The sequence below is a fragment of the Homo sapiens genome, chromosome 10 (genome assembly GCF_000001405.40).
Source record: "Homo sapiens chromosome 10, GRCh38.p14 Primary Assembly".
NCBI classification, from domain to species: domain Eukaryota; kingdom Metazoa; phylum Chordata; class Mammalia; order Primates; family Hominidae; genus Homo; species Homo sapiens.
This window is the reverse complement of record NC_000010.11, coordinates 78780909-79881628: the sequence shown is the minus strand read 5'-3', so window position 1 is coordinate 79881628 and position 1100720 is coordinate 78780909. Positions and strand designations below refer to the sequence as shown.

General features: G+C 48.0%; 8 protein-coding genes, 9 long non-coding RNA genes and 8 pseudogenes across 65 annotated transcripts, besides 272 other annotated features; 13 read left to right on the top strand and 12 right to left on the bottom strand.

Annotated features, from left to right (window-relative positions):
* On the top strand, window positions 7714-11578 carry CTSLP6 (cathepsin L pseudogene 6; annotated as a pseudogene).
* Window positions 10999-11580: an enhancer, noted in NCBI's record as "OCT4-NANOG hESC enhancer chr10:81629805-81630386 (GRCh37/hg19 assembly coordinates)". NCBI's record gives its function as "activates a minimal SCP1, AML or CMV promoter by ChIP-STARR-seq in naive H9 embryonic stem cells {active_cell/tissue: H9 hESC(naive)}" and the evidence as "EXISTENCE:reporter gene assay evidence [ECO:0000049][PMID:30033119]".
* Window positions 19492-20367, bottom strand: NPAP1P2 (nuclear pore associated protein 1 pseudogene 2; annotated as a pseudogene).
* Window positions 20566-21043, bottom strand: LOC100421010 (putative UPF0607 protein FLJ37424 pseudogene; annotated as a pseudogene).
* NUTM2E (NUT family member 2E) lies at window positions 30751-54890 on the bottom strand. Its single transcript, NM_001355263.2, has 10 exons — window positions 54272-54890; window positions 43043-43320; window positions 42514-42849; window positions 39507-42001; window positions 36757-37456; window positions 34671-34799; window positions 33559-33698; window positions 32734-33116; window positions 32142-32258; window positions 30751-31808 (listed from the first exon to the last, which is right to left on the bottom strand). The coding sequence occupies exons 4-10, from the start codon at window positions 39886-39888 to the stop codon at window positions 31023-31025; spliced, it is 2637 nt and encodes an 878-aa protein (NP_001342192.1). The 5' UTR covers window positions 39889-42001; window positions 42514-42849; window positions 43043-43320; window positions 54272-54890; the 3' UTR covers window positions 30751-31022.
* On the bottom strand, window positions 54027-55727 carry LOC642361 (uncharacterized). The gene has a single exon (NR_029407.1). It is a non-coding gene; the product is annotated as an uncharacterized LOC642361 (long non-coding RNA).
* On the top strand, window positions 55035-190129 carry NUTM2B-AS1 (NUTM2B antisense RNA 1). 3 transcript variants are annotated; one of them, NR_120613.1, is made up of 7 exons: window positions 55035-55431; window positions 66913-67016; window positions 72797-72870; window positions 75507-75590; window positions 77102-77144; window positions 115305-115358; window positions 189573-190129. It is a non-coding gene; the product is annotated as an NUTM2B antisense RNA 1 (long non-coding RNA). The 3 variants fall into 3 exon arrangements; NR_120611.1 differs by lacking the exon at window positions 189573-190129 and having other exon boundaries at window positions 115305-119057; NR_120612.1 differs by lacking the exons at window positions 115305-115358; window positions 189573-190129 and adding an exon at window positions 83602-83795.
* Window positions 55406-56004: an enhancer, noted in NCBI's record as "H3K27ac hESC enhancer chr10:81585381-81585979 (GRCh37/hg19 assembly coordinates)". NCBI's record gives its function as "activates a minimal SCP1, AML or CMV promoter by ChIP-STARR-seq in naive H9 embryonic stem cells {active_cell/tissue: H9 hESC(naive)}" and the evidence as "EXISTENCE:reporter gene assay evidence [ECO:0000049][PMID:30033119]".
* NUTM2B (NUT family member 2B) lies at window positions 168871-189514 on the bottom strand. 2 transcript variants are annotated; one of them, XM_047425707.1, is made up of 9 exons: window positions 181173-189514; window positions 180642-180977; window positions 177638-180129; window positions 174888-175587; window positions 172802-172930; window positions 171690-171829; window positions 170865-171247; window positions 170263-170379; window positions 168871-169929 (listed from the first exon to the last, which is right to left on the bottom strand). In XM_047425707.1, the coding sequence occupies exons 3-9, from the start codon at window positions 178017-178019 to the stop codon at window positions 169144-169146; spliced, it is 2637 nt and encodes an 878-aa protein (XP_047281663.1). In that variant the 5' UTR covers window positions 178020-180129; window positions 180642-180977; window positions 181173-189514; the 3' UTR covers window positions 168871-169143. The 2 variants fall into 2 exon arrangements, with proteins under 2 accessions (XP_047281663.1, NP_001265424.1); NM_001278495.2 differs by lacking the exons at window positions 180642-180977; window positions 181173-189514 and having other exon boundaries at window positions 177638-178402.
* Window positions 169498-169998: an enhancer, noted in NCBI's record as "H3K4me1 hESC enhancer chr10:81471387-81471887 (GRCh37/hg19 assembly coordinates)". NCBI's record gives its function as "activates a minimal SCP1, AML or CMV promoter by ChIP-STARR-seq in naive H9 embryonic stem cells {active_cell/tissue: H9 hESC(naive)}" and the evidence as "EXISTENCE:reporter gene assay evidence [ECO:0000049][PMID:30033119]".
* Window positions 190130-192731: 2602 nt separating the features above from the next.
* Window positions 192732-198654, bottom strand: BEND3P3 (BEN domain containing 3 pseudogene 3; annotated as a pseudogene). The gene has a single exon (NR_027512.1). The product of NR_027512.1 is annotated as a BEN domain containing 3 pseudogene 3 (transcript).
* Window positions 196910-197837: an enhancer, noted in NCBI's record as "H3K4me1 hESC enhancer chr10:81443548-81444475 (GRCh37/hg19 assembly coordinates)". NCBI's record gives its function as "activates a minimal SCP1, AML or CMV promoter by ChIP-STARR-seq in naive H9 embryonic stem cells {active_cell/tissue: H9 hESC(naive)}" and the evidence as "EXISTENCE:reporter gene assay evidence [ECO:0000049][PMID:30033119]".
* Window positions 198655-218443: 19789 nt separating the features above from the next.
* On the top strand, window positions 218444-252872 carry LINC02679 (long intergenic non-protein coding RNA 2679). The gene is made up of 4 exons (NR_134315.1): window positions 218444-218486; window positions 249443-249647; window positions 250695-250793; window positions 252573-252872. It is a non-coding gene; the product is annotated as a long intergenic non-protein coding RNA 2679 (long non-coding RNA).
* On the top strand, window positions 224384-238109 carry LOC124900288 (uncharacterized). The gene is made up of 2 exons (XR_007062216.1): window positions 224384-224426; window positions 225301-238109. It is a non-coding gene; the product is annotated as an uncharacterized LOC124900288 (long non-coding RNA).
* Window positions 266174-270690, bottom strand: SFTPA1 (surfactant protein A1). 17 transcript variants are annotated; one of them, XM_047425668.1, is made up of 7 exons: window positions 270647-270690; window positions 270240-270344; window positions 269988-270047; window positions 269632-269826; window positions 269198-269317; window positions 268363-268440; window positions 266174-267892 (listed from the first exon to the last, which is right to left on the bottom strand). In XM_047425668.1, exons 3-7 carry the CDS (start codon window positions 270007-270009, stop codon window positions 267516-267518), a joined length of 792 nt encoding a protein of 263 aa, XP_047281624.1. In that variant the 5' UTR covers window positions 270010-270047; window positions 270240-270344; window positions 270647-270690; the 3' UTR covers window positions 266174-267515. The 17 variants fall into 17 exon arrangements, with proteins under 17 accessions (XP_047281624.1, XP_047281628.1, XP_047281626.1 ...); XM_047425672.1 differs by having other exon boundaries at window positions 269988-270050; window positions 270252-270344; XM_047425670.1 differs by having other exon boundaries at window positions 270252-270344.
* Window positions 277019-278271, top strand: LOC124902469 (uncharacterized). Its single transcript, XR_007062215.1, has 2 exons — window positions 277019-277391; window positions 278012-278271. It is a non-coding gene; the product is annotated as an uncharacterized LOC124902469 (long non-coding RNA).
* On the top strand, window positions 285972-287682 carry SFTPA3P (surfactant protein A3, pseudogene; annotated as a pseudogene).
* MBL3P (mannose-binding lectin family member 3, pseudogene) lies at window positions 296752-299331 on the top strand (annotated as a pseudogene).
* Window positions 296929-297428: an enhancer, noted in NCBI's record as "H3K4me1 hESC enhancer chr10:81343957-81344456 (GRCh37/hg19 assembly coordinates)". NCBI's record gives its function as "activates a minimal SCP1, AML or CMV promoter by ChIP-STARR-seq in naive and primed H9 embryonic stem cells {active_cell/tissue: H9 hESC(naive and primed)}" and the evidence as "EXISTENCE:reporter gene assay evidence [ECO:0000049][PMID:30033119]".
* Window positions 319028-319541: an enhancer, noted in NCBI's record as "H3K4me1 hESC enhancer chr10:81321844-81322357 (GRCh37/hg19 assembly coordinates)". NCBI's record gives its function as "activates a minimal SCP1, AML or CMV promoter by ChIP-STARR-seq in naive H9 embryonic stem cells {active_cell/tissue: H9 hESC(naive)}" and the evidence as "EXISTENCE:reporter gene assay evidence [ECO:0000049][PMID:30033119]".
* SFTPA2 (surfactant protein A2) lies at window positions 321222-325777 on the top strand. Of its 11 annotated transcripts, XM_047425705.1 has the most exons (7): window positions 321222-321265; window positions 321631-321700; window positions 321902-321961; window positions 322123-322317; window positions 322624-322743; window positions 323500-323577; window positions 324044-325777. In XM_047425705.1, the coding sequence occupies exons 3-7, from the start codon at window positions 321940-321942 to the stop codon at window positions 324418-324420; spliced, it is 792 nt and encodes a 263-aa protein (XP_047281661.1). In that variant the 5' UTR covers window positions 321222-321265; window positions 321631-321700; window positions 321902-321939; the 3' UTR covers window positions 324421-325777. The 11 variants fall into 11 exon arrangements, with proteins under 11 accessions (XP_047281661.1, NP_001092138.1, NP_001307742.1 ...); NM_001098668.4 differs by lacking the exon at window positions 321902-321961 and having other exon boundaries at window positions 321631-321660; NM_001320813.2 differs by lacking the exon at window positions 321902-321961 and having other exon boundaries at window positions 321631-321660; window positions 322120-322317.
* Window positions 324340-324840: an enhancer, noted in NCBI's record as "H3K27ac hESC enhancer chr10:81316545-81317045 (GRCh37/hg19 assembly coordinates)". NCBI's record gives its function as "activates a minimal SCP1, AML or CMV promoter by ChIP-STARR-seq in primed H9 embryonic stem cells {active_cell/tissue: H9 hESC(primed)}" and the evidence as "EXISTENCE:reporter gene assay evidence [ECO:0000049][PMID:30033119]".
* On the bottom strand, window positions 337273-337550 carry RPS12P18 (ribosomal protein S12 pseudogene 18; annotated as a pseudogene).
* Window positions 352385-352555: a silencer, noted in NCBI's record as "fragment chr10:81288830-81289000 (GRCh37/hg19 assembly coordinates)". NCBI's record gives its function as "represses an EF-1alpha promoter that drives an FKBP-Casp9 reporter gene in an ReSE screen in K562 erythroleukemia cells {active_cell/tissue: K562}" and the evidence as "EXISTENCE:reporter gene assay evidence [ECO:0000049][PMID:32094911]".
* Window positions 357549-358049: an enhancer, noted in NCBI's record as "H3K4me1 hESC enhancer chr10:81283336-81283836 (GRCh37/hg19 assembly coordinates)". NCBI's record gives its function as "activates a minimal SCP1, AML or CMV promoter by ChIP-STARR-seq in primed H9 embryonic stem cells {active_cell/tissue: H9 hESC(primed)}" and the evidence as "EXISTENCE:reporter gene assay evidence [ECO:0000049][PMID:30033119]".
* EIF5AL1 (eukaryotic translation initiation factor 5A like 1) lies at window positions 365189-369096 on the bottom strand. Its single transcript, NM_001099692.2, has one exon. It carries the CDS (start codon window positions 368977-368979, stop codon window positions 368515-368517), a length of 465 nt encoding a protein of 154 aa, NP_001093162.1. The 5' UTR covers window positions 368980-369096; the 3' UTR covers window positions 365189-368514.
* Window positions 369097-370646: 1550 nt separating this feature from the next.
* Window positions 370647-375259, top strand: LOC729815 (uncharacterized). Of its 2 annotated transcripts, none has more exons than NR_136624.1 (3): window positions 370647-370822; window positions 371039-371100; window positions 373844-375259. It is a non-coding gene; the product is annotated as an uncharacterized LOC729815 (long non-coding RNA). The 2 variants fall into 2 exon arrangements; NR_136625.1 differs by lacking the exon at window positions 371039-371100 and adding an exon at window positions 370933-370970 and having other exon boundaries at window positions 373578-374026.
* Window positions 381617-382541, top strand: TPRX1P1 (tetrapeptide repeat homeobox 1 pseudogene 1; annotated as a pseudogene).
* Window positions 383338-383538: a silencer, noted in NCBI's record as "fragment chr10:81257847-81258047 (GRCh37/hg19 assembly coordinates)". NCBI's record gives its function as "represses an EF-1alpha promoter that drives an FKBP-Casp9 reporter gene in an ReSE screen in phorbol 12-myristate 13-acetate-treated (for megakaryocytic differentiation) K562 erythroleukemia cells {active_cell/tissue: K562(+PMA)}" and the evidence as "EXISTENCE:reporter gene assay evidence [ECO:0000049][PMID:32094911]".
* Window positions 390049-390549: a transcriptional cis regulatory region, noted in NCBI's record as "chr10:81250836-81251336 region (GRCh37/hg19 assembly coordinates) targeted for CRISPR interference". NCBI's record gives its function as "positively regulates PPIF gene expression in BJAB lymphoma cells {active_cell/tissue: BJAB}" and the evidence as "EXISTENCE:mutant phenotype evidence [ECO:0000015][PMID:33828297]".
* Window positions 391114-391173: an enhancer, noted in NCBI's record as "active region_3647". NCBI's record gives its function as "activates an Ori minimal core promoter by ATAC-STARR-seq in GM12878 lymphoblastoid cells {active_cell/tissue: GM12878}" and the evidence as "EXISTENCE:reporter gene assay evidence [ECO:0000049][PMID:35858748]".
* LOC105378383 (uncharacterized) lies at window positions 426910-435388 on the bottom strand. Its single transcript, XR_946104.4, has 4 exons — window positions 432783-435388; window positions 430540-430616; window positions 428149-428269; window positions 426910-427756 (listed from the first exon to the last, which is right to left on the bottom strand). It is a non-coding gene; the product is annotated as an uncharacterized LOC105378383 (long non-coding RNA).
* Window positions 435573-436082: a silencer, noted in NCBI's record as "silent region_2542". NCBI's record gives its function as "represses an Ori minimal core promoter by ATAC-STARR-seq in GM12878 lymphoblastoid cells {active_cell/tissue: GM12878}" and the evidence as "EXISTENCE:reporter gene assay evidence [ECO:0000049][PMID:35858748]".
* On the top strand, window positions 436005-499304 carry ZCCHC24 (zinc finger CCHC-type containing 24). Of its 2 annotated transcripts, none has more exons than NM_153367.4 (4): window positions 436005-436434; window positions 448871-449071; window positions 487189-487353; window positions 495171-499304. In NM_153367.4, the coding sequence occupies exons 1-4, from the start codon at window positions 436189-436191 to the stop codon at window positions 495282-495284; spliced, it is 726 nt and encodes a 241-aa protein (NP_699198.2). In that variant the 5' UTR covers window positions 436005-436188; the 3' UTR covers window positions 495285-499304. The 2 variants fall into 2 exon arrangements, with proteins under 2 accessions (NP_699198.2, XP_011537754.1); XM_011539452.4 differs by lacking the exon at window positions 436005-436434 and adding an exon at window positions 437406-437527.
* Window positions 436093-436152: a silencer, noted in NCBI's record as "silent region_2541". NCBI's record gives its function as "represses an Ori minimal core promoter by ATAC-STARR-seq in GM12878 lymphoblastoid cells {active_cell/tissue: GM12878}" and the evidence as "EXISTENCE:reporter gene assay evidence [ECO:0000049][PMID:35858748]".
* Window positions 445896-446534: an enhancer, noted in NCBI's record as "H3K4me1 hESC enhancer chr10:81194851-81195489 (GRCh37/hg19 assembly coordinates)". NCBI's record gives its function as "activates a minimal SCP1, AML or CMV promoter by ChIP-STARR-seq in naive H9 embryonic stem cells {active_cell/tissue: H9 hESC(naive)}" and the evidence as "EXISTENCE:reporter gene assay evidence [ECO:0000049][PMID:30033119]".
* Window positions 456649-457150: an enhancer, noted in NCBI's record as "H3K4me1 hESC enhancer chr10:81184235-81184736 (GRCh37/hg19 assembly coordinates)". NCBI's record gives its function as "activates a minimal SCP1, AML or CMV promoter by ChIP-STARR-seq in primed H9 embryonic stem cells {active_cell/tissue: H9 hESC(primed)}" and the evidence as "EXISTENCE:reporter gene assay evidence [ECO:0000049][PMID:30033119]".
* Window positions 467712-468220: an enhancer, noted in NCBI's record as "H3K4me1 hESC enhancer chr10:81173165-81173673 (GRCh37/hg19 assembly coordinates)". NCBI's record gives its function as "activates a minimal SCP1, AML or CMV promoter by ChIP-STARR-seq in naive H9 embryonic stem cells {active_cell/tissue: H9 hESC(naive)}" and the evidence as "EXISTENCE:reporter gene assay evidence [ECO:0000049][PMID:30033119]".
* Window positions 468221-468731: an enhancer, noted in NCBI's record as "H3K4me1 hESC enhancer chr10:81172654-81173164 (GRCh37/hg19 assembly coordinates)". NCBI's record gives its function as "activates a minimal SCP1, AML or CMV promoter by ChIP-STARR-seq in naive H9 embryonic stem cells {active_cell/tissue: H9 hESC(naive)}" and the evidence as "EXISTENCE:reporter gene assay evidence [ECO:0000049][PMID:30033119]".
* Window positions 475451-476258: an enhancer, noted in NCBI's record as "H3K4me1 hESC enhancer chr10:81165127-81165934 (GRCh37/hg19 assembly coordinates)". NCBI's record gives its function as "activates a minimal SCP1, AML or CMV promoter by ChIP-STARR-seq in naive H9 embryonic stem cells {active_cell/tissue: H9 hESC(naive)}" and the evidence as "EXISTENCE:reporter gene assay evidence [ECO:0000049][PMID:30033119]".
* Window positions 476932-477432: a transcriptional cis regulatory region, noted in NCBI's record as "chr10:81163953-81164453 region (GRCh37/hg19 assembly coordinates) targeted for CRISPR interference". NCBI's record gives its function as "negatively regulates PPIF gene expression in LPS-stimulated THP-1 monocytic cells {active_cell/tissue: THP-1(+LPS for 4hr)}" and the evidence as "EXISTENCE:mutant phenotype evidence [ECO:0000015][PMID:33828297]".
* Window positions 476932-477439: a biological region, named in NCBI's record as "CRISPRi-FlowFISH-validated PPIF regulatory elements GRCh37_chr10:81163946-81164446 and GRCh37_chr10:81163953-81164453". NCBI's record gives its function as "regulatory_interactions: PPIF".
* Window positions 476939-477439: a transcriptional cis regulatory region, noted in NCBI's record as "chr10:81163946-81164446 region (GRCh37/hg19 assembly coordinates) targeted for CRISPR interference". NCBI's record gives its function as "negatively regulates PPIF gene expression in THP-1 monocytic cells {active_cell/tissue: THP-1}" and the evidence as "EXISTENCE:mutant phenotype evidence [ECO:0000015][PMID:33828297]".
* Window positions 477875-478683: an enhancer, noted in NCBI's record as "H3K4me1 hESC enhancer chr10:81162702-81163510 (GRCh37/hg19 assembly coordinates)". NCBI's record gives its function as "activates a minimal SCP1, AML or CMV promoter by ChIP-STARR-seq in naive H9 embryonic stem cells {active_cell/tissue: H9 hESC(naive)}" and the evidence as "EXISTENCE:reporter gene assay evidence [ECO:0000049][PMID:30033119]".
* Window positions 481694-482194: a transcriptional cis regulatory region, noted in NCBI's record as "chr10:81159191-81159691 region (GRCh37/hg19 assembly coordinates) targeted for CRISPR interference". NCBI's record gives its function as "positively regulates PPIF gene expression in THP-1 monocytic cells {active_cell/tissue: THP-1}" and the evidence as "EXISTENCE:mutant phenotype evidence [ECO:0000015][PMID:33828297]".
* Window positions 490314-490814: a transcriptional cis regulatory region, noted in NCBI's record as "chr10:81150571-81151071 region (GRCh37/hg19 assembly coordinates) targeted for CRISPR interference". NCBI's record gives its function as "positively regulates PPIF gene expression in LPS-stimulated THP-1 monocytic cells {active_cell/tissue: THP-1(+LPS for 4hr)}" and the evidence as "EXISTENCE:mutant phenotype evidence [ECO:0000015][PMID:33828297]".
* Window positions 490314-491325: a biological region, named in NCBI's record as "H3K4me1 hESC enhancer GRCh37_chr10:81150060-81150645". NCBI's record gives its function as "regulatory_interactions: PPIF".
* Window positions 490740-491325: an enhancer, noted in NCBI's record as "H3K4me1 hESC enhancer chr10:81150060-81150645 (GRCh37/hg19 assembly coordinates)". NCBI's record gives its function as "activates a minimal SCP1, AML or CMV promoter by ChIP-STARR-seq in naive H9 embryonic stem cells {active_cell/tissue: H9 hESC(naive)}" and the evidence as "EXISTENCE:reporter gene assay evidence [ECO:0000049][PMID:30033119]".
* Window positions 490970-491079: an enhancer, noted in NCBI's record as "active region_3646". NCBI's record gives its function as "activates an Ori minimal core promoter by ATAC-STARR-seq in GM12878 lymphoblastoid cells {active_cell/tissue: GM12878}" and the evidence as "EXISTENCE:reporter gene assay evidence [ECO:0000049][PMID:35858748]".
* Window positions 494639-495566: an enhancer, noted in NCBI's record as "H3K4me1 hESC enhancer chr10:81145819-81146746 (GRCh37/hg19 assembly coordinates)". NCBI's record gives its function as "activates a minimal SCP1, AML or CMV promoter by ChIP-STARR-seq in naive H9 embryonic stem cells {active_cell/tissue: H9 hESC(naive)}" and the evidence as "EXISTENCE:reporter gene assay evidence [ECO:0000049][PMID:30033119]".
* Window positions 505380-505916: an enhancer, noted in NCBI's record as "H3K27ac-H3K4me1 hESC enhancer chr10:81135469-81136005 (GRCh37/hg19 assembly coordinates)". NCBI's record gives its function as "activates a minimal SCP1, AML or CMV promoter by ChIP-STARR-seq in naive and primed H9 embryonic stem cells {active_cell/tissue: H9 hESC(naive and primed)}" and the evidence as "EXISTENCE:reporter gene assay evidence [ECO:0000049][PMID:30033119]".
* Window positions 506471-507255: a transcriptional cis regulatory region, noted in NCBI's record as "chr10:81134130-81134914 region (GRCh37/hg19 assembly coordinates) targeted for CRISPR interference". NCBI's record gives its function as "positively regulates PPIF gene expression in GM12878 lymphoblastoid cells {active_cell/tissue: GM12878}" and the evidence as "EXISTENCE:mutant phenotype evidence [ECO:0000015][PMID:33828297]".
* Window positions 506471-507258: a biological region, named in NCBI's record as "CRISPRi-FlowFISH-validated PPIF regulatory elements GRCh37_chr10:81134127-81134627 and GRCh37_chr10:81134130-81134914". NCBI's record gives its function as "regulatory_interactions: PPIF".
* Window positions 506758-507258: a transcriptional cis regulatory region, noted in NCBI's record as "chr10:81134127-81134627 region (GRCh37/hg19 assembly coordinates) targeted for CRISPR interference". NCBI's record gives its function as "positively regulates PPIF gene expression in LPS-stimulated THP-1 monocytic cells {active_cell/tissue: THP-1(+LPS for 4hr)}" and the evidence as "EXISTENCE:mutant phenotype evidence [ECO:0000015][PMID:33828297]".
* Window positions 525080-525580: a transcriptional cis regulatory region, noted in NCBI's record as "chr10:81115805-81116305 region (GRCh37/hg19 assembly coordinates) targeted for CRISPR interference". NCBI's record gives its function as "positively regulates PPIF gene expression in THP-1 monocytic cells {active_cell/tissue: THP-1}" and the evidence as "EXISTENCE:mutant phenotype evidence [ECO:0000015][PMID:33828297]".
* On the bottom strand, window positions 526295-534160 carry PPIF (peptidylprolyl isomerase F). 2 transcript variants are annotated; one of them, XM_005269379.3, is made up of 6 exons: window positions 533886-534160; window positions 532523-532553; window positions 531876-531964; window positions 530046-530142; window positions 529237-529312; window positions 526295-527984 (listed from the first exon to the last, which is right to left on the bottom strand). In XM_005269379.3, exons 1-6 carry the CDS (start codon window positions 534078-534080, stop codon window positions 527867-527869), a joined length of 606 nt encoding a protein of 201 aa, XP_005269436.1. In that variant the 5' UTR covers window positions 534081-534160; the 3' UTR covers window positions 526295-527866. The 2 variants fall into 2 exon arrangements, with proteins under 2 accessions (XP_005269436.1, NP_005720.1); NM_005729.4 differs by having other exon boundaries at window positions 526295-527922.
* Window positions 527040-527540: a transcriptional cis regulatory region, noted in NCBI's record as "chr10:81113845-81114345 region (GRCh37/hg19 assembly coordinates) targeted for CRISPR interference". NCBI's record gives its function as "positively regulates PPIF gene expression in Jurkat T cells {active_cell/tissue: Jurkat}" and the evidence as "EXISTENCE:mutant phenotype evidence [ECO:0000015][PMID:33828297]".
* Window positions 527040-528576: a biological region, named in NCBI's record as "CRISPRi-FlowFISH-validated PPIF regulatory elements GRCh37_chr10:81112809-81113784 to GRCh37_chr10:81113845-81114345". NCBI's record gives its function as "regulatory_interactions: PPIF".
* Window positions 527046-527546: a transcriptional cis regulatory region, noted in NCBI's record as "chr10:81113839-81114339 region (GRCh37/hg19 assembly coordinates) targeted for CRISPR interference". NCBI's record gives its function as "positively regulates PPIF gene expression in GM12878 lymphoblastoid cells {active_cell/tissue: GM12878}" and the evidence as "EXISTENCE:mutant phenotype evidence [ECO:0000015][PMID:33828297]".
* Window positions 527049-527549: a transcriptional cis regulatory region, noted in NCBI's record as "chr10:81113836-81114336 region (GRCh37/hg19 assembly coordinates) targeted for CRISPR interference". NCBI's record gives its function as "positively regulates PPIF gene expression in LPS-stimulated THP-1 monocytic cells {active_cell/tissue: THP-1(+LPS for 4hr)}" and the evidence as "EXISTENCE:mutant phenotype evidence [ECO:0000015][PMID:33828297]".
* Window positions 527108-527608: a transcriptional cis regulatory region, noted in NCBI's record as "chr10:81113777-81114277 region (GRCh37/hg19 assembly coordinates) targeted for CRISPR interference". NCBI's record gives its function as "positively regulates PPIF gene expression in THP-1 monocytic cells {active_cell/tissue: THP-1}" and the evidence as "EXISTENCE:mutant phenotype evidence [ECO:0000015][PMID:33828297]".
* Window positions 527406-527906: a transcriptional cis regulatory region, noted in NCBI's record as "chr10:81113479-81113979 region (GRCh37/hg19 assembly coordinates) targeted for CRISPR interference". NCBI's record gives its function as "positively regulates PPIF gene expression in BJAB lymphoma cells {active_cell/tissue: BJAB}" and the evidence as "EXISTENCE:mutant phenotype evidence [ECO:0000015][PMID:33828297]".
* Window positions 527601-528576: a transcriptional cis regulatory region, noted in NCBI's record as "chr10:81112809-81113784 region (GRCh37/hg19 assembly coordinates) targeted for CRISPR interference". NCBI's record gives its function as "positively regulates PPIF gene expression in LPS-stimulated THP-1 monocytic cells {active_cell/tissue: THP-1(+LPS for 4hr)}" and the evidence as "EXISTENCE:mutant phenotype evidence [ECO:0000015][PMID:33828297]".
* Window positions 527615-528569: a transcriptional cis regulatory region, noted in NCBI's record as "chr10:81112816-81113770 region (GRCh37/hg19 assembly coordinates) targeted for CRISPR interference". NCBI's record gives its function as "positively regulates PPIF gene expression in THP-1 monocytic cells {active_cell/tissue: THP-1}" and the evidence as "EXISTENCE:mutant phenotype evidence [ECO:0000015][PMID:33828297]".
* Window positions 529409-529909: an enhancer, noted in NCBI's record as "H3K4me1 hESC enhancer chr10:81111476-81111976 (GRCh37/hg19 assembly coordinates)". NCBI's record gives its function as "activates a minimal SCP1, AML or CMV promoter by ChIP-STARR-seq in primed H9 embryonic stem cells {active_cell/tissue: H9 hESC(primed)}" and the evidence as "EXISTENCE:reporter gene assay evidence [ECO:0000049][PMID:30033119]".
* Window positions 531912-532412: an enhancer, noted in NCBI's record as "H3K4me1 hESC enhancer chr10:81108973-81109473 (GRCh37/hg19 assembly coordinates)". NCBI's record gives its function as "activates a minimal SCP1, AML or CMV promoter by ChIP-STARR-seq in primed H9 embryonic stem cells {active_cell/tissue: H9 hESC(primed)}" and the evidence as "EXISTENCE:reporter gene assay evidence [ECO:0000049][PMID:30033119]".
* Window positions 533179-533679: a transcriptional cis regulatory region, noted in NCBI's record as "chr10:81107706-81108206 region (GRCh37/hg19 assembly coordinates) targeted for CRISPR interference". NCBI's record gives its function as "positively regulates PPIF gene expression in GM12878 lymphoblastoid cells {active_cell/tissue: GM12878}" and the evidence as "EXISTENCE:mutant phenotype evidence [ECO:0000015][PMID:33828297]".
* Window positions 533179-534493: a biological region, named in NCBI's record as "CRISPRi-FlowFISH-validated PPIF regulatory elements GRCh37_chr10:81106892-81107469 to GRCh37_chr10:81107706-81108206". NCBI's record gives its function as "regulatory_interactions: PPIF".
* Window positions 533362-533862: a transcriptional cis regulatory region, noted in NCBI's record as "chr10:81107523-81108023 region (GRCh37/hg19 assembly coordinates) targeted for CRISPR interference". NCBI's record gives its function as "positively regulates PPIF gene expression in anti-CD40- and anti-IgM-stimulated BJAB lymphoma cells {active_cell/tissue: BJAB(+anti-IgM and anti-CD40 for 4hr)}" and the evidence as "EXISTENCE:mutant phenotype evidence [ECO:0000015][PMID:33828297]".
* Window positions 533375-534416: a transcriptional cis regulatory region, noted in NCBI's record as "chr10:81106969-81108010 region (GRCh37/hg19 assembly coordinates) targeted for CRISPR interference". NCBI's record gives its function as "positively regulates PPIF gene expression in LPS-stimulated THP-1 monocytic cells {active_cell/tissue: THP-1(+LPS for 4hr)}" and the evidence as "EXISTENCE:mutant phenotype evidence [ECO:0000015][PMID:33828297]".
* Window positions 533391-533891: a transcriptional cis regulatory region, noted in NCBI's record as "chr10:81107494-81107994 region (GRCh37/hg19 assembly coordinates) targeted for CRISPR interference". NCBI's record gives its function as "positively regulates PPIF gene expression in anti-CD3- and PMA-stimulated Jurkat T cells {active_cell/tissue: Jurkat(+anti-CD3 and PMA for 4hr)}" and the evidence as "EXISTENCE:mutant phenotype evidence [ECO:0000015][PMID:33828297]".
* Window positions 533727-533956: a silencer, noted in NCBI's record as "silent region_2540". NCBI's record gives its function as "represses an Ori minimal core promoter by ATAC-STARR-seq in GM12878 lymphoblastoid cells {active_cell/tissue: GM12878}" and the evidence as "EXISTENCE:reporter gene assay evidence [ECO:0000049][PMID:35858748]".
* Window positions 533743-534416: a transcriptional cis regulatory region, noted in NCBI's record as "chr10:81106969-81107642 region (GRCh37/hg19 assembly coordinates) targeted for CRISPR interference". NCBI's record gives its function as "positively regulates PPIF gene expression in THP-1 monocytic cells {active_cell/tissue: THP-1}" and the evidence as "EXISTENCE:mutant phenotype evidence [ECO:0000015][PMID:33828297]".
* Window positions 533865-534416: a transcriptional cis regulatory region, noted in NCBI's record as "chr10:81106969-81107520 region (GRCh37/hg19 assembly coordinates) targeted for CRISPR interference". NCBI's record gives its function as "positively regulates PPIF gene expression in anti-CD40- and anti-IgM-stimulated BJAB lymphoma cells {active_cell/tissue: BJAB(+anti-IgM and anti-CD40 for 4hr)}" and the evidence as "EXISTENCE:mutant phenotype evidence [ECO:0000015][PMID:33828297]".
* Window positions 533866-534416: a transcriptional cis regulatory region, noted in NCBI's record as "chr10:81106969-81107519 region (GRCh37/hg19 assembly coordinates) targeted for CRISPR interference". NCBI's record gives its function as "positively regulates PPIF gene expression in Jurkat T cells {active_cell/tissue: Jurkat}" and the evidence as "EXISTENCE:mutant phenotype evidence [ECO:0000015][PMID:33828297]".
* Window positions 533884-534416: a transcriptional cis regulatory region, noted in NCBI's record as "chr10:81106969-81107501 region (GRCh37/hg19 assembly coordinates) targeted for CRISPR interference". NCBI's record gives its function as "positively regulates PPIF gene expression in BJAB lymphoma cells {active_cell/tissue: BJAB}" and the evidence as "EXISTENCE:mutant phenotype evidence [ECO:0000015][PMID:33828297]".
* Window positions 533894-534416: a transcriptional cis regulatory region, noted in NCBI's record as "chr10:81106969-81107491 region (GRCh37/hg19 assembly coordinates) targeted for CRISPR interference". NCBI's record gives its function as "positively regulates PPIF gene expression in anti-CD3- and PMA-stimulated Jurkat T cells {active_cell/tissue: Jurkat(+anti-CD3 and PMA for 4hr)}" and the evidence as "EXISTENCE:mutant phenotype evidence [ECO:0000015][PMID:33828297]".
* Window positions 533916-534493: a transcriptional cis regulatory region, noted in NCBI's record as "chr10:81106892-81107469 region (GRCh37/hg19 assembly coordinates) targeted for CRISPR interference". NCBI's record gives its function as "positively regulates PPIF gene expression in GM12878 lymphoblastoid cells {active_cell/tissue: GM12878}" and the evidence as "EXISTENCE:mutant phenotype evidence [ECO:0000015][PMID:33828297]".
* Window positions 533977-534386: a silencer, noted in NCBI's record as "silent region_2539". NCBI's record gives its function as "represses an Ori minimal core promoter by ATAC-STARR-seq in GM12878 lymphoblastoid cells {active_cell/tissue: GM12878}" and the evidence as "EXISTENCE:reporter gene assay evidence [ECO:0000049][PMID:35858748]".
* Window positions 549144-550343: an enhancer, noted in NCBI's record as "BRD4-independent group 4 enhancer chr10:81091043-81092242 (GRCh37/hg19 assembly coordinates)". NCBI's record gives its function as "activates an origin of replication core promoter dependent on BRD2, P300/CBP, MED14 and CDK7 cofactors, and independent of BRD4, by STARR-seq in HCT116 cells {active_cell/tissue: HCT116}" and the evidence as "EXISTENCE:reporter gene assay evidence [ECO:0000049][PMID:35650434]".
* Window positions 549144-550518: a biological region, named in NCBI's record as "BRD4-independent group 4 enhancer GRCh37_chr10:81091043-81092242". NCBI's record gives its function as "regulatory_interactions: PPIF".
* Window positions 549413-549913: a transcriptional cis regulatory region, noted in NCBI's record as "chr10:81091473-81091973 region (GRCh37/hg19 assembly coordinates) targeted for CRISPR interference". NCBI's record gives its function as "positively regulates PPIF gene expression in GM12878 lymphoblastoid cells {active_cell/tissue: GM12878}" and the evidence as "EXISTENCE:mutant phenotype evidence [ECO:0000015][PMID:33828297]".
* Window positions 549456-549956: a transcriptional cis regulatory region, noted in NCBI's record as "chr10:81091430-81091930 region (GRCh37/hg19 assembly coordinates) targeted for CRISPR interference". NCBI's record gives its function as "positively regulates PPIF gene expression in LPS-stimulated THP-1 monocytic cells {active_cell/tissue: THP-1(+LPS for 4hr)}" and the evidence as "EXISTENCE:mutant phenotype evidence [ECO:0000015][PMID:33828297]".
* Window positions 549517-550017: an enhancer, noted in NCBI's record as "H3K4me1 hESC enhancer chr10:81091369-81091869 (GRCh37/hg19 assembly coordinates)". NCBI's record gives its function as "activates a minimal SCP1, AML or CMV promoter by ChIP-STARR-seq in primed H9 embryonic stem cells {active_cell/tissue: H9 hESC(primed)}" and the evidence as "EXISTENCE:reporter gene assay evidence [ECO:0000049][PMID:30033119]".
* Window positions 549526-550026: a transcriptional cis regulatory region, noted in NCBI's record as "chr10:81091360-81091860 region (GRCh37/hg19 assembly coordinates) targeted for CRISPR interference". NCBI's record gives its function as "positively regulates PPIF gene expression in anti-CD3- and PMA-stimulated Jurkat T cells {active_cell/tissue: Jurkat(+anti-CD3 and PMA for 4hr)}" and the evidence as "EXISTENCE:mutant phenotype evidence [ECO:0000015][PMID:33828297]".
* Window positions 549565-549844: an enhancer, noted in NCBI's record as "active region_3645". NCBI's record gives its function as "activates an Ori minimal core promoter by ATAC-STARR-seq in GM12878 lymphoblastoid cells {active_cell/tissue: GM12878}" and the evidence as "EXISTENCE:reporter gene assay evidence [ECO:0000049][PMID:35858748]".
* Window positions 549885-550144: an enhancer, noted in NCBI's record as "active region_3644". NCBI's record gives its function as "activates an Ori minimal core promoter by ATAC-STARR-seq in GM12878 lymphoblastoid cells {active_cell/tissue: GM12878}" and the evidence as "EXISTENCE:reporter gene assay evidence [ECO:0000049][PMID:35858748]".
* Window positions 550018-550518: an enhancer, noted in NCBI's record as "H3K4me1 hESC enhancer chr10:81090868-81091368 (GRCh37/hg19 assembly coordinates)". NCBI's record gives its function as "activates a minimal SCP1, AML or CMV promoter by ChIP-STARR-seq in primed H9 embryonic stem cells {active_cell/tissue: H9 hESC(primed)}" and the evidence as "EXISTENCE:reporter gene assay evidence [ECO:0000049][PMID:30033119]".
* Window positions 552304-552804: a transcriptional cis regulatory region, noted in NCBI's record as "chr10:81088582-81089082 region (GRCh37/hg19 assembly coordinates) targeted for CRISPR interference". NCBI's record gives its function as "positively regulates PPIF gene expression in LPS-stimulated THP-1 monocytic cells {active_cell/tissue: THP-1(+LPS for 4hr)}" and the evidence as "EXISTENCE:mutant phenotype evidence [ECO:0000015][PMID:33828297]".
* Window positions 552304-553014: a biological region, named in NCBI's record as "CRISPRi-FlowFISH-validated PPIF regulatory elements GRCh37_chr10:81088372-81088872 to GRCh37_chr10:81088582-81089082". NCBI's record gives its function as "regulatory_interactions: PPIF".
* Window positions 552480-552980: a transcriptional cis regulatory region, noted in NCBI's record as "chr10:81088406-81088906 region (GRCh37/hg19 assembly coordinates) targeted for CRISPR interference". NCBI's record gives its function as "positively regulates PPIF gene expression in anti-CD3- and PMA-stimulated Jurkat T cells {active_cell/tissue: Jurkat(+anti-CD3 and PMA for 4hr)}" and the evidence as "EXISTENCE:mutant phenotype evidence [ECO:0000015][PMID:33828297]".
* Window positions 552514-553014: a transcriptional cis regulatory region, noted in NCBI's record as "chr10:81088372-81088872 region (GRCh37/hg19 assembly coordinates) targeted for CRISPR interference". NCBI's record gives its function as "positively regulates PPIF gene expression in anti-CD40- and anti-IgM-stimulated BJAB lymphoma cells {active_cell/tissue: BJAB(+anti-IgM and anti-CD40 for 4hr)}" and the evidence as "EXISTENCE:mutant phenotype evidence [ECO:0000015][PMID:33828297]".
* Window positions 554226-554285: an enhancer, noted in NCBI's record as "active region_3643". NCBI's record gives its function as "activates an Ori minimal core promoter by ATAC-STARR-seq in GM12878 lymphoblastoid cells {active_cell/tissue: GM12878}" and the evidence as "EXISTENCE:reporter gene assay evidence [ECO:0000049][PMID:35858748]".
* Window positions 557966-558466: a transcriptional cis regulatory region, noted in NCBI's record as "chr10:81082920-81083420 region (GRCh37/hg19 assembly coordinates) targeted for CRISPR interference". NCBI's record gives its function as "positively regulates PPIF gene expression in LPS-stimulated THP-1 monocytic cells {active_cell/tissue: THP-1(+LPS for 4hr)}" and the evidence as "EXISTENCE:mutant phenotype evidence [ECO:0000015][PMID:33828297]".
* Window positions 557966-558882: a biological region, named in NCBI's record as "CRISPRi-FlowFISH-validated PPIF regulatory elements GRCh37_chr10:81082504-81083416 to GRCh37_chr10:81082920-81083420". NCBI's record gives its function as "regulatory_interactions: PPIF".
* Window positions 557970-558882: a transcriptional cis regulatory region, noted in NCBI's record as "chr10:81082504-81083416 region (GRCh37/hg19 assembly coordinates) targeted for CRISPR interference". NCBI's record gives its function as "positively regulates PPIF gene expression in GM12878 lymphoblastoid cells {active_cell/tissue: GM12878}" and the evidence as "EXISTENCE:mutant phenotype evidence [ECO:0000015][PMID:33828297]".
* Window positions 557989-558489: a transcriptional cis regulatory region, noted in NCBI's record as "chr10:81082897-81083397 region (GRCh37/hg19 assembly coordinates) targeted for CRISPR interference". NCBI's record gives its function as "positively regulates PPIF gene expression in THP-1 monocytic cells {active_cell/tissue: THP-1}" and the evidence as "EXISTENCE:mutant phenotype evidence [ECO:0000015][PMID:33828297]".
* Window positions 558009-558509: a transcriptional cis regulatory region, noted in NCBI's record as "chr10:81082877-81083377 region (GRCh37/hg19 assembly coordinates) targeted for CRISPR interference". NCBI's record gives its function as "positively regulates PPIF gene expression in anti-CD3- and PMA-stimulated Jurkat T cells {active_cell/tissue: Jurkat(+anti-CD3 and PMA for 4hr)}" and the evidence as "EXISTENCE:mutant phenotype evidence [ECO:0000015][PMID:33828297]".
* Window positions 558016-558516: a transcriptional cis regulatory region, noted in NCBI's record as "chr10:81082870-81083370 region (GRCh37/hg19 assembly coordinates) targeted for CRISPR interference". NCBI's record gives its function as "positively regulates PPIF gene expression in Jurkat T cells {active_cell/tissue: Jurkat}" and the evidence as "EXISTENCE:mutant phenotype evidence [ECO:0000015][PMID:33828297]".
* Window positions 560013-560513: a transcriptional cis regulatory region, noted in NCBI's record as "chr10:81080873-81081373 region (GRCh37/hg19 assembly coordinates) targeted for CRISPR interference". NCBI's record gives its function as "positively regulates PPIF gene expression in LPS-stimulated THP-1 monocytic cells {active_cell/tissue: THP-1(+LPS for 4hr)}" and the evidence as "EXISTENCE:mutant phenotype evidence [ECO:0000015][PMID:33828297]".
* Window positions 560013-560554: a biological region, named in NCBI's record as "CRISPRi-FlowFISH-validated PPIF regulatory elements GRCh37_chr10:81080832-81081332 to GRCh37_chr10:81080873-81081373". NCBI's record gives its function as "regulatory_interactions: PPIF".
* Window positions 560028-560528: a transcriptional cis regulatory region, noted in NCBI's record as "chr10:81080858-81081358 region (GRCh37/hg19 assembly coordinates) targeted for CRISPR interference". NCBI's record gives its function as "positively regulates PPIF gene expression in THP-1 monocytic cells {active_cell/tissue: THP-1}" and the evidence as "EXISTENCE:mutant phenotype evidence [ECO:0000015][PMID:33828297]".
* Window positions 560054-560554: a transcriptional cis regulatory region, noted in NCBI's record as "chr10:81080832-81081332 region (GRCh37/hg19 assembly coordinates) targeted for CRISPR interference". NCBI's record gives its function as "positively regulates PPIF gene expression in anti-CD3- and PMA-stimulated Jurkat T cells {active_cell/tissue: Jurkat(+anti-CD3 and PMA for 4hr)}" and the evidence as "EXISTENCE:mutant phenotype evidence [ECO:0000015][PMID:33828297]".
* Window positions 562721-563296: an enhancer, noted in NCBI's record as "H3K27ac-H3K4me1 hESC enhancer chr10:81078090-81078665 (GRCh37/hg19 assembly coordinates)". NCBI's record gives its function as "activates a minimal SCP1, AML or CMV promoter by ChIP-STARR-seq in naive H9 embryonic stem cells {active_cell/tissue: H9 hESC(naive)}" and the evidence as "EXISTENCE:reporter gene assay evidence [ECO:0000049][PMID:30033119]".
* Window positions 563314-563814: a transcriptional cis regulatory region, noted in NCBI's record as "chr10:81077572-81078072 region (GRCh37/hg19 assembly coordinates) targeted for CRISPR interference". NCBI's record gives its function as "positively regulates PPIF gene expression in BJAB lymphoma cells {active_cell/tissue: BJAB}" and the evidence as "EXISTENCE:mutant phenotype evidence [ECO:0000015][PMID:33828297]".
* Window positions 563314-564335: a biological region, named in NCBI's record as "CRISPRi-FlowFISH-validated PPIF regulatory elements GRCh37_chr10:81077051-81077551 to GRCh37_chr10:81077572-81078072". NCBI's record gives its function as "regulatory_interactions: PPIF".
* Window positions 563424-564026: a transcriptional cis regulatory region, noted in NCBI's record as "chr10:81077360-81077962 region (GRCh37/hg19 assembly coordinates) targeted for CRISPR interference". NCBI's record gives its function as "positively regulates PPIF gene expression in LPS-stimulated THP-1 monocytic cells {active_cell/tissue: THP-1(+LPS for 4hr)}" and the evidence as "EXISTENCE:mutant phenotype evidence [ECO:0000015][PMID:33828297]".
* Window positions 563436-563936: a transcriptional cis regulatory region, noted in NCBI's record as "chr10:81077450-81077950 region (GRCh37/hg19 assembly coordinates) targeted for CRISPR interference". NCBI's record gives its function as "positively regulates PPIF gene expression in anti-CD40- and anti-IgM-stimulated BJAB lymphoma cells {active_cell/tissue: BJAB(+anti-IgM and anti-CD40 for 4hr)}" and the evidence as "EXISTENCE:mutant phenotype evidence [ECO:0000015][PMID:33828297]".
* Window positions 563454-563954: a transcriptional cis regulatory region, noted in NCBI's record as "chr10:81077432-81077932 region (GRCh37/hg19 assembly coordinates) targeted for CRISPR interference". NCBI's record gives its function as "positively regulates PPIF gene expression in anti-CD3- and PMA-stimulated Jurkat T cells {active_cell/tissue: Jurkat(+anti-CD3 and PMA for 4hr)}" and the evidence as "EXISTENCE:mutant phenotype evidence [ECO:0000015][PMID:33828297]".
* Window positions 563473-564202: a transcriptional cis regulatory region, noted in NCBI's record as "chr10:81077184-81077913 region (GRCh37/hg19 assembly coordinates) targeted for CRISPR interference". NCBI's record gives its function as "positively regulates PPIF gene expression in GM12878 lymphoblastoid cells {active_cell/tissue: GM12878}" and the evidence as "EXISTENCE:mutant phenotype evidence [ECO:0000015][PMID:33828297]".
* Window positions 563513-564013: a transcriptional cis regulatory region, noted in NCBI's record as "chr10:81077373-81077873 region (GRCh37/hg19 assembly coordinates) targeted for CRISPR interference". NCBI's record gives its function as "positively regulates PPIF gene expression in THP-1 monocytic cells {active_cell/tissue: THP-1}" and the evidence as "EXISTENCE:mutant phenotype evidence [ECO:0000015][PMID:33828297]".
* Window positions 563835-564335: a transcriptional cis regulatory region, noted in NCBI's record as "chr10:81077051-81077551 region (GRCh37/hg19 assembly coordinates) targeted for CRISPR interference". NCBI's record gives its function as "positively regulates PPIF gene expression in BJAB lymphoma cells {active_cell/tissue: BJAB}" and the evidence as "EXISTENCE:mutant phenotype evidence [ECO:0000015][PMID:33828297]".
* Window positions 563886-563945: an enhancer, noted in NCBI's record as "active region_3642". NCBI's record gives its function as "activates an Ori minimal core promoter by ATAC-STARR-seq in GM12878 lymphoblastoid cells {active_cell/tissue: GM12878}" and the evidence as "EXISTENCE:reporter gene assay evidence [ECO:0000049][PMID:35858748]".
* Window positions 564518-565018: a transcriptional cis regulatory region, noted in NCBI's record as "chr10:81076368-81076868 region (GRCh37/hg19 assembly coordinates) targeted for CRISPR interference". NCBI's record gives its function as "positively regulates PPIF gene expression in BJAB lymphoma cells {active_cell/tissue: BJAB}" and the evidence as "EXISTENCE:mutant phenotype evidence [ECO:0000015][PMID:33828297]".
* Window positions 564518-565050: a biological region, named in NCBI's record as "CRISPRi-FlowFISH-validated PPIF regulatory elements GRCh37_chr10:81076336-81076836 to GRCh37_chr10:81076368-81076868". NCBI's record gives its function as "regulatory_interactions: PPIF".
* Window positions 564524-565024: a transcriptional cis regulatory region, noted in NCBI's record as "chr10:81076362-81076862 region (GRCh37/hg19 assembly coordinates) targeted for CRISPR interference". NCBI's record gives its function as "positively regulates PPIF gene expression in anti-CD40- and anti-IgM-stimulated BJAB lymphoma cells {active_cell/tissue: BJAB(+anti-IgM and anti-CD40 for 4hr)}" and the evidence as "EXISTENCE:mutant phenotype evidence [ECO:0000015][PMID:33828297]".
* Window positions 564550-565050: a transcriptional cis regulatory region, noted in NCBI's record as "chr10:81076336-81076836 region (GRCh37/hg19 assembly coordinates) targeted for CRISPR interference". NCBI's record gives its function as "positively regulates PPIF gene expression in GM12878 lymphoblastoid cells {active_cell/tissue: GM12878}" and the evidence as "EXISTENCE:mutant phenotype evidence [ECO:0000015][PMID:33828297]".
* Window positions 565110-812663, bottom strand: ZMIZ1 (zinc finger MIZ-type containing 1). Of its 12 annotated transcripts, none has more exons than XM_047425538.1 (26): window positions 812359-812663; window positions 770869-771191; window positions 762605-762714; window positions 741852-741947; window positions 719496-719576; window positions 679937-680045; window positions 673180-673293; window positions 665355-665460; window positions 604304-604448; window positions 591740-591854; window positions 590453-590670; window positions 589273-589471; window positions 587976-588266; window positions 584976-585158; window positions 583939-584016; window positions 583049-583223; window positions 582438-582579; window positions 580687-580897; window positions 579417-579522; window positions 577454-577614; window positions 576398-576465; window positions 576028-576096; window positions 575285-575529; window positions 574058-574224; window positions 570445-570705; window positions 565110-568987 (listed from the first exon to the last, which is right to left on the bottom strand). In XM_047425538.1, exons 6-26 carry the CDS (start codon window positions 679994-679996, stop codon window positions 568880-568882), a joined length of 3222 nt encoding a protein of 1073 aa, XP_047281494.1. In that variant the 5' UTR covers window positions 679997-680045; window positions 719496-719576; window positions 741852-741947; window positions 762605-762714; window positions 770869-771191; window positions 812359-812663; the 3' UTR covers window positions 565110-568879. The 12 variants fall into 12 exon arrangements, with proteins under 12 accessions (XP_047281494.1, XP_047281495.1, XP_005270045.1 ...); XM_047425539.1 differs by having other exon boundaries at window positions 587976-588248; XM_005269988.4 differs by lacking the exon at window positions 770869-771191.
* Window positions 568092-568591: an enhancer, noted in NCBI's record as "H3K4me1 hESC enhancer chr10:81072795-81073294 (GRCh37/hg19 assembly coordinates)". NCBI's record gives its function as "activates a minimal SCP1, AML or CMV promoter by ChIP-STARR-seq in naive H9 embryonic stem cells {active_cell/tissue: H9 hESC(naive)}" and the evidence as "EXISTENCE:reporter gene assay evidence [ECO:0000049][PMID:30033119]".
* Window positions 569349-569849: an enhancer, noted in NCBI's record as "H3K4me1 hESC enhancer chr10:81071537-81072037 (GRCh37/hg19 assembly coordinates)". NCBI's record gives its function as "activates a minimal SCP1, AML or CMV promoter by ChIP-STARR-seq in naive H9 embryonic stem cells {active_cell/tissue: H9 hESC(naive)}" and the evidence as "EXISTENCE:reporter gene assay evidence [ECO:0000049][PMID:30033119]".
* Window positions 576024-577223: an enhancer, noted in NCBI's record as "CDK7 strongly-dependent group 2 enhancer chr10:81064163-81065362 (GRCh37/hg19 assembly coordinates)". NCBI's record gives its function as "activates an origin of replication core promoter dependent on BRD2, BRD4, P300/CBP, MED14 and CDK7 cofactors, with strong dependence on CDK7, by STARR-seq in HCT116 cells {active_cell/tissue: HCT116}" and the evidence as "EXISTENCE:reporter gene assay evidence [ECO:0000049][PMID:35650434]".
* Window positions 586997-587827: a transcriptional cis regulatory region, noted in NCBI's record as "chr10:81053559-81054389 region (GRCh37/hg19 assembly coordinates) targeted for CRISPR interference". NCBI's record gives its function as "negatively regulates PPIF gene expression in GM12878 lymphoblastoid cells {active_cell/tissue: GM12878}" and the evidence as "EXISTENCE:mutant phenotype evidence [ECO:0000015][PMID:33828297]".
* Window positions 586997-587873: a biological region, named in NCBI's record as "CRISPRi-FlowFISH-validated PPIF regulatory elements GRCh37_chr10:81053513-81054274 and GRCh37_chr10:81053559-81054389". NCBI's record gives its function as "regulatory_interactions: PPIF".
* Window positions 587112-587873: a transcriptional cis regulatory region, noted in NCBI's record as "chr10:81053513-81054274 region (GRCh37/hg19 assembly coordinates) targeted for CRISPR interference". NCBI's record gives its function as "negatively regulates PPIF gene expression in LPS-stimulated THP-1 monocytic cells {active_cell/tissue: THP-1(+LPS for 4hr)}" and the evidence as "EXISTENCE:mutant phenotype evidence [ECO:0000015][PMID:33828297]".
* Window positions 588481-588540: a silencer, noted in NCBI's record as "silent region_2538". NCBI's record gives its function as "represses an Ori minimal core promoter by ATAC-STARR-seq in GM12878 lymphoblastoid cells {active_cell/tissue: GM12878}" and the evidence as "EXISTENCE:reporter gene assay evidence [ECO:0000049][PMID:35858748]".
* Window positions 594357-595007: an enhancer, noted in NCBI's record as "H3K4me1 hESC enhancer chr10:81046379-81047029 (GRCh37/hg19 assembly coordinates)". NCBI's record gives its function as "activates a minimal SCP1, AML or CMV promoter by ChIP-STARR-seq in naive H9 embryonic stem cells {active_cell/tissue: H9 hESC(naive)}" and the evidence as "EXISTENCE:reporter gene assay evidence [ECO:0000049][PMID:30033119]".
* Window positions 594357-595658: a biological region, named in NCBI's record as "H3K4me1 hESC enhancers GRCh37_chr10:81046379-81047029 and GRCh37_chr10:81045728-81046378". NCBI's record gives its function as "regulatory_interactions: PPIF".
* Window positions 594786-595286: a transcriptional cis regulatory region, noted in NCBI's record as "chr10:81046100-81046600 region (GRCh37/hg19 assembly coordinates) targeted for CRISPR interference". NCBI's record gives its function as "positively regulates PPIF gene expression in LPS-stimulated THP-1 monocytic cells {active_cell/tissue: THP-1(+LPS for 4hr)}" and the evidence as "EXISTENCE:mutant phenotype evidence [ECO:0000015][PMID:33828297]".
* Window positions 594795-595295: a transcriptional cis regulatory region, noted in NCBI's record as "chr10:81046091-81046591 region (GRCh37/hg19 assembly coordinates) targeted for CRISPR interference". NCBI's record gives its function as "positively regulates PPIF gene expression in THP-1 monocytic cells {active_cell/tissue: THP-1}" and the evidence as "EXISTENCE:mutant phenotype evidence [ECO:0000015][PMID:33828297]".
* Window positions 594811-595311: a transcriptional cis regulatory region, noted in NCBI's record as "chr10:81046075-81046575 region (GRCh37/hg19 assembly coordinates) targeted for CRISPR interference". NCBI's record gives its function as "positively regulates PPIF gene expression in GM12878 lymphoblastoid cells {active_cell/tissue: GM12878}" and the evidence as "EXISTENCE:mutant phenotype evidence [ECO:0000015][PMID:33828297]".
* Window positions 594842-595461: an enhancer, noted in NCBI's record as "active region_3641". NCBI's record gives its function as "activates an Ori minimal core promoter by ATAC-STARR-seq in GM12878 lymphoblastoid cells {active_cell/tissue: GM12878}" and the evidence as "EXISTENCE:reporter gene assay evidence [ECO:0000049][PMID:35858748]".
* Window positions 594909-595409: a transcriptional cis regulatory region, noted in NCBI's record as "chr10:81045977-81046477 region (GRCh37/hg19 assembly coordinates) targeted for CRISPR interference". NCBI's record gives its function as "positively regulates PPIF gene expression in anti-CD40- and anti-IgM-stimulated BJAB lymphoma cells {active_cell/tissue: BJAB(+anti-IgM and anti-CD40 for 4hr)}" and the evidence as "EXISTENCE:mutant phenotype evidence [ECO:0000015][PMID:33828297]".
* Window positions 595008-595658: an enhancer, noted in NCBI's record as "H3K4me1 hESC enhancer chr10:81045728-81046378 (GRCh37/hg19 assembly coordinates)". NCBI's record gives its function as "activates a minimal SCP1, AML or CMV promoter by ChIP-STARR-seq in naive H9 embryonic stem cells {active_cell/tissue: H9 hESC(naive)}" and the evidence as "EXISTENCE:reporter gene assay evidence [ECO:0000049][PMID:30033119]".
* Window positions 595872-596061: an enhancer, noted in NCBI's record as "active region_3640". NCBI's record gives its function as "activates an Ori minimal core promoter by ATAC-STARR-seq in GM12878 lymphoblastoid cells {active_cell/tissue: GM12878}" and the evidence as "EXISTENCE:reporter gene assay evidence [ECO:0000049][PMID:35858748]".
* Window positions 595872-596397: a biological region, named in NCBI's record as "CRISPRi-FlowFISH-validated PPIF regulatory element GRCh37_chr10:81044989-81045489". NCBI's record gives its function as "regulatory_interactions: PPIF".
* Window positions 595897-596397: a transcriptional cis regulatory region, noted in NCBI's record as "chr10:81044989-81045489 region (GRCh37/hg19 assembly coordinates) targeted for CRISPR interference". NCBI's record gives its function as "positively regulates PPIF gene expression in GM12878 lymphoblastoid cells {active_cell/tissue: GM12878}" and the evidence as "EXISTENCE:mutant phenotype evidence [ECO:0000015][PMID:33828297]".
* Window positions 596512-596631: an enhancer, noted in NCBI's record as "active region_3639". NCBI's record gives its function as "activates an Ori minimal core promoter by ATAC-STARR-seq in GM12878 lymphoblastoid cells {active_cell/tissue: GM12878}" and the evidence as "EXISTENCE:reporter gene assay evidence [ECO:0000049][PMID:35858748]".
* Window positions 601774-601943: a silencer, noted in NCBI's record as "fragment chr10:81039443-81039612 (GRCh37/hg19 assembly coordinates)". NCBI's record gives its function as "represses an EF-1alpha promoter that drives an FKBP-Casp9 reporter gene in an ReSE screen in phorbol 12-myristate 13-acetate-treated (for megakaryocytic differentiation) K562 erythroleukemia cells {active_cell/tissue: K562(+PMA)}" and the evidence as "EXISTENCE:reporter gene assay evidence [ECO:0000049][PMID:32094911]".
* Window positions 605597-606467: an enhancer, noted in NCBI's record as "H3K4me1 hESC enhancer chr10:81034919-81035789 (GRCh37/hg19 assembly coordinates)". NCBI's record gives its function as "activates a minimal SCP1, AML or CMV promoter by ChIP-STARR-seq in naive H9 embryonic stem cells {active_cell/tissue: H9 hESC(naive)}" and the evidence as "EXISTENCE:reporter gene assay evidence [ECO:0000049][PMID:30033119]".
* Window positions 606468-607339: an enhancer, noted in NCBI's record as "H3K4me1 hESC enhancer chr10:81034047-81034918 (GRCh37/hg19 assembly coordinates)". NCBI's record gives its function as "activates a minimal SCP1, AML or CMV promoter by ChIP-STARR-seq in naive and primed H9 embryonic stem cells {active_cell/tissue: H9 hESC(naive and primed)}" and the evidence as "EXISTENCE:reporter gene assay evidence [ECO:0000049][PMID:30033119]".
* Window positions 607340-608210: an enhancer, noted in NCBI's record as "H3K27ac-H3K4me1 hESC enhancer chr10:81033176-81034046 (GRCh37/hg19 assembly coordinates)". NCBI's record gives its function as "activates a minimal SCP1, AML or CMV promoter by ChIP-STARR-seq in primed H9 embryonic stem cells {active_cell/tissue: H9 hESC(primed)}" and the evidence as "EXISTENCE:reporter gene assay evidence [ECO:0000049][PMID:30033119]".
* Window positions 614683-615539: a transcriptional cis regulatory region, noted in NCBI's record as "chr10:81025847-81026703 region (GRCh37/hg19 assembly coordinates) targeted for CRISPR interference". NCBI's record gives its function as "positively regulates PPIF gene expression in anti-CD40- and anti-IgM-stimulated BJAB lymphoma cells {active_cell/tissue: BJAB(+anti-IgM and anti-CD40 for 4hr)}" and the evidence as "EXISTENCE:mutant phenotype evidence [ECO:0000015][PMID:33828297]".
* Window positions 614683-615935: a biological region, named in NCBI's record as "H3K27ac-H3K4me1 hESC enhancer GRCh37_chr10:81025451-81026410". NCBI's record gives its function as "regulatory_interactions: PPIF".
* Window positions 614976-615935: an enhancer, noted in NCBI's record as "H3K27ac-H3K4me1 hESC enhancer chr10:81025451-81026410 (GRCh37/hg19 assembly coordinates)". NCBI's record gives its function as "activates a minimal SCP1, AML or CMV promoter by ChIP-STARR-seq in naive H9 embryonic stem cells {active_cell/tissue: H9 hESC(naive)}" and the evidence as "EXISTENCE:reporter gene assay evidence [ECO:0000049][PMID:30033119]".
* Window positions 616302-616351: an enhancer, noted in NCBI's record as "active region_3638". NCBI's record gives its function as "activates an Ori minimal core promoter by ATAC-STARR-seq in GM12878 lymphoblastoid cells {active_cell/tissue: GM12878}" and the evidence as "EXISTENCE:reporter gene assay evidence [ECO:0000049][PMID:35858748]".
* Window positions 616894-617853: an enhancer, noted in NCBI's record as "H3K4me1 hESC enhancer chr10:81023533-81024492 (GRCh37/hg19 assembly coordinates)". NCBI's record gives its function as "activates a minimal SCP1, AML or CMV promoter by ChIP-STARR-seq in naive H9 embryonic stem cells {active_cell/tissue: H9 hESC(naive)}" and the evidence as "EXISTENCE:reporter gene assay evidence [ECO:0000049][PMID:30033119]".
* Window positions 619983-620277: an enhancer, noted in NCBI's record as "tiled region #1120; HepG2 Activating non-DNase unmatched - State 14:Gen5'". NCBI's record gives its function as "activates a minimal TATA promoter and a strong SV40 promoter by Sharpr-MPRA in HepG2 cells {active_cell/tissue: HepG2}" and the evidence as "EXISTENCE:reporter gene assay evidence [ECO:0000049][PMID:27701403]".
* Window positions 623640-624635: an enhancer, noted in NCBI's record as "H3K4me1 hESC enhancer chr10:81016751-81017746 (GRCh37/hg19 assembly coordinates)". NCBI's record gives its function as "activates a minimal SCP1, AML or CMV promoter by ChIP-STARR-seq in naive H9 embryonic stem cells {active_cell/tissue: H9 hESC(naive)}" and the evidence as "EXISTENCE:reporter gene assay evidence [ECO:0000049][PMID:30033119]".
* Window positions 624636-625631: an enhancer, noted in NCBI's record as "H3K4me1 hESC enhancer chr10:81015755-81016750 (GRCh37/hg19 assembly coordinates)". NCBI's record gives its function as "activates a minimal SCP1, AML or CMV promoter by ChIP-STARR-seq in naive H9 embryonic stem cells {active_cell/tissue: H9 hESC(naive)}" and the evidence as "EXISTENCE:reporter gene assay evidence [ECO:0000049][PMID:30033119]".
* Window positions 630958-631037: an enhancer, noted in NCBI's record as "active region_3637". NCBI's record gives its function as "activates an Ori minimal core promoter by ATAC-STARR-seq in GM12878 lymphoblastoid cells {active_cell/tissue: GM12878}" and the evidence as "EXISTENCE:reporter gene assay evidence [ECO:0000049][PMID:35858748]".
* Window positions 631747-632660: an enhancer, noted in NCBI's record as "H3K4me1 hESC enhancer chr10:81008726-81009639 (GRCh37/hg19 assembly coordinates)". NCBI's record gives its function as "activates a minimal SCP1, AML or CMV promoter by ChIP-STARR-seq in naive H9 embryonic stem cells {active_cell/tissue: H9 hESC(naive)}" and the evidence as "EXISTENCE:reporter gene assay evidence [ECO:0000049][PMID:30033119]".
* Window positions 632448-632497: an enhancer, noted in NCBI's record as "active region_3636". NCBI's record gives its function as "activates an Ori minimal core promoter by ATAC-STARR-seq in GM12878 lymphoblastoid cells {active_cell/tissue: GM12878}" and the evidence as "EXISTENCE:reporter gene assay evidence [ECO:0000049][PMID:35858748]".
* Window positions 632661-633575: an enhancer, noted in NCBI's record as "H3K4me1 hESC enhancer chr10:81007811-81008725 (GRCh37/hg19 assembly coordinates)". NCBI's record gives its function as "activates a minimal SCP1, AML or CMV promoter by ChIP-STARR-seq in naive H9 embryonic stem cells {active_cell/tissue: H9 hESC(naive)}" and the evidence as "EXISTENCE:reporter gene assay evidence [ECO:0000049][PMID:30033119]".
* Window positions 632782-633282: a transcriptional cis regulatory region, noted in NCBI's record as "chr10:81008104-81008604 region (GRCh37/hg19 assembly coordinates) targeted for CRISPR interference". NCBI's record gives its function as "positively regulates PPIF gene expression in LPS-stimulated THP-1 monocytic cells {active_cell/tissue: THP-1(+LPS for 4hr)}" and the evidence as "EXISTENCE:mutant phenotype evidence [ECO:0000015][PMID:33828297]".
* Window positions 634268-634337: a silencer, noted in NCBI's record as "silent region_2537". NCBI's record gives its function as "represses an Ori minimal core promoter by ATAC-STARR-seq in GM12878 lymphoblastoid cells {active_cell/tissue: GM12878}" and the evidence as "EXISTENCE:reporter gene assay evidence [ECO:0000049][PMID:35858748]".
* Window positions 635073-635152: an enhancer, noted in NCBI's record as "active region_3635". NCBI's record gives its function as "activates an Ori minimal core promoter by ATAC-STARR-seq in GM12878 lymphoblastoid cells {active_cell/tissue: GM12878}" and the evidence as "EXISTENCE:reporter gene assay evidence [ECO:0000049][PMID:35858748]".
* Window positions 635183-635232: an enhancer, noted in NCBI's record as "active region_3634". NCBI's record gives its function as "activates an Ori minimal core promoter by ATAC-STARR-seq in GM12878 lymphoblastoid cells {active_cell/tissue: GM12878}" and the evidence as "EXISTENCE:reporter gene assay evidence [ECO:0000049][PMID:35858748]".
* Window positions 635243-635412: an enhancer, noted in NCBI's record as "active region_3633". NCBI's record gives its function as "activates an Ori minimal core promoter by ATAC-STARR-seq in GM12878 lymphoblastoid cells {active_cell/tissue: GM12878}" and the evidence as "EXISTENCE:reporter gene assay evidence [ECO:0000049][PMID:35858748]".
* Window positions 635633-635712: an enhancer, noted in NCBI's record as "active region_3632". NCBI's record gives its function as "activates an Ori minimal core promoter by ATAC-STARR-seq in GM12878 lymphoblastoid cells {active_cell/tissue: GM12878}" and the evidence as "EXISTENCE:reporter gene assay evidence [ECO:0000049][PMID:35858748]".
* Window positions 636243-636372: an enhancer, noted in NCBI's record as "active region_3631". NCBI's record gives its function as "activates an Ori minimal core promoter by ATAC-STARR-seq in GM12878 lymphoblastoid cells {active_cell/tissue: GM12878}" and the evidence as "EXISTENCE:reporter gene assay evidence [ECO:0000049][PMID:35858748]".
* Window positions 636243-637105: a biological region, named in NCBI's record as "CRISPRi-FlowFISH-validated PPIF regulatory element GRCh37_chr10:81004281-81005113". NCBI's record gives its function as "regulatory_interactions: PPIF".
* Window positions 636273-637105: a transcriptional cis regulatory region, noted in NCBI's record as "chr10:81004281-81005113 region (GRCh37/hg19 assembly coordinates) targeted for CRISPR interference". NCBI's record gives its function as "negatively regulates PPIF gene expression in GM12878 lymphoblastoid cells {active_cell/tissue: GM12878}" and the evidence as "EXISTENCE:mutant phenotype evidence [ECO:0000015][PMID:33828297]".
* Window positions 636399-636899: a transcriptional cis regulatory region, noted in NCBI's record as "chr10:81004487-81004987 region (GRCh37/hg19 assembly coordinates) targeted for CRISPR interference". NCBI's record gives its function as "negatively regulates PPIF gene expression in BJAB lymphoma cells {active_cell/tissue: BJAB}" and the evidence as "EXISTENCE:mutant phenotype evidence [ECO:0000015][PMID:33828297]".
* Window positions 636543-636622: an enhancer, noted in NCBI's record as "active region_3630". NCBI's record gives its function as "activates an Ori minimal core promoter by ATAC-STARR-seq in GM12878 lymphoblastoid cells {active_cell/tissue: GM12878}" and the evidence as "EXISTENCE:reporter gene assay evidence [ECO:0000049][PMID:35858748]".
* Window positions 637497-637997: a transcriptional cis regulatory region, noted in NCBI's record as "chr10:81003389-81003889 region (GRCh37/hg19 assembly coordinates) targeted for CRISPR interference". NCBI's record gives its function as "negatively regulates PPIF gene expression in anti-CD3- and PMA-stimulated Jurkat T cells {active_cell/tissue: Jurkat(+anti-CD3 and PMA for 4hr)}" and the evidence as "EXISTENCE:mutant phenotype evidence [ECO:0000015][PMID:33828297]".
* Window positions 637497-638082: a biological region, named in NCBI's record as "CRISPRi-FlowFISH-validated PPIF regulatory elements GRCh37_chr10:81003385-81003885 and GRCh37_chr10:81003389-81003889". NCBI's record gives its function as "regulatory_interactions: PPIF".
* Window positions 637501-638001: a transcriptional cis regulatory region, noted in NCBI's record as "chr10:81003385-81003885 region (GRCh37/hg19 assembly coordinates) targeted for CRISPR interference". NCBI's record gives its function as "negatively regulates PPIF gene expression in BJAB lymphoma cells {active_cell/tissue: BJAB}" and the evidence as "EXISTENCE:mutant phenotype evidence [ECO:0000015][PMID:33828297]".
* Window positions 637753-638082: a silencer, noted in NCBI's record as "silent region_2536". NCBI's record gives its function as "represses an Ori minimal core promoter by ATAC-STARR-seq in GM12878 lymphoblastoid cells {active_cell/tissue: GM12878}" and the evidence as "EXISTENCE:reporter gene assay evidence [ECO:0000049][PMID:35858748]".
* Window positions 638397-638897: a transcriptional cis regulatory region, noted in NCBI's record as "chr10:81002489-81002989 region (GRCh37/hg19 assembly coordinates) targeted for CRISPR interference". NCBI's record gives its function as "negatively regulates PPIF gene expression in BJAB lymphoma cells {active_cell/tissue: BJAB}" and the evidence as "EXISTENCE:mutant phenotype evidence [ECO:0000015][PMID:33828297]".
* Window positions 638397-639785: a biological region, named in NCBI's record as "H3K27ac-H3K4me1 hESC enhancer GRCh37_chr10:81001601-81002552". NCBI's record gives its function as "regulatory_interactions: PPIF".
* Window positions 638406-638906: a transcriptional cis regulatory region, noted in NCBI's record as "chr10:81002480-81002980 region (GRCh37/hg19 assembly coordinates) targeted for CRISPR interference". NCBI's record gives its function as "negatively regulates PPIF gene expression in anti-CD3- and PMA-stimulated Jurkat T cells {active_cell/tissue: Jurkat(+anti-CD3 and PMA for 4hr)}" and the evidence as "EXISTENCE:mutant phenotype evidence [ECO:0000015][PMID:33828297]".
* Window positions 638463-638963: a transcriptional cis regulatory region, noted in NCBI's record as "chr10:81002423-81002923 region (GRCh37/hg19 assembly coordinates) targeted for CRISPR interference". NCBI's record gives its function as "negatively regulates PPIF gene expression in GM12878 lymphoblastoid cells {active_cell/tissue: GM12878}" and the evidence as "EXISTENCE:mutant phenotype evidence [ECO:0000015][PMID:33828297]".
* Window positions 638473-638762: a silencer, noted in NCBI's record as "silent region_2535". NCBI's record gives its function as "represses an Ori minimal core promoter by ATAC-STARR-seq in GM12878 lymphoblastoid cells {active_cell/tissue: GM12878}" and the evidence as "EXISTENCE:reporter gene assay evidence [ECO:0000049][PMID:35858748]".
* Window positions 638834-639785: an enhancer, noted in NCBI's record as "H3K27ac-H3K4me1 hESC enhancer chr10:81001601-81002552 (GRCh37/hg19 assembly coordinates)". NCBI's record gives its function as "activates a minimal SCP1, AML or CMV promoter by ChIP-STARR-seq in naive H9 embryonic stem cells {active_cell/tissue: H9 hESC(naive)}" and the evidence as "EXISTENCE:reporter gene assay evidence [ECO:0000049][PMID:30033119]".
* Window positions 639033-639142: a silencer, noted in NCBI's record as "silent region_2534". NCBI's record gives its function as "represses an Ori minimal core promoter by ATAC-STARR-seq in GM12878 lymphoblastoid cells {active_cell/tissue: GM12878}" and the evidence as "EXISTENCE:reporter gene assay evidence [ECO:0000049][PMID:35858748]".
* Window positions 639042-639542: a transcriptional cis regulatory region, noted in NCBI's record as "chr10:81001844-81002344 region (GRCh37/hg19 assembly coordinates) targeted for CRISPR interference". NCBI's record gives its function as "negatively regulates PPIF gene expression in LPS-stimulated THP-1 monocytic cells {active_cell/tissue: THP-1(+LPS for 4hr)}" and the evidence as "EXISTENCE:mutant phenotype evidence [ECO:0000015][PMID:33828297]".
* Window positions 639193-639332: a silencer, noted in NCBI's record as "silent region_2533". NCBI's record gives its function as "represses an Ori minimal core promoter by ATAC-STARR-seq in GM12878 lymphoblastoid cells {active_cell/tissue: GM12878}" and the evidence as "EXISTENCE:reporter gene assay evidence [ECO:0000049][PMID:35858748]".
* Window positions 640826-641453: an enhancer, noted in NCBI's record as "NANOG-H3K27ac-H3K4me1 hESC enhancer chr10:80999933-81000560 (GRCh37/hg19 assembly coordinates)". NCBI's record gives its function as "activates a minimal SCP1, AML or CMV promoter by ChIP-STARR-seq in naive H9 embryonic stem cells {active_cell/tissue: H9 hESC(naive)}" and the evidence as "EXISTENCE:reporter gene assay evidence [ECO:0000049][PMID:30033119]".
* Window positions 641454-642082: an enhancer, noted in NCBI's record as "NANOG-H3K27ac-H3K4me1 hESC enhancer chr10:80999304-80999932 (GRCh37/hg19 assembly coordinates)". NCBI's record gives its function as "activates a minimal SCP1, AML or CMV promoter by ChIP-STARR-seq in naive H9 embryonic stem cells {active_cell/tissue: H9 hESC(naive)}" and the evidence as "EXISTENCE:reporter gene assay evidence [ECO:0000049][PMID:30033119]".
* Window positions 643969-644597: an enhancer, noted in NCBI's record as "H3K27ac-H3K4me1 hESC enhancer chr10:80996789-80997417 (GRCh37/hg19 assembly coordinates)". NCBI's record gives its function as "activates a minimal SCP1, AML or CMV promoter by ChIP-STARR-seq in naive H9 embryonic stem cells {active_cell/tissue: H9 hESC(naive)}" and the evidence as "EXISTENCE:reporter gene assay evidence [ECO:0000049][PMID:30033119]".
* Window positions 644598-645226: an enhancer, noted in NCBI's record as "H3K27ac-H3K4me1 hESC enhancer chr10:80996160-80996788 (GRCh37/hg19 assembly coordinates)". NCBI's record gives its function as "activates a minimal SCP1, AML or CMV promoter by ChIP-STARR-seq in naive and primed H9 embryonic stem cells {active_cell/tissue: H9 hESC(naive and primed)}" and the evidence as "EXISTENCE:reporter gene assay evidence [ECO:0000049][PMID:30033119]".
* Window positions 651103-651397: an enhancer, noted in NCBI's record as "tiled region #8427; HepG2 Activating non-DNase unmatched - State 15:Elon, and K562 Activating non-DNase unmatched - State 7:EnhWF". NCBI's record gives its function as "activates a minimal TATA promoter and a strong SV40 promoter by Sharpr-MPRA in HepG2 and K562 cells {active_cell/tissue: HepG2 | K562}" and the evidence as "EXISTENCE:reporter gene assay evidence [ECO:0000049][PMID:27701403]".
* Window positions 656264-657001: an enhancer, noted in NCBI's record as "H3K27ac-H3K4me1 hESC enhancer chr10:80984385-80985122 (GRCh37/hg19 assembly coordinates)". NCBI's record gives its function as "activates a minimal SCP1, AML or CMV promoter by ChIP-STARR-seq in primed H9 embryonic stem cells {active_cell/tissue: H9 hESC(primed)}" and the evidence as "EXISTENCE:reporter gene assay evidence [ECO:0000049][PMID:30033119]".
* Window positions 657002-657740: an enhancer, noted in NCBI's record as "H3K27ac-H3K4me1 hESC enhancer chr10:80983646-80984384 (GRCh37/hg19 assembly coordinates)". NCBI's record gives its function as "activates a minimal SCP1, AML or CMV promoter by ChIP-STARR-seq in naive H9 embryonic stem cells {active_cell/tissue: H9 hESC(naive)}" and the evidence as "EXISTENCE:reporter gene assay evidence [ECO:0000049][PMID:30033119]".
* Window positions 657002-661070: a biological region, named in NCBI's record as "VISTA enhancer hs1767".
* Window positions 657344-661070: an enhancer, noted in NCBI's record as "VISTA enhancer hs1767". NCBI's record gives its function as "enhancer in: heart[7/12] | other[7/12]" and the evidence as "EXISTENCE:transgenic organism evidence [ECO:0001131][PMID:17130149]".
* Window positions 657741-658479: an enhancer, noted in NCBI's record as "H3K27ac-H3K4me1 hESC enhancer chr10:80982907-80983645 (GRCh37/hg19 assembly coordinates)". NCBI's record gives its function as "activates a minimal SCP1, AML or CMV promoter by ChIP-STARR-seq in primed H9 embryonic stem cells {active_cell/tissue: H9 hESC(primed)}" and the evidence as "EXISTENCE:reporter gene assay evidence [ECO:0000049][PMID:30033119]".
* Window positions 671131-672005: an enhancer, noted in NCBI's record as "H3K4me1 hESC enhancer chr10:80969381-80970255 (GRCh37/hg19 assembly coordinates)". NCBI's record gives its function as "activates a minimal SCP1, AML or CMV promoter by ChIP-STARR-seq in primed H9 embryonic stem cells {active_cell/tissue: H9 hESC(primed)}" and the evidence as "EXISTENCE:reporter gene assay evidence [ECO:0000049][PMID:30033119]".
* Window positions 675280-675329: an enhancer, noted in NCBI's record as "active region_3629". NCBI's record gives its function as "activates an Ori minimal core promoter by ATAC-STARR-seq in GM12878 lymphoblastoid cells {active_cell/tissue: GM12878}" and the evidence as "EXISTENCE:reporter gene assay evidence [ECO:0000049][PMID:35858748]".
* Window positions 679645-680145: an enhancer, noted in NCBI's record as "H3K4me1 hESC enhancer chr10:80961241-80961741 (GRCh37/hg19 assembly coordinates)". NCBI's record gives its function as "activates a minimal SCP1, AML or CMV promoter by ChIP-STARR-seq in naive H9 embryonic stem cells {active_cell/tissue: H9 hESC(naive)}" and the evidence as "EXISTENCE:reporter gene assay evidence [ECO:0000049][PMID:30033119]".
* Window positions 680146-680646: an enhancer, noted in NCBI's record as "H3K4me1 hESC enhancer chr10:80960740-80961240 (GRCh37/hg19 assembly coordinates)". NCBI's record gives its function as "activates a minimal SCP1, AML or CMV promoter by ChIP-STARR-seq in naive H9 embryonic stem cells {active_cell/tissue: H9 hESC(naive)}" and the evidence as "EXISTENCE:reporter gene assay evidence [ECO:0000049][PMID:30033119]".
* Window positions 685735-685824: an enhancer, noted in NCBI's record as "active region_3628". NCBI's record gives its function as "activates an Ori minimal core promoter by ATAC-STARR-seq in GM12878 lymphoblastoid cells {active_cell/tissue: GM12878}" and the evidence as "EXISTENCE:reporter gene assay evidence [ECO:0000049][PMID:35858748]".
* Window positions 690895-691429: an enhancer, noted in NCBI's record as "H3K4me1 hESC enhancer chr10:80949957-80950491 (GRCh37/hg19 assembly coordinates)". NCBI's record gives its function as "activates a minimal SCP1, AML or CMV promoter by ChIP-STARR-seq in primed H9 embryonic stem cells {active_cell/tissue: H9 hESC(primed)}" and the evidence as "EXISTENCE:reporter gene assay evidence [ECO:0000049][PMID:30033119]".
* Window positions 693037-693571: an enhancer, noted in NCBI's record as "H3K27ac-H3K4me1 hESC enhancer chr10:80947815-80948349 (GRCh37/hg19 assembly coordinates)". NCBI's record gives its function as "activates a minimal SCP1, AML or CMV promoter by ChIP-STARR-seq in naive H9 embryonic stem cells {active_cell/tissue: H9 hESC(naive)}" and the evidence as "EXISTENCE:reporter gene assay evidence [ECO:0000049][PMID:30033119]".
* Window positions 693572-694107: an enhancer, noted in NCBI's record as "H3K27ac-H3K4me1 hESC enhancer chr10:80947279-80947814 (GRCh37/hg19 assembly coordinates)". NCBI's record gives its function as "activates a minimal SCP1, AML or CMV promoter by ChIP-STARR-seq in naive H9 embryonic stem cells {active_cell/tissue: H9 hESC(naive)}" and the evidence as "EXISTENCE:reporter gene assay evidence [ECO:0000049][PMID:30033119]".
* Window positions 695805-696564: an enhancer, noted in NCBI's record as "H3K27ac-H3K4me1 hESC enhancer chr10:80944822-80945581 (GRCh37/hg19 assembly coordinates)". NCBI's record gives its function as "activates a minimal SCP1, AML or CMV promoter by ChIP-STARR-seq in primed H9 embryonic stem cells {active_cell/tissue: H9 hESC(primed)}" and the evidence as "EXISTENCE:reporter gene assay evidence [ECO:0000049][PMID:30033119]".
* Window positions 696764-697963: an enhancer, noted in NCBI's record as "BRD4-independent group 4 enhancer chr10:80943423-80944622 (GRCh37/hg19 assembly coordinates)". NCBI's record gives its function as "activates an origin of replication core promoter dependent on BRD2, P300/CBP, MED14 and CDK7 cofactors, and independent of BRD4, by STARR-seq in HCT116 cells {active_cell/tissue: HCT116}" and the evidence as "EXISTENCE:reporter gene assay evidence [ECO:0000049][PMID:35650434]".
* Window positions 699489-700105: an enhancer, noted in NCBI's record as "H3K27ac-H3K4me1 hESC enhancer chr10:80941281-80941897 (GRCh37/hg19 assembly coordinates)". NCBI's record gives its function as "activates a minimal SCP1, AML or CMV promoter by ChIP-STARR-seq in naive H9 embryonic stem cells {active_cell/tissue: H9 hESC(naive)}" and the evidence as "EXISTENCE:reporter gene assay evidence [ECO:0000049][PMID:30033119]".
* Window positions 701683-701977: a silencer, noted in NCBI's record as "tiled region #270; HepG2 Repressive non-DNase unmatched - State 17:Gen3', and K562 Repressive non-DNase unmatched - State 5:Enh". NCBI's record gives its function as "represses a minimal TATA promoter and a strong SV40 promoter by Sharpr-MPRA in HepG2 and K562 cells {active_cell/tissue: HepG2 | K562}" and the evidence as "EXISTENCE:reporter gene assay evidence [ECO:0000049][PMID:27701403]".
* Window positions 702573-703189: an enhancer, noted in NCBI's record as "H3K4me1 hESC enhancer chr10:80938197-80938813 (GRCh37/hg19 assembly coordinates)". NCBI's record gives its function as "activates a minimal SCP1, AML or CMV promoter by ChIP-STARR-seq in naive H9 embryonic stem cells {active_cell/tissue: H9 hESC(naive)}" and the evidence as "EXISTENCE:reporter gene assay evidence [ECO:0000049][PMID:30033119]".
* Window positions 703190-703806: an enhancer, noted in NCBI's record as "H3K4me1 hESC enhancer chr10:80937580-80938196 (GRCh37/hg19 assembly coordinates)". NCBI's record gives its function as "activates a minimal SCP1, AML or CMV promoter by ChIP-STARR-seq in primed H9 embryonic stem cells {active_cell/tissue: H9 hESC(primed)}" and the evidence as "EXISTENCE:reporter gene assay evidence [ECO:0000049][PMID:30033119]".
* Window positions 709812-710601: an enhancer, noted in NCBI's record as "H3K27ac-H3K4me1 hESC enhancer chr10:80930785-80931574 (GRCh37/hg19 assembly coordinates)". NCBI's record gives its function as "activates a minimal SCP1, AML or CMV promoter by ChIP-STARR-seq in naive H9 embryonic stem cells {active_cell/tissue: H9 hESC(naive)}" and the evidence as "EXISTENCE:reporter gene assay evidence [ECO:0000049][PMID:30033119]".
* Window positions 718658-719329: an enhancer, noted in NCBI's record as "H3K4me1 hESC enhancer chr10:80922057-80922728 (GRCh37/hg19 assembly coordinates)". NCBI's record gives its function as "activates a minimal SCP1, AML or CMV promoter by ChIP-STARR-seq in naive H9 embryonic stem cells {active_cell/tissue: H9 hESC(naive)}" and the evidence as "EXISTENCE:reporter gene assay evidence [ECO:0000049][PMID:30033119]".
* Window positions 722014-722863: an enhancer, noted in NCBI's record as "H3K27ac-H3K4me1 hESC enhancer chr10:80918523-80919372 (GRCh37/hg19 assembly coordinates)". NCBI's record gives its function as "activates a minimal SCP1, AML or CMV promoter by ChIP-STARR-seq in naive and primed H9 embryonic stem cells {active_cell/tissue: H9 hESC(naive and primed)}" and the evidence as "EXISTENCE:reporter gene assay evidence [ECO:0000049][PMID:30033119]".
* Window positions 723779-723923: an enhancer, noted in NCBI's record as "145 bp enhancer 4 fragment used in the MPRA reporter construct; PK_construct_165". NCBI's record gives its function as "activates an SV40 promoter by MPRA in HepG2 cells {active_cell/tissue: HepG2}" and the evidence as "EXISTENCE:reporter gene assay evidence [ECO:0000049][PMID:23512712]".
* Window positions 723845-723858: a transcriptional cis regulatory region, noted in NCBI's record as "HNF1 motif; enhancer activity is reduced when this motif is scrambled". NCBI's record gives its function as "necessary for full MPRA enhancer 4 activity {active_cell/tissue: HepG2}" and the evidence as "EXISTENCE:site-directed mutagenesis evidence [ECO:0005528][PMID:23512712]".
* Window positions 724566-725417: an enhancer, noted in NCBI's record as "NANOG-H3K27ac-H3K4me1 hESC enhancer chr10:80915969-80916820 (GRCh37/hg19 assembly coordinates)". NCBI's record gives its function as "activates a minimal SCP1, AML or CMV promoter by ChIP-STARR-seq in naive H9 embryonic stem cells {active_cell/tissue: H9 hESC(naive)}" and the evidence as "EXISTENCE:reporter gene assay evidence [ECO:0000049][PMID:30033119]".
* Window positions 731427-731506: a silencer, noted in NCBI's record as "silent region_2532". NCBI's record gives its function as "represses an Ori minimal core promoter by ATAC-STARR-seq in GM12878 lymphoblastoid cells {active_cell/tissue: GM12878}" and the evidence as "EXISTENCE:reporter gene assay evidence [ECO:0000049][PMID:35858748]".
* Window positions 731567-731626: a silencer, noted in NCBI's record as "silent region_2531". NCBI's record gives its function as "represses an Ori minimal core promoter by ATAC-STARR-seq in GM12878 lymphoblastoid cells {active_cell/tissue: GM12878}" and the evidence as "EXISTENCE:reporter gene assay evidence [ECO:0000049][PMID:35858748]".
* Window positions 734717-734806: an enhancer, noted in NCBI's record as "active region_3627". NCBI's record gives its function as "activates an Ori minimal core promoter by ATAC-STARR-seq in GM12878 lymphoblastoid cells {active_cell/tissue: GM12878}" and the evidence as "EXISTENCE:reporter gene assay evidence [ECO:0000049][PMID:35858748]".
* Window positions 735773-736711: an enhancer, noted in NCBI's record as "H3K4me1 hESC enhancer chr10:80904675-80905613 (GRCh37/hg19 assembly coordinates)". NCBI's record gives its function as "activates a minimal SCP1, AML or CMV promoter by ChIP-STARR-seq in naive H9 embryonic stem cells {active_cell/tissue: H9 hESC(naive)}" and the evidence as "EXISTENCE:reporter gene assay evidence [ECO:0000049][PMID:30033119]".
* Window positions 743497-743997: a transcriptional cis regulatory region, noted in NCBI's record as "chr10:80897389-80897889 region (GRCh37/hg19 assembly coordinates) targeted for CRISPR interference". NCBI's record gives its function as "negatively regulates PPIF gene expression in LPS-stimulated THP-1 monocytic cells {active_cell/tissue: THP-1(+LPS for 4hr)}" and the evidence as "EXISTENCE:mutant phenotype evidence [ECO:0000015][PMID:33828297]".
* Window positions 743497-744382: a biological region, named in NCBI's record as "H3K4me1 hESC enhancer GRCh37_chr10:80897004-80897684". NCBI's record gives its function as "regulatory_interactions: PPIF".
* Window positions 743702-744382: an enhancer, noted in NCBI's record as "H3K4me1 hESC enhancer chr10:80897004-80897684 (GRCh37/hg19 assembly coordinates)". NCBI's record gives its function as "activates a minimal SCP1, AML or CMV promoter by ChIP-STARR-seq in naive and primed H9 embryonic stem cells {active_cell/tissue: H9 hESC(naive and primed)}" and the evidence as "EXISTENCE:reporter gene assay evidence [ECO:0000049][PMID:30033119]".
* Window positions 743752-743911: a silencer, noted in NCBI's record as "silent region_2530". NCBI's record gives its function as "represses an Ori minimal core promoter by ATAC-STARR-seq in GM12878 lymphoblastoid cells {active_cell/tissue: GM12878}" and the evidence as "EXISTENCE:reporter gene assay evidence [ECO:0000049][PMID:35858748]".
* Window positions 748523-749023: a transcriptional cis regulatory region, noted in NCBI's record as "chr10:80892363-80892863 region (GRCh37/hg19 assembly coordinates) targeted for CRISPR interference". NCBI's record gives its function as "negatively regulates PPIF gene expression in LPS-stimulated THP-1 monocytic cells {active_cell/tissue: THP-1(+LPS for 4hr)}" and the evidence as "EXISTENCE:mutant phenotype evidence [ECO:0000015][PMID:33828297]".
* Window positions 748563-748857: a silencer, noted in NCBI's record as "tiled region #4581; K562 Repressive DNase matched - State 5:Enh". NCBI's record gives its function as "represses a minimal TATA promoter and a strong SV40 promoter by Sharpr-MPRA in K562 cells {active_cell/tissue: K562}" and the evidence as "EXISTENCE:reporter gene assay evidence [ECO:0000049][PMID:27701403]".
* Window positions 751578-752219: an enhancer, noted in NCBI's record as "H3K27ac-H3K4me1 hESC enhancer chr10:80889167-80889808 (GRCh37/hg19 assembly coordinates)". NCBI's record gives its function as "activates a minimal SCP1, AML or CMV promoter by ChIP-STARR-seq in naive H9 embryonic stem cells {active_cell/tissue: H9 hESC(naive)}" and the evidence as "EXISTENCE:reporter gene assay evidence [ECO:0000049][PMID:30033119]".
* Window positions 751883-752177: an enhancer, noted in NCBI's record as "tiled region #11789; HepG2 Activating DNase matched - State 25:Art". NCBI's record gives its function as "activates a minimal TATA promoter and a strong SV40 promoter by Sharpr-MPRA in HepG2 cells {active_cell/tissue: HepG2}" and the evidence as "EXISTENCE:reporter gene assay evidence [ECO:0000049][PMID:27701403]".
* Window positions 754454-754972: an enhancer, noted in NCBI's record as "H3K27ac-H3K4me1 hESC enhancer chr10:80886414-80886932 (GRCh37/hg19 assembly coordinates)". NCBI's record gives its function as "activates a minimal SCP1, AML or CMV promoter by ChIP-STARR-seq in naive H9 embryonic stem cells {active_cell/tissue: H9 hESC(naive)}" and the evidence as "EXISTENCE:reporter gene assay evidence [ECO:0000049][PMID:30033119]".
* Window positions 764490-764559: a silencer, noted in NCBI's record as "silent region_2529". NCBI's record gives its function as "represses an Ori minimal core promoter by ATAC-STARR-seq in GM12878 lymphoblastoid cells {active_cell/tissue: GM12878}" and the evidence as "EXISTENCE:reporter gene assay evidence [ECO:0000049][PMID:35858748]".
* Window positions 765170-765219: an enhancer, noted in NCBI's record as "active region_3626". NCBI's record gives its function as "activates an Ori minimal core promoter by ATAC-STARR-seq in GM12878 lymphoblastoid cells {active_cell/tissue: GM12878}" and the evidence as "EXISTENCE:reporter gene assay evidence [ECO:0000049][PMID:35858748]".
* Window positions 766505-767093: an enhancer, noted in NCBI's record as "H3K4me1 hESC enhancer chr10:80874293-80874881 (GRCh37/hg19 assembly coordinates)". NCBI's record gives its function as "activates a minimal SCP1, AML or CMV promoter by ChIP-STARR-seq in naive H9 embryonic stem cells {active_cell/tissue: H9 hESC(naive)}" and the evidence as "EXISTENCE:reporter gene assay evidence [ECO:0000049][PMID:30033119]".
* Window positions 767094-767684: an enhancer, noted in NCBI's record as "H3K4me1 hESC enhancer chr10:80873702-80874292 (GRCh37/hg19 assembly coordinates)". NCBI's record gives its function as "activates a minimal SCP1, AML or CMV promoter by ChIP-STARR-seq in naive H9 embryonic stem cells {active_cell/tissue: H9 hESC(naive)}" and the evidence as "EXISTENCE:reporter gene assay evidence [ECO:0000049][PMID:30033119]".
* Window positions 767685-768274: an enhancer, noted in NCBI's record as "H3K27ac-H3K4me1 hESC enhancer chr10:80873112-80873701 (GRCh37/hg19 assembly coordinates)". NCBI's record gives its function as "activates a minimal SCP1, AML or CMV promoter by ChIP-STARR-seq in naive H9 embryonic stem cells {active_cell/tissue: H9 hESC(naive)}" and the evidence as "EXISTENCE:reporter gene assay evidence [ECO:0000049][PMID:30033119]".
* Window positions 768275-768865: an enhancer, noted in NCBI's record as "H3K27ac-H3K4me1 hESC enhancer chr10:80872521-80873111 (GRCh37/hg19 assembly coordinates)". NCBI's record gives its function as "activates a minimal SCP1, AML or CMV promoter by ChIP-STARR-seq in naive H9 embryonic stem cells {active_cell/tissue: H9 hESC(naive)}" and the evidence as "EXISTENCE:reporter gene assay evidence [ECO:0000049][PMID:30033119]".
* Window positions 769863-770157: an enhancer, noted in NCBI's record as "tiled region #10541; HepG2 Activating DNase matched - State 5:Enh". NCBI's record gives its function as "activates a minimal TATA promoter and a strong SV40 promoter by Sharpr-MPRA in HepG2 cells {active_cell/tissue: HepG2}" and the evidence as "EXISTENCE:reporter gene assay evidence [ECO:0000049][PMID:27701403]".
* Window positions 769903-770047: an enhancer, noted in NCBI's record as "145 bp enhancer 157 fragment used in the MPRA reporter construct; PK_construct_25". NCBI's record gives its function as "activates an SV40 promoter by MPRA in HepG2 cells {active_cell/tissue: HepG2}" and the evidence as "EXISTENCE:reporter gene assay evidence [ECO:0000049][PMID:23512712]".
* Window positions 769969-769982: a transcriptional cis regulatory region, noted in NCBI's record as "HNF1 motif; MPRA enhancer 157 activity is reduced when this motif is scrambled". NCBI's record gives its function as "necessary for full MPRA enhancer 157 activity {active_cell/tissue: HepG2}" and the evidence as "EXISTENCE:site-directed mutagenesis evidence [ECO:0005528][PMID:23512712]".
* Window positions 774098-774275: a silencer, noted in NCBI's record as "fragment chr10:80867111-80867288 (GRCh37/hg19 assembly coordinates)". NCBI's record gives its function as "represses an EF-1alpha promoter that drives an FKBP-Casp9 reporter gene in an ReSE screen in HepG2 liver carcinoma cells {active_cell/tissue: HepG2}" and the evidence as "EXISTENCE:reporter gene assay evidence [ECO:0000049][PMID:32094911]".
* Window positions 777766-778647: an enhancer, noted in NCBI's record as "H3K4me1 hESC enhancer chr10:80862739-80863620 (GRCh37/hg19 assembly coordinates)". NCBI's record gives its function as "activates a minimal SCP1, AML or CMV promoter by ChIP-STARR-seq in naive H9 embryonic stem cells {active_cell/tissue: H9 hESC(naive)}" and the evidence as "EXISTENCE:reporter gene assay evidence [ECO:0000049][PMID:30033119]".
* Window positions 778648-779531: an enhancer, noted in NCBI's record as "H3K4me1 hESC enhancer chr10:80861855-80862738 (GRCh37/hg19 assembly coordinates)". NCBI's record gives its function as "activates a minimal SCP1, AML or CMV promoter by ChIP-STARR-seq in primed H9 embryonic stem cells {active_cell/tissue: H9 hESC(primed)}" and the evidence as "EXISTENCE:reporter gene assay evidence [ECO:0000049][PMID:30033119]".
* Window positions 779532-780415: an enhancer, noted in NCBI's record as "H3K4me1 hESC enhancer chr10:80860971-80861854 (GRCh37/hg19 assembly coordinates)". NCBI's record gives its function as "activates a minimal SCP1, AML or CMV promoter by ChIP-STARR-seq in primed H9 embryonic stem cells {active_cell/tissue: H9 hESC(primed)}" and the evidence as "EXISTENCE:reporter gene assay evidence [ECO:0000049][PMID:30033119]".
* Window positions 782646-782805: an enhancer, noted in NCBI's record as "active region_3625". NCBI's record gives its function as "activates an Ori minimal core promoter by ATAC-STARR-seq in GM12878 lymphoblastoid cells {active_cell/tissue: GM12878}" and the evidence as "EXISTENCE:reporter gene assay evidence [ECO:0000049][PMID:35858748]".
* Window positions 784004-784575: an enhancer, noted in NCBI's record as "H3K4me1 hESC enhancer chr10:80856811-80857382 (GRCh37/hg19 assembly coordinates)". NCBI's record gives its function as "activates a minimal SCP1, AML or CMV promoter by ChIP-STARR-seq in primed H9 embryonic stem cells {active_cell/tissue: H9 hESC(primed)}" and the evidence as "EXISTENCE:reporter gene assay evidence [ECO:0000049][PMID:30033119]".
* Window positions 787415-787915: a transcriptional cis regulatory region, noted in NCBI's record as "chr10:80853471-80853971 region (GRCh37/hg19 assembly coordinates) targeted for CRISPR interference". NCBI's record gives its function as "negatively regulates PPIF gene expression in LPS-stimulated THP-1 monocytic cells {active_cell/tissue: THP-1(+LPS for 4hr)}" and the evidence as "EXISTENCE:mutant phenotype evidence [ECO:0000015][PMID:33828297]".
* Window positions 787415-787944: a biological region, named in NCBI's record as "CRISPRi-FlowFISH-validated PPIF regulatory elements GRCh37_chr10:80853442-80853942 and GRCh37_chr10:80853471-80853971". NCBI's record gives its function as "regulatory_interactions: PPIF".
* Window positions 787441-787944: a transcriptional cis regulatory region, noted in NCBI's record as "chr10:80853442-80853942 region (GRCh37/hg19 assembly coordinates) targeted for CRISPR interference". NCBI's record gives its function as "negatively regulates PPIF gene expression in THP-1 monocytic cells {active_cell/tissue: THP-1}" and the evidence as "EXISTENCE:mutant phenotype evidence [ECO:0000015][PMID:33828297]".
* Window positions 790316-790815: an enhancer, noted in NCBI's record as "H3K4me1 hESC enhancer chr10:80850571-80851070 (GRCh37/hg19 assembly coordinates)". NCBI's record gives its function as "activates a minimal SCP1, AML or CMV promoter by ChIP-STARR-seq in naive H9 embryonic stem cells {active_cell/tissue: H9 hESC(naive)}" and the evidence as "EXISTENCE:reporter gene assay evidence [ECO:0000049][PMID:30033119]".
* Window positions 790816-791317: an enhancer, noted in NCBI's record as "H3K4me1 hESC enhancer chr10:80850069-80850570 (GRCh37/hg19 assembly coordinates)". NCBI's record gives its function as "activates a minimal SCP1, AML or CMV promoter by ChIP-STARR-seq in naive H9 embryonic stem cells {active_cell/tissue: H9 hESC(naive)}" and the evidence as "EXISTENCE:reporter gene assay evidence [ECO:0000049][PMID:30033119]".
* Window positions 791939-792925: an enhancer, noted in NCBI's record as "H3K27ac-H3K4me1 hESC enhancer chr10:80848461-80849447 (GRCh37/hg19 assembly coordinates)". NCBI's record gives its function as "activates a minimal SCP1, AML or CMV promoter by ChIP-STARR-seq in primed H9 embryonic stem cells {active_cell/tissue: H9 hESC(primed)}" and the evidence as "EXISTENCE:reporter gene assay evidence [ECO:0000049][PMID:30033119]".
* Window positions 792926-793912: an enhancer, noted in NCBI's record as "H3K27ac-H3K4me1 hESC enhancer chr10:80847474-80848460 (GRCh37/hg19 assembly coordinates)". NCBI's record gives its function as "activates a minimal SCP1, AML or CMV promoter by ChIP-STARR-seq in primed H9 embryonic stem cells {active_cell/tissue: H9 hESC(primed)}" and the evidence as "EXISTENCE:reporter gene assay evidence [ECO:0000049][PMID:30033119]".
* Window positions 796294-796363: a silencer, noted in NCBI's record as "silent region_2528". NCBI's record gives its function as "represses an Ori minimal core promoter by ATAC-STARR-seq in GM12878 lymphoblastoid cells {active_cell/tissue: GM12878}" and the evidence as "EXISTENCE:reporter gene assay evidence [ECO:0000049][PMID:35858748]".
* Window positions 796710-797279: an enhancer, noted in NCBI's record as "H3K27ac-H3K4me1 hESC enhancer chr10:80844107-80844676 (GRCh37/hg19 assembly coordinates)". NCBI's record gives its function as "activates a minimal SCP1, AML or CMV promoter by ChIP-STARR-seq in naive H9 embryonic stem cells {active_cell/tissue: H9 hESC(naive)}" and the evidence as "EXISTENCE:reporter gene assay evidence [ECO:0000049][PMID:30033119]".
* Window positions 796710-797851: a biological region, named in NCBI's record as "hESC enhancers GRCh37_chr10:80843535-80844106 and GRCh37_chr10:80844107-80844676". NCBI's record gives its function as "regulatory_interactions: PPIF".
* Window positions 796984-797484: a transcriptional cis regulatory region, noted in NCBI's record as "chr10:80843902-80844402 region (GRCh37/hg19 assembly coordinates) targeted for CRISPR interference". NCBI's record gives its function as "negatively regulates PPIF gene expression in LPS-stimulated THP-1 monocytic cells {active_cell/tissue: THP-1(+LPS for 4hr)}" and the evidence as "EXISTENCE:mutant phenotype evidence [ECO:0000015][PMID:33828297]".
* Window positions 797088-797207: an enhancer, noted in NCBI's record as "active region_3624". NCBI's record gives its function as "activates an Ori minimal core promoter by ATAC-STARR-seq in GM12878 lymphoblastoid cells {active_cell/tissue: GM12878}" and the evidence as "EXISTENCE:reporter gene assay evidence [ECO:0000049][PMID:35858748]".
* Window positions 797280-797851: an enhancer, noted in NCBI's record as "H3K27ac hESC enhancer chr10:80843535-80844106 (GRCh37/hg19 assembly coordinates)". NCBI's record gives its function as "activates a minimal SCP1, AML or CMV promoter by ChIP-STARR-seq in naive H9 embryonic stem cells {active_cell/tissue: H9 hESC(naive)}" and the evidence as "EXISTENCE:reporter gene assay evidence [ECO:0000049][PMID:30033119]".
* Window positions 801036-801545: an enhancer, noted in NCBI's record as "H3K27ac-H3K4me1 hESC enhancer chr10:80839841-80840350 (GRCh37/hg19 assembly coordinates)". NCBI's record gives its function as "activates a minimal SCP1, AML or CMV promoter by ChIP-STARR-seq in primed H9 embryonic stem cells {active_cell/tissue: H9 hESC(primed)}" and the evidence as "EXISTENCE:reporter gene assay evidence [ECO:0000049][PMID:30033119]".
* Window positions 808844-809347: an enhancer, noted in NCBI's record as "H3K4me1 hESC enhancer chr10:80832039-80832542 (GRCh37/hg19 assembly coordinates)". NCBI's record gives its function as "activates a minimal SCP1, AML or CMV promoter by ChIP-STARR-seq in naive H9 embryonic stem cells {active_cell/tissue: H9 hESC(naive)}" and the evidence as "EXISTENCE:reporter gene assay evidence [ECO:0000049][PMID:30033119]".
* Window positions 811653-811702: an enhancer, noted in NCBI's record as "active region_3623". NCBI's record gives its function as "activates an Ori minimal core promoter by ATAC-STARR-seq in GM12878 lymphoblastoid cells {active_cell/tissue: GM12878}" and the evidence as "EXISTENCE:reporter gene assay evidence [ECO:0000049][PMID:35858748]".
* Window positions 811903-812882: a silencer, noted in NCBI's record as "silent region_2527". NCBI's record gives its function as "represses an Ori minimal core promoter by ATAC-STARR-seq in GM12878 lymphoblastoid cells {active_cell/tissue: GM12878}" and the evidence as "EXISTENCE:reporter gene assay evidence [ECO:0000049][PMID:35858748]".
* Window positions 811903-813749: a biological region, named in NCBI's record as "H3K27ac-H3K4me1 hESC enhancer GRCh37_chr10:80827637-80828482". NCBI's record gives its function as "regulatory_interactions: PPIF".
* Window positions 812345-813030: a transcriptional cis regulatory region, noted in NCBI's record as "chr10:80828356-80829041 region (GRCh37/hg19 assembly coordinates) targeted for CRISPR interference". NCBI's record gives its function as "negatively regulates PPIF gene expression in THP-1 monocytic cells {active_cell/tissue: THP-1}" and the evidence as "EXISTENCE:mutant phenotype evidence [ECO:0000015][PMID:33828297]".
* Window positions 812904-813749: an enhancer, noted in NCBI's record as "H3K27ac-H3K4me1 hESC enhancer chr10:80827637-80828482 (GRCh37/hg19 assembly coordinates)". NCBI's record gives its function as "activates a minimal SCP1, AML or CMV promoter by ChIP-STARR-seq in primed H9 embryonic stem cells {active_cell/tissue: H9 hESC(primed)}" and the evidence as "EXISTENCE:reporter gene assay evidence [ECO:0000049][PMID:30033119]".
* Window positions 813143-813212: a silencer, noted in NCBI's record as "silent region_2526". NCBI's record gives its function as "represses an Ori minimal core promoter by ATAC-STARR-seq in GM12878 lymphoblastoid cells {active_cell/tissue: GM12878}" and the evidence as "EXISTENCE:reporter gene assay evidence [ECO:0000049][PMID:35858748]".
* Window positions 814013-814222: a silencer, noted in NCBI's record as "silent region_2525". NCBI's record gives its function as "represses an Ori minimal core promoter by ATAC-STARR-seq in GM12878 lymphoblastoid cells {active_cell/tissue: GM12878}" and the evidence as "EXISTENCE:reporter gene assay evidence [ECO:0000049][PMID:35858748]".
* On the top strand, window positions 814181-938303 carry ZMIZ1-AS1 (ZMIZ1 antisense RNA 1). Of its 3 annotated transcripts, NR_024431.2 has the most exons (10): window positions 814181-814241; window positions 815043-815181; window positions 815810-815882; window positions 826901-827033; window positions 832697-832855; window positions 918743-918805; window positions 919580-919730; window positions 920222-920375; window positions 935640-935717; window positions 936882-938303. It is a non-coding gene; the product is annotated as a ZMIZ1 antisense RNA 1 (long non-coding RNA). The 3 variants fall into 3 exon arrangements; NR_015429.1 differs by lacking the exons at window positions 826901-827033; window positions 832697-832855; NR_024429.1 differs by lacking the exons at window positions 826901-827033; window positions 918743-918805.
* Window positions 814323-814372: a silencer, noted in NCBI's record as "silent region_2524". NCBI's record gives its function as "represses an Ori minimal core promoter by ATAC-STARR-seq in GM12878 lymphoblastoid cells {active_cell/tissue: GM12878}" and the evidence as "EXISTENCE:reporter gene assay evidence [ECO:0000049][PMID:35858748]".
* Window positions 814413-814622: a silencer, noted in NCBI's record as "silent region_2523". NCBI's record gives its function as "represses an Ori minimal core promoter by ATAC-STARR-seq in GM12878 lymphoblastoid cells {active_cell/tissue: GM12878}" and the evidence as "EXISTENCE:reporter gene assay evidence [ECO:0000049][PMID:35858748]".
* Window positions 826734-827233: an enhancer, noted in NCBI's record as "H3K4me1 hESC enhancer chr10:80814153-80814652 (GRCh37/hg19 assembly coordinates)". NCBI's record gives its function as "activates a minimal SCP1, AML or CMV promoter by ChIP-STARR-seq in naive H9 embryonic stem cells {active_cell/tissue: H9 hESC(naive)}" and the evidence as "EXISTENCE:reporter gene assay evidence [ECO:0000049][PMID:30033119]".
* Window positions 832085-832767: an enhancer, noted in NCBI's record as "H3K27ac-H3K4me1 hESC enhancer chr10:80808619-80809301 (GRCh37/hg19 assembly coordinates)". NCBI's record gives its function as "activates a minimal SCP1, AML or CMV promoter by ChIP-STARR-seq in naive H9 embryonic stem cells {active_cell/tissue: H9 hESC(naive)}" and the evidence as "EXISTENCE:reporter gene assay evidence [ECO:0000049][PMID:30033119]".
* Window positions 833203-833262: an enhancer, noted in NCBI's record as "active region_3622". NCBI's record gives its function as "activates an Ori minimal core promoter by ATAC-STARR-seq in GM12878 lymphoblastoid cells {active_cell/tissue: GM12878}" and the evidence as "EXISTENCE:reporter gene assay evidence [ECO:0000049][PMID:35858748]".
* Window positions 833375-834574: an enhancer, noted in NCBI's record as "MED14-independent group 3 enhancer chr10:80806812-80808011 (GRCh37/hg19 assembly coordinates)". NCBI's record gives its function as "activates an origin of replication core promoter dependent on BRD2, BRD4, P300/CBP and CDK7 cofactors, and independent of MED14, by STARR-seq in HCT116 cells {active_cell/tissue: HCT116}" and the evidence as "EXISTENCE:reporter gene assay evidence [ECO:0000049][PMID:35650434]".
* Window positions 834500-834559: a silencer, noted in NCBI's record as "silent region_2522". NCBI's record gives its function as "represses an Ori minimal core promoter by ATAC-STARR-seq in GM12878 lymphoblastoid cells {active_cell/tissue: GM12878}" and the evidence as "EXISTENCE:reporter gene assay evidence [ECO:0000049][PMID:35858748]".
* Window positions 857899-858248: an enhancer, noted in NCBI's record as "active region_3621". NCBI's record gives its function as "activates an Ori minimal core promoter by ATAC-STARR-seq in GM12878 lymphoblastoid cells {active_cell/tissue: GM12878}" and the evidence as "EXISTENCE:reporter gene assay evidence [ECO:0000049][PMID:35858748]".
* Window positions 857899-858438: a biological region, named in NCBI's record as "CRISPRi-FlowFISH-validated PPIF regulatory element GRCh37_chr10:80782948-80783448". NCBI's record gives its function as "regulatory_interactions: PPIF".
* Window positions 857938-858438: a transcriptional cis regulatory region, noted in NCBI's record as "chr10:80782948-80783448 region (GRCh37/hg19 assembly coordinates) targeted for CRISPR interference". NCBI's record gives its function as "negatively regulates PPIF gene expression in GM12878 lymphoblastoid cells {active_cell/tissue: GM12878}" and the evidence as "EXISTENCE:mutant phenotype evidence [ECO:0000015][PMID:33828297]".
* LOC112268062 (uncharacterized) lies at window positions 860672-863759 on the top strand. 3 transcript variants are annotated; one of them, XR_002957086.2, is made up of 3 exons: window positions 860672-861068; window positions 861577-861714; window positions 862289-863759. It is a non-coding gene; the product is annotated as an uncharacterized LOC112268062 (long non-coding RNA). The 3 variants fall into 3 exon arrangements; XR_007062213.1 differs by lacking the exon at window positions 861577-861714; XR_007062214.1 differs by having other exon boundaries at window positions 860672-861714.
* Window positions 872270-872770: an enhancer, noted in NCBI's record as "H3K4me1 hESC enhancer chr10:80768616-80769116 (GRCh37/hg19 assembly coordinates)". NCBI's record gives its function as "activates a minimal SCP1, AML or CMV promoter by ChIP-STARR-seq in naive H9 embryonic stem cells {active_cell/tissue: H9 hESC(naive)}" and the evidence as "EXISTENCE:reporter gene assay evidence [ECO:0000049][PMID:30033119]".
* Window positions 884474-884973: an enhancer, noted in NCBI's record as "H3K4me1 hESC enhancer chr10:80756413-80756912 (GRCh37/hg19 assembly coordinates)". NCBI's record gives its function as "activates a minimal SCP1, AML or CMV promoter by ChIP-STARR-seq in naive and primed H9 embryonic stem cells {active_cell/tissue: H9 hESC(naive and primed)}" and the evidence as "EXISTENCE:reporter gene assay evidence [ECO:0000049][PMID:30033119]".
* Window positions 899177-899368: a silencer, noted in NCBI's record as "fragment chr10:80742018-80742209 (GRCh37/hg19 assembly coordinates)". NCBI's record gives its function as "represses an EF-1alpha promoter that drives an FKBP-Casp9 reporter gene in an ReSE screen in K562 erythroleukemia cells {active_cell/tissue: K562}" and the evidence as "EXISTENCE:reporter gene assay evidence [ECO:0000049][PMID:32094911]".
* Window positions 900048-900127: an enhancer, noted in NCBI's record as "active region_3620". NCBI's record gives its function as "activates an Ori minimal core promoter by ATAC-STARR-seq in GM12878 lymphoblastoid cells {active_cell/tissue: GM12878}" and the evidence as "EXISTENCE:reporter gene assay evidence [ECO:0000049][PMID:35858748]".
* Window positions 900607-901107: an enhancer, noted in NCBI's record as "H3K4me1 hESC enhancer chr10:80740279-80740779 (GRCh37/hg19 assembly coordinates)". NCBI's record gives its function as "activates a minimal SCP1, AML or CMV promoter by ChIP-STARR-seq in naive H9 embryonic stem cells {active_cell/tissue: H9 hESC(naive)}" and the evidence as "EXISTENCE:reporter gene assay evidence [ECO:0000049][PMID:30033119]".
* Window positions 901108-901608: an enhancer, noted in NCBI's record as "H3K4me1 hESC enhancer chr10:80739778-80740278 (GRCh37/hg19 assembly coordinates)". NCBI's record gives its function as "activates a minimal SCP1, AML or CMV promoter by ChIP-STARR-seq in naive H9 embryonic stem cells {active_cell/tissue: H9 hESC(naive)}" and the evidence as "EXISTENCE:reporter gene assay evidence [ECO:0000049][PMID:30033119]".
* Window positions 906934-906983: an enhancer, noted in NCBI's record as "active region_3619". NCBI's record gives its function as "activates an Ori minimal core promoter by ATAC-STARR-seq in GM12878 lymphoblastoid cells {active_cell/tissue: GM12878}" and the evidence as "EXISTENCE:reporter gene assay evidence [ECO:0000049][PMID:35858748]".
* Window positions 907365-907854: a silencer, noted in NCBI's record as "silent region_2521". NCBI's record gives its function as "represses an Ori minimal core promoter by ATAC-STARR-seq in GM12878 lymphoblastoid cells {active_cell/tissue: GM12878}" and the evidence as "EXISTENCE:reporter gene assay evidence [ECO:0000049][PMID:35858748]".
* Window positions 908025-908094: a silencer, noted in NCBI's record as "silent region_2520". NCBI's record gives its function as "represses an Ori minimal core promoter by ATAC-STARR-seq in GM12878 lymphoblastoid cells {active_cell/tissue: GM12878}" and the evidence as "EXISTENCE:reporter gene assay evidence [ECO:0000049][PMID:35858748]".
* Window positions 908135-908254: a silencer, noted in NCBI's record as "silent region_2519". NCBI's record gives its function as "represses an Ori minimal core promoter by ATAC-STARR-seq in GM12878 lymphoblastoid cells {active_cell/tissue: GM12878}" and the evidence as "EXISTENCE:reporter gene assay evidence [ECO:0000049][PMID:35858748]".
* Window positions 908538-909469: an enhancer, noted in NCBI's record as "H3K27ac-H3K4me1 hESC enhancer chr10:80731917-80732848 (GRCh37/hg19 assembly coordinates)". NCBI's record gives its function as "activates a minimal SCP1, AML or CMV promoter by ChIP-STARR-seq in naive H9 embryonic stem cells {active_cell/tissue: H9 hESC(naive)}" and the evidence as "EXISTENCE:reporter gene assay evidence [ECO:0000049][PMID:30033119]".
* Window positions 913292-914075: an enhancer, noted in NCBI's record as "H3K4me1 hESC enhancer chr10:80727311-80728094 (GRCh37/hg19 assembly coordinates)". NCBI's record gives its function as "activates a minimal SCP1, AML or CMV promoter by ChIP-STARR-seq in naive H9 embryonic stem cells {active_cell/tissue: H9 hESC(naive)}" and the evidence as "EXISTENCE:reporter gene assay evidence [ECO:0000049][PMID:30033119]".
* Window positions 914082-914581: an enhancer, noted in NCBI's record as "H3K27ac hESC enhancer chr10:80726805-80727304 (GRCh37/hg19 assembly coordinates)". NCBI's record gives its function as "activates a minimal SCP1, AML or CMV promoter by ChIP-STARR-seq in naive H9 embryonic stem cells {active_cell/tissue: H9 hESC(naive)}" and the evidence as "EXISTENCE:reporter gene assay evidence [ECO:0000049][PMID:30033119]".
* Window positions 916340-916900: an enhancer, noted in NCBI's record as "H3K27ac-H3K4me1 hESC enhancer chr10:80724486-80725046 (GRCh37/hg19 assembly coordinates)". NCBI's record gives its function as "activates a minimal SCP1, AML or CMV promoter by ChIP-STARR-seq in naive H9 embryonic stem cells {active_cell/tissue: H9 hESC(naive)}" and the evidence as "EXISTENCE:reporter gene assay evidence [ECO:0000049][PMID:30033119]".
* Window positions 925395-926110: an enhancer, noted in NCBI's record as "H3K4me1 hESC enhancer chr10:80715276-80715991 (GRCh37/hg19 assembly coordinates)". NCBI's record gives its function as "activates a minimal SCP1, AML or CMV promoter by ChIP-STARR-seq in naive H9 embryonic stem cells {active_cell/tissue: H9 hESC(naive)}" and the evidence as "EXISTENCE:reporter gene assay evidence [ECO:0000049][PMID:30033119]".
* Window positions 943995-944517: an enhancer, noted in NCBI's record as "H3K4me1 hESC enhancer chr10:80696869-80697391 (GRCh37/hg19 assembly coordinates)". NCBI's record gives its function as "activates a minimal SCP1, AML or CMV promoter by ChIP-STARR-seq in primed H9 embryonic stem cells {active_cell/tissue: H9 hESC(primed)}" and the evidence as "EXISTENCE:reporter gene assay evidence [ECO:0000049][PMID:30033119]".
* Window positions 964692-965191: an enhancer, noted in NCBI's record as "H3K4me1 hESC enhancer chr10:80676195-80676694 (GRCh37/hg19 assembly coordinates)". NCBI's record gives its function as "activates a minimal SCP1, AML or CMV promoter by ChIP-STARR-seq in primed H9 embryonic stem cells {active_cell/tissue: H9 hESC(primed)}" and the evidence as "EXISTENCE:reporter gene assay evidence [ECO:0000049][PMID:30033119]".
* Window positions 965192-965693: an enhancer, noted in NCBI's record as "H3K4me1 hESC enhancer chr10:80675693-80676194 (GRCh37/hg19 assembly coordinates)". NCBI's record gives its function as "activates a minimal SCP1, AML or CMV promoter by ChIP-STARR-seq in primed H9 embryonic stem cells {active_cell/tissue: H9 hESC(primed)}" and the evidence as "EXISTENCE:reporter gene assay evidence [ECO:0000049][PMID:30033119]".
* Window positions 967326-967846: an enhancer, noted in NCBI's record as "OCT4-NANOG-H3K27ac-H3K4me1 hESC enhancer chr10:80673540-80674060 (GRCh37/hg19 assembly coordinates)". NCBI's record gives its function as "activates a minimal SCP1, AML or CMV promoter by ChIP-STARR-seq in primed H9 embryonic stem cells {active_cell/tissue: H9 hESC(primed)}" and the evidence as "EXISTENCE:reporter gene assay evidence [ECO:0000049][PMID:30033119]".
* Window positions 967847-968366: an enhancer, noted in NCBI's record as "OCT4-NANOG-H3K4me1 hESC enhancer chr10:80673020-80673539 (GRCh37/hg19 assembly coordinates)". NCBI's record gives its function as "activates a minimal SCP1, AML or CMV promoter by ChIP-STARR-seq in naive H9 embryonic stem cells {active_cell/tissue: H9 hESC(naive)}" and the evidence as "EXISTENCE:reporter gene assay evidence [ECO:0000049][PMID:30033119]".
* Window positions 970111-970615: an enhancer, noted in NCBI's record as "H3K4me1 hESC enhancer chr10:80670771-80671275 (GRCh37/hg19 assembly coordinates)". NCBI's record gives its function as "activates a minimal SCP1, AML or CMV promoter by ChIP-STARR-seq in naive H9 embryonic stem cells {active_cell/tissue: H9 hESC(naive)}" and the evidence as "EXISTENCE:reporter gene assay evidence [ECO:0000049][PMID:30033119]".
* Window positions 970616-971120: an enhancer, noted in NCBI's record as "H3K4me1 hESC enhancer chr10:80670266-80670770 (GRCh37/hg19 assembly coordinates)". NCBI's record gives its function as "activates a minimal SCP1, AML or CMV promoter by ChIP-STARR-seq in naive H9 embryonic stem cells {active_cell/tissue: H9 hESC(naive)}" and the evidence as "EXISTENCE:reporter gene assay evidence [ECO:0000049][PMID:30033119]".
* Window positions 980723-981223: an enhancer, noted in NCBI's record as "H3K4me1 hESC enhancer chr10:80660163-80660663 (GRCh37/hg19 assembly coordinates)". NCBI's record gives its function as "activates a minimal SCP1, AML or CMV promoter by ChIP-STARR-seq in naive H9 embryonic stem cells {active_cell/tissue: H9 hESC(naive)}" and the evidence as "EXISTENCE:reporter gene assay evidence [ECO:0000049][PMID:30033119]".
* Window positions 1005682-1006330: an enhancer, noted in NCBI's record as "OCT4-NANOG hESC enhancer chr10:80635056-80635704 (GRCh37/hg19 assembly coordinates)". NCBI's record gives its function as "activates a minimal SCP1, AML or CMV promoter by ChIP-STARR-seq in naive H9 embryonic stem cells {active_cell/tissue: H9 hESC(naive)}" and the evidence as "EXISTENCE:reporter gene assay evidence [ECO:0000049][PMID:30033119]".
* Window positions 1020922-1021428: an enhancer, noted in NCBI's record as "NANOG hESC enhancer chr10:80619958-80620464 (GRCh37/hg19 assembly coordinates)". NCBI's record gives its function as "activates a minimal SCP1, AML or CMV promoter by ChIP-STARR-seq in naive H9 embryonic stem cells {active_cell/tissue: H9 hESC(naive)}" and the evidence as "EXISTENCE:reporter gene assay evidence [ECO:0000049][PMID:30033119]".
* Window positions 1029600-1030187: an enhancer, noted in NCBI's record as "H3K27ac-H3K4me1 hESC enhancer chr10:80611199-80611786 (GRCh37/hg19 assembly coordinates)". NCBI's record gives its function as "activates a minimal SCP1, AML or CMV promoter by ChIP-STARR-seq in naive H9 embryonic stem cells {active_cell/tissue: H9 hESC(naive)}" and the evidence as "EXISTENCE:reporter gene assay evidence [ECO:0000049][PMID:30033119]".
* Window positions 1053308-1053808: an enhancer, noted in NCBI's record as "H3K4me1 hESC enhancer chr10:80587578-80588078 (GRCh37/hg19 assembly coordinates)". NCBI's record gives its function as "activates a minimal SCP1, AML or CMV promoter by ChIP-STARR-seq in primed H9 embryonic stem cells {active_cell/tissue: H9 hESC(primed)}" and the evidence as "EXISTENCE:reporter gene assay evidence [ECO:0000049][PMID:30033119]".
* Window positions 1079623-1080160: an enhancer, noted in NCBI's record as "OCT4-NANOG hESC enhancer chr10:80561226-80561763 (GRCh37/hg19 assembly coordinates)". NCBI's record gives its function as "activates a minimal SCP1, AML or CMV promoter by ChIP-STARR-seq in naive H9 embryonic stem cells {active_cell/tissue: H9 hESC(naive)}" and the evidence as "EXISTENCE:reporter gene assay evidence [ECO:0000049][PMID:30033119]".

The following is a 1100720-nucleotide window of genomic DNA, read 5'->3' as shown; positions in this document are numbered from 1 at the left end:
CCTGTCTATTTCATCCCTGGTGTATCCACCCTCAGTTTTGTACACTTATTCCAGTGCCTACTGGGTCTCTGTACTAGCCATATGAGAGAGGGGTCTTGGATCAATATTTGTTTTAAGCAGGAAGCTTTTCTCATTTAATAGTAAAATTGGAAATTGTTTGATCTTCCAGGTAATAATTTCAACACTATACAATATATTTGATTCAAGTTAATAGAAATCAGGTAGCACACATATTATTGGAATATCAAAAAATCTGACTTAAACATCCAGCTGAAGTTAATCCCATAATCACACAGGGAAATAATCCATTATGTCATGCCTTAAAGTAATTTGGATGATATAACCTTGATATTTTTTAAGGTGATTTCACAATAGATAGAAGATATAAGCCTATATGTGGCCTGCAGTGGTGCATCAGAAAGTACAAATAACAAGACATGCTCCATTTTATGTTTAAAAAGATAGAATTCTGATTTCATCGGGCATGATGGCTTATATTATTTTATACACTATTTAAAGTTTTGTGTATGCAATTTTATTAAATATGACTGCAGATCAATTTCTTTGTTTTTTGTGCTACTTTGGTTAAAATATGAAAAGTTTTTTGAACATTTAAAATCACATACATGTAATAAGTTATCCTGCTGTGTTATCTGTAACAATCAATTTTGTGAAGTAGGAGCCTCTCTCAGCTATTATCTGATCATTTACACAAGATGAAATTATAAATTACCTTAGATCCCCTTGTTCTCACAATTTATCCTGTATTATTTACATACATGGTTGTAATCAAAGTTAAAAATTATGCTACACTATTATATCCTCATGTAGTTTTTTTATTGTAATGAGAACTACAAAGATTAGATCTTCTTGTGTGTGAAAGTTAGAAGAATTAATAGAGAATACTTTAATTAAGTGATCATTGAGAATTTTTTTAAAAATAGTAAATAATCAGACCAAGTAAGTTAGATTAAAAAATCAGATAAATATTACATAAATGCTTAGAGTGCTCTTCAGATAATTTCCTTTTAGATTCTAACCTGAGATTTTTAACTGTAGCTGAAATACGTGGTATGAACTGACATCCATTAATCCATCCATTCATTGATTTTTGAACAACCAATGATAAAATATCTGAAATATGCTGTGTCCTAGTGAGAGGAAACAAAATATAAAAGCAATAATAACAAATCTCGTTTGCTTTGATTAAAATCATTTTTGAACATATGTAAACTTTCATCTTTTTAATATATAGTGTACCCAGATTAAAGGAGTTAAATATTTTTAACACAGATTTTGAGTATTTTTCTATTGCAGTGCTTACCACACTGTAAAAATTGTATTTGTTTTAGGTCTCTATGTACTTAGGAGCTCTTCAAAGACAGGGACTACAGTGAGTAATGATTATTTGCTGGATCAATAATATGTGTTAAATTGATATAAATTAGTTAACTTTAGGATTATAAAAAAAGATTTATCCCAGCACTTTGGGAGGCCGAGGTGGGCGGATCAGGAGGTCAGGAGATCAAGACCATTCTGGCTAACACGGTGAAACTCCGTCTATACTAAAAATACAAATAAATTAGCCGGGCATGGTGGCAGTCGCCTGTAGTCCCAGCTACTCCGGAGGCTGAGGCGGGAGAATGGCGTGAACCCGGGAGGCGGAGCTTGCAGTGAGCCGAGATCGCGCCACTGCACTCCAGCCTGGGCGACAGAGCGAGACTCTGCCTCAAAAAAAAAAAAATCTATCCACTACACATTTTTTTGTTCTTAATACAATCTTCCCGCTGAATACACAATCATATTTACTAACTTCTGCAACCATAAATGCTATATTTTAACATTATAGACTTAGTAGGGTTGTTACTTAAACAGAATACACGACAACATCTTCATGTTCTCTAATCTGCAGACATCTTTTCAGGCTTTTGCAAAATACGTAACTGTTTGGCTCAAAATTTATTATGAATTCAAAAATATTTTAGAATATTGAATATAAATATAGAATATTGAAAAAATATTTTAAATATTAAAGAGGACTGGAGAAAACTCTTCCATTAATTTTTTTTTTTTTTTTTTTTTTTTGAGACGGAGTCTCGCTTTGTCGCCCAGGATGGAGTGCAGCGAGCGGCGCAATCTCGGCTCACTACGACCTCCGCCTCCCTGGTTCAAGCGATTCTCCTGCCTCAGCCTTCTGAGTAGCTGGGACTACAGGTGCCCGCCACCACGCCCGGCTAATTTTTTTTTTGGTATTTTTAGTAGAGACGAGGTTTCACCACGTTGGCCAGGATGGTCTCGATCTCCTGACCTCGTGATCTTCCTGCCTTGGTTTCTCAAAGCGCCGGGATTACAGGCATGAGCCACCGCGCCCAGCCAACTCCTCCATTAATTTTAATGATGAAATTAAAACTGAACCTATTAGTCGTCAGGAATGATTAAACCAAAGTATAAAACAGAATATGTGAGTCCATGCTAATATAAATACGTGTTTAGATAAATTAATTAATGAGGGAGTAGAGGAAAAACCTCCCATTTAGAAGAATTCCAATTAAATTACTTAGTCCACACTAAAGGAGGGAAAGCATAACTCCTCCCACTTCTTAAGTGTGCATTGGTGTAAGAAACTTCTTCCCAAAGAGTATAGTATGGGAAGCGGGAAGAACAGTGACATCACAGTGGAGTAATCTGACAAGCGCTATTTCATCCAGGAGATCAAGGTCAACATTAATAGTCATAAATTAAAAAAAAATTAAAAAGTCATAAATTATATTGGTAGTATGTACCATTGATAAAATGTAAGGAAAATAGCAAATTCCCTCTGTAATATACCTCCCCCAAACACTAGTCTTATCAATAGGAAAAACACCAACAAATCCCAACACAGGGTATGTATTCTATAATATCTGACTAGCATGCCTCAATACTATCAAGGTCATCAAAAACAAAGTCTAAGAAATTGTCATAGCCATGAGAAGCCCAAAGAGTTATGACAACTAAATGTAACATAGTGTCCTGGATGCCACCATGGTATAGGTGGAAGACATTACATAAAAACTAAGGAAATATGAATAAACTATGGATTTCAGTTCATAATAATGCATCAGTATTTATTATCTAATTTTAACAAATATGCCATGCTAATGGAAAAATGCTACTAATAGGTGAACCTGTATGCCGGGGTCATATGGGGATTTTCTGTACAATCTCCCCTATTTTTCTGTAAATCTAAATTTTTTCTATTAAAATGTCTATTAATAAAAAGAACTTAACCAAAGAGTTAAATATGAATGTGATTATATGCAAGTCTGAAGGGCATAACAGCATGAGGGCATAGAGAGAATGCAAATTACACAGTCCAGAGGATTTGACAAGAAGTCTTCTTGCTTTGCAATAAGCTGCTTTTGCACACTTAGATAGTCATTTAAGCCTCTTTTCCCTGGTTTTCTATGAAGTAAATGAACAGGACTACAAGAGTTCTGAGGCCCCAGTGAGCTCTGTTGTCCATTGATTTACCTGCAAAATGATGTCACCCTCAGAGAGATTACAATCTATTTGAGAAAGTAAACTTGCTAACATTGAAACAAATCAAAACATATTTAGGAACATAGTTCAAGGCTAGGATCATATTCTGTGTAGTTCATATTCTCAGGATTTCAGAGAAACTAAGCAGCATTACAAAATAATTAAGAAATGAGGGAGACTAAAGGACCATTTTGAAAAACTGGAAAATATGCATGAAGAAGTGAAGGACACCTGCATATCCCAAATAATTGGAATCTGACTCTTACATCAAATTCTCCTTTTGCTTCAGTTTTAGGTTTTGAATGGGGTAAAATATTCCTTCAAATCCCTCTGTGCTTTACCATCACATATACACGAAACCCAAGTGCCTTACATGGCGTATCCCACCTTCCTTGACCTTGTCCTTGTTAGTTCTGCAAACACATGTCATGCCACTTGTAAAGTGATCTGCATTAGCACAGTCCTGAGCTGTCTTGAGTCTCCTGTACAGACTGCAGTTTTAAATACCCTTATAGTTTTGAAAATCCTTTTCCTTCCTCTATAATTCCTTTCCTTATTCATGTGCCTTTCCTGGCATACTTTGTTTTTTTTTTTCAGCTTCAGCTTTTCCAGATGTCATCTCATTCAGATTTCTATCAAGAAGACTGATAGAAATGAATTTGAGAAAAATCTGAATGAGATGACATCGTTTAGCTTTTCACATTTCTATGGCAATATGTTTCTCATTGCCTTCAACATGGCAAACACTGGCTACTTTATTCTCTCCATTTGAGGAGAGAGACCATGTCATATTAGTCTTTGCAACTAAATTAATATCTAGCAAATAATGATGGTGGTGATGATGATGATAGTGATGATTGACCATGACTTCTCTTATTGGGTGCCTGTTTTGTATCATGTACTGCATTTAGGTGTTGCATTTCAATCAGAATGTCAGAACCTAAGTTTATCTTGTTTTACTTGTCTAACTAATACATATGTTTATCTAATAAATATTTTTATAGTTTGAGGAAGTTAATTATACAAAGTCTTATTTAAATAATAGAGAAGTAATAGGAGTTTAGGAGGGACAAGGTGAAAGTCGATGAACTAAGATACGCTTCTTTGGTAGAATTATGGATAAATGTCCTAGATAAACTTAGAGATTCCCCCTCTCTATCATGCTTTGATATATCCATAATATATATTTTAAAGTTTTGTGTCTTTCAATTCCCCACGTTATTTGTCATTTCTGGAACCATATCATACAAAAATCAGCAAATAAATATTAAATGAATACCTTTTCCATTTTCTCCCTTGCATTCTTCTCCCTCAAAGATTATGCTTCCATTGACCTTTCATTTCCTATGACCTACAAGTCAGATGCAACTATATCTAGTTTGTATCTCAAATTCCTTTTTAATGGTGACATTTGAGGAGTTAGGTAAGAGAGTTTAGTTGTCCTTAAGTTAATAAAACTCTTTTTTTCTTTGTGCACAAAAGAAAGACAGAAATGTCACTGATAATATTTCTTATATTGATTTCAGAGGGACAATACTTCTTAGCTTAATCCATGGAAAGAAACATATTTGTACAAAGAAAAACATTATATTAGAGACGGGGTTTCGCCATGTTGGCCAGGCTGGTCTCAAACTCCTGACCTCAGGTCATCCACCCGCCTTGGCCTCCCAAAGTGCTGGGATTACAGGTGTGAGCCACCACGCCCGGCCTATATTCATATTTCTATTCACAATATCTCCTACACAGTGTTTTCCTGTTCTGTGGCGAGAAATCAGGCAGATAGCAGAAGACACAGGTCAGATCTCAGGAAGAGTTTCTATGGCCTCCAAACAAGCATTTATTGATTACAGATGTACGGGTGAATATTACGAATATGGGGAGATGTCCCACAAGGTTAGCTCCTATGCTACCTAATGCACCAGGCAGCTTGTCCATAACTTAGTTTAAATATATCTGTCAGGCTCCATGCCCATTTGCTGTAAAAGCAAGATTACTGAGGTAATCTTAGATTTTAAAATGGAAAACTGGGCCTCACAAAAGCAGTTGGGAAAATTACCTGGAGATTGTTTCTAAGGCAGTGCCCAACTGTACCAAGCAAAGGACAACAAGTACAAAGTCAGAGCTTCATTAACTTGATGATTGATTCATTCACTTACTTAATGCAAGACTTCAGGGGAAGAAGAGTCGCTGAGTGGAGGAGACTGGAAACAATGCATTATGAAACGCCCATGGTCTCTGGATACCCATCCAGCCAGTCCCCACCCTCCTAGGGTCTGGTCTCGACCATCTCATCATGTGTTTTGAGGGTGCGTTTTCCTACCAGTTGTTTTTTTGTCTGCTGTTTTTTTGTATTTGAGACAGGTTCTCCTCTCGCCCAGGCTGGAGTGCAGTGGTGCGATCTCGGCTCACTATAGCCTCAACCTTCCGGGCTGGGCGATGCTGGTGCCTCAGCCTCCCGACTAGCTGGGACCACAGGCGCGGGCCACCACACTCGGCTAATTTTTGTATTTTTAGTAGAGAAGGGGTTTCGCCAGGGTGCCCACGCTGTTCTCGAATTACTGGGCTCAAGTGATCTGCCTGCCTCAGCCTCCCAAAGTGCCGGGATTACAGGCATGAGCCACCAGCAACACGCCCAGATTCTTCTACACCCTTAATTGGGAGATAAGGCTTCTGCTTGCAGGCTGTGCGTTCTTCCAACCGGCCGCACCTTTGCTGTGGACTAAACAGGAACCACTGGATTAGAGTCCTCTGGCTCTCTGCCCTGCAGGAGATTTTAATCAAAAATTCTAGGCCTAAGGGAAAAGCAGGGTTAGGCTGAAAATGCACACAGGGCTCCCGTAAATTTCTTTTCATAAACCACCCGCCCAGGGCATTAAATAGGGTACTTAGTTGATCCGAACCCTCCAGGGAGACCTCCGACCCTTCTCTTCGTAGCCCCCAGCTCCCCTCCCCCGGTTCCACTGAGGCAAGGGGACTGAGCTGCTCCACATGCCAGGAGTCAGCAAGCCGGAAGGCCCCGCCCAGCGGCTGGCGCAGCCAATCGCAGAGCGGGCAAGCGGTGGGGGCGGGCCTGCCTGGGCGGCAAGGGGGCAGGGGGGTCTAGGGGCTTTAGAGGTCAGTTAGCTGCTTTCGGGCGGCCTTAGGCGACAGGAGACTCCTGGACCCAGCACCTGCCCACTGTGCCTGTCCACCTGTGGCTACAGCAGCTGAGACCCCAGTGGGCTAAGATTGGACAGGGGCCACCAGGGACCCAGCAAGTCCTTCAGCTCTGTGAGTGAGGGATTTTCGGGAGTGCCAGGCCGCAGTATTCCCAGGGCTGGTGGGGTGGGACAGGGAGGCTCGACCCCGGCAAGTCAGGCAGAGGCGCCCCTTGCTCCCTGCAACATCGCCCACGTCCTGGGGCCACAGTGAGCATGAGCGGAGGGCGGGAGCAAGAGCCAGGGGACCTGGCCTGGGTCCCCAGCCCAAAGCCTGGGAAGCTGCCTACCCCTGTGTGGGCGCGGACACTGGGGACTCTGGCGTCCGGTGGTTCGGCCACCTGATTCAGTTTATGCTCTGCGAGGGGAGTTGGAGAGTTGGCAGGACTGGCCCACCTGCAGGACTGCAGGACCGCGGGAACGGCGGTAGATAGGTGCTCTCCTTCCCAGTTTGTCCTGGGAAGACATTCAAGAACTGTTTCATTACAAGGGGCATTTGGAAAACATACTTCACCTTCTGCTGTGTATTAGCCAAGAACAAGGTGTGACGTGACTTCCCAATTATTGGGGATCCCTTTGTCCCTTCTTGAAATTAGATGTCTTCATTCTTGAGGTTTTGCCTGGATGACCTCAGCACAATTGGTACAAAACCTGGGCCAACGGTTTCCTAGTTTCCTGGTTGTTGCCTTAAGCTTCTCGCCCATCAGGTACCTTCCTGCCCTTTTCATAGCCTGTCATCATCATCCCAGAAAACTGTTTCAACTCCTACAGCTCTGGACAGGCTGCTTTTCATTTTGGTGGGTCCCTCCAATACCTCCACTTGCCCTGTTTTTCTCCAGCCACATCCTTGGCCTCTTCCACAGTCCTTAGGTAAATGCTTGGAAGAATAATTTAAATATTTTTATTCTACCATGGTGGCTCTAGTTTCTCAGGGCATAGTAAAATGGCTTTTTAGGATCGGTCTAATCAGATCCTCATTTCTTTTCCCTTCCTAGATTTTTGAAACATGAATCCTTCACTCCTCCTGGCTGCCTTTTGCCTGGGAATTGCCTCAGCTGCTCTAACACGTGACCACAGTTTAGACGCACAATGGACCAAGTGGAAGGCAAAGCACAAGAGATTATATGGCATGGTTGGTGGCATCTGAAACTGTCCAGGGGAACCCCAGAGAGATGGGCATTGCTATTGGGATCGTATGGCCAGAAAGTGGCTTCTAGAGGCTGGCTCCTACCAATAACCTAACGCAATAACTTAATAGCACTGATTATGAGCACGATATGGGCATACACCCTTGTTGTGTCTCAGCTTGGAGAACATCTCCTAGAAGTGTCAAGCCTTCCCTGGCCATGGTTACTCTTACATCCCTGTCTGAAGATTCACTTGGTTAGCATATGTTGGGTTTTAATTAGAAATAAATAGCATCGGCGGGGCACGGTGGCTCACGCCTGTAATACCAGCACTTCGGGAGGCCAAGGCAGGTGGATCACAAAGTCAGGAGATTGAGACCATCCTGGCTAACATGGTGAAACCCCGTCTCTACTAAAAAAAAAATACAAAAAGTTAGCATGGTGGCAGGCGCCTGTAGTTCCAGCTACTCGGGAGACTGAGGCAAGAGAATGGCATGAACCCGGGAGGCAGAGCTTGCAGTGAGCTGAGATCGTGCCACTGCACTCCAGCCTGGGAGACAGAGCAAGACTCCGTCTCAAAAAAAAAAAAAAGAAATGAAGAGCATCAGTTACATGTTTGCCTTTAGAATGGAGAAGGATGGAGGAGAGCAGTGTGAGAGAAGGACGTGAAGATGATTGAGCAGCACAATCAGGAATACAGCCAAGGGAAACACAGCTTCACAATGGCCATGAACGCCTTTGGAGACATGGTAAGTATGCTGTGGGCTGCCCAGCTCTGTGCTTCCCCTCCTCAGTTCTTTACCAAATTAATCTCTTGCTTCTTAACATTTTATTTACTTTTCTTTGAAGACCAATGAAGAATTCAGGCAGGTGATGAATGGTTTTCAATACCAGAAGCACAGGAAGGGGAAACAGTTCCAGGAACGCCTGCTTCCTGAGATCCCCACATCTGTGGACTGGAGAGAGAAAGGCTACATGACTCCTGTGAAGGATCAGGTGAGACTGTGTTAGGTTCAGACCTCCCATCACCCCAGGAAAGCCAAGAAGCAATTGACATTTGTGCTATGGTAGACTGTGCAGCAACATGCAGTTCACTTTTTAAAGGAGTATTTAGCTACATGAGCTAAATACTCATGTTGTTAAAAGTCTTGCTCTGTGTGTGTGTGTGTGTGTGTGTGTGTGTGTGTGGATATCAGCTTTTTTATTCTCTTTTCAGGGTCAGTGTGGCTCTTGTTGGGCTTTTAGTGCAACTGGTGCTCTGGAAGGGCAGATGTTCTGGAAAACAGGCAAACTTATCTCACTGAATGAGCAGAATCTGGTAGACTGCTCTGGGCCTCAAGGCAATGAGGGCTGCAATGGTGGCTTCATGGATAATCCCTTCCGGTATGTTCAGGAGAACGGAGGCCTGGACTCTGAGGCATCCTATCCATATGAAGGAAAGGTAAATGGAGCTCCTTTTCTTGCTGCCATTCCTGCTTGGTTTTACTGGGACACTTTCAGAGATAACAGACACTTTTCAGAATTCACGTTTTAGATGGTGGAATCTCTATCTGCAAAGTGACAGTGTTGTCATTATAAATTATAGCCTTTGCACAGTTCTGTGATTACATGGTTAGCATGCAGCTGTTCTTGCTTCTATGTGACATGGAGAATATACAAACCATTCTACATATAATACAGATGTCTCCATTGTGAAAAATGTCTTACGGAAAGTAAACCTAGGGGTCTCGCTGAAGAGAACTGAGCTAATTTTCAGTTTCAAATTAACTATTAATAATAACATTTCACTTCCTTGGGTGATGTGTAACAGTGTTGACTTGGAAATTCTATGCTGCAAACTGCTGAGTGTTGTGGTTCTGACTCACATTCCCCAGGAGAAGGATGGTAGTAATCAAGTCGCCTCCCTCTTCACCTTTAAAAGGTTAAAACCTGTAGGTACAATCCCAAGTATTCTGCTGCTAATGACACTGGCTTTGTGGACATCCCTTCACAGGAGAAGGACCTGGCGAAGGCAGTGGCAACTGTGGGGCCCATCTCTGTTGCTGCTGGTGCAAGCCATGTCTCCTTCCAGTTCTATAAAAAAGGTAAGCATCTTTCTTCATAGAAATTATTGCAGAAAAAAAGTAAACCACCATGACACACCAGCATGATGGACTCTATACACGCAATAATCATACCCAATGCTTCTATTTGATATTACATTGAGCGTATCTCCATGAATACCTGTACTTCATAACTTTTTATAAATAGCTATGTTATTTATAGTATAGTTTAATTTACTTAAATATTGTCTAATTGTTGTATTCTTATAATTTTTCCAAAGATTTTTACTTCTGTGATTAAATCTGAAAAGAGCCTTTTGAGTCAAGGATTTTGGTGTTCTGTGCTATTTTTAAGATTGATATTCTAGAGTAGAATTACAAGCTTAAAATGAGCGGTCTTTTATGCCTGTAGGAAAGTTTTTTTATGAGGGACTTATGCTAATTTCTATTTCTGCTAGTTGTGGATGAGAGCCTAATTCCCTAGCCTTGATAACAATAGATCTTGTTAAGCCCAATCTGGACTGTGTGTCATTTCACTGATTTTAGAGATGCCTCCCTCCCTGTGGGTGACAGGGTGGGTTACCGTCAGGTGTCCTTGGGAACTTCTCACCCAGCCTTCATTTTATTCTCTCAGGAATTTATTTTGAGCCACGCTGTGACCCCGAAGGTCTGGATCATGCTATGCTGCTGGTTGGCTACAGCTATGAAGGAGCAGACTCAGATAACAATAAATATTGGCTGGTGAAGAACAGGTATAAATTGCCAGAAAGACTTATAGTTGAAACTCAAAAGGGAATCCTTTTTTGCAATCAGTATTTACATACCACAAGCCCTTAATCACATTTCTGAAATCCCAGAAGTCTTTTTCCCCCTTAGGCAGAACACAGAATATTAATGATTGATTGTAACGTCAAGATACTGTCACAAGCATGCTGGGGATATTAATATGGTATTTGTCCCATTGCATGTCTAAATTCTGAACATTTTCTTAATTCTGAAGTATATCGGCTGGAAAGACATCCTATCCTTTTTCTGTTTCTGATTTTGCAGTTCTGTGAAAGGTCACAGTTTTGGGTCTGGGATTGAAGGGATATGCAGGTTTTGACTCAAGAATTTACAAGGGATGAACAGGAACATCAGCATCTCCTGATTCTTTATGTTAAGCCTGTGGCTTCTGGCACACTGTGGCTTCTGGCACACTGTTTAAGTTAATAACCCAATGTGCTTTATCCTTCCTCTGAAATGGAAAACCTGCTCTCCTTTCAGCTAGGGTAAAAACTGGGGCATGGATGGCTACATAAAGATGGCCAAAGACCGGAGGAACAACTGTGGAATTGCCACAGCAGCCAGCTACCCCACTGTGTGAGCTGATGGATGGTGATGAGGAAGAACTTGACTGAGGATGGCACATCCAAAGGAGGAATTTATCTTCAATCTACCAGCCCCTGCTGTGTGGAATGCGCACTTCAATCATTGAAGATCCAAGTGTGATTGGAATTCTGATATTTTCACACTGGTAAATGTTACCTGTATTTTAATTACTGCTATAAACATGTTTGTATTATTGATTCACTTACTTTGTATTTTCATTTTAAAAGGATATATACAATTTTACCTGTTTAAATAAACTGTAATTTCAAATATACTGGTGGGGCTTCTTTCTGTTTTGATGCACTGACTTTTTTGTGTAGTTGTATTAGTCTGTTTTCACACTGCTGATAAAGACATACCCAAGACTGGGCAATTTATAAAAGAGATTTAATCGACTCACAGTTCCACGTGGTTGGGGAGGCCTCACAATCATGACAGAAGGTGAAAGGCATGTCTCACATGGCAGCAGAAAAGAGAAGAAAATGAGAGTCAAGCGAAAGGGGTTTCCCCTTATAAAACCATCAGATCTCGTGAGACTTATTCACTATTATGAGAACAGCATGGGAAAGACCTGCCCCCATGATTCAATTACCTCCCATCAGGTTCCTCCCACAACATGTGGGAATTGTGGGAGTTAAAATTCAAGATGAGATTTGGGTGGAACACAGCCAAACCATATCAGTAGTCAAGCATGAAACTGGGCTCTAAGCCATACCTGCTCTACCAGTGGTTCACTAGGAGGAACAGTGGGTGGCCTTCTGGCTCTTCTAGTAACAAATGTGCAGATCTCATGTCAGCTGCCCAGTGGTTGTGTCTGACCCAACTCTTGATTGAAGCAAAATATGACAAACGATCTATAAGGACAAAGGAAAATTGTTTTAATAAAGAAAAAATTCACATTTTTCTTTAAAGTGATCAGACATACATGTAATTTCAATACTGAAAAAGAGCCTTAGAGATCATGTTTATCTCACCCACAATGTTTGCAACCCAGCCAAGTTACAGGGCAAAGCTATCAGGGCCAGTTTCTGGAGCATCTTCCCCAGCTGCTGGTGAAGACCCCATGGCCACTTTGCAGTTGAGGTGAGACAAGGCACTAGTGCGTTGGCAAGGCTGTTTGTCTTTGGGTCCTCAAGGGATGAGGGATAAACTCCAGGGTGTGAGGCTGGGCTTCAGGAATGGTATGCTGGCCTTGGAAGGTGGAAGACAGATAAAAGGACCCAAACTTTGAGTCTGTGGCCACATTCACACCAAGCTACCTGTAAGCACCTGAATTATTTTAACCAACAGAAAAACTTCCCACATTGTATTGGCTAAAAGAGCACATAGTTTAATCACCTGTGTTTTTTCAAAAGTCTCATGTTCCCACTGAAAAAAAATATAAAAGATAGTTAGAAGTGTTTAGTGAATAGACTCCATAATCTTTCAGGAAGAAAACTAGGAGGACAATGGGGTCTCATCCCACAAAGCCTCCAGCAGGCTCCATTTAAGTTCATCTGAACTGGATCATGTGCCATGCTGGACTCTTACGTGCCCTTCCCTAGTCGTTGCTAAAACCATCTTTTCGACATAAAATGACAAAAATGGCAACTGTGAAATTTTATAATAAAAGTAGCCCATGTTAGCAAGAAGATTGGGAAGATTCCCAAGGTAAATCCCTTAACTGTGCAGGTTGGGTCCTAGATTTGATACAGTTAGAATTTATGCAGCACCCAACATATGCAGGTTATCACCATGGTGGAAGAGACAGGCCCTGACCTCAAGGAGCTGGAACTGTTAGGGAAAGGGAGGTAATGAGGGAGGGTTTCCGGGGGGAAGGGAAAGACAATATCAACCAGAGCAGCCAGTCACTAAGGGAAGGTGAAGAGGTGAGCATCTTAGCAGAGACTAGCATGTCAGTAACCCTGAGAAATGACTGCAGTGAGAGACCCTGCAGAGTGATTAGGTCCAGGTGTTGGGTGATGAAGCTTGCTAAGCGGAGTGTTTGAACATAGGGGACCACTGGAGAGTGCAGGAACAGACCGTTCTGGTTCTCCTCTATTACTGTAAAACAAACCACCCAGAAACTCAGTGGCTTTGTAGAAACATCTTTCACTTTTTTCGCCTGGACTTGGCTGTGTGGTTTCACGGGGAGACAGCTGTAGGCTCTATCTGTGCTGGAGACATCTGTAGGGCTTGATGGGACTAGACATCTGCAGGGCTTGACGAGACTAGACATCTGCAAAGCCTCACGCACAGGGCTGGTTGCAGATGCTGGTGTTGGCTGGGCATTTAGCTTGGGCTGTTGACCAGAGCACCTGCCTGGGGCCTCTCCATGGCTTGGGCTTCTCACAGCATCAACGTTGGGAAAAATATATACATATACCTTGGCAAACTTTAAACACTGAATTGCACAGGTGTTTATGTTCATCTTTATTATTAAATAAATTAACAAAAAAAGTATTATGAGGAGATTTGGTCTCTTTTCTCCAGTAATACAGTTTTAAAATCTCATAATTAACATAATTAAAGCTTTTTATACTTATACTTTCAGTAAGTATTTATTAGTCATTTTTATTTATTTATTTACTTTTTTTGAGATGAGGTTTGGCTCTTGTTGCCCAGGCTGGTGTGCAATGGCACGATCTCAGCTCACTGCAACCTCTGCCTTCCGGGTTCAAATGATTCTCCTGCCTCAGCCTCCCGAGTAACTGGAATTACAGGCATGTGCCACCATGCCCAGCTAATTTTGTATTTTTAGTAGAGATGGGGTTTCTCCATGTTGGTCAGGCTGGTCTTGAACTCCCAACCTCAGGTGATCCACCCGCCTTGGTTATAATCTAACCTAATTAAAATCTTTTTAAAAGCAGGACAAAAAATTCAACATTTTGTAAGATTATAGCTACGTTAAAATATGTCTAGAAAATACAGCCAGAGGAAATAAAAACTTTCATTGCCTCAAATTTCCGCAAAGCCAAGGGGCACCGCCCATTGCCAGGGAGGGTGAGCCCTGGAAGCACAGAGGTTGCTGACTCCCAGCCCAGCAGCAGCTGGACGCTCAGCCCCCAGTGCCTGGTTTCTCCTTGCACGTGAATCCAGGTCCCAGCATCTTGTCATTGACAGGAGCAGCCCTGGCTCACCCTCTTGGAAAACAGAAAGATGCTCATGGAGGCTGGCTGTGAGGCAACCTGAGGGCTCTGAAGACCTCCTGTGGGGCTCACACTGGGGCCAGAGCCTCAGCCTCTGACACCCGAGAATGGAGTAGGCAGGATGGGTGGGGCAGAGAAGAAGAAAGTTCTCTGGATGTCCTGGTTAGTCACCCTGACCCTGGGAAATGCACACTCACGGCTGAATCAGGGAGAATCAAGTCTCTTGGCCAGAAAAACAAGCCATTATGGCCAGCGAAGCGCTCACTAAGCACACACAAATACACATATATGTGCACCCACAAACACATAGAATTACACACATGCTCAATACACACATAGGTACATGCACACTAACTCATTACACATATGAGCATGTATGCACACAACACACCTATACACATACACTTATGTACAGATGCCCAAATACACACATACTCACACCCTTACACAATACGCATGTATATACATGTAGTCCTGACACACATTCACACACATGTGCACACACACCTACATACACACCACAGTATAATACACTTAGTAGAGTAGTATCGGGGGGCCTCAGTTGTGGTCAGATGGCCTGACACTTAGTCTGAATTGTTAATCATTGAACTGTGTAATTTTGTCTAAATCTTTTCATCTCTGCTTCCAGCCCCCAAAAGAGTGCAGTTGACTCAAATCATCTGGAAGTTCTCTTTAGTTGTAAAATTCTGTTATTTCAATGGAAAAAGACGGTATCATCCACCCAGAGCTCACCTGAGCTCCTTCTCTGTACCCTGAGGAGGATCCTGGGGGCTGGAGTCACAGCATAGGGTGCTTTGGAGGCCATCCTCACCCAGCGCCAGCCCCAAGAGTGTTGCCACCAGGGATAGCCCAGCATCTCCACAGACCTCTGCTGTGGGCATTCCTGTGACTTCTTCCCTGCCCCTCCTCCCCATGCCTACGCACTTCTTCCCTCCTTTCTGATCAAGAATATGCCTTGGGAGCAAGTAGGCAGGAACCAGCAATCTTCTGAGGCCCAGCGCTTCCAGAAAGAGGTCGGCAGCTGTCTGTCCTGGGGACATTTCCTGGTGGAGGTGGAAGGGGGCTCACTGCTCCTTAACATGCTCTTTCAAGAGTGCCTCCCTGGTTTACTCTTTCTGGCCAGGGTATTCATTTGGAGCAGACAAGCCTGTTCCCTGTCCCAACTCAACATCTGGAAGTTGCTGGGGCATGGGCTCCAGGTGTTGTTTGGAGCCTCTCATCAGCATGTGACTTTTGGTTGTGATGATAAAGTCTGACCGCACCTCAGGTTGTCACCCAAAGCTCAGCTACAATCTCTACAAATTACCCCTGAAAGCAAATTTCTCAGGCAACTGTGGAGCTCAGCCCGTGGCCTGGTAGGTGAGCCAGGATGTGGCCCTCACTGGGCATTTCATACCTGTGGCCAGCACAGGGCTGGCACCATAGTGGTACCCAACAGCCCCTTGTTGGAAGAATGAATTTGAGCACCCCACTCCTCATGAACAGCTTGGCCTGATTAAGTTCTCAAGAATCCAAAGGCCTGCAAACACTATGACATCCTCCCACATATGAATTCAAACTGAACAAAAACACTGAAAACTTAAAAAAAAAAAAAAAAAAAAAGGAAAAAAAAGAAAATGAGCCAAGGAACAATCACTTCTTCCCATTAGGAAGACCACTTTGTACTTTGTAGGTGGTTATTTTGGAAATAACAATCTTTCACTTTTCTTATCCCCCATTTCTCTAGGGGCCTCTGCTTTGCTGGGCTGCTCTAAATACAATGGGTAGTCCTGTACTTCACTCTGCCAGATTTATTGTTACCTGGACATTTTTAGGTGCCAGCTTTATCTCTTTATTTTTATTTTCAAAGTGTGGTAAAACATAAATAACATAAAATTGATCATTTTAACCATCTTGAACTGCACAGATTGGCGGCATTAAATACATTCACATTTTTATGGAACCAACACCACCATCCATCCATGAATACTTTCATCCTGCAAAACAGAAACCATCTTTTTACTCCCCTAGCAACCATGCCCTCCTCTCTAGCTTATATTTATTTTATGCTACATAGAATATCCTAGAAGCAGAGAATCTGAGCAGTGGAGAGCACCTGGTAAGGTTATCTCTTCCAAACACCTGCCCTTCAGCAAAACCACACGTGGGGTAGACTGAGCCAGGCAGAATCAACCTTGTTTTTAAATGTACAAAGCTAGGCCTTCTTTGGAAGTCACGTATTTGAAATATCAAGTTGGAAAATTCTTTTTCTAAAGTAAAAATTTTCTTTGTCATTTCCTCAGTTACTCTTTTTCTTTTTCAGATTGAAAATAACCAGTTACTGTCCTCAGGGAATCAACAATTTCATGAGCAGTGACTTCCTGGGAGGCCGTGGTTCTCAAACGTTAGCCGGCCTCAGTGTCAGCTGGAGGGGTTATGAAAGCACAGATCGCTGCACCTAACCCCAGAGTTTTAGATCCCAGGGGTCCAAGGAGGACTCCAGAAGTTGCATTTCCAGCAAATTCCCATGTGATGCTGATGCTGTTGGACTGGGGACCCCATTTTAAGAAATGCTGCTATAAGGCCCAGTGCTAGGAAATCTGAAGGATAGAAATATGCAGGTACCTAAGAGGTGGGAACAAATGGAATTAACAAGGTAAATGGGTTAAACTTCATGTGGAAAGTGCCAAACGCCCTTCACATAAGCCCTTTGCTGTCATAGAGCTCACAAGCTCAGGGTGCGGTGCAGGAGGCTGACGTGAACAGTAGTTTGGGATGTCAGTCTTTCATACCGGGAACTGTGTGGACACTGCAGGGGAGCACAGCGCTCAGGCTGGATGAGGAAGGGGCCGGGGATGGCTTCCTGCAGACCTGGAAGCATCAGGAGCCATTCCTGGGTGGATTCTTAAAGAAAAGAAGGTGTCCAGACAAAGGGGCCGGGCGAGGCACATGCTCTTCCAGCAGAGGAACAACCTGGAACTGAAAAGGGGACATGGAGCATTCACGGGGCAGCAAGCTGTGCAAGTGTCCCCAAGGGGAGCGTGGAAGTGAGGCAGTGAGGACAGAGTGCGGAGGCGGGCAGGGCGAGACCCAGAAGGCATGGTAACACAGGAGGAGGAGCCCAGGTGATATTCTGAAGGCTCCTTTGACATCGAGGACAGAGAAAGCTTTGCTAAGACTCCATATAAGGGGGCATCAGAGAGGAAAGGAGAAGCAGGAACACAGCTCTCTCCAGTCCTCTAGGTCCTCCACTATAGGATAGCCTAGGTGCAGACAAAATTTCCTTTCCTTTTTGTTTTGTTGGAAGATTTTGGAATTGCATGGAGGAAAACTTGTAAAGACACTGGGCAAGCCTAGAACCAAAATGAACACAAACAGGATACAGAAGGTGGGTCTGGAGGTGAACAGAGGAGGCTTCCAACTCCATCTTGTCTTGTGCCGCAGTCTCTGTATTTAAATAGAGACCTAATTCCCTCACAAGACCCACAGGACCTCACAGGGGCTGGCCTCCCTGCTGTTTTCAGCCTGAGCTCACAGGCCCTGGCCCTCACTCTTCCTGCTCCCGCTCCATAAGCCTCTTTCAAACTGGGTTTGCCAGGCTGTCTTCTGCCCCAACCCTTTCCCCAGGTTGTTTCCTCCATCTGGAGTAGTCTTGCCCTCACCTGACTAATTAACTACGTTTAATCTAAGACCCACTCCCTCAGGGCAATCTGATCTACCTGCATAGGTTCAATCTCTACTCTTAGAGGGTTTTAAGCATTGGGTACTTTTACTTGATAGCACTTAGTGGTTGTTATTTGTGTAATTAGTTGTTGAATGTCTCTTCTACTAGAACAGGGGTCAGCAAACCATAGCCAGCTTTGGCCTGAAGCCTGATTTTGTAAATAAAATGTTAATGGAGGAGATCAGGTGCCTACAGGGTCATATTGCTGGAGATGTGGAGTGACCGATCAAGATCAACATATTTTGGTTCATTTGGATGATCGACTTAACAGAGAGCTTCCATATTTTTATCTATTTAACATTTCTTTGGTGCCAGGGCATGACATTTTCTTTGTTATAGAGAAATAATAAAGAAAAAAAAGAATGCACAGGGAGTTAATATGAAATATTGTGTTCTCACCAAGTGAAGGCCAAAAGGCTTCATTACAGGATGTGCAAAGGAAGCCTCTGTGTAACTTACATAGGGACAAGTGGTGGAAGCAGCCAGTTACTGCAAAGCACACTGCCAACAGGCGGGTCTCAGGAGAGTCTGCATGTGGACAGGGGGCGCCACTTCCTCACAGCGGAGGGGAGTGACTGTTCTGCCTTTGTTCCATTATATTAATATTGTCATTTGAATTTTATGAGGTCTCTGCATTTGTTGATCTGCAAGTTTCTTTAGGTTTTATGGTTGCAAGGTATCTACATGCCTACATTCTTTATATCTAGTTTTAAGGTTACATATAATTAATATATATAATACTTAATTAAAAATTAAAATATGTAAGATATATATTATAAAATATATAGACACATGAACAGAGGCAGAGCAACAAGAATAAGGTTTTAATTTACAATCAGGACAGAGAAGAGCCCATCAAAGTAAACAGGCAAGGGGAAGAGGGGCACCTGGAAATAGCAGCGGGCATCCTGCCAGTTCAAAGAATAGAGACCTGGCTGGGGGCTTTGGTCAGCCAGATGAACAGTCAAGCCAGGGAGGGCACAGCTGATGATGACACATGCTGGCTTCTTCTGTCCACAGGGGAGTGCCTCAAATACACTATGGTTCTGACTGGGCTCATCAGCCCCACATCCTCCTCCAACACACACACACACACACATACATACACACACACACACACACACACACACATTGAGGTTTGGGGCCTCTGGCTTTTATAAGGAGAGAGCAGCTTAAATTTAACTTCAATGGACTGAGCCCCTTCCTCCAGGAGCAATGTCCATTCATGGGGACCATATGTGGAGGGAGACTTGCTTCTTATTTGTTCCCCATCATACCACCTGTGTGTACCAGGTGGGCCTTGGGCGCTCTTTCTGAATGGGGACCCTAATTGTGTTCAGTTGCAGCAGTTGTGGTGCCATCCCCCATCGCACAATCTGTTCTGGAGGAGGATGTTGCAGAGGCGCTGCTCCATAAACTGGAGGTGCCTGGAGGAGCCCCGATGGGAAGGCTTGGAAAAACAGGGGCACTGGGGACAGAGGCTTTTCATTGCTGCCCATCAGGGGGCCCCAAGTGTGGGCTGAGGGGTGGGCCTGGAGAATATGAATGTAGCCAGGCAGACGTAAGCCGATGTCTTTCCAGGGTGCCTCTACTGTGCACTGAATTTGGGAAATTAAGAGGGTGCTCACTCTGGAGCTTGGTGAAGATTTGAAAACCACAGCGTTAGTAGTGGAAGTCATGTCCATAGCAAAGAGCTGAGGGCTCAAGGAGGCTGCAAGGTCAGGTGGGCAGATGCCCTTGCTGTGATGGTGGAAATGGCTGCTGTGGAATTCAACTGCTGATGAGTGATAGCAGCGATCCCGGTGGAAGGTGCTGGAAGAGGAGTTGGGGAGGAAAGAGGAGGAGAGGAAAACACATATGGGTGTAGGAGGCTCCCTTCTGAAGGGAAGCTGGAAGGAGAAAGATGTGGGGCTAGGAGGTATGGGGCAGGGCTGAGAGGTCAGAGGTGCTGAAGCTGCAGCTGAATGAGGGCAGCCTCCTTTCTCATTAGGTGGAACCCCCAAAATGGGGGCAAGGTCAGCAGGAAGACCCAGGGGAGAGTTAGGAATTATGGATATCAATTTTTACTCAATTCTTGGTGTGGGCGAAGGTGGAGGGACAGGCAGGGTGAGGGGCCCAGCAGCCATGTGGGCCAAGTCAGAGGTAGGAGGAGGAGCTGGGATCTGTGAAGTGTAGGTGGCCCGGGCAGGGAGTCTCAGCAGGTGTGGAGACAGCAGGGGCAGGCTGGGTGGCACTGCAGTTTGCCATGTCTTCTTTTTTGAGGCGGAATCTCGTTCTGTCGCCAGGCTGGAGTGCAGTGGTGCAATCTCCACTCACTGCAACCTCCACCTCCCGAGTTCAAGTCATTGTCCTGCCTCAGCCTCCTGAGTAGCTGGGACTACAGGCACCAGCCACCATGCCCGGCTAATTTTTGTATTTTCAGTAAAGACGGGGTTTCACCGTGTTGGCCAGGATGGTCTCGATCTCTCGACCTCGTGATCTGCCCGCCTCAGCTTCCCAAAGTGCTCGGATTACGGGTGTGAGCCACCATGCCTGCCCTGCCATGTCTTCTTTATCTTCCCAAGCAGCTGTTTTAGTCTCCTGGATTCTGATGTTCTACTGGTGTTGTTCTTATCCATGTTGCCCAGGAATCCCTCAGGAGATAGGCAGGGAAGCTTAGCAGGTGGGGGCAGGTCATCTCTATTCCACCTCTATTGCCGGGGAGGGGTTGGTGGCAGCAGCAGTGGTGGTCCTGACAGTTTTCTTTCACTGGACCCGTGGCCGGCAGCTCTGGGTGGAGTATAGCTACTTGATGCAAGAGCTTCAGGATCCTTGGGCTGCATCTCCTTCCCCCACATTAGCAAGCCTGGAGAGCTGGGCAGGTGGTCTTTACCCAACACCTTCAAGGCTGCCTTCTCTGGCCACAGGGAGCAGCCTGGAACTGGGAAAGGGATTATTATCCTTAATATTATCCATAATATTCCAAAAGTTCTCAAAAATTGGTAAGAAAAGGCACAACATCCCAATGGGAAAGTGGCACCACACACTCTGGACTGTTTCCGCTGCTCAGTGGCCTGAGTATAAGTGCAGCCAGTGCTTGTCTGCCTCTCCTCTCCCCTGCCTGTGATGCCCCCTCAGAAGGTGTCTCCCCATTTTTTCTATCAGTGCTTCACTGATAGAAAAATGCCGCACTTCCCATGCAAGGCTCTAGTTCCAGACATGCTTCCAGAATTCTCGGGAAACCCCCTCCTCTCCCCTGAAAACCCCGCCCTTGCACATTAGATATCCTGGTTTTCCTGTTGGGGTCCCATTATGGCATCATCAGCAGATGGGGCACAGTCTCCTGAGGCCTGGGGGGAATCTGTCCCAGAAACCAGGGTGTGGGGACTTCTGACTAAATCAAGGGAAGGTTTTCATGGAGAAAGTCAACAAAAAGTGAACATTCTAATTTCAAAAATAGTCTCCTCATTGCACTTCAAATTAAGGGACTTGGAAAAAGGGGAGCAGGGAGCTGGGTGTTTAATGGGTTCAGAGTCTGATACTGGGATGATGAGAAAGTTCTTGAGATGAATTGGCGGTGATGGTGAGAAAACAATGTGAATAAACTTAACGCCAATAAACCCTGCACTCAAAAATGATGAAAATGGTAGTTTCTGTTAAATCTGTTTTACCTCAATAAAAAGTAAATAAAGTTTTGTTCCCAGTGGGCAGGTAAGTAGGGGAAACTCTCTTGCCACCTCTTGGCAAGAACCTGAGAAACAGTTGGGCTCCCCAGCAGTGTGAGCTCTTCTGAGGGCAGTGGTGACAGCCTGAGAGACAGTTGAGTGTAGCAAGGGCAGGTGCAGGTCCCTGGTCCCAGAATGTGAGTGTGGCAAGCCAGCCTCGACTTCTGCCTGCCTAGGAGTCATCCTAGGAGGTAAGCCTGAGTGAGCAGGGGTGAGCTCTGCGTGTCCTGTGTGCAGCAGCAGATTATCTGTCCGCCCGTGCAGAGAGGGGAGAAAGCCATGATGATGGGACCTGGTTTGGCTGAGAATCCCCAAAGGCCCAGGAGCTCCTTAACCTTACATTAAAACACAAAAGAGAGCTCAGCAGAGGCCACCACACCCAGCTAATTTTTGTATGTTTAGTAAAGACAGGGTTTCACCATGTTGGCCAGACTGGTCCCGAACTCCTGACCTCAGGTGATCCACCTGCCTCCGCCTCCCAAAGTGCCGGGATTACAAGCATGAGCCACCATGCCCAGCCTTCATTACCCTTTATTACTCATTTTTTTATTATTGTTTGTCTCTGCCTGTCAACCATTGTGCTCATCACTCACCTGACAAATATCACATCTTGAGTAGATACTTGTAGAATGAATGAATATGATTTTGCTTCAAGACCTAAGGAGTGGAGGCAATGGTGGACTACTAGAACAGGTGTCTCTAAGTGTGTTTGTATAAGACATTCTAGACCTCTAGAATATCTCTTCTACTAGAACTCAGCCTTGATGACCTTATGCCCAGCGATGGAGAGCATTCATGAAGCATTTAAGGAGGCTGGCCTGCAGGGAAGCAGTCTTGGACAAGTTCAACCTGCCCCCATGCCACTTCAACAATCAAAATTTTTATCACTCCTCCTTGCTTCCTTTACTCCTTCAAAAAGCACAGAGTTTTTCATGGGGTTGCACATCGTTCATTTTACAAACACCATTAACATCATTGCATTAAAAATGACATCCTAACCCCAATTAACTAAGAAATACATAATGCAGAATAAGTAGCAGTTTGCCCTAAGACCATTAGCAACATTCAGGGACATATACATTTTCCTCAATTTCTTCATTGTGCTAATGGGCAGTGAAGAGTTGGTGTTTGAGAACTCCTCAGATATTTGGTGTGCTATCAGGGGCATTGCTGAAAGCAGGAATCTTAGCGGCTGGGAGTCACCGTGTGGGCAGAGGAGGAGAGGAGACAGAGACTGTGTGGAGAGGTGAGGCTCTGTGCTGTCAGTGAGGGCTGTTCTCTGCCCCCATCTCTTCCAGTCCCTTTTTATCTCTGCCATCCCAGGAATGATGGAAGTGCCTGAGGAAGACTACCTGGGCTTCCTGATGAGTTACTGGCAGACTGCCTCTGTGGGACAAGAGGGTCACCTGCAAGCCAGACAGTCCAAATCCTCCCTGAAACACATCACTCTCCACTCACTGCTTACCAATTCCCTTCAAGGCTGCTCCAGCTGCACATTTTTAAAAGTTGTTCTATTCAATGAGAAGACATAGACACAGGGAGGGGAACATCACACACCGGGGCCTGTCAGGGGGTCAGGGGGTCAGGGTCAAGGGGAGGGAGAGCATTAGGACAAATACCTAATGCAGGCAGGGCTTAAAACCTAGACGATGGGTTGATAGGTGCAACAAACCACCATGGCCCATGTATACCTATGTAATGAAACGGTACATTCTGCACATGTATCCTGGAACTTTAAAATAAAATAAAAACTTTTTAAAAAGTTGTTCTATTAAGATATGGTCTGTGGTTTGGGAAAACGGTGACTCCTTGTCCTGTTCTTAGAGAAATATTTCATTTTGTAGGGATGACTGGCCCGGGGGCCCAAAATCTCACTGTCAGTCTGCTCTGGTTCTTCAGCAAATGCTTTGAATCAGGGTTGATGGTGGCAAAAATTGGTAGTTAACACCTTCAGCATTGTGGTCCTTCCCTTGCATCACTGGCCAAGCTTCACTCTGGTGAATTCCACATATAAGGCTTGCCCAGCCCTGTCTCATTCTCTTGGATGAGCCACAGCCATGCTACCCACCAGGACCAGGCACTTCCTCTGCACACTCTGTGGATAGCAGTCATTTCCCTGAATCCATGAAAGCATCATCTGCTTAAACCACTATTTCTTAGTGTTGTTTTTTGCAACTTTGAATTCCACAATTTCTGTTTCATTCTCTGCATAAATTGGAGAATACTTGTGAAAATTCCTTATCTTACAGTCCATTTTCTGTAACATTAGTCTTAGCCCTTTTAAAATCCTGGGCCTTGCTCTCTTGAAGTTTTTCTGGGATTGAGGCCAGTGGGATGGCAAAGCTGCTGTCACTGAGGTATGGCCTGGAGAGTCCTTGGGTGTCTGGGGGAGAAGGCAGGGCCACCAGCATGGGAGCCAGGAATAGGGGATGACTCCAGGGGATGAAGCCCAAGGAAGACTCAGCATGTCAGGTGCAGATCAGCGCAGGATGAGGCCCTGAAGTGTGGGTGACCAGCCACTCATAGGGGGAATGAGGCTCTTTGGCCCTATTTCTCATGGGGCTGGTATGTGGGGCCCCAGGTGTCCCTGTGCTCAGAGCCTCAGCTTGCAGGGAGCCCCTGTCAGCCCCTCCATGGGAGTTGGGAGTTACAGGGTGCCATGAGCAGCTCTTCTGGGGGAAGTTCCTTGTCCTGGGATGGGGGCATCCGTCCCTCAGGCCCCACCTGTCCTTTTGGGCTCCAAGCGCAGAAAGTTGCAATCTCGGTCTTCACATGGAGACCAAATGTGTCCCAAGCCAGGCTGCAGCACACACATGAGGGCTTAGGTAAACAGGCCAAAGCCCACTGCTCCCCCTGACAAGGGCAAATGTAACAGAAAACGAAGTGGACAGACTTCAGAGAATGTCAGGGAGCTGCCCCAGAGGTGGAAGCCAGGAATGCGGGACAGCTGGTGCCTGACTGAGGGTGCCCATCACCACAGCCCACGTCCTCGTGCATTTCCACAGGGTAAGTCTGGCTCCAGCATTTGCTCTGGAATAATAGGGCCCCACAGCACTGACGATCATGACCACCTGTCTGCCAGAGAGATGCGAGAGAGACTGAGGAGAAGAGTGCCCTGTGTGATGCTCCCTGGGCCAACTGACAGGAAAGGGCCTCTCGGGCACGCAGGCCCCAGACTCAGCATTTGTATCTGGCTCATGAGCCTGATGACTCTGGGCAGCAGAGTAGCACACGGTGGACGCATGCTCTATATTGAGTTAGGCAGGCCAGGAGCTGACTGCTGACAATTGGCCTGGCCACATCCTTGCACTTCACTGTGCAAGAGTCTCAGGGTGGAGTGAAGTGAGCTCTGAGACCACACCACAGAAAATTCATTGCTGGGAAGACCAAGCATGCCCAGGACAGCTATATAGAATGTGGTTGTTGGGTCCCTCACACCATCTAAAGCAGAGGCTCTTAAATAGCTGGGGTTAGGACACTCCCAAATCTTCACTGAAATTTCCAAGCCCATCACAGACTCCAAATTTTGCTAGATTGCCTGAGGGTCCATGGACTCCTGGACAAGAACACCCTGTACTGGTCAGCAAAGTTGCCATGTGAGAGCCACGAGGTCAGGAATTCAAAACCAGCCTAGCCAAGATGGTGAAACCCCGTCTCTACTAAAAATACAAAAATTAGCCAGGCTTGGTGGCAGGTGCCTGTAATCCCAGTTACTCAGGAGGCTGAGGCAGGAGAATCACTTGAACCTGGGAGGCAGAGGTTGCAGTGAGCCGAGATTGCGCCACTGCACTGCAGCCTGGGTGACAGAGTGAGACTCCATCTCAAAGAAAAAAAAGATTATACATCATGACCAAGTTGGATTTATACTTGGAATGCAAGGATGAGTGAAGATACAAAAATCAATCAAGTCATACACCACATTAATATAATGAAAAACAGAAACCACATGATTCAGACAAAGCATTCAACAAAATTCAACACCATTTCATGATTAAAAACACTCAACAAACTAGGAATAAAAGGAAAATACTACCACATAATAAAGGCCTTACATGAAATGCCCACAACTAACATTATGTTTACTAGTGGAAGACAAAGCTATTCCTCAAAGTACAGGAGAAAGTCAAGGATGCCCACTCTTGCCACTTCTATTCAACATAGTACTGGGCCAGAGCAATTAGACAAGGAAAAGATATATAAAAGGCATTCCAGTTGGAAAGGAAGAAGTAAAATTATTTCTATTTACAGATTATATGGTTTTATATGTAGAAAACCCTAAAAATTCCACCAAAAACCTGTAAGAACTAATAAATGATTTCTGCAAAGTTACAAAATGCAAAATTAACACACAAAAATCCATTGCAGTTCCATACATTAGCAATGACCAATATGGAAAGGAAATTAAGAAGAAAATTTCAGACCAGGTGCGGCAACTTACACTTGTAATCCCAACATGTTGGGAGGCTGAGGCAGGCGGATCACTTGAGGCCAGGAGTTTGAGACCAGCCTGGCCAACATAGTGAAATCCTGTCTCTACTACAAAAACAAACAAATAAACAAACAAACAAACAAAAACAAAAAACCCACAATTTTATTTATAATAGCATGAAAAAGAACAAAATACTTAGAAATAAACTTAACCAAGGAGGCAAACAACTTGGACACTAAAAATTACAAAACAACAATGCTACAAGAAACCAAAGAGTATATAAATAAATGAAAAGACATCTCCATGCATGTGGATTTGAAGACTTAATATTGTTAAAATGTCCATATTACCTAAAACAATTTACAAATTCCATACAATCCCTATTACAGCATTATTCACAGTAGCCAAGAGATGCAATCCAAATATCCATTGGTGAATGAAAGGATAAAATATGGTATATACATACAATGGAAGACTAAGCAGCCTACGGAAAGAAGGAAATCATGTCACATGCTAGAACATGGATCAATCTCAAGAACATTATGCTAAGTGAAATAAGCCAATCACAAAAGGACAAATACTTTCCCTTCATATGAAGTATTTAAGGTAGTCGAAATCACAGAAACATAAAGTAGTGGTTGCCAAGGGCCGGGGGTGGGAGTAGGGGGGAAATTAGTATTTAATGTGTACAAAATTTCAGTTGTGAAAGATAAAAAATTTCTAAAGATCTAAATTTCACAATGATGTGAATATACATAACATTACTAAATTGTACAATTTAAAATGTTTAAGATGGTTTTTAAAAAAGGAAAAAGCATAGGAATAAATTTCATGACCTAAGACTAGCTAACGGTTTCTTAAACATGACATCAAAACCACAAGTAACAAAAGAAAAAATAGATAAATTGGACTTCATCCAAAGTAAAAACTTTTGTGCTTCAAAGAGTACCATCAAGAAAGTAAAGGACAACCCATAGAATGGGAGAATATTTCTGCAAATTATATCTTGTAAAGCATTTTTATCTGGAATATATAAAGAATTCTTATAACTCAATGACAAAACACAAACCAGTTAAAAATTACTAAATGTTGAGTACACATTGCTCCAAAGAAGATATACAAGTGGCGAATAGGTACGTGAAAGAGGTTCAACATCAGAGAAACACAAATGCAAACTACGATGAGATGCAACTTCAGAACCACTAGGATGACTTTATCAAAAAGAGAGTTGATAATAAATGTTGGCTCGAATATGGAGAGACACTGGGACCCTCACACAGCTAGTGGGTATATAAAATGGTTCATGTACACTGGAAACAGTCTGGCACCTTCTGAAATGGTTAAACATAGAGTTTCCATATGGCCCACCAATTTCACTCTTAGGTATGTAGCCATGAGAAATGGAAACATACATCCCCAGGAAACCTTGTACACAAATGTTCTTAGAAGTGTTATTCACAATACCCAAAAAGTGAAAAAAACCCAAACGTTCTTAACTGATAAATGGATAAATTTTAGTATATCCATTAATGGAATATTATTCAGCAACAAAAAGGTTTGATGTAATGATACATACTAAAAATGTAGATGACATTGGAAATATTATTCTAAGTGAAAGAAGACAGATGTGAAAGACACACATTGTATATTCCATTCATAGGGCATCATGCAACGCTGAAGTTAGAATCAAAGTGAGCTACAAAAGGGCAGCCACCTGGATCAAGTCCATCCTCATAGCTGTCAGAAAGCACAGCATGTTCACTAACGGGGGCAAGCCTTGCTCACGTTGTCAGATGGAGTTTCCCAGGAGGCTATGGCTTCTTCGGGGATCTGACATCCAATGGTGAAGGGAGGGGTCTCTGGAGGCAAACCTGCCAGGGGCCACCCCAGCCGCACTGGTTCCCAGAGAGTGACCTGGGTGTGTGAGCAGGGAGGCCAAGCTGACCAAGAGCCTCAGCACACCCCCAGCACCTGCTGTGAGCAAGCTGCATGGCTTCCCCAAGTGTGGATGCGATGACATCATGGGTATTTACAGATTCCTTTTCACTGTGTCCCAGGCTCTCCTGGTTCATGTGTGATACACTGCACTTGGGGTGGAGGTGTGCTGACAGTTGTAAAGGGCCGAGCCTTTCTTTCCCGTGGCTCTGATGCACAGTTTCCAGATACCAGTCATGAAGGAAGTTCTTGAGATTATGGACTTTGTCCTAGTCACATAGGGCTGCTAGGACAAAGTGCCATAGACTTGGGGGTGGTGGCACATATTAAAAAAAGAAGTGTATTTGTCACAGTCTGGAGGCTGGAAGTCCGAGGTTAGCATCCCAGTGGGCAAGGTTCTGGTGAGGGCTCTCTCTCTGGCTTGCAGATGGCCGCCTTCTCACTGTGTCCTCGTGTCAGGGAGAGAGAGAGCTCTGGGGTCTCTGCTTCTTACCAGGGCCCTAATCCCATCATTAGGGCCCCACCCTCATGGTCTCTTCTAACCCTGAATAACTCCCAAAGGCCCCATTTCCAAATACCATCACGTTGGGGGTTAGGGCTTCAGCACAGGAACTGGGCGGGGGACGTATGTTCAGTCTACCAGAGCCCCCCAGTCAGCCCCACTGTGCCCATTTAGGGGCAGATTGTAGGGCTCAGGTGGGACACAGAGGTGGAGGAAGCACAAGTTCTGCTTCCTAGGAATGGCTCAGCCAAGACAAGGACAGGGACAGTGGGATAGACAACAGCCAGTGGGGTAACCAGCAGGAGCCCCAAGGTGTCACTTTCACCCTTAGGTGAGGAAGTTGGCTGGGCACCCACACACGCCAGAGTATGGACCATGTTCCCTTCAAACACGGCTCACTTAACATTCCTAAACCCTGCAAAGGGGCAGTGCTACCTTATCTCTTGAGGATGGCCCTGAATGTAGAGGAGTCACGGGAGCTGCCCACATCACCCACCAGTGACTCTTCGCTCCCCACATTTTCCCCGAGGGCCTGATGTGCACTGAGCTGGGGAAGCCCTGCCAAGATAAACTCTCCTTCCCAAAGGCCACAGAAGACAGCAGGCCTCCGACACTGCCCACATCGAGCAGAAGGGACGGGGCAGAGGGGCATCTGTCAGGCTGACTGCTGTGTTCTGTGGGCAGATGGGGCCAGAGAGGACCCAAACATGGCTCCCTTTGTCACTTGGCCGAGGGGCCAGGCCACCGTGTACCAGACAGCTTTGCCCCACCAGCCTCTGCTGCTGGGCCAGCCCCCAGCGCCGTGACCACAGCTCTGCACGCAGGCAGTGCTGGGACCAGTGCCCTGGCAGTCACAGGGGTCCTGAGCCAATAAGCGCCCTGGGGGAGGAATCAGAACTCAGACCGTGGAGAAGAAGGTGTTGGCCAGGAGGGAACCAGGGTGGGTGCCGGGTCCTGTCCATGCTGGGATCTGAGATTCTAAGAGGTGGGTTAGGGGTAAGGGGGGCAGAAGTTGGCCCATGGGGTGAGGGCAGTTCAGCAGAGATTGGGAGGACAGGACAACCTGGGAAAGAGCAGAGCATCCTCCCCAGCCTCGGTCCCTCTCCTGATGCAGTCCTCATCTCACTCGTAGACTCTGGAAGTCTCCCTTTGGCGAACACCTAGCCCCCAACTCCCAGGTCACTTCCCAGACAGCCAATGCCACATCCCAGGCAGCCCCTGCTCTGCCCTTGGGGTCTGTGCCTGGCAGAAGGGCGGCTGACCCTCGGCCCCTCTTGGCCTGGGCCCCAGCTCCTCCGGGCCCTGGAACCAGCAGAAACACCCACCCTGCGCCTGATGGACTGGACATGTTGATGGGACCCATTGGTGATGGTGTGTTGGGAGGGAACTGTTTTAGAAACCAATGTAAATCTGTGTCTACATCAATTCCACATGAGTTCAGTCATCATATGGGAAGGGAATCATAGCTGTGGGGGGCTCCATGCAGGACCTTGAGGGCCCCGAGGCCAGTCCCTGTGGCCACAGCAAGGAGCATCTGCTTTAGCTAGTTGGACAAGACTCTCTCCTGCCCAGAAACAGGCAGAAGGACTTCCCCTGCTCCCCACCCATCATCGTATCCCAAACACACCTGTGTGGATGGTCACCTCAACGTCTCCCCTCAGCCCAGTGCCCGCGCTCTTCCTGATGAGGGTTAAGCAGGAGCAGCCTCCTCTCCCCATGTCCATGTTGCAGGTGGCTGCCTTCTCCTCAGCTCCCACCGAGCAGAACAAGAGCCAGCCAGCTCTCTCCAATCCCAGGATTTTCCAGGGATGCTGATGACGATGGGGGGCCCCAAGAAGCCTCCCTAAAGCAGGCAGGGCCTTGTGAGTCGGTAGTGGGAGGGATCAGGGCTTCCTCAGCATCTGTCAGTCCCTGGAGCATCTGAAGGGGCTCCCTACATCAGGAGGAAAGAGTGGGGCCGGCCCCTGTGGGTTCCCAGAGCCTGGCATCTGCCAGTTCCTCTGCCCTCCCTCACAGACACCCTCCACGGAGCAGCACAGCACCGAGGACAGAGGCAGCAGCCCCAAGAGCATTTTCCAAGACAACTACATTTATTCACACTTACACACGAGGCCCCCAACACACTGCTTCCCACCCCCACTCCCCAGCCCCTTCCCCCCAGACCCTCCCTTCCTGCCCTCCCCATTCAGCCACCCTCTCCCTCCCCTCCCTCCCCTACCCTCCAAAGCTAAGGCCCAGCAAGATCAGCACTGGGGGAGAAGAAGCTTTTGACCGCTTTGGGGCATCGGATGCCAGAGCCCCATCCTTGGGGATTGGCCCCAGAGAGCCTGCTCAGAAGCCCCTACTGGCTACAATGCTGCTTCTTCTCCTTCCTGGAGACCAAGGGGTCACCCTTTCTCTTTTGAGACTGTGAGGGGCCACCCAGCCCCCAAGTCAGGGATTGCTCCCCAGAGACCCTGAGCCCAGGCCCTCGGTGGGGTGTCTTTTCAGCAGGGGACAGGCTTCCAAAGAGAGGTTGCTTCTTGGCCTTGTTGGCAGGAGAAGGTGCTAGGTTGAGGCCTCTTCTCTCAGCAGATGGGGACTGATGAGTTCCCTGGGGTCCCCACTTTTCTGGGCTGAGAAGGCCCGAGGCAGGGACAGGGCTCTGGGGTAGCCACCAGGGCAGAAGCTTGTGCTGGGAACCCAAGAGGAAGGCCAGGCTGGGGAGTTCCTCCTCCTCACTTGACCCCTGAGCCAGCCCATGTGACTCCCTGACAGGAGACCCTCCAGGGAGATCCAAGGCATCCTTGGTACCCACGCCAGGGCAGGTGGGTCTGTGGTCCTGGGGAGGAGAGGTTGGCCGGGCAGCCCTCAGCCCAGGGGAATCCTGACATCCCAAAAGCACAACAGAGTCTTCGGACCTGGCCATGCCAGTGTGTGCTCTGCCTCGTCCCTGAGAGTCCCGGGCAGTCGTCTGGGGTGGGCAGGTTTCCATGCCAACCCCTTCTTGGGGGTCAGGGACGTCTCTCTCTGCTCCTTGGCCAGCTGCAAACTTAGAAGAACTTGAGTCCAACCGGGCTGTGCCACGACTAGGGGCTGCCCTCGAATGCTGTTTCTCCTTCAAGGGTGGGAGGCGCTTCTCCACTAGCTGCGGGAGGAAAGGGGGCACTTACTGGCACTGCCCCAGGTGTGAGCAGGGCCCAGGGTGGTGGAGACCAGGGCACTTAGGCGGCAGGTAGGGAAGCCTGAGGCAGCTGGGCTTTATGTCAAAGAGAGAGGGTGTGGCTCTGCCGGGCCTCCCGTTGGGCCTCACCACAGCTTGCATGCTGACTCCCCTCCCTGGCTCCTGTCCATCCTACTCCCTCTGAACCTGCATCTTCCCACTCCAGAGTGGCTCCCCAAGAAGCCGAGCATCCCCAGCGGGGGGGATTAGACAATCAGGTGGGCCTTGTGTGCCAGGTCCCTCCTGCCCCTGGGGTACCTGGGCAAGGGTGAGTCCTTCCTCCTGCTCCAGGTCCTGGCTTAGGGCCAAGAAATCCATCTGTGGATCTGGGGAAAGCAATTCTTCCAGGAATTGGGGATGAATGACGGCCTCCACCTGGAAACAGAAGGAAGAAGGTGTGAGCTTCCTGGGCACGGAGTAACCTGGAGCCAAGGACACCTGGAGGAGATGCAGAAAGCAGCGAGCGCCCCGTCCCCACCCTCCTGGGGCTGTCTCATATCATGGTGACCACCAGCTACAGACACAGACCACAGACCTGGTAGCTACACACACACAGACAGAGACACACAAACCACACACAGACACACAAACAGACCCACATATGACACAGGAAAAGACACAGACACAGGTAACGTACACACTCCACACTCACACCTACACAGACACACAAAGACACACAGTAACAAACCACAGACACAAACACACAGACACACACAATCACATACACAGACACTCAAATCCATGGAAATACACACACTGCTGAGTAGCTAAGGAACAGAGCTTAATTCCAAGGACCTGGGAGTGCCAGCCCCTGGAATCCAGCAGACCCCAGCACTCCAGGCCAGCCCACCTTGGTGACGAAGTCTTTCTGGGAACACAGCTTGTCAATGTAGCTCAGGAGGCCCGGGTCTGGGGGCGTCCAGTCCTCTTCCTGTGGCTGCTTCACTTTGCCCTCTTCCCGTTGTTTCTCGGGCTCCCCCGTGGCCCCGAGGGAAGGCCCCAGCAGCTCCTCCATGATGTCCACATACTCCTGCACCACTTCTGGGGGGATCTCCTCAGGGACCTTGGTCTCTGCTGGTCTCTGGGGCCTGGGTGGTGGCAGGCGGGCCTTGGTCTCTGCTCGCCGGTGGGGCTGGGGTGGTGGCCGGCGGGCCTTGGTCACTGGCCTCTGGGGTCTGGGTGGTGGCAGGCAGGCAGTCTGGGCCTTGGGGCCGGCCTTGCTGGGAAGGTACACTGAGGCAGAGAGGGAGGAGGACGGGCGTGGTGAGGGCCGCTCCTCCTGCTCGCACCACACAGGGGAGGGCAGGGCTTGGGGATGTGAAGTGGGTCCCAGCTGGGTCAGGACCACCTGAACCGCAGCGCCCCCGGAGGAGGCAGGAGGGGCACATCTGAGACAGCATCGCTTGGGAGGAAGTTTGGAGCCACCAATATGCCGTGTACTCTCCCCGCTCATCCCTGCTTCCTGGGCAGAGCATATGTGGAGTTTTGGACAGGCGAGGGGAGAGAGTAGCTAGGAAACTTGACCAGGTCAATACCGAACATATGCTCCTGGAAACTGTCCTGTTGGAGGGAGCAAATCCCCCTCTCGAAGGGAAGCATGGGGTGTGGGGACAGTGGCCTCCCTTGGCCCTTTTGGCCTTTGCCATGGCTCCTGTGGGAATGTGGGAAGCCATACCTGGCTGCTTGACCACCTCAGGGGCCGGGGGTCCTCGAGGTTCAAGCCTCGGTGTGGCTGGAGGAGGCAGGCACTGGGGCCCCTTCATCCATTGCGATTTCTGAATCTGCATCTCCTCCTCAGCCTCAAACTCCAGGAACCTGGCGGTGAAGGAGGCCCAGGCTGTGCTGAGAGGGTCCAGGCCCCCTCCCCGCAGGACCAGGCAGCGGCCGAGGGCAGGGATAGGAGGGAGTGCCTCGGGTGGGCTGTCCAGGCCCTCACTGTGTCCCATCCCCCAGTCCCAGGAGAAAGCTGCTCCCAGAGTTCTGGGCTCACCCTCCCTCACCCGGCCCCTGCAGAGCCCATGGCATCAACGGGGCTTCCTGACTCAACTCAGGGCCACGAGGTCCAGGAGGGTCTCGGGGGACCCCTCCTCCAGGTTTCAGCTGGCCAGGGGTGGGATTTATGGCAGAAGGCATCAGGGATGATGCCCAGATGCAGGAGTCCTGAGGCTAGGACTGTGGGCCCCTGAAAGATAACCCAGGGGCACGAGGCCTGGGAGACCCCTGGTCAGGAGGAAGCAAAAGCTGAGCTCAGAGGACAGGGCTCCTTTCCCCTGAGGCTGCTGTCTATCTGTCTGCCTTCATGGAGGGGACTGCCCAGGAGCAAAGGCAGTCAGGCCAGAGATGGGTCCCATGGTGTCCCAGGTGCAGATCTCCCCAACCCAACTCCCTGGCCAGGCTGGGATGGGAGAAAACCGACTTCTGGCCACTGCTGTGAGGAGCCTGCACCCTACTCTTGTCCATAGTCACTAGCGCCCCTTCTCCCCATCCCCACAGCTGGAGGTGACCCACTTTGGGCTGTGATGCTGGCTGCTCCTGCCATGACCTCCAGTGTCAAGGCAGGGATGGCCCCAGGCCAGGCAGGGGGTGCTTCCCAATAGGCCAGGACAGAGACCCCAGAACACTCTAGGTGGCAGGAGCAGCTTCCTGAGGGAGCCAGGGGCCCAGAGTGTCCTGGGTTTCTCCACACCCTCCTCATACTCCACGTTGAGAAGCCACCACGGCCACCGGGCCTCTGTCATTCACTCTCACCCTGCCACGCGGGCCCTGCTCCCAGGACCCCAGACTCACTTTTCCGCCATCTCGTAGAAGATCATCCGGTCAAAGTTGCTCGTGTGCTGCCATTCCCGCATGGCCCGCCACAGTCCCTCCTCCAGGGTCATGGTGGGCTTCCGCCGGGCCAGCGATCGGAGAACTGGGCTGTAAACCAGTGCAGTCAGTCTCAGTCTATAAGCCCACCCTTCATCCCAAGCCCACCTGGTCCCAACACCTGGCCCCTGTCCTCCCCACACCTGTCCTGCCATCTGTCCCTGTCCTGTTCTCCCCCATGTGGGCTCCTCAGGCCCCAGAACACAACCCCAAGATCAAACATCAACACAAGCTACCAAGTGGCCTCTCCGACTGCCCCTCGAGTCCTCAGTGTTGAGAAGTGGACTCAGTACTATGGGTGGAACATGTGTGTCTCCAACATTCCTGTGCTGAAGCCCTCAGCACCAGTGTGTCAGTATTTGGAGGCAATCAGGGTTAAAGCAGGTCATGAGCGTGGGTCCCAGTCATGGAATCCAAGCCCTGATAAGGGCAGAAGGAGACGCCAGGGCTCTTGCTCTCAGCCACGAGGAGACATAGCCAGAGACAGCTCTCTCCAGCCAGGAGGAGGGCCCTGACCAGACACCCAATCTGCTGTCACCTTGATCTGGGACTTCTGGCCTCTGGAACTGGGAGACATGAATGTGTCTTGATAAAGCACCCAGTCTACGGCATTCGTTACGGCAGAGCCTGAGCTGACTGAGACAGCGTGCACACAGAATGACCTGGGGGTGAGGGTTAAAGTGCAGGTTCCAGGGCCCCAAGACTGAGCATTTAACCGGCTTCCTGGGGACTCTGGAGCAAGGCAGCCCCTGGGGACGTAGCCTCAGGGCCCTGGAGCATGAGGAGCAGGAGCACACGTCCAGAACCAAAGCAGAGCGGTGTCCACGCCACTGCAAGCAGCAGGTCCAGATCCCACATTCCCACAGGAGCCATGGCAAAGGCCTGTGAGCCTGGGGCAGCTCCACCCCAAGAATCAGGGTCCCCAGTGCACCGGGACTCCGCTCCAAGGAGGAATGCAACCAGTTCCAGGGTGCGGGAACAGCGAGATTTTGGGGGATGAAAATGGGGCCACCTTCCACCTACACCCCAGGCAGGGGACTTCCCTAGGGGAACGGCCAGTGTGTTGCACGGTGGATGTGCTCAAGCTCCCGTTTGCTCATCAGCGGGAAACACAGGGTCACAGAGGCACCGCAGGGTGGAGAGAGGCAGGGACTGGGAATGAAACCACAAACTCTCCCAGATGCTGACGTTGCTGCCTCACAGTCACCACAGTCCATGGCCCTGGGCTGCTGGACTCATGGTGCACTCAGAGCTATCACTGGAGCCCGTGGCTTTGGGGAGTGCTCTCCTAGATGGCCTAGTCTTGATAATGATAGTAATGGGGACAGTAATCGTAACTGCTGTCATGTAATGTATCATAGCATGTGCCAGGCACTGTGCTATGCATGTCATATGTGAGCTCAAGTTATCTCTTCACCATCCTCTGAATGAAGCATCATTGTCCCTTTTTCTAGGAGGGATTGAGGGTGAAGATGCAAATACCTGCCCGGCATCGGCCCCAGTGCAGGGCCCGAGACCATCCCCCTGTGCAGGCTCCACCACCGCTGTGCTAACTGGACCTCAGCGGAACTGCGGGCATGTGCCAGGTTCCTGCTGGGCCCTGCAGCTCCTCCCCCCGGCCCCATGTGAGGTGCTCCTGGCCATCAATACTGGGTTAAAGGGGAGGCACTGGGGTGTGTACTCAAAGACCTAAACCCAAACCGTAGCTCACGTCACACCAGGAACCCTCTCTGACCTGGGTCTTCTGTAAACATTGTTGTGAAAATTATTGAAAGTAAGGATTGGCTGGACTCACGGGACAGTGACGGGCAGTTGAGATGAGGCCCCTGACAGTCTGTCCTGAGCCGCAGCCAGATTAATATGGTTGAAAATGTACCTTCCCATAGTGCAGCCCATCACCCTCACAACCGCCCTGCAAGCTCCCCTGAACAGCGTGACCTCCCGTCCATCCAGCAGCCTCTTTACGTGTGAGCTGCAGGACCAGCTCCAATGCCCCGAGGACACTCACATGAGGAAGCACGAAAGCGCTTCGGTGTCAGGACTCTGGGGAAGGTGCCTCCGGGCCAGGGGCTTGTAGTGCTGCCAGAGTCGGAAGTTCTCATAGACACTCCTGGGGTTACAGGAGTCATCTGGCGGGGCCTTGGCCTGGGAGGAAGCCAGGCTGCTCTCTCCATGAGCCCCTTGTGGCCATGGCCCAGCATTCCCTTGGGACACAATGGGGGGCAGCTGGGCAGCCGGTGGTGGTGGTGGTGGAAGAGGAAGGCCCTGGGACCAGCCTCCCTCACAGGCCTGGGTGCCCCCAACCACCTGGGCAGCCATAACAGGCACCACAGGAGCAGCTGCCAGGAGTAGGGGAGGTGGACACACAACACCTCCGCAGAGGGCGCCTGGAGCCTGCCAGACGAGGGGGGCCTGAGTTAGGACCAAGGTCTGCGCCTGAGCGGCCTTCACAGGCCCCACCTCTGTCCTCATCTGGACAAAGACGTTGGAAGCCCCGGCCCCACTCGGGCTGCAGCCATCCTGTTCTGTCACCAGAGGTGTGCTGGGGAAGGTAGACAGCACCAGAGGGCCGCCTGGAGGAGCCCCTGCAGTCACAAGGAGCGGCCCGTGTGCTGGGCCGGGAGCGGGTGTGGTGAAGGGCAGAGCCGTGAACACAGACAGGGAGGTGCCAGGGTTCGCGGTCACGCCCGGTCCCAGCACTGGGTATGCTGTGGAGACAAAGGAAAGAGGTGAATGAGCTGGGGTCTCCAGGTCCACACTAGTCACTGGGGAATCAGAGGGGAGTCCCAACAGCTAAGGGCGTATGACAGGGAAACTGCAGCTTGCAAATGTCCCTGAGTGTGCATCGGATGCTCTGTTCCTCCACGGAGAGTCGCTCCACTAGAGAGCCTGGCCCCGGTCACCAAGACTCCCTGACCCCTGTCTCCCAAGAAGTAACAGCCAAGCCTTTGCTGCCCGAGGGTCTCCCTCGGGTGTCCCTGGCAGACCCTGTCAGCCTCACAGGCATCTCCCAAGCCATGGGTCAGGGATGAGTCTCTCAGCGGCCTGGTGGTCCTCAGCGTGCTCAGCAACAGGTGAGGGGCCTACCCCAGGGCAGTGCTCGGCACTCAGAAGGCCGACAGGAAGCCAGAAGCTTCCGAATGTTATGGCCCCATCTCCTCTTCAATCTTCCTTTTCCTGACGCTCTTGTAAACCCCTTTCTTTCCCAGCTCAGACATACCAAAACAAAACCACTGGATGGAAATCTTTCCCAAGCCAGCGCCCTAGGAACCCTGAAGATAATCCATAACTCGTCATGCCCAGCATGCAAGTGATTGTCCTGGCACCACCCACAGCAAGTGCTAAATAGGGGTCAGATTCGGGCCACCCTTTCCGCAGTACTCGATGGTCCCGGCTGTCACTCAGGAAGCTCTGTTCCCAGGGAGCAGGTCTGAGAGGCAGTGGTGGAGTCCCCTGAGACAGTGTCACTGCATAGCCAGCAAAAGCCACACACGATTAGAACACAGCCAGCAAATGGTGAGCAGCAGAGCTAACAGGGGAGGTGTCTAGGGATTTTCACAGCTGCTGGTCATGTTACAATAGGTAGTGGGACAAGGAGCCCATCCCTGGCCCTTCTCCTTTGAGCTCCCAATAACTGAACATAGTGACCAACCAAAAACCAGGGGTTCTTGGGCCATGGGCCGGGTGAGGCAAAGTTGTCTGGAACTCATCCCTGTTCAATAGGACCTCATGCAGTCTCTAGTCAAGGGGAATAAGGGATACAGCACATGCACCTCATCATTCAGGACACGTATCCTAACTTGAATAATAATAATAAGAGAACCATCTTCCTATTCGTGCGCTACTCTCCTTCCTCTACTGAAAAGGAAACCAGCCTTTCCAGACCCTTCCACTGAGAACCAGCAAGAATCCACACCTGCCCCCCGTTCATGAGGTAGTATAAATGGAATAGGAGCAAATTCTTCATCTCCACAGTAACACAAAGTGCAGAGGACAGGCCATGAGCTAGCAGACAAGAGGAAGTGGGTCTGAAGACCTGAGCTTCCACAAAAGGGCAAACAATTCAGAACAACTCAGGAAACCCAGGCCCTGTGTTGCCTGAACTTCCTCATCTGCCCCCACCCCTGTTAAATCAAAGCCAACAGCTACCTGAACTGACGGAGAAGCCATCTCTAGGGAGAGAGCTGAGGGGCTCTGGGCTGTGGCAGTTACAGCAGCCCCCAGCCTCGCCCACCCAGGGGCTGTCACTACATGCTCTGTCACAGCCAACCCACCCAACAGTTTTCTGGCTGAGACCACTTCTCCCCACTCCTCCCTAAGATCTAGAAAACTCCAGTCCAAATCTCTCTGAACACTATGGAAGGGCACCTTCCAGGTGCCTGAAGATATGGCACAGGGTTCAGGCTTGCCTATCATCCTCCCGGGGCCACCAGCACAACATGATCCCACCACTCCCTACAAACACACAATGACGTGACCTGTCTCCTTCTAGAAAGGATCAATCCATCCACTCTGTCCTTTCTCCTACACGGTGTATTCCCCCAGCCATCTTGTTCCACCTCTAAGAGGCCGTCCTCCCTAAACACAGACTCAGGGTGCCATGGCCATCCCCAGGTGTGATGTCCTTGGGGACATCCAGTCTTCCCTCCCTCCTCAACATCAGCCCTATCAACTGTCCCCGGGGCAGTGTCAAATTTGAATTCCTAAGGAGTTGAGGCATGGCAGACTCAGATAATGCCCCCATCCCTACAGGCTTACCTCCATTCGAAGCCATCCCCTCAGGCTGGGCACTGACCACCGCCGTCTGGCAGTTTCCGCAATAAGAAAAGCCAAGGGTAAGACCCAGAGAGTGACCTGGCTCACCAGATGCTCCTGAGTCCAACTGAAACAGGGAAAATTTGAAAGTAAACAGGTTCCTGGAACATAGGACCCCAGACATTCTGCAGAGGGGGAGGGGCAGTGGGCAGCTGTTAGGGGTGGGGGACGTTCTGTGAAGGGCTTCGGCCATTAGGCAAGAACCTGAGTTTCCCTTCCAACTGGAAGGCAGCAGCAGAGATGGCGTGTGCCTCTTTAGGCAACTTTTAAATTGTCCTTCTGACTCACAGCAAAAGCTTCTACCTGATGGCCCCTTTACTTCCATTCTTTATCAGCAGACCTACTTTTGTGCCAATCAACCCATGCTCCTTCCCACTTTGGCTCTTTCCCAGTCTTGACGAATTTCAACAGCGGCCTCACTTCGTGAACAAAGTTCAAAACACATTTTCAGTCTGAGAAACACAGGGGTTCTTAGGAAGGCAAGGGGACTGGGTGTTTGAAATCAGGATGGTCTCAGCCGATCCAGACTATTAGGTGGCTGTGTGCTTATCATTGTTTAGGAAGCAATCCTTGTACCCCCAGGTCATGCATGTTGCTGGAATCTCTGTCCACACCAGCAGGCCAGCCTTACGTCCCAGCCCCTTTGCTGGAAAGCCTCAATCCAGGAAAGAGTGGCTATGTGACCTACAGCACCGAGACCAGAAATCCTTTCATTTTGTTTCCCAGCATATTGTGCTGGTGTTAAATGTTTATGTTTTATCTTTTGAATGATTTTAATTTAACCAAGCAATACTTTTCATGGCTCCAAATTCAAACTGTGCACAGTGGAATAGGCAATGACCAGCCTTCCTCCCATCTCTTTTCCCTGGCCACATTTTCTTTCCTGGAGGAAACAGGTGTTATCTGATTGTTTCTCATCTTCACTGAAACACACCCTGGCTGGCCTCTCTCAGCTCACTGTTGGCCTCGTCTTCACCATACGTTCTTGCTGTTTGGAATCCAGTGTCATGGCATGTGGTTCTCTGCATGGGAATTATTGTAGCCTGTCTTTAAAAAAAGCTTCATTCTCATTTCCACACTGAGAATCACTGTCCGTTTATTAGTATCAAAATGATAGGAAAGAGCACTCATGTTCTGTGTTGTGAACAAGGGGAGTATTAGAAGAAACTGGTCAAAGGAGATGAGGAGTGAGAACTCAGAGCACAGCAACAAAATCTTCTGAGACACACAAATCACTCCCTGCTGGGCAGGGTAATTTTGCACGATGGGAGGGTGTTGGGGAAGGGAAGAGGCCTTCAGCCAGACCGGTGCACACTGCAAACATTCACTGAAACACACCCTGTCGGCACTTACGAAGCATTTGCCCTTTCGAAGACACTTGGACTCAAGAAGGCAGAGTTGCAGGAAAATGTAACAGCGGCCACACTGCAGGGGCAGGGGCAGGGGCAAGTGGTGGATTGCAAGTCTCAAGCCCAGGGTTCTCCCCCACTGCCCCAGTTGTGTGAGAAGGTCATTTCCTAACTCCTGTCCAATATCCCCATGAGTTCTCGGTTTTGTCCCAACTCTGAACCTGAATGGTCCAGCAAGCATTTCTGTGAAATGTCTCCACAGTGGCCACTGGGAGGGGAGTGACCTCCATGCAGTGACTGTCTGTCTGGGTGCTCCCAGGCCTTTTGTCCTCTGAGACAGAACTGCCTTCTTACATGCAGCCCTCTTCCACTGTGCAACTCTACCTCCATCTTAGCTGAGAAGATCAACGGAGAGCAATTCAAGCAAAATCATGGTAAACTTACCAAAACAAAACAAACTGTAAACACTTTGGAGATCTTTCTGAGGACTTGATCTTTTACCATGGGGCAAACTTAAATGATTTTCAATCAATAACTTCATCTAAGAGGGATGTTGAAGCAAAATATCATACTCAGATACTGAAGAAGCGCAGAATTTTTGGTTGCTTCCTCCCTTGTCAAGTCAGTCAGCTGATGCTTTCTCAAGATTCTCACATGTGGCTTTGATACAGGATTTGAATGAGTCTTTTTCTGAGCCAGTGATACAAAAAATATATTGTGGAAGTGTCTTGTCTTAATTCTGCAATCGCTTCTGTACATGTTTGAAGTCCTAGACCCCAGGAGGAGAGACAGTCAAATTAGCCAAAGGTAATTTGTGAAGACTGGCCATGGGAGGTGGTGGCTAAAAGTCCTCCGGCCCCTGCTGTCTGAGCATCCCCACAGAAAGTCCTGGGCCGCACTGACAGCTGAGAAAGAACATCTCAGGGCTTGGATCCCCTGTTCAGAGGACACATGCTCCTCCACCCAGTAGAGGAATGGCGGCTCCATGCTGTGTCCTGCAGAGCTCTCAGACTCTGCACTTGAGGCCCTGGGCCTGCATCAATGTGAAGGCTCTTCAGTGTTATCACGTGGAGACAGATGATAGGAATCCTGCAAATGAGCAGAAAGGATGTGACGATTAAAGTTTCTTCTGAAGGTATTACAAACTGAAGTCAGTGAGTTGCTTCTCTACTAGTTTTTTATTGCCAACTGGAATTCTGCACTGTGTTGCAGAGTCAGGGGTGGGGAGCGTGGAATTGTTCCCTTAGTATCTGCTGCTTTATCGACTGAAATTGATCAAGGTTACAACAAAAACATTTCTAGAAATCATTTGAATGCGGTAGGAAAAACTCTGGGAATGGAGTCAGAAGAAAGTATATTTTGGAGTGTGTTTTCAGGTCTAAAAATCTTTGCCAGAAATACTCTTTAATGGAACCTCCAGACTGAGTAGGAAAACAGGGCATACTATTTTTTGAAAGGCATGAGCAGGAATGAAATCAATGCCATCCAAAGGGAATGCAAGACATGCAATTTGAGGATACTTTGCTTTAGGATAAACCCTCCAAAGGTAAACCTTTCAGCAAGGGTGTTACCTAGGTGCATGGACTGCAGGTTTGTATTACCGAAAATTAGGAGTGATCGTTGCGGACGCGCTGGTTTCTCAGAGGCACGGTCATGGAGGTTCCAATGAGGGGGCGTTGTCTGGCCCCAGGAAGCACCCAGGTGCCGCGTCCCTCCATTTCCACATCTCCAGCGGGGCCCTCCTAGGGCGGGCTCCTGGCCTGCCCTGTGCGCCGCCGCAGGAGCCTTGAGGCGGGCGAGGTTCCAGCGCGAGGCCGGCCGCCCTCAACCGCTCCCAGCGCCAGTTGCGGCGGTTGATGGCAGGGAGACGCGCAGCGCGAGAGCAAAGGGCGGTGACCCAACGGCCTTCGCTCTCATGGCGTCCTTCTTGGTGTTACCTAAAAATAAAGCCAAGGGTGATCAGAAGGTAATCACCTCCTGGTCATGCTCCCACTGGTCACCAGTGTCCGCGGGGCGACCCCACATTGTGACCAGAGCAGGCCTGTGGCTGTGCTCAAGGCGGAAGCGTTCATAGCTTTCCTAGTGGGGGCCCTGCGGGATGCCCAGGCCGCGCTCCTTTCCCTTGCTCACCTGGCCCTGAAGTGAGGGGGGAGGTGTAACAATGCAGTGGGAACCTCAAAGTGTGTCTCGGCCGTGCCTTTCACATTCCAAACAATGCAAAAGCTTGAAGAAAACCTCAGCAGTTGAAACCGTGATGCAGTTCAGCAAAGAAGTAGCTCCTGTCCTCGTAAAACAGTGAAGTTCTCACGGACGACCTCATTGAGTAAGTTGTGAAGCTTGTTGACTTGATCAGAATGATCAGCCAGCATGCATGTTCTAATACACTGATTTGTCACTGATAGGAGCAGCTGCAAAGTGGAAGAATAGGCCTTTAGTCATAGTTTGTTCACTTGGTAGCACAAGTTGGTTGTGGATGCAAGAGTGTGGCCAAAGTCAAGAAAAGCTTCCATGAGAATCGCTTACTTATGTGGGATTTACAAATAAAGACATAATAAAAAATGCAGTAAAGCCATAGGTTTTATGGCTGGCTTTGGAGAAAAGGGGTTCTAGGGTTTCTGTCTACTATGACCCACTGTTGTGGAAGAGAGATTCTAGTTTCCATGGCCAGCCTTATGGGAGAATAGAACTGAGAGACAAGAGGACTGGAGAAGGTCAGAGAAAAATGTTTGTTTCTGAGGCTGCAGCTGAGGCTTTCATTTGGGGGTTTTGTTTTCTGATCCCCAGAACTATCCTACACTGTAATTGCCTATTTAGTTGTCTGAGTTCCCTAGTTAGACGCTGTGCTCCTTGAAGGCTGTGAGTAGTTTTTAAATACTATTTTACTCAATTGCAATTGCTTAATATCTGGCACACAGCAGGCCCTCTACAAATATCTATGCATGAAAGAATATAATTTTCATCACTCATTCCATTCTGAAATGCACACACACACATACACACACTGATGAATCAATCAATGGATAAACAGGTAGATAACAGCTAATAGAAAATAATGACTGCAGGTTGTATAACACAATCAAAGTGTTTGTTGTTGTTTATTTTCTTTGAAATTAACTGGCATGCTGGATCTCATTGACACTAGCATCAAAATACCTGATATTATTAGCCGTGACATGTGTTAACTAGTGGTTTCTATGACTGCTTCCCCTCACTACTCCCCACCTCAGTGATCCTTAGTGATCCATTTGCTCATCAAATCAAAACTAATTTCCCCAAAGCAAGGCTATTATGAATTTGAAAAAGTTGATTATTTCCCAGCAGATAACTTGAAATGTCATGGAGCCTATTTAAAGACAGCTTTATATCACAAACCTTATGTTCAAGCCTTAATATACAACCAAATGGACCAAATCAGGCAAACAGAATCAGGCTTCCAAATATAATCATAATTCTACATTAGCTCTCAAAATAAGATTGCAGTTCACATAGTCTACAAAGTATGTTTTGACATTAAATGTAACATACTGAGGATTATTTTTCTGATTTATACTTGCTTTGGTTTCTACCTTTGGGTAGGTGGCTCTGACTATGAAAAAGTCACTGTGAGCCTGCCAGGCTACATCTCCCTCGCAGCAGTGAAGTCATGCCCTATCCTCCTCCACATTGCCTTTTCCTTCAGATTCTTATTTACAGATGAATGTTTCACAATTTTTTTTTCTCTTCCTTCTAAAACTAAGCAGAAATATTTCCTCTAGTGTTATTCATTGTGAGGAGAGGCATTTTTTCTTGCAGGTGGGAGAGTATAGATAAGGGTAATAAAGTTCCCATAGTTTTTGTTTTTGTTTTTGTTTTTCTGGGCATGAACTAATAGTATTTATTTTCTTTTAAATCACAAAGTATGATTGCTATAGCACTTCTCAGTTCTATTTTCTTTTTTAAAAAACAGCTATAAATTAATTGTACAGGCAGTTTCAAGTACTCAAAACGTAATAGATTAATCTTGACATCTGTGGCTTGTGGATTCAAGTCCCTACATTCTCTAGCTTGTAGTGTTTATGAGGTAGTGGATGTGAAGAGTTCATAAGTCAAATTCACATGTAATTTGTACTGGTTTCATCATTCATCATAAAATATGCTACTGAACAATAGTGAGTACGCTGTCGATATGTAAATACACAAATACAAGTGCACACAACATATAACAAAGCAGTTTTTATGATGTACCTTTTGCATTACAATACTCTTATGTAGCTATAAAACTACTACAAGAGATAAAGTAAATTTAAAAGCTATTTTCTTCAGTTGCATGTACATAGATGTATCCTAGAGAAATGCTATTGTCCCTCAGAAATAGTATTTGTAAATGAATTTTTTTTTAGACAAACCCAAAGTACTATACTATGGAATAAGTTTGTCTTATTTTGTTTTTAATCAGTGAATATAGATGACTAGTTCATTCACTTAGTCTTTCAAAAGAGTATTAATATCAAAATTACCATATGGTCTGATTTTTTTTAAAGCCCAGTTTCTACAAAACAATAAATGGTGAGGTTCTGACAATTATGAGGGAAACTTAGTACCAAATACATATGCTATTTCTCCACTTGCGCAAGAGAGCTAATTTGTAGAAAACAGAAGTCTAAAAGTTGGTAAATCAAATGTGTTTCATAATCACATCTGTGAGAGAAGAATCCTCTTATGACTTCTGGAAATATCAAAATTTGAAATGACTAAATAACTGACTTGCCAAGGAATTTGTATTCTCTTGTACTTTTACACACTAGGGGAGAAAATAGTAAAAACTAGCATAATCGTGTGGCAAAATATCCATGAAATAATATTTTGAACGTTAAAATATGGATTTAAAATAAGACAAATGGATGTGTTTTTTAGATGTGTATGCCTAAAAGATGGATACTGTGGATATCTGATGGCTTTCTTGATTAAGCCACAACCAGTGGACCTCACAAATGTCAAATATGTTATTCCAAAATGTCAGTTGTTTAGACTCATTTCTCAGCTTGTTATTGATGAGTTTCCTTTCACATTTGGAGGCATCCTGTTGGGGAAACTGAAGAACAGATGTTAAGTGTGAAGTGTCTCCCTCCTTAGTTCATATTCATATCACATTGTTTGAGCTGCCACATGTAAACAATATAGACACTAAGCCAACTGGTCCTCTGCCTACTGCTGACGTGGCAGAAAATATCTAGGAGGTAGTCAGAGGGGCATATGTATACCTGTTAAGTGGTCTGGTTCTCCAATAGTCATGCAAATATTGCTAAATTTGTTTCACTCCTGGGAATTCAAGCTTCTATTTCAGATTCCTAATCCACGGCAATTAATTATCTTCTTTGAATACCCAAAGCAATTTATGTTGCTTAACATATAATAAAGTTAAGTCCATTATTATTCCCTGTTTTATAATTGAGGAGACTAGAGTCCGGATTATTTAAGCAACCAAAATCACCAATCAATCAGTCATGACAGAGCCCATGATTAAAATTCTGTCTGTCCCCAGATTTGTGCTCTTCAGGTAATGACATTTCTGCACAGTTATTAATCTGAGTAAATAGAGTCCATAGTGAATTATTAGCTGATTCCAGGAGATTCCATGCAAATAAAAGTCTTTCTGTCATTTCAGGCTCTGCCAGTCTACATTAATACAAATCACAGCAACAAGGCAGTTTATTTAAAAATATTAAAAGTAATAGAAGATTGAATGGAAGGATGAATGGATGGATTAAGAGACAGATAATAGATAAATTGATGAGAGAGAGAAACACACAGAGAGAAAGATAAAATAAAATTAAACACACTAACAAAAGTATGATTTGATATATAACAGAAAAAGTTCTTTAGTTTGTGTGTTTGTGTGTGTGTGTGTGTGTGTGTGTGTGTAGGTATTCTGTCATAAAAACACAACTATCTAAAACATAAAGTTTCAATCTTTTTCTTAAGAAATATTTTTAATTTAGGCTGGTTACAACTGTGAATTAAATTTTATTTTTATTTTTTATTGTATTTTATTTTGATTTTTTTTTTTTTTAAGATGGAGCATCGCTCTGTTGCCCAGGCTGGAGTATGGTGGCGTGATCTGGGCTCACTGAAACCTCTGTCTCCCGGGTTCAAGCGACTCTCCTACCTCAGCCTCCTGAGTAGTAATTTTTGTATTTTTAGTAGAGACGGGGTTTCACCATGTTGCCCAGGCTGGTCTTGAATTCCTAACCTCAGGTGATCCGCCTGCCTCGGGCTCCCAAAGTGCTTGGATTATAGGTGTGAGGCACCATGCCCTGCCCAACTGTGAATTAAATTTATATCTAGAAAAGGTGAGAAATATTATTAATGAAAACATTTCTTTCTTTTTATGATACTTAAGTTATACATGTGTAGAAGATGCAGGCTTGTTACATAGGTATACATGTGCCATGATGGTTTGCTGCCCATCAACCTGTCATCTGCATTACGTATTTCTCTTAATGCTATCCCTCCCCTTGCCCCCCACCCCGCGACAGGCCCCAGTGTGTGATGTTTCCCTCCATGTGCCCACGTGTCATTGTTCAACTCCCACTTCTGAGTGAGAACATGTGGTGTTTGGTTTTCTGTTCCTGTGTTAGTTTGCTGATAATGATGGTTTCCAGCTTCATCCACATCCCTGCAAAGAACATGAACTCATTCTTTTTTATGGCTGCATAGCATTCCACAGTGTATATGTGCCACATTTTCTTTATCCAGTCTATCATTAATGGGCATTTGGGTTGGTTCAAAGTCTTTGCTATTGTGAATAGTGCTGCAATAAACATACATGTGCATATGTCTTTATAGAAGAATGATTTATAATCCTTTGGGTATATACCCAGTAATGGGATTACTGGGTCAAATGGTATTTCTAGTTCTAGATCCTTGAGGAATCACCACACTGTCTTCCACAATGGCTGAACTAATTTACACTCCCACCAACAGTGTAAAACTGTTCCTGTTTCTTCACATCCTCTCCGGCATCTGTTGTTTCCTGAGTTTTTAATGATTGCCATTCTAACTGGCCTGAGATGGTATCTCATTGTGGTTTTGATTTGCATTTCTGTAATGACCATTTCTGTAATGATGAGCTTTTTTTCACGTTTTTGGCCACATAAATGCCTTCTTTTGAAAAGTGTCTGTTCATTTCCTTCACCCACTTTTTGATGGGGTTGTTTTTCTCTTGTGAATTTGTTTAAATTCTTTGTAAACTCTGGATATTAGTCCTTTGCCAGATGGATAGATTGCAAAATTTTTTTCCCGTTCTGTAGGTTGCCTGTTCACTCTGACGGTAGTTTCTTTTGCTGTGCAGAAGCTCTTTAGTTTAATTAGATCCCATTTGTCAAGACATTTCTAACCAGCAACAGGTCCAATATCGGAGTGAGTATGTTCTGATGCACAGGGCAGCAGTGTTTAAGGATATATTCTCTTCATGGAGTAACATCCAACTCAAACTTTAATGGTAACGCTTTAAATCTTGCCAAGCTCTGAAAGCAATTTCTTCTGCTTAATTGCTTTTTGGGGACTGTAATACATGTGGGCATTCTTACTCTAAATAGAATTCTCTGCATCTATGTTCAACATTTCTTTTATGGCCACATAAGTGACTTTTCTCTGGTTATTTATGCAATATAGGTGACAATCTTATTTGGTTTTCTATTTGAATATTCTGTAAAAGCTGAATAACAACTCCAAAATACGACACAAACATGCAGATACATATACAAACACTTACTGTATTTTATTCAATTAGTAAGTGTGTTCACTTAAATTCACACACAACTATACCTATAGGCATGCCCACATATACACACACACACATACACACACACATACACTGTTTCTCATTCTTATTTCCTTTATCTGTACTTGGTTTAGTTATGGCTGTTTTTTGCCTCTAACACTTTTATTTTAAAAAGAAAATTAAAATAGGTTATTGGGATCAAAGATATAGGCTTTTTGTTACTTTGAATGATTTTTGTAATTCAGAATATGCATTTGTTATTTCAGTTCTTATTTTTATAATTATTGGTAGAGTTCATCTAATTACCCTATAAATCCCTGGAGAAAGGTGGCCCCCATATACTTTATTTCTTGGTTATATGTATAAAAATCAGTAGGCAATGTAAAAATGTTTTTGTGTGAATTTATGTGAGTTATAATTCTAATTCTATGTCAATATTCACCTCAGATTACCACATGAAAGCTCAGTCACCAACTATGCCTCATACTGAAATACCCACTGATTAAATCAGTTGACAACCAGCTCCTATCGTACATTCAAATCACCAGGATCAATAGAATATTTTCTTATTATCCAGATTCTCAATCCGCTGCTTCTACTCACAAACTTCTTCCCCACGATAAACATACACACACACATGCACACACACATAGACATCTCCCAGATAAATTCTTATGGCCATACCAAGGTAATCCCACTGCTTCCATTTATTAAATAATTGAAAATATTTAAGTGAGAAAAATGGTTGTGTAAGAGTAATATTGTTAGCAGTTGCTAAAACTGAATGTCTATGTGCCTTCAAAATTCGTATGGTGAAACCCTAGTCCCCAGTGTGATAGTATTCAGTGGTGGGCCCTTGGGAAGTAATTAGTTGGTGAATGAGATTAATACTCTTATAGGAAGAGACATCAAAGAGATAATCTCTTTCTCTCTCTCAGTCTCTGCCATGTCAGTATACAATGAGAAAATGGCCATGTGCAAACAAAGAAACAGGCCCTCATCAGTCACTGGATGTGCAAGCACCTTTATCTTAAATTTTCCAGCCTCCAGAACTGTGAGAACACGCGTTTTGTGATTAAGTCACCCAGTCTACGGTAATTTGTTTTAACAGCCCAAAGTAACTAAAACAGCAATTATCTCATGAATTTGGAAATGGTCTGTGTACACATTATCAGTAATTAATTTTGGAAAATTTACTTATTCTTTTGTAAATCTCAGTTCTCACTAAAGAATAAGGATGATAACAATACTGTATCCCCAGCATGTCCATAAAAATTAAATGGTAGAATGAATCTAAAAAGCCCGATGTATAATGGGTATAAAGTATTCAGTACATGCTGTTATATACTTCTTTTCCCCTTTACGAGAACATGCAATATGGTCTGATGAGGTCTTTTTAAAATTGTTCACAATAATTGACATTTTACAAGTCATATCAAATGATACTTTTTGCCAAACCTGGTCTCTGGCTTGATCAGTTTTATTTTACATTTGAAATTTGTACTTAGACTTACGGGACTACTTTCTTCCATGAAAGATCTAATACCCTACAACCAAACACTTCATTATTTGGAGTTAAAAAGTGAAATTCTTCGATTATATCTAAGCTAATTTAAGTATTTTAAGTATATAATGTTTAACTGTTAAGTAGTTTACTTCAATTATTAAAATGACTGAGTCAGAGTAACTGATTATACTTCCTAGGCACACTAGGCCAGATGTCAAGAATCAAGGACCTCATTTTCAGAGCTGGCACTCATTAGCTCTGGGTTTGGAGAATTCACTTATTCTCTTCATTCTTTCTGAATAGTTTAGCATTGTTTTCTAGAGGTGATTGAGTTTAAATGCACTATTTGGAGGCTCATAGGTTCCATGCTTTTAGGGAAAATAATTTTGAAAAACAAAGAGAATAAAAAACTCTAGGTCAAAAGAGATCTATGGCTGTCTCATAGCAAGAGTGAAACACTGAGATGCCTACGTGGTATATAAATATTAAAATAAAGAAGGCAAGCTGACTGTGAAAAACAACAGCTAAATTATGGCAATAAATGAAAAATGTCAGTAATATCTCTACTGGGGGCACTATGGAATGGTGGGGACTGAGGATAATTAGAGAAGACAACCCGCCTACACATGGCAGCATCTACTAAGACTTATGAACTCTGTTTATGAAGAATATGAGTAAATGTCCTGATATTTAAACACATACCAAAAATTAAGATGTTCATGTGAAATGTTCTTTTTTTTGTATTTTGCTAATTTGATTATTTTAAAATAATAATATTTTTTATTCAAACAAATATATTGTCAGCTTAAAGGCCACTAGTTTCTTACCTATTAAAATTTGCTTTTCAGTTTGATGCTTGAATTTTTTCTATGGCATCACAAGTAAGTTATTGGTTATACATGAACAAATGCATGAATGGAATTATTATTACTTTCATTGACAAATGTTTTTACATATGTAAAATTTTCATCTTTGAAAGTTATTTTACGTGTTTTTACAGAACTATCCTCTCTTCCATGATACATCTTTGTTAATTCTGTTTCTTTAAGTAACATTGAAGATATTTATTTTTCTGTTTTCATATATCACATTCTTATTCCACTAAAATACCTACATTTTCTTCAGTTATGTATGATTGGATTTTTTTAACCATCCAGATGCATGTCTTTTGACATAATAGAATCTTTTTTATTCTTAGGATGAAAGAGCTACACCATAGTACAAAAAACTTATTAATTTACTATATCACAGCTACTATGGTGTGGTATGTAAATTAAGTTTATGAAAATTTATGATTATTCAGATTAAGTCCTGCATATGTAATGTTAAGATTTTTTTACTTTAGTTTTCTGAGAACTTGATTTACTAAAAGGTAAATAAATCATACTAGGATGATTATAAATATATCATTATTATTTTAAAAGGTATGCCCCAGTCCTCTTCTTACTTTTGGATAAGCTCATTCTGAAACCACAGTTCCAGACTCTTCTCCTGAGTACAATAAATGTATTTTAAAGCAGTGGTAAATATTTGTTTTGTCTGCAACTCCATCTCCAACAAGTAATTTGTTCAATAATTGTCATTATGAAGTGGATGTCCTTTACATCAGCTCCCTAGATTTTTTCAAGGCCATTGGTGCTTCACAACATTTTTTCAGAGGTTACATTCTAGTCACTTTCTTTATTGTCCATTCAAAACACTTGCTGAGACCTAGGGTGTCAGATTCTATTTTGCCTGTTATTTGACATTCCCTTCTCTTCGCAGGCCATTTAGCTACGTATTTCCTATTGGACTATCTGCTTTGGCATTTAGTAAATAAATACCGTAAGTCACTGAGGGTATGGGAAGAAATATTGAGTCATAGATACCATTTTCTCTTAGGGAATTTTCCTCTGAAGGCTTGCAAGTGTGGTATAGTTCAGTGTAGTGCTACCAGCTTCTGTTCTGAGGACACAGCTGATTGGGTTGATAATCCAAGATAATTTAAACAGATTATTTAACCTTTTTATGTTAGTGTTTCTATTTTGTATAGTGGTTATAATAAAACCATTTACTACTTAAGATTAAGATCTTCATAGATCTGAAGAAATATTGTACTAGAATGCTTAGTGAAAAATGTCTGACACATAATAAATACTCCATACATTTTGGCCTTTGCTCTCATTGTTATTTTTACCATCAGCTCTCTATCTCACCCTTGAAACCTGGCTCAGCCCCTGTGGAACTGTAGTATATCACCCCTGTCCCACAACGAAGACCTAGACTATTTACCCTTACATGGTTCCTGTGTCCAAGGTCCCAGAAAGGTAGAAGGGGGAAATGTCACAATAATATTCAAAATATCTGAAAGCAAACTGCTATTGTTTTAGTTTGAGAATAGAGCTTGATAGAATTTGACATTGTATTTCCCTAAAATATTAAACTTGTATACTCTCAACAGTTATATTATAAATATTTATTCAGGTATGGTCAAAATTTATCCATATTAATGATAATTATTTAAATGCTCTTTAGCTGTTCATCACCATATTAATACTAGGAATAATGACAGCTAATTTTAATTGAGAACTTCCTAACTGTGGCCCAGTTACAGTAAAATAAACACTATTAGATACATCCCATCGATTATTACAGCAAGCCTATGAAACATACTGTATTACACAGCCAGTATTAGAAATGAAAAACTCATGGGAAGGATATGTATAAAACTTGCTCAAAGTTACCCAGCTAATAAGTGGCTAGGACACGATTAAACACCTATGTAGTTTTCTTTCCTGAGCTGAAATCCTAAATCCTTGGCTGTATGGCCCCTCATTCAAAAGTCCTAAACTGGCTAAAATTTATATAACAGAAAATTCACAGAATCATTTCCTTCTACTTTTCCACTACCAGGGCTGTTAACAGTCCCAAGCAAAAGGGCAAAAATTTTTTCTACTTGAGATAAGAAAAATATAGAGTGTGACAGAAGGTATTCTACCAATATAAAAACACTTTACCAGGAAAACTGAGAAGGGGGCTGTTAACCTTCCGGGAAATGTAGGTCTTCAGTGGATTCTTGTTACAGACATAAAAACGTAGAGAGAAGACTTTCAGTTAAAAGCCTCATACCTTCAGCAAAGTATATTCTGATTCCATTATCGTGTTAGGCTCCTATACAGTTATAAGTAATCCCATGCGGTTTTAGAATTCTTAAATATTCACACACATAGTCATCTGAAAATGAATAAATCCATGAATGACTAAACAAATTTATTCCTATATCATTTTCAATATCCTTAAATTATGCTTACATCCTTAAATCAGTTGCCTCATTCTGAAAGCACATAGTCTGTAACTCATAAAAAACACCTGTCGGCCGGGCACGGTGGCTCACGCCTGTAATCCCAGCACTTTGGGAGGCCGAGGTGGGCGTATCACCTAAGGTCGGGAGTTTGCGACCAGCCTGACCACCATGGAGAAACCCCGTCTCTAATAAAAACACAAAAAATTAGCCGGGCGCGGTGGTGCATGCCTGTAATCCCAGCTACTTGGGAGGCTGAGGTAGGAGAATCACTTGAACTTGGGAGGCGGAGGTTGCGGTGAGCCAAGATCGTGCCAGCCTGGGCAACAATAGCAAAACTCCGTATCACAAAAAAAAACAAAAAAAAAAAAACAAAAAAAAAACCACTAAATAATTCATTTAGTATGGGAGAGTGTGAGGAAGCAGAAAATTAAAAAAAAAATAGACCAGCAATAATGTCACTTTTTCATGAATTTGTTAGTTCTTTCTGGGCTCCACTTACAGTTACTTTCCCATTCTTCCCTGCACACCGTCAACACATAAGGACTCAAATTAAGATGATGTATATGTTTACACTCCAAAATTTTTTTTTTTTTTTTTTGTGAGCATGGGGCTGTATTTTAATACAAGAAAGACATTGCTCTAGAACATGGCTCGCCTTTGCTTCAGGGCCTAGCAGTTTATTTTAGCCATAAGGGTAAGGGAGCAGGTCAGAAATGACTTTTAGTGTAATCCTATCTGTAATTAAAAATACAAATGCTGTCATAAGATCAAATGTTATCAAAAATCAGTATTTAAAATTAAATTTACCCCCAAATTTCTTTCAAAAAAGTTGTAATGTTCTTTTTCAGTGAAGCCTTTGCACTGCTAGAGCTGAAGAATGTGATCAATCGGCTTGTTGAATAATCCCGCACAGTAGGTATTCCGCTGAAGCCAACTCTAGCTGGGGGCTCGAGAGCGAAAGACACAGATGGGGCCCTGCCGCCCCTCGAAGAGTCGGATGGGCGCGCCCGTCCCCGGTGCATCAAGAGGCTGGCCCGGCCAGGGGCGAGGGGCTCGCACCGAACCCCGCGCACCTCGCCGCGGGCGGGGCTGGGCCGTAGTCGGCTCGATTTAAGGCTGGTATCCAAGGCTGCGGCCGGTCAGGCGAGGCGAGGCGACGTGAGCGAGGGTGCTTAGGGAGAACAGCCGCTGGCAGCTCAATGCTGGGTGGCTAACGCTCGACGGTGCCCGGCAGCAACCCGGCCGACACCCCGACCCGGATCCCGAGCTGCGTCGCGGACGATGCCGCGGGCCCGTCCGGGACTACGACTCCCGACGGGCTCTGCGATCGCTCCGGGGCGGCCCAGCGTGCACTGCGCCGGCCAGTTTGACAGCCGGGCGCCCTACTCGGCTAGCTCTGCTCCCAGCGAGGGACGCTGGCCTTCTCGCGGCTTTCCCCCGATATCTCTCTTTATTCCAGCTGCCTGAAACTCGGTCCCACGAATGGCAGGCAGCGTCCAAAATTCAACCCCGTAAAGCCAGCACCAGCCAATAAAGCGCACGGATGGAGGCCACGTGACAGCAGTGGGCCGGCCCTCCGGCTGAGCCCTGATCTCTATGGTTTCCGCGGCTCGCTAGAAGGAGTGTGGTCCACCGGAGGACTCCCTACATTCTTCCTCCATTACCTCACTGCCTCCGGTGGCTGCTGGGATACCGGAGGACTCGGGTCCCGGCTCGACTCAGTCCTCCAGCCGCCCGGGGAATACCTCTAGTTCTTCCCGGCCGCCGCCGCCGCCGCCGCCCCGCCGCTTCCTCCTCCGCCTGCCGGCCTCCTTCGCCCCGTCCCGTCCGCGCAGCGCGTCCGGCCCGCCCGCAGGCCAGCTTCTCTCGGGAGCCCCCACCCAGGCGCATGGCTCCATGAAGCAAGAGGAGGAGGCAGAGCGCGAGAGGTCCCGTCCGCCCCAGCCGCGTCTGGGCCAGGATAAAAGGTGGGAAACTCGGGCTGCGCCGCACCCTTCTCCCCGCTGCCGGGCCAGGCCTCCCTCGGTCCGCCGCCGCCTTGCCCGCCGGGCCTGTTCTCGCCGGGGCGGGCGGCGGGGCCGGGAAGAGACCCCGCGGTCCTGGGGCGAGGGTCCGGGGGCAGCGTGGGGGAGGGGTCCCGGGCGGCGGGCGGGGCCTCAGGCCATGTCCCAGCGGAGGGCAGGGGGTCGGGAGGCACTGCCGGGGAGGGGCAGGCGGCGCCGTGCCCCGGGCCGCGAGGCTCGGCTCCCGCTCCTGGTCCTTGTCTGCACTCCCTCCAGGAAGCAGGCTCGCTCGCTGTAATGTTTGGTGGTCTCCGGCGCCGCCTGGTGGCCCCCACCCACCGTCCCGCCGCCCCGCCGCCCCCTCCCCCGCCCGGCGTCTGGATTCCACCCCCGCGGCTCGGCCCAAGCTGCTCTACCTGTCGCTCCATCGTCTCCCCAACTCCCCAGCGCCCCGGGCCCTCTTTCCTCTTACCCTCGTTTCTCACCTTTCACCCTGTCCCTCGGCCCGCTTTTCCCCTCCCCGCTCTGTCCTGTCGTTTTCTTAACACTCTTCACACGCGCACTTCCTCCTCCTCCTCTTCTCTTTTTCCCACCCCTACCTTTGGGCCCTCCTTCCTTAACCTCCGCTGGCCCCCCATTCCATGATCCGTCCACCTGACACGCTGGGTTTCATGCCTCTCTTTCCCAGGCTGTGGGTTGTGCCCTTCACTCCTTGCCCTCCTCCATTCCCTGTCCTGATCTGAACTCCTCTCCTTGCCACGCTCCCTCACCCTTATCCCTCTGCACACTCCAAAATTTTTAAAGAAAAAGGAGAGAGAGAAAAAAAAGTAAAAGAAAAGAAACCCAAAAGGGAAAATATAGCTAAGGTGAACTGGTGAGTTTCACTCAGAATTCTTATTATTGAGAATGATGTATTTTGTTTTCTTATGTATAATGAAAATGGAAGAGAAGAATTATAAATCATAGTTCATTTTTATGATTAGTACATAAAAAAATTTGAGTCTTTCTTGGCATCCATCACTTTATCTTAAAAACACAGAGTATTTACTTTTTGTGTGGCAAAGGAGGCCTAATGGGGAACCTTGACCTTCATCTCAACTTGACAGTAAAAAGGTGCTCCTTCCTTCCCCTTTTGCTTGCCATGTGTCTGAAAAAGACTAGTAGCAAGAATATATAAAGAACTTTCAAAACTTAAGAGTGAACAAAGTCAAATTAGAAAGTGGGCAAAAGACATGAATATACATTTCACTGAAAAGAATATATGTTTGGAAAATCAGAGCATGAAAAGACGTCAACATCATTAGCCATTAGGGAATGAAAAATTAAAACCCCAATGGGATTTCAATATATACCCAATGGAATAGTTACAATAAAAAATAATGACAACACTGAGTGCTAGCAAGGCTGCAAAGAAACTACATAACTGGTGCATGGTTGATGGGAATGTAAAATAACAAAGCCATTCTCTAACAATTTGATACTTTCTTTAAAAAGCAAACAAACAGTTTAACAGGCAATGACTTTATGACTCAGTGATTTCACTCCTGGGCATTTACAGCAGAGTAATTTTTAAAAACCACGTTAATTCAAAAACTTTACACAAATATTCAGAACAGCTTTATTTTTAATAACCCCAAACTGGAAACAACCCAGACATTTTTGAAGGTGTGAATAAGTTTAAACAAAATGTATTACATTCATGCAATGAAGCACTGCTTAGCAACAAAAAGAAACAAGCTATTGATATAGACAACAACTTCCATAAATTTTCAGAGAATTATGCTGAGTAAATAAATCTGACCACAAAAGATTATATGATGTAGAATTTCCCTTGTAGAACATTACTGAAGTGACAAAATTATGAGAATGGAGGAAAGATTAGTGGTTATCAAGGGTTAAAGATGAGGTGAAAAAGAGGAAAATAGATGTGGCTAGGAAAGAACAACATGAGGGATTCCGTGGTAATGGAAATATTCTGTATGTTGACTATATCAACCTCCACATATTGGTTATGATATTGTACTATACTTTTGCAAGATGTTACCACTGGGAGAACTGAGATAAGGTTACAAGAAATCTCTCTATATTATTTCTTATAACTGTAAGTAAATCTACAATTATATCAAAATTTAAAGGTTATTTTAAAAAGAGAGTTCTTAATAATTCTTTCTCCCAACCTTAGAAATTAGAAAAGGAAGACTAAACTGAGCACAAAGCAAGAAAAACGAATAAATAATACAGATTAGAGCAGAAATCAATCAAACAGAAAATAAAACAAAAAACAATAAAGAAATTTAAAGATCCAAAGTTTGAATCTTTGAAGAGATAAAATTGAGAAATACTTAGATGATGAATAATAAAAAAGGCCGGGCATGGTGGCTTACCCCTGTAATCCCAACACTTTGGGAGGCCGAGGCGGGTGGATCACTTGAGGCCAGGAGTTCGTGACTAGCCTGGCCAACGTGGTGAAACCCCATCTCTACTAACAATACAAAAATTAGCCAGGCATGGTGGCAGGTGCTTGTAATCCCAGCTACTCAGGAGGCTGAGGCAGAATTACTTGAACCCAGGAGGCGGAGGTTACAGTGAACCCACATCCTGCTATTGCACTCCAGCCTAGGCGACAGCAGCAAAACTCTGTCTCAAAAAAGAAAGAAAAAAAAAAAAGAAAGAAAAAAGAGATAATGTGTTGATTACCAAAATCAGGAGCAAAGGTTACTACTACCAATCCTCCCCCATCCCATCCAAATATATGAATTATAAGGGAAATACTATGAAACACTTTGTGACCACAAATTATACAACTTATATTTAAGGTAGAAAGTCTTAAAAATATATAAATTACCACAGCTGAAATAAAAATGAATAGAAAATCTGAATAAATATGTTGAATTAGCAATTAAAAGTCTTTCATAAGGAAATATACAGGACCACATGACTTCACTGGTAAGTTATTTTGCATATTCAATGAAGAAATGATACACATACTCAGAAAATAGAAAAAGAAACTTCCCAATTGATGTTATAAGGCCTATATTCAAAAGCAAAAATGAAAAGAGAAAGAAAAAAATTTTTAAAAAGAAAAAAATAAAAATTAAATTACAGATCCATATACCTCACAGATATAGACACAAAAATCTCCAATAAAATATTATCAAACTAAATTCAACCATATATAAAAATGATTGCACTCCATGACTAAGTGAAATTAATCCCAGAAATGCAAGACTGTTTTTGTATTTTAAATACAAAATGTAATGTAATATACTATGTTATAAAATGAACTAAAATGAAATGATTATCTCAATGATGCAGGAAAAGGATTTGACAGAATCTAATGTGAATTAATAAAAAAAAAAAGAATGGAAATTCTTCAACCTGATAGAGGACATCAACAACAACAACAACCAAAAACACTACATTTTACAGCATAGCTAATGGTGAAAGACTGGATATTTGCCCCTCAAAATTGGTGACGTGCCAAAGATGTCTATAAAATTTACTCTTCCTAATTCTATCCAATATTGCACTGGAAGTTATAGTCAATACAATGAAGAATACATCAATAAAGCCATCAGGAAATGGAAGTGGCTGGGCTCAATAGCTCAGGCCTGTAATCCCAGTGCCTTGGGAGGCCAAGTCAGGAGGCTTACTTGAGGCCAGGAGTTCAGAACCAGCCTGGGCAACAAAGACAGATCCTCTTCTCTATGAATTTATTTATTTTTTTAAATTAGCCAGGCATGGTGGCATTCACCTCTCAGTCCTAGGTACTCAGGACGTTGAGGCAGGAAGGTCACTTGAGCCAGGAGTTCAAGGTTGCAGTGAACTATGATTGCAAGTTACTGCACTCCAGCCTGGTAGATAGAGAAAGACACTCTATCTCTTAAAAAAATTAAGATAATAATTATATTCACAATACTATACAAATAAACCCTTGGAAATACATTTAGCAAAATATGTGTAAGAATTGTATGCTGAAAACTAATAACCTAAGCAAATGGAAAATCATTCCATGCTCATGGATTGGGAGACCTACTCTTGTTTTTCTAGTAATTCTCCCATCATAGATCTATAGATTTAATACTATTGTTACCATACATTAGCCATATTATATGAACATAAATATTTCATTTGTGAGCCTCATATCTAATTATTTGTTATTTACATATAATTATTTTAATATTAGCTCTTTGAAAAGCACTTTAAAAATGGTTCCCTGAGACCTTGGCTTTCAAGTTCTAATTAAACTATTCAATATGAACTAGAAAATTTAGTAAACAAAGTGTCATCTTCTGCCTTATTATCTTTTTATTTGGAAAACTGTGTTAGACTCCAAGGTATTCTCTCCTTCAATGTAACAGAAGTAACCAGTTTAATTGTTCAGAACCTGACATTTATTTAATCATGTCTTCTTAGTGTTCAGGTTTAGTGTCTTCAATGACTGGATGCCAATCTGCTTCCTTTTTGACTTTCCTAGGCTCGGATTCATCAGATTCTCTACTTGCGTCATTTGCAATGGAAAGACCCTCCCACAGGGTAGAGGTTATTCATTCTCTCTCTCTCTCTCAGTCTCCACCACAATTTTTGCCAAGAGCAAGTCAGGTTTTTGGTCAAGCTAGGTTTTTACTGCATGCTTTCCTTCAACTAAGTGTGAAAGAAATCTATTAAATAATATTTAATTTGGTCTCAAATGTGAACCATACTCTCCAACCTAGTATTTCTACCAAATAACCATGAACTGAAATTTACTTCATAGTTTTGACCTTCATAAATTGTTTGTTTCCCCATTTATCTCCAATTCTTATATGTTTTTAAATTATTGATATCAACTCTGGAGAAAAGAATAAGTCTTACACCCGGCATAACAACAGGTACAATTAAAGAAGTATGTTCCTTAACATGAGAAGAATGTTAACCCATTTCAATCACAAGTATTTGATTTTTCCATGAGTAACACTATGCTATGCATTGTGGAGTTTACAGAAGAGTTGAGATATGATCCTGACTTCGTGGTACATAATTTCATTTGATAGGGCAAGGCATATGTAATTCAGTAAAGATATAGATGTTACTGATGTACATGAGAGCCTTGTGGGCTGAGTTCCCTTATAGAAGTGGAGTTTGTGCAATCTTGAAAATGGGTAGCATCTGGATAAGAAAAGAATCAATCAAGTAAGAGAAATGTCCCCAAATTGCTTCCACAATGTCAGAGCAGCTTCCTTCAGAAAAAGCTACATAGACATTTAAATTTAAAATTATAGCATCTTACAAACAAATATATAAATACTATTTACTTTTATGTCTAATACATTTAGAGAAAGTATCTAAGTCAATGTTAAAAATTCTATTTCAAATGCTCGCATGCATCTTCTTTCACTAATGAAATAATAGTGAACCGTGTTTTGAAATCATCAGACACTTCAAAATTAGTTTTCTTTTCAAATAATGCAACGTAGTAAAATGTGGACTTGCAAAGTTCTTATTTTACTGTGATTCTTCTATGAAAATAATGTAGAACTATTTAAAATTTTTCCTTAAATTTTCCACATGTGTAAAGTAGGTAAAACACCACAAGCAATATTTGCTGAATTATTACAATGTATTACATGTCTTTTACTTAATATGAGTTATACACTGAGAACTTTTTTTTTTTTCACAATAATTCTCCGAGATGAAGATAAAGTGGATGAAAACTGGAAGTAAAGATGTATTCACCCTACAAGACTTAATAGTGAGACTGCGCTTAACTCAAGATTGCGTTGGCCAAGGGATTAAAGAGGCAGAGGAGAAACTGCTTCCAATGTTGTTTCCCAATAAATCAATAAAACTTGTCAGGGGTTTTCATCCAAGGAGAGAGTAACACTAATCTCTATCTTCATGTATACATTTTTTCCAGGCTTTTGGAGCTTGTCAATGATTCCCAAACTTGGCTTTATATTAGACTCACCCAGAGACCCATTAAAATCCCAGTGTCACCAGGCATGGTGGCTCACACCTGTAATTCAAGCTATGTGAGAGGTTGAGGCAGAAGGATCCCTCAAGCCCAGGAGTTTGAGGCTGCAATGAGCTGTGATCATGCCACTGTACACTAGCCCAGGTGATAGAGTGAGACCCTGTCCCCTTCTCCCCAAAAATCCTGATGTCCAGGTTATCAAATTAGAATTTTTGAAGGTAGGATTGAGGCAGTGCTACTAAAAGCAAAGACAAAAAGAAGCAAGCAAGCAAACCACTTGATTCTAATATGGAACAAAGGTTGAGAATCACTAGATAGAAAAAGAAAACAAATTCATCAATACTGATCGTCTATTACCTTTAAATGACCTAGATCTCAAGAGATCCCAGTATACAAAAGCTTTGGCTAGGACCTGAGAATCTATTATAATTAGCATTTTCATTAGTCTTAATATCTCACTCATATCATGCACAAAATTCAATGTAAGATGGATCACAGACCTAAATATGAATGCTAAAGCTTCTAGAAGAATACTTTGAGGAACATCATAATGATCTTGGGTGAGATAAATAATGATTTTTTTTCTAGAGCAGAAAATGTATTAAACATAAAATAAAAATTGTGTTAATGTTTTTACTATATTAAACTTATATTCATTTATTCAAAAAAACCTCATTACATATGTAAGGAACTCCTACAACAACAGAAAAAAATAACTTAAAAAGGGGGGCAAAAAGATTGAATAAATTTTCTTCAAAGACATACAAATAGCCAAAAGGTATATGAAAAGATGTTCAACATCACTAATGATCAGAGAGATACAAATAAAAGCCAAAATATTATATCACTTACCACTCATTAGGAGAGCCATTATGAAACAAAACAAGACATAACAAGTGTTGGCAGTGATGTGGAGAAACTGGAACCCTTGTACGCTCTTGCTGGGGATGTAAATTGGTTCGGCCACTGTGGATTACAGTATGGAGGTTCCTCAAAAAAACTAAAAATAGAACCAATATATGATCCAGCAGTCCTACTCTTGGGCATATGTCCAAAAGAATGGAAATCAGGATGTGGTAGAGTTACCTGCATACCCATGTTCTTTGCAGCATTACTCACAAAACAACAAAATTTGAAAACTTAAATGTCCATCAGCACATAAATGAATAAAGAAAATGTGGTGTATAAATACAATGGAATATTTTCAGCTTTAAGAAGGAAGGACATTCTGCCATCTGCAAGAACATGGATGAACCTGGAGGATATCATGATAAGCCAGTCACAGAAGGATAAATTCTGCATGATGTCACATATATGAGCTTTCTAAAATAGTCAAACTCATAGAGAATAGAATGGTTAGGGGCAGGAGGAAGAAGGGTTGCTGTTCAACAGGTATAAAGTTTCAGTTGTGTAAGTTGCGTAAGTTCTAAAGATTTTCTGTGCAACATCACGCCTATACTTAACAGTGCTATATTGTACATTTAAAACCTTACTAAGAGGACAGATCACAAGTTATGTTTTTACCTCAATGAAAAATGAATAGAAATGTCGCAGTTAGATAACACATTTGAAATACATAGACCTGACAAAATATTTCAATGGAAAGTAAATAAATCCTACAAATTGTTATGCAGAAGTTACATCACTCAATTAGAAGTGGGCAAAAGACTTGAACGGTCAGTTCATAAAAGAAGACAGCCAATTGGGGAATCAGGATAAGAAAATGTGCTGAACATAGTTGGTCATCAGAAAAAATGAAAATAAAAACCTCAGTGAGATGTCATTACGTATCCAAGAGAACTGGTAAAATTAAAATGGCTAAATACCTGGAGACCGATATGGGAGGATAGCTTGAGCCCAGGAGTCCAAGGCTGCAGTGAGGTATGATTGTGCCACTCCACTCCAGCCTGTGTGATAGAGCAAGACTCCATCTCTTAAGAAAAAAAATTGGGGACTGAATATAGCAAGTGTTGAAGAGGTTATGAAGCAAAGAAAATCTCATACATTTGTGGTGGGAGAGTAAATTTACAGCTATATTTTAAAGAAGTTTGGCAATTTCTTATAAAGTTAACCTGCACACATACCCAGTGACATCGTGATTCAATTTATAGGTATATACCAAAAATAAATGAGGGTGTGTATTCACACAATAGAGACCTATATAAAATTATTCACAGCAGGTTTTTTTTGTAGGCAAAAACTGGATGTAACATCTATAAAGTGGAGAAGAGATAAATTATGATATTGACTTACAGAGTAATAATACATAGCAATACAAAATAAAATATTGACACATAAAACAGCATAGATGAATCTCCAAATCATCATGTTGAGTAAAATAGGTCAGACACAAAAGCATATGATTCCAGACAAATTTGACCAGTGGTTGTTATCGACTGGAATAAAGCAGCACAATATTTTCTGTGGTAGTGAAACTGTTCTTTATCTTGATATGGCTGGTGTGAATATGAGTGCAGAAATACATAAAGTTAAGGTACACATCTTAAATTTGTTCATTTTATGAAATATAAATTTGGCCTTGGTAATGCACCTCCAAAATTTTTTATTAAGGCTATAATTAAATTTATATTTTTCTTTATAAAAATGAGTGATGTATCACATTATATTTGAATATTTTTCTAATAGAAGACCTTATGGCTTAAAATTGAGTATTCTGTTTAATACTTATCATAAATTTATAATTTAATAAGTGATTTATAACTGCACAATAACATTACAACAATTTTATGTTTAGGTAAAATTGTCTTTATTTTAAATTTAAGTAGTACAGCAACTTTACATGGCTTACCTAAACCACACAATTATTAAGTGATATAATTGGGACTGTAATCCAGGGCTGTTTCTAAGTAATATGTTCATTTTTCTTCAAATTGATAACTTGAATACATCTTTTGAAAAAATATTTATTAATTTTTTAAATTTAATTAAGATACTTTCAACTTACTGAAGATTATGTGGTTCTTATAACACTAGATGGGTTAAAGTCATACTTTTGACTTCTATTATTTATGTGATTTTATGTGATCTTGGCCATTCAGCCTTTTTTGGTAAAAAGGGAATGATAATATCTCTCAAGAGTATTGCAAGATTTAAATGAAATTAAATGCGTTGAAAGCTTCTGTAAGAAACGTACAGAGTGCATAGAAGAATCTCAATTTTTATAAGTTTCTCAATTTTCCCTTTACATTTTCATTCTTATTGTCATCTGTCTCTCACTGATGCTGCTGCTTCTCATGTCGCCCCCTAAGTGCAGACTAGTTCTCACCCTCAGCGCTCTAACCACTGCCTCTAGAAGTAAAATAAGTGTCCTCTTGCAGAATACTTCTACTTCCTTCTCCTCAAACCCCTCCAGCTTAGAATCTCATACCATTTGATTATATTGATCACTCTCCCAATGTTTAGTCACTTTCCCTCATTCTTTGCAGTCTTTACAACCTGACTTAACTGCCATTATTTTGATGTCTCATTTAAATTACTTACCTTCTTTGACATTTGACCTCGTCATTTCCAATGTACTTGCTATCTTCAGTATCTAGCTATTCAATCTCATGATCTCAGCTCAAACCACGTTATTACTAATTGCAAATTTTTACAATCTAACTTTTAAGTCTCCTGCCTTCTGAACATTAACTTCTATCTTTCTAGTTCATTCCATTTACTACAACTTCAAAAATACTGTGACTCATCCTGGATCTACACTCTCATACAATATACAATACAGTCCTTATACAATTCTCAATCCAGTTTTCTCCACACATCCTTTACTTCTCAGCAAACCCACCTTCAAAACATTTAAGTAATTTTTACTACTGCTGTTATCCACCCAGGCCAAGCCAAAATCATGTCTCATCTGAATTTTTATCCCCCTTCCTGCTTCTGCATTAGCCCTCACCCTCAGTCTATTCTCAATACCCAAGCAAGAATATAACATAGTATCATGGAGATCATGCCACTCTGCTCACTCACTTTTAAGGACTTCTAATTCCACTCTGAGTCATTATTGTACAGATTATACAGCTCTACTCATGCTCCCCACCAGGCACACCTCTTTGATTACAGCCCTGTTGCTCTTCCCCTCATGCCTCTGTTCCAGCTTTGCTGTACCCAACACTTCCTGGTGCTCTTTGGGCAGGCTGGGAATTGTCTCTGTGTTAGCCCATTCGAGCAGCTATAACAAAATACCGTAGACTAAGTAGCTTATAAATGACAGAAATTTATTTTTCACAGTTCTGGAAGCTAAGTCCCAGATCAAAGTGCTCACATATTCCTTATATGATGAGGCCCTATTTCCTAGTTCATAGACCCATCTTCTTCTTCACATGGTGGAGTCGTCATATGGTGGAAGGGACAAACCAACCCCCTCAGGCATCCTTTATAAAGGCACCAATCTCCTTCATGAAGGCTCTGTATTCATGACATAATCACCTTCCAAAGACCTTAACTTTTAATAGTATCATACTGTGAATTACATTTCAACAGTAATGGGGGGGGGTTGTCAACATTCAGACCATAGCACTCTCACATTAGATGCTTTGTACATGGTTTCTCTGACTGAAAACACCTGTCTTCAAATTCCCCCCTGAATTGTTTCCTTATCTCCTGGATTAGTTCCTTCTCATGCTGCTAATAAAAACATATCCTAGACTGGGTAATTTATAAAGGAAAGAGTTTTAATTGAGTCACAGTTCTGCACAGCTGGTGAGACCTCAGGAAACTTACAGCCATGGTGGAAGGGGAAGCAACACATCCTTCTTCACGTGGTGGCAGCAAGGAGAAGTGCCAAGCAAAATGGGGGAAAAAACCCTGATAAAACCCTCAGAGAACATGAGAATTCGTTCATATCACAAGAACAGCAACGTGGGGGTAACTGCCCCCATGATTCAATTGTCTCCCACCAGGTCCCTCCCATGACATGTGGGGATTATGGGAACTACCATTCAAGCTTTAGATTTAGTGGGGGACCCAGTCAAACCATATCACCTTCTTCAAGTCTTTCACTCAAATGCTACTGTCTCCGTCATGCCTTCCTTATTTCCCTACTTAAAATTATATCTCCTCCTCGTGTTCTTTATTTGCTTTGTCTGCTTTACTTTCCTCCATAGCACTTAGCAACACTTAACATATTATGTAGTTTAATTATTTATGTTGTTACACATCTCCTTCCAAGAGAATGTAAGCTCCAAAAGGCATATTTTTCTTTATTTTCTTTTTTTCACTGCTATATCCGCAGTGTCTACAATAGAATGTGGTACAAGGTAGGAGCTTAATGTGAATGAATGAATGTTAGTCGTATTACCTTTTAAATTTACCTTATTTTCTAATTTTCTACATTTTCCACATTCCTTCATCCTTTCCACCTTCCTACATCCTGTGGGATGTGCATACAGAAAGCAGCAACATTAAGGTAAAAAGTTTAACCTTTGGATTAATATTTAAATCTTGAGACTGTTTTGTTTTTCTGTTGCCTTTAGCAAAACCATATTCCTGCTGCTGTCAGTTATGATGCACTGAGAAAACTTCAGAGACCTAAACTTTTTCCAGAGAAGAGAAGCTTTACTGGTGTTCCAGCCCTAAGGTGAGACCAGCTTATGCATCCTGGTTTATATTTTATTTTGTCGCCTTTATTCTCTTTCTCTTTATTTTTCTTTTCTTCTTTCTTACGTTGTATTTCTGTTTGGAAAAGACCATGTACAAACAGAGTAATATGTGGATCCATGCCTATCCATCTTAGTATAATCATGTATTCATTGTACTTTGTTGTATACATTTGGTACGTATTCTAAATATGGACATATGCTATGTATCATAATGTACATAACCATTTCTCTATTGATAGACTGTTACAGTATTTTCAATTTCTGATAACAGCAAAAATGATCCTTCAGTTGCTATCATCAATATTTATTTGTACATATCAATGATCATTTTAGAGGATTAAAAACAGAAGAAGAATTTTTAGGGAAACCATGTATAGTTAAAATGTGTATATACTTTTCACATTTTCATAGATAAAGAGCATCCCTATTTTTTTCCCCACTAACAACAAGACAAGATGGCTGGAGAAAAATAAATCACCAAATATCATAAAGATACTTGCATGTTTTATAAGTAATTAATAACTACTTTCTCATAACAGTAAAAACTATTTTGTTTTGTATGAGAGGATTTTTCTCTCTAAGTTTTAAAAAATCATTACATACAAATATATCACATCAAACCCAAAAGCCATTGCTAGCACACTGGTTCCTGTCTTAATATTAAGTATGAGATAAAAGGCCTTTATCTTCCAGAAAGTTGTTCATAACATGCCAAATATGTGAACACCCAATAGTCAAAGGACATTATCTCTATGATGTAATTTTGAAAGTTATTAAAATAATTGTTTATCAATTTCATCCTACAAGCACACAATTTAAACCATTCTTTTAAAGTGGATTTTAGAAGATTGGAATAGGGAGTTATAGAAGTCAATCCCTCCACAAAAACTGCCATTAAACTGGAAAAAATAAGAATTAACCTTTTTGGAACTCTGGATCCTAATCAGATAAATAACAACCATTAGTAGACTGCTTGATGCTATTGGCCTTTAGTAAGAAAATGGCTGTATGCACACACCAGATACCATCACTCATTCTTATTCACAAGAGTCAAAAAGTGAAAACAAACCTGTATGTGTAGATAAACAAAATGTGGCATGTACATACAAGGGAAGATTATTTAGCCATAAAAAGGGAATGATGTTCTGATACATGTTTACAACATGGGTAAACCTTGAAAACATTATGCTAAATAAAATAAGCCAGACACAAAAGGACAAACAGTATATGATTCTACTTATATGAAAGATCATGAATAGTCAAATTCATGCAGAGGGAATGCAGATTGCATGTTTCCAGGGCATGGAGGCTGGGGCAAGGGGAATGGAGAATTAGTGCTTAATGGTACAGAACTTCTGTTTGATGTGATAGAAAAGTTATGAAAACAGTGTTAATTATAGAACATTGTGAATGTATTCAATATCACTGAGTTTTAGAATTGAAAATGATTAAATGGTACCTTTTATGTTATGTATATTTACCACTGGGTAATAAAATTGTATTAATGTAGAGGCAATTTTAACAGTCGTACCACTCTGGAGGAAGATACTGATAATGAAGGAGGCCATGCATGTGGAGGCAGGATATATTACATATATAATACAATATATAATATATATTATATATACACATTATGTCAGGGGGTGTGTGTGTATATATATATATATATTATGTCAGGGTGTGTGTGTGTATATATATATATGTAATATACCCTGCCTCCACATGCTTTTTATATATATATAGTAATATATGGTATATTACCATATATAATATATATTACTACATATATATGGTAAATCTCTATGTCTTCCTCTTAATTTTTCTGTGAAACTGAAACTGCCCTAAAAAATTCAAGTCCTACAAAAATGAAAATGAGTTAAAGTACTTTTTTTTTTCTTTGAAACGGAGTCTCGCTCTGTCGCTCAGGCTGGAGTGCAATGGCGCGATCTCGGCTCACTGCAAGCTCCCCCTCCTGGGTTCACGCCATTCTCCTGCCTCAGCCTCTGGAGTAGCTGGGACTACAGGCACCCGCCACCGCGCCCGGCTAATTTTTTGTTTTTTTTAGTAGAGACGCGGTTTCACCGTGTTAGCCAGGATGGTCTCGATCTCCTGACCTCGTGATCCGCTCGTCTCGGCTTCCCAAAGTGCTGAGATTACAGGCTTGCAGGCGTGAGCCACCACGCCCGGCCGAGTTAAAGTACTTTTTCTGGAACAAAGAAACTTAGCATAAATAGTTAAAATAGTAAGAGTTGTAATTAAGGGAAATTTCAGCTCAATATGACTTCAACAGTTTAAAAAATGTATTATTTCACATAAGACCATGGAGAGAGGAATTGGAAGCCCCAGAATTGATTGGGTCAGAAATTGAAAATGATACTATCAGTGACCCAGGTTTGAATGTCTCTCTCCACAGCATTGACTTCACTAATGGATGTGACCTGGTTGGCAGCAGTAGCTTGCACAACATGCTTGTTTGCAGTGAGTAGTAGAGAGAAGGTTTTGCTTTCCCAGAAACTCTGAAAAAGGTCATCAAACCTAAATTTCCTTAGCCTTCTTCTTCCATGAGCAAATCACTAGCAGATGATTGCTAGCAAGGTGTTACTATTACAATGAACCCCTAAGTGTCAGAGAAAGAGTTAGTTTGGGGAAATATCCTCTCCACCACAATCTTAGTCATTGAAGTCAATTTAACAATATATTGAAATATTTTTCTTAGAAGTTTAAAGTTCCATTAAAGAGTAGCAATTACAGAAATTATAGGTAGCCTTTAGTTCTACAAGTGACATCTCAAAGGGGAGATGATTCATCAATTTCAAACTTTCCCTGAAAGTAATACTGGATGAAAATTAACTTGGCAAACATAATTAATAATCATGGGTTATTAATTACTTCTGCAAGGTGGGTGTGCTGATTTTAAAAGGCTTGAATAAAACATAAATTTCCTTAATTTATACTGTAAATGGAGTAATTTGGTGATGTAAATGGTAATATGTAAGTGACTTCTGCTTCAGATCTTACAACTTAAAATATTTTTCTAAAATTAGTTTTTGTACCATCTCTCCAGCATGTTCCAGCCTTTATCAGTCAGTCCAGGCTTCTATAACAAAATATCATGGACTGAATTGCTTACACAACAGACATTTCTCACAATTGTAGAAGCTGGAAAGGGCAAGATTAAGGTGCTAGCAAATTTGTTTCCTGGTGAGGGTCCTCTTCCCGGCTTGCTGTATCCTCACATAGCAGATAGAGAGAGAAAGAGAGAGAGAGAGAGAGCACTCTATAGACTCTCTTCCTGTTCTTCTAAGGACACTAATTCCATTGATGAGGGCCCTACGCTCATGACTTTGTCTAAACCTAATTAATTCTCAAAGGCCTCACTTCCCAACACTGTCACATTGTGGGGTAGGGCTTTAACATATGAAATTTGAGGGAAAAGGAATGTTCAGTCTAGAACAAAGCCCCATACATTTCAAAAAGCTGTGGGACAGGAGGGAATGGGGATGGTATTCAGTGGTACCACATCCAAGCAAGTCTTGTATGGTTAAAACAAATCAATATAATAACATGAAATTTTACACAGAAACCTATCTGATTATAAACTGTATGCTTACCATAGTCAACACTGATGTACATTGTTTTAAAAATACTTAATAGTGTTCTTTGTTTAACCAAATAATAGAGGTATTAACTAGTTTCCTAGTGCTGCCAAAAGAAATTGCTACAAAATTTGTGGCTTAAAATAGTAAAAAAAGAAAAAAAAAATCTCAATTATAGAGGCCAGAAGACCAAAATCAAGGTGGAGGCAGAGCCATACATCCTCTGACGGCTCTAGGGAAGAATCCTTCCTTGCCTCTTCTAGATTCTGTTGGCTCCTGGCACTCCTTGGCTTGTGACAGCATAACTCTAACCTTTGTCTCTATCTTCACATGACCTTGCTTGTGTTTCTGTGTCCCAAATACCCATGACTCACTCTAAATTCAGGATGATCTCACCCTGAGATCTTTATTATATCTGTAAAGCTCCTATTTCAAAATAAGGTGATATTTACAGGTATTGGAATGGGAGAGGGTCTAGGACTCAGACGCACCCTTATGAGGATACTACGTGACCCATTACAAGGCACAAAGTAATTACCATAGGCAAACCACTGATGAGAGCTCACTCCAGTTTGGAATATATTCACGTTTCCATATAAGAGAAAAATTCGTCCCTGGTTCAGTTCATCTTGGCATCAGTACACGGGTGGGATTCAGAGACATGTAGGTGTGGAATACCAGATTCCACCAAACTTAAAAAGCTGGCATACTAAGTTGATAAAACGATGTAGAGTGTGAAGTTGAGTTGAGAATGCTTATGCCATACAGTTTATGTATCTTATAATAGCCTTAATCACACTTCCAGTAATTTTCCCCATCATTGGGTGCTAAAAAATAAAATTAAAGAATTAGAATAAAAAATATATATACCTCTTTGAGTGGAAGAATGCTGTCAGCACATTTTGTTATTTTATTCCATTGTATAAAGTCTCCGTAGTGCTCTCTTCATAAATGTATTGAAGGTTTGGCTAAATTGTATCAAATTTGTGATTAAATACAAATGTGAATAGTATAAAACATTACAAAGGGCAATCTGAATACTATGCTATACCAATTTTACAATTTTACAGTGACTTACAGATGCCATAAATATTTACTTTAAGGGAGTAAAATAAGTTATAAAGTCATATTTAAGAACACCTAAATCCTTGAATAAATTTAAAATGGTATTATTATTTACGTATGAAGTCAGCTGACTATTGAAAGCTTATTTTTCAATAACAGAAATATATGCATTATCTAAAACACATATTCCAATATTTTCAAGAAACAAAATACTGAATTAAATTATCTGTATTTAAATGTTTATTTTGCTTATAAAGGTCCATGAAAATGCTTAAAATTGGTTTATTTGATCTAAAAAGTTAATATGCAATTTTTATTTTTAATGTATCATTTTTCCCATGTATTGTTTTCTAAATAACACTTTCATCCTAAGTAGATCACTGAAGAAACAAAATGCTGTTTTCTTTATGAACTCGTAATACATTTCACTAATAATTAGGATGCTGTTCAAGGTGTTGAAGTGTACAATATAACAAATTGCATTTGCAGTTGAATAGTAGCAGAGTAGAAGCTGAAAAAATAAATCATGTATAAAAGTAGCTTAAAACAGATGATAGCAGAGCAAAGAGTTTCCTGCCAACGCCCTCTAAAAATCGGTCCTTTTAGGCTTTTGTGCTGGTATTAGGTTTCAGTTATAGACAAGACATATATATATGTGACCTTTCCTTTCCTTTTCTATACCCTGGAGTCAAAGTCTCCTATAAAAGGACATTTGCAGCAAGTATTTTCAGCTGGAGTAGGAGGAAAGGGCAGGAGTAGGAGAGCAGTATGATCACCTCTTGCCAATGCAATTTCACTTGATTTGCAACTGGTGTTTAGTAAAGAATTTTGCTATGCAAAAATAGTGTCTTAATTGGATTATTGTAAGACAAAGTATGCATTTTTCATGTCGTATTAGTATTTTATTAATAAGGCTAGGGAAACCCACTAAATCCCTATACTAAAGTGAATTTGATTCTCCCATAGAAACTTAAATCCTCAGTGTGACACAACTCAGTCCTTCTACTGCAGCAGCTCTTTTATAAAAGCCTCCCAAAGCTCCAAGAAGGAACAAAGAATGTGACCCAGTAAGCTCACACCATAAATCTATATTGCAGAAACCTTTGTTCAAGAAAACGGCAGATGCTCTGTTGAATCCACTGGAGATTGTTCTGATACTAAGGACAAGTATGTAAGTTAATGATTTTATTTATCTTAACATTTTAAAATGTTTTCCTTTGGGGAATTCCAATTTATATATCAATATTCAGGTAATATTTGCTGAAAACACAAACAGAGTCAAAATGATCTGCATTCACATTCTCATTTTCTATTATAACATAGAGACAACTACTTTATTATCTTTTTAGAAACTTTTGCAACTACTTTAGTTTCTTCCTAATTTTATAAATTAATCTATCTCAAAAAACTTTGCCCAAAAGACTTAGTAATAGCTGTCAACTTCAGAAAAACTAAAACTTTAAAGATGACTTTTAGAAGGAAAATGAAATACAGAAATAATGTATCTCATTTGCACTTAATTAAAAATAATATGAATTGTCACTATTTCCTATGAAAACATCTCATGCCAATTTCTTTTATTAAGCTTGGATTTAAAAGATAATTTAGTTGAAACTGGTAGAATCTTAGTAAAATTATAACAAGAAATTTTTATATTATACATATAATATAGAATAATCATATTTAATTCCACTTGTTAGTCTATTCTGATTCTTTAGCAGGTTGATTCATAATTTGCCAACTTGGGTCAGAAATATTTTCTATTCTTAGCTTTTGCTGTCAGCAGAGATAATAATAATATAGAACCTGAACAACAAAGGATTGTGTATTGTTTCAATTTAATTAAAGTTGATTCCCTGCTTTAAGAGAGACTCACATTTTATATTTTATTTTTTTTATTAAAAAGAGAATGTAGATATTTGCTTTTCCAAATTTCCCATAAGATAAGAAAAACATATTTTTTCTTAATTACACCCTTGCTAAGTCACGCTAGCTGCCTGACCTTGGACAAAATTCTTAACCTCTTTGTGTCTCATTTTCAATAACTGTGAATTAAAGATGATTATTGTAGTATATTTCTCAAGGGATTATTGTGGGAATTAAATAAAATAATCCTCTAAAATGCTTAGTACAGATTCTGGAACATCATAAGCAGAAAAAATTAATAACTATTTTTTTAACTATATTATATGACATACTTTTTCTTTATGATCTTCAGGGGAATTTCTACTTATCTTAAAAACATATATAGATATTGATCTGCGGAGAAATATATCTCTGTTATTTCAAGGTCTGTGGATTACATAATGGTCAACTCTGATTGATTTACTGATTGATTAAACAAAATTTTAAAGCAAAACTAAAAATATTGCAGCTATGTTGGTTTTAACCATTCTAAACTCTGATGAAATTTGCTTTCTGTTTGGTTTGTGACTAGGAAGCTAAACATTATTTATTAGTAATAAAAATTTCTAGTGTCTAAGGAAATTCAAGAGGAAAACCATTAGATTTATTACAATTAAATCTGTTAAGATTTAATTGCAAATATGTAGATAGTGCAAATATATCTTAGGGTACAATTTTTGTTCTCATTAAGTTACCCATTTTACATTTTGAGAACACTAATAGATGAAATACTTGTCAAAGATCTAAGATGGTTTAAAGAAAATATTAAATGAAATCAAACTTACTTGTCAAGCTCCACAGCACAACTTACAAGTCATAAATCACACTCTGTATGACAGCTACGGGAGGGATCTGGGTAGTAAAACAAAATGATGGATTTTATCTTTCCTGTTTTTGAGTTATTAAGAACTAGTTGAACTATAGAATGACGTGAAAGACTCACATCAGGGATGGGAGGTTATTTGCAGAAACTCTTGTTTTCTTTATCACATTAATGTCAATATTTGACATTTCCATATGACTAATTGTTGAACTAATTTTTGATTTCTTATGCCAACTGTTAATAATCCTCTTTTCATCCAGAAAACAATCACTTTTTGTCTATCTGTAAATTGACATTTGTTATGTTAATTTGTTTTTGCTTATTACAAGGATTACCTTTTATTTACAACAAAGCATTCACAGATTGCTGTGACAGATTTGTCTTCAATCAAATCTCATAAACATTAATTGAATTATTGAAAGGAATTTGTAAATTATTGTGTTTTTTTCTAAAATAGTAACATCAGCGTGTATATTACGTTAATTTTGTTTACAGTTTTTTGCTTCACATTAACTATATTTAACTGATTTTAACAGCCTTAGATAACTCCAAAACATCAATTACTTTACTTGGATTTATTAATTCATTCAAATATATATATATATATATATATATAAAATGAGAATCTATCATTTGCCAGGCACTGGGCTAGGCAAAGGTAAGAGTGAGTGGCAAAATCATGTTCTCCCTGTTTTCCTGTAATGTATTGTCTGGCTAAAGGCTGTGAAGGAAGAGTAATGTGAAGGAAGAGTATTCGAAGGATATAAGAAAAGGGATCACACAATTAACTGTATGTAGGCTGTTCTTAGGGAAGATTTCTTCTAGAGGTGGTACTTGGCCTTCAGTCAGAAGCATGATTTGATATTTGATGTTAACCAGGTAATTGAGGGGATAAGGTGCTTTCTCAGCAGAAAAGACATAGTAGGCAAAGTCTTTAAGATAAAAGCACAGTGAAAGCTCAAAACTAAAAGGAGGCTTGGGTGTCTGGACTCCAGAGACAGGAAGAGTTTAGAGAGTCTAGCAGAGATAGCAGAGAAGACTTTATCTTTTTTTTCTTTCTTTCTTTTTTTTTTCTGTAGCAACCATCTTTCCTGTGAAAAATTCCCTCTCGTACTTTAGTTCTGTGGATCCAAAATTTATAGCATTCTTCTACCACCACAGGGGTGAGTATATAATAAAAAATGTCAGTTATTCGAGTATGTAAGAAACTTGAAAGTCATCACTCCCATCCTTACAACAAGAAAAATGCTGAACAAACAGACTATCAACAACTCATTTTAGATCCATTAGAGGACTGAGGTCACAGAAAAACTGCTGCCCCCACCCTAAATCCCCACTAAATTAGAGAGATGGGAAAATGCAAAGAATTATAGCCTAGTGGAGCAAAAGCCCAGGAGCCCCCACAGGAGTTAGTAATGGAGTAGAAAACTTTAATATGCAGTTGATTAATTTCTGGAAGCACATTGTGGACAAGCTTGAGAGTTAACTTTGAAAAATATATAACATGATAATACTAATTAAAAGAAAGCTGGATTAATATATTAATTTCCAACAAAAAGACTTCAGAGAAAGAACAATTATAGGGGGATACAAAGGGGTATTACATAGTAACAAAGGATTTAATTTTCCAAGAAAACGTAACAATCCTTAATGTGTTTGCATGTAACAGGCTGTCAAAACACATGAGGCGAAAACAGAACTGCAAGAACAGACAGATAAATCCACTATGATAGTTGGAGGTGTTAACACCTCTCTATCAATAATGAATAGAACCAGCAGGTGGAAAATCAGTAAGGGCATAGTTCAACTGAATAGCACCAAAATCAGTGAGTCCCAGTCTCTCTTCCCGGAAGTTGATTCTTGAGCAGGGACGTCAGGAGTAGAGTGATGTCCAGGCCATATTTAATAACAAATAAATCAGAGTCTGGACATGATATGTAGGCATTCGTTTCTTTAAAAAAAAATTGTCCCAGGTGATTCCATTGTGAATCTAATGTTGAGAAGAAATATGCGCAGTGGTTTTCTTTGAATTCATTCTGCCTGAGATATCTAGAGTTGTTTTGGTTGTTGACATTGTTTTGTTTAGCAATTCATTCATTCAATTTTGTGAATTAACTTTCAAGAAATGCCTTTTCCTTGTTATAAAATTACATTGTTTTATGTTATACTTTTTAAATTGTGATAAAAGTTGCTATCTCAATGTTGGTCAAAGGAAACAATTTCAGTTGACAGGAGAAATAAGTTTCAGAGATCTATTGTATATTATGTAATAGATCTATAGTGATTGTAGTTATAGTGACTATGGAAATAGTGACTATAGTTAATAACAATAGTATATAATTTAAAATAACTTAAAAATTATTGAGAGTAGATTTTAACTATTCTACATATTATTTTCTTAGTGATATATGCATCTTCTGTCATCTTCCATGGGAAATTTGACATTGCAACCTCACCTGAGGCCATCACTTTTTCCTTGATACTACGAACCATCCTGTCATGTGTTTGTACCATATCAGTAGTGAAACTGACAGTGCTCTGATAGGGGTATACTCTTTTATCCCAATCTATATCCCAATACCCAATAGCCCAGTATTCTTAGAATCCAGTTGTATTCATACTCTCCTGGATCATTTCTGTTCCTTTGTAATATAGTCCCTTTCTTCCCTTACAGGCTCATATGACATTAACAGACAAGACACTTTTCAGAAAGACAGGTAAGTCATTTGTTAAAATCTCACTACTGTTGTTTAACAGAAACATATATATGCATGTATATGTGTGTACTGTATGGAAAAAGTGGAATTAGAGTTTATCTAGAAAAGAAAAAATTACCTCATCTAAGTGCAGAAATGAATAATACTTAAACCATACCATACAATTCTCTATCATATTTCCACAGATAAGTCAAAAATTTAAAAAATCTTATTGTTCATGCATAAATGCAGAAAACAATACCTCTAGTATATGTTTGTGTTCTATTGTACTTTCACAGAAGGTGTTTGATACTTAATACTGTGTTTATTAAGAAAAATCTTTGCAATGGTTATGGAATTAAAATTTCATGTAAAAATGATTATGTAGATCAAGAAAAGTTGCAATTTTCTGGATTCCTGATATTTTAAATAAAAGTAGTTTCCAAAGGTGATTTTTTTATTATTTTAATTTTTAATGGAAATTTTCACAATATAACCATCCTACATAATTTTATTTTTCAACTATTATTTTTGTCGACTCATTATTTATTAAGAAACAATGATTTTTAGATACTAATTTATAATTCTTATGTTATAATTAAAAATCAGAGTTCGTTGAATAAAATATCTGATTTATGACTCCTTAAGTCAACATTAAATTATTTTATTGCTATATCATGTTTTTTGATGTTCATAACTCTAGGTTTATATAGTAATTTCACTCCACTTTCTTTTTTTTTTTTTCTTTTTTTTGAGACGGAGTCTCCCTCTGTGGCCCAGGCTGGAGTGCAGTGGTGCGATGTCGGGCTCACTGCAAGCTCTGCCTCCTGGGTTCACGCCATTCTCCTGCCTCAGCCTCCCGAGTACCTGGGACTACAGGCGCCCGCCACCGTGCCCGGCTAATTTTTTGTATTTTTAGTAGAGATGGGGTTTCACCGTGTTAGCCAGTATGGTCTCGATCTCCTGACCTTGTGATCCGCCCGCCTCGGCCTCCCAAAGTGCTGGGATTACAGGCGTGAGCCACCGCACCCGGCCAACTTCACTCCACTTTCATTGGGGGGAGATTTGCAGTTAATTCCAATTTGAATAATATCTTTGTAACTAAATTTATCACGAAGCTCAACATGACAATTTAGTATAGTTAATCTCCATTTCGTTTTACTTTTGCACAACTTCCAGTGAAGTGATCCTCTGAGATTAGGACTAGTTGAAATCGTAGGGCAAATATATAAATTGTTTAGAAGGAAGCCTTAAGATGCTTTAACTCATGCAATGAATTTGAACATAGAAATGAGAGGAAAGCTTGGATAATTTTATAATGAAAGGCTAAGCATGTTTTCCCCTCAAGAGGAAAAATTTAAATTTCAAACTGAATATTACTCAAACATTAATCATTTAACTGTATAGCATGGGACATTTTGGGCATGGCAAATTCTAATGGAGGAGACTGCTAGAAATTCTCAGCCACACAGAAATCTGACTGCTTAATTTTGAAAGCTACAGAGCTGTTACTAAATTTTTTTATCTTGTTTTTACATGTAACTCAGAAACTACTCTGAAAAACTCTCTTAATTCTTTTTACGGCCGGGTGCGGTGGCTGGAGCCTGTAATCCAAGCACTTTGGGAGGCCGAGGTGGGTGGATCACCTGAGATCTGGAGTTCGAGACCAGCCTGGCCAACAAGGTGAAACCCCACCTCTATTAAAAATACAAAAATTAGCTGGGTGTGGTGGCACACACCTGTACTCCCAGCTACTTGAGAGGTTGAGGCAGGAGAATCGCTTGAACTCGGGAGACGGAGGTTGCAGTGAGCCAATATTGCGCCATTGCACTCCAGCCTGGGCAACAAGAGCGAAATTCCATCTCAAAAAATAAAAAAATAAATAAATAAATAAATAAAAATAAAAAAAACAAATAGTTTTTACTTTATTTCTCCCAAAATATGTCAAAAATGGCATAATGGCACACTTGCTTTTTCTGTAGTCAAAACCATTTTGTAAAAAAACTTGAAATGTACAGTGTAGAATCCAAGGGCAGAAAATAAAGGCTGAACATAGAACTAAGAACCTGTCCAAAATCAACGCAGTGGCTTTTTATCAATTTCTCTCACTCCAGGGCAACATTTATTTTCTTACTCTCGTACTCTTTGTATCTCCATTGCTTGCCTGTGGATCAATAATATTATTCTTTATAACATTATGGAGGCTATATGGCTTTGTGCATCCGGTATGCATCATTATTATATCCTTCATCTCAATTAGAATTCTCAAGTGAAGGAGGCTTATTGATTTCCAACCAATAAATGGATAACTTCCACCTAAATCAAGCGTTCATTCATTGTCCAATCCACTGGACCAGGTGGGCTTGAATCATACATGGAAGTAAACTTCCTAACATGCTGAATGGGTTGGCTCTCATAGAAGGTATTCTTGAGTGGGCAGTTTTCCTTACAAAACATAGTATACTAAGACTGTGGTATTCAGACAGCTCTTCAATCTTCAAGGGAACTGTGGAAGTAAACCAGGGGTGACATGGATTATCAAATATTGTGGATCAGGTGAGCTCTAGGCTTCTCAATGCAAGGTAATTACCCTGCACTTTCATCTATTTTATAATATTGCCTTTATTTTTTTCCATGAAAGAGTAAGGTTTGGAAAAACAAGAAAAACACGGTTAAAATTATTTCTCTAGTGAATTGGTTGTGTTTATAAATCTTTAGCTTAGCTTGAGTCCCCCTTTGTGAAATGTATAAATCCTTTTGATACATTAACAAACACTTGGAAAATGACTTAACTTATTAAGTTGAATTCTCTAATATAAGGGTTATAAGTGAAGGCTTAATTATTCAGCATTACTGAATTCAATATATCTGCCCTTTCAGTTTGCCTAGGGTGACAAATACCTTTCCCATTACAGCTTGCCAATGTAACACAGCCTTATTTCATTTTTGTTGTAAATAGAATCACATTCTAATATGTTTTAGCTGAAAACAGCAAAGTATATATTCAACTACTTCCCAATAGGGAAAATTTTTAAAAAAAGTTATTTCTTTAGCCCAGAGCTTTATTTTCCTTTTACATAACAGAAAAATACTTGGTGTGAAATAAAACCTTCTTACACGTAATGAGACCCCATAGAATTTTAATGAAAGACAATTGAAGACCCATTTTTAAATAAGCCATTGGGAAGAATTAATATAATTAAGAATAGAAAAAAACTAGATAAAGTTACAAGAACAACCTAGGAACATTTCTATATTTCTTCCTCATTTTCTGGAGTTTTAAAAGATGTTGAAACATTTTGACAGCTATAGAAAATGACCTAGGGACAAATATACTCTCTATTCCTGACATAAAATGATATGCTTATTGTGTTTCTCATAAAACTCAGCATAAAACTATATACCTAATAGTTATTTAAAAGGAGTTCCTAAAAATAAATATATTCATTATTAATATGTGACATGACTGAGTTACTTTTGAAAAACTACAAATTATTCAACATACTTTAACATAGGATTTAGTATCAATATGGTATCCATTTCTTGATTCTGTTTTTCATAGTGCACTTAAATATATATGTTAATACTTTTGAATAAGTGCATTATGCTATGAAATGTTTTAATGAGAAAAATGAATCTATACAAAGCAACTTCATTTATATTTTGTTCCTGTCATGTTACATTGCTGATATTTTGTATTATACTAGACATGACTCATTTTTAAATACATAATTGTATATGAAGTTCTCAATGTTAATGTCTGGAGGATACAGAATCAAAACAGAAGAAAAGTTAAAAAATTAAAAGTAAACTATATTTTGCATATGAATAAGAATATTACAAATACCATATTTATATACTATGTTTATGTATCTTTACACTATGCCAAAAGGTATATATGGCATATATGCATATATACCTTTTTTATGCAGAGAAATAATATCTCTGCATAAGCATAAAGTCAAGATACATAATATTTTAAAATGTTTTTCATTGAAGTGTAATTGACATAAACTGAACATATCCAGTGTATTTTTAAAGTTTTGGCATATTGGTACACGAGAAAACACCATGGCAATCAAGATCATGAACATATTCACTTCCCTAAAGTTATTTTGTGTCTTTAGTAATCGCTTCTTCCCCTCTTCCCTACTCAATCTCCATGCAACTACTAATCTATTTCTGATACTACAGAATGGTTTACACTTGGTAGAATTTTATGTAAATGGAGTCACACAAAATCTATTCTTTTTTGTCTGTCTTTTGCACTCAACATAACTACTCTGACTTTCGCCTATGTTGATACTGGTAGCAATAGTTCATTCTTTTTTTAATTAATAGATTTTATTTTTAGAACAATTTTAGGTTTATAGTAGAAACTAACAAAGCAGAGAGAATTTCCATACACTTTCTTCTACTCTCCATATTCTTTATGATTAATATCTTGAATTAGTGTGGTACATTCGTTATAATTGATGCATCAATATTGACATATTATTATAAATGAAAGTCCATACATTAGTTTTATATTAGGGTTCACTCTTGACATTATACATTTCATGCGTTTGGACAAATGCATATGTCATGTAACCACTACTACAATATTATAAGAATAGTTTTACTTTCTTAAAAATTTCTGTGCTTGATTTATTCGTCCCTTCCCTTGGAGACTACTGGAAATTCTGATCTTTTTACAGTTTTTCCCTTTTTAAGAATGTTGTGTCATTGGAATTATACAGTATACAGCCTTTTCAGATTAGCTTCTTTCACTAAGTTGTATGCATTTTAGGTTCTTGCATGTTTTGTATGGTTTGATAGCTTATTTTTTAATCACTGAATATCCCATTTTATAGGTATGCCAGTTTATTGAACCATTACTCACCTGTTGGGGGCATCTGGTAGCTACCAAGTTTTGTTATGAGAAAAGCTATTTTAAGGAGTCCTGTGACTCATTTGGATAGGAGTGAAGTTTTTTTGACTCATTTGGATAGGAGTGAAATATTTTTGACTCATTTGGATAGGAGTGAAGTTACTGGTCCATGTGGTAAGACTACATTTAACTTTGTAAGAAACTGCAAAGCTATCTTCTAACGTGGCTGTGCCATTTTGCATTCCCACAAGCAATAAATGAGAGTTTCCCTTGCTCTTTATCTTCAACACAATTTAGTGTTTTCAGTGTTCTGGATTTTAGCCATTTTAGTAGGCATGCGGTGGTATCTCGTTCGAATGAGCGATTCTCTAATAATACATGATGTTGAGCATATTTCATTCGCTTATTTGCCATCAATATATTTTCCTCAGTGAAATGTCTGTTCAGATCTCCTGCCCATTTTTTAACTGGATTATTTATCTTTTTTTTTTCTTTTTGAGTTTTAAGAGTTCTGTGGCGTGCTCATACCAGTTCTTTATTGGATACATGTTTTGTAAATATTGTCTCCCAGTCTTGGCTTGTTTTTTAAATATTAACTATGACTTTCTTAGAGCAGAAGTTTTAATTTTTATTAAATTCAACTTATAACATTCTTCTATAGTCTCACATTTTTATATTTAAATCTATTATCCATTCTTGTACATTGTGTAAACACAGTGTCTAGATTCTTTTTTTTGGATGTGGATGTCCAACTGTTCTAGCACCGTTTGTTGAAAATACGGTTTGTGTGTGTGTGTGTGTGTGTGTGTGTGTGTGTGTGTGTGTGGTTATATCTCATATTATGAGTATACCGTGTTTGGTTTATTTATTCACCCATTGATAAACTTTGGGTTGTTTACAGTTTAGTGTTAGTATAAATAAGTTTGTCATGGCCACTTGCAAACACATTCTTGTATGTATATATGCTGTACTGTTTTCTGCTTAAAGAGCAACAGTAGAATAAGTAGGTAAAATGATGGGGGTCTATTTAACTTTGTAAGAAACAGTCCATTTTTTTTTCCCAGAGTGGCTGTATCATTTTACTTTCCTACCATCAGTATTTGAGAATTACAGTTGTTCTAAATCATCACCAACACACAAGATGATGAGTATTTTTAATTGTATTTATTCTAGTAGGTGTGGAATGGCATCTCATTTAATTTGTATTTCTCTAATGGCTAAAGATATTGAACATCTTTTGATGTGATTATTTGCTGTCTCTGAATTTCCTCTGGCAAAGTATGTGTAGGTGTGGAATGGCATCTCATTTAATTTGTATTTCTCTAATGGCTAAAGATATTGAACATCTTTTGATGTGATTATTTGCTGTCTCTGAATTTCCTCTGGCAAAGTATGTGTTCAAGTATATTCTTTTCCTTATTGTTTATTGTTGGTCTGTAATTTTCCTTATAATTGAGTTTACATATTTTGGATACACATTCTTTATCAGATATAATTTGGAAATGTCTATTCCTAGTTTGAAGCATATAGGGTAGAAATATAGAATTTTTTGTTTTTATGAAGTCATATCTATTGTTGTTGTAACTGGTTTTTTTGTTTGTTCTCTAGGTTGTTCTTTTGGGCCACATCTAAGAAATCTTTGTCTAGCCAAAAGCCACAAATAATTTCTCATTTTTTGGCTTCTGGAAGATGTACAGTTAAATGTTATATTTGGGACTGTTATCTAATTTGATTAAATTGCACTCTACAATATGATATTTGAATTGATGAAAAATTAGTAAATGTTAATATTTTTTAAAGTAGCCAAATCTTGCAATTTATATATAATAGAGAAGACTAGAAAATCCCCCATATTTATTTCCTCTTACTTCGTACTACTAAAATTTGTATTTAGGCATTTGGTTTCTCAGATAAACATTACATTCCCCAGTATATGGTTCTATCTGGCTTGGTGACGACATGTTGAACATTAAGATGTGAGCAGAAGTAATACATACACACTCTTTTTCATGTCTTTAATTGAATGGGATATTGGCCCATTTTTTCTTCCAGTTTATTACACTGAATATTGACATGTTATTTTCCAATATTGAGACAATCAATGACAAGACTTTAAGAGTAACAATGTAAAAATACAGAAGTTGTCTGAGTTTATCAACAATCCCCTGGATTAGAACCCCCTACCAGTTCTAGGTCATCTAATATATAGACATTGTGTTCAGTAGAAATAAATATATATATTTTTTATTATGCTTTAAGTTCTAGGATACATGTGCACAACATGCAGGTTTGTTACATTGGTATACACGTGCCATGTTGGTTTGCTGCACCCATTAACTCATCATTTACATTAGGTATTTCTCCTAATGCTATCCCTCCCCCTGCCCCCACCCCCCGACAGGCCCTGGGGTGTGATTTTCCCCACCCTGTGTCCAAGTGTTCTCATTGCTCAATTCCCACCTATGGGAATACATTTTTAAATCATTTTTGAAGGTGTTATTACATTCTGATTGAACATTTTCAGAAAGAATAAATCATTTAATACAAGAAGTGGGCCACTTCATGTAACAAAACAAACCACCACTACAGCAACAACAACAAAAAACACAAATGAATGTGACTTTAGCTTTGCAACATCGTGACAGACTAGCAAGTTAATGACATTTGTTATGCCATAGAAAATATTTGTTGAATTGCCACTCTAATGACTTTATATCAGCCAACTCATTATCAACACTAGAAAAGATGATTAAAAAATACTTCAGTACGTTCACGTGTTGGCTTGTTAACATTTTTAAGAGTCTATAAGAGAAAAATGCATCCAATCTCGACAAAAATATTTTTCAAGTATCTTGTAGGTACGTACAACTAACTACCTTGTGAACAAAAGTCACTATATAATTATATAATTTCTGACACTTAAAAAAGATTATTGTGCAAAAGAAGATATATGTTCTAATACCAAATCCACATATAAAATAATTGACTTATTTAAATAATTTAAGATGCTCTTTTATATATTTATATTAAAAACTTTACAGAGAATAAAAAAAGCATTATACAGGCTACTTATGGTTTTTGATGTTTGGATATACAATACATGTATCAAAGATGGTGGACATAAATCAAGCAATATATTCAATTGGACTTAATTGCATTATTACATGCCAAGTGTCGTATACCATCTATTTGCACATAACACTTTTTAATTTAGGTAAAATTATTAATCATAAAGCTATATGAATTTATTTTATTCCATGTTATTTTATTATTCCATGTTATTATTTATGTATTGTTAGGAACATTTGCTTAGAAATCATATTTGGACATAGTATCAGATACTTTACATCCTTTGAATCAGTTATTTTATAACAGTATATACTAAACATCATTACTCCTTTTCAAACATAAATAATGCAATACAAATTGGACAAAAAATTCAGGAAAGATCTGGGATCAAAAAGGAGGTATTGAAACATCACATGTACTCCATAATTATATACAAATATTTTGTACCCATAATATTTAAAATACAGAAAATTAAAAGGTACATTTTCCTCAAAGTGCATGCTGCTTTTGCTATGCAAAACTGCAGGATATGGAAAGAAGTGTATTAAAACACTAAATCACTTTATGTGGAAGATAAAAGGGATGGTATCCAATGTACGACTTCATGTAGTGCACTGATACATTCAATACAAATGATGTATTAACTTCAAGATAACATGAGAAAGTTAAATTATCTAACTTATTTCAAACTAGGGGATAGTATGTTCTCATTATTAGAAGCCAGAATTCTGCTTATCCATTTCTATTATTAGAAAAAAACATAATTTTTATTCTTGTCTTAAAAATAGACACCTTGATATAATTCTCTGTAAATGTAGCATGATAGTCTGTTTACAGAGTTTATATCATTCCAAGACTGCACTTCTAAAGTGAGAAAATATTAAAGGATATAAACTCACTCCTCTCTACAAAATTCCTTATTTTTTATGCAATGGCTTTAAAATGTATGGAAGGGGAGTTATGGAAACAATCCATACCTGGAAAGCATTCTATCTATGCCTTTGAAATGGTTATCTAGTACTAGATTCTTATCAGTGCCTAGCTATGTAATGTGTGTAGCTTAAGATTTTTAAGAAAGAAGGATAAAATGCTCAATATAAATTTAAAAAGCACTTTTATTGGAATATTGAATCATATATTTGCTTTCTGTAAGTCCTTTTATCTATAAAATAATAGTTGAGAAAGGCAAATAGAATATGTGGAGGAATTAAAAATTCAGTTGTAGGGTGGTAAATGAAAACCAAATTTTTCATTCACCACATTAAATGTAAATGGGTATTATACTCAATTTAAGCAGCAAAGTTGCTTCTTTTTTTTTTTTTTTTTTGAGACAGTCTCATACTGCCGCCCAGGCTGGAGTACAATGTTGCCATCTCGCTTCACTGCAACCCCTGCCTGCTAGGTTCAAGCCATTCTCCTGCCGCAGCCTCCCATGTAGCTTCTTAAGATGTGAAGATTTTTAAATTAAGATGACTCTTGGGATGAACCATTTGGTGTTGGTTAAAGACTTTTACTGACATATTTTTAATAATCTTTTTAACTTTTATTTTCAGGTCAATGGCACATGCGTAGGTTTGTTATGTAGGTAAACTAGTGTCACAGGGATTTGTTGTGCAGATTATTTCACCACCCAGCTATTAAGCCTAGTACCCATTAATTGTTTTTCCTGATCTTCTGCTTCCTCCCACCATCCACCCTCCCAGAGGCCCCAGTGTCTGTTGTTTCCCTCTATGTGTTCATGTGTTCTCATAATTTAGCTCCCATTTGTAAATGAGAACATGCAGTATTTGGTTTTCTGTTCCTGCCTTAGTTTGTTAAGGATAAAGACCTCCATCCAGCTCCATCCATGTTCCTGCAAAGGACTTGATCTCACTCTCTTTTATGGCTGCCTAACATTCCATGGTGTATATGAACCACAAAATAAAGATGGTTCTTAACTTTTAAATTAAGATTTTTAAATTAAGATGAATCTTGATTTTTAAATTAGTATGGTTTTAAGATAGTTTTACAGATAGATTAGATAATCTATCTAGAGATAGATAGGGAGAGATATCTATCAATACATATCTCTATCTAGATATAGATAGATGGTTTTCTATATAGACCTATCTATCTATATATGTATACATCTATATATGTCTACACATATCTCTATACACATATATATATATTTATATCTACATCTATATTTCTACATGTATATAGGTATGTATATATCTACATGTATATATGTATATAGATAGATATATACATAGGTATCTGTATATATGCATATACATGCCTATCTATCTTTATCTACATGTATTACATAGATAGGGTAATTACTGATAAATCCTTTGGCCTTCTTTGTAAATCTCTGGGCTAAAGACCCCTCCAGTATTATACATGTTCTGGTCTAGATTGCTCACTCACCAGTTCTCCTCACTATCTAGAGAAGATCCACTTAGCAGGCCTCCCCTTAAAGAAGGGCACCTTAACTGGACTCACTCCTCCCATAGTAGACTGCACAGTACACAAGCAGAAGAGGAGAGCTCAATAATAAAGTCACCATAAAGGATAATTTTTAAATGAATAAAGAAATCAGAAAATCCAGTATTGGCTAGCACATATGGCTATCAGCAAGCTCACCCTACAAAAAAATAGTGAGAAAACAGTTCGAATATTGGCCGTTTGGGGCACATATTCTATAAAAAGGAAAAGTTTTGAAATGTATATATATTTAATTTAACTCTAAAATATTTGTAAGGCAAGCCCAGTGGCTCACACCTATAATTTCAGAACTTTGGGAGGCCAGGGCAGGAGGATCGCTTGAGGCCAGGAGACCAGCCTGGGCAACATGGCAAGACCCCATATCTACAGATGGTTTTAAAAAATTAGCCAGGTATAACACGATGAAACCCCGTCTCTACTAAAAATATAAAAATTAGCCGGGCATGGTGGTGGGCGCCTGTAGTCCCAGCTACTCGGGAGGCTGAGGCAGGAGAATGGCATGAACCCGGGAGGCAGAGCTTGCAGTGAGCCAAGATCATGCCACTGCACTCCAGCCTGGGCAACAGAGCGGAGACTCCATCTCAAAAAAAAAAAAAAGAAAATTAGCCAGGTATGGTGGCACACACTTGTGGTCCCGTCTATTTAGGAGGTTGGGGCAGGAGAATTGCTTGAGCCCAGGAGTTTGAGGCTGCAGTGAGCTATGATCATGCCACTGCACTCTAGCCTGGGTGATAGAACAAGACCCTGTCTCTTAAAAAAAAAAAAAAATTGTATTATGCACCAGGTACAATGTGCTAGGTACTGGGGAGAGATCTTAAAAAAATGTATTATACACCAGGTACAATGTGCTAGGTGCTGGGGAGAGATCAGGGGATAAAGCAGACCAAAATTTCTGTCCTCATGGAGCTTGTGGTCTAAAGGAGGAAAAAAGGCAATAAACAAATTAAAAAAGAGGAATACAAAGTATGTGGGTAGGGATGAGTACAACAGAGGAAAATCAAGCAGGAAAGATAGAACTCTGGAAAGAAGTAGGGCCAGTGTCAAACAGGATGGCCAGGGAAGGCCACACTGAGAAGGTGACACCAAAGCAAAGACCTACAGGAGGTGAAGTGGTGAGCCATTCAGGTCACTAAAGGAGGCATGTTCCCAGGAGAGGGGACGACAATGCAAAGGCAAGAAGGAGCACCAGCGTGTGTGTTGAGAAAAGCATGGGGACCCAAGCAGCTAAAGTGGAACACATGTAAGAAGAATAACCGTAATGAGGTCTGAGAGACAACTGGGTGGGAAGTGTCTTAATCTGTTTGTGTTACTATAAAGGAATATCTGAGTCTGGGTAATTTATAAAGAAAAGGAGGTTTGTTTAGGTCACAATTCTATAGGCTGTACAAAAATCAGCACCAGTATCTACATCAGGTAAAGGCTGGAGGTTGCTTCCACTCATGGCAAAAGGGGAAGGGGAGCCAGTGTGTGCAGAGATCACAGGGTGAGAGAGGAAGCAAGAGAGAGAGGGAAGCACCGGGCTCTTTTAAAAAACCAGCTCTTGGGAAAACTAATAGAGAACTCACTCACTACTCTCACCATGGCAGGGCATTAATCTATTTATGAGGGATCCATCCTTATGATCCAAACACCTCCCACTAAACCCGACTTCCAACACTGGGGATCAGATTTCAACATGAGATTTGAAGCGGACAAATATCTAAACTACAGCAAAGAGTACAGATCGGGAGGCATGGCAAGCTCTGCTGGTCACTCCAATGGAGTCAACATTTCAAGAATGTTACAAGCAGCTGGGTTGGTGGCTGATGCCTATAATCCCAGCACTTTAAAAGGCTGAAGTAGAAGGATCACTTGAGGCCAGGAATTCAAGACCAGCCTGGGCAACATAAAGAGACCCTGTCTCTACCAACAATTTAAAAAAAAAAAAAAAAAAAAAAAAAGCCAGGCATGGCAGCGAGCACCTGTTGTCCTAGGTTCTCAGGAGCCTGAGGCAGGAAGATTACTTGAGCCCAGGGGGTTGAGGCTGCAGTGGGCCACAACTGCCCCACTGCACTACAGCCTGAACAACAAAGTGAGATCCTGTCTCTTAAAAAAATTAAGAAAGAAAGAAAAGAAAACAGTATTAAACCAGTTTTCTAGCAGCACATAGGGGAAGAGTCTGTTGTCCTCCCAGATCTCTGGCCAAGGCCCTGGCAGAGGCAAGAATTACAAAGACCCTAACCTGTTGTTTCCTAGCTCCCCAGAGACACTAGGGAAAGCTATCTCAAGGGCAAACACATGTTGACTGGTCTCAAGGAGTAAGGGGTTATTGTTCCCTCCCCTGGAGAGAGTGCAATCAAGGGGAGTTGGACAACCCATCTTTGCTCTACTTGCTGCTTCCTTTTTTCACCAACTATAAGTCCTTTGGGTTCTGTATAACCAGATCCCTGATTCCTCTAGCCAAAATTGGTTTCATTTTGACCAGAGACTGGTTACAACACACCTTTCTACCACCACCTCTATTAGAAGATTTAACTCTTTGTTTCTCTAATAATCTCTTTTCATACTTAATTGTGAGCCCCTTAAGAGACACATCTTACTACTTATTGTGTTTTCTGTGCCTAAGTATTCTGTGTAATACTTACAACTTACTGCATCTTCTGATGCAAAAAAAAAAGTTTAAAAGGAAATGGATTGTCATCTGCTGAATCAGGCTAAGGGTAGGTCCTGGAAGATACTCCTTCCAAACCTTATAATCAGAGGTGACTGCACAGTTGGCTTACAAGAGCCTCTTTTCAAAGTAATTGGGGATGCAGTGCTTAGAACTGGGCTGGCATTGTAATTTTTTTAGGAATCTGCTCCCATTTACAAGACGTTCCATCATAAAAATCAAATCATAAAATCAAATCCAAGTATGTTCATTTGGTATATTCATTTTCCACTTCTTACTAGGGGTGGTGGGGGAGGAGAAGCTGGTACAGGAGAAATGTCTTTTATTTCCCCTCTATAACAATGGTATAATTCCAAATCTTATAGACCATCACACAGTTCTGTTAGTTGATTGTTTTCCGTGGATTCTACCCTGCCAGGAGACACAATAAATAACTTTTTGAAACTTCATTCTTCAGTCCTGGGAGTTTTTACAAATAAAAGGACACACATGTTGAGACAAATTACATGCTTGAAAATCTGTCACTAACATCAATTTCATGTTAAAAAGTACTAAGCAACTATTACAGTGGCATTTCTTTTGTTGTTGGGGAAAATAATGTGAATAGCTATGCTAATTCAGAGATAATTTTCAAATTTCGTGACTAAATAAAAAAGCTAAGAGTAGTTCACTAGGTAATGTTTGGGAGGGAGTTGTTGGTTTTGTTGATTTATTATATCTTGACTGGTATGATTGAAATGAATTAAATGTTAGACGTGCTTAACATTTTATATGCTATATATCATCATAATAGCAAAGTGCACAGATCACATTATTGAGTGCCTTTGGATTTTAAAAATAAAGATTGCTATTCAGATGAATACCATTTCATTATTGCCTGCACTACTCTGTCAAATTAAAAAATATAATAGCTATCTTTATTCTCGTTTTAAAGCATGATAATCATCAAAATGTTGAAGTTTATCACAGTTCTACATTAAAAATAAGTCATTTTTGTAGATGAGTTATCCAATACAGCAAAGGCCATCAAAGAGAAAGCCAATACTTTCATGGAGAGCTCAGAGCCTTAATAGATCCCAGCAGCAATGCTTCAACCATTCCCAACTCCATGTTCCTTGCTAGATGCTCCTCACCCCAAACTCCTGCAAATTTCAAGAATTTCTGTGTATGTGTGTGTTAAGGGAGGAGTTTTAAAGTATCTCTGTATTCAACAAGATACGTCAGCTTGTAAGCAGCAGAAACCTACTTAAACTAGCTTACATGAGAAAATAACATTATAAAGACATAGGAGTGTTTCTACACCAAGAGCTGGAGGTATTGTTTGGTTTCATGAAGGATTAAAATCTGTAATTCAAAAGTAGACTCAGGCAGCTGCACATCAATCTGTGTCTTTCTCTCTGGTACTGTGGACTCTATCCTGTCTGACTTGCTTTGTTCCTGGGCATCATTCTTGCTCTGGAAAACACACTTTCCCTGCTCATTTTTTTATTTTAATGCTTAGGTTCAATCTGCTCATTTTTCCCTACAGCAGAAGACAGCTTACTGTGTTCCAGCAAACAACAGAGCCTGACCAGCCTCTCTGAATATGGGGCCCCCTTCTCACTCACAAGTATTCTTAACCTGGGGTCCATGTGGGGTTTGTGAATTTGGATAGGATTTTAAAATTACATTTTCATTTCCACTAATCTCTAACCGAAATTCAGTCTTTTCTTCAACTGTGAATGTAGGCAGCAAGCCACAGTGGAACTTGCCGAACCTATAAATTTGTCACTGTGATTGATGTTATAATGTTACACCTAGATCTTCTTTCAGAAATGAGGACTTACCCCAGCTACTATGAAAGCTGTTGGCAGAGTGCCCTCAGCTGGCAGCCCCAGGGAAATGGCCTCAGTTGCAGAGAGCCACCTCAGCTGGGTAATAAACACCTGGCCCTCTTTGATTCAGGGCACTTCTGAAGGGTCATATAATCTTCAGACCTTCTGTAAGGTTGGCTGAAGCTTCCTCTCAGACTTCATCACAGCTCAATGTCATCCTTCTCTGACCAGTTCCACCTTGCCTTCCCTCATGTTGATGTCAAGAGCGTTCCCTAGCAAACTCCCCAAATGCCAATCTCCAGCTTAGATTCTGCTTTCTGGGGAAACTGAACTGTGACAGTTACTAATACAAAGAATCAATATTTTTATGTCACATTATACTTAGATAGCTTGAAATATATATGCTCATCCCCACCTCAATATTTCAGCCTTCTGGATCTAGTTACTTAATACATTATTAAAAAACTTTTTACTATATCAAAAATTACTTTTTAAACGTTTTAGTAACTGTATTTCAAGATAATTTTCTGTGTTATCCTATGCCTTTTATTTTATGCATCTTAAAACATCATTCTGAGAAGGAGCCTATAGGCTTTATCACTGCCAAAGGAGTCCATGGCAAAAAAAAAAAAAAAAAAAAAAGTTGGAGGAGTCAAGAACCCCTGGGAACTATCTCAGGAGATCTTGGTTTTTTGCAGGGCTTTCAGCACCATCCATTTTCCAGCGGCTCCTTAATCGATGTCACTCCTTCCCCATTGCTCCAGTGCTACTCAGCTGAACTCACCAATTGCTCTTAACTGATCTTTTACATCACCGTTCATTGCTCCCATCCATTTTCCCTACAGACACCAGAATGGTTTAAATATATATACATATATATATATGCAGAGCATGATAGCTCATGCCTGTAACCCCAACACTTTGGGAGGCCAAGGAGGGAGAATCACTTGGGGTCAGGAGTTCGAGGCCAGCCTGGTGAAACCCCCATCTCTACTAAAAATACAAAAATTAACCAGGCATGGTGGCATGCACCTGTAATTCCAGCTACTTGGGAGGCTGAGGCGTGAGAATTGCTTGAACCCAGGAGGCAGAGGCTGCAGTGAGCTGAGATCACACCAGTGCACTCCAGCCTGGGTGATGGAGTGAGACTCTGTCTCAAAACAGAACAAAACAAATATATATATATATATATGCACACACACACGTATACACACACACACACACACACACACACACATATATATATATACACACACACACACACACACACACAGAATAAATATGCCTGGAGTTAATTCTAAAATAATAGTTAACATTCCCCAGATTTTTACTATGAGCCAAACTCTCTGCTATTATTGCATTAATATATTTAACAGGCCTATGAGGTATGTACTGTCATTATCACTATTCCATACATGTGAAAACTAAAGATTATAGAAGAAAAATCACTTTTCTAAAATCACATACCTAATAGTAAGTGGCAGAATTGAACTGGTAATCTCAGAGCCAAAGCTCACTCTTTATCTTTTTGAAAAATAACTTTTTATTTTAAAAAATTTCAAACATACCCCAAAAACACAAGGAGATGTATAACAAATTCCCATGTACTTATCACCCAGTCTTAGCAACTTTCAATATTTTGACAGTTTTATTTTATCTGTTATCATTTCCCTTGGCACTCCCACATTTTCTTTCTTTATATCTGGAATATTTATTAAAGCAAACTCCAGACATCACAGAATTTCACCCAATACAATAGTAGAACCATTAGAGCCCAGTAGAATACTTCAGTAGAATAATGCTTTAAAAATGTTTCTCTAGTCATGCCATTCCCTGTTTCAAATACTTTAGCACATTCCTATTCTACTTAGGATAAATCCTCCACAGGACCTGTAGACTTCTGAGTCACATGGCCCAGGCCTCCCTTCCAAACACCATTTGATGACCCTCTGCCTTGCTCAAGAAAACACTGGGCCTACTGACCTTCTCTTAATACTGGTAACTCCTTATCACTGAGTCAGGACCTTCTTTTCTTAAGCCCAGGAGACTTTTTCTTCCACTCATTCTCCTGTGTAAATGTCCTCTCCTTAGAGACATCATCCTATGTTGATTCAGATTCCAAGTTCTCTCCAGTCTAATTCTCCTTCAGCTGAATTCTTTCTTACAGCGTCCTGTTCTTGGCTTTCATTTGATTTCTCACAATTAATAATTTTGCATATATTTGCATGTTTGTCTGTCTCTGCTACTGGGCTGTAAGAGACCTGTCAGTTTTGCTCACTGGTCTATACCTAGTCTCAACATAGTACTTGGCATATAGTAAGCACTCATTAAACTGTGAAGTGTGTGTGTGTGTGTGTGTGTGTGTGTGTATGTATACATATATATATGTACATACACATTTTAGTGTATGTATATTCTCATGTATTCTATGAGATTATGGGCAAGTGTATCCTATATTACATATAAAGACAGTAAGAGAATAACTTACAGAGTTAAAAGTAAGTGTAAAAGGAGCAGTTATATTAAATTTTGAAAAGAATAAACTATTAATTATGTAATTCTCCATTGTTCCATGAAAACAGATGTGACTATTCATTAGCACTGACTAATGAAGGATATGTTATTTCAGATAATCTATCAAAAAAAATACCCTCTTTCCAGCATATAAAATCTTTCTCTCCCCATTGTCCTCAAGAGCTAGGACTTTATAACCTACTTTTATTTTGGTCCTAAAAATATTTTTTCTCAAAAATGCTTTAGAAGTAATTGAGATCATCAATAAGAAATTTATGCAGCTTTCTTGGAAATGTTATGAGTTAGGTCCTAGCAACCTATCTCTAAGGCTATGAAGCACTGATAGTCTGGCATCTATTTTATCTGAACCAACTCCCTGCTTCAGAAACTGCTGTCTTGAAATACCGTTCTGGGCTGAATATCTATTGCAGTATGTATAAAATGGAATTACAGGCCATTGCTACATTTGCTGCAGTTACTGGCATGATGGATTATAGGTACTCAGTCAGACTGCATTTAGCATTATGATTTAGTAAAGTAGCTGAAAGAGGAACATTTGTTCTCTTTTTGTTTTGCAATAATGTTTTTATTAGAAATATATGTACATTGTTGAAAACTGGAAAATGCCAAAAATAGAAGGAAAAGAGTGAAAATTGCTGATGATACCACCACCAAGAAATCATCACCATTAATATTTTGGCTTTTTTGTTTTCAGATTTTTTCCATTATGAAATTGTTGATATTTGATCCTCTTGACCTATAAAAATGTTAATATCATATAGCTTACTCGAACATATCCAAATAATGTCATATATATTATTTTATGTACCAAAAAGCATACTAAACAGATTGTTTTATAGCTTACTTTTCTCATTTTTAACATTATAATTTAAGCATTTGTTCATAATATTAAAACTTTTTGAAAACATTATTATGAATGACTATTTCAATATGTGGATGTACCACAACTTACCTAATGATTTACCTACTGGTAATCATTGAGTTGGACTGGTTGGACATGAGTTGTTTCTAATTTGTCGCTATTACAAATAATGCTCTGATAAATATGTATAATTAATTTGTGTTTCAGATTATTTTTATTTCTAGAAATGAGATTCTTGGTTATAGGCTAAATATATTTTCTTGGTTTTTTTTTTTGTTCATTTGTTTGTTTGAGATGGAGTCTCCCTGTCACCCAGACTGGAATGCAGTGGCATGATCTTGGTTCACTGAAACCTCTGCCTTTCTGGTTCAAGCAATTCTCATGTTTCAGCCTCCCAAGTAACTGGAATTACACGCACACGCCACCTCGCCTGGCTAATTTTTGTATTTTTAGTAGAGACACAGTTTCACCATGTTGGCCAGGCTGGTCTCTCAAACTCCTGACCTCAAGAGATCTGCCTGCCTTGGCCTCCCAAAGTGCTGGGATTACAAGCGTGAGCCACTGCACCTAGCTGGTTATACATATTTTCAAGTCTATTGATACCTAGTGCCAGGAACTTGATTTCAAGAGGAAATATATGTTGTATGAATGCAAGGGCTGTGTTTGCTTTTGCTCACCCGTTTCTGCAGTGGCCAGGCTTTTTGTCACATTAAAGGTACTCAGTAAAACATTTGCTCAATGAATAAATGTATGGCACCTGCCACTGAAAATAAAGAATGTCTCCAAAATCAGACAACATGACATGCGTATCTCTTTTGGGTTGCCAGTGTTGTAATTCTACTCACACCAGTGGTAGTTCTTCTGAGTCACTAACAAGTAGTATTTTTCTGGTGGTTATGATCTCACTTTCCAGCTTCTCTCATGTATCGGAGATATTTTATAGCAGTTGAAAATTTGAACTCTCAAATTAGATAAGTTGTAACTTAGAGTCCTCCACTAGGTAGCTGTGTAAACTCGGGAGTCATATAACTTCTCTGGGCCTCAGTTTTCCTCCATGAAATGGGAAGATTGACAGCATCCACTTCACCGAGAGGTTGTGAGGATTAAATGAGCTCATTTTCATAGAAATGCATTATGGTGCTGAGCACATAGTAATTGTTCAATAAATGTTTTCTGTTATTTGACATAATTGAGAAACTCTGAAAATACTTTTTCCTCCAAAAGGGAGTATATAAGGAAAGATGATGATTCTATGTAAACGTCTCAAAAGAGAGCCGAGAAGTACAAATGAGAAAATACAATTGAGAAAACAGAATTTTAAAAGATTTCATAACCTTTTAAATTCCTCCTTGGTTGTTTTTATTATCCCAGGCCTATTTCTTTCTAATAATTGGCAGAAAAATCACAGACCAAAGGCCTCCTCTGGCAGGGGAGCCTGGAAGAGCAGCTGGGGAGATTGACGTCCTACCCCACTGCCAGTCTTCCCAGGGACTGAGAGAGGGAACAGGAAATTGGTGAGTGTCTGAAGGTCTACAGTGAGGGGGACAGAAGAGAGAATGCAGGGACAAGTAATAGACTGAGAAAAGACTTTGAGACTTGAAGAGTTTCCAGTTTGGACGAGCTGCTGGCACTGTGTGCCTGGGTCAGTCACAGTGGGATATGGATGCTGACTACTGAGTGAGGATCGAGTAGGTGTGTGGGCAAGGGCAGGTCATGTCCCACTAAGGACTGGCACAGGCTGGCAGTGCTAGGAGAGGACCAGTCCTGGGGGAGGGAGAGCTAGTGTTGAAAACAGGGACCAAATCAAGCCTTTGTTTTCCCAGATGTGCTATATTCAGTCATTTAATCGACAGCTGTTCTTGAGAGTCTACTATACGCCAGGTGCTGATGCAGGCCCAGGGGTAACAGCAGTCAACCAAGAAACAGGCAAACATTTCACCCTTTGTGGAGCTGTGTTCTAGTGGGAGGAGATAGACAATATACAGTAAATATAAAACATACCCCAGTGATATGTATTAGAACATAATAGGTACCTTTTTAAAAAAAGAGCTGAATAATGAGGGTGGTGAGGGTGAGTGGTGAAGGGGAAGTTTGCAATATTGATTGGGGTTAATAAGGGTGGGCCTTGTTCAAACAGTGGCATGAAAGCCAAGACATGACGCAGGTAAAAGAGCAAGCTAGAGAGTGTTCTAGGCAAATGTAAAAGCCTCAAGGTAGAAGTCTGTCTGTTTTTGAGGAAGGCCAGAGTGGCTGGAGCAGAGTGAGTGAGGGAGAGGATGGTAGGAAATCAGGGCAGGGAGATTAATAGGGGACCGGTTAGTAGGGACCCCAGGAGGCCACTGTAGTGTTGGATATTCCTGGATCAGAGTTTCTCAAATCATTCTCCACAGGTAATGTCTATTCTCCAAGAGAGTTTTCCTTGGCCTGTGCCCAGGCTGCTCAAATAGAATGCAGAAACAAAGAATTTGCCTGAATTCTGCTAGCCACTCTCCAAGGTCTTCTCCTGCGATGGGTGGAGGGACTTTCAGGGCAACCCTGTTCTAAGTAGGAGGTGAAGGTGATATCCAGACAAATCCTTCCTGGGTATTTGCTCGGGGGAACTTGGGACTTTTTGGCAGTATTGTCTAAGGCTCTGGCTCATTAATTCAGCCCTCGTGTTCCCGTATCTGCAAGGGCATAACTGCAGTCCCCTCAGTTCTCTGGGTAATGTGACTCTCACTGCAAACCTCAACATGGAAAGCTCTTGCTAAGGTGGGAAGGTCTCAGTCCTCCAAAGGAAACGAAGTTGTGGCAGCCTTTTTACTAGAAGGATCAACTTAGTAATTAACAAAAATGCTTAAAATAATGAAGAGGAGGTGGGTGTAATCAAGAACTATGATTATTCAGGATCTCTGTAGGAGTAAATGTATTACTTCAAAATTCTCCAGTTTTGCACGCCCATGTTTATTGCAGCACTATTCACAATAGCCAAGATTTGGAAGCAACCTAGGAGTCCATCAACAGATAAATGGACAAAGGAAAGGTTGTAAATACACAGTGGAGTACTATTCAGCCATAAAAAAGAATGAGATCCTATCATTTGCAACAACATGGATGGAACTGGAGATGATTATGTTAAGTGAACTAAACCAGACACAGAAAGACAAACGTCGCATGTTCTCACTTATCTGTGGGAGCTAAAAATTAAAACAATTGAACTCATAGAGATAGAGAGTTAGAAGGATGGTTACCAGAGGCTAGGAAGAGTAGGAGAAGAGTCGGGGGTACGTGGGTGTGGTTGATGAGTACAAACAATAGTTAGAAAGGATGAATAAGATATAGTATTTGCTAGCACAACAGAGTGACTATAGTCAAAAATAATTTTATTGTACATTTTTAAATAATTAAAAGAGTATACTTGGGTTGTTTGTAACACAAAAAATAAATGCTTGAGGTGATGGATACCCCTTTTACCCTGATGAGATTATTATGCATTACATGCCTGTATCAAAATATTACATGTACCCCATAAATATATACATCTACTATGTACCCACAAAAATTAAAAATTAAAAAATTAATCTCCAGCTTTGGAGTCAAAAGCTAAAGCCATTTTTTTACATTTTAAGATTTGGGGGATGAAAAATACAGCATTATGCTTTTAACAGCCCTTTACAGCTTTACCATTTTTTAACCTTTGTCTCAGCCTTCTTGTGTTTAAGTATAAGTGTTCTCTTTATGGAAACCCAAAGCTTCCCTTATTTAAATTTCAAGGATGTTGAAACATTGTAATGTTTCATTACAATTAATGAAACATTACATTAAAATGTAGAGTCTACATCATGTACCTGTTTTCTTTTTTTTTCTTTTTTTTTTTTTTTTGAGACAGTGTCTCACTCTGTCGCCCAGGCTGGAGTGCAGTGGCGCCATCTCGGCTCACTGCAAGCTCCTTCCTCCTCCTGGGTTCATGCCATTCTCCTGCCTCAGCCTCCTGAGTAGCTGCAACTATAGGCACCCACCACCACGCCTAGCTAATTTTTTGTATTTTTTAGTAGAGACGAGGTTTCACCGTGTTAGCCAGGATGGTCTCGATCTCCTGACCTCATGATGTGCCCACCTCGGCCTCCCAAAGTGCTGGGATTACAGGCGTGAGCCACCGTGCCTGGCCCTGTTTTCTTTTTTAAAAAATGTTTTATATTTTTAATTACCCTTTTAACTGAACCTGTTTTCAATTCATGTGAATATACATAAAGTATAACACTAAAGAGTTAAAGAAAATATCAAAAAACTCTCCCAAGAGGTGTCAACTGAGTAATAACAACCTAGTTGGAATTAAGCCACTTTGACAAGCTACACTTTCTGAGTGCTTATGTACCAATTGCCTTAACAGACATTTATTTCTTGGTGTGACAGGCTGCTGACCTTAGAACATAAGCCCAGCCCTGGGTTTCCCCTTCCAGATAAAACTCTGTTATCAGACCAGAGCTGGCTTGCTCAGACACAGTGCCAGCCTACCTGACCACACCCTGCCAACAGCAGCTGCTGAGGAGTAAGACTGAAGTTACCCAAATGCTCGTCCAATGGGCTCACATGTTAAAGACCAAATAATCCCCCCGGATCATGATCTCCTCAGTCCTCTCATCTCCGGAAATGGAGCTACCATCCTTTCAGTTGTTCAAACTAAAAAGCTAGGAATCGTGCTTTGATTCGTCTCCCCCCAACCATGTACATCTAATAATACAGCTAATTCCAACAGCTCCTTCTCCAAAAGATGTCATGACTCTGTGAGCTACCTTCCATCTCTACTGCCATAATCCTGGTCCACACTTCATCACACCTGACCTCAGTTATTGTGATAGCTTTCTGTTTTATTTTATTATTTGAATTTTATTATTTTATTTTATATGAGACATGGTCTCACTCTGCTGCTCTGGCTGGAGTGCAGTGGTGCAATCATAGCTCACTGCAGTCTTGAACTCCTGGGCTCAAGCAATCCTCCTGCCTTAACCTCCTGAGTAGCTGGGACTACAGGCACATGCCACCACACTTGGCTTATGTTTTTATTTTTTGTAGCGATGAGGTCTCACTGTGTTGCCCAGGCTGGTCTTGAACTCCTGGCCTCAAGCAATCCTCCTGCCTTGGCCTTCCGAAGTGCTGAGATTACAGGCATGATCTACCATGCACGGTCCCATAGCTTTCTCAGTGATCGCCATATTCCCAAACTTGCACTTTCTAATGGCCGTCAGAATGGTTCTTAGAAACCTATATCAGACCATTTCACGCCTCTGTGTGAAATCTCCTATATCTCTCACTGCAGTAAAATAAAACCCAAATTCCTTACCTTGGCCTACGAGACTGTTACTTGACCAGACTCTTACATACTTTTCTGACTTCACCTTCATCCCTAAATGCCACGCTCCAGTCACTCTGGGCCTTCCTTTTGTTTTCTGAACCCATTCAATTTGTTCCAGCCTTTGTATAAGGTGTTTCCTTTCCCTGGAACACTCCCTCCACCCCCTTGTCTTCTCAAGGCTGGATATGTTATTCTGATCTCATCTTAAATTACCACTTCCTCAAAGAGGTCCTCTGTGACTCCGCAGTCTAAAGTAGCCCCCACCAATCCGTCTCTATCCTATTTTAACTTTCAAGAGGATATTTTTCCTCTTTATTTCTTTTTCCTAGCTGTCTCCCACCCAGTGGGAGACACTTTCAATAGCTTGTTAGTAATCTAATATTTTTTTCTGATTGTAATAGTAGTGCATACTCATTGTAAAGTATTTGGAAAATACAGACGCAATAGTGCTTTGGCTGGGTTAGAGTCCCAGAATGTGAACTTTATGAGAGCAGCAATTTTGACGTGCAGTTTTCTGCTATATCCCCAGCACCTGGAACAGTGCTTGGCAAGTGAAAGGTGTTCCATAAATATTCAGTGCATGAATAAAGTTTTCTCTTGGTGGGGTTGATTTCTGAGTTGGTTCCATCATGGGTTGGTTATCTTTATCTTCCACTCTAGACTGTCTTCCTTCCTGTCCACTCATCTGATAATCTACATGCCCCATTCATCACTAGGGAACCCGTCACAGGAAGGGAGTGGGTGAACTAGCATAAGTGGAATAGCTAAATTGAAAAGACTCCAAAACTTATGCCTTGCTGCATACAAATTGTTAGCAATATCCTTTTGCTTATTAGAATATTCTGAATTAATATATAGATGTTCTAACACAAATTCATCTCTTTAGCACTTTGCTATCTCTACAATAGAGAGGGAAGAAGCATTGTTCTATTTCTCACTGAAAAAAGAGTATTACAGAAATGATTTTAGAAGTTTTAAAAGTGCTATTGAAATGCTATTTTAAATACAGAAATGCTATTTTAAACATGGAGAATTAAAGTCCAGAGCCATATCATCTAGCAATCTAACAAAAGGAAACGTAACTTTGGGCTTTGAAACCAGACTATGAACAGAGGCTAGTTCTCTATTTTAAGCAATGTCTTCCATGAGTGGGTATTTTTATATTGATATCTCCCCCACTTTCAATAGCTTATTAGTAATCTAATTTTTTTTTTCTGATTGTAATAGTAGTGCATACTCATTGTAAAGTATTTGGAAAATACAGACGCAATAGTGCTTTGGCTGGGTTAGAGTTTAAGGGTGTGTGTTAAAGCCCGGTAGAGGAACATGTGGTGTGAGACAACACTGCCCCCTAGAGGTCTTTGTGTGCCGCGGACTGACCGGGCCACCCAACCTCCCGAGACGTCCCGCCGCTTGGAGAAGGCTCCTGGACAACGAAGTGCGTCCGGTGATTTCAAGGTGGGGCTAGGAGTCTTGTGAGAGGAAACTCGGTCCTGACCCTATGTGAGTGCTGAAATTCATAGAACTGTGTAGACAAAAGTCAGTTTTATTGCATGCTAATTTAAAAACATTTAAAAATAAAATAAGCTTTAAATGCCTTTAAGACATAATTTAAAATAACTTTAGAAAAATTCCAGTGAGAGACTCATCCCATAATTTAGCCACTCCTTCTGATGCTAGACTGCTGCACTGTTCCTATCTCTGTATAAATAAACCTGTATTGGAAACTCTGGGGGCATAAATCTTTGTACATATTTAAGATTTTAAAAATTAGGATACAGCTCAGAAGTGGAATTATGGAGAAGATGAGTATAAATGTTTTTTAGAACTCTTGATATCTGCCGCCAAGTTGCTTTCCCTTCAAGGTCGTGTCAATTGCCGCTCCCACCAGCAGTGACTGAGATTAAATGGTTTGGGTATTATTGAGTACATGAAATTAGAAGACATATTCAGGGTTGGTTGGGGAATTGCCTCCTGGTTGAGGTGGGGTGGCGGAGAAGTAGGAGAGAAACGGAGGTGGGTGCGTGTGTAAACCAGGAGAGAAATAGACCTTCACGCCTGAGGGTTATCTGCTTCAGGTTTTTGTGCTTCCCCAGTAACTCCTATTTTGCTCCTTACCACTTTCTTTAGGATTGATTTTTATTTTCTTATTTCTTCTTCACCCTCTCTTCTGGCCGTAGTGTAGGAGCAAAGTTAGGCTACCAAAGCAGCAATACTATCCTATGTAATCAACCAAGCAACGTTTTTAAAACACCAATCATATGAAAGGCACTGTGCAAGCCACCCCTGCCCTCGGAATTTACAGTGCAACAGGGAAAGGTGAGGTTAGTGTGACTTCCCTGCCCAACACCACCTTTCTCCCTCCTAAGTTGCTAATGGTAATGATGAAAATAATGTCATCATCAGGTATTATTTAGCTATTGGAAGAAACCACTCGGTGTCGAGTTCATCAAGGAATCTGTCACAGATGTGAAATCAAGCCAGGCCTAGCAAGGATGAGTGCATTTAATTGAATGCATTTCAGGTAGAGAAATGCCATGTGCAGAAGTGATGGCCTTTGGTAAGGAGTATGGGACTGTGACTATTTCCCCTTGATGACCTTGCATGAAAATAAACAAACAGCATTTGAAAAATCTCCTCTCCTGAGGTGACTAGAAGGTGACTCAACAGTCCATTTCCATGCATCAGCTTGCTGGAGGAAATGGAAAGGCCTATTCCCCAAAGCAGTGTTTGTCTCACAGAAATAGAGATATTATGTGTAATAAATTGGGAAAACTTGTGAAATGAAACATCTGTTCTGCATGCTTAAGCACCAAGGCACTTGCAAAATATGAATTTTTACTCCATATTCCAAATGCTGTGATGATGAGCTGAGAATGAGTTTGGAAGGTTCATCTCTTTCCAATAAAAAGGTTCATCATGCCTCTCTGACTTTTATAATTATTTTGGAACATTTTAGATAGGAAATTGAAAGAGGAGGGAAAGAATGATGACAGAACTGAAGAAGAATTGATGAAAGGGTCAAAAAGCTAAAGAACTTTGAGAAATGGATTTTATGTGCAGTCAACAATGCCTTCAGCTAATTTAACCAAATCAACAAAGCCATTAAAATGTATAATGATTTTTATTTTGCTACAAATCTATGTAGAATGAAAGATACCTTGTGAAATGCAAAATCTTCCATATTTGGGATCTAAGCACCTGCATAGATGTTTGAGAAAACGGAAGGTGGCTATTCTTTTATTGAATGTTTTTAGAACATAATGCTACTCCCCCCTGCTCACTCCACCGCAATAAATACTTTATTCACTCTGGATGCCCTCAATTTCCCCTACCAGCTAGGAGCTGTGTATCACTCTCCAATGTACTGTTGATTTTCAATCTAGACCAGTCTCCAAGGTTACTCTTGACTTTAAAATATACAACACCAATTTGCAGGTTCCACCAGATATCCAGGTGTGAATTTTTCTGAGGCCAATTTAAAGAACAGACTGTCTTTTTTTCTTACCATGGTGCTGCATATTATTGGTGCTAATGCTACACCTAAGGGATTTCAAAGCTCATTTCCAAACATCATCTCATTTGAACTTAACCAGAATTGGGAGATGGACTGTGCAATTATTTTTACCCAGCATTCCAAAAGGGGAAAAATAAGCATCTGAAAATGACTTTCCCAAGGTCACACAAAGAACCAAGACAAGACACTACGTTTCCTAACACCTATTACTCTGTTTTGTATTGTATTATATACTTTATGCTTGAACATAACCAGGCAAGTCTTTTTCCTTGAAAACTCTCAGGAGAAATGTTCTCTAGTCCCAATCCCTTGTCTAATTTCTACTTAAACCTATATGCTCCCCCATTTCTCCTTCTCGGTAGGCATGGGGGATCCCACACTGCAGATCCCACATGCCTATCAAGAGAGTAGTGACCTTATAGAGTCCCACATGGCAGTGTAAAGCAGTGAGAGTCACATCTTGGGTCCACGGTGGACTGATCCAACCATGTGGGCAGTGGTCAGAGGGGAGTTTTTAACCAGCAGTGGACCAGAATGGGTCACATCAGCAAGGTTGGTGCTGCAGCAAAGTGGCCATTGGGATGATAAAGGGATAGTGATGCTCACGTCCCAGTGTGGATGGTGGGAGAGCATGCATGTTGCTTTCTGTGATAGTATCCATCATGGTACATGAGGGCACAGTCGTTTCTCCTAACTCTGGAACACCAGGTTTCCTCCTTGACTCTCTCAGGATTCTCAGGTAAGAGAGGAGAGGCATGTGTGAGGGATAGGAGGAAGCCGAAAGGAAAACGAATGGGCAGAGATGACATAAAAGGCATATTTAATGAGGGATTGCCAGGGCAAAAGAAATAGATTCCCCTTTCTTTGACATAATTTTCAAATAATCATTTGTATCAAACAGCATTTCCCCCTTGGGGATTTTGAGGGACAGGTAAGGCCACCACCCCAGTGCCTGAATTTATACTTATAGATACCTGCCTAAGACACTGGATGTGTCTTGGAGGGGGACTGTGGTCCTGCATTAGGTAGGTCGGTGCTAATGAGCTAATGAACTTTGGTTCAAATTGTAGAAGTAAACTGACCACTGTTCCCCAAAGTTGATACGGCCTGGGTGATACTTCTCAGACTTTCGAGTGCCTAAGAATCACCTGAAGATTCCGATTCAGTGGGTTTTAGGGTGGAGCCTAAAATCTTGCATTTCCAACAAGCTCCTGGTGATGCTATGATGCTAGTCCGTAGACCAGCTAAGTAGCAAGGAGCCAGGGACATTCAGATTACACTATGTATGTGGTTTTGCACCCTGATTTTTTTTTTCCTTTTAACCTCTTAAAACTTTTTGCTTAACATTTTACATAAATGTTTTCCCTATGATATTAATTATTCTTTAGACTCATAGTTTTTAATAAATGTGCTATTTAGTTACTTGGATGTGTAGTGATATATTTGATAACTACCTTTTGTTTGAAATCTAAAATGCTTCCTGTTTTTACCTGTCGTAAATCATGATGTCATGAGCATCCCTATTTATAAATCTTTGTTGGCTTCTCTGCACCAAAACTTGCAAGCAGGACAGAGCATTCCATTAGGGAAAAAAAGAAAGAGAGAGAGAGAGAAAGACAGAAAAGTATATAAAAGAAGTTGAAAATACTGTTTTAAAACAAATATTGACTGATCTCTAATGTCCACATCCAAGGCACTTGATGACAGGAATTATAGAATATTCAGAAAAATAGAGTTTTTCTTTCACTTCTGCTATAACGTGTACTTGGAAACTACACCATAAAGTATAAAGCTCGAAAGTGGCTGGAATTTCTGCATACGATGTATTGTAATTACAGATTGCGCTCCAAGATTTGTTATAAACTTTGTGAAGGGAAAAAAACACAAGCTGTGTTTTGTATATTAAACATTAAAATTGTAGGCTATATCGTATGCAATGGAAGGAAAATATGCCACATACATTGAATTTTTTAAAACTACCATACCATAATTTTGCATAAAAACTAATAAACAAATTGTATTAAATGGGAAATAGTTAATAATTTGGCCTCTCTGGTTTGCTGCTGTGTTGCCAGGTCCTGGCTCCCATTAAGGTGACATCTAGCCTATAGGCCATTGAATAGAAAAAAGACATTCCTTCCTCAAGCACTTAACTTCCATTCAGCCAAAGCTTATGTGTATTGATTTTGTTGCAAGACACTGTACTGCCGTCTGCTAGAAAATGGTGTAGCAATAAAATCCAAATGTAAAATTTCTACATTGTGAATAGTACTTCCCAGATGTGGTGCACAGTCTGCACAAGCATAGGCACTGGCCCTACATCTAAATAGATTTTTCTGGAATGAAAGAATGAATGTATTCTATTGATCCTGGTTATGCTTTGAAGCTGTAATCTGTCAGTACCCTCTGTGGTCACTAGATAGGAAGTTGGAGAATATTCAGAGTGATAAAGAGAAGGGTAATGGGAAAGTCTAAATGAGTGCTTCTCAAATTTTAATGGGCGTATGAATCACCCAGGAATCTTGTTAAAATGCAAATTATAATTTGGATGTGGGGCCTGGGATTCTGCATTTCTCACAAGCTCCCAGCTCACTTATCATCTGATAAGAATGCTGTTGGTCCATAGGCCACACTTCGAGTAGAAAGACTCTAAAACAACAGTCAATCTTGGCTTCTTGCTAAGTAAATATTTTTTAGTAAAAATTGTCACTCTTAGTTCATTGAAATTGATTCAGTATTCTGTTAATTTCTGTGTTGAATCTTGGAATGGAAAGAAACTTCCAGGTGATTCTAATGTGCAGCCAAGGTTGAGAACCACTGGTCTAGTGAAAAGTCATGCATCCAAAGCACCTAAATGTAGGGACTACATGTAAAAGGCATTCACAAATGAAAAACATCAAATAATTGTGATTTTAAATTTTAAAAAAAGAATTATTCTTCGTCTGAAGATATTTATCACCACATGAATGATATACATTACTAAGTATTGCAGGCGTGTCCAACCTTTTGGCTGCACTGGGCCACATTGGGAGAAGAATTGTCTTGGGCCACACATAAAATACACTAACACTAACAATAGCTGATGACCTAAAAAAAAAAAAAAAAAAAAAAAAGGTCCATGCATAGTTTTCATGACATCCACCACCACAGATAAGCAAAATAGTCCTTGCATTGAAAAGGTTGGACACAGCTGGAAGGAGTTTAGAGGCCGGAAGAGCTCTATAGGCAGAAATACTTTGGGAATGAAAGTAATGGGAGGACATAGGACAAGACGCTGCCCTCCTGGTATCTCAGGTGTGGCATGAGCATACGTGACAGGGGCAGTGAGCACCTGGGCTAAGGATAGCTATTCTACTCCTCCGGCATTGTTCTTCTTACAGAGTTGAGAGCTCCTCTGCACTTTGTGTATGCCATCGGCCAGCTCATAGTACTTTGCAACTCTGATCAATCAACATGCTTGCAGATTGTTACAATCTTGCCGTTTTCCCATCCACGATAATCGCATGGCTGTATCTTAATGCCAGTTTACTGAGTTGTATTGCTAGGGGCTTTCTAATTCCCATTAAAGATTTTTAAATCCCTCAGCCATTTTCTTACTTAAAACCATTAAAGGTAGCTTTAGGTATGTTGAGGAATGTGTGTGGATGATACAGCATTTCTCTTCTACCTGGAATAGTTGTCTTCCCTATTGCCGCTGCATTCCCTCATCTACTCTCCATCTCATTTTAACAAAGGATTGGTATTTTAGAAAGAACTCAGATTCTCTTTGGAGAAGCGAGCGCCACCACTTGTAAGGTGATTTTTAAAGATAATATTCACAAGTTATTTGATGCTTCTCTCCCAAAGAGATGGAGCTACATTCCCCTTTTCTTAGTGTGGGCTGGACATAAGGACTCAGATAGATCTGGCAGAAAGGATGAAATGTCACTTTTGAGATTAGATTATTGAAAGACTGTGGCTTCTGTCTTGGGAGGTGCGTGCTCACTTTTTCACTCTTAAACTCCTCACTCGGAGAAGCCAGCTGCCATGCTGTGAGGCAGCCTGTGGAGAGGCCCACGTAGTGAGGAACTGAGGACTGCTGGCAGCCGTGGCAGTGAGTGCAGAAGCAAATCCTTCCCCAGTTGAGGCTGCAGATGAATACAGCCCTGGCAAACACCTTGACTGAAGTCTTGTGAGAGATTCTGAGGCAGAACCACCCAGTTAAGAAGCTCCTGGACTCCTGACTCACAGAAACTGTGAGATGACATTTGTTTTTTAAAAAAATTGGTAAGCTTGGCTGGGCGCGGTGGCTCACGCCTGTAATCCCAGCACTTTGGGAGGCCAAGGCGGGTGGATCACGAGGTCAGGAGATCGAGACCATCCTGGATAACATGGTGAAACCCCATCTCTACTAAAAATACAAAAAATTAGCTGGGCGTGGTGGTGGGCACCTGTAGTCCCAGCTACTCGGGAGGCTGAGGCAGGAGAATGGTGTGAACCCGGGAGGCGGAGCTTGCAGTGAGCCGAGATCACACCACTGTGCTCCAGCCTGGGTGACAGAGTGAGACTCCGTCTCAAAAAAAAAAAAAAAATTGGTAAGCTTGGGGGTAATTTGTAATATAGCAATCATCAACTGACAGAACTTGCCTGAAACAAAATATTTTTTTCAGCAAAGAACCTGCTATTCTAAGCTTGCTGAAACTGGCTCTGTATTGAAAACTAGAATGGAAAGGAATGTTTAGTGTCAGGGTAAATTCATGAATCAGTGGACCCAACAGAAATGCAGTGTGTGTGTGCGTGTGTGCGTGTGTGTGTGTGTGTGTAAAATCTCACTTCTTTGGAAGTGAAAGATGAATTTTTGGAAGAACAAAACCACAATCAGTTCTTTGTTGTCATTGAAATCATTTGATAATCCTAAGCATGCACGCACACTCCCAAAAGAGTAGAAGATGGTAGCTCACAAGACAAGGAAGACTGGTAAAGCTACTGAGGTCTGTGGGAGCTGCCCTGTAAGTCAGAAGTGCCCACAAGTTGGAGCCATTAGGTTTTAAATGACAGAAACCCAATTCAAGCTAGTAAGCAAAAAGAGAATTTATTGTCTTACACATCTGGGAAGTCCGGGGCTACAACAAACTTCGGTACTCCTGTTTACGGAGTTCTCTGTCTCCCTCATCATCTCTGGCCCTGCCTCCCTGTTTCTTTCCTCAACTTCTCCTGTGAGAAATCACTTTCTTTGGCCACCAGTAGCCCAGCTTCTCATCCTGAGTTTGCCTGCTCCATGGCAAAAAGTGCATTTCTCCTAACAACAATTAATCCAACCCTAGGAACATTCTGATTGACTGGCTTGGGTTGTAAGCCTTTGGCAAGGGGAAGGTGGTGAAGATGTTGTGATTGACAGGTTTGCCTGGACCACATGGAAAGAGAGGGAGTGATTACCCAAGGAACCCAAGAGGAGGGTGGGTGAGAGGGCTGTTAAACAAAAATATAATCACCGAAGCTCCCTACAACCTGGAGGCTTGATGAGAATAAGCCATGACACATGGTTGCTGTCGTATGGTTGCTGTTCTAAACACATGGTTGCTATTCTTATGGTGCTTCAGTGAGATGCAACTAGAGGCTCAGGTTATAGGCTGAGTTAAGCCAGGAATGGGGTTTTCTTCTAGAAACTTCTGGAACTGAAAAGTTAAATTACTAGGAAGTCGCTGGAGAGGTTAGCTGGCCCTCCATGTCTATTCTACTTAAAGCTGTTCGACTTATAAGTATGAGAATTTAATTCTTCTCCACTCAGCAAGAGAGAAGAATGAGGTGTCTTTGCCTTTATATTTCTAAGAGAACTCATTTAGAGTTTTAAAACACAGGGAGATTAAGGATGTAGGAATGTGTGGAGGTGGTAGACATCTGCTGAATTTTTTTCATAAGAGAGTTTGAGTTGAGATTCTGACATATGCAGCCAAGAGATCCTAATAAAGCTGGTTCTAAAGAGATCCAGATTTTCATATTAGAACTATAATAAATGAGATTTATGTGCTTTTATGAAACTTTATGTTAGCAATTAAAGTATTTTGCACTGGAGGTTCAGTTCAAGGGCAAATCTATGCAAAAATGTTCCAACTGAAACCTTTGTATTCAGAATCACAGTGTGTTAGAACTGAAAGAGGCCTGAAAGATCCTATTTGTTTTTTAAGTAAAAAGAAACATCTTTTCATATGTTTAATGGTTATTTGTATTTCTTCTTTTGTGAATTGCCTTTTAAAATTATTTCTCATTTTTCTATTGGAACATTAATTTGCAAATTATTTGTAAGTGTTTTTATATGCATAATATAAACATATTATTTGTCATATACTGTATGCATCTTTCCTTTTTCCATGTTATAGTGCTGCTTTCTATATATACATGAAGTTTTAAGTTTTTTGTAAGTTGATTTATCTCTTTGTAAATTATATCTTAGTGTTTATAACTAGTCAAAAGACTTCCCAATACCCAAATACACTAAATAGCCACATATTTTATTTTGCAATTTTTTAAATTTTATTGAATTTTAAGGATCTGTCTTTAATTTAATTATATATAAATCTTTAACAAATCTGAAATTTAATTTGTGAAGTAGGCATCTAATTTTATTTTTTCCCAAATGGTTAGCCAAATATTGCTGTACCATTTATTAAGTAATCTAGTTTTTCCCTATTCAACTGAAATGCCACACTGACTTAATGTTTTATTTGTTTATTTGAGGCGGCAGAACTTCTCAAAACATTTATTAACAGAGAACAATGTTTCATGTAATTAGCATTTGACTTAATAGCTCAATTTGAAGAATGGAAAAAATAAAGGGAAATGATAGATTTCAGTACTACGAACAACATTTGTTGGGACTTTTGAAGGTAGATAAATTGGAAGAAAAAGTATTATGTTGCTTTATTTTAAAAATAGAAGCTAGCAATTTTTAGCTGCATTTGAGGACTTTATTTTCTTTTTGCATTTTCTTCCCTGTGGTCTACAGATTTCCTAGCAGACTTAACATCTGGCATTGGGGAATCCTTAAACCCAAGGAAGGAACTGCTGGCAGGAAATTTTCTGTGGATGTTAGGATTGGGAAAAGGGGAGATGAAATAAGGGATGTGCTTCCTTAAGATTATAAACTCTATCCACAAAGCCCCTGTCTGGAATTCTGGGTTGAATTGTATCCTCCCCAACCCCCACCAAAAAAAAAGACATGCTCTTCAACATATCTTCCTAACCCCCAGTATCTCAGAATGTGACCTTATTTGGAAATAGGATCATTGCAGATATAATTAGTTAAATAAAAATGAGGTCATACTGGAGTAGGGTAGGCCTCTGATCCAATATGACTGGTGGCCTTATTAGAAGATGGCCATGTGAAGACAGAAACACACAAGGAGAAGACCATGCAATGATGAAGACAGAGACTGGAGTTATGCAGCTGAAAACCAAGGAACAGCTTCTTATGTACTTAATTTGTGTCAGATTTCACTACGTGTCAAAGCTTGCTATAAAACCACCAGAAGCTAAGAAGAGAGGAAGGATTCCCCTACAGGTTTCAGAGGAAACACGGCTCTGCTTACACCTTGATTTCAGATGTACAGCTTTCTAGTTTGTGCTACTTTATTATGGCAGCCCTAGGAAACTAAAGCAGCCCTCATGAGTTTTAATGGCCTCATGGCTTCTGACACCAAAATGCCCCCAAAACACCTTTGATCTGAATTTTATCAAATTTTGAACACTTATAGGAGATGATATAACTAGAATATGATGAGATACTTATTAAATAAAGCCCAATGACTCCATGAATTCCAAGTAAAAGTTAAGTAAATCCCTTAAAATCAGAGCTAGAATAATTGTTCTGCCACTCATTAGCTCTGTGATCTTAAGCAAGTTATTTAACTTCTTGGGGCCTCTGTTTCCTCATCTGTAAAACAAAATATCTACCTCAAAGGGTTATCATAAAAACTGGACGAAGTAGTGATGCATGCAAAAGTACTTAGAACAGTGCTTGATACAGAGTGAGTACATAATCGATGATCATCTTCTTCTTCTTTTTCATCTCCTACCCCTCCTCCTCCACAAGTGCAGCTGAACAAATTCAAAATGATAGTTCATCAAATAATTGCAACAATGTGCTAGACACTCATATAAAGATCCATTGTAATGTAGTCATTTTGCAATGGAAGTTTGGCCGTGTGACAAGAATGTGCCCCTGATATGTCTCCTTGCAGGTTACTGTGAACTGAATTGTGTCCTCCCCTGACAAACTCATACGTTGAAGCCCTAATCCTCAGTGTGATTGTATCTGAAGATAGGGTCCTTGGCAGATAACTAAGGCTACAGGAGTCATAAGGGTGGCACCCTAATTCTATAGGACTGTAGCCTCATAAAAAGACGGAGAGAGAGAGAGAGCTCTCTCTATGGCAAGCACCGAGGAAAGGCCACATGAGCGTGCAGTGAGAAGGCAGCTATCTGCAAGGCACAGAGTGCACTCACTAGAAGCCAACCACGCTGGCACCCTGATCTTCCTCTTCCCTCTTCAGAGCTGTGAAAAAATTAATATCTATTGTTTAAGCCACCCAGTCTATGGTGTTTTGTTATGGCAGCCAAACTGACTAATTCACAGATTCAACACTCAAAGGGTTAAATATATATACCTCTTGGAACAGACAATGTGGATCTCCCTGCTTGGCTGATCCTCCTTCCCTACTAGTCTTCCAAATTTGTAGTGCTATAGGGCCCTCTTCTTTACCCTTGGTCTTCTATCTCAATCCAGCCCAAGGCTTTAAATACCATGTGAAATGGTTTGAATGTATATGTCCCCTTCAAAATTCATATTGAGACTCAATCCCCAGTGCAGCATTGTCAAGAGGCAAGGCCTTTAGGAGGTGATTAGGTCGTGAGGGATCTGCCTGTATAAATGAATTAGAACCTTATAAAAGGGATGGAGGGAACTAGCTAAGCTCTTTTTGTTCTTCTCCTTTCTCCCATGTAAGGATGCTACAGTGAGAAGATGCCAGGTCCTCATCAGACACCAAACTTGCTGGTGCCTTGATCTTGGACTTCCCAGCCCTTAGAACTGAGAGAAATAAATATCTATAATTTATAAATTACCCAGTCTGTAATATTGTGCAGCACAAAGTGACTAAGACATCGTATGTATACTGATGACATACAGATTTAGTCCTCATCTCTTCCTTCAACTGCAGGCCTCTGTGTCCAACTTCCTTCTTGACTCCTCCACTTGGATGAATAATAAATAGCCGCCTCAAATATTTTAAAGTCCAAAACAAACCCTTCATTGAACTGTTTGTTCCCTCTTTTCAACCATGCCTTGTCCATGTGGACACCCCCACCCCAAAAGTCATCCTTGATTTCTTTTTCTTTACCCCCTCTGCCCACATCCAACCCATCAGTAAGTCTTGTCAGTTCTACTTCCAAATTATGTTTTTAATGTTATTCCCATTTCTCAGTTCCACTATCACCACCACGACTATTTCTTGCCATAGTCTCATTTCTTGCCATAGTCTCATTTCTTGCCATAGTCTCCTAAATGGTCTCCCAGTCTCTAGTCTTGCTGTCTTATAAATTCCTCTCCAGTCAGTAGCCAGAGTTATCTTTCATAAAATATAATTTTAATTTTACAAAAAAAAATACATGTGCAGAGTTTAAGCAGGCAGAGTTCAACAAATGATACCACCAAAAGGAAACAAACAAACAAGACATACCAATAGCTTCCAGATAAATAATTTTTAATGGCTTCAGCTCAGAGTTATCTTTTCATTTGTTTGTTTTTGGTTAGGTTTTTTGAGGTACAATTTGCATAGAGTAAAATGCAGCAATTCACATATTTAGGTATACATTCCAGTGAGTTTTGACAAATATATTCAGTCATGTAACCACTATGATAAAAATATAGAATATTTCCTTTACCCATAAGATATAGATGGATATAGATATAGATATAAAAGATACAAGGTCTCCTTCTGTTGCCCTTGAACTCCTGGGATCAAACCTCCTGCCTCAACCTCCCAACTAGCAGGGATTACAGGTTTGAGCCACTGTACCCATCACCATAAGTTATATTTTAATACATTAACTGAATCATGTCAACTCTTTAGGCAAAAAGCCTTCAGTGACTTTCTTCTAACTTAGAATAAAATTCAAACTCTTTGTCAGGGTCCTTGAAGCCCTACAAAACTCACTTCCATTTACTTCTCTGAACTCCCCTAATAACAAGTCCCCTCACTCAGCAGGGCCCTGCTAAGGAGTTTCAATCTGCTTCATGGACGTTCAACCTGCCTCTCCCCTTGTCTGGAATGATCTTCCTCTGATGTTCCATCCACCTTACTTTTTCTGATCTCTTTATTCAGTGTAGCTTTCAATTCACCTCAAGTAAGTTATTAATTATTTTATCCTGTTTATTTCTTATCACAATTTGGGATAATTTTGTTAATGTATCTTTTTGCTTGTTTATGTCTTAGACCACCAGAATGTAGCAAGATAAAGGCAGGACCTTGGTCCATTTATGCAAGACTATATTCCCAGCTCCCATGATATTATCTATTCTACCACACAGAGGGTTCTTCATATTAGGTTGAACTATTTGGAATTACCCACATATGACCATTTTTGACCTACAAGAATGGCGATTTCATATGGTTCATTTGGTTTATAAATATTTGCTGAATAAATGAATGAACTGAAATTTTGAGTTGATGCCACCAGGAAGAGAATAGACAGTTATATTTGTGCGCAGTTAGAAAGAGTTCGCTGTCCTGAGTTCACTTGATCACTTTTTATCCTAAATTGCCACCCGCTACCGTCGTAGTTTTCCACATAATAATTTTCTATTAGGAAAATTATTCATTAAAACAGATAACATGGGTCACTTAAGTGTAAAACTTAAAGGTAACACTTTTTTAAGGAAATCTACCAGAAGAAAATCTTTTTCTAATTTTTAAAGTTTAATGAAACATAATTTACATACAATGTAAATGGCTAATAATTTACGTACGATAGCTAATTTTTAACTCTTCATGTTTTTTTGTTGGCAGGCAACGTGTTGGACCTTCCGGAGCTTCTCAGAAGACAGAGGGTTTTCTTTTGAGGTAAATTTGATAGTACATTTTGATAGTACGGGAGGCGATACGGCATGGTGACAGAAAAGCGCCGGCTTGGTTAGCAGGACCACCTGGCAGGGCTGCAGGCTGTGCCACTTACCAGGCAGGGGACCTTGGGCCAGCTGCTTGGCCTCACTCACCCTGTTTCTCAGCTGCAATTGGGATGAACAGACTGCCTGCTTCGGGGTTGCCTAAAACTCACATTGGTTAATGATGTGAAATGCTTAGCGCAGTGCCTGGCATAGAGAGAATTCTCATTAGATGATACCTCAGCTGGGCTTTAGGAGCTACAGAAGAAGCTGCATCTCCATGAGCTCAGCGTGTTTCTAGCTTTCCTTTTTGTTTTCTATTCAACCTTTCACCCAACTCAGCTTCTCAATCCCTAAATGACAAAGGTTTGGGAAGGAAGACTTGGACCGAGGCTTGCATTTGTTTCTGAGAATTAAACGTTATGTTTTCTTCAATCTAAATAGGTTTGCTTGTACAGCCTTGTTGAATGGTTTTTTTTTTTTTTCTCCATGATAAATGACTCTCAACTTCTTTTCCCTCATCTAATTGCTTATCTACATACAATGCCTGGAAGGAAATAAATGTAATGGCCCGTAGCAACTGGCCTTCAGGTATCAAGTTTAAGTCCCTTTAAGCAGAACAGCAAATTGAGCACAGAATGAACTGGTTTCATGGTAGCGTACTGCAATTAGATGCAAGAATAGGGAAAGCAGGGTGCTTCAAGTGGTGACACAATTAGTATAGCACTGAGGGACTTCTCTTTCCACTTCTTCAACTCCGCCTGCATTCCGCTGGCTGAAGAGTTGATGACATCCCTGAAAAATCTTCCCTCTCTTGTTTCTCTGATGCCACCTCTGTGTTCTCCGCCTCACTGGCCACACTTCCTTTACCTCCCAAACTTTTAACTCTGAGTGTCCCAAACTTGTCTCATCACCTACCCCTGCTGCCCAGCTCCCCAGCCTGTTCCCCTTCTGACACGGGCACTCTCCTTCTGCTCTCTTGGGAGAGAAACAATGAAGGCCTATTTGGCACTTTTATTTCTATTCAAGGAACCAGACTGTGAACAAGTTTACCATTTAGTCCTTTGGACTGTGTCTTGAATTCATCCCTCTTCTCCATTCTCACCAGCACCATCATCATGATGGCTAATATTTCCTGAGCACCTTTCATTCAGGCATGATGCCAGGTGCACCAACTTACTTAATCCTCATAGCCACCACCTGAGCAAGCTCCTGTTTTATAAATGGACCAGTTCTTGTTGCTGTTGTACAAGTTATTTTCTTTCTATAACGTCCTCCTTGTCCTCCTTCCACATTCTTAAAGAAACTTTCCCTTCCTTTAAAGTACTCAGGGAGCCCTGCATTGCTTCTTGAAGCCTTCTCCAGCTTCATCATCTCACAGTGGTCTCTCTTTTCACTAAATGTCCAATATGCTGCACATAAGTACCCCAAAGTTAGCACAGAATTGTTCCATGGCTGTCATATATGTTAAAAATCATTAAAAGTTCATTTTTTCTCCCATTATGGGAAGGATACATGCTCCTACTAGTAAATTTAGTTGGTAGAAAAAAATTATCACTATCTAGACTGCTTTCCCTTTAGTCTTTATGCATAGCTTTCTGTCTGCCTATTTTTACTTTGTGTTTGTAACTTACTATTATAAAATATGCATCTCTATGTTCATTGTCAACATTATTTACAATAACATGGAGTGGATTTACATGTATTCTCTATATTTGGATTAAAGGAGATAGAGTATGTGAAATTAAATGGGAGAAGTATCTGATACATAACAGGCAATACAAATATTATCACATAGCGTCAATTTATTTGTGAATATTGAAAGCTCCAAAAAAGAAAAAAAGTTTTTTTTTAATTCCCGTAATTACTTATTGCAGTATTGTGTTCATACAAACTGCTCAGTCATTTTGGAGAAATAACAATTTTTTTCCTCATCATGAAGTAAGGTATGCTCACTGCAAAAAAAATCTAGAAAATAAAGAGGAACATGCTAAAGAAAAGAATACTCCCATATAATCTCTGTCTTCATAAATAATCTTTTGTAACGCTTATACACTGCTGGTGGGAATGTAAATTAGTTCAGCCATTGTGAAAAGTAGCGTAGCAATTCCTTGAAAAACTTAAAATAGAATTACCGTTCAACCCAGCAATCCCATTATTGGGCATATACCCAGTGGAATGTAAATCATCCTGCCATAAAAACACATGCACATGTATGTTCATTGCAGCACTATTCACAATAGCAAAGACATGGAATCAACCTATATGCCCATCAATAGTAGACTGAATAAAGAAAATATGGTACATATTCACCACAGAATACTAAGCAGCCATAAAAAAGAAAAAGATCATGTCCTTTGCAGCAATATGGATGGAGCTAGAGGCCATTATCCTAAGCAAACTAATGCAGAAACAGAAAACCAGATACTGCATGCTCTCACTTATAAGTGGGAGATACACCATGAGAACACATGAACACAAAAAGCGGAAAAAGAGACACCATGGCCTACTTGAGGGTGGAGGCTGGGAGGAGGGAGAGAATCAAAAAACTTCCTATGGAGTACTATGCTTATTACCTGCGTGATGAAATAATCACTTTGAACATTGTCAGTACATTATCTTCTAATCTAGACTCTTTTCTATGTTCTATATGCACACAGAAATACACATGCAAAGCTGAACACATATGTGAAACAAAATTCAGACACTCAAATTTTCCGCCAATACATGATAAAATCTTGCACAATAGCTTCCTCCACAGAGGAAAATGTCTTTACTACATCTTAAAAATGGGGTAAATGAATAGTTAGGCTCTTCAGTGTAATAATCATGGTAAATATTCTCAATGTGCGAAAATACAAACAAAAGACTTTCTCTCCCAGCAAATTTAGACCCACATGAAAATTTAAGCACAATCATTTTAAACGAATTTACCCTGGAGCTTAGTGGTTCGAGCTCAAGGTTGAGGAGCAGTCTGGGGACATCAGCTCTTAATATTTTTCAAGTTTTGGAGCAAGTGGTTTCTAGGTTCTGAGTGAAGTGAAACAGAATCTCTAGGGGCATGTGGTAAAGATAATCCCATACTATGTACTGCGTAGAGTTAAAGAGAAGAGGCGAGAGCATGAAGATAAACCAGTACAATCAGTCGTTCACATACCACTAACTACAATGATACTCCCGTTTGCTTCCTGTGAAGTAGTTACTAATAATCACTGATGTCGCTTTTTAATTTCATACATCCTTTAACTATCTTCATATAGGTATTGAAAGAGTCAACATAAAAGCCACATCCATTTTCTAATTTTGAACAATAGTTAGAGAAACCTAATATCTTCTCATATTTTTGTCTTGCTTCTGTCTCATGAGTTCCCAAAATAGATATATTATCTGAATGAAGAGTTCATGGGCAAATGTCACACTTTTCTTGGTTTGGCTAATTATATTTCTGCTTTTGCTTAGAATAAGATTAATTTTCCTATTCTGCTAATAAACCACGTGATGGCAAAATGCCTTATTCTGAGAAAAGAAGCCTTTGGTATTTTAAAGAATTGGGAAGCTATTTCAGATAAGCTATCATATGCATGAAGATTAATTTATTCATATGAAATGTTCAATAACCAGAAAAGACTGTTTTAAATAAAACCATTTCACAATTAAGTTTTTTTTTGGTTATGGACAGTGATTTCTTCTAAGAAACAAAGCGTCTGTCTATATGAAGAATAACTAAAATAATGGTTAGCAAATATTGATTGGATCCAGCCAAGTGAGCAGCATTTTTGAGTTTACAGATGTGGTAACTTTGAACTATATTTACGTGCTTATAATGAAACCTTACAGTTGGAGTAATAGCTTTGTTCCTGAGTCTCATGAATATTTTCCAGCTCCTTTGTCCTAAATTTCTACCTGACAATCATCCATTTCAAGGAATAAAAGGATATAATAAGTGATAAATCTGTGCTGGAAATTTTTAATCTAAAAAGTTCACATACTATTTCTAATAAACTGAAAACTATTAGAGAAAGATGGAGGTATTAAAACCTATTAATAAGGAAATCAATGGCGACATATTTTAAATGGTTTTGAATTTTATAAAGATTTTCTTTTATAGCACTATGTCCTTTTTCTTTTCTTCTCCTTGTTTGATTTCCAACAGCTGAGCTATTTACTTGTTGAGTTATTTCATATCTATTATTCCATTTAGACCTTGAACCCTGTGAGGGCAGGGACTAACTTTATTCCTAGTGCCTGTCACATGATTTGAACTAAATAAGTATATTTTTCCAGCCTGCACTACTACTTACAATAAGGAGTTTCTTATATTTACTTGAAAATGTTTTCAACCTTCTAGGGATGACCTCTACTATTATTATTCCATTATTGACCTTTCTATGCTTATTATTGACCTTTCATCTTATTATTCTGATTTAGTAAGCAGATTTTATGTCTCCTTGTCCATACCATTCAAGGCTATCTAGATTTCAATTGTATCTTCAGATTTTTACCTTCCACCTTGATGAGTCCCAATGTGAACCCTCCAAAGCAGGTTCCTACTGCACTCATCAGTTTCTTTGGTTGAGGGATAGTGGCCACTATGTCCTTCTCAGGATGTTGGAGACATGATGAAATAAAGACGGTGATATTAGCCCCCTAACGGTAATCACTCATGCTGCTCCCACCCATGTCTACCCACTGGAACAGGGAGTGGTGGCATTGGGGTGGTACAGGGCTTGCCGAGGATGTTGGCTTATAGCTGTATCTCCAAACATCCAGAGCATGTCTTCTTTTTCACCTCTCCTTTAGAATCTGCTTCCTCGAACCATCCCTTTAAGTGCAGGAAGAAAGCTATTTTTAATATGAAAATTACTGTTCCAGTTATCTCATGGTGGAAATTCTTAATGGGCTCTTACTTTGGGCATCTGTCTGGCTCTCAGTGCCAGTAACTTTCTTTTCTTCTTATCTTTGTTTTGTTTTGTTTTAAAGATGGGGTCTCCGTCACCCAGGCTGGAGTGCAGTGATATGATCATAGCTCACTGCAGCCTTGAACTCCTGGGCTCCAGCAATCCTCCCACCCCAGCCTCCCAAGTAACTGAGACTACAGGCACCCACCACCGTGGTTGGCTATCAGTGCTAATAACTTTCTGAAGCTCCATGCCTTTAACTCCAGTGTTCTTTACTTAATGTTTTGAAATATCTGCTGCCCACAAATCCTAGCACATTTCTGAAGTTACCAAGACTTTAAGACCTCCCATACTGCTTTTTCTCCCATCTTCCCTTCTCAGTGTTATTAGCCTCATAGTTTCAAGGGCCCAGCCCAGTATCCACCACACACCATATCCCATACGTACAAATACAGCATAGATAGTATTGAACATTTCATTTTTCACTTTAGCTTGGTGAAAATTAATATGTATTTAGGTATTTTATAGTTATGACTCTTAGTTTTGGGTTGTCTATCTGCTCCATCCTTATTTCTACCTTTAAATGCAGAGCTATTTCCACCAGCTTGAGATAAAAGAAGACAATAGATCCTAAGTCTTCCACTTGGTTCCCTATGGGTTTTGTTTGTTTGTTTGTTTTTTTTTGGTAGAGATGAGGTCTTACTCTGTTGCCCAGGCTGGAGTGCAGTGGTGCAATCATAGCTCACTGCAGCCTCAAACTCCTGGGTTCAAGCAATCCTCCTGCCTCAGGCTCTGGAGTCACTGGGATTACAGGCGTGAGTGACTGTACCTGGCTTCGATTTCCTGATTAAATTATTCTCTCTGCAGCTAGTTTCTTTATTCCAGCCTGAGTCATTTTCTTGCCCTGGGTGACATTTTTCCGTCTTGGACATCTGTCGTATTGAAAGCCAGTCACTTCATTTATGTCTGTCCTCGACTTCTGTTTGATACACTTCCCATGTCTCCAAGTCACGGTATTTCTGAAACAATTCATATTGCTTTTCATTACTAAACTTTTTTTCCAAAGTACTCCTCTGCAGCCTTCATTCCTGATGTCTTTAAATTTCTCTAGAAGGTCTTATATGCTAGATCTACATCTCCTTTAGACACTTATCATTAACCCAATTTAGGGTAACAGAAATTTTTTTTTACATTGAGCACTCTCACAGGTACCTACAACTGCTCACAGTGGTCCTAGAAAGGACATACAGTAAATTGAAATGGACATTGTTTGGCAGGTGATTTTTATATCCTTCCTGACGATGCTGGTTCAACTTTAACATACAGGCCTAATTTTTTTTTAATCCCTAACCCAATTAATAATACGAAAGTAATACATATTCATTCTAGAGTATTTGGAAAATATAGCTAATCCCAACAACCAATCAGAGATAACTACTTATCTTTTTCCTTTCAGTCTCTTTTTATATACACATACACTTAAACCTATCTCCTTATCAAATTGTGATGAGTTATACACATAGGGAATTGAAATAACCAAATATTTCTATAATTCTTATAAGTAAAAATAGTAATAAAAATGACATTCAATTTTTACTTGTTGATTCCGGTGTGCGTTTTCCTCTTTTAAAATAGTTGTTTAGTTTTCCAAAATGGCCAGCAAAAACTTACTTAATTTATAAAGTTACTGAAATACTCTCTCTTTAAAAATGAAAAAATATGATATAATAATTTTAATGATAAAATGAAAAAGGTAATAAAATAGAAAAAATATTTATCTTGAATGTTGGAAATTGAGACAAAGCATATTCAATGTTCAATTGAATGACTATCAAGTGGTATCTGGAAAATTTTATAGAAACCTAGTATTTTTATAGATGTTTTTGAAAAGAAATACTGGTTATTGGGTTTACTTCACTCAAGAAATCCTTTTGCTTAATAGGGGTATATAATTAATACTAGTTAAGTGTTGGTTATTGTATTGTATAAGTGTTGGTTATTGTATTTTCACAGTGCTATAAAGAACTACTTGAGAATGGGTAATTTATAAAGAAAAAGAGGTTTAATTGACTCACAGTTCTGCAGGGCTGGGGAAACTTACAATCATGGCAGAAGGTGAAGGAGAAGCAAGACACATCTTACATGGTGGCAAGAGAGAGTAAAAGAGCAAGGGGGGAATTGCCACACCTTAAAAATATCAGATCTTTTGAGAACTTACTCACTATCATGAGAACAGCAAGAGAGAAATCCACCGCCATGATCCAATCACCTCCCCCCATGCCTTTCCTCTAACATGTGGGGATTACAATTTGAAATGAGATTTGGGTGGGGACACAGAGCCAAACGATATCAGTTGTGTAGATTGAATATTGAAATATTGAAATCTTGAGTCATATAATGAATACTGAAATATATGTAATTCTCAAATTATCAACACTTAGCTGGCAAAGGTTCTTATATGTGAATGGCTCATTAAGCTTTGGATTTCCTTTCCACTGTGTTGCTGCTCTGGATGACAACATTGCTGTCCATACAGACAGCACCACCTATTGGCCAGCACCCAGGGCCCGCTCTGAGTGATTTCCTTACCACCTTTCCTTTTTCTCAAGGTCCTCATGGCCCTGCAGTGCTTGAGTACTTGTCTTTGACTGCTGGGAATCAGTTTGTTTGGCTGAAGACTGTCACACTTATCCACACATTCTTTAAAATCCCTTTCTTCTTCTTACACTTCTCTTCCAAAGCTTGCCTGGTTACCTTAGTTGAATCTCACTCTCTCTCTCTTTCTCTCTTCTGTCCTTCCGTCCCTCTTCCCTTCCTTTTTCTTCCTTCCTTCCTCCCTCCCTTCCTCCCTCCCTTCCTTCCTTCCTTCCTTCCTTCCTTCCTTCCTTCCTTCCTTCCTTCCATCCTTCCTTTCTTTGAGACAGGGTCTTGCTCTGTTGCCCAGGCTGAAGTGCAGTGGCACAATCTCAGCTCACTGCTCACTGCAGCCTTTACTTCCTAGGCTCAAGCAATCCTCCCACCCCAGCCTCCCAAGTAGCTGGGACTACAGACGCGAGCTGCCACACCTGGCTAATTTTTGTATTTGTTGTAGAGACGGGGTTTCACCATCTTGTCCAGGCTGGTCTTGAACTCCTAGGCTCAAGTGATCTGCCCACCTCAGCCTCCCAAAGTGTTGGATTACAGGCATGAGCCACTGTGCTCAGCCTCTTTTACTTTTTTTTTCTTTTCTTTATTACCAAGCTTCTGCTTTGCTTCTTCCATTCTTCTTTCCTGTTTTCTAAGGGATTACTGAAGTGTTTTATTTTTTTCTCTTTTTCTTTTTTCTCCTCATACTGGTTTGGAAATTATATATTTTCTTTGCATTCTTTCAGTAGTTGCCATTAAAATATTTTTAGTTGAATATTTCATTATATTCCCATTCCATCTTTGTTTTTATATTTAGATTTTATTTCACCAAAAATTTTAAAAACTCATAGTTGAAAATATCAAATACTTCCTCATGAGCCTTATATCCCTCCCTCCTTCCCCTGAAACAATCATTTACATTTCTTTTACTGGTCATGTTGGTATCTACTTCCATGTCTCTAAAAAACATTCATTTCTCAATTTCTTATATTTCTCAATTTTCCAGTTTTTGGTATTATCTATTGACTTCCCACTCTAGAAAATGACTGCTCCCACCATATATGTGCCTTCTTTCCTCTTCACGCCCTCACAATACAGTCATTTTATGTTTGCGTTTGATATCAAGCAATATATTTACATTAATGTAACTATGCACAAACTGTTCACAGCTGAGCCATGTAGGAAACTATGATAAATTTTTCTTTCCTGAGCAGCTTTTTGCTTGCCCTGGAGCTAATTATCTTGTTTTACCATTTGCTTAGTTTTCTATGTACTTATCACTAATTTAATCCCAAATTATTTACCAGTTCTCTAAATCTTCTCTTAATCTACTAAGATGCATTGCTTTCATCTTCCTGACAAAATATGCTTCATTCTTCTGATGGCCTATTGGTCTTTATACCTGATGCATAAGACATAAAGCTGTCATCTTGGGACTTTCCCTCACCATCATTCTGGCCTCACTGTCTTACTCTCCTACATGTGTCTCCCAACCTGGGTGTATGTCCTGGGTGTGTTGCCCTGATCTTCCACTTTATTGGTTTAATTTCTTGTTTTGGTGAAGATGGTAAGTTCTGGACAGCTTAGTTAGGGAACCCTGATGTTACTGCATTTAGGTTTTCCTCCTGGACTGATCAGGTAAGATTCTTCCAATCTCCTGTCAGAAGAGTCAAAGTCTGCTATTACTATTTTGGATCTGGGTCAAGTGAGATAGTGGGGTAGAGAGAGGTGGGCATTCAATATGCATGCATTTTCTTAAGCTGGCTTTGTTCAGTACAGTGCTCCCAACTTCAACTCTGCTTGGGATCCCCAAGCAGGAAACCTGTTCTCTCTCTCCTGTGAATATGCTTCCTGGGAAAGAGAAGGGAAATAGAAGCGGTAGTGTACCTTTTCATGATTGGAAAGGATCTAGTGATCTGACTGCTTCTTAAATAAACTTTCAATGCATCATTCTCATTTTAGTCTCTCCTCTTCACCACACTTCCAGAAGAATCTGATGCTGCCAATTCCTGACACTTGAAGGCTCTTGAGTGTCAAACAAGTTGCTTCTTGGCTTTCCTGCTGCTGGTTTAGTACTTTAATTTGGGAGTTCTGCTAAGTCTTTTCTCACTCATCCAATTTTCCAAAATTGTGTTATTATTGTTTATTTTCCCATGGCCCAGGACTTAAAAAAATTCACTGACAAATTAACTGGATTTGGGGAGGACCAAATTTGATGCATGTGTTTAATTTACTCCCTACATCTGGGAGCTCCATTAAATTTTTACAAGTATAACTTGACATAATAAAATCTAAATTTAATTAATATATTTACCCTTCACCTCAAAAATACAAGGGCTTTAGAAACTTTCAATACTAATTACCCCATATTCCTTATTAATGTTTATTGTTTAAATTCTGCCTTTTAAATACCCTCCATCTCCAAATTAGCCATTGTTCCCCATTATTGTAGTGTATAAGAGTGCTTATTCAGATACAGCCAGATGTTTATACATTTCTTGGTCCACCATTTCTTCTTGCATGTGACTCCTTCTTTCTGGGTTCAGTGTCCTTACCATTGAAGTACATCTTTACTGAAGATGCTGTTGGTGTCCTGTCCAGAATCTCTTCAATGAGCTGGCGTACTCATCCCTTAGCTGCTGAGAGTGTTGGCTGCTAATAGTTCACACTCTTTCCCTGAGGATTCCATTCAAGCCAACAATTTCAGAAAATGCCTGGAAGGTAACAGCCTTCCCCCGTGGGTAGCTCATAGCCAATGACTGATTGATATGGGTGTACAGAACTGAGGCTCCAGAACTCCCTGTGGGATCAGACTGAGGCTAGACTTCAGCTAAACCCATATCTTTCCCAGCTTCTTTTCCTGTCCTATTCTGCTTCCTTCCTCGCTGTTCAGATTTCTTCTGAGAGCACTCCCTCAGGCAATCACTTGGACAGGAATCTAATTCTCAGGGTCAGCTGCAAGAGCCCAATCTAAGACAGTTGATAGCAGTAGTAATTATATACACCTGAGTCTGAGGATGGGATTCTGGAGTTTGCTCACTCACCAGTGGTTCCATCAGAATCTCTTCCCTGAAGATAGTCTCAGATGTGCTCCTGCAGTGAAATTGCTAACACTTTTACTTGTAGTGAACCAGGACAGCATATAAGTAGAAGCGAATGCATTAACTTCTGTGATGTATCTAGTATTTGAGAGTACAGGTGGAAAAGTAACTTGAAAGATTGTTGAATTGGGAGGGTATTGCTAAGCACCATTGATGCACTAAGTATAGATGCCAGGATCAAATCTATTAACCACCAATTTAAACCCAAGTGTGAGAGTCAAAGGGCCTCCATGGAAGCCTTTAAAAAGTCCCTCATCACTGGCAGCCAGAAGGCCAACTGAACTGAAGCCCAGGTGCAGCCTGTACTTATGAGTGGCAGAATGCCAGAGAAGGTTAATTCTCAGCCTGTGTAAGTCTCCTTCAAGAGAATCAGGGTCCTGATTGGAAAAAAGTGGGAACATGAGAATTGGAATGGGGAAACTTATTAGACACACTTAAGGACCTTGGCCTCCCAGCTTCTCCGGAATATCTGGGCCTACAGACGTGGCCCACTCCCTTGCTGGAAGATGGAAGACCTTCTCCTTGCTTGAAAACTATAAGCTTCGAGTAAGTCAAGTGTCCTACAAAACAATGTTGGTCCTGCTCAGAATCTACCCCCACTTCTCTCCCCGATACCAGACAGTATGAGGACTAAGTTTCAGTATAATCCAACTGGGTAAGTACAGTGTCTGTTAAGGGAGGGGAGGATCATATGGCAAAGGCGCTGCAGGATCTGGCTGACTTAAGCCAGCAGGACCCCAGAGAAAATGCCTGGAAGTGGATCCCAAAGATGCTGGATCAAGAATGGGGAATAGGAAGTCAGGAAAGGGACACTTTGTTGTTATAGTAATACTGTGCAGTGACATAGGATTTGACACCCTGGCAATGACCCTGGAATGACTGTTAGAAGCTTGGCTTTCCTAGTATTTCTGTGACATTAATCACATTTTAATCACAACTTCCATATCTGTAAAATGGAGGACTGGGACAATATTGATTATTTTTAAAAAAGTGTTATTTTAGGTTTGGGGGTACATGTGAAGGTTTGTTACATAGGTAAACTCATGTCATGGGGGTTTGTTGTACAGATTACTTCATCACCCAGGTATTAAGCCCAGTACCCAATAGCTATCTTTTCTTCTCCTTTCCCTCCTCCCACCCTCCACCCTCAAGTAGACCCCAGTGTCTGTTGTCTCCTTCGCATTTGTAAGTTCTCATCATTTAGCTTCCACTTATAAGTGAGAACATGTGGTATTTGGTTTTCTGTTTCTGTGTTAGTTTGCTAACGATAATAGCCTCCAGCACCATCCGTGTTCCCACGAAATACATGAACTCATTCTTTTTTATGGCTGCACGGTATTCCATGGCATAAATGTACCAAATTTTCTTTATCCAGTTTGTTGTTGATGGGCATTTAGGTTGATTCTATGTCTTTGCTATTGTAAATAGTGCTGTTGAATATCAAGCAGCTATGGAATGCCTCCAGAAAGCACATAGGAGTTTGTTATCTGAAATTCAGACACTGCATGCACAAATGAATGGTAGGAAAATGACTCTGAAAAGTGAACAAAAGAATGAGAAACCAAGCCAAGATGAACATTTGCATGCATGTGTCTTTATGGTAGAATGATTTATATTCTTCAGGGTATATACCCAGTAATGGAATTGCTGGGTGAAATGGTAGTTCTGCTTTTAGCTCTTTGAGGAATCACCACACTGCTTTCCACAATGGTTGAACTAATTTGCACTCCTATCAACAGCATATAAATGTTCTCATTTCTCTGTAACCTCACCACCAGCATCTGGTTGTTGTTGTTTTTTTCTTTTTTTTTTTTTTTTTGACTGTTTAGTAATAGCCATTCTGACTGGTGTGAGATGGTATCTTCATAGTGGTTTTGATTTGCATTTCTCTAATGATCAGTAATATTGAGCTTTTGTTCATGTGCTTCTTGGCCACATGTATGCCTTCTTTTGAAAAGTGTCTGTTTATGTTCTTTGCCCACTTTCTAAGGGGTCCTTTGCCCACTTTCTATGGGGTTGTTTTTCTCTTGTAATATTGTTTAAGTTTCTTATAGATGCTGGATATTAGACCTTTGTCAGATGCACAGTTTGAAAATTGTCTCCCATTCTGTAGGTTGTCTCTTTACTCTGTTGATAATTTCTTTTGCTATGCAGAAGCTCTTAAGAGTAATTAGATCCCTCTTGTCAATTTTTGCTTTTCTTGCAATTGCTTTTGGTGTCTTTGTCATGAAATCTTTGTCTGTTTCTATGTCCAAGATGGTATTGCCTAGGTTGTCTTCCAGAGTTTTTATAGTTTTGGGTTTTACATTTAAGTCTTTAATCCATCTTGAGTTTATTTTTGTAAATGGTATAAAGAAGGGGTCCAGCTTCAATCTTTTGCATGTGGCTACTTAGTCACCCCAGCACCATTTATTGAACAGGGAGTCTTTTCCTCATTGCTTGTTTTTGCCAGCTTTGTTGAAGATCAGATTATTGTAGGTGTGTGGCCTTATTTCTGGGCTCTCTATTCTGTTCTATTGGTCTATGTGCTTGGTTTTGTACCATTACCATGCTGTTTTGGTTACTGTAGCCCTGTAGTATAGTTTGAAGTCAGGTAACATGATGCCTCCAGCTTTGTTATTTTTGCTTAGGATTGCCTTGACTATTTGAGCTCTTTTTGGTTCTATATAAATTTTAAAATAGATTTTTCTAGTTCCATGAAAAAGGTTGTTGGCACTTTAGTAGGAATAGCATTGAATCTGTAAGTTCTTTGGGCAGTATGACAATTTTAATAATACTGATTTTTCCTATCCATGAGCATGGAATGTTTTTCCATTTGTTTGTGTCTTCTCTGATATTTTTGAGCAGTGCTTTGTAATTCTCATTGTAGAGGTCTTTCACCTCCCTAGTTAGCTATATTCCTAGATATTTGATTCTTTCTGTGAATGGGATTGCCTTTCTGATTTAACTCTTGTCTTGGCTGTTGTTGGTGTACAGGAATACTAGTGTTTTTTGTACGTTGATTTTGTATCTTGAAACTTTGCTGAAGTTGTTTATCAGCTGAAGGAAATTTTGGGCCAAGACTATAAGGTTTTTTAGATATAGGCCAGGTGTTGTGGCTCACGCCTGTAATCCCAGCACTTTGGGAGGTTGAGGTGGGTGGATCACCTGAGGTCAGGAGCTCGAGACTAGCCTGACCAACATGGAGAAACCCTGTCTCTATTGAAAAATACAAAATTAGCCAGGCATGGTGGTGTATACCACTAATCCCAGCTGCTCTGGGAGGCTGAGGCAGGAGAATCACTTGAACCCGGGAGGCGGAGGTTGTGGTGAGTCGAGATCATGCCACTGCACTCCAACATGGGCAACAAGAGTGATACTCTGTCTCAAAAAAAAAAAAAAAAGAGGTTTTCTAGATATAGAATAATGTCATCTGCAAAGAGAGATAGTTTGACTTCCTTTCTTCCTATTTGGATGCCCTTTATTTCTATTTCTTGCCTGACTGTTCTGTCTAGGACTTCCAATACTATGTTGAATAGGAGTGGTGAGAGAAGGCATCCTTGTCTTGTGCCAGTTTTCAAGGGGAATGCTTCCAGCTTTTCCCATTCAGTATGATGTTGACTGTGGGTTTGTCAAACATGGCTCTTATTATTTTGAGGTATGTTCCTTCAATACCTAGTTTATTGAGAGTTTTTAACATGAAGGGGTGTTGAATTTTATCTAAAGCGTTTTCGGCATCTATTGAGATAATTATGTGGTTTCTGTCTTTAGTTCTGTTTATGTGATGAATCACATTTATTGATTTGCGTATGTTGAACCAATCTTGCATCCCAGGAATGAAGTCTATTTGATCATGGTGGATTAGCTTTTTGATGTGCTGCTGGATTCAGTTTGAAATTATTTTGCTGAGGATTTTTGCATTGATGTTCATCAAGGATATTGGCCTGATGTTTTCTTTTTTGTTGTGTCTCTGCCAAGTTTTTGTATCAGAATGATGGTGGCTTCATAGAATGAGCTAGGGAGGAGTCCTTCCTCCCCAGTTTTTTGGAATAGTTTTTATAGAAATGGTACCAGCTCTTCTTTGTACATATAGTAAAATTCAGCTGTGAATCCATGAGGTCCTGAGCTTTAGTTTGGTTGGTAGGCTATTTATTACTGACTTACTTTTGGAGATCATTATTGGTCTATTCAGGGGATCAGTTTCTTCCTGGTTCAGTCTTGGGAGGGTGTATGTGTCCAGGAATTTATCCATCTCTTCTAGGTTTTCTAGTTTGTGTGCATAGTGGTTTCTAGTGGTTATTTTTATTTCTGTGGGGTCAGTGGTAACATTCCCTTCGTCACTTCCAGTTGTGTTTATTTGGATCTTCTCTCTTTTCTTCTTTATTAGTCTAGCTAGTAGCCTATCTGTCTTATTAATTTTTTAAAAGAACCAACTCCTGGATTTGTTGATCTTTTGAATGGTTTCTCGTGTCTCAAATTCCTTCATTTCAGCTCTGATTTTGGTTATTTCTTGTTTTCTGCTAGCTTTGTGGTTGATTTGTTCTTGCCTCTCTAATTCCTTCATCTGTTACGTTAAGTTGTTAATTTGAGATCTTTCTAACTTTTTGATGTGGGCATTTCGTGCTGTGAATTTCCCATTTAACACTGCCTTAGCTATGTCCTAGAGATTCTGGTATGTTGTATTTTTGTTCTCATTAGATTCAAAGAACTTCTTGATTTCTGCCTTAACTTCATTATTTACCCAAAAGCCATTCTGGAGCATGTTTAGTTTTCATGTCATTGCCTGATTTTGAATGATTTTCTTGGTCTTTGACTTCTGTTTTTATTGCGCTGCGGTCAGAGAGTGTGTTTCGTATTATTTCAGTTATTTTGCATTTGCTGAGGATTGTTTTACATCCAATTATGTAGTTGCCTTTAGAGTAGATGCCATATGGCGATGGGAAGAATGTATATTCTGCTGTTTTTGAGTAGAGAGCTCTGAAGAGGTATATCAGATCCATTTGCTCCAATGTTGAGTTCAGGTCCTGAGTATCTTTGTTAATTTTCTGCCTCAATTATGTGTCTAATATTGTCAGTGGAGTGTTGAAGTCTCCCACTATTAATGTGTGGGAGTCTATGCCTCTTTGTAGGTCTCTAAGAACTTGCTTCATGAATCTGGGTGCCCCTGTGTTCGGTGCATATACATTTAGGATAGTTGCATCTTGTTGTTGAATCGTACCCTTTACCATTATGTAATGCCCTTCTTTGTCTTTTTTGATCTTTGTTGTTTTGAAGTTTGTTTTGTCTGAAATTAAGATTGCAACCTCAGCTTTTTTCTGTTTTCCATTTGCTTGGTAGATTTTCCTCCATGCCTTTATTTTGAGCCTTTTGGTGTCATTATGTGTGAGATGGGTCTCTTAAAGACAGCATACCATTGGGACTTGCTTTTTTATCCATCTTGTCATTCTGTGCCTTTTAAGTTGAGCATTTAGCCCATTTACATTCAAAGTTACCATTGTTATGTGTGGATTTGATCCTGTCATTGTGTTGTTAGCTGATTATTATGTTGGTTTGTTTGTGTGGTTGCTTTACAGTGACACTATTCTGTGTGTTTAAGTGTGTTTTTGTATTAGCTCGTAGTGATCTTTTCTTTCTATATTTAGTGCTTCTTTTGAGATCTCTAGTAAGGCAGGTCTGGTAGTAAAGAATTCCTTCAACATTTGCTTATCTGAAAAGAATCTTATTTTTCCTTTGCTTGGGAAGCTTAGTTTGGCTGCATATAAAATTATTGGTTGAAGATTGTTTTCTGTAAGAATGTTGAATATAGGCCCCCAATCTCTTTTGGCTTATAGGGTTTCAGCTGAGAGGTCCACTGTAAGCCTGATGGGATTTCCTTTGCAGGTAACCTGCGTTTTCTTTCTGGCTGCCTTTAACATTCTTTCTTTCATTTTTACCTTGGAAAATCTGACAATTATGTGTCTTGGGGATGATCTTCCTGTGTAGAATCTTGCAGGAGTTGTCTGTATTTCCTGTATTTGACTGTTGTCCTCTCTAGCAAGGTTGTGGAAGTTTTCATGGACAATATATTGAAATACGTTTTCCAAACTGTTTGCTTTCTCCCCCTTCCTTTCAGGGATGACAGTGATTTGTAGATTTGGCTTCTTTACATAATCCCCTACTTCTTGGAGGTTTTGTTCATTCCTTTTTATTCTTTTTTCTTTATTTTTGTCTGACTGTCTTATTTCAGAAAGCCAGTTTTCGAGTTCTGAGATTCTTTCCTCAGCTTGGTTTATTCTACTATTAATACTTGTGATTGCATTGTGAAATTCTTGTACTGTGTTATTCAGCTATGTCGGACCCATTAGGTTCTTTATTATACTGGCTATTTTGTCTTTCAGCTCCTGTATCACTTTATTGTGATTTGTAGTTTCTTTGGATTGGGTTTTGCTGTCCTCCTGAATCTCAATGATCTTCATTCCTATACGTATCCTAAATTCTATTTCTGTCATTTCAGCCAGCTCAGCCTGGATAAACACTCTTGTTAGAGAATTTGTATGGTCATTTGGAGCACATATGACACTCTGGCCGTTTTAATTTTTGGAGTTCTTGCGTTAGTTCTTTCTCATCTCCATGTGTGGGTGTTCCTTTAACTGCCATATAGATTGAGTACAGTCAATAGATTTCTGGCTGTTTTCACTAGGCTGAGGCCTTGTGCAGGGTCTTTTTTTGAAGCTGACTTCTTGTCTCTAGTTTCAGAGGTGAGTATGTTAGTGAGGTATTCTTGGTGTTGAAGCTTTGGGGTGTGATCCAGTAGGTGGCACTTAGGCTTATTGGTCAACTGGTAGACTCTTGCTCAGTTGTGTGGCTCCTCTGTGTTTTCTCATAGTTACAGCTGTGTTCACTCTCAATGCTCTGAAAGTGTGGGTTCCTCTCCCCCTTCAGTGCCAGCTGTATGGCTATAGATTGTGGTTTGACACTCCTGGCTGCCCACTGCAGCTCTGGGGCAATGTCAGTGTTTACGTTCCTTCCTCAACTTGGCGGCAACAGAGGAAAGGACCTTAGTAGTGGTTGTGGTCAAGGGTCTTTTGCTTGTATCCTGGGAGCTCCACACCAGAGAGATGTAGGTCAGCAATTCCTCAGTGCAATCACCCCAGGATGAAGGGTCTGTGCTGTGGGCTCAAGCCAGGGGTTCTCTCTGGTGATGAGTGGGGGTTGGGGGTGTGGGAACCATGGGAGACAGACTGGCCTCCTCTTCTTGGGTTGATTGCAGCTTGTTGGAGGTATAAATAAGGTACTTAGGGTCTTTTCTTCTTCATTAGTCTGAGGGTAGCAAGGGCAGTTCTACTGCAGAGACAGTGGCAGAGAGGCTTTCAGGAACAGTATTTATTAACCAATTGTTTCAACAAATATTTATTGACAATTCAACATGTACCAGACACTGTGTTAGGCAAGGGGTCTTCAATGGGCCACAAATAGATGTGGTCCTTGACCATGTCATTGGAGCTTAATGGGAGAGACTGATAGTAAGCAAGTAAACAACAACAAAAAAATAAGGTAATTCAGGTTGTGACAACCTCTCTGAAGGAAATATATAGGATGCTATAAAAGTGACTAGAGCAAGGAACGGCCTAATTGAGCTAAGATAATCAGGTAGGGTCTCTGTAAGGAGTTGACATTAAGCTAACAACTAAAGAATAAGAAGCCAGCCATGTAAATAGCTTGGATAAGAGCTTTCCAGGCTGAAGGGAATGGAAATACACAGGCCTAGAGGTAAGAAGGAGATGGGTGTCTTCCGGAAACTGATAAAAAGTCAGAGTGGCTCAGATATGCTGATATGTCCCCTGGTATTTTTTAAAATTTTTGGCCGGGTACAGTGGCTCATGCCTGTAATCCCAGCACTTTGGGAGGCCGAGGTGGGCGGATCACGAGGTCAGGAGTTCAAGACCAGCCTGACTAACATAATGAAACCCCATCTCTACTAAAAATACAAAAATTAGCTGGGTGTGGTGGCACGTGCCTGTAATCTCAGCTACTCAGAAGGCTGAGGCAGGAGAATCTCTTGAACTTGGGAGGCGGAGGTTACAGTGAGTTGCGATCGCGCCACTGCACTCCAGCCTGGGTGACAGAGCAAGACTCCATCTCAAAAAAAAAAAAATTAATTTTTGAGGGTATATTGTAGGTGTATATATTTATGGGGTACATGTAATATTTTGATACAGGTATTCAATATGTAATAATCACATTACGGAGAATGGAGTATTCATCACCTCAAGCATTTATTCTTTGTGTCACAAAGAGTCCCATTATACTCTTTTAGTTATTTTAGAAAGTACAATTAAATTATTATTGACTATAGTCACCCTGTTGTGCTATCAAATACTCGGCTTTATTCATTCTTTCCAACTATTTTTTTTGTACCCATTAACCATCCTCACCTCCCTACCCGCCCCACCCCTATTACACTACCCAGCCTCTGGTAGCCATCCTTCTACTCTCTATTTTCATGTTTTCAATTGTTTTGATTTCTAGATCCAAAAATAAGTGAGAACATGTGATGTTTGTCTTTCTGTGCCTGGCTTATTTCATTTAACATAATGACCTCCAGTTCCATCCATGTTATTGCAAATGACAAGATCTCATTCTTTTTTATGGCTGAATAGTAATCCATTGCAGATAAGTGCCACATTTTCTTTATCCATTCATCTGTGAATGGACACTTAGGTTGCTTCCAAATTTTGGCTGTTGTGAATAGTGCTGCAACAAACATGGGAGTGCAAATATATTTTCTATATACTGATTTCCTTTCTTTTGAGTATATACCCAGTAGATTGTTGGGTCATATGGTAACTCTATTTTTACTTTTATGAGAAACCTCCAAACTCTTCTCCATAGTGGTTGTACTAATTTACATTCTCATCAACAACATATGAGGGTTTCCTTTTCTCTACCTCCTCTCCAGCATTTGTTACTGCCCTGGTGTTATTTTGCTTCTTAAGTATTAGAACTATACTTAGTGTTATATGTTCTGTGATTATAAGTAAAACTGCCTTTGCTATATAGTATGCATAGAATATTTTAAAGTTATTACTAGAAGCTGACACATTGTTGTTTTCTATTACAAACAATAAAATTAGTTTCCATTTATTGAGGGCCTGTTTCATGTTAACTGCTTTACAAATATTCCTTATCTCATTTAATTCTCCCAACAATCCTACAAGAAAGCTAATATTATCCCATTTTATAGATGAGGAAATTGAGGCTTACAGAGGGCAAGTAACTTGCCCAAAGTCACTCAGTACCAGCAAACGGACTTTTCCCCCTCTCCCTGCCCCCAAATACCAGCCCCCCACTGCAAAAAAACAAAAACAAAAACAAAACAAAACTACTTCTGTAGAGCTAGTTGTCTATTTCCAAATGCAAGGCTTAAATTTTAAGCCTTGGAGTTTTCAATTTAAAGCCTTTGCCATGAAATACAGCATATTACTTTATAATAGAAAACAAATAGAAAGAGCCTTTCATGATAGATACAGTGAACACTAAATTCTTTCTTTTAGGCTGCATCTAACAATTCTCTCCTTAACCCAATAGATACTATTTCAACAAATTAGCCCAGTTTTGATTTGGATGGCAAGACTCAAAGACAACAACAACAATAAAATCACAACTTGATTTAAAAGTTAAATTCAATAAACTGTAGAAGCAGCATATTAGTCTGTTCTTACACTGCTAATGAAGACATACCTGAGACTAGGTAATGTATAAAGGAAAGAGGTTTAATTGACTCACAGTTCCACATGGCTGGGGAGGCCTCACAATCATGGTGGAAGGCTAAAGGCACGTCTTACATGGTGGCAGGCAAGACGTCCTGTGTAGGGGAACTCCCCTTTATAAAACCATCAGAACTTGTAAGACTTATTCACTATCATAAGAACAGCATGGAAAGAACACACCCTCATGATTCAATTACCTCCACCTGGTCCCACAATTGATCCCACGTGGGGATTATTATAATTCAAGGTGAGACTTGGGTGGGCATACAGAGCCAAACCATATCCTCTGAAGGGGGCCAGCCCCTCCACAGCTGTGGGTATTTCTCATCAGGTGGGATGGGGAGACTGAGAAAATAGATAAAACACAGAGACAAAGTATAGCAAAAGAACAGTGGGCCAAGGAGACCAGCGCTCCACATACAGAGGACCTGCATCGGCACCGGTCTCTGAGTTCCCTTAGTATTTATTGATTACTATTTTCATTATCACAGCAAGGAGAATGTGGCAGGAGAACGGGGTGATAGTGGGGAGAAGGTCAGCAGGAAAACATGTGAGCAAAGGAAACTGTGTCACAAATAAGTTCAAGGGAAGGTACTATGCCTGGATGTGCATGTAGGCCAGATTTATGCTTCTCTCCACCCAAACATCTCGGTGTAGTAAAGAGTAACAGAGCAGCATTGCCGCCAGCATATTTCACCTCCAGCCACAGGGCGGTTTTCTCCTATCTCAGAATAGAATGAATGTATGATTGGGTTTTACACTGAGACATTCCATTCCCAGGGGCATGCAGGAGACAGAGGCCTTCCTCTTATCTCAACCACAAGAGGCCTTCCTCTTTTACTAATCTTCCTCAGCACAGACACTTTATGGGTGTCAGGCTGGGGGAAATTCAGGTCTTTCCCTTCCCACGAGGCCGTATCTCAGGCTGCCTCAGTTGGGGGAAACCTTGGACAATACCCAGGCTTTCTTGGGCAGAGGCCCCTGAGGCTTTCCGCAGTGCATTGTGCCCCTGGTTAATCGAGAATGGAGAATGGCAATGACTTTTACCAGCATACTGCCTGTAAACATATTGTTAACAAGGTACATTCTGCACAGCCCTAGATCCCTTAAACCTTGATTCCATACAACACATGTTTCTGTGAGCACAGGCTTGGGGGTAAAGTTACAGATTAACAGCATCTCAAGGCAAAACAATTGTTCAGGGTACAGATCAAAATGAGTTTCTTATGTCTTCCTTTTCTACATAGACATGGGAACAGTCTGATCTCTCTTTCTTTTCCCTACAATCATTCCACCCCTGGCCCCTCTCAAAACTCATGTCCTCACATTTCAAAAACACAATCATGCGCTTTCAACAATCCTCAAAAAACTGAACTCATTTCAGCATCAACCCAAAAGTCCAAGCCCAAAATTTCATCTGAAACAAGGCAAGTCCCTTCCACTTATGAGTCTGTAAAATCAAAAGCAAATTAGTTACATCCTAGATATAATGGGGGTATAGGCATTGCATAAATATACCCATACCACATGGGAGAAATTGGCCAAAACAAAGAGGTTACAGGGCCTATGCAAGTCCAAAATCCAGCGGGGCAGCCAAATCTTAACGCTCTGAAATGATCTTCTTTGACTCCATGTCTCACATCCTGATGCAAGAACTGGGCGCCCATAGCCTTGGGCAGCTCCACCCCTTTGGCTTTGCAGGGTACAGCCCCTCTCCTGGCTGCTTTCATGGGCTGGCATTGAGTGTCTTTTCTAGGTGTACAGTGCAAGCTGTTAGTGTATCTACCATTCTGGGGTCTGGAGAACAGTGCCCCTCTTCTCACAGCTCCACTAGGCAGCACCCCATTGGGGACTCAGTGTGCAGGCTCCAACTCCACATTCCCCTTCTGCACTGCCATAGCAGAGGTTCTCCATGAAGGCCCTGCCCCTACAGCAAACTTCTTCTTGGACATTCAGGCATTTCCATACATCCAATGAAATTGAGACAGAGGTTTCCAAACCTTGGTTCTTGACTTCTGTGCACCCACAGGCTCAACACCATGTGGAAGCTGCCAAGCTGCACCCTCTGAAACCACAACCCGAGCTCTACCTTGGCCCCTTTTAGCCATGGCTGGAGCAGCTAGGATGTAGGACACCAAGTCCCTAGGTTCCTCACAGCAATGGGGCCCTGGACCTGGCCCAGGAAACCATTTTTTCCTCCTAGGTCTCCAGTCCTGTGATGGGAGAGGCTTCCAGGAAGGTCTCTGACATGCCCTAGAGACTTTTCCCCATTGTCTTGGGTATTAACATTTGGCTCCTTGTTACATGCACATTTCTGCAGCTGGCTTGAATTTCTCCTCAGAAAATGAGTTTTTCTTTTCTATCACATCATCAAGCTGCAAATTTTCCAAACTTTTATGCCCTGCTTTCCTTTTAAACATAACTTACAATTCCAAGCCATATCTTTGTGAATAAATAAAACTGAATGCTTTTAACAGCGCCCAGGCCACCTCTTGAATGCTTTGCTGCTTAGAACTTTCTTCCACCAGATGCCCTAAATCATCTCTCTCAAGTTCAAAGTTCCACAAATCTCTAGGGCAGGGGCAAAATGCCACCAGTCTCCTTGCTAAAGCATAACAAGAGTCACCTTTGCTTCAATTCCTAACAAACCCCTCATCTCCATCTGAGACCACCTCAGCCTGTACTTTATTGTCCATATCACTTCAGCATTTTGGTCAAAGCCATCAACAAGCCTCTAGCAAGTTCCAAACTTTCCCATACTTTTCTGTCTTCTTCTGAGTCCTCGAAGCCATTCCAACCTCTGCCTGTTACCCAGTTCCAAAGTAGCTTCCACATTTTCTGATGTCTTTACAGCAGCACTCCACTACCCAGTACCAATTTACTGTATTAATCTGTTCCCATGTTGCTAATGAAGACATACCCGAGACTGGGTAATGTGTAAAGAAAAGAGGTTTAATTGATTCACAGTTCCACATGGCTGGGGAGGCCTCGCAGTCATGGTGTAAGGCAAAAACCACATCTTACATGGCAGCAGGCAAGAGGGCATGTGTAGGAGAACTCCCCTTTATAAAACCATCAGATCTCATGAGACTTACTCACTATCATGAGAACAGCATGGGAAGAAACCCCCTCCCCATGATTCAATTACCTCCCACTGGGTTCCTCCAAGAACACAAGGGGATTATTACAATTCAAGGTGAGAGACTTGGGTGGGGACACAGAGCCGAACCAGCTCAGGAGGAACTACACAACAATAAAAACAACAGAAAATGTAACATGTAACCAATAGCAACTTAAATGTTTACGTTTTTGGTGATTATATCAACATCAAAGAAATGCAAATCAAAACCACAATAAGATGCCATCTCACACCAATCAGAATGGCTATTATTACAAAGTCAAAAAATAACAGATGTTGGCAAGGCTGCAGAGAAAAGGGAATACTTATATACTGTTTGTAGGAATGTAAACTAGTTCAGCCACTGTGGAAAGCAATTTGGAGATTTCTCAAAGAATTTAAAATAGAACTACCATTTGACCCAGCAATCTCATTACTGGGTATATACCCAAAGGACAATAAATAATTTTACACAAAAGAGACATGCACTTGTATGCTAATCACAGCACTATTCACAATAGCAAAAACGTGGAATCAACCTAGGTGTCCATCAATGGTGGATTGGATAAAGAAAATGTGGTACATATACGCCATGGAATACTATGTAGCCATAAAAAAGAATGACATTATGTCCTTTGTGGCAACATGGATGCAACTGGAGGCCATTATCCTAAGTGAATTAACACAGAAATGGAAAATCAAATACTGCATGTTCTCACTTATAAGTGGGAGCTAAACATTGGGTACACATGGACATAAAGATGGGAAAAATAGATCCTGGCAAATACTAGAGGGAGGAGAGAAGAAGGGGGCAAGGGTTGAAAAACCAACTATTGTGTATTTTTCTCACTACCTGGGTAACGGACTCAACTTCATGAAACATACCCATGTAATAAACCTGCACATGTACCCACTGATTCTAAAATAAAAGTTGAAACTATACATATTTTTTAAAGAAGCTACCTCAGTACTCTTTGTGAAAGGTGACAAGGCAGTGGAAATGGAATGGTAAGGCGATCAGGAATTCAAAAGACATTTTTAAAGTGTTATCCTCTTGAAACAGAATGAAGAAGAAGACAAGAGGATTGGATACACATACAGATTGCAAAGAGGGTCTGTAGCACCTCTCTCTTTTGAAATTTATATTTGCACTACTGTATACCTAGGGAATGTTTCAGAGAAGAAAGATGGGGAATACAATAAATTGACTAATTACTTGAGATTTTCTCTAGTTTTATCTGGTTTAAAAACAGTATTATAAATATATCCTAATTCAGAGGAAGTCATCAATGACGAATTATCCTATATTCTCTCTCTTCTGTATGAGACCATTCCAATATTTCTACTCTGGAGTACGCTAATAGGCTCACCCTGGAATGCCCAACTTCCTCTATACTGACTTACAACTTTGTTCAAATCCCAGGATACATCTATGTAAATAATGCAATCAACTCTTCACATATGCAGAATGAGCTTGGCCTTTAGCAAGATGTAACAACTTAACATTATAGGATCCTCCTATAACTCCTTCATTCATTCTTCCTAAATCAATGTCTTCCATCCTCTGAGTCATTTCTCTTTAATTCTATTTTTGTTATTTTTCTTTGCCTTAGGTTTCACTCACTTTTATGGTAAACACTTTAGGTAATATTTTTCATGAAGGATGGATTATGAAAATAAATGATACATTGTAAGCCATTGACATGTTATACCATTGGGATAAATGATGGTAGGTAATTTTAGAGTTTCAATTTGATAAAAGGGGCTTCGCCAAATGATAAGGCTTAGCATTAAGGTATTTTAAATTGTTATATATTCAGATTTAATTTTATGAAAGTTAAGATCATGTAATATGCCTCAACCACATAAATTGATAAATTACCTTCATCTCCAGTCAACCATTTACACCATTTTCCAAGAGATGAGTTTTAATGTAATGTGAGGCAGCTTTATTCTCTGAGTCATCTGTAATACTTCTTGTTACTACAGCCAAAGACCTCATCAGCATTTTCATTTTCATTATAAATTCCAAACCATCAATAAAAATTAAAAACTCAACACCAGTTTATGAAACAAGGGGGAGAAGAGAAAAATATGTATATTTTCTTGCATATTTTGGGATCGTGTATAAGAGAAAATGATTTTTTCTGCAAAGACAAGATTGAATTGGGCATTCTGAATACATGTTGTTGAGATAAGCCAAATATTTGGTCCTAGAAGCTGAGAGGATATGATACTGAATGATTATTTAGCACTAAAGTTTTATCTTCAAAGAGGTCTTGAAATAAGAATATGTAATTAGGCTGGGCACAGTGGCTCACATCTGTAGTCCTAGCACTTTTGGAGGCCAAGGCAGGTGGATCACTTGAGCTCAGGAGTTCAAGACCAGACTGGGCAATATGGCAAAACCTTGTATTTTTGTACAAAAAGTATAAAAATGAGCCAGGTATGGTGGTGTGTGCCTGTAGTCCCAGCTACTCAGAAAGCTGAGGTGGAAAAATTACCTGAGTCAAGGCTGCAGTGAGCTGTGATCAGGCCACTGCACTCCAGCCTGGGTAACAGAAAGAGTAAGACAAAGAAAAGGAAAAGGAAAAGGAAAGGAAGGAAGAAGAATATATAATTAGTTTCTACTTGAGTCTTACCGGAATGCATTTTACTGAATTTCACTTATGCAAACCTATACTAGCTTACAAAAATGTATGCAACATCTTTATGAGGCAGATACTGTGTATGAAACACAAGAGGCAAACAATGTAGAAGATTCCTCTTTCTGTTAAGTTGATAGTCCAGAGGAGAAGAAATACATTACATATACAACCTCTAATTCATTCATTTATTCTTTTCTTTTCTTTTCTATTTGTTGAGACAGAGACTTGCTCTGTTACCCAGGCTGGAGTACAGTGGTGCAATCATGGCTCACTGCAGCCTCCACCTCCTGGGCTCAAACAGTCCTCCCACTTCAGCCTCCTGAGTAGCTGGGACCACAGTCATGCACCACCACACATGGCCAATTATTTTATTTTTTGTAGAGATGGGATCTCACTATGTTGTCCAGGCTGGTCTTGAACTCCTGGGTTGAAGCCATCCTCCCGCCTTGGCCTCCCAAAGTGTCGATTACAAGTGTGAGCCACTGCACCCGCCCCTCATTCACTTATTTATTGACAAATGTTTACTGAGGTATTATCATATGTCAGGCATTTTTCTAGGCATTGGGAATATAGCAGTGTATAAACCTGATAATCACTGCCTTGATGGAGCGTAACTTCTGATTGTGGTAAGTACTGCAGAAGAAAATGCAGGCTGCTACAGGAACCCCTTCAACATAAAGAACTGTATGAAAATATTGTACAAAAATATGATTCAAAAATCATAAATGAAATTCACATTATCATTTACATGTAAGGGCAGAAGAAAATTTTTGAATATGCATGCATTTATAAATATATCCCCATGTACTCTTTTGCAGAAAACTAAAAGAACATAGAACTAGAATTTACACATCAAAATAGAAAAAGATGACCTGAAGATAAAAGAGATGATAGGATTTTTTTTTTTTTTTTTTTTTTTTTGAGGCAGAGTCTCGCTCTGTCACCCAGGCTTGAGTGCAATGGTGGGATCTTGGCTTATGGCTCACTGCAACCTCTGCCTCCCGGGTTCAAGCAATTCTCCCGCCTCAGCCTCCCAAGTAGCTGGGATTACAGGCATCTGCCACCATGCCTGGCTAGTTTTTTGTATTTTTAGTAGAGACGGGGTTTCACCATGTTGACCAGGCTGGTCTTGAACTCCTGACCTCAGGTGATCCACCCGCTTTGGCCTCCCAAAATGCTGGGATTACAGGTGTGAGCCTCCACGCGCAGCCAATGGTAGGAATCTTATAGAGGATATGTTGAGAACAAAAGCAACCTGAAGCCACACAGCTTAAAAAGATTAGGAACTGTTTGGTTGGGCATAGTGGCTCATACCTGTAATCCTAGCACTTTGGGAGGCCAAGGCAGGAAGATTACTTGAGACCAGGAGTTCAAAACCAGTCTTGCCAACATAACAAGAATCTGTCTCTATATAAGAAGATTAAAAATTAGCTGGGCATGGTGGCATGTGCTTGTAGCCCTAGCTACTTGGGAGGTTGGGGTGGAAGGATCACTTGGGCCCAGGCATTCCAGCTTATGATTTCAGTGAGTTATGATCACAACACTGAATTCCAACCTAATGGATGGAGAGAGACTATGTCTCTAAAAATAAAAAATAAAAAGATTAGGAACTGTCTGCACTAAGATGACTTTACTATTCCAAGAAATCCTTGCCTAAGAAAGTAAAGTTGCAAATTACTTTTTTGTCTTGGAAACTTTCCGATCTATGTATCTGTACTCATACAGCCTCATCGGGCTAAACAGCCTTCTTTTCAGAACAGTAGATCACTCAACTGGGTTTTCAAGTGACTGTTTACCTTTCAAGGCTGGCTTTATAGGTCTTGCCTCACTGTATCCAGCAATCCAAACTTTACCCTATCCCAGTCAGGACTGCACACCTCATATTGAAAGACATACCTTAGAACCAGACTCCCCAAACCTTACAAATATCCCACCCTTGACTCCCTTTTCTGAGGCTACTAAGATTATGTGAAGACAGTCATCTTCCTTACTGCAGTGAGCAATAAACTTGGTTTTTGTTCATCAGTAAACCATTTTGGTGGTTTCTGGAGGAGCCAGCAGTTGGCAATGGTTATAAATCTAAATCTAAAAGCCATTTATAAAAGACTGATGAATCTAGTAACATAAAAATAAACTGCATGGTAAATATCATAAACAAAGTCAAAAGACAACTGACAACCAGGTTAAAAACATGCTTTCAACATATATTACAGGAAAAGGGCTAATATTCCTAATATGTAAATAATTGTTAGAAATTAAGAGATCAGGCACCAAGCACCCATTAGAAAAAATGGGAAAAGGGCATCAATAGACAATTCACACACACACACAGAGACACACAAATGGCTTTAACAACTCTATAGAAACAGAAAGTAGGTCATATCTTTGTTCTGTGAAAAAGCTGTGCACACAAAGCTATTCCCAAATGCTGAAGAAGCCCAGAAACCAAAGAAGGAAGTGAACAAATCCAGTTCGTCAGTAATGGATGATTTATTGAGGAACTTATGGACAGAAGTGTGATCTTGGATGACTGCAAGACAGGTAGATCTCCACACTGTTATTTCCCAGACCCAAGGTTTGTGTACCGTATGGAAAGGGTACACATGCTCCAGCAAAACGATTAAAGGCAACCCTCCAGAACAGGCGAAAATGCTATGTGTGTCCTAGCCTATAATTTGTGTGATAACATCAGGGTTGTTTTGATCTTATACTAGGGACAGTAAATAAAGTAGAAACCAGAAGTTATTCATGGGACTGGGTCTAATCAGAAGTCAACATGGTGGATTAGCATCCAAAATGGGGTGGTTTTTGTCTCCACAACCTTAACAAGGCTGTTGAAAAAGTGATCCGTAAATATACATATAATCACTTTTCAAAGTCAAGAAACAATAGATGCTGGCGAGGCTGTGGAGAAAAAGGAATGCTTTTACACTGTTGGTGGGAATGTAAATTAGTACAAGCATTGTGGAAGACAGTGTGGTGATTCCTCAAGGATCTAGAACCAGAAATACCATTTGACCCAGCAATCCCATTACTGTGTATATACCAAAAGGAATATAAATCATTCTATTATAAAGATACATGCATGTGTATGTTTACTGCAGCACTATTCACAGGAGGAAGGACATGGAATCAACCCAAATGTCCATCAATGGTAGACTGGATAAAGAAAATGTGGTACATATACACCATGGAATATTATGCAACCATAAAAAGGAATGAGATCATGTCCTTTGCAGGGACACAGATGAAGCTGGAAGCCATCATCCTCAGCAAACTAACACAGGAACAGAAAACCAAGCACCTCATGTTTCTCACTCATAAGTGTGAGCTGAACATTGAGAACACATGGACACAGGGAGGGAAATAACACACACTCGGGCCTGTCAGCGGGTTGGGAAGAGGGAGAGCATCAGGATAAATAGCTAATGCATGCAGGGCTTGATACCTAGGTGACGGGTTAGTAGGTGCAGCAAACCACCGTGGCACACATTTACCTACGTAATAAACCTGCATGTCCTGCACATGTACCCCAGAACTTAAAATACAATTTTTTAAAAAGAAAAATACATATATATACCTGTAAAGTGCAAGTTCATAACTAGAAAAATGCAGATTAAAAAAATGCTAAGCTATTATTTCTCACCTATCAGATGGGTAAAAATTAAAATTTTAACTAATAAAATGTAATAAATTAAAATATGACAACACATTTTGTTAGCCAGATCTTAGGAAAATAATCACTCTTTTCATTGCTGTTAAGGAATACAAACTGCTACAACCCTTCTCAAGGGAAACTTGGCAATACCTAATATAACTACATAAGGAGCCCTATAATCTCACTTATAAAATCTACCCTGAAGATACATATCCAACAATATGAAAAACATATGTACAAGTTTATTCATTGTAAGATTATATATAATTGCTAAATTTAAGAAACAAATACTCATATATAGAACAGTGGTTTTTAAATAAACTCTAATAATTCACACAGGAGAGCACTATGCAGCTATAAAATAAATGAGGAAGAGCTCTATGGATTCATATTCAGAGATTTCCAAGGTATATTTTCATGTGGAAAGCAAAGTACAGAAGAATATCTAGAGTATACTACTCTTCATGTAAGAAAGAAGTATATATAAGAAAATATACATATATCCACATATATGAGGAAAAACATACTGGAAAGTTAAACTAGAGACAAATGAGATTCGTCACCTACAGAGGTTAAGTAGGATCAGTGTGGAAAAATTGGGGAATAAAAAGGGTAGAAATGATTAGAGAGATGTGACACACTCAGAGTATTCCTATATGCATAGCTCTAATTCCTATAAATATGGTAATGTTTCACCCCCCCAAAAAATAAATAATTAAAATTAACCAGGATGTTGGGGAAGGGAAGACCCAAAATGGAATATAAGCAGTAACAAATAAGCCCAACTGTATTACAAATAAATGACATAATTATACTAAATGGGATAAAAAATAAAAGAATTATCTAACATAACCTGGAGAACATTATTTTAACCATATACTAGAAGGCTAAAAACAGAAAGAACTGTATGAAAATATTGTACTTTAGTAAATTTGTTTTTCATAGGGTATGGGTTAGTATTTCTGAAACTACTTTATGTATATACTAGGATTGAGTAATTAAGAAATACACTGTGGATATCGAGAGCCAGTTTTCTGTCAGATAAGAGTTAAAATAGAGAAATTGTGAAGTAGCACAAACTCCAGATTGAAATCAGAGCAGGAATATCAGTGTGAACTCATGGATATACATGCAGTGAGATCCCAGTAGCAATGAGCACTAGTTTCCAGATCTTGGTTTCTAAATACCATTCTCGATGAAAGGAACCAGAGCTCCTTGGGGAAATGACTGAGTCCAGACTAGAGCAGGAGGAATGCAAGATGAGCTTAGACCATTTAAAGTGCCAGAAAGTAAAGACATGTTCACAAAATAATGGGGGCCAAGTCTACAAGACATAGGAGCCAACTTAAAGGAGCTACTAATGCCCAAATCTAGACAATTTGAACAACATGATCAACTGTGTGAAAGGCAAGTACAGAAGTGTATCTAGAATATATTACTCTTCATGGCGTTGTTTTACAGTTAACTTTTTTTTAATAAGTAGAAGGAGTACACTCTAGAATAATGATAAAAAGTATAGTATAGTAAATACATAAACTAGTAACATAGTCACTTATTATTATGTACTGTACATAATTGTATGTGCTATACTTTTACATAGCTGACAGTGCAGTAGGTTTGTCTGCATCGCATCACTATAATCCTGTGAGCAATACGCTGTGTTACCAGGTTATGAAAGCTACCATGTCACTACATGATAGGAAATTTTCAGTTCAATTATAATCTTATGGGACCACCCACTATCATATATGTGGCCTGCCATTGACCTAAATGTAATTATGAGGTGCATGACTGTATATAAATATACATATGTTGGACATTCTGATAGGAAAATGCCTGAATATATAAGAAACAATGCTTTTACCTCTGAAAATCTGAATAAGGGAGGCTAGAGAGATAGAAAGACTTTTACTCTTCATATAATAATCTTTTTAAAAAATAATAAACTTTTAAAAATACTGTCAATATTATCCTAGGAAGCATAGTTTTATTTCTGTTTTCATTAATTAATTTGGACCCAGCATTGATGAAGTAAAGTTTAACTTTTATTTTAGTTTTTCTCTATTGTTGAATGAACACTCTTTCTCCCAGTTTCCAATTATGTTATCTACATTGAGTCACTGCTTGACTCCATTTCCATATTTGTAGTGTTAGTCCCTGGTAAGACAATAAACTTCCTTATAAGCAAATTTAGAAGCAATTATTTAATTCAAGCTTGCACAATTTTCTCGAGTCCAGCACGAGTTGTTGCCACATCTAACAATAGCAAAGTAAAGGTTGCAATGCTTACTAGTGATGATTTCTTGAGGAAGAAAAATAAGTCTTACTTAACAATAGAAACCTTTTTTGTCTTGCTGCCCAAGTCACCAATTTTATATAGGGGAAGTAGTTAAAATTAACTAATTATGACAATTCCGGGGTAAATTAATTTCTTAGAAATGTTTCAGAGAATAATACTTTCTGCCTCAAAAGTATGCATTTATTATGTATCAAATAAAATTTTAAATTTAGAGAACATTGAAGAAATATGAGATCAGAGAAATCAAAGATTATTATTAAATTACATTTCTTTTGGTATCTCCTGAGATTTCTCAGTTATGCATTACTTGTATTCATTCATTTATTCATCAAATACAATATTTATCTAAAACCTGCTATGACCAAGACTGGGTGAGGAACTGGAGACATAGCTATTAAAAAAATAGTATTTATATTTATAAATGATGAAACAAAAAGAAAAAATAGAAGGTGAATCGGTAGGTAAAAAGAGACAATAGACTACCAGCCAATCTCAATGTGTGAACCTTGTTTGTATCCTGATTCAAGAAAAGACATTAAAAAGATTATCTGAAAGAGATAATTAAAAATCTGAATTCTGCCTGGATAGTTGATGATATTAAAGAGGTATTATTCATTCTTAGGTGTAATAATGACATTGTGGTTATGTTACAAAAAGGAGTCATTTCAGAAACAGACTGAAATATTTACAAATAAAATCATATGTTGTCTGGGACTTACTTCAAAATAATGTGTGAGTGTAGGGAATGGGCAGGGTTGCAGTAGGGACAGGATTGGCCATGGGTTGATGGTTACTGAGGCTGAGCGATGGCATGTGAGGTTTTATTATTTTATTGTTTACTCTCATCTATTTTCAAAAAGTTAAAAAATCAGCCCTCCCTTTGCTGAAAAAAGAAAAAAAGAAAAGAAAAACTACAGGTTTTGTCCCTGCCTCCTCGAGCTTTCAGTTGTAGAGAGAAAGCAACACTTACTGAGAAACTAAAAGATGATGTGTGTTGTAAAATGAGAGTGCAGGGTGACATTGCAATTGAGCAAGCTATCTTGAGGTAGAGAGAGAAGGTAGTCAAAGATTTTGTTGTTGACAGTTTAGTTAGAACTAAAATTGATAGCGCCATTGTACTCCAGTCTGTCACAGACTGAGATATTATCTCTTAAAAAAAAAATGGCTGGGCTTACTTTGGGAGGCCGAGGCAGGTGGATCACTTGAGCCCAGGAGTTCAAGATCAGCCTGACCAGCACAGTGAAACTCCATCTCTACTAAAAATAGAAAAAATTAGATGGGCGTGGTGGCACACACTTGTAATCCCAACTATTCGGGAGGCTGAGGCACGAGAATCGTTTGAATCTGGGAGGTGGTTGTTGCAGTGAGCCGAGATCGTACCACTGCACTCTAGTCTGGGCGACAGAGCAAGAATCTGTCTCAAAAAAAAAAAAAAAAAAAAAAAAAAAAAAGCCTGTAAACTAAAATTGAGAGATGGGTGGACTTGTGGGAGAGAGAAGATAGGGGCATATGCCAGACAGAAAGCAGCATGTTCAAAGGTCTGAAGCATATGTACATGTATGTAGTTTACATCCCATATAAGTCAAAATTGGATGTAAAGTTTAAAAGTCAGCTGAATATTTTGTTTACATATGTCATAGCATTTATCTGAAGCTGAGCAGGGTATATCCACATTATTCTTTGCCATGTCATCTCCAATTACATGCAAGTAAATTCAACAAGATTTGTTCTCTGTATGAGGGACGTAAAGTTGAATAACTCATGGTCACTTAAGAACCTTATAGTCCAATGGTAGAGACAGATATATTTGTCTATACCTTAGCGAAGTAAAACATGAAAAGATCTGTACTAATGGAATGAGCTGGATACTGTGAGTGTATTTAGGAGGAGTGATTAGTTACGCCTTATTAGAACAACAAAAGGCTCAGAGAGGAGCATGCCACTAGAGCTGGGTTTTAAAAGTTAAGTAGGACTTGATTAGGTAGAGAAGGGGAAAGAGAGAACATTCTAAGCAGAAGGAACAACGTGAGCACAGACTCAGACTCAAAAGTACATATTGTATCCAAGGACCTGCAGGTAAATGATGTGGTTAGAACATAGGCTTAAAATAAAATTAAAAATGGCCTGGCGCGGTGGCTCACGCCTCCAGAACTTTGGGAGGCCGAGGTGGGCAGATCACAAGGTCAGGAGTTCGAGACCAGCCTGGCCAACACGGTGGCCAATATGGTGAAACCCTGTCTCTACTAAAAATACAAAAATTAGCCGGGCATGGTGGCACGTGCCTGTAGTCCCAGCTACTCGGGAGGCTGAGGCAGGAGAATCGCTTGAACCTAGGAGGTGGAGTTTTCGGTGAGCCGAGATCGCGCCACTGCACTCCAGCCTGGGCAACAGAGCGAGACTTCCTCTAAATAAATAAATAAATAAATAAATGCAATTTAAAACATCTGTTCAGTGCTGTGATAAGATGTCATTTGCATGTTTATATTTTTCTTTTTTTTTTTTTTTGAGACAGAGTCTCGCTCTGTCGCCCAGGCTGGAGTGCAGTGGCGTGATCTCGGCTCACTGCAAACTCCGCCTCCCAGGTTCACGCCATTCTCCTGCCTCAGGCTCCCGAGTAGCTGGGACTACAGGCGCCCACCACCATGCCCAGCTAATTTTTTTGTATTTTTTTAGTAGAGACGGGGTTTCACCGTGTTAGCCAGGATGGTCTCCATCCCCTGAACTCGTGATCCGCCCACCTCGGCCTCCCAAAGTTCTGAGATTACAGGCATGAGCCACCGCGCCCGGCCATGTTTATATTTTCCAAATGCTTCACAAAGAAATAAATGCTTCCTGGCTTCCATCACAGGCATTTCAGGAAAGGAATTGTCTAACTAGATGACTACAGATAATACAAAGCAGTGAATAAAAATAGAAGGCAGTTCAGAATATGTTTCAGCTCTCGATTCTCTAAGAAATTGATGACACGTACAACTGAGTTAACATCAAAGCATCAAACCAAACTTTTCATAAGTGAATTCAGCCATCTTCATGGTGCCTGGGCTTCCTTGCTGGCTCCTGTCCTCCTGTTCACCTCTGGATTTGGTAGTTCCTTTAGACTTGGTCCTGATCCTTTTTCTCTTCTCGTGCTACTTTTTTTTCCATGGCTTTGAATATATACTTATGACTCCATATTTAGCACCAACTCAATCCTCTCTTCTCAACCTCAGATCCAAATACCCAAATGCTTTCAAGGCATTCTTACTTAAATGCCGCACAAATGTAAGATGTCTACAGCTGTACTTGTTCTTTTCCATCAATCCTGCCTCACCTCCAGTCTTCCACATCCTAATGATGCCACCTTCTACTCGGATATTCAAGCCAGAACCTGGATATTATCCCTGACTCCATCTCCCTCCTGTTACACATTCAAACTCTCACTAAGACCATTTGATTCTACCTAAAATTTTGTCTTGAATCTCTCCATTTCTGCCTTCTTTACTGCTGCCACCCTAGTATAAACTATCATCCTCTCTTGCAACAACTTTCCAAATGGTCATCTACCTTCCACTATTGCCTATGACAATGCATTCTCTATCTTAGAAGATGAAGATTCGGTAATTCCCCTGATTAGAATCCTTTAGTGACTTCCCTCTACTCTTTGATCAAATGCAAAATCCTAACTAAGGCTAGCAGCTTCCTGAAAGATCTGCCCCTATCTCTCCATCATTTCAAATCATTTGTTGCCTGTGTTATTGTCCTATTGGTTTTTAGGGTCTTAAATGTGTCCAGAACCAGCTCACAACCTTCATGCTTGTTTTTTTGTTCTTTCCAGAAAGTTATTTTCCCCTGTCTCTTGGTTGGTTCTCTCTTTTTAGGGGAAGCTTTTGCTGGGACTTAGAAAGTAAAAATCTGTTCCATCACTCATCAAGCTGGATTAATAAACATTGATAAAACTAGCTGCAAAGTTTACGGGAAACTAGTTATCCCAAAGACATGCGATAAAGCTTCATAACAACCCCATTCTTTGAGTGATTACTGTTTTCTTACTTGCTAAGAAACTTTGTTCTTTAAAATTATATGCTATTAGAAAAGAAACGTTGTCGTTTGAAATTATATTATTATAACATAAAACATCATAGCGTCTTGGAGACTCTAAAACACTTTGACACAGAGAATCAGCCTCCATTTCCATTCCAGCCACAGAGCTTAAGAAAAGGGCTTCTGGACACAATAATCCATATCTGTCTTAACTTTCTAGTTTTGAAGGAAGCAGAACCCTGGATCCTGCCCAGACCTGATGTTGACTCCTGATTTGCTTTGAGTTCATTAAAAGCCACTTAAATGGTTTCATTTAAATCTCACCCAAACTCTACTCTTCCCCCAAATCCTATAATGATTATCTTGTCCTTGTTTGGTGAGTGAGATGCCTCACAGTTCTGTGTGTGATCTCCCTCACTGCAATGAATCTATAAATATGACTTTGTCGAACTCTAAGTTGTTTCCTTGCGCTTGTAGACTGATTGAGGTAGGACATGTGACTCTTCTTCAAAAAGTCTTCTCTAAAGTTCCCACGACAAAATAGGTCCTCCTAATTCGTTGTATCATCAGCACCTTCTACTTTTCTTTCATAGTGTATTATATCCTTCAAGACCCCAAAGGAATTCGATACTTAAGTCAAAATAGTTGGTTAAAAATATTAATCAGTTATATCTGCTCCACTTTGTCGGTAATGGGGTAAAGTGGAAAACAATCCAAATGTCCAATACTTAAAGTTTGAAGCAGGTTAAATATTCCTTACCTCCCATACTACATCTCATGATGTTTGCATGGTGCATAAAAGTTTTGTAAGCCTGTAGTAATTTGAAAGATTAATTTTTGACCAATTTGAAAAAGTTTTTAAGCAAGTTGAAGAACCTTGACAAATAAGCAAAGCAGGACTGATTAACTGAATTAGAAAGAAAAAAAACCTGAAATGGTAAAAAAAAATTATTTAACACATTCTTTTTATTGTTTAGTTTCTTATGTGTATTTTTATGTATTTATTATGGTATTAAACCAAGGAATATCTTATGACAGGAAAGCAAAAACAATACAAAGGACACAATAATTCCACCTACCTACAAGTAGTAGAACTTAACGTCTTTCTTTCCTTAACACATTATCTCCCACTGAACACAACAATTTTTTTTTATTTTTTTATTTTACTTTTTATTTTATTTTATTTTTTTTGAGACGGAGTCTCACTTTGTTGCCCAGGCTGGAGTGCAGTGGCGCCATCTCAGCTCACTGCAAGCTCCACCTCCCGGGTTCATGCCATTCTCCTGCCTCAGCCTCCCAAGTAGCTGGGACTGCAGGTGCCTGCCACCACGCCCAGCTAGTTTTTTGTATTTTTAGTAGAGATGGAGTTTCACCGTGTTAGCCAGGATGGTCTCGATCTCCTGACCTTGTGATCTGTGCGCCTCAGCCTCCCAAAGTGCTGGGATTACAGGCATGAGCCATCGTGCCCAGCCCAACCATTTTTTATTTTAAACAGTCTTGTCATTGAAGCTTTAATATTATTAATTTCTAAGCTCCAAAACCTGAGGGAGGAAAGGGAAGGCTGAAGTCTCAAGAAAGAGCAAAGTAGTGAGATGACTGAAATGCAACTTCCTACCTCACAAGTTTGTCTTGGGTTAATTCTAAGGCCTAAAAACTACCAAGTATCCACTCAGTAAATAGCTGTTGAATAAATGAATGAACAGATGTCTCAATAAGCAAAATTGGTTTAATATGTCTATTTAGTGTTCAATTTCTCATAAGGATGTTATTTCCATGTTTAGGATAAAAATTCAAAATAGAGTTTTCAGCTCCTTACATTAGCTAAGGTGGGTGTACATTTATCTCCTGCCTGGTACCTTTCCTTTCCGACAAGTTTCTAGTCTGCTGTATTACACTATCTAAAACAGCCACTCTGAGCTGACTAGCACCTTATCACTTTAGACTTTCCTCACCTCCTCTGGCCCGGCACATCTAATATTTTGTTTAATCCTAAGTACTCCAGTTATTGCTCATGTCAAGAACAGACACATTATCACTGGAATTCAGGCTGAGGAAGAAGCTCCACTGAAGCCTTCAGTCTAAACATTAAGAATCAAGGAAGGCCTTTATTTATTTATTTTTCAAATACCAGCCATCCTTCCTCTGCACCCCAAATCATCAAATGTTTTTATCAACTCTCTGTAAAAATTTTGAATTTCTTAAAAAACTGAAACAGAGATGATAAATACAAGTAGCCAGTTTTAAGTACCACTGCTTCTTACTTCAAAGAATTTCCTCTAGATTTGCTATTGTTTGCAAAATATATAGCGGTGGCTCACGCCTGTAATCCCAACACTTTGGGAGGCCAAGGTGGGTGGATCACGAGGTCAGGAGATCGAAGCCATCCTGGCTAACACAGTGAAACCCCGTCTCTACTAAAAATACAAAAAATTAGCTGGGCGTGGTGGCACGTGCCTGTAGTCCCAGCTACTCGGGCGGCTGAGGCAGGAGAATCACTTGAACCTGGGAGGCAAAGGTTGCAGTGAGCCAAGATCGCGCCACTTCACTGCAGCCTGGGCGACAGAGTGAGACTCCATCTCAAAAAATAAATAAATAAAATAAATATGTATAAAACATATATTAAATATTCCAGTTACAAAAATAACAATTACCAAAAACTCCAACAAATAATATCTGTGCCTAATATACAATGTGGCAATGTTCATTATGAAGTTTTAATACAGAGAACTTTTTTTCAGAATTTTTAAGAGAATAAATTTTTCTTTTAAGAATACCTAAGCCTTATGAACATCTGATGTTCAAATACCCAGCAATGGCTGGTCATCTTTTGCTTGCCTAAACTCCATCTGAACAACGGCAAAGCTCTGCTGAACCAACCAACATAAGGAATTGCACATCCCCACATTTCTTTCCATCTTTTTCTTTTCTGTCAGACTTTCACTCTTTTGCTGATAGTAAGTACCCTTAATCTATTAAAAGAAATACAAAAATCACTTCTGACTTGCCTATTCTCTTTCATTATATGCATATTTACATCACCACTGTATGACAAATTATTTCACCTCATAGACCCTGTTTTCTGATCTGTAAAAGTGGTTAATGGTACTTACCTAAAAGGTTGTAAAATGTTTTTAAATAAAGTATGTAAAGCTTTCAGTGCAATGCCTTGTATTTGGCAAGTGCATTGTAAATGGGAGTATTATCTACATCAACATCTTCATCAAGATTACAATACTGCTCTGACTCATTCCTGATTAAGGTCATGCATTACTTAACAAGGATATAGTCTGAAAAATTCATCATGAGGTGATTCCATCGTTGTGCAAACATCATACAGTGCACTTACACAAACATAGATGGTATAGTCTACAACACATCTAGGCTATATATGGCATTGTCTATTGTTCCTAGGCTGCAAACCTGGCAGCCTATTATTGTACTGAATACTGTAAGCAGTTGTAACATAATGGTCAATATTTGTGTACCTAAATGTAGAAAAGGTACAGTAAAAGTAAACTATAGAAGATATAAAGTGGTACACTTAGGCCAGGCACAGTGGCTCATGCCTGTAATCCCAGCAATTTGGGAGGCAGAGGCAGGAGGATCTCTTGAGCCCAGGAGTTCAAGACCAGCCTGGGCAACATGATGAAACCCTGTCTGTACCAAAAAAAAAAAAATACAAAAATTAGCTGGGTGTGGTGGTGTGTGCCTGTGGTCCCAGCTACTTAGGAGGCTGAGGTGCAAGGATTGCTTGAGCCCAGGAGGTGGAGACTACAGTGAGGTTTTTTCTTTTTCATTTTCTTTCTTTTTTTTTTTTTTTTTTAAGACAGAGTCTCACTCTGTTGTCCAGGCTGGAGTGCAGTGGCATGATTTTGGCTCACTGCAACCTCCGCCTCCCAAGTTCAAGCAGTTCTCATGCCTCAGCCTCTCGAGCAGCTTAGGACACAGGAGTGTGCCACCATGCCTGGCTAATTTTTGCATTTTTAATAGAGACAGAGTTTCACCATGTGGGCCAGACTGGTCTCAAACTCCTAGCCTCAAGTGATCTGCCTGCCTCAGCCTCCCTAATTGCTGGGATTACAGGTATGAGCCACTGCACACAGCCTATAAGCTTTCTTCTATTTAAAAATTTTTATTTATTTATTTTTTACTTTCAAACTTTTTTGTTTAAAAATGAAGACATAGCCAGGTGCTATGGTGCAAGCCTATAATCCCAGCTACTCAGAAGGCTGAGGTGGGAGGATTGTCCAAGGCCAGGAGTTCGAGGCTGCAGTGCAATATGATTGCACCTGTGAACAGCCACTGCACTCCAGCGTGGGCCAACATAGTGAGGCCTAGTCTCAAAAAAAAACAAAAAACAAAAAGACATAAACACACATTACACATGAGACTAGGCCTACACAGGGCCAGGGTCTTCAATATCACTGTCTTTCACCTCCTTATCTTCTCCCATTGGAAGGTCTTCAGGAGCAGTAACATGCATGGAGCTGCCATCTCCTATGGTAACTATGCCTTATCTGGAATACCTCCTGAAGGACTGTTTTGCAGTTAACTTTTTTTTAAGTATAAAAAAGACACTCTAAAATAATAAGACAAGTATAATATAGCAAGTACATAAACCAATAACGCAGTCGTCTGTTATCATTATCAAGTACCATGTACTGTACATATTGTATGTACTATACTTTTATAGGACTGGCAGCACAGTAGGTTCGTTTACACCAGCATCATCACAAATATGTAAGTAATGTGTTGTACCATGATCAGCTCTGACATATCTGGGCAATAAAAATTTTTCAGCTCCACTGCAATCTTAAGGAACTACCACTGTATATGAAGTTTGTCATTGACCAAAAGGTCATTATATGGTGTGTGACTGTAATATAAAAATAGTTATTGTGATAAAATTATTTTAAGGGAGGGAGACAATGGATTTGGAAGTAAAATTAGTCATTTTGTTAGTTTTTTATTGCTGCTGTAACAGATTATGACAAACTTAAACATTAAAATAACACAGATTGGCCAGGAACTGTGACTCTCACACTTCTAAGCCCAGCACTTTGGGAGGCTGAGGCAGGAGGATTGCTTGAGCCCAGGAGTTGGAGACCAGGGTGGGCAATGTAGTGAGACCCCATCTCTACAAAAAATAAAAAAATTAGCCAGGTGTGGTGGCACATGTCTGTAGCTCCACCTACTCAGGAGGTTGAGGCAGGAGGATCATTTGAGCCTGGGAGGTTGAGGCTGTAGTGAGCCCAGACCATGCCACTGCACTCTAGCCTGAGCAACAGAGCAAGACCTGTACCTAACAAAATAAAAATAAAAAAAACAACACAGATGTATTATTGTATAGATCTGGAGATCAGAAGTTTCAAATGGGTTGGCAAGGCTCCTTTCCTTCTGGAGGCTCTAGGAGGAGAATCCATTTCCCTGTCTGTCTCAGCTTCTAGAGGCTGCCCACATTCCTTGGATCTAGCCCCCACATCACTCTGACCTCTACTTCATCACATCACCTTCTCTCCCTTTGTCTCACATTTCCTTTTTTTATAAAGATCCTTGTGATTACATTGGGGACATCAGATAACCCAGGATAATCTCCCAATTTCAAGATCCTTAATCACATTTGCAAATTCCCTTTTGCCATATAACGTAACAGTGGTAGGTTCTGAGGATTTGCATATGGAAATAATGGAGGCCATTATTTAGTTTAACACAGTCATTAAAAAAAAAGAAATTGGGGCATTTAACCTTCTAGAAACTGAACTGAAATTTCTCCATAATCAATAGAAAACTTTCTATTTTCTCAACACTAGTGAAACCTGCTTTTCTTTGGTGACACCAATTGATAAAACTATTTCTGATTCAATATGTTGCTTTCCCCTTTGGTTATCAGTAGTTTAATTGAATCATTGACTACAGTTTTATGGCAAATGTGAATTCTGGGTTGAACGAACTAAATTGAGATGCAAATAACAATTTGTAACATTGATCCTGTGGGTGAATTATTTCATAGTCCCAACAAATGTACTTATGTTTACCAACTTGCAATACAAGGTCTTTTTAAAAGTAATTAATTTATTTTTATTTTTATTTTTTTAAAGACAGGGTCTCATTCTGTCTTGCAGGCTGTTGTACAGTGGCCTGATTATAGCTCACTGTAGCCTCGAAATTCTGGGCTGAAATGATCCTCCTGCCTCAGCCTCCAAAGTAGCTGAGACTAGAGGTATGTGTCACCACACCCATCTAAATTTTATATATTTTTTCTAGAGACAAGGGTATGTAGCCCAGGTATTTGACCCTCCAAATCTGATGTTGAAATTGGATACCCAGTGTTGGAGGTGGGGCCTAATGGAAGGTATTTGGGTCATGGGGCAGATCCCTCATGAATAGATTAATGTTCTCCCTGGGTTGCAGGTGAGTGAGTTTTTGGTCTCTTAGTTCCTGTGAGAGCTAGGTTTTATAGGATTTTTTTTTTTTTTTTAGGCTGGTCTTGAACTCTTGGGCTGAAGAGATTCTCCCACCTCAGCCTCCCAAGGTGTTGAGATTACAAGCATGAGCCACCTCACCTGGCCAAGAGCTAGTTGTTAAAAGAGCCTAGCAGTACCCACCTCTTTCTTGTTTCCTCTCTCACCATGTGATCTCCACACACATTGGCTTGCCTTCCCTTTCTGACATGAGCGGAAGCAGCCTGAGGCCCTCACCAGATGTGGATGCCAGTGCCATGCTTCTTGTACAATCTGCAGAATCATAAGCTAAATACACCTCTTTTCTTTATAAATTACCCAGCCTTGGGTATTCCTTTATAGCAACACAAACGGAGAAAGACATATGCAATTTGCCATTTTAATCATTTTTAACTGTACAATTTGGTGGTATTAATTATATTTACAATGTTGTGCAACCGTTACCACCATCTATTACCAAAGCCCTTTCATCACCCCAAATAGAAACTGTGCTTATTCAGCAAAAACTCCCATTTTCCTCTCCTTCCAGCCCCTGGTAACCTCTGGTAACCTCTAATCTACTTCCTGTCTCTATGAATTTGCCTATTGTAAATATTTCACATAATGGTATCATACACTATCCTTTTGTGTCTAGCTTATTTCACTTAGCATAATGTTTTCAAGGTTCATCCATCTTATAGCATGTATCAGTATTCCATTCTTCTTTTCTATGGCTGAATAATAATTGTATGTATATACTGCATCTTGTTTATCCATTTATCTTTTTGTTTGTTTGTTTTTTAAAGACAGGGTTTTACCATGTTGGCCAAGCTAGTCTCGAACTCCTGAACTCAGGTGATCCGCCCACCTTGGCCTCACAAAGTACTGGGATTACAGGCGTGAGCCATCGTGCCTGGCCTATCCGTTTATCTTTTGATAGACATTTTGGTTGTTTCTACCTTTTGTCTATTGTGAATAATGCTGCTATGAACATTAGTGTACAAGTCACTGATTAAGTTGTTGTTTTCAATTCTTTGGGGTATTGTATTAGGCCATTCTTGCATTGATATAAAGAAATACCTGAGACTGGGTAAGTGCCAAAGAAAAAAGGGTTTAGTTGGCTCACATTTCTGCAGTCTGTACAGGAAGCATAGCAGCATCTGCTTCCAGGGAGGCTTCAGGAAGCTTCCAATCATGATGGAAGGCAAAGTGGGTGCAGGCATGTCACATGGCAAAAGCCAGAGCAAGAGAGGAAGTGGGGAGGTGCTGCACACTTTTAAACAATCAAATCTTGTGAGAACTCACAATCTTGATGACAGCTAGAGATGGTGAAGCCACTCATGAGAAACCACTCCCATGATCCAATCACCTCCCACCAGGCCCCAACTCTAACACCGGAGATTAATTACATTTCAACATGAGATTTGCATAGGAACAAACAGTCAAACTATATCCGGTATATACTTAAGAGTAGAATTACTGGGTGATAATTCTGTTTTACGTTTTGAGGAATTGCCAAACTATCTTCCTCAGCAGTTAAACCATTTACATTCCCACCAGAGGTATACTAGGTTTCCAATTTCTCCACATGTTCAACAACACTAGTTATTTTTTCTTCTAATTATAGCCATTCTAGTAGGTACAAAGTGGTATCTCATTGTGGTTTTAGCATCTTTTGAGTTGCTTATTGACCATTTACATGTCTTTTTTTTAGAGAAGTGTCTAAGTCTTTTGTCCATTAAAAATTTGAGTTATTTATCTTTTATTTGTTGAGTTGTAGGATTCTTTATGCATTCAATTCTTTTGGGTATTGTATTAGGCCATTCTTGCATTGCCATAAAGAAATGCCTGAGTATATTAGTTTTTTGTCAGATGTATGATTTGCAAACATTTTCTCCAATTTTTTGTGTTATCTTTTCACTCTCTTTATAGTGTCACTTGATACACAATTTTGATGAAGTCCAATTTATCAGTTGTTTCATCACTTGTACTTTTGATGTTATATTTAAGAAACCATTGTCAAACCCAAGGTCATGAAGATTTTTCAGTATGTTTTCCTCTAAGAGTTTTATAGCATTTAATATTTAAGTGTTTTATAGCATTAAATTTTGGTCTTTGATCCATTTTGAGTTAATGTTTGTACATTGTGTAAAAGTATAGGTCCAACTTCATTCTTTTGCTTGTGGATATCTAGTTTCCCCAACACCATTTGTTGAAGAGATTGTCCTTTTCCCCATTGAGTGATCCTGGAACCCTTGCTGAAAATTAATTACCCATAGATGTGAGTGTTAGTTCTGGCCTCTCGATTCTATTCCATTGGTCTATATTGTCTATCTCTGTGCCAAGTCCATGCTATTTCAATTATTATAGCTATGTAGTACATTTTAATATCAGAAAATGTGAGTCCTACAACTTTGTTCCTCTTCAGATTATTTTGGCTATTTTGGGTTCCTTGAAATTTTATATGAATTTTAGAATAGGTTTTTCCGTTTCTGCCAAAAGCGCTGTTGGGATCTTATTAGCGTGATTACATTGACTCTACATATCATTTTGAGTAGCGTTGTCGTTTTAACAATATTAAGTCTTCCAACTTATGAACACAGGATCTCTTTCCATTTATTTAAGTCTGCTTTAATTTCTTTCCAGAATGCTTTGTAGTTTTCAGTGTACAAGTCTTCTGCCTTCCTGGTTAAATTGATTTCTAAATATTTTATTCTTTTGGGTACTACTGTAAATAAAAAATTCTTAATTTCCTTTTCAGATTTTTTACTGCTAGTGTGTAGAAACACGACTGATTTTTGTGTGTTGATTTTGTATTCTGAAGCCTTGCTAAATTTGTTTATTAGCTTTAAGAGGCTATTTTTGGTATTCTTTAGGGCTTTCTACACTTATATCACTTGCAAATAGAGATAGTTTTACTTCTTCCTTTCTAATTTGGATTTATTTTATTTCTTTTTCTTGCCTGATGGGTCTGGCTAGAACTGCCAATACTGTGTTGAATAGAAGTGGCAAACACAGGCATCCATGGCTTCTGATTTTAGTGGAAAAGCTTGAAATTTTTCCCCATTGAGAATGATGTTAGTCGTGAGTTCTTAATACATGGTCTTTATCATGTTGAGACAGTTCCTTTCTATTCCTGGTTTGTTGGACAGTTCTATCATAAAGGAGGAATGGATTTTCTCAAATGTTCTTCTATATCAATTGAGATGATCATGAGTTTTTCACTCCTTCCTTCTATTACTTGGTGTATTACATCGACTGATTTTCATACGTTAAACCACTCTTAAATTTCTGGGATAAATCTCAGTTGGTCATAGTGTAAAATTCTTTTAAGGGCTGCTGAATTTAATTTCCTAGTATTTTGTTGGGGATTTTTGTATCTATAATGCATTCATAGGGGACATTTGGCTATAGTTTTCTTGTATTGTCTGTCTAGCTTTGGTATCAGGGTAATGTTGGCTTCATAGAATGACTCAGAAAGGGTTCTGTTTCTCAACTTTTTGGAGGAGTTCGAGAAGGATTAGTGTTAATTCGTTTCTAAACGTTTGGTAGAATTCACCAGCGAAGTCATCAGTTCCTGGGCTTTTCTTTGTTAGGAGAGTTTTGGTTGCTGATTCAATCAAAATTGAATATCATTACTTTTTATAGATCTATTCAGATTTATTCTTTGTTCTTGAGTCAACTTTGTTGGTTTGTATGTTTCTAGGAATTTGTCTGTTTCATCTAGGTTATCCAATTTTTTGACATATAGCTCTTATACTAATTCTCTTACAATCCTTTTTATTCCTATAAATCAGTAGTAGTGTCTTTCATTTCTGATTTTAGTAGTTGAGTATTCTTTTTCCTTAATCTAGTTAAAGCTTTGTCAACTTTGTTGATCTCTTCAAAGAACTAATTTTTTGTTTCATTGATTCTATTGTTTTTCTATTCTCTATTTCATTTATTTTTGCTCTAATCCTTATTATTTCCTTCCTCTTTATGGCTTCAAACTCAATTGAACATAAAGTATTAAGAAATTTGACTTTTTTCTCAAATGTCTAAAATGTAACAAGAAATATGTCTAGAGTCATCAAAAAGCAGCCTGTTTGTCAGATTTACTGTTTAATCCATGTAAACAGCTTTCATATAATTCATGATAGAATATTACTATGTGCTTTGGAAGACACTGAAGGAAAGACAAAAGGTCATTGGGCAGAACCACCCTAGATTGACTGTTAAGGCCATCTTCTAGTTTGCAGGACTTGTGGTAGACAGACAGAATAATATCCTGGACCTCTTGGGTGTATACAGGACAAACTGAAATAAACTCTCATTTTTAGATCATAATGTCATCATGAAACATATCAATTCGGTCTATTTCTGAAGAAAACAAGCACAATGATAAAGTTTGAATGTTTGTCTCCTCCAAATCTCATGCTGACATTTGATCCCCAATGTTGGAGGTGGGGCGCACTGGGAGGTGTTTTCGTTACGGGGGCAGATCCCTCATGAATGGCTTGGTGCTGTCTTCATGGGATTAAGTTCTCACTCCTACTTCCTGTGAGATCTTATTGTTAAAAAGAATCTGATACCTTCCTCCCCTCTCTTGCTCTCTTCCTCCCTGATCATGTGACACACGGGTTCCCCTTTGCCTTCCACCACGATGGAGGCTTCCTGAGGCCCTCAACAGAAGCAGATGCTGGCGCCATGCTTCTCGTACAGCCTGCAGAATTGTGTGAGCCAAATAAACCTCTTTTCCTTATATATTACCCAGCCTCAGGTATTTGTTTATAGCAATAAAAACAGACTGAGACACATGATGAAGACCCTTTGATATCCTATAAATATTGATTTCTCTCCCTGAGAGAAGAGCATGAATCTAAGTGATGCCATTACTCTAATGTGAATTCCACAACTCTTCTCAAAGATGTGGCCCATATGTTCCTAATAATGGCTTTCTAAGAATCTGTTCTGAAGGGGTACCTTCTCTCTGATTTTCATTTGCATTTCCTGCTTAGCTTACACACTTCACCTTGCCTATCCACCTGTCCTGACCCCAATAACCTCCATCATCAGACATCTCATCTTACCTACCTACTTTCTACTTTTCCCAGTCCTTCCCGTGCTTCATAAACCATGATCATGAGCTAGAGACACAAGGTCATAGCTAAGGAGTTGGGATCAGAAAATCACCTTCTGTGATTTTCCATTATTGTCAATACATAACTTCAACAAAATCAAGAAAATCATGAAAGGACATCCTAAGGGGTCAGGTGAGGTTGCAGTGGGGTTAGTCGGTCAATAGTTTCTTTATGCCAATTAGGATTTCTGCAGAAAACAATGAAATACTGGTTTAAACAGTAAAAATATTTTAATTCCTTACAGAAGCCCATGGAACATACACTCCAGGTTTAATTCATCAGCTCAATAGCATCATCAATGACTTAGGTTCTTTCCACTTTCTGCTTGTCATCTGTGTTGGCTTTATTTTCAAGCTAGCTCCTCCCTGGTTGCAAGATAATTGCAGCAGGTTTAGTTATCATATTCGGACATGCTAACGCCCAGGGTAGTGATCCCTTCCTTGCATTTCTTTCTCATTTTAAGAACAAAGTGTTTAAAAAATTATACTTAAAATTATTGGCATCTCTGTCAATTGAAAGATGTCAATCTCTTTCATTTTTCCTAATCACTAATAACATCTACTAAAAACAAAATGTCTGTGTAAATAATTTATTTGAATAAAATTAAAGTTGTTGAGTGAGCTCGGCTTTTGAGGAGTGGGAAAGGAGGGGTGCATAGATTAGTGGAAGATGAGAAGCTAGTGGGGCTCAAGTCCAGCAGGAGCAGGAGTTTGGAGCCAGGACTTCCTAGCCTCTCAGGGTTTTTTTTTAACTTCCTTACCTGAAATGATTTGTGCTATATAACTTGTCCTGGCTAAACTTTCTTAATCTCAACTGTTTCATTTAATCAATAACAACTACTGCGCCACCTTCATAATATCAATTTTCAGCATTTCATTTACTGAATATCATTTCCTTTCCTTCCAGACTATTCTACTGTGTCAAATTCAATATTCCTTTGACTCAATAGGATCTCCAATCCAGTGACCCCATTATTTGTTTGTTTATTAGAACAAGAAAAACAAACTTTCCCAGAAACTCCCCAGTAGACTGCTCCTCATGTCTCATTGGCTAGAACTGAGTTGCGTGCCCATTCCTAAAACAAAACTGGCAAGAAAGATAGTTACCAAGATTGGTTCAGACCAAATCAGGATTTTTTCCTGAGGAGAGGATAAAGTGAGCTTCCTGGGAGGCAAATATTTACACATTCCAAAGATTCCAAAGAAAAAAAGAGAATAAATACTGGGTCGTTAACTAATAGTAAGTGCTACGGTATTACAGGTAAAATTTATCCTTTTAGCCCTAGCAACAAGTGACACCTTCTGAAGCCATTATTCATTTGTCAGGAATAGGGCAAGTATCAGGAAAAGAAACACCGAAATAAACTCTGTTTCCATTTATTGCATTCTAGCACTGGTTCTACCAAATATTTGTTGGATGACTTTAGGTAAAGCATCTAGCCTCTCTGTCTTGATTGCCACACCCACAATATGAGATAAATATTATTCTGCATACTTCCTGGGAGAGCTGGGAAGATAAAATCAGATCATTATACCACATAAAGCAAAGCAATAACACTTCCATATTTTAGCTTCCCACACTGCCTATCTGTCCTATTTTCATTTATTCATTTATACTTTTTAACAAACAGTTGCTAGTAGTTTGCTTAATGTAAGATATGGGATGAATATTTTCATGATGGCCCCTGCATCTAAGTTATCATTTAGCAGTACCTGCCTTATCTCTTGTACAGAATCAGATTAGACAGCATAGGAAGAATGAAAAGGTGAGGTGGGATAATAAGGAATGTTGTTTGTGGAAACATAATGGTTGCTTCAATTTGAGTGTAAACTGTCCTTTTTACTGAAGCAATTGCAACCAAGTGTGTTAGTTTACAGGTGCCTACATTGCTTTTTTGGCTTAGGTATTGTTTGGGTTTTAATACTGACTGGTATATAATACAGACAAATCAACTCAATCAAAGAAACCAACTCAATCAAAGAAAGATGGGTCTACATACAACAAAACTGAACAAAATCTGCAAGAAGAGTGATTCATACATGGGCTATTGAGGCAACATGAAATGGACATTAATCGACTAAGTAAAAAACAGATTTCTTGAAGAATTAATAAAGAACTTTTGTTTTGGAAGTTCGCTATTGTTTAAAATTAGCCAGATGTGGTGGCCTGCACCTACAGTCCCAGCTACTCAGGAGGCTGAGGTGGAAGGATCACTTGAGCCCAAGAGGCGGAGGTTGCAGTGAGCTGAGACTGTGTCGCTGCACTACAGACAGTCTCCTGCATGACAGAGCCAGACCCTGTCTCAAAACGTGGGGGGGAGGAAAGTTCTCTATTGTTTGAAATAATAACGAAACATTAAAGGCTCTAAAGTCAGCTAACCAATAGTCCTAAAAATAGAATGGCTCAAAAAGATTGTCCAATTTTGGAAAACTAACATTTCAAAAAGTTGTTTCATTTTTTATGAATCCTAAGATTTCCATATCCTAGAAAACTAACATCTCAGAAAAAAAAAAAAAAGATGGTAAAACACAATTGCCATCATCTATGCCTGTTCCGGAAAAATACAGAGAAGAAGAGAGTGTTTGGTTTTTTTAACCAGGATTTGGAAAGCCATTATTTATCTCTGTGATAGAATAACAATATGTTTTGGATGGAGGGTAATTCTAGGGGAAATTATATTTCTGAACAACAATGTTGGTTTGTGCAGGAAAATCACCAAAGAACATGACTAGAAAGTGTATAGCTACAGTTTCCCTCTTTTAAATGGGAATAGCAAAACATATAAAGAATATTGATAGGCCGGGTGCGGTGGCTCACGCCTGTAATCCCAGCACTTTGGGAGGCCGAGGCGGGCAGATCAAGAGGTCAGGAGATCGAGACCATCATGGCTAACACGGTGAAACCCCGTCTCTACTAAAAAATACAAAAAATTAGCCGGGCGTGGTGGTGGGCGCCTGTAGTCCCAGCTACTCGGGAGGCTGAGGCAGGAGAATGGCGTGAATCCGGGAGGTGGAGCTTGCAGTGAGCCGAGATCGCGCCACTGCACTCCAGCCTGGGTGACAGAGCGAGAGACTCTGCCTCAAAAAAAAAAAAAAAAAAAAAAAAGAGTATTGATAATTTAAACCTACTACAATTTTGCATCTAGTTTCTCAAGTAGTTCTGTGGATTTAGAACCAACATTTGCTGGGGGGAAAGAATTACCAGCATCAAAGTCCTAGGATGTGTCAGGGCACCAGAAGAGAAGTTTTGTCACTGTAAAATACCTCTCTTGGCAGAGCATGATGGAGACTGTAAACAGCAGGTTACTTCAATGGTTATGTGTGGTTCAGTGAAGATCTCTACATTAACTGAAGCACAACTCACTGCATCCCAGGCTCCCCTGGTTCATGTGTGATACACTGCACTTGGGGTGGAGGTGTGCTGACAGTTGTAAAGGGCCGAGCCTTTCTTTCCCGTGGCTCTGATGCACGGTTTCCAGATACCAGTCATGAAGGAAGTTCTTGAGATTATGGACTTTGTCCTAGTCACATAGGGCTGCTAGGACAAAGTGCCATAGACTTGGGGGTGGTGGCACATATTAAAAAAAGAAATGTATTTGTCACAGTCTGGAGGCTGGAAGTCCGAGGTTAGCATACCAGTGGGCAAGGTTCTGGTGAGGGCTCTCTCTGGCTTGCAGATGGCCGCCTTCTCACTGTGTCCTCGTGTCAGGGAGAGAGAGAGCTCTGGGGTCTCTGCTTCTTACCAGGGCCCTAATCCCATCATTAGGACCCCACCCTCATGGTCTCTTCTAACCCTGAATAACTCCCAAAGGCCCCATTTCCAAATACCATCACGTTGGGGGTTAGGGCTTCAGCACAGGAACTGGGCGGGGGACGTATGTTCAGTCTACCAGAGCCCCCCAGTCAGCCCCACTGTGCCCATTTAGGGGCAGATTGTAGGGCTCAGGTGGGACACAGAGGTGGAGGAAGCACAAGTTCTGCTTCCTAGGAATGGCTCAGCCAAGACAAGGACAGGGACAGTGGGATAGACAACAGCCAGTGGGGTAACCAGCAGGAGCCCCAAGGTGTCACTTTCACCCTTAGGTGAGGAAGTTGGCTGGGCACCCACACACGCCAGAGTATGGACCATGTTCCCTTCAAACACGGCTCACTTAACATTCCTAAACCCTGCAAAGGGGCAGTGCTACCTTATCTCTTGAGGATGGCCCTGAATGTAGAGGAGTCACGGGAGCTGCCCACATCACCCACCAGTGACTCTTCGCTCCCCACATTTTCCCCGAGGGCCTGATGTGCACTGAGCTGGGGAAGCCCTGCCAAGATAAACTCTCCTTCCCAAAGGCCACAGAAGACAGCAGGCCTCCGACACTGCCCACATCGAGCAGAAGGGACGGGGCAGAGGGGCATCTGTCAGGCTGACTGCTGTGTTCTGTGGGCAGATGGGGCCAGAGAGGACCCAAACATGGCTCCCTTTGTCACTTGGCCGAGGGGCCAGGCCACCGTGTACCAGACAGCTTTGCCCCACCAGCCTCTGCTGCTGGGCCAGCCCCCAGCGCCGTGACCACAGCTCTGCACGCAGGCAGTGCTGGGACCAGTGCCCTGGCAGTCACAGGGGTCCTGAGCCAATAAGCGCCCTGGGGGAGGAATCAGAACTCAGACCGTGGAGAAGAAGGTGTTGGCCAGGAGGGAACCAGGGTGGGTGCCGGGTCCTGTCCATGCTGGGATCTGAGATTCTAAGAGGTGGGTTAGGGGTAAGGGGGGCAGAAGTTGGCCCATGGGGTGAGGGCAGTTCAGCAGAGATTGGGAGGACAGGACAACCTGGGAAAGAGCAGAGCATCCTCCCCAGCCTCGGTCCCTCTCCTGATGCAGTCCTCATCTCACTCGTAGACTCTGGAAGTCTCCCTTTGGCGAACACCTAGCCCCCAACTCCCAGGTCACTTCCCAGACAGCCAATGCCACATCCCAGGCAGCCCCTGCTCTGCCCTTGGGGTCTGTGCCTGGCAGAAGGGCGGCTGACCCTCGGCCCCTCTTGGCCTGGGCCCCAGCTCCTCCGGGCCCTGGAACCAGCAGAAACACCCACCCTGCGCCTGATGGACTGGACATGTTTGTTCCCATTGGTGATGGTGTGTTGGGAGGGAACTGTTTTAGAAACCAATGTAAATCTGTGTCTACATCAATTCCACATGAGTTCAGTCATCATATGGGAAGGGAATCATAGCTGTGGGGGGCTCCATGCAGGACCTTGAGGGCCCCGAGGCCAGTCCCTGTGGCCACAGCAAGGAGCATCTGCTTTAGCTAGTTGGACAAGACTCTCTCCTGCCCAGAAACAGGCAGAAGGACTTCCCCTGCTCCCCACCCATCATCGTATCCCAAACACACCTGTGTGGATGGTCACCTCAACGTCTCCCCTCAGCCCAGTGCCCGCGCTCTTCCTGATGAGGGTTAAGCAGGAGCAGCCTCCTCTCCCCATGTCCATGTTGCAGGTGGCTGCCTTCTCCTCAGCTCCCACCGAGCAGAACAAGAGCCAGCCAGCTCTCTCCAATCCCAGGATTTTCCAGGGATGCTGATGACGATGGGGGGCCCCAAGAAGCCTCCCTAAAGCAGGCAGGGCCTTGTGAGTCGGTAGTGGGAGGGATCAGGGCTTCCTCAGCATCTGTCAGTCCCTGGAGCATCTGAAGGGGCTCCCTACATCAGGAGGAAAGAGTGGGGCCGGCCCCTGTGGGTTCCCAGAGCCTGGCATCTGCCAGTTCCTCTGCCCTCCCTCACAGACACCCTCCACGGAGCAGCACAGCACCGAGGACAGAGGCAGCAGCCCCAAGAGCATTTTCCAAGACAACTACATTTATTCACACTTACACACGAGGCCCCCAACGCACTGCTTCCCACCCCCACTCCCCAGCCCCTTCCCCCCAGACCCTCCCTTCCTGCCCTCCCCATTCAGCCACCCTCTCCCTCCCCTCCCTCCCCTACCCTCCAAAGCTAAGGCCCAGCAAGATCAGCACTGGGGGAGAAGAAGCTTTTGACCGCTTTGGGGCATCGGATGCCAGAGCCCCATCCTTGGGGATTGGCCCCAGAGAGCCTGCTCAGAAGCCCCTACTGGCTACAATGCTGCTTCTTCTCCTTCCTGGAGACCAAGGGGTCACCCTTTCTCTTTTGAGACTGTGAGGGGCCACCCAGCCCCCAAGTCAGGGATTGCTCCCCAGAGACCCTGAGCCCAGGCCCTGGGTAGGGTGTCTTTTCAGCAGGGGACAGGCTTCCAAAGAGAGGTCGCTTCTTGGCCTTGTTGGCAGGAGAAGGTGCTAGGTTGAGGCCTCTTCTCTCAGCAGATGGGGACTGATGAGTTCCCTGGGGTCCCCACTTTTCTGGGCTGAGAAGGCCCGAGGCAGGGACAGGGCTCTGGGGTAGCCACCAGGGCAGAAGCTTGTGCTGGGAACCCAAGAGGAAGGCCAGGCTGGGGAGTTCCTCCTCCTCACTTGACCCCTGAGCCAGCCCATGTGACTCCCTGACAGGAGACCCTCCAGGGAGATCCAAGGCATCCTTGGTACCCACGCCAGGGCAGGTGGGTCTGTGGTCCTGGGGAGGAGAGGTTGGCCAGGCAGCCCTCAGCCCAGGGGAATCCTGACATCCCAAAAGCACAACAGAGTCTTCGGACCTGGCCATGCCAGTGTGTGCTCTGCCTCGTCCCTGAGAGTCCCGGGCAGTCATCTGGGGTGGGCAGGTTTCCATGCCAACCCCTTGTTGGGGGTCAGGGACGTCTCTCTCTGCTCCTTGGCCAGCTGCAAACTTAGAAGAACTTGAGTCCAACCGGGCTGTGCCACGACTAGGGGCTGCCCTCGCATGCTGTTTCTCCTTCAAGGGTGGGAGGCGCTTCTCCACTAGCTGCGGGAGGAAAGGGGGCACTTACTGGCACTGCCCCAGGTGTGAGCAGGGCCCAGGGTGGTGGAGACCAGGGCACTTAGGCGGCAGGTAGGGAAGCCTGAGGCAGCTGGGCTTTATGTCAAAGAGAGAGGGTGTGGCTCTGCCGGGCCTCCCGTTGGGCCTCACCACAGCTTGCATGCTGACTCCCCTCCCTGGCTCCTGTCCATCCTACTCCCTCTGAACCTGCATCTTCCCACTCCAGAGTGGCTCCCCAAGAAGCCGAGCATCCCCAGCGGGGGGGATTAGACAATCAGGTGGGCCTTGTGTGCCAGGTCCCTCCTGCCCCTGGGGTACCTGGGCAAGGGTGAGTCCTTCCTCCTGCTCCAGGTCCTGGCTTAGGGCCAAGAAATCCATCTGTGGATCTGGGGAAAGCAATTCTTCCAGGAATTGGGGATGAATGACGGCCTCCACCTGGAAACAGAAGGAAGAAGGCGTGAGCTTCCTGGGCAGGGAGTAACCTGGAGCCAAGGACACCTGGAGGAGATGCAGAAAGCAGCGAGCGCCCCGTCCCCACCCTCCTGGGGCTGTCTCATATCATGGTGACCACCAGCTACAGACACAGACCACAGACCTGGTAGCTACACACACACAGACAGAGACACACAAACCACACACAGACACACAAACAGACCCACATATGACACAGGAAAAGACACAGACACAGGTAACGTACACACTCCACACTCACACCTACACAGACACACAAAGACACACAGTAACAAACCACAGACACAAACACACAGCAACACACAGACACACACAATCACATACACAGACACTCAAATCCATGGAAATACACACACTGCTGAGTAGCTAAGGAACAGAGCTTAATTCCAAGGACCTGGGAGTGCCAGCCCCTGGAATCCAGCAGACCCCAGCACTCCAGGCCAGCCCACCTTGGTGACGAAGTCTTTCTGGGAACACAGCTTGTCAATGTAGCTCAGGAGGCCCGGGTCTGGGGGCGTCCAGTCCTCTTCCTGTGGCTGCTTCACTTTGCCCTCTTCCCGTTGTTTCTCGGGCTCCCCCGTGGCCCCGAGGGAAGGCCCCAGCAGCTCCTCCATGATGTCCACATACTCCTGCACCACTTCTGGGGGGATCTCCTCAGGGACCTTGGTCTCTGCTGGTCTCTGGGGCCTGGGTGGTGGCAGGCGGGCCTTGGTCTCTGCTCGCCGGTGGGGCCGGGGTGGTGGCCGGCGGGCCTTGGTCACTGGCCTCTGGGGCCTGGGTGGTGGCAGGCAGGCAGTCGGGGCCTTGGGGCCGGCCTTGCTGGGAAGGTACACTGAGGCAGAGAGGGAGGAGGACGGGCGTGGTGAGGGCCGCTCCTCCTGCTCGCACCACACAGGGGAGGGCAGGGCTTGGGGATGTGAAGTGGGTCCCAGCTGGGTCAGGACCACCTGAACCGCAGCGCCCCCGGAGGAGGCAGGAGGGGCACATCTGAGACAGCATCGCTTGGGAGGAAGTTTGGAGCCACCAATATGCCGTGTACTCTCCCCGCTCATCCCTGCTTCCTGGGCAGAGCATATGTGGAGTTTTGGACAGGCGAGGGGAGAGAGTAGCTAGGAAACTTGACCAGGTCAATACCGAACATATGCTCCTGGAAACTGTCCTGTTGGAGGGAGCAAATCCCCCTCTCGAAGGGAAGCATGGGGTGTGGGGACAGTGGCCTCCCTTGGCCCTTTTGGCCTTTGCCATGGCTCCTGTGGGAATGTGGGAAGCCATACCTGGCTGCTTGACCACCTCAGGGGCCGGGGGTCCTCGAGGTTCAAGCCTCGGTGTGGCTGGAGGAGGCAGGCACTGGGGCCCCTTCATCCATTGCGATTTCTGAATCTGCATCTCCTCCTCAGCCTCAAACTCCAGGAACCTGGCGGTGAAGGAGGCCCAGGCTGTGCTGAGAGGGTCCAGGCCCCCTCCCCGCAGGACCAGGCAGCGGCCGAGGGCAGGGATAGGAGGGAGTGCCTCGGGTGGGCTGTCCAGGCCCTCACTGTGTCCCATCCCCCAGTCCCAGGAGAAAACTGCTCCCAGAGTTCCGGGCTCACCCTCCCTCACCCGGCCCCTGCAGAGCCCATGGCATCAACGGGGCTTCCTGACTCAACTCAGGGCCACGAGGTCCAGGAGGGTCTCGGGGGACCCCTCCTCCAGGTTTCAGCTGGCCAGGGGTGGGATTTATGGCAGAAGGCATCAGGGATGATGCCCAGATGCAGGAGTCCTGAGGCTAGGACTGTGGGCCCCTGAAAGATAACCCAGGGGCACGAGGCCTGGGAGACTCCTGGTCAGGAGGAAGCAAAAGCTGAGCTCAGAGGACAGGGCCCCTTTCCCCTGAGGCTGCTGTCTATCTGTCTGCCTTCATGGAGGGGACTGCCCAGGAGCAAAGGCAGTCAGGCCAGAGATGGGTCCCATGGTGTCCCAGGTGCAGATCTCCCCAACCCAACTCCCTGGCCAGGCTGGGATGGGAGAAAACCGACTTCTGGCCACTGCTGTGAGGAGCCTGCACCCTACTCTTGTCCATAGTCACTAGCGCCCCTTCTCCCCATCCCCACAGCTAGAGGTGACCCACTTTGGGCTGTGATGCTGGCTGCTCCTGCCATGACCTCCAGTGTCAAGGCAGGGATGGCCCCAGGCCAGGCAGGGGGTGCTTCCCAATAGGCCAGGACAGAGACCCCAGAACACTCTAGGTGGCAGGAGCAGCTTCCTGAGGGAGCCAGGGGCCCAGAGTATCCTGGGTTTCTCCACACCCTCCTCATACTCCACGTTGAGAAGCCACCACGGCCACCGGGCCTCTGTCATTCACTCTCACCCTGCCACGCGGGCCCTGCTCCCAGGACCCCAGACTCACTTTTCCGCCATCTCGTAGAAGATCATCCGGTCAAAGTTGCTCGTGTGCTGCCATTCCCGCATGGCCCGCCACAGTCCCTCCTCCAGGGTCATGGTGGGCTTCCGCCGGGCCAGCGATCGGAGAACTGGGCTGTAAACCAGTGCAGTCAGTCTCAGTCTATAAGCCCACCCTTCATCCCAAGCCCACCTGGTCCCAACACCTGGCCCCTGTCCTCCCCACACCTGTCCCGCCATCTGTCCCTGTCCTGTTCTCCCCCATGTGGGCTCCTCAGGCCCCAGAACACAACCCCAAGATCAAACATCAACACAAGCTACCAAGTGGCCTCTCCGACTGCCCCTCGAGTCCTCAGTGTTGAGAAGTGGACTCAGTACTATGGGTGGAACATGTGTGTCTCCAACATTCCTGTGCTGAAGCCCTCAGCACCAGTGTGTCAGTATTTGGAGGCAATCAGGGTTAAAGCAGGTCATGAGCGTGGGTCCCAGTCATGGAATCCAAGCCCTGATAAGGGCAGAAGGAGACGCCAGGGCTCTTGCTCTCAGCCACGAGGAGACATAGCCAGAGACAGCTCTCTCCAGCCAGGAGGAGGGCCCTGACCAGACACCCAATCTGCTGTCACCTTGATCTGGGACTTCTGGCCTCTGGAACTGGGAGACATGAATGTGTCTTGATAAAGCACCCAGTCTACGGCATTCGTTACGGCAGAGCCTGAGCTGACTGAGACAGCGTGCACACAGAATGACCTGGGGGTGAGGGTTAAAGTGCAGGTTCCAGGGCCCCAAGACTGAGCATTTAACCGGCTTCCTGGGGACTCTGGAGCAAGGCAGCCCCTGGGGACGTAGCCTCAGGGCCCTGGAGCATGAGGAGCAGGAGCACACGTCCAGAACCAAAGCAGAGCGGTGTCCACGCCACTGCAAGCAGCAGGTCCAGATCCCACATTCCCACAGGAGCCATGGCAAAGGCCTGTGAGCCTGGGGCAGCTCCACCCCAAGAATCAGGGTCCCCAGTGCACCGGGACTCCGCTCCAAGGAGGAATGCAACCAGTTCCAGGGTGCGGGAACAGCGAGATTTTGGGGGATGAAAATGGGGCCACCTTTCACCTACACCCCAGGCAGGGGACTTCCCTAGGGGAACGGCCAGTGTGTTGCACGGTGGATGTGCTCAAGCTCCCGTTTGCTCATCAGCGGGAAACACAGGGTCACAGAGGCACCGCAGGGTGGAGAGAGGCAGGGACTGGGAATGAAACCACAAACTCTCCCAGATGCTGACGTTGCTGCCTCACAGTCACCACAGTCCATGGCCCTGGGCTGCTGGACTCATGGTGCACTCAGAGCTATCACTGGAGCCCGTGGCTTTGGGGAGTGCTCTCCTAGATGGCCTAGTCTTGATAATGATAGTAATGGGGACAGTAATCGTAACTGCTGTCATGTAATGTGTCATAGCATGTGCCAGGCACTGTGCTATGCATGTCATATGTGAGCTCAAGTTATCTCTTCACCATCCTCTGAATGAAGCATCATTGTCCCTTTTTCTAGGAGGGATTGAGGGTGAAGATGCAAATACCTGCCCGGCATCGGCCCCAGTGCAGGGCCCGAGACCATCCCCCTATGCAGGCTCCACCACCGCTGTGCTAACTGGACCTCAGCGGAACTGCAGGCATGTGCCAGGTTCCTGCTGGGCCCTGCAGCTCCTCCCCCCGGCCCCATGTGAGGTGCTCCTGGCCATCAATACTGGGTTAAAGGGGAGGCACTGGGGTGTGTACTCAAAGACCTAAACCCAAACCGTAGCTCACGTCACACCAGGAACCCTCTCTGACCTGGGTCTTCTGTAAACATTGTTGTGAAAATTATTGAAAGTAAGGATTGGCCGGACTCACGGGACAGTGACGGGCAGTTGAGATGAGGCCCCTGACAGTCTGTCCTGAGCCGCAGCCAGATTAATATGGTTGAAAATGTACCTTCCCATAGTGCAGCCCATCACCCTCACAACCGCCCTGCAAGCTCCCCTGAACAGCGTGACCTCCCGTCCATCCAGCAGCCTCTTTACGTGTGAGCTGCAGGACCAGCTCCAATGCCCCGAGGACACTCACATGAGGAAGCACGAAAGCGCTTCGGTGTCAGGACTCTGGGGAAGGTGCCTCCGGGCCAGGGGCTTGTAGTGCTGCCAGAGTCGGAAGTTCTCATAGACACTCCTGGGGTTACAGGAGTCATCTGGCGGGGCCTTGGCCTGGGAGGAAGCCAGGCTGCTCTCTCCATGAGCCCCTTGTGGCCATGGCCCAGCATTCCCTTGGGACACAATGGGGGGCAGCTGGGCAGCCGGTGGTGGTGGTGGTGGAAGAGGAAGGCCCTGGGACCAGCCTCCCTCACAGGCCTGGGTGCCCCCAACCACCTGGGCAGCCATAACAGGCACCACAGGAGCAGCTGCCAGGAGTAGGGGAGGTGGACACACAACACCTCCGCAGAGGGCGCCTGGAGCCTGCCAGACGAGGGGGGCCTGAGTTAGGACCAAGGTCTGCGCCTGAGCGGCCTTCACAGGCCCCACCTCTGTCCTCATCTGGACAAAGACGTTGGAAGCCCCGGCCCCACTCGGGCCGCAGCCATCCTGTTCTGTCACCAGAGGTGTGCTGGGGAAGGTAGACAGCACCAGAGGGCCGCCTGGAGGAGCCCCTGCAGTCACAAGGAGCGGCCCGTGTGCTGGGCCGGGAGCGGGTGTGGTGAAGGGCAGAGCCGTGAACACAGACAGGGAGGTGCCAGGGTTCGCGGTCACGCCCGGTCCCAGCACTGGGTATGCTGTGGAGACAAAGGAAAGAGGTGAATGAGCTGGGGTCTCCAGGTCCACACTAGTCACTGGGGAATCAGAGGGGAGTCCCAACAGCTAAGGGCGTATGACAGGGAAACTGCAGCTTGCAAATGTCCCTGAGTGTGCATCGGATGCTCTGTTCCTCCACGGAGAGTCGCTCCACTAGAGAGCCTGGCCCCGGTCACCAAGACTCCCTGACCCCTGTCTCCCAAGAAGTAACAGCCAAGCCTTTGCTGCCCGAGCGTCTCCCTCGGGTGTCCCTGGCAGACCCTGTCAGCCTCACAGGCATCTCCCAAGCCATGGGTCAGGGATGAGTCTCTCAGCGGCCTGGTGGTCCTCAGCGTGCTCAGCAACAGGTGAGGGGCCTACCCCAGGGCAGTGCTCCGCACTCAGAAGGCCGACAGGAAGCCAGAAGCTTCCGAATATTATGGCCCCATCTCCTCTTCAATCTTCCTTTTCCTGACGCTCTTGTAAACCCCTTTCTTTCCCAGCTCAGACATACCAAAACAAAACCACTGGATGGAAATCTTTCCCAAGCCAGCGCCCTAGGAACCCTGAAGATAATCCATAACTCGTCATGCCCAGCATGCAAGTGATTGTCCTGGCACCACCCACAGCAAGTGCTAAATAGGGGTCAGATTCGGGCCACCCTTTCCGCAGTACTCGATGGTCCCGGCTGCCACTCAGGAAGCTCTGTTCCCAGGGAGCAGGTCTGAGAGGCAGTGGTGGAGTCCCCTGAGACAGTGTCACTGCATAGCCAGCAAAAGCCACACACGATTAGAACACAGCCAGCAAATGGCGAGCAGCAGAGCTAACAGGGGAGGTGTCTAGGGATTTTCACAGCTGCTGGTCATGATACAATAGGTAGTGGGACAAGGAGCCCATCCCTGGCCCTTCTCCTTTGAGCTCCTAATAACTGAACATAGTGACCAACCAAAAACCAGGGGTTCTTGGGCCATGGGCCGGGTGAGGCAAAGTTGTCTGGAACTCATCCCTGTTCAATAGGACCTCATGCAGTCTCTAGTCAAGGGGAATAAGGGATACAGCACATGCACCTCATCATTCAGGACACATATCCTAACTTGAATAATAATAATAAGAGAACCATCTTCCTATTCGTGCGCTACTCTCCTTCCTCTACTGAAAAGGAAACCAGCCTTTCCAGACCCTTCCACTGAGAACCAGCAAGAATCCACACCTGCCCCCCGTTCATGAGGTAGTATAAATGGAATAGGAGCAAATTCTTCATCTCCACAGTAACACAAAGTGCAGAGGACAGGCCATGAGCTAGCAGACAAGAGGAAGTGGGTCTGAAGACCTGAGCTTCCACAAAAGGGCAAACAATTCAGAACAACTCAGGAAACCCAGGCCCTGTGTTGCCTGAACTTCCTCATCTGCCCCCACCCCTGTTAAATCAAAGCCAACAGCTACCTGAACTGACAGAGAAGCCATCTCTAGGGAGAGAGCTGAGGGGCTCTGGGCTGTGGCAGTTACAGCAGCCCCCAGCCTCGCCCACCCAGGGGCTGTCACTACATGCTCTGTCACAGCCAACCCACCCAACAGTTTTCTGGCTGAGACCACTTCTCCCCACTCCTCCCTAAGATCTAGAAAACTCCAGTCCAAATCTCTCTGAACACTATGGAAGGGCACCTTCCAGGTGCCTGAAGATATGGCACAGGGTTCAGGCTTGCCTATCATCCTCCCGGGGCCACCAGCACAACATGATCCCACCACTCCCTACAAACACACAATGACGTGACCTGTCTCCTTCTAGAAAGGATCAATCCATCCACTCTGTCCTTTCTCCTACACGGTGTATTCCCCCAGCCATCTTGTTCCACCTCTAAGAGGCCGTCCTCCCTAAACACAGACTCAGGGTGCCATGGCCATCCCCAGGTGTGATGTCCTTGGGGACATCCAGTCTTCCCTCCCTCCTCAACATCAGCCCTATCAACTGTCCCCGGGGCAGTGTCAAATTTGAATTCCTAAGGAGTTGAGGCATGGCAGACTCAGATAATGCCCTCATCCCTACAGGCTTACCTCCATTCGAAGCCATCCCCTCAGGCTGGGCACTGACCACCGCCGTCTGGCAGTTTCCGCAATAAGAAAAGCCAAGGGTAAGACCCAGAGAGTGACCTGGCTCACCAGATGCTCCTGAGTCCAACTGAAACAGGGAAAATTTGAAAGTAAACAGGTTCCTGGAACATAGGACCCCAGACATTCTGCAGAGGGGGAGGGGCAGTGGGCAGCTGTTAGGGGTGGGGGACGTTCTGTGAAGGGCTTCGGCCATTAGGCAAGAACCTGAGTTTCCCTTCCAACTGGAAGGCAGCAGCAGAGATGGCGTGTGCCTCTTTAGGCAACTTTTAAATTGTCCTTCTGACTCACAGCAAAAGCTTCTACCTGATGGCCCCTTTACTTCCATTCTTTATCAGCAGACCTACTTTTGTGCCAATCAACCCATGCTCCTTCCCACTTTGGCTCTTTCCCAGTCTTGACGAATTTCAACAGCGGCCTCACTTCGTGAACAAAGTTCAAAACACATTTTCAGTCTGAGAAACACAGGGGTTCTTAGGAAGGCAAGGGGACTGGGTGTTTGAAATCAGGATGGTCTCAGCCGATCCAGACTATTAGGTGGCTGTGTGCTTATCATTGTTTAGGAAGCAATCCTTGTACCCCCAGGTCATGCATGTTGCTGGAATCTCTGTCCACACCAGCAGGCCAGCCTTACGTCCCAGCCCCTTTGCTGGAAAGCCTCAATCCAGGAAAGAGTGGCTATGTGACCTACAGCACCGAGACCAGAAATCCTTTCATTTTGTTTCCCAGCATATTGTGCTGGTGTTAAATGTTTATGTTTTATCTTTTGAATGATTTTAATTTAACCAAGCAATACTTTTCATGGCTCCAAATTCAAACTGTGCACAGTGGAATAGGCAATGACCAGCCTTCCTCCCATCTCTTTTCCCTGGCCACATTTTCTTTCCTGGAGGAAACAGGTGTTATCTGATTGTTTCTCATCTTCACTGAAACACACCCTGGCTGGCCTCTCTCAGCTCACTGTTGGCCTCATCTTCACCATACGTTCTTGCTGTTTGGAATCCAGTGTCATCGCATGTGGTTCTCTGCATGGGAATTATTGTAGCCTGTCTTTAAAAAAAGCTTCATTCTCATTTCCACACTGAGAATCACTGTCCGTTTATTAGTGTCAAAATGATAGGAAAGAGCACTCATGTTCTGTGTTGTGAACAAGGGGAGTATTAGAAGAAACTGGTCAAAGGAGATGAGGAGTGAGAACTCAGAGCACAGCAACAAAATCTTCTGAGACACACAAGTCACTCCCTGCTGGGCAGGGTAATTTTGCACGATGGGAGGGTGTTGGGGAAGGGAAGAGGCCTTCAGCCAGACCGGTGCACACTGCAAACATTCACTGAAACACACCCTGTCGGCACTTACGAAGCATTTGCCCCTTTTGAAGACATTTGGACTCAAGAAGGCAGAGTTGCAGGAAAATGTAACAGCGGCCACACTGCAGGGGCAGGGGCAGGGGCAAGTGGTGGATTGCAAGTCTCAAGCCCAGGGTTCTCCCCCACTGCCCCAGTTGTGTGAGAAGGTCATTTCCTAACTCCTGTCCAATATCCCCATGAGTTCTCGGTTTTGTCCCAACTCTGAACCTGAATGGTCCAGCAAGCATTTCTGTGAAATGTCTCCACAGTGGCCACTGGGAGGGGAGTGACCTCCATGCAGTGACTGTCTGGGTGCTCCCAGGCCTTTTGTCCTCTGAGACAGAACTGCCTTCTTACATGCAGCCCTCTTCCACTGTGCAACTCTACCTCCATCTTAGCTGAGAAGATCAACGGAGAGCAATTCAAGCAAAATCATGGTAAACTTACCAAAACAAAACAAACCGTAAACACTTTGGAGATCTTTCTGAGGACTTGATCTTTTACCATGGGGCAAACTTAAATGATTTTCAATCAATAACTTCATCTAAGAGGGATGTTGAAGCAAAATATCATACTCAGATACTGAAGAAGCGCAGAATTTTTGGTTGCTTCCTCCCTTGTCAAGTCAGTCAGCTGATGCTTTCTCAAGATTCTCACACGTGGCTTTGATACAGGATTTGAATGAGTCTTTTTCTGAGCCAGTGATACAAAAAATATATTGTGGAAGTGTCTTGTCTTAATTCTGCAATCGCTTCTGTACATGTTTGAAGTCCTAGACCCCAGGAGGAGAGACAGTCAAATTAGCCAAAGGTAATTTGTGAAGACTGGCCATGGGAGGTGGTGGCTAAAAGTCCTCCGGCCCCTGCTGTCTGAGCATCCCCACAGAAAGTCCTGGGCCGCACTGACAGCTGAGAAAGAACATCTCAGGGCTTGGATCCCCTGTTCAGAGGACACATGCTCCTCCACCCAGTAGAGGAATGGCGGCTCCATGCTGTGTCCTGCAGAGCTCTCAGACTCTGCACTTGAGGCCCTGGGACTGCATCAACGTGAAGGCTCTTCAGTGTTATCACGTGGAGACAGATGATAGGAATCCTGCAAATGAGCAGAAAGGATGTGACGATTAAAGTTTCTTCTGAAGGTATTACAAACTGAAGTCAGTGAGTTGCTTCTCTACTAGTTTTTTATTGCCAACTGGAATTCTGCACTGTGTTGCAGAGTCAGGGATGGGGAGTGTGGAATTGTTCCCTTACTATCTGCTGCTTTATCGACTGAAATTGATCAAGGCTACAACAAAAACATTTCTAGAAATCATTTGAATGCGGTAGGAAAAACTCTGGGAATGGAGTCAGAAGAAAGTATATTTTGGAGTGTGTTTTCAGATCTAAAAATCTTTGCCAGAAATACTCTTTAATGGAACCTCCAGACTGAGTAGGAAAACAGGGCATACTATTTTTTGAAAGGCATGAGCAGGAATGAAATCAATGCCATCCAAAGGGAATGCAAGACATGCAATTTGAGGATACTTTGCTTTAGGATAAACCCTCCAAAGGTAAACCTTTCAGCAAGGGTGTTACCTAAGTGCATGGACTGCAGGTTTGTATTACCGAAAATTAGGAGTGATCGTTGCGGACGCGCTGGTTTCTCAGAGGCACGGTCATGGAGGTTCCAATGAGGGGGCGTTGTCTGGCCCCAGGAAGCACCCAGGTGCCGCGTCCCTCCATTTCCACATCTCCAGCGGGGCCCTCCTAGGGCGGGCTCCTGGCCTGCCCCGTGTGCCGCCGCAGGAGCCTTGAGGCGGGCGAGGTTCCAGCGCGAGGCCGGCCGCCCTCAACCGCTCCCAGCGCCGGTTGCGGCGGTTGATGGCAGGGAGACGCGCAGCACGAGAGCAAAGGGCGGTGACCCACCGGCCTTCGCTCTCATGGCGTCCTTCTTGGTGTTACCTAAAAATAAAGCCAAGGGTGATCAGAAGGTAATCTCACCTCCTGGTCATGCTCCCACTGGTCACCAGTGTCCACGGGGCGACCCCACATTGTGACCAGAGCAGGCCTGTGGCTGTGCTCAAGGCGGGAGCGTTCATAGCTTTCCTAGTGGGGGCCCTGCGGGACGCCCAGGCCGCGCTCCTTTCCCTTGCTCACCTGGCCCTGAAGTGAGGGGGGAGGTGTAACAATGCAGTGGGAACCTCAAAGTGTGTCTCGGCCGTGCCTTTCACATTCCAAACAATGCAAAAGCTTGAAGAAAACCTCAGCAGTTGAAACCGTGATGCAGTTCAGCAAAGAAGTAGCTCCTGTCCCCGTAAAACAGTGAAGTTCTCACGGACGACCTCATTGAGTAAGTTGTGAAGCTTGTTGACTTGATCAGAATGATCAGCCAGCATGCATGTTCTAATACGCTGATTTGTCACTGATAGGAGCAGCTGCAAAGTGGAAGAACAGTCCTTTAGTCATAGTTTGTTCGCTTGGTAGCACAAGTTGGTTGTGGATGCAAGAGTGTGGCCAAAGTCAAGAAAAGCTTCCATGACAATCGCTTACTTATGTGGGATTTACATATAAAAAGTAGTGGTATATTATTTGTAAATTGTAGGCTACACATGTATCTAAAATTTACTGCACACACGTGTGTTATCTTGGGTGGTTGGGTTAGTGTGTACTTGAGAATGTCAGGAAGATTTATTTTGGATTTTGGAGGGTGTGAGATTTGTGCGGGTGGTTTTGTGTATGTGAAAATATGTTTATATGAATTCTTAGTTTGGAATTTGATATGTATTTAATTGGTGAGAATCTAATATGTATTCACATGTGTGGGTTGGTGGTGTCTGTGTGGAGACTGCAGATTAAAGAATGTCATAACTGGGCCGGGCACGGTGGCTCACACCTATAATCCCAGCACTTTGAGAGGCCGAGGCAGATGGATCACCTGAGGTCAGGAGTTTGAGACCAGCCTGACCAACATGGTGAAACCCCGTCTCTACTAAAAATACAAAAATTAGCTGGGTGTGGTGGTGCATGCCTGTAGTCCCAGCTACTCGGGAGGCTGAGGCAGAAGAATCACTTGAACCCAAGAGGCGGAGTTTGCAATGAGCCCAGATCGTGCCACTGCACTCCAGCCTGGGCAACAGAGCGAGACTCCATTCCCCGCCCCCTAAAAAAGAAGGTCATAACTGTTTTTGTGAGAGTGTGTAGGAGTGAGAGTTTATATTTGGAGAATATGAGATGTAAGATATGTATACCAGAAGAATTGGGGTTATATATTTGTGATTTGGGTTGTGAAGATGTATTTTCCATGTGTTTTCTCAGATGAATGTTGGCGATTTGTATTTGTCTAATGTTTGGCAGATTTGGAAGAATTATCTTGTGCACATGGGCAATAACAGAGAAAGTGCTTGTGTCTATTTTGTGGATGTACGCTCTGTTTGGTTTACGTATTTGGGAAATGTAGGAAGACCATTTGTATACTCAGGGCATGTTGCATGGTGATGCGTGCTTCTTTTCATTATTTTCAGGGGGTGTGTATGGCTATTTCAATGTGTGAGGGCAGATCCATGTCTACTGGGGGACTGGTAGGATGAACGTGTGCAGTTATGAGGTGGAGTTTATATGATTCTGTGTCTTGGAAGATGGAGGAGTTATTTCTGTGTGAGCATTTGGAAGTGTGATTACATATGTGCAGGTATTGTGGAACTGTATGTGTATTTGGGGATATAAGGTGGCATGTTTGCATATTTGTGGCGTGTTAGTTAATCGCGGGTATATTTAGGGCATGTAGACAAATACATGAGTATTGAGTCTGTGGGTGTGTTCAAGGGCGTGGCAGTTTAGATGAAGGTTTTGTGGAGCTATGTGCTTGTGTTTTTCAGTAAGTGGTTATTAGGGTTATATATTCTGGGAATTTAGTATGTGTGTGTCTGATAGAGAGATGAGGTTCTCTTTTTATACAGGAGAGTGGGAGAGTTGAATTTATATGTATTAGAGGTATGTGATATGGTTATTGGTTAGTACTTGGCAATGTGGGAGCTGGTTCATACTAGATTGGGATAATTTGGGATTGGGAACTGTTTTTATGGGTATTTATAAATGATATGCTGGAGATATTTCTGTGCATCTTGGGTGTGTATACTGGTTTGTGTGTATATTTATCAGCAGATAGATGAATTATCTAAGTCTGTTTATAGAATACGGGATTGTTAGTATTTAAAGTGTATTTCTTTGGAGAATGCTAGGATGTTCGTACATGTGTTTGGGCATGTTTAGGGGATGAGGTGAGGAGGTTGTATTCCGGAGATGTAGCATATTGATTGGATAGTGTTTCGGGGGATTTATACACTCAGGGATTGGGGATATTTGTGTGAGTTTGTATGTGCCCATGGGTATATGAAAGTTGTGTGCGTATATTAGAGTATTATTGGTGTTTTTGTGGTTTTTTTTTTTTTGTATTGTATGGGTTTTATCTGGGAGGGTGAGGTGTGTATTCATGGGTAGTTTGTGAGTGTGTATATGAGGGGTTTGGGGTATATTAAGACTTAGTGGTCCTCTGTGTCTGTTGTGAAATGTAATACTCGCAGAATTTGGTGTTGCCACTTGTATGTGTGTTCTCAGAGTTCGTGAGGTGGACTTATATGTATTTGATAAAAATAGTTTGTGGTTCTGTGTGTATTTGAGTTTATGTGGCTTCTGTGTTTTGTATTCTGGGAGATGTGGGAGGTTCAGTGCATGTATTTGGAAACAGAGAGGCTGTGTAGGTTGTGTTTGGATTCAAGAATCATGGATTCCTGTATTTTAGAGCTGTGGGATTGTATGTGATTCTTTTTCTGGGTGATGCATGACACAAGTGTTGTATACCTTGTGATTTTTTTTTTTTTGAGCCTATGCCTATAGGATTTTCATTATGTACTGTTAACAAATCTACTGAAAAGGATTTTCTTAAAAAAATAACAAAAGAAAAAAATAGAAATTTGATTCCACTGAGCTGTTTGCAAATCAAGGAGTCCCAGCCTTCAGTGCAAAACAAAGATACACTCTGAAAGAACAAAGAGAGGTATTATCTTTTACAGAGAAATTCGTTCTCAGATTCCCGATCTGGTTCACTCTGCAAATGAGGGATACAAGCTTGTTTATTTCTGATTGGCTGATGCAAGTCACAGTCTATTTCTTAAGTCCATATGATGAAATGGTAACCCTTGATTCAGGTGACATAAACAGGAACAGACAGCTGTGAAAGTCCCAAAGTAACACAAGTACGTGGTTTTTGCAGGAAACAGGGTAAATGTGTGAGACTTGCAGTCAGCAAATGGCTGCTTGGCTCCATTTTGAGTTTAGGCCCAGTTAGCCACTCATGATCAGCCCTTTCAGGGTTCACACTATATATGGGTATATATGGGTACTGTGTTCATTGTACGTGTTTGTATTTGGGCACGTATATATGTACATATATGGTTTTAGCAGTGAGGTGAGCATTTGGGGCAGGTAGAGTTTTGTCTGCAAATTTAAGTAATAATTGGTGCAGGCCATCTGTGTATTTAGGGTACAGGTAGCAGTTGTGTTGCTGGTGGGCTGGTTCAGGTTCTTGACTTTGCTGCACAAAAGAAGTCTTACTTTGAGAGTGAGTCCAACGTAAAAGTAAGCAAGAGAGGTTACTGCAAAGTGAATGTACACTCTGACAGCCGATCAGAGTGGGCTGCTCAAAGGTGAGACAGCATTGACTGACACTGGGGAAACCTCCTTTATGGGAGCCTTACATGACTATTCATGAAGGGGTGGGAAGGGGTGTCACTGTTAAGCACTCTCTGGACTGTTCTCTGGACGTGCATGCGCTATTGCTGCACATGCTAGTGCCTATATCAGGTGAATCATTAACATCTTAAATCTCTACCCAAGGGTGTGTTTTTCACTGTTATAGTGAGCACTGGTCAACCCAGGGACACTAATCATGGGTTTTCGCACTTGTGCGAATTTGGGGATTTCCCCTTCTTCTTTTCCACCTCCTTACTGCAGGACCTCCTTGTGCACTGTCGGATGGTTTGTTCTCTTCATCTGTTTAGCAAGGTTGTTCTCCTTTAATGGAGGCTATGGCCACCCTATCCTATCTCAGTTGTGTGTGTCTGTTCAGGATATATGAGGAGGTTGTGTTCTGGAGGTACATCGTTTGGTTTTGTTTTTATATTTGGGGTGAGAGTTGTGGGTCCTACTCAGGGTGCAGGTAGATTGTGTACACATATTCCTATGAAAGGATGTGGCTGTGCTGGAGCTGGCTTGTACTGGCTTGGGGTAGCCATTGGGCACAGCACATCTCTTCTCATCTCTGTGTTCAGTGGCGTTAGGTTGGTAGTTTAAAATTAGTCATGCTGAGATACTTACACCACTTAAGCATCACAATTCTAGGCTTTCCTATTTCCCCCTGGAGAGCATTTTATTAAGCAGTTAGCAACACACCACTGGGGTGGGGGGCGGTGTGTGTGTTCAGGATCTGTAAGCAAATGTTTGTATGAAGCAAGAATATTGAGGCTTTAATAGGTGTGTATTCTGGGGATTCTATGTGTATTGTAGTGATGCAGAATGACCAGGGAGCATGGTTGAGAAAGACCCTCCCTGGTCATTCTGCATCACTGTGTTACTCCTAAATAGGTGGTTCATTCTTAGGGCCAAAGAATCCATATAAATGGTAGTTTCTTGCTTTTCCTCCTACAGATGGATGCAGGGGTACCTGCACCTTAGGCAGGTGGTTGCTCCTTCAGTATCTGTGTGTTCCTAGCATCTGGGTCCTCAGATGGGTGGGCCTGGTAGACAGAACACTGTGCAGAGCAGAACTTTTCTAGATATTGTCCGTGTGATCAGCACAGTCAGAAAGATGTGGGGTTTCCAGGACAGGAGGTCACATGTGCCATGTCTTCTCTCAGTCCTGATGTCCCTGCTGATTCCTCTGGGGCATGGCGAGTGACGAGGACACCCTCTAACATACGTTCCACGAGATGAAAGCCTGCAGAACCTGTGCCTGCACTACCATCTGCCTCCTGGGTGGGGATACTGTTGGGTGTCAGGCTGAGAGCTAGGCCACCAGTTCTCAACCAACCTGTCCCCATGGGAACCTGAGGCTTCGGGGCTAAGGCAGGACCTCCAGCAGGTACCCAGTGTTGAGAATATGTGTTGGTTTCTGTGTTAGGAGTTTTATCTCAGTGGAGTCTTGGTAAAAAGAGGGAATCAAAGGCACGTGACATTTTCTTCTTTCTCTGGTGAAGTGAGGAATGAATGTTGACCATTTCTTTCTGAAGTTCCGTACAGAAAATGTATACTCAGCCTGAGGAACCAAGGTGATTCCTTAGCTGCTCTTGGAGAAGGTGTCATCTAGTCTTCACAAGGAGTCTTCAGGCACAAGGGCCTGAATCTGACTTCTTGTGGAAAGCATTGGGCAGAGCTTCACAGTCCCACCTAGAGCTGGGCTGTAATTCTAGGGACAAAGTGGAGGAGCAACAAGGAAGTGGTGGGGAGCACACCTTTAGAACCTGGGCCTGGGGAGGGCAGGCCAAGGAAGCCTGAGTTTACACGGGCTCAGGTCCTGGGGCAGAAGCCAGACACAGAGCCTGGGCAGCCAGATTCGCTCCGGCCTGGGTTGTGGGTGGGGATGAGCCTCCTCTTGTGCTCCTGTCTGGGGCACCCCTGAGCTGCAGGTGAAGGTCTTAGTTGCACCTTGGCAGGGATGTACAGCCAGGCCTGGTGCTAAGGAGTGAGGAGGGTAGAGTCAAGGAGAGGAGGCACCGATCTGTGTTCCTTCAGCAATCTGGAGCATGATGTTAGATCCTGTTAGGGCGACCTCCCACTCGCATCTCCTGGATCTTCTGTCACTGGGAGGCTCAGGACCCCAAGAGAGAATGGATTCGGTTTCCCCTGATGTATTCATCTGGTTCTGGGTCCCCATTCTCTCAGCATGTTGGGTGCTGGCCCTGCAGGTGTGGGCGAAGCCTGGCAGGGGTGGGGGTCAGTGAAGTGACACGGGCAGAGCTGGGCAGGCTCTGTCCTTAGGGGTGCTGGGAGCTGGGTTCTGGAGAGACAGGGAGGCCCCCCTGAGAAAATGTGGCTCTGATGTTTCTGAGAACCCTGTCGATGGGTTCTTTCCAAAGGCTCAGGATGCCCCTGGAGTGGCAAGCGCATCTCAGCTTCAGCTTCATGTTTCTTTTTTTTCCTTTTCTTTCTTTCTTTTTTTTTTTGAGACAGAGTCTCCCTCTGTTGCCCAGGCTGGAGTGCAGTGGCACGATCTCGGCTCACTGCAAACTCCGCCTCCCGGGTTCTAAGCCATTCTCCTGCGTCAGCCTCCAGAGTAGCTGGGATTACAGGCATGCACCACCAAGCCCAGCTAATTTTGTATTTTTAGTAAAGATGGGGTTTTGCCATGTTGGCCAGGCTGGTCTCGAACTCCTAACCTCAGGTGATCCACCTGCCTCGGCCTCCCAAAGTGCTGGGATTACAGGTGTGAGCCATTACGTCTGGCCAGCTTGTTTCTGATTGGGTGACTCAACCTTCCATTAGTTTCTCTATTGCACATGGGGCCACAAGCCCAGCAGAGGGAGCCACGTGATGGAGGTGTCCACCTGCTGACCCCACAGCCACCACCTCCTCCCTCAGACTCACCCGAGGATTTGTGGGCCTTGCTCCTTACCGGGAGTCGCCTTCTGGCCTTTTCTTCCTCGTGGTGAATCCTCTTGCCAATAAAATGTGCCAACATCACTTCCTTTAATGTTCTGATAGCCACTTCCCTGTGGTACAAATGGATTCCTGGTAGTTCTTGCTGCCCCCTCATGTCCTGCCCTAACATAATGAGGGTATGTTGCACTAGTTGTATTGTGTTTTGTTGGCGGAATGGAGCTCTGTCTGCTTTTATAATATATGTCTTAAAAAAATGCACTGTAATGTATACCAGGTAGATCTTCTTGGATTTCTTTGTTTTGAAATGGGTAGTCATGGATCCTGAGTTTTAGGGGAGAAGTATATGTGTCTCTTGGTCTTGAATCAGCACAGAAAATTTCCCATGCAGGTTGCATGAATGGCAATTGCTAGAATCGCTGAGGTCGGCCTGAGCCATTTGTTCTGGGCTCAATATTTTTGAGGAGTGTATGTCATGAAATGTATCCTGCACCACCCACTTCTCTCTATGAACAGAAGATATCCTCAGCTGTGTGCTGAGTGGCCCCTCTGTCCAGCCCCTTAGAAGCCTCTGACTGTTCTGTTTCCCAGGAGCTGATAGGAAAAAGGATATGTCCCCATCTCAGTCCTCACTGGGCCCTGGTGCCCTATAGTGACACAGCAGTGGGTCTGAGAACACTCAGAAGGAAACAGTGAGGCCACTGAGGAACTGCCCCTTCAAAGGAGGCTGTTCTGATGCCCACTGCAGGAGCCTGGGGTCAAAGGAAGGAGACTCAGCGGGCAAGACCAGGAAAGGCAGAATGGGCTGACCAGGGAAGGCAGAATGGGCCAGCCAGGCAGACACTAGGAACAGAGCAGGGAGAGCTGGGGGTCGGGAATGGAGTGGGAGGCAGGCTTTGACTGCACAAAGAGGTGGAGGGGGCATGTCAGCGCATATGAAGCCCCTCTACACACAAGAGTCCCCAGCCTCTCCTTCCTTGCCCAGACCCATTTCCTGGGGCTGTAAGTAGGGAACACTGGGGGAATGTCAGCTTGGGGCTCAGTGGTCTATGTCCTTCTTGCAGATCAAGACTTTATTCAACCATCCTTTGAGTAATAAGTATGTCCATGGTGTCTGCAGGTTAGAATTGGGATATTTAAGGAGACCAGGGCCTTCTCTTGGGAGTCACCCCAGGTTCCTAATGAGAGGTGGAGGCAAATGTAGCTGGAGGTATCCCAGGAGGGACAAGCCCAGGCCCAGCATGGGAAGCAGGTGGTGAGAGATGGGGTGTTCTACCAGCAAGGACACAGCTGCTGTGCTGACAGTGGGCACTGGAAAGGGCTGTGGTTGGGTGATCCTCCCCCATGAGGACCCCTTATTTTAGGGGGAGCTTCATTGCCAGAAGATGTAACTGAAATGTCACTTCCTGTATGAAATGTCTTCTCTGCACTCAGCACTCCCCCAGTGGCAGGGAAGTTTCTCAAGGGGCAGCCATGGTCAGGTCAAGGGTACAGGCTCTGGAGCCAGACTGCTGGCTCAAATCCCAGAAGCCCCAGTGTATACCTGACCTTTGTGACCTTGGGCAAGTATTTTAACCTCTCTGAGCCTCAGCTTACTTATCTGTAAAATGAGGATAATAGTGCTAACTCCACAGGGTTATAAAGATTGGCATTCATATGTGTAAAGTGCTTGGAGCAGTGAAGGCTGTACTGTAGGTGCATATGGCATAACTGTTAGCTAATGTGATTACTAGTCCATACGGAACATAACTGCCCATTTCCCTAGTATAGGCCCCCTCCCATCCACACTCAGAGCCCCCTCTTCTGATGGCCCCAGGGGAGCATGGGCTCCCTGCTCTTGCCCCTAAATCCCCAACTTCAACCTCTGTCTCGTAGCAAAATTAATGCTGGAAACCTCTGCTCCTACAGGATTTAAACCTCAGACACAGGGAGCTGACCTATTCACCTTAGAATCCTCTGGGGCACCCATTACAGTGTCTGTACCAAGGAGGCAACAAAGAACGGCGGAACAGACTGGAGCAGAAGGACCACCCAGCAGAGCCAAGCCAAATCACTGACCCTCAGAGGCCTGATGTGAATGCTTATGGCTTCAGTCCATTGGATTCTGCAGTAATCTGCCGATCTACAGTATTACCACAGTAAATAACCGATAGACCTGAAAACGAATGCATGCCTTGTGCCAAAATTGCAGGAAACCTCACCAGGAGAAACAATTTTATATGAGGGAATGTACTCTCTCCTTTGCATTTTCCCTCAAATCTATATTTTTAGCCCCTCACTTGTCTCTACAGAGCCTCAGTTGCTTAATCTAATTGCTGACTGAACATCTCCAGGAAACTGTGTGTACGTGTTTGTATTCATAGTATATTTATTTATTATCTGTTTACTTCCATGGGATATAGTCTCCATAAGAGAGTAGTCATCATTGTATTTGTTGATGCTTAATAAATAATCATTGAATGGGCCGGGTGTGGTGGCTCATGCCTGTAATCCCAGCACTTTTGGAGGCCGAGGTGGGCAGATCACAAGGTCAGGAGATTGAGACCATCCTGGCTAACATGGTGAAACCCTGTCTCTACTAAAAATACAAAAAATTAGCTCGGTGTGGTGGTGGGTGCCTGTAGTCCCAGCTACTCAGGAGGCTGAGGCAGGGGAATGGCTTGAACCCAGGAGGCGGAGCTTGCAGTGAGCCGAGATTGCGCCACTGTGCTCCAGCCTGGGTGACAGAGCGAGACTCTGTCTCAAAAAAAATAAAAAAATAAAAAACAATAAAATAATCATTGAAAGAAGGAATCAAAGAATGTGGTCCCGGGTTGGGTGCCCTTAGTTCAGTCCCTGAGAATTTATGAGTATAATGTTTTGCTTTTTAAAAAGTGAAAAAAGGGAGCATAGTTTCATTGAAGGAGAAGTTAAACTATGACTCAGGCCCCCAAACAGTCTCACCTGACCCCATATGCTGCTGTTGGACTAAAATGTCTCAATAGAACTGTCCTTAGTCAGCCGCTTTACACCTGCTTGGATTAGCCACTGGATATGAAGCTTCCCCAGAAAGTGGAGAGAACTCAGCAAGGGTGCTCTCCATAGCTGAAGCAACCCTGGGAGGGCCTGAGAGCCAAGTCTATCTTCCAACAGTATTCCCAGCAAATGGTGAAACAAGTCATTCATCAAGGAGGGATCTAGGTGGCTGATGCCTGCATCAACCACAGTCTGCCTCTGTTCAGCTTGAATCCATTTCTTCATTTGTAGTCTGAGGGTGTAAGACAAATGCATGTGTCTGTGTGTTCAGGATTGTAGGAGGTGGAGGTCTGTATGTTTAGGGTAGTGTGTCTTTGTGCATACAAAGTTGGAGTTTGTATGTATGAATTTAGGGAGTTTGAGGGGCTGTATATGTATTAGGGAGGAAAGCCACCACATATGTTTGTGGTAGAGTTGGAGTTTTGTGTATAATGTGAGGATTCTTTTGGATTATATGTGTTCTGGACTGTGGGTAGTTTATGTGGATATTCAGAGTATGTGTAGGGAGCATGTATATGTATTTGAAGGAGGGTAAGGTTATGTGAAGTATGTGTTGAATTCTGGTGGGATGAGGCATGTGTGAATTCATAGCTTCTGCAGGTTTTATGCAGCTGGCCTGAGAAGGTTGGAGTGTCTAATATATGCATTTGGAGATTGGGAGTTGGTGTGTCTGTGCATTTATTTGGATCATGGAAGGTTGTAGATGTGTATTTCTAACTGTAGATGATTGAGGATGCATATTTGGGGAGTTTTGAGAGGACGTGTATGTGTGTGTGTGTGCAGTGTGGTATTTCTCTGTTTTTGAGGGTGGGGTATGCATCCATCAAAATATCTCAGATTATCTGATGTAAGAAAATAATTCTGCATCTCAGTGACTTCCAACAAGGTAGGTTTCTCATGTATGTTATGTGTCCTCCATTGGTTGGCTTTGATCAGTTACTGGTCCTGTGTCTTGGATCCAGATGGATGGAGCAGCCTCATTTGGGACAGGACTAGAAGGACTTCTTCTGCTCAGAGTCATATATGGCATTTCTGCTCACATTTCATTTGCCATAACAAGTCATGTGGCCATACTCGAGTTAAACAGACTAGGGATGTATAATCTCTCAGACAGAGATACCACAGAGAAGGACCATGAATACTCTTCATAGTGATACATCTGCCCCATTGTGTATACATTCAGAACATGTTCCATTGCTGTGTTTATATTTCACTAAGGAGTATGGGGAGTTGATGAGGGAGTGTGTTTAGGTGTGTGAAGGCTGGTGTGTGACGAGGCATTGGCAGGTGTGGGATATTTTTATACTAACACATTTTGGGGATTTGTATCTGTTTTGGGTATTTGTATTCTGTGTCATGTATATGTGTTATATATTTAAGATATATATTTATGTAGGTAGGTTAAGTATTCAGTGGTGTCAGAAATGTGTTTTTAGGGGAATATGGGTGAGTTTTTAGTATATTACAGAAGCATAGTGGGTTTTGGGTTTATTCTGAGGGTACTGGATAGTTATGTGTTCCTATTTGAATGGTGTGTGTGTATTTGCATGCTGGGGGTGGTTTTGTGTATTTTGACGGTACTGTGAGATATTGTGAATATGTGTGCATACATTTGAAAAGGCAGGTAATGTTCTATGTTTTAATGCTTTGTGTTTTGGATTTGTGTGTATTCAGAGTAGAGGACTTTATGCTTACGGTGTCTAGATGAGAATTTAGATGTACATTTTTGGTGTGAAGAATTTGGAGGCAGAGAGATGGCTGGGTGTATTTGGGTGTTACCACTACATGTATGTAACCTGAGGATATGGACAGAATATTTATAGTTTTCAAGATGGAGGCTTGTGTATGTTTGTATTTGGGAGTATACGGCCATGTGTGTATTTGGATCTGTGAGTATATCGTGGGTGTGTTATTCAAGCATCTGCATGTTTGAGTTTGTGTAATCTGAAGAGTGTGAATTTATTCAGGAAATGTGGTGGCTGTGCGTCCACTCTAGAGCTGTGAGTGTGTGGTCTGTGCTTCTACCAGGAGAGTATAGGATAATTTCCTCTTTTTTTCTATTTTTATAACATTTTATGTAACTCATAAAACAGTGTTTGTATAAAAATTCACACAAAGTTGCTAGAGAGCATACGATTTCCAAAAATGTCCTGGGTTTTTCATTACATTAAGTTTTTCTAAGGATGCACTCAAATCAATGGTAAAATGCAGACATTATGTGACACTTCATTATCTTTAGCAAAACTATTCTCACTACTTTGTCTCCTCACAGTATTAACTCTGATACCCACTTTGTGCAGGGTTTGCTAGTACTAGGATGTCACAAAACCATTAAGGCTGGATCTACAAGAGGCAAATATTTCCAAACAGCAGTAATAGCCCCTTGGCCCCCACCCCCACTTCATATATCCATACAGTCTGTCTACACAGTGAGGCAGGGTGCAAGCTCACCACCACTTGGGAGTCTCAAGATCCTCCCTCTATTGGGTGAGAAGCAAACATTTGGGGAAAATGTTGGAAACTGAGGCCGTCTCTACAGGAAACCACGTGGCCATGCTCTAGTGTTTTTGGGTCAGCGACCCTTACCAATTAAACGGCCACTCAGTACATTCATAACTATCTTCATTCTTTAAAAACTTACTAACAGAGAAACCAATGAACCCTACCACCTACTGTGACTTACTAGTTCAGTCAACATCAAAACGTGTCTGCTAATTTTTTAGTCCTTGGGATACAAGACAAAAAAAAACAAACAAGTAAAAACCAAAGAATTTAGACAGGGGGAAGGAAAGGGATTGCCAGTAGATTTCATGGAACACATTAAATTTTGAAAAAAATCAGTATTTTCTACTTCTCTTCCTTCGTGTAAAAAGTTTAAAATAAAAAAATGCCCACTGGAGCCACCTGTATGGATGGAGAAGTGAGGACATGATATAGACAGGGCACAGGACCTGCAGTCGTTTCCTGACGACAGTCCAGAGGGACAGGAATAGTTCCCAGGATGTGTCCATTTCTCTTCACAGAAAGGGACTGTAACATTTTGAGGCAAGAAGCCCTACACGTGAAAGGTGTTAAGAAAATCATCACTGAAATATGGTTTCCAAAAATTGAGCATGCTCTAGGTTACAAACAGACATATTTAATTCCTAGAACTTGTTGAACTTCTCTGACATGGGTAGATGGGAATTTCAAAAGAGTTATTAATAATTGTGGTTCTAAAGTTGCAGGGTCAACATTTCACCCTCTAGAAAGCAGGGCAATTCAGGGCTTAGAGTCTTCTTGTTTACATCATAGAAACCAGAACAAATTTCATGGGACCCCTCAGCCCCAACAACCAGCGGCCAGGTGGAGAGAAGGCCACAGCTGTCTTTGGGTAGGGAGCCTGTGTGTGCATGCTGTGTGCATGTGCTGGAGAGACTAAGGCATAGAGAAGGGCCCAAGCAATGAGGTAAAGTGAGTCTCCTGGCTGCGCTAGTCCCTTCTTTCCAGGCACAAAGAAGTTGAACTTGTTATTCATGTAGGCCCCCTTCCTCTCACCTCAGCTTTTAGTAAGCAGTGTGTGTGTGCACGAGTAGCTGTGTGTGACAGAGTAAGTCCCTGTGCCTTTCTAGATTTCAGCAATTCAGGTTTGCAGTTTCAACAGAAATAATCTGTAAATGACACGAGCAAATTTACAAGTTAGATTAGCAACTTTACATTGCTTAAAATCTGATATTATATTTTTAAAAATGCCTCTGGGTACAGGCAAAATTATGTCATATGGCCACTGGAACTGAAGTCCTTACCAGCTATGTGAAGAATATTCAGATTGTTTCTGTTATCTCTGCATTTTAAAGTAGCAAAATACTAAGCCATTAGGTTATTGAACCTGTAATATTCCCACAGGGGTTTTATGTCTACCCCATGGGATTCAATTAATTTTCCTGGACCCTGGTTAGACTGTTTCCTTTCCCTCTTAGGCATTTGGCCCCCAAAGTTAGGTAGGTAAAAGTGTCATTTTTAAAGATTTTACCTGTCAGGGAATTTCCTGGTTGGTGCTCCTGGAAAGCATGCAGCTGGCCGGCGGGAGTCTGACATTCTCAGTCAGTGGGGAGAGAAGACATGTGTCTCCCAAAGCCAAGAGGTAGCCAGGTGGAGGACAGCAGGACTTTCTAGGGGGTCCAAGGGGAAAGTTCTGAGTGGACCCTGGGAAGGGACATGGGTGCCCCATCTGAGATGACCTGTGTCCTTCCAATGCCTGGTATCCCCAAGAGGGGCCCAGACATGGACCGCCCTGGGGAACGAGGATGTGGTGCTGCCTGGAGGAGCTAACACTGAGGTTTGGGGAAGTCACCACACAGCTCCCAGAACCCAGAATCTCTGACAAGCAACCATGTGTGGAGAGGGAATGGGGACAGTGGAAGGACACAGCTCAAATGAAGACACTGCGGACATGTTTCCATGGCTTTCTACATTCTTCATCATCATCGAGTGTTCTCCTCTACACAGTGAGCACAACATTTTACCCACGTGCCTGATGGACAGGCCAAGCTGAATGGAAGCCTTCTGAGGCACTGGAGCAGAAGGGAAAACTTGCACATGGTCGCAAAGGACTTCACACTGTTCCATCCCCTCTACTGCCATCCAAGAGGCCTCTTGACTCTTCCAGAATCAGATGTAAAAGACAAGGTCAGTAAAATCAGTATCCATGTCACCTGAAGCTATGATTAGGCATTGTACACGAACATGGCACTTTTATTTACTTATTTATTTATTTATTATTTATTTTGAGACGGAGTTTTGCTCTTTTCGCCCAGGCTGGAGCGCAGTGGCGCTATGTTGGCTCACTGCAACCTCTGCCTTCCGAGTTCAAGTGATTCTCCTGTCGGCCTCCTGACTAGCTGGGATTACAGGCACCCACCACTACGCCTGGCTAATTTTTGCTTCTTTTTTTTTTAAGTAGAGATGGGGTTTCACCGTTGGCCAGGCTGGTCCTGAACTCCTGACCTCAGGTAATCCACCTGCCTTGGCCTCCCAAAGTGCTGGGATTACAGGCATGAGCCACCGTGCCTGGCCTGAAGATGGCACTTTTAAAAAGATTTTTTTCTAAGTAAAATGGCCCCCAAAGAGCCCAATGATTTTTTTAAGGGTTTATTTTTCATTTTAAAAAAACTGGATAAAAATGAAAGCTGTAAAATATGGGAAGAGGAGCAAGAGAGCTGCTGAGTTTGCATTTGAAATTGTGAGGGGCTGGGGAGGACACGACCAGGTAGAGAGGACCCCTACCCACTAGTCCCTGCTCTCACAGCTTGCGCTCCCCACACTCAGGCTGCACCACCAGGGAACACAGGACAGAAGTCTAGAGGACAAGAGACCAAACTCAAGTCTTCTTTCTTGTGGTTGGTTGGGTGTTTACATGTGCAAGTGTAGTAAGCCACACCCCACAGACATAAGGTGCCTGTCTGTGGATGCCATAGGCATGCTCCTAAGCTCAGTCTCTGGTGACCCCGAGTCTCTGGGCAGGCCACGGGCCTTCACTTCTCCACTTTCTTGGCTTTCTTGAGGATGTTGCATTTTTTCCTGTTAGGGCAGTGGCACTGCTCGTCGTTGCTGGGGATACATTCGCAGTGCCACACCTCCTCCACCTTCTCCACGGGGTAGACGGCTTCCACCTAGTGGCAGATGAGCCGCAGCTGCGTAGGGTCCAGCTGCTTCTTGTTGCAAGCCCGAAAATTGTTGTACTGCAGCTGGAGGTTCTCGGCGGTGGAGGAGCCCCGCGGCAAAGTTGCCCACGGAGAGGCTCTGCTGCACGATCTTGCACACCTCCTTGTCGGACAGCAGGTAGGGAGAGCGCACCGGGAAGCTCAGTGAGGGACCACCACCTCATCCAAGGGGATCTTGCAGAAGTCCTTGCTGCTCCTCTCGGGGGCAGCGGGGGACCCTCAGACTCCTCTCTGAACCTCTCAGGATTGATTGCATAGCTCCTCATGTCTTTACACTCGGGGCCAGCACGTGGACCTTGCACTGCTGCTGGTAGGAGCGCCTCTGTTCCTGTTCCAGTGCAGGTTGCCCATGAACTCAAGGGTCCAGACGCGATTGTTTTTGGTGCAGAGGTAGAGCAGGTGCACTTAGTGGCGAATGAGCTTGATGCAGGACGGGTCCAGCTGCTTCTTGCCCAGGGAGTCGCTGCAGCTGTGCTGCTTGTGCAGGTTGTCATGGGTGAAGAGCTTGGGGAATAGGGGCACCAGCAGGCGCGAGGTGAAGTTGCCGATGGACAGGCTGCTCTCGTAGATACTGTGAAGATGCTCGTTGCTGAGCAGGCCGTCGGCGCCGGGCACCTCCAAGTTGGGCTGGGGATCTCCAATTTGACCAAGTCGATAGGTACCAGTCAGATCTTCTTGGAGCGGCACCGCTCGCCCTTGAAGCTATCCTCCACCCTGATTACTGAGATGTCATCGGGCAGGCTGGAGGAGTTGTAGCAGTTGTCGCGTGGGGGGCTCGCCTTCGCTGCCTGCGTCCAGCCCCAGGCCCTGAAGCTTGTCGTTGATGCACTGGGCGCACCGCTGCAGCCAGGCCTCCTCCTCCTGCATGTGGGGGAAGTAGACCTCCGTGAAGTTGCAGATGATCTGCAGCCTCTGCGGGTCCAGGTCCTGCTTGCCGCCAGGCCTCCTCCTCCTGCATGTGGGGGAAGTAGACCTCCGTGAAGTTGCAGATGATCTGCAGCCTCTGCGGGTCCAGCTCCTGCTTGCCGCCGTCCCCGTAGCAGCTGTCCTGCTCGCCCAGCTTGCGGTAGTGGAAGAGCTCAGGGAAGAGCCAGTGGAGGAGGAAGACGGCAAACTCGCCTGTGAAGAGGCTTCATGCAGGAACTAAGTGAGGGCCTACATGTCCACCACGTGGTCTGAGGCGATGGTGCTGCTCCAGTCCAGAGACAGGCCCTCCTCCTCGTCTTTGTGGTCCAGGAAGTGGCCGGGGTCCACTGCTCAGCCTCAAGCTGGCAGCCTGGCCACCGGGCTGGCTGTTCTCCATCTCCCGCTGGGCCCAGAAGTGGCTGAAGAACTTATTCAGCTGGGGCAAGCACTCGGCCTGTCACACAGCCCTCTCCTTCACCGAGGGGTAGTAGACCTCCATGTAGTTGTGGATGAGCTGCAGGTGCAGTGACTCCAGCTTAAGCTTGGCCTCAAAGCTGCAGGCACTGCAGCCTCGGGAGAAGTTGACTGTGGCTGAAGAGCTTGGGGAAGAGCTGCACCAGCGGGCAGCAGGCCAGGACCCCGCCTGACAGGCTCTGGTCCAAGATCTGCTTAAGCTCCATGCCCGTGAGCTGCTACGGGGTGGTGGGGGTCGGCTGGAATTTGGCCACCATCTCAGTGGGGTTCACCTTCAGGGAGAGCAGGTCCACTTTGCTGTGTAGCTGGGACCTGTTGGACGTGAGGGTGTTGAGCATGTAGAACATCTCCTGGATCAGGAAGTAGATGTTAGGGTCACTGTTGGTGGCTGCCCCAGTGCTGCCACAGTCCCACTTCTATGGCTCATTCAGGAGCCTAAGCAGCGAGGGGCTGTTGCTGGAATTTGCCTTCTGGAAGAGCTCATACGTGTTTAGCAGGTCCCCCGAGGGAGGGTTCTTCTTCTCCATGACCTTGTGGGAGATGCCATACAGAGGCTTCTTGTAGTAAGGGGTGGTGGCATGGTTGCGGGGCTCCTCCTTGCCTGGCCACACAGAGCCCGAGCTCCTGCCTTGCCGGCCTGCTCTCCATTGCCTTGGCAGGGCGAGCTGTTCTCGGGTTCCACATGCCTGCTAGGAGCGCCTCTGGGATCAGCTACCTCCTCTCCACGCTGGGGATGGAGTCTGGCTGGCCATTGCTGACCAGCTGAGTCCTGGAGGGCAGTAAAGACGCTGTCCAGAAGGTGCTTCTCAGAAGTCCTGGAATTCACGGAGCAGCCTAGAGCAGCATCTTTGGCCTCTGTCTCCACTCTCACTTCTTAGAAGTTCTTCTACATCAATTTTTTTTGGAGATGGTTCTGACTCTGTCACCCAGGCTGGAGTGCAGCAGTTGCTCAGAGCTCACTGCATCCTTGACCTCCCAGACTCAAAAGAGCCTAGCTACTTAGGAGTAGCTAGGACTACAGGCCACGGCCACCATGCCTGGCTAATCTTTTAAATTTTTTGTAGAGGCAGAGGTCTCTCATTGTGTTGCCCAGACAAGTCTCAAATTCTCGGGCTCAAGTGTTCCTCCCAAAGTGCTGGGATTAATGGCGTGAGCCACTGTACCTGGCCATATTTTTTTTTTCAAAAAATTCATTTGTAGAGTTTAAAAAGTATCTTTTGATCAAGAGTTCTTATTGTATTTATGTTTGCAAATTTCATTTCCCATTCTGTTGCTTGCCTTTTCACTCTCAGTGAGTTATTTTATGATTACAAATCCTTATTTTTTATGTTATTTTATTACTATTTATTAACTTATTTATCTTATTTATTAGCCTTCAATCGTTACTTTTTGAGTCTTTTTTAAAATCTTAAGGTCATAGAAGTGTCCTCTGTATTACTTTTTAAAAACTGTACTGTTTTATGTTACACATTGGCTTCTATATGAAATAATTTTTGTGTATGTTGTGAGGTTGGATGTTAATATTCATTTTTATCTGTACCGATGTATGAAAGACAGCACAATTTATTGAAAATGAATCTTTTCCTCATTGTACTGAAGCACTATTTTTTTCACAAATCAGCTAAATATATTGTGTGGTTCTCTTTACGAGCTCTCTATTCTGTTTCATTGAAATATCTATACTTGCACCTTTTCCATAATGTCATAATTAATATACATTTATAAAAACTTTATATCTAATAGTGTAAGTCTTCACATTATATTTTTTCTTCAAAGTTATCTATACACTGCATTTTTATTTGCATTTTATAGTCAGTTTTTCAGTTGCCACCAAATATAATGCAGACAAATTATGCTATTACTAATCACAGTATTGTGATTTTCAGTGTATTACAAATATAGATTTATTTAAAATACTGAATCTTTCTTCTAATACCAGGAATGACATAGGACTCACAGTACACCTTTATTTCTGTTGAATATCTTTAATTTCTCTCAGTAAAATTTCACAATTTTCAGTAAAGGGATTGCATATGATATGTTACATTTTATATTAGGAATTCAATGTTTCTTCCTGGAAACATTTCAGATTTTTAATATTTTATTTGATTTAGACTCACTACATTTGGAAAGCTTTAATTGTAATTTTATTTTTAATAGATATAGAGCTATTAGGATTTGCTATTTATTCTTGTGTCACTATTAATGATTTTCTAGAAATGTATCTATTTCATCAAATTATTTCAAAATTTTTGACTTAAAGTTACTTATTACATTCTCTTTTTCTCTCCCATGACTATAGAATCTATAATGATTTCCTTGTTATTATTCATGATATTTAGAATTTGTGGATACTCTTTTTTTTAAATTTCATGCATAATCATGGTATATTTTTATCAGTCTTTTCAAAGTAACTTTGGCTTTTGCTGATTTCATTTATTTTATGATTGTTTCCTTTTCTCATGCTTCTTATGTATCTTCTCTTTTCTAATTCTTTGGATTTAATTTGACATCACATTTTAAATTTTTGAAATTGACAATTAGATTATTAATTTTCAAGCTTTAATTTTTTAAACATATTTATGTAAGCATATGCATTTATCTCCAAGCTGAGGTTTGCCTAAGCCTCCCATCTTTTAACAAGCAGTATTTTTACTTTCGTTTTTATTAAATTCAAAATATATTTTAATATTCACTGTAATTACTTTTTCGATCCATGAATAACTTAGAAATGTGATGCTTAATTTCTAAACATTTGGTCACTTTCAAAGTCTTGCTATAGATTTGCAGCTTAATAACATTGTTGTACAAAAAACACTGTCAAGGATTTCAAATTTTTGGTATTTATTGATTCTTGTTTTGGGCCTAACCTCAGCCTATATCTGTCTATCTAACCTATCTATCTATCTATCTATCTATCTATCTATCTATCTATCTATCTACCTACCTACCTATCTATTATCTATCTACCTAGATAGACAGAGATATCTATAGATAGCTATGGTAAATTTTGAAACACGTTCCAAATACATTATAATAAATTGTGTGTTTTGCTATTTTTGGGTGCAGTTTTTATATCAAAGTATTTAATCCTACTGCTTTAAATTTTTCTATTATTATTGATATTTTGTATCCTTTTTGCTATCAGTTATTGAAAAAGGTATATTAAAGTCTTTATGATTGAAGACGCGGCTATTGCTCCTTTTAGTTCTATAAAAATTGTAAATGTGTGTTAACTGTGTGTGAGTGAATATACATACACAAGTTTGACAACTTCCTCAATAGTTGATTCTTTTATATGGATGATGGATACATCTTCCTTTCAAGTAATAATTTCTGCCTTAAAATCTCTTTTGTCTGATATTAACATAGCTAAACAAATTTTCATTTGGCTTGTGTTTGATTACCTTTTATATGCATATATGAAAGGTTTTTAAATTAAGATGGTTCTATAGATAGATATATAGATAGAAGATAGTAGATATCTTCTACAGATACAGATATGTATATGTATTTATATACATATATAGATATATTAATATTTATATCTATGTCTATATATACAAATGTATATATGCAGATATCTATATATGTATATCTACATAAATATCTACATGCCGATATATATATATATCTATGTGTGTATATGATATCTATATACATGTAGATAAAGATAGGCATGTATATGCATATATACAGATACCTATGTATATATCTATCTATATACATATATACATGTAGATATATACATACCTATATACATGTAGAAATATAGATGTAGATATAAATATATATATGTGTATAGAGATATGTGTAGACATATATAGATGTATACATATATAGATAGATAGGTCTATATAGAAAACCATCTATCTATATCTAGATAGAGATATGTATTGATAGATATCTCTCCCTGTCTATCTCTAGATAGATTATCTAATCTATCTGTAAAACTATCTTAAAACCATACTAATTTAAAAATCAAGATTCATCTTAATTTAAAAATCTTAATTTAAAAGTTAAGAACCATCTTTATTTTGTGGTTCATATACACCATGGAATGTTAGGCAGCCATAAAAGAGAGTGAGATCAAGTCCTTTGCAGGAACATGGATGGAGCTGGATGGAGGTCTTTATCCTTAACAAACTAATGCAGGAACAGAAAACCAAATACTGCATGTTCTCATTTACAAATGGGAGCTAAATTATGAGAACACATGAACACATAGAGGGAAACAACAGACACTGGGGCCTCTGGGAGGGTGGATGGTGGGAGGAAGCAGAAGATCAGGAAAAACAATTAATGGGTACTAGGCTTAATAGCTGGGTGGTGAAATAATCTGCACAACAAATCCCTGTGACACTAGTTTACCTACATAACAAACCTACGCATGTGCCATTGACCTGAAAATAAAAGTTAAAAAAATTATTAAAAATATGTCAGTAAAAGTCTTTAACCAACACAAGATGGTTCATCCCAAGAGTCATCTTAATTTAAAAATCTTCACATCTTAAGAAGCTACACGGGAGGCTGCGGCAGGAGAATGGCTTGAACCCAGCAGGCAGGGGTTGCAGTGAAGCGAGATGGCAACATTGTACTCCAGCCCGGGCGACAGTGTGAGTCTCTGTCTCAAAAAAAAAAAAAAAAAAAAAAGCAACTTTGCTGCTTAAATTGAGTATAATACCCATTTACATTTAATGTGGTGAATGAAAAATTTGGTTTTCATTTACCACCCTACAACTGAATTTTTAATTCCTCCACATATTCTATTTGCCTTTCTCAACTATTATTTTATAGATAAAAGGACTTACAGAAAGCAAATATATGATTCAATATTCCAATAAAAGTGCTTTTTAAATTTATATTGAGCATTTTATCCTTCTTTCTTAAAAATCTTAAGCTACACACATTACATAGCTAGGCACTGATAAGAATCTAGTACTAGATAACCATTTCAAAGGCATGGATAGAATGCTTTCCAGGTATGGATTGTTTCCATAACTCCCCTTCCATACATTTTAAAGCCATTGCATAAAAAATAAGGAATTTTGTAGAGAGGAGTGAGTTTATATCCTTTAATATTTTCTCACTTTAGAAGTGCAGTCTTGGAATGATATAAACTCTGTAAACAGACTATCATGCTGCATTTACAGAGAATGATATCATGGTGTCTATTTTTAAGACAAGAATAAAAATTATGTTTTTTTCTAATAATAGAAATGGATAAGCAGAATTCTGGCTTCTAATAATGAGAACATACTATCCCCTAGTTTGAAATAAGTTAGATAATTTAACTTTCTCATGTTATCTTGAAGTTAATACATCATTTGTATTGAATGTATCAGTGCACTACATGAAGTCTTACATTGGGTACCATCCCTTTTATCTTCCACATAAAGTGATTTAGTGTTTTAATACACTTCTTTCCATATCTTGCAGTTTTGCATAGCAAAAGAAGCATGCACTTTGAGGAAAATGCACCTTTTAATTTTCTGTATTTTAAATATTATGGGTACAAAATATTTGTATATAATTATGGAGTACATGTGATGTTTCAATACCTCCTTTTTGATCCCAGATCTTTCCTGAATTTTTTGTCCAATTTGTATTGCGTTATTTATGTTTGAAAAGGAGTAATGATGTTTAGTATATACTGTTATAAAATAACTGATTCAAAGGATGTAAAGTATCTGATACTAACTATGTCCAAATATGATTTTTAAGCAAATGTTCCTAACAATACATAAATAATAACATGGAATAAAATAAATTCATGTAGCTTTATGATAATAATTTTACCTAAATTAAAAAGTGTTATGTGCAAATAGATGGTATACGACACTTGGCATGTAATAATGCAATTAAGTCCAATTGAATATATTGTTTGATTTATTTCCACAATCTTTGATACATGTATTGTAGATCCAAACATCAAAAACCATAAGTAGCCTGTATAATGCTTTTTTTATTCTCTGTAAAGTTTTTAATATAAATATATAAAAGAGCATCTTAAATTATTTAAGTCAATTATTTTATATGTGGATTTGGTATTAGAACATATATCTTCTTTAGCACAATAAACTTTTTTAAGTGTCAGAAATTATATAATTATATAGTGACTTTTGTTCACAAGGTAGTTAGTTGTACGTACCTACAAGATACTTGAAAAATATTTTTGTCAAGATTGGATGCATTTTTCTCTTATAGACTCTTAAAAATGTTAACAAGCCAACACGTGAACGTACTGAAGTATTTTTTAATCATCTTTTCTAGTGTTGATAATGAGTTGGCTGATATAAAGTCATTAGAGTGGCAATTCAACAAATATTTTCTATGGCATAACAAATGTCATTAACTTGCTAGTCTGTCACGATGTTGCAAAGCTAAAGTCACATTCATTAGTGTTTTTTGTTGTTGTTGCTGTAGTGGTGGTTTGTTTTGTTACATGAAGTGGCCCACTTCTTGTATTAAATTATTTATTCTTTCTGAAAATGTTCAATCAGAATGTAATAACACCTTTAAAAATGATTTAAAAATGTATTCCCATAGGTGGGAATTGAGCAATGAGAACACTTGGACACAGGGTGGGGAAAATCACACCCCAGGGCCTGTCGGGGGTGGGGGCAGGGGGAGGGATAGCATTAGGAGAAATACCTAATGTAAATGATGAGTTAATGGGTGCAGCAAACCAACATGGCACGTGTATACCAATGTAACAAAACTGCATGTTGTGCACATGTATCCTAGAACTTAAAGCATAATAAAAAATATATATATTTATTTCTACTGAACACAATGTCTATATATTAGATGACCTAGAACTGGTAGGGGGTTCTAATCCAGGGGATTGTTGATAAACTCAGACAACTTCTGTATTTTTACATTGTTACTCTTAAAGTCTTGTCATTGATTGTCTCAATATTGGAAAATAACATGTCAATATTCAGTGTAATAAACTGGAAGAAAAAATGGGCCAATATCCCATTCAATTAAAGACATGAAAAAGAGTGTGTATGTATTACTTCTGCTCACATCTTAATGTTCAACATGTCGTCACCAAGCCAGATAGAACCATATACTGGGGAATGTAATGTTTATCTGAGAAACCAAATGCCTAAATACAAATTTTAGTAGTACGAAGTAAGAGGAAATAAATATGGGGGATTTTCTAGTCTTCTCTATTATATATAAATTGCAAGATTTGGCTACTTTAAAAAATATTAACATTTACTAATTTTTCATCAATTCAAATACCATATTGTAGAGTGCAATTTAACCAAATTAGATAACAGTCCCAAATATAACATTTAACTGTACATCTTCCAGAAGCCAAAAAATGAGAAATTATTTGTGGCTTTTGGCTAGACAAAGATTTCTTAGATGTGGCCCAAAAGAACAACCTAGAGAACAAACAAAAAAACCAGTTACAACAACAATAGATATGACTTCATAAAAACAAAAAATTCTGTATTTCTACCCTATATGCCTCAAACTAGGAATAGACATTTCCAAATTATATCTGATAAAGAATGTGTATCCAAAATATGTAAACTCAATTATAAGGAAAATTACAGACCAATAATAAACAATAAGGAAAAGAATATACTTGAACACATACTTTGCCAGAGGAAATTCAGAGACAGCAAATAATCACATCAAAAGATGTTCAATATCTTTAGCCATTAGAGAAATACAAATTAAATGAGATGCCATTCCACACCTACTAGAATAAATACAATTAAAAATACTCATCATCTTGTGTGTTGGTGATGATTTAGAACAACTGTAATTCTCAAATACTGATGGTAGGAAAGTAAAATGATACAGCCACTCTGGGAAAAAAAAATGGACTGTTTCTTACAAAGTTAAATAGACCCCCATCATTTTACCTACTTATTCTACTGTTGCTCTTTAAGCAGAAAACAGTATAGCGTATATACATACAAGAATGTGTTTGCAAGTGGCCATGACAAACTTATTTATACTAACACTAAACTGTAAACAACCCAAAGTTTATCAATGGGTGAATAAATAAACCAAACACTGTATACTCATAACGTGAGATATAACCACACACACACACACACACACACACACACACACACACACAAAACCATATTTTCAACAAACGGTACTGGAACAGTTGGACATCCACATCCAAAAAAAAGAATGTAGACACTGTGTATACACAATGTACAAGAATGGATAATAGATTTAAATATAAAAATGTGAGACTATAGAAGAATGTTATAAGTTGAATTTAATAAAAATTAAAACTTCTGCTCTAAGAAAGTCATAGTTAATATTTAAAAAACAAGCCAAGACTGGGAGACAATATTTACAAAACATGTATCCAATAAAGAACTGGTATGAGCACGCCACAGAACTCTTGAAACTCAAAAAGAAAAAAAAAGATAAATAATCCAGTTAAAAAATGGGCAGATCTGAACAGACATTTCACTGAGGAAAATATATTGATGGCAAATAAGCGAATGAAATATGCTCAACATCATGTATTATTAGAGAATCGCTCATTCGAACGAGATACCACCGCATGCCTACTAAAATGGCTAAAATCCAGAACACTGAAAACACTAAATTGTGTTGAAGATAAAGAGCAAGGGAAACTCTCATTTGTTGCTTGTGGGAATGCAAAATGGCACAGCCACGTTAGAAGATAGCTTTGCAGTTTCTTACAAAGTTAAATGTAGTCTTACCACATGGACCAGTAACTTCACTCCTATCCAAATGAGTCAAAAATATTTCACTCCTATCCAAATGAGTCAAAAAAACTTCATTCCTATCCAAATGAGTCACATGACTCCTTAAAATAGCTTTTCTCATAACAAAACTTGGTAGCTACCAGATGCCGCCAACAGGTGAGTAATGGTTCAATAAACTAGCATATCTATAAAATGGGATATTCAGTGATTAAAAAATAAGCTATCAAACCATACAAAACATGCAAGAACCTAAAATGCCTACAACTTAGTGAAAGAAGCTAATCTGAAAAGGCTGTATACTGTATAATTCCAATGATACAACATTCTTAAAAAGGGAAAAACTGTAAAAAGATCAGAATTTCCAGTAGTCTCCAAGGGAAGGGATGAATAAATCAAGCACAGAAATTTTTAAGAAAGTAAAACTATTCTTATAATATTGTAGTAGTGGTTACATGACATATGCATTTGTCCAAACGCATGAAATGTATAATGTCAAGAGTGAACGCTAATATAAAACTAATTTATGGACTTTCATTTATAATGTCAATACTGATGCATCAATTATAACGAATGTACCACACTAATTCAAGATATTAATCATAAAGAACATGGAGAGTAGGAGAAAGTGTATGGAAATTCTCTCTGCTTTGTTAGTTTCTACTATAAACCTAAAATTGTTCTAAAAATAAAATCTATTAAAAAAAGAATGAACTATTGTTACCAGTATCAACATAGGCGAAAGTCAGAGTAGTTATGTTGAGTGCAAAAGACAGACAAAAAAGAATAGATTTTGTGTGACTCCATTTACATAAAATTCTACCAAGTGTAAACCATTCTGTAGTATCAGAAATAGATTAGTAGTTGCATGGAGATTGAGTAGGGAAGAGGGGAAGAAGCGATTACTAAAGACACAAAATAACTTTAGGGAAGTGAATATGTTCATGATCTTGATTGCCATGGTGTTTTCTCGTGTACCAATATGCCAAAACTTTAAAAATACACTGGATATGTTCAGTTTATGTCAATTACACTTCAATGAAAAACATTTTAAAATATTACGTATCTTGATTTTATGTTTATGCAGAGATATTATTTCTCTATCTGCCATATATACCTTTTGGCATAGTGTAAAGATATATAAACATAGTATATAAATATGGTATTTGTAATATTCTTATTCATATGCAAAATATAGTTTACTTTTAATTTTTTAACTTCTGTTTTGATTCTGTATCCTCCAGACATTAACATTGAGAACTTCATATACAATTATGTATTTAAAAATGAGTCGTCTAGTATAATACAAAATATCAGCAATGTAACATGACAGGAACAAAATATAAATGAAGTTGCTTTGTATAGATTCATTTTTCTCATTAAAACATTTCATAGCATAATGCACTTATTCAAAAGTATTAACATATATATTTAAGTGCACTATGAAAAACAGAATCAAGAAATGGATACCATATTGATACTAAATCCTACGTTAAAGTATGTTGAATAATTTGTAGTTTTTCAAAAGTAACTCAGTCATGTCACATATTAATAATGAATATATTTATTTTTAGGAACTCCTTTTAAATAACTATTAGGTATATAGTTTTATGCTGAGTTTTATGAGAAACAAAATAAGCATATCATTTTATGTCAGGAATAGAGAGTATATTTGTCCCTAGGTCATTTTCTATAGCTGTCAAAATGTTTCAACATCTTTTAAAACTCCAGAAAATGAGGAAGAAATATAGAAATGTTCCTAGGTTGTTCTTGTAACTTTATCTAGTTTTTTTCTATTCTTAATTATATTAATTCTTCCCAATGGCTTATTTAAAAATGGGTCTTCAATTGTCTTTCATTAAAATTCTATGGGGTCTCATTACGTGTAAGAAGGTTTTATTTCACACCAAGTATTTTTCTGTTATGTAAAAGGAAAATAAAGCTCTGGGCTAAAGAAATAACTTTTTTTAAAAATTTTCCCTATTGGGAAGTAGTTGAATATATACTTTGCTGTTTTCAGCTAAAACATATTAGAATGTGATTCTATTTACAACAAAAATGAAATAAGGCTGTGTTACATTGGCAAGCTGTAATGGGAAATGTATTTGTCACCCTAGGCAAACTGAAAGGGCAGATATATTGAATTCAGTAATGCTGAATAATTAAGCCTTCACTTATAACCCTTATATTAGAGAATTCAACTTAATAAGTTAAGTCATTTTCCAAGTGTTTGTTAATGTATCAAAAGGATTTATACATTTCACAAAGGGGGACTCAAGCTAAGCTAAAGATTTATAAACACAACCAATTCACTAGAGAAATAATTTTAACCGTGTTTTTCTTGTTTTTCCAAACCTAACTCTTTCATGGAAAAAAATAAAGGCAATATTATAAAATAGATGAAAGTGCAGGGTAATTACCTTGCATTGAGAAGCCTAGAGCTCACCTGATCCACAATATTTGATAATCCATGTCACCCCTGGTTTACTTCCACAGTTCCCTTAAAGATTGAAGCAGCTCTGCAGCTCTAACAGCTCTGCAGCTTTCAAAATTAAGCAGTCAGATTTCTGTGTGGCTGAGAATTTCTAGCAGTCTCCTCCATTAGAATTTGCCATGCCCAAAATGTCCCATGCTATACAGTTAAATGATTAATGTTTGAGTAATACTCAGTTTGAAATTTAAATTTTTCCTCTTGAGGGGAAAACATGCTTAGCCTTTCATTATAAAATTATCCAAGCTTTCCTCTCATTTCTATGTTCAAATTCATTGCATGAGTTAAAGCATCTTAAGGCTTCCTTCTAAACAATTTATATATTTGCCCTACGATTTCAACTAGTCCTAATCTCAGAGGATCACTTCACTGGAAAAGTTGTGCAAAAGTAAAACGAAATGGAGATTAACTATACTAAATTGTCATGTTGAGCTTCGTGATAAATTTAGTTACAAAGATATTATTCAAATTGGAATTAACTGCAAATCTCCCCCCAATGAAAGTGGAGTGAAATTGGCCGGGTGCTGTGGCTCACGCCTGTAATCCCAGCACTTTGGGAGGCCGAGGCGGGCGGATCACAAGGTCAGGAGATCGAGACCATACTGGCTAACATGGTGAAACCCCATCTCTACTAAAAATACAAAAAATTAGCCGGGCACGGTGGCGGGCGCCTGTAGTCCCAGGTACTCGGGAGGCTGAGGCAGGAGAATGGCGTGAACCCAGGAGGCAGAGCTTGCAGTGAGCCCGAGATCGCGCCACTGCACTCCAGCCTGGGCCACAGAGGGAGACTCCGTCTCAAAAAAAAAAAAAAAAAGAAAGAGGAGTGAAATTACTATATAAACCTAGAGTTATGACCATCAAAAAACATGATATAGCAATAAAATAATTTAATGTTGACTTAGGGAGTCATAAATCAGATATTTTATTCAATGAACTCTGATTTTTAATTATAACAAGAATTATAAATTAGTATCTAAAAGTCATTGTTTCTTAATAAATAATGAGTTGACAAAAATAATAGCTGAAAAATAAAATTATATAGGATGGTTATATTGTGAAAATTTCCATTAAAAATTAAAATAATAAAAAAATCACCTTTGGAAACTACTTTTATTTAAAATATCAGGAATCCAGAAAATTGCAACTTTTCTTGATCTACATAATCATTTTTACATGAAATTTTAATTCCATAACCATTGCAAAGATTTTTCTTAATAAACATAGTATTAAGTATCAAACAGTTCTGTGAAAGTACAATAGAACACAAACATATACTAGAGGTATTGTTTTCTGCATTTATGCATGAACAATAAGATTTTAAAAATTTTTGACTTATCTGTGGAAATATGATAGAGACAATTGTATGGTATGGTTTACGTATTATTCATTTCTGCACTTAGATGAGGTAATTTTTTCTTTTCTAGATAAACTCTAATTCCACTTTTTCCATACAGTACACACATATACATGCATATATATGTTTCTGTTAAACAAGAGTAGTGAGATTTTAACAAATGACTTACCTGTCTTTCTGAAAAGTGTCTTGTCTGTTAATGTCATATGAGCCTATAAGGGAAGAAAGGGACTGTATTACAAAGGAACAGAAATGATCCAGGAGAGTATGAATACAATTGGATTCTAAGAATACTGGGCTATTGGGTATTGGGGTATAGATTGGGATAAAAGAGTATACCCCTATCAGAGCACTGTCAGTTTCACTACTGATATGGTACAAACACATGACAGGATGGTTCATAGCATCAAGGAAAAAGTGATGGCCTCAGGTGAGGTTGCAATGTCAAATTTCCCATGGAAGATGACAGAAGATGCACATATCACAAAGAAAATAATATGTAGAATAGTTAAAATCTACTCTCAATAATTTTTAAGTTATTTTAAATTATATACTATTGTTATTAACTATAGTCACTATTTCCATAGTCACTATAACTACAATCACTATAGAGCTATTATATAATGTACAATAGATCTCTGAAACTTATTTCTCCTGTCAACTGAAATTTTGTTTCCTTTGACCAACATTGAGATAGCAACTTTTATCACAATTTAAAAATTATAATAACATAAAACAAAATAATTTTATAACAAGGAAAAGGCATTTCTTGAAAGTTAATTCACAAAATTGAATGAATGAATTGCTAAACAAAACAATGTCAACAACCAAAACAACTCTAGATATCTCAGGCAGAATGAATTCAAAGAAAACCACTGCGCATATTTCTTCTCAACATTAGATTCACAATGGAATCACCTGGGACAATTTTTTTTTAAAGAAACGAATGCCTACATATCATGTCCAGACTCTGATTTATTTGTTATTAAATATGGCCTGGACATCACTCTACTCCTGACGTCCCTGCTAAAGAATCAACTTCCAGGAAGAGAGACTGGGACTCACTGATTTTGGTGCTATTCAGTTGAACTATGCCCTTACTGATTTTCCACCTGCTGGTTCTATTCATTATTGATAGAGAGGTGTTAACACCTCCAAGTATCATAGTGGATTTATCTGTCTGTTCCTGCAGTTCTATCTGTTTTCACCTCATGTGTTTTGACAGCCTGTTACATGCAAACACATTAAGGATTGTTACGTTTTCTTGGAAAATTAAATCCTTTGTTACTATGTAATACCCCTTTGTATCCCCCTATAATTGTTCTTTCTCTGAAGTCTTTTTGTTGGAAATTAATATATTAATCCAGCTTTCTTTTAATTAGTATTATCATGTTATATATTTTTCAAAGTTAACTCTCAAGCTTGTCCACAATGCGCTTCCAGAAATTAATCAACTACATATTAAAGTTTTCTACTCCATTACTAACTCCTGTGGGGGCTCCTGGGCCTTTGCTCCACTAGGCTATAATTCTTTGCATTTTCCCATCTCTCTAATTTAGTGGGGATTTAGGGTGGGGGCAGCAGTTTTTCTGTGACCTCAGTCCTCTAATGGATCTAAAATGAGTTGTTGATAGTCTGTACAGCATTTTTCTTGTTGTAAGGATGGGAGTGATGACTTTCAAGTTTCTTACATACTCGAATAACTGACATTTTTTATTATATACTCACCCCTGTGGTGGTAGAAGAATGCTATAAATTTTGGATCCACAGAACTAAAGTACTAGGAGAGGGAATTTTTCACAGGAAAGATGTTTGCTACAGAAAAAAAAAAAAAGAAAAAAAAAAGATAAAGTCTTCTCTGCTATCTCTGCTAGACTCTATAAACTCTCTTCCTGTCTCTGGAGTCCAGACACCCAAGCCTCCTTTTAGTTTTGAGCTTTCACTATGCTTTTAACTTAAAGACTTTGCCTACTATGTCTTTTCTGCTGAGAAAGCACCTTATCCCCTCAATTACCTGGTTAACATCAAATATCAAATCATGCTTCTGACTGAAGGCCAAGTACCACCTCTAGAAGAAATCTTCCCTAAGAACAGCCTACATACAGTTAATTGTGTGATCCCTTTTCTTATATCCTTCGAATACTCTTCCTTCACATTACTCTTCCTTCACAGCCTTTAGCCAGACAATATATTACAGGAAAACAGGGAGAACATGATTTTGCCATTCACTCTTACCTTTGCCTAGCCCAGTGCCTGGCAAATAATAGATTCTCATTATATATATATTTTTTGAATGAATTAATAAATCCAAGTAAAGTAATTGATGTTTTGGAGTTATCTAAGGCTGTTAAAATCAGTTAAATATAGTTAATGTGAAGCAAAAAACTGTAAACAAAATTAACGTAATATACACGCTGATGTTACTATTTTAGAAAAAACACAATAATTTACAAATTCCTTTCAATAATTCAATTAATGTTTATGAGATTTGATTGAAGACAAATCTGTCACGGCAATCTGTGAATGCTTTGTTGTAAATAAAAGATAATCCTTGTAATAAGCAAAAACAAATTAACATAACAAATGTCAATTTACAGATAGACAAAAAGTGATTGTTTTCTGGATGAAAAGAGGATTATTAACAGTTGGCATAAGAAATCAAAAATTAGTTCAATAATTAGTCGTATGGAAATGTCAAATATTGACATTAATGTGATAAAGAAAATAAGAGTTTCTGCAAATAACCTCCCATCCCTGATGTGAGTCTTTCACGTCATTCTATAGTTCAACTAGTTCTTAATAACTCAAAAACAGGAAAGATAAAATCCATCATTTTGTTTTACTACCCAGATCCCTCCCGTAGCTGTCATACAGAGTGCGATTTATGACTTGTAAGTTGTGCTATGGAGCTTGACAAGTAAGTTTGATTTCATTTAATATTTTCTTTAAACCATCTTAGATCTTCTCTTTGACAAGTATTTCATCTGTTAGTGTTCTCAAAATGTAAAATGGGTAACTTAATGAGAACAAAAATTGTACCCTAAGACATATTTGCACTATCTACATATTTGCAATTAAATCTTAACAGATTTAATTGTAATAGAATCTAATGGTTTTCCTCTTGAATTTTTTTAGACACCAGAAATTTTCATTACTAATAAATAATGTTTAGCTTCCTAGTCACAAACCAAACAGAAAGCAAATTTCATCAGAGTTTAGAATGGTTAAAACCAACATAGCTGCAATATTTTTAGTTTTGCTTTAAAATTTTTTGAATCAATCAGTAAATCAATCAGAGTTGACCATTATGTAATCCACAGACCTTGAAATAACAGAGATATATTTCTCCGCAGATCAATATCTATATATGTTTTTAAGATGAGTAGAAATTCCCCTGAAGATCATAAAGAAAAAGTATGTCATATAATATAGTAAATAAAAATAATAAGTTATTAATTTTTTCTGCTTATTATGTTCCAGAATCTGTACTAAGCATTTTAGAGGATTATTTTATTTAATTCCCACAACAATCCCTTGAGAAATATACTACAATAATCATCTTTAATTCACAGTTATTGAAAATGAGACACAAAGAGGTTAAGAATTTTGTCCAAGGTCAGGCAGCTAGCGTGACTTAGCAAGGGTGTAATTAAGAAAAAATATGTTTTCTTTATCTTATGGGAAATTTGGAAAAGCAAATATCTACATTCTCTTTTTAATAAAAAAATATATAAAATGTGAGTCTCTCTTAAAGCAGGGAATCAACTTTAATTAAATTGAAACAATACACAATCCTTTGTTGTTCAGGTTCTATATTATTATTATCTCTGCTGACAGCAAAAGCTAAGAATAGAAAATATTTCTGACCCAAGTTGGCAAATTATGAATCAACTTGCTAAAGAATCAGAATAGACTAACAAGTGGAATTAAATGTGATTATTCTATATTATATATAATATAAAAATTTCTTATTGTTATAATTTTACTAAGATTCTACCAGTTTCAACTAAATTATCTTTTAAATCCTAGCTTAATAAAAGAAATTTGGCATGAGATGTTTTCATAGGAAATAGTGACAATTCATATTATTTTTAATTAAGTGTAAATAAGATACATTATTTCTGTATTTCATTTTCCTTCTAAAAGTTATCTTTAAAGTTTTAGTTTTTCTGAAGTTGACAGCTATTACTAAGTCTTTTGGGCAAAGTTTTTTGAGATAGATTAATTTATAAAATTAGGAAGAAACTAAAGTAGTTGCAAAAGTTTCTAAAAAGATAATAAAGTAGTTGTCTCTATGTTATAATAGAAAATGAGAATGTGAATGCAGATCATTTTGACTCTGTTTGTGTTTTCAGCAAATATTACCTGAATATTGATATATAAATTAGAATTCCCCAAAGGAAAACATTTTAAAATGTTAAAATAAATAAAATCATTAACTTACATACTTGTCCTTAGTATCAGAACAATCTCCAGTGGATTCAACAGAGCATCTGCAGTTTTGTTGAACAAAGGTTTCTGCAATATAGACTCATGGTGTGATCTTACTGGGTCACATTCTTTGTTCCTTCTTGGAGCTTTGGGAGGCATTTATAAAAGAGCTGCTGCAGTAGAAGGACTGAGTTGTGTCACACTGAGGATTTAAGTTTCTATGGGAGAATCAAATTCACTTTAGGGATTTAGTGGGTTTCCCTAGTCTTATTAATAAAATACTAATACGACATGAAAAATGCATACTTTGTCTTACAATAATCCAATTAAGACACTATTTTTGCATAGCAAAATTCTTTACTAAACACCAGTTGCAAATCAAGTGAAATTGCATTGGCAAGAGGTGATCATACTGCTCTCCTACTCCTGCCCTTTCCTCCTACTCCAGCTGAAAATACTTGCTGCAAATGTCCTTTTATAGGAGACTTTGACCCCAGGGTGTAGAAAAGGAAAGGAAAAGGTCAGATATATATATGTCTTGTCTATAACTGAAACCTAATACCAGCACAAAAGCCTAAAAGGACCGATTTTTAGAGGGCGTTGGCAGGAAACTCTTTGCTCTGCTATCATCTGTTTTAAGCTACTTTTATACATGATTTATTATTTCAGCTTCTACTCTGCTACTATTCAACTGCAAATGCAATTTGTTATATTGTACACTTCAACACCTTGAACAGCATCCTAATTATTAGTGAAATGTATTACAAGTTCATAAAGAAAACAGCATTTTGTTTCTTCAGTCATCTACTTAAGATGAAAGTGTTATTTAGAAAAGAATAAATGGGAAAAATGATACATTAAAAATAAAAATTGCATATTAACTTTTTAGATCAAATAAACCAACTTTAAGCATTTTCATGGACCTTTATAACCAAAATAAACATTTAAATACAGATAATTTAATTCAGTATTTTGTTTCTTGAAAATATTGGAATATGTGTTTCAGATAATGCATATATTTCTGTTATTGAAAAATAAGCTTTCAATAGTCAGCTGACTTCATACGTAAATAATAATACCATTTTAAATTTATTCAAGGATTTAGGTGTTCTTAAATATGACTTTATAACTTATTTTACTCCCTTAAAGTAAATATTTATGGCATCTGTAAGTCATTGTAAAATTGTAAAATTGGTATAGCATAGTATTCAGATTGTCCTTTGTAATGTTTTATACTATTCACATTTGTATTTAATCACAAATTTGATACAATTTAGCCAAACCTTCAATACATTTATGAAGAGAGCACTACCGAGACTTTATACAATGGAATAAAATAACAAAATGTGCTGACAGCATTCTTCCACTCAAAGAGGTATATATATTTTTTATTCTAATTCTTTAATTTTATTTTTTAGCACCCAATGATGGGGAAAGTTACTGGAAGTGTGATTAAGGCTATTATAAGATACATAAACTGTATGGCATAAGCATTCTCAACTCAACTTCACACTCTACATTGTTTATCAACTTAGTATGCCAGCTTTTTAAGTTTGGTGGAATCTGGTATTCCACACCTACATGTCTCTGAATCCCACCCATGTACTGATGCCAAGATGAACTGAACCAGGGACGAATTTTTCTCTTATATGGAAACATGAATATATTCCATACTGGAGTGAGCTCTCATCAGCGGTTTGCCTATGGTAATTACTTTGTGCCTTGTAATGGGTCATGTAGTATCCTCATAAGGGTGTGTCTGAGTCCTAGAACCGCTCTCATTCCAGTACCTGTAAATATCGCCTTATTTTGAAATAGGAGCTTTACAGATATAATAAAGTTAAAGATCTCAGGGTGAGATCATCCTGAATTTAGAGTGCGTCATGGGTATTTGGGACACAGAAACACAAGCAAGGTCATGTGAAGATAGAGACAAAGGTTAGAGTTATGCTGTCACAAGCCAAGGAGTGCCACGAGCCACCAGAAGCTAGAAGAGGCAAGGAAGCATTCTTCCCTAGAGCCGTCAGAGGATGTATGGCTCTGCCTCCACCTTGATTTTGGTCTTCTGGCCTCTATAATTGAGAATTTTTTTTTTTTTTTTACTATTTTAAGCCACAAATTTTGTAGCAATTTCTTTTGGCAGCACTAGGAAACTAGTTAATACCTCTATTATTTGGTTAAACAAAGAACACTATTAAGTATTTTTAAAACAATGTACATCAGTGTTGATTATGGTAAGCATACAGTTTATAATCAGATAGGTTTCTGTGTAAAATTTCATGTTATTATATTGATTTGTTTTAACCATACAAGACTTGCTTGGATGTGGTACCATTGAATACCATCCCCATTCCCTCCTGTCCCACAGCTTTTTGAAATGTATGGGGCTTTGTTCTAGACTGAACATTCCTTTTCCCTCAAATTTCATATGTTAAAGCCCTACCCCACAATGTGACAGTGTTGGGAAGTGAGGCCTTTGAGAATTAATTAGGTTTAGACTAAGTCATGAGCGTAGGGCCCTCATCAATGGAATTAGTGTCCTTAGAAGAACAGGAAGAGAGTCTATAGAGTGCTCTCTCTCTCTCTCTTTCTCTCTCTATCTGCTATGTGAGGATACAGCAAGCCGGGAAGAGGACCCTCACCAGGAAACAAATTTGCTAGCACCTTAATCTTGCACTTTCCAGCTTCTACAATTGTGAGAAATGTCTGTTGTGTAAGCAATTCAGTCCATGATATTTTGTTATAGAAGCCTGGACTGACTGATAAAGGCTGGAACATGCTGGAGAGATGGTACAAAAACTAATTTTAGAAAAATATTTTAAGTTGTAAGATCTGAAGCAGAAGTCACTTACATATTACCATTTACATCACCAAATTACTCCATTTACAGTATAAATTAAGGAAATTTATGTTTTATTCAAGCCTTTTAAAATCAGCACACCCACCTTGCAGAAGTAATTAATAACCCATGATTATTAATTATGTTTGCCAAGTTAATTTTCATCCAGTATTATTTGCAGGCAAAGTTTGAAATTGATGAATCATCTCCCTTTTGAAATGTCACTTGTAGAACTAAAGGCTACCTATAATTTCTGTAATTGCTACTCTTTAATGGAACTTTAAACTTCTAAGAAAAATATTTCAATATATTGTTAAATTGACTTCAATGACTAAGATTGTGGTGGAGAGGATATTTCCCCAAACTAACTCTTTCTCTGACACTTAGGGGTTCATTGTAATAGTAACACCTTGCTAGCAGTCATCTGCTAGTGATTTGCTCATGGAAGAAAAAGGCTAAGGAAATTTAGGTTTGATGACCTTTTTCAGAGTTTCTGGGAAAGCAAAACCTTCTCTCTACTACTCACTGCAAACAAGCATGTTGTGCAAGCTGCTGCTGCCAACCAGGTCACATCCATTAGTGAAGTCAATGCTGTGGGGAGAGACATTCAAACCTGGGTCACTGATAATATCATTTTCAATTTCTGACCCAATCAATTCTGGGGCTTCCAATTCCTCTCTCCATGGTCTTATGTGAAATAATACATTTTTAAAACTGTTGAAGTCATATTGAGCTGAAATTTCCCTTAATTACAATTCTTACTATTTTAACTATTTATGCTAAGTTTCTTTGTTCCAGAAAAAGTACTTCAACTCGGCCGGGCACGGTGGCTCACGCCTGCACGCCTGTAATCTCAGCACTTTGGGAAGCCGAGACGAGCGGATCACGAGGTCAGGAGATCGAGACCATCCTGGCTAACACGGTGAAACCGTGTCTCTACTAAAAAAAAAAAAAAAAAATTAGCCGGGCGCGGTGGCGGGTGCCTGTAGTCCCAGCTACTCCGGAGGCTGAGGCAGGAGAATGTCGTGAACCCAGGAGGCGCAGCTTGCAGTGAGCCGAGATCGCGCAACTGCACTCCAGCCTGGGCGACAGAGCGAGACTCCGTTTCAAAGAAAAAAAAAAGTACTCTAACTCATTTTCATTTTTGTAGGACTTGAATTTTTTAGGGCAGTTTCAGTTTCACAGAAAAATTAAGAGGAAGACGTAGAGATTTACCATATATATGTAGTAATATATATTATATATGGTAATATACCATATATTACTATATATATATATATAACAAGCATGTGGAGGCAGGGTATATTATATATATACACACACACACACCCTGACATAATATATATATATATATACACACACACACACACCCTGACATAATGTGTATATACAATATAATATATATTATATATTATATTATGTATGTAATATATCCTGCCTCCACATGCATGGCCTCCTTCATTATCAATATCTTCCTCCAGAGTGGTACAACTGTTAAAATTGCCTCTACGTTAATACAATTTTATTACCCAGTGGTAAATATACATAACATAAAAGGTACCATTTAATCATTTTCAATTCTAAAACTCAGTGATATTGAATACATTCACAATGTTCTATAATTAACACTGTTTTCATAACTTTTCTATCACATCAAACAGAAGTTCTGTACCATTAAGCACTAATTCTCCATTCCCTTTGCCCCAGCCTCCATGCCCTGGAAACATGCAATCTGCATTCCCTCTACATTAATTTGACTATTCATGATCTTTCATGTAAGTAGAATCATATACTGTTTGTCCTTTTGTGTCTGGCTTATTTTGTTTAGCATAATGTTTTCAAGGTTTATCCATGTTGTAAACATGTATCAGAACATCATTCCCTTTTTATGGCTAAATAATCTTCCCTTGTATGTACATGCCACATTTTGTTTATCTACACATACAGGTTTGTTTTCACTTTTTGACTCTTGTGAATAAGAATGAGTGATAGTATCTGGTGTGTGCATACAGCCATTTTCTTACTAAAGGCCAATAGCATCAAGCAGTCTACTAATGGTTGTTATTTATCTGATTAGGATCCAGAGTTCCAAAAAGGTTAATTCTTTTTTTTTCCAGTTTAATGGCAGTTTTTGTGGAGGGATTGACTTCTATAACTCCCTATTCCAATCTTCTAAAATCCACTTTAAAAGAATGGTTTAAATTGTGTGCTTGTAGGATGAAATTGATAAACAATTATTTTACCAACTTTCAAAATTACATCATAGAGATAATGTCCTTTGACTATTGGGTGTTCACATATTTGGCATGTTATGAACAACTTTCTGGAAGATAAAGGCCTTTTATCTCATACTTAATATTAAGACAGGAACCAGTGTGCTAGCAATGGCTTTTGGGTTTGATGTGATATATTTGTATGTAATGATTTTTTAAAACTTAGAGAGAAAAATCCTCTCATACAAAACAAAATAGTTTTTACTGTTATGAGAAAGTAGTTATTAATTACTTATAAAACATGCAAGTATCTTTATGATATTTGGTGATTTATTTTTCTCCAGCCATCTTGTCTTGTTGTTAGTGGGGAAAAAAATAGGGATGCTCTTTATCTATGAAAATGTGAAAAGTATATACACATTTTAACTATACATGGTTTCCCTAAAAATTCTTCTTCTGTTTTTAATCCTCTAAAATGATCATTGATATGTACAAATAAATACTGATGATAGCAACTGAAGGATCATTTTTGCTGTTATCAGAAATTGAAAATACTGTAACAGTCTATCAATAGAGAAATGGTTATGTACATTATGATACATAGCATATGTCCATATTTAGAATACGTACCAAATGTATACAACAAAGCACAATGAATACATGATTATACTAAGATGGATAGGCATGGATCCACATATTACTCTGTTTGTACATGGTCTTTTCCAAACAGAAATACAATGTAAGAAAGAAGAAAAGAAAAATAAAGAGAAAGCGAATAAAGGCGACAAAATAAAATATAAACCAGGATGCATTAGCTGGTCTCATCTTAGGGCTGGAACACCAGTAAAGCTTCTCTTCTCTGGAAAAAGTTTAGGTCTCTGAAGTTTTCTCAGTGCATCATAACTGACAGCAGCAGGAATGTGGTTTTGCTAAAGGCAACAGAAAAGCAAAACTGTCTCAAGATTTAAATATTAATCCAAAGGTTGAACTTTTTACCTTAATGTTGCTGCTTTCTGTATGCACATCCCACAGGATGTAGGAAGGTGGAAAGGATGAAGGAATGTGGAAAATGTAGAAAATTAAAAAATAAGGTAAATTTAAAAGGTAATACGACTAACATTCATTCATTCACATTAAGCTCCTACCTTGTACCACATTGTATTGTAGACACTGCGGATATAGCAGTGAAAAAAAGAAAATAAAGAAAAATATGCCTTTTTGGAGCTTACATTCTCTTGGAAGGAGATGTGTAACAACATAAATAATTAAACTACATAATATGTTAAGTGTTGCTAAGTGCTATGGAGGAAAGTAAAGCAGACAAAGCAAATAAAGAACACGAGGAGGAGATATAATTTTAAGTAGGGAAATAAGGAAGGCATGACGGAGACAGTAGCATTTGAGTGAAAGACTTGAAGAAGGTGATATGGTTTGACTGGGTCCCCCACTAAATCTAAAGCTTGAATGGTAGTTCCCATAATCCCCACATGTCATGGGAGGGACCTGGTGGGAGACAATTGAATCATGGGGGCAGTTACCTCCACGCTGCTATTCTTGTGATATGAATGAATTCTCATGTTCTCTGAGGGTTTTATCAGGGTTTTTTCCCCCATTTTGCTTGGCACTTCTCCTTGCTGCCACCACGTGAAGAAGGATGTGTTGCTTCCCCTTCCACCATGGCTGTAAGTTTCCTGAGGTCTCACCAGCTGTGCAGAACTGTGACTCAATTAAATCTCTTTCCTTTATAAATTACCCAGTCTAGGATATGTTTTTATTAGCAGCATGAGAAGGAACTAATCCAGGAGATAAGGAAACAATTCAGGGGGGAACTTGAAGACAGGTGTTTTCAGTCAGAGAAACCATGTACAAAGCATCTAATGTGAGAGTGCTATGGTCTGAATGTTGACAACCACCCCCCTCCAAATTCATAGGTTGAAATGTAATTCACAGTATGATACTATTAAAAGTTAAGGTCTTTGGAAGGTGATTATGTCATGAATACAGAGCCTTCATGAAGGAGATTGGTGCCTTTATAAAGGATGCCTGAGGGGGTTGGTTTGTCCCTTCCACCATATGACGACTCCACCATGTGAAGAAGATGGGTCTATGAACTAGGAAATAGGGCCTCATCATATATGGAATATGTGAGCACTTTGATCTGGGACTTAGCTTCCAGAACTGTGAAAAATAAATTTCTGTCATTTATAAGCTACTTAGTCTATGGTATTTTGTTATAGCTGCTCGAATGGGCTAACACAGAGACAATTCCCAGCCTGCCCAAAGAGCACCAGGAAGTGTTGGGTACAGCAAAACTAGAACAGAGGCATGAGGGGAAGAGCAACAGGGCTGTGATCAAAGAGGTGTGCCTGGTGGGGAGCATGAGTAGAGCTGTATAATCTGTACAATAATGACCCAGAGTGGAATTAGAAGTCCTTAAAAGTGAATGAGCAGAGTGGCATGATCTCCATGATACTATGTTATATTCTTGCTTGGGTATTGAGAATAGACTGAGGGTGAGGGCCAATGCAGAAGCAGGAAGGGGGATAAAAATTCAGATGAGACATGATTTTGGCTTGGCCTGGGTGGATAACAGCAGTAGTAAAAATTATTTAAATGTTTTGAAGGTGGGTTTGCTGAGAAGTAAAGGATGTGTGGAGAAAACTGGATTGAGAATTGTATAAGGACTGTATTGTATATTGTATGAGATTGTAGATCCAGGATGAGTCACAGTATTTTTGAAGTTGTAGTAAATGGAATGAACTAGAAAGATAGAAGTTAATGTTCGGAAGGCAGGAGACTTAAAAGTTAGATTGTAAAAATTTGCAATTAGGAGTAATAACGTGGTTTGAGCTGAGATCATGAGATTGAATAGCTAGATACTGAAGATAGCAAGTACATTGGAAATGATGAGGTCAAATGTCAAAGAAGATAAGTAATTTAAATGAGACATCAAAATAATGGCAGTTAAGTCAGGTTGTAAAGACTGCAAAGAATGAGGGAAAGTGACTAAACATTGGGAGAGTGATCAATATAATCAAATAGTATGAGATTCCAAGCTGGAGGGGTTTGAGGAGAAGGAAGTAGAAGTATTCTGCAAGAGGACACTTATTTTACTTCTAGAGGCAGTGGTTAGAGCACTGAGGGTGAGAACTAGTCTGCACTTAGGGGGCGACATGAGAAGCAGCAGCATCAGTGAGAGACAGATGACAATAAGAATGAAAATGTAAAGGGAAAATTGAGAAACTTATAAAAATTGAGATTCTTCTATGCACTCTGTACATTTCTTAAAGAAGCTTTCAACACATTTAATTTCATTTAAATCTTGCAATACTCTTGAGAGATATTATCATTCCCTTTTTACCAAAAAAAGGCTGAATGGCCAAGATCACATAAAATCACATAAATAATAGAAGTCAAAAGTATGACTTTAACCCATCTAGTGTTATAAGAACCACATAATCGTCAATAATTTGAGAGTATCTTAATTAATTAAATTAAAAAAATTAATAAAAATTTTTTCAAAAGATGTATTCAAGTTATCAATTTGAAGAAAAATGAACATATTACTTAGAAACAGCCCTGGATTAGAGTCCCAATTATATCACTTAATAATTGTGTGGTTTAGGTAAGCCATGTAAAGTTGCTGTACTACTTAAATTTAAAATAAAGACAATTTTACCCAAACATAAAATTGTTGTAATGTTATTGTGCAGTTATAAATCACTTATTAAATTATAAATTTATGATAAGTATTAAACAGAATACTCAATTTTAAGCCATAAGGTCTTCTATTAGAAAAATATTCAAATATAATGTGATACATCATGCATTTTTATAAAGAAAAATATAAATTTAATTATAGCCCTAATAAAAAATTTTGGAGGTGCATTACCAAGGCCAAATTTATATTTCATAAAATGAACAAATTTAAGATGTGTACCTTAACTTTATGTATTTCTGCACTCATATTCACACCAGCCATATCAAGATAAAGAACAGTTTCACTACCACAGAAAATATTGTGCTGCTTTATTCCAGTCGATAATAACCACTGGTCAAATTTGTCTGGAATCATATAGATTTTATGCTTTTGTGTCTGACCTATTTTACTCAACATGATGTTTTGGAGATTTATCTATGCTGTTTTATGTGTCAATATTTTATTTTGTATTGCTATGTATTATTACTCTGTAAGTCAATATCATAATTTATCTCTTCTCCACTTTATAGTTGTTACATCCAGTTTTTGCCCACAAAAACAACCTGCTGTGAATAATTTTATATAGGTCTCTGTTGTGTGAATACACACCCTCATTTATTTTTGGTATATACCTATAAATTGAATCATGATGTCACTGAGTATGTGTGCAGGTTAACTTTATAAGAAATTGCCAAACTTCTTTAAAATATAGCTGTAAATTTACTCTTCCACCACAAATGTATGAGATTTTCTTTGCTTCATAACCTCTTCAACACTTGCTATATTCAGTACTCAGTTTTTTTTCTTAAGAGATGGGGTCTTGCTCTATCACACAGGCTGGAGTGGAGTGGCACAATCATAGCTCACTGCAGCCTTGGACTCCTGGGCTCAAGCTATCCTCCCATATCGGTCTCCAGGTATTTAGCCATTTTAATTTTACCAGTTCTCTTGGATACGTAATGACATCTCACTGAGGTTTTTATTTTCATTTTTTCTGATGACCAACTATTTCAGCACATTTTCTTATCCTGATTCCCCAATTGGCTGTCTTCTTTTATGAACTGACCGTTCAAGTCTTTTGCCCACTTCTAATTGAGTGATGTATCTTCTGCATAACAATTTGTAGGATTTATTTACTTTCCATAGAAATATTTTGTCAGGTCTATGTATTTCAAATGTGTTATCTAACTGTGACACTTCTATTCATTTTTCATTGAGGTAAAAACATAACTTGTGATCTATCCTCTTAGTAAGATTTTAAATGTACAATATAGCACTGTTAAGCATAGGCGTGATGTTGCACAGAAAATCTTTAGAACTTATGCAACTTACACAACTGAAACTTTATACCTGTTGAACAGCAACCCTTCTTCCTCCTGCCCCTAACCATTCTATTCTCTATTTCTATGAGTTTGACTATTTTAGAAAGCTCATATATGTGAAATCATGCAGAATTTATCCTTCTGTGACTGGCTTATCACGCTTAGCATGATATCCTCCAGGTTCATCCATGTTCTTGCAGATGGCAGAATGTCCTTCCTTCTTAAAGCTGAAAATATTCCATTGTATTTATACACCACATTTTCTTTATTCATTTATGTGCTGATGGACATTTAAGTTTTCAAATTTTGTTGTTTTGTGAGTAATGCTGCAAAGAACATGGGTATGCGGGTAACTCTACCACATCCTGATTTCCATTCTTTTGGACATATGCCCAAGAGTAGGATTGCTGGATCATATATTAGTTCTATTTTTAGTTTTTTTGAGGAACCTACATACTGTAATTCACAGTGGCTGAACCAATTTACATCCCCAGCAAGAGCGTACAAGGGTTCCAGTTTCTCCACATCACTGCCAACACTTGTTACGTCTTGTTTTGTTTCATAATGCCTCTCCTAATGAGTGGTAAGTGATATCATATTTTGGCTTTTATTTGTATCTCTCTGATCATTAGTGATGTTGAACATCTTTTCATATACCTTTTGGCTATTTGTATGTCTTTGAAGAAAATTTATTCAATCTTTTTGCCCCCCTTTTTAAGTTATCTTTTTCTGTTGTTGTAGGAGTTCCTTACATATGTAATGAGGTTTTTTTGAATAAATGAATATAAGTTTAATATAGTAAAGACATTAACACAATTTTTATTTTATGTTTAATACATTTTGTGCTCTAGAAAAAAAATCATTATTTATCTCACCCAAGATCATTATGATGTTCCTCAAAGTATTCTTCTAGAAGCTTTAGCATTCATATTTAGGTCTGTGATCCATCTTACATTGAATTTTGTGCATGATATGAGTGAGATATTAAGATTAATGAAAATGCTAATTATAATAGATTCTCAGGTCCTAGCCAAAGCTTTTGTATATTGGGATCTCTTGAGATCTAGGTTATTTAAAGGTAATAGACGATCAGTATTGATGAATTTGTTTTCTTTTTCTATCTGGTGATTCTCAACCTTTGTTCCATATTAGAATCAAGTGGTTTGCTTGCTTGCTTCTTTTTGTCTTTGCTTTTAGTAGCACTGCCTCAATCCTACCTTCAAAAATTCTAATTTGATAACCTGGACATCAGGATTTTTGGGGAGAAGGGGACAGGGTCTCACTCTGTCACCTGGGCTAGTGTACAGTGGCATGATCACAGCTCATTGCAGCCTCAAACTCCTGGGCTTGAGGGATCCTTCTGCCTCAACCTCTCACGTAGCTTGAATTACAGGTGTGAGCCACCATGCCTGGTGACATTGGGATTTTAATGGGTCTCTGGGTGAGTCTAATATAAAGCCAAGTTTGGGAATCATTGACAAGCTCCAAAAGCCTGGAAAAAATGTATACATGAAGATAGAGATTAGTGTTACTCTCTCCTTGGGTGAAAACCCCTGACAAGTTTTATTGATTTATTGGGAAACAACATTGGAAGCAGTTTCTCCTCTGCCTCTTTAATCCCTTGGCCAACGCAATCTTGAGTTAAGCACAGTCTCACTATTAAGTCTTGTAGGGTGAATACATCTTTACTTCCAGTTTTCATCCACTTTATCTTCATCTCGGAGAATTATTGTGAAAAAAAAAGTTCTCAGTGTATAACTCATATTAAGTAAAAGACATGTAATACATTGTAATAATTCATCAAATATTGCTTGTGGTGTTTTACCTACTTTACACTTGTGGAAAATTTAAGGAAAAATTTTAAATAGTTCTACATTATTTTCATAGAAGAATCACAGTAAAATAAGAACTTTGCAAGTCCACATTTTACTACATTGCATTATTTGAAAAGAAAACTAATTTTGAAGTGTCTGATGATTTCAAAACACAGTTCACTATTATTTAATTAGTGAAAGGAGATGCATGCGAGGATTTGAAATAGAATTTTTAACATTGACTTAGATACTTTCTCTAAATGTATTAGACATAAAAGTAAATGGTATTTATATATTTGTTTGTAAGATGCTATAATTTTAAATTTAAATGTCTATGTAGCTTTTTCTGAAGGAAGCTGTTCTAACATTGTGGAAGCAATTTGGGGACATTTCTCTTACTTGATTGATTCTTTTCTTATCCAGATGCTACCCATTTTCAAGATTGCACAAACTCCACTTCTATAAGGGAACTCAGCCCACAAGGCTCTCATGTACATCAGTAACATCTATATCTTTACTGAATTACATATGCCTTGCCCTATCAAATGAAATTATGTACCACGAAGTCAGGATCATATCTCAACTCTTCTGTAAACTCCACAATGCATAGCATAGTGTTACTCATGGAAAAATCAAATACTTGTGATTGAAATGGGTTAACATTCTTCTCATGTTAAGGAACATACTTCTTTAATTGTACCTGTTGTTATGCCGGGTGTAAGACTTATTCTTTTCTCCAGAGTTGATATCAATAATTTAAAAACATATAGGAATTGGAGATAAATGGGGAAACAAACAATTTATGAAGGTCAAAACTATGAAGTAAATTTCAGTTCATGGTTATTTGGTAGAAATACTAGGTTGGAGAGTATGGTTCACATTTGAGACCAAATTAAATATTATTTAATAGATTTCTTTCACACTTAGTTGAAGGAAAGCATGCAGTAAAAACCTAGCTTGACCAAAAACCTGACTTGCTCTTGGCAAAAATTGTGGTGGAGAGAGAGAGAGATAGAGAATGAATAACCTCTACCCTGTGGGAGGGTCTTTCCATTGCAAATGACGCAAGTAGAGAATCTGATGAATCCGAGCCTAGGAAAGTCAAAAAGGAAGCAGATTGGCATCCAGTCATTGAAGACACTAAACCTGAACACTAAGAAGACATGATTAAATAAATGTCAGGTTCTGAACAATTAAACTGGTTACTTCTGCTACATTGAAGTAAGGAGTGAATACCTTGGAGTCTAACATAGTTTTCCAAATAAAAAGATAACGAGGCGGAAGATGACATTTTGTTTACTAAATTTTCTAGTTCATATTGAATAGTTTAATTAGAACTTGAAAGCCAAGGTCTCAGGGAACCATTTTTAAAGTGCTTTTCAAAGAGCTTATATTAAAATAATTATATGTAAATAACAAATAATTAGATATGAGGCTCACAAATGAAATATTTATGTTCATATAATATGGCTAATGTATGGTAACAATAGTATTAAATCTATAGATCTATGATGGGAGAATTACTAGAAAAACAAGAGTAGGTCTCCCAATCCATGAGCATGGAATGATTTTCCATTTGCTTAGATTATTAGTTTTCAGCATACAATTCTTACACATATTTTGCTAAATGTATTTCCAAGGGTTTATTTGTATAGTATTGTGAATATAATTATTTTCTTAATTTTTTTAAGAGATAGAGTCTCTTTCTCTATCTACCAGGCTGGAGTGTAGTAGCTTGCAATCATAGTTCACTGCAACCTTGAACTCCTGGCTCAAGTGATCTTCCTGCCTCAACGTCCTGAGTACCTAGGACTGAGAGGTGAATGCCACCATGCCTGGCTAATTTAAAAAAAATAAATAAATTCATAGAGAAGAGGATCTGTCTTTGTTGCCCAGGCTGGTTCTAAACTCCTAGCCTCAAGTAAGTCTCCTGACTTGGCCTCCCAAGGCACTGGGATTACAGGCCTGAGCTATTGAGCCCAGCCACTTCCATTTCCTGATGGCTTTATTGATGTATTCTTCATTGTATTGACTATAACTTCCAGTGCAATATTGGATAGAATTAGGGAGAGTAAACTTTATAGACATCTTTGGCACGTCGCCAATTTTGAGGGGCAAATATCCAGTCTTTCACCATTAGCTATGCTGTAAAATGTAGTGTTTTTGGTTGTTGTTGTTGTTGATGTCCTCTATCAGGTTGAAGAATTTCCATTCTATTTTTTTTATTAATTCACATTAGATTCTGTCAAATCCTTTTCCTGCATCATTGAGATAATCATTTCATTTTAGTTCATTTTATAACATAGTATATTACATTACATTTTGTATTTAAAATACAAAAACAGTCTTGCATTTCTGGGATTAATTTCACTTAGTCATGGAGTGCAATCATTTTTATATACGGTTGAATTTAGTTTGATAATATTTTATTGGAGATTTTTGTGTCTATATCTGTGAGGTATATTGATCTGTAATTTAATTTTTATTTTTTTGTTTTTAAAAATTTCTTTTTCTTTCTTTCTTTTTTCATTTTTGCTTTTGAATATAGGCCTTATAACATGAATTGGGAAGTTTCTCTCTTTTTCTATTTTCTGAGTATGTGTATCATTTCTTCATTGAATATGCGAAATAACTTACCAGTGAAGTCATGTGGTCCTGTATATTTCCTTATGAAAGACTTTTAATTGCTAATTTGACATGTTTATTCAGATTTTCTATTCATTTTTATTTCAGCTGTGGTAATTTATATATTTTTAAGACTTTCTACCTTAAATATAAGTTGTATAATTTGTGGTCACAAAGTGTTTCATAGTATTTCCCTTATAATTCATATATTTGGATGAGATGGGGGAGGATTGGTAGTAGTAACCTTTGTTCTTGATTTTGGTAATCAACACATTATTTTTTTTTCTTTCTTTTTTTTTTTTCTTTTTTGAGACAGAGTTTTGCTGCTGTCGCCTAGGCTGGAGTGCAATGGCAGGATGTGGGTTCACTGTAACCTCCGCCTCCTGGGTTCAAGTAATTCTGCCTCAGCCTCCTGAGTAGCTGGGATTACAAGCACCCGCCACCATGCCTGGCTAATTTTTGTATTTTTAGTAGAGATGGGGTTTCACCACGTTGGCCAGGCTAGTCACGAACTCCTGGCCTCAAGTGATCCACCTGCCTCGGCCTCCCAAAGTATTGGGATTACAGGCGTAAGCCACCATGCCCGGCCTTTTTTATTATTCATCATCTAAGTATTTCTCAATTTTGTTTATCTTTTCAAAGATTCAAACTTTGGATCTTTAAATTTCTTTATTGTTTTTTGTTTTATTTTCTATTTGATTGATTTCTGCTCTAATCTGTATTATTTCTTTGTTTTTCTTGCTTTGTGCTCAGTTTAGTCTTCCTTTTCTAATTTCTAAGGTTGGGAGAATGAATTATTAATTTAAGAACTCTCTTTTTAAAATAACCTTTAAATTTTGATATAATTGTAGATTTACTTACAGTTATAAGAAATAATATAGAGAGATTTCTTGTAACCTTATCTCAGTTCTCCCAGTGGTAACATCTTGCAAAAGTATAGTACAATATCATAACCAATATGTGGAGATTGATATAGTCAACATACAGAATATTTCCATTACCATGGAATCCCTCATGTTGTTCTTTCCTAGCCACATCTATTTTCCTCTTTTTCACCTCATCTTTAACCCTTGATAACCATTAATCTTTCCTCCATTCTCATAATTTTGTCACTTCAGTAATGTTCTACAAGGGAAATTCTACATCATATAATCTTTTGTGGTCAGATTTATTTACTCAGCATAATTCTCTGAAAATGTATGGAAGTTGTTGTCTATATCAATAACTTGCTTCTTTTTGTTGCTAAGTAGTGCTTCATTGCATGAATGTAATACATTTTGTTTAAACTTATTCACTCCTTCAAAAATGTCTGGGTCGTTTCCAGTTTGGGGTTATTAAAAATAAAGCTGTTCTGAATATTTGTGTAAAGTTTTTGAATTAACGTGGTTTTTAAAAATTACTCTGCTGTAAATGCCCAGGAGTGAAATCACTGAGTCATAAAGTCATTGCCTGTTAAACTGTTTGTTTGCTTTTTAAAGAAAGTACCAAATTGTTACAGAGAATGGCTTTGTTATTTTACATTCCCATCAACCATGCAGCAGTTATGTAGTTTCTTTGCAGCCTTGCTAGCACTCAATGTTGTCATTATTTTTTATTGTAACTATTCCATTGGGCATATATTGAAATCCCATTGGGGTTCTAATTTTTCATTCCCTAATGGCTAATGATGTTGACATCTTTTCATGCTCTGATTTTCCAAACATATATTCTTTTCAGTGAAATGTATATTCATGTCTTTTGCCCACTTTCTAATTTGACTTTGTTCACTCTTAAGTTTTGAAAGTTCTTTATATATTCTTGCTACTAGTCTTTTTCAGACACATGGCAAGCAAAAGGGGAAGGAAGGAGCACCTTTTTACTGTCAAGTTGAGATGAAGGTCAAGGTTCCCCATTAGGCCTCCTTTGCCACACAAAAAGTAAATACTCTGTGTTTTTAAGATAAAGTAATGGATGCCAAGAAAGACTCAAATTTTATTTATGTACTAATCATAAAAATGAACTATGATTTATAATTCTTCTCTTCCATTTTCATTATACATAAGTTAAGAAAACAAAATACATCATACTCAATAATAAGAAATCTGAGTAGAAACTCACCAGTTCACCTTAGCTATTTTCCCTTTTGGGTTTCTTTTCTTTTACTTTTTTTTCTCTCTCTCCTTTTTCTTTAAAAATTTTGGAGTGTAAACATATACATCATCTTAATTTGAGTCCTTATGTGTTGACGGTGTGCAGGGAAGAATGGGAAAGTAACTGTAAGTGGAGCTCAGAAAGAACTAACAAATTCATGAAAAAGTGACATTATTGCTGGTCTATTTTTTTTTTAATTTTCTGTTTCCTCACACTCTCCCATACTAAATGAATTATTTAGTGTTTTTGTTTTTGTTTTTTGTTTTTTGTTTTGTGATACAGAGTTTTGCTATTGTTGCCCAGGCTGGCACGATCTTGGCTCACCGCAACCTCCGCCTCCCAAGTTCAAGTGATTCTCCTACCTCAGCCTCCCGAGTAGCTGGGATTACAGGCATGCACCACTGCGCCTGGCTAATTTTTTGTGTTTTTAGTAGAGACGGGGTTTCTCCATATATACGGGGTTTCTCCAGATATACAGTTGTCAAATTATTGAAAGCTAAAGACAAACAGACAATTTTGCAAGTAGCTAGGGAAAATCGATTTATTATGTACAAGGGATTCTCAATAAGATTAAGAGCTATTTTCTCATTATAAATGATGGTAGTGAGAAGATAGTGGACAAATATGTTTTAGTCCTGAAAGAAAGACCAAAAACAGTAACAACTGCTTACTGAGAATTCTTTATCTAGCAAAACATTCTATGATAAATGAGTAAAGAATTAAGACATTTACAGAGAAACAAAAGATGACGGAGTTTATAACCTACAGACGTGTCCTATGAAAAATGCTAAAGAGATTCTTTCAGGTTGAAATGAAAAGACACTAGACAATAACCTAAAGATGAATGAAGAAATAAAGGTTTCCTGGAAAAAGTAAGTCCATGGGCAATTATAAAACTTAGCATTATTTTATTTTTAGTTTATAACTCCATTTTTATTTTCTATACATGTTGAAAAAATTTATAAAAATAATTATAAATTTATGTTATTCAGCACAGAATGTATATGAATGTAATTTGTGAAACAACATGAAATGGGTAAGGGGACTGCACAGATATGGAGTGTTTCATGCTATTGAAATTATGTTGGCATTAATTAAAACATAGAGGATTATAAATTTAAGATATTAAACAGAATCCTTATGGCAGTTAGAGACAATATTTTTAAAATGCACACATAAGAAAATGACAGAGGTTTTTAAAACATTTTACTATAAAAATCAACTAATCACAAAAAAACTATTAAGGGAAGAAATGAACAAAAAATTGTAAGCCATATAGAAAACAAAAAGCAAAATGGCAGTAGTAATTCTCATCAATAATTTCTATAAAAGTAAATGAAGTAAACTTTCCAATTGAGAGGCAAAAGTCAGTGTAATGGATTTTAAAAATCACACAACTACATTTTTTTTATAAGAGACTCAATTTAGTTGCAAGCCACAAATAAATTGAAAGTGAAAAACAGAAAAATATATTCCATACAAATGGTAACCAAAAGAGAGGTGGTGTGGCTCTACTAGTATGACATGAATTGACTTTAATTTAACCACTGTTACAATTGGAACAAGGGCATTAAACACTAATAAAAGGATCAATTTATCAAGAAGATATAACAATTATAAATATGCACACACTAAACAACAGGGCCCCCCAAAATATACGAAGCAAATATTGGCAAAATTTAGGGAGAGAATACGTAGTTCTGCAATAATAGTTGGAGACATCAATGGGCCACTTCAAATTCTTGATAGAAAATCTGCAACAAGGAAATAGAGGAATTAAAGTATAGTGTTTATATAAATCAACTATACCTAATAGACATACACAGGACATTCCACCCAACAACAGCAGAATACATGTTCTCTCTGATAGCCCATGTGTTAGGCAACAAAGAATTCTTCAATAAATTTTAAAAACATTAAACTTATACAAAGCATCTTCTCGGAACACAATGGAGTGGAACTTTAAATCAACAACAGGAGAAAAACTGGAAAATATACAAATATATGGCAATTAAACCATGAGTGCCTTTTCAAGCAATGGATCAAAGAAGAGAAATTACAAATATCTGAAGATATGCAATAACAACACAACATACTAAACTTATGATATGAAGCAAAATCAGTGCTCAGATGAAAATTTATAGTTGCAATAGCCTACATTAAAAAATGTACAAAAGATCTCAAATCAATAACATAACTTCAGACTTTTATGAACCAGAAAATAAGAGCAAATTAAACACAAGTAGAAGAGAGGAAATAATAATAATTAAAATGGAAGTAAATAAAATACAGGGCAGGAATTATAGAGAAAGAAATAATAAAACCAAAAGCTGATTCTATTAAAAAATCGGCAAAATTGACAAATTACTCTATACTGATAAAGAAGAAAAGAGATAATAAATAATTGAAATCAGAAATAAAACTGGGGCTATTACTACTGATCTTATAGAAATAAAAATGATTATGAGAATAATATGACCAAATTAAGCCATAAACTAGATAACCTAGATGAAATTGTTGAATTTTCTAGAAACACACAAATTACCTAAGCTCACTCAAGAAGAAATAAAATATATATGTCAACAGAGCAATAATAGGTAAAGAAATACAAGTTGTAGTAAAAAAAAAAAAAAAAAAAAAACCACCCAATCAAGAAAATTATAATACCTACCACATGGTTTTTTATTTTTATTTTTTTTTTGAGACGGAGTCTCGCTCTGTCGCCCAGGCTGAAGTGCAGTGGCGCAATTTCGGCTCACTGCAAGCTCCGCCTCCCGGGTTCAAGCCATTCTCCTGCCTCAGCCTCCCCAGTAGCTGGGACTACAGACGCCCGCCACGTCGCCCGGCTAATTTTTTTTATTTTTAGTACAGACGGGGTTTCACCGTGTTAGCCAGGATGGTCTCGATTTCCTGACCTCGTGATCCGCCCGCCTTGGCCTCCCAACGTGCTGGGATTACAGGCGTGAGCTACCGCGAATACCAGATGGTTTTAATAGTAACTTATAGGATACATTTAGAGACGAACTGGCAAAAATTGCATGGCAAACTTTCCCAAAAACAGAAATGGAGATATTACTGATTAATTCATTCTATGAGGCAAGCATTTCTCCTAGTGTAAGTACAGATGAAGAGACCACAAGTAAAGACAATTACAGGTGAATATTCTTTACACATATAAATGCAAAACTCTTTACCAAATACTAGGAAACCAAATTCCTAAACAGGATTATGCCCTATGACCAAGAAGAATTTATCTTATAAATGTAAGGGTAGTTCAATGTAAGAAAACCAATCAATGTAAAGCAGCACATTGAAATTACCGATGTAATACAGCAAAGAAGAAGAAGAAGAAAAAAAGGAGATCAATTCATTGACACAGAAATAGCATTTGACAAAATTCAACACACCTTCATGGTAAAAGTCACTGAGCATAAAGAAGGGAATTTCCTTAACCTAATAAAGGACATTTTAAAAATACCCGCAGCTAACAACATATTCAATGGCAAAAGACTGAACACTTTTCTTTAACATCAGGAACAAGACAAGGATGTCTGCTTTAATCACTAGTGAACATTGCAACTTCTAGCAGAGCAATTAGCAAGAAAGACAAATAAGAGGCATCCAAACTGGAAAGGAATAAATTATTTCTCTTTTCAGATTACATAATTCTACATATAAAAAAATCTGAAAAAAAATCCATCAGAAAGCTAGTAGAGCTAATAAAAAATTCAGCAAAACTGCATATTACAAGGTCAACACACAAGATTCATTCATGTCTCTATATGCTAGAAATAAATAATCCAAAAACAAAATTAGGAAACAAATTCCATTTATGATAGTATCTAAAAGAACAAAACACCTAAGAATAAATTTAATGAAAAATGTGAACACTTGTACACTGAAAAGAGCAAAGCATCACCAAAAGAAATTAAAGAAGTCCTAAACAAATTGAAAGCAACCCTATGTTGATGGATTTGAAGACAAATTAATAGTGCTAAAATAGCAGAACTACCAAAGCTGTCTAAAGATTCAATACAATATTTAGTAAAATTCCAATAGTCATTTTACTGAAACAGAAATACCAATTCTCAAATTCCAGAATTGTACATGGAAATCCTAAAAAACAAAGATAAAGTTGGAGGACTCAAACTCTACCATTTCAAAACTTATCAAAAACCTACAGTAATTAAAACAGCATGGAAATGGCATAGGATAGGTGTATAGATAAATGGAATAGAATTGAATCCAGACATAAACCATATATTTATGGAAAATTTATTTTTAACAAGCCTGCCAAGTCAAGAAAAATATTCAACAAATGATGTTAGGACAACTGAATTTCCAAAGACAAATTAAGGTTAGGCTTCATCCCATATACAAAAATTAACTCACACCATATGTAAAAAATTTACTCATACTATATACAAAAATATATTCAAAATGAATCGATGACTCAAATATGAGAGCCAAAACCGTGATACTCTTAGGGATAAATATGAACTGGGATTTGGCAATGGATTTTTAAATATGACACCAAAAATACCACAGCAACAAAAAACTAGATAAGTTGAACTTTATCAAAATTAAAAACATCGGTTCATTAAAGGACATTATGAAGAAAGTGAGAGATAGCTTACAGAATGGAAAAAATTTGCAAATCATATATCTCATAAGGATTTAATATCCAAAATATATAAAGAATCTTTAAAACTCAATAACAGAAGACAAAGAAGCTATTTTTTAAATTTCCATAGTTTATTGGGGAACAGGTGGTGTTTGGTTACATGAGTAAGTTCTTTAGTGGTGATTTGTGAGATTTGGTGCACTCATCCTTGATCATTAGTGATGTTGAGCATTTTTTCATATGTTTGTTGGCCATTTGTATATCTTCTTTTGAGAATTGTCTATTCATGTCCTTAGTCCACTTTTTGATGGGATTGTTTGTTTTTTCCTTGTTGATTTGTTTGAGTTCATTGTAGATTCTGGATATTAGTCCTTTCTCAGATGTATAGAGTGTGAATATTTTTTCCCACTCTTCAGGTGTCTATTTACTCTGCTGACTGTTCCTTTTGCAGTGCAAAAGCTCTGGTATAAAAATAGGCACATAAACCAATGGAACAGAATAGAAAACCCAGAAATAAATCCAAATACTTAGAGCCAATTGATCTTCAACAAAGTAAACAAAAACATAAAGTGGGGAAAGGACACCCTTTTCAACAAATGATGCTGGGATAATTGGCTAGCCACATGTAGGAGAATGAAACTGGATGCTCATCTCTCACCTTATACAAAAATCAGCTCAAGATGGATTAAAGATTTAAATCTAAGACCTGAGACCATAAAAATTCTAGACGATAACATTGGAAAAACCCTTCTAGACATTGGCTTAAGCAAGGATTTCATGACCAAGAACCTAAAAGCAAATGCAATATAAAGATAAATTATTAAGAATTAATTAAACTAAAGAACCTATTTTAAAAATGGGCAAAGAACTGGTATATACATTTTCAAAGAAAATGTACAAATAGCCAACAAGTACATAAAAAGAGAGTTAACATCATTAGTCATTCAGGAAATAAAAATCAAAATCACAGTGAGATATTATTACACTACTTCGCAACGATATTTTTTTTGAGACAGAGTCTCACTCTGTCAACCAGGTTGGAGTGCAGTGGCACAGTCTCACCTCACTGCAGCCTCCTCCTCCCAGGTTCAAGCAATTCTCCTGCCTCAGCCTCCGGACTAGCTGGGGCTACAGGCACATACCACAACGCCCGGCTAATTTTTTTTTTTTTTTTTTTTTTTTTTTCAGATTTTTAGTAGAGACAGGGTTTCATTGTGTTGGCCAGGCTGGTCTCGAACTTCTGACCTCAGGTGATCAGCCCACCTCAGCCTTCCAAAGTACTGCTATTACAGGTATGAGCCAGCACTCATGGCCTTCTTCGCAACTATTAGGATGACTGTAATAAAAAATAAATACATAAATACATTAAAATATATATATATATAGAGAGAGAGAGAGAGAGAGTAGGGGGAGGAAAAAGGGTTAGCCAAGATGTGGATAAAGTTAAAGACACTTACATTGGTGGTGGAAATATCAAATTGTGCACTTACTGTGGAAATCAATTTGGAGGTTAATCAAAAAGCTAAACATAGAATAATTCCACTTCTAGGTATATACCCGAAATAATTTAAGCGTGACTCAAACAGATACTTGTACACCAGTGTTTTTTTTTTGCAGCATTTTTTACAATAGTCAAAAGGTAGAAAAACCCTAACAGATGAATCTTTAATCAATGAATAGATGAACAAAATGTTGTACATAAATACAAAGGATTATTATTCAGCCATAAAAAAGAATGATGTTTTGATACACACTACAGCATAATGAACCTTAAAAACATTTTCTAAGTGAAATAAGCCAGACTCAAAAGGACAAATATTGTATGATTCCAAACATATGAAATATCTAGAATGGGAAAATTCATAGAGATAGAAAACATGTTAGTGATTACTAGGATGTGAGGGGAGAGTTAAAAGGTGTTACCGTTTTATGAGTATAGTTTTTGTTTGGAGTGATGAGCTAATTTTAGAAATAGATAGTTCTGATGTTTATACATTTTGCATGTAATTACTACCATAGAATTATACACTTAAAATTTTTTAATGATGTATGTATATCATATTAAAATTTTAAAAAGCAAACAAATAAGAGGTGCCTAAGCTTGACTCATGTTCATTAATTTATTGACCCCTTGATTATGGCAGTGGTTAATATATTTTGGAATCTAAAATTCACTTAAAAGACGTGTTAAAAGACAGATTGCTGTTTCCTTAGTTTCTGATTCATTCATGCTGGAATGGTACCCAAGAATTTGCATTTCTAATACATTTGTGTATGATGTGGATGCTGTTGGTCTGTTGATCACACTTGAAAAACTTCTAGACTACATTATGCCTAAAACAGTTCCTCTGTCTCATCAATGCAGTTGTTTAATTGATTTGTTTTTTTTTTCTCCAAGTAAAGGGATTAAGTTATTCTAACCTAATAACGTGCTAATATAGTTTGGCTTAGTCAGGCAAAATCAATCATACTTATGAAATCATTATCATCTGAAAAGAAATAGAGAGAGACAAAGTTGGGAAGAGATTAAAAGTGAGAGCTGATGTAGGATTGCCTGGATGGAACTAAAATCCCAGTTCCATCACCTTTCTCCTCTGTAACATTGGAACAGGTAATGAACTTCCCTGAGATTTAGATTCCCTTGCCTGTAAAGGAGAATAAATAACAAAAATTCCTCATAGAGTATTTTGAGGATTACATGGGATACTGCTTATAAAGTTGCTAGCAAAATATCTGGTGCATAACAAGTCCTCATAAACAGTTACAAATGAAAAAGAGATGCACAGGGAATAACATTCATGATAAATCAATCTGAAAATGTTAATGTAAAAAATTCTAGAACTCTCAGGATATCTTCACGAAGTCAGTGTATTAAAATAAATATGGCATAAACCCTCCAATCTGAGCCTTATAAAAAGAGGAGATTTGCTTATTGTGAAAAAGGGAAAGAGTGGAGAGTCTATGAGGTAATTATTAATAATATTAGTTTTATTAAATATTAGCACATTTTATTAAGTGTGTACAGCAACCTCAAGCTGGTGTTATTAACTGAACTTGGGAGAACATTTGAGCTCATGAACTATTCACGTTGTTCTAAATCTGAGCTAAGTAAAAAAGTGATAAAGGAGAGAGTGCAGAACCTAGTTAAAATGTGTTTTCCATATATATAAAAATATATATGATATATAAATATATATCATATAAATATATATGATATATAAAGATACAATATATAATTATATATAATATATTATATATTATATGTAATATATTATATAATATATTACATATAATATAAATATATTATATTATATATATATTTATAATATATATAAATATATAAATATATAAATATATAATATATATAATATATATAAAATATAAATATATAATATATAATATATAATTATATATAAATATATATAAATATATATATAATATATAATATATATTATAATATATTAATATAATATATAATATATATTATAATATATTAATATAATATATAATATATATTATAATATATTAATATAATATATAAATGTATAATATATAATTATATATAATATATAAATGTATAATATGTAATTATATATAATATATAAATATATAATATGTAATTATATATAATATATAAATATATAATATGTAATTATATATAATATATAAATATATAATATGTAATTATATATTATATAAATATATAATATATAATTATATAATATATAAATATATTATATATAAATATATAATATATAATTATATATAATATATAAATATATACTATATATAATATATAATTATATATAATATATAAATATATACTATATATAATATACTATATATACATATATAAAATATATATAATATATATTATATATAAGTATATTATATATGTATATATAATATATAAATATATATAATATATAGATATATATAAATATATATAATGTTAAATATATATAAATATAAAATATATAAAAATATAGATGTATTATATAATATATAAATTATATTATATATTATACATAATTTATGAATTATATATAATATATAATACATAAATTATATATTATATATTATATAATACATAAATTATATATCATATATAATACATAAATTATATATATTATATATAATACATAAATTATATATATTATATATAATATATTATATATAATATATATATAAAAATGTAGCTAACAGTTCCAACCATGTTCAAATAAGGCAAAGGCCCAGCTGCAACTAATCCAGTTGTTTCTGTACCTCACTTTTCCTTTTGCTGTCCATTAATCTTCTTCCACCACGTGGCTGCGCTACAGTCTCTCTAAATCTGCTGTAATTCTGGGCGCTGCCTGATTCTCCCATCGTTCATTGCTCAAACTACTTTAAATTTTATATATATATATTTTACACCAAGAATAGGCTGAGTTAAATATACATCTTGCTGTTTGCAGTGACCATTCTGGCTTATCATTACAGATGTCTTGTTTTCTCCTATAGAAGTAACACACTTTACTACTTTTGAAGACAGATTGTTACACTGATTCTATGATTGTCATTAAGAGAAAAATTTCAACCAAATTAAATTTAAAGTAGTATGAGCAATGAATGATGGGAGAATCAGGTAGCGCCCAGAATTACAGCAGATTTAGAGAGACTGTAGCGCAGCCACGTGGTGGAAGAAGATTTATGGACAGCAAAAGGAAAGTGAGGTACAGAAACAACTGGATTAGTTGCAGCTGGGCCTTTGCCTTATTTGAACATGGTTGGAACTGTTAGCTACATTTGGCCAAAACTCAGTGATTGGTACAGGTGTGGGCTACAGTTGGTTTACAACTCCACTTGTTATAGTTCACGATGTACAGAAAAACCTTTAGGTTGAACTTTAATATGTAAGGAGGCAGCTTTAGGCTAAACTTGATTTAACAATTTCCCTCTTTGGGTCATTTTCTCAATCTTGAGATATTGACCAAAACTTTAGTTACTGATGTTACTATTACCATGGCTCTTGAAACTTACTGGGAAAGAGCAGAACAGTGAGTTTGGCAAAGATGTGAACAAGGACTGAGTAGAGGGTGTATCCATATGCTGGAACATTCTGTTTACAGAAGAAAAACAAAACCTGGTCTGTTGTAGAACCTATGTGTTTGTATGTTTTCCATGATCAAACGTAGTTTGATTATGTTACATTTAGCACAAGCAACCCGAGTTTTGTTTGGTTTGGTCTATTGGGGCCTAGCTCAGTCCAAAACAATGGCCTCCCATAATTTCGTTTAAAAGAATCCCCCTTTTTTTTAGGTCATGTTCTCACTTAGGTGAGAGTGTGAACAAACTTAGGGCCTTAGCACCACTCTCAGTTACCATCATTTTGGGTTTCTGGTCTCAGCATGTCATTCATAAGTCACGGTGTCCTCATGGCTGCATATTTCTTTCAGCTCTTGTCATTCCAGTTAAAGAGAGACCATTTGACATTCTAGAGATGGCTGCATGCAAACACTTAAAACTTTTAAGAGAATATAGCACACCAGAAAGACTATTATTATGACTATCAGTAGGATAATACCAAGAGTTTGGAGTATGCTCCTTACCCGGGGTCCACATAAACCAAACCACCTAAAATTAAATAGATCAAAGAATGAGCTATATGAAGAGTCTACTCACTTAACTAAGGAGTATCTTCATTAATCCCCTACAACTAAATCTCTATAATACGTGACGTTTTCTCCATAGGCCATAAGTGCCAACATCTGTACAGAGACTTCTGTTTAGCCAGTAACTAATCCAGATCAATTGTATTATTTAGCATAACTTTCACAAGAGAATTTAAAGTTTGTGTGTAACCATAGCCTTTACAGTAGAATCTGCTTTAGAGCCTATCATGAGGGATACATTTTTAATCATTGACATTTTTATTCCAAACTATGGAATAAGGACCTAACAAATGATGCCCTTTTAGAAGAGTGAAATCCTCCCAGCAATGTTCTCCTTAGCCCATGATGTGGACTAAAAGGAGTAAATCAATGTTCTGTTTCTGACTGATTATGAGGCAATGTACGTACCATTAAAGTTTCTCATCTACATTGGGCCTTCATTTTTGTCTATTAAGGTGTAAGGTTATCCATGTATAAGGCTGGCTGCAAAATCCTTCACAAATAAAAGTATACCCCATAAGTGCACACAAGAGAACCCTTTCACCTCTATTATTCATAGAAGCATAAGCAAGGGACAAATAATCAAAGATAAGAGTCTCATGATAGTAGAGAACTCTTGATCCGTGATCTTGGGAAAACCTGTTCACATCAAGGATGCCATCTTCTTCTGGGGAGAAACCTCCCTGGTTAGCTTTTCTTTAAGGCTTCTAATGGGTGTACAGTTCCAAGAGTGTAAAGGGAGCCTTTTCAGTTGTGAGATTATGAACCCAAGGTTCAAGGTCCTGAAGTTTTGCTGTAGTGTGGATGCCAATGACAGTCTTTCTTTGATGTTCTCAGAAGATCAGTCTTCAGGTTCTAGTTTATGAAGGGATTGACTGTCCTCAGCGAACCATAAAAACCTTACCTTACCTGGTAAAAATACACTGTAGTCTAATAATCTACTGCTATAATGATGGCAGCGGCACCCCATCTGGAGCAGCCACTGCTGTCACATCAGCTACAGCGGTGAAACATGGCAAGGAGCTGGGGACAAGTGGGAAACATGCCCCTCCTGAGTTGGTGGAGCTGGAGCTTCCTGGGAACAGGTGCAGCAGCCCAAGTAGTGGCTGCAGACCTGGGCCTCCCATTCCATGGAGCAGGCAGGAGACCTGTCCTTCAAGGTGCAACTACAGATGCCCAAGCCATGGCTGCAGAGTCAGGCATCTCTACACTCTTGGGGGCACAGGAAAAAAACCCAGGCCCTTACAGACTTGGAGGTATCTTCTGCTCCCGTTGCCTGGCTCCTCACCACTCTTGACACCTGCTCTGATCTTGGAGCAAGGTTGTGGGTAGGCCCAGGTGCTGTTGCAGCCTGGTAGGTGTGCGCATGCTTGAGGCAGTGCTGATACACCAGTACCATCCTGCCTCTGGCCTCTGCCCAGGCTTTGGGCACTGACAAGCATGGGAGGGAAGCTGAGGAGATGCTGAGGGCAGCTTGACACTGGCCTGCAGGCATCCTTTGGCACAAATAGCCTGGGTGCCATGAATGGCAGCAGGAGGCAGACGGGCTCCTGCACAGAAGGGGGTGGGTCCTTGGTGAGGCCCTACCTTCAGGCCAGGATGGGTGTGAAGGCTGGGGTCTGGGCTGCCAGTCCCGTGAACCAGAGTGTAAACTTGTGATGCCTTTTCTGGGGCCACCCATGGCCTCTCATGGACCAATCAGTGTGCATTTCTTCCTTTCTGAGACCCATAAAAGCCCCAGGCTCAGCCAGAACTGAGCAGACATTGGGACGACCAGCTGCAGAGAGGAGCTACCAACTCCAGGGCCTCATCTCTTCTGAGAGATGCAGATGTTGGGATGCCCAGCTGCAGAATGGAGGTGCCCACTCCAGGACATCCTCTGAGTTGTTCTGTCACTCAATATAGCTCCTCTTTGCTCACCCTCAACTTGTCTGTATACCTCATTATTCCTGGAGGTAAGACAAGAACTTGGGACCTGCCAAATGACAGGGTTAAAAATGCTGTAACACAAACAAGGGTGAAACACACCCCTTGCTCACCATGTTGTGGATGACAAGAAGAGAGAAGAAAAAAAGAGCTGTGGCTCTATGGGAACCCAGACCTGGGAGCTCCCGAGGCCAGAGCTGTGACTCCCGCTATGGGACCCTATGGTTCCTGGAGTCTGCAAGCTTCCAGGTACAACTGTGTTCCCTTGTAACAGCTGTGGAAGCTGCTTGTGGAAGCTGGTCTAGCCAAAGCCTTATAGTGAGCTAGCACTCACGCTGGCACCTGGAGCTTCCTGTCCCAGCTGCAGCAGCTGGTGTGCCTGTGTTAAAACATAGTGAACAATATGAACTTCCACTCACCAAGCCTGACTTGATTCCTCAGTCTACTAGTAGCAGAGGACAACATTGAGCCCCTGATATGGTGACATTCCCTGGAGTAATTGGCTGGCTGCCTGGGGGCAGGCTGATTACATGGGATGAATTTCATCATGGAAGTAGCAGCATTTTGTTCTTATAGGAATAGACACTTACTTTGAATATGGATTGCCTTCCCTGCATGCAGTGCTTCTTCCCAAACTACCATAAGAGACTTACGAATGTCTTATACACTATCACAGTGTACCACACACCATTGCGTGTAATCAAATAAGTCACTTCCTAGCAATAGATGTCAGCAATGGGCCCATGCTTATGATCCAATAGTCTTACCATATTGCCCATGACCCTGAAGCAATTGGATTGATAGAATGGTGGAATAGCGTATTAAAAACTCTGCTGCAGCACCAGCTAGGTGGCAATATCTTGCAGAACTGGGAAAAAATCTCCAGAAGGCTGCATATGCTCTGAATCAGCATTCAATATATGGTGCTGTTTTTACCATAGTAGAATTCATGGCTCCAGGAATGAAGGAGTGTAAATGAGAGTGACAGAGTTCACTATTACCTACCTGTAGTGACTCAGTAGCAAGACGGTTGCTTCCTGTTTTCATGACTTTATCATATAATATGAGATGTACTGACTTTGTTTCCTAGTATTTAAGTAATGCTAATTTTACATCATAGTATTTAAGTTAGGAGATAACAAGAAGAGTAAACATTACTCAAGGACTTTGCTTCCTCTTTCTGGGAAGGGATTAGTGCAACTTTTGGTTGTATACAGAGTAGTTGTATCCTGTCAGGCAGAATTATGACCTTGCTATTTTCTTTAATTGACAATTAAGTATGGTTTTAGGAGATACATGGCTGCCACGTTGACAGGGGATGAACTTATAATAGCTAATTTTATGTGTTGATTTGACTAGGCTATGAGTACCCAGATATGCTGACAAATGTTATTAAGTGTATCTGCAAGGATGTTCTAGATGAGATTGATATTTAAATTCATAGAGTGAATAAAGCAGATTGTTCTCTCTAAAGTAGGTAGGCCTTATCCGGTCAATTGAAGACCTGAATAGCACAAAAATGTTGATTAAGGGAGGACTCCTCTTGCCTGGCTACCTGAGCTGGGCCATTGGTCTTTTCTTGCTTTTAAATTCAAATGGAAACATGGATTTTCTCAGGTACTGAGCTTGCCAGCTTTTGGACTGAAGCTTACACTATCAGGTCTCCTGGTTCTCATGCCTTTGGACTCAAACTAGAACTAAACTTCAGCTTTTCTGTGTCTCCAGCTTGCCAACTGCAGATATTGAGACTTATCAGCCTCCATAATGTGAGCCAATTTCTTGTAATCTCTCTCTCTCTCTCTCTCTCTCTCTCTCTCTATCTTTCAATATTGAGAGCAGTATATACAGCTAAGATAGTCATGGAATGGACATGATGACTCTATTAGTCAACGTTATCTAGAGGCACATATGATGAGAGAGAAATGATAAGAAATTGGCTCACACCATCCTTATAGAGGCTGAGAAGTCTCAATATCTGCAGTTGGCAAGCTGGAGACACAGGAGAGATGAAATGTAGTTCCAGTTTTAGTCCAAAGGCATGAGAACCAGGAGAGCTGGTAGAGTAAGATTCAGTCCAAAAGCTGGCAGGCTCGATACGCAAGAAAAGACAATGTTTCTATTTGAAACATTGAAAAGGAGTCCTCTCTTAATCAACTTTATTTGTGCTATTCACCTCTTCAATTGATTGGATAAGGGCTACCTACACTAGAGAACAATCTGCTTTCCTCACTCCATGAATTTAAATATTAATCTTATCTAGAACATCCTTGCAGATACACTTAATAACATTTGTCAGCATATCTGGGTACTCATAGCCTAGTCAAATCAACACATAAAATTAGCTATTACAAGTTCATCCCCTGTCAACGTGGCAGCCATGTATCTCCTAAAACCATACTTAATTGTCAATTAAAGAAAATAGCAAGGTCATAGTTCTGCCTGATGTGATACAACTATCCTGTGGCAACCAAAAATGCACTAACCCCTTCCCTAAAAGAGGAAGCAAAGTCCTTGAGTGGATGAGGGCTGCCTACTTTGAATATACATGGATGTGTATATATACATATTTTTTCTGTTCCTCTAGATACCTTGACTAACACAGTCATCATGTCCATTCCCTGACTATCTTAGCTGAAACAGAGACTACCAGTCAATACTCATATTGCCCCCGATTTGTTTGTTCAATGTACTTGCTAAAATCCAAAAAATATGAATTTACTTAATATTTGTCTACAGCAAATATAATGCAATCACTATGGGAGTAAGTACTTTGTATCTCTTTTTACATCACAGAATAGATTGCATAACATAAAAGTGATGTTCAATAATTACTTGTTAACCTAGTTTTGATTAAAACATTCTGTAGAGTTCAAAAGGTTCTATTTTTGCATATATGTTCCCTTTGTTTTTATGAATAAATAAATAATATTAACTTAAAAATAATGGATGTAATGGCTTTGAAAATTCTGAGATTCACCAGATGGCAAATAATGCTGAAATCAATAAATGGCTTTCAAGCAAAGATAGAATCCAGGGCACTGCCAGGAAAGTATGGTCCAAAATTGTAGCCAAAAAGATAACTGTAAAATTTTCCATATGTTGCAGAAAGATCAAAGGTTGTGCTTTGGAATGCCATTTAGCTAGACAAACGGTCCTCTAAAATATAAAGTATATGATATACAGATAACTCAATCGAACAATAGAACCTGCAGGAAGCTCGCAGCATTGCTCTACAGCCTCCTCAACAAAAGTTCAAGAACGAGAAGAGCATATTTCTGAAAAGGTTACTGAGTTACCCTTTGTGTATGAGTGAATCTCAGTAAGATTCACAGTAAATCTACAAAAATTTGAAGGTAAATTACATATGTAAAAATATTGATAATTTAAACTGAATAATCCAGAGTTATTTTAAAGTGGGCTACCCAAATTTCTTTAAGCAGATAGCAGGCTGAGTAAAGTACTCGACTTAAATATGTTCTAACTTTTATGAAAAAGGAGGGCTATTTTGAAGGATAGAACTGAGGCCAGACAGTGGAATCAAGAAATAGCCATTAATGGGTAGGAGTAGGATTAAATCCTCATCAAAAAAAAAAAAAGAAAAAATTAACATTTTCCCAGCTAGATTTCAGAACTCTCATTGACTGCTGACTTCTGTATGTCTCCTTTTTTCTTCTATTAAGTCAGAGTGCCTATGATGATTATTCTATGCCTGTCTCATCATTTTATGATGGATGTGTGAAAGATAGGTAAGTTGTTTCTTTAGTTTCAAAGGACTTCAAATCAAGACAAACTGTACTCAAGGAGTTGTATTTGCAGCGAGACCTGATTTAAACGACAAGATTCTAGACTTCAAACTAATGCTGTGATGAGATGAAGCTTTGGTAGACTTAGGATACAATTAGTGAGGTGTGTGCATTACTTGGAGCCAGAGAGCAGTCTACAGTAACTGGCCTCTAAGAAGGACCCCAATGAACATTACCTCCTGGTATTCATGCACTGGTGTAGTTTCCCCTCTCAGTGTACCACGGTTCATCTATATGACCAGTAGAATATGCCAGTAGTGATGGTATGTCATTTCTAAGATGACACTTTTTCGCACTCAAGGGTTAGCCTTCTGGGAAACATAGGGTTTGGGATTTGAAAATTTAGAAACTGAAGCAACTTTTATTCTGGTAGTTACAAGCTCTCATTACTGCTTCTCTCTATATATTTCTAATAATAATTAATTTAATTAAATATCTTCTTATTCTCACCATACAATTTTTTCATATTTTACTATTGGTAATGATTTTAACTACTACAGAAGTGGTCTATATCTATCTGCCTATTTATCTACATCTCTACAAGTGCATAAATGTGTGTGTGGTGTGTGTGGGGGAGTGTATGTATATGTGTGCTTATAAGTTCATGGATGAATTACAAAGCTTTCATATGTGCATTTCAGTTTACTCAAGAGTTAGCAAATTTATTTTTGGACATTTTCACCCCTCTATTACTATGAAAAGATCCACATTTCCATTTTCATGTAATCTCTTTCTTTCTTCCTCTCTGTCACACACGGACACACACATACACACACACACACACCCCACACTCTAAACAATTCATTTGTGTAGATTTGTATATTGCCCTCTTCTTGGTTTTGAGTCTCTAAATTATTTACTTAAATATTAAGTTAGTTAATTTAATTGTATTCCCCCTCTATAATTTCCATATACAGTTTACCTTTGAACAATATAGGTTTGAACTGCATGGGTTCACAGATACATAGATTTTCTTCTGCCTCTGCCATCCCTGAGACAGCAAGATCAATCCCTCCTCTTCTTGTGCCTCAGCCTACTCAACATGAAGATGATGAGGATGAAGACCTTTATGATGATCCATTTCCGCTCAGTGAATAGTGAAGATCCTATAATTCTCTTAATAACATTTTCTCTCACTTACTTTATTGTGAGAATGCAGTGTATAATACATATAACATGCATGACATATGTTAATTAATTGTTTATGTTATTGGAAAGGCTTCTGATCAACGGTAGGCTATTATTATATTACCAGCAGTTAAAGTCAAAAGTGATACAGTGATTTTTGACTTCATAGAGGTCAGCACCCTAACCACTGTGTTGTTCAAGGGTTAACTGAAAACGCACTGGATTGCATGAGTATAAGATAATAATGAGACCTTATTACTTTCCAGTTGAGGTAGGGGAATTTAAATTCTACATAATATCTGCTATCAATAGATTTGCCCAGTAAATTTTATATCAAATAAGTTCTAAGTCTTATTTCACATTTTTATCTCAGTTTCTAAATGTGTCATTATTACATTGGATTTAGGAGCAAAATCCATTATAATCTGTTCTAACAAGAAGATTGTTTTTTGGTAGTCTCTTAAACTTCATATTGGGAGAAGATTATGCTCCTTGAGGATAAGATTCATACTGTAACAATTTTCTATATCCTCCATAATGTTTTGCAGATTCAATAACTATTTAATGAATTGAGTTAAATTTGCCTATACTCTTACAAGTCATACTCTCATAAATAACCTTCTAATCCTCAATTCCTCCAAAACATAGAAAAAAATGCCAATATAAAAAAGCAAGAAAGAAGGTATTAACCATTTGTCCTTCAAAATATGACTCATTCTTTTTTTTTTTTGAGATGGAGTCTTGCTCAGTCACCCAGGCTAGAGTGCAGTGCACAATCTCAGCTCACTGCAACCTCCACCTCCCGGGTTCACGCCATTCTCCCGCCTCAGCCTCCCGAGTAGCTGGGACTACAGATGTCCTCCACGATGCCCGACTAATTTTTTTTTTTTTTTTGTATTTTTAATAGAGACGGGGTTTCACCATGTTAGCCAGGATGGTCTCGATCTCCTGACTTCGAGATCCACCCACCTCGGCCTCCCAAAGTGCTGGGATTACAGGCATGAGCCACCACACCCGGCGACTCATTCTTATACAACTACCTTTGTCAGCATTCTTGCCATTGGACTGTCTAGCCCTTGATGCTGTTATATCATGGCTTGTTGATACAGAAGGTAAAGTTTGGAAAAAAGAGGCAGTTATGTAAAACAATCTTAGAAAATCCTTGAGTTCCCCTTAGAATCTTGTGTCTTCTACATGTTTTTTATTTCACATATTAAGTTTGCAGAGTTATGTCATAATTTCATGAGTGTATCTGTCAGAGAGCCCCTTGAAGTCCTATTTAATCCAACTAAGACTATTTTTTCTTGTTTTAATACCATTCAACTTGTTCTCTCTTTGATAACTAAGGGAAAAGAGAAAGACATTCCATATAATATATCAGATGCCTAAGTGCTTTGGATAGTCATAAGCCTTTTCTCCTACAGCTTCCTAATTAGAAATGCCCGCTCTTCAGAGTTAAGTTTTCCAACTTGCTCCTTCCATTTTATAATAGTCTATTTAGGAAGACTATTATCAAATAAAAATTAGAATGATAAGTGGACACCTATTTTAGCCTTGGGATTTATATCACAATTCCCTAAGACTTTATATTTCCAGAAAAGAAATTCAAACTAAAGGTTACAATTACTATTATTATGGTAATCCTGATAAGATGTGCATTTTAACTAAAAGAAGTTCCCACTATTTTTTTCTTTTTACTTTTCAATAATCCTTGAGACCTTAGTAGAAGTGTGCAATAGTCTTGTGGTGTATTTTTAGTTTAAAAGTCTATCTAATTACCACTTGGTAGATATTGTTCAAACTCACTTTTGAATCCAAGTGTTTTTACCCTCATAGAATTTTTTTAAAGGAGTATTTGCTTGTTTCTATTATACTATAACTATTGGAGCTACTAGGAGGCCTTTTAAATTTCAACAACAAATAGGCAGAATGAAGACTAACTGAAGGGTTGATGGGCTTAAAGAATAAATAACCTAACAAAGGCTAATGGCAAAATCAACATTAGGAACCAAGTCACTTTACTTGGGATTAGTGGATACCAAAATGTGCTTTCTCTGAAGCAGCACTTTACAAGGAAACATGAAAATCCACCTTTGTTGTCCTTCAGCTAAAGGGAATAAAATCGTATACTTTCTGTAATTTTAACCTTGTTATAACAGATGCTACATGAACTCAAGTGGAACTCTGACTGCCTTGAGAGCATCCCACCATCCATTGCTGCTGCATCAAGGTATTAAAAAGAGAGACAGAAGGAAGAGGTGAGAGAAGCACAAGTTTAACAGTGTGAGGGCATTTTGCTTAATAATAAGACATTTCATTAAAATATTAGCTACTTTTGTTAGCTAGCAACTCTTAATTTTGCCTAAAGCTGACCCCATATCTAGGGTTAGGTTTTGAAAGAAATTCATCACCATCAGAAGTAGGTCTGGAAGTTATAAAGGAAAGCTTAAAAAAAAAACAGATATGTGCAACGCCTATTTACAAAGAATCCATTGGGAAACCCCCATTGAGCCCAGGTAGATGGCACATGTCCCCTTTGGTTGATGATATCCACTCTCTCATTTCCTATAAAGCTCCCTGATTGACATGGTGGGGCTCTGTCCTCAGAGCAGCCCTTGTTTCCCCAGTTGCTTCTTGACCATCTTGCATAATGTCTATTTTGTGACAGGCACTTGCTGTAGGATTGGGACCTAGAGTGCCCTGAGGCAGGATTCTGACCCTCAAAATGGGACCTTTTTTGGTGATTGATCCTGTCCAGATGAGACTTCTCTTGGTTTGAGATCTTCCACTGAGAGGCCGTTTCACCAACCAGGCTCTGAAATTTCTGCTCAGCCTGAGTCTGGAGGGATTCAGCTCCTACTCCCCCTCCTGGAGGCTGCCCAGATGCCCCCCAGCTCTGTGCCCCTACCCAGCCATCAGAGTCCCTTCCAGCCTTTGTCCAGGCTGGCCTGTCCTCCAGGACACTTGGCAGCTGGGACCCCACAGGACTCTCCCTCTGCTCTGCTCCATCCTCGAATCCTAATGTCCCGGCTCTTGCCGTCCAACACTGTGTCTGCCCTTGCTATCCCAGCCGCAGTCCCTTAACTCTTCCCTTCCTCCAAGATGCAGTGAGAGATGCCCAGTTGGAAGGAAACTTTTATGGTCATGTCCTTCTCCAACTTTCCTCTTTCTATCATTTTTGTCTCTTTTAAACCTCTCCTGTTGGCGCTGAATTGGCATAGGATGCCACAGTCAAGGCTTGTACCTGTCGCTAGCGTGCACATGCCACTTCTATTCTTCACTTTGGCAAAGACCACACTTTAGTTTGCTGATGGCCAAGTAGATACAGGAAGTTCCCAGTTGCTTGGGCCAGAAAGAAAGAGAGGCCCCAGGTGGACCTGATGACCCCCCTAAACCCCTACCTGGACCTCACCAGGATCCAGTCAAGAGGCCAGTCTCTTGGCCCAGGCCCCCACCTCTTTCCTCCAGAAATGACTTACTAGGGCTTCTTCAGAGCCTGGAGTTAGTGACAGGGAAGCTGGCTCTCCAGCCTAGGCCTCTGGCAGGTGCCTCAGCGATGTCCAATCCAATCAGTGTGATGACCAGGGACAGCACTGGATTGGCCTTCAACCCCAGATTAATAATCAACCATCCTTAGAACTACTGTGTCCTGGGCAGCTCTCCAGGGCTGCTGGCAGGGTCTCCAGCACAGCACTGGGTGGCTCTCTACATTAGTGCCCTAACCCCCTCCTCTACTACCCCCTCTCAGGCATCCATCTCTATGACTCAGCGCCTCTGAGCTTCCAGAGTCACAGGTTCCCAGGGTAGTTTTCTTCAGATATTTATTTTCAGAAGAATGCATAGATTTTCCACCAGACAAACGCATGCACACACACACACACACATACAAACACACGCACACAAACACGCACATGTGTACACATCTTTGTATCAGTTGATCGGACTACTTCCATTTGTGTTTTGTTTATTGCAGGACTGGGGTGGAGAGACTAAATACCCCTAGCACTGAGTCACCTCCTTCCTCTTTTCTCATTTAGAATGTTTGTCAAATGTCTTCTTTGGGCACCTCACAGGGCCAGGCACAAGGGGAAGGGGTATTTGCAGCTGACTTCAATCCAAAGCTGAATGTGGATGTTGGCACCTGCTGCTCCCTCTCTCCAGACATCTCCCTGTATCTTTGCTTATTTGGTTTCATATTTATTGACCATCAACCACCCCCCATCCCTGTAGAACGAGAAGCTCATGAGAACAGGGGTCTTGTTCTCTAGCTTTTGTTTCTCCACCGAGAAGAGTGCCTGGAAACAGAGTCAATGCTCAATAAACATTTATGGAACAAATGAATCCTCCAGCAGCGTGTCCTCAAATCAGCCCTCTTCTCTCTGACGGGAGCTACCATCTGTGCCCCCTTTACCAGTGATCTCACTTTTCTAGGGCAGGAGCTGTACTCAGTTCACATCTCTGTTCCCAGGGTGCAGTCCAGGGCTGGGCACAGAGGAGGATTGGGTACAAGGATGAAGAGAGAGGCAGAGACCTCGAGCAGACACCAGACCATCTGTGCTCATCCAGGCCTGAATTTCTGGAAGTGTCCAGTTCTTGTCACCAGAGCCTGGTCAAGCCATTCAGATCCTGGATGTGACCTTTAATGCTTGCCTTCCTCCAAACTCACACTCATTCTTTGAAACACTTCATGTCATCAAATAACTTCAGAGGTTTGTTTTTCGCAGGTGGGGAGTAGGGTGGGTCACTTCCCTGTGACTCTGCCTTGTGATGGACATTTTGGTTTCTCAAGTGTCCTCACCCTGTGTACTCATGTCATCAGACCCCCATCCAGCGGTCCTCCTGGTTCCCATTCAGGGCGCCTGCCAGGCACCAAGAGGGGCCCTCGAGGTAAAGAAGATCACTCTCAGGGCTGGGTTTCCTGATGCCATTGACACAATATTGAAGGGCCCATAGACCCAGAAGACAAAGGACTTTCAGTTCACACAGCAAATAGGCAGATCTCCCAGGAAGGTGGGAATGTGAAACTGACAGATTTGCGTTAAACCAGGATCCTAACTGTGCCACAGACTCAGAGAAAGGGTGGTTTTGAGTGGGCAGAGGGCAGGCAGGAGGTAAATACACCTAGGAGCAAAGAAACCTGGATTCTGGAGGGGACGAGTTTCTCCCCCAAGGATGTGTACCCATAGGTCTGTCCTCTCATAGACTCGGAGGTGAATTTATGCTGCTCTTATGACTATTACTGAATTTTGCTATTTATGCCAAGATGAAAAACTGCGTTTCCAGTGTCTCAGAGCAGCATGATCTCCTGCATTGTGGAAACATAAACGCAGTGGAGAACCACACCTATAGCTCAGGCACCTCAGTGGTGTCTCAGATGGAGGCCAGGCAATTTGAGTTCACCATGGGACAATTACCAAATACAGCAGGGGACAAGCAGAGTGAGAGCTGATAGAAATGACAAGCCTCAGAAATAGCCCTACAAGGAGTGTGGACCCTACATGACAGATAAATTAATATTTATAATTTATAATTTATTTATAATTATTTATTTATTTATATTTATAATTAAATTATACCCTCAAAAGAGGGTATAATAAAGGAATGAATGAAAATTATATAATTAAATTAATAAACTAGAATTAAAAATACTATAGAGCTAATAAAATAGAATACTGGTTCTTTGTAAGAGACATAAACTTAGCAAATATGGCCGTGGTAGTTTGGGTTGTTTCCTCTTTGTTGTAAAATTACATCTCAGGCCCTTTGCCATAGGACTTCACAAAGGCTCCCACTAGAGTGTGAGGAGTAAACACTCCAGTCCCTTTGCTGTTTGGTGTGGCCATGTGACCATGAGCTAAGATGAAGGGAGCCACAGCTTTACGTGTGCTTACAGGTTTGATATGGCTTTTGTGTTTCTTTCCCACTCATGGGAAGTATATTTCCCTGGAAAGTGATATGGAACAGACATGAATTCACCTGAAAGTCTGGAGTCCAGGTGACTGCTGCTGAGTCCAGGCTCGCTCAGCTGAAATCAGCCAAAGCTCAACAAACTGGAAGATACAGAGCAGAAAATAAAACATTTATTGTTGTAAGCCCTGAGAGGGAGATTTACTATTGTGTTAGCTGACTGATACAATATCAATGATTAATAGAAAAGGTATAAGAAATTAACAAATCAGGAAAGAAAAGAGATTATTATACTAAAATAGATAGTACTAACATTATAAAATTATACCATCTACAGTAGATTTTATAGCAATACATTAGAAAACTAGTTAAAATACATAATATTATAAGAAAGTTTATAATTACTTACATTGGCCCTAGAAGTGTTAGAATAATAAATATATTATTTTATCACATAAAATATTAAAATGGAAGTAAAAAATTATCAACCATTTCTCCATCAACAAAATGGTTTTGTGGCGAGTTGTATCAAGTCTTCAGAGAAGAGATAATTTCTCTGCTTTAGAAATGGTTTGTGTCTACAGCTACTTAGCTAAAATGATTAGCCAAATATGTAACACAGAATGCACAAGGACAGAAAAAAAGAAAGGAACTCTCAGCCAACCCCATCTGTAAGTACAGATGCAAAAATACAATGTAAAAAATAGCTATTAAGACCAGCAATGTAGTCATGGTTAATAGAAGTCTCTGGAATCTGATTTCCTACATTCATTAGCCCATGAATTAACTGCATAATATTTGGCAAATCACTTTGACCTCCATATGCCTCGATATTCTTACTTGTAAATTTGAAAGAATGATAGCATCTATAAAATAGGGTTAATGAGGATTACGTGAGTTAATACTAGTGCCCGGTCCATAGTCTGTGTAATCAGTGTATCAAGCATCAGACCAAGTAGGGTATATCAGAGGAATGCAAAGATGGTTCAACATCAAAAAATAATGTAAGTCACTAATTTAATAAACAGCAGGTTTTATTAAGAGCTTAAATTTATATCTCTCAGATCTTGGAGCTTGAAGCTCTCTTGTTTTCAAAACTAATATGTAGTCTTAAAATTCTTTTGTCATTGATGGGCATTTAGGTTGATTCCATGTCCTTGCTATTGTGAGTAGTGCTGCAGTGAACATTTGCATGCATGTGTCTTTATGGTAGAATGATTTGTATTCCTTTGGGTATATACCCAGTAATGAGATTGCTGAGTCAAATGGTATTTTTCATTCTTTTTTTTTACACTTCGTAAATATAATTCATAAATAAATACTTCATAATTTCTGGTTTGATTTCCCAGAAAGATACAATAACTCTAAATATGTATGCACTTACAAATATGGCCTCAAAACATATAAAGAGACAATTGACAGAATTATAAGAAAAAGCAGAAAAATCCACAATCTTGTGGAAGATTTTCATACAACTTTCTTATTAACTGATAGACCAAGCTGACGCAAAAATCAGTAGATGATAAAATATTGGATGACACACTAAAAAACCTGAATTACCTGACATATAGAGAACACTGCACCCCAAAATTCAAGGGTAAATACTATTTTTATGAAACATTAATAAAAATAGAGCATATGCTGGGATATTAAAGCAAGTTTCAACAAATTTCTAAAAATGTTCCCTGACCACAGAGCAATTATTCTGTATATCAATGATAAAAAGATACTTTGAAAATCCCTATATATTTAAGAAGAAAATTAAGAAATATGCTTCTAAATAACCTGTAGGCCATAAAAAGCCATTCTAATAGAAATTAGAAAACATTGTAACTGAATAATCATGAATAATTAAGTATCAAAACATATAAGATCAACTAGAGCTGCACTTGGAGTAAAATTTATAGCCTTTAAGTATATATTTTAGAAAAGAAGAATGCTGAAAATCATTAATCTAATATCCATTTCAAAACGTTAGAAAAATAAGGCAAGTTAAGCCCTAAGAAAATAGAAGAAAATAATGAAGAGCATGCAGCCATAAAAAATAACCAAATCATGTCATTAGCAGCAACATGGATGCAGCTGGAGGCCATTATCCTAAGCAAATTAAGGCAGAGATAGAAAACCAAATACTGCATGTTCTCACCCAGAAGTGGGAACTAAACATTGTATTCACATGGACACGAAGATAGGAGCAATAAACACTGTGGATTCCAAAAGCAGGGAAGGAGGGAGGAATGCAAGGGTTGAAGAACCACTTATTGAGTATTATGTTTATTTCCTGGGTGATGGGATCACTAGGAGCCCCAACCTCAGCATCATGCAATATACCTATGTAACAAGCCTGCACGTGTACCTCCTGAATCTGAACTAATAATAATAAGCAGAAATTAATGAAATAAAATAAAATGCAACAGAAGGGATAAATAAACCCACAAGTTTGTTCTTAGAAAAGACCAAAAGAATAGATACGTTTTGGTCTTTATCAATCAAAAGATTGATAAAGAGGAAAAAAGAGTAGTCACCAATAACCAGTATCAGGAACGATGAGGAGTCTAACACTACATATCCTACAGACATAAAGATCATAAAATGATAATAGAAATTACTTTATGCCAATAAATTTGAAAAAGTATAGGAAATGGATAAACTCATTGAAAAATATAAATTCCAAAACTTACACAAGAAGATGTACAAAAATCTAAATAGTTTTCTACATAGATTTATAAATTCAATCTATAATTATGTCTTCCTCAGTGAATTTTACAAATAATTTAAGAAATTGTTCTAATCTCATACAAAATCCTCAAGAAAATAGAAAAAAATTTAAAAATTTTTTATTTTTTGAGACCAAAATGATCTCAATACAAAAATGTGACAAGGAACATACAAAAAAGGAATATCACAGGTCAGTCTCACTCATAATGCAAAAATCCTATGATGCACATAGATAAAAATTTCCTCAGCAAATTATTTGTTTTTTGCATATATTTCTAAATTATACTTTAAGTTCTGGGATACATGTGCAGAATGTGCAGGTTTGTTACATAGGTATACACGGGCCAAGGTTGTTTGCTGCACCCATCAACTCATCATCTACATTAGGTATTTCTCCTGATGCTGTCCCTCCCATAGCCCTCACCCCCTGACAGGCCCTGGTGTGTAATGTTCCCCTCCCTTTGTCCATGTGTTCTCATTGTTCAACTCCCACTTATGAGTGAGAACATGCATTGTTTGGTTTTCTGTTCTTGTGTTAGTTTGCTGAGAATGATGGTTTCAAGCTTCATCCATGTCCCTGCAAAGGACAGGAACTTATCCTTTTTTATGGCTGCATAGTATTCCATGGTGCATATGTGCCACATTTTTTTAATCCAGTCTATCATTGATGGGTATTTGGGTTGGTTCCAAGTGTTTGCTATTGTGAACAGTGCTGCAATAAACATATGTGTGCATGTGTCTTTATAGTAGAATGATTTATGTACATTTTAGTATGTACCCAGTAATGGGATTGCTGGGTCAAATGGCATTTCTGGTTCTAAATCCTTGAGGAATCACCACACTGTCTTCCACAATGGTTGAACTAATTTACACTCCCACCAACAGTGTAAAAGTGTTCCTATTTCTCCACATCCTCTCCAGCATCTGTTGTTTCCTGACTTTTTAATGATCACCATTCTAACTGGTGTGAGATGGTATACCATTATGGTTTTGATTTGCATTTCTCTGATGACCAGTGATGATGAGCTTTTTTTCTATGTTTTTTGGCCGCAGGAACTGCCACATTATTTTTCACAATGGTTGAACTAATTTGCACTCTAACCAACAGTGTATAAACATTTCCTTTTCTCTGCAACCTCATCAGCATTTGTTATTTTTTGACCTTTTAATAATAGCTATTCTGACTGGTGTGAGATGTTATCTCATTGTGGTTTTGATTTGTATTTTTTAATAATTGGTGAAATTGAGATTTTTTTCTTAAGCTTGTTGGCTGCGTGTATGTCTTCTTTTGAAAAGTGTCTGTTCATGTTCTTTGTCCAGTTTTTAATTTTTTTCTTGTAAATTTGCTTCAGTTTTTATAGATGCTGGATATTAGACCTTTGTCACATGCATAGCTTGCAAACATTTTCTCCCATACTGTATGTTGTTTGTTTACTCTGTTGATAGTTTCTTTTGCTGTGCAGAAGCTCTTAAGTTTAATTTGATCCCCTTTTGTCAGTTTTTGCTTTCATTATGATTGCTTTTGGTGTGTTTGTCATGAAATCTTTGCCTGTTCCGATGTCCAGAATGGTATTGCCTAGGTTGTCTTCCAGGGTTTTCATAGTTTTGGGTTTTACATTTAAGCCTTTAATCCATCTTGAGCTGATTTTTGTATATGGTATAAAAAAGGGGTCCAGTTTCAATCTTCTGCATATGACTGGCCAGTTATTCCAGCACCATTTATTGAATAGGAAGTCCTTTCCTCATTGCTGGTTTGTTTTTGTTTTAGCGTTGTTGAAAATCAGATGGTTGTAGTAGTGCAGCCTTATTTCTGGGATCTCTGTTCCATTCCCTTGGTCTATGGGTCTATTTTTGTATTAGTACCATGCTGTTTTGGTTACTGCAGCCCTGTGGTACAGGTTGAGGTTTGGGTAACGTGATGCCTCCAGCTTTATTGTCTTTTGGTACCATATGAATTTTAAAATAGTGTTTTACAGTTCTGTGAAGAATGTCATTGGAGTTTGATATGAATACCATTGAATCTGTAAAACGCTTTGGGCAGTATGGCTATTTTAATGGTATTGATTCTTTCTACCATGAGCATGGGATGTTTTCTCATTTGTTTGTGATTTATTTGAGCAGTGTTTTGTAATTCTCATTGTGGAGATCTTTCACTTCCCTGGTTAGCTGTATTGCTGGGTATTTTATTCTTTTTGAGGCAATTGTGAATGGGATCGCATCCCTGATTTCGCTTTTGGCTTGTCTTTTGTTGGCGTATATAGGAATGCTAGGGATTTTTTATGTTGATTTTGTATCTTGAAACTTTGCTGAAGTTGTTTGTCAGCTGAAGAAGCTTTTGGGCCAGGATTATGGGGTTTTCTAGACATAAACTTATGTCACAAAGACTCAATGAAAAATTTCAATGAGTCTCTTCAAAAATGTATAGGTTCTCCCGGCCCCTATAAAAAGGGGATATAAAAATATAAATGGCTTTCCATTTGCTTGGTAGATCTTCCTCCATCCCTTTATTTTGAGCCTATGTGTGTCCCTGCAGGTGAGATGGGTTTACTGAATACAGCACACTGATGGGTCTTGACTCTTTATCCAATTTGCCAGTCTGTGTCTTTTAATTGGAGCATTTAGCCCATTTACAGCATGGGCAAGGACTTCATGTCTAAAACACCAAAAGCAATGGCAACAAAAGCCAAAATTGACAAATGGGATCTAATTAAACTCAAGAGCTTCTGCACAGCAAAAGAAACTACCATCAGAGTGAACAGGCAACCTACAGAATGGGAGAAAATTTTTGCAACCTACTCATCTGATAAAGGGCTAATATCCAGAATCTACAAAGAACTTAAACAAATTTACAAGAAAAAACCAAACAACCCCATCAAAAAGTGGGCGAAGGATATGAACAGACACTTCTCAAAAGAAGACATTTATGCAGGCAAAAAACACATGAAAAAATGCTCATCATCACTGGCCATCAGAGAAATGCAAATCAAAACCACAATGAGATACCATCTCACACCAGTTAGAATGGCGATCATTAAAAAGTCAGGAAACAACAGGTGCTGGAGAGGATGTGGAGAAATAGGAACACTTTTACACTGTTGGTGGGACTGTAAACTAGTTCAACCATTGTGGAAGTCAGTGTGGCGATTCCTCAGGGATCTAGAACTAGAAATACCATTTGACCCAGCCATCCCATTAATGGGTATATACCCAAAGGATTATAAATCATGCTGCTATAAAGACACATGCACATGTATGTTTATTGCGGCACTATTCACAATAGCAAAGACTTGGAACCAACCTAAATGTCCAACAACGATAGACTGGATTAAGAAAATGTGGCACATACACACCATGGAATACTATGCAGCCATAAAAAATGATGAATTCATGTCCTTTGCAGGGACATGGATGAAACTGGAATCATCATGCTCAGCAAATTATCGCAAGGACAAAAAACCAAACACCACATGTTCTCACTCATAGGTGGGAATTGAACAATGAGAACACATGGACACAGGAAGGGGAACATCACACACCGGGGCCTGTTGTGGGGTGGGGGGAGGGGGGAGGGATAGCATTAGGAGATATACCTAATGCTAAATGATGAGTTAATGGGTGCAGCACACCAACATGGCATATGTATACATATGTAACAAACCTGCACGTTGTGCACATGTACCCTAAAACTTAAAGTATAATAATAATAAAATTAAAAATATATATATATATAAATTGCAAAAAGAGATATACAAAATTTCTACTGTTTGTAAATAGAAACATATAAAATATAACAAAATCAGTTATATTAGAAATATTGGGGGAAAACGAGGTTCCAAAAAGATGGTAGGGTATAAGATCAACAAATAATATATATCAAAAATTTTTCTTACAAACTAGCAATAATTAATTTAGAATATAAAATAGTATAGTAACAACAGAAAATTAAACCACAAAGTAAGTAAAAATAAATCTAAAAAGAAATGAGAAGATGGCCGATTAGAAGCAGCTGTAGTTCGCGGCACTCACAAAGAGGAATGAAAGGGGCGAGTGAACACAGCACCTGAAATTGAAATATCCAGATAGTCACATTGGGACTGTTCAGGGAAATAACTTGACCCACAGACAATGAAGGAAAGCAGGATTGGACAATGGCCCACCCAGGAGTGACACAGAGCTAAGGGAACCCCCACCCCCAGCCAAGGGAAGGGGTGTGTGATTGTATTACCCCAGGAAACCACTGTTCTCCCACAGAGCTTTGTAACCCACTGATCAGGAGATCCCCTCATGAGCCCATGCCAGGTCTGACACACAGAGCTGTGTGCAGTCTTGGCAGAGCAGCTACTCATGCACACACAGAGACTTAGGAGTTTTATATGCCCTAGCCCCGGGATCCCCAAAAACTGTGTCTGCAACTCAGAGGTACAAAGGTGGGAGGTCCACACATACCCCTAGGAAGGGGGTAAAATCCAGGGAGCCTGAGCAGCCTCATTCCATGGGCTCCACTTCCATGGTACCTCGCGAGATAATACCCACTGGCTTGGAATTCCAGGTTGCCATCAGTAACAGGATGGAGCCTGCCTGAGACAGAATGGAGCCCCAGGGAGGAGGGTTGACTCAGCCCTTTCAGTCTATGGGCTTTGGAAAGTCCACACAGTCCAGACAAGAAAGAATCCCCGCAGAAGCACAATGTAGTTGCTTTGACAGATGGTGGCCAGACTGCTTCTTTTAGCAGGGACCTGATCCATTTCTCCTCACTTAGTGGGACCTCCCAGCCAGGCTTTCCAGCCATTCCCACTGGCACATATTACGGACAGAGCTCTGATCTCTCCCTGGGACCACCTTCACTGGTGATACCTCCAGGTATGGGAAGAACTGAGGCAACTAGGGTCTGGAGCAGCCTCCCAGCAAACCACAGCAGCCCTATGGAAGGGTGGGAAGACTGTTAAAAGAAATACAAATAGACGGAAAACAACAACAACAACAACAAAGAAAAACAACAAAAACCCCATCCAAAGGTCAGTAACCTTAAAGATCAAAGGTAGGTAAGCCAACAAAGATTAGAAAGAATCAATGCAAAAATGCTGAAAACTCAAAAAGCCAGAGTGCCCCTTTTTCTCCAAATGACTGCAACACCTCCCAGCAAGGGCTCAGAACTGGGCTGAGGCTGAGATGTCTGAATGACAGAAGTAGGCCTCAAAAGGTGGGTAATAACAAACTTCACAGAGCTAAAGGAGCATGTTGCAATCCAATGCAAAGAAGCTAAGAATCTTGATAAAATCATATGGAAACTGACAGCCAAAGCAGCCAGTTTTGAGAGGAACATAACCAACCTGTTAGAGCTGAAAAACAGACTGCAAGAACTTCACAGTGCAATTACAAGTATTAATAGCAGAGTAGACCAAGTGGAGGAAAGAATCTCAGAACTGGAAAACTTGCTTTCTGAATTAAGACAGGCAGACAAAAATAGAGACAAAAGAATGAAAAGAAATGAACAAAACCTACAAGAAATATGGAATTATGTAAAGAGACTGAATCTATCACTGATTGGGGTATCTGAAAGTGATGGGGAAAATGGAACCAAGTTGGAAAACATACTTCAGGATATCATCCAGGAGAAACTCCCCAACCAAGCAAGACAAGCTAATATTCAAATTAAGGAAATGCAGAGAACCCCAGTAAGATACTCCATGAGAAGATCATTTCCAAGATAAAATAATCAGATTCTCCAAGGTCATAATGAAAGAAAAAATGTTAAGGGCAGCCTGAGACAAAGGCCAGGTCACCTACCAAGGGAAGTCCATCAGACTAACTGTGAATCTCTTAGTGGAAACACCACAGGTTAGAAAAGATTGGGGGCCAACAGTCAACTTCCTTTAAAAAAAGAATTTCCAACCCAGAATTTCATATCTGGCCAAACTAAGCTTCATAAGCGAAGGAGAAATAAAATCCTTTTCAGACAAGAAAATGCTGAGTGAATTCATCATGACCAGGTCTGCTTTGCAAGAGCTCCTGAAGGAAACACTAAATATGGAAAGGAAAACTGTTACCAGCCACTACAAAAACACACCAAAGTACACAGAGCAGTGACACTGAAGCAACCACATAAACAAGTCTGCAAAATAAGCAGCTGGCATCATCATGACAGGATCAAATCCACACATATCAATACTATTCTTAAATGTAAATGGAGTAAATGACCCTAATTAAAAGACACAGAATGGCAAGCTGGATAAAGAATTAAGACCCATCAGTATGTTGTCTTAAAGAGACCCATTTCATATGCAAAGACACACATAGGCTCAAAATAAAGGGATGGAGGAAAATTTACCAAGCAAATGAAAAACAGAAAAAAGCAGGGGCTGCAATCCTAGTTTCTGACAAAACAGACTTTAAACCTACAAAGATAAAAAAAGACAAAGAAGAGCCTTACATAGTGGTAAAGAGTTCAATTCAACAAGAAGAGATAACTCTTCTAAACATATATGTGCCCAATACAGGAGCACTCAGATTCATAAAGCAAGTTCTTGGAGACATTCAAAGAGACTTAGACTCCCACACATAATAGTGGGAGACTTTAACACCCCATTGACAATATTAGATAGATAATTGAGACAGAAAATTAACAAAGTTATTCAGGATCTGAACTCAACTCTGGATCAAGTGGACCTGTTAGATGTCTACAGAACTCTCCACCCCAAAACAACAGAATATACATTCTTCTCATTGACACATCCTACTTACTCTAAAATTGATCACATAATTGGAAGTAAAACACTCAACAAATGAAAAAGAACTGACATAATAACAAACAGTCTCTCAGACAATAATGCAATCAAATTAGAACTCGAGATGAAGAAGTTCACTCAAAACCACACAACTACATAGAAATTGAAAAACCTGCTCTTGTATGACTCTTGGGTAAACAATGAAATTAAGGCAAACATCAAGAACTTCTTTGAAACTAATGAGAACAAAGACACAACATGCCAGAATCCCTGGGACACAGCTAAAGCAATGTTAAGAGGGAAATTTATAGCACTAAATGCCCATATCAAAAAGTTAGAAAGTTAATAACCTAATATCACAACTAAAAGAACTAGAGAACTAAGAGCAAATAAACCCCAAAGCTAGCAGAAGAAAAGAAATAACCAAGATCAGAGCAGAATCGAAGGACACAGAGACACGAAAAACCTTAAAAATATCAACAAATCCTGGAGGTGGATTTTTGAAAAAAATAATAAAATAGATAGATCACTAGCTAGACTAATAAAGAAGAAAAGAGAAGATTCAAATAGACACAATCAGAAATGATAAGGGGGATATCACCACTGACCCCACGAAATACAAACAACCATCAGAGAATACTATAAACACCTCTGTGCACATAAACTAGAAAATCTAGAAGAAATGGATAAATATGCCCTGGACATATACGCCCTCCCAAGAAAGAATCAGGAAGAAATGGAATCCCTGAATAGACAAATAATGAGTTCTGAAGTTGAGGCAGTAATAAATAGCCTGCCCACCAAAAAAATCCCAGGACCAGATGGAGTCACAGCTTAATTCTACCAGAGGTACAAAGAAGAGTTGGTACCATTCCTACTAAAACTATTCCAAAAAATTGAAAAGAAGCAACTCCTCCTTAACTCATTCTGTAAGGCTAGCATCATTTTGATACCAAAACCTGGCAGATACAACAAAAAAGAAAACTTCAGGCCAATATTCTTGATGAACATTGATGCAAAAATCCTTAACAAAATACTGGCAAACCGAATCAAGTGACACATCAAAAAGCTTATCCACCACAATCAAGTAAACTTCATCCCTAGGATGCAAGCTTGGTTCCACATACGCAAATCAATAAAAGTGATTCATCACATAAACAGAACTAAAGACAAAAACCACATGATTATCTCAATAGATGCAAATTTTCAGAGGCTTAAAGTATTTATCTATATAATTGGGAATGTAGACTGTCCTGGATTTACAACTGTCCGACTTACAATTTTTCCACTTTGCAATGACTTAAAAGCAATGCAAATCCAGTAGAAGCCATACTTCAAGTACACATATAACTGAATTATTCATTCAGTTTCAGTCCAGCATTCCATAAATTTCATGAGACAGTCAACACCTCATTATAAAATCAGCCTTGTGTTAGATGATTTTGCCCAACTGCAGGCTAACATAAGTTTTCTGGGCATGTTTAAGTTACTCCAGGCTCAGCTATGATGTTTGGTAGGTTAGGTGTATTAAATGCATTTTCCACTTAATATATTCTCATCCTGCAATGTGATTATTGGGATGTCACCCCATCATAAGTCGAGATACATCTGTACATGCTTCTACTTGCTTTTTTTCTTAATTTTGAAGAAGGCTCAATAATTTCTGTGCTGGGTCCTAAGCACATATGGAATGGTGATCAGATTAAAAATTATCACTCATAAAAGACTGAGAAAAATTTCCTCTTATTCTCATTGGTTTTCTGAGCTTCCTTCCGCCCAAGAAAAGCAATAAATGCACTGAGAAAGAGTGTTCACAGGTGTTATAGGGGGAGAAGTGGGAGGTGGGACACATATGTAGCTGCCTCCTCAAGCAATTGGAGACATTGTCTCATTCCTGCGCAGCCCTGGGTCATGAGAGTGTGGTCCCATTCCATGCAGACCTGAGACTAGGATGGCTCACTAAGGCCTGGGACTGAGCCCTGAGTGCCACCATCACTGCTGGGCTGCAGAAATCATTCAGGTGGCTGAGTAGGGGACAGAAGACATGGTATTCCCACCCACAAATGGACCATGTGGACTCAGGAAGCCCGTATGTTCTTCCAAATGGTGGCTGTAGCTCCCCATCCCTCTGCAGCATCATAGTGAGGAGAGGAGGTGGCTCCTCCTACCAAACAAAGAAAGCACATCCTGAGATTGAATTTTCCAATCTTCAGGCAAGTGGGGGCTCAGAGTCAGAGTTCATTTGATTTACAAAAATACAGAAATGTGATATTTCTTGGAACCAAAGCTATGGAAACTCATGTGAACACATTCACGATTTATTAAGCTTAAATCATCTTTATTCAGCTCAGGAGTGGGGTGGCTGGAAGCATAAGCTTCAGGTCCAGGAAGATGGGTTTGGATCCAGCCTCTGCCACTTGCTCTCTGGAATAATACTCAAAACATTTAACTCCTCCAAGCTTCAGTGTCCTTATAAAAAATGAGGAAACAATACTGGTCCCGTGACATTGTGTAAAGATTGAATAGTACATAATATGCTGTATTAGAAGTGCTTGTCAAGGTTCTTGGCAAATGATAGGTGCTCAGTCAATAGCCTCTGTGTATAGTAACAGTTCTGGTAGTAATTTTGGTAGCTGGGGGGATGGTAATAACTGTGACAGCAACAAGTATCTTATTCCCATTTCACAGATGAAGACATAAGCTCTGGGAAAAAAAAATCTTCAACTGTCACTGATTACCTTGCCCACCCCACGACATATCCTAAGACCTGGCACGTGATAATTTTAATGAAATATCTGGGTGAATGGATTAATGAAAGGAGAAAGCAGAGCCAGTGGTGTGGGGGGTGGTGTGAATGCCCACTGAAATCTGAAGTAGGGTGCAGATTTGTTCATCAGTTGAAAGTTACTCGGGTCACATCTGAAGGCGGCTCTAGGTCACCCTAGAGGCCTAGGCTGGCTGTCTTCAGGTCAGGGGGCTGAGTTGCCATTCAAAGACTCAAAGGAGTGAATCGTACACATCAATCATGGGGTTGGCTTGGCCACCACCCTGCTGGAACACTACCTGGCCTTCTAACCTCATGGAGAGCCTGACCAGGCCTGCCACAGAGACCTCAGAGTGCCAGAGAATCTCCACTGTGTCCTTAGCTCTGCACAGTCAGGGCTTCCCCGAAGTCTGCCTCTCTCTGTCATTATGCTTGGCCAGGATTGCTCATCCTGATGGCACTGGGTTGCAGAGAGAGAGCTGAGGGGACCAGGAGGCAGGCACTTTGTGTGACTTTGGAGGGTCCTTCTACCCCAAGACCTCACTGCTGCCATCTGTAAGTGAAGGAACTGGACCAGATGGGGAATAAGGAGGGCTCCATCTCATGTCGAAGGCCAAGGCTAAGAGTGGCTGCCTGGGGTGCAGTGCTGGGAGAGTTTGCAAGGGGAGTGTCAAGGCTGGTCAGTGATTATGGGGAAGAGTCAGGGCCCATCAGAGGAATGAAGTGGCTAAGGGTGCCTCCAGTCCCAATAGCCACAAGTGAATTCTGTTGAAAGGGAGTTCTAGCATCTCACAGACCAAGTGGAGCCTCAGGATGGAGGCCGAAGGCCAGAGAGCGTCCTCCCTGTCCCATGGCCTAAATGCCTCTCAGAACTCACAGATGGTCAGTCGGGAGTACAGGCAGTTCCTGTCATTCCACTGCCCATCTGTGTACATCTCCACACACTGCTCTTTTCCCCGACCTGCGGGCTCCCCTCGGTACCAGTTGGTGTAGTTTACAGGGGTCCCGTCTGAGTAGCGGAAGTCTCCAGGGCTGGGACCCTCAGTCAGGCCTACATAGGCATATGTGTTGTACTTCTTCACGAAGCTTGCAATGGCCTCATTTTCCTCTGGATTCCTTGGGACAGCAATGCGGCCGCCTGCTCTGGCACATGCCTCCTGAATGGCATCAAAAGTGATGGACTGCCCATTGCTGGAGAAGACCTTCTCTCCTACTGTCATTATGGAGCCCTGCAGACTGAGGGCTGAGAGCAGAGGAGTCCGGGTCAGGCCACTGACCACTTTGTCTCTAAGCCACCTCCCTCACCTGGGGTCTCTGCTACCAGATTCTCCCCAGTCTCTCCATCTCTGCCTCTCTCTGTGTCTTCTCTTCCTCTTCCAATTGCAGTTTTCTAAATTCACTTTTAGACTCTCCTCCATTTATTCATTCACCTAAGTAACAATTACTTATTGCCAGAAATGGTGCAATTTCCTGGAATTCAGTGGAAAGCAAGGCAGGTGGAGAACTTGCTTTCCTATGAAATGGGGAGTGAATTGTGTCTGCTTCTGTCTCCTCTGGGCCATTCAAAGACATCAGAAAAGCAAGCGTCATTCCTTTCCCCAAGACCTGCATGTGCATGCCTATTTGTAATCTCTATGTTCTAGAAGCTGGTGCTGAGAATGAGGGGAATTTGTGGGAAACTCCTACCCCGTGAGGCCCAGGGGGTCCCCTTACCTCCCCTTGTCTGCAGGATTTGATGTCTAAAGTCGTGGAGTGTGGCTTGGAGCTCCTCATCTAGATGAGCTGGAAGCCCTGTGGAGAGTGCCCCACACAGAAGGAGGGGCAGGCCAGTGAAGACTCCCACTTGCTGCCACGCAGGTGTTTTGCCATCTGCAATCCTGGAACTCTGCCCTTTCATTGCTGTTAGGCGCCACCCAGACCCTAGGCTCAGAGGGTCCACAAGATTCCAGTGTGTCTCCACACCCCGTGGTCCCCTATTCTTTAGTGAAGCCTTGCCCCTGCTGAGACCCCCACCCCTTGTCCTCTTTCCTGCTCTGTCCCTCGAGGGGTTCTGTCTGCCCGCCTCTGTGGGGCAAGTCCCTCTCCCGCACCCTCCACCAAGGGCAAGCATGATGCTCTCTGCACTGCCCTGATGGACTTGCTTACCGCTCTGAGCTTCAAAGTTCCCCTCTGTCTGTGGGGCTCCTGATCACACCGTCTGTCTGGATGCCTCGTCCGCATTCACCCTTCAGACAGCCCCCAGGGCCTCCATCCCAGGACATGCCTCCCCTGCCTCCCAGTGCTGTCCCTCATCCCACACCTGACTCAGTGTGTCCCCATCGGTGGTCATGAGGCACGGAGGACTTCCCACACCTGCCTTTCCCTGAATTGTGACCACACTCCCCAGACACCTCAGCTTTCTCCCTCAAGCTTATCCTCTCTTACTTAGGTTGAGCCAAATGCCCTTGGGGAACCTGTAGGGTTTGTCTGATCCCCATCATCCCCGTGTAACTGACTTCAGGGTCGCTGTGCCCATGTTTCCACTGCCCACCTGCCCCACCCTGCTCACCTGGAGGGCCCCTCTCGCCAGGCTCCCCCTTCTCTCCACACTCTCCAGGGATACCAGGGGCTCCAGGCAGCCCATCATTTCCAGGAGGACATGGCATTTCTCCAGGTGGACCCATGGGGCCTGCAGAGAAAAGAGACATGGATGTGTAGGATCTGTCACCCACAACTGGTTGGAGCTAGTGAGACTCGATGCCCATTATCACCAGGGCTGGCTCAGCTATCACTCTATCACTCCGTGGGCACTATGAGGACAGACTCTCCAGGATGCGCCATCATAAGGGCCCCAGGAACCCACCAGCCCTGCAGACTGAAGTCCCACCCAGCTTACTATAGCCCCCAGCTCACTATGGCCCACAGCCTAGGGGCCTGGACAGATGGGCCTCCTGAAAAGGGGTCTGTGTCCCTCAGCTGAGGGTGGGGTCTGCAGCACAGTACCTGGAGGGCCAGGGTCTCCTTTGAGACCATCTCTCCCGTCCCTGCCTGGCAGGCCGTGGGATCCAGGAGTGCCGGGGATACCAGGGCTTCCAACACAAACGTCCTTCACTTCGCACACAGCACCAGAGGCTGCCATCAAGATGAGGTTGAGGGCCAGAGGGCACAGCCACATGGCTCTGGGTCCAGTCGCTGCTCCTGCAGGAGGGATGGCCGTGAGCCCATCTGCCACCTCTGCCAACATCTCCCCCACTGTGCTCTGTCAGGACTCAGGAAGCTGGGCAGAGCCCGAGAGGCAGGGCGGGCGAGACCAGAGTGCTGGGAAGACCCGAAGCTCCCGGGAAAATTCCCAGCATCACCTGGCACCTGGCATGGCCTCATGCTTCAGGCCTCCGGCTGGAGGTTGTGGGGTCTCCAGGCTGCTGAGGAGGAGGAAGAGTAAGGAGCTCTGGGGAGCCCGGGGACCTGGGCTCCAGTGCAGTCTCCTTTCTTTCAGTGCCTCACTATGTTACCCTGGGAAACTGGCTTCACCTCTCTGACTTCAGCTGAATCTTCCGTGCTCTGCAGAAAACCTGCCCTGTCCCTCCCAGGCTATTAGTCAGGTCACTCACTCACTGACTCACACCATCTGTCCTCATCCCTGCTGTGTTACTTTCTTTTCAGGCTCCAAGAAATCAGCGACCTGAGAATGAAAAAAGATGAACGGGGCCCGCAGCCTGGCCCCCCTCAAGGTGGTCAGTCATGGAGTCCCCTTTCTTTTTGGGGTCTGTTCTCTCACTGCCCCTCCTGTAGGCCCTGCTGAACCCTGTAGGGATGGATCTGGCCAAAGAAAATAACAAACATGAGGATCTTTGCAGGTCACCTATGTTGACTGTGCTGTGAAACACCTCCCAGTGGAAAATGGGGAGTTGCCCTCCTTCCCAGCCTGGGCTTTGGTCAGGCCTGTGGCTGCTGGGCTGGTCCTCTCTGCCTGCGATCCTCAAGCTGGAGAACACCTAGGGGATGGGGCTAAACTCACCCACACACAGAGCCTCCAGCTGCTTGGGTCTCTGCCTCCAAGTCAGAGGGTAAGGTAGACGCAGCATTTATAGATGTGGGGGCTGCCAGGCTTCCTCCTCACCCCTGAGAGCCCTACCACAAAACCTGTGCTCCAGGCAGGAAATGGGCATAGTGTTTACACAGCATGTTTCCCCAAGAGCACTCAGGCTGGAGGATCTCAAAGGACCCTTGAGGGGAGCACAGAACCTGCGAAAGAGGAACTCCAGGTCTGTAAGAAGAGAAATCCCCCCCTTGGCTGAGGTCACCCACCCTGCCCCTAGCAAGCTCCTTAGCAGTGAAAGCCGAGAGCCCTTACACAGGCACTAAGGAAGCCCCACTGGGTTCCTGGTTTAGATTCAGACAATGAAGAACTCACTGCTCCAGCTGAGATTGGTCAGGTTGATCCAGGCCAACTTGTCTGTCCTGCGACCTGGCTCAGCCATGAGCCCCAGGCCCCCCCACCAGCCTGTGTCCCTGGAGCCTGCAGCTGAGTTGGTGGGCACATGGGCAGAGTGGCAGGCAAATATGCTGCACGTTCCACTTCCCTCTGCCCTAGCAGGTTCAGCTGGAGGAGTCAGGGCAGCACCTGGAAGGTCACGGGAGAGCTGCAGTTTCTGTCTTTGGTAGAACATCACTTTGGGTGATGTCTGGCAACCTGCAATGGTGATTATGCTAAGTGTCCCAGTGATATATGAAGCCCTAGTTGTTGAGGTCCTGGTTTGAGCATCTGGATTAGGAGGGAATCTCCAACTGTGGAGGTGGTAATGATGGGAACCAAGACAGGAAAATCTCCCCTGGCTTATTTGGAATTGGTTTGAAAAATCCCAAACCATTGAGGAGTCTGGAGCTCTTCCAGGGAGCGGAAGCTCAGCCAATGGACCCCACTCCCAGAAGCAGGAAGCTGGGCAGTGCCAATTTGTAGCATGGAGTCTTTCAGCTGCCCCAGTGCTGTCTGCCACACCATGTGGTGGGTGCTGGGCCAGGTGTGGAATGGGGGAGTCAGGCCAGTGCAGGGTGGGGGCAGGTGGGGCGCAGCTCCAGCAACTTGGCTGTGGGGAGGCAGGGCTGTTTTGCAGGTGATGAGCAGGAACAGAGGCCAACTCAGATGTGCAGGGCCTTGTGGTTGGCAGGGCAGGGCGTGACTTTAGGGGAAAGGCACACCTGAGTTTTCACCCAGAGCTGTCACTTATTACCCATGTGGACTCAGTCAGGTTATGTAACATTTTGAGGCTCAGTTTCCTTTTTGTTTTTATTATCTTGAAACATCAAATTTACAGAAGAATTGCAGGCACGGTACAAATATGTTTCCCTGAACCTATGAAAGTAGGTTGTCAGCATGAAACCCCAACACCCCAATACTTTAATGTGTTTTTCATGCAAAGGCATTTTCGCATTATAACCATAATCAAGAAATTAACATGGATATAATAACTCCAAATAGCCTTCAGGCCCTATGCAAAATGTACCCAATGCCCCAATAGTGTCCTTTATAGCAAAGGATCCATTTCTGAGCCATGTGCCGTATTCGGTTGTCACGCTTCTCCAGGGTCCTGAAACCCACAAAGGCCCTCTGTCTTCCCTTCACCTTCATGACCTGAACACAGTGTGAAGATCACAGGAGAGTTACTGTGTAGAATGCCCCTCACTTTTTTTTTTTTTTTTTTAATGTATTGGCTCATGATTAGATTCAGGTTCTGTAACTTCAGCAGAAATGCGATAGACATCCTGCTGCGCTCTTCTCCCATTCTACCGGGCGGCATGTGACTTTAGTTTGCCCCAAGATTGATGATGTTCTTGTTGATCATTGAATTAAGGTGGTGGGTGTCACGCTTCACTACCATAAATACATTCTTTTTCTGGTTTTAATCAGTGACTATGTTATGAGGACGCACTTTGGGGCTATTGTAAAGATCCCATTCCTCATCACACTGTCTCTGTTGCCCATTGATTGATTTGTAGCAATGTGGACTCGTTCGTGAGGCCTACCACTGACCACCAGGGGGTGCCGAGCACCCACCTGCGGGCTGCAGGGGGCACTACGTGTGTTTGATGTTGAAACAGTTACAGTTTGCCAGCACATGGCACCAGTGAATCTAAAGAATGTCGTTAAGAAGATGGTTCTCCCAACACAAATTTGTCACTCTTAGCTCTAAGAATTGCTGTAGTTCCTGCTGAGTTCCGAGTGCCCACACCAGGCCACTCAGCTGTGTCCACAGCCTCCTCCCCCTGCTTAGGCTCCACTGCCCCCGCCGGTCCAGTCCGCTCTCCTTCAGTATCTTTCTCGTTCTCCTCGGGGCCTCACCCTCCACGTTGGGCTTCTTCCCTCTGCAGGGATATCCTCTTCACACTGCCAGTCCTTGGGCGCCCATGCCAAGCCACCTCAGAGTCCACAGTCTTGCTTTCTCTCTCCATCACACCCTGAGTTTTCACTAAAGAAGGAAGGGAATGAGGCATGCCTCTATTCTCTGTCTTTCAGAATAGGCAACCATCTCTCTTCACCACTCCCAGCTTATACCCCTCTGGAGTGTATCCAGAACCAATGGGACTGCTTTGATCCTCTTAATCTGGAAGAAAAATGCCTCATAGCCCTCTGCACAAAGGTTTGGCCAAATTATGAAGGACCGGGTGGACCTCAGGAATGAACCTTTCATTTCGATAGTATCCGGTGATCAGGCCTTTTCTGTATACATGAAGACAAATGGTCTGAGGTCCCATATGTGCAGGTTTTCTATACCTTGCAAGGCAATCCAGACCTTTGCTGACAGTGTAGGATTGATACAGCCCTCCTGCTTGCCATCTCAGGGAGGACTGCAAGGGGCAAGCCTAGGAAACTAAAGATATGAATCCCAGAGGCACCCCAAGCAGAGAAGCCAGCCCCCTCCAGCTCTTCCCCTCTGGGTCTACCTCGACCTCCCTATTCAGCTTCAGCCTCTCACTTGCCCCCTCCTAAAAATCCTCACCCTAGACAAGCCCCAACCTCACTCTTGCCCCTTCAACCAATGCCTGGTGAATTTGGGCCCAGTAAGGTCCAGTTCCCCTCCTCCCTACAGGACTTAAAGTGAATTAAGGGGGATCTTGGGAACTTTTCAGATGACCCCGACAGATATATAGAGGCTTTCCAGAATTTCACCCAAATATTTGATCTCTCCTGGAGAGACATTATGTTGCTTTTGAACCAGACCTTGACAGACACTGAGAAGCAGGCTGCTCTGCAAGCAGCAGAGAGATTTGGGGATGAGCTTAGTATCACATATAGTGTCAGGGAAGGGGGCAAACATTATCCAACTGGGAGAGAAGCAGTATCAATGGATTACCCTAAATAGGATTCCAATGACAAGATGGAAGCCTGGAAGAGGAGGCACTTTCAGGTGTGCATAATGGAGGGCTTATGTAAGACCAGGACCAAGCCTCTCAATTATACTAAATCATCCATGATTGACCAGGGATTTGATGAAAATCCCACTGCCTTCCTGGAAAGGCCAAGGGAGGCCTTAGTAAAGCACACCTGTCTATCCCCTGATTCAGCTGAGGGACAACCAATCCTAAAGCATAAATTTACTACTCAGGCAGCCCCTGATATCAGGAGGAAGCTACAAAACAGGCTCTGGGACAAGAGAGTACTTTAGAGAACCTTCTGAAAGTACCCACCTTGGTTTTTTATAATAGAGATAGGTAGGCACAAGAGAGAGAGGAAATACAGGAAAGAGACAGAGACTTTAATGGCCAGCAGACAAGCCCACAAACCCCAGAATTCCCAGGGTGCACCTGTCAATTGCTACAGATGTGGCAAATCAGGGCATTTCAAGAATTTCTCAGACAGCATGAGGAAGCTACCTCAACCCTGTCCAATCTGCAGTGGGGACCACTGGAGGGTGGACTGTTCCTGGGCATGCTGGTCACCAGGTCCAGAGCCAGTCTTCCAAATGGTCCAGCAGCAGGACTGACAGGTCCCAGGGCTCCTCTCCTGGCTCCTGTAGTCCAGACCACCATTATCATCAAGGTGCCCTGGGTAATCATGGAAATCGAAGAGAGGAAAGTGGACCTCCTTTTGGACACTGGGACTGGTCTCTCAGTTCTCCTCTTGAATCCAGGCCCCCTCTCCTCTCTTAGCATGACTGTGAGGGACATCTCAGGAAGGTCTTTAACCCGATATTTTTTCCAACCCCTTAGCTGTACCTGGGGTTGTTCACCAAAGCTTTTCTAATTATGCCTGAAAGCCCAACTCCTCTGTTGGGTAGGGATATTCCGGCCCATGTGGGGACCATCATTCTGATGGCCCCTAGGGAAACTCTTTGTCTCATCCTAGTAGAGACCAATATTAACCCAGAAGTTTGGGCAACTCTAGGGAAGATTGTCAGAGCCACAACTACCATACCAGTCTGGGTCCATCTTAAGGATCCCACCTCCTTTCCTAACCAGAAACAATATCCCCTGAAACTAGAGGTTAGGAAAGGACTAGAAGCCATCATTGATAACTTGAAGATGGAGGGCCCACTCAAACCCTGCAATAGCCCTTGTAATACCCCAATATTGGGGGTACAAAAACCCAACTAGAAATGGAGGCTAGTTCAGAACCACCTCCTTGTTAATGAGGCTGTGGTTCCAATACATTCAATGATTCCCAATCCGTATACCCTGCTAGCTCAAATACCTGAGGGAACTAAATGGTTCCTGGACCTAAAGGATGCCTTCTTCTGCATACCATTATACCACAACTCCCAGTATTTGTTTGAATTTGAGGATCCCTCTAACCAAACCACCCTGTTAACCTGGACAATGTTACCTCAGGGATTCCAAGACAGCTCCCACTTGTTTGGGCAGGCATTATGGAGAGATCTCTCCAAGTTCCTTTATCCTCAGGTCAAAGTTTTGCAATACATGGAGGACCTTCTCTTTTGCACTCCAACTGAGGAAATCTCTCAGAAGGGCAGTAAGGCTCCTCTTAATTTTCTTGCTAACAGAGGATATAATGTTTCAAAATCTGAAGCTCAGCTCTGTCAGACTTCAGTGAAGCACCTAAGCCTGGTCTTGTCAGAGGGGACCAGGGCATTGGGCGAAGAAAGGATTAAACCTATCTCCTCCTTTCTCCTCCCCAAACACTCAAGCAACCGAGGGGATTCTTACGCACAGGAAGTGGCAGTAATACATTGTAAAGGCCACCAAAGAGGGATGGATGAAATAGCTGAGGGAAACGGGCTGGCAGACTGAGCAGCTAGGGGCTGAGCCGCTTCCTGTGGGAGGAAAACTGAGCAAAATAGTCTATTAATTTCCTGATGGCATTTAATGGGATACCCATTAGCTGTGAGGAAGTTCCTGTCTTTCCAGATAGTGGCATGGGTGTGGAGAACTAGGAAAGCATACTTAGAATCAGTATAAATGTTAACTGTTTTTCCTTTGCCTAATTCAAGTGCTCTCATGAGGGTAATTAGTTTGGCCAGTTGAGCACTTGTGCCTGAGGAGAGAGGTGTGCTCTCAACAATATCATTCAGAGTAACTATTTCACACCCTGCTTTATGAGCAGCTAGCTAGACTGAGCAGCTAGCAGCAGCAAGGGGGCCCCAGGTCTCTGACCCACTTGAAGCCTTACTGATCTTGGAGGGCCCCCATCAGAGAAATAAAACCTCAATACTCTCCTATGGAAATAGAATGGGACACCTCTTAGGATGGCATGCTTCATCTACCAGCTGGCAACCAATGGAAAGTTCTTAAAAGCCTTCTCCAGGCCTTCCACCTAGGTACAGATAAAACCTACTGACTGGCTCAGATTGTTCTCAGATAAAAACCTGATACAAACAGTTAAACAGGTTGTTAATGCTTGCAAGACCTGCCTTAAAAACAATCCCCTTAATTAATAGTGTCTTCTCCAAGGCTACCTAGGGGAAGACTGGCAAATGGATTTCACCCATATGCCAAAGGTAAGGGGCATCCAGTACCTCCTAGTGTGGATAGATACCTTCACTAACTGAGTAGAAGCATTTCCATGTCAGACAGAGAAAGCCTCTGAGGTGATAATAGTACTAATCAATGAGATAATTCCTCACTTTGGACTCCCTAAGTACCTCCAGAGCAATAATGGCCCCTCGTTCAAGGCAGCTGTCACCCAGGGGGTCTCAAAGGCACTAGGCATACAGTACCATCTTCATTGTGTTTGGAGACCACAATCCTCAGGAAAGGTAGAAAAGACAAAAATGATATTATCAAAAGGCACCTCAAGAAACTGTCTCAGGAGACTCATCTCCCCTGGACTACTCTTCTTTCCATAGTCCTGCTATATATCAGAAACACTCCTTCAAGTCTGGGTTTGAGTCTCTTTGAGACTATGTATGGATGACATTTTCTCATGAATGATTTCTTGCTAGACCAAGAAACCTTTGTTTTAATTAAGCACATAACCTCTTTGGTCCATTTCCAACAGGAACTGAAACAACTGTTGAAGGCCCAATCCCACGAACCAGGCCCACCTCTATTCAACCCAGGGGACCTAGTACTGGTAAAGGTACTTCCTTACCTTTCTCTCTCAATATGCCCTGGTTGGGAGGGACCTTGCACTGTACTTCTTTTCACTCCTGTGGTGGTGAAGGTCAAGGTCACCAGAATAGACTCTTGGATTCATTATACTCAAGTAAAGGCCTGGGAAGCCAACAGAGTCACCTCTTTCAACCTAGAGGAGCATCCAAAATACCATTGTGAAGAGATCAGGGTACTCAAACTAAAAATCACAAAAGGTTAGTGTTAATTAACATTTCATGTATGTCCTCTTTGTAGTCTTGCCTATGCTTGTGGTTCTTACCTTTGTTCTGTTCTATACCACGGGGTACAATAGTGTTTTCAGGGTAATTAGTATATTTTACTTCTTATTTCTGTAATCTTTGGCACTAGATTCTTTCCTTGTATAATACACAATTTTAACCCATGCCTACTTAATCTTATAAAACTTTTTTTTTCCTCTCTCACTTAGAGGTTATCAAACTCAAGATGATCAGGCAATCAGAGCCTCAGATGATGGCTCCCTTTTGTCAGGGACCTTTAGATAGACGTCTGGGAGGAATCTGACTGACATTTTCCCCAAAAAAACTCCCCCTGTCAGCAGGAAGTAGCTAAGACTTGTCATCGTCCATATTCTAAAGGCAGTTAGATGTGCCTCTTCAGAGGAGGGGAATGATAATGACAGGAGACAGTGACACACTGGGTAAAAAAAGGGTGACTCCCCAACAAAGACCCCACCCTCAAGCCTGAAGACCTGTGGCCCTAAATGAGAAAAGACATTTCTGTTTTCATGACCAAAAAGTTGCCTTTTGTTCTGCCACAACCCCTATCCTGCAACCATATAAACCTTGAACCCCAGGCTCCAGAAGCAGACCAGCAGACTAGCAGACAAGCAGATGGACAGTGGAACGACGTGGCAGAGAGAGAGAGAAGAGGAGGAACATCTGAACACTGAGGGGAGTTTGCCCAGGGGCGATCGGAGAAGATACCAGCTACTGGATGGCCCGCCTCCAAGGGAAGATCACCTTCCCACTCCATTTCCCTTTCCAGTCCCCAATCCATCTCACTGAGAGCCACCTCCACCACTCAATAAAATCTTGCACTCATCCTTCAAGCCCACATGTGATCTGATTCTTCCAGGATGCTGGGTGAAAGCTTGGGATACAGAAAGCTGTCACACAGGCCCTCTGCCCTTAGGATAAGGCAGAGGGTCCATTGAGCTGATTAACACTCAAGCCACCTGCGTATGCAAAACTGAAAGAGTTTTGTAACACCAGGATTACAGGCACCCATCCCTAGACTCTACTGAACAGCTGGAGCCCAAAGCACTCACCCCAGCCTCTGAACCTGCCCATCTGCATGCTCCCCCTAGGGGTTTGAGCAGTGGGGCAACCAAACAGGTGAGCCACACCCCTGTCATGCATCCTGTGAGGGGGATCAGGGGACTCTCCCGTTTCAAAGGGGTGCAGAGTGGAGGCCATGTACAGGCACTAAGGACAGTGCATGGGCTTCTCTGCATATTTGAGGCCTCTCTCTTAGTGCTCAGGGGACCCTTCCCCTGCCCCCTTTTCCAGCTGCCCTGGGTGCTAGCAGTAGGAGGAGGCTGTCTGTGACTGCTGGATCTTTCTGTCACTTTGGATCATCACAGCACTCTATGAGTTGTACAGAGAGTAAATCCCCATTCCATACTTCAGTCAGCTGAGGATGACAGGGGTTACATGGATTGCCAGAATTACCAGAAATCTTCTTTCCAGCTCAGTCCTCTGCTAGAACCTTCCCAGAGTCAGAGGAACATGCTTATTCTACCTGTACATGAAGACAAGGGAATGCACAAATTAATTTACTAATCATGGATATATTTCAAAATCGCTTATAATGTCAGAATCTAAGGGACAGCTCAGCCACATGAAGGGGATGGAAGTTGAGGCTTTTCTTTGCTGAGGCAGCCAGCAAACTAAGCAAATATGTGTGTATGCATTATATACATATATATACACACACATATATTGTGTGCTGTATGTTTACATACATATATATTACATTGATGCCTCTCTAATAATGCCATTTTATTTTTAAAAAGAATAACACTGTAAATATATTTCTGTTGCCTAGAAATAGCATCCAATTTGCCTTAAAAATCACATTACTTGTTTTTATTTTCATTTTTGCCAATGCAGCCTTGTCACCCTTCTTTCTGCCCTGAACATTTTGAACCTTCCAAACCCCAGAGAAATACATCATGCTTTACTGAGGTTTTGAGGAGAGGGAGAGAGGTTTTCCCATTCTGCACCTTGGAGGAATTGAAACTGGCAGGTGGCAGCAACTGTCTTCAAAGAAATAGGCTCAGGAACACACACGTGCAGACACACACACACACATTCTCTTACTTTGCACCAATAAGATCATACTGCATATACTGTTCTACAATTAGTGTTTTCTCTTACATATGCCAGCCATCTTTTCAGATTGACACATAGGGATATAATTGTAACTATAGTCTTTTCTTGGAGTTTGTTTGTTTTTACTTCTGGTAATATATTCTTTACTATCTTTTTAATTTAAAAAATGTTATTTTTGACACAATTATTTTACATACATATGGGCACAGTGGACTATTTTGATACATGTATGTAACGTGCAATGATGAAATCAAGGTAAGCAGCATATTCATCACCTCAAAAACTTACTGTTTTGTGTTGATAACATTCAAAATCCTCTCTTTTAGCTATTTGAAAGTATACATAATTTTTTTGTTGGCTATGGTCACCCTACAGCGCTAAAGAAGGCTACAACTCATTTCTCCTATCTAGCTGTAATTTTGTACCCATTGCCCCACCTTTCCCATTTCTCATTCCCCTTAATCTTCCCAGCCTCTAATATATTCTGTTCTACTGTTTACTTACTGTTCTATGTTTACTTCTATGAGATTAACTAAGTTTTCTTAGCATCCACAAATGAGTGAGAACATGCTGTGTTTAATTTTCTTTTCCTGGCTTTATTTCACTTAACATAATGGCTCACCCATGTTGCTATGAATGGCAGAATTTTATTCTTTCTTATGGATGAACTGTATTCCATTGTGTTTAGTTACTACATGTTTTAAATCCATTCATTCACTGATAGACACTTAGGTTGATTCCATATCTTGGCTATTATGAATAGCTCCGCAATAAACATAGGAGGGTAGATACCTCTTTAACATACTGGGTTCCTTTTCTTTGAATACCCAGTAGTGGGATTGCTAGATTATATGATAGTTCTAGTTTTAGGTTTTCAAGAAAGCTTCATTTTGCTTTCCATAATGGCTGTAGTACTTTCCATTTCCACCAACAGTGTATGAGTTCCCTTTTCTCTGCACCCGCACCAGTATTTATTCTTTTTTGTCTTATTGATAAAAGCCAGTCTACCTGGGGTGAGATAATTTATTTTGGTTTCATTTGCATTTATCTTAGGAATAAAGATATTGAGTGTCATTTATATACGTGGCCATTTTTATGTCTTCTTTTGAGAAGTGTCTGTTCAGATCATTTGCCTATTTTTAAATTGGATTATTTGAATGTTTTGCTGTGGAATTGTTTGAGTTCCTTTTATATTCAGGATATTAATCCCTTATTGGATGAATAGCTTGTGGATATTTCTCCCACTCTGCAGGCCGTCTCTTCACTCAGTTGATTGTTTTCTTTTCTGTGCAGAAGCTTTTTAGTTTGATATAACCATATTGGCTTATTTTTGGTTTTTGTTCCCAGTACTTTTGAGGTCTCTCCATAAAATCTTCATCCAGACCAATATCCTGAAGCACTTCTCCTATGCTTTTTCCTACTAGTTTCATACCTTTGGGTCTTATGTTTAAGGCTTTAATCCATTTCATGTTTTTTTTTAATGTATAAGAGATAGGGGTCTAGTTTCATTCTTCTGCATATGAATATTCAGTTTTCCCAGCACCATTTATTGAACATTTATTGTCCTTTCCCCCAATGTATGTTATTGGTGCCATTGCCAGAAATCAGTTGGCTATAAATATGTAAATTTATTTCTGTGTTCTCTATTCTGTTCCATTGGTCTATGCATCTGTTTTTATACGAGTACTATGCTGTTTTGGTTATCATAGATTTGTAGTACATTATGAAGTCAGGTAATGTGATGCCTTCAACTTTTCATTTTTTGCTCAGGATTACTTTGACTACTTGGTGTTTTATAGTTCCACACAAACTTTATGATTTTTTTCTTTTTCATTTTTTTAAAATAAACATGGGTATCGGGGGAACCCACCCCCAATAATTCAACATGAGTCCTTTTCTATTTTCCCTAAGTGTCGGCCAGTCTGAGAAATAAAAGGAAAAAGTACAAAAGAGAAATTTTTAAAGCTGGGTGTCCGGGGGAGACATCACATGTTGGCAGGTTCTGTGATGCCCCCTGAGCTGTAAAAGCAGCAAGTTTTTATTAGCAATTTTCAAAAGTGAGGGAGTGTAGGAGTAGGGTGCGGGTCACAGAGATCACATGCTTCAAGGGCAACAAAAGATCACAAGGCAGAAGGTCAGGGCAAAACTAGAATCACTAATGAACTTCCATGTCCCGCTGTGCACGCATTGTCAGGGTTCAAGGGCAGAGAACTGGTCTGACTAGAATTCGCCAGGCTGGAATTTCCTAAATCCTAGCAAGCCTGGGGATGCTGCAGGAGACTAGGGCGTGTTTCATCCCTATCTACATCTGCATAAGGCAGACATTCTCAGGGCGGCCATTTTAGAGGCCCCCCCGGGAATGCATTCTTTTCCCAGGGCAGTAAATTATTAATATTCCTTACCGAAATAATTCAGTTATATTTATCTTATCCGTTTTCGGTAATAAGAGAAATATGGCTCTGTCCTGCCCAGCCCACAGGCAGCCAGACTTTAAGGTTATCTCCCTTGTTCCCTGAAAATCGCTGTTACCCTGATCTTAAGGTTCCCAGATTTCATATTGTTCAAACACACATGCTCTACAAACAATTTGTGCAGTCAATGCAATCATCACATGGTCCTGAGGGGATATACATCCTCAATTTACAAAGACGACGAGATTAAGAGATTAAAGTAAAGACAGGCATAGGAAATCACAAGAGTATTGATTGCGGAAGTAATAAATGTCCATGAAATCTTCACAATTTATGTTCTTCTGCCATGGCTTCAGCCGGTCCCTCCGTTCGGGGTCCCTGACTTCCTGCAACACATGGGGTCTCGCTATGTTGGCCAGGTTGGTCTTGAATTTTTGACCTCAAGCAATCCTTCTGCCTCAGCCTCCCAAGTGCTAGGATTATAGGCGTGAGCCACCACACCTGTCCAGGATTATTTTTTCTTGTTCTGTGAAGAATGTCATCGGTATTTTAATAGGGATGGCATTGAATCTGTAGATCACTTTGGGTAGTAAGGTCATTTTTATCAATATTAATTCTTCCAAGCTTTGAACATGAGATGTCTTTCCATTTTTTTGTATCCTCTTCAGTTCTTTTTCTTTAGTGTTTTCTGTTTTTTTGTATCCTCTTCAGTTTTTTTCTTCAGTGTTTTATAGTTTTCCTAGTAGAGATTCTTCACTCCTTCATTCAACTTACTCCTAGATATTTCACTTTTTGTAGCCATTGTAAATCGGACTGATTTTTTTATTTCTTTCTCAGCTAGCCCATTATTGATTTATAGAAATGCTACTGATTTTTGCATGTTGATTTTGTATTTTGCAACTTTACTGAATTCATTTACTAGATTTAAGTGTTTTTTGGTGGAGTACTTAGAATTTTCTATATACAAGATTGTGTTGTCTGCAAACAGGGATAATTTTATTTCCTCCTTTCCAATTTGGATACTCTTTATTTCTTTCTCTTGACTGGTTGCCCTGGCTTGAATTTCTAATACTATCTTGAATAAGAGTAGTGAAAGTGGGCATCCTTGTCTTGTACAAGATCTTAGAGGAAAAGCTTTAAAATTTTCCCCATTCAGTATGATGGTAGCTGTGCATTTGTCATATATGGCCTTAACTGTTTTGAAATACATTCCTTCTACACCTGATTTGTTGAGCATTTTTATGATAAAGGATGTTAAATTTTTTCAAATGCTTTTTCTGCATCTGTTGAGATGATTACGTAGTTTTCTCCTTCATTCTGTTGATGTAAAATGTATCACATTAATTGATTTACCTAAGTTGAACCCTGAAAACCTATCCAGTTGTCTCATAGAGTTGATGTTTATAGTTTCTTTGAATAAGCATAGAAACTGATCCTCCTAGTCTTAAAAACTTGAAAAAGTTACGTTTATCTTATCTGAGTTCCTTTCTTGGGAAAACAACCATCAGCTCTCCCAGACAGTATTAAGGAGTTGAAACTCACCAGATCACTGCATTTGGATGAGACATCAGACTTATTACCTGTCATGACTGCTTAACTGACCACCTGCTTCCTGTTGACCACTCCTCTTTTTTAGCCCTCCCTGATTCCTGTTATCCCACACATGGTTACATTTCTTCACTGCTATATAACCTAATTTTAGCAGGTCAGGGAGATGGATTTGAGACTGATCACCCATCTCTTTGGCAGCAGAACTCAATTGAAGCCCTTTTCCTTGGCAATGCTCATTGTCTCAGTGATTGGTTTTCAGTGTGGCGAGCAGCGGGACTTAGACTGAACCCCTGGTGTTGTGGTAACGTTGTGTCTTTGTCTGGTTTTGGTATCAGGATAATGGTAGCCCCATGGAATGAGTTTGGAAGAATTTCTCCCCCTTCAATTTTCTTAAATAGCTTGAAAATAATTGGTGTTATTTCTTCTTTAAAAGTTTGGTAGAATTCAGCAGTGAAGCCTTCCAGTCCCAGAGTTTTCTTTGATGGGAGATTTTTGTTACTGATTAAACCTCATTACTCATTTCTAGTTGTTCAGGCTTTCCATTTCTTCCTGGTTTCATCTTAGTAGGTTGTATGAATCCAGAAATTTATCCATTTCCCCTAGGCTTTCCCATTTGTTGATACATAGTTGTTTATAGAAGTCTTTAATGATCCTTTGTCTTTCTGTGGTATCAGTTATAATGTCTCCTTTCTTGTTTCTGATTTTTGTATAGGTCTTCTCTCTTTTTTTCTTACATTTTCTAGCTAATGGTTTGCGAATTATGTTTATTTGTTCACAAACCCAACTTTTCAGCTGGGCATCGTGCCTCATGCATGTAATTCCAGCACTGAGGTTAAAGCAGAAGGATCATTTGAGGCCAGGAGTTTGAGACCAGCCTGGGAAACACAGCAAAAACTTGTCTTTGAAAAACTAAAAAAAAAATCTTAGCCTTGTGTGATGACACATGCCTGTAGTACCAGCTACTCAGAAGACTGAAGCAAGAGGATCACTTGAGCACAGGAGTTGAAGGCTGCAGTGAGCCATGATCATGCCACTGCACTCCATCCTGGGTGACAGTGCAAGATCTTGTCTCAAACAAACAAACAAAAAATTCCCCAACTTTTCATTTTGTTGATATTTTGTACTACTTTTTTACTCTACTTTTTGTTTATTTCCACTCCTTTTTTTTTTTTTTTTTTTGAGATGGAGTCTCACTGTGTTGCCCAGACTGGAGTACAATGGTCCAATTTTGGCTCACCATAACCTCTGCTTACCGGGTTCAAGCGATTCTCCTGCCTCAGCCTCAGGAGTAGCTGGGATTACAGGTGTCCGCCACCATGTCCAGCTAATTTTTTTGTATTTTTAGTAGAGACAGGGTTTCAACATGTTGGTCAGGCTGGTCTCAAACTCCCGACATCAGGTGATCCACTCACCATGGCCTCCCAAAGTGCTGGGATTACAGGTGTGAGCCACAGCGCCCAGCCTCTGCTCCAACTTTTAAAATTTCTCTCTTTTTACTAATTTGGGGTTTGGCTTTTTTCTTGCTTTTCTAGTTCCTTAAGATGCATTTTAGTTTTTATCTGAAATCTTTCTACTTTTCTGATGTAGGCATGTAATGTTATAAATTTCCCTCTTACCACTGCTTGTGTTGTCTACCATAGGTTTTGGTATGTTGTGCTTCCATTTTCATTTGTTTTGAGAAATTTTTAAATTTCCTTCTTACTCCATTGTGGTCAAAAAAGTTCTTGATATCATTTTAATATTTTCATTCATTGATTCTTACTTTGTAGCCTAAAACAATGTATCCTGGAGAATGTTCCATGTGCTGATAAGAAGAATGGGTATTCTGTAGCTGTCAGATGAAATATTCTGCAAATGTCTGTTAGGTCCGTTTGGTCTGCAACACAGTTTAAACCAACTTTTTTTTGTTGATGTTCTGTCTAAATGATCTAACACTGCAGAGAGTAAACTGTTGAAGTCCCCAATTATTATTGTATTGGAGTCTGTCTCTCCTTTTACATCTAATAATATTTGTTTTTATCTTGGTGTTCTGGTGTTGGGTGCATATATATTTACAGTTGTCATATCCTTTTGATGAAGAGAAGAGTGTGGACATTCAGGTCTTCGGAAAGGAATGATGGTTGCCTTTTCTGATGTTTCTGAATGGCCCAGAGATGACAGAAGTATACACGATCCACTCCTAATGACTTAGGAAAGCAAGGTCTCTGCCTAATCTTGCTTTCTATTGAATCCCAGAAAATTGCACCATTTCTGGCAATAAGTAATTGTTAAATAGATTAATGAATAAATGGATGAGAGCCTAGAAGAGAATTTGGAAAACTAGGATTGGGGGAGGGACAAACGACACAGAGGCAGAGATGGAGAGGCTGCAGAGAGCCTGATGGCAGACAGCCCAGGTGAGGGAGGTGGCTTAGAGACAAAGTGATCAGAGGCCTGACCCAGACTCCTCTGCTCTCAGCCCTCAGTCTTCAGGGCTCCATACCGGCAGTGGGAGAGAAGGTCTTCTTCACAAACAGGCAGTTGGTCTATTTAGATGCCATTAGTGAGGCATGTGCCAGAGCAGGCAGCTGCATTGCTGTCCCTAGGAGTCCAGAGGAAAACGAGGCCATTGCAAGATTTTTGAAGAAGTACAACATGTATGCCTACATGGCCCTGGCCAAGGGTCCCAGCCCTGGAGACTTCTGCTACCTAGATGAGGCCCCTGTGGACTACACGAACCGGTGCCCAGGGGAGCTCATAGGTCAGGGCAATGAGAAGTGCTTGGAGATGTACACAGTGGAATGACAGGAGCTGCCTGCGGTACTGACTGATCATCTGTGAGTTCTGAGAGGAATTTATGCCACAGGACAGGGAGGATCCTGTCTGGCCTTCAGCCTCCATCCTGAAGCTCCACTTGGTTTGTGAGATGCTGAAACTCCCTTTCAACAGAATTCACTTGTGGCTATTAGAGCTGGAGGCACCCTTAGCTACTTCATTCCCCTGATGGGCCCTGACTCTTCCCCATAATCACTGACCAGCCTTGACACTCCCCTTGCAAACCCTCCCAGCACTGCACCCCAGGCAGCCACTCCTAACCTTTGCCTTTGGCATGAGATGCAACCCTCCTTATTCTCTATCTGGTCCAGTTCCTTCACTTACAGATGGTAGCAGTGAGGTCTTGGGGTAGAAGGACCCTCCGAAGTCACACAGAGTGCCTGCTTCCTGGTGCCCTTAGCTCTCCCTCTGCAGCCCAGTGCCATCAGGATGAGCAGTCCCAGCCAAGCATAATGACAGAGAGAGGCAGACTTCAGAGAAGTCCTAACTGTGTGGAGCTAAGGACACAGTGGAGATTCTCTGGCACTCTGAGGTCTCTGTGGCAGGCCTGGTCAGGCTCTCCAGGTGGTCAGAGGGCCCAGTGGTGCCCCAGAATGGTGGTGCCCAAGCCAACCCTGTGACTGACATGTACGATTCACTCCTTTGAGTCTTTGGATGCCAACTCAGTCCCCTGACCTGAAGGCAGCTGGCCTATGCCTCTAGGGAAGAGCCCCCCACTGCAGACGTGATCCAAGTAATTTTCTGCTGATGGACGAATCTGCACCCTACTTGAGACTTCAGTGGGCATTCACACCACCCCCCACACCACCGGCTCCACTTTCCCCTTTCATTAATCTATTCACCCAGATAATCATTAAAATTAACATGGGCCAGGTCTTAGGATGTGTCTTGAGGTAGGCAAGCTAACTGGTGACTCTTGGGGATTTTTTTCCCTGAGCCTATGTCTTCATCTATAAAATGGGGATAAAATACTTGTTGTTGTCACAATTATTACCATTACCCTCAGCTAGCAAAATTACCACCAGAGCCGTTACTACACACAGAGGCTATTGACTGAGCACATACCATGTGCCACACACCTTGACAAGCAATTCTAATATAGCTTATTACGTATTATTCAATCTTCACACAATGTCATGGGGCCAGTATTGTTTTCCCCATTTTTTTTATAAGGACACTGAAGCTTGGAGGAGTGAAATGTTTTGAGTATTATTCTAGAGAGCAAGTGGCAGAGGCTGGATCCAAACCAATCTTCCTGGATCTGAAGCTCATACTCCCAGCCACCCCAGCCCTGAGCTGAACAAAGAAGACTTAAATGTATGTAATAAATCGTCAATATTTTCATATGTGTTTCCTCTGTTCTGGTTCCAAGAAATATCACATTTCTGTATTTTTGTAAGTCAAATGAACCCTGGCTCTGAGCCCCCACTTTCCTCAAGATTGGAAAATTCAATCTCAAGATGTGCTTTCTTTGTTTGATGGGAGGGGCCAACTGCTCTCCTCCCTGAGATGGTGCAGGAGAATGGGGAGCTACAGACACCATTTGGAAGAACACATGGGCATCATGAATCCACATGGTCCATTTGTGGGTGGGGATACCATGCCTTCTGTCCTCCACACAGCTACCTGAATGATTTCTGCAGCCCAGCAGTGATGGTGGTACTCAGGGCTCAGTCCCAGGCCTCAGTGAGTCATCCTAATTTCAGGTCAGCATGGAATGGGACCACACTCCCATACCCCAGGGCTGTGCAGGAATGAGACCATGTCCCTACTTGCTTGAGGAGGCAGCTACATATGTGTCCCACCTCCCACTTCTCTCCTGTAACACTGTCCCAGAAAGGCTCCCACTTCTCCACCCTCAACGCCTGTGAACACTCTTCTTTGGCATTTATGCTTTTCTTGGGTGGAAGGAAGCTCTGAATCAACACTCAGAAAACCAATGAGAATAAGGGGAACAATTTCTCAGTCTTTTATGAATGAAAAATTTTAATCTGATCACCATTCTGCATGCACTTAGGATGCAGCACACAAATTATTGAGGCCTCCCCCAAATTATTTTAAAAAGAAGAAGAAGGATATACAGATATTCCTTGACTTATGATAGGGTTATATCATGATAAATACAGTGTAAGATGAAAATATCATAAGTTGGGAATGCATTTAATACACCTAACCTATCAAAAATCATAGCTTAACTTAAACTACCTTAAACATGCCCAGAACACTACATTAGCCTGCAGCTGGGCAAAATCATCTAATACATGGCCTATTTTATAATAAGGTATTGACTATCTCATGGACTTTATTGAATACTGTACTGGAAGTGAATGAATAATTGTATGTGTACTCGAAGTGTGGCTTCTACTGAATTCACATCACTTTTGAACCATTGTAAAGTTGATAAATTGTAAGTCAAACCATCAAAAATCCAGGACCGTGTATAGTCCCAATTTTATAGACAAATACTTCAAGCCTCTGAAAATTGATATCTTCTTGTTTCTTATTAGTATTATTTTTACTTTCTTTATGCTTTTATTTGCTATTGTTACTATTTTTATTAGATTTTAAATTAATTATTGCTGATTTGTTAAAAAAAAAACTCTTAATTTCTGTTTGTTGATCTTATACCCAACCATCTTTTGGATTCTCATTTTCCCCCAATACTTCTAATATAACTGATTCTGTTATATGTATATATATTTTATTATACTTTAAGTTCTAGGGTACAGGAGCACAACGTGCAGGTTTGTTACATAGGTATACATGTGCCATGTTGGTTTGCTGCACCCCTCAACTCGTCATTTACATTAGGTATTTCTCCTAATGCTATCCCTCCACCAGGCCCCCACCCCGCAACCGGCCCCAGTGTGTGACGTTCCCCACATTGTGTCCATGTGTTCTCATTGTTCAACTCCCACCTATGAGTGAGAACATGCGGTGTTTGGTTTTCTGTCCTTGTGATAGCTTGCTCAGAATGATGGTTTCCAGCTTCATCCATGTCCCTGCAAAGGAAATGAACTCATCCTTTTTTATGGCTGCATAGTATTCCATGTTGCATATGCACCACATTTTCTTAATCCAGTCTATCATTGATTGACATTTGGGTTGGTTCTAAGTCTTTGCTATTGCGAATGGTGCTGCAATAAACATATGTGTGCATGTGTCTTTATAGTAGCATGATTTATAATCCTTTGGGTATATGCCCAGTAATGGGATTGCTGGGTCAAATGGTATTTCTAGTTCTAGATCCTTGAGGAATCGCCACACTGTCTTCCACAATGGTTGAACTAATTTACACTCCCATCAACAGTGTAAAAGCATTCCTGTGTCTCCACATCCTCTCCAGCACCTGTTGTTTCCTAACTTTTTAATGATCACCATTCTAACTGGCATGAGATGGTATCTCATTGTGGTTTTGACTTGCATTTCTCTGATGACCAGTGATGATGAGCATTTTTGCATATGTCTGTTGGCTGCATAAATGTCTTCTTTTGAGAAGTGTCCATTTATATCCTTTGCCCACTTTTTGATGGGGTTGTTTGTTTTTTTCTTGTAAACTTGTTTAAGTTCTTTGTAGATTCTGGATACTAGCCCTTTGTCAGATGGGTAGATTGCAAAAATTTTCTCCCATTCTGTAGGTTGCCTGTTCACTGTGATGATAGCTTCTTTTGCCATGCAGAAGCTTTTTAGTTTAATTAGATCCCATCTGTCAGTCAATTTTGGCTTTTGTTGCCATTGCTTTTGGTGTTTTAGTCATGAAGTCTTTGTCCATGCCTATGTCCTGAATGGTATTGCCTAGGATTTCTTCTAGGGTTTTTATGGTGTTAGGTCTCACATTTAAGCCTTTAATCCATCTTGAGTTAATTTTTGTATAGTATAAGGAAGGGATCCAGTTTCGGCTTTCTACATATGGCTAGCCAGTTTTCCCAGCACCATTTATTAAATAGGGAATCCTTTCCCCATTGCTTGTTTTTGTCAGGCATATCAAAGATCAGATGATTGTAGATATGTGGTGTTATTTCTGCGGTCTTTGCTCTGTTCCATTGGTCTATCTATCTGTTTTGGTACCAGTACCATGCTGTTGTGGTTACTGTAGCCTTGTAGTATAGTTTGAAGTCTGGTAGCATGATGCCTCCAGCTTTGTTCTTTTTGCTTAGGATTGTCTTGGCAATGCCTTCTCTTTTTTTGTTCCATATGAACTTAAAGTAGTTTTTTCCAATTCTGTGAAGAAAGTCAGTGGTAGCTTGATGGGGATAGCATTGAATCTATAAGTTACTTTGGGCAGTGTGTCCATTTTCACGATATTGATTCTTCCTATCCAGGAGCATGGAATGTTCTTCCATTTGTTTGTGTCCTCTTTTATTTTGTTGAGAAGTGGTTTGTAGTTCTCCTTGAAGAGGTCCTTCACATCATCTGTAAGTTGGATTCCTAGGTATTTTGTTCTCTTTGTAATAATTGTGAATGGGAATTCACTCATGATTTGCCTCTCTATTATTGACGTATAGGAATGCTTGTGATTTTTGCACATTGATTTTGTATCCTGAGACTTTGCTGAAGTTGCTCATCAGCTTAAGGAGATTTTGGGCTGAGACAATGGGGTTTTCTAAATATGCAATCATGTCATCTGCAAACAGAGACAATTTGACTTCGTCTTTTCCTAATTGAATACCCTTTATTTCTTCCTCTTGCCTGATTGCCCTGGCCAGAATTTCCAACACTATGTTGAATAGGAGTACTGAGAGAGGGCAAGCTTGTCTTGTGCCAGTTTTCAAAGGGAATGCTTCCAGTTTTTGCCCATTCAGTATGATATTGGCTGTGGGTTTGTCATAAATAACTCTTATTATTTTGAGATACATTCCATCAATACCTAGTTTATTGAGAGTTTTTAGCATGAAGGGCTGTTTTTGTTGAAGGCTTTTTCTGAATCTATTGAGATAAACATGTGATTTTTGTCATTGGTTCTGTTTATGTGATGGATTATGTTTATTGATTTGCATATGTTGAACCAGCCTTGCATCCCAGGGATGAAGCCGACTTGATCATAGTGGATAAGCTTTTTGATGTGCTGCTGGATTCAGTTTTCCAGGATTTTATTGAGGATTTTTGCATCAATGTTCATCAGGGATATTGGCCTAAAATTCTCTTTTGTGTGTGTGTGTCTCTACCAGGCTTTGGTATCAGGATGATGCTGGCCTCACAAAATGAGCTAGGGAGGATTCCTTCTTTTTCTATTGATTGAAATAGTTTCAGAAGGAATGGTACCAGCTCCCCTTTGTACCTGTGGTAGAATTCGGCTGTGAATCTATCTGGTCCTGGACTTTTTTTGGTTGGTAGGCTATTAATTATTGCCTCAATTTCAGAGCCTGTTATTGGTCGATTCAGAGATTCAACTTCTTACTGGTTTAGTCTTGGGAGGGTGTATGTGTCCAAGAATTTATCTATTTCTTTTAGATTTTCTAGTTTATTTGCGTAGAGGTGTTTATAGTATTCTCTGATGGTAGTTTGTATTTCTGTGAGATCGGTGGTGATATCCCTTTTATAATTTTTATTGCATTTATTTGATTCTTCTCTCTTTTCTTCTTTATTAGTCTTGCTAGTGGTCTATCTATTTTGTTGATCTTTTCAAAAAACCAGCTCCTGGATTCATTGATTTTTTGAAGGGTTTTTTGTGTCTCTATCTCCTTCATTTCTGCTCTGATCTTAGTTGTTTCTTGACTTCTGCTAGCTTTTGAATGTGTTTGCTCTTGCTTCTCTAGTTCTATTTTTATTATTATTATGCTTTAAGTTTTAGGGTACATGTGCACAACGTGCAGGTTTGTTACATATGTATACATATGCCATGTTGGTGTGCTGCACCAAATGCACTGTTTTGGTTATCTCTTGTAAAATTCTGACATTTGGACCCAGCAGATGGACTGATTTTATGGAGCATGGGGAGAAGAGGAGGAAGGACAAAGCTGTGACCAGGAGTGTTCTGGGGCAATGTGGATTGCAGCACCGTGGACTGAGTCTCCTAGGGGGCTGTGTGAATGCCAGTATCACAGGAGCTGCCTGGGGTTCACACCCTACTCATGAGCAAGTTGCTTCCTGGAACTCAGGGATCCCAGCAACAAGATATTATGGACTGAAATGTGTACTGGTGCAATGGTGAGGGTAAGGGACATGCAGCTAGAGGCAATCATTGAGTCTCTTTCCTGAAGAACCAGCTGCTGAAAGGAGCTGTCATTTGTAATCAGTCACACAAAGGTCCCCAACAACCAGTCAGTGTGGGCTGAGAGGCAGTAGTGTACCTACTGACATGTGGTTCCTCTTGTGAGCAGATATTGCCCAACATTGGCACCAACAGCATTCTCTCTACCCCCTGCACATGCAAAGAAATAAGAGAGCAGGCCACTGCACACCCTTCACTTCAAGAAGCAACAGCTTCAATCTGAGCCACAACTCTATGGCCTGAGTGGTGAAATGACAAAACTGGAGGACAATGTCATCTGTTTGGACTGTGTTTGAAATCAACCCTAGAAAGTTTGCATTACAGGAGTCTGGGAAAAAAATGTATGAAGAATTTTCAGACCATGTACTAGTTTTGGGAACAGGCTTCAAGCTTCAAGATTGCACGGATCTGAATTAGGCTCTTAATAAAACCTGTTATTTATTAAACTGTGATTTGCATCGATTTATTTTTTGATGTTGTGCCATCCTTGCATCCCTTGGATATACCCGACTTGGTCTGATGCTATATATGCTCATCACACATCCTATGGGCCAGGCACTATACTAGTTAAACTTATTAACCCTATTTTACAGATGTTATTATTCTCCCCTATTTACAAATAAGAATGTCAAGGGATATAGAGGTTAAAGTGATTTGCCAAATATTATGCAGCTAGTTCTTGGGCCAATGAATGTAGGAAGTCAGATTCCAGAGACTGCTATTAACCATGAATACAGGGCTGGACTTTACTGTTGTAAGCGCTTGAGAGGGAAATTTACTGTTGTGTTAGCTGACTGATACAATATCAATGATTAATACAAAAGGTATAAGAAATTAACAGATCAGCCCAGGCACAGTGGCTCATGACTGTAATCCCAGCACTTTTAATAGTTATTTTTTAAATTGTGTTTTTGCCTCTCTGCTTATAAATTAGATTTTCTAAAAGTTCCCTTCTTTTCTTCAATCCTTATCCATTCTGAATTACATGTTCAGCTAATCATCTCAGCTAAGTAGTATTTTGGATACAAGCCATTTCTATAAGAGAGTAGTAATTTCTTCTCTGAAGATTTGATACAACTCACCTTAAAACCATTTTGTTGATGGAGGTATGGTTGTTAATTTTTGACTTCCATTTCTATATTTTATGATTAGTGATATATCAATTACTCTGATATATCAGTTATTCTTGAGCCAACTTAAATAATACTAAACTTTCTTATAATATAGATTTTACCAATTTTCCATATGTTGCTATAAAATTAACTGTACATAGTGTGATTTTATAATGTCAGTACTATCTGTACTAGTATAATAATCCCTTTTCCCCCTGATTTGTTTGTTGTTGTTGTTGTTTGTTTGTTTGTTTGAGATGGAGTCTCGTTCTGTAGCCCAGGCTGGAGTACAGTGGCACGATCTCGGCTCACTGCAACTTTCCCTCCCAGATTCAAGCAATTCTCCTGCCTCAGCCTCCCAAGTAGCTGGGATTACAGGCATGCACCACCATGTCCAGTTAATTTTTGTATTTTTAGTAGAGATGGGGTTTCACCATGTTTGCCAGGCTGGTCTTGAACTCCTGACCTCAGGTGATCTGCCTGCCTCGGCCTCCCAAAGTGCTGGGATTACAGGAGTGAACCACTGTGCCTGGGCTGATTTGTTAATTTCTTATACCTTTTCTATTAATCATTGATATTGTATCAGTCAGCTAACACAACAGTAAATTTCCCTCTCAAGAGCTTACAACAGTAAACGTTTTATTTTCTGCTCTGGATCTTCCAGTTTGTTGAGCTTTGGCTGATTTCAGCTGAGTGGGCCTGGATTCAGCAGCAGTCAGCTGGACTCCAGACTTTCAGGTGAATTCATGACTGTTCCATATCACTTTCCAGGGATACATACTTCTCATGATTGGGAAAGAAACACAAAGGCCATAGCAAACCTGTAAGCACACGTTAAGCTGCTGCTCCCTTCGTTTCAGCTCAGGGTCACATGGCCACACCAAACAGCAAAGGGGCTGGAGTGTTTACTCCTCACACTCCAGTGGGAGCCTTTGTGAAGTCCTATGGCAAAGGGCCTGAGATGTAATTTTACAACATGGAGGAAACAACCCAAACTACCATGGCCATATCTGCTAAGTTTATGTCTCTTACAAAGAACCAGTATTCTATTTTATTAGCTCTATAGTTATTTTTGTTTATTAATTTAATTATATAATTTTCATTCATTCCTTCATTATACCCTCTTTTGAAGTGCATATTAATTTATCTGTCAGGTAGGGTCCACACTCCTTGTAGGGCTATTTCTGAGGTTTGTCATATCTATCAGCTCTCACTCTGTTTGTCCCCTACTATATTTGGTAATTGTCCCATGGTGAACTCAAATCTGCCTGGCCTCCATCTGAGACACCACTGAGGTGCCTGGGCTACGGGTGTGATTCTCCACTGCGTTTATGTCTCCACAGTGCGGGAGATCATGCCACGCTGAGACACTGGAAACATAATTTTTCATCTTGGCATAAATAGCAGAATTCTGTAATAGTCGTAATAGCAACATAAATTCATCCCCAGGTCTATGAGAGGACAGACCTATGGGTACACATCCTTGGGGGATAATCTTATCCCCTCCAGAATCCAGGCTTTCTCAGGTTCCTTTGCTCCTAGGTGTATTTACTTCCTGTCTACCCTCTTCCCGCTCAAACCACCCTTTCTCTAACTCTGCAGCACAGTTAGCATACTGGTTCAACGCAAATCTGTCAGTTTCACATTCCCACCTTCCTCAGAGGTCTGCCTATTTGCTGAGCGAATTGAAAGTCCTTTGTCCTCTGGGCCTATGGGCTCTTCAACATTGTGTCAATGGCATCAGGAGACACAGCCTTGAGAGGGATCTTCTTTACCACGGAAGCACCTCTTGGTGCCTGGCAGGCCCCCTGAATGGGAACCGGGAGGGCCGCTGGACAGGGCCTGATGACATGAGTACACAAGGGTGAGGACCCTTGAGAAGCCAAAATGCCTATCACAAGGCAGAGTCACAGGGAAGTGACCCACCCCACTCCCCACCTGGGAAAAACAAACTTCTCAAGCTGTTTGGTGACATGAAGTGTTTCAAAGAATGGGTGTGAGTTTGGAGGAAGGCAAGCATCAAAGATCGTATCCGGGACCTGGGCAGCTTGACTAGGCTCTGGCGACAAGAACTGGACGCTTCTGGAAACTCAGGCCTGGACGAGCACAGATGGTCTGGTGTCTGCTTGAGGTCTCTGCCTTTCTCCTCTCCCTCGCACCCAGTCCTCCTGTGTGCCCAGCCCTGGTTTGCACCCTGGGGACAGAGAGGTGAACTGAGAATAGAAAAGTGAGATCACTGGTAAAGGGGGCACAGATGGTAGCTCCAGCCAGAGAGAAGAGGGCTGATTTGAGGACACACTGCTGGAGGATTCATTTGTTCCATAAATGTTTATTGAGTATTGACTCTGTTTCCAGGCACTCTTCTTGGTGGAGAAAGAACAGCTGGGGAACAAGACCCCTGTTCTCATGAGCTTCTCGTTCTACAGGGGTGGGGTGGGTGATCAATCAATATGCAACCAAATAAACAAAACAGACCCACATGGAAGCAGCAATCGGCAGAAAATTAGAACAGAGAATTACAACTCACTGACAGAGTGACTACTTAAAATTACCGGGTTAGCAAAGACCTTTCTCCAGAGATAATATTTAAGCTGAAAGCTGAGTGACAACAAATAAGCATGCAGAGATGCAGGGACATGTCCAGGCAGAGGGAACAGCAGGTGCCAATGCCCACATTCAGCTGTGGATTGAAGTCATCTGCAAATACCCCTTCTCCTTGTGCCTGGCCTGGTGAGATGCCCAAACAAGACATTTGCAAAGGTTCTAAATGAGCGGAGAGGAAGGAGGTGACTCAGTGCTGGGGGTCTTTAGTCTCTCACCCTGGCCCTGCAATAAACGAAACACAAATGGAAGTAGTCGATTGAACTGATACAAAGGTATGTGCACGTGCATCTGTGTGTGTGTCCCTGTACGTGTGTGTGTGCGTGTGTGTGTGTGTGCATGCGTTTGTCTGGTGGAAGATCTATGCATGCTTTTTCTGGAAATAAATATCTGGAGAAAGCTACCCTAAGAACCTGTGACTCTGGAGGCTCAGAGGTGCTTAGCTGTGGAGACAAATGCCTGGGAGGGAGCAGTGCAGGATGGGGTGAGGACACTAATGTAGAGAGCTGCCTAGCGCTGTGCTGGAGACCCAATGCATCCCAGGCAGAGATGGGTGAGACGGACCCAGTGGGGAAAAGGGAGATCCAGGTTTGGTCTGTGTCTTTCTGAATCTCCACCTCCAGCAGGTGTCTCCTCCAAATGAGGGTTTGAGTACAGACTTGGGGAGGCTCCCCTTTCATCAGGACCCATGCTACACTCAGAACAATCCCTGTAAAATGCCATTGCCTCTAAAACAAAGCTGCTCGCTGACTCTCTGGGATCCCATATTTCCACACAGGAATTGGGGATGTGTGGTTGTCCCTACAGAGGGGTGTCCCACCTGGTTAGAGAGCTGGCCTTGGTGCAGGCCCTCCCCTAGGATGCAGGATGGGGCATCTTTCTTCTTTGGGTCACCATTAGCTTGCTGGCTGTTCCGGGGGTGAACATGAATGGAGTATTGAGCTTTTTGGAAAAAAAATGACTGCTGGCCACTGGGTCATCTTCCCTTTGTCTTGCAACAGATCAAGGGCTCAGAGGTTTGCAGGGCCCTCCTGGGAAGTTGGGGCCCCCAGGAAACCCAGGGGCTCCTGGAATTCCAGGACCAAGGAGCCAAAAAGGAGATCATGGGGACAATTCAGGTAAGAGGCATACCTCAGCATGTGTGGCCTGGGAGCCCCAGGGCCTGGGGAGCTGGAGGGCCAGCTGGGAGGTCCCCTTCTCCTGCTTCTCCTGCTGCCTCGTGGGAAGGTGCTCAATTCTGCTTCCTGGCCCAGTGCCCCCGGCCCTCTCAGCTTTACCTGGGGCCTGAGGAGACTCCCATAGGTGCCCAGGTACAGACATTCAAGCCACGTAGGGCTATTCCCTCGTCAGGCCCTTTAGCAGATGGGCCCCGGCTTTTCTTCAGCGGAAACAGTCCAGTGTGCACCTCTGGGGTGCCCGGGAGGAAATAGGCCCTTTAGGGGTTGGGTTTATGTCCATTGTCACAAGAATGCATGAAAATGGTCTGCTTCTTAGGACCCCTGGCTGACAGAGAACATCACAGCAACTTAGTTCAGAGTAAAATAGAGCAAATTCAGTAAGAACAAAAGAACAATGACAACCCACTTATTCATATTTGTCTACCAGCCTGTCAAAACAATAAAGGTATTAAAAAGTGTATCTGGAATGAGAAATGAAAATGAATGACAAAGAAAAGTTTTCAGAAAGAAGAGTAATGAGTTGAGTATTTTCTTATGAATTCTTACAATATGACAATATGCAAGCCGTATGTGGAGACGGGGGTCCAGGACTGAAGTTCCAGGTTGTGAAGGGATGCGGAGGTATAGCTGGGAAGGAGGAATGTAGTCATTTTCCCCTTTTTATTTCTTCTGCATTCTTATTTTCCTGGAATAAGCATTCGTCTTAGTAAGCCACTTCATTTTTTTCAAAATGCTCCACTCTCCAAATTAAGGTCTTCTCCATAAATACCTTCTCCCTATTGCGTTGCAGTTGCTGAGGCTAAGCTGGCCAACTTGGAGAGCTACAGAGCCTGAGATCAGAACTGGACCACACGAAGAAGTGTGAGCTTTCTCTCTGCCCATAATGTGTTCTTGGCTCTCACTCTTTTCTTCAGCGCACCCTAGATTTGGAGGAGGTGGGAGGGGAACTAATTCATGAGCGCTCGTCCTACACCAGGGCCTGTGCTGGGTGGCATTTTCCCATAAGATGGTTTCATTCAATCCTCTCAGCAACCTCAGTTGTGGTTGTTGAACTTGCTTTATTGACAGGTGAGGAAACCGAGGGGCAGGAAGTGTTAGTGACTCATTTCAGGTCACACAGCCGGGAAGTGGCAGGGGAAGGGTTGGATGGAGATCTGTTGTCTCCAAAGTCTGTGCTCCTTCCTTGTCATCTACTGTGCTCTGATGTCTGTCCCTGCCTCTTCCTTATCCTGGTGCCCAAGCCTGCAGTGAGGCCCAAGACCGTCTCCCTATGTGTACCTGTGCTGGGGCAGGTTTTAGCAGATGCTTTTTCAAGGTGGGATACCCAGGGGAGTCTGGGCTGTCTGCAGGAGTCTGGATGCCCCTTCCCAGGCTCTGCAGCTGAGGCTTACTTCCTGACCAGGCTCTGGCCTGAACTGCTGGGCATAGGGTGATTTTTCAGAGGTCTGGCTTCCCAGGGAACTCAGACTGCTTGCCTACTGTCCTGTGCTGGGCTCCAAACCCAGCCAGCCTCACTCACCATTTGTGGTTTCAGTGTAAGCCTTCTCCTTGGGGAAAATGTCTGGGAAGAAGCTTTTCATGACCAACGGTGAGCGGATGCCTTTCTCCAAAGTGAAGGCTCTGTGTGCTGGGCTCCAGGCCACAGTGGCTGCCCCCAAGAATGCCAAGGAGAATAAGGCCATCCAGGATGTGGCCAAAGACACTGCCTTCCTGGGCATCACAGATGAGGCAACTGAAGGCCAGTTCATATACTTGACGGGTGGGAGGCTGACCTACAGCAACTGGAAGAAGGATGAGCCAAATGACCACGGCTCAGGGTAGGACCGCATGATTCTCCTGAAGGACAGGCTCTGGAATGACATCTCCTGCACTTCCTGCTTCCTGGCCATCTGTGAGTTTACCGCCTGAAGAGGCATGTTCCTCGGCCCCCTCCTTGGCTCCCAGCTGAACTCTCTGCTGTCCCTGCAAATTAATATGTTGAAATCTTAACTCTCCAGGTGATAATATTAGGAGATGGGGATTTGGGGAGGTAATTAGGCCACGAGGGCCTAGGCTAATGATTGGGATTAGTGTCCTTAGAGCCCCAGAAGAGATTCATAGAGTTAGTTAGTCCTTACACCCTGTGAGGACAGCCAGAAGGTGCCACCTATGAATCACAGAGCAGACCCTCACAAGACACCACATCTGTTGGCGTCTTGCTCTTGGACTTTCCAGCCTCCAGATCTGTAACAAGTACATTTCTGTTGTTTTTAAGCCCTTCAGTTTGCAGTATTTTGTTATAGCAGCCTGAAGGGATTAAGACAGCGCCAAGAACCAAAACCACACAATATTATAAAATACTAACAATGCAATGGCTGCACATAAGGTCTATTCAAAATTTTTATACTATGTTATACTCCACTAATTAAAAATGATTTTTTGCCCATTTTCTAATTAGATTGTCTGTTTTTTTGACTGTTAAGTTTTGAGAGTTCATTATACATACTAGATACTAGCCCTTCATTGGATATGTGATCTGTAAATATTTTCTTAACAGTCTGCAGCTTGTCTCTTCATCCTCTTAAAAGCGTCTTTCACTGAGCAAAGGTTTTCCATTTTGGTGAAGTCCAGTTTATCAATCTTCTTTTAATATATTGTGCTTTTGGTGTCAAGTATATGGACTTTTTGCCTAGTCCAAGATTGCAAACATTTCTTCTATTTTTTCTAAAATTTTATAGTTTTACATTTTAATTCAAGTCTATCATCCATTTTGAGTTATTTTTTGTATAAGATGTGAATCTTAGATTGACATCCCCCTCTCTCCTTGTCTCCCTCCCTTTCTTTCTCCCTCCATCCCTCCTTCACTTCTTTCTTTCTCTTTCTTCCTTTCTTTCTTTTTCTTTCTCTTTTCCTTGCCTTTCCTTTATCTTTTCCTTTTCCTTGTTTCTTTCCTTTCCTTTCCCTTTCTGTTTCTCTTTCTTTCTTTCTTTCTCTTTCTCCTTCCTTCCTTCCTTTCTCTCTCTTTCTCCTTTCTTTTCCTTTATCCTTTCCTTTTCCTTTTTTCTTTCCTTTCCCTTCCTCTCTTTTTCTCTTTCTTCTTTCTTTCTTTCTTTCTTTCTTTCTTGCTTTCTTTCTTGCTTTCTTTCTTTTTTCTTTCTTTCCTTCTTTCCTTTTTTTTTTTTTTGGCAGTCTCACTCTGTTGCCCACACCCAGGCTGGAGTGCAGTGACACAATCTTAGCTCATTGCAACCTCTGCCTCCTGGGTTGAAGTCATTCTCATGCCTCAGCCTCTCAAGCAGCTGGGATTACAGGCATGCACGACCACACCTGGCTAATTTTTGTATTTTGTAGTACAGGTGGGGTTTTCTTGGCCAGGCTGGTCTCAGACTTCTGGCCTCAAGGGATCCACCCACCTTGGCCTCCCAAAGTGCTAAGATTACAGGCACTAGCCACCACACCGGGCCTCCTTCCTTCCTTCCTTCCTTCCTTACTTCCTTCCTCCCTCCTTCCTTCCCTCCCTTCCTTCTTTTCATCCTCCTTTCCTTCCTTTCTTTCTTTTTATTCCTATGGATGTCCAATCACTTTAGTACCATTTGTTGAAAAGGTTATCTTCCCTCCATTGCATTGCTTTTGCTGTTTTGTTAAAAATGTTGGACATATTTGTGTGGGTCTGTTTCTGGGTTCTCCCTTCAGTCATAGTGATATAAGTGTCCATCCTGCAGCCAATATCACACAGTCTTTTTTTCCCATCTCCCTAATAAAGGATTACTGGAACTGTCTCTCAGTGAGGTAGAGAACTTGATTTCAGGGAAACCGGTGTCCTATTCAGAGTATGAGGAAATATGTTTCAGTTCTCAGCACCTTTCCTTTGTTTAATCTATACTCCTCAATCTCCTCAATAGAAACTGGTGTCCTATTCGGAGTATGAGGAAATATGTAACATATTTCCTCATTGTATATTTCTTCATTGTATATTACATATACTCCTCAATCTTCATCAGTGTACCTTCACACAGGGGATATGGAGGTTGAGGAGAGTTTGTTTTTTACACTGAACATGGGATGGATGGTTTTTGGTCTTTTTGTATTCTTTTGTATAATTTTGATACATTTTTGTGGTTGTATGAAATCTGTAACGTATTTTTATTTGGTTTTTAACATTCTTTATTTTAATTGACAAAAATTGTATGTATTTATCTTGTACAACATGTTGTTTTGAAATATATCTACATTGTAGAATAGCTAAATGGAGCTAACTAATACAGGTATTACATACTCATCAGTCTTTTCTGGTGAGCATACTTAAAATCTAGTCTCTTAGCAATTTTTAGGAATACAATACATTCTCATTCTTGTAGTCACCATGTTGTACAATACAACACACTCTGGATTACTGTAGCTCTATAATAAATCTTAAAATTGGGTGGATTAATTCCTTACTTTATTAATTATTTTGAAAATTGTTTTAGTTATTGTAGTTCTCTTGCCTTTCCATATACTTTTTAGAATAATCTTGTCAATATCTACAATCATGTTTGGATTTTGATAGCAATTGTATTGAACCTGTATAACAACTTTAGGAAATTAACATATTTACTGAGTTTGTTTACAATCCATGAATATATTATGTCTCTCCATTTATTTTGATCTTTGATTTCCTGCATCAGCACTTTCTAGTTTTCAGCATACATGCCCCGTTTTGTTGTTACGCCTAGGTATTTCATTTTTAAAGTGATTGTAAATGGTATCATATTTTTATTTTGTTGTTCATGTGTTCATCACTGGTAAATAGAAATACAAGTGATATTATTTTATTTGTTATTTATTTAATTATTTATTTTTAAAAGACTTTATTTTTTAGAGCAGGTATAGGTTCATGACAAAATTAAGCGGGAAGTGCAGAGATTTTCCATATATCCTCTGCCCTACATGTGCTTAACCTCCCTCATTATGAACATCCCCCACCAGATTAGTACATTTAGTACAACTGATGAACTTGCATGGACACATCATTATCACTCAGCTTCCATAGTTTACATTAGTGTTCACTCTTGGTGTTGTACATTTCTACGTGTTTGACCATTGTATAATGACCAGTATCCACCATTATAGTATCACACGGAAGAGTTTCACTGCACTAAAAATCTTCTGTGCTCTGCCTGTTCCCCCCACACTCTCCTATAATGCCTGGCAACCACAGATCTTTTCTATTATCTTCACAGTTTTGCCTTTTCCTGACTGTCATAGTTTGAATAATACAGTATGTAGTCTGTTCAGATTGGCTTCCTTCATTTGATAATATGCATTTAAGTTTTCCTCCATTTATTTTTATGGCTGGATAGCTCATTTATCCTTAGCACTGAATAACGTCCTATTGTCTGGATGTACTATGGTTTATTTATCCGTGTACCTACTGAAGGACATCTTGGTTGCTGCCAAGTTTTGGCAAGTGTGAATAAAGCTGCTATAAAAATTTATGTGCAGGTTTTTAGGTGGGCATAAGCTTTCAACTCCTTTGGATAAATACCAAGGGATGTGATTGCTAGATAATATGTCAGGAATGTGTTTAGTTTTATGAGAAACTACCAAATCGTGTTCCAAAGTGGCTATGCCATATTACATTCCCATGATCAATGAATGAGTTTCTGTTGCTCTACATCCTTAGCAGCATTTGGTATTGTCAGTGCTCCAAATTTTGGCAGTTCTAGTAAGTATATAGGGGTATCTCATTATTTCAGTTTGCATTTTCCTGATGACACATGATATGGAGCATCTTTTCATATGCTTATATGCCATCTGTATATCTTCTTTGGTAAGTTGTCTATTAAGGACTTTGGTCCATATTTTAATCGAGTCATGTCCTTATTGTTGAGTTGTAAGAGTTATTTGTATACAACACTTCTTTATCAGATATATATTTTGCAAATATATTTTCTCTGAGTCTCGGTTTTGTGTTCTCATTCTCTTGAAATATATTTTGCAAAGCAGACATTTTTTAATTTTAACAAAGTCCAGCTTATCTATTCTTTCTTTCATAGATCATGCCTCACAGTTGCTTCTAAAAAGTCATTGCCAAACCCAAGGTCATTTACATCTTCTCTGTTATCTTCTAGGAATTTGCTAGTTTTGTGTTTTACATTTAGGTCTATGATTCATTTTGAGTTAATTTTTGTGAAAGGTGTAAGTTTTGTGTCTAGATTGACTCTTTTTGGCATATAGATGTGCAGTTGTTGTAGCAACATTTGTTGAAAAGACTATTGTTCTTTTGTTGCCTTTGCTTCTTTCTCAGAGGTCAGTTTACTATATTAACGCAGTTCTATTTCTAGGCTCTTTATCCTGTTCCATTGATCTCTTTGTCTGTATTTTCACCAATACTACACTATCTCGATAACTGTACCTGTGTAGTAAGTGTTGAAGTCAGGTAGTGTCAGTCCTCCAACTTTACTCTTCTTCAATATTGTGTTGGCTATTCTGTGTCTTTTGCCTCTCCACATACACTTTAGAATCAGCTTATCAATACCTCCGAAATAATTTTCTGTGATTTAACTTGAAATTTTATTAAATCTATAAATCAATCTGGAAATAATTGGCATCTTAACAATATTAAGTCGTTCTATCTTTGAACATGGAATATCTCTCCATTTATTGAGCTCTTCTTTGATTCCTTTTATCAGAGTTTTGTGGTTTTCCTTATATAGGTCTTATACATATTTTGTTAGATGTATGCCCTAGTATTTTATTTTGGGGGTGGTAATGTAAATGGTATTGTGTTTTTAATTTCAAATTTTACTTATTCATTGCTGGCATATAGAAAAGTGATTTTTTGTATTAAATTTGTATCCTGTAACCTTGCCATAACTGTTTAGTAATTCCAGTTTTTTCTTGGTTGTTTAAGATTTTTTTACACAACTCATTATGTTATGTGTGAACAAAGACATTGTTTTCTCTTCCATCCCAATATATATACCTCTGACTTCCATTTTTTGTCTTATTGCATTAGCTAAGACTTTCAGAAACATGTTGAAAACTACTTGTAAGTAGGGACAAACTTGCCTTTTTCATAATCTTAGTGGTAAAATTTTGGGTTTCTCACTATTAACTATCAGCTGAAGGTCTTTTAATAGATATTTTTTATTAAGTAGTAAACCCTATTCATAGTTTACTGAGAGTTTTGGGTTTTGTCAAATGCTTCTTCTGTATCTACTGATATGATCGTGTGATTTTCCTTATTTCACATGTTGATGTGATGGGTTGCATTAATTTATTTTCCAATTTTGAAACAGCCTTACAGGCCTGAGACCAATATTAATGCAAGAGGGCTATATCACTGGGAAACACTGAGCCTTCTGACCTCAACCCTTTATTGCTGCTTTCATCCTGTCTGGCCCCTGGAGGCTGTGTGCTACTGGATAAACAAGTATGCCACTCTGATGCTCTTTCCCTCATATAGAATTCTTAAGATTTACTTATTGTCTTTTGCTTTCAACAAAAGTAAAATATTTGAACAAAAGTTTGATTATGATATATCTAGGTGTGGATTTCTTTGAGTTTATCCTACTTGAAATTTGTTGAGTTTTTTGGATGTGTAGATTAACGACTGGCTAAAATTTAAAATATGGACAAATGTTGGTGAGAATATACAGCAACTGGAAATGTCAAATACTGCTGATAGAAGGAGAAATTGTTGGAATTTGAAAAACAGTTTGACAGAATATATTTTATTTTATTTTATTTTTTCTTTTTTTTAAACTATAAGTTCTAGGGTACATGTGCACAACATGCAGGTTTGTTACATAGGTATACATGTGCCATGTTGGTTTGCTGCACCCATTAACTCGTCATTTACATTAGGTATTTCTCCTAATGTTATCCCTCCCCCTTCCCCCCACCCCATGACAGGCCCCAGTGAGTGATGTTCCCCGCCCTGTGTCCATGTGTTCTCATTGTTCGATTCCCACCTATGAGTGAGAACATGCGGTGTTTGGTTTTCTGTCCTTGTGATAGCTTGCTCAGAATGATGGTTTCCAGCTTCATCCATGTTGTTACAAAGGACATGAGCTCATCCTTTTTTATGGCTGCATAGTATTCCATGGTGTATATGTGCCACATTTTCTTAATCCAGTCTATCATTGATTGACATTTGGGTTGGTTCCAAGTCTTTGCTATTGTGAATAGTGCCGCAATAAACATACGTGTGCATGTATCTTTATAGTAGCATGATTTATAATCCTTTGGGTATATGCCCAGTAATGGATTGCTGGGTCAAATGGTATTTCTAGTTCTAGATCCTTGAGGAATCGCCACACTGTCTTCCACAATGAATGAACTAGTTTACACTCCAACCAATGGTGTAAAAGCATTCCTATTTCTCCACATCCTCTCCAGCACCTGTTGTTTCCTGACTTTTTAATGATCGCCATTCTAACTGGTGTGAGATGGTATCTCATTGTGGTTTTGATTTGCATTTCTCTGATGACCATTGAGGATGAGCATTTTTTCATGTGTCTGTTGGCTGCATAAATGTCTTCTTTTGAAAAGTGTCTGTTCATATCGTTTGCCCACTTGTTGATGAGGTTGTTTGATTTTTTTCTTGTAAATTTGTTTAAGTTCTTTGTAGATTCTGGATATTAGCCCTTTGTCAGATGGGTAGATTGCAAAAATTTTCTCCCATTCTGTAGGTTGCCTGTTCACTCTGATGGTAGTTTCTTTTGCTGTGCAGAACCTCTTTAGTTTAATTAGATCCCATTTGTCAGTTTTGGCTTTTGTTGCCATTGCTTTTGCTGTTTTAGACATGAAGTCCTTGCCCATGCCTATGTCCTGAATGCTATTGCCTAGGATTTCTTCTAGGGTTTTTATGGTTTCAGGTCTAACATTTAAGTCTTTAATCCATCTTGAATTAATTTTTTGTATAAGGTGTAAGGAAGGGATCCAGTTTCAGCTTTCTACATATGGCTAGCCAGTTTTCCCAGCACCATTTATTAATAGGGAATCCTTTCCCCATTTCTTGTTTTTGTCAGGTTTGTCAAAGATCAGATGGTTGTAGATGTGTGGTGTTATTTCTGAGGCCTCTGTTCTGCTCCATTCATCAATATCTCTGTTTTGGTACCATTACCATGCTGTTTTGATTACTGTAGCCTTGTAGTATAGTTTGAAATCAGGTAACGTGATGCCTCCAGCTTTGTTCTTTTGGCTTAGGATTTTCTTGGGAACGTGGGCCCTTTTTTGGTTCCATATGAACTTAAAGTAGTTTTTTCTAATTCTGTGAAGAAAGTCATTGGTAGCTTGATGGGGATGGCCTTGAATCCATAAATTACCTTGGGCAGTATGGCCATTTTCACAATATTGATTCTTCCTATCCATGAGCATGAAATATTCTTCCATTTGTTTGTGTCCTCTTTTATTTCATTGAGCAGTGGTTTGTAGTTCTCCTTGAAGAGGTCCTTCACATCCCTTGTTAGTTGGATTCCTAGGTATTTTATTCTCTTTGTAGCAATTGTGAATGGGAGTTCACTCATGATTTGGCTCTCTGTTTGTCTGGGATTGGTGTTTAAGAATGTGATTTTTGCACATTGATTTTGGATCCTGAGACTTTGCTGAAGTTGCTTATCAGCTTAAGGAAGATTTTGGGCTGAGATGATGGGGTTTTCTAAATATACAATCATGTCATCTGCAAACAGGGACAATTTGACTTCCTTTTTTCCTAATTAAATACTCTTTATTTCTTTCTCTTGCCTGATTGCCCTAGCCAGAAATTCCAACACTATGTTGAAAGGAGTGGTGAGAGGAGGCATCCCTGTCTTGTGCCAGTTTTCAAAGGGAATGCTTCCAGGTTTTGCCCATTCTGTATGATATTGGCTGTGCGTTTGTCATAAATAGCTCTTATTATTTTGAGATATATTCCATCAATACCTAGTTTATTGAGAGTTTTTAGCATGAAGCGCTGTTGAATTTTGTCAGAGGCCTTTTCTGCATCTATTGAGATAATCATGTGGTTTTTGTCTTTGGTTCTGTTTATGTGATGGATTACGTTTATTGATTTGCATATGTTGAACCAGCCTTGCATCCCAGGGATGAAGCCGACTTGATCATGGGGGATAAGCTTTTTGATGTGCTGCTAGATTCGGTTTGCCAGTATTTTATTGAGGATTTTCACATCAACGTTCTTCAGGGATATTGGTCTAAAATTCTCTTTTTTTGTTTGTGTCTCTGCCAGGCTTTGGTATCAGGATGATGCTGGCCTCATAAAATGAGTTAGGGAGGATTCCCTCTTTTTCTATTGATTGAAATAGTTTCAGAAGGAACGGTACCAACTCCTCTTTGTACCTCTGGCAGAATTCGGCTGTGAATCCGTCTGGTCCTGGACTTTTTTTGGTTGGTAGGCTATTAATTATTGCCTTAATTTCAGAACCTGTTATTGGTCTATTCAGAGATTCAACTTCTTCCTGCTTTAGTCTAGGAGGATGTATGTGTCTGGGAATTTATCCATTTCTTCTATATTTTCTAGTTGATTTGTGTACAGGTGTTTATAGTATTCTCTGATGGTAGTTTGCATTTCTGTGGGATCGGTGGTGATATCCCCTTCATCATTTTTTATTGTGTCTATTTGATTCTTCTCTCTTTTCCTCTTTATTAGTCTTGTTAGAAGTCTATCAATTTTGCTTTTCTTTTCAAAAAACCAGCTCCTGGATTCATTGATTTTTTTAAGGGTTTTTTTGTCTCTATCTCCTTCAGTTCTGCTCTGATCTTATTTCTTGCCTTCTGCTAGCTTTTGAATTTGTTTGCTCTTGCTTCTCTAGTTCTTTTAATTGTGATGTTAGGGTGTCAATTTTATATCTTTCCTGCTTTCTCTTATGGGCATTTAGTGCTATAAATTTCCCTCTACACACTGCTTTAAATGTGTCCCAGAGATTCTGCTACGTTGTGTCTTTGTTCTCATTGGTTTCAAAGAACATCTTTATTTCTGCCTTCATTTTGTTATTTACCCAGTAGTAATTCAGGAGCAGGTTGTTCAGTTTCCATGTAGTTGTGCAGTTTTGAGAGAGTTTATTAATCCTGAGTTCTAATTTGATTGCACTGTGGTCTGAGAGACAGTTTGTTGTGATTTCTGTTCTTTTACATTTGCTGAGGAGTGCTTTACTTCCAACTATGTGGTCAATTTTGGAATAAGTGTGATGTGGTGCTGAGAAGAATGTATATTCTGTTGATTTGGGGTGGAGAGTTCTGTGGATGTCTATTAGGTCTGCTTGGTGTAGAACTGAGTTCAAGTCCTGGATATCCTTGTTAACCTTCTGTCTCATTGATCTGTCTAATATTGACAGTGGGGTGTTAAAGTCTCCTATTATTATTATTGTGTGGGAGTCTAAGTCTCTTTGTAAGTATCTCAGAACTTGCTTTATGAATCTAGGTGCTCCTGTGTTGGGTACATGTATATTTAGGATAGTTAGCTCTTCTTGTTGAATTGATCCCTTTACCATTATGTAATGGCCCTCTTTGTCTCTTTTGATCTTTGCTGGTTTAAAGTCTGTTTTATCAGAGACTAGGATTTCAATCCCTGCTTTTTTTTTTTCTTTTTCTTTTTTGTTTGCTTTCCATTTGCTTGGTAGATCTTCCTCCATCCCTTTATTTTGAGTCTATGTGCATCTCTGCATGTGAGATGGGTCTCCTGAATACAGCACACTGATGGGTCTTGACTCTTTATCCAAATTGCCAGTCTGTGTCTTTTAACTGGAGCATTTAGCCATGATGTTAGCTGGTTATTTTGCCCATTAGTTGATGCAGTTTCTTCCTAGCATCGATGGTCTTTACAGTTTGGCATGTTTTGCAGTGGCTGGTACTGGTTGTTCCTTTCCATTTTTAGTGCTTCCTTCGGGAGCTCTTTTAGGGCAGGCCTCGTGGTGACAAAATCTCTCAGCATTTGCTTGTCTGTAAAGGAGTTTATTTTTCCTACACTTATGAAGCTTAGTTTGGCTGGATATGAAATTCTGGGTTGAAAATTCTTTTCTTTAAGAATGTTGAATATTGGCCCCCACTCCCTTCTGGCTTGAAGGGTTTCTGCCGAGAGATCCTCTGTTAGTCTGATGGGCTTCCCTTTGTGGGTAACCTGACCTTTCTCTCTGGCTGCCCTTAACATTTTTTCCTTCATTTCAACCTTGGTGAATCTGACAAACATGTGTCTTGGGGTTGCTTTTCTCAAGGAGTATCTTTGTGGTGTTCTCTGTATTTCCTGAATTTGAATGTTGGCCTGCCTTGCTACATTGGGGAAGTTCTCCTGGATAATATCCTGAAGAGTGTTTTCCAGCTTGGTTCCATTCTCCCCATCACTTTCATGTACACCAATCTGATGTAGATTTGGTCTTTTCACATAGTCCCATATTTCTTGGGGGCTTTGTTCATTTCTTTTTACTCTTTTTTCTCTAAACTTCTCATTTCATTAATTTGATCTTCAATCACTGATACCCTTTCTTCCACTTGATTGAATCCGCTACTGAAGCTTGTGCACGCATCACGTAGTTCTCATGCTGTGGTTTTCAGCTCCATCAGGTTATTTAAGGTCTTCTCTACACTGTTTATTCTACTTAGCCATTCGTCTAATCTTTTTTCAAGTTTTTAGCTTCCTTGTGATGGGTTTGAACATCCTCCTTTAGCTTGGAGAAGTTTGTTATTACCGACTTTCTGAAGCCTACTTCTGTCAGCTCATCAAAGTCATTCTCTGTCCTGCTTTGTTCTGTTGCTGGTGAGGAGCTGCAATCCTTTGGAGAAGAAGGGGCACTCTGGTTTTTAGAATTTTCAGCTTTTCTGCTCTGGTTTCTCCCCATCTTTGTGGTTTTATCTACCTTTGGCCTTTGATGATGGTGACCTACATATGGGATTTTGGTGTGGATGTCCTTTCTATTGATGTTGATGCTATTCCTTTCTGTTTGTTAGTTTTCTTTCTAACAGTCAGGTCCCTCAGCTGCAGGTCTGTTGGAGTTTGCTGGAGGTCCACTCCAGACCCTGTTTGCCTGGGTTTCACCAGGACAGGTGAACAGCAAATATTGCAGAACAGCAAATATTGCTGCCTGATCCTTCCTCTGGAAGCTTCGTCTCAGAGGGCACCTGGCTGTATGAGGTGTCAGTTGGCCCCTACTGGGAGGTGTCTCCAAGTTAGGCTATGTGGGGGTCAGGGACCCACTTGAGGAGGCTGTCTGTCCATTTTCAGAGCTCAAACACCACATTGAGAGAACCACTGCTCCTTCAGAGCTGTCAGACAGGGATGTTTAAGTCTGCAGAGGTTTCTGCTGCCTTTTGTTCAGCTGTGTCATGCCCCCAGAGGCGGAGTCTACAGAGGTAGGCTGTTGAGCTGCAGTGGGCTCCACCCAGTTCGAGCTTCCTGGCTGCTTTGTTTACCTACTCAAGTCTCAGCAATTGTAGACGCCCCTCCCCCAGCCAGGCTTGCTGCCTCGCAGTTCTGTCTGGGACTAGCAGTGGCAAGGCTCCATGGGCATGGGACCCACTGAGCCATGTGCGGGATATAATCTCCTGGTGTGCCATTTGATAAGACCATTGGAAAAGCACAGTGTTTAGGTGGCAGTTTCCCGATTTTCCCAGTACAATCTGTCACAGCTTCCCTTGGCTAGGAAAGGGAAATCCCCCAACCTCCTGCACTTCCTAGGTGAGGCAATGCCCCACCCTGCTTTGGCTCACCGTCCATGGGCTGCACCCACTTTCTGACCAGTCCCAGTGAGATGAACCACTTACCTCAGTTGGAAATGCAGAAATCACCCATCTTCTGTCTCAATCACGCTGGGAGCTGCAGACCAGAGCTGTTCCTATTCAGCCATCTTGGAATCCCATCCAGAATATACTTTAATACTTTAATATTTTAACATATGAAAACCTCATAACCTGACAGCTTTATGTACAAGAATGTTCACATCAGCATTATACATACTAAATTGAAACTGAAAAAATCACTGTCTGTCAACACCATAGTAAAGAACCAGTTGTCATATATTCATCTAGTAGAATATTGGTCAGCAATGAACACACTATTGCCATGTGCAACAACATAGATCAATCTCACACATACAATGGCGATCCAAAGTAGCCAGACCCCAAAATTCCCTAGTGTATAAGTATGTCCTTTATATAAATTTCAAGAACAGGGAACCTAATCAATGGCAACAGAGGTTAGAATAATGAGTTCCTATAGGTAAGAGAGAGGGCATAGAAACTGACCATACAAGAAGGTCTCTGTGGTGCTGGCAAAGTTTACTTTTTGACTGGTTGGTAGTTTTATAGGTTTTAATTTGTAACAACTCACTGAAATGTAAACTTATCTGTTATCTTTTTTGTTTATTATGGTGCACAAGTTTTTCCAAAAAGTTAAAAAGATAGTGAAGAATACATTACCAAAATTAAAAACAAGCAACCCCCAAGAAAAGAGTATAGTTATAATTAGGTCTATATGTGTTCATCTGAAAAGATGCCTGAGGGATGTAAGGGAAATCACTAATTGCAGAATTTGAATAGATGTCTGGATGTCTGAGGTATGTAACACTAGTTGTAGAAGAGTATCTGCAGTATGATCTTTTTGGTGCAAAGTAAGAGAGAGAGAGAATTTCTGAGTCTATTTCTTTGGAGACATTTGCTGCCACCTGAGAATTTCAATTCCTCCAAGGTGGCAGAATGAGGAAAGCTGGCTGCCTCTCCTCAAAGCCTAAAGCATAATGTTTTCCAGGAGTTTGGATAGATTCAATCCAAAAACGTTTTCACTGAAGCTCATTGTAAATAAACTGTCAAAAGTCAAAGATAGTCAAAGCAGTAAGAAAAATGTGCTAAGTCAAAATAAGGGAATCCCTATTAGACTAACAGCAGGTTTCTTAGAATAAACCCTAGAAGTCAGGAGAGAATAAGATAATTTTCAAAGTGTTGGAAAAAAAACTGTCAGAAAAGAATACTACACCCAGCAAAGCTATTATTCAGAGATGAAAGAGAAATAAAGACTTTCCCAGGCAAACAAAACTAGAGAAAATTCATCACTACTAGACTAGCCTTATAAAAAATCCTTAAGGGACTCCTATACCTGGAAGTGAAGGAAAAATAACTACCTTTGTGAAAACATGTGAAAGTATAAAACTCATTGGTAGAGAAAACATACAAATGAGAAAGAGAAAGCAATCAAAATTTATCACTACAGAAAACCAACAAACTACGAAGATAAACAATAAGAGAGGAAGTAACAAAGAAGAGACAAAATAATCAGAAAACAACTGTTTAAATCACAAGAGTAATCCTCACTTATCAACAATAACCTTGAATGTAAACAGACTAAATTACTCAATTAAAAAATATAGACTGGCTAAATGGATAAAAAAAGGGACCAAACTATATGCTTCTTATAAGAAACTTACATGACTTGTAAAAACATGCATAGACTGAATGTAAATGAATGAAAAAAAATTCATGCAAATAGAAATAAAAAGTGAGCAGAAGTCACTATACTTATTTCAGATAAAATGTACTTTAAATCAAAAGCTGTGAGAAAAGTCAAGGAAGATCACATATAATGACAAAGGGATTGATTTAGTAAAAGGATATGACAATTGTAAAGATACATTCACCCAACACCAGAAAACCAAACTATAGAAATCAAATATTATTAGAGCTAAAGGGAGAGGCAGACTCCAATACAATAATTGTTGGGGACTTCAACAGTTCACTCTCAGTATTGATAGATCGCTTAGACACAAAATCAACAAAGAAACACTGGATTTAATCTGTGCTCCAGAACAAATGGACCTAACAGACACTTGAAGAACATTTCATCTGACAGTTACAGAATACTCATTCTTTTCATCAGCACATAGAACATTCTCCAGGATAGACCATATATTAGGCCACAAAGCAAGTCTCAATGAATTTTAAAACATCACAATCATTTCAATTACCTTTTATGAACACAATGGAATAAAACAAGAAAGCAATAACAAGAGGAACTTTGGAAACTGAACAAATACATAGAAATTAAACAATATGCTTCTGAAAGACCAATGGGTGAATAAACAAATTAAGACGGAAATTAAAAATTTCCTTGAAAGAAACAAAAATACAAACACAACATATCAAAACCTAAGAGGGAAATTTATAGCGTTGCATGCCTACATCAAAAAAGTAGATGATTTCAAAAAAATAAAACAATAATGCACCTTAAAGAACTAGAAAAGCAAGAAAAAGAGCCAAACTCAAAATTAGTAGAAAGAAACTTGAAAAATCAGAGCAGAAATAAACAACAAACAGACTAGAGATCAATAAAATGAAAAGTTGGGGAGGTTTTTGTTTGTTTGTTTGTTTTTGTATTTTTCTGGGGTGAGCATCTTACTCTGTCACCCAGGATGAAGTGCAGTGCCTCTGTCATGGCTCACTGCAGCCTCCAGCTCATGAGCGCCAGAGACCTTCATTCTTCTGAGCAGCTGGGAATACAGGCATGTGCCACCACACCCAGCTAAGATTTTTTTTCTTCTTTTTTAAAAGATGTAGTATTTTTTTTATTGCCCAGGATGGTCTCAAACTCCTGGCCTCAAGTGATCCTCCTGCCTTGGCCTCAGTGCTGGGATTACAGGCATGAGCCACTACACTGAGCTGAAACGTTGGTATTTTGAACAGATAAACAAAATTGACAAACCATTAGGTAGACTAACTAAAAAAATAAGAGAGAAGACTGAGATAAGTAAAAATGAGAAACAAAAAAGGAGACTTACAATTGATACCACAGAAATACAAACGATCATTAAACATTATTATAAACAACTTATGTCAACAAATGAGAAAATCTAGGGAAAATGGATGAATTCCTGGACACATACAACCTACCAAGACTGAACCAGGAAGAAATAGAAAACCCGAACATACCAATTACTAGTAACAATATTGAATCAATAATAAAACGTCTACCATCAAAGAAAAGTCCATGACTAGATGCCTTCACTGCTGAATTCTGCCAAAGTTTTAAAGAACAAAAAACACCAATTCTTTTCAAGCTATTCCAAAAAATTGAAGAGGAGGAAATTCTTCCAATCTCATTTTATGGGGCCAGCATTATCCTGATATCCTGACAGCAAAACCAGACATAAACACAACAACAACAAGAACAGTACAAGCTAATATCTCTGATGAACAGAGATACAAAAATCCTCAACAAAATACTAGCAAACAGAATCCAGCAGCACATCCAAAATACAATCATCATCAAGTGGGATTCATCTCAGGGATGCAAGGATGGTTCAACATATATAAATCAATAAGTGTGATACATTACATCAACGGAATGAAGAAGAAAACATATGATCATCTCAATAGATGCAGAAAAAATATTTGACAAAATTTAACATCCCTTCATCATAAAAACCCTCAACAAATTAGGTGTATAAACCAAGTACCTCAACACAATAAAGGCCATATACAAAAAAATCGACAGCTACCATCATACTGAATGGAGAAAATTTGAAAGTTTTCCGCTAATAATTTGAGCAAGACAAGGTTGCCCACTTTCACTACTCTTTTTTTTTTTTTTTTTTTTTTTTTTTGAGACAGAGTCTTGCTCTGTTACCCAGGCTGGAGGGCAGTGGTGTAGTGGCGTGATCTTGGCTCACTGCAACCTCCGCCTCCCATGTTCAAGTGATTCTCCTGCCTCAGCCTCCCAAGTACTGGGATTACAGGCACCCACCACCATGCCTGGCTAATTTTTTTGTATTTTTAGTAGAGACGGGGTTTCACCATGTTGGCCAAGCTGGTCTCCAACTCCTGACCTCAGGTGATCTTCCCACCTTGGCCTCCCAAAGTCCTGGGATTACAGGCGTGAGCCACTGCGCCCAGCCCACTACTCTTATTCAAGATAGTTAAGGAAGTCCTAGCCAGAGTAATTAATCATGGGAAAAAAATAAAGCGTATCCAAATAGGAAAGGAAGAAATCAAATTGTCCCTATTTGCAGACAACATGATCTTAAAAAGACAAAATCCTAAAGACTTCACAAAAACACTCTTAGAACTGATAAATGAATCCAGTAAAGTTGCAGGATACAAAATCAACATACAAAAATCAACAGCATTTGTATACATCAAGAAGAACTACATGAGAAAGAAATCAAGAAGTCAATCCCGTTTACAATGGCTACAAAGTATAAAATACCTAGGAATAAATGTAACCAGGGAGTGAAAGATCTCTACTATGAAAGCTATAAAACACTGAAGAAAAAACTGAAGAGGATACAAAAAAGTGAAAAGACATCTCATGTTCATGGATTGGAAGAATCAGTATTGTTAAAATAACCATACTACCCAAAGTGATCTACAGATTTAATGCCATGCCTATTAAAATAATAATGACATTCTTCACAAAATGAGAATGAACAATCATAAAATTTGTATGGAACCATAAAAAGACACCAAATAGTCAAGGCAACCCTAAGCAAAAAGTGAAAAGCTGGAGGCATCACACTACCTGACTTCAACATGTACTACAAATCTATGATAACCAAAACAGCATGGTGCTGTTATAAACACATAGAGCAATGGAACACAATAGAGAACACAGAAATAAATTCGCATATTTATAGTCAACTGATTTTTGACAAAGGCATCAAGAACATATGTTGGGGGAAAGAACAGTCTGTTCAATAAATGATGCTGGGGAAACTGGATATTCATATGCAGAAGAATGCAACTGGACTCCTATCTCTCACACATACAAAAAATCAACACAAAATGGACTAAAGACTTAAATGTAAGTCCCAAAACTATGAAACTACTAGAAATAAACACAGGAGAAGTGCCTCAGGACACCGGTTTGGGTGAAGATTTTATGAAAGACCTCAAAAGCACAGGCAACAAAAGCGAAAATAAACAAATGGGATTATATCAAACTAAAAAGCATCTGCAGAGAAAACAATCAGCAGTGTGAAGAGAAAACCTGCAGAATTGGAGAAAATATTTGCAACTATTAATCCAATAAGGAATTAATATCCTGTATACACAAGGAACTCAAACAAGTCTACAGCAAAAAAATCCAAATAATACAATTTTAAAATGGGCAAATGATCTGAACAGACACGTCTTGAAAGAAGACATATAAATTGCCAACAAGTATATTAAAAATGCTTGGCCAGGCCCGGTGGCTCTTGCCTGTAATCCCAGTAATTTGGGAGGCTGAAGTGGGAAGTTGGCTTGAGCCCAGGAGTTTGAGACCAGCCTGGGAAACATAGTGAGATTTCATGCTTACAAAAATAAAAAATTATCCGGGCATGGTGGTCTATGCCTATAGTGTCAGCTACTCAGGAGGCTGAGTTGGGAGGATTGCTTGAGTCCAGGAGGTGAAGGCTGCAGTGAGCTGAGATTGTGTCACTGCGCTCTGTCCTGGGTGACAGAGCAAGACCCTGTCTAAAATAAAATAATAGATATAATATAAAAATAAGAATTCTCAATACTACTACTCCTAAGGAAAATGTCAATCAAACCACAATGAGATATCTCACCCCAGGTAGACTGGCTCTTATTAATAAGACAATAACTAATAAATACTGGCAAGGATGCAGAGAAAAGTGAACTCTTATACACTGTTGGTGGAAATGTAAAGCAGTACAGTTATTATGGAAAACAGAGGGGAGATTCCTCCAAAAAACAAAAAATAGAACGACCATATGATCTAACAATTCCACTACTCAGTATTCATAGGAATATATTCAAAGGAAAGGAACTCAGTATGTTGAAGAAGTATCTGCACTCCCATGTTTATTGTAGTACTATTCACAATAGCCAAATGTGGAATCAAATTAAGTGTCTACCAATGGATGGATGGATAAAGAAAATGCGATAACTATACACCATGAAATACTGTCCGGCCCTAAGAAAGAATGAAATCCTGTCATTCATGGCAACATGGATGAGCCATTATGTTAAATGAAATAAAGCCAGGAAGAGAAAGTTAAACACAGCATCTTCTCACACATATGTGGAAGCTAAAAATAAAGTTAATCTCACAGACGTAAACAGTAGAACAGAGCATACTAGAGGCTGGGAAAACCAGGAGAATGAAGGATGGGGAGAGCTTGGTCAATGGACAAAAGATCATAGCTAGACAAGAGCAATGAGTTCTAGCCTTCTAGAGCACTGGAGGGTGACCATAGTGAACAATAACTCATTATATACATTCAAAGAGGTAAAAGAGAAGACTGTGAATGTTCTTATCACTAAATATTGATACACTTTTGGGGTGATGGGTATACAACTTACCCTGATTTGATCATTGATTATTGCATACATGTATCAAAATAGCTCACTATATCCCATGTATATATAAAATTATGTGTCCATTAAAAATAAGAAATTTTTTAAAATTAAAAAGAGTAAAGAATAAGTCACCCAAATTAAAAACAAGCAAACCCCAAGAAAAGACTATAGTTAACAATTATATCCCTGTGTGTCAATCTGAAAATATGGCTGGGGTATGTAAGAGAAAACACTTATTGTAGAAGAGTATCTGCAGTATGGTCTTATTGATGCAAAGTCAGTGTGTGTGTGTGCGTGTGTGTGTGTGTGTGTGTATGTGCACGTGTGTTTTCCTGAGCCTATTTCATTGGAGATAGTTGCTGCCATCTGCCAGTTTCAATTCCTCCAAGGCGCAGAATGGGAAAAACTGTCTCCCTCACCTCAAAGCCTTAATAAAACATGACGTGTTTCTCTGGGGTTTGGAAGACTCAAAATGCTCAGGGTAGTGAGGTGAGAGGGCTGTGTTGATGAAAATTAAAATTTGTCATTTCTAGGTCATAGAAAGATTTATTGTGTTATGCTTTTTAAGAATGCAGTGACATTTATTAGATGTGCCAATGTAATATAGATATGTGTGTAAATATACAGCACACAATATATGTGTGTACATATATTTATAATACATACACACATAATTGCTTAGTATGCTGGCTGCATCAAGGAAAAGAAGCGTCAACTTCCATTCCCTTAATGTGGCTGAGCTGCCCCTTAGATTCTGACAGTAGAAGTGATCTTGAAATATATCCATAATTAGTAAATCTATTTATGCATCTCTTTGTCTCCAGGTACAGGTAGATTAAGCACATCCCTCTGACTCTGGGAAGGTTCTAGCAGAGGACTGAGCTGGAAAGAGGATTTCTGGGTAATTTTGGCAATCCATGTAACCCCTGTCAGCCTCAGTTGACTGAAGTATGGAATGGGGATTTACTTACTCTCTGTACGCCTCATAGAGTGCTGCAATGATCCAAAACGACGGGAAAGCTCTAGCAGCCACAGACAGCCTCTTCCCACTGCTAGCACCCAGTGCAGCTGGAGAAAGGGGAAGGAAAGAGTCCCTTGAGCACTGAGAGAGAGGTCTCGAATCTGCAGAGACCCCCGTGGGCTGTTCTTAGGGCGGTGCATGGCTCCCACTCTGTGCCCCTTCAGTCTTAAAAAGCGTCGTCTTCCTGGTTTCAGTCACACTGGGTGAGGAGGGGGTCCTGCCACAGGGAGTGGGACTCGGAGTGCAGTGAGACTGTGGACTCTGAGGTGGCTTCGCGTGGGCACCCAGGGCCTGGCAGTGTGAAGAGGATGTCCCCGCAGAGGGAGGTGGCCCAGCATGGGGGTTGAAGCCCCTAGGAGAGTGAGAAGGGCACTGAAGGAGAGCGGACCGGCCAGGGCAATGGGGCCTGAGCAGGGGGAGGAGGCTGTGGACGCGGCAGAGTGGCCTGGCTTGGACACTCGGAACTCAGCAGGGACTGCAGCAATTCTTAGTGCTAAGAATGACAAGCTTGTGTTTCTTAACTACATTCTTTAGATTTGCTGGTGCCATGTGCTGGTAAACTGTACCTGTCTCAACATCAAACTCGGATAGTGTCCCTTGCAGCACGCAGGCGAGTGCATGGTTCCCCCTGGCGGTCGGTGGCAAGCCTCACTCACGAGTCCACATTGCTACAAATCAATCAAAGGGCAACAAAGAGCGTGATGAGGGATGGGATCTTTACAATAGTCCCAAAGTGCGTCCCCACAACATAGTCACTGATTAAAATCAGAAAAAGAATAAATTTGCAGTGGCAAATTGTGACACCCACCACCTTAATTAAATGATCAACACGAACATCATCAGTCTTGGGGCAAACTAAAGTCACATGCTGCCGGGTAGAATGGGAGAAGAGCGCAGCCGGGTGTCGATGGTATTTCTGCCGAAGTTACAGAACCTGAATCTAACTGTAAGGCAATACAAACAAACAAACAAACAAAGTGAGGGGTATTTTACACAGTAACTCCCCTGTGATCTTCACACTGTGTTCAGGTCATGAAGGTGAAGGGAAGACAGAGGGACTTTGTGGGTTTCAGGACCCTGGAGAAGCGTGACAACCGAATAAGGCACATGGCTCAGAAACGGATCCTTTGCTATAAAGGACACTATTGGGGCATTGTGTACATTTTGCATAGGGCCTGAAGGCTATTTGGAGTTATTGTATCCGTGTTTATTTCTTGATTACGGTTATAATGCAAAAATGCCTTTGCGTGAAAAACACATTAAAGTATTGGGGTGTTGGGGTTTCATGTTGACAACCTACTCTCATAGGTTCAGGGGAAAAAAAAGTCGTACGATACTGGCAATTTTTCTGTAATTTTGATGTTGTTTCAGAATAATAAAATGAAAAATGAAACTGACCAAGGCCACCTGGTTAATAAGTGACAGCTCTGGGTCAAAACTCAGGTGTGCCTTTCCCCTAAAGCCATGCCCTGCCCTGCCAACCACAAGGCCCTGCACATCCAAGTTGGCCTCTGTTCCTGCTCATCACCTGCAAAACAGCCCTGCCTCCCCACAGCCAAGTTGCTGGAGCTTCGCCCCACCTGCCCCCAACCTGCACTGGCCTGACTCCCCCATTCCACACCTGGCCCAGCACCCACCACATGGTGTGGCAGACAGCACTGGGGCAGCTGAAAGACTCCATGCTACAAATTGGCACTGCCCAGCTTCCTGCTCCTGGGAGTGGGGTCCGTTGTCTGAGCTTCCGCTCCCTGGAAGAGCTCCAAACTCCTCAATGGTTTGGGATTTTTCAAACCAATTCCAAATAAGCCAGGGGAGATTTTCCTGTCTGGGTTCCCATCATTACCACCTCCACAGTTGGAGATTCCCTCCTAATCCAGATGCTCAAACCAGGACCCTAACAACTAGGGCTTCATATATCACTGGGACACTTAGCATAATCACCATTGCAGGTTGCCAGACATCACCCAAAGTGATGTTCTACCAAAGACAGAAACTGCAGCTCTCCCATGACCTTCCAGGTGCTGCCCTGACTCCTCCAGCTGAACCTGCTAGGGCAGAGGGAAGTGGAACGTGCAGCATATTTGCCTGCCACTCTGTCCATGTGCCCACCAACTCGGCTGCAGGCTCCAGAGACACTGGCTGGGGGTCCTGGGGCTCAGAGCTGAGCAAGGTTACAGGGCAGACAGGTTGGCCTGGATCAACCTGACCAACCTCAGCTGAAGCAGTGACTTCTTCATTGTCTGAAACTAAACCAGGAACCCAGTGGAGCTCCCTGAGTGCAGAGTGGGTGACCTTAGCCAGTGAGGCATTTCTCTTCTTACAGACCTGGTATTTTTCTTTACCAGGTTCTGTGCTCCCCTCAAGGGTCCTAAGTATTCCTGCAGCCTGAGTGTTCTGCAGGGAAATGTGCTGTGTAAACACTATGCCTATTTCCTGCTTGGAGAACAGGTTTTGTGGTAGAGCTCTCAGGGGTGGGGAAGAAGCCTGGCAGCCCACATGCTATAAATTCTGTTGTCCACCTTTATGCTCTAACTTGGAGGCAGAGACCCAAGCAGCTGGAGGCTCTGTGTGTGGGTGAGTTTAGCCACATCCCCTAGGTGTTCTCCAGCTTGAGGATCGCAGGCAGAGAGGACCAGCCCAGCAGCCACAGGCCTGACCAAGGCCCAGGTTGGGAAGGAGGGCAACTCCCCATTTTCCACTGGGAGGTGTTTCACAGCATGGTCAACATGGATGACCTACAAAGACCCTCATGCTTTGATATCTTCCTTGGCCAGATCCATCCCTACCAGGGACTCAGCAGGGCCTAAGCAGGGGGAGTGGGAGAACAGACCCCAAGAGGAAGGAAGACCTCATCACTGACTGTGAGAGGGTCATCACCCCCCGATGATCACCTTGAAGGGTCCAGGCTGTGGGCCCTATTCATCTCTTTTCATTCTCAGGTCGCTGATTTCTTGGAGCCTGAAAAGAAGGTAACTGGGCATATGAGGGACAGATGGAGTGAGTCAGTGAGTGAGTGACCTCATCCTTCCTTCTAACAGCCTGGGAGGGACAGGGCAGGTTTTCTGCAGAGCATGGAAGATTCAGCTGAAATCAGAGAGGTGAAGCCAGTTTCCCAGGGTAACATAGTGAGGCACTGAAAGAAAGGAGACTGCACTGGAGCCCAGGTCCCTGGGCTCCCCAGAGCTCCTTACTCTTCCTCCTCCTCAGCAGTCTTGAGACCCCACAACCTCCAGCCGGAGGCCTGAAGCATGAGGCCATGCCAGGTGCCAGGTGATGCTTGGAATTTTCCCGGGTGCTTCGGGTCTTCCCAGCACTCTGGTCTCGCCCGCCCTGCCTCTCGGGCTCTGCCCAGCTTCCTGAGTCCTGACAGAGCACAGTGGGGGAGATGTTGGCAGAGGTGGCAGATGGGCTCACGGCCATCCCTCCGGCAGGAGCAGCGACTGGACCCAGAGCCATGTGGCTGTGCCCTCTGGCCCTCACCCTCATCTTGATGGCAGCCTCTGGTGCTGCGTGCGAAGTGAAGGACGTTTGTGTTGGAAGCCCTGGTATCCCCGGCACTCCTGGATCCCACGGCCTGCCAGGCAGGGACGGGAGAGATGGTGTCAAAGGAGACCCTGGCCCTCCAGGTACTGTGCTGCAGACCCCACCCTCAGCTGAGGGACACAGACCCCTTTTCAGGAGGCCCATCTGTCCAGGCCCCTAGGCTGTGGGCCATAGTGAGCTGGGGGCTATAGTAAGCTGGGTGGGACTTCAGTCTGCAGGGGTGGTGGGTTCCTGGGGCCCTTATGATGGCGCATCCTGGAGAGTCTGTCCTCATAGTGCCCACGGAGTGATAGCTGAGCCAGCCCCGGTGATAATGGGCATCGAGTCTCACTAGCTCCAACCAGTTGTGGGTGACAGATCCTACACATCCATGTCTCTTTTCTCTGCAGGCCCCATGGGTCCGCCTGGAGAAACACCATGTCCTCCTGGGAATAATGGGCTGCCTGGAGCCCCTGGTGTCCCTGGAGAGCGTGGAGAGAAGGGGGAGGCTGGCGAGAGAGGCCCTCCAGGTGAGCAGGGCGGGGCAGGTGGGCAGTGGAAACATGGGCACAGCGACCTGAAGTCAGTTACACAGGGGTGATGGGGGTCAGACAAACCCTGCAGGTTCCCCAAGGGCATTTGGCTCAACCTAAGTAAGAGAATATGAATTTGAGGGAGAAAGCCGAGGTGTCTGGGGAGTGTGGTCACAATTCAGAGAAGGGCAGGTGTGGGAAGTCCTCCGTGCCTCATGACCGCTGATGGGGACACACTGAGTCAGGTGTGGGACGAGGGACAGCACTGGGAGGCAGGGGAGGCATGTCCTGGGATGGAGGCCCTGGGGGCAGTCTGAAGGGTGAATGCGGACGAGGCATCCAGGCAGATGGTGTGATCAGGAGCCCCACAGACAGAGGGGAACTTTGAAGCTCAGAGCGGTAAGCAAGTCCATCAGGGCAGTGCAGAGAGCATCATGCTTGCCCTTGGTGGAGGGTGCGGGAGAGGGACTTGCCCCACAGAGGCGGGCAGACAGAACCCCTCGAGGGACAGAGCAGGAAAGAGGACAAGGGGTGGGGGTCTCAGCAGGGGCAAGGCTTCACTAAAGAATAGGGGACCACGGGGTGTGGAGACACACTGGAATCTCGTGGACCCTCTGAGCCTAGGGTCTGGGTGGTGCCTAACAGCAATGAAAGGGCAGAGTTCCAGGATTGCAGATGGCAAAACGCCTGCGTGGCAGCAAGTGGGAGTCTTCACTGGCCTGCCCCTCCTTCTGTGTGGGGCACTCTCCACAGGGCTTCCAGCTCATCTAGATGAGGAGCTCCAAGCCACACTCCACGACTTCAGACATCAAATCCTGCAGACAAGGGGAGGTAAGGGGACCCCCTGGGCCTCACGGGGTAGGAGTTTCCCACAAATTCCCCTCATTCTCAGCACCACCTTCTAGAATAGAGATGACAAACAAGCGTGCACATGCAGGTGTTGGGGAAAGGAATGATGCTTGCTTTTCTGATGTCTTTGAATGGCCAAGAGGAGACAAGCAGACACAATTCACTCCCCATTTCATAAGAAAGCAAGTTCTCTGCCTGTCTTGCTTTCCACTGAATCCTAGGAAATTGCACCATTTCTGGCAATAAGTAATTGTTACTTAGATGAATGAATAAATGGAGGAGAGTCTAAAAGTGAATTTAGAAAACTGCAATTGGAAGAGGAAGAGAAGACACAGAGAGAGGCAGAGATGGAGAGACTGGGGAGAATCTGGTAGCAGAGACCCTAGGTGAGGGAGGTGGCTTAGAGACAAAGTGGTCAGTGGCCTGACCTGGACTCCTCTGCTCTCAGCCCTCAGTCTGCAGGGCTCCATAATGACAGTAGGAGAGAAGGTCTTCTCCAGCAATGGGCAGTCCATCACTTTTGATGCCATTCAGGAGGCATGTGCCAGAGCAGGCGGCCGCATTGCTGTCCCAAGGAATCCAGAGGAAAATGAGGCCATTGCAAGCTTCGTGAAGAAGTACAACACATATGCCTATGTAGGCCTGACTGAGGGTCCCAGCCCTGGAGACTTCCGCTACTCAGATGGGACCCCTGTAAACTACACCAACTGGTACCGAGGGGAGCCTGCAGGTCGGGGAAAAGAGCAGTGTGTGGAGATGTACACAGATGGGCAGTGGAATGACAGGAACTGCCTGTACTCCCGACTGACCATCTGTGAGTTCTGAGAGGCATTTAGGCCATGGGACAGGGAGGATCCTGTCTGGCCTTCAGTTTCCATCCCCAGGATCCACTTGGTCTGTGAGATGCTAGAACTCCCTTTCAACAGAATTCACTTGTGGCTATTAGAGCTGGAGGCACCCTTAGCCACTTCATTCCCCTGATGGGCCCTGACTCTTCCCCATAATCACTGACCAGCCTTGACACTCCCCTTGCAAACCATCCCAGCACTGCACCCCAGGCAGCCACTCCTAGCCTTGGCCTTTGGCATGAGATGGAGGCCTCCTTATTCCCCATCTGGTCCAGTTCCTTCACTTACAGATGGCAGCAGTGAGGCCTTGGGGTAGAAGGATCCTCCAAAGTCACACAGAGTGCCTGCCTCCTGGTCCCCTCAGCTCTGCCTCTGCAGCCCACTGCCTGCCCAGTGCCATCAGGATGAGCAGTACCGGCCAAGCATAATGACAGAGAGAGGCAGATTTCAGGGAAGCCCTGACTGTGTGGAGCTAAGGACACAGTGGAGATTCTCTGGCACTCTGAGGTCTCTGTGGCAGGCCTGGTCAGGCTCTCCAGGTGGTCAGAGGGCCCAGTGGTGCCCCAGCACGGTGGTGCCCAAGCCAACCCTGTGACTGACATGTACGATTCACTCCTTTGAGTCTTTGGATGCCAACTCAGCCCCCTGACCTGGAGGCAGCCGGCCAAGGCCTCTAGGGAAGAGCCCCCCACTGCAGACATGACCCGAGTAACTTTCTGCTGATGAACAAATCTGCACCCCACTTCAGACCTCGGTGGGCATTCACACCACCCCCCATGCCACCGGCTCCACTTTCCCCTTTTATTAATACATTCACCCAGATAATCATTAAAATTAACATGTGCCAGGTCTTAGGATGTGTCTTGGGGTGGGCACAGTACCCGGTGACTCTTGGGGATATTTATTTATTTTCCCTGAGCCTATATCTTCATCTGTGAAATGGGGATAAAAATACTTGTTGCTGTCACAATTATTACCATCTCTCCAGCTAGCAAAATTACTACCAGAGCCGTTACTACACACAAAGGCTATTGACCGAGCACATACCATGTGCCACACACCTTGACAAAATCTTTTAATACAGTTTATTATGTACTATTCAATCTTTACACAATGTCACGGGACCAGTATTGTTTACCCAATTTTTTATAAGGACACTGAAGCTTAGAGGAGTGAAATGTTTTGAGTGTTATTTCAGAGAGCAAATGGCAAAGACTGGATCCAAACCCATCTTCCTGGACCTGAAGTTCATGCTCCCAGCCACCCCACCCCTGAGCTGAATAAAGATGATTTAAGCATAATAAATCGTTAGTGTGTTCACATGAGTTTCCATAGCTTTGGTTCCAAGAAACATCACATTTCTGTTTTTGTAAATGAAATGAACTCTGGCTCTGAGCCCCCACTTTCCTCAAGATTGGAAAATTCAATCTCAGGATGTGCTTTCTTTGTTTGATGGGAGGGGCAACCTGCTCTCCTCGCTATGATGCTGCTGGAGGTTGGGGAGCTACAGACACCATTTGGAAGAACACATGGGCATCTTGAATCCATGTGGTGCATTTGTGGGTGGGGATATAATGCCTTCCGTCCTCTGCGCAGCCACCTGAATGATTTCTGCAGCCCAGCAGTGATGTTGGCACTCAGGGCTCAGTTCCAGGCCTCAGTGAGCCATCCTAGTCTCATGTCGGCTTGAAATGGGACCACTGCCCCATACCCCAGGGCTGTGCAGGATTGAGACAATGTCCCCAATTGCTTGAGGAGGCAGCCACGTATGTGTCCCACCTCCAGAAAGGCTCCCACTACTCCCACCCTCACACCTGCGAACACTCTCTCTCGTGGATTTACTGCTTTTCTTGGGCAGAGGCAAGCTCTGGATCAAGACCCACAAAATCAGATGAGAATGAGGGGAATAATTTCTGATTCTTTTCTGAATGATAATTTTTAATCTGGTCACCATTCCACATGTGCTTGGGACCCAGCACACACATTATTGAGCCTTCCCGTAAATTAAGAGAAAAACAAGGAGAAGCATGTACAAATGTTCCTTGACTTATGATGTGGTTAGGTCCTGATAAACACATTGCAAAATGATATCTTAAATGGAAAATGCATTTAATACATCTAACCTACCAAACATCATAGCTGAGCCTAGACTACTTTAACCATGCCCAGAACCCTATGTTAGCCTGCAGTTAGGCAAAACTATCTAACACAAGGTCTATTTTATAATAGGGTGCTGACTATCTCATGGAATTTATTGGCTACTGTACTGGAGGTGAATGAATGGTTGTATGTGTACCTGAAGTGTGGCTTCTCCTGAATTCACATCGCTTTTGGACCAATGTGAAGTCTATAAATTTTAAGTCAAGCCTCCATAAATCCAGGACCGTGTGTATTCCGAACTTCATAAGTAAATAAGACTCTGAAAATTTATGTCTTCTCATTTCTTGGGAGGATTATTTTTACTTTCTTTATGCATTTATTTGCTATTGTTACTATTTTATCATATTTTAAATTAACTATTGCTGGTTTATGAGAAAAACTCTTGATTTATTTTTTATTCATCTTATACCCAACCATCTTTTTGGATTCTCATTTTTTTCCTAATATTAATACTTCTAAGATAATTGATTCTTTTATTTTTTTATTTCTATTTTTGAGACAGAGTCTCTCTTTGTTGCCTGGGCTAGAGTGCAGTGGCACAATCTTGGCTCACTGGAACCTCTGCCTCCCGGGTTCAAGTGATTTTCTTGCCTCAGCCTCCCAAGTAGCTGGGATTACAGGTGTGCACCACCACGCCTGGCTAATTTTTGTATTTTTAGCAGAGACAGGGTTTCACCCTGTTGGCCTGGCTGGTCTTGAACTGACCTTAAGTGATCCTCCTGCCTCGGCCTCCCAAAGTGCAGGGATTACAGGCATAAGCCACCTTGCCCAGCCAGTGATTCTTTTATATTTTATAGATAAATAGTTATATTTATGAAGGATGGAAATTTGATCTGTCCTTTTATGACATTTATATTTTTTCCATCTCATTTCTTAGCTCCACCCCAGGAGCTCAGTTAAGGAGGGAGGAGAAAGGACTGAGCCGGGCACCCCTTCCCTCCTCCCATCTTGGGCCTGGGATGTGAATGCACACTGACCTTCTCTGGTTCGCTCTCTTTCATCTGCCATGAAACCTACGGTGAACCATTGTGAGGCAGGAGGGTTGTGGAGGGCTCCAGGGACAAAGCCTTTGTGAACACAGTAAGCTTTTGTTTTTGTTTTTCATGAGAGACACAGGAAACTGTAAAGGAATATTGAATTTAGGCCTGAACTTGTCATATTTTTCTCATAGAAAGATCATTCTGGTGAATATACCAAAGATGTGCCTGAGATCTGTAGGAGTAGATGCTGGGGGACTTCCCTGAACAGCTGTCATTATGTAATAGTCCAGGTAAGATTTTTTTTTTTTTTTAGTTAGAAGCCTATGGAACCAAACAATGAGTCATGGACAATAGCTATTAGTTATTCCTCAATTATCTACACCGGTGATGGCTCAATAATCTTAGGGTTGCTGGGTTTAGAAAATAAAAATATAGGCTGGGTGCAGTGGCTCACGCCTGTAACCCCAGCACTTTGGGAGGCCGAGGCAGGTGGATCACGAGGTCAGGAGTTTGAGACCAGCCTGACCAACATAGTGAAACCCTATCTCTACTAAAAATATAAAAAAAATTAGCGGGGCATGGTGGCAGGTGCCTATAATCCCAGCTACTTGGGAGGCTGAGGCAAGGAGAATCACTTGAACCTGGGAGGCAGAGGTTGCAATGAGCCGAGATGGTGCCACTGCACTCCAGCCCCAGTGACAGTGCAAGACTCTGTCTCAAAAAAAAAAAAAAAAAGAAAATAAAAAGAAAATAAAAATATAGGATGCCCAGTTAATTTGAATATCAGATACACAGGTAGTTTATTCAGTGAGTCGTATGCAGTATTTGGGACACGCTTATTCCAAAAATTTATTCAATGTTTATCTGAAGTTCACATTCCACAGGGTGCTCTGCATTTTACCTGGCAACTCTACCTGTAGGGGCCTGGACAAGCAGAGTCTTTGGGTGAGGCAGGAGACACTTCCTGTGGTTAGTGGCATGTGACAATATTTAGCTTGTACCCCATCAGGCTTGTACCCCAATGCCTTTGGGCTCACGAATGAATGTGATGTCTTTCCTGAGCTCTGTGGATGGTGTATGGTGTATGGTGAGCAGGGCCACTGAAGCATGTTGTGTATGAGCACGAATGAGGCTGGTATTTCAAACACACTCTGGCCCTCCCCTCAGCAGGACATCCAGGAGCCTGGGGTAGGAATCTTCTAGGTTTGCTTCATTTCCACCTACTGCAGCTGCCCTGCATCCACCCAGCCTAGCATGAGTCTTCTCCTGGGGGCTTCCAGCGGTGTTTCCATGAATAAATAGGGAGGATGGCAAGGTAAGACAAAGGGACCGGAGCAAAGGAAAGGACCAAATGTGGCTGGCATGCCTCCGACAAGCCTTCTGGAGTGTGAGTATCTGTCAAAGCAGGAATGGTGCCTTGGGCAGAGGAGCTTCTCATGGTGTCTGTCTCTTTCTCTGGGGAAGTGGGCTTCAGACACCTTTAGAACCACATGCACAAAGCCCTGCCAGGGCTTAGGATCTCCAGACAAAGCTGTGCTCAGGCAGAGGCATAGGACAGGCAGGCAGCAGGAACAGGAAGGGCTAGCAGCTCTTCCCTGGCTAGCAGCTGGGGTTCTGCCTCCAGCTGCCTCCCCAGGACAGAAGCCAGATAAGCTGCTCTGAAGTCACCTTGCAGGAGTTAGGGAACGCACCTGCCACATATGCTGTTTTGGGAGAGAACTTTCAGCTGACTGCAAGCTTCCCAGGCTGCTCCCAGTGGAAAGTCTGACTCCTGGGCTGGGAGGTTCCTTCTCTGCCAACACCCCCTTCTGAGCCTACAGGCTGGCAGTGAACAATGCAGTTGGCATCTCCCTGCAGCTCCAGCTGAGCCTTCGGGGTCATATCTCAAGGGGCTATTAAGGGAAATCATCACCTCAGGATTGATCATCTCTTTTTTTCGCTATAGTCACAATTTAAGGAATTGCGTGAAACAGTCAAGTGGGGGCAGACATTAGATTTCAAGAAGGCTCGACTATTCCAAAATATGGCCTGAGCCTGTGCCACCCAACTTCCTCGACCATGTAGACTTCATTCCTTCCTTCATTCATTTGTTCCAACTTTCGCCAGTATTTCCCAAGTAGCTACCTTGTGCCAGCCTAGAGGCGGGAAGCACACAGTGAGGAGGGGACAGCAGACTCTGACATGGACAAGGACACCGGGCAGCAGTGCAGGGGGCAAGGGTAGGCTCTGGAGAAGACAGAGGGACTCCAGCATGGGCAGGCCACTGGGCATGTCCCTAAGCCTCTTGGAGCCTCAGATTCCAGTCTGTAAACAGGAGATGCCAACAGTATCTACCTCATTGAGCTGAAAAGGCAATAAATTAGGGTGGTCCACATGAGGCCCTGGCAGAGGGACTGGTGTGGGGAACACTTGACCCATGCTGAAATGTCCCACACCTACAAGGCAACAGGGCCCCACTCCACATGCACCAGTCCAGTGCCTGCCTTCTGCTGGTGGGGAGCACGTGTTCCTTGACCTGTGAGCCCTGTGGGGAGTCCACATCATGCACCTGTCAGATTCCCAACTGTAGGTAGGGTCTTCTGAAACCACGTGGTGTGTTACTGATGCTTTCAAGTCTACTAATTCCAGAGGACCTGTTAGGTGGGTGCTGGAGTATTATTTGTTAGGAAACAGCGACTGTGAGCAAATAAAGGCTCCAGCTTCAAATAAACACTCATCTCAAAGAACTGTGACTGAAAACACTTGGTTATATAGGGGACAGCGTTAATATAAAAATCGTAAGTATTAATATAAATATAAAAAGTTGAATTTGTGCTACTTATACGGCCTGAGCTAGAGGAACTCAGCCCCTGCAAACCTCACCCAGGCCTCCTCTGCCAGAGCTGGGACTCTAACTCCAGCCATGTGGCCACACAACCAGCAGCAGGCTCTAGAACACATCGGTAAAACCCTATCAATTATTACAAGTTGGAATTCTTCCATCCTTCTTGGTAAATAGCCACTCCCCTGAGACCCCCACAGTGCCCCCACCCCTGACCTTCTTCTGATCTGGCAAAAAATTGGTCAATGCTTGTGACAGGGAGACCCTCTAGGACCTTTTCCGAGATTCTAACTAGTCAGCAAACAGGTCACACCACTGAAATTTTGAATATCATGTACAATATGCTTTCTTGTTGTTTCTTTTTTCTCTTTCCCTGCATTCCTTTGGATTGTTTGAATTTTCTTTAATAGGAGGGTGGTACTAGAATTACAGATGTATCAATAAATACCAGCCTACTAGTACCTTTTTTCCTGGGTTCTGTCTCCCACTGGGGTACCACATTCTGACAAGCCATTCCAGCTAGAGATCTGACAGCAACTGTATTTCTCTCTACCAGAATCATCTTTCAAATGCTGTCAGTAGAGATGGATTCACCAGGAAACTGCAGGGCCTCTTGCTTGCATGGGCTCCTTACAAGGCCGTGGTGGGAGAGGCTTTAACAATGTTTGACATGGTAATATGTTTTTACAGACTTTGCAAAAGTAAGCGATTTTAAGTGCAAATGCAGTCATGCATTGCTTAATGACAGGGATGTGTTCTGAGAAATGCATCCTTATGTGACTTTGTTGTTGTGCAAACGTCATCAGGTGTACTTACACAGAACTAGATGGTAGAGCCTACTATATGCCTAGGCTGCCTGGTATAGCCTATCGCTTCTAGGCTACAAGCCATTGCAGCGTGTTACAGTACAGAATATGCTAGGCAATTGTAACACCATGGCAAGTACTTGTCTATCTAAACATGCCTAACCACAGAAAAGGTACGGGAAAAATATGGTATGATAATCTGAAGGGACCATCATGGTCCAGCTCATCTGGCTTCTGTCCTGGGGAGGCAGGTGGAGGCAGAACCCCCGCTGCTAGCCAGGGAAGAGCTGCTAGTCCTTCCTGCCCCTGCCGCCTGCCTGTCATGTGCCCCTGCCTGACCATCAGGGTCCCACATGGTCTGTCATTGACTGAAATGTCCTCGTGCAGCACTTGACTGTAGTTAAGATGGCTGGCTCTTTCCACTCTGATTTCCCCTCCATCTCATTGCTCCTTGTGCCCCTCATGTTGGAGTGGTCATAGGCATTTTTAGGATCTGGCTTGGCATGAGACAGCTTTATGTAGTTTACAGTCACTTCTGTGTGTGGTTGCATTACTGCTAGTCTTCCAGCGTAGGAATGGCTTCCAGGAATATTGTTCTGATTCAGCCAGCAGGGTCGGAGATGATATCTAAATAATAAACATTTCCCCAACACCTGCTTTCAGAAATATGTCAGCAGTGGAGGAGAAACAAGTATGGAGCCAGAAACTAGTCTATGGAAAACTCTCTCCCCCATCATATGTATAGAGTTTTAAGCATGTGAGCCTGTTCACATCCATGCCTATTTAAAATGGAAGTTCTCTCCTGTAGAGAACATACTCAATAGTGCAATATAGACACTTATAACACACACATATAAATATGTCTTTTTTGAGCAATTTCAGTAAATGTATTTTGTTAGAGCTCCTGTGTAGTAAGGCAGAACTAGAGGAGTATTGCAAATAGAAGTATGCTTTTGTGTGAAATGAGATGTCTTATGCATCTCACTGTATCTGATTGCATCTTAGCTTGTCTGATGTATTTTATCCCAATGAAGTCCACAAGTTCTAGATGTGCACACTAAGAAAGATTAAATTTTATAACTTGATATGAAATACTAACATCTACAAAGACAACATAAAACTCAATCCACTATTACAACAAGACCATCCATGATAAACTGGATAATGCTTCTATCAATTTGAAAAGTACTAAGATTAGACACTGCGCAGAAAACTTAAAATGCCCAGTAATCTTACAGCTCATATATGAAACTTGATAGAAATATTTTCAACTTTGACTATAGTCATAAAAATTTACATGCTAGTACCAATGGGATTAACTATCTGCAGTCAAAATAGCTTACTTCTGCAAATTTTTAAAAAGCATATGGCCGACTTAAGGAGAAAATGCAATTAAAAAGAAAAGAAAGAAGCATATGGTCACAGTGGAAGAAGGTTGAAGTACCTTTCTATGATATTTAAAGAAAACAGTATTAGAAAATCCTCCTTATCCATAGATTTTGCTTCCTGAATATTTGTTGAATCTGACTCCTTGTCTCCATCCCTTACATACTGCTGTGGTAATTTTCAGGCCCTTGTAGTTTCCAGCCTGGGCTTCTGCAGGAGCTTTCTAACTGGTTTTCTTGGTTCTAGTCTCACACCCCTCAAATCTAACTTCCACAGTGGATAAGATGCATATCTGACTTTGTCACTTTCTTTCTTTCCTTTTTTTTTTTTTTTTAAGAGATGGAGTCTCAGTATGTTGCCCAGGCTGGTCTTGAACTCCTGGACTCAAGCGATTCTCCCACCTCAGCCTCCCAAAGTGCTGAGATTATAGGCATGAGCCGCTGCACCCAGCCTATGTCACTTTCTTAAACCATCAGAGGCTCTCCAGAATAAAGTGAAGCCCCTTAACCTGATACATAAGACTATCATGCCCTGCTTCTTTCTTACAAGTCTTGCCTCTCTTGAAACATCGCATTGCTTGTGTCCCCTCACCCTACCCTGTGGTCTCCCATCTGTACACCTTCGCTCAAGCTGTCTCCCCAGCCTACAACAGCATTTTCTCCTCTTTTCACTTTGGCTGCTCCTACTCATTCCCCAAGATTCTGCTTACTTCTTATCTTTTCTATACATTTTCTGACTTCCCTTTTCACGATAGTGGACTGAGCGCATGCTGCCATCTCTCCACCCAGGCCCATCCTCCAGAAATGACAGAGAAGGAAAAAATCAGTGTTCTCAGAAAGTTAACAGGAAATGTTCAGAGAATCAGAAGCACTGACACGTTTCTGAGAAGCCAAAGGCAGACAGGATCTGATTTGATACTGCAGCCCAGCTCATGAGCAGCAGCCAAGGACATACTACATGTATCCTTGTGTGTATATACTACAGTATATATTACAATAGTGGGAGCAGCAACAAGGCATTCCATGCCCAGAGGTGGTGAATGCCTGGAACAAGACAGGACCAAAGGACTACTGACAGAGGGTTAAACAAGTATCCCCGTGGAAGGAGCTAGATGAATTGACCCTGAATATCTCCCTCAACCCCACCCCGGCAGACAAGATGACCAGGACAGCAGTGTCTGTCTCCTGGTATGAACTGTGTTAGGAATGAAAGACAGGACAGGGCCCCATATGGCTGGTAAAGCCAAGGAAGAGTTAAGTAGCAGCCACATCCCAAAGACCAGCTGTGAGAGCACAGCTGGTCCACCTGATAGTGCCTCTGCCTGTTCTGCACTCTCCTTGAAAGCAACATGGAGCACAAGCTCATCCAGCGATTTCCAGCCCTCCCTCACAGCAAGCTAGGCCAGCAGATTTCTTGCAGAAAATCTCATGCGTAAAGATGAGTCCACTGTCAAAAAATATCATTTGAGAAGTACCACCATGAAAGGGAGACTTCCACCTGAGGAAACATAATAACCATAGCTAATATTTACTGAGCATTTATGTGTCAGGCGCTATTGCAAACATAAAGTGGGACTATTTTATGTTTGCAATAGACACATGAATACCTTACAAGAGTCCTACCTTATAAGAGTTTAAGGTAGGACTATTTTTATTGCCATTTTACAAATGAAGAAACTGAAGTGTCACGTGATTAAGTAACTTCTTCCAAAGTCACATAGCTTAACATAAGAAGCCACAGATTAACCTCAGCTGTCTGGCTCCAGATCTGAAGATTAAACAGAACAAATAGACAACCAGTAATGTGCTTTGAAGTAAGTATAATGAATATTCTCAAATAAGAAAGGATGGAAAAGAATCAATTAGGGATGTTAGAGGTGAACAATGTGTTCATTTTGTATTACTGATCATGGGAATAAAAATCAAAAAATATATTCATAGTTTAAACAGATAAAACCACCTGAGTGGATGAGCTATGGAGTGGAATGTATGCAGCTGAAGAGATAATTGGTGAACTGAAAGATTGGAATCCTCCCTGAAAACAGCAGACTTGGATAAATAAATAGAAAGTAGAAAAGAAAAGAAAAGATAATAGACATGGAAGATAGTTCCAGAAGTGCCAACATCCACCCACTGGGTGTTACCAAGAGAGAGACTGCTAGAGAAATGGATGTCCAATGAAACATGGTTGATTTGCAACACAAATTTATTTCCTCTCCCTCCCCAAATCCTAATAAAATGGCAGTAGAGGAAGAGCACAGGTAAAATTCTTCAAGGACAATAGAGACAGGAGAGGAGAAAACAGCAACCAAGAATTTGGACACGTATTTTGGAGATAGTATACAAAGGAATGGTAATTTGGCAGAATGGTGCATGTTCTCACTTGGATGCCCCAGAGGGAGAAAATAAGAAGAAGCCAACGGATTCTCCCTACTTCACCCCCAGAGTCTAAGAAAGGATCCACACTTAAAGAGGTGAGGTACAGTGTGAGGCTGTAAACAGGAAAACAGAGGCATAAGTGGAAACCCTAGGCCACTTTCTCTACCCTCTTCAGCCAGGGGTCCCCTCCACCCAGGGGAGAAAGGAGAGTTATTTGTCATATAAATTGAACCGAAGAAACTGCAGAATGGGAGGTCTGAGCCACACAGGTTTGGGAGGAGGAGGTAAGGTCAAGCTTAAACACAAGGATTAAACCACAATCTACATATTGAATGATGGGACCCCAGTCCCCAGAGAGTGAGCAACCTAATTTACAATCTACAGGCCAGAGTCCGGAGGATTCATTTGTGGAGAAAAGGAATGTCCCACACAAAGGGCCTCCAGTGGCTGATGTGTGCTGGTTTCCTCAATGAGGAGCTGACCTGATGCTCAGACACTCTGTGGTGAGCTCCATCAGTCAACAAGCCCCGCTCCCCCACAGACATTGCAGTCAGTGTTTTGTGCCTCACCCCCAAATGTGAATACACAGCTAAGGGATATCACCTGGGAGGAAGGCCTCCAGCAAGGGTGACCAACCTTCCTGGTTTGCCAGGGACCCAGGGGTTTCACAGGATTTGGGACAGTCAGTACTACTATGGTTTGAGTTTGTCCCCAACAAAACTCATGTTGAACTTTGATCCCCAATGTGGCAGTGTTGGGAGGTGTGCCTGGTGGGAGGTGTTTGGGTCACAGAGACAGATCCCTCATGAATGACTTGGTGCACTCCAGCTCTCTCATGAGACTGGATTTAGTTCTTGTGGGAATGTTCCTGCAGGAATGGGTTGTTGTAAAGCCAGGATGCCCCTTGGGTTTTTTCTCTTCCCACGTGTCCACTCACCATTGAGATTTTCCACCATGTTATGACATAGCACAAAAAGCCCCCACCAGAATCTGAGCAGATGCTAACACCATACTTTTTGAACTTCCCAGCCTGCAGAACTGTGAGCCAAATAAACCTCTTTTCTTTATAAATTCCCCAGCCTCAGGTATTCTTCTATAGCAACACTTATTGGATTAAGACAAGTACTAAAATAAGAAAAATCTCTGCCAAACCAGAATGAGTTAGTCGTCCTATTCTAGCATGTGCAAGCAACGTCCATTTGCATGGCTTTGCTTAATAATTTGCAAGCCTGACCTATATTCACAGCTCACAGGCTGAGAACATAGTCATCTGTTGTAATTTATATAATCTTGTGACAACACCTGCCAAAAATCATATTAAATGGCTTGTGACTTTTCTTGATCCTCTTCCAGCCTTTGACACAATATATAAGGAAAAATATGAACTATCCTGCTTGTAATTTCCAGTGGGTAAAACAAAGATGTGCCCTGGATCCTTTTATTTTTAACTTGAAACCATATTGAGATAGCCCATGAGTTTGCTTTCCTACTGACCCACATAACTGTTAGGCACAGTGCAGGCCACTGACCAGCATCAGCTCCAAAGGATCAGTATCTGTGCCCTGCAGGTTGTTGCATATGGTAGGGCCCCGCCACCCTGCTCTGCAGTGGAGCACAGAAGGTCAAGCATTCTCTCAGATGCAAATAACCTGATGTGGGTATCATGGACTAGGAGTAGTTTTAGTAGACAATGAATACTGCTATCTAATGACATCCAGAAACAAGGGCTACCAAATCTGGATCTGAAATAATCATTTTAATGGAAATCCCCCAAATTTAGGGAGATTTATAGGAAATAATGATAAACAATAAATCATTTAGTTACTTTGGGTGTACATTTCACAACCAGTTTTAACAGGGCTTATTGCTCAAAATTAGATGGGCCGCAGGTATGTGTGTGTGTGCACATGCTTATGTGTATGTGTAGCCAAACAAGATATATAGTTACATGCCTGCTTTACATTTTTTCTGGGCTATTTTTATTGCCGTTGCATTTTATGATGTGGAATTGTAGGGAATCAGTTACCCATTCATTGCCCTGTTAGGGAACTCTCAAATTTCCTCCTGAAGAGAATCTTGGCTCTGCCTGCAGGGACTCCCTTGATGCACTTTGGAGGGGATGTGGGTTGGCCTTCTCTTCAGAAACACGTTGACTTTCTTCTTTCTTTCTCTTTCTTTCTTTCTTTCTTTCTTCTTTCTTTCTTTCTTCTTTCTTTCTTTCTTTTCTTTCTTTCCTTCTTTCTCTCTCTCTTTTTCTTTTTTCTTTTCTTTCCATGTGTGAGGCAAAGATTTAGTTCTTCATTTCTTGCATTTGAAGTACTGTTCGATGACATCCTTGGCCTGAGACTCCTTCCATAGTCCTTAACTACTGCACAACTGCAACCAACCACTTTACAGGGTTTCCCCTCTCTGTCAATTGTACAGGGGCCTTCCCATTCCCCTAGTTTCTTGTTGTCATCACCCTTGATTAGGTTGATTTGGTGTTCAGCACAATGGGCCTTCACCAACTTGACATACATAGGCTTATCACAGTTGGATGCAAGCACACAAAGGTGGGCTTGGCGCTTGGCGGCAGCAGGGAAAGAGAGAAATGTTCTTTCTGGTGCATGAGTTTTCATAAGAGGATCTATGTCAAGCCACGGCTCAGTTTGTTATTAAGGTATATGGCTCGTCTCTTAATTGGCAATGGAAAGTTCCAGCATTCCAAGTAGAATCTCAACCTCAGAGCCACACTATACTTTTCAAAAGCTTGGCTAAGAGAAATGCTACTCATGGATAAGTGCCTGCAGAGTGCATGCTGTATTCAATCCTCTGGACAAATATTCTTAAATCTATTACCAATTTAGCCAGAGCCATGAACCTGTGAGCTTGACTGCTTCCCACTGACTCCTTGAAGAATGACTTTTAATGCTTTGTGCTTTGGTTGAGGGACATGATACACATTATACAAAGCATGGTTTTGAACACTGATCCCCATCTGTTGCAGGGATATTGTTGAGGATGTGGCTTCCCTATGAAGCCTCTCTATGAACACCTAGAGGAGAATATGCTCTTTGGTCCTCAGTATCTGGAATAGTTGTGCTTTTTCTTAGAAACCTGCAAATATTCTGGATCTCACAATGTGTCATATATCCCTCTCCCCATCAGCAGCTAGGGTCTTAGAGCCAAACCAGTGAACAACCATGAGTCCACACAAAGAGGGCTAATCACTCGGGTTGGCACAGTCAGTGAGGTGGCATCAGAGCCTGGGGTATAGGCAAGATGCCGTAGTGGCTCGATCTGCCATGGGCAGATCCAGATGTTGAGTGTCAGGGAACCCTCTCCCTAGAGGAGGGTTGGCGATGAACATGGATCCTCCAAACCACCCTAATGCAGGTGCCTGTAGGCCATCACTGCCCCTGAGGGTTAGGGCTGGGGTTAGGGTTAGGTACGTTAGCGTGATGACATGGCACACCTGGTCCTATACCTACACCCTTCTCCTCACCAGCTCTGTATCCTTTATTAACACACATGGATGGCATTGTTGGGAGCAGCAGGAACTGCATGTGAATCAAATGCCATGTGCTTTCCATTGTTTCACCCATCACAGTCCCCAGGGGTAGGTATATTCACACCCCAAAATTCACTTCTATTATGTGAGCCAGGGAAGCAGTATAATAGACATTAGCAGTGTGGGCTCTGGAGTCAGGGAACCAGTTTCAAATCCTGCCTCCACCTCTCACTAACTGAGAGGCCTTGGGTGAGACATTTAGTCTCTTTATCTATAAAACAGGAACAAAACACTGCTTACAAACACAGCTGTGACAGGAAACACATTACATAACCACTGTGAACCATTTAGCACAGAGCTTGACCCAGAAATAAATGCTACAAAGGCATGTATTGTGGTGGTGAAGACTTCGGTTTTTTGGAATTGGATACACCTGGGTTCAAATTCCAGCTCTTCCAGGGTCAACTGTGAAAACTTCGGCAAGTTTCCAACTTCATTAATCCTCATCTTTTACAACTGCAAAATGGGGAAAATAGTGCATACAAAACTCATGGCCCACTGCTTGAGATGAACTGTGTGCTCCATAAGTGATAGCTTTAGCCACTTGTTATTTTACTGCTATACCAGAGAGAATGCAGCTCAAGCTAAACAGGCAAGAGGGAATGTCTAAGGTGATTCTGCAGAGCTGCCAACCCTATGCGGCAACTGACCTCCATCTCCAACACATGGTAGTAACAGCTGCTTAAAAGGATTGTGTTCTATGTTCTAGGCAATGAGCTGAGAGTTTTTATATTTTTGTTTTACCTGGGACTAGGTATGGTGGATCTCAATATTTTGGGGGCCACAAGTACTGTATCAGACTGGTTTCAATCAAGAGATAGAAACCACAAGTGGTTTATGCAATGGAAGTTTAATATAAAGAATTATTCAGCTATGATAAAAGAGCAACTATATGATATAAAGAGAACCTTATAGGGCTACTCTCCCTACAGGTGGAGAAGAGTACCCAAGAAGGACAAGCTTGGAATGGGGCCCCCTCCCCAGGCTGGAGATCAGACATTGTCGGAGAAGGTATCATTGCAGCCCCCTACATGGCAGAGAGATTTGCTGGGTTGCATGGTCTAGAGCTGGTTGCAATTATTGGACAAGCAGGAAACAAACCTCCACAGCCCATGCGAGCCACACTGCTGGGTTGAGTGTATGAGCATGTAGAATGATTGGGTCTCCAGTGCGGACAGAAGGCATGGATCGCGTGGTGCCTGTGTTGGGAGGATACTAAGAGGGCGATCACCATGCCAGGACAAGACTAGTTGCCTGGGACCTTCTGGGCACGTGACTGGAGCAGAGTACCACTGGATCTCCTCACACCAGCCAGACCCAGGAAGAGAAACTCCTTTCACCTGCACTGTTCTCTCAGCACCCTCCGCTGAGAAAGCTTCACGTTATGCTTAGTGTACAGGAGAAATGCTCATGGGAATCCTGTCCATTATCACAGAGCAGGTATTAGTGGGTGAATATGGAGCTGAGAAGTAATAAGTTGTAACTGGTATAGATATCATGGGGGCAATTGTAGAACGCCGTGAACACATATGCATGGGTCCATGTATTCATGAGTGTGCACATATGTGTAATTATTCATACAATTCATGGTGGATACTACTTCGAGGGTGTTCACAGACCCCAGGTAGAGAGCGCCTGGAGGGAAAATTATCCAAGGCAGGCCCATTCACAGTTCCAGGGCAGCCAAAAGAAAGCCTCCGTTAAGCACCAGAAGTCTCCGGGGCAGGTGGGGCCAGGCAGCATGAAAGAATTGGCCGCAAGAGTTCCAAACCCTGTCCCAATTATGGAGGGTGACTTTTCTTTGTCCTCCTTCTCCATTCCCTTCCATATTGCTCATGCATCCAAAGGGAGACCTGAAGACTCTCTAGCAGGGCAAGGCCATTTTCTTTTGGCATTTTTCTCTCCCCAAAGTCTAGCTGATTATCAGCTTAGTCACACAGCAGGCTATGTGCTGTGAACAACAGGCATCCTGGGTTATTTTACAAACTCATGGATAGTCATTTTGAAACCACCTTTGCAAAATTATGACTGAAACAGTGAAAGAGAGCTAACTTAACCAGCTCCATCTTGTTTCTAACCTCCAAGCTGTCTTTGTTCATTCCTGGGCGTAGGCTGAACTAACTTTGGGAGAAACTTAGTTTGTAGTTATAGTTTAAACAAAGATGGTAACAGCCCTTTCCCAATGCAGACCTCCTTCTTGTCTGGGGACTAGACTAACATTAGCCACAGGATTAGAAATTACGGTTTAGGAGTCACGCAGCTGGAGGCTACAAGATTCTGACCCTCCCTAAACTGCTTCTAAGATCAGTGCTTGAGACATGTTGCAGACCCCGCACTTGCTGGATCAGCTGACGCCACACAGATGGATAAACTGCCTCGTCTGATCTTGTGGCCCCCACCCGGGAACTGACGAAGCGCAAGAAGACAGCTTCGACTCCCTGTGATTTCATCCCTGACCAACCAGCACTCCTGGCTCACTGGCTTCCCCCTACCAAGTTATGCTTAAAAATTCTGCTCCCCGAATTCTCGAGGAGACTGATTTGAGTGATAATAAAACTCCAGTCTCCCGCACAGCCGGCTCTGCGTGAATTACTCTTCTTCTATTGCAATTCCCCTGTCTTGATCAATCGGCTCTGTCGAGGCAGCAGGCAAGGTGAACCCCTTGGGTGGTTACAATTTTGCTCCTTCAACAAAACTCCAAGTTCCTCTTTGATAGTGGCAAACACCAGTTGCCGTATTTTCTACTGTTACTGGCACAAAAAGTCCCTGTTCACAGCCCTGCTGGACGTAAGGGCCCAGGTGCTAAAAAGTTACCCCCCACCTCACCCCAGCCTCATCAGCGGGACTGGATACTGGCAGTGGGCAGAGGAATGAAATTTATTTATTTATTTTTCTTATTTATTTTTGAGATGGAGTTTCGCTCTTGTCACCCAGGCTGAAGTACAGTGGCACCATCTCAGCTCACTGCAACCTCCGCCTCCTGGGTTCAAGCAATTCTCCTACCTCAGCCTCCTGAGTAGCTCGGATTGCAGGCTCTCCTGCCGCCACACCCAGCTAATTTTTGTATTTTTAGTAGAGATGAGGTTTCACCATGTAGGTCAGGCTGGTCTTGAACTCCTGACCTCAGGTGACCAACCTGCCTCGGCCTCCCAAAGTGCTGGGATTACAGGCAGGAGCCACCAAGCCCGGTCTTTTTTTTTTTTTTTTTTTTTTTTAACATGTCATGCTTTTATTGTACTGTACTGTACTGTACTGTACTGTACTGTACTGTACTGTACTGTATTGTATTGTATTGTATTGTATTGTATTGTATTGTATTGTATTGTATTTTGAAACAGAGTCTCACTGTGTTGCCCAGGCTGGAGTGCAGTGGAGTGATCTTGGCTCACTGAAACCTCCGCCTCCCAGAGTCAAGCAATTCTCTTGCCTCAGGCTCCCGAGTAGCTAGAACTACAGGCCATGCCCAGCTAATTTTTGTATTTTTAGTAGAGATGGGGTTTCACCATGTTGGCCGGGCTAGTCTCAAACTCCTGACCTCAGGTGACCCACCTGCCTCGGCCTCCCAAAGTGCTGGGATTACAGGCTTGAGTCACTGCACCTGGCGAAATTTATTTCGTTAGATTCTCAAAAAATGTAGGACGCATGAGTGGGACTTTCTGCCTCCATCCCACATCTACCAGAGTAAGGAGAAAGTCCAGGAGCTAAGAGTATTCTGGGTAAGACTCCCCCTCCCTCGGCCGCATTGTCATTGTCAGAGTGAAGAAGGCCCCTGGAACTCCATGTGTTCCTGGCAATCCCTCCTTCCTCCCCAACCACAGACACCCCCCAACATCGTTATTTTCCCTGAGAGCATCAGGACCCATCTTCTTAGGGCCTTTATCTCGATATGCATCAGTCACTCCAAGAAGCTCAGGCCCCTAAGTCATCCCTTCCCTTATCTCCTAGGCCTGAGTCCACATATAGCTCTATGTGGCTCTCTCCACTACTCTCTAGCCTTCATTTTTCCCCTTAGCACATACATCACCTGACATATAATGCATTTGACTGGCTTGTTAGTCTCCCCTGATTGAGGGTGGGGTGTTCTGTCTCTCTTGTTTGACCACTATACCCCCAGGATCTACAAGGTGTCTGGCATGTAGCAGGGACTTAATAAACGTGGGTTCAGGAATGAATGAACAAAAAAAAGCATCTTTAGTGTCCTCTGTTCTCTGGACCTCAGGCTCCACTGCAGCCTAGTTAGTCTTGATCTTCAGGCCTAAACAAGGCCCAAACCACAGGCCTGCTTCCATACTGGCTTATCCCACCTATCTAGCAGTTTCCCAGGCTGGGCTTTGGAGACAGGTGGGCTTGGATTTGAATCCTGGCTCTGCCATTATGAGGCTTTTAACACCTCTGTGCCCCATTTTCCTTATGTGTAAAACCAGAAGGATGCCTAACTCCCGAGAATATGGTAAGTGAATTAAATGGAAGGTGTGTGTAAAGAGCTCAGCACAACTCCTCCAACACAGTAAGTGCACAATAAATTGTGGCCACGAGGGAGGCAATAGGGCAGGATGAGGAGGAGCAACAGGCTTTCTCTGGTGACATCTCCCACGAGTTGGTAGAGGAAGCCTGGCGCACTGTGCACAATGGATTCTGGTCAGGCCCTGAGCTCAAGGGGAAAGAATCCCATGATTGATTACTGATGTCTGTCATGGACATGGGGGCCGAGTGACAGGGTAGGGTGAAAGAGAGTAGCAGCCCCAAGCCATACGTTTGCCATCCTGATCTAGAATTTCCACCATTGCTCCTTTTCTTGTGCATGTCTTGACTGTTTTTAAGGGTGAGAGCTCCCCTGTTTTCAACAGCTCTTTTCTGACTTGGTAATTTCTCACCCACCCCAGCCCTGAATGGTGCAGTCTGCTCCTCTGAGCCCCAACACTCTTTTCTCTGCTGTTCCTTTATTATTTACCATGTAGCATTTTGGTTTTTAAAAATCTTTCTGGCCTCCTTTCCACACATATAGGCAGAACATGCCTTCAGGGTAGATCTCACCTTAGAGAACTAACGCAGGAAAGTGCACAGAGTTGCAAATCAGAAAATCTGAACTTGTTGTGAATTTGAGCTCATCACTTTGCCTTTTGGAGTCTGTTTCCCCAGCTGAAAAGCAGAGCCCTAAGATGGCTTTGCAGCCCATGGTATCCCAGGGCTGTGGTGAGAATCAGCATTTCACTGGGCTCTGTGGAGAGGAAAAGCTTTCATGTCTGGCCAGTCACGGTGGCTCACGCCTGTAATCCCAGCACTTTGGGAGTCCAAGGTGGGCGGATCACCTGAGCGTCAGGAGTTCAAGACCAGCCTGGCCAACATGGTAAAACCTCATCTCTACTAAAAATACAAAAATTAGCCAGGCACAGTGGCAGGCGCCTGTAATCTCAGCTAAGCAGGAGGCTGAGGCAGAAGAATCGCTTGAACTCACGAGGCAGAGGTTGCAGTGAGCTGAGATTGCTCCAGTCTACTCCAGCCTGGGTGACAGAGTGAGACTCCATCTCAAAAAAAAAAAAAAAAAAAAAAAGCGTTCATATTCTCATTGCATGTCCATGTACCCCCTCCTGCCACCAGGTCTCAAACTGGAGCTTCTGCAGATGCTCAAGATGCTTTTTCAGCAAGGGGGTAGTAGGATGAGGCTTCCAATGGGAGCAGTGGGCATTTGGCAGGCATTGACAACAAGCAGAGTTAGGAGAATGGAAAAGAAAAACCAACTTTTCTCGCCTTAAACCGGCAATTGCAAAGTTGAAAGCTAGGAAAGCTAAATGCTGCCATCTGCCGGTCATTTTCTAGGTTAGCAGCATCAAAGTAAACAGTTTTATAAAGCTCTGATTTTTTATTTTTATTATTATTATTATTATACTTTAAGTTTTAGGGTACATGTGCACATTGTGCAGGTTAGTTACATATGTATACATGTGCCATGCTGGTGTGCTGCACCCATTAACTCGTCATTTAGCATTAGGTATATCTCCTAATGCTATCTCTTCCCTCTCCCCCGACCCCACAACAGTCCCCAGAGTGTGATGTTCCCCTTCCTGTGTCCATGTGTTCTCATTGTTCAATTCCCACCTATGAGTGAGAACATGCGGCGTTTGGTTTTTTGTCCTTGTGATAGTTTACTGAGAATGATGATTTCCAATTTCATCCATGTCCCTACAAAGGACATGAACTCATCATTTTTTATGGCTGCATAGTATTCCATGGTGTATATGTGCCACATTTTCTTAATCCAGTCTATCATTGTTGGACATTTGGGTTGGTTCCAAGTCTTTGCTGTTGTGAATAGTGCCGCAATAAACATACGTGTGCATGTGTCTTTATAGCAGCATGATTTATAGTCCTTTGAGTGTATACCCAGTAATGGGATGGCTGGGTCAAATGGTATTTCTAGTTCTAGATCCCTGAGGAATCGCCACACTGACTTCCACAATGGTTGAACTAGTTTACAGTCCCACCAACAGTGTAAAAGTGTTCCTATTTCTCCACATCCTCTCCAGCACCTGTTGTTTCCTGACTTTTTAATGATCGCCATTCTAACTGGTGTGAGATGGTATCTCATTGTGGTTTTGATTTGCATTTCTCTGATGGCCAGTGATGGTGAGCATTTTTTCATGTGTTTTTTGGCTGCATAAATGTCTTCTTTTGAGAAGTGTCTGTTCATGTCCTTCGCCCACTTTTTGATGGGGTTGTTTGTTTTTTCTTGTAAATTTGTTTGAGTTCATTGTAGATTCTGGATATTAGCCCTTTGTCAGATGAGTAGGTTGCGAAAATTTTCTCCCATTTTGTAGGTTGCCTGTTCACTCTGATGGTAGTTTGTTTTGCTGCGCAGAAGCTCTTTAGTTTAATTAGATCCCATTTGTCAATTTTGGCTTTTGTTGCCATTGCTTTTGGTGTTTTAGACATGAAGTCCTTGCCCATGTCTATGTCCTGAATGGTAATGCCTAAGTTTTCTTCTAGGGTTTTTATGGTTTTAGGTCTAACGTTTAAGTCTTTAATCCATCTTGAAATAATTTTTGTATAAGGTGTAAGGAAGGGATCCAGTTTCAGCTTTCTACATATGGCTAGCCAGTTTTCCCAGCACCATTTATTAAATAGGGAATCCTTTCCCCATTGCTTGTTTTTCTCAGGTTTGTCAAAGATCAAATAGTTGTAGATACGTGGCATTATTTCTGAGGGCTCTGTTCTGTTCCATTGATCTATATCTCTGTTTCGGTACCAGTACCACGCTGTTTTGGTTACTGTAGCCTTGTAGTATAGTTTGAAGTCAGGTAGCATGATGCCTCCAGCTTTGTTCTTTTGGCTTAGGATTGACTTGGCGATGTGGGCTCTTTTTTGGTTCCATATGAACTTTAAAGTAGTTTTTTCCAATTCTGTGAAGAAAGTCATTGGTAGCTTGATGGGGATGGCATTGAATCTATAAATTACCTTGGGCAGTATGGCCATTTTCACGATATTGATTCTTCCTACCCATGAGCATGGAATGTTCTTCCATTTGTTTGTATCCTCTTTTATTTCATTGAAAGCTCTTGTTTAAACTCAGTAAAGACCCGGAGGGAGGAGGTGGCATTTACTGAGCACCTCCTGTTTATAAGGAACTGTCTTCAAGTGTGCCATGGGTACAGACATAAATTAGCACTGGATGTTGCTGATAAAGAGAGCACAGATTCCAGAGAGCCAAGGCTGCCTCTCAATGACTGCATGCCTTAAGTTCACCCTTCAACCTCTCTGAACTTCAGTTTTCTCAACAGGTAGATGGACCAGGGTGCCCTCTAAGGATCCCAAGGAAGGGCCTTAAAAGATGAAGAGGATGTTGACAGACAGTTACTGAGAAGGAAAAGAGGAGGGCATCCTATGCAGACAAAGAGGAGGGTTTCAAGAGAAGTCCTGACATGTGTCTCCTTCCCTCGTCCCCTCGTTTGTGAAGCCGAGGGGTAAGTTCCTGATCTTTAAGTGCCTGTCCGCCTCTGACTTCTGGTCAAGGGAAGGGACAGAGGAGTTGGAAAGACTTCTTGAAGGAAGAGTGAAACAAACACCTGTGTTGTAGGATCCACCAACTTTAAGAAATGGAACCATGTAATTACCTTTAAAGTATTCTATAATTTATTTACACATTATTGTATATTTTGTTTACAACATTCTACTGTTGATGGACATTTAAATTATTTCCCATTGTCTCCAGGTTTATTTGTTTTTCTGGCTTGGACATCCATGTGCATGCATTTCTTCCTCTTCTTCTTCTTCTTCTTTTTTTTTTTTTTTTTTTTTTGTTTTTGAGACAGGGTCTGTCTCAAAAGACCCTGAGACTGTCACCCAGGCAGGGGTGCAGTGGCATGATCACAGCTCCTTGCAGCTTTGACCTTCTGGGTTCAATTGCTCCTCCCCTCTCAGCCTCTTGAGTAGCTGAGACTACAAGCATGTACCACCATGCCTGACTAATTTTCATATCTTTTTGTAGAGGCAAGATTTTGCCATGTTGCCCAGGCTGGTTTCGAACTCCTGGGATCAAGCAATCCTCCCGCCTCAGCCTCCTAAAGTTCTGAGATTACAGGCATAAGCCACTATAACCAGCCATGCATGCATTTCTGTCAATTACATACCCAGGGATGAAACTCTTGGATTGTAGAGGGTGTACATTTCCAACTTTATAGATCATCACGATTTGTTATCCAAAGAGGTTGCACTAATTTAAACTCGTGTCAAAAGTATGTGAGTTCCTATTGTTACAGGTAGCTAGTCAGGCATGAGCAGGGCAGGAGAGGGCTCGACCCCCACCCCCCCACCAGTAATGTCACCAACCACCAGGCGATTGTTAAACTGTCTCTAATAATGGGTCGCAGCCTGCACCAGGGAAAGGCCATCTCCTAATAGATAGAACAAACTTGAAACTGGTGATCAGCAGCTTCCCAATAAGATCTCAGGAGTTGGGCGAGTGGGCTCAAGCATGCACACTAAGAGGCAAAATGGTGGAGTTTAACTTCTAGGGACATTCACCTGGTAGGGGAAGAATGCCTCAAGTGAGCATGCACACAACTCCAGTAAACACACTGCGTGCTCACCGCCCAACTGCTAGCAGACCACTGCACACGTGGACAGACCACTGCACACGTGGACAGCCCACTCCCAGGGAAGAATCAGGGGAGAAGGGATGTACAACCCTGGAACTATGTCAACAGATAAAACCCCAAGTCAAAGGTCAAACAGTGCACTTGATCTCTCAAGTCGTCCGCTGGCCCTCTTCCAAGTGTACTTTACTTCCTCTTAGTCCTGCTCTAAAGTTTGTTGTTGTTGTTTTGAGAGGGAGTCTTGCTCTGTTGCCCAGGCTGGAGTGCAGCGGCGCGATCTCAGCTCACTGCGAACTCTGCCTCCCGTGTTCAAGTGATTCTCCTGCCTCAGCCTCATGAGTAGCTGGGATTACAGGTACCTGCCACCATGCCCAGCTAATTTTTTTTTTTTTTTTTTTTTTTTTTTTTTTGTATTTTTAGTTGAGTTGGGGTTTCATCATGTTGGCCAGACTGGTCTGAAACTCCTGACCTCATGTGATCTGCTCGCCTCGGCTTCCCAAAGTGCTAGGATTACAGGCATGTGCCACCGAGCCAGGCCTAGTTTTTTAATAAACTTTCACTGCTGCTCTAAAACTTGCCTTGGTCTCTCATTCTGCCGTATTATGCTGTTGGTCAAATTCTTTCTGCTGAGGAGGCAAGAATTGAGGTTGCTGCAGCCCCCTAGGGATTTGCCACCAGTAACACTATGATTCACTGGAAAGACTTGAAATTGTCAGATTTTTAAAGGTTTGCTAATACAGTGGGGTAAAATGGTGTCTTACTGAGTTTTCACTTATTTTTAATAGAAGAAAAGGCATACAGATGAATTAATGTATGGGGCAGGGGAGAGTCAGTGATTTCCCAACCTCCCAATGGGGTATAGAAGCTGACATACCCTTTTTCACAGGGTAAGGAGGAGATAGGGAATGTAGACAATTCCTTTGAGGGGCAGCAAGTGATGGTTAGGGAGAATGATCAACCCAGGAGACAGAAATTAACTGTAAATGATTCGCTTTGGAATTGGAGCCTGAGAGGCAGGCATTATGTTATGGAAAAGACCATCCATCCATGTGTGGTTGCATTCTTCACTCTTCTTTTCATTTCCCAGCTTCTAGGATGTCCCAGTGTCTTCCCTGTGGATCTCCCAGTACCTGCAGGTCACAGAGTAACACAGGCTGTGGCAGAGTCACCTGGGCCTCCCAGAGCAGGGAAGACCAAGCACTGGACACCAAATTTTTCCACAATTAAAAATACACATGGCCGGGTGTGGTGGTTCACGCCTGTAATCCCAACACTTTGGGAGGCTAAGATGGGCAGATCACCTGAGATCAGGAGTTTGAGACCAGCCTGGCCAACATAGTGAAACCCTGTCTCTACTAAAAATACAAAAATTAGCTTAGTGTGGTAGCATACACCTGTAATCTCAGCTACTCGGGAGGCTGAGGCAAGAGAGTCACTTGAACCCAGGAAGCAGAGATTGCAGTGAGTCGAGATCACGCCACTGCACTCTCCAGCCTGGGCCACAGAGCAAGACTCCATCTCAAAAAAATAAATAAGTAAAATAAAGAAAAAAATACACATGTATTCATACAAGTGTTGATATTTTGAGTTTTTTTTTGTGAAAATATGTTTATTTCATTTGTCTCTTTTTCTATTATCTTTTTTCTTATTAATATGTAAGATTTAAAATATATATTCTTTGCCAGATGCAGTGGCTCATACCTGTAATCCCAGCACTTTGGGAGGCTGAGGCGAGAGGATTATTTGAACCCAGGAGTCCGAGACTAGCCTGGGTAACATAGTGGGACCCACGTCTCTACAAAAAATAGAAAAATTAGCTGAGCATGTGTCATGTGCCTGTAGTCCCCGCTACTTGGGAGGCGGAGGTTGGAGGATCACTTGAGCCTAGGAGGTCAAAACCACAGTGAGCTACGATTGCACTACTACAGTCCAGCACGGGTGACAGAGTGAGACATCATCTCTAAATAAATTAATTAAATATATATCCTAGAAATAACTCCCTTATCAATTATGTGTATTGTAAATCTTACATCCCATTCTGTAGCTTGCCCTTTTACCTTCCTATAGTGTCATTTGAAGAATAGAAGTTTTTAATTATAATATAACTGTGGTAGGCAGAATTCTCACGACCCTCACCCTTTTAAGATGTCCCCCTGAAGAGTGGACAGAACCTGTGGATATAGCAGGATGTCACTTCTGTGATCATGCTGCATATATGGCAAAAGAAATTTTGCAGGTGTAACTAGGATTACTAATTGGTTGCATATGAGTTAATCAAGAGGGAGATTATCTAGGTGGGCCCAACCTCATCACATGATCCCTTCAATCTGGGGTCTAGGGACCAGAGACAGAAAACTTCAGAGAGTTTCAAATTGCAGGAAAAACTTGGCAAGCAAATCTGGCTGGTGTTTTTAGTTGTTTGTTTGTTTGTTTGTTTGTTTTTGAGACAGGGTCTCACTCTGTGGCCCAGGCTGGAGTGCACTGGTGCAATCTCCACTCACTGCAACCTCTGCCTCCCAGGTTCAAGTGATTCTCGTGCCTCAGCCTCCTGCGTAGCTGGGACTATAGGCAAGTACCACCACTCCCAGCTAATTTTTGTATTTTTTTGTAGAGACAGAGTTTCGCCATGTTGGCTAGGCTGGTCTCAAACTCCTGACCTCAAGTGATCCACATGCCTTGGCCTCCCAAAGTGCTGGGATTACAGGCGGTGAGTGAGTCACTGTGCCTGGCCAAGGCTGACTTTGAAGATGGAGGAAGCTACGTGCAGATGCCCTCCAGGAACTAAGAGCAGGTCCTGCCTGATAGCCGACAAGGACCCAGACAAGGACCCCGAGACCTCCATCCTACAACTTTAGGGAGATGAACCTGTCACAAGCATGTGAGCGTGAAAGAGGACTCAGGGCTCCAGGTGAGAACACAGCCCTGCTGGCACCTTGATTGAAGCTGGCAAGACCCCAAGTGGAAAGCTCAGCCACACCACGCCTGGGCCTCTGGCCTACAGATCCACAAGCTAACAGATGGCTTTAAGCTGCTAAATTTGAGGATTGGTTGTGTAGCACTGGCAAACAAACATAGTAGTTGTATTCATCAGCATTTTTCTGTATTTATTTCACTTTCTGAGCTTAAAAAAATCATTCTTGGAAGGCTGGGCGCAGTGGCTCATGCCTGTAATCCCAGCACTTTGGGAGGCTGAGCTGGGTGTATCACTTGAGGTCAGGAGTTCAAGACCAGCCTGGCCAACATGGTGAAACCCCATCTCCACTAAAAATACAAAAATTGGCCAGGTATGGTGGTGGGTGCCTGTAATCCCAGCTACTTGGGAGGCCTAGGCAGGAGAATCACTTGAATCCAGGAGGCAGAGGTTGCAGTGAGCCAAGATCACACCACCGCACCCCAGCCTGGGTGACGGACGGAGATTCTGTCTCAAAAAAAAAAAATCATTCTCATAATTGATATTTTCTTCTAAAATTTTTACAGTTTAATTTTTCACATTTAAGTATTCCAAATCAAATTTTTTCTATGGTATGAGGTAGAGCTCTGGTTTCTCTTTTCCCCCATAATGATAACAATTTTTCCTGGAACTACTTATTGAAGAGCTCATCATTTCTTCACAGATCTGCAGTTACAATTCAGTCATGAATCCAATTTCTATGTAAAGGAGAGTTGGTTTCTGGCCTCTTTATTTTGTGTCATTATTTAACTTGTCTATCACGGTGTAATTGTGTAAACCAGTCTGCCTTAATTACTGTAGCTTCCTAGTTATCTGCTAGATGTCTGCTAAAGTAACTTCCTCATCTTATTCTTCAAGAGTATCTTGGCTTTTGGCTTTTTCAAATAAGATTTAAAATAGATTATCAAATTTCATTACAGGCTCACTCCTGTAATCCCAGCACTTTGGGAGGCTGAGGCGGATGGATCACCTGAGGTCAGGAGTTTGAGACCAGCCTGGCCAAAATGGGGAAATCCTGTCTCTACTAAAAATGCAAAAATTAGCTGGGCGTGGTGGCGTAAGCCTGTACTGCCAACTACTAGGGAGACTGAGGCAGGAGACAGGAGAATCACTTGAACCTGGGAGGCGGAGATTGCAGTGAGCTGAGATCACACCTTTGCATTATATCCTGGGCCACAGAGCAAGACTCCGTATCAAAAAAAAAAAAAAAAAAAAAAAAAAAAGCTGTTAGGATTTGTTTGAATTATAGTACATGTTGTAGCTATAAATCAGTTGGGAGACTGACATCTTCAAAAGACTGAATATCCCAATCTATGAATATGGCCCTATCCTTTTCAAACTAATGCAGGAACAGAAAACCAAATACTACATGTTCTCATGTATAAGTGAGAGACAAATAATGAGCACACATGGATGCATAGAGGGGAACAACAGACTCTGGGGCCTATGGGAAGATGGAGGGTGGGAAGAGGGAGAGGAGCAGAAAAAATAACTAGTGGGTACTGGGCTTAATACCTGGGTGATGAAATAATCTGTGCAGCAAACTCCCATGACGAGAGTTTACCTATATAACAAACCTGCACATGTACTCCTGAACTTCAAATAAAAGCTGGAATATGGCCTGTGTCTCTTTTGCCTAAGACTTCTTTAATGTTTTTCTCTTGTTCTTGTTGTTTTTGTTTTTGTTTTGTTTTTGAGACACAGTCGCATTCTGTTGCCCAGGCTAAAGTGCAATGGCACGACCTCGGCTCACTGCAACCTCTGCCTTCCAGGTTCTAAGAGGTTCTCCTGCCTCAGCCTCCCCAGTAGCTAAGATTACAGGCACATGCCACCATGCCCAGCTACTTTTGTATTTTTAGTAGATACGGGGTTTCCCCAAGTTGGCCACGCTGGACTCGAATTCCTGACCTCAGGTGATCCACCTGCCTCGGCCTCCTGAAGTGCTGGGATTATAGGTGTGAGTCACCATGCCTGGCCTCTTTAATAGCTTTCATAAAGATATATAATTTTTTCCACTTACACATCTTTTGTTAAATTTATTTTTAGGCATTTTGTATCCTTTATTGTAACCATAAATGGTATCTTTTTAAAATTTGTCCTTTCTGTTTGTGGCTGCTAGAAGTGCGAATGATTTTTATATTTTGTATCCCACATTCTTGCTGAATATTCTTATCCATTCTTTTAAAAAAAAAAAAATTTGAGATGGTCTTTCACCATGTTGCCCAGGCTGGTCTCGAACTCCTAAGCTCAAGCAATCCTCCCACCTCGGACTCCCAAAGTGCTGGGATTACAGACATGAGCCACTGCACCAGGCCTAAATATTCTTATCCATTCTAATAACTTAGCTGTAGATTCTCTTTGCCTTAATTTCTTTAATAGATATAGGATAATTTGGATTTTGTAATTTGTGTCTTTTGAGGAAATTTGTCAGTTTCATCTAGCTGTCAAGTTTATTGACATGAAGTTGTTTATAATATTCTTTTATTTTTAATATCTGTAGGATTTAATTGACATCTTCTTTTTGTTCTCAAAATTGGACATTATGTCTTTTTTCCTGATGAGTCTTGCTGGAAGTCTTGTTTTGTTTCTGCTAGGATTTTATCATGTAGTTGTGTTGTATTGTCCATGAGTTTTTGGTTTTGTCATCTAGTTACTCCGTTGGTATGTGATGATGAGGGGAGATTTAAAAGTGACGTCATCGTCATTGCTGCCATTTTCTAGAAACCTACGCTTTTATTTTTGAAGTATATTTCAGTGGGTAGAATTTTATGTTGGCAGATTTTTTTCATTTCAACATGAAAAATGTCATTCCGTGGGTTTCTGGCTTCTGTAGTTTCTGATGAAAAGTCCTTCTCCTACTTATTGTTGTTTCTTTGAAAGTAATATGTCTTTTTTTCCTCTGGCTTCTTTTGAATGTCTCCTTTTATCTTTTTTTTAGCAATTTAATCACGACTTTTTTTCTATTCACCTGCTTAGGATTTGCAGACATTCCTGTCTGTGAATTAATGTCTTTTATTTGTTTTGAGATTTGTGGGGGAACATTTTCTCTTTTTTAAAATTTCCTTTTATTTTTATTTTTATTTTTATTTTTTTAATTTATTTTGTTGTTGTTGTTGTTGTTGTTGTTGTTGAGACGGAGTCTCACTCTGTCACCCAGGCTGGAGTGCAGTGGTGCGATCTTGGCTCACTGCAAACATCGCCTTCTGGGTTCACGCCATTCTCCTGCCTCAGCCTCCCAAATAGCTGGGACTACAGGCGCCCGCCACCACACCCAGCTAATTTTTTGTATTTATAGTAGAGACGGGGTTTCCCCGTGTTAGCCAGGAAGGGTTCGATCTCCTGACCTTGTGATCCACCTGCCTCGGCCTCCCACAGTGCTGGGATTACAGGCATGAGCCACCGTGCCCGGCCTATTTATGTTTTTTGAGACAGAGTCTCACTCTGTCATCCAGACTGGAGTGCAGTGGTGCAATCTTGGCTCACTGCAACATTCGCCCCCCAGGTTCAAGCAATTCTCCTGCCTCAGCCTCCAGAGTAGCTGGAACTACAGGCACCCACCACCATGCCCGGATAATTTTTGTATTTTTTGTAGAGGTGCTCTCTACCTCCTGTTATGGAGGAGGTAGAAACTGGTCTCAGTCTGGTCCAGTCTGGTCTCAAACTCCTGACCTCAAGTGATCTGCCCGCCTCGGCCTCCCAAAGTGCTGTGATTACAGGTTTGAACCACTGTACCCAACCCCATTTTCTCTTTAAATAGAGGTACTGTTCCACTTCCTTTCTGGTTCTGGGACTCTAATTCCTCACAAGTTAGACCTGTCTGACATGTTCCATGTCTCTTGTTAACTTTCCTATATTTCCCATCGTTTTCTCTCTCTCTAACCTTCAATTTCAGTGTTTTGTACTAACCTAACTTCCACTTCTTTAATCCTCTCTTCTGTTTTGTCTAATTTGCTGATAAATCCATCTATTGGGTTTTCAATTTCTGTTATTTTCTCAATTCTATATCCTTTTTAATCCTTAAAAAATAAAGTCCAGGTATTTGGTGAAATTCTCTATATTTTCTTGTTATTTTATTTTATTTTTTTGAGACAGAGTTTCACTCTTGTAGCCCAGAATGGGGTGCAATGGTATGATCTCAGCTCATGCAACCTCTGCCTCTTGGGCTCAAGCAATTCTCCCATCTCAGCCTCCCAAGTAGCCGGGACTACAGGTGTGCACCACCACACCCAGTCAATTTTTGTATTTTTGGTAGAGATCGGGTTTTACCATGTTAGCCAAGCTGGTCTCAAACTCCTGACTTCCAGTGATCTGCCCACCTCAGCCCCCCAAAGTGCTGGGATTACAGGTGTGAGCCACTGCACCCCACCAATATTGACTTTTTAAGATATGTAATACATTGACACTCACCATAAGCCTCTGCCCTCGTTCTGCAGGTCGTGAAGGTGTTTATTGTCCTGACCCCACAGTTTCTGTCCCGTGACAAGGACCAGCTGACCAAGGAGCTGCAGAAGCATGTAAAGTCAGTGACAGTCTCATGCAAGTCCCCAAGGAAGGTGAGTGAGGGCAGATGGAAGGGGTCTGGTGCTCCTGAATAGCTCCCAGTGCTCCTGCCCCATGTCTCATAGGGTGGCTGTGCAGGGGAAAGCTTAGGCAGTCACAGTACTGGCTTTTTCTTCTGCAGAAGAAGGAATTTGGTTTAGGGATGGGATGGCATAGTTGATTTATTTGGATGGAAATTGCTATCTTGTGTCAGAAACCCAAAAGGAATCATTGCTGGCATGTTAACCTAAAGACAAAAATCAGTCAAGTGCCCAAGGATATTTTTAAAAAGGTTATTTATAATCCTGTAAAAATTAAAAAAAAAATCCAAATCAGCAGCTTCCAAACTTTTTCTAACATGATTCATAGGAAGAAATATGTTCTGTCTTGCAACTCAAAATATATATACATACATATAACAAACAAAAATTAATAGAATGATATTTATCTTTATAAATGCAATGCATTCTGATATGTTTATTTTAATTCAATGCCTTGTGCAACCTACAAAAAGTCAAACAATAGAGAAATAAGGTTTTCATAAAATTGAATATAACCCTGCAATTTAAAATAATGATTCAGTTTTTTATATATTTAACATATATCTCAACACATATTAAGAGAAAAAAGCGTACTATGAAAAAGTATACGTGGTATTATCCTACCCCTTTGAAAATAAAGTGCAAAGAGATACATATGCCAAAAAGTTAACACTTCCTTCTTTGTAATACTTTGCTGCAGTGTCTGAGTATTTACAGTCAATACACATTATGAAGCTACATGGCTAACCTTGATTGAGTACTCACTGTGTGTGCCAGCCCCTAGGCTCAATGCTTTACATGGATTTTTATTTCATTAAATCCTCTCTTCCACCTGAGATAGCATAGCAAACCATTTTACAAAAACAAAACTGAGGCTCGGAGACTCAAAGTCAAATGCCCGAGGTTGCAGTCATTAAGAGGCAGGGCTGAAACTGAAACCTATGTGTGTCTGACAAGTTCATGTTCTGAGGGTAGGCTAGCCTGCTTCACAGAGCATGAAATAGATGGTGCATGCCTGCTACGATGGGCCAGATATCACTGTAGGTTCAGTGGACAGCCCCAGACAATGGAAATTTACAACACTGAAGGTTCTTATCCTGCTCATGCGGCACGTCCACCATGGCTCTGCTGGGCCTTGTGCTTCACATCCCCTCATCACCTGTCAGCTTCTCTAAGAGATGGAGGAGAGGGTGGCCAGTCTCAGGGGCTCCCAACTCTTCTGTCTTGAAGTGACACGCTTCACTTCCACTCACAGCTCCTGAGTCACATCACACGGCTACATCCACCTTCAAAGGGTCAAGGGGAGAACCTGACACACTTGGTGGATTCCATTAAGGCGACCATATGGTGTCAGCCTGTGTGGGAGACTGTGGAGGGGCAGAGGAGGAGGGTAGGGAATTGGTAAGTCACTGTGGATTTCCCTTATACTTAACCAGATGGAGTTTGTCCCGGAGCTGCGGAAAACTGTCACTGGAAAGATTAAACAAGGTGAACTTGAGAAAAGGAGCTTGGTCAGATGTAATCAGCAGTGAACTCGGAACCAACTGGCACCTTCGGCAAATCCCTGGCCACTTCAGTCTCCCCACTAGGGCGGGGTGATGATGAGACATTGAGAGGGTTGATTTGGAAAAGCATCAGGAGGACCACAATTCCAATGTTTTTCTTTTCTTTTTCTTTCTTTTCTTTTTTTTTTTTTTGAGACAGAACTTCATTCTTGTTGCCCAGGCTGGAGTGCAGTGGCGTGATCCTGGCTCACTGCAACCTCCGCCTCCCGAGTTCAAGCCCTTCTCCCATCTCAGCCTCCTGAGTAGCTGGGACTGCAGGTGCCCGCCACCACACCCAGCTAATTTTTGTATTTTTAGTAGAAATAGAGTTTCACCGTGTTGGCCAGGCTGGTCTTGAACTACTGTCCTCAGGTGATCCACCCACCTCAGCATTTCAAAATGCTGGGATTTCAGGCGTGAGCCACCGCACCCGGACTGTTTTTGTTATTTTAAGTTACATTCAGTTACTCTGCTTCCTCCAACTCCTCTCTGTGTCTTTAGAATTTCCCAGGTGAGTACACAGATTGGAGTTCCAGGTAATAAAATATTAATTTCGACAATACCCTGTGTGGAGCATTTGTTCTGGGAATGAACCTATGTTAAATGCCCTCCTTCTGTAGTTCTCCCTAATCCACAACCTGAAATATCTTGAGACCAGATTCTCCCTCCTGGCACCAGTTTCTCAGGGTAGCCCTAAGCACCCTTCAATGGCCAAGACACAGGGGTCCAGGAGGTGTGCCCCATGTGGCACCGGGCACGTGCCTGTGCCCTGGAGTGAGGCCCCAGGAAGGCCGGGGCAGGGCAGATGTCCTGGGTGGTCAGCCTTGGCTTGGGGACTATATTTGCCTGCCAGACCACCGCTGCCTCCCCCACCCAATGGTCCTTTGTGTCCCCCAATAGTGCCCATGTGCACATGTGCCCCAGCCTAAACCTGGCATGTGTGAGTGAGGGCCTCAGCCTCTGGGCACCCAGCACTCCTCTAGCCCTGCCCCTAGCTATCCCCTGTAGTCACCTACACATCAGACCTTCCAAGTGGCCCAGGAGCTCTGTCCCCGAGCCCTTCCTAGAGGACCTCACTCATTCACCCTCCCAGGGCCCAGGCTCCCTCCAGCCCAGAATCCTCCCCCCACAGACAATCTTCCTTCTTTCAATATAACTCTCTCCGGCGACCCAGAGTCCTCCTCACAACCCTGGCCTGGAGTCCTGTGACCTGACCCTTCATGCCGTCCCTCCTTGGGGCCTAAGAGGGACCACCAGGGGGCCACCAGAGGCTCAGAAAAGCAGGGGCAGAAAAGGCCCTGCCGGGGGATGAGAGAAGCACATGCTGTCCCCTTCTCAGCCACCCCTGGAGGTCAGCACTGGAGAGGCCTCTCTGTGACTGCCAACTTCCGAGGTGCACAAACCCAGAAACTCACAGGGAGATAAACAGATACCGCGAGCACAGAGACACAGAGGCACAGAACCGCCCCAGCTTCACCTGGGCACTCAGGAGTATGGCCCACGGACAGGCACATAAACACACACACCAGGAGGACACAGATACACACACAGAACCATGAGACACAGCCCCACAGGGCTGACTCTACACACAGTGGACACCCACGTGTGCGCACACGTGCTCACATACACACACACACACACACACACACTGGCACAGACCCACAGGCAGAGAATCAGACATAGAACACACACACTACACAAAACATAAACACACAAATACAAACACAATCAGGGACACCCAAAGGAGAAGCAAATTCACACGCACACACCTCAACACATACACAAAGATACAGAAGCCAGGTATACACAGACACTCCCACAGGGGGCACACATGCCAGAGACACACACATTACCCAATCAGAAACACAAACACAGATTTGCACAACCAACACACACTCATTCAGAAAGAAAGGACACCCAAATGCATACAAAGATAGAGAAAAACACAGAGCCACCCTGAGACAGCTACACAGAGACATAATCACAGACACAGACACTCAGATGCACAGATGAATATATGCAGATTTACGCACCCAAACATGCACACACTCCCAGACCCCAGCCCACAGTACAACCAGAGGTGGCACTCCAGAGGGCAATCCTGGGACCAGCGGACAGAACAGACCCAGGCATGACCTGGCCCTCCTGAGCTCTCTTGGAAGAAAGTATTTTCCAGGTTTCAAACCCAGGGCTGGGGATGTGCCCCTTCCAGGGCCTATAGAAGGGCTGTGCCTGGGCCCGGAGATGTCAGAGACAGGCCAGGGTTGGGTGACTCTGGGAACAGGAGCACAAGGTTGGGCCCAGTACCCTGTCTGGGTATGATTAGAGTGGGGGTGTTGCGTGGTGCTTAGTAGATCTAGAGGTCAAGAGAGAAAGACAGATGTGCCCCCAGAACCATGCCCTGTGCCTGAGTGGGCTGGCACTCTCTGCGTCACAATAATGCTATGAGGAACATGCTATGATATATCCCCATCATCACAGCTGTGACTGACCCTCACTCATAGATGGAGGTGCTGGGCTGGGAACACAGCCACCTGGTTGGACCTCATCTGAGCAGGACTGACCAGGGCAACGCTGGGTCCTGGGCAAAGCATCTCTGTGGCCGCATCTTCCTGGGGAGTCTCCAGACCCAGGTTCCCCTTCTCCTAATGTCCCCTCCGATAATCAAGTTCCCCCAGATCTGTTTCTCTGCCTGGATACACCCCCTCCCCCAACCACTCTGAACCTACATCCCCATCTGTGCAAAGGAACAGTGATAGTACTTCAGGATCTCAGGAGATGATGCCTGCGAAGTGCTATGCTTAGCACAGTGGCGACAAGAGGGGCTGCTGTTGTCATCATCACTGCCTTTAGTGGCCAAGGACCTCCCAGGGTGCCAGTTCTGGGAAGAAAGATGCCCCTGGGAGGTTACAATGCTCAGGTACACAGCTGCTCAACCACTTCCTGCTGTCTTCTGATAGTCTTTGCACACAGCCATTAGCACTCCAGTTGTACAGAAGGAATCCAGCCCAGCGTTGCACAGCTGGTCTCCCAAGGTGCCTCGTCCTGCCAAGGGCCCCTGGCCAAGCCTCCAAGGGACCATGAGGGGCCCGCCTGCAAGGGAGGTTGACTCTGGCTTTCGGGAGGTGTTTCCTGGTTACATGAATGACTTCTCCTTGTCTGAGGGCCCAAACTCTGTTCGCTTCTCCTTCCTTTCCCTCTCTCTGCTTGGGCTATAATCAAGGTGACCCCACAACACTTCATGGACATCACAGGTCTCCCATTCACTTTCGGGCTAATCTGACTTCAACTCCCCTTACTTGGTCTTTCCTTTTACAACCAAGACAACTCAAATCTGGGGGTCTTTATGCAGGTGACAGCACACAAATAGAATTTAATTCCATTGTTTTGTTGTCCCTGTTTTTGTTTTGTTTTGCTTGTTTCTTAGGGTTTCTTTTTATTTATGGTAAAGGCATTGGCTTTCCATTTACAACGGTGATAGAATATTTCTTGTTTACAATAACCTTGTGTCATCATAAATGCTGAAGGGATTTAAAGCAGTGGTTTTAGGCTGCCAGAGGACTGAGTGAGTTTGGGCACACTCTGTGTCATCAGGCAGAAGAAGGCCTCTGGGAAGTTTAGCTGAGGACAAGGCCAGCAAAGCTGATGGCCAGTTGGGGTGTCTCTCCTGGTCACCAGGCCCCTGGGTCCTGCCCACCTGCTTGACACTCCCCATCCATCACTCCTGGTGCTGCCAAGCCCTCTGGGTATTGTGGCCAAATCCTCCAGGAGAGAAGCTGATGAACTTTGTCTCTTGAAATACACAGATTCCTTGGACATCCCTGGGAGGTCAATCGTGAGAGTCAACTTGGTTTTCTTTCCCTCATTAGGGTTCAAAGCTTAAAGTCCATGCTCACAGGCAGTAAGATGACATAGATAAGTGACATCATTACCCCGTTTCAGATGTTAAAGTGTCTAGGTGGATTAGGGATGATTTAAGACCACACAACCTTGTGCCACAAAGTGGAATTCCCAGGCCAGATGGAGACATTTTATTGCCGTATTATGATCTTATCATTGAGTGCAAAGGCAGTCTTGTTTCATTTTGGATTATTTCTTATGTTTGTGTCTTACTTATAAGGGCGTTGGAATTTCCAAGCATATGAGAATTTGTGGTTAGCTTTTTATCATTGACTTCTAGCATAATTATATGATCAGAAACATGCTATGTGATTTGATTTCTCTGAAATGATTGAGATTTGCTTGATGAACAAAATAAGTAGGGTTAATTTTTGTAAATGTACCATGTGTGCTTAAAATGAATGTATCTCCAACATTTATTCCCAATATACAAGGATGATGGACGGATGGCTACATGGAAGTGATGGAAATGGCTTACTATTCGGACCTTCTACATCCTACTGGTGTTTTGTTGCTTAGTACATGAATTGCTGAGAGGGGGCTGTGGAGCCTCCCACTCTGCTTGTCTATGAGGTTCTTCCTGCCTTCCTGCCATCATTTGTTTCTCATGTTTTGCAGCCAGGATTGACCATGAGGAACCCTGAGAACTCAAGAAGGAAGGAGCGGCCCAGAAGCAAGGACAGGAAGCTGGGTTTTGTAAAGCGTGTCTTGTGCAGATCACTGATTTACCCAAACCAGAAAGGGTCTTAAAGTGCTTATGATTGTCCAAATATAAAGAAATGACAGGTTTCTACTTTGAAAGTTTTCACCCTCACATTATAAAACCTCTCCACTACACTCAGGAGAGGGTGCTTTATGGAGATGAGAATATTTGTTCTGACTGGCATGCACCAGATTCTTAGGAAGGGATTTGGAAGTCTAGTGATGGGGAGCAACCACTGCATCCAGGCAGAATCACCCCACATGAATGCCTCCAATCAAAGAATCTATTGTTTCTTTTGAGGCTATGAAGGAGGAAATGTGTTGAGAATCTTTGTTGGAATTGTTTCCCCTTTACCTGGCTGCATTTTCATAGATCAGTTAAACTCTCTTTCCCTACCTCACCTTTGAAGACTTGGATACATTTTCCTCATTGCATTTTCTACTTTCACCCTTGCTCATGGCTATCGACTGTCAGAACCGAAGCTTTTACTGGCCCCATTGGACCTAATCTAGGTAGGAGCCCACTACTGATAACCTACAACCAGATAGTTGTCAGGTGTGACAAGAGTGCCCAAGATGGGGGATGAGTTCCTGGTCAATGACAAGATGGCCTTTATCCTTCTTGTACATTTGATCCACATCTTTAACCATTGTGCCCAGAGCTCCTACTCCTTTTCAGACAGAGGCTCCTCAGGGACAGTGCATCCCTCCCAGGAGCCCAGGCTGTACTCACCTCCACTGTGAGGCTGAAGACAAAAGTGCTACAGAGGTCAAAGGCTGCTTTCTAAAGAGGTTTTATTTGCACAAAACTGAGTCTTGGTGTGTGGATTGGTCTGAATTACATTTTGAATTTATTTTCTCCCCCAATACTTGTAAATCTAGTGCTTGTAAAATAGTATGTGTGCCTTTTGTGGTGGTGGCCATACATTCCAGAACATTTATATTGTTTTCCATGCAGATTTCCAAGGTTGCTACTGATTGCTTTAGGTGCAATGCTCTAAAATATGAAGGTGAACTCTTGTTACTGGTTATTTGGTGGGCTTTTTTTGGTGGGGAGGATGGAGTCTCGCTCTGTCGCTAGGCTGGAGTGCAGTGGAGCCATCTCGGCTCACTGCAACTTTCGCCTCCTGGGTTCAAGTAATTCTCCTGCCTCAGTCTCCCTAGTAGCTGGGACTACAGGTGTATGCCATCATGCTCAGCTAATTTTTGTATTTTTAGTACAGATGGGGTTTCACCATGTTGGCCAGGATGGTCTCGATCTATTGACCTCGTGATCCTCCCACCTCGGCCTCCCAAAGTGCTGGGATTACAGGCGTGAGCTACTGTGCCTGGCCGGTGTTGTATTTTTAACTAAATTCAATTCTCACAGTTTTAATCATAATTCCAAAAAGACTTTGTTATGCAAATTCTTTTTGACTTTGAAAATCTGACGTGACGTACGCTGTGTCAGCAGCAAAGTGAACACTGATTTTAGAAACTTGGGCTAAACAACCATCTGTGATTATTTTTGTTGGAATATAACCCAGGTATTATTATTATAGCAGCTGTCCACTCTCAGTTTTGCATAGATATAAACATATCTTTATGTCATATTTTCATCTATAACTTTAAGACTTTTTCCTTATATTTTTCTCATTCTTCCATCATACAGTGTGGACTCTTTTTTTATATATTACAAATAATGTAACACAAATATCTAAATATTTATTTATTTATTGTTTTGAGATGGAGTTTCCTCTTGTTGCCCAGGCTGGAGTGCAGCTGGGTGGTCTTGGCTCACCACAACCTGTGCCTCCTGGGTTCAAGCGATTCTTCTTCCTCAGCCTCCTCAGCCTCCGAATTAGCTGGGATTACAGGCACCTGCCACCATACCCAGAGAATTTTTGTATGTTTTAGTAGAGATGGGGTTTCTCCATGTTGGCCAGGCTGGTCACAAACTCTTGACCTCAGGTAATCCACCTGCCTCAGCCTCCCAAAGTGCTGAGATTACAGGCATGAGCCACTGCCCCCACCCTCCACCTTGGTTATTTTTAAGCACTAAAATTTGATACTTATTTCTGAATGAAGTCATCTCTTAATTGTATTTTTTTACTTACATTCTTTAAATTGCAAAGATTCATGTAATTCAAGAGAGAAGTGGGATCCAGAGAGATTCCTTTATCATGTGATACATGACAAATACACTCAATATTATATTTCAATCTAAAAAATAAGTAAATGACTTTAAAGATAATTACTTTATAACTAGTTTGTCCAACCCATGGGTGGCAGAGTGTATTCAACCCAGGACAGCTTTTCTGAATGCAGCCCATCACAAATTTCTAAACTTTCTTCAAACATTCTGAGATTTTTTTGTGATTTTTTTTTTCTCATCAGTTATTGTTAGTGTATTTTATGTGTGGCACAAGACAATTCTCCTTCTAATATAGCCCAGGGAAGCCAAAAGACTGGACATGCCTGCTTCAGACCAAGAAAAAAGACAGCCCACATTTGCACGCCTAAATACACTACCATCCATGCAAGAAACATGAGACTGGAAATTTCCAATCTTTCCTGAAGCAGTGGAATTGCCCGGGGATATCTGAGGGGTGTGGTTACTTCTTGGAGGAGGTTAAGGGTTTCTAAGGATGATTCTTTGTAACTGAAATATTGTAAATGTCATTGAGCCTTCTCATTATGTCAACTAGTAGTATTCCATATCGTCAATTTTCTGCCTGGGCATTTTCATCCCGGGCCTGACTTTTTTGGAATTCCTTGGATGCTTATCATTATTGTTGTGTCCCTGGGAATTTACAAACTTGCCATTTTCTTCTGCAAAACTAGCCTTGGTGTGAGTACACTAACTTTCCCTAGAGGTGGACTTGTAATCACAAATAAGAAATTATTTAAAACAATTTGTGGTTCTGGACTTCATTATGAATATTGGGTTTTATTTAAAAAATCAGGAAATGATTTATTAGCATAAGAATTATGAAAAATCTGCCATTTAAATTATGGCAGATTTTTAAAATTTTTTTAAATTTTTAATTCAACCTATTTAATTAAAAAATTAAATAGGTTTGTGTTTGTTTAATAGAATGTCAACAGAGCTTTTGGTCAAAAATACGTTTTTTTTAAGCCCTCTGCTCTTTATCAAAAACTGAAGTATAAAGTTTCAGCACTTAAATAAGAAATTCTTTCTAAACTTTTCTGCTTTATAGTTCTATTGTATGGGTGGAAGGAAAGCTTCCACTCTCCTCTCTAAAAGTTCACTGCAGCAATGTACTAACAACAGACAGCTTAACAGGAGAAGGAAAACATAGAACCTTATTAACATGCATAAACATGGGAGCCAGCCAAAAAATGAGACTGCAAGAAGGGCCAGATGACTGATGCTTAATGAGCACCCTCTTCTCAGGGAAACGGGAGATGGAGATGAAGGCAGGACAGCAAATGATTTTTAGGGGAAATGAAAGAGCCCAAGGAACAAACAGCTGGCCTGAGACAAAGTTCCTCTGAGATCATGAGGAAGAGGCGACAAACTGCAGGAAGGTCAAGGGCAGAACTGCACTGTGTCTCATGATGCAGAGAAAGCCCCAGAGAATCTCTTGGAACTGCCCTCCGAAGAATCAATGAAAAGTGTGTCTGGGCAGAGTAATGAGTGGTCATTTCAAATGGCATCATTCAAAGTACACATTCTCGGTTGCCACTGGAGAGGGATCGGTATGTCAAAAGTCTGTACTGGTTAAGAATGTGGCTGCTAAATTGTGCCATAATTTGGCTTTTGAGCATTTTTGTCCATTGAGTAAATCGAGCTCTACGTTTTCTCTTGCTGTTCATGACAGTAAAAGTTTGGGTGTCTAGGGGCTTAAACATCTTCTGAACAATGATCCAAGAAAAAAGTGCTAATACCACAATGCTTTTTTATCCTCAAGGGAAGGGGGAGTATGTTTTATTTTTACAACCTAGATAATTACACATCATTTGGCACTGCCCTTCAACATACGTAGAAAACAGAAAATATATAAGTTCTGAAGATATCTAGGCACATTGAACAGTCTCTACCCAACTTAGTCCTGAAGAGAGAATTTTTGATGTGAACTGGGGGAAGTTTTTTAATGTACCACTTTTTAAATATTCCATTAAGAAAAGTTCAGTTGAGCTGTTTGACTTGAACCACTTTGTACCTTCTCATCTTTCTCCTTGTTTTCTACTCCTCTATCCCATTATCTCACAAACCAGGACATCGTGATTGCCATGAAATGTTCATGCCTCATGGTTTTTCTTTGCTTCTCATTTCTTCATGTGTTTGACATTTCTCCTAGCTGCAAACTGGGCCAGCTGCTTTCCCCATAAAATCTAGCGGTAGCTGTAGGGCGCATGCGGTTGCTCTTTCATCTTTTTAGATCACCCATTGCTTCTATTGAAATCCTAGTACATGTTTTTTTGGGTTTTTTTTTCTATCGTATGTGAAGAAATCAGAAAAAAAACATTCTACACAGAACTTTAAAGATGTTATTTCATTGAATACATCAGGAATTTCAGAGGTATATGACGTACATCTGCAACAGGATTTGCATTGCATATTAGCCAAGAAGAGAACAAATATTTCATGTCTTAGAAGATTCAACTCATATGCAGTCTATATGGAATTCTTTGTGGGAATTCAGTCATTACTGAGAATGTTTTGTGTTAGGTTCCAACCAGCCTCAGTGAAGCTGGTGTCAGGGAAGGGAAAGTGGGCTCTGAGTAGAGCATGGATGGAAAAAAGATGCTCCACAGAAGATCAGGAAGGAGCAGGGGGTGAAATGTTACAAATTCTTGAACTCAGAGAACTGAAGGTAGTTGCTTTCCTTTCAACCTGTGAAACATTTTAACCTGCGGTAAAAAATGTATAACGTGATAATTACCATCTTAACCTTGTTGAAATGTACAGTTCAGTTGTGTGAAATATATTCACATCATTGTTCAATTATTGTTTTCTAGATGTCTTATCTCAAGTCTGTCTTACAGTCACAAAATGTCAATGACAGAACACGGATTTACAGGGGAAAGCCTGCAGGTCCAATAGCCATAGACAGGAAGGTATGCTATCTGTCAGAGTCCCCATAGTGTGGAAATGAGTTTGCCCTTTTAAGGGAAAGAACAGCTTCTGGCCCTCAGGTTTCTCCCCTTCTCCTCTCTACACCCTAACCAAGGGCTCAGGTCCACTTATATGCACACAAATAGAAGGATTTTATCCTTTGCAGGAATTAAAATGGACCTAAAATACTTCTTTACATCATGGAGATCTACAGAAGCTAAAGTGCAAGCCAAAGTCCAAAAGGTGATGATGAAGGTCAACAGTCATTGCGAAATCTCTGGGCAAAGAAAGACTGCCGAGGAAGAGTAAGATGTTCACTGACACAAACACTGTTGTATGAACCATGTGCCAACCAAAGTAGACAACTGCAATGTCCCCGAGAATATTTTCCACAATATTTGTGGCAAATTCAGTGGGTGCAAAACTGAGCTTGTCCTTCCTGCTTGATTAATCTTCGTGTTTCCTTTCCCTTCCTACATTCTTGATTGTAATGTTTTAGGGGCAAGCGGAGGTCCAGGTACTGGCATTGTTAAATTCAATGCTTGGGTCACCTCTGGATTCATTTTCACAGTCTTTTAGCTTTTGGTCATATGACATTGTATTTTTCCTGCCACATGACTAGTCTTTTTGGCTAAATGTAAGACACTCGTTAAAAATATTTAGCAATGAATTGAGGCCTACTAGCACGTTATCTTGCTGTAGAAAAGATGGGAGTCTATTTCTGGGGAATGGGCAGGGGTCCTAGCACACCTAGACACCCTCCATACCATCCGCAATTGAGGTTATCAGTGAGGTTCAGTCCCTACAAAAGTCAGGGTGTTTCCTGTCCACCTCTATTCCTGGCGTGTGACTCTTCTGGGTCCCAACCAAAGCCAGTGGACTTCAGTAGGGGTCACCTTCACTAGCAGACCCTCAGTCTACTTGTTTTCCATCTAGTCCTCCACATGGTGCAAAAGCTGCTCTGCTTCTTTGCATCTCAGTTAGTCCCTTCTGAAATTCAGTGAGGAAACTGAGGGAAATGAGCCCCAAATGTGAGGCTGACCCTCGTCCTGGGTTCCTTCTTCTCCATCTTGGCCTCATGTCTCTTTATTGCCATTTTAGCAATTTGGTGCTTTCAGTCATGGGTTTTAGATTCTGCCCCATGTCCCCATTGCTCTCATGGGAGATCAGAAGCTTCACACGCACTCATGTCTACTCCAGAGCAGAATGCTTCCTTAGCTTCCCTCCAGACTCAGGTTTTGTGTTTCTAGTTCCCAAGTTCACAGCAGGAGTAGTGATGTCCTCACTGGCTTCTCATTTGCGTTAAACTGTGAACTCCTTTAGGGTGGGGACAGGACCCTGCTCCCATTGCATCCTCTGCACCTCACAAGACACTCCTTGCTTCAGGCCACTCCAGACAGCGTGTGCTGAAGGGTGCCCTGGGTGGTCAGAAACAAGTGCATGAACTTTCTCTTTGAAGTGTTTTTGTCCCTGTTTCCTAGAGTTCTTGGCATTTTACACGTCTTTCTTTCTTTTTTTTTTTTTTTCATATTAAACTTGTAGTTTTATTCAGGTTTGATTTTAACAAATGTGTCGGGGAGAGAGCCCGCAGGGAAGGGTAAAGCCCATGGGGGCAGGCCCTTCCCAGATGCCTGAGGAGGGGGCAGGTCCCCTCCCCTCTCCTCTTCTTCCCTCCCCATCTAAAGGGGTTTGGGGAGAGACACAGGCAGGCGAGGGGGCTGGTCCCCAGTCTGTTGGGTGGTGCTCAGGGTAAAGGGCTATGGGCAACAGGGGACCAGACCAAGGATGAGTGGGGAGGGCACAAGGACCATTTGCCAGAATCCACCGCTTTCTGATTCCAGATTGAATTTAAAAAAAAAAAAAAGACTAAACCACAAGCAGCACCCACCCCCTTCTCCCCCACCAGGGCTGTAGTGTGAGGGGAGAAGAGGAGGGCAGCTTCACCAAGGCCATGGCTTCGCTCGCTCCTGGCCAAGGGAGCTAGGTGAAGGGCAGGGGCTCCCTGACAGATTGAGGGGGTGGGGAAAACCAAAATAAAACGTCAAATAAATTGTGTAGGAGGAGTCCAACCTAGGACCAGGCCAGAGCCAGGCCAGGCTGGGGGAGGGGGCCTCTGCAGGTTCGGAGGATCACTGCTGCCACCACTGCCACCTTGGGAGCCAGTTATTTTGCCATGGCCTTGATTGCAACAGCTGCCTCCTCTGTCATGGCAGACAGCACCGTGATCAGGATCTCTTCTCCACAGTCGTACTTCTGCTCAATCTCCTTGCCAAGGTCTCCCTCAGGGAGACGAAGGTCCTCTGGTACCTCCCCGCTGTCCTGGAGCAGTGATAGGTACCCATCCTGGATGCCAATCAGCTGGAAGTCATTCCTTTTGATGTTGGGGACATCCATATTATGAGTTGACGGGCAGATATCTTCATATTTCTTCCCAGTAAAGATGTCAATACCAACCAGATGGACCTTGGCGTGGCCGTGCTTGCCAGTCTTCGAAGCAGACATCTCCACGATCTTACATGGCCAGCCTTTGAGCACCACAAAGCCATTCTTACGTAATGCTGAGCACTGCATTGGGAAGGTGGCTGAGGCCCCTGCATCTCCTGTCTCGAAGTCCAAATCATCTGCCATTTTAAGAGGCTTCGATTCCAACTGGCGCAAACGGCACTGACTCGACCCCGTCCGCTCGCCGCGAGCCCAACCGCTGCCTCCGAGCCCGCCGCCGCCGCCGCCGCCGCCGCCTCTACCCAGGCATTTTACACGTCTTTCATATGAAATCAAGTATCAAGTGAGATTTTTAGAATCAGAACCATGAATCAAGTAGTGTGAGGCAACACAGCAAACCCACCTTTTTAGGCCATTTCCTTTTTTCTGCCCTCAGTCTGTGTGAAACAAACCTTGTTAAAGTCTCTGGACACCAGAGGATGGTTTGCAGTTGTCACCTATTTTCAGGACATAACACCCTGACTAAAGAGCCATTGGATCATTTCCAATTCAGTAGATGCACCCAGCACTCAGATTGGCCTTTTCTCTCAACCAGGATCTTTAAAGTCGATGAGAAGAGTTCCAGTCCTGAATCATGGACATGTGCAGTAGTGAACCGCAGGGCTAATGACAGCATGTCCTGGAAGGATCTCTCTGAGGCTGATTGTCTGGGTTCTGGCATCAGCCTCTGATGGAGAATCAGGTTTCCCTGTGGGAGGAGTCAGACGAGGAGTGATCCTCTGCTCCGTCCTTATGGGTTTAGTTGTGATGAGCTGGTGAGGTCTGGTTTTCTACACTGAACTAAAATGAGCTTTCGCTATGTCAGGCAAAAGACTGACCCCAGAAGCACACATAGCGCATCTCATAGAAGCTTTTAATAGTTCATATTTACTAAAGAGTAGGAATACAGAGCGATGAAGATGAGCTGGAAACGACAGGTGACTTGCCAGCAGGCCAGAATGTGCTTTTTCTTTGTCCCATGGAAGGTGTTAATTCTCCCTCCAGTTGTGAGGATCAGTTGGTTCATTTATGGGAAGGTTGTCAGGGGACCTTTGAATCACGGCCTTCAGATGCCGCAAGGAATCCCACACAGGCCAGTGGATCACGTGCATGCATTTCTCTCCCTTCTCGACTCAGGAAGCTGAGAATGAAAGAACGTGAACGAGAAGAAAAGGGGAGGCGGCTGTCAGAGGTGGAAGAAACCATGAAATTGGCTCTAGAAAAAATACCCATCTGCAAGTGGGTTCGGAAACCGACACCAGCCTCTTGGGGAAGCGCTGGTGGAGTGTTTTGTTTTAAATCTTTGTACAATGTTTAGACCCAGTTAACACAGAAATGGAAACAAATGGTCAGAAGCGATACCTAGAGAGAGAGACAATTCACACCAGAGAACACAAGTACCTTAAGATTTACTAGTGTTCAAAACATGTGAAGTAGCCAAACATCTCCTGACTGCAATGCCAGCCAGACTGTGTGGAAACTCGGTTCATACCAGCCGTTCTAGGGGTGATGCGAGTTGTCATCATCCTTAGGAAAGTGTGTTGTTGTAGGATCAACCCATCCTTCAAAAGGACTGTGCCTATTTATAAGCTCAGCTGTTTCTGCCCTGTGAAATATGGCAAGGATATTAATTCCAGGAGAATAGAGCTTTATGATAAAAGATGCCCAATGAAGCATGAATTAGGGACATACTGAAAATGGGTAAGGAAATTGTCAACTCAGAACCCAGCAGGCATTAAGTAAAAGAGGAGGAAGCATTACAGCAACAGTTTTGATCATACTGTACTTTTATAGCCATGTGAAATACATTTTCTATGTATAGATAGATTGTGTAAGGGTACAATTGTGAGGACAACAGGAACATGGCAGATTATTTAAAATCATACTAAAGATGATGCTGTGTCTGATGAAAGTGATTCTAAACCATAGAAAAACGATTCAAGACAGACAAGAGCTGCAGCAGTGGGTAGAGGACTCCTACAGATGAGAGGTAAGGAGCCTTCCTTCCTGCAGTTGCAGGATCCTTAAACGCTCATCAAGATGATGCCACTGCCCCTAGAATCTGTCAACATACATTTTCTCATGTGTTGGCTTTTTCAGATCGCCCCTTCTGCTGCAAGAAAGGCCTCAACAACTGGGTAAGTTTGTTCATTTTTCCCTTGCTTTTCGGCCAAGTCGGGACATGGATGTATTTTTCTCCCCACAGCTCTGTGCTCAAGCCTTGCAGAGGGAGATGGCAGAGAGGAAGGCTGCCTGCAAGCAGCACAGGTAGGTGATTGTGATGGACAAATTTTAAGGATGTTTTTGTTTTAAGATGAAGCTTTGACTGTCTAGTAAAGAAAACAGTGTTTTAATTCTTCTACAAGTCAACTCTTTCACTGTCTTCAAGACAGGAAATGATGGAAAAGCAGGGAGTGCTGGAGAGACACATGAGTCAGGAGGCAGCCCAGGGACAGCTAGGGCTAGAGAACCCTTTCTGGAGAGGTAGGAGCTCTCTGGGAAGGCACCCGCTTAACTTCTGCTCCACAATCCACACCCCTGCTTCTCCTTTCTGGGGTGAGGGCTTGGGTTGGGTTATTGTTATGTTTCCTGGAAACAGTTCCAAGCACTTACTAAAGAGAACAGTTATCCCGCTGGGTGGCAGGACCGTTTTTCTCACGTGCCACAGCTGAATGACTCTTGGCTGGTCCCCTGTGAATAGCGGAGCACAGGCCCCTCCACTGACTGTGGACATCATTCCACCCTGATGTCTTGGTTACTTTTAACTGAGGGGATGAGCCTAGAAGGCAAATGGGTCAGCTCCCCTTCCAACCTTGAGTCAGTGGGAAGGCTTTATTTTTTTTATTATTATTTGAGAAAAGTAACACTAGTAACATTTTAGAATGGGAGCCATAAGTGCTGATGAGAGCAGAAATTTTCTGGCTATGTCTTCATGGATCAATATTTCTTCTTTTCTTAAAGAATCAGAAGACATAGCCAGAAAACAGAGAAGACAAAGGTAAATGCTGGAGTCATTTTCCCTCTGCCTAGTTCAGGACAGTTTTGTCTTTTCCTACAGCGCCCTCTCCTGGCCTGTCCTCTGCTCTCTGGGTTCTGTGGTGCCTTTTCTAACTGGACTTTTTTGAAAGCAAAATCTTCCCCATGAGCTTTCAGGCTTCTCCATTTCCAGCTGGTCATCTTTGGTGGCACCTCCAGAAGCCATAAATGCTTAAGGGCCAAGGGCTGCAGGGCTGTCACTGTTCTGTTTCCAGAAATAACATGAGAGGATGCCATTGAACTCCACTGAGGTAGGTCTTATGGCCCAGTAGACCCTGACTGATCCCTTTTACTCAAGATGGTGTGGGATCCCCTTTCCAAAATATGTGGGGTTTCCTTTTTTTTTTTGCTGTGATTTTCTTTTCTGCTATAAGGTAAGTGATTAACCTTCAGAATATCCGCCGTAATCCCAGAAGTGAAAACTCATTGATCCAACATTAATATGTGCTTTGTGCAATTTTGAATGTTCTTTGGCAAAGTCAATTCCATAATTCATCACAGTCCCATCTCTGTTGTTAACTGTGTTGAGCAAAAACGCCCCCACCCTCACCCAGTGTTGCCCTTGATCTAATATTCTAAGTGTCAGAGGTTCCATATTTTAATAGAAAATGTGCCCTGGCTGTGAGGTAGTGGAGAGTGAACGTCACTCATTACCTACAGGGACAATTCTCAATGAAGGCCTTAAATGATGCTCAATTAAGCTGGTTCTCGTGTGGCCTCTGTGTCTTCGACAGCTGCTGAATCCTCTGATCACACACGATGGGACTTGTACACTTGAAATCAAACATATTTTTAAAACTTCTGTTGTTGAGAATTCCCACCTCATTTTTCCATGGACAAAATTATTCTTTATGTCATAGTGCACTTAAAATTTGGTATTACCTAGAAGTTAAAGAAATGTGATAACCATGCCAAACTGATATCTCTATGTAAGATTATTCCGTCAGAAAACCCTCTCCCAGTTCCCCTGCAGCTCTTCAGGAATCCCCATCTCCCCAGAGCTCTTTGTGCCCATGGATGGCGCTTCCAAAGTAGAGAAGACCGTTTGTCAAGAAGGGAAGCAGAAGGGGGACGAGAGGGTCTTGCAGGCAGAGCTGGAATCGACTTCCACTCTGCTTCTTGCAAGCTGTGTGATGCTAGGTGAAATTTCTCCTTCCTCTGGAGCCTCTATTTTCTTAGATTTGGAGCAGGGTGGTCACACTGACCTTGTAGATTTCTGAGAATCAGAGACAGCACATGAAAAGCCTGGAGGCCATTCTCTTAAGAGTAGCTGTGACTCATGTGTGGACAATGGGCTTTTCATGCTTCTGTTTCTCTCTGTTTATCTGATGCAAGGAACATGCTCCGGTGATGATGGTGAGGGAGGAATTAGGATAGACATAGACACCCCTGTGTCAGAAACATGCTTCTTTATTACTGGGTTATGACTCTGTCTTCCCAGGGACAGGCCCCCAGCCTGCGTACATTTGCAGACAGAGTGGCGTGTGGGGATAGCAGTTTGTCCCCACGACTTTTCTTCACTCCCCTGCTGTTGGCAGGACTCAGTTGAAGGGAGACTTTATGGCATTCATGCTGCCATTTTGAAACCTGGAGGAGGGAAAGGTGCAAGGGACTATCACCCGAGGCATAAGGTGCAGCTTGTGTTGGTTTTGGTGTTTTTGTCCATCATATTCATATATTTCAAAACATTTTCTCCTCCTGACTTGTAGGTCAATGTGGCTGCAGGGAAGCTCATCCTTTCTCAGAATGGCCCTACTTGCCCGATCTCATGGCTGGCCCTTCAGGACCATTGATGGGCTGCCAGCCGCCTCCTCTACCGGGTGTTGTCTGGGAACTCAAACACTCCCTCCATCTGAAGGTTTTCTGGGACCTCAACAAACTCCTCCACTGGAGTGTCCTCTGGGAACTCAAGCACCTCTTGCACTGGAGAGTCCCCTGAAAACTTAACCACCTCCTCCACTCGATTGTTCTCCAGGGCCTCATCCAGCTCCTGCAGCTGTCAGTCCTCTCAGACCTCATCCACCTGCAGCTGTCAGTCCTCTCAGACCTCATCAACCTGCAGCTGTCAGTCCTCTGGGACCTCATCCACCTCCTGCAACTGGCAGTCCTCCCGGATCTCATCTACCTGCAGCTGTCAGTCCTCCGGGACCTCATCCACCTCCTGCAGCTGTCAGTCCTCTGAGACCTCATCCACCTGCAGCTGTCAGTCCTCTGGGACCTCATCCACCTCCTGCAGCTGGCAGTTCTCCCGGACCTCATCTACCTGCCGCTGTCAGTCCTCCAGGACCTCATCCACCTCCTGCAGCTGTCAGTCCTCCAGGACCTCATCCACCTCCTGCAGCTGTCAGTCCTCCCGGACATCATCCACCTGCAGCTGTCAGACCTCCAGGACCTCATCCACCTCCTGTAGCTATCAGTCCTCCCGGACCTCATCTACCTGCAGCTGTCAGTCCTCCGGGACCTCATCCACCTCCTGCAACTGGCAGTCCTCCCGGACCTCATCTACCTGCAGCTGTCAGTCCTCCGGGACCTCATCCACCTCCTACAGCTGTCAGTCCTCCGGGACCTCATCCACCTGCAGCTGTCAGTCCTCTGGGACCTCATCCACCTCCTGCAGCTGTCAGTCCTCCGGGACCTCATCCACCTGCAGCTGTCAGTCCTCTGGGACCTCATCCACCTCCTGCAGCTGGCAGTCCTCCCGGACCTCATCTACCTGCAGCTGTCAGTCCTCCAGGACCTCATCCACCTCCTGCAGCTGTCAGTCCTCCGGGACCTCATCGACCTGCAGCTGTCAGTCCTCTGGGACCTCATCCACCTCCTGCAGCTGTCAGTCCTCCCGGACATCATCCACCTGCAGCTGTCAGTTCTCCAGGACCTCATCCACCTCCTGTAGCTGTCAGTCCTCCCGGACCTCATCTACCTGCAGCTGTCAGTCCTCTGGGACCTCATCCACCTCCTGCATCTGTTGGTCCTCTGGGACCTCATCCACTTCCTGCAGTGGTAGGTTCTCTGGGACCTCATCCACCTCCTGCAACTGTAGGTCTTCTGGGACCTCATCCACCTCCTGAAGCTGTTGGTCCTCTGGGGCCTTATCCACCTTCTGCAACTGTAGGTCTTCTGGGACCTCATCCACCTCCTGCAGCTGGTGGTCCTCTCGGACCTCATCCATCTCCTGCACCAGTAGGTCCTCTGGGATCTCATCCACCTCCTGCAGCTGTTGGTCCTCTGGGACCTCATCCACCTCCTGCAGCTCCTTGTCCTCCCGGACCTTATCCATCTTCTGCATGTTTCTGTCCTCCGGGACCTCATCCATCTTTTATAGCTGCCTTTCCTCTGGGACATCATTCACCTTTTTGTTCTGTGAGGCCTCTGGGACCTCCGACTACATCTCCACTTAGTAATCTCTGGATCCTCAGCCACCCCTTCTACCTGGGTGGCCTCTGGCCCCTCAACTACCACCTTCACATGAATCTCCTCAGCTACTTCAATAATCTCCACTTGTGGTCCCTGGGACTTCAGCCACCTCCTCCACCAGGGTCTCTTCTAGTACATCTGCCACCTCCTCCACTTGCCTGGCCTCTGCTATCTGAACCAACTCCTCTGGGACCTCAACCAGCTCCTCTACCCATTGTGGCCTGTAAGACCTCAACCACCAACTCCACATGTACCACTTGGTATGTTTATCTGAACAGTATGAACTAAGTTGCAAAATGGACTCATCTTTCCTTTTTTGAATGAATAGAAATGTCACAGATTGTACTGCAAGGCTTTGCAATATGAGGGTAGCACTGGCTGAGGATGTGGTCACTTTGCTCAAGTTTCTGAGACTACAAATCAGTTGCATTATTTTCTCATTATGACTTTGGCAGCAGGTATCTTCTGTAGATAAGGAAAGAGTTTTTTTTTTTATTTTATTTTGGTGGGGGACAGAGTCTCACTCTGTCACCCAGGCTGGGGTGCAGGGGTGCACTCCTGGCTCACTGCAACCTCCGCCTCTAGGGCCCAGGTGATCCTTCCACCTCAGCCTCCAGAGTGGCTGGGACTACAGGTGTGCAACACCATGCTTGGCTAATGTTTTTTTGTTTTACTTTTTGTAGAGACCATGTTTCACCATGTTGCTCAGGCTGGCCTCAAGCTCCTGGAGCCATGCCATCTGCCCACTTTGGCCTCCCAGAGTGCCAAGATTACAAGTGTGAGCCACTGTGCCCAGCCAGAGATTGTTTATAGAAGCTAGAAATACAAGCTTTGCAGGCTTGTGTGGAACCTGGGCCATATGGCCAGCTCTGTGAGGGATGAGACCCATCCCTGACTGGCAGGGCATCCTGTGTGCTGCAGCAGAGAGACCCACACTGAAGGGCACAGAGCTTCTGACCAGCCCAATGGAAACACAAGTGAAGGGACACAGGGTGCAGAAGGAGGAGACAGAATCTCCTGGGAGTAAACAGGAGGCCGTGGAAGAGAAAGCTGAAGCAGGGAGGTGTGACATGGGGGGTTGTTGAACTCAGGTAGAGCTGGAAGGCTGCTCCTAGCCAGGCAAGCAGCGTGAGCAGGAGCATGGAGGCTGCGGTGAGGGCCACACAGAGCTGCCATGGGAGCTCAGATACCACATTGTGCACAGGAAATTACCACCCCAGCACTTCCTTGTTGCCCTACAGCCTTTAGTCCATTATTGGTAGGAAGATGATTCTTTCCCTGGGTGCATGAAGGCTCTAGATCGGGGTGAATGAATGCCTAGAGGTCTGAAAATTTTAACTTGGTTCTGTCAGGGGAACCTGTCTCCCTGAGTTTTCACGGCCTAAGGAGACTAACAATGAGGATGGGTCTGGTTCAGTGGAGCTGCGGCCTTGGCCTTCAGAATGAGGCCAACTCTGGCTGGAAACTCAAGGCCAATCCTGAGCTGCTGTGACCTACTCTGATCTCCTGCACCCTCTCCTTCCCACCTACAACTCTCAGCTTTGCATCTCCCAACCTTGGCAGGCAAAATGCTTCCCCTTCCCTGTGTCTTTGCTGCCTAAGCCCAGACACCAACTCTCAGTAGAGCTCAGAGCCCCAGCTTTCTCAGAAATGAGCTGGGAATGATGCGATTATGAGGTCATGGTGAGGACAGGGAGACCAAGCTCATAAGGAAGGCATCTTGCAAAATAGCTGGTAGATGGTAGAGCCTCACCCCTCCCGCTGGTTAAATGAAAATATTTCCACTCAGAAGATCAGCAAAAGGTGTTCATTGAAGTTCATTTAATAAACCTTAGGGTGTAGCAGCTCAGGCTCTGGGATTTCCAGTTTCTCTTTCAAAAGATAAGGGAAAGCCCCTGTCTCCAAGATTAGAATTCAGATCCTTACGAGATGAAGAGATCCTAAAAATGCATACACAGTTAAACTCTGAGATTTGTATCTGTGATCTGTGGATAATTATTCTCCATGACATACAGACACAGATATGGCCACACACAGAAGTATTCAGCAGGGGCACAGATATTTCATAGAAGACAAAATGTATATTGGGCAAAAGAAGGTCACCTGGAAATAAACCGAAATCTTTTTACCTTACAGGATAATTTTGAAATTTGAAGAGTCTCCTGGGCCATGATATCTTGGAAAAGTCTCCACCATATTTGATGCTCCATGCCCCGTGCTCCCTCCTCTCTCTCTCATTTCCAGTGTTTCCCTTTAGAAACATTTGCAGTCCTATCTTTCTGGGTGTCTGCTTCCTGGAGGACCAGTTCACACCCCAGGGTATACCAGGTGTGACTCCTCGTACACTATTCAAACTCAGGCAGATACTGCCTTGCTGGACACAGAAGCAGGGTTACCCTTTGGGTAGTGTTGACTGGTAAGGGCCCGAGGGGGACTTCTGGGGTGGGGGAATATCCTGTATCCAGCCACGGGTGGAGGTTGTGCTCATTCATTCTAGAAAGAGTCACTGTGTTCCTAGTGACTGCCAGTGGTGCCTTGTGAGCAGATAGACAGTAATACATCCCCATGAGGTGGCCAACTTCTGACAGGGAATAGAAGGGCCCAGCAGCGGCTGTGGAGCCCTTAAGGAGCCTCGCAGAGACTCAGGGTTTGTCAGAGCCCATGCCCCACTGAGCCAGCTGCCCCCCGGTAGCACCAACTCCAGGCGGCTCTAAGGGAAGCTGAGCTGGGTGTAGACATTTCTCCATAAGTCCTGTGCCCCCCACCATCTTCCTGTAATTTTTAAATTGTGTGATAGGCAGAGATCGGTGGTGAGAGGCTAACTGAGCTGGACTGGAGAGGAGTGAAGAACGCAGGGGTGAGGTCAGTCAGAGGACGGGACAGGCAGAGAGAAGATGAGAGAGAAGGGATGAGAGAGGGAGGGGAAGGACAAAGAGAAGGAGAAAGACAGGGAGGATAGAGAGAGAGGGGTTGAAACAGTGAGAGAAAGAGAGAAGGGAGAGAGAGAGAAGGTGGAGGGTGAGGGGAGAGAGAGAGAGATGGAGATGGGAGGATGGAGTCATGGAGAGAAGTTGATTTGGGCCCAGGGGGAGAAAAGGAAAGCTGGAAGAGACAAAGACAGAAGGACCCACAGTGAGAACCAAGGGAGCTGGAGGGAGGGAGGTGTCCAGAGAGCTGGCCAGTGATCCACATACCGAGAGGAAGGCAGAGAGTAAAAGAGAAGAGAGGAATGAAGACAGAGGAAACAAGAGAGATGGAGAGGACTGAGACAGGGAGAGGAGGCTGGAGAGAATCACAGACAAACAGCACAATAGAGGAAGGGAAAGAGTTGTTGAAGACAGGGTCACAGAAAGAGAGAAAGGAAGGACAAAGAGGGAGGCAGAGAGAAGCAGAGAGAAGCAGAGAAAGAGAAAGCAGGGAACAAAGCAGTGAGCCGGCAGGAGGTGGAGGGGGGGCGGCACAGCAGTTGGGAGGAGTTCTTGCACTCCAAGCCGTGACCTCCTTGGGGCCTTGAAAGCCCATCACATGGGGACACGTAGGCCTCCCTTGTGGCTGGGTTGCTGTGTGGAGCCTCTGGGTCTGTCCCTGAAGCAGGGACTTCCAGGGGAAAGGGCTGCCCTGTCACAGGTTTGCCTCCTCTGTGGGGTGGGGACCCAGAGCAGCCTCCCTCGCTGTCCTGGTCCCTGCTGCATTTCCCATCCTGGCCAGCTAGGTGGCCGTCAAGTCCCATACCTGGGAACCAGGCTGAGACCCTTTGTCCAGCCTCATCTGTTCTCACCTGGCTCCAGATTCCAGCCACAGCTCTGGCAAACAGTCCATGCGTGCTGGCTGTCACCAGATCCACACACCCCGGGTGGATTCCTGCCCTGTTCCCACAGGACAGCCCTCAACCAATGGAGACAGGAACCTGGAGTTAAATGCTTCTCCCTTTTTCACTGAGAGAGAGACATGCACAGTCTGATGCACTTTCTTTCCTTCTTTCTTTTTCTTTCTTTTTTTTTCTTAAGACAGAGTCTCTCTCTGTCACCAAGGCTGGAGTGCAGGGGCACGATCTGGGCTCACTGCCACCTCCACCTCCCGGGTTCAAGCAATTCTCCCACCTCAGCCTCCCGAGTAGCTGGGATTACAGGCACTAGTTACCACGCCCAGCTAATTTTTGTATTTTTAGTAGAGATGCGGTTTCACCATATTGGTCAGGCTGGTCTCAGACTCCTGATCTCAGGTAATCTGCCTGCCTCAGCCTCCCAAGGTGCTGGAATTACAGGCATGAGCCACCACACCTGGCCGTGATGCACTTTCTAGATGCTGTCCTAGAGATCACACTGTGTTAAGCCTCAGTTGCCTTCAATGTGGTCATCTCTACAGTATACCCTTAGCTTTTTTCTCCTCCGTTACTTTCCCAGACCCTCACTCTGCTCCCTGGATTCACTTTTCGAAATAGTCCTCCTGCTGCAAAGTCCTGGGCACCTGCCCTACTTTCAGCATTGGAAGGGGGGCCCAGGCTAAGACCATGAGGCCCCACTGTGGGCGCCCACAGCCCCGTTCCTCCCTCTATTCCCACCACAGTCACATCCTCCTGTCCCTCAGTGCTTCCTCGCCTTTCCCTCCAGCCCACCGTGAGATCCCAGGGGACGGAGCAGCCCCTTCTCTGCCCCAGTGCAGGGCTTGGCCTTAGCACACGGTCAGTCTGTGCTGGGGTGAAGTGATGAATGAGTGAGTGGTTGAGTGATAATGCATCATCAGATCTGTCTTTTCCACATGTCTCTATCTCCACCCAGAACCAGTTTTCTCATCCACAAATGGGCATTTGAGGCTGGGTGCTCCTAAACCCTACAAAATTCAGAGCTGGCACAGTTGGGGACTGACCTTCCTTGATCTCACCTCACTTTCTGTATCTATAAAATGGGGTACCTTTCTCTAAGAGTAAAAAGGAGGCCTGGCATAGGGAAAGAAACTCAGCTCGAGCATCCAGAACATCCATCTTGCTCTCAAATACCTAATACAGGGGACCATGTTTTCTGCTATAATTGGTATTGGAGCTGGTACCATTTATTAAAGGTAATTCAGTTACAAAGCTTCAATTATTAAAACTGTGTAGTAAACGTGTATATATGGACAGACAAATAGAAGAGGAAGTCCAGATGTAGACAGAAATCCATACAGAAATAGAGAATGGGACAAAGGAAACATCTCAATGCAGGGTGTTCAGACACCTGGCCAATCATCTGAAAACTGAAAGAATAAAATACGCCGGGCGCGATGACTCATGCCTGTAATCCCAGAACTTTGGGAGGCCAAGGTGGGCAGATCACCTGAGGTCAGGAGTTTGAGACCAGCATGGCCAACAGGGTGAAACCCCATCTCTATTAAAAACACAAAAATTAAGCAGGGTGTGGTGGCGGGTGCCTGTAATCCCAGCTACTCGGGAGGCTGAGTCAGAAGAATCACTTGAACCCGGGAGGCATAGGTTGCAGTGAGCCAAGATCACGTCACTGCACTACATACAGCTTGGGTGACAAGAGTGAAACTCTGTCTTAAATAAATAAATAAATAAATAAAATTTAGTCCTTTTCTCAAAGTAGACAGTGATATAAATTCCAAATGCATTATGATTTAATACTTAAAGAAAAATCATGATGTCATGAGGATGTACATCTGTCAAGCCTCATCAACTTGTATCCTTTAAATAGATGCCTTTTGTTATATGTAAATTATATCTCATGAAAGTTGGTTAGAAAACATAAAAGTATTGGAAGAATATGTGAGAGAATTCCATTCTAACCTTGAAGTGGGTGGGGTGATTGGAGTCCCTCTAACCATGACTCAATATCTAAAAACCATAAAATAAATTCATTACTAAATCTGACTACACAAATTCAAAAAAATCTACATGGCATGAAGCACCATAAGAAAAATCAAAAGGCAATTCACACTGGACAAATATTTGTAACTCAGATCACAGGAAAAGGGCTGACTTCACAAATATCTGGAGTTCAAAAATGAGAAATAACCAAACAGTCCATTAGGAAAACATGCACGGAACAAGAACAGACTTTCCTGTTTTTTTTTTTTTTTTTTTTTTTTGAGACAGAGTCTCGCTCTGCTGCGCAGCCTGGAGTGCAATGGTGCAACCTCAGTTCACTGCAACCTCCACCTCGCAGGTTCAAGCAATTCTCCTCCCTCAGCCTCCCAAGTAGCTGGATTATGGACACCCACCACCACGCCCGACTAATTTTTGTATTTTTAGTAGAGATGGGGTTTCACCATGTTGGCCAGGCTGATCTCAAACTCCTGACCTCAGGTGATCCACTTGCCTCAGCTTCCCAAAGTGCTGAGATCCCAGGCATGAGAGAATCCCAGACCCGGGCCCCATCTTAAGCTCTGGTTGGATGCCAAGCCTAGGCTCACTCCCAGGCCCAGTCCCAGTTCTAGGCCCACGCCCAGGATCACTCCCAGCCCCAGCCCCAGGCCCCTTGTGGCCTCAGAGCCCCTATGCCTCCGACTTCTTGACAGACACTCAGTTATTCCCTCACTTCACGGAGGTGCTCCCACCTCTAGACGTCAGTCTTCACGATGATGTCTCAGTACAAAGAAGGGCAGGGCTCTATGGACAAAAAAGACTCAGGGTTTCAGTACCAAGAGGAGGATATCTCTGTGAATGAAAACTATTCAGACCCCAGGTAACCACTGGGTTGGTAAGGGGCCTGTGCCTGCAAAGTCCTACAGATCCCAGTGGGCCTGGAGTGGCTGGTCTACACCACTGATAACTTTCTGCAGCAAATGCACCGCCCTTCACCCACTCTGCTGCAGGTGGGCATTTGCTGTCTTCACTGTGCGGCCATCACAGGTGGCTCTGCTGTGAATGTACCTGCCTCTCATTTGAATTGAGCCTGAGCATTTCTTTGCTGGGATTGGAACCACTGTCCACTGGGATATTTGGCATTAGTGAATGCTGCTTGAGAGCTTTGTAAAGGGCTTTTCCCAGTGCTTCTGATGGTCAGCGTCTTTGCCAACATTTAGGATTGTGAGACTTTTTAACGTTTCTTGATCCAATGACTTGTGGCTTTGTTGTGGTTGTAATATCCATTTTCCTGATGGTTGAGAGGTTAAGAAATTCTCACATGTTAATTGAACCTTAGAAATTCTCTAATGTGTCTATTTGTTTATCCATTTTTTTTCATTTATTGGAATGTATTCTGCCTTGGCAATTAAAGTTCTGCAAATACCAAAACAAGCAAACAAACAAACAAAAAAAACAATTTTTCTCAAACTTTTCCCAAAAATTAAAGAGGAGGGAATTCTTCCCAACTCAGTCTATAAGGCCAGCATTACCCTGATACCCAAACAAGACAAGGACACACACACACACAAAAAAACACTACAGGCGGTATTCCTAATGAACATAGATGAAAACATTTTCAACAAAATACTACCAAGCTGAATCTAACAATGAATCAAAAAGATAATATGCCATGATCAAGTGGGATTTAGGGGTGGTTTCAGGATGAAACTGTTCCACCTCAGATCATTAGGCATTAGTAAGATTCTCATAAGGAGCCGGCAACCTAGATCCCTTGAATGCACAGTTCACAATAGGGTTCATGCTCCTATGAGAATCTAATGCTGTCACTGATCTGACAGGAGGTGGAGCTCAGGCAGTAATCAGAGGGATGGGGAGCGGCTGTAGACACAGATGAAGCTCCGCTCACTTGCCTGCTACTCACCTCCTGCTGTGCAGCCCCATTCCTAACAGGCCACAGACCAGTCCTCGGCCAGGGTGTGGGGACCCCTGCTGTAAAGGGTTCCTACCAAGATTAGAAGGGAAGAAGGAAAGGGGATCACCTGGAAGCCACATGGAGACGGGGCAAGACATGAGATGCCTAGAGAAAAAGATGACTCAGGAGGACACAATCACTGAGTCTTTGAAGGACTGTCACGTATGAAGTTCACAGCTGTGTATGAAGTTCACAGCTGTGTCCTATGAAGAGAAATTAGAGGAACACAGATTTTGACTGTAATTTATAATTAGACTAAGGCATTTAGTAATAGAATGAACTGCTTAAAGATGTACTGAGCTCTCCATCGCTGAAAGTATGCAAACAACAATTGGCTGGCTGTCTTCCAGGGAGGCTGCTCACATACATGACTCCTACATGAAGGATCATGTGAGTCCTGCATGAAGGATGTCAACGGTGACTCTAAGGTCCCTAAGTTGTTTGGTTTCTTTTGTTTCTTTGTTTTGAGACAGGGTCTTGCTCTGTTGCCCAGGCTGGAGTACAGTGGCGTGATCTTGATTCACTGCAGCCTTGATCCTCTGGGCTCAAGCAATCCTCCCATTTTAGCCTCCTGAGTAGCCGGGACTACAGGCACATGCCACCATGCCCAGCTAATTTCCTTCTTTTATTCTTTCTTTCTTTCTTTCTTTCTTTCTTTCTTTCTTTCTTTCTCTTTCTTTCTTTCTTTCTTTCTTTTCTTCTCTCTCTCTCTTTCTTTCTTTCTTTCTATCTTTCTTTTAAGACGGGTTTCATCATGTTGCCCAGGCTGGTCTTGAACAGCTGAGCTCAAGCAATCCCCTGCCTTTGCCTCTCAAAGTGCTAGGATTACAGGCGTGAGCCACCGCAGCCAGCCACCTGGCCCCAAAGGCAGCTTCATCCCTTCAGGTCCTCCACTCTCAGCCAATTCATTCAGCCACTGAGACAGTCATTTTGCATTTGTTGGAAGATGTTAAATTGCAACTGCATGCTCAGGCCAAGACTCTGGTGATGCACAGCACATCTAGAAGAAAAAAATAGTTGGAGAGGGCAGAATTCTGCAAAGAGAGAAGAGGAAAGGTTGATAATGACGAGTCAGAACATAGGCTCCAGGAGTCAGGACTATTCCATCTGAACCAGATGTGTGTACATAATTTCCCCTTGGGGGCTGCACTCATCAGGTTCTCTGCAGAAACAGAATCACTCCAGATGGCTCCCATGAAGACACTATAAAGCAATACTGACAGAGGTGGCAGGTTAAGGGACAATATGGGGAATGGAGAGGCTCCCAGAAACTAGCAACAGTGGGAAGACTTTAGCACCCCTAGGCTGAAGGGGTTAGGAGAGGAAATGTCCCCGACTTTTTAAGAGCTGGAGCCATGAAAGAGGAGTCACCCAAGTGAACAGCAACCCTGGAGATCATGCAGCTGCAAGACGCTGGGTGGAAACACCCCCAGCTTCTCTCCTCCCACCGTCCAGAGTTCCATGGTACCTCCCATTGGTTAACCAAAAACCAATGGCAAAGAGTCAGAGAGACTTAGCCTGCAGGAGTGAGCCTCCTGGGGCACAGGGCAGACAGAAAGGCAAAGAAAGAAGTATGAGGGTCCAGGGAGTGACAAATAGAGTGACCAGAGTAGGGGCTCCTTTCCTTGCCCCGTGACAGGGACTGTGGTTTGCCCCACAGTACCCTGCTGTTTTGATGCAGACACACAGTGGGCCATTTTGGACCATAAAGATGAGGTTCTGGTCCCCAAAGCCTCAGGGCTACTGCCCAGCTCCAGAATGCTGTCATTAAGACTGCTAGTTGAGAGGCACTCAAACTAGTAGTGGCTCAGAGCTGTCAACCTGTACCTACCAGAGGTATAATTTTGATAATTGCAGAGTGTCCATCTTTAAGGAGGCTTAAAGAGCTCACTGCATGGTTTTACATTGGCCAGAAGAGAGCTGGTCCTCTTCTTGAATAGGACTCCCAGCCCTGAGATTGTCCAGAGCAGCTCTAACCTTGCTCAGGGACGTTCTCATCCAGTATAGATTTCCTTCTAGTGCCCTCTGCAAAATGCTGGTGTTAGCCCTGAGCAGGGCAGGGTAGTGCTGGATGATTCTGCAGCTCTCTGCCTCTCTTTGAGGCAGCCTTTTTGTCTTGCATTGCTGTTCTCCCCCTCACTGGTTGCATCTTCTTATCCCTGGACAGTTCATGGTGAGGGCAGTTGCTGGTAAGAATCACTTCCTGCTGGACCCCAAGACGATAAGAGCTAGCCCACTGTACAGCAGCATCTTACTTCCTGTGTGACTCCATTAAGCCCTCCCCTGGAGGCAGTAGGGTCCCCGCTCGATCACTTCACATCCCATGGAGCATGGGATTCCCTGACCCAAAGGAAGTCGGGGAAGAAGACAACAGAGAAGACATGCCCCCATTCCTGTCTCCACCTTCCAAGTTGCCTGCCTGGCTCACACAACAAGGCATATACAATTTATAGATAAATCTATTTTACGTTGGTATTTTTTTAGGTTACAAAGCAATTTCACATAGAATTTTACTCAACTGGAGAAGTTTCAGAAAAGCGGTTTTTCATTCCCATTTTGCAGATGAAGAAACTGAGGTTTCGAGGTGGTAAAGTAACTTACCCAGTGGCATACAACTGGCAACCAGTTGGGCTAGCACTGAAACCTAGTTTCTAAGATTTATTTCAGAGGGTCTTTCTCTTTTCCTAGAGAAGCTCCATATAGTTAAGGAAAAATCTCTTTTTCCTAGTGGACTTTTTTTTTTTTTTTTTGAGACGGCGTCTCGCTCTGTCCCCAGGCTGGAGTGCAGTGGCACGACCTCGGCTCACCACAAGCTCCGCCTCCCGGGTTCACACCATTCTCCTGCTTCAGCCTCCCGAGTAGCTGGGACTACAGGTGCCCGCCACACAGACCCCTTTTAGGCCACACAGCCTCCCTGAACTCCAGGAGAACAGCCCATAGGGGAGAAAGACACCTCCCAACATGACGCAGAATAGCTACACCCGTAACTCTGTGTCTTCCTGACCCTGGAAAAAGTGAAAACTAGTGTGCGACGCCAGCACTCTAAAAACGTCAATCCTCTGGTAGGGGGACGTCTGGTGTTCGCCTCAGCTGTTGCCCTCTCAGGAACACCTGTCCAGATCTCCCTCTTCCAAACTGCGCTGCTGCCGCTTCCCCTCTGCCCCCACTGCACTCCTGACCCCCCTTACTGCAGTGCCTTTTCTCTTTGTCTTTAAATAGCACTTATCACCTTCTAACATTCTGTACAATTTCCTTCCTGTATAAATTTCATATTTGTTTCCCCTCACTAGAATAGAAGCTCCAGGAGGGCAGAGACTTTTATTTCTCCATGTGCCTAGAATAGTATATGACATTCAGGAGTGCAAAAAACGTGTGCAAGGAAGGGAGTGAGGAGGGGACCCTAACATTGACATTCCACAAGAGCCTAGGCCTGTGATCCAGATGTGTGGACCCTCGACCTCTCACTCATGACCTAGAGGTGGCTAAGGCCGGGGAGCAGCCTCTGGTAGCTGAGGATGGGAGGCCCAGTCAATGGCTCACCGCCCAGCCTGTTGGGAAGGCGCAGCCATGGGTGGGAGGGAGCAGGGGGAAATATTGTGTTCATTTTACGGAGACAGAGCTACTGGCCAGGGATGGACTTAACTAAGCCTGAGTCTGGCGAGACAAGGGCAGATTAATGCTGATCAGGTACAGTCCTTTCCCTGGGGCTGGGGTGGGGCTAGGAGCAAGGGTTTTGTTCAAGTGTGTTACTGGCCAAAGGGGCTTGAAGCCAGGCCCAGAGGTGGGTGAGGCAAATATCCCTTTGGGACAGAGCAAATCTCCCTCCAGGAAAAGAAGACAGCTGGACCTTGCCTGTCTGGGCCATGATGAGCCAAAAGAGTTAGTGTGTTTGACTTTACAACCTACCAACCCTTTCACAGGTATGGTCTCATTTGGGCCCTCCAGCCACCTATCAGGGAATAAATGTGTTTATAGGTGAGGAGAGGAAGGCACGAGGGCAGAAGATGCTTGCAGGAGGAGCAGGTGGTGGCTGGAACTCATGGCTCCAGATCCCTTGCTGACTCTATCACCTATCTAATGGGAGGAGCTGACACTCGTACACTTCCCCGGCTGTGGACTGAGCCCACTAGGGAGGTAGGGTGGTCCCTCCAAGCTTACACCATGCCCTGTGCTGGAAGGCAGAGTAAACCCACACTGAACAACTAAATTTCCAGGTTTCATCCCCGACTCAGCTGCAGTTTGGGAAGCCACTGCTGCTCCCTGGGACTCAGTTTCCCCACCTGGAAAAGCCAAGCCCTGTCCAGTTGATGAAGCTCAGGTAGGCTTCAGTGAGACTTGAGCACAACTAGGCTTTGTGCCTTGTTGGACTCCAGTCACTAGCCAGGAGTTTCCAGAAGCTTCTGTGGGAGATCATCCTCACCCCATCCCTCTCCCTCCACCTTCCTGTTCTCTTCCCATCCTCTTCTCCCACTGTCCTTGTCCATGAGATCTGAATAAAAGCAAAGCAACTTGTAAGTGCTCTCCACTTCCCTGTCCAGCAGCTGCTCCAGTGAGCACCATGGCAGCCACAGAAGCTGCCAGGAGAGGACACTTTATGGGAAGAGGACTCTGGATGGGGCTGTGCCTCCTCCCAAGGGGTGAGTGGTGATAGCAGGACTTACTCCAGGCTTTCAATGACTTTCACTTCAAAAAGGAGCCCACGATGGAACAGCCCAAATGTCCATCAGTGGATGAATGGACAAACAAGATGTGGTCTGTCCATACAATGACATGTTATTCAGCCATAAAAAGGAATGAAGTACTGACCTGGGCTACAAGGAGGAACCTTGAAAATGCGACGCTACGTGTAAGAAGCCGGACTCAAGAAGTCATGTAGTGTGTGATTCCATGTGTATGAAACACCTAGAACAGGTAAATCCATAGAGATAGAAAACAGATTGAGCAATGGCCAGGGGCTGTGGGGACAGGAGAATGGGGAGTGACTGCTTAATGCCTCTGCGGTTTCCTTTTCAGGTGGTGAAAAACGTTTTGGAACTAAATAGAGGTTGCACAGAGGTTGACAGCAGTGTCAATATACTAAATGCCACTCATCAAATGGCTAATTATTTGTAATGTGATCTCAATTTTTAAAAATGGGGCTAATGCAGTAGGCGCAGGGTACCTGCACCGCCCACCTCCCCAGCCTTGGCCACCTCTAGCTTCCCACTGCAGGGCCCACCAAACACCCTCCTCTGCTATCCTCCTTCAATTCCAGGCCAGCCTTGACCTGGCAGAGGGTTTTTAAACCACCTGATGCTGAGCCACTGCCCCTGGGGTTCCACAAATCTTAACACAATTGTCCCCATTTATTAAGCACCTATTGTATACTATGCCCTTGCTGAGGCAGTCCTACACCTCTGTCAGGCAGGCACATTCTCAAGCTCGACATGGGAGAGAGATGGCTCTCATTTCATGGGCTGATGGTGAGGACATGGTGTCCAGCCTGTCTCAGTAAGCACCCAGTGTGAGACAGCTGCTCCAGTCACTGTGAGATTATTGCAGTCTTTGTTTCACACGTGTCCAGGCTCTGGGCTCAAGTGACCTGTTCAAGCTCAGCCAGCTGGTGTGAAAGGTCCATTGGGCCTGTGACAATTGCAGGCCGAAACATGGAGTTTTGACACAGAGGAAAGGGAAATGGGCAGTTGTTTGAGGGTTGGGGCTCCTGGGACATGATGAAGAGGCCTGCAGAGCCCTGAGCCTGTGGCCTCAGAGAAGAGCAGGCCTGAGTAGGACAAGGACAGAACACAGGAGCTTCAGAACAGAGGGACAGACAGAAGGTAGAGGTAGTAGGAGCTGGAGGGGCAGGGAAGGCTGCACAGGACCCTCGGGAAACAAAGGGGTTTTTCTCACCTATAAAATGAGGCGATGACACCATCCCTGGAAGCAGATCTGGTAACCAGTCCCAAACCATAAGCAAGCAGCCTCAGGCCAGATGTAGCCAGCACTAGAAGCCATTCTGCTTCCTGGGCAGGGTCTTGAGCTGTCTCCAGCCCAGACAGAGTCCTCCAGGGCTCTAGAACTTCATCTGGTCATTTGTCCAGTAGTCTCAGCTGACAGATGAGGAAACTGAGGTCTGGAGCGGGTTTAAGGGACTTGCCCATGGTGTCATTGCAGAGTGCGGCTGGGGCCTGGGTCACACACTCCTTCACTGCACCACGCTGGAAACCTAGATTGATAAGAGACAACAGGGAGCCCAGGACCCGGTGGTGTGAGACTGAGGTCCCGGAAGGCCGCATGTCCCCAGTCTCTCTCCCTAGACTTCTCCCCTGTCCTGGAATCTCACCATTAGAGAAGGACTTGCTGGGAGTAAGGGGCCACCTACTACTCCATGTTTGGGGTTAGTTTATCATCCCAAGGTTGGGACTGTGTAGAGTCAGTCTTTCCCCTGAAGGTATCTTTGGGCCGGCTGCTCAGGCCTGTCATCCCAGCACTGTGGGAGGCCGAGGTGGGCATGATGCTTGGGCTCAGGAGTTCAAGACCATCCTGGGAAACATGTTGAAACCCCAACTCCACAAAAAATACAAAAATTAGCCAGCCATGTTGGTACCCACCTGTAGTCCCAGCTACTCAGGAGGCTGAAATGGGTGGATTGCTTAAGCCCAGTAGTTTGAGGCTGCAGTGACCTGAGATCACACCACTGCATTCCAGCCTGGGTGACAGACAGAGACCTTGTCTCAAAAAAAAAGTATCTTAGGAGACACCTAGTAGAATTCCCCATACAGTCCCTCAGTAAACCTGCAAGGGCAGATTTTCCCCCCAGCTTGGCTTGGATCCCTGTTTCTTTGGTGGACACCAGAAGGAGTAGCTGGCTTGTGTTTCAGGATCATGTATGATCATGCAGCACCATCTGTTCCCCCAGGGTCACTCCCAGCACCTAAATGAACTTGTACTGTGAGGGAGACTGGAGGCCCAGCGGGAGCAGATTCATGCCTCACCCTGGGGACCCATCACCAAGAGGAACTAGCATGGGGGTCTCCTGCACCAGCCAAGTCATTCTCTCCTCACTGTCACTCTGGACCAAGCGTGTTCTGTGGAAGTGGCCTGAGTCCCTGGTCATGGGCCGCTTGTATCTGGGGCAGGGGGTGAATCACTCACTCCCTGCATGCTCCTGGGCAGGTGTGTGGCAGGTCTTTTCCAGGCCACATGGTGGCGTGAAGAAAGAGCATGGGCTCAGAATCATCACAACTGGGTTTAAATCCTGGCTTTACCATTTCCTCTTTCTGTGAACCAGTCAAATTTCCCACCCTGTCTGGCTCTTGTTTCCTTATTTGTCAAAAAAAACCCAGCAAGATAGTTAAGGATATAACCAAACAAGCTTTTCATGTAACAAGCATTACACGTGTAACACACACACACACTCTCTCTCTCGCCTTTCCCTGGGGTGGGTGTGGAGATGTTGATAGGGACATGGAAAGGAGAGTCAGAGGTTGTTGCTCTGGGAGGCAGTTGGAAGGGACATTTAGGGACCTGGGGGAAGGAGGAGGCTGGGAAGGCTTGTGGGTGGGCGTACTACCAAACTAGGAGGCTCCACCCCAAGGCAGGTCCCGCCCCACCACACTGGGTAGAAGGTGTCCCAGGAAGCCTGCCCAGCCAGAGAACCAAGGGGTGGACAAAAAGGCAAACATCAAAGCTGGGCCAGAGGTTTTTGGCCAAATGAAGAGCAGCAGGAATATGTCTGGAGTTGAAAGGCCCAAGAAACCCCAGGTGTCTGAGCTCCCCAGGCTTCAGAGAGACCAGGGTTGAGTGGCTGGAGACTTCTGGATTCTGTCCAGACCCCTGGCTAGCCCTGCCTGGCTGTCTCTTTGACTCATGTATGGGGAAGAAAGGAGGGAACAGAGGGAGGAGAGGGGAAGCCACGCAGCTGTTCCTGAGTTGGGGGCCTCGGAAATTCGAGCTGAGCCACACGCTGCCGGCAGGCAGGAGAGGACCTCTTGAAAGCCACTTCTAAGGCCCTGGCCTGGCCTCGCCAGCAGCCCCAGGATTAGCTCTGCAGACTTCTCTGAGTCCTGGACATCTGCAGCCTGGAATCCCCCTCCCTCTCTCGCAGCCCCATGGGGCAGCCCCTGTGACAAGGGAAGGGAGAACAGACAGCTGTGACCTGGAAGGGGGGCTAGAAGGGCCTCTGGCTGGCCTAAAACTCAGAGATTGGGACAGAGCAATGGTGCAGGAGCCGACTGGGGCCTCATTCCAGAAATGCCTTCCCCTTTCTCCATCTTGTGAGCCTGAAAGAGATGGGGGTGAGGGAAAAATAAAAGGCAATAACATCTGCACAGGCCCACCAGGCACCAGGGAGGTGCTGGGTGCTGTACCTGATGCTTACCGCCATCTCAAAGTTGGTCTTATTACTTCTAGCCTTCATTTGAGAAGACAGGCTCAGAGAGGTTAGGTAAATTGCCCATAGTGACCCGGTAAGTTAGTAGTAGTGTCAAGACAGAAGGAAACCCAGAACTAGGTCAATCTACCTCTACATATTGAAGCCTCATTTTATCCAGAGCCCAAAGAATTAGAACCAGGCAGGTCCAGAACGGAACCCAGGGATGGGGTTAGCCTTGTTTGCCTGCTGAAGGCTCAGTGCAATCATTGGCTGCATCACTGAGGTAGAAAGAATACTGAGAAAGGGCTGGGCGCAGTGGCTCACACCTGTAATCCCAGCACTTTGGGAGACCAAGGCGGGCAGATCACAAGGTCAGGAGATCAAGACCATCCTGGCTAACACGGTGAAACCCCATCTCTACTAAAAATACAAAAATTAGCCGGGCGTGGTGGCAGGCGCCTGTAGTCCCAGCTACTCAAGAGGCTAAGGCAGGAGAATGGCGTGAACTGGGAGGCAGAGCTTTCAGTGAGCCGAGATCGCGCCGCTGCACTCCAGCCTGGGCAACAGAGCAAGACTCCATCTCAAAAAAGATAAATAAATAAAAGTAAAAATAAAGAATACTGAGAAGGGGGAAGGGATAATAGATTTTACAAATTGCTCCTGGGTGATGGTGTTCCCTTTCCACACTGCAGTGTGTCTGGAAGAAGAGATCAGGTGAGAGGTCAGCAAACTGAAGGCTCAGCTGGAAAAACTGGGGGCTATCCAGGTTAGAGAAGACTTAGAAGAGGCTGGACTGTTGTTGACCCTGAGTGGACACTTGTTCTCTGGGAACAGATTGAGCCAGGATTGGTTAGGTTTTGCTATAATAATAAACAATCCCCAAATCTCAGTGGCTCACACAGCCAAGGTTTATTTCTTGCTCACATTACATGTTCAACACAGGTCAGCATGGAGCTCTCCTCATCCTAGTTGCTCGGGGATTCAGGGCAAGTCAGGCTTCATGTAGGCATGAGCTCCCCAAGACACTGCAGCAATGGCATAGGAAAGAGGTAAGCCACACACTGGCTATTTAGGCTTCTGCTCACATTTCACTGGCCAAAGGAAGTCACATGGCAACACGTAACTTCATGGGGCCAGGAAGTGCAATCACACCTAGAGCCCATGTGCAGATAGGAATGATTGACTGGCAGCACTCGTGACTACCTCAAGGATTAAAAGGGTAACTGGGGCTGTGGATGAATGCATAAGGAAGTTGACTTTGAGTCCATTTAAGCATGGCCTTCCCAGGAAAATAGTGAGTACCTATCAACAGAAGTGGGTAAGCTATGGTGGGATAGGTGCATTGCATTGCACGAATGTCATAGAAGATTCTCCACCATCACTGGCTTCACGGACTTCGTACCATACAGAGCAGTGGCCATTAAAGGCAAGGGTGCTGAAGCCAAAGGTGCCTGTGTCCAAAACCCTCTCTCTCTTATTGGTTGTGTTACTTTGTGCAGATTACCTAATATCACTGGGCTCCAGTCTCCTCCTCTGCCATGTAGGGATAATAAGAAGTCCATAGAATCATTGTGAGGATTAAATAAGCCCATAGGTTGGGAAGCTCTGATCAAGTCAGTTGCTCTTGCTGTTGTTCTCATTCCTACCCAAGATCTTGTAACCGCCCCTCCCAGAATCCTTGGCCACATCCCTCCCCCGGCCTCTCACATCCCTAAGACATTAGTCAGCAACCAGGACAGGGTTGGGAAAGCTCTGTGCACTGGGCCAAGCAGGCAGATCTTTTCCCACTAGTGTCGCATGGTCTGCTGGGGTAGGTTACTTTCCCTAACCCACCCTGCTCCCCAGTAGGTTTCCTCCCCGTCCTGTCTCCCAGCCGGACTGCAAAGCCATTTCCTTCTTCAGCTCATCCCCAAATCTTCCCTGACAGCCATGGGTCTGATTTTGCCTTCTCCACAATGTCGTATAAATGGAGCCATACAGTATGATGTCTTTCTGCTCTCTTGATTTATCTGTTTTACAGATATTTGGCCGTATCAGATGGGGGATCTCCTCTCCCCCTTCCCCCCCATCCAGTTAGATGGCTGGCATTTGCTCCTTGGTTGTTATCTTTGTAAGTCTAAGTAGGATACTTCTATTTTCAGCTATAGACAGTGTCCCTGGGCTCCCCACTTTCAGAGATAAAGCTATCAGTGCCCCTATCCTTCCCATAAGATCTAAAATAACCATTTTAGAAACATCAGGAGGAGGTGTGGCAAAGTGAGGTGGTGTGTTTCAGAAACGGGTGTTGAAGGAGCACAGAGGAGCCAGGGGAGAGAGGCTTTCTGGAAGAGGCGGGGTTGAGCTGGGCCTTGTCCTCTTACATCTCTGAGGGCAGCTGCCAGCCAACCTGCTCTGGGAGGTCTGCAAGCCCTGATCTGCAGTATCTCACTTCAGACACCAGGGGGAAGGCAAGTGGCTTCGCTGTGGTCACCTGCACAGCCAGACCATGGGCGGCTCAGCTCTCCCCACCCAAATCCCTTAGCGGGGCGGGAGATCTAGGCTCTTAGCTCTCAGCCCTCCATCCTCATGGAGGCTTAAATCCTTAAGTGCCGTCCAATGCTGTGGCTTCCAGGACTTGTGTTCATTGGAGTTGTCTCATCTGCACTCATCATTTCTCAAAGTGTGGTTCCTGGAGCCCTGGCATGGGAATCAGTTTGTTAAGCACATAGATTCCTGGGCCAGGCTTCAGACCTCCTGTTAGGGATGGGCCCCAGGACTCTGCATGTTTAATTCTCTATCCGTGTTTCTCTCACACACAGGATGGAGTGAGGCCTCTGGATCAAGACTCGCCATGATCTCAGCCCCTCAAACCCCTCCACCCTTTTCTCTCCTACTGTCCATGGCAGTTTCCAGGGAAAGGGTCTGTAATTTGAGGAAACATATATTTGATTCCTGGAGATTCACTGGTCACACTACCATGTACAAGCCCTGTGGTAAAGAAACCTGTATGACTTTGTTAAACCTAGCATTTCCCCAAATTATTTGACAGGGAACCCCCTTTCCCACTGTTTAACAGCTGCTTACATCACACCATACACAAAAGGCTACCCTAACCACCTCAGGCCTGACCTGATGGTTCCCTCCACAGTCCCCCCAAACACCATGCACTTTGCCACTTCTATTCCATCCCCTCCCTCCCACAGGAAGGCTTCCCAGATTTCTGTAGCACACCTGGCCTGAGGCTTCTTGGGGTTCCAGCCTCAAATAACCCTCCCTTCTATGTCATTTTTAGACACTCACTGGATGCTCCAGTTCCAGCCATCTTAATGTAACAAAACCCCTTTCCTTCCTTTGTTCTCAAAGAGAAGCAAAGCCACAGGCTCTCCTGGACAATATCTCCAAGAGAGGAATTCCAATTCCAATTCCCACCTGTTCCATAGGCTGAGCCCCAGCAGTCAGCCCTGGTCTCCTCCCAGGTCACCATCTCATTCATCAACACTCGCTAATGCAGACCACTCACTCACTCAGTACCGCCCTAAGCTGACCTCCACAGCGCATACTCAGAGGGGACAAAAAGTCATTGCAGGCCAGGCACAGGGGCTCATGTCTGTAATCCCAGTACTTTAGGAGGCTGAGGCTGGAGAATCACTTGAGCCCAAAAGTTTGAGCCTGCATGAGCTACAATTGGGCCACTGCACTTCAGCCTGGGTGACAGAGTGAGACCCTATCTCAAAACAAAAGTCATTGCAGCTAAAGTCAAGAACCACCTGGATTTCCATTCTCCATCCATTTAGCTCAGTGGTTCCTAAATATTTGCATTTCAAGGACCTGTAAGCAAACTGCATCCCCTGCCCACATGGAAGGCCAAACAAGAGTCCTAACTTTTTATTTGGTCAAGGACTACATTAAAATATAATCCGTTCTGCATTTCAGTTTTGGAGCCTTTGAATAAGAATCATCCATCATTTTGTGAGATAATTTTAATCCAAAAAATTTTTTTGGAGATGGGATCTCACTGTTGCCCAGGTTGGAGTGCAGTGGTACAATCATTGCTCACTGCATCCTCCACCTCCTGGGATCAGGCAATCCTCCCACCCCAGCCTCCCAAGTAAGTGGGACTACAGGCTTTCACCACCATGCCTGGCTAATTTTTTATTTTTTGTAGAGACAGGGCCTCACTGCGTTGCTCAAGCTGGTCTGAAACTCCTGGGCTCAAGTGATCCTCCTGCTTCAGCCTTCCAAACTGCTGGGGTTACAGGCATGAGCTACCATGCTGGCCCCTCATTATAAATTTTAATAACATTTTTATTTTAATACCAAAATAAGTAAAAGGAACAGACTTTTAGAGTAAATAAAAATCCCCTGAATTAATCAATTTAATGTTATGGAACATTCACTATATTGTCCTCAACTTTTCTATTTTGTGTAAACAAATAAAAACCTCACTACAAAGCAGCTCATGTCCTTGAGCCAGGGTCTGGGAAGCAAGCAGACTTGTGCACCTAGTCCGAGTGTAGGTCCGAGCTGGAGACAGTATTGTGATTGCTGTACCAAGGCAGGAAGTCAGTTCTAGGCTTTCACATACATTTCATTTAATATGAAGACCTGGCATTTTAAATGAAAGGGAGATATTGTTGCCATTATTTTCTATATTACAAGAGTGAGTGAGCCACTGTGCCCTGCCAACTATCTTGACAATAGAAAAATCAATGTGTAGCCAATGGAATGCTCCATTAATGGGGGGAAAAACGTAAGAAAAGGGAGGAGTTAATAGTCTTATCATCATACAGGGTTGTCAAGATGGTGAATAGAATTAATTTTAAAAAAGAAATAGAAAATAAGTAATTGTTTAAATGTTCAAATATAGCCAGTAGAAAACAGATTAGAAGATAGATAGATAGATAGATAGATAGATAGATAGATAGATAGATAGATAGATGAATCAAAGAAGAAGAGAAAAAGGAGTTTATGTGAACTAAATGATTACTTTTCATTATCTAATGTTGGTAAATTAAGAAACAGATCCATAAGCAAACTCTACTTTAATGTAGAGTTACAGAGGCTAACCATCTAAATAAATACAAATAGAAATGGCTAAAAGACATTGCCTTGGGAAAGTGAATCAGGGGTAGAGAGAGTTGGACCAAAAAGCTTGTTCTTCATCACAAACACGTATGCAACATTCTTGGTTTTAAAAAAATATATAGGCTGGGTGCGGTGGTGCATGCCTGTAGTCCCAGCTACTCGGGAGGCTGAGGTAGAAGGATTGCCCAGGAGAGTGAGCTGTAGTGAGCTATGTTTGCGCTGCTGCACACCAGCCTGGGTGACAGAGCAAACCCTGTGTCTAAAGAAACAAAAACAAAAACAATTCCCTCCCAATACAATGCGATATATTATTTTCATGTTGATTTTTAATTTAAAAACCACCTTCTCCATAAATAGATTTTAAAAACCGATGCTCAGAAAGATGAAGCGCCTTCATTGAGGTTACAACGCTCAGAAGAGGAGGGACCAGGAGTGGACACCCTATCTGCTGATACCAGCTCCCCCGAGCTGTGTAGGGCAGCTCCAAGGAACCCTGAGAGCTCCTTCTCACCCAGCCTCCATGATTTGCCATCCAGCAGGCCACCATGTCTTTGCCCCTGCCCTTTTCTCTGCCTGGTGTATCCCTTCCAACTTTGCTCCCTGGAATTTGCCCGTTGATTTTTCATGACCCAGCCTACTGTCCATTCCTCCATGACTATGACTCTCTTTTGTCCTCCCTCTGTACTCTGTCCCAAATATTTATAATCTCACAGGATCATAAATATTTCGCTATCCACTTGTCCATTTTGCTGTCTCATTTGCTAGACTGTGAACGTCTCAAGGCAGTAGTTTGTATTTTATTCAACCCTGCATCGCAACTCCCACTCCAGTGTCTGCCACTGAGCATTCAGAAGTGTCTGGGGAATTTGTGAATGGGTGGAGTGCATGTGTCTCTGACCCTAAGATTCTGGGCTGGTGGCCCGAGGCCCCAAACCCTGGCTGCAGGCCTGACAGCTGTGGAGGAGGCTGTTCCATCAGGTTCAAACTCATCCCTAAATGACTTTCCCACCCCCAGCCTTCATATTCTGCCACCCTCTGGCTTCCTTTTCTTCCTCCCTCATCCCAAGTCTTATCTGCAAATCTCAGCACTCCCAAAGGCATGTTTTAAGAGCCAAGTGGAGCCTTCCATCTGGAATGAATTAAATCACTGACAGAGTTATGTCCCCAAGTCAGCAGGAACTCCAGGAAGGCTTTGGGAAAAGACCAGACCTTTCCTCCTTACAGGAACTAACTCAGAAGAAAAATAATGTGTTGGTAAGAGTTGCCCAAAGTTGGGGGAGCCGGGAGACGGATGAATTGAGCAAATCTCTTGCTAGATGTGTGCCCCATGCAGGTTTTCAGAGTCTCTAGGCCTCTTTTCTCACCTGGATAACAGGAACTGTGCCACGTGGGGATTAAATGAGCCAAAGCTTGAGGAGGTGTTGGTAATAGTGCTACCTGAGAGTGGGTGCACAGTCTACGTGTGAGCCTTCTTTCTTCTCTTATTCTTTTTCTCTATTTTTGTTTTTACTTTTGTCATAATTATCTATGGACGTAGTTTAAAAGACAAATTATTCTTTTGCTATGACAAGAACCAGTTTCCTACCCTGTTCCCACTGTTTCTTTTTCCCCAGAGGCAATCACTCTCAACTCTTTTTACAGTAATTATTCTGGTATTTACTTTCATATTTCGAAATAACTTGTTTGTGTTGATACTTTTTGTATTTTCCATTTCAAGACTTACCAATGGACTTTCTACTGTGAAAAATAAGAGTCTGGTCTCTTTGACATACACCTCTCCTATCCTCTTTGCCACCCCTCTCTCTCTCTCTCACACACACACACACACACACACACACACACACACTTCCTGTGCTGCCCCCCATCTTCCCATTCTGATTTTGTTGTAATTTTGGTTAGAGCCATTTTCAGGATTCACATTTATTATAGTGTAAACACTATCGACAGCTGAGACATAAATTATATCACAGTTACTTTTTCTCTTCCAAACAGTATTTTCTCCTCTGGAATTAATCATTATCATTTTGTTCTATTTTTTTTAATGTTTTGTAGACTTCATTTTATCTGCCAAAACACTAATTCAGCTGTGTAAATCTCCTCTCAGTGTGTTCAGCCCTAATTGAGAATCTAGCATTTCTGTCTTTTTAGAAAAATTCCTTCTAGGCCCCTCTGACCAGCTCCTCTTTGGCTGCCTGTCTCCGGGCTCACTGCACAGTTGGCCACAGGGATCTTCTTTCGCCTTTGTTCTTTGTCTCTCTTGTGTTACATCTGTTTTCTGGATGCCAAGTCTTTCTCTTTCTTCGTTTACACCCTCATTTTGGGTGGGGCGCTTCTTCTAGTAGCTCCTGCAAGTGGGGGCTGTTGAGGCAAATACCTAAAAATATTCTTACTCTACCCTCACACTTGATTGATAATTTTGCTGGACATAGAATTTGAGTTTGAAAATAATCTGCCCTCAAAATTTTGAAGGCATTCCTGCACTGCCTCCTAGCTACTGTGTGCCTGGCAAAGTCTAATGCCCTCGCAATGACTGATTCTTTCTATGTAACCTGTTTGTATCTCTGTCATCTTTAAGCATCTTCTTCTTCCTCCAAATGTTCCAACATTTCATCATCTTGTCTCTTGTTGGGGATCTATTTTCATCAATTGTGCAGGACTCCTGCTGAGTCTTTTTGATCTGAGAATGGATGTCTTTCAGTTCTAGGAACATTTCCTGAGTCATTTTTTGATGACTGTCTTCCCCAGCATTCTCTCTGCTCTGTTTCTGGTGCTTCTATTGGTCAGATGTTGGACCTTGAACTTGTCCTTTGATTTTCTCATCTTTTCTTTCTTGATTTCAATGTCTATATTTTTTTCTCTACTTTCTGACAGAGTTTCTGAATTTCATTTTCCTTTCTAATGAATCTTTTTCTTTCTTAAATTTACACATTCTTGTTTGAAAACTTAACAGATTTTTTTTTTTTAAGACAGAGTCCTGCTCTGTCACCCAGGCTGGAATGCAGTGGCACAATCCTGGCTCACTGCAACCTCCGCATCCCGGGTTGAAGCATTCTCCTGCCTCAGCCTCCCAAGTAGCTGGGACTACAGGCGCGAGCCACCAAGCCCAGCTAATTTGTGTATTTTTAGTAGAGATGGGGTTTCACCACGTTGGCCAGGATGGTCTTGATCTCTTTACCTCCTGATCTGCCCGCCTCAGCCTCCCAAAGTGCTGGGATTACAGGCATGAGCCACCACTCCTGGCCAGCAGATCTTCTTTCCAGAGCAGTTTCAAGTTTCCAGACAAATTGAACAGAAAATCTAGAGCTCCCCCACAGCACCTCTTCCTCCACACACAACTTCCCCAATTAACATCATGCATTAGTGTGGTACGTTTGTCACACCTGATAAGCTAGTATTGCTATATTATTATTAACTAGAGCCTCTAGTTTACATAAGGGCTCAGTCTTTGTATTGTGCATTCAATGGGTTGTGACAAATATATGTCATGTATCAACCATTACATACTTCATGCAGAATATTATATTTTCAATCCCCTGAAAAAATGTGTTCTTCCTACTTATCCCTTCCTTCCTCTGACCCCCAAACTTTAGGCAGTTGAAATTATTAGCTTCTCTATAGTTTTGTCTTTTCCAGAATGCCATATTTTGGAATTATATTGTATGTAGCCTGTTCACATTGGCCTCTTTCACTTAGTAATATACATTTACGGTTCCTTCATGTTTTTTCCATAGCTTGATAATCATTTCTTTTTATCACTGAATAATATTCCATTATATGGATATACCACAGTTTGTTTATCAATTCACCTATTGGAGGATAACTCAGTTACTTCCAGTTTTTGGCAATTATGAATAAAGTTGCTGTAAACATTCGTATAAAGGTTTTTGTGTGGACATCAGTTTTCAACTCATTTGGGTAAATACCAAGGAGCTAGATCATATGGTAAGCTCATATGGTTAGCTTTGTAAGAAGCTTCCAGATTGTTCTCCAAAATGGCTATGCCATTTTCCATTCCCACCAGCAATGAATGAGAGTTCCTGTTGCCTCAGTTCTCACCAGCATTTCAGGTTGTGGTGTTTGGATTTTAGCCATTCTAATAGGTATGAAGTGATATCTCATTGCTATTTTGATTTGAAATTCCCTAATGACATATGATGCTGATTATCTTTTCACTTGCTTATTTACCATCCGTGTATCTTCTTTGAAGAGGTAACTCTTCAGGTATTTTACCAATTTTTAAATTGGGTTATTTGTTTTCTTATTATTGAGTTGTAAGAGTTTTTTGAATATTTTGAATATAAGTTCTTTATAGGATATATGTTTGCAAATATTTTCTCCCAGCCTTTGGTATGTCTTTTTATCCTCTTAATCTAGTGAGTTTTTATTCTTATTGTGTGTTTAATTTCCAAGTCTATTTTTGTTTGCTGAATATTCATTTTTACATTTCTTTTTGTTTCAGTTATGCAACAATTTCTCTCGTCTCTCTGAGGATATTAATGACAGTTTTTCTTGAAGTTTTCTTTCCCCTGAACAGCCTCTATTTCTTCCAAGTTGTTTTTCTTTCTTAATAGGAGCTTTCCTCAAATGACAGGTGATTCTTGACTGTCTTCTTATCTGAAGAAGACACCAAAATATCTTACTGGATTGTGTGTGTGTGTGTGTGTGTGTGTGTGTGTGTGCGCGCGTGCGCGCACACATGCGTTTTGGGTTGGGGGTGCTTGGTGACTGAGGGCTCCTCTCTAGGGTAATCAGGCTGAGCATTTTGTTAGGGAGGCTGCCTGTATAGTCCTTGCCCAGACCTTATAAGCCTGGCTGCTCATAGTTTGGGATTTGAGTGGGGAAACAAGACTGGAGGTCTCAACATCTAGTAAGTAAACATCTATTTATTTTTATTTTAAAAAATTTTTTAGAGACCAGGTCTTGCTCTGTTGCCTAAGCTGGAGTGCAGTAGCATGATCACAGCTCACTTCAGCCTCCAAACTCCTGGACACAAGCAATCCTCCTGCATCAGCCTTCTGAGTAGCTGATACTACAGGTGCATGCCGCCATGCCCAGCTAATTTAAAAAAAATTCTTTTTTTTTTCTGTAGAGACAGAGTCTCACTACGCTGTCTAGGCCAGTCAAAAACTCCTGGCCTCAAGCAATCCTTCCACCTTAGTCTCCCCAAATGCTGGGCAGGCATGAGCCACTGTACCTGCCCCCATTATTTTAAAATTTTTATTACTTTTTAATTGACAAAACTGTATATATTTATGGCATACAACGTGATGTTTTGATTATGCATACATTGCAAAATGGCTAAAACAAGCTAATTAACAGAGGTATTACCTACCATACTTATCATTTTTTTGTGGTGAGAACATTTGAAATCTAGTACCTTAAAAATTTTCAAGTATACCACACATTGTTATTAACCATAGTCATCATGTTATACAATAGATCTCTTGAACACACTCTTCCTAACTCAAATTTTGTATTCTATGACCAACAACTTAATCCTGCCAACCCCCAGTCCCTGGTAACCACCATTCTACCCTGCTTTTATGAGTGCTACTTTTTTAGATTCCACATGCAAGTGAGATTATGTGGTATTTGCCTTTCTGTGCTGGGCTTACACCACCTAACGTAATGCCCTCCAGGTCCATCCATGTTGTTGCAAATAGCAGGATTTCCTTCTTTTTTATGGCTGAATAGTACTCCATTGTGTATATGTACCACATTTTTTAATCCATTCATCTGTTGATGGATGCTTAGATTGCTTCCATATCTTTGCTATTGTAAATAATGCTGCAGTGATCTTGGGAGTTCAGAAATCTCTTTGACATATGATTTCATTTCTTTTGCATATATCCCGGGAAATGAGATTGCTGGATCACATGGTAGCTCTGCTGGTAATTTTCTGAGGAACCTCCATAACTGTTGCCCATAATGGCTGTAGTAGTAAGCCATTGCCCATAACGGCTGTAGTAGTAAGTAGTATTTTATTTATTTATTTATTTGAGATGGAGTTTAGCTATTGTTGCCCAGGCTAGAGTTCAGTGGCATGATCTTGGTTCACTACAACCTCTGTCTTCCAGCTTCAAGCGATTCTCGTGCCTTAGCCTCCAGAGTAGCTGGGATTACAGGCACCTGCCACCACACCTGGCTAACTTTTTTGTATTTTTAGTAGAGATGGGATTTCATCATGTCGGCTAGACTGACCTCAAACTCCTGACCTCAGGTAATCCGCCTGCCTCGGCCTCCCAAAGTACTGGGATTACAGGCATGAGTCACCTCGCCTGGCTGTAAACTTCTTTTTAATACGTATTTTTAATACTCCACACCCCTCAATGCTTGGTGTCTTTCTGTCTGTGCACTCCAATGTTATCCTTTCTAGATAATGAGCCTCTAGATTTGGCTGAGGTGGAGTGCAGATTGTTCCTCATCTGTGTGGTGAGGTGAACAGATCTGGGGTTTACCTACTTCTTAGATTTTTTAGACTTTTGGGGACATAATATATTAAGTTTATTCCAAGGGGGAATTTTCACCTTCCCTCGGTGTTTTAATATTCTACAAGAATGACATCTAATGTCTTTTCAGTTTATTTGTGGACTTAAGTTTTAAAATTAGAAGTAGGGATACTATATACATATGTACTTACTCTAATTTCTAATAATCTATTTTCAAAAAATATAATGGAATTATTTTTATGTCATCCTAAGATAAAATTTACTAAAATTTATTCTTTCTGGTCATCTATTCATCCAGAGATCTAGGTTTATTACCCTCAATCTGTATTTACAAGGAATAAATTTGAGCACAACACTCGTACCAGGAATTTTTTTTTTTTTTTGAGATGGAGTCTCGCTCTGTTGCCCAGGCTGCAGTGGAGTGGCATGAACTTGGCTCACTGCAACCTCTGCCTCCTAGGTTCAAGTGATTCTCCTGTCTCAGCCTCCTGAGTAGCTGGGACTACAGGCACCCACCACCATGCCCAGCTAATTTTTGCATTTTTAGTAAAGACGGGGTTTCACCATGTTGGCCAGGCTGGTCTTGAACTCCTGAACTTGTGATCCACCTGCCTTGGCCTCCCAAAGTGCTGGGATTACAGGCATGAGCCACTGCCCCTGGCCCAGAAAACACTTCTATATATTTTAGTGAAGTAGATTGTTCAGGGCATTCTGGGTTTTAGCTAGCATTATTTAGTATTTGTTGTTTCTATTGATTTTTTGAAAATAAACTTTTTATTTAGCAGTCATGTCTCCTTAGCCTCCTCTTGGCTGTGACAGTTTCCCACACCTTCCTTGCTTTTGATGACTTTGACTATTTTAAGGAGTGTTGGTTAGGTATTTTGTAGAATGTCCTTCAATTGGGATTTGTCTGATGTATTTCTTGCGGTTAGACCAGGCTTGTGTGTTCTTGAGAGAAAGACCATAGAGATGCATTATATCAAGCTTACATACTATCAACATGACGTATCACTGATGTGCAACTTTGCTCAACTGGCCGAGATCGTGTTTGTCAGGTTTATCCTCTGTAAAGTCATTCTTTCTACCCCACACTCCACCGCTTTCCACACTGTATTCATCACAAGGAAGTCACTATGCGCAGCTCACGTTTAAGGACTGGGGAGCTATGTTCTACATCCTTGAGGGAAGAGTATTTCCACAAATTATTTGAGATTTTTCTGAACAGGAGATTTGACTTTTCTCCCCTGTTTATTTATTAAATCATTATTTATATCAGTATGAGCTCACAGGTATTTATTTTGTACTTTGGGTTATAATCCAATACTACTTTATTTACTTGCTCAAATTGTTCCAGCTTTGGCTATTAGGAGTTCTTTCAGTATGGCAGTTTGACACATACCCATTATTGTGGGTGCATTGTGTGTGTGTGTGTGTGTGTGTGTGTGTGTGTGTGTATGTATGTATGTTGTTGTTGTTGTTGTTTAACTGAGCACTTATTTACTTTCTGGTACTACAAGGTCATAAAAACATAAAAGTTTCTATATGTAACCATTGACATGGTATCTGTATTAAGCTAAGCATGAGTTCGTATGGTTCACTCCCACTCTAAACCATTAATAAATGGATCATTCTAGCCTCTTCCCCTTGCTGATCTGTAACCTCCCACTCCAACAGTGAGAAACCAGGCTCCAGCCACTTGCCTAATTGTTCAGTTCTGGTATACATACAGAGCAGTATCAAAATTGTTAGCCTGTGTTCCATGGGAAATAACTAGATTATAACTACAGTACAGTAATTATGTTCAGTTTTTTTCCTTTAGTGTACAGATTCCACTCATTTCCAAAATTACTTGGGTCAGCACCTTTTCCCCTCATCACCTTCAGTCAGCTTGGTTCCTGCATTTGTAACACAGTTAAATTGTTTTGTCACATTCTTCATTCCACTCTGGGATCTGCTGACCTCCTAAATAATTTTTTTCAATTTTGCATAAATTGAGGTTCATTCTTTGTGCTGTAAAGTCTTATAGATTTTGACAACTGCACCATTACAGTATCATACAAAATAGTTTCACAGCCCTAAAAATACCCTGTGCTTTACTCAACCCTTCCCCACTCACTGACAATCACTGATCTTTTTACTTTCTCTATAGTTTCATCTTTTCTAGAATATCCTACATTTGGGATCAAATAGTGTACAGTCTTTTCAAAATTGGTTCTTTCACTTAGCAATATACATTTAAGATTCACTCATGTGTGTTCAAACTTGATAGCTCATTTATTTTTGACAATGAATAATATTTGATTGTATGAGTATGCCACAGTTTATCCATTTACCTATTCAAGGACATCTTGGATGCATCTAGTTTGGAGTGATTAGGAATAAAGCAGCTGTAAACATTTGCATGCAGGTTTTTGTGAGGGCATATGTTTGCAAATCAGTTGGGTAATAAAACAGACTTTTGACCAATGATTTTATTTTTTTTGGATCCACCATCTTCAGCCCACTTCCAGAGGAAAGGGATACTGCCTGTTCCCGAGCTTTTTGGAGGTTCTGCAATATAAATGAACTTGCTGCATGGCTTTTCACCTGCCCAATTATGATTCAGCTTTCTTTGGTCTACTGAGTCAGTTACACTCTTTTGTCATCGTTCTAGGCTGAAAAATTATGTTGCATAACTCCCTTTTCTAGTCTCACTGTTGTGTGGGTTTATACCTTTTCTTGTCCCTTTTTCTGTCATTTTAGTGGGATGGAGTAAAAAGCTAATGCCAGTGCTCAATCCACCAATTTCAACTGGAGGTATCCGCCTTTCCTTTCATAGAGGTTCAGACTTGAGCTCCCTCAGGTTGAGGTTGGTAGAGCCCGCATCAGTAAAGTCACGGCAACTGTGACTCCAAATCTCTCTCCCTGCACCTGTCCCAGTAAAGCTAGGTTCCAACCCTCTCCCCTTAGGGCTTTGAAGGCCCTAACCTATTGAGAAGGGAGAGGAATTGGCTCAACATTCTGAAATGGAGGCCCCAGAGTATGGTGGTGTCTGGATATGGCTCAGCCTGGAGAAAAGACACTGATGGGGGGACACGGAAAAGGGGCAAAGTTGGCAGGAACCCCAAGAATACACTTGAAACTAAATACTTCTCCAGTCCCTGCTTGTCACCTCCACCCTCATTTCCTAACAAATAGTGCCTCGCAGCAGACCTTCTGGAGGAAACAACAGAGGTGATAAAGATTAGGGTTAGATAGAGTCCATAAAGAAATGACTCATCATTAAATGGAATCCTCTCCCTCTGCCCACCCCTCACAGCCTCGGCCTTTAACTTTTCTCTCTGTTCACTCTCCTAGGCACCTTCTCCCTGGGTAGTTTCATCCGCTCAGCGCCCTCGCTTACAGCCTGTATCCTAAGGACACTCTAGGTGCTACCTGCAGCCGAGTGCCCTGCCTGAACTTTAGCTGAGTGGAGATGGCTTGCCCTGGCTGTACCACCTGCCTCCTGTGACACTCCTTCCCTCTTCAGATCACACCCCTTCTGATTGGGGCTTCTGAAAAAGTCCTCAAAGTTTCTGGCTGGCTTATGGATCTTTTTATTTCTGAAAACTGCTATGTATTTATATGGTAGCTTTTCAATATCTGCTGTAGTTTCGAAGGCCATGCTATGAAGATTGAACCTCTATGTCTCATTGCTATGGTAACAGCAGTAAAAGTGATAGTGCTTTGTGATCTCTTTATTTGGTTGTTACAGCACATCAGGAGCTAGCGTCAAAATAAAATCATGATTATTATAAAGGAAACCTCAAAATTATATCTGCTTTTGAAAATGTGTTAAGAGGTTTAGTTTATGAAATGTATGAAGGAATTAAGTTCAGACTTGAAAATTCATACCTTTATGATACTACAGTATAATTTAAAATTGCCAAGAAAAGAGTTATTTCTTTTTCATAAACTGAACTCTAATTAATTAATTTATTTATTTATTGTTTTTTAAAAATAGGATCTCACTCTGTTGCCCAGGCTGGAGTGCAGTGGTGTAATCATAGCTCACTACAGCCTCAACCTCCCTGGCTCAAGCAACCCACCTGCCTCAGCCTCCCAAGTAGCTGGGACTACAGGAATGCACCACCACAGACAGCTAATTTTTAAAGTTTTTTTAGAGATGAGTTCTCACTATGTTGCCCAGGTTCTTCTCAAACTCCTAACTCCCAGTGATCTTCCCACCTTGACCCCTTCAGAGTGCTGGGATTACAGGGCTGAGCCACCACATCTGGCCCCAGAACTCTTGTTAATGTCTTCTTTTTTTCCCCTTTTAAATTTAGGATTGAATTAAATTTATTCATTTATGACTTCTTCTTAAAATAAGACATGCCCCAATACCTTCTACTAGCTGGATATTTTTTCTATTTAAAGTCCTTTAATTATTTTCTTCAAAATTATTTCTAACCCCTTAGTCTCTCTCTCTCTCTCTCTCTCTCTCTCTCTCTCTTTTTTAAAGAGTCTCACTCTGTTGCCCAGGCTGAAGTGCAGTGCTGCGATCTTGGCTCACTGCAACCTCTGCCTCCTGGGTTCAAGCAATTCTCATGCCTCAGTCTCCCAAGTAGCTGGGATTACAGGTACGTGCCACCACACCCTGCTATTTTTTTATTTTTTAGTAGAGGCAGGGTTTCACCATGTTGGCAAGGCTGGTCTTGAACTCCTGGCCTCAAGTGATCCACCTGCCTCGGCCTCCCAGAGTGCTAGGATGTCAGGCATGAGCCACCGCACCCGGCCTAACCACTTAGTCTCTTAAAACTACTTCATGATCTGGACCTTGGAGCTGGCCTCTGCTGCATTCCCTGCCCCGGTCTGGTGGCACTGCTTGTAGTTCCCTAGTTGTTCCATGCTTTAGTCTGGAATGTCCTGCCTCTCTTCTTTGCTAGGTTCACCTCCACACATAGTTGAGTGTCTCTTTGCAAGGCTTTGCCTGACCCTGACGGCCCACTGAGACCTTGACATCCTTCCTGTGGGCTCTTGTAGCAGCAGGACCCAGTGGTGGTGTCTGTTGTAATACTTGCTTCCTTATATTGTAAAAGTCTGTCTCTGTATGTCTCCCCTATGAATAACTCAAGAGATTGTAGAAAATAAAAAAAATAACTATCTTTGCTGCAATTTTTTTAGGTTTTGGGGGGTAGACAAGAAGGCTGTGTGACTTGAAATTGGAAGAGCTGTAATTTCTTCCCCTTTTCTGCAGTTCATTTTTGAAGGGCCTCGTGGTATTTTGTCAGCCCCTAAACCACCTTCAGATGAGTGAAAATCCCTTCTTTGGGGAAGGATGATTCCCAGTGCCTCACCAGAGCACGGTTTAGGGTCTTACAGCCCCTCGGAAGTTTCTCTTAGTGTTTATTTCAACCTTCGATCTTCCTCCTACATTGTTGGCTCTTCTCTCCCAGGGGTCAACAGCAGCCTCGCAACTCTCTGGTTTCCTCTTTGAAAAATACATTGGAGGATTTGTTCCCATGGGAACAATGGGGTAAAAACCTGGTTCCAAGGATGACTCCATAGTTATGTAACCGATTACCCGGGGATTATGCAATGTTCTCACTGTCCCCAGACCTGCACCAGTAAACTTTTACCACCTACAGGACAGAATCCAAATGTCTTGTCCTATAATTCACGTCATCCAGCATCTGTGACATTAACCTTGTCTCAGGCTCCAAAGAGTCAGCAGCTGTCAGGAGTGTGGGATCTGCAGCTGGACCACCTGGTTCTCATCTGACTCTGCCATATACTTTCTGTGAGATCTTGGGCAAGTTACTTAACCTGTCTGTGCCTCAGTTTCCTTCTGTGTAAAGGGATAAATGATTGGTAATAGTAGTATGTGCCTCAAAGAGTCTTTAGGAAGACTAAAAGAATTATAAGTGGAAAAGACTCAGAACAGTGCCTGGTGCTTGAAAAGTGCTCAGTAGATGTTAGCCACTAACCCTACCTCCCTCACATCCCAAGACAGACCCTCCTTCCAGTCAGACCCGACCACTCCCCTCCCCAACTCTAAACTTCTGTTAGCTAAATAGATTGTCAAGGGGCTGGGTACAGTGACTCACGCCTATAATCCCAGAACTTTGAGAGGCCGAGGCAGGTGGATCACAAGGTCAGGAGTTGGAAACCATTCTGATCAACATGGTGAAATCCCGTCTGTACTAAAAATACAAAAATTAGCCTGGCATGGTGGTGCGCGCCTGTAATCCCAGTTACTCAGAAGGCTGAGGCAGGAGAATTGCTTGAACCCGGGAGGTGGAGGTTGCAGTGAGCCGAGATCCTGCCACTACACTCCAGCCTGGGCGACACAGTGAGACTCTGTCTTAAAAAAAAAAAATCGTCAAGTGCACAGAGGAAATCTTCCTGTTACTGCTCCTTTCCCTCTTTCCTCCTTCTTTTCCTTTTTCTATTATCAAGAAGAGCTACCATTTATTGAACACTTGCTACGTGCTAGCTACTTTTCAAAAGTGATTTTCAAAATCTTCACAATAACCCTGAAAGACTGGAAACATTGCTCCTGTTTTATAAATAAGACAGAAGTAATGTGTCAAATCACTTAACTGCTAAGTGGCAGAACTGAGAGTTGAACTGTGTCCCTCCTGCCTGACTGTGCCTTCTTCAGCCAGCTGTCACTCCTTCTCCCTTGTTTTTTTTTTTTCTTTTCTTGAGATAGGGTCTCACTCTGTTGCCCAGGCTGGAGTGCAATGGTACAATCACAGCTCGTTGCAGCCTTGACCTCCCAGGCTCAATTGCTCCTCCCACCTCAGCCTCCCTAGTAGCTGGGACTACAGGCATGCGCCACCATGCCCAGCTAATTTTTGCATGTTTTATAGACATGGGGTTTCGCCATGTTGCCCAGGCTGGTCTCAGACACTTGTACTCAAGCAATCCTCCCATCTCGGCCTCTCAAAGTGCTGGGATTACAGGTGTGAGCCACCATGCCTGGCCTCTCCTTGTCTTATCATCAAACATTTACTGTTCACTACACCAGGCTGCAAGGTTATGGTTAGGCCACTCCGTGTTATGAATTATATCGCTTACAATGCTTTTGTTTCCAAGTAATAGAAAACTCAATGCAACTCAAGCTGGCTTAACTAGAAAGGAAATTCATTGTTCACAATAATGTAACAGCTGGAGCACAGGCAGACTTCAAGGAAGGGTGGGCCCAAGGGTTTCTCGATGTCCCAAGGAGCCACTTTTCATGTTCTTTCAGCTCTGCCTTCTTCCGTGGTCCTGATCCCATCCTAAGGCTCGCTCCTATTACAGCTTAGGGCAGCCATCAGCACCAGTTCATGTGTCTCACATTAGAGTCTCCCCAGATCCTGAGACAAGGATATGAGGATAAGGAGTTTATTTGGAAACTAATTCCAAATAAACACCAGTTATTCAGAAACACCAGTAGGAACATGAGAAACTGATACAGGGAAGGAAAACAGCCCATAAAGGGCTATCTGGAAAATTACCTCTGGAAAACTAGAGTACAATCTTACTGAGGAATTTCAGGGACCAACATAAAACCATGTGTCAGAGCTGTCCCACTAAGTATGCATGGCACTTTGGGCCTGCCTTGGAGCAGGTGGAGTGGGCTCCAGCAGCCAGTGGGAAAAAAAAGCAAAAGCCAGGCCAGGTGCCTTGGCTCATCCTTGTAGTCCCAGCACTTTGGGAAGCTGAGGTGGGAGGGTCACTTGAGCTTAGGAGTTCGAGATCAGCCTGGGCAACATGGCAAAATCCCATCTCCACAAAAAAAATACAAAAATTAGCCAGGCGTGGTGGTGCACACCTGTAGTCAGCTACTCAAGAGGCTGAGGTGAGAGGATGACCTGAGCCTGGGAGGTCAAGGCTGCAGTGAGCCATCATCACACCACTGCACTCCAGCCTGGGTGATAGAGGCCCTGTCTCAAAAAAGAAAAAAAAAAGGCCGGGCGCGGTGGCTCACGCCTGTAATCCCAGCACTTTGGGAGGCCAAGGCAGGCAGATCACGAGGTCAGGAGATCGAGACCATCCTGGCTAACACGGTGAAACCCCGTCTCTACTAAAAATATAAAAAATTAGCCGGGCGTGGTGGCGGGCACCTGTAGTCCCAGATACTCGGGGAGGCTGAGGCAGGAGAATGGCGTGAACCCGGGGAGCAGAGCCTGCAGTGAGCTGAGATCGCGCCACTGCACTCCAGCCTGGGCGACAGAGCAAGACTCCGTCTCAAAATAAAATAAAATAAAATAAAAAGCAAAAGCTGGTAATACGAGATAGGAGAATATGAGCAAGGGCACGAGCGCATCTGTCGCACCAGGGCATGTGCTTCCTCCGTCAGGCCAAAGACAGGGGACACTCCCTCCCACCATCATCACACACAAGTCCTGGGCCTTGCTCTGCTTCACCCTGCTGAGCTCCATGCCTCCACCGGAGCCAAAACCTGTGTCCCAGCGAATACTCTCTCTGGACTGCCTTGGTCTTCAGGTACTGCCCACCCAGCAGCCACTGTGGCAAGAGATGTGGCTATGCTGACTGACTGAGGCAAACTAGGGCCTCCTCTAGTGCTGGGGGCGGGACAAGCCCCCCACCCCTCCCCACCTAGAACTGCATGGCAGCAGTTCCTGAACATTGGGAGGGTAGGAAGGACACTGAGAAGCCAGAAGCCATGTTCATCACATAATTTGTTTCCCTAAACCAAAAGGTGATAGTGGAGTGGAAATAAAGCTTGCAAGAGGAAGAGTATAGAAACCTGAAAAATCAGGGCTGGAAGAGGACTTCATTTTCTTTTTATTTTATTTTTTGGAGATAGGGTCTTGCTCTGTTGCCCAGGCTGGTGTGCAGTGACATGATCATAGCTCACAGCAGCTTCAACTTCCCTCGCTCAAGAGATCCTCCTACCTCAGCCTCCTGAGTAGCTGGGACTACAGACACACACCACCACACCCGGCTAATTTTTAATTATTTTGTAGAACATTTCAAAACTTTCTATGCTGCCCAGCTGGTATCGAACTCCTGAGCTCAAGCGATCCTCTGGCCTTTGCCTCCCAAAGTGCTGGGATTATAGGTGTGAGCCACTGGGCCCTGCCTGGGAGAGGACTTTGAAAGTCTCATAGTTTAATTCACTTGTGTTGCTGTGATTCCTTCCTCATCTGTCTTCCACGGTGACATTCAGTCTCAGCTTGTATACCTCAGACCAAGGGGAGCTCACTCCTCCAGAGTAACCCACATTCATTCTAGAGACGTCTATAACCCCTGGAAGTCTCTCTTCATATTGAGTCGGAACATTCCTTCCTGTGTCTTCTCCCATGGGCCCAGCCCTCCCCTCTGGGATATCCAGGACACATCTGCTTCATCTGTCCTAAATCTGAGTCCAACAGGAATGTGTAAACAGTGATTGCATTTCCCAAAGACTTCTCTGGAACAAACTGACCACTCACAGGCCTGTCACCTCAAAGATGGTGGTCACAGAAGGGCCCCAACATCTGGAGTGGGGAGCTGGGGAGGCCCTTGAGGAAGCCATCTTGAAGCTGGAGGGCATCCGATGAGCATCTTCCCTGGAAGCATTGGTTGGTCTCCAGGTCAGTCACAGTTTACTGCTTAGAAACAAATGGCCTCAGTCACAGGGAGGAGCCCCAGGCCCCTCACGCATGTGTTTATTGGAAGGATATGATCTCCCACACATAGAAACACTGCCTCCTCCCACCTCATCAGTTCCCACAGAGCTCTGCAGTGCCTAGGGAAGGCCACGTGCCCTGCAGCTTTAGTTCCTGAGGTCTAGGCTGCTCCCATCTGGCCACACACATCCAGTCCCCCTCATCTAGTCCCAGGCCTGATCCCCCACCACCTAAGAGGTCTGCAAAGGGTGGGGCAGTACACCATGATAGAAGGGGTCTGGGCTGGAGTCTGAGCCCTCCAGGGATCCTGCTCTGCTCAGATAAGTATGCCTTTCAGAGCCTCAGTTTCCCTTATCTGAAAAACAGTGAAAGGAACTCATTTGAGGAGGTGCTCGGGGAATGGGAAGTACCGAGCACATGGTAGCTTCCTAACAGGCTTGTGTATTACGGTATCTTATTGATGAGGTCTTCCCTTCACCTTCCCTGATTTTCAGAATCCATTGAGGGGGTTTCAAATCCCATGTTCTAGCAATCCTGCAATTTGATGGCAAATAGTAACGTTCCTACCATGGAAACACTCTGGAAATCCTGCCTTCCTCCAAGAAGGCCTCACATGTTGATCAGACAGGCTGGTGGTCCTATGCTCTCCTCAACCCCTCTCCCCAGCTTTTATAGATCTTGTAGTAGATGACTGTAGTTGTGCCTTCCCCTCCCCTTCTTGGGAACTGTTCCACCCCATGCACACGCCTATAGAGGGGGCCCTAGCAGTATTATCACCCTTCCTCTGGGGCTTCTTTGACCTCAGGACAAGCTGGATTAGGCAGAGTTCTTCCCTCAGATTCACTGGGTTGGAAGTGGAAGAATCCCAATCCTTCCTTCTCCAGGGTGTGCAGGTCTGGAGCTGCTGCCAGTGTGCAGTGCAGGGAGAGAGCTGAGAGGGAGGGAAACAGAGAGAAGAGACACAGCATATTTGAGTTCCTGGTTTCTGTGTTCTTCAGCCCTGTCTGTCTCCTGCTTAGTGACACAAACCATCCTTAGGATCCAAGAGGAGCAGCCCATTTCCAGCCTCTTCTGAGGTCCAGCTGATCGGACTTTGAGTGGACGTTTGACCACGGAGAATTAATCCAGAAGCCAGGCAGGTCCACTATCTCCTAGAGCTGGAACATAGAGTGCCAGGGTCGGGTGTTTCCAGGGCTCCACTGGTGAGCCACCGATAAGCAGACAGAACCTTCAGACTGGTCATGAGGATTCTTACATAACAGAGAAAAACAGAAGTCCCTGGAGCCTGAGGAGGTTGGGGCAGAGAAAGGAAGGAGGCTGGGAGAGGGGCTGCCTGGGCTCCGGCCAGCTTCCCCCTTTGTGTCTTCACTGCCTTGAAAGTCCTGCCCTGGCTGCCCTCAGGTACCATCAGATATTTCTGCATCTATCTGGCAAATCTTCCCTTTTGCTCAAGCTACTTTGCCAGGGCTCTTGTTCCAGGTCCCTGGCTATCCTGTCCTTCAACATGGAGGCAACAGAGTCTGTGATCCCCCATAGGGGGCGCTGGAGAACAAGTTCTCACAATTGACCAAGGAGTTTACAGCCTTTTTTTTTTTTTTTTTTTGAAACAGAGTCTTGCTCTGTCGACTGGACTGGAGTGCAGTGGCTGCAACCTCCGCCTCCCGGTTCAAGCGATTCTCCTGCCTCAGCCTCCTGAGTACCTGGGATTACAGGTACACACTACCACTCCAGGCTAATTTTTGTACTTTTTAGTAGAGACGGGGTTTCACCATGTTAGCCAGACTGGTCTTGAACTCCTGACCTCAGGTGATCCGCCTGCCTCGGCCTCCCAAAGTGCTGGGATTACAGGCGTGAGCCACCATGCCCAGCCTACAGCCTTCTTTTGTTCAATTGAGATATGATTCACATAACATATCACTCACCTTTTTAAAATACAACATTTAGTGTTTTCTAGTGTATTCACAGAGTTGTGCAACCGTTACCACTATCTAATTCCAGGACATTTTCATCACCCCGAAATGAAACCCCATACTCTCTAGTGGTCACTTGCCATTATCCCTCCACCCTCCCCAGCCCCTGGCATCCAACAAGCTGCTTTCTGTGTCTACAGATTTGCCTATTCTGGACATTCATATAAATAGAATCATACAAAATTTGACCTTTTAAGTATGGCCGTTTTCACTTACCATAACGTTTTCAAAGTTTATTTATGTTGTAGCATGCATCAGCACTTTACTTTTTGTAATGGCTGAATAATGTTCACATTTTTTTGTACCCATTCATCCATTGATGGATATCTGGGTGATTTCCACTTTTTGTCTATTGCGAGTAGTGCTTCTATGAGCATTTGTGTACAACTATTTAAGTACCTGTTTGTTTTCAATCCTTTTGGGTATAGACTTAGAAGTGGGATTGCTGAGTCATGTGGCAATTCTCTGTTTAACTCGTTGAGGAGCCACCAAACTGTGTTCTTTTTTAAAATTTTTTTTAATTTTTTTTTTTTTTTTGAGACAAGACTCTCCCTATGTCACCCAGGGTGAAGTGCAGTGGCACAATCTCGGCTCACTGTAGTTTCCGCCTCCAGGGTTCAAGTGTTTCTCTTGCCTCAGCCTCCTGAGTAGCTGGGATTACAGGCGCTTGTCACCACGTCTGGCTATTTTTTGTATCTTTTAGTGGAAATGGGGTCTCACCATGTTGGCCAGGCTGGTCTCGAATTCCTGACCTCAAGCGATCTGCCTTCCTTGGCCTGCCAAGGTGCTGGGATTACAGGCGTGAGCCACTGCTCCCAGCCCCAAACTGTTTTCTATAGTGGCTGCACCATTTTACATTTCTACCATCAATGTTTGAGGGTTCCAATTTCTCCACATCTTTGCCTATCCCAGTGGGTACGAAGTGGTATCTCACAGAGGTTTTGATTTGCATTTCCCAAATGACTAATGATATTGAGCATTTTCTCATGCACCTATTGGCCATTTGTATGTCTTCTTTAAAGAAATATTTGTTTTCCCATTTTAAAAATTGGGTTATTTGATTTGTTTTCATTTGTTTTAATTTTTTAATTTAATTTTTTTTTTTTTTTTTTTTTTTTTTTTTTTTTTTTTGAGACGGAGTTTTGCTCTGTCGCCCAGGCTGGAGTGCAGTGGCGCGATCTCGACTCACTGCAAGCTCCGCCTCCCGGGTTCACGCCATTCTCCTGCCTCAGCCTCCCGTGTAGCTGGGACTACAGGCGCGCGCCACCATGCCCGGCTAATTTTTGTATTTTTAGTAGAGACGGGGTTTCACCATGTTAGCCAGGATGGTCTCGATCTCCTGACCTCGTGATCCGCCCGTCTCAGCCTCCCAAAGTGCTGGGATTACAGGCGTGAGCCACCACGCCCGGCCTTAATTTAATTTTTATTTATTTATTTATTTATTTATTTTGAGACTGAGTATGAGGTTGGCTAATTTTTGCATTTTTGGTAAAGATGGGGTTTCATCATGTTGCCCAGACTAGTCTCAAACTCCTGGGCTCAAGCCTTGGCCTCCCAAAGTGGTGGGATTACAGGCATGAGCCACCGTGCCTGGCCTTCTTTGTTTTTGACAGAGGGTTTCCTCTGTCACCCAGGGTGGAATCCAGTAGCCCGATCATGGCTCACTGCTGCCTTGACTTCCCAGGCTCAAGTGATCCTCCCAGCTCAGCCTCCCAAGTAGCTGAGACCACAGGTGCCCATCACCATGTCCAGATACTTTAAAAAAAATTGTTTTTTGTAGAGAAAGGGTCTCCCTATGTTGTTCCGGCTCATCTAGAACCCCTGGGCTCAAGCAATCCTCTAGCCTTGGCCTCCCAAAAGTACTGGGATTACAGACATGAGCCACGACATCCAGCCTTTTTTTTTTTTAATCAATGAGTTGTAATAGTTTTTTTTTTTTTTATGTATTGTGGCTACAGGTCCCTTCTCAGATATATGATTTGCAAATATTTTCTCCCATTCTGTGGGTTGCCCTTTCACCTCTTTGATAGTATCCTTTGAAGCACAAATATTTTATTTTAATTATTCTATTTATCTACTTTGTTGTCATTGCTTGAGTTTTTGGTGTCATATCTAAGATATATGTCTTTTTCCTTAAGTTCACATTCTTTCCATCTGTTGAGTTCTGGATTCTGCCTGATGTTTGCAAATGTCTTTTCTACCACTTGCATTTTGAACAAGCCTATCCGTCTCAGACTACAAATTTCCCCAGGGACAATGATCAACTCTGAAAAAAAAACTAAGCCCACACTGTGCAATTAATCGGAACTTTTAATGATGAACACAATAATGACCCAGTGGTCACTAAGTCCTCCCTTGGGTGTAACCTCATCTTGCAAAATAAATCCATTCTCTCTTCACAGGTTCTGAGGTGAACTTTGATGTGAAGGCCCCAGAGGATGGTAAGACCCTAGCACAATGGAGGGAGTCAAGAGTGGCCGCCCTGCTTGCAGCAAGACCATCAGTAGCAGGGCAGTCCACTAAGCCTGGCTTCCCATCAAGCAAGAGTGGCACTTTGTCCTAGGGCAATGGTGGTGGCTGGGAGCTGGCACTGCCTCTCTCACTCCATGGGAGAAAATGTACAGTCCCTAGGCAGGATCAAGTCCCTGTCACTATCAGGTCAGGCTGAGATAGTAACACAGGCAGGGCAGGCAGAAAACAGAGAACTGGGGAAGGCAGCTGCTCTGCTGCTGGTCTCCAGGGACACTCTGTGGGCTGTAGTGCTTTCTGGTCAGCCGACTTGGAGCTGACCGCTGTGGGAAGCTTGTCTCTGGGGATCTTCCCAGGCCAAACCAGGGCAAGCCAACCCCGAACCAAGCACATCTTCTGCCAGGAGACAGGGACCACAGCTGACCGGCCTCAGATTCCAGGCTGCCCACACCCATGGGCTTTGGCTGAACCCACAGGCACATTCAGACGGGTCATAGCTGTGAGAGCTCCCGCTGTGAGCCTGTACCCTGCTCCACAATACCCTCTGCCCTGGACCTCAGCACCAGGCCTGGCACACTCTGGGTGTCTGGGTTGGTAACTCCACAGTCCAACGTCCCTGCTAACTTCCTAGGCCATGGAAAGACTGTGGGCTTTGCATGCTGGATTACCATTTAATCCAGGTGTGAATTGGGGCAAGTCACTTACCACCTGTGAATGTCTGTCTCACATCTGGCAAAATGAGGTGTCTGGTGTCATAGGGTGGCTGTGAGAACAAATGAGGTAAGGGATATGCATTAGTCAGAGAAATGGAGCCAATAGAATATACTGATGTGGATATGTAAGAGGGGATTTGTGATGAGAATTGGCTCACGTGATTATGAAAGCCAAGAAGCCCCACGCTGTGCCACTGCAAGCTGGAGAACCAGGGAAGCTGACAGTATAACTCTCAGTCTGAGGCTGGAGGCCTGCGAATCTGTAGGAGGTACTGGTTTAAGTCCTGAGCCTGAAGGCCCCAGAACCTGGAGCTCCAATGTCTGAGGGAAGAGGAAGATAGATGTCCCAGCTGCAGAAGAGAGAGTGAATTCCCCTTTACTCCACCTTTTTGTTCTATTGGGCTCTCAGTGGATTAGATGATGTTCACATGGGTGTGGACGATCTTCCTAACTCAGTCTACTGATTCCAATGCTAATCTCTTCCAGAAACACCCCCGAGGACATGCAGAAATAATGTTTTACCAGCTATCTGGGCATCCCTTAACCCAGCCAAGTTGATGCCTAAAATTAACCATCACAGTGTATAAGGGTCTAATGTAATACAGAACTGACAAAATGGGCTGATAAATGGAAAATGTTGTCATCCTTAACCACAGAACCAATTTTCAGTCCTGATCTTCCTTTACCTGATGTCTTTCTGAATCTCTTCTTTAATCTCCTAAATTGGCATCTGTCAGCCCAGATCTTTCTCCTGAAGATTTGACTACCCAAATGGTCCCATACACATGAACCAGAAGTCTCAAGACATCTCAAACTCAGCACACCCATACTGAACTCCTCATTTCCCCATGAAAACTTGCGTGTCTTCCCACATTTGCAGTCTCAGTACAGCCCCATCATCCAGCCAATGACCCAAGCCAGAAAACTGGATGTCATCCTAGAGCTTTGCTCTCCTGAATTCCCCATATCCATTCAATCATCAGACCCTCTTAAACATCTCCTGATTCTGCCCTCCCCTCTCTGCTCCTGTGGCTCATCCACAGCACAGGCCCCCATCAGAGCTCCTTGTATCTCTTGTGCCAACTCCAGTCACAGTTTTGCCTCCCTCACTCCTCCCAAACTGCTTTCTTCAAGGTCCCTTGTGATATCCATGATGCTGAATCCAAGAGTCTATTCCTGGTCCTCATCTTTCCTAACCCTTCAACAGCATTTGTCACAGTGGATGGCTCCCTCCTCCTGAGATACCTTCATCTCTTAGTCTCCAGGACACTTCCTTTGCCTGGTCTCTCTCAAAGTCCTCAATCTGTTTCTTCTCAGGCTCTTTTGCTGGTTCACCCTTATCTCTCTAAGTCCTAAATACTGGCGTTCACTACTACTCAGTTCTTAACGTGTATTTTCTACCTATGCTCACTCCACGAGTAATCTCATCCTGTCCCAGGGATTTAAAGACCATCTATCTGTTAATGACTCCTAGCTCTAGCCCAGAACTCTCTCTTGAATTTTTGTATCTAATTGCCTACTTGATATCTCAGTTAGGATGTCTAACAGTATCTCAAAGGAGCCGTATCCAAGACTGAACGCCTAATCTTCCCTACAGACTTGCTCTCTGGCAGTCCATCTTCCCCACTTCAGTTAATGACAAGTCTATTCTTCCAGATGCTTAGCTTTAAAAAACATTGGTGTTATCTCTCATGCGCTATGAGAAATCTGTCAGGAAATCCTGTCAGCTCTACTTCTAGAACATATCCCGAATCCAACCATTTCTCACCACCTCACCAGCTACCTAGCTGTTTTCAGGCACCATCATCTCTTGCCTGGACTACCACAGTAGCTTCCAAAAGTATCCATACTTTCACACTCACTTGCTTCTAGTGTAAGTCAGATCCTGTCACTCTACTCTGAATCCTCCAATGCCTCCCCCTCTCCCTCTCCCTCTCAATAAAAGCCATGATCTTTACAGTGACCCAAAAGGCTCTACATGTGCCCCCATTTCCTCTCTAAATCTTGTCACCTTCTACTCTCCCACAGATCACACTTAACAGCATATATTTTGAACTCAGAAGCTGTTAATTATAGAAATGTGCATTATCGGTCTCAACATCATTCTTCCTTTCCTATTAGAATAAGAACCCTGGTTGTTAGATGGATATATTTGACCTGGAACAAAAGTCTACATCTCCCATATTCCCTTGCAATTAGGTATGGCCATGTGACTATGTTCTGGCCTCCAAGCTATCCTAGACATAATGGCTGGAGCTCCAACGCCATCTTGGACCATGAAGTGACATTAAGGACAAACTAGTGCATACGATATGGAGCAGAAAGCTTGGAACTTAGGGCCGGGCATGGTGGCTCACACCTGTAATCCCCCAGCGCTTTACATGGCTGAGGCAGGTGGATTTCTTGAGCCAGGAGTTTCAGACCAGCCTGAGCAACATGGCAAAACCCATCTCTATCAATAGTACTAAAAATTAGTCAGACATAGCTGTCAGACATGTTGGTCAGACAAATGCCTGTTGTCCCAGCTACTCAGGAGGCTGAGGTGGGAGAATCACCTGAGCCCAGGAAGTCCAGGCTTGTGAGCCGTGATTATGCTACTGCAATCCAGCCTGGGTGACAGAGTGAGAAAGAGAGAGAGAGAGAAAGAAAGAGAGAGGAAGAAAGAAAGAGAGAGAAAGAGAAATAAGAGAAAGAAAGAAGAGAAAGAAGAGAAGCTTAGAAATAGGGCCCCTGATGACACATGGAACTTTCACACTGGCACTAGAGGCCTATTTCCAGGTTGTTTTTATATTAGAAAAAAACTTCTGTATTGTTTAAGATATAATGAGTTTGAGGTTTTCTCCGATATGCAAATGGACCTATTTATAATTGATAGGGGAGTTGTAGTAGGCCCCTTCAAAAGATATCCACATCAAATTCCTGGAACCTCTCTGTCTGTCCTCAAATCCCTGGAAAGCTTCTTTGCACATATAATTAAGTTAAGGCTCTTAAGGTGAGATCATCCTGGATTATCTGGGTGGGCCCTAAACCCAATGACAAATGTCCTTTTAAAAGATACGCAAAAGAGAACAGACATACAGAGGAAGAGGTGACGTGGCCACAGAGGCAGACTGATGAGGTCACAAGCTTGCATGTCAAGGAATGTCAACAGCCACCAAGAAGCTAGAAGGGACAAGGAATGGATTCTCCTGTGGAGCTTCTGCTGGGCAGCCCTGCCGACACCTTGGTTTCCATTTGTTATAGCAGCTACAGAACACCAATACAGGATTCACCAACGCAAAGGTCATTGGAACAATGAAACTGGATAAGGTACCTCTGAGAGATTTCAGTATCCTGAAGAACCAACATTTAAGGCTTGGAAGAACAAGGCCTGCAAAGGATATTGCCAGGCAGTGGTCAGAGAGGAGGAACTGTGTTAGTCTGTTTGCATTGCTATAAAGTAACACTAGGGACTGGGTAATTTGTAAAGAAAAGAGGTTTATTTGACTCACAGTTCTGCAGGCTGTACGTGAAGCATAGGGCCAGCATCTGCTTCTGGTGGAGACTCAGGAAGCTCATAATTGTGGCAGAAGGCAAATGGGAGCCAGTGTGTCACACGGCAAGAGAGAGAACAAGAGGGAGCAAGAGATGGGGGAAGGTGCTAGGCTCTTTTAAAACATGAGATCTCACATAATGAGAACTCACTCATTACCACAAGGATGGGACACAGCCATTTATAAGGGATTCACTCCCATGATCCAAACACCTTGCCCCAGGCCCTGCCTCCAACATTGGGGATTATATTTCAACATGCAATTTGGAGGGGACAAACATTCAAACTGTATCAGAGGCCAAGGCAGTTCCAGGCTGAGTGAACAGCAGTGTCAAATACTGCTCAGGTCAGAGCTGGTGTGGCCAGTGAACTGGGAAATTTAACATCAGAGGGGGCAATCTTGACTTTCCTCAAAGCATTCTCAGTGGAGTGGTAGGAGTAGGAGTGAGGTCCAGAAGATTTGGGGATGAGTGAGTGGCTGAGATGGGAAAACAGCAAGTGTAGAAAACTCATACAAGTTTGGTTGTGAAGTGACAGAAAGAGTAGCTAGAGAAGTGGAAGGATTTTCCTTAGCTGGTAGAGATCCAGGGATGCTCCATTGCTTATGAGGGGACAGGAAAGAGGGGAGGGTTGAAGATATGGGATGAATGACAGGGAAGAAAGCATTCCCAAACACAGAGGAGGTCCCCCAAAATGGATCCTGATACAGGTAAGTGGAAAGGTTTGTGGCAGAATGTTGAGAAACCATCCATTCAATGGCTTCTGTTTAGTCTCTGATATGAAAGACAAAGTCACCTGCCCAGATGGATGAAAAGATAGTGGGATAGAAAACTGGAAAAAAAACAAAAAAGGGAAAAAGGTTTGAAATAGCCTTTGAGAAGCATGAAGAGAGAGCTGGAGGCTTGCTGAACTCTGCTGAGAGCCAGTGGAAGCTGGAGACTGATAATTTAATGCCCCCAGCCTGTGTGATTGTGCAAGGTTCTCCAGCAGCCCTTGACAGCCAAGGCCAGTATGGAGAAGGCAGAGAACGGATGAATCTACACTGGACATTTTCCAGGCAAGTGGGGTGGCTCCTCTAGCCCAGGCCAATGGGACTAATGGGATGCTGACAAAAGAAATTGACAAAATGTACCAAGACATGTAGGGTAAATAAGAAAAATAATTATTTTTAAATAGAAGTAAGAGGAGTTGGAAGGACTGGAGTTATGATCAAAGAGATATGTTTGCATTTTTCAGTGTCAGAGGTGGGGCGGTTCTGCGTGTGGCCAGGAGTACTTTGAGGACTGGAGTACAGTGGAAGTAACAGTCCCTAGAGATGAGGTAGTTAAGGAACGAAGAGGGCAAAATGGTGATAAGTCATCATATAATTTATTGTCCACTTTTGAAAGTGAAAGGAAGCATTATTAATTGATCATTCACCCCAGAATAACAGGCATGAGTCTGGACTGTCCTGAGCAAACCAAGACATATGGTAATCCTAATGCTTAGCCATTCGGGCTGATTGCAAGCCTCAAGGTGGAGAAAATGACAGTGCCCTCGTGTAAAACTATAAGGGACTGACGGGGCTTGCAGGCAGTTGAGTGCAGAGTGTGGGAAGTGGCGTGGCCAATGGCAAGAGGCTGGCCAAGCAGGGATTCTACAAGAGGGTGGGGGAGCTTTGGTGGGAAGCTTTGCTGGGGCAGGTGGAGGACAGAGGTCCCATCTCCACATCTCCTGGAGGTTGTTAATCTGCAGAATGAGAGTTGCTCAACCTCATGCATGTGTCACACTTTTTCCTACTTTCCCAAGCACTTTTATTTTTCCTAGCCTCCTAACTTTCTTGAGCGTTATCTACTGTGCTTCCCATTTTCAGAAACTGAAACCAAGGCGGAGGATAGTTTAGGTGATGACCCAAGGCAAACTGAGGAAACTCCAGAAGCAGAGCTGCCAGACAAAATACAGGACACCCAGTTAAAATGTAATTTCAGATAAACAACAAATAACATTTTTTTGTATAAGAATCTCCCAAATATTGCATGGGACACATTTCTACCAAAAAAAGTTATCCGTTGTTTATCTGAAATTCAAATTTAGCTGGGCATCCTTGTTTTTGATTTGTTGTTGTTGTTTTGCTAAATCTGGCAATCCAAAAAGAAAGGGGGCAGGCCAGAATGGCTGAATAAATCAGAGAGCCTTGTTAGTAGCCTCGGAGGCTGGGAGGGCAGGGACAGGCTCAGGTGCTCTCAGCTATGCTCAGGTGTAGCTGAGAGAAGACTTGAATGGCTTTATTTTTTTTTAATGTTTTATTTTTATGAGTTCGTAATTGGTGTTTACATTTGTCAGGTACATGAGATATTTTGATACAGGCATATAATGCATAATTATCACATCAGGGTGAAAAGGATATCTATCCCCTCAAGCGTTTATCATTTCTTCGTGTTACAAACCTTCCAATTATGTTCTTTTAGTTATTTTTAAAAGTGCAATAAATGATTGTTGACTGTCATCACTCTGTTGTTCTGTCAAATTCTAGATTTTATTCATTCTAACTATATTTTTGTACCAATTAACCATCTCCATTCCCCCTAGAATGGCTTTCTGCTCATGGCCATGTCACTTGCAGGTGAACAGATAGAGCCTCAGAGCCAATAATGAAAGTCCACATCCTCTATTTGAATTAGATCCTCATCCAGCTCTGGGAAGTAGGCACAGCATAGACTCCTATACTCAAAGGTTCCAGGAGAGATTTGCTGAGCTTCTAGAGTCAAAGCCCACCAAGGAAGGGGCCTTAGGGAAGGACGCCTGTTCATGCATGGTGGGTGAAGGTGCAAACCCTGGAGCCCACCCAGCAGGCCCCATGGAGCATGATGACAAGACTGCGCCCTGGCACGGGATCAGCAAGATTGGCCTTCTCACTAACAAAGTGGTAGGCAGGGTGCAAGGAGAGGGGAGTCATCACTGTGGAAGGAGGGAGAGGCAGGGAGAAGAGAAATGACCAAAGCTTAGGTCAGCTAGTAAATCATTAGCCTTCACCAGAACGCAGAAGCTTGGTAGATCATTGCTATAGGATAATTAAATGAAATAAAAAACAGCAAAAATAGATCAGGCTCAGTGGCTCACGCCTGTAATTCCAGCACTTTGGGGGGCCGAGGCGGGCAGATCACTTGAGGTCAGGAGTTCAAGACCAGCCTGGCCAATATGGTAAAATCCCGTCTCTACTAAAAACACAGAAATTAGCCAGGTGTGGTGGCATGCACCTGTAGTCCCAGCTACTCAGGAGGCTGAGGCAGGAGAATCGCTTGAACTCGGGAGATGGAGGTTGCAGTGAGCTGAGATCACACCACTGCACTTCAGCCTGGGCTACAGAACAAGACTCCATCTAGGAAAAAAAAAATAAAAAAAAAAAACAGCAAAAATAAAATACAACAAAATAAAATAAAATAACAAAACAAAAGCAGCCCCCAACCTTTTTGGCACCAAGGACCGATTTCATGGAAGACAGTTTTTCCAGGGACAGCACGGGTGATGGGTTTTGGGATGGTTTTGGGATGATTCAAGCACATTATTACATTTATTGTATACTTTATTTCTGTTACTATTACATTGTAAAATATAATGAAATAATTATAGAACTCACCATAATGTAGAATCAGCGGGAGTCCTGAGCTTGTTTTTTGTTGTTGTTTTTTTTTTTTTGCTATTAGACGGTCCCATCTGGGTGTGGGATATGATGAGGTTTTTCTTCAAATAATCTGATCAATCTCTTATTTTTTAATTCATATATTCCTAACATGGGGGTGATAGGAGACAGTGACAGATCATCAGGCATTAGATTCTCGTAAGAATACTGCAACCTAGATCCCTTGCATGTGCAGTTCACAAGACAGTTTGTGCTACTATGAGAATCTAATGCTGCCACTGATATGACAGGAGGCAGAGCTCAGCAGTAATGAGAGTGATGGGGAGCCGCTGTAAATACAGATGAAGCTTTGCTTGCTCTCCTGCCATTCACTTCTTGCTGTGCAGCCCAGTTGCTAACAAGCTATGGATCGGTACTGGTCTGTGGCCTAGGGGCTGGGGCCTCTGGCTTAAGAAATACATCGTATGTCATGATCAGGCATACTAAATATGTATACAAGTGAATGTCTTTTTTTAAATGACACAAAAGTATCACAAACAATACTTGTGTGATGTATTCTGATAGACTCAATTCTTCCATTTAATTCAAATAAAAATCTGATCATGACCCATTAAGTTGATTTCACAACCCACTAATCAGTCAAACCTACAGACTGCACTGCTTTAAAGATACTATTCTCGCTGTTGGGTATAAAATACATTGTGGGGGTCGTGGGGGTAGGCAAGAGAAGAGGCAGGAAGCTCAATGAGGAGGATATTGCACAAACTCAGGCACAAGCAGATAGCAGATTGGAGCAGGATGTTGGTGGTGGGGGCAAAGGCCGGTGGGCACTCTGTGTTTTAGAAGCAGAATGTGCAGGACTTATTAATGAATTAGATGAACAAGAAGGAGGAATTAGTGATGACTTTGTTTTTGGTTTGGGTCGCTGGGGGAACAGCGGTGTTGATTACTGACATGGATTTGCCTGGGGAAAGGAGCTGATTTGCAGGTAATTGAGAGTTCTGTTTGGGCTGTGTCCATTTCAATGCAATCTCACCCATTTTAATTTTTCCTGCTCTAGTCTTAGAGTCAGCTGGAGATAAGTACATAGCAGGTAGAGAAAAAACCCATAGTGAAATGTTAAGGAAAATAGAAAACTTAGTTAACATCTACTCAGGGCTTACTCTGTACCAGGCAGTGTTAAAAGCATTACACATATTCATTTAATTCTCAGGATAATGCTATGAAATAGGTGCTATCGTTGTCTATGTTTTACAGAAGAAGCACAGAAAGGTTACTTTCCTTGTCTTCAGTTGCATAGCAAATACATGAGCTGAGATGTGAACCAAGTCTGCCTGATGACGAAATGTTATCGGTCTGTCAGGGAAAGAGGTACTCAATCTCTTGGAGTAGAATGAATCTTTTTTTATGAATTTTGACTTGGAAAGATGTTCACATTATATTGCAGAGTTGAAACACAAAAGTAGGATTCAAATCAGAAAAAGCAGCTTCTGATCCATTTTTACAGTAAAAGTTAAAAACATGTCTATGCATAGATAAAAGACAAGAATTATGTATATTACAAAATTAACACAGGTTCTCACTCACTGATGGGATTAGATAGCTTAAATGTTTGACAGTGATCATATACAGCCATTGTAAAATAATATATTTTAAAATAGAGAAAGAAATGGAAACAGTGTTCGGCATATCTAGCCTGTCTGTGACACAGACTTATGGCAGCAAAGTGCCTCAGAGGACAAGTGCGCATTGTGGTGGAGGCCACTGAAGATGTGGGCAGTCATCCTGGTACTCCCTATCTGCGGATCACTGTGTGGCCTTGGGACCACAGGGTCCTCAGAGTGGTATCTCAGGGAAAGTACCTGCAGCAGTGGTGTCTTGGTAAATCTTTAACCACCAGCTCTCTAAAAAATAAAACATCCTTGATTTGCAGTGTTCGCTGATTTCTATGGCATAAAAACTACCAGTTTCAAGTGCAAATTGAGAAAAGATGAACAATAGTACACAAGTATATGGTATTTCCACCATGTAAATACAATATGTAAATTACCTCCAGAGGATAGTTAACAGTAAAATGCAATAAAGTAAATAGGACATGATGAGTTAGGAGTGTTTATTACTTTTAAAAAAGTATAAATTATTTAGTTGCAATCTCATATCATCTAATTTTTAATAATGACTGTGTTTAACAATTGGCTTACAAGATTCCCCGAAATTTAGCAATTGGCTCTAATGAGTCAGTATGAGCCTGCCCCAGCACACCACTGCCTCAGAGCCTTTTGGGCTTTGTCCAAGATCAGAAGGAGCTATGTGCCTGCTGAAGCAACTGAAGGAGGGAACCTCACCGCCGGCTCCTTTGCCCCACAAGGCATCTCGGCTTGAATCTCAGTCCGGAAGGAGAGAGAGGAAGGAGCATAGGAGAGGACTCCAACCAGGAAAGCCAGTAGCAGGAAGGGCTGGCAGCATCAATGTTATCATGGGAGCTGTTTTTCTCTGTCTTATCAATGGCAGAGACAAGGGAAAACAATACCTCTGACTTGATATCACTTTGCGAGCCAACAGGAAAACCCCAGAACCATGGGTCTGCAATGGCTTTGCCAATCTGGGTGGGTCAGGATTCCTTTCCCATCTCTGAGTTCTTGCCTTCTGCCTGTCTCTGCTTTCTATGCTCCAGTATGCTGATTACATAGCTCCGAGTCTCAGTTTCTCCTCTCTGAAATGGCCCAACTTGGCAGGTCCTGGAGAATTCAGGGGCATAGCTGCCTGTCTCTCACTGTGAAGACCATGGCAGAAGCAGGGCAAGCATTTCTGCTCCTTGGCTCTGTGTGACCGTCCTCGACACCACCCAGTTTCCATATCATCTTCACTTTGGGAGCTGTGTAGGCACTGAAAACATCATCCTCCATCAGCAGATTTGGAAACTGAGGTCCAGGGAGGTCAGGGAACCTGTTAAAATGGCAAAAGAACCAACTGCACACACATTTCATAAAATAAAAAAGTGGGAGATCAAGTGTTGCAGAGAGTGTGAACCTATAGGATTTCTTATGCATTACTAGAGAACATTAGTAGTATCTTGGAAAGGTGAACATGCATATATTCTACAATGTAGCACATACACTGAACAGATATTGTTGCAAATGTAGGTCAGGAAGAGTCATAGCAGCAGTGTTCACAGTTGCAAGAACCATCAACAGGAGAATAGTTGAATAAACTGTGGTTGAGTCACACAACGGATGGAATACAGGAATCTAAATCTAAATGAACCAATGAATGAATTACAGCGGCATACCTCAATGTGACTAAAATTTAGTAGTATGGCCAGGTATGGAGGTACATACCTATAGTCCAGCTACTCAGGAAACAGGTGGGATTGCTTGAGGCCAGGAGTCCAAGACTGTAGTGCACTACGATTGCACTTGTGAATAGCCACTGCACTCCAGCCTGGGCAAGATCCTGTCTCTAATTAAAAAAAAAAAAATAGCAGTACAAAATTAAGTGAAATAAGTAAGTCATAAAGATTCTATACAGCATGATACTCTTTTAAGAAAGTTAAAGAACAAATTAAAAATATCTATTTTTAGAATGCATACAGATTAGATACAATTAAATAAATATGAAAGCAAGGGAGTGATTCCAGATGGTGATTATGTCAGGTTGGAGGAACCTAGGAGATGGGCTAGGGATAGATCTCATATGTAGATATAAGTTATTGTCAGGGTTCTCATTTTTATGGTGGCTGGTTTGTACAGGGACTATAAGCAAACAATTAAATAAAACATAATATTATGAAGAAGGATTATGGTTAACTCCCTTCTGTGCCCCTGGGCTGGGGGGAAGAAGAAGGCTGGCATTGAGAATCAGACTTGGCTGGTGCCACTGTCTGGTTTTCAGGGGGACAACTGAAAATCACAGAACCAGAAGTCATGTGCTTTCCCCTTTCAGGCCTCAGTTTTCACATCACTAAAATTAGGTTTTGGGATCAGGTCATCTTTGAACTCCTTTATTAGCTGAGATAGAGCAGGCCCTGCTGCAGTAACAGATAAGCCTCCCCATCTCAGGGGCTGTACACATCACAGTCTGGGAGACCACCCTGGTCAGCTCACCTACAACACTGATTTAGAGATCCGGACTCTTCTGTCTTAGAGTCTTTCACCTCATGGATGGGAGAGAGAAAGCGTGGAGAACCCACACCCACTCTTGCCAACTCCCAAGAGTCACGCTGTTCCTACTCACCTTCTTGCTGAGAATGCACAGCCCCCACCCCACTGCAAGGGAAGCTGAGTGAGAAGGGAAGAGGACTTGCCTGCTCAGGGAACACCGACCCTCCCTGCCCGAGCTCCCTGCGTGTCTGTAATCCTCACAGTCTCCGGGATGTTCCAGCCCAGATTCGACAGTCTCCTGTTTCTGAGTCTACAATCCACAAAGGCTTTCTGAGTTTATTCATTCATTCCTTAAGTAAACAGAGGGCCTGCTCTGATCCAGCACTGGGTTAGGCCAAGGAGCTTATCACTCCTTAAAAAGCTCATAGTCCGGGGGTGAGTGCTGGTGGGAATGGAGGAGAAGGGAGGACTGACCATTTTACAAATGTCATCATATCGTGTGAACGCCCCATAGTCAAAGATAAAAGAGAGAATATCTAATGGGTGTGTGTGATGGGGGAGGAGGTTGTGATCACAAAAGGCTTCTTTCAGAAAGTCAGTTTTTCAGCTGGGTCTCTAAGTGTGAGAGGAGACTGCCAGGAAGACTAAAAGAAGGGGCTCTTCCCAGTAGGGGAACAGCAAGTGCAAAGGCATGGAGGCAAGGAAGGCCTTGCACGCATGGGAAAGGCCAGTTATTTCATTTTGCCGAAGGTGGGGTACACATGGTGTAAGGGTTATGGGGGTAGGTTGTACTTGCCATTAGGGTAGAAGGGTGATCAGGAGTCAGATGCTGAAAGGCCATGAATGTTTTGCCCAGTAGGTGTTTGGATTTCATCCAGTGGGCCACCATGGAAAGATTCCAAGTAGGCAAGGAAGGCTAAGGGATGACTGGAGTGGCAGTTTCAGGCCCTACCAAAGTCTCCATTAGCCAACTTTCCTTCTATTCTTTGATGTAAGCAAGGCTTTTCTCAGAATAATGTAGAGAACTTTGCACATTCAACTTACAGCGAGTGTCTTAATCCCATCTCCCAAACAGATATCCCACTAACCTAAATACATAGAAATTCCAGAGCCATTCTCCTCATCACCCACAAGAGGACAAGCTCACATTTTGATCACTGGCTGCGACCCACTAGGCATCATGTGGAGTGACCAGTTACCCCTGGAGGCCTGGGGTCTCTCCGCAGGTTGAGGTTTGCTAAGAGGCTACTGATAAAATGTACAGTAGTTCCCCCTTATCCGTAGTTTTGCTTTCCATGGTTTCAGTTCTCTGCAGTCAACTGCAGTCCAAAAATATTAAATGGAAAATTCCAGAAATATACAATTCAGGAATTTGAAATTGCGCGCCATTCTGAGTAGCGTGATGAAATTTTGTACCGTTCCACCCGGGACGTGAATCATCCCTTTGTCCAGTGATCCACGCTGTGGACGCTGCCTGCTTATAAACATTGTCCACTCCTGACATCCAGTCATTGACCTCAATAGGGCTCGATGGTCTAGTATCACCAGAAGCAGATGAGCCTCCTTCTGACATGTTGTCAGAAGGTCAAGAGCGGCCTAATGCAACATCATAATGCCCATATCACTCACCTCACTTCACCTCATCAAGCAGGCACTTTAACATCTCACATCATCATCATAAGAAGGGTGATACAGTACAAAAAAACCTTTAGAGAGAGAGAACACATTCACATAACTTTTATTACAGTATATTATTTTAATTGTTCTATTTTATTATTGTTAATCTCTGCCACTACTTTTTTTTAGATGGAGTCTCGTTGTGTCACCCAGGCTGGAGCACAGTGGGGCAATCTCAACTCACTGCAACCTCCTCCTCCTAGGCTCAAGCGATCCTCCCACCTCAGCCTTCTGAGTAGCTGGGACTATAGATGCACAATACCATGCCTGGCTACTTTTTTGTACTTTTTTGTACTTTTTGTAGAGAGGGTGGTTTCACCATGTTGCCAGGCTGGTCTTGAACTGCTGGCCTCAAGTGATCTTCCTGCCTCAGCCTCCCAAAGTGCTGGGATTACAGGCATGAGCCACCACACCCGACCTGTTAATCTCTTAATGTACCTAATTTATAATTTCAATTTTATCGTGGGTATGTATGTATGTATAGGACAAAACATTGTGCGCGTGTGTGCGCACGTGTGTGTGTGTGTGTGTGTGTGTGTGTGTTTCAGAACTACCTGCGATTTCAGGCATCCACTGGGAGTCTTGGAATGTATTCCCCATGGATAAGAGGGGGCTACTATGTGATTGCTGCCCGTAGCTCCTATATGACATTAGACACCACTTTTCTGAGGATGGTTCCTCAGGGAGCAGGAAGCCCACTAGGCCTGCTCCAGTGACTTCTAGGTCCAGGGTGTTCTGCCAGTTTTCCCAGACCACACACAAACCCTAGGCTCCTCACACCCAGGCTGGGACCCCTCATGCCCATGTCATACTGTCCAGCCATGAAACCAAGCAGGCATTCTCTTAGGGCTTCTAGAGGCCAGGGCCCTCAAAGTGTCTCCTGCCTCCCCGTGTCATCTGGGATTCCAACAGCAGTGGGAAGATTTTATACACTAGGAAATGGTCCAGGGGAGGAGACTCAACTTGTCAGTGTCACACAGCCCAGGAAGTGACAGTCTCCAAAGCCCCAGGCACTTTCCACACCTTGGAACCTGCAAGGAGCGGTAGGCTGAGTTTAAGATTCAAGGACCTACCCACCCTTTGCTGCTCAAGATAAACTTAAAGGCTACTCAAGAGCCTGTGGGTGGGGCCTGGAGTGGTCAGACTGCCCTTATGGTTTTGCCATCTGTGCACTGCACAAAGAAGTTGGGGGCTAGTTGGGGCTGAAATCTGGTTAGTGTAAACAGCAGGGCTGCATCCATGGAAGGAGGAGGTACTCTGTGTGTGTGTGTGTGTGTGTGTGTGTATGTAAAGGTGACTTGAGAGAGAGAGTGTGTGTGTGTGTGTGTGTATGTGTGTGTGTAAAGGTGCCTTGAAACCTGGATTTTAGCTCACTGGGTTGGTTCTATGGCAAAAAGAGCAATTACTTTTGCACCAACCTAATAATTCTGCACAGTCACCATAGGGTTTAGAGAGCAGCCTGGGAAGGTGGATATAAAGTTAACATGGCAAATAATTTGCGTCTTCAGGGCCAATTCCAGCATCTCATTAGTGGTGACGTGGGGTGCTGTATTGAGCAGGAACCTGAAGTCTTGCCTGGGAAGGGGATCCGCACTCAGAGAGGTCTGTCCTGGGTGGGGGATGGGGCAGTGGTGCCTGTAAGGAGAGTATTTGCCATTTTGCCATCTCTGCTGTAAACTGACACCTTCTGTGTCAACACACAGTCCAAAGGAACCCAATGCCCAGCCCTGGCCTAAAGGAGAGGCAAATCTTAGCTTTGTCAGTGTGTGCTTTGCTATTTATTCCTGACACATGGAGTGTGGGTGGTTTGAAGAGGGTTAGGGGTTCCTTCACCTGATAAATCACCATGGGGCGTTTTTTACAGAAATGAGAAGCATCAATTTGCACAGGATTGTGAAGCCCCATCTTCTGCCCCTGCTCATCTCTGCTTGCCTCCTGGGCTGAATTTGAAGGCTGACTCCCTCATAAAGACCAACTGCTTCCTCTTCTTGCCCAGGTTTCTCCTGCTTCTCTGAGCTCAAGGCTCTTGGTTTGATACTCCACCAAACACTTATCAGACCTGTTACCTGGGCAACTTTAGGAGCAGACTTTTTCCTACTTGTCCCCTCCTGCCCACATTTCTCCAGATAAATTGAATATTACTGTTACTGCAAGTATCAATATCACCCTCCCGTCACGCATGACTGCCTACTCACTCAGGGAACAGCAAAGCTCCTTCCTCTTTGCATCCTCCTTGGATCCTGTCAGTCACTGTAGAAGTTGGTAAGGATGGGATCAACATTCCCATCTGATACCTGGAAAAACTGAGGTTTACAGAGAGGGCAGGCCTACCCAAGGTCACTGGGCCAGGTCTTTCCTCCAAATCTTGTGTTCATTCCACTGACCCATTCTGGAGACTGTGGGATGGCTGGAGCCACTGGACAGGGAAGGGGACAGGGATGTGAGCCTCACCTGGGTGCTCCCTCCTGCCTTCCAGTCTGAGGACAGTATATGGGGCCAGAGCTGCCACACCTGAATGCTGCCACACTGGGATCAATGAAGAGAGAGCTGGGAGGTAGTAGTGGGTTAGGAGCAGGTGGCTTAGCTATCAGGTTTACTGAGAGACCCTGGGATGGTTCTTTTCCTTCTCTGGGCCATGGTACCTCCTCCTTTGTAAAGTGAGGGCTTGGAACCTCTGACATTTTAAATGCAGAGTTCCTTAGTGTGCACATGATAGGGCAAGAAGGTGCAGAGTTTGGGCGTGGCCCGGTCTTCTGGCCTGGTACCTAGGCCTCTGATACCCATCTGGTCACTCTCACCTATTACCCTCTCCCACCGTACATGTTGTTTCAGGGGATCCTGGAGCATGCATTCCCAGCAGCTGGCTGAGGGCTGACCTTAGGTCAATCAGTTGCCATCCAGGCAAACTGCCTATAGGATGCTCATATTTATTAGTCACCTACTGGGTACAGAGCCCACATGTTGAGCAGCTGTCCTGTGGGCAAGGAGAGGGAGAAAAGTACAAAACCAAAGAAGCCGCTCAGGCTTCAAAGAGGAGCAAAATCTGGGCATCCATGCGTCTCTCCACCTATTCATTCAATCATCAACCCAGCAACTATTTCCTGATTATTTACTATCTATGCTCCAGGCTCTGGGTAGAAACTATGTTGGGGAGAAAGAGGCAGAGGCCATCAATGTGGTCACCAGGCATGATAAACACCTTCTTGGCATCAAATCACTCTGAAGGACACAGGGAAGGATCAGAGGTTTCTCTAAGCAGGTGTCAGATTCCTAGTTATGTCCCCTCCCTGAACAGCAGTTTTCTCTATAAAATCTAGGGAAGGTCTTATCAGTGGTTCCAAATCCTACCTCCATCCTTGGAAGCTCAAAGACAGCAGCAGAGTTCCAGAGATAATCCCAACTATTTCTTTTGGTGTGGGGGCGGGGGGTACAAAGTTTCACTCTGTTGCCCAGGCTGGAGTGCAGTGGCATGATCTCGACTCACTGCAGCTTCCACCTCCTGGGCTCAAGTGATCCTTCCACCTCAGCCTCCTGAGTAACTGGGACCACAGGCATGCGCCACTACGCCCGGCTAATTTTTGCATTTTTTTGTAGAGATGAGGTTTTGCCATGTTTCCAGGGCTTGTCTGGAACTCCTGGGCTCAAGCAGTCTGTCTGCCTTGGCCTCCCAAAGTGCTGGGATTACAGGTGAGCCATTTGCAAGAACCGTGTACCTACTCTTTAAACAAATAGGTTTAATACTGTTTAAAAATATAAAGGGTACTGTATAGATGTGTTCTTGATGAATGAAAATATGAAGACATGATTGATACATATGCTGTCGTTTGTATTAATAACTGCAAATTGATAGACAAGATGGAGATCTGAGATCCAAGGGCCTCTTGGTTGGTGAAAAAGGGTGGCATTTGGTCATCACTGAAGGCCTTCGTGGTGCGAGCGACCATAGATGTGGTTAGGTGCCCTGCAGGTGATGTGAGTAACTCGTGGAGTGGGTGGCGGGGAAGAGCTGTCCTTTATGGAATATCTTCCGCTTACCAAACCCAAGCTGGGAAGCACACAAATGTCCCCGGCGGCGGGAGGATGACTGCTCCCATTTTACAGAGGAGAAAACAGGCTTGCTCGCAGAGGTTAGGCGTCATGCAGAGGTCATTCCGCTGGACGGTGGCCAAGCTGGCACTCCAACGCTGGGCGGAATGGCTCCAGAGCCAGACTGAAAGTGGGAGAGGTGACTCGGTCCCAGCCAGGCGGTGAGTTCCTCTGGGCTAGGTCCCCGGTGCTGGCGCAGCAAAGACCACCCGGAGAAAGAGACGGTGAAGGCCCCGGGGCTTCCTGGGGCGTCAGGCGGAGGCGGAGGCGGGGGCGGGGCTCCCTCCAGGCAGTCTTGGACTAGCTGAGTTGTCCCAGCGAGATGGGTGACAGCCGCTTTCCCGAGCTCCCCCGGCCCAGGCTGGTGTCCTGGCGACTCGCCAAGGCACCGGGGCGGGCTAGGGCTGGAGCCGGGGTGGAGGAAGAGGGTCGAGAAGCGAGGCGGGCCCAGAGCAGAAATAGGAGAAGGGGGGGGGGAGGGGGCGGGGAGTCTTTCCTGGGGCAGGAACCCGGGCCCCCCTTGGCGCAGCCGGCCCGCAAAGTGATTCTGCAGATGGAAGGAATTAAGTAGGAGGGGGAGGGTCCGATGGTGATAGCGAGAGGAGGGAGTTAGAAGTGTGTGCGTCTGTGTACACGCGTCTGAGAGAGGAGCGGGAGAGACAGGGAGAAACATCAGACCAGACGGAAATAGAAGAAAGGAGACAAGAAGAGTGAGAGAAAGAGAAGGACATACACACACACACACACACACACACACACACGGAGGGCGCCACATACAAGGACGACGGACACAGGAGACTAGTACTAGTCTAAGAGAGAGAGAAAGAAGGAGTATGAGAAAGGAGGGAAAATAGGAAAGGAAAAGTGAGTGAAAAACAATTGCAGAGGATTTGGAAAGAACGAGACAAGAGCGCTGACGACAGAGGGAGACGAAATTGATTAGGCCGGGGCTGCACTGAGCTCCCGGCAGCTCGGGGAGCTGGGTTGGCCGGGCTGGGACGAGGTGGGGCTTGGGCGGGGCCTCGCATGGGCGGGCCCGCGCCGTGCTGCATATGCAGATGAGCCTCACTCCCCTCTCTCCCCACCCCTGACGGTTCATATTCAACGAGACAGCCAATGCAGGGCGAGGACAGTGCCAGGCGGGGCAGGGAGTGGGCGGCGGGGCATCGTGGACCCCACCCCCGGAGCCGCCGCTGGAGGGGTCAGCCGCGAGGCAGATAGCGGATCGCCGGGCGGGGCGGGACGCAGTGGGCGGGGCGGAGGGGCGGGGCCAAAAGTTTCCTGCCCAACTTTCGCTGCCTCCTTCCACCGCCTGCGCGCGCCGGGGCCGCAGTCGGGGGGAGGCGGCGGCAGCGGCAGCGGCTGCGGGCAGCGCGCGGGGCGCAGGGCGCGGGGCGATCACCGTCGGGGCTCGGGAGGCGGGCAGTGGGCACAGGCTCCCCGGTGCCCGCCCCTCCGCTGCGGAGGGGGGCCGCGAGCGGGCGGCCGGGGAGGGGCCGGCACCGCCGCCACAAAATGAGCCTGCTGTCGGCCATCGACACGAGCGCCGCCTCGGTGTACCAGCCCGCCCAGCTGCTCAACTGGGTCTACCTGTCGCTGCAGGACACGCACCAGGCTAGCGCCTTCGATGCCTTCCGGCCCGAGCCGACCGCCGGCGCCGCACCCCCGGAGCTGGCCTTCGGCAAGGGCCGCCCCGAGCAGCTGGGCTCGCCCCTGCACTCCAGCTATCTCAACAGCTTCTTCCAGCTGCAGCGCGGAGAGGTGGGTGCCCCCGCGCGCCCCCGCCCACCGCCCCACCGCCCCACCGCCCCACCGTGGCGGGCCGTTCCCTGTCTGACCCGCTCTTCCTGGCCTGGCGCGGCCCGGCTCCGCATTGCCGGGCCCGGCTTGGCTTGGCTTCGTTCAACTCTGCCAAACTCGCCGCCCGAAGTCCCCGGGGTGCCGGGTGCGCGTCACCTCCCGGCTGAGCCCGGGCTGGAGCAATGCAGGCCGGGGCGGAGCTCTCCCGCCCCCTCTCCCTGCCAGGGCAGCCCTGCTCCAAAGGGGTTGGGGGAGGGAGTTGAGGAGGGGTTGTCTCCGGATTTTCTTCAGACAGCTGGGGTGCGGCCTGGGCGGGGAGCCCCTTCGAAGTGTCCTTCTCACGCCCAACCTTATCCTCGTCCTGGCCACCGCGGGCTGGGACCGAGAGTGCAGATTCTGCTCGGAGCTCCTCTGGAAGGGCCTAAAATCTTTTCTCCGACCTCTGCGGTTCCCGACCCGAAAGGCACCCTGGAGAGCAGTGACTGCCCAGAGGGCTTCTCCTGCTGTTCTCACTCGGGGACCCCAGATACGTCCTCCAGCTGCTCGCCCTCCCCCAGCCACATAGGAAGTGGTTTCTGAGGGCTTGACCCCACAGACTGCGCTGTCCCCAGCCCTCCCAGCCTCGAAGGAAATGAAAGGGAAATCCTCTTGAGCTCTTGGGAGGGGGGCTAGAAAGGGGGGGGGAGAGGTTCCAGCTGCCCAGCGCCTTCTGCAGAAACCTGGGCCGGCTGTGTTGCAAAGTCTGCCTGTTTGGTGGATTCAGTTACAAAGTTGACTGGGCAGCGCCTCTTTGCCAGCAAGATAAATACACAGATCGCCACCACCTCCCAGCCCTTTTTGAAGAGTCTCCAGGGCCTGCCCAGATACCACTCCTTTCCGTGGGCTGGACTCCTCCCCTCCCTCCATTTACTCCTGCCTCATTTGGGAATTTCAGACACCCATCTGTGGCCTTCACTTCCTCCCCTTGTGGGGGTTTTCTCTGCAAAGATGCAAGAGGTGTGTTCGGGGGAGGACACACATGGGGGTCACTTTCCTTCCAGACCTGGGCACACCGGTGAGTTTTAGGAGAGTCAGAGTCCTGAATGGGTTGGGGAGGAAAGCCTATGTACGCAAGGGTGTGCTGGGGGTAAGAGAGGGAGGCAGAGGGTCGCCCTTGAGTTCAACTCTGCCATTATTTACTAGGGGAGGCATGGACATATAAAATGCTGGCCCAAGGCCAACACTACCCAGGCTGACCTGTTGACCTGGGTGGGTAGAACAGGCGTGGGAGGGGGCTGGGTGCAGAGGAGGAAGATGAGTCTGAAAGTGCACCCTTTGGTGTCAGGCAAAAGCATTTCTATGCCAAAGCTCTTTGTAAACTGTAAAGCATTCTCTCCACGTGAGGAATGGTTCTTGGCTGGGGATCTTTCTTTCTTGTAAGAGACTTTTCTGCCTCTTCAGGGAATTGGCTTCAGGTGACCAGTGACTGGAGGACCGTTTGTGGGGTGTTTCTTTGGTGCATGCGTCTTTTCAGTTGTTTGTTCTCTTACCAAACATTTGTTGAGCTCTGGGCAGGACCCGGGGATTCACAGCCACAGGCTAGTGGGGGCCACGGATGAGTAAACAGACAAGGTGATAGAGGGTATGAATGGTGGGTGATTTGATGGGGGTGCTTGTGGGAGCCCCACGGGAGTTTCTCACCCTGGGAGAAGGGTGAACATGACCCACAGGTCAAGTGTGGACCCCTAATCAACCTCTTCTAGCCTCCCTCTGCTCCCCCTACCATGGTGGCATTGTTCCCCACCTGTGGGTCTCCCCTGAGAGGACCTGGGAGTTTGGAACCATCAAGAGTACCCTATAAGAATAGGATGTTGTGCTGCTTTTTGAAAATTTCTGGCATCCAGGATCCCAACCGGAGCTCAGTGAGAACTGCCCTCTGTCACTTCATTGCTGCGTACCTCAGTTTCCCCATAAAGTCACACAGTGTGAAAGGAGCAGGAAAAGGTTATACTGTATAGTGCAGTGGTGGGGAAATGTCTTTCACAACCTGACTTCAGGGAACCCCGTCTCTCTCTGGGCCTTAGCTTACCTATCTGTTAAATTTAGTCTCTGCTACACCCCAGGATGGTATATCTATAGTATTTGAGACCTGTTCAAACAAGAGAGGGCTGGGGGAGTCAAGAGGGGCTTCTCTGATGTTCACAGGCCAGTGGCTTCCTCGGAGGTGATGGAGGGCTGTGCCTGCTGACTTCCGGAAGGCTCTCTTGGCTTCAGGCTCACTCATCCTCACCCCCCACCCACTTTGCCTCCTAAACCCTCTCAAAGCCTCAGCTGTGTTCCTGAGGACAGGCCTTTCCTGCGCCCAGGGCTTAGCTGGTGACCTAATATGGCTCCAAAATAGCAACTGGCTGAGAAGGCAAGAAAAAATACCCCCCACCCCAATGCCACCAAGGGGCTGGTCGGAGAGGAAGCAAGTCGTGTGTGGGCCGGAGGGGACTCTACGGAGGGACCCAGGGGGCCCAGGAGCATCACCATTCTGTGCGAGGCCTGGCAGGCCCAGTGGCAGTGCCTGCGGATGTGACTTGCATGCTGACCACTGACCACGGCCTGTCTGCGCCAACCCCTGTGCCAAGAGCCCACCCCCTCCTGCACCACCCCCAGGCTGCTCCCACCACAATAGCAAAACACCATGAATGCAGCTGGGATTTGAGGGGGGGTGAGGACATGGGGGCACAGAAGCCCATTGTGCCCCTGGAACCTCAGCTCTGGAAGCTGAAGATAAGCCAACGGTTCTGAGTGGCACACTGGCCCTGAGAGCAGAGAGAGAGATGGCAGAGTTCACACCAGAGTTCCTGGTGCAGGAGCAAGCACCAGGAGGTGACTTGGATTCTTGTGGGGACTTCCCAGCTTGTGGTGAGGGTGCCAGGCCAAAGCGGACACAAGCACCTTGCACAGTTTCTTAAAAGGCTTCTGGGTCTACAAACTAGGCCCCGTGAAACCCAGTTTCAAAAACCTGATCTACGGCAACAACGATACATTTTTGGAAAGGGATTCCTAAGGCCCTTGGCTGAGCCCCTTCTCTCTCTCCAGGTACCCAAGGAAGGCAGTTCTTAGATGGAGTAGGGGCTGGGCTGCATGGGGTCTTCCCTGCCAAGTCTTGTTTGGAACTTAAATTCACAACCGTAAAGGGGCTATGGGAGTCATTTCTGGAAAAGCTGAGTTACCTCCTTGTGAAGATGGCCTCTTGGGCCCCTTGAAGGGCTGCCCAGAGCCCCTGCCAGGTAGTCCCTGTACCCTCCAGCCTCCAGGGAGATGTGGCTGTCTCACTCCATTCAGGTAGAATTCTTAGGGCAGCTGTTCTCTTTCCCTCTTTCTCCAGGGACAGACGTAGCTGGAAGGTGTGGCCCTACTGTCAAGAGACCCCCACTTTGTGAATGTTGGGGGAGGGACTTTGTGGTCAAATACATTTGGAAGACACAGTGTCCTTCCTTTCCCTTGGAAACACACAGTGCCCACTAGCACAGGAAAGGCCCTGAGAACTCCTGCAGTGCAAAACCTGTTAACCTTTCTTCAGCTTGACAGTTCCCACACCTATTTGAGCAGAGAACATTTTTGGCTCAGGACACCTGTCAGTGTCCTTCCTGGAAAACCTCTTCATTGTTGGATAGTTCCAACCTTTAGGAAGCTCTTCCTAGAGCATCAGCCTCTGCAGCAATGAACCTCCTCTTTGCTGCTCAGGTCTACCCATTGGAGGTTTGAGAACAGTAGCAAGGGTGTCACAAGGCTTAACAAATGGCCTTTCCCTGGGCCCAGCCCTTCTGTATGGACATGGCCATTAAAACCCTTAGAGGAGTACATACAGTGTCCTCCTTTAAAAGGCCCCAGTCTTGACAGTTTTCCGAGGGTTTGGATGTGCCCTCAACAGACGGAGATAAGCCCACGGGCTGCCTGACCAGTGTGGATGTGTGGAACAAAGCCACATTTCTGCCCAAGAATATGAGGTGCCTATGTTCGAGAGTGGGCTTAAGGAGCTCAGGTGGGTTCCCAGCAGCCTTTGTGGTGTGTGTGTGTGTGTGTGTGTGTGTGTGTGTGTGTGTTTAGGGGGCAGCTCCAGGGCCTGAGAGTAATGGCCATTCTATCCCAGCCCAGAGTTCGGGAGGATGCTCCCAGCTCTCTTGGCCACCCTTGGGAAGCTGAAGTGTGACTCAGGCAAGGAGGACCGTCATTTGAGAAGCTGTTGGCTGAGGCAACCTGACCCTCCCTCTGTCAGATTACGTTGACTGGACAGGCATGGACTCAGAGGGAAGACCACACCTCGTGGACCTTCTGAGTCAGGTGGGAGGGAGGAAAGCAGACAGCATTAGTAATCAGTAAGTGGCAGCAGCAGGGAGCCAGATGCTGTCAGTACCCAGAGGAGGGCTCCGGGAGGAGATGGCCCTAGTGGAACAGTCCTCTGCTCTTGGGTGGTGCTCTATTCATGGCCTCTCTTTCCTCATAGCTTCCATTTTTTGCAGAAGAGGACACAGAGGCCTGGCAAGTCACCTAGCCAGTCAGTGGGAGAGCTAGATCTAGAATTCTTCTGTGTTCCAGCTACGGGTTGCATCTGCGACCCGTCCTGCAATTGGTCCCCAGATTTGCTCTCCCCTGGATCAGCCTCTGGGTCCCAGTGAGGGCAGGCAGCAATCCGTCTGGACGGGGCCATCCTATCAAGCCTCAGTGCCTCCGACATTTTGTCCCTGGTCCTCAAACTTTCTGGAATTGCTGAGTACTGGTCATGAGTACTGGGTTTCCTACCATGTCCCTGTTCCAGCCACTCCCCATCAACCCAGCATGGGGGCATGAGTCCAGGGCTGGCCTGCTTTAGGAGAAGGAGAGAAGATGGGCACTGAGCACTTTCTACTGCTTCTGCACCCATATCCTAGTCTGTGTGCAGCATCCGCATTGTCTGGATGGGGAAACTAAGGCTCTTCTAAAGAAAGACAATGCATTCAGGGAATCAGAGGCAGAACCAAGACTCCAGCCTAGGTCTCAGGTCCTAGATCTGTTGTGTGTGTGTGTGTGTGTGTCGTGGTGGTGGTGGTGGCATGTGATTCTTTATTCAGCCCTCCTCTGGCCATACTGGTCTACTTGGGGTTTTTGAAAACATCAAGCACTCCCCCTCCTCTAAGCCCCTGCACTTGCTATTGCTGCTACCTAAAATGCCATTCCCTGCCCTTGTACATGGACACATTCCAACTGGCTTCTTTATGACACAAATGGATGTCCTTTCTCTGAGGGGTTTTACTTGGCTGCCACTGGGAGCAGACCTCTTTCCAGCTGCTGTGAGCCTGTGAAAGATGAGTTGTAGGTGCTCTGGTAAAGCATGTCTTTTTTTTTTTTTTTTTGATGGAGTCTGGCTCTGTCACCTAGGTTGGAGTGCAGTGGCACAATCTCTGCTCACTGCAACCTCCACCTCCCCCCAGGTTCAAGAGATTCTCCTGCCTCAGCCTCCCCAATAGCTGGGATTACAGGCGCCTGCCACCACACCTGGCTAATTTTTTGTAAAGCATGTCTGAAGGATTGGTCTTGTTCTGTAATAGCAATATGTGTGTCTGTCTCAGTAGTTAGATTGTCAGCACCCTGAGAGTAGGAATCTTGTCTTTTCTACTTAGTAGTCCTGGCATCTGGTTCTTAGCGTGCAGGACATGCTAGCTGCTTAGTTAATGTTTTCTACGTGGGTGGGTGTCTTGAATTGTAACCTCCCCTCCTCCCTTCCACCTCCTGACTTGTGAGCATGTAAGTACTCTCCTGAGCCTCTTCACCTTTTGTTTTGTCTCACAGAAAAAAATATGTATCGATTTCTTGATTCATTGGAATGAGCTGACTTGGGAGATAGTGAAACCTTGTCCCCTACAAGTGTTTCAGCAGAGGCTTGGGTATGCTGATGAATGGTCCTTGACCTTCTTTGGTTAGGGACCTCTTTGAGAATCTGAAGACAACTAGAGTTTCTGCTGCCAGCACAAGGCACAGAACATAAGCATGCGTGCACATGCATATACACATGTTTGCATGTGATTTCAGTGGGATCACACACACCTTCATGCCCACAGTGGATCACAGATCAAGGATCCCTGCAATGGAGGCTGCAAGCCTCAGTGGTACTCCAGACAGAGTACAGTCTAGCTAAATATGCGGGTCCTTTCCAGTCCTGGGATTCTCATATTCTTGCTCTCTGCTTTCATTCAACAAATATGCTCTAGCAGTAAGAGGCAGCCCGGTCCCCAGTGCTTACACACTAGCTGGGCAGAGGGCTTATAGCTGTGAAACGTGAGCACCTGTCAGGTGAGTGGTGACCCTGGGCTGGAGCTGTTGGAACCAAGGAGGAAAGGGATCTCCCCAGGTCTCCTCTGCTTTGTCCTGCTGGCACTGTCTGCTCCCCCTTTCCTGGGTCCTTTCCCTATTTCTCTCTGCCCACTCCCCCACCAAAAATAACCTAGACTTGTGATTTAAATAAGAATCTTTTGCTAAGCACTGACTGTGTCCAGGGAACTGTGTTTTACATTTGCTGGGTGAATGGGCCTCCAGGAGGCAGTGGTGCCCTCTGGAGTCCTGGGTGAAGGGTTGCTGTGCCTGTCGTGGCCAGCCCAGCACTGTCCTGGCCCATGGGTCAGCTTTAGACCTGGGAAACAAACAGAGCCAGGGGCTGAGCACAGCTGAAAACCCTCAGTCAAGGTGTGGCCATGTTTTCCCATTGGCTCGCTTCCCGCCTTGCCCACGGGCTATCTCCTTGTCTCCCTGAGACCGGCTGGTGTCCACCTCTGTATATATCGGACATGTATGTGTTTGACCAGCCGCAGATAGATGCCTGGGGTGGAGGAAGTACAGATCCCCTTGGGAGCAGGGTGGATTCATTTGCGAGATGAATGATCTCTTGTCCCAAACAGAGGAGTGTGGGTGCGTGTGTGTGTGCGCGTGTCTGTGGGGTGGAGTAGGGGTGGCTTTGGGATAAGAAAGCGGTTGTTCAGCTGATGAAAGGAACCCCTACAGAGCTAGGGACTCGAATCAGAGTTCCTCCTCCGGGGCCTTCTCAGGCCTGGGGAGCAGGACTCAGCCCTTGCTTCTGCCGTGCCTGGTAGCCTGGCCCAGACGCTGCCTTTTCCATGGTCTCACTGTGGCCATGTCCTTCCCAGCACATGCTGCTCCCCATCCTGCCTGCTGTCACTGCCTCTCCTATCTGTCTCTTGTCCTGTTTCTGTGCCCTCTCTTCTCCCTCTGGGCTGCCCTCTGCAGCTTCTACCCTCCTGCCCTAACTCCTGCTACCCCTCACCTGCTGTGCCTACCTACTGTCCTGCAGGGAAGGAAGAAAAGAGAAGAAGTCCCTCTTGTCAGGCTTGCTCCGGGGAGAACTGGAGTCAGCCTTGGAAATCTCTGTCTCTGCACCCCGTATTCTGCAGCAGAACCACCATGCCCAGGGCCTGCACCCCTCATGCAGCGCAGAGACACTGGTCCTTCATCTTGCCAGGGCCGAGGGGCCTAGCATATGATGTCACAGGGCCTCTGTGCCAAGTAGAGTGGTCCGCACCTGGCATTTTCCTCTGACTCCCCTTCCTATAGGGGAGGTCAAGCCTTGGAGGCCATGTAGAGGCTGAAATATAACAGGGCAACACGTGCTGGCTGCGTTACCTTGGGCAAATCGCTCAGCCTCTCTGAGCCTCAGTTTCTAGCTCTATAAAATGGGGCCAATAATGCCCATTTGAATAGTATTCTTGCCAGGTAAGAGGGGACTAAGAAAGGTAAAAGATTTAGTCAAATATATGACACACCGCATGATCAGAGTAAACCACAGGCCGAGCACGGTGACTCATGCCTGTAATCCCAGCATTTTGGGAGGCTGAGGCAGGCAGATCCCTTGAGCCCAGGAGTTTGAGACCTGCCTGGGCAACATGGTGAAACCTCATCTCTACAAATAATAAATACAAAAAATCAGCCAGCCGTGGTGCCATGTACCTGTTGTCTTAGCTACTTGAGAGGCTGAGGTGGGAGAATCACCTGAGCCCAGGAAGTCTAGGCTGCAGTGAGCTGTGATTGTGCCACTGCACTCCAGCCTGGGTGACAGAGTAAGAACAGTAAGACCCTGTCTCAAAAAAAAAGTAAACTATAACGTCTTCCCACCTTCCTTTCCCCAACAGCCAAGCAAAAACCTTGGAGAAGTTCCAGCACTGGGCAGGAGTGTGATGCATGGTCCCCCAGATGCGGTGTGAGGGTCACATCCTTCCTGCTACCTGCTGGGGTCACTGACCTAGGGAGGAAAGAGAGGTGGCCTCTTCCCTAAGCCTGGTGATCTGGGCCTAGATGGCCCAGGGGCTTCCACTTACCCCATAAGTGGCTTTGCCCTGCACCAGTGCCCAGAGCAGCCTAATCTAAGGTGGGAGTGCCCCTCCACTCGGCCCATGGAAATGAGACCGCTAGGGCATCTGTTACCCTATCTGTCAATTGGGCAGGCCCTTCCCTGCTGGTGACCATCGCACCCAGGGCAGGCTGTGGGGCAATGGAGGGTTGCAGAACCTTTGTCTTCAGGGATGTCCAGCCTTGTGGGAGAGGTGAGGAGGCCTCACACACGGGGAGAGATTAGAGAGCGACTTCAGAGCTCCATTGGTCACTCAGGCGGGGCTGCGCCATGATCCCTGCGCCCCCTCCTGCCAACCGCAGTGCTGACTGGGCTACGCTGGGGTGGGAGAGGTCAGCAAGGCCTCTGGTGGGAGTCGGGGCCTCTATGGCCGGGGGTGCTTCAGGAGCACCTGGATCTGTGCTTTTCATGCTTTTCCTTGGAGCCTGAGGCCTGAGTAAGGGGAAAGGATGAGGTCAAGGCCACAACCCTGGAGTTAGAGCCCGATCTGGAGCCAGGCCCTGGAGGGGTTCTGGATGGACATAGAGAAGGGCATTCCCAGGCTGAGGCAGCAAGTGTGGGCTGGAGGGAGAAAGGCAGAGCTGCGCGGTGGGCATGGTGAGAGGAGCAGGGTTAGGGCTGACAGATGAAGGCTTTTAGGGCCACCTTGCACTCCAGCCACAGAAGGAAGGCCACAGAACAGATGGTGCCTGTGTCGGCCTCTGCATGCCAGGCTCCAGGGGCGTCTCTCAGGACCCGGGTGTCTGGACCCTAGGAAAGCAGGACCACAGGGATCAGCAAGGTCACCCTTCTTCCCCCTTCCCCGCTCCATTTTACACTGTACAGATGGGAAACCCAAGAGGCCAAGCCCCAGCTCCGAGCAGGAGGGGGATAGAGCTCTGGGTCCTGGCCTCTGTTCCATCCAGTCCCCACAGGCTGTGGAAACAACCAGGAGACTGATTTGCCTTTCACCTCCCTGGCCTGAGCTCAAACGGGGCCTCAGAGAGGAAGCAGCTCACTGCCTCACCCACCCTTCACACTGGCCAGCCAAGCAGGATTTCTGGCCCTGGGGCCTGGCTGGGTACCCTGGTCTGCGTCCCTGTGCCCCTGTGGGCCTCAGTTTCCCCATCTTTCATGTGGGAATGAGGTAGGGTCAGCTGACGGTCTCTACCCTTTCGGCTCTAAGGTAGCGTTCGTCTGGAATTAGGGCTGGGGGATGGGCCCTAATTCCCTGGAGACAGGCTGGAGGGCACTAGAGGTGGGAAGGCCATGAGGAGGGGAAGCTCTGGCCTCACTTCTCTCACTGTGGAGCTGCCTGGGGCAGGGGCAAGGCTGCGGCCCTCCAGAGGGTGGGGTGTCGAGCTGCCAAGGAGAGGGCACCCGCTTAGAGGCCTCTGGCTGCCCAGGGATGCCTGTGGGGCCGTCCGTGGGCAGGGGACTGTGGCCGCAAGATGGGGGAGAGGTTTTTCAGGGTGTAATTAGTGCACTTTCTGGCACCCACCAAACTTCCCCTTCCTCTTGACAATTTGCTGCCAAACAGCCTGATTCCTGTGGACTTGCTTAAATCTTATCCAGGGGAAAAAAAATAAAAATAAAAAAAAAAGAAAGAAAGAAAGGAAGAAAAAGAAAAAAATATTAAGAGGGTTGTTATTTGTGAAATTGTGTTTCCCAGCCATGAGGGTGAGTCACACCATTTGGGGCTTCAAGTTTCTTGTTTGGATGAACTTTTCTCTGGGAGGCTGGGGCGGATTTGGAGGGGGAGGGGGCCTTCTGGTGTGGGGAAAGTCTTCGAGTCAAGATAAGGGGAGACCCTGGTGGTTGGGAAGTCCAGGTGCTCCAAGGCTGGGTGGGGCTGGGCTGGTTGTACCTGAATTGCCTGGGGGAGCTTGAAAAATACAGATTGGGCTGCAGTAGGCGGGGGCGTTGTTGTTTCACGGGCATGGAGTTTCAGTTTGAGAAGATGAAAAAGTTCTGGAGCTGGACGGTGGCGATGGCTGCACAACAGCATGAATGCTCTTAATGCCACTCAACTGTACACTTAAAAATCATTGAAATGGTCAATTTTGTTGTGTATATTTTGCCGCACACCTAAAAATACAGATTTCGGGCCCTCGATTCCAGGTGGCTGCTTTGGTAGGTCTGAGGTGGGGCCCAGAAAACTGTTTGTTATAAGCTTCCCAGGTCATTCAATACAGGTTGGGGCACACTCATGTAATCTGTAAAATGGGATAGTGACTCATAGAGTTGTGGGCAGAATCAGCTATCTGAATACGTGTAAAATTTCCAGTGCTGGGGTCACAGTAAGAGCTTGGTCTGTGTCACTGTTATCCTGTGATGTGGTTTTTATCAGAACTCTCCCCCATGCCGTGGAAGGTTGACCCCCATTGGCTCCCACAGCTCCAGGGACGGGGGACCCTCTGCTTCTCAAGGTGGACTGCTCCATCTTGGATTCATCTGAGAGCTGGAGTGCCCATCAGGCTGAACGCAGGTCAATGTGGAATCTTCCACTGGTCCTGGATTTGGTGGTCGGGCCAGGCAGTGATACAGAAGTTACAGTCAGTTGGACCCATTGAAATCCTTCCCAGTCACTATAGGTGACTGTGTGCTGGGCTGGCCTGCCCCCGATGTGGTGTCTGTGTCTTTCCTTCCGCATCCCAGGCTCTGATCCAGATGCACACGAGACGGAACAGAGTCCCAGAAGGAAAGGGCTGTGGTCACACAGCCGTGTGTCCTGAGGCACCAAGAACATCAGTGGCACCCAGATGATGAGGACCATGTCTCTAGGAGGGGAGTGGCAGATGCCTGCAGATGGATACAGTTGGGTGGCTGGGACACATACTTGTGCAAAGTAGGATCTGCTTCAGTTGGGGGAGGCAAGACTGTGCCCTGTGCCCTGGGGCCAGCTTGCAGCTCGCCTCCCTCCCCTGCCTATGCTAAGGGAACACAGAAAGGACTGTCCCCAACCTGGGCTTCTGTCTGCCCCATCTTTGTAAGGGAGCCTGAGGCCCTTCCTTTCAGAGGCCCTGTTTCCCCTTCAGCCTGGAACTCCCCAAAACAAATCCTTGTCTCCCCATCAGACACAAGGCCCCCCAAGGTCCGCAGCTTATTCCTGCAGTTCTTGGGCACCTGTGCTGGGGCCAGGAGATACTTAAGCCCCAAGCCCAGATTTGTTGTTGACCCTCCTGGGGAGGCCGCCTCTTTCAGCCTTGGCCTTGCTCCAGGAAAGGGGGACCCCTGGCTGCTCCCTGCCAGCCCCACCTTCGCTAAATTCCAGTATGCAAGGCAGCCCGGAGCCCGTGACTCCTATAAATAGAGGCTGTATATACCAGGAGGGGGCCTGGGCCACGTCTGCTTTGAAGCTAAGCAAGATGTCTGGTTCCTGTCATCTGGAGGTGAGAGAGATGGACCACTTCCCTCCTTGGGCTTCCAGAGAGGTGGTTTAGGGCCAGGCTGAGGGCTCCCCACACACAGACTACACAAGCCTCGGGCTGCAGGAAACCTGGCAAAGGGCTGGGCTTCAGTCTTGTCTAGTGTGAAGCGGGAGCAATGCCGCAAGCTGACATTCCCTTTCCTTACAAGGTGGGGAAACTGAGTCAGCAGTGACTTTCCTAAAGTCACCCCACCAGTTAGTGGCAGAGCCCCAAATCTGACAGGTTGCTTTCTACTATATGTTCTTACCTCATGGCAGTATGTTAAGAACTAATGGTAATAATAATAATAGCCATCATCAACATCATTGCCATTTACTGAGTGGTTCTGAAGTGCCAGGCATGAGATAAACTACTTTCCATTCATGACCTCATTTTAGCCTCATAGAAACCCTAGGAGGAGCTGTTACTAGGACCATTTTGCAGATAGGGCCACTGAGGCCCAGAGTAGTTAACTGGCTTGTCCATGGAGACACACTAGTTAGGATTTGAACTCAGGCTTCTGGAGCCCAGAGCCCTCGGGTAGCTGAAGACTCAGTGTGAATCCATGCGTGTGTTTGGGTGGGGGGTTATGGAACTTCTCCCAAGGCAGAGGCTGTAGTATATGTGCCTCTGTCTCCCACAGGCGCTGAGCAACAGTGTGTACAAGGGCGCCTCACCCTATGGCTCCCTCAACAACATCGCCGATGGCCTCAGCTCCCTCACCGAGCACTTCTCAGACCTGACCCTCACCTCCGAGGCTCGCAAGCCCAGCAAGCGGCCCCCACCCAACTACCTGTGCCACCTGTGCTTCAACAAAGGACACTACATCAAGGACTGCCCCCAGGTAAGGCAGCCCTGGCCCAGGGGGTGCTCTTGGGCTCCCCTACTGACCTGCGGACAGGCTCCTGTGGGTAGGGCAGGCGAAGCAGTGTCCCCAGGGCCCCTTCCACCAATGAGTGGCCCCGTGGTCCTCTGGCCTCTACCCTTTTGTCCCTGCTGGGATTTCTGAGGCAAGGCTGGCTGGTGTGGTCAGGACAGAGGCCCATCTTGGGCCCACGCTGGTTGGTCAGCAATCTGGGTGGGGGATTTTTGGACCCGAACTGGGCCCCCAAAGGAGGTTCTGTGCCTTTGGGTCTCCACCAGTCTTTTTTGCTAGGTGGGGCCTGTTCTGAGGGGGCAGTCTCCTCACAGCTCCCTGGAGGCCCCATCTCATCACATTCACGGGGAAGGAATGCAGGCTCTGGGCCAGGAATCCAGATGTGCACCCCCTCCCCTGAACCCCACCTCTGCCTCCTCAGCCTGTGAGGGAAGAGGGGAGGGGCCCTGCCCCACACTCTGTGCTCCCAGGATAGGGCTGGGGGAAGGCTTCAGGCACTGCAGGGCGGAGCATCTCTTTCTTGGAGTGAGAAGGGAGGGTCGGGCAGATCGAGGCCCCCACCTGATCCAATGCTTCAGTATGACAGAGTGGGCCTACCATGCCAGCCCACCTACAGGATGGTCCCTGACCCACTGATAGACATGGTTTTGGGATCCTGGGAAAAGAGGGTAGTAGTCATTTTAAGTACAGCATGAGATTATCAGTGATTTTTTTTCCTATTAGTTTTTCCTATTTTCCAACTTTTTTTATAATGTGGCATTACTTTTATTTTACGTTTGTAATGGAAATGGAATCCTGGAAACTCTGGAAATGCATGTAGTGTTCCCCTCCAGATGTTGGAAACTGACGTGTGGTTGGGTGGGGCTGGGTCCCTTCAGGACCAGTGGGAGGCCAAAATGTGCTGTCATTCATTACATTCCCAAACCCTGCTCAGAAACGGCCACACCATGCTTCAGGTTCTTGCCGCTTAGAGTACGGCCCTGGCAGAGATGCATCAGTGCCTCCAGGGAGCTATTACAATTGCAGGCTCTCAGAGCAGCATCTTAGCAAGGTCCCCAGGTGATCTGTGTGCCCCCATCCCAGACTCTGCATACATAGTGGGAGCTGACCCACTGACGACTTTCCTGCAGACCCCACATCTCCAGTGGGTCCTGTCCTCCCCCTCAATATACACAGTAAGCAGGAGGCTATTGGCTCCCAGCAGAGAGTGAGTACCCTCAGCCCCCCTGGGGTTCTCTGGATAGAATGAGGGGCAAACAGGCAACTGAGGATCTAGTTGGTCCTTAAGGGCATGCTCATGGCCTGTGCAGTCCATAGCCTGTTGCACTTTGTCCAGCTGAGCCCCAGCACAGGGGCCCCCAGCTCATGTGCACACAGCCATCCACAGCAGCCCTCCCTCATCCCCTGCCTACAGCCTGGGAAGTGGGCAGAGCCAGACTGAGCTCCGTTAAGGAGACAGGCACTGTGCTGAGTGCTCTCCAAGCAGTATTTCATTTAATGAAACTACTCTATGTGTTAAGTGCTCTATTTGCCTCATTTTCCATGGGGAAACAGATGCTTCGAGGGAGGAAGGGACTCACACAGGATTATTGAGCTATCAATGGAAGAGCTGGGATTTTAATCCAGGCAGGCAGGTGACACTCAGACATCAACAGGGGCTCTGGAGCCCCGAGGAGGTATGCTTACTCTGGGCTGGTAGCCTGGGAATGCTACCAGGAGAAGGGCTTTGGAGAAGGGTGGCAGGGCCTCCCCCAGGGTGACCAATATCCAAAGGCAATGGATGTGAGCCAGAGGCCCGGGGATAGCAGAGGGTGTGTGTGTGTGTGTGTGTGTGTGTGGTGTGTGTGTGTGAGTGTATGTGCACATGCATGCACCATCCTCTCTCCTGACAGGGCCAGCGCTCTTCTAAATGCTGGGGCAGAAGGTCCCTGGCACCTTCCAGCACAGTGCTAACGTGGGATCTTCCTTCATAGAGATCATCATCTCATATTGGACTCTTAACTCTACGGCAGAAGGAGGAGCAGAGGCCTCATTTTACAGTCTTGGGGAGGTGGAGAGGGCAGAATGTATACGAGATCCCCAGTCTCAGGATTTCTGTATTCTTTGCCTCCTTAAGCTCCTTGTCACTCCAAGCTAAGACCTGCATGGTCTGTGGGGCCTCAGTTTCTCACTCAAGCTGATTGAGGCCTTCTCCTGGCTCCATTCCAAACTTGATTCTGTCCTGGACTCGTGAAGGCCCAAGCACCTTCTTCCTCCCTTCATGAGTGGTGGGAGGACAGACAGAGGCTCGCAGCATCAGTTTCGTCGCCTGTCCCATGAGGCTAAGGAGAGCACTGACACCCAGGGTATTGTGAGGACATAGTGAAACTATGCATGGAAGGTGCTTAGCACAGTGCCTGGACACAGGAAGTGCTTAGTAAATGTTGGCTAGCATTTTTTTCTCCTTTGGGTCACTATGAAGAGTGCACCCATCTGGCAAGGCACTAGGTATTTGGGCAGGCTAGAACCTGATTGGATGCTGTCTACCCCTCACCTGGCCATAGCTCCAGGGGCAGGTGCTGGGCTGGATTCATCTCTGTGCTCCTCACCATCTGACCACGCCAGCTCAAGGGACCTCACACGCAGCGGTGCTCAGTGCAAGGCTCCCTGAAGGGAGGAACGGGTTGACAGGGCTTTTATAAACCACAGAAAGAAACCTGTGTCACAAATGAAATAGTGTGTTAGAACCTAATTTCTATAATATTTAAAAGTAGAAGGATTTTCTTGGGAACAGCTTTATGAGATACAATTCACTTCCCATATAATTCCCATTTGAAGTGTACAATTCAGTGATTTTCGTATATGCCTGGAGTTGTGCAGCTGTCACCTCAATCAGAGAACATTGTCATCACCTTGAAAAGGAATTTCATACTCCTTAGGTATCACCTCTTTTTTTTATTTTTTTGAGACAGAGTCTAGCTCTGTTGCCCAGGCTGGAGTGCAGTGGCATCATCTTGGCTCACTGCAACCTCCACCTCCTGTGCTCAAGTGATTCTCATGCCTCAGCCTCCCGAGTAGCTGGGAATCCAGGTGCTGCCATCATGCCCGGCTAATTTTTCTGTTTTTAATACAGATGGGGTTTCACCATGTTGGCCAGGCTGGTCTCAAACTCCTGGTCTAAGTGATCCACCTGCCTCAGCCTCCCAAAGTGCTGGGATTACAGGCATGAGCCACCTCTCCTGGCCCAGATGTCACCTCTTGATCATCCATCCCCTCGCATCCATAACCACTCATCTATTTCTCTCTCTGTAGATCTGTCTATTCTGGACATTTCATATAACTAGAATCATGTAACATGTGGTCTTTTATGACTGGCTTCTTTCACTTAGCATAATATTTTCATGGTTCATCCATGTTATAGTGTGTTAGGAAGTGTTCCTTCCTGTTATATTTTCTGGAAGAGTTTGTAAAGTATCAGCAGTAATTATTTTCCAGATGTTTGATAGAATTCACCTGCGATGCCGTCTGCGCCCGGGCTTTCTTTTGTGGGTAGATTTTTGATGACTGCTCTGAACTCTTTACTCATTATAGAGTATTCTGATTTTTTTTTATTTCTTTTTGACTCAGTTACTACAGTTTGCATCTTCCTAGGCATTTTTCCATTTTATCTAATTTGTCTAATTTGTTGGCATACAGTTATCCATAGTATTCTTTTATAATCCTTTTTATTTCTGTAAGGTCGTTAATAATGTTACTTCTTTCATTTCTGATTCTTGCAATTTGAGTCCTCTCTTTCTTCTTGTTTAATCTACCTAAAGTTTTGTCAATTATTTTGGACTTTTCAAAGAACAAACTTTTGGTTTAGCTGATTTTCTCTATTTTTTTCTATTATTTATCTCATTAATTTCCACTTGCATCTTTACTTTTAAATTATATTTAAAATACATATGGCATAAAATTTACCATCTTAACCATTTTTAGCTTACGGTTCGTGGCATTAAATACATTCACATCGTTGTATGACCATCACCACCTTCCAGCCACAGAGCTCTTTTTATCTTGCAAAACTGAAATTTATCTTGCAAAACTGAAATTTATCTTGCAAAACTGAAATTTATCTTGCAAAACTGAAATTTATCTTGCAAAACTGAAATACTGTACCCATTGCATAATAATTCTCCCTCCCTGCCCCCCAGCAACCACCATTTTACCTTCTGTCTCTGAATTTGACTACTCTAAATACCTCATATAAGTGGAATCACATGGCGTTTGTCTTTTGGTGATTGGCTCAGTTCACTTAGCATAATTTCCTCAAGTTTCATCCACACTGTAGCATGTATCCATTTCATTCCTTTTTAAGGCTGAGTAATATTCCATTGTATGTATATACCACATTTTTAAATCAGTTCACCCATCAATGGACAACTGGATTGCTTCCACCTTTTGGTTATTGTGAATACTGCTGCTGTGATCGAGGGTTTATAAGTATCTTTGCTCGCTTTCAATTCTCCACTTCAATATTTATTATTTCCTTCCATCAGCTTGCTTTAGATTTAGTTTGCTCTTCTTTTTCTAGTTTCTTCAGGTGGAAGGTTAAGATACTGATTTTATATCCTTCTTTTCTTTTCCTTCCTTCCTTCTATCCTTTCATCCTTCCTCTTTTTATGGAGACAGGATTCCACTCTGTCACCGAGGCTGGAGTGCGGTGCTGTGATCATAACTCATTGCAGACTCAAACTCCTGGGCTCAAGCAATCCTCCCATCTCAGCCTCCAAAAGTGCTGGGATTACAGGCATGATCCATTGTGTCTGGCCCCTTCTTTTCTCAATGTAGATAATTACAGCTATGAATTTTCCTCTGAGCCCCATCCCATAAGTTTTGGTATATTGTATCTTATTTTCATTTATCACAGGGCATTTTTTTTTTTTATTTCCCTTGTGATTTCCTCTTTGACTCACTGGTTATTTAGGAGTGTGTTGTTTAATATCCACATATTTGCGTGTTTCCCACACATCTTTTAGTGATTTCTAACCTTATTCCATTGTGGTCATAGAAGATATTTTATATTATATTAACCCTTCTAAATTTATTGTGGTTTGTTTCAGAACCTAACATTATGAGTTATTCTGGAGAATGTTTTGTGTGCACTTGAGAGAAATGTATTCTGCTGTTGTTTGGTGGAGTGTTTTATAGATGTCTGTTAGGTCTAGTTGGTTCATAGTGATGTCTATGTCTCCTCCTGCTTTGTTGATATTCTGCCCAGTTCTTTTATTATTATTTTAAGTGGGGATATTTAAGCCTCCAGAAATTATTGTTTGTCTATTTCTTTCTTCAATTCTGTCAGTTTTTGCTTCATTCATTTGAGTGTTCTATTATTAGGTACACCTATGTTTATAGTTGTTGTATCTTCTTGATGGATTAATCATTTTATCCTTATAAAATGTCCTTCTTTTTCTCTAGTAACTGTTTTTTTTTTGTTTTAAAGTATATTTTGTCTGATATTAGTATACCTAGCTTTCTAATAGTTGCAGATTACATGACAGATATTTTCCTATCTTTTATTTCCAACCTATTCATATATTTGAATTTAAAGTGCATCTCCTGTAGATAGCATATAGTTGATCTTGTTTTTTGTTGTCTAATCTGAAAATCCTTGCCTTTTGATTGGATTGTTTAATCCATTCACATTTAATGCTCTTTTTGACGTAGATTTAGGTCTGCCATTTTACTGCCATTTGCTTTCTAAATTACTCATGTCTTTTTTATTTCTCTATTCCTTCTAAAGAATAACACAATAAATTGCTTTCTTTTGCATTGATTTTCTAACTAACATTTTAATTTCTTTAATGATTTTTTTTCACTATGTTTTGTGAGTTATTTTTTTAGGGTTGCTCTAGGGCTTATCTTATACATTGTGTCTTACCAGAATGCCTCAGATTTATAACTTGATTCCAGTGAGATAGAGAAATGTTACTCCTATGTAGCTCTATTCGCTCCTTGTTTTGGCTTTCAGCAGTTTTACTATACTGTGTCTGTTTGTGGATCTCTTTATGTTTATCCTGCTTAAAGTCTGTTGAAGTGCTTGGACGTATTGTTTAAATTTTTTCATCAGATTTGGAAAGTTTTCAGCCATGATTTCTTCAAATATTCTTTCTGCTCCTTTATCTCCTCTCCTTCTGTGAGATGATTTTTAAATGATCTAAATGCTTTAAAAACCTTTAATGGTCTAACTGGGAGTAAAATGTGCAGAACACTAGGCCCACCCTGCCTAGGTCCTGAAGCTGCCCATGGAGCCCCCGGGGTCTGAGGAGGGCAACAGTGAAAGCAAGCTTAAAGCATTCACTGCCACGGGAGCCAGGGGTTGGTCACTTATTACTTGGTCCTTTCTCACCTTAAGAGTAGGATAGAGGTGTCCAGAGCTCAGCTCATCAGACTGATGGGGCCTCTCACATATCCCCAGGGCAGTGGAAGGGGGATTGGACACTGGCAGGAAGACTGGGAAACCCCAAAACAGAGGGAGAAGGTGCTAGAAGCCAATTCTGAATGTCAACAAAGGGCAGTCCATCCTTGTGGGGTGAGGCTGTGCCTAGGCCATGGTCTAGTCATGGTCTAGCCATGGTCCGGCCAATGTCAGCACTGAACCAAGAAGGATTAGGACTCAAGAGTGTCTATCATTTGCTTCTTGAAAAAACAGCTGCTATTGTCCTCATGTAGTGCACCAGCCATCCGGCCCCAAGGTAATAATAATATCATACACTATACAATAGCAATAGCTTCTAAGCACTGAGTTTACCACTGGGTTTAGCATATTCTATGTATTAGCTCATTTAATGCTGTCAAAAATTGTCTCGGTAGGTACTATAGTGATCTTCAATTGCCAGATGATAAAACTGAGACCCAGAGAAGTGGAGTGACTTGCCCAAGGCCACACAGCTAGTGAATATCAAAGCTGGAATTGGAACTCAGGTGCTCCTGATTCCAGAGCGCATGCTTTTTCAATATCATCCTGCATCACCCTTGGCATCCAGACTTTGATCTCCACTATCATTCTCAGAAAGTCAGGGTTCTTTAAAAAGATAGATGACTGGAAGTAGAGAGGGTCAAGGACAATGTGGGCAGAGGCCATCCCAAGCCTGGTCTGGCCAAGTTGGTGTGCCTGGTAGTTTCACCACCCAGCCTCAGGGTGTCTGCTGCCCCAGTTTAGTCAGGCAGGTCAGGAGTGGGTTGGGATTGCCAGCTCTGGTGGCAACAGAAAACCCAGTGACTGCAGGGCGGCATGGTTGATATCTGCTGGGCCTGCCTGCAGGGTCGCCTGGTATCTCGTTTTGGCCTCTGCACGCTGATGGGTCAGGACTCTGAAGGCCTGAGCAGCAATGTGTTGCTGTGAGCCAGCTGCACTTGCCTGTAGGGGTCTGTGGTGGGGGCCTGGCGCAGTGCCACATCTGTGCCCAGGACACACAGTCTGTCCAGGACAGAGCAGGACTCCAGACATGTTCCCATCACCCAACCATTCCTGAGAGTTTCTTGTGCACCAGGCCTGTGCTGGATAAGGCCCTTCCCCTGTCCTCGGTGGTACAGATAGAAAGAGTATTGGCCACTCTGGGGGACCAGGGCTGTGGTGAGGTTTACTGTGCAGGCCCAGCTCAGCCTGGAGCTTCGTGGGAGGCCTCAGAGAGGAGGAGCTTGGATTTGGAGTGGGGAAGGCTTCCAAGCAAGCGTGTAAATAACAGGAATATGCTTTCCGGGCACTGTGAGCCCTGGGCCACAGCAGGCGCTCCTGGGGGAGGAGTGGGGGTGTGGCTGGAACAGGTGATGAAGGGCTTGTGTGACAGGCTGTGCAAACTTGGACTTTATCTGGAGGCCAGGGAGAAGGGTTTTAGGTGACATGCTCAGATTGGCATTTTGAAAGATCCTGCTAGTGGCAGGTTGGAGGCTGGGCTGAAGGAGGCAAGAACGCTAAGGAAGCCAGCCCCTGAACATGGATAGGGACTGATGACTGGACACAAGACAGCGGTGAGCAGAAGCTGAAGGGGAGGGAATGGATTCTGGAATGGAAAAGTACCATCTATGGGCCGTGGTGCCCAGTGAGAGGGAAGAGGGAGCAGGCAGCAAGGAGGGCTACCAGATCTTTACGGTGGCTGCCTGGGCAAATCAGCTGCCAACTGGGATACAAATACACGTGCATAAACAGGTAGGCTCGCCTTCCACTCTGCAGTTATTTATTGAACATCTACTGTGTGTCAGACACATAGCAAGCATTAGAGGACACCACAATGAGCAAAACAGGAAAGGCTCCCTCTGTCTAGGAGCTTGTGTTGCAGTTGGTGAAGTCAGGCAGTAAGTACAAATCAGTGGGAACTAGGGAACTATCAGATCAGATGAAGAACACAGAAGAGTGCTTTCATAGTGTGCACTGGGCTGCCTTCTCCTGGAGTAGCAGGAGTTAGTAGTTAGTAGCATGCATGCTTAGGCCCATGATACTTTTAGGGTCCACAGATATGTTTCTTTTCTTTTTTTTTTTTTTTTTTCAGACGGAGTCTCGCTCTGTTGCCCAGGCTGGAGTGCAGTGGCGCGATCTCAGCTCACTGCAACCTCCACTTTTTGGGTTCAAGCGATTCTCCTGCCTCAGCCTCCAGAGTAGCTGGGATTACAGGTGCCTGCCACCACGCCTGACTGATTTTTGTATTTTTAGTAGAGACGGAGTTTTACCATGTTGGCCAGGCTGGTTTCAAACTCTTGACCTCAAGTGATCCGCCTGCCTTGGCCTCCCAAAATGCTGGAATTATAGGCGGGAGCAACTGCACCCGGCCACAGATATGTTTCTATTTGCCTATTTGTATTTATTTTATAACCAGATGAGAAAATGGGTATAATAGTGAATATATAATTATGAACTCAGCCTGGAGATTTGTGTTTACACCAATGCAGTCAGAAAATATATATATATATATATATATATATATAGTATATATATTTTGTTTGTTTTTGTTTTTTTGAGATGGAGTCTCACTCTGTCACCCAGGCTGGAGTCCAGTGGCGCCATTTCAGCTCACTGCAAGCTCTACCTCCCAGGTTCAAGCTATTCTCCTCCCTCAGCCTCCCGAGTAGCTGGGATTACAGGCGCCCGCCACTACGCCTGGCTAATTTTTGAATTTTTAGTAGAGACAGAGTTTCACCATGTTGGCTAGGCTGGTCTCAAACTCCTGACCTCAAGAGATCTGCCTGCCTCGGACTCCCAAAGTGCTGGGATTACAGGCATGAGCCTCCATGCCCAGCCAGAAAATAAAATTTTTAATAAGGTTTTATGCAAAAAGGGCCCACAAAGGCAAAAGTGCCTAGGGTCCACAGAAGTCATAATGAAGCCCTGAAGGGTGTCTGGGGCAGCTTTCGATTGGGTGGCCACTGTGGGTCTCTCCTATGATAGGACATGAAAACTTCACGTACTACCACTCCACTAAAGCTCAGGCAGGGGGAGGGTCCACATGCCCACAGTAAGGATCCTGATGTTGACGTGGGTGATATCTTGTTGAGGTCAAAGGATACAGCCTTGAATTTTTAACCCAAAGGCAACTTTTCCTAAGCTGTCTCTTTGCCCTTCACGGCTGTCAGGCCCAGCCATGCCCAGCCTGACAGCCACCCTTCAGGCACTGACCTGGGAGCAGAAGCTCTCTAGAACCCGTTTCCATCACTTCTGAGACATTGTTAGTGGTACTCATTACTCCTTTGAGGGAGGTCTGAGGGGTGTTGTCACCTGTGCCTCTTGTGTCCAGCTAAGAACAGGGCGCCGCGAGAGGTCTGGGAGGGCCTGAGCCCAGGGGAACTGCCATTCCTGAGTCAGCATGCCCAGGGCTGCTAATGAAATCCAGATGTTAGACAGAAAACAATCATCGCCCCCACCCATCTGGCAGCTCGGGTTTCTTGGAGATTGCAAAAGAAGAAAAATAGAGCCGAGAGAGAATGGAATCCTAGAACAGCTGAGATCTTAGAGGCAGGATGTAAATAGTCTCAGGGTCTTGCTGGGGAAAGGGCAGGAGACAAGGGAAAGAGGGGGCTGGCCCAGTCCTCCTTCTTCCTCACCCAGGTCTCTGCAGCCCTCGGACCCCAGCCCCTGCACCCCTCCCCAGGCCAGAGCAGGCTGGTCCTTGAAGGGAGTAGGCTGTTGGAGGCAGCAGGCAGGGCCGAGGCCCCCAGCCCATGTCTGACCCTTGCCTACAGTTTCCAACCCCTCATTCCAACCCTGACCTCACTGCAGGTCTGGGTGTCCTCTGGGACCAGAGTGGCTAGAGCCCAGGGAGGGGACAGGCCAAAAAGGACTGAGGCTAGGCAGAATTGTGGGCTGACTAGAAGCTTCTCCTCAGAACCCCAGAGCTGAGTGGCATAGGGATAGAGGATGAGGGGTATGGTGGGCCAGCTGGGGGACCTAGCCTCTTCTTCCCACCAGGGTAGCCTCACACATATCCACCTCACATGTTAGGGAGCATGCGAAGGGAAGGCTCTCAGGCTTATAAAGTTTAACACCATTGATTAGTTCAGACCCATCAACATACTGGTGGGGAAACTGAGGTTTTCTCACAACACTGGGGCTAAGGACTGCCTGTCATAAAAAAATGTATAGAAGGCTGGGTGCGGTGGCTCATGCCTGTAATCCCAGCACTTTGGGAGGACGAGGTGAGCAGATCGCCTGAGGTCAGGAGTTTGAGACCAGCCCGGCCAACATGATGAAACCTCATCTCTGCTAAAAATACAAAAAAATTAGCCAGGTGTGGTGGCGCACACCTATAATCCCAGTTACTTGGGAGGCTGAGGCAGGAGAATTGCTTGAACTCAGGATGTGGAGGTTGCAGTGAGCCGAGATCGCACCACTGCACTCCAGCCTGGGCAACAAGAGCGAAACTCCATTTCTAAAATAAATGAATAAATAAATATAAAAAATGCATACAGGGAGGGGCAGAAAGGTAACACCACAGACAAAAAGCCCTTTGAATGTTAGACAGTGGAATTAGCAAAGAAAGTGTTATACTGCCACCCATTACTCATTAGCAAACATCCAGAAGGAAGGAAGAAAGGAAGAAAGGAAAGAAGGGAGGGAGGGAGGAAGGGAGGGAGGGGGAAGGGAGAGGGAGAAGAGGGAGGACAGACAGCATCATTCTGTGTTCCCACTGAGGAAGGACTGGGCCTAGGGCAGATGGCATAGCAGGGGATGGGTGCTGAAGGTAGCATTGCAGGGGGTTCTCCTGGAGCCTGGGCTGGCTGGCCAAGGGGCCTCAGCTGAGGTTCTTCCAGCACTTGGCACAGAACCTGGAATGTCGTGAGCACTCAGAGAATGTCAGCTGGGATGGGTGTTGCTGGGGGTGTCGTGCCTGCCGTTTGGCAGGTGGTGGCTTGGCATAGATGCTGACGTTAGGGTAGTGCCCCAAACCCAGTGTCCGGGCCTCGAGGCTCTCCTCCTTGCCCTGCCGAAGCCCTCTCCTTTCAGTGAGGTGCCTTCGAGCACAGCCCTGAAGCCAGCCTGCCTGCGTTCCACCCCTGGCGCCGCCTTGTAGCAGCAGTGCTATGTGCCTTTGGGAAAAATTCATTCAGTCTTTCTAGGCCTCAGTTTCCTCCTCTGTAAAATGAAGATATTAAAACATCCTACTTCATGGGATGTTGTGAGCTTAACCGAGTTATTTTATCTGAAGTGTTTATAACAGTGCCTGGCACCTTGCTTGCACTGCAAGTAGTAACTCTTAGGACTGTTAATTACTGTCATTATTATTATTATTATTATTATTTTGAGATAGAAACTTGCTCTGTTGCCCAGGCTGCAGTGCAGTGGCATGATCTCAGCTCACTGCAGCCTCCGCTTCCCGAGTTCAAGCGATTCTCCTGCCTCCTGAGTAGCTGGAACTATAGACATGAACCACCACACTAGGCTAATTTTTGTATTTTTAGTAGAGACAGGGTTTCTCCATGTTGGCCAGGCTGGTCTCAAACTCCTGGCCTCAAGTGATCTGCCCGCCTCGGCCTCCCAAAGTGCTGGGATTACAGGCGTGAGCCACCATGCCCAGCCTACTGTCGTTATTATTATGCCTCAATTCCGCTGTTTCAAACTGGCTTGAGAAGTCCCAGGGTTCTAAGAGACTGCTTCAGCACTGTGGGGATCCACAGAGGTGGCTGGAGCCCTCCCTTCCCACCCTCATTCCCTAAGGGAGGGGCTGCCTCTGGGAGGGGCTGCAGAGAGGCCAGGTGACAAGGCTGTGCTTTCTCAGGGGTCTTGGGGAGGGGACAGGGGAAGGCCCAGATGACTTTGAGTCCCCCAGGTTGTGCTGGGGGGACTCTGCTGTGCCCAGGATGGGTGCTGTGGGAGGAGGGGCGATGCACAGCTGGAAGGTGCCCAGTGCCGCCTGTGGGCTGTCAGTTCCCCTATGGCCCAGGGAAGAGGAATCTCTCTCCAAGTGCTTGCCTAGGAGCAGCTGCTGGGGGTGGAGCAGGGGTGGGGGATTGGAGGGGTGGGGCATGGAGTGTGAGGGCTCATGGGGAGCCACTTTTATATCCTTCCTGCTGCCTCTTGCCTGGCAGGAAAGAGCCTAGGAGGGCCAGTTTCACATCCTCAGCTGCCAGTTCTGCTTTTAGAAGAATTGCAGATGATAATTAGGAGTCCCCAGGAATCTCGATGGGTCAATGGCCTCACCTTCCCAGCCCTCTGCTTCTGAGCCTTAGGGACAGAGATGTTGGCAGAGCCTAGGAGCCAGGACCAGTCCTGGTCTTGAACTACCTGCAAGGCCTAGTGAATGGAATGCTGGAGCACAGCAAGTGCATCCTTAAGCTGAATAGCTCCAAGTGTCACCTCCTTTGGGAAGCCCTCTCTGATTTCTCCTTTCCTCCAAGCTCAGAGGGACTGGCCTCCTCTGAATGCCAGAAAGGCTCACTCACTCACTCATTTATTCCTCACCTGCCAAGGGCCTCCAGTGTGCCAGGCCCTTGGCCTGCCCCTCTCACATGGCTTTCCTTTGTCTTGGAGTAACTCAAGTGCCCTTTGCTGTGAAGACTCCGGGGAAGGTTCTGGCTGGGACATCCCTTGGTCCCTCAACCTCAGTAAGAACAGGAGAGCCCCAGGCAGCGGAGTCTCACTGAGCTGGACTCAGAGTTCACTTTTGCTCTTTCCCAGCTGTGTGTCCTTCGCCGTGTTGCCCACCTTCTCCCAGGCATCTGTAAAATGGGTTCACCATCCTTGCAGAGTGTGTGTGGAAAGCGTCTAATGCAGGGCTTGGCATCCCACAAGCACTCAGTAAGTAAGTGGCAGCCCTCACTGTTGGTATCACTTGTTAGGCCGTGGGGCTTCCTGAGCCAGATCTGCCCTCATTTGTAAAGTGAGGCTCATGTACCTGATGGGAGGGTTGGTGTGAGGGAGATGAGAAGCAGCCCGGATACCTGGGAAGCAACACCCACCGGAGCCCCTCTCCTTCTCCCTGACCCACCCCTGCAGCTGCTTAATTTCATGCATGCACGCAGACACATATGTGCACACATGCAAACGTGCGTGCATGCACACACCCCTTGGGCTTCTCAGCCTCAAGGCCTTGCTCACACTGTCCCCGAGTCTGCAATGCCTTTCCCGAATCTCTTCTCTCCTATCCCCCTTTCAGAGCCCAGCTTGAGCCCACCTCTCTCAGGGAGTCTTCCCCAACCATCCAGGGCCTCAGAGCTCTCCTCTCTGAACCCTAACTTGTCAGGACAGCACCCCTTCCCCAGAACCTGGTTTTAAGGCCCTCAAGAGGTAAGAAATCTCAACCAGGTTTCTCATCTTTCCCCCATCCCCATCTGGCCCCTAGGGGACAGAGAATGCCCCTCTTTGGGTGGGCTTCACTCTGCCCTGCCCCAGTCCTGGAAGGTAGCCCAGCCTGGGCCGTTTGACCTCTGCTCAGCCTTCTCATCCCCACTCCACCTGTGCTATGGCCTTAGCCAGTGACTCTCTCATCTCCCCCAGGTTCAGCCCAAACACGTCCTCTTGCATGGTGCAGCCCCTATGCCCTTCTATGCCCCATGTGCTCCTGCCTTGGTGAGTCGTGCCTAGCCCAGGGCCGGTCCTGGCACAAGTCTGTCTCCTACTTCCTGAGGTCACTTCCCAGGCGAGGTCTGTGTCTGCCTGGCAGGCAGAGGGAGCATGGCCTTGGGGTCAGAAGGCCCGAGCTCTCATCCCAGGGCTGTCTCTCTAGCTGTTCAACATTGGCCAAGTTGACCTTACCCTTGGGCCCCCACACCCCCATGCATGAAGTGGCATCAGCAATGAAGCCTGTCTCTCAGGGCTTCTGTGAGATCCAGAGGCGATCAGACAGGTGAACGCGCTTTGAGAACTGTGAAGTTATACCATTTGCTCCACTGCCCAGCGAGCAGCCACATTTGCTGAGATGATCAGAGGTGTGCGAGCGAGGGTGTTTAGGCCTTGGTGGCTGCTGTGAGCTGACCCCTGCCTCAACTGCCATGGGGTCTTGGAGGCATATTTGTGAGGGCAGCATTTTCCCTTTCCACCATGTCTGGGGTGGCTGCCCAGGGTGGAGCCTGTGTTGGGTGCCTCCTGCTCCCAGTGGCTTTGTGTGGAGTGGGAGGTGGCCCAGCTGGGGCAAGGTGGCCAGATCCCAGCCTGTGGGTTAGAGGACTTGGCACCACTGACCTGGCCTGACTTGGAGACATGGCTCCTCAACACACCGCCCCCACTCCCTCCCATTCCAAGGCTCAGGGCTCAGAGAAACGGGGCAGCAGGTGCAGGGAAGAAATGTGCATGGAATGGGGGTGAGGAGCCCGAGGACATCAGGCCTTCCTCATGCCTGGCTCACGGAGCACCTTCGTCTCATTTGCTGGCTGGGTTCTTACACTCACCTGGATGTCATCTGTGGCCCATGTGCCCACTCTTCTTCTCTTTCTTCATCTCTGTCTCTCATCCTTTCTTCCTCTTTTCTTTTGTAACAGATTACATAACTTGCCCCTGGTCCCACAGCTGGTTAGGATCAGGCCAAGTCAGTCTGACCTTAGGCCGTGCCTTTCCCACTGCTCCCTCTGCCCACAACAACGGATGGGGGTCCATCCTCTAGGACATGCTGTAGACCTGCTGATCTCCAGCCCTGGCAGAAATCAGGCTGCAGGAGGCACTGTGAACCCAGGCCTTCCTCCCTGCCTGGCTTCCTCCAAGTTCCCTGGCTGTGTGGGAGCCACAGGTCTCTCCCTGACAGGTTGGGGTGATGGTGAGGTGGAGGGGTGCCCCCAAAGCAGTAGGCATGATGACAAGGGGTAAAACCCAACAGGGGCCCATGCTCCTCTGCTCCTTCCTGGGGACTGTGAAGCTCAAACAGAGCCTTGTGCCCCTCCCTCCCGCAGGCCCTCTGAGCCCTCCCCATGCATCAGTCCTCCCTCTGTGTTCCCAAAACACCCTGCACAAACGGCTTAGTATTTTGTATTCTCTTTTGATTGTGATCCCGGGGAGGGGGAAGGCTGGCAGAAAATCACTTAGCGCAGCACCTGGCACATAGTGAGTGCTCAGCAAGTGTGAGCCATTGCGTTGCTGTGGCTTCAGTGCGCCATCCACAGTGTCTGCCGTGGTGCCCACTCTGAGCAGGGCCCCGTCATAAGGGAAACATATTAACAGCACAGCAGCTACACGCACAGGGAGCGCTCACTGTGTTCCGGGCACTGCTCTGAGCACTTTTCACCCATTGACTCCTCTAATCTTCTCATGGCCCTTGTGCTGGACACTCTTCTTATCCCCATTGCACAGAGGAGGAAACTGAGGCACAGAGAGGCTAAGTGACTTGCCGAGGGTCACACAGCTTGGACATGTTCCCCAGCAGTCTTGCTTCAGAGGCTGTGCTGTCATAAATATGTGCAAAAAAAGGAAGAAATGAACAAGACTCAGGATGTGGAGGAGGAAAGAAAGGCAGGGAGCTAATGTTGACTGAGCATCCTCCATGTACCAGCACATCACTGATGTCTTCAGAGACGTCAAGGGATTCGCCCAGAGTCACACAGGAGCCAAGGGCATGGCTGGGATTTGAGCCCTGGGTGATTTCTAATCCCCTCCTCCCCACCTTATCCCACCAGCTCAGGCCTCAGAGAGCCAGCACAGTTCATCAAGGGCCCCCTGGACACCCCCAGCAGCCTTGGACCACATAGCTGAGTTGGAGGCAAGACAAGGAATTACTCAGTGAGGCCACTCATTACCAACGCGTTTGGTTCTAACCAGCCATAGGTGAGGAGTTTAGAGGAAGGAGCAGAGCCAAGTGGGCGACCTTGAATAAGCCCATTGCCCTTGCCACACCTCAATTTCCCCTTCTGTGCAGTGGACCCAGCAATATGCATCCTGTCCCTCTAGGCTGCCGTGTAGGTCTTATGAGCTAACAAAGCTGGAAATGACGAAAGCCAAGCTGAACAAAAGTTAAGAGCTTTGTAGGAATAAAAATACTTTTATTTATGAACATCTAAAGGCTTTGCCTAAAAGTGTGGTCAGTGGACCGGCAGCAGTGGCAGTACCTGGAGCTTATCAAAAATGCGCAGCCCGGGTCCTCAGGCTCCACCCCAGTCCTGCTGGGTCAGAGTCTGCATTTTCACAAGCTTCCCCCATCACCCATGGGAAACACTGGTCTAGGAATTTCTTGCTTCTCAGTTCCCCATTCCCGGAGGCTGCCTCTTGGGCCTTCTTTCCATAGCCTACAAGGGGTTCTTGGCAGGAAATTCCCATCTCGTTGGAGAAAATGCTGTGGCCCAGCCAGACCCCTGCCCTGCTCAACTGCCTAGGAGATATGAGTGCATCAGAATTAAGCTGAAGTTGGGCAGAGGCTCTAACAGCCTCTGTCACTCCAACAACCTCTGATGAGACCATTTGTTGGGAGTGCAGCTGCCACCAGAATCAACAAGGCCTTTCAGACCTGGGAGAGGGTGCAGGGAGGAGTGAGGGGGTACCCTCAGCCTGGGCTCAGTAGGGCTAGGGGTTTCTTCTGAACAAAGGGCATTTGTACCAGATATTCTCCACCTTCACCCAGGAAGGCAAAAGGTTGAAACCGCAGTTGGAATATTCCAGGTTAGAAATAAGAAGCAACGTCCCAACTGATCAGGAGCAAGCCAGCCAAGGACACTGAAGACTCCATCCCCTTAAATGTGTGGCCAGTGTGTGTGAGGTCAAGAGGCAGAGCTGGAACGGATTCCCAGAGGCCCTCTGCCCACCGTCCTGCCCTGAGACCATTTTGACTTCAAGGGGCCAAGGGACTCACCTAAGGTCACATAGCAAGGAGCCCTGGGTTCTGATTCCCTGTGCCTGGGGCCCCTCTTCATTGCAGGCCTTCCTGGAGGCTGGGGAGTGACCTTGATGACCTTAGCAACCTCCCTTGAAGCAGCCTGGAGGTTTTGAGCATGTCAATGGGAGGACGGGAGGGGCTGGCTTTGTGAGCCTAGCAACTCAGTGTGTCTCACTGTGTCTTAGCCTTCATGGTACCCAAGATCATTAGGAATACCCCAGGGGCAGAAGTCCTCTGAGACAGATGCGGTGAGTCAGGGACAGGAAACCTGGACCCAAGGGGTCCAGGTAGAGGAAGCAAGTAGAGGCTTGGGAGGCCTGACATTGATGAAGAGCCTGGGGACCAGTGCTGTGTATCCTTAGGCCAGTTACTTGCAGTCTCTGTTTCCCTATGTGTAATATGGAGGAGAGGTTAGACAAGATCAGTGATTCCATCTCGGGCTTCACATTAGAACCACCTGGGTTTTTTTTGGTTTTGGTTTGGTTTTTGGTGCTAGAAATTTGAATTCAGTAGATCCAGGGTGGGCCTGGCCAAGGGCATATTCCTAGCTCCCCAGGTAATTCTGACGTGCAGCTGGGCAAAAGCACCATTGCCAGGTCTGAGATGGTGGGGTGCTCTGGCAGCTGTGGTGGCTGCAGGTGATCATAACCACAATTATCCTCCTGAGGTCCTGGGAATGCAAGATTACAAGGTTCCGGGAGACTCCCAAATGAACATTCCAGAGGTTCTAGATATCCAGAGGTTCCAGATGTTCAACCTCAGATTCCCTAGGTCATGTGACTGCAGCTTTATTATTCTGAGAAGTGAAGCTTCCCACAATGGAGGATTCTGACACTTGAGTGTTCTGGTTTTGTGACTTTAAGAGTGTGAGATTCTATAATCATTCTGTATACCTCAAGTACGTGCTTCTGAAACCTTCCGTGTGTTTCTGTGTTCCAACTGCAGTTATTATTCTTCTCTAAAATGAAGATTCTCCATGTCTGTAATTCCAACACATTCATTATCCCAAATTCTAGAGACTCCAAGAACTTAAGCTATTGTGGCACTAATATTTTTTAAAATTCTAAATTCAGCAACTCTGTGACCTGTCATTCCATCTGGGCAGTTGGCCGCCAAGGCTTGGGCCCAGACTTTGTCTCCTTGAGACAAGGTGGTGATCGTATAAGCTGGGACACGTGCCCCCTCACCTCCTTGGCCTGGAGAGCCTGTCTTGGTGGAAGGGGTGAGGGTGGGGAGAACAGAGACCCCACGGAGCTCTCACTTCTTTGGCTCTTCCTCCAACACTGGCTGTAGAGGACTGGAAGGTGGAGCAAGTGTGAGGGGCACATGTGGCCATGCGGCAAGGAGGGCAGCAGGTGGACATACAGCTACATCCCCGAATTGCTGCTTGTATCCACCCATCTCACAGCAAAGCTGTGAATTCTCTGTGTCAGACTGGCTTAGACATTAGAGGCTATCACATCCGAAGCACCTCCCTAAACTCTCTCTCTCTCTCTCTCTCTCTCACACACACACACACACACATGCGCACGCACATATACCCTTTTTCCACCTAGGAAAACTAAGGCCCAGAAGGAGGAGGTGACATGCCTGATAGAGCTGGCATCCAAACCCAGGGCCCTGAACTCCCGGTTGTCATTGCATGGTCCTTTCCAGCTAGTCAGGCCCAGGTCTGGCTTTCTGCACAGAACCATCAGCTTTCTATAGCTGACTTTCAGGTCCCTCCAAGGGGACAGGGACCAGCCCGGTGACTCAGGATTACACATTTAAAGCCTGTAGCCTGGCGGATTTCACTAGGCCCAGGAGAGGCTCCCCCTGCCCCCGCATGACCTCCTGGCCGTTTCCTGCCTGCCTGACCACAGTCTTCCGTTCCACTCCCCCAGGACGGGTGCCCGCCTTGTGCCAGTGCACATCAGGCTCAGAGGCCAGGAGGCAGAGGCTGGGCTGGAGTCAGGCGTGGGGAGGGGTCCCGCCACTCACTCACTGTGTGACCTTGAAAAAGTCTCTCCACCTCTCTGGGCCTCTCCATGCTGTGGGCCGGTGGATGGTAATTGACAGAGTTACTGTGAGGATTAAATGAGACCCCAGGGGAAAACCCAGCATGCTGGGAGGGGAGGGGCAGAGGCTGGTCACATCCACCGCCCACTGGTCCCCTCAGCACTGAACCCATTTTGGATGAGTGGCTTGTGTTTGTTGAAGGTGTCTGGGTAGACTTCCATATAATCCTTCAGAGATAAAATGATGGATTGCAGACTCTCCTGGGCTTTCAGAAGGTTGGCTGGTAGAGGAGATAGAGTCCAAAGGCCTTGGACACCTGAGATTTAGGCAGATGTCCAGAAAATGGTGATGATGATGTTGATGGTGGCTATTGTTAACTGAATTCCAGCCATGTGCTTGGTACTCATGAGCTCCTTAAAGCTTCTCGACTGCCTGCCTGATCGATCTTATTATCCCTACTTACACGGGGGAAACCAAGGCTCAGAGCATTTCAGAAACTTGTCGAAGCTCTTGCCGCCAGTAATGGCTAAGTTGGGATTCAAACCCAGGTCTCCAGGACCGCACAGCCAGAGCTCTGTTTCACTTCGTACTCAGCTAGAAGAGGGGACGCAGGGCCACATGATGGATGGTGGCCATCTCTCTACGTGGCTGCAGGCAGTCCACGGCCAGGGAAATAGAAAGACATTTTCTAGAAGAGATGCTAGTGGTTGCCTGTTTTCCTCCCTCGGTGGGATTCTCCCAATTTTCCATGTGGCTATTTTTATCACTTTTAGAAATCTGGAGCTGCCTGTGGCTGCCCAGTCCCTGGAGATGGGTGGAACACACAGGGCTCTGCACAGCCACCCACACCATGTACGTACGCGGGGCTGCCAAGGGGCGAGGGTGTACACGGGCATGTCCGCCCCTCACCGATGCACCTGTGCACACTCGCACAGAGGCTCATGCCGCTGCAGGCTGCTGCCAAGTCCAGGGGACCCAAGAGCTTAGCAGGAAGCTCCTGAGCTACCTCCCTTGGGGTTCTGGAGCCATGGGTCTGCCTTGGCCACTCACTTCCTTGTCAGTTGACTTAAAACGGAGTTGGCAGGTCATGCCACGGTGCGTTCCGCTCGCTCCCTGTGTGCATGCATGCGTGTGTGCATGTGCAGCTGCAGACCTGTGCACACCCAGGCCCAGTTCAGGGCACAGGCTCAATGCCCCCTGTGGAGGCGTAGCAGGAAGTCCTTGCTCCAGGGCTTCTAAAAGCCAAGACTCCCCACGTGGTTCCTCCCACTCGCGAGATTCTGGCCTTCTGGGCTTCTGGGAGCCAGGGAAGGGCAGGAGAGACAGCCAGGGCTCTGTAAGGGGCACATGTGGGGTGCTCCAGGGACTGGGGACGGTGGACTTGCTGGGGGTCCTGCCCTGGCAGAGCAGGTCTCTGGGGCTGAGAAACCTTCTCAGAGTGGGATGGCAGGGTCCTGGGGCTGAGCATGGCACCTCCAGGAGGGGCCGAGGCCTCCTGGAGGTCTCCTGACCCTTCTTCTGTCCTCACAGTTGCTTCAGACTCTCCCTAGCACTGGCCTGGGATCCCAGGAGGCCTGAGCTTGGCCCTGCCTCTCACAGGCTGTGTGGGCTGGAGTCCCCTGGCCTTGGCCTCCTCCTCTGGAAAGTGGGGCACCCGTGGGCAGTGGAATGAGACTTTGGCAGTCCTGCTCTGTGCATATACTGGGCACACTGAGCCCTGGGAGGCTGGGGCCACCTTTCCCTCTAGAATCTGGTTCCATCCTCTCCCTCCTGGGTTTTCTTCCGCTGCAGACTCAACACCCCTTCCGTTGAGTCCTCCTTCATGGCTCTGAAGAATTGTTTTGGGGCCCAGCAGGCAACTTGGAACAGTGGGGAAAGCCCTGGCCTGCCACCGTGGCCTGTGTTCACATGGTTCCTGCTCTGAGCCTATTTGCTCACCTGCAGGGGAGTGTGTGTGTGTTTAATTATAGCACCATGCCAGGATGCCTGGCCACATTAGACTGTAAATCTAAAGACAGAGGTCAAGGCCTCTTTTTACCAGCCCCGAGGTGATTTTCAAATCAGCTTTAGGGTGGATCATACCCCCAAGGGCACCTTGAGCAGGCTCACATGACAGGTTTATAGGCGATTCCTGAGGACAGGAGCCAGGGCAAACAGTTATCATGAGGCTGCCATCCATCACTGTTGCCTGCTGTCCAGTGACGGCCAGTCCTCCTTCCGTCCATCACTGCCGGCACAAGACACCGTCATCACCTTCCCTTGCTCCACCCTGGCCTTGTCCCCCAGTCAGAGCCAGGGCAACCATGGGCCAAGAGGGGAGCTCCTGCCTCAGCCCCCACAGCCCCGCAGCTGATTGAGGCCACACACCTGGGAGTTGCTCTTGAGTCCTTGCTCTCCTCCCCCAAGGCTAGCCCAAGTGCTGCTGACTCAACCTCCTGCCATCTCAGGGGTCTCTCACTCTTCTCCCCTCTGCCACCCATCCCCAGACCACACCCCCACCACCTCTCCCCAGCAATGTGGCAGCACCCCCCTAACTGGTCCCCCCATGTCCAACCCCTCTGTCCACTCAGCAGCCAAAGAGATCTCACAATGCCAGGCAGACTTTCGCATTTTCAGCGCTTCCCTGGCTTCCCATACTCCTGGGCTGATATTTAACTCTAAGATATGGTCTAGGACCTGGACTGGCCTGGCCTCCAAGCCTCAAGCCCTCCATGCTTCCCGTGGTCTAGCCCTTTGCACAGGCTGCTCCAGCCCCACAGGGCCCTTTCCACTGTGACGTCACTCCTCCCCAGCCATGCTGGCCAGATGCTCCCAGAACATGGGGCTCTGCTCATCCTGAGCACATCCCAGAAGGCCAGATCAGTGTTCAAGCATGCTACTTTTGTCTGACTGGTCATCGTGTATTTATTGAGTACCTACTATGTGCCAGGTGCTGCTCCAGGCATGGGACATTCCATAGTGAACAAGAAAGATGAGGAAAGAATGCAGTTCCCAATCTTGCAGGATGACAAATAGTAAAGAAATTGACACCAATGGATATGCTATGGTGGCAGGTCATATTCAAAGACAGTTGTCAGGGATGGTGTCTCTGAGGACATGACAACTTGAGTAGAGACAAATGAAGCAGGAGCAAATGGTGTGGGCATCTGGGGGAAGGGTATTCCTGGCAGAGGGAACAGCAAGTGCAGAGGCTCTGAGTGAGGCACAGATGTGCTTGGCTTGTTTGAGGAAGAGCAAGAGGGCCAGAATGGGCCTCCTGACAGCTCCAGCTCAGAGGGAGAGTTGGCTGGGAGGGGAGGGGCGGAGGCACAGGGTTGAACGCATCCCCTGCCTTGCTCTCCCTTCTCCCGCCTCCTCCCCCAGCTGGGCAGCTCTTCTCTGGGGGACACAGATGGGTGCTTGTCTTGAGAGCCCCCGTCCTCCCCCTGCTCCTCCAAACACTCGCAGTGGGGACAGGAAGTGTCGGCCCTCGCCTTCCAGCTGCCCGGGTGGGACACCACTGAGCTGGGCTGGCCTGCTCAGGGAGGGACAGAGGCCCTATTGAGCCCGTTCCCTGGACCATCAGGGACAATAGCCACACTGAGGACCAGGAACAGCGACCAGCATGCTTGCCCAGGAAGTTGCCAGGCCGCTGCCTGCCCCATCCCCACACCTCCCCTACCCCTCTGGCTTTCTCTTCCAGATACTTCTCTCAGGCTGATAGTCATGTCCAAATGGTCACTTGCCCTTCACCTGCTCCCCAGAGCCCCCTGTCCTGTGCCAGACCCACGCTGGGCCCAGGGAATCAGAGGGGACCCCTACAGGGTCTCTGTCCCTGAGGAGAGGGCAGGGAAGGAGGTGACAGACACATGAGCTGAGAGGGGTGTATCCTAAGTGCTTCCTACAGAGATCCACAAGGTACAGGGGGTCCCTGGAGGGCAGGGGAGATGTCTGCTAGAAGTGCTGGTAGGAAAGGCTCCCTGGAGGAAGAGTCACAGTTCTAAAGAGCTTCCGCAGCCAGGGTTGTGCTTTGAAAGCCCAGCACCCAAGTGGCCCAAGCCTGGCAAAAACTAGCCTCTGTTACATGCCCAGAGGTGTGCAGAAGCAGTGGCCAGGACTTGGACTCTGTCCACTTCTCAAGCCTGTGTGCTGTCTACTCATGGAACTATTTGCATTGGAAGGATCTTTAGGGATCATCTAGGTCAGGAATGCCAACTCAAGTCATGTGTGCCTGCTGCCCCCGGCCATGGCAGGGCAGGCACCACGAAAATCACACCATTCTTGCCTGTCGAGCTTGGATATAGCTGCAGAATCCTTCACACCACAGTAGTTTTGTGGCAAGTTACGAGTGGACACACAGGGAGAAGTATTTGCCTTTCCTGATTTTACTTTATCCCCCCATCATGGACAGATGGGGAAACTGAGACCCAGGCAGGGAAGGGGCTTATCCCAGGTCACAGAGCTTGCTGGTGGCAGTGTGTAGGGACTGGGTCAGGGACAGGAAGGAGGTCAGAAACACCCACCTTTTGCAGTTTAGGCTGTGAACCGTCAGAGACTGGGAATGGGAATGGTTGACTGCCCTGAACAGACCTTCTGTATGGCTTCTCACTGTGAAGAGGGGATCCCCATTCTCCTCTGCCACGACACCCCATTCCTTCATATCTCTCATCACAGCTTTAATGATCTGAATGGGATACTTACTTTTCTTCCGCGCCTGGCTGTAAGTTCATGGGGGCCGGGGTTGCATCTGTCTTGTTAACCACCCTCCTCCAGTGCCTTGTGGGTGCCTAATTCATAGTTGTCGAGGGCACATGTGGAAAGGAAGTAAATGCACGTGGTGATTGGTGCTCCAAAGCCTTCCCTGCTCCCTGGCTGGTTGTTTGGCCTGCAGACAACAAGCGGGATCCCTGGGGGCACCTGGGATCCAGGCATCAAGCTGGTCAGATACATGCCAGTATATAGTAAGCAGCTGGCCTAACCTGGGTAGTCCCTGAGCTCCCTGCAGGGAAACTGAGGCCCAGAGTGCTATAATCATAAGCCAGGAGTCGTGCAGGCAGAGCAGGGAGCTAAGCTGGGGTCAACTGGCTTCCGTCCAGGCTTCTGGGCACCCAATCTTGCCACCAGCCTCCACATCTGTAGCTCAGGGGCTGACTTTTCCCAACAGCTGGGCCCACTGGGAGCTGTGTGTGTTGGTGCCAAGGCAAACATCGGTGGTGGAGGTGGGGGCAGGAGGTGCCTGCAGGCTCTGTGTTCCTTTGCCTTCCTGAACAGACAGGGCTGGAGCCCCTGAGCAGCCCGGCCTCCTGCTCCATGATCATTGTTCCCGGTGATGGTTTCCAGATGCTGAGGAGTCACAGGTTTGGGGCTGGGCCAGGAGAGCCAGGCCAGCCCTCCCCAGTACCCCGCCGCCACTGACACCACCGCCGGTCTTGCTTTTAAAGAGATGGGCCTTTCTCCCCCAATCCAGGCTTTCCCCTCTCAAGCCCAGCAGCCTCACTGTCCTGCAACCAGCCCAGCTCCTGGGGTGAGGAGCCCTGCGCTCCACTCCCAGCTCTGACCCTAACTTCCTGTATGGCTTGAGCAAGTCACTTGCCTTCTCTGTGCCTCAGTTTCCTGGGCTGTAGAATGGGCAGATGGGGACAGCATGGAGGTGACAGTATCTGACTGGACTTTAACAGACTGTGACCAGGATCACTGGGGCGGTGGCTCCCTAGGTGGGTCCCCAGACCAGCAGCAGCTGCACCGCCCAGGCATTTGAGACTCTGGTTCTCAGGCCCTCCCCAGACCTATTGATTCTGAGACTCTGGGGCCAGGGCAGCAGCGTGCAGTGTACCAATGCCCCGATGGTCCTGTGCGTGCTCTCGTGAGCGAAGAAGAGCGTGTGCTCTAGAAGCAGGGGCTCAGGAATCTGGAATCAGAAAGACGAGCACAGCCGTATGGCTTCAGAATGAGCCTTCACTTCCTGCTGGGGAATGTGGACTGGCGCTCCCAGCCCTGTGTGTGGCATGGTTACTGTGCAACAGTCAGCCTGGCTCCCACACCACCGAGTGCTCCTCTGGGACAGGCGCTCCCTGGGGGCAGGTCTGCACCTGGCTGGCGCTCCACCCCATCAGCACTTTAAAGGCGCTGTCTCAGACCCTAGCAAAGAGGCCATGTGTGCACACAGGTTGCGGGGCGTGTGTCCAGCTTGCCTTCAGCAGGTGTAGAGGGGGCCCTAGGGTGGCACTGTGGCACAGAGAGTGACAAGAGGAGCCCTGGGGCAAGGGGACAGAGACCAGAAGGGTCAAGGAGGCTTCCCGGAGGAAGTGCAGCTTCCACTGGATTTGGTTGGGAGGCAGGGTGTGCCAGGTAGTGAGACTGGGGTGTGTAAAGGTGGGTATGAAAACAAGTACCACCAGCCAGCCCCTTCTCCTTCTCCTCCCTTTTCAGGGCACCAGCGGGATTATTGTCCTGTGGGGCTGTCCACAGACAAGGGCAAGGAGGTCAGAGCTCAAGGCCATGTAGGAGGCATGCGGCGTTGCAGCAGTCAGTCAGGCCTGGGTTCAGATCCCAGCTCTGCTGTTTCCTGCCTGTGTGACCTCAGGCAAATCTCTTAACCTCTCTGTGACTTGGATTCCTCATCTGTAGGGGTTACAGGGAGGATGAAATGGCTGGTGGAGGTAACCCCACACATAGCAGGAGCTGTGAGGGTTTTAGAGCCAGGGAACCTGGGGCCCAGGCAGGGGAAGTGACCATTTGGGGACACTCCATCATCCTGCTTCCTGCAGAGCTTCCTGCACAGAACACCCTCGCCTTTGGGGACAGTGGAGAAAGGTCAGTTTGGGAATGTCTTTCCAGCCCCTTGGTGAAGAAGCAGGGTCAGCAGGGGTGGGAAATGTGAGGCTTCCTTCCTCCCTGCGACCCCCCTGTAAAAGTCACATAAGAGCAGCTCTTCCTCTGCAGAGCTCCCCTCCACCCAATTGAAGAACAGGTGCCACAGGTGTCCTTTGTACCTGTCCATGGCCTTCTGGACCTCCGATATCTCGCTCAGCAAGGAGGGAATTGGGCAACAGGGAGAAAGGCCATGGTTCGAAGCCTTCTGCTTATTTGCTTTGTGACCTTGGACAGGTGACTTAACCTCTCTGAGCCTCTATTTCCTCACCTGGAAATGGGATCACAATGAAGCTACCTACAGGTTGTGTGCGTGGCCAGCCCCAGCACGCAGGGGAGACTCAGCACTCTCCACCCCGGTCTGTGGTTGCCACAGTCTCCTAAGTGCTGTGAGCTCCAGCGCTCACCCAGAGATGGAAAGTTTGCTTCTCTTTCTACCCAGATGAGGAGATCGAATCCCAGAGAGAGGAGGTGATTTATGTGAGGGTTTTGCGAGGCTGGAAGTCACGCCCACAGCCTCTTGCCAGGCAGCAGTGGGGGCCTCAGCCCCCAGGCCTCTGCCAGAGTGGCCCCAAACTGCTGACTTCAGCATTTCACTGGCCAGGGCAGATCAGATTTCTTTTCTGGCACTTGGCCACCCTGCACACCCTTCCCCCATCACTATTTTGAGCTGAGCTCCCCTGTCCCCTCCTCCCAGGGCTGTGGCCCTCACACCCAAAGCCTCACTCCAGGCTGAGGCCTTTCCACCTCTTGACCCACCACCTTCCCTCCAGCCAGGGAAGGCTGGGCTGGTCACGGCCATGTCTATCCAGGCCTTGCCAGGGACGCCTTCAGACACAGAGCCAGGGGCCAGCTGCCCTGTGCAAATGGCGCTGCTAGCTCAAGACAGCCGTCCAGGGTGCTCAGCACTGCCCAAGGAGGCGTCCTGGGACTGGACAGAGCCCACGCCATGATCAGCCCTGGCATTGCCACCTCCTACCTGTGCGACCTCCACCCTGCCCTAACTTCTGCTGTCCACCTCACACCTCACCCTTTGCAGGCACTGCCACTCCTGGTGTCCCCTCCAGCTGCCAAAGGATTCTGAGCCCCAGCCTGAGCCTAGTGCTACCATAGAAGTGAGAGGTGTGGAGGGTGCACCTGACCGCAGCACACAGAGAGGCTTGTGGGAAACAAGATGGCAGTAGGGGAATTTCGTTTAAATTTCGGGTGAAATCTCTGAGTTTGGCAAGCTGGAGGTTGGGTCAGGGCAGGACATGACCTAGGGAAGATCATGTCTCTCGCCTTTCCTGGAGCTAAGCGTGTGGTGCAAACCACAGAGTCCCCTGGAAGTTCAGGGAGAGGGCCTTCTCCAGGGCAAGGCGGCGGGTGGGTTCTTATCTCCACACCAGCCAGCCTGGGACTCAGCAGTGGAGTGAGCTCCTGAGCAGTGCATTAGCCCTCTCTGGGCCAGGGAGACCAGGGTGCCCCTGGAGCTTGCTCTTGAAGGGTACATGGCTGTTCACTGGTGAAGTGTTGGGTACAGGGAACAGCAAGAAAAAGGCACAGATGGGCAGCATGTCACTTGCAGGGAGTGACTTTTCTTTATTTGAGTGTAAGTGCTGTGGGTGGAAGGTCAGCTGGGGCCAGAAGGGGAAGGGGCCCGAATGCCTTGCATGTTTCATCTCAGCTCTGCGGTGAGGCCCAAACCTGAAGTGGGCCTTCATTTAAGTATTTGGGGAGATTCTGCCTGGCCCAACTCAGGCGGTGACTGCAGCAGGAGAGAGAGGTGCAGTCGGAAGAAAGGTCTTGCTGAGCAAACGGGACCCAAAGAGGGATGTGCAAGATCTGGAAACAACAAATGGTTTTCAAACTCAATAGTCCCCTCCAGCAATCAGCAAACAGCAGGGTGGCTGCAGATCTTCCATCCACCCACTAAGGCAGCCAGCAATCCCTGTCTCTGCAGTGGCGGAGGAAACCTCTGTCTTTTGCAATCCCTGTGATTCGGAAGCTTTCCACCCCTCTGGACCGGCCCCTCTTCCCCTCCCGCCCCTCCGCTCTGATCCGTGTGGTTTGCTAAGGGAGGAAAGCCAGAGCAGGAAACAGATAACTTAGGGAGTGGCTGTTCATGTGATTAAAATGTCTTTGCTTTCCAAAAAGTTTTGCCTGAGATTACTTCAAATCGCCTGGCTGGGGTGGGATTTGGAGAGGGGGCTTCTTGCTGCCTTCTGGGCAGCAGCGCCTCAGGGCCGGGCACAGGGCTGGAGGCACGGGGTGTTGGGGGGCTTGGCACTTCTCTGGGTCCTGGAGGGGCTCCTTGGCCTCTGTGGGCCCCGTTCCCCCGAATGTCTCTGTCTCCCAGCCCTTTTGGTTTGTTTCTGCATCATGTCTCGCCTCTCCTGGGCACCCTGTCCCCCCTTCTCCTCTTATCTGCTCTGACGGGCGCTCTCTCACTCCCTGCCCCTCATTCCCAACATCGTGTCCTCACTCCCTGTCTCTCCAGGATCTCTCCCTCATCTCTCTGTCCCCCGCTTGTTTTCTCCTCTCTATCTCCCTTCCCTCCTCTCCACACCCCCACTCCATGCCCCCCTCCCCAGGGTTTTCCTGAGGCCTTTTCCTGTCCCTGTGAAAGCTCCCATTGTTCCTTGCACTTTGACAAACCCTAGTGTTGTGGAATCAGGATGGCATTTTTGTGGTGGCTTTGGGCTGGGAACGGGGGTGGGAGGGGTGACAAGAGGCCAGGCCTTCTGGGCCCATGCTGGGCTGCAGCAGGAACCCAGAAGAGGGGAGGGGGCCCTGGGCAAGGAGGCGAGGACGGCTGTGCGCAGACAAGGAGGCCCTTGAGGCTCCAGAGGAAGCCCCGGGTGGCCTCTTGCCGCGTCCTTCCTCCCTCCCAGCATCCTGCAGGCCGCGGCCCAGCCCACCTGTCCCTCTGACCGCCTGCTTCCTCCGGGGCCTCCGTGGAGCCTGCAGCTGCCCAGACCAGGCTGCAGGGACGCAGCCCTTCCACCTGCCTCCCCCGGCCGTGCATGTGGACATGTGAGTGTGGAGGTCTTTGGTTGGTCCCTAAAGCAGTACCACAGAGCACAGAGGGGAAGGAAAAGCCAGGGGCTCAGCACTTGGCAGACTTGCTGCCCCTGTCTCGAGCCTCAGTTTCCTCATCCGTCATTAGGGTTAAGAGTGCTGATTCAATGAGGCCGTGGCAGTGATCAGAGATAATTTCATGTGGCATGCATAGGTCCCATGCCTGTCACTTGGGAGGTCTGTCTGGCCTCTGCCTGAGGGCGTGAATCCAAGTGTGTTTTCACAGGTGTGAGTCCGACTTGGGCTTGAGCCCAGGAGTATGTGGCTAGGGGAGTTCGCGACTGGTGTGGGTCACGGTTGGGGAAAGGGTCACAGGGCTGACTTCTTTGGAAGGCCTTGGACTGAGAGCTCCATGAAGACAGGGCATTCTTCATCTGTCTTGTTTCCATATTTCTGGAATTTTCCACAGAGCCTGGTGCAGAGTGGGTGCTCAGTGTAAATTAGGTGAACAAATGAATATTGAGGTGGTGGCCAGGGTCGGAGGTAAGAGGTGCGGCTGTGTTCCTAGGAGCAGGCTTTTTCTTTAATTTTCTCTCAACCGTCTCACGGAGAGGCCGCACATTCAGTGGAAAGTGTCGTTTTGGAGTCAGCAAATTGGGTTTAAGTTCTGGCTCCATGGCTGTGTGGCCTTGAGCAGGTTGCTTGGCCTCTCTGTACCTCAGTTTGCTCTCCTGTTAAATGAAAGAGCTCTGGAGAGCCAGGTCAGAAAGCGTGTGGCACATTGTAGGTGCTCATTGAATGCTAGTGTCTCCAGCTCCACCAGAGCAGCCCCCTCACATGGAAGATAGAAAAACCAAGGCTCTGGCCGGGCACAGTGGCTCACGCCTATAATCCCCACACTTTGGGAGGCCGAGGCGGGCGTATCACAAGGTCAGGAGATCGAAACCATCCTGGCTAACACAGTGAAACCCCGTCTCTACTAAAAATACAAAAAATTAGCCGGGCGTGGTGGCGGGCACCTATAGTCCCAGCTACTTGGGAGGCCAAGGCAGGAGAATGGCATGGAACTGGGAGGTGGAGCTTGCAGTGAGCGGAGATCACGCCACTGCACTCCAGCCTGGGTGACAGAGCGAGACTCCGTCTCAAAAAAAAGAAAAAAGAAAAAAAAAGAAAAACCAAGTATCTAAGACAGGCGTGGGAGAGCCAGGGCCCAACCTGGACCTCTGACCTCTATCCCCTGTTTACTCCGCACTGCCCCAGGCTCAAGGAGAGACACTAGGGAGAATGACCAGGGACCTTCTGCCTCCTCTGGTAAAGGCCTCCAGAAAGGGCCAGCAAGGCCACACAGAGGATCCTGGGCTGGGGTCGTGAGTCCGTGGTCAGCCCTGCGCCCCCTCTGTGGACTAGTTGCCCCACCCCTGTGGCCTCTGTTTCTACATCAGTGGAAAGTCTTTCTCGAACTCCTGAGACCGGGGCTCTTGCTCTCTGGGAAGGTAGACTGGAGCCCAGGGCCACCTCAGCGGCCGGGCTGCAGGAAAGCACGCAGACTGGGCAGACCGGGCAGGACAGGGGCCAGCAGGCAGCCCATCTGTTCTTTATTTCCTCCCCCTGCTCCTCTTGGCTCCAGCCAGAGCCTCTCAGCTGGACGCACGGTGGGGTCGGCCTTGTGCTCCATGGGAGGGCGGAGCGTGAGTGGGCTGCCAGGCACATGCTGAGTTATGGGCCTCCTGGGAGGCCAGTGACCCTGCCCAGCAGTCAGTCCAACCTCTCATTCTGGAGATGGGAAAACTGAGGCCCAGAGATGGGGAGGGATGCCCCCAGCATGCCAGGACCCATGAGAACAGCGGCCCCTTCCCGTTTCTCACCATCCCGGCTTGGTGGGTCTCTTCTTTGTGCAATCCTGGCATGTTGTGTAGCAATTTAGAAAGTGAGCCCACGTTAGGTGGCTTGGGCTCGGATCTGGACTACCCCATTTCCTGGCAGCGTAGCTTGGGCAAGCCATGTAACCTCTACATGCGTCAGCGTTCCCATCTGAAACCTGGGACTAACCGTACTTAGCTCATGGATGGTTGTCGGGACACAAAGAGTGCCTGGCCCTGACCAAAAATACCCAATGTTGGAGCAACAGTGATTTCTCCATCCCAGGGTTTGGCAGGGCACAGGCCTGCGCCCCTGTGCAGATGGGAGTGGCAAGGCCAGGTCTGGGGGTGAGGCACATACCTCAGGCTGGGAGGTATCGAGGCCTATAGCTGGAACCCATATCCAGAGGGCAGAGGCCGTGCATCCTGGGGCACAGTGCAGCCTGGAGTCTTGGCGTGCAGGGCACAGCCTCAGGCTCTCAGTGCCCACCCTGCTCTCCTCCTGGTCCCTATGATTCTCTGCCTCAACAACCAAAGGCCACAATGTCACCTCTGTGCAAAAGGGACTCATTGTCTAAAAGGGATGGGGAGATCAAGCTTCACCCTAAAGGATCACTCACTCGTGGTGGGACTTCAAGCACCTGGAGGGGAGTGACCAGTCAGGCTGTGGTGTCACGTGACAGTGTGTGGACATGTCTGGCTTCCCTTAAAATGGAAGGAGCAGAAGGGACCCAGGGGTGGGGAGTGCATTCCACAGTTGGGGGGCTAGCTCTATGGACATGAGTATGATCCAACAGAACCAGCAGCCTGAAGCCAGCCAGTGCCCAGGCCCCAGGGTCCACACCTGCAGGGGCAGGAGTGTGGCCACAGCCACCATCTCTGTGGGGTTTCTGTCACCTTGGGAAAGCACAGTGCGCCCCCTAGGGGGCAGGAGGGGCCTGCAGGCCAGGGAGTGGGCTGGCTACCATCTTCTTCCAAGCCATACCCACTCATTAAAGGCAATTCATTCATTAAGACAGAGCATAAGCTGCAGAAGTAAGATCATCAACAGTCCTGTCTCTCAGCCCTTGTGGCTGCTTTCCTGCCAGTCCTGTTCTTGTGCAGCGGTTATCTTCGGTTGCTTATCCTGCTCTCTTTATAAGTATTTTCCCAAACCCCGAACAAAAATCACCATAACTATTTTAGTGGCTTTATTGTCATTCATCCAAAGGGTATAACGTAATTTAGGGAACCCGGGCATTGTTGTTGAATGTTTCGCTCATTCCAGATTTACATTGTCCTAACTCATGCTGTAATGGACATTTTTGAACACCCCTTTTGTCCGCATGTCTGATAATTTCCTTGGGATAGTCGCCCAGAGATGGATTTGCTTAGGATAAGGAATGCACATTTTTTTAAAGTTTGAAGGCTTACAGAAGTTTGAAGTTGTCCTATAGAAATACAGTAGGAAAATATACCTGTTCAGCCCCCACCCCAGCAGCATCTCAGAGTGCCTGTCTCCACACCTGCCTGGTTGGCCTTTACCAGCTGCAGGGGTTGGGAGGACTGTAGAGTTGGAAGTGCCTCCAGAGTCACCAGATCCACCTGCCTGACCAGGGCAAAGGCCCCCTCAGCAGCCTCCCTGATACTTGTTCTCTCAGCCTCTGCTTGCATACCCCCAGTAAAAGGCAGCTCACCACCTCCCAGCCAACCTCAAGAGATTTCACGCAGGGATGGGAAGAAAACACTGAACCATTCTGAAGAAGTGCCCAGAGAGTGTGAGCCTCCTCCACATCTCTTCCGAAGCCGCTGGCTTGCCCGGGGGGCCCCTCCCACTTCCCCGCCCTGCAGCGCTGCCTTCTCTGCTCCTTGGCTTGGCTCCTCCTTCCCACCCCCATACTGGCCACAGCTTCCCACTTCCCAGGCTGCCCTCGTGTGAGGATCCCAGCCTCACTCTGGAAGTCAGAGGATCCTTCCCTCCCCCGAGCTCAGTCAGATTTACTGAGTGTGTCCTTGAGTGAGTCCCCTTGCCTCTCTGGTCCCCAAAGGGCCTGTCTGTGCTACAAGGAGTGGTTTCTGAGCTCCAGTGAGCTTTGCCCAGGCTCCTGGCAGATGTGATCCCCCAGAGGGGTACGTGGCAGGGGCCTGGGTCAGGAGAGCCTGGTCAGGCCTGGCTTCCTTCCCAGCCGGGCGGGTGGTGGCCCCTGCAGTGCTGTCAGCAGTTACCGTCTGTTTCATGCTGAAGTTTATGAGAAGAGGCCGTGCCTTTCTGGGAGGAGGCAGGGGGGTGTGTGGTGAGTAGAGAAGCCTTTGTTCCGTTAGAAATTCCTTCTCCCCTTGGCCCTGCCCTCATTTGTAAGCATAAACAACGTCGGGACTGAACCCTTCCAGGAAATGGCTCCTTGCTGCTAAGAGCTGCCCACAGTCCTTCTTCTCCTCCATCCACTGCCTTTACCCCTGCCCTGTAGGCCACCTCTACCGAGGTCACCGCCAAGGCCTGACACTGGACTGGGCTGAGGGGAGGCCCTAGGAATTTTCTTATAAAATTCCTGCTAGGGGGTCTCTCCCCACCAACACAAGCCTCCATCATGGTGGGGGCAATTTTGGGGGTGGCAGACAGAAGAGGTGGGTCAAGTGTGGCCTTGTGGAAGAGCCTGCTGAGCCTAGCCTGCTGCCCTTCACGCACTGGAAGCACTTTGGCAAGTCCCACCCCTTCCCTGTGCCTCAGTTTCACCATCTGTTAATAGGTTGATAATGTCCCCTGCCCCACAGGATTCCAGGAGAGTTGGCTGGGGGTCTGACGGGCTGTGGAGTCCTAAGCATAAAGCCCAGCACACAGGTGGTGCCACACAAATGCCAGTTCTCTTTCCTCTTTCCTCAACCTCTGCCAGCAGTGTCCCCAGAGCTTCTGCAGCGTGGTCCTTCCATGAGAATTCTAGAAAGCGAAGATGCCTAATGCTGTTTCTTCTTTTGCTTGCCAGTCCATTCCTACCCAGGGATAGAGAGCTACCCAGATATCCCTCCCAGGTTTCCCTCCCATCTCTGGAACCATCCTCCTGGGACTAATGCCTGTGGACCTCAGCCCTAGCCTCGGCAATACCTCAGACACCTCTGCTCCCTCTCCTAGTGCAGGCAACGAAGAAGAGAATCACCCTGAAATAGCTAATGGTGACCGAGCACTTGCAGTGTGCCAACCACTGAGCTGAGACCTTTACACGCATGAATGTGTCAAATCCCAACAGCCCCGGGAGGCAGGTCCTTTATCATCATCCTGGTTTCCAGATGAGGAAACCAAGGCACAGAGAGTTTGAATAACTTGGCGAGGAACTCCCTGGATAGTCACAGGCAGAGCCAGATGTCATTGCAGGCATCTGGCCCTGGAGACCACAATTGGAGCCACATCCCATGCAATGGCGTGTTGGAGCCGGGCCCTCCCAGTGCCTGGCCTGACAGCAGCCGTGGGAATGGTGCGCTGAGGACGTCTGGTCCTGCAGGAGGCTGGGGCCCCATCCCTTGCCTGCCAAGCAGCCCACACGCCCTGACGGACGGCTCCAGACGGCTGCTTTTCTAATTACATGGTGCGTCTGTGCTTCCTGGCTCACCCCTCGCTCTTCTCTTTCATCTTCCTGTTCCCTTCGGTTCTCACTCAGTGTCTTCTTTATCTGTGTGGGTTTTCTTCCCGTTCATTTCTGAAGCAGGGGCTCTGGGAACAAATTCCCAGAGTCCACCTCCAGTCTGGCCCCAGTCCCCACGCTTCACTCTGCCCAGTGTCCTGGAATGACTTGACCCCTCCTTCTGGTACCTTGACCCCTGTCCTTTGCCCCAACTGTGTGAGGCCAGGCACCAGGTCCTGTGAGCTCTCTGAGCTCAGAGGCCTGCAGAACCAGATCCAGAGTGGGCCTGGCTGGTGAGAGTCCCCAAGTTCCCACCTTCGATCAAGGAGTCTCAGACCTCAGCATCAGGGAGGCACCCATGCCTGCCCCCTCATCCCCTCTGAAGACGTAGATGCTTCTGGGGAGACATGGGGGAGTGAGTTCATCCAGTGCTTTATTTCAGATAATGGAAGATGAGGGGTTGTGATAGAGGGGGTGGCTTAGAAGTCACAGGTTCCAGACCCCAGGTGAAGGAGAAGGTAGCACCAGAAACAGTCAGAGGGACATGCACTAACTTGAGATCAACAGAGCTCAGTGTGCCTTCAGAGGCACACGTTGACCCCTCTATTACAAACTGACTGGCCCCGGGCCCTAGCTGCCCACTGAGCACTCCCCTGGGTGTGGCTGACCCCTTTCTCAGATCTGACCAGTGCTGAGGGCAGCCCTGCCCTGGAGCTCAGGCTGAACCTTCTCCCAAGAATGTTACAGCTGCCAGGAAGGCCACTGAGGATCCAAAGACGTTAGGCAGTGGGCCCAGGAGATCAGGGTGGTGTTGGTGTCACTTTCTAACTTTAGATCTGCGCACTCAGCACGTATGTCCCCTCTTAATGTTTTGTCTGAAATTCTAGCAGGCTATCACCAAGTGGTAGTAATGGCGCCTGGGACAAAGAGGCATGATTACTAAAGGAAGAAACTATGTACCAATTTTATATACCACTTTTTGTTCTACATTAATAAATAACAATGGCATTAATATTCCTGTTTTGTCTTCTGTGTGCCAGGCACTGTTCTAAATGTTTTGCATTTACTCCTCAGCTCATTTAATCCTCAGAACAGTCTTATATGGTAGTTACTATCCTTATCCTTGTGAAGTAACTTGCCCAAGATCACAGAGCTGGGATCTGGATCCAGAGCGTGTGCCCTTAACCATTATGCACCACTTCATAAATGGGCAGTTCCCCAAGGAAAGTTACTATGGCAACATCATCTCATAGCCCAGCACTTCTTTAACGTAATGGCATATGAATTCTCTGGGGCTCTTGTTAAAATGCAGTTCTGATTCTGCAGATCCAAGGTGGGGCTCCAGACTCTACATTTCTAACAAGCTGGTGGTGCTGTCGCTGTTGGTCCGGGGACCACACTTTGAATAACCACTGTGGAGAGCCTGCATTTAAGCCTCTCCAACTCAAAGCCTGCGAGGGCCTAGTAGAGAACGTAAATTCAGCTCTAGTTGGTGGGAGCAGAGGTGATGTGGAGGAAGCACGTGCATGCAAGCTGATGGGGCAGCCACTCCTTAACCTCAACCAGCAAGGATTCTAGACCAGTGTGGTCGTATTTCTGTGTGAAATCTCCCATTTGCAAATATTAGGGTAACTCATTCAACTTTTAAGAACACTTGCAGCTTGCACGTGAATGTTCATAATAGCATTATTCATAATAGTCAAACATTAGAAACAGCCCCAGTGTCTATCATCTAATAAATGGGGTAATAAAGCATGGCATATCCATACAGTGGAATATTATTTGGCAACAGAAAGGATTGAAGTGCTGACATATGCTGTAGCATGAACAAACCTTGAAAACATGACACTAAGTGAAGCCAGACACAAAAGGACAAATGTTGTATGTTTCTACTTATATTAAATACCTAGAATGGGGAAATCCGGACAGACAGAAAGTACACTAGTGGCTGCCTAGGGCTGTGTGGGATAAGGAAGTGGGAGTAGGATGGGGAAGGACTATTACTGGGTATAGGGCTACTTTTGGGGGGTCAATAAAAATATTCTAAAATTAGATTGTGGTGATGACTGTATACTCTGTGAATTTACTTAAAACCAATTGATTTGTCCACTTTAAATGGGTAAACTGTAAGATACATGAATTATATCAGCAAAGCTGTTAAAATAACACTGTGTGGGAGATAGCTAGTTTCTTTCATATATAAAATGCAGTTACAAATCAACAAGAAAAATATTAGGCTATTCCTGCATGAAAAAAGAATCACAAAAAGTATGAACAATTAGTTCACAAAGGAAACACAAGTGAGTCTTAAATGCATGGCAAATTCACTCTTGCTCATAATAAAAGACATACAAGTCAAAGCTCCTCTGAGAAGATTTTCTACCTTTTAGATTGGTGATAATGAAAACTCTGTTGATGCTGATATGGAATGTTAAGTTGGGATACCTGCAGTATGTGGGAAGAAGGGGCAGTGGCAATTTGCTCTTTAAAAATTAGTGGTGCTCATACCCATTGACCCAACAATTTCACTTCTATATTCACAAATACACTCACACATGTGCAAAATGATACATATATGAAGTTATTCATTATAGCATTGTTTGTAATAATGGGAGAACAGAAACAAGCTAGATGTTCTAAAATAGTAACTGGTCAATGCACTACGGAGCTTGCATGGACTTATATTGTGTGCACCTGTTAAACAGAATGCAGTAGCTCTATTTGTAGTTATGTAGGGAAAACTCTAAGATGTATTATTCAGTAAAAAAAAACAGTAGCCAGGCACAGCTGTATGCACCTACGTAGCCCCAGCTACTCAGGTGGCTGAGGCAGGAGGATCCCTTGAGCCCAGGAGTTTGAGTCCAGCCTGGCCAATATATCGAGACCCTGTCTCGAAAAAATAAAATAAGATAAATCTTTAGAATGGAAGATGCAGAACCAGGAAGATGCAGAACCAGATGGATAATCTGTTTCCATTTTCATGAGGGAAAAGAATGTATGTACAAATGTGCATGTCATATGCATCTGTAAATGCAGGGCCCGCCTTTGGAGTGGTGTGAGGGAATTTAGATTGCCTCCTAGTAGGGGAGCTGACTGGGTGCAGGGAGGAGGAAGACTCATTGGCACTGCCACCAGTTTCCGTGCTTGTATTGCCTCTTCAATGACCCTTTAAAGCACACTGCTGGGTAGGCCAAAGAGTGCCTGTGTGCAGGCCCATGAGACCAGCTGCCCTTGATGACGTGTGAGTTAAGGAAGTAATTTCCAGCCACCATTGAGTACTTTACCCCTTAAATCTAGAAGAGACGTGCGCCATCTCCTCTGTTTTTTCACCATCTCCTCTGTTTTCTGTTCCCTATGTGCCTCCCAGCCTTCGGATTCCCGTCTGTGCTCTGGGGATGACCCTGGTATTATCTAGACTGGGGACAAAAGGTGCCTGCACACATGGACACAGGACATGAAGACTGAGGCGGAGGCCAGGGGAACCCTGTGGGGCATCATCTTGGCCTTTGGACTCCAATCCCCTGTGTTTGCTTCCTGCCCTGTAGGCACGCCCCAAAGGCGAGGGCCTGACTCCATACCAGGGCAAAAAGCGCTGCTTCGGCGAGTACAAGTGTCCCAAGTGCAAGAGAAAATGGATGAGCGGGAACTCCTGGGCCAACATGGGGCAGGAGTGCATCAAGTGCCACATCAACGTGTATCCACACAAGCAGGTGAGCCGGGCAGGCTGGGGCCTTCTCAGAAGGACCGCGGGAGGGCAACTTTTCCCTTACCGGACCTCAGTTTACTCCCTCCTACAAGGGAGATCTCTCTAAGTTGACCCTTTCTTTCCTTGTCTCATCTGAAATGGGAGGGAAGGGAAGGGAAGGAGGATGATGGGGCAACTGCACCAAGATCTTGAGACCAGAGAACCCCGGGGAATTGTAAAACTAGTGAACAGGGTGTGCTGTTGTGAGACAGAGATGTGCGGACAGCAGGAAGCAGCAGAAAACTCAAATTTCCTTCCTTGATCCATCCAGTCGGCCAGTGTCAACAGGGTGGCTGTGTGCACCAGGCCCGGGCATGTGGGAGGGGTAGGGCCAGCTCCTCCTAGGAAGGTCTTACCTCAGGCAGCTGCACAGGGAAAGCCACTCAGAGGAGCTGATGCTGACTTGGGGACCTGGAGGATGGGGGGAAGCTAGGCCTATCACAAGTGGGGGGCTGGCCATCCTAGGAAGGGGGCACAGCAGGTGCAAATGCCCTGAGGCTGTAAGGACTTGGGGTGCTTCAGGCCCACGGTTCAGTGAAAGCGCAGGAGAGGGCAGCAAGAGGCTTGGGGTAGAGGGCTAGATGGGGCAGTCACAGAGCCCTGGGGGCACTCGAGGGACCCAAGAGCAGCAGGGCTTTCAGATTCATTTTAAGTCAGTTACTCTGGTTGTGTGCAGAGATTGAGTGTGGAAACCAGTGGGAAAGCCAATAGCATAGCCTCATGTGAGCTGGGAGGGGACTGAACTCTGGAGGTGGCTCTGGAGCTGGATGTGACACCAAGCATCACCAGATTGGTGGTGGAATGTGGGGGAAGAACAGGAGCCTAGGAGAACAGTCCCACCCCAGGCAGGCTGGAGCACCTGAATGGATAGAGGAGGTCGTTCCTGAACTGGGCAGCCTGGGCAGGACACAGATGTTGGAAATGAAACCAGGGGTCCTCTGATACAGGTTACATTTGAGATGTTTGCAAAAATCCAGTTAGAGATGTCAAGAAGGCAGTTAGATCTGTAATTCTGAAGCTCATGTGAGAAGTCAAGATGGCCCAAATGTAAGTGGGTGTCATCAACCTAAACGTAGTAGGGAATGGATTTGAGTTCCTGCAGAAAGAATGTAGACAGAGTAGAGAAGGGATTCCCTAGACCAAGTGATGCTGAATCCCAGTGTTTGATGGTCAGATAGAGGAGGAAGACCCAGTAAGGAGAAGGAGAACCAGGGGGTGTGGAGTCCTAGAAGCCTGGGGTGGGGTCGGGAGAGTGCTGTTGGAGGCTTGGCTGGTGGTTGGTGCTCAAATGTCAGGTATAGAGACCACAGAGGAGTGCCTTAGAAATCTGGCAATAAGGCGATGGTCCTCAAATTTTACAAAGCAAAACAAAAGCATTACTTTTACATGGGGAACTTGAACTACAACCAAGGTTTGAGAAGCACAGAAGCCCGGCCAGTCAGGCATGAGGGTGAGAGTGGAGGTGCTGATTTGTAGCTGGCCTGAAAGTCAAGGCAGTGTCCATGGAGCAGTGTTAGGGGAGGCTGGTGTGGATCTGGCTGCAGAGGGAATTGCCTCATTGTCCACTCTCTTGAGGAGAGTTTGATTGTTGAGAGAATCACAGCAGTGGCCGCAACTGGGAAGGAGCCCTTGGGCTGGGTGTTGTGGAGATAGTAGAGCTTGGAGCCCAGTGCAGTCTGGTGAGAATGATCTAGAAGACAGCAAAGGGCTGATGGTGCAGGGGCAAAACGGGGGATGCTTCACCCATCGGCACAGGAGGGAGGGAGAAGAGGGGGTAATTAGGAAGTTTCATGGGTTGGATGGTGCAAAGAAGAACCTCACATCCAAGGCTTCTGTTTTCTCAGTGAATGGGAGACAAGCGGGCTGGGGCGGGCTTGAGGAAGGATGAGCAAGGAAGCAGCCTGCTAGGGAAAGCTGGCTGGACCACCCAGCCGCATCCCAGGCCCAGGGAGGTGTGCAATCCTAATGCAGTGGCAGGCATCAGCCTAGTTCCGTGACTTGCTCCAGCACAGCTCGCCTGGCAGGTGCAGGCCAGGCCTGGTGTACGGAGGGTCCACGGGGCAAAGGTTGGCTGGGCGAGCACTCCAGAGGGCAGATGGTTGGGGGGTGGGCCTATTTGTAAAAGTATGATGACCGTGCTTCATCGTGGGGCATCGGCAGGGAAGGGAAGCTAGACGGGACCGGTGGAGAGGGAGGCCGGGTGGGCCTGTGGACTGGGTGGAGTCTGGGAGCCAGTGGAATGGAAGGAGAGAACGAGGGGGCAGAGATGGGTGGTTTCTGAAGAAGCCCAAGTCTAGGGTGTGGCTGAGGGGTGGTAGGAGGGAAAGGTCACTGTCGATGAGGTAGTGGGGGATGGAGGAGCCAGGGGTGGGATGGGCCATCCATGTGTACTGAGTCACCGCAAAGGACAAGCAGACAGAGGAGGCAGGAGGGGAGAGCGCTCCGGGAGCTACTGGGGGAAGGCTACCCTGAGGGAGAGATGTAAGACAGCTCTGATGGGGTAGAAGGTCAGTAGACCGGGGGCCCGGAGGATAGCTTGGAGCCTGGAAGGGCAGATAAGTGGCCTGGGAGGGAGCAGGGGAGGAGGGAAGGCAGATAATGGTGGCTGGCTGGGGGCAGGAGTCAGGAACAGCCCAGTTTCTGCAGGGCCTCAGATGTATGGGGGCTGCTGGGGTCTGTGCTGACAGTCCTGGGGGCTGGGTCCTTACGACCCCCACTGTGACTTAAGCAGAGAGACAGGGCCCAGCCTGTGCACCAAAGCCCCACAGGAACCCAGTCTCCGCAGTGGCTCCAGCCCTCAGCCCCTGCCCCGATACTGCCCCAGCTTCTGGCTGGGCAGGGCTCCTCACCATGCCCCTTCCACAATGCCAGGCCCATTCCTGGCTTGTGTCACCATCCCCAAGCTGGCAACGGCCCCACCTGCCTCGCCATCTCCATCCTGCCAAGCTCAGTCCCAGCACAGCTCCCTGACCACCTGTCCCCCATCTCCACATTCAGGATCAGCTCTCCCAGGACCCAATCTAAAGGATCCCTCAAGAGTGTGTGGCTGGGCCCTTCCCCTCTTCCAGTCATTAGGCCACTGTTGAGCACCTACTGTGTGCACTGGGGACACTGAGGCCCCAAAAGGAGACAGGACTTGAGTAGTCAAGTGACCAGTGACCAGTCAGCTGGTGTCAAGGGGCCCTGGAACTCAGGTCTCCCACCGCCCAGGGCTCTATCTCCTCTCCTGAGCTCCCAAGCTGGGAGGGGGTATGAGAGTGGTGCCTCTCTATCCCCCAGCTGTCGGGAGCCTTTGAAGAGCCCAGCGGCGGTGCTCCCCATGTTGCCCCGCGGTGGAGAGGGCTGGTTTATTTCTCCTGCCCCACAGAGCCCTGACCTGTGTGGCCTCCGTCTCTGGAGAACCCCCCACTTCCCCACTCTCCTGGCCGCCACATCTGCTTCCTGTCGGCCTCCAGCTGCAGCTCCCCCTACCGACTCCGGTCCCCTCAAGAAGAAAACACCACTGGGCCTTGCCTTGCTGCAGGGAGTGGGGGAGGCCCTCCACCACAGTCAGCCCCAGCTGCAGAGTGTTTTCCGTCTGCCGAGGGGAATGTCTTGACAGCTTCCCCAGGCTCCTCGCCCAGTGGCAGGCCAAGCAGGGCTGAGCAGTCGAGCCAGAGCCCGTGCCCACAGAGGGAACTCCCACCATGGGGTCATGGCCAAGGAGGGGGCACAGCTCAGATGAGCCCAGGAGGGTGCTGGCAAGGATGTTTCAAGATCATTTCACCCGGGACTTCGCTGTTTCCCCTGCCCCCATGCTGCCCCTAACCCTATATAACACATGATACCAATACTGGCCAACATTTTGAATGCTCTCTATGTGCCAGGCACTGTTCTAATCCCTTTGCATAGACTAATTTACTCTTCACAGCAACCCTATCATGTAGAGTTAGCCTACAGACTTAGCCCCCATTTTATGGAGGAGAAAATTGAGTCCCAGAGAAGTTAAGTGATTTGCTAAAGGTCACACAGCAATCACTAAGTCTTCTGGAGCTTTTTATGGTTATAAAATACTTTAAGACAATCATCGCAGCTGGGCACAGTGGCTCATACCTGTAGTCCCAGCACTTTGGGAGGCCAAGGTGGGAGGATTGCTTGAGCCCAGGAGTTCAAGATGAGCCTGGTCAATATAGTGAGACCTCGTCTCTATAAAAAAATTTTTTTTAAACAATTAGCCAGGTATGGTGGTGCATGCCTGTGGTCCCAGCTACTTGGAAGGCTAAGGTGGGAGGATTCACTGCACTCCAGCCTATGTGAGAGTGACCCTGTCTCTAAAAAAGACAGTCAGCCAGGCGCAGTGGCTGATGCCTGTAATCCCAATACTTTGGGAGGCCAAAGTGGGTGGATCACTTGAGGTCAGGAGCTCAAGACCAGCCTGGCCAACACAGCGAAACCCCGTCTCTACTAAAACTACAAAAATTAGATGGATGGTGGTGTGTGCACCTGTAATCCCAGCTACTTGGGAGGCTGAGGCAGGAGAATCACTCGAACCCAGGAGACAGAGGTTGCTGTGAGCCGAGATAGCATCACTGCACTCCAGCCTAGGCAACAGAAATGAGACTCTGTCTGAAAAAATAAAAATAAATAAAAAATAAAAATAAGACAGTCATCTTATTTACTTCTCTATCACACAGACACACACACACACACACACACACACACACACACACACTAGGAAAAAGTCAGTGAATGTTATTAACCTCTCACCCAGATCCCAAAAGGGCAAGTTGAGGTTGTGGAGGAGAAAGATCCTTCCCAACAGCCCTTAGCTGATAGGCGGCAGAGCTGGCATGCAAAGCTCTGTCTATCTGACTTTGGTGATATCATGTCATATGGAGACGTTGCAGAAGACACCAGACACAGAGTTTTCCAGAACAGTCTTCAAAACAAGCTGGCAGTGACCCCTTCAGTCTCCATGGAGGTTCTGCCCTCAGTCCTGGGCCTGCAAAACCTCTGTCAGCCCCAGAGATGAAGACTCAGAAGGCAGATGCCAGTCAGGGTGGGTGCAGCTGGCAGGTGCCAGTGAATTCCCAGGGGAGAGCGCTGTGCCTGTGAAGACACGTTCCCCTCCATCAAACACAGGAGGGTGCTGCCCTGGGGACAGAAAGCCAGGGACTCAGACGGGCTGGGAGGGAGTGCTGCAGTCTGGGGTGGGCACTGGTCACAAGCTGGCCCTGAGCCCCAATACAGTGTAGCCAGTGGGGCCAGCTGCAGGCGGTAGGCAGTATGTCCCTGCAGTGCAGGGCTTGGAAACAGCATGTGTGGCTTTCCAGCCACCCTACCTACCACCTCCTCACTGCAGGCCCCAGGGATGTCCCTAACGTCTTGGAGCCTCAGTTGCCTCATCTGTGGAAACTCCCTTCCCCATATATCTGTGACCTGTTTCCTCCCTGTGCCACTCACAGGGAGGTGGTGACATTAGGTGGCGACATTAGGTGGCCTGACTTAGGTGGCAGTACTTTGCCACATAATGTGTAAGCCATGGGGAGTGAGGGTTGTGTGGGGCCTGCTGAGTCTGGCCTTTTTGGCCTGTCCTGGAAGACTGGGTCCAGGAAGAGGCCCTGGCCAGTCAAGGGGGTGGGGGCTGCAAACCAGCTTTGTTTTGGTGTGCTGGAGGGGACACTTCACGACTGTACTGATCAGACCGTCCTTTGGGAGCCAAGCAGAGTCTGTGTGGCTGGGATCTCCAGGATGAGGTGACAGGGACCCAGATTCTAACTCAAGGTGGGAAGTCTTCTTACAGTGCAGGCAGTAAACTGAGCGGTGGGCTCTGCCAGCAGGCAGCTCTCCAGCCCTGAGGGCACCCAAGCCCCAGATGGAGGAGCTGTTGGAGGTCTCCCTGGGACGTCCAGGAAAGCAGGGAACGTGCCCTTCCTAGGTCCTTTCACCTTGGGATCTTGGCTTAATTTTGATAGCCCTCCACCAGCTGGTGTCCCCCTCCCACCGATAAGACAAACGACAGACAGCTTCTGCATGCCGGGCTGTTTGTATTCATTATCTCCATTGAGTTGTCTGGTGAGAACAAGCCCATGAGAAAGCTGTTATCAGCATCCCTGTTCACAGATGGGAGCATGGAGACCAGAGGGGACAGGTGGCCTGCCCAAGGTCACACAGCTCTTAGGTAGCAGAGCCGGCATTCGAGCCCAGGTCTGACAGGAAGTCCAACTCCTCTCTTCCCTGGCCAGGATGAAAGCTGGACAGGGAAGCCAGTCACCTGAAAGCCTCTTGTGATGTGGTTGACGTGCCTGTCTTTCCCTCCAGGCCTTGGCTTTGTGACTTTAAGCCTGGGAGCACAGGGATGGGTTTTATGACCCCTGGGCCAGGGGCAGAAGGGTGGTCCCTGGATCAGAACCCTCCCACCACAGTCTCCCCACCTGCCTTCTAGAACCTTCTGACTCTTCCATTCCCAGACCGCTCTGAGTGTCCTCTTGGGGCCAAGACTGTGGATTGGGTGGAGAAGCCAGTATACTACTTTTGAGCCATTCACAGCCTGGCCAGGGGGACAGAGCACACCCTCTGCTGCCCTCCCCTGTCATCCGGGCCATGGTCTGCAGTCCAGGTTCTGCCCCCTCTCCTGGGCATGTGGCCCCAGGCTGGCCCTGACCAGCTTCCTGTGAGCCCCCCATGTCCATGCAGGGGACCCTTCTGCAGGCAGGGGCTCCAGCTGAACAGAAGGCAGAATCCCCGTGAGCTGGCCAAGAAAGCATCCACTCAGGAGCTCTTCGTCATAGCCTCCATAAATTCTCCAGGGAAACAAGTCTTCGCCAGCTTTGGAGAGTCAGGAGGGGAGGAAAAGAGCGAGCAGGGAAGCTCCCTCTCTAATAGAAATGTGCTCGTCTGTGCCTTCCGCTGTCCAGTTCACACACTCCCAGACGTCTCTCTGGATCCTCCCAGTCCCCTGCAAATGAGGCACTGTGAATGGCCCACTTCACAGATATGGAAACGGAGGCTCCCTGCGATCACCCAGTGAGTGTGTGGCAGGACAGGCCCGGCAAGTCACCTCCCTTCTCTGGGCCTCAGGTTCCTTGTTGGAAAACTGAGGTTTCATTCATGCAGCCTCAACAAATAGGGCACTGGGCCGGCCCTGAGATGTGGGGGTCAATCAACACTCATGGAGCTCACTCACCACAAGCCCGAAGCACTGTGACTGTGTCCGGGTTAGGCTTCCCTTGAGTTCTGAGGCCACACAAGCAGGGCTGCGAGTGGAGAGTGGCCAGGGAAGAGGCGCCGGATGCTGGGGTCGGGAGATGTGGGTCCAGGCCTCCGTTGCTGTGGGCCTGGGTTTCCTCATCTGACAGGCTGCACCCGTGTCCTGCCTCTAACCTGGACTCACGTGAACTTCAGGTGCTGGCTCCTCAGGCAGCACTCAGGGCAGAGCAGAGCAGTGCACATGGCCAGGGTGCCAGGTACAAGGCCCCTCCACAGCCCTGGCCCAGCCTAGGGCCCCACCTGTGTGCCCTAGGACTCAGACGCCTGCATGCGGGCTCAGGAGGAGGGCCCCGGCACCGTGGCTGAAACAACCTGTGACCACAGGCGCCCTCTCCCCACCCCTCATCGGGTGTGTGTCTCTCCCTCACTGTGTCTGTCAGTCTCTGTCTCTGCAGAGGTGTGCCTCTCTGTCTGGTCCCCTCCCTGTGTACCTGTCTCACCTGTCTGTCTCTGTGTGTCTCTCCCTGTCTGTCTCTGTGTTTCTGTCTTTCTCTCCCCTCACTCCCCTGGGCCCCTTCCTCCTTCTCTCTGCAGAGACCCCTGGAGAAGCCCGACGGCCTGGACGTGTCCGACCAGAGCAAGGAGCACCCGCAGCACCTCTGCGAGAAGTGCAAGGTCCTGGGCTACTACTGCCGTCGCGTGCAGTGACGGGCTGCCCGCCCGCACCCAGAGCCACCCCCCGCCAGCCCGAGGAGACGCTGCTTCCCTGTGCTACTCCGAGGGGCTGCGTGTCGCCCTGTGCATGGGGTGCCCTCGCAGGCCTGCGGGGCTGGGCCGGGGGCTCTTAGCGTCCTTGTCTTGTGTGTGTTGACAAACAGTGTTACTGACATTGCTGCCCCCCACAGGCCAGGGAAAGCAGGGAGTCTGGGGCTTTTTGCAGGCGGGCCTGGGGTCTCAGTGGAGGGGACAAAGGCAAGCAAAAGCCCATGTCCAGGAGCCCTGGGTGTCCCCACAGGCTCGCCTCTGAGAGCCTCTTTGGGGTGAGCAGCCTTGTATTGGCCACAGGTGCACTAAATTGACTGTGAATCCCAAACCTCCCCAGACCAGCCAGGCCGCCTGCCCCCACCCAGAACCTTCCGGTTTGCCCTGTATGGAAAGCCACTCTCAGAAATCCCTCTTTCCTGAGTCAGCAATCGTGGCAAGGGGACATGTGTTCCAACAGCGGCTGGGGAGTGGACCTCTCTGTCCCTTGCCCACCTTAAGCCCCAAATCCAGACCCCCTCTGACATCACTGGCATTGCACCTGGGTGTGCCCCCCTCCCCACGCTATGGACCCAGATAGGAGGGGTTAGGCATGGGGGAGGCACAGAATGCTGGAGAGATGCGTCCTGGTGAACGTGGGGCAGCCCCTCCCACGACCCCCACCAGACTGCCTTAGGTTTTGTCAGCCCCACTCCCTTTCCTTCCCCTCTGCCTCCCACCCACTCTGGGGGTCCACATCAAGATAGCTGGGCCCAGTGTGGAAGCCCAGCGTGTCTGTTCCAGCAGAAAGGACACAAGCCTGGTGTTCTGGAGACCTCGGCTCAAGTCTTTGCCCTGCTGCCGACGCATTGTGTCACCTTGGGCAAGGACTTCGCATCTCCAGGCCTCAGTTTCCCCATTAGTTAAATGACAGCATAACACTAGAGAGCAGAGGGCCCATTTCAGCTCTGTTGTTCTGGGATTCAGGCTGGCCGGTGCTGTGTCCTGGAGCTTTATTTGGGGAGTTTCACCCAGAATGGTGGGAGAAACCTCCCAGGTGCCAGGTACCCCGCATCGTGACCCTTCACTTGGTGTCTTAGGAAGTCAAGCTGAGGGATGCTGAGTCCTCCCCTGCTGGCCCCTGCAGCCCCAGCCCTGCTTTTCATCCCCCACCCCTGCAAACATGGAGGAGCCCCCTCCTTCTCACCTCGGTCTCCTAGCCCCTGACATGGAGAACCCTGAGACAAGCCACAGAACCCCTCTTTTCTAAAATGGAGACAATAATTTCCTACCTCCCAAGGGAGCAGAGAGGCCTCGTGGCACGTCCGTGGCCAGGGAGCCCACTGTCCTGGCTGGCGGCGGGATCGTGCGCTCCTCTGTCTCCCGGATGAGAAGCCCCGTTTCCATGGTCTTGACCCTTCCTTTCTCCCGGCTGTCAGAACTGGGTCTCTTGATTTTGCCCCTACATTATGCCTCTGTGGGAAAAAAAAAAAATCAGACCAAGAAATGAGCCTGAAATTCAGTGTTTACCATGGCTCAAGGATGCCCATCTGGTGTCCAGTTGCCTTTTGTATTCAAATGAAAATGCTTTGTACAACTGAGGAGTTACAGTGAAGTGTTAACCAGGGGTCCAGGGAGCGAGTTGAAAAGATGGAGTGAGTGTATTTGCAGCCAGGGAGCTGCAGGGTGGATTTGAGGGGCCATACCCTCTGAGCACTTAAAAAAGGTATTTGCTCCAGGCCAGGCAGCAGGCTGTGGACACCCTTGCCACCACTGGGGACTGCCACTGAGGACTCCCCGAGCACGTTGTTCCCCGTCTTCTCCAAGGTGTTGAGGTGAGCTGGGGTTGGCCCCGGCCCAGGCTTCTGTCCCAAGGAGAAGCTGCCACTGACAGTCATCCTACCGCACTGCTAAAGAGAATGTTCGCAGTGGTGGGCGGCGTGCCTGTGCCAACCCTTCCAGGGACCCGGCCATGGGGGACCTTGGCCCAAGGATGCCTGGGGCCTGCCAGCTGTGCTGCAAAGGTGGGGGGCCCACACCCTAAAACTAACCCAGGCCCCAGACCACTGGAGGCCAGGGCTTCCCTGCACGGGCTAAGGGGAGTTGGGATATCACCCCAAAGTGACCTTGCCAGTGAGCTGTTCAGCAGGTAGCCACTGCCCTGCCATCTGTGCAGAGCCAGCCACCTTGGGGGCTGGGGTTCCCGCTTTGAGGCCCACCTTCCATACTCCCCTTGACTCGGCTCTGGCTGAACTGGGGAACTCTCTTGTGGTCAGCAAAGCCCCTGCCATGCAGGCCAGGTGCCATTGAGAATTAAGTGCTCAGAGGGCCAGGAGCCCAGGGGATGGGAAAGTGTGTGGTTTTAGTACGTTCAAAAGGGACAATCGCTTGCAGTTGGTAGATCTAGCGATCTAGTTGGGAGATAATGGTGTTTACCCCATATGAAGTATTCAATAGTTCTACTTGTGAATTTGTATTTATTTTGAGTTATACTTGACACAGAATTCCTTTTTTAAAAAAATATGTGTGTATTTTGGAAAAAAAATTCATAGATGTTAAAATTTCTGCATGGTTACCAGTTTTTCTCACAACACTGAATTTGGTAGCTTTTCCCGAAAAAATCTTCACAGTAATTTTTTGTCTGTATATATTTGAGGGCCTTTTTTTAAAAAAAAAAAAAGAAAAGAAAAATATAATTGTTTGATTTTTGAGATTAAAACAAACAAAAAGAGAGGCATTTTCAAAATTTCAGAACTTTCAGGAGGGCAAGAGAATATCAAACAAAGATTTCTGGAAGTATTTTGCCAACCTTCTGGTTGAGCTGCAAGAAAATATTTATGGTGAGAACTTTTCTGTTTCCCGTTATTGGGTTTTTGGTTGGTTTTTGTTTGTTTTTTACTATGCTTTGGTCTGTAAAAATATGCAACTGAACTACATTCAGAAGGAAATATTGTCTACATAGAATATTATATGAAGTTGGTACATAATTCTGATGAGGAAAAAAAATCTTTGCAATTCTTTAAGCCATATTGTTGTTTTTCTGTGTTGTTTTCCCTGGATGAAAATATCAGTATTAAGTAGACAGCATATTATTCAAGTGTTTAGACTTATTAATATGTTCTTGTCCTGTATTTATACATATGTGTATTTTGGAAAGTATTGCCTTTTTTAAGGGAAGCTATAATTCGATACATAGTGAAAAAGGGAATGGTGACCCCTTTGTGCCTCTTCCACTGAGGATAACAAACAGCATTGTAATCCATTCTCTTGCACCTTCTTCTTCTTATCTTGTTATTACGGTTTTATTAATTTTGTAGAGGGACAGGGAGTGGGCAAGGGGAAGAAGCAGCTTATTTGACTAACCAGCCCCTCTGTGGTCCACCAGCGTCTTGGCTTGGTGGGAGGGCTCTCAATCAGCAGGGCCCCAGGAGGGAAGAAGAAGTGGGGCAAAGCCTGGCCTCGCCGCTCGGGAGCTTTGCCATCTGAGCCACGCCTCCTCCAGGCCATGCTCCTTGAACTTGGAAATGTCAACCGGAGCCCTTACACCAGCCCTCCAGCATCTAATAGACTTGAATCTACTCTAAACGAATATTTAATCCAACCTCACTACATTGTAGCTCAGTCCAACGACTAACCCTGAAATGGGGGTGTTCCAGCCTTCAGCGAGATGGCCAAGCGGTCCCCTGGGGGCTGTGGCAGCGGGCTTATCCTTCTCTGTTGCCAACCTTGCCGTCCGACCTCCTCCGCCCCCATGCGGTGACCCCGTCCGTGTCTGTGTCTGTCCATACGTGTGAGTCCAGCTAAAAAGACAAAACAGAACCCGTGGGCCCAGCTCGGAAGGTGCGTGGAGAAGGCTCCGACGTCTCCGAAGTGCAGCCCTTGGGATGGCATTCCGTTGTGTGCCTTATTCCTGGAGAATCTGTATACGGCTCGCCTATAGAAATATAGCCTCTTCATGCTGTATTAAAAGGACTTTTAAAAGCAAAAGAGGCTCACAGGTTTCCTTGTTCACGCAAGCATGTAGGGAGGCTGGACTCTTTCAGAGGCAGGAGACGGGGCAGGCATCAGAGAGACTTGGGGCTGGCCTCAGCTCCCCTGGGTCTGGGTCATCTTGTCATTGCCCTGCCTCCATGCCATTGATTTGCCTCCTCCCAGCCTCTCTGCCCCCAACTGTACACTCTCCAGGGCAACGGCCCTCCCCAGGTTGGCCCCAGACTGGGTGAGATTGTCGGCAGATGAGGTCACGCGTTCACTCAGCGGGGGGACTCCCGGGTGACCATATATAGGAGTGAATCTGCCTCAGAGACGGCAGCCCTGGGCCGCTCCCACTTGGCACACTCGGCCAAGATCAGGATATGGGCCCAGACAGGGAGCATCACACAGTGAGCAAACAGATCAGTCCAGGGGAGACGGGGCAGGGGCCCCTCTTCTGACCAAAGCCTGGGCTGTCATGAGGTGGGGCTCCTGCTGAGGGTCATGGGGAACCACAACGAAGCAAGACTATCAGCAGCCACCCACCTGCAAAGCCCAGCATCGGCTCTTGCTGTTCTCAACCTTGCTGCTCACCTGAGTCACCTGCGGGGCTTTAAGAACATCATGCCTTGGTCCCACCCCAGGGAGGCCAAGGAAGTGGTCCAGGGTGTCTGAGTTTGTAAAGCCCCCCAGCTCAGTCCATTGTGCATCCAAAGTTGAGCAGCACTGGACTTCAGATGGTCCCTAGTGTTCCTGTGGGACCCACGGTGATGGGGAGGAGGCAGGGGGCAGAGAGTCCTGTCAAGGGGGCGCCCGGTCCTCAGCTCCAGCCAACTGTTGCTATCTATGAATGTTGTTGCCTGGGGAGGGAGGGAGGGGCAGCAGGAGAAAAACTGGAAATCCCAGTTGTTATGTGAAATTTTCCATGTTTTAAATTTTGGCAACGAGTTAAAGAGTTAACTGGATTTTTGAATAGTGTAGAAGTCAAAGCACATCCCTATGGGCCATCCCACGGCCCCTGACTGTGGCCTCTGAGATGGAGCAGAGAAAACAAAATGCCAGTCCTTGGGGTCAGGGACCATGGATGTGAAGGGGGAGGGAAAGGCAGGAACAGAGGCCACCAAGGCCAGACCTCCTGTCTTATTTGGGGTACAGAGCAAATCCCAGAACAAAGCCCCTTCCTGCTGATTTGCATCTAGAGAATTCCCTGCGCGGTGCCTGCCCTCAGTGTGTGGAATGGCCAGAGTCACTGGCCTGAAAGCAGGTGGCTGCCAGTCGGGCCCAGCAAGGGAGTGGAGAGGGGACCCATCTCCGCCAGGGTGAGAGGAGAATGGACCCCCTCCTCCACACCATGCCCTCTGCCAGCTCAAGTCCTCCAGCAGCCTGGGTGGGGCTATTGCTCTTCTTGGGCAGATCTGAGGAAACAGAGCCGGTGTCTGTCTCAGGGTCCTCCTGTCCCCTTCAGCACTGCCACCAGGCCAGCCCTGCCACCCCAGCTGTGTGACACTGGGTGGCTTTCCCCCTCTCCAAGCCCCAGCTCTCCCCGGGGTGTTGTGTGGATAAGACAACCCACTGAACACAAGACAAAGCGCACTGCTTGCACCCAGGAGGGGCCCGGGGAGTGTGGGTCTCCTGTTCCCACTGTCTGTGGCTCAGGCAGAAGCATCCGACCAGTGATCACACCAGGGATTCCGCAGGGAGCCAGGCCTCGAACCCAGGGCCCCAGGTGCTTTTGCGCACCCAGTAAGCATTGACTGGGCACCCATGCATGTTGAGGCTGGGGCTTCAGGGCTGTTATTTGATGACATGCCCTTGTCTTTGAGTGTGTGGCAGTGTGCATGCGCCTGTGTGTTTGTTTTGTTTTGTTTTCTGTGGAAAGAACACAAACCCAAGGCAAACAGCCTGCATTTCAACATCTCCTGGAGCCGTGGAAACCAGTAACTCCCTGGACAGGAAGGATTTCCGGTTGGACTCAGTGCCCATATCCAGAGGCAGCTGGCTGCTGAGGACCCAGGAGAGAGCAGAGTCCACCAAAGAAATGGCCGGCAAGGGATCCAGAGAGGGTGGCCCTGCTCTGGGCTAAAGCTGAGGCCCCACCGGGAAAGGTCTCACCTAGCACACTCACCCAGCAGGCAGGTGGCAGAGCCAGGATTTGATTGAACTTGGAGTTCTCACCTCCCAGTGCAGCGTATCAGGGCAGAGCTGGGACAGACACAGAGTTGCAAAGGTCAGACCAGGAGTGAGGGTCCAGGGCTGGGTGGTCTCAAAGGGCAAGAGACCAGGCAGGAGGAAGGGAGGTGGGGTAGGTTGGTGCCAAGTGGTGATGGTTGCCAGGTTGTGAGGAGCCCCCTTGGCATCTGCTCCAGACACAGAGAGGGGAGACCTGGCCTGGGGAGAGACAGCGGGAGCTCAACCGCCTGAGCACCAGAGCCCATCGGGAGCCCAGGGCCCCCCCTGGCAGGACCCTGACAAGGCTCTACTTGGAATGTGTGACACAGAGCCTCATGTCCTTATCTGTAAGCTGGGGGCAATCAGGACACACTGAGTGGCAGGAGACACCTGGGCAGCTCCCGCACACAGCCCTGGGGTGGCCACCTCTCTCCCACCAGCCCCCACTGTGGTGCTGAAGCTCCCAGGCTCAGGCTACCAGCCGGCTTCTGCGCTGGACTCCGGCCATAGGCTGGAGTTCCTCCCGGTTTTCTGGCCTCATGCATCCTCCTAACAGTCCTGGCAGAAGCCAGGGCAGAGAACAACATGTCAGTATGTCGGGTGCATAAACTGAGGCCTGGGGAAGCCCTGCTGCCCCAGATTGACAAGCAGGGACCTCCACCACACCCTTCAACCTCCACTGTCTGCGCTGTTTCCGATCCTGACCAGGGCCACCGAGCGGATTCCCACCAGCCTGTCCAGTCCTTCCTTCAGCAAACAGCTGTCTGTCAGTGTGTCCTGGGACCTGGCCCAGAGCTCTGAGCTAAGCCTGGGACCCATAGTCTGCTGGGGAGTCAAGCCCCCACCTGCCCTCCTCAGAGACCCTGGTCCTCCTCCCTACAGCCTGGTAAACCCAGGGCTAGGCATCTGAATGCCACCCTTCCAGGGGCTGCCTCCTGTGCAGCCTGTGCCCGGCTCCTGCCCAGGTGTTTGGAAGTGGGGAGAAGGGGCAGGGAATACCCCAGATGAAGGGAATGAGGGCCGAGGTGGGCTTGCCATCTCTCCAAAGTCAGGTGTCCTTGCTACTCCCCCAGAGAACTGGAGGGAGCCAAGAACGGGCTGCGCTTGGGTATAAAGGCCACTCTCGACACTTTCCCTGCCGTTTGTTCTGAGGCTGGATCCCAACTGAGATGTCAGGGCCACTTGCTTCCCCCTGCCCACACACACACGCATCCTCACACATCTCACACGCGCACCTTCGCACATCTCACACACACACTCACACATCTCACACCCACACCCTCACACATCTCACACACACACATCTCACACGGGCACCCTCACACATCTCACACGCACACACACATCTCACACGCACCCACACACATTTCATGCGCACACTCACACATCCACACGTACATTCACACACATCTCACACGTGCACCCATACATCTCACACGCTCACTCACATCCCATACACATCACACATGCACCCACACACATCTCACACGTGCACTCACACATCTCATATGTGCACACCCACACAGCTCACACGTGCACCCTCACATCTCACAGTGCACTCACATCTCACATGCTCACACACCTCACACGCATCCTCGCACATCTCACACACACACCCACACACATCTCACACACGCACCCACACATCTCACACGTGCACTCACATCTCTCACACACATCTCACACACCCACACATCTCGCACATGCACTCACACATCTCACACGTGCTCCCTCACACATCTTACACATGCATTCACATCTCATACACACATCTCACACACCCACACATCTCGCACGTGCACCCACACATCTCACATGCGCACTCACACATCTCACACGTGCACCCACAAATCTCACACGTGCACTCACACATCTCACACACGCACCCACACCGCACACGTGCACCCTCACACATCTCACACACCCACATCTCACACATGCACCCTCACATCTCACACGTGAATCCTCACACATCTCACATGTGCACCCTCACATCTCACATGCGCACTCACATCTCACACGCACACTCACATATCACACGTGTACCCACAAATCTCACACACGCACCCACAAATCTCACACGTGCACTCACATCTCACACGCGCACCCACACGTCTCACACGTGCACCCTCACACATCTCACATGCGCACCCTCACACATCTCCCGTGTGCACCTTCACACATCTCACACACAGACCCTCATCTCACACGTGCACCCTCACACATCTCACATTCGCACCCTCAAATGTCACACGCGCACTCACACACATCTCACACGCGCACTCATACACAACTCACGCACCCACATACATATCTCACATGTGCACCCTCACACATCTCACACATGCACCCTCTTACATCTCACACGTGCACCCACACATCACACACGCACCCTCACATCTCACACACGCATGCACACATCTCACACGCACCCTCACACAACTCACATGCGCACTCACATCTCACATGCGCACCCACACACATCTCACACGTGTACCCTCACACATCTCACATGTGCACTCACTTCTCACACGTGCACTCATATCTCACATGCACACCCACACACCTCACACGCACACCCTCACACATCTCACACATGCATCCTCACACCTCATATGCACACCCACACACCTCACATGTGCACTCACACCTCACATGCACACCCTCACACATCTCATGTGCACACACCTCACACACGCACTCACATCTCCCACATGCACACACACATCTTGCAGTGCACTCACACACATCTCACATGCACACCCTCACACATCTCACGTGCACACACATCTCACACACGCACTCACATCTCACACCTGCACTCACACATCTCACACCCACACACATGTGCACACACATCTCACACATGCACTCACACATCTCACACGTGCACACACATCTCACACATGCACTCACAAATCTCACACACGCACTTACATCTCACACGTACACACACATCTCACACACACATCTCACACAGGCACTCACATCTCACACGTGCACTCACACATGCACACACAATCTCACACCCACACACACATCTCACACACGCACTCACATGCATCTCACACATGCACTCATACACATCTCACACTGTTGACACCCTCACATACACACCCATTTGCACACTCAAGCCTGCACATATTCATACATGCACAGCCCACAAACACACACAGCCACAGACCATCAGGAGTCCCATGGGGGCAGCGGGCCTGGGGCCCCTCTCCAGCTGGAAGGGCACTGCAGTAGGGTGGGGATCCTGCCCAGCAGGGTAACGAATGTCACGTGAATCTGCTCATCTCCTTCCCCACAGGCCCTGAGGCCTTCCCATGGGCTGAGGACCCCAGGTAGGCAGGCAATGTCACACCCAGGCCTTGCACACAGTGAGCAAAAGTCCATTCTCACAGTTGACGCAGTTGAGAGAATCTGCATTTTGTTCGGTGTCATAATGGCATTGGGATCATGTAAAAAATGTTCTGTCTTAAATTTTGGAGAATTTACGGGTGAAATGAGGCAGTGTCTGGGCTTTGCTCTTAAACAATCTGGAATAGGGTCCGGAGGAGAACCTGGGATCTGCTGTACTGCTCTCTCTGATTTGTGTCTGTTTTTGCTCCTGGCCAGGAGGTGAGCTTAAAGGTGAGCCAGGCCGAGGAGATGCCCCAAGGCAGAGTGGGAGCCGGGTCCCTCCACATCTTCACCCCACGCAGCATGCTCCACAGTCCTGACTACCTCCTCTAGAGGGGCTACTTGGGCTTGCTTCACTGCCGACCTCCAGTGCTCACTGTGGCCTGGCACACGGTCAGGTTCAATGTGGAGTAAACGAGCGTGTAAGAGTCGCTGCCAACATCCAGCCAGGAGCTGGTATGGCAGCCATGGTGCTAGTGATTCACACACATCAGTTTTGGTCCTTGTAACAGCCCTGGGAGGTGGGTACTATAAGGATTCCCATTTTACAGATGGGGAAGCCGAGGTTCAGAGAGGTCAAGTGACTTGTCCAAGATCATAGAGGTAGCAAGTAGCAAAGTCCCCCCCCGACCCCTCCCAGAACCTCTCCCCCTCCACTCCCTAACACCAGGGGCATTTCAGGCCCAGGCCTAACCCCTGCCTCCTGCTGCTTCCTGCTGTTATACTGCCCTCCCAGACAGCCAGGCAGCCACCAGCCTTCTCTTAGCCCTCTCTGTCTGTCCTGGGCCTCTCCTCACTGCCCAACCTGGCCTGCCTACCTCCCTGTAGTAGCTGAGTCATGATCCATCTAGGGCCGGCCCCATGGTTGTTGAAGGCCTATGTGGAAGCCAGAACCCAGGGGAGCCCCAGCCCTCCCTCCACCTCCTTCCTTACTAAGTTCTCAGGAGCTCCTGGGGGTGGGGGCAGCTCTGCTCCTGTTCCCACTGTGTCCAGCGTGATCGAGCCAGGCCAGGCCCCTGTGCCGTCTCTCCCTGGACACTTGCTCCTCCTTCCCTTCCATGCCTGGCCCTACAGCCTCCTGGAGCCCTGTACTGAGGCCAGTTACCCTCCCCATGCCCCATCCCAGAAGCACTCAAAGCTGGGAGCTGAGATTCCCCTCTACCATCTTCTCAACAACCCCCATCCTCTCCCTGGTCACTAGCAGGGGCCCCACAACCCTCCACACTCAGCTCCTGCAGATGGTGGGGCAACCCGGGGTCCAAGTCCTGCCTTGTAAGTCCAGGACCATGGTGCCTGCCTGGAACTCCATCTCCCTCTGCACTCTTATCCTGGGCAAGAACTCTGGGGCCAGAGGGGCTGGACCCTGAGTGACAACATCACTACTTATCAGCCGCCATCTTAAGCAAGCCACCTTCCCTCTCTGAGTCTCAGTTTCCTCCCTTGTAAAATGGAGATACTAATACCCTTCTACCTACCCGAGGTCACCGTTGAGATTAGTTGAGATACAATGGCTAAGCCCTTGGCACATGAGGTGTGCTCAGGAATTGTTAACTACTGCTCTGGTCATGGAGGGTTATGGCCACTTCAGCCTGTGCTACCTCTAAATGGGCCCCATGATTCCCTCTGTCTCTGCCTCCACTTGTTAGCCCTTGAGCCATGCTTTCTGGAACCTTCACCCTGACAAGATGACAAAGAGAAGCCCCAGGGAGGGACTTGGGTTTCTTGACTCTCTCTGGCCTGTGGGACATTCATCTCCCCTCCCCAGGCAGCCACAGCCTATTAGTCCAGTTCCAACTGGCCTTCTGCCTCAGTTTCCCCATTGTGCTGAGGCAAAGGACCCTTGCTCAGCATGTAATTGGTCATCCTCTCCCTGGGAACCTGACCACAGCCCCGCACAATGGTGGAGGCTGCTTCAAACTGGGTCTGCCTGCCCCACCCCAACAAACTTGCCAGCTCAGAATTCTCCAGCGTTCCAGCCTCTCGCAGCAATCAGCTGGTTCCCTGCTGCCCTCTGGTGGCCGAAGCTGAAAACTGCAACTTCCAGGTGGCAGGGAACCAGTGCAGGGGACAAAAGGGAATTTTTTTTTTTCTCCCAAGTCCCAGGTAAACCCTGACCTCCCCAGTACAGGGATACCTGGGCCTCATGCACCTGCCAAGTGGCAAGATTGTGTTTTTCGCCCTTGGTTATAAAAACAATGCCTGCACAATGTGAAATGGAAACAAAGACAGTAAGCAGAGTGTGGGCTACTCCCAGTAGCCCAACATCCCCCAGACCAGCACTGTCCAGAGTTTGGCCATATCCTTCCATAGTCTTTTGCTTATAGAAATCTGTGTGTGTGTGTGCGTGTGTGTGTGTGTATGTGTGTGTGTACACGTGTATGTTAATGGATTATACTTGACAGGCTGTTCCATATCCTGCTTCAACTCATCATCATCATCTTTCCCTGTTAACAGAGAGACCTTTCTCATTTGTCTAATAGCTGTATTCCTTTGTTGGTTAACATACTTATCAATTCCCTGTTGAAGGGTCTGAAGCATTCTTGGTTTTACAAGTCAATCTTTTTTCTTTTCTTCTTTATGAGACAGAGTCTCACTCTGTTGCCCAGGCTGGGGTGCACATGTGGCACAATCTTTACCACAGCTCATGGCAGCCTCAACCTCCTGAGCTCAAGCAATCCTACCTCCTCAGCCTCTGGAATAGCTGGGACTACAGGCACACACTACTATGCTGAGCTAATTTCTGTATTTTTTGTAGAGGCAGGGTTTCACTGTGTTGCCCAGGCGAGTCCTGAACTCCTGGAATTAAGTGATCCTCTTGCCTGGGCCTCCCAAAGTGCTGGGATTACAGGCATGAGCCACTGTGCCTGACCAATCTTTTTTCTTAATCACCTTTCTGTTTGGTACAGTGGGAAGATCTGGAGTCAGGAGAGCCAGGGTTTGACTCAGATCTCAGGCCACTGGGTTTAAAATTTTTTTTATTTTTAAATGACTCTTAACGATGCATATTTATGGGACACAGTATGATGTTTTGATACATGCGTACATTGCGTAATGATCAAATCAGGGTGATAAGCTTATTCATCACCTCAAACATTTATCATTTCTTTGTAGTGAGAACACTGAAAACCCTCTCTTCCAGTTATTTTGAAATATGCAATACAATGTCCTTAGCTACAGTCATGCTACTGTGCAAGAAAAGACCAGAACTGATTCCTCCTATCTAACTGTAATTTGGTACCTGTTGGCCAATCTCCCCCATCCCGCCTTCCTTCCCCAGCACATAGTAACCACTATTATACTCTCTACTTCTATGACATCAGCTTTTTAAAGTCCGCAAATGAGTGAGATCATGTGGCATTTGTCTTTCTATTTTTTCTATTTGTCTTCCTATTCTTGTTATCTTTGATCACATCCTTGTGATCTTCCAGGCCTCAGTCCCAATGTATCAAACTCAGGCATTGGGCTCCATCTCGAATCCTTCGCTCTGACAAGCTCCCAAGTCGATTATTCCATGTTGAGTTGATAGAGCCTACAGGCTGCCCTGGGGTCATCAATACAATTTATTAGGCTAGTGCTAGAAAGGGGCATGGGGGACCACACAGCTCTCTTGGGCATGGGGTCCAGTAAGCACTTGCACAATTGTGGGGAGGAACAGTCTGAGATTCTCCTGCTTAGACCTGGGAGGGCCTGGTCGGGGAGACTGAAACTGAGAAGAAGGCTGAGGCCAGACCCGCCTTCCTCCTCTGGCGCTCTCTGAGGGCACCTGGCCTGGCTGCTTTCTCTTGGGAGGGGAATGTGGGTATCCCACCACACTTCAGGCTGGAGTTCTTAGAGCCTGTTCTGGTTCCAAAAACTGTCTGATCCATGAATCACTCTTTGCTCAATTAAACTGTTAAATTTAACTTGTCTAAGGTTATTCCTTTTAATAGATTCAACTTGAAACATAAAGATACAAATAACTTAAAAGTAAAAAAGTGAAGAGTTCCACTTCTTGGAGGCAATGTGAAGAGTTCCATGAGCCCACTTGCCTGTGAAACAAGCAATGTTGGTGAAAACTGCTTTTTAAAAATTAACCTTTAAAGTCTCTGGAAATTGTCCTAAGGATATAGAGCAAATGAAGAAAGTCAGGCTCCCACTCTGCCTTGGGGCATCTCCTCGGCCTGGCTCACCTTTGAGCTCATCTCCCGGCCAGGAGCAAAAGCAGCCCTTGACCATAACAGTAATCATGACTATAAAGATAGTATGTGGGGACGTCACTAAAACTAACTCAATAAGAACAGCAGGTCTATGGCATTTGACACATAACTATTCCCTTTTCCTTCACCTTCAGCTCAGCTTAATGGAATCTTCTCATAAGGTGAGGGTGGCCAAAAAGACAAGGCTCCCTCTCCCCTCACTTCCCAATCAAGTATTTTCACATATTAGTGGGAGAGGCAGACCAATAACATTTTGCCCATCTCTCCCAACTCCAAGTTAAAGAAGCTAAATTCTGGATGAGTGCAGCTGAGAAGTGGGGGGTTTCTTTCTACACCCAGCCCTAACCCATAGAATAGTGGCTCCATCCCAGATTCAGAAGGCCAAAAACACTGGGACCCCAAATCTTGCTCCAGCTCACTCATAGAGCACAGGTTCTATGCTAGGAGAGGAAAGCCAAGAATATCAGAGGCTACCACCCTGCCCAGTCCCCAGAATACTGGCTCATCAGAAAGAGAAACAATCCATAAGAGAAAGATATCCAAATCTCTCCACAAAGGAACTTTTATTTTATTTTATTTTTGAAATAGTGTGTGGAAGCCTAAAGTGCTTTTGAAAACAAAAAATAAATTGGACTTCATCCAAATTTAAAATTTTTGTGCTTCAAGGGACACCATCAAGACAGTGAAGAAACACCCTACATAATGAGAGAATGTATATGAAAATCACATATCTGATAAGGAACTTGTATTTAGAATATATAAAGAGTTCTGGCAACTCAAAAGTACAAACACAAATAGCCCAGTTAAAAAAGTCAAAGGATCTGAACAGACTCATCTCCAAGGAAAATATACAACTGACCAATAAGTACATGAGAAGATGCTCAACCTCATTAATCATCAGAGAAATGCAAGTCAGAAATAAATGAAGTAGCACTTCACACTCACTAGGATGGCAAGAATAAAAAAAGATAATATCAAGTGTTGATGAGGATGTGGAGAAACTGGAACCCTCATACATTGTTGGTGGAAATGTAAAGTGTCACAGCCATTTTGGAAAACAGTTTGGCAATTCCTAAAAAAGTTAAACCTAATCATTTGATTCAGCAATATATACATAATACGTAAGGTGGTATAATACTATTTGCAGTTAGTCTTTGATAAGTTAAACAATATATAGTAAATCCTAGGGAAACCACTAAAAATATAGACTGAATAATTAGGCTGAGCATGGTGGCTCACATTTGTAATTCCAACACTTTGAGAGGCTAAGGCAAGAGGATTTCTTCAGGCTAGAAGTTCAAGATGGCAGTGAACTATGATTGTGCTACTGCCTGGGTTACAGAGTGAGACCCCAGCTCTTAAATATATATTTATATATATAACATATATTTATATATATAAATATATATTATATATATGTATATATAGCTGTGACATTTTACATTTCCACCAACAATGTATGAGGGTTCGTTTCTCCACATCCTCATCAACACTTGTCATTTTATACATATATATAAACAAATAGCCAATAATGGTGATAAAAATGAAATCAATTTGGAGAAAAACCTCAATCCAAAAAAAGGCAAGCAGAGAACAAAAGGCAGATGGGACAAACAAAATAAATAGCAAGATGGTTGGTTTAAATTTAACTATATTGAGAATTACATTAAATATAAGTGATAAACATTTAATTGAATGGCAGAGATTGTCAGATTTGATAAGAAAGCAATGCTCAATGCACCATTATCAGTCCATTGTCTCTTAGTTCTAAGTCCTCCCTACATTGTCCTGTTTGTAATACTGTAACTGTTCTCCCTTGCCATCTGGAATTATATGAAGCTTTATCAGTACAGGGCACTGGAGAAATACTTTAGTCTTTTTTTTTTTTAAATAGTATGTATTGATCATTCTTGGGTGTTTCTCGGAGAGGGGGATGTGGCAGGGTCATAGTACTTTAGTCTTCAGTATTCTCTTTTTCCTTTAGTTGGTAAACTCCTGTTATAATTAATAATTTTTTTTACATATTCCCTGTTAAAACTACTGTGTTGTTTCTGTCTCCTGTTTGGACTCTGACTATATGGAATTGATACCAGAAGTGGTCCCAGAAGATAACCCCACCAAGATAAGATTTGGAGATGCATTTTGCTGTGCTTTTGGACTCCAACATGTCTACCAGTGGGAAATGGTATGTTAGTAATCCATGGCATGCAGTGACATCACAATTAATTATGCTGTCACCTGTAATTAAGTGACAAGAGAAGCATGTGCCTTGGGAGACCAGGTGACAGCAGCACTTGACCATTACAGTAGTAATCATGACCATAAAGACTGGGATGTGGGGAAAATTCTTTTGAGGACGCTTGATTGCTTACCAAAAGAAAATTTAGAACTTGTGTTCTTTAATTCTTGGCATAAACCAGAGAACCAGAAAGTTTCTGGTTATATTACAGCCTGAGAACCAGAAAGCTTCCATGATAACTCTAAAAGATTATCTTATTTCTTGTAGGCACTAGGCTAATAGCACTTAAAATCAAACAAAAATTTTACCACATAGGTTGCTAAATTACAACATCATTTCAATTCACAGTTTCACCAAGTTTTTCACAAAGTTTTTCATGTGAAAGGGCATTGATGAAAAACAATGAGATCCCAGGCCGGGTGCAGTGGCTCATGCCTGTAATCCCAGCACTTTGGAAGGCCGAGGCGGGTGGATTACCTGAGGTCAGGAGTTTGAGACCAGCCTGGCCAACATGGTGAAACCCCTGTCTCTACTATAAATACAAAATTAGCCAGGCATGCTGATGTGTGCCTGTAATCCCAGCTACTCAGGAGGCTGAGGCAGGAGAATTACTTGAGCCTGGGAGGCAGAGGTTGTTGCAGTGAGCTGAGATCATACCATTGCACTCCAGTCTGAGCAAAAAGAGTGAAACTCCATCTGAAAAAATGAACAAACAAACAAACAAACAGAAAATACAAAAAGAATGAGATCCCAGCCTGGACAACATAGTGAGACCTCTTCCCTACTAAACAAAAATAAAATAAAATAAAATATAAAATAAAATTTATTTAGCCAGGCATGGTGGTGCATAACTGTAGTCCCAGGTACTCGAGAGGCTGAGGCAGGAGGATCACTTGAGCCCAGGAAGTCAAGGTTGCAGTGACTTGACTTGATTATGCCACCACCCTCCAGCCTGAGCAAGAGAGTGAGACTTTGTCTCAAATGAGATCCTGAAATTTGGAATGGAGTCGCCTGATTGGATCAAAATGAAACCAACAACTTGAACCCTCAAGCTACTCTGTTTCTTCCTTACCAATGGAATTAGCTTGCTCTCCTGTGTCTGAGGAAAAGACACTTCTTTGCTTAAAAGCACTGTGATAACCTCATAAGGTTTGAAAGGGGATGCTCAAGGCCTGCTACAATCACTCCCCAGACCCATAATAGGTGTCGAATCTCAGCATTTTCCAGAGGAACAGCAGGATTCCAGAGGAAACAGCTTACACACCCAAAGAATTGTGAGACTTTGCTAATATAGATGCTCCTCAACTTGTGATGGGGTTACATCCTGATAAGCCCAATGTAAATTGAAAATGTCATAAGTTGAGAATGCATTTAATACCCCTAACCTACCAAACATCAGAGTTTAGCCTGGCCTACCTTAAATGTGCTCAGAACATTTACATTAGCCCACAGTTGGGCAAAATCATCTAACACAAATCCTTTCTTATAAGAAAGTGCTGAATATTTCATGTGATTTATGGAATACTGTACCAAAAGTAAAAACAGAATAGTCCTATGGGTACTCAAAGTACAGTTTCTACTGAATGCATATTGTAAAGCTGAAAAAACTGTAAGTTGAACCATCATAAGTCAGGGACTGTCTATACATATTTTTAAACAGATTTACTGAGATATAGTTCACACACTATACAATTTACCCATGAAAATGTTGATAGTATATTCACAGATATATGCAACAATCACAAAAGTCAATTTTAGAACATTTTTATCATCCCATAAAGAACCCTTGTAACTTCAGCCAACATGCATTGATACCCTGCCCCATCTACTCTCTTCAACCCTAAACAACCACTAATCTATTTTCCATCTCTATGGATTTATCTATTCTGGGCACGTCATATGGAATCATATACTATGTTGTCTTTTGTGACTGACTTCTTTCACATAGTATAATGTTTTCAAGATTCATCCAGGTTGTAGCAGGTATCAGTACTTCATTTCTTTTTATAACCAAATACTATTTCATTGTATGGCTATGCCACATTTTCTTTATCCATTTGCCCATGGATGGACATTTGGGTTGTTTCTACCTTTTGACCGTTATGAATAACGCTGCTATAAAAGTTTGTGTACAGGTTTTTCTATGGATGCGTTTTCATTTCTCTTGGGTGCATACCTAGGAATGGTATTGCTGGGTCATAGGATAACTCTATCTTTAATCATCTCAGAAACTGCCAGGCAGTTTTCCAAAGCAGTTGGACCATTTTGTATCCCACAGCAATGCTCGAGAGTTTCAAATTCTCCACATCTTTGCAAACATTTACTATTATCTGACTTTTTAATCTAACCACCCTAGCGGGTATAAAGCGGTATCTCATTGTGGGTTTGATTTGTGTTTCCCTGGTGACTAATGAGGTTGAGCATCTTCTCATGTGCTTATTGGCCAATCGTACATCTTCTTTGGAGAAATGTCTGTTCAAATCTTTTGCATGTTTTAAAATTGGGATATTTGTCTTTTTATCATGGAGTTGTCAGAGCTCTTCATATATTCTAAAAACAAGTCCCTTATCTGATATATGATTTGCAAATATTTTCTTCCATTGTGTGGGAGAACCACAAAAGTTTTAAATTTTGATGAAGTCTTAATCTATCTTTTTCTATTTTTGTTCCCTTCTGTTGCTCATGCTTTGTTTTCATATCTATGAATCATTTGGCAAATCTGAAAGACTGGATGCTTTCCTCTTAAGATCAGGAATAAGACACGATGTTTGCACATGTCACAAAAATTTATCCCTATATTTTCTTTAAAAAGTTATCTAGTTATGCCCTTATGTTTAGGTCTTTCATCCATTTTTGTTGTTGTTGTTTTTGTTATTTTAGAGAGGGTCTCACTCTGTGGCCCAAGCTGAGGTGCAGTGGTGCCATCATGGCTCAGTACAGCCTCAAAATGCTGGGCTCAAGTGATCCTCCCGCCTCAGTCTCCTGAGTAGCTGGTACTATAGGTGTGCCACTACAACTGGCTACGTTTTAATTTGTTTGTAGAGATGGGGGTCTTGCTTTATTTGGGGGGTTTAGGCTTCTTTGATCATTTTGAGTTAATTTTTGTTTATGATGTGAGGTAAGGGTTGAGATTTATACTTTTCTATGTGATTATCCAGTTGTCCCAGCACCACTTGTTAAGATTATTCTTTTCCCACTGAATGCTCTTGGCATCTTTGTTGAAAATCAGTTGACCATAGATGTATGAGTTTATTTCTGTAATCTCAATTCTACTCATATCTATCCTTCTGCCAATACCACACTGTCTTTATTATCATTGCTTTCATAAGTTTTGAAATCAGGAAGTGTGAGTACTCCTATTTTATTATTGTTTTTGGGGATTGTTTAAGTCAGTCTGGACCCCTTATAATTTTGTATGAATTTTAGAATCAGCTTGTCAATTTGTATAAGGAAGTCATCTGAGACTCTGATAAGGGTTACATTGAATCTGTAGATAAATTTGAGGAGTACTGCCATCTTAACTATATTAAGTTTTCCAATCCATGAATATGGAATGTTTTTTCATTTGTTTAGATCTTCTTTATTTTTTTCAACCATGTTTTGTAGTTTTCAGAATATGTTTTGCACTTTTGTTGTTAAATTTATTCCTAAGTATTCTATTGTGGATAGAATTATCTTAATTCCATTTTTGGATTTATCATTGCAAATGTATAAAAATACAACTGATTTTTTTGTATGTTGAGCTTATATCCTGCAATTGTGATACAATTTTTTATGAGTTGTAATAATTTGTAGTGGATTCCTTAAGCTTTTCTATGTAAAATATTATGTAATCTGACAGTAGAGACAGTTTTATTTCTTCCTTTATGAACCAGATGCTTCTTTGTTTTTCCTAATTGCCCCAACTACAGACTCCAGTACAATTCTGAACAGAAGTTCCAAAAGCAAGCTGGGTGCAGTGGCTCACAGCTATAATCCCAACACTCTGAGAAGCCAAGGGGATAGACCGCTTGAGTCCGGGAGTTTCAGACCAGCCTGGGCAACATGGCGAAACCCCATCTCTACCAAAAACAAAAACAAAAAACTAGCCAGGTGTGGTGGTGTGTGCTTGTGGTCCCAGCTACTCAGGAGGCTGAGGTGGGATGATCACCTTAGCCTGGAAGGTCAAGCTTCAGGGAGCCGTGATTGCAGCACTGCACTCCAGCTCTGCACTCACTCTAGCCTGAGCAACACAGTAAGACCCTGTGTCAAAAAAAAAAAAAAGTTCCGAAAGCAAAAGCAAATATCATGTCTTACTTCTGATCTTAAGGGGAAAGCATTCAGTCTTTCACCATTAAATATGATGTTAGCTCTAGGTTTGTCATGGATGTCCTTTACATATTGAGAAAGATTCCTTCTATTACTAGCTCATTCAGTGGTTTTTTTTTTTAATAATGAAAGGGTTTTGGATTTTGTTGAATGCTTCTTCTGCATCTATTAAGATAATCATGTAATTTTTGTTTTTATTCTATTGAAATTATATTATATGCTATTATATATTATGTAATTATAATATATATTATATTAATAGATTTTCAGATGTTAAACCAACCTTACACCCTTGGGATAAATCACACTTGGTCAAGATGTATAATTCATTTTATATGTTGCTGTATTCATTTGCTAGTATTTTGTTGGGGATTTTTGTGGCCATATTCATAAGCGATATTGGTCCATAGTTTTCTTCTCTTGTGATGTCTTTGGTTTTGACATCAGGGTAATACTGGCCTCATAGAATAACAGGGAAACTGTTCCCTTCTCTTCTATTTTTTGGAAGAGTTTGTAAAAAATTGGTATTAATTCTTCTTTGAGTGATAGGTAGAATGCAGCCCAGAGGCCATCTGGACCTAGGCTTTTCTTTGCAGGTAGATTTTGATTACTGCTTTAGTCTCTTCACTTACTAGCGGTCTATTCAGCTTATATATTTTTGAAGTCTGTGTCTTTCTAGGAATTTGTGCATTTCATGTAAGTTACCTAATTTGTTGCAATATAATTGTTCATACTAGTCCTCTTTAATCCTTTTTCTTTCTGAAAGGCTGGTAATAATATTCCCTCTTTAATTTATAATTCAACTAAGTTGAGTCTTCTCTCTTTTTTCTTCATCAAACTGACTAAAGGTTTGTCAATTTTGTTGATCTTTCTATGAAAAGCTGGCTTTTGGATCATTGATTTTTCTCCACAGCTTTTCTCATCTCTATTTTATTAATTTCTGCCTTAATATTTATTTCCTTCCTTTTTCTTGCTCTGGGTTTATTTTGTCTTCTTTTCCCAGTGTTTTAAGATGAAAGATTAGGTTACTCATTCGAAACCTTTATTCTTCATTAATGTAGGCATTTCCAGTTATAAGTTTTCCTCTAATCACTGCTTTAGCTGCATCCCAGAAGATCTGTGTTGTTTAATTGTTAATGTCTACTTATTTATGAGTTCCCTCAAATTTTCCCTGCAATTGACTTTTAATTTCATTCCATTGTGCTTGGAAAACATGCGTCACATTATTCCTGTCCTTTAAATGTACAGAGGTTTGTTTATAGTCTAGCCAGATGGCCTGCCCTAGAGAAGGTTCTACGTGTGCTTGAGAAGAAGGTACCCTTTGTTGTTGTTAGGCAGAGGGTTCTATTGATGTCTGCTAGTTCTGGTTCATGTACAGTTTTGTTCTAGTCCTCTTTCCCTGTTAATCTTCTGTGTAGTTGTTCTATTCATTATTGAAGTCTCTATTATTGTTAAATTGTTATTTCTCCCTTTATTTCTGTCAGGTTGTGCTTCGGGTACTTTGGTATTCTTTTATGGGGCACATATATGTATCTAATTGTTATATCTCTCCAATGAATTCACCATTATACAATGTCCCTCTTTATCTCCAGTAACATTTGTTTGGTTTTGTTTTTAAATAGAGACAAGTTTTCACTATGTTGTCTAGGCTGGTCTTGAACTCCTGGTTTCAAGTGATTCTCCCACCTCAGCCTCCCAAAGTGCTGGGATTACAAGTGTGAGCCACCATGCCTCCAGTAACATTTGTTGTTTTAAATTATATTTTGTTTGATATTATTGTAGCCACTTTAGCTTTCATGTGGTTGCTGTTATATAAGCTAATGTGTCTTTCTCCATCCTTTTACTTTCAGTCTATTTCTGTATGTATTTAAAAGCTTGTCTCCTATAGACACCATATAGTTGGATCTGGTTTTTTTAATGCGGTCTAGCTCAGTCTTTTGATCAGATTGCTTAATCAATTTATATTTCATGTCGTCATTAGCATATTTGGATTTGCATCTGCCAACTTACCTTTTGTTTTTCTTGTGTCTCATGTCATTTTTGTTCCTCTATTTCTTCTTTAATATTGTCTTTTGCATCAAGTGAATATTTTCCAATATAGTATTGAAATTTTCATTAATTAAATGTGATTTTTTTCATTATATTTTTTGAGGGTTTTTTTTAGTAGTTTCTCTAGGGTTTACCATATATGTCTTAATAGAATAAGCTTTAATTGCAATATTTAGACTATTTACATGTAATGTTATTATAATATGTTTGAATTTTAAATTGTCATCCAAATACTATCCATTTGTGTTTTGTTCCTTTCATCTCTCTTTCTACCTATGAATGTGTTAACTTACATAGCAAAAGGAACTTTGCAGAGGTAATTAAGTTAAGAATTTTAATATGGGAAGATTATCTGGATTACCCAATGGGTCCAATGTAATCACAAGGGTACTGAAAAGTGCAGGAGGAATGTAGGAGAGTGAGAGTCAGAGAAGAAGATGATACAGAAGCAGAGATTCAGGTGATGATGCTATGTTGGCTTTGAAGATGGAGGAAGAAGCCACAAGCCGAGGAATACAGGCAACCTCTAGAAGCAGTTAGAAAAGGCAAGGAATGTTCTCTCCCCTAGAGCCTCCAAAATAATGCAACCTACCAGCATCTTGACTTTAGCCCAGTGAAACCCATTTCAGACTTAAATCTGTGGGTTTTTTGTTGTTCTTGTTTGTTTGTTTGTTTGTTTGTTTTTGAGACAGAGTCTCACTCTGTCGCCCAGGCTGGAGTGCAGTGGTGTAATCTCGGCTCACTGCAACCTCCACCTCCTGGGTTCAAGCAATTCTGTGCCTCAGCTTCTCAGGTAGCTGGGATTACAAGCGCCCACCACTACTCCCGGCTAATTGTTGTATTTTTAGTAGAGATGGGGTTTCACCATCTTGGCCAGGCAGGTCTTGAACCCCTGACCTCGTGTTCCACCGGCCTCGGCCTCCCAAAGTGCTGGGATTACAGGCATGAGCCACCACGCCCAGCCAATTTGTATTGTCTTAAGCAAGTATGTTTATGGTAATTTGTGACAGCAGCCATGGGAAACTAATGTAAATAGATCTCTTTTAAGAAGTGAGTGGTTGTTTTCATGTTTACAACATATGTCATTAATTTATCACAGTCTACATTCAAATAATATACAACTTCAACTATAGCGTAAGAATCTTACAACAGTTTACTTCTGATTTCTTCCTCTCATTCCTTGTGCAATTTTAGCATGCATTTTACTTTTACACATACTAAAATTCTGTGATAGACTTTGAAACAAAGGTTAAAGTATGATTTTTTTTGTTTTAATTTTACTCTAAGTTCTGGGATACATGTGCAGAACTTGCAGGTTTGTTACATAGGTATACATATGCCATGGTGGTTTGCTGCACCCATCAACCCGTCACCTAGGTTTTAAAAGCCCCATTTGCATTAGGTATTTGTCCTCATTAAAGCAGGATTATTTTTAAAGATAATCTTTTTAAGTCAAATTACATTTAAAATAATGAAAGAAAGTGCTTTTATATACTTAATTTTTTTACCATTTCCAGAATTTCTTCATTTCTTTGTGTAGATCCAAGCTGCTGTTTGGTATCATACTTCTTCCTGAAGAACTTCTTCTAACCTTGCTTGTATCATGGGTCTGCTGACAGTGAATTTGTTCTGCCTTTGTTGTCAGAAAGGATTTTTGCTTTTGTTTTCTGCTTTTATTTTTGAAGGGTATTTTCCCTGGCCGTAGAATTGTGAATAGATGGGTTATTTTTTCTCCCACTCAGTACTTTAAAGTCTCAATCCATGATGTGTTCATTTCCCTTTCACATGGCATGCCTGAATCGAAACATCTTATGTACCTCATAAGTATACACCTACTAAGTACCCACAAAAATTAAAAATAAAAATTAACTTGTCAATTCATTGTTTTTAACTTGCATAATTTCTAATGAGAAGTCTGCTATCATTTTTATCTTTGTTCCTCTGTAATTCACGGTTTTGGTGTGTGTGTGTTGTGGGAGATTGCCTTAGAGATTTTCTTGTTTTCTTTGGTTTTCATAGTTTGATGCTAAGCCACTCTGGTGTGTGTGTGTGCGTGTGTGTGTGTGTGGTCTTTCCTGCTTGAGGTTCTCAGAATTTCTTGTATCTGTGGTTTGATATGTCTCAATAATTCTGGAAAAATGTTACCACTTATTTCTTTAAATACTTATTCTTCTGCATTCATTTCTTTTCTCATTCTGGGGCTAAAATGACACCTCTGCTAGGCATTTTGATATTATCCCATAGTTCTTTGATGCTCTGTTCTCTTTCATTCTGATTTCTCTTTGTGTTTCCATCTGGATTAATTTCTTTTGACCTCTTTAAGGTCACTGATATATTCCTCAGCTGTGCTAAGTTTACTAATAAGCTCATCAAAGGAATTCTTCATTTTAATATATTTTTTCACTTCTAGCATCTCCATTAGGCTCTTTCTTGTAGTTTTTCTCTACTGAAATGCATCCTTTCCCACTAGATCTTCCAACATATTAATCAGAGTTATTTTAATGTTCATATCTGACAATGTTATATCTGAGTCTGATTCTGTTGTTTTATTTCTTGACAATGTTTTTCTTCTTTGCATTTTGTGTGTCTTCTAATTTTTTGTTGAAAATCAATAGAATTCCAACAATAGAAGAGACAGTAGTGAACAGTATGTGTCATTATTAATTTTATGTGTCAACTTGGCTAGGCCAGGGTACTCAGATATTTGGTCACACACCAGTCTAGATGTTGCTGTGAAGGTATTTTTGAGATGAGATTAAAATTTAAATCAGTGACTTTGAGTAAAGCATATTGCCCTCCATAATGTGGTGGGCCTCATCCAATCAGTTGAAGACTTTAAGAGAAAAAGACTAAGGTCCACCAAAGAAGGTGGCATTTTGCTTCTTGAACCCAAGCTCCAAAATCAACTCTTCCCTGAGTCACCAGCCTGCTGGCCTGTCCTGCAGAATTTGGAATTGCCCAGGTCCCACAACTGCATGAGCCAATTAATTAAAATCTCTCAATCTCTCTCTCTCCCTCTGCCTATACATATATACACATCCAATTGGTTCTAGTTCTCTGAAGAACCCTGACTAATACAGTATGTACACTGGAAACAGGCATGCCACTGATTCTTTCAGGCCATTATTGTGGGAAATTGAGTTAGTCGCCTCAGGGGTTGAGCTGGATTTGGGGTTTGTGTTGCTATTCTTGCTTTCAGAGCTCCATAGGCTTCAAATTCCTTAAGTGGTGGATTACTGTTGACTTGTGCTTACAGTGGAGCTGGGGTGCCAAAGGATTGTTTAGACTCCACACTCAGCTTTCTGCAATACGGAGGGTGTCTCTCTCCATGCCCCGCCCTCCCCCACTGGTAGACCAGGCTCATAGTAAGGCAGGAGGCTTTTCTGCTGTCCTCATCCCGCCTTAGTCTTAGGCATGTCTTGGCTGTTTCTTGCTCCCTCTTCCACCAGAGGTAGTCAATTTCTGGTTGGTATCGCTAAAGGATCCTGGGCCCTGGATGGCTTCTTACCCCTCCCACAGGGATAAAAGGATGTGTGTTCTACTTCCCCCAGCCACAGTGCACTTTTACATGTTCCTGGGGGTGGATGGTGTAATGCCCAACCTCCCAGTGGATTCTCAAATTTACTTCATTGGAGAGAAGAACCTGAGGAAGTGGACGAGGCTCCGTGCCTTTCTCCAGCAGCTGAAGGTCCCCTCCTGCAGACCTGAACCACCAAGTTGGGCTACCTCTTAGGTCTTCTGTGCATCTGGTGGGAGCCTGGAGAAAGATGTTGAACTCCCTTTGCATCTGGGGTCCCCAGCTACTCCAGATGGACACATTAGCCCCCTCTTGGCCTTTAGCAATTCATTAAAAGGCTTACCTAATTTTATTTTATTTTACACAGTTGTTTCATGGTCATATCTTCCTACAGTGCTCTGCCACAGGTGAAACTGTGTGTCCTGTCTCTCCTTGCAGGGCCTTGTTCCTCTTTTTTTTTTTTTTTTTTTTGAGATGGAGTCTCACTCTGTTGCCCAGGCTAGAGTGCAGTGGTGCAATCTCGGCTCATTGCAACCTCCGCCTCCCGGTTCAAGTGATTCTCCTGCCTCAGTCTCCAGAGTAGCTGAGATTACAGGCATGCACCACCATGCTCGGCTATTTTTTTTTTATTTTTAGTAGAGACAGGGTTTCACCACGTTGGCCAGGCTGGTCTCCAACTCCTGACCTCAGGTGATCCGCCCACCTTGGCCTCCCAAAGTGCTGGGATTACAGGCGTGAGCCACGGCGACTGGCCGCTTTGTTCCTCTTTGAAACTCAGGTTATTTGGTTGCCTTTCTGGTGAGCTCAAGAAAAGTTACGATTTTGTAGTTTATTCAACTTCTTCTCATTGTTAGGAAAGGAGTGGTGGTCTTTGCAGCTAAGCAAATGCAGAAACCTATACCAACTATTACTGTAATAGGATTGTAGGCAATGCTAATTCTCTATATTATATAATTATGTAACATTTGAATTTTTACATGTGCATTTTGGTTTTATAAATAGAAAAAAGACAATATGTGTAAGAGAAACAGAATCAGTAGAATATATATGTGTGTGTGTGTGTGTGTGTGTATATATTTATACCATATACATAAGATATATATGATACAAAAACATAAGGAATTGGCTCATGTGATCATGGGGGCTGAGAAGACCCACCACCTGTAGTTGGCGGGCTGGAGACCCAGGAGAGCCAATGGTGTAGGTCCAGTCCGAGTCTGAAGGCCTGAGAACCAGAAGAGCCAATGTAGGTTCCAGTCTGAAGGCTGGCAGGCTCAAGACCCTGAGACAGCCAACATTTCAGTTTGAGTCCAAAGGCAGAAAATACCAATGTTCCAGCTGAGGACCGTCAGGCAGGAGGCGTTCCCTCTTAGCCTTTTGTTCTATTCAGGTCTTCAGTTGACTGGACGAAGTCCACCCACACGAGGGAGAACCACCTGCTTTACTCGGTCTAGCTATGCAAATATTAATCTTAGACAGAAACACCCTCACAGACACACCCAGAATAGTGTCTGACCCAATGTGTAAGCACTCTGTGACCCAGTTAGGTTGACACATAAGGCTGGGTGTGGTGCCTGACACCTATAATCTCAACATTTTAGGAATTTGAAGTGGGAGGACCACTTGGGGCCAGGAGAGACTGGCCTGGGAAATACAGCAAGACCCGCATCTTTTAAAAAAATAAAAAATAAATAGCCAAGCATGGTGGCACGTGCCTGTAGTCCCAGCTACTCAGGGTGCTGAGGTGGAAGGATTGCTTGAGCCTAGGAGTTTGAGGTTACAGCAAGCTATGATTGTGCCACTGCACTCCGGCATGGGTGACAGAGTGAGACCCCATCTCAAAAAAAAAAAATTGACCCATAAAATTAACGATCACAATATGATAGAATAGCAATAATGTTATCAGCATAATTCTGGACAGCCTCTACAGGCTGGGTGATCTGGGAGGCAGAATGGACCCAAGACTTTCTCTACCTGCCATATTCTGAAGAATCTTGGACATAGAGCTGACTTCTGGCCTCCGCAATCCACTCACTGAGAAATGCACTCCATCCAAGACCCACCCAAGGCAGCCCCTCCTCCTAGATGACAAAACAAGAGCTGGGGCCTCCACCCCTCTAGGAGCTTCTTCCTTCACAGGCTCCTGCATAGGCAAAGACAGGGGGAGCCACTTTTTCTTTTCTCTTTTTGAGACAGCGTGTTGCTCTGTCACCCAGACTGCAGTCCCGTGGCATGATCATGGCTCACTGCAGCCTCCGGCTCCTGGGCTCAAGTGATCCTCTTACCTCAGCCTCCCGAGTAGCTGGGACCACAGGCACATGTCACCAAGCCCAGCTAAGTTTTAATTTTTTTTTTTTTTTTTTTTTTTTTTTTTTTTTTTGTAGAGATGCGATCTCACTATGTTGACCAGGCTGGTCTGAAACCCCTGGGCTCAAGCAATCCGTTCACCTCTGCTTCCCAAAGTGCTGGGATTACAGGCATGAGCCACCATGCCTGGCTGGCCACTTTGACCAGCGCTATCGAGGAGCTCCCCTGCCCACTGGCCTCCACAGAGCTTGAGTGGAATAGGATGTGCCCCACCCAGTCATCCGAGACTTGTCGGTCAGACTCCTTAAGTGAGGCTTCTTTTAAAAGTGGAGGGTGTCACACTAGAGTCCCAGAAAGTCCAGTAAAAAATGTTTCCAGAAGTAAATGATGACTCTAGTGTTGAGCCATGACCTTCCCTTTCACTCTTACCCACTGTGGCTACACTCAAATTCTTAAGCTTTATCAGATTTGTCTCCGGAATTGCTTCCTGCCGGAGAGTTCATGGTCTCGTTGACTTCGAGAATGGAGCCACGGCCCTTCACGGTGAGTGTTACAGCTCTTAAAGATGGCACAAGTGAGCGGTAGCAAGGTTTATTGTGAAGAGGGAAAGGACAAAGTTTCCACAACACGGAAAGAGACCCGAGCCAGTTGCGGCTGCTGGTTGGGATAGCCAACTTTTATTCCCTTATTTGTCCCCGCCCATGTTCCATTTCTGTCCTATCAGAGTGCCTTTTTTCAGTCCTCCCCACGAATGGCTACTTTCAGAATCCTGCTGATTGGTCCGTTTTACAGAGTGCTGATTGGTGCATTTTACAGAGCGCTGATTGGTGCATTTTACAATCCTCTTGTAAGACAGGAAAGTTCCCCAAGGGATGTCCAGCTGGCTTCACCTCTCAGAATTATTATTTTAAAATTCAGATTCCTAGATGCAAATATTCAAAAGGCGTCTCAGGTATGGCCAGAAATCTGCATGATTTACTGGCACTCTGTGATTCCTAGAAGCATTGCTTTAGGCCTTCCCAGACCTACGAAACCTTTAAGAAATTCCTTTTCATGGAGCAAGATTCTTTAGAACCCAGAAGCATATTAGAGCCTCACACATTCTCACACATGCCACACTGGAGAAGCCAGACATGAAAAAGTGAACCCTGCTCAATACCATTTCTACAAAGTTCTAGAACAGGCAAAATTACAGGGATAAGATCCAGTGGCTGCCTGGGAAGGGGCACAGAGAGAACTTTCTGGAAAGACGGAAACATTCTGTATCTTAATTTGGTGATAGATATTACTAGTATATGCTTTTGTCAAAAGTCATTGATGTGTACACTTGAAGTGACTTTTCTTGTACGTAAATATACCTCAATGAAATCATTTTGAAAAGCTATCACATCACAGAAAATAAAATTGATGTTTCAGATTTTTTTTAAAAATCGTGTGTACATGGCACCACTTATGATTACATCTATGAGTGCATGTGTAAGACTCACTGCCTCATTTATGCATGAGGTATTGAGTGCTCACTGGCCAGAAACAAGCCAGTATTTTATTTGTATATTACTTATGTTCTTGCTTTATGCAAGAAATATGACTAGGCTCAGGCCTTTGTGCAGGGAGCTCAGGGAATGAGCAGCACAGGGAACGGCCCTGCTTTCAGGGAACTCGGTTTTTAGGAGATTCCTGCATGTTTGGTGCACCCTCACCTCACCTTAGACTTCTCTGGGTGGAGATACACACACATAGACACACACACATACACGCGTGCACACACACACACTCTCCTCAGCAAGAAGGAAACACAATGACTAAACATAAGCCCCAAAAGAGGAAACTCCAGAGGGAGTGAAGCTGTGGGCTTTGACCTCAGAGATCAGTTGTGCTCTGAATGTGTGTGGCCTGAGAACCTTTGGCAATATGTCCCCCAAGGCACCTGTGCATTCTCGAAGGCCCCCAACAGAAATCCCTGCAGACTGCCAAAAACCCTGGATTCTAGCCCGTTTTGCCAATTGATTCACAGGGTCACATGGGACAATCATAATCCCTCTTGGGGTCTCAGTTTACCCATCTGTAAAGTGTTGGACTGGATGAGAAATTACTAATTATGATTTGGCTCAAGATCCTATTCTTCAAATGAAATCCCTTACAGAACCCCAATATAAATGGAGGGCATCTATGACTGCAAATGGGGTTCAGGGGCCCATGCTCCTTGTGTCCTCCTTGTCTGCTTTGAGGACTCTTAACGCTCTTGATAATTGTTTTAAGACTACTTGTCCTACTGAAACTGACTTCATGGGAACTCTCCATGACTCCAAATGACCCGACCCCAGTCACCATGACCTCAGAGTGACTCCATTAACCTAAGACTACACATAACCTCACTCAGGGAACCCCAGTGAGAAATAATTCTGTTAGATGCCCTCAAAAGGGCCCAAATTTCCTCTGAGAACTGCCTGCCTGACCACTCAACTGCCGGGCCACACCACAGCCCTGTCTACCTAGGGAAGCTCTTACCTCCAATCCTGCCTTCCCTGTGAATTTGGAAACACCTAGAAGTCAATTCCAAATGGAACTGGCTTATCCTAGGAAGTCCACTCCTAACCTCAGATGATGGAGGCTCCTTTGCTCTGGCATCCCTCCTCCTTCCTAAGACCCTGACAGGGGAAAGGTCATCATCCTTGTCACTCCAGAGTGCTTAGGAAGGTGCGCCAGACACTGCGTTATGCACTTCACGTGGATCACCACCCTACGAGGTGGGCCTTATTGTTAACCCGTGTTAGGATTCTTGTATTGCTATAAAAAAATACTTGAGACTGAGTAATTTATTATTAAAAAGGTTTAATTGGCTTATGGTTCTGCAGGATGTACAGGAAGCATGGTGCTGGCATCTGCTCAGCTTCCAGGGAGGCCTCAGGAAGCTTATGACCATGGCAAAAGGTGAAGGGGGATCAGGCATGTCACATGGTGAAAGCAGGAGCAAGAAGGGGGCAGGGGGAGGTGCCACACAATTTTAAATGACCGTATCTTGCAATAATTCACCATCAAGAAAACAGCACCAAGCCATGAAATACCCGTCCCCATGATCCAAACACCTCGTAGCAGGCCCCACCTCCAGCACTGGGGATTACAGTTCAACATGAGATTTGGCTGGGGACAAATATTCAAACTATATCGCCTCCTTATGCAGCTGAGGGAAACAGACTTGGGGTCACTAAGGGGAGGAGCTGGGATTCAGGGTGGAGCCAGTGCTCATGGCATAGGCTATGGGTGCTAAGGTCGTTTGTCTGAGCCTCATCTCTAAGGCAGGGAGGACAAGTTGCCAGCACGATGACATGAAACCATCCACATGAACGTCCTGAGCATGGCATCTGCCACGGCGAGCTCAGTAAAGATCAGCTCCAAGTCACAGACCCCTCTTCCAGAAACCAGGTACCAGTCTTCCATAGAAAATAGGATTTATTTTCACATTTAAGGTGAACACAAATCCATGTTCCAGAAATGTTTTATGCATAACACATCATGAGTAGATTGAATTTCTTTAACACACAGAAAAATCAAAGCCTACCAGGAAATGCTTCCCTCCGGAGCACAGGAGCTTACAGGCCACTTCTGTTAGCAACACAGGAATTCACATTGTCTAGGCACAGCTCAAGTGAGGTTTGTTCCCAGGTTCAACTGCTCCTACCCCCATGGGCCCTCCTCAAAAACGACAGCAGCAAACCAACAGGCTTCACAGTAACCAGGAGGAAAGATCTCAGCGGGGGAACCTTCACAAAAGCCCTGAGTTGTGTTTCAAAAGCCAAGCTCTGGGGTCTGTGGCCTGTGTCACCAACTCAGGTCACACCACAGCACGGGGAAGTTAGTGTTGCAGTTTCACTTCTAGTCAATCTTGTTAATTAAATTATCCCAATTAGGAAGACAATATTAAACAGGTATTAGAGTCCTTTTGCAAAACTGACTGTCCCCCTTGGTCAAGGAAAAGACTTTCACTTGGATGGCAACCCATCACCATCACCATGTCCAAGGCACAGATGAATCTGGGCTGGGCAATCACAGGCAATGCTTGACAAGGGGTGGGTGACATCATGTCCACAAAGATGCCCAGAAATGAGGTCGTGAGGAAGGGTGGGTATTAGGAAGCAATGTGGTGGGTCCTGGCCGAGGTCTAACATCCCTAGCAGCCTTCCTCAGGCACACTGTGACAGTGGAGTGGGCACACGTATCGTTTCAGGCACCTTGGCTGACAGCCCAACGCGGCCACCTGGGTGCATGGACATTTGCAGCTGCCACCATGCCAGCACCCTGGCCACAGATTAGCTCAACTGGCCACAGTCTGTGATGACAATCTTCTTGGATGTCCTCCCACTCTTAGAGCCGAAAGATTCTATTTTCTTCACGACGTCCATGCCCTCTTTGACGTGACCGAACACAACATGCTTGCCATCCAACCTGTGAGGACGGGTGACCCGGGTGAGCAACAGTGTAGCGCAATGTCATCCAATGCCATGGACCTGGTCATGGAATTAGTTACCGAAAACAGCAATTCTGAAAAGAATCCCCATGGAATAGCTAGATCTACCCCCAAAGCTCGATCAAGCCTTGTTGAGCGCCCCAAATACACCCCAGAGGATGCCTGGCTTCCAGGACACATTCTGTCACTCATGTTGTGACCTTGCCTCAGGCCATGTAGCCTGAATCCTGGTAACCCCATCTATCAAAAGTGGAGTATTCTTTGTTCTGCATGGGGAGGTAACAGGATACTGAAATGCTCTGAAGAAAGAAGAAGTCCATACAAATGGAACCACGTTAACGGTCATGAATGATGAGTCAAGAGTCAAAGGAACAAGGGTGGTGAAACTGCAGGAGTCCTGGGCAGCTCTCAACCCGAGAGAGTCCAATAATGTAAAAGGCGGCTCAGTCCAGCTCCAGCGAAGCTGGCGTGGTTCCAGCCAAGAGCAGAACTGCAGGATCCACTGGGGTCCCATGAAGGAGCAAAGAGCAGGCTGAGCCAGCAAGGACCTGCCCAGCCCTGCCGGCCACATCTCTTGGGCTTGGAGGCTGGACACTTCTAGTGTCTGCCCCACCTAGGTCTCCCTAAAATCCTCGGAAATGGGCTTTACCAAGTCAGCTCCCAGCCAGTTCATCCCCAGGTGCCCCAGGGCTAGGACATTTGGGACTCTGGCCAGAGAAATTTATCCCTTAGAGGAAAATGTACCAGGAAAGAGACATCCCTAAAATCCATGGGCATTGAAAACAGGGCCCTTACAGGCCTGTGGCTATCTGCAGGTTTATGATAATACAGAGGCTTCATTTGGAAATTTGCTGATATCCAAATGTCTGCTGCAGCATTGCCAAGGCTCAGCCCATGGTCAAGACAAGCCTGGGAAACTCCAGGTTAAAACCACACAAGTGGGCTTCTACTCAGTCCCTCCTGAGGCCTCATAATATGTTTTGCAACATTTCCCAAATGTATCTGGTAGAGAAACCCTTTCGTGTGTGCGTGTGAGCAGAACACACTCAGAAAATTCCAGGTGACAGCAACAATGGGAACCCGAACCATGACAGAGTTGCAGGAACAACCCCAATTCTCCCTTGATCCTTCCACTAACTTTCTCTTTCTCATACAAACACACAGCCTGGGAGAGGGCCACTGTCCCAGAGCAGAAGGCCTGGCTGTAAACTGCCTGCCCCTAAAAGTGCACGAATCCTCCTCCAGCTGCAAGGCTGCCCGCATTCCCAGAGGGCCTGGGGCAGGGAACTCACCAGTCTGTCTTTATGGTGCAGATGAAGAACTGGGAGCCGTTGGTGTTAGGACCAGCATTAGCCATGGACAGGACACCTGCAAAAACCAGCAGGGCTGAGCCACGCTGCCCCTGGAGGCACCTGCCTGGGAGGGCATTTGAAAGGGCAGACGGTGCAAACCACACCAGGGACATTCGAGTCTGCAGATCCTGGGACCCAGAAGAGGAGAACCAGGGCCCGATACCAGCCCCCCAGGGTATGCCTGCCTTTGCTGCCTGCTAGTTCTCAGTGGGGTGGCCTGAGAGGACAGGGCCTTGTGGAAGCTCTCAGTGGTAGAGCTGGGGCGGGACCTGGGGCAGGACCCCAGGACCTGACCTCCAGACATCTCCACATTCTACCTTGGGTCTTATAGGTGACACGATGCTGCCACAATAACCACTCTGGCTTCCAAACCATTTGCTTTTTATCTAAGCAAGATTTTAAATAATCCTCAAAGGACCTAAGGACCATTCTGCAACAATTCTAAGTGTCCTAGAATTTCCAACCCGAAACTCAGAGGACAAACAGGGAGGTGGCCAGGGCCTCCATTCTGCTTAAAGGTTCTTCCACAAAGTTCCCAAAGGAAACCCTGCTTTTTAAACTGAGAGATGAGAAAACTCTAGGGAAACTCAACAAGCCAGAAATGCTGAGACAGCCTACAGTGTCGCAGGGAGGAAGGAGACTCATCAGATACTGGACGGTGACTGCATGTGGCCTCTCAGGGCCTGCTGGGGCTTCCAGGCCAGGTCAGAGCTGTGGGGACACTCACCCTAGAGGAGGCCCCCACTCACCTGGCCCCACGTGCTTCAGTGTAAAGTTCTCGTCAGGAAAGCGGCTTCCGTAGATGGACTTCCCGCCTGTGCCATTGTGGTTGGTGAAGTCGCCCGCCTGTGAGCACAAAGCACCTTCTGAGTGGCTACCATGGAGCAGGCGGGGGCCACGGCCCTGGCGCTGGCAGCAGCCTCAGCCCACCCAAGCCCACCCAGTTGGCGCCCCTCAGGTAAAGGGGTCAATAAACATCCAATAAAATAAGAGCTAATAATAAGAATAATAAGCAAAAAAAAAAAAGACAAAACTTAAATATCTTTTGTCACCGTAACTACCTTTGTTTCCAAATGACTTACTTTTTGTCTGAGCAAATTTTTAAGTAATCTTCAAAAGACCTAAAGGCCATTCTGAGATGATACTTAGTGACCCAGAATTTAACCCACTCCTCCTGGAGGGCAACAAGGAAGAGGCCAGAGGCCCCCCAGTTCCCGAGTCTAGTCTGTGGGAGTACCAGCAGCTGGTCCAGACCAGCTCCCCAGGCCGAGTCCCCTCACTGTCCGCGCACTGCCCCTTACCCAGCCCAGCAGCTTTCCCAACCCTTGCAGACCCAGGACAGAGTCTGCCCAAGGCTGACATCTTTCCTCAGGCCTCAGCTAAGGCCCAGGCAGCCGTGGCCAAACCTGCATGGGGCACCCATGGCCAGAAGAGCCTGGTAGCAGCCCCTATGCCTAGCGCTGCCCAGCCCAGGCCATGGCTGGCTGCTGTTTTCCTGAGATGGGATCCGTGGGTAAGAGAGGGGAACTGACCAGCCCAGCTGAAGCATCCACAGGTGTCAATTAGGTGCTCCCTAATTGATATCCCTCCCAACGGATGACTCAGGACTCTGGTCTGGACTCCCGGTGCCACCGCCTTGTGCCAGGGAGCCCTCCCGCGCTGGAGTTCCCACCCTGGCTCAGGACTTCCACCTCAGCTCCTACTTTACCATCAGCCTTAGGGCTGGGCCAGGCCTGCCGTCCCTGTGTTCACCCCGTATCCAGGCTTCGCCGCACATAGACGTCCAGTCCCAACCCGCTGCCACTTACCACGGTACGATGACGGCCACTGGGTCAGGGTGGAGGGAATGGGGAGAGAATTCCAGGCAGGAAGGTCTTCAAAGAGGTCATGACAGCCATGCCCCTGCCTCCAGGCTCTGCCTGCCCAGGACACCCAATCCCTGATCTTGAAGGTCTGTGCTAATAGAAGACCAGCCCCAACACCACCTGGGTCCTGACCCACAGGAAGCTCCTGCTACAACACCTACCCCCAAACCTCTGACACAGCAATACCAATGCTTGTGAAAACTGAGCATGACACATGACCGAAAAACATTCATTTCACCGAGAATAATGCCTTTCTCTGGGAAGGGAAGCCCCAAGTCCTGGCGTGTGTGTTCCTGCCCTGGACCTGTCTTCCTCCTCCGCCTCCTCCACTTCTCTCTCTCCCTCTCTTATCTCCCACACCAGTGCTCAGGGGCACACAGGGGACAAGGTCAGAGACCACTGGAATATGCTGGCTCTTCAAAGTCTTCAAGGCCACCCCCAGCACATCCATCTCCCAACCCAGCTCTCTCTTGATAGACTCCACCTCCCAGTCCCCCGGGCAGGGCCTGCCACTGACCTGGAGTGGCAGCGGGTTGGGGCTGGGCTTCCATGTGCAGTGAAGCCTGGATACAGGGCTAATGCAGGGAGGGCAGCCTGGCTGACAGAGCAACTGCAGCTGCTCTGCTCAGCACCTTCCTCATACCAGGCATCTTCACACACCCACAAGGCAGCTCCTGCTCTCATCCCCCCTTACAGAAGAGGAAACTACATTACCTGGCACATGAAGGAAGGGATCACCCTGTGGAAGGTGGAGCCTTTGTAGCCGAAGCCCTTCTCACCAGTGCACAGGGCTCTGAAGTTCTCTGAGGGTCGAAGAGAAACACAGGTCAACAGGGCCAGGCCCCAATTCCAGGGTCATACCCGTTCCAGCCAAAATCCCTGCTACATCCCCAGCAGTGAACAGGGGGATAAAGACTCTGGCCCACCTCTTGGGTCTGCTCTGCCCAACTCGCTATGTAACTGGACAAGTCACTCCCCTTCCCTGTCCTCAGTACCTGAGCACTGTGACAAGAGTACAGGCTCATGGCTGTGCTGGCCAGCAGGGCACGGACTCAAGGGCTGTGTGCCCATCACCCTGCCTCACTGGGCACCAGGAGTGGGGAAGTCTCCGGGAAATTTACATGTGCCTTCCACTGGCTCTGAGGCTCCCAGCTACTATGAGAGAGGAGGGCAGAGCCAACGTTGAGGCCCAGAGAGGGATGGCAGGGCTGCCCCAGAGCACCCAATGGCTGAGCCACACATGGAGCTCCCATCTGTCAGGGGTCTCTGAGCCCCGACTCTTCTCATCACGCCACCCACCTTGCCCTGCCTGGCCCCCTTCCCTCTAGACCCATCTCAGAAGGCCCCAGGCCCTGTCTTACCAGCTGTCTTTGGGACGACATCTGCCTTCAGCTGTTGGGGGAGAAGAAGGACAAAAGAGGATGGTCATTGGAGAGGCAGGTGAAGGTGGGTGTCTCTCAGCACCCACCCACCCCCACAGTGGCCAAGGAGGCTAAGGAAGAAGCACGTGGACATTCCATTCCCATTATTGCCAACCCCCATGGGAGGCAGCTCTATCATTTCTGGGAGCCGTTTCCTGAACCCAAGGCTGGAGGAGGTGGCCTTGGTTTCCTAATCTGTCAGAAGAGATGACAATGCTATCTTGGCCTACTTCTGTGGACACAGCTGGCAGTGCTCCCACAGCTGGGCCCAAAGCATCAGAAATTCAGGGACAAGAGAGTGTGTCTAAGGTAGAAGCCAGACCAGCTCCTCCATTCGGGGTTGGGAAACTGAGGCCCAGGGAGAGGCATGAGGGTGTGGGGAGGGAAGGCTGAAGCCCCATCCCAGCCAGCCTCTACCCTCGAAGCTGCAAGACCCACCCTGGAACCAAATGGAAGCAGGAAGGGTGTCCCTATTTTCCAGAAGAAACTGAGAATGAAGAAGAAATACTAAGGGCTCCCTGGGATACGGGCCAGTCAACACAAACAGACCCCTGCTGTCAATGTGTGGCCGACCTGAAGGCTCCACTAGGGCTTTCCCTCTAAAGCTACCCTGGTGACTGTTTCTTACTTTGCTTTAGAAAAGACCCAAAAACAGAGTTAGGGGAGGTGCTCAGTGTGGCCCCCAAGGACAGTGGCAGGGGTTGAGGCGCCGGGCACACTGTCTCTGAGTGTGTCCCGACTCGCAGGAGGGGCATTCTGGGGTCCACCAGGTGGCCGGGGCCTGAGGCCTACTGGGCCCGCACTACTGCTGGAAACCACCTCTCGCTCCATTTCCCAGCACCCCCAGTGTGAGCCCGACCGCAGGGGCGGGGCCGGAGCCAGGAAGCGCTCCGTGTTGTGCAAGGGCCGCCACGTGAGCACCCGCTGGGCCACGACGCTCACCCCAAGACCCCCGACACCCACCTCGGAGCTCCGGATCTAGGCTCAGCCCCAGAAGGCTCCTGGAGCCCCTCCCTCGTGCCCGGGCCGGCCCAGAGGTGCTGAGCCCTCCCTCTCTGCGATCTGACCTTGAGCTTTCTCCTCCACACGTGCCCTCCCTCCCGTCTCCCCCGCTCCAGTGCTCCGAGGGAGGCCGGAAGAAATCATTCTGACGCCCATTCTCAGAAATGGGGAAACTGAGGCCCAGAGCTCGGCATGGGGAGGCCCAAGGTCACCCAGCGCGCCCGGCACCGCGCCGCCCGGGGCCCAGGGCTCTCCCCGGGCCCGTGTCCCGCGCCCAGGCCGGCCCTGCGAGCGGTCTCACCTCCAGCACCACGCGGCCGAGCGGCTTCCCGTTGGCGTCCACGTCCAGGTACACGAGCGGGTTCCCGGAGGAGGAGGAAGAGGACGGGTCGCCGGAGCCCTTGCTGCAGGCGCGGGCCGCGGGGAGGCGCAGCGGCACGGAGCGCGGGACGGAGAGCAGGCCGAGCCAGCGGGAGCCGCAGCGCAGCGCCAGCATCGCGGGCGCGGGTCGGGCGGGACACGGGCGGGGAGAACACAGAACTCAAACTGACGTCGCGCGCGCCCAGAAGGCCGAGTCCCGCGCAGCCGCGCGCCGCAGCCTTTATTGGCTTGCCCAGGTTCCCGGCCCTGCCCCCGTCCCGCCTCCTCCAGGCCTGTCCGTGGACTACCCCTGCCGGCCGCAGCGGGCAGCGCAGCCAGCCGGTGGGGCCGCGGAGCGTGAAGTGCTTTGAAACACTCCCGCCTCCAGGCCCAGAGACCCGGAGAACAGACACCTGGCAAAAGGTTGCTGGTTCCATGTTTATTAAGGTACCAGCAGATTTTTTTAAAAAAAGAAAAACTGCTAAAACGTAATTAATTCCAAAATATGAGCATCTATACGTTGCAATTTGAATATAATAGCAAAAGTCTACCTTTGAGCCCTTTGCAGGTAAGGCTCAGGCCAAATAAGCTTCCCTGCTGCCCTAGGTCCTGCAGTCTGAGAGGGTTAGAGAAAGGTGAGATGAGAGGCGGGATTAGTGAGCTAGAGGCGCAAGAGGGAGGAGATAAGCTGAGACACCTCCCATGATGCCCCCTAGCCTGCTTGTCCCGGCCTGGGCCTGTCTCTAGTTGTTTCTGGGGACCAGACCTGCTTCTAGCAAGACTGAAAACGCAGCCTGGGCTCATCATGCTCCTTTCAGGCCCCCAGCCCTCCCCAGGACTGGGTCTGATCCCTCCTCCTAGGACCCACACTGACAGCCCCGGGGCAGACTGCCAGCTGCCCCCTCCCATCAGCATGCACCCTGGGAGGGGACTCAGTGGGGAGACCCACAGCAGGAGCATTTAAACCCCACGTGCTGAAAGTGGGCTTCCCAGCAGCCAGAGCCACCCTCACTGCAAGGTGGTGGGAGGTCTGCAATAAATGGATGCCACGCAGGGACCTGAGAGAGCATCTGGCCCAACACTTGTACTGTCCCCAGGGGAAGCTGAGGCCTGGACACAGGAAGGCACTGGCTAGGGCTAGGGAGCCCTGGAGTATTGCTACCAGCTTGCACCAGTGCTCCAGGCCTCTCTGGGCCTCAGTTTCCCATCTGGAGGGTAAGGGTGCGATCATGCTCCTCATCCTGCTTTTTTCTCGTGTCTGTTCTTAGGATAAAATGAACGAGAGAGACATGGATTTGTCAACTAAGTACTGTGCCTGTGGGCATCTGTGATGGACAGAGTCTGGACTGTCTTTCTCACAGTTTGGGATTCAGAGAGCTGCGGTCTCAGTTAGAGGCCTGAGGGGTCAGAGAAAGGGGTGGGGCTGAGCCTTGGAGGCAGGTGGGCAGGAGTAGGGACCAGCTCTGGACTGACCTGCCCCAGATCCTGAATGGGCTCATGGGAACAGGTCAGGCAGCAAAATGCCAGCCAAGCAAATTCATGAGGTCAGAGCAGTGCCCTAGCTTCATAAGAATGCTAGCTTGGCCTCTGGAAGTTTGGCTAGCTTGGCTTCTGGAAGTTCATAGCCCCCTTCTCCGATTCCTGGCCTAGGAGGGGCCTAGGCACCCAGTGAAGCCCAGGTGGGATGCATTCCAGGTCCCAGCCCAGAATGGGGCCTCACTCTGCCCTGGGGAGCAGCCCCTCCTTTCTTATGATTGTGCCCTGAGGTGAGCAGGCCTGAGTGGGGAGCCCACTTGAGCCCTCAGCACATGTCCCAGACCTTCCTCTACCAGTGCATCCTGTGGATTTGAGAGTGGAGGAATCACGCCATGTGCCTTGTCATGAAGCTTCCTTAAGGCCCCAGGCTTCCCTGCGGCCAGTTCCAGGCCCTGAGCTCACAGGACCTTCAGCCACAGCAGGTAGCTCAGCGTACCCTGTTGTTTCTCAAGCCTGCTCCTGGGGGGACTCAGTTTATGCCCCATCCTGATGAAGCATGAGCATCCCCACCCCAGGGGAGTGCTGCCTTCATTCACTTGACCACTTCAGTTCTCAGAACCCTTTCCCAGCTGTGAACTCTGCCTGAGAGACAGCTCTGTTTTGCAGATGGGGAAGCCAGGCCCCAGGGGCTGGGGAGTGAATTGCCCAAGGGCAGGCTGTTGGAACTGGGACCAGTCTGTCTGACTTCACAATCAGGGTTATTGCATGTCAAACCCTTCTCACTCTCACCACGAAGCTGGTCCTTGGGACAGGGTGGGGAGGCAAGAGAGATAAGCCTGGGCAGACAACACAGTAAGATAGAAACGGTGGAGTTGGCCAGGGGGCTATGGAGCTCAGGGACTAGGGAGATGGTTTTAATAGTGAGCATGAGCTGAAAGGCCTGTGGGGACCCAATCACAGAGGGCTCTGAAGGCCTGGCTGAGGTCTGACATTGTTGGATAGCACTGGGGAGCCATGAATAGTGCAAAGACTCCATGCTGAGGACTCTGGACTGGGAACCAGCTTCTTTCATTCATGTTACTCCTTCCACTCTCTTTGGAAAATCAAACGTCATCACTACCTCCTAAGCCAGAGAAAAGCCTACCTTCCCCAAAGGCTTAGCTATGATGTCATCCCTTCCTGTTCTGTTCTCAGTGGTATCAGGAAGAAGGATAGTCTATAGGCTAAGCCATGAGCTGAACACATGCCCAGCCCTTGAGGGCTCCGGGCCCAGGTGACATCAGGCAGGTGTTAGCACTCACCTGGCTCTGAGGCTATTTATAGACTGTGTTATCCTCAGAAACAGCAGTGTTTCTCTCCACTCAGCTCACATGGTTTTTTATCCAGGGTGCTGATGGGTTTTGTCACCTAGGGATCCTGTAACACCACCTCTAGGCCTCACAAAGCCAAAGAACAATCAGTTTGTGCTAAGCTCAGAATCTCATTCAGGGGTTGCAAACTCAGATGCCTGCGGGGGCCAGGCAGGTGATACACATGAGTGGTGCAAGCTGGTAAGTATGTAGGGAGTGAGGGGAGGTGGCACTGTATCCAGATAGCTAATGGATGTCCCAGGTAAAGAGGTAGCTGCTGCCCAGGCCAGCCAATTATTGTATATGGGACTATGGGTCCACACAGGCCACCCAGGTTTTCTCATCTTTCAATAAAAGCTGAAGACTTTAAGTTTTATAGAAATCTAGTTTTCAAATTTTTGAAATGAATTTCAAAATAAAATTAAACACCGAATGAACTGTAAACACCGTATCCAAACTAGATGAGGACTCTGGGCTGATAGTTTGTAAGCTCTGATTTCCACTGTACAGGTGAGAGGACTGAAGCTCAGAGAAGGATGGGGAGTGGCCCGAGGCCATACAGCTGGGCAGTACCAGGACTGTGGTCAGACCCTCTCTTCACTCTCCCCAGGGCCCTTTCTGCAAAGTTCACTCAGCAGACATGTTTTCAGAGCACCTACTGTGTTCTGAGCCCTGAGCTTCACCCTGGGGATTCAGAAGGACAAAGACAGGGACAGGAGGTTATGGTGTCCTGAGATGCTGGAACTGCTGAACAAACCTCTCCCAGGTAGCCCTGTGTGTGGCAGGAGTGAACGCTGTGGTTGTCGTGGGGTACAAAGTTACAGTTGTTCTGGAGAGACCCTCCAGGAGGGGCTGGGGGTGAAGGTAGCCCCGGTGTGGGCATGAGGTGGGGTTTCTATAATATTAAATATCATGAAGGCTGAGATCATTACCAGTGCCAGTCACTGGGTCATACAACCTGTGCTGCCAGCCTAGACAATGGTCCTTAGGTAGGATGAGGCCATGGACTTCATCTGTCTGGTTATGCTTGAGGGGTTTGGGGTCCAGGATAGCATCTGTCATGGGAAGGGAAACTGAGAGAGAGGTTCCCCGCGACTCAGAAAGCCACCAGACCCTTCTACTGGGTTGCTGTGGGACTCTCTGGGGATGGAGTGTCCCCCGTGGCCTTTGCAAAGTCAGTACATTCATCATCCTCTCTCTGCTGGCTTCTAAGAACCAGACCATGATGGGGAGGCAGAGGCAGAGAAGGGAGGTTCCACTAAGGCCCAGGGAGGTGGTGGGCACAGTGATCAGAGAGAGACCCACAAGGGGAAGATGGGGCGAAGCTCTCCTCTGGAGTCCAGCTGGTCTTTTACTCGTGTGATCTGGATCACTGCGGGCCACTGAGAGCGGAGCCAGTGTGGTAGGGTGGAGCTCAGTAGGGTGTGGCTCACCCTCAGCTGCTGGGCTCTCACACAACCTGCCTGGCCACAGCCCCCTGCAACTCACAACTCAGCAGAGCTTGCCTTCTGGGAGTATCTGCAAGATAATCCATGTTTGTTGTTTGAAGCCACTAAGTGTTGGGTCATTTGCCATGTGCAGTGGATAACTCATACCCATAGTACCCCACCCCAGCCAGGACTCCTGGAAGATCCCATTGCTCCATGCACAGCCAGTCCTGGATCTGCTGTCTCAGCAAGCTTGGTCACCAGCTCTTGGCAAGGACCTCACGGGCATGGTCAGGGAGAACTGGTCCAAGAGACAGGACTTCCTTGTCTTTGTAAAGACGTGGAATGGGCTGGTTATTTCTGTCTCATGCCTCTGAGGGAGACTGATTGAAGCTTGGGAGAGTGGAGGAGCTGGGAGAGAGTCCTCAGCGGGAGGGCCTGAGGGTCTGGCCATGGCATCCTGTTGGCCTCTGGGAAGGGGACGGGGCCTCACTTAATACCTCCGTGCTGGGCTCCGCACTTTGTAGATGTCATTCTGAGCCTCAGGGTGACCCTGCAAAGTGGAGCTTGTTGTCCCTGTCTTACAAATAAAGGAATGGAGGCCAAGAGAGATTAATGATGTGCCCAAGGTCACACTAGGGCCAAGTGGAGAGTGGAATTCTTCCTGACTCACCTGGCTCTGTGTCTCCAGGGGCAGGTGGGCTCTGAGTGGTGCCTCTGAGCTGGCTTGTGCCAGACATCATCCCCTCCACGCAGCCGTTTTCTTCCAGCTAGCCTGACACTGTGCTTAGTGATTGAGATCTATGATCCTATGTAGTCCTCATGATAACTCTGCAAGGGAGGGTCTGTTGTCCCCACCTGATGGACACCAGATGGCTGAGCTGGATTTCAACCCAGGCCTGGCTGAATCCATATCTGCACTCTCTCCCACTGACTGGGTCTTCTCACCCTAGAGAATCTACCATTGGCTCAGCCCTGCAGGGCGACACCCAACAGTACAGCTGGGTAACATAGAAACACACACTGACTTCATTTACACAGTCCCTGCCCAGAGTCAATAGAAAAGTACCTGGTCAGCAGGACCCGCAAGGTTGCCAAGTCCAGTCCAGATTCGTCCTTGGTGCATGCCCCATTGCCACCTTTATTTACTGTTTACTGATTTGCAGTGGCTTTTCTCAATGCATCATTATCCTCAGGAGAGGATCCCACTGCCAGTTGTCTAGGAGTGGGGCCCAAGACTTTGCCAAGCCTAAAATGCTGCTCAGTCAGACTTCACCTGAGCTCTGGGCTCTCTGCCTTGTGGGTGCAAGGAAGCAAGCAGCCTCCAATTCTGCAGTTTCCCTTTTTGGTCTGTTGTTTTGGTCTGTGCAATTTTCATGAATCTACTGACTTGACCCTCTTAACCTCCACTGACTAACTCACATTGATACCTTTCCTTGCTCCATTAGAATAAATCTCCTTCTGGTCAACAATGCTTACCTTGTGATCCATATTGTCCACCTTCTGATCAGTATGGTCCACCCTTGATGACAAGTATTTGTCTTTTCTTCAAATGAAGATAAGCACCATGGTGAAACCCCCTCTCTACTAAAAAATACAAAAATTAGGCCGGGCGCAGTGGCTCATGCCTGTAATCCCAGCACTTTGGGAGGCCTTGGCGGGCAGATCACCTGAGGTCGGGAGTTCGAGACCAGCCTGACCAACATGAAGAAACCCCATCTCTACTAAAAATACAAAATTAGCCGGGCATGGTGGTGCATGCCTGTAATCCCAGCTACTCGGGAGGCTGAGGCAAGAGAATCGCTTGAACCCGGGAGGTGGAGGTTGCAGTGAGCCAAGATCACGCCACTGCACTGCAGCCTGGGCGACAGAGCGAGACTCTGTCTCAAAAAAAAAAAAAAAGTAACTGGGCGTCATGGTGGGTGCCTGTAATCCCAGCTACTCGGGAGGCTGAGGCAGGAAGAATTGCTTGAACCCAGGAGGCAGAGGTTGCAGTGAGCTGAGATCGAGCTACTGCACTCCAGCCTGGGTGACAGAGCGAGACTCTGTCTCAAAAAAAAAAAAAGAAGAAGAAGAAGAAGATAAGCACTATGGTAATAAGAATAGCTACCTTTTGCTGCACTTAATACACTGCACATGGTAAGGATTTATAACATTATTTCTTAATCCCCACATGGCCCTTGAGAACAAGTACTAGTATTAACTACTTTTTATAAATAGGGCCTCCAAAGTGGGCAGAAGTCATAAGCCATCCAAGGTTACCTGGGTCTTCCCTTGTGTTAAGTGAGTAGTGGAACAGCCTGTATTTGGCCTTGCTCTGCTTAATCCCAGAACTTGGCTCCTGCCTCTAATGCTATCTTTGCTACTGTTGAATTTTAGTACAAAAGATCAGCAGGTCAGGCTGAGAGAGGCCTCAATTTATGTGACAAAGATCTCAGATTGTAGATGAGCAGAAAGGCTCAAACAGTTGACCAACTAGCAGCCTATGTTCCTAGGACAGAGGGTCCGTATCACAGGCCCTGGGGCTGGGTGAGTCCAGGCATATCTCGGGATCACAGCGGAAGCTTCAGCTCCATGGGGACAGGCCCAGCCCATTCAGCAGAGAATCAAGGAGCAGGGGACCCTGCGAATCAAGGGTGTTCGGAGAAGATCTAACTAAAGCTGGTCACAGTAGAAGTGTGGTGGGGTGGACACAATGCCATCTCTAGAGAGTTGAGGGCTGCACTGGGGCAGAGGCCACAGTGGGGCTTCATAGGCCTGACCAGGATGAGCAGGAGCCAGATTTGGGTTCATTTAGACAGAAAGCTTCCTACCAGTCAGCAATATTGCAGAATGATACTTTGAAGTAAGAAGCTCCTCATGGCTGAAGCTGTGCGAGAGATACCAAGCAGGGATGCCACAGAAGATGGCTGCTTGGGCTAAGTGGTGGGGCCAGGTGACCTGTCTGGCTCCTTCTGGTTCAGAGACTCTGCGATTTAGACCCCCTAAGTTGAGGCTGCTTGGGGGAACAGAAAGTGCAGCGTGCAACCTCAGAGTTTTGTTTTTTGGGGGTTTTTTGTTGGGTTTATTTTTTTTTCTTATTTTTTATTTTTTGGAGACAGGGCCTCGCTCTGTCACCCAGACTGGAGTTCAGTGGCGCTATCTTGGCTCACTGCAAACTCCACCTCCGGGGTTCAAGTGATTCTCAGAGCTCAGCCTCCCGAGTAGCTGGATTACAGGTGTGTGCCACCACACCTGGCTAATTTTTGTATTTTTAATAGAGATGAGGTTTTGCCATGTTGGCCAGGCTGGTCTTGAACTCCTGAACTCAGGTTATCCAACTGCCTCAGCCTCCAGAGTTATTTATTGGCATATCGGTGAGTAAAATGTAACATGAAACCATAAAGGCCGGAAGAGAATACTGACATATGGTTACTGGTTTCAAAGTGGTCAAAGTTTTCTAAGCACAGAAGCAAATGCAAGGAAGTATAAGGAAAACTAGGCAACGATCTGGTGGTATACCTGGCTTAAAACTCTGCACTTTAAAGGCTCCACTGGCACAGTTGGGAAGAGTAACTTGTGTTTCTTTATTTCTCCCAGCCCTTTCCTTCCATGCTTTGGGGCAAGCAGACTTCAGAAATAAGGACAAAGATGTCAATACTTGGCTTTAAGGTTTCAAAAAAAAAAAAGTTAGGATACTTGCCAGTTGGTTTAGAAAATATACATGATCACTCAGCCAGCCTTCCCTTTCAGATGCGACCTTCATTCACCCCCAACCTGCAAGAGACCCTCATGGTTGGAGGAAGAAGGGAGTGGAGGGGAAGCAAGGGAGTAAGACCCATCAGGGGATGTGAGAAACCCCAGATGAACTCCAGGAATCCAAAAGCAGAGGCATCCTGAGCCGTGTTTCTGAGTAGAGTCGAAGAAAGGAGCAAGAATCCAGAGCCAGGCCCTTCCCTGGTGGGGAATGCAACCTGGTTGCCTGGTGTGTCCAGACAGGTAGGGCTCCCAGCAGCCATGAACAGATTTCCTGGAGGCCCAAGAAGGCACAGAGTGACCCAGGAGCCTGAAGACCTGGAGGCCATGTGGCTGGACAAGGAAATGACAATAGGGACTGCGTCAGTGGACCAGAGCCAGATGAAAATAAGGATCTTAGTAGACACCAGAGGAATCAACAAGTAACCAGATGGATCCCAAATTAATCTCAGCACTTTGCGAGGCTGAGGCAGGAGGATCGCTTGAGCCCAGAGGTTTGAGACCAGCCTGGGCAACATAGTGAGACCCTATCTCTACACAAATTAAAAATTTTTTTAAATTAGGCAGGCATGGTGGTACAGACCTGTCACTCTCCCTTACTCATGAAGTCTTTACTGGTGGCCAGTAGGCAGGCAGTGGTCATCCATATAGGGTTTCCAATAGTAGGACCCCAAGCCTGGGACAGAGGACAGGGTCAAATTCTGGAAAAAGCAAGACAGGTCTCCATCCTAGACCCTGAATGGGCAGAGTCCAGACACAGAAGGCTGAGGGGACCAGGCAAAGTCCAAGTTTGAGAGCTGGACTCTGTCCAGGCCCTGGTCACTCTCCCTTACTCATGAATTCACTCACACTTCTTCATGGAGCAGCTACTATTAAGACTCAACTATGGCTAGACATGGGTGGTTCACACCTGTAATCCCAGCACTGTGGAATGCTGAGGCGGGAGGATTACTTGAGACCAGGAATTCAAGACCAGCCTGGGCAACACAGCAAGGCCTCATCTCTACAAAAAAATGAAAAACTTAGTTGGGGGTGGTTCACGCCTCTAGTCCCAGCTACTTGGGAGGCTGAGGTGGGAGGGTCGCTTGAGCCCATGAGATGGAGGCTGCAGTGAGCTGTGTTTACACCACTGTACTACATCCTGGATGACAGAATGAGACCTTGTCTCAAGGGAACAAAAAAGGACTCAAATTAAAAATTTTTAAAAATTAGTGTGCCACAGATGCCGAGGTCTTCGGCCATGCCAATTGTCACTTGAGCTTCTAAACTGTCCCCATTAGAGTCAGGGCTCATCCTCTGAAGGGGCCGTGCTTCCAATCTTCCCTGGTGCAGTGATTTTAAAACATGCAATTTCTTTTCCACCCCTGGCATTAAGAGGTGGAGTCTTATTCCTCTTCCCTTGAATATGGGCTGGCCTCTGTGACTCACTTCTAACCAGCAGCATGTGGCAGAAGTAAGGCCATGTGTCTCCCGGCAGTAGGTCATGAAAGCAACACAGCTACTGCCCGGGTCTTGCTCCTGGGCTCTAGTTCTTGATACCCAGCTCCCACACCATGAGGAAGCCCAGGCCACATGGAGAGGACACAGCCTGTGTTCCAGCCGACTGCCCGGCCGAGGTCTCAGCTGCCAGACACATGAGTGAGGAGGCCTTGAGAGGACTCCAGACCCAACTACCATCAGACTGCAGCCACCCGAGAGCCCTGAGTGAGAACCGCCCAGCTGAGCCCAGTCAGTGCTAAGAACTGCGAGAAAGGATGATAGAGTGAGGTTGTTTCACACCACTAGGTCTGGGGTGATTTGTTACACAGCTAGAGATAACCAGAACTCCTGTTGAGGGCATGCAGTGGATTCCTGATGGCGTTTGACAGGAGCCCTGGTCAGGCACCTCCTTCAGCCTGGGCTCTGTTCATGTGGTAGGTCTACAGAACCCCCCAAACACCATAGCCCTGTGGGAAGTCATTATCCATCCCCACCCCACCTCACCTCTCCTTCTAGACACCCATGTCAGATAACGGCATGACCACCCACCCAGGCATCCCAGTACAAACTGGGTGTCATCTTGTCATATTTGGCTGGTGCATCCCTATGTAATTTTTTTTTTTTTTTTTTTTTTGAGATGAGGTCTCCTTATGTTGCTCAGGTCGGTCTTGGACTCCTGGCCTTAAGCAGTCCTCCTGCCTCAGTCTCCTGAAGTGCTGGGATTACAGGCGTGAGCCACTGTGCACAACCCCCCATCTAATTTACTCCTATCCATTCATTCCTCTAGCAAACCTTTATGGAGCACCCACTGGTGTCAAGCTTTGTGCTAAATGGACCTGCCTGGTCCCTGTCCTCAAGGAGCTTACAGTAAAGCAAAGAGAAACCTGTCAAGCTATTCATTACAAGTGCAGCCAAAAGTCTCAATAACTGTGTACATTAAGTAACCTAAGTACTGTGCTGAGCTCTCCACATTCATTCAATCATTGAGTCCCCATAGTAATTCCATGAGGAGGAGATTATTATCCAGAGATAATTAACTTTATTTTACAAGGAAACTGAGGCACCCAGAGGTTGAGTGAGCTTATGCCATTAGTGGGCGGTAGCACAGAGGTGAAGTTTCCTTCCCATCCCTCCCTTCTGCCGCTGCAGTAGCTGAAGTTCTGTCCTGGGTCCTGCAGGAAGCACGGGCTGAGACATAGCTGAGAGCCCACGTGGTTTTACAGGGGCGTCTTGCCTGTGGAAGACCAGTGGGGAAGCAGGGCTGGGCAGGAACAGCCTCAGACAGCGACACAGATCTTCCCAGTCCTGGGCCAACCCAGCAGGAGTTCTTGAGCACAGGTGGCCATAAAAGGCATCCCCACTGAGCTCAAATGGCCAGGCCTGCTGCGCTCAGTATTTACTGGGGCTGCCCAGAAGAGCATGGTCTCTTCTTGATGGCTGAGGCCACTCCTGCAGGGTCTGCACTCTTTGCAGCTGAGCAGCAAATTCTTTCCTAAAGGGAGACCCCTGTGCTGCTCCTGTGGCTGCTACCCAGACTGTCACACAGCCTTCTCTCTCATCTCTCCACCTCTGGGCACAGCCCTCTGCCCAAATTCTGTGTCTAGAGTCATGGCTCTAAAATGCACACCCCCCTGTGAGATCCACCAGCCATTCCCCATCTCCGTCAGGAGGAGGAACAAGTTCCCTCTTCCCCCCACACCTCCCCATGCTGTGCGGACTATCCAGGGATCAGACAGTCTGGGCTCACACCTGGGCTCCCCACTGATTTATGCTGCTAATATCGGTACCTCCTCCAGAGATTGCTGTGTGGTCCAATGAGATGCCACAGGGAAAACACTTAGTGTTAGGCTGCCACAGAGCAAGGCCAGAAATGACCTCCTTTAGGCCCAGACCTGCCTCTGGTCAGCTCAGGCACTGAGGCCAGGAAGGGCTGACTTCCAGCCAGGGTGCCTTTGTTACCCCTAAGTTCAGAGGAAAGAGGTAGCAGAGAGGCCACTCTGAGGTTCTCTGTCTGGTGGAGGGACAAGAAAGGTGGGTCCAGTCACCCCTGGCAGGTGTGGGTGTGGTTCCCCTGGGCTGGAGCTGGCAGGGTCACCGTAGGGAGAGGGGCTAAGCTCAGGGGAGAGAGGTGGGAGGGAGAGAGGAAGGACTCTGCGTGTCCAGTGTAGAGGCCCTGCTCACCCTCCCTGGTCCTGACCCCGGCTCCAGCCCCATCAGACTCTGCAGTTGGACTGTTGCTCAGGGCCCGGTCTTGCCCCGGCTAGGCCACTGTATAGGAGGCCTTGTGTGCTGAGGCTCCTGGTCTCGCCTGGCGCCAGCCTGACCCGCTCAGCTCAGCCCCTCCTCAAGGCTGTCCCCACAAGCCATCTCCTCCAACAAAGGGTCAGTGTCCTCGAGAGGGCAGGTGCTGCCAGGCGGGACCACAGCCAGGCCTGCTGGGGAGTTCTGGGCAGTCAGTTCTCAGAGGAGTGACCAGGGCCTGGCTATGTTGAGGACAGGGCTGGCGGGATCTTTGTTGTTTTTGTTGGTTTTGAGCCACTGCCCCTAGGAAGAGGTCAAGGTGAGAGAGGCAGGCAGAGGCTAGGGCTGGGGAGCTGCGGTACTTTAGCCCAGTTCATGGCTAGAGTCCAGATGGGGGCCTCTCAGGAGGAGTAGAGGCCTACTGACCTCCCTGCCACTATCCCCATGCCCCACCTCAAGACCCTAGGCCCCAGCTTGACCTGAGACCCGGCAAAAAAGAGCCAGAATCCACCCTATTTTCAAGCCAGGAAGGAGTCTACCCTTTAGTGTGACAGCTTATACCCACCCCCATTTTCCTCTCTGCCCACTCCGTCAGCCTGTTGAAACTCCTGCTGAGGCCCACTGCCTGCCTCTCTGCTGCCAGACTGGGCCACCTGCCAGTCCCACAGAGCCAGCCTTCAAACCCCCACAGCTGGTCAGTCAGCCCTGGGAGAAGTGGTCCCCCCACTGGGTCACACTTCTCTGAATACAGGCTGCTCACAAGCAGAATTTAAGCCATTGATGGGTCAGGGCTGGCAACCATCTCAGGCCACATCAATAAAGGCCAAGTCTCTGTAACAAGGGAGGTCGGGTATTCTATTTGCAGCTCAGGCCTGTGGAAATCAGACAATCTCCAAATATTGGAAGGAGTGTCACAGAACAAGGACAAATGGATGGAGGTTCCGGAGAGTAATGAATGAAAGCTACAGACTTCGGAACAACATGAGGGTAGATAAAAATCTGTCGAGGATTTGCGTATATTGTGCTTTTCCCATCAGATTATAAGCTCCTTGGAGGTCTTGTTCATCTCAGTAGCTCCTCCACCATCTCAGTCTCTTAATACCTGTCATCACTCAGCTCACAGTGATGGCAATAAATATTGGTAGATCAGTGGGTGGATGGATGGGTAAATGTATGAATGGTGATAGAGTATGGATGGGGAGATGAGTAGGTGGGTGGATGCATAGGTGGGCAGGTGAATTGATGGACAGATGGCAGGAGAGTAAATAACGGACTGACTCCTACACTGGAGCAAGGACAGAATGGAAGCTGGCATAACCCTGGCCAGCACAAAACAGGCTTCTCAAAGATTTCTTACAGAGGCTGCAAAAGGCATGAAACATAAGAGAAAAGGCAGATAACCTAGACTTCATTAGCATTAGCAACCTGTATTCATCAAAAGACAACATTAACGAAACAGAATTAAGAAATGAAGCTACAGGCCTGGTGCAGTGGCTCATGCTTGTAAACCTAGTGTTTTGGGAGGGCAAGGCAGGAGGATCCACTGAAACCAGGAGTTCAAGCCCAGCCTGGGAAACATAGCACAGCTCTGTCTCTACAAAAAAAAAATTTTTTTAATTGAACTGAACATGGTGGCATGTGCCTGTATACAGTCCTAGCTACTTAGGAGGCTGAAGCTGGAGGATTGCTTGTGTCCAGGAGTTCCAGGTTGCAGTGAGCTAGGATCATACCACTGCATTCCAGCCTGAGCAACAGAGAATCAAAAGAAAGAAAAGGAAGGAGGGACGGAAGGGAGGAAGGAAGGAAAGAAGGGAGGAAGTAAGGAAGGAAGGGAGAAAGGAAGGAAGGAAGGAAGGAAAAAACTACAAAGTAGGACAAGATAGTCACAATACATACATCTGACAAAAGTTCATGTTCACTACGTATAGAGAACTTACATCCATCAATAAGAAATGGTAAACAGCCCAATAGACAGTGGTCAAAAAACTTGAGCAAGCATTTCACATATACACAAAAAGGTATCCAAATGACCAATAATCATGTGAGAAGGTAGACAGACAGCATCTTTAGGGTCATCAGGACAAAGCGAATTAAAGCCCCAATGGGATACTATTATATACCCACTAAAATGGCTAAAATTAAAAAGGGTTGCTGAGGATGTGGCATAGCTGGAACTTCCATACATTGTTAGTGGGAGTGTCAGTTGGTACAATAACTTTAGAAAACTGTTTGGCAGTTATCTACTAAAGCTAAAAATATGCTTACCTATGACTCAGAAATTCCACTCCTAGGCATATATTTAAAAGAAATGAGGGCCAGTCATGGTGGCTCATCCCTGTGATCCTAGCACTTTGGGAGACTGAGAAACGAGTATCACTTGAGCTCAGGAGTGTGAGACCAGCCTGGGCAACATAATGAGACCTCATCTCTACTTTTTTTTAAATTAAAATTAAAGGCTGGGTGTGGTGGCTCACACCTGTAATCCCAGAACTCTGGGAGGCCGAGGCGGGCAGATCATGAGGTCAGGAGATTGAGACAATCCTGGCTAACACGGTGAAACCCTGTCTGTACTAAAAATACGAAAAATTAGCTGGGCGTGGTGGCAGGCACCTGTAGTCCCAGCTACTCAGGAGGCTGAGGCAGGAGAATGGCGTGAACCCAGGAGGCGGAGCTTGCAGTGAGCCTAGATTGCACCACTGCACTCCAGCCTGGGCAACAAAGAGAGACTCTGTCTCAAAAAAAACAAATTTTAAATTTAAAAAAGAGAAATGAGTATGTATGTCCACACAAATACTTCAAGTGAATGTTCATAGGTGCCTCAAACTGGAAACAACCGAAGTGCCCATGAACAGTAGGGTGAATACATGCATTGTGGTACATCCATACAGTGGAATACTACTCAGCAATAAAAAAGAACAGCTACTGATGCAGGCAGCAACATGGATGAATCTCACTCATGTGTCTGGCAGCTGAGACCTCGGCCGGGCAGTCGGCTGGAACACAGGCTGTGTCCTCTCCATGTGGCCTGGGCTTCCTCATGGTGTGGGAGCTGGGTATCAAGAACTAGAGCCCAGGAGCAAGACCCGGGCAGTAGCTGTGTTGCTTTCATGACCTACTGCCGGGAGACACATGGCCTTACTTCTGCCACATGCTGCTGGTTAGAAGTGAGTCACAGAGGCCAGCCCATATTCAAGGGAAGAGGAATAAGACTCCACCTCTTAATGCCAGGGGTGGAAAAGAAATTGCATGTTTTAAAATCACTGCACCAGGGAAGATTGGAAGCACGGCCCCTTCAGAGGATGAGCCCTGACTCTAATGGGGACAGTTTAGAAGCTCAAGTGACAATTGGCATGGCCGAAGACCTCGGCATCTGTGGCACACTAATTTTTAAAAATTTTTAATTTGAGTCCTTTTTTGTTCCCTTGAGACAAGGTCTCATTCTGTCATCCAGGATGTAGTACAGTGGTGTAAACACAGCTCACTGCAGCCTCCATCTCATGGGCTCAAGCGACCCTCCCACCTCAGCCTCCCAAGTAGCTGGGACTAGAGGCTACAAAAATCTTGAGGATATGCTATATGATTATGGAAAGTACAAGAGTAGGTGAAACTAATCTATGGTGAGATAAGTCAGAATAGGGGCTACTTTGGGGGAGGGGGTCACTGGAAGTGGGTACAAGGGAGCCAGCCTTCTGGAGTCCTGGAAGTGTTCTAAATCTTGATCTGCATGGTGTACATATGTGTATATTTACCAAACTCTACATTGATGATCTGTGTACTCATTATATTTTTGTTATACTTCAATAAAGCATTTTTAAAACACAAACACAATTCCTTTATTCCAGAAGAGTTCAGTGTGCTGGCGTGGAAGCAGAGCCCAGAAGGTGCATTATCTCTCCTCCCCTTCCAAGAGGCTTGGTTCTCAGAACACAGCATAATACATCTCACGGGAATTGAGAAGTCCTTGTCTGAGGCAAGGGGGCTGGGCTAGATGACGAGGAGAAGATGCTCATATGGGGAAGTCCCCGGGGTGGGATAGATGACAACAGGATGACACATGCCTGGGACTTTCCCACCAGCTCTTCCCAAGGCCACCGCACACTTGAGCTGCTGAGGCACTCAGAGAGCGCTGGCCAAGGGTGTCTATGCCTCCGCACCCTAGTGTGCTGTACTCTGAGGGGTCATGACTCCTGGGGGCTTCCCACCACTGCCCCTCCTCTGTCTCCAGTGTGGGCCACTGTACCAGCTGCAGAGCTGAAATCAGAGGGGAATAGGGAGGAGGTGGGAAGAGGGGGACCTGGAGCTACTTCCTGCCCTCCTGGGCCTCAGTCTTCTCCTCTGTAATACAGAAAGATTGTGCTACACTTCCAAGGCCATTCTCAATGCAGGTTCTGAAGGTTCCCTGGGCACCCCAAGCCACCCATGAGCCCAACTGGCTTGCCAAGCACATCTGGAGAGCTAGAGGGCTCTGTCAGCTGACTGCACAAAGCCCAAGTCATCTGGGCTTCTCCTCCCGCGAGTCAGGGAGCATCACAGGAGGCTGACACAGGTGAGCCTGTGAGGCCGGCTGACCAGGGCAGGGCACACCTCATGGTCAGAAGTGAGTCAGCCGGGGCCTGGCTTCACTCAGCCAGGAAGCCCACGGGATGGAGCTGGACCAGGCTGAGGACTAACCCATCACAGGTGCCAAGAGAGGAACCTGAGTCACCCTTGCCCCCTCTCTCTCCCACTGACCCCACTCCTGCCAATCAGGCATCCACCCTTTCCTCTATACCTCCTTGGCATCCCTCGGGTCCATCCTTCCTCCCCATTCTGCGGCCCCCTACCTTAGAGACTGCAGTAGGCCCCTCCCTGCCCTCCAATCCTAGCCCCAAAGTCCAGTCTCCTTCATTCTTCCAGGTGGAACATTTTCCCCCTCCTTTATTCAGGCATAATTGACATTCAATACAATGCATGGATCTTAAGAATGAAGTTTAAAGAGTTTTGATAAATGCATACTCCTGTGCGACCAATACCCAGTCATGTCAAGGCATAGAATACTTCAATTACCTTGGAAAGTTTTCTCTACCCCTGCCTCCAGTCACCCAGCCTACACCCAAAAAACCCTCTGTGCTGACTTCTACCCCCCAGAAATGAGCTTTGTGGGTTCTTAAGCTTCACATAAAATAGAATTTTTTAGTAATTATACATTAATGCTCCTTTATGTCTGGATTCTTTCACCCACTGTGCTTTTCGTCTTCATCCATCTTTTGTGACTTTTATTGTTGGATAAGTTTCCATTTTATAAACATGACTCAATTTGTTTATTCATTCTCATGTTGATGGACAACTAGACTGTTTCCAGATTTTTACTGTTATGGATAATGCTGCCCTGACCACTTGTGTACGTGTTTTTGTGTGGATATGTCTTCATTTCTCTTGGGTAAATTCCTGTAAGTTAAATCGCTGGGATATACAGTAAATATATGTTTATCTTTATAAGAAATTGACAAACTTTTCCAAAGTGGTCATACCATTATAGACGCCCAGCACTAATATATGAGAGGTCCGGTTGTTCCACGTCCACACCAGCACTTGGTATTTTTAGTCTTGTTAATTTTAACCATCCGAGGATCTTTTTAAAAACCACTTCTAAACATCCCAAATGTCCATCGGCTGGCAAACGGACAGACAAAAGGCGGTAAATCCACACAATGGAATACTAGTTGGTAATAAAAAGAAATGAGATACTGATATACAACAGGAATGAACACTGAAAATGTTACACCTGGTGAAAGAAGCTCATCACAAAAGTCCACCTTGTGTATGATTCCATTAATATAAAATGTCCAAAGTAGGCAAATTTATACAGACAGAAAATATATTGGTGCTTTTCTAGGGCTGAGGAGATGGGAGGTTGGAGGGTGATAGCCAGTGGGTGTGGGATCTCTATTTGGGGTGATATAAGTGTTCTAACATTTATCGTGGTGGTTCACAAGTCTGTGAGTATACTAAAAGCCATTGAATTAGACACTACCTGAAAAAGCTATCTGAAAAACCAAACCCACCACATCCAATTAGCAGGCTACCCCTTATAGCTCCCTACTGTCCTCAGAGTAAAGACCCAGATTCCCAAACCCAGATTCCCCCACATCGTCTTCCTCTCCTGCAGGCCCCATGGAAACCGCCACTTCCAGATGCACTCTCTGCCGTGGGCCTCTGAGTGCCTGCACGTCCTGTTCCTGCGTCCTGGACTGTCGGTTCCACCTCACCTCTGACTCACCCTTTATGGTTCAGCTCACCTGACAGCCTTCCCTTCCCTCTCTCATTCATTCATCCATTCATTCATGCAACAAGCAATTATTTAGGCACCTGCTGTATGCCAGGCTCTATTCCAGGCACTAGGGACGCAGCAGCAAACAAAACAGACTAAATCCCTCGTGGCGTGCAGGAACAGATAATAATTGAGCACTTAGTCAACCTGACGTGCCCCAGTCCCTGCCTGCCGTCCTTCTCCACATTTCCACAGTGCTTTGTAGGCACTTCCGTTTCAACACGAACCCATCTGCACTTTCACAAGTCCACAGTGGGTCTCCCGGACAAGGCTGGGACTTCATGAGGGTAAGGGCCAGGCCTACCTCTCCTGGGCATCAGAGCAAGGATAGTGCGTCCTCTGTGTGCGGCATCCCCCACAGTCCACAGAGCCCTCTCACAGCCCTGGTCTCATCTGCTCGCTCACCCGCTCTGTTCAGCAAGCGGGGATTGTGGAGAGGAGATGTGAAGGCAGGATGCCCACTGCCCAGGTGAGGCAATGAGGCCCTGAGAGTGCATGAGACCACATGGCTACAGAAGCATGGCAATTGGCTTCTCTTACTCCCTGCCCTGGGCAGGCTCCTTGTGGCCTGGCCAGCTCTGAGGGCCAAGGATTGGTGTCACCATACCAGGAAGTGATTCCAGGCCCAGCAGGAACCACATGGCCCTGTGGGCCACATCTCAGGGCGTTGCCTTAGTTTCCATCACTCGGGCTGGGCAGCATGTGGCAGGATGGTCAAGGAGCAGCAGCGTGTCTCCCGAGCCTCTTCCCTGCCCTCAGCCCAGCTCAGGTGAGTCACCAGCACATGAGCATGAAGTCATTCTCGGGGCTCCCTCTCTCAGGAGGTGTGCAGTTCACATGGGAAGTATGGGAGGGGGACCTGCAAGGCCTCCTTAATGGTATGATTAGTGCTCATGGGGTGAAGGTGGCTCAAAGCACCCCTTGAGGTGACACTTTCCTCCAAGGCCTTGACACACACCTGGCTCCTCTTTGCACTTGCTCCTTCTGGTCTACTGTGGCAGCAGCAGAGGTGGGGGCTGATCTTCAGCAGGCAGCATGGGGCTTCTGGGGCCTGCATCCTTGGGCCTTTCCAGCTTCTTTCTTTATGAAGCCCCTGAGGGCTGGTGAGATGGCCCACCTGGGGTTCCTGTTCCTGTCTCCAGCTCCTGGTAATGGCCGGAGGGGAGGGAGCCCCCATTACCCAAGTTGCTCCAGTGGCTGCTGGTGCTCTTCCTGCTTCCAGCAGCGCCAAGCCCTAGGCCCTCCAGATTGAACCCGGGACAGGAGTTCTCCTTCCAGCCCCCTTCTGCTCCTGGAGTCAAGAGGTTCGCAGATGTGTTCTTGTTTGTCCATCTGCACGCTGCTGGGGGCAGGTGCCCTGCTCAGCTCAGAGGCCATGGCAAGGGAGAAGCTGCCTCCTTTCTGGACCCAGCGGAACCTCTCCTCAGCTTATAGTTCCAGACCCACTCCTGCCTTTCCCCAGGGTGGGGTTGGGTGATAGTTTTTTGTTTGGTTTTGAGACAGGGTCTTGCTCTGTCTCCCAGGCTGGAGTGCAGTAGCACAATGATGGCTCACTGCAGCCTCAATGTCCTGGGCTCAAGCAATCCTCCCAGCGCAGCTTCCTGAGTAGCTGGGACTACAGATCTGTGCCACCATGCCCAGTTTTTTTTTTTTTTAATATTTTGTAGAGACAGGGTCTCACTATATTGCCCAGGCTGGTCTTAAACTCTTGGGCTCAAGCCATCCTCCCACCTCAACCTCCCAAAGTGCTGGGATTACAGGTATGAGCCACCATGCCCAGCCTTGGGTGATGGTTTTGAAGTCTCAGAGACTTTGGGACTAGGAGGAATTAGGCAAGGTGCCCAGCCTAGCACCAGAATGCTCTCCTCACAAACAGCAGGGATGTGTCCTCTGTCTAGTGGATGTGGAGGAGGGGTCCTCTTCACGCCCCTGGGAAGCTCCCCATAGTTCCCTCCCACAGCTTCCATCTCTTCCCACAGTCCATCTCTTTCTCCCCTTCCCTGGGACACCCCACCATTCCCTGAAGCCATGATGAAAGCCTGGGCCCTTCTGGGTCCTTGCACTATCATTGAGCCCAGGCATCCTGTTTGGATGGTCCTCGGGGTTCCCAGGAGAGGATGGAGAGGGTTTACCCCCATCCCTCCGTTCCCCAAACTTGTGCTCTTGGCAAATGTCTGCAGATCCAGCACATCCTGCACAGCAGAGATGAATTCCCTCCAAGGTGGCGATTTGGGTTCTATTGTTGCACGGCGAGCTTGCCCAGAACAGCAGCTTTAAACCATGACAATCACGGATTCTGCTCAGGGATCTAGAGCTTGACTGGACTCAGCTATGCGGTTCCTCCTTGAGGTGGCACACAGCCTTGGCCAGATGGTGGCTGGGCTGGGTTCATCTTGAAGGCGTCTTCACTCACAGGTCTGGGGCCCAGGCTCGAAAGACTCAGCTAGCAGGGCTCACTGAGCATCTCTCACTTTGCATGTGGTCACTCCATGAGATCTTTCTACGTGGCAGTTTCAGAGATTGGGACCTCCCACATGGTGGATGAAGGTGACCAGATCTATAAGAAACATTCACATTCTCCATTTCACATCAACATGACCCTTTTCCTGACAGTAACCCTGATTTTCTGCATTTACAAAGCTCATACTCCTTCCTGCTCTGAATTGCACTGCAAAGCATTGCTTCCATTAACCTGACAACAACAATGAAGAGCATCCTGTCCAAATCATGTCACCTTAATTCCTGGGTTTCTTCCTAGATGAAAGAGCTGGTGGGGAGACATCTCAGTTTGAAGACACACACACACACACAGACACCCACATACACAGACACACACACACACACACACACAGATACAGAAACACATAGACACACAGAGAGACACACATGCACAGACACACAAACACATGGACACACAGACACACACAGACACACACAGAAACACCACACAGATACAGAAACAAAGCACACAGGCAGATACACAGACACACACAGAAAACACAGACACACACATATATGCACACACACAAGGTCACACAGACACACACATAGAGACACACAGACACGCATAGAGACATACACACAGAGACACACACAGGGAGCCCTGATGACACACACAGAAACACACACAGACACACAGATACAGAAACACACAGACACACAGAGAGACACACACGCACAGACACACAAACACATGGACACACAGACACACAGAAACAGACACACACAGAGAGACAGACACACAGACACACACAGAAAACACAGACACACACACATGTATACACAGACACACACACGGACACACAGACACACACATAGAGACACACAGAGACACACAGATACACATGGAGACACAGACACACATACACAGACACACACACAGAGAAGCAGACACACACAGAGACACATGCAGAGACACAGACAAAGAAACAGATACACGCAGACATATAAATACAAACACACACACAGACACATAAAGATACACCCACAGAGACTCACAGACACACACAGAGACACATACACAGACACACAGATACAGAAACACAGACACACAGAGACACACCCACAGACCCACATACAAAAACACAGATACACACAGACACTCACAGACACACACAGACACACAGATACACACAGACACACATAGATACAGAGACACACAGACACACACATACACACACAGACACACACGGAGACACACACAGACACACATACAGAGACACATACACACACACAGAGACACACACAGGGAGCCCTGCTGACACACACAGACACACATAGAGACACAGACACACATACAGAAACATACACACAGACACACAGATACGCACATGGAGACACACACAGACACACACACACACACACACACACACACACACACACACAGACTCACATGGTCTTCACCATGTCTGGCTGCCCTTCCTGTCTTCCTGGATCAATGTACCCAGGTGACTGAGCCCTACTGTATAAGCCAGGGGTCTATACACTTTTTCTTGAAGGGCCAGATAGTTAATACTTTAGGTTTTGTGGACCAAGAGACAAAATTGAGGCTGTGATGTAGGTACTTATACAATCATTTAAAATGTAATCACTTAAAAATATAAAATCGATTCTTAGATCAGGGGCATAAGAACAGGAGCCTGGCTGGATTTGGACCCCAATTAGTTTGCTAATCCCTGGAATAAACTAAAGGGGCCCCTGAGGCACCTTCCAGCAGACCCTTTTCTCTTACCATTAGTGAAGAAAAGGTCTGTGCGGTGGGGGCAGTGTGTCTATGACCTCAGCTTGACCAACCAGATGCTCTCTGGCAGGAGGTGACACCTAGACAGGGGGGAAAAGGTGGAATTAGTCCGTTCTTTCCTATATCAGTGCCAGATAAGGCCACCAGTTCCTGCTGACAAGCCTGTCTAGGGCAGGCTCCTGTCTGTTCTGAGCGTATTTTCCATTCTTCCCTCCACCTTTCCACTCACTCACATCCTACCAACAAATACCCTTTCTCCTTCCCTTAAGGTGATCAAAATAAGCTTCTGTTGCTGGCACCCAAACCTCCCTGACTGACAATTACACTGGTAGTCTCACTCTGTCCAGCCACAGTGGAATCTTCTGAGCATGCATTCTAGGGGGTCAGGGGCCCCCAAAGTGCTCAGGATTCTGGGTCCCCATCACCATCATCCCTGGGATGGGTGATGTGGTCCCAGTCCCTGACCATACTCAGTTTGACCCTGGAGTCTCTGAGTCCCCAGGTGGACACCAGGCAACTCACGCCTCTCCTTGGAGTAACATGGCCTGGCTGGGAGAAGGGCCAATTGCCACTAGCCCTGTTCATGTCCACATCTCTCTCACAGCCCTTTCGTGAATCCATCCTGCGTCCATCGGTGCATCAAGTGCACCTTAGGCGTGGGTCAACCAAACAGTAAGGGGTTGCATTTGTCAGATGTTTCTCCAGAGGCTTAAGCAGTGCCCGGTAGAGACCCAAGTCAAATGTGGGTCTCTGTGAAAGGGGATTCACTGGCTCATGTAACTGAGGAAGACACAGGTGTGACTGGGATATGCTAGCACCAGGATGGAAAATGCTAGGGAAGGATTCTGATTGGTGCCTGCATCCGCAGACCAGTCACTGTGGACTGGCAGGCAGGGCTGTGTTGGCTCCCAGGGGATTATGTGGCAGAGACTGGCTGTGGTAGGTTGCAATTGTCTACCCTGCAATTTTCTTTCCGTTATTCACGGCAACTTGCAATGTGATGTTGTAGCTGTCCCTATCAAGAGGAGAAGTCTGTTTTCCCAGGCCTTGAATCTCGGCTCGTCTTGGGACTTGTTTTGACCAATGAAATGAGGCTGAAGTGATGCTGTACAATCCTGAGGCGACCATTTGAACAAGCCCAGGGAGCCTCACTCCAGTTAACTGCAAGCCAGCTACCAAATATGCGAGTGAGGCCATTCTAAACTAGCCTGCCTGCTGGCCTCAGACACGTGAGTGAGCCCAACTGAGATCATATGAGCCTGGCCCAGTCGACAGAACTTCTCACTCAACCCACAGTCTCAGAGGCAAAAATGAATGGTTGTTTTAGGCCATTAATAATAAATAGCTGTTTGTTCTGCCGCAAAACCTAACTGATACACTGTCTAAATGTTCATTTGAATCCATGGGAGCTGATAACAACTCTGCCTTCCAGTTCAAAATGACCAGGCCAGGGAATGGACACAGAACCCAGCTGGAACAAACAGAATCCTTCCCTAGGACTCTGTCTCCTGTCTAGGCACATAGCTGAAGTGCCTTTCCCTGGATCTTTGCCTTCTCTCTGAAGACCCTCCCTGCTACCTTTGTAGTTAGGTGTAGCTAACTGAAATTGTAGGTCAATCACAGTCATGAGATTGAACTCTAGCCAATAAATGTGGGCCTGGCCCATAAACTTACTCTCTATGGGATACTCCTTTGGTTTTCCTCATCTGCCAGCTGAATGCAGAAAATTTTAAGGAGAGCAGAGCTACCAGATGAGAAGGACCTGGGTTAGTGAATGACCACATAGACAGCGTCCAACCAGGGGCACCCACATTGGGCTGTGACATGGGCATTGTCTTGAGCCACTGATAGTTTGGTGTTTATTACAGCAGCATGGCCTGGCTCACATATCAGAGAGGGGCAGTAAGAGGCGCAGAGTGATGCTCAGAAGAAAGCGAGTACGGTTCCCTGAAGAAGGGAGGGGTGACGGGCAGGCAGGATGTTAAATGTTCACTCCAGAAGGAAGTTGTGAGCCACCTCGAGTGTCAGGCTACAAAACCAAACCACAGAGAGTCTGGGGAGCTGCCAAAGATGGGGCCTGCCGTCTCTGTGATGTTACCAGCAGCACTCTGGCTGGGCTGGTCTGTCTTGCCTCTCAGGGAAGACACTAGCTCCAGGGAAGACTACTAGGTGCCGGGTGGTGAGGGGAAGACACCGGGCCCTGGGTGACAAAGGGAAGACGCCAGGTCCTGGATAATAAGCAGTAGTAATAGGAAGAGAGGGTTCCCAAGACCACAAAGCTGAGACCCTGTTTCTGTTTGACATATATTTCCGTTGTTAACTGACATCCTTTTAGTTAAAAGCTAGAAAGCTTCTTTTGTTCTCATGACAAGGTTGACATAAGACTTAACTTTTGATATAAGCAAAGTCATAAAAAGAAAAAGGGAAATCATGCAGCCTGGAGGGGAGGGAAAAAGTCAAAGGCAAAGACTGAGCCTAGTAACAGAGATCCACTGAGAGCAGGGGAAGAGGCAGGTCAGGCCTTAGATCCAGCCGGGGCCACAATGGCACCTGCAATCTTTGTGCCTCAGGTCAGATTCTTGACTGGGGCAGGGGTAACATGATTGGTCACTGGCCAGCTAGTCCTTCGCGACACGTGTCCCTCCTGGTCTAATGGGCTGGGGTCAAGGGGGGTTTGGTCATGTGGGTCAAACATGTCTGCCCTTCTGCAGCGGCAGATGGCAGTTTCCAGGGAAGGAGGATAAGGGTGCACAGGCATTCCCAAAAGTCTAGAGTGGCATTCCAGGAGGAGGGGCAGACATTGGCAAAGATATGGGCATGAGAACAGGGTAGTGTGTTATGGTGGCCAAAGACAGCATGTTCAGGGCTGGGGATGGTGGCAGATGGGTCCGGTCTTGGGATCTGCAGACCATGGGTATTTCTGCTTTAGGCAGGGACTGGTCTCTCCAGCTAATCTAGAGGTATAGAACTTGGTGGTTAAGCTCCAGAGTCTCACGGGGCTGGGCTGCATTTCAGTCCCGCCACTTAAACCAGCATTTGGCCCTGGGTCAGAGGTCAGGGACTGGGGACCACTGAGGCAGATGCAGCTCACACCTGGACTTTATTTAGGCCATAGGTGTCTGTACACATTTTTGTTTGCTTATTTGCAACTTTTTTTAAAAACCTGCATTTCTAGATTCTCTTGGAAAATCAGAAGTCTAGCAACAGCTGGGTCTGCATTCTCACCTGGCAACAAACACCCAGAGAAGCAGATGCCCCTTGGTCACAATCAGTGCTCTCTAGTTGTCACACTCTCTGCTTCTCTCAGCTACCTGCCCATACTTGTGCCCTTGCATCATTAGCACTCAGCAGCAGCTTTTGGTTCTGTTTTGTTGAGCAGAGAAATACTTTTTTTGCAGCCAGGTGAAGTTGATTTATTCACTAAAGGTACTGCTATCCAGAAACAATCTGTAAGAGTGAGAGAAGCAGAGTAAGGAGGGGGAAGAGATGAACAATGAGAGGGGCTTGGAGAAAGGCTGCCCTTGGCTGGATCATGGAGCAAAGACTTTGGAGCATAAGCCAGATCCTTAAGGCAAGAGGGCAGGCACTTTGTACTCTAGATTAGCCATTTTTTGTGGGCCACATCCAGAGGGTGGAACTTCCCAGGTGAGACAGCTCTGGTCACCTCAGGGCAATTCTCCAGAGAAAGGGGGCTGTGGGCTGTAAGCTGTGAAGAGCCAACACTCACGGCAGCCAGGGGAGGGGTGCCTTGCCCTGCAGAAGGGATTTGGGCAGGGTGCCACAGCGTCTACTACAGCCCACCCCTTGCACTGCTCAGATCCAGTCACTTCTCACATTAAGTTTATTTTATCTGCCTATTGTTGGGAATGGGGGTCATTGATTTAGGATGTATAGGACAACCTGAAGGATAGCACCCCATATCCTTCACACTGATGAGGTATTGCCTCCCAGTTGGTACCTCAGCTGTGTCTTTAAGAGGCAACTCTATCCCCTATAGACTGGCAGATTCTAGATGTTGTGAAATGTGTAAGGACCAGTGGATTTCACAGTCGTGTGCCCACTGCCATGCAGCAATCATGGTGACTCAGCTCTCTTAGTCTGCAATGATGTCAACTGAGGGCCTATGTCAGTGAATCAGACTCTTGGTGAGCCATAGTGCCAATGGCCTGAGGCTCCATTGGAAGGAGAAGTGAATTCATACCTAGAATATGCATCCATCCTGTCTGGGCAAATCACTGCCCTTCCCATGAGGGAAGGGGTCCTACATAATCAACTTGTCACCAAGTGGCTAGTTGGTTTCATCCTGGAATGTTATTGTATCACGGGCTCAGCTTGGGTCTCTGTTGATGACAGGTTGGGCATTCAGCAGTGACAGTAGCTAGATCAGCCTTGGGGAGAGGAAGCCAAGGCTGTTAGGGTTATATATAACTTCGTCATTGTCACCATGGCACTCTGTTCATGAGCCCATATGGTGCAAGGACTGGTTGGAGGATGACGAGTGAGGACAGAGACTGGCTGACGTCCACTGGCCGAGTCATCCTGCCCACTTGGTTGTTTGGTGTTGCTTCTGCAATGGATGCTCTTTGGTGAGTATTGAAATGTGATACGTTATCTTCGTACTTTTTGCCACTCTCAGAGATCCACAGGCCTCTTTCCCAGTCCTTTTTGTCTCTGATAGTCCAGACTTGTTTTTCCCAGGCCCCTGACCAATAAAGAGCTAAGCCATTCACCACTGCCCATGAATACGAGTATATCCTTATTTCAGGTCTCTTCTCTTGCCGTGAGATGACCAGGTGCTTTGGCAAAATCTCTGCCTATTGGAGGGATTTTCTCTCACCAACATCTTTCAGGGCCACCCTTGGATGGCACTGTAGTGCAGGCTCAGTCCATTTTTGGCTTACACCCACAGGCCAAGTCAACCCATCTGTGACCCAAACTCAAGAATTTCCCTTCTCTGTCAGCTGGTCATAATAAACATTTTTTGTGAGAGGCATTGGTATGACAGTCCTCATCCCAAGTCTTGGTGTCTCCTTCCCTACCAGGGGCCTGATTTGGATATAGGAGACCTCCCTTGATGGAGAATTCAGCCTTTACTCAAGTTCTGCTGCTTTTCCAATGAGTCCTCTGCCTGATTGTCACTCCATCTGCCCTCTGGCTGCAGAAGGTAAGCGCTTTCCAATGCTTCCTGCCAAGAAGTTTCCTCTGATGCGCACACTCTAAATTGCCAGTTAAGATATTTGTAACTGTAATTTCCTTTCTTCAATGCATTGGTGACATTTAGTAATAGCCACATTTAGCAAGTCCATAGTCTTAATAGTTATTCTTTGCCCATATCTCTCAGATGCCGGATACATTGCTGTGGCTGTGTAGCTCCTTCACCTGTGTCCCATCCCAGTTCACCACAGGTGCACACTGCTACCCAATTCCTGCCACTAGTGGTGGGTCCTCATTGTCATCTGGTCAGTGGTACCTCTCCAGCATCCTATCCTCAGAGCCTGCCTCCCAGACCCATTCCCAGCACCCACTGTCTTCGATCTGGATAGGAGCAGAGCATAGGACAGGCATGCTGATTCCATGATTTATTGAGGGAGTGATCTTGGGAGAAACCTATGAGGGAGGCAGGCAGAACAAGGAAGGGGAGAGAGTGGAGTTAGCATGTGGCCTCAGGTAAAGTCTAGCCCTGACCTGACCCACAGGGAGGATTTGAGAGCACTGATCATGCCCCAGCCAAGAGGCCTTTTATTCCTTGTGGCAGTCAATTTTGGCTGTGCGCTGCCTGGCAGGGGTGCATGTGTGGGGATAGGGGGCAGGTAACCTGTCAGGCATGGAGGTTTCTGTGAGCTGAGGGAAATTCTCTGATAAAGGGGCACGTTCTGGGCTGTTGGCGGCCAACACCCGTAGCAGCGGCAGGATGGGTGGGCCAGTCGGTGAAGAAGATCCTGATGAAGCACCACAAGTACCTAGTTACCATAGGAACCTGCGGAGAAGACAAGGAAGGCACAGAGGGATGCCAGGAAAACTAAACAGATGAAAGAGGAAGTTGTCATGGATTCAAGTGTCTTCATCTCTTTTCTGTTGCTCTAACAGAATACTCGAGACTGAGTAATTTATAAAGAAAAGCAGTTTATTTAGCTCATGCTTCTGGAGGCTGGGAAGTTCAAGATTGGGTGGCTGCATCTGGTGAGGGCCTCATGATGCATTGTAGTATGGCAGAAGGCATCATGTGGCGAGGAGGGCAAGCGCGTGCCAAGTTGGCTTTTATAAGAGACCTACTCCCATGATAACCCATGAATCTGCCAACTCATTAATCCATCAATCCATTCATGAAGGCAGAGCCCTTATGACCCAAGGGCCTGCCTCTTAGTACTGTTACACCGGGGATTAAGTTTCACCATGAGTTGTGGTGGGGGGGACAAGCATTCAAACCATAGCACCAAGAGAAGAGAGCTTCAAGGAAGAAATGGCAACTGTCAAGTGCAGCTGTGAGGTCCAGTCTCAGAAAGCAGCGTGGATCAGCAACGAAGAGGCCATTGGTGAGCTTGCAGGAGAAGTGTCAGAGAACTGGTGGGGCATGAACCAGGCATATGAAGGGTGACAGAGAAAGAGAGTGGGCACTGGCAGTTTTGTGGCTGAGAAGCCTGCATGGGAAGGAGCAGAGACTGGCCATCAAGGGGTGGAGCCCAGACCAAGCTGAACCTTGCAATGCCAGAGCCTGGGCCACTAAACCCGGGGAGGCGGGAGGCAGAGGTATGGGGAGGGTTAACGGGCTGATAGAATGAGACTCCTTGGAGAAGAGAAAGGGGTGATGGTGTCAGGGGCTGGGGGAGGGGTAGCCCCAACTGGGGAAGGGACACCACATCCTCTGGGCCTGGGTGGAAAAAGATATGGCCAGGGTGGATGGAGATAGGTCTGTGGGTAGCAGCAGGGACAGTGGGGAGCTGGGTGAGGGTAGGGTAGCCTGCTTAGAGCGAGGTGGGCGTGGTTAGCAGGAGGCTGGAGCAGAGGAGAAGGGAAATGGGGGGCCATTAAACATTGAGTGCCCTTAGCATTCAGGGAGGCTGGAGACCCCAGTGTATCCTGACATCGACCTGTGGGGCTGAATGAATTTCCCCAATAGCATCCCATGGCCTTACATGAAGACAGTCAGTGGATTCAGGGTGGAGACTTTTTGCAGTGGGCTAGAGGAAGAAGAGACGTAAGATGATCCACAGTGTGTGGCCCCACATGCTGGGAGGCTGAACTCTGAACTGTCCCAAGCCAGGGCCCCCACTGGGCTTTTTAGGTGGATGTTTCTGGTCCAGGGGTTAGGCTCACAGAAGGAAGTCACCCGTCTGGGGAGGAGTTAGCTGAGATGGGGCCGGCCAGTCTCCATACAGCCTTGTGGGGCAGCCACAGGCCTGTATCCCAGGTTCAGAGTCTCCAGCTGAAATGCCAGGAAGGTTTGCTTATTATCATGAAGTTGGGGGAGCACACTGCCCTTCCTCCCTCCCTGCTCCCCTGCCCACTTCCTGCCTTTAAGTCAATGGCATTCAAACTTTTTGTTTTCAACCACAACCCACAAATAAGAATTAACATCATGACTCAGCAGACACACACACACACACACACACACACACACACACACACACACACGTTTCTTGATAGAATGCTACCCTTTACTTTGTAGGGCACACTCCTGATATTTTCTACTGTATTCTCATTTGTTTTATTAAAGTGCTGGTCCAGCCCCACCACACTGCTCTAAGGCACAGGGAGGGGGGCATGTCTCCTACGGGAAGTTCTCCCTCAAGCTAACTAATCACCCTCCTCTCGGAGGGGTGTCTGTTCAGAGAGAGTCAGCCTGTCCTGGTGATGCTGGCAGAAGGCAGTGCCTGCAGCTGAGCAGTGGCCGGTGGGTGTTCCATTATTTAAGGTAAATCTTTTCTCCTCCTCACCTTCCACCTCCCTCCAAAAGGAGAAACTCCAGCCACCTCGGAGAGGCCCCAGGAGCAGGGGGCTTCTAGGCACCCAGCCCCCTACAGGCAGCACCCTGCAGCCTCCCCCACACCGCCGGCTCCTGCACACACATGCCCCTCACTCTCCTGACACCCGGATACATCTGAGTGGAGATCTCTGGGGTGCCGGCCCGGCCCTTCTTCCCTCTGTGGACAGTCCCTGTGGAGGAAAGGCCATGACAGCCACATTTGCTTTCCCCCTAAGGTGAGGCTGCGTGGAGGGAGGGCAGGGACTGGCTGCGGGGCTGTGTCAGATGCATGTTCCTAAAACTTCAATCGGAGACACATCAAGTGTTGTCAGTTTGTGTTGGTGCCGAGGCTGGAAGGATGGTTAGAACCATGGCCTGGGCAGGGGCTATCGTGAGACAGTACCCCATGTAAAGCATGCTCACGGAGGAGGGAAAACCCAAGCTTCCCTAGGAGGGGAGGGGCAGGTGTACCGAGAGGTGGAGGCCAGGGATGCTGAGATGCCAGCAGGGAGCCATGGGTGCAGTGAATGCTCACTCTCCATTGAAGCCACACTCCTGTGTGCTCTGAACAGCACCCTCTGTGGCTTAATATGAATAGCTTCCTGCTACTTAAACCCAGCATAATCCACAAGGGACCATCAAAGATGGGACACTGTTGCACACTCTGAGTCACATGCCACAGGGGCCCCTAGCACCCTGCAGCCACCTGGCCCTATTCAGCCACCCCAACTCCCCCAACCATCCGGCCACACACTGCACTTGCCCCACCAGGGACTGGTTCCAGGGACCCCCATGGACAGGGGTTCTTCCAATTCAACACCCAAACCACCTGCCTTTCTTTTTTGTGTGTGCAGAGGGTAACAGGGCGGGGGGTGTGGTTTAAAACAAAAGCAAAAACACCCAAACCACTCCTTAACATCCACAAAATAGCTAATTCGCCAAACCTTTGTTTTTGTCAATTTATTTAGAAAAAAATTAACATGGGCAAATGAGATACCTCAGTGTTACAACAGAGTATAGAAATGTCTAGCAATAGTCAAATAATTTGATCTTTAAATACAAAATAACCACATGAACACCTAATATACAGGTTTCATCTGAATACATATTTATTAGATAAATATTAGAGGTTGTCACATCATCTAACTACATACAGCTTTGCAAGACTAGAAATCACAATTAGTTTTTTGACCAGTTTAAAGTATGAAATGATTGCATTGTACATACGATGTACAAAGACGATGATGGTTTCTGTGGGAGTTACTTCAGGCTGCACTGGTGGGTGTGTTTATGTGTGTACGTGTGAATCACCTGTGATCATGATATCAAAAATTATACAAAGTATGAATTTGGTTACAATTTTCTTCTGAAATCCCCGTTTCTTTTCATTATTTCCATAGCACCCTAAAAATACACAGGTGGCAGGACTAGTACACTGAAGCTAAATAGTACATGTAGGTAAAATAAAAACAGAACAAAAACCCCTTTCCACTCAGGGTCAGAGTATATTACATGAGCGAGAGAGACAGACGTGGAGAACTCACAAATGCTATAACCAACAGGATCTAGTTTTTCCACGTGATGGAGTTCCAAGCTTTTTTTTTTGTTTTGTTTTGTTTCGCAAAATAAAAACAATACACATTCCAAGAGAAATGAATGCATCTGTTGACACGTCTCTATTTCTCATTTACATATGTACACACGTCCCTTGAGTCGCTGCTGTTGACACGGCCCTGTGTGGACGGGTCAGGCCCGAGGCCCGTCGGGAGCAGACCTGTAGCTCTCTGGGGGATCAGGGCTTCCATTAGGGAGAAAGTATTAGCAGTTTCTTAAAAAATAAAATGGCTACACGGAACATGATACATGGATAAAGCTTCAAACCAAGAAGATGGGGGTGATTGCCTGTACTTGGCCCTTCCCGCCTGCCTGCTGGCTCCCTGTCCATCTTGCGGAGTGGCGGCAGAAACATGCCTGTGGGCCGGGTGGATGCTTGGCATGGAAAAGTGGCTTGCAGAGGCCTCGTTTTTGCTGAGGTTACTTATGGCTCCAAGTAGTCGTCCGAAAGGATCAGGGAAGGATCTCTCCAGAGTTCAGGACCATCTCTGTTTATGGGCGTTGTCTACCTGCACCTGTCACAACCTGGGGCTTGCTCCCGCCCCGGATGCCTCTGCACCTCCCTCACACCCTGGCCTGGCTCCCAGAGCACTCCGGAAGAGCTTGTCTCCAGACTGCAGGCTGTAGGCACCACGCACGGTTCAGAGCCAGCCGGAAGGGAAGCTCTGGGCCGAGCTTGCTGGTGGAGGCTTGCTGGAGAGGGGACCCAGGAAACCCGCCTCAGGTGCTGAGCCCAGAGATGGTTGCAGGAGGTGCCCGGGGCCTGGGCTGCAGGGAGCATCTCGACTCTCCGCACTGGAAAGCCGTGGATCCACCTGTGAGCAGAGTGTGGACACACCCTGATAAGAACCAGAATGAATCCCAGGCCTTTCTGGGGCAAAGTATCAACGCAAGAAGCAAGAACTCCTAAGGAAGGCATCTGTAAGTCTGTCTGGAGCTTAATTCCCAGATGGTCTGACACAGGGCGTGGCCACTTGCCAGGCCACAGACACTGGGCAAGGGTGGCCACATGCTACCTGGCGTTGGCTTGTCCCTGCCAGCTGACTGAGGGATGGCTCTAAATAGCGGGCTGCCCGGTCTTCCAACTCCCAGCACAGCCGCCCATTCTGTTCACCCCTTCAACTGTACAAATAGCCCTGGTTGCTTTTTTTGTTTTTGTTTAAAAAAAAAGAAGACTCGGTCTTTGTCATTGAGTCCAGGTATTTTAAAAACACCAGCAAAGGCTATAACCAGGTCATGAAAATGTTGAATATTATCAAAGACGATACTAAAATATTCACAAAGATATTTACAAAAGCGATTCTTAAAATAATTGATTTGCATACTGAACAACACGCTATTTGAAAAAACCTCGACAACGGGACAAAGGAAGAAAAGGGGCCGGGGCAATGGCAGCTTTCCTACAGAAAACCTTGTGCCGTCTGGGACAGTGACTGGAAGTCAACAGCTGGGGCCACCTTTCCGGTAAAACCCACAGAGGAGAGCTGGGGACCACCCACAGCGGACGGGAGAGCAGGAAAGGGCCCCAGGCAGCAGCCGGGAAGGGCGCAAAGAATTTACAGATGGGACCCCAGTGACGGGACAACCTGGCATCACCCTAGGCCATGTGGCTCACGGGGCACAGACCAGCCTGAAACAAAGTGAACACAGGACAGGCTCCCCAGGAGGCCCTGGAGAGTGGTAAGCCAGATGGAGCAAAGCGGTGGAGGGAAGGCCAGAGGCTGCTTTTGCTTGAGTGAGCAGGAGTTTGGGTGAGATTGTGATGGTGGAGGAGTGCAGGCAGGGTAGGCTGGCAGCCAAGGGCAGTGTCTGGGGCAGGCCCAGAAACACGCCCCCCTCCCCCCCATGCCTGCAGGTACATACTGGTGCACATGTCCATGGCCTGGGCTGCAGCCGGGGGCAGCTTGGAGCACAGGGACAGAGGGAGGGGCTGGACAGACACCATTGCCCTGGGCTCTGGTTTCTGCACCTCCCCGGCCTTTCCACGCACTGCCCTTGCCATCTGATTGGACAAAGAGAACTAGGACAGAGGGAAGTGGGTGTCCCACGGAAGTCTTGGAGAGGTGGCAGGAGAGGGACTAGGAGAAAAACAGAACAGACGGAGAGAAATGGTTTGCTTGCTGTCCAAGAGCAACGTTCCTTTTCTCCAGGTGACTTCATAGCTTTAAATTGTTGCTGTTTAAAAAGAGAGTGGCTTGGAGCAAAGTTAGAAGTTGCCGCTCCTGTTTGCTTCTGACAGGTTATATGCCCGCGCCCCCCAACCAAGGGCACAATCACTTTGGTTGGGTGTACACCTGCTCTCTCTGTTCCCCAAGCCTGGGCCCTGTCTGAGCTTGGAGGTGGAGCCTCAGGGACGTCCTGGCTCAGAAGATGTCCTGGCCCTCTTCCCCACCAGTCCCCAAGCAGGAATGGCAGACCCCCTCTCAAACACAGACTCTTGTCCTTTTTCTCTGCTTTCTGAGTGTGTTTATGGGGTATCTTGGCTTATAGGTCAGGGGTCAAACCGATGACCCCTGGCCCCCGAGAGACGTTGTCTTTCCCAGAGGTTTGTGCTTTTCTGTGGTGGGTGGTGGTGGGTGGGCTGGTCTCACTGCCACCAACTGCCAGTGCTCCTCCAAGGCTCGGGGCCCATGCTGGGGCCCGGGGGCCTTCTCAGGCTCCACAGTCACTGGAGGGAGGCTCTGGACCAGGAAGCAGGGAGGCAGGGTTACAGTCTAGAAGATGGAAGAACCTTGGGGACACTGGAAGGTCATCTGGAATCGGCACACGCGGAGGGACCGGGAAGCCGCATCAGCGTGTGCCCTCTTACCGGGCTGGTTCCTCTCGGGAGGGTGGTCTTCAGGCCTGCGCTGGGCATGGGCCCAAGCCAAGGGTGTGGAGGTGGGACGTGGGCTCCAGACCCACACAGCCTTCCTGGTGCACTGGTGCACCCTCCCTACCCCTCTGTTCTGAGAGGGCTGCAGCGGGGGAGGGCTCCCCGCCCCACAGCCCGTGGCTCTGGTGCGGGGCGGTCTGAGGGCACAGGCTCCCAGGTGGAAAAGTGTGTTGGGTAGGTGGGGTAGGATGCAGAGTGTGGAGGGATGGCCCCGACCGGGTGGCCCTCAGTTGTTCTCAAATAGAGACAGGAGGTCATCGTTACTATTGCTCGGCAGGTCGGGGGGGTCCAGATAAGACAGGAGCTCGTCAGGATTTGTGAGTTCGGGAAGGAGCTGGAAAAGAAGGAGTAATGAAGTTCAGATGAGGTGTGCCTGAGAGGCAGGCCCCGGGTGAGGAATGCAGGGGCGCCCTGGCCCGTCCCCCTCCACCTGCCTCTCAGGACCCTAGCCAAAAAAAGGGGTAGAGAACAGCCTTGGGCTTGGGCCTGCCAGGTATCCCCACACATACCCCGGCCACTGCACCGAGTGTGGGGCACCCCCATGCTCATTTCAAGCCTCAGGATTGGGACCCGCAGCCCACCAGCTGAGGCCTGAGCAGGGCTGACCCTTTTCAGGCATGGACTTCAGCCCTAACCTGGGAAGGCCCCATGGCAGGTCACTTGGGCCTCCCAGCTGAAATCACATGCTTCACGTGTAAGCACAAGGAGGTGGGCTGGTGGGAAGGCGGGAAGGCGAGTGGTTCCTGCACCGCCCCCAACCCCCCAACATCCCTCTTCTCAAGGGCTCGCCACTCCTTGGTGAGCCTGTGGCTGGCTGGCAGCCATCCTTCCCTGTGGCCCCGGAGGGGATGCAGACTGTCTCTACCCTCTACTGAGATATCCTTGGAGTCTGTCACATGGGGAGCCTCATGCATCTAAAAGCAGCCCCACTGGCCTGGTTTGAGGGGGAACACTGGGCAAGGACCTGAGATGGCTGCACAGTGAGTGAGTCCTAGCTAGCACAGAGCTCCTCTGATGCTGCAGGGCAGAGGCTGACAGAGCAGGGCTGGGGGTGAAGAACAGGAGGGGCCGAGGACAAGCCTCCTCCCGGAGTCTGGCACCAGCTCTGTGTAGGCATGGGCGGGGCCGGTGCTCAGTCCCATCCCGCCAGCCCCATCCAGCAGCCCAGCCCCATCATCCAGGGTGACCCCCACCATCTTCCAGACCTCAGGGTAGGAGCCCTGGCACCTCTGCTGCCCATGATGGCCTGCTGCCCCTGGCTGTGACCCAAGGCTGCCCCCTCTGCCCCCACCTTCTGTCACCCACATGGGGGCCTCTTGGAGTGAGCGATGGAGCAAGCAGAAGCAGGGCATGGACAACACGCGGACAAGAAAACTGGAGACAGACACACACCAGCGAGGCAGACAGACGGCCTCTCCCTCCAGCCCTCCCTGCCCGGGCCAGAGAGGCAGACACAGAAACCGCAAGCTCACCATCGGGGGAGGGCAGGGACCCTCCTGTGCTGCGCAAGGGACCCCGCAGGGCTTGGGTCAGAAGGTGGGTCAGGGCTGGGGTTCAGGGCTATGGCCAAAGGGACTGGGGGGACAGGAGCCAGCAGGGTGGGGACCCTCAGTGGTGACACTTCCCCATCATGGGGCTTCCTGGTCTGGAGCCAGGTCTGGGTGAAGCCCTCCCACCGCCCACCCACCTCCTCCCTTCGGGGCCTCGAGCCCTCACACCCACCCCTTCTCTCGGGCAGGTCCCGGCGCCAGGCCTAGCCCCAGGCCAAGGCGAGTGGCGACCCCAACTTACATCCAGCGAAGGCTCCGGCATGTCGGACGCTCCCTGCGCTCCGGCCTGACCCTCTAAGGCTGAGGAGGGGTTAAAGGTCAGGTCGCTGTGTGGATGGCTGCTGGGAGCGGCCTGTGGCGGCTGCCGGGGAGGCTGGGAAGGAGGAGGAGGAGGAGCCCCACTGTGATGTAATGGAGGCCCTGACTGGCTGCTGGGGTGTGGTACGTGCAAACCTTGTTGTATGGAGGGGTGGGGCTGGTCAGAGCTGCCAGCGTGTGGCATCTGTGGAGGAGGAGAGAGCGGGAGAGAAGAGAGGTGAGGTGAGGAGGCACGGCGATGATGCCTGGAGAAAATGAAACCCAACACAACCAGGGAAGTCACAACCCCCGAAACGTGGCCACCCGGTACGAGGCTGAACGTTGTTTCTGGGCAGAGAAACAAAGAAAAATTTCTCCCCCAAAACCGCCCATCAGGGAGGCTGCAGGGGGACGGCGGGGACCTCTCGGGCCACGTGGAGCCCCAGGAGGTGGGGAGGGCTTCGACACAAGCACAGACACGGGGAGCTGGGCCTGGGCTCCCCCAGGCCCCTCCACCTCCCCGCCCAGACAACGAACAACAGCGAGGGCAGGATGGAGAAGCAGAATGGGCATGTTCCGGGGAGCGGGAGGCAGGAGGGCGGCTGCCTCAGCGTGGTGCAGATCCCAAGCTGGGCGGCAGAGAGCAGACACAGACAGACAGCATTGGGCGGGCGTGCGGCTCAGGACTGGGTCTGCACCTCCCAAGTGGGCCCTGGGCAGGGGTGATGCTGGGTACGAAGGCGCCTTCTGCCAGTCCGAAGTGTGGAGCAGCTGGGGCCTTGGCACAAGCCCTGCAGCGCGGGTGGAATTTGGCTGTCAGAGGAGCAGGGCTGGGTGGGCACCTGGCCAGCCAGGGGCATCTTCACACCCTGCCAGACCCTTTTCCTAGACATCCCACTTGGTCGGCACCAGCCCTCAAAAACACAGGGTTGTGAGGGAGGCAGGCACCTCTGGGACTCCAAGGACAAGGAGACTGAGTGACGGTTCACCAATGGTGGGTGTCTTGCTGAGGGTGAGGCTGGCGGTGCCTCTCTAACAGATAACTAGAGGACTCGCACCCTCCTGTGGGCACGTGCACTGAAAACTGGGCTGTCTGTGGGTGGGTGGGTGAGATGTGAACATTCCCCTGCTAGCCTGTTTGCTGTCCCAAGCAGATCCTCCTTCAAAGTGAAAGGCCGGGGAATCCTCGCAGACCAAGCCCTGATCCCACTGCAAGCATCCCTGACAGCCCCCAGCCCCACTTTCGCTCTGCCAGTGAGAGGGGCTCACGGATGCTCCAGGTGCTCCACTGGAACAGCAGCCTGGCACATGCTTCCTTGGTCTTTTCATCCCCTCACCCTGCCCCATCCTGGGGCAGCCACACAGAACACACTGACATGTTCTTCCTGTGTGCATTTAGAATTTGCAGCCACACCATCCTCGGTCTTTGCCCATCCCCAACTTCCTTCCTCTTCCTGTTTCTCCTAAAACTGTTTCCCAGGCCTTGCTATGGGTCGGGCTCTGCCCACGGTCCAGGTGTCCCCTTCTCAGGGTGTAGGGCCCCAACCCCATGCGGCCTTAGGGAGCACAGTGCCCTTCCAGTCCAAGCCCCAAGAATGAGACGACCTCGCAACGGTGCTGCTGGAGACCTTGGGAGACCCGTTTATGAGACACATACAAGAGGCTGGAGGAATGGGCCACCACCCATGGTCAGTGAGAGGCCAGCTTAGGGCTCCCACTCCTGTAGATGCCCTCAGTGCCCACCCTGGGAGAGCAGGGAGGGGCTCCACACTCCAGCTGTGCAGCCCAGCTCAAGACAGACAGTCCCTGGATCTTCAGAGGCAGCTGTGCCCCTCAGCTTCGTATCTGGCTGGAATGTCTCCGGCATGGAGGGGCAGGTGCTGTTGGAGCACTGCTGACACACCTGTCAACCCGCCACCAAGTATGGGCAGTCTGTGGGGGCAGCAGCATCTGGATAGAGCGCTCTGGCCAGTCTCTGCGGGCATGGCAGTGCCTCCCAGCCTTGGGCTCAGCTGGGGGTGTGGCTGCCTCCACCTGGGCAGGTGTGGTAGAAGTTTACCTGTGACTGCCCTGCCCCACCGGCCTGGCACATCCGCACTTCCAGGTCTGCTTGCCCTCTAGTGAGAGCTCAGAAATGGAGGACAGGACCATCTAGAGAGCATCTTAAGGGGCTCTGAGGTCAACTCACAGGCTCAGATCAAGCCACACAGAATGCAGGCAGCGGGGCTCACAGAAGGCAGGAGAAAGCTTGATTGTCAAGGGGAAATAGACGGCATCAGCACTCCATATTCCAGTGTTAGGAACTGTGAGGGCGCAGGATGTGTGTGTGTCGGGGGGTGTGATTTTGGTGTCTTCTGGGTGTGGGATGCCCTCAGGGCCCAGGAAGGGGCATCAGGAAAGAAGCCCCCAGAAATCACAAGCCCCATGGGGCAGAGAGTAACTTTGAAAAACTTGGCCAAAGCTCCACAAAGCATCTATTTCCGACTTGGACTCCTGGGGTCCTGAGGGAAAGTTGCTGCTACCTCACCTAGAGTCCTGAGGCAATTCCATGTCAGGTGTGTGGAAGGCAGTATAATCCAGAGGCTCCTTCCTGTGCAGGCCACCCAAGCCCACTGCCAGACTCTGGCAGGACCCCGGGCCCTCTCCCTGGCTGGTGTGGCCCAGGACCCCCAGCCACGTGCTCAGTGATGGCCCCTCCTCCCCAAGATGAGAGCCCAGAATGACTGAGACCTCAGACACACCACTTCAGCCTCCGGAGGCTTCAGTTTCTCCAAACTCCAACTGTTCTTCCTGCACCCACGCACTGCCAGGAGTTTTACTCCATTAGCCCAAGGCCTGTCTGTCTTGCTTACACCTGTCACATGGCCTGCGCAGAGCACAGCTCAAAAAACGCTTGTTAAAATGAGTGGAACCACGTGGCACTCACTGGATGAGGACTCCAGGGGACAGGAGGGCCTCCTGCCACTGCCACTGGGGCCACAGGAAGGGAGGGCCTGTGGACAACACAGGACACCTTACCCCACCAGGGACGTCCTCAGCCACACAGGGCATATGTCGATAAGTGTGAAACAGAATGAGAAGTGAATGCTCTTCAGATAATCAGACTTCCTAGCATTTCTTTTGTTGGAGGTGGTAATACCCTGAATTCAGATCCTTGGAGAATAAGTGCCTGGGTTTGGGACAAAAGTTGAGGTGGCTGGAACCGTGTTAGGTGAGTGTAAGATTGTGCAAGTGGGAGAGGGAGAGGGCTGATGGCGTGTGCTGGGTAGTGGCGAGTGCATGCACGTGTGTGTGTATGCATGGGGTGGTGAGGGTTTGGGGAAGAGCCTGAAGCTTCCCCCATCTCCAGAGAATCCGAAATCCTAGGTAAAACAGCCAAGTCTAAGGACACTGACAGGGCACGACGTAGCCTCAGTTAGACCCCTCCTATTCCATTCTGAGCCCACACACCCAATTCTTCATCCTCTGCCTTGCCTGGGAGGGAACAGGGTATCCAGATCCCAAGGCATCAACCCCAAAGGCTGGGGAATGGAATGGGGTGAGGAGGAGGTACTCACAGTTTCCTGCATGGGGTGGCTGAGGGGTTTCTCGAGGGCGGCCATGTTGTTGGGCATGTCCGGGGGGTGGGAGAGCTGGGGGGGCCCGTGCATGAAGTCATTCATGGATGTCCCTCCAGGGTTCCCGTGGGGGAAGTCAAAGTTGCCATGGCCTTGGTAGTTGTTGCCTAGGAAGGGATGAGATGGGGAGGGGAGGGGGTCACCCAGAGGGATAGTGGCCACCCCCAGGGAACAGAGAGTGTGTAAAAATACAAGCCAAGTCCTTTTCCTCTTGCGAGGCTGTAGTAGGTCACAGCAGCCCGAGGCTTCCGGGCTGTAGGATAGAGCAGCCACTCAGCCCTGTCCCGTGGTCTGTGGTACCCTAGGGGATGTGCTGCCCCTACTGCTATGGAGGAGGGGGCAGAGTGGGACAAAGGGGGCGGGCCAGGCTCCTGTGGGGAGTGGGGGACATGGCCTGAGCCTAGAGCAGACCTGCTGAGCTACTCCCCAATGTGGGCACTTTTCATACCCAGCAAGACCCAGGCCCAGAGTGGGTGCATGTTCTGCCAAGCCCACAAAGAAAGCTGCAGCAGACTCAGGATGACACCCGCAGAAGCCAGCTGTTCCGCCTCCCTGGTCACTGTGCCCTCCACCATGTGGCGATGGCAAGGGTCAGAGGATCAGCAGACTGGGAGGCTTGGCCCTTGGCACACTGTGGGAGTTCGGCTAGGTGGCCTAACCTCACTGGGCCTCTCATGGGGACCTAAGATCACGGATCCCAGGGGGAGCTGCCACCCAGTGGGGGTACTTTCCAGGAATCAGTGGCAGTAGGAGTAAAACTTGGTCTGGGCAGCCGGGAGCGTAAGGGCCAGTGGGTGACCTTGGTGGCCAAAGGCTGAGGCTCTAGGAACCTGGACTCTGTCCCTAGGAGGGCAGGAAAGTTGCAGGGGAAATGTAGATATCACAGAAAAAATACAGGAGGGCAAGGGGTAAGGCCAAGAACTCGGGTGGGTGTGGGAGGGAAGAGGCAGCAGTCTATCTCCCACCAGGGCAGGCTCTGAAGCCCCTGGGCTAGGCCCATGTACCCTCAAGTCTAGCAAACTGGGAATTGTTTTTTGGGGGATGTGTTACTTCTCTCTCTTCAACCACACCCCCGACCCCTGCCACCATCAGCACAGAAATTCTGTGCCTCTGCAGGGACTTGGGGCTGCCCTCCTTCTCCCTTCCTCCCTGCCTGGCATCACCCACCTTGGCTGCTGTAGTCGTTGGAGTTGGTGCCCCCTGGGGGAGGCGGGAGGGGATAGGGGGACGGGCCGGGGCCCAGGGCTGCGATCATCTCCATGACATTGGGCATGATCATCTGGCTGGGACTCATGGTCTTGAACCGCTTGGAGGGGATGCCATCAGGGTCGTCCTTGATGTGTAAGTCCGACTTGATGGGCACCGGCCGCCAGCTGCACGTGGGATCGATGGTGACCTCTTCAAACTCGGAGCTGGGGGAGGAAGGGTGGCAGAGCTGAGGCTCCGGGGTGCCTGGCTTTGGGCATAAAAGCACCTCCAGCTCCGACAGACACCCAGGTGACCTTGTTGAGGCCCCTGCTCCCACTCTCACCACACTGTGGACGAGGCGGAAGCCTGGCAGGGATTTCTCTATATATCTTTGACATATGGGGAGACTGAGGCTAGAAAAGCAAGTGGCTGGGCACAGGGCAGCTGGCCTCAAGGGCTCCCTCGTGGGGAGCAGCAGGTGGAGGGTCGGGGCGGGGCACTGTCAGCCTCCTGCTGTGGCTGGCTTTCATGCTTTCTGGGAAGTTCATTTGTCCCCAGATCCAGAGGCCCCCGAGGGTAAGGGACAGAGAGGTGGGGGATGTGGGTCACGGTCTGCTGGCCTGGGAGGGGAGGGCTGTGTCAGGGCTATCCACCTGCTCACCTTGCTCTAATCCAGGCCTCGTCCCCTCCCACCCCCTGCCCCTCGCTAGGGCCCCACTTACTGTTGGATGGCATTCAGGATTCCCCACATGTACTGATCCACCTCCAGGCCCTCCAGCAGAGCGGTTTTACTGGAAAAGGAGATGGGGAGCTTGGCCTCTGCTCCAGGACCCAAGGAGGTAGGGGCAAAGCCCATCCACCTCAGTGTCAGTGGGGTCCCACCCCTGCTGCTGGTTACTACTGGAGGCACAAGAGAGGGGGACTCTGACCGCGTGATACCAAGGGACCACCTGGAGCCCCCATAACCTGAGCCCCTCTGCCATGTTTGGGTTCTGGTTTGCATTTAGGGCAGGTGGAGGTGGGAGGTAGCTGGCCCCTCCCGTCTGTGGTTGGGGGATGGGGGAAGCCCCCACCGGGGTGGGCATCACTCACTTGCACACAGGACACCTCCAGGTCCCTCTCTCGCAATTCAGCTGCAGGTATGACTCCAGATCAAAGCACTGCAGACAGACAGACAGACACAGGTGAGACCAGGACTGTCAGAAACTGCCTAGATGTGCCTCAGGGACCCTTGGAATAACTTCCCCACCAGAGAGAAAGATAGGCTGTGGGAGAAACCCCGGGCTGGGGCTGGGTGGAATGAAAGCAATGCTACCTTTCTGCCACGCAGAGTCCTTATGCCTCCACCCCAGCATCCCTCACACCACCTCCCATGCCCCAAATGACCCTGTGCCTACATCCTCTGAGAAGCCTTCCTGGTTCCCACCCCAGCTGACTCACTGTTTTTTGCCCTGTAATAGCCCCTTTCAACCAGGCCAGGGGTAGCCCCTTCAGCCCAGCCCAGGCACCGAAGACAAGTCTGATCAAGTTCATCCATCTGTATCAGATAGATAAAGTGACCAGACCATCCTCTTGCCCACAGCATTCTTTGGGAGGGAGGAGGGGAAGCTCCTGTCCCACTGCACCCTCAGGACCAGCTGCAGGTGACAGCCCTGGGCCCCTTCTGCATGCCCACCACACCCAGGTTCCAGAAGACGGCTCCTTCTTCTTCCAGGCCGGGCTGCCCATGTTTACTCATTGCTCTGTCACTGCCTGCTCAGACTGGGGCTGTCACTCACGCCAGGGCTACTTCCTGAACACTGACTTGATGCAAGGCCCTGGACAGAGGCATGAACTGGACAGTGGTGTCCCTGCTCTTGGGCCCCCAATCAGCCCTGACATGTGTGTGGGACTTCCAGCTGGCATCTGCCATCTGCCAGGGCAGGGGCTGTCCGAACCCATTTCTGTAGCCCCTTTGGCCTTAAGCACACAGAAAAGATGCTCAAAGATAAATGATGGCGGAAATTAATGAGTGACGCCAGCTGCTGATCTCCATGACGTCCTTCAGGACAGTGTTAGGACAGGCTCTGTTGCCCCTCTGCCTACCCCTCACCATCCCAGCCAGAGTCTAGGTGGCTTGCCAGAGCTGTGCTTTCTGGGGCCGCTCACCTGCACATGCTTGCAATCGTGTCCTCGAGCAGGCAGCTGGATGCGCCGGAATGTGATGGGGCACTTCAGAGACACCTTGATGGCCGTCTGCTCCACCCCATCCTCCCCGTTGAGGGTCGTGTTGCCCGAGGAGGCAGCCACGCTGCTGAAATTCCGCTTGACTGCGGGGCAGGAGGCACAGACAGGTGAGGATGGCAAGACAGTCCTGCAGAGGTAGGGGGTCTGCACGTGCTCCCCACTTCCTCGTGCAGCTGGGGCATGTCCTGGTTCTCCTCCCAGCCCACACCAAACGCTGAGAGGGCAGTGTGTGGCACTGTGTGGCAGTCACAGGGCCGGGTGCCCGGGCTGCTGTCTCCATGTGGGACACGTGTGGTGTGTGTGTGCCAGACGAGGTGGCTGTGGCAGTTCCCCTGTCTCTGCAGAGCAGGCCCTGCCTTCGCGAGGAAGGGGCATGTCTGCAAAGCTCATGGAAAGTCATTATGGCACTTCTCTGATTTACTGGGTCAGTGAAAAGCCCCCTCAGGCACTCCTGCACTTCACTCTGCACATGTGGAAATGGAAACGGACAGCTGCCTGCTGGAATCCCAGGACTCAGGGCAGCAATGTGAAGAGTGGCCCTGTACCTCTTGCACAGGGCCCGAGTCCACACCCGGAGTCTCCTTCAAAGGGGACTCCAAGCCAAGTCCCTCCATCCCAATTTTTTTTTTTTTTTTTTTTTTTTGTGGCAGTGTCTGGCTGTGTTGCCCAGGCTGGAGTGTGGTGGCTTGATCATGGCTCACTGCAGCCTCGACCTCCCCAGCTCAAACAAATTCTCCCACCTCAGCCTTCTGAGCAGCTGGGACCACAGGCACAAACCACCACACCTGGCTAATTTTTTATTTTTCTGTAGAGACAGGCTCTCACTATGCGGCCAGGCTAGTCTTGAATTCCTGGACTCCCGCCTCGGCCTCCCAAAGTGCTAGAATTACAGGCATGAGCCACTGTGCCCAGTCCTCTCCTGAGTTTAAGCATAAGCTGGCCAGGTGTGGTGGCTCGCGCCTGTAATCCCAGCACTTTGGGAGGCCGAGGTGGGCGGATCGTGAGGTCAGGAGATTGTGACCATCCTGGCTAACACGGTGAAACCCCGTCTCTACTAAAACACAAAAAATTAGCCAGGTGCGGTGGTGGGCGCCTGTAGTCCCAGCTACTCGGGAGGCTGAGGCAGGAGAATGGCGTGAACCTAGGAGGCGGAGCTTGCAGTGAGCGGAGATAGCACCACTGCACTCCAGCCTGGACGACAGAGCAAGACTCCGTCTCAAAAAAAAAAAAAAAAAACTTAGCTGGGCGTGGTGGCATGCACCTATAGTCCCAACTCCTTGGGAGGCTGAGGCAGGAGAATGGCGTGAACCCATGAGGCGGAGCCTGCAGTGAGCCGAGATCATGCCACTGCACTCCAGCCTGGGTAACAGAGCGACATTCTCTCTCTCTCTCAAAAAAAAAAAAAAAAAAAAAAAAGCATGAGCTGTTGAAGTAGGGAGGCCAATCTGGAATCCACCCTCCATGCCTTCTGCCTGATGAAGATCCCCTCTTCTCTAAATCCTCCCATCTTTTAAAGGCCTGGCCCAGGTCATCACCTCCTCCAGGAAGCCTGCTTCCTGACATTTTGTTTTAATCTGCCTCATGTCCTGTGCTGCTATTGCAGGTATGCCTGTTCTGGCTCCCAAGCTGGACTGCCAGCTCTTCCACACAGGGCAGGTCCCAGAACTCCCACCAGCTCTTATGGGACCTAGCTTCTCTGACCACGACAACAGCCCCAGGAGGAGGGCATGAGCCTCAGGACAGGGCGCGCTCAGGGACACTCCAGGCCCGGTGGTGACATGCACGGAGGCAAAGGTCAGTTCCAGGTGAATGGTGACTGCTTCTCAGTCCCAAACTCAGGCGGGGATGGAGTCTGGCCCTCACCCCCGTCCCCACCCTGACTCACTTTTCGTGATACAGTGCTCTGCGGGCAGGAGGCGCTTCTTGAGGAGTCCTTGCAGCACAGAGCGGACGGAGGGCCGGTGTACCAGCTGCAGCACGAAGAGGTGGGACTGCGGGGAGAGAGGAGACACTCAGTTCCTGTGCACTGTCCCCACACCCCGCCCTGCCTGCAGCCTCAGCAGCCCTAGACTGCTCCCAGGATCCCACAGCCGGCCCAGGAGGCTCCCCCAGGGTGTCTCCTGGGACTTGCGAGCCTGAGCACTACTCTGGAAAGGCTGCCTCTGCTGCAGATCGACAAGGTGGACTTTGACACTGAAATACTCCCTGGATAAGGTTATAGGACACAAGGCTTTAAGCCTGGGTCCCACTTTGCTTCCTAACCTCCCCTACCACTGCCTCCCCATCATGTGTCCTTAGCCCTTCCTGCCAGGGTGCTCATCCCTCCCTTCACTCCTCCAGGAAGCCTTCCAGAACTGCACATCCCAAACGTCCACCCATCAGCCGCCTCACTCTGACAGTTGTGCAGCCTCACACAGCACATCACATTCCCCAGCCAGAATGGGATGTGCTGCCCAGGTCTGTGACCCCTATCTCTGTGTAGCCTCCGTGCCCCTAAGCTCACAAGGGTGGATCAGAGTGTTTCCTTCTCCATGCCTCCACAGAGAGGCCAGTGGAGTGGGGCAGGCAATTTACTTCCACTGGGGCCTGAGCAAGCCCTGTGTGTTGGGCCCTGATCTTCAGGGGACATGAGGGTGGCTGAGAGCTGGTCCTAGGTAACAAGTCACGGGTTGGAAGGACCCCCATACGTGACTCTAAGACAAGGGGGTTGGGAAAGAAGGGAACGCGTTAACTCCAGGTTTGGGGGCGTTGGGTCTGGGGGAAAAGGTGCTGACAATGACAACTGCTGGTGAATGAGGCAAGCAGGACATGGCTTTGAGGAACACAGAACTGCACCAATGAATGAAGGGTAGGGAGGAGGGGCCAGGAGGGGTGAATCGGAAGCATGTGTGGAGAACAGACGGAGGCTGAGTGTCCAGGGGAAGAGGCCACGTCTGAAGCCAGGGCACAGTGGCTTTGAAGGCCCAACGGTTTGAAGGTTATTGCACAGGCCCTGGGCACAGGTAAGGGGACGCTGTATCTTTGGCGGCTGTGGGCACGGGGGTGGTGACGCAGGGACAAGGCTGAGGACCAGAGTGGGGCAGGGTATTCCGCACTCTCATGCCGTGAAACAGGGCCTGCCTGTGCCAACGCTGCCCCTGGCCCACCACACTCACGCAGCAGCAGGCCGTGACGGTGATCTGGATGGTGTTGCGGCCCGGCTGGCACACGTGCTTCAGGTGCAGGGGCTTGTGGGAGGTCTTGTTGTCGCCGCGCTCAATGGTGAGGGGCGTGGCGTTCACGCTGACCTGCACCGAGGCGGGCCAGTTGGTGTTCATCTGCCGGTCCTCGTGGTGGTAGCACTTGAACTGCAGCTCCAGGTCAGACCTAGGTGGGGAACGAGGGTGCTCAGGGCAGCTCTGCCAGGGGGCTGTCCATGGCCTCCGTGACCCCGAGCCAGGTCACACACCTCTAAACACACCACAACCTCCGAGATCCTCAGGACCCCATCCCTGACCCCAATGATTCCCCCAGCCTGAGTTCTCCTCTCCCATTCTGGATACTCCCTCTACACCCAAACTGCCCCCAAGACCCCCGCACACCAATCATTCCCATCACACCCCACAGCTCTAGCTCCCATCTCCCTGGAATGTCCTCCCTGTAGGGGTCAACTCCTGGATCCCCAGGACAGAGACAGAGGGGCAAATGAACAGGCACTCATTTGACAAGACCTGCTGTGAGGCCAGCCAACCCCATCTCTAGACCTGCTGGGAGCTGTCCTCCCAGGCCACGGCCATTTCTGGTTCTGAGCACTCCCCAAGGAGGCCCCCCAAGGACGCAGCACTGAGGAGTGTCAGGAACCAGCAGTGACCATATATGTGTGACAAGCAAGCCAGGAAGAGGAGGCCTCCCAGGCCAGGACACTCCCAGCTAAGGAGCGTGGGTGAGCAGGGTGCAGGCAGGCAGCACAGTGGTTTGTCCCGTGCCAGGGACCTCTGTCCTCCTGCCTGAGCGTTGCAGCTCCTGTGTTCTGAACGCCCACACCAGCTATCTGTGGCCACCTCACCCAGCCTGCTCAGCATGGTCAAGAAAACAGCAGGGGTGTGTGTGCATGTGCCAGGCACAGACCCAGCTCTTGCGCTGGAGATGCTCACTGGGCAGTCAAGGGGGTCTGAGTCACAAGCACAGTGAGACTGTGAGTCTTGACTGAGGATGAAGGACTGAAGGGTGGACACCCCCAGGGTTGGTTCTGGCATCCTGGAGACCTGGGCCCAAGTCTCAGCTCCGCCCCTGGCTAGCTGTGAGAACTCACACAAGCCAATTCACTTCTCTAGCCTCAGCTTCCTCCTCTGTCAAAAGGGAAAGTGTTGCCCATTTCCAAGATCAAAGTGGGTCACACGTGGAAGGTGCTGAGCATGGGCCTGGCTCAGCAGGGAACCTCCGGACCTTGTGTTCCAGCACGTGCCTAAGTGTCTGAGCAGCAGCCCTGCCCAATGGTCAGCCCCCTGCAATAGATGGGGCCTGCCTGACCCCGGCCTGGCCCTTGCACCAGCCTCATCTCTGCATTCCTGGCTCTGGCCACATGAGTCACACTCGAATTCTTGACTGCGTTCCCTCTTGTCAGCTCACGGTCTCAGATGGGATACACAGCTTCCCAGCCTAGGTCTGAGCCAGCCACCTTTTCCTCTGGGGTGAGTGACAGCTGCTCCCTGCCCTTGGGCCACGACACCTTGACTGCTCATCTACCTGTGCACCTGCAGACTTCCCATGACAACCGCAGGACAGGGCCCAGTCAATGATGCTGAACACGTGAAGGTGTCAGAAGATGCTGCTACCCCCTGCCCAGGGCCCCACTCGGGCCCAAGGAAGCCATCCCAGGGGACCTCCTTCATCCCGCCTGGGCTGGCGCCCCTGCCCTGACACGCACCTCCACATCAGCGTCTGGTGGACCGTGGGCCGCAGGTGGAACACATGGTTGCTGACCGCCAGGTTGTGCTCCAGGCGGAAGGGCTCCAGCACCACGCCATCCCGCACAGGGAATGTGAGCCGCAGCTCGTCATTGTGGTTGGCTGGGGCGAGGAGAGGAGGTGGGTGAGCCACAAGCCTCAGCTGCCATGGGTTCTGGGGCTGTAGGTGGGACTTGCTCACCCTGGGCTGCATGCTCAGAGGAAGGCAGGGGTGTGTAAACAGGGCCAGAGACATAGCCAGTCCAAGGGCACACCAGTGAGTCATGGCTTCTTCGATTCTACACGGCCCCGCCCCAGCGACTCATCCCCTCTTCTTCCACCCGCCTCCTTGCATCCTTCCATGGCTGCGTATAGATTTTCCTCCCAGCCTCCAGGCGCCCAGGCAGCAGTAAGAAAGGCTGTCTGTGAGCTGCCTACCCCGCCTTGAGTGTGCCCCTGGGTATCTCACCTGCTCTCAACTCTCTGCCCCTTCTGATGCCCACTCCCCAGGCAGCCTGACTGCGAAGCCCCTGCTCCCGGCCCACTGGGGGGCCCAGGTGGAGCTGCCAAGAGAGGGAGGGAGGGCCCTCACCTGGGGGTGGTGGCAGAGCGCTCATATTTGGCTTGATGTCAGGCGGGAAGGGTGGTTTGACGTCTTGGCTGGGGGACAGGTATGGAGGGATGCTGCTCCCAGGGGTCATGGGGGGTGTGGGGTTCCCTGGAACAGGTGAGTGGGGGTAATTTGCCACAGGAACCGGCCTGGGAGGCTGGAGGGAAAGAAAAGACACGCACGAGTTATGGGATTACGGAGACAGAAGGGGCCATGGCTATGGACATACACCGCACTCATCCCAGGGGCCTGGAGCCATGCCCCTCGGGAGGAGAGCCTCCTCCAGGGAAACTCTTCTCTCTCGCAGATCTCTGTCCTGCTCAGAAGACAGCCCTGGGAAGGGCCTCCCCACCCTTCATCTGGGTCTCACCACTGAGCTCCTGTGTCAGGTGCCTGTGGAGACCCTTACCCATCCCTGTGATAAATGGGGACACAGAGGCTCAGGGTTGGGGACTTGCTCAGCACAACCCTTGGAGGACAGGACAGCGGGAATGAAGCCCAGGCCTCCTGTCACCCGAGCAGGTGGGCTTCCCACATCACGACTCAAGGCCACACCCTCTATGCCTACCCCATCAGGGTCCCCAGGTGGAGTCGGGGCCTGCAGAATCTGGGGCCCAGGTTCCCCAGGAACCCCTCTCCCTCTCCTTGTTTTCAAGACTAGCCAGGCTGACACTTTACCCTGGGGCTCACCCCACCTGGAGCCGTGGATTCTCAGTCCTGAGCATCTCTGTCCCCAGGACAGGGGACCAGGGAGTGCACCCCCACCCATGGGCCCCTTTGAATGTCCAGAGAGGCTGGAGCAGGAACAGTGAGAACCTTTAGAGGCAACAACTCCCTGTGGCTTAGAATTTGTAAATTAAATTGGAACATACCCTGTTGACATTCCCTTGGCTGTAGTTACTGTAGCTGCTTCCCGAGAACGTGTTATTTTGTCCATTAAACTGTTCTGGCTATTAAAACAAGATAAACAACACTGAGTGGGGGGCAGAAAAGCCATCAGAAGCCCGCTCTCCCTCTGGACAGTAAAATCTACCAGGAGCACGGGGATGCTACAGGGGCCCATCCACTGCTGGGTATATTGAGTGAGCAGGGCGGGACAGCTACACCTCAGGGACGGCATTTTGCCTCTCTCTGTCCCTAGCTATTAATTTAGCAGAAGTTACAAAAATAGCAACACCTAGTATGCTGAAGTTGGAGCAAAAACGGTAAACCTGTTTGGTAGATGGCCATAATAAATTAGCATGATTTTTGGCAAATAAATGTAAAATAATAAAGTGTCTTCTTTACTCCCAAGAAAATAATCCTAAGGAAAGGAAAGGCTATATGCCTGAAGATACTCATCATAGTGTTATTTCTAAAGTGAAAAATCAGAAGCAACCCAAATACCTAACAGAAGGAATAATAAAATATGATATGGTGATCTCAGCAGAATATTAGGCAGCCATTAAAAGTAAAAACCCCAGGGGCTCTAGTAGCAGTAAGTATCATCCTTATTATGTCATGTTAAGTAAAAGGTACAGATTCAAAGTTACAGCTGTAATAACAATTTTATAACATGTTAGTGCCCACCTGCACATACAAAGTTTAGAATGAAATGTTAATATATACAGGGGATGTGTGTTTTTTTAATAAAATATATTTCCTTTATTATTTTGTGAGTGCCGTGAATAAGAAAAGGAGAAAAAAAAACCATCATCCGAGACGAATGAGAATAGGAACTGAGAAAAGCCACTCTGACATTCTGGCCACCGAACTTCGCCCTGAACACATGGGGACGTTCAGAAATCACCCACCCCTCGCTGTCCTTGGGGCAAACACACGCAGGGTCAGAGTGATCCCGGTGGAGTTAGGGGAGTGAGGTGGTTAGGAGGGAAGGGGCCCCGTGGGTGGTGGCGAGGCTGGGACTCACCTTGTAATACTGCCCCATGTTGACCGTGGGGGGCGGGTACTGCCCGGAGCTCGGCTGGCTGGGCATCCTCTGTCCTGGGTAGTTGGGGGAGGTGAGTGGCCTCGGGGGGTTGGGGGCTGGGTACTGGCCTGGCTGGGTGGGGAACTGGCTGTTTGGTCCATATTGCTGGTTTCCATAGTTGGGCTGTGGTGGGAGAGAAAGGAGAGGGGAAACACGTTCAATGTTGCCAACGTCACATAGCCAGGTCACCTGAACAACGGGATGGGGCCCGCCTCTCCTCATTTGCTCCTGCTGTTTCCCACCCACAAAACCAGATAATGCTTTGGGCCCCTTCTCGTCCTGACATCCAGGGGCATTTTGTTCTGCCTGTCCAGATCATAGGCCACCTCCCCTTGAGGCCGTTCTTCCTGGAGCACATGTGCCCCTGAACTCCAGGGACACTTTCAGAGCCTCTTGCTCACACCATTATGAGGGGCCTGATTCTAACTCCCCCGACCTTTGTGTCTCTCCTGGTGCCTGGGTTAGGGCTGTGCTCCCCAATGTGTACCCCAATGTGACAGAGGAACACAGTCAACAGGATGCAATTCCAGAAAGGAGCCCCCTGTGCCCCTGCATTCCAAGGCTGAACTTGGGTGGCATTGTCCTCGTACTCCCCTCAGAGCAGAACACACACCTAGTGTTCAGTTCTGGGCCATCGACAACCTGCCACCTGTGCAGGAGGTGGGAGAGCCAGGTTGGTGAAGGAACAAGACAACTTCTCCCGGGACAGACAATTTAGAGAAGAGGAGAGAGCACCACCCTCCAGCCACCTTCCCTGTCTGGAAAATCAGGTGACCCTCACGGCCACATGACATCCTGTGAGTCAGTGGTTTCTTCTTCCCCATCTGAGTGTCTCTCTTGCCCAGAGGTCCTGTTGGTGGCTGTGCCCCAGTGCCTGGGAAAATACCCTTAATACTTGCTCAACAAACGAATGATGGACTTAGGGATAAATGTCAGAAAGTGTCAGTGTGGAAGAATCTACAACTCACGTTGTTGCAACATGGTGGCTGCTCTGGGTGACAGTGAGGCACCCACCACAGGAGGTATAGAAGACGTAGCTGGTGCCTACCTGCCCACCAAGCTAGAGAAGAGAGTCCTCTGTGGGACCAGATGACCCAACCCCTGTCCTAAGGCTCCAACAATTCAAATATTGTATGAACAAGCCATGGCAAGGGGAAGGAAGGCCAGTCTTCCAGACAGGATCAGGCCGCATAGGCTGTGACCACCCAGTGCTGTAGCTGGGTAGCAGCAGCACTCTATGAAAAGGATGATTAATTTAGTAAAAATATGGAGAGCCTTTGGTGTGCTCTCTTTAGGCAGGCAAGAGCCATAAGCATGGCACAGGTGCAGGTGCAGGGGTGACACCAATGACCAGGAATTCTGCTGAAGCCTCATCCGAGATTGCCTCCTTTGGCGTGGGCTAACAGATGCACCCCCAGCACAGCCAGTGGGACACTGGGATTTTGAGCACAGGGTGGCTGAGAAAAGGCCTAGAAACTGCATGGGGCCTGAGTGCCAGGAGAGGTGCCAATAGCTTGAGGCTCCCCCAAACTCAGGACCCAGGAGCCAATGGTCCTTCTCTGGCCCCTCCCTGAACTAGTGTCCACCAGGTGGAGGGTTGGGGCTTGATCCAGCTTCTTGGATGCATGAGGAAGCCCCTGACCCCCCCCCCTCTCTCTCCCCTCCTGAACTCAGAATACCTCCACTTGTTGCCAAGCCTCCCCGCCCATCCTAAGGTGGATACTGAGGGGAAATGTGCAGATCTTCAAGGAACTTAAGGTCTTTGGAATCTAAAGCCGCTGTGAACCCAAGGTGAAGGCCACAGAGCTGAGAGGAGCTAGGAGGAGAAAACTGCTCTGAGAGTGGGCATGCAAGCTGGGAGGGAGGCAGGCAGAGAGCTGGGCACACCCTGCTCAAAAAGGGGCTTGGTCGTGGGGAGCAACCAGGGCTTCACGAGGGGCATCTGCAGAGCCACGTCCCTACGTCTTCTGCAGGTAAACTAAATCCTTACCTGGGTACCCAGATGGGCCAGCTGCTGCCAGCATCATTTTCTGAGGATTTACTTGTGACACACCCTCCAGGAAGCCTGCCTTCTCTGACTCATATTGAGTTCTGTGCAGTCTGCTATGCTTCATTCCCTGGTGAGTCTCTGCTAAAAACTTTTCTTTCCTGCTAAAACCTCACTTCCCAGAGGGCAGGAGGTGTGGGTTTTACTTCCCCAAATCTTCCCCAACACCTTGGCTGAGCTGGCTGTGCAGCCCAAGAGGCAGTGCCACTTCCTATACAGTGACCAAGTGTGGATGGAAACAAGAGCTAAGAAACACGCTGTCTGCCTTCCAGTCACTTCCCTGACGGGTCAGTCCTTATAGACTGGAAACAGCTGCCGGCCTTCCAGTCACTTCCCCAACGGGTCAGTCCTTATAGATTGGAAACACGCTCTCTGCCTTCCAGTCACTTCCCCAACAGGTCAATCCTTACAGACTGGAAACACGCTGCCTGCCTTCCAGTCACTTCCCGGACGGGTCAGCCCTTATAGACTGGAAGCATTTTGTCTCAGCTCTCTTTCTTGGAGAGGAGTTGGGGAAGCTCTCATGTGGGCAGGAGGAACTAAACCCAGGTCACCCAGTTAGTGGCTGAGCCAAGACAAGAGTCACTACAGTAAGAGGAACTGCTGCTTGCTGAGTGGCGGCACATGCCAGCCCAGGGCCAAGCACTTCACGGACACCTCCTCAAGTCCCTCAAGCAGCCCTAGGAGGCAGGGTGACTGGCTCGAGGTCTTTCAGTTGGGAAACAGCAGAACCAGGTCTCAAACCCAGGAGCACCTGACCCCTAAGCCCCTGCCTCTTTGTCCAAGTGTGCTGGAGTCCAAGCCACACCCCTTCCAAAGCCGTACCCACGGCCCATGTCTTCAAGCCCAGGTGTCCCAGTTCCCACCTCCCAGGCTCCCACTGCTGCACTCACCTCTCCAGGGTATGGCCTCTTTATGTTCTGAATAGGAAGGGACTGGGGCCGGGGGCCCGGGTAGGTCTGCTGGGGCATCCGCTGCCCGTGTGTGCCAAAGGGGCTGATGCCGGGCGGCCGGGGCTGGTTCATGCCCATGGGAGGGCCGCTCATCCCCGAGGGCGTCATGCCAGCCGCCATGCTCGCGGGGTTCATGCTGCCCCCCATGGAGGCAGGCCCCCGCGGCCCGGGCTGGTTCATGAATTGGCTGTTATACGCCTGGGTGGGACCCATCTGGAAAGAGGAACAGACCTTCAACGGGAGAAGAAAAAAAAAAGAATAAAATGCCACATGCATTGAAAGTGCAGGGAGGGAAGGGTTGGGGAGGTGGAGGAGTGGGGAGGGGGCACTGTCCTGTGCGGCAGTGACTGGTGACCAACCAGGCCCCAGGGGAGCAGGATCCACCCAGGCTCACTGCTGCCCTCTGCAGCCGCACAGGAGAGATGCAGCTCAGGGGTGTTAGGGGATGGGGTGGGGTGGGGTGAGGTGGTCACTCCGATGCACAGGCAGCATTTCCAGGGAGGGAGGCAGGCAGAAAACCAGGAAAGTGTGCAGGGACAGGGAGGGGTATGGGAGGGTGGAGGTAGATGAGGGTGGAGGCAGGAGCCCGAGTGAGACTGCAGCCCCTTTCCTGGAAGCCCTGGCCCTGCCCTTGGTCCTGGGCCAGTGGAGGCACACCCTCCATCCCCAAAGTTGGCCTCAGCCCAGCTTCCACTTCTGCCCCTCTGCCCTGCAGTTCCCACCTCCTCACCTCCTGTTCTGCATTCCTATGGGGGCTCCCCTCTCCTCATCCCCTAACCCATCCTTCAGAAGGTCAGGGAGCAGCACTGGGGCCTGCGCAGACCCACAGATAGGGTGACTAGGAGGGCACTGGTCTCAGAGGCAATCCAGGAGACAGACCGGTCACAAGACTATTTTTAGACATTGAGCCCACTCCTTGGTGAGTTGGGGGCCCAGAGAGCCATGTAGAACCTTTTCCCCATATGCAGTTGTACATGAGCCACCAACACACAGAACAAACACCAGCACCCATACACCCCACCACACCCAAGCACACTGACACGCCCCATTCTAGACATGCGCCATTCTAAACACACAGACCTCCACATGCTTCCATGAAAGCCCAAATGCACCCTAATGCAGTCAGCTCTCCCAGCACACATGGCCCCATAAGCACTGACATCCCAACTCTGGTTTCCCAGGGCTGTCTGCCTGGCTGGCTGGGCAAGGCTGGACCAGGATTAGTGGGAACCCTTACCGGTCCATACTGGTTTATATCCTTGTTCTGTGTCTCCTGCAGGGCTGCCACAGTGGCCGTGGCTGTGGCTGTAGCTGTGGCTGCTGCTGCTGCCACTGCCGCTGCTGCAGCGGCTGCCGCGGGCTGAGTGAAGTCAGCAGGCGGCCTGGTGTGCGGAGGGATGCCCATGCCTGCGGGGGCGTTAGGACCCCCAGGGTAACTGCAGGGGGAGAAGGGTGGAAGAGTTAGGTACTGCCTGCATCTGAGGGGAACTGAGGGCAAGCTGTGGGCTGGAAGGGAGATGATGGAGCTGTACCCAGAACCTAGAGGGGACGGGGCCTCTTGGGATTGGCAGCCATTCATTTGTGCCACTTGGCAACGACCAGGCTGCTGTGCTCCTGGAGCCCTTGGGGGTGCCTGCACCCTCACTGCATGCTGTCGGGGCCCTGGTGAGCCCATCTTCTGAAGGACACTGAGTCTCAGAGAACCTGAGCAACTTGCCCAAGGCCCTGCAGCATTGATGGCGGAGCTGCGGCTGCAGCTGCAGGTGTTTCTGATCCCTGTGTTTAACCACCAGGTCATATAGCTGTGCCAACCCCAGGCCAGAAACCCAGCCAGGGCTGGTGAGGGCTGAGGCCAAGGTGGGGGTCTTAGGCAGGGCGGGGTGGAAAGAGGAGAATGGGCACCTCTGCTCGCCTCACACCACTCCCCAGAGCTCCATATCCTGGGAGTCCCTGCCCTTTTCTTCCCAGCCAAGGGACTCGCAGTCTCTGCATAGTTCTGCTTTCACCAATCAGCAAGGCAGAGCAGATATTCCCAGACTGCTTCACTGTCTTTGGGCAACTGGACCCCATCTATACCTGCTCTTCGACTTTCCCAATCCAGATTTTCTCAATATTTTCCTATTCATTAAAGACAAAATTTAGAGAAGGGTTGTTTTGAGGTTTTGAGGAGTAAGAATGTCACCTCTCTATTTCTACGAGTCTGACGACTGTCAGAACACAGGCCAACTGCTGCAGCGCCTTATCTGCAGGCCAGCCCTGGGAGCCAGGGATGACTGAGCCCCTTCAACTCATGTAACAACAGAGGATAACTTCTCAGGGCAGAAAGCGTGGAGCTGGGATTTAAGTGGGTCCCTCCCCACTGGAAGGAGGAAGAGGGGTGGCGTCCATGGCTTCTGCCACAGGTCAGCCCTGCTCACCTGGCCCCAAAGCCCCCGCTGCCGGGGTAGTTGGGCCGGCCATACATGCTCTGCTGGATGTAGGGCTGAGCGGGGCCAGCCTTGGCTGAGAACTGCTGCTGCTGCCCCGCAAACTGTGGGGAGTTGAGGCCTGGGTTGCTGGTGGTCATGCCCGACGCCATGGGGTTGCCGCCTGGATTCATGGGGTTGTTGGCATTGGCCATAGGGTTCCCAAGGACCTGTGGGCAGAGAAGTGGTTGTCACCTAAGGTGCTACCCGAGGCAGTGTGGAGAGGAAGAGGGATAAATGAAGAGGGGAAAGGGAGAAAGAACAAAGTGGAGGCAGGACAACAGGGAGGAGGAAAAAAATGGAGGGTGGATGAACTATTCTGAGTGTACCGGTGATAAGGAGCGGGCCTGGGCGGCAGGTGGCGTGGGGGATGAGAACGTCAGCCTTGTGATGGAACAAGCTGAGGGTATGACCAAGCCCCACAAAGCCAGTTCAAGCGGTCCCCAGGGGCTGCGCAGCCCAGTGAAGGGAGAAGAGGCTGCTCTTGTACCAGGTACCCGTGGGGAGAGCCCTGGCCATGAAGCCTACTGCCCCACAAACGAGCCTGGATGCCAGCGTCTTGTCACACAGGGGCCCCAAGGCCCCTGGCTGCTGCTCTGTGAGGGCCAAGAGGAACCCACCCTGCTAGCTCTGGAGGGCAGCAGGAGCAGGCGACAACCGGTCAGCCCAGTGGCTCCCTCCAGGGTGACAAGCAGCCCTGAGCCTTCCATGTAGCCACAGAAAAGGCTGGCAGAGGTCAGACAGGTGGGAGACTCCCTGACTGGGCAGAGGAGGAGTGGAAGAGAGAGGAAGGAATGAGAGGGAGGTGGGTCTGACTAGGGCAATGGGGAGTAGGGAGTTGTCAGAAGTCCAAGGCACAATATTTTGATGAAATCCAACTCAGGCCATACATCCAGGGTCAGAGACCTCAGACCTTGGAGCCCTGAAGCCAGTAACACAGAGGAAGTTCTCCTGTTTACCAGAGCAAATGGGCTAGGGAAGAACCCCTTGCTGTCTGTCAGATGAATGCCATTCCTCCAGAAAGGCCTTAGGATGGGGACAGTCCATAGAGGCTGCCCTCCTGAGGCGGGTGCAGAGCCTGCCAGGGGTGGAGACGTGTCCACAGCTGGGTGTGCCCTGGAAGCTGGTCTTTCCAGCAGGGCAAGGCCTGTGAGGGTGAAGAGGGCTGGTATGGCTCCAGGGGTCAAGGGACACTCCCGCCTAGAAAGAGCTGTGGCTGAGGGCAGTATAGGCTCTTACCTGGCTCTGGGATGTGTTGGTTACTCCCCAAACCGTGGTGACCACGGAAAGGGAGCCGGGAGGCTGGTTGGTGTTCTGCTGCCAAGGGACAGAGTCATAGGGGAACGACCCATCACTGCAGAGGGAGACAGAGGGAGATCTTCAGGGCCTGGCAGGCACAGACTCAAGACAGGCCATGCCCATCACCCCACCAAGTGACCGCAGCTCCCAGTCAGTCCAAGGTAACCCCCATCCGAGTCGGTACTGGACCCCCCAGGCCTGTCTCAGTGCCCAGTGCACAACAGTGTGCCCTGCATGGTGACAGGCTGTTCAGAAGTGGCCACCTTTCCCCCGATCACTGCAGAGAGCTACTTCCATGGCTGTGTGTCTCCCTGTATCCCCGAGTCCACAGGTCATGCAACTGATGAAGTGGTGTGACCTGAGGCCCAATCTGAGCTCCTCCTTCACCCGGGCTCTGACTCCACGTTGCCCTTTAGGAAGAGCCTGGGCTCCCCCAAACCACCTTACCCTTGGAACTGCTTGGTCCCTTCTCAGTACAGGCTGGAAGGGTCCGAGTCTGAGGGTGTCAGCCCTTCCCTCTACCTCCCAGCCCTTCACAGCAGCCTGGCTGCCTGGGCCATGGGAATGCAGGCTTTCTTCCGGCACCCTTCCTTCCCAGCCCCCAGCAATGTGGGTACAGGCCTACCTGCTGCACACCCTCTCCTGCCCCCACCCCGATCTCTCATGTACATTTTCCCCAAGCTAATCTCCCTCAAACACCTAAGATGCCTGGCACAATCAAAGACCTTTGGTGGCTTCCAGCATTTATAAGGCAGAGTCCAAACACACACTTAAGAATGACTTACTCCTCTGGCGGACCCCACCATTCCCTCACCCCGCTTTGGCTCTGTCCTCTCGTGGAGCTGCCCCTGCCCCTAAACACTGCCTCCTCTCTACCAACCCGGACCATATTTCCCCTCCTCCCCTCACCAGGTCCAGCAGTACCCACCACGTTTGTGGACATCTCCCCAAGGAGCTCTCACGTATCAGAAGCAAGGAGTTAGCCTTCAGCCCCACCTCTTGTGCTTAGGTCTACAGTGAGTGTCCAGTGATGCTTCCTACCGACTGCTGGGGTGCACAAGAGTGAGGCCAGCAGATCCCAGCGAAGGGGCAGGGCATGAAGACCTGCCAGGGTGCCAGCCCCCAGGAGGCTGGGGATGAAGCTGCCTCTCCCACCAGAGCCGGCACTGGCTCTCTGGCACCACCCCCTCACCAAGTCACAAAATTCTAGATGTGGAACCAGGAAGAGCAGAAAAGCAAAGCGCCCACAGCTGTGCCACTGCCTCTACCCAGGGCACAGGGTGTGTGTGTGTGTATGTGTGTGTGCGTATGTGTGTTGGGGGAGGGAAATTGGGAGAAGGGCCGGGCAACAGGAAAGAGCCTCATGCCTCTGTCTGGCTTGTGTCTGTCTTAGTCACAGGAGACAGCAAATGGCAAAGGTTCTCAGTCACACCTGGCAGACTTGTACCCTAGCTGAGTGGCCAGTCCAACCCTAGCAGCCAGGGCAACTGGGGATGGAGGTGCTGAGGAGGCACCTCTGGGGATGCAAGGAGCCCAGCCCAGAGGTGAGGACTTCCCAGAGGGAGGCGGAGGGCTGCATGACCCGCAGGCAGCGGAGATCAGGGCAGCCAAGTCTTGTGCTCTGTGCCTTGCCCGGCTGAGCTCTTGGCAATGCTGGTCAAGTCTGACGGGCTCCTGCAGAGGCGACCAGCCTGGAGGGCAGGACCACACCACTGTCTGCTCATACTTGCCCCTCCCCTGCCTGGATACCCTCTGCCCTAGATTTCTCAGCCTGGCCAGCCCCTCGCTTTCTTCCTGTCTGAGATCGCTGGAGGGGCCTCCCCCGCCCTCCTCGTATAAAAAAGCAGCTCCTACCCGACACTGCCTGCCCCCTCACCCTGGCACTGGAATTTTTTTCATAGCACTCCACCACTGTCCTAATTATATATTTTTTTGATTATTGTCTGTCTGCCTCTAGAACAGCTCTGTGACGGCAGAGACTTTTGTGCTTAGGACCCTGGTGCAAGTTTCCTCACTCAATCTCCTCATCTGTAAAATGGGCATCAGATGATACCTCCCCACTCTACTCTGTGTTTTCCAACTGTGGGTTACAGAATCTGAGCAGGTGATGACATCCAACCAGCAGGGGAGAAAAAAGCATCAACTAGAAAGTGATGGAGTGTGAGCACACAATAAAGATGAAGATTAGTCCTTGAGCTTCTGTCTTGGTTTTATACACAAATACATGTGCACCTTGGGTCAAGGTGTCGTATGTGTATTTATCGTGGATCTTGGTCAAATAGGTTTGAACACAGGTTCAGCAGCCTAAATCTGATGTGGCTCAAAGAGGAGAATGCAGTCAAAGGGCTTTCCCAACTGAGCGCTGCTCGTGATTTCTGGGGAAACTGCAGGACTCGCATTTGGAGTAGAGGAGCTGTACTCAGGGCACTCAGTTGGCCAGGCACAATGATGGGTAGTGGCTTGTTGAAGATCCAGATGCTTGGGCCAAAGGTGACAGATAGCGACAGACTCTGCTCTCCAGGTGGCGGATTGGAGACTGGGAGCCCAGAGGGAGTGGGCAGTGCAGAGAAACACAGGAAAGTAGCCATGAGCCTGCTCCTCAGGAAGGCTGGGCTGGAACAGCCTCTGTCTCCCAGGGAGGTCACTGGGGACCCGGCACACCACCTGGTTCCAGACTGGCACACCAGAGTCTCACAGGGAGGCTCTACAGGTCACGCTTTTACAAAACAAAGAGGAGATCCCCTGGACACCTGCTGTCCTCAAGGCCCATGTCCTAGGTGTGCTGGATGACCAGAGGGGGTCCCCTACATCTGAACAAAACCCAAGCCTGAGTGGCTTCTCGCCCCAGAACTTCTGCCCCACAAGTTCCCACCAACCCTCCAGGCTGATGGCCTTGAGACGGAAGTTCCTATCCTTTGAGAACATGCCTGGCCAGGCTCAGGAAATGAACCCCCATGGGAGGCCCCAGGGGCCGGCAGGGCCCTGCCTGTGGCCAGGGAGTGGGCAACTGCTGCCTCATCACCTCAGCCCAGGACGCTACACAGGCCCACGAACAAGCTCCCAACTGCCCTGCAGCTCCGTGGGTGAGCCTTGTGGGCGGAAACCAGCTCCTTCCTGTTTTGTCCCCTCTGCCCCAAACTTGGTGAGAAGCAAAGCTAACCAACGTTCCCAAACTGGCCATCCCACTGCCTGGCTGGAAGGTTTGCCGCCCCAGAGCAAAGATGCACGCAGGCATATGGAGGACACATCCGTGCACACACGCGAGGCCCTGCTGGCATGCTGCCCGTGCACTGGGGAAGAGACAGGCACAGCGTGTGGGGCAGTCTCAGGACTAGCTTGCCTCCACACGCACCTGCTGCAGAAGCAGAAGTGGCAGCCGCACCGACAGGACCGTGACTCATCTCATTCTGGGGGAGACGGGCTCCTGCTGTCGCAGAGAAGGCTCTCGCCCCCGCAGGCCCCCACAGCAGCCCTGCTGATGTGACGCCACTGCCTAGACTCAAGATACCACCACCGGGGGAATGCCTGGTCCCTGTTCCCAAGGATGAAGGACCAAGCAGACCCCTGGGCTGCTACCAGAAAGGCATGGCCTGGCTGGGATGGGAGGAGGGTCTGGAGGGTGCCTGAGAGCCCTTCTTCTCTCCGACGAGCACAGTTTAACCTGCAGACTTGCTTCACCTGGTCACAGGTGCTTGGCATTTTTTAATAATTCTGTCCCACTCTGTACAACCCTAATCCAGCATGGCCTGCCCAGTATCACACCATAAGCTGCTCCCAGCCACAGTCCTGTCCAGCCAAAACGGCCCCAACAATCCTGCTCCACCCACAGAAGCACCAAGGCCAGAAGCCATCTGCAATGTCAGCAGCAACGGTTCCATTTGCCAACTGCTCCCTAATACAGGGGCCTCTGTGCCTCTTCTCAGGCTGGCAAGTTCCATCCCACCTTGAAAATGCCATTCATCCTTTCCAGGCTCTTCCAAAGGCCACCTCCTCCGGGAAGCCCTTGCAGAAGGTACTGAACTCCACTGGCTCTTCGCATTCCTGGCAAGAGTGAGAACCCTCTGCCTTCTCCCTTCTGCCTCAGGAGCTGTCACTGATTTCTTGGGCTCCCTGAGCCAAGCATGATGTCTTCACACACCAATAGGGCTCAGGAAACCTTTGCTAAACAAAAAAATGTGCCAGGGAGAAACCACCTCTCTGCACTCACCCTTGGAGTGATGCTGAAAATGAATATGTCCATTTCGTTAAGCCTGATGACCGACCACCTACACAGTGTGTCTGTGGCCACATGGCCACTGGGGCCCAGAAAGTGAGAGAAGGACACAGAGGGAAGCGATGAAACCACTGCTCACTCTCTGTATGCCTCAGCAACCTCATCTATGAAATGGGGCTGATTCAGCCCCTCCCTTCGAAGGCTGCCGTGAGGGTTAAGTGTAAGTGCCTAACATGTATGAGGCCCAGAGTCCCGCACACCTTGGACACCCTGAAACTGCTGGCTGCCGCTGTTACTGTTGTTCTGATTTACTGAGTGACTTCTAGATGCAAGGAATTTTGTGAAGTGGCCTTCACCTAAGAACTCATTCAGTGCCCCATTAAGTGGGCCCAACAGATGCCCATCTTAGAAGCTGGGGCTCACAGAGGTAGCAGAGCCAATCAAGGGCAAGGCTGCCGGGTCACCAGACCGTATCAGGCTCACCACTGTCTTAGGAACTTAGGATCCAGCAAGGCAACGCTCCCCTCTCCAGAGATGGCCACGAGGCAAGGGAGCACACTGCAGAGGCCACCTAGAAGCCACAAGAATTCCAAGAAGGGCTGCATCTTCCTGGGGGTTCTTGGGGAAGTCGCCTAGCACGAAGGGACAGGGGAAATGTAAAGATGGGCCTCAAAGCCCAGCTGCAGAGAAAACCCAAATAGTCTTCCAGGAAAGAATTTCTTTATACACTAAATCGTCTGCTTTAGCTTGTACTGGCCGTGTTGGCAAAGATTCAGGGACCCCTTTTTGAGGTTAATATTCAGCCGACAGAGGGAGGCCCAGCAGGAGAGAGGTTCCCTATGTGGGCTCTGGAGTTACAGTCTTCCGGGTCAAACCCTGGCTCTGCCACTGAAGCTTTCTGTGGCCTTGGACATGTTACTTTCAGTCAGCCTCAACTTTCTCATCTGTAAAGTGGGACTAACACTTTCCTAAGAAACATGAGAAAAAAGTAAAGTTTAGCACAGAACCTGGTAGAAAGACCCTGCTCAACTGTACTTACACCTTTCTCTCCAGTCCTCCAACCAGCCATACACAGCTACCCCTGTTTACTTCAGGATACAATGAAAGTGGCCTAGGAATTTTTCAAATATGCTACCAATGGGAGGAGCCGTTTTCATTCCTACCTGTCAACTAGAAAAAATGTGCTTCTCAAGCCTCTGAGACTTTCTTCATTTTTCTTCTGCCTTCCCTTCACCAGCCAGCAAACTTCTATCCATACTTCAAAGCCCAGCCTGCATACTCCCTTTAAGGACCCTCCTAAGCAGAACCAAGGACACTTTCCTCTGTTCCCTCAGCACTTTTTTCACGTATTTTATAGAGAGCTCTCTGCACTGCAGTCACAGTAGACAGTTTACATGTCTGTGCCAGCTCCACGGGCAATGATCGAGGTTTTGCTGAATGTGAGAAAATGAGCAAGGCCTGGGATAAGGCAGTGATGATTCCTGGCTCCTGTGCACCCGCTATGGCAGCATCTACACACACATTCATGAAAGGAACGCGGGGGGAGGGCTGAGTTATTTCTTCCCTTGCACTTGTAATAGCTGCTTTATTTGGGAGAAATAACCAATTTCCATTAAGGGTATTGTCAGACTCTAATTAATTTCCCTGATCCAGCCATACTGGTCCCGTCTCCGTGCAAGGCTGTAGTGTTACTGCTAATGAAATGCCAAGCCAGTGAGGAGCTGAAGCTCCCACCCTGTTTAATTTAGGGGAACCATTAACAGTGTTCTCCATCATCACAATTACTGGGGCCTACTTCCTTCCCTCCCTGCGGTGAAACTTAGGAACTTGTGCAGCTAACTGCATATTAGAGGGTGTTAAAACTTTTTCAGTAGGAAGGAGGAAAGGAAAAAATCCTTTGCATCTTGGCCATCTGGAACTGATGGTGCAGGGATTTATGGGTCTTTCAATTCTCCCCTTTCCTTCTTTTTTTGTTTTTAAAATGTTCTTGGGGCAACAAAGCCCTAACATAAACTGAGCTTTGGTGAAGCTATGCAAAACCGAGCTAAAAATGGCAGCTGTGGAGATGGTGTGATGTGGCTGGTTTTGATTGCCCCCTTCTTTCTTGTTTGGCCATGAATAAGCACTTAAGAATTTGATGGCACCTGGCTGAGGATCAGGGGAATAATGACTGGTCCATGGGCTCCCAGTGTGCCAGGCTTGGCGACAAGCACACCACTCCTGCCACTGTTGTCACTCCCCTTCTACAGATGAGGAAACCGAGGCACAAGGAGGGTAAGTAACTGGCCAGTTACCCAGCTAGAATATGGCCCAGCTGAAACTCAAGGCCCAGCAGCCTGGCTCCAGGGCCTGTTCCCCGACCTGCTATACTCAGGGGATGCCAGGGGCCCTCCCGCCCAGAAGCCTCTCTGTTGGGGTTCATAAATCCCGCACCTATAAGAAGGAGGAAGGCACCTCTCAATCTTGGAGGCTTCCCCAGCCCTAGCGAGTTTTGACTGTAATCAAATTAACAGCATAAACAAGATTTATTAGGCCTTTAATTACCTTTGCAACACTGATCTGCATAAGGACAATGTGCTAATCACAAATGGCTTTTTAAACCACTCATTAAAAATCTGGAAGAAGGAGGTTGAAAGACTTCACTGGCTTCAAGTCCAGGTCACTGCAGGGACTTGGAAGGTGCCCTACTTGCCCAGGCACTGGTCCTGGACCTTGCCAGGCCTCTCTGGCCACCTTCTCTTGTATAGTATCCTGGGTATCTGTGAGTATAGACGGCAGCCCCACTGCAGCCAGTGATGAGGACAAAACAGGGAGTGAGCCTACAGACGTCCACAAACTGAGGATAATTAGTATTCCTCGTCACCACCCTTACCCCCAGATATAGCTGCGGGGCTATGGCAGCCTGACCCTTTCCTGACATCCTGCTCATGCGGCACCATGTCCCCCATCAGCAGGGAACCACGAGGCCAAGAGGTCAAGGGTCTTGCTGGGAGGCACAGCATTTGTGTGGAAGAAAGCAGGCCCTGACTCACAGCCTCATGCCGCAGTGCCAAAGCTCTGCAGCCTGCAGCAGACATGATTGTGACACCCGAGCTCTCCAAATATGACAGTCACCAGGGACCCTCCAGGCGTCTGCCGTCCCTCGGGGCAGGGCGGGGCTGCAAGTGTCCAGGCTCCCTCATCCTCTCCCATTTGTTCGTCCTCAGAGCCTTCAGACAAAGACCCAGAGCCTTCAAACAGCCAGATACCTGCGGGCATCAAATCTCAACTGTCCCAGCTCACCCAAGCTCACCTCCAGCTCAATGTCGCCTTAATGAAAAGGCAAAAAGAGCTTCCTGCCTCCAAGCCATTCAATAAAATTATGGAGGATGACGGACTAAAACAGTTTGCTAATTGTGAAAGCGCTCAGCTTTCTCTTCCATTTTCTTTCCGTCTTGTTTGGGAAATTGCACTGAGGACTTATGAGGTGTTGGACCCCGTTGCAGTTTCCCTGGAAATGAGGGATTTATCCTTTGTGAAATTCCTAAAGGTTGCAAGGAGAGACTGTGTAACTTTCAATTGCCTAACCACAACGTGTCCTCAGAATAGCCTGGGGCTTGGAGAAGGAACACGGGCTATTAAATGGGAAAAAGGTGAGCTGTGGATCAGAACAGATGACCCTCTTCTAAAAAGACCCTCCAAATTGGGTTAACAACGAGATACCACCTCGTTGACCCTGAAGGACCAGCTAAATAGCACAGCCCTGTGCGCTGTTTAATATCTTCCTCTGCCCTTTACTGGCTGTGTGTTCTGGGGCAATTCACTTTCCTACTCTGGGCCCAATTTTCCTTCCAGTTCTGCCATTCAAAGTGTGGGATGTTGTCTAGCAGGCCCTCCACCTCCCTGTGCTCCCACGAGGAAGCCTCGCTCCACGGAACCGACTGGTTAGCCACCAGTACTCAGCGAGTCTTCCAGCCCACACAGCTTTCCTTTCTCTGACAGACCACTTATGGCCCAAAGAGTAAGTGCCAGCCTGGTCTTCAAGCTCTCAGACCACTGGCTTTGCATTCTAGGTCATTCTGCTGGACTTACAGAGAGCTGAGGCCATGGTGATGGAGGCAGCAGGGCACTGGGTGCTGGCCAGTGGCTCTTCGGCCCATAACATTTCTTGGGAAAGCCAGCTTGAATTCATAGAATGCAACTACCCCTCCCAGCCGAAGTCCTTCAAGTTCAAGACTCCCATCCTCTGGGCAGCCTCCTGACAGTCAGCCCTGTCCATCTTCCTCCATCTGAACCCCAAAGCCCAGTCTGCCTGTCAATGAACCCTAGTCCTGCCCTGCTCTGCCAGATTCCAACGTGGCCCCAGTGAGTCTTATTTCCCCAACTAGCTTGAGGCTGCTCCTCGAGCACAGAAATACCTCATCTCTGTTTAACCCCGGGACCGAACAACCTCATGCCTTAGCTCAACTCAGCTGGCAAAGGGCTGGCCGAGATCCAGATTTGTGGCACTCTGTGACCTGAACAATCACGGTCAAGCAGGTCTGAGGCTGGTCCCTAGTGGGGAGCTGCAGGGCTCTGGCCCACCATAAGCAACAACTTTACTAAAATAACTTGGAGGAGAGAAGCTTGGGAAGGTCATGACACATAGGATGATGAGAGGAGGATGATTCTGGAGGGATGGACGGCTGAGTTAGAATTAATAAGGTAAAGCTTCCCGAGGGCAACTGCAAGGTATGCTGCTTAAGTGAAATGCAGCTGCAGCCTGTGCTCAGCGGCTTGGTTCAGATGAAGACAAACTGTGGCTTTTAGCAAAGGGTACACAGAGGGAGGTGGAGGCAGGTTTTGTCTTTTTAGAGCAGCGGTCCTTAACCAAAGGTGAGACTCAAATGTGGGAGGGTACTTTTATTGTGATAATGCTTAGGGGAAGAGGGCAGTCATCAGAAGAATGGGGTGGGATTAACCAAGCGTGGGCATTAAAAAAAAAAAAAAAGAACAGAGTGGGTAGGGACCAAGACGCCAAATGCCCTGCAAAGTCCTGCACCAAGAAAAATTACCCCTGTGTCAGACAGGTGTAGTGGTGCATGCCTGTAATCCCAGCACGTTGGGAGGCCAAGGTGGTAGGATTGTTTGAGCCCAGGAGTTCGAAACCAGCCTGGGCAACATAGCGAGACCCTATCTCCACAAAACTATAAAGAAATAGCCAGGTGTAGTGGTGCATGGCTATGCTTCCAGCTACTCAGGATACTGAGGTGGGAGAATCGCTTGAGCCAAGGAGGTCGAGGCTGCAGTGAGCTATGATAGTGCCACTGCATTCCAGCTTGTCCAACAGGGTGAGACCCTGTCTTTTAAAAATAATAATAGGCCGGCATGGTGGTTCATGCCTATAATCCCAGTACTTTGGGAGGCTGAGGCAGGCAGATTCCTTGAGCTTAGGAGTTCGAGACCAGCCTGGGCAATGCCATCTCTACTAAAAATACAAAAAATTAGCCATGGGTGGTGGTGAATGCCTGTGGTCCCAGCTACTTGGAAGGCTGAGATGGGAGGATCACTTGAGCCCAGGGGCGGAGCTTGCAGTCAGCCGAGATTGCGCCACTGTACTACAGCCTGGGTGACAGAACCAGATCTTGTCCAAAAAAAAAAAAAAAGTAATAATAATACCCCTCTCCCTCCCCCTCTCCCCTTTGCACGGTCTCTCCCTCTGATACCTAGCCGAGGCTGGACTGTACTGCCGCCATCTCGGCTCACTGCAACCTCCCTGCCTGATTCTCCTGCCTCAGCCTGCCGAGTGCCTGGGATTGCAGGCGCGTGCCACCATGCCTGACTGGTTTTCCTATTTTTTGGTGGAGACGGGGTTTCGCCGTGTTGGCCAGGCTGGTCTCCAGCTCCTGACCGTGAGTGATCTGCCAGCCTCAGCCTCCCAAGGTGCCGGATTGCAGACGGAGTCTCGCTCACTCAGTGCTCAATGTTGCCCAGGCTGGAGTGCAGTGGCGTGATCTCGGCTCGCTACAATCTCCACCTCCCAGCTGCCTGCCTTGGCCTCCCAAAGTGCCGAGATTGCAGCCTCTGCCCAGCCGCCACCCTGTCTAGGAAGTGAGGAGCGTCTCTGCCTGGCCGCCCATCATCTGGGATGTGAGGAGCCCCTCTGCCCGGCCGCCCAGTCTGGGAAGTGAGGAGCGCCTCTTCCCGGCTGACATCCCGTCTAGGAAGTGAGGAGCGTCTCTGCCCAGCTGCCCATCGTCTGGGATGTGGGGAGCGCCTCTGCCCCGCCACCCCGTCTGAGATGTGAAGAGCACCTCTGCCCGGCCGCGACCCCGTCTGGGAACTGAGGAGTGTCTCTGCCCCGCCACCACCCCATCTGGGAGGTGAGGAGCGTCTCTGACCGGCCGCCCAGTCTGAGAAGTGAGGAGCCCCACCGCCCGGCAGCCGCCCCGTCCGGGAAGTGAGGAGCCCCTCCCCCTGGCAGCTGCCCCGTCCGGGAGGTCGGGGGCAGCCCCCGTCCGGCCAGCCGCCCCGTCCGGGAGGTGGGGGGCAGCCCCTGTCCGGCCAGCTGCCCCGTCCTGGAGGTGGGGGGCAGCCCCCGCCCGGCCGCCGCCCCGTCTGGGACGTGGGTGGCGCCTCTGCCCGGCCACCCCGTCTGGGAAGTGAGGAGCCCCTCTGCCCCGCCACCACCCTGTCTGGGAGGTGTACCCAACAGCTCATTGAGAACGGGCCATGATGATGATGGTGGTTTTGTCGAATAGAAAAGGGGGAAATGTGGGGAAAAGAAAGAGAGATCAGATTGTTACTGTGTCTGTGTAGAAAGAAGTAGACATAGGAGACTCCATTTTGTTCTGTACTAAGAAAAATTCTTCTGCCTTGGGATGCTGTTAATCTATAACCTTACCCCCAACCCCGTGCTCTCTGAAACATGTGCTGTGTCCACTAAGGGTTAAATGGATTAAGGGCGGTGCAAGATGTGCTTTGTTAAACAGATGCTTGAAGGCAGCATGCTCGTTAAGAGTCATCACCACTCCCTAATCTCAAGTACCCAGGGACACAAACACTGCGGAGGGCGGCAGGACCCTCTGCCTAGGAAAACCAGAGACCTTTGTTCACGTGTTTATCTGCTGACCTTCCCTGCACTATTGTCCTATGACCCTGCCAAATCCCCCTCTCCGAGAAACACCCAAGAATGATCAATAAATACTAAAAAAAATTAAAAAAAAGAATTAAAATAATAATAATAATAAATAATAATAATAAAAAGAAAAACTACCCTGTGTAAATGCACTAAGGAACACTGCTACAGAAGAGAAGCTTGGAGCTGCTCAGCAGCCAGACCCAGGATCTGAGGAGGCAGTGCCCTTGGGTGGTGGTGGGCTTGCGATGGTACAAAGGGCTTATGACCAAGGCAGGCAACCACATGTCAGGGGCAATCAGGCCCAGGGAGGGCACTGGACATGATGAGCACTAAGGTCCTTTCCAGCTCAGAAAGTCAACAAGCCTCTAATTCGATTTATAAAGCGTGGCTGACACCCGAGTTCCCAGCAGCACCTCGATGGTGCGACCCAGGTCTGCCTGCAGTGTGCTCTGGGCTGCGGGTCCCTCAGTCAGGCTGGATAATGAGAGCCGAGCTCTGACTGCAAATGACCCTCCTGATCATTAGCGGAGACACACACAGGGGAGAGCAGACAGCATGACAGGCCCTGTTGTTGCAGGGTCAGCCTGCAGAGCGCTCAGAGAGAGCATCCCCAGCTCAGCAAGGGACTCAAAAGATAATTAACTGGGGGAATTGCCAGTCCTGGCCACGTGCTCCTTCTGAGGCTGGCACAGGTGGACTGGACAATCCCTCGGTGCTGTCGGCCTCCAGCAAGCCCATGCCTGCCTGTGACCCTGGGCTTCTGGTGGACCCAGCCCAGTCTTACTTGGCTCCAGGGTGGCTGGCCTGGGCTGGCTCTGTCCCCATCTTGGCTGGAACCACCAACCCCGTGGCCTTCCTGAGATCCCTGTCAGCCCCTGGTTTCTCTGGGTTTGCCCAATACCCTGGTCAAGAAAGAGGGAAGGTGCTGAGCTCAGAATTTCTAACGTTCTGCCAGAAGCCTAGAACCTGAAGAAAAACAGCCTCCACCAAAGTGACAAACTCAGTGCTTTCAACCTGTTTGAGAGGGAGAAACAGGGCTCACCCACGAAGATGTAAAAAAACAACTGCACCTTAGAAAATGCAACATCCTCATGGTTGCACAGAGGCCCCCACCCCAGGGACATGTCCAAGGAGATCTGAGACCAGAGGGGTGTCTGCTCAGTACCTGCACCCATGGCACCCACCCACTTACCTGTGCGACAGAGTGGGTTTCATGGAGCTCATGGAGCTGAGAGGGGGCTGCATGGGGAGTTTCCCAGGGGGATCGCTCTGGCGGCTCTTCTGATGTCGGAGCAGCAGCAGGCGGCCGAGCTCTTCGCACCAGGAGGACAACAAGGCTGCAGGAAGGACAGGACAGTCAGTGGGTGCTTGTTCATCATGCTCTGCCACACCAAGACCCCCCCCCAACTCTCCCCAGACTGGGTGCTATCCATGCTGGTTTTGCTCCCAGATTCGTGTGACGCCAGAAGACTTACTCAGCCCTCTTGGGAGGCCTCAGTATTCTCAACTGTAAGATGGGACTGACACCCTTGAAGGAGGATACAAAAGTTTCTGTCATGAAGAGGGGGTCAGAATGGCCCGCGTGCAGGAAGTAGTGGTCCGTGGAGGCAAAGAGGGGGAGAGTCAGGATGATGGGAAGGGTGGCAGAGATGGTGCCAAGTGGAAACTGGAGGAGTGAGGGGGCCTGACACAGACCTTGAGTCAGGGCAAGCTTAGCAGCTGCCCACCACCCCAGATCCCCCTCAGGGAAGCTCACTCCCTCACACTTCGATCAGAGGCAAAGCGTGGCTTCTCCCCATGGGTGGGCTCAAACATCACAAGGTTTGAACAAAATCTTGGAATCTGCTGACAACCTAGGAGTGTCTGCAGGGCTGTCCCTGAAACTCCTGCCCAGAAACTGGCCCCCTAGCACACACCTTCTGGTCACACCCACGGTTGGTCCCTGCTCTGCTGGGCACAAATGCCTAGGAAGACAAAGGATGTCCAGAGCAGAGGGTGGCCAGGGTGGTGGGGGGCCAAGCAGGAGGCAGCCAGGGGTGCCCAAGGCAGGAGCACAGAGCAGCCATCCACATCCGGGATAAGAGAGCCCCACATGAACTGGGGACTGGGGAAAACTTCCATTTTCTTTCACTGTTCACTGTCCCCACGTGGCCACAGGAGCCAAAAGCGCCTCCCAGGCCAGCGTGTCTCAGCCTGGGCTGTCCATCGTGTCTCAGCTGGCCTGTCCTCCTGAAGTACATGAGGACGCTGAGGGCTGGGGAACTGGCTGCGCTCAGTCACCATCTTGCTGTTTGACTTCAGGAGCCCACAGACTCTCTGGGCCTCAGTTTGCTTAGAGGTAAAAAGGAGTAATGCCTCGTGTCCTGCCTTCCTCCCAGGCTGCAGGGAGGGACGGATGGGGGCCTGCTGGGTCTGTGGAATGCTGGACAAAGGGTGGCCACACCTCAGCTGATGTCCTACTCCTGCTGGGAGTGACCTGAGCGTTATGGAAGTAGTCGATGGGCAAGAGTGGCCAGGCATATTTTGAATCATAACTGCTCAGCCACTTGGCTGGGTGCAAAGCCGACTCCACATTTCAAGGGTCTCCCATCTGGATGCTGCACAACGTGCTTCTGCATCCTTTTTTTTTCTTGACCATCTAGGACATCATTAGCTATTATTATCCTCATTCTACAGATGAGTAGACGGGGGCCCAGTCAGGCAAAGCTACTCACAGTAACCACAGCCAGAGTCAGCAGGGACAGAGACAGTGCTCCTGCTCCTGGCCCCATGCCCTGGTGGTAGAGCCTGAGGCTGGACCAGAAGGTGGGGAGGAGGTGAAAGCCTTCAGAAGGCAAAATCCTAGGTGTTCACAGCTCCCCAGCCCCTCTGACTCAATAAGGAACCCCTCAGGCCTCTTGTACGCCACCACGTTTGGCCGGCACTGGTGGAAGACACCCATAGGCACAGTGACCGGGAGTGGCTGGGCAGGCTGCCATCCCAAGCCGCCCAGATCCTGGACGGGGTTCCCGTCAGCCCAAAGCCCCGAGAAGTCGCCAGAGCTGCTTGCTCCATCTGCTCAGCTTGTGTGGTACACAAAGATGCCCAACCAAGAAGGCAAGCAGGGGCTGTGGTCCCCAAGAGGGGCCCTGTTTCTCCCTCCAGGAGGGGGCCTGGTGGATGAGCTAAGTCTTAAAAGATGTGTCCTGCCCCCCTCCGTGGGGTCACCTTGCCACCACCCTCAAAAGGAGGACAGTATGAGAGAAGAGACACTCTCCTCTGTCATGTGTGTCTGCACAGAAACCAACAAACACCCCTATGTGGGTGTCCAGCACACATGTGCTACAGCTGGAAAGGCAGCCTATTCGGGCAGGCCAGGACACACAAAAACGAGCCTCCAGCCCACTCCATCCTTCTCCCAGGCCCCTAGGTACCGCCTCTTGTGCGGGGGCACTGGGCATCTGGAAACTCATTTGCACGCCAAGCACGAGGCCCGCTGGATCGCAGTGACGGAGGGATCACTCCACTGCCAGCACAAAGGACGGCCACAGATGGTGCCGCCTGCTGCCCGCCCCACCCCTCGCAGCCCTCGCTCCTCCTGGGGGCTGGCCTGCCATGCAGGGGGCGGAGGCACCACAGGGGAATCAGGGCTTTCCTCCAATGTCACGGGCCACCCCCTGCTCAGCCAAGGACAGCCCTTGTCCTCCTGCCCCTAGTGGAGTGGTTTCCATAAAGGGAATAAAGGCAGGCTGGCTGCGTGACAGGGCCTTGCTGTACAGTCTGGCATGCCGCAAACAGGCGTGATATGTGGATCAGCCAGCCACAAAGGCCACTTTCTTACAACCAAGAGGTGGTGGGGGGATGGGGAGTCACCACCCCTCACCCCCGAGGCCGGTGAGCACAGAGGCCACGCTGGCAGCCGCATGCGGGGCAGTGGATGTTGTGCGTGTTCTCCTTATGGTGCAAACCAACACAAGTTGTTCTGAGGCAAACGTGGGTTAATGACAACACCCGGGAATTCGCAGCCAAAAAGAGAGTCTGGGCACTGTCGAGAGAACCAGGAGGGCTGACAGGGACAGACAGAGGCAGGCAGGGGATTACGCAAGGACAGACAGAGTGACACCAGCTGGGCGGGTGTCTGGGTGCGCCTGGCCAGTCACTCACACATCTGGACTGGGAAGTCTGTCTGCTCTAATTAGGCGGGGCTGGCCTGCATGCTTCTTTGACCTGCGTGCCTTTGGTCTGTGCACTTGCTAGAATGGCAAAAACAGTCCCAGGGTGAGTGGGAGAGACGGGAGGACCTGGTGTGGTGTGCGCAGAGCATACCAGGCAATGGGAGGGCAGTGTCAGTCCTGACCTGAGCCCCTCTGTGCTGCAGGCAGGGTCAAGAGTGCCTTCTACTGCCTAAGCAACCAACATGGCCAGCCTGTCCCTTGTCCTGTGGGCCCCACTTACCAGTGGTTAAGAGAGCTGGCCCCAAAGGCCCCTTTTTACACAGAGGTCCCCAATTTTCAAATTAAAATGGCAGCTAGGACCCAATGTCCCTTTCCCCCTTCATAAAATGCAGCTCGCTTGGGCCCAGGACAGCCTTGGCCAGTACATGTGACTGCCTCTCTCCCACAGACGGGTGACGATTGGCCTCCTGCCTGGTGCTCCCACGGCGGGAGGCCCACGTACACATCACTTGCACAGCTGTCAATGAATGCCATTAGACCCACGGCCACCCTCCAAGGGGCTAAGCAATTGGCAGTGAGATACTCCAAAGCCTGCCAAGGGGCGTGGAGAGGAATTGTAGCTCCACCCTGCAAACTTTTTGGGCCCCTTCCAATCTGGGGTGTCAACATGGGGAGGCCTTCTGCCTGTCAGAAACCAAGAAGCAGGGGCTGGGCGTGATGGCTCACACCTGTAATCACAGCAGTTTGGGAGGCTGAGGCGGGCAGATCACTTGAGGTCAGGAGTTCGAGACTAACCTTGCCAATATAATGAAATGCTGTCTCTACTAAAAATACAAAAATTAGCCAGGTGTGGTAGCCAGCGCCTCTAATCTCAGCTACTCGGGAGGCTGAGCAGAATTGCTTGACCTCGGGAGGTGGAGGCTGCAGTGATCTGAGATCGCGTCACTGCCCTCCAGCCTGGGCAACACAGCAAGACTCCATTCCCCTCCAAAAAGGAAAGAAAGAAAGAAAGAAAAAAGAAACCAAGAAGCAGGAGGGGCTGTTGGGAGCAGAGGTTCAGCCACAGAAAGGGGGTTAGGGTCAGGAGGGGGCCTGCAGAGCTGGCCACAGAGGCCCATGGGACCACCCCCCGTCAGCCAAGCTGACAGTACAGCTATGGCAGTACCCACTGCCCCCTCTCCTCCAGCAAGATCTCTGATGGGTAACAGCCTTCTTTGGGGGAGGAGAAATAGAGGCACAACCACCTGCAAATGCACTGCTTCTGACCCCTAAACAAATCCCCTCTCCCCCATCACCCAAGGCACCAGGTTCTTATCAAGCAGGTGCTGAGCTGGGTACAGGCACCCCAGAAACTGGGCTCTCAGGCTCCTCACCAAGCCCCATCCCCTGTCATCCTCTCCAGCCTGTCCAGGGGCTGGTGCCGAGGACCTTGGGGCCTTCCAGCTCACCTCATGGTGACCACAGCTGGGGCTGGGACAGCAGCAGGGAATCATCCCAGACTCGAACTGCCAATGCTGAGCCTTAATCCAGACTTCCAAGCACTCCTCAAATGTCTCAGCGTAAAACGTAAAAGCACGCACCACCCAACTCGTCTAAAGTGAACCCACTGAGCTCCCCTCACCTCTCCAAACTGCATCCTTGTGACCAGACTCCCTCACCTCGATCCATTCTAACCTACAGTACCAAGGTGTTCTATCACTCACCCAACGTTCATTCAACAACTGGCTGCTGAGCACCTTGTGTGTTCTGGAGGTACTGCGGTGAAGCAGGCGAGGCTAGCACTCCTGCTGAAACCGCACATGGCCCCCACTGCTGAGTCCAAACCACTTAAGATGACGTGCAAAGCTCCGCAGGCTGGGAGGACGCCTTGGCGCTCATCTCTCCTGACCTCAGCTGGCAGCTACAACCCTGTGGTTCAGGGTAAGGGACTCCGAAAGTCTGGATTCGATTCGAAACCTCATTCCCTTCACACCTACGTGACCTTAGGCAAACAGTACAATCTCTCTGGGCTTCGGTTTATCTGCCAAATGTTAATGCTTACTCTTTAGGGTTATTGTGCTATTTTTTTTCTTTTTTTTTTGAGACAGTCTTGTTCTGTCACCCAGGCTGGAGTGCAGTGGTGCGATCTTGGCTCACTGCAACATCTGCCTCCCGGATTCAAGCGATTCTTGTGCCTCAGCATCCCGAGTAGCTGGGACTACAGTTGTGCACCATCACGCCTGGCTAATTTTGTGTGTGTGTATATATATATATTTTTGGTAGAGATGGAGTTTTGCCATGTTGGCCAGGCTGGTTTCGAACTCCTGGCTTCAAGTGATCCACCCACCTCGGCCTCCCAAAGTACTTGGATTACAGGCATAAGCCACTGAGCCCAGCCTTACTGTGCTATCGAATGACACTAACACCTACAAAGTGTTTAAAAGTGTCTGGCATGTAGTTAGCACGAAGAGCCTCTCAGCGCCGTGTGTGCTCTGCTTGTAGCAGGCAAGAAAGAGCCTTCCAGACAGAAGGTGGTCTCTTATTCGTAAGCCCCCTCTGCCCAGCAGGCTCCAGGCCCACCTCTCTATGCGCCAGCCCCACAAGACACCCTGCAATTTCATGCCTCTTTCCTTATAGAACTTGCACTTCTTTAAGGCTCATCTCTAATGGTGCTTCCTCCAGTTTCCCATCTATAAAATGGGTTTAACAGGAGCTGCCTGCTTCACTGGATATGGGGTGTAAATTAGTGTTGCAAGCCAACCCCTGTGATATCCAAGTAGAAGCCAGCAAGTGTGCAGGGTGGGCGGAGGGCCAAGGACCCTCACCAATCCCTGCAACCCCATATCCAACTCCGCATCCCAGAACACTGTGAAGGCTGCTGAGGCATAGCCTGAAACCAACACCCAAGACCTGATCCCAGTTGTCTGTTACTGTGTGACACCTTGAGCAAGTGACTTAACCTTCCTGCACCCCAGTTTCCTCATCTCCTAGGGTAGCCATATGGATGGGACCGCGTTACCTCCATGAAGCCCAGGGGAGCCAGGCACACAAATCCCTGCATATGCTCATTACACCACGATTGGTGTTTCTGCCTCGCTCAGTAGAGAAGAGAACAACAGGATGGTCCTGGGACTTTGCATCTCTGCTTCTGATCACATAGCAGAGGGTGAGACAAAGGGCCTGGGCAGGCACGAAGCTCCAGAAGTTCATGGAGATGGTGGGGGCCCTGAGTAGATGAGCAGGCCTGTGTGCTCATCTGGCACACATGTTGCACAGGGCCCCTTCCCCCTGCCTCCTTCTGAGCCGCCTAGGGGTAGAATGAGGACATCGAGTGTCCTGCTCTGAGATGCAGGAAGCAAAAATCAATTCCCCATTTGGAGGCAGCTGTGCCTCTGCTTCAGCTGGTGGCAAGGCGCCGGTGGCCCTGGAGGGAAGGCATTACTTCTTCTTTCCCTAGGACACCCCATGGGACTCCCACAGCAACCCCTCAATAGTGGCCATCTTTTGTGGGGGTAGTGGGGACAGTTCCCCAGGATCCAGAACAGCCCAAGACCCAGACCCAGCCTCTCCCATGACCCCCTCTAGGGCCCTGGCTTTTAGTAGATAAGATCCAGATAGTCACTGCCACATCCGCAGGGAAGCAGCAGCCCTGAGGGGCCAGCAGAAGGGAGAGTTGACCTCAGCAGAAGCGACAGTTGACCTCATGCTCCTGTTGCCTATGCTAGTCTTTGTAGCGTCTCCAGGAAGCCACGGGGACACCAGGGTTCCCACTCCACACCAGCCGTGACTTAACCAAGATCACTGACAAGCAACACGTGTCCTCCAGTGGCGCTGTGCCATAGTATGATCGGCGGCGCATTCTTCCTTCTTAGTGGCATGTGAAATAGTGGTGTGTGCGACCAGGGCTGGTATCTTCTATAAATGGGACCCAGTGGATATGTCTAAGGGCCCTGCACCAGCTGCACCCAAGGATGCTATGGCGAAGGCAGCACCAACACTAGCCAGTGACCCTGTGGTCACTCATCTAAAACAGAAAAGGGAGTGAACAAGCACTGGCTCTGAGGATCAGAAGGGGACCAGGCAGGAAGGCACCGAGGAAGAGCCAGCTTCCCAACATCTGCTTCCCCAAGACCTTTCCAGCAACTCCCCTGTAGCCAGCAGCCCCCATACTGTCTGTCCGTTAGGGGGAAAAAATGAAACCAGATGTCGGGTGAGGCAGGCCTGAGTGAGGATGCCGGGGCAGCTGGTCCTGGCTTGCTCAGGCGTGCCCTCCCCAGGGGCAGTGACAGGCCCTGTATTTGCCCCTGTACCTGTAGCTCCTAGCAGCACAGACGCCCAGGACTGGCTGACCAAATGAGGAGGTGAGAGGCAGAGGAGTGCAGCCCTAGTTCAGGAATCGCCTGAGTGCCAGGTGAGGAGGGTGGATCTACATGTACTGTTCAGACAGGCCGAGTGACCAGCCTTTGTTAGCATCGATCGGGTCGGGTGTCACGGGGAGCAGGTACGCTCACCTGGGCACCTGGGAAAGGCTTCCTCGCCAGGCTGCACTTGGCTTGAAAAGGAGCAAGAAAGCAGAGGCAGCCACAGCAGCCATAGGGAAAGAGGCGCTCCTGATGGAGCCAGGCAAGGGGAGGTGCGGACAGTGAGAAGCCTGGGATGCTTGCTCCTGGTAAGATCTGGCGGTCAGGAATGGATGACAGCAGCAGTGGGGTGCAGGGGGAGGCTGGGAGGGATGAAAGGCCATCTGGAGAAGGGAACAGAAGCCTGGATGTATGGCTGGGCGGGAGAGTCATCGAACACACTGCAGCCTGGGGAAGCCACACGCAAAATGAAACAAAGGCCTAAGTATCAAAGAGCATCTTAGCAGCTAAAAGGCTGCTGGAGAACAGAGAAAGTGTGTGTGTGTGTGTGTGTGTGTGTGTGTGTGTTGGGGGGAGGTGTTGGGAGGGGTGCTTCTGAGACCCAGGAGACCCCCAGGGATGGGGCAGCACTCAGAGGGGCCCAGGAAGAGGCCTGCGAAGCAATGGCAGCAGCATCTTGAAGCAGGGCCCTCTCATCCTCAAACCATGCCCTGGCAGGTGGCAAGTGGGATTCATGATTCCAATAAAAATATGAATGATACATTTTCAGATGCTTCCATCCCATGAGCTTACAAAAGGCCACACAAGACCCTCTGAAGTAGCAGCAGCAGTGAGAGTGGCGCCACTCCGCAGCGGGGGAGACTGGGCATGGGAGCTGCAGGGGCTTGCCTGTTGAGTCAGGGGCAGGAGAGCCAGGCCCCCACACTGGTCCTCACACTCTCCCCTCTGACATGTCGCAAGTTCCTGCTCCCACATCCACTAGAATCCCAGGGAGCACCTCGAGCTGCCTCAGGAAGACGGGCCCCTCCCTGTCCCACCCGCTGGTCACCACATCCTGATGATCTTTGCAGTCTGTTCCCTTTGCTCCTTGCCTGCTCCAATCCAATCACCTTCTGCAGCCCTGCCGGTTCTCCTCTGAATTATGACAACAGCATCCTGTCATTCCTCTCCATCTCCAAACCTGCCTCCTGCCAACCTGCCCTCTGCAACGCGGTCAGAGGACTTCTTCCACCCATGCATTCTGATTACCTCTTTCCAATCTGTATCCCCAGAGGCTGCACAGGGCCTGGTAGATGGCAGTTGCTTGATGGATGCAGACACGAATCTTGGGCCACACTACCCAGGGGAATGCCATGGTGCTCCGTAGCGACAGCATGAGCCCCTGGGGCCACGATCGGATTTGGGGGCTTCACTTCTACAACCCTGGCACCCAGCACGGCGTTTAGCACATGCTATGCAGCCAACAGATGACTAACACACTGACATGAATCACAGCTAGAAATAACCCAATATGCTGAGACGACTGGGAAGGAAGGACAGACACTGAGACCCGGACAACTGGAGCAGCATCTGTGACCAGGCGCTCAGCGGCCTTTAAACCTACCAGCAGCTCCCCATTCCTGGGGGCAGGAAACCAGCTTCAGAAACAGGGTTCTGAAAGGAATCTCATCACGAATGTGTCCAGAGACTGGTGCTGTCCTCAAATAAAACCTACAACTGAGTCACATGACACATGTTTCATGACATGCACAGCCACCCCAGTCACGGGGAACAGGAGGCAAGCAGTTCACAGCAGCAACAGTTCATACAGCGTGGGGGCCAGCCACAGCCCTGGTCGTCCTCTGCTCAGGGGCCGGCGCTGCTGTTCATGTTAGTGAGATGTTCCCAGCATCTCACCCAGGGCTCCCTGGAGATAGTGCTGCTCCTTCTGCTCCTGGGCCCAGGCCGTGCTCCCCTACCCTCTGATCCTCCTCTTTCAGCTCCCAAACACAGGGTCCTGGGACCGGGGAAGCCTGGGAGTTCAAGGCAATGGGGTCTCCTGAATATCCCTGGGACCCCAAGTTCTATAGCCATGCACAGAAAAGAAGTGGTGGTGAGGGCTTGGGAGGGGCGGGAGAGTGCAGCAGACACAGGGGTTTGAGTCAACACGGGCCTGGACTCCTCATCAAATCTCTAAAATGGACAGACACTAAGAGGAACCTCTCCTGCTCACTGGCCTGGTGTGAGGAACCATGAGGTGAAGGAAGGGCCCCTTTGTCAACACAAGTGAGAGACGGCCCATCTCACACCAGAGTCCCACCTGGAAACCAAAAGCAGTAATATGCTGTCTCCTGCCTCCAGGAGGCAGAGTGACCAAGAACACAAGCTCTGGAGCCAGGCTGCCTGGGTTCAAATCCCAGCTCAGCCACGTAGCAGCTGTGTGATCTTGGGTAAGTTACTTTAGCTCTCTGTGCTTTGGTTTTCCCTTCTGCAAAATGGGGATAATAAGTAGCACCTACCACCTAAATTACCATGAGGATTAAGTAAGTTACTATACATAGAATGTTGGTACAATACCAGGCATGTAGAAAGCATTACATGGGAATAAACTGTTAGCAGTGTTGCTGTAGTATACATGTTCCCTTGGGATGCAGAGGGTGCTCCATTTCTCCACCTAAGTACTGTAGAAAATTGCTCAAATAAAATACAATTTCTTTCACCCATCTCCAAGAAAATCATGCAGATGCTCAGGAGTGCCCAGCCTCACACCACCCCTTCACACTGGGTGCTCCCTGGGGCAGACAGTGCCCCCTTCCCTACTGGACTGGGTGCTCCCCTAGCACCCAACTGTGCCCACATCCAGACACCCCAGGCCCTCACAGGGCCACCCCGACAGGCACTCATTTCTGACTCTGCTCTCAGGCCAAGCAGTGCCAGGAGGCTGGTCTAGGCAGACCCCTTCCTCCTCTGGAGTGTGTGGGTACAGGGGCTGGGGGGACTTTGCAGCTGTCCTCTCCACAATAGGAGGCCTGGGCGGTGGGCAGAGCCCAAGCCCCTCCTCAGCCCCATTCCACTGTGTCCAGAAGGAGGTGGGAGACGGGCAGGAACTAGGATTCCTACTCTGGCTGATTTACTCAAAGCAGGAATGAGTGGTCTGACTCATGAGCCCTGAGAACAGAACTAGCCGCAGAATTGTTACTCTGCCCGGCTGGAGGCTGGGGCTCTGGGGCTGGACTTCCTGCCTGTAGACCCGTCACTGCTGGGTGCCCCAGAAATAGGAAAAGGGGCCTCCTCCCTGCCAGCTCTCTTGGGTCATCTCCCAGGAGGAAATAGCACAGGAAGCACATGACCACAGAGACTCACAGTCCTCGGACCGGGGGCAGTGACTACTGGGCCCCAGGAGACCAGGGTTGGCTCTAGCGAGACCACCGCACCATCAGTGCAGCCTCAGGGCCATGTGTGTGCTTCTGTAAGATGGGGCACCCCTTCTGGCCCGACTCACCCTGCTGTGGATGAGGATCTAACCGGGCCGTGGGAGCACACAACCTTTTGGTTCTCCCAGCCGTGTGGTTCTTCCTACTTCATTCAAACCTCCCAAGACCCAATTAGGACCCTGCCAAGGATTACACTACCTGTATTTTACAAAAGGGAAATCCAGGCCCAAGAAGGGGTGATTCAAACAGTCACTCCACAGGACAACGGCCCCGCCCACTGCTGGTACGCGAAGGCCCCACTTTCATGCCCATAATTCTGTGACATCATGTCTGAGAGCAGGCATATCCCCAGGAGACAGCTCTGTGCCTCCTGCCTGCCTCCCACTCCTAAGACTTGGTGCCAACCCCAGCTTCTTGAACCTCCTGTGTGACTGTGGGCAACTTCCTCCCGTCTCTGGCCACATGTAAAAGACAGGGGGTGGGCACTGCTCTCTGAAGTCTGTGGCCCCCTGAATCAGCCCTGGCCTCCAAGTGGGGTCACGTTTCTCAGGGCGCAGGCCAGTCTTGACCTTGCATGACTTCTTCTCAATCTTGCAGGTGATATGGGGTGAGCTGTCTGTCTGCACACTTGGGGTGGACTGCCTCTCCACACCGCTAGCAGGGATTACAGATGGAAGGGGCTCCAGAGAGCTCACCCTGTTGGGCTGCTCCGTTGATCAAGGCCAAAGCCCAGAGAGTAGAGTGGATTCGCTGAGGTCAAACAGCCGATGCTTGCAGGACTCTGAGGGTGACAGGGTCCTAGGAGAGTGGATGGGTGGGGAGCACCCTGTGGTCTCAGCTGCTGGGGCTGCTGAGGGGCTAGGCCTTCTCCTTGGTTATAGAAAACATCACTTCTGGGGCATTGTGAGTTGGACTCTGGTGACCCTGACAGCTGACCCCTGGAACCTACATCAGAGAGGTTTTCCTTGGGGGAAAATCTCAGTCTCCGGCAGACTGATGGTATTGCTGCCTCAGCACCATCAGTAGCAAGCTGAACTGAGTTTCAGCTCCTCCTGAGTTTTCTAGATCATTCCCATGTTCTGCTCCCTGTACCTCTATCACCATCACTTGTGGGTAAGAAAGGCCAAAAAAAAAAAAAAAAAGAAAAGAAAAAAAAGGAGTTGTCTGCTGGCGCTTGGGCTGCGAGTGACCCTGTCCGTCTCTGCTGCCCCCACCCCCGGTCCCCACACAAGCTGAAGCCCTGTGCATAGGGAGGACTGGCTAGTTGGGTGGTGCAGGTGGCCTGGGATCTGCAAGCAGGCTCCCGGCCCAGCTCACCCTGCCCTACCTGCTTCCCTGTGCTGGGCAGGTCCTGCCTTCTCAGGTCCTGTGGTCCAGTCTGGCCTGAGAGAGGGCCTACAGCCTGTCCCTCCCTCTAGGAACACTCCTCGCACGCCCGCCCCCTCTCCCCAAGGGCTGCCCGGGTTGTCAGGAGCTGGGAACTGGGAGCCTCGAGGCGTGTGAACTCACCCTGGGAACTGAACTCCAGGGAACCTCAGAGCCGTCAGGGCTAGTTTTGTCAGTGCTGTTTCCCAAACCGGTTTGGCCATGCCTCACCCAGTGGAGGCTGGGCAGGATGCATGGACCCAGGATAAGACGCCAGACTAAAACCCCAGCCCAGAAAATTCCCTGCCACCTCACACTATCATCTCTAACTCAGGGGCCATCAAAGACATCCCAAAACAAGCTCAAGAGGGTGTTGTCCACAGAAAGGGAATGCCCCCCTTTCTTTTTGGGGGTACCCCAATAAATGCTTCTGCAAAGTGCCCCCTTAGTCCTACCATGCACTTTTAGCTGAGAACAGCTCACAGGAGCTGTCACCATGTACTGTGCCCTTGTGAGGGGCTGGCTCACATTTCCTCGTTCCTCAGACCCTCACAAGCCCCTCCGGAGGTGGGGTAGTCACAGGTCACAGCCCCTATCTTGGAGAAACTAGATACTGTGCCTCAGTGCACACCTGAGTATGTGGCAGGCCAGGGCCAAGGCTGGCCTCTGTCATCTTACCCTAGGGATAAAAATTTGCTGGCGGCAGGGCAATGGCGGAGGAGCTCTAGACCACCTCAGTAGGAAATTAGGTAGCACTAATAGCAAAGCAAGCGTGCTGGAGAGGGGAGAGGTGCCCTGAGAAGGGGATGGGTGGTTACAGTCCCTGCATTCAGGGCCCCAGCAATGGGCCTCAGTCCTCCCTCCCCCAGCAATAGATTGAGGCCAAGAGGTACCCAAGAATGCACCAGTGTCCGTGGTGAGGCGTGAGTGCCAAATGCCTCTCGACCTCCATTTTGCTCCAAGGACCTCTGGGCAGGAGAGAGGCAAGCTCAAGAGGCAAGGTGACAAGGTCAGCCTGCGCAGGGAGGTGAGGAGGCAGTCCCCAGGCTGGCCTGGGTCAACAGTCCCACTCCATCTGCAAGGTGAGAACTGAGCCACACCCGCATGCCCAGGAACCACGGAGCCTGCACTCCAGCTCTCATTCCAGCAGGAGCCACCCTGAGCGCCTGCTTTCCATTCCGCATGTAATTTTTCCTCGGGGCTAAACATCACTGCCCGTTGCTGGCTCTCAGGGAGATGGAAGGGTAAGGAGGGGTTATGTGAATCAATTTCTTCCCTGCATAATTTACTTTTCTGAGGAGGTCCCCTCCTTACCCTTCCCAGGTGGGTGTAGGCAGTTTAGCTGTGTCCTCTCCCACCCAGCATAAGAAGAAGTGGTTGGAGTGAGGCTGGGCCTTCCCTAGGGTCAAAAAGACCCTGGGGTCTACACATCATGGCTGTCCGGACTTCACAGACGGCAAGAGACCATGTGTTTGAGCACCGAGAGACCTTGTCATGTACTCCCTTGATTTGATTTGACCTCAACCCTTAGTGTCCAATTCCAAGCCCTTGGTTTTTCCTGCCAGTGACAACCCCCAGGACCTCTCAAGTGGCTTCATTCCACCCAGCCTGGGCTCATGAATCCAGAGTATGGGCTCTGTCCTGGGGGCCCGGTGCTGACACTAAGCCTTGGGGAGGTGGTGAGCCTAGGGCATCACTGTTTATTACAAAGAAAACACCCACAAATCTTCCCAAACCTGAAGAGTGACTCAGGAGACCTGTGCCGTGGTAACAAGGGGCAGGAGAGGAACTGAGATGGGCTGCGCTTTGCTGGGTGACTCTGCTGACCAGACTCTACCATCTCACCTCCAACCATTTGCACCCCCGACTCCACCCCACCCTTCCCTGCTTACAGTGCCTGACTGACTTGGTTAATTGCCAAGACTCTCAGGTTCCTGATGCAAGAAACTCAGAAGGCTATTCGTTCCTCTAACTCTGAGCTAGTGCACCTGAGGTCTAAACCCTGCAAAGACCGAAGCCACGAGGTCAGGCTCCACGCCAGCTGTGACCACTCTGGAAACACGTGTTGTAAGCTCAGGAGCGCATGGCACCATCTCTGTCACTGCGCCACTGCGCTGGCGCATGCAGTGGTACTTACGCGCTCCCTTCTGACCCTGTGCTATGGGAGATGACAACCTTCAGATGGGTTCTCGACCCAAAACCTGTTGTAGGGTTTTCCCTCTTATCCATTCATCCAGCAGAAGCAGCTGACGGCTGGCACATTTCATGTTTCTACGTCTTGACTTCCTAATCGGTCGTTCCATTCCTTTTCCGAGAAACCCAGAGTATGGAGGCTTGACAGCCCTGGAAATCACATATGCCTGGCTGTTATTAAACCTCTCCAAGTCCCCAGCAGATTGCCCAGTGGATGCCCACTGGCTGCCCAAACACCAGACTGGTCTCCATTCATTGCTCTGGGCCCTCCTTCCCAGCTGCAGGGGTCCCTGTGCATTCTGGAGAATACATGTCACTCTTTTAGCATGCTAGCTACCGGTTTTAGTCGTGCACAAGCACACGCCGTTCAAGACAACCTGAGATAGGGACTGAATTTATAGAACACTGAGGGGAGGGAGGAAATGAGAGAATTTCTCTTTTTGTAGAAGATTCTTTACCTGATGAAATGGTTCTCTGTGAGGTTTCTTTAAATATCCAGTTGCCTTGTTGCAATGAAAATCAAAATGGTTTATAAGAATGCCATTTACATCTGGTGCTTCCTGGCTGCACCTGTTACTCAGTGTAACACACTTGGGGTGATGTCTGGATGGTGCGGTCCCAGAGCAGGGCTGAATGATTCACTGCAGCCTGGATCTCCAGGCCAGGGATTCTCAATCTTGCCCATGCATTAGAATAATCTGGAAGGCTTGTTAAAACACATGCATGTTGGGCTCCACCCCCAGTGGGGTTTCTGATTCAGTGGGTCTGGGGTGGAGCCAACGAATACATTTCTAGCCAGGTCTCAGGTGCTGCTGATGCTGCTGACCTGGGGACCCCACTTTGAGAACCACTGCTCGAGACCAAGGGATGAGCTCAGTGCCTGCAAGATGCAGGTGCTCTGTTACTCCATGAACAAGATGAGGGGGGAAACATTCTTTTCTCTCCCCTTCTGGGTTCAGGACATAAGCAAGTTCTTAGGGCCAGCAGAAGCATGTGCTTGGCAAACGTTCGCTGATACTGCTGTGGACCTCCCCTGACCTTTGCATTCAAAGCTCTGGAGATTTGACCCTGAGCTCTCTCTCCCTGGCCTATGAGACAGGAGAAAGGACTCTTACAAGGGTGTCAGGCACATGGAGCCCTGGCTTTATCTACTAGTTATGAACTATGTGATCTTGGCAGGCGTGTGCACCTTGGTTTCTTTGCCTGCATGCAAACCTATCTCACCTCGGTGCTCTAAAGGTGTAACAAGGTAACCTTGACAGTGGCTATGGATGGAGAACTTGATTCAGACCAGGCACTGTTCTGAGCACTTTGCATGTGTGGTCTAATTAAAGCTTCTACTCTGAGAGGGCATTGTTGTCCCCTGCCCGGCATCTCTCAGCAACACCACTTGCTGGTGTCCCTCAGCCCTCTGCCTTGGAGCCTGCTTCACAGAGTGGCTGTAAGAACTGAACTAGGTCCTGCAGGCTCCGCCTCACTGCCGGCTCTAGGAAGCAGCCCCAGGTAGGCGAGGGACAGACAGCAGCCTGGGCCATCTGCAGTTCAGGCCAGGCTCCCTGTTTCTCTTCCAGAGCAGCTGGGGGAGGGAGCCGTCATTTGTTTAGGCCTCTGCAGTGTTTAATCAGCACGCAGCTCTCTCCCTCCTCCCCCTCCAGCGCCTGCTCTCTCCCTGCAGAAAACAGCTCTCTGCCTTCTGCCTCTGATGGAGGCCATGAAAAATTAACACGGAATGTAGGGAGAGGGAAGGGAACACCGGGTAGGGAGGGGCATTGGAGCTGGGTGACCAGCTGGCCTGAGCTGAGCGCGCACCAGTTGGGCAAGCACGAACTGGATGGGCCTCTGAGGGGCCGGCCGGGTCAAAAACCCGACCACCCGGCGGGGCCACAGGGTCTTTCATGACGCTCAGCCTGGGGGTCTGGAGCACATCCAACTACCCTTGGGGGAGCCGGAGTGCAGAGTCTGGGCCTTTCTGGGGTCTCGAACCCCTGGAGAATCTGAAGACAGGGATACAGTCTCTCTCTGCCCTGAAGAGAGCCAGGTCATGCAGGGACGTGTCCTCGGGAAGGTCAGCTGCAGGCTAGGCAGAAATGAGACACGCCTCCTTTCTCTGTTCATTTTCCTGACAATCCTGTGGAGACAACTACCCTGATTTGATAGGAGGAAACTAGTGTTCAGAGAGGTTAAGAAAACCTGCCCAAGGACAACCAGCGAAAACAGCAGAGTGGGATCTATTTAGTTTTAATTAATACAATTACTTTTCATTTACATAAGTACTACACAAATCCATTCTCCTTATAAAGCTAATGTTTCCCCAGCCTCCAAACCCAGTTTCCCCATCACATCCGATGATTCCACCTCACCGTTCCATTTCTTCACTTTGAAATGCTATTTTGAAGAAGTAATTAGAAATATACAGAAGCCGAATAAAAGGCGTGCATTGAAAAACAGTCTCCTTGACGCCTCCCTGTTGCCATTCCTTCCAAAGGGGAACCACTGCTGGTGGCTTTGGGTTTTTCCTTCCAGGGTTATTCTATCCTTGGCACCTACCAGAGACTTTGCCACCTCTGCCTGGAAGGTTCTCGTCCTGGACAGCCACGTGATTCACTCACCCCCTCATCCTCATGCAGCCAGAGTTTCCCTGACCTGACCGTTTATGAATTGTCGTACCTCCCCACCACCGACTCCCTCTATTTTCCTCCCCTGCCTCATTGTTCTTCAGAGCACCTATCACCACCTGCTTTTAAAGTCCTGATTCCCCTCCCTCCATGCTGGAACAAAAGCTCTACCAGGGCTAGGGTTCCCATGTGCTACATTCGCCAGCACATCCCCAGTGCCTAGAACAATACCTGGCACACAGGTGACAATTAACACTGATGGAAGGCAGGGCACTGCAGGTACACAAAGCCTGGCAGAGTATGCATGCTGTTTTGAACTCAAACTCACTGTCACGCCTGTGCCTCTTTCATCTTTTGTCTCTTGCTAGGACACAGCCTAGTCTGGGGCACACAGCAGACGCTCAGAGCTCAGAATGACCAGACCGGAAACGTGACCCTTACCTCACACCACAGACCAACAAAAAGTCGAGGGGAGTGGAGAGAGGGGGAGCAAAACAACATACTGTCTAGAAGGTGACAGAGGAAAGGCTGGGCGCGGTGGCTTACACCTGTAATCCCAGCACTTTTGGAGGCCAAGGCAGGCAGATCACTTGAGGTCAGGACTTTGAGACCAGCTTGGCCAACATGGTGAAACCCTGTCTCTACTAAAAATACAAAATTAGCAGGGCGTGGTGTGAGCCTGTAATCCCAGCTACTGGGGAGGCTGAGGCAGGAGAATCACTTGAACCTGGGAGGCAGAAGTTGCAGTGAGCTGAGATTGCACCACTGCACTCCAGCCTGGGCAACTGAGTGAGACACCACCTCAAAAAAAAAAAAAAAAGAAGGTGATAGAGAATATCTTCATGATCTGGGGTTTGGGGAAATTCTCAAGAAACACAAGCACTAAGCATTAGGGAAACTTGATAAATTTTCCTATGGAAGAATGTCCTGCATCCCAAAATACCCCATTAATGGAGTGAGAAGCACAGGGTGAGGGTGAGTCTGCATGGAACAGAAGAAGCCACACGGTGCACGATGAAGCCCTGTTGAAGGGTTCTGGGGAGTTGGGCTCCTCAAGACTGTGCAGCGACCCAGGAAGGCTTCTCAGGAGAGGCAGAAGGTGACTCCCTCCCACTCCTCCCCTAGGTCTGGCCTCCTCTCTCTTCTCCTCCATGAAAAACCAGAGGCTTTAAGACAGACAGGAGAGCTCCAGCCCCCCCTTCCCTGCCCCACGCAGAGATAACCAAGCAAGAAAAAACAAATTAAACAGTCCAGGAGCCGGGCAGGGCCTTGGGAAGTTTGGCTCGACAGGGCAACAACATTTAACAAAGCTCACATCATCCATCACTTGGGCCCAGTCATTTAGATACTGGGCATTTGATTAAACTAATACGGGCGGCTGGGGCGAGGCATGGCTGGGCGCTTCCTCCCCTCGCCTACAAATTAGACCGTCACACACAATCCGATTACCTTGACTGCCACATTTATCTTGGGAGAGGGGCCATCCATCACTCCTCAGCAGCTGGCTCTGCCCTCCCCACATTAGTTCTATCAGGAGGGGAGTGAGTTCGCCCCAAAGTTTCAGCAGACCATGTTCAGTCAGTCATTCCTTCCATCACCCACTCCAGATACTCACCCCAAAGTGCCTGCCCTGGGGCAGGCCTTGGGCTCAGCATCAGGATGCAGAGAAAACAGTCCATGGCCTTCAGACTCATGGAAGGCTCATGAAAGGGGAGCTATCTGGGCTGGGCTTGGAGAGCCTAGAATGTTGGTGCTGAAAGCTATGTTGCACTGATGGGCACAGGTTTATGTCCCACTTTGCCTCATCCAACTGAGACCCTACGCATGACAATCACCAACCATCCTCAACTTCACACCTATGAAATGGGATAACACAGTACACTGCTGGCCAACAGAATTTCTGCAGTATTGGAAATGTTGATTTGTGCTGCCCGAAACAGGAGGCAGGGGCCACATGTGCTACTGCACATGTGTGGCCAGTGCAACTGAGGAGTTGAGTTTAAATTCCATTTAACTATTTTCTTTTCTTCTTCTTCTTCTTTTTTTTTCTTTTAAGACAGGATTTGGCTCTATCCACCCAGGCTGGAGTGCAGTGCTGCAAACATGGTTCACTGCAGCCTCGACCTCCTGGGCTCAAGCTATCCCACTGTCTCAGCTTCCTGAGTAGCTGGGACTACAGGCGTGCATAACCACCCCTGGCTAATTTGTTTTGATTCTTAGTAGAGATGAGTCCTCGCCATGTTGCCCAAGCTGATCTCGAACTCTTGGGCTCAGGCAATCCTCCTGTCTCAGCCTCCCAAAGTGCTGGGATTTCAGGCATGAGCCACCGTGCCCGGCCCATTTAACTTCATTTCATTAAATTTAAGCTCCAATTAGCACATGGGGATACTGGCTCCCACGCTGGGCTCTGCAAATCCAGTTTCTGACTACCTTCTTGGGGTTGCTGTGAAGAGTAAGCAGGCCATCCTTAAAATGCCCAGGACAAAGCCTGGCACATGACAAATGCTCAACAAAAGCGAGGTCCCTTCCCTCTGGGTTCTGAGACCAAGGATGTAGGGCTATTGTCTGAAGAGCCCTGGACTCAACAGCAATCACCTTTGTGGTCTCATAATACAGCTCAGAGTTAAAGACGGTGCAAACCATAAAGTGGCAGGGATAGAACCTGAGTCCAGGTCTCTGTGGCTTGGAACCCCGTCTTTCCACTGGACACCTGGCTCCCCAGGAGATAGACAGCAAGAGCAAAGGCTCCAGGATGGGGCCTGGGGAGGGCAGGTCTGCCTGGCAGGCAAAGACCAGCAGCTTCTTCCCTGAACATCACCATGGTCTGTGAGGCCTGGCTTCTCTTCCAGATCAGTCACCTCCCAATGCTAGCACCTCCCAATGCCAGGCACAGGGTCACCCCAAAGCCTGACCCACCCCAGCTCTGCAGGCCAAGCCCAGGGCAACACCGATGTTCCCCTGACTCAGGGTAGAGCTGGGGCAGCCAACAGAGTTTCTGGTTCCAGATACACCAACTCTAGATGGTGCCCAGTCCTAAAGCTTTTGCAGAGCAACCAGGACAGCACAACTGAGGCCCTCAGTGGCACCAGGTGCAAAAGACCTCAGGGTCATCCGGCTTCTCCTGCCTTCCAGGGTGTATTAGCAGAGGCTCAGAGGCTGGCAGACAGGGGGCAGACCAGCTGCTGTCACCAGGAATCTGAGGGCTCTGGGGTCCCCACAGTGGTCCTCAGTCCCCTCACTAGGGACCCACCCATCCTCTTACAGGGCTGCAATGGGATGAGCGGAGTTGACATGTGAATAAACAGGTGAGGACGGAGCATGTGCTCACTCGGGCTTGCTTAATTATTGGTGTTGTCTGAGGTCTCAAGGCAGGTCAGCGACAAGGTGAGACCCCAGTCTGTCTCATGTGGGTCTGGGGAGGCTGTAGACAGCATCTAGGAAGAAGCACTCACATAGAAGCCTGAAGACGTCACTTTTCACTGATGGGCTGTGTCACCTGGAGCAAGCCATGTCACCCCTCAGGTCTCCCCACCTCTTTTTTATTTTCTTAATGGAAAAACTAGAGCAAAATCACAAGCATGCACAAACCTTTCTGTGAGGATCAGATGGGGCATGCCAAAGCACTTATGACCTGGATATGGATGCCTGTGAGGGGATCTGACTGTGTCAGTGGGTGGGCAGGCTTTCCTGGTAACTTCAGAGCAGCCTGACCCTGGAGAGAAATCACCTCCCAGAGCAAGACATGCCCCCTGTGGAAACAGCTGGAGCTTAAGAGTCCAGTCTTCAGACACTCAGAGGGGTCCTGCTGGCAGGGCATTTCTTGTGAAACCACAGGCTGGAAAGGAGCAGACCCACCTGTGATCCCCTCAGCATGTGCTGCAGGGGCACCGGCAGGCTCCCTCCCTGGAGTGGCCGCCCTAGCCCACCTGGCTTGGACTGTGGCCTCCAGCTGGTCTGGAAGGCTGGGAAGGATGCAGGGCACACACTGCAGCTGCAGGAGGGAGGGGGCTGCTCTGGATGGGATGTGGGAGATGCTGGCCAGAGTCCACCGAGGGCTGGGAGATAGTGGGGAAGGCTACTGTGGGGTGGGTGCCAGGCCAGGAGCATAGAGGGATGGGGTGACATGGAAGAGCCACAGGTGAGATGGGAATGGAGAAAGGGGGATATTGGGGAGCTGAGGAGGCCCCCCAGAATTCCCTCCATCAGATTCACCCCTCTGCCGGCCAAGTTCGAAGGCACACTTAGCCACTCACACATTAGTATAAATGAGTTTATGACAAGCTGTGCCAAGACGGGCAGGGAGCAGTAATTGAAGGGAAAATCATGGGGAGGAAGGTGGCAGGCAGCTCTCCCCAGCAAGAGCCTCCTCAATGCCAAGGAAGGGGCCCTGGGGGGCTCCCAGTGGGGACCCTCTGCCACCAGGACACCCGCATTCCCCCCATCCCTTTCCAAAATACCAAAATGCCAACACTCCTTTGTTGCCACTTAAACCAATTTGGGGGTAATTCTGCAGGCAATTGTCTTCCGATTTACAATGCGGCTCTGTGATTGCATCCAGACTGATGGTTCAGGCTGTAATTGTATGGTAATCACTTCTGTTTATGATCGATGCGGAAATCACTATTGTTTTCCAGCAGGCTTGTTAAATCGAAAAAGTGCAGGGGTGGGGAGGGACGGTTTATTTCTGTGAGTTGGAGCCCCGGGAAAATGAAATTAAGTAGAACAACTCAATGTGGGGGGTGGCGGGGAGAGGTGGCTCTGATGGCAAAGGCACCCTCATGAGCTCAGAATGCAGAGACAGAGATAGGCAGGAACACAGAGACCCTGAGAGACATGGAAGGTACACTTGGAGAGCACAGAGAAATAAGAGGGGAGCGGGCAGGGACGCTGGTGAATGCCCGGGCTCAAGACAGAGATGGTTAGGAACGCAGATATACACAGAGGTGCCCAGACGGACTCCACTCCTCACACCTGCAGAGAAACTAAGCCACAGATATGCTAGGGGAACCCCCTTACCTACTCATACCCATGCTTCAGCAGACTTGCTCACATCCATTCCCGAAGAAGGGTGGGGGCAACCCAGGTGCCAGGTGGCAGGCCAGGCACTGCCTGCCCCTCAGGGCTAGAGCCCGGCCTTCCCCATCTGGGATTTGCCTGCCTTCTTCTCTCCCCTGCCCTGAGGCCACCTACCTGCCGCCTGGAAACAGGGTGGCAGATGGCACCTGGGGACTCAGGTGGCAGGAGCAGGGCAGTGTCGTGAGCTCAGTGGCTGCTGTGGGGAATGAGGGGAGCTGCCCACCTGGCAGGCAGAAACCCGAACCTCCTCAAGGCCAGAGGGAATCGGCTTGGGCTGGGTGGAGGGCAACGTCTCCCAGGGCGGCCACAGGCATCCATGGCACCAGAGGACCCAGCCAGCCCGGGCTGGAGGCCCACAGCCCTGCGGGGTGCGAGTAGGCACCAGCTGTCGTGGGCAGCTCAGGGAGACCTTGAGGCTGCAAGAGGTTTGTTTCTTCAACCACACGCCCTTCTTCCCCAGCAAGAGTGGATGGGGGCCATCGGGCAATGTGCTGAAAATCACGACTGCGGTGAAAGGTATCAGGTGTTTGGTTTTGAAAGCCAACAAGGCCGAGGTCCCTCACTCAGTCGGCTCTCCCTGCATTGCCTGGCACCCTCACCCACCAACGCCCCCGCCCACCTGTCTAAACTGCCCTTCAAATTTCTCAGTTTTGCCTCACCCCAGGAAGGCCATCCCCCACCCAAATGGGACCCATGGCATGGAATATCACGCTGACTGCAAGGCAGGACTTGGTCACCCAGACCTGCCTGAGGGGTGGCCCTGGCTCTAATTCCTGTGGTACTTTTGTGAGCTTTAGTTTGCTTAGCAGTGAATAGAGACCAGCGGGCCAGGCCCCATCGTGGGTGGATCCCCAGTTAGAGCAAGAGCAGCACTCGGCAGCCTCCCCATGGGACCCTGCCTGGGCCAAGGGCCGTCCAGCCCGGCTTATGGGGCTTCCCTAAACCCAGGGCACCCTGACTCTGCTTCTGTGCCCTGCACTGATGTCCCCAAAGGCAGCCAGGGCCCTGGGATGGCGGGCAATGACCTCAGTCCACTCCCTGAACAGAGAGGACCATCCCCAGTACCCTGCAGGTCCACTTGGGGTTCTGGCCCTGAACTTCCCTAAGACTGGCCCTCAAACAGGCCACCCTGAGATGTGCTGGGCCCTGAACAGGGGCGCCCCTGGCTGCCTAATTAGGGGCTCAGCAGGGCTTGCTAGGAAGCGGCTGGAAAACCTCAGAAGTGGAACAATCACTCCTAATTGGAGTTCTAGGATTCAGCTTAAGAAAACAGCCTCCTTCTCTCCCAGGGACTTTGTTTCTGAAGTATATACAAACAAGTGATAGCTACTCAACATTAAAAACAAAGTTGGCTGAAAATAAAAATTTAAGCTACAATTAAGTTTTCTGAACGGAGAGGAAAACCCCAAGGGTGGGGTGCCTATGAGTGAGTGTGTGCATGAGTGTGTGTGTGAGTGTGCGTGTCAGCATGTGTGTGTGTGTGTGCATGTACCTGTGTGTGGGGCCATGTGTGCAGGCCCATGCATCCACACAGGGCATGATGGACACTGAGCAGATGGATATCTTTGGGGTCACAGTCATCCTTCCTTTGCTCAGGGGCCTCTCACAAAGTCCTGGATCTAAGTGAGCCTCCTGCGTCTGGATCCCAAATTCCCCAGGGCGCTGCCAGGCAAGTGGATACAGGACCTTGCCAGTGCCCTGGTGGACACTGAAGCCTCGGACTTGGAAGGTAGAAGGCCAGAGTTCAGGCCGCACCTCTACCCACCAGTCCCCCACACTCCCTGACCCTCAGTTCCCACCCCTTGCTGGGTGAGGAGAAGCCACTGCATACGTGGAAGGCTTTTCTGGACTCTGAAGCACTCTAGAAACGCCCAAGACAATCCAAGACGGCACGGCAGGGAGGGACAGTGCAGGTACCCGTAAGCCCCAAGGGGATTGGAATGTGTCAACACATTTACACACCCAGTTCCCCATGTGCCCCTCCTATGTCACAGACACACTCCCAACACCCAGTGTGTTTGTAAGCCTGCACAAACTCACAAGTACACTACCCTATATCCAACAGCCATTCAACTTGCAAACGACCCCCACACGTCCTAGTGGACACATGCATGTTCAACTGCATGTTTATCTGATATATGCACAAAGATGCAAAACCCAGGCAACATTTGCAAATGTTCTGTCTTATATTTCTCTTCATCAACACATAATCTCTGCAACAGGCTCAGCCCTACTTCTCACCCAGATGCATGTCCGGCCCCGCACACCCACTGCCTTCCAGCCCTGTCATCTTAATTCTGGGACTTTTAAGCTCCCAGAGGGGAGGGGATGTGTCTTTTTTCACCTTCCCCACAGTGCCTGGACCAGAGAGAACCCAGCTCTTCTTTTGTTCATTCACTCATTCCAAAATATATTACATGTATATGTTGCCTATCTGGATGCTCACCATACAAACTTGAGCGAGCTATAGTCATAGTTATGAACTTGAAGAAATGCCACATTCCTGCACATACCAAGGGCTGCACTAAGTGCTGTACTGACGGTGCAGTGTGCCTAGTAAGGGTCACAGGTGCATCTGTTAGTAAGGGCACGGGCAGGGGGGCGTGCATCCAGGGTCCCCAGCAGATGCCTGCACACACTCACACACTCAGTGGGCAGCCTACATGGTGACTCCTGTAGCTATAACAGACCTGTGGGTGAGGGTGTCCCCGTTTTGCAGAAGTGGTAACTGAGTATGCTGCTGGGTGGCAGAAGGACATCTCAAGCACAAGATCACTTGGGTAGGGTGAAAGCAAGGCTTCAGGTAGCAGGTGCCCAAGACTGGGGAGGTGTCCAGGGAAGTGAGTCTCGGCCAGGTCATTTCAGAGGCTGGTTTCTATTTAGGTAAGAGCCCAGGGGGTACCATGGTGAGGGTGTGGTGGACTACACACTCCTGGGAGAGAGGAGGGGATGACCAGGAAAGCCACACCTGGGAAGAAACCCCAGGGGAGAAATCTTCATCCCAAAGGCTGTCACCTGAGGAGAAAGATCTTATCCAGGTCACTAAATGTATTTATCTGAGAAGGTACACCGCCATGTAAAGCTCTGAGAGGATTATGGGCCCCTGGTAGGCCTGATGCTGGGAAGGCTTAATTCTAGGCAGGGTGGGTACATAGGCTGGGTGGGTACAGGAGCCTGCAGGAGCCTGCCTCCTGAGGCCCACCTGCTGTCTACGGGTGCCCTTGGGCAGCAGCAGTCGAAGGAAAAGCAGGGTTCAGGGAGGGTGGAAGACCTTCCTCCATTTCAAGGGCCAAAGTTGGCCTGGACAGAAGAAGCCAGAGCCTGAGCTTACAGTGGAAGCCAAGTGCTCGGCCCTTACTCCCTCCCCTGTCCTGATGCTGCTCCTGGGAGACCCATTGCCCGAGTGGCCTCCTAGAAGCCACTAAGGACCCAACGGTCAAGGCTGCCATGGTTCTAGTAAGGTGGGGATAGGGCGTTTCTCTGTTTTGGGTGCTGCTGCCCTGACCCCCTGGGACAATGGCTTCTGTCCGTTTTCCAGGGCATCCCGGGACTGCCCAGTAACTTTCTGAGCCTGTTGCTGGCAAATCAAATGAAGACATACCTGAGAGTTACACAAGCTGTCCCCACTCCCTGCAGGGAAGACACAAGCCTTTGCTCAGCAAACACTGAGTGAGCCCTGAGCTTCTGGCCAAGAGCCCTGGGGCCCTGGCTGGAGGCAGGGGGACTATTTGCTCCAAGATGTCTCAGGCTCTTGGAGAAGATGGGCATTCTGCATGTTCTACCAGTTCGGGGCTCATGCTGGAGAAAAGGTACCCCCAACAGATGTATGGGGTGAGGGGTTGGGGGAGTGTCTGGATAGGCTGGGCTGCAATGGACAATAAAGAGGCCCCAAAGCTGGGGAGCAGGAGGACAAGTGACCCAGAGGAACACGCCTCCCACAAACATGAGGAGAACCACGTAGAGCAGGAAGGGTAGCTCATGTTTGCTCAGGGGCGATGAGATCCCAGCACTGTGCTCAAGGTGCTGGCTGGAATGAGCTCTTTAATCCTCCCACAGCCCTAGGGGATGAGTACTAGTCTCCGGTTCTACAGATGAGGAAACTGAGGCTTAGACAGGGTGAGAGGTCCCGGTGTGTGGAGAAGACAGGAGAGGAGGGGGACAGACGTAGGGAGCAAGCTTGGGAGGGCACCTTTGTGGGGTGAGGGCCTCTCGCTCCTAACAGTGGGGAGCCACAGGAGGGCCATCCCATCCCCACCTGGAAACCCCCAATTCAGTGCAGTGCCCAGTCTTCACCTCCTCGATCTCTACAATGGCCACAAGTCCCCAGCAAGCCCCTCCCCTTTTGGCCCCCCAGCTTCCTGTGCCTTCTCCCTGCGCGTGGTCTGTTCCCCAGGATGGTCTTCCGGCCTTGCGCCTGAAGGCTGTTCTGTCTCCCAGTACCCATCCCGACACCAAGGACACCGTGGGTGCCAGGACCTAGGGTTTGACAAGAAGCCGTGTGTTGGCTCCTGGGACCCTTCCCCAGCTCCCAGAATTTCCTCTCAGCGAGGGGTTCTCCAGGCACCCTTTGGGCACCTGAAAGCCAAGGCTGGACTCACAGTCCTTATTCTGCAAGCCCACTCTCACTAGGATGGCTGGACCCCAAGGGCCACCTCAACATGGCTCGACTCACAGACCCTCTGCCCAGAAATGCAGGGGCTCACAGACCCTGACAAACTATGGGTAGACCTCAAGGAAGAAGTCCTTGTGCAAATCACTGGCGGGCTTCAGAAGTCCAGGGTGCAGACTCTCACCTCTCATTCCCCAAGAGGGAAATGAAAGTGGGCACGTGGGTGCCGGCCACGCTTACTTCCTCCAGAGCTGACACATGCTAGGACCTCCCTGATGGCTGCCGGAGGGACAGCCAGGCAGCTTCTCTCTGGGACAGACAAGTGGCAAGCACACTTGTGCCCCTCTGTCCCCTGACCTTCTCAGGCTCTCCTGTTACAGTGGCCATGCTGGAAGGAGGGATAAGCCCCCAGATGGCACCACCCTCCACAGGGCACAGCAAGGTCTCCAGCTGCAACACAGGGCAAGGACAGGCAGGAGTACTGTACAGATGAGAAAACTGAGGCTCAGACAGAAGGGGGCTGGTGGTGGAGCTGGGTGGAGAGAACCCAGTCTCGGGCTCAGGAACTTGAGGGGAACCTAATGCCCAGCCAGTTTTGGAACTAAGCCCATGCTGCGAGGGGATGAATCCACCTGACAGTGATGAAAGCTGCCAGCTACTGAGACGTTACTATGGGCCAGATACCAACCTAAGCGCCTTTTAGCCCCATCTCATTTACTCCCCACTGCAACCCTGCCAGGCAGGGACAAGTAGCTCTACTGCACTGATCAGGAAACAGAGGCTCAGAGAACCTTGGTGACTTACTCAAAGTCACCTGGTAAATGACAGATGTGGGTTTCATAATTACTGTCTGACACTGGCTTGGGAAGGACACCGGGTGGCCCCATTTTAAGAGCCCCGGGTAGTTGGGCAGGGAGGTCCCTCGTGCATTGGGGGGAAAGGGAGAGGAGCAGTCACCAGAGCTGCCAACAGGGTAGGCCCGCGGGCCACAGAGTGACCACTTCAGGCACAGCACTGCCAACAGATCTTTCTACCATGATGGGAACATTCCACCACTGCACTGTCCAATCTGGTAGCCACTAGCCCGTGAAATGTGACTACTGTGACTGAGGAACTGAAAACTTCATTTAATTTTACTAATGTACATTTAAATACATGTGTGGCTGCTATACTGGACAGCACAGTAAATCCCACGCTGCTCCTTACAAGCAGGGACCTCAAGAAAGGCAGGCACCCCTCACATCACACAGACAAGCTGGGGAGCCAGAGCTGGGCCAAGACCTCGAGCCTTTCAATTCCTGCCTGGGTGACCAGGGCCGCCATGTCCTCATGCTCCGGGCTGGCCATCTGACAGACATTTACGCAGCACCCAGCGTGGATGCAAGTCACGAACCGCCTGTCCTTCAAGTCAGTGTAGTGGGCTGACACCCAGGTGGGCAAGGGATGACAGGAAGCTACTGATGTACAGCGCTGGATCCTGGATGTGCACAGGAGCTAAGGACCGCAAGGAGACAGTGGCCCCGGACGCTGGGTGTGGGGATCCAGGGAAAGCTTCCTGGGCCATGCCATGGCATTAGAGCTGGGCCTGGAAGCAGCAGAAGTGAGAGGCAGGAAAAAGGGCTCCTTGGGCTTCCTTTTTCCTTCCTCTCTGAAACATGCCCCCCATTTTTTCACAGTCCTGGCCTCCCACACACAGGGGTTGAACCAGACCTTGCTAAATCTTCTGCGCACAGTGAAGCTGCCCATCAGATCATAAGCTCTTGGGAGGCAGACAGGGAGCTGGTAAATCACTAGTGCCTCAGGCTCTGACCCAGGGAGCAGGGATTCAACACTGGAGCCCTGGGAGGGTGGGAGACCAACTCTGCAAGCCCAGAGACTACCCGCTGGCACCCATCCACTCCAGTCCCAGCCCCAGGGAAATGCACACATTGATTTAAAGCCTCCTGGGCCTGGCTAGAATCCCCCGAGGGACTAGGGAGAGACTCCACAAACAGGACTGCCTCTCTTTTCCAGGAGAGCAGAGGACTGTTGTGGGGAGGTCTGGACAAGCTCCATCCAGTTCCCGGAGCTCCTCAGAAGGCAGAGCTGGCTGCCCTCGCCCCCCACCATGGGCAACCACAAAACAGGAACCCTGAAACAAGACGAGGCTTTCCATTGCGTCAGCAGGGGCAGGGACATTCCCACAGCAGGACGCCGACCTCGCACTACTCCCAACTTCTATGCCCGATTCCTGCCTGCTACTCAGCAGCAGCCCTGCTCCTAGAAGCAGGAGGAGTCCCAGTGCCTCTGAGGCTCCAAAGCCTTTGATGGCTCCCCACTGCCCTGAAGGTGTTGCAGCAGCCTCACTCAACCTCTCCTCGAGCTCCTGCTAACCTCCCCCCTGCCATCTGGAGGGACATCCTCCTTTCTCATCAAGCGCCATACCTCTCCTGGTTTCCAAGCCTTCGCAGCTACTAGTCCTCCCACCCAACAGTCCTTTCTCATCCTGCCCATTTCCAAAATCAAGTTTCACCTGGGAAGTGTTTCAGGCCGCTCCAGCCTGAAAGTCACCATTTTCCCCTCTTCCTTCTATAGCTCTTGGGGTGTAGAGCATAGGCCTCTGTTCATCTAATTCTCTCTTGCCGTGCTGCACCCTAATATTTCCCACTGCACACCCAGATGCGGGTGGTGGCACCCAAAGACATGGCCCAAGCTTCTTTCTCACTTTCCTCTCTCCCCACCTCTCTGGCACAGGGCTGGTATTGAGGCCCTGGAGTGGAGTCTACCTTTTAGAGATGAGATAAAGATGAGGCAGAGATGAGACACTCAGGCCCCCAGAGGGGAAGTGACTTGCCAAAGGTCACACACTAATTTGGCACCAGACTACAGATACAATCACTTCAGGGCTAGTGTTGGGAGCCATGATTCTACCAATAGCATCAGAATTATCTGGGGAGCTTTACAAGCCAAATCACAGGGGCCGGGCCTCCCCTCAGACCCAACAACTCTCCAGGGTGGTTTGGGAGCCTCAGTCTCAGAAAATGTGAGTGTCCTGGCTAAATCCCCTGTTCTCCATTCACCCAGTACACACAAAGCAGCACCACTGCCCCAGGCCAGGCACTTCTAAGGCCTGGCCTCACCCTACGGGGGGTGGGAGCAGTTGGGGAACCCAGCAGGGTCTCTGCGGCTTAGAGAAGCCCCAGGGTGGCTCTAAGGAGAAGTCAGGGCCATGGCTGGGGCTACTGAGAGGGAGGAAAAGGGTCATACTTCCTGAGCCTGGCCAGGCAGGGGGACAGCAGACTGCCTGCTTGGCCCACCCAGGGGTCCTCACGCCCAGTACTCTGGGTGATGGGGGTAGCTCCCAGCTCTGTGCATCAGTTTGGAAAGGCACACAGCCCATCAGATCCTGGGGAACAAGGACACTGTGAGCTTCCCCGAGGGACTCACTATGGGTCCTGGAAGGGCTCCCCGGAAAGGCCTCATCAGTGCCCCGCCCCTGACCATTTTCTCCCTCTAGAGGACTGGAAACCTGAGAGTGTCGCCAAAGGTCCTCGCATCCCTCAAGCTGCCCTGATGGGCCTTGAAGAACCCTCTTTCTGGTGTGCGGGGGTCCCTGCAGAAAGCCACCGCATTTTCAGACCTCCCACTTCAGTCAGGTCAGGGCCATGGGAGCTGGAGGCGGCAGCAAGGCCTGCTGCTGGGGGAGTGGGCACCTCAGGACACAGGGACAAGGCCACAGGAAGCTAACCCTCACCTCAGGGCTGGAGCAGGAAACCAGGCAGCAGGCACAATGAAATCATAAACCACACGTTCCCACTGGGAGACTGGGATTTGCAGTGGGCTGGGAGAGGGCATTGGCTCCATCCATGGCCTCTCCTGCCATGTGACCTTGGGGCAGGAAGTCCCTTCGGCCCTCCGGCCAGTGGGCTGGCCTTCCTTCCCTGCCTGTGGTGTCTGGCCAGGGAGCTCCCTGGGAAGCTGGAAGTGCTTCGAGGGTGGAGGCCTTGTTTTTCCCTTTGCAGGCTCCCTCGTGAGGCAGCTGCTGCTCTGCCAGGCCCTGGGAGAGTTTCCTCCTGCAGCCGAGGCTTGGGGAAGGAGGGCGAGGGAGGCCCAGCAGATGCTCTGTGACACGGTGTGGCGGGGCAAGAGCAAGGGTGAGGTGCACTCTGTACCAGTCAAAGGTCCCGAAATCCTTCTCCCTGCTGGGTTCGGGCCTGTACCCCTCTCTCTGAGGTGGTGCTAAGGATCCCAGCCACAGGCCCCACTGAGGAGTTCCTTCCCCATGGAGGAGCCAGCCTCTCCCGAGGGACCCATGCCGCATCGCTCAAGGTAAACACCTCCCTTGCCCAGAGAGCCTCGCGCCCGCTCCTTCCAGCTCTGCCAGCACAGAACTCTCTGTTCCTGAGGACCCGAGGCTGAGCTGGCGCTCCCGCCCGATCAATGGATGACTTCACAGGGACTGACGCCTACTGGCACCAAGACTGTCCCTCAGGGAGGTCTGAGGCTGCTCCTGGGACCGCTGCCCACTCGTGCCCCCTGGCTGACCTCTGCTGGATGACAGAGTGCTGGCCAAGGGGTTGGAGACCTGGGACTCATGCCACCCTCTTGCTGGATGACCTTGGGCAAAAGTGAACCTCAGTTTTCTCCTGTGTTAAATGGGAATGCCTGGCTGGTCTACTCCTTCCCCGCAGCAGGCTGCCACAAAACAAATGCTAGAGAAACAGGAGGTCTCTTTATCTAACAGACTCGCCTGCACTGTTACACTTGTGGGCTCTGAGCTAGTGTCCTCACTGCACCTCTGTCTTAAGTCTATCCTCCTGGACAGCGCTGTCTGTCGTCCATGGAGCTTCCTGTTGTGGTGGACATGTTCTAGAGTCTGAGCTGCCCAACAAGGCGGCTACCAGCCTTCGGTGGCTACTGAGTGCTTGAATGTGGTTAGTGCCAAGGATAAGCTTAACTCATCCCTTTAATTAATTGAAATTCACAAACAGCCACATGTGGCCAGTGGCTACTGTACTGAATGGCGTCATCTTAGACCCAGCTCAGTCACTCCTTACTCCCTGGGGCAACATTCAGGAAGCCCCGGGCAGGACTTCCGCAGAACCTCTGTGGAAGCACCTTTCTCCCTCTAGCTGCCTGACTCCAGACTAGGGACTCATCTCAGAGTTCCCAGGGACTGCATGGACTGGGTGCTCAACCAATGCAGACTGAGATCTGGAAGTGCTCTTTCAATCCCTCTGCCCCCCGACCCCGTCCCAACTCCAATGGGGAAAACACACCCAACCAGCCTTCCACTCGTGCCATCATCATTCAGCAGCCACTGGGCACCCACCATCCGCCAGGCACCACAGTTGGCACTGGGGCATACGGTGATGAGAAACACGTGGTCCCTGCCTTCAGGGAGCCCACTGGCATCAAGGTCTTGCTCCTGTTGGAGCCAGGCCTGGCCTCCTACATCCCCAACTGGATGATCTCGGGCACATCAGTTTTCCCATCTGAAACTGGGGCTCAAAAGTCCCTGAGCGCACAGGCTGTGATGAGAATCAAGAGGCATGAGAGAGGCACAGGGGCTCTGAGCCAGGGGAGGGCTGTGCAGGGCAGTGGAGGCAGCCTTATGTAGCGAGGTGTAAACTCTGTGCAGGCTGCGCTTCCGGTAAAGACCTAGATTCTCACCAAAGCATCGCCGTTTGGTGGTTTCTCACTAAGGAAGTTCAGGATAAAAATAGCTCAGAAGGGGACTTGAATCCAGCTAGTTGGAGGGTAGTCACTGCCTGGCTTATACACAAAAAAAGGGGAAAGGCTTGTTAGGAGCCACGTGGACTCCAAGAGTCACCCTTCCACGCAACCCCTGGGACAGGGCCTTTCCTCCATAGCAGATGGGAGATAAGCTTCAGGCCCAGAGCCCCATAACTGGGGGAGCCGGAGCCCCCACGTAACATCTGGGGTCACCCTGACTTCAGGATGGCACGGCCTTTTCACCCCAACTCACTCCTCAGCCAGATTTCTGACTCTCAGCCTGATTTCTCTCCTCAGCCCAATTTCTGTGGCCACTCTCAAAGATGGGCCAATGAGAAGCACACTGGCACCAACTCCATGCCACCTGCCACACAAAGCCTTCCTGCTGGAAGAGCCATCAGCCCTGCTCAACACTCATCTGGCAGTCTCGCCTGATGGTCAAGGGCGAAGGGACTGGGTCCCCACTGCAGGAATGACAGTCTCCTGAAACCCGTCTAAAGAAGTGCCAGCTGACCTCTCCTAGTTTCCCCCCAGAGGGCTTCTCGACCCAGGAACTGGTACCTATCTGGTGCCCACCGCACCATGGCTTGGCTTCGAAGACACCAATACCAAAACCACATGCTCAGGACCCCAGGCAGCCTCCTCTTAGTCCCTATCAAGGGGCTCTTTCTCCAAGGTCTTGTACAAGGTCCTCACAACCAGGCATCTCCTGAAAGGCTGCTTCCTGCCCTCTGGTGCAAATCCACCTCTCTCCTCTAGCCAGCTTGCCAGCAAACACTTGTCAGAAGTCTATTCGGCACCCACCACCTTTGCGAAGGGCACCCTGCCGCAATGGTGGCATCACCAGTGCCCGTGGGGTCTCTACGCGCTGGAGGCATCAGGGCTGCATTCTGACAAAGGAGCAGCTTGAAGTCGAGGACCCTCAGGCGCTGCCTCCGAAGGCATCCTGGCCGATTCTTATTTTTGCAGCGTGAGCCGACTGAGCACAGAGCCTCGTAAAATGTCTGCTGGAGAGCCAACACTTCACCTTCAGGGACCTGGGTGGGGGCGCACTCTGCCCCGTGGCCCCAAAGAGAAATGAAGGCCCCGTCTGTGGGCACACAAAACCGGCCCGGTGCACGCCGGTGCCACTCTCGCGGCCAAGCCTGGGGCTGACACCATGCAGCACACGGCGCTACCCACAATGCACCGGCCCTCCTCTGTCACACACAGGCACGCACACTCACCCCCGCGCCCGGAGGGAGCCCAGGGCCCGGCCCGTGGGCGCCCAGGCGCCGACCCCTCCGACCCCGCACTTACCTAGAAGTTGCACCGGTCGCGATCCCGCCCTGGCGCCCTCGGGGGCTTGGGGCCCGGCCGGCGGCGGCCGCGGCGAGCGACTCCGGGTAGGATTCAGCCAGCGCCGAACAAAGGCTGCGCGCAGGCAGCGGGCGCCGCCTGCATCCCCGCTCCGCGCCCCGGCGGCGGCGGCGGCGCGGGGGCCCGGGCGGGTCCGGCGCCCGCTCGCTCCGCGCTGCCCGCTCCGAGGGCGCTCCGGCTCCCGCGCTCCCGCTCGCTGCTGCCCGCCACCGCCGCCGCCGTCCGGCTACCGCACCGCACACATCAATTATTCATCGCCCGTCTCCAGCTTCCCGGGCGAAGCCAATCATAGGCGGAGGCTCCGCTAATGGGGCCGCCGCCGCCGCCGCCGAGGAGGCAGCCAGCCGCGCGCCCGGGCGCAAGCGACAGCTCTCCAGGGACGGGGATGGGCCGGGGGCGCGCGGGGGGCGGGGGCGCACGGGGCGCGCCGGAGAAACTTCCCACGGCCCGCGCTCTGCGCCGCGCTCGCGGACCCTGCGGGCGTGACCACCCACCCTGCGTGTGCCCGCGTGGGGCTGGGGGCTCCGGGGGAGGCCAGGCCAGCCGCGGCGGGGGGAGGGGAGGGAGGAGGAGGAGGAGCGCGGGAGGAAGATGAAAGGCGAGCAGACCTGCCTTGGCGTCTCCAGGGAGCCCCGGCTCGCGCGCGCCCTCCCCGCCCCGCGAGCCTCGCCGTCCGCACCCCGCCCCCCAGCCCGCCGCCCGCACTCACTCGCGCGCGCAGACCGTCAGCCCAGCCACTTCGCTGCGAGGGAGCGCGAGCGAGTATGAATCGGAGGCAGCTCACATTTCAAACTTGCACGCAGGGGTGGTGCTGGTGCACGCCGCTGCCGAGCGAACGCACGACCCGACGAGCAGCACTCCAGCCTCCGGGCGGGGGCGGCGACGAGGCCCCTTTCCTTCCCCCGCCCAGGCAATTAATTGGAAGCAACACTTGTGCGAGTGGGGCTCCCGGAGCGCTGTCGCCCGAGGAGGCCGCCGGGAAGGCGCTGGCGGTGGATGACTTCGGGTGTCTCCCGCCCCCCAGCGAATCCTCCCAAGTGGGCATGCTAATGAGGGTCCACGGCGGGGAGGGGGTGGAGGAGGGAGCTGAACTGGAGGGGGCCTCGGCCGGGGGGAGGGGAGGGGAGGGGAGGGGAGGGCGGGGCTAGGCATCCAGATTAAATCTCGGTTTAAAGGATTTTCGGAACGGGCTACGGGGTGGAGAAGGTAGGCGGCCCGGCATCTTACTTCCCTGACCCTGGGTGCCCTGGCACCCCCGGGATTCCCCGAGCGAGGGGCCCAGGACAGGGTGAACACGCGCACGTACGCTCCCGCTCCCCGACTTCGGGGAGTTCCTGTGACCAGGAGCTGGCGGCAGGAGGGAAGCCGGGGGCGGCTGCGCGCGGCCCTGCCCCGCCCCGGGAGCTGCTGCCTTCCTGACATTGCATCCTGTGGTGGCCGAGGCCTCTTCCTTCCAGCCAGTCTGTCGCAAGGGCTCCGGGCTTTCAGCGCTTGCTCACCCCCCACCTCTCTGCCCCTTAGACACCCCTGGAAGCCCACCTGCTGTCCCACCTCCAGAGATCTTCGCCCCTTCCTCTTTCGTGGGCACTCCCTGTCATCATTACCCCCTCGGGAGAAACTGTATTTTATAGCTCCCTCCCCCAGCCCCACCCACCTGCCTGTGAAAGTTGCTTGTGTGGTGACCTAACTGCCCCAAACACTTAGGAAGGTAAGTGAGTCCCCATCATTCATCCCCAAAGAAGGGCAGCCATGACTGTCTTTAAAATCTCCTCTGTATTGGACTGCCGTGCCCTGCTGCCCTGGCCAACACCGGGAGCTGACCAGGTTCACTGGCCTTTGAGGTGACATCTCCTGACTCCATCCCCTCTTCTCAGCCTCAGCCTCTGGCTGGCCCCTAAACCTTCCTGCCGGCCCTGGAAGTTGCTGGGACAAATCACTTATCTAGAAATAATGTTCTTGCTCCTTGTTTGACATAAATCGTTAGCAGGCTCTAATCCCACCCACTGCCACTTGAAATATCGCTTTCAGGATGGCATTTGAAAATGCAGTTGTCATGGGCTTTCCCTCCGAGAAGCTGGTTAAATGGATTAATTCGTACTTCATAACTTGAGCCTTTTGGACACGAACTAGCTTCCTGCAAGAGAAATTAATTGGCATCCCCTTACTGGCAGGCCAACCCCAGGGCAGCCAGGGGAAGGACTTCCCTTCAGCTTTGCACAAATTCCAGGCTCTGCTTATCCTCACCTCCATCTCATCTCCTTGTAGGTTATTATGGCTTCTTTGGGGACAGTCATTTACTCACTGAGACATTCACTGGGGCCCTGCCCTCCCAAGCAGCACCGCAGGCAGGGGTCCAGTGAAGACTCGCCCATCTCCCCACTGCAGATCCTCCAGATGACTGACCTACTCTAAAGCCCACTGCTCAGCAAATGACACCCAGAAAACAGATGTGGTGGGACAATATGGCTCACGTGTTCCAAGAGAACACTGAGATGGATGTACCTAAGATCTGGTTTCTACTGTTAATCTGGTTTTTAACAATGTCAACACTTGGACCTCCATTATCCAGAATCCAAAGAGCCACTATCTGAAATAACCAGAACACAAACCCTTCCCCATTCTGTGCAATGGCAGTTCACTATTCTAATCTGATCCTTAGTGCTTTCTGAGCCACCAAAGACCCGCATGTTTGGGACTTCCAAATTCATTTTTGAGATATCCTATATGTGTTGGTACCATGTGGCCAGCCCCAGGAGCTGAGTTCAGCAAAACCACTTTGGTAGGTTGAGCCAGAATTTGGACTGGAATTGAGCAGAGGTTTATACCAGAGGGGGACAGACCTGGTGGCATTGCCCAGGAAACTTCAATAAAGACAACCTGCCAGTCTCCCTACCCCATCTCCCTGTTCTCCCAGGTACCCACTCTGGTAAGTCATAGGGTGGGGCTGGAGAAGAGAATTAATATACGCTCCTCCGGCTTGAGACCAGAGATTTTAGACTTTCCCCAGGTAAGCAAAAAAAAAAAAAAAAAAAAAAAAAAAGATAAATACTCTTCACTAGATTTACGTAATTAGGAAAACAAATTGTTTTCAAGCATCCATTCACCAGACTGCACGGGAGGCCTTCAGGCCAAAGCTGGGGTTTTCAGATGCTAATTTCAAGGCTCTCTCTGGCCCACTTGGTTAGCAAACTCTTTCTAGTTACACGCCTCCGGTCTACAGAAATACGGGCACTCCAACCAGTCTCTGCTTCAGAGGGCCTTCTCCACTTGTTCCGAGTTCCAACTCCACTTCTCCAACTTCCAAAGATTTGCTCAAAAGCCTGGGGCCCAAAGCAGCCCGCTCCACCCCCTTGATAAGGATCTACAGCAAAGAGGCCGCAGACAAAGGCGCTCTCCACCTCAGCTCACAGGCACTTGGTGAGCTCTCTGAGTGACCTCGGCAAGGGGGGCATAGCCCCAGGGGAATGACTTGGGAGAGAGAAGAAAGGAAGAAGAAAGGGCGAGCTGCAGCCCCCGCGCTGCGGCTCCTTGATGAATGCCCGCCAGCGCTTGGGAGGCCTGACGCGAGGATCAATAGCGGGTGGCTTTTCTCGCGGGTGTTTGAACTCCTCCTGCCGTGGGCCCTGGCGAGGAGGAGCCGCCGATAAATCACGGCGCTGCAGCCGGGAAGGCAGTGGTGGCTTGCTCGGGAGAGCAAGGGGAGGGAGGATGCTTTACCCAGCTGGAGGAGCCTGCCATGCGGAGCCTGCCTCTGCAAGACCAACTGGGTGGGGTTGGGGTGGGGGCGGGTGGGGACCCTTCCAGTCAAGCTGGGGGCGCAGACAGGGGCCTTCTCCAGGGCTCCCCTGTTTACCCACAGAGGGATGGGCTTCCTGGATCCTGTCCCAGCATTACCCAGTAAAAAGAATCAAGCCACCTAGGATGTAGGTCACCCAGGGGTCAAAGTGGTTCTGGGCTGGGTCACCTCCTGTATAAGGCTTTGCATAGTGGGAGGCCTGGGGGCTGAGAGGCCACTAGCAAGGAAAGACAAGCATACAAAAGCCAGGCTCCCTCTGACCGCTTAGAGGGAGAACAATGAAGCCAGGGACGGCTCTGCTGGGTGCTGGGTTCTGAGACACAGAGCTCTTCTTCAGGCAGGGTCTGCTGATTCAGCAGGGCTGAGCAAGGATCCTATGACTCGGAGATGTCACCCATGCGGGCGTAGGCGCTCAGAGGGAGGGTGAGGTGGACAAGGAGGCCCCAGCCACGTGTCCACGTGAGAGTGACAGGCATGAGCTCAGGCCCTGGGAGCTGCCTGGGCCATCCACCTTCACATCCCTGGTCCTTCTCAGGACACGTGGGAGTGTAGAGCATAGAGTGGGCATTCAACAAATGGATGCACACATACCGGGGACCTGGCATGGAGCAGCTATCACACAGCCAGCTCAGTTGCCCAAGGAAGGCTCAAACAGCAGCCCTGGGGCATGAGACAACTCAGGGGCTCTGCCTCCAGAGACCCCTTCCTGGGGCTTCTGCCAACCTCTGAGGGGTCAGGGCATAAACTCTCATGTGTCTTTATGACACTGTTCTCTCTGTCCCCACTCCCTTTCCCCCCTCATCCTGGTCAACCTCCTCAGGTCTTCACTTAGTCTTTAAGATGAAAGGGACAGTTGCGGTTGAGCTCCTGGCCAATGCAGGCATCCCCACCAGACCTCAGAACCCCTCCTGTGTCCACACACGGGGTCACAGAGCTAGGGGCCCAAGCAGGATCCTGGCCTCTGCTCTCCTGGTGTAATAAGCAGCTCATGGTTACTGAGAGCTTGCTGGTTGGCAGGCACACTTCCAGGCATTTTCCAAGTATTAACAATCCTCACCACCAGACCTTTCTGACAGGAGCTATTTCCACTGTACAGAAACTAAAACAGAGGCGCAGGGAGGTTTAGACAATTTGCCCAAGGGTTTAAATGACTTGGCAATCCAGTTCAAAAGTATGCATTGATAACCATCACATATTCCCAAGGTGGGAGTCTAGGATCCAGAGAAGGAAGGTGACCTCCAGGTCACACAGTCAATTAGAGCTGTGATGAGAGCTCATGCCCCCAACTCCGTTTTATATTCTTTCCCTCATACCACATTACAAATACTGAAATAGTTCTTGCTTCATTGTGTTTCTTTTTAGAGTTTAGCATCTATGCATTTGTAAGCATTTGTGTGACATTTTGAGTTTGCTGGGGCTCCACCTGAGTGGGGGACAGGGACACGATGCACAGTGAGACCTCCATGCCTCTTAGCCTCCTGCCACTCTACCCCGCTCCCCTTCCTGGGCGTATCCTCCAGCAGGGCCACTCATCCTGGACCCAGGCTGCATTCCCAGAAGTCTGCATTTGGCTTCCACCCAAATCCTATAATCGTTTCATTTTGAAAACAATACCACCCGGTGCCCCACACCTCCACTCAGTACCTCCGAGAAGTTCTACAAGGGCAAGGTTACTGGGGTTCCAGGAAAGCATCCTGCCAGGCTAGAGGAGAAGAGAGGATTCTGAGGGGAGGGGGCACGTGAACCAGACACAAAATGATCATTCAGAGGAGCCTGCTCAGCTACCTGCTCAGCCCCAGGCTACCGAGCGGGGAGGGGGCAAGCGGGGAGCCGGTAGGGCTTGGGGCTGCCCCCAGGGCTAGGGCGGAGACAGGAAGGAACTGGCCATGCTCTCCTGGCTAACTGAGGCGCTGCAGAGGGAAGGGAGGAGCCTGGATTTGGAGGCTGAGGCTCAGGAAACAAGTTCTGACTAGCTGGTGGCCCTGACGAGCTGTTAGGCTTTCAGAGCCTCGACCTCCTCCTTTGTAAAACAAGGGTGAGACCACCTAACACCAGGTCCTAGGAAAGACCAATTGAGAAGCCATGGTGTTAGGGAGTGAACTGTGTCCCCACAAAAAATGTTGAACTCCTAACCCCCAGAACCTGTGAATGTGTCTTTATTTGGAAGGAAGTAGGGCCTTTGCAGATGACCACGTTAAGATGAGGTCATTAGGGTGGGCCCTAATCCATCAGAACTAGTGTCCTTATAAAAAGAAGTTTAGACACAGAGACATGCATGCAGGGACAATGCCACGTGAAGACTGAAGTTATGTTGCCACAAGCCAAGAAACTACCAGAAGCGAGGAGAGAACCTTGGAGAAGATCCTTCCCTAGAGCCTTCTGAGGGACCTTGGCCCTACTGACACCTTCCTCTGGGCTTTTAGGTCTCCAGAACTGTGAGACAGTGAATCGCTATTGTGTAAGCCACCCGCTGTGTGGCACTTTGTTATGGCAGCCTTAGCAAACTAAAATGGAGGATCCGTTAAAACCTAAGTCACAAAACATTCTTCTGCTTAAGACCCTTCCTCATGTTGCTCTGGCCCCGTTGGTGTAAAATGCAAGTCCTTGTGGCTGAGCCCCCCGCGTGACCCAGCCTCCAGTCTCCGTCATCTCTCTGACCTCATTTCCCTCCAGTCCCCCTCGGCTTACTCTGGTCCAGCCTCGATGCCCTTCTAGCTGTGAATGCACCCGATGCACCTCCAGGGTTCTGCCAGGAATGCTCTTCTCCAGGTGGCCCTGGCTCCATCCCCACATCCCCGCATCCTGCAGGCTTTCCCTCGGGGGACCCCTTGACTGGGGAGCCCCCGCCACCACACTGACCACAACTCAGCCCCCTCTGACATGCCTGTGAGTCTCCTGACGTGGCTTTGTCCTTAGCATTGTTGGCTGGTGTATTTCAATTATTTACCTTGTTTAATGCTGTCTCCCTCACTAAAAGGCAAGCTCCATGTCAACTGGGACTTTAGTCTGTTTTGGATGTGTTATATTGACAGTATCTAAAATATGCCAGGCAGATGCTTTATAAATATTAGCTGTATGAATGAAACAAGGACCAGCTGCCTGAATGAATGAGTGAACCAAGAATGATTGAATGCACAGTGAACAATCACAGCCTCTAAGGGTGTGTGGTGGCCCTGCTGCCCTGCCCGGAGCCTAGGTCTCTGACCTGCTTCCTAGAACGTGGGTTGTTTCTCAGGGGCAGGCAGCCTGTTCAGACAGGAAGCTCAGGCTGGTTAACAAAGGGGCTGCTGGAGGTGGTGGGGAGCGCGCCACCCAGGTCTCTAATGAATCTCTTCCCATTGATTTCTGGAGTCGCCTTTGAAGGGAAGAGACGGCAACGGCAGCTCGAATGTCCGTGCCTCAGCAGTCCTGGGGTTTCATTGCTTCTCCCAGGACACAGCTTTGATGGGGGCTTCCGAATGGCCCCAGGGTTGGACTGACATAAGCTCTCTGCAGTTGGAAATGCAGTTTGCCTTCCTGCCGGACTGTCTGCCTGCCTGGCTGTGCGGCACACCTCCCTGTCTGGGCTGGAGCAGCCAAATTCTGTTCCTGATGCTTCCCAGACAAAGGCTCACAAGGCAGCTGAGCACAAAGCTTCCACTTTGCAGCGGAAGAAAGTGAGGCTCACTTTGGGAAAAGATTTGGGGCCACTCACACACTCTGGCCCAGGCTGCAGGACCAGGCAGGGCTACTATACCAGGTGTCCCAGCCACCATCGGACCCATCGTGCCTGGAAACCATGTGTGGCCTATTCCTTCCAGCCCCTTTCTTGACAGAGCCTCTACTTATCCATTTGCAATCAAGCCAGCTCAATCGACATCAGAGTAAAGAGGCCCTTGTTTCCCTCTTCAAATGAGGAAACTGAGGTTCAAAGAGGAGGCAGGGACTGCCTCCAGTCACATGGCATATTAATTGTAGAGCCAGGACTAGAACCCCAGACTCCTGGCTTGTTCCACGGCCCCAAGCTGTCTATCCTGGCACTGTATTCCTGCCAACTGTAGCGTCCAGGGCATGCCCTGCAAACTGCAAAGTGCTAGGCAGATACGCTCTTCTAAAGGACTCTTGCCCATCAGTTGCCTCTTTTTTCCCAGCACAGTGTGGGATTCTGATGGGATGGGTCCATCCTACCCGGTACCTCCTGCTCACAGGGAGGTCAGGGCTAGACCTGGACTTGTCGGCTCTTTCCCTCACCTACTGTGGGAATCACATGCATCCTGAAGATGGGTGGGTGAACCTGATTTGGGCTCAAAGAAGGAAGGAATTTCTGACAGTCAGGGCTGCCAGGGAGTAGCAGGGAGCAGCCTGTCACCTGAGGCATATGAGCTGAGGATGGAGAATTGCAGAAGGGACCCTGTACTGGTGGGCTTATGGCTTCTGAGGCCTGCTGTAGGGTGCTAGGAGAGGTAAAAGGAGGAGAGGTGGTTGAGAAGCAAGCCCGAGCACCTCGGTGTGCTCTGGGCAGCAATTGCGCGGTTTTAGGAACCTCCCAAGCCCATGAAAAGTTTGCCAGGAGTCCTTCATCACCCGGTGCAGCCTTCCTGCCTTCCTTTCACCACCCCGTGTGAGAGGAGGTTCTCCGGGTGCCTGCTCCCTTCCAGCCCCTTGTTCCTGGTCCATGGCAGATGAGGGGAGCCAGCGGCTTCCTTCATTCCCCAGTGTGGTCCCAGGTGTCCCCCACCTCCAGGGGCTCTGGACATGAGCTGACAGGCTGCACAGGAATGTCTGGGAGAAATCCAAAGGTGGCCGCCAGGGCAGGGCAAGGAGTGGGAGGCCTGATGTTGAAATCAGGGCCTGCAGAGCTGAGCTCACAGAACTGCGTGCTCTTTGGCCCAGGAGGCCAAGTCCCCAACTGAGACAGATGCTACCTGGAAAGGGGCTTGGGAGCTTGCTGTGTGACCAGGTGCAGGTCACTGTCCCTCTCTGGACCCTAATCCCCTCTCCCCCAGTGAAGACATCTAGTGTAGATGCCATACCTCTCTTTGCTGCCGGGGGCACTGGCCTCCCCAAGTCTGGCTGGGTAGGCTCCAAGAAGAAATGTCATTATTGAACTGACTCCTGCTAATTCCCTGTAAAGGCCGGAGTAGGCTGACAGGTGGGCCAGGCAAGAGGTCTACAACACACATCATTTTGTCAAGGCAAAGACGCTGGTTCCAAGGTGGCAGGCCCTCTATGGTTCCATTCTCCTATATTTATTTGTGGTTTATCTGTTAAGTATGTTTATCTATTAAGTATGTTAAATGTTTCCTGCATGACTAATGGATATTCACCAAGTTATTCCACAGTGGTGGGATGTCAGCTTTACTTTCTTATAATTTTCTGTATTCCTTGATTGTCCTACACATAGTATGTATTATCTTTGGACTTACAAGAAAAATTCCATAAAACCACTTTCATTTCAGAATGAAATCCAAAGTTAAGACCTTTTCCCTGGGAAAGGTGCTGTGTACCATCCATCCTCAGAACTGGTAAGTCAAGAGTCAAGCATAAAACAGCCATGTCACCACCTGAGCTTCCGAGGCCCAGGGAAGGGCGTGGGCACGAGGCATTGCTGGGGAGTCACCTCTGCTTCTCTCCCTCCACACACGGCACACTTCCACCCCAGCAGACTGGTGTCCTGGCATCCTGGCAACTGCACCAGCCTCCAAACTATGTTCTCTGCCTCTAGCACCCAAGTCCCTCCTCTACCTGCTGAGGCAAATCTGACCATGTCATCCCTTGTCTAAAACGTTCTTTCGCTCCCCAGGGGTGTCAAGATCAAGTTCAAGCTCCTTAGATTGGCATTCAAGGACTCAGATGATGTGGTCCCTAGAAGTGTCATGCCTGGTCTCCAGGAGGGCCATCTTGCTGCCCTCAGCCTGGGTTGCTCTCGCCTGACTCCCCCGGCAAGACCCTTAAAGACATATATACACTCTGGTTTGCCCAACTTCACTAGAGCCCCTGCTCTCCCAAAAGATCCATATGCCGATCAAAGTGTTGGGCAGCAGCTGGGTGCCAGCCTGCAGCTAGGAGGGGAAACTGCTGCAAATCCAGGGGTGGCAGAGGGAAGCTGAGGCCCCCCCACCCTCCCTACCAATCTTTGGGCTTTTCCAGAGGATGAGGAGCCAGGCCCCTGCTGATGAATTTGAAAGGGAAGGTGAGCTGTGGGCCAGCAGTCTGGGGTGACGCTCTCCAGGAGGGGAAAAAAATCAGGCATGGTGATCTCAGCCCTGTGGATGCTACGGTTTGGGGTTGCTGTGGTCTGAGTGTTTGTGCCTCTCTAAGTTAACGTGTTGAAATCTAATCCATTGAGATGGTACGAAGAGCTGGGGCCTTTGGGAGAGGATTAGGTCATCAGGAATACACCTTCATGAATGGGACCAGTGCCTTATGAAAGAGGCTTGAGGGCGCTCTTTGCACCCATGTGAGGACACAGCCAGAAGGTGCCATCTACGGGGAGCGTGCCCTCACTGGACATCAAATCTGCCAGAGCCTGATCTTGCCTCTGCAACAGGGAGTGATCAATTGCTATTGTTTGTAAGTTACCTAGTCAAAGGTATTTTGCTATAACAGCCTGAACAGACTAAGGCAGGGGCCAAGCAATGCTGCCTGTTCCCTGCCTCAGTCTCCCCAGCTGCGATGCAGGATGCAGGCAGTATTCTGAGAGGCACAGTGGGAAGGCCCAGCCCTGGGAACCAAGCCAGTGCTTCTGCTGCTCCCCCTCAACAAGGGGAGCCCACACCCCCCTTGGGCCCCAGACAAACCTGGGAGTGTGGTGTGTAATTGAATTTGGCCTAATTACCTAATTGCACTGAGGAACAACCAGTACTGACAGAGGCCTTGGTGTCGGGGGCGTGGCTGGAAGCCAGGAGCCAAGAGGGAGCCTCCAGATTCCCCAGGCATTCATGGAACCAGTACTGGGCATCAGTACTTCCTATCACTTAGCCCCTTGGATGCTTGGAACCCCAGGGGGCAGGTGGTGCTGTTCCCATTCCACAGATGAGGAAATGGAGGCTCAAAGTGGCACATCTTGCACAGGGACACCAAGTCAGAAGAAGCAGGAGGGGGTTTAGCTCACATTCCTTCCGCACCTGCACCTTAATATTTTCGTAAAGCTGAAAGGAGAGGATGTGCATGCAGTATTTTGCCTAGCATCTAAAACATGGTAACTCCTTAACTGATTGGCAGTAGTAGTAGGATGATGTTAGGGTTTCACATAAAGGTATGGTGGCAATAATAGCAGGAGTAATGCCAGCCTCGCCCCTGGTACGATGAGGGATGCTGGGAAGATTGCATCCCCCACCCTGTGTCAGTCTCTTCTCAGATTAAACTGGGGCTTGGGCTAGGTGATCCTCAAAGCCCTCTACACTCTGACATTCATGTCAGAGAGGAACAGTAACGATAATGTAACCCTACCACCAATACTTATTATGTATACCTATGAATTATTATGTATCTTGTGACCTCCAAAAATACACCGTCCTCCTGCTTCCCCTTTGCTGTCCAACACACAGTATCCTCCTTCCCATACCAGCCATCTTCCTCCCATAAGTGATTTTTTGAGGGGTGCAGGGGTACCACCCACTCACCTATTCTGTCTCAGTCATTGGGATGTAGCAAATAAGACACTGAGTTTTCACTACATGCAGGGCACAGTTTTCCCTTATATCCTCCCATTTAATCCTCAACGCAGACAGCACCAAACGAGGGTTACAGTTAGCCCCGTTTCCTGATGCAACAGCTGAGGATCAGAGAGGTTAAGTCAGTTCCTTAAAGTCACACAGCTCTAAAGCAGGAGAGCAGGAGGCAAGCTCAAGGTGGCCAACCTCCACTAGATTCTCCAAAAACTGACCCTCCTCCCATCATTCATGGGTCCATTGTTCCTCAAATGATTTCAGCCCAGTGCCTCCACTGGCCACCCAAGAGCCAGCCTCAGTCTCACTGGACTAGCTGCACAGGAGTGGTCAATAGCATTAAAAACACCAGGCATGACCGGGCACGGTGGCTCATGCCTGTAATCCCAGCACTTTGGGAGGCTGAGGCAGGTGGATCACCTGAGGTCAGGAGTTCGAGACCAGCCTGGCCAACTTTGTGGAACCCCATCTCTACTAAAAATTGTATTTTAGCCAGGCGTGGTGGCGTGTGCTTGTAATTCCAGCTACTTGGGAGGCGGAGATAGGAGAATTACTTGAACACGAGAGGCGGAGGTTGCAGTGAGCCAAGATCGTGCCACTGCACTCCAGCATGGGTGACAGAGCGAGACTCCGTCTCAAAACAAAAAAAAACAAAAAACAAACAAACAAAACCCCCCACCAGGCTTCCTAGGCTGGGCATGGTGGCTCACACCTATAATCTTAGCACTTTGGGAGGCCGAGGCGGGCAGATCACCTGAGTTCAGGAGTTCAAGACCAGCTTGGTCAACACAGTGAAACCCCATCTCTACTAAAAATACAAACATTAGCCATGGTGGTGGTTGCCTGCAACCCCAGCTGTTGGGGAGGCTGAGGCAAGAGGATCGCTTGAACCTGGGAGGCAGAGGTTGCAGTGAGCTGAGATCGCGCCATTGCACTCCAGCCTGGATGACAAGAGTGAAACTCCGTTTCAAAACAAAAACAAAAACAATAACTCCAAGCTTCTTGTGGAATCACAAGTGCTGGCAGTTCTGGGTGTGTGTCACGCATGGCCTCAGGTGGCCCCTGTGTAGCAGCTGTCCCCTTGGTGGGGCTGGGCACTCTGGTGCCCCTGATCACTTCTGTATCTTCAGTGAGATGCCATCTTTGTGTCATCTGCCTAGCTGTGTGGACATGTGACTCTGACACAGAGCAAAGGCACCCCAGGAGGAGGCACAGGACCGGAACCCTAAAACCTAGCCTAGCCCGAGCAGGGCATGAGTGCCCTCGGAGGAGGGGTCCACACCCTGGGCCTTGACCCATGGGGCCACCTTGGCACCTGTGCCCTCCTTCTTTAGAGGGGCTGTGTCTTTCTTCTCTTTTGTTTTTCTCCTCCCACAGTTCTCTTTCCATTTGGAGAGGGAGGAGAACTAGGCACAGAGGCCCTGACACTCAAATCTCTCCCTGGAGACCACTGGGCCACCTGCACATCCTCGCGCTTCCACACGGGCGGACAATCAAGCACAGGCACCACCTCCACCGCATCCAGCATGCTTCAGAGTGCTGGCTTCCCGGCTTCCCCAGGGAGCTCAACAGTGAACCACTTTCCCGCCGTCTGTGCAGGGAGGAGTTCCCATTTTCTCTCTTCTGAGACCCTTTTGAACAGACATGGACCCTGCACACAGGCGGGCCCCTCGACTCCCGGCAGACGCTTAATTGGGAGGAAGTGATTCTAAACATCTGGGGCGCACATCTGAGAGTGGGCTCAAGACCACACGGAGCCTGGAGGAAATGGGAATGTATGCAATGATGTCACTTCCTTGGCTGAGGGTCCTCAGGAGGGGGCAGAGCTAAACAACAGCAGGCATTTCTGGGGGCGTGGCCCAGGGCTGGAGCAGGGCAGCAGCCTGTGAGCAGATAGCCGGCCACCTAGAGCAGACGCTGCAGATGACCCTGGCAGAGCCGAGCAGCAGGACCTGTGGTGCACGGAGCAGTGGTCCCAAGGGGAAAGGGGAGAGACAAAGGAAGTGGGGGAGAGAGGGAAAGGAGGAGAAAGGAGACGGGGAGAGTGAAAGAGAGGAAGGAGAAAGGGGGGCGGGGAGAGAGAGAAAGAGCCAAAAGGACAGAGGCAGAGAACTGTTTTGCTCGGCCGGAGCCTCCCAGGGCAACCTACGGAGGAGGGCAGCGTCCCCACACAGGGTGCAACGAGTCAGTTCTGATCCTGGCTCAGTCCCTCCCTAGCTGTGTGACCCTGGGCAAGGGACTTAACCTCTCTGAGCCTCAGTTTCCTCACCTGGGAAAGAAGCACAGGGGATCCCTGTTGCGGGCTGTTGTAAGTCAAGGGGCTCACCTATGTAAACTGATGGCAGATGACTATCCCCTCACCGTCCCAACCCAGTCCAGGTTGGAAACTTCCTGCTGGAAGTGGCTGGTCCCGCCTCTCTGCTTCCCCACCCCACAGTGTGGTTCTGTGTTGTGGGTCTGTTGACACCATCTTTTCCTAAGCATGTCCCTGCCAGGTCTGGGTCTGTGAGCTCCTTTGGGAGTACAGGGTTCCCTAAGTACGGATCACAGAGTCTAAACATAATAGCTACCCATGAGCTTACGTTGAAGGGGTGAATTTAGCTTATCCTGTGCGCTGAGTTTCTGCCGTCATTATAATTATGTGCCTGTTTGAAAGGCAGACTGCTAATGTTTCCCCCCAGTAATTCCTGTTTCCTGCAGAGACAATAGTGTCTCTTCATCCCAAACAGGTGAGACTGGGTCCTCTGGAATTCCCTACAGGAGTCCAGCCCCAGGCAGTGTTTCTCACCTGGCCAGCCTCAACAAGCCAGGAAGCTTTCCTAGGAATATAATGAAGCATCTGTTAATAACTCTTCAAGGAAAGCCGTGGCCAGACTTCCCGAGCTCTGGGTTCTGTGTCTCTCTGGGCTCAGAACAGCACAGGCAGCCGGCAAGGAGGCTCTGCTTCCCTCCAGCCATCTGCCTGGCCACCGCCCTGTCCCCAGTGAGGGGAATTACCACCTTGCAGAGCTTCCACTGCAAAACACAAACACCTGGTTGCCTGGGCCGCACCTTGTCAGGGTGAGGAGATCCAGATGGTCCCTGGAGAGACAGCTGGGTTACCATGGAAACAGAATTGCTGCTGCTCCAGCCAGGAGAGCTGGATTCTAGATCTGTGGGACCCCAAGCTCAGTGGAGAGAGTGATTTGCATACAGTCACATAGCAAGTAGGTCTCAGAGCCTGGACTGTAAAGCAGGACTTCAAAATAATCAGAACTATTACATGCAGAGCCCTCATGAGATGGCAGTTTATGCTACATACTTGGTACCTATCATTTCATGAGAGGCTGGGAGATGAGGCCGGGGATACATATAGCATGGAAGCTGCAGAGCTAAACCAGGCCCACGTCAGCCTGATCTTGAAGCCCAAGCTCAGGTCCCTGTCCTAGGCTACCCCCAATTCTGGTTTCCAGCACTGGGCTCTACATAGCCTGAGACTAGCCCCATACCAGAAGCTAGCTGGCCCTGACTCAGGGAACACTGAAATGGTGGAGGCAAGGAGGGGCTAGGGGCCTGCAGGCAGAGACCCATTTCCAGGGCCTGAACCCTCACCTCCGAGCCCTTGCTCTGCCATGCATGCTGACCTGGGCAGCTCACAGGGGCAAGAGGGCAGGGGTCTGTTGGCCTGAGCCTTCCTCCCTGCCCCTGTGTGCCAGATGGGCCCTGGGAACAGGCAAGAGGCACATTCACAATGAGTCTGATCCCAGGGAAGGAGGAAGAGAAGAAGGCACAACCATGGAGGAGGAGAAGGAGCACCATATTTGGAGTTGGGGCAGGCCCAGGTCCACAACCCTCCTCCCCCAGTCTCTTGATTCTTCCTTCTTCTCTTCAGACTCAAGGGCCCACACATCCATCCACTCAGAGCCATGTCTTCACTCATCCCTTGCCTTGTTATACAAAGGGTTGAGCTACTTTGGACAAGTGAATAAATCTCTTTGAGCGTCAGTTTCCTAATCTATAGAATGGGTTGGATTCTCATGAGGATCATAAAATACCCAGCTGCAATGCATGGCATGAAGCAGTAGCTCAATAAATGGTACTTTAAATGTTACTTTCTCTTCCTCCTACCAATCTTTGAATAATTTTGAGCTGGGCTGCTGGGAAGACTTGGCGAGACAGAAGCCCTCAAGGTTTCCCTCACCCAGGGCACAGACAGGATGGGAATGGTGAGACAGAGGCCTTCAAACATCCCTTGCCCAGGGCACAGACAGGGTGCTGTGGGCCCTGTCCAGCCTCCCTCTGCCAGCTCTCTACTTTCCCCTTCTGCAGGGCTGCCTGCCTCCTGCACAGTGGCTCAGATTCTTTTTTGGGGAAAGGGGGGATGCATTCTTAGCCCCATCTAAACCTCTGCTGTCTTGGAGACCCCATTTACCCCACCTTAGTTAACAGGGTCCCACTCATCTCCACACCCTTGGAGGTGGTGTGACTGGCATTTACCTTGGCCCTACCTACACATAAGGGTTCCATATTTTTACAACACTAGGTTTTGTGCTACCTCCAGGTATGAGAGGCATTTCAGAGAGCATGAATGCCAACAGGCTGGAATAAAATTTCTCACGCATATACAGCATGTCCTATACACCTGGCCCTGTTCCAAGCACTGTATAGACCTTAACCCACTTAAAACCTATGATGTAGGCATTATTATAATCCCCTTTTGTCAAACGAGAGAACCATGGCACAAAGGAGTTAACTGACTCTTCCAAGGTCTCAGAACTGGTGATTAGGGGGCTGGGTGGGATTCACACCCAGACAGGCTACTCCAGAATCCATGCTTTTTAATGACCACCCTTCTCTATGAAACAGCTGAATGGCTTCTGGAAAAAATATCTGAAATTGGGGCTGACCCAGGCTCTCTGCTATTCATCATCCATGGGACCCTGAGTGTTGAATGAGCCCAAAGATGGGAGGGTGTTTAACCTACCAGCAAGGACAAATCATTGTCAAACACTTAAGGCCTCCACTTGCAAGCAGTTCAGGTGATCTTTGGCAGCTCTCAAATCATTACTGTGTCTTTCCCAAGACTTCATTTTAACCTGTTCATAGAAAGCAGGGGCAGCTGGTGGCTTTGGGGTTGAATGTTCTTGTTTGAATCACAATTTTGGCTCTTTTTGGCCAGAAAGCCCTGGTCAAATTATTTTATTTATCTAAACCTCAGTTTCCTCATCTGTAAAATGGGGTAGATATGAGTACCTGGGATCACCATGTGGGATAAGTGAGTTCATGGATACTCAAGGCAGTGCCTGTTACAGAGAAAATGCAGAACTTAATGTTGGTTGCATCATGACTGAAAGGGGCTAGGAATCAGATCTTTTCCTAATCCAGATGCCCTTCCCTGACCTGTCCTGGCTCTGTATGTCTAAAGAGGCAAAACTGATGATAACCGTACCATCATTAATGCCTATCTGTCTGTCTAACCCAGAAGGTACATACTTTGGTATTTACAAGGTATTTACAAGGCTGTGGCTTGCAACACTTGGTTAAAAAAAGTTCCACAACCAGCCTGCCCACCTTCTACCGAGGCCCTGCTCCATTTCACTCTCACACCCTCGAATCCCCTGAAATCCCTCCTCTGGGGGCGAGAATGCTAAGCTCCATCTTAAAACCAAAGCTCTGGCTTCCTTAATCCTCTTACCTGGCTCTTTCCTCTACAGAATTAATTGCTGCCAATGGCTTTTTTAACTCCTTGGGCAGCCATGGCATCCTCAGGGCAACCTGGGGCAGTGCTGGTGGGGGTTGTTTTGGCAGGACCTCTGTCCTGGGTGCACCTGTGGATAGGGTGGCTAGAGGCAGATGCAGGAAGGCTCGGGAAGGCAGGCATGGTGATACCTGTGGCCCTGCATCTCCAGAGAAGCTGTTCCAGCTCCTCGGGAGCACCACTGAGTCCCTGGTGACCTGCAGAGATGCAGGGATGGCCTGGCCAGAGCTCTGGTCCCACTTCTGCCCTTGCCGAGACCACCTCCCCACCCCTCAGAGCCTCTATTTTCCCCTTAAAATGGGAACAAGCTCATCTGGAGGAGTCATAGGGTTGGACATGTAAGGGAGGGTGAAGGGCTGTGTGGCCCTGCACGGTTACTGCCATCTCCCACCCACAGAATGGGAGCATTCACTTATTTCAAACCAGGAGAGAAGGGACTGCGTGTATTGCATGTGTATGTGTTTGTAGGCCCTGTGCTTAGCATGAGGTGGGCCTGGCACAAGAAGCTTGTCATCCCTCGCCCTTAAAATTCCAGTTTAGTATTTTTTATTTTAAGAGGCACTCTCACACCCACGGCCTCATCATTCTTCCTGCAGCCGTGAAGGCAGAGAAATGGTGTAGATGGACAGACTGAGGATGAGACGGCTGCTGGGCAGGGCACAGCCTACCCCAGGCCCCAGAGCCTCCTTCAGAGCTGCACTTCTTAACTAGGGCACCCTCAAGTGTGGTCTAGGTGATATGGCCCCCCAGGTTGCTTAGGTAGTCACAGGTCCCAGTGGGAGAACCACTGCAACCTCAGCTGTCTTTCCATCATTGGGATGCTGTTGTTTCTAAGAAGAGAGGCTCAGTAGTTTGGTGCTCACTGGTCTTTAAGCCTTTTCTAAACCCCTTCACCCTTTACCTCCCCTTTTTTTTAATTAAAAAAATTTTTTTGTAGAGATGTCTCACTATGATGTCCAGGCTGGTCTCAAACTCCTGGGCTCAAGTGATCCTCCCACCTCAGCCTCCCAAAATGCTAGGATTACAGGGGTGAGCCACTGCACCCGGCCATCACCTCCCTTTTTAACTAGCAGAGAACTGGCTCACCCTCCATCATTGAGCAGTCACCTGTAGCTAAACTAGGAGACAAGGTATGGTTTCTACTGTCTTTGTTTTGGCAGTTTCTGAATGTGGTAAGGGAGACTGATCTGCCATTTAAGGAAGCAATATAAAATTTCCTTTAAGAAATATTAAGAACTCAATCTTAATACAAGCGGTACTGAAATAAAGCAGAGATGATGGGGGTGTGATGCCAGTGACTGAGTCTGGAAAGCATCTTGTTGCAGGCACTGTGGGTGCTTCTTCTACACAGCCTCTGCTTACTGCATGCACTGGGACTCTGCCTGGGCGTTTTCTGCTAACTCGAGTGCCAAGGGTTCATCCACCTGCTCCCCGACCTCAAGCTGACCTTGCCCAATAATGGTGGAGAGATGGTGGAGAAATGCCTCCTCCTCCTCGCCTCTCAGGTGGGTAAGGGGCACATTCTAGCTGCCAGCACTCCCAGCAGGACTGAGCCCCAGGTGTCCACAGCAGGTTACGTGCTTCCTAACCACTCTTTTCACTGATTTCCTTCCCTTCCCCATCTCATTTCCTCCACTTCTCGATCAGTGCTTTCTGGGATCCTCCTGAAGGAACAACTTGCACTGGAATCCTCACCGCAGGCTCTGCCTGTGGGAACCCACACTCAGACACACATCATCTAGTTGCAATGCCTGCAGCAGCCTGGCCTTCCCCTACTACAGACCTCGTTAATGCCTACTCCTACTCACTGTGCAGATCCCCTATCCCAATCAGGTGGCCGTGGGGCGGCATAGGGGGTGGGCTGCTGAGGGCCCTGGTGACAGAAGCAGGCCCTTCTTAGGGTCCCATCCTCCAGGCTCCCCTCTCATTTTGGACAGGCCTGGAAAGCAGGTACCCACTGGCTCGGCCCAGGGTGTCCTTGTGTACACCCCCGCTCTGTAGGCAGGGGGGCCAGTGATGAGCTAATCCCCCAGATGAGAGGTCTGTCCCCTGGAGCTCTCGGGGAACCAGAGAGGGCTGCGCTAGGAAAACTGCTGACCCAGCCAGGAGCTGCCGGCTCTCCTTCTCACCCTGCCCCTGCCAACTCCAACCAAACTCTGAAGAAACCCATGACTGCTGCTGCTTCTGCTTAAAAACAGAAAGAAGAAAATGTGGGAAACAAAGAAAAGAGTCACCCTCCGGCCCCCTCCAGATAGAGCCATTACTTGTAAGTTGACATTTTGGTATATTCTCTTCTGGTGTCTGTGCCTAAATACATGTACGTTTTGTTTTTGCACCTGGCTGGGATCATACTAAGTCTAGCACTCTGTTATCCTTCTGGAAAGTTAATATTACATGTAAGCATTCCCACATAGTCATCATTCTTTGGAGACCTCGTTTTAATGGCCGTAGAAATAGCCTGGAAGTTGTTTCCACATCTGCCCTTTCTCATTCTGGGCATGGCAGGGCCCCTCCCCACTGCTCATTCCTGGAACCCCAGGGACCATCACAGCTGCCCCTCCCCCCAATTCCTTGGCCTGGGAACACTGTGTCCATAAACCATCCCTTTTCTCCAAGAGCACAGTGAGGCCACCGGATCTCAGGCCTCATCCCTCAGGGAGGTGGGGGAGGGGACGGAGGCCAGGGCCCCTGGCCCAGGCCAGGCCACCCACCAGTTCACCCAGGGTAATTCAGAGGGAGGTGGTTCCCTGTACTCCACATCTGACCATCCTAGAAATCAGACCTGCTTCCAGCACCAGAAGCCATGTGACCTGGGTCTGTGTCTTCCCGTTTCCTCCTCTATTAATGGGCATGCTGATAAGAGCGCCAGTTGCCTTTCCCACGGCACTGAAACAGAGGGAGGTGAGCGCGTGAACAGGTTTCGTCCACTAAACAGATCTGACCATGAGTCAGTTCTGAGAGGGCCGGGTGATGAAATCCAGAGCCCCTTGTAGGGGCACCTGACCGGGGCGGTGGAGACAGCCCAGCAGGAGGAAGGAAGCCAAACCCCTCCCCAACATCCCAGCTTTGCTGAGCTTGTATGTGGGGGTGGGGGCCGGTGTCCAGGAAGAAGTCTGTCCCGACCTTGAAAAGGTGCCCCAGCCTGCCAGGCGGCTGGCATTTCAAGGGCAAGGGCCTGCCTGCCTGCTGTCTCTGGGGCACCGGCAGCTGGTAACAAATCCCCTGCAATTTGCACCCACCAATCCTGCCTGCTCACTGGGCGGCCGCGAGCTGTTTTTCACGCAGAGCTGCGCACAGCTTTGTCTTAGAGAGACAGCTCTGGCAGGGTGTCCCTGAATAAGGCCATTTGTCCTCCCAGTAACGGGAAGGCGGCTGCATGTTCTGGGGTGGGCAGAGGCAGAGAGGGGTGGAGAGCAGCCACAAGGGAGGCGTGAGGGGGAGATCGGAGTCAAGCCACCAAAAGAGACCAGGAATGTCCCCACCACCACGGGGTCTGAGAGTCCACCATTCAGCCAGGTGAGAGCAAGAGGGCTTGCTTTCAAAGACAGAAGTTGAAACAGTGGTTTATGACCTGGCTTAAGGTGTCCTGAGCAGAAGAGGTAGAAATGACTTGGCTGGCCTCTGACACCTGTGCCTCTCCCAACAATCTGAAGGCTGGAGCACTCTCCAGGGCCCTTGGGGTCAGGGTCTTTCTCTGAGCCCTGGGGCTGCTGCACAAGTTGTTATAGAAGCTCCCTGGGATCGAGAGCTCCAGTGAAGTACCCAGCCTCTCCCAAGCACTCTCTCCATGGACCACAGGCCACAGACAGGGAGGGTGAGACAGGGACCCCTTTGCATTCCTGAATCTTTACCTCCCAGGCTGGCCAGGGGCCCAGGGCATGTCTCAGCCCCCCTCTTGTGATCTGCTGACATTTCCCATGGCTGTCAGTTCCTCTGGGGACTGTCAAAACATCAGGGAAACCAGGCTGAGGAGATGTTTGTGGACAAAAAGTAAGCGATCCACTCTGCATGGGACCCAGGACTCGGGCTGCTGCGTTGAGATGGGAGGGTGTCCTTGAACAGAGGTCAGAAACACTCATGTCCACAGGGCTGGTTTCCAACGGTGGGGAAGGCCATGGGTGTGAGACAATAGAGAAGGATGGGGAGGGCACAGCGCCTGTCCCAGAGGTTAGCCACCACCACCCAGTCAGTCCCAGTCAGCTGTGAGGACGCGGGTCCAAGATTCCCACTCAAAGGAAGCCAGGCATTTGACTCTGTTGTACAAATTTCCTAAACAGTGAATGCTGGCAACTTGTATGCATAAAAAAAAAACATTGAGTGGTCCAATCTCAGGTGTCTGTGGGCCACATCTGGCCTATGAGCAGCCAGTCTGTGTTTTCTGATTGACAGCCACCAGCCACTCATCCCTAAGGAAAGCTGGCCTCTTCCTCAGTGGTGGCAGTTCTTCCAGTTCTCACCACTCTCCTGAGTTCTGACGACCTGTCTCAGGACATCCTGCGGAAGCTCCAAGGCCTCCTGGACCTGCTGCTCTCTCTGCGTTTTGACTTTGCCAATAGCATGAGGGTGGGAGCCCACAGCTGTGAGGCCAGCCTCAGGAAGACAGGAAGGGCGCGAGAAGGCAGCAGGCATTCGGGCTCTCTTCTGGACTCTGGCCCTGCCTCGCTAGGACTTGGGGTGGGTCCTCCCCTCTCTGGGCCCTGGGCTCCAGCATTCCCTATTCGATTATTTCAACAGTGACTGGCTGCTCACGGGTCAGCTGAGGCCATATGGCTTTCTTCAAGCATGGACAGGAGCTGAGACAGGCAGAAGGCTCTTGGGGACCTCGACATGGCGACTGCCTGGTGCTTGGTGCCCACGTTGCCAGCAGGCGTGGGACTGCTAGGTGATGAGGAGGCTGACATTTCAGTGCTGCCCGCCAAGTCCCCTCGGGCTGGCATGGAAGGTGGGGGTGGGGCAATGCTAAGGCCCGGCCTGGGGAGAATCAAGGGAGCATCAGGATGCCGGGCCAGGCAGGTGACCTTCTGTACTGAGGAGGGAGGGGGCCTGGTGAGGAGGAGGATCCCGCCCGCGCACGTGCGCTCTGAGGCTAAAGGCTGCGCCAGAACAAAGAGCTGGGGGCTGGGCGTCCAGGGCCGCGTGGAGCCGCCTGCCTGGCGGCTGCTGCAGTGACTGCCTGTGCTCGCCTCCTGCGCACTCTCCCAGGACACACACACGCACACACACACACGCATGCATGCACGCACATGCACACACGTGCTCCTGCACCACGGCCGGCTCACCGCCAGCTCTCCTGACAAAGCCCCGCTCCAAGCTCACTCACTGCATGATCTCATCCTGGCCCTCCTTGGCTGGCCTGGCCTCCTGACAAGGGAGACAGAAGGGGGATGCAGCGCCAGGGCGACACACACAGGCATGCACCCACACACAGATAACATGCATGCAGACACAGATAGGCATGTACATATACACAGCCATGCACAAACACCATGCAGATACACACATGTACACAACCATGCACACACAGACACGCACACAGGTACATATACGTCATAGACATACACACACCATGGACACAGCCATGTACATGTACACAGCCACACACAGCATGCTCAGATACACACATGTGCACAGCCATGCAGACATACACAGAGACATGCACATGTACACAGGCACACACCCACATACAAAGCCACATACTCTCCCCAACACAAACATACACAGCCTCACACACACCATACACACAGACGTACAGTGGGAGAAAGTCTGAGACCCAGAGAAACCCAGGAAGGCAGAGAAAGCCACGGGAAGCTAGAGATGGACAGGGGCCGCTGCACAGAGACAGACCTACAGACACCCAAGACCAAAGAAAGAAAGGAGCAGGGAGCCCTGGGAGGGCAGAACTGCACAGGCACGTCAGACAAGTGTGGAAAGGCAGGAGGGCGGACAGGTGGCCCAGACTGGCTGAAGGGGCTTGGGGGCTGGAGCGAGCTCTGGAACTGCAGAGGCCTCCCTGGAAGTGGGCTGGGCAGGTGGGAGTGGCCATCCCCACACAGGCACACCGGGGCTGTGCCCAGGGGTAGGGACACTGCAGGTCACCCACACCCACAGAGCCGAGGGGAGAGAGGACAGTGGGAAACAGGCTTGCTGCCACAGAAGGGGCCTTAGAGAGGCTGGGAACCACATCAGCTAAGAGACAGACACATGGAAGCAGAGGAGGAAGGCTGGAGGGTCATATTTACTTGGCCCCCAGTGTGCGTCAGGTATTAGCTGGGCCCCTTTCTCACTCCCATGATTAGGGGGTCCCACTGCATCCTCACAGGCAGCCCATGAGGTGGGCAAATCAGCTCTCTTCACAGACGAGGCCACAGCCTGGAGAGGTGGCCAAGAGGAGGCCTGGCGCCGGTGCCATGTCTGGGACTTGGGGTCCCAGCTCTGCTCCCCATGGCCTCCACCCCTCTTATGGCCCAGCCTGCTCCTGGCAGGTCCTTCACCCCTCAAATAAAACCGCCAGGTAGAGGCTTCCTCCTCAGACTGGCCCCCTTTCCTTTCCAGAAGATGGGGCAAGCAGGGGGTGGCTGGGATCCCGAGAGCCCATATATCTGGATGGGTGGCCCTGAAAGGTAGTTAGTCATGGCTGTGGGCACTGACAAGGGTTTGACTCCTAATAAGGAAATCTGAGGATGGCCAAGCCACAGGCACTGCTGTGCCTCAGTGTTCTCAGCTGCAGAATGGGTACACTGAGAATTCATCCCTGGGAGCCTGCATAGTGTCAGAGTGTCACGTGAGTTCACAGACACAATGCATGGGAAAGGGCTTTCTAAATTACAAAGGCTGTGTTCAAGCAGGGGTGCAGATGGAGGAAAGAACAAATCCCTGTTTCAAGCGAAGAAGTGATGCTGGGAATGCCACTCAGAGGCCTTGCTGGAGACCCCTGAGCAGCATGAAGGGCTCTTTCCAAAGGAAATGGAGGGCTGCCCAGGCCTGGTGTGATGGGGCAGGCAGAGCCCTGGGCCTGCAGCCAGGAGGCTAGTTCAGGTTCCAGCCTATTACTTATGAGTTGGGTGACCTCAGGGAAGTCATAGGACCTCTCTGAGCTTCCATTTTTTCATCCATAAATGTAGATAGTATTCTGTGTCTCACAAAGCTTGGCACCACCACAAAACATATGAGAACACCCAGCACGTGCCAGCAGGGCAGGGGTTTCAGTGACCCTTTGTGGAGGGACTGCACAGAGACCTGAGTCTCTCCTGCTCCTCTGGGGAGGCACTGGGCTCCTGGGACAGCCCATTCTCCAGGTCTCCTTCTCCCTCTGTGGCATAGTTTTGCCTCTTAAATATCCCTCTGTCTCCATTCCACTCTTGTCTTCCTGATCCAGCCACCATCATCCTCACCCCGACCTCCCAGTGATCTGTCAACTGGCCACCTACATCCAGGCAGGCCTCCACGTCCCCCCACCCCCCGTGCAATCTGTTCTTTTATAGCCCGAGCTGTCATCACAAAATGAGCATTTAGCCATGTTCCCATTACTCTCAGGACAAAGACTGTGACCTCCAAGACAGGCCCTGAATGTTTCCGCTGCTGCTGACCTCTCCAGCCTCGCCTTTGCCATGTACCCCCTGCCTCTGGGCTCCAGAATCACTGCCTTTCTCTTAGTTCTGACAAAAAGCCGTGCATGCTCCCCTTCTACCTCAACACCTTTGCACAGGCTGTCCCCTTAACTGCAAAGACGCTCTTTCTCTTTTTCTTCACTTACTCAACCTTCAGGTCTCAGGGGAGACTGCTGCAACCCCAGAGTGGTCTGCCCTCAACAACACCCCCTTGCCATCCTTCACTTTTACTTTTCCTTCAAGGCACTTATCACAGCTTGAGCTTACACAGACAGACAGACAGACACACACACACACACACACACCCCTCTAATTATTTGATCAATGTTTTCCTCTCCCTCTAGACTAGGGGTCAAGAAGTATAGTTAATCACTAGGTTTTTTTGTTGTTGTTTCTTGGTTGTTGTTGTTGTTTTGAGACAGGGTCTTACTCTATCACCCAGGCTGGAATGCAGTGGCTCGATCTTGACTCACTGCAACCTCCACCTCCCAGGCTCAAGTGATCCTCCCACCCCAGCCTCCCAAGCAGCTGGGACCACAGGCGTGCACCACCGCACCCAGCTAATTTTTGTATTTTTTTGTAGATATGGGGTTTCGCCATGTTACCCAGGCTGGTCTCGAACTACTGAACTCAAGTGATCCACCTGCCTGAGCCTCCCAAAGTGCTGGGATTACAGGTGTGAGCCACTGCACACAGCACTTGTTTTCATAAATAAAGTTTTCGTGGAACCAGCCAACCCCACTCCTCTATGTACTATCTATGGCAGCTTTCACAGAGCCCCCAAAAGCCCCTGTCTGGCCCTTGATGGAAAAAAGCTTGGTGGCCCCTGCTCTGGACTATAAGTTTCTTAAGGCAGGACCCTTTCTGTTTAGTTGCCCTTGCAAATTCAGCCCTTGCTGGGTGCCTGCACAGAACGGGCACTTAAGAGGTATGTGTCTTTGATAAGTCATTTCTACCCTGTCAACATTGTATTGACTTAAGTCATTATTAAAACTGCACACTCCATCAGGAATAGATGTCCCTTGTGAGATTCCAAGACCATTTTCTAGCAAGCAGTTCAATACGATAGCAATATCCCAATGCAGGCGGGCATGTCCAGGGTCTCAGAGTAGCTACTGGCTAATGAGGCCACCACACATCTATGTGTGCAGCGCCATCCATGTGTGCAGACTGGAAACATACATGGAAAGAGGCGCAAACTCACACGCAAGAGATTATAAATTGAGCAGATTTATGGAAACACATCATGAGATGTCCTTACAACGTTTTCATGAAGGCTGTGTCTATATACACTCCAAAGAACTGACTGATGAATTCAGTGAAAACGTCCATTTTATTGTTATACAAGGGAAATAACTGTTTCTTTTTTTCTTTTTCAACTGCTTGTCCTGACTCCATAAGGAATGTTAACAATATCCAGACACGGTGCTAGGTACTTTATGTATTTCTTTCTTTCTTTTTTTTTGAGACGGAGTCTCCCTCTGTCACCCAGGCTGGAGTGCAGTGGCGCGATCTCGGTTCACTGCAAGCCCCGCCTCCTGGGTTCACGCCATTCTCCTGCCTCAACCTCCTGAGTAGCTGGGACTACAGGCGCCCGCCACCACACCCGGCTAATTTTTTTTGTATTTTTAGTAGAGACGGGGTTTCACCGTGTTAGCCAGGATGGTCTCGATCTCCTGACCTCGTGATCTGCTCGCCTCGGCCTCCCAAAGTGCTGGGATTACAGGCGTGAGCCACCGCGCCCGGCCTGCACTTTATGTATTTCTAGCACTTACAATGACCCCTGAAGTCAGGAGTCTCCTTACCATTCCTGCCTTCCCAGAAAGATCAGCTGAGGCTCAGAGACCACACACTTAGCAAGTGACAGGTCTGTCCGGCTTAAAGCTAGCAGGGTGCCTGTGGCCTAAGCCAGGTTATGAGGATGGTGGGAAATGTAAAATAAAACTGTATCTTTAAAGTGCTCAAAGCCCTCCCAGACAGAATGCTGCTTGGCACTCTCCATGGCCCCTGCTTACTGCAAGGTCAGGAGACCGCAGGTGATGACAAAGTTGCAATACGGAACCCTGAGTGTACTGATTCATTTTGTTTCGACTTTTGTGTTTCATTTTAAACAATTTTTGGGGAATGAATGAACGTAGTGGAGTATAAAGGTTAAGAATGCTGACTCTGAAGTACAGGCCTAGGCTTAAATCCCTGCTCTGCTGCCTTCCAGCTGTGTGGCCTTGGGAAATCTCCTCTGTGTTTGTGAGCCTCAGTTTCCTCATGTGTAAAATGGGGAGCTCACAGTGCTTATGCCAAGGGGTCACCGTGGTGATGGAGTGAGCTGATGCTGGTCCTGCCTGTAGCACAGTGCCTACTGCTGGGTTTGGTGTGCCTCGGGAGCCTCTCTGGCCCTGCAGTACCCCTGAGGCAAGTATACTCCCTGGGAGAGGCACGAGGACAGCCCCAACTGTGGGTCCCAGAGCCTGGTGGATGAGTTGCTCTTCCTCAGGGGTTCGCACTACACCTAGACAAATGGAGGCACCAGAAGGCAGGGGCAGCAAACAGGCATGGTTTATAGTCAGTTCCCCTCCCCACCTCCCAGTGACATCGCAGAGTCCCCCACGGACACCTACCGGCAGACTTCGGGGTGAACTTGTCTCGGTTTGCAGCACACACAGCCAGCAGTCTGTAGCCGAGGTCCAGGTCAAAGCCTTGCTGGGCTGCCACCCGACTGACCACCTGAAAGCAAGAGGGGAGGAGGGCAGGTGAGTCACGGAGCCCAGAGCCAATGGATATGCCCATTTTGCAGGTGAAGTGGGTGAGGTGGGCAAGCTAAGGCAGTGCCCCATCATTAGGCAGAGCCAGAAGTCCACTGTGCCTTCTTCAGTTGCTCAGCAAATACTGATGAACACCTCTTCCGTGCCAGGCCCTGGGATCCTGGCCCCGTCCTTAGGGGTTTCCCAGGCTGACGATGGGTCCAACACCAAAGCCATAGGCCCCGCCGCTTCCAAGGGCTCAGATTCGACCACATTTTAGAAGTCGGCTGGGGATCCTGTACCACCATCCTTAGGGTGGGCCCTAAGGGTCTCTGCTCCATCTGTGTGGCTCTTCCATCTCCCTTCCATGCCCTGGGCCCTCAGGAACTCCCCCACCCCTCACTGAGCTCCTGCACCCACTACTGGGGAGGGCTCACTGCCCTTCCTACTCCAGGGCTATCAGCACCACAGGGGGGCCTGTTACAAATGCAGACTCTTAGGCCCAGCCCTGCCCCTCCGAGTCAGCATGCATCTCATCTAAAGCAGTGATTTAGGCCAGGTGTGGTGGCTCACACCTATAATCCCAGCACTTTGGGAGGCTGAGGCAGGTGGATCACTTGAGGTCAAGAGTTCGAGACCAGCCTGGGCAACATGGTGAAACCCCGTCTCTCCTAAAAATACAAAAATTAGCCGAGTGTGTGGCAGGCGCCTGTAATCCCAGCAATTCTGGAGGCTGAGGCAGAAGAATCGCTTGGACCTGGGATGGGGAAGTTGCAGTGGGCCTAGATCGCACCACTGCACTCCAGCCTGGGCAGAACAGCAAGACTCCTTCTCAAAAAAAAAAAAAAAGCGGTGATTTAGAACAAGCTGCTTCCCACAGGGCTTCAGGTCAGAGCTGCTTAATCGACTAAGGCTTCCGGGATGGGGCAGGCATTGTAATGCTGCTCCGTGCCAAGCACCCTGCAGCCCCCTCAACCTCAGCTAGAAACCGCAGGACTCCCACGCTCAGCCTGGGGTCTGTCTCTAGCCTTAAGCCCCAGCAAATGGGGGGCTTCCATAACAGCAATGGTGTGTTTGGAGCCTGAAGGTCCCACCCATCTCCTTAAAATCTCAGAAGTAGGGACTGGCAGGGTGAGAGGCGGCAGACTGGGAGGGCCATCGGTCCCCTGGGGGGCAGTGTGGGACGGGGCGCTCCAGGGGACCCTTGGGTGGCTTTGCAAGCTGTTGCCGCTCTGGCTTCACTCTGTCCCCACCCATTCCCAGGTGTCCCATGACTCCCAGATCTGCTCCCTCACACCCGCCTTCCTCATGAACAGCAGCAAAATTAGCTTTCTTTATTAAGAAGGACCTTGGAAAATGGAGTCATTTAGAAAGCAGCTGGAGTGGCTATGGCTGAGTAGGGAGAGCACCCAGATGTGGTAGGCTGGTACTTCTGAAAAAGGGGGGACTCTGCTGCCAAGCCCCCAGGAACCACCTGCTCCAGAGGCGCCTGGAGGGGCCTCAGACTGCCATGGGGTTTGGCCTGGCCCCTAGATCCAACAGAATCGTTCCCCACGCCTGCCTTAAATCTCAGGAATTTGTGAAAGGGGCTCTGGGGCTAAAAGGGCTGGGAACACCACTTACCTAGGCCAATTTAAAACAACACTGGAGACTCAGAGAAATGTCCCGTGCTAAATCAGGGAGGAGCCAATGGGTTCCCCTTCCCAGGATCACCAGTGACTCTTGGAATGGGACTGTGGCCCTCCCTGCGCCCCTCTGTGTAGGGCTAATGTTTGAGCCAGGTTGGGAGGAAAAAGGATGTTGTTAGGTTAGGATGCTTGCTCAACGTCTCTGCTGCAAACAGAAGCCCCTGGCACAGAAGTCTTCCACACTCCTTAGGCCTCTTTCCCACGGGCTCTGTTTGCCCCTCTACATGTCCCAGTCTCTGGGACATCCTCACCATAAGTCTCACTGTCCACATAGAAAAACCAAGGTCCCTAACTCTTTATGGCCTGTTGAATATTTCAAGTCTGCAGGCAGACTCTCCTCCAGAGAGTGAGGAGGAAGATTCTGGGCTGGAGGGACCACTGCAGCTCATACGTGGACTCTGGTGCCCTCCCTCTTTGTAGAACTTCAGGTGGATGCCTGTGAGCACAGAGCGGCCTGTTTCGACTGGTGCAGTAGTGAGGCTGCTGTCAATGGGAAACACTGATGCTTACAAGTGCTGCAGTGAAAATGCTGGCTCCCACGTACATAGGTGCTTTGTATGCAACAAAGTGCAAATTCTTTCAGCAGCTCCACGAGATAGGTATTATTATTATTATCTCTGATTTACAGATGAGGAAAGAGGTTGAACAACACCTCAAAGCTGGTCAGTGACAGAGACAGGATGTGATCCAGGCAGTCTAGCTGAAAACTCTGGGCTCTTTCTGTGCTAAGACTTCTTTCTCAGTCCACAAAGGGTTAACGCCATAACTTCCAACCTGCACTGAGGACCCTCAGGCCCTGGGTTCAGGGCAGGAAGGCAAAAGTCCCCATGTTTGGCCAATACTGGCTAATCCTGTTGCTCTAGTTAAAAAGGAAAAAATACTAGCTAACTTGAGCTAGAGGGGCTTGGTGCTGTATGGCGGCTCTAAGGGCCAGCCGGGTGGGTGCTGGAGCAGGGAGTCTCTGCTTGTCACCAAGTCCCCTGTGCCCCAGCATTCAGAAGGGTCACTGGCTCCAATAGCCTCCTTTCACTGATGAGGAAGTCAAGGCCCAGAGAGGGCAGGACCGTGCTCAAGGCCACAGAGCACAGGTATGGCAGAGTGAGCTGAATCAAATCCTGTAACCCTAGAGTGCCTCATGCATTCCTATCCCCTGGGTTCCTCTGGCCCAGCCTGAGGACCCCCAGAAAGTTCTGTGAGGCAAGGTCTGACTGACAGTGGTGGGAGCGTGGGCTCAGCTGTGCAGCTTGTTTTTCAGAGAGGCCCATTCTCACCCCAGTGGTCATGATGCTCTCTGTGAAGGTCCTATAGGGTGCAAGGCCCCCTCCCCATAAAGGCCAGTGTGAGTGGCTGGGGCGCTGTGACCCTCTGTTGGCTGTCCAGGTACTGCTGCTTGACCCACGGTGGCGGGGTGGGGGTGGCAGGGGGAAGCACTCCTGAGGCTGCCCTGTCATCCTGGCTGCCAGACACCTAGACCCCTAGAGCCAGGGGACCTCACAGGTCAGGGAACCCAGCCTCACGCCACAGACAGGGAAACTAAAGTCCAGACACAAGACGGAGAACTTGACTGGGTATGGTGGCTCACACCTGTAATCCCAGCACTTTGGGAGGCTGAGGCAGGATAGCTTACACCCAAGAGTTCAAGACCAGCCTGGCAAACATAGCAAGATCTCATCTGTACACAAATTTTTTTTTTCTTTTTTTTTTTTTTGAGACAGAGTCCCGCTCTGTTGCCCAGGCTGCAGTGCAATGGCACGATTTCAGCTCAGTGCAACCTCCGCCTCCTGAGTTCAAGGAATTCTCCTACCTCAGCTACCCGAGTAGCTGGGATTACAGGCGTGTGCCACCACGTCCAGCTAATTTTCTTTTGTACTTTTAGTAGAGACAGGGTTTCACCATGTTGGCTAGGCTGGTCTTTAACTCCTGACCTCAGGTGTGCTTGGGATTATAGGCATGAGCCACCATGCCCAGCCCCATCTGTGCAAAAAATTTTTTAATCTGGTGTGATGGTGTAGGCCAGTGGTACCTAGGTACTTAGGAGGCTGAGGTGGGAGGATCATTTGAACCCAGGAGTTTGAGACCATCCTGGGCAACATAGCAAGGCCCCACCTTTAAGAAAAAAATTAAAAAAAAATTTAAAAATTGGCCTGGCATGGTGGCAGGTGCCTGTAGTCCCAGTTACCCAGGAGGCTGAGGCAGGAGGATCGCTTAAGCCCAGGAGGTCAAGGCTGCAGTGAGCAATGATCGTGCCACTGCATTCCAGCCTGGACGACAGAGCAAGACACTGTCTCTAAAATTTAAAAAAAATTAAAAAAAAAAAGAAGAAGACGGGTGACTTGCTTAAGGTCACGTGGTGAATTACATTAGTCCCACAAAGCAACTGAGTTGTCTTGAAAAGCGTCCAGCCTGCTGGTCACAAAACAGGAGGACAGGCTGTCTAGGGAATGCTGGAGAAGGGGTCTCCATTACTGGCAGGGGGCGGGACCCGAAAAGTCTTTCTGACTCTGACCTCCTCTGAAGCTGCAGGGCGTCCTCATTGGGGAGATGAAGGAGAGGCCTGCTGATGTGAAACCCGGTTCCCTCCTGGACCTGCTCTCCCACTGTCTCCTCTGTCTTCCGCCGTTCCCTAAGCCCACGGGAGGGAGAGGGCGCCCAGAGGGGCTGCTCTGCCCGACTACTGGAGGAGGAAGGGCCTGCTTCTGATGAGGAAGTGGTGGCCCGGGGCTTGTGCCGGCCCCTGGGGCAGGGCCTGGGGGTCCTGTGCTTCCGCATCCTTAAGTCTCAAGATGTGAAGCAGACGGGATGGCAGGGCCAGGTCTGGGGTCACTTTAATTGTGCCTGAGCTGCTTAGAAGTGAGTATGACAGAAATGTGTCCATTTGCTGCTCGGGGCTAAGTGATTTTTAATTTATATCCTCAAAGTAAGCCGGATCCAGAGGAATTTGGAGTTTGCTTCCAGAGGTCACCCCGGGGATTGCAGCAACCTGGAGGGCTCAGGCTGACACCTGGATAGGGAGGGTGTGTGTGCGTTTGTGTGGGGAGGGGACAGCTGTCTTGCCCCACCTAGGTCCCTTGGGACCTACCTCCCACATTCCGTTCTTCTCCATGGGGCAGGGCTGGGGCTGAGGATGCCTGGGGAACAGGGGCACCGGCAACAGGGCCCAGAGGCTCCCAGGGAGTCTGTGGGACCAGCCTGGGACTAGGGTAAGCTGCTCCTGCTCCCAGTGGCCTTGTTTGTAAAATGGGAGTGGTGACTCCCTGCCCACCTCAAAGGGTCTTTACAAGGATCCAAAGAGACAGTGGCTAGGGAAAATACCCTGAGCACTGAAGTGTCGTTTATGACAATCCCCACTACCCGCCACCAAGCCCCTTCAAGCTGCTGGCTCTACTGAGCTCTAAGGGAAGCTAGACTCAGGTCTCTGCAGCTGTGGCCAGGCTGCAGGAGTGGGGGCCATTCCACTAGGTACATGCCTTACACTGGAGGCAGGGAACAGAGGCCCAGGAGAGTGGGCACTGTCTATGCAGCCTCTCCTGCCATGGATTCCTCTCTGTCCAGCCAGATCTCATGAGGCCCTCTCTGGGCTCCCTCCTCCAGGAAGCCCTCCATGATCCCTCCATCCTGCCCTCAAAAGATGCTCCCTTCAGAGCTCCTGCCCCCATACAAATCATAGCCCATCACTCTCCTGCTGACAACCCTTCAAGGGCTCCCCATTGCCCTCCAAATAATGCCCAGACTTTCGCTTGGCCTGTGGGCCCTGTGTTAGCTGCTTTACACCTCCTTCCTCTGCCTCATCTCACATGCTTCTCCCTTCCCTGGGCTCCAGCCACCTGAGCCTTCTTTCTGTTCATGAACACAGCAAGCCTCAGGGCCTTTGCATTAGCAGTTCCCTCTGCCTGGAGCACCCTGCTCTCTCATCCTCCCAAGGAGGTCAACTCCTCAGGAGACATTTCCTGCCCTGTACCCTTGCCCCTTCTCCCAGAGCTCTGGCATATGTCCCTGTTTGCTCCTTTGTGGGTTCAATGTCAGGCTCCCCCTGGCAGGCCAGCCCCTTGACAATGGTCCCTCTGGGGCCCAGCACAGGGCCTGTCCCCCAACAAGAGCCCAGTGAATGTTCATGAATGAACGCATGGACAAGAGGACCGAGGCAGAGCCAGTTCCTGGTCCATCCAGGCCGGTGAGGGCCACTCTCTGATTCAGTCTCAAGTCCCCACATCCTAGATAGACAGGGTCAGGCTCGGGGCAATGTGCTGGAGACTGTGGCAGCCTGGCTGGACACACGTCACACAAGGTTCCCACCTCCTCCATCCTCTGCTGGGGTAGAAGTGAGGGAGCCTCTGGCAACATCTGTCCCTGCCCACATGGCTTAGCCTGGAACCAGATCCCCACAAAGAGGATTAGGGGGCTGGGGGGGCGGAGGGAGAAGGGGATCCCATGGGCTGAAGGATGAGGAAGACTGGGCAGTGCAGGTGGCTGCTCGATTTGGCCCGGTGGCCTGAGGGAGCCAGATGGTGCTGGCTTCTGACAAGCTGAGCAGCCCCAGGAGGGTCCTGGCTGCATCCCTGTCTGGCATCCCTAATGGCCAAGGGCATCCCCTCTGAAGACAGGCAGGCCTCGGCTGTAATCCCAGGCCCACCTCTAAGGCTGTGCGCCCTTGGGAAGTCAGTTAAAAGTCTCAGTTTCCTCCTCTGTAAAATGTGGGGGAGGGTTGCAGGCCAAGCTCACTGAGGGGATTTGGTGGGATGGTGTATTCTGTGGGCCGGCTCCCTGCCAGGCACAGAACAGATGCTTTGTCACGATAGCCGTGTTGCCGCTATTTCTTCCTCTCCAGGCCAAGGCCATGTGGGCCTTTTGTCTCCTTCCAGCTTTTCAGGAAGCCTGGTGCCCGTGGGCCATGCCCGCTGTTCCCGCCTGGCCAGACATCCTCTCCCAGCCTCAGGATAGGCGGGCTCCCCTGCCATCTGTTTACCCACATTCCTTTCAAAGTGGACTCAGGGCCTTCTGAGCAGCTGCCCTCCCTGGTCATCACACATATGGACACAGGCCACATGGCTGGGGACATTCTCAAGCTTCGAGTGACTTCCATGGGGCCCTGTTGGCTGGCAAGCTCCTTAGCCTGGCCGATCATACCACAAACTCTGGACCTGGCCTCTGCCCAGCTTGCAGCCTCGACCCTTCCTGTTCTCTGGGTTCCATCGGGTGTGTGGCCTTTTGCAGATGCTGTTCCATGTGCCCCAAGCACTCCTGCCCCCTCTGCTGCTTGTGCCCCGAGCACTCCTGCCCCCTCTGCTGCTTGTGCCCCGAGCACTCCTGCCCCTCTGCTGCTTTGCAGACTCCTGCCCATGGAGGGTAGCTCCTTTCCTCAGTTTTATGCACCCTGCCCCGCCACCCAGCCAGTTCAGGATTCCCTTCCCTGTGCTGCCTTCACTGTGGACATGATTTTCTCAGTCACTTCTTTACACATCTGCCTCCTCCGCTACAGAGGAAACCAGGCTCGGTGAAGCCTTATTCATCTTCAGTTTCCCTGGACTTAGCAGAGGGATCATACATGATCAATGAGAGATCAATGCTCATTTGGTTAGACGGATGGATGTAAGAGGGGCTCAATCAATGCTTACCTGAATGGATGGATGATGACAAAAGAAGCTCCATACATGTTTGCTAAGTGAATGAATGAATGAATGACTGGATAAAAAATGGCTGAAAACCCTTTGAGAGTTTCTCTACTGTGCTTATGATGGAACAGTGACCTGCAAAGTGAACACTGCGTCTTTCTCATCAAGTGTGGGAACCCACACAATCCCTAGGGACTGTGCCTCCTCATCAACTCCAGGTCCCCTGAGGGTGTGCACGTGGGGGACACACCAAATAGGGCCATCCCCCCAGCACCAGTGTCTTCCCAGCTCTCTCACTGGTGTCACCTCCCAATGTCTGACAACCTCTCTGAAACCTGGACAGGCACGCTAGCACTCAGCTGACCTTCCTGGGCAGGAATGCAGGCGGACAGGGTGCAGACTCACCGTCAAACAGCCCATCAGGCTCTGCTCGAAGGGCCGCTGGAAGGCCCGTGGGTCTCCGCACCAGTCCAGCAGCTCCGTGGCGGCATTGTGGAAGTTGGCAGGATTCTGTAAGTGCTGTGGGAAAGGAAAAGGAGGCGGCTGAGGCTCCAAGAGTGAGGGTAGCACAGGCAGCGTGTGGGGGTCTGGGGTGGGAAGAACCCAGCCTCACTGGGGAGGAGGTTCACAGAAAGGGGTAAAGGGGTAGCTGGGATCAGTAAGTTTCCTCATGCTCGATTTCACACCCTGTGCTCGGCATGCCTGCTCCCACCCCCCCCCACCCCCACCTCCACCCCACCTCCCCGATCCACCTCCACTCCACCCCCACCACCTCCACCCCCACCCTCACCTCCACCTCTACCCCCATCCCCACCCCAGTGGATTAGTAGCCCCATTGCAAAGACAGGAAAACCAAGGTCTAGAGAAGGCTGGTGACTAATAGCAGAGTGCTTTCTGGATGCTGGTGGGGGTGGCGGAAGGTGATCCCTGCAGGGTTCCGGGAGTTCTCCCTCCCTGATCCAGGACAGGTTGGCCCTGGAGATTCCTTCCTGACTGCCCAGCCACCGCCATCAAAGCCCAGGACTGGGCTCCCACCAGCTCTGGCTTTGGAGCCTGCTCTGCCCTAGCCACATAAGGTGATGGGTTGGGGGAGGCCACAGCCAGCTGGGAGGGTGAAGGAAGCACACGTGCCTGTACTGTCCTCACACTAGGGGCTGCTGTGTGTGACGTACTGGGCCCTGCCTGGGTCCGCTCAGAGGCTGCTGGCATGGTTGGGGAAGTCAGCCTGAGCTCAGGCCCCTGCCAGGCAGAGTCTGAGTCGATGGAGACTGAATTCTGGTGCCAGGGTGCTGGGCCTCCTGGTTCCGCTTCAGGCCCAGGCTGCAGGGCTGGTGGGGTGGGTGAGGTGCAAAGCAAAGGGGTGGTTCCCATGCCCCCCTTCACTCTTATCCGTCTCCTCAGGCCCTCTGAGTTGGGTACTGAGTCCAGGAGACAAAAGATGTGGCTAGGAGCAAGGAGCAGATTAGGGGCAAAGGTGAGATTCTGGGATGGGGCTCTGGCCCAATTTGGCTGTAACTGACTGTGTCCTCCTGAAGGACCCCTGGAGGGTGTCCACAGCACAGGAGTGTGAACCACTGCAGAGATGATGGCACCTCCTGAGGTCCCATTGCCTTGGTACTGGGAGAAACAACAGAACAGGAGCCACCCAGGGCAGTCCCTCCATTCGACCTGCAGCATGAGCCTGCCCCAGCGCCAGGGCAGGGAGGGGCCTAGGAGCCGCAGGGCCCAGAATTGGCAGGGGAGCTACGGGAATCCACACTCTGCCTTCACCCACTTTCAACCACTGACGTAGGATGGTCCCCTCAGCTCCCTGAGCCTCAGTAGCCTCATCTGTAAAATGGGGATATGACAGAACATGACTTGGTGGTGGGGTTTTATTTCTTTCGCTTAAGGTTCCGTGACTGTTGCTACAATGTAGTTCATGCGAGGCAAGGTATTTAAAAATGGGTGGAGGAAAGTGAAATGAAGGAGAATGTCCTCCTTCCATGGAAGTAAAGGGAGAGAAAGAGATGTAGGAGAGAAAGAGGGCAGGCAAGCAGCAACAAAGCCCTCCATCACGGGGCCGCAGTGAGGCTTAAACAAGATGAGGCTTATACAGCCCCTGGCAAAGTGCCTGGCGCGTGGGGTGCTCCCATGTGGGGCTGCCCTTGGCCCTGACTCTGTCTCCCAAAGGCTCTCCTGGAAGTACAGCTGCATGTGGCCGCTCTCAGCCCTGGCTCCTTCTGCAAAGGCAGTGCTCCCTGCATTTGAATTGTGTGAGACAGGAGTAATTTCAACATACAGAAACAAGCCCTTTGAGAGGGCAGCGGCGGGTCCTCACCTCTGCCTCCTGTGCCCTTTCTCTAAAGCATGCCCCTCAGAGGCCACAGGTGGTATCTAGGCTGCACGTGGAAAGCCATGCAAATCAGCTGATTCCTGCCCACCAGCCACCCCTGCTAACCGAGTTGTTCTGTTTATTTCAGTGATGTCACACCAAATTAGCAGGGGCAGGAGCCACTGCATGCTGCCTCAGAGCTGCCTGCCCCCAGCTGGTCACAGCACCCCACTTTGGGGCTCTGGGTGCAGGGGTAGCCTCTGAGGTCCATCTCAGAGGCCCAGTCTGGTTCTGGCACCCGAGTGCCCAGCCTTCAGTATCTCACCAGCGTTCAGAGCTCACCCCAGACAGCTTGTGTGGCCTGTAGGCTGTGGGTACACCTCATTGCTGAAGAAAACATCAAGTGTCCCCTTTGCTGGCTTTTTTTTTTTTTTGGACAGGGTCTCATTCTGTCACCCAGGCTGGGGGGTAGTGGTGCGATCATAGCTCACTGCAGCTTCAATCTCCTGGGCTCAAGTGATCCTCCCACTTCAGCTTCCCAAGTAGCTTGGATTACTGGTGTGCACCACCATGCCTGGCTACTTTTTGTTGTTGTTGTTAATTTTTAACAGAGACGACGTCTTGCTATGTTGCCCAGGCTGGTCTTAAACTCCTGAGCTCAAGCAGTCCTCCTACCACCGTCTCCCAAAGTGCTGGGAATACAATGATGGCTACTGTGCAGCTCTTTGGCCTTGGTCAAGCCCCCTCCCCTCTCTGTGCCCTTGTCACCTATTTCAACCAAGAGGTGACTGAAGTGCACAGAGAGACAAAGTGATCTAGTGAGATAAGCAGAACAGACATGGTCCAAACCCCGTCTCAGCTGCTGAGCCATGCAGCCCAGGAGACATTGCTGCACATCAGACCCTCATCTGTGAAACGGGGTAGTGATGGCATTCAGGGCTGCCGCAAAGTTGAGAAACGACAAGGAACTCATTACAGAGCAGGAGCCCAGGGAAAGACTGCTACTGCTGTTGATGCCAGGGCCCCTCCACGGTTCTCTGTTTCTCTTTTGAGCCTCCTGAGGGGAGAAACAGCCTCCTGTTCACCTCTGGAACCCCAAAGGCTGGCACAAGGCTGAACCCCATGGGAAATGATTGGGGAGCAGTTAACTGTCCAAAGGATGGTGAGCCTGCTGTGTAGGCCAGCAACATGGCCACTGCAGAATGAGCCCCAGTGGGAGGTGGAGGGAGGGGCCAGGGCAGGGCAGGGGTGAGCTTGGCCAGCCGTTGATGGGCTGGGGATGGGAGCACATGTTTGAATCATAGGCAGAGGCCTCCCTAATTATGGCTGTTACTGGACACTAGTACTCTGTCCCCCATCAGAAAGCCTGCCCATCTCTATAATTCCTCAGAAGAGTTGGGCTATATCCAATGCCATTGAGTCTGCTGGGGCAGGAACAGGGCACACCAATGCCTTGAAATGATGAATTCATCTTATCAATCCATCTGTCCACCAGTCCATCTGTGAATCAAGTGATTCATCCATTCATCCATCTATGCGTGTATCCATCCATCCATCCATCCATCCATCCTAAATGAATCAATTCATCCATCTGTCTCCTTGCCAGCCCACCCATTCATCCATTCACCACTTTATCCACCACTCATCCATCCCTTCATTCATCTACCTATCTACCCATTCATCCAGAAGTTAATTTATCCAGTCACCCACCTATCTGTTCATTCATCTATTTATCCATTCATCATCTATACACGTCCACCCACCCACCCATCTAACTATCTGCCCATATGTCCATCCATCCATTCTCTTATGTATCCATCTATCAGTCCACCCCTCTCCTCAGCCCACCTAAAATAGCTGGGCCCCACTCTGAGCTGGATGCTATGCTAGACTCTGTGATTTTGAGATGAATATGGCATGTCCTTTGCCCCCAAGGAGCTCAACCTGGTGGGAGACCTGATGTATTCCTACAGGGCCCATAGCTCCAGAGAGACAGAGCAGAGTAGGTGAGACAGCTGGGTGCCCAGGAAGTGTTCAAGCTCAGGGATGGGGTACAGATGCTCAGAAGGGCCCCTGGGGTTCAGGGCAGCTGCTGAGCAGGAATGAGCTGATTTGCAGGGCTCTCCATGTAGAGCTGGGATGTGGCAGTGATCTCTGAGAAGGGCATGTTGCAGAGAGGGAGCACTGGTTCTCCCAGTACCAAGAGGCTGAGAAGGGGCAAAGGCAGCTTAGATAGAGGCTGTGAGGGGACATGGGCAGCAGGGTGCAGAGGGTGGGGGTTGGTGAACGCCAGCAAAGGCTACAACCAAGGTGAGGGCAGGAAGGGAAGGCTGTGTGGAGAGGTGAGCCCCTACCAGCCTGAGGTCTGCACAGCTCGTCATCTCAGCTCGTGCACACATGCTTGCCTTTCTCTTCTGATTAGGTTACAGGATGCCTGAGAATCAACAGTCCCCAGCCAGCCGAGGCTGACTTCTAGGGCAGCTGTGGAGCAGACAGATGTCAGCACTGAGCTGTGTCTGACCGGAGATGTGGGAGGAGGGGCATGGAGCACGTAGGGAGCTCTGGATGGCCCAGGGGGCATCTGGGCACACTCACAAATGCGCCACTGCCTGGCTCAAAAGCAGAGCCCTCTGTGTGTGTGCACGCATGTGTGTGCCGGGGCAGGTGAGGGAGGGTGGTGTGGGCTCTGGCATGTGCTGGTTGAATGTGAATTAATTATGATGCCCATTTTATAGATGAAGGGAAGTGAAGCGGCAACTTAAGGCTGCATAGTTTGTAAGCGACGGAATGGTGACTGAGCTGTGTGCCATGCTGTGAGGGGCTTCTGGTGGGCCTCTGCCCAAGATGGACCCAGGGAGGGCCAAAGAAGTCAGGTGCACCCTGACCCCTGGTGATACGGAGCTAGGTGCCAAGAGGAAAGAGGCTGAGAGCAGGTCTCGGCAGGAGTGGTGTGCCTGCCATGCAGAGGGTCCCATGCACAGGAGGCATGAGCATTCCATTGGAGGGCGGGGCCCCTGCCAGCTGAGCCAAGGGTGGGAGAAACGGAGTGAAAGGTAGAGCTAGGAAAGAGCCCTGCAGAACCCTGAGTGGGAGGAGGGAGTGTGGGGGAGGAGGGAGTCTTGGCGTCTGGTTTCTATTCTGCCACGGTGAACAGAGGCGTGTAATTGGCGTTTGGGAGAGCCATTTGGGCTGGGTTCAATCTGTAACAAGCCTTCTTCAATTTCCTCTCCACATACCCTGCATAGACTTTAAGATTCCTCTGCTCGATGCTAATAAGAAGACACACAACCCTCGTTCTCGAGGAACAGCCTCAGTTCCACTGGGCAGGCACCTTGGGGAGGCTCCGTCTGGGTCCTGGCCCTCAAGGAGGGAAGGCTGGGTGGGTAGGGGGCTGTGAGTTCTGCCTGGCGGAAGCCCAGGGGCCAGCAGCCCATGCTGGTTGCCTGAGCTTCCTGCTAAGCTGGCCTAGGCCAGGGGCCTGAGCCCCAGCACTCCCTTCCCTGTCACTGACATACTGAGGACAATGGACACCACACACCAGGGCTGGGCTACGTGCATCACCCACAACATCCTCACAGCATCCTACGAGGTAGGCCCCATTTGACAAATGGGGAAGCTGAGGCTCAGAGAAATGGAGGACTAGCTTGAGATCTCACCATGGGTCCATAAAGGAATGAGCACTTGGGTCCAAGGCGTCTGACACCAAAGCCCATGCCCCTCTCACTGTACCTGGTCCTTCCTGGAGTGAATAACATTCGTGGGTCTGTGCAGGGAAGCTGCCAGCCTGGGCAGTGGGAGCTGGGCCCAGCAGGTGGGCACGTCACTCCTGGCCACCGCTTGGGGGCGCCCCTGTGAAAGGTTCCCCACCTCCCGGCAGTCCAAATAGGGGAACTCCTGGGCAGCTTGCCTCTTGGGCTTGGTATGAGCTTCAGCAGGGTGGGGACCATGGCACTCACTGGAATTAGGTCTTCCCAGCACCAGAGGGGCTGAGTGGACTCAGGCTACCCACTTCCCCTCTCTGTACTTGTTTCCTTTCCTGTAAAATGATATGATTTCCTAGGACCTCTTGTCTTGTGGCTTTTTTTTTCTTTTTTTAAAAAATACAGATGGGGTCTCACTATGTTGCCCAGGCTGGTTTCAAATTCTTGGCTTCAAGTGATCCTCCTCCCTTAGCCTCCCAAAGCGCTGAGATTACAGGTGTGAATCACTGGGTCCAGCCTATAATGGGTTCTTATTTTTAAATAAATTAGTAAATATTTTTAAATTTTCTCAGCTTTAATTTCTTTTCTTTCTTTCTCCCTCCTTCCTTCCTTCTTTCTTTCTTTCTTTTTTTTTTTTTTTTTTTTTTTTTCTGAGACAGGGTCTTGCTATGTTACCCAGGCTGGGCTCGAACAATCTTCCTACCTTGGCCTCTCAAAGTTCTGGGATTACAGGCGTAAGCTGCCACACCCAGCCTGTGACTTTTTTTTTTTTTTTTTTTTTTTGAGAACGACTGGAGCAAAGGGGCAGGGAGCTTAGTTCTAGGGAGGGAGGTGGTGGGAGAGAGATGGAAGTGCCAGGTGCATCACTACATCCTTGCACATAAACAGAGCCCAGAGAGGCCACAACACTGGCCCAACGTCACACAGCTGGGAAGGGTGTGGAAAGGGACAGGGCAGCATTGGCACTGAAACCCAGGCATGTGATTCCAGCATTAGGCTGGTCAGTGCCAGCATGCCAATAACGGCCTCGATAGGTAGGTGGTCAGGAGGCCCTGCCATCGTCTCCAGCCAGAACCCACCAGATGCCCTGCTGCTGCAGCCCGCCCCATCTGCCCCGCCCTCGGAGTGTGCCTTGCCCCACACCCACCTGCTTGATGCACTGCAGTCGGTCATTGGTCTGCTGGATGTGCCTGTCCATAGAATTCATTCTGGCCGTTTCACTAGGTTCTACCCGAGAGCCATGAACGTTGTCCAGCCTGCGAAGAGAAAGGAGAGGTTGTCACTGGATCACGCCAGGCCTGCCAACCTTGAGCAGCCTCCCAACTGCCCTCTGGCCACAACACTGGCAGGTTCCAGAGTCCTTTGCTGGGCCCTGTGGGGCTGCACCTGGGGTACCCCACTGGGCTGAGGGCAGGAAATGCTTCTGGGTGCTTTCCATGTGTGGCACATGTGAGCACTGGGCAGGCATGCCCACCAGGGGATAAGGAACTGCACATGCAGGTGCACACATTTCTTCTCTTTTCTTTTTTTTGAGATGGAGTTTTGCTCTTGTCACCTAGGCTGGAGTGCAATGGCGCGATCTCGGCTCATTGCAACCTCTGCCTCCCAGGTTCAAGCGATTCTCCTGCCTCAGCCTCCTGAGTAGCTGGGAATACAGGTGTCTACCACCACACCCGGCTAATTTTTGTATTTTTAGTGGAGACGGAGTTTCACCATGTTGGCCAGGCTGGTCTCGAACTCCTGACCTCAGGTGATCCGCCCACCTCAGGCTCCCAAAGTGCTGGGATTACAGGTGTGAGCCACCACGCCCAGCCAGGTGCACACATTTCTGTATGCGCATGTGTGTTTTGGGTGGTGGAGGGGGTGGCAATTCCCCTTGGATTCCTGGTTCAGGGCTTGGCCCACGTGTGTGTGTGTACGTGTGTATGTGTGTGTGTGTTCATACATGTGCATGCAGGGGGACCTTCCCATATGACGACCCTCAGTGCACATGCACATGCACATGTGCTCTGAGTGGAGATCTCAGGTGGCATCTGCCCTCCCCCAGTCCCTCAGGCTTTGAGTTGTTCATAATTTACAAACCACTCACAACTCTGTTGTTTTCACTTTGCCCTCCTGGAAAAGGAGGATAAGAATGAGCACCACACCCATTTTCTAGATAAAGAAACTGAGGCTGAGAGACAGAAAGGGAAAAGCCAGGGTGGCACATCAAGTGGTGTCTGAGCCCACACCAGGAGCCAGGGTTCCTGACTGCCAGCCCGCGGTTTCCACTGTGCAAGGCTGACAGTGCGGGTGCAGGGATGGCTTGGCACTAGGCTCACCCTTCCTGAAGTGCAGGAGAAGGGAGTGCTCAGGGCCATTAGCATGAATGGGACTTCCCTCTGGATGACAGAGCTAAGTGGAGGAAGCTCCTTCGGCTCGAAAAAGCCCTGGGAGTCCCCAGGCCGCTCCAGGGAGGCCACACAGCAAAGGCGGGGATCTAGGTAGAGAGAGGAAGGACTGTACAGCCCTAGTCCACCCACTGTTAGGGGTCCAGGTCCTTGGGCCAAGGCAGAAGACTGCCCGCTGCCAGTTCGATTTGCCCTCCTGCCCCCAGTGGACAGTTCAGGCTGCAGACACTTGGATCACACCCAGGGTGCTGGACAGGAGACCTGGGGCCCTAAGCCTTCCCTGCTACTCTGTCGCACTCCCCACTAAAGACCCCTCATCTCTGGCCATGTCAGCCAGGACTTTTCACGTGCTGGACACCTGCATTCTCTCCTTTCCTTTTCACACACACTCTCTAAGGCCAGGATCATCTCCATTTTAGAGATGAGGAAACTGAGGCCCCAGATGTGCCAAGTCCTCGCAGCTGGTGGAAGTGTAGGTTGTGTCTGCCTGCCTGTCTGCCTGTCTGCCTTCTACACACGCTTGTTGAGGGACCCAACACCATTGCCTGGCCCCAGCCTTTGGAAGAAAGTCCTGTTCCTCCTCCAATTGCTTTAAAGGATGTGTAGCTCTTGGTGCAATTCTCATTGCTCCATGTGTGTCTGAACAGGTAATTCATTTGCATGGTTCAAAAATCAGAAAGTCCACAAAGATATCGAGTCCTGGGTCCAGACCCCGTCCCCAGTCCCCTGGTGCCCTTTCTAGGAGAACCAGTGCCATCAGTCCCCCTTCTGGAGAGTCTCATCTAGAAGCAAATATCTACACACACTATTTCTTGCCACATTTTTAAAAACATAAAATAATAACATTCTATACACATTATTTGGATGTTGCTTTCTTTTCCCCCCTCTTGATGATACATCTCAAAGTTTATTCCACATCAAGACACAAAGAACTTTTTTTTTTTGAGATGGAGTTTCACTTTGTCGCCCAGGCTGGAGTGCAGTGGCGCAATCTTGGCTCACTGTAACCTCTGCCTCCCAGGTTCAAGCGATTCTCCAGCCTCAGCATCCCAAGTAGCTGGGGCCACAGGTGCTGCCACTATGCCTGGCTAATTTTTTGTATTTTTAGCAGAGACGGGGTTTCACTGTGTTAGCCAGGATGGTCTCAATCTCCTGATCTCGTGATTCCCCTGCCTCGGCCTCCCAAAGTGCTGAGATTACAGGTGTGAGCCACCACGCCTGGCCACCTTTTCATTTTTTAATGGCCGCACAGTATTCCTAGGTATGATGAAGCATTATCCAACTAACATCTGCCCATCGCCCCCTGCCAGGTGCTGTTCTAAGGCTTGAGCCCTCAGACAAGGCCCCTCTGCTCTGGGGGCTCACACTCCAGCCTGAAACGAGGGACCCTGAAGCTTTTTCCAATTTTTTTTTTTTTGAGACTGAGTCTCGCTCTGTTGCCCAGGCGGAGTGCAATGGCGTGATCTTGGCTCACTGCAGCCTCCGCCTCCCAGGTTCAAGTGATTCTCCTGCCTTAGCTTCCCAAGTAGCTGGGATTACAGGCGCCTGCCACCACGCCTGGCTAATTTTTATATTTTTAATAGAGATGGGGTTTCACCATACTGGCCAGGCTGGTCTCGAACTCCCGACCTCAGGCAATCTGCCCACCTCGGCCCCCCAAAGTGCTGGGATTACAGGCGTGAGCGACTGCGCCCGGCTCCAAATTTTTATCATTGCAGTGCTGCAGGAATAACCGTTCACATCGGCACATCACACGTGTGTGAATTAGTCTAGAGAACATAGGCTCAGAAGTGGAGTTGCTGGGTCATCTGGGAATTTGTATTTTTGATAAGTGCTTTCTGGAGCTCTACAGCAAGAAGGGGAAAGTGGGGGTTGTACCCATATTTATTTCTTCCACCCTCACCCTGCCAACCATCCCTCCATTCATCCCACCCACCACCTATCACACATGTCACACCCTGAAGCCCAATTTCTCCACCCATCATTTATCTATCGAAATACCTGCCTGGGGAAGGAGGAGGGGGGTGAGGGAGCATCCAAAAAGAAAATTTAAAAATAAATAAGTAACAATAATAAAAACAAATGCCCGCCTGTTCACCTGTCTACTCATCCACTCAAACATCTTTAGTCTCCACTTGCTCATCTGTACATGCTTCTTCTCTCCAAGAAATGCTTTTTTGTTTGTTTGTTTGTTTTTGAGACAGAGTCTGTCGCCCAGGCTGGAGTGCAGTGGCGTGATCTCCACTCACTGCAAGCTCTGCCTCCCGGGTTCACGCCATTCTCCTGCCTCAGCCTCCCGAGTAGCTGGGACTACAGGCGCCCACCACCACGTCCGGCTAGTTTTTTGTATTTTTAGTAGAGATGGGGTTTCACCATGTTAGCCAGGATGGTCTCGATCTCTTGATCTCGTGATCCACCCATCTCAGCCTCCAAAAGTGCTGGGATTACAGGCGTGAGCCACCACACCTGGCCAAAATGCTTTTTAATAACGACACTGTGCGGGGTCCTAGGCCAGATGGGTTGGGCGTGCGGAGATTAAAATGAAATCATTTTCTTGTGTTCAAGGAACTCTTGGTCCAAGCCCACATTTACCTACTAGATGACCATGTGCTGAGCTCCTCCTATGAGTCAGGTACTGGTCCAGGCACAGCACAGATAAGAAAATGTAGTTACATCCCCATTTTACAGATGAAGAAACTAAGGCTTGGAGGTTACAGCTTGTTGGATAGGAGCCAGCTCTAGAATCCTGGCTTTCCCTTTACAGTTTTTACTCTTGAACAGGTCCTGGGGAGGGGACAGGGTACAGGTGTGTGTGTGTGTGTGTGTGTGTGTGTGTGTATGTGTGTGTGTGTGTATGGTCTGGGTTGGCAGGGGCGTAATCAGGGCAGCTCCGCTTGCTACTTCTGTAGGTCACCCAAGCGGGAGCTGTATTTGTCCTCCTGAGTTTACCCACACAGACCCTCAGCCAGCATCCACATGACAAAGGCTCCTGGGGTCAGGGACAAACCATGGTGTGGAAGACAAGGACACAGAGAGCCCAGAGCAGGAGCAAGACAGTGCCACCTTCAGCAAGGCCATCTCAGTTCCTGGTGCCAGGCCCCATCAGAGCCAAAGGACCCTGGTGGTCTCCCAGGCACCATGTGATACCCATGCGGCAGTGAAGGCCTGGGTCCCACGTGGGGGCATGGGTGAACACTGGTAGCCAGGGTTCCAATAGAGAATTCAACTTTCACAGCCAGCCAGGACAGGGAGACCCATCCCACAAAGGCCTGGGTTGGCTCAGCTCCTAGCTGGAGGAGACAGAAGAGAAGTACAAAGAAACCTCATGCCCGGCAGGCCTTCATCCTGCTGTCGGCAGGCCACTGCCCACCAGGACAAAGGGCCACCGGTGGCCCAGGCAGCCAGCAGGGGGCGCTGTTGACAAACCTAAGTGACCTGGGGGCCAGACCTGCACACTGTGGAGGTTCCAGGTGTGCTTCCAGGCCCTCCGTCCTCTCCCTCACTCCAGTGAGCACCCAGGTGTCCCCAGCCAGGATGGACTTCGAGTGGGCTTCTCTGGTTTCCTGGCCTTGGTTTCCCCATCTGCAGAACAGGATGCTGCAGAGGGGCAAGTCAGTGACCCATAAGGGTCTACCTCTCAAGAGGAACTTTCTCCTGACATTGTGTCCGGGGGCAGAGCCCGGTGGGCCTTGATAAATGCTTGTTGCCTGGAAGCCCCAAGCAGGCACAGGAGCTTAGATCCACCCAGCTGGCGACCACAGGGCTCAGAGGCAGTTCTTTTCTGTTTAGTCATAGCGGGGGCCCAGGTCCTGCTTTAAGAAGTTAACAGCAAACTGGGAGATGGGACTGTCCACCTTCGGGCTGGCCCCACGTGGGGTCACGGGCAGTCTTGTCTGGAGGCCGGCGGCTGGACTGAACTGGCTTCTGGACAGAAAGATTCCTGGAATATTAAGGGCCGAAGGTGCTTTCAGGTCCCCTATCTACCCGCTCTGCCTCAACTGGTTTTACTCTGAGGAGCCTGGGGCCCATCAGTGTTTTGTTCAAGGCCAAGGGGCACTGGGCTGGGTCCAGGTCCCAGGGGGGCTTTGCTCCCAGGCAGGGCTGCAGCTCACAGGAACCGAGGGGTGAGTGTCTGGGCTTGCAACACCTGTGAGACCCAAGGGTGGGTAGATGGATGGCAGGAGGGACATCGCAGACCACAGGGACAGCGCTGTGTCCTGTGTTTCTTAATAAAAGAACAAATGGCTAGCGGATTATGGAGGCACCTACAGGTGAGGTGACATTTTTAAACTGTTGAGGTCAATGATGGAGAACTGCGGTTACTAACCCCAGGAATGGAGGAGATGGAGGCTCCAGTCTCTGGAGTAAAAGGGTCAAAGGCCTAGAGAGCAAAGGGTCTCAGGCATAAAGAGAGGAAGGGTGCGCTGAGGGAGGCATGCAAGAGACAGCTTGTTGAGGGGCAGGCTGGGATCTTCCATTTGTTCTACACCTGCTATGTTCAGGCACCAGGCCAGGCCCTATGCAGTGCTAATTTTCTTCATCCTTAAAAGGCTCAGAGAGGTGAAGCAAATTGCCCAAGGTGACACAGCCGGAAAGCTGCTGGGCTGAGATTCAAACCCTCTACCTTTCCAGCTGTTAATGTGCTGTTCTTTGCACTCCCCATGACTGGCAGTCAGAGCTTCCTGGTAGTCCCCACCTCCGGCTGTGACTGGGCCCCAGGAGATGACCTTCTTGTTCCACCCAACCTGCCCAAATCCAGTCACTTACATCACTGGGCTCCCTGCACACCGGCCACCTTTGGGAGGTGACACGCACCTGGTGGCCAGCAGAGGTCGCCCTTCGCCACAAGAGCGCCACTCAGCTGGGCCGCTGCCTCCGCCTCCGGGCTCCTGGACTCCTTTAAGCCTTTACAAGTCGCTACAAATCCTCCGTGGCTGCAGCTCTATAGCCGGAGAGGCCGGGCTCCCGCCCAACAGATCACTGTCGGCCTGGCCCCAGGTGCACCCGTGGCCTCAGCCCTTCCTACTGCCCCTGAATGGGGGGTGAGACCAAGCAGGCTACCCCCATCCCGGCTCAGGACCCCCGCCATGTCTCCTGGTCAGAGCAGCCAGGAGCCATGCAAAGCTAATCAGCATGGGGGATCAGGACCCTGCTTTGCTGAGTGAATAGGGCAGAGAGCTGGACCTCCATTTCGCTGTCTGCAAAGCACAGGATCGGGCTGGCCAGCCTTTGGCAGCCTGTCAAATACCAGCCTCTTAGGATTCCCTGTGAGGAGCTCCGGCTGTTCAGAAAACACCATCCCCACAAGAGGAGAATGCCTGCTTTTGAAGCTGCAAAGCCTGTCCCAAGGCAGGTCCATGGGGAGGCTGAAGGCCCGGCAGCCCCGGGAGCTGTTCTTCCAGGGCAGCCCAAGGCCAAGACGCTGCCCCTTTCACAGCTCTGTGCTTCTTCTTGCACCTTACGCTTGGCTGGGCTTAGTTGGGCAAATGGAAGTTTTTGGATGGTAACATGGGGTCAGCTCGGTCTTCCCAACTCCCGTGGGACGTCTTTCGGGACCAAGCTTCCATTTACACTTCTCACCACCCAGCAGAGCGAGGGTGTCTATGCTTAGCGGCGCCTGGTGCAGAAGACTAGTTCAAGAAAAGTTAGCGGCTATTATGTATAGAGGGCTGCTTGGAGGATAGAACGTTGAGAGCTGAAAAGGCCTGGGAACACCTGCCTCATGCCCTCATGCAGCAGGGTGGGAAGCGGAGGTGGGGAGAGGAAGAGGACACGGAGGGCATCGTGAGCAGAGCTGGGCTGGAGCCCCTCTGACAGGTCCAAATAGAGCCCTGGATATCTCTGGGCTGCCAAGTCAGCAAGGAGAGAAGCATCTCAACGGTCTCAACGGCTGGGGGAGGCAAACAGCCCTCAGGGGGCTCCTCACTGGACACAGGGATGAGGTGCTTCTAGCTGCCCCACAGAAATGTGGAGCTCCACAGGCAGCTAGCTCCCAAGGGTGGCAGCCAACCGAACAGTCAGCTGTCCCAACACAAGTGTTTTATTTCCCACCTTTGAGGCCTCACTAGTTCATCAGTCCACATAATGCACACGCACCCAGAGAGAGGCGTCTGCACAGCACACGTGTGCATAGGCACATACACATGTGACCCCTTGCATACTTCACAGCAGGTATGTGCACATGCTGGATGCCAACACAGATGCACTTGAGCACACACATCTCATGACAGCTTGCACAGGCAAGTGGGGGTCCCCGGGGAGCTGTGTGAGCAGTGGTGTGCAGAAATGATTCAATCACCATGCACATCTGCAGCTTAGGTCCCCTGGGGCAAGCGGTGCCAGTGGCAGGAGTGGGCAGCTCTGCCTACAGCCCGCGAGCAGAGGCTGCGTTCCAAGACACAGCCAGAAGGGAAAGCCTAGGGGTCCAGAGGACATCCCAGACAGCCCCTTCATCAGCCTTAGACTCCCAAAGGGACAAACTTCATGAGCCCTGGGCTCAGCAATGACCTGCCAACCTGCACATGTCAGCATCAGTTGGGATCCTTTTCGGCCTGGCCCCTAGCCCTCACTACTCTCAGTCACATCCCTTGTCCCCAACGTGGGGCTGCTCCCTGCCTCCCGGACTGTGCTCTGAAGATCGCACCTCCATGTCTTTGCCTCTGACTGTCCCTCTGCCCGCAATGCCTGGACACCTCCCATCCATCAGGGTATGGCTCAACTGTCACTCTTTCGTGCTCTTTCTTGGTTTCCATCCCTATCCCCTCCATGTCGCTGTCACACACCCCCATCGTAGCAGCACTAGATGAGGGCTGACTCCTTGCAACTGTCTCTCCATCAGCTGGAATGTCTTCCAGTTACAGATCCCTTAGTCTAGCCCAGGGCTCCGTACTCAGCAGGTACTCATTAGATGGGTGAACAGGCAGGTGGACGCACGCCCATTGCTGGGTGTACATGAGAACCAGGGTGGTGAGAGCTGAAAAACCCATCACCCAGCCATAATCAGAAGATCCTAGGACTCAGAGAGACACTGGTTACCCCGTTGAGGGTTCCCAAAGAGAGATACATGTACTTCTGGTGGGATAACGATGACTTTAGAAGGTCCATGGACAAACCTTTTACATTCTCATAGTGAAGTTTTTGGACTGATGAGTTCATGAATGTTATTATTTAGCATGCAGTTAAATTAGGTAGCAATAGCAGACCTAAGTGAATTAAAGAATTGTTTTAAACATAGTATGAACGGAATGAAAGTGACCAAGGTTAGGCAAGCACTGATGTAGACTGATGACTTCCTCACCTTAAAGGTAATGAGTAGAAGCTCAGAGAGGTGTGGAAGCTGCCTGTGGTCACGTCGCAGGTGGCTCGCGCATTCCCAAACCTCGGTAGCCTGCACCAGGCACACGGGCTGGATGCAGAGGAAGAGGGTGGTGGTGAAGCAAGGACAGTAGGAGAGTGACTTTGTGCCCTACCTCAGGGAAGTCAGAAAGAAGGGCAGAGAGACAGGAGACGAGATGGGGAGAGGGATGGAAGAGGCAGCTCCGGGCAGCTGCACAGGGCCAGCTGCTTCCAGCTCTTAGCAGGACAACTGGAGCAGGCCCTCGGGCCAGCGTGAGTCATTGCACAGGGTGGGGCCCCTGGGTAGGCAGTGGTCCTGAGAGCCAGACCTCCTGGCTATGAGGTTGTGGGAGGGTATTTCACCTTCCTGAGCCTGCATCCTCATCTGTCAAGCAGGAAAGTCCATCTCCTCCCTGCCCCACTGTGTTGAGGAGCTGAGCAAATGAATACTTAGGGGACAGTGTTTTAAAAAGTGAAATTCTGCATTCGGACCACAACTCTTCAGAATTCAGTCCCTCCTTCCTCAACCAGGGCAGTGCTCCTGTGCCAAGACTTGACACGGCTCCACACTGCCCCACCAGAGTTCAGATGCTTTGGCTTGGCACTCAAAGCTTCCGGAAGGGTGGACCCACTTCTCTTCATGATCCAATCTCCCAACACCCATCCTTGTTCACGGGAACACCCATTGTCAATGCTGGCTAGTGGGATAACATAATGTAACCTTGGCATTTCAGAGTGGGGGCTTCATGACAGTCAGCCCCACACAGCTATGCCTAGCAACCTGCCCTGGGACACAGAAGTTAATTCAGAAGTGACAGTTTCCTGGGGAAACACTCAGTGATGTGGCCCTGACAAAGGGGCCAGCCCACTGACCCAACCCACACAGGGCTGGGATCCTAGCTGCATTTGGTGTGCCTTGTCTTTCTGGGCACATGGCACTTTAGAGGAGGCCATGCCCTTGAGGCCAAACCCCCCTGCCATCCTCTGGCCATACTCCAAATCCCTGACCTCACAGTGAACTTTCTCTGACAGCTTCTCTTCCCCAGAGGCAAAGGAGGGTTGGATTCAGCTCTGGAGAAGGCCCCTTGGGCTTTCTCTCATTCCCAAGGAGGCCACACCCCTACACTTTGTTTCCTCAGAGTGGAAAGAGGTACTGAACAACTATCAAACCTATATGTGCTAAACACTAGGTTCTCTATGTCACATCAGTTAAGCCTCAAAACTCTATATGCTGGTCCAATTATTATTACAGTACTACAGGTGAAGAAACAGAGGCTACTACAGATGAAGAAACTGAGCCTCTGAGAGGTGCAATGATTTGCTTAGGGTCACACTACTGACAACTGCCAGGATTTGAATCTAGGTCTGATTACAAAGCCCATGTTTTTCTGTATCATGTTTTCCATGGGAATATGGCAGACCTCCCTCAACTAGACACTGCCTTCCCCAGCCCCAACTTCCCTGAGTGAGAGGAAGGTGACTAGCACTGCTGTGGAGTGCTGAGGATGGTGAAGATAGGGAGTCACAGGCCCGTCCAGTGCTGGGCCCAGGCCACAAGCCTCTCCCAGGATAGCAGTGCTCATGCAGTGTCCCTGTCCTGGCTCTGCCTCAAGGCTCTTGTCTGTGACTCCAAAGGCTCAGATGCCATGAAGTGGGGAAGAGAGGGGTGAGAACAGTTACCCGAGGGCCCTTGGAGGATATAGGGAAGGATGTGACTGTAGACAGAGGCAGGACCCCCCCCGACCACCAGCTGGTGCCCTCTAGAAGGCTGTAAATACCTAGCAGATGTTCCTACACCCTGGCTCCAGGAATGGAGGTATTCTCCATTGTCCCCTCCCTACCCCCAGCTCCCCAAGGCTCCAAATCCCACCTGGCATTCTGCAGGAGCTCCAAATAGGGGCAGGATTAATGGCATCCCCCAGGAAGAGTTAGACAGAACTAGATCAGCCCTTAAGGACCAGCTGGCATAGGGATGGTAATGCTCTGGTATGCAAGAGGTGGAGGTGGCATCCATACAACCCTCCACCTCCCACACCCATAGCAGGCATGGCTAATCAATCACTGCACTCTCCCAGCCAATCCTCCACATACACTTCTGCACAGCCATTGTTAACCACCTGGTACCAACACATGAGATGAAGTCTTCTAGGTGGTCTATTTTTGAAAAGGCAGTGAACAGAGGCCAGAGAGGGGAGGGCTTAGCTTGAGGCCACCAAGCAGATCCACATGCAAACTTCCCGTTTCCTGACTTTGTGCTCTTTACCCTAAACTGAGAGTCACAGCCAGGTTCTTTTCAAGCTAAGAGCCTCTATGGATGGGTGGGCCTATTTCAAGCAACCTTATATCACAGTCTCACAGTAGCCTGCAAACAAGTATTATTTCAGTTTGTGGATGAGAAAGTTGAGGCTCTGAGTGGGTAGGTGATTTCTACCTAGCCACACAGGGGGTGTGAATGACCCAGGGCAGTGGCTGCTCCTCCTGAGCCCATGAGTGTACTCCTTTAGTTAGCTGCTCTTCACTGTTAGTATATATATATTTTTTAATTTCTAAAAAACCAAAAAATTGGGGAAACAGAGGAATCAGAAGGCAGACATTTACTTGAGCTAAAAGTGGTAGATGGAAAAACAATGAAAAGTCCTCATGGCTTAGATCTGGAAGTGATCTGGGATCTGCGCAGGCCTATCCTAACATTTACAGATGAGGAAACGGAGGCCTGAGGCAGGGAGCGTAGAGCAGAGCCTTGAAGGCCCCACTGTGGATCCGAGGCAGGGTCAGGGCCCACACCCAGGCCTCAGGAGCCCCAACTGCCCCAACCACATCCAGTCCACCCCTGCTGATGCCTGCCCAGGCCAGGCCTGTGGTCAGCCCACAGACAGCTCAAACGGGCCTGCCCTGGGGAGCTCCAAGCCGCCTTGGGGGTTGGGGTGGGGTAGGACAGGGTGCCCATGCCAAGTGTGATGGGAACAGGGGCTTGGCTCTTACTAGGAAGCAGCTATGCTTCTCCCTGCAGAGGCCCTGGGCAGCCCCCACAGCTCCCTATGGAGATTTCTAGCATCCCTAGATCCGGGGGTGGGAGCTGGGCTGAGGCTGGCACAGTGATTCATCAAGCTCTACTCTCCAGAAAGCCCATGGCATGGGAGGGGCGTGCGTCAGCTGGGTCTAGCCCGATCTTCATTTAGTGGAGTCTCTGGGTGTGAGGCTACTCAGGGGACTGAGCCACCTCGGCCCAAGAGCAGAGGGCCCTCATTCCTGAAACCCTCCAAGCACACGCTGGACACCCCACAGGCAATCCGAAAACACGCTTCCTGGCTGCCTGCTGAAAACCAACAGAGACAAAAATCACGCTAGGTGCTCCAAAGCTGCCTGGTGACTTGAAAGTCTAATGTGCACAGCACTCTACAGTTTACAAAGCACTTTGGTGTTATAACCTCACGAGTTGACCCATGTTTCACCCCATCTTAGATGGGCAGTATAGCTTAGTGGTTAAGGGCACCAGGCTGCCTGGGCTTGCATCCTGGCTCTGACACTTGCTGGCTTCTGTGCCCTGGGGCACAATGCTAGCCTCAGTATGCCTCAGGTCCCTCATCTATAAATAATAACAACAGTAACCATAATTGTACAACTTCATAGGCTGCTGTGCTGATTCACTGGGTTAGTGACTAGGAAACTTAGCCTCGCCCTGAGCAGGTGAACATTCACTCTCTAGAGTGCCCTGGTGGGTCTTATCGGCTCCATCAGAGGCAGAAGGAAGCTGGAGCCAGAGACTTGGGTGCCTGCGTGACAGAGTTAAACACCACCACTCTACAGGCCCTCTGGGAACCATACCATGAGCTCAACAGGGCGCCTCAGAAGTCCTGGGTGGTTGCAGCTGAGAGGGAGGCAGGGGTCCCATGCCATTGGCCAGAATGCCAGGTTGAGGAGCTGGAGGGACTCTGTTTTAGTGGCAAAGGACAGTCACAAATGTTCCAGAGGGAAGGATGGATTAGGGAAGGAGCTTTCGGACAAGTGAGCTCCTCCAGCAGTGGCCTCGATGCCCAGATGAAGTCTGCCTGGGCACCATCTCTAATAAAGACAGGAGATCAGAGAAAAGCCACACTGTGCTCTGGTGACTGGGACACCCCAGATGGCTCTGCCCAGATCTGTTTCTTGGAAACCAGGTCCCAGGAGGTGCTCCTGAGCGAAGCATTCCCGGTTAGATGAGTTGGGGAAAGCTGCATCTTCTGTCCTCCTCTGGGAGATCATGAAAGCACGCTTGCATGGGAAGGGCCTTACAAAATCTGGCTTTTCTCAGTGTTACTGGATGGCAAAAATGCTTTTTTCACTAAACACATTTTAAAATCCCACAGAACTAGTTTTCCCCAGGACTTGCTTTGAGAAATGCCGACCTAAAGGGAGTGGCCCAAGGGTGGAGAGGCTGGAGGAGAGACACAGAAGAGGCAAGGAGGGCCAGCTGGCTGGGTAAAAGACTGGGGGAGGGGATACTAGGGGGGTGGGGGACAGGAGGAAGATTCCTAGCTCCAAGCTGGGCTCTGGCCACAAAGGCGTGACCAGAAACAAAGACGTCTGTGCGAAGAGAAGCCACAGAAAGATCGGAATCCTGGATTCTGAATCCAGTATCATGTCCAGCTTCATGAAAGCCATGGCCACCTTGGATATACCCAACCAGCCACGAGCCTGCCTGAAGGCGCCCTGGGCTCCCTCCCCCAGCAAGACTGGCTCGGGGGCGGGAAGAGCGGCCCAGAACACTTCCTGGAAGGGCAAAGGCCAGAGTAGGAAGGTCACATGAGCTGCCTGAGGCGGAGATGACCCTCCCCTGTCCCATCCAAGCAATGACTGCAGCCAGAGGCACAGAAGCCAGGGTGTGTGCAGGCCCAGGTGGCCCAGGCAGCAGGCAGGATTCTCTACCTGAGGCCCTAGAGGTGGGTGGCCCTCCTGCAGTCACACTGACATCTCCATTCATAATTCTGAATAGTAACAAGAACAATAGGCGTGTCCTTCATTATGTACTACGTCAGGCAGCATATTTGGTATTTTATGTGAATTATCTTTATAACAATATAGCCGAAGGTAGAATGAATGAGTGGCACCATCTACAGATGGGAAAACTAAGGCTGAAAATAACTAAGGAACTTGCCCAAGATCAGAAGATGGCAAAGCTGAGATCCAAACCCAGATCTATCAGACTTCAAAGCCCAGTAACTATACACAAAACCAAGCTATCTCCACACTATTCTGGGGCTGGGGAACAGGGAAGCTGAGTGGCAGACTGCGCGGGTTCCGGCTGCCCAGAGGGAGGCCCTTGGGTTCATTCATTCTCCAGGCGCTGCCCTGGGTCAGCTCTGCACCGCCTGTGCTCAGCCTGGGAGGGACACAGGACACAAGGTGTGTCCTCAGGAGGATCCTGGCCTGGGGGTCCCAAGCATGCCAGCATGCATACTGCACTGTGGACACATGGCTCACCTCTCTGTGCCCATTTCCTCAGCCCCAGAAGGAAGGGGCTGATCAAGATGTCACTCATTTCTCCCTGTACCCCAAACCTCTGAGGATGGCTGGGGTGCTGAGCTTTCCGGGAGCCCACTCGCTGCACCAGGCCCCTTTGCATACATCATCCCATCGAATTCTCACTCCAGCCCAGCAAAGTGGGCACCACAGCTCAGACTTCACAGAAGAGGAACCTGAGGCCCAGAGAGGTTACACAACTCGCCCAAGGTCACACAGCTGGGCAGTGAGGTTGCTGGGACCGGAACTTGGCTTTAGCTCATTTCAAAGGTTCCAGCCTAATCACGCAGCTATACTGGCAGTGTCCGCCGGGCTAGAGCCAGGCATGGGAGAGGGAATTTCTGCTTGGCCCAGGCCATATTGTGGTGTGACTACAGCGCTCAGACCCTGGACTCCATGGCCTTGATGAAGTGGGGACGGGGTGAGATGATTCCTAAGGCATCTTCTAGCTTTAACACTCTTGCAGGAGGCTGGGGAAGAAAGGATTAAACAAAAAGAGTAAGATGACATCACTGATTTCCAGAAGCCTAAAATCCAGGTGAAGGCAGACAAACAGTACCAACCTACCTGCTGGGAGTGCCTACCAGAGGGCTAGACTGCAGAGGCCAGGCTGGGGATCACCCCACAGGCTTCCTGGAGGAGGAGAGGTGGAGCCAGGTGCCAAGGGCCAAGGGGGCATGGCCTCCAGCAGGGGCAGTGTGGCTGGGCAGATGGTTAAGAGAGTGGGCAGGGAAAGCCCGTCTTATTTTGGAAATAAAACCACATGCTCAGTGCCCCTTTGACCAGTCAGCCTGGCGGGTGGCACGGGGTCCTTCTTAAGGGAGAAGGTATTGAAATGAAGCAGGACTCTCACCATTCATCTGCTTTTTAATTAACTCACTCTGCTGCCTTAAGTGATTCCCTGCTCACGCTCATTCTTTTGAAAATTCCAAAGTGCTACTTCTGACCTGTGATTTACTATTGCTGTACGTCTCTATAAGCAGTGTTTTAGCTTAAGTGGCAGTTGCATATTAATTACAAAGTTAATTATGTGCTGTGTAATCATGCTGTAATTCATTAGTTTATACTCTGAGAGCCTCATGCTAATAGCAAGATCTGACAGGATTTCGGGAATCAACAAGAAAGACCCGCTGGAAATCCCAAATGGGGCTAAAAAACACTGGAGGCCCCACCAAGCCCCTTCCTGCCCAGGGCTTCTAGCAGGCACACAGCCTGGGACACGCCAGTCTGTGGGGGCCGGTGAAAAACCCCGGTGGGTCATGTTTTTCTCCTGTGGAAGTGCAAGGACAGGAAGAGAATTTGTTTAAAATTACTTACGGAACAGAGAGTCACTTCGAGGTAAAAAATTAACTGCTTAGATCACCCAAAGTGACCCTGAGAGCACAGACCATGGGACAGACCAGGGGAGGGCTTGGACAGGATCCAGGGCCAGGCAGTTGTTCAGATGGGAAGACCCAGGCCCAAAGGGCGTGGGTGGTGGGTGTGTGTCTGGTATTTGGACCCAAGTCTCTTCACACCCTTTCCCTCCTCTACAGTGCCCTCAAAAACATCCAGGGACCTGAAAGTGAACACTGGCCACATTTCTCTCTTCCTTCTTTCCTGTTTGGTTTTGTCTCCTAACAGTAACTCTTGGGGTCATCGGGCCTGGCTGGGACTCCTCGCTACTCCTTAGACAGCCTCGAAACCTCCTGAACCAGGTGAGAGTTCCAGCCTCCCTGTACAGGGAGCAGATGATGGACAGGAATGGACACAGACACTCCAGATGCTGCCCAAACCTTGACTGCTCCAGGGTTATTCCAGGGGGATTCTTTTCTAAAACCATCTCTTCCAAGGTCCAGTGTTGTCAGCAACTGAAGATTCATCCACAATCCTCCAATGGCATTTAAAAGTCAAAGTGAGTAAAGACAGGCCTGCTCCAAAAACCCTCCCTTCACTCTCAACTCTGCAAATCTGTGGATCAAATTTCAAGCCACTGTTGAGGGAGGAGAAGATACAAAGGCTGTGACCTACCCCGGACATAGCGATCTGGTGGCTGAGACCCTCTGCTTTCCAAATATAAACCTGCTTGTTTTATTTCTGCTGACAGCTGAACAAGGAAAAAAAAAAAGATGTAGAAGTCCTTTCCCTTCTGGCTCCAGTCAACAATTGGAGAGAAGGACTTGGAGCCCCAGCTGGCATGGGAGGAGGATAAATAAGAAAAAACAAAACATGTCCTTGTGCTACAGTGGAATGTTTTAAAAAGAGGTGAAAAGCACAAGGTCAGGGGCAGATTGCATTTTCTATCGTTTCAGCAGGCTCAGGGAGAAGGCAGGATGCTGCCGACTCAACAATTTTGGGGCGAATCCGTTTTGGAGGGAACTCATTTCGGGGGGAGGGGGGCGTCTTAACAGCTAAAGTGCTGTGGTTTCCTTTCCTGGGAACACACCGGTTTCCCTGGCAACAGAGAAGTCCAGCCTCCAAAGTTCTGATGGGAGACCAAGGCTTGGCCTGGGATGCTCCCGACAATTATCCACAGCCAAGGCTTCACCGTCCTGCTCGCCTGGGCAGTGAGGTGGGTAGGAGAGGTGCAAAAATGTTGGCTCTGCAAAAATATGGGCTCTGGTCCCCGTCTCTCCTGCCTGCACTTGTGCAAGCAGCTACTCATCCCTAGATTCATCACTTTGCAGGGCTTTATGGCTGAGCAGGTAAAAATCCAGGAACTGCTTGGAAGCAAGCCTTCATCTGACAGCAGCTGAGGACCCTGAGGAGGCAGTAAAGACTCGGGGACGGGCAGCAATGGATCAGCAAAGGCCAGGCTTCATGCAGAGCACACTTTGGCCCTTGTGCGGCTGGCACAGGGGAACTGGATCAGAAGAGCAGGCTGGGATTTCTAAACTCATCTCTCCCTCCATTCACACTCGCTCACACGGCTCCATTGGCATCTCCTAGACATAGAGCCCATCTTCCCAGAGAGAAAGATTGAAAGGTCTGGCCTGGAAAGACACAGTCCATGGATCAGGTGTGGGAAGGCAGAGAGAGGTGAGTGAGGATCAGAGGGAGGAGAGGAGGCAGAGAGGGGGCGGGTGATTGCATTTGCAGGGCACTTATCCGGGCGCCTCTGGGAGCTGTGCTAAGTGCTCCACACACATTATCTCATTTAATTAGTTCTCCAGCTGCCAGGTGGGGCAGGCACAATTATCCCTCAATAGAGGGAATTGAGGGGTTAAGTGACCTGCCCAAGGCCACGCAGTAAGTGCATGGCAGAGCCATGAGTCACACCTGCCAGTCTCCAAGGCCTATTCTCACGCTCACAGCTCACAATGCTGTGTGTGCACATCGGGAGAGGGGTGGAAGGAGAGGCAGGGGCAGGGAGAGCCACTCTGGCCAGCGCTTTCTGTCCCTGATGGTGGAAGGAAGACAGAGGTTCCTGGAATCCTCCCCTCTGCTCACCTCCCCAGAACCTCCCCTTTTCTTCTAAACATTCTGCACACTGTCCTCCCACAGGAAGACAGGCCACGGAGCAGAGCCACCTGGAGGCTCTGAACCAGAGGCCCTGTCCAGTATCCCACCTCAAGGCACCGAGGCAACGCTGGCCGACGTTTCCTGAGGGTCTGATATTGCACCCTTCATCTCCTTTAAACAACCCTATGAAGTAGACAGGAATAGTCCCTTTTATTGAGAAGGCACTGGAGGCTAAGAGAGTGTCATGAGTATGTCCAAGTTCACAGAGCTAATAAGGGGCACAGCTGGGATTCCAGCCCTGGTCTGACCCCAAAACCCAGCCCTTAACTGGTGATGATGATGATGATAGGATAACAGCCGTGCCTTCCTGAACTCACTATGTCCTCTGCCCTGCTTGAAGCACTCTGCAAATATTGATTTGTTTTATTCTTTCAACCATCCCACATAGTACACGATATAATTAGCTCCTTTGCACAGATGGGAAAACTGAGACACAGCATTGAAAGCAACACAGCCAAGGGCATTGCTAGTAACTCACAGTGCCAATGTTTGAACCCAACCAGGCAGACTTCAGAGCTCACGCTCGTAACCCATGTAACACACTCTTTCTCCAACCATGGGGATACCGTCTCCCAGCCTTGCATCCTTCATTCTGGATGGTTCTGGGACCCTGTTAGGGCAGGCAGCAGTTTAGGGGCCCAAGTTTTTCCCTTCATAGAGCTCATCAACCTAGAGAACTGGGGAATATCAAGCAGGACCTGGACTGTGTCTCTGCACACATGGGTGTGTGCGTGTGTGTGTGTGTGTGTGTGTGTGCGCGTGCACGAGCCTCAGGCCTGTGCTGCGTCCCGGGTGTGCATGCAGCTGATTTATAACCCTCCAAGAAAACAGAATTGCAAATCTCACCCACAAATCTTCCTTATCGAGGTACTTGCGACAGGCAGACACGTCGTGAATTCCCAAGAACAGGCAGGCCTCCCCACCAGCCTTGGCTCCCTTGTGCTCCCTGCACCATGGGGCCTGAAAGGGGCCAAGGGTTAGCTCTGACAGGTCCCTCTGGCTGCCAGCAGTCTGGCCAGTCCACTCCTGGGATTGGGTGCCAACCTAGGTTGACTTGGTACTGCTTATCAGAAATGCTGGCTCCTTAGTGACCCAGTCCAGGGAGAGCCTCATCAAGTACAGTTCCAGGACCCTCCTGGCTGACTCACCATACTAACTGCCCTACTCCAGCCCTCACTGCTCAGATGGTGAAGGGCAGGGCCTTGAAACACCTACAGACCCGAGGAGGAGGAAAACAGTGTACATCTAATGGATACGTACCATGCACACACCACGGACAGCACTAAGTGTTCAAGATTTATTTCATTTAATCGCCATGGAGACCCTGGAGACAAGGCCCAGAGAAGTCAAGTGACTGGGCTCGGCCTCGGAAGGCAGGCAGTCTGATTCTAGAGGCTGTGCTCGGAACCACTCCGCTGTGTTTTCTTCAACCCTGGGCCTCTTCAAATCCTCAAGCCTCTTAGGGCTCTCAGGCCCTGTCCCTGGCATACATACGCTTACCCACTTTCCCCCAGAGGGGTTTGGATCCACTGGGGTCACCTTGCTGGTATTTAATCCCATCCCAGTATTCATAGTTGTGGACCCCTGGGAGACATTCCTAGCTCCTGCACACCCAGAACCAATGCTGCTGCACTCTGAGTCCAGCTGACACTCTCCCCCCAAACCCAGCCCATACCTCACCCACAGAGCTCTCTCGAGAAGCAGGCCCTCTCGGGGGTCTGCAGTCACCCAGTCGATACTCCTGGCCCCCACCTTCTCCTGGAGGTGGGCAAGAAGGAGGTGGGTGCATCAGGCAGCAGCTGGAGGCAGCCAGGCAGCCCAGACTTGGCTGTCCTCTAAACTGCTGTGTGACCTAGGCCAGTCCCCTGCCCTTTCTGAGTTTTGTCTTTTTCATCTGAAAAATGAGCTTGGGCGGATTAAATTGCATGAGCAGGACATAGCCCTTGCCCCTCGGGAGAGGTGCGTCCATGCATGCACACACGCATGTGCACATACACACACACAGTTCTGGTAATGTCAGGTGACTGAATTCCCCATCCCAGCCCAAACAGAACCAGGGACCAGCCCATCCTTCCTGTGAGGTGTCTCTTGTCTCTCTCCAGCTTGGCACTGGGTGAGTCCTGGCTCCTCCTCCTCCTCCAGTTCAGACTCCTGCAGCCCCAAACCTGTAATCCCCAGCAGGGAAAATGACAGCCTTGTCCAGCAGCCGCCCTCAGCTGCCGGTGGGGAGCCGGGCGGTGGCTGTGGTGGTGGTGGCTGGGAGGCGGGCCGGGACATGCAGCCGCCAAGTCAGGGGAGGTCAATGACGGGGACAAATGCCATGGGGACTGTGGGTTGTGGGTAGAGGAAGGATGAGAGAGAAGAGCAGGGAGGGATGGGCTCAAGGTCCCAGGGCTGGCCTGAGGCTGGCCTGAGGCAGGATGAGGCCCAGAGGGGGTCACAAAGGGGTGTGACCTGGACAGCCAGGGCCTAGAGGACAGCAAGGTGAGCACTGCCCACGGTTTGGGGTTTGGGGAGCTATAAGCACAATGATGCCTGGGCTTCACCCCGGCTCCCTGGGAGGGCCTAGGAACCTTGAGAAAGTGCCTCTGGGGTCTGGTTGCAGCCGGTGGGCAGGTGGCTGCTCAAGCCCCTGGGATGCCTCCGCCCCAAGGAGGTGCTGGGGTTGCTCCTGCCTCTGCTGTCTCCCCCTCAGAATCCACCGCCACTTGGCAGGAGGACAAGGCTACAAACGGCACCAGTGACACCACAACTGCATCTGCCCAGCCGCTCACCTCCAGCCTCCTCAGAAGCAGGCAGCCCGTTTGTAGGCAGGGCCACAGGACTGTCCCCATTTACTAAGGCTTGGAGAAGAGAATGGTGACCTGAGTCAGCCCCTGAGCCTCCTCCCAGGCCCCTTCCCACTGGGAAGGGCCATCAGGAGGCTGAAACCCGGGTGCTCCCTGCTCCTGCCCAAGCCTGCTCTAGCAGGGAGACTCAGGACGCAGGGCCACACTGACTCTTGGTCCGTCTCAGTGGGAACCCACAGCTCTGCCTCCTGGGAAAGGAACATCCCACACACGGCCACACTGTCCTGACTCCCTCGTGGCCTTGGATGAGTCACTTCCCTTCACTCAGCCTCTGTTTCCCCATCAGAAAAAAGCAGTGGGAGGAGGCTGGATTTGGGGAGGCACAGGCCATGGCGGGAGGGCATTCTAGCTGGAGCAGAAGCTGGGGGTGGGAGAGCAGCTGGAAACGTGTGCAGGTGTGCTGGCCCCGAAGACCGGGCTTGAGCTGGGACTGGAGTCAAAGTTGCAAATGGAGTTGCGGTCAGCACTGGGCTTCTCTGCATGGCCCTGTCTGAAAGGAAAGTCTCTTGTGGGCACTTTATCCCCCCTGAGCAGAGGCCCCTGTGGGCTGCCCCATTGTCTGGGTCACATGGAGAGACTGGCTGAGGCTGCCTGCTCAGAGGAAGGTGGTGGTGTTTGCTTGGGGCCACTCCAGAGGGGCAGCTCAGGCTCCCACGCCTCTGGGGGACTCGGAGGAGGAAGGGGTGCAGCCCACTTCCTTTGGGCCAGACTGTGCAAAGGGGCGGCAGGGCCTACTGGGGGATGTCGCCCTCAGATGCAAGCCCTGGGGTGACAGCCCATGGGACAGAGGAGGCAGGTGGCACTTAGGCCCTGGAAAAAGGAGGGTTCATTTTGGTATCAGGGAAGCTAGCTCTGACAGGGGTCAGGGTCATGGGATGGCCCAGGCTACTGGGCCAGGACCCTCTGTGGTCACCCCCACAGCCAACATCACTCATAGTGTCCTAGTAGACACTGGGGGACCCAGCCTCTTTAAGGAGGGTGATGCTGGGGGACAGGGCCACTAGCATGGCCCTGGTCACGGGTGTGCTTGGGTGTGCACAGCCTGGCACCTCGGGGCATTTCCTCACTTCATGCCTCTCGAGAGGCCCCCTGAGGGCTGTCCCTGATCAGGAGCAGGCCATGCCCCCTCCTGGCTCCCTTCCATCCCCTCTTCCCTTGTTCTCTCCACCTGTCTCCTTCATCTTCATGGTGCTGTGGGGGCCCGTCTCCACCCTCGGCACCCTGCAGGAAGGGGACAGGTGGATAGGAGACAGAACGAGTGGATGAGGGGCAGGTCAGTGGAAGACAGGCCCAGCCTGCCCCGTTGGCCCCAGGATGCTGATCTGACACTGGCCTCTGAGAGAGGGTGGTGGCATGCGTGGCGGTTGTCCCTGTGGCCTGCCTGCCTGGAGTGCCTGCTCACCCACTGCCTGGTCCCCACCTGCCTCGGCCTTGCCAGCCCCTCCTCTGCCCCCTTGTGGGCCTGAGATGGCTGTTGCCATGGCAACCCTGCTCATTCAATCCAGGGATAATGAAGCCAATGTGTTTTTCATTTCCATGAGCTAGAGTGTGGAGCAGGGCAGAGAGAGGGGCTTTCCCCTCTTGGCCCCTCCTTCCCAGGGAAGAAGCAGACTGCAGGGAGACGGTGCGTGGGGCCTGACCAGCAGACTGAAGCACACCAGTGGGAAGAGGCTGAGACCTGCAGCCACTCAGCTCTCTCTCAGCTCACCACAGTGGGCATGTGGCTGGGCAGTGCCAGCTAGATGGCAGGCCTCTTTGCCAACACTCAGCCTGGAAGAGGCGTGGTGCCCCAGAGACTGAGTGCGGGTGCAGAGCCAGGCAAAATGGGGTTCTGTTTCTGGCTGTGTGACCTCATACTAGTTACCTCACCTCTCTTACTCTAGTAGAACTGAGTTCACCAGGCACTAACTAGGTCCCATCTGAGTGGCTGGCCTTCTGCAGTCCCTAGGGATCCAGACAGAACCCAGACAGAGCCCCTGTTCTCTAGGAGTCCACAGGTGAGTGGGAGAAGGAATTCATATCAGGCACCCTTCTCAGCTATAAAACTGAGGCCAGTAACTTTTACCTGTTGCTACCAGTAACATTAACTCTTGGAGTTACCCTTGGAGGGCTGGCACATACAGTAAGTGTTTTATGTGCTAGCATCCCTCTTCTTCTCCATCCTGGGTTCCTGGCCTGCAGCACAGAGATAGCAGATGTTTAAGAAATGTTCATGTGTGAGTCAGCAGTCACAGCTGCCCGACTCCTCTCCTTCCTCCAGGGTCTGGACTGAGATGGGCCCACTCCTCTGGAGGTGGAACCTGGGCCAGAGCAGAGCAGCGCTGAGCCAGGCGGGGGCAGGGCTTCATGCGGCCCTGGCTTGGGAGAGCAGGGCTGTCTGGGAGATCCACGGCCCATGGTTGCCACCACACACCTCCCCCAGCCCCTCTCCAAGGGCAGGAAGCCAAAAGCACTCACGCAGAAAACCCTGGCCTGTCTCCCCCACAATAATTCAATCACCTTGGAGACCAGTGGCCCTCTCTCCGGCTGGGCTGACAGATTAGAGCAGGAGGGAAGGAAGCATGCGGGGGTGGGGGAGGGGTGGGGCAGGGATGCCGCTGTGGAGAACTCAGAGCAGGGCTTGAAAAGTGAAGACATGAACCCACCAGGAGGAGATAGCCTTAATCTGTCTTCCATAAAGCTGTCTCAGGGCCACCAAGGATGTCACCAGGGCAGAAGGGGCTGAAGATGGCTCCTCCTGGGACCTCCTTCACCCCCGCCCAGCTGGGCTCCAGCTCCAACTGGTGAGGGGTCAGGGAGGAGGAGAGCTGGATGGGCTTGCAGGTTAAAAGGGGCAGGAACATAGGAGGGGTGATGGTGGAGAGAATGGCGCCTCTGGTAGGCGTCACTCACCAACACACAGTAGGCACTCTGTTCACGACCAACTGAGTAAGGGACTGCGTGGCCACACCTGCAGGTTGTCAGTAAGCAGTGCCTTGGTAGCAGGCTGAAGGGCGGCCATGAGCACTCGAATGGGGCCCATTTGCCCAGTTCACAGATGGGGAGACAGGACAGGTGGGCCAGAGTCACACAGTTAATCAGAGCCACTGGAAGACTTTCTAGCATGAGGGTCCCGGCCAAGCTGCCCTCACCATGAATTATGCTGCAGGGTGGGGGGCATCTCCCCAGAGTCCCCAGCAGCACCCCATCACACCCAGCCCAAGCCAGCAGCAAGCTGCTTGTGATGAGGATACTGCCCTGGCCCCTCCTAAGACCCCACCATGTGGCCATTAAGGATCATGTCTAATAGGAGCACTGAATGACTCTGAAGCCTCCTCGTGACTTAGTCCAAAAGAGAAGAAAAGAAAATTATAAGGTGACCAGAAAGAAACATACTAGAATGATGACCAGGATGACCTCTGGGTGGGAGGACTACAGGGCAGTTTTATTTTTCTTCCTTCACTTTTCTGACTTCCAGACTTTCTGCAGCAAGCATGCATATACTTTACAATAAGGAAAAAAAGGACATTATTAAAGTTTAAAATAAGTCACTTCCACTAAATGTGTGAGATTCTCCATTTACAGGCCAAAGTCAAGCTCATGTTGGGTTAGGCAGCATCTGTGCTTAGGCACCCAGGGCCACACACAAGAGCCTCCTCAGGGACTGCAGGCCCTGTGAGGACATCCCGGGGCAGGAGGCAGGGTCCGGGTCTGCCTTCCCTTGGTGGTGTGTGTTTCGGCAAGTCCTATGCCTCTCTGTGCTCTGCTGATCTCCCCCGGCCCTTCTCACCTCGCAGGGTGGATACGAGGACTAACGGGTCTGGGTGTGCTTGAACTAAACCTGTAAGCCTTTGTCAACTGGGGGCACAGGGCGGCTTCTCCAGTTAGAGGGGTGCTGTCTGGGGCAGAGGGGCAGCTGAGGTGCCTCCAAAGACAGGGCCGAGGAGCCTGGCCTGAACAGCTCCAGGAGGCGAGGCCAGCTTTCATCCCCTGTTTACAGTGGAAACACAGACTTGAAAAGGCTTCACTTTTCCACTGTTTTTGTGGCGGTGCTGTGGGGAGCAGGGCTTCCTGAGAGCGAGGCCAGCTTTCCAAGGCCACACTGAGTCCAGCCCCAACAGGAAACATCATGTTTTCAATTTACAGGTCCCTGCCAGGCGCTGTGAGCAGGCCCACGCTTCACTGGCCCGGCTGTCTGGGGAGAGCAAGCCCAGGCCCTGCTGCAGCTGGGAACCGAGACAGGCCGGGTGGGGTCCCAGGACCCAGGGGGCCTCTTGTGGGATCCCTGAGGGGCCTCATTCCCAGTGCATGGCACAGTTTACACGGTTTTGTCAGCAGCAGATGCACTGGAGACACATTGCCACAAACTCCAATCCCTGGCCTCCTGGAGCTCACATCAGCCAGTCCTACCTTCTTACTGGGTAGATGGGGAAACTGAGGCCCACAGAGAAAAGAGACTTCCCAATGCCATCAGATTATTAGTGAAGAAAGACTGACCTCAACCCAGACTGGCAAATTCCCAACGGGGTTGATGGGCAAAGGGGGACGATGACAGTGATGGCAGCTCACCTCCACTGCACACCTCTCCCAGTCTAGATCCTGCAACCTCCAAAAGCCTTGCTATCAAGCAGGTCCTTGCCAGCCCCTCCTATCCCCAGGTGCTTCTGGGAAATTCTCGGTAAACTGAGCAATGCTTGCAAGAGGGGTGTTCATTCAGCCAGTGTGCACCGAATGTTATGCCAATGGGCTGTGCCTTGGCACCAGGAGGATGGAGGGCTGACTCCCTACCTCCCTGAGCCTCAGGATTCCAGCAGTATGATTGGGAGGGTGACTGGGTTGGACTGTCAGGAAGACCTCGGAGCTCTAAGATCTATGCCTCTCTCCTCCCCTGCCAGACTGTCAGCTCCATGACGCAGACACCCAGTCTCTTGCTCAGAGGCATCCCAAATACTCAGAAGAGCGCTGGTCCATCATAGGTACTAAGTAAACATCTGCTAAATGACTAAGTGGTGGTGGCTGGAGGGGGCTCCACTCACACGGTGGGTTTGGAGAAGCCTGGGAGCTCTCCCCGCTAGCCATATATTAATGACATTTCGAGAGGCAGTTGAAATGGCCCTGGAATGTCATCCTGGCCCGTTGGGCCTCCGGAACACGTGCGGTCTGTGTGGCTGCCCCATCCCCTCCCTCCATTGTGTCCTCCAGCCCCAGCCCAGGATGCACAGTGCCCTCCCTGTGCCCTGGTTTCTCACTTTCTGGGACTCCCTGAGCTCCAGCATTAGACAAAGGGCACATTTTCAGGGAAAATAATCCCTTGTTTGTTTGTTTTATTCACAAACTCTCCCCTCTCTGCCTTTTCCCATCCAGGACATTCCTGCTTTCAAACAGGAGCCACTCTCCAGGCTGGATGATGGCCAGGCTCACACCGGCTCCCAGGAGTCCTGTGGGCTAAGCCCGGAGGGTTTGCTGCAGCCAGGAATGCCGGGGCTGCCTGCAAGGAGTGGGCTCCACACTGTGGCTGCAGGTTGCCTTCCTGCTGGCTGGCCCATGGGGAGTGGGGAGGAACCTGAGCCCAGCCCAAGGATGGGCAGAGATGAGTGGTGTGAAGGGTGTGGTGGCCAGGGGGAGGGACACATACATGCGGGTCTGTAAAAACCTCCACACACACACACACACACACACACACACACACACACACACACACACGCAGAGTGCACAGATTAGAGAAGTCCTCAGAGGCAAGCAAGCACCAAGGTGGAGCCCAGCCCAACCCAGCGATAGAGAGGAGGCCTCCTGCAGGAAGGGTGCCCTCTGGGGTGGTACAACCCAGCTGATCGGGGCAGGACAAACCCAAGTGAGAGACACGATGCCAGACAGACAAAAATGGGTGAGCAAGGAGCACTGGGAAATACAGGCATGATCACGAGAGGAGGCCCACACACAGAAGGAGGCAGAGCCAGAGCCAGAGGCAGACGGGCAGCTGTGGCTGCTAAGAAGCGTGAGGGCAGTGGGACAGAAACAGGTGGGCAGAGGACACCTCGGGGCAGCTGCCCCACCCTGGGCAGACTGCTCGGGGTTTCTTTTGGGTCATGAATTAGCGTAAGGCTTGCTGCCACCAGTGGTCTCCCTCCCTATCTGGGTGCTATGATACCAATGTCTAAGACAGGCCACTGAGTCCCCACTGGCTCCTTGCGAGGACCCCCTTGCTCTGTACCTGTGAAGCCTGGTGAGGTGACCTGGAAGGTACACATTGGCTCTTCTCTTTCCTAGCTGGCTCCAACCCTCAGCCTCAGCTCACGCTCAGAGAGAGGCCTGGGAGGAAGGTCAAAGACACACAATGGAAGGAGGAAAGCCCCCATGGAGGGCAGGTGTCACCTGGGGATGCTGCGCCCTCCTCTGCAATGGCCTGGGCTTCTTCGGGCAAAGCCCCTTATGTCCTCAGTTTCTCCCATCCAAAGGGGGTGGGACTGTTGGACCCTCGGATCCCCCAGCCTCTGGCATCCAGAGTTTTACACTGAGCCTGCATCTTGTGTGTGTCACGTGTTTTCTGTGCACTCCTCCCCCAAACTCAGCCACATTTCTGAATTAACACTTTGAGCTCTTCTATGCCCCACACCAACTGGGCTTGGATTTTAAAGACCAGACTTGCAAAAGGACATCTCAGCTACAAAGGGGATTCCCAACATGAGCATCCCTTCCCTGCCAGCACCCAGGGGAGCAGAGCCACTCTCCTGACAGTGTTTGGTCTCTGTCCTCTGACATGCTAGGTTTCTATGAAAACTCAGTGAGAAATGGCACACAGTCATTCTACAGATCAAAACCCTCACCGGCTCCCCACTGCCCATCAAATGGAGGTGCAATCTACTGGCAGGGCCTCACCACCTGCCACTTCTCCTACTCATCCCTTTGGAGCCGACAACTGGGAGTCCAGGGATTGGCGTGCCTTTGTCTTCACTAACTCTCTTCTGTCCAGTTGGTCACGGCCCTTCCCTGCCCCTCCCAGTGGGAGCTGTGTGTCCCCGGTGTCCCCGACGCTGACCCCACCCTGGCTGAGAGAACTGTCCTGGGTGATGCTGAGAAGGGCTCCAAGCTGCAATCTAATATGGGCAGGCCTGCCCCAAAGCTGGTGGGTGCAACCTGTGCTGGCCGCTTCAGCAATCCCAGTGGGATCTGAGGAATGCACCCACGATGCACCTCACCCTCCAAGCACCCAGCAAGTGGGCCCCATGAAGCAATCTGAGGATGAGCAAGAGCCCTTGGGAGGTCAGGGAACCTGAAGTTTACAGACCAGCTCCATCGGAAACAAATTCTGACATGCCCTCCAAGAAGCTTCCCTGATCTTTCTGGTTGGCAGGGGTCTCGGTCCCTTGGGGTGGATGCTCTGTGCCAGGGTCTGGCTGAGGGTTCAGGCTTGAAAGTTAGATGGAGCCGCGTTCAAATTCTAATCCTACCTCCCAGTGGCTGTGTGATCACGAGCATATTACCTAGCGTCTCTGTTCTTCAGTTTACTCATACTTGAAACAGATTTCTATGAAGATTAAATTAGATAATACATATAAAATGACTGGGGTAAGTGCTAATTAACACAGCTACCATTAAGATTCCCCCAACACATAACACACACTCTACAGGATAACATAGTGATTAACAGCAAAGATTTGGTCTTAAATCCTGGCTGGGTAGTCTTAGGCAGGTCCCTTGCTCTCTGTCTGTTGATCAAGGTATATTCTCAAAATTCTTCCTCATTACACTCCTGGAGAAGCCACCCCGCCCCCTGCTCCCCGCCCCACTGTCCACTGTCCTCTGTGGCCTAAGGGGCTTCCTAGCAACAGGGACACTAGGCTGCCCTTGGACCCTTTGGTCCTAATCTGCTCTCAGAGCCTCTAGGCCAGGGACATCCAATCTTTTGGCTTCCCTGGGCCACATTGGAAGAATTGTCTTGGGTCACACATAAAATACACTCACAACAGCTGATGAGCTAAAAAAAAGAAAAAAGTTCGCAAAAAAATCTCATCATGTTTTAAGAAAGTTTACGAATTTATGTTGGGCCACATTCAAAGTCGTCCTGAGCCACGTGTGGCCCATGGGTCACGGGTTGGACAAGCTTGCCCTAGGCCAGTGCCACCTCCCAGGAGTTCCTCAGCCCAGAGCCCTCCCTGATACAGCCAAGCAGGCCCTGAGCAGCCCAGGCCCCAGGGTGTCCAGGGTCAGCTCATTCTTGGTGCAGAGCCAGCAGATTTGGAAAAATCATATTGTACTGAGATTAAGTGCCTTTAATTCCTGTGAATCCCCCATCTGACTCACTGCCTCCTCTCCTGGCTGGCCCCACAGTCACTACCATTTAAACACCTGTATTATCAAACTGCTGGGCACCAAAGGCTGGCAGAAAATTTACTTCCGTTACAAAGGACCAATTCAGGGGAAGGGCCCATTATCCAGACACTGGTTGTTCATCTTTCCCATGGAGCTGGGAAGGTATGAGAAGGACCTGTGTAAAGTTTGATAATGGAAAACTTAAAATGATTTTTTGGAGAGTTCGTGTCCTCCTCCTCTTTTGTGTCAAAAGATGCAACGGTGGCCCTCATGCTCCATATGACAGGAGTGAAGGTTGGATGGGATGCTCCTTAGGTTGAGTGAGAGGCCAACCAAAGGCCAGTCTGGAATTTAGGGTCAAAGGACCCAAGTTCCTATCCAGTTCTGCACCTGGAGACTTTGTCTATTTTCCTAACTTCCCTCTGTCTCAGTTTCCTCATCCATAAAATGGAGATGATACTGGTCCCTACCTTATAGGGTGTCACTGGGATCAAATAAATGATGCCCTGGCTGCTGACACTGTTGTCATTATTACTATTATCATAACCATGACCATCTAAGGGCTTTGTAGCTGGCCTGTCCTCTGCTCTTCAGTGACAGACATGCCACAGGTGCTCATTTTCCTCCTGTCCTAGAAGCTCTAGGGAGGGTGGGTCTGTCTAGGGCATACACCAAACACTGGGTACAAATGTGCCCCAGGGAGGCTCCCAGCTGGGCCCTAGGCGTCCTCACCCGCCATGTTCCTGCTTGGTCAGGTGTCACAGTGTGCCCTTAGGAGGGTGACGTGTGGCTCTGAAGGATGCCCCCAGCAGGCACCCACTACTCTGGGTTCCAGTGAATGAGGCTGAGCTGCTGTGAGCCCTGCCCCTGCCCCAGAGGCCTCGCACCCTATCTCCTCATCCCTGCTGCTTCCTGACCTGAGCTCTCGGTTGCTCTGTGGATACTTGAGTGTATGTGATGTACCCTTCATTTGGTCAGCATTTATTGAGTGCCTACTACATTTAAAAAGCAGTGCTCTGTGCTGGTCATTCACTTCATAGGGATATGGCCTACGATGTACCAGGTCTGAGCCTGTGGCTGCCTCAATAGCATGGCTCCGTCCTTGCTGGGCCTTCCTGTCGCAGGACAGGGCCAGGTGTGTGCCCAGTGATGCTCTGGTACAAGCACTATCACCTGCCCCAGCCCTAGCCCCACCTGAAATTCTTGAAATGCTCTGAGTGTCAATCCATTACAGTCATCCTCCTCCAGGAAGCCTTCCATAGGCCCTCACTCCCCAAGGACTCCTCCTCTTTTGATCTCAACACATCCCTTGCCCCGTGGACACGGTGCATCACAAATTTTCTTCCTGCATGTGACCTACAGTGGCCTAGACTGTGAGCTCCCCTGTGGCTGGCACAGGTCTGTTTCTTTGTCTCCTGAAGAGCCGAGCACAGACCCACACAAATAGTAGGTGCTTACTAAATACTGCTGCCTTACTGAGTACAGATAGAGAGAGCAGTGGAGAGGGGCTGACTTGCGCAGAGGCCTGAAGGTGGGTGCTGTACCAGGCACCACATGTGAACTAAGGACCCAGTGGGACTCCCAGCCCAGGAAGGAGACAAAGCTCTGGCCCCCGGCATCCTCTGAGCGACAGCCCAGGCCAGTCCCTAAGTTCTAGGCCCTGGCCTCATCCCCGGTGGAGTGAAGGCCCGGCAGTGAAGAATTCCTTCTCTGGCATTAGCCCAGACCCAGCTGCCTCAAACGAGATCTCATCAGGACAGGGCCAGCTTTTTCACCTCTGCTTATTAACTCCCCTGAGCAGCAGTGAGTGGAAAACGGGAGGGAGCAGGGAGTGTGAGAGCCTTTTCATTTCTGGAGCTCACCGCACTGTGCGTGGATATTTCTGGAAAGCTTCCATGGGGGCTGCCCTGGCTGGGGTGGGAGGACCCATGGGCTGGGAGGGGGTTCTTGATTTAGGCTGACAGTGCGGGTCCAAGAAGGGACCAGTGTTCAGGAGCAGGCAGCCCCTCGGACCTGTCCTGAGATGGCACTCTCTTTTCCTAGGGGCTCAGCAGCTTAAGTTGAGGGCTTAAGCCTGGCGGGGCTGCCCATCCTAGATGGACCACACAACGAGAGGCATGGTGGGCCGCATGGGTTGGCCCAGAGACCAGATTGTGAGCCACGTGGAGCTCCCAGAGCTCACATCCTCCTAGCCAGCACGTTCCACTTTGGGCCTCAGTCTCCTCATCTGTAACAAGACAGGGAGGGCTCTGCGGGGTCATTCTGCAGTTCCAATGCTGCAGGCTTTCATGTGTATTAACTATTAAGGCTCCCAGATGCCTCAGAGGAGCTGCAGGACTGCCCCCACCCACTCTGGCCTCCGCCCTACCTCCCAGTAGGTACCAGTTAGTGATCCAGCTCAGCTTACAGAAAAGATCTCAGATCTGAGTGGACTCCGCTAATGCCTGCAGAGTTAGGGCCTCCTGGAAGGCAAGGGAATGGCCAATAAATGGCATGTGACACCCAGGGAACAGCTTCTCTATCTATCCCTAGGGCTCTGAGGCTGGCAGAAGGCTGCTGAGCCAAATGCTCTGTGGCTAAAAGGAATGGGGCGGAAACCCACAGATCTGCCCCTGGTAGAGGGGACATCAGGGAATGTCTGTCTGATTGTCATGAGGTTTTAAGGGCAGAAAGATCCCTGCCAGGTCATCTAAACCCCTGGTTTATCAGTGTGAAAACTGAGCCACAGAGAGGAACTGGCTTAAGTCTCTAGGCCAGCTCCCCTTTGCAGGCACCAGTGTGTCCCAGATTGGCCAGATCACAGGTATTTTCTGGGGGCATCTGTTTAAAAATTGGAGGCCTAGGCCCAACTCCAGATCTACAGAATCAGACTCCAGGAGAGGGGCCTGGTGATCTGCATTTAAACAGGTGTCCCAGGTGGCCTGGGTGTGCTAGCATGCCTGGGAAGCACTGTGTCTCCATCTCAAAGTATCCTCCTAGAAGTTCCCACTTGAAAGCTCAAGAGAAGACCTGGGGGTCCATTGTCTCTGGAGAGGGAAGTGTCTGGGTCCAGAGCTAACAAATGCCCACCTCAAGCAGATGCTCCTGTTTGAGGGGTGGGAGGTATCTCCCCAAGGGCATCAGTCTGCTGCTAACAGAGAGGACTGGTGCTGTGTAGCTATTGCTGCATTTTATCCTGCCAGGTGGGTGCACTGCACCCCTTTACAGATGAGGAAACAGGTGAGTTGAAGATGAAAGAAACTTGTCCAGACTCACCTGGCTGATAGGTGGAAGAATAGAGATTTGAACCCAGGACTGTCTGTCCCTGAAACCCACACACTTTGACCACACGCCACACTTTATCCTCTATCACACTGAATTTACATGAGCAAAACTGTGTAGTGACTTCTCCAGCAATGGAGGTGTCTGGGCAGCAGCTGGAGGAGTCAATACCAGGGATGAGACGATCTTTATCAGCCCTTCTGGAGCTGTGGCTGTGGACAGGCTAAGCTGGCTACAGGATGCAAGGAAGTCTGTTGCATTTCTTCCATACACAGATAAAAATGCTCCAGATTATTTATAGGTTCTAGTGCATCAAAGTCCTCCTGGCTCAATCCTTGACCACGCTGGAGCTGCCGGGCAGGAGGCAACTGGGAACCCCTACCTGAGAGGGAATTGCTGGGGGCAGAGGCAACGAAGCACAGGGGGCTGGCACCCCAGGTGGTGACAAGGGCAGGGGTCAGGGGTTGTGACGGGAAGTCTGGGTGAGGCCAGGGACCAGAGAAAACTGGCAGGGGCTATTGGCAAGGGCGAGGGCCGTCTCATGCCAGCCTGTCCCACCAACCTGAGGGTGGGCCAGATGGAGGTGGCACCACGGGAGCAATTCACAGAGGTTATGAAGCAGAGATGTTCCCCTAGGCTCCAACAGAGGTCCCTAAAGATGCCTCAGGGGAGCGGTAGACGGTCCCAGAACAGCCGTGAGGCAAGATGTGCTTGCTGTTTCCCAAACTGGAGCTGAAGAAGGGTGAGAAGCACTTAATGGGGGAGGCAGATGTGAGCAAAAAGCTTCCAAAGGCTCAGCAACCATAAATTTCCTGCTCTCCGTTAACCAGTCAGCTCCCTGGGGGCTCTAGAAAGTTTTCTGGGGCCCAGCTCACCCAGCAGCCAGGGTGGACGGACACCTGTGGGGGTCACACTGAGGTCCCTGCCTCTTCTCTCCTCCTGCACTGGCCACAGCCCAGAGCTGAGACATCAGTCAAGCAGACCTGATACCCAGGGAGCAGGGCTGAGAGCGTGACCATGCGCCACACGATGCACAGCATTATTTCTCGTGGAGTCCGCACACAGCCTCCGAATCCTTCTTAATACGGCCCACAAGCACATTAACAACTGGGATGCTAGACATCACCTTGTTGCTATGCCCAGAGGAAGCTGAGGGTGCACAAGCTGGGTGCCTGTCTGTGGCTTTCAGCTGCCCTTCAACACAGAACTGGCCAGGGACTGTGCTGGGGACATGGTTCATAGCCTGCCCTGAGCTTTCAAGGAGTATACAGTCTAGTGGGGAAAGAGCAGATGGCTGGCTTGGAGGAACAGAGACAAAAAAAGGCCATGGGGTGCCTGTGTGCAGATGAAGGAGGGAATGGGCTGGGGAAAGAAAGGGGGGCTGTTGGCTCAGTACACTCAAACTCCGCAGCCCTTGCTGGTGGGAGGAGGTAGGCCCCCGGGGGAGCTCCGCTTTGGGTAGTGGCACCAGCCCTGTCTGCAGTGGACGGAGACGAGCACCTGAACCTTCCATGACTCCCTGCCACACTGCCTGAGCAGAGGCAAACAAGAGGTAGATCATAAATGGAGCATACAGCCAAGTGCAGCTGAAGGGGGCTTGCAGGTAACAAAGAGGAAAATTGGCTCCAGAGGGTAGAGGGCTCTGGAGGGGCTGTTCTGCCGCCAGCCTGACTCCTAAGAAACACCCCACTTTGGGAGAACTCTCTAGGCCAGCAGGGGCAGGGCCAGGCTCTGGGGAGTAAATCCCCTCTTCTCCCTCCTAGCCTTGGAGCCATCCCTGCCACAGGCATCCTCCACTCGCTGGAGACCTGGGCTGGTTAGGAGGACACAACCTTTGGGCACCTCTGAGATTCAGACTCTGCTGGCTGATGTGGGAGGGGCTGGAGGGCAGGGGTGACCTTTCCTGGGAGGAACAAAGGCTCTCACCCTCCTAGCTCCGTCTAGGGTGTATGCGCACTGTCAGGAAGCTGGGAGGGATGAAGGGCAGGACTGGCCAATACGTGGCCCAGCCTGTGACAGCTGCTTGGTCTGGGGCTGTTTCGGCATGAAGTACAGGGCAGCCTCAAGCACTGAAATCTACTGTGGGCGGTGTGGGGGGAATGAAATTGCTCACATCGCCTTTCCTCTATTCATTTCAGGTTCAGTTGCCTGGGTTCTAGCCATGGTCCTGCCTGCCTCGATATATCTTTAGGACAAGTGCCCTGTGCCTCGGTTCCTTATTTTGTCCTGCAGGACAGCAGTGGCCTTGCCTACAGAGACAGCCTGTGCTCTGCAAACTCACCTGCAGGATTTCCTCCCTCAGGCCTCAGTTTCTTCACCTGCAAGATGAAACAGGACTCTCCAAGCATGCGCCGTGCAATACAGCTAACAGTGGAGACTGCAATGACTGGATTTCAAAGACTTAGTATGATGAAGAATGTAAAATATCTGCCCTGTGAATCCAATACATTACCATCCCAATATGTAATCAATGAAAAATGAAAAACAGCCTGGTGGGCAGTCTGATGCACACTTTAAACGGCAAGAAGAGTGTCGAAGGAAGGCTCTGGATTTAGGAGGCCTGTCCAGGGAAGGCTACTGGGGCCTCCAGGAGGCACAGGTGTGGCCTGAGGAAGGCTTCCGAGGATGGAGCCATGAGGCAGCCCATAGAAACTCAGGCCAGAGCACAGAGTGGGAAGGTGTGATGAAGAAGAGGGGTGGGGGGCAGCACGGTGGAGCCGCAGCCCAGGGCGCTGGCAGAAGGCTAGCATGTGATGTGGCTGTGAAAGGAGGCTGGGGCCAGATGGCGGTGACTTTGAATGCCAGGCTGAGTTGGCTGGGCACGCAGCAGGCACTTCCAGGAAGACTGGCTGACCAAGGCCGGGGACCGAGGGAGCTTCCCGAGGGCGTCCAGGTGAGTGGTGGGGCCTCTGCCCCTCACAGGCCACTGAGACCCTCTGGGCCTACACCTTCCAGCTTCCTCTCCCTTCAGGAGAGGACAATTTACTTATTCATGAGCATACAAACACTCCCACCAGGCAGCCAGCTCCTGTACACCTCACTTCTAATTATAGCAGGAATTTCATTAATGCTGGAGGGAGATGCCAGGTTTCCAACCACCCCTTGTTAGTGGGCACAGGCCGCCTCTCGTTCTCCTGCTCCAGCTGGTGGCCAGCAACCCACATGCCCAGGACGGTACAGGGCAGCTGCAGGGTGGGCTAGCAGCCTGCACTCCTGAGCCAGGAGGTGGCCGGCACGGCAGGGCCATGGGAGGGGATGGCACCTTCCCCCACCACCTGGCCACACACGGAGTGCAGCCTCCAGCAGCTGGGAATGTGGGGTTGTCTCAGACCCGCCAAAGAGCAGGGTGGGAGGGAGTGGCATGTTGGCTGGAGCCAGATTTAGGCAAAGGCAGAAGGTAGGGAGGCCTCTGTTGTGCAGAGCCCTGAGGATGACAAGAAGCAGTGACACAGTGGCATGGTGCAGCCGTGCTGCTGGGAGGCCTGGTAAGGAGTGGCCCTGAGAAGGAGAGCAGAGGTGAGGAGGTGCAGGGACCCTGGGATACGCTGCAGGGACAGGGAGGCGTGTGGCGGCGGAGGCAGCCTCTGGGATGTAAGAAGACAGGAAAACTGGGCAGGAGAGAGCTGCAGGGAGAGATGAGGACAGACAGCCACGGGGAGATGGGACAGAGACACGCAGAGATGGACCCACTGCCCCACCCTGCAGGGAGAGCCCACACACACACACACACACACACACACACACACACACACACACACACACACACAGCTGAGCTGGGGCTTGGAGGCCAAGGCCAGAAGAAGTAAAGAAATGACTAGTGCCAAGTCAGGCTTGGCTGCTCACAGAGGACCCCCCTAGCAGACCAGGCCCGCCTAGGGGGAGCTGGTTGGGCCCACCCAGAGACTTCAGGCCAGAGGCTCAGGGTGTAAGTCTGTGGCAGGAGGCATGGCCGCCAAATCCATGCCCTCCCGTGACCACGGGGAGCTGTCAAGACCTCCAGCTGTGGGAGGGCAGGTCCGAACTCTCCGGCCTGAATGCTTGGGCCCCACACTGCCCCTCAGTCAGCTCCACTGTGGTCAGGGCCCCCCAGGCCAGTCTGAATGTGGAGCCAGTGTGCACCTGGAGGTCCTGACACACACGGGAGGGAGGGGTCTCCCCTTTCCTTGAATACTCATGAATATTCACACAGCCTCACGTCCTGCTGAACAATCACACCCATACACAGGCACACGCTACTACGCACACACTTACACACAAGCACACAGCCACACACCCTCCTCCCTCCCTCCCTCTGGAAGCTCTGAGTCTCCCAGAGCCACTACTCAGGCTAGGGTGCACTGTCATCCTGGGTCTCTGGGCAAGGAACCCTGGTCCCACATTAGGGCCAGAATGAGAGAAGCTGCTAAGAGGAAACCGGCTTTGTCAGGCCCAGCTCTGGCTCCCAAACTGAGCTCACCCAGGCAGGGGAGGAAGGCTTGGAGAACACACTCCCCATCTGCTGCCCTCTCCTGAAGGATCGTGGCCCAAATCCCAGAAAGGGAAAGGGAGCTGCTGAGGTTACACCAGACAGACCAGCATATCAGACCTAGGTCTGAGGCCCCCACCTCCCAGACAAGGGCTTTCTGTACCTCCCCACCCCCCTACCCAACCCACAACCTGTTAGACACCCTCTGATATAAGGAGTGTGGCTCTTTCCCTCAACCCTGCTCAGTGCCCCTATGTCCATGCAATGGGGCCAGTCAGCGGGGAGCAGGCACTGGTGCCTCAGCGCCTGTATCCTCGTCCAGTCCTCCCCTGGGACCTTTGGGAAGGGGCTCTGGAGGGAACAGGCTTCCTCCCGATCAGTGCAGCCTCCCCAGTAACCATCCTGGAGAGCCTCATGCTCTCTCCCAGACTCAGGGATGCTCCAAGCCCCAAAATCCACTGTCCAAGTGGCCCATACAGCCGCAACCCCAGCTTGCACACAGTTTAGTGATGAGGAACTCACCACCTCTGCAGGAGGCAGCTTTTTAACATAAAATCTCCAGATAGCTCAGACTCTTGGAAAGTTGAATTGGAAGATGCTGAAGAGATAGCATGGTTGCCACTAAGGGGCCTGAGGTCTCCTGGCCGGAGTTCACCAAGCAAGACTGTCCTTTCATCATTAGCTTGGAAAGTGACAGAACTGGCCCATCACCCTGACTGTCACTCCAAATTATAACAGAGCTACAGTCACAATATCCTATAGCCAGTACCACCTCCTTCACTCAAGACAGCTACCTAGAGACGCATGAGAATCACTCACTCACTCACTCACTCACTCACTCACTCAATTAACAGAATATCAATGGGGCCACTGCTCTGTGCCAGGGACTAAGACGTGGTAGTGAACAATGGTTCATTCAATGTTCTTTTCAGTTTAACAGCTGCCCTTCACCCATTTTACAGGTGGCAAAGCTGAGTCCAGGGAAAGGCAGCAACTTCTCAAAGCCATACAGGGAGCCAATGGTCAAGAGCGGAGCCCCACGCTGCCGCTGTTGGTGCTGACAGTGGGCCAGCCCTGGGAAGAAGGAGAGAAGGCCGCATGTTCACCGTCCCCACCCCCAGCCGTGTCTAGGACACCAAGGTATTGATTACCACCCTCGCCTTAGAGTGGTTTTCTTTTCTTTTTCCACCAAGGCTTTCTCTTCCTCATTTTTTTTTTCTTTTTCAAAGAATCAACTCGAAGCTGCTCCTATGATTAATTACCAGCTGCCTAATGCTCCGCCACTGGCAATTTATGGAAAAGGAATGAATTACCTTGAAAAACATCCGAAAAGAGAACCCACCGTGAAGGAGAATTTCAAAGGTTACCAGACAATTAGCAGGGGGTTCCCCTAGCCTTATCGAGTTGCAGGCAGGCCCCATCGGGAGAGGCAGGCCACCAGCCTGAGGGCCACCCTCTGGCTCCAGAGAGCAGCGGACTTGGCGGGCTGGGCAAAGGCTGCAGGGCAGAAATGGAGTGGCTTTCCCCAAGCAGCTCCCATGCTTGTCCTGGGGCCCCGCCCCTGGCCTCTAAGGCCTTATGCACTGGTTAATCCTGATGGACCTCGGTTCAAATCCCCATTCCAGCACTGATGGCTCTGTGGGTTTCCTAACCACGCCGAGCCTCTGGAGAATGAATTAGACAAACCTCCCCGTGGGATTCTTGTGGGGGTAAAAAGGTATTAAAGGAGCATAGTGCCTGACACACACACAGCAGATGCTCACGAGACTGTGACATTTAAAAATATTCATGGCTTCTAAGCATCCTCACAGCAGCTCTGTCAGCAATGTCAGTATAATCAGCCTCATTTTCAGATGAGAAAGCTGGCTCTCACACAAGGGAAGGGACTGGCCCAAGGTCATGCAGCCAATCAGCAGACAGCTGGGATTTCCTGCAGCAGGAACGGAGATGGAGCCTGGCTCTCCAATGTCGGAGCTTGACTGAGGCTCGCCTGGCCCTGCCCCTAGGCCCCTGGAAGCGCTAAGCTCCAGGAGGGACGCTGAGGGCAGCAGGGGATGTTAGGAGACAGCTCCACACCAGGGCGAAGACTCCCCCCTCCCGGGCTGCCCCAGCACCACGACGCCTTGGGACAAAGGGCTCTGGGCCAAGTAAGGATTTTTGTGAAGTCTCTCATCTCTAGGTTGAGAGTTGCCAAGTAAACAGGGATTACACAGGTCACCCTCGGGCACAGGGCCAAGTGAGATCAACCCTGAAATGCCACCCCATGATGAGAAATGCTGGGGCACGGGACAGAGCTGGGCTTGACCTCAGGACCTGCTGGCCCCGACCTTAGGACCTGCTGGCCCCAGCTGCTCTCAGTTGCTCCTCAAGGTGCCCTGCCCCCCTTATCAGGCGGGGGGTCCAGTTCGTGTCCATCCTGGCACTGGTGGGTCCTCAGGGGGAGCAGGGTGGTGGAAACTGAGGTGTGTGGGGAGAAAGGTGGGTCCTAGCACCCTTGAGGAAAAGGACTGACATGTCCCTAGTCCTTGCTGTGTGCCAGGTGTGTAGTCTCCTCACTGCGAGAGTGGAGCAGGCACCGCCATCTCATTCCCATTTGATAGATGGGTAAACAGAGGCACAGAGTAACCATGCATGCCAGTCAGGATTTGAATCCAGGTGGTCTGACCCCAGAGCCCAGTGTATCCATCTCGGCATGTTTGTGAGAGTGGGCAGAAGGGGTGGGTAGCCCTGCACCCATTTCAGCCGACATGCTCCTGCTCACCCAGGCCTCCTTTGGTGGGGCTGCCCATACTCCACAGGGTTTAGAGTGGTGCAGACAGGGCTGCTGTGCCAAGACCAGGTGGCCAGACCTGCCCCTCTCCCCGGGCAGACCTGCAGCCCCCACCCCTAGCAGCTGCTCTAGAGAAAGGCCAGGCCAAGAGGTCCCTGGGTGCCAGGTAGAGGGACAGCCCATTGGGGGCATGATGAGGTCCCAGCAAAGGTGGCTTGTGCCCGCTCCTGCCCCTCAGGGCTGAGGCCCGAGTCAAAGGTCCAGCGTGCTAGGGCTAGCACCTGCCCTCATGAGGACTCACCTGCGTCCGACCCAGCCACCTCCCGCCAGCCCCGTGGCACACCTACCTCAGTGATCTGCAAACCACCAGTGTTCCACACGCCGGTCAGCAGCTTGCGGCCCCTCCACCTCACTCCAGCTCCATCCTGCTGCAATGAAAGTGGGAGGTCAGCGGGTCTACCCACAGTAGAGGCCCGGCACTGACCATGAGGCCACTGCCCACTGCCACCATATCATCCCCATCTGACAGAGGGGGACTCTGAAGGGACATGATGGGGTGCCCTGGCATAAACAGGCCCCTGACTCCCCACACCTGCCAGTTACTGGTTATGTGATTACAGATATGCTCTCAGACTCTCTGGGGTTCAATTTCCTCACGTGTCAAAGTGGGGTCAAAGTATGTCTCAAGGTCACCGGGAGAATCCAGGGAGATGCAATGACAAAGGCACTTCGCATTCACTCATTCATTCAACAAACATTCAGCAAGCATGCTGATGTGATAGTGATCCCTACCCTTGCGGAGACTCAGACGAGAGCAAAGAATCAAATGATACAAAAGTAAAAGCAGTGCTTGCCAGAAACAAACAATGAGTCCAGGAGCCACACAGCAGAGACTCAAGGTCCCAGGTGGCCTCTCTGGAGAAGTGAAGTTGAGCAACAAGCCAGGGAGAGGCAGACCAAGATGCAGCAAACAGCATTCCAGGCAGAGGGAACAGCATATGTGAAGACTCCAAGATAGAGAAAAGTGCCTGGCCCAGTGGAGGACTTGGGGTCTGTGGTGTAGCAGATGCACTGAGCAAGGGAGGGGTGCCGTGAGTGGAGACCAGGGGCCAGGGACAGTAAGAAAGAGGGTGGGCAGGAGCCACAGCAGCATCTGGGCAGCTGAGGGATGTGACCCTAGTTCTAGTTTAGGAAGCCCCCATGGCTGTGAAGGGAGAAGGGCTTGGAGGAATAGGAGGAGGCAGAAGAGCAGTGGGGACGCTGCTCCAGGGTCCAGACCAGAGACAGTGGTGCTCGGGGCAGAGATGGCAGCAGGCAGAAGTGCAGGGCCTGCGGGTGCACTGGGAGTGTGGGCACACAACCATCCTTGTTGGGTGGGGCTCAGCTGGCCCATCTCCTCAACGGCCCACCAACACGCCCCCTACTGCCCACAGAGCCCTGAGGGCAGGAGGGAGGATGACACCCAGAGGCCTGGCTGGTGGGCTTCTCTGGGGTCTCAGCTGGAGGCTGGGATGTGCAGAACCCTGAATTCAAGCTATGGCTGTGAAGGTGCCCCGATGCAAGGCCGTGAACAGTCACTGTGCCTCTCTGCACCGGAGTGCCCACCTCTAAAAACCAGGAAACCTGACTGCAGGGCTGAGCTCCTCTCAGAACAAAGATCGTGGCTCACAGCGGGAGAGGTGGTGCCCACATCACGTGAAGCATAGGCCTCCATACACGCCAAGGGGCTCGGTAAGGGCCTCAGCCTGGGCTCCACCTCACTGTGCACAGGCAGGGGCTCCCAGGGAGAAATGGTGCCCAGGGCCTCGATAAGAGGCAAAGAGGCCTGGTGATTGAGAGGCAGGCTCAGTAATCACAAGGATCTGCTTCAAATCTTGGCTTCGCCCTCGTACCAAGTGTGTGACTTGGACACGTTTCTTAAGCCTCCCTCTGCCTCAGTTTCCTCAACTGTTGTAGGGGATATAGAAATAAAGAGAAGGCCTCCCTCAAAGAGCTGTGCAGACTGTGTAATGCACTGCATGCGAGGGCCAGACACCAGTGGCTCTCCACACACGTCAGCTGATGCATGGATGACCCCGTGGGGGCTGGTGCTGGGCTCCATGAGTGCTGGAACCCTACACCCCAAGATCCTGGGACCAGGCCCAGTGTCCCCACCCCAGCCATGGGGAGAGGAAGTGGCTCTACATCCTAACCTTCTGGCTCTGGCAGCCCCCAAATTCTGCTTACCTTGGAAATACAAACAGTTTTGGGGTTCACTGACCCCAATACTTCCCTTTCACTGAGGAGGAAACTGAGGCCCAGAGACAGGCAGCGTTTGCCCTCATCTGGGGTCATGCAGTGAGTCAGTGACTGGGGCAGAACTGGAGTCGGCCTCCTGCCTCCCCACCGCCCACAGCTAGGCCTTTCCCAAAGGCAAGCTGGCCAGCAGAGCCGCTGACAGAGAGAAAATAATTATCTTGGCAGCTGAGACGGAAGCCAGAGCCGAAAAGCCCTCGCTCCCCAGTGAGCATCGGCCAGGCCCGGAGAAACGGCGTCGGGCCATCAGCGTCTCAGGGGTGCTCGGCTTATGGTGCACACACGTACCTCACTGCCCCAGCCACCCCAGCCCCTTGGTGTTGGGCTTGTGCAAAGGGGCAAACTGAGATCAGAGAGGGGAAGGGACCCAGCTAGGGTCACCCAGCCATAAGTGGGGGTGCTAGAATTTGAACTCAGGCTCTGGTTGGGGGACAGTGAGCCTGCATTGGACCACCCTGCTAGGAAAGAGAGAAGGAGTAGGAGGGCACTCTGTATTGAGTCCATATTGTGGATTGTGCCCTGGATATTTCCTTTAGCACTCAGTGAAACGCTGTGAGGTGGACACTGACATCCCTGATTTCCACACGAGGCCAAGAGGTTCTATAACCTCCTGAGGTCGCACAGCTAATAAGCAGCCCACAGGAACACAGCCGGGATGTGAGTAAGCAGCCCATCCCCACTCACAGTCTGCCCGCTATGCGGCAACCAGCCGGAGAGCCTGAACCCTGCCCAGCCCTGGGAGCTGCTCAGCAGCCCTGCTCAGGGCCAGACGGCGCCGGGCACCCCTCATGCTGCGAAAGGGGGGCTCAGGAACCAGGAGCCTGTGCCATGCTGTGCACACCCACCACAGCTCTGCTGGTGCCTTAGCCGAGGCCCACAGCCTGTGTGGGCTTGGCCTCCTGGGGAGTTCAGGGAGAAGAGAGGGCAGGAGACGAGGTGTAGCCCCGTTTGCTCCCAGCCTGGTCAGACCGCAAGGATAAACCACGAGGGGCTGGAGGGGAGCGCTCTTTTGTGGAAAGGCCTTGGTGCCACGGAGTGAGTGCAGCCTGAGCCTCAAGGCCAGTGGAAGCCCACCCAATCTCCCCATGAGGCAGGGACCCCAATGCTCAGATAGCTCTCCCAGGCACCCTCAGCACAGCACTCTCACTTCTGGGGTGTGTGAGACCCTGACCACACGGCAGCTTCTCACTGCGAGGCCAGAAAGGGCAGCGTGCCGACAGCAGCCTGAAACACCCCTCACTCTCACAGTGCATCTGAAGCTCCCGGGGGAGGGGAGGCCAGGACTCACTCCTGCTTTGCAGAACATGACACTGAGAAGGATGGGGCTGCCAGAGGTGTCCAGCTGGAAAGTGACAAGGCTGAGTCTCAGACAAGGCAGATGTCACTTGGGGGTAGGGACTGTCCTGGGACTAAGAGGGGTTCCCCCCATCATATCTACCTTCCCAGCCCCACCTCCAGGGATCCCTGGGAGGACCTGGGTGTGGGCTGGGGTGGAGGCACTCGGTCATGTTGACCCGGGGCTGAGTCTGACCCAGAGAGATGCAGGATCAGTCAATCCAGGATGCCTGGAGGGCAGTGGTGCCCGAAATTTAGGACCAGGGGTGGCTCCAGGGCTGCGGCTAAGTAGCCAGTTGCTCTCTACAGCTGCTAAGGCTTGGGAGTCCACACTTGGGGCTGAAGCCCTGGCCCTGGCCTCAAGGGTTAGGGCAAGAGTGGGTAGAATTGGGTTTGAACACTTGCTGGGTGACCTTGAGCAAGTCACTAGGCTTCTCTAAGCCCCCAGCTCCTCTCTAAGCAGGGGCCGACCGCCCTCCATTGGCTCTCACCAGAGAAGGCTCCAGGTTGCACTGGGGGAGGGGGCAGATGGCCCTGGGTGCTGTGCTGGGCAGGGGTTACACCAGGGCACCCTCAACCTGGAGTTCAGGGCTTCCATCACCAGGCCTCAGCTCTTCATGCTTGCTGCTGACCACACACGTGCCTTGGCCCTGATAGCTGTGAGGCCTTAACAAGATACGGGGTGTGCAGATGCAGACACCAAGGAGTTAAAAGCTCAGCCCATGGTGCCCATCCAAATCAGGGTAATTGCTCAAGGTTATAAGTGGCCAAGTGGGGATCAGAACGGTGGTCACAAGGGTGTCCACCCACATCTGGTCCAACCCGCCGCTCCCCTGGCCAAGCTGGCGGAACCAGCTCCCGCTACACTGATCCTCAGGCGCCTGAGCTGTTCTACTGTCATTTTACAGATGTGCCAAACAGCTGCTGGTCAGGCAACAGGCAGACTCTTGGGGTGACAGGGGATTCCCCAACTTGGAGAACCCCACCGCCACACACATCCCCTTACATGACCCCAGGGACAGGCCCCTGTCCTCCCCTGGCGGGCCAGTGCTGGCTCCAGGAGCAAGGCAAATATTTACCCCATGGTTATCCAAATGGGGCTGGCTGCCCCGCCTCCTGCATTCCTGAAATACCTGTTCCCTGACCTCACCAAGCTGGGGGTGGGGATCCAGACACAGGGAAGAGCCAGACCCAGCCTGGGCCAGGGTGCAGGCCAAGGCCCACGGGCCAGAAGGATGAAGCAGCCCTAAATCACCCCTCCAGCCATGCACCCACCAGAGGAGGCTCCAGGGTGCTCTGGACATTGAGCTGGACATTGGCCGGAGCAAGGACCTCCCCATGGACAACAAGGGGAGAGGGTCACACTGCCCCAGGGTTCTGTGGCACCAATGCCACCTCAGAGCTCCTGTCATTAGGCCTCAGCTGTTCACACTTGCTGCCAACTGACCACACACACACACACACACACACACACACACACACCCCTTATGCCTGCAGAGAGAACCATTCAACCTGCTCAAACGTGGTAGATTCTCCCACCTGCCAGGCTCCTTCCTCAATAACCCTGGTAGCTCTCACTGCCCCACTCCATCACTCCATCCTCAGCACAATCCTGTCACCAGGGAGCTGTAAGGTCCCACTTTACAGAGGAAGAAATCGCTCAGCAGAGAGCAAAGGCCACACATCACACAGTGGCAGAACAGGAGCCGCAGTCCCCTACATGGCGCCTTGTGCAGCTCTACGTCTCGTCACTGTCCTTTGGAACCCTATCCATCCTTCAATGCTCAAAGAGCCACCTCCTCCATGCTGCCTTCTCTGAGAGCCACCTCCAAGGTACCCTCCCTGAACTTCCAGACATGCTGGTGTTTCTTTTCGCTTGCATAATTAAAATTAGGTGCCTGTTTATCTCTTCAGCCTCGAGGCCCATAAGGACAGGGACCTGGTAGTCCTCATTCCAGGCACAGCAGAGCTGAACCCAGGGACTTGGTGCTCTGGGAGAACTGCATATCCTCTCAATCTTTTCACCGAAGAGCAGTAACTACAGTTGGCCTCAAGGAACAGAAATGAATGAGGACCTAGGAAGCTGGTAGTTTGGGGTCTGCGGGAAGTCCTGGGCGGGGCTGCCCAAGAGTCCCGAGGTACGCTTGGTTCAATCATCCTGTCGATCTTTACCTCCTGTGAGGAGGCTCCAGGATGCCCTCCAGCAGACAGTAGGCACTGTCTTCCGAAGCCCAGCCCTGGAAGCCCAGCCTGCCTGCTGGGCCTGCTTTCCGCTCCTTGCCACATGCCCCTCGGCTCCCTCACCTTTCTCTCTCCCATGGGGAAGGCTCGAAAGTGGCCAGGGAAGGGCGGACAGGCAGCTCTGGGCTGACCTGCTGGGAAGGCAGGAACACCAGGTGAGAAAAGTGCAGGCCTGGCAAGCTGAGATCGTGGGAAGTCGTGGCTGGTACCTGCTGCTGGGCCCTCAGGACGCCTCCATGTGTGGGAAGTTCCTGTGGCCAGAGGACATGCCACGCAAACCTAGGGTCCCCAACCTGGCACCGTGGGGACCCAAAGAGTGAGAACTGGGGAAGAGCAGCGGGGGGGTCTCTGAACTACCCTCCCCACCCACCTAACATCCCTGCGACTTGGTTTCCTCATTTCAAAAATGGGGCTATAAAGTGACTTCTAGAAGTTGTTCATTTCATTCATTCATTTCTTTATTTAAAAACAACTGATGACAATGCCTGCTATCTGGCAGAGAAGGAAAAGAAGGAGAAGAGGTAAAGAGTAGGGGTGGGAGGGGTGGGGACGGGGCCAAAGGTCAGCACTTGCCCAGCCTTTGTGCTTCCCCAGGGTGCTCACACACTGTGTGACACCAGTGGGGAAGACACAGGAGATGGGTAATCCTCAGATAACTAGGGGCATGTGCACAGAGTGCTGGCGGGCCAGCCCAGCTCGGCCTGGAAGCAAAATGGGGGGCAGAGCCACCGTCCCTCGGGCAGTCTTTCAGGCAGGAGGGTACCTCTCCCTGGGCAAAGGCCCAGAGGCTTTTAGGGAGAAGAGCTTTGGGCTGAAGAGAGAGCTGCAGAGGGCATCAGTGAGCAGGGCGCAGCTGCATTCGTGGGGCAGAGGCACATGCACACATCCCTGGGGGCCTCTCCAAGGCCTTGCTCCCTGTCCAGTCCTGATCTACTGTGCTCTCAGGGCCAAGCTGGAGGGACACTTCCTCTTGGAGGAAGAGCTCATGCAGCATCGCCCAGGCCCCAGGAATGACTTCTGCCCGTCCTGCCTCAGCCGTGCCCTGGCTGGTGGTGCACATGCGTGGCTTGTCTGGCCTCCGGCCCCTGCCAACCTAGTCCCTTGGTGCTGGACTTGAACAGAGACAAACTGAGACCAGAGAGAGGGAAGGGCCCAGCCAAGATCACACCATGATAAAAACGGGAACTAGGATTCAAACTAGGATTCAGAAACAAATGACTCAGGCCCAGTCAGGGACTGGCTTCCCTTTCCTTTGAGTTTGCATCAGACCTGGAACTGGGAAAGGGAGGGGGAAAGCTGTCCCGACTGCCCCAGCCAACACCTCCAAGCAATCAAAGAGGCCTTGAACTCTGACAGGTGGCCCGCTCAAACCTGAGGAAGAGGGATGGGGCTCCCTTCTCCCCAAGTCACCAAATGAACAATTTCTGCTTTAATCAAGGGATGAGGGCACAGCATAGAATGGTGGCCTCTCTGGGTTCCAATGCATCTAGGTTCCGATGCATCAGAGAGGCCTCAGCTCTGACACTTACTTAGCTGCGTGATACTGGGCTAGGAACTTGGGTCAGTTTCCTCATCTGTAAAATGGGGGATACTAAGAGTCACTACTCTCACAGAGTTGTTGAAGGACATAACAAGATTAGGCCCATATGCACGTGCACAGGAAATGCTCCGTAAACAGGGGCCATAAGTCATTATTATCACTGGCTCAGGGTTGCTGCCCAGTGTAGACTTGGGGTCCTGCTGGGATGGGGGCACTGAACCCCGTATCACAGAGATAGAGAAAGACCCATGGCTCTGGGAAGATGAGTCCGAGACCAACTCAGGAGAGGCTTCATAGACCCCCACAGCTGGGCTTCGTAGAACCACCTGCTCCCAGGACAGGGTCCTCACCTCCTCTTCCACAGAAGCAGCCTAAGGTGTCAAGCATCCTCCAGGTGCAAAATCCGTGCCAGGTACTCCCTTCCACACCCACCACTCATCAGGCCCCATAGGGTGGGCACAGCCATCCCTTTTCCAGGGACCGAGGTCTTGCTTAAAGGGGCGCCTAGCTGGGGGTGGCCAGACCAGGTCCCCCGGCACCCACCTGGGCCCTTGCCACTTGCAATGCCAGGGTTCTAAGTGGAATTTCCTGCTGGTGGCCTCTCTTAGAAGTTTTGCCTCTTGCCTCTGCCCACTCTGCTTGGTGCCAACCACCTGGCCCTATGCTTCTGAGGGCTGCCCTAGAGGGCACCCCATCCCACCTCTGGGAGGCCCCCAATCCTAAATGCCCTGCAGCATTAAATGGGCCTGGCAGAGGCTCTCAGCAGAGTCCTTGGAGGTCCTTGGGAAGCTCTGAGTGCAAGCCTGCCACCCTACAGAGAAGGGGACACAAACCCAAAGGGGGTTTGTGGACCAGAATGGAACCCAGGTCCATTCTGGTGTTGGAGGTCCAACTGAGGACCCAGGGGGTCCAATATTGGCCCACAAGAAAGTCACTTATCCCTCCAGTCTGTTTCCTCATCTGGGGCTAACTGCAGCTCAAGGATTAGATGAACTGACATCATACCCATGATTGGCACAGGAAGGTCGTGGCACTGAAGGGCACAGGCACTGTCGGTGGCACACACAAACCACTGAGCACTGAGTGTTCTCGATGACCCCCTTCCTGGGCCAGGTGCCAGCCCCCTGGCGGTCACGCTTCCCAAACAGGCATCCCTTTGGGATTCTGGCCACACGTGGGCCAGGCCAGTCTGAAGTGATGGCCAAGACCCAGAGTTAAAAATGCCGGACAAAGGAAAGTCCTGTTCTTGCTAGCGGGTGGTGGCGGGTCTGGGCACAGGCTCTAACCTCACCCAGGCCTGGATGAAATCCTGGCCGGCTCACAAGCCACATGGCCTTAGCCAAGTCCCTGCACCTCTCTCTGCCTCAGTTTCTCCAATGGGTCATGAGGAGGGAGAAGGTTTAGTGGGTGACAAGTGCATGGTTCAACCTCTGGCTTTCAGAGCCCAGGCAACAGGAGCACTTGCTATTTACAGGAACATCAGGTCTCTCCCGCAAGGACAGCCAGTGGTGGTCTGCAGGGGACCTGCTGGAAGGCCAGGGAAGAAAGGGGATGACAGGTTTGCCGATCACGTTTTAGTCCCACCAGGGCAGATTCCCAGGGAAGCTCGACTTTCCCCACTGGGATTTTGTTTATACAGAAGTGAGGTTCAAATCCAGCCCTTGACCTAGGCAAGTGCCTCCCATCCCTTGACATCTCTGTCTCTCTATCTGCCAAGCAGGAGGAACGATGCCTGCCAATGCCCTGGGCTGCCAGGAGGACCACGGGATGGAGGACATAGTCCAGCCCAGTGATGGACTACAAGGAGGAGGGTCCTTATTCTGTTCTGTCTACTGCCAGCCCTGTTTGAGCCAGCATCTGCCCAGAGCATGGCCCAGGGCCCACCCCAGAAGGCATTCAGAGCCTCCCCAGGGGCTTCCCAGCTGAGGCTGTCAGGGAAGTCCTAGGATGCCCCTTCTTCTCCCTTGAATCTGGGGTCTCATTCGTTCTTTCAGAAAGAGGGGTTCCCTCAGTCCAGCGACACGGTGAGATTCTCAGGGGAGTCACCCTTCACCTGCCCATCAACAGACAGAACCCATCCTCTGGGGCCCTGGAAAGGCCTAAAAGGCTGGACCCCCATGGTGGGTTTCCTCTTCCTGTTGCCACAGCACCCAGTACCAGGCTGGCAGGTCCAGGAATCCCCGAATATTTTCTGGAAGAATGAATGGGCAGTGAAGGCAGCAGTGGTGCATAACTGGCTTAGATCAAAGAACATGGTGGCTGACACTGGTACAGATTCTATAAGGTGGGTGGTGTTAGCCCCATCTCACAGATGAGGAAACAGAGGCTCAGAGGCATGAATTCACTTGCCCAGTATTAGAAAGTGGTAGAGCTGTACTCAGCACAGCCTCTGGGCTCCAGAACCCATGCACCAGCCCACAGTGCTGCCTGGGGATCCGGGCAGGGCGGAGAAAGCAGCCCGTCTGAGGCCATCCAGACTAGAGCTTTCAAGCCTGGCCGCAGGCCCCGCCCCGGAGATCTGATTTAACTTGTTTGGGGTGGGTTATCTTTTTTCTTTCTTTTCTTTTTTTGAGACAGAGTCTCACTTTGTAACTCAGGCTGGAGTGCAGTGGTGTAATCTCTGATCACTGTAGCTTCGACCTCCTGGGCTCAAGCGATCCTCCCACCTCAACCCTCCAAGTAGCTGGGACTGCAAGCGCCCACCACCACACCCAGCTAATTTTTTATATTTTTTGTAGAGACAGGGTTTTGCCATGTTGCCCAGGCTGGTCTCAAACTCCTGAGCTCAAGTGCTCCTCTTGCCTCAGCCTCCCAAAGTGCTGGGATTACAGGTGTGAGCCACTGTACTGGGCTGGGCTATCTTTCAAAGCTGCCTCGGATCTCATCTGGGGCCATGGCTGAAATCCCTTGGCCAGCCTAATATCCACTCTTCAATGGGGGAAATTGGCTCAGAGAAGAGGAAGGGGACCTGCCCAAGGTCACCTCTGGTGTTGGGGGAGCCTGGGCCCTAGAGCCCGGTCCCCTGACTACTCCATCCTACGTTTTGAACTCTTATAAACAGAGCAGAGCACCATCACCTGGTGGAGCAGCCCAGGGGGCCCAGATGGCGGCGGGCGAGATGAGGCAGACAGGCGGGAGGAGCCAGCACAGCACGCAGCCAGATGACACACAGGCCCAGCAATTCCTGACTCATGGCCACCCAGCCCGTGACTCCACCCACCGCCAATGCCCCCACCCTGGCTCACATCCCGCAGCCCACTGCAGCCTCCAGAGTCCACTCCCATTCAGAGCTAGAAAGCCATGGAGGGAGGGAGAGGCAGTGGGGCCCACCCGGGCCTGAGTGGCAAACCCAGACAACCCCACGCCGGTGGGACTCAGGGGCACCAGAGGAAGAAGGAGGGGTGGTGGTGCCACCCTCAGTGCTGGCTCTGAGCAGCGCCTCTCCAGCCTTGCGGACAGGCACCCAGCTACAGGAGGAAAACTGAGGCCTCCCAAGCCCAGCTGGTGCTGACACCCACTTGGGCTAACTTTCTTTGCCCCATGACCCCTCTTGAATCAGGGCTCCAACACCGGATGAGTGTGCCAGGCTTCTCTGCTGCCGGTTCCTCTCCCCATGAACTCACTACTCCTCTAAGAACTTTCAGTGGCTCCCCACTGCCTACGAAATCTAGTCCTAATCCTGACCTGTAATGTTTCCCTCACAGGGAAAAGGCTGATTCAAAGGGAAGGGCCGCAGGGGGCCCAGCACTGTGTCCCCAAATCTTAAGGACTTCTCACAGCACCCTAAGACACTGGCTCTGAAAGGTCCACTTGCCAGATGCAGACACTGAGGCTCAGAGCAGCAATGTGTCCAAGGCCACCAGAGTCTGAGCTGTGGCCACCCCATGGCAGGGGCTTGGCTGCTCAGGTGCCTGGTCTTCCCTGCTGCTGACAAGCTTTCAGCTCGCCCAGGAGCTCAAGGTGGCCCCCGGATCTGTCTTAACCCATCCAATGTCACAACGACTCTGGTCTTTCCCCGTGGTGCCCTGACCCCTCTGCTTGGCCCCCTTTAAGACACAGTTGATTCCCTAAGCTGCTACCCCTGCTGATACTGAGGTGGGCTTGGGCTTACTTGGGGAGGTGGGTCATGGGTCAGAGAGCACCCACCAGGAGGGAGGAAGAGGATGGGGTTGGGAGGGTGGTGGGACAGCCTGCCCCTCAGCACAGCCCCATCCCTGCTTCTGGCCCAGCTCCCTGAGCAGAGCTGAGAGACGGAGGCATGCTCCGTCGCCCGGCTTCTGGGAGATGAGAGAAGGGGCTCCTTTCCAGGCAGACAGGGGTGGATGGGGAGGTTTTGTGTTATCACCCCCCAAGCCTGGCTGTCTTCACAGGGCACACATTCAACCCACCCCAAACCCTTTATCCCATGGGATGCTCATTGCTGGGCAGAGCGTCTGCCTCTCCCTGTTTTTCTACAGATGAGACCCAGAGTGGCTGAGTGACTTGCCCAGGTGCACCAGCAGGTTGGTGGAGGATCCCAGACCAAGAGCCCCAGCCTCCTGGCTCCCAGGCCTAGTCCCACTGTGAGGTTTCTCCTGCTAGGTCCCCAAGGGTCACAGGCTTTGTCTGAGAGGAGATAAGTCATTAGCATGTGTGGGGGGTGCAGGACGGGCGTGGGCCCAGAGCTGCCACCACGGGGAGGCCCAGGGAGGGGGTCAGCGCAGGCCAGAGGCAGGGCGGCCCGAGGTCGGGCTTCCTTTCTCAAGAGGGCAGGATTCCTGGCAGCAGCTCTCATGGGAAATAGGAGAAGTGCCAGCCGTAGAGAATACGGGGTGGGGCAAAGGTGGTGTCTGGGCAGGGCTTCCTGTTGGGTGGGCGGGTGGCCACTCGCCGAGGCCTAGTGACCTGCACGGCTGCGGCCCGGGGCCAGGCCAGGGTTGGGTTTCGCCTCATCCCTGGCTCAGGCCCAGGCCACCCTGAGCCCCATCCTCCAGCCCCGCCCTGGCTTCCTGTCCCACTGGCCCCACCCAGCCCAGGGGAGAGGGAGGGCCGAGCAAGCCTCCTCAGAAGCACCAATGCTTTCTGGGGGCTGGAGTGGGCAGGCCACGCTGGCCTGCTTAGTGGCCTTTGGCCTCTTACCTCTAGGCCTCCCACCGTTCATTTTCCAGTGTGAGGCCTCGACAAAAGTGCTGCTGGGTTTTCTTCCCAGGAGGGCACACTTCAGACACAGCTGAGCGGGGGCCCCTGATTGAATCCCTGCCTTTCCAAGTCAGCAGACAGCAGTGTCCCCTGGGAGAAGTCATGCCCAAGAGACCAGGATGAGAGGAAGAGTGAACCAAGGCCAAGTTCAGGCTTCGAATGCAGAACTTCCTGGAGGGCGAGCTCTTGCAGAAGGCGTGCCACCCCACGGGGCCACGCAGCCCCACATGAGGACAACGTGATGTCAACCACAGGCACAGCGCCTAGAGAAAGACCCCTTCACCCCACCCTGACTTGGCATGCCTGAACCCCTGAAGTGTCTGGAGGAGTCTGGGTGGGAGGGGAGCTTGGCCCAGGGGCTGCAAGGCTACCCATGGCCTCCAGGTGAATCCAGCCCATTCCCTGTGGCCTCAGGAACTGGAGGCTCACCTGTCCACAGGTTGGGGGTATGGTGGGAGTGCAGAGGTTGGCAGCCCGACCCAGTGAGGGCAGAGATCTGAACAGAGGCCCTCAGCCCTCTCCAGTCCCCTCTCCTGCCCATTCATGCTCTCCCAGGGCAGAGGGACTCAGAAAGCAAATAGGCCAGAGAGCAAGGAGGACTCTTCCAGCTGGCCGACAGCCCACCAGGGACAAAAGCCTCTTGGCTTAGTGCTGGGGATGAACACAGATGGGAGGGGGTGTGGGCCTGCCTGGGGCCCAGCCTTGCTCGAGATTACCCCAGGGACAGGGACAGAGATAGGGACAGAGCAGGGATCCAGGTCTCCTGCCTGTACCAAAGGCAGCCCAAGGGCCTCCTCATGAAGGCAAACTCACAGCAGTCCCTCCTGGCTCCGGGAGCTCCTGAGTGGTGAGAAGGTGGGTCAGCCCAGCTTAGGCAGGAACTGACTTTAGCCACACCCTGGCTGCCAGCGCAGGCCACTGATGACTTGTCCAGATTACCCCAATCAAACAGGCCCTGGCGGGGCCACGTACAGACCCAGCTTGATGCTCTGCCTGCAGGGAGGAAAGCCCGGGAGGGACTCAATTGGAAACTGCCAAGGGCCTAAAGTCTGTGGCCCTAAGACAAGCAGGGTGGAAGACAGAAGTCAGCGTCAGCCTGGTGGGAGGCCAGGACCCCATGTCCCAGGAGGAACTACAAGACGGCAGTAGTAAGCCTCGTGACCCCAGAGATATGCAAGCTGAGGCTGGGGACATACAGGCCTAGGCAGCATTCTGGGATGCTGACCCAGCAGCTTTATTAAAAACCCCGGCCCAGAATCCACATTCAGTTGTAGGTGGCATGATGGCGGATCTGCGTCACCCTCAGCCCTGGCCACCCAGCTCCACCCCTTTTCCGGACAGGCGTTTCCTAGAACAGCCTGAGCACACGAGCCTGTGGGACTCTTCCAGATTGAATACCCTAGACCTCATCACAACAGAGACAAGGTCTGATGATGCTCTGTGTGGCCTTGATGCTGGCTCTCTACACCCCCTTGTCTCAGGCACCTGGTGGGCTCTGCCGTTGGCCTATCCTGGGGAAGTACGCCTAAGCTTCCTCAGAACCCAGGGGAGCCTGTGGGGTCAGCCATGCCCTGCCTCCTAGCCAAGAGCCAGCTCTCTCCTAGGCCTTACCTGGGCCTGGCCCTGGGCCCACCCTGGAATGTTGCTGGATTCCAGTTCGGCCGTGATCATGCAGGGTGAGGGATGTATCTTTTGTGGAGCGTGGGCCCCATACAGACTTGGCTGCCAGGAAATGTTTGTCAAAGGAAGGAAAGAGGGAAGAAGCAGGGAGGAGGTGGACAAACAGACACATGAATGCAGGTGGGCTCTCAGAAGCATGGCCCCAAAAAGCCACCACAGCCCTCCTCCTCCAGGCCCCCAGAGATGGTGTCATCTATGCAAGACACAGTATGCAGGCTGACAAACCTCGATGAAGGCCTGGGGAGGCCCCACTCTGCAGCTGCCACTTCCCCTGGTGCTCTGCTCCCCATGTGGGCTAGGAGAAGGCCCCCAGGTGTCCGAGCCCAGGGCCTCTGTGTTCTGCCCACATGCACACATTTGCTTTGGAAGCCCAGGGTCTGGCTCACACCTCCCTAGAGGAAGGGGACACTCTCCCTGGCTAGAAACACCTGCTTGGTCCATGAGAGGCTCGGCGGTGCCTCTCACTGCTCTTCCTGAGCCCTGCAACAATGTAGGGGTTGCATCCTCCTGGAATGGCAGTGGGGTGGGAAATGGCCAGCTCATGACAAGATCACAGGGGTTTTGCAATGAAAGGTGATGCTGCCCATCCAATGGGAAGAAAATATGTCACAGAGGCGAGGGTTTGACGAAGTTTCCAGAAGGTCTGTGTTCTGACAACCCCTATCCCTGCCTAGCCCAGGTCCTGGCACACAGTAGGTGCTAATAATTCAGTGGCCTGATGGATGCACACGGGAGGCCTGGCTTCCACACTCCTGCCACGGAGGCCAGGGCTCTAAAGCACACTCCAGGGGCCATACACATGGTGGTTGTGCCCATGTGTGTCCCTTTCTCTGGTGAGGACTCTGTCTTTCTCGGCTCCCCCTGGTCAGAAGGTGCCCACCCTCTCTATTTAGGGCTGAGAGAGTTCTCTGTTATCAAGCTCTGTGCCTTTTCTTGACAGATGGGTTGGGGCAGGGAGGTCAGTCGTCCAGGGAGGGCAGAGGATCAGAACAAGGCCATTCCCCAGCCCAGGCCTCCCCATACCAGATTCTGAGGCCCAAGAGCTCTAGGACCCAGCTCGGGGCTCCCTGATGCCCATGGCGATCCTCGCTGCCACCACCCACACCAATGTGGCCCTTCTCCCTGGCTCTGTGTCACGGCCTCCTGGCTGCAGCTGGCCTGAACTGCTTACTTGGACAAATAGCGAGAGAAACCAGCCACGTGATGGCTAAGGTTTCCTTGGCCAGGGACAGGGATATACACACACACACACACACACACACACACGTACACTACACACACGCACAGCCACTTGTGGGTCAGGTAGTCATGTGGCCCAGGCTTCTGTGTCTCTGAAGGACAAGTGACCGGCTGCCCTTCTTCACCCAGAAGAATGCCCTCCCCAAGCACTTGTTTTCTGCTTCCTGGATGTGCCAGGGGTTTGCTGGGTGGGAAGCCCAGCAGAGTCGGGGCGGAAGCGGGAGCAGAGGGAGGGGGCAGAGCACCCGCCCAGCCCCAGCCCTGCCTGTGTCTGGTGTTTTCCTTCCGCCCTCCCCACCCAGAGGGCAGATGTCTGCTGGGAAACTGTGGCCACCCAGCCGTTCCCTGACTACAGGGACAATCCCCAAACTCAGGGAGAATCCCAAAGCCCAACGTTGGGGCCACACAGGAGGGGAGCCAAGGCTCAGAGAGAAGTCCCTGTGATAAATGGCAGAGCTGCCAACATGCTGCACCTGGACCAGTGGTTTTGTAGCTGGAGTCCATGGTATATTATAGCCTTTGGGGCATCTAGGGGGTGAGGGAGGGTAGAAGAAGGGGGTGTCTAGTCCAACTCAGCAGGAGCGGCTCTGCCTTTGGTCTGTTGCTTGGGAAAGGTCTGCGGGCCAGAGTCTTGAGCACTTTTCCAGCATTGGGGATCTGTGTCTCCGCTACTACCCCAGGGTGGCAGGCTTGTCCTCACAGCCTGAGATGGGCCCACTAAGACAGAAGGACGCCACATCTCTTGACAGGCAGAGCGGAGACCCTGCTCTAGGGGAGGAAGGCTGAGGGGTGGAGAGTGGGGAGCGGGAAATGCCAGCTCTATGGGGGTCTGCAGCCAGCTCCCACCCTTCCCTGGCCTCAGGCCTGACCCCCAGGACTCCAGAAACTCACTGCAGATGCATCTCAGGAAGGCCGCAAAAAATGAAAGGCATGGCCAAGAGTTCCCAAATAAAAGCTAATTCCTGGGCTGGGTGTGGCAGCTCACATCTATAATCCCAGCACATTGAGAGGCTGGGATGGGAGGACTGCTTGAGCCCAGGAGTTTGAGACCAGCCTGGGCAACATAGTGAGACCTTGTCTCTAATAAAAATTTTAAAAATTAGCCAGGCATGCTGGAATGCATCTATAGTCCCAGGTATTCAGAAGGCTGAGGTGGGAGGGTCAGTTGAGCCTGGGAGGTCAAGGCTGCAGTGAGCCACTGCACTCCACCCTGGGTGACAAAGCAAGACCTTGTCTCTTAAGAAAGTAAAAAGGCTAATTCTGGCCAAGCCCCTCCCTCCGCTAAAGCCCTTCACATAGGTTATCTCACTGACTTCTCACAATAACTCCATGACTCTGTGTTCTTCACCAATCCCCCACCCCACTGTCTCAGGGCTGCAGAATGAAGCCTCGGGAAGGGCTTTACTGTGGAGGCAGGTAAAATTATCACCCCATTTTATGGATGCAGCACAGAAATCAATGTGAACTAACCGGAAGGTCACACAGTTAACAAGGGGTGGGGTGGGATTTGAACCCGGAGACCCCAACCCTAGACTCTGTGTTCTTCACCAATCCCCCACCCCAACAACTCAGGGCTGCACAGGGCTCCTCTGGTGGCCCCAGCCCCCAGCCCAGCACACCTCGCAGGCACTCCGGAATGCAGCTTCGGGAAAGGCTCTACTGTGGAGGAGGAGGGAGAGAAGACCTCAGGAGAGGAGGAGCACTGGGATGGAAATGTGAGCAGAGGAGGCAGGAGAGAGTCTTGTCAGTGGAGAAAGACACAGAAAGGGAGGAAGAGTGAGAGGCAAGGCCATGAGCGGAATAGAGAGAAGAAAGGAAGATACAGAAAGAAGATACAGAGAAGGAAGACACAGACAGAGGGGGAGGGGGAAAGAGGGCAGGAAGGAGGGAGGAGGGGAGACAGAGAAGAAGAAAACAGAAGGGGAAGAAGGTGCAGCTGGGCAAGAGGAAGAAAGAAGGAAGGTGGAGGGCAGGAGATAGATGGAGGGATGGCGAGGAGGTGGGAAATGAGCCACCAAGAAGCCGAAGTGGATGAAGAAGCCAGGAGCCACGGAGACAGACACACAGCAGAGAGGAGGTCAGGGCCTTGGAAAACTGAGAGGCAGACGGAAAGCAAGCCCGCCCACCGAACATTGAATACCTAACAGGAGATGACAAATCAAATGGGAATTACTGCGGTAAAAACATAATTAGAAACTTGATTGAAGTTAAACAGAATTTACATAACACTGCAAATTAACTTTACACGGAAACTATTCACTGGGAAGGCAATGAAAAGGCATTTCATTAGTAATCTATATTTAAACAATAGGCACAATGGAGCCTTCTGATGAGGAACTTGGTGCCTTCCACCGGAGCCGGTGCCAAAGACTGCAGGAAGACCAAGCACAGTGGGTGCTCCAGGCAGAAATGGGCAGGGACCAGGGGGATCCCTGTGCCTGCTTGTGGGGTGGGGTGGGGACACAAACAGGCCAGGTGAGCTTCTGGTGCCAGTGCTGTCCTTGACTTGCTGCGTGGCCCTAGGCAAGTGTCTTACCTTCTCTGGGCCTCGGTTTCCTCACCTGCAAAATGGGGCCAGTGGGGAGGCAGTCTATAAGCCTGGATAGTCTAAGACAGTCTGGGAGATAGTAGAGGATTATAAGAGCATGGGTTCTGGAGTCAGACGGATGCAGTTCCTGCCCCTTGTGAGCTATGGCATCATGCAAGAATTTTCCTCTCTAACCCTGTTTTACCCATCAGTTCAATGGAGGTAAGTCCAGTCCAGTCCCGCCTGATGTCACCAAAGCAGTACAAGGATTTAGGGAGAGAATGGATAGGGACAGGCTTAAAGAAAAGTGAGTCTAAAGGCACGGGATTACTCGTCCCCTCCGCCGGGCACACTAATGAGATTACCCGAAGCCTCCTGCCACCGCTCTGCCACGGAGCCATGCATCATCAGAGCAGCTGCTGCTGCTGCCCTAGTCCCCGATGCAGAGTTGGAGGGGCATCTCCCCCTGACTTTCCCGAGGGAGAGGAGGTCCACAAGTCCCTGCCTGGCTCCATTCAATTCTCAGCCTGGAAAAGTCTCCTGAGCCTCCTCTCACGTCCTGGCCATGTCAGACCGCACTCACTCTGCAGACGGGCTGGACTGTGCTCCCGAGTCTCCTTCGCCTGGACACACTCTTCTCTCCACCCCCACCCCCCAGCCCCTATCACACCTTGCACACCTGCCCGGCCTCTGGCCTTGTTCAGGGCAGCTATACTGTGTGCAGCCGTTCCTGACCAAGTCAAGGCCGTTCTCTCTGCTGGGCACCTGCAGTGCTCACTGTTATGCTGGAAGGTGTGGGTTCTTTACCTGTCCCCCCACCACCCCATCTGGACTGCCAGTTCTCAGCGCAGAAACCCTCCACTGTCATCTCTGCACACCCTGACTCGAGCCCTGCATTTGGCACAACACAGGTGCTTAGGAAACACTGGTTGACCTCAGAGTGGTCAAGGGAGGCTTTCTGGAGAAGGTGGGACTAGAGCTGCACGCTGAAGGGGAAGAGCATCTGACAAGACCCACAACTCTGCTGTGGAGAGAGGGGTGAGTGGGCCCGGGGTCAAACCTCAGCCAGAGCAGAGGGATAGCTCAGAAGCTCCTGGGTCTGTTTCCAGAGTCTCGGGGAGCCCTCTCCTGTGAACTGCAGTACAGGGCAGCTGCAGCACCCCAAGACATACTACTGGTGGGTGGCAAAGCTGGAATTCTAAGTCAGGCTCAGGCTCCTGAGCACCAAAAAGGTACACTCAGGAGCCAAGGGAGAGATGGAGCGGTGGGGAGCTCCTGGAAGGTCAGGAGCACACTTGTTCCTCGGGATCCTACCCAGCCCGGGGCCTGGCCTGGAGGGGGCACTGCTGATGTTTGCAGTAGAGGCTGAGAAAGAGAGAGACAGAGATGGAGAAAGAATGAAGTGACACAACACTGACACGCACGTATATGATTGCCCACCAAAGGCAGAGAGCTCCCCTAACTGGGAGCAGGTGCTCTGACACTCACTCGCGGCCTGGGAAGGTTCACATCTTTTAGGATAAAGGATCCACACCATGCTCAGGTGCTCAATAGGGAGCTGCTCGGTGCCTCTTCCCCATGGGCAGCATGTGACCTGCCACCTGGAGCCCTGCGTTTTTGGACAAGGGGGAGGAGCCCCAGAAAGCAGGAGGGAGGTCCATAGTGCTAGCTGAAGAAAGTGGGAAAGTGGACAGACATCAGGGCAAGATGCTTGGCCAGGGTCAGGGAGTGCCGGCCAGGGTGACGGGGAGGGCCCAGGCATGCGCTTGCCCACAGCCCCTAGCCCCTGTGTGGCCAAGTGTGGGCAGGAAGGCGGTGTGGTCTCTCCTGTCTCTCCATTAGTCCTCTCCAAATATGGCTGGTTTATTGAGGCCTCTGAGCCTTTGTGTAGGCTGTTCCCACTGCAGCATACAGAGTCCTTTCCATGCACTGCCCAGCAGAGTCTTGCTTGTCCACTCAGAGCCTGCTTTCTGTTCCCCTCCCTGGCTGCACCTTCTCCAGCTCCTCTGCAGACCCCTTATCCACTCACTCCCCTAAACGGCTGGGTGCCCCGTGACTCACATTCAGGCTCCTGACCCTCTCAAGCGCCACACACTCTCGAGTGATCTCATCTGCCTCACGACTTGCAACACCATCAATCCACGACAACTCCCAAATTTATATCTCTAGTCTGGGACCTCTCTCTGCCTTCCCGACTCATATTTCCAGCTGCCCCCTCAATCTTTCCACTTGAACGTCTCAAAGGCATCTCAAACTCAATGTGTCTGAAACAGAACTCCTCAGCTTCACGCAGCCCTCCCCGGCCATTGTCCCTGGCTGAGCAAATAACCACCTCCCTTCTACCACTGGCTCCTGTCCCAAACCCAAGGGCCTTCCCTGACTGTCTCCGTCTTTTTAAATCCTCCACCTCTAATTCACTAGCGAGCCTGCCTGCTGGGTCTCTGAAATATATTCAGCCTTTGATGGCTTCCCACCTCTTCCTCCACTACCCCTTCGTCCCTGTTCCCATCACCTCTACCTGGATGTGGGCAACAGCTTCCCAGCTATCTCTCTGCTCCACACTTGTCCGCCTACAGGAGTGGGTCCTCCATGATCTCTCTGACTTCGCCCCCTATCCTGACATCCTCCCAGCCACACTGGATTATTTGCATTTCTTTGAACAGGTCAAGTACATCCCTGCAGACTCCCTGGCTGCATTCAGCTATCTTAAATGGCCAACTTAACAGAAGCCTTTCTTGGGTCAGGCAGAGTGGCTCACACCTGTAATCCCAGAACTTTGGGAGGCTGAGGCAGGTGGATCACTTAAGTCCAGGAGTTCGAGACCAGCCTGGGCAACATGGGAAAACCCCATCTCTACTAAAAGTACACTAATTAGCCAGGCATGATGGTGTGTGCCTGTAGTCCCAGCTACTCAGGGGGCTGAGGTGGGAGAATCACTTCAGCTGGGGAGGTCGAGGTTACAGTGACAGAGTGAGACCCTGTCTCAAAAAAAAAAGCTTTCCTTGGCTAGTGAAAGAGTACTTTACACTGTAGACTCTGTGCTCCTACCTGGCTAAATTTGTCTTCTTAAAACTTAGCGTCACCTGACCTATTCACTTTTTAGGTATTTATCATCCATGCCTCCTCACGAGAGTACAAGCGCCGTAAGGGCAGGGAGTTTTGTCTGCTTTATTCCCTGCTATATCTCTGAACTTAAAGAGTTCCTGACAGACTTTCTCGGTCAACACCTGGGGAATGAATGCATGAGCAATGCCGCCTCCTCCTCCCCGAATGTCTGCCTGCAGAATCAGCCACGTCCCCTCTCCCTCGTCCCCTGTGTCGTCATGGTCACCACACAGGCTTTGAGCACTGCCTTATGGAACTCAGTCTGGCTCTGGGATCTGAGTCGTACTCCATTGCACACCACACCCTCTCAGGGCAGGGCTAAATTGGCTCTGTCTTCAAAACCCACCCCCGGACAACGAAGTGAGACCCCGTCTCCACAAAAATTTAAAAATCAGCTGGGCGTGGCGGTGCATGCCTGTAGTCCCAGCTACACGGGAGGCTGAGGTGGGAGAATCGCTTCAGCCTGGGAGGTCGAGGCTGCAGTGAATCATGTTCGTGTCACTGCACTCCAACCTGGGTGACAGAATGAGACCCTGCCTCAAAAAAACAAAAACAAAAACAAAAACCCCAGCCCTTAATGCGGGCCTGGCCTGGTGTGAGAGTCCATGAATATTTGATGAGTGAATTAAAGAGTAAATAGATGGGTGGATGGGGGGAATGGGTGGGTAAGTAGTTGGATGGAAGGACGGATAGGTGGTGGAGGGATGAATGGGTGGATGAGTGTGGAAGGACTAAAAGAAAGAGGGATGGATGGAGAGATGGACAGGTAAGTGGATGGATGATGGATGGATGGAGGGATGGGTCTCACAGGCACACAATACAGACTAGTGGTTGCTTGGCCTCAAAAGCAGAACTTCTCTTGAGAGGATGAGTGCAGTACGGTCGAAGTAAAAGCATAGAAGCTGGTATGGCAAATAGGATGAAGCCAAGCTGCTGTGGCGTGGCCAGAGCTAGCTGTGTGATCCCTGGCAGGCACCATTAACTTCCCTGTGCCTTGTTCTCGTGGTCTGAAAATGCAGATAATAATTCTTGCCCAGAGCTGACAGGGAGAACTTTGGAATTTTGAATGCTGCCACAAAGGAGACCACAGCCACATCCCCAGTGAAGCACATCTCCAGCCAGGTCTGCTTTGGAAAATCCTCCCTTCTCAAGCCCCACATGGCACTGTGGACCTCGTAGCCTTAGAATCCAGCATCCACAAAGGCTGGGACCCCTGGCTACAGCCCTAGAGTTCCAACTGAGCCAGGCTGCTAAGATGGCTCAACCAAATCAGACACAACTGACTCACAGAATCCTTGAGAACTGAGGTAAGTACAGGACCTGAGCCCAGTGCCCCATTTTGGAGACAGACAAACTGACACCCAGAAGCCTTTTCTGGCAGTATGAGCACCACACAAGGAGTTATAGAGAGGCCCTGCAGCCAGGCCCAGGAAAGGCTGTGAGAAGCAGCTGAAAACCCTCAGCTCTGGTCCAGCCACAGCACTTCTGGGCTGCTAGGGCTTGCCCCTGCCCAGGCTTAGGCAAAGGTGATGGTATGGCCTGGGCATCGGGGGCTGGTGTTACCTTTCGGGGTATGGCAGCTCAGTGAAAAACAGCGGCTCCTCTCCTCACACCCCTTGCAGCATTGGTCCGACGCCAACGGGCCTCCTCCTCTTCCTCCTGGGTACACAGGGGAGAGATGAGACGTGTGTGAGAGCAGGCCGGTGTGCCGTCCACTCCCCTCCCACCTCTGTCCCTGCCGCCAAGCTAATCTCAGCGGCCTCTTGGGTCACTTAAGCACACCCCGGGATGCCTGATTTATCAGAGCTGGCTGTGTCTTCCCCGCCCAGCCACACTCCAACCAGCAAGCCAATTCCTCCTAGTGGGATTTTGAAAAATATATAAATATAAGTTTTGTTTCTTCCAGGACTGGGGACTTTGTGTTGTCTTTCTCTTCTTAGTAGGAAAAGCAGAACAGCATCACTTTCCTGTACGGCCCCCAGGCAGGGTGACAGGGAGAAGCTGTCGGGGGTATTTTTAGCCGGGTGTACAAAGCCCTTGCCGTGGCCTCCTCTCTGCGCCGTGCCTGGCTTCGGGGAATTATCTCACACGGCCGGCCGGCAGCCACTTCCAAAGCCACTCTGTGACCCCTGCCTGAATTCTTTCCTCATTATGAATTGCTCACCAGATCCCTGACCAACACTCGGAGCCATTTTATGTGTGTACGCACCTCGGGAAAACCAGCTCACTCCCTTGCCCCTCCTACAAGGTTCAGGGCTGGCTGTTTTGCTTATAACTGGGAGAGGAGGCCCAGATGCAGAGTTTAAAGCAGAAAAGAGTCCTGGTGATGAGTTAGATTGTGCTCCCCAAACTTCAGCTCTTCCTCCACGCTCTTTAGGATTCTTGGTCTGAGCTGAGATCTACCTGTGTGATGACTTAATTTAATGTTCACCTTCCACTCACTTTTTTTTTAAGCTCCAATAAATCTGGCCTTGTCCAAAGCAATCATGCCCTTGAAATAATTGATTTGATAGGCTAGTTATATATTTCTGATACTCTTTAATAAATTGTAACTAGTAAAACAAAAATGTATGTCCTGTTGGGTACTATCTAATTCTAGAATCTTGCTGTAGACTACCAGATTTACCTGGGCCAAGCTTTGGCAAACGTTGTGCAGAAGAAGAGGGAGAGGCATGGAGGAGGGGCGGGCTGGCTGATGGGGCCCAAGAACTGGTCATTGTATCAGGCCAAGGGATGTAAGGGGTCAGAGCCATGGTGTGCTGCAGCCTTTAGTACTGTCTCTCTTTCTAGCACTGGGCAAGACCATTTTTGGCCCCACACTTGAACTAGGCTGGGAGGATCTAGGTGGGATGGGCACGAAGCATCTTGGGGACGGGGTGTCCCAAAGGAGGGCCAGCCCAAGGCCCAGGGCCCAAAATGGCGTCTTTCCCAGCATTCTCTGAGGCCTCTGGTTCACTCTGCCCCTCCGGTCAGGCTCCTTTTGGCTGGAGTGGGTCCACAGAGGCCAGAAGGCGAATCCCCTTTCTAGGTAGATCTGGAGGCGCAGAACATTCCCCTGAGCCCTACAACCTATGCTCTTGGCGCTCTGACCCTGTGGGCTCCTGGGGGCCTTGCACTGCCTCTGGGCCTCTGCCTCCCTGTGTGTGCTTTGAGAGGAGGCTGGCAATGGTGGGCACCCCGCAGCACTGGGGCCTCACTGCTGCTCTCTGTCCTTTCCCACTCTGCCCACAGGTTGGAGACCCTGGCTGGGCCCCTGGCCCAGTGCCCGCCGCCTGCCCCTCCCGCTGAGAACAGGATGTGGGTGTCAGGAGGTGAAGGAGAGTGTGGGGGTCGGGATGGGGAGTGGCCTCGGGACGGGACTTCCTGAAGCCAGATCGGTTTACCACAGTCAGTTGGGCCCAGGACCGCACAGCTGTGAGTTATAAATGTCCCTGTCAGAGCCCGGGCCGAGAGGCCCTGCTGCTGGCAGAGGCGCCAGGGCCCACAGCGCCCACCCTAGGAGCACCCCCCCCCCAGCCGAGGGCCCGTCCTCTCAGAGGTCCTCCCCCAGGGTCCAGCCCTCACGACCTCTGGGCTCTCCTGCCTCCTCTCGGAGAGAGATGGGTCTAGTACAGCCTTCCCCTGCTCACCCCTAGCCCTTCCAGGTGCAAATCTTGTGGTCCCAGTTACCGGGAGAGCTCCCAGAGGGCAAGGACCATTCTGGGTCTGCACCCGGCAGGAACCTGAAGCTTGGTGCACAGCCAGCCACTCAACGACCACTGTAGGGGTGACTGTTCCAACTCAGCAGCCTGCTTCCCACGGCCCCACCCGCCCCTGCCTGTCCACCAGGGCACATACCGAGGGGGAGTGGGAAGGGAGAGGGGCCTGGCCTGCCACACCTAGTCCGGGTGAGTAGGAGCAGCAGGGCTGGCCACTAAGCCTCTGGGCACAGGGCTCTGTGTCCTGCATATGCAGAGAAGACTCCTTCAGAGACCTTCCCTGAGGTACCCATTTTCCTTTGTCTGCTCCCTCAGAGCTCCCTCCATCTGGGGTGTGAAGTGTAGACTACAGCTCAGAGGCCAGCCTGCACATAACACCGCTGTCCATAGGGTGAGAAGACAGGTCCCTGGGACCCCAAGGCTGGGCCATCCTGTCAGGACCACCAAAGTGGGCAGCACAGGGCTGGGCCACAGAAATACAATCACAATAACAGAAACAATCAGGAACAGCTCAGGTTGCAGGGCCTGAGGCTTATACAATTTTGGAGGCCCTGTTTTAAAAATTATTTAACATTACAAATATATATTTAGAATCAGAAAAGAAATCACAACAAATTCCTATATTCTTAGGAATCCATGCCCCTTTCTCATGAGGCCCCTGTTTAACAGTTTACCAGAAATACTTACATAGAAATGTTCCTGTTTGCAAACTGCTGCCCCTCCCACCTAGAACACTCTATAGCTCCCAGCAATTCCCAGCCTTCACCAGGGCTGTGCCCAGGAGAGGCCAGGATGCCTAATCTTCATGTGCTTCCCTGTAAGCCTCCCTCTAATCATAATAAGAGTGATGAAATGGATAGTGATATTTAACCTTTAGCTGTACTGTTCTAAGCACTTTATGTAAATTAATCCACTTAATCTTACCACAACCTATGAGGTCAGTACTATAACCAATTTTTAAAGATGAGGAAACAGAAGGTTAAGAAACCAGTCCAAGGTCACACAACCAAGATGTGAACCCAGACAGCCTGGCAGGGATGCCATTGCCAGCCCTTCACCACTTCTCTCCACCTCCCTCAAGTGACCAGAAGGGTCTCCTTCCCTGAGAGGCTTCAACAGCAGCAGCAACCTAGGGCTGACTCTGAGTAGGCCCCCTTCTGATGAAATAATTCATTCATTCCACACAGATGCACTGAGCACCCAGCACACCCCAAGATCTCGGCAGGAAACAGGGGCCTCCTGTTTACCTCACCCTGCCCAAGGCAGGGCTGGGGTCCTTGCCACAGACAGAAGTGGGCACCATCTTGACTTCCTGGGACAGGCTGGGGGGTCCTAGAGACGAGCTGGGCCTGCCCCAAGGAGACCCTGGAGGGTGGGGAGAGGGGGAAGGTTTGCCAAAAGTCACATGGCCTGTTGTCCAATTCTCTCATTTTACAGATAAGAAAAGGTGGCCTGGAGACGAGTGACTTCCTGAGGGTCCCCTGAGAGTGGTGACCTACATGAGTTCTGAGACTATCCTTCTGGAGGGGTGGGGCAGATCCTGGAGGACTGGGGTGGCCAAGGCCAGGCCTGGGGGAGGAGGCAGGTGCCTTTTGGCCCCCTAGGAGCAGTGCCTTTGTTTTCTCTCTTTGTTTTCCATCTGCCCTCAGCCCCAGCGGCCTTCCCAGCTTCCCCTGATTGTGTACAGGGCGATAAAGGGGCTGATGAGAGGGAGATCTCTGGCGGCACAGACACAGCGGCGGCGGGTGGGTGGGTGGCCGAGAGGGCCCCTGGAACTGGGCTCACTGCCGGCTGTACTGAGTCTTCCTTTGAGGGACACTTTGCACATGACCCTCAGAACCCTTTCAGCACAACTGTCCCCATCTTATAGAGGAGGAGACTGACGCTTTGGGAAGCAGCAGCCAGGCCTGGAACCCTGGCCCTTGGACCCCAAAGCCTTGGGGATCTCCAATGGGCCAATGGGCCACGCTGACCCTGACCCTTAGCTCTCTGGCCACCCAGACAACACCTGGCCTTGTCAAAGCTGTTATCCCTTTAACTCGAGAACTGGGCATTTTCAGATTGGCCAGGAAGAAAGAGAACAGGGGCCAGTCAGTGTCTCACCTATCAATGCCAGGGGAAACAGGTGCACCGCATGTCCATGTGAAGTGACACACTCGCAACTGGTGGCTTGGTGGGAAATGGGGTAATGTCCAACCTCCTGGCCTCCCCCAACAGAGTCCCAGTGAAACTACCTTTAGGAGGACAAATGACTGCTCTCTTGTGGGCTAATTCTGACCAACTGCAGGGCTGGGGAGAGAAGGGCACAATCTGAGGGCACCATCTGCCCAGTCATGGGATGGGGCAGTGGTGGCTGCAGACCTGGCCCACCTTGCCCCAGGTCACTGCTGACCCTGACCTCAACTGCCTGGCCTCCTGACCTGGTCTTCTCAGACCCTCCTCAAGTTATCAAATAACCCACCTTATTAGGTACTGTAAGCCGTGTCCATATTCCATCTTAATTCTTTATGTACTTAAAAATGTATCAACCAGGTGCAGTGGATCATGCCTGTAATCCTAGCACTTTGGAGGCGGAGGCGGGCAGATCACCTGAGGTCAGGAGTTCGAGACCAGCCTGACCAACCTGGTGAAACCACTTCTCTATTAAAAATACAAAATTAGCTGGGTGTGGTGGCGCATGCCTGTAATCCCAGCTACTCGGGAGGCTGAGACAGGAGAATCACTTGAACCCGGGAGGCAGAGGTTGCAGTGAGCCAAGATAGCACCAGCCTGGGCAACAAGAGCGAAACTCCATCTCAAAAAAAAAAACTATTTAATTATTTATATCACTTTAAACCAATTACTTTTTTTTTTACTTAGCCTCATCAAAAGCACTATGATCTGTGAAATCATGGGTTTGATGTATTAATTATATTTTTTTCCTTAGTTACATGAACATACATACATAGTGTTAAAATTTGACACCCTCACATGTGTCCGGATAGCCCACAGGGTGCAAGGCCAGTCCTGGGGAAGTCTCAATCCAGGTTGGGAGAAAGCCTAGCTAAGTGCAGTCAGGGTGCCGTGGGGCAAAGCCCAGGGCTGCCCAGGGAAGTAGAAGGAGGTGGAGGTTTTCAGAAGGGTACACAGAGGGTTCAGTTTGGGCCATGGGCTAAGTGCTCCTTTCCTCTGCATGAGTTGGAGTCTGGTCCTCATAGTTCTCCAGCAGCAGATAAAGCCACCTCCCTGCAAATTCCTCCTGACAACAGCATACAACAGTGGGATGGGCACTGGAGTCCAGTCTAGAATAGCAGTCTGACTCTGTCCCTGGTCACTGTTTTGCTGGGAAGTGCTAGGCCTCTCTGGGCCTCAGTTTCTCCATCTATACAGAAGCGGTGAGTGAGCCACAGGTTCCTCCCAGCTCCACCAATCAGACTGCAGCACCTTCCCCCTACCCCGCCCTGAGCCCCAGTGGCATCTGGTGCTCCTGGTGACCCCGGGCTTCAGACAGGCCCTCGAACCCCCCAGGTGGGCCTCCCTTGACCCCTTCCTCCCATATCTGATCAGGGGCCTCAAGTGGTGTCCGGGGTACAAATGGGAGAGAGGGCCATCCTGTGTGACAGCTATAAAATCCGATAATCAGCTAATCACCAGCAAATTAGCATCCATCTTTACATAGAACAAATATAGTATTTATGTAAAAGTTGTTAGGAGTTTCTCTCTTTTTAATTAGCAGAAATAAATGCAAAATGAATGGTAATTAGGCAGCTGATGGATTCGGTAGTACAATTATGCCTGCGGCAATGCCCCAGTCCTTAAACACTGCATGCTCCGAGGAATCAGAGGAGCCTATTTATATGATTTATTTATAAAACAAAGTTAACAGAAACAGAGGGGTGAGGTCTGGGCACTGCTGGAGGAGGGGTCTTGGCTGCAGAGGCAAGGCCCTGGGAGGAGAGGGAGCTTCAGTGCCCAAGGAATAAGGGGGAGGGGGGTGCTTAGTGTTGAGCTATGAAAATGCACTACCAAGGTCCCCATGTGTCTATTTCAGGCCAGGCATGCGTCGCTAGGAATGGCCTCCCTGGCAGGAAGCAGGCTAGGGCAGTATGAGGGGCTGGGAGCAGCTGTTTTTATACTCTTGTCTGTCTCTTTCTCTTCCCTGGTCCCTACTTCTCTCTTCTTTGCTGGCCCTATACTTTCACTGAGCACTTCTCTGTGCTGTACCCCTGAGGTGCAGAGGGAAGGGAATATTCTTCCTTTCCTCCCGGAACTCCGGAGAAACCAGATCCAGGAATAATGGAGGCCAACACAGTGGGAATAAGTTCCAGACCAGCAGAGCACCCAATGCTGTGAGAGTACAGAGGCAGGAACCCAGAGGAAGCAGTCCTGAGGAAGAGGCACAAATTGGGTTTTGAAGGATGCACAGGAGTTTTCTGAGAAGGTGGGAAGTAGCCAAAGGACCTGCATGTGAAAAGGCAGGGAGGTAGGAAACAGCATCATGTGACTGCAGGAAAAGAGTGTACTAGGGGGTGGGTGCTGGAGAAGCAAGCAGGGTCTTGGATGCTATTCTAAGGGTTTGGACTTGATCCTAGAAGCTGTGGAAAGGTCTGAATCAAGGGAGTGGACAGCCTCTTTCCACCGACCGTTCTTTTCTTAGCTTCCCCTCCCCCACCCCAGAGCCTGCGAGGGGGCCAGGTCGACAGGTCATTAAGAGGCAGCTGGTCCAGCTCATCGGAGCAGGAGGCTAACCTGATTACAGGGACAGGAGGTCTGTCTGCATGGGAGGGAAGGAGGAAGGGAGAAAAAAGGGAAGTGGGGCCTGCTGAGCTACCCCTGAACTCAGGGGTGAGGGGCCCATCTTCCCTAGAACACAGTCCCTGGCCCTGCCCCCACCCCACTGCCTCGCCAAGCCTGAGGGAGGGGAGAGAACACTGGCTGTGGGGCCTCATCGCCTTCTCCCAGACCCAAACCCCAGCTCACCACTGCTTTGTGCTGTGACCTTGAAGAGCCATTTCCAATTCTGGGCCACACATTCTAGTCTCCAAAACAAAGGCTTGAATTAGAATAGGGGAGAGGCAGCAAATTTGGCCCCCAGTCTCATCCCATGTAGTATACTTTTACGGGCATGGGTTGTCCAAACTTTTAGGAATTTAGGTGGGGCAGGCACTCTCCAGAATGCCACAGTCCTCGCTGCTCCCTGCTGCCTCACTCCAGCCCAATACACAGGCTTGTGTGGTATGCTGCAGGCAGCAGCTGAGTGGAGACACCTGCACGAGGACCTGGGCTCAGACAGACAGAAAGCCCGGCCGAAAAGGCTGGTGATCAGAGTAGCTCCCCTGCCATGTATTACCCTTGTAGGAGGAGACATGGGAGCCACTGCTGCACTCAGGACTTGGAGTGGACAAGCAGCCCTTCCCTCTCTCCAGTGACTACCCTGACTCAGTCTGCCGGCCTCTAAAGGGGAACAATATTACCTGCCCACCCAAGCCCCGGGGTCATTAGAAAGCTCAGAGAAGCTCGTGCACGTGGCAGTGATCTGAAAGTCAAAGCCCAGGGTAGTGGTTTAACCGTGACTTTGAACACTGCAGGTTCTGAAGGATTTCACAAAGGGAAGTTTTACACTCCCCAGTGCAGACAGCTCTCAAACCTCTGGAGCCTCCCTTTAAAACAGCAGTGCTCAAAGGTCTTTCAGCAGCCCTGGCAAGGTCTAGAAATGGTGTCTGAGCTGCTATCTGCCATCACTCTCAGGAACGCGCTCTGAACTTGTAAGGGAAGACAAAGATCACACCGCACCACTTCTCTGCTCTGTAAGTTGTGCCTTTGGCCAAAATCAATACAAATCTCCACTATGATTGTTCCACCAGAACAGGGGCCGGGCCCTTGCGATGACATTCCAGCCCTGGCCAGCACAGAGGGTCTCCCTTTATCACATGACTTCAGCCCCAACTCAGGGGGCAGCAGAGTGTGGGGTGGAGGTGGGGTCCTGAATGAGGGGGACAGCACAGGGGAGAAGCAGAGGGGGCCATGCAGAGCTGCTCTAAGTGCCTCTCCAAAGACAAGCCTGGTGCTATTCATCAACTGGTTTTCAGGGCTGTGAGAAATCAATGGCATTTGTGCTGCAAACTCATCATTAGGACAGGAAAAACTCTGCAATGGAATTGATTTGTTTAAATATAATAACACAATTTAACAGAGAACTGTGGGGGTGGGGAAGGGACCGAGGCAAACAAAACAGGCACGACAGCTCAGAGAAGAGGGAGATAAACCCCCTGAAAAACCTTCCAGTGTGGCTGCTGAGCCCCAGTGCCACCCCCACCTATCCCCAATCCCCCGCCACCGAAGAGGCCAGAGTGGGCACGTGCTGTTCTCCTGCACAGAGTAGCTCAGGACTGGTCTCAGAAATGTCCTCAATGGGCTGTGGATGGGCCCAGAGGCCTGGCTGGTCATTGCTGCATTGTTCTTGGAGGTGACTTTGCTTGGTGAATATCGGTTCAACCCAACAAATTCTTATTAGGCATCCACTGTGGTCCATGAACCTGTGCAGAGCTGTGGGGGACATGGGAAGAACTCCTGGCCATAGCCTGAAGGCATTCCATGGCAATGGGGTGGATTAGGCAAGAATGCAAGGCTAGGGCAGGCTGGCTTCCTGGAGTCTCAGGAGATGTCAGGCGGGGGTGCAGCGGGATGCTAGAGCAGGAGGAAGACAAAGAGGGAACAATCCGGGCAAAAATGCAAGGACCCTTCAAAGAACTGGGAGGGCCCCATTTGGAAGACGGTGCTCATTTCATAGATACCTGCCTGATGATGACTGATGGGAGCTCACTTTACTGATCCTTAAAATGTTCTGGGACCCTGCAAACACTTCATAAGTGTCACTTTATTGAATCCCACTATCCTGTGAAGGACAGAATATTATTACCCACATTTCAGAAATGATGTCATTGAAGCACCGAGAGGTTAAGTGACTGCCCAAGGTCACACGGTTAGTCAGTGATGGAGCCGGAATCAGACCCTCATATTATGACCCCAGCGCCTATGCACCAACCATGGCGCTTTCCTGCCATCATCTTGGTCTGCATGTGTGCTGGGGAGACAGATAACTCCTGCCCTCTGGGAGCTGGGGCATGAGATCCACTGGGCAACCGCATGGCAGCAGCTCAAGGGGGAGTCTGAGAAGGGCACGGCAGGGGCACTGCATCCATTTGGCACCTGGCTGCAGCTCTGCTGCAGGCTCAGCCCTGTATACTGGGTAGGGTTGGAGTGTTGACTGGACAGCGCTGGGCCTGGCACTCAGGGTGTCCCCAGACCTTTCACATGACCTTGGGGTTGGAGGGTGGAGGGCACAAGAAGGCTGATATTAGGGAAGGCCTGGGCAGCTCTGGGCAGCCTTTCTGAGCTCAGTAAGGGCCTTAATGTCAGCCTCAAAATTCTGACTTTATGCAAGGTGATGGGGGAAGCCAGGGAGGGCTGGAAAGGGCTCAGGGATTCAGAAGCAGGAAGATGGTCCCCAGCAGGGGTGAGATGCTGAGAGGGTCACAGATCCAGAGATGGTTAAGGGGGCCTAATCAACTGTTGGATGTGGGGGTCAGGGAAAGTGAGGTGTCAAGGATGACCTAGGCATCTCCCCGCAGCCCTCTGGGGGCTTGGATGCCCAGCTTTGCTGAACCAGCAGCTGCCTGCATCAATATGAATTGACCCAGAGCCCAGGGAGCACTGCTCCCCTCCCCCAGGAAGCCCTATCTTGTGGGAGGGCACTGCAGGCCAGCAGGCCACCACCAACTCCGCTCTGTCCCCCTGCTGACCTTTCTCCTTTGTCAGCAGTGCACTCCATCAATGCACCGGAAGGGCCAGTGCGATCCCTCCCAACTGCTCAGGCCAGGGCTGGGGGCAGGGGCTCGCTCTGCCCTCCCTCTTTCAAGGAAGAGGTTTCCTGAACGTCTCCAGAAAGCTGGGAGCAAAGCCACTAAAGCCCTCAGTGCAAATAGGGAGACTGAGGCCTGGTGAGGGGCAGCTCAGAGTCCACCAGACAACTGCAGTCACAGCCTTGAGCAAAGAGCCCACCAGGCATGAGTCATGCCCCTCCTGCTGGCAGAGGGGAGGGAAGAGAGGAAGCCAGAGAGGAGACTGGAGCCAGGCCCTGGGGGATGGGCAGGCACAATCTGGCTGGGGGAGGGGCCTATGAGGTGTGGGAAGGGGCCGAGCGACTGCACCAGCAAGCCCCTGCGCCAAGAAGAGGATCCTGTGGGCTTCAGAGTGGGGCCAGTGGACTCAGGCAGGCCTTGGGTGGTCAACCATCCTGGTTTGCCCACAAGTGACAGGTTTCTGGGACACAGAATTTTCCATGCTAAAACCAGGACGGTCCCAGGCAATCTGGACGGCCACCCTAGTGGGGCTGATGCTGAACTCTGGTTTTCAGTTCAACTACTCTCTGTGTCTCAGTTTCCTCATCTGGAACTCAGAGCTTATAACAGTACCTTGTGTATGGTTGCTGGGAGGTGGGGGAGAGTGACATTAAATAATGTACTTAAAGTGCTTAGCATCCGGCACAGCATCTGATAAAAACCATTAAACAAACGGCAGGTGGCTGCTGTTATTACTCCCAACTGCTAGACTATTCTTACTACTATGAGTACCAGCTAACACATACCAAGTGTTACCCTGCACCAGACTTTCTAAGTACTGTGCATATGTTGCTAATCTAATCCTTACAATACTTAACGGGGAAGGAAGTATTATCATCCCCATTTTCAGATGAGGAAATTGAGGTGTGGATGGGTTAAGCACGCCCAGGCTCTCACACCTGCCAAGCATAGAGCACTGAAAACTACTTTTTCCACTGGAATGATCCCAAAGCCCGGGAGATGCTGGCCAATGTCAAAATGATTATGGTCACACTGACCCAGGGCAAGAACTGGACAAACACACAGGCCACTCTGGAGGTGCCCTGGGGATTGGCAAGCATACCCTGTTTTCAGGGAGACTGAGTCCCTAATCCTTAGCCTGGGTCTTCAAGACCTTCCCCTTCTGGTCCAATCAATCTAATTTATTGAGTTCCAGGGTCTATTTACACAGCAAGAGAAAGGAACGCCCCATGATGTACACACGCCTCCTCCTGGCCCCAGGGGCTCCACTCTTGATCAGGCATGTTTTGCCCACTGCGATTCATTCTGCAACAACACTGCAAAGGTCAGATTCATGCCCATTTCTGAGATGAGAAAAGAGAGGCTTGGAAATGTGCTATGGTCACACAGCTGGATTTAAACTTGTCCAGCTCCGAAGCCTGGGCTCCTCTTGGTTGCTGGTATGACAAAATGAACAGCATGAGGGCAGAGGGCCACACCGCATATGTCTGGGTCGAGTATGGTGCAGGGAGAGGTGAGTACTAGAAAACTCCAAGGAGGGCAGAGCCCCCTCTCTTAGAGCAGGGGAAACTCTGGCAGCTCAAAGAAGGCACCCAAGCACCTAGGGGTGGAGTAGTCAACCTGGACAGGTACTGCACCCAGGGAGAAAAGGGGGAGGGAGACCTGAGGCAGAAGACCATCACCCTGCTGCCTGGAGGGGAGGGAGGTCTTGCAGAGACCCCTCTTTAGACTCAGAAGCTGAGCATGCAATGCCTCCTGTCCCAATCCCTAGGAAGTTCTCAGCGCAAGGAACTGCATGCTTGCAAAGCAATTAGCTTCCAGCACCCAGGAAAAAGGTAGCTGAGGGGGCAGGCAGGCGCTGGCTGAGCAGTGGCCCTGGGAAGCTGGGCCCTGTTATTTTTAGCATCTCAATTCAAGAGGGAGGAGGCCCTCCTTCCCACCAGGTAAATGTCAGCGCCACTGGCAGCCCCAGCCAATTAAAGCAGCTGGAGCCAAAGAGGGAAGACAGAGACTGGTGGCCTCTCCTGCTGGCCCCCAGCAGCTCCTGCAAAGGGCCTGCTCCTGACTCACCTCCTGCATGGCCCTGAACAGGAAACACTGGCTCGGTCTAAAAAGGCTGAGCAGGGGCCTGGTTGGAGTCCTGGCTGGGCCGTGTGACCCTGGTCAAGTCTCATGCCTTCTCTTCTCTGACTCCAGTTCCCCCTCTGGAAAACGCCACCCACCTCCCCACCCCGCCCCAGCCCACTTGATATTATGAGGGTGACATGAGTCAGGGGTTGTGAGGATAAGAGAAGCTTGCCACCCCCTGCTGTGGGGTGGCTGCTTTATTATTCCAGAAAAGAATGGGCTTCCCGAGCAGGAACCTGGGCCATCTGACGGGGCCTGAGCTGGCTGCTGTGCAAACTGCTGGGGGAATTTGCGCAATCCCGGGGACTTGTAGTCCAAGGAGCCCATGGCTGGCGCTCTGCTGATAGGAGAGGCATGAGAGAGAGGCCGCTGCAGGTCAGTGGAGGCTCTGCAAACACAGACCGGCCGAGCCCAGGGCTATGGGGAGGAGCCACACCTGGAGAGGGCACCAGGCACCCAGAGCGCCGGCAGCATGCCTGGCACTGGCATGGCATTTCCTCTGCATCAGGGTATCAGTCAGCTGCAGCCTTGGGAAGGAATAAATATTGTCCCCTCCCTGTCCCCAGCAGGAGGGAAGGAGGCAGAAGGAGGAAAGAAGGAGTTGGTCACAGCAAAGAGAAGGGAGGCGCATCTCTCATTTTATCCTGGGACCCAGGTCCTTAGTCTGTAGTGGGGGCTGCCCCAGGGACCTAATCCCTCATCCTCTCAGGTTGGTCCAGCCTGGCAAACCCCAGAAATCTTAGGTCAGCTCTCCTCCACTGGGGAGAAGCCTTGGGTCCAGCAGCAGCCTTCTGGGCCAACTGCCCCCGAGGTGCTGGGGAAGCCCATACTTCCCTCAGCTCATATCCCCAGCATCAGCTCAAAGCCTCCAGAAGCGGACTCTTCCACTGAGGCACTTCCCTGCTGTGGCTCCCCAGGTGCCTGAAGCTCAGAGGAGATAAAAGGGAAACTGAGGCACAAAAGTGGGGCAGTGATCTACTCAGGGGCATTTAGCAAGTTAAAAGCAAAATATAACCTTCTTTCCTTCTGCCGTCTCCAACCCCCCGGGGGCACCTCCAGCCTCATTTCTTTCCCTGAGCAGTCCTAGCCTCCACAAAGCCCCCATTATCTGCCCCAGTGTGGCTGCCACAGGGTCTTGGCCCAGCTGTTCCCTTTGCGTGGAATGCTTTCAGTTTGGTTCACAGTCTGGTCATTCTTTGGGGCTCAGCTGGCACTCACCTCCTCCAGGAAGCTCTCCCTGACCCCTGAGGCCTTCAGAGCCCCTAGACCCTGGCCCTAGGTAATGCCATGCTGCCTGTGGTCAGCAGCCTCCCAGATGGTTGAGCCTGCTGGACACTCTGCTAAGCCTTGGCAGAGGGGGCTGATGAGGGGAAGGGCAGCCCCTGGTTTCCTGAGTCCACTTTATTTCTTCACTCCCTTGCCCCTTATAAGCCTCACACTAGGCCCTGACTCTGAGGCGTTGCCCCTAGCCCTGACCATTGGGCCTACAAATCCCGGCCTCACTGGGGCTCTCTGGGTAAATGGATGACAGGATAAGCCCTTGCTTGTGGTGGCGAACCTCTCACAGCAGGAGGCAGAACACAAATGCGGCTCCACGGAGCCAGGTCTGCGGGTTCCCGTGCAGCTCTCAGTCCCAGTTCTGGGTGGCTCTCCACAGGTCCCCAGAGCTTCCTTGGCCCTTCAGGGTCAGTCCTGCCTTTCTGCAGATAGAAGGCTCCTATCGCTGCTGCTGGTCCCTGCCCCTGCCAGCCTCTGCACCCCCATGTAGCCTACACAGTTTAGTGTGGCCCTGCACTCAGCTGATAGCCTGAAGCGCCATGTTGGCTACCTTGGGGCATGCCCTCCTATCTCTGGGCCTCAGTTTCCTCATCTGTGCCATGAGTGGGGTGGGTAAAATGATTTCTAAAGACCACTCCTCCCAACACGAGAGAGAGGCTGTGGTTTTGTTTTTATTCCAATAAAGATGTCACGCTTGTGGCCCCACCCAGTGTCTATTACTTGCTGCAAGGTCGCTGAGGCTTCAGACCTAGGAACACAGGCACGGCCAAGGCTGTCCTCTGCCCCAATGTGTGGCCTGGGTGTGTGGCTCATGAACCAGAAAGAGACAAACTCCAGAGCTCAAAAAGAGCCAGTGGGGCAAACATCAGTGGGAGGGAGAAGCGCCCTCAGTAAGTAACACCCAGGAAACTCTTTACAACCTTACACTCCTACCAGAGTGAGCACACACCATCCATGAAGCATGTCCAGGACCCTGGGACGGCCAGAGGGAGACCCAGACCTACCTCTCTTGGGAAAGATGCTGCCTACCTGCTCTAGCCTCTGTACCCACCATGAGGAATGCTGTGTGCCCCCGGGCTGGTCTCTGAGCCTCTCTGATCCCACTGTGTCACTGAGCAACGCCTGCCCCAAGCTCTGAGCTGAGGTCAGGCCCATGGCAGATGGGGTTGGGGGAGGTGTGCAGATTGTGGCACCTGGCTCCATCGTCGGTCGCTTTATCTTGCAGCATTTGAGAAGACTGGCTTTCCCTTTTGGTAGAAAGCCCCAGCGCCTGGTCCAGCAGAGGTGCCTGGGTTGCTGAAGAGGCCGTGGTGGAGCATGAAGGTCCGGCCAGTGGACAAGCCTCCAACCTTGCTCTTCCTGCTGCCACAGTTCCTGGGTGAACTAAGTCTTAGACTGGACCACACCTCACCCTTGCCCTAGCTTGCAAGCTGAGGCCAGCCCTCCTAGCTCTCACAAAGGAGGTGCCACTGCCCTGCAGTCTCTTTTAGCTCCCCACTCCCTGCAGGTTCATGGCCAAACTCTGTGGCCTAGCATTCAAGGCCCTCAGGGGCTGCCTCAGCTGTGGCTGAATGAATCTTCCTCCCCAGCCGGACTGCCCTGACCCATGCCACCCAGTTGTGCAGAGACCCCAGGAAGACCCTACTCTTCCACTCTGTATAGGAACCCCACTCCCCTTACCCCTCCACCAGGAAGTCTTCTCTGGCTGCCTCCTACAGCATGAGGAAAGAGCTGCACCTACCTAGCAACCCTGCACTGGAGACTGTGACCTCTACTCAGAACTCCGGACCTGGAGCTGTGCTCTCCCAGCTCAACTGAAGATTCACTATTGGATACCAGGGCCTAGCACGGTGCAGGAGCACAAGGAAGTGTTCAACACCAAGCTGGCTGATGGACAAAATGGATCACCCAGCAAACAAGCAAGTATCTGTGACAGGCAGTTTGTTGTGGTAGGGAAAACACATATTATGGTGTCAGATAAAACTGGGCTGAGTCCTAGCTCCACTATAACCTGTGTGACCTTGGCTAAGTTTCTTAACCTCTCTGTGCTTTGAGTTTTCTCATTTGTACAACAGGATAGTCCCAACTTCAATGGGTTGTTGACACCCTTGAAGACTGCAGTTTGTAATCCCTGACCTACCCCAATCCTCTGATTTTACAGACCAATAAACAGCTGCTCAGAGAGGGGCAGCAACTTGTCCAAGGTCACACAGCAGTTCTTAATGGGACTGAGGCTTGAACACAAGTCCTGCTCAGAGGGCCCACCAGGACAGCAGTCCCACCCTCCTGACCTAGAGGGGCATCCTACCTTGGGCAGGAATAAGCAGTGAGCTGCAAACGATTCCCAGATCCAGGCTTGGGTGGGGGTTGTGGAGTCATAGCAGGCTGCAGAGGCTGGGGTGGAGGGCCTGGGCTGCAGGCCACAGATTTCACGCAGTGGGAGGAGAGGTGTGCATTCTCAGCTGGCGCTGAAGATTGACAGGCATGCCATATGCGGACCCTGGAATCCCAGCTCCGTGTGGCCACGGGCTGGGCCCTGGCCAGGCCTGCTGTGAGCTGGGCTTGGCATTCAAGGTCTTCATGGCCAGCCCCAAACCGCCTATGTAACCCTGGAAGTCTGCTGACTGACAACTTAGGGTGTGCATGCCGGCAGCCTAAAGCCACACACCAGGGGCTGGAGGGGCTGGCGAGGAGAGTGCAGCCCTCACCCCAGGTGGCTGCCCACAGAGCTCTGAGCAACAGCTGTTTGGGATTGCCTCATATGAAATCCAAATCCAGCCCAACCCCAATCCCTGATCTCCCTCTCCACCTTCTCTTAAAAGACCGCACAACCATGCTGCTCAGTGGAGGAAACCCTCCTGTGTGGCCACAGCCCTGGAGTCCACCCCCTACTCACTCCCGCTACTGCCACCTCCACTCTTCATGCTAGAAAGTGCCAGAAAGCACTAACCATGCTCCAGGCATGGCTGTGAGAGTGCCCATGGCTTACTTCGTTGAATCCCTCCCAACTAGAGGGATATTCTCCCCATTTTACAGATGAGGAAATGGGGCACAGAGAGATGAAGTCGCTCATCAGAAGCCACAAAGAAAGGGGTAACAGAGCTGGAAAACCTCCATGCCTCAGCCCGGTCCACAGCCGCAATCTGCCAGCATCCTCCACACTCATCCACCAAGAGTGTTTTGAGTGTCTTTTGTGAAGTGCCAGCCATATGGAACAGTTTGTCATGCCCCTGACACGATACCCCTCTCATCTGTGGCCAGCCTTTGCCTGCGGTTGCAGCCCAGGCCAGCTAGGGCCTTCTCACCTCTGCCCCAGACTTCAGAGCCATGTATACCTGGCTCTAGTCCGCCGAGCCACGTGAACTGGGCCACATCACTTGTGGGGAAAAGCAGGGCTGGGCGCTAGTCTGCTCTAGCTGGCTGGACCTCTGCGCTCTACCAGGCCCTCTTCAGCAACCCACATACCTCTCCTGGGCCAGGGGCTGGAGCTTTCTACCAGAAGGGAAAAGCCAGTTTTCCCAAATGCTGCAAGATGAGGCGGCCGAGGGTGGAGCCTAGGTACCATTCTCTGCTGCCACTGTCTACACCCCTACCCGATGTGGGTCTGACCTCAGCCCAGGAACTTAGGATGGTTGTACCTCTGAGCCTCTGTTTTCCTATCTAGCAAATGGGAATAGGGCCTTTCAAGAGCTCTCCAGGGTGTGATGGGTGTGAAAGGACTTCGCACACTGTAGAGAACTCTATAGTGCAAGAGGTCATTGCAGCTACTGAAGGTATCACAGAGTAAAGGTTGGAAGGGAGGAGCTGGGGGGTCAAAGAAATCTGCATGACATCTAACCTGCAGGAGTGAGTCTGCCAAGGAGAGATGGGAGTGTGGGCAAGGAGCAGTCCAGACAGGAGGCTCTGCAAATAAAACAGAGTAGACTCCCCATACCCTCCACTGCCCAGCCAGGTGGATTTGGAAAAGCACAAAAAACCAGGCCACCAAGGTAGACAGGGGCAGCGCTGGAAGGTAAATGGGGTGGGTCAGGAGAGCCTTGAACATCACTACGTGACGGAAAGAGTTGCCACTCCACCCCGGCCAAAGCTTCTGTCCTGGACTGCTTGGGATAAGCTAGATGCTGGCACCACTGACCCTCCTCTGCAGGCAGGAGGGTACCATCGCTCATTGGCAGATGAGGCTTATGGAGATGAGGAGGACTTGCCCAAGGTCGTGGGCCTGGTAAGTAACTGGTGGCGCCTGCACGTGAACTCAGTTCTTGGCGCTAAATCCCACAATTGCTACACTTACTCAAGCAGGGTTGGCTTCACTGGCCGTCACACAGGGCCACAAGCTTAGAAGGACCCTACTCTGCTGTCATCATCTTGAAATCCTTTGTAATTCATGAACAAAGGGCTCTGCATTTTCATTTAGCATTGGACCACAGCTAAATTATTTAGCTGGCCCTAATTCTAGGAGACTCTGATGGGTATTGTTGGGTACAGATGCAGGTGCGAAGGGCCATGAATAAACTCTCACTTTTCTGGGACTTTGGTGGAGCTGAGCCTTCTGCTGGGTCTTCCTTGGCCTTTGACATCAACCTAGCAAATTTCTCCTCTTTCCAAGGCCCAGCGTAAATATCACCTCCCGGGGATCCTTCCCAATTTCCTTCCATAGTGGTACCTACCACCCATGCCAAGCAGAACCTTGGCTCCCTGTGCTGTGGTCCCACACCCTGATCCTTTAGCAGGTCACAGAGCCTCCCAGTGGATATGCAAGCAGTGGCTACCTCTCCAAAGGCCTAGGACTCCTCCAAGCCTCTTGGGTACCCCAGAGCTTTCTGCTGGCCAAGTTTCCAAAGGACAATCCTAAGGATACTTTACAAAGGAGTTGTGGAGAGGAAGTTACTAGGTCATGCTAGAAAGCAGACCCCAGAGAATAGCCTATCTTTCTATTTGCAAGAAAATGGCAGGTATGCCTGGGAATACTAGGTCAGAACTAAAGCCCAGATAATCCCAGAAGCCTCCTCGGGAACCCCCTCTAACCTGGAGGGGCTCTCTGGGAAGGAGGGAGGGAAAGGAAAAGGAAGTGTTGAATTGAGGTGGGTGCAGTGTGGTTAATAAGCACCCAATTCTGGCTGTGCTACTTCCTGGCTGAGTGGCCTGCCCTCTCTGAGCCTCAGTTTCCTTATCTGCAAAGTGGGTAATAAATGACCTATCCCTGAGAGGAGATCATGGGAGAAAAGAGCATAAATGTTCACATCTGATGACGTGGATCCGAAGCCCAGCTCCAACACTTATGAGCAGGTGTCCCTGAGAACCTCACCTGCATTTATTGTGCCTCAGTTTCCTCATCTGGAAATTGCTTGGTAAGGCCTTCTCAGGCTTCTCAAGGGGATTTAGAGCACTCATGGAGGCAATGTGCCAGTCTCCTGGCAGGGAGTCAAATGTGGTTGTTGTACCAAAGCTGGGCACTGCAGGCCCCCAACTCCTCACGAGTCAACAGGGAAGTGCAGGTGGGAGAGCGGGAGCAGGGATGACACAGACCCCACCACCTTGGTGGAGGCAGGCAGGGTGGACTGTCATGCCCATGATTCAGAGAGTACCCAGGCCCCAGGGGATGAGAAGCCTGGAGAGGAACAGCCCCCACATCCCCACTTTACCTGTAACCTGTTTTATTCTCATGAGACTACTAGCTTCAATTTGTTGAAGCCCTGCAGAGTGCCCAAAATTGCTCTCGGCAATCTACACAGCAGCCTCTCATCCTTGCGGCCACCGTATAGGAGGCGGACAGGGACGATTCCTGTTTCCAGATGGGGAATGAGTCCTAGAGCGGGCAAGGGCTTGTCCATGGTCAGTCACATGGCTGGCCCTCAAGCCCCAACACCCTCCCCAACATACACACAAACAGAGCTCCAGCTCAGCCTCGGCCCAGGCTGTCCAGAGCCTCCCAGGAGCTGCTGGAAGCTTTTGCCGATGCAGAGCCATCGACCTCTGAACTGCCTCTTCTTGTTGGAATGCACCCTGCGTTGTGTGTGCATGGATATGCAGCCCCGTGTGTCAGAATGCTGTGTGCTTGTGAGAGTTTGTGCCCGTGTATGTGTGTAGTTCCAACACGAGTTTGTGCATGTGTATGTGAGCATGCAAGTGCACGCAAGTGTTATCTGTGTGCATTCATGTGGCATGCAGAAGCGACGTCTGTGTACACGTTTGTGAGGAAGCGCACATTTGCACATCTGTATTATCTATGCACTCACCACCACTCATGTCTGTGTGTGCATGCACATCCTGCCAGGTTCTGCTCCATCTATGCTTCTGTCTCCCCACACTGTAACTCACTTGTGGTCACCTCCCCAGAATTCTCCCCCCAGCCTCTGAACCCTCTCCACGCCACTGTTATGGGGCTTGCCACATCACTGGGATCTTTCTGTTTCTCCACGGAGCAGAGAGTGGGACAGGCCCCTTTCCCTTGCACCGCAGTTGGTACCTAATCCAGGAGTTGGCACACAGTAAGTGTTTAATACAAGCTTAGGAAAACGAACTTGAGGGGCGGAGGGAAAGAAAGCCTTATCCAGCCTACACACCCCTCCTCTAGAGGGGGCCCTGGCTGCCACCTCAGAGGCACCCAGAGGCCAGGCCTGGTCCCTGCCACATCACATCACAAATGGGTCATGACCCCAGACCCACCAGGAGCCTGTCACCTGGTAAAAGCCCCTCTCCCTTTTTCTTAAGTTGGGACAGGATCTGGCACTTCTGAAGACACCCATAATTGCCCTGATCCCCACCCCCAAAAAGAAGCTAGGAGCAAGGCCAGAGGCAGAGTAGGCCAGCGGGCAGTGGCTGGCGCACTGGAGCCACACAGACCTGGACTTGAACCCTAGGCTCAGCCAGGTGTGCCGCCTGGGGCAAGTTACTTCCTGAGTGAGTGACGTTCAGTTTTCTCACATGTACAATGCTGGTGATTACAGCAATGCTCTCATAAGGCTGCTGTGATGCTGAAAGAAGTAATAACTCTATAGTACTTTGCACAGTACCCAGAATACAGTTAAGTGCTTGTCGGGTTAGAGGATATCATTACTGTTATTTCCATGGACTAGAGTAGAAAGCTGAGGCCCTCTAGAAGGAAAGGGCTACCCAAGGCGATACTGGGAGTTGGCAGCAGAATAAAATCCCATGTCCAGGTCCCAAGTCAGGACATTCACCACCCTCCACTGTGTGGCTTTCTTTGAGAGGAAAAGGCCAAGGAACAAATAAAGACTGAGAAAGAAGCCCCTTCCCCTCCCCAGCCCTCTGGGCCCCTGAAACAGCACCATGCACTCTGGGCAGCCCGCACTCCCTGTCTGCCCCACGTCAGCAGGTGCACAGCACCAGAGGGCCAGCCCATCCCACTTACCTGCTCAGGCCTCTGCAGAAGGACCAGGACTCAAGTCTGCTGAGAGCGTCTGGAGGAGGAGGTGGCAGCCCCAGCAGTAGTACGAAATCAGAACACAGCTGCCGTGAGTCCTATGGGAGACAAGAAAGGGGGCAGTGAGCTCCAAGCTCTGACCCTGCGGGCAGCCCCTCACCCACGTCATGGACCTCTAGGTCCTGGCTGCCATCTCCTGGAAGATGGAACTGGCCCACCAACGTGGAGCTACTCGAGACACTGGATACCGTCCTGCCACTGCCAAATAAAGGTCGCAGCTCCTGAACGTCACATTCGAAGCCCCAGCACCGGCCGAGCAGCCCCGCAGCCCTGAAAGCCAGACCACAGCAGCAGCCAAACCTGCCTGCCCACCACTAGGCTCCAGTCAGCCCGGCCTCCCAGAGCCCCTGGCTCCGGCCTTGGCACACGCTGGGTGCCCCGCTCAGAGCTCTTCTCCCCACTTCTCTGTCTTTCAAGGGCCCCTGGCCTTTGAGACTCTGCTCAAGTGCTTCCGTGGAGCCCTCTCTCACCAGCCCCTCCTTGCTTGTTCATCTCCAGTGGGCTGTGCGCCTGGCCAACCTTGCCTCCTCCCGCTTCCCACAGGACACTCTCCCGCTCCAGGCCCAGCTCCTGGACATTGGGAGTGAAGTCTAGTTTCTCTCTGTCCTCTGAACTGGTTAACAAGGACCACAGAGATTCCTTGATGGATGAATGGTGCCGTGAAAGTGTGCAGTGAACAAACAGAAAAACATGGGCTGACTGAAGTCAGGAGGCCTCCCCCCATCCCTTCCTCTATTCGATTCTAGAATATGGGGTCAGATTGATGAGAAGAAAGGGACTTGGTGAGGTTGATACTTTTCCTTGTCATTTTACAAATGAGGAAACTGAGGCCCTGAGAGGGAAAGGGTTCCTCCCATGGTGAAAGGCAAGGCTGGAGTGAAGTCCAAATCTCCTCAGGGATGGAGGCTGTGTGGCTGTCTCCCCCCAGTTCCTGCATCTGCAGACCCCTGGCCTCCCTGACTGTTGAGGGTCAGGTCAACCATGAAAGGCAGCTGCTGGGAAAAGGAGAAGGCAATAGGAGGCCTCTGGGGTGGAAAAAGTGTAGCAGGAAAGCTCATGCTCAGAAAAGAGGGATCAGCCTCATGGCTCTACTTCCCCTGACCTGGGGGCCTGAGGCTCAGGGCGGGCAGAGGGGACATCACAGGAAGCCCCTTCCAGTGTCCACAAGATGCACCTCCAGCCCATCTTCAGCTGGGTCTTTGTAAAGTCCCCCTTCTGCTGGTGGGGCACACACTAGACACTAGACCCACCACTTGGAAGAATAGTTTGGAAGGGTCTCTTACCCTGTGACCTCTCCCATGACCCAGGAACTCCATGTCCACAGAAAAATGTGCATATGTTCACCAGAAGACATGTGTTAGAATGCTCGTAGCAAGGCAATTCGTAACAGCCAGAAAATGAAAACTTCCCAGATGGCCACCAACCATAGAATGGGTCAACTGGTGTTTCCACACAACAAACTGCTGCACAGGCTTGGGAATGAGTGATCTGCAACTTCATCCAACAACACTACGGGTAAATCTTGCAAACACAATGTTGACTCAAAAAGCCAGGCACGACAGAGAATACACTTATGAGATCCATTTATATAAAGGTCAAGAAGGGCAAAAAGACTCTACGCCTGTAATAGATGAAATACGGCAGGGGTCCTCTGGAGTTCCTCCTATCAAGAGGCGGAGTCTGTTCTCCACCTGCTGAGAGCTGGCCTTGAGAGTTGTTTAGATCAATAGGATTCGGTGTGAGTGACATTTTGTGAGTTATAGAGACTAGGCCTCCTCAAGAGGTCCTGCCATTTCTGGCCTTGCCTCTCTTGTGAGGCTGCAGGCCATGGAGGGAGGTGTCTGTCTTAGTGGAGGGTGGGGAACTCCCCTGGCAACAGCCAGCACCCACTGCCCGTGTGACTGAGGCCATCTGGACCTTCCAGTCCAGCAGACACTCAAACGTGACTGGAGTCACATGAGCCCAAGCGAATCAGGAGGAGAAGTCCAGCCAAACCACAGAATTGTGAGGTTTCATAAATGGTGGCTGCTTTAAGCCACCAAGTTTTCAGGTGGTTTGCTGGGCAGCAGGAGATAACTCACAGCAGGCTGGAAGTCAGGACAGTCGGTATCCTTGAGGGGGCAGTGAGTAGAGGGCACAGGGGGCTCTAGTGGGTCTGCAAGGTTCTGTTTCTTGATCTGCCTGGCAGCTACAGAAGCATGTGCCCTTCAGGATAATTTGTCAAGCTACAAATGTAGGAGATACACACTTTTCTGCATGGGTGTAACACTTCAATGGAACTAAAGACAAATCTTTCCGTGGCTTTCCACCCAACTGAATCAGGTCAGCCCCGCCCTGGCCAGCCGGCCTCTGTAGCCCATCCCCAGCCCTGCAGGCTCTACCTCACTCTTCTGTGCACCCCCACAGGCTGCATCACACCTCCACCGCAGGATGCCCTTCCCCTTCCTACCATGCTCAAGCCTGCAGTCAGGTGGCACCTTCTCCTGGAGGCCCTCCCTGACCTCCCCAGGCCTTGCCTGGGTGTCCATATTCACACAGTTCTCTCTCTGGGGCTGGGTCTTCCCCAGAGTGTGTAAGTCTCTCTTCTGCCTCTGCAGCTCTCGGAGTTCTCCAAGCAGAAGCTCTATCAGGGTTGGGTGACACCCCTACTCCTCTTCCCCCAGGGTCGAGACACCCCCAGCCATACTGTGATGGCCAGAGCAGGCTTCAGGGTAGGATGGGGAACTGGGATCTCAAGATAGGTCAGCTGCCAGCACCCAACAGGGCAATTCTCTCCTGGGGACCCAGGCTTCTCCCACAGAGATGGAGGGTGGGGCTGAATCCGGGGGTGCAGTAAGGGGCTACAGAGTGCAGGGCTTACGGGGGGATTATACTCCCCATTTCACAGTAAGCCATGATGCCCAGTAAATGTGCACCACTCCTTCCCTCTTAATTATCTATTAAAACAAAATTGCAAGACCCATGGCCGTAGTATAATGCTACACCCTCTGGCAAAACAATGGAAACTGCTAGGCAGACAGAAGGAAGAGTTGTAATGCCAGACAGAGTGGGCATCGGCTCCACCAAAATCCTTCCATGTATTGACTCCATGAATTGTCCATCAGCCCTGAGTGACTGAGAAGGCGGAAGCCCTCCCCCATCCAACCTCAGGTGAGTGACTGGCTGGGGCCTCAGCTGATCCCTAAAGCCAGGGCCTTGGCCTGGCCACCCCTCTAAGGGCCTCTCGCCCCCACATTTGCAGCTCCAGCTCTGTCCTAAATAGATATGTGGTCTCTGGGGAAACCCCTCAGCCCTCAGTTCCCCCCAGTGTCATCTAAGAGCTATGGCTGACACAACGATCTCTGATGAGCCAGTTTTCTCTCTCGTGGGAGGAATGGAATCCCTGACAGGCCAAGGCAGTGCTGAGGCCCACCATCTTTCTGCCTTCCTCAGGGTCTCCACTGTACCAGCGATGATGCTTACCAGCAATAGGATGATGCAGCCACCTCACACACTACAGACAGGCCACAGCACCTGTCACCTTCCTGCCTTCTACCTCCAGGACCCTTTGCTAAGAGAGGAAGCTCCTTACCCAGCAGAGAGGCCCAAACAAGCCAAAAAGTGGCAAGGCTGGGAGAGGGAAAGACATCAGATCCCAGGAAACACGGTCTGTCCTGTAGCAGAGAGAACTCCAAGCCCACAAGGGCAGCTGGGTAGGTCACAGCCTAACATCAGAAGCAACTCTAGACTAGAGTATGCCTTCCACAAGTGGGTCTGCTACCTTGGGAGGTGGTGAGTACCTCATTCCCAGAGGCATGCAAGCAGAAGGGAGCTGCCACGTGGTGCTGTGGGTGCTGTAAGCACCAGAACAGAGCTGGACTCTATAGTTCCCAAACTCCTCTGCTAAGAATCACCTGGGCTGATTGTTAAACCCACAACTTCCCAGGCCTTTCCCCTGGGAGTGGAAGTCTATGGGTCTGGAACACAGCCCAGAAATTTAAATTTTTAGCAAGTCCTCCCAGGTGATGCTCTGCATCTGGAAAGTTTGGGGGAGCACTGGCAGATGACCCTCCAGGTCCCTCTGAGTCCCTCACTCCACTCCACCACCCACACCCCACCTGGAAGACACCACCCGGGCAGCAGCCTTACTGCGTCGTTAAAATAAAAGTGATTTAGAAGCTTTAAGAGGGGGCAAAGATGTCAGGGGGAGGGGAGATTCTCAGCCCGTGGTGATACTGGTGGCAGCTCCTTCCTAGCCCCCCTGGGCCCCCCAGAGCCATCCAGAAAAAAAGCTTAGCATTTGTGGAGGGGGGTGCTGACAGCTGTTCAGCTGCTGCTCAGTGAGGCCCCGGAAAAGCAATTATCTTGCTCTTAGCAGAGAGGAGCTGGCTTTTACCCGCCCCTTCCCTCCCTCCCTTCTCCCTCCCACCTTCACACACACACACACACACACACACACACACACACGCACACACACACGCACACACACACACACAGACACACACACACATACACACCCAGGCCAAGATGCTGTGGCTGGCTCTGAACCCGCCTTCCCCCACTCCCAGCCTCCAGATTTCTCCGACTCACTCAACCTCCATCCTCAGAGCACATTTCCAACACTTAAATCATTTAGCCCGCTAAACCGGAGACGGCGAAATGGGTGCTATTTCTTAAAAACATACAGAGAGCGTATTAAATTATTGATAGCCATTAAACAGGGGGAAAAAATTAAACAGCTCTCAGCTCTTATCAATCATTCATGCAGTTTCCACTGGGGTGTTTTCTGGAGAGTGATCACTCCGGCAACCTGGGGAGCCAGCTCCTGCCGGGCAGGGAAGTCTGCCGCTGGATAGAAATGGAGGGGGCCACCCCAGTCCCCAGCAGTCAGAGGGGCAGCACTGCCCTCAGAGGGGATCGGGGGTAGGAGTCCGGCAGGCAAGTCAGCCTCTCTCCATTTGCAAACTCCCGCCTCCTCTTCACCACACCATTAACAAAGGGAGACTCCAGCACCGCCTTCAGGAACCCCCTTAATTAAATCCAGCCTGCTTTTATTGAGCTGATACTACACATCAGGCCTGTAGGACCCACAAAGAAAAAAGCCTCAAGGCACCTACACAGGTGAACGGGCTCCAAACGTGAATATACTACACTGTGATAGGAGCCATCAATGGAGAGGGGGCTCAGAGGAAAGGGGGGCAGCCTTGGCCAGAGTAGGGGTGCCAGGGAAGCCTTCACCAAAAAAGTCATTCTTGTGTAAATTCTTGGAGGGGGAGCAGAAAATCACACAGACAACGAGTTGGAAAGGGCATTCTAGAAAAAGGGAATAGAATAACTCAGGCAAAAGCACAGCATAGCGTGGTGCCTGTGTCTCAGCACCCACCCTGCCAACAACAGCCTGTGGGGTGGGGGCCTGGGCACATAAAGTGGAGTGTGGAGCAGGCTGGAACTTCAGCCTCTCCTCCAGGCACCAGTCACATTCAGGCCAGGCCAGGGGAAGGAAGCACAAGGCCAGGACCCTCCAGGTGTGGACGGGCAGGAGGTTGGGGTTCACCCTAGCTGCCCGGGCAGCAGCACCTCCACCCCCGCATGGCAGATCCATTTCCTGGCTCTGACTCAGGACACCTAAGCCAGTATGACGCAGACCATGGAGGCTGCAGGCCCAGGATGCTGCCGGTCTCTCGGCCACAGACAGTCCTGGCAGAGCTGCTCAGAAGACAGGCTCCCTCCTGCCACTGAGCCATGCCAAGGACCTCGGCACCAGAGCTGTGGGAGCCAGCAGACATCTGATACCACCCAGCCTCGCTGCATGGGGACCATCCACAACCAGAGGCCACCTGAGGCTCCGAAGGCAGGCCAGGCTGCTGCGGGGAACAAAGAGGCTAGGCCTGTCCTTGCCCTGGTACACAGGGCAAGCTCTGCATGCTGAAAGCTGTTGAGAAGCCCTCACTTGCTGCCTTGCTCAAGAGCCCAGGAGCTCAGGAGCTCACGATCTCAGGAGCTGGGAGCCAGGAGCCAGGAGGAGGCCCTGCCAAGTGTTGATAGCACCCTCGCCAGAGAAAGCTGCTGTCACAGGGAAACATTCTGGGGAGTGTGGTTGTTTACCACCAACGCCTGGGACCGTCAAGAAATAATCAGAAGAAATTAAATTTGCTAAGTTGTGAAAGATATAAAGGAACCCTCCCTCCCCAAATGCCCAGACATTTTGACATGGACAATCAGGCTGCTCTATTTTGCCTGGTTTCGGGGAAATGTCCTTAGATCTGCAGGAACGGGTGGGTGGTGGGATATATGTGCAATCAGCCAGGATTGGGAGACTGGGCCCTGAGTTCTGCCTGGGCTCTGCCATCAACCTTCCCCTCTCTGGGCCTCGTCTGCTCCCCTCCTCTGTACAAGGACAGATACACATTCCAGGCCCCTTCAGCCATGCTGATATTACAGGGCAGAAGTGGTTTCCAGGCGGCGTGTCCACAGAGCCTGCCAGGAACATGGGGTTCCTGAAGCCTACCCCAACACCTCTGCTACGCTCACCCAAGGACTTTCGGTGATGGAGCCGAGTGGGTCTGAAGTCATCAGCCATTCCCCTGCTCCTGCACACACCCATGCTCCCACCTGAATTGCTACATGTAACCCCCTCCCTTTAGTTCAGCCTCCACACAGGTGCAGGACCCGTGCAGAGCGTGGGTCCGACCTGGCACAGAGCAGGCTGTCAAGGAAGGTCTGCTGACCAGCAGAATCAAGACAGGGATGGGCAAGCGACCCTACAACCCAAATCAAACACACCTGTCCCCTACTCAGGTACCAGCCCTGACTCCCCACTGCCAGCACGTCCCACTGCCAAATCTTCAAGTCCTGAGAGTCCTTCACTTGGGAGTTGTGTCCACACTTCTAGAAGTCTCTCACACCCTCTACACTCCAGCCACACCACAATCACTCAGCGTTCCCTGGATGTTCATGCCCCAGGGCCTTTGCCTATGCCATTACTTTTTTAGCCCAACCAAGTCCTACTCTGGGTCAAGCTGTAGCTCCCAATTTGTAACTGTCACAACACTTTACACTAGACTGAATTCTATTCACATTTGTTCCAAACACTCAAACAAACCACCCCAGCTCCCAGCCTATAGCCCCCGATCAGCTTTTCCTAATGGCTAACCTACATCACACCTGCTGTAATTTTAAAAACCATTCCCTGGATAGTGGGTGAGACGTTCTCAGCCAAGTGTAAGTGAGACTGTATTCTTGGAGCTCCCTAAGGTGAGGGAAGGGGCAAGCTTGGGAATTTCCAGGCAAAGCCAGCAGAAAATTGGCCACAAATGAATCATTAACTCTTGAGTCAAGATCTCCGAGTAGCTGGTGCCAAGGTCTCAGGCTCTGGCCTGTGTGGGCCCACTTGGTTTCCCTTGGCTCAGGCCTGAGGGTGCGCCTCCCCCGTCACCCACACCCCCTGGCCATCTGCTTCACCCCACAGCCACTAGCCATCGAGAGGAAAGACTCTGCTCTTTGGTCCAGGGCAGGCCAAACTTCTTATGGGAGAGGGTACACCTTTCCCCGGGAATGATTCCAAACTTTTGCCCACACACTTCTGTCCTTCTGGAATGCCATCCCTTCCAGTGAGCTAAATCCTCTTTGTCCTTCAAGGACTGGCTCCAGCCTGGCCTGCCTCCTCCCTTGCCTGCCCACCTGGGCCCCATGACCTCCGAGCCCCTGCAGACCCGGCTGTGTCTACCAACTGTCTCCTCCCTGCCCTGGCCTGGGTGCCAGGGCCTCGTTTCTTCAGTAAAGCCCCTGCTAGGATGGGGACATTGCATCCTCTACTGGACCCTAACAGCTATCATTAAGTTGGGCACAGACTGGGAAGCCCACAGGTGATGGGGACTGCTCATGGGCTCTATGCACAGGGGCCCCGGTGGTGGTCAGCCCAGGAGCTGGGCAAGGGGAGCAAGTAGATTGGCAGCCATCTGCATAACTGTGCAAGGAGTCCCTCGGTGCCAGTGGCCACCCCATCTGGAAGCACAGGTGAGTGCATGACAGATGATGTATTGATATCACACTGGGATACCTGTTAATGAGGTATCATCTGTGCTTCCAGACTTCAGGTCCATTGGTCATGAAGTTCATGAGTTCAAGCCCTTCCTCCAGGCAGCTTAGAGGAACTATGGTGAAAATGGAAGCCCCAGACTGCAGTGCTTGGCAGTGGGGGCCTCAGTCCTCACCTGGCTCAGGCAAGACATCATGTTCCCCTGTGGGCCTTCTTTCAGAGCCTCTGAGCCAGCTGTGGTGCAGCCACCATATGGTTCAGAAGAGACAGGGGTAAATGTAACCACTGGCTTCCCATTGTGGGGCTGGGTGGCTGCAGAGGGCACAGCATTCAGAGTCCCAGGAGCCAGCTCCTTTGTAGTCGGCCAACATCAGTACCAACTACCTCCTTCCCCAGGGCACCTCTTGCAGGCTGAGGCTTCCAGTTTCAGCATGGCCCTCTCAGTTCCCTGGAAGAAAAGCTTGAACTCTTCTTCGGTGGGACGGATGGACATCAAGTCTGGAAACACAGATTAAACCTCATTAATAGGTATCCTAGTGTGGTATTAATGCACCATCCGCCATGCATTCACCTGTCCTTCCAGACCGAGTGGCCACCGGTATCGCAATAAGGCCAAAAACAAGAATAACAAATACCGCTGATTTGAGCAGCTGCTTTGTGTCAAGCTCTGTGCTAAGCTCCACACTCATTTCTCCTGAATTCTCCCAACATGCCAGGAGATGGATACTACTACGAACATGCCTGCTGGAAAGATGAGGAATCTAAGGATAATAGAGATGCAGATGAGGATGAAGTAACCTTCCCACATCCCAAGGCCAGAGGGTGGCAGCATGGGGGTTTGGATGCAGGCATCTGGCCCAGGCCATGCATGCCACCCCCAAGTGCCTAGCACCCCTCATCTCCTTTGCTCACAGCTGGAACAAGTCCTATGGGTACCACCCTGCAGCCTTCACTGAACCTTTTTCTCATCTGACCTTCAAAACACTCCATGAGACCACTGGTGAGGGTCATTATTGCCATCTTACAGATGGGGAGACTGAGGTCTGCTGGGGGAAGGAACTTGACTTCTCTAGCAGTTTCTGCACCCCTTTTGTCCTCACAATAACCCCATGAGGTGGCCATTGCTAAGACCATTTTGCAGGTGGGAAAACAGTGATGATGGGAGAGGCAGAGGGGCTGTCTAGGGCCACATGCTGGCAACAGAGCCTGGGTTTGTGCACCTGGCTGCCTGACTCTTGACTGGGCTTCTCCCACGACCCGGGGCTGTCCTCAAGGTCTGGCACAGAATATGGGCGAGTGCATAGGCATGGTGGGGAGAAACAAAGGGTGGATCAGGAACCCAGTGTGGGGGCCTGGGAGTGGGCACCACATCCCTCCCTCCCAGCCTCCCCTCTCCAGCACCATCCATATGGAGGTGGGGTGGAGATGCTGAGGACAGATGAGGCTACCTCCCCAGTTCCTTCAGGACTCCTGGACTGGGGCACTCTATACTCATTTACGATGACAGAGAGTCTTATCCATGAGCCTAATGATCAGGCGGGGGCAGCCCAGCCACGCTGGGCACCGGGTGTGTGTTGCACGCAAGGATGTGAGTGTGGACAACACCCATAATGAAAAAGACAGGATGAGGCGGCAGTTGCATGCCCACACATGTGTGCACACAGACCCATGCACACAGGCGCACTTGCACAGAGGCATGTACACCCCTCACCAATGCACATCCACACTGGGACACACACAGGACAGCGAACAGACATCCACCTCCCAGAGCCACGAACAGATCAACACAGAGAGAGGCAGCCCAGAGGACATAGGCACATGGATGCCTGCAGAGTGCAGGCAGACACACACATGTGTGCACCTGGGCACACCTGTGTTCATCTGCGCACAGGCCCAAAGCAGCACACACCTGCGTGCTGGGCTAACACAGTTTATGGGCTGTGGGCAGGGATGTGGACAGCCTCAGGTGCACACAGAGCACGTGGGCCTGGGTGTGCCCACTCAGGCGTGGGTCTGGGTGCATGCATGTGCACATGCATGCACAGGGGCCTCGGTGGTGGTCAGCCCCAGGAGCCAGGCAGGGGAGAAGGTGGGCTTGCAGAATTGTGCAAGAAGCCCCTCACTGCCTCTGTGCTGATGTAGTTAGGCCCGTCCAAAACAGCCCCATAAATCAGGATGCTGCCTGCTGTAAGCATTTATATCACTGTCCCTGGGATGCAGAGCTTAGAACAGAGAAGCAGCCAACCTCAGGCCCTGACCCACGATCTGTGTGTATTAGGGGGTGATGGTTGGTATTTGGCTTTCCTTCTACCCAAGGCCACCTCCCCACCCTTACCCCAATCAGGCCCCCTGTCCTGCTAGCCCAATATGTCCGGCCTCCCTCAGGCCTTTCTTCCCCATCCCACCTTTCTTCCTTCACTCTCAGCCTGAGATCTCAAAGTGCACCATCAGCCTGAGCACCACCCTCCCATCCCCAGTGCTGAAAGCTTCTCCCAGCAATTGGCACCCTAGGACCTAGGTATGGGTGGGTGGGGTGAACAGTCCATTCCCAGACAGTAACACTGCAGGTGGTTATCAGATCTGAGATCTGAGCTGGGGTCCATACCTAGCTCCACCTCGGATGAGTCCCACCACCCCTTCTCCCAGCCTCACTTCCCCTGTCTGTAAAGGGGGACTGGAATGGGACCTCCCAGGGCTGCTCGTCCTGAGGATCTGCTGCCTAGGGAAAAGCTCCTCTGTGGATGCTGATTAATTATGACTATTAATAATACAACCATCTGTATCTCACAGTGGAGCGAGGATGATTAAAACTGGGCCCTGTGCCCCAGTGGCAGAATAAATGGGTCTCCGGGTGGGCTGGGATGTCAACACTAGCCTGGAAGCAGATCACTGGTGACTGTGTTGGGAGGGGCTCTTTATATTGCATAGACAGATGCTGAGAGGAAGGACAGAAAGGCAGGCAGGCAGAAAGAAGGTGGGGAGCTGGCTTACCAGACGATGAACAATAGACAATTACCCCATGCCAGGGCCCTCAGGCAGGACTCTGTGCCTGCCCCTGGGACAAAGCAACTGGGTCTTTTCACCTCTTCTCAACCCCACCTCCACCCTACAGCAGAGCCCAGAAGCTCCAGCTGCTGGAGGTAGTGAGGCGGTAGGCATGAGTGCCATCCTCTGTCCAGAGAAGTTTTGGAGGTTGCTATCTGCCAGGATCAGGCCAGTGCCCTCCCTGCCCCCTGCAAGCCCTGCTCCAAGTAGCGTCCATCAACGGAGGAGCCTTTCTGAATGCCTCCGAGTAGTGTGGGAGCAATGGAGACGGTCCCTCCTCCCACCGCCCGGTGGTGCCCAGTGCACCTCTGACCTCACCCATCCACTTGAACGCTCTTTCGTGGTGAACACATCTGCCTCCCACCTCACATTCACCAGACTGTGAGCAACTCTGATCAATCCACCTCTGTGAACACCACTGGCGGGCCCCACAGAACCCTCACCCTGAGACAGACACTGTTAACCCAGTAATACTCACAAGAGCCCCGTGTGGTGTCTACACCCCTTTTATCAATGAAGAAACTGAGGCACAGAGAGAGAAAGGAACTCACCAAAAGTCACACGGCCAGAAGTAGTTCAAATGCAAAGCATGCTGTTTGACTCCTGAGGTCTAACCCGCTAGGCTACAAAAGCTGACTGAATGAATGAGGCTTAAATAGCAGGATGCAGAAAGTTCTGGGCTTTGTAAGTGGACAGTGAAGTGGCCAGAAGATGGGTATCACAGGTTCAGGCCAGATGTCTGCATTAACTGGCTGTGTGGCCGCAAGCCAGTCACTTGCTCACTCTGGCCTTCAATTTCCTCACCTGAAAAAAGTGAGCAAATGGGGCTGCTCCATCCCCTGGCCAGATGCAAAGGCAATGGAAGAGTGAGTGCTCTGAAAATGATCAAAAAGCATGATCATGAGGGCTATATCCACAGCAGCCAGGACTTCCAAAGCGGAGCCCAAATGCCTGTTCAGGCAGGGGCACTCAAGAACAATAGATGAAGGATCTGAAACCAGGGCTGTCCTAGAAAATCTGGGGCACTCGGCCACCTGCACGATGCCTGTAGTGAGGTAGTGTTACATGGACTGCCGCCAAGCCAGGCCGAACCACCTCTCCAGTCCCATTTGTCGATCATTCTTGGGTCTCATCAACACACTTCCTGGGTACCTACCCCATATCCAGCCCTAGCAGGGAGTGGGTATGGAATGAACAAGAGCTTCCTAAACTCAAGGGCTGAGTGTTGACCCTCCAGGGCCTGCAATGTGGTTGGGGGATGTCCCCTTGCACAACGGGCAAAGACCGGCCAAGGAGCATCTGCTAAGTTCTTATAGGAGCTTCTGGGCTCAATCACCCACTGATCGCCAAGCTGGGTGCTGGCGATGCAATGGGGGCAGGATCTAGCCACAGGCTTGGGGGAGCATATGAGTCACAAATAAAGGCCTGTGTACCCCCAGGCTTCCTTCCCACACCCATGGCAGGCATTACCAATTGGTCCCCATGCTCTCTTACAGAGCTCCTTGTAGCCTCAGAATTGCTATTCTGTATAGCACTCCAGGCTGTCACTCTCAGGCAGAGCATAAGACAAAACCTACAGCACTTGATGTCCCTGTTAGTGGAGCAACTACTACATTCTGCTGGGTTCAGCCACATCTGGGAGAGCTAGGGCCTGGTCTTGGTCTCTGGCCTAGGAGAGAGCAGCCAGATGGTGTCAAGCTTAGACCCTCAGTTTGGGAACTTCAATGGAGAGGCACAGAGGGCCTGGGGGTGGGGGGATTTGGTTTTGCTACAGAATCCCAGCTTCTTGGCCAAGACTCTCCACGAGAGTGGTTTCCTTGGCCCGGATGCCAGAATGGGGCTTTCTGTAGCCCCACCGTCTTAGGGAGTGTGGTGGTCACCTCTGGGTATTGTGCAATTGGAAGACAATTTACCAGAACGTCCCTCCAGCAACCCCTCCCCACTCATTCCTTCTACAAGGGCACAGAAGTTGGTGAGCACTTAGGGGAAGGGCAACCTGGACAGTGTGCAGAGTCCGTCACATTTCCTCCCATCTTCCTGATGTTTGTCATTTCCTTCTGCCATCGAAACTGCCATTAGCTTAATAATCAATTCACAACTTTTGCATAAATACTTTTATTTTTAAAAGAACTTTATATTACTACCTTAAATACAAAATTAGCCTTACTCACCAAGGATAGAAGTTAAACACAAAAACAAATACAAGGAGAACAAACAATGGCACTGTTTTGCTGCCTGCCTGCTGGAGGCTCCGGGTCCTGCAGGTGCTCTCTGTTGAAAAGAGACACCAGCAAGTATCCAGTCACTGGCAGCTGTCCTTGACACAGTCAGAGGGCTAAAGGGGACTAGGGGCGGAGGGGTTTTCTCAGTCCTGATTAACATGAACTCCTGAATGCCAACGGTCACTTTTGTTTACCTTTGAGGAGCAGAAAGAAGCTCAGTTCAGTGGCACTCTCAGGATCGAGGCAGCCTGTAACAGGTCTGTTACACAGAAGAGGCTCAGAGAGGTGGGCCAATGGCCCCAGGTCACACAGCAGTCAGTGGCCAAGCCCGGCTTCCGACCCTGGTCTCTTGCCTAAGCACAAGATCTCTCTTCTCTGCCACCACCTTCTCTATGCCACACGGAGGCACTTAGGCAGAGCAGAGTCGCTGTGACCTGCGGCTGGTGTGGTAGCAGTTTTTACACCCGAGGTTAACAGCTGTGATTTAAGAGGTTATTTGTCTAAATTTTCGGGAATCAGTTTCTCAGGGAGGAGACAACTAACACATTGGGCTCGGGAAGCTAGTCTTTTTAGAAAATATTTATAGCATTTCAAGACAGTTTGGTGGCAATTGGATCTAGCATCTGCTATTTTCCTCACTTTCCACCATGGCTTTAAAACCCATGGCAGTTAAGACACACACACACACACACACACACACACACACACACACACACACCCCACAACAACAACCCAACAACAACAGCAACCACATCAATGCTGATAGGAAATCAAGGCCCATCGTTTCTTTGAGAAACAAAACATGAAGCTGGCATGATTTCAGAAAGCTCATTACTGCCTCTGGTTAAAACCCCAGTGCACCTCCTACTAGCAGTACCTAAGGCTGATGCTCAGAGTGCCGTGGCCAGCGGGCCAGTCCCCAAGGCTACGGTGAGGTTCACGGCCTCCAGAGTTGGGTTTGGCAGGACTCCCAGGCCCAGGGCTGTGGCTCTCACAGGAAGCCCCAACAGCAAAAGAGCCCTCCCCTGAAATTTGGATTCTGGCTACAAACTGGAGAAAGACAGGGAAAGAAGGCAACCTCTGGAAATCAAAGACATCCTACGACCAGGCACTGAGTTGGCCCATCTCTGTACCTTGGTGGGTATTCACCCCTGCAAGCTCAGTGACGTCTATTGTACCCATTTTGCAGATGACAAAACTGAGGCTTTAACAAGCCAGGAGATTATCCTGAGAGCACAATGGCTTATATGGTAATCTGGTCCCTCTGACCCAACCAGGCAGCCTGGTGTTCCCACCTCACCTCCAGTGACCACCCTGCACATGGCTTCTATGCACGCGGACTCTATACTCATCCGCTCCCCAAGATCCTGCAAGGTGACTCCCTAGACCAGCCTCCAGGCCTTTACTCACGCCATGACCCTCTCAATACCAAATCTCCGTCATCGAAAGGCTGTGTTTCACACGGAGACCCTGAAGACCTTCTACTCCATCCTGGGGTCTCAGGTGGGATTCTGAGGCCCAGAGAGGGGAGGGGTCACTACATTGTCTGGTGACCAGATGAAAGTGAACCAGGTCTGCTGTGAAAAATTCCAGAGCATGTTGCTACTCCTGCTGTCCTTCCCATCCCAGTCCAGGCACAGGAGTGGCAGGACTAGTTCATAGTTGCTAGTTCATAGTAAGAAGTCAGCCCAGCTGGGAACAAGGTTGGTAGTGACACCAGGGCTCGCATCCAGCCAATGGCAAATGGTGCTTGAATGACAGACCACCTTCCAACTTGTCCAGCCTTTTGGGCAGAGCCGTGGACCACTCTGCACCTCCACCTACGTCTGCCTCCAAGCCAGGGGACCGGAAGGTCCTCATCCATGATGCAATGGGACAAAACCCCAGGCCAGGCCCCCAGGGAAGCACTCGCCCACACAGCCTGGCTCCGGGCTGGCAAAGAGCCCCAGGGAGGAGGGCTTGCCAGCCTGGGGCCTGGTGTGCCCCATGCAGCTGCTCCCCCAGGGCTCCCCTCTCCACTCCGATGTCAACAGACACCGAAAACCTGTGTCCAGGTTGGCATCACCCCTTGCCCTCCCTCCCCTAGATCCTGTTCTCCCTCCGCCCTCCTTTTGGATCAAATGCCCTCTCCACCCCCACCCACCCAGGCATCAAATCCAAAAGTCAAGGAACCATCCTGGTTTCTGACGCTCCCCCTCAACCAAGCCATCTGCCATTTCCACCGTTCACCCTCCCCGCGTGCGGATCTGCCCACTCCTCGCCAGCTCCTTTGCCTGGGTGGGGGCAACAGCCCCTCCTTGGCCTCCCACTCTCACTTCCTTCCTGCTCTTCCTTACAGCTGTAAAGCTTTTCCTGTTTACAGCCCCCCACCCCAGGCATCCCCACGGCCCTCGAGCCCCGTGCAGCTGGCTCTGCTCGCTCCCCCTCACGGTTTCCCCATGTCCTCAGTTCTCGGGCACCAAGCATATTCCTACCCCTGGGCCTTTGCACCTGCTGTTCCCGCTCACCACCTCCTCCACCTACAGTGGCTGGCTGTTTTACAGTTTCTCAAGGGGTCCTCCCAGACTGCCCTCATCTAAAATACATGCCGCCTCCCCCACCCCAGCCGCTCCGTAACACATCGCTCGACATTACTACTGTACTGCACGTACTACGAGCTGATTACTGTCCTTCTGTGTTCCCCAGCCCTGCTCAATGATGTTAGCCCCAGGAGGGTCAGCACCTCCTCAAGCTGGTTTCCTGCTTTCTATCCAATGTTTAGATCACTGGCTGGCATAAAACTAACATTTAATAAGTGTTGGTTGAATGAACAAGTGAGTGAACAGCTACGATTCTGTCAGCTCACCATCACCCCCTCAACTCCCTGCCAGCCAGGTTGGGAATGATCCCACTTCTCAGATGAGGGCACTGAGCCGCGGAGAGGTGCTATGTGGGCCTGGTAGCCTACGGCAGCAAAGCAGCAGCAAGGCCGCCTGGTGCTAGGCCAGCACTGCTTCCCAGGTGGCGCCTGGGACTCGCCTCCAGCCAGACCAGGGAAGGGACCAGGATTAGGGAGTAAGAACCCATGGAAAAGTCATGAAATTGGGTGGCTCCAATATTTCTGTTGCAACTTGAAATGCTGCCTCTTTGAAAACCACATCCTGTCCCCCCTCAGCTCCTGGCCCTGGGCAGCCTTGCTGAGACCCCCACACACACCCATTTCTTTCTCTCCCTGGATCCTGGAATTCACTGGCCCAGCCCTGAGGCTGATGGAGCAGAGGGCGGGGCAAAGGAGGCCTTCTCTCCCGGGTGGGGCAGAAGGAGGGGGCTGAGCCAGATTCAGGTCACGCTGCTGCGCCCACAGCCCTCTGAAGGCTAAAAATAACCGTGTTTATACACTTCCAGAGCCGGGATTTCTGCCTCCCTGTGAGAGGGGCTACAGGCTGCGTTCCCCACTGCACGCCTTCTGCTCCAACTGGGCGAGGCCTGGTCCAACAGGCTGGGACCTGGCTTTCTGGGTTTGTTCCCTTGGGTTGTTTGTAGGTGGAGGGAGGTGAGGAAAAGCTGAACAAGCTGGTGACTCCAGATGGGAAGAGCTTATTGCTAGGGGACAGCTCTTCCTCCTTGAGAGCAGGAGCCAGAGTTACAGAGAAGGTGGAGAGATCCTGACCCACGTGAGGTCCCTGGTGCCATGGGGAGGCTGGGAGCTGGTCGGAGGTCCCACTTGCCGTGTGACCTGGAGCTGGCCACTCCTGCTCTATCTGGTCCTCAGCTGCCTCCCTGCATTGTGGCAGCTGATGGTAATTGACAGCTGCTCCTCACATCACATCCTCAGAGAGGGGAGGGACAACGGTGGAATCTCAGTGTGTGTGTTTATGGTCGGGGACAGTGTGAGAAACAGCTCCAGCCCCTGAGGCCCCACGGCTGTCTTCATGGCAGATGATGGAACGCACCTGCCAGGACGGCCGTCACCTGGCCACCCGCCTCCCTCCCTCCCTGCCCTGGTTCACCCAGATGGAGGCAGGTGCCAGTTGCCTACCTAGAGACTACCCCTCCCTCTGCACAAGTAGGCCCTCCCCTGACCCCACGGGTCCTGTGAACGTGGCCGTGCCAATAAGATACACCAAGGCCACCAGACATCCACTGGGCCAAGGACCTCACACATTCCAGGATCCAGTAGCCCTGGCCTTTCTTCTCTGACTTGAGAGAAGAAAGCCTGGCTGACTTGCTGCCCCTAGACAGGAACAAAGTCCATCCCTGCTGGCCTGGCTTCAAGAGCTGTGCCCCTCTGACAGCATCCCCCCAGCACTCTGAGCCTTTGCATATGCTGTTCCCTCTGCCTCAGATGTTTTTCCCTCACTTCCAGACTAGGAACTTCCCCCTCATCCTAGAGGACTTACTCAGTTGCCCCCTTCACCAGCACAGTGAGCTCAGCCCTTTGCCTGTGCTGAGAACCCCTTCCATTAGACAATCAGTAGCATCCCCAGTGCCAAGATCTTGCCTTCCTCACACCTACTGCAAAGAGCTTCAACTGTATGCTGAATTACTCATCAAGGGGAGAGCTTGGTCCTCCTCTCTCCTTGCTGCAGCCAAGTCCACACCCTGCAGCCCCTCTGTGGACCCCTTCAAGATTCGGCAGTCTGCAATCAGCTCCACCCTCTTCCTTCAAAGGCTCCTGTTCTCTAGGGACCCGACCTTTGTGCTCCTCATCAGACCTGCAGTTTTCAGCCAGGTTTCTAAATGCACCTGGCCCAGCTGTGCTGGGGTGAGAACAGCATCTGCACGTTTAGCAGGCACCCAGGGATGCTGTGTGCAAAAGCCCTGAGGGCCAAGGGCACCCTCACGGCACTTGGAAATCACTCCCTTCAGATACCACAGCACCCAGTGCCCCCGATGACCACCATCCTCACCCCCTACCAGCCACATGATATCTGCAGCACTGTTTGGCCCATACCCAGGCCCCTGCCAGCAATGAGCCTCATGCCCTCTCTCCTGGAACGCAGCAGGGATCATGGGACCCCTGTGAGAACATCCTCCAAGCAGCCACTGCAGCTACTGGTCTGCAAATCAGATCTGAGGACAGCACTCTTCACCCCACAATGTTTCCTTGTTGACCCTGAGTCAAGGATAAACTCCATTCGGCATTCAAGGCCCTCTGGGATGTGATCAGGCCCCCACTGAGCTCCCAGGCTTTGCCTCCCACCCACCCAGGCCTGATAACCTCACCTGCCCTCTTTTTTTTTTTTTTTTTTCAGAGATGGTGTCTATGTTGCCCAGGATGTTCTTGAATTCCTGGGCTCTAGCAATTCTCCCACCTTGACCTCCCAAAGTGCTGGATTACAGGCATAAGCCACCATGCCCAGCCCTCACCTGCCTCTTTCTGCTGAGCATTCCCCAACTCATCCTTTGGGCTGAAGCACAAAGGCCACCTCCTCTGGGAGGCCCTCCTTGAATGCCCTCCCCTAGTAGGCTGACCTGAACCTGTCCCCCTGGGGCTCCCCTCAGCAGGGCTCTTGTTCACAGCCACCAGCCCCTCATGCTACAGGTAGTACATGCCCAGTCTTGTTCCCTAGTGAGGCTCTAAACTCCTGGGGTTGGGCCAGGACCAGTCATCCAGGGCCTAGCATTCAACAAGAGATGTGCTCTGAGCATCAGGGTGTGTGGTCCATTACACCCCAGGTCAGGTGGGCATGAGGACCTGCACTGTGGTGATAAGTGACATTCAGAGTGGCTGGAGACTTGTTCGGGTCATACAAGCAGTAGTGATGGGAACCACACCGGTTAGGACCATGTCAGCACCGTGCTCCTACCTGCCCCCATAACCAGGACCTCCAGGTGGTAAAAAGAAGACCTACCTGCTTTTTCAAATGCACCTGTAGCTCCTCTCAATGCTTCACCCAGCCCCCGCTCCTCTGGCAGGAAGGGACACTTCCTCCAAGCCCAAGTCACAGGGGGTTTATGGAGAGATGCTTCCCAGGCACATCACCTGGGAAATGCAGGACCAGCTATCCTCCACCACCCAACAAGTGCAGGGACTTGGGCTCCACACTGGGACGTCCCAAGCAGGGCATGGAGGCTCAGGGAGGTTTGAAGGGAGCCGGGGAGGGGATGGGGGCAGACCTGGGCCCAGAGGCCACCGCTCCCTGTTCCCAGTGCAGCACAGGCCCCTCTGTCTTCCACACGCCAGTCTAACAAGATTGCTTCTTCTTTCCTGAGGCCCTGGGGGGCCTTGCAACCCACCTTTTTTAAAGGCAAACACAGATGCAGAACCAGCCAGGAGTACATCCTGGTGTTGTGTGGAGCCATGGGGAGGGGGAAGGACCTTTTCAAAGGCAGCCTGGGGAAGGGCCAGGAGCACCCCTGCTCATGGGAGCATGGGGTCCCTGTGCCCAGGGCACTCTCAAGGAGCGCTGGTATCCAGCACCAGCACACCGACTCCCGGGGCCTCACGGTGGGTCCCCAGCAGGTGCACCACAGTGATAGCTGCATCAGAATGTGCGCACACCCAAGTCACCCCCACAGCCTAGGGACCCTCCGCTCTGGTTTGCAGACACTGTGGTGCTCTAGGGTGGGTGGGTGTCGAGGAGGGGGTGCAGGCCTTGCTGGGTCTCAGGACCTGCTCTCAAGCAGATGAGCTGGGAACATTGAAATTCTGACTCACTTCTGGAATCTGCCGCCAACATGGTTCCCATTTGGCTCCTCTGCTACTCAAAGCCACTTCCAGCCTCCAGGGGCCAATGCAGACGTCTGCACCACAGTCAAGTCCCCAGTCTCAGAAGTTCTCCAGCTCCAGAGGGCTACTGACAAATGAAGCCTGAGCTGACTCACTGCCCACCCAATCTCCTTGCTAATGACGGTGACCTCACAGGCCTGTCCTCGGTAGGGTGCTGGGCCCCCAGCCGCATGCCACCTCCTCCACCTGGGCACCCAAGGCCCACGCTTCTCAACCGCAGCCTCAGCAGCAGCTTAGAGACGCAGGTTTTGAGATCACCTGCACTCAAATCTCAGTTCTGCTTCTGGGCGGCTGTATGAGTGCGGATGCCCCACTTCAACTCTCTGAATCTCACTGTATGGCTTTCAGGTGACTGGTGGGTTCACTGAGCTCATTATGCAAAAGTAATGCCAATTACTTATCAGGTGCTTGCAATGGACCAGGCACTCATACAAGTATTAATTCATTTATGCTCGCTAGAGTCCTTCGAGATAGGTGGTCAACTATCACCACCTCCATTTTACAGGTGAGGAAACTGAGGCACAGAGCGGTCGAGTCACTTCCCTGAGGTTGCCCAGCTGCTAAGTGTGGGAGCTAGGATTCGGAGCCTGCCTGTCTAGCTCCAGAGTGCTTGTGCTAACCACCACACTACACTGCCTCCAGGCAGCTTCTGCCTTCTCTCCAATGCCGCTGGGGCCTGGCCTGGCCAAAGTCCTCACTCCCGCATAAACTCCAGGATTCATCATGCTTCAGGGCCTGGGCCCACAGAGCTCCCCAGTCTAATAGTCTCTTCTCCTAGTCTACCTGGCAAGACACTTCCAGGCTAGCTCACACACTGCTTCCATTTTCTCCTGACCCTTAGGTAGGAATGATCATTTGACCATTCCCCACAACCCCAAGCCCCAGACTTCCATCAAGTCCTCCAGAGCCTCCAAAGGCCTCCGAGGGCCCAGTGGCATCTTGAATCCAACAGGGACTCAATCAATGCTTGGAGAGTGCCTGAGTGATCCACAGAGTCAAGTCCAAAGGCTTTGCCCGTCTACGTCTGCCTGAGAAGCCCCTGGTAATGAAGCTGCACAGAAGGGCACCAGTGCTGCTGAGGCCTCTCCAGGAACTCCTCTTCCTCACACTGTTGGGTGGGGGGGTGCAGTTAGCATCCAAGCAGCCCACAGAGAGGTGCCATGAAGACCACATATGCTGTGAGCACAAAAGCCCAAAGTGACAGAAATTGATAAAAACTTCACTGCGCCACTGACACCCCATATATCAAAGGCCCCAAATCTCATTCTCTGCTTGCCTCCAATTTCTATCAGAGCTTGCCAGCTGCACATTTATTGAGAAGTTTGTGATCTGACAGGCACTGTATTACCAACATTAATGATGCATCAGTCTCTAGAATTACTGGGGAAACAGTCCAATTGATTTTATTATTATCTCGAGTTCGTCACATTGCATTCCAGGCAGCTTGCTACTAGTTTTGAGCAAGGCCCAAAGTAAATAAACAAAGGTTGCAGGGCCAGGGCTGACCCTAGGCGGAAGAACCTGGGCTTGTCCGGGGACCCCTGGTGACAGCCCTTGCACCCCTCAGCCTCCTCTGCCCTCTATGACAGCAGGATGGTCACTGAAATAGCAGGTGATATTCAGTGGCAGACAGCCAAGCCAGGGGACCAGTTAAGGGCTCAGGCCAGGCCTCCCTTCATGCTGCAAAGATGGAGGTGGCCGGTGGGAGGCAGAAATAGCCAGTGATGTCATGTGTCATGTGCCTCTTGGCTGAGGCAGGGAGCCAGCACCATGTGGGACCCCCCAGCAGATACAGGCATGTCCACACCTGAGCCCATGCCCACAGCAGGCTGGCAGCACTGCTGGCGACCCGGGGGCAAGTGGAGCTGGAAGATATGCATGGTGCCCACCGTGTTTCAGCTGCTCTGCCCCTGCCGGTCATCCCCGAGCCACATGGGACCCCTCTCTGTCTCTAGCCTTTGCACACGCTGTTTCCTCTGCCTGTGTGCTCTCTTTTCCCACCCCATCATCTCACGGCCCTCCTCAGAAAGGCCTTCCTGTCTCAAGGCCCCCACACTCACCTCTGGGTGGTTTTCTATTCAGCACCCTGTTTGTTTCTTTCTTGGTGCTTATCATAATTTATAAAGGTGTCCTTGATTGTGATTGTCTTGTTTACCTGGTTTCTCTCTTTGGCTCCCAGCAGACAGGGATCTTATCTGTTCTGGCCATTGTCCTATTCCCAGAGCCTAGCAGGGGGCTGGCACCCAGCAGGCCCCCACATCCAGGTCTGAAAGCAGGCATTGACTGAAGGAGCCAGTCTCTATCAACCCCTCAAGGCAGCGTTTCGGGTCAAGAAGCACTCAAGAAAACGGCCAATGGTTTCAGAGCCCTTCCCACCCCTCACCTCCACGTGCTGGAGGTTCTTTGAAGCCGTCTCATTTCTTTTCTTTTCTTTTCTTTTCTTTTGAGACGGAGTCTCACTCTGTCGCCCAGGCTGGAGTGCAGTGGCGCAATCTCGGCTCACTGCAAGCTCCGCCTCCCGGGTTCACGCCATTCTCCTGCCTCAGCCTCCCTAGTAGCTGGGACCACAGGTGCCCACCACCACACCTGGCTAATTTTTTTGTATTTTTTAGTAGAGACAGGGTTTCACCGTGTTAGCCAGGATGGTCTCGATCTCCTGACCTTGTGATCCGCCTGTCTCGGCCTCCCAAAGTGCTGGTATTACAGGCGTGAGCCACCGTGCCCAGCCTAGACATCTCATTTCTAACTCCTTGTGCAAACATTTGTCCTTCTGGGCTCATCTCCTCCCCCTCTCCTCCAGACCCACCCTCTACATTCAGCTTCCTTTCTCCAGCAACCTTCAGAGGCAGCAAGGCTGGTGGAAGCTGAGGACCTGTGTCAGGCCAGGAGCCAGGTCCAAATCCCAGCCCCGCAACTGAAGCAAAGCATGTAACTGTCCTAAGTTCTGCTCAATTACCTCCCCTATAAAACAGAGGGGAGAGGCCTGTGGCCCCACCTGCCTCACGGGGATCTGCAGGTTCAGCAACAGAGGAGACATCCCTAGATGGCCACACGTAGTACACACAAGGTGCCTTTAGCGCTGCTGTCTGCTGGTGCTTCAAACTGACCACCAGGACACAGATGCAGGGACCCCAGCAGCCCCAAGATGTGGATCTGAGAAAGGCTTAGAACAATGAAGTCTGGCCTCTGAGGAAGAAATTGATTGCACCCTGAAGATTAACCGGGAGCCACACGGGGTGCGGGGGTCTGCACGATGTGTCCAGATGAACAGGTACCGAGGGGCCTCCTCACGGTAGCCTTTGTTAGGTGCGTTCCAAGCCCAAGGTAATAGATCAGGCGCCTGGAGAAGATGGGAAGCAGCATAGATCTGCACTCAGAGCAGTCAGGTAAGAAGGATGAGGCCTCCCTTACCTAACCGGAGAGACCTGCCTGACACCCGGAAAGGCCGCATGGCCAGGTGAGAACTGGTTAGGTCAGGAGAATGGGGTTGGCTCTGCACAAGGGTTATTGCCAAAAAGCAAAGGGGTAAAGAAGTGGGCCTGGAAGGGGCGGTCTTCTAACTATCGGTATCATGGTTATTGTTTTTTATAACAGTACTATTGAAATTAAATCAGGAAAATATTTGACTTGATAGCGTTCTGCCCTCAAAACAGATGTTTTTCCCTTGAAATGTATGTTATAGACATGACTGATTTATGAGCATTCACCATGTGGCCAGCCCTATGCTGAGCACTAAGTGTACATGAGCATATTTTGTCTTTCCAACAACCTTAATCGTTCCCACTTTCTACCCATGAAAACTGAGGTCCTGAGAGGAAGTCAAATGCCCAAGGTCCCACAAGTGGAAGACACAGGATATGAACCTAGGCTGGTCTGAGAGTCAGAGCTCCTGTAGCCAGCTGGGCAGGGACAGCCCTCTCTGGTCCAAGGGCCCCAGGCCTCTGATCAGCATCCAGCGCCACTGCTTGCTTGCTTTCTCTCTCTCTCTTTTTTTTTTTTTTTCCAGGAGGGGCAGGGTCTTGCTCTGTCACACAGGCTGGACTGCAGTGGCGCAACTGTGGCTCACTACAGCCTCGACCTCCTGGGCTCAAGCAATCTTCTCATCTCAGCCTCCCCAGTAGCTGGGACTAAAGGTGCACACCACCATGCTCAGCTAGTTTTTGTATTTCTGGTAAAGACAGGGTTTCACTGTGTTGCCCAGGCTAGTCTCGAACTCCTGAGCTCAAGCGATCCGCTCACCTTGGCCTCCCAAAGTGCAGGGATTAGAGGCGTGAGCCACTGTGCACCTGGCCTAGCCCCATTGCTTTCTGAAGAAGACAGTGATGCCCAGCGAGGCCTTGGTCTTGTCCAAAATCACTCTGTCATCCCACAGCAGGGCAGGGACAACGGACAGATACATCTACTGTTGACTTCATCTCACTTCATTCTCAAAATAACCTGGGAAGTAAGCAGTACCCATTTCATGGCCAAGGAATCTGGCTCTAGAAAGCCAAAGTAACCGACAGTGGCAGTGTGCGAGAAGGTTTGAACCCAGGCCGCTGAGCTCTGCAGACTGTCTGGCAGCCTCTATGCAATGACCCCAGTTTCCTGAGATCTGGCTCTGGCTCCAGCTCCCTCCGGGTTGCAGGGAGAGCAGAGGCCGCCTTGGCCCCAGCGTTCGTGGCCTTCTGAGTCGCCCGTGGGCTCTGCACCTGGCATGCAATGCCAGCAGCCTCGGTAAACAGGCCCGGCTGCAGCCGGACTCACCCGGCTCGCTTGTGCCGAGGAAGCCAGGTCGGAGGAAGGGTTCCTTGGCATTTCCAGCAGCAGCGCTCTCTTACTCAATTAGGCCCTTTCTGTCCAAAGGGCAGCTGTGACGTGTGGAACAGGTCTGTGGTGTCAATATGAACCCAGCATTGTACAGCTGGGGACATACAATGCCCTCGGTCGACTGTTTATTTATAAATCCACCCAGTGCTCACTGCGGCCTTTACACTCAGCTCTTTCCCAAAATGCAAATTGGCTTCTTCCTGTAAGTCAAACCGACTTGCTCGAGCTGATAAAAATCATCCCAAACGGGCTCTTTTATCTCCCCAATACACAAAGTCCTCTGCACCCACACCTCCTAGAAAGAGGAAGACTGTCTGTCTGCAGAGTGCTTGCGGCAGGGATGGCCCAGAGAGAGGCCCTGAAGAGGCACGCAAGGGCATGGGAGGGTGTGCATAGGGTAGTGGGAGCCAGGATCTAAACTCACAGGCCTGCATTCAAATCCTGCCTAAAACGCCTTCTGGCTCTGTGGCCCTAATCACTCTGAGCACATCACGTACGCATGTGTGTAAAACTGGGATACAGGCCAGGCGTGGTGGCTCACACCTCTCATCCTAGCACTTTGGGAGGCCAAAGTGGGTGGATCACTTGAGGTCAGGAGTTCAAGACCAGCCTGGCCAACATGGTGAAACCCCATCTCTACTAAAAATACAAAAATTACCCAGGCATGGTGGCAGGCGCCTGTAATCCCAGTTACTCGGGAGGCTGAGGCCGGAGAATCGCTTGAACCCAGGAGGCAGGATTGCAGTGAGCTGAGATCACGCTACTGCACTCCAGCCTGGGCAACAGAGTGAGACTCTGTCTCAAAATAAATAAATAAATAAATAAATAAATAAATAAATAAATAAATAAATAAATAAAATAAAACTGGGGTACAGCAGTCCTTCCCGCGTAGGGTTCTTCAGAACAGTAAATGAGATAATGCACATAAACTGCATGGCACAGTGCAGAGAACCTAAAGCATCCCCTGAATATGTGTGTGTGTGTGTGTGTGTGTGTGTGTGTGTGTGTGTGTTGGGGGTGGGGGGGGTGGTAGAAAGAATAATAATTATCTGAAGCTTGGACCTGCCACTCATTCATTCTCTTGCTGGGTACTCTCTGTACCTCAGTTTCCCCCACTGCTCTTTGAACCCCCAGGAACCTCTCTCCTACTGGCTGGTAGCTCAGCCCCTCAACTGCTTGCATTGTATTCAAACGGCTTTGGGGGTGCTGCTTCCGGTACTGTCTCCTCACTATCTCAAGGGCTCTATTATCAGAAAATCAAAATCTGTTCCAAAAGAAAAAAAACAAAATACACCCATCTTACAGAAAAGCGAGCTACCTGACCACCCCTCTGCCAGCTGGTGTCCAGATTTCAAAGAGCCACGAGCATCACTTAAAGGCACATGCCTTGTGCAAGGCTTGCTGGGAGATATCAGGGATCTGATATGGGTTTGTAACCAAGTAGACTAATCAGGGGCCTCCAGGAGTGGGCAGGAAGTGCAAAGAAATGTCAAATGGGCCTAGAAGTCACCAGAGACCAAGAAGCGTACACAGAAACCTCTTGGCCGAGGTTCCAAGGCTTATAAGGAGGTGTTGCGATGCTACTGTGACAACAGGTATGGGGCTCTGCCCACAGGGGGACACCCCTAGCCGCAGCCCAAGCCTGGGTCTCCTAGCACAACAACAGCCACACTGCGTGCAGCGAGGCTTAGGTTATCAGCACGGATCCATTTATGGAGGAGAACGCCAAGGCCTGGAAGAGGGAGGTGACTGACCCAAGATCACATGGCTTGTTGGTAATGAAACCCAGGTCCTAGGGTCACCCCCAATCTGGAGAACAGAGGGAAGCCAGCAGCCATGAAATGGCCATGCCATGGCAGCCACCAGTTTTCCAGAAGGGGATGAGAACAGGCAATGTCAGTTCACAAAGAACTTCCCCTCCCTGTGTCTCCAGCACTCCTCACAGCAGCAGGCAGACAGGCTGGGTGGAGTTGCAGAATCTCCCCATTTTGCAGGTTGAGGACAGAGGCACAGGAGTAGCCAGACCAAGCCTGCACCCAGATCTTCAGAAGCCCCAGCTGCTGCTGCCACCTCCTCTCCCACTCAGCATGGAGCGGGGCTGGTGGGAACAGCACCAGCCCCTAAGCCCTGCCCCATCCCACCCAGTACAGGGAGCCTGGTTGGTCCTGAAGTACACCTCAGGGACTCCACTCACCTGCCTAATTAATAGGCTCAGGTCTCCTCCAACCCAGGTGGCTCCCTGTCACTAAATCTCCTAAAACACTGCTCTGTCCTCACCCAGTCTGTCACACACCTCTCCCTCCCCACTTCTAGAATAAGTGTTCCCTCCTAACCCTGGCTTCCTTCTGGGGTCCCAGCCATCCCTAGAAACTTGGCCTCTGTTCTTCCCCTAAAGTCCATGGGTGCTGGCTGAGCTGCCCCAGCACCCCCACAGGCACACCTCCCTTCCTTTGGTCATGCCGGTTCCACCGCCCAGAAGTACCTTTCCTCCCGCTCCTTGCCTTGTTCTAGCTAAAGCCTCTCCATCCTCAGTGCAGCCCTTAAATGCCCCCTCCTCCAGGAGGCCCCTCCCCACCGACCACTCTAGCTCATTCTCATCTCACTCCTTGGAACTTATTAGCCGATTTCTCTGAAGCTTTCAGTACTCCTTGCAGCTATTCTGCTGAGTAGCCAAGGTTGTTTCCAATGCAGACTGTGAAACTCCTTGAGGTCAGGGTCTGAGGACTCTTGTTTGGCCATCCTTCTAATGGAGAAATATTGCCTTAGCCTGTGCCGTTATGGCCCCCGTGCTAGGGGATAAGAGACAAGGCTCTGGCTTTGCAGAACAGCTCGAGTCTAGAAATAGGCCAATAAATAGGCAGTTGCCCACATAAATACATATACCTACTTATGTACTCACAAAATTTTAAAATTTTAAGTTAAAAAAAAGAGGCAGCTGCCATTGCACATCATGGTGGCTTGAACAGGGAAAGCAAAGAGGGCTGTGGAAATGAATGTCACCCAGTCCAGCTTCCCCAAAGCACAGGACCCTCCCCTAGAAGATGCTGGAGAAGGTCTCTTGGTAGACTGAAATTGCTGCAAGAGATTAATTCATCTGGGCTCAAGACAGCAGAGGTCTAGGTGGGGAGTGGTGGAAGCAGGACAGGTGAGTGTGAGCCCCCCAAGGCGGGGCCCTCTATTGGCACAGACGGGCAGAGGACAGCCCTGGAACCCCAGCAATAGGGAGGAAGCCCTTGACCTGGCGATGAGGCCAGTGTATCCCGATGGAAAAGGCAGCAAGACCTAAGGCTGTCAAACCCGGCATGGCCCAGCTGGGCAGTCTGGCCCTGGGCACATACATCCCTGGCTTCTCAAAGTGGGCACCCCCCAAACCTCAGCTCCCACAATGCACATCAGCCTTGTGGGTGAGCATCTTTTCACTCTGGTTTTGTGAGCAGGCTGCTCCAGATGGACCCGTGAAAGGAAACGCACCGCTGCACACTGCTGGCTCTTGGCCTAGTAGTCCCAGCCACTATCTGCAACTCTCAACATCTCAGCACATGGCTTCATTGTTCTTGCACCTCAAAGCCTTCTCTGGAGAAGGACACAGATTTCTGGAGAAATAAATAAACGGGATCCCACATGCCAGTAGGGTGACTGTGACCACATTCCCACCTCCAGCTTCCTGTCACCAGTCCCCTACCCCACCAGCCCCACACCCTGAGAGGGGGCAGAAGGTCCTTCTCTCCCTCCAAGTATGTCTCCTCTTCCAAACGGGGTCTCCTTGTGGGTCTTGAGCAATCTTGCCACAGCCACAGGGGGCCTCCAGGTCCCCATGGGGGATGAGAAAAAAAACCCTCCAAGTCCCATGCCCAGGCTCGGTTGCTTTCAGCAACTTCCCTCCCCACTGCTCAGGGGCACCACAAAACACTAAGCACCCCAGGCACTGCACCTGGGAGTCCCTCCCTCTCCAGGGATTGTTTTCCCACCTGTAAAATGGGGCAGCTAAACTCAATGACAGCAAGCTGTCTCCTGGGTCCCCACTTACATTCTAACTGAGCCTTAAGACACAGCAGTAGGGTCATTCAGAAGGGAGGTGAGGGAAAGAAGGCAGGATGAGGGAGAGGTGGGGTTGTCCCTGGTTGCAGAAGCCTTAAAAGCTGGTAAAAGGCTTAATCCTGCATAATGATTTACAAAGTGACAAGTAAAATAGATTTACCGTGACAGCTTGAAAGGAGAGCCACAGAAATAAAATTACACTCCGGCGCATCCCGTCTCTCTACAACCTGTCCCCTCCCTTCCGAAAGCCAGGAGCTTGTAAGGGCACACATGGACATGTGCCTGGGTAAAAAGGGAGCAGGTGGCCTGAGGGGTAGGGGGTGGGGGTCTGGGGAGTGGGAGAGGGACAAAGGAGGTGGTAGGACTGGCCCTGCCCAGGAAGGCTGTCCCAGGTGCGGCCAATAGGGTCTTGCTCATGCTCACGGAGGTGGTGATCTCAGTGGCCCTCGGAACTGACACATCCTCCCTGGGATTTTGTCTTCAGGGAGCATGCAGCAGGCACCTCAAGTGCTCCCTGCACCCAGAACCCCTAATTTCTACCTGACTCCTCTGATCCAACACAGCAGTCCCAGTACCCCTCCGGGTTTTCAGGGCCCAGGGAGAGGGGTCCAGTGCTTCTGTCGGAAGGAGGCAAAGACTTCAATTGTACCAGACCAAAACCAAACTAGAGCAAACCGGAGAAGGCACAAAACACCCTGAGCTGAGTTCATCTCGTAGAAGGAAAGTGAGCCGGATGGATGGGGAGCACCTCGTGTTGTTGATGCCACTCTTCCACAATTTGTGTTTGCACAAGAGCCAAGGGCTTTTTCCTTCACTGATGTGGGGCCCACTTGGCTCCATCTGGGTGGGGAGAAGGATCTGACATGCGGAGGCTCCGGCCGTGGACCACGGAGAACCTCTCCTCCATGGGAATGAACCCCACCAGTTGCTTCGGGCTCTGAGGCTACGTGTCCACCTCCCCAAGTGTGGCACCAGCCCAGGTACCTGCTCAGCGCTGTCCTGTCGGAGGGGCAGGGGCAGACAACCATGTCCACAGGATACTCGTTTGTACAAACAGCCACGGACCAGAAAAGAAAAATCAAGCTGTGGCCTCACGTAGGGAGTAGAAGACCTGATTCCCTGAGCAGCTGTGGAGGCTGAACAAGTTCAGCACTCTGAACTCCAGCTTCCTCCTCTGCAAAATGGGATAATACCACCCACTTCAGAGGGGTGCTGCGACAGTCTCCAGACCCCAAAGTACCATGCCTGGTGCAGGAAGGATGTTCCCAAGGATGTGAGCTTTGCCTGGGGGAGCAAGGACTGAAATGCATTTGCAGTGGGGACCGCTAAATGGAAGCTCTGGTCTCAGACCTGGCTTAGGAAACGCACCTGCTCACAGCCCACCCACCTTCCCCAAGTCCCAGAAAGCAGCCAGCATTGCAGCAGATAAAAGATCTCAGAGTCGGAACAGTAGTCCTGGCCCAGGGACCCCTAAGCCTCCTTGCAGCCTCTGCTTAAAGCCTGTAGGGGCCGAGTCCCAGGGAAGGTTGGTGAAGGTTCCCATGTGTCCCTCTCTGTCACCCTCTCACTGGCAACTCCCGGCTCGACAAAATGCTGTCCTGCACCTTTAACCGAAAGAACCCAGGGCCGTGCCTAGGCAGGCCTGAACACCCATGTTTACCCAGCAGAAGGGTGGCCCTCCCCCAGCACCATGGCAAGCTGGAGCTCATTTGCCCACAGACTCGCCTGGTGCACAGGCAGTGCATATGAGGCCCCAGCCCCTGGCCCTGCCCAGGGAGTTTTGCCCAAGAAGCCTTGTGGCCTGGCCCAGGCTGCTGTTGCCGAGCCAATTCTCCCAGGAAGCCAAGCCTGGGCAGCGGCAATGCAGGCACAGCAAGCTCACAGGTATCCTCAGACCCAGTAGCTTTGGGCAAAACAACCTGACCCACAAAGCGCTCCTGGGAGCCTGGCATGGCCCAGCCATCTCTCTGGCTTTGGCTGGCAGGGGAAAGGGCAAAAGAAGGGGCCAGGGGTCAGACCATGCACATGGTCCACATCACAAAGCCGACCAGCTCTGGGAAAGGGTAGCCACCATGTGTTATTCAACTTGCAGGGAGCGCACTGGAATGTTTGCTAGATCCAAGCTGGTGCTGCTGGGTGACAGGGAGCCAGAGCCTGGTGGTGGCTGTGGTATTCTAAAGGTAGCTGCGATCCTGCCAAGCAAGGGCTGCAACACTGGTCAGGAAACAGTGCCTGGGGAACCGGGGCAAGGGGAGGACCAATCCGCTTGACCTAGCTGGTGCATGAGGGCAAGCTGAGGCTTGGGCAGAGTTTGCAGGATGCCTAGGAGTTCTCCAGGCAGACAGAGCAGAGAGGAACACAACGTGCAAAGCACACACAAGTGAAAGTTCATCTGGGGCCAGAGAATGAAGGGCACTGAATTTCAGATTGTAGATCGTAGAGAGGCACGAAGGAGTTTTAAGTAGAGTGGAAGAGGTGATAGATCAGGGGTGCCTTTTATTCAGGTTCACACTGGTAGCCAAGTGAAGGGGCGATGGAAAAGGGGAAGCTGGAGGTAGACACCTGAGGGAGAAGGTTGCTGCCTGGGGATGTAGACAGGAGAGGTGGCTGGAGAAACATCCAGAAGGTGGAGTCCAAAGACATCAGTTCCCTGACTACATACTCCCATAAGCCATGCTCTGGGCAGGGGAATGGGGACATGGACACCCAATGTCACGGGGTACAGCCCTGGGGAAGGAGTCAAAATGACTTCCCAATTTCAGCCAGGACCATGGGACAATGTCAGCCTACTCCTAATCCAAGGTGGCTTTATGAGAATTAGAACCAGGCTCCCCTTCCTCCAACACTTTACCATCACCTGCCAAAAAATCATCTAATACATGTATAATGTGAGGGGACTAAAATGTGAGTACCACCCCCAACTTGTGCAGTGCGCAACATGCGCTACCACACACAGCTGTCCTAGGAGACACAATGCCAGTGAACAAGCAATGGGAAGGTGGAGGGTTAGAGGCCTGGGGTTAAGGCAGGTAGGAAAGGCAGATAAAATCTAGTCTAACACACTAAGAAGTTAAAAACACTTAACAAAACAAAGAACAACCAAAGCAGTGTTTACTAACCCTCCCTGCCTTTTTGGCATGAGAAATTCAAATAAAAGGAGAGGCAGAATTATTTGCTATATGGAGTCCAAAAGAGAAAAAAATAGTTGCACAGACCAGGTAAATAAAAGAAATGCAAAAATGCAATTCAGGAAACCCTAGTTTTAAAAGAAAGAGATTGGCCAAAGGTATAGAGAATCAGTCCTGGACACAGAGCTTCCAAAAAGATTATCTTTAAAAAAAATAAAAATAAAAAAATAAAAAATAAATAACAAAAGATCCTACCAGCCTAGGTAACAAAGCAAGACCTCGTCTTTACAAAAAAAATTTTTTTCAATTAGCCGGGGTGATGGCTCGTGCCGGTAGTCCCAGCAGGAGGCAGAGGTGGGAGGATCGCTTGAGTCCAGGAGTTCGAGACTGCAGTAAGCCATGATCACACCACTGTACTCCAGCCTGGGTGACAGACTGAGACCCAGTTTCTACAAAATAAAATGAAGTAATAAAAATAAAAAGGATTCTATATGCTGAACAAGCAAACATAGCTGAGTAAAATCTGAGAAAAATGGGCTTTCTGGCCAACTGAACTATCTGGATACCTGAGGGCTTTCACTTGATCATTCAAGAACTCATCAGGCTTTACTGGGCACCTTCTCTGCTCCAGGTCTTGTCTGACCTAGCTGGTACCGGGAGGAGGAGAAGGCTGAGGGCTGAGGGAGTCCAGAGGAGAATGCCTAGGAGGTCCCTGGGAGGAGGTAATGACAAAGTTTGCCAGGTAAGGAGGGGCGGGGAGACGCATTCTGTCACTGTCCACACGGTGAAGTGCAAATCCCCGTCAACCATGGCAAGGCCCTTTCTTAACAGAAGTGAGAATTTTGTGAGTTGAGGTGAGACCCACATTACATCCTGGGGGTCTGGAGTAGGGAGCCTCACCTATCCTGGAGGTAAAAATGCTCCAGTAGACTCCAAAGGAGAGTCCCAGCTAGAAGGGGCCTCAATGCACAGAGGGCAGAGAGACAAGGACTCGTCAGGGTCAGGAAGCTGATGAGTGGCAGAGATGGGCAGTGGGTATCCTCTCCCTTACCAGGGCCCTTCCAGTGCCCGGTGCTGCCCCAGGGGTTTCATCCAACTCCAACCCTAGAAAGCCAGGGAGCAGTGGTAGGCGGGAAAGGCACGTTGTGATGGCCACTCAGGTCCCTGGCCACTGGGCACAGCTCAGAAACAGAGGGAGAGGCACTTCTCATTCCCAGAATAAGAGTCTCATTCTGAAAAGGTTTGGGCTTTTGCTTCCTGAAAAAGAGGTTCTCAGGGGCATCTCTTGGGCTGAAGCCTGTTGCCTGCTGCTGGTAATCCTAACAAGCGTGTTTATTGGGCTCTGGAGATCACAAGCTGCCTTCCTCTGTCTCCCCTCCTGGTGGCCATGGGAGGCGGGCACCCTCTGCCCATTTTTCAGATGAGGAGGCAGGCCCAGAGAGCCATGGAAGGCCTCTCATCCCAGGTCACTCTTTCTGGGTCTGGTGCAGGCCAGACGGCACCTGAGTGCCAGGCAGGAGTCAGGGTGGGGCGTTATGCGGGCTGAGGCCTCTGCCCACTCTGCCCAATGGCATGTGCAAATGGCAGGTGGGAACTCAACTGCGGGCCTGGCGTCACGCTGGGCATGTTGGCCCCTTGACCCCCACCCCCAGCTTGAGGAGGCTACATCCGAGCCCTGGTGACTGGTGCTGAGCCCCCAGAACCAGCCTGCCCAGGTGCTGCAGGGTTGCAGAGGAGGGTGCCAGCAGCCAGGCTGTGGTTTTGTGCTTGGCTAACTCTTGGCTTCTGAGCAATGAAGTGGAGAGAGAAGAGACACAGTAAGAACATGGTGCCCACCCACTCAGCCCTGCCACCACAGGCAGCAGGCAGCCTCTGGGGCCACCACAGGACCTGTGGCCCTCAGAGCACAGGCCGGGATCTACATGGCACGGCACCAGAATGCGGAGCGGGCAGCGTCCGGCAGAGCCAAGGGCCCCTGGCAAGCACTAGCTCCTGCCACCTTCAAGGTGAAGAAAGGAGACCCAGGGGCCTGTGCAGGTTCAGGCCAGAGTGAGCCGGCCTGGATTATCCCTACCAACCCACCCTCCTGCTGCCTCATTCCCCCACCCCCACCCCACCACCCTGGAAAGCAGGACTTCCCTCTTTGTGCCTCTGCAAGTCACAAGAATCCCAGTTCAATCATCAACGGCCAGCCCAGCCGCTGACCCTAGGATTCTGGAGTTGCTTGACTCAGGCAGCTATGTTCTTGGAGAGAGGTCAACAAAATAGGGAAACTGAGGCTCAAAGAGGGCAAAGGACCTGCCTGTGTTCATACGGCAGGATTGGAGGCACAAGGATACAGAACGTTAGAGCAGACAGTCAAGCAGTCCCAACACCTGCATCTTATTGATGGGGTAAGCTGAGGCTCAGGGATGGGAAAGAGCCTGTCCGAAGTGACTTTGAATTAATAAGAACCTCAGCATGGCCATCTTGGGTTGATCCCGTGTGGCCAAGATAGAGCTGCCCTCTTTGACCCCAACCTCAAGTTCAGGAAGTTGCAACACTTCCTTGTTTCCATAGTAACCAACTACTGCTCCAGGAATACACTGAAATGTTTTTGTTCCCTCCTCTGTGCTGGCCCTGGGCCAGGCTGTGAGGACACAGAACAGAAAGAGGAGGTGTGAAGGAAGGCACAGACCCAGCCCCACGCAGTTGATCCCTTGCAATAGAGTGTGGGAGGGAGAGGAGTAGAATTTTCAGTGGAGAAGAAATCCTCAGTGCCTGAGAGTGTCAGGGGAGAGAGTTCAAAGATGGCAGCTTTTGAGCTGGGCTCTTAAGGATGGGTAGGAGTTCACCTGACTGAAGAGTGGAGGTGGAGGACTTAGCATATGCAAAGGCCTCGGGATAGAGGATGACTAACATGTTGGGAAACTATGGTGCATAGAGTGGAGTGTATGAACATGCAGGGGATGAATGCCAGGGAATCAGCCAGAGGGGAGGAGAGAGACCAAATGCAGAATATCAGAATTCCAAGGGTAGACAAGGGTATCAGGAAGACCCACTATGCCTCTATTTTTCCAACTGTTAAAAGGCCACCTTATGACAGAGTGGCTGAGGCACAGGAATTGACAAGCACAAAAGGAGAAGGGCTCAGACTCCCAGGACACAGCAACTTGAGCCAGTTCTCTAGCTCAGCCTGTTTCACGGAGGTGGACAGGCATTCCCAGTGGGCTCCTGGCCACAGCCTCAGTCAATCTTTAAAATACATTCAGGATCCGACCTTGTTTCACTACCTCCACTGAACACTCTGGTCCAAGCCGCCAGCATCCTTTCCTGGGTTCCTGTAAATGCTGCCCAGATGGTCTCCTTGTGGCCACCCTTGTCCCTTCAGTCTATTCTCGGCTCATCAGCCAGAGATCTTAGAGGGACACATCTGATAGCCTCAGTCCTTTACTTAAAATCCTTCAGTGGCTTCCAAATCACTGAGCATGAAGTCAGAAGCCCTTCCTGTACTTGATAAGGCTCTCTGTCCCTTATCACCTGGTCCCTGATCACTCTGTTGACTTCCTCCCCACTCTCTCCTTCCCTCACTCCATCTAGCCACACTGGCCTCCCTGCTTTTCCCAGACCACGCCAAACAAGCATCTGCCACAGGGCCTTTGCACATGCTGTTCCCACTGCCTGGAGAGCTCTTCTCCCAAATGTTCATGGAGTTCACTTCCCTGTCTCCCTGAGGTATGTGCTCAAATGCAGCCTCTTCAGAGAAGCCTTCCCTGACCACACCACCTAAAGAAGCCCCATCACCCACTCATGTCCCTATATCACCTTATCCTGGTTTATTTTTCTTCAAAGCACTGATTATAACTCAGGCATGATGTCATGCATTAAGTTGTTGACCTGCTGACTGTCTCGCCTACTAGAATGTAAGCAGGGCCCCTGTCAAATTCACCAATGTATCCCCAGGGCCTGGAAGAGTGCCTGGCACATGGAAGGTGCTTGATAAACTTGACAAAGGAATACATGAATCCACCTTCCTTGGGTAGCTGGGCGAGGGGAGGCACAAAAGGACCCCAGACTCTGCCCTCCCCAGGGCCAGAGTGCTGGGGACTCAAGCCCAGCCAGGAAGCCTTGTTCTCAGGCTGGCACGAGGCCCCACCAGCAGGACCCTCCCAGCCCATTCAGTGCATGGGCTCCCCAGAACTGGAAGTGACGCAGGGCCTGGCAGAGGTCTAGAGGAGCCCTGAGGGAAAAGTAGCAGTTGCTACTCTGCCCATTGTCCCCCATCGTCCTTCACTCCACACAAAGCCTGGGAAGGCCAAGGACAGCCTCGGGCGCAAAGGGTGAAAGTAGGGGGAGACCAAGCCAGTGAGGCTGGGAGGACATGGGATCCTGCCTGCAGCTCTGCAGCTGGATTCCTTCCCTCTCTGGCCTCAGGGCTCTAATCTGGGAAATGGGATGAGAAGGGCATTAAGTAGACTGGCTGCCCAGGTCCCTCCTGCTCCAATAGTTTGGGCATCTTTGGGTCTTAGGGGCCTGGAAGGGATCACACCAGGCTGCATCTCAGACCATAAATTCAAGCCATGGTCTAGGCCACCAAATGAGCCTGATGAGCCAAAAAGCTGGGCGTGGGGTCTCAGGTGGGCTCCTGAGGACCCTGTTGCCACCCAAGGCGGAATGCAAGGCAGCCCCATATAAGCCAGGAAGTGAGAGAAAGTGTCCTGCTATAGGGCAGCGGCCCCCAGGCTGGAGGAGCCAGCTGTCTTACCAAGACCATAGGCACCGAGTGCCTGCCCCCAGGACGAGTGTTTCTGGTGGGCACAGCCAGAGCCGAAAGGCCCAGCCGCTTTGCAAAATGAGGAAGGTGAGTCCCAGGCCAGGCCAGTGCCACTGCCACAGCCATGGAGGCACCTCTCCTGTGCCTTACTCCAGCAAAGGGTTTCTGTGGAGTAACAGGCAGGGCTGGGCACTGGCTAGATGGTGGGAACACCTGGATTTTAGCTCCAGCTCTGCCAGGGACTTGTCGTGTGACCTCGTCCCCTCTGGGGTTTGACTCAGCATCTAAATGAGAAGGTTGGCCTGGATGGTCTCCAGGGCCTTTCTGTGCTGCCATTACCATCATTGCACATGGTAATGAAACATTACACTCCCCGATGCAGTGATACTGGACAGCATGCAACGTGCTGGCCTTCCCCTTGGACTCGTGCGACAGCCCCCAGCGATGCTGGCAGGAGGAGGCCAGAAGTTCTGTCTCTAAATCCAGCGCTCCTTGCACAGAGCCCAGGTCTCAGGGGCCTGTAGACACTTAGGCAAGATGCGCCTAAGTGGCAGGGGGCAGGGCCAGGCAGAGAGGAGCTCAGTAAGGAGCTGGGTGCTGGTCCACAGGGGAGGAAGCACTATTCACAGCCCCTGGCTACCTCCAGTGAGGGGGCTCTGGCTGCAGTGGCAGGCGAGCATGCTGCAAGAGGCTAGGAAGACAGACGGCCTTCTCAGCCTCCTGGAATGTCTGACCCTGCTTGAAAAGCAGAAGCCAGACCACTTTCTTCCCCTAGGGCCCCAGTGAGCCACTGTTGTGGCCTCCCCAGCCTACTGCCACGTCTTACAACCTGGGCTAAGCTATTTTCAGGTCAGGTCTCAGGTCTCCAAGCTGCCCAGACTCTTACCAGAGGCAGAGATAATAAGGCCCAGGGGATATAAGAAGGCCACCTCCCCAGGAAGCCCATTCTGCCTTCTCCAGCCTTAGACTCAGCCCAGAGAGAAGTCTCCGAGGATACAATCTCTGAGGCAGAGAATGGAAGAGACTTCCTGAGGACCAATTCACCACATTCTGCAAGGTCCTGAGAAGAGAACTAGGGGAGAGGTATCCTTCTGGGCTCCATACGATGTGGAACTTTCTAGACAGAGGGAGCTGCTGGGGAGGCAGGGAGCAGCCTGTCCGTGGAGGCATGCAAGCCCACATGGGAAGGTGCTCTATGGGGATAGCGTAGATGGGGCATAAGTCATCCGTATGACAGGCATCAGATGAGATGGGCGCCAAGGTCCCTAATGGTCTTGGGAATCAAAGGTGCCAAGAATACCAGAAATAGGAGCATCCAGAGCCTTCGGGTGGAGCAGAGCTGCCCAGACCCCTCTGGGGAGCTGGCTAGGAGGGAGGCCATCCACAAGGCAGAAGGCGCCAAGACTTCTGAGGCCCATGAGGATTCCAACCCCCAATGCAGACCCACTCCTTCTGCCTAAAGGGGTCAGTCCTGCAGATGAAGCACAAGCAGAAATGCAGATGTCAACCCAGGCCAGGTGGGAGGAATCAGAAGGCCATTCTTTTGCAGGAGATAAACTGACGTCAAACTCACAGCTTCACAGCCCCATCGCCAAACACCAAACAAGAAATCACACCTGAGGCCCGGCGCAGTGACTCACGTCTATAATCCCAGCACTTCGGGAGGCCAAGGCGGGCGGATCACCTGAGGTCAGGAGTTCGAGACCAGCCTGGCCAATATGGCAAAACCCCGTCTCTACTAAAAATACAAAAATCAGCTGGGCATGGTGGTGTGGGCACCTATATTCCCAGCTACTCAGGAGGCTGAGGCAAGAGAATCTCTTGAACCCGGGAGGCAGAGGCTGCAGTGAGCCGAGATCGTGCCACTGAACTCCAGCCTGGGTGACAAAGCAAGACTCAGTCTCAAAAAAAAAAAAAAAAAAAAAAAAGTCACACCCGAGCTTTCTGCTCTTCTCCCAGGATCTGAGGCGCAGGGAGGTTGTGGAGCTCAGGTATGCCGGGCACACAGGGCAGACAGGCGGAGAGCCAAGAAATCCCCTTACTTGCTCCCAACCATCACAAAGCCCACTTCTCAGGATCCCAGGAAGGTGGGGACATGAGGACTGCGAGCAGGGAGGCAGAGTGACTCATGCACAATTACAGAGTGGCCGGCCAGCGGCTCTCTGGAGGCCCCAGGCTGCCTCTCCCCACCAACAGCACAACAACCCCAGCTAAGGACTCCTAACCAGCTTACACCAGCCGGGCAATCTGAAGACACCGTGTGCCCCTCAATATAAGTGCCAGTGGTCCCCACAGCCCCCGAAGAGGAACCATGAACCTGGGCGGGACCCACAAAATGCAGCCTGCAGAGCAGAAGCTGACCTCCTGACCCAGAGGAGGCAACTCCTAAACCAGTCCTGCCCAGCCTTCCTAGAAGAGGGACTGGGCGGGGACTTCCTTCACCCCAGTGCCAGCTCTTTCTGGGACACTGAATCCCAACACCCCTAGTAGGTCTCACAGAGGACAAGATGGGATGGCTTCACAGTGAAGTCAGCTGCTGCAGAAGGCCATGCCTGCCTGCCACTCACTCATCATTCCCTGGACCCCCCCGGCCCCAGTGCCAGGCCCTGTGGCCTTGGTCAAGTCGCTTCACATCCCTTGGTCACAGTTTCCTTGCCAGGAACATGTCAAGCTGGATTAGAAGCAGGAGGTGTGAACATAAATCTATTCACATCTTCAAGAGTCACACGACTGAGGTGGAATGGAAGAGGGGGAGAAAGGCAGCATGACAGTTCCACTCCATTCAACGGCCAGGGACTACAGACCCTTGGACTAAGGCTATAGTTTCGACACTGTTTCCAGGTGTCCACATTGAATTAAGGATCTGAAACAAGGCTTCAGACCACCTCTCCAGGAAAGTGCACGTTTGCAAAGGCTTGACCACAGGTTCTGGGGGCCCACAGCCCCCATGGGTGAAACAAACCCCTTCTGGCTCTGACAGCCAGCAAAACTCTGGGGCCTGTCTCTAGGGACATGGCAGAGGCCCCACCCCTCTGCCCAGTTGGCCTTGCTCTTGGGACTGCCCAACCACAAACAGATTTGTGGTCTGGTAACAAAAAAAGAAAAGACAAGGAGGCCAGCAAAAGTGGGAGGCTGGAGGGTGGGTTAAAAAGAGGTGGAAAGGCCAAGAAAGCAGGCTGAGGGGAAGACTTCTGCCTCTGCAGACACTGTCCCCTCCTCTCCTCTGTGAAAGGCTCCCCTGGAAAGGTGGTTCTTCAGTAGGTAAACCATCCGCTGGATGGAGCTGCAATGCCTGAGCTGAAAGGGACTGTTTACGCGGGCGTTTCCCAAAATGGTCTATTGGTCTTTTCCATAGTTATTTTGCATTAAAAAAAGGGTGGGGCTAGGCATGGTGCTCATGCTTGTAATCCCAGCACTATGGGAGGCAGATGCAGGTGGATTGCTTGAGCCCAGCAGTTCAAGATCAGCCTGGGCAATATGGTGAAACACCATATGCAAAAAAAAAAAAATACAAAAATTAGCTGGGCATGGGTGCGCATGCCTGTAGTCCCAGCTACTCAGGAGGATGTGGTGGGAAAATCACCTGAGCCCAGGAGGCAGAGGTTGCAGTGAGCTGAGATTGCACCACTGCACTCCAAAAAAAAAAAAAAAAAAAAAAGTCGGGGGTGGGTGGTGTCTGTAGTCTGGGGAAAGGCTGAGTGAAGCAAACTATTTACTCTGAGCCATCTCCTCCAGGCAAATAGGTTTGACAATTTCTTGGGGGTGGGGGTGCTCTGCTGCCCTCTCTTTTGCTTTTGGGGACTGGTGGCCCTGAGAAGCCACTTCGGGAAGAGATTATGTTGTTTCGGCTCATGGTCTTCAGATGAGGAAACTGAGGCTCGGAGGGGTGAGTGACTGGCCAGAAGTTCCAGTCAGTTACCATTCATAGTGATTCCACATAATAGGGTACAACTGACAAGCCCAGTCCCTCTGTGGCCTCCTTCCCTTCACACGAGAAGAGTCCAAAAAGTAGGTATTGTTATTATGAGCCTCAGTTTACACATGAAAAAAATAAGCTTCTCAGACAGAAGCCCAGATGCAACACCTCCCTCTCGAACGCCTTTCCAAGGGGAACAAGCTGCCCTAGTAGGTTGAATTACAATGTACTTGGGTTATGACTGACTGGGGGCCTCTCAGAGATGATGGGCCAGCCCTTTGTGCTACACAAGAGTGTGGAAAACGGCAGGGAGTTGGAGATCAGGAAGCCTAGGTGCCAGCAGGCCGCTTTGGTTGGGCTCCAGGCACCACATGACCTGGGCAATCGACTTCACCGTCTCATCTGTAAATCAGAGGTAAGGCAATGGGAATGCTGGTGGTGACCATGACTAGGGCTACCTTTTCTTGAGCACTTACTATGTGCCAGGAAGTTTGCGCACTCCATCTTCTCAACCTATGGAGGAGGTAGTATGTTAGTTATTACTACACCACTAGTAAGCCTGTTTTACAGATGTGGAGACCAAAGTCGGAGAAGTTAAACATTACTTGCCCAAAGTTACAGAGCTCATAAAGAGCAGAGCTGAGGGCTGAACCCAGGCAGTCTGGGAAAAGCATGAAACACATTAGTTGCCCAATAAATGCTGGCTATTATATTTATGGCAGACCTTTGGCAAGTTGTTTTAAGTATGTAAACAACAGCAGGAACACCAAAGCATTTTTCGATGGAACACCATTTTTCGATGGAAAACCCCACCCCTCCCCACCCAGACCACAGAACCCCCCACTCTTAGTGAGACACCCCACTGTATGACCCCCAGCCAATCCCACCACCTCTCTGGGCTTTGGGTTTCCCCATGTGGAAAATAAGAAGGTTGGACAGAGACCCTATAAGGTCGCGTCCCACTTGCACACACCAGGAAAGGGTTTCAGGACTCTTCCCAGAGGTCTCTGTGCCCTGCTGATCCTTGGCTAGGTCGCTGAGTGGTTAGAGCTGTGCACTGTGCTTCCCAGCGGCGGTCAAGGTCCACCGGGGAGTAGGGGTAGGAGTTTGGGTGGGACCCCTGTGGACAGGGCAAGGTCCAGGCACCTGGCATCTCCTCCTTTGTCCTGAGCCTAGCTGGCTCTTCCTAGTGTGCTCTCACCTAGGCTGACAAAGGTGACTCTCAGCAGGTGACTCCTAGGGTGGGGTGAGAAGGCCACCTCCCTGCTTCCCCATACACAGAGGAAGTGAAGGCAGGACCAAGTCAGTGGGTCATTTGCTCTGCAAAGGACAAAGGTCAGCTCCTGGAGGGCTGGCTGGAGGGGAGAGGGGAGGTATGGGAAGCTACCATCCTCTTGGCTTAAACAGGTCCCGGCAGATGAGAAACCTTGTACCCTCCCTAGATGGTTTCTGTTTTGTTTTATTTATTTATTTTTTTAGGCAGAGTCCTGCTCTGTCATCCAGGCTGGAGTGCAGTGGTGCAATCTTGGCTCACTGCAACCTCCACCTCATGGGTTCAAGTGTTTCTCATGCCTCAACCTCTCGAGTAGCTGGGACTACAAGCGTGCACCACCATCATGCCGAGATAATTTTTGTATCTTTAGCAGAGATGCGGTTTCACTACTTTGACCAGGCTGGTGTCAAACTCCTGACCTCATGATCCACCTGCCTAGGCCTCCCAGAGTGCTGAGATTACAGGCATGAGCCACTGTGCCCGGCCCTGTTTTACTTCTCTCAAATTCACAATGCAACCACCCTGTAAAGACACATGCTGCTGGGCAGGGGCTCTAATGCCAGACCAGGAGTGTTCCACACTCCCCTGGCTGCAGAGGATCTGGGAGTCTGGGAATGCCACTGAAAACTCCCCATCCTTCGTCCTCACCCTGAGCACTCAGAAGTGAACCCCACCCCCAAGGTTCAGCTGGGCCTCTCATCAGACCCGAAGAGCATTTATTAATGAGCTCAAGAGTGGCTAAGGGGGGCTGTGCCAGGCCAACAGCACACACTCAATACATGTTTCATGAGCTAATGGACTGGCGGAGATGGGGTTCCAGGCCCAGATCGGTCACCCATTCGCTGCTGACCTTGGATGAGACCAAGTGTTTCTTTCCATGGTTCAGTTTCCTGGGCTAGGAAAGGAAAGGCCAGACCAGGTAACGCAACCAGTTCCCACTAATTTTATGCTACAAGCTTAGGAATTCAAACCCCAGAGTCAGAGAGGTTCACAGTGGAAGGGGCTTTCCAGATCTTTCCCCGAAGCTCCCGAGCTAAGAGGAGGGCAGCACAGGACCTAAGTGGGAAGATCCAAGGCACACCGTCCCCATCCTCCCTGCCAGTCATCCCCTGCGGATTGGGAAGTGAGAATGGGGTGCGGGGAGAGAGGACAGATCTCCATTTAAGCCAGACACCAAAACAGAACTTTCGAAGAAAGAGCTGGGGAAAGTACAGTGTATGTATTTTAACACACACCCCCATCAGAACAGCTTGGCCATTTCCTGATCTGCATTGAATCAGAGGCTCCAAGAGGGCAAGTATCTGGCTAAGAGTGGTGGGGGAGGACGGAGAGAGCTCTCAGGTCTCAGGACCCTGGGCCAGGCAGCCGGAGTCCTGGCAGAAGCCCTGGCCAGCAGGGCCAGTGTGTGCATGTGTGTGCAGGTGTGCATGCGTTTGCATGTGTGCAGGTGTGCATGTGTGCATGTGTGTGCATGTGTGTGCAGCTGTGTGCAGGTGTGCACACACACAGGGCTGGGGGAATATAAGACAGGTAACTGCCAACTGGGGAACAAGCTTGGGGACAAATGAAGCCCCCCAAGCCCTATCTCTAGGGGCAGAAGTCTCTGGAGGGTTCACTAGTCCCTGGAAATTCCAGACTTTCCCTGAAGTGCCTAGGGACAAATATCCCAAAGTCAGACCACTAGTCTTTGATGCTCCACTGCTACCAGCCATCAAGGTCCTGAGCCAGTCTCTGTCCCTCTGTGGGCCTAAGTTTCCCCATCTGAACAGTGAAGGGTTTGAGCTGGGTGATCTCAAAGGGCTATGTCCACTCTGACAGTCTGCGATACTCAGTTTCTACAGAAAAACACGACACCCACCATCACTCAAGCCCCCATCCTCAAGACCTAAGAAGGCAGTCCCCAGGCCCTCAGCTGGCTGTCTAGGGGTGGAGCTGGGGCTGGGGCAGAGCACAGTCCCCCCACCGTCTGTCCTCAACAGCCTGCCACAGCCGAAACCTTCAAGTGGTTACAATTACAGCCAGACTAACAGGATTAGGGGAGCATTGAAATCTAAGAAATCTAATTAGCTCAGACACCCCAGCCTCCCCCAGCACAATCCTGCAGTAACTCCGGCAGCTGGGCCTGACAGGCAGGGCCTGGGGCCCTCCCAAGCCACAGTCATTACCTGCACAGGTGTGCCAGGCTGGGCCAGGCTTCCTGGGGAGGTGCCAGCTCAGCCTGCCCGGCTGCTCCCTGGCCTGAACCCCACTAGCTACAGCCTTGTCCTAGGGTGGCACTCAGCTGAGCTACAGAAAACCAGGCCCAAGGGTGGAGGCTGCAAGGGGCAGAAAGAACCTAAGGTCTCACACGGAGTGGGTGCCCCACATAGCCTGGGGACTGACTCAGCCCGAAGAGGGACTACAGAAACCATAGGAACCCAAGGAAGAGCACTGGGCTTCATGGGGACCCGGGGGGCTGGAAACACCTCTGCCTCCTACTCCAGAGCCGGAGAAGGGCATGAAGCCCCATGTATAGACCTGTGTGCCCTGGGCAGTCAAGGCAGGATTTGTGTCTCGAAGCAAGCTCTGGCTGTAAGACACTGTGCCAAAAGAAAGGGACACAGCTACTGGGGGCATGGACCATGTGCTGCCATATGGGAGGGGGAAGACAGGTGAGGCCCATCTGTGACCCTTCCTGAGAATGGCTCCTCCTTCACCTCATTCCCCCAGCACCCAGTTTTGGAGCCTATCCTGACTCTGCACCGTGTCCGAGCCTGGCTGGAGCGCTCACTCAGTGGACTGGAAAGGAGGCAGCGCAGGGGTTGGTATCGGTAAGGCCTGAGGTTCAGTCCTAACTTTGCCACCAGTTGTTTGACCGCTCTGAACCTTGGTTTTCTGCTCTGTTAAATGGGGATAATTCCAAATAGTAACTAGCTTACACTGTTGTTATTGGGGATAAACAAAGATGGAAAAAGCTTCTAAATCCACCAAGTACCATACAAAGGAGAGGGGCTGTGGTTATTACTGTCATCACGCGCCCGTGGCAGGCAGCCAGCTGGTAGCGGTTAATTATTTATTTGGACTGATCTTCCTGCCGGCACTGGACTGTGGGCTCCTGAGGAACAGGAACTGTCTTCCACAGTTCTGGTCTCTCCCAGGACACAGTCTTTATCCACAGGGTGGACACTCACAGTCAACACCTGTGGCACCCATGCCGGGCCCGACCCAACCCCAGCCCTCATCACGCACCCCCTTCCTTCTCATACCCCGCTCCAAGGAAAGTGCCCAGAGGCAAACCTGGCACACAAAGGCAGATGACAGTGAGCACCCCCAGGCAGACCCTTCCCCCTTCTGCACCCCCCACAACAGGTCATTCCCAATAAGGGCTAGAAGCAGCCACTTGAATGTGTCCCCCTACCTAGGGGCCTGCCTAGGCACTGGTCTTGAACCCAGGATCATTCAGGAAAGAACGAGTCTATGGTCTGGAGGGCCCCCCAGCATCTCAAGCCCAGAGTGGGGTCAGGAGGTGTGGATTTGCAGAAGGCATGTAGCAGAACATGTTAACACTCACAACTGCCCACTGAAGGCAGAGGCTTCCAGGAGGTAATGAGTACCCTGTCCTGTGGGGGGCATGCAAGCCAAGACTGGACAATCAGCTGCCAGGGAAGTAGGTCTGGATGAGAGCAGCTTCAGCAAAATGCTTCTAGCACTTGCAATCTAAACCCTTTGTGTTCTACCCATTCTGTACCCAGAGCCTCCCAGGCCTTCAAGGGACACATGCCTAGGGGACTCATGCCCACATCTGCCTCATTCTCCCAGCAACCAAGTGGGATCGGAGGAGTTCTGCCCTCAGACCCATTTTACAGATCAGGAGACTAAGGTCCAGCACAGGAGAGTTACTGGCCCAACACAGATAGCAAGCAACAGCCTCCTGACACCTTGGTCCTCTCGCCCATCTCCTCCGGTAATAGGGAGACCCTCTCAATCATGATGGGGTCTAGCCTCTCCCCAGAGCCTATGCCTAGGACTGCTTTTCTCAGCCTTCTCCCTTCATCCTCTCTAAAGGCAGGGCCCAACCTCAGAACGCCCCGGAGCTTACAGCCAGGTGGATTGCTGCCTCCCCATCCTGAGGGACTCTTAAGGACAAAGAGCACTCCCCCAAAGGGCATGAGCAGAGAGCACTATATCCTGCTAAGAGGTCAGAGCTGTCGCCAGGCAAGGCTGCAGCAGTGTCCTGGGTAATCGTGGCAGCCTGGCCTTTGTTGTCCACACAAAATCTAAGGAGCCTCATAAAGACCAGGCAGCAGTGACAGGGGCTGGGCCAGGGCCCTGGGGAGCAAAGTTATGAATGAAAATGTAGAGGACCCAGCCACGAACCAGCAGGCCCTGCTTCCTGGTCCCACGACCAAGTGCCTACAGAAGCTTCTGGAAATTAATTGGTTGGTGCCTGAATTTCTTACAACAATGCCTCACCCTGAGGCCAGGGTCATGGCCACTCGTTGGACCCTCAGGGTCAGTGGCTTTATACGCAGGTATTCTTGTGACAAAACTCTCAGGATGCAGCAGGCCTCAAAGTGCCTTCCTTCCTAAATCCCTTCACCCCTCCCGCCATCAGGAAGAAACAGGAAAAAAAGTGAAGTCTGCAGCTCTTCTCAGTTGGGTCCTTGCCCCTGCAATTTTCTGGAATGAGTCAAGCATGGACACCTGTCCTATGTTGGAGGCATATCTATGGGGGCCAGGGATGGAGACATCGTTGTTATTGTGGCTAGGGAAGTGAGTGTGCGTGCGCGCGTGCGTGAGGGAGAAACTGGTTCTGTCGCCAAACCCCGCAGTCTCTGGACCTTTCTTCATTTTGCCCCTGGCTGTGAGAGGAACAAGAACCCTCCTCCCCCCTTTGCTTAGGAGGGAAAAGGGACATTTTGTCCCCACAAAGAAGCCAGCAACCCTTTTCTGCATAGACAAGGCTATTTATTCATAAGTCCAGCAATTTCTTATTCCCAACTCTTCTCAGTAAGCCCTACCCAAAATGCCAAATCCACCTCTTGAATCCACTCCCTACTGCTCCCTTCTCCTCCCCCCACCCAGCCCCCACCCCCAGTCACTGCCACCAACTCTCAGAAGTCTAAACTTTTGAGATTTACATGTGAAAACAGCGTTTCAAAACCTCGTGATTTGGGACAAGGAGACGCTTCTGTCCTTTGGGGGAAAACAAAACCCAACCGAAAATCATAAAGCTCAGAAGAAAACACCATCTCCCTCCAAATGCATTCCCTGGGCCCCCAACTCACACGTGCTCTGTAGCAGATAGGGCTTTCAATGTGTCTTTTGTTTGATGCTGATGTTTCAACATCCTCGACTTGAAGAGGGAAAGGTCAGCCCAAGGCTTGGGGTATTCACAAACCCACCCGGCCCCTGCACTGGGGCCAGGAGCCAGCAAGTGAGGGGCCAGGAATTTCCCCCACTCTGGACCCCCTCACAAAGCAGCCGGGGCTGAGAAGGCTAAGAAAGAGCTTGCTCTCTCATCTCAACTTCCCCGATAGCTCAACAGCAGCTTCACACTCCCGGGACCGTACAAGCGCCAGCGAACGCAGGCTGGAATTCACCAGCGCCAAGCTGCCCGGCTCTCCAGCCCCGGCGCCTGCCTCTTTATCTGTACCTTCAAAAACAGTAATAAGCAAACCCAGGCACCTCTGGGAACAGCCTCTGGCCTCCTGCCCTGCCCTGTGTAACCAGCCTGTCCTCACACCCACCAGGGAGGAGGAGTCGGCACTGGTTAACCCTCTGGTCTACCAGGCCCGGTTCCCAGGTTGCAGCAGGGAGACAAACTGTTGCTCAAGAAAATCCTTCAGAAAACCCTTGGCACCAGGAGGCAGCTCGGAGCGGCTCTGCACCCGGCGCGGAGCCAGGGGCTTCCACAGGCGGCCGCCCACTGCCCTTTTAAATCTTTGGGGCTGGGCCCTACTCTCCCATGCCCTGGGCTGTCCACCCAGAGGGCTCCAAATGTCCGTGGCAGAGCAGAGAGGAGGGAAAGGCTGGCCGAGCCGTGCCCTCACCCCGCCAGCCCAGCCGCCAGCTTCTTGGAGGACCTCTGAGAGAACATTTGTTTGGGCTGCCAAGTTAAATCTTCCTCCCTCATGTCAGGGCATTGGAAAAGCAGTCAGGGGAGAGGAGAAGGGGGAGAGCGCGCGGGGGAAGGAGCAGCGGGAGGGAGGGAGGGAGGGAGGCAGGCGGGCAGGCTCAAAGCCCCAGTTACTCGGGCACTGCCTACCCAGGAAGCTGACGGCTCCCGGGCAGGCGCAGCCGGGGCTCCGGGCACCGAAGCAGGGACCCGGCCGTCAGGCCTCCCCGGTCAGGCAAGGGTACCAAGCACCCTTGGCCCACCTGGGAGCGGCCCTCGCTCTGTGACCTGCTGGAGGGACGAGGTGGGAAGGGAAGGCAGAGAAGGAAAAAGTTTGCTGCAGGTAGAGGGGTAGGGCTGGGCGGCAGTGCCGACCGGCTGTCCCCGGGGAGGGGTGGGGGGCCCGGACCGGCTGCCCTGGCGCGCTCCCGTCCGCCCGCCCTCCCGCCCGGGTTGTTTACATTCCTGGAGTGTCTTTTAAACCCGGGGCTGAGGCCGGCTCCCGGCCTTCTCCGGCGGCTCCGGGGCAGTCTCCCGTGAAAATCTGCTGGCGCACAATGGCCGGGAAGGCGGCCGCCCCTCGCCCGCGCCCCCACCGCTCCAGGGCGGGGAGCCTGCCCTCCGCACCGCGCCCTATCCCCGCCCGGCCGGCTTCCTGGACAGATGTCCCCAGCGAGGGGGCGACGCGCGCCCGCTGCCCGCGCCCTAGACGCCGAGGCCGCGCTCCCCACTGTTTTTTCCCCAGCCCAGACGCCAGGAATGTGAAGCAAGCTTCCAGAACCCGCCTCCCCCCCCCGACCCCGGCTCCAGCCCCGGCCCCCCAACCTCCGCCCCGGCTGGCCTCCCACTCCCCCGGGGCCACCGCCGCCGGAGACGGAGAGGAAGAAAGAACACGGGGAAATTACTTTCGTATTTGCAACGCGCGCGCGCACACACACGCACATCTTCCCCCTGGGCTCCCCTCCTGGCCGGGGCAGCCCCGTCCAGGCACTGGCCTGAGCGCCCCTCTGGCTTGCGAAGCCCTGGGAGAAAACCCTGCACACACACCTCCGCGTTTCTCGTTTGTACCGCGCGCCAGCTTTCCCCGGGCAATTCCCACACAAACAACTTAACCGCGCCCCCACCTCCCATTTACAAAAGTGTATGTTTTCCCTGGAAATTCAGACGCACAAGTTAACACCACCACCCCTTGCCATCCTGAAATCCAGCGCTTTCCCCAGCGGTTCCTGTACACACACAGGCGCACAACTTCGCATCTCCCCAGAGGAGGCGAAGGAGACCGAGGCGGTCCTTCCCTCCCTCCTCCGATTCCCGGTCCTGCCCGGCCCCCGGGTGTAGGGAGCGAGGGCTGGAGGCGCGCCGGCAGGAGGCGGGCACCGGGTCCGCGCGCGCACGACCACACTTACGCCCCGCACACCCTGACAAACCCGGCCCCCACGCGCAGCCCAAGCCGGCTCCGCGCAGCCGGGAGCTCGCCGGCCGCCGGGCCTCGGCCCCCGGCCGCCAAGGAGAGCGGAGCGGAGCCCGCGCCGCCGGCCGGTCGCCCCGCTCCGGGGGACACTTTAAGGGAAAAACCCCAGCACCCAATCCCCACGCTTGCACCCCGAGAGTCCCCGGGGAGCGGGAGGTAGCCCCGGAGCCAGCGGGCGCCTGGCTCTGGCCCCAAACTTACCGGGCGCTGCGAGCGCCGCTGCCGCCGCTGGAGGACGCGCCGCCGCCACCGCCGGGTAGGGCAGGCTCGGGCCGGGAGGAGCGCAGCGAGGGCGCCGAGATCCGCTCGGCTCCGGCTCCTGCTCCGCGCCGGCTGGGGCTGGGGTCACCGCGCTGCGCCGGCGTTGCTCGCTCGCTCGGCCGCCCGATCGCTGCTCGCCCGCCTGCCGCCCGGCCGCCCGCTCTCCCCGGCGCCCGCCGCCGCCGCTCGCTTTTTTAATGTCCACAGACAGTGAAAAGGAACTCGGCGTTAGGGGGTGAGTAAGTGAATCAACTCGCCCGGAGCCGAGCAAGTTGAAGTGTCAGATTACATTGGCTATTCTATTTCCAAAGGGCCCCGCGCCGCCGGCCGCCCGCAAAAGCCGGTGCGGAGTCAGGCCGGAGTGGAGCGCCGCGCCGCGCCGCCGCCGCTGCCGGCGCTCGGCTTGGCTCGCGCTCTGCGCTCTCTTTCCCCTTTCCTTTTCGCCTCTCCTCGTTCTCTCCCTCGCCTTTCCTTTCCTTTCTCTTCCTCTCTTCCTCGCTCCTCGGTCTCGGCGCTCTCCCAGCTTTTCTTCTCCTGGCTCCTGGTTCCCCGCTACGCCACCAGTCCACTCACCTCTCTCCTTGCCCTACTCCCTCCGCTACTCCCTGACGCCCCCTGCAGCCCCCAGCCCCCCTGCAGGCCCCAGCCCCAGTAAGTTTGGAGAGGGGAACAAATGCTGAGCCTAGGTAGGGACCACCTTGGGGAGGAAGCCAAAATCACACTGCTCACCCGAGAGCCCCTGCCCCGCGCTGGCACGCCCCCGCCTGGAGTGCACTCGTGGCCCCGGGCGCTGTCAGGTACCCGAATTGGGGTAAGCGAGTTGGTAACTGGACCTCCAAAGCCTTCCCCTGGGGTTGACTTTGGAATTGTTCCTACAGCCCGGGGACTGGTGGTTGGGGTGGGAAGAGGACCACCACCACCAAGGGTGACTTTGAGGGAGACTAGAGCGCGGCCCCCCGACAGCTGTGGGGGAGCGGGGGTGTGGTGGCCACAGTTGATCCGCGGCACCTAGCACAGTCCAGAGACGCGTGGATTCCCCTAGGCCCGGCGCGGAGCGCCCGGGGCGCTGTGCGCGCGGGCTGCGTGGGAGCTGCTAGGCTGGGGCCTGGCCCTCTGCCCCGGACTGGGCACTGCCAGAGATAGCGGAGAGCTAAGGTACTCACGAGGCGCAGTTGGGTGCACCCACTCGCGGGAGTTCCCCTAGCCGACCCACCCCCCCCCCCCGAGAGCATCCAACTACGCGCCCACTTTGGCTCACGTCCACTGCCACTCTCACGGAAACTCCTACAAGAACGGCACACACGTTCGCTCCCTCAGCATTGCAAACACGCTCCCCCCCAAACCACAAACGCGCCCCCACACACTCGCTTACTTTCCCTCACAAAGATGCCCGCTTACACGGCCACAGCAGGCACGCTCAGAGACACGCAGTTACACACACACATCGCTGTACACAACCCCACATACAATCAAAAAACAAAACACGAAACGTTCCCCTGGGCACTAAATCCTCACGTTAACGTACACACACAAACACACGCCCTCCTCTCCCACTTCCTCTTCCATACCCCTTCCTCGAGGCCCCCCACCCCTGATTTTCGGCACCCCCAGTCCCAATCATAATTGGCGCCCGCGCAGCCCTCTTTGGACACACACGCGCCGCCCACGCACGCGCTCCCCTCCCCGGCAGGCGGGGGCGGCTTCGGCCGGGAGCCGGCGGAGCCCGCTTCGGATTCCAGGTGTGGCAGTGACTCCGCGCTCCACGTTTTGCAGGCTGCCACCGTGTCGGAGGCGAGGCGAGGAAGGGAGCTGGAATAACAAAGGCAAGTTGGGGAGAGCGCAAGGGGGCGCAGCCCCGGCCGGGCTGCGGGGGGAGCCTTGCACGGCCGGGGCTTCGGAGGCTGCAGGGTCGGGGGCGCGGGGAGCCGGAGGTGGGGGAGGAAGGGTGGGGGGAGAGGGGCGGGGCTGAGGCGTGACGTCAGAGAACAATGACACCGCCGGGGGGCGGGCACCCGGAGGCGGCCCAGGCGGGGGTCTCCCCCGGGGCCTGGGGCGGGCCGAAGATGTCCAGGCCTGGCCGGAGCCGCCTCCTGATTGACGAGGCCCGCATGGGAGTGCGGACGTGCAGCACAGATTTGCGGGTCTCCTGGGCCTCTTGGGCGGTGATCAGCGCGGACCTTGGGCCAACCGGGGAAGCAGGCCGGAGCACTACCCCCCACCCCCATTTTAGAACATCCTTCTGAGGGCTTCGCTGACCTCGGCTTGAACTCCTTCAGAGCCGGAGAGATCACTCCTTCCACCACCGAGGGAGAGGAGGCAAAATGAATTTGCCAGCTTTGAATTCATTCTCAAGGCTCCGCTAGTCTCACAGCCAGTGAACTCAGTCTGGAATTCCTGAAAGCTCAGAAAACTGCTGCTTAGGTCCACCCGGGCGTGGGGGACGGGGTGTGTGGGGGCGCAGGCGGCGGAGTGGGGGCGTTATTTTATTTTCCCCAGGGGAAATTCTGCCTCCCTATGCCATTGGGTGCAAGAAAAGGCACTCCTTTGGGGCCTCAGTCTTCCTACCTGTCACATGGACATGGACTGTGATGACTGCTGCTCTTCCACCCCCGCCCTCCCTGTAGGTGGCAGCTGAGCATCCCTGGAGAGGGTGGGTGGTATGAAAGCACTTCCAGACCTCTAGGGACACCAGGGAGTCATGGTCCCAGCACATTGCTGTGTGATTGAGCCCCTCCTCAGCCTGTGGGTGGCCTAAGTTCACAGGTAGGTACACCAGGGCCACCTGAGAAACCTCCGAAGGTAGGAATTAAGCTTGCAGAACGGTGGCTGCAGCCACAGCTGTCCCACTCCCAGCAATCCACAGCATTGCAGCAGTGGCAGCAGCCACCCCATACCCAGGTCCAAAATCCCAAAAGAGAGTTTCTGGGTATTTAAGGATTTGGGATGTGATAATCCAGCCCAGCCCACAATTAGACCAGTTCTTGTTGCCTTAATGACCAGCTAGGTCTGGACGCCCAGCCCTCTCAACCTTTCTGTCCAGATTCCTCAATAAGTATCCAGGGCCTGCCCACTTCCAGGAATTGGGGGATGCAGGTGACCTCGGAGGTGACCACTCATGTTCAAAGTCTCCTGTCCAGAAGCTCCACCCCCTACCCCACATCCCAGCCCCCTACTCTCCCACCAGTATTTACATCTGAAACCCAGGAAGTGGCTGCAGAGGGCAGAGGAGCCAAGTAGGCTCAACTTAGTAGCATGGAACCAGGGATCATTTCAACCCTCCCCTTCTGTGCAAGCATGGCAGCAAGTCAGAAAGCCCACCAGGGTCCTGGGTCTTCCCTAGGCTCCAGTCCTTGGGTCTCTGAGGCCCTTGCTCTCTTTGTTCATCTTCCAGGGAGGTAATGGGGTAGATTGGATACCTCTGGGGTCTTGGAAGAAGCTATGACTTATTTACTGTCTACTATGTGGTGAGTACTGTGGTGGGTCCTCCTAGGTATTGAGAATTCAGTTCCCTGATTGAACTGTCACATTGTCTTAAGTTAGGTGCCGCTACCATCCCCCTTTCAGAGGAAACTCAACTGTGAATGACTTGCCCAAGATTGGTCAGGATGGGAACTCGGGCCCCCATGAACAGAGTTTCCTGTTGTCCCCTCAGCCCTGGCTCTGTTCATCCATAGACTGTGTAGCCCCAAGCAAGCTGCTTTCCCCCTCTGAGCCCCTGTAAGGTCCATGGTGCCATCAGGACTCACTGGGAACTGTGTGTCCAACAACCTCACCCCCAAAGTCTCAGCCTCACTGGGCCTGGAGATCTGCTGGTGAGACAAGAGAGGACAGTGCCATCACTTCCTCGTGGCCCAGAGCTGGAAGATGCATCCTGCTCAGCCCCTGCAGGCCCAGAAGTCACCTGGCTCCACTAGGAGGGCATGGGCAGTGTGGGGCCGCCAGGTTGTACCAACCTTCAGAGCACACTCAAGTGCTGTTAATTTCCCTGTCCTGTGGGAGCCACCAGCAGATTGGGGAGAGGACCATTGCTGGGGCCTGGGCCCAGGTTTCAGGAGGCAGAAAATCTGGAGGCCAGCAGGATGGTGGGGGTGGGAGGCTTGAGGTCCCTGAGGGAAGCAAAGGACTTGTGTAGGGTGCGGCGAGTATGGCCTCCTAGGCTGGGCTGGGATGGGGGCGGGTACACAGTGGGGATTCCCACCTGTCCAGGAGCTGCCTTCTCTGTCCCCACTCTCCACCTCTCACTTCTGGAACTTAAGGGAGCCAGGGAACATCTAAAATTGAGACTAGAGAGGTGGGAAGAAAATCTCATTCATTGAGTACTTACTGTATGCCACGCACTTTGGAAACATTCGTTGTATTCTCTCCACAAGCCAGGTGTCATTCCCTGCTAAGGGAAGAGGCTCAGAGAGGTTAAGTGACCTGCTCAAGATCTCATAGCTGGCTGAGCATGGTGGCTCATGCCTGTAATCTGTGCACTTTAGGAGGCCAAGGCAGGGTAGATCACTTGAGCTCAGGAGTTCGAGACCAGCCTGGGCAACATAGCAAGACCTTGCCTCTACAAAAAATACAAAAATTAACCAGGCATGGTGGCACATACCTGTAGTCCCAGCTATTTGGGAAGCTGAGGTCGGAGGATCACTTGATCCTGGGAGGCTGAGGCTGTAGTGAGCCATGATTGTGCCACTGCACTCCAGACTGGGCAACAGGGCATGACCCTGTCTCATAAAAACGAAACAAAACAATAAAGATCTCAGAGCTGCTAAGTGGGTGGAGCCGAGATTGGGCTCCAGGTTGGGCTGGGCCTTGAGGTTGAGAATAGGGACTTGCCCTCATCTCACTGCCAGGTTATGGTGCAGATAAGGTAACCTACCAGGTACTTTGGGGTGAAGTAAAGACTCTCACCCACTTGCCAGGGAATGACCAGGGTGCCTCCCATGGCAGTGAGGTAATGGAGATTACATTTAGAGTTCACCCCTTGGTGGATACAGGAAGCATTTGGGCCCTGCCCAGCTCTGAGCCCTGTGCCTCTAAGAGGTGAGTGGTTGGGTCAAGCAGGGAAGATCTATGTCCTTCAGCGAATTAGGCTCCCCTGCTCTGCCTCCCCCTCATTTCCAATCAGATGGCCCCTCCATTCTCTGAGCCCACACCTTCCCATCCTCCAAGGCTTGACTCTCCAATGTCCTTCCCTCAAGCCAGCCGTCTTCTCACTTTCTACCATGGAGTTCTGCCCTATGGTTCGAGACCCAGTTCAACCACCAACCCCTTCTTCAGATGGGAGTCACAAGAGAATAGGCTGGGAGCCTGCCTCAGGAGCCGGGACACCTATGTGCCCAGCCCGCCATTGCCTGACTTGCTGTGTGGCCTGAGCACATCACAAACTCTCCCTGTGCCTGTTCCCCATCTGCCAAGTGAGAGAGTGTGGGATATCCACCAGCACTTTTGCCTCTGATTGTCCTAAGATTCTGTAGGTCTGAGCCTTTAACCCTTGGACTGAGCTACAGTTCACTTTAGAGTTTGAGGGCGGCCCTGCTTTAGGGAGGGCTTTCAGAGGGGGCCATTTAGTGGAGTAGGGACAAGAAAATACCTGGAGGGAGCTGCTCAGAACTGTGACTATCTAGGACTGTGAATAGGTAATGACCCTAACGCCTCCCTTCATGAGGCACCTCTCACCCTCTGAGCCTCACAACAGCCCTTTTGTGGGTGACTAAGCTGAGCCCCAAAAGGAGGTGATGGCTTTCCCTGACTGCACCACTGGGAAGCACCAGAGCTGGAACAAGAGCCAGGTCTCAGCCAGGCATGGTGGCACATGCCTGTAGTCCCAGCAACTCGGTGGGGGGACAAGAGGGGGTGCAAGAGCCACATCTCCTCATGCAGTGTCCCCTCACCTGCGTCAGGGCCCCTCCAGAGGAGCAAGTACATGCGGCACTGATGAGGAAGTCTGGGACAAGCGACCTGAGGAGGACCATGCCTCCCACTTCCTTCCTGATAGCTCCTGCACCCCGAGAGGGGTGGGGGAAGGTCTCAGATCCTCAGCATCTCTCCTCCTTCTGGCTGTGCAGTCCTCCAGCCTCAAGACTCATGCTTCCTTGCCCTCACCTCATCCTGTGGCCATGCAGGGTGACTTCCAGAATTGCCAGCATTATGTACATACTCTTACCTCTGTGCCATTGCTCATGCTCTTCCTACCTCCTGGGACACACCCCTCCCAGTCACCAAGGCCACATCTGCAACCACTTGCTTGGAAGCCTACCCTGATACCTCCACCAGATGTGCCGTCTTCCTTGTCTTAACCCCCATATGCTGCTCTCCCAGCCTCCAACATCAGCATAACCATAGGAATTACTTGTGAAGTTCCTGCTATGTTCCAGGCATTGAGTAGCTCATACACATGAACTCCTCCCATCCTCTGAGCTATTAGTATTCTCATTTTACAGATGAGGAAACTGAGGCACAGGGAGTTTCATTTCCTAGTATGACACCTCACAGGCTAGGGAGGTATTGTGTTACATGGCCCTCTTCTGTCAAGGCTGCAGGTCATAGGATGGCTCACTGCTACATCCCATCACCCAGTGCAAGGCCTTGGGGGCTGACAGGCCATCCGGAGCAGGGGAGGTATAGAGGCCCACAGGATGGAGGATGACCAGAACCAGCCCTCTGGGGGCTCACAGTCTCTCAGGAAGGACTGCCCACACCAAATGCCATTCTTTTTTTTTTTTTTTTTTCTTGAGACAGAGTTTTGCTCTGTCGCCCAGGCTGGAGTGTGCAGTGGTGAGATCTCGGCTCACTGCAAGCTCCGCCTCCCAGGTTCACACCATTCTCCTGCCTCAGCCTCCCGAGTAGCTGGGACTATGCCACCATACCCGGCTAATTTTTTGTGTTTTTAGTAGAGATGGGGTTTCACCATGTTAACCAGGATGGTCTGCATCTCCTGACCTCATTATCCACCCGCCTTGGCCCCCCAAAGTGCTGGGATTATAGGCATGAGCCACCGCACCCGGCCACCCAATGCCATTCTAAGAGTTCGGGGAAGAAGAAGAGTTGGCATTGAGTGGGTCCTGGAAGGCAAGCTCTGGTGGGGCTGTGGGGAAGCCAGAGTGGGGCATGGACCTGCCTAAGGTCACACAGCAAGCAAGTATGAGACAGCAGCAGGGCTGGGACCTGGAGCTCCCAGTGTATCATGCCTTCTTGCACCTTGCAGCCAGCTGTGGGGCCCCTGCGACTGTGCTGTTTTCAAGGACACACGGTCCCAGATGCCTCCACAATTCTGAGCTGTTCAATGAGTGGCTCTGGTCCTTCTCCCCCCTCTATTAAAATGGAAAAAAGAAAGAAAGAAAGAAAGAAATCCAGGCATTGTTCCTGACTGCAGCTGGTGCCAACCAGAATCCCACTGAACAGAATGGAGCCGAGAGCCCGGCTGCCCAGGGGCCTGGCTGCTGACACAGGGCCTTTCTATTTTGCTTTCCACTGGGGGCCCAGGCTGACGGTGCAGCCCCTCCACGGACACCCTCTCCACCTGCCTCCCTGGCCCTGGCTCTGAGCCTCCTGCTGCCTTCACCCTCTTTGCAAAAATCAGATGGCACTTGGGGGAGGGTTGGAGGAGCACCCCCACCCCCTGCTTTCCTTCTTCATCCACTCACAGCCTGGGGTGCGCTGGGCCTCCCTCCCCGCCAGCCTGTCCTCCCACCCTACCAGGAGGGGACTTGGGATGCTTGTCTGGGAGAGCGACACAAATCCCTCTTCCAAAATCGTTTGAAACACTTGTCTGATTCTAGGACATATGAGGATTTTCCACCCCACCCCCACCTGACTTGGCAGGTGCCAGTCCTCAGCTCACACATTAAGGCCTCTTGCAATAGTGAAGGTCTTGTGGGGGAAAGGGGAACATGATGAACAGCTCTACAGAGACAAAAACAGTTTTTTAAGTTGCTAGTTTGCCTTCTGCCTTTGGTCTTAGGAGGAAAAAGGACTTCTCCAACTCTCCCTTACCATCTTCATTTCATCCTCTGCTTCCTGCCCCTTTCGTGAGCTGTCTGGTACTCAGACCTCCTCTCCACAGGCTATTGGCTAGTTTGACCCAGATTACCCCAAGCAGCAGTTCTAAGAGAGCAGCATCCTGGCCACTGTCCAGTGTCCACCAGGGACCCTTGGGTTGGCACTGCCACCACAGCCAGCTCTCCTGGCACCCCCTTCCTCCTGTGGACACAGCTCTTTAGTTTGTAAAAAGTACTTGACGTCTCACGCAAGTGCCACAGCAGCCTCAAGAGGCAGGCAGGGATTGCTAACCCACTTCGTAGAAGAATAAACTAAGGGTTCAGGAGGCATAATGGTTTGGCCAAGGTCAAAGGAGGTGACAGAGTTGGGATTTGAACCCTGGTCTCTTGATTCCATGTCACTAAGCTGCAGTGGGGACTCAGGAAGTGACGGTGTCAGAGGATGACATTCCCAGCCCCCACCACCTCCACCCGACCAAATGCTGCCAGGAGACAGGATCTCAGACACATCGATTCCTTTAAGGAATATTTATTAAATACTTGCTGTATGCCAGATCTCCAACAGTGAACAAAACAGATTTGGTCCACACTGCTGCAGAGCTTATATTCTGAGACAGACACCAGACTTCGTGCAGAAAGATCCCCCTCTTCCTAGTTGCCCAGCCCATATGTCCTAGAAGGAACCGTGAGATGGGCAGCCAGAGACATAAGTTCTAGTCCTAGCATTGCCCCTGACTCTCCATGTCACCTTGGACCGAGTTTTCCACCTGAGAAATCCAAGCATGTGGCCCCTCACACATTTTCTCAGGTCTCTTCCCTACTCCCAGTCTCTGGGTCTAGTGGTTCATGATTTCCCGGCATGAATTATCCTGATTTAGTTTTTTTTCTTAAACCCGACTTTTCCTAGGCTCTTAGAGCCAGAACAGGGCTTCTGAGATCATTTGCTCTGAGCCCTTCACTAAGAAAGAACCCCTTAGCCTCGTTCCTGCCAGGAGGAGACTGTCTTTGCTTGTACTCTTCCAGGGACGGGCTGCTTGCTCCCTCACATAGCAGACCTCTGCCAGTGGTGTGCTGGTAAATGTTTAACAGCTGGCTCCCCAAAGTGGGGAGAACCTGGTTTGTAGTATTTGCCGATGTCTACGGTGTAAATACCCCCACCATGGCCAGTTTCAAGCTGCCGACCAGAGCCAGCTGGCACAGCTGGTTGGTTCCATCAACCAGCTCGCGCAGTTCCTGAAAATTTAACAATCGGCCCTTGTGAGCCATATGAACAGGCTCCAACACACCATTTCCCCTGCCCCGCAGAGAAGTCTTGTCTAGCTTTACTCATTGGGAAGTTCTTTCTGGTATTGAGCAAAACATCTGATTGTCAGGAACTCTGGCCTGAAAGTCCTGAACTACTTCTCTGGGGTGTCACAGGACAATGGGGACCCCATGAAGGCCTTCTCTAATTGGTGGCAGCTCTTGACTATGTCTTCCTGTGAGAGGAGCAAGTTCCTGGGCCAAATGGGGTCAGAGCATAGCCACCCTCCCATTCTGCCTTTCTCTCTCCCTCTTCACCTCCCTTCCTTCCTCTCTTTCTTTCACAAATATTTCCTGGGCCCCTGTGACAATGTCAGACACTGCTAGATACTGTGGATTCAGCGACCCATGTCTTAGCTTGCGCAGAGATGCTGCCCACTCTGTGAAGCCTGTCCTGACCCCCACCCTAGCCCCTCCCGCAGTGGGCAGTCTCCTCCCCTCCCAGAGCCTTTATCGCCCCTGTTTGGCACTTATCACTTTCTACCTGGGATTGCAGCTATTTGTGTACACGGCTTATCTCCCTGCCAGACTGAGAGGCAACGTGGGCCTGTTGAAAGAGCGTGGACTTTGGAGCCGCATGACCTGGCCCTCAATCCCAACCCTGCGACTCAGAGCTGTGAGCCCTCGGGGAGCTCACAACACCTTTGGGAGCCTCAGTTTCCTTATCTGTAAAGTGGGGATGGTGATAACTACTTCCAATGTGGTTTTGAGCAACTGGTAGGATTAGAAATGTCAACCCCATTTCCTGCTCCTGTCTGGACTCCCATCCTCTTGGGGACAGAGATTGTGTGCAATACTTCTCTGTAGCCTCCTGGTAATAATAACATAACAATATTAATAACAATGACCAACACTTACACAGCAATACCATACATAAGGTAAGAGCTTACATATGTTAGCTCATTCATTCTCACAACCTTGTGGCATTGGAAGCATTATTCCCATTAACAGATGAGCAATCTGAGGCACAGAGGGGTTAGGTAACAAGCCCAAGGTCACACAGCTAGTGAGTGAGAGAGCTGAGATTTGAATCCAAGAAAATCCACCTCAAAGCCTTAGCTATTGAATAGTATGGCTTCTGGAGGGGTGTGAGTGTATGTGCCCATGGTTCACTGCAGCCTTTGAGCATCCTTGCCCTGACCTGCAGGGTGGGGGTGGAGTGATACAAGGAAGACCCTGGTCTGCGCATTAGGACATCCTAACAGGTGAGTGGTTAGTGCTGAAGAAAGGAGTGTCCCCAGGTATCTGGAGGCCAGGGGACTAGAAGGTGATAATCAATAAGGCAATCAGAGGAGGCTTCCCGGAGAGGTGGCGCTTGCCACCAAATGAGGATGGACAAGGCAGGGCGAACAGGAGGACCAAAATTGTAGACATGGGAGAGGTATATTAGGGTTTCACCTAGGTGTCAGACTAGACATATTCACTGGTTCTGGTGGGTGGGATGGAGCAGAGACTGTGAACTTGGGGAGGGGCATGTTGGTTTCCCAGTCTGTGATTCAATAGGGAATGGAGGACATTTTCAGGGGCCTTGAGAGCCAGTGCAGGCCCAGGAGAGCTGAGAGTCACCTGTGCTGCCCTCGGGGCCATATTGGCATTTTGCTTCTCTGCAAGCTACTCTGAGATTCCAAAGTCCTGGGTTCCCGAATTCAGCTGTGCCAGTCCCATCCCTCCATTTCTTCAAGCCTCAATTTCTCCAGTTCAGAATGGGCATAAAGGGTGGACCTTGCATGCCGATTAAAGGATGAGATAGGGCTGTGTGGGGATGGGCCTGACGCTCCTGGGGCAGGAAATGGGGGAAAGGTACTGCGGGGAGGGAGAGTGGGAAGCTGGGAGAGAAGGAGGTGGTGCGAGGAGCCCTGTGTGCTTGGCCAGTGAATCCAGGTCTGCTAAGCTGGCCCTAGCTGGGATTCTTCCAGCACCCCATACTGCATTTTCCCAAGGCTGCCTGACTCTGCTGCCTCAAAGCAGTCTTCCTCCTGGGCTTCTGCAAGGATAGTTCTGGGTTAGATCCTGTTCCTCTGGCCAACCCAGTTGAGCCCAGCCATGTCCCTTGGAGAGCACTCTTCATGTTCCAAGGGCTGTTTTAAATGCTCTTCCCTCATACTAACTAGTTCAGTCCTCACAGCCACGCTGTGAGTTCCCTCATTTCACATAAGGAAACTGAGGCACAGAGAGGGTAAGCCAGGTGTTCCACAGGGTTCCACGGCAGGGAAGGCGAAGTCTAAGGGATGGGAATAGCCCATGGAGCCAGGAAGGCGGGCCCAAGGGATGGGCCTCTGAACCGCCTTCTCACCCTTTCTGTATGGGAAATTATGACCATTGTGAGTCGTCCCTCTCACACGTTTCTTTTCTGCTCATCTCAAGGTTCTCAGGTAGCTGCAGAACCACAATTGACATCCCTCTGCCCATACAGGCGCCTACATGTCCACACACTCAACACCATGGCTGCCCAACGTCTCATAGGCACAAGGCTCACACTTTTGCACACACAACCATCAATTCAGAGCCACAAATGCATCTGCAGGCACCACACCCACCCTGCCGCAGATGCACACATAGGGCACGTGTGGGCTTTGGGCCTCAGACTGACAACCAAGCACCAACAAGTCCCATTCCCAGAATGACGGATACACACCCACGCGTTCACACGGGCTCCAGTGTGCCTGACACGACATGGTGGGGTCTGTGGACTCACAGTGCACCCCCTGGACCCATGTCCAGGCTCCAGCCTCTGCAGATGTCCCTTCTGCCCAGGTGCCTTCATTCCTATCCCTTCAAGACTACGGCTCTGGAATGTGTGCACAGCGGATCCGCTTCTCATGGCAGGTCCCTGCCCTGCCGTCTTCTGTAAGAACTGGGCCTCAGGTGTGTGGTAGGGGATTGGGGTAAAAGGTGACCCTTCCTGCAACCCTGGCAGGCTCCCTGGGCTGCAGAAGGGACAGCAGGGAGAGGAGAGTGAATTAATCCTGGCCTCCCTTCTTGGGTTCACTGTCATGCTAATTTTCTCCGCCTTTGATCCATCTCTCTAGCCCCAGCCCCTAACTCTGAGCAGGAGCAGGCGCTGGGTCTGGCCTGAGATTAGGGGCTGCCTTGGTGAGGCCTGGGGCACATCCTTCCATGTGGCAGACTGGGGTTTCGCCCTTGGGAGGGGCTTGGGGGATTATAGCCCTGGTTACTGACCTGCTGTGGGCAACACACTCTCCTTCACCAGACTCATCCTCTTTCTTCCTGACCGACCTTCTCCTCTCCAAAGGGGGCTCTGCTGTTCCCATTTTGCACAAGAGCAGAGTGAGGCCCAGGGTTGAAAGGTCTCCGGAGGCTTCTGGCCACTGAGAGGTGGAGCCAGGCTGGGAGCACACATCTTCCAGACTCCAACCCCGCCCTGTTTCCGTGGTGGGTCTTCGTTCTGGTGATTTTTTTGAAACCAGCATCTACGGCGTATTCATGACATGCCAGGGACTGCGCCTTAACATACATTGCCTCATGCAGTCCTCAGCAATGCTCTTATGAGTCCCACTTTATAGGTGGGGAAAGAGTCCTGTGTAACTATCTGGTGAGTGGTGAAGTCTGACCAAATCCAGGACACAGGTGGCCAAAGTCCCCTCCCTGTAGGGGGTGACACTGAGACCCAGGCAGGGGAAGGACATGCCCAATCCCACACAGAGAGGGAATTGGCTGGACATGCATCTCCTACCTTCCTGTATGCTCCATCTGGTTCCAGAAATGACTGGACTCTTCTATGGACCCAGTGGAGCTCAGACAAGGGTCCAGGCCCTGACACTGCCCCAGAGCAGGGGTGCCAGCACCTATGAGGATGCCAAGCTCAGGTCATCGCCCTGCGGTGTCTCAGCCAACTGGGCCTCGAACAGCCCCATAAACTTGGACATAAACACAATTAAAGTTTTTTATTACATTATATTTTGTACATATAAAAGACTATTTGTAAGCCATGAAACATTACAATGAATGCTCATGACTACTCTGCTGAAGAACTAGAGTATTAGGGACACTTGTGAAGCTCCGACCTTCCCAGCCCCCTACTTCCCAGAAGGAGCCACTATCCTAATTGTCATTACTCTCTGCTGTTTTTGTTTGTTTGTTTTTTAAGGAGTCTCATTCTGTTGCCCAGGCTGGAGTGCAGTGGCGTGATCTCGGTTCACTGAAACCTCTGCCTCCTGAGTTCAAGCGATTCTCCTGCCTTAGCCTCCTGTGTAGTTGGGATTACAGGTGTGCACCACCACGCCAGGCTAATGTTTTGTATTTTTAGTAATGATGAGGGTTCACCATGTTGGCCAGGCTGGTCTCAAACTCCTGACCTCAGGTGATCCACCCACCTCGCTTCCCAAAGTGCCGGGATTACAGGCATGAGCTACCACGCCCAGCCTCTCCCTGCCTCTTTTTAACAGAAAGTTTTAGCACCTGTGTGGAGACCCCTTCACTCACTGCACTTTTTTTTTTTTAAGAGGTGGGATCTCACTCTGTCACCTACACCCGAGTGCAGTGATGTGATCCTGGCTCATTATAGCCTTGATCTCCTGGCTCAAGCGATCCTCCCACCTCAGCCTCCCAAATAGCTGGGACTGCAGGTGCATGCCACCATGCCCAGCTAATTTTTTTTTAATTTTTATGCAAAGACAGGGTCTTGCTATGTTGCCCAGGCTGGCCTCAAACTCCTGGCCTCAAACAGTGCTCCCGTCTCAGCCTCCCAAAGTGCTGGCATTACAAGTGTGAGCCACCACATCCAGCTGCTAACTGCACTTTTGAGATGTTGCATTCTATTCTGCACTCCCAATTATTCATTCCCAGGGGAAGTGCATTATTTAAAGGGATAGAGAGAGAACTTGGAGGAGCCACTTGCACCCCATGTGCCTCTTCGCTTCAGTGCTGTGAGTGCTCTGTTTGGCCCCCTCATTCCAGTGAGTGCCCTGAAACAGGACATTTCTTCCTGGTACGGCCAGTAGAAGGAGGGTGGGGGCCTTCCGGCAGCTGGGCATTCTCTGAACATGGCATGCTGCCTTGCATTTGCGTAAGCCATTCCTCCACCTGGAATTCCCTTCGCTAGACTGTTGTGGGAACCCAGTTCCTTCTTCCAGGTCCAACTCCAAGGTTTCGTTCTGGAGATGCCTTCCCTGTGACCCCTTGCCCCTCTCCCCCAGCAGAGCTGGATCTGTCCTCTTCTCCCCTGACAGAGTTTTGGGCATCCTTCTATCAGCCCTTATCCCAGGGCAGGAAGAACAGCCTTGATCCTGGATCCCAGGCACAGCTGGGTGTCAGACCTGGAGGAGAAGCTCCCAGAGTGACCAAGATAGAATCGGCATGCAGGTGACAGCAGATGGGCATCCCTGTGAAACCCCATGGGCCTGGACCTCCAGGGTCCTAGCCAGTTTGCTCCAAGTTCTGTGTGGACTGGGGATTTGGAGGCAAGTCTGTGGGGAGACTGCCTGGGGCTTGTGCCTGCTGTTTACCTGTCTGCTGTTCAGGCACATGATCAGGCCAGTGGGTGTGCCCAAAGGTGGGCGTGGTTGCAGGAGTGCTCACGTTCATACACGTGTTTACACACACGTGTGCATACACGGGGTGCCAAGGCTATAGGTCTTGCGAAGCATGCAGGGCCACTGCCTTTTCCTGCTTTTAACCCCCCTCCTGGACAGGCCTGTGTTCTCTCTGAACATCTCACAGTGCACATTTATGGAGTGCCTGCTGTGTGCAAGACCTGAGGGGTTGGGGCAGAGCAGTGCGCAGGGCAGCTGGCCCCTAGGGGACAGGAATGACTGAGCACTCACACAGTGTCTTTCTGTCCTGGTCCCCCTGCACAGGAGCCCCCAAGGCCAGGCACCCCCGCCTCTACTTCCCAGAGGAGGACTTTGAGGTCCTGATGCCTGAGAGGGGCACCTGTTGAGTCAACAGAGGGGACGGACAATGAGACCAGCAGTCCGGTGCTCAATTCTCCATCCTAAGTGCCAGAAACCCCTACTTCAAGAGAAAACTGGCATTGACAGGGCCCACCCAGAATCCTCTCCTGCACCCTCCTTTCCCCTACTGGAAACCACACTTTTTGGGGGGCATTTCCCTGGGCATCCTGTAGGAGGGCATCACAGCTGTTAGCAGCAGGAGGAATTAAGGGAAGCTCTGACCTGAGTTAGACTGGACCGTGTAGGACAGCACTACCCCATGTCTGAACTGGGGACCGGGCCACCCCTCCCCCAACACACATACCACACACACGCATGCACACATACACACATACACACACATGCACACATGCCCAGAGAGGTGATGGGAGTTGCCTAAGGATGCCCATGGCGAGTGCTGGCCCTCTCCCTCCCAGACCCAGTTTGTTCCTTTAACTCAGGCTGCCCACTTTCCTGTCTCTTCTTGCCCTCCCCGCCCCCCGCCCCCCGAGTCTGAGAATTAGGACCCTGGTGGCTGAGGAGGATGATCTGAGGCATGATCAGGTGCTCCCTTCTGGGCCACTATTGGCCCACCCTTAAGGTGGCAGGATGACATGGAGTTTCGGCCAGCGTGAATATAGGGGCTGGAGGATCCCTGTCTTTCCTTGCCTGGCACCCAAATGCAACCTGGAAGACCCTGAGTGAAGGCCCCTTTCTGGGAAGAGGATGGCATTATGGCATGGCCATTAGAATCTTTGGCTATGGACACTGTGACAGCCCAGGGCAGAATCCAGGATTCCTCACTTCTAGCTGTGGGCTGTGGGCAGGAGGCTTCATCCTGCTGAATCTTAGTCCCTAACCTGTACCGAAAAGATGAACATACTTCATGATGTTTGGAGAGGGAGGCATTGTCTCGGATCAGGGCCCAGGAAATGGCAGTTGGGGTGGTCAGTGCTTATTCTTGTAAGCAAGAATGTGTGGCCAAGCCAAGTTGTGTCCAGAACACCTGGACCCACAGGATTTGGGCCTGCCTCGTGGCCCCAGGATTTCGAACCCAAATTCCAGTCCTGACATTGCCTCACCAGCTGGTTGGCCTTGGGCATGTCCCTGGCTGCCTCTGGCTGCAACAGCCTCAGCCCCAAATGAGCACATCAATCCCAGGGTCACATGGAGGACAGAATAACCAATGAGACATCAGAAGGGCCTTGCAAATCACAAGGCTTGTGTCCCTTTTGGGGATGCTGGAGGGAGGAACAGGTACCTACCAACTCTCAGTGGGTCCCTTGTGCACTCACACCCAGCGTTCTGGCCTCCAGTCAGGCTGAGAGGTGCACTTCCCCCATACAGGGGAGAGCTGCACTCATTTGGGGACCCTCTCCCGAGCCCTGCCCCTGCCCTCCCCGCCAGGCCCCCAGCAGCCAGGTTGGAGAGCTCTCACTCAGGGAGTCTGAGTCCCCTTTGAAGCTGGGAAGTTTGCACTGGAGGGGCAAAGGCAGCCTGCATTCAAAGCATCTCTCCTGGCCCTTAATTACCCTTCTTCACCCATAGGTGGAATTTCCACTCAAAGAGCTAAGAAATGCACCCGTGCTGCCGCCAGGGACTGGGTTTCCCTGCTGCCTTTGTGTAGCAGCCGCCAGCGCGGCAGTGGCACACAGCTCGGGTTTCTGATTTTAATGATTTCCTGAATTCATTCCGTTTCCTACCTCAGGGAAAGGAGAAGAGGTGATCCTCTTGGAAATTCACATAATTGCTTTTATTTGATTTTTATTAAAATGCATTCAGGAATAATGTGATTGCCCCCTTTATTAGATTGTTCATCAAGCTGGCATGGGGAATCAGCCTAGAAAAAAGTGGTGGGCACAGGAGCCTGGTGTGTGATGGGGAGCGGGCACAGTCCCGCGGCGGCCTTGGGGGCTTGCCTCTCACTGGGGGAGTCACGCCTGCCTCTGAGCCTCCCGCTGCTCCTGTCTGGGGAGGTGGGCCCACTGCAGGGCGTGTTGGAAGAATGAAAGCTGGCAGTCAGTGTGGAAGGCCGTGAGCACCGTCTAAATCCCCTCCACATCCCAACCCACTCCTCCTCTGTTGCTCCTCTGCCCACCTCTGAGGCCACACACAGGCTGACACGGAGACCCGTGGTGATCTGGCATAGCAGCACTGACCCCACACTCGCCTCCGCACTCCCAGTTGCCTGTACTTCTACGATGGCCTTTTTGCCAGTCTTGCTGTCCTCAGGCTCAAGGTCCTCAGTGCAGTTTTCTGTGGCCCACCTAATCACACCACTCCCCTGTTCAGAAACTTGGTGGCTCCCAAAGACCCCTTTCTTGCCGGAGACTTTTGCTTTGGGTTCCTTTGCACGCGCTGGAAGGTGAAAATAATCCAGACCTCTTAGACCTAGTTTCAGTGCTTGAATTGCTTTGCATGGTGGGATGTGGGTGAAGCTGCCTTGCCTCTCCTAGTCTCAGTTTATTGGTTCAAATAATGGGAACTCCAAGACCTTCCGTAGGGTCAGTGAGAAAATGGAGTACAGGGGGTCTGTAACTCAGGCGGCATGTACGTGTGTGGGTGAAATCGTGCCACGTGACCCTGTGTTGCAGGAGGCTGAAGATGCTTAGCAAATATGTGGGGAGAAGGCAGGGCAGGTCCAGCGCTGGCCCCAGCAGAGGCCACAGACCAGCTGAGCAGCCACTGTGACAGGGACAGTTTTATTCTGAGCACCCCTACTCCCATTTTCTGTAGCCCCTCCCCTCCTCCCAATGCAAGAGTGGAGCTGACTTTCACTGCGCTCAGTGAATTTGCCTCTCACCTTCTGGGGGGTTTTGCAGTTTCCAGAAGAGGGGCACAAATATGTTCACTGGGCTTCCAGGAAGTGCCTCACCCTCTGAGCTCACCATGTCTCCAGACTGCCCAAGGCATGTTTTATTACCCTTGAGATATGGTGAAATACATATTTGTTTCCCCCTCCTCCCATCCCATTTCCTGGCATAGGACTCCTAAAATCCTTGGACTCTCCAAAGTGATAAGTTTCTTTTTGTATGCTAATGAGTTGATTGCTGGCTGGCTGCTCCTAGGACACTTCAGGATGTGGGCTGGTCACCAGAAAGACCAAGGATTAGAGGGTTGGGGCTTCCAGCCCCACCTCCCCCATCTGGGGGTGGGTGGGGAGAAGGGCTGAAGGTTGAGTTGATCACCAATGGCCAATGTTTTAATCAATCATGACTACATAATGACATCGCCATAAAAACGCAACAAATCTGGGTTCCGGGAGCCTCCAGACAGCTGAACGTTTGGAGGCACTTGGAAGGTGGCACTCCAAGAGAGGGCATGGGAGCACCCCTTCCGGACCTCGCCCTGTGCCTCTCTTCATCTGGATGTTTATTTGTATCCTTTAAAATATCTTTTGTTATAAACCAGTAAACATTTTTCCAAGAGTTCTGTGAGCCGCTCGGGCAAATTAATCAGACCCAAGCAGGGGGTTGTGGGAACCCCGATTCATAGACGAACGGTCAGAAGCACAGGCAGAATAACCTGGGGTTTGCGGTGGGCATCAGAAGTGGGGCTCAGAGTTAGGGGACTGAATCCTCACCCTGTGGGATCTGATGCTATCTCCAGGTGGATGGTGTTTGAAGTGAATTGAATTAGGGGACACCCAGCTGGCATCTGCTGCAGAACTGATGACTCGCTTGCTGGTGGGCAGAAATCTCCATAATCTTTCTTTAGCAGATGAGGTCACTGAGGCTCAGAGAGGGTAAGTGACTTGTTTAGGGCTGTCTAGCTAGGATGTGGAGGCTTGGGGACAAGGCCTCTTGGGCACATACAACTAGGATGGGCAGGTGACTCCCTGCCACCAGGGGAGTTGGTGAAATGCTTCGCAGGGCTGAGGTTGAGCAAGTGGGCAGTGCCTGGAGAAGCCAATCTGCATCCTTGGTGTGGGTAGGCCTTGAGGGTATTTGAAGCAGGCCCTCTGCCTGGGGCGGTCTGCCCCTGCTGGCTGGGCTGCACAGAGAGTCAGGGAGGCATGGGAGCATAGCCATCCACTTTCAGAGCCCCATCTTGGGGGCTTTTAGTTTCTGGGAAAAGTCTATCTTTTTTTGTTTTTTTGAGACGGAATCTGGAGTCTGCCTCTGTCGCCCAGGCTGGAGTGCAGTGGTGAGATCTTGGCTCACTGCAACCTCTGCCTCCTGGGTTCAAGCAATTCTCCTGCCTCAGCCTCCTGAGTAGCTGGGATTACAGGCGTCCGCCACCATGCCCAGCTAATTTTCTTGTGTTTTTAGTAGAGACAGAGTTTCACCATGTTGGCCAGGCTGGTCTCGAACTCCTGACCTCATGATCTGCTTGCCTGGCCTCCCAAAGTGCTGGGATTACAGGCGTGAGCCACTGCGCCGAGCCAGCAAAGTCTATCTTTATTTGCGGGAGGGGGGGGGCGGAAACTTGTTTGTTGGGTTTTTCTTTTTTATGTGTTTGTTTTTGGTGCAAATTGTTTGGCAGTGGACACGGCCAGAGGAATTCAGAGAGTGGAGACAGTGGATTTAGAAATTCAACTGAGAGGCCCTGGAAGTCCATTTGGGGCCTGCCATCTAGCTGATGCTCAGCACAGGGCTTGGCGTCGCGTGCCCTACCACCTGGCCTCCCAGGCTTTGCCCAATCTGTGGCTTCCCCTGGAATGTAGTTCTCTGCTCTTCTCTGCTGATCAGACCCCTCCCCTCAGGTCCAGGCCCTTGGGACCACTCTCTCCAAGTCTCCTCCCCTGCCCCAGCGCCTCTATCTGTTCCCACTCTGGTCCCAATTTGTAATACCTGCTCATGCAGCCTGCCTGTCCCAGAAGCAGCCTGGGTTCACCAGGACAGGTGTCTGTCCTGTCCCACCAGTCAGGCTCAAAGTCTGTCCAGGAAGGCAAGTCCGACCCTCAGTCCTGGAGGGGGCCATGCAGTGAGCTGGCAAAGACCTGTACAGGCTCATCCAGGAAGTCTCGGCCCAGAGGCTGAAGGGTGGCCAACCAGCACAGTTTGCCCAGGAACGAGGTAGGGGAGGGGCGGGGGGCGGTTTCCTGGGATGCGGGACTTTCAGTGCTAAGCTGGAATGCCCTGTTCACCCTAGCTGAAGCCACTTGCTCAGAGCCGCACAGCAAGCCCACCACCCTGAACCTCCAGATTACCAACTCAGCATTGTGTCCTGACAGTGTCATCATAGATGGTCAACACCGTCACCTGGGCAGCACTGAAGCCCAGAGCGGGAGAGACTGGCTCAAGACCATGGGTAAGTCAGCAGCAAAGCTGGGGAAAGGAAACCACCAACCTGAGAGCCCCTGGCTGGTTCCCAAATCCAGGCCCTTACTTCTCTTCCCCACCATCCAGGGTGGGGGGCAGACACCCAGTGAAATGGCCTGCCCCAAAGGAGGGGAGCCTTGCCGAGCCACCCCAGGCCACCTCAGACCCACACCCCCAGCTCAGCGGTTGGAGGGGCTGAGGAGGGGCTGAGCCGCCACCCCCTCCCCACCCCAGTGCCAGGGCCCCAGCCTTGCAGCGCTTGTCCCCAGCCCAGATGAGCAGGGCGCCCTTATCAGATCTCCGTTTCTGTTTCTCTCCTCTGGCTGCTTCTGCCTGGCCCTGCCCCCAACCCCGGTGGCCTTTTCCTCTCTGAAGTGATGTTCCTTTTCCTGTCACCAACACACACAGCACACAGAGAAGTTTGTTTCTGTTGCTTTAAAAAAGTTTCCTTCTGGGGAGGAGGGCAAGGGGTTGTTTACTGGGCCTGCAAAGCCTCACCGTGGGTGTGGGCATGGGTGTGGCATGGGTGTGGGTGGCAACTGGGTCCCTGCTGGATTTGGGGTTGGTGGAGGCTGCACCCACGACCCTGGGCCTCTGGATCCTGTGCAAAAGCCAGGAACGTGGAAGGAAAACCTCCTGTGCACCCTGCTCAGGGCTGGGCTGGTTCACCCACCGTCCAGCCACACTCCTGCAGAAACCTGGGAGGTCAGGGGTTTTGTTTTCCATTTTCCACAGGAGACAGCTGAGGCTCGGCCAAGGTTGCCAGGGTCCAAGCCTATGGATTTGTGGTCTGGGCTCTGCCAGTGGCATGGCACTGTCTTCAAAGCTCCCACCCTACCATTTTTCTTACCCACACAGGGCAGGCTCGACCCAGCTAAGGAACACAGCTTCCTGAAGCATCTGTCCTGGGCCGTTGGCCCTTCTGTGGACAGGGCTTGAGCTCTGTAGGCTGGATTTGAATTTCAAGTCCTCCTGCTGTGTGACCTTGAACAAGTTACTTAGCCTCTCTGAGCATCAAATGGCTTAACTATCAAATAAGAAGCACAGAGAAGTCCCCAAGAGCCAGTAGACTCTGGAGGCTGTGAGACCGGGGACTGGGGCTCCTGCATCCTTAATGAAGGTTTCAGTCTTGAGTCGCGTCTGGGAGACCTGCTGAAGCAATGGGGAGCTACTGTAGGTGGGTAAACAAGGGAGAGTGTGATGGAGGCCATGTTCTAAAAGGATTCTATAGGCAGCAGAAGGGAGGAGGGCTCAGGGGAGAGGTGGAGGAGCTGCAGGGGAGAGGTGGAGGCTGGGAGGCCAACAAAGGAGGCTTTGACTTCCTTTTCAGAAAAATAAGGCCACCCACCTCCCACCAGGAGCAAGAGTCATGGAGGGAGACTGTCTCAGCTGGCCTGGCCTGGCTCCTGCCCAGGACAGAGATCCCGGCCCCTGGACTCCTCCAGCAGCCCAGTGTAGGGGAGGAGTGCCTTCCTCCCCATGCCCAGGGTAGCCCCTTGTCTGAGAGTGGTGGTTGTGGCAGGCCCTGCTGAGAACTGCAGTTTCATTTCCCACTGACCTCCACCCACTGGACTCTCCCAGGCTCTTGTTTCAAGCTGCCTAGTGCTAACCCCAGCCCTTGAGCCAGCTCGCTCCAGCCTTTACCTCAGACCAGGGCACTGGGGCTGTGTGTAGGACTCACACCTCCCAGGTCTGTCTCTTACCTTGGGACCCTTAGGGCAGGAACACGGGAGGGGGGCTCTGATGTATGATGTCAGGGAACTCCGAGGGCCACCTCCTCCTCTGACAAAAGCACCTTCTTTGTCAAGTGAGTAATTCCTCTGACACATGTCGCTCTGACATGGCACAGGTCTTCTTAAAGATGAACGTCCTCCATGACCTGTGTGGGTTTCCTGGGAATAACCCACAGTAGTGGTCAAGGAGGCCAGGAAAGAAGAACTTCTACTGTTTCCCCCTTTTCCAAATTTGTTGGATGGAGATATAGAGGGTGGGGCCACCTTATTCTTCAAAAGGATTTTTAACAGCAGGGAAAAGGAAGGGTTGAGTCTCACAGTCCACACTGCAGCCACCATAACCATTTCCCAGACAAGTAAACTAAGGCCCAGGGCGAGATCCCAGGCTTCCTTACTCAACTTCCAGCCAGGGCAGAGTCTCTCGAACGAAAGAAGGGACGCTGCTGCATGGCTCACGTGCTCAGCCCTGGTAATAGAAATACGTCTCCAGTGAGATCTAATTGTAACTCTCATTGGGACCTGCGTCACCTACAAGGCTGGCAGCCAGACACCCTGAGAATGCACCAGCTTTACTCTTTTTTTTTTTTTTTTTTTTGAGATGAAGTCTTGCTCTGCTGTACAGTCTAGAGTGCAGTGGCATGATCTCGGCTCGCCACACCCTCTGCCTTCCAGATTCAGGCAATCTCCTGCCTCAGCCTCCCTATTATATGGGATTACAGGCATGCATCACCACAGCCTGGCTGATTTGTGTGTGTGCGTGTGTGGTATTTTTAGTAGAGATGGGGGTTTCACGATGTTAACCAGTCTGGTCTCAAACTCCTGAGCTCAAGTGATCTGCCCACCTCGACCTCCCAAAGTGCTGGGATCACAGGGGTCAGCCACTGCACCTGGCCTACGAGCTTTACTCTTTCCCTGGGTGATAGGGTGATGGCAGTCTCTGGGGCAGGGGGAGGAGTGCTGTGCCACATGCCCTGGGCACCTGCTTTGCTGCATGTCCTTCTCCAAGGCTCTGATCCTCTCTGGGCCTCTTTATTTCTTGCAGTGCCTGCCTCATGGGATTGCAGGGACCAAAGGATTTGGGTGCCGGCAATTGGAGGGCCGTTCTGTGGGCCAGCATTGGGCAGGCGCCTCCCACATGGTTCTCTTTTTGTCCTCCCAGTAGCCCTGTGCATCAGACGCAGAGCTGTGCTGCATGCACCCACTTGCCCCACTCGCCTCAGAGGAGCGTTCCTTGCAGGAGGAATTTGATAGATTTTAATACCAGGGTCCCCTGCTGACCAGGCTTTGCATTTCCTTACCTACCCTCGGCTCTAACTTTGGCCTGGCGAAGCAGGGCACCACAGGACATCAGGGTCACACATCTCAGACCACAAGAGCCTCAGCAGTCTCCAAGACAAAGTAGAGATTGAAGGCCCTGCTTCTCCTTCCAGAGTACTGAGGAGCCTCCTGCCTTCCTGAGTGAGGCTGGGGGATCAAAGCTCAACAATAGTGGGTTGTCAGAATTACGTTTCTAGAAAGGAAAATCAAGACTGATTTTTATGGGGAGTATAGCATTATGCTCCAGTAATAGTACTATTAGCTCCATTGCACAGAGGAGGAAATTGAGGCTTAGAGAATTTCTGATTGTCTAAAGACATCTTTCCTGGAACTGGTGGATCAGGGACAAGAACCCTGATTTGTTGATGTCAAAGCGTGTGTAGTTTTTCCTTTTTTATATCTTCTGGATCAGCAAGACCACCGCATTTGGGGAACAGAAGGCACAATGGGGGGAGTGGCACAGCTGCAACGTGAAGGGCTCCATGTGGGGCCTTGGAGACACCAAGCTGCCCTCCTCCTGGTCCGAGCTGCCCACTTCCCATCCCTCATCCCTCCTCCTTCAGCTTAGGGCCAGCTGCACCTGGCTCCAGGCCCTCCACTCAGTGTGGAGAAGTCCTGGCCCTCCTCACCACCTTCCCACAGCCCCTGCTCAGCTGCAGAGCCTGCCGTGGGCCTTCTAAAGCTGTGTACTGCTCCCAAAGGTGGCAGCAGGCAGAGCCAGGCCTTGCTGGGGGCTCCTTCACCCCTTGGAGTCTGGGCCTCAGAGTGACGTCCCAGGCTGAGGCTCATTGGGAGGGGTCAGCATTGGCATCAGGAGACTGGGGTCAAGTCTGAGTTCTGACAGTGACTGTGTGACCTTGGACAGTCACTTGCCCTCGCTGGGCCTTGGTTTTCCTGTTGTGAAGTCATATGGTCCTGGGATGTGGGCAAGGGTAGAGAAATGAGACACTTCAGCTCCCCACTCACAAGCCGTGCCCCCTCAGGCCCACCACTTAGGTTTTCTTAGCCCCTCCATTTTCCCCGGCATAAAATGGGGATAATGAAGCCCATTCCTTCTGATCGTTAAGGAAACCAGCATTTACTGAAGGCTCGGCCCCGTGCAAGATGCTCTCTGAAGCATTTTCTCTCATGGACTCCCATCCATCCAACAATGAAATGAAATGTCTTGCTTTTGGTCTTTCATACAATGTCTCTTTGCAGCCTCTCCTGGTCTGACAGTCTCAGATGCAGTCATGGATGGCTTTCTGGAGGAGGTGGTACCTGGTCTGTGGGAAGTAGGGGTCAGCATCCTGGTCTCTGGGAGCATCTGCTCCAGATGGTTTCCCTGGGGCCCCCAGAAGCAGGTGTTTGCGCTAACAGCTCTGCAAGCAGAGAGCTTCAGTGCATGGCCCTTCTTGCCCTTGTTCCCAGGCACATGCTGTTCCCCTGGGGCTGAATACCCCACTTACTTGTAAATCCCAGTGCTCTCCTGTTCATTCTGCAGTGCCAGCACAAGTCTCCTCCTTGGGGAAGGCTTTCTGGACTTCCCAGCCCACTGGCCATTGTTCCGTCTTGCAGGTGCCCCCTCAGGGTGCCTGCTGTAACCGTCACTCACATATCTCCCCCACCCAACAGAGGGCCTTGCTTTTGGTCCTGGACCTGCACCTTTGACTGTATTCTTAGTGATTTGTCCAAGCCCACCCTGGGAGATAGGGGCGGTGCCAGGCTAGCACCCAGTTCTCCTGGGTTCTCTGAGAAAGTTCCTACCTTCTTCCCTGGCTCACAAGTAGTACTTAAGCAGTTTTGGTTGTTAAAGAAAATACTGAATTTATTCTTCCAACCACTCATATATATATATAAATCAGTGTTATTGAGAAACAATTTACAAAATGCACCCATTTTCACTGTACAGTTCAGTGAATTTTAACAGGTGTGTACAGTGGTGTAAACACTGCCACACCCAAGATATCACACATTTCCATCACCCCTCAAAATCTCCTCATACCCCTTCCTGATCAATCCCTCTTCCTGCCTCAGGCAACATTTGATTTGATTTTATCAATATCGATTAGTTTTGCATGTTCTAGAATGTCCTATAAATTGTGATTAGGCAGTATGTACTTTCTGTGTAGTGCCATGCATGTTGTATCTTGCATGAGTAGTTCGGCCCTTTGCATTGCTGGGTAGTATTCTGGAGAATGGACATTCCACAATTTGTTTATCTGTTCACCAATTGATAGAATTTGGGTTATTTCCAGTTTGGGGATTTTATGAATAAAGCTGCTATGAACATTCATGTGAACATGTTTTCATTTACCTTGGGCTAATGCCTGGAACTGGTATTGTTGTATTGTCAGGGTAAGTATATGTTTTACTATATAAGAAATTGCCAAATTCTTTTCCAAAGTGTTTGCACCATTTTAGCCACCAGGAGTGTATAAGAGTTCCATTTGTTCCATATCTTGTCAACACTTGGTATCATCGGTCTTTGAGCAATTCTAGTGAGTATGTAATGGCAACTGTTGCTTTAATTTGCAATTCCACGACAACTAGTAATGTTGAAAATGTTGATCATCTGGTTATGTGCATATGCCTTTTTTGGCAAAGCACCTGTTTGAATCTTTTGCCTAGTTTTACTGGTTGTTTGTCTTCTTATTGAGTTCTAAGAATTCTTCATATGAATTCTTGACACAAGTGCTTTGTCAGATATCTGTGTTGCAAAATATTTTCCCAGTTGGTATCTTGCCTTTTCATTTTCCTAATTGTATCTTTTGAAGAGTAAAAGTCTGATTGATCAGTTTTTGCTTGTCTAGTTAGTGCTTGACATGACTTGTTTAAGGAAACTTTGCCTGCCAACAAGGCTGCAGATATTTTCTCTGCAGTTTTCTTCTAGATGTTTTATAGTTTTAGCTTTTGTGTTCAGATATATCGTCTGTTTTGAGTTCCTTTTTATGAATGATGTGAGGTGGAATTGAGGTCCATATAGATATCCATTTGCTTTCTCTATCATATTTGTTACTGTTTTCTGTTATTGCCCTTGTTTTTCATTCTTGGTTTTGCTTTCCACTCTTTTTCTGCTGTTTGTGGTTTTAATCAGGCATTTTATATGATTCTATGTTATCTTCTTTCTTAGCATATCATTATACTTTTTTTTTTTCTTTTCTTAGTGGTTGCCCTGGAGTTTGCAATATACATTTACAGCTAATCCAATTCCATTTTCAAATAACACTGCACTGTTTCATGGGCAATGCATGTACCTTGTAATAACAAAGTATTCCTTCCCCTCTCTCTCTTCCCTTGTAACATTGCTGTCTTTCATTTTACCAACCCATAAACTATAATCATTGAATACATTGTTGCTGTTATTTTGAACAAACTGTTATCTGTTGTATCAATTAAGAAAAAGTTGCTTTTTTTTTTTACCTCCATTTATCCTTCTATGCATTCTTTCTTTATGTAGATCTGAGTGTCTGACCTGTATCATTTTCCTTCTCTCTAAAGAACTTATTTTAACATTTTCTGCAAGGCATGTATACTGGCAACAAATTCACTCAAATTTTGCTTGTCTGAGAAAGTATTTACTTTTGAAAGATAATTTGGCAGCATATAGAATTCTAGGTTGATGGGTTTTTTGGTTTGTTTATTTTGTTTCTCTCTCAACAGTTTAAATATTTCAATCTACTCTGTTTTTTTTGTGTGTGTGAATGGTTTCTGAGAAGTCTGGTGTAATTCTTACCTTCTTTGCTCTTCAATAGATAAGAGTTTTGTTTTTTTTTTCTTCTGCCTTCTTTCAAAATTTTTCTTTATCTTTGATTTTCTGCAGTTTGAATAGACAGTCCTAGGTGTGGATTTTTTGGAATTTATCCTACTCACTGTTCTCTGTGCTTCCTGGATCTGTGGTTTGGTATCTGACTTTAATTTTGGGAAATTGTCAGTCATTATTACTTCAAATATTTCTTCTGTTCCTTTCTTTCTTCTTCTTTTGACATTACTATTATACACATATTATACCTTTTGTAGTCCTGCTTGGATATTCTGTTCAATTGCTTTCAGCCTTTTTTGCTCTTTGCTTTCTAGTTTTGAAAGTTCTATTGTCATATCCTCAAACTTACAAATTCTTTCCTCTGCTGTGTCCAGTCTGCTAATGAGCCTATCAAAGGCATTCTTAATTTCTGTTACAATGTTTTTAATTCCTAGCATTTCTTTTTGATTCTTTATTAGAATTTGTATCTCTCTGCTTATATCACCCATCTGTTGTTACACGTTGTCTACTTTTTCCCTTAGAGACCTTAGCATATTAATCATACTTCATACTTGCTTTAAAGTTCTGGTCTGATAATTCCAATATCCCTGTCGTATTTGTGTCTAGGTCTGGTGCTTGTTATGCCTTTGCTGTATTTTTTTCCTTTTTGTGTGCCTTATAAATTGTTGTTGAAGCTAGATCTGATGTACCAGGTAAAAGTAATCTGGTACTAGTTCCCACAGAGGGTTCTACTGATGGGTTTCTGCTCTGATAAGTTGTAATTCTCTGTTTTCACTTGTCTATCTCTCCAGTTTTGGAGGCATTAGTTTGCCCCATGGCCTCAATTCTCTGATGAATCTAAGAAGAGTTGTTGGTTTTCAGTTTGTTTAGCTGTTTTCTTATTGTGAGGATGACAGCGATGATTCCCAAGCTCCTTACATGCTGGAATAGAAACTGGAAGTCTGGTATTTTTTTGTTTTCATGTCTTTTCTTACAAATATAATTCTTTGCCCACTGAATAACCTTATCACTTTTGTAAAAAATCAGTTGCATAGTCCCGCTACTTGGGGACTTTCTTCTGTTCCATTGATCCATATATCTTTCCTTATACCAATACCATACTCTATTGACTACTGTAGCTGTGTAGTAAATCCTGAAATCAAGAAGCATAAGTTCTCCAAATATGTTATTTTTTAAAAAGTGTTTTGGGTATTCTAGGAAGTCCTTTTCATTTTCATATAAATTTTAGGATCAGTTTGTTGATGTCTGTTTTTTAAAAGAGTCTGCTGAGATTTTTCATTGGTTTGTAGTCTTCTTATATTGTGTTTGCCTGGTGTTATTAAGCACAGTACTGCTGAGCTTGTGAAACAACTTGGGAAGTATTCCATCCTCTATGGTTTGAAAGAATTTGTGTTTGGTATTATTTTCTACTTAAATATTTGATAAAATTCACTATAGATATATATGGGCTTGGAGTTTCTTTTAGGGAAGGTTTTGTGAGTTACATTTCTGTAATAAATATGGAGCTATTTGTTTTGTTTTTCTTACGCCAATCTTGATAATTTGTTTGTTTGTTTGTTTGTTTTTTGAGATGGAGTCTTGCTCTGTCACCCAGGTTGGAGTGCAATGGCACGATCTTGGCTCACTGCAACCTCCGCCTCCCCGGTTCAAGCAATTCTCCTGCCTCAACCTCCTGAGTAGCTGGGATTACAGGCATGTGCCACCACACCTGGCTAATTTTTGTATTTTTAGTAGAGACGGGGTTTCACCATGTTGGCCAGGCTGGTCTCAAATTTGTGACCTTAAGTGATCTGCCCACCTCTGCCTCCCAAAGTGCTGGGATTATAGGCATGAGCCACCGTGCCCAGCCAATAATTTCTATTGTTAAATGAATTTGTCTCGTTTATTTGAGGTGCCAAAGTTGTGATCTTAAAGTTGTTTATAATATTATTTTGGTATCCTTTTAACATCTGTAAGATCTGCAGTGATGAATCCACTTTGATTCCTGATATTGGTCATTTGTGTTTTCTTTTTTCTTCATCAGTCTAGCTAGAAGTTCCCTGATTTCCATTAATCTTTTCAAAAGCATATGCTATGGTTTCCATTGAGTTTCTGTAAGTGCATGCCCATTTTCCTTTTTGTTGGTTTCTGCTCTTTATTATACTCTTCCTTCTACTTTGGTTTTAATTTGGTCTTTGGTTAAACTTCATTAGGTGAATCAGTGGTGTGTTGGGAGTCCCCAAGACCACCCTCAGGTTCAAGGATTTTCTAGTAGGACTTACAGGAATCAGCTGTCTGCTAAGATTTCTTATAGCAAAGGATACAAAGCAAAATTGCAAAGGGAAAAGGCACATGGGGTAAAATTTGAAGAAAAACAGACATAAGCTTCCAAGAGTCTGCTCATGGTGTACTCTAGTCGTACAAGATGTGCTGAATTCCTCCAACAATGAGTTGTGACAACACATGTGAAATGCTGTCTACCAGGGATGCTCATTAGAGGCTCCATGTCCAGCATCTGTATTGAGGGTTCACCACATAGGCACCCTCTGCATGGCACATGTCAACATTTTAGGTTCCCAGAAGGAAAACATTGTTCAGGATAAACCATATTGTTTATGTAAATCATCTAGACACAGCAAGGCACTTTTATCAAGGAATGATGGGAACCTCCTGAAATCCAGGTTTCCAGATGCCAGTTATATTAGTCTGTTTAGCATTGCTATGAAAAAATACCTGAGAGTGGGCAGTTTATAAAGAAAAGACATTTATTTTCGCGCACTATTCTGCCGGCTGGGAAGTTCAAGAGCCTAGTGCCCCATCTGGCTGGCTTCTGATGAGGGCCACATGCTGGGTCAAAACGTGGCAGAGAAGCAGAAATGTGAGCTGAGTGGTCATGTGTGCAAAGAGAACACATGGCGGAGGAGTAAGCAAGAGAGAGTCTAGGAAGCTGAACTTGCTTTTATAACCAGCTGCTCTTGCTGTAAGTAATCTGGAGAGAGAGAGGGCCTTAACTATTCATGAGAGATCCGCCGCGGTGACCCAGACATCTCCTCCCACTAGGCCCCACCTCCCACCATGGCCACATCAGGGATCAAATTTCAACATGAGTTTTGGAGGGGACAGACTCAAACCTTAGTACCAGTCAAAGGCCAACCTGGTAAGAAGGCCTTTCTAAGGCCAGTAGTCTCAGGCCTGCTCTGTTCTCTTTTCTGCACAAATGTTTTAGAATTCCCATTTTGCCTAATGTAAGCAATTCAAGCCAAATATTTCCCTTCCACCACTCTTTGAACTACATCTCACAAACATTAACATGTTGTGTTTTCATTTTTTTCAGTTAGCTCAAAACATTTTCTAATTTTCCTTGTGATTTCTGTTGTCTTCAGGTTCATACATCTTTTGTCTGCACTGTATCTGCTATTCATTCCTTCCTGTGAAATTTCCATTTCATATATTGTGTTTTTCTGCTCTAGAAGTTTTGTTTCTTTTACATGGTTTTCATTTATTTCTTCATTATGTTCATTTTTTTAATGCTTGAATATGATTGTAATAACTATTTTAATGTAGCTGCTCATTCCATAATTTCTGTCATCTAGTTCTGTTTCTGTTGAATTATTTTTCTTCTGGCTGTGGGTCACATTTTACTGCTTTCTTGCACATCCGGTAGTTTTGTTTGGATGCTGGACATTGCCTAGTGTTTGGGTTTTGTTGCCTTCCTTTAGAGTATTAAAGATATTGCTTTGAGAGGCAGGTAACCTGTTTACCTGTAGATGGGGTTGCTCTTTTTGGGGCTCATTTTCAAGCTTTATTAAGTTGATCCATGAGCCTTCTTTACCCTGATTGGTTGGAACTCCAAGTCTCCCAGCTTTGTATGAGCTCCTGTAGCCCTTCAACTTCCGGTAGTCAGTTTCCTCTGATAGTTGGTTTTTGCCTGGCTTCATTGATTCTCACCCTAGGCATGCACAGCTTATAATTTGGCTACAGGCTCAAGAGGACCCCTGTGCAGATTTCTGGAGCTTTTTCTCTGCCTAGCTCCTTCCTCTCTGGTGCTCTGCCCACAACTTCTAGCAGCCTCAGGCTCCCTGGATCCCAATCTCTGTCTCGTCAGCTCAGTTAGACTGTTGTGCTCCACCTGGATTCTCTCTTCATGCAGTGGTCTCAAATGTGCCTCCAAGGAGATAACTGGACCATCAGAGTTTATCTCATCTGTGTCCCTGTTCTCAGGAATTACTGGCCTGTGCTTCTATATGAAAATAGGTGCTTCTATGTTTATTTTTATTTTTATTTTTTTTCTGATCACTGGTACTATGGCGTGGCAAAAAGTAGACCTTATCAACCAATTTTTTTTGACTCCCAGTCCAATGTTTATGATGATGTAAGTTCACCAGGAAGAGGCCTGAAGGAGGGCATATTAGGAGAAGGGTCTACTTACGGGAAGGTTGTATGTTCAAGGCACACTCAAGCACTTTCAGGGGTGGTGGTCGGGCATGGTGGATCACGCCTGTAATCCTTCCTTTGGGAGGCTGAAGTAGGAGGAGCACTTGAGGCCAGGTGTTCAAGACTAGCCTGGGCGGTGGGAACAAGCAAGACCTTGTCTCAAAAAAAAAAAAAAAAAAGATTAGCCAGGTGTGGTGGCACATGCCTATAGTCTCAGCTACTCCAGAGGCTAAGGCAGGAGGATCACTTGGGCCCAGGAGTTCCAGCCTGCAGTGAGGTATGATCCCACCACTGCAATTGTGGTGTGGGAGCAGAGAGAGCTAGAGTGAACCAGAGGGATAGGCAGGGATGGATTTGCAGAGGACCTTGAATGGCAGTCTAAGAGGTTGCACATTATCCTGGAGAAGCTGTGGCTAATAATTATTATCATAACTATAATGTCAATAACATTAACTGATTTATTTTCATGTACCATGCACTGCCCTAAGCTCTTTTAATGGATTATCTTATTTATTCCTTCAGCTAGCTCATGAGATACTGCAATGTTATTAGGAATTACCCTGTGTTTTTTAAAGCATTTTACATAATTATCTCATTTAATTCTCACAATAACACTATGTGTTAGCAATTAGAATTATGTCTGTTTTATGGATCAGAAAAACTGAGGCATAGAGAAGCTAAATGACTTATAGTCACCCAGAGAATAAGTGGCAATGAGGGCTGATTTTCTCTTCTTCCCAAATACTCTTTTAACATTATTATAATTATATTCTTACAATAAAAAAGAGCTGCCTTTGGGCCACCAGATGTCCATGATGCTCTGTTACCTGTAGACACTGTGAGTGTTAGCGTCTGTGGCCATGGTGCCAGAAGGGCAAGTGGAAACTATGACGGTTTAAAAACAGTTCCCTAGGCCAGGCGTGGTGGCTCACTCATGTAATCCCAGCACTTTGGGAGGCCGAGGTGGGTGAATCACCCGATGTCAGGAGTTGGAGACCAGCCTGGCCAACATGGTGAAACCCCATCTCTATTAAAAATACAAAAATTAGCTGGGCATGGAGGCACATGCCTGTGATCCCAGCTACTCAGGAGGCTGAGGCAGGAGAATCACTTGAACCCAGGAGGCGGAGGTTGCAGTGGACTGAGATCATGCCACTGCACTGCAGCCTGGGCCAAAGCGCAAGACTCCATCTCAAAAACAAACAAACAAACACACACAACAAAAAAAACAAAAACCAGTTCTCCGCATTCTTTGACACTCATCCCATCAAAAGGTGGACTTCAATTCCTCTCCTCTTTGATATAGGTTGGCTGTAGTGACTTGCTTCCCATGAGCAGAATGTGTCAGAAGTGATGGTGAATGATGTGGTTAGTTCTAAGAAGGCAACTCGAGGCCAGGTTTGGTGGCTCACGCCTGTAATCCCAGCACTTTGGGAGGCCTAAGTGAGGGGGAAGATCCCTTGAGCTCAGGAGTTTGAGACTAGCCTAGGCAACATGGCAAGACCCTGTCTCTACAAAAAGTTTAAAAATTAGCCAAGCGTAGTGATGCATGGCTGTAGTCCCAAATACTTGAGAGGTTGAGGTGTGAGGATCACTTGAGCCTGGGAGGTTGAGGCTACAGTGAGCTGTGCTTGCACCACTGCACTCCAGCCTGGGCAACAGAGTGAGACCTTGCCTGTCTCTAAAGACAAGAACAATGCAACTCAGCTGCCACCTGACTCTTCCTCTTTGACATGCACCTTGGGAGCCCTGATCTGTTTTCTGTTCCTATAGTTTTGCCTTTTCTAGAATGTCGCATAAGTGGACTCATCCAGCCTGCAGTCTTTGTGTCTGGCATCTTTTACTTGGCCTATTGCTTTTGAGATTTGCCCCTGTGGCTGTGTGTGTTGGTAGTTGGGTCTTTTTTATTTCTGAATAGTATTGTTAATCCATTCATTTGTGATTTGTATGCCCACCCCAGGGCTGGGCACAGAATGGGTGCTCCCCAAATGGGTGTTGAGTGGCTGAGCAGGGGAATGGGAGGTGAAGGCAGAGACTCCTGTAGAAATCTGTTCAAATCAGTCTTTCATGGGGATTGGAGGAGGCAAGGTGATGACGTTTATCATTCATTAATTCACAAATATTTATTGAGTGCCTACCCATGCCAGATGCCATGCTAGGCCATGATAAATGGTTCCTGATTACCCAGAGCTACCCATTCAGCTGAGAAGACAAATAACTCACCAAGCGGTTGACATCAAGGGAGACGTGTCCTGAAGGAAGGGAAAGCAGGGCAGGGCAAGGGTGTGGTTGGGTAGACAGCAGGGCAGCCACTCTAGGATGGTGTAGGGGGCCAGATTAGGCTTCCCTGGGGAAGTCAAGGCCTGCAGGAGGTGGTGTCTGCTGAACCATGGAGGAGGGCAGTGTGTCCTGGCAAAAAAGGCAGAGGTGTGAAGACCCATGTGTGAGTGTGCAGCAGGTTAGAGGAATGAGTCTGGTGTGACTCTAGGGAGTGGTCAGATTTGGGGCTGAGAGGTGGTCCTAGGACAGATGTGGAGAGCACCTAAGTCACATCGACAAGTGTGGCTTTTGTTCTAGAGGCAGCAGGATCTGTGGAAGGACTCTGAGTTGGAAAGTGATGTAATTAGGGTCTCTGCCTCCAAGTGGAGAAAGGACTGAGTGCACAGGTGTGGGTGGGGGTCCAGCGTGGGATGGCAGTAGCCTGGGAACAGGTGACAGCAGTAGGAACAATAGATTTCAGACCAATTTAGAGGCTGACTTGCCGGGATCTGGTGACTGATTTTAGGTGGGGTGCAGAGAGAAAAGAGACTGAATCCCAATTTGGGACTCAGGCAACAGAATAGATGGCAGTGCCAATCTTCGGAAGAGGAGTGAGGGAGGAGGGGCAGGGAGTGTGGTGATGATGAGTACATGTGGGAACTGTGGAGGCTGAAGTGATTGCAAGATGATCAAATGCAAAGTCTAGCAGGCAGTTGAACATTTTGGCCTGGAGAGGAAATGTGGGCTGAACGTAGGGACTTGGGAGATGTTGGTGTCTAACAGGGAGTGGATGAGCTTGCCTGGAAATGAGTGGAAATGGTGCAGGTCACAGGGCTCGGGCCAGAGACCCGGGGATCCCCAGGATTGAAAGAGCAGGAACAGGGGTACATAGTGGCCTGAGAGAAATGGCACGGAGAAGTAGAGGTGAGGACCGAGAGGAGCACTGGGGAAAGTATTGAAAGGAGAGGCAGCGGACCCCAGGAAGCAGGCAAATCAGATCAACCACAGGACTCAGGTACAGCCAGGCCCTGGTGATCTTGGAGAGTACCCTCTTGGAGGAGTGGCGGAAGGGGAGCCAGTGGGGGAGTGAGTGAAGGCTGGAGCTGCTGAGGAACACGGGGATCAAGCAGAACTTCAGACGAGAGACTTGGGCATGTCTAAGAGCTGACGGGAAGAGCTGGTACAGAGGGGCATTCTGGCCTCAAACCTAGGGCCTTTGGACAACAAACATTTACAGTAGTCCCACCTCATCCCTGGGGCATACGTTCCAAAACCCCAGTGGATGCCTGAAACCATGGATTGTACCAAACCCTATGTACACTATATTTTTTCTTAAACATACACACCTATGATAAAGTTTAATTTAAAACTTAGACATAGTTGCCCAGTCGCAGTGGCTCACGCTTATAATCCTAGCACTTTGGGAGGCCAAGACGGGGAGATCACTTGAAGCCAGGAGTTTGAGACCAGCCTGGGTAACATGGTGAAACCCCGTCTCTACTAAAAATGCAAAAATTAGCCGGGTGTGGTGGTGGGTGCCTGTAGTCCCAGCTACCTGGGAGGCTGAGGCATGAGAATCACTTGAACCTAGGAGGTGGAGGTTGCAGCGAGCCAAGATCTCACCACTGAACTCCAGCTTGGGTGACAGAGCTAGACTCTGTTCAAAAAAAAAAAAAACAAAAAAACAAAGCAAAATAGCACAAAAAATAGTAGGCACAATAAGAGATTAATGATAGTAAGTAATAATAAAATAGATCAATAATAATCATATATGTTTATTAAAGTTATGTGAATGTGATCTCTCTCTCAAAATGCCTTATTGTCCTGTGTCACCCTTCTTGTGATGATGTGAGATGATAAGATGCCTATGTGATGAGATGAGGGGAGGTGAATGATGTAAACCGGTGTGCCCAATCTTTTGGCTTTCCTGGGCCACACTGGAGGAAGAATTGTCCTGGGCCACACACAGAATATACTAACAATAGCTGAGGAGATGACAAAAAATTGCAAAAAAAGTCTCATTTTTCTTTCTTTTTTCTTTTTTTTTTTTTTTGAGATGGAGTTTCACTCTCGTTGCCTAGGCTGGAGTGCAATGGCGCGATCTCAGCTCACCGCAATCTCCGCCTCCCGGGTTCAAGCGATTCTCCTGCCTCAGCCTCCTGAGTAGCTGGCATTACAGGCATGCGCTGCCATGCCCAGCTAATTATGTATTTTTAGTAGAGACGGGGTTTCTCCATATTGGTCAGGCTGGTCTCAAGCTCCCGACCTCAGGTGATCTGCCCGCCTCAGCCTCCCAAAGTGCTGGGATTACAGGTGTGAGCCACCATGCCAGGCCAAAGTCTCATAATGTTTTAAGAAAGTTTATGAAGTTGTGTTGAGCCGCATTAGAAGCATCCTGGGGCACATGCAGCCTGTGGGGCACGGATTGGACAAGCTCAATGTAGGCATTTTGATGTAGCATTAGGTTTCTATCGACCTTGAACAGGAACACTGTAATACCCTGATAGCTGATCTGATAACCAAGAAGGCTACTAAGAGATGAAGGAGTGGGGAGTGTAGACATCTTGTGCTGGATAAAGGGATGATTCATCTTCTGGGCAGGATGAAGTGGGACAGTGCAATATTTCATCTCGATATGCAGAATGGTGTGCAATTAAAAACTTATGAATTGTTTATTTCTGGAATTTTCCCATTTAATATTATGAGACCACGGTTGAACACAAGCTGTGGGTCAGTGGGGACTACTGTGTTATCCCTCACAGTTCTTGGTTGACTGGGTTCAGCTGGCCACTTCTTCTGGTTCGCATGGCGTATGCTGGGGCTGCTGTCATCTAAGGGTTTGACCAGAGCATAAACACAGCCCATTCAGATGGTGGGGGCTGATGCTGGACGCTGGTTGGGGGCTTGGCTGGGGCTGCCTCCATGAGGACTTTCTACCTTGATTAGGCTCCTCACAGCCAAACAGCTGGATTCTAAGAAGAGTGTTTGAAATGCTCCAAAACAAGCTATAGACTGGGACGGGTGGCTCATGCTTATAATCCCAGCGTTTGGGGAGGCCAAGGTGGGAAGATTGCTTGAGCCTGGGGGTTCAAGACCAGCCTGGGTAACATAGTGAGACCCCCGTCTCTACAAATAAATAAAAAATTTTTAAAAAAATTAGCCAGGCATGGTAGTCACGCCTATAGTCCTACCTACCAGGGAGGCTGAGGTGGGAGGTTTACTTGAGCCCAGGAGTTTGAGGCTGCAGTAGCTATGACTGTACTACTGCACTCCAACCTGGGTGACAGAGTGAGACTCTATCTCTAAACAAAACAAAAACAAGCTACACATATCTTAAGATCCAGTCTTGGAAGTGACAGCATCACTGCCACCATATTCTACAGGTCAAAGTGAGTCACAGGCCAGCCCGAAATCAAGAAGTGGAGAAATAGACCTCATCTTTTGGTGAGAAGCGCTGCAAAGCATTTGGGTAATCTTTAATGCAGCACAGGACAGGGTGCACCTACAAGAGAATCACTGACGGATCCACTGAGAAAATGGCAGAGCTAGGGGTCCAGGGCACTGCTGGGATTTGCGTTAGAGAAAAGGGTTTGGAATGGGCTTCCAGAAGGATAGAGTCACGTTGCATTTTATCAAAAGATCTGAACAGGCCAACCAACCACAAAGTTCCTGGTTGTATAAACCTCTTTGTACATTTCCATCTCCTTGTACAGTAGGTAGGTAGAGACAGCCTCTAATAACAATATATTTCATTGAGTGCTAATATATAGCCTTAATCAGTTCTCCCAAGGGGCCTATGAGGTCAATGTTGTGATGCCCATTTTATAGGTAAAGCAACTGAGGCTCAGCAAGTCTCTCTCTCTCTCTCTGAGTTTGTGTGAATGTCTGTGTTGATTGCATGCCCATGCAAAGATATTTGCTCTCTGCATCTGAGCAGCAGGAAGCCATTAGAAGAGGAAACCCATATTGGATGAGAATTTCATTCCACACCCAGGAAAGCAGGGTTAGGATGTGGGGGCACCAGCTCAGGCCCTGGTAGCTGTGCCAGGGACCTAGGACCCTGGCATTGTGAGGTCCCCTCCTCTCAGAGCCAGAGGATGGGGAGAAAGGACGAGATGCTTGGCTGCTGAAACCATGGACTGGTGGTGACCGCCATTCCCACCACCCTAATCATGCACTTGTGATATTAATAAAAATAATTTATGTCATGTGACTGCTTTTTAACTAGCTGCTTTCAAGACTTAAGACCAGGATTATAAAAGGCATGCATTTATAAATTATTAGCCCAGAGCTCATAAGCACATATACTTTGGGGAACACTTTGGTAGCACTTTAAATTAATTTATTGTCATTCATTCCAGCTGTCTGTGATGTAAACCTTCAGCTATAAATTTGTACCATCATCTGACACACCATTAACTAAGGTGCTGCCCGAGCCAGAGCATACAATAAAACACTTAAATACAATTTCTGTAGGGATGGATGTCTCTTCCTTCTCCTTCTCCTTCTTCTCCCTCTCCTTCTCTGTTCTCCTCTCCTCTCCTTTCCTCTCCTGCTAATGACAAGCAACACAGAGAGAAGTCAGGTGCTTGAGAGTTGTGTTGGCAAAAGAATCAGGGAGGACAAGACCCACTCTGTCCCAAGGCCCTCCTCCAAACTCACAGGATTTTATCCCTTGTACAGATGGGGCATCAGAGGTCCAGAGAGGGCATGGCTTTGTCTAAGGCCACACAGCCAGCTGGAACCATGCTCTCCATCCTACTCAATGCCTCCTTGGTAGGTAGACTGAGTCTATGCTCCTGAGAACTTTGGCCTGGGCATGGATGACCCCTGGAACTCTGAGGGAAGCTTTGAGCAGGAAATGAGATTTCTTTGAGGGGAGTTTCTGGCAGAGCAATCAGCAAAGAATTCTGGGGATCGCTGGGCAAAGAGAAGAAAAGGATGGAGGGGATTGATCCCATGATCACCAGCAGAGAGGGGCCCAGGGGGAACAGAGCGGATGCTTTGGAAAGTAGCTCCAAGGAGGACAATTTTGGATCCCACAGGGAGGGATTTGGTAGTAGTGGGAGCTGGCTGAGATTGGAGGGAGTCCCCATCCCTGGAGAAATGCACCTGGGGGGCCGTGGGAGGCATGGAATGGTATGTTCATGTCCTATGCTGCTGTAACAAATGGCCACTGAAGTTGTGACGTGAAGCAACAGGAGTTTATCATCTTACAGTTACGAGGCCAGAACTCCAAAGTGGGTCCCACTGGGTTACAATCAGGGTGTCAGCAGGGCACGATCCTCCTGGAGGCTCTAAGGGAGAGTCCAAGCCTTCGTCTTTCTGGCTTCTGGAGGCTGCCTGTGTTCCTTGACTCATGGCCTTCCCTCCATCCTCAAAGCCAGCAGTGTCAGGCCGGGTACCTCTCATGCTGCCCCTCTCTAGGGCTCTCTTCTGCCTCCCTCTTCCATTTCCTGTCTCCTGTGATTTCCTCAGGCCCACCCAGATAATCCAGGATAATCTCCCCATCCCGAGGTCAGCTGATTAGCAAACTTAACTCCATCTGCAGCCTTAATTTTCCTTTCCATGTACCCTAACATATTCCCAGGCTCCAGGGACCAGGGTGTGAACATCTCTGGTAGGGCTGTTATGCTGCCCACCGCAACGGGGAATAGGGCCCCGAGGTCTCCCTCACACAGACAGATGCTCCTATCTGCAACCAGAGGAGGACATTTTATTTTTTCACTTGAGCAGGATGAAGGAAGAAGAAGGAGGAAAAGGAAAAATGAGAAAAAGAAAGAGATTAGGCAGGGCTTGGGGGAGAAGAGTAGAAGGTGAAGAACAAGGGGCAGGAGAAGTAGTAGAAGAAAGAAGGAAAGAAGGAGGCTGGTTGCGGTGGCTCACACCTGTAATCCCAGCACTTTGGCAGGCCGAGGCAGGAGGATTGCCTGAGGCCAGGAGTTTAAGACCAGCCTGGGCAACATGGCAAGACCCTGTCTCTACAAAAATTAAAAAGAAAAATTACCCTGGTGTAGTGGCGTGTACCTGTCATCCTGCTACTGGGGAGGCTGAGGCAGGAGGATCACTTGAGCCCAGGAGTTGGAGCCTGCAATGAGCTCTATGATTGCACCACTGCACTCACTCCAGCCTGGATGACAGAGCGAGACCCTGTTTCCCCCCACAAAAAGAAAGAAAAAAAAAAAAAAGAGAAGGATGGAAAATTGAATCAGGTCTCACATGAGATGGCTTTAGCCCCTGTACTCTCTGTAAGGTTGAGTTGAGCTAAGCATCAGGAGGCCTGAGTTCAAATCCCAGTCCTGCTGTGTACCTGCCTGGTGACCAGAAGCCAGCCTGCTGCCTGCTGTCTCTGCCTGAAGTGTCTCCATTGAAAAAAAAAAAAAAAAAAAGGTCCCACTGGCCCTCTGGCCCTGGCCTTTGATAGTTCTCCAAATTAAGGGTCTAAAGTAGGCTATGTTGAGGGAGACTGTTGGGGCACCATTTTGGGGCCAGGCCACGATGGTGGGAATGTTCCAGAAGACTGCCTGGCAGGGTAGAGGCAGCAGCTGCCCCAGAGGCCATCTGGCCATTGCTGCTCCTTGAGGGGATGGATGACTGTCAAGCCCAGAAGGTTCCCGGCTTCCGAGGTGGCATTCTGGGAGCTGCAGGTATATGCCCACACCCCAAACAGCAAGGGGCCATGAGTTTGCCCCCTGCACCTGAGCTAGGGACAGACGTCCCCACTGTCCTTCTTGCCCTCCCTCCAGGAAGCCCTAACCATCCTGATCGTCTGGCCCTGGGGGTTTCCTTCTAGCTTGGAAAGAGCCCTGGAAGAAGCTGAGCATTCTCTGCTGACAGTCATGGCCTTTTTCTTTTAAGGGAAGGGTCTTTCTGGAACCTTATCTGTCTACCCTCATTTCTCTCAGGCCCTTAGCTTGGAGAGTAGCAGTGCTCACCTCATAGGGCTGCTGGCAGGTAGCAGGACAAGCCCCCTACACAGCTCTGCCGCACAGTGTCTGGCACATAACAGGAAATCAGTGGGGTGGGGGCAGCCTTCCTATCTGGTGCTCCTGGACATGCCGTGCATGTTCATTCTCAAATACCCCTCCTCTCTGACCCCTGCCAGGGACCTGGTGGAAAGAACTGCAGGTCTGAGCTCGTGGCTTCTCCTTATGTGACTGGGCCTTGGGGTTGACGTTATTGTTTCCTCATGTGTCTTGCTGGCCTGGGAGGGTCCTCAGAGGCCACAAGGGCTGTGATGGCCCCAAGGTAGGATTGTGTCTGCCTGGCCTCTGGAGCTCCTGGTGCCACCTGCACCCCCTACCTGGTAGGTGCTAGGTCAGGTGCTGGAAAGAATGGATGTGTGAAGGAAGTGGTGAGTGAGTGGACTCCCAGCTGGGAGGTTATTTGCTCAGCAGCCATTCATTGCTCAGCTCAGCTTCTGAGGCAGGCAGGGTGGGAGGTGGGGCCTGCCCAGCTTTGCACTCTGTGGCTTACTGTGGGCTCCTGCCCTGCATGTGCTACCGTGGTGGGTGTGTGGACCACAGGCACGAGGGGGAGGTGGGTGAAGGCTGGGGACGGGGGTGTCTGTGGTTTGTGGGCTCCGAGGGTAGCCCCAAATCCTCAGCACCCCCCTCTCGCTGGTACTCGAGTCTCTGCTTATCTCCAGCCAGACCTTGAAGAGCCAAGCACCAGTTCTATTAATCAATTATCTGCTGCCTGGGCTGCGAGTAAGGCTGTTGGGCCAGATAAACCCCAGGGGAGGGGAGGCGACCAAGAGACAGACAGGTGCGTGGGGGGATCCGCCCCCTAATCTGGAGCATGCCCCATGGTCAGCACACTTGTGATGGGTGTGCACTGCCATGCTCACACATGCTGGTGTGTTCATCTCAGGGCACATACGTCACCTCTCCCATGGATACATACACCCTCACACGGTCTCTCCTACAGGCACCCTCACATGCACACAAACCCATAGCCGCATCTGGATCCCCTTGGCGGCACACCTCTACCCACACAGCTCTCCCACCTACACAGTCGCACGTGACCTACATAGACACGCTGTCTCCCAACACCCACCTGTGGGGCCTGCTGCCCACACCTGCCCCATGCATTCACAGTCATGCACACCTTCACACACCTTGCATGTACACGTACACATGTACTTGCCCCTTGCCAGGGCTCATGCTGAGGGCTTCCTTAGTGTTCCCTAGGCAGGTGGTGCCAGTGTGGATGGCCTTAGGAGGATTCTGAGGACAGATGGACCATTATCTGGAGTTCTGGTTGGTTGGTTGGTTGGTTGGTTGGTTGGTTGGTTGGTTGGAGTTCTGGCCAGGGAATTGGTGCACCTGGATTCCAGGTCTAAATTCACTGCCCACGGCGCACCCTGGATAAGTCCCTTTCCAGATTCAGATCTAGGTTTCCTCATCTGTGAGGTGGGAATAATGCCAACTCTAGTGGATGTTTCCGGGATCCAATCTAGAGCTGTCACAGATGGGAACATGCTTTGTGGACACAGAGAGGATCAGTTTGTATTATCCTTGTTCTGCTCACCGCCATCATTATTGTTGACTGCCCAGGTCCTTTGGGGCGCCGGGAAGCCCTGCCCTTGTGCTGGAAAAGCTTGGTTTGATCCTGGTAATCTTGAGCATTTGGCACCCCCACCCCTGCCCCAAATCACTGCAGCCCTGCCAGGGTCCAGCTCCTCACCCAGGCTGCCCTGCAACGAGCCTGTCCAGATGAGCAGCACCCTGGGGTCCCCCGTGCCCCCCAGCCAGGCCCTGCCCACCTCTTTGGGTCACACCTATGTCTGCCTCCACCAAGGGGGCCGTTACTACTCTCGGGGGGCCAGGAGCAGCTCCACGATGAAGTAGGGGTTGCTGGGGTGGGCGGGGACAGCGAGGAGTGCCCATGTGGCCTGGGACTGTGTGGGTGTGCATGACTGTGGGTGCTCGTGTCGAGGGGGGTGTTGGTGGGGATCAGGGAGTATGAGTGTGTGTGTGGTGTGTGTAGCTGTGTGAGCAGGGATGCAGCCTGTGTGGCTGTGTGAATGTGTGGGGTGCGTGAGTGTTGGGGCCATCTGAGAGTGTGAGGCTTGTGTGTGCCAGTGTCCCTTTTGGTATCTGAGAGTGGTAATGTAGTGTGTGTGTGTGTGTGTGTGTGTGTGTGTCTGGGTTATGGTGGTGACTCTGGGGTACTTGGGGATGTCAGTGTGGAGGCTTTGTGTGTGGGTCTATGTGTGTGTGTGTCCATCTTTCTGTGTGTGATGTGTCTGCATGTGTCTGTGTATGTGTTTATACTGTGTGGTGTGTGGCAGGTCTGTCTGTGGAGTGGGAGTGTGTGTTTGTGTGTGTGTGTGTTTGTACTGTGGTGCGTGTGTGAGAGTGTCTGTATACCTATGTTACACACAGTAAAACTATGTGTCTGTATCGCGTGTGGCAGGTCTGTCTCTGTGTTTGTACTGTGTGTGTGTGCATGCTTGCATATGCATCTGTCTACATATGTCTGTACGGTGTATGGCAGGTTTGTCTGTCAGGTGGGAGTGTGGGTGTCTGGACGGGAGGCTGTGGTGCGGGTGTGGGGTGTGGGTTTCTCTGTCGGGCGTGTGAGTGTGAGTGCAGCGTGTGTTGTGTGTGTGAGGGGGTGGTGTGGTGAGGCGGCAGAGAGGCTGGCAGGCAGGCGGTCAAGGTGCTCCCCCCGCACTTCCCTGTGTGCAGTGGCTGGGCTGACAGCCGGGCGGAGAAGAAAACTAGACGTCAGGGAAATCAGTCAGAGACAAATCGATTCCCTTTAGAGGTGAGAAAAAGCAGATGCCACGGCTGCTGGTGGCCTGTTAGGCTCTGAGCCACATCCCTCGCAGCCCTCCCCCACTCCTGTGCCGCCAACACCGCCCCCCCAACCCTGTGCCTTTGTGCTGGGCCTGCTGCCTGGCAGCCGCACCAGCCCTTCCTGCAGCAGGACCCCGCCTGCACAGAGCCCACGCTGGGCATGTGTGTGTCAGTGTGTGCCTGTGGGTGTGTGCATGCCTGTTTGTGACTGGGGGAGTACAGACGTCATTGTGGGCCTCAGCTGACGGCCCCACCTTGCAGACTTCAGAGACTTCAGTTGGTCCCCCACTTGCTAAGGACAACGAGGGAGCTGGACCAGGGATGGGTGTAAGAGGAGCTGTCCTTGGGCATCACTGGTACCCCAGCCTTCTCCCTGCATGAACATCAGGCCTCAGCAGCATCGCTCCTTCCTGTAGCCTAGTGAGGAAAGCCTATTCCCAGATCCAGCTCTCTGCCGAGCTGGCCCAGATCAGCTGCTGGAGCCTCAGACTCTAGTAGGGGGCAAAGACCAGCCTTGTGGCCTCATCCCTACAGTGGAGCATGGGGCGTCTCTGGACCTGGGAGCCTGACCCAGCTGCCGGCAGAGCTGCTCCTGCAGGATGGGGCCCTGACCCCTTCCTGGGCCTTGCTGACACCTCTGCTGTCAGGTCACTCCCCTTCTCCAGGTCCCCTCCCCCACCACTCCCTTTCCCACTTGGTGGCAACAGCCAAAATCTATCAGGAAACAAGGGCTAAGCCTGCTGTTGCACAGAAGCTCTGTTTTCAGAGTTATCCCAGGCCCTCCTAGCCTGTATCTGTTGTCACTCACTCCGCATAGTTACTGAGCACTTGTTCTGGGCCAGGCTCTGAATTCAGCAGTGAGCCCCCCAGGCCTGCCTTCAGGGAGCCTCGCATCTAGCTGGGGAGATACATCATGCTTCCAGCTGGGACTGAGAAGTACAGGGTGGGAAGAGAGGGTATAAAGGGTCCCCACACCAGACCTGGCCTCATCCTTGCCCAGACTGCTGGGCTCCAACCTCTTCTTCTGCAGGCTCCCAGCGCTCACTCAGGCTGCTGCTTCTATAGGCAGGGCCTCCCCACCTTTCTGCTTGCCCACCTAGCTCCTGCCCAGGGGGCTCTCTTGGAGCTCTGAGCGCGGCTGCCACCTCTTCTCCACACTCTACCCTGTCTGGGACGGGAGGCTCTGCAAGGCCAGTGGCCCCATCTTTCTTCCTTTGCAGGCCAGCCAGGCTTTTTCTGGCATGGATGCCCCACTGTTTGAGTGTGAAGTGTTTGAAGCTGGAGCTGCTCAGTTATCAGACAGTAGAAGAGGTGGCTATTTCAGGGGCTTGGATTCTGTGATGTCCATACCCCACGAATGCCCCTCTCTGACCCCCCCCCCCTCTGTCTACCCTTGAGACCCTGCTCTCAGCTACCTACTGTCAGGCATACTTGACATATCTCAGCTCACTCTGGAATCAGGAACTTGCATTGACAGACCTGTATTTCCATCCCTGGCTCTCCTACTGCTGGCTGTGTGTCCTGAGACAGGCACTATACCTCTCTGGGCCTTGTTTCCTCTCTGGCTAAAGGGATGAAGATTCAGGCCCTGCTCTCCACTGAAGAACTCAGGACAGGTGGTGGGTACAAGAGAGCTGCTGGGAGTAACAGACGTTTTGGTGACTGGTGTTCATGGGGAAGACTCCTGGAACCCTTTCCAACCCCCACCCCTGGCCTGGATTCCCTGTGTCTAGCCAGATGGGAGAGGCCAAGGATCGATCTACAAACATTGATTGAACCAATTCTGGACCAAACCCTGTTGTGGAGACAGCACTTGGCACAGAGCCCATGGGATGTGTTGAAAGAAATGACTTCTGAGAAGAGGAGTGGACGGTTGTGTGGATGTGGGGTTGCTGGATGGCCCCTCCCCCCAGGGAGCTTACACTCTCACTGGGACCGGTTGGACAGGACAGGAGAGTGGGCTCTGGTTCCAGTTCTGCTTCTGACCTGCTCCTGGCCTTGCTGTTCATCCCTCAGTAAAACTGAGAGCTTAAGCTCTGTGACCTTGGAGACCATTTCCTGCTGTGATATTAATACCACCGCTAATAATGACAGTAGCAGTCGAGGGAGGAGCAAGCATGCTAATATTAGCCACACCTGTTGAGGGCCCGGCACACGCCAGGCCCTTACATATGTGATGATGTCAGTCCTCGTGATGAGCTGCACTCAGCATCTCCACGTTGACTGCGAGGGACCGCTGGATCCCAGAGCCAGGACAGAACTCAAGGCTATTTTGGTTGGGAAGAAAAGAGGTGTTCAGCTGACCTCAAGTACGGGAGGGTTGAGTGAAACGAGCATCATTGTGGGAACCTGGGTGAATCAAAGCAGTGGGTTGCAGACAGAGCTGGGACTGCAGTGTGGAGCTCCAGGGAGCCAGAGGCACCCTGTGCATCTGCCACAAGTCCCTGAAGCTGCAGTCCTGGCATCATCCCCAGGTACCTCCGTCTCCGCTGCTTCTCTGCTTCTTCCTGTTGCACGCCGTCTCCTGCATTCATTTCTTCCTGTGTATCTGGCCTGGACCTCAGCCCCTGCTCCTTATAGACGTGGCTGCTCTGCGGCCCTAACTCCTCCCTGGCTTCCCTCCAGGCCTCCTTACAGGCCCTCTCCCTCGGCTGCCTGCCCAGTTCACCGTGCATAGCCCTGTTGCTCCCCTCAATCCCTGCCGATTCCCACACCACCGTTTGCCTCTGGATTGGTTGCCCACTAGTCAGGTCCCGCCCTTCATCCAATCAGCTGTGGTGGGCGGGACACTTCCTCCAGCCGTCCTCAAGCCTGGCCTCAGGACCCTGTCACATTCTGAAAAGTTGTTGACGACCCGAAAGAGCTTTGGTTTAGGCAAAATATTGTTAAATATCTCTGGATATTTACCACATTAAAAATTAAAACTGAGAAATTACAAAATATTTTTTAATTCTTTAAGAACAACAAGAATAAACACTACACATGAACGTATATTTTTCATAAAAAATAACTATTTTCCTAAAACAAAGAAAGTTGAGCAGAAGAGTGACATTCCTTTAGGTTTTTGTGAATCTCTCTGGTGATTCACTTCAGAGGAGGCAACTGGGTTCTCCTGTGTGCTTCTTTCTGCATTCGACTTCTTGAGAGCCGCGTGGTCTTGAATCCTCTAGAAAAATGCCACAGTATGCTTGCATCAGACAGCGTAAAAGGCAAATACTGCCTTCTAGCTTTGCAGGCTCTCGAAGAAAAGCAGTGACTCAGGTGGTGCCTGAAGCCCTGCAGGGCCTCTTGGGTGTGCGGTGATCTTCCTTACCCTGAGGAAGGCCAGAGGAACCCAGCAAACAGCCTAGCCTAGGCAGGGCACCGGGTTCCCAGAGCTCAGCCGTCCAGTGGTGGAACTTTGAGCTGGACTGGGGGCAGCCGGGGCTAAGAACAACTTCCTGGGGGACGCAGTAGGTAAATGAAGCCATGAAAAATGAGCATTTAGGGGAGGCAGAAGGGAAAGGAGAAGTTTTCCAGGCAGTAGAAAATGATTGGGCACATCTTCAAAGTGGGAAAGTGAGGCATCGAGCCAAGGCTGGCTGAGACCTTGACGCCCCAAGTACTGACAGGATCATGGTGGTGTCCAGTCCCACCCTGCGTAGCTCAACATCAAGTTTATTTTCCATAGTGACGCTAAGCTTCCTTGCAAGTTGAAGTTAAAATAGCCTCTTTCTAGGTTCTGGATTGCAATCTTGTGGGTAAATGCACAGATGCTGGACCGATCTCATTTTTTTGATGCCATGCTGCATTAGCACCCAAGGGATGGGCTCCCTCTGCCTCTCAGGTCATGTATGGGCACTAAGGGTGAATGATGAGTAGGGTGGGTGGGGATGGGGGCCCTGAAAAGAACCTGGCAGCACCCCTAGAGCACCTGTGATTCAGGGCACCCCGTGCCAAGGGAGCAGCCTGGCCCGGAGCTGCCCTCTCAGCGGGGAGGAAGTAGAAGCCTCAGCCCAGCCTGGAACCTCCAAATCTGGGCGGGGAGTGTGAACCACCTTCCCTGCAGCCTCCAGTCTTTCCGCTTCCTTGTGGGGTGTGGACTTTGGAGGCTGATGGAAGGGTGCTGAGGAGGGGATGACCTTCACCCAAACAGAGAACTAGAGGACATGGGCTTGGTCAAGAGTGGAGGTCTCAGGGTTACGTGATGGTCTGTGGAACCACTGACAGTGTAAACTCCAGCCCTGCCTCTTATCTGTGCCTCAGTTTTTTGCTTGTTTGTTTGTTTTTGAGACAGAGTCTTTCTCTGTTGCCCAGGCTGGAGTGCAGTAGTGCAATCTCAACTCACTGTAACCTCCACCTCCCAGGTTCAAGTGATTCTCCCGCCTTGGCCCTCCGAGTAGCTGGGATTACAGGCATGCCCCACCATGCCTGGATAATTTTTGTATTTTTAGTAAAGATGGGGTTTCACTATGTTGGCCAGGCTGGTCTTGAACTCCTGACCTCAAGTGATCTGCCCACCTCGGCCTCCCAAAGTGCTGGGATTATAGGCGTGAGCCACCGCACCCTGCCGATGCCTCAGTTTTCTTATCTGTAAAGCAAGGATGATGGCACCCAACTCCTGTGGGTGACTGTAGTAAAGGCTAAATGAGATCATAGGAATCAGGCATTTCGTGCAAAGCATGGGGCCAGCTCCACGAGGCATGAGCTTTGTTTCATCTCTCCTGTGCAGTGCTATAGATCAGGTCCTGGTTCATAGGAATTGCTCAATCAAATATTTTGGAGAGAAAAGTTAATAAATAAACATATCAGTGGCTCAGGTAATGTCAGTTCCTTCTCTAGGCAAGACCTAATCCATCTACCTTGTTTTACAGATGGGAAGATAAGACCCAGAAAACAGAAAGGACATGTTTAAGGCCATGCAGCAAGTTAGTGCCTGACCTGAATATTGAAGTGAGGCCCTACTACCATCAGCCATGGGAACCATGGCTGGATGGGTCCCAAGCAATGAAGACCTTCTGGGTGTCTAGGGGAGAGGTTTGGGCCCTCCTCCATGTGCGTGTGTGTGTGCGCGTGCAAGTGTGTGTGTCTGGGAAGCCAGAAGATTACACTCTTCTTTCTAGGCCTTCTAGCCCTTGCTGGAAGGCCTGTAGTGAGTGGATGGCCTGCCTTACCCTCTGCACATCCCGCCCTGTTTATTGAGATTTCCATCCAGCCTGAACTCCTGTGGGGAGGTGTTATCTTCTGGACCAGAGCCCTATCTGCCATGAAGCCATTGTGGTGTCACAGGGGCTTCTGAGAGATCCCAGGCTGGAGACGGAAAGCAGAAGATTTGAAGTGGTGGGAGGCAGGGGCTGGTGTCATAACACACTTTCCACCCCTGGGCTGGGAGGGGCACTCCCTCCTGCTGAACTCTCCCAGGCCAGTGACCTCATCTTGCTCCTGTGCTTGTTTTCCAAAGGGTGTTGTAAGTTGACTGTCTGCTTTCTTCCACAACACTCAAAGTGTGGCCTGTGGAGCAACAGCTTCAGCCACAGCTGGGAGCTGGTTAGAAGTGCAACATCTCAGGCCCCACCCTAGAACATTAACATCTCTGGAGGTAGGACCCAGGAATCTGTTTCACAAGTCCTCTTCTGATGCTTAGAAAAGTTTAAACATCACTGCTTTACTCTATTTCTCGACAAAAAGATGACATTCAGTTTGGCTAGAATTAAAAGGGGTGGGTGTTTCCTGGCAGGTTTTAGAAACCTATTTAAATGGTTCCATTGTCCATTCATCCATCCATCAACCCATCCAACCATCCAGCCAGCCATCCACCCTCTTTTCATTCAACAGACATTCAGCTGCACTCGGGAGTTGAAAGGGGAAGGCTCGGGACCCTGGGCTCCTCCAGCTTGCCGTGAGACACCACTGTGTGGCAGAAGAGGTGGCCTCTGTCCCCTTTATCCTCCAAGTGTACCTGTGGTCTTCAGGCCGGTCACTTGCTTGAATCTGAGTGTGTGTCTCTGATCTATAATCCTAAAAAAGCTACCTAATGCAGGTGTCCAAGAGGGAAAGGGGAAGGAATTGCATGCACTTGGTGTCTATTGTGTGCCAGGTGTGTTCACACGTGTTATGACCTTCCACTCTTCCAGCTGCCCTTCATACTGGATAGCATTATTCTTATTTTACAGAGAAGAATATTGAGGATCAAAGAGACCAAGACTGCAAGCGTAAAAACTAAGATTGGAACCAAAGCCAGTTCTTCTTGATCCCAGGGTCTGCGCCCTTCTTCTGTTCCATGTTTCATTGTTCTTGGTGGACCTGGGGATCAATAGCTAGAAGTTAAAGGACAAACTGATTTGGGAAGTGCTTCCAGTGCTGTCTTGAGTGATGTCTAGAGATTAGCAGACTGGCTGTGAAGTGGTGAGCTGCCCATCACTGGAACCGTGCAAGCAGAGACTGGTCATGGTGATCACGGTGTTGGTCCTGTGTGAGTGTGATGTGGGGAAGAATTGAGACCAGATGACCTTTGAGGGCCTTCTGCTGTCTGAGGCGGGCCTGCTTGGGCCTGCTCCCAGGTCAGTGCCCCATGGATGGAGCCTCTGAAGCCAGCTGCTCATTATCTGTGGATCCTCTGCGGGGACACTGCCAGCTCCCAAACAGGAAACATGTCCAGAAATCTGTAATTAGAGCTGGGAGCCACAGGCCTGAGAGGTGCCTGCTGCAGCTTCAAGTGCAGACACGCCACCCTGGTTAAGTCCCTGGGAGAGAACCCAGTGAGTCAGGCCCTCAGATCTTCTCCCTGCCTGTGGCACCCCCGCCCCACCCCATTCCCCTTGGAAGGAAACCTGCTTTGGCCAGGAACCTACTGGGTGAATGGGTTTCATATACATTCTCTCCTCTGTTCTTCCCCAGAACCGTGGGAGAGAGGAAACATCTGCCATGATGCAGGCAAGGAATGCAAAGCTCCCAGACATCATGTGGCTCACTCAAGGTCACCCTACTATGGCCCTTGCCTTTCTGAGTGCCTGGTTTGACCTCTTGATCCCTCCAGGGGAGAACGTCACAGTCAAAGGAGGGGTGCAAGAGGCCAGTGGCACACAGAGAGGTCTGTGTGGGCCTGAGTGGCTCCTGGGTCTTCCCTGACTGACCATAACGCCTTTCAGCCTTTCTGAATCTGCCATGAAGGGACGGGTCCTTGCAGTGTTCCTCTGCCAGGCTGCCTGGCAACCCATGGCAATTGTGGTGGTGTTAAAACATGGCCACAGGCCAGGCACGGTGGCTCATGCCTGTAATTCCAGCACTTTGCATAGGGTATGGCAGAAGAGACCCTAAGTGAGTAAAGACCATGCCCCTGCAAATTATACTTTGTTTGCTGGAACACTCACTCTTGGAGCCCTGAGCCACCATGTAAAGAAGTAGGAAGATTCACTGTCCTGAAGCTGCCATGTTGTGAGGAAGCCCAAGCCACATGGAGGGGCCATGTCTAGGTGCTCCAGTCAACAGTCCCAGCTGAGCTTAGCCATCTAACATCCCCAGCTATTTTAGTTTTTCCTGAAATCCCAGAAATCATGGAATAGAGACAAATCTCTCCTGCTGTGCTCTGTCTGAACTGCTGACCCACAGAATCTGGGCACATAATAAAATTATTTTGTGCCATTAGGTATATAGTTGATTTGTTATGCAGCCATAGATAACCAGGACAGCTATGCCAGCTATGAAGTGCCATGCAGTCATCTCGGGGGTCCCACTCACAACATCTCCCCATACTCCTAGGAAGCTGGCTGGGCTCAACTCTAAGTGCAAAGCATTGTGCAAAGGGAAGGGCATGAAACTGGGGGGCCCTGCATCTCCTGGGGGTTAGAGTACTGAACTTCCTCCACCCACTGCCTTCTCAGAGATGAGCACCCTACATCTGGATCTGCCTCAGGCCCTCTTGTATATGACTAAGAATATTGGCTTGGTGTGGTGGCTCATGCCTGTAATCCCGGTACTTTGGGAGACTGAGGCGGGAGGATCCTTGAGCCCAGGAGTTTGAGACCAGCCTGGGCAACACAACAAGACCCTATCTCTACAAAAAATAGAAAAAAATTGGGCGGGCGCAGTGGCTCACGCCTGTAATCCCAGCACTTTGGGAGGCCAAGGTGGGCAGATCACCTGAGGTCGGGAGCTTAAGACCCCATCTCTACTAAAAATAAAAAATTAGCCCGGTGTGGTGGTGCATGCCTATAATCCCAGGTACTTGGGTGGCCGAGGCAGGAGAATCGCTTGAACCCGGGAGGCAGAGGTTGCAGTGAGCCGAGATGGTGCCATTGTACTCCAGCCTGGGCAACAAGAACAAAACTCCATCTCAAAAAACAAAAAACAAAACAAAACAAAACAAAAGCAAAAGAAAAAGATTAGCCCCGCCACCTCTTCAGAGCTGTGAGCTCTTGGGCAAGTTACTGAACTCAATTTCCTTGTCTGTAAGATGGGGATGAAAAATACCTACTCTGAGGGTTATTGTTAAGAAGTGCCCAGCACACAGTCAGTGCTGTGATCAGTGTAGCCCATTACTATTGCCCCAAAGTCACCTTCTTTCTGGACCCTGGTACCATCTCCATGTGCACAGGACTTTATAGTAAGTATTCCCTAGTCCTCCCAGTAATCCTGCGGGGCAGGTCAGCATCATCCCCACTGCAGCTCCAGGGGACATGGCCCCATGGCCAAGGTCTCAGATATGGACCCTGAGCTTGGGGCTATTTCTGCTGTTGTTGAGCCTCTTCTGGGATTTTTCTCCACATTCTCTGCTGGGACTCCTGGCTGACTTGCCCAGTCTCCTCCTTCCTTCTGGTCTCTCCTGCCTCTGGACTTCTGGAATCTTAGCCCACGTGACTTTGGATAAGTCCATTTCCTTGTCAGGGTCTCAGTTTCTCCATCTTTAGGATGCGGAAGTTGGGTTGGCTTCTGTCTCAGGGCCTTTCAGCTCTAAGAGAATCAGGTCAGTTTTCATATCTTTTATATCCCAGGGTGGCTTGCCCACAGGACTGCCTGCTGCTCCTCTCCAAGCTGAGCCTGCCGTGGCTGTGAACAATCCAAGAGGGTCCCACATCCCTGAGTTTGGGGCAGCAGGGCCAACCCCTGAGAAGAGAGAAGGGCCACCAACCTCTCTTCCAGGAGCTGAGGTGCTGGGGTATTTGCATCCAGCTTGGCCACACTCTCAGTTTTGCCTGACAGTGTGGCCAGGTGATGGGCCCACCCAACCAGGCCTGTCCTCTGGGCTTCTGCCCAGCTGTGGTCCTAGAGGCAGCTCTAGGCGGCAATGGGCTCTTCGGCTTCCTGACTTCTGGTGGTCCAGCCACTGCTGCTTCTCCTTCTGCTGGATCTTTCCTGGCCGACTTCACTGGCCCTTCAGGCTGATCTGAGACCTTACTTCCTCCAGGCAGCCTTCCCTGTTGTGCGATATCAGGCTCTTCCTTGGTCTTCAGAGAGTGCAGAGAGGATCCTGGTTGTGTTGCAGTCTGTAACTGCCTGTTTACTTACAGCTTCCCCCTCTAAGACCTTAAGCTCCAGCAGGGCAGGGCCCATATCTGTGTTGCTTGCGTCTGCTTCTCCAAAACCCCATACGGTGCTGGTGCTCAGCAAACACAGGTTGACCAAATTAACTTTTGATAAAGAAACAACTAACTAGAGCAATAATGCTCCTTACTGAAACTATTCCAGCCTCATCTGACTGTGACTTAAGCCAGGCCAGGAGAAGATGACTTCAATAGCATGTTATTTTGGTCCTTATAGGACTACTTTTACGAAAATGTCTGTTGGTATGGTATTAATATTGCTCCCCCAAAACATCTCCATGAGACCTGTCTTTGTGTCTCTTAGAATTTTATAATGAGGACTGTTGGAAAAATGTTGTAAAGCAGACAAGAAACAGCTATGACTTTCCCAGCATCAGGCTTTATGGGTTGATTTACTAATTTTATATCATGGACATTGTGTGATTGATCAGATTTCCTCTTTTGCACTTGCTTCCAGGGAGTTGAAGTCTAAAACTTTGACCCTTTGAAACAACATTTACAGCTTTATGGTATTCATTTTTGATTTAGCCAGATCTCTGGCCCTTTCTCTATTTTGCTTCTTATACTCCTATCCATTTCTAATTTAGGTTTTATTGTGGTACTTTACATATCTTTATATATCTCCTATTTATAGATTTACATATGCTTTAAGTCACTTTTGGGGGGAACAAGGAAAGTTATGCAAAGTACTTCAGAGCACGCTATTCCTGGGCTGACCCAGGATTCAGCCTATAAGCTAAAGAGTGCTGGTACTAGGTCTCCTTTGGGACACAGGGGTCTTCCCCTGTCTAGGTTGTGGCCATACAGACCCCCGGCAGCCTGGTCCACATGCTGCAGGCTGTGTGCTGCCAGGCTGTGCACTGGGTTGTTATCCCCTGACTTGAATGGGTCTGGTTCCCAGGCTTCCTCCTGAGCTGCTGGACTCACCACCCTGCTGCTGGCATCTTGTCCAGCCTTGCCTCTGTGCTTCCTGACCTCCTGCCTTCTCTCCCTTCTGTGTGGATGCTCAATGCTGCCCTTGAGAAACTGGCTTAGCTCCCTTCTCAGCTAAGACTTGACCTTGTCCCTTGAATGTGGGCTGATTCCAGTTGCTATGGGCAACCACACTTGGCCATCCAGGCTGGCCCACTGGTCTTTTGCTGGCTCAGGCCAGGGTAGCTGACCTCCAGGCCTTGAGGACGGGCCTGGGACAGCCTGAGTCAGAAACAGGAGCTGAGAGTTAGTACTAAAGCAGATACGATGCTCAGCTTCATCATTTTATCTCTGGAGATAGACATTTACCCCAAGATCCAGGGACAGTGAGTAATAGGAGTCCCATTTGACAAATGGTGAAACAGAGGTTCAGAGAGATGTGTTCCGCCCAAGGTCACACAAGAAGTCAAAGGACAAGAGGGCTTTTTCCTTTCAATCTGATGCTGGGCCCCTTCTATCACCACTTTCCATCCCAGAGCTAGGGGCTGGACTCTCCAGCAAAGATTGGGTGGGGGGGTTTCCAGTCACCTCCTAGCAAGGTGGGTCCTCTGAGGGCCACAGTCTTTTGAGAAGCCCCAGCCCAGCCAGAGTCACCAGTTGCCTAGAAGGGATATGGGCTTCCTCCCTTTCCTCTGTAAAGCATGGTTTGAGAAGGAGATTCAGCCCACATGCTCTGATTATCTGCCTCTTGGATGTAGAAATTGGGAAAGGGAAAGTCAGAAGAGGTGACTGTGGGGTGGAGGCAGTAAGGCTTGGGGAGCCTTGGAGAGGCTTCTTTTTGGTCTGCCAGGATTCAGAGCTGAGCTCTGTGCTCCAGTGAGGCTGCCACATGTTTTTCCTAGAGCTGTGCCCTCCTTCCTTCCTACAGGCCACGGTGTTCAGAGCCAGTGCCTTTGGAGGTGGTGGTAGCAGGGGACTTGCAAGACCCTCTCCCCCAGTTTGGGCATCAAGACAGGTGGTATCAATCCTTTTCTCTCTGAGTGACCTCGCACATGTCCCTTGACTCTGGGGGCCTGCGTTTTTGTCATCTGTTAAATGGGGGCCTGAGTCCTTGCCTGCCTTTCTCTTACTGCTGTTGTGATAACCAAAGTCTTTGTGTTCTGAAATGTTTTTCCATCTCTCATCTGAAATGCCGTGCAGAAACAATTTCCTAGGGGAACTCTGTGTACTTCCTCGCTGCTGACTCTCGACTCTCCTTGCTGAAAGCAACAAAACCCCTCCAAAAACAAAAGACATCAGTGCATCAGAATTCACGGAGCGGGTGGTGCTGTTTGAATTGGAAATCACTGAGGTGGTTTGGTTTCTCTTCGGTATCAGAGCTTCAGTCATGCAATGAGAATTGGTTAAGGTTTTGTGCAGTTCCACAAATATTTATCAAGTGCCTGCTCCTTGTTCAGCCTCGTGCTCAGTGTTGGAGCTGGAGAGGTGAGAAATCATAATGTGTGTGCCCGAGGGCACTGACCTCCGAGGCAGCCAGACCTGGCTCTGAGTCCCCGCTCTGGTCCTCACCACCCCGTGACCCTGGGCAAGACAGCTCCCTCCCTGAGTTTCAATTGTGACATGTGTGATGTGAGGCTAATGATGGCACCTTCCTCACATGTTGCTGTGAGAATTAAATAAGAAAATGCAAAGCTATTTTGTTAACAGTGACGGAAATACCAAATGTGGGTTTTGTTTTAGGAGCAAGTAGAAGACATGGGCCCTGCTCCATGGCAGTCACGGTTCAGTAACTGATTAGTTATGATACTGGGAGATTCGGGCTGGCGGGAAGCATATATAAGATGCTGAAAGAGCATAGGGAGGCCAGGAGGCTTCTTGGAGCTAGTGATGACTTCTCAGCATGTAGTGATGGGATCTGCCCAGGACTACCAAAGGAAGGCACATGTGAAATTTGGTTAGAGAAGCCCTTCTATATTTCTGGGGAGACAAATCTTGTATACATGATCTCTCTTACTCAGATGCTGCCCTCAAATTCTCCTGATGTCATTTTCAGGAAAGTTACAACCACATCTGTATCTTTGGGCAGAGTTTAGGGAGGAACAGGGCTGTAGTGGCTGAGGGTCAATTCTTTGAAGGCTTCATGATGGAGATGGCATTGGATGCATGGTGGGGAGGGAATTCCAGGCAGGAGGAAGGCAAGGGGAGGGAAGGTTCCTGGTGTGCATGCACTGGGCAGAGTCAGAAGGTCAGTCCCTCTAGCTATCTGATCCCCCAACCCGGAAGTCTCTAACACCTGCCAGGCCAGAGTGTATGGAGCCTCTGCTGGCTGAGGAGCTTGGATTGGAGTGCCTTGGGGCCTGGCCGGCAGCATGAGCTGAGAAGTCAGAAGTGAGCAGGTAGGAGGGGTGCGCTGTTCTTTGGTAACATGGGCATGGCTGGGTCAGGTGAGGCCTGGGAAAGGCAGGAGATGCAAAAGGCGGCTGGGGCAATAGTGCAGGTAAGTGGGACTAAGAATGGTTTTTTTGTTTTTTGTTTTTTGATGGAGTTTCGCTCTTATTACTCAAGCTTGAGTGCAATGGTGCGATCTTGGCTCACCACAATCTCTGCCTCCCAGGTTCAAGCAATTCTCCTGCCTCAGCCTTCCGAATAGCTGAGATTACAGGCGCGCGCCACCACGCCCAGCTAATTTTTTGTATGTTTAGTAGAAATGGGGTTTCACCATGTTAGCCAGGCTGGTCTTGAACTCCTGACCTCAGGTGATCTGCCCGCCTCAGCCTCCCAAAGTGCTGGGATTACAGGCGTGAGCCACCGTGCCTGCCTGGCCAAGAATGGGTCTTTAGATTCTGCTAGGATGGATGGAGCACCTGTCCAGTCTGGGTCCTAAAACCCTCACACCCTATGTTCCCTATGTGTGGTAGATTTTCTCCATTTCCCTCTCATATTCATTCTTCACCCTTCTCCACCCCGTTGTGTGCCCAGGGAGGGTGACCGTTATGGACTGAAGCAAACAATTCACTTGTTCACTGGGCTGTGGCTGTGGCTGAGTTCAGTCAGTGAAATTCTTTGCAGTTACTATTTCTGCATAACTATATCATAGCCTAAAACAACCACCATTTTGTTGTGCTATGGATTCTAAGGGTCACGAATTCAGAAAGGGCACAGCAGGGATGGCTTGTCTCCATTTCACAGTGTCTGGGACCTCAGTCTGGAAGACTGAGGCTGGGGGATGGGATCATCTGAAAGCTCTGTCAGTCACATGTGACAATTGATGCTGACTGTCAGCTGGAACCTCAGCTGTGACAGTCTCCTGGATCACCTATATGTAGCCTCTCCCAGTGGCTGCCTGGGCTTCCTCACACATGGTGGCTGCCTTCCAAGAATGAGCATCCCAAAGAGAACCAGGTGGAAGCTGCATCACATTTTGACCCAACCTCAGAAGTTGCATAGTGTCACTTCTGCTGTCATCACAACTATGCCCAGATTCAAGAAGTGTTAAAGTCCTATTGGAAGAAGAGTGTATGGGATGAGAGATATTGAAGCAGCCATTTGGAAAATGTGATCGGCCATAGGATAAATAGGCTGGAAATCAGATTCATTCATTTACTTACTCACTGGTTCAATCCACAAACCACATGGGATAGCAAGGACTGTGGTTCCCTACCAAATGCCACAGCCCCTGCCGGTTTGTTGTCTCCTTCATGTCAGTGCTGGCCCCACAGGGCTTTTAAGAACTGTTCCTTCCCCTTCTGTTTTTAGCCCCAGGGTAGTAGGGGCTCCCAATGTTGTGAACCGTGGGGTGCTTCACCAGCCCTTTCTGGAGTCTTTAACCCTGCTCCTACCTTTTAAAAAGTCCCTTCATTAGTTACTCCTCTGGAGTGACTTTTCTCTTCCAGGACTATCAGGATACACCATACGACACAGAAGGAGCCTGGGCTCCGAGTGCCTGAGGTCCCACAATAAATGCCCAGAAGAGGCAGAATTTAAAGGCTGCTGCCCTGGCTCTGCATCCTGTGCCCTTTTTCAGGGATCTGCTAGTGATGTGTAAGAAGGAAGAAGTTGTCAGCCCAGCTGAGCCCTGCCAAGTCCTGGAGCTAGTTCTTCTGGAGCCCTCCAGCACCCCCTCTTTGCATGCTGGACTCGATTGCTAACCAGGCGTGACCTTGTGTGTGGTATCTGCAGCCTGGGGCCCACCAGGCTCCTAGCACTTCCTGGGTCCACTAACCCAGGGATGGATGGCAGCGTGGGGTGAGTGACAGGCTCTCCCACATGTTCACATGTACCTGGGTCACTAAGTTTAAGAACACCATTGTTTCGCAGCTGGGCACTTAGGCTGGAGAGGTGAAGGGACTAGCCATGGCCACACAGCACATGAGTTGAGCATTTCCAGTCTGACATCCACTCTGCACATACCAATCTAGCCTCTTAGAGATTTTAAAGGGCTTTCATTTCTCACTTAATGAAGAGTAAGAGTGATGATGGTGATGGTGATGATGATGATGAGGACGGCAACAGTCTACTGAGCATTTACCATGTGCCAGGCACTTGGCATACATCATCTCATTTAATCCTCCTTCTTAAGAGTGCACGAAATTTCAGGAGGCCCTCCCTCTCAGAGCTGTGCAAGTGCAGAGGGGTTGTGGGGGTGAGCCCCTCATTAATGTTTGAACCAGGGGGGCATCGCATGCTCATCCTCGTCCTGGCCCTACTCACAACAATCCTGTGATGTAGGTGGTGTCTTGAGTGACAGCATCAAACCTCAGAGGTGAAGTGACTTGTTCTGGGGCACGTAATTGGTAAGAGGCAGAGCGGGTTTTTTTTGTTTTGTTTTGTTTTGTTTTAGAGAAGTCTCGCTCTTGTCCCCCAGGCTGGAATGCAGTGGTGCGATCTTGGCTTACTGCAACCTCCGCCTCCTGGGTTCAAACGATTCTCCTGCCTCAGCCTCCCAAGTAGCTGGGATTACAGGCGCCTGCCAACACCCCTGGCTAATTTTTGTATTTTTAGTAGAGACGAGGTTTCACCATGTTGGCCAAGCTGGTCTCGAACTCCTGACTTCAGGTGATCCACCTACCTTGGCCTCCCAAAGTGTTGGGATTACAGGCATGAGCCACCGCACCGTGCCCAGAGCGGTGGTTTGAACCAGGGTCTGATTGACTGTTAGTCTTATGTGCTTATGATGTCCTTTCCACCCAGCAATAAACGGAAACTCAAACAGATTGGGTGACTTGCCTCAGGCGACCGCAATGTAGGGGCAGCCTAAGGTACAGTCATTTGGGAAATGTTTGTTGATTGAATTAATGAGAAAGTGGCTCCTGAAGACAGGAAGTGAACTGGTAAGGAGGCCAGCGTGGAAGGCCCCAGGTGAGCAGAGCCTTCCACTTGGATGGCTTCCTGTTTACTTATTCTAGGGGAAAAAATAAAAATACAAATGGAACATTTGACAGCAAAGCAAGGCTGGGTGATAATTCTATTCCCAGATCAAATCACAGTGCAGGGAATGCGTTATCATCAACGCGATTACCTTGGGGGGAACAGAGACAGGGAGCTTTATTAAATGAGACAATCTTGCTAAAAGGAAGCCTTACATTAGACTTTGGGCCTTAAATAATATTAGTGTCAAGAGCTGACAAACATTCCTCACACCGCATCTGGGAGCGCACTGCCTCCCAGCGAGCGGCCTTTGTTGGGGTGGGGGGGCACCTGTGCTGGAGTGTCCCTGGCAGTGGTGGGTGGAGCAGCCCTCCTGGCTCAGTGGCCACACATTCCTGGGCTGTGGCTCTCTGGTCACTAAATAAAGAGTTCAGACCCTGCTTTTCTCTCAGGCCAGCAGGCACCTCCTTCCTGGTGATGCTGGGACCAGGGGACCCTCTGCCGCCCCACAAAGAGGGGGCCCTGTCTTTTCTACCCTGGGCACAATGATTTTGAAACTCAACAGGCCCCCAGTGGAGGCAAATAATTGATTTCCAGATGGGATTCCCCTCCCCTCCCAGATAGTGTGCCTGGGCTGCCCTGGCACAGTGCCTCTTCTCTTCCTTGTGCCTTGCTCCCTCGGCTCCATCTCCCCACCTCTCTCCCTCTCTGCACGTCTCTGTCTCTGCAGGCAGACCCAGAGCTCGCATCACCCAGTGGTTCAGGGCACAGTCTTTGAAGCCATGAAGGTCTGGGAGGTCTGGGTTCAAGTCCTGCCTCATCAACCCTGTGACCTTGGGCACGTTACTTTGTTTCTATGGTTGTAAGTATCCTTGTCTGTAAAATGGTTAACTAGTATCAACCCCACAGGTTTGTTCTGGGGACTGAATGAGTTAGTCTGTGTAAAGCTCCTATCCCAGTGCCTGGCATACAGGAAGTGCCGAAGTCATCTCCTCTCCACTCTGTCTTGGGTCCTGTTCCTGCCTGTCCCTCCTCCCTTTCACCACCCCTACATGCCCATCTCCCAGGAAGGATTATAGGTTGCTGGAAGGCAAACTTCTCCAGCCCATGGTGGGAAAAAAGCATTTCATGGGAGCTTTATTCCATGCAGACTATAGATCTGGGGGCTCCCAGAAGTCACCCAGTATAGCCTCTCTTATTATAGATGGGGAAACTGAGGTTCCAGACAGGGGCTGGAATGTGTCTGTGCAGATTTCCTCCTGCACAGGAGGAGGTAGATCTACTGATCTTGAATAGATCTTGAATAGATCAGTAGATCTTGAGTTCAATCCCTGCCTCTCCTTTTTCTCTCAACCATAGGATAAATTTATAGAATGATGGTAACAATAATAGTTCTAATTCAGCAAAAACTTAAGTGTGTGGGGCCCTGTGCTAAGTTGATGTGATGATATTGCCATATAACCAATGAGATGATGTTCCCAATTATAGAGGAGTAAACAGACTCAGGGTGGTTACTCAACAGGTCCAGATTGTACACTTAGTAGGTGGAGCCTGTACTGGAAACACCATCTGTCTCACACTGTGGCTGGCTCAGACACAAATAGCAGTTCCTGAAGCCACAAAGCAGAGGATGACCAATGGCAAGGCCAATGACAGCATGGGTCTTGGACTCCGTTTTTATTCTCTGTTGACCTTGAAGAAGTCAATTAACCTGTCTGAGTCTTGATTACGTCACTTATAAGGTGGAGGCGATGATTTGCAGGATAGTGCCCATGCTGATCATTGTGAAGCCCCTGGAATCTTGGGCTGAAGAGACTCTAGGGGTCATTCCATCCAACCCCTATTCCACTCCATGCCCAGGGGGATTAGGCAACTTGCTGGGTAGAAGCCAGAAGGGCTGGAGCAGGGATTTGGTCTGTGGCTGTAGGATGTCAGGGGTGTACTGTGTGATCACATGATTTTCAGTTCTTCTCTTAGAGCAGCTTGTGTCTTCCCAATACTGGCTCTGCCCGACTCCTCTGTGGCCCTGTCACCCTCCCTGCCAGGTGCTTCTGTGTCACTGCCACAACCACTCCACCACCCCTGGAGTAATGTCCCTCCTACTTAAAGAGGGAACTGGCAGAGCAGCAGGGTTAGGACTGGGCTGTAGGGAGCTCTGGGCTCCAGTCTGATGTTGATGGAGTGTCTGTATTCTGCAAGCCTCTTCCTGTTTCTGCCTCTCAGCATCAGAAGGCACGATGGTCTTATGTATTAAAAGCTGGGTAAGTTTATCTGTCTCCAGACTACAGTCTATGCATATCTCTGACATTTCTAGGCGTTGCACAGAACAGCAACTCATCATCAGGTGAGTTTGGGAAATGCTGGGTTAAAGTTCAGCAGCTTTTTCTCCCAACTCTTTTTTATTAAAATAATTGATTTAATTTCAGAGAAAATGCAGACTCACTGAGACACACACAAAGTGCAGAGTCATATAAAGCAAACATCGATCATCACCACTCTTCGTCGTTCTCACTTTGCAGAGCAAGCGATGTTTCCTCGCGTGTCTCTCTCTGTGCTTATAAAGTACATGTGGAAACACTCTCACACGCATATATAGGATGCTTAAGAAATTTGGTCTTGTTTTCTCCTGAAAGCCTTGTCTGGGCCTGGAATGTGCAATGGGCTCTCAGTCTTTAAGACCAGCTTTGCCGCGCAGCTTTCCCAAGTCCTGGGCCCTTTGTATCCACCGAGCGTCTTGGGGAAGCCTTTGGACAAGGCTGGACTGGACATCCTAATGGGCCTCGGTGACCCCAGGTCAGCAGGGGAGGCTCTAACAGCAGGTGGTGGGTACTGGGCTGCTGAGGATAAACTGTCTGTGAATAAGGACACTCATGGGCTCAACTGGCCAGCACCCTGGGAGTTGTCTCAGTTGTGGAAGCTCTGGGTCTGTGGGAGTGATGCCATTGCCAGGGGCCAGGGGCCTGGGGAGCTGGCCTGGCTTTTGCCTTGTCCTGGAGAGCGCAGTGAGTAGGCACTGCCTATAGGGAGCCAGGCAGACCAGATGAAAAGGGCAGTGCGCAGGTTGGTGCCTGTATCCAAGGAGGCGCAACAGGCCCACTCGGCCCCCAGGGGCCTCTCCCACCCCATGTCCCTTCTGATTTTAGGCTGGATAAATGATTTGTCATGGTGATTCCAGCAGAGCTTGCTCGCACTGAGCGGATTTATGCTCTGCTCATCACCTCCACCCTGAGGCCCCAGGGGTCAGGGACGTGCCTGGAGTAACAAAGGGAGTTGTTGGTGGGGCTGGCCCACACCCTGGGGCACAGGTGACTTCAGGTGGGCTACCATACTTTCTAGGGAGCCAGACTTCGGTGCCAGAAGACCTTGGTTTGAGTCCTTGCTCTTCCACCCAAAATGCAGATCTAAGAAACCTCCTAACTTCCTGTCTGGGTCTCCATTTCCCTAGCGGCTGGCACAGGTTCTTAGTCTTGTCTGGGTCAGGAACCCCTTTGAGGAGTGTGGAGCTGGTCCTCAGGGCCATGTGGAAACGCCCGCACAGCAGTGTTGTGTAGAGATTGGGGTGGGACTCGAGTGTCGTGGGTCATTTGTGAGGTCTATTGGGCTCATACTCTGTTCTGGGTTTGGGAGGATGGAGGTGATGGAGATGGAAGAAGAGCAAACAGGCGTTCTCTGGGAGCATCCAGCCTGGCTGAGGGGTCAAGATGCAGTCCTGGGAGGCATACGGAGACTGGCCGCATCCAGGCGAACATCAATGCAGGTGTGGTCCCAGCAGGGCCCCTGAAGGGATGGACAGGGTGGGAGATGAGGAGAGGGTGTCCTGGGAGAGGCACAGCACATTCAAAGGCACAGAGCTGATAAGGGGGCAGGTGTTAGGAGCCAGCCTAGATGGTTTTGCTGGGAAGGTGGCTTGGGAGCCACCAGAAATGAGGGGCTGCAGAGGTTCACCTCTGCTGTGGGCACAGCTCTCATTCAAGAACCAGGCGGTGGCAGCCACCCACCTCCACCATGGGGAGAGAACAGCACACTGGCCTCTATCCTTATGACAGGCTCCCACAGTCCAGAACCAATAGAGGGATAAACCTCACTAATCGTTAATTACCATCCGTGGTGCAATTTTATGACTTTCCAGATAAATGCTCTCTGAGGGAGTGTCAGCATTACGGACTCCTAGTTTAATGATCTGGGGTAGTGATTTAAGGGGTGGGGTCCCAGGTGGCTGGAGGATGGGAGCAAAAGCTGGTGGAGCCCCTCAGAATCGAGGCCAGGGCTCCTGTCTGGCCGGGGGCAGGGATGGCCTGAGCCGAGCATTGGCTGGAGTGCAGCTGGCTGCTCCTTCCTGCCGCTCTCCTGAGCTTATGCATCTAGAGAGCACACTCCCTGCCTGCTGGCTGCACCCTGTGACCCCCGGGCTCCAGCCAGGCATCATGAGACTTTTGGGAGTGGGAGGTCTGAGAGTCGTTCCATCTGCCAGCTGTGGGCTGCTACAGCTCACCTGTCTGGCAGCCTCACACCTGTTAGCTCTTCAAGGCAGGGTGCTCGTCAGGACTGCCCTCTCCCTTTCTCAGGACACATCTCCACCTCCCACATCCTACCTGCCCTTTTGCTGTTCTTTTCCCAGAAGCCCCTGCACATTGGGCAACCCCACTCCCAGCTCTATGTTGGTCTTCCCTGAACTAGGGACATTCCCAAGTCAGCCTGATTCCCTGCCCAGGCTGGAAGCCCAGGCTGGGGCGGTGGGGGACATCCCTAAATCTCCCAGAGCCAGACTTGTAGTGGGCACGTGGGCTTCCTCCATGTTCACTGCATTTAGGTTTCTTTTAGGGAGAAGGGCTGCCCCAGGTGGAAAAGAGCTGAGGTTGCCCCTCCCCGAGCCCTACTATGTGCTGTGTGCTGGACCCCAGGCCAGGCTCTTGCTATGCCTTTGCATAAGGTTAAGTGAAGGACTCTGGAGCCAGCCTCCTGGGCTCAATTCCCATCTCTGCCATATATAAATTTGGTGACTTAGACAAGAGACTTGACCTTTTTGTGCCTGAATTTCCTCACCTGTAAGTGCAGGTTACAGTCGTACCTACTGCATAGGTTTATTGTGAGGAACAAATGAGTCAACGCATGGAAAGTTCTTATTCTGGTTTCAGCACGTAGACTGGGCTCCTAGTTTGCTGTCATTAGCACATCTCCATGAATCCTTACAAACCCTAAGTGGATGCGCCTGGCTTGATGACAGACAGCACAGTGGCCAAAGGTTTGCATACCAGCCAGTCACCCATGCATAGATCTGGTGCTCAACCTATAGCAGGACCCGGGAACATTAAATTTCCTGAGCCTGAATTTCCTCCTCTGTAAAATGCCAATCATAATAATAATAGCAGCTGCTTCTTAGGATTACTGTTCTGATGACATAAGTTCATACCCATAAAGTAGGTCACAAAGTGCCCGGCACAAAGCAAGCTCTTAATAAAGCAAAGTATCGACACTCCCATTTGACAGATGGGAAACAAAGTCTCAGCGAGGGGAAGGGACTTACCCACCAGAGGTAGTCATTAAACTCAGTTTCATCTGAGTGCAAAGCCAAGGCATGCTCCTCTCTAGCCCCGCTCCACCGCCCATGGACAGGGGTCATGTTCAGACCTTCTCAGGCCCTGAAGCCCTCTCTTCAAGGGCTCATAATTGGAAAACCTTGACCACCCTCCTCCTGACCCAGCACACTTATTAGCTAGTTGAACCCGGGTGAATTGAAGTTGCCAAAGGCACCCTGTCTTCCAGGAAACAGGGCCAGCCAAGGCCACTCTGCTGACCTTGGTGGGTGTGACAGGTCCCTGGGTAATCAATCCCCTTTATGACCAAGGCCACCAATTTTCTCCCTCTTTGATTCCCTCTCCTGAAGCCTGGTGCATCCACTCAGCACCTGGTTAGGAAGCTAGGCCAATTTTCCTCCCTTTTGATTTCATTCTGCTCCTGTCTGGCTGCCCAGCCACATGGAGAGTTTGTCAAATGGAATTTCTGTCTCTTGCGGCCGCCCTGCCCTCTGCAGAGTGCTGAACGGGCAGGCAGGATCACCCGGCTCAGTGCCGCAGACATCACTCTCTTGTGATAAGGGCCAGTGCGCACCCTTGAAGGAGGAGCCTGTCATTCTTCACAGTCACCAGGCAGCTGGCGGGTAAGGCCACCTCGCAGACTCAGAGTGGGGGCACAGGATGGCAGCAGACAGCGGGGGCGGCTGGCAGCAGTCCCTTGAGCCCACAGGCTTGGGAGGAGGCAGCTTTGGGTCCCACAAAGGGCAGGGCATAGGGTTGCTGGAATAACAGAGGTCCCTGCCGCTGCTCATCCACATGGCCCAGCATCAGCACGAGATACTACTGGAATGAGGCAGCTCAAACTCAACTCTCGGCTGCCACCAATGCTTTTTTTTTTTTTTTTTTTTTTTTTTTTGAGAAGGAGTCTCGCTCTGTTGCCCAGGCTGGAGTGAAATGGCACGATCTCGGCTCACTGCAGCCTCCGCCTCCTGGGTTCAAGCAATTCTCCTGCCTCAGCCTCCTGAGTAGCTGGGATTACAGGCCCCTGCCACAATGCCTGGCTGATTTTTGTACTTTTAGTAGAGACGGGGTTTCACTATGTTGGCCACGCTGATCTCAAACTCCTGACCTCAGGTGATCTACCCGCCTCGGCCTCCCAAAGTGCTGGGATTACAGGCGTGAGCTGCTGTACCCGGCCAGCTGCACCATTGCTAATAACCATTAAGTCACATTTCATCACACGTAGGTGCCAAACTTGAGGCTTTTGAAATATGCCTGTGTATTCTTTGACATGCCTCCCCTTGAATGTGGGCTGGACTTAGTGACTTGACTTGCTGTCTCCCCTTCTCCAGGCAAGGGGGGAACCCCAGGCATCATAGAAATAACAGCAATCCTTGCTGCTATTCCCCAAACCCCTACTGTAGGCCAGGGACTGGGCTAGGTGGCTACCTGTGGCCTGTTAGTGACTCATTTGATCCTCAACCCCACCAGTGGGGTAGCTGATATTATTAACATCCCCATCTCAAAGATGAGGAAACTGAGGCGCAGAAAGGTTAGCAAATCACTCATGGCATCAGCTTGTAAGTCACAAAGCCAGGGTTGAGCCTCCGTGGCTTGGCCCCAGGGCTTTTCTTAGCCACTGTAATACCCAGTCACAAGGACACTCCCTGCGGGGCAACTGATTGTGCAGCTGAGAGGAGCCAGTGGAGGAGAAAAAGCTAAGAGGTTCCTGAAGGGTGGAGGGTCAACCTCTTTTCTGGAGGAGGATGAGGAAAGCCTTGACTGAGAGATAGGGAGGACTGGGGAGGTCACAGAGGGACCTGTGGGCACAGGGTCTCTGGAAGCTGCCCTGGGAATTCTTGGCTGAACTGTGTGCAATAGAAATCTTTTTTCTTTCTTTCTTTCTTTCTTTCTTTCCTTTTTTTTTTTCCTTTTTCTTGAGACAGGGTCTCTGTCACCCAGGCTGAGTGCAGTGGTGTTATCAAACTCACTGCAGCCTCAATCTCCCAGGCTCAAGCAATCCTCCCACCTCAGCCTCCCAAGGAGCTGGGACTACAGGCATGCATCACCATGCCCAGCTAATTTTTTTGACTTTTTGTAGAGATTAGGTCTTGCTATGTTGCTCAGGCTGGTCTTGAACTCCTGGACTCAACTGATCCTCCCGCCTCAGCCACCCAAAGTGCTGAATTACAGGTGCAAAGGAAATCTTTAAAGCAAAATGCCAAGGAAATACTGTTTGAGTAGGACTGTACCATTTATAATCAGTTTCCACAGCCATCTTAGGGAACTCTCACCTCTCCCTGGGTATGCCACCCACCCAGTCCCCCAGACAAGATTCTGGGGATCTGCTGGACACTTCTTGTCTTTCAGGTGCTCTAATTTTACCAGCCACCATGCAGTCCTGCCTCTTGGGTGCCCTAATTCTTCTGGGCAGTCCTGCCTCCTACCCACCCCTTGGTTCTGGTTCTGCCCACTTCCTTCCCACTCCACTGCTCCCACCCCACCGCCAGCCACTGCCACCTCCTGCCTGCTGGGGACACTGACATCACCTCTTGGCTGCTTTTCTCTACCCAGTTGCTCTTCCCTCTGACCACTTCTTCCCTGAAGGGACCTTCCTACATCACAATTGAAACAATTCTCCTTCCTTGCTTACAATTGCTCACTGACTCATGTGGTATTCAAGTCCAAATCCCTGAGCATGTTTTTGAACTGGAAAAATGACAGGGGGCAGTGGTGGTAATCAGAGCAGGCTTCCTGGAGGAAGTGACAACTAGGCTGAAGGATGAGTGAGTGTTCATGCCACATGATGTGCAGGAAAGGCACTCTGGGACAGCAGCAGCAGAGGACCTTCCTGGAGATGTCTCCCATACCCTCGGTCCCCCATGCCTGTGGGATTTTCAAGAGGAAGCAGAGCTGTGGGGCCATGCTTCCCATTGTGCAATATGGATGTTCTGGGAAATACCACAGGAGGGTGGAAGGGCAGGCGATCGTCCACACAGGAAGGGGGCATGCAGGGCTGGATTTGCTGAGCCGAGATAAGCGGCCCCAGAGGTGCTCCAGAGAGGAAGCCCCCGAGCTCGGGAGCCTCATGCGTGCAGGCGATAGCATGGGTTTGGAATGCACAGGTATTGACCAAAGCCACCATGCACAGACTGGACAGAAAATGGCTGGTGGGGGCTGGCTCTTGGGGAGCAAGACAACATCGTGCAGAGGAGAGAAGGGACTCTGGTTCTCTTTCTCAGGGGGCCCACAGAGAACTCAGTGGACTCATGGCTGAAAAGAAGGGGTCCACACTCTGTTTTTAACACCATCTATTTGTAGTTGGGAGACTCACCGTGCAGCCATGAGGCAGGGCTGGGTGGGGGCCATGCCATGCCCCTGGAGCTGGGACACCTAAGCTCAGCATGTATCTAGAAAACAAGACTGGTCCAGCGTAATGGTGCGAGATGAACCAATTCCTCTACGTGGCAATTTGTCACAAGCACAGCCCTCAACTCACGGGGTACCAGGGACCCAGGAAGAAGTGGACTTGGCACCAATGAGGATGCTTCTGCTGCAGATCTCTAGGTGCCAGCTGCTACTGATATGTGATGTTGGGCAGCCGCTTCTCCTTTTGGGGACCTCAGTCTCCCCATCTGTGATTTTTGAATCTTAATAATAACCCTTCTGCCTCCTAAGACAGTTGGAGGATCAAATAGGATAATGGAGGTGAAGTTACATAGGTATTTGGTGAGCCGTGTGCCAGCCATCATTGTGGGTGCTGGAGATAAGCATGCCCACACAGCTCATGGCCAGGTAGCTGTCACTGCAGGTGCTGGCCTCAGCCCTCACACAGTTCATGGTCTGTTAGGAAGGCAGACAAGTCACCTGAATGGCCCTTGCTCATCCAGTGGCCTTCAGGCATTGCTGGTTGGAAGCCTGGTATGTGTTGGTGAGAGTCAGAACTTGACAAATACTTCGTGTTTGCGCACAGTGGAGAGGAACGGGGTCTCACCTGGAGGACTTGGCTGTGACCCCAAAATAGTGAACCAGATGCAATCATGGATCTTAGGAAGAGTCCCAGAAGTTAGTAGTCCCATCAAAGAATGCAAAAGTGGAGGTCCATACCATATCATACCCTCATTCCACTTACATCTCTTGTTCATGCAATGCCAAGTGGAACAAGAATGATGGTGAACTGCCACCTCCTCTAAGAAGCATTCATGGATTTCCCCTGCGATGAGTAGATTATAACCCCTGGGAGCACCATGACTCCCAACAAGGGCCCCGCCGAGAATACATGTGTACATCCTTGTCTCGTTTAGCTCAGGGACACCTTGAGACCCTTACCTGTCCTGCCAAACACGGGGCCTGGTCCAGCCCAACCCTTGTCTCAGCCTGGCCCAAAAGCAAGGACTGGGCTGGGTTATTATTCCTTGTGTCTGCACCAGTGCCCAGCACAATGCCGGGCACAGCTGTCAAACGATTGGCTTAAAGGTTCTAGGGCAAGTGTAGGCAGTAGCCTGCTCTGGGCCCATGCATGGAGAAGTGACTGGTTCCGAGTGCCAAGGAAGGGGAGCACAGAGTCACTGGTGGCCCCTGGTCAGAATTGTGAGCCTGAGCGACTGGGAAGTCAGGTTCCCCAAAGGGGGGCTTTCAGATACATTAGCCCACTATGGGAAAATTAGAATTTCCACATGTAGATAGCAGCTAATGGAGACCCTCATTACTTGTCATAGCATTAATTTTAGGAGATAGTCCTGGTGCACATTAGGAGGCTATTTTAGTACCAACGAATTAGATACCTTTATTAGCCATCAGAGGTGAGGGAGGTAATGAAGTACTCGAGGTAGAAGGGAGAAATCGCACTTCACCTTGGATCTAGTCATTTCCCCCGTGTTTCGGTGGTGTCAGCTCATCCGTCAGGCACTGCCCACAGCCTGGTGGGGTCTTGGTCAGTCTAGAGCCCAGGTGGGCAGGCAGAGGAGAGTCTGCATGGGTGATCTGATCTGAGCGCACATTGGCCCTGGCATGGTGTGCAGGAATGTGGCATTCAAGTGTGTGTGTATGTGTGTATACACCTGTGTGTGCATGTGTGTGTGAGGAGTAAGTGGGCTTCTGTGCATAGGTAGGTGCATAAACAACCTTCTAATTAGCTGGAGGAAAACAGAATGGGCTGCCTGTGGAGTAGCTACCCCCTGCCATCTGAGGCCCTGGCAGCTGACCTCTTCGGACTCTTGTAAGGGAAGAGGGACACTGTAGAGGTGGTGGAGAACTCTCAGCCTTGAGAGCCCAAGACTTTTGATCTCTGTGTGGGGATCCAGGAGACCCAGCTCCTACTCACAGCACGAGCATCGCCTGGTGCTTGAGTAGCCCCACTGTTCCCTTGGAGCCTCAGCTTCTCCTGCCCAGGGGGTTTTAGACTGATGCCCTCCAGCTGCTTCCCAGGAAACCAGGGTGGTCTAGTTTAAGTCCTCTCTGTAGGGCTTGTGTATGGATAGCTCACCCTTGGCCACCTCCTGGGCCCCTCAGGCCAGCTTTCAGGTCTCCTGTTCCCACAGGCTGGGACAATCAGACCTGCTCTGAGGTCTCTGCTCCTCTCCCGGGGGCTGCTGGATTGGGCAGTGATGCTTCAGGAATGCCCATGTTGTGCCCTTTTAGCATCCGTGCCCCCCACCAAACCTGCCACTTTCTGATTTCCTCTTGACTTTTGGGAGAGATGATGAAACTGTGAGGATTGCAGCTTCCCTGATAAACAAACAGATGTGGCAATTCCCCTCCACCCTCACGAAGGTGTAGAGCCACGTGGAGAGGCCTGGTTTTCAGGACTTGCTGAATTGTGGGAAGGGAGGTGAGTGCACTCCTGGGGTGCACTCTGATAGCCCTCAGTGCTCCTTCTGGCCCCCAGGGCCTGTGAGCCCCCATAATCATCCTGGCTCTTATGGACACAGACTTTACAGTTTACCAGGGACTTTCTCTTTCACTTGTGCCTGAACTGTCAGTGGCCTGGCAGCAGCCTCAGCTCACTGGAACGAGGAAGACACAGTGGGTGAGAGACTGAGCTGGTCTATTCTACAGCCCCCTCGTGCACCCTCGGGGGCTGCACCCCACTGTGGCTGCCCTGTCTGCTTGTCCTGCAGCCTTGGGATTTCACCTGGCAGATGCTAAGAGTTGCTAAAGGGGGTGTGAGCTGGGTAGTGGCATGGAGGGGCAGGGAGACAGTGTCTTTGGAGGCTTTGGAATCACACAGACCTGGGCTCACTTGGCTGTGTGACCTTGGGGGGATTGCTTCATCTTCCTGGGCCTTCCTTTCTTCACCTGTGAAATCTTGTCAGGAGGAAAGGAGAAGGGCCCTGGGCACATTCCTGGCACTTCAGGGGTATGTCACACACAGCGATTCTTGCTCCACTCCCTTCCTCTTAAAATAGTGGATTCGAATAGGCCTTGGGCCTTCTTTGCCAGGAAAGTCAGGGGAGCTGGTTTGCCTGTGGGAACTCTAGCTTCATTACCCACTGCCCCCTGTCACTTTGAATTCTATTGTTGAGGCCTCGTGGGAAGCCCTGATGGTCCCATATTGATCAGAGAGGCTGAGGTGGGTGGAGCACAGAGCTAGGGCAGGCAGACGGTATAGAGGAAGAAGTATAGCCCTCAGCCCCTGTATGAGTTCTTACGGGGCTTAAGTGGTTCAGTGAGGCCACTGGTCACTTTTGTCTTTTAGTTCCATGTCATATCTCCCTGTCGGATGGGGAGGGGCTCCCTGAAGGCAGGCAGGGCAGTGGCTGCTGCATCACTTGCTGTCTGTGGCCCAGATGGGTGCCTGACATTTGGTGGTGGTTTGCTGAATGCACAAACAAATAAATTCAGCAGCCAATGAGGGTCTCAGGGACCTTGCGGATTCAGGGAGTTAGTCCTGGCCAGGAACTTAGGGTTCATTCATGCTCTCGTCTGAACTGAGGTCCAGGGGAAGTTTCTGGGGCAGACAGAGGACTCAGTGGACCAGAGTAATGCAGACTGGAGAAGGGCTCAGAGCCAAAGAGTTCAGGGGCTTGTGGGAGCCCAGCCTGGACTCAAGGGTAGAGGAGGGAATGGAGGGTAGGAAGTAGCTGGATGGAGTGGTGAAGGGCAAACGAGAGGGCTCGGGGTGGGGCAGTGTCTTCTAAGCACACAGCAGCCCAGCAGTGAGAGTGCAGCCACATTTGGGATACTGTGCAAAGTTTATCAGGCTCTGGAACTGCCTGGCCACAGAGTGAAGTGTGGATGGAGCCAATACTGGAACACCCTCTGGTCAGCCTCTGTAAACTTATTTCACCATCCACCCTACCCATGTCCCAAAGCCTGGATGGCCAGGAGGGGCTGTGGCCAAATACCTTTCTCATGATCATCCATGGGTTGGACGAGAGAATGGGAGGCAAGGCTCCTTCAGGCCCTGGGACCCCACCGAGGATGAGATCCAGTCCCCTGGACACAGCACACAGGGTTGCAGATGGCCTCTGCCTGCAGGCCTCACATGCAGACACCCCCCGACCCACGGCTTTGTTTCCTCTGAGTGGTGATGTGGAGGGGAGGAGGGAGGCGTGGGCAGCCTCCACACATGGCGGCAAATTTGGGCCATTGATTTGCATTTATTTCCTGCTCAAATGATCCAGGCCGGCTGCCGCTGGGGGTGGGGGCGGAGGGGGTGCTCTTTAGCATTTTAAGTTTGCAGATAATTGGAGGAAAATAACTCCAATAATGAAATCACTGCTGGATCGCATTCTGATACGTGACAAATCAATTCATTTATGATACCTTCTTTGTCACACTGAGCCATTCTGGCGCTCAGTGGAAACCTCTTAAATTAATAAAACTGTTAAATCCATAAAATCCTCCGTTCTGAGTAGCACATCACAGCACAAGTTTGAATCATTAAAGGAATAAAACTGATAAATGTGAGCTGGGGAGTGTCTGTGTCTGCAAAGAGGGGCTGGCTTTTAAGACAGATACAATGTAATAGTCATAAGCTCCAATATATCCTCACTCTGTGTAGCAGGAGGGGGGAGGGGTCGGGGCCATCTGCATCTTCCAGGGGGAAGGCTGGTGGGTACAGGCCTAGCCAGCACGGGGCAGGCTGCTTTAGTGGTGATATGTGGGACCTTATGCTTTTAAATAAAATATGATTTAATAGGAAAGAGAAAAATATAAAGCCTTTATTGGACACTGTTGAACCTGACTTAGCTCTACAAGGATTTTCCAAAATAGCCATACTTGTCTGAAAGGGGAAGGGATGGCACAGTCTCTGAGATCACATAGTGGCCAAGGAGTGGGAGGCGTGGCAGGTAGGACGAGGGGAAGAGGGCAGACCAGCAGGCTCAGGCAGGGTGGGTGGCCTCCAGCTGGACTGCTTGCTGGCTGTGTGACTCTGGGCAGGTTGCTGTACTTCTCTGAGCTTCTCTGTTTCCTCAACTGTAAGTGGGGATGGGGATACTGATTTCATAGAGTGGAGTACATCAGATAAGGCATGAGAAAGAGCTGTGTAAACCGTAAAGTACAAGAGGTGGTCAGTTAATGGTCATTTCTGAACATGGTTCCAACAGGTAAAAGTTCCTGCAGTTCTCACCACACAGGGTTGGACTTCTTTTGGTGTGTTGCATGTGGGTCAAGCAGGATGATTCTGATGGAGTGAACTGCAAAGTTCTGTGCACAGGAAGCGCATCACATACCCCCCTGCAGTGCACTCCATTAGTGCATGTTCCCCTTAAGATGCACAGAACGAAGAATGAGCCCTGACATCCCCTATTCAGTCTGGTTGGGCTCAGGGAAACCAGCTGAGAGGCCGCCACACAGAAAACAGCCAATGCAGGCTCGTGTTCCTCCCTCCATGGGAGTCCAGTTTGGAAAACACTTAGAGGAGTGTTTAGGGAGCTCCCTCTGTGCCAGGCACTGGGCAAGGGTGGGCAGGTGGTGGGAGGCACATGGAGGTGAGTGAGATCCCGCCTACCCTTTGAGCCTCATGTGGCCTCCTCCTTGTCTGTTTGCCTTTCTTTTTTCTTTTTTTTTAGAGACAGGGGTCTCACTCTGTTACCCAGGCTGGAGTGCAGTGGTGCAGCTATAGCTCACTGTAGCCTTGAACTCCTGAGCTCAAGCTCTTCTCCCGCCTCAGCCTCCCGAGTACCTGGGTATTCCAAAATGGCCATACTTGTCTGAAAGGGGAAGGGACGGCCCAGTCTGTGAGATCACATAGTGGCCAGGGAGTGGGAGTATTGGCAGGTAGGATGAGGGGAAGAGGGCAGTGTACACCACCACACCCGGCTAATGTTTTTTGTTTGTTTGTTTGTTTGTTTGTTTTGTAGAGGCTAGGTCCCACTATGTTGCCTAGGCTGGTCTCAAATGCCTGGGCTCAAGCATTGCTCCAGCCTTGACTTCCCAAAGTGCTGGGATTACAGCCGTGAGTCACCGTGCCCTGTCTTCCATTTGCCTTTTATGCCAATGAGACTAGAAGCTCCCTGAAGCCATCTGGGCTTTCTCCTTTCCTCACCTCCTCCAGGGTCTTCTTCTGTAAACTTTGGGTCCATGCAACCTAGAACAGATGGAGTGTTCAGCCCCCATTCTGGAAACTAAGCGTGCATCCAGTGGGGCAGCTTTGAAACTTTACTCGCAATAAGAAAAACTTTGCATTGCACTCTGGTACACATGCACATGCTATAAATATATCATTGGGACAAAATTTTTAGGAAACAGTGTTTACCTAAATGTAATGCACATGATTCGATTCGATTTGATTCTGTTCTGTTTTGCTATATTCTATCCTATCCTGTACCCAGGTTTTAGAATGCGATCTTCATCTGCTAAATGGGTTTTGTGCTCCACTAATGGGATGTGTCCCATAGTTTGGAAAATTCAGATCTGGTCTACCTGCTCAGTTTTCTGAGAAGGGTCTTACCAAAGGCTACACAAGAATGACTACCCCCACTCCCCAGGCTGGGTGGGGCCCAAGCCTGAGTCCCCCAGGCCATCTGCCCTTCACTGCCACTCCTGTCCGTGGCTCCACCTGAGCCCCTCCAGAACCCTTCCCAATGGTCACTCCGTGCAGGACTCAGAGACTCTAGAGGGGAAATGGACAGGGAAGCTGTCACCAGCAGCCTCTGTCCACCATCTTAAAAAAAGAATGGAAGTGATGATGCAGCTCACCTGCCCTCTCCATCCCACAGAAATCAAAGGGGGTTGGGGGCAGGGAGCCCGTGCCCCTGGCATAACGAGCCATGTGGGCCAGAAACCTGACAAGCCTTTGCTCCCCGCACGTGTCAGGAGTTCTTGACAGCCAGCAATGGGAGCACTAATTGCTAGCCAGGGTGAGGGTGGCAGCTCCGCAATCCCTATCAATTATGGGCATTGGCCATGGCTGTGAGACAAAAAGGTTCCTTGGAGGCTGTCAGGCCCCAGTGTCATTACTCGGGTCTGCTGTGCCTGCTGGAGGCAGGACAGAAACAATGGCCACCCGCCACCCCCCACTGCCTCGGTGGGCTGGCCCTGGGCTTGCAGTGCAGGGTCTGACAGTTGTAGGGGGAAACGTGAGGCCCGCCTGGCCTGCCTTGATGTTTTGGCACTGGGCTTGTCACCCTGGGCACTGATGGGCCACTATCACCTCTCTTAGGAAGGGAAAACTTCAGGTCAGGTGTTTTTGTTTAATCAATTTTTTTTCCTTGTGGGGAAACCGAAAGGACTCATCACAACTGGTGGTTTTCAAACTAAGAACTGCTTTGGGAAACGGAGAGGCTGAGTGGGTGACATTCAGGATTCCCATCCCATGGTCAGGTTAAATCTGTTTCTCAAATCAGTCATTGGCTGAAGCCTCAGCATTGGCTCTTAAACTTTGATCAGCTTCAGAGGCACCTGCAGGGCTGGTTAGAAGAGATTGTGGGTCTGGGGTGGGGCCATGATCTATGTCTGTAACCAGTTCCCAGGTGCTGCTACTGGTCCAGAGACCACACTAGGAGACCAAGTTCTTCTCAATCTCCGTGTCGTGCACTGTGTATATCTGGGGAACTTTTTCAAAATACACATGCTGGGGTGACAGTCCAAACCCAGAATCAAAATGTTCAGACCGTTGCTGGGGCCCAGGGAGTCAGATACCCCTCAGTGCTGCTTACCCAAGTTGCTGGAGGAGGTCATGAGGGATATCTTGTCCTACTGAAGGGCAGGAAATGCTTTTTCAAGATTTAGAGTTGTTTGGATAGGCAAGGGCTGCCTAGAAAGAGCTAGGCCCCTGGTGCTGGAGGGGCCCAAGCCTAATTTGGGCCACTAACTCTTGTAGGCTGTGCTAGAAGGGCCCCTGAATATGATAGAGGTTGGATGGGGGACTCTGAGTTTCTCCTCCCTCAAGTCTGAGCAGGGGAGATTTGGGGATATTGAGTTTGGGCTGGAGCTGGGCTTGGAAGTCTTCTCTTCCATGTCCCAGGATGCCCCACGGCATCATTGTTGAGTTTCCCACCACATTTGCTTCATGATCTCCAGCATTTTGGGCACCATCTCACCCACCCCCACAGATCCTACCTCCCCCTCCCCTGTGAGAGAAGCGGGGCAATCAGTGGCACTTCATTAGCATATGAGGAAACTGAAGCCCAGGGAGGTTAAATGACTGGTCTAGGGGCCCGCTACACTTCCTGCGAGTCCCCTGAGGGGAAGGAGCCTAGACCGCACAGCGCAGGTGGTGATGGGATGCAGACTGAGCCCAGCACAGCTGAGTGAATGATGGCAGGTGCCCGAGGTGAAAGACAGACTCCTGGGGCCTGGTAAAGCAGCTGCTGAATTGTCCTCAGCCTTGGGGGTCTGGGGGATTTAGGGTCCAGGGCCTGATTAAGACACTTTCTGGGGCTAAAGTTTGTCTGTGGCCTGGGGGGTCTCGGTGCTCCTGGAAGTTGGGTCCAGCCCTCTGTCCTTCCATGGGGCCTACCCCCAGGGTCTCCCACCGCCCCTTCTACATGCTTGCACCTTGCTGTAGCATTTTTAGGAAAACAGTTTTATCAAGTTATAATTTACATAGCATGAAAGTCATCCACTGAGTGTTCCGCTTGATGAGTTTTAGTAAATCTTTACAGTTGTGCAGTGTCACCACAATTCCAAATGTTCCCTCAGGTCTGCTTGCAGCTGGTCCCCACTCCCACCCTCTACCTCAGGAAAATTAAGCATCCACTTTCTCTGTATATAGTTTTGTCTTTTCTAGAACATTTTGTATAAATGGAATCATGCAATAAATAATCTTTTGTGTCTGGCTTCTTTAATTTAGCATAATGTTTCTTAAGTATATTCATGCTGTTTCATATATCAGTACTTTATTCCTTCTTATTGCAAAGTAGTTTATGAATGTATGGCCACACCACACTTTATTTATCTAGTTCATGGACATTTGGATTATTTCTAAGTTTTGACAACTTCCAATAATGCTACCATGCGCATGGTGGTTCATGCCTGTAATCCCAGCACTTTGGGAGGCTGAGGTAGGAGGATCGCTTTAGCCCAGGAGGTGGAGACCAGCCTGGGCAACATAATGAGACCCTGCCTCTAAAACAATAAAAAAAAAAAAGTGCTATGATGAACTTTGCATATAAGTCTTTATGTGGACATATGTTTTCCTTTTTCTTGGGTAGATACCCAGGTGTCATGGGAAAGTGTGTGCTTAACTTTTTAAGAAATTGCCTGTTTTCCTAGGTGGCTGTACCATGTTATAGTCATGCCAGCAACGTATAAAGATTTCAGTTTCTCTGCTTCCTCTCCAATACTTGCTATTGTCTCTTTTTATTGGAGCCATTTTACTAGATATGTATGGGTGCCTCATTGTGGTTTTTATTTGCATTTCCCTAATGACTAATGATGCTAGCTTCTTTTCATGCACCCATTAGGTTAGTCATCTTGTGTCTTTGGTGAAGTGCTTATTCAACTCTTTTTGTTTTAATAGGATTGTTTGTTTATCACTGAGTTGTTAATGTTCTTCATATATGCTCAATAGAAGTCCTTTATCAGATACATAATTTGTAAGCCTTTTCTCCCATTCTGTGGTTTGTCTTTTCATTTTCTTAATGTCTTTTGAAGTGTAAAGGTTTTAATTTTGATGTTTATTTTATTAACTTTTTCTCTTCTGGATCTTATTTTGGTGTCATATCTGATAAATCTTTGCTTTATCCAATGTCAGAAAGATTTTCTTCTGTTTTCTTTCTGGACATTGTATAGTTTTCGTTCTTTTATTTAGATCTATGGTCATTTTTTTTTTTTTTTGAGATGGAGTCTCACTCTGTTGCCCAGGCTGGAGTGCAGTGGCACAATCTCCACTCACTGCAACTTCCACCTGCCCGGTTCAAGCGATTCTTCTGCCTCAGCCTCCCGAGTAGCTGGGATGTCAGGTGCCCGCCACCATGCCCGGCTAATTTTTGTATTTTATTATTAGAGACGGGGTTTCACCATAATGGCTAGGTTGGTCCCGAACTCCTGACTTAAAGTGATGCATCCACCTTGGCCTTCCGAATAAAGTGATGGGATTACATGCGTGAGCCACTGCACCTGGCTGAGACCTACAATCTATTTTGAATTACTTTTGTGTATGGTGTGAAGTGAGAATCTAAGTTCTTTTAAAAATTTTTTTGCATACTGATATCCAATTGTCCCTGCATCATTTGTTGAAAAGGGTATCTTTTCCTCATTAAACTGTCTTGGCACTTTGTTGAAACTCAATTGACTGTACATGTGTGCATTTATTTCTGGATTTTGTATTGGGTTGCATTGATCTATGTCTATCTTTATACTAATACGACACTGTCATGATTACTGTAGTTTTACGGTAAAATCTGAAATCTGGTAGTGTAGGTCCTTCAACTTGTTCTTGCTTTTCAAAATTTTGGCTAATCTGGGTTGTTTTCATTATCATATACATTTTAGGATGAGCTTGTCAATTTCTACCAAAAAAGCCTGCTGAGATTTTGATACATATTTGATAGAGATTTTGATGGCAATTTGGGAAAGATTGCCATCTTAATAGTATTGAGTCTTCCAATTCATGAACATTTATTTACATCTTCATTTATGTAGATCTTGTTTAAATTTTAGCAGTATTTTATAGTTTCCTGTGTATAATTTTTTTATTTCTTTTGTTAAATTTCTAAATGCTTTATTCTTTTTGATGCTATTGTGAATGAATTCTTTTCTTAATTTTATTTTCAGATTGTTCATTGCATAAAAATACAATTGGTGAGCCAGGTGCCGTGGCTCATACCTGTAATCCCAGCACTTTGGGAGGCTGAGGTGGGTGGATCAATTGAGCTCAGCAGTTCGAGACCAGCCTGGGCAACATGGCAAAACCCCATCTCTACAGAAAATACAAAAATTAGCCAGGTGTGTGGCATGCACCTGTGGTCCCAACTACTTGGGAGGCTGAGGTGGGAGGATCGCTTGAGCCTGGGAGGCAAAGTTTGCAGTGAGCCAAGATCGTGCCTCTGCACTCCAGCCTCCTGTCTCAAAAAAAAAAAAAAAAAAAAAAAAAAGAAATGCAATTGATTTTTATATCTTGATCCTATATGCTGTGGTGCTTTTAAAACCAAAATGTCTTGATACTTCTCCTATTGAGAGATGGGATCCACCCTTGAGTCTGGCTCTAAAAGTTCTTGGACTATAAAATACGACAGAACAAATACTAAGGCCTTTAGAAACTAGCAGCTTTCTTCCTGTCTGTTGGGATACTTGCTCTTGGACATCAGCCACCATGCTGTGAGGAAGTTCAAGTAGCCCATGGAGGGGCCCATGTGGAGGTCTGGTTGGAGAGGAATCAAGGCTCCGCCCATCAGCAGCACCCGCTTGCCAGCCATCTGAGTGAGCTGTCTTGGAAGTGGATGCTCCAGCCTCCAGTTAAACTTCTTTGGCTGGTGCTTCATGAAACAGAAATGAGTTTCCCTGCTAGGACTTGCCTTCAATGCAGATTTGTGAGCAAAGTAAGTGACCATTGTTGATAGGAGCCACTAAGCTTTTGGAATAGTTTGTTTCACAGAACTCAATAACTGAAACATTTGTCCTCTGAGTCTGATTAAGCACTTGAGTGGGAAAGAAAGAGTAATGGAGAAAGGAGGAGGGGAGGAGGGGCTGAAAGCAGGCAGCGGGAAGGAAGAAGTGATGATTTGAGTGACCGCTCTGCTGCTGACCTGGCTGGCCACTCTGTGTGCCCTGCCCCTTCCTGCAACCTCCGCTTTTGACACAGCCCTTTTCTGTTGGGTCTGTCCCATATCGCCCAGGGCTCCTGTGTGGCCCTGTCTTCCCAGGGCCAATCAGGGGTCACAATGCCCAAGGTCAGACCTGTTTGTTTGGAGTTGTCTGGAGAGCAAAGCCCTAAGTGAGCAAGGATGAGGTGGAGAAGGAAGGGGCCCCACAAGTGGCAGCCAGTCCAGCTCACACGAGCTCCTGGGCAGCCTGGCCCCTCGGCCACTGACATGGCTCCCTTCTTATGTCCTAGACATTCCCCTCCCCCTTTGCTCTTTTCATGACTGGCTCTTTTACATCCTTCGGTCCTTAGCCAAAAAGACACCTCCTTAGAGAGGCCCTCCCTGACTGCTACAAAATAATACGTTCCTCCTTCTCCTTAATAGCTCACTCCATCTCCTGTTTGCCTAATCCCTGGCACTATCACAATGTGCCATTGTCCATGAGTTTGTGAGCTCTCTGTCTGGTGTGTCTGGACTGTCTGCTCTCTGAGGGTAGGGCCACTGGGCCTTTTTCTCGGCTGTGTTCCCAGTACCCTGCCTAGCAGGTACCTGCGGAATGAGTGAACAGTGAAAGCTAACACTGGCATAGCTTCTGTAAGAGCTGGCCCTATTCTAAACACTTTACTTAGATCAACTGAATAAATCCTCTGAACAACCCATAAGCTAGCAATTATTATTATCCTAATTTTATAGATGAGGAACCAAGAACAAGAAGTCTATGTGTCCCACAGCTGGTAAGTGGTGAGGCTGGGGTTTGGAACCAAGGCAGTCTGGTGCCAGAGTCGATGCTCACAGCTCCTGAATGAGTGGTGCCCACCTCCTTCTGGCTGTAACACTGCTTCAGGGGGTCATGGACCCCAGGCTCCACTGCTGTTCTCAGATACCATATGCAGGATGTCCCATGCTGTCCCCAACCCCCACCCCCTTCAACCCCCACACACCTATTCTCCTCTCCTGGATGAGAGCTCTGACTTCACTGATCTTGGCAGGTCCCAGCAGACCATTCTCCTCCCAGCAGTCCTGGGAGGAGGACTTGTCATCCTCTTATGACAAAAGGGGAAACTGAGGTTCTCTGGGGGAAGAAAAAGGGGCTGCCTTGTTCCCCAGGCCAGGACTCTTTTCTCTGCCTTTCAGCTGCTCGATCTCATAGGCAGCAGAGCATTTTAAAAAGCTGGGTGGGCTTCCCAGACAGGGCTCCTCTTATTTCCCAATAGCTCGGTGGGGAGGGTGGCAGGTATGGTTTCTTGTCCCCATTCTGTTGATGAAAAAACTGAGGCCCAGAGAGATGAAGCCCGTTGCTTGTGGTCATGTAGCTGATGAAGACCCAGGCTTCCTGGCTTCCAGCCCTGGGTCCATCCTGGGCACCCATGACACCAGGTGGCAGGCACTTCAGGCTCACCTCTCTCTGGGTCAGGGTGAGATGTCAAGGTGACTGGCTCATAATAGGTGAGAAATATCCCATCAAACAGCTTGGAAGGTGATTTTTGAATGAATGCACGAGTGAATGAATGATTCTCTGATGTACGCCCCATAGTGGAGGCTTGGCAGGGCACCTGTAAGGGCTCTGTAAGTGCTGGCTGCCCATTGAGCCCTTCAGGGTGTGAAGTCGGTGTGACCTAATAGTTTGGGCTGAAGAAAATGATCCTTTTTCTAAGGGAGAGGCGAATCCAGGGATATGGAAGGTCGGGGAATGCTGCTTGGAGGAGGTGGCATTGGTACTGGGCTTGAAAAGTTGAGGGGAGAAGCGCTTAGGATAGGAGGCCTAACAGGGTCATCAGAACCCTGGATCCAGCTTCCATCACTAGGATGGAGGCGAGGGCAGGAAGGCGGAAACACTCATGCCCTGGGGAGTGGGGGCCTAACCATCCATTGCACAAGGCCCAGAGCAGCCAGGCAGGATGAGGGCCATTCCTCTTGTTCCTCCATGTGTTAGACCAGGTCTCCAGGATTTTCCCAGTGCCTCCCTCTGAAACCCGTCTTTCCTTTGTCAGTGAACCCCAAAGACGGGCTAATTTTTGGCTTTGGACACATGTGGGTTCTGCTTCAAAGAATTTCAATCCATGAAAATGCAAACTTCTAAGGGAAGGGAATTTCATTTATTACACCTCCCAGGGCACTAGGCATTTTACATACGCTCATTTCTTTCTCATAAGACCCCATGAAAAAGTTACGATTCTTTTTTTTAACAGCTTTACTGTTTAAAGTTCATCCATTTAAAGTGTACAATTCCATGGTTCCATGTATATTTACAGATTGTGCAACCATCACCATAATCTAATTTTAGAACATTTTCATCATCTCCCAAAGAAATCTTGTACCCATTAGCAGTCACTCCCCATTCCTTCCTCCGGCTCCCACATACCAAAAAAGTCTTGAGACTGGCATAATGAATTCCTTTTACCCCACCACCCAGCTTCCATCATAATCCAGTTCCATCCTGGCTGCCTTATCTTTCTTTGCTGATGCTGTTGCTGAAGAATCCTAAATCCTCTCTATTCCAAGTGTATTCTGTGGACCAGCCGCATGGGCTTAGCCAGGAATTCGTTAGAAATGCAGAATCTCAGGCCCCACCCCAGTCCCTTTGAATCAGAATCTGCCTTTTAATAGAGTTCCCATGAGATCCATGTATGCAATAGCATTTGGGCAGCTCTGGGATAAGAGTAAGCTTGAGTCTTCATGACATGTCACCTTCATACACTTCAATGTGTGTCTCTGACATAGGAACATCGTCTTCCATAACCACCAGGCCATTATCACAATGACTGAGATAAGCAAGAATTTGGAACTTCCTCTCTGAATTCCCATTCTGAAATTCCAGGTCCCAGCTAGGAATGCAGTGTAGGAATTGAACCCAGACCCGTCTGGCTGCACGCCTTTCTTCCCTCCACCTTCACCATTCTGAGGCTGTCCCCAGACAGCTGAGAGGCTTTGAGCCATGCCCATTTATCAAGGGCAGCCTGGAGCCTTCAGCAGAGTGCCTTGCAGACACTGAGACACCGGGCTGCTCACTCTTTCTCTCTGAATGGCTGTGGTGGTAATGGTAGCACCTCGGATGATGACCAGCTGACCAGATGACCATAGTCAGCCTCTCAGGCACAGCATTAGTGATTGATAACAAAGGGGACTGCTGGCTGGGCCAGGGGCCAACCCACCACTGACCTGCTGTGTGACCTGGGCCAGCCCCTCTCCCCTTTGGAACTCTTTCTTAGAGAGGCCAGACTAGGGAACCTGGGCTTGGTCCCAATACAGCAGGGTTTGCCGTGTGCCACCATCACTGGGCTCACCCCATGGCCATTCTGGGCGCCAGCACAGTGGTGTCTCTGAGTAGCCTTGTCCCTTCTCCCCTACCTGAACTCCAGAGGGTATTTGTTGGGGAGAGGGGCACCTGCTTGCTAAGAGGAGCCCTATGACAGTGGAGGCTGGGTTCTTTGAATTTGGTGTCATGAAGTGGAATCAGTCCTAGTGCCCTTGAGGCCCTGCAGGGACCCTGGCCCTATCCTCGGCGTCCTAGGGGGAGCCCAGGGGAAAGGCAGGCCTGGGCATGGCTCTCTGGGAGCTGCAGGCTGAAGTGGAGGGAAGACTTGGAGCAGCTCATCCCCATCCTGGCATCAACTGAAGTCCTCCAGCCTTCTGATTTTAGGGATGGGTAACCCAACATGGCACAAGAACTCAGGGCTTCTCAGAGCCCTTCTGACTCTCACGATAAGGGCACCGTGTCCTGCCCAGATGAAAGGCCATGAAAGTGCTAATGGGACTCTGTCCCCATCCATTGAGCTCCCTTCTCAGTAAATGGGCAGTTGTGGATACAGGATCTGGTGTCAGGCAGCCTGGGCTGAAACTCAGCTCTTTCTTACTAGGTGTGCCACCTGAGGTGAAGTGTAGGGTAGCTTTGAGTCAGTGCTGCTTCTTATGGAAACGAGGTGTGGTCATCACCATATCCATCTCAAAGTGCACCCGGGAAGATTGAATGGAGGTAAGCAACCTGGCACACAGCACCGGGGCAATAGAGGTCAGCTGCTACTCTTATTTATTTATTTGAGGCAGAGTCTTGCTGTGTCGCCCAGGCTGGAGTGTAATGGCACAGTCTTGGCTCACTGCAACCTCCGCCTCCTGGGTTCAAGTGATTCTCCTGCCTCAGCCTCCCGAGTAGCTGGGATTACAGGTGCCCACCACCATGCCTGGCTACTTTTTGTATTTTCAGTAGAGACGGGGTTTCACCATGTTGGCCAGGCTGGTCTCCAACTCCTGACTTCAGGTGATCTGCCTGCCTCGGCTTCCCAAAGTGCTGGGATTACAGGCATGAGCCACTGCACCCCACCCAGCTGCTACTCTTATTAATTAGCATTATGGGCCTCTGCCTGGAAGCCCCAGTGTCTTATTGAATGTGGAAGGCCCTTAACAACCTGGCTTTTGATTTCCTCTCTTGCCTTAACCCCCCTTCCCCATCCCTGCTTTCTATGTTCCAGCCCAAATGATCTTTAATTGTTTCCTGAAATGAGTTCTTCCCTCCAGACCTTTGCCCATGTTCCCTCTATCTTTCCTTTGTACAAATTTAGACCTCAGTTCCCTGGCAACCTCCCCAGCCCATGATGGCATGGAGGGTCCCTCCTGAGAGCCATCCCTCATATGCACCCCCAGGATCTCTATTGCCATTGCTTGTTTACTTGTTGTCTACCCAGCAGACTGTGAACTCCAGGCAGCAGGGCAAAAGTCCCCAAGTCTCTAGTACCTGGTGCAGGTCCTACTTACTGGAGGTTCCCAGGGAATCTTAGCTGAATTATCAGAAGGATGAGTGGTGTCTGTCAGTATACAGTTAGTGTCTAATGAGTGTGGGCTAACTGCAGTGGGAAATTAGGGCCCAATAAAGCATGGTGCATATTTGTGGGAAGTGGTGGTCAGGAAAGGTTTGCTGTGAGAAATGAGGCCATAACACGTCCTTGGGAGATGCTGCTCAGGCTGAGAGAAGGGAGAGGCATTTAGTTGTCCTCCATGAATGTTTATTAAAGTGCCTGACTTACTTAGCAGGCTGCCCCTGATCTCAGGAAGCCGTTTACCCATACTATGTGTTTGGGGAGCTAGATCTCAGGTGGAATTTACATTTGAGACAAATGTATTGTTGATTGACATGGAAAAAAGCTGTGGGAACTGGTGCTTCAGAGAGAGAGTGATACTTGAGCAGGGCTGTGAAGAATGCATAGGAGTTCATAAGGTAGGTAAGAGAGGACGAGCAGCATGTGCTGAGAGAACAGACCATGAGAAGCCATTGAGGGAAGAAACACGTTTAAGGAATGTTGGAAAGTATGATAGGGCTACATTCAAGGTGACAAGATGAGGCGGTATATTACCAAAATGTGTGAATATCAGGCTATGGAGTTTGGACATTATCCCACAGCTCATTCCTTCAGGTATTTATTCCACTAATATTTACTCAGCACTTACTATATATTAGACTGTGCTAGGTACTGGGCACACCTCAGTGAAAAAATAAAGGTCTTGTTCCCTGTCCCTGTGGAGCTTAGAGTCTAGGAAGGATCCAATGAAAATGATCAAGCAGTAAGCAACATAGTCAATCCAGGATCTTAGGAAAAATGAGTTCATAGTAGCTGAAGTGGAGGATGGATCAGAAGGCAGAGGTGAGGAAACAGGTCAGAAGGAGGCTGGAAAGCGCACAGGCCAGAGATGAGTGTCTGAGCCTGGGCGGTGTGGAGGGGATGGAGAGGAGGCGACGTGTGATAGATCAGAAATGGCTGCACATCGTTGCTGCTCCTCCTATCAAGAAATAGAGTCTAATTTTTGGCCCTTGCATTGAACTGCTTGATCAGTAAATAGAATGTGGCAGAAGTGATGTTTGGGACTTCCAAGGCTGAGTCATAAGAAAGCACACAGGTTGCTTGGGATCCTTGGAACACTCCATGTGGAAGCCTTGAGCCCCCATGGAATCCAGTTACCCCAAGGCTGCCACGTGACAGGTGCTCTGGAGGACAGTTTCAGTGGAGCTCTGCCTTCCAGGCGTCCCCATCATGATGCCAGACATGCGAGTGAAGCCAACACAGGGCTTTCAGAAGGGCCCATCCACCAGCTGAATAGTACTTGAGTAGCACCCATGCACGCCATAGGGACTGGAAGATTTACCCGGCTGAACCCTGTGTGAATTCCTGATCAACACAAATCTCAAGATAGAATAAAATCGTTTTCATTATCAGTCACTAAGTTGTAGAGTAGTTTAGTATACAGCAACAGAGAAACTGGAACAGAATGGAAGACAGAGGCCCTCAGAAGGCAAAGCCAACAGGGCCTACCCTCTAGATGGAAGGAAGAATGCCTGTCACTAAAGGCGGCGTTGAGGGATTGGGGCATTGACATTGGAGTTACCAGATTTAGGAAAATAAAAATACAGGATGCCCCGGTGAATTTCGGGTAAAGAATGAATACATTTGTAGTATAGTATCTCCCGTGTTGTATGGGACATACTTATACTAAACACTCATTGTTAACCTAAAATCCAAAGCTAACTGAGCACCCAGTATTTCACCTGGCCACCTGGTCCAAGTTGGGGAAATGATCTGTGTAAGGGCTAGAGGTGGAGATCTAGGAAGACATCTAGGAAGCCTGAGAGATGATGGGGTGAGGGGCCCTGGGGTCAAATGTGTAGGGTCCGGGAAGCCCAGGCAGGGGGCAGACTGTGCCACTGGCCGTGGAGAGTCCATGTGGGTCCATGTGGGAACTGGAGCATGTTCCCTTGGCAAGTTTCTTGGCTGTGGCTGTGCCTGGGCCCCCTCTCAGGAGCCACACTCTATATGTGGTGCTAGTGACCGGGACAGGCAAGTGCAGCCCTCTCTGCCCTGACGCGCCACCTCCCTGCAGCATGTGAGGAATGTGGCCTGCTGAGAGCTCCCTGCATGGCTGTGGCTGGGTGCCCAGGCTGCTGTCCATCTGCCCTGCGGAGGCATCTCCTTCCCCATCCCATCCTGTTGGTTCTCCTTGCAGACTGCTGTCCCATTAAATCCACAGACTTCTCCTCCACATCTTCAGAAATGCTGACACACGAGCACTGTCTGGAGACTTGTCTGCTGGTGGTGTGTGGAGCGCTCCCCGGAGCAGGGCTGGGCTGAGGTGGCAGAGAGCTCTCCTCCCTCCTGCAGGGCCTGGGGCTGGGGGACTCCTGGCACTCTCCACTCTCTCTTCTGTTCCCAGCCTCCTGGAGAGCCAGGCCTTTTCTAACCCTGGGAAGCCCCCGGGAGAGGTGCATTCAGGCTGCTACTCCAGGGTCTGCTGCTTCTGTCCTGTCTCTCCCCAGACCCTCACAATAGCTGTGTCTGACGTCTCTCACCTGGAGAGGAAGCTGTCCTCCTAAGTCTGCATGCAGAGCCGCAGCCACCTCTGAGCTAGGGGAAGTGTGGGGTTCTGGCCTGGGTTGGGAAGTCCCTCTTATGGCCACACCTCTTCCCTTGGGGCTCTGGCTTGGAGTCCCTTTGAAGCAGGCCTTTCTCTACAACCTCCTATGGCTCCCCATTGCCCATGCATCAGCCTGAATGGCCTGGTTGGCCTCACCCTGCCTACCCCAGTCTGCCCATCACCTTTTCTTCCTCTTGACCCAGACACACCACCCTGGTTGGCAGGAACCTTCCCTCTGCACATCCTCTCCCCCAGCACTGCTCAGACTCCACTTCTTTGTTGGGAAACCATCAGACCTACTGTGTGCTGAGCACTGAGCTAGGTGCTCTAGGGGACACCATGTGATTTGGATGAGGCCCCCCCCTTCAAGGAATGAGGGGTTCCCTTGAGAAGACAGGGAGGTACGGTAGACAGATGGGCAAACCAAGTCAGAACTGGGTGTCTTCCCTTCTAGAGTCAAGAATCTAGAGCCGATCTCTTCAATGCTAGCAAGTGACTGAGTGACCATGACTGAGTGCCCCGAGGTTTCTGAGCCTCAGGTGCCTCATCATGAACTGTAGCCAATGCTACTCTTTTCCTTCCTACCCCACAGAGTGTGAGAATCAAGTGAGACAGCAATTGCGAAAGCTGGGCAGCAACATGTTTCTTAGTGGATAGGGATTATTTTTGTCTGGTGGAGCACATCTTTGTTTATTTGTTTGTTTGTCTGAACATAAAGGGCTGCTCTGCAGAAGCGGAGGACAAATGGTTCAACTCCAGCTGGGTGAGTTGAGGCAGGTTCCGTGGAGAAGGGTCACTGGAGGTGGGACTGAAAGAGCACGAAGGGATTTTCCATGAAGATGAAGTCAAGATGGGGCAGCGAGCGGTGGGAAGGGCGTTTCATTCTCTGCAGATGGCATGTGCAAAGCCACTGGAGAGCAACAGAGCCTGGCATATGTGGCCACCCAGGCTGACACCCAGGGTGTGTGAGGAAGGGTGAGACAGAATGGGGAGCCCAGGGATGCTGGAGGGAAGAGGTCACCCTGGGGTCAGCATGGGAAGGCCTTTGCCTGCCAGCTGAGGAGTCTGGACTTCATCCACTTGACAGCGGGGAGCCAAGGAAGGCTTTTTGCAGGAGTGACACGGTCAAAGGCATGCCTTGCCCCTTCTTGATGCCGTCGTAGCTCCTCTCCCTTTTTTCAAATTTTGCCTCCTCTGTGGAGTTTTCTCTAAATGTTCTGAGTCCCCCGACTCGGGGCACAGCTGATGCTCTTGGGGCTGACCAAGGAGGGGGTTGCCTCCTGTCTGTCCTTCCCCGGTGCCAGCCTGAAGCCCAGTGCTGCCTAGGTACCTCATGTCCTTCACCGAATCTCACTGACTGTCCCAGTACGCATAAACCGTGCTCCTGTCTCTTGCTCTGTGATGTTGGCATGAAATACTCAGATGCCACCACAGCAAGGATTGACCCACATCTCTGGGGTCAAACCAGCTCGGAGGGGCCAAGTCATGTCTCGATTTGATTTTCCTGGATTAGAGTCAAGCTCAGTGACTGTAACAAAAACAGCACCCCCTCCCTTGGTTTAGAAGAGTTGTCATCCCTGGATCTGGCGGCTCTGGGCTGTTTTTATTTTTAACAACCAGAGTTGCCTTGTGGCTGGAGGTGAAAAGCAAAATGCATAGAGAGCAGAGAGGAGGCTGTGTCTATGGGGTCCCTATGGATGGGGGCACAATCATCTCACGAGCGCCTTGGTGACGTCGAGGCTGCACCCTCATTCATAGCCTCCAGGAATTCTCTATGTAGATCTTAAAGTCCCAAAGGGTACTCTGGTTCTATTCTTAACTCTGTAAGAATAAGGGGGATACTTATAACTCTATAAGTATAAGGGAGAAACTGAGGCCCCATGTGGGATGCATCAACTCAGATCACACTGGGGGTCAATGGCAGAACCGGGAGTAGAACCGTGCTTCTTGCTTCCTGGTGGGTGCATTTTTTCCCGGCCCCAGCTTGGTTCTATGTATGGGGACTAAACTGAGTCAGGGAGAGCTTGGAGGGGAGGTGCTGGAGTTGAGATAGAGCTGGAAGAAAGGGAGCTTCAGTGACAGACACCGATGCAAAGCTGGGACAGAGCTGCTGGGGAAGATCTGGCTTAGATTTGGCCAAAAATTGTACACTGCTCATTTTAAATGCTGTATGGTGTGCCCAGTTCAGCCACCCATCCGCTGGAAAGGGTGGAAGGCAACACAATACTTTTTTTTTTTTTGAGATGGAGTCTTGCTCTGTTGCCCAGGCTGGAGCGCAGTGGCCCGATTTTGGCTCGCTGCAACCTTCACCTCCTGAGTTCAAGCAATTCTCCTGCCTCAGCCTCCTGAGTATCTGGGATTACAGGCGTGTGCCACCATGCCTGGGTAATTTTTGTATTTTTAGTAGAGATGGGGTTTCACCATGTTGGCCAGGCTTGTCTTGAACTCCTGATCTCAGGTGATCTACCCAGCTCAGCCTCCCAGAGTGCTGGGATTACAATCGTGAGCCACTGTGCCCGGCCAATACTTTCAAGATTTCCTAAGTATGGAAGGAGGAGCCACCCTTAGGCTCCGCTTGGAGCACGGCTGGAGAGGATAGCTGGGCATGAGCTGGGTATCCACTGAGTGCCAGGCATCTTTCTTACCTCCACCTATTTCTCCTGAGCACCTAGTCAGTTCTGGGTGTTGAGGGTATGGATATCAAAACAGAATCCTACACTTTATGGAGAAGACACCCATCTCGACAAGCACTGTTTTTTTTTTTTTTTTTTGAGATGGAGTTTCGCTCTTGTTTCCCAGGCTGGAGTGCAGTGGCAGGATCTCGGCTCACTGCAACCTCCACCTCCTGGGTTCAAGCAATTCTCCTGCCTCAGCCTCCTGAGTAGCTGGGATTACAGGCTAATTTTTTGTATTTTTAGTAGAGATGCGGTTTCACCATGTTGGCCAGGCTGGTCTTGAATTCCTGACCTCAGGTGATCCACCTGCCTCAGCCTCCCAAAGTGCTGGGATTACAGGCGTGAGCCACCGCACTGGCCTAAACAAGTACTTTGAACAGAATGATCTTATCCCCTAGCACAGCATCAGCCTCAGGTGGGAGGAGGGGTAGTCAGTGGAGGCTTTCTGGAAGAGGAGGCGCCTGAGATCAGTCTTGAAAGACGAGAGAATTAAGCAGACTGAAAATGGGGCAGAGTGCTGTCAGCAGATGAAACAGCGTGAACAAAACCAGGGAGGCATGAAGCTGTGTGAAGTGATTATTGCCTTGTGCTGTGATAACACACACCCCAGCCCAGGGTGGAGGGAGAGGATTCTGGAGGCTCAGTGGGGCACTGGGTCTGCCGGTGGGCCACCCTTAGCAGTTTGATTTCATCTTACAGGTTCTAAAGCTGGAGAGCGGCTTGTTTGGATTTGCATTTTAAGTGGTGACCCTGGCAGCAGTGTGGCAGCTGACTCAGTGAGCAGAGGCATGAGGCAGGGGAGGCTGTTGCAATAACCCAGACAGGAGATGATGAGGGCTTGACCTTGGGCTGTGGTAGCGGGACAGGGAGAGGGACGGGTTGAGAAACATTTAGGAGGTCAAGTTGTTGGGACCCAGAGACTGATGGGATGTGTGTGGGATGAGAGGGAGGAGTCAAGGTGGCCTTGTCCTGGGGCTGAGCAGTGGTGCAACCCAGCCCTGAGGAATTCCGGGAGTGGAGCCGACTTGGAAACTCAAGGCCAATCTCAGGTTGAGACATGGTGAGTCTGAGGTGCCTATGAGGTGTTAAGGTGGCCACAGAACCCCAGGAGGCAGCTGGAAACCCAGGGTCTGGAGGGCAGGAGAGGCTGAGCCAGACGTGTACGTCTGGAAAGGATAAGCCCACAGCAGTGGGGGAACCACAGGGGTGGTGAGACGGTCCAGGAAGACCCACAGAGGGAAGAAGGGATCTCTCCCTGCCATCCTTGGCCTCTAGTGAGTGGGTGGAGGAAGGGGCACCCGCAGGAGAGGAGGGATGGTCAGAGAGGTAGGAGGCTAGCAGAAATGGTGATGTCACGTGGTCCCGGGGAGGACACAGCTGTTAAGTGTGAGGATGTGGGGGACTGCACTGAATGCAGTAAAGTATCCCACAAGAAGAGGACAGCAAGTGGCCTGCCAGGGAGAGGCAGAGATTAGGGAAGATCTCCTTAGGATGGGAGAGATGTGAGCACATGCAGAGGCCTGGTGAGAGCAGGAAGTCTTGGTAGAGAGGGACATGCTGTAGGCCAGGGAGAGATGGGCGAGGTTCCAGAGCGGGCCTGCCCAGCACCTCACTGCAAGGGTGGGCTGGCAGGCTGAAGAGAGACCTTCCTTACCCTCTGATTCTGGACAGAGGATACTCAGGATGGGTGTGGGGCTGTGTTTGGAGGCAGGGCAGGGGCAGCAGGTCCCACCAAAGGGCCTTCATATTTTGACGAAGCCAAGTGTCTCTGGGAATTGAGGTTGGCAGAGGGAGAAGGGTGAAGGTCAGTGAGACAAAGAACCCATGAGGGAAATGGGAGGCCGGCAAGCAGGCAGAGGACTTTGGGTTCATGTCCACGGTGCAGTTGAGACTGGAGACCTCATGTTGACACTGGCGCCAAATCTTCATGCTGTGGGCCCTTGCCAGCCTAAGCTTGCCGTGTAAAGAGTGTGGTTGGGTTGGCCCCTGTTAAGTCTGGCTGGGCGGATGAAGGGAAGGATGGGGGTACTAAGAAATCAGGGGTGCTGGTGAGAGGGTCATTCTGATGACCAAACCATTGGAGCAGTTGGAGAATGTGGTCAGAGGGAAAGAAGAGATGTTGGGGTTAAGATGGAAGAGGAAAAGCAGTTTCGAGTGGTGGCCTGGGATTGGGGGCTGGACTTGAGTAGGCTAGAGGGTCCCTGGAGAAGGGTGCTGGAGGTCCGGGGAGTCCAGGTATTGGATGGGTCACCCACATGGATGCTGAAGGCCATCAGCTGCTGGCAGACCTTGGACAGGGAAGGAGAGGCAGCGACCTGAGGCTGGGTAGTTCAGGAGCAAAAGATGCTGGCTAGGAAGGTGGGATCCAAGAGGTTGGGAGAGAGGGGAAAGTAGTAGAATCAGGAGGCATGAACCCTAAATGAGAAAAAAAAATCCCATTCTAGGGCAGGGTGCAGTGGCTCATGTCTGTAAACTCAGCACTTTGGGAGGCTGAGGTGGGCAGATCACTTGAGCCTAGGAGTTCGAGACCAGCCTGGGCAACATGGCAAGACCCTGTCTCTCAAAAAAAAAAAAAAAAAGAAAGGGTCTGATGGCCTCACAGTCTGGAAACACCCCTAGGGATGTGAAAGGGATGTGGGGATCTTGGGAACCACACAAGGGAGTGAGATGTAGGAACAGAAACAGCCGCCCCAGAGAGGATAGAGGAGATGGGTCACCAGCGGCAAAGCCTCCATCACAAGGCTGAGGACAGAGGGGGTGCTCTTAAAGGAAGTGGGGTCCCAGAAGGGCCAGTGGGGAGGTCTGGGAAGGAAGGTCGGTGAGGCAAAGCGCAGTGACAAGGGATATGACTAAAGGAGGGTGCACTGTGAGCTGTCAGCAAGGAAGCAGGGGTGGGTGGCATGGGGCAGGGTTTCCAAGAGGCAGGGGTCTGTAGGATGAGTGGGAGTTTCTCTGGTGAATACAGGAGGCAACGGGCAGGGAAGAGTGGTCAACAAGCGGGAATTCATTCGTTCCGCAGACACTCACTGGGGCTTCCTATGCTTGGGATGCATCAGTGAACAAAGTGGCAATCCTCACTCTTGTGGGTCTTACACTCTAGCTGGAGGAGGTGGGGGACAGAAAACATCACAAATACGGTCAGAGGTGAATTGTAGAGTGTGTTAGAGGGCCATGAGGCTGTGGCCAAAAGAACAAGCTGAACGGAGCCAAATGGAGTTGTGCAGGTGGAGGGGGCAGGGGCTGGGGGAGCCACTTTGAAGTCGCCGCATAGTGGTCAGGGCAGGCCCGCGTAAGGCTGGCACTCTGGGCCCATGTAGAGTTCCACCCAGTTTGACAGGAACGGCAGTGGGGCTGAGGATCTTGGGAGAGGTGCCTGTATGGTTACTCTGCTGGGTGGTACATGGGAAAATCTCAAGACAAGAATCTTCAGGTTGAGTGAGAAGGGATGGGAAAAGGAGGCAGAGAAAGCAGAAGAAAACCAATATCCACGGGCACCTGCCGAGGGCCAGGCATTGCCCTGGGGACGGCCTCTTGAATTGGTCTCTCCTAACCCTCAAGACAACCCTGTGAGTTAGGAAGGAATTGTTCTTATGGGTCCAGTTTATTTGAAAACAATAGCACCATCAACATGAGCTAATGCTTAGTGCTGTCCTGAACAGTTTGCCTGGATTTTCCTAATGCACCCTCCTGAGCTCCCATTGAGGCTGGTGTCACTGTCTCCACTTTCCAATAACAAGTCTGAGGAAGCTGGGAAGTGTCAGTGCAGTGGCCAAGCTCGTGGACCCCGCAGCCAGCCTGCTGGGTTGGCTTCCCTGCTCACCAGCTGTGTGGCTTTCGGCAATTCCTTAACCTTTCTGGGCTCAGCTTCCTAACCTGGAAAAGAGGAGAGTAAAAGCACCTGCTTTGCAGGGTCGTGGTGAGGATTAAATGAGGGAATATATGGAAAGCACGCAGAACAGGCCCCTGCACCTAGTGGGCGCTGTGCAAGGGTGCGCTGCTGCTATAGTACTATTCCTGCCCCAGCTCACTTAGGAGAAGGCTTTGACCTGGAGCCTGGTGGGACCGACCCTCGCCTCTTCCCGGCTGACACTTTGCTCTCTGTGGTTCTGGACTTGCAGAGCCAGGCTGGGGAGGAAGGAGCTGTGTGACTCCCACCGGGCCTGCTCCTTTGCGGCAGGCATGTGACATATTGTGGCGTGATGTGTTTTCCCCTCATGGTGCAAGACGTGACTCAGAGGGGCATGCTGGGGAAATGAGTTTCTTGGATTTGCCCACCTCATCGCCCCTGCATTCTTTTGAATTTCTCTGAATCAGACTTTATATCTGGCTCTGCCATTCACCAGCCTTATTTATGCAGAAAACAGCCCCACATTTCCAACTTGCTCCACAGCAGTAAAGATTCATCTTTGGCCCGGGGAGGGTAGCAAAAGAGAGGAGGGAAGGGGAAAAAAAGGAAAAAGAAAGAAAAAGGAAGGAAGAAAGAAAGAGCCAGCAACAATCAAAACAACCTTTTTCTCCCTGTGTAATCTGGGCGGCTTCCAGGAGGATAATGTCTTTCCACCGTGGATCGCCCCCTCCCTCCCAGGCTGTTTTCACAGGAAGTAAACCCTGGAGCATTTTCAATGTGCCCCTCCAGGCAGAACAATGAGGCCCTTGAAGCCTCGGAACCCGCGCTTCCTCCAGTTATCCGGAGCCGCGCCGCTGAGGGGAGCCATCTCTGGGGAGGGGGCAGGGGGGAGGGGCGAGTCTGCAGGGCGTTGCGGAGCCGCACGAGGGAAGCCCATTAGTCAAATAATAGGTTTGGATCCGACTGTTTTGCCAAGGTACCCGGCATTTACCCGCTCCCCGATTGGGGGCGGGGAGCTGGGAGGAGGCAGCGAGGATCCAATTACGGCTGCTACTGCCCGGTCGCCGGGAGGTGGCGGCGGGCGGGCCGGGCCGGGCTGGGCCGGGCGGGGCCGGGAGGAGCGGGGATCGGGGATCGGGGATCGGGGATCGGGAGCGCAAGCCTCGGGCCGGCCGGCCTGGAAACACCGCGCCCCGGCCCCAGCCCCGGCCCTGCGCCCCGCGCGGGCTCCTCCCTCCCCACCGGCTCAGCTGCCTCATTGTTTATTGTGGAGCCTGCCTCTCCCCTGCCCGCCCGCCCTCCCGCTCCTTTCTCCCCTCCTCCCGAAAGAAAGAAGAGCCAGTGTGTGGAGAGAATGAGTCATGAATAAACAAACAGCGTGGGGGGAGCTGTCACTCTCAGCTCACTTCCTGGCCGCGCTCCGCTCCGCGACCTCCTGGCGGGGCGCAGAAGCCAGGCTGGCCGAGGTGGGCGGCGGCTGCTGGGGCTGCTGGGGCGCGCGGCCCAGCTCAGTCGGGCCCCTCCGCGGGGCGGGACTGGGCTGGGCTAGGGTGCTCAGGACCCCAGTTCCCAGGCCTGTCTTTGACCACAGCCCTCACAAGCCTCAGGGCCCTTAGAGTAAGCGAGCGTGACATGATGTCCCCAGACTTGTATGGCCGTGTGAGCCGAGGGCTGTGGGCCGGACCCTTGGGTTGGACAGAAGCCATCTGTCACAGACAGGCAGTGCATGCGGGACCTGCGGCGGGCTTGCGGCGCCTGTGTGGGCTCATCCTCTGGGAATGCCAGTGTGTGTCTGCTGAGTTGTGTAGGCGTGGCTTTTTCCGCGTGACACAGGGACACTGCGAGGATGTGTATATATGGCATGTGTGTCTTCTGCATATGGTGTTTGTCTGGAGTGGGGGTTACACGTGTGCTAGTGACCCGTGTGTGTGTGTCTGTTTGTGTTGTGTGGCCAATTTTCCTGACTCTGAATTTGCGTCTGCCACTTTAAGTTTTGAGATTCTTACTTTGTACTTGGCTTTTCTCTATTTAGTCCTTTTTCTTCTCTCTTGTGTGATCCTGTGGGTCATTTGGGGCCACCTCTCCCCTTTAGTGAGGCCCCAGGGCCCCAGCAGACCTCCAGGGCCCGGCCTGGCTGGCCTCAGCGTCCAGCCAGCTGTGGCCACACGCAGGCTGACAGTGCTGACTCATGCCTGGCCAGAGCTGAGTGTGACCAGCGCGCCCAGGCTGGGTGAGCCCCCACCGTGGGGAGGGCAAGGGCCCAGGCCAGCCCAGACCTTCTGGGGACTTGTGACCGCATGACATTAGAGGCAGGGGCAGGAGTAAGTCATTTCTTCTGGCTTCCCTGGCAACCACACAGCCTCACAGGGGTCCACCCCAGGGCCAGTGCTGACGGCTGGGCCTTCGGAAAGGCTAGTGTGACCAAGGCAAGGCTGTGACTCAAGCTACAGCTCAGGCCCCTGCTGCTTGGCTGGGTCTAGAACCTTCCCAGCTCTGGCCCTGCTCCCTCTCTATGGGCTGGCCCAGCTGCCAAAGCTTCCCAGTTCCAGGTTGGAGATTTGCATGCAGGGACAGACCCCCCTGAGGCTGAAGCAGGGCACACATTTGCTCCTTCCCCAGGATTGCTCACTCCTGCAGCCCCCCCAGCCAGGGCTTGCTTGCTGGACTTGGTCCCCTGGCACTGGAATCGTAGCCTTGGTTGTGACCCTGATCAGGGAGGCAGGCTCCAGGGCCACAGCAGGCCAACCCTGGCCACTTCCCAGTCTTTCCCATCCTTCGGGGGGGCAGGTAGTTGGGAAGATTAGGATCTACATAGGCTGGGAGGCAGGTGCATGTGGGGTCACAGCCTGGCTCCTTCATCTGCTAGCTTTATGACCTGGGGAAAGTCACATAACCTCTTTGAACCCCTTTTTCCTCTACTTTAAAATGTGCATAGTGACCCTTACTCCATGGAGAGGTTGCAAAAGTTAAAGAGAGAATGCCTATGAGCCCTGAGTATATGTCATGGAATGTACTTGTCATGGAATAGGGGCTCAGGAAAGGACAGTGTACTCTCTGTCTACCCCCAGCCCTGCCTTGAACCCTGATCTCAAGGCCCAGAATTTTGCCTGTCCAAGCCTGTTGGTCCATGACCCAGGGAAGTGCTGGATCCTGTGGACCTTGGCTGGGATTTGAAAACTCAGAAGCAGTCCTACACGGTACATAGGGGTCTCTGAGTCCCAGGGAAGCATGGGGTCTGGGCTGTCCATTAGAGGTAAGCTGGTCTAGGAAGGACAGCTGTGACAGCATCTTTCTGGATCTTTCCTTGTGGGGAGAAGCCTCCACCCCTCAGGTCATACTCTGGCTGTACCTGGGCTGGTCTCCATTTGAGGACAATTTTTTTTTTTTGAGACAGAGTCTTGATGGAGTGCAGGGATGCAATCTCAGTTCACTGCAACCTTGACCTCCTGGGCTCAAGAGAACCTCCCACCTCAGCCTCCCAAGCAACTGGGACTATAGGCATGTGCCACAATGCCCAGCTAATTTTTCTTTTTTTTTTTTTTGTGGAGATGGGGTCTCACTATGTTGCCCAGGCTTGCAGACAAATTTTGTTTGGCCTACGTGAGATTAAAAAAAAAAAAACCATTATTTACAAATGAAGGCATTTCACATGAAAGTGTGAATTTTCAATTTCCCTCAAATAACTGGGGAGTTTGGCCACACTGGGCTCACGTTTTTATGCGGCAACTGTGGGCTGGAGCTGAGCAGCAGAGGCCCCTACAGGCCGGGTGTATGTTCTCCAGTTTACCACAGTCTCCACTGCTCCCTATTGCACTGGTTCTCAAACTTGAGCATATGGGAAAATCCCTTGGAGGGCTTGTTAAAATACAGATTAGTGGACCCCACCCCAGAGTCTCTGCTTCAGTGGGTTTGGGGTGGGCCTGAGAATTTGCCTGAGAATTTCTGACAAGTTCTCGGGTGATACTGCTGCTGCTGGTTTAGGGCCCCATTTTGAGACCTACTGGGCCGCCTGATGCTGAGGCTGACTGGTCATCTCACTTGGCCTGTTACTTTTCTGTATAGTAGGGAAATATTTCTCTGTACACCCAACTCTAGCAAAAGTAGGAAAATTTAAAAGGACCGAGAATATCATTTGTTCTAGCAAAATGGAGAAGTATATATTTCTTTCTTTTTTTTTTTTTTTTTGAGACCGGAGTCTTACTCTGTTGCCCAGGCTGGAGTGCAGTGGTGTGATCCTGGCTCACTGCAACCTCTGCCTCCCGGGTTCAAGTGATTCTCCTGCCTCAGCCTCCTGAGTAGCTATGATTACAGACGTGCACCACCATGCCTGGCTAATTTTCGTATTTTTAGTAGAGATGGGGTTTCAGCATGTTGGCCAGGTTGGTCTCAAACTCCTGATATCAGATGATCTGCCCGCCTCGGCCTCCCGAAGTGCTGGGATAACAGGCGTGAGCCACCGTGCCCCGCCAAAAATATATATTTCTTTGGAGACAGAAAAGATATTCCCTTGTGGTTACTTGCAAACGATTTGCATATATGTCAGATAAACACAACTTCAGGAGCACAGGGAGGCCTGCCCTGAGCATGGCCTGAGGATATGCCACGTGGCCACTCTGTGCACTTGTTCCTTCACATGTCCACCTCACTCGTTGACTTTGTCTGCTTGACCCTGCAGGTGTTTTGAGTGTGTGACCCCGGCCAGCTACAGTTTATTAATTAATTGAACAACCATGATTTGAACCAGTTCTATTGCTGCACTGTGTTAGGATATGAAGACAGTGAATAAGACAGACCTAATCCCTACCCTCCTGAGGCTCCCAGACTATTGGGACAGACAGACAAAACAAATCGAACTAGTAGGTGAAAAAAGGAATTGCACGTTGTGATAACACATCAGGATGCTGAGATGGAGAATAACGGGTTATATGAGGACCTCTTTTAGTCTGGGTGGTCAAAGAAGCCTCTCTAAGGTTCCCATCCTATGAGGGGTGGGATTGGGAAGCAAATGAGATCCAGATCTCTAGAGATCTCACCCCGCTTCAAAGCCCAGCTTGCGTTCACCAAGCACAGGGAGCATCTTGACCTTCTGACCTGTGTGTGCGCGCTCTGACCTCAGCTCTGCCTGCTGCCCTGTACCTCAGGGCCAGCCACACAGAGCCTCTGTTGTTACTCAGTGGGTTCGTGAGGCTCCACGTGTGTTTGAGAGGCCACGCCGCACCCTGGCAGTTTACTTTGTCTCCCTGGACCTCAGAACCTTTAGGGCCATTTTGCCCTACGCTCACGTAGAGATGGGAAACTCAATCCAGTGCTTCTGGTGTTCCCCACTTCCCAGTCAGTCAAAGGGCAGGACTTTTCCTTTCTCTTAACTTTCCTCTGAGCCCAGCCCAAGGCTGAGCACAGAGCAGGGCATGGGACTGGGAGCTGACACTTCTCACATTTGCATCTCCTAAAATGGCTAAAGAATCTTGGCTGGTTACAGCAAACCAGTGGCACATCCTTCCTGTACTGTGCTTAACATCATTCATCAATCATGACCCTTTCCCGTTGAGCCCCCATATAGCATCAGAATCCTTCTCAACACAGGAAACTGATGCCAACGAATTGGAGTTGACTTCTGGGATTAAATTTAATATCAGGTGGGCCTCATCTGGCTTACTGACTAAGTAGAGACCTGAGGCATGGACCCAGGGTGGGATTTCAGGCACCTGAGCTAGGCGTGGAGGTAGGAGCCAGACTGGCCTGTCAGCTAGAGAAAAAAGAGCTATGGGAGGTTGACAGGCAGTGGGCCAGGATGAATTCTGATCAGAGTGTCCCTATGAATGAGGAAGCAAAGGGTATGAGGCAGTGAGGCAGAAGTGAGGACCTAAGACGGAACTGGGATTGGGGTGGGAGGTGGGTCTGGCCAGGGATGCCTGAGGGCTGGCAACGGGCTTCTTCAGCTCTGCTGAGTAGGGACATGAGGGAGCAGAGCCTGCTGAGACCCACCCTCCTGCCCCACCCAGGCTGCAGTGCTATCCTCCGAAAAGGCTACAACAGCCCCCACCCTAAGTTGCAAGTGAAGATAGCTTAGGGCACTTTGGAGGGACTCTTTTCTAAGCAAAAGAAGCTTTTATGGAAATTAAATTATGGATATTTGTATTCCAGGAACATCAATATATTTAACAGAGCTGAGGCCATTAGGAGAATGCATAGAGATACCGATGGTCCCGAGTTCCCAGAGAACTGTCTGAATGTCTTGTAGCCCTGCTCTGCACAGAGGTCTGGCCAAGGAGTTGGCCTGGCTCCTAGGGCTCCAGACCTCAGGACTGAAAGTTAGCAAGGTGAAACAAACACAAGGGCTTCCCTGCCTCCCCTGGCCAGCTCCCAGGCCCTGGTATGCCTTCCCTCTGCTCCTGGCCCCATTACCCAGCTCTGGGATGGGGCAGGGTGTGGGTGCAGCTCTGCACACCGGCCTCTCCGTGAGGATGGCCTGCACATGTTGTCTGTTCGCTCACTTTCCCATCTGTGTCCCAGAGCTGAGTGAGCACACCCTCGTGGAGTGCCATCCAGGTCCTGGGTCTTCTATCTCACTCCCCTGGGCCTCAGTTTCTTCATCTGTTAAATGGGAATGTGAACCTCATGAGATGGGTAAGATTTTGAGGATTCAGTGGAACAGCTAGCACCCACAGCACTTCACACACTGAGCCAAAGGGAAGGTTACGTCTTCGTACTGTGCCCTTTGGGCTGTGTTGAGTCCTGGGTCTGGTCCACGATGGGCCTTGGGCAGTTCTGGAGCTAGGGCTTTGGTAGCCCCTGAGAATTAGGGACACTCCAGCTGCTGGGCAGGTCTCACTATTCCCCTACTGCCCCTGGTGCGCCCTGCTGCCATGCCTTTGCTTCTCTGAGCTCCATACTTGGAGCTCCCTTCCCTGCTCCATTTCACTTCATCCAAAGTCCTCGTGGTTCAGTGCCAGGGCCACTTCCCCTGGGAGGTGTTGTCTGGGGAGGCCTCTTGCTCTCCCCAGGCCCTCACTCCTTGCAGGATCCACAGTTCACATACTGGTGACTGGGAAGGCTGAGGCAACCACACTTTCCGCAGGCTGTAGGGGCAGGTGAGGGGCTGCGGCTCTGGGGCATGTCCTTGCTGGACAGGTGAGCAGCTCCAAAGCTGTTGGGGGAGATGCCTGTCCCTCACCCTGTCTGGGAGGGGTGTGGGATGCTCGCCACTGGGCAAGGGAACACATGTGGGAGTCCCCGCTCACTTTCCTGCATGTGGGCTGTGGGCAGGGATAGACCTGGCCTCTTCCCTCCATGACCTTTCCTCCTAAGCTTCAGCATCAGGTGCCAGGCTTTGAAGGCTGGAAATGCACAGCGCATGGTGCGGGGTCTGGATCTGCACCCCAACTGGATGGGTAGGGTCTGGGGTGATTTGGCCTCTTGGAGTTTCAATTTCCTCAGTTGTAAAATGGGATGCCTTATTCCATCTCTTAAGGTTATTATGAAAATTACAGGTGTCAACAAGACTGCTCTCTCCTGCCTCAGCTTCTGTCTGCCTAGAATGTTTTTCCCTTCCTGGTTGCCTAGATAGCTCTTATTCATTCTTCAGAAGATCTGGGATCAGTGTTACTTCCTCTAGGAAGTCCTCCTTGGTTCTGAGTTCCAGACAGGTTCCCACACTGGTAGAATCCTGGTCTCTTCTGTGTTTCTTATCTATATGTGAGTCTCTATTTAGAGATGGCGCCCCCCCTCCGCCTCAGTAGACTGTGAACTCCATGAGGGCAGGGGCTGTGTCTGCTTCATTCCCCATCATGTCCTTGTACCCGCCTAGGACCCAGAACTTCAAAGGCAACTGGGGAGTATTTGCTAAGTAAATAACAAATTTGAAGTGCCTCATGCCAAGTTAGGATCCCTAAAATAGCAGCTCTTATTAAATGTTGCCCCCAGAGGCCACGTAACCACTCCTCATTTCAGGCCGTCAGTGGGACGTTATATTGCCAGGAAGTTCGGCATCTGGCCTATGCCAGTCCACCTGCCCTGGGGAAGTGCCCACCCATGCTGCGCTTTGCTGTCCTCTCAGCCCCTGGTGCAGGGAGGGCAGGAGAAGAGCCAGGTGAGGTGTGCCTGAGGCCTGAGCCCCCAGTGCTGGTCTCTGTCTGAAGTTCAGCCCTCTGTGCTAGGCCTCCTGGGATCCCTCATGGGCAGGAGGGCAGATGGGAAGTCTGAATCTGAGCACAGCTGGCTAGCTTGCTCGCTGGATAGACAGGCCTTGGCTGCCCCTAAGACCACAGCTAACAGGGTGGTTCTGTGCTCACTGAGGTCACCGGGCTCAGCCCGGGATTCTGGGGTCATTGTCTGTACTTCTCAAGCTTCTGAATCCATTCTCAAGCTTCTGAATCTCCTTGGGCTTCTGAATCCACTTCTGACCACAGATGTGGTGCTCATGTCCCCTTATGAAGCCATCCAGGTCCTGGGTCTTCTATCTCACTCCCCTGGGCCTCCGTTTCTTCATCTGTTAAATGGGAATGTGAACCTCATGAGATGGGTGGGATTTTAAGGATTCAGTGGAACAACTAGCACCCACAGCACTTCACAGTACGTAAAAGCCTGTCCCATCTGTTTTCCTGACAGAATGCAGAGCTCCTTCCCTGGCGGAGCTGGAGACAGATGGGCACTGGGAAGGTGAGATACTCACACAAGAAAGTTCAGAGTGCTGTGGCGTGGGTGCAGCTCAGGCGGGGATGGGCAGCACTCATGTGGATGCGACGTATATGGGGTCCTTTGTGATACAGCCCAGTGGTGGTACCGCGGTCTAGGGTGGACAGACAACTGACAGCAAGTTCTGCTGAATTCTTGGGGGAGACAGTGTCTGGAGCAGTGGTCTCTGCAAGGCCACAGCTTACCTGGCCCTCTCAAATCAGTCACTAGTGTCTAGGGGGTCCCTGAGTGTCAAGAATAACCAGCCTTGGAAATCCTTTGCCCTGGGCCCTGTTCTACTCAGGGAAGGGCCTGCATGGCCTGAGGGCTGGACACACTCGAGAGGGGACACACCTGCTTGTCTGCTCACATGTTCACACATGTACACATGTGTGTACACATGTACATATATACTCTGGATTGACCCCCTCACTTGCATGGACCTGAGTGTCTCATGTCTTTTTCTATGTAGGACACATGGAAAAATGATTCCCAAGCAATTTCCAGGAAGAATATTCTATCTAGTTCCCTCTCACCTCCCACTACCTCCATTTTATAAACTGGGAAACTGAGGCCAGAGAGGGTAAGTGGTTTGCCCAGGGTCCCACAGCAGGAGCAGCAAGTGTGACACCAGGGTGTCCTAACCTGTGTCTGGGACGTCCCAGCCAGGTGACTTCTATCTTGCCAGGGAGTGTGTTACAGCGAGCTCTCCTCAGCTCAGCAACCCCGTTTTACAGATGGGCAAAACCGACCTGGCCATGATCTCATCCAAAGGGCACCCATGTCTCGATCACGCAGAGTCGAGACTCAGGCTCTGAGTGGGAGCCCTGGGCTATGGGTTTTGCCCCACATTGCTGGGAAGTTCCAGGGGTGTAGCTGCTGCCAGGAGAGCTCATTCAGATTGTAACTTACAAATGAAAAGGGAATTTAATAAACAGGGTTCCATGCAGGAGCCCGGGGCCAGCCTTTCCCTGCAGCCACCCACCTGCGGCTGCCTGCCCCAAGGGCCCTCCCCACCAGCTTGGGGCCCCTGTGGCCGGCCAGCAGCCCTGCCTGGGCCTCCTCCCCGCCCTGCCCCCAGTGCTGCTGACACAGGCTCCTTCCTGGCCTCTCACCTCCACAGCCCTCTCCCGCCCTCCCGCTGGCCGGCTGCAGTAACAAGATGCCCTTTGTGTGTGCTGGCAGGGGAGGGGGCTGCGGGCAGGCTCCTGCGTGGCTTCTTGCTGCTGAGTCACAGCTCCCTGCCAGGCTCTGGGAACAGAGTCGCAGGTGACTGGCCAGACGGCACAGAGCCCAAGATCTTGGAGATGACCTCAGACAACCCCTTCCTTGCACGGGAGGGGACGTCGAGTCTCAGAGAGGGGAAGGGGCTGCTGCATGCTTTTCTGGGGGCAAACATCAAGATTGGGCACCTCTTCCTGCAGGTTAAGGGCTCTCAGGCTGGTCCTGTTGTCATAGTAGAGTCCTACTTCTCTCCAGAACAGCCTGAGTGTGTCTGTGTGTCCACATGCATGTGCACACATGCTCACTCATGTCTGTGTTCACGTGTGAGCATCAGGGGTTCAACCGTGTGAGTGTGTCCTTGCGTGAGGCTGTGTGTAAGTGTGTTTGCCCTTCTAGGTCTCCCATGCCTTCTCCCAGAGACACACACGCCTGTTCTCAATGGCATATCTCCTTCCATCTGCTTCTTAGTGCTTACCTGAGCTTCTCCTTGCCCACTGCAGGAGGCACCAGCCCAGGCAAGTGAGTGCCTGTGATGGGCAGCTCATTACCTGACAAGTCACCCCCAGAAACCCAAGGTAGGGTGTCTCTCTGCCCCACTGCACTGTGCTGTGTGGGACTCACCAGCGGGGGCCCAGCCAGAAATGTGTGGTGCTTAGGAAGGTGGGCTCTGGAGACAGGCTGCCTGGGTTTGAATCCTGGCCCTGCCATTTCCTAGCTGTGTGACTTGGGCAAGTTTACTTTTCTTCTCAGAGCCTCTATTTTCTCATCTGTAAAGTGGGGATGATAATAATAGCCTTGCCTCAGGGATTGAGGTTGTACCTCTAAAGATCTTAAAATAGTGTGCAGGTCCTTAAGGAACATTAGCTATTATTATTACTGTTATAGTTGTTCTTGACCCCCAGGGAGCTCTTTGGAGATGCAAGGGGCTGAAGGGGTTGAAGTCTCTGGCAGCATGAGAGGCTCAATTCCCTTGGTCACTGACCAGCAGGCAGTGAAGGGGCGGGGGGCACTCTCCCAGGAAGGAGTCATCTGTTCTGGGCTGTGTCCCCCCCGAGTGGAGCCACCTTCAACAGTATTCCCCAGGAGAGGTCTGCACCATTGGAAGTGACCCCTGGCTCTGTGCATGCTGCCTTCCTAGGTCGCTCAGCTAGAGCAATGGCCAGGCCCTGGGAGGCAGGGCAGGGTGGCCAGACGGCCGGAGCTCCTGCTCCTCCCTCTCCGATGGGCCTTGGCGGGCGGCAGGCTTCCTGTTGCTGCTGCTATGATGCCCCACCTAATGCCGGGGATGGCCATCTGGGCCCAGGGGCTCGAAGAGGGGGCCTGCCGACCATCTGCCTGCTTGGCGTGGGCTGCTTCCGAAGGGCAGCAGGGCGCCTGCCCACAGTAGCTGGGGCAGGAGGAGGCCTCGGGGCTGGTTCTCTGGCCTGGGCAGCCTGTCAGGCTGCAAGCTGCTGCAAGGAGCCCAATCCCCAGAGCTTCCTGCCCTAATTTTCCCTGCATGTATGCACAGGAAGGCTGGCTGCGGTCCCTGCCGTGTGAGCTCAGGGAAGCCTCGCCCTCCCCAGCTGCAGTCTTTCCATCTGTACAGTGGGCAGGCTGGATCCAGTGCTCAGATTTCCATCCAGTCGGCGCTGCCTCTGGGCCTTGGGGCTGACTGGGGGTCCACTTTTTGGGGTGTGGGAGGGTTTCCCAAATGTGTCCTATCCTCCCAGCTCTGACCCTGGGGGCCAGCTCTCCAGCCAACCGTGGAATTACATGAGTCCCTAAATAACCAGCTGCAGGTTAGGTCCAGAGCAGGCGTTCTTGCTCAGCGACAGCCCAGCCCTGGTTCCTTGCATGGTGGTTGCAGGGTGACCAGACACTGCAGAACACCTCTCCAGAGAGGCGGAGACTGGCGAGGATGGAGGAGGCAGCTTCTCACTCACTCAGCAGTTTTCTGAGCATTGTCACTGTCTGACGCTGTGCCTGGTCCCGGGGACATGATGGTGACCCGCCCTTTACAGTGTGATACATTCTAGGGTGGGTGACCTAGCAGGGAGCCCAGCCTGGCCCAGGGGGCCTGAATTACCTCTGAGATGTGACGCCTGAGACCTGAAGGAGAAGTTGGAGTGAGCCGGGGTGTTTACTCTACATAATCGCCTACGAGATAGGTAGCTGCTATCCCTACTTGACGGATGAGGAAAAAGATTCTCAGATAAAACAATATAGAAGCGGCTTTCCTATGGTCACCCAGTAGGTAGCAGAGCTGGGATCTGAACCCTTCCTTGTCTGACTTCAAATTCCATCAGGCCCTGACATTCTCCAGCTTTCATGGTGTTCCTGCAATCCAAGTGCCGCTTATCTCTCTACAGGTGAGGTTAGGGGTTGGGAGGATGTCCTGAGCAGGGAGCACCAACTTCTCTGGCTGCAGGAGGGGAGGGAGGGGGTGGCCGGCTGCCCTGGGTGCCCTTTCTTTCCCTTCCATCCAGGGCTGGAAGAAAGCCATACTTCTGACTCCAGGAAGTGCTTTGGTGGAGCTGGACCGGCTTCTGAGCTGTCTGTGGCGTGAGGCTGGGATAAGTGTTTGGTCACCTGGGATGGGGAGCCACTGGCCTGAGGTGACACAGACAAAGGGGAGCCAGGAGAACCTGTCCTGGCTCACTGTGGAGCACCCCGACCCTGCTCCCCTGCAGCAGGCTCAGCTATAAGGCATTGCCAGCCTAGCCCCGCGGTTTCTTTTGCTGGGATAAATTCAGTGGAAGGAGCTGTGTAAAGGCACAGGCCCTGCCCCACAGAGAATCCTTGTCACTTACATGCTCCAAGAGGTCTCAGAACTAGGGGACTTCCTCCCCTCCCTCCTCCTTGTCTGGAGCTGGCATTAGGCCCCACATCTTCCAGACCCAAGAAGGGCATTTACTCCAGGAGATGGCTGGGCAGACCCTCAGTAGGTATTCCACGAAAGTGTTCATGGCTTAAACCCAACACTTGATTTCTCCCTGAGCCAGTCTCTGTGAATGTCCTCACCATCGTCCTGTGTCACTCCTGGCCTCCTGCTAACAACCAAATCTATTGACTCTCCAGATCCCCAATGTCTCCATGTCACACTACTTCCATTGCCACCATTCCTGTCTGTATCCTTGTCTTAGGTCCACCAGATGACCGGCTGGCCTCCTAATTGGGCTTCCTGCATTCCTGCCTGTGCTCGGAGCTCCCTTCTCCACTTGCCTGCTGGAGGAGGTTTACAAACAAAATCAGATCATGGCACTCCCCTGGGGCCCTGCATCCTGTGGCCAGCAGGTAGGGCTTCTGCGACCTGGCCCTGGCCACCTTTGGCCTCCCGTCCTCCCATTCCTTCCAGGCCCCACTGTGCCTTGGTGTCCCTGCCCTCCTTTCTCCTCCCCAACTTCACCCACCAGTTCCCATCTCCCTTCCTTTGCAGGGTGTTTCTGCTGCTGGAATTCTTTGCCCCTGGGTCTCCGTGTGGTTAGCTCCCTTTCACCACGCTCAGTCAAGGTCTAATATTGTCCCCCCACCACCTCCTGCATTCACTCTCCGTCCCATTACCCTGTTTTACTTTCTTCAGAGCACTACGTTGTTTTGTTGTCCTCTCCACTACCCTAAATAGAATGTAAGCTCCAAGATGCGAGGGCATTTCCTGTCCCATACATTCTGCATCCCAGAGCCTGGGCTGGAGCTGAGAAGGTGCTCAAGGAATGTTTGTCGCATGAGCCAATTTCATAGTGCTCCAGGCTCCCAGGTGGAAAGGTCCTTGGTCTTTTCTTTACCAGGTCTTGGAAACGCCCCTGTACCCCAGAAACTTCCTGATCAGTCCCTGGTCAGTGTATATCATGCTTCCTGTGACATGACATCAACTTTTCAGTGACTTCCACTGGTTTTGGCCCAGCTCGAAGAGCCTGACACCTCTGCAGGGAATTCTACCAGGTATTCAAAGAGTGAGTCTTAATGCAAAAAGAATGAGAGACGCAGGGTCACGAGTCGCAGGTTCAAGTTCTGACTATTCCTCTTCTCCATGGTCAGCTGTAAGTCGTCGAGGTCTCTGGCCCTCAGCTTCCCCTCTGGAAATGCTGGGAACCATACCCCTCAGGGCTTCAATAGGGTGGGAGGAAATGCTGGCCAGTGTGGGCAGCCGGGGGTCTGGTACAGGCCTGTGCTTAACAAGTGCTGTTTGAGTTTGGGGAAAAAGTCTCCACGATTCTTCATTATCCCATAACATTGAGGCCCTCGTGCCCTGCCCAGGTATAGCTGCTCCCTCTGCCTGGGGGCATCTTCCAAATTGGAAAAACAGAGAGGAAAAGAGCAGTCCTGCTCAGGTGGGGCTGGGATGTGGAAGGGAGGTGGGGTGCGGGTGGTGTGCTGTGCTCACCCGCAGTGATTTGTAGCGTTTTGTCTTTTGGAAAACACTGCGGTGCAAGGTTGCCCAAGGTCAGTGCCTCTGTTCTGCGATCTCTTTATGAAAAGGGAGAAGAGAAAGTAGTCACTGCTTCCAGTTTTTTTAAGGAGTTGGCCAAGAGCCAGCACCAGGCATCAGAGGAAGGCAGCTGACTGCACTCGGCCACATCCCAAAAGTGCCTGGAAGGGGAGGGAGGAAGCAGGCGCTTCAGAAGGCACTACTGTGTGTCAGGACTCATGCTAGGAACGCTGTAACAGGGAGCAGTGATGGAGTCCTTGAGGTATGCCAGACATTGTTCTAACCACTTTATGTAGACTGACTCATTTCATCAATTTCATTCTCTCTGCCTCTATGAATAAGTGTTATTGTTCCCATTTTATAGATGGGTTAGCTGAGGCACAGGAAAGCAAAATAACATATCCAGGGGCCCACAGCCAGCACGGATGTTATTTAATCCCAGTCCCACAACTACCTGGAGATGAGGATCATTATTACCACCATTTTATCCATGACAGCTCCAAGGCTTGGAGGGGTTAAAGCAACTCGTCCAAGGTCACGCAGCAAAAGGGCACCACAGAGCTGGGATTTGAATTCCAGTCTGAGTGACTGCAAAGCAGTGCATCATCCTGTGCTATGTAACTTGGCTGGTCTCCTTGCCTTTTCTCATTCCCCTGAAATGGATGGGATGGGGGCTGGACACATGGCTGCTGGCAGTCTTCAAAGATTGCAAGGGATGGTGGGAGCTAAGCCAGCCCCCAGAGCTGCTGTGGGCCCCCCTGATTTCCCCACTAATGGTGCCTTGGGCTTTATGTGGACGTTGGTGTTTCCAACACAGACCTAGAGGAAGAATCTTAAATCCCTGGTAAACCTCCCTATTGAGCCACCTTCTTTGTTATCGGAGGGATGTCAGGAAAGATTCAGATAAAGAGGTAATGTCTGGGCCTCACCACCCCAGAACAGACCCTCACACACCACAGGATGAAGTCGGAGGGGAAGAGGTTGCTGGGTTGGAGCCAGAGCCTACGGAGGACCAGGCGCGAATTGGCCCAGCATGCTGGCCTATATCCAGCCTGCAGCCCCTATTCCCTGTCTTCCTCACGCACCCTCCTTCTCTGCTCTCCCCACCACCATCAGAGCCTTCTCCCAGGAAAGGCTGGGAAGTTAGGGTCCTGGTCTCTTTGTGATGATCTCCAAGGGCCTACTGTGGCTGTGTCAGTGTAGGAAGAGCCCAACTTTGAGGGTCCAGGGATTGGGCTCTCTTCCCCAACAGTTGCAGCTCCATCTCTGATTGTCTTAGGAGACATGGCAACATCCTAGGTTTCACTTTCCTCATCTGTACAGTGGGTGTAATAATGTGGCCCCTGAGCTGACAGATGAGGACCAGATGGGGCGAGGGATAAGAACGCACTCTGAACGAGGTCAAATCTTGGCTGGCTGCCCACAGTCACTAACTTGTCCTATAGCCCAGTGGCCGAAAAGTTTGCATCATATTGGAATCATCTGGGGACCCTAAAACATGCTGATGCCTAGCTCCTCTCCCCAGGTGTTCTGATTTAATTGATTTGGGGGAACAATCAGACATTGGGAGTCCTAGGAGCTCCCAGGTGATTCTAATGTGTGGGCAACAAGGGAACCATAAGAAGCCCCTTCTATTCAGTGATTCCACTGGCTTATTAGGCAGCAAGGGAGCTCGTAGGTCACCATCAGGTCCAGATTTTTCTCTTGGATGCCTATTCTGCTCTCTGGATTTGTCCTAATGTGTCCTGCTGAGAGTTTAGAATCCTAAACACCCGCTTTTTATGGAATGTGCCTCTGGCAGATGTCTGGGGAGCGGAAGCGCCCCATGATTTTTGCTGACTTCCTTCTCTGTGTAGAGGCTGTGCTGGAGATGGGGCGGGGGGCAGGTAGTGAGAGACTCAGACCTGATCCTTGCCCTTTGCACACTCATGCAGGGGTCCTTGCCTTCTGAGTTCTCTCCTTAGAGGTCAAGGGGAGGAAAGAGGAAAGGAGCAAAGCATGGCTGGGCCCATGCTTCCTGCTCAGAGCTTTCCTGTGGATAGGATGTGAAAGCAGGTGAGAAAGGCCTGTCATCCCCACTCACAAATGAGGAATCCAAGCCTCTGACAGGTTCAAAGACTCACCCAAGGTCTCACAGATCATGAGTAACAAAATGGGAGTGAACCCTGCTCTCTCTGCTCTCCAAGCACCTGCTGTGGCGGGGGGCAGACAGGTGGCAGATGGCAGGAGGTGTGATTCCAGAGAGGCAGGCAGGGCTGGGGGCTGGGGTCACTGTTTGGGGAACAGACTGATTCCAGAGTCCCCTTTGTTCTCTCTCTGCTTCTTCCCTCCCCTTGGGTTCCCCAAAGCACGGGACAGCTCTGGGTGTTTGGGGGAATGAAGGGTTATGAACAGGTGTTTCATCTCCTGGGTTTCAGTATCTGACTGCAAAACGGCCTCTGACCTCACTTTCTTTGCTTATGGAGTATTCAGGTGGGTGTCAGTGATCTGTGGAGTATTCAGTGATCTGTAAGAGAGGAAACAGCATCCTCAAGATCAGCCTCAGACTCAGTGGCTGCATCTGAAGGGGCCTAGGAGGCCAGGGCCATGTCAGGACCCAGGACCACCATGTGATGAAGGTGGCCAGGTGGAAGGCTCTCATCATTGTGGAGGGCTTTGATGCCAAGTGATGGCAATCTAGCTTCAGTGGGGTAGTCAGGAATGGTGTTCTGGGTTCTGCTGCTTGAGTAGGGGATAGAGTCTCTATCTCACCCAGTCTCACTTTTCCTCATCTGTAGAATAGGAGGTACTGTAAGTAATTGTCAAGGCAAGTGCAGGGTGGAGCCTTATAGTAAGGTTACACCATCTTCCCATCCATCCATCTACCCATCCATCCACCCACCCACTCATCCTCCCTTCATCCATCCATCCATCCATCCATCCATCCATCCATCCACCCTCCCATCCATCCATCCACCCACCCATTCATTCTCCCATCTTTCCGTCCATCCATCTGTCCACTCATACTTCCTTTTATGCACACATTGATTCTTATGAACTCCTTTGGTGAACCAGCTCTGAACAGATACTTGCATTGAGATGAGTCAGAATTTTTCCTGCTTCCACGGACTCTCAGACCCAGCAGGGAGTCCAGTCCTATGAATAAAGAGGCCACTGGGGCAGGTTTCAGAGAGGACACACTATGTGAGCTGGTTAGAGGTGAGAGTGAGAGTTTGCCAGGTGGGTGAGCAGGGGAAGCATCTCAGGCACAGGGCCTAGCAAAGGCCTAATGTGCTGTGGGGTACTTAGGGCCTTCTGGCTTTGTGGTGGGGCTGGAATTTGGCAGTAGCTACAGCTAAAACTGTGGCTGGGGGTTTCTGAGCCGGGGTCGAACATGCTAAGAGACCCTATTTTAGGGAGTGGAGTCTGGTTGACTCAGAGAGGACAAGGAGAGGCAGTGGGCATAAGATGGCAGCCCGAGGCAGGGGACAGGGCTGCTGGGGAGGCTGATATGCTGGTCCGTCCCATTATCCCCAAGAGAATGTGCTTCCCCTCTCTGTCCAGCTTCTATCTCTCTCTTTTTTGTGGTTCAGGAGGCCTGTTCTTTGCCCAGATACGGAGCAGGCAAGAGTGCCCAGCCTGGCCCTGTCATTCCCCGTTCAGCCCCAGTGGAAGAAGTGATGCTGTCATTTGCATTTCAAAACCTGTATCTCCCTGCATCTTCCCTTAATAAGAGCCAATTACACCTCTGCCCTAAACCGCAGGTTGTCTGCCTGTCATTGGACTTTTATCCTGTTTGGGGTGGGGAAGAACTGCTCCCTTAAATGTCACATTTAGCATATGCAAATGAAGAGATAATTGTCCTTAATGGAAAATGAACTCACCTGCTTGCTGTGAGCTCCAGACAAAGCAGGCACTGATGAAACGGGCACCAGGATGGGCCTGGGATCTGTGCTTCCAGCCCTGCCTTAGCCAGGGGCCCAGCTGGCCTGGTCTATCTCCACCCATTGAGAAGATGACAGTCCAGAGATCTGTGCCAGTTGGAAGGTAACACATTTAGAGGTTGTTCCTCCGTTTGACAGATGTGGACACTGAGGCCTGGAGGATGGGAGCGATTGGCCCAAGGTCACAAGCTGAGTCAAACTTCTTAGGGAGCTGAGAGTGGAAGTCTGTAGCAGCCCATGCTGGGGAAGTGAGGGCGCTCGAGAGTGGATGATTTTCCAGTTAGGCAGATGGGAATCACGAGCCAGCCCTGGGATCTAGCACTTGCTGGGAGCATATATCTTTAGTAGATAATGATTTCCAATCTGGGCATTGTGCTTGGTTATCTGGAAGCTGAGGGAAGAGGGCTGGAGAGGACAGGTGCTTTGGAGACCACCTCAGCACTTCCCCATGGAGCATAATCCTCCCTACCCCTGGTTATGTTTCCCTCGAAACCAAGATTGCAAGTGGAATGCATTCAGAGGGAGTGAGTCCTCTGTTACTGGCAGTGTGCAAGCGACATGGGAGGGCCCCCTGAGTGCGCAGTGGTCCAAAGAGTGTAGATTCCTGGAAGGAGAGAAGATCTCTTTGAGAATGAGCCTCTTCTCACCGGCTAGCCCTTGTGCCCTGAGCTGATGACAGGATGAGGAATTTCAGGAGCCCCAGGCCTGGCTGGGACATGGAGATTTGGACCTGCTCTGAGATTCGAAGCCTCTGCCTTGTTCTCTAATTCCAGAGGCAGGAGTTTGGACAGTTCCTCATGCCTGAGTCCCCTCCTAGTTCCTGCCTGGCCTTGGGGTCCTGCCCCTGCCCCCTGGGGAAGTGGTGGCACTGTGGAGTTTGAAAACCTGGATTCGAGTCCTAGCATGTCCACTTGAACATGACTTCTATCCTCTGGGAGCCTTGGCTCCTTCACCAGGAGAGCGGATATCTGTGATATCTGCCTCCTCGCAGTTTTGTGGGGATGCCGCCAGGGCTCAGCAGATGCCTGGTACTTGGGAGAGACTTGGTGGAGATTTGCTTTAAGAAGCACTGGTCTGTCCCCTTCCCTTTGCCCATGGAGGGGCCTGACGCCTGCTGCAGTCCCCCAGGTGCTCTGTGCTCTGCCCACCTCCTGCTCAGCTGCCTCCTGTTGCCTCTTGCTGGGTCTCCCAGATGGGCAGCTCAGCCCAGCCCCTCACTGCTGGCTGACCCAGGAAATGCCATGACCTTGGAGAGGAGGCACTGGAAACCTTTGGCTCTTTTTCCCCAGGTGTTCTGATGGGTCTCAGAGAGGATAAGGAACTTACCTAAGGTCACACCATGAGGTCAGGGGTCAGCTGGCATGTCTCCAGCTTTGAAGGCCTAAATGCTTCTGATGTCACAGTGGGGTGCATTCCTGTGGGATACAGAGGGCTCAGCTGCTCCAAGATGAGGCCATATCCTTTGGCACCGGGTGGCATTGGCCATAGGCAGGGTGAGGATCAGGAGGTAGGCCTTGGTCTGTGCAGGGTGGTTGGAAACCCAGCTCCCGGCAGATGTCAGCCCTCCCTCCCACCATTGCTCTTGGCCCTCTCCTCTCTGCCATGGCTTCTCCAAGAGCCCCGGCCCCTGGGGCTGCATAGACCCACTCACATGAGAGATAGGCACCCCAGGCCTCAATCCGACCTTACCCAAGGTCCTCCAGCTTGTTAACCACTTGGTCTTGGATGACCTCTCTGGTCACCAGGGTCCTGGTGAGTGAAATAGGGACAGTGATGCATACTGCGTGTGGTTTTGGGGAAATTAGATAAAGCACCTATGAAGCGTCCAGTTCCTGAATTCTGGTGGGTGTCCTCATATATCAGACAGACTCCACTTCAAACCTCAGCTCTACCAGAATCCATTTGTGTTAACTGGGGCAATTACTAAGCTCTCTGGAACCCAGTTTTCACCACATGAAGTGGGGCATCTTTCCTCTCTAAAGCCTGGAATTTTCCCTCGGGAAGTTCACAAGATTGCCCCCGGAGAGAATCCAGCAGCAGCAGGCTCCTTCACAGGCATCTTAGGCCCTTCTCTCTTGCTCGGCCCAGCCCTCCCTTCCAGCTCACCTTCTTGTTCCTCTTGTCCTCCTCCACACGGGCCGCTCCACACCATGCATCCTTCCCAGACCCCTCTTCGCTAGACCCCTGACTAGCTTCTCCTAAGGCCATCCCCCAACCCACCCACTTGACAGACACTTATATTTCCTTCAAGCTCATCCTAAATGCCGTCTGCTCTGCCGAGGGGGTCAGGGAAAGCATGGCGGAGATGGTGGTTTTCCCTGCCCCACCACAGGACGTAATCATCTAACAGCCCCTCGGACACAACTCAGCTGAGGGTGTCGTGTGTTGTGATGTGTTTTCCTCCTAGAGCATGAGGTTTGGGCTCTGCTCCTCACTGCCTGCTCCCAGGGCCTGGCACAGTGCTCAGGGAGTGTCCGTGGGAGGGTTTGAAGCTGCTCTGGCCGCCGTTGTGTGTCTGCAGTTTTCAGGGCTGAGCCTCACTCAGTCTACCAGGGGCTGCAAGGTGTTGCCTCCCTGGGCGTGGTCGACATTAGGGCTGGTCAAATATTCCAATTGGCTCTCTCTTCTTCTGGGCACATGGTGGGATCACCATTCCCTGCCCCTTCTGAGGGGTGTGGCATGTGATTTGTTCTGGCCAATGAAAGGACAGCAGAATCAAAGAGGGTTACTGCTGAGTGGAGGCTCTAGGGGCAGAGTATTACTTGCCATGTTTCTTCCCCTGCCTTGAGGATTATGGAAGCACGCAGTGGGACGGAGCCTCTGGCAGCCCACATGCCGCAGAGACCCTGCCAGCCTAGATCTGACCTGTACCGTGAATGAGAAATTGACATTTGCTTTGTTAAGCCGCTGAGATTTGAGGGCTGGCTGTTCCTGCAGCAAAACCTAGTCCATCCTGACTGACCCAAGAGACCATGCAGGTGACAAGTATAAGAAGGAGTGGGTTTCAGGTAAGGCATGAATAGGAATGAGGGTGGGGATGGGTGTGTCTTGCTAAAGACTGCACATCCTACCCAAAGACATTCAAATGCATCACTTTTAAAAACACCACACTAGCTCAATAACACCCATCTGCCAGTGACTCAGATTGGGCCAAAGACCACAGCTGACTCTCTCTTCTGTGGGTCTAGGGATGGAGGGCAAGGGCGTGGGCATCAGTGTGAATCCTCCCCACAGTGTGAAGACTTACTCTAGGTGGTGCATACAGGTAGTGCCCGAGCTCTTCTCCCAGTTTGCAGGTGTGATGGCAGAGGGACACATCAGCTCTTCTCTCCGGATGCCCAGGCCCACAGCCAGGGCTGGCTGACTCTCAAGGACTCCCCCAGGCCCTGGAAGGCAAGCCACTGGCTGATGATAAATTCTGTGTTGGGTCAGAGTGGGAGCCCTGACCTCCCTTGAGACCTTGTGGGGAGCTTCCTCCCAGCTCCGGTCTCCTCGGCCTGTCTTCGAGGCTGCCCGGAAGCTGTCTCCCTGTGATTAATGAGCATTTCCCCTCCCTCGGGCCCATGTTGGGGGACGGATGGGATGTGGCTTTGGCTGTTGTGGGTAGTGCTGGGGATTGGGGAGCCTTGGAGCGTGGGCTGCAGCTGTTTACTTGGCAGGGCCTCACTTGCAGATGTGAGGCTGCAGGGTGGGTAGAGAAGCTGAGGGGTGGGGTAGAACCCAACGAGAAGCCAGGACCACTGCCTCTCCTCAGGAAGAGCCTGTGTGCTCCTGGAGAAGGACTCACACTCACTGCCCCACGTTCAGAACCCTGGTTCTCAGAACCTGCCCCCTGATGGTGGCCCGGCTGCCTCCAGCTGTCTCCAAGTGTTGGTCAAGTTTCTTGCCCCAGGCTCTCCTGGATGCTCAGCCGAAGGCCTCTCTTACTCAAGCCAGTGTGGTTTTGGTTTTGGGGCTGAAGCAGCATTGGGCTCCGGCCCAGCTCCAATTATCTTGGGCAGTAGAATTTGGGGCTGGGAGAGGTCAGGCGTGGAAGAGTTCTTAGCTAATGGAAAGATGGAACTGTGGGCTCCTCCCTGCGTAGCTCATCTCAGGGGATGGGGCAGGCCCTGCTTCTTCCTAGAGTGCAGCCATGGGTTTCCAGGATGTGAGCTCAGCAACTCTGGGTGGGGGTCCTTTTCCCACCCCATCTGACACATTTTCTGTCCCTTGTCCAGAGGGACCTGCCAGGTCTTTTTCAACCTAGAACAAAAAATTGTAGAGGATGCAATCAGGAGAAGCTTCTCAAGTCACTGGCTGAATGTGTTGAGATTAGAGTAGAGAGGGCATTCAATATACTCTGTCAGTGGTGAATAGTTTTGTGCTTATTGACATGAATAATTCATCCATTCCTTCTTCTTCCATCCTTCCAACCTCATCCATCCCTCTATTAATTTATCTATCCTCCAATCAAGCCATCTATCCATCCGTCCGTCCATCCGTCCATCCATCCATCCATCCATCCATCCATCCATCCATCCCCATGATCATCTAGGTGAGTACTTGCTCTGGGCCAGACCTTGTGTCAGTTGCTAGGATACAGTGATAAATAGTTCATGATCCCTGCCCTGAAAGTGTTCTCAGTCTGGTGACCAGCTATTCAAATAAACACCGGCATCTCCTCAGCAATATCATGCTGTAGTGAATGTGAAAGTTGTTTCATGAATCCAGAGGATTAACTGACTCCAACTCAAATGTCACCTCTCTAGAACACTTTCTCTGATTCCACTGTGTGGCATGGGAATTTGAGGGGCAGAGAAGAGGGTGAAGAGCATTTCTGGCACACGGACCAGGTGCTGCCAGGCCAGAGTTCTGCAAATACGTAGCATGTTCAAGGCTGCAGGGGGTGGGGGCTGGAGAAGGAGCAATGTGAGGGAATCGGCTGGAAGGGCAAGGTGGGCCTGAGTGAGGAGGGCCTTGAATGCCAGGTGAAGGCTCTTGGGTTTTAGCCTGTGGTCCTTGAGGCACCAGGGAGCAGTGGGAAGCAGAGGCCAAGCCTGGTCAGATGTGTATTTTAGGAAGGTCATTGAGGCAGTCATATCTGGGTTTGGATTCAACTCTGCCAGTTTCTAATTCTGTGACCTTGGGCAAGCAAATTAACCTCCCTGAGGCTGTTTCCTTTTTTTCCCAAATGGAGGTGATGCTCTCTACTTCATTGGGTTGTTGGGTCTTTAATGAGATCCTACTGAGATGTACTTGGTGCAGTTCTTGGCACACCGTAGATGCCCAAATAACCACCTTATTAAGGGCTCCGCTGGGACGTAGTTGGAATCAGAGCTTGGGTCTTCTGCTGATTCCAACTCATGGTGCGCGTTAGAGCTAGTCACTTCATTTCCACGGGCTTCAGTTTTCTTATCCACAAAGCAGTCATAAAAGCCCCTGCGTGGGAGTGCTGTGAGGAGGGGGCAAGGTGATGGGTGTGCTGCCAGGTCAGCTGGTGGTAACAGACTCAGCCAACCAGTGGTGCCCCAACTTGGGCAGGTCCTGGGGATGGCGCCAATGACCCTGGGTGGCCTGGCACCTGGCCACTCGAAACTCTTCCCACCCAGGAGTGGCTCCCTCACCCCCGCCCTGTCCTGCCCTGCCCAGCTGCTCTGAGGAGATGGCTCCCTGGCTTCATGACTGCAGCTGCTAATCCCAGGGAGCAGTGGGCTGAGGCGAGACCCGACACGTCTGCGGCCCTCGGCAGCCCGACTTACCCAACACATTGGCTCTACGCCATCCCCATCAGCTATAGAGTGGAGCTGCTGCCCATCAGCCCTGCCTGGCACCCCAGGCTGACCTTGGCTCCTGCCTGACCTTGGATCTCGATGGGCCAGGGAAGAAGTCAGAGAAAGCTGTGTCCAGAAGTAGAGCCATGCCCATAAGGACCCACTCAACTTGTCCTGTGAGCAGCAGGAAGGTCTTGCACCCATAGTTTCTGCTCTCACATATCAGTCTCTGTCAGAGCCTCAGTTGGTTCATCTGCAAAATGGGAGGGATAATACTGACCTCACAGGTTTTACGTGGGAGTCAAGAGAGGAAGATGGAGGGAAAGACATTTGTAGGGTGTAACTCATGCATGTTTGGTGCCTAATGGCAGTCACTGAGTGCCTGGCATGGCAGCTCAGTGTGATGGCTTACAATGGGAACACCTTCCAGAAGGAAATAAAGGGTTCTGGGGAAGCAGGGACCCGGCAGGTAAATAGCAACAGCCAGGATCCACGAGTGCCATCCCTTCTCACCTGGCTCTCGCTATGTGTGTACATACATACTCACACACATACAAATGCACAATGCACATATGGCACAAACAAATACGTCTATATTTACACAATATAGACACAGCATGATACACAATGTCGATGTACACCTGTGCTTCAGGATTCACACACATCACAAGCAAATGCACAGACCCATGCCCACCATCCATTTGCACACCTGCAACTCATACATGATGATGCCTTTTCCAGGATAAAAATACCCATTTACTTGTGTTGACCCTATTAGTCCTGCAGCAGAATGTACCAGAATAAACATTCCACTATAACATCGAAGCTCTTTAGATCTGTAGAGTAAGGAGGAGACTGTAGAGGGCTCCCCTCCCCATCCTCACTTGCTCACTTGCAGATGGGGAACCTGAGGCTCAGAGAACTTAGGGCCATGCCACTGCTAGCCTGTGACTTTGGTCAAGGCAGTGTTCTCGTTGTGCTCCTGGATGATCCCTTTACTGCCTGCAACTTTCCTCCTCCCTTCTCTGCTCTGGTCACAGGATCTAGCAAGTCCCATGGTTCCCCGGCCCCTCACTTGACCCTCAGCTCCTCATGTGGGGCAAGAAAGAGGTTAAGCCCTAACTTGAGAAGCAGGAGCATCCTGTGCTGGGGCTGGCACAGATGAGTGGTCGCCACAGCAGCTGCGTCCTCTGAAAAGACAGCAAAGCCTGGCTGTTCACACCAGGAAGGGGGTTGTCCAGGGGCTGGTTTTTCCATGGACATCTCAAGCCCAGGGCTTATGGATTACAGTCTTTTGAAGAATATTTGATAGCCGAGAATGAAATGATCAACTCCACAAAATGACTGCAAAATCAAAATTAATGTTTAATTGAATATGTGCATAACATCACATCATGTCAACTTGTTAAATTCAACTCACTCCAGCTCCTATGAAGTTAGGTGTAAATGATACTTGCGTGAGATGTGGATGCATTCTGATGTGTTTATATGATGTGGTATGACATTCTAGAGTGAGAGGGTTAGAGGCTATGACTATTTAAAAACAGTCTATCGGCAGCATGGGGGTTGGGATGCAGCCAATAATAGCTGAGCAGCTACTTTCTGACTGTCCCACCAGTGCCCATTGGAGGCGTTTCCAGCACCGATGGATAGATAAGCTAACTTATAGGGAGCACTTGAGTGAATATTCTAGAGTCCTCCCAGACGATCTGGTAAGTTCATGCAGTATCTGAGAGTGATCTGCTTGTCCTGGTCTGTCTCCTGGGGGCTGGGGATGCAGATGGGGCAAGAAAAGATAGCCTGCAGAAGAGGAACCTGGGGCTTTCACCATTGCCTCCATACCTGAGGCAGCCCTAAGGCCCATGGGCAGAGCATCTGGGACATGGTATTACTGGATTTTGGGTGACTGTAAGGAAGAATGACAGACTGCCTTGTTAAAGAGAATCACAAAGTGGCTCACTACTGCACAGCACTGGGCTATATCTGCAAAGCATTTGTAGACAATCTTACTTTCACCTTGGAATGGCAGGATCAGTTTACATACATGGGCAATGGGGCCAGTGAGGTGCAGGAGGGTTGAGTGAGTCACTGGGGTCCTCACTGTTGAGAAAGAACAGCTTTGGAACTAGAGCCAACTCTCCTGACGTCTGGGCTGGGTACAGCTGCCATGCCCCACCCTTTGTCATGCTATCCTTGGGAGGTGCTTTGGCCAAGGCATGGTTCATGCTGCTCTTCCACATTTGCATAGGGCGTCCACCTCCACTCCGTGGCCCTGCATCACGCAGCTGTCTGAGCACAGTGTGCTGTGCTGGAGGTGGTTAGTGCTCACAGGAGCCATGGGCTCCCTCACACTTCCCAGCCTCCTGTGCTGAGACCGGGCCCAGGTGACTGGTCTGGCCAATGGACTGTGAGCAATGGGGATGTGTCCCTTCCAGGCCCAGCAGGGGCCATTTACCTCGAAGCTAATGGGGCATGGGCTCCAGGGTGCCCACTTCCCCAGCCCCTCCCTTTGGGAGGCCATGGATATTTTGTATTTATAATTTTTGTGTACAGTGGTGTGTGAGCTGCTATGGGCATTTTACATTTAGAATTTTCTCCAACTTTTCATAGAAAGGGCCTCCCAGGCCAGGCGCGGTGGCTCATGCCTGTAATCTCAGCACTCTGGGAGGCCGAGGCAGGCGGATCACGAGGTCAGGAGATTGAGACCATCCTGGCTAACACGGTGAAACCCTGTCTCTACTAATAATACAAAAAATTAGCCGGGCGTGGTGGCGGGCGCCTGTAGTCCCAGCTACTTGGGAGGCTGAGGTAGGAGAATGGCATGAACCCGGGAGACGGAGCTTGCAGTGAGCCGAGATCGTGCCACTGCACTCCAGCCTGGGTGACAGAGCAAGACTCTGTCTAAAAAAAAAAAAGAAGAAAGGGCCCCCCAAATTGTGCAAGTTTCAGAACCACAAAATCTGGATGTGCCCCCGAGGCCAGGCAGCTAAGAGATGTGTACCTCCTCCATCCTGTTCTCCCCAGCTCTGCAGTGGCCTTGGAGGTCAAAGCCACACAATGAAGGAGGGCAGCCTGCCTGGGCATGCCTTTATTTGAGTGAGGAGAGAGCATCCTGGGAAGGCCCTGCAATGTGGGGACTTATTTGTCACACAGCCTAACCTGTGATGCTGACCCATGCACAGAGGAGGAGACTGAGACTTTTCCTTTTCCTTGGGGTTAGTGCAGGTGTTCCCCAGAGCTGCAGAGACTTGGATCTTCCTTCCCATAGAGACCAGGACCCTATGTACCCTGGTCTGTGGACTCCAAATTCGGTGCTTTGAGCTCAGGAGCCTTGGGCTAAGGCCAGGTGTCCCAGAAGCTTCAGGGAGACCAACAGCATCTCTCAAGGGTCCTTCAGAATAAGGAGTTGAGGGCTGAGCTCACAGCCTGGAGACACAGGGTGTGGGCAGCTCTGGAAATATCTGAAGGTGTCTGGTGTCCTCAGAAACATCTGAGTACCCCCAGCCTGACACCCTCAAGGTTGTACTCACAGGTGCACATCAGAGGTCACTGCCTCAGGGGAATTTGTTTCTCCCAACATAAATAGGAATTGGGAAATAGCCAAGCAGCCCTGGTTTCTGATGCAGCTGTTCCCTGGTGCAGCTCTAGAATCCGGCTCAGCTCGCTCCTGAGAGAGGGGAGAGGCTGCAGCTGAGCAGATCTGATGGACCTGGCAGGAGGGTGTTTACATCCTGGTGCTCACTCTGCCTGCTCTGTCCTGCAGGGCAGCGGCTGCTGGGCTGGCAGGGGAGGGCGAGGCATTTGAATCAGACACGGAGAGTCAGACCTGGAAAGGCGGTGGGGCTTTCTTGCCTGTCACCTAAGGCAGCATCCTTAATAAGCAGGTCCTTGGACATGGACAGTCTGCATTCCTTTTTTTTTTTCTTTTTTTTGAGACAGAGTCTAACTCCATCACCCAGGCTGAAGTGAAATAGTGCAGTCTTGGCTCACTGCAACCTCCACCTCCTGGGTTCAAGTGATTCTCCTGCCTCAGCCTCCTGAGTAGCTGAGATTATAGGTGCACACCACTACACCCAGCTAATTTTTGTATTTTTAGTAGAGACAGGGTTTCATCATGCTGGCTAGGTTGGTCTTGAACTCCTGGGCTCAAGTAATCCACCCTCCTCAGCCTCCTAAAGTTCTGGGATTATGGCCCTGGGCCACTATGCCCAGCTTGTATTCATTTTTAAACAGCCAATTGAAACAACAGCGTGTGGACATATATACTTTCCTGATTGCATGGAAGCACATATGTGCTACTCATGTGTGCCATTTTATCTAAAATGGAGATTATACCTATGCACTAAGGCGGAAGAATTAAATAAAAGCAATTGTATGCCATAGGCTAGCAGCAGGCTTTACCCAGAATTGGCATTTGACCTGCTATATATATCACAGTTACTGTTACAATTGCTTTTGCCTTTGTTGTAATTTTTTTGTATTGTTTTGTAGCTCTGATGCCACCCAGGTAAGGGCTTTGTGGTATTGGTAAGGTCTTTGGCCACGAGGGGCTCAGGGCCCTTCTGCCCTTGTCCTGGAGCCCAGTTTTCTCGCCTTGTGATGCTCTGGCCTGAGTTGTCTGCAGGCCTCATCTCTGTCTGAGCTCGTCCCCAACCAACCAGGCCAAACTGGTCAGCAGTGCTTGAGCTGGAATGGAGCTTGGTGTCCTGCAGCTTTGGGTGTCCTCTGAGGCTTCTAGGAGCTGGACTGTGTTCTGGTTTTGTCTGCTACTGCCGTGGTGCAGCACACCAGCCTTCCTGAGTGTGCAGAGCTGCACCAATAAACTCTGGCCCTGCAAAACAGCCTCTGCTCTCTCCTGCTGCTGGGGAGCAGCCTGGTAACCCCTGTAGCTTTAGGTAGGAAAGGCTGTTCCCAAGCTGGGTCTTGCCTAGAAGGCTCTCCTTGGTATCTTAGGTCAGGTTCACCAGAAACAGGAGCTGAAGCAGGGATTCCAGTACAAGTGGTGCATTGAGGGGAATTCTCCAGAGACAGTGAGAGAAGCAGGATAGGGGAGGGGAAAGAGCTAAGCAGAGGTGCAAAGTGCAGCCTTCGTCTCATCCCACAGGGAGCTCAGGAGGGGGAATTGCACTGAAGATTTGTCCCATCGTGAAGCAAGAGCACTGGAACTTACACTCCACCATCAGTAAGTCACGGGCAGGGGGCTGACCTTCGGAGGGGTGGGCAAATTTCAGGCATCCTTGGACAAGACTGCTCCCCTTGGCTTGAGAAAGTGTGGTGTGTATTGTTGGCCGCACACCCCATCCTGCAACACCTGGGTGATGGATCCTCATGTCCAGGCAAGGGGCTCTGAGTGGGGCATCAGTCACATTGCCACACCCTTCATGGCCATCTCTTCTCTCCAATGATGACCTTGTATTCTCCCCAGGTTCCATTCTATGTGGCTTAATAAGCACAGGGTTATCTGGGCCTACTGTGGGCCAGGCCCCAGCGAGGGTCTGGGCAGGTTGAAGTATACACAAATAACGGGCTCATCTGGCAGGTCTGTTGGTGCTTCTGCAGATGGCTTCCACATTCACCCCCATCTCATCCCTGGGGCGCTCTTCTTCCCTCTAAACCTGCCCAAGGCTAAGTTTACTAGAGCTGCATGTTGGTATGCATGTTGCATGCTCCAAAGCAGAGGAAGGCCAACCAGGAGAATGTGTTTTTTATTTTACAAAAGCAGCTAGAAAGTACCACTTTCTTTGGGATGGGTGGGTGGAGGTGGAGGAAGGGTCTGCCTAACTTGCCTGCATGTTTTTCTCACTTCTGCACACTTTCTGAGCCAAGCAGAGGAGGCAGCACAGAGAAGCACTCTCTCTCCTGCCCTCCGCTCCACCACCCTCTCCCTCCCTGCTGGGCTGTCTCTGCTGTAGCCCAGGCCTTGTAGCTACTGCTGGGGAAAACAGAAAACCACAGCTATGCAGCACCAAACAGGCCTGCATCATGTTTATGAAATGACAGAGTCCTGGGCCCTTCTCCAAAGAGGCTGGGGCTCCCTGCAACAACTCAGACAGCTCTTCCACATCCAAGGTTGTGCTTAGGAGGCTGCAAGGCTCTTAGTAGTCATTGCTCCAAGTCTCTCATTTCAACAGGGGGCCCAGAGATGGGGAGGGAGTTGGACAAGATCACACAGAGCACTGAGAGCTGGTTAAGGCAAGTCTGAGGAAGGCCAAGGTTGAGGTTCCTGGGTGAGGGCAGGGGGAAGGGGCTCTCATTCAAGTTCAAGTTCATGTTCACATGTGACTGCTCTTAGGTCCCGCCTCCTCTGCTCCCTCATGTCTAATCAGCTGCTTCTTTTCGACCTAAGGGCCCTGTCACAGGAGAACAAAGAAGGAAGGCAGAGGAGATCATGCTCCGGCCAGCAGGGAATCTCCATTTTTTTCAGCCTCATACCTTGGAAAGTACAAAGGAGTGAGAGCTGGGACTACCAGCCAGAGGGTTCATGGAGGTAGTGGGAGGGGAAGATGGGTTCTGCATGGAGCCACTCCAGGGACTTTTCTTCTGTCTCACAGCCTGACAATCACCTCTAGCTGTTCTCAGTCCCATTCTCATCAATGACCTCGTCTCCTGATTTTGTACAATATCTAGGTGACCTTCTCTTCTTTCCATCTTCAAACGCTTGATCATTGATGCTCCCTTTTCTCTTCTCTCTCCTCCTGGGAAAAGAGAAGGACCAACATCCCCCTTTCCCTTCCTCCTGTGCTGTCCCGACCCCTCTGAGACCTGGCTCTAGCAGTAAGTCCCTCTCTCTTCTGCAGCACCAGCCTCTGCCCATCCCTGCCCTCTGCACACAAAGCTCTCACATTGTCTGCACTTTAAGAACTTTTGTGGCAAACCCTGGCAAATCCTGCCACTTGTTTCCACTCTTCTCAAATGGCTTTGAGGTCATCATTGACCTATCCCATTTGACCCTGTCCTGTATCTGATGTTGTACCCTTTCTCCTTGATCCCACTCTGGCAACTCTCCCACTCCCCTTTCTTGGATCAACTGTCTTGCTCCTCAGTCTTGATCAATGCCTCCTTCTCTCTCTTTAGCCTTGGCCCTTTTTGGCCAGGGAAATAAATGTGAAATACATAAAGCTTCATTTTATCTTATGATTATAGCTATGTTGATGTTACCCAAGACCTAAAAGTCACACTCTCTAATTACACTTCCCTCCTGTGTTCTGGGTCCTCTTGGACCAGTCCTTACTCTGGCTCCCCTCCTGGATGTCTCCCAGACTTCTAATTAGAATTACTGTTTCCTATATCAAGCTAATTATCTTTCCCACCAACCTCCTCCATCCTTGGGTGAAAGCATCACTTGGTTGCAAAAGTCAGAAATCTGGGTTTCATTCTTGCGGTAGGTAGAATAATGCCCCCAGGCCCCAGGTTTTGACATCCGAATCCCTGGGACTTTGCAGATGTGATTCAGTTTAGGATTTTGAGATGGGGAGATTATCTGGGAGAGCCTGATGTCATCATAAGGTTCTTATAAGAGGGAGGCAGGAGGGTTAGAGTGAGTAGTAAGAGATGCAACAGTGGAAGCAAGAGGTTGGGGTGATGTGGCCACAAGCCCAGGAGTGCTGACAGACATCAGAAGCTGGAAGGGACAAGGAATGGTTTCTCCTCTGGAGCCTCCAGAAAGAACCAGCCCTGCTGACACCTTGATTTTAGCCTTGGAAGACTCATTTTGGACTTCTGACCTTGAACGTTGTAAGAGAATAAATTTACATATTTTAAACTGGTATGTTTATGGTAATTTTTTAACAGAAGCCGTAGGAAAGGAATCCGATCCTGATGCTGTTTCTCCATCACTAGCTGCACTCATTTGGCCCCTAGTCCAATCAATTTTATCTCCAAAATACCTTTCAGGTTAGCTCCTCCTTTCTGCCTCAAGCCTATGTAATCATTATTTCTCCTAAGAGGTCCTGCAATGATCTTTTAACTGATCACCCTATTATTCCGTGCCATCCCTGTCACTGTGTCAAGAGTTAGGATCTGATCTGCATTTCATGAAAATGATAGTCCTCTCTCCACAACTTTGCAGGCTAAAGCAGGGAGTTTAATTACTCAGGCTATGGGGGGCCCTGGAATGTGCTCTATGACCAGTCACTAGCCTCTCTCTCCTGCCCAGATCCCTACCTCACACCCTACCATTTAGGCAATGGGGGTAATGGCAGTGGGCACTTTGTCCATGTGGTTTCATCACCCTGACATACTCTCCTGTGACTTCTACCAACCCTTCAAGAGTCTGCACCTTCTTTGGGCCTCAGCTTTCTCATCTGTACCATCAAGGGGCTTATCCAGATGAGCTCAAAGCTCTATGGAACTCCTCAGCCTGAATAATTGAACAGAGTAGATTTCATTCACCACCAGTGCTCAGAAGATGCCTCAAGAGGGCTTTTAGCCCATCCCTGTCTTGGGGATAGATGTGCTTAATGGGCTGTGTTTCCCAATGATGCCATCTCAGAGTTAGTGGGGTATGCATATGTGTGCTGCATATGTGGCATGTGCTTGCATGTTTTAGGGGGAACAACAGAATTTTAAACAGTTTATTAAAGAGCCACTAACGGTGCCTTGGATATGAAATTTCTACTGGAAAATAACTCTCTGTTTTGACGATTTAAGTGTTAATGATTCAAAACCATATGGATCACATTTCCCTCCCATCCATGTGGTTTTTAAAGAGTATCAGAAAGACTGCTTAGAGCAAAATGCATTTATGATTCTATCGATCTTGTAGCATTGCAAGGGCTGTTCAACAGACCTGAGAAAGAGGAGAGCCTGTGGGGCCAGGATGTGGGCCTTTCCCTGGGCCCTCTGCACGTAGTCTCCAAGGCAAGCAGCTCTTGGCATCTGGGGAGAGTTTTCAGTACACAACTTGGTGGGAAAGGAATGCTGCATCCCGGTGGGATTTTTTGCAAAACCTCCAGAACTAATTTTAAAATGACTTAGGTTTTGGCAGACTGAAGAGGTGTTAACTCAAACCCGGGTGTATTTCAAGGGAAATGTAATTAGAAAAATGCTCTCCTAGTTAGCTGGGAGCCTGTGCTGAGCAATAAAATTCTTGTTGGAGAATTGTTTGGTGAGATAAAACAACAACAACAACAACAACAACAACAAAAGCGTGCTGCCATCAGGGTCAGTGTGCAGACATGCACATGGGCTTCCCACCTCCCTCCCCTGCCAGGCCCTGGCACCCACACTTAGGCACTTGGGGCTGCTGAGCCTAGCATGGAGTGAACACATGCAGGCACCATGGAAAGGGCTCCTGCCCATAGGGACCAAGCCACCCTGAGCCAGTAATGAGAGTGGGGTGGAGTAGGGGGCCTGGCTGAGGGTGAGCATAGACTTGGATCCATTCAGATTCCTGGGCCTAACCCCTTTATTGTCCAATCAGATGACTCTGACAATTGGTCAGACTTAACCCATCTGGCCTAAGAGTGAAGTCTCGCCTCCCAGTTTGGCAATCCAGGCCTCAATTCCTCTTGCTGGCTTCATCTTTCCATTCCCTCCTCTGTGCTTCCTTTGCTAGTAGCCCTTCCCCAGACTCTCCATGGCCCCACTCCTCCCTTCCTAGTTCAGGTATCCCTCTGCCTGGGACACCAGGCTTGCTTTCTTCCCCAAAGAACAAGCCATCCCTCAAGAACACAGAAGAACCTCTGTTTCCTCTATGGAGAAGTCCCTATGGGAGTTTGTCCATCATTTCACTGTGGATACACATCTGTGACTGTAGCCCTTCACATCATCTCCCCATTGGACCTGAATCTCAGCCCCAACTTTGAGCTCCTATGGGGAAGGGATTTGTCCGAATCCTGTGTGCACTATGCCAGGGCCTAGCATAGAGCTTGACATGTGGTTAAGTACTCAACAAATGTGGAAGGAGTACGGTAAGTTTTGAGAATTGCTAGCACCGTTTCTACCACTCATCCATTTGATCCACCCACTCATGAATCCACCCATCCATTCACCTATCTATCCACCCAACACCCATCCAGCCATATACCATTCATCCATCCGTTCTTTTATGGATCCATCTATCTATCCACCCATCCATCCTTCCATCCACCCAGGCATGCATGCATCTGTCCTTTTTACCATCATCTATCCATCCACTAAGTCAGCCACACATCAGACACTCATTCAACAGATAGGGTGCTTTTTCTGTAGTCACGTTGCATTAATACAAGGTGATCTTGGAGTATTTCAAACCCATAGACTACTAGTATAACAAACAACTATGGATGTCCCAGTGAGCTCTTTCTTATCCTAATATTGTGCCATATCTATTTCAGATTTTTCTTTTCAAGAAATAAAATACTATAGATAAGATTGTGGCCCCATATGTGGCCTCCACAATTCTAATCCTCTTCCTCCTTCTGCAGAGATGGTGCCTTTCTTCTTATGCATGTTTTTATTTTTTAACCATGTATTTTTGTGTTCATAAACAACATACAGTGTTGTTGTTCAGGTTTAAACTTTTAACTTTTATGTAAATGGTATTCCACTGTATATGTCACTTTATGACTTGATGTATTTTGCTTATTCTATGATCCCATTGCACATTTTATATCTATCTCCATTAAGCCATTGGCTTGCTGTGTGATCCTTTTTCTCTCTCCATTTGGGTTGCAAGCTCCCAGAGCATAGGTAGCTCATCCTACTCACTATTTCCCAAGCCTGGCATGGTCTTTGTTAGTTGCCTACATAGATAATGGACAGACCTTTACGAAGTGCCAACCCTGTACTAAGCCCCATGCTCTGTGGTGGGCACCCAGATGTGAGTCAGACCCCGTCCTAGCTCCTGAGGAGTTGCAGATTAAAAGGCCTCTCTCAGGTAAAACTTTGTATCGAGGCAGGCTTTTTGAAGCTGTATTGCATTCACCCATTGATTCCCTCATTCATTCAGTCAGCGAATATTTCCTGAGCACCTTCTATGTGCCAGGCTCTGCTCATGCTGGGATGCAGCAAGGAGTCATAGGAGTAAGTTTCTTGCCGTCCGTATTGTGGGAAGCAAGAGAGGAAACAAAGTGGGCACACAATGGCAGATGGGAGCAACCTCCCTGCAGAGCACTGAAGGAATCTGGTGCATTACTGAGTTGTGAATAAGGAAACTAGTGGGGCAGTTGGGCCTCTCTGAGGAGGGGACACTTTAATTTGAGATCTGAATGATGGAGACCAGGGGAAGAAGACACAGAAGGGAGAGAATTTGGCCCACTGGAGGGAAGGAAGAGGGCTGTATGCCTAAATGGGGGAAGAGGGAGGGGTGGAGCCAAGCCAGCCGTTGGATTGTGCGTGGCTTTGTAAGGCAGGTAGGGGGCTTATGTTTTATTCCAGCCAGATAAGGATACTTCAGAGGGTTTAAAACAGATAAGTGATGGGATCCAATGACTCTTCGAAGTAATGGAAGGTGGGGGCCCCAGAGTTGCAGTTGGAAGGGAAGTTAGGCCCCTCTCGCACAATCCAGATTTAGTGGCTGCCGCTTGGCCCTGGTTGTGGGCAGTGGGCTTAGAGAGAAGTGGCTTTGGGGTGTGTCTCCAGGGCAGAGTTGATAGGTCTTGCTGAAAGGATGGGTGTAGGAGGGGAGGGCAAGAGGGTATTTGAGGACAACGTACAGGATCGTGACCTTGAGCCACTGGGTGGACGGCGGGAGTAGTGTTCACCGGGAGAGGAGTTGGAGGTTTGGGTGGAAAGACAGAGTTATGCTTTGGTCTGGCTGTTTCTGAAATGCCTTATGGACAGCCAAATGGAGCTGCCAATCAAGTGATTCATCTTGGGGTCCCCAGAGAGGTCATAGCTGGAGCCACATCACTTTGAGCATCTGTCCTTGGAGTGAGGCTGATACCTGGTACTTGGCAGGTGCCTTGTCCTGCCCACTTGCCTGAGGGTGCCGCTCACAGCCCCTCTCTCATGTTCACTGTGTGCCTTCTGGGGGTTAGGCTGGGTAGGGATTAATGTACCCATTTTATGGCTGGGAAGACAGAGGCTAAGGGAGGGCAGTGATTGGCCCAAGACCACACAGGCAGAGCCCGGACCCTACTCCTACTCCAGGGGTGGATTCTCTTTCCACCTGCAGGCCACTTCTGCATAACTGGGTGAGTGAGGGAAGCTTCAGTCTTTTCTGGATCTCTGCTTCTTCCTCTGTAAATTCCCTTTTTTGTTTTCATGATGCATCCAAGGTCAAAGTGGCTGAAAGATGCCAGAGCCAGGGCTATTCTGGCTGTTCTGGTGACCAGTGTTGGCCAAGGGCTGCAGTCACCCATTGGTGAGTGCACAAAATTGCTCCTCTCCTCCACTTTGTAAGGGAAGAAGTGAAGGATCTGAGTCGTGAGGATAAGGGAAGGACCTCTGAAAGTCATAGCTCACAGCCGTAAGTGCTTATAATGCTCTGGGCACGGTGCTAGGTACAGCAAAGTGCTACAGAACTGGAGAGTGAGTACTGGAATCATATCCATTTCATGAAGAGGAAACGAGGCAGTCTTAGTGAAATCACTGGCTCAGCTTCACACAGTGAGGACCAGAGCTGGAATTCAGACCCAGGAGTTTGGAATACAAAGCCCACCCCTTAGCCACATCACTCCACAGTGGTGTTAAATCAATAAGTCGTTGTTCATCTGTTTATGTTAGGGTTGGGGAAACTGAGGCCCTGCATGTGAGCGGTTTCCAGCAGGAGCACTTAGAAGCGAAAGGCTCAAACAGTCAAAACCTTGGAGTGTCAGGAGATGCTGAGGACAAGGTTTCCTAGTATGGGCCTTTGCCTGCCTGTGTGTGATAAGCCCTTGACCATGTAAACAGCAGTGTCCTGGGGAAACAGGAAGGGCAGACAGGGGCCCTGGCATGCTGGCTGGCGGGGGGCAGATTAGCTGATGGCTGGGAAGGAGAGGCTCAATGTCTGGGCTGTGCTTCCCACCCAGGGGAAGCTGCTGACAGGGAATAGGAAGGCAGGGGCCTCTTCCAGGGGTGGGACAGGCCTGGCCCCCCGCTCCTCTACCAATTGTGCAACTGGGGCAGGGCTGCCCTGCTTTTTGTTCCTGAAACTAGGGCTGATTTAAAGTGAAATCTTCCATTCCATGAGCAAATATTGAGCACTTACTATGTGCCAGATGAGGGACAGCTGCAGATAGGATCCCCCTCCCCCAGCCTATTGTTTAGCGAGGGTGCTGCCCTCTCCCGGGGATGGGGACATAGCACATTAGGGGGCACCTCCTGGCGGGAGCCCTGGAGGAAATGATTTTCAATGAACCCTAAAATGTGAGTGGGCAGAGGGAATAGCCACACCCAGGCTCAGAGCCTGGTAGGCATGTCATTTTTAAGGTGGGAAGGAACTTGATTGGTTTGGCTTTTTGTTTTCAGGTGAAATTCACATAACGTAAACCATTTTTAAATGTACAATTGAGTGGCAATTCATACAGCCACAAGGTTGTGCAACCATTACCCTGTTTAGTTCCACTGCCTCCTGCTTCTCACCCAGACCTCGGTGGTTTCCTGCTCCGAATGCTGGGATTCCACCATTCCAACAGCAGAGGCAGGTTTGGCCGTGTCATCACGACACACCCTTTGCTCACATAAAATGATATCATATTCACAAAAACCATTTGGAGGTAGATATGATTTGCCCATTCTACAGGTGGGGATACTGAAGAAAAGTGGAGAGATTTGCCTAAAGTCACACAGTCATGGGCAGAGCCAGCCTTGGCATGCAGGCGTCAGAGGCTCATGTCTCAGGCACTGTGGCTCCCAAATATAGATCTTCAGACCAGCTGGGCACCTGGTCAATAATTTAGACTTGGGTCTGGGGCCTAGGCATCTGGATTCCCTTTAAGGCCTCCCCTCCCTGCCCAGGACAGGGAGGTACCTTGCCCCAGGCCTTGCCTGACTCAGGTCCCAGGCACAGGGTTCTGGGGACACAGCCAGCCTCAAGGTGGGACTTTTCAGGGAAGGCAGCTGGTGCACTGGCAGCTTGAGGGTGATGGGCATGTGGGGGTGGCAGGGAGGGCAAGTGGAGCCAGAAATCTGGCCCAGTCAGTCCCAGGACAGAGGCTTCTTGTCAGCATCCCCGGGCGTTGGCCCTGCTGACAAATGGGCCACGACTTCTCTCGTGAATTTGCGGAGTGACGTGTAATAATAAAACGCTCCTTAAAGCCGGGACATGGCAGGAGTGACTGCTTTTCCAGGTCCTAATAAGGATCATTAACTGTGTATGAAAGGTTTTATAAACATTTGTTAAGCTCCCTGAACTAACTGTGCCCATGGCCTGTAGCTCCCTGAGATGTCACGGCCAGCTGGAGCCAGCTGGAAGGGTAGAGACACAGGACCTCAGATCTTGCTGCTCCAGATCTCAGAGGTTCCCCCACTCCCAGGCTTCTGCCCCTTGGCTGCGGCATGATGGGGCAGCTTGGAGTCCAGAAGCCCTGGGATAATATGTGTCCCAGGAATGAAGTGCTGGAGAGATAGCGGACTCCACCACTTCCTCTTTGAGTCTCAAGCTCCTCGCCTGTAAGGTAGAGATCATAGGTACTCCCATGCTGCTGGGGGGAGATTTGGTGAAATAAAATCCATGGGTGTGAGCTTCCCTTTTCTTCCCCTTCCCTCCTTTTCCCCTGCCTTCTCCCCTCTCTGCAGAAGCTAGCGGTCCTCCCCTAGAAGCTCAAGAAGAAGGAGGGGTTGGGGCTACAGGGATCCAGGAAGAAGGGGGGATAGAGGTACTGCCTTGGTGTGGGGACAAGGCCTGGGCCACATGCCACGCCTGAGAGAGGAGCCAGGCGTCAGTGTCCCTCCCCCGTCGAACCATCCGTTTTGTTTCCTATTCTGCCCTGTGCTGTCGTCACTTCCCAGTACTCCCCAGCGTTCAGGAAAATTCTGTTCTACATTATGATGTGGCCTCCATGGCCTTCTGGGCAAATGGAAGAGGGTGCGCCTGACAGGGCTAGGGGAGGGGTGAGGACAGCAGCAGCTGTTGTTGCAGTAAGCTTGGAGCCAGGTGACAAGGACAGCAGGATTCAGGCAGCATGGACTGGTCCAGGGCAGTGGGGACTTCTCCCCACGGTGGGGCAGCCAGGTCAGCATAAGGACTTTGTGGGCCTTGGTCCTGGCCTTGAGGGCAGGGTAAGTGGGAGAGGAGGAGGCCAAGGGCTGGCAGGGCCCAACCTCTCTCCCAACAACAGGACACTCAGCAGCCCAAGGCGCCCTGGCCTTGCCTAGACTCTTCCTTGATTTGGGGAATCCTGTTCCCGTCTGGTTTCCCAGAGCCCTGGGGGCTGCACCACAGTTGGCTGGTTCTCAGGGTCCTTCTTTTCCCTGCCCCACCCCTCTCTGGTCCATCAGCTCCAGGAGCTCAGTTCCCACGTCTCTCCATTCCTGGGGAGACTCAATTATGAGACCACAAGCAATGCTGGCCGGCATATTCAAACACACATGTGCAACCCGACTACCCCAGCCCAAGCAAGGACCACTGGGGAGGAAGGGCAAGACAGGGCAGGGGAGCTGGGGTGGTGGGGGAGGTGAGGGTGCTGAGATGGGTGCATGAGCTGGGAATGTTTGCAGAGGAAAAATGTGATCAGGAATGACCAATGAAGCTGCAGCTGGGGGAAGGGGTGTGTGCATGTCCTTCTGCCAAGAATTGGTGCTCCTTCTCCAGCTGGGAGCTCCTAGCCTTCACCTAAGCCTCAGGTCAGCTGACTCCATGCCTGAGATCTCTTTGTCCACACTCAGTTAGGAACCCTTCCTACCTGCTACCACCTTGAAGCTGTCTCCAGCTTCCACTTGTAACAGTGCATTCGCATGACCTGTTCATGTTCCTGTGTCTCCCCTTACTCCTCATGCCCAGAGCGGGGCCTTGTTCATCCTTGTTGCATCAGTATCCAGCTCAGGTGCTGGAATGTGGAAAGGAGCCAGTACAATCTGACAGATGAATAAATGATGGATGGAGCTCAGGCACACCCGGAGCAAGTGAAGGTGCTTGGTGAGGATGGAATTTGCTGCAGTGAACAAATGCCGAGCCACAGCAGAACCTGACTCCAGCATGCTCCACACCTCCAGAGCCCATCAGGATCACATGGATGGTCCCACTTGCTTCTTCTGCCCTGGGGTCCTGGGATGTGCTTTACTAGCCTGGCCGGGGGCGGCTGCTCAGGACTTGGTCTGTTTCTTCCAGTGAGCACTAAGAATTTAGGGGGTGACTCTATGACAAGGTCTCACAAACAGAGGGGCCACTATCATTTGAGAACTTCACAGCCAGGGCTCATGGGGCAGATGGGAAAACTGAGGCCCAGAGAGGGGCCAGGGCTGGCCAGGCTCACGGAATGGATGGGGTGGAGCTGGGAGTGAGCCTTACCTCATTGGCTGGGAAGTGAAGCCTGGTCTTGTGGCTGGAAAAAAGCCACAGCAGTGATGTCATGAAGGAAGGGAAGGGTGGGACTGAGATGGCACACACTACACCCCTATACAATGACACAATGACACAGTGCTGCAGGCTCTTGCGATGATACCACTAGCTGCCTCACTTAGTTCAACGTATGTCTTGAGTCCCTCTTTGTCAGCCAAGCACGCTCAACCTCAGGTGTCTCTTATGAAGCCAGAAGGAAGGGCAGGAACAAATGAGAAGATTCCCTTTTAAAATGAGAAGGAAAAAGAATTCCTCCTGGCTCTTCAGCAGCCTCCCCTTCCCGTAAGGGAATCTATGAATTGGAGATGTTTTCGGTTGCGGAGCTTCCTTGCCGCTCAGTTGGCTGTTTATCTAGCCCCTCGCGGGTGCTGTGAATTTACAGCTTGGCCTCTCTGGAAGCAGCTTCTGGGAGAAAGATGGTGGAATTTTATTCTTGCTAATTTAAAACAATAATAATTGTTCACGCGTTAGGAAGCATTCCTATTAAATCAATCCAATCTTTTGGAACAACTGGAATTGAATGCAGCCAAGTTTCCAGATTGGGCCCCTGTTGGCTTTGTGATAGTCACTTGTTCATCCAGCCTTTGGCTTGAGCAAGCAATGGCTGACACGGCCCATGGGCCACCCCCACTAAGCACAGCGCATGGGAAAGAGACAGTGTCAAAGAATGACAAGGGTGACCCCTAGATACAGGTGTGATCATTTTCCTGGGGAACAGGAAGACAGGTGAGTAAATTGCAGTGACATAAGCTGCAGTTCTGGGACCAACAGGACTCACCCAGTGAGCAGATACCTGGTGGTGCCTTTCACCAACATCAGGAATCCCAAACGGAGGATGCGTTCTGGGAGGGGTCGGGGTTCTCTTTGGACACATCGGTCTGTGTTCAGCTTGTGGTGAACATGGGTGAATATGATTAAACCAAGTCCAAGGCCGGGTGGAAACTGAGGCCTGGATCAAATGAAGGTGAGGTGGAGGGGGTGGCTACTCAGAGAAGTCAGGAGCAGGCCCAACCCCAAATCAGTCTGCAAGGGGAGAGGAGAATGGGGATAGACGTCCATCTCCAGTTCTCCAAGGGGTCTGGCAGACACCATGAGAACAGCTATGCAGCCAGATCTGTGGGGAGGTCAAGGAACCAGACTGAACTCTAGGCTGCAAGTCCATGCTGAGAGCTGGCCTTTATTGTGGCTCCTCACACACACTGTGGGGCAGAGCAGATGCCCACATGATACTGGCACCTTGCAGGTCTGTATTAGAGGAGGCTCACTCATGGGGCCCATGGACCATCCAGGAGGAGATGTCTGGCGGGCAACTGGACAGAGCAATCTGCATTCTAGAAGAAGGTGGGCGCTAGCCGAAAGGAAGTCTCTGCACTGTCCTCGGAGCTGCTTCTGGATGGGTGGTGCCTTTGGATCACTCTCTGGGGTGGGCATGGCAGAGCAGGAGAGACTGGCTTGGGGACCTGGAGCTGGAGGCCTCCGTGGCAGCAGGGCCGTATGTCCCTGTTAGCCAGGGCTGCGCCCGTGGCCTGAGTGAACGTGGCTAGCATCCCCTTTCAATCCCAAAGAGCTTGTTTGGACAAGAAATAATTTTGTTTATGTTATCACGCCATCTAAAACAAATTTGCCAGTCTGTGGGCCGCCCATGAGCCTGCCAACAAGGCTCTGCCCCAAAGAACCTCTCTGCCTCATTTCCTGGTGCCAACCTTTATTAGCTTGGTGGCCTCTGTGTTTTTCAGCTCCATCTTTTTCTTTAATGCTGCAAAATGGTCATCATAGAAATCACATGGGTGTGTATTTCCCAAAGTAGCTGTGATACCGACGTGGATAACGATCTTTGGAAGTGCTCAGGGGGTCTACAGGAGACCCTGATCTCTCTCTGCTTCCATCTGTCTTTGTCTCTCTGTTTCTGTCTATCTGTCTCCTCTGTCTCTCTCTCTCTCTCTTCCAGAAGTCAGGCTGCCATGCCTTTGAGGCTAGGAAAGCCACACCGACTCTTCTGGGGCTGAGAGCACTGTGACTTCCCTTTCTCTTTTCTTCCCCCTTTCCTCTTCATCCTGAGGACTCGTGAAGGACTCATTTTCAGGAGCCTGGGCCGTGAGTACAGATGAAGAGGGCTCCAGAGGGGGAAGGGGCGGCCATCACACTGCACCCTGTGAGGACATTTTCTTCAGTTTTGGAAGCTCCAGACCTGGATCTGACAAAAAGCAGCAACGTCTCCGAGGAGAGAGAGGCAGGCTGTTTGGAAGGAGGGAGGTGGAAATCCTGCTTCTCTGGGGGTTCAGACCCCGTGGGGAGGGTTGCATTTACTCAGGATGATCATGAGGCTTGGGTACATATCCAACTCAGTGTGTTGAAGAAACAGGGTATTCTGCCTAGAGAAGTCTCAGAGGTCAAGGATTCACCACTCTTACAAGAAAGGATGCATTCTCCTTTCTGGAATTGATGCCCAGTGAGCCAGGTTGCCTGAGGAGGTAGTGAGTTCCCCATCCCTGGAGGAATGGGAGCAGAGATTGCCTAACTACTTGGTGGAGATGCTGCAGAGGTAACAAAATATGTGCTGAGGTTGGACGGTTGACATCCAGAGTTCCTCCCAGGCCTGGGCTTCTACGACTCTCCCAACACCAGCCTCTGTTTCCAGCAGCCAGCTGCCTTCCGGATGAGTCAAAAGCCCGCCCCATGCTGGCTTTCTCACTGGGTGGGGTTCCTTCCCCTCCTGTGGTCCAGGGTCACTGCTTTCATGGCCTCTGGGGTTGCCTCTTGCAGCCATCCCTCTTCTGGAGTCAAAAACTGAATAAATTGGTTAAACAAGGAAAAGGGGAAAAATACACACGCACACACAAAAAGACTGGGAGATTTAGTCTGGAATGAGAAATACCGTCCTGCTCTGGCCTTCTATCATAAGCCCTTTGAGATGAATATTCTGACCTAATAATCAAAACAAGCGGTAATTGCAAACAGACTCTCTCAAGGCTGCATGGCGTGGCCGAGGAGAGAGCAGACGAGATACCTGCTGAGCACAGCAGGCCTGGCCCCGCCAGCCCTCCTCCCTCTCCCACAGGATCGATGCGGCCATGCAGCCGCGGGCACCATTTTGCTGGCCTGGCTGGATCGAGCCTCACTCACATTCTGCCTTCCTCCAGGGACCCCAGGACTCCCTTTGCAGGGGAACCTGCTCAGAGGAAGCCAGCCCCACACCCACCCGAGAGGGAGTCGATGGAACATCAGCAGCATCCTGCAGGACCGCAAGGGGAGGGAAGGAGGGGCACTCCCACCCGACCCGAGCTCCACCTCCTCCTGGCTCGGGAAGAGGCTCTCCTGGGTGCGACACCAAAGCTGGAAGGTCTTCCTGTCCCCTCCTGGCCCCCACCTCCCTTTGTGTGTTTTGTTTCAGACACACCCTCAGCTCAGATTTGCTTTGAAGGTCAGTAGTTTCCACTCCTTCTTTTCAAAACAACTGCACAGTTCTTCTGGGGCCCAAATGTTGATCCTCTTCACTGAGGAATGAGTTTCCCTCAACAACAAATACATTCCAGAAATATCCATCCAGCATCTCTAATGGGCCAACGATGAACCAAGTCTGGTCCTCGTCCCCAGGGCACTCCCACATTGAGAGCCCAGCCAATGTGTGCCACACACCCCAATGGACAAGGAGGTCAGAGTGTGCTTCTTCTTCTGTTCTTCACCTGGGAGCCATGGGAAGGCATGCTTCCCCTGGGCAGGGTCAAAGTAGAAAAGAAATTGGAGCTAAGTACTGAAGGAAGAGGTGAATTTTAATGAACAGAGGTGGTTAGGGAAGGGTCTACCAGATGGATGGAACAGCTTGAGCGGAGGAGGAGAGGCTGGACAAGTGGGTAGCATTTTTGAGGACCGTCTGGTGGTCTATTGGGGCTGGTACCTAAGTCTGTGGTTCCATCGAGGTGGGGCTCGTGTGATGAGATGAAACTGGACAGATGTGTGGATTGAGGTCACATTGGGGTGGACTTTGAAGAGCTTGCTGAGGAGCTGAATTTTATCCCAAAAGGAATGGGGCCCTCTGGAGGGTTTGAAGCAGAGCTGAGGTTGAGATGCCTTCCACTGGTGACATAGGGTGTGGACTGTAGAGGGAGACAGTGGAGGTCAGAGGCTAACTAGGAAGGGGTCAACTGTGAGGTGAGAGGCAATGCAAATCTGACTCAGAGCAGAGGCGGTGGAAAGAGGGAGAGGAGCAAAGTCTGGGGGCAGTTTCTTTTCAAAAGGTCCTCACTGGATCAGGGGCTTTGCTTGGGTGCTGGGCGGGGTTGCTGAAGGATTGCCAGGTTGGCGGCATCAGGAGCTGAGGAGGTCAGTTTTGAAACCAATGTCATGTTTTTGTATTTTTTCATTTTGAAATAATTTTAGATGCACAGGAATTTGCAAAGAGAGCGCAGAGTGGTCCCTTTACCCACTTTCCCCCAATGGTTACAGTTTGCTAATTTAAGGATGATATCAAAAGAGACCGATGGCATTTGACTTCAAGCCCTCCCAGCCCCTGCCTGGTGAGCTCATGGGTCTTCGTGAGGCCTGTGAGGCATGAGCTGTGGCTCCTTTGGCAGGCAAGCTTTCTGAAGTGCTGGCCTGTCCCAGCCACTGCCATCCTTTCCTGGAGATGTAGGGTCTGGGCAGGCCCAGCTGGGCAGGGAGGCCTCAGGAGCTTCTGCCCACAAGCAGGCAGGTTTGGAACTTGTTGGGCAGTTTGGGCTCAGAATCTGCAGGGCAGGGGTCAGCTATATTGACTCAAGCTGTGTGACAGGTTTCCTGCCTCAGTTTCCCTTCTTATCACTCCAGGTGCTGGCTGAATCTGGAAACTGCCTCTCAACCCCAAAGTGTCTGGCTGAGCTGTGCCACCCCGACCTGCCCCCCAACTCCCACTCCAGATTTCAGACTGGCTCCAGAGGCTACTCAGAGTGCAGCATCACTGCCCACAGGATCCTTACAACACCAAGGGCCACTGTACTGTCTTAGAAACAGGAAGCAACCTCAACCAAGGCCAAACTTGTCCATCCTTTTGAGCTCTGCACAAAGTCCTCCTGGGACACACCTTCTTGTCAGGCCTCCAGTCTTGCCTGCCCAGATCCCTTACTCCCTGGAGGACTGGCCTGAGAGAAGACAGCCCCCCAGCACTGGGTCCCTGTGCTCTTTAGCAGGGACAACATGGTCAAGTTTTGGGCAGGTCTTGGGCTGGGAGGCAGGGCATCTGTTGTTTGGTCCACCTCTGACCTGCCATGTGACTCCAGGAATGCCACTAAACCCTCTATTGAGGACAATTTCAATACTGACCATAGGTGGTCCGGATGCACCAGAAGAAATTACTGACATGGGCAAGTTTTGGAAAGTAATGTTATGCAAAAATTTAAAAACTGCTCTAGACATTTGATCAGTTGCTAATTCCCTCTCACAGTTTTTCTACTGATCACTTTCCTTATCCGTGAAAGATAAGTAGTCACAAAACCACTTGTGGAGCTCCTACCATGTTCTAAGTGCAGTGCAAATATCATCCTAACATGGGTGGTTTTTACAAGAGAAGGGACCAAGGCTCAGGGAGGTCGAGGAGGCTCTCCGTTTCATGAACATTGATAAAGGCCCTGCCATGGCATTTTGTTAGACTCAATGCTGGGATTTTGGCCCAAGCCTGCCCTTACCTCCACACAGTTGGGAGCCTGGTGTGACACAAGGGATCCAGCCTGGACTGTGTGCATCCTAAGCAAATGTTTTCCCCGCCGCATTGCTTGCTTGCTTATTGCAGACGAGATTTTTTCTGTGACCAGGCAGGGGCTTACAAGGGCTCTTCCTGATCTCTCCCCAAAGATGCAATGGAGTCCCACATCTGTAGCATGCCTCCCTGCAGCACTCAGCACTTACCCAGGCAGGCCGGAGTTGACCAGCCTTGGGTGCAGGCTCAACTCTGTGTTGCTTTTCTGCTCCGGGCTCTGCCCTGCAGTCCACCCAATGCTCATGCCATGCACTTCTTCAGCTCCAGCAGCTTCCATGGCTCCCAGGGGCTGTTGAATTCAGTCGGCCTCCTCAGCCCGGGGTCCCAGTCATCCTCAGTCTACCCCCACTGCCTTCTCTATTCTTTCCCAACTCTTCTCCTTGTGCCATGGACTCCCTGCAGATCCTGTGGCCACTGTGGGGCTCTCTTTGCCCATCAGGAGGGAAGGGCCAGATTTTCTCTCTTTCAGGTGTCTGGGCTGGTCCTAATCCCTCACCTCTTCTCTTCCTGAACTCTCTTCTCTGCCTCACCTCTTCTCTGCCTGAATCCATCCTTTGCCTGGCTGGTGTGCACACTCCCCTGCAGAGCTTTCCCCAACTGCTTGGATAGGAAAGGGGAATGAGACGCCCCAGTGCTAGGAAATGGAGCTTGTGGGGCTTCCTTAGTCTGAGCTGGAGCTTAGGTCATGGCTATATTTTACTGATGTCTGTCTATCTAAAAATGGCATTTTCCCACCAGAAGAAGCATTTCATGAACCAAAGCACACACCAGAGGCTTGCTATTGGGGTCACGGTGAGACAGACAGTGTGACCTTGGAGGGGGATGTGGGAGAGGTCATGTTCTTAATCACAGAAACATAGGCCCCCTGCAAGCATGCAACACTCCTTTATGGAATACCTTTGGGGTTCTAGGCTGGGACTCCACTCCTGAGGGTCAGAAAGGACCCTGAGAGGGTCTTTTTCCTTAATGGACCTAAGGGGAGAAAAACTAAGATGACCTCTGGTGTGCCCCCATCTCACCTGTCCCTCATCTTACTGTCCTTGGAGACTTTTCTTTTAAAGGGAAACTGAGAGATGCACCAAAAGCCAAGTGCTGCAATCCTGACAACCTGGTTCATTTGTGCATTTGTTCATTTACTTACTAACCCATGTGACCGTGCACCTGGTGCTGTCTGCGTGCAAGCAGCACCCAGAGCTGCCGCGGGGGAACCAGGCCAAAGAGCCACTGCTCACTGGGTGTTTCAAGCCACCCATCTTTTGCTGGTCATTTAGGAGATGTGGACTGGCCTCCTGGTCTCCCTTCCTGGGGCTGTGTGGGAGCCCCCTCTTGTCTCCCAAAGGTGAGGCTCAGCATGCCTCCTTCAGGCTCTTTCTGCCTCCACCCACTTGGCCAGCCCCTGACCCGCTCAGCTTCAGTTCAGGGCCCATCCTCCCCTGGGCCTTGGCAGTGTCAGCAGCCAGACCAGTTGCCCGGGTTGGGGTGGCATTCCTTGTGGCATCCCAGAGGACTCCACCTGCGGCTGCTTCTGATGGCTCCTGGGAGGGCCCCATGGCTTCCCAGTGTCCCAGGCGGATTACTCATCCATCCCTGGAGCGTTTATTCCACCGATGCTTAAGAACGCCCTCTGTGTGCCATGCACTGCACTCAGGGTCTGCTCCCCAGGGAACTTGTGCCTCTTTGGTAACATCTTCTGGTTCCCAGTCTCTCAGTGTGTCTCCCTCACCACTGATTTCTATGCCATTAATACCTGGGGCTGGGGACCCACAACAAATACTTGCTGATGAAGAGAAGGAGGACATTTGGGACAATTCTCCCAAGGAATCAACATTTCAGCAAGGTCTTAAAGAGGAGTAGGAGTTTCTTAGGCAAATAAAGGACTGGGAAAGGCCAATCTGGTAAAGGAACCAGCATGAACAAAGGCTTGGGGTGGGGGAGTGGCTGAGATTTTCCGTGTGCCTTCAGGTGAGATGACAGCATCCTGGGAGAAAAGGTGCAAGGGAGATTGACAGCAAAGGGGGGGCCAGTTGGGGACCCTGCAGAGCCTTGAAGGCCCCACTCGGGGATTTGGACTTCAATCTGCTAAGGGTCACTGGGGGTTTTTCAGAAAGGGAATGACAGCATTTTATTTATTTATTTCTTAGGTGGGTTACTGTGGGAATGGGTGGAACAGAGACACAACTCAAGAATGACAGAGATAGGAGAATATTTATATATAAGTCTTGTAGAGCCTCTTTTAAGATTTACATTTAATAAATCCCTCAGTAGTGATAAGGCAGCAGCAAACCTAAAAACAGTAGGATGGGGAGAACAATGGGTTTTTAGATTTTCCTGTTATTTACCTACCATCAAAGAGGCCACCATCCCAGAAGGACTTCCCTGTAATTCTAGTGGCCATACTTGTGTGTATTTAGCTTTACTTTCCTTTTTGCTGTCTCAGACTAATTTGATTTTCTCATCTTCTGTCCATGCAGCCTTCAGAAGATAATTATTCGGAAAAGAAGTGTTGGTCTTGTGGCTTCGTTTATTAGAGACACAGCAGCTTTCCTGGGTAAATGAGACACCTGACTTTTGTAAAGCAAAGCTGTATGCAATATTTGTCACACAATTATGTGCACACGTTTAGCATACCTGCCAGGAAAAAAAAAGACTTTGGGGGCTCTAAAGCTTGCCAGGCGTATTTATGCATGTTACAGGTGTCATGCTTTTCCCAGAGTCCTTATCTGTTTTGAAGTCAGTGGATGCTAGAAGTGAAGTCTCTACCATCGGCATTTATTGGTTGGCATCTGATATGAGACATTATCAATCAACTTAAAGGACACTGCAAATACACACACACACATACACACGAGCATGCTCTCTCCCACACACCACTGCCTGGGACTAAACCTCAGGCTGATGATTCAACCTATGGGATGTTATTGCTGGGAAGGATTTTGAAATCATCTAGGCCAACCACTCATGTTAAAGATAAGGTAACTCGCTGTAGCCTAGAGAGGAGAAGGGACTCGCCTACAATTACTCAGCAAAGGGAAGGCTATCGGGAGAGACTTGAAACCACAGTGGCTAAACCCCATTCCAGCAAGTACACAGCCAGGAAAATTACATGATAGTAAATGTTCTTACTGGGCTGTGCCCTCAAGGAGGGCTGTGTTGTTTTTTGCAGGGTTCCAATCTAAGCTATGGATTTCTACTTTGGACAATGTTGGTTATACCACAATTCTTGTTTCATAAAAGGAGCTGAACACATCTCAGAACTGGTTTTTATATAGGTTGGTTTCTATTCCACCCATCTCGTTCCTTGGCAGTGGGAAAACATGGAGATCCAACTGTCCCTGGAGAGCAGTGTTGCTGTGCCTGGAAGCTCTGGTGACTCCAATGCCCCTGTCAGGCAGATGGATAGGATTTCCTGGAGTCTGGTCCTTTTGAAGTCTGTTCTCACTTAACTCCTACATACATTCCCTCCTTTTTCTCCTTCTCCCTTGATAGATGTGAGAAAAATTAGCATTCTCTGTTGGTGTTTATCCAATAAGGCCTCACTGAGCACCTGCCATGCACAAGCTCACCTGTGGTGGATGGCGGACAAATGCCAAGGAGGGCCATGTGGGCTCGGCACATGAAAGGCACTCGCTGGCAAATGTCGCCACTTCCTGGGTATCAGGGACCGCTTCTGATTACCCACTCATCCATTCATTGATTCTTTTACTGAATTATCTATATGTCAGCAAGTGACTGTGACGTCTCTCGTACTGAAACGCAGTATTTCATTTGCTTATGTCTCAAGGCCATGCTTTAACCTTTTTATGTGGATTACTTAATTATTTTAAGATTTTTATATAAGCATCTATTAAACTCTCATCATATGGCAGACAAATGATCTCAGAGATGCCTTTTTCTATATAATATGATTTTGTTCCTGCTGTAGCCTTAGGAGGTGATTATTACTGCTATTGTTATTTTTCAGATGAGATACCTGCATATATTTTGTTTTGGGTTGCCCAGGCAAGAAGTGGCAGAGATAGAATCCATTGCCAAAGACGAGTTTCGTGGTCAGAGAAGGTGCCCTGGAGGGGTTGTGTTGGGGGGACCATGGATGGGGCTTACTGCATTTGAGGTGCCATCCAGGGGGCAGTATCTGGCAGGCGTATGGCTCTGTGGGATGAGTAGGAGCTTAGCAGAGAGGCCTGGGGTTGCAGAGAGAGGGGCCACCCTCAGATGTTTGAGCCCCTGGCAGAGGTGGTTCTCAGTGGGGGTAGTTTTGTTCCTCAGAGGACATTTGGCAATGTCTCATGACATTTTTCATTGTCACAACTGGTGGGTGCTGCCAGCATTTAGTGGATAGAGGCCAGGGACACTGCTAAACATCCTACCCTACACAGGACAGCTCCCCACAGCAAAGAATTATCTAGCCCCAAATGCCATTAGTGCCTGGGTTGAGAAGCCTTGTGACTGAGTGAACAGAGAAGCGCTGGAAAGGTGGAGCCTAGAGAAACGGCAACCTTTGTGGGAGGAGTTTAAAAGGCTCTTCATCTCAGGCACTCTCCTGACACCCTGGAGGGTTTAAACGTGCCCCAGGCTGTGATCATCACAAACAGCCACCATAAGTGCGAGGGCTCTCATTGTTTACATATAACAAGGCAGCAAGAGTGTCTTCTCTTTAACTAGAATGAAAGATTCATGAAGTCAGGAATTGGTTTGGTTTGCTCGTGGGTTTATGTGTCCACTCAGTACTGACTCAGGGCTGCGCTTGTCATCCTAGAGAGAGCCAGGCCCTCCTGATGCTTCTGTCACCACCAGCCCTGTTCCTACCCAGGAGCTCTTCTCACCTCTCATTGCCTTTGCCTTCCTGTGCCCTCAGGGCTGCACAGGCATGTCCAGATTCCAGTGACCTTTGGTGCCTTTTCTCTGTCCACACCCCAATTTATTGCCAATCTCATAAAAAGCAAAACTTGGGAGAGAGAAGATTGAGTTTGCTTCTCGCAGCAGAATTTGATTTAGGGCCAAGAAGGTGGCAATTGCTGCAAAGCGGAGATCGGCTATTTCGGGAGTGCTGTGAATGATTTTTTTCCATCTCCAAATGACCTTACATATATTCTGTCTCTCGCCCGCCCTGTGTTGGGATTGATGGGAGTGGGGGGGTGCTGTGACTGGGCTCTGATGGGCTCCTGCTGCTGCTCCTAATAAATCTGTCTGATGGGCAGAAGGAGCACGATTACCTTGACGAATGGACAGCTGGATGGGCCGGTTGTTTAACACGCGGTTGGGGTAGATTTCTGGTTCCGCAGCTGCCTTTATGGTCAGCAGTGCACGCTCCCCTGGCCAGATGCAGGTTGTCCACCATCACCAATGGCTCTGCCTGCTGGAGGAGGTGATCTGGGCACATTTGCCTCTGAGTAGATCAAGGGGCTGCCTCCTTCACTCTCTCTGGCTCTCTGCATTCTTTGTCTCCACTGATGCCAGCTCCCCAGCTCTCCCCACGTGCCACTGCTGTCCCTGCCCTGGGACACCAGAAGGTGCCCCTGCTAGCAGTGCCCTGGGCCAGGAATCCAAAAACTTGGGTTTGGATCTCCTCCACCTCCAGCACAGTGGGCCATCCTGAGCAGGTTCCTGCTACTCTCTGAGCCTCAAATTTCTATCTGTAAAATGGGAGTGATACTAGTATAGCCACCTCCTAGGATTAGTAAGAAGCCTCTCTTCTTTCTGCCTGAGTTACTAGTCGACAGCCTTGCCTGCAATCTGGAGGGTGAGTCTCCTGGAAGGCACAGAGGTGGGTGTTTTGATGGGGGAATATTTTGATTTGGCTGCATTCATGTACCCAACTCAAAATGAAAATTGTTGATCTTTACGTCCAGGTAATGTGTCTGACAGATGTCCCTGCCCCCTCCTTGACTCTCCGCCATCCCTGCCCCCTCCCTCCTTTTAAAAAATATTTCATTCCCCATTTAATTCTCACACCATTGCCACTCCCACCCTAAGAGTGGGACCTGGTGATTGCTGCTGTACAGGTGACGGATAGAGGAAGTTGATGGTGGTCGTTTCAACACCTTCCTTGGTAACTATAAAAAAAGAGCTGAAAATAGAATGTTTGGTTTTTAGCCTGAGTCAAAGTCTCTCCACATCCACATGGCTATGTCAAAACATGGGATCAAAACCAGTCACAATATCAGGGACCTACAGGGCACACAAGGGTGGAGGTGCCACTGAGATGGAGGCCGGCTCTGTCTGCACGCTCCGGGAGCTGATTCTGTGGCAGCCCAGCAGGACTCAGACTCCTGGAGACCACTCCTGCCGGCCACCCACTAGGCAATGGTGGATTGGGAAGGCTGTGGGGTGGGGTGCTGGCTGGGGCGCAGGCGGCAGCCCTGCTTTTTCCTCCAAGTGAGCACATTGCCCCCCAAATCCTAGGATCAAATGGAAGCTGAGATTCTAGAGAGCACAGAGCTTTTCCTTTTCTTTTTTAAAGAGACAGAGTCTCACTCTGTCACCCAGGTTGCAGGAGTGCAGTGGCTCAATCATGGCTCACTGCAACCTTGAACTCCTGGGTTCAAGCCATCCTCCTACTTCAGCCTTTCTAGTAGCTGGGACTGCAGGTGCACACCACCAAACCCAGCAAATCTTTTTATTTTTTGTAGAGACAGAGTCTCAGTACATTGCCCAGGCTGGCCTCAAACTCCTGGGCTCAAGTGAGTTGCCTGCCTTGGCCTCCCAAAGTGCTGGGATTATACACATGAGCCACCGCACCTGGCCAGGGACTTTTCAAAGGATGCTTCCCCAAAGCAAGTGAGCTGGAAGAACCTAGAGAGGGGCTGGCCTGCCTCCAGCTCTCTGCTGAGCAGAAGCCCAGGAGAGAGGCTGAATGACCTTCTGAGAGCTACAGATCCAGGGAGGGGCTGAGGCAGATGGGACCCACATCCGCTTACTCAGAGTCCCCTGCTCTCATGGGAGCACACCTCACTGGACGTGGGTAGAGTCTCTGTCTTGTCAAACTCAATGTATGTCAATGTTCACATTAAAAAAGAAGTCTTGATGCTGTGAGTCTTTATGTATGAATAGGGCAAAATAGGGTCTAGCTTATAAAGAAGGAAATCGCATTGATGGTGAACCTATTGCCTGTCTGGTACTATGTGGAGCATTTTCCATGACTTCTGATATGATCCTAATGACACACAATGGAGGCATCTGCCCTTGCTCCTATTTACTGGTGAAGAAACCAAAGCTTACAAAAGTCAGTTACTTCAGAGCCACTCGGAAAGTAAGAAGAATGGAGGCAGGTCTGTTGCTGTCTTTGGCTGAGTTTAAGATCCCTGTCCTCTGGGAGCTTCCATGTTTAGGAGGGGAGACTAAACAGGAATTTCATTTCCCCAGTCCCTCCTTGGTCATTCCTGTACTTACCCTGCAAATTCTTACTGAGCAGGCACTCTATGCCAGGCACTCTTCTAGCCTCCAGGGATATAAGATATAACTAAGTACATATAACAAATAAATCTAAAATATACATAAATAAAACCATAGGTTTGGCCAGGCGTGGTGGCTCACGCCTGTAATCCCAGCACTTTGGGAAGCTGAGGCTGGTGGGTCATGAGGTCAGGAGCTCAAGACCAGCTTGGCCAAGATGGTGAAATCCCGTCCCTACTAAAAATACAAAAATTAGCTGGGCGTAGCGGCGGGCACCTGTAATCCCAGCTACTTGGAAGGCTGAGGCAGAGAATTGCTTGAACCCGGGAGGTGGAGGTTGCAGTGAGCCGAGATCGTGCCACTGCACTCCAGCCTGGGTGACAGAGCGAGACTCCATCTCAAAACAAAACAAAACAAACAAAACAAAACAAAACAAACAAACAAAAAACACCATAGGTTTAACTGAATGAGCTTGCCAATATTCTCCCATTTTGACCTACAAGAATGGTCATTTCATACAATACAACATAATAAGTCAAATATGCAGATGGTAATAAGGGCTCTGAAGAAATGTAGGGTGAGTTAGGGAGTCCAGGGCTAGAAGGGGGTCTTTCTAGCATGCTTGCCTGACCATGTCACACCCATCATCTCCATCACAAGCTCCCAGTTGTGAGGAAGGAGCCCCAAGTCCTTCCTGGGTCTTCCAGGCCCCTCGTGCTCTGGCCAATTGACCTGTGTTCCTCAGTCAGGTCCTGGGCTCCCAGAACACAGCCTGCTCTGTCTGAAGGCAGTGGGCTATGCCGGAGTCACCCTTGTGCCATTGTCTGCCGGCTCTTCAGGCCAAGCTGGGGTGTCAGCATCTCAGAAGCGCCTTCTTGAACCTTGCCTGTCCTCCCTCTCCTAGACAGTTTTAATTGCTCCCTCTCTGCATTCACACACACTTTATTACGGCACTTAGAACTGCTCTTCCCTTTAGAAGATGCCGTGATTTATTCATGGGCCTTATTAATGGTCATATTCCCAGTGGCTGGTGCGGTGCCTGGCATGCAACAAGGTGCAGGAGAGGTGTGATGAGTGAAAGGAGCGAGAGATGCTGAATGGGAGATGCAGGGAACAGACAAGCAGGAAAGTGGGGACTTAATGGAGAGGGTCAATGAGGCTGCCCTTGAGGATGGGGCATCACTCAAGGGAGAGAGGAGGTGGGGCCTGTGCTGGGCCTGCCCACAGCTGCCCACATTGCACACCTGCCCACGCCTGCCATGCCTGCACATGCTTGATCTGCCCACACCTGCTCACACCTGCTCACACTTGCCCACACCTGCTCACACTTGCCTACACCTGCTGTGCCTGCCCACACCTGCCCACACCTGCCATGTCTGGCCTGCCCACACCTGCCCTCACCTGCCCATGCCAAGCCTGCCCATACCTGTCCACACCTGCCCATGTCTGCCTATGCTTCCTATGCTGGACTTGTTTGTCCTACTGTCTTGAAGGCTCTGTGCTCACCTCCCTCCCTGCCTCTTCCCAGAGCTATCCCTAAGCGTCCTTCAGGGAGGCCTCTCCCAGTGCCTTGGATCGGGGAGCTTGTCCTGGAACGTGCTCATGGCCCAGCTCTTCTCCCCACAACCTCTTCCCAGCTGGATGTCTGCTGGGCAGTGGGTGCAGTGGCTGAGCTGATGAGTTTTGGATCAGACTACTTGTGTTTGAAGCCTGGCTGTGATCTTGGGCAAGTTGCTTGTCTTTTGTGTCATTCCTCAGTCATCCCCTATAAAATGGGGATACTCACTGTCCTGACTGCATCAGGCACCGGGAAACTGGCAGGAACTAACACACATGGCGTGACAGCCCAGAGCCAGGCATAGAGTAAGTGTGCGGCTTGTGCTGGTTCTCAGTCAGCCATGTTTGGCTGTTGGCTGAGCAGAGAGGAGACCAGTGTGACAGAACCCAGGGGACAGTCTAGATCACTAGGAGCTTGAGTGTTAGGGAGAGGCCAAGCCCTCATCTTCTGCAAGATAAAGCCCAATCTCTATCCCACAAACATTGGTGAGTGACTCTCTGCCCAGCAGGGAGCAAGGTTGCTAGAGAGACCAGAGATGCCTGGAGCCCACTTCTGGCCTCTTGCCGAAGTGCTTCTCTCTGTGAGATTACATATTCTGGGCCACATCCCTTCCATCCCCACTTACTCCCTCACTTCACTCCTTTCCTTACTCCTCCATCATAAAAGTCTCCAGAAACAGGTTTTGTTCAAAGTGAATGAGGCAATAAATTCTCTGTTTCTGACAGGCCGACAAGGGAGATAAATTCCGTAATGGGAGCTGCGGCCCTGCTCTCCTGTCCTGGTGGAGCTTTGGCTGATGGAAAGGTCTGTCCAGGGAAGGGGGTTGGGGTGGGCGGAGAAGGAGAGGGAGGCTCTGGGAGGTCCCTGGGCTACTAAGTCCTGGTGGGATTTCAGTTCTATTAATTTGCTCAATTTGCTCAGTTCTGACTTGGGTATTTGGCTAACTGACAAGCTGTGCAGGACAAGTCTCATTCATTCATTCATTCATTTCAATCAATCAACCAACCAATCACCTATCGCTCAATTCATTCAGCAGTCACCTGACATGGAGGAGAGGCATCTAATTCCTTTCAAGTATCACTTTCTTTAGGAAGCCTTACACAAAGGACCAAAAATATTTGCAACTTAAGCCATAGCAAAAGATTGATTTCCCTGGTAAATAAAGAGCTCCTACAAATCATTAAGAATAAAGATAAACAACCTAATAGGAATACAGGCAAGGGATATGAACAAATAGCTCACAAAAAAGGAATTCAGATGGCTCTCAAACTAATCATGTGTGAAAAAAGGCTCCCTCTCACTCATGATGACAGAAGTGTCCGTGGAAATGTCACAAAGATGCTGCCCCCCACCCCAGATTGCTCACGATTATGTTGCTAAGTGTGTGGGACAGACACATATTGCTGGAGGGTGGATGGAGTGTGCAGTGGTGTAAATACTATGGGGACCAATGGGACCCAGCCTGTCTGGAGGGTGATCTGGCAATATCTTGGCACTACGTGTGTCCCAGCTTCTCTACCCAGCAAATCTGCCTCTAGAAATGTATCTCACTTCTACATGTACAAGATTACTGTACAGGTGCAAGATTATTACATGAAGCATTCTCTGTATCACCAAAGATTGGGAATAGCTTAAATATCACTAGGGGGTTGGCTAAATAATTTATGGTGGATCTGTACAATTGAACACTATGCAGTCATTAAACAAAAAGGTAATGGGAGGTGTCTCTATGCACTAATATGCATGCACTGAGCTCCAATATGTATTTTTAAGTGAAAAGGACAAGGCACGCAATGAGATGGAATTCAAATTCTTCTATTATTTGTATAAAAGTGGAGAAAATGAAGATATATGTATACACATGTATAGGCTTCTATATGATTCCTCTGGAAGGATGAAGACCTGTGAACAATGGCTGCTTCTGGGGAGCAAAGCTAGACCTGGGAGGCTGAGAGGCATGGGAGGAGGGGACACCTCACTATATACCTCTTTGTGCCTTTTGGATTTTGAATATTGTGAATGTTCTGCCTATTCAAAAAAAATTTCATTAACGTTTCAAAAAGGAGAGAATCAAAGGCAAAGCCTTCCTTGGCTCTTTTAGCTGGGGCCAGAGGCTGGGAACTAAGCAGATGAGGAATGGGGGAAGGGCTTACAGGGCGGGAGGGTAAGCACCTGCAGGGATGGTGCCCAGAGGAAAGCATCGACCCCGTGACTGGGTGTAGTTGGAGCACAGTTTGGGGGAGCCTTGGTAAGAATGTAGTTGGTGAGAAATACAGGGGAAGTATCGTGTTAAAGAGTTTGGATTTCATTGCAATGAGAGGCCATTGGGATTTTAAGTAGGGACTGGACATGGTCAGGCTACATTTAAGGAAGAACTCCTGGAAGCAGTGTGGGGAGTGGTTTGGGAACTATGAATGTGCTTGATTTTCCACCTTGCCTTTACTGACATTTGCTCATTTCATCTTCAATAATTCTAATAGGTAGGTAAAAGTTATTACATAGGGGGAAACTGAGGCTCAGAAAAGTTATGTAATGGTTGAAGCTCTCAAAGTTTGGATATCAGGATTTCAACTCAGGTCTGCTTGTCTCCTGAGCCTGAGCTCTGAATATAGCCCTGTGATGTGGGGCCTTTTAGTCACACTGCCCTATATGTGCTTACAGGTCTGTGAGAATTGTGAATCCAGTGGCCAAGTGTTGTGTCCCTTTAACTTCAAGTATATGGCCAATTAGGACAATGGATGCAACCATAAAATTTGATTATATCAGCCAGCTCCCACCAACTCACTGCAAACCTCTGCCTGCTCCTTCACCAAGAGAGCTGGGGTCACTGCATACATCTCCGAAATTTATTCATTGGAATAGAAGCAGCAAACTTCCTTATGACCTGTTTTCCTCTTCTAAGCACATATCAGAGATCACTGGCAGACTTCTAACGGCTGTAGCAGGAAGAGTTAGCAGGAGGTTTCCTCTTGCTGGGGTCCAGGGGTGATACATTTGGCTCCAATTACATCCAGCCTTCTCAATTTCCTGGTCATTTGGTTTGCATTTTCCTGTCATTTCTTCACGTGCATTTTTCTATGACTCCCATTTTATAACTGTGAAAACTGAGAGTTGCACAGGCAGCAATTCACCAAAGGCCACCTGGTTTGTCAATGGTAGAATCAGGTGTTAAACCCTAGCTAGGACTCCATGTCTTTCTTCCACAGCATACTTCCTTTTCTCACCATGAGTATGGGTTTATTTGATTTTTCATGAAAAAATCCATACAGGGCTTATGATTTCTGGGTTCTTCTTGTTACGTTGCTGATGTTTTCACTGTTTGTGTCCAGGTGTCAGACCTATCAGACGCAGGGCCTTGGGGCTTCACAGGAGCCTCCTGGAGGGTGGGTCCTGGTAGCCAAGGCAGGATAATGGTCAGCTCAGGAACAAGGCCCTGCTGGTGCCTCTGTTGTGAAGGGTATCCTTCAGCTAGTTTAATTAAGAGCTGGGGGTGGGGTGCGCCAAAGAGAAGAAGGGTGCATTGTGTGGCAGGGAGCTGATGAGGTCAGCAGAGGGGGGTTGGGAGGGCCCGGGAACCAGAGGATGCTCTATCTACCTCTGGGGGTGGCCCACACTCCCAGCGCCAGCAGGTCCCCGCAGACAGGCTATGGCAGGATTGACTTCTAGGTCAGCTGCCTCCGCAAATGCTGTGACTCTCGCTGGCTAAGAATGGAATGGATTGGAATGGAATGGAATGGAAGGTCTTGAGGCTCCCTCTAAGCTCCCTCGGGCTCCTCCTAACTTTTCCCAGAGCCTGTCACCAGGGGTCACAGCTCAGTTCAACCACTCATTCACCCTGTGACCTTGGGTAACTCACATGTTTTCTGAGTCTTATTTTTTTTCACATGCAAAGTAGGAGTAAATAATGCTTATGTTTCCTGCTTCCAAAGTGCTTTGGGGAGGACCAACTGGATAAGGGGGTGAGATGCAGTTTGGAAACTGTAAAGCACTGTACAAGTGCATGCATTGACACTGCTCAAAACATAGCCATCCCTGCCCTGAATAAATCCCACCCTGAACACCATGGCTTTGCCCCGAACATCTTCTACCTCCCTTTTCCTTATGGTAATAGTAGGGTCATTTCGATGTGTTTAAAACTTCTTTAACTGAAAATACCTTATTTTTTTAAATTCCGAAAGTAACACAGGTTCATTATAAAACATTCAGGAAATACTTTGTTTTTTGAAAAATAATAGATATTTCTACCTTTGAGATTGTCACCCTGTGATTTTGGGAACACCAATTCACTTCTCTGGGTTTGATTTCCCCACCACTAGATTGAGGCTGACAAATGTGTAATGGAAGTCACTGCCTCCATTGCATCCAGCAGGCATCATTGGAGGACCATGACATTTTTTCCCAATGTGCCGGGATGTGACTCCAGAACCCTGCTCAACACAGCCTGCAGGCAGCCACTGGTGATCTATCAGAGTGGCTGGGAGAAGAGAGCTCTTGTGCACTGATGAGGGGGTGAGCGCTGATGTTTTCTGATTGCTTGGGTGAGAGGAGCCCAGGGTTCCAGGTTCCGGTGAAGAGCTTGGAGAGTCCCTCAACCTGTCCCATTACAGTAGGGAGTTTCCTCTTATCCGATTCAGGCATCACAAGCATTGTGTGGTGGATAATGGCCTCCCCTGGGGAGTTCCCTGAAAATTTTCAAGAAATTAAAAAAAAAATCTTGCAAAGTCAATGGAATGCAAGCAAGCGACTTAATAAATTCACACCCACACAAATGCTTGTGCTTCTTCATCTCAGCATGAAACTGGGTGGGGTGGAATATTTTTGAGGCTCTCACTTCCAAAGAGAGTCCGGTGTGGGGAAGGGAACAGATACCACTGAGAACCACTTTAAGGAGCTGTATTTCCCACATCCGTGGAATGCAAATTATCACAACCAACCATTTCACAGATGAGGAACCTGAGAGCTGGAGAACAGAAGTCAGTTGTCTGAGGTCATCTGGTTTGTAAGTGATAGAGCAAGGACCTGAACCCAGCTTCGGAGGGCCTTGCTTTTCCAGTGAACCCACACAACCTGCCAAGCAAAAGTCCCTACAATTTGGAATAGTTCTGTGAGGTAAAGGGTGTTTCCTTGTCTTCGGTGTTGGAAAAAAATGTAATCTCAGTATTATCACCCAGTGCCACCTCCGTGTGCCCATCCCTGAGGTGGACGTCAGACCTTCCCTCTTTGATGTACTCTCAGCTGTTGAGGTAGGAGCCAGGAAGGGCAGGAAGCCAGGAAGCTGGATTCTGGTCCAGCTAGGAGGAGCTGCTGCCCTCTGGACTTGAGTTCCTTCGTGAAGCAGCAAGGGAACACATTGGCAGCCCGGGCATGGTGGCTGAGTATGGTTTCTGGAACCAGACTGCCTGGGTTCAGTCTCCGGCTTTGCCTCATGTTAGCTGTGCAACCTTTGACCTCTCTGTGCCTCTGTTTCCTCATCTGTTAAATGAGAACACAGATACACCCTACTTCACAGGGTTGCTGTGAGGATTGAATGAGTTCATCCACAGGGAGCAACTAGAGCGGCATTGGTCTTTTGTGAGCACGCAGTACTCACTATGTACCCTGAGAAAGGAGCCAGAATCCTAGGGCTTGGAGCCATGCAAAGAGAAGTGGGGAGCGACTTGGCAAGGCGCTTGCAAGGCCCTTGCAGATTTCGCTGTGGCATACCCAGCTGGGGTAACCCCTTTAGTCTGGGGTAACCCCTTTAGTCTGGGGCTCTCTTCAGAGAAGCCGCAGAGTTTCATTCTAATATTTTGGCCCAAGTTCAACAACAAAAGCTCCTCTTCCAGGAAGCCCTCCTGGATGGGTGGACCAGTCTGCTCACTCCCTGCTACGGCTCCCAGCCCCCGCTGCTGATGCCACCCTTTGGCCTCAGACAAAGCGGGCACCAGCAGCGGCAGCAGCCGGGCCGGCTCGGTGGCTTTCATGAAGCTTGAGCTCCCGGGAGTCCAGGCTGGGCTGGTCTGCTTTGAATGCTATTTGCATTGCAATAGGCGAGCCTGGCCTTCAATACAGGCCCCTTCTCTTTTGACAGAACAGTCTCACAATCGCCTATTGACCGGGCACCTGTTCCTGCCCCAGACATTATGCAAATGCCGGCCAGGAGCGAAGCCGCCAGCCCCCCGGGCCATTGTGCATTGAACCCTGATGGCGCCCTGCCAACTCCCAGCCGGCCTTTGTTCCCTGGTTGCACTGCGCCACCCCCACCACTGCCTCCCGCCCGCCCGAGGTGCCCCGCCGAGGAGCTGCCCGCTGACAGCTACTTGGGTCCTTGCACCTGAAGAAAGGCCCTGTGGGCTGGAGGCTGAGCCCATGCTGAGGTTGGGCTTGGGCCTCCCAGGAGGCAGCTGGGCCCTTCATGTCCCCGGGGACCGCTGAGAGGGGCCTGGCAGGCGGAGGAGGGGGCAACCCGGACCATGCCATCTGGGGGAGGGGAGATTATAATAATCACTCTCACACATCTGCTGAGGGCCTTCCAGCCTGCAAAACCCTCTCGTGGCCGTTCTCCCTGCGAGGCACACCTGCCTCTCGAGGAGGTGGGCTGGGCATGGAGATTGTGTGCCTTTCACACAGGAGGGGACTTCGGTGCCCTGGGAAGGAGCTGGCTGATGTGGGGAAGAGAGTCAGGGCAGGGTGGGGGCTCACACCTGGGGCTGCCGGTGTCTCCGTCTCCCAGCCTTTGGACACTGTCCCTCCTAGTGGCTGTGACTCCTCTGAGCCACCATTGAATGCCCTGCACAGCATGGCTCCAGCCCTCTTCTCGTCCTAGTTTCTTCATCCTCCTCCTACTCTTGGCTTCACCGTCATTCAGACCAGATGGGGTTTCAAGGTGTGGTCCCAGGACCAGCAGCATCAGCATCACCCAGCACCATTTGGGGATGCCTGTCCCTGGGCCCCAGCACAGACCTGTTGAATCAGGAGCATGGGGTGGGCCCAGCTCTTTGAGCTTGGATGCACCTCCAGGTGTTCTGATGTGTGAGCAAGTGTGAGTATCCCCGACCTGGACCCTCTTCTCCATGCAAGCCTTGGTTGATGCGGTCACCCCCTACCCCTCTGCTTGCTTCTCTTCTCCTGACCACCCTTCCCACCCTCCTTCGGCTGGGCTTGTGAACATGACTGAGCCCCTGGCTGGTCCCAGGCTTAGGGCACTCCCATGAATGAGGCACATTTTGAAGAAACTCAGTCTAGTGAGGGCACAGCCAGCGCTGCCATTCTGTTCTTTCAAAGCAGAGGCTGCTGCTTTGATAGAGGGAAGTGAGGAGCGGGAGCAGGGGTGGATAGTGCACAGAGAAGGGGCACCCCACAGCCTGGGGGAATCCAGGGAGAATTCCTGGGAGAGATGGTGCCGTCACTGTACCTTCAAGGAGGAGTACGAGTATACATTAATGAATAACTCAAATAATTTTCAAATAAAAGACTATATATAGTGTGCAGCAACTGTGGGCCCAAGACCTCAGGGGAGGCCCCTGCTATGTGTGTGTGCTGCAGGTAAGTCCAGCTGCAGCGGTGGAGGAGAAAGGAGGAGAAAAAGTGATGCTGAGGCCACTAGCATGGCCCGGATGTCTTTTCACAATTTGCATGTGCTCCCATTCCAAGTGATTCAATGGAGAATCCCTGGCTACTGAGCATCCAGAAGGAGTTCCATCCTCCAAGAAGCAGGATGGGTGGGGGCTGCCATGACATCCTGGAGGTGGGGTCCCAGCATGTGAAGCCTGCTCCCGCAGGGGCACGTTTCAAACATCCTCAACAATGGAGCATTCCCACTGCTGTGGCCCCCAACCCACAGCTGTAACAACAGATGTCTTCTGCAGGGTGGTCCCCTTGGTCCCCAACTCACCCTTTACCCAGGTTGGCCACCTCTGCTCCGTATCCTTGCTCCAAAGGAGCCACCAGGTTAGGGCATAAGAGCAGGAGCTGAGCAGAGGACCAGCATGACCCTGGACACCGTCCAACATGCCCCTGCCAGCCCTTTGGCCTTGACAATCTTTCACCCGATGCCAAAGTGCTTTAAAGAGTTTGGCCCAAAGCAGGGAAATCTGATCTCATGAGAGGCCGGGGCAAGGTTTTCAGAGCCAAGTGTTGGGCTGGTCTCACGATTTGTCTTCCTCAAGTGCCGTCAGAGTGCTCCTTGCCCAAAAGACAAATCTAGAAGAAAAGTAAATAAAGTCAGCCTCCCTCAAACCACATTCTTTAGTGTGGCATTGAAGGCCCTTTAGGATCTGGCCCCAGTGCCTCTCCAGCATGCCCTGCCCTGGCCTCACCACTTTCTCATTCTGCCACACCTCCCAGGCTCTGACCCACTGGTTTCTGTCCCTGTGGAACGAAGCAGGGGCGTCATTTCCACACTCCATTCCTCTGGGTCCACTGGATTAACTTCTACTCAGGCTTGCAGACACCCCCCAGATGTCTCCTCCATTATGAAGACTTCCTAATCTATTCTATTTAAGAAAAATTTAAGCAGCACCTACCAGGCCCCAATATACTGGGCTTTGGGATGTGCTGCTGAGAGAGAAAGTGCCCTCTCTCAAGGAATCCCCAGTCTAGGGAGGAAAGAGGCCAGTGTATGAGGAGGCCTAAATGAGGGTTTAGGTGGGCATGAAGAAGGAGGGATAAAGAGAATTTAGGAAAATGGGTGGACCCCAATTAGAGGCCAGTTCAGTGAGGAGTGGTTTAAGACAAGGGGGAAGCCAAGTTTCTGGATGTGTGGGTGGTAGAGTCACCACTGAGGTGGAGAAGGTAGAGAGACAGGTTGGGATCAGATGGTAAGAGGATGAGCCAGGCTGGAGGTGCCCATGCACCAGTGGAAGGAGATGCCCACTAGGAGTGAGAGGACAGGTCTGGCATTCAGGAAGGGTGTGGGCTGGCATTGACTGCCCGGCACTAAGGCCTTGAGGTGGCAGTGGGGACTTGGGCGGGCCTTCCTGACCCCCGGGCAGGACTCACAGGCAATGTCTGCTCACCCTTTGTGCTCCCCATGTTGCATCGTCTCTGTCCTCACGGCACTGGTCACACCGTGTCATGCTCTGCCTGCCCCACTGGCATCAGGAGCCCCGGGGGAGCAGGGCTGCAAAGCCATGGTCTCTCAATGACTGGGGTCTAGTGGCTTGAGGATGCCTTGGTTCCTTTGCAGGCTCATCTTGCTTGACTCACATCTCTGCCTGTACCTTTGAGGAAATCTTTAAGAATGGCATCTAGAAAGAAAGGGACCTCTAATAAGACACATGCTGCCAGTGCCATGGTCCCCCAGCAAATCGACAGCATGCTGGGACCAGAACTGCACCGAGTGGAAGGCCATGCCATCCCCATCTCACAGAGGAGGAAACTGAGGCTCAGGAAGAAGCAGTGATGTGAGGGCACCCATGGCACTTTAAAAGGATGAAAGAAAAAGATCTAATTTTGCAAAGGGGAAATGTGATCCCAGAGTGGGGAAGCAACTCTCCCAGGTGGGCACACTGGATGAGTGGTGGAGCTAGACAGGTGACTGTGTCCTACCTCCTGTTTCACTGCCCTCCAATGCCCTGTTCTTTCTTCTTGGAGTGGTCACATCCATCCCTGGCACATGTGGGCCTTCAGGAGAAAGAGCCCACTCAGGCCTTGGCAGATGCCAGGCCCAGACACCACACTCTGCTCAAGCACCCAGTAGAATTTTCCAGTCTCTACTTGGCATTTCACAACCATTGACTAGGGATCTGTTGTATTCCCCAAGCACGGGCTGAGAATCCACTAGGTGCCAGGCACGGATGCACTTTGGTGCAAATTATCTCATGAAGCTTCCCAGTAACTTTCCAAGGCAAAAAAGCCTCCTCGCCCTTTACCAGATGTGGAAACTGAGGCTTGGATTGGTAAGCTCTAGGCTCACCCCTATTCATGGCAGGGGTGGAAGCAGGGTTTGAACCAGGGGTTTGATGTCCACTTTATTTCTCTGCCACTGAGCACAGTCTCCTAATGCCCAGCAAATCTTAAGGTGTTGATGGCTTTTATTCCTCAGGGGCTCAGGGGACTGTCTGGATACCTCTCCTTCTTCTTGGGCCCATGGCTCCTAGCTTAGGGAAGGGAGCACTGGGATTCCCTCAGTCCACAGTCTCACTTCTTGAGCTATGCTGTAGGGTTCTCACCCTTGAGTTTATTTCTGCCTGGCACAGGTGAGAGGAAGCAGCACTGAACTTGGAGCCTCAGACTTAGGTCCAGCTCTGCCACCATGTCACTGAGGGACCCTGGCAAGGCCCTTCTCCACTCTGTGGTCCCAGTTTCCTCATTTGCTCAATATTGGGTGGCATTTTATATTTGCAACAGTCACTTTCAGCTCTGGATGCCTCCTCCTTCTGTAAGCTGGCCGTCCATGGCTGCAGAAAATGACTTTCTCTCTGCAGATTTTGTAAAACGTTCCTTGGGAATTGTGATTCAGGCTGCTCCTTTCCCTGGTCCCCAGCCCTTGATTTACAATCCAGATAAATTGTATTTTCTTTGTAACTCCAGAGTAGGGTGGAGGATAATGGAGCTGGAGCCCCTTCCCTCAGCTGCCACAAGATAAAACTGCCTGGCTGAATGGGCTCTCGTAAGACCCTTCGAAGGTGGCTTAGAGCCAAGAGGGGACCTGTGGGCTCACAGCCACACTGGCCTTTGTCCCTCGAGGGCTTGTCCCCTCCCCTTGCAAGGCGTACACATTTTCTATGGTTCCCGAGTTGCCCTTTCCCTCTGGCTGGCCTGTCAGCTTCTCTTGTCAGCTCTGAAGCCCCCAGTTCTCCTTGGGGGTATGTTTGCTTAGCTTTTATATCCAGACCTAAGCTGCATTACTGAAGGCCTACTACGTGTGTCAGGCCCTGGGCCAAGTCCTTTTTATGCTTAAAAAGAAATCTTTCTCCTTCTCTCTTAATCCTCTCTTTTTCCACTGTGGGGCTGATTTATCCTTCCATTTTCCAAGGGAAGAAACTGAGGCTCGGTGGGCTGTGAACCTGAGTGACAGAGCTAAGACTAGGCACAGACCCACTGCCTTCTTCCCTTGTCACTCTGACAGTCTCCTTCTAATCCTGAAAAACGAGGGCCCCCGAATGATTTCCGTGACAGCTACTGGGCTGTTGTTGACTTCAACCACCCATGTCTGAAATATTTTTCTCAGTTTCTCAGCACCTGGGAAGGTGATGATCCCACAGTGGAGCAGCAGAAAAAGCTGTTCCCTGCTATGGCACAAATGCAACTCATTGCCCCAGTTTGAAGGACAACATTGGTTGCAGCCTTTATGTCTGGCTATGGTGCTCAGGGGATATTCCGGAAGCGGTGTTTGAACCCTGGACCTATATGTATATCTGTGGGACTCTGGGTCAGTTTCCAAGTCTCTCCATGCCTCAGCTTTCGCCTCTGTCAGACAAAGCCAACACTAGTGCCCACCGCTCAGGGTTGCTGTGAGGATTGAATATATGATGTATATAAAATGCTTCAAACGGGTTCTGGCGCATTGTAAGCATTAACTAGTGGAGGTAGATATACCGGAGTGCACTGGGGCTGAGGAGAGAGGACTGGCTTTTATTTTTCTCCTGCTGCCAGGCTCAGGGCCTGGGGCCCAGGTGGGGAGCTATGGTCTGGGGGCCTGCCTGTCCCACTTTTCCGTTCCTCTCAGTCCTGCATGGCTGTCTCTGACAGCACAAGGAGAGGAAGGAGAACCATTCCTGTGTCCTTGGTTCCCAGGAACCAGATAGAGAATCCACGTGACACCCTGAAAATTCTGCACTGTTGTTAGCCAGATCTGGTGCTCAGTGCAGCTCTTGCTGCAATGAATTCCAAATGGCACAGAGAGGCCTTGATGCTCAGGAGCAGCTCGGTGTGTGGGGACTGTGCCTTGAGCTGGCATGAGAAGCCGCAGGAGCACTGCGGCCTGCGGGGCCCACGGCTGCCGGTCCCTGCTTGCTCCACTCCTGGCCTGGCCTCTGGCACATGGTGGGGTTGTGCTCTCTGGGAAGCCAGCAGTGCAAATAACAGAGCAGAAATGTATCTGGGGGGCCCCAGCCTTGTCTGATACGCTCTCCTCTCGCTCCTCATGGCCAGAACTGAGCCCTAGAAAGCTAGGTCAGGCAGGACCCCAAGGGCAGCCAGCACCTCGGCTTGTGTCCCCTCCTGCATGGAGCAGCCTTCTTCCCTATTTTCTGCCTTCAACCAGCCTTTCCTGATCCCATCCATTGTGGCTAGGGGGCCTGCTGTGTTGAAGCCGTCACTGTCTCTGACCTCTGGTTCTTATTCTCTAGGGGAAGGCACTAGCCACACATGATGCAGCATGAGATGGGCTGTGGGCAGGAGCCTCCCTGGGCTGGATGTGCATGGGGTGCCCGGGAGGGCTTTCTGACAGGGAGGTGGGAGCTTGAATGGGATGGACAAATAAGAGTCAGCCAGGCAAACATGGCAGGGAGATAGTGTCCCAGGCCAAAAGGGCAGGGCCTGCAAGGCCAGAGAGTTGGGGCAGGGGTGGGCAGAGAGAGAGAAAGTGGAGAGGAGGAGGAGAAGAAAGAGGAAGAGGAGGAGGGAGAAAAAGAAGGAGAAGGAGAAGAAGGAGGAGAAGGAGGAGGAGGAGAGAAGCAGGAGAAGGAGAAGTGGCAGTAGCAGGCATTCCCCCCTGGCTGGGCATCATGTGTGGGGGTGTGGGTGGTGAAGATACCCTGGACTGGGGGTCAAGATGGGGGAAGATGAGTCTTGGTAGCCACACTATGGAGGTGAGATTCTACCTGGGGGCTGTGGAAGCCTGGTAAGGGTTTGTGTTAGGTGAGCAGAGTGAACTTATTCCTGCTTCCTGAGCATCATTCTGTCTTCTGTGTGGGAAGCAGTGAGGAGAAGGGAGCAAGGCTGGATGCCGGGGCGCATCTCAGAAATGCTGTTGTCAACAGGCAGGAGGGGATGCAGAGTTGGCCCAGGATGGTGGCTGTGTGGAGGGAAGGGGACAGGTAGATTTAAGAGTCATTGAAGCTTTGTGATTGAGTGAATGTGTTAACAGTGGAAAAAAGAGGGAAGGCTCAGGAGTGACACCTCTCTGCAGTACTCCTGCCAAGATTTGCAGTTGCACTTTGCATGCCTCCAGTGACAGGCAGCTCACTACCTGCTGTTTAGAAAGGTAATACTTCTGTTTAAATCTGTCTACATGTGAGTCTTAAGGCTGCAAAAATGAACATACCTCTTCTTTCATCATAGCCTTCTCGGAGTTTGAAGGCTATATAGTCATACACACCTGTTTTTTCTTGGCCATCATCATGCTTTGTTGTTGTTGTTAAGTGACTGTCCTCAGATTTCTCCATCAAGTTTGGACATATTATTATAGTCTATTTTATTTTTTAGTAAATCATACCAAATAGTACATTTACAAAGAGAATGACAAGAGCTATGTTGAGTAGAATAGCCTCATCACCCTACTCAGAGGATTCTCTTCTGGGAGACGATTCTAAAAGGAAGTTCAAATTATAATTAGATAGTCACTTGGTGAGCATGAGAACAGAGGCAGGAGAGCAAGCTCACTGATGTCAGGATGCTCAGAAAGTAAGGCCCATTGGAGGTGGCTTTCCTGGGACTTGGTCCAGAACCTGGCTTAGGGGTAAAGGTGTTTTGAAAGCCACTGATGACTCCAGGTTGCTGGCAGGGGTGCTGATGGGTGGTGGTGGTCTCTGTTTCCCAAGAGGCATCTAGGAGGGAAAGCAGGTCAGAAGTGGGTGGCAGAAGGAGATGCTGAGCTTGGGCGGGACATGAGGTGTTGGAGGTGGCTGTGATGCCCGAGGAACTACTCAGCAGGTGCACCTCCGTGCTCGGAAGCACCACCTCCCCAGTGACTGTGCAGATCCCTCCCAGGCTGCAGGGCAGCTGGCTGCACTCCAGGCCTAGGACAAAGGATCCCCGTTGCACTCCGTTGTGGGCTGCTTTGTGCAGAGGGCTTGGGGCACTCATCAGCACTGCCTGGGACCTCCTGCCGCTCGCCATTCCACAGGGCCAGGCTACGGTCCCGAGAGACTCACTTCCAGAAATCACCAGGCCTCAGGTTACCGGCACAGCCTAGGACTGCGGTGCTGCCCCTCCTGGAGTCAGCTTGGCTGATCTGGAAAAATCTGGGTCAGAGCAAGCCCAGAAAAGTTCAGGGTTCAGGGAGCTCATTGTAGCCACATAAGTTGGTGGCTGAGCAGTGCCGGGCACTGTGTGAGGCTGGAACACACAGTGCACAGATGCCCCAATCAATACTTGCTGATGCTCCTGTCGGGAAGATGGCCCTGACAGCTGTGTGACCTTAGATGAGCTCTTGAGCTCTCTGAGCCTCTCTTTCTTCATGCATCCAGATAGAAGTAATAGCTCTTGCCTTTCCCCACTCTGCCTCCTTCACAGAGTCTCTGTCAAGAGCAAACGAGGTAATAAACACGAAAGTGAGCTCTCAGCTGCATAGGCAACACCAAGTGAGAGGTAAACAAACACCCGTGGGTGAACAAAAACACACACTGGAGGGCAAAGTGGGGCAGCTCATTCACCAGGCTGCCTGTCCGGGCCTCCTGCACCATGGAGGGCTGTTCTGAAAGTGGGCTGGGCTGAGAGATGGGAGCAGGAACTGTAGGTAGGAGGGAGAAATGGGCAAGATGGGGAAGGTGAACTACACACATGCATGCACACACACACACACACACACACACACAAACACATCACACCCGATGTGGGGGGTAAGAGAGAGACAGAGACAGACACATAAAGACAAAGTCCTGAGCAACGTACACAGAGGGGAAGCCCTGACACCACATACCATGCAGACAGAGACAGAGGTGGAGGGAGAGAGAGATGAGAGAGACAGAGACAGAGAGGCACGGAGAGAGGGAGGCAGAGAGAGAGATACAGAGAAATCGTGATTCGGAGAGGAAGACAGAGACAAAGACAGAGGCATTGAGCCTGACAGCTAGACACATAGGAAAAGAGGGAGAGGGAAGCAGAGTGAGAAAAACTGAGAGAGCAGAGGAGATTCTGGGAGAGGAAGGGGACAGGGAGAATTGGGGGAAATCAAGAAGTGATAGAAAAAGAAAAGAAGACGGGCCGGATGCGGTGGCTCACGCCTGTAATCCCAGCACATTAGGAGGCCGAGATGGGCTGATCACTAGAGGTCAGGTGTTCAAGACTAGCCTTTCCAACATGGTGAAACCCTGTCTCTACTAAAAACACAAAAAATTAGCCAGGCATGGTGGTGCGTGCCTGTAATCCCAGCTACTCAGGAGGTTGAGGCATGAGACTTGCTTGAACCCGGGAAGCACAAGCTGCAGCGAGCCGAGATTGCGCCAATGCACTCCAGCCTGGGTGACTGAGTGAGACTTTGTCTCAAAAAAAAAAAAAAGAAAAAAAAAAGAGGATGAAAGACTGAAAGAGGTGGGGTGAGTGAGGGGAGGAGATGGAGCAGGGTCAGAGTGGGGCTGGGTGGGCATAGGATAGGGACCCAGTCTGAGAGTTTGCCCCTGCGGCTACTTGGGGCGTCTGTAGCCTCTGGCCCTCCACCCCTCGTGCTGGGTGTGCTCAGAGCAGGAAGCCGGGCTCCTAAGCCTACCTCCTGGGGAAAGAGTCCTACCTTGTCCCTGGGCCTGCTATTGTGGACATGCCCTAATCCTGCCCTCCAAAGAGGCTCAAGGAGGAGCCTCATGCTTTGAAGTGAAGAGGCAGGCTCTGGCCCTGGTGGAGCCTCCTCAGAGGTGGGCCTGAGAGCTGAGTTTGTCTGGAGTGGGCCATTCCCTGGATCACACCAGCTACGGGCCTTCACCAAGCTCCCCTCCTAGGCCTCAGTTTCTCCTCTGCCAAATAAGTGCTATGAGGGCCCTGTGAGGCTGACACTAAGTTCAGATTTCCAGGCAGCCTGGTTTCATGCTCTGTCTCCTTAAATGAGGGCAGTCCTGGTCTTTTCCCATTTTGCTGTGATTAAGGTTCAATTTACCTGTCTTTACAGTTCTTGTTTTCTGTGCTGGTGGCCTTTGTCTACCTGTCCCAAATCCCTTGACTTGGTGTCTCTTCCCCATATTTGGCCCAAAAAAGGCTGGGACCCTTGGTGACCCTGAAGGGTAGTATCATGTTTAGAAGGGGCTGGACTCTAGGTCCCAAGACAACTACCTGGCTGTTGTCTGGGCCCTGAAGTTCTGGAGAGAAGAGTTCTTTTATTTGTAAAGGGGAGGCCCCTGCTGAGTAAAGCATCCACATCAAGTTGTGATGGGCTGGCTGGCACTCCATGCTAAGATCATGAGAGTAGAATGGGAGTAGGGTGGGTGAAGGTCACAACATCCCTCCTCCTCTGTGCTGGAGCCCCGTCCCTCCCCAAGTGGTGGTCAGACCTCTGCAGGCAGGGCTACGGGGATGTGTTGTTCTTTCTTGTCCACCCCTGTTCATACTCTAGGCCCCTCAAGATGTGGCAGTCAGTAGCAGTCCTGGCTGGAGGGAGCTGGACCCCTTGGGTGTAGGAGTGTAGGAGCTAAGCTACCCTTTTGGCTTTTGGGGAAGAACATCCCACCCTTCTTTAACAGGGAGCACAAGAGGGCACGTCTCCTGCCCAAGGTCATGCTGCAAGGTGACGTTTTCTAGAGCCAGGGTGCAAATACTGGTCATCTGACTTGAGTATGCTGAGGACAGTGGCCTGCTCCAAGGGTCTGTTTCATCAAGAAGGGATGCCTTTCCTGAGGAGTGAAACATGGAGGTACTGGGTGCAGCGAATTCTTAGAGCAGAGTGGAAGGGAGGTCTAGGCGGAAAATGATAACATTGATCTTCAGCCCCAAATCCAACTCAAAAAGCAGAATGAGCCCAAGTCAACTTCTGCTGATTTCCTCTGCCTGGTACAGAGCCTGGCACTTAGTGGGGGCACAGTAAAAGTTTGTGAGTGAGTGAATGGATTCACCCACCATCCGGATAGTCTGGACATGGCACCAAAGGTGGGGAGCTCAGGCACTGGGAGGCAGCACCGTGGCTTAGGCTTCTGGGTGCTGTGACTTCTCTGCTGTCTCCTGCAGCACAACTTGGGAGGGCCGGGTAAGAGTGGCTGTGTTTGAGGAGGAACCAGGAGAGATAGATCTTCCTTTTTTCACAGAATGGGCACTATGCTTCTTCTATCCTCTGAGTTTGGTACAGGGGAATGGCTGATTTGGATGTGGGCTGGGCTCTGGTTGAAGGATACACAGGCTGGTATTACACAGTTAAAAAGTATTCCTTCCTCATTTCCCCTGCCTCTGTTCTTGCCAGCTATCACAATTTATCAGATTCTCTTTAGGCTCCTGCCCTGTGCCAGACCAGCCCTGGGATGGGACAGTGGCAAGGCTGGTATCAAGAAGAGCAATGTTGTTCACAGACCACCATGCTCTCTGTCTAATGGTGGGAGGGGTGTTATTGTAATCATAAGATTATTGGGAGTGTTCATGTGACTGGATACTTGGGTGGGGGTTAGGGCAAGGGCTCAGGATCCCAGGTGGGGAGACTGACCCTTTCTTCCTGGAGGATCTGGGCCTTGAGGGATTAGTAGGATTCAGAAGTCAGAGAAGAGGATGGGAATTTCAGACTGAGAGAAGAGCATGTACTGAGACAGGGGAAAGATGTGATATGTTCACGAAGGTGTTGGGTGGGGCTGAGCCCTGTGTTGTTGGGATAAGGGTGGAGCCTGGTGGGAGATGAGTTTGGAGCACTAGATTGGAGTCAGATTGTAAATGGCCAAATGCTAAAATATGTGACCTTTGCTCTGAGGGGAGAGGGAAGTTACAAAGCGTAATGATCATGACTGTGTCTGGGATTCAGGAACAGCAACTATGCCAGGTAGAAGGTTGACAAGCAAGGGCATGTACAGATGATGGGAGACCTAGGAAGAGGCAGGGATAATAATAACTTGGATGAAGACAGTGATGGAAGAGGCATGGATAATAATCATATGGATGAAGATAGTGATGGTGGTGAAGATGGTGATGATGATGATGTCTATGTGATGCTAAAATGGTGGTGGTGATGATGATTGTAATGATGATAATAATGGTGATGGTGAGGATAATAATGGTGATGGTGATGATAGCAGTTATAAGGATGGTGAGATGGTGGTAAAGATGACTGTGATAATGATGTTGATGTTTGTGGTGGGAATGATAGTGGTAATAGTGGTGATGATGGCAGTGATGTTGATGATGACAGTTATGTGATGGTAATATGGTGGTGGTGATAATTATAATGATGGTGATGATCTTGATTATAATGGTGAAGGTGATGATGATAGTTACGATGGTGGGATGGTGGTGAAAATGGTTATGATGATGATATTGATGGTGGTGGTGGGAATGATGATGGTTATGTGATGGTAAGATGGTGGTGATGGTGATGGTGGTGATGATGATGGTGATGATGATAGTTATAATGATGGTGGGATGGTGGGATGGCAGTGAGGATGGTTATAATGATGATGGTGATGGTGGTGCGGGAGATGATGAGGGTTATGTTGTGATGGTAAGATGGCGGTGATGATTATAATGATGGTGGTGATGATGATGGTGATGGTTATAGTTTTAATGATGGTGGGATGGTGGTGAGAATGGTTATGATGGTGATGGTGGTGGTGGGGATGATGATGGCTATGTAATGGTAAGATGGTGGTGATGATGATGGAGATGGTGGTGATGATTGTGAGCCCCAACCAGAACAACAGAGCTGAGATGAAGAGGAAGGGCTGATTTGAAAGCATTTGATGACAGCACAGATTTGGATAGGGGCAGTTGTGAGGAAGAGACGAGCAGAGTTTCTGGTTTGGATGCCACAGTGGCTGGGGCCCATCATCCAGAGATGGGAACCCCAGGGTAGGAGCTGGCTTGTGAGGGGAGAAGTGTTTGTCTGCTTGGGCAGCTCATGTGTGAGATGCCTGCAGCCTTCTAGGGGAGGTATCCAGTGGGTAGTGAGCACTCAGGTGTGGAGCTCAGCAAGATCAAGATTGGAAAGGCACTGGCAAAGCAGTGAGTTGGTGTGTGTGGTGTGTGTGGGGCACAAATGGGAGCCGGGGTCCTTGGGACCACTTGGAATCTAACAAAAAGCAGAACTGGGGATTTCGAGGAAAGCCAGGGGTCCAAGGAAGTGCCCAGGGGCTGCTCAGGGGCCAGGGGTGGGCATTGGGGTGAGGCTTGGCTTGCTACCCCTCCTGCCCCAGAAGAGCGAACACTGGTTTTGCCTACATGCCAAGTTCTAAGTAAGATGACATTTGAAAATAGAGTTCTATGCTAAAAAGTCCCTAATACAGATGGAAGAAGCGAGGTCCAGAGAGGAGGGACCTGCCTAAGTGACTATTGTGTGGCAGCCTCGGGCCCTGCCACCACTCCCAGGCTCTGCCAGTGCATCTTGCTGCTTCCTGCATTCTTGGGTACGTGGGCTGGGGGCTGCTGAGACCTTAGCATGGGGGTTCCCTTCTCATCTCTCTCTCAACATGCCCTGCACAGCCCCCAAAGCTGTTCAGAGTAGGGTGTTGGGTGGGCGCGCCTAAAGGGGTGGGTAGGGAGCGAGGTGTGAGGAGACTCCCTGACACCCACCATTGCCCTTACCCAGTGACTGGCCTAGCCCAGGCGTGGCACCCAGTCAGCACCCAGCTGTGCTGTGGGCCCAGGCTGGCTGGAAGTAACAAGAGCCTGGCCTGTTCTCCTCTCTCCTGCTGCAGGCCTTGCACAAGGCCAAGATGTCCTTAGGAAGTGAGTTGCCTCTCTCCAGGGGATGCTTCTGGAGTCCCGTTCACAGATCCAGCCAGGATGTTTTGCAGTGAGCTTAGAGAAAGCCTTCATTCCAGGAGGAATCCGGGAGTGGAGCGCTCCGTCAGCAGGGGTCTGGGTGAGCGGGTTCAGGGCTGCCTTCTGGGATGTGGGGTTGGGAGTGGCTCTGGCTGCCTGGTAGGCCCATTCCTCAGCCCCTTTGGGACTTTGGCCTCTAAACTGTTTATCTGTCTGTCTGCCTGTCCATCTGGATTAGAGAAGCCAACTGGCTCACTCCAGTTCCCCAAACTGCCTGACTACTGCAAGGCAGTTTAAGCTTTGTTTTGTTTCATTTTATTTTTGATTAATTTTGAATGTGACTCAAAAGTGATTACTGAATGAAAAGGTGTACTTACCTCCAAGCCATGCCCCCTGCCTCTGCGAGTACATGTTTCCCTCCTGTTTTTTGTTTATTCATCCAGTTTCTATTGGCAGATAGGAGAAACTACACACCTACATTTGGATCTTCTTCATTTCTTACCCCAAAGGAAGCTTTCTGCATGCATTGCCCTGCACCTTATTTTTTCCCACTGAACAATGTTACCTGGAGATCCCTCCACACTGACAACACAGCAATCTCTGTGGTTCTCTGTTGGCAAGGGCTGTGCCATAGTTATTTCCGGCATTTGAGTTTTTAAACCCAGACACCTACAAATACCATGCCGATTCCGCAGCCAGGGCTTTCTTTGTATTTGTTTGTGGAAGCCAAAGGTGCAAGGTTCTTCCCTCCTTTTGGATGGCCCTACTGTATTCCAGTTCCTTTCCATGGTCTAATATGTGCCTTTCCTGCTACCCATGTGGCCAGCATTACTATTCACTTTTTGCATGGGAGAAAACTGAGGAAATGAGAAATCAATGAAGTTGGGGATTTGAACGCAGGTCAATCTGGGCTTAAAATCCTTCCTCCTCATATGTCACACTTCTGGGGAAGATATAGCCACTTGGGCCTATGTTTCCAGGAGCCAGATGACGCTCCCAAGCCCAGAGAGGGACAGTGACTCGATCTAGGTCACACAGCAGCACATGGGCAGCTTGCCAAGGGGAAGAATCACTTCCCATCAGGCCTGATACTTGAGCAATCCCATGGGTGAGTGGGGGCTCCCCAAGGTGCTCCTTCCCTTCCCCGAATGCCTGGGCAGAGGGGCTTCAGGCACACATGCCAGGCATTCTCACAGAAGATCGTCAGTAAATGATTGAGCGGGTTGGTTTTACAGATGGGCACACTGAGGCAGAGGAGACAGGGCACAGTCACATGGTGCACCTGCAGACAAACAGGGCGAGGTTCCAGTTCTCTGCACTAATAGTCTGAGCACCTACCAGGCCCCAGCTTGCCCTGCCCATCACCTCCACACCTGGCAGTGCCTGGTCTTTCCCCACATCCTTGCTTTGTTCTCCTCCCATCATTAGCTTCCTCTTACCTTCTTTCAAGATGACAACCTCTTGGCTCCGCTCAACCCTTGCCCATGGGCCTCAGACCCCTGTTTTGGTAGTAATAGTTGGCTAAGGCTGGTCTCCGCCAGCATGGGGGAGCAGGGTGGCTTGTGTGCAGGATCCTGGCAGTCAGCAGCTGTGATAACACCCTGGGCTGTGTAAAACACGAGGGCTGTGCATGTATGTGAGAGAGATAGTCGAGGCTCAAACACATACACCCACAGCCTTTGCTCCACGGTCTCTTACTGGTGACTCTTGGGTTTTTCCAGTGTTACCGTTCTGAAGTTCCCTCCGTCCTGGGTGGGCTTTAGATTCTCCTGGACCATAAAGGCAGGGAAGTTTCTGAGGAGGGCCAGTTGCCTCCGCTAGTGGTCTGAACGAGGCCTCAGGCCCTAGGAAATCCTAAGACCCACACCACATCCATGCCGGACCACCTTTGGTGAGCATGAGATCTTGGACAAATCACTTCCTTCCTTGGTTTTCCCTCCCATAAAGTGAGAGGTAAGAATCCCTGTTGTTTTACTCTCAGGGGCATTGTGAGGATGAAATGAGCTGTTTGCTGGTAATTGTTGAGAACTGTTCCTGATTCTGTGATTTCCAAGTTTTGCAGGTGTATTGGTCTGTTCTCATGCTGCTAATAAAGACATACCTAAGGGTGGGTAATTTATAAAGGAAAGAGGTTTAATTGACTTACAGTTCCGCGGGGCTGGGGAGACCTCAGGAAACTTACAATCATGTTTGAAAGGAAAGCAAACATGTCCTTCTTCACATGGTGGCAGGAAGAAGAAGTGCCAAGCAAAAGGGGAAAAGCCACTTATAAAACCATCAAATCTCGTGAGAACTCACTCACTGTCATGAGAACAGCATGGAAGTAACTGCCCCCATGACACCATGATTCAATTACCTCCCACCAGGTCCCTCCCACAACAAGTGGGGATTATGGGAACTACAATTAAAGATGAGATTTGGGTGGGGACACAGCCAAACGATATCAGCAGGCAAAAGAAATTTCACTTTATGTTGTCATGTACATGCATACGTATACTCGTGTACGTATGGAAATTTAATTTTGCATCAGTGTGTTTAGGGACTGGGGTCATATATTTGAGTATGTGGGTGCTTGTGTTTGTTAATTAGGATTTAAATCTAATTTCATCCCCTCAACACCTTGCATGGAGCAGAGTGGAGCCTAAGCAGCCTGCCTGTGTTTGAATGTCGTTGCACTGCTTGCTTAGCTGGGTTGAGTAGAATAAGCTGTAAAACCTTGGTGGGCTTGTTGTCTTCATCTGCAAAATGGGCCTAATAAATGTGCTTCCCTCTAGGCTCTCATGCAGATTTGATGCTAAGCACATAGCTCCTGGAACAGCCTGAGCCTCACATATCACCCTTTAGCAGTTCTTGGCCCTTAGGCCATTTCGTTTACTTTGACAAGAAGTGGAAGAGAAATGGTGTGACTGTCCTTACCTGTAACATTAATTATTACGAGAAAGAGGGTGATATCCCCAACCTCCCACCTTTAGATCCGTTTCTTTTTTCTTTTGATGGTCTAGATATTTGATTCTTGGGGGGATTTCTCTGCTTGAGGGTAAGAGTGCTGGAGGAAGGCAATGAGAGGAGGGTTTTTTTTGTTTGTTTTGTTTTTTGATGGACACTTGGAGCCCTCAGCATTTTTTTCTGGATGTACATTTGTGGTAGAGGAAACTGATGCAGCCAGAGAGCTGCATTTCTCTGGTGGAATCGGCCACTGTCCATAGCAGCTCTTTCTAAACTGGTACTCAGTGGGTTACGTGTAGTCTGTGATGGTCCCCACACACCAAGAGGGGCACCTCCTCAGGTTTTGGAAAACCTCTCAGACTGTACTTCCCTTCACAGACATCAAAACGCTTATTGGTATTATAAAGATGCTGTAAAACCTGCCATAAACAAATAATTTTAATTTGGTTTAACCCAGAGTTTCCCAAACGTTCTCTTCTTTTGCATAATCTCTGCTACAAGGCTTTGAGGAATACACTGTAGCAAGTACGGATCTGTGAAATCAATAGTATGGAAATCAACACCACCATGTGTCAGCAGGTCACCCTGGGACACAGGAAAATGATATGATGCACAGCAGTGCCTCTCAAACCTCAGTGCACAGAGGTGTCACCCAGGGAGCCTGTGAAAATGCAGATTCCACATCAGCAGGTCTGGGTGGGGCCTGAGTTTCTGCATTCGTGAAAAGCTCCCTGGTAATCCTCATACTGCCAGCCCAGGGACCACACTTTGTGTGATGAGATTATAAAGAATCCTCTGCTACAACAGAATTTCACCTGCACCCATTCTTTCAACAGCATTGGGAGACCAATGACCACCTCCAGCAGTTCCCGAATCAGGCCATCAGCCCCATCGGCAGGGAGCTGATCTTGTCTCCCCATGCTGGACAAGCAAGCCCCCTTAGGAGAAGGAGCAGCCAGACAGGGGCAGCGGCTGGAGCTAATGCAATGACCATGGTTCAGGGATGGCAAAGTCCTTCGAGCTGCGCAATGTTGGCAGAGTCTGCATGAAAAGACGACAGTCGGCCGCACTTCCGCCACCTCTCTTGTCTCTGCAAATAAGATTTGGGTTGTTAGTGTTTTAATTTATTTATTTATTAATTTTTAAAGAGACATTTCCCCTTTCTTTCCTTAGGTCTGGAGTCATTAAACAGGGATTAGCTGGATAAATAGAGGAAGTGATTTTTAAACTGTTTGCAAACTTAATGTGAAGAGCCCAGCCTTGCAAATTATCACGTCTAATCAGAGGCCCTCGCTTCACTGCTCCAGTAATTGTACTGGTATTAGTCAAATTCTTGTTGTCTCCTCATTAGCCATGAAAAGGAGACTCAAGATGTACTTCATTAGAGTGTCCTGGAAATATATTGCTAATGCGGAGATGGAGGCGGAGGAAGGGAGGGTGGGAGGGAGAGAGGTGTGGGGACGGGGCAGGAGCATGTAGCATCTACATCTGGCACTGTGGACTCCTCACCTCTCTCAGCTCCGTCTCACACGGGGCCTCCTCCACTTACCTAGGCAGGACCTAGAGACACAGTGCTCTGAGGCTCATCTCCTGTGGGCCTCCCTGGCCCAGTCCCTGCCCTTCTCTGGGCTCAGTTCTCATTTGCAGGACAAGAAGGGTGGGCTGGGCTCCAAGGGCCCATTCTGCCTGACATCCTGGGGGCTGCGGTTCTAAGCATTGAGACTCTAAGCACTTGCTATTCTCTCGACTCCTTGGGCTTAGGCCCTCCTGGGGCTGTGCTCGAATGTCAGCCAGACACCAACCTGTAGCTGTCCTTGCTGTTGTCGGGTAGGAGTTGCGGTCAACATCCTTCCCTTCCCTTCTTTTCCCTTCCCTTCCCTTCCACTTCCTTCCTTCCACTTCCTTCCTTCCCCCCTTTCTATTTATGGAGTGTTGAGTCCTGTAGCTATTTAAATTTAAATTAATTGAAATAAAATAACATTAAAAAGCCAGTTCCTCATTTGCACTAGCCACATATCTAATGCCCAGTCGCCCCTGTGGCCAGTGGTTCCTGAACTGACAGTGCAGAAAGTTCTATTGGACAGCTCTGGCCTGGTCCCTCTCTGTGAGGCTCTGTGCTAAGCAGCATGGGAGTGAGGGAGATGTGGAGTCAAGCAAGAGAATCTTTGCCTCAAGATGCTCAGTCAGGTGGCAGAGATATCACAGCTCGCTGTGGTTAGTTGAAGATGGGACCAAGTATGAGACTACAGGTGCACACCTGGAACTGCCCGGAGGCTGAGAGTCAGCCTGGTGAGCCAGCCTGGTGAGCTGGAGAGAGTCAACAAGGCTTCCTGGAGAGCAGGAAGTTTTCAAAGGACAGGCCTGTTTGCATCTGTGCTTGTTTGAAGATAAGACTGGCCCATCCATGCCTGTGAGCCTCAGAGTCCTCACTTCTGAGCCTCGGCTAACCTTGCTGCCTTGTGGATTTGCTGTGTGCACTAGTGGATAGGCAGCACTTCCTCCTCCACTCCCGGCAGCCGTGGAGACCTTTGAAAGGCATGAACCCGACTGCATCACCCCTACTGGAAGATGCCAGTGTCTTCCCTTCGGTTTCAGGAAACCCTAAATCCTCAGCTCACCTCTGCAGCCTCTTCTCATTTCTCACTCCCAGAACTCCAAACTCTACCCAACCTGGCTTCCTTTATCCTTTGAAAGCTTTGATGTCTTCCACCACTGGCCGTTGTGTGTGCCTGTCCCCTACCTGGGACACCCTTTCCCCCTTCCACATCCTCTGCCTGGGGAAGCTCTCCTCACCCTCAAAGGCCAGCACAAACAGCAGCCCTCCCTCACCTTTGGGTCACAACAGACCTCCCTGCTAGCTGCTCTCATAGCACAAGTGGCAGTTTGTGATGATATGTCTCTGTTTAGTGTCGGCCTCTACCTGTAGGTTGTGAGCTCCATGAGTACAGGATCAGGGAGTCTGGGCTGAGAGTCCACTAGGAGCCCGGAGGGCCATGCGCTGGCCAAAGGAGGTTAATTCCACAGGGTGGGGCTGTCAGCAGGTAAGCAGGCGGAGGCCCGGGGCCTGCTCTGTGCTTGTCTACAGGGGTAGTGGTGGCATATCTTAAGGAGATAAACAGGCAGGGAGCACGGACTGGACGCCAGGCTGCAGAGGGACAACAGGAAGGTTGACAGCAATGTTGTCCTTTGGGAGATCAAAGACTGCAAGGGCAAGGGTGTGGGTTTGGATTTGGGCAGACAGGTCTTTGAAGCCCATCTCTGTCACTTTCTAGCAGTGTGACTTGGGCTGGCCTTGGTTTGTAAGAAGAATATTTGCCTCAGAAGGACACGCTAAGGATGAAATGAGATGGTGGCGTGTACACTGCATAGCACACTGGCTGGGTTATAGCACACCCTCAGCATGTGAAGCCATATCATGAGCTTTCATTATTTTAGGAAGGAGACTGAAGAGATGTAGTCTCTATCTGCAGAGGGAAGGCAGGTGAAAAGTGGCTCCTGGGATCCCTGATTCCATCCTTCCTCCCATATGCAAGATGATGGGGTCTTGAGCTCACAGCCAGGTGTTGCTAACAGTGGAATGAGCGCTTCCATCCACACTGAGCCCCTGGACTTGGGGAAGAACAAACAGAACACCTCTTTATGTCATTATGACCCCTCACCAGCTAGAAGACATTAAATTCCAAATCCTTCTCAACCCTAGGTATATGACTTGTAGATTTGCATAATGACAAATGCCTATAGATAAATGTCTCATCTAAACTGTCCCAAACACCACTCTGTTGCGTATGTTGTTCTGCAGGGACCAGGTGTTCCTGGGGTCAGGGTCTGGTAAGCCTCAGCTGGGTACCTGGGATGTACCACTCCGGTGAGACCAGGCAATGGCTCAGGGCTGCTCACCATGGTGCCTTTCTTTCCTTATAGCTCCTTCTTGGTGGTCAGTCCCGAGGCACTGCATGGGTTAGACACATCCGAATCTGAATGTATGCTCTATTGCTTGCCCCAGACCACCTAGTTACTTAGGTCACTCCACGGTCTGAGCCTCAGTCATGACAACTGCAAAACATGGGGTAACAATATTTACCTTGAAAGCTGGTTGTTAGGATTAATAATGTGGCAGGCACGGTGCCTACTACAAAGCTGTGGGCAATAAATCAATTCTTCCTCCTCCCTCCCTCTGTCCATCCCTTTCCTGAGTCCACCTTTGTTCTAAAAGGGCTCCCCGGGCTGCCCACCACTTGGGCAGCAGTCCTTTATCTCTCTGCCTCTGGATGCAGACCTGCCAACCTCTGAGCCTTGGAATCCAATTTCTCTACCTCCTGGAGGACAAAAGGCTGAGTCAGCTCTCCAGGGATGCTCTCTCAAGGTTCCAGAGAGTCTGGGTGTCTCAGCACCAGTGCTCAGGCTGCTAATGGAGTCAGAGTGAATTCAGGGCTGATACCACAGCCCTGAAATGTGGAGTGCACTGGAGAAGCCATGGGCTCTTTTTTTCTTTTCTTTTTTTTTTTTTTAAGTACCTCCCACACGATAGGTTTCCTTTAAATCAGGAACTGGTTGTCTGCATTTCAGGCTTCTGGTAACTTCCTCCCTGGCCCTATAAAGGCCACAGGAGGAACAATTAGATGCCCCTGATGCTGAGGGATGTAAAGGGGCCAAAGAGGTGGGCTGTGCCCCTCCCGGCTGTCCTGTGTGGCATGGAGAGCATAACACCCCCCAGGAAAGCCCACTCTACAGGGTTCTCAGCTGCTCAAGCACGTGGGCGAGCATGTGGGCGGGCATGTGGGTGGGCATGTGGGTGGGCCATGGCTCTCCAGAGCTGACTTGCATGTGCATAGAAGTCAGAGGTGGAAATGAGGAAGACAGCTTTGGGCAAGATGACCTCGGAGGCCCAGAGAGGTTAATTGACCTGCCAAGGGTGGTGTAGCTGGTTGGGTGACCTGGGTTAGACTCTCCTTCCCCAGGTCCTTTCCACACTTGACCCTGAATTAATCCACTCACCTTCCACTGCCCTCTCACCACTGTGAGACAGTGCAGAGCTCACAGGTCATGGGTTTCACTGTATCAGCTACTGCTCCTGGCAGAATCACTCTGTTTTTGTGTGGCTGTTGCCTTTCTGAGGAGACCATAAGCACAGGGTAATGGGGGAAGACCTGGCTTTTGTGACCTTCACTGAGCTGCTCCCGCTCTGAGGGCCTGCTTCCTCTTCTGAAAACTGAAGCGGGGAATGCCATCATTTTTCAGGGCATTGCTGCAAGGTGGAAAGGAGGTGCCATATCAGTGCTCAGCAAAGTTCTTCCTGGAAATAACCTTCCTCTAAGAAAAAGTTACTACTTCCTACAAGTTCTGCAGGGACTGGTGAGCTAAGCTCTATGTTCTAAAAGTATGGTCCCCAGGCCAGCAGCCAGAGCATCATATGGGGACTTGTTAAAATGGAAATCTCAAGCCCCTTCCCATACCTATGGAATCAAAAACTCTGAAGGTGGGGCCCAACAATCTGTATTGTAGCAAGCCCTCCAGGCGATTCTCATGCCTCCTAAGTTTGAGAGCCCATGGCTAGGCATTCCATTTCTATGGGCTCAGAGGAGAGAAAGACCACTGTGGACTGGGGTGTGTGGTCCAGGAAGGCTTCCCAGGGTTGATGACATTAGAAAGGAGCAGTTGAGTAGCAAGTTGAAGCTGGGTGATGAAGAGGCATTTGGGTGTGAGGAACAGTACACAGGAGAGGAAATGTTGAAGGCAGATTTGCCAAAGCCTCCCCTGCTCCCACCAATGCCCACAAGACTGTCAGAATAATCACCAAGGCTATGATTGGGATTCAGATTTGATCTTGATGGGGTTATAATAAATGCTACATCTGAATTGGGTCATAAAGGCAAAATCAGGGCCAGATGACCATCCATTCATCCATCCATCCATCCATCCATCAATACATCCATACATCCGTCCATCCAATGCCTATCTGTCCATCTGTTCAGCTATCCATTCATCCATACATCCAATGTCCATCTATCCATCTGTTCATCTATCCATCCATATATTCATTTATCCATTCATCCATCCATCCATCCATCCATCCATTCTTTCTTTCTATCAAAATTTACTGAGCCTTTACTCTGTGTCAAGCATTAAGCTATGCTCTTGGCTTGCAGAGATGAAACAACCAGAGATACCAACTTGTGTGCTTTGATAACTTAAACAATTGAGTAATAGGAAAAATCTGCTTAAAAAAATAAAAAAACTTCCACCGAACTTTACTATCTAAAGTATTAGATTTAAAATGTCTGGGTGGCATGAAATAGAAACAATACTTAAATTTCAAGTCTGGTCCTGTCTTTGAGGTGCTTGTAAGACTGGGTGTAGGAATGAGACATGTCAAGAGTGGAACATCACCCAGGGGAGGGGCACAAATAACCGGACTCATTTGTTTGCTTGTGGAGCTTCCCACCTCTCCTTCTTATCTATTTTCTGATTTAATCCTGGAAACAATACTGTGAAGTCTGAGGAAATTCAGACTCAGAATTTAAATGACTTGCCTCGAGTTACAAAGGAAATGAGTTAAGGAGCCATCATGAAACCTGAATGTTCAGGTCCTTCCAAATCCTGAGCTCCGCCCCTCTGGCTGCTACCCAAAGGAGTGAAGTATCAGGTCCTGTGTTCCCTGGGTCCTATTTTGGGCAAGGTGGGCCCCTTCTGGGATGCCTAGGCTGCTCACTCCACCCATGTGAAAAGATAATTGTGGAGCCATGTCTAACCCAGAAAGCAACTCAGGAATCACAAGATCCATTTCCAAAGAAAAGTCATCCATTTTCCAAGCACAGGCCGCTGGAGGGAACTGGGAGACACTGGCCCTAGCGCCAAGCCTGGCTCTGACATCAGAATAAGAAACCACCCAGCTTCCCAACACCTATCAATTCCCAAGAATTTAACGCCTTACCCATGCTAGCAGGTCACTGTGAAAAAAAAAAAACCACAACAAACCACACACACTGGTAGTAAAAATGTGGCTCTTTGAACAATATTAAAACACTTCAGTAACCTTTCATATAGAATTAATTAACATAAAACCCAGCATCCTCATTGCTGCAGAGTCCTAAAGTGGTTGCCAGAATTTAATTAGACTTAACCTTTTTTCCTACACCAGTACCGCTTTATAATAACTGCAAATCATTATTAATTCCTTTGGTGTTCACTGTAATAACATTAATCATGATGAACTTCTTTCTGTAGTAATGTGTATGTAATATGTAATTCCATAGCAATTTAGTATTAGTTAAAGCTAAATTGAAATTAATTTCACAAAAAGATACTATTTGTTATTGGATACTGTGTATTCAGAAAATAATATTTTAGGGCAATTTATATTAAGGTGGCCAGATTAGGAGGCATTTGGCAATCTGCTGAAAGTTCCCAGGCAGAACTATTTGCTTCTGATTACTGGAGCATATCTGATTGCTGGCATCTCGTATCCCAAGGTACTTGAAATATCAAACCAGAAAATGGGGAGGCTATTATGGGATGGTCTTTTGAGATCCGGTACCTTATCCATCTGAAGGCACAGCGTTGGACAAGAAGCTGCCTTCGAGTCGTTTCCAGATCCCGAGCCTATGATTTATTATGCCAGATCTCAGGGTCCTGGTCACTTCTCGGGCCTCTCCCAGGCTTAGTCTTCTCTTCTGTGCAATGGTTATATTGTCCTTTCATGGTGGTCTTCAGGATCTCCAAAGGTGTGATAAATTGAGAGTGACTTGAAAAATAAGAATAGCTGAGAACATACATGATTCTAGAAAGGAGAAACAATGACCTGTGTGTGTCTTATTTTGGTTTTTTGTCTTGTTTATTTTTATGGTGAAGTGTTTGCAAATAGAGGTGCTGGGAAGGTAAAGTAAGGGTTTTTAAAGACATCAAGTATATTTGTCACTAATTTTCAGAAGCCACCTTGTCCCAGCTCTGCCCTTCACTGAATCTTTCCAGACATACCTGTGTCACAACCTCCGGGGGACTTTCCTCTTTCATTCATCCTTTCATCTCACTGTGCTGCAGTTAGACACACAAAGAAGAACAAGACAGAACTCTGCCTTCAAGAAGCTGGTGGTCCAGGGCACAGTGACTAGAGACGGATAACTAAAGAATATTATAATGAGGGTAGTAGAGATGCGCTCTGGTCAGGAGTGATATTACAAATAAATAACAGCAGGTAAGGCACAGGTTGTGACCAATCAATGCATCAGGGGGCTTCCAGGTGCACACTAGCTGGACACCAGCAGGCAGAAGATGATGAATCCCAGGAGAAAGTCCTCTAGCCTGGTGTACAGGTAGGTGGTATTCAGGGAAGCCTCCCTAGAGGACAGAGCCTTAGGCTAAAGTGGACTTTGGCCAAGACTGGGGAATAGCTGGGGCAAAGCTCAGAGACAAGAGGCAACCTGATGTGTAGGAGACAGTAACTATGAGCAGATTGCCCTTGTGAGGGATCCAGTGTCCCCAGCAGGATGGGACAGCCTCACTACTGCTGTGTGTGGGGTCATCTCTAAGGGCTTACTAAGCACTGGGAAGTGAGGACATTAAAAGCTAAGGGTGGGGCCGGGCGCAGTGGCTCACACCTGTAATCCCAGCACTTTGGGAGGCCAAGGTTGGCAGATAACTTGAGGCCAGCAGTTCGAGACCAGCCTGACCAACACAGCGAAACCCTGTCTCTACTAAAAATACAAAAAAATTAGCCAGGCATGGTAGCACATGACTGTAATCCTAGCTACTTGGGAGGCTGAGGCACGAGAATTGCTTGAACTCAGGAGGTGGAAGTTGCAGCAAGCCAAGATCGTGCCACTGCATTCCAGCCGGGTGATGGAGTGAGACCCTGTCTCAAGAAAAAAACAACAACAACAAAAAAAAACAATTAAGGGTGGGGTGGGGGGAATGCAATGGAGCAGGGACATTGCTTTTTTTTTTCTTTGTTTTGAGCATTAGAAAAATGACCTCACTATTATGAAAGGAGTAATATATGCCACATAAAAATTAAACACTTATGTCTGGAAATAGATATCATAAGCAAAGTCAAAAGACATATGATAGATGTTGGAAGTAGAGATTTATAACATATATTACAAAAAATTGATAGCCTTTCTCTAGAAGAAGCTTTTTACAAATTGATTGGAAAAAGACAAATAACCTAGGCGCTAAATGGACAAGGGAAAGCCTCAAATAACCAATAACTTGGAAAAAAAAAAGCCATCATAACAAATAATCAAGGAAATTAAAATTAAAATAACAAAATATCAGTTTTTAAACCACATGGACAAAAATCTAAAAGTGTTGGTAGCATTCATTCCTGTTGAGGGAAAGTGTGCACTCTTATACATGCTGGGTAGATGTGTAATTAGGGCACAATCTTTTCACTATTAACATTTAAGTGTTTAAAAAACCTGAGTGTTCATGTACAAGGATATGTTTAAAAATAGCTTTATAGAGATAAAATTGACATACAATTATAATCAAAAAGCCTGTTTTTAGAAATCTAGATTTTGCAAATCTTACATCAGGAAATCATGATGTAAGAAAGTGAGGTAAGATGTTTAAAAAACCTGAATGTTCGTGTATAAGGGCATGTTTAAATAAAAAGTACACCCAGCTATGAAATATTAATCAGTGACTTTGAAGGATGCCTGGGGTAATTTTATTAGATGAGTAAAGCAGAATATTCACTTTAAACCCATTGATGTTAAAAAAAACATAAAACATGCTCATTATAAAGAATTCAAGAAATTAAAAAGACTACTAAGAAAAAGATAATCCCCACAAGATGTGATCCCCAGAAATCAACCCATATGCATATCCTGATAGAAGTCTATATAGACACGAACATATAGGTGGAGTTATATAACCTGAGATACTTAATATAAAGTTTTAAAATTAAATTTTATTTTCACTTAAAGGAAGAAAAAGAAACTAAAGTGAAATGGAAGGAATGATCTATTTAGATAAATATTTCTTCAGCACAAGATGGTATTATTTTCTAACAGATTCCCTCTAAGGGATTACAGAAAATATGAGGAGGTTGGAGCCAGTAGCCAGTTTTAAATGACATATTTTAAATTTATACAGTATTTATTGATGTCCTGCTCAGAAAGATGAGGACAGCACCCCTACACTTCTCCCATCTCTCTCTTCTCATTGCTGATGTTGTTACTTATATTATTATTTTTACATTTTAGACTGTATAACATCTCTATCTCTTCTGTAGGCACAATTATGTCTGTTTTTAAGTCTTAGGGAAAAATTTAATAGACTCAGCTTAAAACTAGTCCTTCTCATCCACAGCTTCCTTCACTAGACCCATGTAAAGTTTGTTTCGATGTATCTGTTAGTTGACTGATGTATTGGTCAGAGTTTGATTCCACTGTGTCTAACAACAACAAATGGTGGCTTCAGCCAAATAAAAGCTTATTTCTTTTTCCCATAAAATAAGTTTGGAGGTAGCAGTCTAGGGAAGGTTTGGAAGATCCACAAAATCACCTGACAGTCTAATTCCTTTTAGTTAACTTCTCTACCAACGTTTGGTTCAGGCTTTGTTCTCATGGTTTAAGATGGATGGTGCTAAAACTCTACCCATCCCATCTGCCTTGTAGGCAACAGGATGGATGAAAGCTTCCTTCCTTTTAATTAGACTTCCTGCTGGTGGCATACATAACTTCTGCTTACACACCATTGGCTAAGACTTCATTACTTGACCATAGCTAATTGCAAGGGAGGCTATGGAAGGTGGTCTTATAGGTGGGTGAGAATGAGCCCAGGAAAATATCAGAGTTCTTGTGACTGAAGAAGAAGGAAACACCCACTGGGGGGACAATAGTCTCTACCACTGAATTTCTACCACTACTAGCTGAATTTCATCAACAAATAGCTTTTCTGCAAGAGATCATGAGTACTATAATTCCTTCAATTTTTTCATATGTAGAGATATCTTTCAGTGGCCTCTATTCTTGAATGACATCTTGGCTGGGTATAATAATATTGGTATACATTTTCTTTCCATCAGAATTTTGAATATATTCCTCCACTGTCTTCTGGAATTGTTACCAAAGATTCTGAGTACAGCTTGGTTTACTGATCACTTCCTTTTCTACTCTGACTCCTGAAGAGTTATTTCCTTGTTCTTAAAGTTCAACAGTATTACTAGGTTATGTCTTGATGTTGATTTTTCTGTACCATCTCCCTGCCTCCCATTCCCAAGCCCCTTGGGAACAGTGTGCTTTTTAATCAGCAAATCCCATTATTTCTCTTTTCATGAATTTAAGATTTCTATCTTTATTATATTTCTGTTTCATCTATTATGCTTTCTAGTATGAAAGCATCAGTTATTTTAATAGAAGGTCAATTTTGTCCTCCAAATCCATGAACATCCCACTATGTTCTTTGACCTTCTTGTGTTTGTCCTGTGCCTTCACTGTGCTCATCTGCAGCAGAGGTGTCGCATAGGGACGTGAGGGCTGTGGGCTGTGTAACCCCAGTGTGCTCTGTTCACATTAGGGGCTAAGATGATGTGAATGGGGCTCCCTGGTGTTGTACAACTTGGTGGCATATTTTCAAATCTTTCCCTGACCTCAGGAATTAATTTTTCATCTATGTTTATTACGTTCTTAATTTTTTATGATTTATTTATTGATTCACTAACATTATTATATTGTTTGCTCTCATTTTGTTTTGTTGGCTCTGGAGCTCCCTTTTCCTATTGCTCTTTGCTTTTAAAAATAGCTTTATAGAGATATAATTGACATACAAACAGCTGTATGGATTTAAAGTGACAAATTGATAAACTTTGGCATACGAATACCTCATAAAAACAATAAATCAATTGATGTAATGAACATATGCAGTGCTCCCCAAAGTCTCCTTGTGCTTCCTGATAATCCCGCCTTCTTGCTCCTCCCTTCCACTAGCCCTCCCCTCAGGCAACCGTGAATCTGATTTCTGTTACTATAGGTTAGAGTTTTATAGAAATGGAATTATTCTCTTCCCCCATCACCACCCCCAATCACGTACATATAGTTGGTGGAGGGAGGTCTGGCTTCTTTCACTGAGCATAATTATTTTGAGATTCATCCATGTTACTGTGTGTTTCAATAATTCATCCCTTTTTTATTTTTTGAGGCGGAGTTTCGCTCTTGTTGGCTGGAGTGCAATGGCGCAATCTCAGCTCACCGCAACCTCCACCTCCTGGGTTCAAGTGATTCTCCTGCCTCAGCCTCCTGAGTAGCTGGGATTACAGGCATGTGCCTCCACACCCAGCTAATTATTTTATATTTTTAATAGAGACGGGGTTTCTCCAAATTGGTCAGGCTGGTCTCAAACTCCTGACGTCAGGTGATCCACCCACCTCAGCCTCCTAAAGAGCTGGGATTAGAGGCATGAGCCACCACACCCAGCCTCATCCCTCTTTATTGCTAAATAGTATTCCATCATATGGATATACCACAATTTGCTTATATATTCACCTGTTGGTGGACATTTGGATTGTTTATAATTTTGGGTTATTATAAGTAAAATTGCTGCAAACTTTAATGTATAATTATTTGTATGGATATAAAGTTTCACTTCCCCTGGGAAACGCCTAGGAGTGGAATGGCTAGGTCATATAGTGGATATATATTTAACTTTTCTAAGAAACTTCCAAACTGTTTTTAAAAGTGGAAGTACCATTTTACCTTCCTACTGGTAGCGTTTGAGATTTTTTTACTTCACATTCTTGCCAATACTTGATATGGTCAATCTTTTCAATTATGGATGTTTGAATAGGTGTGTAGTTGTATCTCATTGTGGTTTTAATTTGAGTTTCTCTAATGGTGCTGAGCATCTTTTCATGTGCATAGTAGCCCCTCATGTATCTCCTTTGGTAAGTGTCTTTCTGCATTTATTTGTCTCCTTTAATTTCTCTCAGCAATGTTTGTAGCTTTCAGTTTATATATGTTTTGCACAATTCCTCAGATTTTTTCTCTAAACATTTCATATTTTTTGTTATTACAAATAATATTTTTAAACTTCTATTTTCTATTGTTTGTTGTTAGTAAATAGAAATACATTGAATTTTGAACATTGGTCTTATATTTTGTAACTAAATTCACTTATTCGTTCTAGTAGGTTTTCTTTCTACCAGATTTTCTACATAGACTGTTAAGTCATCTTCACTTAATGACAGTTTTGCTTCTTCCTTTCCAATCTAGATGCCATTTATTTCTTTTCTTTTTTTGCCTTATTGCATTGATGAGAACCTATAGGACAATATTGAAAGAAAGCAATGAAAGCGGAAAATCTCAACTTGTTCCTGGTTTTAAGGGGAAGCATTCAGTCTTGCACCACTTAGTATAGTGTTAGCAGTAAGTTTTTTTGTTGATGCTTTTTGTCAGGTTGAGGATATCCCCTCCTGTTGATACTTTGCTATAGATTTTTATCAGGTATGGATATTGCATTTAGTCAATATCTTTTCTGTATGTATTGAGATGATACTGTTTTTTTCTTTTTTCTTTTCAGTTTGTTAACCTGGTGATTGCTTTTTAAATGTTAAACCAACTTTGCATTCCTGGCATAAACCTCACCAATCGTGATGCGTGATCCCTTTTGCATATTATTGGATTCAGTTTGATAAAATTTTTGTTATAAAGTTTTGCATTTATGTTCATAAAAGATAATAATGTATCATTTTATTTTCTAGAAATGTCATTTTAAGGGTTCTTTCTTCAATTTTCTGGAAGTTTGTGTTTTTATTCTCATCTTACTAATTTTCTTTTGTTCTTAGACCAATAGATCGTTTTAAAATGCATTATTTAATTTCAGTATATTGGGGGATTTTTAGATATTTCTGTAGCCTGTTTCTTATTTAATTCCATTGTAACCATAAAACATACTTTAAATCCTTTAAAATTTATTGAGACATTTTTTGGTCCAGAATAGGGTCTGTATTGGTAAGTGTTTTATACGTACTTGAAAAGAATGAGCATTCTTCTGTTGGTGGAGTGTTCTTTAAATGTCATAAGGTCAAGTTAGTTGATAATATTTTCAGTGTCTTCTCTCTCTGTTAGTTTTATGTGTACTTGTTCTACTAACTATTGAGACAGTATAAAATTTCTGACTATAATTGCAGATTTGTTTATTTCTCTGGAAGGTCTATCAGTCTGTGCTTCATATTTGAAGCTCTGTTATTATGTGTGTAAGTGTTTAGAATTTGTATGTCCTTTTGATTAATTGACCCTGTCATCATTAAGACATGATCCTCTTTTCTTTGGTAGCATTCTTTGCTCTGAAATCTATTTTGTCTGATTTTAATAGAGTCACTTCAACTTTCTTACGACTAGTGTTTGTTTTTATCCTTTTATTTTTAACTTATTTATGTCTTTATATGTAAAGTGGATTTCTTGTAGGTAGCATATATTGGATCTTGCTTTTTTTCATTGAGTCTGACAATTTCTCTTTATCTGGAGAGTTTAGACCTTTTGCACATAATGTGATTACTGACATGGTTGGGTTTGAATCAACTGTCTTCCTCTTTACAGTCTATTCATCCCATCTGTTCTTTCCCCCGCTTTACTCTTTTTTTCCTTTTAAATTTTATTTTGAAATAAACAGATTCACAGGAAGTTACAAAGAAATGTACAAGGAGATCCCTGCATCCTCCACTCAGTCTCCCTCAATGTTACTATCTTGAATATTAATATAGAATCTTGAATAGTATAATATTGAAACCAGGAAATTGACCTTGGTATGATTTAGAATTCATTCAAATTTTACCATTTATACATGCACTCATGTGTGTGTGTGTGTGCCTCTATGCAATTTTATCACGTGTTGCTTCATGCAACTGCTGCCACAATCAAAACATACAACTGTATCATGACCACGAGCTCCCCTTATGTTACTCATCTACAGCCACGCCCTGCCCTTCCCCTCACCCTTAACCCCCAACAGCCATTAATCTGTTCTCTGTTTCTACAATGATGATATTTTATAAATGTCATACAAATGGAGTCAGACAGTACCTATCCCCATGAGATTGGCTTTTTTCATCAATATAATTTTTCTGAATTTCATTCAAGTTGTTTTTTGCATTCCTAGTTTCTTACTGTTAAAAGTTTTAACAAATTTCTTTATATTTATTTATTTGCTGTGTAATATTCCATGGTATGGATGTACCACAGTTTGTTGATCACTCACCTACTGAAGGACACTTGAGTTTTAAAGGTTTTGCCTATTATGATTAAAGCTGCCACAAACATTTGTGTACTGGTTTCTGTGGGATAAGTTCCCATTGCTCTGGGATGAAATTGCCCAAGAATGCAATTGCTGTGTTGTATGGTAACCCTTATTTGGTTTTGAAAGAAAAGACTAAACTGTTTTTCCAGGGTGGCTGTATCATTTTACACTGCCATCAGCAATAAAAGCACTGTTTAGTTTCTCTATACGCTCATTAACATTTTGCGTTATCACTAATTTTTTATTATAGCCATTCTAGTAGGTAGGTAGTAATATCTCATGGTTTTTATTTACATTTCCCCAATGGCTAATCATGTGAAACATTTCTTCATGTGTCTATTAACCATTCATATATCCTCTTCAATAAGATATCTGATCATTTTTTGGAGGGTCTATTTTCTAAGTAGATTTTTAAAAAATATTGGGCTTTGAGGGTTCTTTACACATTTTAGATACAAGTTCTTTGTTGTATGTGCAATTTGTAAATATTTTCTCCCAGTGTGTAATTTGTATTTTTATTGTCATTACAATGTCTTTCACAGAGAAAAAGTTTTGAAATTTTGGTAAAATCCAACTTATCAATATTTTCTATGGATCATGCTTTTGGTGTCAAGTCTAAAAACATATTACTTAATTCTACATGCTGAAGATTGCCTCCTGTGTTTTTTTCCCTAAAGGTTTACAGTTTTACATTTCATATGTAAATCTGTATTCTATTTTGAGTTAATTTTTATAAAGGATGTGAGATTCAGGTTCAGTTTTATTTTTAAATATTTATTTATTTATTTATTTATTTTGCCCAGAAATGTCAGTTGCTCCAGGTGCATTTGTCTAAAAGGCTATTCCTCCCCTATTGCATTGCTCTTTCAGTTTTGTCAAAAATTAGTTGGACATAGGCTGAGTGCGGTGGCTCACACCTATAATCCCAGCACTTTGGGAGGCTGAGACAAGCAGATCACAAGGTCAGGAGTTCAAGACCAGACTGACCAACATGGTGAAACCCCGTCTCTACTAAAAATACAAAAATTAGCCGAGCATGGTGATGTGTGCCTGTAATCCCAGCTACTCAGGAGGCTGAGGCAGGAGAATTGCTTGAACCTGGGAGGCGGAGGTTGTGGTGAGCCGAGATTGCACCACTGGACTCCAGCCTGGGCAACAGAGTGAGACTCCATCTCAAAAAAAAATAAATAAATAAAATTAGCTGGATGTATACGCGTGGCTCTATTTTTTAATTCCTCATTCCATTGATCCATGTGTCCATCTCTCTGCCGGTACCCACTATCTTAATTTAGTGAGATAACAAATCTTAACATCTGATGAGTGATTTCTCCTATTTTATTCTTTTTCAAAATCTTTTTATCTGCCTTCTTCTGAATTAACTGAGCATTTTTATTATTTTATTTTATCACCTTGTTGCCTTATTACCCATGCCTCTTTATCTACTTATTTTGTTATTTCAGTCTTGCTTTATTCTTGCTTTTAGGGTTTGTAGTATACACATCTGTAACTTATCACATAATACATTGTGATTAGTTCTGTTTTAACAGTCAATTGTCTTCTAAATAGATTTAAATAATGAGAAGAAAGTATTTTATTATTAGAAAAAATATTAGTTATCATTTATCATTTCCAGTACACTTTATTTCTTTGTGCAGATCACAATTTCTTTATGGTGTCATTTTCCTTCTGCCTGAATGGTTTTTTTCTCCCTATATGCTGTAGAAACATCAAATTGTGATGAATCCTTCTGCTTTTGTTTGTCTGAAAAAGTCTTTACTTTGTCTTCCTTTCAAAGGATAATTTTGCAGTGTAGAATTATAAATTGGCAGTTCCTTTTTTCAGTACTTTAAAGATGTTGCTCCATCTCTTTTGGTTCACATTGTTTCATATAAGAAATCTGTCATTTTCTTTATTTCTCTATAAATAATGTACTCTTGCCTCATATCTGGCTGCTTTTAGAATTTCTCTTTATCACTGATTTTAAGCAATTTTATTACCATGCAGCTTGGTGTATTTTTCTTCATGTTTTCTGTGCTTGGAGTTTGTTGAACTTCTTGAATTGTGTGATTATAGTTTTTGTCAAATGTATCTATGTTGTGGCCATTATTGACTCTTCAAATACTCCCTTCTACTTCCTTATCAGAGTCCAATTACACATCTACTAGGTTGCTTGAGTTTGTCCCACGGCTTAGTCACGCCTTATATATTTTTTTAGTATTATTTCTTCGTGTTTAAGTTTGAATAGGTTCTATTTCTATATTTTAAAGTTTATGGAGCTTTTTCTTGTGATGATTTATCTGCTGTTAATCTCATCTAATGTACTTTTCATTTTAGACATTGTAGTTTTTATCTCTAGAAGTCTGATTTTGGTCTTTTTTAAAAATATCACCAGTCTCCATATCTTTTTACTTCAGTTTCTTGAACACACAGAATACAGTTATAATTACTGCTTTCATGTTCTTATATACAAATTCTATTATCTGTATCATTTCTAGATCAGTTCTGATTGATCAAATTTTCTCTTTAATATGGATTTCTTTCACTGGCTTCTTTGACAATTTTTGATCAGTTTCTAGACCTTTTAAACTTTATCTTATTGAGTGCCACATAGTTTTATATTCCTACGTATACTATTGAACGTTGTTCTGAAATGCAGCTGAGTGTTTTCGAAACTCAATCCTATCAGGTCTTGCTTCTAAGCTTTGTTAGGTATGACCAGAGCAACATTTAGTCTTAAGCTAATTTTGCCCAAATAATAAAGCAGAATCCTTTTTAAGTACTCTATTTAAGTCAGAAGTCAGACTTGTGAGTTCTGACTGGTAAGGACAGGAACTATTTCCAGGCCTGGAATCTCTCTCCAGGCAGTATCCTGGGGCAATTGTAAGACTCATCTTATTTGTTCCCCATCTTTTAGGAATGACTGTCCTTTGTCACCTGTCCCATGTCTTGAAAACCATTGTTTCATATATTTTATTTATTTATTTTTTGGTTATTTCAGGTAGGAGGATAAATCTATTCCCTGTGCTTTCATTTTGGCTGGAAGTAGTAGTTGTTGTTCTATTGCTTTATCATCTTGTCTTTAGGCCCTTATTTTGATACACTTATTTGTTTTTTTTTTAAAATTAGGCTTCATCATAATGGGGGAAATGTTCTCTGTTATTTGAATTTTAATTTATTTTCCTCCAGACTGGAGTTTTTAAAATTTGGTTTGTTCTTTTCTTTTCTGAAAATATTTGCATGGTTATTGTGCTAATTGATTTAATCTTGTTTATACCTAACAGAAACTGCTGTTTAGTTCTTCACTATGAAATACTGAGTGGGGCCAGGCATGGTGGCTCACGCCTGTAATCCCAGCACTTTGGGAGTCAAGGAGGGTGGATCACCTGAGGTTAGGAGTTCAAGACCAGCTTGGTCAACATGGTGAAACCCCATCTTTACTAAAAGAATTAGCCACATGTGGTGGCAGGCGCCTGTAGTCCCAGCTACTCGGGAGGCTGAGGCAGGGAGAATTGCTTGAGCCTGGGATGTGGAGGTTGCAGTGAGCTGAGATTGTGCCAGTGCACTCCAGCCTGGGCAACAAAGTGAGACTCCGTCTCAAAAAAAAAAAAGAAATAGTGAGTGGATTTGACTGAACAGTGTCCCCACTTTTGCTAAAACCTATTTATCTTTTACTTTGAATTACATTTTAAGGGTTTGGTGTTGTATTGTATCAATGATTCTATAGCTGGGAGTGCAAAGGGAGAGGAACAGATATAAGGAAGAACAAACTTTCAATTTTACCTTTGGGGGTCATCTGATTTTAGAAAATATCCTGGGAACTGGCCGGGCGCGGTGGCTCACGCCTGTAATCCCAGCACTTTGGGAGGCTGAGGCGGGTGGATCACGAGGTCAGGAGTTTGAGACCAACCTGGCCGATATGGTGAAACCTTGTCTCAACTAAAAATACAAATATTAGCCGGGCACAGTGGCGCGCACCTGTAGTCCCAGCTACTTGGGAGGCTGAGGCAGGAGAATTGCTTGAACCAGGAGGGAGGCGGAGGCTGCAGTGAGCCGAGATTGTGCCACAGCACTCCAGCCTGGGTGACAGGGAGAGACTCCATCTCAAAAAAATAAAAAAAAAAAAAGAAAATATCCTGGGAACTAAACACCATGAAAGCAGGGATTTTTTGTAAGTGTGTTAGTTTTGCTCACTTTTGTATCCCTCATTCCTAGAATAGTGAGTGGCACACAGTAGATTCTCCATAATGATTTGAAGGAATAAGTGAATTGTACGTATTTACTCCCTGCTCTACTCCAACTAATCCCCCTCCAGGAGAGTCCAACCCTCTTTGGCAATAAGTCGGCAGATAGGGCATCTAAGCATCAAACTGATAAAAGAGTTCTGCAACTAAGCTGACTGATACTGGCCTCCTGGACCAAGGTTCTCCCAGGCAGTGATGCCAATCAGTAGAATGGGCAGGACAGTGTGGATGTGTGACCACATGACTTATAATCTAGGCTAATTTCAATCCAAGTTAGTGGGTAAAACCATGGTCTCTGGAGTGCAAAGATTTCATTTAGGCCTGACGAACTCCTACATACTTTTATTTGACTTCCTTCTTTGTCCATAGCACAAATCTTTCCCAAACTCTTCCCTGGACTTTTCTCTAAGGTAGAACTAATTAGACCATAGTTGGTTCTCATCCAAGTTTGAATAACCGCATTTATGTGTAGTTTTTCTCATCTGATAGTTTATTATAAAACAGGGAAATGGGAAAGGTACAGGAACAGACAAACCTATATTGGAATCCTTGTGTCCAATGGGTTCACAGCCCACTTCAGTCCTGAGATGGCAAGAATAAAAACAGTCAGACCCACTTTTCCTTTTCCCCCTTTTGTTGGCACATCCTCAAGGCCCTAATGACCTGTATTCTTTCCATTGAGTTCATGGACTTCAGACAATCCATGTGTATTTACAATTGTCATATATAACCCACCCCCAAAAGGTTTCATTTCCTTTTGATCACTATTGCCTATTCTCCAACGTTTTTATGTATCGTAAGTATTGCAAAGCCTCTTGACTCCAGTGCAGCATTTTCTCTGACATATTAGAGTCTCAGCCCCCTCTGGGGTGAGGGGCTTCAGAGTGGCCATCCACACCATTTTTTGTTCAGCCATGGTTTCTTGGGCTCCTGGAGACCTGCTGGCAATGGGAATGAGGAGGAAGGAAGGATGGGAGTGCTAAGGTCCCAAGAGACTCCCAGTTAATAATACGGATTTTGACCCTAACTGCTTTTTTGGGGTGACTGCCAAAGTCATGATGGGATTAAGATAATTGTCTGGGGAGGCCTCACAGTGCAAAGGCAGAAAGCAATCGGCAGGTCTCCAGTGAGAAGTATCCGGGAAAAATGCTGTGAGTTCCAAGCTTGCCAATGTCTGAAACATGGAGAAGAATGACAGGATGTTCACAGTAGAGCAATAAAAATGATTGAGCCTCCAGAGAGACAGATTTATGACAAAAGCTCTATGAGCTAAGTACATTTTATTGTGGCCCAGCAGAGCAAGTGAAGACAGAGGGGAGGGGTCTCTGCAGAAGACCGAGTATGAGAGAGTGGTTGGGATAGAGGTGGACTTTGAAGGCAGGGAGAGAAACCAGGAAGTAAGGAGAGAGAATCTGAAGAAAGGGAGAAAAAAGGTAGGGAAGAAAAATAATTTTGGGGAAAAACGATGAGGACCCTTGTGCAGCTGCAAGAGGCCTAGAAACCAGGTGTTAGTTGGGGAAGGCTTGAGATTGCCAGGGTTGGCTGCATCATTAGATTGCTCATCACCTTTCTCCCAAGGTCAGACCTGGGGTCCTTTCCACAGCATCTTCCTAGTCCCCTGCCCTGGGGATTCTCCGTCCCTCTGCTGCCTGGAGTCACAGACAGCTAGATGTACTGCCTCCCCCCAAACTGTGAGCTTCCTGGGAAACCAGCATCCAGCTCAGGGCTGTGCATAGAGTTAGGTGTCCCAGGAAGCACTACGTTTGGGGTAGAAAGGGCTATGCTGGGAGTAGTTTAGTGATGCTTAAACGTTCCTCAGAAGCCCCTGCCTTGGTGCCTGCCTTTATTCCCATCCAAGAAGGCCTCTGGCTGTGGAAACCTCTTTATGTTGCATTTAATAGAAGCGATAGGCCAGTGAGAAATGATGCTCTGAGACCCAGGACTGAGCTCTGGTGGAGTAGTATGAGGTTGAATTGTTGGAGAAGTGTCTCCAATTCCACTTCCAAAATTACAGTGTAAAGCTCTTCAAAGAAGAGACGAAATAAGGATAATCATAATAGTCACGGTGAGGTCCCACATTTCTATACCACTTAAAGGTCATGGAAAGCTTTCACAGCCACTAACCATTTGCCCTTGTAGCATCCTTGCCTATCTCAGTGGGTTGTCAGGCAAATCAAAGGTTTCCCCCAGGAACTGAGACTACAGGCATGCCCCATTTTAAGCAAATCCTGCTGTGAGCATTTAGCTAAAGAAAGCCTGCTTCACAGAGGAATTTAACAGGGTTATTTGAAATGGTGGGTTCCCCCAGCATGTGAAGAAATAAGAGGCAATTTGCTAGAATGCTTGATTGATTGACACATATCCTGTCCAGAACCAGCTGTATGCTTGTAGTGCCTAATGTGTGCTGAGTGTGGCTAATTGTGCTGGGTGATGTGGGGATGAATCTGATGAGGTCTATGCTCAAGAGAGAACTCTTTGCATCTTTGGGTTCATTCCCCAGTCCCCTTAACCTCCCTCCACTCCCCCTGCCCCCATCAATTTCACAGACAGTTATCTCAGGAACTCTTAACCCTAACCCTAACTCTAACCCTAACTTGAACCCTAACCATAATCCTAACTGTAAACGTAAGATGGCCAGCATCAAACTGGGCCAGAAACCTTCTCTGACACCTTGGTCTTAGGACTTGAAAAGAGAGGCAGCTCCTCTGCAGGGCACTGAGCTGTAAGATGTGACACTTGGGAGCTGGGGGAGGTCATGCTTGCTGTCTTGGGGAGAGGGTGAGTCTTTACTGAGGAAGAATAGGCCACACGAAGAGAAGAGAGATGAGGGAGGTGGAGAGATGCCTAGTGCATTTGGGGCTCCAGTTCTCAGTCTTCTGACCTTTCCTATAGCTTTGTTGTCCAACTCTACAATCTATGATCCAATCACTTCTGTCTTTCAATTTAAGCTAGTTCAAGTTAGGTTTCCTTCACTTGCAGTCAAATGAATCATTAATAAAATCCTTTGCTGAAGGGAGACAAGATGTCCATGCATAGTGTCTTTGGTATTTGCAAAGGCAGTCGAATGTGGTGGTTGAGAATTAGGCGTCAAACATCTGAGCAGCAATGATTGAAAATACCCAAATGTTGACCAAATGGAGATCACTTACAAAAATATTGGCATTTATTCATACAAGGAACTCTGATGCAGCTGCAGAAAATAAAGAATGAGTTGCTTTCTAGTCCGATATAGAAAGAGCTCCAATCTGCTTTGTTAAGTTAAAAAAGTATAGTGCGTGATGAGATATGACTGTATGTATTAGTCAGGGTTCTTGAAAGGAACAGAACTAATAGGATAGCTGTATATATGAAGGAGAGTTTATTAGGAGAATTGACTCACACGATCACAAGGTGAAGTCCCACAATATGCCATTTGCAAATTGAGGATCAAGGAAGCCAGTTCGAGTTCCAAAGCCTCAAAAGTAGGGAACCCGACAGTGTAGCCTTCAGTCTGTGGCCGAAGGCCCGAGAGCCCCTGGCAAACCACTGGTGTAAGCCCAAGAGTCCAAAAGCTGAAGAACTTGGGGTCTGATGTTTGAAGGCAGGAAGCATCCAGCACGGGAGGAAGTTGAGGGTGGGAAGACTCAGCAAGTCTGCTCTTTGCAACTTTTTCTGCCTGCTTTATTCTGGCTGCGCTGGCAGCTGATTGGATGGTGCCCACTCAGATTGAGGGTGGGTCTGCCTCTCCCAGTCCACTGACTCAAATATTAATCTCCTTTGGCAACACCTTCACAGACACACCCGAGAACAATACTTTGCCTCCTTCAATCCATTCAAGTTAACACTCAATATTAACCATCACACTGCACTACTGTTAGAGTGAGTTAAAAAAAAATCCTGACAATACCACGTGCTGGGGAGGATGAAGAGCAACAGGAGCTGCCATGCTTTTCTTGTGGGAGTGGAAAATGGGATGGCCACTCTGGAACACATTTTGATAGTTCCATTTAAAGTTAAACATCTAGGACCATATGACTCAGCCATTCAACTCCTGGGTCACTTCAAAGTAAAGAAAAACTTAAGGCCATAGAAAAATCTGTACGCAAATGTTCATAACACCTTTATTTTTAACAGCACAAAATGGAGACAACCCAAAGTTCTCCCAACAGAAAATAGATAAACAAACTGTGCTATATTTATACAATGTAACACCACTCAGCAATAAAAAGGAATGAAGTATTGACATATGCAATATGTATCTCAAGGGCGTTATGCGAAGTGAACAAAGCCAGTCCTAAAGTTACATACTGCGTGATTCCCTGTATATTGCATTCCTGAAGAGACAAAGTTGTGGTGATGGAGAACAGACCCGTGATGGCCAGGGGTTAGGGCTGACATAGGATGTGACAATATATTAAGAAGTGGCACATGGGATTTTCATTGTGGTGATGGAATAGTTCTGAATCCTGATTGAGGTGGTAGCTACATGATTCTCTACATGTGATAGAACTTCATAGAGTTATTCACAAAATTCCCCCAAAGTTAGTGCAAGTAAAATCCAAACAAAGTCTGTAGTTAATTGTACCATTGTCAATTTCCTGGTGTTGCTCATTGTACTATGATTATATAATATGCTGTCACTGGGGAAATTTTCAAAGGTACATGGGAATGCTCTGTACTATTTTTGTAACTTCAATGTGTGTCTAAAATTAAAAAAAAAAACCAAGATGCAGAACAATGTATATAATATCTGACTTTTTATATAAAAAAGCAGGGTAAGAATTTGTACTTATATTTACTTCCATACCCCTAAAGAAACTCTGGAAGTTAAAATAGATGAACAATAGTTATTGAGAGAGGAGACTGGTTGCAAGTATAGGCTGATGTTGAGAAGGAGGATTTTCTCTGTATATCTTTGATACTTTCTGGTTTATTTCTTTCAGACCCACTCCTAAGGAACTTTCGTGAGTTTTGAAGCATGTTTGTGGTTCTTAATTTGTTTTTAATTAAGAAAAAATGAACATGGGCTTTAGAGTTATGTGTAGCTATGTCTGAATCCCTGCCAGTATTTACTGGCTGTGTTACTTTGTATAAGTCAATTCACCGCTCTGTGCCTTGGTTTCTCTATCTGTAAAGAGAGCCTATAATAAGAGTGCCTGTCTCATAAGGTTATTATGAGGATTAAACAATCTAAAGTGTGTAGGGCATTTAGAGTGCTCCTACCTGGAAATATAGTGGTGTGTATTCTCTTCCCATCTCCCCATTTTGTAGAGATTGAAACTGAAGCAGAGAGATAGAAAGGCTGGTACAGGCCAGGCGCGGTGGCTCATGCCTGTAATCCCAGCACTTTGGGAGGCCGAGGCGGGCAGATCATGAAGTCAGGAGATCGAGACCATCTTGGCTAACATGGTGAAACCCCGTCTTTACTAAAAATACAAAAAATTAGCCAGGCGGTGGCGGGTACCTGTAATCCCAGCTACTCGGGAGGCTGAGGCAGGAGAATAGCGAGATCCTGGGAGGTGGAGCTTGCAGTGAGCTAAGATTGTGCCACTGCCCTCCAGCCTCGGGGACAGAGTGAGACTCTGTCTCAAAACAAACAAACAAACAAAAAAAACAAGGGCTGGTACAAGGTCACACATGGACAAACACCGGAGCTTGAACTCAAATCCATGTCTTACTCCAAAGCCCACATTCTTGACTTCTACACGCTCTTGCCTCGATTTCCCACTTGATAGTTCCTTCTCTGAGTTTCTGGCTGGAAAAAGGAGGCAGGAGAGGAGGCCAGCCAACCCCTAGCACAAATGTACTGTTTCCTCCAATCTCCTTCTTGTACCTGAATGCCACGGCCACAACAGGTAGTGGCCCTGGGAAGGGGTGGGGTCATGGTCATGCCTTAGTCAGGCACTGGGTTGTCAGGGTCAGCATGTTCTCAGGGTGTCCCCTGCCAACCCTACAATCAGGGCCAGCAGTAGAGACAGAGCAGTGATGGATCCCAGTGCCAGAACATCTTTTAATAAAATAAATTCATTTTAATTTCTAAATGGTAATTCCTATTTTCTATTAAATGAATGGCTTTCTCAGTACACCTTGAGCTGAGTGCATGATGAGGTGATGGTGACTCTCAAGCCTTGGGATTTGAGGAACTTGTACTGCTGTAGCCCTATCCTCAGGATGGGGGCTGGTGGGAGGATTTGCCCCCGAGAGCCTGGGTGATGCTCTCAGAGAGAGGGAGAAAGGCAGAGCAAGTCTGGGCCCAGGGTGGAGCTAAGGGGCTTCGACCTCACACGGTCCTAGCTCCAGACATGGCTTGGCTATCAGCTCATGGTCTCACCTTATGCCAATTGTTTCTTCCTTCCAGGATTCAGTTGCCTGTCTGAACAGTGACTACCATGAACTCTACATGCTGTCTACTTCTAACCCTCTTTGGCCTGACTCCAGCTTCAACACCTGGAAACATGGCAAAAAGAACAGGGGGACATTGGCTTGGACTGGAGCCACGTGTCAGAGTTTGACTCAAGGATAGTTGATGTAGAATGAAGAGAATGAGCAGGGAACAAGAGGTATAAATGTGCATGATGTTTATTCATTCAACAAACATCATTTGAGCCCCTGATTTGTAGTGTACCTTTTCTTAGTTGCTTTGGATACAGAGCTATATAGTCCATGCCAATCCAGTGGCTTCAAGTTGGGGGACAGATGAAAAGATTGGTGCCAGTGGCAAGGGTTGCAGAGAGAAATGCACAATGTACAGGGAGCCAGGAGGCAAAAGGATGGGAAGGGAGAGAGGCCCAAACCTACCACTCACCTGCAGGAAGACATTGTTTCTGATGTAGAGGTTTCACAATGGAGGCACATGGACCAAATTCCAGCATAGATATATTTGGCCTTAAGAGTGTGTTAAAAATTATAAGCTTCCAACTATGAAAATCAAGAGATTTTATATTAAAAATTGGAACTCTGCTCCTGAAGACCCAACAGAACAGGCCACATTCCCACAGGGGTTGGTTGGAGCCCAGTAGAGGTTGACCCTTAGGCATGGACTTCCTAGATCCCCAGCCTCATCATTCTCTACAGAAGCCCTGGCCTGCAAGTCCCACTTGCTTACTTTGCCTTTTCAACTTTGCTAACGTCTGAGTTTATGACTGCTAGACTTGTGAGTCCTGTAAAGGGTCACCAGCATGGTGGCTGGACCCATTCTGGGTGGGGTAGATGAAGGCCTGCCACTGGTGCCCACTCCCTGGAAGCCGTTTTATGCTTCTGATCATCATAAACACAGTCCCAGGCCACACAGGAAAGATGAGAAGCATCCCCCCAAGCCCGAAAGGCCCCCCTTCCCAGATGCAGAATCCAATTCAAACAGTTTTCCCTTTTTATTTGCTCATCTGAAAAGTCCTCCCAGATTCTCCTTCTTATTAACAACCTGCACACCATGCTGTGCTTAAAGTTCAGAGCGCCATAGGATACGGAGCCATAATTAATCTCAGTCCCTGAGTTCTAGAAGACTTAGAGCAATTATAATTTACTGTCGGAAAACCAATTTGGGGAAGCGGTGGTGTTCGCCCCCTGATCAGGACGCCACCAAATGCCACTTCCCGTCCACATGCTGCCTGCCGGGGGAGCAAGACCTTTAGTCTCTGCACCTCTGGGAGGTGTCAGAGTGGAGAAGACAGGAGGAAAGAAGAGGGAGTGGGTGTCGGCACAGGCTGGCCTGACCACTGCCAGGCACTGCCTCTTTGCTGGCTTTGTCACCCTGCTGTGGACACCTCTTCTCTTTCAATTTAGTTCAATTTCACAGTCACCCTCCACATCCTTTCCATGTCCCAGGCAGCGTTTGGCTTCAGCAGATGCCAAGGCCGGTGTTCCCTCTTCTGCCCTTACTCCTTTCCCGGGCCACTGTCAAACTTCCAGCTCCACAGACAGACGTTGCCTTTTTTCACTTTATTTCTTTTCTGCTCAAGGTCAGATTGTCATATCATCGAAATGACTTCGAGAGGACTGGGTCCGATGGACTCACCAGGCATGGTTCCAATTATCATTCAAGGGACAAGAGTGAAATGCCATGGTTCAAATGAAAACACTCACATCCACACAGGGTCAGGTGCACACACTGCTGGACGCAGCTGTGTGTTTATGGGCCTGTCTGCCCGGCCGCCCTGTGCTGGCCATGGGCCAGAAGCCACGTCCATTCCTCTACCAGACCAAGGACACGGCAGGAGGCCCCACGCAGGGTGGGCAGGTAATAAGTACCCACCAAGAGGGTTAACTTAATGGAAACACAGATATACACCAGTCTATGTGCAAATATAAACATCTACAAGGGAATGGGCTGATGATGACATTCATTCACTCATTTATTCATTCGCCCATTACTGACAGGTACCTGGACCTATCTAAGTCTTGGGAATATTGAAAGGAATATATGTTTGTTTTTGATGCCAGTTTAAACGTATCTATAATGCAGTATGATAAGAGCTCTACTAGAGACTCATTGAAGGTGTTATGGGAACACACAGGCAGGGCCCAGGCTATCCTGGAGTAGGTGATATTTGAGCAAGACCTGGATTCCTCTGCGCTTGTCTCCAGTTCTGCACTTCAAAGTTGTTCTGAGTTTATCGGCTTTTGTGCTAGTGTCTTTTTAGAGAAGGGACCCTGTCTTAGCAATCCTTGAATCCCTATCATTTAAAGTAGTGCCTGGCATGCGGGGTAACTTGTTTGGAACATGCACATAGGATAAATGAATAGTAAGCACTTTCTAGGCAAGGAAAGTGGAGCGGGGCACACCTGTGGAAGGGCAGCATGGAGAGGAGGAAGAATGCAGGGCTGCAGGTAAGGACAGGTACTAAGTGCCCCAAGGGCAGGGGCGAAAGGAAACGTGGCCAGTGCCGGAGTGAAGACGAGCTAAGCACACAGACCAGCTCCCAGGGGCACAGTAGGGTTACAGATTCTGCTACCTCCAGGAACAAGGCAGACAACAGAAATGAGGACAGGAGGAAGACATGAGACCATAGGGAGTGTGGGGCCCATGGAGAACTGAAAAGCACATGACCCTCCAACAGCACTGAAATGCAACATTAAAAGCACACCATTGGCACTCACCTGGAGTCTCAGCTGCTCGGAAGGCTAAGGCGGAAGGATTGCTTGAGCCCAGGAGTTTGAGGCTACAGTGAGCCACGATGGCACCACTGCACTCCAGCCTGAGCAACAGAGCGAGACTCTGTGTCTAAAAAAAATAAATAAATAAAGTAAGTGCTGTTAGCCAATCAAAATATTTGGGACATTGGGTGAGGTGCCAACTCTTCTTTCTCCCTGCTTAGTGCTGTACTGAGGGTTGTGCGGTACTGTGGAAAAAGTCCTGCCTGGAGTTTCTGGAGAACCAGAAGCAAATGTCAGATGCACTGCTCACTTGCTGGGGGAGCTTGGCCAAAGCTCTTTCCCTCTATGTGCTTCAGTTTACTCATCTATTTGCTTGCCTGTTCTGCCCACTTGCCAAGTTGGTTGAGGTGATGGATGCTCAGTGCCCTCTAGATACTAAAGCTCAGGTACCTGAGGGGCTTTCTTCCTGAGAATTAAGCCAGGCGAAGTCTGGGCTCCCCATGGAAAGAGGTGGTCAGTAGGGGACAGACAGCCTTACAGCAGATCTCCTGCAATGTCTCGCAGGAGACAGGGCTCTGTTAGAGCAGGAGATGCCCCTAACTTGAGCAGAAAAGGGGACTTTATGCAGCTGGAGGGACTGGGGCACAGAGAGTGGCTGGAGTGGCCCTAGAGGAGATTCTGGAAGAGCCAGAGCTGCTAAGAGAGGATGGTAGTAGGGGGTGGGGGGCGGGGCAGGGGACACTCCCATTAGCAGGTGGCTGAAGGCTTCACCTGAAGCGTGATTTCCTGGGACATGGCCAAAGCAGGAGCAGCATCTGAAAGAGGATGGGCAGAGGGTGGTCAGAATGATCTGAGACAGGCCAGGTGAAGGGTGGCCAGAATGATGGCCTCCGCAGGCCTGGTACAAAGGGTTGGGTTGGAATTATCAACTCTATGGCTACTCACAGCCAGACCCAGAGGCCCCATGCACTCCTCCTCCCCGAGGTCCGGGCCCAGGGCTTGTTCTTTCCCCATCCAGGGCCCTGCCTGGTTCTCGATGGGGCCTGGAGGGACTCCTAGCACAGCCCTAGGACTGTCTGTGGGCACTGTTAGGTGGGTGTTATTATGGGATTCCCCTGCCCCCAGGGAAAGCCAAGGATCTTGGGTGATGTCTGCTGAGAGGGCCCTGGCAACCCTAATTTCCAGGCCTCTCATTGTGCTGGTCCAAAGAAAGAAAAGGACTTGCTTAGGGTCTCCCATCTCCTTAGAGTTGGAGTCTCTTGGGCTTTGGTTGGGCTGGAACTCTCTGTTTAACTCTCAAGTGTTCAGGAGTGGAGGATTCAGAGCATTGCAGGGCTGAAAGGGAACTTAAAACTGATTAAGTCTATCTCTGTTCCTCCCAGCACTCCCATTGGAGATCGGCTTTTCTTCTTCTCTGTAGTTTAAAACTCCCCACTGCCAGGCTCAAGCCTGAGGTGACCTTCCCCACTGGAAGAGTTTGGGAAAGCAGGCGAGGCCTCAGAGTCACCACAATTAGCTTGCTGGAGACTCCTAGCCCCATGTGGCAGGACACTGTCCTGTCTGCCCCGGTATCTGTAGCACTGCAGAAGTGCCTGGTGCATGGAAGGTGCTCCGGGATAGTGTTGAATGAATGAGGCAATGGGTTAGAGCCCCAGGGAGAGATAGTGCACAGCCTGGCAGCTCAGCCTCCAGAGACCAAGGGGCACTGAGATAAATGCTTCAGAGCACCAGTCCTGAGGCAGCAGGAGCCTGGGTGCTGGGACCACCCTTGTGTCTGGGCTGGATCCAATCCTGCCCTCAGGGAATGCACTGTGAAATGGGGAGGGCAGGCAGAGAAGAGGAGCAGAGCCCTGTGATCCTGTGTGGTTGGGGAACCCGTGGCTGCCCTGGTAGCCAGGCATTGAGCCTCTGGCTGGGCGAGCTTTCTGTGCCCCCACCCTGGGTCGGTGCTTCCTTCTTCCCCTTGTCTGGCTCAGACAGCACCTCTTCTGGGAAGTCCTCCATTATCCACTTTTGAATTCACTCTCCTTTGGCCCAGCTCTGCTCCTCCTGTTCCCATTCAGTGGGACTTAGTGGCTTCATATTTACTGAGCACCTACTGGGTTCAAGGCCTTATGCTTGGGCAGGTGTTTCTTGGGTGAATGTCTGACCTGTCAGCACGTGAGACCACTTTCCCTCTCTTTCCTGGGAAGCGCAGATGGGGCACTCAAGGACTGCTCAGTGTCCCTTGGCCCCGTCCTCTGGTGGCGCAGGGCCCTGGCTTGCAGCAGGAGGCCCATCCTGCTCCAATAAGGTGCTTTTGAGTGTGCACCAGATACCGTTCTTGACCCTGGGTATGCACCCCGTCATTTCATTCTCCCCCGTCCTTTGATGTGAGGTACTCTCTTCATTCTTCCCAGATAAACATGTGACAGTAGAGGCTCAGTGGCCCAGAAAGGCCCAGACATGTGCCAAAGGTCACAGAGCCCTGGCCCGGCCCTAAGATGCTGGGTGGCACGGACAGTGTGTTTGGTTAAGGAGGAGCCTGTATCTCATCGACCCCCTCCCCTCATCAAAACCCAACTGCTAAAAGAGGCCCTGCCTGGAGGCCTGGGGACTTGCTGAGGTCCTGAAGGAGCTCTCTGGGGGAGGTTTCTGGGTAGCTCTCCCTCGTTGAGGACGGGTCAGGGAGGGGCCTCTTGTTCACACTGCTCTCCCCTCATGGCCTGTGTGTGGGTCAAACTGTCATCTGGTTTCCACACACTCCAAGGTCAGGGGTCAGGCTTTCATCACCTGCTGGAACAAGTGGGGCCTGGGCATGCAGTAGGTGCTTACTAAAAGCATGTGTCTTGACTGTGTTTTTTGTGAAGGTTGTCAACTCCCAAACAACACCACTTGCACTTTGCACTAGGGCCATGTCTATTCTGATCAACACCAGCCTGGCCTGGGGGAAGGCAGAAGGCTGAGGGGCTGTGTCTCAGCACTGCCACACCACTGGTGGTGGGGGTTTGTCTCTGGGGTCCTCTGATGCCTCATCTGTTCCTGGAAGAATGAGAGTTGCCTTTCGGGATGTGGTGAACACACAGGCATCTCTGTTTGTGCCTCAGCTCTGGCTGACTGCCCAAGGCTGAGAACCAAGCAGGCGAGGCCAAGAAACCATCTATTCCAAACGGGGCTCTAGACTTGCTCGGCTGGGCTTTAATGGAGGTGGTGGCTGCTGGTTTTGTGACCCTTAGCTCAATGCTCATTGCCACAAAGGGATCAGAGAGAGGCCAAGATAAGCTTCCTCTGGGGCAGCAGGGGCTGCTGGGCGTTGGTTCCCCTCTCACCTCTTGCCTTGTGGGAGAAGCTTATAAGGAAGGTTTGGCAAGGGTATATTTAGGTTTGGCAAACACAATGTCCATTGTCTGCCCCATGCCCAGGAAGTCTGAAGCAGAGCAGCTGGGGCTGGAAGGGGCTGAGGCAGCAGAGGGGACAGTGAGGGGGGAACAGAGGCTGCCAGCAAGGGTGCAGGTGAGATGGCCTGTGTCTTAGAGGCTGACTGTGTAACTCCCCAAAGGGAGCAGGGGCAGGGGGCAATACGGCCTCAAAAGGACCCCCGGATGCCTCAGAACTGCGGAAGTACCTGGAGGTGAACATCTGTTTCATCCAGCAGGTGATGAAACAGAACTGAGATGATAGAGTGTCCAGCGTGGGACTCGCCAAGAACCCATAACGGCGCCACAAGAGAAAGCCCGGTTATCCACGAACCTTAGAGAAGGGACGGTGCCAGGTCCCAGCTCCCTGCTGCAGGAGGCTGTACATTCTGTCCTGGATCCCCTCTCTCCCTGGGCCTCCCTGTGAAGGGTCAGAATCCAAAGGGATGTGTTGGAGGAGGAGGGCAGAAGTCAGGAGAGCAGAACTGGGCTGCCCCTGTTTCTCAAGGCAGTGGCATCCCAGCCAAACCGGTGGCAGGAACAGGCTGGAAGTGGGCTGAGAGTGGGCTCTTACCTGGACTGGACATTTTTTATTATTGAAAGAAGATTCGTTTTGCTTACTCGAGTGACCAGATGACTTTTTATCACAGAAGAGTGATAGGAAAAAGGGATGGAACCTGTCAAGAGTTTGTTCAGCTCAGGAAAAGAACCATATATGCCAAGTGGGTTTTCATTTTGATTTTTTGTGCATCACGAGTTTTTTGCATAAATGTTGCTTTTGAAAAATATTGCATTAAAATATTATTTATTTTTATTACTGAGGTTTTTTGATGCTTTCTTAAATTATGTGCCCAAGATGAGTGCTTCCCTTGCCTCACCCTGCTCCCCACCCTGGTGGGGAGAAGAAAGCAGGTCATTGCCAGCTTGCACCCTATCAAATTGAGCAGGTTCACTATGGCACTTAACAAGTGGAAGGGCTCTTGCATGCTGTGTGGCAAAATGGTGGCAGTAGTAATGATGATGATGGTGACAGTGAATGCTTACATGGTGCTGGGCACTGTTCTAGCTCAAATCATCCAATCCTTATGACTACTCCATGTGGAGGATGCCATCTTGTCTCCATTTTACAGAAAAGAGAAGTGAGGCTGAGAGAGGTTAAGCAATCTGCCCAAAGCCACAGAGCAGATATGTGGCAGAGCTGGGATTTGAACCTAGGGAGTCTGGCTCCAGTGTCCATGCTCTTTCTAATCTGCTATACACAACCACCTCCCTAGTAGATAGCATCATCATTAAGTGTTACCAGATTCTGTCTGTGCTTCAAATCAGAGGACAGGCTCCACCGCAGGGGCTTCCCCAGTTTGTTCTCTTTGAAAATTGATGGTTGAAACCCACCTTGGACCCAGAGCCTGGTTTATCCCCCAGCACCCTGCTGCTTGGGTACAGTGTGACTCTGTGACACATGATGTCCAGCCCTTGGCTCTACCTCCTGGTCCCTGCAGGTCCTCTCCCTTGGCCTGCAGAGGGTGGGCCTTGGAGCTGGAGACCAGGGCAGTGGCGCACAGATGAGAGAGTGATGTCCAAGCCAGGCTGATTTGCAGATGGAAATTTACATACATAATGTAATTTGGACCAATTGAATTGTCGATTAAGATGGAATCGCTTGACAAGCAACATGCACTCTGGCGGGTGACCGAGGAGATGAGAGGCCCTTGAGATGCCTGTAGCAAAAACATGCTTTTGTTTTTAAAGGAGATGGCCATTTTCAAATTCCACATTTTAACAACCTTTCTTCTCAGCCCCCTTCCCTGCAGGTCACAGCTGTGATTTGCTGAGATGAAAAACTTTATGGGCAATTAACATTAAAATCCAAGGCACAGTGAGCAGGCTCCCGGGTGCAGCTGGAGAGGCAAGGGGCCAGGACACCTCCCAGGACTGGACAGGGATCCAGAGGCTGTGGGCCTGGGCCTTGGGTCTGAGCCATCCAATCCCACACCTACAACAAGCGAGGAAGTGGTGCTGGGTACATGTTGAGTTCGTGGGGGAGGAGAGCAAAGAGGCTCCCTTGGGGTCATGTGGTCTGGATTTGAACCTGGATACCTGCTTCCTGGAAGCATGACCTTGGGTGCCTGGCTGCACCTCTCTGAGCCTCAATTTCCATATCCATAAAATGGGGAGAATGTTCTGCCATTACCTGTGATGACAGATAGGGAAGAAATGTGATAACCTGGAGGCCTAGCGGGAGAGGGGATCCAGGGCAACATGTACAGCCTCCTGCAGCAGGGAGGTGGGACCTGGCATTGTCCCTTCTCTCAGGTTGGTGGGTAACTGGGCTTTCTCTTGTGGTGCTGTCATGGGTTCTTGGTGAGTCCTCTGCTGGAAACTCTATTAAAGGATGCTCCACCTTCAACATCCTTGCACAATGTTCACCATAGTGATGAAGGGTAACTAAAACATTGCCTCTGTGCCCCAAACAGTCTGTCTTATTCATTCTTCTCAGGTCTATTAAAGTACTAAATTCCTTGCTGCCCCAGGGCATTGACACAGACTCTTCTGCCCCAAATTCTCTTCTTTCCATTTGTATGCACCTTTGCCTGGTAGACCTCTTCTCTTCCCTCAAACTTCAGCCTCAATTCACCTTCCCCGAGACTCCTGTGTATCTGCATTCCAGTCCATGTCTCCTTTTTTATGTTCTCAATATCCTGGACCTTTCCTCCTTACGCAGTCGTAATTTCATGTTGTTGTAATTATTCATGTCACATCAGCGTCTATACCCAACTTTGAAGTCCGTCGCAGTGGGGTTTGTCTTGTTTGCTGCTGATCCCCAATACCTGGTACAAAATAGGAATTCAAAAAATAGGTGTATATTTGCAAAACACACTCTCTCCCTCTTTACCTGGCAAGTTCTTGCTAATCCTTTAATTCTTGGTGTATGTGTCACTTCCTCCAGGAAGCCTTCTCAGATGCCCTTCCTGCAAGTTAGGTGCCTTTGCCACGTGGCAGTTACACAGGCCCCAGAATTTGCCTTCCCAGGGAATGGTCCCTGGATTGTCACTGTTCATTTACTGGGTTCTGTCCTTATCAGACAGTTTCTAAGGTTGGGGCTGGAGTCCTGTTCCCTGGGGCATCCCTGGCACCTAACTCAGGGCATGGTATACAGTTTATTATGGAATAAACACATCACAGGGCACCCCATATGGGCACAGAGAGCCCAGGCTGCCCCACATGGTGGCTGTGGATGGAGAAGAGCTGACTCAGGGGCTAAAGGAAGGGACTGATGGATACTGCCCAGAGATGGGGCAGGGCCCTCTAAACTTGTACAGGACCTCTGGGCGTGGCCACTAAGCACAGGAAAGACCAGTGCCAAATGAATCAGGGCTACCCACAGCCAGGGAAGGGAGAGTGCTAGAGTTCATGCAGGTTTCATGGAGGAAGCCGACTGAGATGAAGGCTGGGGTGAGGGGTGGTGTTGGGATGGACTGGTATGCTAGAGGGTGGGCACTGACAGGGTTAAAGAGGAGTTTTGGGGGGTGTAGCTGGGAGCCCCTCGCCCTTCCCAGGATTGGCCACCATGGGGTACCACCTGGGTGCCCTTGTCTCATTGGGTCACAGGGCCTGCATGCTTTCTAGCTCTGTCTTCAAAGTGAGGGGCAGCAGCTGGTGGTGGTGGCAGCCTGCCCACCTGCTCCTTCTCACTCCCGAGGCTGTGGCTGCCTGGCTCTGGCTCCACTCTTGTGTTGAGAGAGAAGGGTACTCACAGGACAGGGATGCTGTCACTGGCTTAGTGCCAGCAGTCTGTCAGTCCCACACTCAGTACATTTCCCTCTGCACTGGGCCCTCCCATGAGGGGCCCGGGCAGATGCATGGTGCTCTTGGGCTCCCATCAGGCTGCCCTGGCCCTATCATGCCTTGGGCTCCAGCTGCAGCACCTGGGGCTGCCTTGTCCCAGTGCCCTCACTGCATGTTCTCCTCATTCTCTGCAGGGAAAAGGGTCTTCATGGTCCCGAAGGACAGAAAGATCTTGCATATAGTAGGCACCTAATGAATGTGTGTAGACACCCTGTTTGGAATCCTGAAGCTGTCATCCCTCCCACTTGCTTTCCTGTCCGTCTGAATGGATTCACGTTGACCTGTAAGCCCATTTATGAACGTAATCAAAGTTATCAATAGCAAAGGGTAGAGAGCAGCACCCTGGGGACCTCCAGAGATACTTTCTTCTGGGTCACCATGAACCCACATTCTGCAGAACTTGGGAATGTCATAGGTTCTTGGATAATAAGTTGTACCCAACTATGTGGTCATAGAGTCCACGTCTTTCTGCCATTTCCAGAATAAATTGTGGCAGAGCTTTGGCAACACCTTTCAGGAATCTCAGGTCCTCTTGGCTATCTCTTCTCTCCCAGGGCCACCTGCTACCTTCCGTGTGTCCACATGCAGTGTTCCCTAGAGCTGCTCACATGTGCCACCTCCTCTGTGGAGACTGGGTGCACACTGATGTGGAACAGACATCCTGGCCTGTTCCTAGCGGGTATGTCTGGGGAAAAGGGCAAAGGAAGGGGGCAGAGGAAGGGTCCCTGGGATATTCTGGTCTGTCTGCTTCCCAGCCTGACCTTCCTGCTCACCCCAAAGTGCCCTCCCCTTCTTCCCATTCTCCCCACCCTACTCTCGCAAGGCTGTGGGCTCCCCCTAATCAAGCAAGGCAATCTGTGGACTCAACATCTGCTGACCTGTGTCACAGTGAGGGCTGCCACCTTGCTCCCCTTGGACCTGGGTTTGTCCTGCCCCATCTTTGGGCCTCAGCCCCATGTTATAAAATGAAATGCCCTGGAGTCAATGACATCTAAAGGGACGTGCAGATTTTACATGCTGTGTGCCCATTAAAATTACATTCTCAGCCCACTCAGCTGCGCACGGTAGGACATTAGGAAAGTCCCTTGTTCTCTGTTGTTTAGAGTCCTCAACTCTCAAGTCATGGGGTTGTGGGGGATTAGGTGCAACAAGCTTCCAGGGCTCCTTTCACCATTCCTTTTTAGGATTCTATGAGTCCTAATGCCAGTGACTTAAAAAAAAAACGATTTAAAGAAAAATTTGCGAACATCACCATGTTGTAATATTCAATTTCTCAGAGCCGATCAGGAATGGAAAATGTGAGACACCTCAAGGTGGTGGGTGTGTGTATGTTTCTTTTTTCCTTTTTTTACACTCCAGTGAATCAATCTTTACAGAGAGTATGAAATGAAATTCTGCCACCTTGCAGTAAAATTAGAGCTGGCATTGCTGTCAAAAAAAAAAAAAAGTCAAAAAGGCAGCCTCAAAAAAATTATGACCAGCTACCTGCTGGATCCACCCTGCTGAGGAGGCTCCTTGTGACACAGTTTACGATCTGGAGGATTACTGTGGTCTTGATGCTATCATCTTAATTGCAGGAGCAGAGCAGGGCTGCAGCCTGTGGTCCCTGAGCCCCGGTGCTCTGGCCACATGGCGCGCCTAGTTCTCAATCTGATAAATTCTTTTCACTGATTCTGCCTGCTCCAAATTACTTTGTGGGGGCTGCAGACTTCCGGGCCACTACTGATTTTTCTGCTTCCTTCCTAAAATGAGGTTGTGGAAGCCCCAAGAAGAGGTAGCGGGAGGGAGAGGGCCACTTACTCTTCCACTCAGAGTTCCTTCCCTAGATGGCAGGAGATCACCAGAGAGGACACCCCGTGTTTCTGGGCCACGAGCTGGTGAGACACAGGATGGAGTCTGTGTATTTAGAGATCATTGGCAAGGCTAAGACTTGGGCCTCAGCCTTGAGACCAAGGGGGCCACCAGCATCTCGGGAGCCCAGCATCCCTGGGCTGGAAGGGATGGATAGGGGCTCGGGCTCTAAACCTCACTAGGCACACGTGATGGGTCTCCACTCTGGGTTTAGTGTATGCTGCTCAACATTGCTTGGAGGAGGGGAAGCTGGGGAGCACTTGTCTCGTAACCAGACTTCTAGGTCCTAGCCCAGTTCCCCAACTTATTTGCTCTGTGACCTTCCTCGGGAAATGAACCTGTCCTCTTTAGATCTTAGTTTGCCATTTGTAAATTCTGGGGCTTTGGATTAGAGCTGGGGTTGCAAACTAGTGGCCCTGAGATTTGGCCTGCTAAGGTTGTTTTGTTTGGCCCGAATAGTGCTTTCAAACCAGGACATTTTATGTTTAAAAAAATCCAAAATGTTGGCTTCTCTTTAAAAATCAGAAGACTCAGAAAAAAATAGTCTCATATTCTCATGTGGCAAAAAGTGGCTGAATCTGGAAACTTACAAGCTAATTTAAAAATTTATCAGTCAATTAGTCAGAATTCTAAAATTCAGAGTCAAGAGACTCAGAATAACCAAAGCAATCTTGAAGGAGAACAAAGTCAGATTTCAAAAGTTGCTACAAAGCTACAGTAATCAAAACAGTGCAGTACTGGCATAGAATTAGGACCGAGAGTCCAGAAATAAATGTTCACCTTTACGGTCATGGGTGCCATTTTCAACAAGGGGACCAGGATAACAAAATGGGGAAAGAGTAGTCATTTCAACAAATGGTGATGAGACAACTGATTTCCACATGCAAAAGGATGAATTTTTACCTCTACCTCCCACCACATATAAACATTAATTCAATTGGCTGGGCGCGGTGGCTCACGCTTGTAATCCCAGCACTTTGGGAGGCCAAGGCGGGTGAATCGTCTGAGGTGGGGAGTTTGAGACCAGCCTGACCAACATGGAGAAACCCCATCTCTACTAAAAATACAAAATTACCTGCGTGTGGTGGCGCATACCTGTAATCCCAGCTACTTGGGAGGCTGAGGCAGGAGAATCTCTTTAACCCAGGAGGCAGACGTCGTGGTAGGCTGAGATCATGCCATTGCACTCCAGCCTGGGCAACAAAAGCAAAACTCTGTCTCAAAAAAAAATTTTTCAAAATTGATCAAAGACCTAAATGTAAGAGCTAGAACTATCAAACTCTTGGAGAAAACATAGGTGTAAAACCTTCATGATCTCATATTTGGCAAAGTTTCTTAGATATGACACCAAAAGGACAAGTGACAAAAAAAGGAAGTTTATCAAAATTAGAAAATTTTATGCTGCAAATGATAACCATCAAGACAGTGAAAAGAAGACAAACAGAATGAAAAAAAATATTTGCAAATCGTATAGGATTGGTAAGGAGCTTGTCTTTAGACTATATAAAGAAGTCTTACAACTCAATAATAAAAAGATAACCCAGTTAAAAATGGGCAAAGGATCTAAATGGACGTTTCTCCAAAGAAGATACACACACGGCCAATAAGTACATGAAAAAATCCTCAACATCTTTAATCATCAGGGAAATGCAAATCAAAACTACAAAGAGCATTTCACACCCACTAGGATGGCTATAGTAAAAAAGACAGACAGACATCCTCATTGACAAAGATATATAGAGATTGAAGCCTTCCTTCATTGCTGATGAGAATGTAAAATGGTGCAGCCAGTTTGGAAAGCAGCGGAATTCCTCAAAATATTCAATATAGAATTCCAATATGATCAAGCAATTCCTCTCCTAGGTATGTAAGCAAGAGAAGTGAAAACATATCCACACAAAACCTTATGCACAGCAGCATCATGCATAGCAGCATTATTTGCCATAGCCAAACAAGTAGAAGCAATGCAAAAGCCATCAAATGGTGAATGAATGCATAAAATGTGGAATATCAACACAATGGAATATTATTTGGTAACGAAAGCAATGAATTTCTGATACATGCTACTACATGAATGGACCTTGAAAACATCATAGTAAGTCAAAGAAGCCAGTCACCATATATTGTACAGTTTCATTTATGTGAAGTGGCCGGAATAGGCAAATCTATAGAGAAATAGATTGGTGGTTGCTCAGGGCCAGGGGCAGAGGAAGGGGTGGTGAGGAGATGGACAGTGACTGCTAATAGGCATGGGGTTTCCTTTGCGGTGACAAAAGTGTTCTAAAATTGAACTGTGGTGAATGTCATGCCGCTGTGTGAATGTGCTAAGCAACATTGAATTGGACACTAAATGAGTGAGCTCTATGGCATGTGAATTACACCTCAATCAAACTACTGTGAAAGAAGTGGCAGGTCCTGGGGAGGGGCATCTCCTTTAGATGGGCCAAGTGCTCCTGGACCACCAAAGTCCCTACCTGGCTTTTCACCTGCTAAAGTTACCTGCCTGGTCCTTGTCAATGCCTGAGTTTGCAAACCTGGGATTAGAGGCTCACTGAGGACACTTCTTGGTCCTCTTTCCCAAAGATCTATGAAAGCCATTTTCTTTCCTCCTAAGAACAATCACCCTTGCTGCTGCTCACCTGCTATGCAAACTTGGATCCTTCCCTTCTCAGGGTCTCAGTTTCCCCAAGGGTGCAGGGAAGTTCTTGGACTGCCTGTCACTTAAAGCCCTTATAACCCTGGCCTTCTCTTTGGTTTGAGCCCAAGAGCTCCTGGCCCCCACTACCCCTTTTCCACCCTGTCTTTGCTAACTAAAAGCCTCCGCGGGCTTTGGTGGGTACTGTGGGGTGGGAGGGGCCTGGGGTTGGGGGTCAGCATGCATGTCACCTGCCTGAGAGGCCAGCTAGGTGACTGAGGGCATTCTGAGGGCACTATCCCACTTGGCCAGGTCCCATTCAGAGCAGAGCACTCCTTGGGAGCCAACCAGTTTCTCCCTGGCTACAGGGCCAAGCTGGCCCCACTCCATGAGCCGGGCCTTGTCACAAGATAGGGCACAGCTGTGAGGCCACTGGTGCAGCCAGCTGGGCTTCTTGGAGCAGAGCAGAGAGGCACCAGAGAGCTGAACCCTCCCCAGCAGGGAAGAGGACAGGGAAGGCAGCATCCTGCTCCCCACTGTGTTTCAAAGGACTTGAAAAGCCAAGTTGTGGGTGAATGGGAGGGAGCAAAGTAAAGCCACTCCATGAGCAAAGCTCTTACTGTGTGCAGCACTGTTCAAAGTACTTTCCTCCTCTGTCCTAACCTCAAGAGGAAAGTGCAGTTATGATTGTTGCTTTTCTTATGATCCCTGCCTCACAGGGTAGAACACAGAGGGGCATAGTAGTTGGGGATCTTTCCCAGGCTTCTCTCCAGGAAAGTGGCAGCGCTTGGATCTAGAGTCCACACTCCCTACCGCCCCACGGACTGAGGATTTTATTCAAACTTTCCCACTCACTTCTCCCCATCCCCTGCATTCAGAGGCTGGAGTGGCCAGGGATGGGTTTGTTTTCCAGTGGATCCATCTGGGGGAGATTCTTGAGGGAAGGAGATGGTCAGAGGGCTTGGTTTCCTGCTGAGACCAAGACCCCTTCAACTGAACACACTGTTGGCAAGCCCACCCTTGCGGGGTGACGCAGACGCTGCACCCAGGCAGTCTCAACTGTGCCATTTACTGTCTGAGGAACCTTGGGCAGGCTGCTTCACCCTTCTGACCCTGACCTTTCTTGTTGTAGTGATGCTTATCCATGGAGCAGTGAGGGTTAAATGCAATAATGTTTGCAAACCAAGTTCCCTGCAGCCCCTGGTAGTCAGAAAGCCCTTAACGCAGACAACAATCATAACAATGGCTATGGCTAGCATTTTACATGATGGTAAAATGCACAGGGAGCTGTCACTAAGACTGTGCTCCTGGTAGCACAAGACTGAAGAGACCCAGTCTTTGTCTTCACTGAGGAGTGGAAGGAATGAGCCCCTGTGGGCTGGCCCGCCGCTAGTTCAGCTGGAACATGGAATTCACCTGCCTGCCTCATCTCCCACTGCACCTTGGCTTCCTCTGCGCTGGTGTGTTCCCGCCCTGCACATGTGTTCCTGCCTCCCCACCTGTGTTTATGCTATTTTCCTTCCCCTCCCCTGGAGGGTCTTCCCTTCCTCACACTCCTAATGAGACACTTGTCTACAGCATCAGCAGTTGGGCTGATGGGCTCCACTGCACCATGGTTCGTAGCCTGTGTGTGTGTGTGTGTGTGTGTGTGTGTGTGTGTGTGTGTGTAAATGAGAGGGAATACTTGTCTGGGGGTAAATGAGAGGGAATACTATGGGCTGGAGGATCGAGTTGATTTAGGAGTAAACAAAGTCTCGCAAGGCATTCTCTAGGCCACAAACCCAGATGCCTAGAGGGGTCAAGCAGAGTTTTGCTATTAGCAAGGCAGGGAGGATAAGACACACAATAGGGAGTAGAGGGGCCTGTGGCAAAATAGAGGGCACAGACCCTGCCTAAAAGAGCAACTGCCACTATTTCCAGTTGATCCCCTGTGAGAAAGTGCCTCCAGAAAGGCTTGATATTTTAAATTTTCAGGAGGAAATGGAAATCTCTATTTCTATATAAAATGCACTGGTTTTTAAAAGCATTGCACAGGCCAAATAGAACTGTGCAATGCCTTAAAATTTTCACATGCAGGTCTAGGCTGCGGGCCATCAGTTTGAGGCCTCTCCTCTAGGTGGGAGCCAATAGGCCACTGGGCCCAGGGAGCTGTGAGGATAATGGGCCCAAGCCAAAGGCATCAGCCTGGCCAATCTGGGCATCACCTGAGCTTCCCTATGGGATCCTCTTTGAGGAGGAGTGGGGAGGAATGGGGAAGGAAGGAAGGAGGAGTGAGGAGGAATGGGATGAAAGGAGGATGGTAGGTAAAAGGGAGGCCAGGGGAAAGTCCCAGACATGGTAGGTCTTGAGAGAGGGGAGAAAGATGGAGGAAATGTTGAAATGGAATGGGACGATGTGAAGTTGAGAAAGAACACTGAACTAGGAGTCAAGGGGTCTGAAGCCCTCCCTTGGTTGAACCCCAGATCTGGGGACACAGAGGTAGGTAAGCACATTTCCAGTCCTGTGGAGGGCGCAGTCTTTCATGGTAGAAACAAACATGGAAACAAATACTTACTTGTACAGACAGTCCCTGTCTTATGGTGGTTTGACTTAGATATCTCCACTTTGCAATGGTGCAAAACTAATATACATTCAGGAGACGGCAGCACGATACTTTCTTTTTTTAAAAAAAATTTTATTATTATACTTGAAGTTTTAGGGTACATGTGCACAACCTGCAGGTTTGTTACATATGTATACATGTGCCATGTTGGTGTGCTGCACCCATTAACTCGTCATTTGGCATTAGGTATATCTCCTAATGCTATCCCTCCCCCCTCCCCACACCCCACAACAGGCCCCGGTGTGTGATGTTCCCCTTCCTAAGTCCATGTGTTCTCATTGTTCAATTCCCACCTATAAGTGAGAACAAGCAGCATGATATTTTCTCGCGATGCTCAGCAGTGACAGTGCACTGTAGCTCCATCACTCACGTGATCACCAGAGTCAACAACTCCCACTGTACAGTGTACTGTGTTGCACAATGATTTTGCCCAACTGAGAGCTAATGTAACTGTTCTGAGCATGTTTAAGTTAGGCTAGGCTAAGCTATGTAAGATGTTCAGCAGGTTGAGGATTGTAAGTTGCATGGGCAACTTACAATATTTTCAACTTATGATGGGCTTATCAAGATGTAACCCCTTTGTAAGTCAAGGAACATCTATATATGTGTACTATCCCAGTTATCAAACTGTACCTAATGGTTGCCCACCCAGGAGGAAGACAGCTATGCTGCCTAGAGGCTGGGTTGGCAGAAGGCTCACAGGAGAGGAAGAAGAGGGGACATCTGAGCTGGCTGTAGGGGAATCAAGGGGATGCTGTCATCTAGACAAAGGGTAGTAGTGGGGGAGGGGATATTTTAGGTCTCAAGCTGTGGCCTGTGAGGTCAGAGTCTTCTGGAGTAGGGGTAGACTTTGTCCAGAGCCTGTGTAGTGTGTGGGGTGGTGGTAAGAGTGGAGAGAAAAATGGAGAGATAGGAGTAAAAAAAAAAAAAGACTTGAATAAGATCGTGAGTCACCTCAATATTGAGTAAGGGGCTTATCAGTAAAATCACAATGGTGGGAAAGAGCCGTGGCAGGCTTTGAAGTCAGAAAGAGCTACGATATATTCATTCATCTATTCACTCATTCATTCATCAAATACATATTGAGCACTGAAGATCCTGCAAGGAGCAAAGCATATCTCCTGCCCTCATGAAACTTGTGGTCTGGGGCAGGGGAGACCAGAATTTATGAAAGAACCACATGGATAAGTCCATCAGTTAAGACCATGATCAGAGTGGTGAAGGAGAAGCCAGGATGCTGACTGAGAGCTTGAGAGTGAAGAGGAAGGGGAAACAGAGGAGGTTGGAAACCAGGCTGTAGGAATTCGGCCATGTGGATGAATTGGGAGCTTATCCCAGCTGCCCAAAGCCTCTGGACTGCTTTAGTCGGGGTAGGGCTCAGCCTCTGCCTTGCTGTGGACCTTGGGCAGTGCCTCCTGCTGGCTCAGTCTTGAATTTCTCATCTGTACAATAAATAGGCAGGACAAGGCCACCTCCAAGGCCCATGCAACTCCTCCAATTTCCTCCCTCCTCCCTGCTGTCCTTGCAGCCTGTCATTTTAGAAGGGTCAGCAGAGTCAGTCTTAATTTCACATGGTGTTTCCTCCCACGTGTCTTCCCGCCTTCCTCCTCAGAAGCTCCCCCTAGCCTCCTGGCCACCTTTGTCCTTCATCAGCTGAGCCTGGTGAGGGGTGGGGGGCTACTGACATTGAGGGGCCTTCCTGATTGTGAAGGCACAGGGTCCTGCTGATGAAGCCCCCACTCCTTGAAGGCTGTGTGTTTGGGGGGGCCCAGGGAGGCCAAGTCTTGGCTGTGGCCTGGGACCCCTGCCGGGCATCGAGGGTCAGGCTATATGAACTGATGTGGTGTGAGCCTTGTGTGATGGCCAGAGCACCGGGTCCTGGACCCCAGTCTTGGCTCTGCCCTTAACTTGCTGTGTGTCACCTGGGCAGTCACACTCATTTCGGCTTCTGTTTCCTGACTTGTAAGATGAAGTGGTTGTTCCGGAGAAGTCATTTGATCAGCAATGTAGAGCTCTTTTTTTTTTTCCAAGGAAAACCTTACATATAATCCTGATATACAAACTAGATAAAAATGGAGTTGCTTATCATGGTGGGTGAGGGTCTGGGGACCTGCCCCCTTCACTGGTCTGACCCAGGGTTCCCTGGGATGGATAAGTTAGGCTGGATGGTCTCAGGGTTCCCTGACATGTTGGAATCCTGGAGCTGGAGGAGGCTTCTGCAACTGTTTCAGGGCAGAGAATGATGGGTGGGTGAGGCTGGGGATAGCCCATCCTGGTGCCCACTGGTACCCGCCCCTCCTGCTGTTGGTCCAGGGCACACAGTTTGGAGCAGCCTCTGGGGATAAGGAAGGACCTCTCTCCCACTCATATGTGCCTGTGGCTCTGGGAGGAGTGTCTGGTCTGTTGGGCCCAGTCCTTGTCACTGATCTCCAGGGCTCTTCCTTTTCAGAGGCATCGGGATCCTGCTCTCTGTCCTCCACCCCCAGCTTGATGGAATGCAGAAGGGGAGGGGAGAGGAGGGCAGTGGAGCTGAGGCTGAGGCAACATCTTGAATTATTTTGCAAACATGTTGGGTCCACCAAAGCCCAGCACACATCTTGTCCCCGGCACCCTCTCCCTGGATGTGTGAGCCCATATGTTCCTGGGCAAATGTGCTCCATCTGCCTGGGCTGCATTTGCAATTAGCTCATCAGGATGCTGTTCTCTAATAGCCCTTTGATGTCCAACGAGCCTCCTAAGCCTGTGTGTTGCCTTCCCTTTGAAGCAGGACATCATGTTTTGCCAGAAGTCAATGAAACGCCCTAGTAGAACAGAACAGTTTAATTCCCTCCTCAGATACAAGGCTGAGAAAGTTCAAACAGGCTTCCGCCCGTGCCTGCTGTCCCAATCGGCCTGCAAGATGCCCATATTGGAGGCCTGGTAAGGCCATGGCCCCTGGGGCTGGGCCTTCTGAGGAAGCTCTGGCCTCCTCCACCAGGGAACATGCCCAAACCGCCTGGTAGCTATCACCTGGCCTTGTATCCTCGGCCTCCTCTGACTGAATTTGGATTTGTCCATGACCCTGATTCCTGAACTGGCTCTCACCTTGACTTGCTGTTTCCCTGGACCTGGAACTGGCATCAGGCTCTGGCCCAGCCCGGGCTCCTCACTCAAGTCCTGTGTCTCATGCAACTCAGCTTGGCTTGCTTTGGGCTTCAGAGCTCCCATCTCAGCATTGACAGCTCATGGCAACCCCACCCATTGTGTGTCCAGGGAGTATTCCCCCAGGGCTGGCTGGGGGCCGCAGGGTCAAGCCTGACCTGAATGACCTGGTCACCAGGCACTGGTTCTCATACTAGCATGAGCACCTGCTGATCGCCTGATCTGAATCCATCTGCTGTCTCAGGAATTTCAGAGCCTTGCAAACTTCCCTTCCCTGGTGATTTTTGGGAGTTGCTAAGGGTGTGGTTCCTTCATGCATTTTCGATGCAGCTGTCTTTGTTGCTCACTAGAGCTGCTAACAAACCCAGTACTAGGGACCCCTGGCTATACCAATGTCCACTGTATAGGGCCAGACCAGTATTACTGGCTAGTGCTGCCTCCTAAAAGTAAGGCATGCCCAAGCACAATGCAGCAAGCTGTTCTTGGTCTCCCAGCCAATGTGCCAGGCTGCTCCATCACCCACTGCTTGGATGAGAGCTGAGTGGACTAAGCTACCAACCTGGAGATGCAGACCCTGGCATATGCCTTGTGTAATTAGATGGTGCATATTTCCTGACTCAGAGTCACGTTGGTGTAAGGGTGGAGAGTTCCATAACCCAGTTATTTGGGTCCCAGTGAGTTATTCTTTTTTGTTTGTTTGTTTGTTTGAGACAGAGTCTTGCTCTGTCATCCAGTCTGGAGCGCAGTGGAGTTCCAGATGGATTCAGGCTCACTGCAATCTCTGCCTTCCGGGTTTGCCTCAGCCTCCTGAGTAGCTGGGATTACAGGCGCCTGCCATGGTGCCCAGCTAATTTTTGTATTTTTAGTAGAGACAGTTTTCACCATGTTGGCCAGGCTGGTCTCGAACTCCTGGCCTCAAGTGATCCACCCACCTCGGCCTCCCAAAGTGCTGGGATTACAGGCATGAGCCACTGTGCCCAGCTGAGTTATTCTTTTGTTGATTCATTCACTCAGCAAAACTTTGTTGATGTCCCACTAGGTGCTGGGCAAACAGATGAACAAGTCTCACCCATCTGCCCTCATAGAGCTTACACTCCAGTGGAGGGGACATCACATTACACAAATAACAAGAAATGACCAGGGGAGATCAAAGTGAGGATGAAAATATAACAGGGTGATAGGACTGGGAGCAACTAAACTGGGGACCAGTTTAGGTGAGGTGGTCAAGGGAGCTTCCCTCAGGAGGTGACATTTAAGCTGAGACTTGGAAGATGAGGAAAAGCCAGCCATGCAAATCTCTACAGGGAGAGCATTCTGAGAGGAGGAGGCAGCAGGGAGAGGCCGGGGCTGAGGAAGAGACTGGTAGTTTCATGGGTCAGAAAGAGTGCCGGTGTGGCTGAAGCACGGGGAGGGAGAGGGTGTGGGAGAGGATGGAGAGGGAGAGGTTGGTGGAGGCAGCTCACTGAGGGCTTTGGGGACCAGGCTGAGACGTTTGGACTTTGTTCTAAGTGGAAAGGAAATTCAGTGGAGGGCCCTAGGCAGTGTGATCCATGATTTTAGAAGGCCATGCCGGTTGCCTTGAGGAAGGGGCATTGTGCATGGTGTCTAGTGAAGGGGCTTGCTGACCAGAGACTGGGGCTGGATATAACTAGGTCAAGTCATATCTCTTCTTTAAACCTTAGTTTCCTCATCTGTACAATGGAGACAATAATTCCTACCTACTAAGCTGGAGCATGAGTGAGGAGAGAATAGGAGCATAAAACTATATCATGAAATATGTACTCAGAATAACTCCAACAATTGAGGGTAGCTCTTCTCTTTTAGTTTCCAGAAAACCAGAGAAAAAGTACAACAGGTTGCCTAGTAGTAGGAGCAACCATTTTCCTGGCCCTAAACTTAGAAAGGCGACTGCCACTGAAGCCGTGGATGCCCGCCCCTTACTTTCCTTCCCGTTCTGATGCTCCTGAGACCTCCTGATTATCCTTGGCCACTGGCCAAGACAGGCTAAGACTCAAAGGCTGCCTTGGAACAGACCTGGGGAGAGAGAAAAAGATGCAGGCTCGAGGAAACCAGCTGCTTGTGGCTTTGCTGTAAACTGCAGTCCACCTGTAGGTTTGGAATATCTGCTAGTGAGCCGCCACCCTCGGCTTTATTTCCCAAGGCTGTGCCCTGGTCAGGGGCTGGCAAGAGGACCTGGTGATGGTTCTGAGTGGCTGGACTGAACCTGGCTCTAGGCACTGGTGTTTGCTGCCTTTGGATTATTTGCCTTTGCAAATAATCTCTGTGTGCTGTTGGTAAAGATGGAGCATTTTATAATGTTAGAGAGCTGCCGTGGGGTGGGAGCCTGACTCCTCTTCTGGTTTTGCCATTTAGGAGCTGTGTGGTCTGGGGCAAATCATGTTTGCCTTTTGGGCCTCAATTTCCTCATCTGTAACCTGGGATCAGGATATCTTTCCTGAGACTGTAGTGAAGTCAAAGATAGGCCCCATGAGGCCTGGCCACAGAAGATTCCACACATGGCTCTTCTTTCATTAATAAATATGACCACAGTTGTAGAACAACAGCCAAATTATGAATTAATGATTTATTGCCTTGTTGGTTTCAAAGATAATCAATTGTCGATTAAGGCTAGATCTTGGCCAGGTAGGTGACTTTTGAGTTCTCTCATGGAATGGCTTTTAAAAATTAATAGCTTTAAGGCAGCTGTAGACATAGCCTTCTTAGGTCTTCCCAGCAGAGACAGAGGCTTCAAATGTGGGGAGATTATGGCAGGAGAAGAGGTGGCTCCGTTTTTCCTTGTGTCTGTGGCTGGGTGGGAGATCCTGCTGGGCAGGGAGCCCGTGGTCGCAAACCTGCAGTTGACACTCTCCAGGCCACTCTCAGCAGAGAACATAGGGTCTGGCACATAGTAGGTGCTCAAAGCAACTGAGCATTCAAACATGAGTTCATTTACCTCTGTGGTTTAATCAAGGCATGGCCATGTCCTTTAAAAATAAACAAATCAAGCATATAGATACAATTTAACAATCGCCTGATTTGAGTCTTTTTTTTTTTTGACAGTCTTGCTCTGTCGCCCAGGCTGGACTGGAGTACAGTGGTGTGATCTCAGCTCACTGCAACCTCCGCCTCCTGGGTTCTAAGCGATTCTTCTGCCTCAGCCTCTGGAGTAGCTGGGATTACAGGCGCATGCCACCATGCCTGGCTAATTTCAGATCTTTTGCTTAGTCCTCTTTTCTATTGTATCTACTGCTTAGATTTTATCTTTAGCGTTCACAACACCCAACACATTCACGCACTCACATTCACACACTCTGCACACATACTCAGAGAGTAGTAGGGTGGAGTGATGAAGAACTCATTGCAGGTGCCCACGGTTTGCTTCTGGCCTTGCACTTCATGGGCTGGTGACCTTGGGCAAATTACTTAAGCCCTCTGAGTCCCATCTGCAAAATGGATATAAACATAACATGCACAGCTATTGTTACAAAGAGAAGCACGTAAAACAGTCCATGTGGTACCTGGCATGTGGAAAGTCTTCAGTAAATGTTGGCCACTCATCCCACAGTGTCCCGCCTATGTACATGTAGGCCAGCACTCAAAGAAAAGCATGTCTAACATGCAGATGAGAATCTGCAGGCTTTGTCTCTCCGTGAATCTCTGAGTCAGGAGATGGGCAGGGTTGTGGCTGGGCTGCTGTCTGGGGAAGTTGGGCCTGGCTGGTGCTGTGCCTTAGTCCTTGTCTCGAGGTGAGGGGTATGGCATGTGGTGGCCCTGGTGGTCGGGTCCCAGCAAAGGTTTGTGTCTTGGAAGAAATAAATGGGAGCCCTCAGCAGCCCCTCATCCTCTTGTCAGGCTGCTGTGAAATAAAAGCTAGCTGGCTTTTGTCTCTATCAAGTGGTCTTTTATATGGAGAGATAACGAGGGGACAATTAATACAGCAATTGGGAGCAACCTTTGAAGCCCTGGTAATTTCCCTGCCTTATAATTATCAAACAATCAGGGTTTTTCAAGCTCCCAATTACATCACAGTCAGAACCAGAGACAGAAAGAGTGGACACTGTAGCCAGAGGCCAAGGGGACCCAAGAAAGGCCACAATGTGTGACCCCAAGAAGATCCCAGGGGTGGGGGTAGCAGCAGAAAGAAGGGTCTGGGTTGGAAAATGAGCCTCCTGCTGGGTAGCAGCTGGGCCAGCCTCGGAGAACACCAGATGCCGTTGCTGGTGGAAGAGGGCCTGGGATGGAGCATCTGGCCCCAGCGCTGGCACACACCTCGGAGGAACAGGCTCTTGGCAGGCCTGCTTCCCCAGCTTGGCACACCCTGGGACCAAAAGCCAACCCTGAGCTCCATCTGGGGGAATCAGTGTCAGCTGGGTTGGTCCCTTGCCTACTTGCTGCTCACTCGCCGAGGGCCCTGGACAATGCCTGACTCCTCTCAGGCCTCTGTTCTCGTGCAGGCAGCAGCCCATTGCATCTCTAAGCTTCTTATAAGATCAAACACTTGGTGATTCTGACTTAAGCAGTATTAGGGAGAGAAGGCTCAGTTCTTCCTTAGAAGGTCAGTTCCTGGCATGGAGCACCCATCATGGTGGGGCCCTCCCCAAGGGCGATGGCAGCTGCGGTGCATCAGGATAGCTGTGTTGGTTCTTTACAGCCGGGTGCATCTGCCCTGGGTTCAGGCACTTGGAAACTCTTTGTGAAAGAGTCTCCTCCTGCTCCTTCTTCATTAACGTAGCCTCCACTTATGGAGACCTTGCTGGGTGCCAGGCTAGAAACTTCCCCCACAATCCAGTGTGAGCCCAGCAACAGTGCTTACAAAACAGTCACTATCAGATCTACTTTATGGGGAGAGAAGAGTGTGTAATGAGGGTTTGTAACTTACCCAATGGTCACTTTTCCCTTAAGTGGCACAAACGGAATTCATACCTGAATCTATCAGACTTCAAAGCTATAGCCTCACCCTCAGGCCACACTGCCTCCCCTAGATGGTTAGAAAACAGACGGGACCCAAGCCAGAGCCCCGGAGCATAGGCACCTCACGCTGCAGGAAGTGTGCTTGAAATGCTGCCCCTGGCCCAGCCACCAGACTCTGGTCCTCACACTGTCTCTGGGTTGTGGACAGCTCTGCTGCAGCCACCTTGATAAAACTCTACCTATGTCCCTGTCTTTGTGTCACCTCCTTCGTGCTCAGACTCCTGAGAGGGAGTGTCCTGCCAGCCAATTCTAAATCCCATTCTCCTGTCCTGGAAACTGGAAAAAGGAATCTCCACTCCCTGGACAGTAGGAGGGATTTCAAACCCTGCACCTAACATACTTTGAGATCTTCCCAGATGGAAAGTGTTCGGACACTTGGAAAAGAAGTATGTCTGTCAAGTTGAGATTCTGAAGACACGTCCCCCACCACGGCCAATGTGGAGGCTGGTTCATGGTATCCACAGTCTTGCACCTGGGCTGCATGGTCTCCACCTGAGATCCCAGCTCCAGCTTTCCTTTATGGAGGGAGACGTTAGGGACCAGAAAGGGGAATGCACCTGCAGAAGTTCACACAGCTGCTTAGTGGCTTTATGATAATAAATAAAAATTCCTATCAGTGTAGACTGAGCTTTGGCTCTGTGAATAAGAATGGATCGTCTTATGGGGCAGCAGAGTGGTGTGGAGTGGGTGCTCAGGGCAGGGGGATGGTGGTAGACGATCTCCAGCAGCTTGTTTACAGTAATCAATGACCCCCCTCAGCTGGACTGAGCCCTTAATCAACTGTCCACCCTCAGAGGATGGCAGGAGTCTCATGCTTGCATTTCTGAATTCTCCCCTTCTGGGAAAGCCCCAGGCAGCCACCATTGCAGACCTGCTCTCAGTGATTAGGGGTGAGTGACGCCAGCACCGTGTGGGTTAATGCCGCTGGGATAGAGGTATGCGCTGGCTGGTCTACGGATGGATGGCAGGTGAAGGGTGCTTTATTACGATGTATGACCAGTTTCTTGGCTGCTTCATCATCTGCCAGTGTGCAGGCAGAAGCTAATAAGCAATTTGTTCTATTTTGCCCCTGAGGGTGCATCCCGAAGAGGGAAGCTATTGATTTTTAACACTAGACACATAAACTCCAAGCTAGTTCTTGTATTCTTTGGTCCCTGGCGGTGCCCTGGTGGGGAAAGCCAGCCATTTCAGTCATCAGACACACGCAGCCAAATGAGGTGGTAATAAACTCACCACCACTGGGGCCAGTGTGTGGAGACTCCTCTCTGCTGAGGGACCTTTTTATTCTCTGCCCTGGTCCTGATTCCTGTGGTGCCTGGCCCTGTGGCCTGGCTATCATTTGGGTCCACTGCCTTTCACGGGCTTGGGGGTTAGGCTGCTGAGCAATGAAAGGGAGCAGGGTCAAGAGTGGGGAGAGAGGACCCGGCTAGGAACAGTAGAAGCGAACACTGGAGATAGGTTCTGACTCTCAGACCTGACAGCACAATGGCCATGGTTATCACTTCATCCCCTACACACCCAGTACTCATCCTGTAAAATGAGGGATCTTACAGCCACCCTGTGTGAGCCCGGCTATCATCAACCCCGGGCATCTGCAGAGAGGACTGTACATTAACACCATAGAGAGTGGCTTACCTTGGGCATTCCCGTGCTGACAGGTTGGATGGCTACCTCGCTAGTTGTAGTCCCACCTGCTCATTTTACAGATGGGAAAACTGAGGCCCAGGAAGGCAACTTAGAGTGGGTCTTCTTGTTCCCTGCCCCGGTCTCTGTCAACCCATTCTACTTCTATCTACTTCTTTCTCCAAAATATCAGCCCTCCAATCAAACACCCAGAATGTTTCTCCTATTTACTTATCTGTGCTTTCTAAATTGTCTCAATACATCTCACTTTTATAATTAGAAAAAGATAAAAACTATTACAAAATGAAAATCCATTGCCATTTTTTCTTTTAAAGAAAATACAGAAAAATAAATATCGACATTCAAAAAATATGTTTCGCAAGTATCAATTATATCTAGGTTATGATTTTTACAATATAAAATAAATTTTAGTGATCATTTCCAATTTCCTTCAAAAGGCACCTAAACTCAACCCAACACCCAAAGCCTGCTCCTGTCTGTTCTTAACCACCCTCCTCCCAGAGCATACACCCTCTGCTCACAGTAACCCACTGACTGCTCCCCAACCCTACTGGCTGACATATCCCACCCTCAACTACTATCTCTTCACTCTGTCTCTTTCCTCTTTCAGGTAAAAGTGCTTTTGAATAAACGAACAAATTGTTCTTAGCAATAAAGTCATTTCCTCATTTCCCCTGGAGGTAGGCAGTGGTAAAATAATGGTATTGAGGATCCAACTCTTTCCCTCGGTCCCAGCATCATCAGCATGCTGCCCTGCAAGCCCGTAGAGTTGTTGCTTCATAGTCACAAAGTGGCTGCCATGGCCCAAGCATCAGCTCTGTGCTCAAGGCAGGAAGTGGAAGAGGCAGCACCTGGAACTATCCTCTCTCTCAGCAGAACAGCAAAAGCTTTCCCAGAAGCCCCAGCTGGCTTTCTGAGATGTCTCATTGACCAGAATGCATCATGTGACCTTTTCTAGCTGCAAGGCAGGATGGGAAAGTAAATATCAGCCAAAACCAAACAAGATGACTTACTTGGCCTAGACAAATCATGATTCAATCCTAAGGATAGGTCACGCTGTCACTGAACAAAACAGGTTTTGACAGCAAAGGAGGGACAAATGGCTTTGGAGGAGGTATTTTCTGGTGACTTCCTGGACACCATGGTCTGTGACTCAACATCTCTGTTCTTGATCTTATCCACATCCACATGGGTAATTCCAGTTAGTGATTCCATCAATTTCTCATGATAGCTTAGGAAATCAGAGATCTCCTTATTTCCAATAGCCTTCATCCCACTCTTGCCATAGCCATCCCTCCTTCTCACCAGCAATGGCCAGCTCTCTGCATGGCTCCACTCCCACTTTTAATCTCCTCTTATGATCTCCTACTTCAACCTTCCATCTTTCCAGATCTTTTCACCCTGAACTTCTGGTTTTGCTTGCTATTTGTGTGTTCATTTTTCTCCATCTATCCTTCCTTTCCCCTAGCCTAGGGTCACAACCCTTTTCTTAAAGGGCCAGACAGTAACTACTTTAGAATTTGCAAGCCACACGTTCTTTGTTGCAACTACTCAACTCTACCCTTTTGACACAAAGGCAGCCATAGATATCACATGGACAGTGGGCATGAGCGTGTCTGATAAAACTTTATTTACAAAAGCAGGCACTGATTAGGCCTCAGGCAGAGTTTGCTGATTCTTCCTATTGCTTTCTCCTGCCTGATTCAGCAAGTCCCCATGGAACGTTACCTCCTCCACCTAGTCCCCTCCACATCTTTACCCCATACTTTTGTTTTGTTTTGTTTTATTTTGGAGACAGGGTCTTGCCATGTTGCCCAGGCTAGTCTTGAACTCCTGGTCTCAAATGATCCTCCTGCCTCGGGCTCCCAAAGTGCTGGGATTACAGGCATAAGCCACTGCACCCAGCCTTTACCCCATACTATCGATTGTGCTATAGTGAACCTTTAAAGAGAACATTCTGAGTGCCAGGCTTTAGGCTAAGTGCTTTACCTATGAAGTGGGCAATTCCATTTTGCAGAGGTATCCAGAGGAGGCATAAAGTAACTGGCTCAAAATTGCACAGTAGAGAGTGGACTTGAGGTGTCTCTCTGCCTTGAACACACGCTATTAGCCCCACTCCTCTCCCTGCTCCACTCCCCATTGTGGGGGCTTCTCCTGCCAGGATGAACCCAGCTGTCCCTAGGCTACTGTGAACTGATAGCAATGGCCAGAATCTTGCCTGAACACCTGGACCCCAATCTGCTCATGGCCTCAGTGTCAGCTGGGCCCTTGGCAAATCCAGCTGTCCCTACCTGACTCTACCCAACCCTACTCTAATAAAGACCACCATTTTCCCACCCCTCATCCCTGTGGTCTCATGTCCTATGTCATCGAGAAAGCTGAGGCCATCAAACAAAAACCCTCCATCCACTTCTCACCTCCCTCCCTGCCTGTTGGCTGTGTGTCAGCCCCCTTCCTCTCCTGCTCAGAGGAGGTCTCAGCCACCCCCAATGTCATGGAGCCCACCTTTTCCTGCCTCCTTAGGGACCTCTCTTCATTAACTGTTACTAATTTTTCTAGAGACCCTTCACCACTGTCTGTAATCCTGCCCCAGTCTCTCATCTGAAAGCAACAAAACAAACATGAAAAATATCCCTCCACTCGGCCTCCCTTCTGGATACTTTTCCTTTCTCTCCTTCCTATCATAGCCAAGTGTCCAGCATAACAAGATCCTGCTCTCACAGTCTCTTCTCTTCCCTCCCATTCCCTCTTCAACCTACTGGAACCATGTGCTCCCTCTTGTACTTCTCCGAAATTGCTCTCATGGGGGTCACCGAGTCACCTGCTAATTGCCAAGTGCAATGGGTCTCTCGGTGCCCCTCTTCCCCAACCTTTCTGTGGCACACAACCTGAGAGGTAGTTTCCTGTTTCTGGACACTTCCTCCCCTGGCTCTGCCCCCTGCCCTTCCTCCATGCTCACTCTCGGGGTCCCTTGCTGGCCTCTCTCCCCACCCTTTGCCTTAGTGTTGACTCTCACAGGTTCCTGGTCACACCAGTCATTGGGTGATGTCTCACGGCTCTCTTGGCTTCAATTATCATCCGTCTCTGGCTGTCTCCCAAATGGCTCTCTCTAGTCCAGTCCTTCATGCTGAGCTCCAGACCTAAATATCTGGAGGCTTCTAGAAATTTGCAGCTGAATCCACATGGCCAACACTGAACTTATGATCTTCTCCCCTTGAACCTTCTCTTCTTATAAACCTTATTTCACGAGTGGCCCCAGTATCAACTCAGTCACACAGGCAGAAATCGAGAGCCATCCTAAGATGATCTCTCACTCGGTCCCCATGTCACACCGGCCACCAGATCCTGTCGATTCTGCCTTTTTCATATCTCCAAATCCAGTCCATCCCTTCTTCCTTAATTCTAGCTTACAACTTTTGGGGATAATCCAATTGTTTGACTTAGTCTCTATACTCGGGCTGCTGGTGAATATCACACTGAACTGTGTGGCTTCCATCCCTCGAGATTCTGGCCTCCACCTGAACAGTGTGCTCCCTGCACCCCAGGCTTCCTTCATTTGGGGTTGGTCAGCCCCTCCCCTTTTCCCTCAGCCTCTGACCGAAAGACCTCATCTTTGCAGGAGCCTGATCTGCCTTGAGCCCTCTCTGCTCACCCTCAGAGGCCCTCCCTTCTATTTCACGGGGAAAACCCAAAGCTCACTCAAGAACTTCCTCTCTTTCTTTTTTCAACTCTCATTAATTAGTTTAATATTGAATATGTCATCACACCCAGTAAACGATTCAAATATTAAAAATGTAAGTGAACATATAACTCTTCTTCTTCCTGGAGACATCTGATACTTCAGTCTCCTTGGCAGGGGAATGGCTGTTACAAGCTTCTATATTTTTTTCAGAAATGTTGTTTGCACAAACGCAAAAATGGGAGTACTTTCTAGCCTGAGTGATCGAACACCATAACCCCATGTGGCTATTTATTAATTTATTTTTTTGAGATGGAATCTTGCTCTGTCGCCCAGGCTGGAGTGCAGTGGCATGATCTTGGCTTATTGCAACCTCCTGCCTCCGCCTTAGAGTAGCTGGGATTACAGGCGCCTTCCACCAGGCCCAGCTAAGTTTTGTATTTTTAGTAGAGACAGGGTTTTACCATGTTGGCCAGGCTGGTATTGAACGCCTGACCTCAAATGATCCGCCCATCTCAGTCTCCCAAAGTGCTGGGATTACAGGCATGAGTCACTGTCCCCGGCCCCGCATGTGGCTATTTAAATTTAAATTGATTTTGGCTAAAATTAAAATTAGAAATTTAGTTCTTCAGTCATACTACCACACTTCAAGCATCCAACAGCCACCTGTGGGTGGTGCCTACTGTATCGGACAGTGAAGATCTAGAACATTTTCATCATTGTAGACAGCTCTAATGGGCAGTGCCTGGCTGATATTGTTCTGTACCTAGATTAAAAAAAAACTATTTTATATCAGAGATGGTTCCTCCACTCCACTCATTCTAATTATTGCATGTCCTTAACTATTTAGCCAGTCTCCCAGTGAAGAACATTTAGGGGTTTCCAGGCTTTTGCTATTACAAATAATGATATCACAGACATTTAATCACACTCGTATTTTTGTCCATGCACAAGTGTATACACAGAATAAATTTCTAGAAGTAGAATTTCAAAGTCAAAGATATGCGAGTTTTAAAATATGTATTGGAAAATTGTGTTCCTGTGCAGCTGTTCCCTAACAGTGGGCACCACTATTTCCCTGTGATTTCTTTAACAATACACATCACTGAGTTTTCCAGTCTTCATTAAATTCAGAGGTGAAACTATATCACACTGTTGTTTTACTCTTCATAGTTAAAAGAATGAAAGACTATAAGTCATTTATATGTATTTTTTCCTGTGAAATGTTAGTGTCTTTCTCCTTTCTTTACATTGGATTACTGTTATTTTTTTGTTGATTTATACATTTTTTCTTTTCTTTTCTTTTTTTTCAAGAGAAAAGGTCTCTATCTGTTGCCCAGGCTGGAGTGCAGTGGCATGATCATAGCTCACTGCAGCCTCAAACTTCTGAGCTCAAGCAATCCTCCTGCCTTAACCTCCAGAGTAGCTGGGACTACAGGTATTTTCCACCACACCCAGCTAATTTTTTTTTTTTTTTTGAGACCGAGTCTTGCTCTGTTGCCAGGCTAGAGTGCAATGGCTTAATCTCAGTTCACTGCAAGCTCTGCCTCCTGGGTTCAAGAGATTCTCCTGCCTCAGCCTCCCGAGTATCTGGGACTACAGGCACATGCCACCACATCCAGCTAATTTTTGTATTTTTAGTAGAGATGGGGTTTCACCATGTTGGCCAGGATGGTCTCGATCTCTTGACCTCGTGATCCTCCTGCCTTGGCCTCCCAAAGTGCTGGGATTACAGGCATGATCCACGGCGCCCAGCCCACACCCAGCTAGCTTTTAATTTTTTTGTGGGGATCTCTCTTTGTTGTCCAGGCTGGTCTTGATCTCCTGGCCTCCAGCGATCCTCCCCCATCAGCCTCCCAAGTCGCTGGGAGATTGCTAAGATCTTTACACACATTGGTCTATTGCCATCCAGGTGCTGATTATTTCCACCTGGTTTGTCTCCACTCGTCTCCCTTGCCAGGGTGCAATGTTTCATGTGGATACAATCAACATTAGCAATATTCTAATGGCTTTTGAATTTTGTGTCTTAGAAAAGCCTTGTCTACTCCAGTATTTCAAAACATTCTCTTGCATTTCCTTTCAGTTCTTTAATTGTTTATTTTTTTTATCTCCAATTTGATCTCTGTGGAGTTGATTTTCATGTAAGGAGTGAGGTAGAGACCCACATATTTTCCCAGATGGCTAGCTAGCCTCAAATCATTTATTGAATGTTTCTTTCTCCTAATGAACTAAAATGTCAACTTAATTATATGTGAATTGCAGAAATCTTTCTGTACCTTGGTTTCCAGATTTGTAAACTGAGAGTAATAAACTAGGATTGCTGTAAAGGTGAATGAGATAATTATAAATATGCAGAATAGTGCTCTGCACATAGTAGGTGCTTGATAAATCTTTACTAAGATTTCCTCCAGAAGTATATGATCTATTTCTGGATCTTATAGTCTAGTCATTTAGTCGGTGTATCGGCCAGGGTTTGAAGTTGCAAACAAGGAAGGCTACTCTGCCAGTTGGAGCAGAAAAGGAATTTTTTAGATTGTTGGGTTGCTCACGGGGTCTCCAGGAGGCCAGAGAATCAGACACAGTGGCTGTGCAGCCAAGAAGCCTGCATTAGCCTCCCTTGGGGATTGCTCTGGGGAGGACACCACTGCTGCTGCCACTGCTGGGCACACGTATGAAGCTGGCCCTGCTGGCTCTGGGCAGTGGCCATCAGGAACTATACCACGGCATGCCCCACCAAGAGCCTGATGTCTCTGCTGCCTCCCTCATCAGACTCAGATCATATGCAGGTCCTGCTTCTCCTGTTGCCCTTTCCTAGATCTGAGGCTCACATGGGGGAGCCTGGCTGGCAGAGCACAGGTCACACACCTGTGTGCTGGCTGGAAGGGTGACTGACAAAACAAGTTCTGGCCTCCGCTCTGACCTCAGCTCTGCTCTGTTCCTACTCCAAACCTAGGAAGTATTCAAAAGACACTAGGTGGCTACAAATATGACAAATGTCCATTATAATCTGTTTATTCACAGGCGTGGCTTTCTTGCTGGTAAAATGATGCTGTTTACTATCCAATACAGTTGGTTTCCTTTTTTTTTTCAGAAATTTCTCAGCTCTTGTTATATATAGGATCAACAAGTTTAGTGTAAAATCCTGTTGGTATTTTTGGATCACACTAATATAGATTAATTTAGAGAGAATTGGAATCTTTACCATATGACTCTTTCAATCCAAGAGCAGGGAATATCTTTCCATTTATTGAAGTTTTATTTTATGTCTTTCAGTGGAGTTTGAAAAAAATGTTCCCTATCGATTAAGCACGTTTTGTGTTAAATATATTTCTAGGCATTTTATCTTTTTAAATTTTTACTGATGATGGGATCTTTGATTTTCTAATTGGTTATTGTTTTATATAGGAAAGCTAGTGATTTTTATATGAATTAATTCTTACTAGATTCTTAATGTTTTAACAGTTTTTAAAAACTGGGGTTTCCTCCTGTGTTTTAGAAGTATACAATCAGATGATTAATAAATGATAATTTTGCATCCTCATTGCAATATTGAAACTTCTCATTTGTTTTCTCATCTTGCATTGGTTAGTAGGTGGGAAACAACATTTAATAATATTTGTTACAATGGGTATTACTGCCGCAATAATGCTGCATAATAATCATCAAAGTTCAGAGTTCAAAGCAATCATTTATCCTCATTTAAGTGTCTGCAGGTCGACTGAGGGTTGACTGATGCAGGTTGGCCTCGGCTGGGCTTGGTTCCAAGCTGCAGGTTGGGTCCAGGTCTGCTCCATGCATTCCTCAGCACCCTCGGACCGTCTTGCAACCTCTAGCCTCTACTTTTCATGGTAAGGATGGAAATGTAAGAGTAGTAAATGGGAACAGAGGATGCTTCTCAAATCTTAGACTCAAAATTGGCACTCTCATTTATACCACTTTCCACCACAATCCACATGGCCAAATTCAACATCAGGGGGATTGGAGGAATACTCTGTCTTTAGGAAGAGAAACTGCAAAATCACATGGCAAATGACACAGATACAGCAGGGTGAAGACTTGCACAATGATGTAAGGGACACCATTGGGCACCCTTTACTTGTCCCTGACTGATGGGAATGATTCTACTGATATGTCATTAGAAATGATCCTGGGTTTTAGCTTGAGTTGTGATATCTCAATCCATAAGATCCTATTTTGTTAAAAGTTCTTAAATCATGAAACAAAGTTGGATTTTTGTCAACTTATCTTTTAGTATATATAGAGAATTGTATGGTTTTCTTATTGATATTTTAATACCATGAGTTATATTGATTCCTTCATTAAAAAACCATCCTTGCATTATTTAAATAAACCCCACATGGTGTTAGCATATACCCTTTTAAAATATATGTTCTGCTTGCTAATATTTTATTTAAAAATTTTGCATTTATGCTGTCTTAAAGATCATACTATAGTCTTTTGTCTCACCCTTTTGGCTTTTGTTTTTACTGTTTTGTTGGATTCTTAGATTTAAGTTCTCTTCTCCCTCTCTACAATATTCAGGAGCAGTTTAAATAGCATTGAGTTATCTGCTTCTTGAAATTCTGATGGATTTTTACCTGTAAAGCTTTCTACAAGTAGTGCTTTAATGGATAGTGGCTTTTTGACAACACTCTCAATTTCTTCTCTGGTAATTGGACTCTTTAGATTTCCTATCTTTTCTAAGGCTAGTTTTCACCATTTATGTTTTTTCTTGAAAATCACCCATTTTGTCCATGTGTTCAAATTTATTTTCAAAGCATTGAGCTCAGTAATCTATTACAATTCTTTTAATTTCCTCTATACGGGGTAATTTCCCCATTCTCATTTCTAGTTATGCATATTTGTGCTTATTTTCTTGATTAGTTTAGCTAGTGGTTTTTCTATTTTCCAAACCCATTCTCTGCTTCTCAGAAACTTGCTCCATGCTTTATCCTCTCTGTGTCCTGTTCTTTTCAAGTGTTTCCCCTTCATCTTTCCTAATAGCTCATAATCATTCTCCAGCTTCTTCTATCTCAAAGGCCTCCAAGTCCAAGTTGCCCCCTCTAGCAGATGACTGATAGCTTTATTTTCCAAGGCTTCCTGGGAGTGCTTTCCTGATGTCCATACCGTAGAGTATTTCCTGAGTGTTTTCCAGAGTAATTTCATAGAATTACTCCTCAATGACAACATCTACTTTTGTCTTCATGACTCCAATTAAACTGCTCTAGTTGAGGTCATCTGTGATCTTCCTCACAGCCAAAGTCATGGGCATTCACATCTAGTTACTTTTCCTGATTTTCTGTGACATTTGCCAATACTGACTATTCTCTCCTTCTTGAAATTCACTCTGCCTTGTTTCCGTAACACCCGCTCTCCTGTGATACTTCCTATTTCTCTGTTTCTTCCCACTTCCTTTAAAAAAACACATCTCTTCTTCTGCTTACTCAGTACACGTCTGATTCTATAGCAGGACCTCACCTACACATGCGTGTCTTAAGTGGCAGCTCATATGCTGATGACTCCCCAAACTCTATCTGCAGCTCAGACCAGAGCTCCATTCTCACTCTCTTGACCTGTCCTTTTGGGCACCCTAGTTCTGGACTTCATTATTACCCCCTTGAAATTGGAAATAATCTCCCCTCTCCCCATGGTCTTCTTTCTCTAAGAGAGCCGCTTCCATAATATCCTTTCCTGGGAATGTTCTGAACCACAGGCCTGCCATTTCACTCCTCTACCTAAAACATTCAATGGCTTCCTTTTGCTTTTAAGAGCAAGGTCGACCACTTTGGCTTTCTCCATGACCTCCAGGCTCTCCAAGCATCACCTCCTGGCCTGCCTGCAAGCACCTTTGCTCTAGTCATCAAGTCACTTGAGGTTCTCTGATCATCTTATGATGCTCCATGTCTCTGGGGATTTTCTGCGTGGTTTCTACTTCTTGGAATTGCTTTTCCACATTTTTTTCCTGCTTTTTGAAAAATTAGCTTAAGATTTACCTGCTTTGAAAAGTTGTCCCTGACTCCTCCCCTGGTCTGATTTTGATGTCTATCTTGGGAGAGCCTCCTACTCCCAAACCCAGTTCTCCATCCTCTGCTATATTCTAAAACCATTTCCCTTTTGTCTTCCAGAAGGAAGTCATCTCTGGAGATAAAGAGAGTGAGCCCAAGCCACAGAAAGAAAAGGAGAATGAAGACTGGGTGCTGTGGCTCACCCCTGTAATCCCAGCACTTTGGGAGGCCCAGGCAGGTGGATCACAAGGTCAGGAGATCGAGACCATCCTGGCCAACATGGTGAAACCCCATCTCTACTAAAAATACAAAAATTAGCCAGGCATGGTGGTGCACGCCTGTAGTCTCAGCTACTCGTGAAGCTGAGGCAGGAGAATCTCTTGAACCCAGCAGGCAGTGGTTGCAGTGAGCTGAGATCACGCCATTGCACTCCAGCCTGGGCAACAGAGTGAGACTCTGTCTCAACAAACAAACAAACAAACAAACAAACAAACAAACAAACACCAAAACAAAAGGAGAATGAGCAAGCGCCTTGGAGTTGTACAGACCAGAGATGGCATAGCAGTGTGACACTGGTCTCTCTGAGACTGTTTCCTTATTTTTGAGGTGGGGGAAAATGAATAATCCTTGCACGTTGTTGCTAGGGTTAAATGAGATAATGTATGTGAAGGTGTCTTCCACATGGAAGTTAAGTTTTTAAAATGCACTTATTTCTTTTTCCTTTCCTCAGTGATTTTCCCTACTGGGCCACAGATGATTTATTAAAAGGTTGCCTGGACCAGAGTCCTTAAGGGAATTAAGAAGTTGGGGAGTAATGACCACATCAAGTGTTGGTGAGGATGTGGAGGAACTGGAACTCTTACACACAGCTGGTAGGGATGTACAATGAAACGACCACTTTGGAAAACAGTCTGACAGTTAAAAAAAAAATTTAACATACATCTATCATATAAGCCAGCCAATCTACTTGTAGATATTTACTCAAGAAGAAAGAAACATGGCTACACAAAGACTTGTACATAATATTCATAGCAGCTTTATTTGTAATAGCCAAAAAACGCAAAGGTCCATTAATAGGGAAATGGATAAACAAGTCATGGTATACCCATACCATAAAATATAACTCTGCAATAAAAAGGAATGAATGATTGATATATACAAAGACATGGGTGAATCTCCAAAAATTATGCTAAGCAAAAAGAAGGCACACAAAAAAGCACATGCTGTGTGATTCCATTGATATGAAACTGTAGAAAATGTGAACTGATCTACAGTGATATAAAGCACATCATTGGTTTCCTGGGGACCGGGTCAAGGGGCAGGAGGGAGGAATGAAAACAGGGAATGAAGAATCTTTGGGGTGATGAATGTGTTTGTTAACTTGATGGCAGCAATGGTTTCATGGCTTAAACTTACATCAAAGTTTATCATATTTTACATTTAAAATATGACATATAGTTTATTGGAGCCAATTAAACTTCAATAAAGCAGTTAAAGAAGAAGAGTTCATGGATAAGACAAATGTAGCTGCTGCTCGTCCAATATTTCTTCCCCGTTTCTTTAGCTCAAGGGAACCCAAATTTTGTTTCGGGTGGCAGTGCAAATGGATCATAACTGGTCTAAGCCACTTATGATCATCCCATTATCCACACTGCCTGTCTCCTTTGCAGCTGGGACTGGCCATATAACCTAAGTTCACAAAGACCTAAGATGACCTAAGTCGGCTGGTGATGATTCTGGGAAAGCTTTGGCTCTCGCAGTATAAAGGGGGCTTAGAGTGGCTGTTGCAAAACTTTCCTCCTCTCCTTCCTGCTTGGAGTTAGAACATGATATCTGGAGCTGCAGCAGCTATCTTTTCACCTTGAGGGCAAGGCTGAGAGAGCTGTAAACATGCTGGCCTTCATTTCATGCAGCCTTTGAGCAGCTACCTTCCTCTGGTTTTGATGTGCAAGAAAAATGCTCCCTATTTGTTTGTTTCTATGCTGCAAATAGTTTTCTCTTATTTGTAGCTGAATACATTCTCACTGTTATAACTGGGTTGGTGTTTCAGTTATTCATTGCTACATAACAAACTGTTCTAAATTTAAAGCATAAAACCACAACTATTTTTAAATTCTCAAGGTCCTTTGGGTCAGGAATTTTGCTAGGGCACAGCAGGAATACCTTGCCTTTTCTCCATGACGTCTGGGGCTTTAGATGGAGATGGCTGCAGCAAATCGATTATAGCCAGGTGTCTGGGGCTGCTATGAGATTTGCCGAGGCTGGGATGTCCGCAGTGGCTTTTTCATTTACATGTTTGGTGCTTGGGCTGGGACAGCTGGAGCTCTGTCTGGCATCACTTTCTCCATGAGGCTTCTTTGCATTGCTAGCTTGGGCTTCCTCACAACATGGCTGTCTCGGGGTAGTTAGACTTCCTATGTGGTGGTTGGCATTCCTCAGAGCAAGTGCACCAAGAGGGGAAGCTCTTTTAAAAGTTCAGCCAAGATCCAGCATAGCTTCACTGCTGCTTAATTCTACTGTACAGAAAAGCCACAGGCCACTGAGATTCACTGGGTGTAGGAATCCCACTTCTCTTTAAGGGAATGGCATGCAGATACAGGGAGGGGAGGAGAGGATGGCAGCTGTCCTGGAGACAAGATGGGAAGCAGCTGCGAAGCACACAGGTGTGTGAGGTCTGCTTCTGGCTGTGACTCCTCCTGTAACCTGGTGTGCACACTGCCCACTTGCAGTTTCCAGGGCAATGTCCAGACTCCTGATCTCAACACAACTTTCCATCTGGCCCTTGCCTTTGGCCTTGTGGAACTCCTTGAATATTTCTTACTGCCCTCATGTGCCCTTTAGCCTCCAGGCCTTTGAACCTGCTGCTTCTGATGCCTGAAGTGCCTCCCAATCCCTTCCCTTTGTGATCTCCTACTCATTCTTCAGACCTCAGCCCTGCTCTTCCCTCTTCTGGCAGATTCCCTGATAGGCCTGGTGCAGGTTGGGACTCCCTGACTCTGAGTTCACACATCAGCCTGACCAACCTCTACCAAACCCTCAGTGCGTGTCTTCTGGGTGGTCTGTCTGACCCCTAGAATATGAGGACTTTGAGAACTGAGACCTGTAGCCTCCATCTTTGTACCCCTGTTCCCAGCACAGTGCCTGGCGAAGAGTAGGCAGGCAGGCAGGCACTGTTTGTGGAAGAAAGGCAGGAAGGCTGTAGATCTATACAGACTATGGCAAGGGATTCTCCCGGGGGTTCCCTGTTGGCATCCTCTCTGCTCCCAGCCCTCCTGGGAATAGCTGAACTCCAGGGCTGTCACTCTCATACCAGAGCCATGCGGAAATACTCAGTGGCTGTAGAATAGCATGTGTTCAGCCCTGGCGGGGCTCAGAGCTGTCAGCAGCCCTCCTCACACGCTACCCCAGGGCCCAGGCTGCATTTGTCAGATCAGCTCGTATGCCTGGCTGATAGGTGGGGAGCCCTGCCTGGCACTGCAGCGAGTGTTCCTGATGGATCTCTGGGGCTCCCGTGCTTCCTGGCTTCCCGTGGAATCCAACACATTTTAAAAACACCTGTTTGGCACCTGTTTGGTGCCCAGTTCGCTGCTGGGCAGTGAGGAGACAACAGAAAACCAGATAGGTAGCAGAGCAAAGGCATGGAGGTGAGAATGAGAGGGGCCGGAGGACAGGGAGCAGGCTGCAGAATGGGGAGCTGAGGTTGCAGAAAGTGGTCAGGACATGGCCAGCCCCCAGGATCTTCTGCTCCAGCTGGTTTTCAGTTCACATTCCCTGCACGGCCATCGTGGCTGTTCCCAGCAACTGTTCTGATGGGGGATGCCCAGGCCTTACAGAATGCTGCATGTGGTGAGCGCCGCTCCTTCCTTTTCAACCACAGGAGGAAGTCTGGTCTTTATCCTAAGAGCAATGGAGAGACACTGAAGAGTTCTTTGTAGGGAGCAACATTACCAGATTTGGGTTTAGAAAGGTCGCTCAGGCTGCAGATGGAGAATAGGTTGGAGGAGACACGAAGGAGGCAGGAAGACTGTGGGAGGCTGTTCCAGGTTCCTTGAGGACAGACTGTGGTGGCTTGCAGCACATGGGGGCTGCAGGGATGGGGAGACATGGAGGGATTCTAAGGGTGTCTGAAATGTGGACTTCCCAGGGCCTGTTTCTGGGAGGTTGGGAGTGAAGAGGGAGAAGGAGGCATCAAGGATGATGCAGGATAGGGTGGGGGCTGGGAGTGCCGAGTCACGTGGAGTAAAGGAATGCCACGGTGAAAATGGTAAGGTCAGTTTGGCCTCCTCCACTCATGCTTGCCTGCCTTGCTTTCTATGAAATCTGCAGTTAATGAATGTGTACTTATTTTCCTGGATACTGGGGGAGGTAAAGGAAGATCCTTTCCCATATCTGTGCTGTGAGTGACCCATCATCTACCCTGTAGCTCCATGAAGGTCAGTGCCATTTGTGAGCACAGAACCTACATTTTCTTTGTATGGTGATTCAGCATGCACACATGAGTCATTTTGGGACGTGGACTTAGGTAGCATGCTTGCTCTGTGTTAGGAAGCTTTCCTGGGGTATCACTCTCTGTAATATGTACATATGTAGGTATACAGATGGATGCATATGTGTATATGTATATATGTGTGCGTGCATGTGCATGTATTTTATATATATATGTATATGTATATATGAAGAGGCAGAGAGAGAGAGCGTGCATGCACACTGGGCAAGGGAAGGAGGCTTCACAGAGGTCTTGAAGCATGAGTAGGAGTTTGCCAAGGAGATGAGGGATGAAGAACATTCTAGGCAGATGGAAAAGGAAAAGCAAAGGCATGGAACGGAGACTAGAGAGCTTAGAGAGGGCAGAAGGGGAATGGCTGGAGGGGAGTGGGAAGAGAGGCTGTGGTCAGGTTGCAAAAAGCCTGGAATGCCACTCTCCAGAGGCTGAGTTCCACCTTGTAGTATACAGGAGGACTTCTGAGTTTATTTCCCAAGTCATCTTCATTTCACTGATAGTGTGTTAATTTCACAGCGTGTGTTAAGAAGGATTCTGAGGTGGGAGCATCCCCTCTGACTGCAGGGTGGAGACCGGTCACTAGAGATTTGCCACATCTGCTGTAGGACAGGGAGAGCCACTGGAGGAATGGACAGGGTTGGGGTGAAGGAGCAGGGGCTCGGGATGTGTGTTGTAGAGGATCCACTGGAAGCTCTGGGAGCATGAGTCGTAGGGAGGCAAGGCTGAGGCCACGCTGCCAATGAGCCAGCACTCAGTTTAAAAATATCTGAGGAACGAATGAACTGCTGAGTGTCTGCACGGCAAAAAGTAGACTTTATTGTAGCTGCTTCTGTAATGAGGACGTGCAGGAGGAATAAAGAATTTCCATGGTAAACACTGTCAGCCTTCCTCTCCCCTTTAGCAAAAATACCAGAGTGAAAAAAAAAATACAGAAAACATGCACGCGTGCACACACACACACACACACACACACACACAAAGCAATGACCCCACCGAGGGGCACTTTCCTTCTTCCCTTCTCTATTCCCTGTGAAGTCAGAGCATAATTACTGAAAAGCATTTTTGACTGAATTTTAGATGAGCATTTTGACAAAATATAATATTGGAAACAATCTTTATCAAACATTCATGTGTAGTGTGAGAGATAAAGCCCGGAATCCATAATTCATACGGCGTGTGTATTACCAAGTGTGCATGAGAGGCTGAATTTCAATGAGGCTGCCTGAACAATATTTTCTGCCAGACGTGGGCTTTCATCATTTACATTATTCACTAGGTTTTCCAGAACAGTAAATCTTAAATATATATTTGTGTTGGGAAGAGCTTGTGTGCATGTCTGTATACACACAGAGGGACGCACACCCGTTTGGGCACAGAATTGGCGGATACATGTTCCAGCTGGAGGGGCAGGCAGTGACAGCAGGGAGCCTCAGCGTGGCGGATGCCCAGGGCTCCTTCTGGAGGACGGCCCACGTCACCACGGACTCCACAGCTCACTGCACAGGCATTAAATCCGCCCACCCTGTGGTCTCCATCTTCAGACCCACCCAGCACCTCAAGTGGAGTCCTAAAATAAAATAGGACCGAGTGCGGGCATTGCTCCGGATGCTGAAGAGCAGAGCTCCTCCAAGTTCACCCTCTGCACCGTTCAGGCGGTCATTGTACCGAGTCTCCAAGGGCTAACGTTGGAAGGGACGCTTATAAAGATTGTTGAATTTTGTCTCATTGTGATATGAGTTGGACAGCTCGTGGAATAGCCTCTGCTTGTATACAGTAGAGACAGGAGCACAGGGCCTCCGGCATTTTCCCCACTCCATCTCTGGAGGGTCACACTGCTCAGAGGTCTTCCTTGGAGGTGAGATTGAGCTTCTTCTCATGATCACTCACTGTTGCTGTGCCGGTCCGTGAGGTCCCGCAGCACAAGTCTGCTTCCTGGAGCACAGGCCCATCCTTCAGATCTCCGAGTGTGGCATCGCATTGTGGGATCATCCTTTTCCAGGCCTTTGTTCCTTCAGCCTTTCCTCACATCGCTTTTGTAGTGGATGCTGGGGTGCACTGCCCAGATACCCTCTGGGGACCGAGGAGCTCATTCTGCTGCCCAGAGTGTGGGCCGCTGCTGGCTTGAGGCTGAGTCCCTCCTCAGGAGTTCCCCTGAGCAGGGGGCACTGGCTCCCCCAAGGTCTTGCCCCTCCCCACATGTAGGGGAGGAGGACACAGCCCAATTGAATGACTGGTAGACACATTCTCTGAAAAGTCATTCCCAGCTCTAGAGCCCCTGGGGCTTGGCTGAGGCCTGTGCTGCGGCTGCACTGCAGTTCAGCCTCTCTCTGCCTGGCCTGGAGTCTGTTACTCCCCACAGGTATTGATCCCCAGACATCCCAATACACTTCCTGCGTGTAAGTCCTCATGGCAGTCCCAGGAAACCAAGCCAAAGAGGGCCAGAACGAGGAGTGGCCTGAGGAAATGGAATCTAGCTAGGATTGTGGAGCTGGATCACCTGTTGCCCAGTGGGCACTGAAGACCTCATCACAGGCTGGAGGTGGAGGGCTAAGAGCTCCTGGCCCATAGTTTCAACTGTGGGTGCAATGGCTGGCTTTTTCTCTGTTGGAAAAACTGGGATGGAAGAGAATGCAGGGAAGGCTGCATATTTCAGGAGCTGGAGAGGACTGGGGAAATTAGTAATTATAAGGACAATGAAATTGCATGGCTCTTACTGAATGCAATCAATGGATCGGAAAAAAAAACAATAAAAGGCTGTAGGTGATTAATTACCACTTTAAGGCAAAATGTGCAAGTTGTGGGCTTCCTCCGCGACATAAAGAGACGCACTTGTCCAGCAGTGGAGAGATGAGAAAGCTGCTTTTCAGGACCCAGACTTAATTCTAAGGGTGAAGCTTCAGAGAAGCGCAGCATCTTCTCTGAAGCTTCAGAGAAGACTGAATTCTCACCCTGGGTAAGTCAGCTATGCCACAGTCACAGCCTTGCTTGGGAAGGAGTCGACTATGAGACTTGGGGTCAATGAACTTGAACACTTTGAAGCTCCAGGGCCCTGGAATCCTCTGGGCCTGCCGAAATGATTGTTTTCCAGCTGTGAAAGGCTAACGCACTGCCCGGGCTTGAAGTTAAGGTAGAGGCCTCTGTCTTACAAGACAATGTGCTACCGATGCAACATCTACTCCAGCTTCCCTCCCAGACACTGGACCAAGCCACTGCACAAACCAGGAGGGTAAGTGCCGAGCCTTCAGAGGGAGGAAAGGAAGTTTGTGCAGGACACACCACCAACCAGGCAGGTCCATGAGTGGATGCAGGGCACACTGAGGGGCTGAATAAGGAGCAGTGGAATAAAAAAGCAAATGAGCGAGAGTTTATCAACATAGGGCTTCTCCCTTAACAGAGGATTTCACACCCTGCATGGACCCTGAGATGTGTGCTGCCTGGTGGCTCCTGGAAGCTTGGCAGGAGATATGGCCCAAGCTATGTGAAGGAGAAATGCCAGAATTACCATGGCAAATGTCAGGAGGAGGAATCAAAACCTCTGAGGAGTGGGCATGCTGGAGAGGATATTCCATGGAAGCTAGAAAACCTACCAAATGACTGTGGCCCACAGAAGGGCCCCGATAGCTGCCATTCACCAAAGCACTGAGAGATGGTACCAGCATCAGGGAGGGGTTCAGTGGTGGGTGGCCTCTGTAGGTCAGGCATGGCCTCAGGAGACATCATTATAGAACTGGGCTCTCTGATAGCAATCAGGATGCTAGGAGGGAACAGAGGCCTGGGGTGGTGCGTGGCTGTCAGAAGCAAGGTGGGCACAGAGATTGCGATGAGCAGTAAGGTCAGAGTGGCAGCAGGGGGGCCTGACCTGCAGACTAATGTGCATGGCTAGTAGAATGTTATGTTCTTAGTGTAGAGTGACCACTTGTGTCAATTTATCCAGGGTGTGGGACTTTCAGTGCTAAAACCAAGAAAGTCCTGAGCAAACTGGGCTGAGCTGGTCACCCTGTTCTTGGGAATGCTAACAAGGATATTGTTTGAGCTACAAAATAAAAAAAATCAAAGATGGATAATCAGGAGACTAAAAGTAGTCTTCAGCTTAAAAAAAAAAAAAAAGAAGAGTGAAAACATGACCCTTCGCCCAGTGTCTGGATCTGAGCCAGTCTGCTGACTGCAGGAGAGGGAGGTCCTCATGAGGAAGGACCCCACCTCACCATGGCAACTGTGTCCAGTGATGACTGCCCATCCTTTTAGGACTTGTATACTGAGAAATGGTAAATACCAGCGTTGACCTTGATAAACAGGGACTGGGGTCATCCTGGCCACTGTTAGAGAGGATGCAGATGAGGTCAGGTCATTAATGCAGTCCTAGCACAGATCTGATTCCTGTGGACCCACAGCATCCACAGAGCCACCCCAGGGACATTTTCCCAGTTCCTGAATGTATAACTGTAATGAACATACCTGTATTTGGCAAACCTTCTGCTTTGGTGCCTTGGACTGTGAGATATAAGGTATCCCAGTGGGAAGGGCCAAGTAGAAGCTGCCAAAACCCCTTCACTTCCATCCACAGCAAAGAAGGAATGTGAAAAACAATATTGCATTTCAGGTAAGAAATGGCAGAGATTAATGCCACCTTGAAAGTCCTAAAGAACGCAGCGGTAGTGGACCTCATTCTTTCACCTTTTAATTCACCAACAGAAGCCTACAAAAATGAGATGCACCATGGAGGATGAGAGTAGGGTACCACAATTTGACTAAGTAGTGGCCTCAGTTGCAGTGCTGTGATTTTGCTAGAGAGATGAACACAGCTTCAAGAAGACGGTGTCTGATCATTGATCTCTATTATGAAGGAGCACCAGAGCAGGTCACATTCTCATGGGGATGAAAAATTGCATACATGTAAGGTCTTTCACCAGGCTTAGGTAACACTCTTGTCTTCTGTCATAATCTAGTCCAAGAGGTCTAGAACTATCTAGACAATTGGTAGGATATGGCATTGGTCTGTGGAATTGATGAGATCCTGTCAATAAAACTGAGTAAACAAAAAGTGGCAAGTGTGTCCAAGACAATGGGGCAAGCATCTGATGAGGTCTTTCTTTCTGCATCATCCAATGACAGGAAGTGGAAAGGCAAGAGCAAGAGAGCACAAGAGGGAACCAAACTCATCCCTTTATAAGAAACCCATTACCATGATAATGGCAATAATCTAATAACAGCATCAATCCATTCATGAGGGCAAAGGCCTCCTGGCTTAATTATCTCTCAACTGGCCCCACCTCCCAATGCTGTTGCATTGGGGATTAAGTTTCTAGCACATGCCTTTTGGGGGACACATTCAAACCATAGTAGGGCCTCTTTGGTTTCTGGAAGCAGTATACTCCACACTTGGGAAAACTGCTTCAACCCATTTATCAAGTGACATGACAGGCTTCCAGCTCTGCAGGAAAGAGAACTGTAAGCTACACAACTTGATAGACTTCATGGTATTGTAGGTATCTGTAGTAGAAGAAGAAGTGACGTGGAGTTTACAGTAAGCTCTAAAAGGAAAATTACTGCATAGAGTCCTAGGATTCTGGAATAAGGCCATGCCACCTGCAACAGAGAATTATACAGTATTCAAAAATAACCCTTAGCATGCTACTGGGCCCTGGTAGAGATGGAGCCCCTGACCATAAGACATCAAGTGACCATAAGACATCAAGTGACCATAAAGCAAATTGTCCAGCATGAGCTGGATTCATATGGAGCCAAAAAGTCATAGGATTGGGTGACACCAGCAGTAACATGGCAGTGGCATATCTGGGATCAGGCATGAACAGAGCCAGATGATACCAGTAATCTGCCCAAGAAGGAGGCCCAAACTCCCCTATAGTCCGCCACAGTCAATCAGCTCCCATCTGTGCCTGCAAGGGTGGAGTTCCTTAAGACTAGCTGAGAGGGGTAGAAAAAAGCCAAGCTCTGTTTATGGATGTGTTGACTTGGTATCTAGGTATGAGCTGGAAATAAACAGCTGATACATGACAGTCCCATTCAAGGGTGACCCTGAAAACCAGCAGAGGGGAGAAATCCTCTCAGTGGGAAGAGCCCTGGGCAATGTACCTGGTCTATCTGGTCATCAACTTTGTGTACAAAGAGCAGTGGTTCGAGGTAGAACATATATGGACTCATGGGAAGCAGTGAATGACTGAGCCATTGGTCACAGTTCTAGAAGGAGAAAGATCAGGAGAAGAGATAAAAAGGCCCAGGAAAGACCCACAAGGATGAGACAATGGGACTTGTTATGGAGTGTGAAGACCTTTCAATGACATGTTGACACCCATTAGAGAGTATCTGCCATAGAAGAGGCACCAGGTGGGCAGAATGATTCAAATCGTTGGTGTCAGCCAGCCTCTGTCCTTGGCAATCCTCATGCTGGCAGAAATGGACCCATGAACAAAGAAGTCATGGGAGCAAGGATAGAGGTTACACATGGTATTCACAGCCTGGGGTTCCTACTCGTTAAAGCCAATGTAGCTACTGCCATTGTCCAATGTCTTCCAGTAACAGAGACCAAGGCTGAGATGCTAATATGGCACCATTCTTCAAAGAGATTAACTGGCCACTTGGTGGCAAGTTGATTACATTGAACCCCTTTCATTCTGACAGGGAAATTGACTCATTTTGATTGGAATGGACATACATTCTGGCTACGGGTTTACCTCTCTTGTCTGCAGGGTTTCAGCCTGCACCCTCATCTAATAGCTTATAGAATATTTGATCCAGCAATCTAGGATCCTATATAAATAACATTGCATCAGACCAAGAGAACCACTTCACAGTTATATAAGACTATAGGAACCTTTGAGATTACCACAAACTATACCACCAGACCCTGCTGACTTGACAGAGTGATGAAGTAGCCTTTGAAAGTGCAGCTGAGGCATCAGTTTGGAGATGATGTCTGTGAGCATAGGATATCATTGCCCAGGATGCAGTATGCACCCTAAATCAGTGAGCACTAAATGATCCCCAGTCAGTAAAATGCATGAGTGTGGGGAAAAAGGGGTAGAAGTAGGAATGTCTCTGTTTACCATCACTCCCAAGGACCCATTTGGGGAATCTGTGCTTTCTGTCTCCACAAAACTAGGGTCTGTGGGTCTTGAAGTCCTGGTTTCCAGAGGGTGCATGCTTCCATCAGGGGACACTGGAAAAGCCCATTAAACTTTAAGCTACGGTATTACACAGTGTCTTTGGGCTGCTTACATTGAGGGACCAGCAGGCAAGGAAAAAGTGTCACTATTCTGGCAGAGTTAAGGGACCCTTGTTGTCAGGAGGAAGTTGGGCTGTCGTTACGCCATGAAAGAACAGGGAAGAATGTATTTGGCACCAAGGTGATACACTAGGAAGTGTTTTGTTCTTTCCTGCCCAGTTTTGAACAGGAATAAACTGTGTAATTTGAGAAGCACAGACATCTGTGAAGTAAGTACCCGGGATCCAGAGAGGCCTGAAGGATGGGATGGCAGCCAGGGATTCAGACCCTCTAGGAATAAGGTCTGGGCATGATATTGGATGAGCACAGAGACCACCATAGGTGCTAGGTGCTACTGAAAGGAACCTAGAGAAGTGGAGGAGGGGAACTGAGAGTGCTACATGCAGCAGTGGTGGCTGTCATCTGTCCCACTAACCTTCCTCCTATAAGTCTCCCCAGGAAAAGAGACAACTGGAATCCAGGAGTCAGAATATGCTGTTCCCAGAACTTAGATGAAACAAGCAGATTTGGGTGGTGCAAGGGGTGGACTGTAGTAGATGCTGAGATGCACTGCCCAGGCTGTCCTTCAGGGTTAAGCACTCATTCCCAGAGCTTCCAAGAGTGCTGCTTGCTCATGGCTCTAAGCCAAGTCTCCCCCTAGGAATTGCACTTGGCCAAAAGGAGCTACTGTGTCCAAGCTCTGTTTGTCTTCTGCCTGGGAGCAAGCCTCCTCCATGGCTGGGTGATATGAGGCACAAAGCTCCATCTGCTTCACCTCAATTCAGAGCAATTTTGAAGGGGAGTTCCAGCTCTCCATAAGTTTAATAAGGCTTTCATTGCAACAGCAACACAGTTCTATTTCTCCCTCTGCTCAAATTTGCTTCCTTTACTCTCACAGGTGTTGTTCCCAGGAGCACTTCCTAATAAAATTGCAATACAGCAATCTCCATCTCAGAGTTTGTTTCCTGGTGAGCCCATTCAATAATAGCATGGTTTTGAGATCCTTTGCATCTGTTTTCTGCTCATGTTCTAGAAGAGTAATATCTGTCTTGACAAATGGTCAAGACAAATAGAAATAGAGCAATAATTTTTCAGGGTAAAATAGAGGACTCTCACCTCCCTTATGTAGGCACTATACTTTTATTAATGTGGCCTAAGTCAGCAATAACTCTTTTGAAGCCACGCCATATAGTTAACTTTTCTAAACTCATTCTTTTTTTTTTTTTTTTTTTTTGAGACAGGGCCTTGCATCATCACTTAGACTGAAGTGCAGTGGTGTGATCATACCTCACTACAACCTTGAACTCAAGCAATATTCTTGCCCCAGCTTCCCAGCTAACTAGGACTACAGGAGCACACCACCATGCTTAGTTAATTTTTAAATTTTTTGTGGAGACAGGGTCTCACTATGTTGCTCAAGCTCGTCTTGAACTCCTGGCCTCAAGTGATCTTCCCACCTCAGCCTCCTAAAGTGGTGGGATTACAAATCTGGCCTAAAGTCACTCTTGATTCAAAACTCCATGTCTTTTCTAAGCCTTGCTGCTGTTAAACCATGTGTCCCTTACCAAGAATGTGCCGTCAGCTTTTGGGGGATCAAACACAGGACTTTTGCTACCACTTATCATTCCTAACTGCTGAAAGCTTTTTGGATCAGACTTTCATTTAATTTATTTATCTTTCCTTTCAAATTTATATCATTTTCAAATTTGATAAGGCCACCTTCCATGTTCTTAATTCAGGCTGTTAATGAAAATTCACATCAAATTGCTCCAGGCCTTCCCAGTGGTTGGCTGTCTCCTTTCTAGAGTGGGAAAGAGAGCTCTGTGATGTCTAGAGGCATACGTCTATTCTCTCTTCTGCTGTGGGTCTCTTTAGGAGCTTATTGTCATCATTGCCAACACCTATTGGCCCCTGTCTCTGTGCTGCCATCCTAAGCACTCTAGCTCACTCTCTGGCTTCATCCTCACCACAGCCCTGGGTGGGAGGCACTAGCTCTACTGAAGTGCTCTAGAGCAATTAAATGACCAGCCTGAGGTCACACAGCTGTTAAGTGGCAGAGCCTGGATTCATACCTGGTTTGGCTGACCACAGAGCAAGCTGATGACTTGTGTTATCTACTATGATGCCTCTTCCAGGAAGTGACTTTCAAGGCTGGCTCCTTCCCGTTGCAGCGTGTGAAGAAGTCTGTGGAGGGATAGGTCACTTGGCTCAGGTCAGGAGACCCGAGAGAGATGCTGAGCTCTGGAGAGACAAAGACCTGTGGTCCCTGAGCTCTTTGGAGAGAAGAAAACCTCTCAAAGACAAGACAGTAGAGGGAGGGGTTAAGCTCACTTGGTCTTACTTTCTTTAGATAATAGTAGCACTTACTGAAGGTGTATTATGTGCCAGGCACTGGCAAAGCCATCTACATGTACTGCCTCAATTGTTTCTCCAATACTGGTAGGAAGTATCTGTGGCACAGAGAGGTTAAATAATTTGTCCTTAGTCACAAAGATAGTTGAGGAATGAACCAGTGTCTTCTCAAGAGAATACTGGCCTCTTTGTCTCAGTTTACAGATGAGCCAACTGAAGGCTAGAAGAGGGACAATGACATTGCAAGTCACATTGTAAACCAGTCGCAGAGTCTTCATAAAACTCTACCTTCTGCAGATTGTGTTGTCACTTCCCACCATTGTTCTGTTAGATATGGGCTCCACAAGGGCAGGAGTTATTGACTACTTTGTCTATGAATTTACGTGGTGTCCCCAACTGCAGTAACACTGCCTGTCACAGAGTGGGTGATTAATACATTATTTATTCACAAAAGTGTGTTTGTGATCTCTATACTATTGGCCAAGTGCCCCACAGCCATGTGACAACACATAACTGGTTATACCCATGTGCATATGCAGTGGGTCAGCTCTGTCACATACTTTGCCCAAGTTTTCCCTACCAGGCAGCTGATACTTGTGAATTCTCTGGGCGCATTTGCAGGATGTTCTTCTTCCCTGGAACCACCCAGTTTCAGCCATTCTTTGCTGAAACCCCAGCCTGAGCCTTGCTCAGGTAGGAATGTGAGGGGGAGACCTCCACTGTTCTCTGGGCAGGTCTTGCTTGCTATCTTGTCTGTTATGCCACCCCCACACAGCACCCAGTCCAGGGCTAGGCATCCAACAGCCGGCTGCTAAGAGATCTTGCAGTTTCCTGCCAGGAACAGCTGGGATTTTTGCTGGGCAGGTTGTGTTGTTGCTGAGATTTCTCTCTTTTTTTTTTTTTTCCACAGAGAAATAGGAACACACAATGCTCCTAACACAACACTAAGAATCTGTCTCAACAAGCCCCTCCATGAGTTTACAGTAAATATTGCAAAAAACCCACCAAGTTTTTAATTATGCATGGCCTTCCGGCCTGCAGGGAGTGACCGGAGGGAGCTGGCTCCTCTGGAGACTTCCCTGAGAGCAGTGAAGAGGACGGGACACTTGTAGGCCCTCAAAGAGCCTGGAATCTAAGCCATTTCTCGATTCAGGACAGACAGAGAGTACTTAGAATAACAAAATATTTATTTTGAGTTATTACTCAATAATAAAAATTAACTGGGTGGAAGATATTTTGAATTGTCAAATTGCAGTTTCCTTTGCTCTGCCTCTTGGTGCAGATGGTGGCCTTGCTCTTCAACCACGTGGTCATCTAAGAGATGGTCAGTCATGGACTTTGTGACACAATGGCAGCATGGTCCTCCCTACAGCATCCTGACAGCCCTATGCTGGGAGGTGTGCTCACCAGCCCTGGCCTTTCTACTCGATGAAGGGCCCAGTGACTTCAAGTGGATCACAAACATCCTGCTATGATAGAAATCAGCCACCTCAGCAAGAAGGCCTTCTGTTTCCACCTGTCATGTTCCTTCATTTCGCATCTTCTGCAGAGGGTCCTGTCTGCTCATAGTCCAGTTACAATAGTCCTGGTGGTCTTGCAAATGACTCATCATGCTAAACTCTTAATAATTTATTTATATTTGGCTTGTGGAATATTTGAGCTGTGAGGCCACTTGGAGGCTATGTAGTATTTTATCTCTTTCTATAGAGATATAGAGAGGTTCAGGGCCTTGTCCAAGGTCACACAGCGAGTAAGTGGCAGAGCTGGGATGCAAGGCCAGGTTGGCAGGCCCCAGCCTTTGTTGTCCTTCACTGGGTTGTGCTGCCTTTACAATAGAAGCCCAGGGAAAGAACTTGCCCAATTCATCCGGCAGATGGAAACCAAATTAGAACCCTGTATTACTTTGCTAGGGCTGCCATAACAAAGTACCACAAACCATTGGCTTAAACAATGGGAATTTATTGGCTCACAGTTTTGGCGGCCAGAAGTGCAAAATCAAGGTGTGGCGGGGTTAGTTCCATCTGAGGGCTGTGAGGAAGAATCTGTTTCAGGCCTCTCCCCTAACGTTTGATGATTGGCTGGCAGTCTTTGGCTTTCCTTGGCTTATAGATGCATCACTCCAATCTCCGCCTTCATCTTCATATGGTGCACTCCTTTTTGTCCATGTCTGTGTTAAAATTTCCCCCTTTAATAACAGTAACAGTCATACTGGATCAGGGACCAGTGACCCTAAGGGTGACCTCATTGTAATTAGTTACATATGCAATGGGCCTCTTTCCAAATAAGGTCACATTCTCAGGTGCTGTGGGTTAGAACATCAACATATGAATTTGGGGGGCACACTGTTCAACCCATCACAAACCCTGATTATCCTCTAACATGGTATCCAGAGCAACTTTTAATCAAACAAATCACAATCAAATGGAATAAAATATGGGTTTCTTAGCAGCCTGGAAGAAACTATTAGGGCTTTAAATAAATTGAATAATGCAACACCATAACTCTGAAATCCCTCCACTCAAATTGGCTGTGCCTGGGCCCGCTGTCACCGGCATGGCCAACTGTCTGTGATGGTCCAAAAGGGATGGATTGCAAGAGTCTAGAGAGAGGGAGAGGAAGGGTTTAGACCCAAGGCCTCCTGTCTGACATGTTTGAGGGTTTATTTGCTTGTCCAGCATGAGAAGGGGTCAGCTTTGCGAGAGCAGAACTAAAAATATTTGGTGGATACCAGTAGTGACTACAGAGTGAGCTCAGAGAAGCCCCCACTCAGTGGTGGAGCTGGGCCTGGGACTCGTGATCCTAACCACATGGCAGAACTGATGCCCACTTTAAGCATTTCCAAATTGTTTCTGCACCTGAACTGCTAGTCCTTTGAAGGCAGAGGTCTGCTGCCCCACTGCCTGCCTTACAATGCATTCTGATTGGAAGCCACTGGGCACTGAGGTTGTTATTGTAATGCGTAGAGCTTCAGCCTCTTTCCGCAGAACTAAAATCTCAGATAAGCCCATTCCATATCATTGCTTTGGAAGCACAATGCTTCACTGTGGCCTCTCACCCTCAATCCTCTGCTCCCCCACCTCTCATCCCCCAACCATTTCTCCTTGTGTAATTAAAGGGAAAATGTTCTGCATTCATTTACCTTATGCTTTATCAAATAACAGAGAGATGAATTAAGAGGTCCATATTTCTATTTCAAGGTTCATGTGCTTTCACAAACTGTGCAAGTTGTGCTCTTAAAACCTGCCGCATCAGCAGGAAGTCTCTGCTCAAAACATAGCCATCTCTCCCCCTTCCTCTTTTCATTCCCCAGTGCAATTTCTAAATAGATGTGACGGTTAGGAATTCTGCATAGACAATTGTGAAATAATACTCACAGTGGCCAGGATTCTCTAGTCTCTCCTTCTCCCTCCCTCCCCTTCTCTCTTTCTCTCCCTCTCTTTCCCTCCCTTCCCTTTCCCTCTCCCCTTCCCTCTCTCCCTCCCATCCCCTTCCCCTGTCTTACTTATTGCTCAAGAAGGAATGCCGGGTTCTTGGCTCAGCTAACTGGACTGCAACAAACACTTATTCAGTACCTACTATGTAAAGATGACTACAGTAGGAACCACTGGGAAAACAAAAATATTAATACCTTAAATCTCTGTGGTTCCTTTTAGTTAACAAAACACCTTTACGTTCATAACCACATTGAATTCTTGCAAGAACCCTCTGACATGCATAATATTATTATTGGCTTTGCCACTCTGCAGTGAGGAAACTGAAGCTGAGATGGATTGAATAACTGGGGACTCTTCACCTCCAGTGGGTCAAGGACTCCCTTCTTAGACCAGTGAAGTTAATGAAGTCTGTCTCAGAATAATGGCTTTTAATGCATAAAACCAAATACATAGGGTCACAGAGGCAACCAGTTATATTGAAATGCAATTTTCAAAATACAAAAAAGTCTATATAGTAATATATGTGCTTCCTTAGTAACACGTTAAATAACAAGAGCCTATTAACTATTGTAATTTTAAAGTAATGACTTGCTATATCAGGAATCAGTGAACTATGATCTGAGTTACTACCTATTTTTGTAAATAAAGTTTTATTGGAACATAGCCATGTCCATTCATTTACATATTGTCTTTGACTGCTTCAGAGCTGCAATAGCCGAGTTAAGTTATTGCAAGAGACTGCATGGATTACGATGCCTACAACACTTACTATCCGGACCTTCATGGAAAAGGTTTGCTGACCTCTGCTGTAGTCAATATTTTGAGATAACTGCAACAACTTTAATGGAATAGGAAAATGACTATGCTTTCTATGGGTGACAAATTTTCAAGTATCACCAATATTGTGGTTTGTTTCCTGCATGTGTGATTGAAGAATGTCATTTTTCCATCTGAGTCAGGGTACAGAAACCAGTATTTGTCCTAAATCCCTTGGTGTCTGGTATGGAGAATCTCCTAGTCAGGAAGAGCATGCACTCACATGTGCACATATACACCCCCACCCTCTCCTAGGAAGCAGTCTCTGCCTAGTGCTATCATAAGGAGAAAGAGTGACATGGAACTCTGGGGGAGATGGTATTGCTCAGCCTTTTAATAGTCTGAAGTCTTTAATAAATCCAGAGCCACCACGTGTGGTTGTATTGGTTGACACCAGGCCAAGAGGATGAACTCTAGCTAGGCTCACTAAGCCTGCTTATGTTGGGGAGTTTGGTGCCTTTCTCTAGTTATTAGAAAGGTGCCCTGTGGGCTGGTAGACAGCCTGGGTACATCTTCCCTTAAGCCACATGGATGGGCCTATGTTTAGGTTTAGACTCAGTGGGGGCTTGTCAATGTGTGGTCAGTTCCTCCAAAAACAAACACTTTACAGGTTCATTGGTAGACTGACTGTTGAATAGATCATAATAAAGAGAGAAGGTCATCATCATATTGAGGAATTTTAAATACTTCATTCTGCAAATTTTTCACTTACTCATCCTTTTATGCACATCGTTCTTTCTCTCTTCCTAACAAACATTGGTTAATTATTTGCTATGTGCAAGCCTCTTGGCTAGGCACTTCACTGATACCTATGAGTCAGAAAAACTTTAGTCCTGGCTCTGTAATTTCCTAGCAATGTGACCTTGGGTAGATTCTACTCTATGCAATGGAAATCATAAATATACCTGCCACCTTCCTCACAGATCTGAGGTGAGTCCAAGGAGATAACACATGGAGAACAGTGATGGGGAAAAGTTGTTTCAGAAATTAAAAGGAAGGAGAAATCTCTGTAGTTAATGTTCTGACTGATTCATAGAGATAGCCTTGAGTACAGCCTCAAAAAATGGGCAGGATTTGAAGAAGCCATTAGTAAGTTGAACCCAGTGAAGACATCAAAATTGTGCCATGAGTGAGGGCTGGGGTGGTTAGGAAGGGGCTATGTAATCTTGCTGTTTCTCTTAGAAGCTATGACAGTGCACTACCTGCTGAGCTTTCAGAGCCAGCCATAGCCATTGCTATGAGATTGTGTTTATTATCATCATCCTCATCAACATTATTATCATTATTAATAATACAATATTTGGAGCATTTATGCACATTAATTTTAAACAAGCATGTGCAGTGGCAAGATTTGATGCCACTACCAATAAAAAGCCATAGCATGGATTTTTAATTTACATAAAATAATTTATGCTAATTTAATGAGTCCTTTGTTTACAACTGAGGCTCTCTCACTGCTGATTTGGGAGATATGCTCAACTGCAGCACACTGCAGAACTTGAAGCCCGACACACACATCCATTTTGCAGGGACACTCCTCCTACAGGGAGGGAAGAGCCACCCAGTCTTTTGTGGCAGAACACATTTAGATTCGGTAAGTTCTTATTTACAACTTACTCCCTTTAAGGGACTGTGCTAGGTGCTGGCCTGCTGTTAACTAATTTGGTTCTGACAATCACTTTGTGAAGAGGATCAGAGAGGCTTCATGTCTGACCCAAGATCAAACAGCTGTCAAGTGGCAAGGCTGTGAACAGTTTCTAATTCTCAGCTACTTTCTATACTCCTATAGCAGCCCTTAAATAAGAGCTAACATGGCTTGGGACATGGTATGTCCAGGATCAACACTGACTGACTGACTGACTGACTGACTGAATGAATGAATGAATGAATAGCACCATTACAGTCAAAAGTGGTTTCAGGTGTGTTAGCTCTCTGACACCTTGCAGCAGCCCTGAGAGGCAGGTCTGGCCACCTCTGTTTTACAGCAGAAGCTATGCAGGTGGGGTAATGGAGAGAGCATTGTGCTGTAAGCTCAGAGTTTGTCCTGTTGATTGTGTCACTGATTTATGGCGTGACCTTGGCCCGACCTTGACCTGGGTCAAAGTGCTCCCCCCAGTTTCTCCATTGCCCCATTTGCAAGACATAAGGAAGAATCCCTTGTCCTTCTAATCTGATGGGCAGGAAAAAAAAAATGAGAGTGTGGAGGGTACTGCGCAGGGTGTCTGGGAATTATAAGGTGGTATTTGTCAGACCTGCCTTGGGAAACCTTGAAAAATTGAATGGAAACCACTGGGCTCATTCATCTCCTTTTAACAGCCCCATGTCATCCAGCCTGGTCTTTTCCATTCCTGCTCTGTCCAATCCTGACAACATAATTTAGTTCCAGAGAACTTGAATAGAACACAGTGGACTGATATTTCCACATGCTCTGGCCTTGATTAATACTGTCAGGGCAGCCGCTGGCGAGGATGAGGAGCCAGGGAGGATAATGCTCTGCCGTGCTCCACCTCCAGTGCTCACCACCTCTCCCCCTACTCAGGCGCCCTCCCTTTCCCATCCCTATAGGCCCCACATGCACCCTCCTTGCTCTGGCCCAGACTCTGAGTTCCTTATCTGGTATGTTTGTTCATCCCATTGACCTGCTCTTCATTCTGCCAACATATTGGATATTCACCACGGCCAGGCAACGGGGATACAGAGTTAAGTAAGGACGTGCCCCTGCCTTTGAAGTAGTCGTTCATAGGATAATGAAAACCCATGGACATGCAGAAAGAAACTGTCCAAGGGATGGAGCAAGTGCTGCAGCAGGGATGGAGGCAGAATGGGGCAGGAGGAAGGAGGGCTTTACAAGGGAGCCAATGTCAAACTGGGAGTCTCAGGATTAGTGAAATCTCTCCAGGGGAGAGAGGAAGGGGAAGGGTGTGTGGCAGTAAGCACTCCAAGGAGCTGGAGATGCCTGGCACTGCGCAGGGATGGCCAGGGGTCTGGGAGGCTCTACATGAGGTAGGGGCAAGACTTGGAGCAGAGCCTGGAAAGGCAGGAGAATGGAGCCAGTTCCCTCTCCAAGGCAGATATTGGCAGGTGTGCCTCAGCTCTGGTTTTAGTGGCATGCCTTTCTTGGAGAGATAAAGAATAAGACATTGAAGGATTGGCAAGTAGAGAGCTGGAAAGCAGATAAGGGAAAATCCCACTCACATCCCTCCTCAGTGAGAGTGGGGGCAAATCTCCAACATCAGCAGGTTATGGGGAGCAGGTAGGTGGGGAGGGGACAGGGGAGGTATTTTCCTTTCTTTTGCATGAATGGGGCAAAAGTGGCCCCATTCTGACAGTCTTCTGAAAACAGTGTATGCTTCTCTTTTTTGTGGCCTGTCTTCAAAATACACACTCACTCAGAGATACCTAAAAACTGCTAAACACACTCAAGCCTCCTCCCAATTTTCCACACAAGAGTGCCTTTAATGGGTCACAGAGGAGGCTGTGATGGCGTCCTGGCTCTGCCTAACAACACCTACATCGATGGCTTCTTTCCATGGATATCAAGATTTATTGTTCCTCAAATCAAATATTGACCTTGGCTTTTTGTCCATCAATATATGACCTTTCAAGTCAATGAACCTAGATATGCTAGTCAATGTTTATTATTGTTTCCCCTGGCCTGAACTGGGAATTTCAGACCCCAGTGCATGGGTTGAACCACAGTGATGATCTGTTTACAACTCCTTGCACTTGGAATTTGTGACTGAAGTGTTCTGGGATGAGCTGCACCATTTCTGGGGATCTCTGTCTCTCTCTCTCTCTCAGCTACAGAAGCCACTCGGGCCAGGTTTGCCCTTCCAAGACACCTACTTCTTTTCCTCACTGAGAAATATTTTATTCTGTTGACTTCTCATCCCAAAGGGTTGAGGATGGTCCCAGGTCACTGGGAAGCATGGTGTCCCTCTCCCATCTGCCTAATGCTGAGGACGTGGATGCCTTTATTGGGTTGACTGAAGGACTGCACTGTGACAATGGATCACCCATCTCTGGAGTATTGTTGCACTGATGACCTCTGAGATTCTGGAAGGAGGTGGAGAGAGACTTAAGCACCCTGAACACCTAGGATTGAATTATTACTCTTCCATTACTAGCTGGGTTAACTTTGGGTAGATTCTTTCTGTTCATTCTCTCTGTGCCTCAGCTTCCTTATTTGTAACACAAGCTGTTGTAGAGTCAGTGAAACAATCTATGTAAGGTACTTAATTAGTGCCTGACACACATTAATGCTTGTGGTAGACATCACTAATGCTCACCATGTTTGATTCTCCTCCTTCCAGCCACACAGAAGACAGCACTTCCCACCCCACCTCACCCATCGTTGAAGATTAGTGGACCAAGTGCTAAGTTCAAGCCAGCGAAACTGGTGTCATTTTTGTCACTTATGATCTGGGGCAGTGATGGTTCATTTTAGGTGTCAACTTGACTGGACTAAGGGATACCCAGATAGCTGGTAAAGTGTGATCACTCACACAGCATCCATTGCAGATCCTGACAGCTCTCCAGGGTGAATGTTCTCCCTACAGGGACTTTGCCCCATGGCTGATAGGTCCTCCACCACCCAAAGCAGCAACACCTGCAACACGTGGCCTTCTCAGTCGTTGAGCGGGAAAGAAAGGCTAAAGAAGGATGTACAGGCTTTTCCCTCACAGCCTTACTCAGGGCTCTCCAGAGAAATGGAACCTCACAGGAGGGTGCTTCCAAAGAGATTAGCATTAGAATCTGTAGATTGAATGAAGAAGATCTCCCTTATCAATGTGAGTGGGCATCATCCCATCTGTTTGGGTCCCAATAGAACACAAAGACAGAGGAAGGGTGAATTCTCTTCCTTCCTGAGCTGGGGCATCCTCTTCTACCCTCATACATTGGAGCTCCTGGTTCTGCATCTTTAGTCTCAGACTGTATTACACCACTGGCTGCCCTGGTTCTCCAGCTTACAGACAGATGTTAGTGGGACTTCTCAGCTGCCATAATCACATGAGCCAATACATCTCCTCTTGTATATTTCTATATGTCCTACTGGTTCCCTTTCTCTGGAGAGCCCTGAGTAAGGCTGCTAGGGAAATCCTGTACATCCTTCTCTAGCCTCTCTTTCCTGCCCAGCGACTGAGAAGGCCACGTGTTGCAGGTGGTGCTGCTTTGGGTGGTGGAGGACCTATCAGCCATGGGGCCGAGTCCCTGTAGGGAGAACATTCACCCTGGATCTGCAATGGATGCTGTGTGAGCAAGACACAATTTTTTACTGTGCTGAGTCACTGAGATTGTGGAGCTATTTATTCCTGCAGCATAGGTTGGCCTCTTCTGACTAATACAGTTGCTCAATAAATAGCAGTAATTGTTACTGGTAGTATTGTTACTATCACAGACAGGTAAGTGCCCTAGTATTCCTCCTTCTCTTAGCAGCAGATCCTTGGCTGTGACCATTAGGAGCTCTTGCTCTATCATCCAAAGGATTCACACCAGCTTGGCTATGGGTTCTCCCCCGATCTCCTACCTTTGTCTGATGCTTCAGCTCATGCTTTCCCCTGTGCCTTTCTCCCTGCCGCTCTCTCCAGCCCTTTGGGATTCTAACTAGATCTTTTTACTCCATAAAATGGCCATTGTCTCAATGCCCAAATCAACCTATTTGATGCAGGTAGGGTGGGGAAAGAACTCAGTCCTGAGTGCCAAGAACCTTGGGCTCAGCTGCTAGCTTGGCTGCTGCCACTCCCTTCCTCTGAGCCCCTGGTTAGACTGAGAAGGAGCCCATGGCACCTTGTTACTCTGGGCAGTGGCTCTGGGTACCATCCTCCTCTGGCCTCAGAGCTGTTCTGGGGCAGAGACCTGCCTGGATCCTCCATGCCTACCTCACACATGGTGTGTGCTCCATAAATGGAGACTGACTTAAGAATGAATGATATTAGAGAAGAAAAAGCTTTTAATGACCACCTTCGTGTGCTGTGGCTATCACAGCCACAGAGATTGTCTTCCAGCAAATGCTCAGTACCTATCCAAGGCAGCCCCTAGCCACCTTCATGGAAGCCCAGGGCTTTGAAGAACAGATGTGGAAAACCACTGGCCTAGTCCAAGCTCTTCATCTTGCAAATGGGGTCTCTGAGGCCAAGAGAGGAAGTGACAGCCTGAGGTCACTCTGGGGGTCGTCTAGACAAGACACCAGGTCTGTTGTCCTCCAACCTTGCACTGGGTTTTGTGTAGTTTCATATAATTCAAGCCAATTCTCTTTCAGGTAACTTCCAAGTGTGTCCAGCCCTCTCTACAGAGAAAAGGTGACCTCCTTGAATGGATTCTAAAGATAGTGTAACAGGTGGGGTATGGAGGCCTTAGCCTATGGCACAAGAGGTCACATTGTCTAGGCTTGGATGCTGGATCCACTGCTTATGAGCTCAGTTACTCTACTTAGGTGACAAATTACTTAATCTCTTTGAGTCTCAGCTTTCTCATCTGTTAAATGGGAGACATGCAGGCCTACTGTGGGTATCTAATGGGATAATGCATAGAAAGGCACTTAGTGCCATGCCTAGCCAACAGTCAGGCCTCAGCAATGCCACTATCTGCCTTCCCATACTCTGCAAACCTACTGAGCTCATATAGATTCTGTGCAGAGCAGCTGTCAAATCAATCATCTTTATTTACTTCCAGAACGAGCTATCACAGGGAGAGGAAGGTGCCCCAAGATGCAGAAACCAGACCAGGAGGTGCTCATGGTCTCTATTTTCCCTTGGTAAACCTGGTTGCACCTCCAGGTCCCAATAGAATGGTCACCTCTCAGAGGAGCCCTCTGTGACTCCTCAGTGGGTTTCGTGAGCATGTCCCTTACTCTCCATGACACATTGCTCTGCACCATATAGGACCATCACCACTGCCATTAAAGAAATGATTTAGAATTGCCTGTATCTAACATCTGCCTTTCCTTATGTGGGCAAAGGATTGAGCCTGTTTAGTTGTTTCACTAGGGCTGAGTGCAGTGCCTGGCACATAGCAGAATCTCAATAAATATTTGTTGATTGAACAAATAAATGATTCCAGGTTCGTATCACATGCCAGGTATGATTCTGGGTACATCACAAGCATGGTCCCAGTTTCATATATGTGTGATTTGCAGGCTATCTTGTTCCAGAAAGAACTATTAAAGCCACCCTGAAGCAAAAATGTTTATGAGTGCAAAGTGAGGTCCAGAGAGGGTTAGTAACTTGCTCATATCACCCAGCTGATTGGCTGCAAATCTCAGCTTGAGCTCAGCTTTGAATAACTCTAAAACCCATGCTCTTTCTTTTCGTCACTATTCTTCTGGTATATCCTGAATTTCCTGGGTTCCTCAGTGGTCTGTTGTAGTAGATCTGGAGGCATGGCTGCCCCTGGGGTGTACAGGGCTTCAGGCCAGTATATTTTCTGTTTTGCAGGGAAGGCTGTCTACATAAACCATTTGAGCCACTCAAAATCATGTGAGCGCCATTCTGCTGACTCCATCTCATGTGATGCTGTGAAATAAAAACTTTGCTGGCCAGTGGGAGCAGTCCACTCACCAGGCTGCCTGCCTGGGGCAGGGGCCCACCACAGGGCTCTGGGCTGACCCCATATGCATGAGCCCTCAGGGCTCTTTGGGACATCTGGCCAGCTCCTGGAGGCAGTAGGGGGCAGGGGTAGAGAAACAAATGGGGATGGGGGTTCACAATGGGTCCAGGTGTGGGGTATGCCTCCTGGATGGCACTGCCAACCCAACTAGTCGTGAACAGAAGGAAGTCCCTCAAGGAAGCCCCCTGTGGTATGGGCCCCATGGCAGGCGTCTAAGGGCAGTACTGTCTGGAGGAGACCTGACCACCTGAATTGGCCCCAGGACACCAAGGGATTCTGATGCAGGGTCCCACAGATCAGGCTTTGAGAAACACTGCTCTAGGAGACCAGGGTCCACTCAAGGTAGAGTTTTCTGAGAAAGAAACTGGTCAGGGGTGGAGGGGCTGCTTGGGTCTGCCCAGCTGGTGGCTGTCACCCCCTAGGTCTCCGAACAGGAGGAGGGTGGCAGGTATTGGATGGCAACGTCGCCTCTCATGGGGCCTTCTGATCAGACGGGCCCTTGGCAGGCTCCTAATTTGTCTCCTCCTCGCAGTGTCAGTATCAGTTTTCTGATGCAGAGGGACCCTGGTAATGAGTTTCTATTAAAAGAGCTGAATCTCGACTCTCGGAACTCAATGTTCAGAATAAACAATGGGGCAGAATCCTATTAAAAAAGGCTTCCAACATGGACAAATTAAACCCTTGGGAATGCTGTACAAAGAATACATTTTTCCAGTGTCGAAGCAAGATCAATAGAGAAAAACAAATAATTTCAAGTAGGAGTCATCATAATGACACCCAGGTACAGGCAGGGGTTGGGTGCGTTATTTTGGCCTGAGGACACCCCAGCAAAGATAATGAGAGAGCGGAGGGCTGGAGCTCGTCTCGGGTGTGAGGGATGTCTGGGTCTCCCGGGCAGCTGAGGGAGGAAGATGTCGTGTCTCATTTGTCTCTGTCGAGGATCCCTCTTTCTCTGGGGGATTGTTAAGCCCACGGAGCTGTGCTTAGCCCAGTGAGGACTGGGGTAAGCCTGTGGAGGGGGTGGGAGACCCTGGCTTTGTTTGCGAGGGGATAGATCTAATCTCTGCACAGGCTGGGCAGGGTAGCTGTGTCTGCCTCACACCCAAGCGGAGGGAAGTGCCCCAGACATCTGCACAGATGCCTGAATTTTCACCACCAAGCCTTCACCCCAGCCCTGCTCTCTCCGCTTGGAGACTGTTCTGTGAAAATTGCTCTTGCAGTACCTAATTTTATTCCCTGGAGCTAAGCAAAATCATACTCATCATTCCTGGCTGATCTCGAGTCCCTCCCTCTTTGGGAAACCTTTCCTGAGTACTTCCCACCTCTTCCAGGTTCCTAATGGTCTGATAACACCCTCGAGTGTTTGTCTCGTCTGGCTCCTGCCTCCCCCAGCATCCTGCCTTGGAGACTGTCCCAGGGCTGTTGGCTGTCCTGTTGATTCATTTAGTCAGTGCGCCCCCTCCCATATCTTGCAGGGACCACTTTGTTCAATCCAGCCCACCCCACAGTCACTGAGCATGGGCCCCATGGTCATGTCCGTGTTGAGCTCTGGGAAAGCCAAGGTTGACTGAGACACAGGCTAGGAGCCCTTGAAGGCAGGAACTCTTTCAATCCTCAAATTTGGCCCAGCTGCCCCTGTTATAAAATGAGGCAACAGAGGTCCAGAGGAAGGCAGTCATGGAGTCAAGGTCACACAGAAGTGGGCAATGGAGCCAAAACTGGAACCCAGTGCTACTGCCTTCCTGCAGCAAAGGCATGCTAGGGTCTCACTCCACACAAAGTGCTATTCTGCATGCTCTGTGTATTAATGCTTTTATACTGCACATAGTATCCTAGGTAGGTACTGTATTTTCCTCATTTTACAGGCAAGGAAACTGACGCATAGAGAAGTTAGGTAACTGACTCAAGACCTTAAACTTCAAAGGTGTGGTCAGGCCTCCTGGCTCCTGGCCAGCTTTCTTTCCTCTGCCTTGCCCAGGAAGATTGTGGAGAGTGGGTCATGGTGCAGGCAGACATGGGGAGAGGAAAGGGTCTGGGGACCTGGCCTCAGTGGAGGGCAGGAAGGGGAGGATGGCCCTGAGTTGCTTGCATCCCTGTCTGGCTCAGCACACACGCCCACTGTGTGGAACCAGTAGGAGTTACTCCTCTGTGGCTCCTCCTGCCTTCTCTGGAGATTGCAATCACACAGTAGCTCACTCAATAAAGGCCCTAAGAAGTCCTGAAACAGCTTTGCTTTTCCCAGTGTCTGCCAGACCTATGTGACAGTGGAGGCCCTTTCTTGTCACCTCAGAATGCTTCTTAATATCACATGCCACTCCTCTTGAGAAAGTCCCCTCTGCAACACAGCTGGACAGAGTGAGGAGTGAGTGACTGAGACAAGAAGTTGTGTAGTGGCAGCCCCAACAATGTGGATTTTCCTAGATGCCAAGGGAGGAGGAACTTCCAGGGTGGGGAGCAGGTCAGGCAAATTGAAAGCCTCACAGTTGCTGTGGAGGATGAGGTCTTGGACAGCCCTCGGATTTGGTGAGGAGGAGTCTGGGATACAAATCACACACATGTGCCCAAGTTAGTTGCTGGTGGGGTGCAAATCATTGTGGTAGCTTTGATGGGATGAGGGGCTGGTTTATCCATTAAAATTCAAAATGCACATACCTTATGATGTGGCAGTTCCACTTTTCTCTATTTAGCTAAGAGAAACACTTATGCATGGGCTCATGGAGGCCTGTTTAAGGGTGTGTACTGCAGCCTTGCTGGTATAAGTGTCAGAAATGGAAACAACCTTAGTGACCACGAGTAGGAGAATGGCTAGAGACTTTATGGTAAGAGTATACTTCAGCAGCTAGAAAGAATGGGACGATGTTTATGCAAGAGCCTATTGGATTAACAAAGCAAGGGGCAGAGTGATACATACAGCATAATACTTCTTAAGTGAAAAAATGTACAATTCTGTAATCTTGTGCACATATACATGTACATATGTATACATACACACAAGCACATACTTGCGCTCACACACAGACACTATAACACTGGTAGTTAAGAGAGAAAGCTCTAAAATCCAGAATTTCTTTGACTTGTAGCTCTGCCACTTGCTAGATTTGTAACTTTGAGCAGGCAACTGAATGTAACTGTACCTCAGTTTGCTCATCTGTAAAATATGGATAATTATATTTCAACCTCAAGGAATTATTGAGCATATTAAATGATTAACTGAGTTAACATGAGCAAAATACTAGTGAAAGTGCCTGGCCCATGGTAAGGGTGAAACAGTTGTTACTGTGACCATATTTCATCTGTTTTAATATACACACATTTTTTCACATCTTAAACCAGCAATTGACAGCTCTTAATGTTGGGTCATTGTTTAGTCGGCAACTATTTTTCCTTCCTGGTAGCACATAAAATAGTGGCACAACTTACAATGGAAGGCATCTTAGGTTCAATGAAGTAGAATATTGTTTCTAGGTAAAATCTACTAGGGCTCCATACTTGGGATAGAAGCACAAGTCAGTTCTGAGACACACACATCCAGCTTATACCAGTGGTTTCTTTTGGAAAGAATGTTGGAAGGGGTGGTGTCAGGAGGCCTGCAGCCTTATCAGGACTGTCTTAGTGTTTTACAAGCAGCATGTACTCGTGTTTACATGTGGTTTCACTTAGCGTTGCTTGGTTTCAGCCAGCAGACACTAACACTGGTTAACTTAAGCAAAAAGGAATTTATTGGCAGGATGTCGGGAGCTCACAGAAGTGACAGGAGCCCAGAGAAGCAGGCTTGGGGAAGGCGGGAGCCCAGGCCTCTGCCAAGGGCCTGGATTAGGAGCCACAGCCACCACCTTGTAGTGGGAAACATCTGGTCCGCATGCTGCCAAGGCTGAGACAAACGCCCTCCAACCTTGTCCTCTGTCTCCGGGTCTAGTGGCTTCTGTCATTCTTTCTGGTTGTCTGTCATCGGATGACCCCTTCTTTCTAGGCTTGATAAATCCCCTACCTTAAAAGTGTTGGGGTTGGGGAGTGGCAGAGTCAGCCTCCCACCATGGACTGGGCTGCAAATCTGCATAGTTCCCATGCCCTTTGAGTCCATGCAAAGGCATGTGCCCAGGTTGGTGACTGGAGGAAGCAATGGCATGGAACAGGGCAAGACACATCTATGCTGGTGGTAGGAGGCTGGGGCAACAATCATAGCAGCCGTGTCCACTTCCAGGGGCAGTGCTGTTCAGAATAGCAGTGTCTGTGCCTGGCATCTGGAGCAAGCTGTGGCAGCCTGGGCAGCGATGTTCACGTGGGGCTGGCTTCCTAAGGACACTTTGGCTGGGATCCTGACTATGGCCCGGACTGCCTTGATGCTGCCTGTTTCTGAGCCTGGTTCCCAGCCTTCCCTGTGAATCTGTGAGCTACCTCACCTCCTTTGGAACACATTCTCCTTTCTGCTTCAATCCTGACCAAGTTGGATTCTGTTGCTGGTAACCAAGAAGCCTGTCCGACACCCTGCATCCCTCCCTCCAGATGCAAACTCTCAGAAAAGAGGTTGGGGCACGTGCCTGCTCCCTGGGGAGGACCAGGAGACGTGGGGAGCTGGATTTGGCCTTTTGGCTTTTGTAATGGGAGGCAGGAGCCTAGAATCCTCCTCTACCAAGAACACACACAATGGGAAAGAGGCAAATTCTGAAAGGAAATCAGGCTGTTGTTAGTGAGGGGTTGTGGAGGTGGGACTTGCAAAACATGACAAATGTAGACTATCCTTGTTTAACTATTATTTAAAACAAATAGAATGTATGCTCTGCTTGGAGGAAACAGATTCATTCATTCATTCATTCAACAAACTGACTGCCAGCTACATATATATACATAAACAGTCAGGCACTGGGGGTGTAATGATGACAGCCTTCTAGGGGCCCGAGTCTGGTGCTGGTACCAGGTCAGTGGACAGACAGGGACAGGCAGTGGGCCCAGTGTTGCAAACCCAGATAGTCCTGTGTCAAGACCCCTCAGTCCCAGGCAAACTAGGGAGTTAACACTTTGGATCCTAACAAGTTGATCCTGAAAAGACAGGAAATTGGCGTGGCAGGCCTGTGGGTAGCGGGGCAGAACATCAGGGCTGGAGATTTCAGGTAGACTTAGAAAGGGGATGAGGGGATGGCCTGAGGCCAGCAGTGGTGGCAGGGATGCAGCCTCTGGCAGAAGAAGGCCTTGGAGCCCAGCCTTGGCAACTGGAAAGGGGGCGAGGAGAGGAAGGAGAGCCCCAGGAGGGGAGGAGGAGATGAGCAAAGGCCAGGAGGCTCTAAACGGAGGGGCCACCGATCTTGGCGTAGGGATCGCCTTCGACCATGTGTCATGGAGGATCCAAAGAACAGCTGCTTCATCTAACAGTGATGAAGGTCCAAGGACAGTGTGGGGGCTCCATGAAGCCATGGGGGCCCGGGCTGCTTCCTGCTCTTCCGCCGTCTTTGGTTATCTCACAGCTCAAGATGAAGATGGCAGATCCCCCTGCAGCCTCACGCTCATGTCTGGAGGTCAGACACAGGGCAGGGGAAAGAGCAGCGGCTAAAGGAGAAGGGCAAAGCTTTCCAGTCATGCCCTCCAGAAACTCATGCTTCTGGTTGGCCAGGTCTGTCACAGGGTCTCCCCTGGTTGACAGGGAGGTGGGACATGCAGCACTTCTGCTGATTTGAACAAATTCAAGGGTTCCATTTGTAAGAAAGAAAAGGGGAGCAGCTATTGTGGAGCTAGCTAGCTGAGTCTACCCCAGGAGGGTCTCCTGGGACTCTACAAAACACCCAGTGTCCTCACTGCCCACCACAGGACCCAAGCCCCCGCAGCAGGGCCCCGTGGCCATCCTGCCAGTCTCAGCTTAATCCTCACCCCAGGGTACAACTGGCTGCCCCAGGCCCCTCCTCTGTTCTCCTCCCAAGAAAGCCAGATGGCAGGCGGAGTGGCTCTGTCTCCTGGCAGGGTCCTGGGGACTCGCCCCTCTCTGCCTGAACGGCTGTGCCCCCTCCCCACGCGCTTCCTGCGGCCTGGAGCCCAGCCTCTCTCCAAGTGGGACTCGCCCTTCCTCCTCCAGCACAACGCCCGGAGTGAGCCTGCCCATCTGGTTCTATTTCACTCCATGTTACTCATCAGGATGTGTTTGCCAGGAGTTATTTGATGTTCAGGAAGAATTCTGAAGCTTTTGAAAAGAAGTAAATAAAATCTTTTCTCTCCCAGAGAGTCGTGAAATTGCCTTTTGCTGAGGAGACGGCAGGCGCCCATGTGGGGTCCAGCAGTCCCTGCCTGGCCTGGCCCAGGGAGCTGGTATTCTGGGGTTTGCCCTTGTGCCTGTGGCTCCCCCATATTCCTGGGCTCAGGTGGACCTCCCCAAGAGACCATTCTAAGACTTTCCTGATCCTCTTGTGATGCTCAAATTTGGGTACAGAAGAAGGCAGCCGTCAGGGACGCTCAGCCTGTCTTTTGCTCTCTGGCCAAGAAAGCTTTTAGGAAGAGCTCCTCCCTACTCACTGCCATGTCTGGGCCATACGGCCTGTACTGATGAGAACGTGTGAGCTGCAAAGGCAACAGAGCTGGAGCTGGGACCCACAATCTTGCATTCTCTGCTGCAGAGGCAGCCTGCAAGGGTAGGGACAGAGTGCCTGGCCCTGAGAAGACCTGATCTGCTGCAGCCGGGTGATCACAGGCAAGGGGCTTCACCTCCCCACCTTCTCCTCCCTTCTCCTCCTTTCTGAGTAAACGGCAGAGCCCACTGGATGTTAGGACATCCAGAAAAGAGAGGGACACCAGTGCCACCTCTCCAGGTCCCAGTCCATCCCAGCATCACCCTCCCCTTGGACCCACACTGCCTCCTACCTTTCCCCTCCATGCCTTGTTGTGGCAAGGCTGGAATTTTCCAGATAAGTTTTAGTAAACAACCAAACAGATGTTCACTGGCAAGTGCTCAGGTTCTTTTGGCCCCTGGGGACCGCCCTGCCCCTGACCTAGCTGGTTTGGGCACGGGGTTACACTTAAAGCATCCGGCTGAAAGGATGAACCAGTGCATGGAGGATCACTCCTGGGGCAGAGGAGGTCATGTCCTCACCCTTTCTTTCCTAATTGTGTCCATGCTTTCTTCAAGTCCCCACAGTGAGTGGCCAGTTGGTGGGTGTGGATCCACCCTCCGTCACTCTCCATTTGTCCTCCCTGCTGATGCGTGGCACCTCCAGAGGGTTGATCCTCTCCAGCCATCACATGGCAAACCCTGCAATTCACACAGCTCCCCTCCTAGAGCATCCTCATGACAGTTTACAACCCAGACTATTAAACATTGATCACTCAAAATTTAACATCCCATCTTCCCTTTGATATCCTCAACTGCTCTCTGCATAAGACAACAAGCCAGCTTTCTGCAGCTCAGCATGAGGGAAGACTTCAAAGCTGCCTTCCCACTCCCCCACTCCCAGCAGCTCTGGCATTCCACAAGCAAGACTGCCAAGTGGATGGGGACCACCACCAGCCTCACCTTCAGAACTCAGACCAATGAGGGATATCCCTGGATTCTGGTCTTGGATTAAGAATCTGGGATGATTTGAGCACAATCAGGACTCAAGGGCACCTTGGCTCTCTCTAGAAGCAGCTGTGGCTATTGGGAAATTATTTAGCTTGGGAGTCTAGTGGGGCGGCATTTGAATCCCAGAGATGCCCCCTTGCCTGCTCTGGAACCTTAGAAGATGTGCTGAGTCCTCACAAGTGAAACGGAGGTGAGAATACCCCTCTCTTAAGCTCCTGGAGAGGATTAACTCAGAGGCTGGAAGTGAGAGTGCCTGCCCCATAGCAGATAATCAGAAGGTGGCCATTCTGTCTCCCCTCTGAAGAAGAGTTTCTTCCCCCAGATAGTGTGAGTGCGTTCGTGGGAAGGATGGATGCATTGGTGGCTTTGTGAAATAGGTGATTTTGAACTCTTCAGTGGGTGGCCACGTGCATAGACATTGCTGACATGCTGATTACAAGCATTACCATCCTTTCGCTCAGGCCGCCGCCCAGGGGCCCATATTTTATTAAAACTATATGAATTAGAATAGTGGCCATTTATGGGACATTACCCACAGACCAGGCACTGGGCAAAGTGATTTACTCGTATCTCTCACATCAGCCTGTAAGGAAGGTTCTCTCACTGGGCCCTGTTTCCAGATGAGAATCTTGAGGGTGACAAGGGGAACCACCTCAAGAAAATGGCAAAACTGGGACCTTAAACCAGGTCAGCTAGATGCTGAAGTCCTAGCTCTTGGTTGTACTGGCCTAGTTTAAAGGCACGCAGTACTATGCATACCTGAAACTCATTGGCATTAATAAACTGCATGCAGATTCTATCAGTGAGCATGTGAATCTCCTCTCCAGATGGATGATAGCACAGTCATTTGTACACACGAGGGATTTATATGCTCTGGCATGGCTAGAGAACATATCAGCGGACTGCCTGCAGGCTACCAGTTTGCTCCTGGAATCCACCTGCAGGACAGTGTCTCAGAGCCTTGGTGGTTTGTACTGGAACACTGGTGTGGTGGAGAGGAACTCAACACCTCCAAGGCAATTCTATTCCACTTCACAAACCATTTTTGAGAATCCATCAGTGTAAAGAGTAGTGCCAAGCCATAAACAGCAAGTTCAGGGCCAGTCCCCTCATTTCCCCAGCCCCTGAGAACAAATCCTGGTACCCCTTCCCTTGAAACCTGGATATAGCCTCAGTCCTCCCTAATGCCACCCTCTAGCCCTCCGAGTTGCTGAGTTGAGTAGGAAACCTGCTGCCATCCCTGTGCTGGGGGATTTGCACAGTAAGAAGGAAGCCAATTGCAATGGAGTAGTCTCCGAGCAGCAGGAAGGCTTGAAACTCCTCTCTTATTCTGGCACATCCTCTGCCGCATCCCTGAAACTTGGCCATCGGCACTGGTGCTGCCTTCCGGGGCTGTGCAGAGCCAGTCTGCCATTTGTCAGAGATTGGAGAGCAATGTTATGTCCCCAAGTCTTCTCTTTTGCAGGTCAAATGTCTCCAGTTCCTTTCATCCAAAATGTCCTGCTTTGCATGGCTCTGAATCCTCTAACTTTGCAGGGGAGAGTGAGAAGACAAAAGGCTAGGAGAGGAGCTAGGAGTATGGCTACCACCTTCCAGGAGAGCTGCCAGGGCCCAGATGGGGGCATAGCACCCAGGAGGAGAGGAGGAGGCAGGGCAACCACGGCAAACGGTGACTTGAACCCCCTTCCCAACCCCCCTCATCCTGGATGTTCGTGGAACCCTCCCTGTGTCCTTCAAAGAGAGATCAGAGATACAAAGCTGCACTTAAGCCACTCAGAGCCAAGCATGGGTGAACAGCACCTTGCCTAGCAGCCTACCTGGTAACACAGGGAAACTGCTGATGTTCCCTGAAATTGTAGGGTGGGGCTCTAGGGCTTGATAATACCACTTTCTGAGGTGTCACCTGCACCTGTCAAGGGCGACAGGTATTTTCTTTCTTGAAGAAGAGCTCTCATGCCATGATGATTCAGCTTTGCTGAGTAACTCTCAAATCTCTCAACGTGGCCAGTTCAGGTAGGGTAGCTAACGTGACCCTCTAGTGACACCACCCTCCCTGCGGTGGACATCAGGCGTCAGACTGTCAGAAGCACCTGATCCACAACGGTAAGCCTGCCCTCACAGAGCATTGAACTTGCCATCCTTGCAGATCTTCCTTACCTCCTGAACAATCAGAAAGGCAGAGGAAAGAAAAGGTAGAAGGAGAACTGGATTTGGAGTCTGGAGTAGAACTTACATCATCTTCCCTGTGATTTGGGGCAATTTGATTATCATCTCCAAAACTCCTTTGTTTGGGAAATGAGGTTAATGGTGTATGACTCACAAAGTCTCTGAAAGGACTAAATGACATGGTGTTTGGCAAAGTGCCAAGCATCAGTATATAGTAGGTGCTCAATAAATGTTAATGGAAAAGAGATCTGCTTTCAGATGTAGAGAAACAGGACATCTGGATATCAGACTGATATCCACTTGTGGATGATCTATTAGTAAGAGGATGGGTCTATGATCTGGGAGCAGAAGCAGAAGGTGTGTTATTTTGATTAAGAGTCTTCCATGCCTGCTCTGAAATCTCTGGCCTTGAGCTTGCTGTCTGGCTGCAAGCATCAACGTGCCTAGGACAGCTGCATTGAAGGTCAACACAAAGAAGAAAGAAGCATGATCTCACCATTAAGTACCCCATTCTGCCCACCCATGTCTTCCTCTTGACAGAACAGAGCCATTAGAGGACTACTAGGTTCAACTCTAAATTTGACCCTAAGGGAGGTAACAAATTAACCCACTATCCCCCATTAACTCTCCTGCATGGCTTCATTTATCAAGACAAGCTGCTGCTTTGGAGAGATGAGAACCAGAAACAGGACCCAGAGGGGGTTTCATGATCCTAGTTCTGAGCTCGCACCCTCGTTGTTCTGGAATATAGGAAGGAGGGAGGGGACTTTCAACTGCCTGTACTGTCTAGGTGCTTTGTGCCATCTCATTTAATGCCCGTAATCAGCCTGTGAATCAGATAGCACTATCTCCATTTGGCAATGAAGGAACTTCAAAGAAAAAGTAAGTTGCCTGAGGTCACTGTCAGATTGGGACAAAAACCCAAGTCTGGCTCCAAAGCCCGTGCTCCTAGCTCCTAACCCTCCTCTGGGGTTTGCTACCTGCAGACATTAAGTGAAGCACTATGCAGTCATTACTTCATTTAACCCTCACAACAACTTTATAAATAGATATCACTATCGCCGTTTTTCAGGAGATTGAATCTCCAATTTCTTAAAGGCCTTGTTCAAGGTCACACAGGAGATAGGTTGTGGAGCCAGGTTTTGAGCCCGTTTGTCCATCTTCAGAGCCTCAAGAAGCATTGTTACATTAAGCTTCTTTGCTTAAAATTAATTCATTTATCCATGAAACATTTCTATATGGGCAGGGCTCTGTGTTAGACACTTAGGGTTACAGAGATGGCTACTCCAAGGTCCCTGCCCTTAGAAGTCTCTTCCATCTTTCCATCCTCAGCTCGACCTCCTCTGGCCTCTGTTGGGAGAAGCCCTGGCCACATTGGCTCCCATCTTTTCTATAACTTCACATGGTGTCCAATGTCCAGAGCCCTGCAGGGGTGTCTGAAGAGACAGGAAGGACAACCTGTAGGAGCTGCCCATGGAGGGAACAGGAGTCCAGGACTTTCATTTCTGTCTCAGCAGGTCCCTCACTTGTTCCATGTGCTATCTGTCACCCCACTGGCAACTCCCATCTTTCTGTGAAATTAATATAACACAGGACAGGCTGGGTTGTGCCATGACAAGTGATCTCAAACTCGGTAACTGATTGCAACGAGGCATTTTTTTTCTCATGGTACATATGCAAAGGTGGTCAGCAAGAGAGCCCTGCTCCCCAGAGTCACCCAAGGATGTAGAATGAGGCCATCCCCATCTGGTACCTGTTTCCATGTACTGGCTCTTAGAGACACCTGCCCAGGGGGACACATGTCATCTCTGCTCACATGCCACTGGCCAAAGCAAGTCACCTGGCCTGAGTAAATTCAAAGTGGGCTGTAGGTGCCATCATCCTAGCCTGGCAGGAGAGGGGAATCCGAATATTCATAAACAGCCCCAGTGACCACCACAAAAGATGACCACAAAAAATATAATGAAACCCAAGCAAGTTTATTAAATTATTGCCGCGGAAGATTCTGAGCCTGAGAGCTCCTCTGCCTCTTCGTTCACAAAGGAGATAAGCAAGCTTTAGAGATGTGTTAAAAATGTATTAGCTCCTGAGTGAAACTTTCTATTTCATTCATCATATTTAGCAAATATTTATTGAGAGTCTTCCATGTGCCAGGCACTCCTAAGCATATCAGACAAACCAGTGAATAGAAGTCCCCACAGTGAGTGAATAAAACAGACAAAAATCCCTGCCCTATGGGAGCTTACATTTCAGAGGGGGAGACAAATATTGAACAGTAGATATGAAAAATAAATAAATTATACACTGGTAATATGTAGTTACAGACACACTGATAGAGAATGGAAAATGCGCTGACTTTCTCCTGTGGGAGTCGGCCTTGTTGGAGGCACCAGCCATTCCCTCGGGCTCCTCACGACTACGTCTCCTGCAGCGGGAGCCTCGCTGCTAACCCCTTGCTCTTTTGTCTCCTGCCCTTCTTCTAAATGAGAAGGTAGCTGAGGTCTCTCTGCGTTCAGCAGGAGCCACAAGGAAGGAGTCCTCTCGCTTTGCCCAGGTCACCTCCTTCTGTCCATCACTGCTGGCTTGTTTATTCCCTCACTGGCTCACATAGCTATCGCAGGGCCCAAGCACTCCTGCTGTTGGAGGACTTGCCCCTCATCATATTGGAATATGACATTGCACCTGCATCTCACTGTAAGTATACAATTTATAAATAACTATGTTAGACTTGACTTGTGGTGCCCTTTTGACATACTAATGACTAGGTAAAATTTACTGGGGATTTTGCGTGTGTGAGGCATGATCCTGGGTCCTTTATGTGTATACCTGATTTCCTTTAATCGTTGCAACAGCCCACACTGTTGGACTTGTCTGTATTTCCATCTCACAGGGGTGGCAGTCCAGGCTCACTTAAGCTCAGCCCTTGCCCAGGTCATACGATGTGGGAGCAGGAAGGAGAGGAGAGCAGGGCAGCCCCTGCCTATCACGGCCTCTGCTCTTTGTCTCATTACAAAACCACCTTCCTATTTGGGAGCCATTTAATTAAATATTTATTCATTTTTGAGTTTGTGGTATTCTTTTCTAATTTGGAGCATGTGTGTGTGTTTCCATGTCTCAAAGATGTGCATAGACTCTATGGTGCCAAATGTAGGAAACAGCCCTGCTTCCTCGCTAAACAGACATCTATCACATGGGAAACCAGTGCCCTCATCCAGAGCTGGTGGGAGAAGCGAAGAAGGTGCCACTTCAGGGAGGACAATTTGGGAGAATGGGTTTATGAATTAAAACACGTTTACTTTTGAACTCAATGGTTCCACCTCTAGAAGACAGGATTTCACAGGTGCTCAAAGATATGGATACCGGGATGTTCACTGTAACATTGTTTATATTATTAATAGCATTAAAAAGCTGAAAACTACCCCATACTCAATAGGAGGGGATTGTTTACATAAATCTTGTGCGTGTGTGCATGAAATGTTAGCCAAGCATTTCGGTGGGTGATTATGAACGGCATCTGGTGGGAAACAGTAGTTGCAGAGCATTTTGTGTTGTGTTCATCCATTTGTGTAAAAGCATCTATGCACATATATTACAAATAACTGCTTATATGGGTATAGAATACTTGAGAAGGATATATAAGAAACTGTGATGATGGCCATCTCTGAGAAGGAAGAGAGGGATTGGGGGGTTACTCACTCTTGTTTGTGTATCTTCACAAGTGCTTTGAGTATTTTTACACATGCATGTGTTATATTGACAGTTGGCAGTTGTTAGATACTCTCTGCACTACTGTATAAATAAATGGACTTAATCCACACGACTATGGTACAGGCTGCAGTACCATCCCCATCTTACAGATGATATAGCTGAGGCACAGAGAGGTTAAGTAGCTTGCTCAAGGCCACTTGGCTTGGAAGTGCTGGTAAGGGGGATTTTTGGCTGGGCAGTCTGGCCCCAGGACCTGAGACCTCAACCTCCACGATGTTAAAGAGAAAAGGAGAGCAAGCAAGCCCCTTAGATGGGCCTGGTGCAGCTCCCCCTTCCTCCTCTCCCAGAGGGACCATCTTCTCTTCTAGCCAGAGTCTTTGCCAACCCTCTCTGCTAGTTTCTTTGCCTCTAGCTGAAAATGAGCCAAGTCCTCCTACAGCCTAGGAAGCTGTGTGAGGCAGAGACAGTGCTGTGCATTCACGAAGCTATTTCTTTGTCCAGAGCACTGGATTAGAGCACGTTTTCAGTGCTCACAGCCCTAGCAGTGGTCAGACGCCTAAAGCTTGCCATGGAAATTTAGCAGGAGTGAGATGCTACTTCCTGTCCAAGGCAATGATGAGCAGGTGGTCCTTCTCCATGTTTCCCCCTTTCTGTGGAGCTAGAGGTCAAGGTGTCTGAGATGCAGGACTGCCAGGTGGGAGTAGCCTGGGTCCCCAAGTCACCACTTGTGGAAGGACCATGCACAACCACTGCCAGGCCTTCCTCACACAATGACAGGAGCCAGGTGCAGCTCTGTTGGGTTACACCGCTGAGATTTGGGGGTTTCTCGATGGCATTGTCTACCCTCTCCTTAGGGCCCAGGCCTCATCCTTGTCTGTTATTTTTTAACTCACAAATTCTTAAAGAAGATACAGACCCCGGAGACATAGGCTTCAAAGGTGCTTGTCACTTGCTGTCGGGACTTGCCCTCACCTCTCCTGGGCTTGCTCAGCCACAGTGGCCTCTAATGGGCAGAGTCAAGGGTGCTTCTCGGCTTGCGGTCCCTCTGGTTCTTCCTGAGCTTTAGGACTCCATAGCCTTAGTTTCTTGAACTCTGTCCTCTTCTAATCCTCTTCTCTTTCCTCTGGATCACATTCTCCTATAGCCTTACCCATCGAAAGGCATGGACTTAGGGTCAGGCATCCCTGATCTCTCCTGAACAAATTGTACAATCCTTTAACTGAGGCATGGGCTGTCCATCTCCTCAGGGCACCAAGAGCTGGGGCTCAGGGCTATTGCCAAGGGTAACGAGATCATTCTCATACCGAGCCCAGCACAGGGCTCAGCAAATGTCTGCTTTCTTCCCCTCTTCTATTCTCTGGATTATTTTCCTGCCTCATGCATCTCTGCCACAAATATAAACTGTATTTGTTCTCTTCTCTCTCTGTCTCTTCTTCTTTGGGGATTTGTAACTACTTCCACAATTTCATTCAGTTCTGTGCAGGTAGCTACTAGTATCTTGCCCTAGCTTTAGAGCTGTATCTGAAACTGCATCACATATGCATCATTAATTGATCAACTCACTCTACACTTATTTATTGAGAACCTACTTTTGACAAGAGCTTATGCTTGGCACTAGAGACAAAACAGTAAACAAATGTGGACGTGTTCTTTTCCTGTGGGGTTATTCATCTAACGATGAAGCCAGATATTAATACAATAATCTTGCAAATGCATATAAACTTGAGATTTTCACAAGTGTTTTAAAGGAAAGACATATGATTCTTTGAGATCTAATCATGGGTTCTTTGACTTAGCAAGGGTATTTCTTATGGAAGGTGGAGGTGAAGCTTAGTTCTGATGGAGAATGAGGAGTGAATTAGGGAAAGAGGGAGGGCCAGCATTCCTGAGAGAGGTACCAGTATGACCAAGCAGCTCATATCAGCAGTGAGTGTGGCAGGAAGAAGGTGGCGGGTAGAGGAGGAGTAGGGGAGGAACAGAAGGGGGCAAGCTGCGTGTGATCAGGGTGGAGAGGGAGTGTGGAAAAGTCTACTCTTTGCCCCTCAACATCTAGCCTCCTTTTAATTTCTTTTTTCTTTTTCTTTTTTTTGAGACAGATTCTCACTCTGTCACCCAGGCTGCAGTGCAGTGGCATGAGATCTTGGCTCACTGTAACCTCTGCCTCCCAGGTTCAAGTAATTCTCGTGCCTTAGCCTCCCCAGTAGCTGGGATTACAGACATGTGCCACCATGCCTGGGTAACTTTTGTATTTTTAGTAGCAACTGGGTTTTTCCATGTTGGCCAGGCTGGTCTAGAACTCCTGACCTCAGGTGATTCACCCATCTCACCTTCCCAAAGTGCTAGGATTATGTGTGTGAGCCACCGTGCCCGGCCCACCTTTTAATTTCTTACTAGAGAAACTTTTATTTTTACTGGGCCCAAGGCTGCCTGAATAGAGACTATATTTCCCAGCCTCCCTTGCAGCTAGACAAGGGCATGTAACTAAGTTTGGCCAACAGGATGTGAGTGCTCTGTTCAACTTTTGGGAAATGTTCTTAAGGGGAAGGGCACAGCCTTCTCTGTCCATTTGTCCTTCCTACCCGGTGGAACTCCAACAGCTTTTCTAAGCTGGAGCTGCCATTTTGAACCACAGGCAGGATCCTGGATGAGGGGGTGCAGAATGACAGAAAGGAAGCAGTCAGGGTCTCTGATGACCACGGACCTGCATGGTCTGCCCCCAGCCATTGATCTCTTTGTGTTCAAGAGAGAGAAACACACTTCTCTCATATTTAAGTTACAGTAGCTTGGGGGCTTCTGCCACTCACCGATGATTATAACTAATACAGACAGACAGCAGCCACACAGTGCAGGGCTTTGTGGCCATGTGAAGGCATTTTGTCCTGATCCTAAAGGTGGAGGCCCATAACTGAAGGGGTGGGAACCCATGCCGGGGTGCTACCACGGGCTCCAAAGCAAATTTGTTGCTTTCTGCACTCATCTGCTCAATTCTTTCAGCAGGCATTTACTGAGTATCTACTACATGTTCGGCTCTTACCTAGGTCCTGGGGAATCAAAAATTAGTATGATAGATTCCAACTTTGAGACAGAGGCAGTCTAATGAGTTATAGACATGTAAGTAATGATGACAGTTCAATCAACACTTACTGAGTACCGTGGTGACATTCCACAATGGTGTTGGCATATAAAACAGGGTAGAGCACTGATCAGTCAGAATGGGCACTGCCAGAAACAACAGGACGGCCACCCTGCTCTGTCCCAGCTGAGTTTCTTTCCAGCCAAGCACCTGATGTCCATCGGATACAGCGTCAGACTCTGGGAAATGCAGCGACCCAGGAGATAATGCCTGCTCTCATAGAGTTTATGAGTTTTACTCTCCAGGAAAGAAAAAAAGCCATGAAAATAATAGAAGTGGAGTCCTAGCGTCCCAAGATAGGTGTGGGATAGTGAGGTGAGGGGTGGAGTGGTTGGTTCTATCTGAAGGCTCAAGAAAAATCACCTAGAGGAGACACCTGTTGAGCTAAAGTGGTAAGAATGAATAGTAATTAGAAGGGGGTAAGGTTCAGGGCCCTCAGGGGTATGAACAACATGCCCCTGGAGTGCTGAGGATGAAGTAACTCATTTGTTCTGGCTGCGTATATGTGTATGTTTGCGTGTGTATGCTTGTGTATGTGTTTACAGTGGAGTGTCACTTAATGACAGGGATATATACTGAGAAATTTGTCATTAGGCTATTTCATCACTGTATAAACACCACAGACTGTGCTTACACAGACCTAGATGGTACAGCTTATTGCACACCTAGGCTATATAGTAGAGCCTATTGCTCCTTGGCTACCAACCTGTACAGGATGTTACTGCACTGGCTACTGTAGGCAATTGTAACACAACGGTAAGTATTTGTGTATCTAAACAGAAAAGATACAGTTACAATACGACATTATAATCTTATGGGATTACCGTCATATATGCCATTTGTCATTGATCGAAATGTCATATGCAGTGAATAACTGTATGTACGTGAGTGTAAGATGTGTGATAATGTGTGTGTATGTGTGTAATGCATGTATATGTGTGTGCACACACCCCCACACTGCATATGTTCAGGGAGGTGAGGGGGATTAAGGGAAGGCATTACAGAGGAGGTCACCACTAAGCAGAGTTTTGAAAGAAAAATAGGAGTTCCTCAGTGGACAAAGAAGAGCAGTTTTAAGTGAATAGGACCTGCTTTTTAAGAGGCCACAGGGTCTGAGAGGGGTGTGGAAAGATGTGCGGGGAGTTTAAGGCAGTGAGTCAGAGGGCTGAGACAGAGTCTTGCACTGTCACCCAGGATGGAGTGCAGTGGCACGATCTCAGCTCAGTGCAACCTCCGCTTCCCGGGTTCAAGTGATTCTCCTGCCTCAGCCTCCCAAGTAGCTTGGATTACAAGTGATGCCACCACGCCCAGCTAATTTTTTGTATTTTTAGTAGAGATGGGGTTTCACTATGTTGTTCAGGCTGGTCTCAAACTCCGAAGCCAGGAAAAATTTCAAACAGAGGGGAAACATGGTCGACTCTGTTTTTTTTTTTTGTTTGTTTGTTTTTTTTTTTTTTTTTGAGATGGAGTCTCGGTCTGTTGCCCAGGCTGGAGTGCAGTGGTGCGATCTCGGCTCACTACAGGGATATCTCTGCCTCCCGGGTTCACGCCATTCTCCTGCCTCAGCCTCCCAAGTAGCTGGGACTACAGGCACGCACCACTGCGCCCAGCTAATGTTTGTATTTTTGGTAGAGACTCTGTTTTTTTTTTTTTTTTTTTTTTTAATTAAAGAAAAGGTAATTAAGCTATGTGTGGTGGCACATGCTTATAGTCCCAGCTACATGGGAGGCTGAGGCAGGAGGGTCCCTTGAGCCTAGGATTTCAAATCTAACCTGGACAACATAACAAGACACCATCTTTAAAAAACAAAAGTTAATTGGGAGAAACTCCCAAAGTGTCCCCCTATGGAAAGTTAGTAAAAAATAATGGTGTACTACTCAGTGGAACTTCAAACGGCCATTAAAAACAAGGAGGTGGATCTATCTGTGTTCATATAGAATCATTTCTTTTTAAAATATTTTATTTTATTTTAAGTTCTGGGATACATGTGCAAGACGTGCAGGTTTGTTACACAGGTAAACGTGTGCCATGGTGGTTTGCTGCACCTATTAACCCATCACCTAGATGTTAAGCCCTGCATGCATTAGCTATTTATCCTGATAATCTTTCTGCCCCCACACCCTCACCCCCTCCCGCTGACTGGCCTCAGTGTGTGTTGTTCCCCTCCCTGTGTCCATGTGTTCATATAGAATCATTTATAAGATAAATCATTGAGTTGAAAATAATCAGGGTGCTGTGTAGTGTTTGTAGTATGGTCCAATTTGTTTGAAAGATGTGTGTGAATATGCCTGCATAAAGATGTCTATCTATCTGTCTGTCTATCTATCTATCTATCTATCTATCTATCTATCTATCTATCTATCTATCTAGCTATCTATCTATCTAGCTAGCTAGCTATCTATCTATCTAGCTAGCTAGCTATCTATCTATCTAGCTAGCTAGTTATCTATCTGTGCTTGTATGTACCTAATGTTGCTTTCTATAGAAATTAAGAACACATTTCAATTAAGAACACATTAAAATAGCAACAAGATCTCACATTTCACCAAATATTTTAAATAAAGATAGTTTCCTATATTGGCCAGGGTTCTGGGAAGCAATTTCTACAGAAATTGTTATTTCTATATAGGCACACAAAAAATTATTAACAGTGTTTGCTTCTATGGAGGGGAATTAGGAGTACATGTTCTGGAGGAGACTTACTTTTCATTGGAAACCTTTTATATGAATTGAATCTTTTTAAACATGTGCATGCATTACTTTTCCAATAAATTAAATAAATATGTATTAAAAATTTTATTCTGCCTGAAATGTGAGTGATGGATTGAAGTGAGAAGAGACTTAGGGTATCACGAACCCTTCCTTGCCTCCATTTCCTTGATTAATGGTGTCACATCCATCCAGGTTTCAGTCGCAAACCTTGAAGTCATCTTCAACTCCCCCCATGTCTAATCAGTTATCAAGTCCTGCCTGTTCTACCCCAGAAACCCCTCTCCTCTCAGCCCTGGAATAGACAGAGAGATTGATGGGACAGAGCTGCAAGCCCAGAAACAGACTGGAGTATGTATAAATATTTAGTATGTGATAATGGTGACATTTCAAGTCCTTGTGGAAAGGATGGATTATTCAATAAATGATGTTGGAAAAAATTAACTCCAATCCTTAGCTCAGTCATAAGCTAAAATAAATTCCTGGTGAATTTAAGACGTATATAAAAATAAAGTCACAAAGGCACTAGAAAAAAATGTAGGTCAGTCTGCTACATAAAATATGGGACTGGAAAGGGTCTTTTTAAGGAAGATGTTGAGAGAAGATATTATAAAGACAAATTTGATAGGTCAGACTATACACAGTTATTTTTGTTACATACTACACGCATAAAAAGCAAATGTATGACTGGAAAAAATACTTCCAAAAATGTGGCATATAAAATGTTAATAAACTTAATTTGTAAAGAAAGCTTACAAAACAATAAAAAAGATAAACACTCCTAATAGACAAATGGAAATAAGTAATTAACAGAAGAGAAAAACAAACGGTAAGTAAACATATGAAAAAATGTTCGATGTTGCTGTTTTATAATTAAGAACACATTAAAATAGCAACAAGATCTAGCATTTCACCGAATATTTTAAATAAAAGATAGTTTACTATACTGGTCAGGATTCTGGGAAGCAATGTCACATATCACAGGAGGGAGTGTAAAGTAGGTCAGACTCCATGGGGTACTCCACCAGCGTATATCAAAGTCTTCAGAAATTTACGTATCATCGACTCCCTAATTTTATGTGTAAGACTTTATCTTGAGAAAATTATTAAGAACATCACAATGATCACCACAGTATTGCAGATAACTTCAAATGTTTGGAAAACAAAACCCTAAAATTTCTTGGAATGAACAATTGATTAAATAAACGGAGGTATATCCAAACAACGTGCTATTATGTGGCCAGTAGAAGTATCTTGGTTGAAAATTACATTCGTACACTGAATTTAGAAGACAGCGCATAAAATGCAACTCTGTTTTGTTTGTACAAACATCCACTCACAGATGTAAAGGTATAGACAAAAGTGTAACACTTTCAACAGGAGCCGTTTCTGGATGGGAAAATTATAAATGATTCTTATTTTCTTAAAAATCACTCTATATTTCAAAAAAAGCCTAATAAATATCAATTACTAGAAAAATATTAAAAATGTAAAATTCACCTGCCCTTTGTCCCAGAAGTTATAGAAATTCATTATAAAGAAATAATTAGAGAAGACAGAATGGATGTTGGTTCAATGTTTTTCATCCCAGCATTCCAAGGAATGATGAAAACTGGAAATAACTTTAACATCTAAAACCAGAGAATATTTAGGTAAATGATGGTCGGATACAATGGAATGCTGTGAAGTCATAAAACTTGAGTTATAGAAGAATATTTATTAAAATGAAAAAATTATTCACAAGAATAAGTGAAGGCAAAGCAGGCTAACCCTTGTTTGAAAGAAACAGAAAATATTAGCAAATTCTACACTAAAATAGTGTAGTTACTCTGGGTGGACAGGCAAGCTCTTTTGTTTGACATTCTTATACGTTTCTAAGTGTTCTGTATTCCACATGTATTCCACATTTTAGTTTTTTTAAAATTTGGGGAACTATTAAAACACCATAAAAAATTAAAAGTCAAATAACATGACTAGGAAAATATTACCCCATATGTGGTATTCAAAGTGTTTTAATATATTTAATCCACAAAAGGCTCTTGTAAGTCAAGAAGAAAAATATGAACATCTCAATAAAAAGATTTGTGTGGAATATATAAAGACCATTAAGAAAAGAAATATAATCATTCAGTTAGCATATGAAAAAAGTGGAATATTGCTAGTAATACTCAAAGAGAGATGAAAATTTTTGCTCTTCAAATTGGAATCCATTTATCAAACACTGATAATACCCAGTGTTGCTGTTTCTGGGAGTAGGGGGTTGGGATGGAGAAGGAGAAACCCCCCTTCATGCAGTAATGCTGGGAGTATAAATTACTCAGCTTTTCTGGAGAGCATTTTGGCAGATAGACGAAAAATCTTAAAAACATTAATTCTTTGTGACCCAGGAGTCCAGTTTCTAGGAATACATCCTGAAGAAACAACCACGGATGTGCAAAAATTTCATGGACAAGAATGCTCTTTGCAGCCCTACTTATTATAATAACAAAAATTTGGAAACAGTCCAAATAGTCAACAATGAAGGTTTGGCTTGGTTGGCAATCACAGTACAAGTCCACAACATGATAAGCAGGATTCCAGAATCCACAATGCAATTACAGTTAACAGATCTGCATTAGGTTTGCTGCAATTTCACTGGTGGCAAAAATCTGACACTGAACTGAAGGGAATCTTTTTAATAGTCATCATTTATCTCAGTTAGTGAGAATATTCAAATATTTTCTTGTCCAAATACTGTATTTGATTCTAGGCTACTGTTGAGGTCCCACTGCAGGTGCTTCCTAATGTATCCTTTTTTTAAAACAGATTTTTACCTTTTCAAAACCTAATTAATTCTAAATTCTGAAATATCTGGCCCCAAAGCTTTCAGATAATATTCAAATAATGAAATCCCATGATACCACTTAAATTCATGTCCTCAGGGAGCTTTGTTGGATATTTTGGTCACTTACTTTTTTTTCCCTATTTTTTTTTCTGTTTGAGATGGAGTCTCACTCTGTCGCCAAGGCTGGAGTGTAGTGGCGCGATCTTGGCTCACTGCAACTTCCGCCTCCCGGCTTCAAGCGATTCTCCTGCCTCAGCCTCCCAAGTAGCTGGGATTGCTGGCACCCGCGACCACGTCCAGCTAATTTTTGTATTTTTAGTAGAGATGGGATTTCACTGTGTTGGCCAGTCTGGTCTTGAACTCCTGACCTAGTGATCCACCTGCCTCAGCCTCCCAAAGTGCTGGGATTATAAGCGTGAGCCACCGTGACTGGCCTTTTCCCTATTATTAAAAGCAAAAACCAGTAGGATATAAAACAATGCAGATTATAATAATATTTTTTAAGTATGTCCCTGCAGATCCTTTTAATAGACTAAATAGACTTGAAGGAATATATCAAAGTATTAACAATGGTTATCGACGTATGATGAAATGATGAGCTATTTTAATTTTCTTGCATACATTTTTATGTTATCTGAATTATCTATAGTAAACTTATATTATCTTGAACAATAAACGTATTTTAAAAACCCAAACTAACTCTAGGCAGTAGAAACTGAAGTACAAAGTCCTTAGATAAATACGTCAGAGATCCATAGCCAGGGTTCAAACTCAATTCTTCTGACTCTGGACTCCTGCATTCTTTCCCCCTTGAATGTGCTGCATGGAAACCAGTGCTCTTGAAAGAACATCCAGCAGAATCTTCGTAAACGCTATGTGCAAAGATGTTTCTGTGGACACGTGCATACTGAAAACTATAAAGTCCAGAACTTTAGGCAGGACTTCTCAGGGCCTTTTACACTCTAAGATGCAGCACGATTCCACAGAAGAGCTATCCTGTGCTGAGTTCCAAGATCGTTGGCCACACGTCTTTTCTATTTTATTTTATTTGTATTTTAGCTCTGCTTATCTTTGTGAAAAATCTTCTAGGACATCTTGAGAATGTGTTTCACAGAAAACACTTTAGAAATGCTAATCTCATGGAAAATTTTATTCTTAAACTGAGGAAAAATATACAAGAACCATCTCTAGAGTGGTGACAATTTCCTGTGGGAATGCTGACCCTTCACAGTTTATTAGCTGTTCCCTTTTAAGAGTGACTTCCATAATAAACACGTGAAAGGCCATGGTCCTGGGAGGGAGCTTTGGTGTCCTTTAGGGAGGCCATTTTGACCTGCTGTGATTCTGCAGAGGATCATGGCCCATAGCTCTGGCACTGATGGAAAAGTCCATAGAGGCAGAAAATCTAAGCTCCGGATAGAATTCTCTGCATTGCTTGTTAGGTGTTCAGGAACCCAACAACTTCTCACATCCGTGAAGAGATTTGGGAGACACTCGGCAGACAGGGAGCCTAGTGGAACAAATCGTGGCCTGAGAGCTAGCAGCAAAACTGGAAAAGGACTTATTTATGCAAACGTTCTGTGTAACCTTTGCCAGCTCACAGCTTCTCTCTGTGTCTCAATTACTTCACATGCAAAATGTAAGGGTTGATTAAGGCAGAACAGCAACCTTGTTTCATCTTACTTGCCAACTCTAATCAATGGGTAGGGGTTTCCTGGAGTGCCTTGAGGCTGCATCCCTGCTTAATAGGAAGGGATGCTGTGATTGATTACTAATGTCTGCCCTGGTCACGGTAGGAAGATTGCACTGATGCTGCCCGTCCTCTGCCACCTCAGAGTTGAGAGACATCTAAACACTCTTGAAGACATGGGGTGCTCTACAGTGGACACAAGGGAGTCAGCCCCAGATCTAGTTCTTATTTCATAAACGCTGGAGATCTTTTGTCTCACTCCTTCTCTCTCTTTTTTTTTTGTTCCCTTCCATCTATGGAGATTCTAAACTCTTGGCTTTTGGTCTCTGTAATGGCAAAGTGATGGTTTTCCATGGCAATCTTTTTATACTCCCTTTCTTTCACCTTCTTGCCAGGGATGAAACTGTTTTTACTAAAAGGGAAAAAATACATATGTAAAAATCACACGTCCTCACCATGTGCAAAAATCATGTGTTTGGCAGCAAGAACATCTTTCTGAGGCCAAATGGCATTTTTTTCTTCTCTTACAAAACGAGCAAAAAAAAAAAAAAAAAACTTACTTTCCCAGCACTGGTACTGAATTATTGGCCCTTGTCAGTTGCTTCCACTAAGGGGCCTCTTGTCCTGGAAACTTGTGATGCTGGGAGACCAACAAGTCCTGGGGGAATCTGGCTGCAGCTGTCTTTCCTGCTTCTCCTGCTTTGCACAGGGACTGAAACACACAGCACCGTGGTTGATAGAGCCACTGTCATGGGTATTAGAGGGAGCTTGATATGGAAGACAGATAGACCAGGGTGTCTATAACAGCTTCATCTCTTACCAGCTTTGTGACCTGGGCAGAATCCATTACTTCTCTGAACCTCAGGCTGCTCATAATAAAATACACCATAGTTCCTGAGTCCCTGGCTTCAGCCAATCTCGATGTTCAAGTTTACCCCAGAGAACAAATCCGGCAAAAGTCCACACATTCAGGAAGTCAATATTTTAGTAGAAAAGGGCAAGTTGGTGGCAGGGGTAGGAAAGAATGGTAGGGAAAGATGGACAATAAAGTAGTTAGAATTCAAGTTAATATTAGAAAATGCTAAATACCATGAAGGAAACTTCATCTGAGTAGGGGAATATGAAACGTAGGGTTGGGGTGTCATCTCAGGTAAGATGTCCAGGGAAGGATCCACCAAGAAGGTGCTATTTGGGCAGACCAGGAGAAAGTGACGGAGCATGCGACATGTCTACCAGGGGATTGGGGATCCAGGCAGAGAGAACAGCAAGTGCAACGTCCTCAGGTGGAAATATGCCAGGTGTGTCAGAACAGTAGGGAAGCCCCTGGTCTGGGATGGAGTGAGTGAGGCAGAGAGCAGTGGGAGAGGAGAAGAGACAGGTGTGAGATGCTGGAGGCAGGGCAGGCTGGGGCAGGCCAGGTGGGGCCTGCTCAGGACCTTGGCTTTTGTGCTGAGTGAGACAGGGAGTCAAAAGAGCATGTTATCTTAAAGAGAGATGTGATCTCATTTACATTTTAACAGGAACTCATGACCTCTGTGTTGGGAAAAGACAGGAGGTGAGAGACAGGAGTGGGAGCAAGAACATCCTTCAAGGGGCTGTTGCTGTGCCTGGTGAGATGGTGTTGGCTTGCACCAGGAGGGAGCCCTGGAGGCAGTGGGAAGTAGAGGGGAATATGGGAACATTCTGAAAGCCCAGCTGGCCAGGTTGTTGTGGGAAATTGTGAGAAAAGCTCCAGCCCAGTGCCTGGAATGCAGTAGGTGCTCAGTTAAGGTTAGGTCATTATTACCAGTCACTTGGCCAATTGTGCATGCCTTCAGGGAGAGGGAAGAGCATAGGGCTGGGGGCTCACCTGAGGGCACCTTCATTCATTGAGGCATTTCATCAGCATTTTAGTCCATTTGTGCTACTCTAACAAAAAATCTGAGACTGGGTAATTAATAATTAATAAACAGCAGACATTTTTTCTCATGGTTCTGGAGGCTGGGAAGTCCAAGACCAAGGTGCTCATAGATGCGACATCTGGTAAGGGCTGCTCCCTGCTTCCAAGATGGCATCTATTGCTGCATTCTCACATGTGGAAAGGGGAACAGCTCCCTCACATCTCTTTCTAAAGGCACCAGTTCCCTTCATGAGGACTATCATGACTTCATCACCTCCCAAAGGCCCCACCTCTTAATACCATCACAATGGCAATTAAGTTTCCACATCTGAATTTCGGGAGGCACATTCAGAACACAACAACCAGCACATTGTGCTCTTGCTATGCACGGTGGCATTGGAAAGATGGCAGATGATGCAGCAGGACAGGAGACCCCCCCAGCCACAGGGGGATTGGAAAGAGGGGTAAAGGGGAAACAGCCACCAAGGAGAATTTGCTCCCTTATTGTGAAATAAATAATGAGACTTGACAAGGGTCACCACGGAGGAATCTAGTTGGTACAGATAATTCTGGAGCTGGCATTTCAGTTGCTTTAGGAAGAGCACTTTTGAGTTGGAACTAAGGGTGAAACTTGGTTCTTGAGAAATAGTTTGCAGAAGGCAAACTCCTGACTATGTCCCAGGAATGGAGGTAAGCTGTGCATGTGGCTGTGGCAGCAGGTGACCAGGCACTACCTCCCGCTCCCCTCATGCCCTTGCTGTCCACAGGGCTCCCGCATGGTAACCAATGGTGCACCCTCCACGGCTGAGCTCAGCTGGTGCTGGAGGCATTTCCGAGGAGAAGCAGTGGAGTGGAGGACTTGAGGAGGCTGTGGCCCAGGATTAGCAGGTCTGCAAGCGACAGAGGGGCCTAAAGATGTGGGTGTACTCATCCTGAAGGTGAGGCAGCAAACCGTTGAGAGGGATGGGCTGGGTGGGCAGGGAGGGCCAAGCTGGAGCAGCATTCCCTGTGGTGAGCAGGGTGATTTGGACTACACTGGAAACCACTTCACACAAGATAACAGATAGTCATTTCAGTGTTTTAGAAAAAGACTAGCTTTCCTTTTATGATAGTGATATAAACTGTTCTTTTAAAATGCATTTATGTAAGCTTGAAAATAAGATGACTAAATGAAAATTAATCAGTGGATAACAGTAAAAGGCCAGCGCTAGCCGAGGGGGCTGTGAAGCGTGATTGAGGTGTGCACCTCCTCCTTCGGTTCAGTGGGTGGGCACGATGGAAAGTTATTTGCCACTGGATTTAGGAGAAACCCCCAGGGTTGGGAAGGCCTTGGATGGAGTCTGTTGTCACAGCCGAAAGCTTCCTGGACCTGGGGGAACCCCACATATCAAAGGGCATTTTCTCTCCTTTCCAGATGCTTCCATTTCATTGTAAATACAGAGACAAAGGGAACAGGAGAGAAAGTCCTGGGACACCTTCTGCTGACACAAGAACCCAAAAGGTCATCCTGGACCCTGTTCGCTTTTGACTTGTTCTGAAAGCTTCCTTTCTCTCCTAGCCTGGGAAGGGATGGCTGGACAGAAAAGGCTTTGCACACCTCCCACCCTGGCCCCACCCCCATTCCCATCTCCACAGGCTCCACAGGATGGCTTCCTGTCCATAAAATGTTTGAACACAGACCATCAGAAGGCAGAGTTAGACAGTGGCACAATCCCCGCTGGCAGCATCCAGTAGAGGAGGGGTGGAGCCTCAGGAGCAAAATAGTTCTGGGCTGCTTTTCTACCTGGCCATTCCTGCTTGTGACCCTGATCTTCAGAGCGGCCAGGAACTCCCAAGACCTGGAACCTCAGGCCTGTGTCTGTTGCAGAGGCCATGGGTGGAGGAGAGCATGCCCTCCTGAGGGCCATCACAGTGGCCACTGGAATGAGCCTGTGGTGTCCCAGTCGTCTCCAGGGGTCCCAGCCAATGTGAACCTGGTTCCCAGGAGTGCAGCAGCACAGTGCTTCCTGCCCTGGGCCTCGCGGGGGCCTGCGCTCCATCATCGGGAAGGGCAGTAATGATGAGTTATTGATACATTTATTGATCACCAACTGCAAGGCAGGAGTTTTCCCACGCCTTATTGGATAAGAGCACAGGCAGCCGCTGAGAGGTCTGGGTCGGAGCCCTGCTCCACCAGCAGCTGGCTGTGTGAGCACAATGAGCTCCTTACTGTTATCGTGCCTCAGTTTCCTCATCTATGCAGGGGTCCTGCCAGCACAGGACCTGGCTCATAGGGCCGCTAGGAGGATCAGAAGAACTCTGCATGCACAGGGTTTGGAATACTGCCTTGCACATGGTCAGATCTCAAAAAGGGAGAGCTATTATTATTGTTGTAGTTGTTCTTGGTCCTAATTCCTACAACAACTCTAAAGATACTTGTTATCCTCACCATGGAACAGGAATGCATAATGCCTCGCTGCCTGCATGTGGCTGGCAGGGCCAGCTTCGGGCCCTACACCCATCTGACTTCAAAGCTAGGGCTTTGCCC

Bases quoted from the DNA above. Each gene is read 5' to 3' on its own strand.
- NUTM2E (NM_001355263.2), bottom strand. From the start codon at position 39,888: ATGGAAGTAAAGGGGCCATCAGGTAGAAGCTTTTGCTGTGAGTCAGAA. The intron at 33,699-34,670 runs GTGAGTCTGGGG...CTTCACCGCCAG, and splicing joins TTCTACGAGATGGCGGAAAA to GTTCCTGGAGTTTGAGGCTG. The intron at 32,259-32,733 runs GTGGGCTGGCCT...TTCTGTTTCCAG, and splicing joins AGAAAGACTTCGTCACCAAG to GTGGAGGCCGTCATTCATCC.
- NUTM2B (XM_047425707.1), bottom strand. From the start codon at position 178,019: ATGGAAGTAAAGGGGCCATCAGGTAGAAGCTTTTGCTGTGAGTCAGAA. The intron at 171,830-172,801 runs GTGAGTCTGGGG...CTTCACCGCCAG, and splicing joins TTCTACGAGATGGCGGAAAA to GTTCCTGGAGTTTGAGGCTG. The intron at 171,248-171,689 runs GTATGGCTTCCC...TCTCTGCCTCAG, and splicing joins TGAGGTGGTCAAGCAGCCAG to TGTACCTTCCCAGCAAGGCC.
- SFTPA1 (XM_047425668.1), bottom strand. From the start codon at position 270,009: ATGAGGCCATGCCAGGTGCCAG. The intron at 269,827-269,987 runs GTGATGCTGGGA...TCCCTCCTGCAG, and splicing joins GAGGCCATGCCAGGTGCCAG to GAGCAGCGACTGGACCCAGA. The intron at 267,893-268,362 runs GTAAGGGGACCC...CTCTGCTCTCAG, and splicing joins AATCCTGCAGACAAGGGGAG to CCCTCAGTCTGCAGGGCTCC.
- SFTPA2 (XM_017016608.2), top strand. From the start codon at position 321,673: ATGAGGGACAGATGGAGTGAGTCAGTGA. The intron at 322,318-322,623 runs GTACTGTGCTGC...TTTTCTCTGCAG, and splicing joins AGGAGACCCTGGCCCTCCAG to GCCCCATGGGTCCGCCTGGA. The intron at 323,578-324,043 runs GTAAGGGGACCC...CTCTGCTCTCAG, and splicing joins AATCCTGCAGACAAGGGGAG to CCCTCAGTCTGCAGGGCTCC.
- EIF5AL1 (NM_001099692.2), bottom strand. From the start codon at position 368,979: ATGGCAGATGATTTGGACTTCGAGACAGGAGATGCAGGGGCCTCAGCC.
- ZCCHC24 (NM_153367.4), top strand. From the start codon at position 436,189: ATGAGCCTGCTGTCGGCCATCGACACGAGCGCCGCCTCGGTGTACCAG. The intron at 436,435-448,870 runs GTGGGTGCCCCC...TGTCTCCCACAG, and splicing joins TCCAGCTGCAGCGCGGAGAG to GCGCTGAGCAACAGTGTGTA. The intron at 487,354-495,170 runs GTGAGCCGGGCA...TTCTCTCTGCAG, and splicing joins ACGTGTATCCACACAAGCAG to AGACCCCTGGAGAAGCCCGA.
- PPIF (NM_005729.4), bottom strand. From the start codon at position 534,080: ATGCTGGCGCTGCGCTGCGGCTCCCGCTGGCTCGGCCTGCTCTCCGTC. The intron at 531,965-532,522 runs GTAAGACAGGGC...TTCGACCCTCAG, and splicing joins TGTCGTCCCAAAGACAGCTG to AGAACTTCAGAGCCCTGTGC. The intron at 529,313-530,045 runs GTGAGTGGGGGC...TGGTTTTTGCAG, and splicing joins ACTGAAGCACGTGGGGCCAG to GTGTCCTGTCCATGGCTAAT.
- ZMIZ1 (XM_047425538.1), bottom strand. From the start codon at position 679,996: ATGAATTCTATGGACAGGCACATCCAGCAGACCAATGACCGACTGCAG. The intron at 673,294-679,936 runs GTGGGTGTGGGG...CCTTTCCCACAG, and splicing joins GACTGCAGTGCATCAAGCAG to CACTTACAGAATCCTGCCAA. The intron at 590,671-591,739 runs GTAAGAGCCTAT...CTCTGCCCACAG, and splicing joins CCAACACATCCCAGAGCCAG to GTCCTTGGGAACCCTATGGC.